At 45.3% G+C, this 1153433-nt stretch overlaps 11 protein-coding genes and 2 long non-coding RNA genes across 47 annotated transcripts in view; 7 read left to right on the top strand and 6 right to left on the bottom strand.

The window, feature by feature from the left end:
* The first annotated feature begins 76852 nt into the window (after window positions 1–76852).
* On the top strand, window positions 76853–192617 carry SERTAD2 (SERTA domain containing 2). 9 transcript variants are annotated; one of them, XM_074989416.1, is made up of 5 exons: window positions 76853–77183; window positions 78007–78061; window positions 81534–81726; window positions 148024–148170; window positions 187173–192617. In XM_074989416.1, the coding sequence occupies exons 4-5, from the start codon at window positions 148166–148168 to the stop codon at window positions 188131–188133; spliced, it is 966 nt and encodes a 321-aa protein (XP_074845517.1). In that variant the 5' UTR covers window positions 76853–77183; window positions 78007–78061; window positions 81534–81726; window positions 148024–148165; the 3' UTR covers window positions 188134–192617. The 9 variants fall into 9 exon arrangements, with proteins under 9 accessions (XP_074845517.1, XP_074845525.1, XP_074845516.1 ...); XM_074989424.1 differs by lacking the exon at window positions 148024–148170; XM_074989422.1 differs by lacking the exons at window positions 76853–77183; window positions 78007–78061; window positions 81534–81726; window positions 148024–148170 and adding exons at window positions 166591–166835; window positions 170481–170534; window positions 171211–171269.
* Window positions 192618–230162: 37545 nt separating this feature from the next.
* Window positions 230163–293505, bottom strand: AFTPH (aftiphilin). 5 transcript variants are annotated; one of them, XM_074989411.1, is made up of 11 exons: window positions 293359–293497; window positions 272909–272975; window positions 265207–267101; window positions 255189–255340; window positions 254499–254625; window positions 254094–254150; window positions 252933–253055; window positions 246144–246204; window positions 244484–244567; window positions 240228–240351; window positions 230163–231263 (listed from the first exon to the last, which is right to left on the bottom strand). In XM_074989411.1, exons 3-11 carry the CDS (start codon window positions 267067–267069, stop codon window positions 231119–231121), a joined length of 2736 nt encoding a protein of 911 aa, XP_074845512.1. In that variant the 5' UTR covers window positions 267070–267101; window positions 272909–272975; window positions 293359–293497; the 3' UTR covers window positions 230163–231118. The 5 variants fall into 5 exon arrangements, with proteins under 5 accessions (XP_074845512.1, XP_074845513.1, XP_074845511.1 ...); XM_074989412.1 differs by lacking the exon at window positions 293359–293497 and adding an exon at window positions 292599–292724; XM_074989410.1 differs by lacking the exon at window positions 272909–272975 and having other exon boundaries at window positions 293359–293505.
* A 7825-nt stretch (window positions 293506–301330) lies between these two features.
* LOC142010873 (uncharacterized) lies at window positions 301331–303566 on the top strand. The gene is made up of 3 exons (XR_012644911.1): window positions 301331–301373; window positions 302116–302206; window positions 303077–303566. It is a non-coding gene; the product is annotated as an uncharacterized LOC142010873 (long non-coding RNA).
* A 33059-nt stretch (window positions 303567–336625) lies between these two features.
* On the bottom strand, window positions 336626–342868 carry LGALSL (galectin like). Its single transcript, XM_074989409.1, has 5 exons — window positions 342717–342868; window positions 342140–342211; window positions 341928–342016; window positions 341307–341484; window positions 336626–337802 (listed from the first exon to the last, which is right to left on the bottom strand). The coding sequence occupies exons 1-5, from the start codon at window positions 342747–342749 to the stop codon at window positions 337659–337661; spliced, it is 516 nt and encodes a 171-aa protein (XP_074845510.1). The 5' UTR covers window positions 342750–342868; the 3' UTR covers window positions 336626–337658.
* A 188263-nt stretch (window positions 342869–531131) lies between these two features.
* PELI1 (pellino E3 ubiquitin protein ligase 1) lies at window positions 531132–583335 on the top strand. 3 transcript variants are annotated; one of them, XM_074989404.1, is made up of 8 exons: window positions 531132–531402; window positions 566886–566984; window positions 569828–569972; window positions 570907–571036; window positions 574955–575056; window positions 579465–579662; window positions 579751–579939; window positions 580933–583335. In XM_074989404.1, the coding sequence occupies exons 3-8, from the start codon at window positions 569902–569904 to the stop codon at window positions 581497–581499; spliced, it is 1257 nt and encodes a 418-aa protein (XP_074845505.1). In that variant the 5' UTR covers window positions 531132–531402; window positions 566886–566984; window positions 569828–569901; the 3' UTR covers window positions 581500–583335. The 3 variants fall into 3 exon arrangements, with proteins under 3 accessions (XP_074845505.1, XP_074845504.1, XP_074845506.1); XM_074989403.1 differs by lacking the exon at window positions 566886–566984; XM_074989405.1 differs by lacking the exons at window positions 531132–531402; window positions 566886–566984 and adding an exon at window positions 558335–558377.
* A 58200-nt stretch (window positions 583336–641535) lies between these two features.
* VPS54 (VPS54 subunit of GARP complex) lies at window positions 641536–720182 on the top strand. 4 transcript variants are annotated; one of them, XM_074989396.1, is made up of 24 exons: window positions 641536–642116; window positions 644068–644181; window positions 664723–664888; window positions 666045–666286; window positions 669165–669243; window positions 672623–672657; window positions 674319–674450; window positions 677345–677730; window positions 688361–688487; window positions 689964–690071; window positions 692429–692484; window positions 693687–693783; window positions 694218–694558; window positions 695327–695456; window positions 695775–695956; window positions 697582–697691; window positions 699707–699770; window positions 702203–702308; window positions 707307–707394; window positions 708226–708347; window positions 708460–708540; window positions 713170–713277; window positions 714193–714287; window positions 718772–720182. In XM_074989396.1, exons 3-24 carry the CDS (start codon window positions 664753–664755, stop codon window positions 718875–718877), a joined length of 2931 nt encoding a protein of 976 aa, XP_074845497.1. In that variant the 5' UTR covers window positions 641536–642116; window positions 644068–644181; window positions 664723–664752; the 3' UTR covers window positions 718878–720182. The 4 variants fall into 4 exon arrangements, with proteins under 4 accessions (XP_074845497.1, XP_074845499.1, XP_074845498.1 ...); XM_074989395.1 differs by lacking the exon at window positions 641536–642116 and adding an exon at window positions 642468–642626; XM_074989397.1 differs by lacking the exons at window positions 641536–642116; window positions 714193–714287; window positions 718772–720182 and adding an exon at window positions 642465–642626 and having other exon boundaries at window positions 713130–713263.
* Window positions 720183–720636: 454 nt separating this feature from the next.
* Window positions 720637–763310, bottom strand: UGP2 (UDP-glucose pyrophosphorylase 2). 4 transcript variants are annotated; one of them, XM_074989401.1, is made up of 10 exons: window positions 763159–763310; window positions 751919–752064; window positions 749333–749440; window positions 731719–731904; window positions 727959–728092; window positions 726060–726357; window positions 723207–723404; window positions 722769–723011; window positions 722025–722129; window positions 720637–720800 (listed from the first exon to the last, which is right to left on the bottom strand). In XM_074989401.1, exons 2-10 carry the CDS (start codon window positions 752048–752050, stop codon window positions 720693–720695), a joined length of 1512 nt encoding a protein of 503 aa, XP_074845502.1. In that variant the 5' UTR covers window positions 752051–752064; window positions 763159–763310; the 3' UTR covers window positions 720637–720692. The 4 variants fall into 4 exon arrangements, with proteins under 4 accessions (XP_074845502.1, XP_074845503.1, XP_074845500.1 ...); XM_074989402.1 differs by lacking the exon at window positions 763159–763310 and adding an exon at window positions 762208–762228 and having other exon boundaries at window positions 751937–752064; XM_074989399.1 differs by lacking the exon at window positions 763159–763310 and adding an exon at window positions 761701–762176.
* Window positions 763311–763413: 103 nt separating this feature from the next.
* LOC142010869 (uncharacterized) lies at window positions 763414–886607 on the top strand. 6 transcript variants are annotated; one of them, XR_012644906.1, is made up of 8 exons: window positions 763414–763615; window positions 780332–780487; window positions 793627–793666; window positions 864060–864158; window positions 865178–865362; window positions 871987–873148; window positions 879794–879863; window positions 883170–886607. It is a non-coding gene; the product is annotated as an uncharacterized LOC142010869 (long non-coding RNA). The 6 variants fall into 6 exon arrangements; XR_012644907.1 differs by lacking the exons at window positions 865178–865362; window positions 871987–873148; window positions 879794–879863; window positions 883170–886607 and adding exons at window positions 833608–833775; window positions 861561–861655 and having other exon boundaries at window positions 864060–864828; XR_012644909.1 differs by lacking the exons at window positions 865178–865362; window positions 871987–873148; window positions 879794–879863; window positions 883170–886607 and adding an exon at window positions 833608–833775 and having other exon boundaries at window positions 763415–763615; window positions 864060–864828.
* Window positions 841450–844175, top strand: LOC142010868 (uncharacterized). Its single transcript, XM_074989408.1, has one exon. It carries the CDS (start codon window positions 842455–842457, stop codon window positions 843385–843387), a length of 933 nt encoding a protein of 310 aa, XP_074845509.1. The 5' UTR covers window positions 841450–842454; the 3' UTR covers window positions 843388–844175.
* Window positions 870527–889504, bottom strand: MDH1 (malate dehydrogenase 1). Its single transcript, XM_074989406.1, has 9 exons — window positions 889349–889504; window positions 882547–882645; window positions 882028–882124; window positions 878149–878324; window positions 875257–875379; window positions 874932–875108; window positions 871826–871939; window positions 871477–871566; window positions 870527–871150 (listed from the first exon to the last, which is right to left on the bottom strand). Exons 1-9 carry the CDS (start codon window positions 889349–889351, stop codon window positions 871025–871027), a joined length of 1005 nt encoding a protein of 334 aa, XP_074845507.1. The 5' UTR covers window positions 889352–889504; the 3' UTR covers window positions 870527–871024.
* A 164-nt stretch (window positions 889505–889668) lies between these two features.
* On the top strand, window positions 889669–1125299 carry WDPCP (WD repeat containing planar cell polarity effector). Of its 4 annotated transcripts, none has more exons than XM_074989391.1 (18): window positions 889669–889734; window positions 951039–951122; window positions 952604–952648; window positions 953660–953710; window positions 956918–956988; window positions 957245–957304; window positions 970583–970697; window positions 976051–976184; window positions 984117–984308; window positions 1002372–1002981; window positions 1015051–1015239; window positions 1017768–1017891; window positions 1050669–1050732; window positions 1064731–1064833; window positions 1105214–1105361; window positions 1116310–1116410; window positions 1118031–1118059; window positions 1124317–1125299. In XM_074989391.1, exons 2-18 carry the CDS (start codon window positions 951062–951064, stop codon window positions 1124365–1124367), a joined length of 2148 nt encoding a protein of 715 aa, XP_074845492.1. In that variant the 5' UTR covers window positions 889669–889734; window positions 951039–951061; the 3' UTR covers window positions 1124368–1125299. The 4 variants fall into 4 exon arrangements, with proteins under 4 accessions (XP_074845492.1, XP_074845494.1, XP_074845491.1 ...); XM_074989393.1 differs by lacking the exon at window positions 889669–889734 and adding an exon at window positions 889858–889977; XM_074989390.1 differs by lacking the exon at window positions 889669–889734 and adding an exon at window positions 936024–936229.
* Window positions 1125300–1138347: 13048 nt separating this feature from the next.
* Window positions 1138348–1142006, bottom strand: OTX1 (orthodenticle homeobox 1). 3 transcript variants are annotated; one of them, XM_074988483.1, is made up of 4 exons: window positions 1141892–1142006; window positions 1140854–1141038; window positions 1138943–1139103; window positions 1138348–1138855 (listed from the first exon to the last, which is right to left on the bottom strand). In XM_074988483.1, exons 1-4 carry the CDS (start codon window positions 1142004–1142006, stop codon window positions 1138348–1138350), a joined length of 969 nt encoding a protein of 322 aa, XP_074844584.1. The 3 variants fall into 3 exon arrangements, with proteins under 3 accessions (XP_074844584.1, XP_074844585.1, XP_074844583.1); XM_074988484.1 differs by having other exon boundaries at window positions 1140854–1141005; window positions 1141910–1142006; XM_074988482.1 differs by having other exon boundaries at window positions 1138348–1139103; window positions 1140854–1141005; window positions 1141910–1142006.
* Window positions 1142007–1148249: 6243 nt separating this feature from the next.
* EHBP1 (EH domain binding protein 1) overlaps window positions 1148250–1153433 on the bottom strand; it is a 325710-nt gene continuing 320526 nt past the window's right edge. For all 5 annotated transcript variants that reach the window (XM_074989386.1, XM_074989385.1, XM_074989387.1 and 2 more), the window contains 2 exons: window positions 1149617–1149731; window positions 1148250–1149292 (listed from right to left, as the gene is read on the bottom strand). In XM_074989386.1, coding sequence (XP_074845487.1) covers window positions 1149202–1149292; window positions 1149617–1149731 — 206 coding nt within the window. In that variant the 3' untranslated portion in view covers window positions 1148250–1149201. The remainder of the gene's footprint in view (window positions 1149293–1149616; window positions 1149732–1153433) is intronic.

Below are 1153433 nucleotides of genomic sequence, written 5' to 3'. Positions count from 1 at the left end.
TCTGTACTGGTGCCAGCTGCCTTTCCAGTCTGGACTCCCCAGAAATCAAGGAACCCAAGGTTGTGGGTTTCCCAGGCCCTGAAGGCAAGAAAGGTGGTTGGGGGTCAACACGTTTGTTCAGGAGATGTCCGCAACAGTCCAAAATTCAGGCTTGCTGGTGAAAGTGCAGTCGAGAGTGGGAGGGAGGGTGTGGAGGGACACATTCCTAAGCATTGCAGAAACACGTTGCCGTGTATAAATTGAGTGAGTGGGAAGAGGAGGCCTGATGTGTACAGTGAATCATTCCTTCACCCCAAACGGGGGTTTCACAGCAGATTTGCTCAACATTTTCAAAATGAAAAATTCAGTCCATGTTTAAGGAAAAGTCTGGGGTTTTTTTTTTTCCTTTCAATCTTTTTACAATTGGCTTTCTTGGGTTTCGGCTAGTAGAAAATTTGGACCTCCCTGGTCCAGCACAGTCAGCACCTGACCAGCCTGAAGAGGAGAATTTGCTGGACCAGGGGAGGTTCCCTGTCACTGGCTTCCAAGCCCACCACCTGACTTGTGGCTCCTGTTGCGGGGCTCTGGCCCTTGCACCACTTACTCCAGGCTGTTGCAGAGTTCTGGCTCTGCACTTCTGGGAGCTGCCACGGGGCTGCAGCCCCAGCCCCATGCTTCTGCGGGCTGCTGAGTGTTGCCGGGGGACTCCGGCCTGGTTCCACGCTGCCCTCAGCCAGGCTGCTGAGCCTTCCTGTCCTTAGGCTCCCGGGCTCTCCAGAAAAAAGAGTGCCAGTTTTGGGAAGTGCAATCTCTATTTCAAAATTCTGATGAAATTTCAAAGTCAGGAATTTAAAAATGTGTAATGGAAAGTTCTTTTTCTACCAAAAAGTCTCTGTTTTTTTCAACCATCTCTAATTGATAAGACCCTCCCAGCAATGCCTCCATGTAGGAGAGCTTCCAGAGGTATTTACTGCATTGTTTACCCTATATTTATTTTTCCTGTGATGCAAAAAAAAAAAAGAAATCCCAATGTGTGCCAACATAAAGAGTACTTCAGACCACTTAGTTCATTTTCTCATCTTTATCCTTTCAAAGACAGAACCTTGTGAAGGAATTTTGATTACACAGGTGGCAGAAAGCCTTCTGATTGTTTTGTTCACTTGTAGTGGAAAGATGTGCAATGGTTTTGTTTTGATTTGCCTGGGCTATCCTGCTTCTCAAGATGGGCAAGTATCATTCTATACCGTGTACTGGTGAACTTCCAGCCTGTCAGATCTCAGTGTTGGCAAACCTTGTTAACAGACCGCTCGAGTGTTCATGTCAAACATCAGATTAACGAGCTACATGTCTTATTGATTTAATGACAACTATCTCTGCTAAAAATTGATGCTTTCATTAGACAAATCAGGTTAACAACAGGCTCACAGGGGTCTGGTGAACTCTACAGCTGAGGGTCTTGGGACTGTTTTCCCTAGTGAAATATAACTGCCAGGAGATGTCTAGAGCAGGCACAGCCCTCACCCCCACTTGGCGTCCTGATGCAATATGATACAAACTTACTCTGATGGCTAGAAAGCGACACTCATAAATGATTGAAGAATATCAAGCTGGGAGGGGTTGCCAGTGCTTTGGAGGATAGGGTCATAATTCAAAATGATCTGGAGAAATGTTTTGAGGAGAGTAGGATGAAGTTTAATAAGGACAAATGCAGAGGACTCCACTTAGGAAGGAACAATCTGTTTCAAGCATATAAAATAGGAAACGACGGTCTAGGAATGAGTACTGCAGAACTGGATCAAGGGGTCATAGTGGACCACAAGCCAAATTTAAGTCAAGAGTGTGACGTTAGTGGAAAAAAGCAAACGTGATCCTGGGATGCACTGCCAGGAGCGTGTGAGAAAGGCGCAGGAAGTAATCCTGTGCTACTCTGCACTGATTAGGCCTCACTTGGAGTGTTGTGTCCAGTTCTGGGCACCACATTTCAAGAAAGATGTGGAGAAATTGGAGAGGGTCCAGAGAAGAGCAGCAAAAAATATGAAACGTCGAGAAAACCTGACCTGTGGGGAAGACTGAAAGAATTGGGTTTGTTTAGTTTGGAAAAGAAAAGACTGAGAGGGGTTTTGATAGCAGCTTTCAAATACCTAAAAGGGTGTTCCAAGGAGGAGGGAGAAGAAGTAGACTCCTTACCTTCTGATGGTAGAGCCAGAAGCAATGGTCAAACTGCAGCAAGGGAGGTTTGGGTTGGACATTAGGAAATGCTTCCTGACAGTGAGGTAGTTTAAGTGCTGGAATAAAATTGCCTAGAATGGTCCTACAAATCTCCATCATTGGAGATATTTGCGCAGAGGTTGGAGAATCCGATCTGTAGGAAAGCTGCAGAGAGTCAAGCAGGGAAACTGGACTGCAGAAGCACAACACACGCTTGAGACTGGACCCCGGCCTGTAAGTGCTCCACTCGTGTTGGAGAGACCTCCATGAGATCAAACCACTCCCGTGCAGAAGGCTGGCGGGCTCGGGCCTGTTGATGGAGAGAACGGTCTATGCCTTCTTGGGACAACTGCACGGTCCAATTCCAGTCGCAGCAATCTGAGTCGCTTGACAAGCTGGGCATAACAAACAATGTGTGTTTCACTGCAGTAAATGTATCTGCCTAAGCACAAAGGGTGTAGGCCGTGTTTACAGGATGGAGGGATCTGTCTTGGGAAACTCATTCTGGCAAAAGATGAGATTGGGTGAATGATCAGCTGGCTGAGAGCTCCTGATGCGATGCCATGGCCAAAATCTGTGCAATCCTGGCATACATGCCCTGGGGAATCTCAGGCAAGTGTAGAGATGTGTGACACCAGCCTGTGGCTGGAAACTGAGGCAGGACAAACTCAGACTGGAAAGAAGGTGTAAATTTTTGATGGTGACAGTAATTGACCACTGGGAGTAGGAACAATGTGCGAGGGACACATACCCCAACACCGTGAACAAGTGAGGGGCCAGAGGCCAGCAGCCAGAGGAGGGACAGAGCCGCTGGGTAGCCTGGGGAACTAGCATGGGGCCTGGTGCCGGCAGCGGGGGCCACATCCCACCTGACTGTCAGCAGCAGGGAGATGCAGAGCGACATGACCTTGGCTGACTCTGCTCCCTCGGCTCCAAGCCGTGTTGCTGGACCACCCTGCACTCACTGGCAGGAAGCGCAGCAACCTGGCTGAATGCCAGGAGAGCAGAGTGATTTAGGGCTGCAGCACTCAGCTTCTCCTTGACTTGCCGGCGAGTGCATGGGGAGTAAAGCCCTGCTGCCAATGCCAGTGTCAGACCCCTGCTCATTCCCTGGGTCGCATCGCTTGGGGGCAGAGGTGGGGAGGGGTGGGGAGGGACAGGGCTGAAAGAGGCGGGGCATAGATGGCACCCGATGTGGAGGAGGGGTTGTCTCAGCCCTTCCCTGAGCTAGGGGTGGAGCAGGGAAAAGTCACCTGGGGGGTCACCTGGCCAGTGGCCCCTCAATGTCCCTTGTCACCAGCCGCCCCTGACTGGAACAAGTTACCAAGGGCTCTGCTGGATTCTGTATCCCTAGCAACTTATAAATCAAGACTGCTGCTTTAGAAAAGACACAGGCTAGGAAGTGTTTTGGGAAAGTTCTGTAGCCTGAAATATGAGGTCAGACTAGGTGAGCACCACAGTCCCTTCTAGCCTAGGACTCTACGCAGCTAAGCCTTGCAGGGTTTGTCAGGACTTACCCCATCACAGTCCCATAACTCTGTAATAACTTCACAGATGAAAGGCGGACTTAAATCTCATTCATTAAGTTTACATGAGAAAAGTCCCTTGCTACGTGCCCATGGGAAATGTCCATGGGTCTGGCGTTTTATGAACGTTTGGGTGACTCAGCCAAGGCGAGAGATTCGGAACACTTAAGGGCAGACCCTGGATTTTCAAAAGGGGCTGGGTGACACTGGGTGCCCCTGTTTTCAATTGGCCCAGCTGAGACCCCAGAACAGAGCATGATTTTCAGGAAGTGTTGAAATCTGGCCTCTTTCGGATGTCTCAAGTTGCGTACAGAAAATCCTTAGTTACTATGGAAAATTGTGGCTGTGATATGGATTGAAGTGGGGGAATAAGAGAAACGTGTCCATCATCAGGGACTGAAGACAGTCCAGTTTGATCATTTTTTTTTAAAAACCACAGAAACTAAGTGCTCAAATAACTGGACAGCACAAGTCTTAACTGCGCAGGGCTCAAATAGGCTCAGAGAAAGAGCCAGAGGTGCTAGCTCCACGTTTGTGGTGCTTCTGACTATGATAAATGATAGTATCAGTTTACTATGTGATTGGAAGCACATAGGCTAATCTTCAGGGAATGGGCTTTAATGATATAATAGGGCTTTTCCATCTCTCACAGCCATGAGCCAAGAGCACAAATAGATATGGGAGACTAAAGCAGAGGAAATTGCACAGATTTAAATAAATAATGAGGCCGCGTCTGAGAACGTCAGTACAAGGAAGCCCTGCTGTGAGTCCAAATCCCACAGGCTTTGCTCAGGCAAAACGCCCAGAGCAATTCACCTGGGGACTTTCGCCTTCAGCAGAAATAGCATAGAGAGGCAATACTGCTGGACCCTTTCCAGCTCTACCAGCACATATGAAGTCCAGGTGGTTTGGTTTGGTTTTGTTCTTCCATACTGTAGCACTCCGTGTTTATGGGGATGCCATTAGGATGGAGTTGATTGCTTCCTGCACCAGCAGGCTGTCATGAGGTGGGTAGCACCTGAATCCAGCCTTCTCCTTATGCTCCTGGGGAAATTCTGCGCCAAAAAATTAAAAATTCTGTGCATGGCATTTTAAAATTGTGCAAAACTGCATATTTTACTGATCAAAATAACACACTATAATCATATCAGCTTTAATTATTTTGGTAATTTATTTGTCTGGACCTGTCAGGAGGTATGTCTGTAACAATACAGATGACAAGAAGGATTCGAGAAATGTCTTCTTGCCAAATAGATTGTTTACTAGGCATATTAATGTGGCTTCATTCAAACTGTAATACAAAAATGTGTTTCCTGCACCCTGCAGAAGTCATGCAAAGGCTTGGGGGAGGCCAGGAAAATGGAGGAGCTGAGGACAGGGAAATCACGGCTGGGAAAGAGCCCGGGAGTGAATCTAGAGGGTTGTTGCTTGTGGGTGGCGGGGAGGAATGGAAGAGCTGGGGGAACGGTGGGGAGAGATAGTCAGGGAGTTGGGAGCTTTCCCCATACAGACTCTGGCTGGCCAGTAGCCTTTCCTGTTCAGGTCCCTATGTGTCTCTGCCCCGACTCAGCCACCCCCACTCCTGCCCCACGTGTGCTAACACGCCCCCTCCATTTGTCCTCCCAGCTGCTCCCCCACACTATCCTTTCTGAGCACCACTCTATACCCCTCCCCCAGTCTGCCCTTGTGTCCCACTCTGTCCAGCCGCCCATATCCTGTGCTTCCTCACCTGGCTTCACAGGCAGGGTGCTGAGAGGAAAGCGGTCTCTGCCCCCCTCCCTCTCTGCAGCTGGTTGCTTTCGTCTCTTCTGGCACCTCATCAGCCCCCGCTGGATGAAAAGCACAAAAGCAGTGTTGCTCCAGCACAGCACATTCTGTGGAGAAAAAAAAAATCTGCAGGGAACATCAATTCCCTGCACGTACTGAGGTGCGGAATCCCCCCAGGAGTTGCATTTCCTTTTGGAACACTCTGATCCCCAGAACGGACCAGGGCTGAGTAGCTCTTGAGTTCCTTAGCTGTACAGCTCCACTCACAGTCAAGGAAAGGTTTCTAACAACATGGTCCCTGCATTACAGCAGGTTTGTGGTTTCCGGTCTTTCTCCCCTCCTGTGGGAGAAGGAAGGGGAAATGTAAATGTGTCCTGGAGGCCAACAGAGTTATCCCAGAGTGGTTTGGTTTGGATTGGTGTCCTGTTCAGCTTTGCTTGGGCAAGTGTGTTATAGTGGAGCCTGTGTCTTTACAGAGAGTAAGGAATGTTGTGTTACATTTGCCTTGTTCTTTATTACAACAATCGATTTGCAATTAAGGGGAATATACATGATCATCTAATACTGGCATGGGTAAAACACAGTCTACAGGCTGGATCCAACCCAAAAAATGTTTTCCCCTGGCCCACCATAACCCTCCAGGCCAGGGCCAGAGGAAAATGTCCCACAGCCCAGCAGGGCACTCAGGCACCCTGCCTGCCAGGTGTGGCCCCAGCTACACCGCTCCTGAAAGTGCCGCGGCTGGAGGTTGCTGGCTAGGGTATCTCTGCACATCCCTTACAGGAATGGGGAGCAGGCCTCCATGCGCTGCCCACACCTGCAAATGCTACCTTTGCAGCTCTCATTGGACAGTTTCTAGCCAATGGGAGCTGTGAGGATGAGGGTGGGGGCAGCGTACAGAGACCTCTTGCTCTGCTCACACCAAGACGTGCAATGAGACACTTGTTAGCAGAAGCCAGAAGCTGTGAGCTGCGTGGGACCACCATGGTATGCAGGCAGCCTGAGTGCCCTGCTGCACCTCTGGCTGGGAGCCACCTCTGTTGATAAGCCTCTCCCAACCAGGACCAGACCCTGCACCAGGCACCCACTCCTGCCCTCCAGCCCTTGCCACAGGTCACAACACCTGCTGCACCCAAACTCGCTCCCAAGCCTTCCCCATATATTCCTGCTCCAGGTCGTAACCCCTTGCCATGCCCAAACCCTACTCCCCACGTCAGAACTCTCCCGCACCCAAGCTCCCCTCCCCTCCCCTCCACACCCCCTGCACCCCCTGTGCCCAGAGTTACCTCCTGCACCCAACTCCATCCCAGACTCCACCCCTCTTCCAGTAATATAACAGAGGAGTGTGGCAAAGGACCCTGCATTCCTGGGAAAAATTGCTGACCACCCCTAGTTCTAATACAACTTAGGGGCTTTTAATATGAGGAAACTTGAAGCCTCCAATGGCTGATCATTCACACTTTACAGCACCTCCAAATGAGGGACCAATAAGCCAGTTCCTTATACAGAGACAGAATGCCTGTGGTTATACAGCCTCTCTGATAATGACGGCAATCGCACGTTGCTGAGTAAGATCATCTTGCCTCAGGTGACTCATAAACCCTATCCTTGAACCACAAATTACATCGAAGTGAGGACAGATGTTCGGTCAAAGATCAGGTTCTGGGCAAAGCGTGATCCAAGGAGTCCTCCACAGCAAAGCAGGCCAAGGATACCTGCACAATGGAGATGAAACTGTTGTGCAATGCTATAGTGGTGTGAAGGCAGGTGAAAGCTGCAGCCAACAGGATTTTTAATCATGGTGGTGTCCATGCCATTGGTTTCAAGCCCTCTAGCTGTCAAGGACAGTATGATGACTCTTTTGTAGCAGTCTCTGCACTTTAAAAGGAGTCCTGCACATGTATCTTCCAGTTTGGAAAAGCAAGACTTGGACGACTCAGAAGTGCAGCGGCGATTGGCAATGGGAATAGGACAGTGAGGTCTGGAAGTTCCTAGTCACAGACCAACACGCAGGTGCGTGATTTGGTCTGTTTGCTCGAGGACTGAGGCAGGCTGAGCATTTCAGCAGCTTCACCCATGACTGAGCAGTTTTTTTTGGGATCCATTCTGCTCCCCTCCCCCATATAGGGAGGGGACTAGAAAAGGTACCCGAAAATAGTCCTGCCTCGGTTCCTCTTGGCTGGATAGCCTCATCCAACAGGATCACCATCCCAGGGGGCAAAAACGTAAGAAGCATTTTAATTTTGGAACTTGGAACGTCCATACTCAGATGGACAAGTCAAACAGTGACAGACCAGAGCAGTGAGCAGCCATCATAGCTTGTGAATTGAGTCACTTTAACATCATATTGCTGCCTTGTCCAAAGCCAAAAGAGCTGAGGAAGGACAGGTGAGGGAGGAGAAAGGGGGATATACCTTCTTCTGGAAGAGAAAACCTTTGGATGAACCTTGATTGCATGGAGTGGGTGTTACCACAAAGAACAAGCTGGGAAGGTGCCTTGCTGAAGTACTAGTTGGCATCCCTGAGCCGCTCACAACACTCTGACTGAGGCTCACTAAAAACCAACAGGTCTCATTTGTGAGTGGCTATATCCCAACACTGGAAGCAGATGAGGATGTAAAGGAAGATTTCTGCTCTCATTGGAAACCATTTTGTCGGAGGGCCCTAAAGAAGATAAGATCATCCTTCTGGAGGATTTCAGTGCACGCTGTGGACGAGACTCAGACCTGTGGAAAGGAACAATTGGGAAAGGAGTAGTTGGCAAAAGTAACTCAAATGTTCTGTCTAACGTTTTGTACTGTACGTGGCAGGTGCTCGGATGTTGTGGAGAGGGGTGGCACTATAAAACTCAAAAACAGAGATTACACACACTGGGCATTTCTCCACCATTGTCAAACCAAACAAAGCAGTTTGTTCCTAGCACGCTACATTTCAATTTCCTTCTTTTGTTGACTGCTCTGCTGGGACCAAAGGCCGGATTCTCAGCTGGTGTAAATCATGTTGCTTCACTGAAGACAGTAGAACTATGCTGATTTGCACCTGCTGAGGATCTGGCCTCAGATACCAGTTGAGAAACCCCAGCTCCCTTTGATGACAAAGAAGCTCTCTCAAGAGCATCTCTTCAGCATCTCTCAGGGTGTACCCCATGTTAGGTGGGCTAAGAAAAATCAAATCAAATCTCTGAGAAACCTCTTAGTGAGCAAATTAACAATCCCAGTGAAAATGACTCACAGTGACTGAGAAATTCTTGTATTCCTCTCTGAAATACACAAAATCACTTTCCAGCTTTATGAATCACCAGAAAATGGCAGCTGAATGTATTTTGACCTCAGCTAACCTGAAAATGTTAAGTAGAGGATGAATCGCTCCTCTTTGAAATAAACCTGTGGCAACTTCTGCGTAAAAATAACCATAATGAAAATGGGATCTGGGGGGTGAATTAAAACCTGATAGGCCTAATGTTTTTTGGAATGACTTCTAGTGCTGCTGAAAGATGATCACTAACCGCGATGACAAGGAACCCTGCCTAGATCTGATTTGTAAGCAGAACAGGGTTTCCACAGTGCACGTGTGATGGACGCCATTTTGGCTGACACGCTGAGGAGTAAGTGGGAATCTCCAGAGCTAAAAGCAGGAGTCCTGAGAGCTTGAGTTACAGAGGAAAGTTGACATTCTACAGACAGGCCTGCCAACTGGGGCAAGTGCCCCATGCCCCGGGGCCCAGAGTTCCCAACCGTTGCTTCCACTACTACAGTAGCAGCAGCAAATGGAGCCCTTTAAATTGCTGCCAGAGCATCTCACAGCAAGCTCCATATGCACAGAGGGCTGGGGAGGCGGGGCAGGGGGGTGAACCTCGGTCCAGGCAGCATTGAGCTCAGGCCTGCTGACAGAAAGCGGGGTGGAGGGCAGTTTCCACCTCTCAGAGGCCTGGAGCTCCAGATGCTGCTGCTACTGCTGCTGCCAAAGGAGCAGCGGAATGGCGGGAGATCCGAGCCCCTTTGATTTCCTGTGGCAGTGCAGCTCTGGCTGCGTGCAGCTTAGAGGGAGTGTTGCAGGGGAGGGTGCCACGGTCCTGGTGGGGCTGAGGGCTGAATGCCATAGGCCTTGCCCCTTCCACTATTGGCCCTGCCCCTTCCAGCCGCTTTCAGCCATGTTAACTGAGGGCCCAGCCCCGCCCCTTCCCCTGAGGCCCCACCCCTTCTGGGCATGGAGCTGGGCATACCCTCCCCCCACCCACGCCTTGCACAGGGGTCCAGCAAGGCTGTTGGTCCTCCTGGCTACCGATATGACAGACAGCAAACACAGTGAAGGACGGTCCTTGCCCAGAAGAGCTTAGAATCTGTAGGTAAAACACATAAAGGCTAGAAGAGGGACAGAGAGGATGTGACTTGCCCAGTGTTATGTGATAGGTCAGGGCAGAGCTGGCAACACATCCAGCCCAGTGCCCTTTCCACTAGACTAGACTGTTTGCTTCGCATTAGGATTTTCGCCTTTGTCTTGCATTTCCCGGTGTGAACGCTGTCAGCTGGCTGGTTTGCGACAGTGAAGTTCCTATTAACAAAACAGTTACTGGGCAGCAGGGAAAGATCTGCCTCAAGGTGAGCAGAATTTTCTAGCGGTCTTTTCAAAGTGGAGTCTGTTCTGATTTACCAGTGCGTTGTAGCTTGGGTCTCTTTCCCTTTGCCTCAACTACAGACAGCGCTCAGAGGGTGAGGGAGCTGAGCTCGGTCACCTTGTTTCACCAGGGACTGGATACCAGGCAGTTTGATTTTTGCAGATCCTCACCCGCACCAGCACTCCATCAGAATGGCTGAGAAGGAACAAATCTTCAAAAACCACTCTCCCGCTTTTCCAAGTCCAAGGTACTGGGAGCCAGGCAGGACCTGGGGTTTTTGTCACATGCCCTCAATTCATTGCTCCCCGTAAGCCATGCACTTGTTCAGCCACTCGGGAGAAATTCGAATGCCACCCAGCTGATTAGCTGTGCGCCCACAGCTAGGTTTTGTGTTTCAATTGGTGGTGCACATTTGCACCTGCCTTAGTGCATACATAAAAATGTATTCCACACATGGAAAGAGAAGATGAGAGGGAAACCTGCTTCAGTGCCCAGGCACACCCCAGTGGGTGCAGGATTGGGTGAGGAGTGGCACGACAGGGTACGAAGGATTTATGGTCCAAATGCTGAACAAAAGAAACATACCATTAATTGGAATATGAATCGTGGTGCATGAAAGCCATCACCATCCTACAGCAAAGAATGCTGCCAGCTAAGCTGCATATCCTATCAAGTTTAGACTGGCACATGCAGCTTTTCCAATTGGCATTTTCAAATGATTCTGCCTGTTTTGGCAACCCCTTATGGCAGAGTTAGGAACAGTGTATCACACATGCCTGGCCGTTAAAACATTAAACTGACCTGATGTCAGTGTTCTTAGTACCTCTCGAGTGCTCCACCTTTGTGTTTGTCTGATGTGAGCTGTGGATGGACCATGTGGGGATATTCAGCCATCTAACCGAGGAGAGGCAATCTGCATTGTTGTAAGTGCAAAGTGCTTGGATGTCAATGATGATAAAAATGATATTGATAGTGAATGTAGAGGAAGATGATACATGGGCATGTCATGTCATAGTTCAGGGCTTTGTCATATTACAGTAAACCCTCGAGTTACGCAGATTGGCACCAGATGGCAGCCTGGTTCCAGTTTTCCTGCAACGTGGAGGACGGGGAAAGTGACCAGCTCATGCTTGGTCAGCTTCCTGGTCCCGCAAGCAGTGGGGAGCTCGGAACCAAGTGGCAGCCTCGTCTGGGACTGCTGTTGGGGGTTGGACTGGGAGCCCAGCTGCGAGGCTGCGGATCTCCCCACCCCATGGCCGGTGACTCCACGGCTGGCTCTGCCAGCGTCCAGCTGTGGGCCTGTGTGTCTCCCTACCCCCTCCCATGGCACTGACCCCCCTTCCCACACCCTCTTGCACAAACGCGAGATACATGCATTTGAAACGCGCATATCTCGAGGGGTTACTGTATAGGGAATTCCAGGACATAACAAGGTCTAAATGCCAGGCTAAGATCATCTCCTAAGTTAGCAGTTGCTCCTTACTTTTCCCTCTCCCACAAATACTGATCGAGCTCTCTATGTAAGCTGTTTCTATTACTTGCTTCCATTATTTCCCTTAGTAATGTATCCAACAGGCTAACCATTGTCCATGGAAAGAAATCTCCCTCACGTTTCTTTTGCTGACGACATCTCATGTTAGTGTGTACTCCCTCTTTCCTCTGTGTGACACTGGCTCACACCCCAGTGGGTGGAAACACTCATTCTCTTACAATGTTAACTGGCTCAGTGAGATGCCTTTGTAGAACTTAACCCTTCCCCGCAGAGGTATGGAGGGTTGGGTGCGCATAAAGAAGAGGTGAAAAGTAAGGAACAAGACAAGGGAACCTTTATGTATGGGAACTGGGTGATAGTGTTTTAAATAAATTGAGGGCCCTGTACTCTTCTATTGAAGAAACTGTCAGAACCTAACAGAGAAGTGGTGTATATAAGCATGTCATCTATATGTAATAGATATATAATTTTTTTGTAGTTAGTAATGATGGTATTTGGAACCCAGGTGTGCTAGTATGGATTCCTAATACAGTCATATCCCGAGATACACCCATTCGGGCTATGAGAATTCAAGTTTATGAGCAGCTTGATTAAGGACCACTACTTTGCCTTACCAGGCATTTATTCAAGTTTATGAGTGCCTCAGCAGGACATAGACACCCTGCAGCTGGAGAAAGTCTGCCCATCCTGGCCCCGCCCCTTTCCGCTTGCTCCTCGGATCTCTGCCCACCCTGCACAGCTGTGCCTTGGGTGCCACTTGCCGCCTGGCACCGGTTTCCTGGAGCCCCCAGCCCAGCCGTTACCTGGGGCTGGTCTAGTGTCCACCTTGGCGCTGCAGCAGCCAGCGGCCGCGGGCTCCCAGGTGCTCTTGGGAGACGTGGCTGCTGGGTGCACAGTCCATCCTGGCCCCTCTCCTGCCTCTCACTCCCCGGGTGGCTAGGGAGCCACCACCACCTGCTCTGTGCAGTTGTGCCCTCTGCCAGGTAAGTGTAGGTGAGCGTAAATTTTGGGGCTCAGGAACGCATAAAATTTTTTCCCTTTGAAATTTGTGGTAATTACATTTTTGACTTACAAGAATTCGCCCTAAGAGGAGTTTTTCAGAAACAAATTGCCCTCGTAAGGCGGGAGAAGACTGTATTCTTAAGAATTCTCCGAGAGGAAGGCTGGCCCAGTGGTTGGCAGCTGAGTTGGGAAACCTAGCTTCAATTCCCTGGTTCTCTATGATTTCCTGGGTGACCTTGGGTTGTCACTTGTCTTCTCAGTGCCTCAGTATAATGAGAATAATAGCTGCTGGAAAGATAAAGGCATTAAAGGCTGTGAAGAGAACTGTGATCTGATGGCGAAAGGACTAGAGAGGAGCTAGGTACTAGTATTAACGTGATGTGAAGAACAAAGATGCAACAGAACCTCATGGAAGGTGAATGGTCTCCTAAGCCACTTTTGAAAACAGGCTCCTACATCAACAGCTGCTTTAAAAATGTTACCTGATGTCTTTGCCAGTACACCCATCTTCTAACTCGCTCTGACCCTCTCCATGTGGTCTAGTATGTAAGAGGGCAGGCCCCCAAAGGGTTTCACTCCCTTCAGAGGGCCATGTTTGTGTTTAATCTGTCTTTTTCCCTTCATGTAGCCTCTGCTCAGCTATGTGTTCCCTGCTGCACCCTGTGGGGTCAAGATCTTTGCCTTCTCTTGGCAAGTTTCTGTCACACCTCTAAATTCCTGTGCCGTGTTGGTTCTCCTCTGGGCAGGGTCTGAACAAAGCAGAATACAGATCACTACCGTCTTCCAAAAGCAGAGGGAGATCTCCTCATCTCTCCCTGTCACGGCAGAGCTGAGATTAGCTCCCCGTCTTCAGCATCTTCACTAGCTAAGGAAGTGAAGACTTAACAGGCAGGGCAATCTGAAGGGGAACAGCAAGAGGAACTGGGGATTTACAGTGCTCTAAGATTTCCCACAGTAGATGGACGAGCTCTGTCACCCACTAGGAGAATAGAACATAAGAATGGCCATACTGGGTCAGACCACAGGTCCATCCAGCCCAGTATCCCATCTGCCGACAGTGGCCAATGCCAGGTGCCCCAGAGAAGGAGAACAGAAGACAATGATCAAGTGATTTATCTCCTGCCTTCCATCTCCTGCCCTTGTACTGAAGGCTAGGGCACCATACTTTACCCCTGGCTAATAGCCATTTATGGACCTAACCTGCAAAAATTTATCGAGCTCTTTTTTAAACCCTAATAGAGTCCTGGCCTTCACAGCCTCCTCCGGCAAGGAGTTCCACAGGTTGACTGTGAGCTGTGTGAAGAAAAATTACCTTTTATTAGTTTTGAACCTACTGCCCATCAATTTCATTTGGTGTCCCCTAGTTCTTGTATTATGGGAAAAGGTAAATAATTTTTCTATATTCACTTTCTCCACACCATTCATGATTTTATATAACTCTATCATATCACCCTTCAATCACCTCTTTTCCAGACTGAAAAGTCCCAGTTTCTCTAGCCTCTCCCCATATGGGACCCGTTCCAAACCCCTAATCATCTTAGTCGCCCTTTTCTGAACCTTTTCTAATGCCAATATATATTTTCTGAGGTGAGGAGACCACATCTGCACGCAGTACTCAAGATGTGGGCGTACCATAGTTTTATATAGGGGAAGTACGATATCTTTTGTCTTATTATCTATCCCTTTTTTAATAATTCCTAACATCCTATTTGCTTTACTAACTGCTGCTGCACACTGCGTGGATGTCTTCAGAGAACTATCCACTATAACTCCAAGATCCCTTTCCTGATCTGTCGTAGCTAAATTTGACCCCATCATGTTGTACGTGTAATTTGGGTTATTTTTTCCAATGTGCATTACCTTACACTTACCCACATTAAATTTCATTTGCCATTTTGCTGCCCAATCACTCAGTTTGCTGAGATCTTTTTGTAGTTCTTCACAATCCCTTTTGGTTTTGACTGTCCTGAACAACTTGGTGTCATCTGCAAACTTGGCCACCTCACTGCTTACCTCATTTTCTAGATCATTGATGAACAAGTTGAACAGGATCGGCCCCAGGACTGACCCCTGGGGAACACCACTAGTTACCCCCCTCCATTGTGAAAATTTACCATTTATTCCAACCCTTTGTTTTCTGTCTTTTAACCAATTCCCGATCCGTGAAAGGATCTTTCCTCCTATCCCATGACCGCCTAATTTACATAAAAGCCTTTGGTGTGGGACCGTGTCAAAGGCTTTCTGGAAATCTAGGTATATTATGTCCACTGAGTGCCCCTTGTCCGCATGTTTATTAACCCCTTCAAAGAATTCTAATAGATTAGTTAGACACGACTTCCCTCTGCAGAAACCATGCTGACTTTTGCCCAACAATTTGTGCTCTTCTACGTGCCTTGCAATTTTATTTTTTACTATTGTTTCTACTAATTTGCCTGGTACTGATGTTAGACTTATCGGTCTATAATTGCCAGGGTCTCCTCTAGAGCCTTTTTTAAATATTGGCGTTACATTTGCCGTCTTCCAGTCATTGGGTACGGAAGCGGATTTAAAGGATAGGTTACAAACCGCTGTTAATAACTCCCCAGTTTCACATTTGAGTTCTTTCAGAACCCTTGGGTGAATACCGTCTGGTCCTGGAGACTTGTTACTATTCAGCTTATCAATTAACTCCAAAACCTCCTCTAATGTCACTTCAATCTGGGAGAGTTCCTCAGATTTGTCACCTAAAAAGGCTGGCTCAGATTTAGGAACCTCTGTAACATCCTCAGGCGTGAAGACTGAAGCAAAGAAATCATTTAATCGCTCTGCAATGGCACTGTCTTCCTTGATCGCTCCTTTTATATCTTTATCGTCCAAGGGCCCCACTGCTTTTTTAGCGGGCTTCCTGCTTCTAATGTATTTAAAAAACATTTTACTATCATTTTTTGAATTTTTGGCTAGCTGTTCCTCAAAATGTTTTTTGGCTTTTCTTACTACATTATGACACTTAATTTGGGAATGTTTGTGTTCCTTTCTATTTTCCTCACTAGGATTTGACTTCCACTTTTTAAAAGCTGCCCTTTTCTCTCTCACTGCCTTTTTAACATGGCTGTTAAGCCATGGTGGTTCTTTGTTAGGTCTCTTACTGTGTTTTTTTATTTGGGGTATACATTTAAGTTGGGCCTCTAGTATGGTGTCTTTAAACAGTTTCCATGCAGCTTCCAGGGATTTTAGTTTAGTTACTCTACCTTTTAGTTTCTGTTTAACTAGCTTCCTCATTTTAGTGTAATTCCCCTTTTTGAAATTAAATGCCGGAGTGTTTGACCGCTGCGGTGTTCTTCCCAACACAGGAATATTAAAAGTTATTATATTGTGGTCACTATTTCCAAGCGGTCCAGTAACAGTTACTTCTTGGACCAGATCCTGCGTTCCAGTCAGGACTAGATCGAGAATTGACTCTCCCCTTGTGGGTTCCTGTACTAGCTGCTCCAAGAAGCAGTCATTTAAGGCATCAAGAAATTTAATCTCTGAATCCCGTCCTGAGGTGACGTGTACCCAATCAATATGGGGATAATTGAAATCTCCTATTATTACTGTGTTTTTTATTTTGATAGCCTCTCTAATCTCCCTTAACATTTCAGCATCACTATCACTGTCCTGGTTAGGTGGTTGGTAATATATTCCTAATGCCATATTCATATTAGAGGAATGAATTGTTATCTATAATGATTCTATGGAACATTTTGATTCCTTTCGGATTTTTGCTTCATTTGATTCTATATTATCCTTCACATATAGTACCACTCTGCCACCCGCACGACCTGTTCTGTCTTTCCGATATAATTTATATCCCGGTATGATAGTGTCCCAATGATTGTCCTCATTCCACCATGTTTCTGTGATGCCTATTATGTCAACTTCCTCCTTTGATATGAAGTACTCCAGTTCACCCATCTTATTAGACAGACTCCTAGCATTTGTGTAAAAGCACTTTAAAAAAACTACCACTATTTATGTGTCTGCCTTTCACAGACGCATTGGATTTTTTTATATGCGATTGTTTCACATCTGATCTTGCCCATATATTATTTCCCACGTTCCCTATCTGACTAACTTCTAGGGAATCCCTATCTATGGAGTCTCGTCTAAGAGAAGTCTCCGTCCGATCCAGGTGCTCCCCTGCACCAATCGGCTTTCCCCCACCTCTTAGTTTAAAAACTGCTCTACGACCTTTTTAATGTTTAATGCCAGCAGTCTGGATCCACCTTGAATAGAAGTTCCCTATGAGCCTCCTTTACTTGACTGGCAGACCTGCCTCCCTGCTGGCTCCTTTTCCCCTCTAAGAGGGAATGGAAGGTAGAAATGGAAAGCAAGACAGCTCACTGTCTCCGGCTCTTCTTTCCTTCCAGAGGAAAAAGGAGACCTTGCTTCCACTTCCACCCCCTGCCCTGGACAGAATCCGAGAAAACAAAATGGCACCTGCAGGTGGGATATGTGTTGGGACAGCAAGGATGATTTCCCCTCCATCTCATCATACACTTACCCTCCACTGGCTCCCGTGTCTGCACCAGGAGAACTGCACATTATCTCTGAGACCTAAGCTCCTCAGGGCCTTCTGCAAAACTAGAGTCACTTCAGCAGTCGAATAGTTATCCATGTCCTGATCGCAGAGTCTGGTTTGCTTTTATTTTTCATTCTTGCTACATGCCTGGGCTATCACTTCACTAGCTGCTTGTTGACCTCTTCCACTGAGTCTCCTTCCAGCTCCCATCTTGGAGTTTCTCGCTTCCTCTCATTCCGTATCCGTCACCCCTTGTCTCATTGACTTACACTTTGCACAAATGCCAGTTTTCTCCTTGTTTATTCCAGATTATTTGTGAATGTTGTCTTCCTCCCAAGAAAACTTGATTTACTTTCAGCCAACTGAGTATGTCCGAACAGGTGTGAGACAGGGATGTCTACTCTCACCATTCCTTTTCCTTATAGTTATGGATTGGATTATGCTAAAAACAACAAGCGAACACCAGAGAGGTATTCAGTGGACCTTCTCTTGTCAATTAGAGGATATCGATTTTGCTGATGACATTGCTCTCCTGGCACACTGGCATGAGCATGTGGACAGCAAAGTTGCAGCACTGGATAGCGCTGCCTCAAAGGCAGACCTGAAAATCAGTAGATGTAAAACTAGAACTTTGAGGGTCAACCACACTAAACAAGACAACGTCACTTTAGGGGGAGAGACCCTCGAAGACGTCGAACAATTTACTTATCTAGGTGGTGTTGTGAATAAAGATGGTGGTACTGACCTAGATATCAAATCCAGGATTGGCAAAGCCACAGCAGCATTTCAAACTTTGTGGCCAGAATGGAGATCACACAACATCTCTGTCGAAAGAAAGCTGAGAATCTTCAATACAAATGTAAAGTCCGTCCTGCTGTGTGCCTGTGAATCATGGCGCACCACAAAGTCCTCAACACAGAAACTGCAGATGTTTTTGAATAGATGCCTGAGGTACATATTACAAATAAGATGGCAAGACAAAGTCACGAATGAACATCTGTGGACACAAACAGGCCAAGAGCCAGTGGGGATCCAAAAAAAAAGGAGAAAATGGGGATGGCTGGGACATACTTTGAGGAAACCCCCATCCAGCATTGTTTGACATGCCCTAAAATGGAATCCTAAGGGGGAAACGCAGCCGAGGAAGACCCCGAATAACATGGAGGAGATCTACAGTCACGGAAGCACAGGAACTGGGATATTCATGGGGCCGGATTGAAGCCATTGCCCAAGATAGAACCAGGTGGAGGAGCCTTGTGGATGACCTACGCCCCACTTGGGGCTCACGGATTTAACTATTAACTAACTAACAATTGAGTATATTGTTAACATAACACATTAGATATTCTTTGACACATTAAAACAGTTTTTGTTGAGGCTGAAGAAATATGCCATCTGGATTTCCTTCTTTCCTGTGATAGCTAAGGTGAAAATTTCAGATCTAATTGTGATCCTTATGCATCAGAGGCTTCTTCTTAATCCACAGTTTCCTTACCATAGTTCCTTTAACAGTTTTATCCCCTGAAATAGCTCACCAGCCACAGCAAACTCACTGGCTTCATGGAGTCAATGTAATAATATAACAAAAGCTTTCTTTCACCTCAGATGCAATTAAGCACCAGCCAATGGTACTGCTACAAAATGTTCTGATTTATTAACCATGATATCCCCTTGAATCAGTAGGGGGCAACCTGTAGCGCATCAGGGTAAGCTGATGACGGGGGTGGGGGCCTGCCAGACAGTCTGTTTACCTTGCATCTGCAGGTACAGCCACCGGCAGCTCCTACTGGTTGTGGTTCCCATTCCCAGCCAATGGGAGCAGCTGTACATGCAGATGCAAGGTGAACAACCTGTCTAGCAACACACCAGAGGCTTACCTGTTAAACCGCCTGCAGGCTGCAGATTGCCCTCCCCTGCTTTGGATAATCCATTTGTAATTAAATCATAACTTCCCAGGGTTAGCTCAGTATTGTCCCCAGTTAGTGGTTCAGATGCCTTCTGAGCAGAGGAGGTATGGTCTGGTGGTTAAAGCAGTGGACTAGGACTCAGAATGTATCTGGTTCAATTTACAGTTGTGCTGCTTCTGCTGTGACCTTAGGCAAAGTACTCCGTGTTGCAGACTTACAGGTTGTGCCTGTGCTTGGGCCCGTACCTTCCCTGCTGAAGGGTGTGTCGGTAGGGGAGTCCCAGGCAGGGTGACAGCCTTTCTCAGGGGTCCACTCTGTCTTGGGGGTGAAGTCCCTCTGTCTCCTGGGAGTGCACCTTTCTGACTCTTCAGCATGCCTGTCCCTCACCATGGGCCCTCTCAGGGGGTCCAGGCACTCTGGACCACCGGGGCCTGCACTGTCAGAGGGAACAAGGCAACCCTGTTCTCTACACCCAAAACAGGAAAGCTTATTGAGCATCCGAACCCAGCCTTGGAACTCTCTAGCCACTCAGTCATGGTCTCCCTCAGCATAGCATGTCTAAGTCTCTCGTGCATCCAGGTGGGCTCTGCCTGCTCTCTCTGCTTAGTTCAGAAGCCCCCTCCTTCCAGCTGAGCCTCTGATATCCCAGCCTTAATAGCACCTCCCTTGTTCTTTGTCTTCCGTCCAGGTAAACAAGGTTGCCCAGGTATCTTTCTTCTCCACCTCTCTTCTCATCCATCCTTTGTTCCTTCCTGGCTGGAGCCAGTTGGTCAGGTCACCAGGGTCCTTTCTCCACACAATCCATTTTCCTCCCACCATCCAGAAACAGCTGTACCTCTTGGTCACTAGTTGCTGAGGTCTCCATTCTCCGAGCCGCTGGCCATGGCCCCAATGTCCATGCTGGTTCTCTGTAACAACAAACTCCCTATTCTACTACCTCATTAAACCAGTAATGCCCAGGGATGCTGAGTCCCAACCCTTCTGCATGTAAACCTTTGAAACAAGCTACCTCTACCTCACCCCCCAACACACTTTGTCAAACTCCGTATACCATGAAATATAGTGCATTCTCTGTTTTATACATAAGAACAACCATTGTACTAAGGTATTTACAATGCCTAGTAACAAGAGCATGACTGTGGAAGCTTTGACTTGTATTGTACCTGATCCAAAGCCCACCAGAGTTGATGGGAATACTCCAGGAAACTTTGAATCATAACATTTATCTCTTCTTTGGCCATTTTGCTTCAATTCTTTATACTGTTTTCATAAACAGTCTCTTAATTTGTGTGGCTCAAATCCACTTTGGGAGATTACATTCTTGCAAGCTTCAGAACTCAGCTTTCCCTGGGCAAATCATTCAATTTGCCTTTACAGAAGGCATTTGCCATTCTCATCTGATGAAGTGGGTCTTTGCCCATGAAAGCTTATGCTCCAAAACATGTTAGTCTATAAGCTGCCACAGGACTTCTTGTTGTATTTGCAAATCTGAATTTTGAGATATGCAGAAAGAAATTTTAGTGGAGCTGAAGTTATGTTGGAAATGTAGCACTGAATGTTGTGTTAATATTTCTCACTTGAATTCAGGGGTTTGTTTTATATGTGGTGAGTTGAAAGAAACTGTTAAAAATCCCAAAAGTAGAGCTAAAGAACTCAAATTCTGCATGTTCACAAGAAATATATTATGACTTAAAAGTTACTACATGGAGTTAAATTTATATTTTGTATCAAGTAGACCTATTTTGAGGTCATTCTCTTACATAAAAGTACATAGTCTTATCTGTATTGGATGTTCTAAAAAGTCAGGCCAGTGGAAGCCCTGCCGTTAGCACTCTAACCAAGATTTTCAAAAATGACTGGGCACCCAAAATTACCAATGTGTGAAGCCTGTACAAGGCTGGATTTCTGAGGGTGGGTCTCAGCACCTTCCAGAAATCAAACACTGTTCAGTTCTCTTAAGATGGTCACTCAGGGACCCAAAATCTGATCTCTCATTTCTAGCTCCTTGGTCCAAAAAGTGTTTGTTGTTTTGTTTTCCTCTGTTACCTCTGCAAATGTATTTTGTCATTGTCTTGTTCATGCAGCGGATGCTACTAAATTTCTGAAAATCATCACAAGTCAACAAGTAGCCTTAGGCTTCCTTACGAGCCTGGGGGTGTAGCCCTGCAACTCTCCCTCTGCTTGTTCTTGGCCCCGATGCTTGAGAGCAGCAAGTTCCTATTAGTCTGAGAATGATCTTTGAGTACTGGCTTTGAATAGTATTTCCCAAATGGTGTTCCATGGAACCCTGGGCTTCCGCAAGAAAATGATCAGGGTTGGCAACCTGAGGCTCTAAGGAGTCATTTGGGGCTCCGGATGCTGCCATTGCTGATTCCTTGGCAGCTCCCTGGCCTGCTGCTACTGCAACAGTAGAACCAAATTTAATTGGTTCAATGGCCAGCAGGGTGGCGGGAGGGATCTGGCCATTAAACCAGCTGAATTTAATTCTATTGTTTCAACAGCAGCAAGGCAGGGAGTCGCAGGGAGCCCCTCACTCTCAAAGTAGCTGAGGCGCATGGAATGAGGTCAGGGCAAGGGGCGCCAATGGCTCTCTGTAAGGGGAGCCAAACAGATCCTGTGGTTCCTACATCATCCTCGCCTTTCATTGGCTGTGATTGTCTTCTCATGTTGCCATTGAGCGGCCAGTGAAATCGGGCCCTCAGGACTAGAGTCGGCGGAGCAGTGGTGGCTAGGGTAGGTTTGTCCGCCATGTTGGGTGAGGTAATGGGAGGAGCTAACTTGAGCGGAGTTTGTTCAGATGGAGTTAGGCTGGAGGCCTCTTTGGGTGGATGGGTTATTCCCAGAGCTGGTTTGAGACAGAAGTAGGTTAATCCTGGGGATGCAGGGATGGGTTCGGTGCTGAGAGGGGTTAAGCCATATATGACAATTATTAGGGGTGCCACAAAATTCTTGCACACTTAAAAGGGTTCCATGGCCAAATAAAATGCGGGGGGGCAAAGTTAAAGATCTAATTAAACTGGGCAAATGTGAAAACCAACAGAAGAAGGGCGGGGGGGAAAGCAAGGGGCAGTTTAGTATTCCCAGGGAAAGAATATTCCATTTTACAGATGGATGAGAGCTACTGGTGAAAGAGCTATTAAATTACACAGCAAATTGCTTCATGTTGAAAGTGGTAGAGTTTAAATGAAGCACTATGAATCCACATATCAACACGCACCGATTATTGCAGCTTGCCATGGTTGCACCTTCTATAATTAGTGTTCAATTCATCCCTCACAACCATTTGTATTTGCAGCCTAAATCACTAAATACACGCACATCAGCTACTATTTATTTAGTAGCAAGTAGCAAAATGTTACATGCCTCAGGTGACCAGCTTGGTCCTACCTGCCTATGGGCCTGTTTGGCTGAGTCCATGGTCAAGTTCCTGTGTTTGGTAGGGATAGCCTGTTGTGACAGTGCGGCACAGCCATAAGCTGGGTTCCTTGCTCTGGCACGTTGGCCCTGTGTGTGCCGGGAGCTTCCCTCTGAGTGGCATCCTGCTGTACCGTCCCAGTGTGACTGAATGCAGCACTGCCATCGTCTGCAGCTGATTTTCTAACATGTGAGCACAGCGCTGTTACGCCTCTCCTGGATGAGCACACCTGCCTGTGCCAGCCAGCTGCAGTGAGAGCTTATGTTCTCTCGGGAGAGGAGTTGTGGGGTGCGCTCTCCTACCAGAGAACTGTGTTTGCGTGCCTCCTGGCTTCCCCGCCATGGACACAACTCAGCGTGAAGCACCTGAAGCAGCCCTCATCTGGTTTTGAAAATGCAGTTTGAGTGAGTCTCCCTTGACCACCGTAAGCTGAGCGCTTGGGCCGTCACCCAGGAGAGAGTCAGGTGTCATCCAGCTGAGTAGAAGAGTGCCCACATCTGGCAGTGTGTTTCTGCTGGTAGACCACATCTGCATATGCCCTTACAACATAAGAACGGCCATACTGGGCCAGACCAAGGTCCCTCTAGCCCAGTATTCTGCACCTAGGAAAAGTTAGAGGGAGCATTGCCCCGATGCCTTCTGGGCCCAATGTGCACCATAGGCAATGGGCATTTAGTCAAAATCAAGCCGCATTGTCACTGGCACAAGGCACCTTAAATCTCTTTAATCCCTTTGGGGAGCACCCCCTGGGTGGGACCTTCTGGCCCTACCACACTGACAGAATCCCTAGGCATCTGGCCCCTGGCTCCCAACCATGTTAATGTGAGAGGCCCCACTGGGTATGACACCAGCAAGCCCCTTGCTCTGGGCTCAGTGACCAGAGAGCCGACTACAGCAACATAGACCCAACTGCCTCAGGACAAAGCAAGATGGATTCATGTTCCCAAAGGGGCAAATTCCACAGAGTGAAGGGTAAACACCATCCAACGTGTGGGTCTTTGTTACACTCTAACCTTCCCCTGCCTGTGTTTGTAAATCCCCCCAGTCCAGCTAACTCCCTCTCTGGCTGGGAGAAGCAGGCTGCCCTGCTCTCTGTGCCTCTCCTTACCAGTCTGTCTGCATTCACCGACTGGCCGTCCCTGGGCAGGCTCTGGTCACTGACTCAACCCCCGTCCTCTTCTAGGGCAGTGTTTCTTAAACTACGTTCTGCAGAACACTGGTGTTCCCTGAACAACTCGCTGGTGTGCCACAGCAGCCCAGCAACTAGCAATGACGTGGCACCTGTATACATCTTTTGTTATTAAAACCAGATACAATGTTACCACGTTGTTGCTATGATACTTGATTAAATTACTTGGTTTTGGTTTTGCTGTATATGTTGCTGTTTGGTTTTGTTTTGAACATTTTCATAGGTGTTCCGCATAAAAAAATATTATTGTTGGGCGCTCTGTGGTCTCAAAAAGTTTAAGAAACACTGAGCTAGGGCATGGGTCCTCTGCTGCTCAGGGTCCTCATTTTGAGCCTAGCTGGGGGACAAGTAAGCTGGTTCCAGGCAAGGTGAGGCTATTCCCAGGTGTTTCTTCCAGGACCCTTCCCTATGCATTTCCCTTTCCTGATTGAGTCCCTTAACAAATCTTTCTGTTCCAACTCCAGGAGCAAATAACCCATCACAAACAAGCTCACAAAGGCATGAGCCATCATTTTAGAAAACTAATAACAGACACTTCCCAGTGTGGCACCACAGTCTTTGCTGGTCCTAGGGAAGCCCACCTGGGACATGCACTTGTAAATGGCTGCTTGTGCCTGCATAAAAAATGGCTTTGATGTCTAATGGCAAACTCATGAGACGAGGACAAGGTATATTCTGAGTCAGAGCCTGGCTCTCGCTGTGGCCTGGCTGGAGCACAGCTACACTCTGCTGATTGTCTTGATGGCCCCCTAGGAGCTGCTGTAGCCAGGTGTGAGTCATAGGTACTGAAGTCTCATCCTACTGGAAGGTGCTTGACCCCTTCCTCTGCCACTCAAGGCCCAGGCCTCCTCCACTCCTTCTCTGACCCACCTTGTTCCACACTTGCTCCACCCCTGCACGCTCCCTGCCTCTCCCCCCACAAGCACACCCCATTTCCACTCTTCCCCCTTCCTCCCAGAGTTTGAACACCACAGATCAGCTGTTTGGAGCCTGCCAGAAGTACTGGGCTGGAAGGTGAGGAACTGGGCCACCAGTGCATGAGGGGCATGGGGGACAGATATGGGGGAGCGGGAGCTTGCCACTGGTGGGTGCTCTGCAAGCTCTAATTTTCCTCCATGGCTCCTCCAGTCCTGGAGCACCCATAGAATCTGCACCTATAGTATGAGTTAGAGCAACCCCAAGGCTGTTCTCATTTGTGATGGGGTTGAACCAATTCTACTGGCCCCAGGTTTAGCAGATGTGAAGGTGGCTCCCTCTTCAAGTCATGCACCAAAAGAAGAGTGGAGCCCTACATATATATCCGGCTAGCACTAGGTTCTGAAAAAGTGGGTTGTTTGCTGATTAATAAATCTGACCATGAGTTGGCATTAGTCTTTGTATGCTTAGTAAATCAATACTGTGGTTTTGGAGTTCCTAATAGTGTTAGCTGCCGTACCACACCCTGGGTATGTCTATTCTTCAGCTGACTGGACAGATGCTTTCTGGTCTCAAATTAATGTTGTGAGCCCAAACCTAGATGCTAAACCTTGAATAGAAGATTCTGTAAAGAGAGGCGAAGGGAGCTGACTTTTTCTTCCTCACCTGTTTTCATGTTTACCTTCAGAAAATAAACACAGCTTCTGGCAGGGCCATGTCTCCATGCAGGGTCCCCCCACACATGCCCCGTTCATTAATTACACTTAATTGTCAGTTGATGGCTCAAATGACTGTACGGATGCCACCTCCCAGGATCAAAATGGTCCTTAGGAGGCAGGCAGGTGGAAGGGAGGGAGAAAGGTTTTGTTAAGGGAGTTTAGCAGCGGAGGAGCCTGTCAGGAAGCAAGCCACAGTCGCGAAAGCTCCCAGCGAAGGCTGCGAAGCATGTGTGGGCTGTGCCCTAATAGGCATTGCAGAATATACACTTTAGTTATTTCTGCTAACCCGGTGAAAGGTGTAATTTGTAGCTGTAAGCTGCTCGCCTCCTGCGTGCGAGCCATGTGCTGTGTGTGGGAGAGAGAGCGATAAAATATACTCCAAGCTAGGGAGAGAAATGGAACCACCAGGGAAATTGGCTTCTCAGCCAAACTGGGCAAGGCTGGTGCTCAGAGGAGGGAAGCTGACGCAGGCTTTTACTGTCACTGCTTTTGTAACCCACATCTAGGTTTGGTCCACTACCATGTAGTGGCACCCAGACCACTTCACAGAGAGAGAACAATTCTCCTCTACAGCCTTAGCTGCCAGCCAGATGTCTTTTAGCTCACACTGCAGAGCCTCCTGCGCTGAGCTCCAGAGGTGCTTGGTTTGAGTCCGCCTGTGGGCGGTTACGCTTTCTCTCCCATTTCCCTGCCAAAGGTGTTTTGGAGGAGCTGTTTTCGTGAGTTTGCTGCCTTTCAGACACAGGGGTAGTTTTGCCTCCCTGCAGCGACTGCTGTTCCAGTATTAGCAGAGCCGGACCCAGACGGTGGCTGGAGGGATGACGAAGCCAAATATCCATCCTCCTCTGTCTGACAGGGACTGGAAGGGATGGAAGCCCAAGGATTACACTCAGATTTCCTCCATACTGGTCATAGGGTCTGCGTGGTGCACGCTACCCCTCGGGATGGCTCGGGTCAGAGTTCCGCAGAGTGCCATGACTAGCAGCCAGCAGCAGGGGAATGTCTTGTGCTGTGCTGGATTCTCCCAATACCCAGGCTGCTCCCCAGAGCACCATCCTGAGGTGAGGGCACCAGGTTTGTGTGTTTGAGTGTGGAGGCCCCTGGCCCGGCAGTGACTGTGCTATCCCTGCTCTGAGCAGGGCTGGTCCTCCCCACATTCTTACACAGGCCGGGGAGCTTCTGGAGAGCAGGGCCAGGAGCTGCGGATCCTCCCAACACGTTAGTGTGACATGCATCAGAGAGACAGTGCAGGCTGAATGGGCCCAGCCTTCCAAGCGATCTGAGAGCTCTGACCCACAGCTGGCAGCGGCTTAGGAAGAGACCCAGGAGCTAAGACTGTGTGAAACCGCGTAGGCCAGGCCCCATTGACATCCCAGACTGCTGCCTGCCCCTCAGCTACCAGCTGTCCTTGACACTGCATGGCTGGGCACCTCTCCTCCCACTAGGGTGAAAGCAGTCCTGTATTATGAGGGATGTCCAGTGTTCTCTGTAAGCTGAGCAACTCGGGGGGCCGCCCAGGAGAGATTCCGATGGTGCCCAGCTGATTATCAGAGCACCCACAGCCACCCACAGGGGCAGCATGTGATTCTGGTGATGGTGCACATCCGCTCGTGCCTTGGTGCACATAACAAAATTTATTCCACCCCATGGATGGGGGGAAAATTAGCAAAAATGTCCCTTTTTCAAAGAGCTTATTGCCTGTGTGGCACAGGCACCTTTCTGCCTGTATTTCAACAGCAGGGGGCAGCATGCTCAGGTGCATTTTTTTCACTGCCTCCTGGCTATTCAGTATGATAGGGAAAGCAGAGGAAGCTGTGCTGCAGGCCCAGCTTCTGGAGGGGAGTGGAAAGACGCAGCTGTGAGTATTGAGCCCCCTAGACAGGGCCCACTGCTGACCTCAGCCCCTGTGTGGCTTCAGGCAGGATCTGTCTGGCAGGGCACGGGGACAGGGCTGTGCCCTGGAGTGTGCTGAAGGGTCAGTCAGGTAGAGGCTCTGTCTGGTAAGTGGTCCTTACGGCCAGGGTGTAACCTACCCATGCACAGAGTCTCTGATGGCATCTCCAGCAGGGTGCACAGCACTGCAGCCAGTGCCGGTGGTAGCCAACTGGGGGACCCTACAAAGGAATATTTCCCGCCCTCCCCCTGCCACACACAAGCCAATAATTAATAGTGGGGGGCGGGCTTTGAGCTTCTTGGGGCCCTGGGCAATTGGTCAATCTGCTTAGGCCTAGCACCGGCTCTGGCTGCAGCAGGCAAAGAGCAGCAATGGCAGCCTCCAGCTGGGCTCCTGGCACCCAGGCAGACCCTGAACAGGAGTCACTGCAGCTGCTGGCCCAGTCCTGAGGCTCTGGCCCAGGGGTCTGCAACACGTGGCTCTGGAGCCACATGTGCTCTTTAAGGACTTCTTTGTGGCACTTGTCGATATAACTGCAAAGATTTAAAAAACAAAGCCCTCTCCTGATTATTTTCGATCTTTCAGTAAACGTCCAAAAGCCAAACAATGCATATCTAAATAGCAAGCGATATGTGATCGCCAACCGTTGGATAACTCCCCCTTTAATATGTGCAGAGCATTGTGGGTATGTGTGGGCACTGGTCATACAATAGGAGTTATAAAAAGCAGAGTTTGATATCTATGAAGGACTGTCTCATATTCACATGTGTTACAGCTCTCGAATTACGGAGGTTTTTCCGAATTCGGAAGAAAATGGCTCTTCTGGTTTTTTTGGTTGCTGACCCCAGGCCTGGCCTCTCTGCAGAGATGACAGTAGGGAGGGCACAAGGGATTCCTCCTCCCCCAGTTTCTTCCAGGGCTTTTTTTATTTTTATTTTTATTTTTTGCATTGTTTGGGTCTTGCACGGAAACCTGGGAGGGGTTTAACCAGGGCCATGGAATGGGTAATGCACGGCCAAGGGGATGGGGGGGACACCACTTACAAACTAATTATAATAAATTATACATCCTGCCTCAGAGGGCAGTTGGGAGGCTAAATTCCTTCAGGCCTATAAAGCTTTTTTCACTCCTTAGCCGGAAAGCACAGCGCACTGGTATTTTTAAAAATTCCTTTATTTGCATTTAGGGTTGTTTCCCAAATGTCCAAGAATTCAGCCCCTGCCTGCTTTGGGATGTCATTTAGAGGAATGGTTGTTGACGGGCACAGTACCAGCCGGGGGTGGGGGGTGTGTTTATCACCGAATCATCTTATTCCTGAAAGCTTCTGCCCAGATTTAGGGGAAAATAAGCTGATAAATGCTAGTTTCAGTGACTCCCAGGGCCACATTTTTGAAGCTTTTGCACATCATTTACTCCTGATGTCTCAGCAGGGCTGGCAGCAGACTTCACTGGGACCTGGGCACCATGGAGGGACATGGCCTCATGGGGGTGGGGTCAGGGGCACCCAGCCCTCAGGACTTGCCTGGATTACACTGTGGCTCCCCTAGCCAGACCTCAGCACCTCCCAGATTTCACTATGTGGGGTCTGCTGGCAATTTAAAGGGCCAGGAGACTGTAGGAGTGTGAGAGAGAGGTCAGGCAGGGCAGGGGTTAAACAAGGCCTGTTAGCCCAATCAGCCCCACCCTGGTTCACCTGTGGCCAGTGTCAGGCCTGGAGGGGTATGAGGCTAGCTCAGTTTGAGGCTGACCAGTGAAAAGGCAGGAGCTGGCTCTGAGGCAAGAGGCCCTAGGCCAGAGCTGCCACCTGGTTAGCCACCGGAGGGCACAGCCCAGGACCCTCCCTCAGGTAGGGGAGCCCCTCTTCTGCCAAAAGGGTGAACTAGATTCTTGGGGCTGTGCCCCAAACTCAACCCATAGATGCTTGGGGTGGGGTGCTGAGGATCCACCCAACAGGCCCTGGCCAGGGGGCCAAGCCACTAGGCCACTCGGGCCCAGGTGTGAACTGTTCACAGAGACACTGTGCCCCTTAATTTAAATTGCTAGGCCCTGGGGCAACAGCTCCCTTTGTTCCCACCAGGTATGTGAGCCACAAACGACTCTGCAGCCCCCCCCCACCCTCAGTTGAAAAGGCTGTAGCAATGTGTCACCTGCCCAACCATCCAACACTTCCAGTCCTGCTCCTGTACCAGCAGTCACAGAAGCAGGCTGCTGAGCTAGATAAGGTAATGTCACTGTTGCAAACAACATCTGGCTCATTGGCCAGCTGTGATCAACAGTGCTGGTGGCTTTGGAGCTGCTTCCAGTTCTCAGGTTGTGCTGACCCTGTGGAGGAAAGCAGGCCTTGCCCTTCCAGATACCTTTTGCTTTGGCAATTCAGAGGTGCTGTTGCTATGTTGGTCCCAGGACATCAGGGAGACAAGGTGGGTGAGGTCCCAGCTTGTTCTGGAGCCACTTCCGAGCTTACACAGAGCTCCTCAGCTTTGGGGAAACTAATTAAGTAGTTGAATGGCCCCTTAAAATATGCTACTTATGCTCAATGAACCACTCCTCCTTTCCAGACCTGAAGAAGAGCTCTGTGTGGCCTGACAACTGGTCTCTCTCAGCTTGGTGCATCAACAGAGAGGGTAAGGGGGACAGCTGCACCAGGACCCAGTGTTTTAAAGGGGTCCAGAGTTCCCAGCTGTCACCACTACCACATAAGCAGTGGTGGTGGCGGCCAGGAGTTCCCTGCCCCATTGAAACATCATGGGAATGCCACTCCACGTGGCTTCTGATGGCTTCCGGGGGTAAGCACCATGCTCCAGGCAGTGCTAAGAGCAGATGGCCTTTAGCCCTGCCCCTTCTCCCATAGGCCCCGCCCCTTCCTGGGCATGGTGCTGCCCTCCTCACCTTGCCCTCAGGCCTGCAGTGGCTGTTGGTCCTACTCCTCTTGCCAAAAGGAGTTGATCTACAATAAAGATAATACCTCACCCACCTTTCTCTCTCATATTCTGGGACCGACAGAGCTGCAGCAACACTGCATCAAGCACTGTGATGGCATTTAATTAGGGCTGTCAATAAATATGTGTTAACACCTGTGATTAATGCAGGACAGACTTAATGTGTTAAAAAAATTAACATGCATTAATCGCAGGCCTTAATGAGTGTTAGCTGAGAGCCCTCCTTTAAAATGTGCACTTTGATGGGGCTCCACCTCTGGATGGCTCCCAGCCCTAGAGCTGTCGGGGTTCCCTCAGCCCCAGCTGGGTCCCCACGGCTGTGGGGCAGCTGGCGGGACTCTGTGCCCTAGTAAGCTCCCAGAAGTGGGGCTGCCCGCAGCCAGGGTCCCTAGCTGGGGTGGGGGGAACCCTGGCAGCCCTGCGATTAATTGTGATTAATTTTTTTAATTGCTTCACATCCCACATTTAATAGAACTAAAGGTAGCTCCCATCTCAAGAGCAACACAAGACAGATGAAGGGCCTTCTTGGCTGCGTATGGGCAAGTCATAGGCCTACCAACAAGGGGCTGGTTCTGTGTTGCTTTTCACCCTGTGCCATTGTTTACACCTGTGCAGCGTGCAAAATGGGTGTCCAGGGCTGCATTCAGATTTTGGATCTGAATTTGAATAGAATTACTTTGCCACAAATCTGGCACAAGGTCAGCAATGACCCTGACTCAGTGAGTGGAGGAGGGGTGTAAAACTGTGCTTTGATTTGTAGAGTTTGCACCCTGCACTGGTGTAAAGGACCACACAAGATGCAGGGTAGTGGAGAATTAGGTCTTGGGCCTCCACTAACATTATTCTTTGGCTGATGGAAAAATAAGGTCATGTCATGGATCAAATGCACTAAAAGGCGCTGGTGGTAAACTCAGTGATTCTGTTGCATCTGACAAAGTGGGTCTTTGCCCACAAAAGCTTATGCTCCAATAGATCTGTTAGTCTATGACGTGCCACTGGACTTCTCATTGTTTTTGCAGCTACAGACTAACACAGCTACCCCTCTGGTACTTGCTAGTAATTCTGCTCCTTTTATACATCAGCTGGCTTTTGCAGTACATTGACATGCAAATGGTGGAGCAGTGAATTAGTGTGGTAGAGCTAAACTGTTGTGGCTTGATCAGTTATGCAAAAATACTTGTTCTATATTAGATGAGCAAAGGGGTTGGATTAGTCTGAGGTAGCAGCAAAAAGTAGAAAACTTGGAATGTTAAAAGTCTTATCTGTCTGTCCAGTAACTGTCATGTTTGATCTTGCATGAAAATCTCTTTCTATCCTTCACTAGTCTGATACTGCTCTTTGCCGGGAACTAGGATGTAAAGGTTAAATAATGGGCCAAATTCATCCATGGCTTAAGTCCATTAATTTTAAGATAATAACATGCTGGATTAATACAAATTGGGTGTAATACTGTGGTGCCCAGTGTTTGAATGTAGCATTCAGGAATCAAAGCTCTAGGCCCTGTATTCAGTTGGTTACAGCTCTCTAAAAGAGGGACCTTTAAGGCAGAAAGTTCTTGTCCTTGTTGTCCCCCACTTTATTATTATTGTTTCTAGTTGCACATGTTGTACAAATGAACCATGCAGCCCTGCCCTAGAAACCTTGCATTTAAAAGACACATGCACAAAGCCAACCCAACATGTTTGCTTACATTAAGAAATATTGTTCTGAGTGATTATGACCACTTAACCCTGGTACTCCGCATGGAGCATAGGTCATCTACAAGTCTCCTCCCCCTCACTCTGTCCTGGGACAAAACTTCTAGTTGGACCCAGGAGTACCCCAGTTGTTGTCCTTCAGTCTCAGTAGACCTTCTCCATGTCGTCTGAGGTTTTCCTCTTTTATGTTTTCCTTGCAGGTTCCGTGTGAGAGCTTGACAGGGGCCCATGCTGGATGATGGTTTTTGAGAGTGTGGCCTAGCCATCCCCACTTTCTTCTTTTGACTTCAAAGTCAGTTGGTTCTCATCCTGCTGTGTTCCACAGCTCTCATTTGTGAGGAAGTCTTGCCATCTAATGGGAAGGATGTACCTCAGGCATCTGTTTGTGAATGGCTGTAGCTTGTGATCTGACGACTGGTAACTGAGAAACGGCACTGATTTCAAACTCTACCCCATGTGTGTCTTGTCTGAAATGAGGAATGCCAGACACATCTTATTGAGATGTGGTAAGTTTCTTGGGGGAAGAGGCAGGTTGGGGTGGAGTAGAGTGGAGAGGAAGAGGCAGGTCAGAGGCAGAGACTGGGGTGGAGGGCACTGTCCGGGCTCTCTCCCGGGTTAGGAGTGGCATGAGAAGTCACATGGGGGGCAATCATATGGTCGGTCATTCCCCCCCACCCCATGTCCTTCCTCACCCGTCCCCCTGTCTCACCCTGCCACGTAAGCCCAAAGTCCTTCAACAAAAGCCAAGGTCTTTCACCTGAGGGAACTGTTCCTTTTGTTCTCTTCACCTCACTAGAAACCAACCGCAAGTCACAGTACGTAAGCAATACCACCTCTGTACCTCAGTTAGGGACCATGCTCCTTCCTCCTCAATCCACTACAGTTTGCAGGTGCTGTAAGGAAGGCAGAAAAGTCTCTGGTCCTCTGCCAGTTAGGCTCATGGGGGAAAAATTTCCTTCTTGACCTCCTAAAGAGGTGATGGGCTAGACCAGTGGTTCTCAACCCACCAGTCCACGCACAGCTGCAGCCCACATGACAGCCTCAGGACCCTACAGGGAGTACATCTATTATGTAGATACAGCCCACGTAGCATAGAGACAACTGAGTATGAGACAACTGAGACATTTGCAGAGAATTCCCCAAAGTAACAATAAACACTTTTCCTGGAAGCAGAGTTCCCCATAGATGTTTGACCGCAGGGTTTCCTGTACCTTCCTCAGAAGTAGCTGGCACTGACTGCTCATGTAGACCTGTAGGTCTGACCCAGTATAGCAATTCCTCTGTTCTCCATTTGCCTTTCATTTCCATAGTCCTAGGGCCAAATGCTGTGCTGCCTACACTTCGGATAACCACGGTAGATTAGAACTCGGCCCCGGCATTCTAATCAAGAAGAGCAGAGAAGTCTAACGTAAAAATGTGCTGTCCTGGAAAAGAGAGCCTACAGCATTTAAAGTCCCATCCTGCAAATTATGTTATTTCTTTACATTTCAGATGGTCCCAGTCCCCTTTGCTCCAAAAAATATTCAAAGCTGCTGCCTAACTATTTTCCAAATAATTAATCTTTCCAGTGGAACAACTCAAAGCTCCACATTTCCTGTTCTGTTATACAGCTGCAGTTTGTAACCAGAGATCCTGCACAGTGTTACCTGGGCACCGTGCCAAATACATGATGCTTTACCTACACAAGTGCCCTAGATAAATAACCCTAAACCGCAAGTTAAACAGTTAGGTTCTGTTCTAGGCAAGAAAAAAGGACAGCGAAACAAAAGACGTGTTTATAACTCTGTTAAAATTTCAAGTGATGCTCGTAATATTTTATTTTGCTGCATAGACATCAGGATATGCCCCTTTCCGGTGCTCTGTGATTTGTGGTGGGAGGAAGCTGGGAATCTCTTCTGCCATAAAAACGGTTTTATTGACTAATTTGTGTTCCAAACTAATACTTGCCTACCATAAAAATGACAGTCACCTACCTGTCTGCGATCCTAATACACTGCTGTTGCCTACCTAGCAGTCCCTTCCCATGCTTCTCTTCCTACGATCAGAATCAGTGTTCAGAGGGACAGAATTGGCTCTTATTTATCATTCTCATCAATAACCGTGGGCTCAGCGCCCGTTGGTGTCTGATGCCTTTCTCACTATTTCCCTCCATCTTTCCCTGTCCAGTGTGGAGTGGCTTAGTATCTGGTGCGGAGCTAGTCTACAATCTACTATATTGTCTGTCTATTCTCTGTGGGGTCTGCCTCTCCTATTCAAACAGTCCATTATGCCGAATCCCAGGGTCTTGATTTTTTATTCACTGTTCATTCTGCAAATATGCCCAAATAGTTGTAGCTTCCGTTTTGTAACCTTCTGCAGCAGGAATCAAATTTCAGAAATCAAATGGAGAGAGAAATCTCTGAGCTGCAATTTATTTGCAAATTTGACTGTATTAACCAAGGATTAAACGGAGACTGGGAGTGGCTCACAGCTTACAAAGGCAGCTTCTCTGCCCTGGGTGTTAAGATCTCCCCATTAGACTTTGACAGTGGCTTATATCCCCCTGTCTGATCTGAGTTGTTTTCTCCTCTTTTGGTACCTACTATTGATACCTATCAATACCTACTATTGATAATGGGCCGTTTCCACCTTGCTGAATAGACCTTGTCAGCTATGGCCCTCCCTTTTTCTGGGACCCCACTCTTTAAATACCCCTCTGAAACCACCCCCCAACTCATGCATCTAATGAAGCGGGTCTTTGCCCACGAAAGCTTATATTCCAAAAATCTGTGAGTCTATAAGGTGCCACAAGACTTCTTGTTCTCGAAGCTACAGACTAACACGGCTACCTCTCTGATACTTCTGCAGCAGGTTCTCTTTTGGCTGTGTCTCTCTATGTAATTCCTCATTGGTGACCTTCTGCATCTATCCTATTCTCAGAATCTTTCTATAACAACTCCTTTTGAACGCCAATATTCTTGTTTTCGAATCTTTCAGTATCACCCATATCTCACATCCGTACAACACACTGCTGAATACACGTTTTCAAGACGCTCAGCTTCATGCTTAAGTTAATTGCTTTGCTTTTCCAGATCTCATCCATCACCTTCAAACTCGCTTTTGCTTTCTCTATTCTAGTCGCTCTTTCCTTCTTACAGTCTAGATCATACATTATGTTGCTCCCCAGATATGTGAACTTCTCTACATTTTCTAGTTCAATACCATTGACGCTGATCTTCCTACCTATTTCCTTAGCTCTTATTTACATGCATGTTAATGAGCTAATGTCTGTACAGGGCTTTGAACAGCTAAAGCGCGATAGCAGTAATAGTAACAATATGTCATGTAAACTGGGAACGTTTCAAGACCTGTAGTGGCGTTACTCTGGAGTTTACTCTGAAATCAGTCTGAGCCATGGGGTGAGACCCTGGGACCCTCTCTGCCCTTTGTATCATTTCAACACAATGGGACTGTACACCTAGTTTAAAACTTCCCAGTGGTATAACTGGTTCTCAACCATCCATGAGTGCAGTCCTACTTGGGAGTAAGCAGCGCTAGCCACTTAACACCCACTGTACTATGACAACCCACTCCTGGGGTAACAGCCCCAGGGCCATTGCAGCTGGGCATAAGTGAGAGCAACCCTGAGGCTCCTCTCACTTGTGCCAGGAATCAGATGGCACCACACCCACCTGCGGATGTAAGAGGACAGAAGGCAGAGGTCTGCACAGGCCTAATTTTAGAGCTTGACCCAAACCCAACTTGAGAGTGTTAAGCTGCTCTCAGAACTGTCCTGACCAGAGCGGTCCTTATGTCTTTGGGTGCCCTGCTCAGCCCACCCTTGCCAGGGAGCAGGGGCAGTGGCGGTGAGAGGGAGGCGTGCACAGGCATTTGGGGGCAGGAGCAGGGCAGGAAACTTGGGGGGGAGCAGGTGGAAGAAGGGTTAGGGCCTCCCACCAGTGCTGTGGGCCAGGAGGCAGAGCAGGGTGCCAGGTCACTGAAGCTACTGGCACCCAGGGGCAGTCAGAGCAGGGGGTGGGGGTCTGCGGGATTAGACCTCTGGAGCTGGGAGGTGGAGCAGGGGTGGAGGGGCCAATGGACTGGGAGGTGGTGGAAGGGGGACTGGGGCCAGGAGACGGGGCAGAATGGAGACCAGGGGATTGGAGCTGCTTGAGGTAGCCTTGTCCTCTGGCTGTGCTGGGCATACACAGGCGCAGCACAGGGGGACAAAGCGGTGCCCTAGGCAGCTGCAAACTCTGTGTATGCCTAGGGAAGGCTCTGGTCCTGATCCAGACCCAGCACTGCCCTGACCCTTGCACCAGCACCTGCTCTATGTCCTTGGGGCTTTGCTCTCCATAACCCACCTCCAAGCTCCATCTCCAGATGCCTCCTGCCTGGCGGCTGCCCCCTCCCACTGTTGTGAATTCTGTGGTGTGAGAGGGCTGCTATTCATCACCTTGCGCTGTGGTACGCAGCACAGCAAGGCTGCAGCAGCACATTTCGTAGGCACAAAGAGGGTCTCGGAAACAACATTACCTGAGAGCATCAGGCTGTGTTCAGATCTGACCTGACTCCAACCCCACACTCACAGGTCCCCTGAGTTTGGGTCAGGTTGCAAGGCACTAACAGGAAGCTTCTTGTGGCACGGCCCCTCTCTTCGGTCCTGCACATAGCTTGGACAGGCTTGGGACTTGGACCATTGACTCGGGGTAGGGGAGAGGCAAATCTGCCAGAAATATCAGATCCGTTTCCTGTTTCAAAACTTACAATGGAAGCACATAGTGCTGATATTATCATCCCTCAGTAATCCATTCTGGGGATGTCCTGTGGCACCTTACAGACTGACTGATATTTTGGCGTATGAGCTTTCATGGGCAAAGACCCGCTTTGTCAGATGCATCTTATGCTCCAAAACATCTGTTAGTCTATAAGGTGCCACAGGACTTCTTGTTGTTTTTGAAGATACAGACTAACTCGGCTGCCTCTCTGAGCCTGGGAAGGGGCTTTCTCGTTGCTTTTTTAGAAGCTTTCATAATGTGCAAGATGTGTAAGCACAAGGAAGGAAAGCCACAGGCTGAAATAGATCCTCATGAGCCACCAATAAGAAATCCTGACCATGAACCGACTCTGTAGATGTGGGTAGTCGGGAGTTGTGGTCAGTTCTCTGAAGAATTCCTGCTCTTGATCAAAGCTGTTTGCTCATCTTCGACCTTCCTGAAAATTGTGTGCCTAAGAGTGCTGTCTCCTGGAGGGCACTGACCAGGTTAGTCCTGTGGCATCTTACAGAGTAACAGATATTTTGGAGCATAAGCTTTCATGGGCAAAGACCCGCTTCATCAGTTTCCTCTGATAAAGCGGGTCTTTGCCCATGAAACCTTATGCTCCAAAATATCCGTTAATCTGTAAGGTGCCAGAGGACTTCTTGTTGGTTTTGAAGATACATACATACATACATACTCTCTGATACCAATCAGGTTGTCTTGTGCCTCTCCTGTGTTCCATAAGCTGCTGGTTCATACCCTTAGGGGTGACTCCAAGTAAAACTAATAAATACGTTAATAATAAGCATAAGAAATAAAAACAACAAAACATAAAAATAAAAGAAATAATAAAACATAAGAACAATAAAATTAATAAGCAAAATGAAATGTATTATTTTTTTTCCTACTTTCTCAGCAAGGCCAGGCCACTATACGCTAGCACAAATGTCTGTCAGATATCAAAGTTATTTCTTCGAGAAAACACGTCAAAGGCTCACCCAATTATTCTCTAGCTAAGCAAAGTACTTAAGCACAAGCTCAAATCCCTGCAAAGTCAGGGGGCTGTAAACACATGCTTTGATACTTTGAGATCAAATTTTCAAGGTACTTCAAAGGCGCTGGAAGAGGCTGATAGGTGGAGTTTTCAGAAGCACCTGTGCAGGTTAGGCCCCTAATTCCCATTGAAGTCAAAGGCACTGAAGAGCCTAACTTGTTCTGTAGAAAAATCCCACTAAGCTTCTAGCTGTAACTTCAGGCCCCTGAATAAATTTGAAATTTGGATCCTGATGAATTGGGGCCCCCATGAGCAACGCACAACGCAGCTTGGCCTGACCCTGTCGCAGAAGCACACTGCCTTTAGACGCAGCCACATGCTTGCATGTAACTGGTGGGTGCACTTCATAACTACAAGGTTTTGCTTTTGAAAGGTTTTATGTAGCTCAACTACTGAGCAGGGCCTTTGAAAGTGTAATGCTAATACTTGTCTAATTTGCAGTGAGTCAGAACACACATTACAGACAAAAAGCTACTTAAGATCAAAGAGAAAAGTCAGGTAGCTGAGCACTCATTTGGTCCTCTTATGCACATGCAGCAATTTTATGTCTATATACGCTGGTTACTTTACAAGCTTTCTGTTTGATTAAAAAATCATATAATTTTATTAAGACTAATATCCTCACCTGGGAAACTGATGACACCCCAGAAACTTACCAGAAAGACACAAGCGTATGTCATTTGGCTGCCTCATCCTCTTCCCCTCCCCCAGAGTCACCCATTTGCTCACTTGACCAAGCTGTCTGACACCAGACTATGTGCTGACTGAAAGACAGGTTGTTTTTGTAACTTGTCTGGACAACATCTAGCACAAGGGGACCCTGAGTCTTTGCTGGGATGTCTAGGCCCTCCCTGAATAAAAAGAATGGAACAATAATACCCATTAAAACAAGAGCTTTTGAAATTTATTTTTTGTTGTTGATTCTATTCTTTTTTTGCATTTTTGAGCTTAAAAATAAACTAGTCCGTTTCAGTTGTATTTGTGTCCTTTCATGGTCCATTCCACTGCTGCGTTGTGCAGTTCTGCAGTGTCTGGGTTGCAAATACTCCTGGGGGATGTTTATTTCTTCTTACAGTTGAATTATCAAAATGGCAGGGAAACATTTCCAGTGAACTTAGATTTTGTAACCTAAACCTTTGCATTACCTGGACTGTGGGCCAAATTTGACTTGATGGCATGTTTTAACACATACTCATTGTATCCCTATTATTGTTGCTGAGCAGGGGGTGAAGATGTAACTTTAAATCATTTTAATGAATGCTTCTTGTATTACAGCTCTGCCCAGAAGTTGCATTCTACCAAGGTGGCATGGTTCTCGAAAGGTAAGATCAACAGTGTTCCCTGTAAGCTGAGTACTTGGACAACAACCTAACAGAGAATGAAATGCTGCTCCACTGATTAGAAAAGCACTCACATCATGAGTCTATTGGTGGTGCACATATGCGCATGCCTTGGTGCACATAAGAAAATTTATTCTGCACATGGGTGGAAAAATTAGAGAGAACTCTGAGCAGGACTATGCCAGGACAATGCTCTCTCTGCAAAAGATCCTTGATTGTGGCATTCTGAGAGTGGATTCAGGTTGGCCCTTTGTTGCACCTGGGCCCAAATTCAAATCCTGGACACCCAAGCTGTGTGCATGGGGATCTGTGGGGCTTGGAAGACGCAAGCTTTGGTGTTTGAATAGATTCTCTGCAGCAGAATGGCTGCAAATGCCAGAGCCAGAAACCCTGCTTCTGCTGTTTCCCTAATCTGACCTCAAAACCCTTCCTGTGCTCCCCTGTAAGGAAGCCGGGGGGAGGGGTACTTCTAAGTGAACATGGGTCACAGAGGTCTGTCTCGCCTTCCTTTTCCTTGCCCACCAGAAATGCCCTGATGCAGATGTTTCCAGGGTCCTCTGCACTGCATTCCCAGAAGAAGGACATGATGTACAGCCCATGTATTCCAACTGCCTGACCTCTGCTCCCACTGCCACTGCCCTGATCATGTTCTCACTTTTCCTTTGCTTTTGCGACACCCCATGTCTTAGACCTGGCTGGGGAGTCCTCCCCTCTTTCCTGGTGGGGAGGTTTGCCCGAGGGCAACTGGATTTGCATTTGTGTCAGTCCCATTAGTTCTCCTAGTGGGCAGTGTGGATCAGGTACAGCACTCGCTCTAATATTTTTTCCAGCCATGGTGTGGAATAAATTTTGTTGTGCACCAAAGCACGTACATATGTGCACCACCAATGAAACACAGGCTGCCGGCCATAAGCGCTCAGCCAATGAGCCGGGTAGCATCTGAATCTCTTCTGTGTGGCTGCCCAAGTGCTCAGCTTACAGGGCTCAGTGGCTCAGGGTCTCTTCCTTCTGCTTTGTCATGAGTACTGTTGGCTTATTGCCCAGCACTTCGGCGCTGATCAATAATACTCATTAATAAAACCTAGTTTGTACACAGCACTTTTCAGCAGCAGATTGCAAAACGGTTTAGGAAGACGGTCCGTATCATTTTATAGCTGGGCAGCATGTATTAAACAAATAACATAGACTCTGTTTGTATGTGTCCGGCCTGATACTCTGCTGTGTTACTCCTGCTCGCTGTACGTACGCCGGACTAACTCAAACAAGGGAAGCCAGTCCCCTAGTGAACAGCAGATTTAAATGCTGCCAGTGCAGACCCCAAGGCTTTGCCAGGTTGTAAGCTTCTCCCGCACGCTTTCCAGCAATGCAGGGGCCTACGCAGGAGAAAGAGGCAAGCCAGAGCATGGCGGTGTCTGGCTCTCTTCCAGCTGCTGGAATGGCTCCTGGAGTATAAAACAGATCATCTTTCACCTTTGCCCCTGTCCCCCTGTGCTGTGCAAAATGCAGCTCAGGCAGAGCAGCTAATCCGATCTCTTCTGGGCGTGGCTTTGAAGGGGCCATGCTTGGAATGGACTGTGAGGTTTTTATGGCAAGATGGAACAAAGCCTGAGGACTAAAGTCAGCTTCTTCTCACTCTTTGCTCTGGCTAAGCCCCCTTGACAGCAATGGGAGGTTGCTCATTTTTCACGCAGGCTGGGGTCCTGATTCTGAGCTGACAGCGGGGTAAATGAGGAACAATTCCTTCAAAACCAGTGCTGTTACTGGGCTTGCAGCAGTTGTAATGGGAGCAGCACCTCAGGATTTGACTCTGAGGCCTTGGGACAGGGCAAAACGGCTTCCCATCGGCAGCGAGGGGTTCAGGAGGTTGTGGGGCTCTCCATTGGCATGGAAAGGTTAGGGAAAGACTGCGGCCCCAGGAGGCCCCACCATAGAATCATGGAATCATAGAAGAGTAGGACTGGAAGGGACCTCGAGAGGCCATTGAGTCCAGCCCCCTGCCCTCATGGCAGGACCAAGCACTTTCTAGACCATCCCTGAAAGCCATCTATCTAACCTCTTCTTAAATATCTCCAGTGATGGAGATTCTACCACCTCCCTTGGCAATTGGTTCCAGTGTTTGATCACCCTGACAGTTAGGAACTTTTTCCTAATGTCCAACCTGAACTTCCCCTGCTGCAATTGAAGTCCATTGCCTCTTGCTCTGTCCTCAGAGGCAAGAAAGAACAAGTTCCCTCCCTCTGCCTTATGACACCCTTTTAGATACCTGAAAACTGCTATCATGTCCCCCTTCAATCTTCTCTTTTCTAAACTAAACAAGCCCAATTCTTTCAGCCTTTCTTCATAGGTCATGTTCTCTAGACCTTTGATCATTCTCGTTGCTCTCCTCTGGACCCTCTCCAATTTCTCCACATCCTTCCTGAACTGCGGTGCCCAGAACTGGACACAATACCCCAGCTGAGGCCTAACCAGCGCAGAGCAGAGCGGGAGAATGACTTCTCGTGTCTTGTTCACAACACACCTGTTAATGCATCCTAGAATCATGTTTGCTTTTTTCGCAACAGCATCACACTGTTGACTCATATTTAGCTTGTGGTCCACTATAACCCCTAGATCCCTTTCTGCTGTACTCATTCCTAGGCAGTCCTTTCCCATTCTGTATGTGTGACACTGATTGTTCCTTCCTAAGTGGAGCACTTTGCATTTGTCCTTATTCAACTTCATCCTGTTTACCTCAGCCCATTTCTCCAGTTTATCCAGATTCTTTTGAATTATGACCCTATCCTCCAAAGAAGTTGCAACCCCTCCCAGCTTGGTATCATCTGCAAACTTAATAATGCAGCCGGTGCCAGGTGGGGAGAGGGCTTAGCTCAGTTCAGGATCACCAGGAATGAGACTAGACCAAAGTGCCCCTCAGTAATGAGGGCCCAGAGGAGGGGCTGGCATTGCAGCCGGATCAATGCTCCTGGGAAAAGCCAGCCAGCCCCTGGCAAGGGAGTTGGCAGAAGCACAGAGTACTTGGGAGACAAGCCCTGAAGAGAAGGGGTGCAGGGAGGGATTGTGGCTCTAGCTGAGCCTTCTGCCAGCCACAGCCTCTGTCTTAGGAAAATGCCCAGAGGCAGCTTACGTGCAGCCCACGACTTCATAACTTCATTTCCCAACCTCCCGCTTCCACCTTTGCAAAGCCAGTGCTCTGCCTTGAGAACTGGACTCAGGCCAGAGTCCTCTGTCACAGTGAAAGTGCTTTGCCATTACCGCTATGAGAAAAGAGTGGCTGAGAGATGTCATCGAGCGGGGTGGCCAACCCGTGGCGCTCAAGCTGTATGCGGCTCTAGGAGCAATGAAATGCGGCTCTGGCTCGGAGCCTGCCAGCCGCACCAGCCACTGCTCTGCGCACATGCCTCAGCGCCTGGCCATGGCAGCAGCTCGGGTGAATCTCTGGTGAGGAGGGGACAGCTGGGGGTGCCAGCCCCTGTGGGAGGAGAAGAGATTGAGCTAGAGTGTGGGGGCTGTGGGGTGCCTAGCTCTGGGGGAAGGGGAGGGCATTTAGCCACATATTATCTATATCTAAAAATAAATGCACAGATATATATTATCTAGATAGATAAAAATAAATATATAATACATGGCTCTTTGCACTCTAGCCACAGCTATTTGGCTTTTTGTCTCTCTAACTGGTTGTTCACCCTGTCATAGAGCATGACACTGGCCTTGTTTAATGTGTAGAATAACTCATTCAGTGTAATATCCAAGCTCAATAACGCCAAACTTTCCATGCACTAAAATCCACCTTTGGGCTCAGAACCACTGTGAGAAATTTCAACCCATTGGGTCATTTTAATTCCTGAAAATAGGGCATTTGACTAAAAGCACCTCCCTCCGTTGTAACTACCGTGTCCCTAGCAAGTATTCGAGTGTTTTGACAGCAAATTTACTCCGCTCATTATAGAAAAAGAAATTCCTGAAAAGCTCAATATTGCTTGTGTTGTTCCAAGGCAAGTATTACAAAGCTACGGCAAATGACAACCTCCTATAGTTTTTGATCAATGCATTACTGCTGAGGGGGATAAAAGCAGGGCTCAGCAGGAAATTGATTGATTTCTGACATGAACAGGATATTTATTGTAAACAGTGGGTGGCTGTAATGTTCTCTGTGCGAGTAACGAAGTTTACGTTTTCATTTGCCCCCCTTTTTATATAACCTGAGACTACAAATGGCTCACCTGCTTCCACACCCAAACTATAGAAGACCCTAGTGTTCAGATGACATTGCACTGGCTAGAAGTTCTCTGACAGCCTTGTCCATGTTGGTCTCTGAATTTCAGCACCTCCTTTTTTTTTTTTTAAAGAGATTCCAGAAAAAAAAGTCAAATCGGGCAACGAAATCCATATCTGCAAAAACAACAAGAAGTCCTGTGGCACCTAATAGACTAACAGATATTTTGAAGCATAAGTTTTTGTGGGCAAAGCTCACCAGAAATGTTTGCATGCTATTTTGATAATTCAGTTGTAAAAGAAACAAACATTCCCAGAAGTATTTGCAACCCAAACACTGCAGCACTGCACAAAGTAGGAGTGGAATGGACCATGACAGGACACAAATCATAGAATCATAGAACACTAGGACTGGAAGGGACCTCGAGAGGCCATCAAGTCCAGTGCCCTGCCCCAATGGCAGGACCAAGTACTGTCTAAACCATCCCTGATAGACATCTATTTAACCTGTTCTTAAATATCTCCAGCGATGGAGATTCCACAACCTCCCTTGGCAATTTATTCGTGTTTGAGCATCCTGACAGTTAGGAACTTTTTCCTAATATCCAACCTAAACCTCCCTTGCTGCAGTTTAAGTCCATTGCCTCTTGTTCTATCCTCAGAGGCCAAGAAGAACAAGTTTTCTACCTCCTCCTTATGACACCCTTTTAGATACCTGAAAACCACTATCATGTCTCCCCTCAATCTTCTCTTTTCCAAACTAAACAAGCCCAGTTCTTTCAGCCTTTCTTCACAGGTCACATTCTCTAGACCTTTAATCATTGTTGCTGCTCTTTTCTGGACCCTCAACTAGTCCATTTCAGTTGTATTTTTAAGCTCAAAAATGCAAAAAATGAACAGAATCAACCAAAAAAAAGTAAACTAGGCTTTCAAAAGCCCTTGTTTTAATGATTATTATGGCTTCATTCTTTTTATTTGGGGAGGGCCTAGACACCCCATGAAGACTCAGGGTCCCCTTGTGCTAGATGTTGTCCAGGCAAATAACAAAGACAATCTGTGTCTGAGGTGACAGATAGTCTGGTGTCAGACAGCTTGGTCAAGCGAGCAAATGGGTGACTCTGGGAGAGGGGAAGAGGATGAGGTAACCAAATGAAATACACTTGTGCCTTTGCCCTTGAAAGCTTGTGTGCCAAATATCTGTTAGTCTATAAGATGCCACAGGACTTCTTGTTGTTTTGCAGATACTGACTAACAGGGCTACCCCTCTGATACTTGAATCTGTATCTGAGTACTCAAAAGGGTGGCCTGCTTTTGAGAGGTGCTGAGCATTCAGAAAACACCTTGACTTTAACAGGAGCTGCCAGTGTGCTGAAAAATCGGGCCACTAATTTAGGGGCCCTATAATTGGGAAATGCCAGTCACCCACATCATGTCTAGGATCAACAGACAATTGTACCTTTTGTAGGGGAGGCTCCTCTGAGTGGAACCAAGCTCCCCTTGACATAGGGTTGCCAGTTTTGTTTGCACATATTCCTGGAGATTTCCCCTATGACACAATCGTTAATTAAAGATGAATCTTTAATTCTTGAAGACCTCAGGCCAATCTTGGAGAGTTAGCAACCTCAGCTCCAGATCTAGTTCAGTCTGTCCGCACTCTTGACCAACACCCAGAAAATTTTCTTTTTCAAATTATTATTATTAGCGGTAACCCTCATTTGTTTGCATACCTTTGGCCTGTAAGAGGCAGGGATATTTTTTAGCTTTCCTTCTGTTGTGTCTGGTGTTTTATCTTTGTTGTACAGCCACTTGAGCACTCGGTAGGAGCAACGCTAATAGTCATCCAGTTTGCAGCCCTGTCACGCTGTGGGTGTGTCTACACGGGCACAAATCTTCGAAATGGCCATGTTAATTCAGTGCTTCATTAGCATTAGGACACTTCCAGCTGTGGCGCTTTGAAAGTGCCGCTTTCGAAAGCACGTGGCTGGGCGCAGCTACATGGGGGAGCCTTTTCAAAAGGACCTTGCACCTTTCGAAATCCCCTTATTCCACTAAGATGACAAGGGCATAAGGGTCCTGAGTATCTACAGCCCTACACCTTGAAGTAATCCATGTACACCTGAGCTAAGTGAGTGGTGAATTCTGATTAGACAGCATTTTACACTCACTTTGCCCAGGGTTAAATGACTCTCAGGTGCAAAGCAGTGGAGAATCAGGGTCAAAAAGCTTGTTTTGGTGGTTAGCCCAGAGCAGGGGCTGTGAATTACTCCTGTCTAATGTTACTAGAAGCTGTTGTGTTCCTGTGGCCTAGTGCTCTGTGATAACTGCTAAAATAAACATCTGACAAGTGTGCAGAAAAATAGATCTTCTGAATTAAAATCCAGAATGAAGCCCTTTCATTAGCTGATCTTCAGCTGCTAACTAGGTGTGTAAATATCTCATGAGCAATGCAGCCAGCGATACCCCTCTGATACTTGTCAACATTTACAAAAGATTGTTGTATAAATAATCAACAAGGAGTCTGCTGAAAACAACAAGAAGTCCTGTGACACCTTAGAGACTAACAGATATTTTGGGGCGTAAGCTTTCGTGGGCAAAGACCTGCTTCATCAGTCTGGTGACATTTCAAAGACTAAAAAATGTATTGGGGTATTAGGGCATAATCTTTGTGAGATACAATTCACTTCCTCAGATGTTAAAGAGAAAAGAAAAGAAAAAAAAGGAGGAGTACAGAGACGGGAGTGCGAGATCAGTGCTAATTAAGTCAAAGTGGATGTGGCTCATCTCCAACAGTGATAAGAAGAAACAACAAGAAGTCCTGTGGCACCTTAGAGACTAACAGATATTTTGGAGCATAAGCTTTGGAGGGCAAAGACCCGTTTTGTCAGATGCATGAGTGGGGACTCCAGAGGACGGTCTAAATATACGGGCTCATGAAGCAGAGGGAGTCTCAGTCAAGAGGAAGGCCAGAGCTGACAAGGTCAGTTGAGTCAGGGAGGATGTGGCCCATTATCAGAAGTTAATGTAGAGATGAGAGTAGCTGAATGGGAAATTACCTATTGTAATGGGAGAACCACTCCATGTTTCTATTTAATCTTTGTTTCAGGTGTCAGATTTGCATATGGATGCCAGCTCATCAGTTTCATGCTGCAGTCTGTTTTTGAAGTCTTTTCACCTGAGAATGGTGACTTGTAAATCAGGAACTGTGCCCAGGGAGGTTAAAGCGCTCCACCACTGGTGTTTGTGTGATGCCATTCTTTAATGTCACATTTGTGTCTGTTTATTCCTTTGTGTAGGGGAAGTCCAGTTAGTCCAATGTACGTTTCAGAGGGGCATTGCGGGCACATACACATCTCCTTGAACTGGAAGGGACCTTGGGAGGTCATCAAGTCTAGTCCCCTGCCCTCTTGGCAGGACCAAGCACCATCCCTGACATCTATTTGCCCCAGTCCCTAAATGGCTCACAACCCTGGGTTTAGCAGGCCAATGCTCAAACCACTGAGCTATCCCTCCCCATGAGGGCTTATGTTACATTAGTAGATGTGCAGGTGAGTGAGCCTTTGGTGGTATAGGTGATGTGGTAAGGCCCTCTGATGGTGTCACTAAGGTAGGTGTGTGGACAGAGGTTATTTTTTTTTAATGTATGGAGATACACATCTCATAGAGCTGATAGGGACTTTGGGAGGTCATTGAGTACAATCCTCTGCCCTCTTGGCAGGGCCAAGCATTCTTCCTTCCACCCACAGTTGCCCCCTCTCAGAGATTGAGCTCATCACCTTGGGTTTAGCAGGCCAAGTCTCAAACCACTAAGCTATCCTTCTCCCCTGTGTGGACAGAGTTGGCAGTGGGGTTTGTCACAAGGATTGGTTCCTGGGTCAGTGTTTCTTTTGAAGGGTGTGAAGCTGGAGGTATTTGTCTCTGGCTGGAGGGGGCTGTCTGTAAGTGAGGACTGGCCTACCTCCCATGTCTATGAGAGCACGGGACTTTGAGCTATGATAGGCTGTAGATCCTTGATGATGTGTAAAAGAGGCTTTAGCTGGGGTCTGTAGGCAATGATTAGTGACGTTCTGCTGCTTTCTTTGCTGGGTCTGTCCTCTAGTAGGTGTCTTCTTAGTATTCGCCTGGCTTTATCAATCTGTTTCTTTACTTGCCCAGGTGGGTATTGTAGTTTTAAGAACACTTGATAGAGATCCTGCAGGTGTTTGCCTCTGTTTGCAGGACTGGAGAAAATGCAGTTGTATTTTAGGGCTTGGCTGTAGAGAATGGGTCGTGTGATGTTCTGGAAGGAAGCTGTAGGCATGTAGGTAAGAACAGTAGGTCAGTAGGTTTCCCATATACCGTTGTGTTTATGTGACCTTGTAGTGTCCAAGAAAAGGATATCTTGTATGGACTTGCACAGGCTGTGATTGGTGGTGGGATGGAAATTGTTAAAATTCCAGTGGAATTCTTCAAGGTCCTCCTTCCTGTGGGTCCCTGATGATGATGTCATCAATGTAGTGCAAGTAGAGGAAGAGCAGTTGGGGATGGGAACTGAGCAAGTGTTGCTCTAAGTCAGCCATAAATATGTCGATATAGTGTGGGGCCATGCGAGTACCCGTGGCAGTGTCTCAGACTGGAGGGTATAAATCACCCCCACATCTGAAATGGTTGTAGGTGAGAACAAAGGCACAGACTTGAGCAACCAGCTGTGCCTTGACAGCATCAGGGAATACCATTCCTGATAGCTTATAGTCCATCCTTGTAGGGAATGTGGGTATACAGAGCTTCTACACTCACAGCAGCTAGGATTTTTCTTTTTTTTTCCAGGAGGATCACCAGTGGGATTGTAATCTCCTCAGGAAGGCAGTGGTGTCTCAAAGATAGTTGTGACCATGGGGCCTGATAAGGGAGTCAATATAGCCAGACAGTCCAGCTGTAAGAGTGCCAGTGCCTGGGATGATGGGCCGTCCAGGGGTCTTGAGTAGACGGTAGAATACCACCCTGGGCTCAGCTCTAGGGGTCTTCAGGTAATTTCTTTGAGTAGGTGGTGCAGTTTCTTTTGGTACTCCTCAGTGGGATCAGAGGATAGTGGCCTGTAGAATGCAGTGTTGGAGAGTTGCCTAGCAGCCTCTTGTTCATAACCTGTCCTATTCATGATGATGTCTGAAGTTTAAAAAATATTGCTTGAGCCATAGAAACACAAGGTTAGAGCCTCCAAGGCCAGAAAGGACCACTATGTTCATCCGCTCTGACCTCTGGTGTATCACAGGTCATAGAACGTCCAAAAAATAATTTCTAGCCCAGTGATGTTGGTTAAATGTTCCAATGTTTATTGCACTTTCTTTCCACCCTCAGTTTGTCTAGCTTGAAGGTCCAGCTATTGGATCACAGTATGCTTTTCACTGCAACACTGTCAAACATTCATACTTACATTCTCACTCAGTATCAAACTAATTGTTTAGCATATCATGCAACTTTGGAAGCACTTACTAGGAATAATAGAATCACTCACAGAACTGTAGGACTAGAAGAGGTGGCAGGAGCCCTTCTAGTCCAGCCGCTTGTTCTCAAAGCAGAACTAAATATTATCAACCATCCCTGACACATGCTTATCTAATGAGCTCTTAAGAATCTCCAGTGACAGGGATTCCACAACTCTCCTAAACCACCTATTTGAGTGCTTAACCACTCCGGCCATTAGGAAGATTTTTTTCCTAATGTCCAACTAAGCTGTGTTTACTGCAATTTTAAGCCCATTACTACTTCTACTATCCTCAGAGGTTAACGAGAAACATGTTTCTCCTTCTTCCTTGTGACACCTTTTATATACTTGAAAATGTTTATCATGTCTCATCAGTCTGCTCTGAGCTAAATTACATTTTGTCAATCTTCTCTTACAGGTCATGTTTTCCAGACCTTGAATATGTTTTCTTACTCTTCTCTGGACTTGCCCCAATTTAGCTACATCTTTCCTAAACTGTGGTGAACAGAACTGCACACCATACTCCAGCTGAGGCCTTATTAGGGCAGACAGAGAGAAAAAAATACTTCTCGTGTCTTTTTTACAACACTCCTTCAAAGACACCCCAGAATGATTTTTTTTTGCAACAGTGTAATGCTGTTAACCTATATTTAGCTTGTGATCCTCTATGACCTCCCAGATCCCTTTCTACAGTACTCCTTCCTAGATAGTCATTTCCCGTCTTATATGCACGAACATGATTTTTCCCTAGGAAGTACTTTGCATTTGCCTTTATTGAATTTCATCCCATTTCTCCAGATTGTCTGGATCATTCTAAATTTTAATCCTAGCCTTCAAATCACTTGAAGCCTCTCCCAGCTTGGAACCATTTGCAAACATTATAGATGTATTCTGGAGGTTATTATTTAACTCATGGATAAAGAGATTGAATAGAACCAGACCCAAGAACTGACTCCTGCAGGACCTCACTCAATATGTCTTCCAGCTTGACTGAGAACCACTGATAACAGCTGTCGGAGGACAATTTCCAACCAGCTGTGCACCCAACTTATAGGCTGTATTCCCTTGTTTGTGTATGAGAAAGTCTTGAGAGACAGTATTAAAAGCTTTGTGAAAGCTATATCACCTCCTGCTTCTCTACTCCCCCTTCCATCCACAAGGCTTATAAACCTGTCAAAGAAAGCTATTAGGCTGGTTTCACATGATTTGTTCTAGACAAATCAATGTTGACTCTTACTTATCACTTTACTATCTTAATACTTGTTCTGAGGTTAGGATGACTGCTCTGTAATTCCCATGTGTGACCGGGTGGTTGTCCTGCATGGATATAGAAAGGGTTAAAAACGGCTCTTGGAGAGGGCTGTCCTGAGAACCAGTCTGGGGGGAAGGATTGTGTCAGCCAATCAGAGCCCAGGAGGTCTGTATAAAAGAGATGACTCGCCAGGGTCAGACACTCTTGCTCCAGCCCTGGAGAGAGAGGGACCTAGCTGGTCACTAGAGTTGGGTACCCTGGGGAAGTTGGGAAAGGTAGGGCGTGCGTCTACACCAGCAAGTACATTTGAAATTCAGATGGGAAGACCGAGTTCTTTCGAAAGAACCACGGAGCATCTACACTGACACGGCGCTCTTTCGAAATTAGCTTCGAAAGAACTCACCTGTTCTTTCAAAGTCAGTCCTCCGTTCCCAGGATGGGAAAAGCGCCCTCTTTTGAAATACCCTTTCGAAAGACAGCAAGTGTAGATGCTCAGCAGCCCGCTCTTTCGAAAGAGCAGGTCCTCCCTGGCCACAATCAGCTGGCAGGCGGCGGCACCGCTCACAGCACAAGCGGAGCTCTGTGCTCCAGTGTCCGGCAGCGTTTGAGGATGCAGGCTCCCAGAAGCCCTCAGGCAGGAAGCTGAGATCATGCAGGCAGCAGGGAGCCCACGCTGCTGCCCAGCCATCCAGCAAGGGCGACACTCCAGCCCGCCTACCTGCCTCCCCGGCACCATGGCCAGCACCCCTGACCCCCGCCCACCCTAGGGGCCCCCCAAGGACACTGACACCAAGCTGCAGGACCTCCTTGTCCTCTGGGAAGATGAGGAGGTCCTGCAGCATACGGGGGTCTGGTGCCGAAACGCGGCCATGTTTGAGTGCCTCGCCAAGGGTCTCACTGGCTGGGGTCACCCCACCCAGACCCTGGACCAGGTGAGGTCCAAAGCGAAGGAGCGCCGGCAGGGCTACTGTTGGGCTCGGGACATGGCCGGGCGGTCAGGGGCAGCACCCACCAGCTACCCCTACTTTAAACAACTGGACAACCTCCTTGGGCCCAAGCAGGCGGGACCCCCCAGCTGTGTTCCTCGACACGGCAGACCCCCTGACGGAGCTGGAGCTGGAGGGGATGGGGCCCAAGGGGGAGGACCGCCCTGGACCACCTGTCACCAGCAGGCACCTGCCACAGATCCCAGACACCAGCGATGATGAAGGCTCGAGTGAGGGGGCCCTCATCATCGAAGTCCCCGTGGGCCCATCCAGCCTGGCCCCCTTGGATTGTGCCTCTCCTGAGCTCCTGCAGGGACCCACAGGTATGTATTGTGCACAGGGGCAGCAGCAGGACCGGGGGAGGGGTCGCGCAGTCCAACCTGGCGTGGCTGCAGCCCACCCACAGAGACATCAGCCACAGGGCACGGGCAGGCTAGATGGCCCCACCGCCCTGGGCTCACAGCGCTGATGTGTGGCACTCAGCACCACGTGGCCCAGACAGTACCATGGACTGACAGGCCGTGGAGGGAGCGAGGGGGGCAGAGGAGGGCCAGTGCTCCCACAACGCAGACGGGGAACCCTGGATGTGGTCCCTGCAGGACCGCCGGGCTGGGATGGCTGGGGTGGGGGGGTTCAGGGGGTCCCTGACCAGATCTAATGGCCCATTCCTCTCCCCTTATGTCTCCACAGCTCCAGCGGCCGGCAGCCGGACCAGCCCTATGACGGGCCCAGGGAGCCCTACCACCAAGGGTGAGGGGGAGCAGCCCGGGCCCCAGACAAGGACAGCACAGGGCCGCCACTGGTCCCTCTGCCAGCACCACCAGGCTGGGGAGGAGGCGACAGGGGCCGCAGCCCACATGGCCGCCCTCAGGGAGCTAACAGGCGTCATGTGGGAGTGGCTTGCCATGGAGTGGCAGGCATGGGACCTGGACGCCCTCACCCAGGCTGTGGTCAACCGCCTGGCCCCTGCCACCACTCCATCGTGGGCCACTCCTGCAACTGCACCCCCCGTTGCCCCCCCCACTGTCCCCGTGCCCCCGTCACCCGTGCGTCCCCCCCACCCCTCCCAGTGGTTCCCCCCCGCCCCAATCCCACATCCCCCTGCCTCCCCCACAATGCCCCCCTACCCCCCGAGGAGGCCGACCTCGAGGCCCTGCTCCCTCCCCACATCCCCGCAGCCAGCCTCGTCCACACCCTGCTGGCCAGGGCTGGCCAGCTGGAGGTTGAGCCCCCAGCCCCGCTCTCCCACCATGCTGAGCCCAGCACAGGTGTGGGGACTGCGCCCGAGCCGCGCCCCTACCTCCCTGTGCTGCTGGCCCCGGCCCGGCTCAGGTGGGGCCCCCAGACACGAAGAGGAAGGGGTGGGCATCCCAGCCATCAAGCCCTCTGGAGGGGTAAGGCCCCCGCCCCAGCTCCTTGTCCACCCTCCCCCCTCCACATGTAAATAGTTGTCCCTGCTCACCCTCCCCCCACATGTATATAGCTCCCCCTAGTAAATGAGGGGCACAGTTTTGTTAAGTAAATAGTTTATTTTCTATGGTTTAACCTCTGTCCCCCATGCATGTGTACTGGTGGGTGTGCGTGTGTGTGCAAGGTGTGGGTGGGGGGGAAGTGTGCAGGGTGGGGGGGTTACCATGGTCCCCGCTGAAAAGCCTGGCACAGGGCCTCCCTTACACACACCCCATCTTGCTGGGCCTGGTGGCATGGGGGCAGCAGGGGGCTGTTCGTACCTGAGCCCTGCCTTGGTGGCCCACCCCTGCATATAGGGCTCATGTTTCACCTCCACCAGGTTCTGGAGGGTGCAGCAGACCCCAGCCACTGCTGGGATGTTGGGGAGGCCCAACTCCAGTCTGGTGTAGAGGCATCTAAAACTCCCCTTGAGGCAGCCAAACACCCGCTTCACAGTGTTCCAGGCATGGGTCAGCCGCTCATTAAAACGGTCCTGGCTCAGCTGGGTGTGCCGGGTGTACGGCTGCATCAGCCAGGCCTGCAGGGGGTAGGCCATGTTCTCCACAATGCAGGGTGGCATCGTCGTGTCCCCGATGGGGAGCTCCCACTGGAGGGTGAAAGTCCCCTCAGCCATACAACGTCTCAGCCCTGAGTTCTGGAAGACCCTTGCGTCGTGGGCATGGCTGGACCAGCTCACGTAGATGTCCTGGAACCGGCCATTGGTGTCGACCAGGGCCTGTAGGACCACTGAGTGGTAGCCCTTATGACGGACATAGGCCCCACGGCTGTGCTTCAGGGCCCGGATGGTGATGTGGGTGCCATCCAGGGCCCCAAACCAGTTGGCGAAGCCCAGCTCCTGGAATCCCCAGATGGCTTCGTCCAGGTCCCCAACACGAACCAGCTGCTTCAGGAGCACCTTGTTGATTGCCCAGATGACCTGCAGGGCATAGAGGGGCATGCTCATGGGCATGGGGTGAGGTGCGGCTTGCCGCCCATGCCTGTCCCCATCCCCGCCCCTGTCCCCAGGGTGCCAGCCCTTCTCCCAACGGTGCCTGTCGGCAGGCTGCCCCCCGATGCAGTCTAGGTGTGAGCTGGGCATGGCTGACCTTAATGAGGACAGCCCCAACCATGGCTTTGCCCATCCCGAACTGGTGGCCGATGGATCGATAACTGGCTGGGGTGGCCACCTTCCATAGGGCGAATGCCACCCTTTTGTGCATGGGGAGCGCCAGCCTCAGGTGTGTGTTCTGGTGCTGGAGGACTGGGGCGAGCCAGTGGCACAGCTCCAGCAATGGCCCCCTTGGTCATCCTGAAGTTTTGTAGCCACCAGTCATCACCCTGGTCCTCATGCCCCAGCCAGTACCACCAGTTGCTGCTTGTGGGGAAGCTCCACAGGTGGTGGAGGGCCCGGGGGACTGGCTGGGGACGTTGTTCCCTGAGGATGGCATCCAGAAGGGTGGCTATTGTGCTGGCCACCCAGAGCCACTGCAGCACAGCGGCCAGGACCACGGCCAGGGCGTTGACCATGGCTGTGATGGGGGGGGGATGCTGCTTGGGGTCCATGGGAGCCCGGAATGCCACCTCCGCCCATGTCTCTCTCGCTCTCTCTCTGCCTGGGGACAGGGTTGCTGGCCCTTGGCATGTGCAGGCTGAGGCATGGGGGGGGGGGCCCTTTAAGGAGACAGTGGGCAGCGGCCCTGGAAGGGCTCATCCCCATGTGACCCTGCCCGTGGCACTTCCTGCCCCTGCTCTTTCGAAAGAGCGCCCTGCTGTGTGTGGACGCTCTCTTTCGAAATTGCGTTGGGAGTCTTTCGAAATAACGGATCGAAACTTCGGTCCCCACTGACGTGTGTGGACGCTCCGTTTCGAAAGGGCATCTTTCGATGTTCTCTTTTGAAAGACGTTCTTTCGAAACAGAGCTGTAGTGTAGACGCACCCAGGGGTGAGTCAGCAGAGTTCTGGCCAGGCAAGCCCCAGGCTGGAGGGCCTGAGACAAAGCCTGAGGTAGCCAGGGCAGCAGAAGGCAGCAGGTCCAACCCTTTGCCAACGATGAGCAGCCATTTCAGGCTGCATTTTGCCCCTGAGGTAAGGAGCTAGATGCAGACTGGCAGTGAGTCGTTGAGGTAAGGCAGGTATAGGGGTTTAGGCTTATTGTGCTGTTTTTCCACCGACTGTTCCTTAGGATCATGAACTCCATCATTTCGTGATCACTTTCACCGGGGCAGCCTTCCACGTTCAAAGTCTCAACCAGTTCTTCCCAATTTGTCAAACCCAAATCTAGAAGAGTCTCTCCCATAGAAGCTTTTTCCATGTTCTGAAACAAAAAAAAGTCTCTGCTACATTCTAAGGACTTGTTGGATAATCTGTGCCCTGATGTGTTATTCTCCCAACAGATATCTGGGTAGCTGAAGTCCCCCCATCAGTACCAATTTCTGTCGTTTGGATGATTTTGTTTATAACAGGCCTCAATCGTCTATCTCCTCTTCCTAGTCAGGGTATCTATAATAAACCCTGATGATTACATCACCCTTGTTTTTACCCCTTTAGCTGAAAATCTCTGGGTATGGATAAGTCTGTTTCCTAAATCCATCTCAACCTCAGCCCAGGGGTATAATTGTTTTTAATATATAAGATGAAACCTCTTTTTCCCCCTTGCCTGTTCTTCCTTTTATCCTACTATTCCAGTCATCTGTATTACCCCAGCAAACCTCTGTAATGCCAACTATCACTTCCATTTCTTCCTGCTTATGCCAATACTTCTCACGTTAGTATTTAAACATCTAAGATACCAACAGGATTTCCCCTATGTTCTCTCCTTTCTGTCCCTTATCCCTGCTATAAGCCCCTCCCCCCCAGATTCCAAACCTTCTCTCAGATCTCCCTGGTTTTGATTTACCTGTGAGCTTTGGCCACCTGTCACCATGGAACTTTAGTTTAAAGCTCTCCAAATAGGCTTTTCCCCTTCTGTGATGGGTGGACTGTTCTCTACTTTGCATTCCTTCTTAGAACGGCATCCCGCGGTCAAGGAAGCTGAGGCCCTCCCAGCAATATCCCCACAGCCGTTCACCTCAAAGATGCATCGGTCTCTCTCCTACCTTTGAGTAGAAGGATCAAAGAGAATAGCACCTTCACTCTTACTCCCAGAATTCCTTAGTCACTTCTGATCTCTGCAGGGACAGAGCTCACACTGCCAATAGTGTCCATGCAGAAGACTAGCATGGGGTAGTAATCAGAGTGCCAGATGCCTCCACAGTGTCACAGATATGGACCTGTGGCTGGGAGAATAGCTGCTGGGATGCCATGTCAACTGACAGGTGCCTTCTTTCCCTCTCGGAAGTAATGCTGCCCTACATTTCTGCCTATGAGTGGTGGCTGCGATCCTCCCCGCCTTGCGAGTAGGTCCTCCTCCACCTTTGGGTTGATTCCTCATTGCTGGTTGCCAGGACAACATAATCATTGCTCATCAATACAGTGGGAGGGTTGGGAGTAGGGACGGAGCACAGCTTGCTGCCAGAAGTGACAGTGTCCCCCCTGGGACAGAACCGTAGCATCCTCCTCCAGGGATGTGACAGCAATCCTCTCTGGCTGCTGCTTCAGCTTTGGATGCCTCCATTGTGAATACTCACAGTGAATTCCTCATTGGCACAGATGGTCCTCAGCATAGCCCCCTTCTCCTGCAGTTCTCCCACCTGCTCTCTGAGAGAGTCCACCAGCAGGCACCTTGCACACTGGACAGTCCCACCAGCCTGGCTTTCGGCTGCAGTCTTTCGGTTTGGGGGATAAATTAGATAGCAACGGTCTCATCCAGAGAACTGCTCCTGCTCCATTTTGTAGCTTAGAGTTCAATGCATTTCTCAATGAGGGGAATATTGAGCCTTCAAGATAGAGCTTCACACTCTGGGTAGGATCACTGCCTCTGAGGTACAAAAACAGACTATCTGGGATGATCATACTTAATTATCCAGGGCTGACAGCTTAGTGCCTTCCATGAGGTACTTCTCACACAGAGGGCATGTCTGGACAATGCAGTCATTGACATTAATGTACATGCTGGTCACTAAATGAAACATGCAGATCCCGTCGGTATGCACTAGAACTTCCATAGCGTGCTTTAACATAGCGCTGTTTGCAGACAGTGGGTCAAACTGGAACATGCATTTAACCAAACTTTTCTGTAGCAGCCATACAGTGTAACTATTTTACTCTGAGCTGTGATTTGGAATGTACAGTGTGTTTTGGGAGCTGATGAGACATTTACTTGAAGTCAGGCCTGGGCATGGAATGATGCCATATAGCTAACATGCTGCACCTAGCAATGCATGCAGCTGTTTGCCTTGTTCCCACAGGGGGTATAACTACCTTAAAAAATATGCATGGCTACATAGAAATGAATTAGACTCTGAATTCTCTGCAGGATGGATACTGAGCACACATTAAAACTAACCTTGACAACTTTAAACAGGCCTGAGAGCTGCTGCATATGCTTGACTTATGTACGCAGCCCACAGGAGCTCGGTGTGCCATTACACAAGTACCTCCTTCCCTTGGGACAGCCTGTGGTGGGGTATCTAGCTGTGGAATCTGTGCATTTGTTCTCTGGGTCGGACACTTGAAATGAACTTGAGTGGCTCCAGATTAGAGCAGGTCAAACAATTATAATCTACACAGTTGTGCGGTTGGTTGGTTGGTTGGTTGTTTTCCAAAATGGCATTTTGATCAAAACAAACTTTTTCATAATAAATGTTTGTTTTGGTTGAGTTTAATTTTTTTCTCTGAAAATTTTCTTAAAGGTGTGTTTTTTCTTTTCCTTTTTCTTTTGCCCTCACCTGCCTTCCCAGTCTAGTACATGTCTCAAAATAGAAAATGGAGGGCAACCCCCCAAAACAAAAATAAAAACCTAGTGTTTTTCCAAGCAAAACTACATGAATGCTTTCATTTTTAATTTTTGTAAAAGCCATGCCAATTATGAACAAAATTCAATACTGTTTGATTTGTGATCCCCAAAGATGGATTTCTGTTTTGCCCAACCCTCCTCCAGAGGCAGGGTGGCTGTGGGGAGAAGCAGAGATCCTGCAGCCAGTTACAGGAGTCCCATGTTGTGTTTTCCGCTGGGGACTTTTGGACTTGATTCTTCACTGCCTTGCAACTTGCATAGCCACTTAGACCTATGTCAAATGGCTTTGATGTGGCAGTATTTTTCCCCCACCTGGTACAGAAGTGGCACAGTTGTCCATGACAGAGCCAGTAGAGAGGAAATAGAAAATCAGTTGTTTTCATTTTCTTGTCTTGGTGTTTTTTCCCCCCTTCTTATTCTAGTACATCATCTAGAGACACCTGTTTGCTCTGTGTATACTGGTGAGTGGGGAGGTGGGGGAAGGAAGGCCGTAAAACAACTCAAAGCAAAGGGAAAGTGATGAAACAGGGAGAATACTGAAATGGGTAACAGGAAAGCCAAAACAGTCAAATGAGCCTTTACATTATGGAAAAATGGAAGTGTTCCAGTTAAACAAAAAAGAGAACCCGTTCGAACTCTGTGTGCAGCAATGCAAATGGTATCGCTTGGAGAACAAGGCAAGAGCAAATGAGTATTTCTAAGACAGATGGGAGGTGGGGCAGAGGAATGGCAACTGCCAGGCTGAGGCTCCCAGCCAGTATGGTATGTAGTCATGTGCCCATTTTTAAACGTCCTATTGGCTTCAGCCTGGAAAAGCGGAGCCCAAACACATCTGAGTTTGTATTAAACTGTTACAAAGTGGACCTCATTGCAGGTTGGCTTCCATATTACAAGTACTGATACAGAACTTACAATAAGATAGTCATACATACTTTGGGAACAATTACACTGTGTTCAGATACAGGGTTGTTTAAAATAGCCAGGCAAACTTCCATTTGTCTCCTTTTTTGTTGGTTTATTTACAGTCCTCCTGGAATATTTGACCTGTTCGAGGCAGAGGGCTAATCTTTTAAACTTACATGGTGAGACCATCTGACGCACAGTGGCACCCTCTATAGCAGAGCTCTGCCTCCTTGTTTAAAAACAGGCATTAGCCATCTTCTTGGCAGCTTTTCCCCACATCTTCTCCTTGGTTTCAGGGATCTAGGCTTGGGAAGAAAGTTCATAATTATGTTCAAAGCATGTATGCAGAAGTTAAATAAAACATAAATAGGCAGGAAGCTCACAGTACAGAAAACTCTTTCATATCTGGCGGGACTGGGAGGTTGCCAGTTATTCAAATATTCTGGATAATAGAGAGGTGTACCTAGCAATGAATAACACTAGAGGAAAACAAGATTAGATGTAAAGAAACAAACAAAAATGCAGGCAGAGTACTTTATTTAATAACACCAGTAGTATTGTACACTGTAGACTTAAACTGTATTTGCCGTACTGCAGACCCCCAAGTTATGTGAAAGTTGTGTTCCTGGGCAGCCATCTGTAACTCAAATTTCATGCAAGTTGGGAGGAGCCAGGACAGAGGCAGCAGCCTGGCTCCCAGCTCCCCTGTGCTTGCGGGAGCCGAGAATCTGACCGGCGCTGGTGTACTGGTCAGTTTCCTGACTCCCAGAGTGGCAGAGAGCTGCGAACTAGGTGGCAGCCTGGCTCCCAGCTCCCCTTCACTGGTGGGAGACAGGAAACTGACACCAGTGCTGGTCAGTTTCCTGGCTCCCACCAGCAGAGGGGAGCCAGGAGCCAGGCTGCCACCTGGTTCTTGGCTCCCCACCACTCCAAACTGACCAGCACAGAAGTTTCCTGTCTCCCCTGAGAGGCAGACAGCTGAAAGCCGGGCTCTGGGCTGGCTACTCCCTGCTCAGAGGAGAGGGGAAACTGACCAGGTGCAGCGCTAGTCAGTTTCCCAGCACTTTTCAGGGCCAGCAGCCCAGAGCCTGACTCTTGGCTGTTGCCACTGACAGGAGTGGCTGCCACCCCTGACAGGAGCCAGGAAACTGACCAGCACAGCAGCTGGTCAGTTTCTCCGCTCCTCTGAGTGGCGAAGAGCTGGTGCCTGCCAGCTCCCCACCACTCAAAGTTGCATTAACCTGAGATATGCACAAGTCAAATGCACGTATCTCAGAGTTTTACTGTATTTATTTGTATTTACTTTCACTATACTGTACTTACAGAAAATGTAACTAAAATTTACTTATGGTTAAAATGCTAGTTATTTGAGAAATCCAGATGATAGATTGCTGAATATGAAAGAGTTTCCTGTATAATGTTATTATACCGAGAATTCACAACGATTACACACAGGCATCCAAAAAAAAAACCCAGGGAGAGACAAAACAGGATGCTCAATAGGGTGGAGATGCACTGTTCATTCCACCTTGCTTTAAGCTGGCTCTTTCCAGACTACCTCTGTTTGCAAACTTTTCCCACAGAGCCCTCTATTGTAAGCATGACTAGGAATGCCTTCCCCACTGCAACCCCCGCAAAAACCCCTCCACTCAATGGCTGCCAAACCCCCCTAGGCAACTATGTCTCTGCTGATAGAATCAGTTTCCGCAAGTGGCTGAGTCTGAGGCCAGTGAATGCTCAGGGACCTTGTTGAGACTGGCAGAAACTGATCTTGCCTGCAGACCTTGATCCTGCAGGTATTCTTAGAGCTGACCAGAAAAGAGATCTTCTGCATTCCAGCCCAGTGCCCTAACTACTGGCCTGTTGGGCTGGGCAGCTTCCTCCATGTTTTGCATAGACAGGTAGATGCTTGAGCCATGTGAGTCCTAATTCACAGCTCTGAATCCTGAGTGGAGATAGGTGCCTCCCTCCAGCATAACACCTTTTGAGAGCTGGAGCTTGGACTGTTTCCATCTTCTCCCCTCAGATGTCTCTCAATGCCATTCCTAGGTCCCTAACTCATCCCATGCATTGTAGTAGGGGACTGGAGGCCTAACTCAAGCCTGCAGATTACACTGAGGCACAGGACACTTAAGCTAGGCATTGTAACACCAACATCCTTTTGTGCATCGAGCTGAGGAGCTCTGTGAGGCTGGGTTTGGGAGTCACATCCCACTTCCTTCCAGGATGGCTACCTTCCCGAGTCCAGTCCAGCGCCCTGCCTTACTCCTTGCTCACACTGTGCGTATCCCTTTCGGTGTGATTCTGCCTGGCCTCGCATGGGTGTGCAGTGGGAAGGGAGAGTGCAAGCCTGTGTAAAGGCTGCTGCCAAGCCCTGCATTCTTGGGCGTAGGGTAATGACCCAAGGTGGGGGGGGCGGGCATGGGTTTGCCACCCACAAGCACTATTCAGTGGAGATAGCCAGCTGAGAGGAGCGCTGTAAACTGTGCGTAAAAGGGGGCAAAAGCAACAGGCACCGTGCCTCTCTGTGCTGCTGGCAAGCTGCCTACCAGGGCCTTTGCTATTGCCAATAGACTTGCTTTATTTTCAGGTGTTTTATAGTTAGTCGTGAAGCTCAGTGTCAACTTCCAGCTAATGTTTTATTTACCAGTGTTAGAGAAACACGGCCCTTTCAGTGAAAATTAGAGAAGTGTTTACTGGACCACACTCCCCTGTGAGTGCATAAATCAAAACCTGCTTTGAGCTTTTAGGTGAACTTGGCGAGCAAATTTAGGGCAGATTCTGGTCTCTCTGACGCTGGCGTGAACCCACAGCAACTCTTCACTGCAGGTCTTTCAGTCAGTACAGATGTAACAGATCAGAATTTGTCCCACATTCTGACCTTTAAAAGATCTGGGTGTTTGAGTGCAAAAATGTCAGTGATCTCCGCAAATGACCAGCCCCACTCAGCTGTTTCTCAGATCTTTGGGCAAGGCTCCTGCATCTGTACTTCTGATAAACATGGGCAGCATCTGACCATGTGTAAAGCCACAGCTGGACCACTAGTTGTGCGTTTGTGACTACCTGTGCATTGTTCAAGAGTAAATACACTCAGCCCTCGCTCTATGAGCACAATTGGTTCCTAACTTTGTGCTTGTAGGTGAAAACTCGTAAGAGGGACACTAAATTCTCATTAAAATACACATAAAAGTCACTGATTGGTTCCTAGAGCTGGGCGAAGGAGCGTCAGCAGGTGGCGCTGTTTTTGAAAGGTAAGTGAACCTTGGGTTGGAGAAGGTTAAAGGCTAGGGGCAGTCTGGGGCCATGAGTGGGAGGGAGGGTTAAAACCTGGTGGCCAGTTGGGTCTGTGGGGTGGGTGGGGGATTCAGGTTGCTGAAGGTTGGGTGTGTGGTTTGGCAGGGGGGCAGTCAGGCTGCAGCAGGGTAGGTCTACCGGGCTGGCGGGGAGGGGAGGCGGGGTGTCAGGCTGCCACGGGGCCGGCGGAGGTATGGGGTCAGGCTGATGTAGGCTTGTAGGGGATGGGGAGGGTCAGGCTGCCGCGGGGCCGGGGGAGGTGTGGGGTCAGGCTGCCACGAGGCTGGCAGAGGGCGGGGGCGGGGTCAAGCCGCCATGGGGCCAGCTTAGGCACGGGGACAAAATCACAGAATCATAGGGCTGGAAGGGACCTCAGGAGGTCATCTAGTCCAGCCCCCTGCTTCCAGCAGGATCAACCCCCACTAAGTCATCCCAGCCAGGACCTTGTCCAGCCGGGACTTAAAACCCTCGAGGGATGGAGAATCCACCATCTCTCTAGGCAACGCATTCCAATGCTTCACCACCCGCCTGGTGAAGTAGTTTTTCCTAATATCCAGCCTACACCTCTCCCTCTTCAACTTTAGACCATTGCTCCTTGTTCTGCCATCTGACACCACTGAGAACAGTTTCTCACCCTCCTTTTTAGAGCTCCACTTCAGGAAGTTGAAGGCTGCTATTAAATCATCCCTAAGTCTTCTCTTCTGTAAATTAAAGAAGCCCAAATCCCTTAGCCTATCCTCATAGGTCTTGCGCTCCAGCCCCTTAATCATTTTTGTTGCCCTCTGCTGAACCTGCTCCAGCAAATCCAAATCCTGTTTATACTGGGGGCCCCAAAATTGGACACAATATTCCAGATGTGGCCTCACCAGTGCTGAATAGAGGGGAACAACTACTTCTATAGATCTGCTCGAAATCCTCCTCCTAATGCACCCTTGTATGCTGTTGGCCTTCTTGGCTAGAAGGGCACACTGTTTACTCACATCCAGCCTTTCATCCACCATAACCCCTTGGTCCCTTTCCATCATACTACTGCTGAGCCAGTCGATCCCCAGCCTATAATGATGCTGGGGATTCTTCCACCTCAGGTGCAGGACTCTACACTTCTCCTTGTTGAACCGCATCAGATTTCTTTTGGCCCAGTCCTCCAATTTATCCAGGTCACTCTGGATTCTTTCTGTACCCTCCAATGTATCTACCTCTGCCCCTGGTTTTGTGTCATCCGCAAACTTGCTGAGGGTTCAATCCAGTCCCTCATCCAGGTCATTAATAAAGATATTGAATAACACCAGCCCCAGAAACAAGCCTTGTGGCGCTCTGCTTGAAACCAACTGCCACCCAGATAGTGAGCCATTGACCACTACCTGTTGAACCTGACGGTCAAGCCAGCTTTCCATCCATTTTATAGTCCAAGGATCCAATCCATATTTCCTTAACTTATGGACAAGAATGTTATGGGAGACTGTATCAAAAGCTTTGCTGAAGTCAAGCTATATCACATCCACATCCACTGACTTCCCCATGTCTGCAGAGCCTGTCACCTCGTCATAGAAGCTAATCAGATTGGTCAAGGAGGACTTGCCCCTGGTGAATCTCTGTTGGCTACTTTTGATCACTTTCCCCTCTTCCAAGTGCTCCAAAATGGATTCCTTGAGGATTCCCTCCACTATTTTCCCAGGGATTGAGGTAAGACTGACTGGTCTGTAGTTCCGTGGATTGTCCTTTCCTTTTTTAAAGATGGGCCCTATGCTTGCCTTTTTCCAGCCATCTGGTATCTCCCCCAATCTCCAAGAGTCTTCAAAGGTAATGGCCAAAGGTTCAGCAATGACCTCTGCCACTTCCCTCAGTACCCTCAGGTGCATTAAATCTAGATCCATTGATTTGTGTACAGGCTGCCATGGGCCGGTAGAGGGCAGGGAGCAGGGGTCAGACTGCCGTGGGGCCAGGGGGGACAGGCTGTCGTGGGTCGGGTGGGGGGGTTAGGCTGCAGCAGGTTGGGGCCACGGGGCCTGCAGGGGCAGTCAGGCTGTGGCATGTTGGAGCCGCGGGGCAGGGGTAAGTCTCATATTAGCAGGGGGACTTCACTCATACAGTGATCAAACGTAACTAAACCTGTCCCTCGTTTAAGCGAGAACTCATAAGTGAAGTACTCGTTTAACAAGGGATGAGTGTACAGTAGCACAGCACTAATGGACACCTGGAAAGTCCACATCCATTCTTGGGAAATGACGACAATTCAGCCCTTGGGAAACCTTAATTGTTGTTTTCTTACAGTATTCCTGGAATATGCTTGTTTTAATGGCAATGTATTTTCTCTGGCAGTTATACACTCACATGCAGGCAGTGCAACCTACTGATTGGAGCAGGAGACTGGCCTGTTGGTCAGAGATCAGCCCTGGTGGCATGGTCAAGAGGCAAGGTCTGGGCTCGAGCCAGAACAGGCCTGAGGCAAAGTCTAGTCAGGAGAAGAGCCAGGAGTTGGGTATCAGGAGTTCAGAGGTTGCCAGGGGCTAGAGCTGGCCTCTCTTCTGTTCATTAAACACCAAGGGTTAAAACTGACACAGCCCATTGTCAGACCCTGCGCAGAAGCAGCACAATCCCCTGTAGCAAGTACCGAGAGACATGGTGTTAAAGCCAGAGGCGTGTTAGTTATGCTCGGGTATCCTCTAGCCCAGCTGTTCTTGTTGTTAGCTCAGACTGTGGCTCAGCACCTCATAGTGGGTCACAAACCCATTTTAGTGGGGTTGCCAGGGCTGGCATTAGATTTTCTGGGGCAGGGGAAAGGGGGGCAGCCTGAGCCTGAACTCTACCACTCTTGGCTTCAGCCAGAGGGCATCACCCTGGGGCGGTGGGGCTCAAGTTACAGGTCCCACACCTGGGGCTGATGCCCACTGAGTTTTGGCTTTGCCACCACCTGGGTCAGCAAGGCCTCCTCAGGCGCTGGGTCCCCACCCCGGGGCTGAGTAGTTATTTTTGTTGTCAGAAGGAGATTACAGACCAATGGCGTTTGAGGAGCCCAGGGCTAAAAATACCCAAAGGGTAAAATGTGACCAACCACCAACCATTGGCCGAACTGCAGCGGAGACAGCCCACGCAATCCTGCTGCCCAAGCTCACGGTGTGATGAAGTGACATTGGTGGGTATTTTACTCCCCTGGCTGGGTTGCATGTGTTTCCTCCTGTCCTGTAGTAACACCAGGTGGGTGCCTCAGTTTCCCTAGACACAGTATCAACACATTGTTGGTGATGGGAGTTTTGCTGTGGTGACTTCTCACATGTATGGAATGAGCCTCCATGCCCTTTGTAACCTAGGCAACCAGGTGACTCCTTTCTTTCCTGGGAAACAGGAGAAAGAAGGCAGGAGAAGCCTGGCTGGTTTGAACTGGAACTAGGCTGAACTGAGTGGCAGCAGTCTCCGTTGATTTGAGAGGAAAGCGGGCCAGGGCTCTGGCTTGGGGATCCTCTCTGAGCCCCTCTCCTCAAGATGGATGGTACTGACAGCTTCTGGTTTCTTTGCTGACAAGTCTGGTCTATGCTGCGTCCCCGTCGTCTAACAAACCTTCTGCTCTACCTGCTGAATGAGAGTCACCTCTGAGCGACTCTCAGATCTGGGGGTTCAGGGCCTGGTGATCCCCATGCTCCGTGACACATGGAACACTGTAGAAGTTGACTGTGCAGGGCTACCACCTCTTCTGACATCCAGTGCTGAGGGAACTTCAAATCCTCCTTCTCAGCGAATCCCAGCCATGGTGAGTGATGGATGTGGGCCCCCGGGGCAGATTCCAGTGGACTTCTCCAGCAGTGACATACCACTAGTGCGGGCTTTTTGTGAAAGGCGGACAACGTAATTCAGGCAAACAGAAGGGGCTGCTCATTGTTTGCCGTGACTGATTGCAGCAGCCAACGTACAACTTCCTTCTCCTTCCTCCTTCATTCTCTGCTCTCGGGAAAGAAGACACAAGGCACCCAGCAGCAGCCTGTGTCATTCTGAGCTGCAGAAGAGAAGCCTCCACCTAGGTGCTGCTGCAGCTCCCAGTTATGCTGCTCCTGCAGTGGCTAGGATTGCTGCAAGGAGTGAGTCTCAGGGTGGGTCATTATGACGCACCCTATTGGTATTAGTACACTTCACTGTCTATTTATAGATACTCCCCAGACCGCAGACGCTCGCTAGCTCTCTAGCTGGCTCTGGCTCAGCACAGAAGGAAAAAGAAGTGCTGTAAATAAAGCAGCTTCCCAAGTGTGATGTTCCCCAGCACAGCAAGATTTCTGCCCCCTGCTGCGGAGCACGCCGCAGATTAACCTGAGAGGACTGTGTTACACACATTGGCTTCTCAATGTTTGGTTGTGGTTTTTTTCCCTCTGGTTCCCTCTCCTTGGAGAATAAGAATAGCCGGGTTGGTTCTCCTTCACTAGTTGGTTTCATTTTCCAGCACAATGTTGTTTGGGTTTCTAACCCTGGTTGAACACATCAGGCTTTACAGACATGGTGAGAAATGAGGGAACCCATTCTGTTTTCATGTAAAGTTTGGCAGAAGGTTGTTAAACGAATCTTCTTTGACTCCCGCCAGCAGCTCATGCCTTCCTCTCTATCAGGTTCAAACTTGGTCCTCCACAGCTCTCTCTTTGCCTACCTGTATGCTCTCTTCTCCTATTATGTTGGCTCCATGACCCCAGAGAATGGAGAGTCTCTGCCCAAGACAGCCTGCTGCCTAGAAGCCAGAGAAAAAAGAATATTAGATAAAAAATGGTAATTGTCCACACCTTGGTAACACAATGTTGTTGTTTCTTTTGGTAGATTCAGGTTATCTCCAAGTGTCTCACCTTGTTAGTCTTTAAGGATTACCTAATATGTAAGATTGTTAGCCTTTAAGGTGCTACAGGACTGCTTGTTTTAGTGAAGCTACAGACTAACAGGTCTACCCCTCTGCCACTACTTGCTTACTTACCAGATCAGGCTGATAGATGTCATGGTGTAGACAGGCCTTCGAGCGGAATTTGCATGCAGAGGACGGTAATCTTCTGTTGCTGGGCCCATGTTCTGTTTTGTGGTCTCTGTAGAAGGAGGGTTGTAAGTTCTGTGCAGGAGTTCCTAAGGCGGGCTGAATCCTGGACTGCTGGCAGTTCTAGGCACAGAAAGCAATGTGGAAGGGGAAGAAGTGCTTGTGGGAGAAGTGGCCAAATAAAGAGCAGAGCAGACAAGTCAGAGATAGGGCAACCATACTGCCCTGTCCCAAATACGAGACAGGGAGATATGAGGGGAGGGGCACCTCCTCCTGGCTCTACTGAGGCACGGAGAGCTGGGAAGCAGGCGGGAACCACCAGTGCTCCACCAGCTTCACCAAGCGTCAGGGAGCCAGGAGGGAGGAGGCAGGCACGGGTGCTCCCCCGGCTTCCCAAAGGCTCAGGGAAGTGAAGCACCAACCTGCCCTATCTTTGGAGGTCCCCCTGCTGGCTCCCTCTTCCTGAGGCCTGAGAGGACAGAAGCTTGCCATACGCTCTCTGGCCGGCAGCTGCGCCTGCGCACGCTGCTGAGGGAAAAGGTCAGACAGCGGGGGAGGGCGGGCCTAATATGGGGCAATTAGCCCCTTTTAAAAAATAAGTTGACCTACCTTTCTGATGCCCAAAATACAGGGCTGTCCCACCCAATACAGGGCTGTCCCGCTCAATACGGGACAGTTGGTCACCTTGCTCAGAGGGTGGGGTGTGACACACAGACAGACGAGTGGATGAGGGGTTGAGTTTGGACACCCAGGTCAGATATACTGCTTTTATTCCTTGTTTGGATGAATGTAACTTCAAATCAAAGGTTCCAGTAGAAAGACTTGTATTTCTGAGATTCAAAATTTGCATTCGGTGACCACTCTTTAAAACTGGCTTAAAATTTGTTTCCATAAACATTCCTGCTGCTACTCTCATTTATTATCATATTCTCAAAAAGGAAGTGAAAACGTAACTGAAGGGGATTCAGTATTATTGATATGAGCAAATACGTGGAGGATATTTTAGAGGTATTATCCCAGTCTGCTTGATTTATAAAGATGGTCTCCACTACCCAGTGGACCAAGACTGCAGCGATCAATCCACTGGTCGTCAATTTATCATGTCTGCATGGCAAATGAAGCAAATAAGAGTGGTTTATTTCTGTTTACCTTAAACCAGTTCCCAAGAAACTCAAGCTACATCTTTAAAAAGCCATTCTGAAATAAAAATAAGAGTCTGCAAAAAAGTTTGCACTGGGATCAGGTTTTCAAGTCTTTCTAGTCTGCAACGATAACGGCAAGAAAAAAATTAAATGAAAATTGAGATGCCTTTCTAATCACTTTACTGAAGGAGCTGAGCCTTAAGAAAAAATACCAAATATTGTGAGACTTGCAATAAAATTGCAAGAGTTGGCCACAGTGCTTGAAATTGTGTGTTAGTGTGTATTTAGTGTGCCTATCCTAGTTGTAGATTACAACAGTACAAAATGTAGCAGGGAGATTTTTCAAGGGCACGCATGCAAGAAAAGTTATAATACCCACATTAGTGAACTGCATTAGCTACTTGTTATCCAACTGTGTGTCTACGGGCTTGCCAATGACTTACGGAGCCAGTCTGAGGGAGGAGGATCTGTTGACTGGATGTGTCTACACTGGGAGGTGTGATTTCATGTAGGTTGACTGAGTTGTGCTAGTGTTGAACGTAGACATTGCAGCATGGGCAGGGGTTTGGGCTAGCTGCCCTAGCTTGGACTCTGCGGTGTGGTGGGCTTGAACCCTGGTGATTTAGCTCAAACTGCTGCCTGTCATCAATATCCATGCTGGCTTTTTTTCATACGCTAGTGTAACCCACACACCTGTGCGCGCTTTACTGTCCCATGTGGTGGCACCTAGACTACTTACACAGAGAAAGAATGAGCCTCCTCTACAGCCTTAGCTGAGAAGCAGCTAGTTTTTGGCTCAAACAATACAGGCTCATGTACTAAGCTCCAGAGGTCCCAGATCTGAGTCCGCCTGTGGGCGGTTACAAGTGTGTGTGCGGGGGTGGGGGGGGTCGTCTGGACTCATCTTTCAACTGTAGGGTGGAGACTCCCACTATGTCCTATTGTTGTAGCTGTGTGTGATTAGTGACCTCATACTTCTGATTTTTGTTCCCATGACCCTCCCACATGCCCATGCATACAACCACACAATTCTGTTCTTTGAAGGGACTTGTTTTGGCATACAGGGGAGGATGGGGGAGGTGGGGGGGCATAATTTTATTTTGTCACTGGCTTATTTTGCTAGACATTTTGCCTATGGTTTTAAGACATGTTTTTCAGCAGCACCCAGAAATCTTTGAGCAGAGGAAGCCATACAAACATTGATGAAGTTCCCAGTGCCTGACAGTTGGTGTTCAAAATATTCATCATGCCAAGCGAAAATCTTTGAAATCTAAATGGTGGCATTTTATTGCAGTTCAGACTGCCACATGTCCCAGCTTTTAGCTTAAAGACGCACTTCCAACCCTGTGTAAATTGGCTTGCCTTTGATTGTAAAATGGGCTCATTCTAAGTGAAATGTGTCTTCTGACTTTGAAAACAGTCATTAAAAAAAAAAAGCAAAATTTGAGAGGCATAACAGAAAATGAACCTATGGAATAATATGGTGGCCAGGATCCAGTGTTTGGACCAAAATCCAGAATTAATCAAAGCTGTATTTTTCATAGTACCACTTACAGCATAGTTGTTCCACATTCTAGACATAGAACAAAAGCAAAGGAGCTATTAGAAGAAACCCAGCCCATTTCAAAGAGACTTTACAAGGTTTCTTTGAAAATGTTAGTCAACAGTCGTGGGGAAGTCTTCCAGCCTTCTCAATATGTGCCCAAGAAACTGGAACATATGGTATGGTTAGTGGTAAAGAACACAGCTTTAACTGGTTTTATCTTCAGTGGTGATAAAGGTGAACTGTGGCTGATGCGGGTGCAAGGTTTTGAAAGCAAATGTGTGAGGTTACCACTTTAGAGCTATTTGGCAAACTCTTCTTTAAGTTCTAACTTTTGGATCGCAAACTTACAGGCTACAGCTGCACAAGAAGCATCTGTCAACAGACTTTTCTGTTGGAAGAGATTTTCCAGCGTCCGTTGACACAGTGCAGCCATGCACTAAAGTGAATCAAAAGAGTGATGTGCTCTGTCGACAGAGCAGCCAGACTGCCCAGCCACTCTCTTGACAGAACAGGCACCCAAAAGCACAGCAGACCAGGGCTGCCCAGTGTCCTGGGTGCCCTGTCTGTCACTGGAAGCCCTCCCCCGCCCCCATGTATCCACGCAGCTTTTTTGTTGATAGACTCTGTCAACAAAGGCACTCTTCTTCATCTGGGAAAAGCAGAAGGTTGTCGGCAGAAGTGCGAAGTTTTGTTGACAGACTGGCGACAAAACGTGTTTTGTGTGTGGATGTGCAGCAAGTTTTGTTAACAAATCTCTGGTCATGCGGAAAAAAACTCACTAGCGTAGCCATAGCCACAATGCATCGTGCCTAAAATACCACACAGTATCACTTGAAATACTGGTATCAATTGCTTGCCCATCCTGACAACCAACATACAAATGGACTGCAAAACTGGTCTGGGAAAGAAATCAAAACGATGAGTTCAGAATGCCTGTGCCCTTTTATGAAGAGTGCACCCTGTTTAATACCTTTGGAAGATATAGAGAAAACTATCAATGTGTAACCGGACACTGCTGTTACCTACCAGCTGTGTTCTTTAAGAACCAGGGTATAGTACTCCTGGAAAGACACCCTCCTGCCCCCAGCCTCTGCTTGAACCAAAGCCAATATGAAAAACAATGAAAAGGCAGGGGGAGATAAACCTACACCCCTCCAGACCAGGGTGACAGGATTAAAGAAACACCCTTAGCCTCGTTTGCATTGAAGATAGGTCAAGGGAGACATCTCTGCTGGCATACAGAATGGTGACCTGCAATGCCAAAGCAAGAACCACACTGAACTCTGGGACCCAAAAGGCAGGAAAGCACTGCCTGATGGGAAATCTGCTCAGATGCTAATGAACCTGCACCTGCACACACCCGGATCAGTACCTGTCAGAGCAATGCTAGTAATAAATCATGTAGAGATTCACAAAACACTGAAACTGCCTGAGTGGTCCCAAACAAGCGAGTTTGATCATCCCTGGTCTCGCAATCTGACCCCTCTGGTGCCAGTCTCCTAGCCAGGCTCCTCTCACAGTCTCCAACCTTACTGCAGGCCCATGCCACCAGGCTCTGCTGCCAGCCCTGGCTGGGATACCTGCCCCTGGCCACTGCTCCAGGTTTCCTGCTCTCCAGTCACAGTACCAGCTCTACTCCCAACCCTGTGGCTGGACTCCGGCTTGCATGCCCTCCAGTAACCAGTTCCACTCCTGCTTTCCCAGCTGGGCTCCAGGTTGTTTCACTTCTGGCTGTGGGATGCTGGCCAGGCTCCACAGACCAGCCCCCTCCAGGCCCCACACTGGTTGCCCCCCAGCCACAGAATTGGCTCCTCCCAACCCTCTGGCCACTCTGCTGCTGGACTCCAAGCCAGTCCCTGGTCCCAGCTGCTGCAGCTCCCTGGTTGAGGGAATCTGTGCTGCTGGACCATGGATGTTGACAGCCCAGAGAGTCCTGAACCAGAGAAGTTCAACCTGTAATTGCATTAGGAGCTCCCTGGAAGGAACACTGCTATAGCCAAGAGTGATCAGTACCTATTGTCTAGCTAGCCTAAACAAAACAACAAAATCATACTCCCTTGAGCCCTTAATTTACCCATAAACAAGTCTAGTGTTCCTTCTTGAACCATTGTTATTCTCTACAACCCCCCGACCCACACTCAAGTAATGTGTCCTGATGCCTGGATCAAAACTCTGCCTCAGTTAACATAAGAACGGCCATACTGGGTCAGATCAAAGGTCCATCCAGCACAGTATCCTTTCTGCTGACAGTGGCCAATACCAGGTACCCCAGAGGGAGTGGACGGAACAGATAGTGACCAAGCGATCTTTCTCCTGCCATCCATATCCAGCTTCAGACAAACAGAGGCTAGGGACACCAATCCTTACCCATCCTGGCTAATAGCCATTAATGGACCTAACCTCCATGAATTTATCTAGCTCTTTTTTAAACCCCGTTATAGTCCTAGCCTTCACAGCCTCCTCTGGCAAGGAGTTCCACAGGTTGACTCTGCACTGTGTGAAGAGCTTCCTTTTATTTGTTTTAAACCTGCTACCCATTAATTTCATTTTGTGTCCTCTAGTTCTGATATTATGGGAAAAAGTAAATAAATTTCCTTGCTCACTTTCTCCACACCACTCATAATTTTATATACCTCTATCATATCCCTCCTTAGTCTCCTGTTTTCTAAGCTGAAGAGTCCTAGTCTCTTTAATCTCTCTTCGTATGGGACCCATTCAAAACCCCTAATCATTTTAGTTGCCATTTTTTTAACCTTTTCCAGTGCCAATATATCTTTTTTGAGAGGAGGAGACCACATCTGTAACGCAGTATTCAAGAAGTAGGCGCACTATGGTTTTATATAAGAGCAATAAGATATTCCCTGTCTCATTCTCTATCCCCTATTTAATTATTCCTAACATCCTGTTTGCTTTTTTGACTGCCACTGCACACTGCGTGGATGTTTTCAGAGAAGTATCCACGACTCCAAGATTTCTTTCCTCATGAGTTGTAGCTAAATTAGCCCCCATCATACTGTATGTATCGTTGGGGTTATTTTTTCCAATGTACATTACATTACATTTATCCACATTAAATTTCATTTGCCATTTTGTTGCCCATTGGGACTTTGTCTTGTCTTGACTGACCGTGCTAGGGGCTGTGCTCTGCTGAGCTCCAATACTCTGGACCTCCAGCTACCCTCACCACCTGGGAAACCCAATCAGTTCAAGCTTCAAAGAGTGGTGAGATCTCTGCCCCCTGCTCCACTCAAATATAGCCTTCAGACCCTGCCTTATGCGATCAGTTATGGTTGGCTGGGCCTAATGTTTGTAATCAGATTTAAGTTAGATTTAATATTGTAACTGTTTTATTTGGCTCCATTTGTATGGTTACTACCTGGAAAAAATAGCTTTCATGGTTAAGCTGGTTGCTTCTCTCTCTCTCCCACCCCACACACTCCCTGGTATTGTTTTGACTTTCCCAGACACTCTAAAACAACACCCCTTGAAGCACAGCTGAAGACCCCTGTATCTCCCAAGAATCTTGCAGGGTTTTCTCATTGAGTGGGTTACCAGCAGAATGGTTGTAGCGTGAAAGTGGAGATAGTGAGGTTCTGAACCTGGGGACATAGGAGGGCGACAGCTTAAAGGGCTGTTTAAACCTAGCCCCCTGAGTCCAAGGACGCATGAGGGTCCCTGCGTGGCATTGCTGGGCAACCCAGCCTATTGAGTCTTGGGACACATAAAGAGTCACCTTAAGAGTGCTGATTAACTGGCCCTCTTGGATGAGCTCTGGCAGTGTGTGTGTTCATCTCATTCTGAGATGGAAAGACCCCAGCCCTGGGGAACCTAGATCCTGCAGGGGAGCTCCCTTGGGAAGAAATTGGCAGCAGGCTCCATATGAGAACACAAATAGCAGACTGACAGAATTACCAACCTCCCTGTCCTTCAGAAGAGTAACCCTAATAAATTAGCATATCCCAAAGCAATGGGAACACAGTAATGGGCACCCTTCATCTTCGCCCAGGGCCCAGTAAGTTTGTCCCCCCCGCCCCCCAAACTAAATAATGGTAATACTAGACACTGTTATATATTCTATTGCTGATGTCTGTGCAAACCACACATCAAATTCTAGTTTCTTAAATGTACCTGTGCAATGAGGGCTAGCCTAGGCATGTGTTAAGCATAGTGAGGAGCACTCTGCCTTGCCAGGAGCCCTTCACTGAAAGTATGCCTCTCTGCAAAAGAGATTTAAAAAAACCAGTACTGTACATGGCAACATTGGCCCAAATGGCTTTATTCAGCTCACACTCATAGCAGAAATTCAGGTCTGGCTGCACCTGTATTTCCTGGAAGATGCAATGGATGACTGGAGGACTATTAAGATGACAATATCACACAAGCACCAAGAAAGACAGAATTACTCAGAACAAAAAGTAATTCTAGTAACATACATCTGGGAGGTTGTCAACCTCCCAACCTCATGAGGATCCTCACTAACAGCCACAGTCTATACCCCAGGAATACCAGTCCTGGAACCTTTCCCTGCAACAAAGCCCGCTGCCAGCTTTGTCCACATATCTTCTCTGGAAATACCATCACTGGACCTAACCAGGTTACTCACAGAATCACAGGCACTTTCTCATGCTCCTCTACTAACATCATATATGCCATCATGTGCCAACAATGCCCAGATGCTTTGTATATTGGACAGACTTCTAACTCCCTTAGACAAAGGGTCAATGGGCACAAAACAGACATCAAAACACTCCAGATCCACAAACCACTTGGTCAACGTTTTAATGGAATGGGACATTCTGTCAATGACCTAAAGGTATGTGTGTTACTGAAAAGGAATTATCGCACCGTTTTGGAAAGAGAAACATCTGAGCTGGCTTTTATATTCAAATTCGGCACATTAACACATGGTTTAAATCGTGACGGGAACTTTCTGAGTCACTATAGGGGCTCGTCTGCATACTTGGCTCAGTCTAATTCTTGACCTTCCCCCCCACTCTCTGATTTGCTCATCTTGATTATCTTTTCTGATTTGTCCTCCTTGCTTACTGTTTTTGGTTCTCTGTGCCTTAAATATTGAGTCTGTTCTGGTCTGGCTATGGTCTGAAGAAGTGGGTCTGTCCCACGAAAGCTCACGTAATAAACCATTTTGCTAGTCTTTAAAGTGCTACTTGACTGCTTTTTGTTTTGATAGTGTATAGACTAGCACGGCTTCCTCTTTGTTACTAGCATTACTCAGGAGTGATTTAACATACCTACCCTCGATTGAAAGAGATCCGTAAGATACTGCTCTTACTCATTGGTGCAGAGCAAAAGCAACACAGAATTGTTATTCCTGATATTTCTAAGGTAAAAACAAGCTGAATAAACAACTAATGTTTTCAGGCTTTTTATCATGATGGAAAAAGGGCACAATGCAATTCTCTGTCAGATCACCTTCCACACAGGTATGTTTGTTTGCCGAAGACAGAATGATGTCTCTTGGGCTGTGTGTTTTGTGCATTAGTTAGTTATACCTATGGATGACAATTATCTTCTGCCCTTGTCATATAAATTACCCTTCAAAATATTGCAAAAGTTTAGGTTTGCTGTATGTGTGTATAAATGCTGCCTCACTATCTGGTTCTGTTGCTTGTAACAAGGCCTGCCTGGCCTGCTCAGAATTCTTTGAGAAATGTGTCAATTTCTTACTTCACTTAAACACCGAAACAAAACTGTCCATTGTTAGTAACAGAAATTTAGTCTGAAAAGAGCGTAGGTGACACTTATCCACAATTATTATTACCCTTATCTGTGATTTTTGTCTGGCAGTCCACAGAGAGTAACGTTTATCATGCAATTATGATTTTACGATTGCATTGGTTTTGTATCTTCACCCCTAGGCTCAATGTTGAGGGAATACTGAAGGTGTTTATAAACTTCCTTCTAGCTTAAGAAAAGTCGAACATAAATCTTAAGACAGGCTATTGGGCACGGAGTAGTGACACCTGTAAAATCCTCCGGAACAAAGTTCGCTTCTTCCACACCAAGCAGCCACTGGCTTGCCTGAGCCCGAGGAACCTGACTCCCACCACGTGCTGGGCCAGGAACAACTCTTCCCCAGCCTCCCCTTGGAAAGCGCACAGCGACTTGCACCGGCTCATTGCATGCGGCTGGCGGCGCATCCAGCAGGCTGCTGCGAGCCCGGACCCCGCCCCTCAGTCCCGCCTCGGGCTCCGTGTGGCGGCCGGGAGCGGTGCCCTGGGGAAAGTCTCCCGCCAGAAGGCGCCGCCCTCCTGGGCTCTGGGCGTGGCGCGCCGCACCGCACCCAGCTGCAGCCCTGAGGGGCTGGGCGGCCCCTGCTCCTCCCGGCTTGCAGGATCGTTGCCAGAAGCAGCCCCGAGCCCCTGTGCCATGCGGTTTCCTCCCGGCTGTAAGGCGCCCCTTGCCCAGAGCCTCATTGAAACGGAGGAGGTGCCGAGGCGCAGCAGCTTTTGACGCTCAGAACAGATTCAGCAAACCCAGAGGGGAAGCCCAGCGCTGGCTGTGCTCCAGGGCCGCGTTCCCGCTGCACTCGGGTGGCACCGCCTCGGCTTTCCCCGTTTTCTGCTCTTCTCAGAGCAAGAGCCTGTTGTCTCCAGCCCCGCCTCAGACGCAGCGCCCCCCCCCCACCCCAGATGTGCTCCTGGCTCCCCTAGGGCAGGGCTCCCCCCACGCGTGCTACCGGCTCCCCTAAGGCAGTGCTCCCCGCCACGCATCCTGCAGGCTCCCGAAGGGCAGGGCCCCCCCCACGCGTGCTACCGGCTCCCCTAAGGCAGTGCTCCCCGCCACGCATCCTGCAGGCTCCCCTAGGGCAGCGCTCCCCCCACGCGTGCTACCGGCTCCCCTAACGCAGTGCTCCCCGCCACGCATCCTGCAGGCTCCCGAAGGGCAGGGCTCCCCCCACGCGTGCTACCGGCTCCCCTAAGGCAGTGCTCCCCGCCACGCATCCTGCAGGCTCCCCTAGGGCAGGGCTCCCCCCACGCGTGCTACCAGCTCCCCTAAGGCAGTGCTCCCCGCCACGCATCCTGCAGGCTCCCCTAGGGCAGCGCTCCCCCCACGCGTGCTACCGGCTCCCCTAACGCAGTGCTCCCCGCCACGCATCCTGCAGGCTCCCCTAGGGCAGCGCTCCCCCCACGCGTGCTACCGGCTCCCCTAAGGCAGTGCTCCCCGCCACGCATCCTGCAGGCTCCCGAAGGGCAGGGCTCCCCCCACGCACGCTGCAGGCTCCCCTAGGGCAGGGCTCCCCCCACGCACGCAGCTGGCTCCCCTAAGGTAGGGCCCCCTACGTGCGCTGCTGGCTCTCCCAGGGCAGGTCACCCCGCTCTCTTCTGCAGACTCCCGCCCCCCTCCCCTTGCCAAGCTCCCAGCCGCCCGCCCCCTTGGCGTGACTAAATTAGAGGGAGGGAGAGGCGCGCCTGTCTCATCTGCCTACCCTTACCTCTGATTGGCCGGCTGCCGCATGCCCATCAAGCTGAGACCCGCGGCGGATTGGCCAGGCGGCCAGATGAGGACAGTCGTTCTCCCTCCCCTCCTCTGTCTTTCCCAAAGCGCCAGTGTCCTCAGAAGACTCATTGGGCGAAGGGGCCCCTTCTGCCTTGGGCTGGCGCTGCCAGGACACTGGCTGGCAGCCCTGCCACTCAACCTGCCTGGGCCGGCCATAGGCTGTCTGGAGCCGAGTGGGCGGGGCACCTCGCCGTCCTGTGACTAACTAAAAGTCCGTGAGTCACTGCTCGCCCATCAATCCCATTAAATGCCGTGTGCGGGTCGGTGGCGCTGCGCCTGCTGTTCCCCCAGCCCCTGTGCGGGGGCTGCCGCCGCCGCCCGCCCCTCTGATCCATGGCTGGCTGGCTGGGCTTGTTACAGTGTCACCTCCTCCCTGCCAGCGGCTGCCCCAACTCCCCCGCCCTGCTCGTCTCCTCCTGCCCGGGGCTGCTGCAAAGGGATGGGATAGAGCGGAGCACCTGGGCTCCTGTTTACTAGTCTGCCTCCCAGTCCCATTGCTTGGTGGTTCTTCCTCTCTTGCCTTTCCACCTTATTCCCTCTTCCTCCCTCTCCCCTGCCTGGGAGCCTGGAGCTGTTGAGTTCTTCTGGAAAGGGTGAGTACAAGGCACGGCCTTTTGACTTCACATTTCTGAGTGACACCTTGTAGAGGGGGCGGGCAGGGCTTGTCGGGCGCAGGGGTTGTGCTTTAGCGTGTGCTTGTTTAGTCACTACATATCTAGAAATGAGAAGAAAATAGGCTGGGGAGAAGCTACGTGATGGATGTCCTTTCACCCTGCTACTTGCTGAATGGGGAGCTTGTCTGTTGCAAACAGTTTAAAAGTTGAATCCATGTTTTCAAAGTTAGCTCTGGCCCAGATCAAAGATGATACTTCTGGTTCTTTTCCTTCTCTCATTTTACTCCCACTCCCTTATGTTCCATCTTGTCTGTCTAGACTTTAGTTTTTATTCATTTTTACAATGTAACTGTACAAATCTGCGTGAAATGGCTAGAGATGTACTTAGTGTCTTGTGTTTATTTTTGAGATGGCAAAAGTGTAATTAAAATAAATATATTAACTTTTGGAAGTAATTCAAATTGAAATAAACAAGAAGTCCTGTGGCACCTTATAGACTAATGGATACTTTGGAGCATAAGCTTTCATGGCCAAAAACCCGCTTTGTCAGATGCATGAGTGGGGTGGGGGGGTATTTAAATGTATTTTTAATTTAAAATACATTTTTTTCATATTGGGACATATTTTGATGGAGCAGTAGACAGCTCACTGGCCAAATAATATTGCAGCTCAACTCTGAAGTCTGGTGCAGTGTGTATATTTATAAAATGAAACAAATGCTTGTAAAGTGTTTGAATCCACAACAGACAAGGGAATTAATTTGTTCTGCCACTGCATCCTCAATAAACTCTGTTCTGTTTAGGTATTTCCATGGACGTGGAATGATTTCCTTATTACTGAATCAGAAGAAAATGAATGTATCCAATTGGAGTTTTAGTCTTCAGTTTGAATGGCCTTTTGGTAGACTAAACTCAGATTCACAATATTAGTGTAAAATAATTTGACATGGAGTTTTTAATATCCAATTAAAAATGACACTGGAGCATGCATTTATGTTTTGTGTAACTATAATATCTATAGTGGCTAAAATAAAAAAAAACCTTAAGTCCCAGTGTCAACAAGTAGTTTATCTACAGTATCTACTTCCCAACTGTTATTACTTTGCCCATCTTGATATAACATTATTTTAAATAGCCGACTAATAACTCACAACAGATCAAGCAGGTAAATGAAGCAGTTTTGAATTGTGCTTAAATGTTACTCTCCTTTCTTACAACACTCCAGCCTTGTCTCTAACTCTAGCTAAAAACAGTCAATAGAAATTTCTCTTAAACTTTGTTAGAATAAATGATCAGTGCTAGCATAAGGTCTGGTACACCAGATCTTAACAATCCTGTAAAGTATATGTATTGTAAATGAAGAGAAATATAGATAGGTATGATTTCTTTAGCCAGCGACTATTGGAGATGAAGCCCAGTGATTTCAGCAATTGTATAGAGACTATAAAATTGAGTAGGTGAGAAAATCATATGTTCTCCCCGATGATGTTAAAAAAGGGAAAAACCTTAGGTGGCTGACTTACTAAATTCAGCATGTGTCCACTATTCATAAGTGGTAATTACTTTTTGTTAATGTTTTAGTTGTGCTTACCAGTTATGAGACAAAAATCAGTGCTTGCGTAACACTGTTGTACTACGTTTACTTACAACAAGTAACGAATTTGTCCAGTGTGTGTAAAGCTTTTTAAAACACTTATAATAGTTGTTTTCATGAGGCCCTTTTAAATGTGGTCTTGTACAGTCAATATTATGTAGGCCTGTTTCTCCCTTCTGAAACCAGTTTTATACTAGTGCACCTCCAATAATTTTAAGGGAGATACTTTTCATTACCATATATATGGAGAGATTAGAGTCCAATATTTTCAAAAAGCCTACAAATACTAACGTGACAACAAACTGTGATTCTAGCTATCATCAGAAGCCATTCTACTGTTACTCATGCTGTGTGGTATTTTATTACATGAGTAGTTCCTTTAATTCCAGTGTCACTACTTCCGTGCTAAAGTACCAATCAGTGTGAGTAAGTGTGACCAGATCAGGCCCTACATATTTAATTTTGTTCATGAAATCAAAGTATCCTGGATTACTGATATATCTTGTGATCATGGCGAAATCTGGGAACTGAGTGAGAAGTTATTCTAGTAAATGATTACACTAGAAATGACTGTTTGAAGTGATCCCGAAGGCACAAATTAAATAGGTAAGTTTCTGGGTGGTTTTATTGATTCTGTGAAAGATAGAAGAATATAGTGAAATTCAGTGTGTTGTAATTAAATTCTGTCTTCTGTGCCAGAGAGAAGTTTGAATACTGAAGGTCTTGCAAGTGGCAAGTTGGCAATACTACCAAAATACAGTGGGTTAGAAGTACTTTTTTACCTGACATGAAGAATTTTATTGTTTTCAGTGCAGCAGAAGCGGTTTGATAGTCTTTCTTAGATTAACTGGTGTCATAAAGTGTTCACAGGTCTTACTGATTTACCTCTGTCTGTATTGGAAATGAAACTGATCTGAAGAAGTGGGTCTGTCCGGCGAAAGCTCATCACCGAATGAATCATTTTGCTACTCTTTAAAGTGCTGTATTTCTGCTGCTTTGTTCTGTCTTATCAGAGACTCCTGTGGTAAAGAGATTATTAAGGAGGAAACCTGTCTAGTTAAGTGGTGTTGCATCCTGCCTTGGTGCATTACATGTACTTTTCATACATTTCTTTAAACTTGTGTTGGATGCTCTTCAGAGTGGAAGACAAATTATTTTATGTTTGTGTCATGTTTTCACTTCCTTTTATGATGGTCTTCATGGCTACATGTTTGTGTCACTAATTGCGATGTTATTGTAATTAACATTAATTATGCAAACTAGGTTGTTTTTAGAGGCACTCAGACTCTATTGATATTGTCCTCTTTGTTTAAACAAGAATGTATACATTTGAGGATGCTGGAAGAACTACAGCTATTAGTTACAAAACAGCATGTGCATGGGAGGAAAAAAAGCAAATACCCATGTCAACTTAAATATTACATTAACGTTTTATTTGGCAGTGGTGGTTATTCACATAATTTGACCTGAAATATTGAGGCATACTAAACAAGGATACAAAATGCTAGTACGGTAAATACAATAGGTCTGTGAAAAGACTATGCAGTCTTCAGAATGTTGCTGTATTCCAGATAGAAGGGTATTATTGGGCAAAATTCTATGGACCTTATTCAAATAAAATTTCTATTTGAGTATGTGAGAATTTTTGCCTGCTTAAGGAAAACTGTGTGTGGCAGGTAATGACCTCCTAGCTTTGGCAAAGCAAACTGATGGAATAGGCATCTTTTTGCTTAATTTTTGTAAAAGAAATTTTGCTTTTTTTCCCCCCTCTAAAATCCTCCTCTTAAGCTTGAAGAGTGGTATTAATTTTGCACCCTAACTTTTCTAAATAAAAGTGCTTGTAGGAACAATAATAATCTAATCATGTTTTATACAGAGGAGGTACAGTAATAACATTTGAATTAATTTCTTCAGACTAGCTATAGTGAAATTTAATAGAAATATTTTAAATCTTCAAAGAAATACATGAGAACTGAGACTGATTCAAGTTGGCTTTTCGATAGAAATCGTGATTGCAGGGATATTTGTGTTCAGTTTTTGTATTCTGAATATACTTACAGAAGAAATACAGTGGAGGGAAAACTTAAATTGGAATTCTTTTACATTGTAAAAAATTTAAGGTGTTGATGTGTAAGTATACTGTAAGCTAGTTTTCCTTTGAAAAATTGTTTCCAGTTCCATACTAAGTAAGCAAGAGTTTGTTTGTAGTTTGTATTAAGTCTTTGTCTTCTGTACAAGTCCATCAGTGTAGCAGTCCTCTGGAAATTTAAAATCCGTATTCTGGGCTCTGACAAGTGGAGTTTATATATAGTTAAATGGGAAGCTTTCATAGTATTAGAAAATTACCATTTAGCAACCTAGCATGTCTATTAATCCATGGAAATAATTTTATGAAAATCAATAAAATGCTGTGTTTTTCTTATTATAGATCTATGTTGAAATAAAAAAGATGCTGTTTCTCATTAGCATTTCATGTTGGCTTCTTAAACGTTAATTTAGAAAGGCATTCTCTTTAGTTTAGATGATACACATGAAGAGAAATATTTTTTTTATTGCCTTCTAGAAATCACACTCACGTCCTGGACTGTAAGTGATTTTCAGTGTGTCTGTCAGCAAAATCAAGAATGAAGGTCTCTTATTTTTCAGATGGCATCCTTGCATGACATTGTTTCTTGTTGCCCTAATACTGTATATTCCTTAACTTCTGACTTATGGGTCTATGCTCATGCTTTGAAGTAGCACAGGTGCGTGGAAGATTCCAGAATACCAGAATGCGAAGTACCCAAAGTAAATTTCAAAGAGAAAATTGTGACCTTAACTACTTCAGGGGATGAAGTGAATGGAGTTGGCATTGATCTCTCTGGAACCCATGATGTGTCTGAGCCTTTCTTGCCTCAAAGGTCCACCTGTTCTGGTGTTAGCAGAAAAGGTAATGAAAGGCTGAAACCATCTATCACATTAAGTACTGGGTAAAAAGAAGTGACAAATTGACAGCCTCATTCTGTAGCATGCATGAAACATTAAGTATTGGTGTTCAGATGATATATTACAATCAGAAAGAACAGTAAAAAGGAGCTGTTAACCCTTAGGGTGCATCTCCACTTGCATTCCTCTTTTGAAAGAAGTATGCAAATGAGGCAAATTGAAAACACAAATGAGGTATAACTTTGCATATTTGGCACCTAATTTGCATATTCTAATTTCGAAAGAGCTTCTTTCAAAAGAAGAAAGCCAGTGTAGATGCTGCTCTTTCGAAAGGAAACCCCATCTTCGAAAGAATCCTTCCCGTTATTTAGTGGGAAGAAGGATTCTTTCAAAGATGGGGTTTACTTTCGAAAGAGCAGCGTCTACACTGGCTTTCTTCTTTTGAAAGAAGCGCTTTTGAAATCAGAATATGCAAATGAGGTGCCAAAATATGCAAATTTAAACCTCACTTGCGTTTTCGATTTACCTCATTTGCATGCCTCTTTCGAAAGAGGAATGCAAGTGTAGATGCACCCTTAATGTTGGGACTTTGTGTTTTGCAATGAAAATCAAAATTACTGTATTAAAACAAGACAACTTGTTTAAAATCTCCAGTGTTGTGACCCTTCACTAGGTACGCCAAAACATTTATTCAAATAAGGTACTCTGAATCTTGCGAGGACACTTGTTTGCCTTTGTGATCTACAGTGTAATACTTATTTTCTCTTGAAACCATGTATCACAAACTTAGCAGCTTTCTGAAGAATCTACTTCATGACCCATGTGAGGAGTGCAACTATTGAATTTTGTTACATTGGGGTTTTACAAAGCTTGTTCTTGTCTGAGCAGAAATTGTTCAAAATGCCAGATTCATGATGCATACAAGAGTAAAGGTCATCAACTTAGAAAATTAATAACATGGCTCACACTGACATTTCAGAAGGAATGCAGATTGGAGTAAGCCACACCCTAGTCTGTTCTTGTGGTTCCAATGGACCTGCATTACTTTTTTTACCATATGGGAAACCCATAAAATACACAGTATTCCCCTTTTCTCCACCCCAGTCAAAATCCCTTCTATGGTGAAACTGTGAAAATGTTCAACATTTGTTTGTATCTGTGATTAAGTACAGCCAGTGAGAGTCATGCTGAGGCTTTTAGGGCTTGTCTACGCTTACCCCCAACTTCAAAGGGGGCATGGTAATCAGGGACACAGGAGATTACTGATTAAATACTGCGGTGAATACGCAGCACTTCGTTAGACTAATTTTCTCCCCACGACAACTTTGAGGAGTAAGGGGACTTTGGCGTAGCGTGGGCAGCTTGGAGTGCCTGTGGCTACATGCATGCCAGCACTTCGAAGTTTGACACTTTGAAGTTGCTGTGGTGGAGAATTAGCCTAATGAAGTGCCACGTATTCACTGCAGCACTTCATTGGTAATCTCCCATGGCCCTGATTAGCATGCCCCCTTCAAAACTGGGGGCAAGAGTAGACACAGCCTTAGTGGTTATCTACATTTTAGGAACTGTCTTTGTCTTCTGGTCAGGTTGTGTTCCCAAAAGACCCTGGGAGTCAGAGTTAGCCTTTTTTACAAATAGGTCCCAGATTCTCCAAAATACTGACTGTAGTTAAAGAAACATATTATGACCTTGTTGCCTTCACTACTTATCTTCGGCACTGATGGGGGAATGAGTTTAAGGAATAGATGTGCACTGGAGTGATAACAGGGATGAAGAAATCCTAACTGAGCTAGAACAGGCTTCTTTAGATTCAGCAACACAGTCAGAATCTCCAGAAATAACACAGATGTTACTTTTCATAACTGAATAATTATAGTTGTCATGTGAAAATGTGAAACTTCTAAGGGGAGAGGAAATTGCAATTATACCACTGTGCCTGTCTTCTAAGCCATACAACCATTAACAGTGAAATAAATGGCTATTACTTGTGACATCAAATTTCGTGCGTATTTGGAATTTTCCTTGTCAAAATTCAAATGTGAATTTATTGCATTTTGGATGGTTAAACTTTGGGGGGTAAAGTAAAGTAATAACACTCTGGTAAGGCACATGCCTTGTGGTGTTTGTTGTTTTTTAAAACTAAAATAGAAGAGGTTCATGTTTCCCTATGTTTACTCCTCCTGCTCCTTCTTGTCTTCTGCATACCTCTGCTGTTTCCTCTCGTTTTCTCCACTTCTCACTCCTCTTGATCTTTTCTATTTCCTTCCATCCTTTTTTCTCGTTTCCCTCTTAGTGCCATTACCCAACTGATCAGTTATTGGGTTGCAATAGCCCTTAGGTGCCCAAGGAGACTGGGGTCACGTTCCGCTGGGCACTGTACAAAAACAGAGCAGCATTCCTGGCTGCAAACAACCTACAACCTGAACAGACCAGATCTACGAGGTGTGGGAGGGGAAGCAGAAAGAGCTGAGCTGTTATGACGTGCCCAACTTGGCAGAAAGCACATCAGAAGAGGAGCCAGGTGCAGAAGATGTCTCCAGAGCCCCTCTCCAATAGCCTGTCCAGGAGGCCCCCCGCCTCACCTCTTCCTATTTTTGTGTCTCTTCCGTTGGCTCTTTTCAATGTGAAATACATTGTGAATGTGAGTGACTTTTCTGAGTGCGTTACGAGACTGTTCTGTGACTGTAAACATTTCTCCTAGTGCAACATCACTGCCTTCAGTGGTGTGTCTCCTGACTTTGAAGGGAGTGTGTGAAATCGCTATTAGGCCCAGTAGCTTCATGTACCAGAAGAATACAAGTACATTCTGGTTAGGCACCAAAATGTATTTTAAAAGTGAATGTAGATCAGGAAAAGGCAACGTGTAGTGCATTAGTGTCCTGGTTTACATGCCACACAAATCTACTTTAGGAATACTAAAGAGGCAGAGGGTACATCTTCTATTAGTTTTTAAAGGACCACTTCTGGGCCCAGTAGTCTGAAAATTAGAAAGGTAAGCAGTGCTTTCCACCATGATGAGTAATGTTTTTGAAAATATAGTTTCTAAACAGACTTGATGTGTCTAAACCTACTGCTAGCAAGCGTCATCAAACTATGATGGCTCTGGAATGGTAGAATTGGGAAACGGATGAGACTATTAAATCAGTATTCAAAACATGTTGGAAACTGGTTTTTAATGGCAGAAAAAAACAAAGTAGCAGTAGTCCCTCTTCTTTTTTACAAACAATTATTTTAACCTTGAAATGGATAAAAGTATGTTTACTTAAACTTTTGCATTTAACATTTTCCTTACTCCCAAATATTTTAGTTTGTTTCCAGGAAAAATCATTTTTTTCCCTTTTTCCCCCTCAAGTAGTTAATTAAAAAATAGATGAACTGCCCTCTTGCTCAGGGTAGGTATTGGATTTCTTGGACTATAACATATATGGATTAAACTTCATGTTACTTCATACATTTTATTAATCTATAGCAGCAGCGAGGTAGTTGTCCAAGCATAAGCATTTACCCACAATAAATCCCTAGCAGGGTGGGTTTAGTACATGATGCAGAAAATTCAGAAGTTGTAGTTTTCAGAGTATTTGTGAACTTGTGCTTTTTTTGGTTTGAGCATTGGCCTGCTAAACCCAGGGTTGTAAGCTCAAACCTTGAGGGGCCACTTAGGAGTCTGGGGCAAATAGATTAAAAGAAAAAAATCTGTCAGGGATGGTGCTTGGTCCTGCCAAGAGGGCAGGAGTCTGGACTCAAAGACCTCCTGAGGTCCCTTCCAATTCTGTGAGATGTGTGTCTCCGTATATTCATGTGTGGTCATTAATATTTCTCTGTGTGTTGATGATCTATGCCTGTTGTTGTGGCCAACATTCCCCCTTTGTCCTGGGCATGCACACGTTTTGGTGGTTCATGTGCGTGCAGTCTCTTGTCACTTGCAATTCAAGCCAAGCTGCTCACTCTTTATGAAGTGCTTGTTGACTTCCCTTTACCTCTCTTTTTCCGAGTTTAGGACTCGCCATGGCTTTGCCTGGGAGTCCTGGCTCCAGAATCCTAATGCAGTTTCCTAAGAGCAAGAGCAGGAAGCAAGCACTGTCTTCCCCAGCTCTGAATCTGCTCAAGGCATATACAAGTTGCACCTCCTTTGTCCGGCATGGTCAGGACCTGATGGGTCCCGAACAAGAGAATTTGCTGTAGCAGGGGAGGTTCAAGGCTTCTGTGCCCAGACAACCATGTGCTGTGGGGCTGCTGCAGCTCCAGCCTCTCCTTCCCCCAGGACTTGGGCCTCAGCCTGGGCTCCCCAGGGCTGCCACAGAATTCCAGCACTTGCCCCCTGGCTGCTGTGGGGGTTGCCACAGGGCTCCAGTCCCCATGTTCCCACAGGGCAGGCAAGGCTCCTGTACCGGCCCTAGCCACAGTCCAGTATTCTCTCTTGTCCTGGAATATCCATGGTCTTGTCGGACCATGGATACTGCTGGATGAGAGAGCACTGGATTTGAGAGGCGTGACCTATGTATGTTCCTCACCGCCCTGCAGCAGATAGTGCCTCCTTTTACTCAGGCATGCGGGTCCCTCCAAGTACTGCTGGGGGGTGTCTGTAGTAAGCACTGAGTTCCAGCTCATATGGAAAGAACTCTAGCCAGTAGCTCTGATGCTTTTCTTCTCTGGCAATCTTCTCTCACCCTCACCCCTCTTGCTATGCACTCATTGGACTCTTCTGATGTGCAGGAGCTAGATCACCTAGCCCACTTCTCCTGCTTTCCCAGGTTTATGGGCAGAGCAAGAATGGGGTTAGAGAAACATGGCCCCCTCCCTTTAGCACTATGTTCTCTCTGCCCTGCGATGACCAGACCCATCCTCTGCTTCCAAAGAAGAGGAATTAAGGTTTCCATGCTGCTCCCCTTTCCTGGACTTATGTGAGAAGACAGTGAAATTCCTCTTTCCAATGAAAAAAATGGTAGTGACTTAAGGGCACCACTTATGTATGGTTGGCCGGAATAAGGGCTGGAAAGCTGAGGAGTTATTCATCTGGCCCAGATCCCCCCAGATTGCATAACTGCGTTGCACACATGAGCTATTTATTTTAAATTAAGAGGCTAGACATTGTGTGTGTGTGTGCGCGTGCATATGTGAGTGTTTTCCATGTGGCTTTTTTTTAGTGGTTATGCTGTTCTTTTGCTATACCATAAAACCAATTAGAAATGATTTTACTTAAAGGGAGGCAATGGATCATTTCAGATGGGTAACATGTCTGGGGGAAGGCAAATTGGAACACTTCCCTAGTTGCTGGATGATCAAAGGGTGTGGATTTCCCTCCGTCACCTCCAGGAGCTACTATTACATTAGTTTTGGACAAAGATGTGACCACTATTTAGTTATTTTGCTACAGGTGGAACATCTCTAGGCTGACACCCTTGGGTCCTGATGAGTGCCAAACGAGAAAATTTGCTGGACCACGAGAGCTCAATATTGCACATGACCACCACTTCCACTGCTTACTGCACTCTTAGAAGACGTTAGGGGTAAATTACAGCTAGACAACAGCACAGAAGACTGAGAGTCAGGACTGGTGCCTGCAAGCGGATTTTATAGGACCACAGGAAACTTGGCTACATCCATGATAAGTGGTCGTCCAGCTAACTAAAATCATGCCGGATTACGGAGGTTGGTGGATGAGAGAGAGAGAGAGAGAGAGAGAGAGAGAGAAATAAATATATATATACACTTTTGTGTGGTGCTGCTATGGTTTATTTGCACTAGCATCCAGTGTGCTCCAGGCACTTGGTGACAGTCTTTACTCCGGGAAGTTCACAATCTAAAGGTATAAGTTTGGGGAAGGAAAATAGTAATGGACAACTTAAATATAAATCAAAAAGATTTACTGTAGGCAGCATGCCAGAACTGGGGACTTTTGCAAGAGGTAAATGTGTCCATGGTGAGGAGTCTTTGAGGTAACCTTCGGGAGTAGGGTAGGGGGAACCGCGCGTAGAGGTCAACATGAAAGGAGATGTGTGCCACAATGATTTTGTGAAAATCTGACCAAATGAGTGAACGAGGTTGAGGGAGGCAAGGCAATGTGTGACAGGAAGGATAAGAAGGGAGGGACAGAGGTTTGAGTGATGATCAAAAGCTGAATTTTGATATAATGGCATGAGAAGCCAACTGCAGGATTCAAAAACGGGAATTGAGTTATAATGTACATACAGATTGCTGGGAGGTTGGATTCATGATCTTAACACCTATTGTATGCTTGAATTTTCTGGCTCCTTTTCATTTAAACTCTCAACTATGTCATGTTGAGTTTGTGTAGGATTTTTTTTTTTTTAATATTTTATGTCTAATTTCCTAAACTTCCTTAGCAGAATTAAAAAAAAAAACATTAATTGAGTGCATGTCAGGTTGCGTTTCCATTACCTGTGTGTTGAGAACCACCATGGAAAGAATAACTTCTCCAAAAGTTGTAAGTACATGAATCCAGGGCCTTGGAGTGAGTGGGCTGAGGCCTTCTCTTGCTTGTTTGAGTTGAGTGCTAGGGCAGTAGAAATAATCAATATAATTTAGAATAAAAACTCTTCAACCATAATTGTAACAGTGTTATTCTGTGTGTGTGTGTGTGTGTGTGTGTGTGTGTGTGTGTGTGTGAGAGAGAGAGTTTCTTTCTCTGTCTGGAAGGATAAGATGCAGAGCTGTTTCTAAGAAGGTATGTAACATATAGCCTCAAATTAGCTAGTAAGTAGCATTACAAAAAGGTTACAGCAAATGGGTGGCAATTTTCCAATCCGTCTAGCTACTGGAAACATACAATGCTTGTGCAGTATGCTCCTTCATGAGACATCTGCATGTTCTGGGACATGCAAACAATGTGATTATATGTGGCACACTTTAGTCTGTGATGCCTCATTGGGGGCCAAAAAACAGGTCCTAGGAGTGATGGTAATAAACAGTTTTTCTTTATTTGACAATAGGATGCAAAGGTGAGGAGTGTGGGAGCTGGATTTGCAGGGGAGCACTCTGGAATGGGTGGGGGAAATGAGAAATAGGACAGGTAACTGGCAGTGCCGCTGTGTGGAGGACTTCAGATAGTGTGTCTTCAGTGTGCTGCACATGATAAGGTAACCCCATGATAGCATTGAATACACTGATCACAGCGAGTGGAGTAATTAAGTATGATTTTAATCCTAGACTTAAATCATTTGATTTTTTTTTTAAATAATTGATTTAAATCAGGTTGAGGCTTCATGAAACTAACTGCAGAATTTATGCTAGGACAATGCTGGATTATAATTGTAAATGTTAAGTGCCACTATTCATTGTGTGTCATCTTTGAATTTTGCAAAATGGCTGTAAGCAAGAATCAAAATATTGAAAATTAAGGCATTATCCTGTGAACATGTAAGCAAGTACGTGGCTTCACTCAGATGAATGCTCCCATTGATATCTGTTTTTTTGTTAAGTAATTTTCTTCTAGTGGCATAAAACTCTGTCACTTAAAAAATTGCTTCAGCGTAAACTGTGAAAAGTTTTTTTTTAGATTAACATATTCTTAAACATATTTATGTACCCAGGTCAAAATGATCATAGACACAACCTACAGGTAGGCAACAAAGTGACTCGGGAGCATAAGACTTATTGACGTTGGCGAGCAGGCTCTGATGGAGTAGTACAGCTTGGATGAAACCTTTCAGTTTATTTAATTTGTGGAAACTCAACAAGTCATAAGGGCGTGTTGGTTGCTTATCAGTTCTGTACTTAGATTTGTGGTAGTCTTACAGTAGGCATGTTAATGAGGCCCTGAATTTGTCCTTCTATATCAGAGGAGTTTGAAAGTTCTTACTGTGATAAGACAGGGTCTCTGGGCACAGCTAGAGAAATCAATCCAGGGTACCTTTGCTTAAAATTCAGAATATTCACAGCCCCTGGCTGGGATTTCCTTCTCGCCAAGGAAAATCCAACCAGATACAACAGCACTTCTGCCAGCCCCAGGGCCAGCCAGAAGCCACACCAGCAAACCAACAGACTTTTTGGCTGCTATACCAGCCCAGACCAACAACCCCTAAATTAAGGTGAGCGGTTTTTAAACCTGTTTTACCCAGCACCGCCCACATCTTTCTGGACCCCAAAGAGTCCAGCCCCAGACCCCGGTCAATGTATACTTGGCTCTTACCCAAAACTACACACTCACCAGTTCTTTAGATCTAAATAGCTAAAGATTTATTAATTAATAAAAGGACAGGGTTAGAGAGAAGAATTGCTAAAGCAACACTTTACATACATCAGTCATCATAACTACTGATATAGGCCAGTGGGGTTATTTGCTGATTCTTGAAAGTCACTGAAAGTTCATTTCAGGTTACATAGATTCAGTTATTGGAGCATTGTAGATCCAACCGGCTGGGGTCCACGTGTTGGACATGGACCCTTGGAGACAAAAAGACAAAGGATCCAAGATGGACGCGGCTAAGTCCATCATTGTTCTTTCTTCCATTCTAGTGTTCAGGCAAAAGCCCTGTCCTCTTCTCATAGTCCGTTGCGGGTCTGCCCCCACCTGACTCAGGTGAGCTGTTGTGGCAAACTGCCATTGGATGAATCCCAGGAGACAGCCTCCAGTTTCTGAGATGGACCTGTTCTTTTATCTCAGCCCAGCCCCCTTGACCAGTGGGCTGCATCCCATTGACAAGTCCCAAGCCTCTGGGATGTGGATTCGACGTCTGAGCACTTGTTTATAGTCCATTCTTCCTCCCTGGGGCTGAGTTCACACCTCCTGTTTATGAAGCTTAGCACTGAAACATTTCCTAATACAGCTCTTTGCTAAAATCTAACTTTACCTACATACATGATACAGACATATAAGTAGCATTCATAGATTCAGGGCATCACCAGCTTTTGTTAGACACCTCACATGGCCAGCTAGCACGATATTTGGGGAGAATAGTTACACTGGGCATTGAAATGGTTTCTAGACCCAATATAAAAATACAGTCATATGACACGAAGCAAAAAAAAAAAAAAAACCCTCAGCATCTGAAAGTCTACTGGCGAGTCACTGCCCTGTCCTCATGCTTCTCAGAGTGGAATGGGCCCTTGCTGCCTATGGCTGACTTTGGCGTGCCTCTATGCTTGAAGCTGTGAAGAGTTAGTGTAGTATGGCTGTGCTGGATCCCTGCTCCTAAAGGATTCCTCTTGGGTAGCAGAATCTTCACCTGGCCACTTGAACCAGCACTGAATATTAACAGAGAGAGAGCTGTGTTAGTCTGTACTCCAACAAAACAAAGGACCAGAAACGTAGCACTTTAAAGACTATCAAAATGATTTATTTTGTGATGAGCTTTCGTGGGACAGACCCACTTCTCCACTTCTCAACGGAGAAGTGGCTCATCAGATCCACACATGTTGATCAATTGATCTGAAGAAGTGGGTCTGTCCCACAAAAGCTTATCATCGAATAAATCATTTTGTTAGCCCTTAAAGTGCTGCATTTCTGCTGCTTGGTTTTGTTGCAGCACTGAATGAATGTTTGCTCTGGATCAACTGCTTGATGGGGCCGAGGATATGGTCCAGATAATTTATACTTGCCAACACCTTGTCAGATAGAAAGAGCGTTGTATCTCTGTTTACAGAGGAGGAAACTGAGTCGCACATCTTGCCCACCTCTGGACATCTGTATCAAAAGAAGTAATAGAAGCAAGACCTGATTTATCAGTCCTCTGCTTTAATCAAAAAATCTTTCGGAGTCACTTTTATTCAAAAGCAGCTTAGATTGTTACACTGTTTTAGTGACTGCATTTCCTAATGCAGAATTGTATCTACAATACACGAGCATATAATACGCAGAGACATATTTTTTTCTCTTTAAATAGCACATTAAAGTGTGTGATAGAGAAGTCTTGTTCACATGTCTTAGCACTTGTGCATTATGGTCATGTTATTGGTTTTCTCCTATTATTTCTAAGTTGTAAATAATCAATAAGGAAACTGATGTGTGGGTAACAGTATGTGTAAGCAGCTCGCCTCTTGGGTCTTAGGCACAGAGGGAACGACAGGTGTTCATGGACCATGTAAAGATGGCTGGTGAGCAGGTAATAGGAGGATGGTTCAGTGGTTAAAGCAGTGGTGGCCAAAATAAATTTACTGATGGCCACAGCCCTGCCCACGCTGTGCAAACTGTTGCTGACTCACCTGAGGTGCTGCCATGTGAGCCCTGGACCTGAGCTGCTCTGTGGCATTGCTGCACCTGGGTGCGCACCGCAGGAGGAGCTGCCTCCGCCTCTGCCACCACGCGCTTGTCCCACCAACTGTTGGGGGTGCGTGCATGGAGCGGGCGGAGGGCTCTCCGCATGTGCGGCTCTGATGAGCCACTTCTCCACACCGTGGTGTTCAGTTTGCCATGTATAGCGAATGGGAAGCGTATTGAGCCCCGCTGGTTAAAGTTAGGCCAGGCTAGCACTTTTACCCAAGTCCCTCTGTGGCCACAGACTTAGCATGTCACTTAGGCTATGTCTACGCTAGACAAAGTAAGTCAATCGCAGGTATGCAATTCTAGCTATGGCAGTTACATAGACAGAATCAACCTATCTCCGCTCAGCTTACTTGGCTGTCCTTGCTGAACAAGGTCAGTGGGAGTTTCTCCTGTCTACCTCCCTTACTCCTCACATGTCATGAGAAATACAGGAGTTAACTGCAACCCTGGAGAGGTCAGTTTTGCACGTCCTTACCAGATGTGTGAAATCAATCCCAGGAAGATCAGCCCTGAGAGGGTCAGTCTTCCAGGCTACAGTAGACATAGCCCAAGTCTCTGTCTGCCTCAGTTCTCTGTCTGTAATATGGAGAAGATAGTGCCCTTCTAACTCTGAGTTGTGAAGCTAAATACACTCAATATGGCAAGGCACTCAGATGTTAAGGTGATGGAAGCCCATATGAGAACCTTAGAAAATGAAGTGAAATTCTAAAGAGCATCACCCTGAAGCTCTTCTGTAATAACAGCATGTAGTTTGAGCACATTGGTTTTTGTAGGAGTCTAGATGAGAGGCACTTGATGTGCTGGGCCCACAGCAAAATACACATGGACGTTAATGCTGAGCATCTAATAGAGGACTTATCTTGTACTGTATCACAAGCTGCTACTTTCATCTCTCTGCAGTTTTAGTGGCTTACATGATAATGGCTTACATGATACTGGCTTCCTTATCTCAGGTAGAGGCCACTTTATGTATATTACACAGTACCACTGCCATCTTTTGTAATTCTATATGAAGGATAGCCATGATCCTATTACCTGCTCTGCATTAACAGAAGGAAATAATACCATCCAGACGTGGAGAAATTTCAGGGGCTTGATTCTGGTCAGTGGCCAGGCAGTGACAAGCATGAGGCATGAAGGACAAACTGTCTTCCTGTAAGGCTAACTCCAGGCAGCTGTGTGTTCTGGGAAGCTAGGAAAATAAGAGACCAGTGATGGCAATCTTACGTCCCTCGTGTATCTGGCTAGCAATGCTTGACTGTAATACAAACTTCGTTGTGCACAGATTCCACACTATTGTAGCCTATGTGAAAGATCAGGGGCCCCAGACACACCAAGAAGTATCATGTGTACTACAGATGAGTATACTATGCTCACATACAGCAAGCTCAGCTTCTTCCAGGTTGAGTCAGAATTAGGGTATTTCCACTCTAGGCCTTTCCGTGTCAGAGGCCAATCTCTTTCTGTATTTGTAATATATTGGCTCTGAAATCATCTGAAGCTGAGGGAGAGCTGCCCAGACCAATGATCGAGCTTTTCATTTTCTAAAGGCCTCCCGTGTGTGTCAAATTTGACTCCTAGGCTCTCACTAGCCCCAGTTTGAGCAAGTCACATCCCAAACTTGTTCCACTAGTACTTGCAGCATTCAGGGTCTGGTCCCAAGAGGCGTGAAAAGTGCTTTGCCTACGTCCTGATCAGGGTATGAGGTTTTTTTGCCTGGTGGCATGGGAGGCAAAAGGTCTAGGACAGGGGTGGGCCACCCTCAATAGTGATTGGGCTGCATGAGTGGTCCTCCTTCACCTCAGTGGGCCAACCTGCAGCCATGCAGCACTGTACCCACTACTCCGCTCCCCAATATGCCTCTTGTGCACCAGGACATTGAAACCCTGCATTTACCTGCTCCCTCCTGGCACTTTCAGAATGTGTGAAATGTCTGGTCCCCCATCCCATCCCCATTTGTTTTCTCCCACCCCCACCCCAAGGGCTGAAACACCATGAATCAGGTGACTGGCAGATATGAAAATGCTGGGAGGGTGGGGGAAGAGCAAGGAAGTGCGGGGCTCTGGCGCCCTGGTGTGTGAGAGGTGCATGGGGGAGGTGGGCAGCCAGGAGGTCCATGGGCCATAGGTAGAGCCCCAGTGGGCCACATTGGCGAGGGTCCTGCATAAGGTAACCAAAAGGACTAGGGGGCTGAAGCACATGACCTATGAGGAGAGTCTGAGGGATTTAGGCTTATTTATTTTGCAGAAAAGATTGAGGGGCAATTTCATAGCAGGCTTCAACTCCCTGAAGGGGCGGGTTCTAAAGAGGATGGAAGGAGGCTGTTTTCAGTAGTGACAGATGGCAGAACAAGGAGCAATGGTCTCAAGTTACAGAGGGCAGTGTAGGTTGTATATTAGGAACAACTATTTCACTAGGAGGGTGGTGAAGCACTGGCGTGTGTTACCTAGAGAGATGGTGGAATCTCCATCCCTAGAGGTTTTTAAGTCTAAGCTTGATAAAGCCCTGGCTAGAATGATTTAGTTGGGGTTAGTCCTGCTTTGGGCAGGGGGCTGGTTTCGATGGCCTCCTGAGGTCTCTTGATCCTTCTGGGATCCCATGATTCTATGCAGTCTGCAGGCCGCAAGTTGCCCACCATTGGTCTAAGGAATCGTTTATGGAGTACATATTATCTCCCTGCCTTTTTACTTCCCTTCCAACTTCAAAGCTTCGTATCACAGCTACCATCCTTTCAGCCAAGATGGCTTTGGCAGTGTTCTTTGCTCACCAGTGCCAAAAGGAACCCCATTGAACAAGAAGAGGGACTTCCCATCTTAAGCAGGCTGTGCAAAGTAGGTTTCCTCTATAGCAGCTGTAGTCCTGCTAACTCGAGAGAGGTTCAGGAGCTGATCTCTGCTTTCACCAATTGCTTTCACTGGTGGCTGTGAGGACTCTAATATCTCAGTATGCTGGCCTTGGCAGTCTTACCCTTACATTATTTCTTCTTTTTGGAAGAACTTCAACTCTGTAATAATGAGATACATCAGCTTGAGTAATTTCTGTTTGAAGATATTAAGTTCTGTGAATACAGAAGAGTATTATCTCTTCGTATTTTGAATAGTCCTCTCCATAATTCAGTACTGCCGTTGGAATGATTTGTTTCAACTGCAGGGGCTAGTTCCAATAGCACTGGCTAAGTATGTGTTGCTGTTTCTCATATATCGTAGAGTGAAGTTCAGTGACTGATGAGTTATCATGGGATACCCTAATGAAATAAGTACTCATCATAGCTTTGAAATAAAAAGTAATTTCATTAAAGGGGAAAAAAAAGGACATTTTGTCCTTAAGCCTAATTGTAAGGGCAGGAATTGCTAAGCAGAGATTTTTCACATGCAGTTAGGTTGCAATGAGTTTTGGTGAGAATGAATTCTCTATGGAGAGGGATGCTGAAATTCCCGTCTGTATGTGAGCCACATGTCTGCAATGGATTCTATTGGTGTGATACCTATGCACTGTTTTTGTATCTGAGATATATGGCTGCCTGCAGCCTGGTCCTTGAGGAAAAAGACAGCAAGGTATCTCATGTGGTGCCTTTATTGAGTAACTGACCGTTGCAGTAGTTGCCATTTGAAAGTCAGCATCTGATAGGAGTGACACCTGTTAGCAATTTTCCATTAAAAAGTCAATATTTGCTGTACACTGCTTTTTAGGTAGATGCTTGCTAAGGACGGCACTACAGTAGGGTTGAAATCATAGTCCTGCAAGGCAGAAGTTTTGTATCTCCCCTTCAGTTCAGTTCATTTGCTTTCCCCAATCGTCTTGCTTGACACCAAGCACAAATAGTAGAATTAGTGCATTATACAGTAGTAACAGTGACACAAGAGGTGGTGTGAGGACAAGATGGGGATAAGGAGCCAGGATCAGAGGTTCAGTTGTTTTGTTTTCAAATGCTGACTTCTGTTACTGTAACCAAATCTCTTACCCCTTTCCTTGAATTTTCCTACCTGTAGAAGGTAGGTGACACCTGTCCACTTCAGAGCTGTTTTGATGTCTGGCAAACACTTTTGAAGATGAGAAGTGCTAGTCGTGTGTCAAGTATTTATTTTTGAAATTGACTGTGATGCTAAAAATAGTAAATTCAAGGAAGCAAGTACAGTCCTAGTACAGTCACGACCCTCACTCTCAGAAGGTAGAGCCAGGATTCTGCTCACAGATTGAATCTGCCCAGCTGTGATAGTTCTGCTGGACAGTCTCTCTTTGCAGGGGCTCTTATGGGACTGGGGCAGTATGCAATTGAGCATGAGGAAAAGGAAAAACAAAGTTGTGGCTTTTAAAGTGTTTTACATTTTTAATTTTAACATGAGCCACATGGTGCTCCCCAGGCCCTGCTCCTTCCCCATCCACTCCGAACAATGCCAGTGAAGGAGCAGAGCAACCAATATTATGTGATAGGGAGGATGTTGTCTGGAACTGGAGAGAAGGGACCCGTGTTCCCTATAAGCTGAGCACTTGGGCAGCTGCCCAGCTGATAAGCAGAGTGCCCACAGCCAGCAGCAGGTGTTTCTACTGGTGGTGCACATCCATACATGCCTCAGTGCAGATAACAAAACTAATTCTGCATATGGATGTTAAAAATTAGAGGGAATACTGGTGGGACCTGCCACATGCTGCATTTTCTCAGATGCCGCAAAGACAGGAGCGATAGCTGGAATGTCTGTTCTCCCCACTGCTTGACATCTTGGAAGTGGGGATTGTCCTTTCAGCACAGAATGAAAGAATGGAAGAATGAGCTGGTTTCTGGAGGATTGCAGGGCACATAGAGTTGCCAATTTTCTACTCACACAAAACTGAACACCCTTCCTCCCCCCACACTCCGCCCCCTCGGTGGCTCACTCATCCCGAAGGCAACTTTCATGCTAGCAAGGAGAGCTACAATTGTGGTCTGTATTGCAGGTGTAGCTGGAGCCGAAGTAAAAACACAGCCCTTATCTTCAGAATATCTGGTTCACTCCACATACGTATTCATTTAGACTAATATATAATTTCCAGTCTCTCTAGCTTGTCACTCAGGTGCAACGAACCAGCAGGAATGTGGTTCCTACGATGATGTTCTGGGACTGGCTTGACTGGTTTTTTTTTCTCTCTTGAGCTAGTTTCTAGTCTGCTACCAAGCAGCAAAGTGGCAACTGGCTCCACCATTGTTGTCCAGTACACCTGAGACTCTTCCACAAAAGCTTCTGTGATGCCTTGGAAAAAAGACAGCAAAGGGGAGTTACTGCCGGGCTCGCCAATAGGGAGGATAAAGAGGGCAGTTGCCCCCAGTTCCAGTGTTTCAACAGGGTGCAGAGTTCTCCTGGTAGAAGCGGTGTCTGGAGCTCAGGGCCCCTTTGAAGTGCGACCGTAGTCCTGCTACGTGTGGGGAACAGGCAGTGGGGCCGGTGTTGCAGTGCAGGCAGTGCCAAGAGCTGACCGCCCCTTCTGCTCTTGGCCCTGCCCCTTCTGAGTTGCGGAGCTTCCCCACCCCGCCTTGGGGCCTGTGGCGCCTGTCAGTGTCGCAGGTTACGGCCCTTTGCGGTGTCCTTCTGAGTCTCTTATTGGCAAGGCTGAAGCAGCCTGGGCTTTAGAATGGCTGTGCTCTCTCTCAGCCCTGTGGAGTTAAACAATCCCCAGTCCTGCCTAAGTACCAAGTGTGCCACCTCCCACAGCCCCTCATTTTAGAAGCGGAGGACCCCTGCTTCGTCAGTAACCTCCTTCTAGTGTCTCCTTTGCCTGCTGGCCGCTCGCCACCCAGAGAGGTGAGCTAGAGGACCAGCCTTCCCTTGGCAAGCAACCCAGTCCCATGAATTCCTCCATGACTGGCTATTGATCATGTTCCTGAGATCCAGAATGAGCTGAGGTCCTCCTGTCTGAAAGGAGAGATGTTTTTCCTCATTCACTGGGTGGCTATGTCCCCATGGCTCTGTTTGACCAGAGGGATCATGGAAGGGAGTGGTTAAGGTTGGGATGAGGAGGGGAATTTGCGTCAAAGTACAAAGGCACAAGCATGGTTCAGTTTTCTTAGGGGTTTTTGGAGAGCAGAAACCAGAGTCCTGTCAGTGCTTCCTGACTGACTGGAGGCCAGAAGGCTGTTTGCTCCTGAAAAGCAAATATGAGGAATGGACCTGGCAGACAGGGAGACAGCAGAAAAGTCCATGTGAACCAGCTAGAAAGCTGGAGGAGAGATTTGTGGGCACTGACCCCCTGTTGTGGGACTAGCTGGATTGTTTTTTTTGTAATTCTGACCTATGTCTGGAAACAAAATTCAGTCTCTTACTTGCACTCCTTCATGGTCAGACATTGAGTGAATTGTGTTTGGAAGTGAACCAGGTACTTGAGAGAAATTGAGCAAACAAAGGTGCCTGAATCCTTTGGCCCTGAAGGGACCGTGGCAAAGAACTGGAGGAAGGGGTGTCAGTCAGGGGTTCCTTCTAAATAGCATGGCCCCACAGCTGTCTAATAAGGCCCACACAGGGGCTCAGGGCCACCACAGCTGAGGGAGAGAGGTTGTCTTCTCTGCTGGGGCTCGGGGAGGCTCCTTTGGCCCCAGCAGCCGTGTCCAGGGGAGCAATGCATCCTCCGGCCCCAGCAGCAGGACCGGATTAGAAAAGGGGCATTACGGGCAGAGGTGGAAAAAATACCCCAGAAGTTACCTGAGTTGCAACTGCCAGATCCAGCTAGAAAACTCGATTCCACTCATGTATCCAGAAGCGAAAGGAGCTGCACTTTTACTCGAGTAACTTTTTGGATACTTTTTCCGTCTCTGGTTAGGGCCTGCAGCCCAGGGCCCCTAAAGCCCTATGTTCTGGGCCAGTCCTTCCTGGTGGCTGGGGAGGAGGCTGTGTGCAGCTGTTCCTCCTCATGCAGCTGCCACATTCCACCCCCAGCAGGAGCCATGTTGCTGTGAGCACCTGGAAGCCCTGTCCCTGCAGGCCCTTGCCTGGAGGCTCCATCCCTTGCAGCCCTCATTGACCAGGAATTGTGGCCAGTGGGAGCTGGGGGAGGCAAAGGGTGACAGGAGCCTCCTGTCACCACCAAATAGGAACCGAATGAGTTAAATGTCCCACACCTCAGCCGTGGGGCCCAGCACTGAGCCCCCCTCCCATACCCTATGTCCCTAGTTTCCTCCCAGAGTCCCGACAGCTCAACCCAGAGCTTCAGCCCAAAGCTTGTTCCACCACCCTACACCCCTCCTGAACACTAACTCCTGCCCCAGCCTCCTGCCTTGAGCCTGCTCCTCTACTCCAAACCCTGTGGGCCTCAGCCTGTAGCCCCTTCCAGCACCCCAAATACATAGTCCTTGGGCAGAGTGAATTTTATGTGCACCAATACGGACATAATGTATCACGCATCATCCCCACATTGGTGCACATAACACAGTTTATTCCACGCATGGACCCAAAAGAAGAATAGTGGGAGTACTGTTTTCAGTACTTACAAACCTTTCTTGAAAGAAATAGCATTGTGACATTGCAGAGAAATTGGGGAGAGCATTTTGGTTCTGTTGCTGACACATGTAGCAATTGAGGTCTGCGGCAGATCCAGTGAAAGCATGGGGAGAACATTAAAATACGTCATGTAGTGCTTTGATTAATATAACAATATCTCGGGGAAAGGTATACTTTATGTTAGCTCCCATTTACCATAGTATTATATTCTAATGTAAAGCTAAAGCCACGTGATTTTTGAACTGTTAGCAGATGGACTAATTGGAAACCAAATTATTTGTGGTATAACTGAGAAGATGAAAAAGGTATTGTGAGCAACAGCCTTGACTTTGCAAAAAGCAGTGGGGTGTTTGCAAGGCTGGTGAAAAACTGTGCTTTTCCATCAATGAAAACGTTAATCAGCGGTGGAAGAACTGAAGTGTAGCTAACTAAAAAACATATGGAGCCATAAAGACAGAACACTCATATACATAAATGGGAGGCCCACATTTTTTTGGCAACAAATGAAAAGGTAATGTTAATATAATGCCAAAGGGTCCAGCGCAATACACACACAAAATATGCTACTGCTTTTGCAAAAGCACCCCATGTCCTTTGCAAAGTGTAAAACCAAATGATCTGCACAAACACACAGCTGAAGGACAAAAATCAAATAATGATGCAGAACAGTGTTCTTTGTTGCCGCACGTAATTAAAATTACCAAGGAAGTTTCTACAACTGCGTGGTGGGTGACTCTGGAAATAAAGGAACCAAAACTGAGTTTCAGAATTCTGAGCCAAGTGCAAAGAAATCTCAGCAAACATATACAGAAAGATTAGGGATTGCCTCATGTTCAAATAAGCTAAGCTAGTTGCATATAGCTGGCACAAAAGGAGCCTATGTGGCAAAGCCATGCTGGCATGCCTGAATAAGGGCAGATACCACTCAGTAAAGCTTGCAAGAGGAGAACAGACATTCTCATGTGTAGGGTTGAAGAATAATCTACAAATATGGATGCTGAAATGAACATACAGAATGGGGTTCTTAAAAATGCGATGAGCCTATTGAACAGAGAGGGATTAAGTCTCTACTCTGAACTAAGAGAAATTTCAGTACATCACCAAGATATAGGCTCTATGTAACATGTAAACAGTGAAAATGACCAATGATAAATTTGGTGGAGACAGATATCAGTTGAATTAACAATGTGGTCACAAGGGAAAAGAGTTTAAATATATGTATATCTATCAAAATAAGATCGTCCAACACTAGAACTCTATCGCAGGAAAGTAAGTAAGGAAACCATGTCTAGACTTTAGAAAGCCACAGCATATTCAGTATTCAGTTCTGGGTGGAAAACCTCCTGACTCACATATTTTAATCAGGATGGGGGGAAGGTAATTGTTGATGGCCTTTTAATTTGGGACGACCACAAAACATTGACAAAGGAATTTTGACCAGCCCCAAGGCAGCTAGAAGCAGTTATACTAGTGGAAAAGCCACAAAACAAGGAGGCCTAATAGAGAGATTCATGGGTGTGTTATCACTAAGTAAATTGATTTACTAATTTGTCATCATTAATTGTGACCACTGCTTGAGGGCCATCCACAATGACAATAGTATGAATGGAAAAAGGAAAAACTTAATGGAATTAGGAAAAATGTTACGGAAGTATCTGTAATGAAATATTTTGAGATTAACTAGAAGCCTAAGATCAGAGTAAGTGTAAGTTCATGTAGATGGGTGCTTTGAAACAGTGAAAGCAAAGAACTGTAGGAAGAGGAATTCCAAATAAGTGCAGCTCAAGAACTACCCAGTACTATTTTTTTTTTGGTTGTTTTTTGTTTTTTAAAGTGAGCTCAGAGAAGAAACAAAAAGTGAACTAGCTGTGTAAGTTGAGTGAATGTTTTTTACATGGATGTTCAACAGAAAAAACTTGGCTATTTCCAAGCATAAATCTTTACGGGGTCATGCAATTTTAATACACTGCGGATTTCTATATAAAGGATGTTGTGTCGTCATACTAGAGCATGAGGTCATAAATGCAAATCACAATCTCTACAGAAAAATGTAGGAACATGGGCTGTCCTGTCATGTTGTGTCCAGACACCCATGCTGTCACTGAAAATTTTTTTTTAAAAAAATAATCTGTTAATACAGGAAGCAGAATATAAAAGCACTGTATGAAATGCCCGCTTAGCCGTGGTCCAAGACTGGCACAGACAAAGAGTCATTGTATGTGTTGTATCTGTTCACTTTGGGATTCCAGATAAGCTACTAATGGTTTATGGCCCACAATTCATGTCTGACACTTTTCATTGGTCCTTTTTTATAAAACTGTTCAGTCCCATTATTTTTAACTTTGGATATGTATGATCAGTGGGTTCAGTCTCTTACTAGCATAGTCATTTTTTTTTGTGTAACATAGATATTACACAGCTTCTTCGACTGACAAGCAAGATCTGACTGACCTTGCCAATGTAATCCACAACTGCCATTATTTTAAGGGATTCGAAACCAAAAGGAGAAGCACCTGTCTTGCACAAAGAAACACAAGATTCAGAAACAAGAATCCTGTTGGAGAGGTAGTTTTTGTGCTGGTGGAAATACCCGTTTTGTCTGGTTACAAAGGGAAGTGTGTCTTGTACTCTTATAATGGTAAGGAAGTGCTGTAGAATCCCAGACAGATAGCTCAAGTGACGTCCTGTCCAGTTTGTTGTGGAGTTATTTGAAAAAGGCTGTGGTGGTTTTTGGATTGTGAGGAAATAAACTGCTGTAAAGGAAATCTGGAATGTGTTGCTGTGTCTGGGAAGTCCTGTCAATATGCTTTCTCCCAACTCTATGTTCAAGGTTAGATATTTTAACTTGTTGCATTGTAACTGTGACGCTGCACCCCATAGTCTGCATAGAAATATTGTAAGCATAATACAGTACTCATTAAGATGTTAACATCCCCAGTTTTATGCAAGATGGGTCAGGTGAGAGATCCGTGGAAAGGTCATGATTTACTGAATAGGATTATCCTATCTGCATGCATGTAAAATTTTTTTGTGTCTGCAGTTGGAAATATTGACCATATACCTGTGCTACAAGTGTGGTGTGGTGGGGAATGCCCACCAGTCAGAATGCAATCAGTCTAGACAGCTCACTGTGAGGATGGACCACTGGTGAGAGCAGTGGGTCTCAGAAGATGTTTCTTACCTGCACAGGAGTCTTCCTGAGGACTGTTGCAGCTAGCCTTTTGAGTTGTGACTGCAGGATCTTGTGAACAAGTTGCTTGGCACTGGAATCCATCATAGAGTACCAATGCTTTTTCACTGACAGGTATGGAAAACTGAGTTCCTGCCATATACAAAAGTCATCTATGCCTGATGAATGACCTCAACAGTGGTGGTTCTTCGTGGAACCCCTCCGTGATCCCTCCCCTGACGACTGCCATATACACCTAAAGACCAAAGCGGAGGAGGGGGAAGAGAAGGACTGATGACTCAGGTTGGAAAAGGTGTCTGGCCTGTCAGGGAAATATCTGGAGTGTTAAGCTGCAAGACAGAGCAATTTGCCCTCAAGAAACTGTGCAGTCTACACTGCAATCTGCCTAAAACATGGTTTCCCAAACTGGGGGTGTGCCCCCCAGGGGGGTGTGAGGTGACCCAGCCCCCCGCCCCCTGTTATTCCCCCACCCCAAGAAAGATCCAGCCTTTGCTTCCAGCTCTCAGCTCCTGCCATTTTACGTGGGCAACCTGGAACAGCCGTTATAAAAAGCAGGCAGCCAGTGAAGACCCATGTGGAGCTAGCTGCCTCCTGCAAAGGTGAGTGTGTGTGTGTTGTGGGGGGGAGGGGAGAGGAGAGGAGGAGTAGGATGAGGTTAGATTGGGCACTGGGGGTGCCTGGCATAGGGGAGGGGGATGGGATAAGAGCAGGAGGCTGGTGGTGCCTGGCTTTGGGGGAGGGGAGGGGCTCACAGGCCTTGTGGGACTTGGACAGCTGGCTCTAGCGTCGTGGCACTCAGGCAGCTGGCGGGCGGGCAGGTGGCTGGTGGCTCGAGCTGGGAGGTGGGTGGCTGGCCCTGGCAGCATGGGGCTCGGGCGGCTGGCTTGCAGGACTTGGGCTTCTGGCCCCAGCGGATGGTGAGTGGGCAGCTCTGGCAGCACAGGGCTCGGGCAGGCGGGCGGCTGGCGCAGGCAGATCTGGGGGCTGGCATGAACCTGAGGCAGCTGGCCATCTGGGGCTGCACCAGGCACCCACAAGGGGCCAAGAAAAAGTACTTATGCTTATTTTTAATTTTAAATAACATTTTATATTAAGATTTTACATTTATTTTAAATTACAAATTGAATATTTTGTTAAAGGGGGGTTGGATGATGGTAAAGAATGGGTGGGGGGCGTGAGGGTTTCTCAAAAATCAAAAGTGGGGCGTGATGCCAAAAAGTTTGGGAACCTCTGGCCTAAAGCAACATTTACGGTGAGAAATTACAACTTGTAATCACTTTCTTTAGTATCTAAGCCTATGTTGCATTTTTATTTTATTTGCTGGGCTATCTGCTCTAATCTGTTTGTTTCCCTTACAGTCAGTCAAAATCTGTGTTTTGTAGTTAATAAGGGGTCTTTGTTTTCTCTAAAACCAAAACAAACCAGCAGTCATGTAGCGCTTTAAAGACTCTCAAAATAATTTATAAGGTGATGAGCTTTCTTGGGGCAGACCCACTTCTTCAGACCATAGCCACACCAGAACAGACTCAATATTTAAGGCACAGAGAACCGAAAATGGTAATAAAGGTTGACAAATAAGAAAATATTGAGTCTGTTCTGGTGTGGCTATGGTCTGAAGAAGTGGGTCTGTCCCATGAAAGTTCATCACCTACTAAATTATTTTGTGAGTCTTTCAAGTGCTACTTTACCGCTTTTTTGTTTTGATAGTACATAGACTAGCATGGCTTTCTCTCTGTTACTAGTCCTGATTTCAGTGTCTGCGTCTGTCTGCAGCTGAATGTGTTCTTACTTGTGTGTGCTGAAGGAGTCTTGAGAGGTCTTGGCTCAGCAGGACAGTGTAAAGGAGCCCAAGTTGGTGGAACAGGCTGCCTCCGTGGAACCCCAGAACATCAGGCGGCACCCTGTAGGGAGGGCGGGCAACCTGTTACAGTAGCTTCTGGCCATGGAACAGAAATGCAGACTTCTAGGTCACCTTCCAATCCCAGAAGTTTCACCTTAGGTACAAATAAATGTAATTTTTCCAAAGATTAAAAATTAACTGAAACTTTCCGCCAGGCGGAAGTTACAGTGTGGCACTTGGAAACCTAATATGGTTGCTTCTGACCTTTTTTTTTAAAAAAAAAAAAAAAAAAGCAGGATTAGTAAGTAAAAGTTAATTGAAGAAATATTAGACCTGATACTGTCTCTATTCCCGGCCCCAGCCCTCCCAAAAACACGCCTCCACTTCAGTTGTTCCAGGAAATACCATGAATGGCAAAAAAAATTAAATCAGAAGCTATTATTTTGTTCTCTTTCGGCAGTGAATTTGACTAAATATCTTCCTATGGTGGATTCTGTTCATGTATGTTAGCACTAAGAAGGGGATTTCCTGGTCTTAGAAGAGGAAGGAACTGTAGCTACTCTGAAATTTTAAGTAGTTCCTGTAAAGCGTGGTCCCTCGTTGCAAAGTCCTGACATTCTATATATTTACATTTTCATCCTAATCCTTCTGTCAATAGGCAAACATTTTAGAATTTGGAAGTCCGTATGGGGCACTGGGGAGAAACTCTAGATTTTCTTGCTATCCATTGTGTTTGCAACTATGGTTTTCATACACAGTGTGACAGATGATATGAGGAAAACAGAGCCATAGTTACATTTGCAGCCTGGCAATTAGATTTTGCTATTCTAGAGAATATTTGGGGGGGGTTGTCTTTTGCTTTTTGATGTGCTACTGAAGAATAAGTAGTCTTTTGCCTGCATGTCCTCCCATATGTATGTGCACTCTCTCCTTCTTTCTCTCCCACGTGCACCAACACACAAAAGGAGTTTGTTCTTACTTGCGTACAGCCAAAGAGGCTGCACCCTGCTGTCTTCGGCTCAGTGGAAATTGGCAGTATCCCATCTCCTGTAAACAACAGTCTGACGTCAGCACGTGCAGTGGTGATAACAGTACAACTTGAGAGGTTTTCAACTGGCCAAGCTGTTGAAAGCCTATCGTTCGCTTTGATAATCTCTGGCTTGACTTTAGAGGGCTTGGCAGGGGGGAAAAAAAGGTTGGTTAATGACCGAAATAATAGAGCAATTCCTGATAACTTTGTATGCAGTTGGAGAAGTGATTTTTTTTTAAGTGCTGTGTAAAAGGGTATTTTGATTCTGATCTCGTTTTACGTAGGAGTCTTTTCTGTCAATTCATGCTCTAAAATACCTCCTGCTTTGTGGGATCAACGTGAACGTACTAGAATCTGCCACACGATTAAAGTGCCATATAACAGGCAATCAAGAAGATGATGAAATTCGACTTTCCTGTTATGTAATTCGTTTAATTTATTTAATGCTAAAACCAAGACGCTTGAGAGGCTCATCCTTGAAGCTCTTTTTGCTGACGACTCTGCACTTATGGCACACGAGGAATCTGATCACCAGCTCATCGTCCACAAGTTTGCTGATGCCACTCGCCTCTTTGGTTTGACCATCCGCCTAGGAAAGACCCAGGTGCTGTTTCAGCCTGCTCCAGGATCTGCTGCTCTCCCCATATCAATCTTTATTGAAGGAACAGAGTTAAAAACAGTAGAGGAGTTCAAGATCATTGGCTATTACACTGCCAAGGTAGGCTCCCTTGACAAAGAAACCAATGCCAGAATCTCCCAGGCCAGCTGGGCACTAGGACATCTGAGAGCATGAGTGTCAAATCAGCACAATATCCGACAGTCCACTAACCTGAAAGTGTACAAGGCTGTAGTCCTGACCAGTCTCCTGTATGGCTGTGAAACCTGGACCTTGTACAGAAAACATATAAAACTGCTGGAGCGTTTCCACACACGCAGCCTGAGGTCAATACTGCACATTCGATGGCAGGACAGAGTTACGAACCTGGAAGTCCTGGACAGAGCAGGAGCCACGAGCACGGACGTCATGATTCTGAAAGCCCAGCTTCGCTGGACAGGACACGTCATAAGAATGGAGGAGTCAAGAATCCCTAAAAACCTCCTCTAAGGTGAACTCTCCCAGGGCAAAAGGAATCAAGGTAGGCCTCGCAAAAGGTATGAAGACTGCGTGAAGGCCAACATTGCTCATGCTGGTTTAAAACCAGATCAGCTAGAGCAGCATGCAAAAGACCAAACAGGCTGGCGTGCTCTCGTACAACACGCGTATGACAATTTTGAAGAGCAGCGACATGTACAGTTCATTGATGCTCGTGAGAGGAAGAAAGCAACAGTGGCAGCCACACCAACAGAGCCAGGACAGTTCCCTTGCCCCCACAGTGAATGCCCATGCTGTTCAAAGCTTGGACTCCTTAGCCACATGTGAGTCCACAACCGATGAGTCTGTGCAAGCTCAAGACATCATCGTCGGACACGACGGACTACCTACTATTTAATTCAATACTTCTTCACGGGGGTTTTAATTTTTTTTTTAATTTGATCTAGATATAGTTCAAGGAACTGAACCTTGACATATTAAGCTTCTAACTAGGTTCTCTGAATTTTATTGCTTTATGTTACCAATATAAAGAACATTTCTTCCATCTGCATACGCAATTTATTTCTTCATAATCAAAATTTAGACGACAGTACTATAATAAGGCATAGGCTTTGGGACAGTGAATGGCTAAATAACTAATGGATAGATTAGGCTGTAGTGAAGCATTTCAGGGAATCTCCAGGCGTATTCAGTGGTTGGAAACCAATAGATTACCTCCCTTTACGCAGAATCTCCTTTTGGGAGTGGTGGAGAGAGAACTGTGCCTAGTTACTATAGTGTAACATTACCACTATTTTGATTTTACAGTTAGTGAAGAATCCATTGTGACTTCAATTTATTAACTGCTGTTTTTTCTCATATCCACACAGTTGAGACTTTTCTGTTGTTTAATTTTACCACTGAAAGCAGCTTTTGCATTAGGAACACAATATTCCTGTGCCAAAATCCACAGCAAAAAATGTACGGTTTGTAATTCTGTTGTGTTGGTAACGGGGAGAGGGTCAAAACAAGCATGAAAATCACTATGCTGTGTGACAGAAAATGAGAACATTATAGCAAAAAGTTGACAAACTTCTAAAAACAACTTTTTCCTGAATAAAATCTGTGCCAGCCAGGGACTCTCAGTAGTATGTTTTAATAATCGTCTTGTGTAGTAAAAGAGCTGCAGGTCTGTGTTATTCTTTGTGCTGGAATGGAGAAGGCTAAAACGTGTAAACCGTAAACCCCTGACATGCGTGATTTTTGAGTTGCACTTAACTCTCATTAACTTGAGTTAATTGCAACTCAAAATCCCGCTCCCCCCATCTCTGGCTCAACACCCCCTGCTCTGGTTCAACTGCCCCCCCCCACGGCTCTGTCTCAACTCTACTCCCCATCCCCCTACGGCCCTAACTCACCCCAGGCTTCACCCCTCTGCCCCACTTCCACGGCCCCAACCTACTGTCAGGCTTAATCCTCCCCAGCTGCCTCTCCCAACTCCAGGACTTACCTTTCAAACAGAGTTCCACGTGCTCCTGCTGCTTCCCTGCCTGCACAACATGCGTCCCACTGGGAAAGAAGCTGCCCACGATTTATGTGAAATTTGAGTTACACGAGGGTGCATGGGAACACGTTACTGTGTTCCTTATTGGCTCTGCAGTGAGGGTTTGCAGATTCTGCAAAGTTCCCAAAGGGAACAAGAGCAACAGTCAACCTTACAGTCAAATCTCTCTTTAAGGCTGTGGCCGCACTACCCTCCTTTTCCGGAAGGTGTATGTAAATTACAGCTGTTCAAAAAGGCAAATGAGGTGCCACTATGCATATGCAACACCTCATTAGCATAATGGCAGCCGCATAAATTTCAAAGCTGCTAACTTCGAAGTGCCGACCAGCAGTCTAGCTGCAGGCACTTCAAAGCATGTGCCCAACTTTGAAAGTCCCTTACTCCCAATTTGTTGCAGTTATGCTAATGAGGCATTGCATGTGCATGGTGACACCTCATTTGCATTTTTGAATGGCCATAATTTACATGCCCCTTCCAAAAGGGAGGGGTAGGGTGGCCACAGCCAAAAGGTATACATGAGCTGGATTAGTAATGCAATCTGGATTATTTGGGAGGCTAGAGAGAGGAGGGATGAGAAGGGCCCCTTTTTCAGTGGTGTTTGCAACCATCAGTTAACAAGAGTCATCGATCGCTTCATGAAGAAACTAGTTGGTATAGGGAGAAAACAACCATTGGGTATTTCTCACCTATTTTTATAGAAAGAAAGTAAAACAAGGATTATTTAGGTCTTTGAAAGGAGGCAGAAGAGAGTATCTCTTAAACCTGGAAAAGCCCTCTCTTACTATTAGCCAGGCTGTCCCTTGAAATCAACCTAGGTAGACAGCACTCAGGATGGGTGGAAGGTTTCTGGCATGTGGTAGGATCTGGTCCTTCTTGTCCTATGTGCAAACCTCAGATCGTTTAGATAAGACCAATCCATTGAAGCCTTCAGATAACCTTTCTGTTGTAGCCGACTTGTAAGTGAAAGATAACCTGGTTAAGATAAGAACATTCACAAGCAATCCACTTGGGTAACGTTCATCCACCTGCCTGAAGCCTCTTTGCCTGGGAGAGTGGAGGGGCTGAATGGTGAAATTTCACCCCGTCCTGAACCAGAGCAAGTGAATTTATTTGCTACAGAGCTCCTCTGCAGTGGCTGGGGGCCCTGGGATCCATGTAAACATAGGTCCTGAGGCTCCTACCCTGGAGCCTGGCTTCAGGTACAGGATGTGTAGCCTCTTTCTGCTCTTGTTAGAGATCTGCAGGTGATCTCAGAGCAAGAGTGTCCTGCACAGGTCAGTGTGACGTTATGGGCTTGAGAAATTATAGAAGCTTTGCCAAAAAGTGTTCTTTAAAAAACAAGAACAGAAAGACCCTCTCAGGCCTCAGTCCAAGAGGATAAGACACATCCTGATCAATTGCACACTGTGCTTGGGATTCAGTGCCCTGTATCCACTGTCATTTCTGACTTCTCCAGATCTGGTGGCACATTGTTTTTGTGCATCATCCCATCTCTGCAATGTGTCTTCAGTCCCCTAAAGTCCAGCTCACTTTTTGTACGTGTGCTCACAGAACATGACATCCTGACTCCATTGAAATAGGTGGAGATCTTGCAATTGACTTCTGTAGGGCCAAGATTTCACCCAGGGTTTCCATAAGAGGTGTCAATTGCAGAGCAGGCTTGTGCTGGCCCTCTGCAGCTTGTGGAAGTTTCACTCCGAGGCATTTCATTCCTCAGGCGCCAACTCCTTAAGGACTGGATCCTGCCTTCTGTCCTTCCCCCACTTTGCAGTACAGAACAAGTAGGGTGGGTGTCCTCTTCTCCCTGTTCCACCATGTAGGTGCTGGGATGCTTCCCCACTGCAACTTCCTATCAATTGCACATGCTGTTCAGACGGTGCACACTAAAGAGGCTGGGAGCTCTGGGTAATGCACATGCTGTCCGTGGTAAGCCGTCGCCGGACACATGCAGACCAGCCCTCTCTCAAGTTATGTCTTTCAGACTGTTTTGCCAAGATTTCCTGGCTCAGCAACAGCAAGATGGCTGTTGAGATGGCTGTGCAAAGCCCCTCCCCCCACCCCGCCGTGCTCTCTCTCACCCCTCTCTCCGTGGTTCTCCCAAGTAAAGCTGGCAGTTCCTGGCCAATGGGCGTGGTGCCTGTGGGCAGAGGCACTGTGCAGAGCCACCTCACTGTGTCTCCACCAAGGACATGGGCTGCTCCCTGCAAGCAGCAGTAAGGTGAGCACCACTAGAACCCGTTCCCTTCACCCACACCTGGACTCCCTCCTGGAGCCTGCACCGTGCATCTCCTCCCATGCCCTAGTCTTTGGCCCAGAGACACCGACTCTCTGAACCCCTCATCTGTGCTCGCACTCCAAAGCTTGCGTCCCCAGCCCGGAGCCTGTACCTCCTTCCACGCCCTGACCCTCTGCCCCAGCCCGGAGCTCCCTCTCATACTCCAAACTCATGAGTCCCACTCAGTTCGGAGCCCCCTCCCGTACCTCAAGCTCCTCATCCCTGGCCCAGTGAAAACGAGGGAGTCAACCAGCGTGGCGACTGTGAGTGAGAGAGGGAGACGGGATGGAGTAAGTGGGAGGTGAAGCCTCAGAGAAGGAGGGGGGAAGGGGCAGGACGGAGGTGTAGGGTTATGTGCGGTTAGAAAGTTGGCAGCCCTGCCTAGGTGTACAGCAGGGAGAGAATTGGACGACCGCATCCCAGATCCAAATGGATGCCGGGAGGGGGACTCTTCTCACCAGCATGGGGCGTTGGAGTTCAGGTTGCTGTTCCGAGGGCTATTGCTATTCTAAGCCATGGCTCCAGTGAGTTCAGTGCAGGGGAGGATAGGCCACTTCAGTTATACTCATGAGCGTGCGTGTGTGTGTGTGTGTGTGTGTGTGTGTGTGTGTTGGGGGGCAGGGGGAATAGAGTGTGTATTTAAAAACAAATTCTTTTGTGCAAGGCGAGAGGAGGAGGAGGAGGACTGGGCAGCTCATGTGAGCTCTGTGTGGAAGACACCTGCTCTTGCAAGCAGCCTCCTAGTCCCCGAAGTGCTACAAAACTTCCTGCTGCTGTCTGCCCCTGCTGCCCTCATCCTGTCTCCCACCATGCAGCCATCCCCCCTCTGGTATTGGCCTCTGCTGGGGGAGGACCCTACCCCTGTGCAGCTGAGAGCTATGGAACTGAGGAAGGCAGCTGCTGTGTTGAGCGACTCAGCCCTCCTGTAAGTTCCTCCTGTCCCTATAAATAGCCTGGCCTTCTCCTGCTCTCCCCCACTTCAATTTTCCAGTAGGTCTCAGCATCACCCCTGCGGCAGAGTGTGAAGTAGAGGGGAATTTTCTTCATATTGTCCCCCTGCCTCTCACCTTCGCCCTGCCAGGAAGGCTCTAAGAAATAACTTATCCCAGCTCCAAGGGGAGGTCTGTGGAGCCAGGCAATCGTTCTTGACCTTGATGCCGTCTTTTAATCTTGAAAGCATCTCCCTCTTGCTTGCCTCCAGATCTGCCCTTTTAAGGGCAGTGGCAGGCACAGGAAATAGACCGATCTCCCCTGGCAGGGAAACCGCAGAAGTCAGACGGGGAGGAAGAAGTCAGGAAGGCAAACCAGAGGGCTGGGGAACTGACCAGCAGAAGGAAACAGTGTTTTATGGACCTGTGTAGCACAAATAGGAATTTTGAATCATTTGACAGCTAGGTAGATTGTGCCGGCACTTACACAGCTGCATAGCTTCTGTGTGATTTGAGGAAATGGGTGGCTGATTTTATGAATAGAGTTAAAAATCTCACAATGCGCCATGGAAACTCTTGTCTCCTCCACTGAAAATTCACTTATTTTTGTTGTTCAGATGGTCACTTTAACATAAAATGGACATTTTTTTTCTTTTAAATGCTTTCAAGTAAAGGCAGGACTTTGAACCAATACCTTAGAAGGCGGAATGTGCGACAACAAAGGCAATTTGGATGATTAATAGATCGGGGCTGAGGGAAATAACTCCCCAAAGAAAACAAGTCACTGCCTCTTGGACATTTTTCTTTCCCTTTCTGTGAGTGACAGAGAGTAAACAGCCATAACAGCTGCTGGCTAAAGCTTTTTACTTCCTTTCTGCTGTGCTTGTCTGAAACACAGGGCCCTGCTGAAGGATTGAGGAGCTGCATGTGTAGTACGCCAGACGGAGGGTGTGGCTTCAGCAACCAAAGACTTCAGTAGAGAGCAACAGAACTGCTGCTCTGATAACAGCACGCGCTCTCCAGAATGGTGGGCCTTTTATTTTGTTGCCTTACGTAGAAAGGGGATTCTTTACTCCCCCAATCTCTGCATTTTTAACAGGAAAGTGTTTGAGTTTCTTTATTTAAAAAAAAAAAAAAGAAATCACACAGTTGCCCCAAAATATTTCACCTACTTTTGATGCAAGTAATATCCAAAATTACTATAACTGAGAGAGATCAGAGGGAAAACCTTTAATTTTTTTTTCCCCAGCTTGTTTAGTTTGTGACTTTTAATAGCTCTTCACTCCTAGCTCGTTAATTCCACGCTTTGCTGTGTCCTGTTTCTGTACGCGCGCGCACGAGCGTGCGTGTTTTACACAGCAGTTGGTAGATACATATATTTTAAAATAGAGGGATTGTGATTGTTCCCTGTTGATTTTTTTTTTTTTTGTGGTTTTACAATGGGCGAATGGGTATAGAATCTGCAAGTATTTAACTGTTCCTCCCCTCCCCCATTTGGCTACGTTTCAAGTGGACTGTGTCCTTTCCAGTCAAGTTAAAAAGTGTCTATCTGTGTTTTGGCACCAAGTTTCAGCTTTTCAGTTGTACTTGGAGGTATTTTTATTTTATTTTTCTGTTTCTTAAAATGTGGGGCAAGGTCTCTCGTGCTGTGTGACTGAAGGTCATTAGAAGCTTGTGTGGATATCCGAGGGCAGAATTTAGCCCTAGTTTGTTAGCTTAACTCCAATATAAGCAGTGATCTTGCTGCCTAGACAGTTTTATCATACGGAACATCTGGTAAATGGTGGGGAGCGGGGGTCAAATCCATAGAGCTTTCTGCCTTGGAGCTCTAGCTTTCTTAGTTTGAAGAGTTAATCTGTATGTTCCTCTGCTACGAAGTTACTTGAAAGGTTCCCCCCCGCAAGTTTTTTCCATCTTACAAAGAAGAGGCGTCTTTTACTTAAATTTTTAAATTTAAGTCCAGTCCGGCAGTGTCTCATCCACCAGCGTCTGTAATCAGGTATGATTTTAGTTAGCTGGATGACCATTTATCGTGGGTGTGGCCAATTTTCCCATGGTCCCATAAAGTTTTTGTTTACAGCCGTCCGGTCTGGCTCTCAGTTTTCTGTGCTGTTATTTAGCTCTAATTTACTGCTAAGTATCTCCTCAGAGCCCAGTAAGCAATGGAAGTGTTGTTAATGCTGCTGGACAATACTGACCTCCTGCGGTCCGGCAAATTCTCTCATCTGGCACCAGTCAGGTCCTGGGGGTGCTGGATTAGAGAGGTTCAACTTGTTCTAGAGTATTAATTTCTCCTTCCCTGCCATATTTCTCAAAATTACCCCGACACAGTAATCCTGTTGTTGCTTTCTTTTAAATATCTACAGTGTATGGGTCAGGAAATGATGGCAAATGGCTCCGGTAGGAGAGAACTACTGTAGGTTTGGTTCCTTCCCCCCATTTTTATATGTATGTTGTAGGAGGATACATTTTCTGATGGACTGCTCAATAGAAAATGAAACTCCAGAGTTCCTTGCACTACATTCTGACACAGGCACCTGGTCTAATTAAAAGCAGGAATGGACTGAGGAATGGAAAACATTTAATTGATAACAAAAATCTGAACTTTATCTGCAGGGAATACTAATGAAGGAGAAGCTGAGGCTTTATGTGAGTGCCTTTTTCTCCTGGGGATAGAATGACAAACATAGTCGGTTTGGGGTCATTCAGAGTAACTCTAAACCCTTTTAAGTAGCTGAAAGTACAAAGATCAGAAAGCAAGTTGCTATTCTTGCTGTTATAAGTTTCTTCTTAAGGTGATTCTGAAACTGTTTAAACCTGTCTTTCTGAGACATTATTAGAGATTTGTGACTCTGACTTTCTTTGGAAATTTTAACCCATAGATGTTTGATATTTTAGCTGTCTGACTCTCATTGACTGTAACCGGAGCTTCACAATTCAATAGTTGTACAGCTGGGCCCAGCATAAGTCCTTGGGAAAGTACCCTCAAGAGTTTGCCGTCTCTGCTGAAGTTGAATTTGCAGGTAGTGTAGCTGACACCATGTAAAAGCGATCTGCTTGTAGGCTGATGTGGTGGGGGGACTCCTAAACAAACTCATTTGCTTTTACAGGAAGTTGTAGAACTCTTGAGTTAATTATAACTGGAAAAAAACTAGCTTATTCATTGTTTTTAATGTACTTTTTTCTGTCAAGTATTGGAGGGGTAACCGTGTTAGTCTGGATCTGTAACAGCAACGAAGGGTCCTGTGGCACCTTATAGACTAACAGAAAAGTTTGGAGCATGAGCTTTCGTGAGCACAGACTCACTTCATCAGATGCTGTTTCTGTCAGTCATAGAAGCAGAAATGAGTTGTGTTGCCAGTTCTAACATGTAATTAATATTCCATATTTATAATGCATCATGAAGGATCCTAATGTACTTTACAAACTATAGAGATACACCATTGTTCCCTGCAAGCTGAGCACTTGGGCAGTCACTCAAGAGAGATTCAGGTGCTGCCCTGCTGTTTAGCAGAGTGCCCACAGCCGCACGCAGCACGTGTTTCTATTGGTGGTGCATGTCTTCACGTCTTGGTGCACATAACAAAATTTATTGCACCAATGGATGGAAAAAGTTGGAGGGAACACTTAGGGTACGTGTACACTTACCGTGAGATCGACCTGTTCAGGCTTGATCTTCTGGAGAACAGTTTCACATATCTGGTAAAGATGCACAAAATTGAACTCTCTGGGGTCCGCAGTTGACCCCCTGTACTCCTCCTCTCATGAGGAGTAAAGGAAGTTGACAGGAGAAATGTTCCAATTGACCTCCTTCAGAGAGGACAGACCTTACAGTCAACTGCAGGTGTGTCAATTCTAGCTATGCAACTGCTGTAGCTAGAATTGCGTATCTGCAGTCGACTGTAAGGTCTAGTGTAGACCAAGCCTGATATACACCTAGAGGAATCATTTCACTTGCTAATAGAATGTAGCCCGGGTGGGGTGGAATGCAGCCACTCTTTAGCAGTATGTCAGCATACGAAAGTTTAGGACAGGATGTTGAGAAGTCTACTGTAGTTATTGAAAGTGCAGGGGGAAAGTTACATTAAACAGGTTACCTGAACTCGGAGTGGGTCAGGACATGAGAGATTTTTCTTGGAAAAGTACTGCTGGGGCTAGTCAGGGCATGGTCTGGAAAATTCTGGTCCACTGGGAGGGAAGACGAGCGCTATTTCTGAAGGCCTATCAGCCAAATTTCCTGCCACGCTTAGCTTTTTCTCTGAAGTTTTCCTTCATGTACCAAAACAAACCAGCAGTCATGTAGCACTTTAAAGACTAACAAAATAATTTATTAGGTGATGTTTTATCTAACTCTTAACTCCCACCCCCTGCCAACCCCTCCGTCCCTCTGCTCTTCTGATTTGCCAACTTTGATAACAATTTTTGGACGTCTGTGCTCTAATAATTGAGTCCGTTCTGGTATGGCTATGATCTGAAGGAGTAGGTCTGTCCCACAAAAGGTCATCACCTAATAAATTATTTTGTTAGTCTTTAAAGTGCTACATAACTGCTTTTCTGTTGTGGTAGAATACAGACTATTACAGCTATCCCTCTGTCACTTCTTTTGTGTGTGGATTCAACCTGACCCTGCTCACTTTGCTGAACAAAGGAGGTCACAGCCCAGAGTACAGCTTTAGGCCATAAAAATGTAAGGACTGATGTTGATTATATCAACAGGTGAGAGAAGTGCACTCTTAATAAATGCTGCAGCCATAACCAAAACCTTTCCATCCTTTTTTTTTTTAATCCATTGTCAACAAAATTTGTTTATTTTAATGATGGCTAGTTCTAAGTGATTGTGAAAAGAGCCAGGTTAACCAAAAGCTCTGGAGTTTTTTGTCTACCCACAAACCAGGTGCAGACCAGGCTGCATCATGTAAGCTGTTCGAAGATGTCCTGCCAGCATACCTCAGCCTTGAACTGATGTCTAGTCTCTGTAGAGGAGGGTTGCTTACTCTCCAAATCCATTCATACTTTGTTTGTTCTGATCTCCTGCTGCTAGCTAGGTTGCAACTCCGGGTATATCCATGCTACCCAAGAGATTGACCTGGTTAGGGTCCATCTTCCGAGGTCTGATTTTGCATGCCAAGTGGGGATGCACAGAATTGAACAATCAAAGGTCAGCAGTCAACCATGGTATTCCTCATTCTCGTGAGGAGTAATGGAGAGTTTCTCCCATTGACCTCCCTCAGTGAGGAAGGCCAGATAAGTCGATTTTCCAGCTACTGCAATTGCAGTAGCTGGAATTGCGTATCTACAATCAACTTTGAAGTCTACTATAGACTGGGCCTTAGCGCCAGCTGTAAAGGTGAGTTTTGAGAATATCTTGAAGGCACAAGTTAACAAGTTTCCTCTAGGGAAAACCAGCAGCTGGGCTGTGGTTTCAGCCTAGGCTGGATTCAAACAGGTGACCTCCTGCTCTCCATGACACTTTGTTTCTCTGAGCCATCCAGTCCTTGATGGCTAATTCTCATTGGTTTAAGATTGCATGGAGGATCAAATTCCATCCTTAGTTATAACCTGGCAGCATCTTTCACTTGAATGTGAATGAGGACACCATTTGGTTCTTTTTGTTTATTTAGAACTTGAGTGGGCACAGGAGTATTTTGTAGTGCTGTGAACTTGTGAACTAAGCTCCCACTTGAACTGTGCACTGGTTGCTAAATAAATAAAACTGACTGCAAATGAGCAAAGACGCTTGCTGGGCTTCAGCAGTCCATACAAACCTGCTCCTCTTCTCTTGTTTGTTGAAAGGCCGGATGATTTTTGGCAGTAATTCTAGTGAATGTGGGACTTGTTAAATGCCGTGTCTGCTTTTAGTTTCGAACCAAAACCAAGCAAAATTCAGAAGCTTTTGCATTCAGCTTTGGGTTTCATTGAAACTTGTGAATTGAAATAAAACTCAGGTGGTCTGAAGCTAGTGCTGCTCTGGGAACCACCAGTCTTTGAAATAGGAGCTTTTCCTCAATAAGATGATCTTTATCTTAGTCTTTACTTTAAAGAGATGGTAAAGGAGGTGGGATTAAGAGGATGGTCTGAAGTGGGAGAAAGGGATTGACATCCTGGCTCCATTGAATTGACTTTATTGCAGCCAGGATTGATCCAAGCACTTTCTCAAAGCCTGAAAAGATGTTCAGAAGAGACTGTGGGTGAGGTCCAATCCTCCTTCACCTCATCAGAGATACCGGTGCATAACTGCAGTTGCTGCCACCATGCCATGGATTTACCCAGATAATTAGTTGGCAGTGCAAAGACTCCAAGAAAGATAATTATGTCCCCATAAAAACTACTTGCCAGCAACACTGAAATAAACTGGTGACTCTAGTTACAGACAGTGAGTGTCCTCCAGTTTCAGATGGCAGAAACTGAGTATATTGAGGTGCGTTAACCTACAACATTAATCATAACTTTCTGTGTACCATCCAGGATTACAAAATTCACTGCCCCTCTGCTTAACAACTAGTCAAAGTTGTGAGATTGAAAGAGGGGCAGGGGAATGAGGCTCCTGTGAGCCTGGAGAGCAAACACACCCTCTAGTGCTCTTAAACCCTAGTCCTCTCCAACCTGCGTTGTGAAGGGCTCTCTGACTGTGCCTCAGGAGCCAATTTAAACAAACTTTAAAAAAGTAATCACAAAATATTTACATGCTGCTAATCCTTGTCACAGTATTGTCTTCTCTGAGTAAGCTGGAAAGTCAGAGAAGCGTGTAAAATCAGACGTGTTGAATCAGATTGTCAAACCACGATAAGTTTAAAAAATTATTATCTGGGTCTTGTAAACTGATATTTATTTGTGTCAGTGTGCTGGACAAAATTAGGTCAATAGTCATGTTCTAAAAATTTGGCTAAACCAAAACAATTCTCATAGAAATGTTTTTATTTCAAATGTACAACATCTGGTATGTTGTACTGGCATTTCAAATATGGGATGATCAGAATGTGCATAAAGATTTTTTTTTTTTTTTTTTTTTTTTTTGGAATTTTAAATGTTTAATTTACACAGGGGCAAAAAGGTCCCTCCTATTATGAGCCACAGTGGTTTATAAAGTTCTTTTCTTTTTAACACTTCTAAGTTTATCTGTCTATGAGCTAACCTCTGACTTGGTTGGTCCACTAATAACCAGATTTGTGGTTCCTTTTGTAATGTATTTTGCACAAACTACTGTGCAAAACCATCTGTTCCTAAATGCCCAGCAAGAAGCGTCACTGAAAATATTCCTGCTGATTAAGACATTTTAGGATTTCCTTAAACTGAATGTCTAATATTTCAATGTTTCTTATTTGTTGTTCATTTACAAAATGCTGTGCAAACCATCCATTTGTAATGTCTCCAGGACCTTTCAAAGAGCCTTCAGGAGACTCCAATTCCCCTTACTCTTTTCCATGCTGGATGTCCTGGTGATGATCTTTTTGTTGCCAAAAATACCTGTTGTGTAATAATAGGGCAGCACATTTTCCTATATTCCAAATAAGAATGTTCGTTTGTTTTTTTTCAGTTGGCAGTGTTAATTTTTACTTGATCCAAAAATGTTTAGGCCCCTCACAGAGTACATAAAAGGATTGAGCCCGGTCCTGAAGAATTTGCAGTCTGAGCCAATGGGGAGAGCAAAAAAAAAAAATTATTCTTATGCTAAAGGCGCTATCAGACTGGGAATCTGCAGAACTAAATTCAGCTCCCCAATCTGTCGCGTACTTGCTGTATGATTGTGCACAAATTACTTAATTTGTCTGCCTCAATTCCCCTTTAATAAGCCCCTTTGTTAAACCAATTTTTTTTAACCAAAAAATTCCCAGGTTTTACAACAAAGTATTTAGGGGTTTTTTTTTTTCTATTTTTCACCCTACATTTGTATCATTCAAACATTTAAAAAGTAACATATTAGGAAATATAATCAACTGCATGAGATGTATGCATTAGAATTTATTAGTCTGTGTTTGTAAGCAAACTGCCTGTTGAAGCAAGGCTATGTATCGGTCTAGAATAGTGCTGGGCAACCTCATTGGGGTTCTATCTGTGGCCCACAACACATTTTGTTCACCATTGCCCATGCACAGGGTTGCCAGATTCTGCAGGTTTTTGTCTGCATAAGTTTCTCCCCCCCACCCCCCCGCCACTACCAGTATTGCAAAATTGACACACCCTACCGCAAAGACACATGGAGTGAGGTGTGTGCCAACTGTACACAACATTGTAAGAGCCTCTATATCCAATCAAAGTGCTGCTGCGATTCAGTCGTCACCCCCTGCAAATTCTAGGTGCACAAGTGCAGTTAGCAAAGCTACTCTGTGCCCAGAGACTGTCTTGGTTACGGCAATTTTGAGACCCGCTGAGATGAAGGGGGGCCTTTCGTGCAGCCCAGTCACTGACCTAGGTTACCCCTCACTGTCTAGAAGGTAGAAGTTGAACATCTCTAGTCTGGTATCCTGACTGGTGACAAACCAGAGAATTTGCCAAACCCTGAGGGATCAGTATTGTTTAGCAGTGTAAGTGCTGACAATGCTGCTTACTGGACTCTTAGAAGATATTAAAGGGGAAATTAGAGCTAAGTAACAGCACAGAACACTGAGAACCAAGACTGGTGCCTGTAAACAAATTTTATGGGAATGTGGGAAACTTGTCCATACCTATGGTAATTGGACATCAAGCTAATTAAAATCATGCCGGATTACGGATGTTGCCAGGCCAGAGAGTGCCAGACTAGAGAGTTAGGCTTGTACTGTGAACAGGAATGGGAACAAATTCTCAAGTGCCTGTGCATCTGAGCATACGGATGAGTCTCACCACTACCATGTATCAGAGAGGTAGCCGTGTTAGTCTGTAGCTTCCAGAATAACAAGAAGTCTTGTGGCACCTTATTGACTAACAGATATTTTGGAGCATAAGCTTTCGTGGGCGAAGACCCACTTCATCAGATGCATGAGTGGGAGGGGGTGGTTTCGGAGGAGTATTTAAAGAGTGGGGTCCCAGTAAGAGGGAGGGCCAGAGCTGACAAGGTCTATTCAGCAAGGTGGAAATGGCCCAGTATCAACAGCACTTATCAAAAGAGGAAAAAACAAGTCAGATCAGACAGGGGGATGTGAGCCTTTGTCAGAGTCTAATGGTGAGATATTAGCACCCAGAGTAGAGAAACTGCCTTTGTAAACTGCGAGCCACTCCCAGTCTCTGTTTAATCCATGGTTACGCATTTCAATTTGTTAGCAAATAACTGTTTAAAGACTTGACACAAGAAAATGGAAAGAAAATGAGAATCTGCATCAGAATGTGTTTCAGAATTTGAAAGTTTATTATTTAAAAAAAAACAAACCGAAAAGGAGAAATGAATGAAGTTGAGTGCATGCACTGCAAATAGTGTGGCCCAGTGATTAAATGCAAGTATTTATAGGCTAGTAGTAGTTCTGAGTCTACAACAATAAACTGTTTCATTCAAATGAAAAGTTGTATTTGATGATTAGAGATGGATTGTTTTCTGAAACTCAGAAGTGGCCTTGTGTTTTGAGTTCTGTTTTAATTCTGCAGCAAACCATATTGGTGAATAGAATTCCAAGCATTAAGCTAATTGAATGCTTTTTCCTCATGTCTTGATATCCACAAAAATAAACCCTGATATTTACCCAGAAAAATTTGTTTGTAGTGATTTTTTTTTTTTGCCTGTTTTTATTGGTTTGGTAATACACACACACACACACACACACACACACACACACAAAAATTCCTGAGAAATATTAAACTGAAAATGAAGGCCTCCACTCACAAAATCATTCTCCCACCTTTTGTCTTTTCTGTTCAGATGGTATGTTCTTTAGGGGCAGTGGCTGTTTACAAATACATAAGAGACAACCCATGTCCTTGAAGAAGACATTGGTACTGAGTGTGACAAAGATCAGGAGAATGAGGGTGATGACTGTTCAGTTCTGCAGTTACTTAGATTATGTTCACATCTTGGAGATCCCACTGGATTTCTGAGCACTGTTTGCCTTTAGATAACTACTTATCTTGGGAACACTCAAGTGCTTCCCTCCTGTCACATGATCTGTGCTCAGATACAAGGGAGTAAAGGAAAATGAGGACTAAATGACACCTTTATTGTAAGGTAAGAAAACAGTTACAATCAGGAGGTTGGAGCAATCCCTCTATGCCAACGGCAATACATTGGACATGATGGCTCCTTGGGGAGGGTTAGTTCTGCAATACAGGATAGACAGGCACTAGTGAACTGTATTGTAGCAAGCAAGTTACCTGCAGAGCTGTCCCTTGACAAGGCAGAGCTGAAGTAACAGATCATTCTAAAAGGGGAACGGCAAGAAGTCCTGTGGCACCGTATAACTACCAGATATTTTGGAGCATAAGCTTTCATGGGTAAAGACTTGCTTGCATCCCTCCCTGCAGCGTGGGAGTGCACCTGGCAGACTCCTCTGCTCTCAGATGAAGCAGGTCTTTCCCCACGAAAGCTTATGTTCCAAAATATCTGTAAGGTGCCACAGGACGTCTTCTTGTTTTTGAAGATACAGACTAACTTGGCTACCTCTCTGAGACTAACAGGGGAAGTACCTTTTCAGAAGGGAATGTTCTTTCACCCTGTTGTTGCTGGTCCATTTTCTGTCCTACATTACATGCACCCTGAAATGAGAGTGCATAGGTTGTGTACTTGCTTTGCTGGGCCTTACATCCAGATGCAGCAGACTGAGTTGGATGGTGTTTTCAGGGCTTACTGAGCCCTCATCAAGCATCACAATGGTACAGTGCTCTCTGCGCTCTGACCTCTCACTAATTCCCTTTCCATTTGTCTCCTGACCTCACTCTTTTATTTTACAGCCCTCCAGGAGCAGTGGTCAGCAGTTGCTGGGCCACCCCACCCAACGCTTCCAGGTATTCTACCGAATGCAGTAAACCCTGGTGACTAGGGTGTTCCTGTAGTGTAGATCTAGGGAATTTCCAAAGCTCTGGTTTTTTTTAGAGAGACATTTTGCTAATCACGTTTGGTTTGAAAGTGCCTTTGATATCCAGCATCCATGGAACCAGGAGGTTGCCAGATAATCAAATATTCTGGATAACACAGAGTTCAGTACTCACGCTGATTATGAGAGCAGACGAGCCTGCTAGCTGCACTCCCACACTGCTCGGAGGGACGCAGGGCAGTGCTGAGTGGGATTCCCCACTCCCCCTCTTCCCCCGGAGGAGCGGGGCTGTATACAAACCCCAGCTCCAGCTCCCTGTACTTTTCTTCCTGGCTTTGTGCTCTGTTGTAAGACGGCCATGGGCCTGGGCAGGAGGAAGCAGCTTTGCAGCTGCCATCTCCCAGCCTACGGCTCTGCAAAGCCCTACCAAGTTGAAGCCCCTCAGCAGGGGGGAAAGCAGGTGGCACCATGGGTGGAGCTGCAGCTGGCTCTGGAGTGGACCCCCCCGCTACCAGCAGCTCCCTGAGGAGCCTGCAGCTGGAGCAGGCAGGCCCTCAGAGGAGAGAGGTGGTGCCTGTGGTCTAGTTAAATTGTCAGCTAACTGTATGATGACTGGGGTGAGATTAAGCACGTCTTTTTATCAGAGGGGCAGCTGAGTCAGTCTGTATCCCTAAAAAACAAGAAGGCGCCTTCTATACCAACAGATATTTTGGAGCATAAGCTTTCGTGGGCAAAGACCTGACGTGACAAAAGCTTATGCTCCAAAATATCTGTTAGTCTATCAGGCGCCACGTGTCTTTTTAGTTTCTTTAGGGAACAGGACGTGAGGTTTGTCACTTACCATCTAAATGTCCCTCTAGGAGAGTCGCTTCCACCTAAACCAATGAGATTTTATGGCTGCCAGCTTATTACAGTGTATCTTGTAGCCGGGGACAGAGAGAGCACAGGGGTTATGCTGGTTATTTGAGAGTGGCGGTTACTCAAATACCAATTAAACAAGAGTTTGCTGTATATAGTTTGGAAACTGTTCAAACCTTGATAGAACAGGGTTTTTATTAAACACCAGAATTTTGTTCATCTGATGTATCTTCCAGAGGCCAGTCTCCAGCGGCAATGCTAAATACCCACCTATTCCTAGTGTTTTAAGGATGGTTCTACCAATGAACTACAAATTGACCATCTCCTGCCCAGCACCGTCCATTTACTACTGCTTTATCCATCTGGCGCCACCTGTAGAAGATACCCAATAACAAGGGTGAAGTAGTTGTTCTCAGTGCATCCTCTTGATGTGCAGCGTAGGAGCCAATCCGCTGGGAATTGTCTTGGTGTATGCTGCTCTGCCTGGCAGGCTGGTGTGTGGGCTGGTGTCTCTAAAACTAGTTGTCCAGTGGGATTTTGTGCAAACAACATATTAGTTCAGTGACCTGGGGTCTCCTTTTTTTTCACGTCACTCCCAAGGTCGTTCTATAGAACTGTTGATTCTAATCCTGTCAGTGGACACACTCTGGACCTGATTTTTACTGTATGGTGCCAGAGATATAGGGAACCTGGCGTAATCTAGGTACCACCTCGTCCAGCCCAAACTAAAAGCCTTTCCATCCTTCTGACCATGCAGTGGGCCTGCTGCAATGGCCTGCTCTTGAAGACTGATGGATCCTTGCAAGAAGAGGACATGCTGCCTCTAGAAGAAGGTGTTTGTTGGTGTCGCACTTGGAATCTATTGTCCAGAGTCATCCTCTAGTCCCTAAAGGGCCCCTTTCCATGAATCATTCTAGCAGTTCGCTGGGCGTTTCTAATGAACTGTGACAGATGAAGCAGGAGAGTGTGTGGAGGACTGGCATTAAAGGAAATGTAACTGCAGCATGGGATGCTTTTATCCTCTTGTCGTGAGGATGATTTGTTTGGAATTTTTGAGAGTTTCATCTTGTTCTCCTGAGGATGTGCACATGTGAAGACTTTAAGGTGCTGAGGGCTGCTAGAGTTATTGCTTTATTTTGAAAGAGTGTCCACACTGATAGGGCACCCAGAGTATGGCTGAAGGCCCCCTGTTTCAAAATAGCCCCTGTTCCAAAATATCTGTGTCAGAACAGGTGCTATTCCCTATAGAATGGGGCTTACAGAAGTCAAAATAAACCATCCATTATTTCAGATTTATTTCAAAATAGTGGTTTTGCTGTATAGACACTCACTAAATTATTTTGGAATAGCGGCCCTTATTCTGAAATAACGTAGCTGTGTAGACACCTCCTGAGTGTCTGCCAAAATTGAGTGTCTGGTAGAATAGCATGAAATCTCGTGGGCTTTGGCACTGCCTGGATAAGAGGGAGGGTGAAGTGTGTTGACAGAGGAGAAATTTCTGAGAATTTTCAGGGTGAATGAGTGCATCCCCAGTTGATTTTCATAGCACCAGCTAGTAAAGGGGTTCAGAGTCAGATTTACAGGAGTCCTGCTCTATAATGACCCAGGAGATTCCGCCCCCCTTCATCTTTTGGCATGCCAAGGTTTTGCAGCATTCTTCTGTCAAATGTGGTCATGCTGCCTTTTCTCAAGGCTAGATTAGTGCAGGGCTCTCTGTCTGGACCTGTCCTTGAAAAGCTGCTGTTGTAGAATACAGGTGCCCAGCTTGGGAGTGGGGTGTATAAGCCAAACCACCTTACACCCATTCTCCATACTTTTACTTTGGATGCCAGTCTACCTTTGTGGGAAATTCAAGAGACCAATTATTATGGCGTGTAAAGCTGTGCAAGGTCTGGAATCTGACTGTCTTAAACAGGCCTCTCCCTATATGCTGCCACTATGGCACCTGTGCTCAACCAGGATACAGCTGCTGTGTTTGTCCCAGTAGGAGAGCTCACAATGCAGCATGTTCTCAGCAGCTGGCATTCACCAGAGACCTACCTGAGCCTCGTTATGGCTATGTTTGTCCAGGCACGCAAAGAATTTTCCATGATTGGCTTCTGGCCATTCCCCCATTTCATGGCGGCTGGCATGACAAAAAACAGAAGGAAAGGGAAATGGGTTCCAAGGGGTAGCCCTGTTAGTATGTAGCTTCACCAAAAACAAGCAGTCATGTTGCATCTTAGAGACTAACAAATGTATTAGGTCATGAGCTTTTGTGGGTAAAACTCACTTCCTCATGACCTAATAAATTTGTTAGCCTCAGAAAAAAAGGGAATATGTGTTCCCTGGTACCAGGAAAATGTCTCTTAATTTAAATCAGTTCTGGGTAACCTAGGGCAGTGAGTGGGCTGCACAAGTGGCCCTCTTTCATCTCAGGGGGCTGTAAGATTGTTGTAACCAAGACGGCCTCCAGGGATAGGGCAGTTTTGCTACCCGCCCTTGTGTACCTCGAATTTGATTGACATGTGCCAGCATTTTGATTGGACGCAGACAGCGTGCACAGCCCTTAGAGCCAATGTTACATGGAATTCATGTGCCCTTGATTTATGTGCGAGTCACTTTAGTAATATCAGTAGGCGAACACTATCCAGAGGGAACATCTGGCAACCCTGCACATGGGCACTTGCAAACAAAATGTCTTGTGGGCCGCAGGTTGCTCACCACTGATCTAACTCATGTAAAAAATCAGGCCCCTTTTGTAACTCTTAGCTCGTGTATCCATGCTCCATGACCTTGAGCATTCCCAACTGCTCTGGGACTGGCTCCTTTTGGAGGAGCAGTGCTTTGCAGTAGCCAGTGCTGTGACGTCCAAGTTTAGACATCTGGCTAATGATGCAGGTGAAGTGCAGAATATGGGGGTGCGGGAGGGGGGAATGAGAGCATTCGGGAGGCCATGCTGAAAGCAATAGCACTGCTCCCCTTGTTTCATGCAGAACTGCTCTGCTGGCACTACGGTGAAGATGGACCCAGCATAATGTGGAACTCTCTAGTAATAGAAAACTGAGATGAGGCTTCCAAAGACTTTTTTGAATAGTTTTGGGTCATATTGAGTAAAGAGATTTGTCTTGTGGACTGTCTCCCCTCCCATTCATACCTGTGTGACATCCCCAGAGCAGCTACCACTGCTGTCTACATAGAAAAGTAGTATTAGCTAAAATGTACCTTTCTTTATAGTGGCCAGTCCCTTCTGGAGCAAAAGAAGTTGCTGATCCTGTGTCTCCTGATCTCATCTACTCTGCACTTCTTTCCTCTCTCTTGCATACGTGCTTCTGTTCCTTGATCACATTTTTCTTTTCTCTTTGGCTCTGTTCTCCTTCATCTGTCTTAAGATGCTGCCCAACAAGCTGGCCCCTTGTCCATCCCGTTTCCCCTAGCACACAATACTTGGCTGCCTCATTCCTTTGTCCCTGGTTGTTCTTCTACCACCAGTTAGCAGCTCCAGTCGTACTAGATGTGCCTGAGGACAGTGAAGTTGTGCCCTCTGATGCTCTTTTTGGAGACAGCCAGTCTGCTTCCTCCTGTTTTTTCCTTGAGCTGCTTTTACAAGTCTGCCAACTCTCCTTTGCAGTGAAGAGCCTTGGCATCTATGGAAGCAGCTGGAAATGAGAGAGAAAGCCAGCCGCATGTGACCAGCCAGCTCTCCACAAACCACAGTTTGGGAACCAGCAGTCTGGGATCCCCTTGCCTTAGTGTTTAGCTCAGAGGGCATGCTTTTCTTTCTCATTATTAGTTTGCATCATGAACTCTATTTCCCACCATACTGGCAACTGCAGACGTTTCTGATGATCCATGATGGTCTTGCAAGAGTAAATGCCATATGCACAGCAGCTGCAGTTTTAGAAACCTCTTAGCTGCTATGAAAAATGAAGGGGTCTGCCAGACCTGGTGAAGAGGTCCAAGTAGCTCAAAAGCTTGTCTCTTTCGTGAACAGAAATTGGTCTAATGAAAGCTATGACTTCATCTGCCTTTTCTCCAATACCCTGGGACCAAGAGGGATGCAACAATGCTGCAAATGGAAAAATGAACTCTCTCAAGCTTCTGCGAAAGAAAGTGAAGTTTTACAGCATTGTTTTCTTCCTCTGAATTGGGCTCTGCTTCCAGAATTTAGTCTACCTGCATCCTTTGATGGCTTAAGATAACAGTCTTGATGCTGTGTTCACAAACTGTGGGCTTTTATCAAACAGTCGTGGGCTGGTGATGCACTAATCCACTTTTCCTTCACTGTGGACCTCGCAGAAATTTTCCTCTTCTTCACTTGCCATCCAAGCTGGCTGTAAACCTCTGTCTCTAGGAAGAAGTGGTCAGTTGGCTAATTTCAAGTGCTGACAAGTTCTTTTGACCCATATTGAACTATTTTTCTGTTCTCCTCGAGCTCTAGCCCAGGGGGAGAGGCCCTGTTAGAGGGCCAGAAAAAATAAAGCTTGCTTCTATTCCCATAGAAGAAAGGTAATCTGACATCAGGAATTGTTATGCTGGATTTGTCAAGATTGTGGAGCTCCCTTCTCTCCAAACCTATTGAAATACGTTGCTACTAAAAGCTTTGCAGCATGCAGCAATCGTGTTTGCCAACTTGTGTAATAGTCACTTAGACACAACACTCAGTGAGAAACATTCTCCTTAAGAGCATGTGAATACAGCGTCCGTGAAAGCCAAGCATTTGGACTTAAAGTTGCAAAATACTGTGACTGGTGTATTTTTGTAAGGGTTTACAGGTACTCTGTTAGGGAATTAACGTTGCCAGTTGTATGAGAGGGCACATGAAGATGCCTTGAGTCGCTTACAAGCACATAATGAAGGGATTTTGTTATGCTGACATCTCCCTCATTTTATTCCTGCAGTCAACTGCAGGAAGAGTTTTGCAGAAGCAGCTATTGGCAGTTAGAAACTCTCTCTGGTTTGCAGTAGTAACGAGCTGGGTGTATCTGTTTGTTTAAATGCACTTTTTGCAATCCCAAAATTGTAATGCCCAATGACAAAGCCAGGGAGGCCTCTCTTAATAATAAAAAAAAAAAAGAAAAGAAAAATGGCACTTTGAAATAAATTTGGGGAAACTTACTAGAGCCATAGTATCAGAGACAGTGGTTAGCAGCCTTTGCACATACATCTCCCTGTGTGTACATATCACAGATATTAAAGTCCATTGAGAAGCAAATATAAGAAAGTTTCACGGAGACTTTTTGTCCCCAACTTTTGCTGTGAAAGGGCTTTCGTATGTTCCAGTCCCAATTCAAGAGCTGGCACAGTCACGAAAGCCAAGTCTCATATTACAGCAGAAAGAGTGAAGACCTTTTGCTTGCAGCTTCATCTGCCCATGATACCTCCACACAGTCCTTTTTGTCTGCCCCAAGTCCATATGACATAAGGGAAATTCCGCATCTTTTCTTTGTCTTTGGGAAGTGTGATGTCGGAAAGGGAAGTTCATGCCATACTTTCCTGGAGCATGGAGGCAAAGTGCAATACTGGCATGTGATGGGGGAGCCTTATTTTTGCTTTCTAAGGATTACTGCAATGCTTTTTAGTTTGGGAACACTCAGACAAACACACCACTAGTGGTTGGACGCCAACCCATAGAAGTACAGCGGTTCACCTCTCTTGGCAGCACTCTAATGACAGAGGTGTTGAGGCAGATGTTAACTGCAGAATCGGTAAGGCGTCAGCAACGTTCCAAAGACTGTGCCCAATTTGGTCTGCACCAACAATCGACACTGCAATAAAAGTTCAACTGTATAACACCATCGTCATGCCAGTCGCCATTTACGCTAGCGAAACGTGGAAAATAATGTCAAGAGTAGCACGCAAGCTCAATGTATTTCACCCGCGTTGCTTATGAAAGATCCTGGGTGTCACCTACCGTGATCGCGTTACCAGTGAGGAGATACTACAAAGATGTGGGTCACGGGCACTGCAGGATATCGTGACAGAGCACAGAGTGCGGTTTGCTGGACACGTTCTGCGTCTGCCAGATCAACTGCACCCAAAGACTGCAGTGAGATGGATACCAGCAGAGGGAAGAAGGAAGAGAGGCAGGCCGCTCAAGACCTGGCGCACCACATTTAAGGAAGACCTATTAAACATTGGTATATCATGGGAGGAGGCGGAATTATTTGCAGCCAACCGAAATCGCTGGCGAGCACTTGTTGCCCAATGTGCCCAGATGCACAGGCGGACCTAAGTCTAAGTTTAGAAATGTCAAGTCTACAATATTTAACTACATGTAAAAATGTGTGGGAGAAATAAAAAAAATTTGCAGGTGAAATCACGTAAACTGATATGTATAAAAATGGGGGTCGACCAGTATCTTAAGCCTGATAATCAGATTTTCACATCAGTGAGCACCATCCAGATACTGTATGTCCTTACTTGTGATGGAGGGTTTGTCTGAGGCATTCTTAGAATATCCCTTGTGAGGGGTAGGAAGGGAGTGACTAACCCTAGTCCGGGGGTCGGGCACATGTGGCTCTTTAAGGACTTCTTTGTGGCTGCTGGCACTATAATTGCAAAGTAAAAAAACCAACCAAACAAAAAACCTCCCAATCATTTTCAATTAACGGTGAACATTTAAAAGCCCAACAGTGAACAACTCATATTTAAATAGCAAACAATACGTGATCTCAAAGCGTGGGATAACATCTCCTAAATATATGCAGTGCATTTTGGGATATAATACTGGATCTGTGTTCTGGTCGTGTTGCTAATAATGTCTTGATTTTGAAAGGAAAAGGAAGCTTGCAGCATTCCTGCTGGGAAGGGCAAAATACATTTTAAGAAACAAAACTGAAATTAAACATGAAGTAAAATTGGCATAATTATCGTGGGTTCAGGAGTGAAAGCCAGGAAGATAGTGAGTGGTACAAAACCACACATGTAAAGTGTGAGGAAATAGAATACGTAAAAAGTTTGTGAACATACTGCAGTGAACATGCATCACGTTACAAATCATTGTGCACGCTGTTCTTGAAATAGTGGTTACAAAAAGTCTGATTTGACGTTACAGACCGTCTCGTATTCACATGCATTGTAGCTTTTGAATTATTGAGTTTTTACCAAATTCAGAAAAAAGTCTCTTTTTGCTATTTTGGTCACCAACACCTGCCTTTAGTCTGAAGATTATCTACTGGGACTGTCAAATATGGGCCCAAATCTTGTTGCACTTTAAACATGAACTTTAATGACAGTTGCACCTGTGTGAGTGAAGGCAAAAAATAATTAACTATCATTCTGGCTTTGTTCCCTCCTTATTTTCCTTTCCTCTTCCTGTCTTCCACTTGTTTCATCTCTCTCTTCATATATCTTTTTTGTGCTCATATTCGAGGTAACTGTTCCCCCCATCCCTCAGGCTAATATTTGATGGTTTCTCCTGTCTGTAAAATACCCTTTTTCCTTTTGCTTTCTGAATTGGCCCCATATCCTCCCTCTAATTCTTAACTTCAGTTTCATTTTTTTCTCTTCAATACCACCCACCAGTTTTCTCCCCTCAAACACGTCCCCTGACAATCTTACTTCACCTTCCTATCTCCTCTTATGCCTTCTCTTGGTCTTTCCTCCCCGGCTGATTGTCTTCTGTCCTGCCCCGGTATTATTCCTTCTCCTCTTCAGTTGGTGGTGGCTTGGAGGGAGAAGGGAGTGGTAGCTTTTTGAAAGATTGAAGTATTGCTGTAAGGTAGGCCTGGTCTATGAGCCAGGTGAATCATTCTCCCTCTGCGCCATTTGATGGAGGTGATTGGAGAGAGTCCTTGGTGTGGCTCGGTGACAGAAGAAAATGTGTGTGGTACAGGCATACTGGCAAGACTGTAAAGGGAGCATACTCGGAGCATAGTTATCTGCCTGTGTGTAGTTTGCATAGCATAAGTATTCTTGCAACCAGGCTGCACACCTGGTCAGTCCCAGCTATTATGGTAACCCAGTGAGTTACCTCCTCTTTTGGGAAGAGGACCATAGAGACTCAAGTTTTAACTTGCTGATTTTTAAATAGTGTGGTTGGAACTAGGAGTGACTTGGGAGGGAGTTGTTCTGTAGTCCTTTCAGCCCTCGCCTTCAATTTTGTTGTGAAGAGAACCTTCAAAATACAAAAAGTAATAGAACCTTTTTTTCTCTGACGCTGACAGTTAAGAGGAATGTTAGAGGGACCTGGAAAATCCTGAGATGCACAGCCTGGGACTCCAGGCACAAGCAGGGAATTTTCAGAGTTGAAGTGGAGTGTTTTTAATGATACATTTCACAGTGCTCGGCTTGTGCATTCAGATACTTTGTGAACTACATTAGTCCCAAATATGAAACAATATTAAAAGTGTATGTGAAAATTGCAACCTAGATGATTTTGACAGTTTTATATGCTGTCACCTCATCTGCAGTCACATCTCTCCTGTGCAATAGGAATCCCCTTTGTGTGCACATGGAACGTGCAAGATAAAATATCCACAGACTACATTTATGCCATATTCACTTACAAATTAAATGCAACTTATACAGTCAGGCTGACATTCCTCAGATGGGCCCCTGTACTGGCAGTGTGTTCCAGGGCTAAATGAAGCCCATGGCATTTCTGTATGTAAGAGCTGGTGTTCTGTCTTTCCCAGTGTTCCCAAGACAGTCGTGGCTGGATAGAGTTGTTTGGATTTTTAAACAAAAAAATATATATAGAGAGCTCAGCTTTCCCCTGGAAAGCCTCCACTAACAGACAGAAGTTTGATTTACTTGCTTAAAGTGATCATTTTAGCACTGCACAGAGTTAACTCCTGGTTCCTGGTGCAAGCGATAGTTATGAAATACCAGCTAGACAGCCTCTTCTTAGGGTATTTCATTCTGACCTCCACAGAAGCTAGAAATACCAGAAAGCTTGTGAGATAGCCCCTTTCCCAGGTGGTTTCTACTACAGTTCTGCGGAGGTAAAGCTTTCAGGGAGAGGTGGGGAGACAGGCTATAGCACAAACAAGTTAGGGGATGAGGTTCTGTGGCCTGTGTCATGTAAGAGGTCAGCACAGAAGATCATCATGGTCCTGTCTGGCCTTAATCTCTGAATATAGGTCAGCCAGACTGACAGCTCTTTATTCAAGTGCCTCTGTGTGCACACAGGCACAAGCAGCAACCCCCTCCCCCGGCCTTCTTCCCCCTTCTGTGGATGATGCAAATACTTCTCACAGTTGCAGCCCTGGTTCCCTCCCTATGCTCCTGGAATCCTCGAGGAGGTGAGGCCACATCCCTGTGCTGGCCCTGGGCCTAGGGGCAGTGATGGAAGGATACGCAGGATATCTTATGATGGATTGCTCATGGGAGGACTGTGGCTGAGACAAATCCATCTTCCAGCACCTCCCAAGGCCATGGGTGGGCTGTTGGCCTCAGTGTTAGTGTGACCCGAAGAATATATCTGCCCTCAGCCTTCGGAGGTTCACCCCTAACTATTGCAGTTCCAAACAGTTGCAAGGTAGGAACTGCGTGTTCCTGGTTCCTCACTGACTTCTGTATCCCAGGGGCGCATTTCACAAGCAGAGAGCACTGTCTTACATGTTCAGAGCGTGCCAGCCATCAGACTTTCTAACAGCTCATCCCGCTCCCTTGTCATGGGCTCTGAATGCCATGCGAGGGGCTGTCCAGCTCTGGATCTCAGCAAGAGAGATTCTGCAGCATTTTTTCCCACCCATGTGCATAATGAATTTTGTTATGTGCACCAATGCGGAGGGATGTGTGACACGTCCCCTTCATGTTGGTGCACATAACAAACTGTGCTGGGGCTAGGGCCGAGGGATTAGGAGCAAGGGAGGGGGCTCAAGGCTGGGGCACAGGGTTGGGGGTGCAGGCTCTGAGTTGGGGCTGGGAACAAAGGGTTTGGGACGCAGCAGGGTGCCCCTAGCGCTCTCACTGCGGCAGCACTGGGGCTGAGGGGTGGGAGCGGTGCAGCTCTGGGGCTGCAGCTCAAGGGTAGGCTTCACTCTCCCAGCCGCTGCAGATCCAGGTTGGGGCCAAGGTAGGGATGCCCCACTGTGACAGGTTTAGGCTAGAGCACGGTTTGGGTGCCTCTCCCCACCCCAGCAATGGCACATTCCAAGCCAGGCTAGGTTGTGACAAGGGGAAGGCTCCCTGGGCAGGTTTCCTGATCACCTGTGTGGCGCTAAATGGGCTGCTGTGTACCGAGAGCTGAATTCTGCAAGCCAGGTTCTGCTTTCTCAGACCCTCAGTCTCCTCAGTGGGGTTATCGATGGAAACAGTCACTCTTTTTAGAGCAGCATATTAAAACTCAACCGCCTTATGTCCCTCGTTCAGGCCAGGCTTGCAGATCAGGGGTGCGTTCCCTCAGAGGTGTCTCAACAGCAGCTTTGTCATTTTAGTTATTTGCTTGTACTTGCCCTGTGTTCATCAGAAAACCATAAAGAATACACAGTGCTGCAGCTGGGTGTCAGCGCAGCAGTTCTGAGCAAAACCGTCGGGTCATGGTTCACCCTTTGCATTTTAAAAAAGAAAATTTAAAGCCTCTGGACATTAGTTTACTCGGTTGAAGGGAGCGACCCTCCTCCTCCCCCACCATGAAGAGTCTGTTGTTCAGACCCATTTGATTTAATGTTTCTTCACTGCATTCATGCCATGGAAAAACGGCTTCCAGTGTCACTGTTGTTTCTGACTCCTTCCCGCCCATTGATGCCGTTGGTAAATCCTGCTGCATTTTCTCCAGACCATTTCCAAATTCCCTTCGGTCTTCTCCATTCCCTCTGCCGACACACTCGTCCAAACCCAATCATCATGTGCTTGCACAGCTGCAACCTCCCCCATCCCTGGCCTCCCCAGCTCTTACCTCAGCCTCCTTTAATCCATCCAAAGTGCTGCTACGAAACTCTCGCCTGCTCCCCGCTGCTTTAGTCAGGTCTAGCCGCTTTTCAAACCCTTTCACTGGGTTTGCTCTTTCTTCACCAGATTTAAGCAACATAGTCTCACCTTCGGGTAGCACAGCTTAGCCCCTGCCAGCCTCTGCGCTCTTGGTGTTTTCTTGCTGTGCCCAACCTGCGCAAGTCGATGCCTTATCGTGTTCCTCTCATCTCTGGATCGTCTTCCCTGGGACCACAATCTTCCATCCAAAGGGGCTTTCACACTTAACTCAGAACAATTCCTCTGTGAAATGTGAGACTTGTAAATCCTCATCCCCTCCGCAGGGAAGTGTTAGCAAAACAGACCAGGAATGAGGGTGTATTGTAAATATTCAGCACACTAGTGCCTAGCTCTGCACCTTGGCACTGAGTGGCCCTCTAATAAGTTGTATAAAGTCGTCAGCGAGTGGTCAGGAGATTGAGGATGTATCAGGCTATGGCCAACGAAAAGCCTATGCAGGATGTTGAAAATTATCTGTCAAATTGTCCCATTTTCAGTTGCCGGAAGCTAATTTTTTGTGGGATATTGGTGCATGGGATAAGAACTAACAAGTTGAGGTTCGTGGATGATATCTTGATCACTGAGGAAGATGAGGAGAGGCTAGTGAGAATGGTGCAGGTGCTAAAAAAGGAAGGGAAGCAGTACGGACTGATTATGAGCATTGACAAAACAAAAACAATGATACTTGGAGATGAGGAAATAGGAAGGAAGATCAGTGTAAATGGGATCGAAGTAGAGAATGTAGAGAAGTTCACACACCTGAGTTAGCCTGTTAGAAGGAAATAGCAACAAGAATAGCAAAAGCAAGAGCAAGTTTGAAGGCGACGGGTAAGATCTGGAAAAGCAAAACAATTAGCTTAGGAACGAAGCTGGGCATCTTGAAAACATGTGTATTCAGCAGCATGTTGTATGGATGTGAGACATGCATGATAATGAAAGATTCGAAGAGGAGAATATTGTTGTTTGAGAGGAGTTGTTAAAGAAAGATCCTGAGAAAAGGATGGATGCAGAAGGTCACCAAGGAGGAATTATGGAGGAAGATACAGCCAGAAGAGAACCCACTGCAGAAGGTTATACAACACAAGTTACAGGTATTTGGGTATATTTGCAGAATGAACGATGAACGAAAAGTCAAGACCCTGCTATTTGGTATAATGGGTGGTTCGAATAGGACAGGCAGACCTCACAGAGAATGGGAAGATGATATAGTCGATGGGTGCGGAGCTAGTCTAGAGAAACTAAGCCACTCTGCACTGGACAGGATGGAAGGAAATAGTGAGGGAGGCATCAGACACCCACCAATGGGTGCTGAGCCCATGATTGATGATGAGGGTGGTGGTGATGATTTTTGTGTGCACATCATGTGAAACAGAGTATTATTTAAACAAATCCCTACCTGTCAAAAGAATGAGCCTTGGGGGGCAGGGGGAGGGGAGGCGATACAATTACCATCATACTATGTTGTAAAAACAGTATTACAGGATCAGGTCCAGCCAATTAATATGACCTGGGATAGTTCTTAGCTGTGGCCATCATGGTTTCCCCAACGAATGGTCAGTTGGGGAAAATACATATTTAAGGAACAAATTTACTTGCCAGAAAATAATATATCAGTGGAGGGAAAATTGTATCCTTGTTAGGTCACCCCCAACTGTGCTGATCACAAAACTACATTCTGGGTGGAATTACAAAGTTGCTGCATAGCTGAAAGGGGGTGCTCCCAGTGTGTGTGATTACTTTGCACCTGTTGGTCACTCCAGATGGGTAGGGTGAAGTTCAGAGGTTCTCTGTGGTGTAGCACCACTTTTATAGGGGGAGGGAAGGGGAAACAGGTGGGCACGGAGCCTTGTTTAGGAGGACCTCATGAGGTTATCATCACTGTTCTAAATCTTTTGACTGAGCACACTATTAGCTTCCTCCTGAGGACTTTTGTGGATTTTCCCCCGCACGTAATCCTCAGTTAAGGGTCTCTTCACTGGGGTTTTGCTACGTTTAATAGTAAGCGTTTATACAATGTCATAAATATAGCATCCCTGTTCTATAAGACCCATAGGTCAGCAGCAGCCTTCCCTGCAAGCAGAGCACTTGGATGGCCACCCAGGAGATATCGAAATGCCACGCAGGTGGCAGAGCGACCACAGTACCCTCAATCAGCAGCATATGTTTCTATTGGTGGTGTACATCTGCACATGCCTTAGTACACATAACAAAATTTATTCTGCCCACAGATATGGGAAAAAAAATTAGTGGGCACATTCATCAACACTGAATTTAACTTCCTTATCCATTAAGGCCTATGCAGCTTAGCTGCTGAGGCTTTCTCCTCTCTCCCGTCTTTGTGCTCAAGCCGAGCTGCAGAACTCTTTCATTTCCTTTACTTGCATGACGGTGTCTTCTTCCACTCAGGTCCTTGTGTGTAGCACTCAGGCTTCGTAACCTGAATCTTCACCTTGTTCTCGTCGTTCCTTCTACAAACACACCTCTTCCGTGAGGCCTACTAGAATCTTGTACAGTGGAATCTCAGAGTTACAAACTGGCCAGTCAACCACTTCCACATGCCTGGAAGTATACAATCAGGCAGCAGAGACAAAAAATGCAAATACAGTATGGTGCTTAAACGTAAACTGCTAGCAGTTATTAACAAAATAAGGGGAAAGCAGCATGGTAAAGTTTCAAAGCGTAGTAAGTCACTGCTTGGTTGTAACTTTTGAAAGAACAGCCATAAGGGTTTGTTCAGAGTTAGGAACAATCTTTCTTGCTGCGAAAGATAGCATCATTGAGAAGATACCTGCCAACTTCTGGCATCATTGCACTTATAAATGGGAGGGGAAGACCCCTGTAAAAATTCAGACTAATATACCTCTATCGGACACCTCAGGTGACTGATAATAGCACATGGGGCCATTCTGTCCCTGAGCTGACTGGCTTCCATACAGCCCTTTGGCGTGTGTAAAACGTCTGTCCATTTTCTAGGGGACAGCTCTCCACACCAGCAAGACCACATTCACAACAGGCGTCTCTGTTACAAATGGGCTTGGCTGTCCTGGAGACATGACGAGTAATCCTTAATACCGAGATAGCGTTCTTCAGTCTCCAAGTTGCTTCACAAGCTTTAGTCCTGTATGTCCTTCAGAGGCTGGTGGCCACACATTAGCTCTTTCGTTTTGCAGATGTGAGGGAAGTGAGGCTAGGATTGCCAATCTTCTCATTTTATTAAACCGCACACCGTTGTCCCGCCCCTCCTCTGAGGCCCCACCCTCCGTTGCGTGTGATCCCCACTGTCCCTCACTCGCTCATTTTTACCAGGCTGGCTGGTGCAGGAGGATGCGAGGTTTCTGGCTGGGTGTGTGGGCTCTGGGGTAAGGCCAGGGATGAGGGTTTGGATGAAGGAAGGGGGTGTCCAAGCTGGGGAGAGGTAAAGCCAAGGGGTTTAGTGGCTGGGAGGGGTCTCTGGGCTGAAGCAGGGGTTTAGCATGTGGAATAGGGCACAGTCTAGAGTGGGGCCAGAAACGAGGGATTCAGGGCGCAGGACCTGGATCCAGGCTTGGGCAGGGGGTTGGGATACAAGAGCGGGTGCAAGGACTGGGACTGGGGTGCAGATTCAGGGGTTCAGCTGCAGTGAAGGGGACTGGGGTTTAGGGGGCACAACTCCCCTCTAGCTGGGGAATGCTCCACCCTTGCCCCATTCCCCCAAACCCCATTCCTGCTCCATCTCTTTCTTTGCATCCTCCAAGTGTGCCCCATCCCTGCTCTTTTCCCCTCCCTCTCCAGTTCTCCCGAACTTGGCAAAACAGCCATTTGCAGTAAGCAGGAGGTCCTGGGCAGTGCGGGAGGAATAGATCAGTGGGGCTGCTGGTGGGTGAGAGGCATTATGTTGGGGGGAGCTGGCTGCTGGTGTGTGCTGACCACCTATGGGCACGAGGGCTGTGGCTGGGGATGAGGGGTTTGAGGTGTAGGAGGTTCGAAGGGTGTAGGAGAGCTGGTGGTGGGGGAGGGTGCAGGCTCTAGGTAAAGCTTACCTAAAGCAGCTCCCGTAAGCAGCAGCCTGTCCCTCTTCGTCTCTTACAGAGGGAAGTGTGGGCAGGCAGCTCTGCGCACCACTCTGTCTGCAGGCATCACCCCTGGAGCTCCCATTGGCTATGGTATCCAGCCAATGGGAGCTGCAGAGCCGGCACTTGGCATGGGGGGCAGCACATAGAGTTCCCTGTCTGCTGTTATGCATAGGAGTCAGAGGGGAGGCATGCTGTTGTTTTTGTGAGCTGCATGGAGCCATGGTAAGCTGAGATCCTGGCCAGACTTTTAACAGCCCAGTTAGTAGTACTGTTGAAAACACACCGGGCAACCCTAAGTGAGGCTAAAAGATGAAGTGCTAAATTTTCACACACACAAGTGAGAAAGGGGCATACGTAGACTTTCCAAAGGGGGTTTCTGAGAACACATAGAGCAAGAACCTGCCAAGGCAGTTCAGGGCCAAGGGGTGCCAGTCACAGTATAAAATATATGTAAGGATAGCTAGGAGGACTATATCTATATTTCATCTTAATTTGTCTTAATATTCCTCTTCCCCACCCCTCAGACATGGACAGCGAATTGTACTGAAATGTATTTGAGCAGCTCTGTGCCGCCTGTTGGGTCCTGTCAAGGAAGGAGGGTCTTTTTCTTGGGAAAATATAAGCATCTGAGGAAAGATGTGTTCTAAGCAGACAGGCCCATTCATCTCCTTCCCCGGCTTGAGACATTCCGCTTGCATCTGGGCAAGACAGCCTGGCATTCCATCGCCTGGCGGCCCTGTGGCACGGTGACAATTTGAGCTGCTCGGGCCCCCAGGGTGAAGGAGGAACAGGCATTTGAGCTTTCTGATGCACACAAGCCCCCTTTTCAAGATCCCACTGTTGTGCATGCAGCTGCAGTCTCTGCATGCCCAGGGGTTGGCTGCACACAATAGCTGTCCAGTTTTTCAGTCTGTCTTGATGCCCATATAAATCTCTGAAAGCTGCTGCCCCCAGTGTGTACAGACAATCGTGCTTAAATATACATGCAAGCATCTTTGAAAATATTGTTCCGAAGTGAAAGTGTTCAGCATGAAAGACTGAGTGAGGATTAGAATTTGGGGAGTTCCTGGCTCCAGTCCAGAGTCTGTGTTCAGAGACTAGGGCCAGGCCTTTTCCTTCTGGAAGTGGATCTGCCTGCTCATGGGCTCTGACATGGGCAGTGTGACTCATGTACGGCTGCCAACCCATGCTGTACCCGACTTGTCTAGTGAGCAGCTTTTGCAAGCATTAAGCTAACTTTTGCTAGTGCCACAAGTGAAAAATACACCCTATTCTTGGGAGAAATGAGAAGTTTCATTTTCACTCACTGGCTTGTTTCTCATGTGCATGTTTTAGTCAGCAACTTGTGGCTTGTCTGTGTCAGTCCCACAGATATCTTCACTCGAGTGCAGCAAGTCATAGGACATAAGGTTCTGTGCACGCACATGAGTGTGGGCTCTTGGGGAACAGAAAGTGGTTCCCCAAATTCGAAGGGCAATTCAGTCACTTGAACATGAAAGATAAATGCGTTTTGGCTTAAGTGCCTTGTAAATTTAAAAAAAAAAAAAAAAAAAAAAGGGGGAGCGGGCCTGAGGGGAATTTAATAACTTTTATAACAGTGACTTAATCATCTGTTCAGAGTTTTTTGTAACTGTAAATTATCTGCTAGTTAATACTGGTATTTTTGATACCTCTCCGGAGCCAAGGCACTGAAAACCTTCAGCCCTGGTGGGTATTTGCACTACAGCATATTTAATAGCCGTGACAACAATTCAAGAATTGTAAAGCTGCCTCCCCTCCCTGTCTGGGTATTGCAGGCACCAGAGTGTCTCCATTGGAAAACCCCTAAACATACAGTTTCAGCCAAAACTGGTTTAATGATAGTCAGAGCTTGACAGCGCCTTTTTTTTAAAGGCTTTATATCCTACACACATACTCCTTTTTTTAACTTCTCCCTCCCTTTGAAAAGCTGCCACTATAAAATACAAGGCAAATTAAAAAGCGAATTGCTTAACAGGCTTGATGAGACAAAGACTGGTGTGTTGGAGTGGCTGCCGGGCGCTCTGCGGCTGCTTTTGTATGATTTCAGAGGTGAATTTAGATGGCTGGAAGATAGATGGGTGCCAGATGCAGTTTGACATAGATTCAGGCAGCTGTTCCTGTGCTAGGTTTCATTAGCTTGTGAACTTGCCAGCAGAACTCCAGCAAGGCCCCTGAATGCTGAAATGACAGCAAGGACAGTAAAACAATACAATATTCGCTAAGTGATTTTAATCTAGGAGATTAAATGACACCCAGTCTGTTGCCAGGCTTTAAAACCCACCTGGTCTAAAGCTGTTAATGGGGCTTGATCCAACCAAGTCCTTTATTGTATATATTTTTATAATGTTTTCCTGTCAGTGGGAGCGCTGGAGGACGGGAGGAAATTCTGAACCATGGTCAAACCTCGTGTTAGCTTTTTTGTTTTGTTTTGTTTTGTTTTTGTTTTTCCATCATAATGCTACAGTGTATTTTTCAGTGCAAACGGGAAGTATAGGCTTCTGTCCTGCCAACCGCTTGACTTCAGCTGAACTGATCACGTGAAGCATGGGCCTGTGTATTTCCGGGATCTGGGCCGTAGCCCATAAAGCAAATCTCATTTTAAACTGAAGAAGTAAAAAGGGCATTTTCTGATGTCAGGTCATCATGAGTGGTGGGGGTGTGTTTGAGGGCCTTTTTTTGTTGTGAAGCAAATAACTTGCACTATGGATAACTTGCACTTTGTCAGAGAAGCGGGTCTTTGCACACGAAAGCTTATGCTACAAAATGTTAGTCTATAAGGTGCCATGGGACTTCTCATTGTTTTTGACGATATAGACTCTCAGCTACCTCTCTGATACTCATTAGAAATGTTAGCAGAATCCCGGCCAGTGGTAGGTAGCATTACCTCTGTGTTCACCTATGCAGTCATCAGCACTAATCAGCCCTCTGTCCTGCAATTCTGAGCCATGTGTGTAAAAATAACTTCTGTACACTTGCGATCACTAAAGCACATAGGGCTGACTTGTGTGGACAGAGGCTCTGCTCTCTTTTATGTGAGGGAAGAAGTTATCTTTTTCAGTTCCTTTCCATGCCACAACCTGACACCTCTTCACAGTCAGTTTATGCCGTTGTTCTGTAACTATTTTGGAACCATTGTGATCTGCCTGGCTAGCAAAAAAAATAGCCTATTACAGTGAAGCTTTTTTACTTCACGTACAGATGGCTGTGCCTAGTTTCTCTTTCAAAGCTCTAACATTTGTTTATTTGCAGAGGTGACCCTTTTGTATCTAGATGGCTTCAGTAAGTAGCCCATACTCGCCATGCAAGACTCCAGTTAAGTTGCTTTCTGGGATTAAAAGAATATGCCTTTTTTTAGCTGGTTAAATATATTTCTGTTAGAGTTTGTACCCGAGTGCATTGTGTCTTAATCAGCTAGGGATTTAAATTATTTGCTGACGAATAATTACCAAAGTCTGTCAGAATAGCCAGGAGTGAGTTGGCTAATTAGGATCCATTTTGCAAGTGGCCGATCAGCAAGCACTCTGGGAGTTTGGCTTTCCTTGGTAGAGTGTGGGAGGGGGAAAGGAGCATGCACAGCTTAGAACTATAAAACACTAGGCTACAATGTTCTCTCTGCAAGCTCAACTCCCGTTCATGTTAATGGGTTATGCACGTGCATGGGGAGAAGAATGGGTTCCATTGTGGTGCAGTGTTTGTAGCGTTTGCTTCGCGAGAGCGCTTTGGCATTACTCGTCTTAAAAAGTCTTTGCTGAAAGTTAGTGTGGCAACAGTGTGGGTGTGTTGGTTTTTTGTTTTTTTTTTGTGAATGGGTTTCAAACTTCACATATGCTCTGTCACATGAGTGATTGAGCTGATTTTGGGGGGGTTGTCACAAGAAAAGTCTCTCGCCGCTTGCTTACACCGTGGTCAAGATGCAGTGAAAATTGGGGGGCGGGGTTGTCTTATCTCTACTGGGAGGAAATTATGGTAGTGACAGAACTGTTTTTTTTTCCCCTCTGCTTGGGCACTTCTTGTGGGAATAGATGGACAATTCTGCATCTTCACATAGGCACCGAAGCATCTTTTTTTCATGTTTCAGAGAACTGTAAACTCTGTTGTTAGGAGAACAGTGGACGAACCAACCCATTTTGTCAATGTCACCGGGAGGTATTTAACAGCGGCTCATTCTGAATTTCTTGGCTCTAACATTTGCTGGAGGAGGGAAGGGAAAATCCCCATAAATTAACATCATTTCCCTGGTGGATTTTTTTGGCCATTGCATCTAATGATGACTGCTGTTTCTCAGATCACATTGTAAACCTTTGCTCAACGAGGTCTGCCGTTTACCTTCTTGAGTAAATTAAATCAAATAAAATAGGCTGGGCTGACAACACAATGCATTAACATATGGGAAGCCAACAGCTTTCAGACCTTGAGACAGGAAGAGCTGAAATAACAAGGTAACTATGTTCTCTGAGGCTTGGGGAGGCCAATTTGGGATGCTTTGAGAGTGCCACATAGTCCATCGAGATCGGGGTGCGCAAGCTTTTTTACAGTAGGCTCCACTTTTGGTCCCTGCAATGTAATCCAAACCAATGGAAGTTGTTGGTTTGTTTTTTTTATCTATTTGCCCCAGACTGCTAAAGGATTGAACTTACAACCCTAGGTTTAGCAGGCCAATGCTTAAACCATGGAGCTACCACTACCCCATATCTTTGTAGGGGGCAGGGCAGGAGGGTGTGGTAACCCCTTTTGGCATGCATAAGGAACTAAGTCTGTAGAATGTAAATCTTTATTAATCGGTACATACATTTGAATACAAATATCTAAAAACAGCAACATATTTCAACATTTTTCATGTGCTGGATGAGCCTGAGATCCAGCAGCTACTGGTATTGCCTCCCCTTATGAAATTTCAGCCCCCCCCCCACCCCCCCAAGGGCCACCCCCCATTTTGCTCACCCCTGAGCTAGATGTACAGTAAGGTCCCAGAGAACGTGAGGGTTCTGTTCCATGCACCCTCATGTAACCTGGATTTCACGTAAGTGGCAGTCTGGCTTTTTCCCCAGCAGAACACGTGTTCTGCAACCAGGCAAGCAGCGGAAAGGTAAGTCCTGGAGTAGGGGGGTAGTTGGGGAGGCTTAAACCTGGCGTTGGGTTGGGGCCATGGGAGGTCGGGGGGGATAAGGCTGGGGTGGGGTAGGGCTGCAGGGGGGAAGAGGGGTGGAGTTAAGCTGAAGCTGTGTGCGGGATGGTGAGTCAGAGCCCTTCTTGGGCACTGAGCCAGGACATGGCGGGAGGTTGAACCGGAGCCAGAGCCAGAGCCAGGCACGGGTGGTGAGACAGCAGTGGGGGTGAACTGGGGATGGGAGGGTTTGAATTGGAGCTGCATGTGGGAGTTTAAACCAGGGCAGGAGGATGGAAACGGGGCCACGTGCGAGAAGGTTGAATTGGATCCACGTGTGGGGGGTTTTAACCAGGGCAGGGAGTGGAGGGTGAGCCGGAGCTGAAGCCGGCAGGTGAGCCAGAGCCGTGAGCTGGACCGGGGCGGGGCGGGGCGGGGAGGGGGTGTTGAGCCAGAGCCAGAGCCGGGCATGGGTGGTGAGCTGTCGGGGGTTGAACTGGGGGTGGGGGGTTGAACTGGGGCTGCGCGTGGGGGGGTTGAACCAGAGCTGCGCACGGGGGGTTTAAACTGGGGCAGGAGTATGGAAACGGGGCCACATGCGAGGGGTTTAAACCGGGGAAGGGGATATAGGATGAACTGGAGCCATGCGTGAGGGATGGTGAGCCAGCGCCATGCGTGGGCAGTCAGCTAGCAGGAGGTATTGAACAGGGACCAGGGAGGTTGAGTTGGAGTCGCACCTGAGGGGGTGGTGAGCCAGAAGCAGGGGTTGGGGATGCACAGGAGCTAAGTGCGAGTGGTGAGCAGAGTTGTGGGGGGCTGAGCCTAGGCTGTGCAGAGCCAGTGGGGTGGAGCCAGGGCGGGGGGAGCGAGTAAAGTGCAACTGGGAATCGCACTACAGGGTTTACAATAGGAGTCAGGGTCAGACACATAAGAGTGAAGTCACGTACTCTGAGACCTTACTGTATGTACCAGAATGAGGAAGCTAGAGTGAACACTACCTAAAATAGAAAAGCAAGAGAGAAGGTTCCTGCCCTGAAGGCCTTAACAATCTGGTTTATAGACTAGGCATTTAGAGGAAAGATTGATTTGTGGCTAAGGCACTGAGGTACAAGAAATCAGGGTTCAGAGTCCAACTTCTGGGCTTCCTGAATGACCTTTGACAAGTCACTTAATTTCTGTGCCTCAGTCCCCCATTTCTATGGTGGGGTTAATCCTCCTTTTCTCCTAGTCCTTGTCTTGTCTCTTTAGTTTGCAAGTTCTTTGAGATAGAGACTGTCTCTTAGAATAGGTCTGCATTGCAACCCGAGGTGTGATTGCAGAGACAGGTAGACATTGCATCTTAAAATAGTGTTGTGTAGCACCATCAGCTTTGGCAATAACTAGCAACAGGAGCATACACCCAGGCTCCCCAGCTTACTTGTACAACGCGGCTCTTTGTAGCCATGCTAATGTGGCTGTACCTACCCCTGCTATGTTCACACCTTGGATTATAACACGGACATACTCTCACAGGCTGTTTGGACTGTCCTTTACACACATCCCAATTGTCTTTGAGTGCTTAGGTGTTAACTCCTCTACTGCTGTTAAACTCCCCTGAAGTTTTTGGGGGCTTAATGTACTATGCACAGAGCCCTATCTCATATCTGACGTGCTGTTTGATTTGAACTGAACTTGCTTGCTGAGAAGTGCTGAATTCCAGGCCAGTCGGGCTACTGGAATGTAACTATGCAGGCTATGGATAACTTGCTTTGCCTCCTGAGCTTCATTCACTGCGCCTTGCCATATCAGCCAGTAGCCTCTCCACTTAGGGCTAGGTGTTCCTCCAGCTCCCACATGCAGTAGCACCTCAGTGGTTACAAATGCCTTGGAAATGGGGGTGATTGGTAACTTGGAAGCGTTCGTCGCTCTGAACAAAGCATTATGGCTCTTTATTCAAGTTTACAACTGAACATCGACTTCATACAACATTGAAACGGTACCTGTGTGAAAGAAAAATGTTACTTTCCCGTTGGGCATGTTTTTTTAGTAGTTTAACACAGTACTGTACTATAGCTGCACTTTTAGTTTGGTCGTCTCTGCTGCTGCCTGACTGTGTACTTCTGGTTCCGAAGGAAGGGAGTAGCTGTCCAGCCAGTTCATAACGCTGAGCCACTGCTGTACAGCTAACACTCACCCAGGCAGCTTCCTGCCAGTGACCGCTCACCCCACAAAGCTGTGGCAACTCATTCACTTGTTTGTGAGGACTTCATGAGCACTAGGATAGGAGGGGGCAGGAGCAAAGAATGCAAGAAAATGGATTGTGCTCTCAGATGGCCTACAAGCCAGACTGGGTGAGCCCTGCAGAAAGCAGGTTCTTCGGTGGAATGCGGGATAGTTAAACTGTGATGGCCACGAAGTGAGCCCATGGAGTGTCACAAAATGTACCTTAAGAAAATCCAGAGTGGCTCTCACCACATCGGGGCTTTGGCAAAAGAAGTGGAGCACAGGGGGTACAGCAAGCAGACTGCTATAGACACAACCTCTACAACATGCCATGTCGTTTGAGTTGAACTTGCTTAACGAGCCAGTCATACCGCTGGGATGCAACTTTGCAGGCTGTGGATAACTCGTTTTGCCTCACGAGCTTCATTCACTGGGTCTTGACCTGTCAGCCAGCTTGTACACCCCAGCAGGCATTGCACTCACGCCTGTCAATCACACGTGCCCAGCAACAGCTAGTGGGGTAGCAGAAAGCTGGCTGGCACGCCAGGTCAGGAAGAGCTGAATGACAGTTCAGCCAGCCAAGGAGGGCCCATGGGTAGATAAGGAACTTAATCTCTGCTCCAGCCTGCTAGTGTAGAGTCAGCTAGGATTGTGAATGGGGAATGTGAAACTGGCTAGCTGGCAAGTTTTGTGGGTGGTGGTGACAGACAAGCAGACACAGTGACCCTTAAATGGAAGAACTTACCCATTCTCTGAATGTGCGGTTTGCTCTTTTCTGTTCTACATTTACCTAGGAACTTCTGTGGCCCCTAACACCATATTATTTCAGAACTGTCTCTCCCCTCCTGTCTCCGGAAGCTAATTGCCTCTTTCCCAGATTCATACCACCTGGGGGTGGGAGGGAAGTCATGCAGCTGATCTAAATCAAACTTTAAAGAAAGTGAGGTGACTCATTTTGTTGGGGGTGTGGGGGGGGTCTTCTCCTGTGGCTGCAAGAAACACGACTAATCTTTTATTTTTCTTGGGTTTTTTTTCAGTTGAAAACAGATAAATAAAACCAAGTGTTTATTCCCTCCATCTAGTTACAAGAGAAGTTGGGAGTGTTAGCAAAGGGATGTAAGATTTTCTAAATCACACACCATTTATATGCTGAAGAATCTCTACTCTGCTAAGTAGTTTTAGAATGACACTGTAAAATGTATTTCTGTGACTGGGGTGTAGTTTGAATGTCAGTGAGATCATACAGTTTCTCAGATAGAAAGCTTGTCTTTTTCGTTTCTGCTCAATCTCAGCCTAATGTCAGCAGTGAGTGGAGTCTTCTGTGATCTGTAAGCTGGCTCACAAAACCAGCACGTGTAATTCATAATGGCTGGCAGCCATTGGATGCCTGGAAATAAGAGATCACCAATGGGACTGGGATGAAGGTTTCACTACTCTTGTGCCTAGTCAGAGCAGGAAAGCTCGTGGTGGCTACAAGGTAGGAAGCAGCTGGCATCATAGCTGCCTTCATGAAACTGGGATTGTGTCATCTTTAATCCAAAAGCCCCTTAAAGGCAAGGTCACTAAATATGAAATGTGTAATAATTAAGATAAATGCAACTGCTGCTACAACAATACTGCACTATACAGTGACTATTTCCATTATTATCCCTATTTTCAACTCCCGGAAGATGTTAGAAAGCTTTCTAACAATTCACTGTACCTTTGTCATCCTTTTTTCTATTCATCACTCTCCTGCTGTATGCATCCTCTGAGCAGGTAGGAGGATGAGTTGGAGGTGGATGACTGTGTTTTGTTGGAGCGTCACTTAATGCAAGGTGGGGGCTGAGGAAAATGAAGCTAAATTACGCAGTTATGGAAGGCGCATATAGCATGCCACGTCACTTGTGAGCATGACTAGAAGTGAAGATGAATCACAGCAGTTTTAGACATTGTGTGTGTCAGTGTATGTGGGCTGAAATATCACTGGGAATATAGTACTTGTTCAAGAGTCAGATAATCAACTGAAATAGTATTTCAGCCAGCAGCTGAGAGCTTGTCAACTTTCTGCTGGTGGATACTTATTTGTTTTTCTGCTTTGTTCTTCTTCCTTTTGAAAGTGCTAAAGTCAGGTCCCCTTACCGGAGAAGTGACCACCAGGGCTTCTCTACAGCAGTAAAGACCATGATGTCAACATTCTGTACGCTTCCTTTTTTAAGGGTCATAACACAGCCATAAAGTTTCAGCCCAAGATGAATTTTCAGATCAAAAGCCAGTTTTTGTTTTGATTTGACTTTTCTGTAAATTTTAAAGGAATGTTTGGAGGGAAAAATCTAAAAATCTAAGTTTCCCAATGCAAACTGACATCTCGCAGTGGTGTGAGTCAAACTGGGCTTTAAGTTTTTTTTAAAATCAAATTTGTTTTGGGATTAAGTTATAATGTGGTATAATCACACTGGCATTTTGAAGCTGAAATGCTTGAGATATGCAACTCTAAAATGTGATTTCTAAGTATGTATGTATGTTGACAAATCATAACACTATCCTAAACGTAGCTAAACACATGGTAATTTGCAAATAATACGCATTTTAAAACTGTCTGTCTATTTTGCGTAAGAGATCTACAGGGGACAACTGGGTTAATAATCCATGTATTTGTATGTTTCACAGTATGCATGGTATTACATGGGGACCAATGCTGCAATCTTCCCTCACCGAAGTAATCCTTATTCCCACAAGTAGTCCCAGTGAAGTAAATGGTACCATTTGATGAGTGATGATCAGTCCCTTAATCTTTTGACCTGATTCTGCCATGCGGTAAGAAATCAATTTTTTTATGGAGTCAAGTACTACTGAACTGAAGTAAAGGTGCTAGATTTGAGTCCTAAATCCACAATAAATACACACATGTTGAAGTTCCTCTGGTGTCCCCTCATGGTTAGACATCACTGGGTTAATCCCTGCCTGTGTTTTACCCCTCTTCTAGCCCTGTAAGCATTCTGATAAAAGCCTTCTCCTGGCCGGTAGACCCCTCACTGGGAACTGGATTTATTAACACAAAACAATTTCAAGTGCATGAAACCTTTAAAAAAAAATTGTTAGTCTCTCTAAGGTGCCCAAGGACTACTTGTTATTCCCAGAATACAGTCCATCAAAGCAGCACCTCCTCAGCTCTGCCAGTCCTGGGCCTCTTCTCCAATCCCAGCCTACTTTTTAAGGGCTTCTAGGTGGAGTCCTTCCATCTTCTTTGCAGCAAGAACTCCCCAGTAGTTTTACTACTATTTCTCCACCAAAGAGTCTGACCAACATCCTGGTGCTCATTGCTCTCCAGCTTTGAGGCGTGAGCGGTCAAAACCATCTGCACTTCTGGCCCTCAGCCTTCCTCAGCTGTCTGACTTGTGCTTCTAGGCCCAAGCCCTTCTCCTAGTCAGGGTCTCTGCAGGAACCTCTTGCTCTCTGCCTCAGCTTCCTCTCCCTCTCACTGTAGCGTCCTCATATGATTAAGGACCCCCGTCCTCCATCAGGCCACAACATGAGGCTGTTAATGTGACACAGGTGTGTAGGACCAGTTCCTTAAAGAGCCCAGTCCGTCTTGTAACAGTGTGATAATCCACCCTGGGGTCAAAAGCCTTATTTTTTCTGGAGAGAAATTTTTTAATTTAAAATCTCTTCCTGACAGAACAGATTGTACCTTCTTTAATTGAGGCTAGGAACAGAAAGCTTTCAGTAAGAGCATAGGGATTACCCAAGTCCTTGTCAGTTTTGCTGCCAGATTGTTGGCAATCACAAAGTAAATGAAAATTGAAGGACTTCTAAAACATGCACATTATTGACCCAGGTTTAGGGAGACCATATTTCCCTAGGTCAAATACGGGACACTCTGGGGGGGGTGCTCCCTGTCTGCTCCGTGCCACGGGGTGCTGAAACCAGGTTGCCGCCCCAGGAGGGAGCTCCCTGGTTACAGAGGCTGTCGGGGGGGTGGGGGGGGCTGTCAGACACCAGGAACAGGACTGCTGCGCTACAGGGGATGTCTCTGGCTGCCCCGTGCCTCCAGGCACCGGGAACAGGGCTACCACCCCATGGGTGAGGCTCCTGGCTTCTTCCCATGCTGTGCGGAGCTGGGAGCGGGGCTGCAAACCTGCAGGTCATGCGGTTCCTGGCTTCGCCAAGCTGCAGGGAGCTATGGAGGAGGCAGCTGCTGGGCCAGGGATCCTCCCGGCTCACATGAGCCACAGGGAGCTGGGAACGGGGCAGCAGCTGAGCTGGTGGGGTGCCTCTTAGCTTTCCCAAGCCATGGGGAGCTGGGAACGGGGAGGCAGCTCTGCCTCAGGAGGGGGAGGATCTCCCTAGCTGGAGGGGCGGTTGCGGGGGAACCAGGACCCGTCTTAGAAGGGGACATTACCTCTGCACCCCAACATGCCTGCTACGTCCGGGCCCCCTGCTAGCTCCCTTCCCAGCCACGTGGCTGTTAAGCATGTGCTCTCTAGCCAGCAGCTGTGCCTACACCTTCCTGGCGCCTGAAGTACAGGACTGTCCCAGCCACAATGGGATGGATGCTCACTCTACCCAGGTTTCCTTAGTGGCTGTTACTTGAATGCGGAGGTGGTTATTTCTGAACGTGTATGATTTGTGTATGTTCTCTAGATGCTGTAGACTAGACATAGGCAACTCTGCTAGTGTGAGCTTTTTGGCTGCAGAGTTTTCATTGCTGTCATTGAGGACCAGGGGTGACAATGGGCCAGTAGAGTTCACCAGAAAGGAGTGGCTGCCAGTACCAGCCCACACACAGCCAACATTTAATGTTACTGCCCCTGCTACTTCCCACCCTTTCTCCCAGCCCATCCCGCTCCCATCGCAGCTTTGCTGTAGAGTCTGACAAAGCTGTCATGGGTGGCAGGTAGGGCAAGGCCAAACTGGCAGCTCCTCTGGGGCTCAGCAATTTTAACAGCAGCCAGAGCCCCTGGACCCTTCAGATTGCTGCAGGATTCCCTGGGCTCTCACCTGCTGGTCCCCAGCTCCACCCCTTCCAGAGGGCCCAGAGCTGCCTCCCCTCTATGTTGCCCGGGAATCCAACTGCCCCAGGCTGCATACCGGTAAGTCCTGGAACTTATTTTCACCCCGGTTAGGACTAAGGTTTGCTATTAGTTTTCTCGCCTTGTTAGCTAATGATGGGGTGAGATAGATAGGTACACAGCAGAGGTTTGCTGTGCAGTGTGGATGGGAGGGGAAATTTCCTACTGGTGAGGAAAGTTACAGAGCGCTGGATCTACCTCCAAATCCAGGCCCAGCCAGCTTTGGAAACGACAAAGGCAGGTCTCCCACCTAGCAATGTGTAGACCTACTTCTGTTTCCCACCTAGGCCACACTGTGTTGGACTTCTCATGAGTTAGGGCTCGTGTACACAAACATTTAGTTCAGGGGTGGCCAACCCACAGCTCTCCAGCTGCATGTGGCTCCTCCTTGAAGCCATGCGCCAGGACTGCCATCCACTGCTCTGAACACGCACCCCAGCACTTGAGAGAAGCACGTGGCGGCGGCTCTGGTGAGTTGCTGGCATCGAGTTAAGAGTGAGAGGGGTTGGGAGTGCCTGGCTCTGGGGGGAAGGCATCGGAATTGGGTAAGAGCCAGGGGCTGGAGGTGCCTGGCTCTGGGGGAGGGGAGGGGAGGGGGATTGGGTTAGAGCTGGGGGCTGGGAGTGCCTGGCTCTGCAGGAGGGCATTGAGCCAAGTATTATGTATTTTATATATATCTATAGATATAGATCGATAACAATAAATATATAATATGTGGCTCTTTGCACTCTATCCACAGCTATTTTGGCTTTTCATCTCTAACTGGCTGGCCACTCCTGATTTAATTCGTGACGAACTGTAGTTTAAATCTACCATGCACTAGTGGCCAGGGTGGCCTCTGCTGATGCACACTGATAATTCCTTAATGAGTTTTGATTTAGTCCCATTTCAAAGGGGAACTAAATCAAAGCACACAAAGGAACTAGGATCCATGGAGTTAGGCAGCGTGCAGTGGGTTAATGTGACACAGATTTGCACCCTTGTTTGCCATGAGCTAAATGCTTGTGCAGAGAAGCCCTCAAGTCACCCTCCCAGAATTCTTCCATTTCAGCTGACTCATGAAGATGGGATAGTTTTTCTTTGCATTTTCCTCCTGAAACGCTGAACTTCAAGGCTAGACTGATCTTCCCCTTCCTTCTGTTTTAATTTTGTGGCGTGAAGCCTAGAGCAGCCCATCAATCTGGAGTGGCTAATCTGAATTACAGAAATTTGGTACAAAAAGAAACTGTGTACATATTTCTTCCCCCTCCCCCTGCCAGAACATGTAAACTAAGATTTGTACTGTTGTTTGTGTTGCTTATCAGGCCAGATCCTGGTAACCTCTTGTCTCGTTGGAGGTAATTAGACCAAGTGAAGAAGCAAGCAACTGAAGAGTGTCTCCAGCTGCCCCAGGGCCCAGCAACTTTAAAGGGGAATAACATGTAATTTATAAGTAGATCATTCTAGATCAGGGAGTAGTGCATGAGTGCCCCACCTACAGCCCACTGGGGTTTCACTTGCGGCCCCATAGCCCCCCAGCTGCCTTCTCCTCCACACACCTCTCACACGCTGGGGTACTGGAGCCTGGAACTTACCTGCTTCTTCCCCTCCCTCCCAGCATATGAAGTGCCTGATTTGCACGCTGTCCCCACTCCTCTCTCCCGGATCTGGAACACCGCGAACAGCTGATCTGCTGCCTTCCAGCTCTGAGATGGAGGGGGAGGAGCAGCGACAGCGCAAATCAGGTGATTCGTGGCTCCTCTGAAACTGCGGGGAGGGAGGGGAAGGCATAGGAAGTGTGGGGTCTGGTGCACCAGTGTGTGAGACATGCGTGGGGGAGAGGGACAGGCAGGGGTCCGTGGATTGCAGGTTGCCCATCACTGTTCTAGATAAAAACTTGTTAAAAATGGCTGTGACTTGTGGTGTTTGCAACTTGAGACACTGTTTAAAAAGGTCTGATTTTTTTAGACAGCAGGTGCCATGGCACTTTCTGAAAATCAGGCACTTGTAAAATGTCTGAGAACAAGTTCACTTTGAAAACCTTGTTCAAGGAACTTTTTAGTAAGAACATGTTCTGAAAAGTAAAGATTTTAAGACATACTGTGCATGAAACAAAAGGCCGTTGTGAGCTGTGTACAAGGGTTGGTGAGAGTTTGTATTCTGCCCTTTTTTCTGTGGGAGTTATTTCCTGTTGTTGACTAGAATTCTTTATTTAGAACCACCTAGCTACTGAATGACTGCAAGCTAGCAAAAAACTGTGACTAAAACTTTTTAAGGCTTATTTCTGAAAGATCTCCCTGTTTCCACTTACTTCAGGTGAAGGTTCACCCAGTAAAGAGGGGGAGAACTCGCATTCCCAAAGGTCAAGACAACAAATGTGTTTTCTTCCATTACTCCGCCCCCCACCAAAAGAAAGCTAACAAAAGAGGCAACCAAAAATGCATTGGAGTTGTCAAGGGTTTGAGCTGAACCTTGTGGGGGTGGGAAGATGACAATATTATTCAAAAGCAAATGTGTTTTTAAAGGAAAACAACCCTGGGCCTCCCTTTTTAATGCGATAAATAAGCTGTCTGGAACACTAAGGGACAAGCAAGTAGTGCTGGTCATTTTTAGGAGACAGCTTTTTCAGTTGACACCATCATTACTTACCTTAAGAATACGGCACTTGCATTTTTGGAATCTCGACATATCAGCTGAGAGAGAGTTGCCTTCTGGGGGAGCTACCGGCAGGTGATCACTGACTGGGGATGGGGAAGGTGAGGAGCCAGGCAGGTAGCACTTGAAAGATGTGCCTTGCTGCTACTGTTGTCACTGTGACTATGGCTGAACATTAGAGTCAAGGGAGCTTGGCCCTTAGCAAGGCAGCTGAATGTCAGGTACTGGGCTTGGGACTCAGCCCCTCCTTTGTGTTTTCTGGACTGGGCAGGAGGGCTCTCTGCCTTGTCATTGGCTCCCCCACATCTCCTGCACCAGTGTCCTGTATTGCCTCTCCTTCCCCCACTCCCTTGTGGGCATAAAAGTGCAAAAACAGGCGTTAACTGCTGCTGGGAAGCTTTCAGCTCAGAGAATGCCACCAGCCTCAAGAAGGAGCCTGCTGTGTACTGCAGCTGCCTCCCCAGCTGATGCCATCCTGCCTCAGTAATATCTCCTTTCCTTCCTCTGAATCCCTGTTGGACTCTGAGAGCAGAGAGGTGGGGTTAGACTAACAGAACTGCCTCCTCCCACTGCCGTGCCCCCTGCCAGATTCTGGTGGCTTTGGCTGTCCTGTGCTTGGTCAGGTATAGGGTGTGGGAGTACGTGGCCCTTTGGGGTAAAGTTTGAGTCCCTGCTGCTTTTTTCTTCCTTGCAATGGACACTGGTGCTTGTCTGTCCATGTGCCTATTATATTTTGCCTCCAATTCACAAAAGGTGATTTGTACAGCCTTCAGTCTTACATTCTCCAGGTGTGGTCGCTGTAGTGGGAGAGCTGCTCTCTTGGTCACTCTGTCATTGGAAGTGGGAAAGAACTGAAAATTATTCAAGGGAAATATATACATTTATGATCTGTCTGGTCCTTTTTATTGAATCATGCAGGTGGTAATCTGTTAACAATCATTGCAATGATGATTTCAGGTGGTGCTGGGAGTGCAAAAGTCACTGCCACAGACCAGTAGAAATTTACCTGCATCTACAGTCCTGGATTTTGCTGACTCGGCTTCTCACTAACACAGCTAAATCTGATGAGGCCAAGTGAGTCATTATTGTAGTTGTAGTTGGTAAAGTATCAGACATGGTGGTTTATTGGCTTATATGGATTTAAATAATTCTGCATCTTATTTTTTTATAAAAAGGAAGGAGAAGGTGAAGAAGTACTGACGTGTAATTTAATGCATCGGTTTGATGAATTTGGACTATGTCTGCTGTGTTGCTATTGATAACGGAACAAGACAGCAATGGGAGTTGATGCTTCACCTGATGTTCTTGTGCTAGTTGCTGCCAGACCCTTTTTTCCCCTAAGTTTGGTGGTGTGGTTTCCACTTGTGGGATTTCTTTGTTTCCGGAAGGGAATGCTGTGCAGAGCAGAGTTTCTCAGCCTATGTGATGGGACCCAACATTGCGCTTCCGGAGTATTTCAAAGGGTTGCCTGGCAGCTCCTGTCCTATGAGACTGGCTGAGCTTTCCTCCCTGCTCCAGGCTCTGCAGTCTCTTGCGCCCAGTGGCGTTTTGTCCAGCCGTCATAAGGATGTGAGTCCAGGTAGGTTAAATCTGAGTGAGAGGCACCCATGGGCCAGGTCACAATTCCCCTCGCATGTATTTGGATGCTGATAAAAAATGTACCCCCAGATTATTTCCTGTGTGGCAACAGTCCATAAATGTGCAAATTCCTCCTGAGCCCAGACAGGTGGCGAACAGCTAGTGGAGCTCCTTCCCGGGTTGAGCAGCTCCTTGGATAATTCCAGGTTTGCAGGATGATGGTTTTCATTTTGCACTTTTTTGGGGTGGGTAGGTGGGTGGGAAGGTGATATCATTACAGATTAACAAAATGCCTTCGTATCAGTCAGTTGGCACCTCATGAAGCTGTACTCCCTGCGAGGTTTCCTAAAGTTTTGAATGCCATGCAAAACCTCAGAAAGGCTACGAAAACTTAGCTTTGATGTGCCGTTGGTGGTTTTATAAGCAGAAGTAGGTAGGAATAAGTTCATCCATTCGATGTATACATGTGTGTCAGTGGTGGTGGGGGGGCCTGTGGCCTGCTGGCCACATGAGGCCCATCAGGGTTTTGTGTGTGGCCTGCGAGACATTTTGTTTATCGTTGCCCATGTGCAGGGTTGCCATTTTCCACTTGTTTATATCCATGTCACTTTTTCCTACCAGTAGTACTGAAGTGACGCACATGAAGCAAGGTGCATGCTGATTGCACACAACATTGACTGTGAGAGCCGTGTGCTCCCTCTGCATCCAATCGAAGCGCGGCTATGGTTCATCCCACAAATTATAGGTGCACAAGTGCAGTTAGCAAAACTAACTGCGAGACCATCCTGGTTATTACAATCTTGCAACCGTCTGAGATGAAGGAGGGGCCCTCGTGGCCCACTCACTAGCCTGGATTGCTCATCACTGATGTATATGCATGTTCACATGTGAACTAGACAGAAATTTGTTCTTTGGCACAAGCACATTTGTAGCAAATTTAAACAAGCCCATGTTGGAGGTCTGACATGAAGAGTTTAATGTCCACATCAGCATCTAGGCTTTATCCTTCCTGTGATGGAACTTTCACGAGCAACAATCATCCCTGTTGATAAATGTGAGCCAAGACATTTCTCTCTGTCAGCCACGCTAGTCAAATCTTGCTTGTGATTACTATCTGGTCCTATTCATGACAACATATTTATGGTGTTTAAGCCTTGTTCATGGTAATGACCCAAATATGTTATCATGTTTGGTCTTGCCCATGTAGAAAGAACCCAACTGTACTTTAGGAGGTTAAGGATCTTTGTTGGGTGTTTCTACACTGCAGGTTCCATCTCCCTAGTTCTGGTATCCTTGGGACCTGAGCAGTTGCAGACCAGGGGAGATCAGTCCTCTGGTGGCCTCCAGCCCCACTGCTAGGCTACCCTCCTGGCTGCCAACCACTCTGCAGGCCACTGGCTCCCCTGCCAGGCCAATCCAGAGCTCCCAGTTCTCAGGGCTCTGGGACTTTCTGATCCAGCAATGTCAGGAGATGTGTCAGATCAGAGTGTCACAGATTGTAGATTCAACTTGTAGTAAATGTGTCTTTTGGAGTCTATCCCTGCAGAATGACTTTATTACAATCATTCTTGTAGTATCTGCAGAGCTTTCTGTACAGTAAGTTATTGAAAGGTCGTCTAACTTTGATTATGACCCACAGGCAAGTAATGCGTCAGCAAAACTGAGTGCCATGACCTTTTTACTTAGTGTGTAAGCCCAACAGTGTCTATAATCAGCAGGACTGTTCGCACTTTGGGACACTCTTGGAACTAGAATTTCTGGTGGCTTCTGTTATTTTATCTTACACTAGAGACCACCCCAGGGTTACACTCATGTATTTTATTAAATGCCACTATTGGATTAAAGGAAAAAGGGGACCTAGCTTTCAAGCACACACCCACACACACTCCTGCCCCTCTTGCACTCATACACTGACACAGGTGAACTCAACGCGGGTGAAGAGTTACATAGGGACAGTGGAGGAAGCCAAGGCATAGCAGGTCCAGTGTGTCTGGTGCAGTCATGAATCCAGGGGCAGTGAGCTGGTTGTATGACTCGCTTGTCAGCTTAGTACTCAGGAGCAGTCAGCACCATGCATCTTAAGGAGATGCAGAGGGGCCCTGGGCCGCCTCCTGCCTCCCCAGCCAGATGAGACTATCTCCTGCATAATGGGGAAGGCAAGAAGAACCCTTGTAGCTTTGCACTCATCTTTTCATATGTTTCAGTCCAATAGCTCTTATCAGCTACGTCTATACTAGCCCCAAACTGTGAAATGGCAACGCAAATGGCCATTTCGAAGTTTGCTAATGAAGTGCTGAAATGCATATTCAGCACTTCATTAGCATGCGGGCGGCCGCGGTGCTTCGAAATTGACGCGGCTCGTCCCGACGGGGCTCCTTTTTGAAAGGACCCCGCCTACTTCGAAGTCCCCTTATTCCCATCTGCTCATGGGAATAAGAGGACTTCGAAGTAGGCAGGGTCCTTTCAAAAAGGAGCCCCGTTGGGACGAGCCGCATCAATTTCGAAGCACTGCGGCCGTCCGCATGCTAATGAAGCACTGAATATGCATTTCAGCACTTCATTAGCAAACTTCAAAATGGCCATTTGCGTGGCCATTTCGAAGTTTGGGGCTAGTGTAGACACGACCATCCTGTCCCACCGTCCCGTCCCAGGACTCTGTATGACCATGAGTCATCAGCGAACAGCAGATGGGACTCTGATCGTCACTTGATGGGGCCTCTTTGCCTTTCTTGGGTGGGACCTTGGCGGGGTTCAGCTCCTATTATTCTCTAGCCATTAAGGTGCTGCTGGCACCTGGTTGTCCAGACAGGCTGACTTCGGGGACTGATTCAATTTGTGCACACACACATTCATACTTCTGATTGAAATTGCAGACCCACCTATTTTTCTAACTGCCAGGATGTCTTACAGACTTCTGGTATCTTTAAACAATTGCTTACTAACTTATAATACTTAAGCAGACCTGGCAGCTGCTACAAACAAACCTTACGAAACAAAATATAACTACAGAGAGCAAAGCTAAATCTATAAAACAAAGCTTCAGGGTTATACAGGCAATGACTGTTGCAAAGCTTGCAGAAAGGTACAGGACTTGCATCTGCTTTGTACTAGACTGAGTGGAGGCTTTATACAACAGCTTCCATGGAGTTACACCCGTTTATACCAAAGATTAATTTGGCCCACAGATTTGGTGTTTGCCCACTATTCCTATAGTTTTCTTTAGTGTGTGTTCCTTTGTTTTCAGCAGACTTGTATACAGTGACCCATCTAAGGGCTCCTTCCTGTATTGCTAGTTTTCCAAATCTTTAAAATTGTGTCTTTAAAAAAGCATCATTTACCTGTGTTTTCAGTCGTGTCCAAAAACTGAGAACCTGAGGGGCGAAAGAATTCCTTTATAACACCAAATACTGGCGTTCGAATTCAGTCCAATACAAAATCATTCTGCAAGAAAACAATCAACAGCTAGACTTGTAACTAGAATTACCTGGTGAAATCTCACAAACTGCGACAGGTTGAACCTCTCTAATGTGGAACTCTCTCAGCTGGCCAGTTCCATAATCTGTCATGGTTTTAGCCGATTCCATAATCCGACATGGTTTTAGCCAGGCGTCCACTGATCATGGGTGTGGCCAAGTTTTCCATGGTCCCACAAAGTTGGTTTACAACCACCAGTCCTGGCTCTGTGTGGTGCTGTTATCCAGCAATCATGTACCCCCAAATGTCTTCTAAGAGTCCAGTGAGCAGTGGAAGTGTCATTAATGTGCTGGGAAAATACTGATCTCCCGTCGTCCAGCAAATTCCCTCGTCTGGCACCAGTCAGGTCCTGAGGGTGCTAGACAAGAGAGATTCAACTTGCAGCGTCCAGTATATTTTTAAAATAAATAGAGGATCATAGTAGAAATTTAATAAACGTTTTTTTACTGTTTCTTTTTCAAAAAGTAAAAGATGTAGACGTTCAAGCCAATATTCCAGCCTCAATGTTGTTGTTATTTCCTAATCAGCATGCATCTTTGTATTAAAATGCTATCTATCAGTACATAAGACTAATTACTAGGTGAAGAACCAAAAATCTGCTGCTATAAATTCTGGAAAACACTTGTATTCTGTGTAAGGATGTCAGTTACAGAGTTTGCCTAAGTAGAGTTCAGAGGTGAGCCTTGTTATGATCTAGCCTTTGATTTGTAAAAACATCCACAGCAATGGAGTGAGGCTCCTCTTGGACTCCATTGTAGCAAACACAGTCCAGTCTGTCCTCATGCGGCATTCATGTTTTAGTAGACTTGTGCTCTGCATCTAGACTAGTTCTACATTGTCAGGTTAGCAGCGGTGGCTTTTGTGAAAAACATTGCTCACACACAACATATTGTGGGTGACTGCTAATGGCTCTCTGTGGGGACTTGTATGCACCCAGGAGGATTATGATCAAATGTCCAGAATTTCTTCATGTTCTGGAAGCCTCCATCAACTTATTTTCCCAGCTCAGAACTGCGCTGTTTGTAAGCTGGCGAATCTAGTCTGGGAGAACTGGTTCCTGATCTTGTAAGCGTTTTGGAGAATGAGTTCTGTGTGGGGTTTTTTTTTCACAAATACCATTTGCCCCTTGGATTATCTATTTGATAGTAACCTGCTCGAATGGCAGGAGTTAAAGGAGGCTGTAAAGGGGGAAACCAGGCCACAGGAAATGAAACAATGGCAAAGATAAAGCTCCTTGAAGAAACAATGAGGGGGTTGCTAACAATTCAGAAACACACCCGCTGGCTCCATGCAGACTAGAGAGTCTGACTCTTTCCAAGGCTGGGCCTAACATCAAATGGGATCCTGAACCTCAAAGATGTTGGAAAGGGATTGTGTGAGTGGCCAGAAGTTACCCAGAGAATTTCACAGAGAGGGAGCCATGTTAATCTCTATCTTCACAAAACAAACCAGCAGTCCTGTAGCATTTTGAAGACTAACAAAGTAATTTATTAGGTGATGAGCGTTCATGGGACAGACCCACTTCTTCAGATCTGGAAATTCTGAAGAAATGGGTCTGTCCCACAAAAGCTCATCACCTAACAAATTATGTTGTTAGTCTTTAGAGAGCTAAAGGGCTGCTGGTTTGTTCCAGGGAATTTCAGTGAAAGCTGACTGATGTGACTGAAGGACAGAGAGACAGGGAGCCTTCTGCTGTAAGGCAGGCTGCCTTCTCCCTGCTAAAGACACTTAGCGGCGCTGACGGGCACTTACACCCTAAGCTTTCATTGCCAGTTGCTGTATCTGAGATCGGTATGTGGCCCTCCTGGTGTTTTCCCCCTTTTGTATGCTTTGAGGAATAAATAAGGCTTTGTTCTGAAGACATTGTCTGGATCACTGCAAATTTAAACTATCACAGATTCCTGAAAGGAAAGTATTACAGGTGCCAAAGCCAAGTTGAGCCTGTGTTGTCAGCGTGGTTCACGACCCCAGGGCTGACATCCAGAATGGTTGGATTGCTTGGCTCTGCTCAGTGTGAAATGTACAAAGTTAGTCAAATCGCTCAAGGCAGTCAGTGGGTGGAGTGGTCTTTTTATCTGTGCAGGTAGGGACAGCTCAGTGGTGTGAGCATTGGCCTGCTAAACCCAGGGTTGTGAGCTCAATCCTTGAGGGGGCCATTTAGGAATCTTGGGCAAATAGATTAAAAAAAAGATGGTGACAGGCCCTCCTGTGGGGGTAGGGGACTGGACTCAATGACCTCCAAAGTTCTCTTCTGGCTCTATTAAATAGAGCTGTATCTGTAGATGGAGAAATACCTATGAGAGAGTATATCTCCATACATAGGCACAACTAGATATTTGCCTAATTTTACAACAGGCTACAGCAAAAGCACAAGCAGAGTCAATACAAACTAAAATTTCATGGAGTCTGTGACCCGTTCATACACTGCTCTGTATACTATAAAATGAAATGTAAGTACAATATATTCAAATTGATATTTAATGATATGTTAAAAAGGAGATAGTAAAGCGTTTTTTAGTAATGGTGTGCTGTGGCCCCTTTGTAGTTTTATGTTTGATTTTGGAAGCAGGTTACTGAGGTGAAGCTTGGGGGTATGCAAGACAGATAGGACTCCTGACAAGAGTATAATAATCTGAAATGGTTGAGAGCCACGACCGTAAGGGATATGTACTTCAGATGGACTGCAAGGGGCCTAAGGTGCATTTCTCCCTTGAGCCATGATAGCAGTTTTACGATCTTGGTGCAGAGGAGTTTTGTTACAGAGAAGCCACGTATGCAGTGGGCCAGTGGTGAGGTAATCTAATATAAGTAGTGTAACCTTTGTGCACACTGGCAGTGACACACTGACCTGACATAGTGGCACCCCACTTGTGTTGAAGCTGCTAGGCTACATGGGATGTGTGACTACACTCAACGGAGGGACTTTTGTGCATGGTCACAGTGCATGAAAGTCCCACTGAAGAGAACACTTGTGTTACAACATGACCAAAAACTCCCTCATCAAGAAAAGCCCAGCGGGGTCACTCATCATAATAAGCAAAAGGAGTTGGATTTTTTTCTCTCCACCCGGTGTAAACAGGGAGCAACTCCATTGACATCAGTAGCATTATACCAGCTTAAAAGTCATATGAAATAGACTCCAGCCCTATGTCAAACAATAGGTAACTGGGAGACTGGCCCCACAGCTGTCCCTAGCAGGGCTGGTGCCCTACACAGCCCCCCCTGGGGTGGAGGTGGCAGTTCCACCAGGAGGGCTGAGCTCAGGGGCTGCAGGGGCAGGAGCTGGGTCGGGGGCAGCAAAAGCAGGGCAGGGAGGCAGCAGGAGTCAAGCTTGCCCCTGTACTCGCTAGTGGTGGCAGGAAGTGGAGTGATCCAGACCCAGCCCACTGGCTCCAAACTGTGTTGATTGGGTTGGGGGGCCATGTGGGAAGGGATGCACCCATCCCCACACTCCCCAGCTGCAGGAAGCGGAATGATGTGGTGGGGAACCAATGGAGTGGAGTAGGCTGGGGCTGGGTTGTTGCATTTTCTGCTGGTGCGGGTGAGCCAGGATGTCCCCAACCCTTGCTGCTGGTGCCAGCCCTTCCCCTCCCTCCCACTAATCCCTTAGGGGAGTAGGCATGGGGGAAAGGGTAGAATGAGGGCAGGAACGGGTGGGGTGAGGTAGAGCAGGGCAGAGGTTTAGGACATGCAGTAGGAGTGGGGTGGGAAATGATAGCTGGAGGGGGACCCCCGGCACTGCACGCATTTAAGGACAGTACTGCAGGGTGACTAGGGTAACCTGTGCAGCTGTGTATTTTGCATAGTGGTAGGGATGGCCCTGACTAGACCCTTAGATATCAGTCAAACCCAGCTGCTTCTTTAGCAAACATTTGTTGTCATGCCTGCAGTAATGTTGGTACCAAACTCACTAGCATGCAGACACTGTATTCTGAACACAAACTGAATTCTCTGGAGCAGACCTCTATAGTGTGTATCGTACAAGCAGCACACTTGGGGTCAGAGTCTGCTGTTACACCAGTGTAAATGTGGAATAATTTAGCTGAAAGTAGTGGAATTACTGCACATTTACACCTAACCTAACTCATATCAGAATCTGGCCTCCACATTTATAGAGGAGCTAATCACATCTAGTGTAGGAGTGATTGGTGCCTTGGCTGCCATTTATGAAAGATATTGGAGAAAAATCTATTCATAATGCTATTTGAAATTTTAGATTTACTTTGTAGGCCACATCTGCCCATAGTTTCTCTGGTGTAAATAGGCTGAAATCAACGGGGTTACTCAGTGTTCACTCACGCAACTGAGTAAAATCTGGCCTTCAAATTGAGTAGATACAGCATGTGAAACAGTATTTTTGAATGTACATAAAGATTTTAATGGCTCCTGAGAAGGCTGAAACCTACCAGTCTTTGCAATGTTTCAGTTCAGCATTTACTTATTTGCTGCTTTCAAGGCAGCAGAAAGGCATGCTGTTTTCTGGATAGTGTCCAGTCATCAGAAAGACTACTATTAATTTTTGCTTGTTGCCAACCAGTTCATGATCTACTTATCAAAGTTCAATAAATGGTTCATGAATTGCTTTGCATATCTGGTTCAGTGCAGCTTTTGGTTCACAGCAGATTACAGGTATTATTTTATTTGGATTTCCTCAAAGTGAGTGGCTGATGGTGAGGGAGGAAGCTGGCGGGGGCAGACGCAGCTCTGGTGGAAATGGGAAAGTGCCAATGCTTCAGGTCCACTATTTTTCCTAGTGTACAAATGCCGTAACTGGCTTGGCTGGCCACCCAGGAGAGATGCAGATGCCACCCGGATGATTATTTGGGTGCCCACAGCTGGTAGCATGTGTTTCTACTGGTAGCACATGTCTGCATTGGCCTTGGTGCACAGGAAGATGGGAGTGATTAGAAGGAACATTGGTCATATAAGCATGTGAAGTTAAGTACCATCTAAAACATGGATTGGCGACTGCAAACAGTGAGTGGCTGAATGAGCAAGCTGCAGCAGCCCATGGCCCTCTGGGGTTTCACCATGGCCCATGAGCCTCTCATCCACCACAGCCCCACACATATCTGATCCTCCTCCTCCTCCTCCCTCCTCACACTTTTCGGAGTGCGCGAATCAAGTGATTCCTGGCATGCCAGCTCTGGGAGGGAAGGGCTGGAGTGGGGATGGAGTGGCAATCACATGGAGAAAATGCAGGGCTCCAGTGTCTCAGTACACAGGAGGCATGTGGGGTGGTGGGAAGCCAAGGGGGTCTGCAGGCCACCTGTGAGTCACAGGTTGCCTCCCACTGATTAAAAGCTAACCTAACAGACTACAAATTTAAAAAATAAATTCTACTGTAGAAAAAATAAAAAATAGTAAAATAATTAGGGGTTGCTCACCATTTCATTTTCATTTTAAAATGTTCTGACTTTGCGGAGTTTATATGCATGCATCTTCAGTGCAATTTCAGTTCAATTTATCTTTTTTTCAAAAGTATGATCCTTTTTCAGTGCTCTGATGGAAAATTTCAACACAACTGTCATTTGGACTGATAGGAAATAATTACAGAACATTTTGAACATAATATCTGAACTTGTCTTGATACTAATGACTAATAACTTCCTTTATGTTAGGTCTTAAAGCTTTATTGTCCCAAAGTACTGGTTTAGTTGACCAAAATGATCTGAGATGCTTTTGGGGTTGCAGCAAAAATGGTAAGGTGTTCATATTTCCTTTTATAAAATGGTATAGAAATATTTTGACATTTAGGTAACTTACAACAGTCTTTGCAGATGGTTCAGAATGGTTCAAAGCTTTTTTACCCCTTCAAGTCTTTAGGCATTTGAATGCACCCATTTGGCCTAATTTTGTGCGTGGGCATACATCTGTAAAACCAAATTTAGAATCTAGGATTCTGCAGACGGGAGAAAAATCACTATCAAAATTAATTTCCCAGGGTAAAAATAGATTTCCAAGACATGAGAAAACAAATGTGCACCATTTTCTATGCTAATTTAATTGTCTCTATTTTGATGCTTTATAAAATGCCACTTTACCATCTTTTATGAAGTGGGGAGATTGGAGGGTGGGCACTAAAGTGAGCCAGAGCAAGTCTGTGAACTATGAATTTAATAATCAAGTACTGCCATTCACATGCTCTGTTGCCTTTTTCATATAACTTAAATTCTCTGTATTTCTTGTGTAAAATGGGCATAATGCATCAACTGCACAGGACTCCATTGTGCAGTGTTTGGATAATGCATTGATCAATGTATTAACAGTTAATTTTATGAGTGGCTTTGTGTTAATTGAGGGAGATGTGTGCATCTTGGTTTGTCTCTGTGTAGTTTTAGAAACTACAGTAGAAAACTTTAAAAAAGCAAAACTCATTTTTAACTCTGACATAGAGAAGATTGTGATCTAGGTCCGTGGTTCTCAACCAGGGGCATGCATGGGTCGGGGGGGCTGTACAAAGAAATCTTCTGGGGATACATCATCTCAGCTAAATATTTGCCTGCTTTCACAACAGGCTACATAAAAAAAGCACTAGTGAAGTCAATACAAATTAACTTCATACAATGGCTTGTTTACAATATTTACAAGTCAGTGATTGGGTAAAAATGAGTAAGCAATTTTAAAGTAATAATGTGCTGTGACTTTTTTGTATTTTTGTGCGTGATTATTGAAAGAATGTGTAGTTTTTGAATGAGGAGAAATGTAGGGTAGGTGAAGTACATCTTCACTATCGAGGTCGACACTCCTGCAGTTGATCTTCCAGAGGTCAATTTAGTGTGCCTAGTGGGCATGCGCTAAATCGAACTTACAGGACACCCCATCTACCATGGTACTCCTGCCCCCGCCCCCCATTAGGAGTAAGGGACAGAAGTGCAGGTTCCAATCAACCTCCCTCAGGGTACATCTATACTTATCAGTGGGGTGATGGTCAATCTTCCACTGTTCAGTTTAGGGCACCGGGTTAGACTGTATTAAATCGATCTATCATGGCACCACAGTCGACCCCAGTACTCCTTGCACTGGTGAGATCCAGACTCTTATCAACCTCCCGCTGTGGTAAGGGTGGCAAAAATCATTTGAAGATATGCTGACTCTAGCTATGCAATTTTCATAGCTAGAGCTGTGTATCTTAAATTGATTTCTACCCCCAGTGTAGACGGCAGAGAAGCTCAAATTAAGATGTCAACTGTAGCTGGAATTCCGTGTGTTAATTCGACCTTCTGCTCTAGTGTAGACCTGGCCTCAGACAAATCCCACTCTGAGAAGTGGAAAGGCTGAGAACCTCTGGTCTAGGTTAGTGCTTCCCTTTGCCCCTCACAGATAGCGAGGCTGCATAAAGGCTTGAGAAGGAAGAGGGGGATCATCAAGACATTGCTGACGAATTTCTAGAGCGCTCTTAGGTTGCAAAGCACCTAGCTTGGGCAGTGCCAGGCTGGTGTCCCTCCTTTGACTTCAGGGGTGCAACTTGTGGGGCTTTCTCCTGGCTGTTTTGCGGGGTGGGCTGCGGGCTGGATGTGTTGGCAAGTGCTTACCCCCCCCAAAGATTTTATGATGAATTTACGAAATTGTACCAACACAATCGCTTACAAAAGCTAGAGCTGATTGTATACAAATTCTGACGAGCCTGCCCTTGATATTAAGTGTACACCAGTCTGTCTGTGTGTTCATCCCCCAGGGGCTGAATCCCCCCCAGAGAGAATTTTAAAAGGTGGTCTGGCCAGAGCCAGGGAGTGAACCCAGGCGTCCCGGCTCCCTCCTCCCCTCCAGGAGCTCGAGATGGAACCCAGGAATCCTGGCTCCCAAATACCCCCTCCCCCTCAACCCTCTCTCCTCCCGGATCAGGACATGGAACCCAGGAGTCCCGACTCCCTACCCCCGCCCCGCTCCCCTCCCAGAGGCGGGGGTGGAACCCAGGCATCCTGGCTTCGGTCTCCCTGGGCGTAGCGACCTGTGGGGGGAGGGGGGTCTGTTCCCAGCCCCTCGTGCCCCGTCCAGCGCAACTTCGGGGCCAAGAGGGCCCTTCCCTTTCTCCCCGCACATGCCGCCGCTGGAGGCCCGCCCCGGGGCTCTCCCGGCAGCTGCCCCCGGCTCGCCCGCGTCCCAGCCGGGCTTGTTGACCGGTCCCAAGCTGGCGGCTCGCTCGGATGCTTCTCATAGTTGTGGTTGCGCCGCGGGCCGGCGGCCTGGTGCGCGCCAGCCCGGCCGGGTCCCCGCCTGCGCCGCGCGGCGCCCCCTGGCCGGCAGGTGCCCCCCCGGCTCGGCCAGGGGCCGGCGCTGCGGCCGCGCGCTCCCGCACGTGCAAGTCGGCTGAGGCTGAGCGCTGCGGGAGCCGGGGGAGCAGCAGCAGGCGGCGGCGCTGGCGGGAGGGAGGGAGGAGAGGAGCCCAGGGGCGGGGCTCCGACGTGAGCCGGAGGGCAAGGAGCTCGCCAGAGCCTCTCCTGGCGTCCCTCTCGGTGCATGGCAAGTGCTGGGAGCACGGGCTGCTCTGCCAGCGCCTCCCCTCGCTCCCTCCCCCTCCCGCTCCTTCTCCCTCTCCCGCCCGCCTCCTCCATTGTATAATGCTTCGTGATCGCGGCGGCGGCGGCGGCGGCAGCAGCAGGGAGAAAGCCGCGGCTTAGAGCCCGCAAGCTGCCCCCGCCGGCGAGCGAGCGGCATATGGAGCTGCTGTAGGCGAGCAGCCTGCGGCGCCCGATGCGTTAGTTCGCCGGGGACGTGCATGCGGTAAGTTCAGCGCAGCGCTGGGCTCGGGGTGCTGGCCAGCTGCCGGGCTCTCGGGGCGGCTGCAGGTGCTGGGGCGGGGGCGCTTCCAACACAATGACACCGGTGCGGTGTCTCCCGCCGCCGCGCCTGGGTTACCCGCCTGCCCCCCGCTCCACCAGACAGAAAACTCTGCCGAAAGTGCTGGGGGAGCGCGGAGCCGGGGCTCGGCCATGATCTGCCGGCCGGGGGAAGGCAGCATCTGCCCCCCTCCCGCGGCGGCTGGGCTGGCGAGTTCCCGTAAAACGCGCCGTCTCCAAATGGGTGTCTAGCTCCGGGCTCTGCGCGCGGTTTAAATGTGCGCCCGCTTTCTCCAGGGGGTGGGAGCGCTGCGCCCGAGTGTGCCCAGAGCCATGTTTACCTCCAACTTGCAGAAACAATCTTGGCTGTAATAACTTTCCGTAGGGGCTGGAGGGAGAGCGCTGTACACCGGTAGGAGACGAGGTGCAATGCAAGCTGCATCTTGCAGTCTGCCCCCCCCCCCCCCCCCGTGCCTTCCGACTCTGGAAGACAGGAGTTGGGATCCCCCTGGACGCGTCTCTCTCATTGCAGGCCGAACCGAAGGGGTTGGGGGAGGGTTCTGCAGCGTAGAAGACTTTACATCTGTTGGAGCTGACATGACTGGCCTGCTGGAGGCTCTGCATGTCTCAGAGAGGTTACAGAGGAGCTGGATTATTCCAGTGCTTGGTGGCGGTGTGGCATCAAGGCAGGGGGTTATTGTGGCTTTTCAGGGAGCAGCAGTGTGTATTTACACTTCTCCCACATAGAAGCAATGTCAGCAAAGGAACCCCCCCCCGGGTGGGGCAGAGGGTTAGAGAACAGATTTGGTCGCCTTTTACATGTACTATCAACACCTCAAAGAATATTGCAGATTAGGGAATGATCAAAACATAAGAATTATTCTATCCAGTTGCAGTGCTCATTTGCTTCAAAGTGACTTCTCTTTTATTTGCATTAGTGTTTTGGGATTTCTAAAAGTGGGTGCCTGGATGAAATTTTAGTGCATGTTGTGTGTTGCCTAGTGGTCCTTCTGGCTTTTGGGAGGAAGGCGTTAATTTGCAGTGTGTTTTATGTGCAGTAGTTTTTGTATTTTGTGACATTTGCATTCTGAAATGCAAGGAGATTTTTGAGACAGTTATGAAGGAGCCAGGAATACTTGATTATTGTTTGGATGCTGGTTTCAGTTGTGTCTCAGGTGAAGGTTGGTGTCTGTACAAAATCGTGACACAAAGTGTTGTGAGCTGTTGGGTGGCAGTCTGTATTCAAAGAACACCAAAACAACAGTCAGGTACCCCCACCCAGGGCCTAGCCACTATTTTGTTCTGACCCAGCGGAGTGTTTGTACTGGTTACAGTTGCAGAGGAAAGATAGCCTGAGTCTCTCACACCAATTTAAGGTGAATAGTAACAGAGAGGGAGTAGTGCTAGTCTGATTTGTCCTCCTTGATTACTGTTTTTGGTTCTCTGTGCCTTAAATGTTGAGTCTGTTCTGGTATGGCTATGGTCTGAAGAAGTGGGTCTGTCCCACAAAAGCTCACCTAATAAATTATTTTCCTAGTCTTTAAAGTGTTACTTGGCTGCTTTTTGTTTTGACAATTTAAGGTGAGTATAACTCCAGTTAAGTAAATGGAATCACTTCCTATTGTACATGGGTTAAAGTGATGGAAGAATCAAGTTCATAGTTCTTTTCAGCCTTCAGAGCTTTACCTGCATATAACTCCCTACATTTAGATGTTTGACCTCTCTGAGGGTACAGAAGTTGTACACAAAGTAATTAGTTTTCTGATCCAGTGCCATCAGGATTTTCACAAGGGGAAGTAATTGCATAACTAAGTTTTCATACAACGTGCTGCTTTATATATTGCTTTTTGTTGATTGGGTTGGCTAATTAAAAGTACCTCTTCCTTCTCAGAGTAAAACTGATACTTTTCATGCATCATAAAACAAATGTGATGTCTTCTGAACCTGATTTACCTTTATGAGCTAGTATTTAATACTGTCACTCCTTTTATTAGAGTTGGAAGGAGGATTAGCAGCTTGTGGTGCCAAACAAGTACATTAGAGCTTGTATCCTAGGGAACACTTCCATTGTCCAGATAAGTATTGCAGCATCTAACCTAACAGCTGCAGTTTCCTCCTTTACAGTATGATCCTACATCAAGGTAAGTCGCTAGCAAAACCTCCCTTTGTCTTGAGTAGAACTAGAAATATGCTCTTCAGCAAATGAACCTATACCTTGTGCTTACTGAAGTGTTCCTCAGTATTTTCATGTCAAGCGGCTTTTATTCACTCTGAAGTTGTTTAAAAACAAATTAAACTTATCAGTGTAGGTTTGTCTTTATCTAAAACAATTACAATATACAAAATTAAATAGGTGTATATGTTGATTTATTGAGGAGTGTAGCTGTGCTTAGCTTAGGTTAAAATGCTGAGTTTTTCACAATGCTTTTGGTGGAAGTAATAATACAAATAACACAGAAGACCCAAGTATGGAAAATGATTGCTTGAAACACATCAAACCATTGGGCACAATGTTCTAAAACCCGTCAGCCTGAAAATGCAAACTTTATAATGTAGGTTGATGTTTTTCTTTAAATGGAGTTTCTCCTCCATGACGTGCAGCAGATCTTAATAGTATTTAGTTGAACTATTTTGCGAACAGTTAATGAGCCTTTCTTGTGAATCATTTGTCTGAAAAACAGTTTTGAATACTCTCATTCACATTGGTGTATAATGTATTGGTATAGATCATGACTATGAATGTTAAATCATTTTAGGTGATCCATAGTTGTGACCATTTTTGCATATAAGTGGCACACACTAACTACAGTATAGTTTTTCATAAGAGAACACCTACACCTTTGCAGGGATTCAATCTCCTGATAACCCATTTAGTTTTATACATTGTTTAGTGCTGCAGGTACGCTGTCTTGTAAACTGCTTCATATTTGTAAGCCTGGCACACAAGGAGATTGCTTTAATGATACTGTAACAGTTTCTTGGAAAAAAGAAAAAAAAATCTGTGGGCCAGAAACAGCAGACGCTGATTGCTGAGTCCAAAGATCATGAATGCACTAAAGAGAGCAAGGTCCACTTTAAATGGAAACCAGCTGGTAGGAGGTGCAAATACTTAGTGTAGCTGATCCTCCCACTTATCATCAGTTTATAAAAAGTGGAATCTGAGAGTGGTGAGTGAGTGTGTGAGCTTTTCATCCCCTCCATGTGATTATTTAAATAGGTGCAATTGCCACATTTTCTGCCTGTAGTTATTTTACATCAGGAGAAGTGCAGGTGCTTCTGAACAGAAGGGCCTGCCTCTCCTAAATGGACAGAGACCTTTTTTTACGTATATAGGTATTTTCCTATTATAAATGAAGTGATTTTTTTAATGTTTGCCACAGCTGAGATCTTTATTTTTTTCAGCACCTACCAGTGCAGTCAGCAAATGAATAATATGTATGGTACACAGAAAACAACTATTAGGGCAGCATTCAGATTGCAGTGAGTCATGGAAAAGTTCAGAGAGCAGAAGATTCAGAGTGACCGTAGAGCTTTTTAGATTGCAAGCCTTTTATAGTGCAGCAGTCATTTTGTTCTGTATTTTGTATAGTGCCTGGAACGTGGGCGTTCTGTGCTGTAACGGGTCCTGGGCCACTACCACAAGGTAAATAGTATGCAACTGGTAGGAAAATCACATGGCCAGATTCTGTTGTCCATTACGCTGGTTGTACATCTGTAGTAGCTCCATTGAAGTCTTTGAACCAGAACCTTGGTCCCATTAAAGCCCCTTTGTGCCTTGGAAAAGCTGGAATGGCCTCTAGTATGCATCTTTGGAGTTCAGTTTTTTACATGAAGTATGATCCTATCCTTACTTACACATCAGTGAATGAGCCTGATTTGGTCCTTTTTCCTGTTAAGAAAAGAACAGCAAAAGAGAAGTGTTACTCCATATATAAAGTGTTACTCCATATATAAAAATTACAAATGCATGAAAGGAATCTTTAGAAACTGCTTTTTAAAAAAATCTGACATAAAATTGTACTTAAAAGAATTTTGAGTTGTGTAGGGTTAGACCTTTCCTTCTACTTGATGCGTGTACAGTCACTGTCCTGCATTATTTAAGTAAAATATTTCATTTTCTCAGATTTAATACCTGGCAGGATCAGCAGTGACAAAAACATTTTTCTCTGAGCTATGGTTTTCAACCCATGGCACAACAATTGTGCTATAGGATCCAAACAGGCTTTCAACTAAAATGTAGTATCTACAGTTCACTAATATTCAACTTTTTCTTAGCAGCCTTTCACACTGATCTTTTTAAAACTGTCTTTCCCTTGCAGAGGAGGCAATAAGATTGTTGAGTGAACTGCACTATAGAAAGAAACGCCCATGATTGGAGGTAAACTATGCGGATATGTGGGGGGTGGGGGTTGGAAGCTGTGTTGAGGGCATATTCCAAGCAGTCTGTGCAGCTGCTGCAGCAGGTCTGACTAGTTTTAAATGCCTAAAGGCAGCTTTGTCTTAACTGTAGGTAGCTGCAAAAAAGAAGTTCTTAAATCCAGTTCATAAGTACGTCAAGATCTTTGTGTTCACATGCACTTAGTATTTTTCACATATGTAAAAGGAAGTTCTCCTGGAGGAAAATAGCTGTTTCTTTAATATAGTCGTATTTCTTTATTTTAAAATACACACTTTGATTAGCGTAGGTCATCTTAATTCATCATAAACAAGCACTGGTGTGCGTGAAATCTGCCTGAGTGTTTTCAACAGTGGTAACACTTGCTTCCTTATTGCAGAGTGTGTGTGTGTGTGTGTGTGTGTGTGTGTGTAACAGCCTGCAGTATTTAAGCATTCATTATAGTGTGATTTGTTGCAAATCAACCCTTCTGTTCTTGTCTTTTGTCCCTCCAAGAGCAGTAACTTATATCACTCCCAGTCAGAAGGGCTTTGAGTATGGTTACTTTCATGTCCCCACCTACCCATGGAAACAGTAATTTTGCTTCTGTTACTTTCCTGTGATCAGATACATAGCCTGTATTATGCTCCATCCCCACATATGTGGGGAATTGGTGCTTCTAAGGTTACACACACACTGTGCACAAAATATTAAAAATGTATAGACAGGGGCATTATATCTTTTTGTATTTTTAAACTCAAGCCTTGGTTGTCTGGTGCATTGCTCTAACCGTAAGTGCAAAAATACATGCACAGTACAGTAATCCCCCGGTATGCATAATTTCCATTTGCACTTAACTCACATTAACGCGAGTTAAGTGCAAATAGAAAGCATTTCCAGCCCCCAGCTGGGAGGAGGAGGGGAGAAGCCCCACCACACTGGCTGCCTTCCTGCTGGCTGTCTGTCAGCCGAGGGAGCCTGGCAGGCAGACATCCACAGCAGCGGGGCTTCTCCCTGGCTGCCCCAGGTGGGGGAAGCTGGGGAGAAGCCGTGCCTGGCTCCTACAAGCCCAAGGGCGCCAGGAGCTAGGCTGCCACCTGGGTACCCCTTCACCCCCTGTCTTATGGAATTTGAATTATGCGAGGGTGCACAGGAACACAACCCTCACATAACTCGGGGGACTGCTGTAGGCACAATTGTTGTGTTGGCTTATGGTTTTTCCTAGTCACTGTAACTCTGAAAGAAAACTAATGTAATGTAGAACTTGGTTATGGTGTTTGGTTTGTGTCTGGCTTAAAGGAGAAATGCGACCTAGAACACTTTTTATTCCTGTTCTTCTAACCTATTACTTTTCTGTGACATGCATAAGTTACAGTATTCCAGGTTAACTGACCTGTATTAGCCATGCTATTAATTGTAGGATTGATACTGAAGTGTGCTGTAAAAAATAAGTGTTCCAAAATAGGATAATTGAATAAAACCATGTTGGTAAAGCATGCCAGTTTTTTTTTTTTTTTTTTTAAAAAAAAGGGATCTTAGCATTTTAGTTGCTAGACATTGTGCAACTCGAGTAGGTTAATATTCATAATTATACAATTTTTGTGTCTGTTTAGTTATTCTGACTGTGCAGTCGAACAGATACCCTGAAAATTAAATCTGTCTGCCTCTTGCTTGCCATTGCCATAGGTTCATTATAGTTCAACACTAGCCAAAGTTCCCTTTATCGGCTTTCAGAATTCTACTTCAGGAAACCATAAAAACACACACTGTTTCTCAACAAATGCAAGATTTTTAGTGCACTAAATTGAAGGGCCAACGGTTGTCCATTTGTGTAACCTCATTTAAGGCAATCTTGGCAAACTTTCACTTTGGATCTCCAGGACCATATTTTCTGCATGTGTTCATGTGGTATGATAGTGACGAGCTAATGGCTGATCCTCCCGTTAAAATAAAATGCTTTCTGCTCCTTCCTACATGTTAAGATTTGTTAATAAGGAATCTGTATCAAAACATTTGAAATCCTCAGTTTACAGTACCTGGCCCCAAAATAACAAATTACCTGTGATTTAGATGGTGTATGTAACACTATTGATCATCAGGATTGTTTTGATATGTCTGTCTGTCTAAAAGCAACTGATGCTGCACTTACTTAAAGCAATAATGCTAAAAACTGCTACTAAGCACACACGGAGAATTGCTTTGAGAACACCACCATGGAAACACTTCCTGTTATAGTTTGTTCATGGTTTTTACTTTCAGTGGCAACAAACTAGTTAACAGATGAAACCTGCAAGACAGAAGCTAAAGTGATTTCCTTTTGCTGAGATACAATTTGCATTCTGTGCCATGCTTTTCTGTACAGGGCGGGAAAAAAGATCTAGTTGCTTTTTCTCAGTTTGGCTGTGGTGACTTATGCAATATTCCATTTTCAAACATATAACATGCATTTTGGCAAACCTTTCAGCTTCTGTTCCAAGTAGAGGGGAGAGGAGGGCAGTTCCCAGAGTGTTTTATTAAGGGCCTGCAATATGAGGGGGGAAACAAGGTATCTTTGGGGGAAAAGACTGTGAAAAGGCTGAAAGCAAGGACTCCATCCACATAGTTTTTCTCTTTCATTATACACAAAGTAGGTCTAGTCTCCTTTTGATGCACACACAACTCTCATTAACCTCTACAGGAATTGCATGCATCCAGGGGAGAATAGACTCTGAAGGCTTTGAATCTTTAAATGCATTAAATACATCAACCAGACCATGGCATGTACATGCCAATAAAGATGTCTTGCTTAACCAGCTGAACATGACACAGCACAGCAATACCCCGTTGTTGAACACAGTAGCAAAATTACCAAGAAGGAGAGTGAGAGGGATAAATAAGTGTTACATATTTCATTATCACCCCTGCCCTTTCTAGCACCCTGTGATCGCAGTTTATAATTTTGACTGTGAAATGGAAATGGTACATTTGTTAGTGTGATCTCCCTAGAGTTTTCAGATTGTATTGAATGTAATAGTTTTTTCAACATACGGATTTCTGAATGCTCAGAAGTCAGTGGAAATGGAAGGTAATCAACTGGATTTGGCCCTAGAGCAGTGCCTGGCAAACTTAATGGTTGCAGCGTCCCAGGTTTAAGAAGCCACGGCCCGTGCTTCTCCAAGCAGAAGTGTGTGATTCTGCATAGATCCCTGGGGGTTCAGTGCATAACCATGTAGGGGTCTTGCCAAGTGGTTCTGCTTGCAGGATTGTGGCCTAGGATATTGGTAACAGCTAGACGAGAGAATCCCTTAATGAGAGCGTTCCTAAGAATCTAAAATGGAGAAGGGGTGGGCTTCATAAGCGACTTTAGCCCCCAAAGGTAACTTTGAATAGGCCCCAGGGCAGCTCTTCAGATAACAGTAAGCACTACCTGTTTTTATGTAAGATGAAGATTATTCTGTAAGGTCCATGCCTCATGGTTAGACTTAAGTACCATTTGGTTAATGTATTTCGTAATCTCTCCCACAGAAGTAGTGCAGGGAACCAAACCATCGTGTTTGAGATATTGTTTTCACTGTACGTTGACAGCACAACTCACTGTACCATTTAAAAGGAGCCTGAACCACGAGTCTTAGAGCATAAGATACCTTGATTCATGCTTAGCAGGCCTGATGGCTTCCTTTGCAGTGCCACATGGGGATCCAAGTTTCGGACTCACTTCAGTCTCACTCTTCAGGTTGGCTGAGATTGGAATGCTTGCAGAGCTGGCTCTTCTGGCCTGCCTGGGAGACGGTACAATTCCCAGCATTCCCTGGAGGCGTTGTAGATTTCACCTAGGAACCCCTGTTTTGCCTTCATTGATTTGCATAGGTTGTATGCTTGCATATTCCAGGGAGGAGAGTAATGACTCTGGACAAAGAAGTTCCCCCAGGATAAGGTTGTGCTCGTGTTTTGCAAATATTCCTCCCCTTCTTGTTGCTAACACTAGTGGTAGTAATGGTTGGAGGTAGGCTGCCAGTGTATTTAACACGGTGTTATCTACCCTTGGCATGAGCATGTCCAAATGATGCCTGTGATCATAGGAACCATGTCCACACTAGTGCTCCCAGTGGTGGAGCTGAGCCAGAGTTAGCACATTTTCATATAAAACTCCCTAGTTGTAGATCCCTAAAGGGAGTAGGCTTTAATCTTGTGATTCCATTCACATGTGACTGATGGCATTGGTCGTTGTTTCAAGGAGGCAAAAGAGAAGTTCTACACAAGGTAGAATATATCAGAACTGACCTTTTGGCTATGTGAGGGTTTTGACCTAAAAGAGTGTATATTGCCTCAAAACAGTTCATTCCTACAACTGGCTCCTAGCAAGCAGTGAGTTTTGTTTTGTTTTACAAATTAATACTTTATTGTAAAAATGACACTTGTTCTTCCTTGTACCAGAAAGAAGATCCCTTTTTTTTGTTTGTTTTTCAATCACCTATTTTATGCTGTTCATGTTATGGCTCAGGATTCTTAGTCAAGTGGCCATTTTAAAATGCCTCATCTTCCTTCCCTGTACAACATCTGTGTTGATCACCACCCAATTCTTTCAGCGAATTTTTCTTAATGGTTTAACAAGCTAAGGAGGGTAAATTTTTATTTCAATATGTATTAGTGCAGTACAATTTAATACCACCTGTAGTATTATAAATGCTCTTATTAACATTGCTGTAGTGTACAAAACTGGTTCCTCTTTCAAATGATTATTTAACAAGGTGCTAATTTATTTTAAATTATATTTATTGGTGCCTCTTCCAGTTTTGTCTGACATAGTTTGTGTGCTGAATGCAGTTGGTCAAAAACATTAAACCAGATTCCCTTTAAAAGAGAGAAGGCTACACCTAGCAAACTGACAGCATTAGAAACTGTTTCTGATTTAATAGAAGCATATGCTTCCTGCAAAACTTAGCAGAAGTAAGAGTGAAGGCTTGCTTAGAGTGGCTTTGCCTTTTTACCACAATAAAAAACGTTGGCGATTTAAAATAGGGGGAGGGGATCGCTTGCTTTCGTTCTTCCAAAACGATTACTTTCTAGCAGACAGCCTTTTAATAATCTGCAAGGTTAAGAAACTATCGAGAAAGTCGTGGGGGTGGTGTGCATGCAGATCTCGGTCAAAATGCAGTGTCTCATCGTTAATAAACAGCAAGAGCTTGCCTTGCCCTCTGGGCCTCAAATAGTACAGTATGCAACAAGGGAGTGCAGGCAAGGCACGAGGATGGAAACAGTAGTATCAGATTACAGTTTCAAAATATCGCTGGAACACGTTAGCTGGCTTTACACTATTGACTTGCTTTATAATTGCATTGCTTATTTGTTAGGGAAGGCTTCACCTTACTTTCCAATTAACATGCATGTTATTGCCGGGACCTCAGAACTGCCTGGTGTGTGTGAATGCAAAGTAGAACACCAGCCCATAACTGTGTGACTTCACATGTTCCTAAACTCTGATTCTAAACTTCCTCTGCCATCCTATCCTTACGACTGCCAGGGCTTTTGTTAAACTCTGCTAATGCCTTCTTAAGATAGCGACTAAAAATTTGCCCTGTGGGCTTTTTCTTTTCTTTTGTTTAAGCATTATTATTTAATTTTCCAGGTGTCAGTGCTTCTACTCCAGCATCTATATAAAACTAGCCACATTTTCAGAGGAGGAGCTGAACATGCTCAGCAGCCGTCACGACTGTGGTTCCGATGTATGACTGGTACTTCTGAAAATTCTGGCTCAAGTTGATACGTATGGGATGCATTTTTACTGGCCTCCCTGGTTGAGGTTTAAAACTTGATTTAACCCAAAGCAGATGGGAAGAGTAGTGTCTTATAATGACACACCAATAATACTTGGCATTTGCCATGCTAGCTTTCATTGAAGGCTTTGCAGAGAAAGCTGATGGGTGTGAATGTGCTCTCTAGGGCTGTGTCTACACTAGAGAGTTTTGTCGACAAAACTTGTGGCGCGTCCACACACAAAATGTGTTTTGTCAACAAAACTTGGCACTTCTGCTGGCAGTGTTCTGCCTCTCTGTGGTGAAGAATAATGCCTTTGTCGACAGTTTCTGTTGACAAAAAAAGCCATGTAGAAGTTCCGGGGGCCTGCTGTCAGCAGACAGGGCTTCCAGTTCACTGGTCAGCCCTGTCTGCTGAGCTTCCGGTCGGCTTTTCTGTTGAGAGAGTTGTCCAGCAGTCTGGCTGCTCTCTTTCAACAGAGCAGATTGCTCTTTCAGTCCACTTTTGTGTGTTGTGTGGACATGATCTGTCAATAGAAGTTTTGCCAGAACATCTCTTCTGCCAGTACTTTCTGTCAATAGATCACTGTAGTATAGACACAGCCTAGGAGCGTGGAACTGCAATTTTTGCATTCAGTGGAGACTGTTCTTTGAATGCTTGTTAAACATGTTGTGACTCTTAAAAATAAATCAGAACTAACATAAAACTAATGACTGGGTATGAGGGGAAAAAACACACAGTAAATGGAAAATCCTGATTATTTTAGATCAGCTAGGAGAACATTCCCTGTATTATGTGTAGAGGCTCATACACAAAGCTTCAGAGGTCCCAGGTTCTAGCCTACCTGTGGATGGTTACAATTGCATTCCTTGTACTATCGCTTTCCATATAGCCTACCATCTCTTCTGGCTTCTGCTGCTCATCATGTACCCATGATACCACAACCAAAGAGCTGCGTCTTGCTTACAGTCGCGTAGATCAGGAGTAAACGCCTGGTCAGTCGAGCTGTATCTGTCTGTGATATCAGAATCCGACACTAAGGACTCTTGCAAAAACAGTTAACATATAAATTCTGAGCCAGCTGCAGCATATCAAATCTAGTCGCTCATTACCCCGCCGAACATACTGTACTAGCTTCCAAGTGTGACATGGCTATGCCAGGGTTTAAAGACCCCTTTGTACCAAGCAAACAAAATCTCTAAGTAAGTGTGTGTTTGACTGTGAGTGTTTTTGTTTTAAAATAACACAATTTGTTCTTCCAGTTCTGGGGGCTACAACCTAGTACTTAAGGATTTTAAAAAGTGAAGTGAGAAATGGATGATAGATTTGTTAGCTTTTTCCAGCCAGAGCTGAGTAACTGCTTTTTATCCATGGCAATTCATCCTTCCTTTCCAGCTTTAGTAAGTGGATGTGGGAGAAGGGATCCACCACTCCTTTTGGAGGTTGGAGGGCTTCCATCTTACATGGACAGATCTAATCTTCTGATTCCTTCCTCTGGCTAGCTGGGGGTCATAGGCTGGCACAACCAGGTGCCTTTCTTGCCAGGAATTTAGGGCCTGATTCTGGACTCTGCTTGGGAAAAACAAAAGCTAGCAGGTCTGGCCCTGTGAGTGATGCATCCAGCGGAGTGGCTGAGGGAGAAGGGGTGTGGAGAAAATTGCCTTTTGCTCTGCTTGCTCCGTGCTGCCCAGAAGGCCTCTTAAACCCATGGTTGGCTGTGCATAATTTTAAATTTGCTGCTGTGTCTGCCCTGACCGTCCCTAGGGTCTGGGTGTGTCAAAGGGGCTTAAAGCTGCCCAAACCGCCCTTGTGCCACACACAGATTGGCTGGACCAGAGGCTCTGGTGTTGCCAGTTGAACTACCCAGGTGGTACACAATGTATTTTACTTGTAGTCCTGTGCCATTGCCTGGCAAACCCTAATTCTGTTGAAGTCAGTAACAAAACGCTCATTGACTTAAGTTTCACCAGGGGTTTGCCCCTCTGGGATTTGGAGTAGAGAAAATAATACTCCGTGTTCCGGAGGCAGTATAGGAAGTGCCTGAAAAACTTAAAAATCTCTGCGGGACCGGGAGATTGATCACCCCTGAGGCTTGAAAAGCTGTGTGCTCTGAGTTAAGCAGAAGAATCACCCCAGTTCCCTCTTCACCCTGCAGGATTTGGGCTTTAGTTTTTATCTGAGGGAAAAGAAAGTGAAGTAACCCATTTTCCCCCTTTTAATTTTTTATTTAAGTGCTGTGGTTTCAGCTACATGGGATTTCGGTCAGGAAGTAGACGCTGCCAGGTCGGCTTTAAGCCACCCTGCGCACACCAGCTCCTCCTAGTTTTTTCTTTCCTTCAAACTTTGGACTCATGAGGACAAATCACAGCCTGTGAATTGTTGAGACTTATGCAAGTGCCTTTTAAAAAAACCACTCAGTGTTAGCTTTGAGAGTGTCGTAGGCCAGCGCTTCTTAAACTTTCTGAAGTCACTAACACCAAACAGTATTTTTTTATGTGGAACACCTATGAAAATTTTAATTTAAAAAAAAAAATTATCTAACCAGAAAAAAAAGGCAACATATAGAGCAAAAACAAAGTCAAGTCATTTAATCAGGTATGATAGCAATGAAGATGTAACATTGTGTCTGGCTGTAATAACAGAACCATGTATACCATCCGTGTTAGATGCTCGTCGCGGCATGCCTGCGAGTTGTTCGCAGAATGTAGTTTAAGAAGCAATGGTCTAATCAGCATCGAGAACCCAGAATACCTAATGTGAAAAGATCCTATTCCAATACTCTGAAATTCTCTAGGACAGGGACCTGCAACCAATATTGTGAAAGGAGCCATTTTTTGAAATTCAGTTACAAAATCAGTCCTTCACAAGCTGCAATGCACGTGAATGAGACAGTCCTTAATAAATATCAAACTGTATTGTATCACCCCTATTTTAATAACAGCTTGCACAATTATTTGTACCAGTTAGAATGTTAAATTACTCCTGTCTCCAGGCGGTACCAGCCTCAGCCCCCAAACCTACCCCCCATCCCCAGGCTTTACTCTACCCCCCATCCCAAAAAACCACCCCCAGATTTAATCCCTCTGAGCCTCAAACCCCCACCCCCCAGGATTACCTTGCCTCAGCACATGCAGCTTCTCAGCTGCTCCCTGCCACCTTCTTGGCGGGCTGCACAGCTCCGGCAGGGGCAGGCTTGGCCGCCTCTACTCTCTTGCCAGCTGACTTCCACCCATGTGGGACGGCTCCCTGCTCGCCAGCTTTCACTTTGGAGCTCCCCACTGCCCTCCACTGCTCAGTGGCTCCGGAGCTGCCACCATTTAAACAGAGTTTATTTTTAAATAAATAAATTCCATATAAGTGGTGGCCATCTCTGGAGCTGCATGTGGAGTCAACTGTGGCAGCACTTGGAGCCACAAGTGGCTACTTAAAGAGCCACAGGTTGCCAACTCCTGCTCTAGGACATAGGTCTAGTAGCATTAAACCGCTTTTCTAAATAATTTTGTATTTTGTACTGTTTAACCATCAGGGCTCTTGCATTCTGGAATAGCTTCCCCAGAAAAGCCACCATGAATGGGAGATATTTAAAACGAAACCAGACAAAGTCCTGGAGAATACACTAGGGAACAAGCCTGTATGGTTCAGGAACAGGGGGTCCACTGCTTTGTCTTTTCATTTCCTTTTTTCTGACTTAGTGATGCAGTTCTTATATAGGCAAAATTCTCAGTTAGGAAAAACATTGGGATTGGGCCCAGCAATAGCAAAGACTATCCTTGTGTGACAGGATTGGCAAATACTTTTGAAGATGCTTGTGGATCTGTGTTCCCTAGAAAGTGAAGGGCTGATTTCAATAACTAGGACCAGAACTGTTACATGCTTCCCTATACTTACTAATCATTTTGCTGTGTAGAGAACCACCTCCAGGCTGTTTCTCTTCGGTGAAACAAAACCAAAGCACATCCACTCCCAGAACTGTCTCAAGATCTTCTAACATCAATTTGTTGGTTCTGCAGTTTCTTCACCAAGGGCAAAAGATGTTTTTCTAACAACATCACTTGTCTTTTTAATTCAAAGCAAAACCCACTGGTCCAAATGACGCTAGCTTTTGTCTTGTGGAGTTCGCCTTCTGCTTGAGCATACGTGATCATGCTAAAGCGCAGAGGACAAAAGTCAAGTTCAGGCCTTCTGAAATAGAATGGATGGAGCTCCAATGCTTTTTTTTGTTTGTTTTTTACACTGGGTCTTCCAAAAGCTGGAGTCAGTGAAGCTTTACTTTGTGGATAGTATCGCTGGAAAAATCTCGGAGCAGTTTCTCTTCTTCTGAATGGCTGAATCAGTCTAACACTGCGTCTCTTTAAAAGTAGTTCATGCCTGTGACCACATCAAACCTTAAAACCAGGGTGGATTGATTTTTAAATCACTCCAAAATTGATTTAAATCAAGATACCAAAGTAGCTAAGACTGACCATGCTTGGAATGCACTTAATTTTGGAAGAAGGGTCTTTGAACTCACTGGCACTTGAGTTTTTTTGAGAAAACAAATATAGAATGGGGTTTCTTTTGGAAAGCTGAGTTAGGCTGCAATAAAATAGGGAGCAGACTTATATCATCACCCTTATGGTCTATGACCAGGATGTTCCAACGTAAGGGGCATGTGTTATATAATACAAAGTAAGAAGATGACACTCAGTGACAACTGGGAACTCCAGATTTCCCTTATTGCAGTTTTTTGAATTGTATGTGTGAGTGATAGGTTATAAACCTACTTAACTAATTAAACGAGCCATAAGGATTAGTTAAGATAAACTTCTTTTCTAGCCCTGGAAAGGTAGCCATGTTAGTCTGTACCTTCACAAAACAAAAAGACAGTCTTGTAGCACTTGAAAGGCTGACAAAATAAATTACTAGGTGATGAGCTTTGGAGGGACTGACTGACTTCTTCAGATCTAGAAAATCCTGGAATTTTCCAGATCTGAAGACTTGGGTCTGTTCGACAAAAGCACATCATCTAATAATTTATTTTGTTATCCTTTAAAGTGATCCAGGACAGCATTTTTTTTTCCTGGCAACATCCAGCACATCAGACAGTTTGGGAATTTACTTGTCAAAATCCCACTTACGCTAAAAGGCATAGAGAGAGAGTCTTTGAAGAACTATGCATTGCAAAGTGAATTAAGTTACTAACCAGTTGATCCACTCAGCCATATCCACATCTTCATCTCCCAATAATCAGTTTTCCTTATGATGATTCATCCTCGCAGCTAGGCCCTGCATCATCGTCTTGCACTGACACGTTTTCCCTTTTTAACCAGAGAAAAATTCTTCAAAATGTTCCTAGACAGGTTCTTTCTTACACCCAGAAGTCATGACAGTTGTTCTGTGGCAAACGTGCGGGAATACAGGAAGCTGTGTGTGTGCGCTGAATAACGTCTTCCCCTTTTCTTTCCATTCTACTCCTCTCTGTTCCTTTCTCTGCTGCCTATGTATTTGTGATTCTCTGTCTTTAAGACAGTTTCTTATCTAACTCCTCTTCTGTGCTTGACCAAGGTCCATCACTGCATAAACATAGAACAACAACAAAAAACAAAAAAAAAACGGAAAAAAAATCCAGCTTGTGTCTCTTTGCACAAGTTACTTTTTAGTCTCCTGAGCGACAGAAATTGAAAGCCCAGAATTGTCGAGAAGCAAGAGCTAGTAGTTGGGTTGGGCAGACTAGAGCTATTAATTCATTTTTATGAGATTGTAAGTGTATGTGTAGCATGTTTGTGATGAGCTTTAATTGTAACTGTTGTTTTTAAATAAGAAATCTAGTATTTTTTTTTTTAATCCAGGTTTTGTAAGTAATCCATTTTCATCCCCCCTGCTTACAACACGTCACCGTAACACACAGTCAGTCATCTCTGGGCTGGACATGACTAGCACGTAAACACAGATACAGAAGTATGTTGCAAGTGATCACTAGAAAGGGGACACAAATACATTAAACCCCTGATATGCATGATTTTGACTCATGCTTTACTTGCGTTAAGGTGAGTCAAAATCCGGGGTTCCCAGAGGCTGGGAGCTGTCAGAAGCACAACTACTCCACCAGCTCCCCACTCCAGCTCCCCCAACGGGGGAAGCCGGGTGGGCAGGTAGCTGTGTCAGCTCAGCTTCTTCCCAGCTCCCTACCACTGTGGGAGCCAGGAGACTGACCAGTGCTGGTGTGCTGGTCAGTTTCCCAGCTCCCCACAACTTACACAAAACTTGAGTTAGCTGAGGTTGCCAAGGAACCCAACCCTTGGGTAACTCTGGGGTCTGCTGTACAAAGGGCAAGGCACCTGTGTAGCCAAGCAGAGGTCCTGCGATCATTGTGACCAGTGGAGTTCTCACTGGGAACTGCCTTGCTGGGCATCCCAGGTGGTCCATGACAGCACTGCATTTTGTTGGGTTGCTGTTTATTCCTGCTTTCTGTAATTGGCTGACTCAGGCTTATTTGTGACTTCCTAGATGTGAAGGGTTTGAACGCATTTAATTTTATACTCGTTTTTACTCTTTGCCTAGCCAGACCTATCAGTTGGTTTGTTCAGCTTCCCAGCAGGAGTTTTGATGTGGGAATGTAGGAGTGGGCTCTTCACCAAGGCCAGTAGAGTCAGGTTGGAGAGAGAGAATGTTTCTGTGCCTCAGTCAGTATCTTTTGTTTGAAATCACTCAGTATTTTAGTAAGGCAAGATGAACAAAACTGAGATGTTTTCCAGTGTAGATACAAATCATTGATGGGGAATGGGGGAGAAAAGGGGGGTGTCATATGGAATCAACAACCATGCATAAAAATAGGGGCAAAGACTCTCTTTTTTTTTTTTTCCCCAAACAATTCCCATTTGTGGTCCGGATAAAATATTTTTAAAAGTTTACATTCTAATGCTAGTCATTCTAGCAGTTGGGGAAATGAAAACATCCTAGATTGAAAGTTTTAGACCCATTTGATGGGGATTTTGGGAGGGGGAAATTATTGTGAAGCTTAATAGATGAAGTTATGAGTTACATGATATGTTCTGCCTTTAAAAAAGGATACCAACAGCACGCTGATTGAACTGAACTCCATGCAGGCTGAGTGATATGCGAAAGCTAGACAGTCATGTGCACAGGAAGCCTTGAGTCATTTTTAAGCTTCCTGGAAAACAGCATTTTGTTTGTTAGTGATGAGTGTGTAGCTCTTGTTTGTCGCTTTTAGGAGCTTGCTTCGGGTGCCATACATGCTCTTTGGCTAGCATAGGAACCAGCTCCTTTAAAAAATAAATTTGGCCTTGGAAGGCTCTGTGAGGCATCCAAGCTGCCTGCTTTCCTTTTGGTGGGGAAAAAGGGGTTGCTTTGTACAGCAAATATTCTTTAAAATTCAAGCATGAAATACTTCCAGGATCCGGCAGCTTTTAAAGCTTCTCCAGTCGTCCACACACTTTTTAAAAGCTCTGCTTTCAGTACAAGTTGGAGAAGTAGTACCGATATGTCATCTAAGAATGGAGTCTTTTTCAGCTCAGTGTTGCCAGAGCTCATCCAGGCATAAAGCTGCTGAAACTGCTGGGGTCAGGATACCTAGGTGGCTCTATCCTCTGCCTGCCAGCCTCACAGTTCTGCACTTGGCATACACATGAAGTGAGAGCATGTATGGCTTCTGCAGAATATTGGTTTAAAATAAAGAAAAAGGCTGGGTGTTCCATAAAAGTGGCACTAGGGGTAAGAGAAAACTCGGGGGACCATGGGGGAATGCTGCATTTCAGAGTCTTCATTCACCCAGCATTCCAGTCACAGGGAGTCTTGGTAGCCATCCAAGAAACTTGAATTGGTGCCTATAGGTTCCTCAGCTTCTCTGGGTGAATTTGTTTGTTCCTCTTTTTAAATGGCCTTCTACTCCAGAAAGAGATCTGGTGTTTTGATTTATTTTTTAACCATGAAGATTGACTTTCCATAAACTTGTTTTAGATTCAACATTGGACAAACTTCAGCAACTGTGAGAGTATTTCCCTGATGCTTCTTTTACCAGGGCTCCCCCTCTCTACTTGTGCATATGCTTTTTGTAAGGACCACAGAATTTGTCTCTTTAGAGGTAATAAAACCCCTGTGGGCGCAGAGTCTTAGCAGGTGTCCGCTGACTCAGGCTTTCAGGAGCCAGAAAATGGCTGTGTAGACATTCTGGTACAGGTTGGAATGAGAGCTGAGCCTGAGTCAGTTCAACTGGTATAGCAGCAACTCTTTTTGAATGGCAGTGCAGATGCAGCCTGCAGGATTTTTCCTCAGGTGGGGGCTGATGGCCCCTGCAGCACAGCTAGTGGAGATGCATTGATAGCCTCTCTTCTCACCTGTTTAGATTAGGGCCAGTAAAACATTTGATACAATATTTATTCCATATAACCTAACAATGACCAGGAATAAAATCTCACAAGCACTAAAAGACTATCTGGAGGCAGTGTGTGACTGAAAATACATTTCTGCTTTGGCTTTTGAGATCCGATTTCCTGCATAATAATTGAGATTCAAAAAGTATCGGGGGTATCCGTGTTAGTCTGTAACTACACAAACAATGAGCAGTCCTGTGGCACCTGATAGACTAACTGAATATTTTGGAGCATGAGCTTTTGAGGGCAAAGACCTGGTTTATCAGATGCATGTGACTTGCATCTGACAATGCAGGGCCTTTGCCCACAAAAGCTTATGCTCCAAAAAAACCTGAGAGTCTGTAAAGTGCCACAGGACTGCTCACTGTTTTTGAGATTCAAAAAAACCACCCAAAGCAAAACAAAACCTCTGTGTTGTTCCCAGAACTATGGGAAGATGCACATTGTTGAGAAGGGTTGAGTTCTGCTCTTTGAGTTCTGTTTGTACGTCCAAGTGTCTGACATAAGGTGCAGCTCTTGTAAAATTTGTTAGAGCTGATTACTACACATTCCAAGTATTTCTACTCGATTGATACCACTGATGACAACATAATCATAGTTTCTTGGCCTCTCAGGTGCTTTCTAGCTTTCTGATAATACATCTGTGATTTGGAAAAGCCCTCTTCTGCTTTGTTTACCTCCAAATCAGTTTGTTCTTGGAGAAAGTTGAATTTCCAGTGGTGGTCTTTTATTAATTTTACTGTGAGCAAAGTGTATTCATGCCGACACTTTTTAAAACTTTCTGCTGTAATACCTCTAAAGAAATTTTTCAGCTTCCAACTCGGTGTGGACGTAGGCCTCTGCGGGGAATGCCCTTTGACTAGGGTTTTAAAAATAAGACACTTGGTGCATGGTCAGTAGTGTCATTTCCCTGTTGATTCAGTATGATTAGCAAGATATACACATGGGACTTGCGTGGATGTTATATATACAAAGTCTAATAACTGGAAAAAGGCGGCTGATTTTTCTTCAAATAAGCAAGATGGGAAAAATCGAGTGAAACTAAACTTGGTACAGCATTGTTAGAGAACGTTTTCTGTTCTGTTGAAACAGTGCTCTGACCAAAATGATGGAAACCTCTTCCCATAAGCAAATTAAAATGGAAAATGGGTAAGCCTGGGTTTGTAAAGGCATTGCTTCTCTCAGAATTGTAATGCCTGAGGAACTTACATGGCTGAGTCTCAGTTCCAAATGTGATTGAGGTACACAGGAGCAGAAGTCACTTTTGAAAACTGGACTTTGCCGTGTAATTCACTTAGGCCAGGATCTAAAAGGCGTTCAAGTGCCTCGCTCTCAGTGATTTTACCTCAGTACCTCTTTGAGAGTCTGGGCCTAAGTCTTACATCGCTGAGCAGAGGAATGCTGAATACTGTTAAGGCTAAGTCTACACTAGAGAGTTTTGTTGACAAAACTGAACTTACTAACTTAGGTCCAGTCAGAGCAAAAATTACCTTAGTACAATACCATGAACGATCATTTAAGTAAACTTGTTCATGCCTTATCCTGCTTTCTGTGTTGCCCCACTGTAAATCAGGAGTAACTCCATTGAAGTCAATGGAGTTACTCTTGGAAGAATCTAGTGTGCGTGGAATGTGAATCAGGCCCATGTGGGTCACAGATATGTAGGCTATCTGCTTAGGTTTGGTAGACACGTTTTGACACTGACCTGTCTGTGTGAAGCATAGTGACAGACGTTTTGCTGTAAGATACAATACACCGTCTTGAAATGTTTCAAACCCCCTCTTCTTCCCTGTTTCTCTTTCAGATATATGTTGGGGAAAGGAGGAAAGCGGAAGTTTGACGAGCATGAAGATGGGCTGGAAGGCAAAGTGGTGTCTCCTACTGACGGTCCATCTAAGGTGTCTTACACCTTACAGCGCCAGACTATCTTCAACATTTCCCTTATGAAACTTTATAACCACAGGCCATTAACAGAGCCAAGCTTACAAAAGACGGTTTTAATTAACAACATGCTGAGGCGAATCCAGGAGGAGCTCAAACAAGAAGGCAGCTTGAGGCCTGTGTTCATCACCACTTCACAACCTACTGACCCTCTTGGTGACAGCTTTCGAGAGGCCCAGCCTGCGTTCAGCCATCTTGCCTCTCAGCCGGTTCACCCCGCTGACTTAGTAAGCACTACACCATTGGAGTCTTGCCTCACCCCAGCCTCTTTGCTTGAGGAGGACACTTTTTGCACTTCCCAGACTGTCCAGCATGATGGCCCTACAAAACTACCACCTCCAGCTGTCCAACCGGTAAAAGACAGTTTCTCCTCAGCCTTGGATGAAATTGAGGAGCTCTGTCCAACACCTACCTCTACCGAGGCAGTGGTAGTATCAACAGAAGCCGCAGCCACGACAGATGACTCTAAAGATAACTCCAATGAGTCTAATGTTCAAAAGTCTGAGGGAGTTCAAGAGAGCAGAACAAGCGAATCAAAACTGATGGACTCGTTACCTGGCAATTTTGAGATCACAACTTCTCCAAGTTTCCTTACAGACTTGACCTTGGATGATATTCTATTTGCTGACATTGACACATCTATGTATGATTTTGACCCTTGCACATCTGCTACGGGGGCTGCCTCAAAAATGGCTCCTGTCTCAGCAGATGATCTCCTGAAAACTCTAGCCCCTTACAGCAGTCAACCAGTCACCCCCAATCAGCCTTTCAAAATGGACCTCACAGAACTGGATCACATAATGGAGGTGCTTGTTGGGTCTTAAAGTATAACAACTTTTTATGTACAAGTATATTCAACTGATAGTATTTTCATAACCCGTCCCGCCCCTCCAAACTCACAGCACTGTGCATGCATCCTTGCTTGCCTTTTTTTAAAAGAAGAGGCTCACACTAGTTTTTGCTTCAAGCAGAGTTGGAGTGCCTTCATCCATGTCTGACCACTTCTAATGTATTTTTTTAAAATGGTTCCTCAAGGAAGACGTAATACCCTGGTATAGGAAAGAATACGTATTGTAGACAATTGTGATGATATACGACAAAAGAAAAATTGAATTGTAAAAGCTAAGCACAAGGATTATGTTGGGGAAAGCTGTAAATTGCATGTGCATATTTGTCTATTTTTTCTATAAGTTTTATTGCAAGAGGTAAAAATTTTATTATTTAGATAATCTCAGTACTTTTTTGGCATTTTAGCCCTGTATAGGTTGATTTAGCAATTCAGCCCTTCGGAGGCATTAACTAGTCTTCTTTAAGTGTTGCATTTACATGGCTGTTTAGAAACTGCTGCCCAAATTTATTTTATATTTTTGTACAGATTCTGCAGTTTATTATATTGTTTTTCTAAAAACAAATGCTGTTTATACACACAAAAATAGCTATTTTGATAGGATTTGCTCACAGAGTTCCTGCATAATAGGTGTACAAGAACCACTTGTACTTTTATACAGAGTTGTAATGTTTTATATGTGTATGGTGCAAAGAGAAAAGTGGATCAAATAAATCTGCAGTTGGGTCTCCCTGAATGCAAACAGTGCTTTAAGAAAGGGCTGGGGGAAGTTTCACAAGAGTTTCACAAATATTTACTCGCTGCTGTAGCCACCTGTGCACTACTGTGATTTCTAAAACCTAGAGCCATGTCTACTCCGAGACCTATGTTAAACAGTTGGCAGGAGATAGTTGTGAAACTTCATTCTGATTAAGTGTTCTCTTGTGAGATCAAGGCTACTGAAAACCTGATCCTGAAGCCAGTATGTCAAGCAAATACATATCCTTTTTTACTTTTAAGCAAAGATTTTTTTCTTAATTTGGAACGGTCAATTGTCTTTGTTACTTGAAATGTGTTAGCAAGTCAACATTTCCTTAGCTGAAGTTATAGCACAGGATTTCAGTGGGAATGTACAGGCCGTGTACAAATAGTACATCTCTTTGTAATTGTTCATAAAGAAGGCATACATGATATTTGTTCCAATTAATTTGTGTTCAAGATTCCACTTGCCCTTTCTTGGAGCATTTTTTGTCCCTCACTGTGTTAATAAGTGCTGAAAAATGCAACTTCAGTATTACTGCAGTGAAGCTCATCTCTTATCTGCACTGGATGGACTTATCTTAGTATCCATTGCTGTCGAAACTGGAGCCAGTCGTGTTATATCACTTGGCATCTCCTGTAGGGTTTGTTTCTTATATCAACCGTGTTACCTGCTTTTACACTTTATAGACCAGTTCTACAAGGAATATATAGACACAGTTTTCTATGCATGTTTCCTTGCCCCATAACACCTGAGAAGTCTACTCATTACTGCACCAATAACATTTTTTAATCATTGTGGTGTACATTTAATTTAAAAAAAAAAAAAAGAAAGAAAAAAAGGTTGCAATGTATCATGCCTGTTGCTGAAATTGCTATGGCATTTTAATTTTTCAGTGGTACTTTAGGTGATGAGTGCAGGTTACAACCTATATTGTTGACATGCCTATGGCTTCTTTAGGAATAACTTTTATATTTATTTAAGAATTTTTAAATTATGTTTTATGTCATTGGCAATATTCAGTCAGTTCTGCTCACTTCTTGTCATGGATAAAATTGGGTCTTGTTTGCCTTTAAGCAGGCAGCTTTATAAATTGGCACTTTAAACAGGCCATATGCATTTAATAGTAAATATATATAATGCACACACACAACACAAATAAATTACTCAATGAAGGAACTGCAATTCTAAATGCAATGCATCATGCACAATTAGAAAATGTTTCTCAAGCCTTATTAATCAGCCAGTTTTCATATATTTTAAAGAGAAGCATTAACTGTGACACAAGATGTTGATAAAAGTGCAGTTGTTTGCTTGCAATATAGTATTTTATAACTTCAAACAGAATGGCATCAACCAACTGTAGGGACCATTTCTAACTGGGGGGCAGAGGGACAGCTGGGGGGAAAGATTGTTCTGTTCTGCAGCCAGTAATGTTTGGCTATTGTTCATTCAGCAGCTTCCATTCCTAGTAAGAGAACAATCCTGCCTCAGACTCTGCAACTTTTGTAACTGGAGCACCCAAAAAACAATATCTGCAAGGTGTATGGATCTGTATACCAAAATCTAAAGCCATGCAATAATGTTGATTGTTCAGAACAATAACATGGTAAGCAGTTGATTTTTATCATTGTTCTAAGTTATTGTAAGTCAGTCCTTAACAACTGCCCTGTCTTTGGATTAGTTAATTGTGTTTTTAGACAAGTACCATATGTTAGGCAGCAGTTCAAATAAACACCATTTTCAGAGCAGTGAACTGCTGTTTTAGAAGAGGTTGTTTGAAATCTCTTTGTGTTTGCAGAACAGGAGAAAGAATCTCAAACTATACTGTACCACTGCAAAAAATTTTCTGTATCCTTGGTACTAAGGTAGGGAAATCTTTAGTAATAGTGTTCAAAGGAAATTGGCAGTAGATACACAAAGAACAAAATACCCATTTATAAAATTAGGCAAAAGGTCAGTAATTCTTATTCTGATCTGTAATCTTTAATTCTATTGATTGAAGTGCTTGGTGGAATCTTCTGCTTTTTTCGGTAACTTTCTTTCCATAGCTGGCATGACCTTCTTGCAGAGGTCATAGTACAGCAGTCAAGGTAAGAATTCTTTATGAAAGATGGTGATGTATATTGACAATGATGTGCAATGAAGTGACAAGATGGGAGCAGAATAAAAGAGCTTTGGATTTGAAGTGATTTTTTTCGTAAGTTATTTATTCCTTTTTCATTGTAAATATATTTATTTTATTGTGAAGCTAACAACATCTGGATTGTAACATGTACAGAATGTATGGTAGGAATGTATTCTCTTTGTAGGAATGTAAATCTGTATGAAAAGTGGATGGGTGCCAGATTCAGCAAAAACAAATGCCCGGTTCGCATTTTTTTCCCCTCACGCTTTTCCAGCATGGGTCTGGCTGTTTGAAATATGCAAGAAGTGTGAATGAGGGAGACCTGAATACTCCAAGTTAGTTCTACAAATCAGGCTTGTAATGTGTCAGTTCCTTTAAGGGGCCAGCTCTTGCTTGCTTTAAATTCAGATGGAGTCTTCAGCAGGACCAGTTGCAAAGATAGCATAATGCCTCTGTCCTTTTCACGGTCGATCTGGTAGATGTGTAAGGACAGATTTACACTACCACTTAGTCTTGCATTGCTCAGAGGTGTGAAAAAGCTTCCCCTCCCCTCTCGAGCAACATGTGTTTCACACTGTCCACACCAGGGCTGCGTCAGCAGGAGATACTTTCACTGACATAGTTTCAGCTTCTTGCCAAGGGTGGAGTAATTCTGCAGATTGGCAAGGGCTTCCTGGTGGCATAGCCCATTCTCGCCAGATGCGCTACAGCAGTGGTACAATGCAGTGCTGCAGTGTCTACTTGTCCTAAATTTTGACTCATGCCTGTAGTCCCCGTCAAGTCTGGGAGGCTATCCGTGCGGTTAAGAGCTGGCAGGTTGGTGTCCTTATCCCAGAAGGAGCAACAGAACTGACACTCCATTTTGTACAAAATGGAAGGACACAGACAAAAAGTTCTAAATGCAGCTTCTTCCAAGTGCAACTTCTTTATTTCCTGCAAGAGTTTTTTGATTTTAATATTTCTTCCTGGCTTGATGAAGCAGTCCTCGCTGATCCGTCATTCATATTGGATTTAGTGGGAATTTTTGCTAGCAATATGGGATTGATGCCCAGTAACTGTCTCTGCTCAGAGTCCTAGTGGACTGCACATACCTGTGTGCAAAGCAAGGTGAGATTCATTTTACAAGAAACTTTGTTGAGCAGCAAAGTATTAAAAATTGAAGACCTCTATCACTTTATGTTCCTGGCAGTAAGTTAGAAAATACAGTGATGCATCCACCTCCTAAGATGCCCAATGTGAGAGCAAACTCCATTTCAACCATTCTCCCTGCTGAATGTTAATCACGTGCATTGTTTAAAACTCACTGTCATGTGGATCCAAAATTTACTTTCTTCAGAAACTAAATGAGCAAATTGTAATGGGGCCTGCCTGTGAAGTGGTTTACTTCACTTCCGAGAGGTGCGACCACTGATTTTAATTATGATCAGATTTTAGCATCCTGCTCTTGTGAAAGTTGCTTTCAGTGCTTACATTAATGAGTCTTAAATGTTTCTTAAAAATTAGTTCATTGTAAGCTCTTTCCCCTGTTTTCCCCCTTTTCAGGATATAGGCCTAATGCAAATTTTGCTGTCCTTTTTAAAAAAAAAATTAAAAACCAACAAAAAAACCCCACTTTTCAAAGGGTTGATAATGTAATCCCTGCTAGAATCTGTGAAGGCAGAGATTCTGGAAAAGGTGTAAATAGCGTGACATGTTCAGTGCATGGTTGTTGAACAGGGCTTGTTACTGTCAAAAAGAAGACTGTATTTTTTTCCCCCCACAGACCTTAGCGCTGTGCCTTTTCTATGCAATATTACAGACATATACATCTGAAACCAGATTACTGTATTCACATGTAGGTATGGGCTGTAATCAAAACAATTGGACAAATGTACATGGAAATGAGCAGTCTTACTTTTGTAGTTTTATATTATACAATAAACAATTAAAAGATTTAAAAAAAAAAAACCCTCTTGTCCATTATTTTTATTTTTTCCCATGACCAAACCATTGTGTTAAACCAGAATCCAAACAGGATGTGGGGCATTGACTGACTGAGGAGGGGGGTTTGCACTCCAACCGTTTCTCCATCCTCATTTCAGGCTATCCATGGCAATTAGGGGAACGTACGCTGGGGAGAGGTCTCATGTAGGGTTGAATGGGACAGGTTGTGCAAGATGCACATTCTACCTCTGAGCTCCCTTGTTTGAGCCTCCCCCGGGAGGGTAGATATTGGCTGCACCTCGTAAACCTGGCACGCTCTGGTTCAGCCTGGATTGCTCCTGGACCTGAGCCCAGGCAGGAGGGCAAGCTGGAGCTGGCGTCCTTGACCCGCTGGCAGCAATGCGGGACCAGAGCTGGCCTTCCCGAGTAGCTGCGCTGGGCCAGGGGCAAAGCCAGCATCCTCCAGCAGTCCTGTGGAGGTCAGTCGCTAAGTGAGCAGTCTCATGTGGGAGAGAGGTAAGGTTCTTGCTGCAGGCTTTGGGCGGGGCAGGAGGAGGCTGCGCAGGGGACTTTTCCCAGTCTGGCAAATTCTCTTGTATGGGACTGGGCAGGTCCTGACCATGCTGGACCAGGCTCCGAGCCTCCACCGGGATGGATCTTGACTCCCATTAATTGCCTCTGCAGGGCTGAGGGCTGGAGGCTCATTCCCAAAGCTGTGCTCACCCTACTTCCCAACAATACAGGGCATCCTGTGGGGAGATTCTGCCCTCAGAGGCCCTTCCCAAGGGTTTGGTGTGGGCAGGGAGGACCAGCCCGGAGTTGACTGGAGCAGCGTGGCCTTGGCCTCTTTTACATCCCACAGCCTCCATCACTGAGGGTAGGAGGTAGGATCAGTAGCTGCATTTTTGACCAGCAGGGCTGCTTCAGTTTAGACAGGTGGGAACAAGCTGGTTCTCAAAGCACTGGGGTGAGTCCACAGTGACCAGGGGCCTTCTGTGGCATTGCCCTGGATTTCAGCTGGTGTAGCTGAGATCAGAATCGGTCCAGTTTTAAGAGGCAGTGAGCTGCGGCATTGAAAGCTAGCTGGGCCCATTCACTATGTAATCCACTGCTGGGTTTTCAACCCCAGCCTCCCTCCCTCCCCTCTAGGTCAGTAGTTCCCAAACTTTTCAGCATCGTGCCCCTCTTTTGATTTTTCAGAAACTCTCATGCCCCCGCCTCTTTATCATCATCCAACCCCCCTTAACCAAAAATTCAATTCATAGTTTAAAATTAAAGACAAACTGTATAAAAATGTTATTTAAAATCAAAAATAAGCACAAATAGTTTTTCTTGGCCCCTTGAAGGTGGCTGGTGCAGCCGCAGCTGGCCAGCTACCTGAGCCCTGGGCCAGCTGCCAGAACTCACCACCATGGCTGCCTGCCCACCTGAGATCTGCACTGCCTGAGCCCCATGCTGCTGGGACGAGCCACCAACCCACCTGGGCCAGCCAGCTGCTTGCCCAAGCCAATGGCCAGCTGCCCCTAGTGCCCACACGAGCCCCATGCTGCCAGGGCCAGCTGCCCACCTGTCATCTTGAGCTGGTCAAGCCTCACGTTGCTGGGGCAAGCTGCCTGCCTGCCAGCCCAGGCCACCTGAGCCCTGGGCTCCTGGAGCTAGCCACCCATCCCCCAGCCTGAGCTGCCTGAACCCTGTGATGCTCGGGCCAGCTGCCCAAGCACCGCGAGTCCCAGAAGCCGGCCGCCTGCTGGAGCCTTGCAAGCCCTGTGAGCCCACCCACCCAAGCCCTTCCCATCCCACAAAGCCAGGCACCACCAGCCCCCTGCTGTTATCCCGTTCTCATTCTCCTCACCCGAGCCAGGTATCCCCAGACTCCATCTAACCCCATCCCCCTCCCCCCCCCAACCCACACTCACTCATCTTTGCAGGAGGCAGCTTGCTCCATGTGGGTCTTTGCCAGCTGCCCACTTTTTATAGCGGCTGCGCCGGGTCACCCACGTAAAATGGCAGGGGCTGAGAGCTGGGAGCAAAGGCCGGATCTTTCTTCAGGTGGGGGGAATGATGGGAGAGGCTGGGTCACCTTGTGCCCCCCCTCGGTATTTCTTCACCCCCTCAGTTAGGGAAAGCAAGCTCTAGGTGATTGGCATTTGCTTTCCTGGACTGAGGCCGGTAAGGGCTTGTCTTCGCTCCAGCATTTTTAAGCAATCAAAAACTGGGTTTTGCTGTGTTCTGGCCCAGAGGGGTTGAGTCACAGACCATCCGGGTTAAGCGTCCTTGTGTATTCACAGAGGGGTTGTGTTGTTTTGTCACTAATTCGGCCAGAGCCATAGGTTCGGTCACAGGCAGCACAACTTGCATTGGGGATTCCGAGCTGCAGGAAAGCAGCGAGTTTTGCTGTCTCAACGGGCTACAGACACCACCTCGACTACAGTGAAGTGGCTCATGTTACTGGACTCACAGCCAGCAATGGCAGAGTACTGCATTTAGAACGCTCGTGGCTGCCCAGCACACCAGCTGCTACTGAGCTCTGTTGCTCAGCAATAGGAACAAGTGGCTGAAGGAATACGGGCTGGGGCCAATGAGATGAGGAGAAGGCTCAAAGACAGGCCGCTGCTGCTGCCGATGCAGCTGGGGAATTTACTCTCCGATTTTCTGTTTTAAGACCAGGAATCATTTAAATAAGGGTGAAACAGAACTGTGCAATTAGAAAGCCAAACGGTTGCAAGGCTTGGATACTGGGTCAGGTGTGTTGTGTGCGCTCACGGGCTTGCCGTGCAGGGGTGCTTAGGGTATTTGCACTGTGTATACACTCTTGCGCTTAAGGTATCTGTTCCTAATAATATATTAGGAGTCACCAGCCTAATTACCTAAGTGAAGACTCTTGGTAGAGGGGTTGTTTTGTTGTTTTTTTTTTTTTTTTTAAAGTATCACCAACTTGGTTGGCATTTAATTTTTAAAACATCTTGGCCATCTAGGCATGTGGATCGTTATTTTTGTAAAACTGGGTATAAATTCAGTTTACCAGGGATAGGATACAGTTTATATCCTGGCTAGTTTGGTGTTTGTGGGGCAAGGGAGTGGGGAAAGAGGAGTTGATTCCCCTGACCCCCCACCTTCTTTAAGTTTTGGTTTGGTTTTTTTTTTTTTTTAAAAAAAAGCAGCTTATCTTTCCAATTCAGTAAGATAAAGGCTCTTCTCTGCACTGGGAGAGTGATCTTTGTCTGCCTCTAACTGCTGGTCCATATAGGAGGAGAAGGGTCTGCTACAGCTGTTAGATTACTGCTAAGGTTGACTGGCATTTGTTTCAAGACTTCAGATTACCTTCAGACCATGTTTCTCAACCGGGGGAATGCGCACCATTAGGGGGTGGTGAGAGACGTCTGGGGGTACTTGTAATTTTTTAAAGGGGTACTTTTTATATAAAAGTTGAGAACCACTGAGAAGAGTTACTCTTTTAGCTCCATCAGCAGCTGCTTGCTCTCATAAGCACACGTAGGTGGTTCTGACCTCACGGCATGTTTAACTGGGTTCAGCTGCATTGACGGCCATGGAAATACATCAATGTATGTGAGATCAGATGCAGGACCAGTGTATTTATGTTGGACCCCTAGACCACTCTGAGTGGACAGGGCAGTCATGCAGGTTTGTTACTATCACTCTATTGAGGAGTTGTGAGAGCTTAAACATACCACCGCCTCCCCCACCCCTCAAGCAGGAAAGCAACTGTAATCTAAGGCTGCATCTACACTACAAGATAAATTTGAATTTAAGGCATTTAGCTGGATGTTACCATGTGATTGTCTGCACTGTAAATACCACTAGCTCGATTTAGGGAGCGCTAATATCGATATTACAATATCGTTGGTACCTGCTGGGTGTAGCGTCGAGCTCAAATTCAAAAGTTCGATTAAAGGCTGGCATGGAAGCACCATGTCTTAAAATGGAATTTATTGGCCTCCAGAGGTGTCCCGTGTGTAACCCGCCATGACCCACAGTGCTCCGCTCTGGCTGCTGCTTGCCAGGTAAGCAGGAATTAGGTGACAGGCACAGCGTGAATTTCAAATCGGGACCAGGAGGCCTGTGGCTGTGGGCTCATGTTGGTATGAGAGCCTGAGAAATGTCTGTCTGTCTTTGCTATTAGTGCTGTGAGCGCATCTACCCATTACCAATAGCCCCAGCACCAAGTTCCTGGCTCTGTCTCTACAGTTGGCGGTGTTTTTTTCTGTGCTTCCTGGTGCCAGCCGCTGCCCTGCCGCACCACGTGGCAGCAAAGCTGTTGTGGGGGTCGTGCTTGCATAAGAGGCTGAGAAACTACTTCTCAGTGGTTTACATTTGTGTCCTGCTCCCCCCACAGGCGCCATGTCCTGGCTTGCAAGACATTGGGGCTGCAAGGGTGGGAAAGAATTTCAGGGGCTTGCAGCCACTGGGAGCCGGGGGTGGGGGGAGTCCCCCCAGCGGCTAAGATATTCAGGGGTGGTAGAACATTCTGACCAGCTCTGCAGCTGCAGACCACAGCCCCCAACCCTCTCCAAAAATATTTCCAGGCCTTGCTGCCCATTGCAGACTCTTGCTGCTTTTTGCAAAATCTTTGATGTTTCAGTTTATAAAATCTTTTCCCTAACCTTTCCTATCCTGGTGCTTCATGCTTTGACACCCCCCCACAACAACACACAGAATAGTGGGTAGAGGGCCAGCTGAGATTCCTCTTTCCATTATAAGTTCAGTGTGTGAGATTTCACGGACATCCCTCATGTTGGCAATGTCTGCGTAACGAAGAGAGGAGGAGAAAATTTGGTTTTTTTTAGTTAGCTTTTTCTATCCTCTTTCTTCTACCTTTGCCCCAGCTGTTCAAGGTCCCTGTGTTATTTTCAGGGATTGTATGAAATCCCAGGAGGGGGGACAGTCAGCAGATGGCCAGTTGAGAAGACCCACATTTGCTGATTTTTATGAAATCCTGGATAATTCAGTGACAGAAGAAAGAGATTTCTGTTAACTCTGGATGCCCTACTTTTCCTTCCTTCCTTCCTTCGTTCCAATGTGAAAAACGGGCATTCGCTTACCACAGGTGGGGAATGAGGACAATACCATGTGGTAAGATGATGCCAAAAACCAGCTAGCATACCCAACATGCTACAGGGCTGAGGGAATTGTGGGATAGGTTCCCACAATGCACTACTGCAACAGTCGATGTTTGCCAGCCGAGCGTGGCAGCAATATACTGACTTTGTCAGGAGCACGTGGGCAGGTGAGGATAGTCAGATTCAAACTTAGAAATTGCAGAGTTACAAAATGGATGTTAATAAATTTGATTTTATCGCCTAGGGTAGATACAGCATGTGTGCTTTTTCCCTTCCCAAAGTTCATGTCTCCTGTGCTCATGGGGCCATCTGCTGCCAACCGTCAAGGCAAAGAGTCAAGCTATCACTTTATGTTCAAGGAGTGTCGGGTGTCCTCCCTGTTCTCACATGCATGTGTGCACCCCCCAGTCTTCCAGCAGCAGTATAGATCAGGCATCACAGCAGCTCCCTAGGCCTGGGGCGATGGGACATCATTGCTTCTGGTTGGTCATTGAGTCCAGCCGGTTTCTGTGACGCTGACAGTGGGAGTTGGTGTGGCGAAGGGGCAGGGTAGCTCTGACTTTAAGGTAGGATGGAGGGAGTCCTGCTGCCGGCCAGCCACTGTCCTGGGGAAGGAGAATTGAGGGACAAAAGTAGATAAAGGGTTGGGCTCCTCTGGAGGAGGGGTGGGGGCAGGGTTTACTTTACAGGGGTTGGAAGCCCTGGAAGCGGGGGCAGCCTAGCTGCACATTGTGGTATGTATGTGGGAGAGAGCTGCTGGTACAAGTTTGTACTGAGTCTGAAAACATTTTGCTTGTGGGTGGGGGGGAGGTGCTAGGCATGCTGTGTTGGGGGGGGTGCTGCTGGGGTTGGGGGGATAGAAAGCAGGTGCTAGCGGGGCGGGGGGTGGGCAAGGGGCCATGGTTCTCCCTTTTTGAAAGTGTGGGGGGGCCTGGCCTGTCCACTTCTTGCCAGAACCTCGGCCGCCTGCTCCTCACTTCCCTCTGGGGACAGACTCCCCAGCCAGGTTTGAGGGTGGAGGTAAAAGTGGCCAGCAGGCCAGGAGACAGACACTGTGGGTCCCCTCTCCTGCCTGGGGCGGGAGGACCTGAGAGAGGGTCCTTGGCTCTCCACAGCTGCCCCAGCATCATGGCCTGGCTGCAGCTCTGAGGCCCTGCCCTGGGCTGGAAGCCGTGGAGACTCATGGAGCCTCTGTCTGCCTTGGGTGAGGGGGCAGAGACAAGAACTGGGGGCTGCTCTCAGGTTCCCAGCCTGGCTCCAGCTTCGGACTTAGCTAAAGGAAGGGGCCGGGAGAGAAGGAGAAAGAGAAGGGGCAGGGGCAGAGCCACAGAGAGGGCAGGGCCATGTGGCTCCCCCCAGTTTTAGAAAGCCTCTGGGGCCTCTCACAGAGTGCACCCCCCCAACCTAAAACACGATCACTTTTGGGGCCGTTCCGTCATCCTCCATTTGCCTTGTGCTGCTCTCCAGCCAAGAGCTGCCGAACAGCCGGGTACAGAGCGTCCGTCAGAGAAATCCCCTCCCCGCACCCCCCCCCGCACCCCAGAAAACGTCCAAAGAGCAGGTGCAACTTCCGGGCGGTTCCAAATCTGCACCAAAACACCCGGTTTGGGAGGCTGCACTGGCTGGGCTGTGGCTGGGAGGGTGTGTGGGCACCACAGTCACAGCAGACCTCTCCCCGGCCCCACACCCCACGTATTACAACAGCACCAACCAACAGTCTCTCTCATTGTCCCAGCAGCGCCCTGGGCTGCCGGTCTCCTTTCCGCAAAGGCTGGGCCAGGCTGGGATTCAAAAGGGTGAGGCTGACAGGTTAGGCCATGAAGCCCAGTGGTCTAAAGGGCTCCAGTAGCCTTGGCAAAGAGCCCAAGTCTCACAGGAGCCTTAGCCCTGGGCAGCTCTAGGAGGTCTGCCCCACTGCAGCTCTACATGTACAGCTGTGCCATGTGTGGCTCCAGCTCCCCTGGTATAAAGGTGCCATTAGGCAGTGTAGGTTTGGCCCCCAGCCTTAATGGGAATAAGCCAGGGTAGTTTAAGTCCCTGTGTAACTTCACTGACACAGTGGGGCTTAGAACAGTGTAACTCCAGCTGTAAACAATAGCCTCTCTAACTGAAAGAGTTAATGGTTAGGAAAACGCTGTAGACCAGGCTTAACGCCTCTGCCATTCAATGGCGCTTGGGACACCTACAGCTCAAAAAAAAACCACCAGAAGCCCATGGTGGCAAGGCTTGTAGCCTGGGGTCCACTTATTCGGACTTGTGGGGCTCACGCCATGGGGCTAAAAACAGCAAAGTGGCCAGGCCCACTGGGATTCTGGGATCTCCACACCCTGCTTGGTGGGTGTCACTGATCCTGCTGCTTTTGGCCTGCTAGGGTGAGCCTGAATCCACTGACATGGCTATACTGCAGTGACAAACCCCTGGCTGGCCCAGGCCTGCTGACTCAGGCAATTTGATTGCTGTGAGATGCCGGGGCTTGGGCTGGCAACCAGGCTGAAGCACTTTGCAAGGTGGAGGGTCCCAGAACTCATGGAAGGTGTATGCTGGGATTAACTAGCCCGTTAGCCAGAGGCTGCTATCACAGACCAGCCACAGGTGTCCGCAGTGCAGGCAAAGCCAGAGACTCTGCCTCGTTTTCCTTTTCCCCAGCGTCGCTGTACCCAAAGTCATGTGGACAAGACGTGCTGCCGTTCACTCCAAAGACCAGGAGGGAGCCTCGGTTTGCTCCACCATTAAAAGAGGGCTGTGGGGGCATGTCCCCTCCTCTTCCTGTAAGCTCCTCGTTTGCCTGCTGGAGCAGAGAGAAGCATCATGTTCAATCGTTATGAGGGATCTGCTCCCTCATCCTTCCAACATCAACTTCCTTTTACGTTAAACACCCACTGAATTCCCAGCCCCTTGGGTAGTACTGGCATCCTATCAACCAGGGATTTCCTTACCCCCACCCATCCTGGCCGGGACGTCCCCTAGCTGAGAAGTCAACTAGGCATAGTCAGCGTTACCAACTTAGTTGTTTTACACACACACACACACATACCTGTCCATCCCTGGTAATTCGAACAACCCCTCTAATTCCAGTTCCTGGGGGAAGTGCTGCTGCCGGCAGGGACTGGCGCGTGCGGGATGGAAGCTGGGCATGGCAGGGTGTCTGCTGTCATGGCTGGCACTGCAGTTAGGCAGGAGCCAGGGTTAGGCCTGCAGAGCTCATTAGGTTCATTTCAGTTTGGTGATGTTTAGATTTCATTTGCCGCTTTATGCCGCGCTCTTTTCTAGTGGGATTACTTCTAACCTCCCACCTGGCATTCCTGCTGGACTGGTTTAAAGTCTGCAGGAAGGACCCATTACTCATGTGCCAGGCCAGTCAGTGGTAAACAGTGCAGGGAAGAATTCCAGTGGCTCTTCCACTATACCTTACCTGCTGCCCCAGGAGAAACCCTGATCTGTCCCTGCCTTCTTTGTAGCCTCAGACAGGGATGCAGAAGGACCCAGGACTCCCTGTGCTAAAAGGCAGAAGGTTTACGCTCCTAAGAGGGCTCTACCTCCTTAGGGAAGGTGGGGGTTGTACAGTCAAGGCTGACTCAGGCCTATGCCAGTGACAGCATCCTGCCTGGAGGCAGCAAAGACAGGCACCTGCCAGGTGCGTGCAGCGAGTGACTCATGGGGCCTGTTGCCATCGCTACAGACTGAATACAGCCGCTGGTGCTGATGGTCCCTGTTGCTGCTCCCCCAAAGCATTCCAAAGTCATGCTTCAGGTGCTCCCAAAATCATCCAGCTGGCCTAGCAATCAGTAGATTTAAACAATAATAAGCCAGGGTGAGGGGGCAGGTTACTGAGCCCTCAGACTCACATTTTCTCCACAGCCCTGTGACCACCTTTATTTCTTTTAACAGAAGCTGAGAGTTGCCAGAAATAGGTTGACCCCAGCCGCTGGGGCTCTAAGACAGACACCCAATGCTTGGGCTTGTTAAAAATTGCCGACGTGGGTGACGTTGCTGTTGCAGGGTCTGCAGTCCTCTGTCGTGTGTGGCTGCCTGCCTTATTTCTAAGGAGCAAAAAGGGGCTGTTGCTTTGGTTGTCCCCTCTTGTCCAGGCTGCAACAGTAAGATTTTGAGGCAGGGTAATTTCCTACCTGTTGAGCTTGTTTCTGTGTGTTCCTTTGCCACCCACCCGAGGGAGGAAAGAATAACTCTAGGCAGTTTGGTGTAAGTTTAGCTGCATTTCTTGGAAACTCTCCATCAGAGCTAATGCAGCCAGCAAGCAGTTTTTTGTCCGAATCTTGTTCTTCTCCGGTCGCTACCTGCTGGTAGGGAGGGAAAAATCCACTTGTATGTGGTGTGAAGAATAGGGGAAAAAATGGATTAATTGGAAAAATGCTGCTGCTTCTTCAGCTGGAGTTTGTCTTGTATTTTTCCACACTAACCTGCCTTACAAATAACAAGCAGTCCTGTGGCACCTCAGAGACTAGCAAATGTTTTAGGTCAGGAGCTTTTGTGGGTAAAACCTCAAATGAAAAGTGGAGCGGAAAAACAGGAGCCAGGGTTGATGTAGTGCTGGGGAGGGGTGGGACCGATTAATGAAGCAAGTTAAGTAGGATGTGTCTCATTTCTGACAATATTAAAGATGGGGAAAGTGCTCTTGCACAGCAAAAGAGAGATACGATCGCTGTTCAGGCCAACGTTAACAGATGAATGGACATAAATCTGACATCAGGAACTGGAATACACATAAGCCGGTAGAGGAACACTTTAACCTCCCTGGGCAATCTATACTGAATTTAAAAGTGCGCATTCTTCTACAAAAGAATTTTACCACACGATTACAGAGGGAGACCTCTGAATTGACACCTTTAGCCTTGGCTGATGGGGTTGAGCATTTTCCCTCAGTCTTTGAGCTAGACAAATTGAGGGAACACAAGGCAAAAATGAGCTGGCAGGGAGCAGGGAGCTGAAGAAGAAAGGGCACTCTTAGCTTGAAGCCAACTGCCATGAGGAGGGGAGGCTGAATTCAGGCCATCTGTGAGCCCAAGCTCTGGAGAGCTGTCCAGTCAAGCAGGTGCTTCAATGTTCCATGGACAGGTTGGTGTCTGTGTCAAAATTAATTGCCAGGAGTAGGTGTTAAGGTGCAACACCTGACCGCGGTTTGGCTGTGCTAGCAGTCCCCTTTTCGCTTTCCACCACTACCCTAATGTTCGAGCTGGGTGGGGGGCAGGACTCTTCATGGGAACAAAGACTCGTAAGCCACTGTAGCCTAGCAAGCTGCCATCATCACACTGCCATGAAGCCCGAGTGTTACATCCATCCTTTCAAAGCCCAGAAACAATCACAGCCTCATGGGCTAGAGGGGCTTGCCAAGGCCATCTAGCCAACGTGCCCTGGCAAGACAAAAGGGATTTGCTGTGGCTAAACCATCCAAGATACAGGGTGCTCAGCCTTCTGTTCAAAAGATGCAGTGAAGAAGCTTCCATAACCATGGAGCAGGCTGGTCCACTGGCCAACTGCTCTGACAGGGGGAGCGTTTGCCCACGATTTACTCTAAATCAGCTGTGCTGCAGTTTGACTCCATTGCCTCCTGTATTAGCCTGTACGGCAAGAGAAAACAACTTGTTATGGCAGCCTTGTAAGTAGCTGAAGCCTTTTAGACCCAACCTCATTTAATCGCCTCCTTCCTCACACAGAACATGCCCATTCCAGCTGCCTTTGCTCATATGACCTGTGTTCCAGCCCTTTGCCCAGCTTTGGCACTAGGCTCTAGCACCTTTCCTGTTTCTCTTCATCCTTTCTCTATAGGGTGACCACATTGTCCTAAGGCAAATAGGGACACGGGCCTCTGGTGATGCGGGGGGGCTGGGAGGGGGTGCTGCTCTCGCACGTCACGGCTCTTTGGCAATGGAGGCCACTGCCCTAGGGTGAGGCACTGGATTGTGGGGGGGCACAGCCTTCTGATGAAGGGGTGCAGAAGATGAGGACACGGCAACCTCATGGCAAGGGCGGGGGGACGGGTGTGCTGTGAATAGGAGCGTCTCAGCCTCCTGATAGTGTGGGACAGGGAATACAGCAGCCACCCCGTGGAGAACCTTCCCCTCAGTAGCAGCTGCCTTACCAAGGCAGGAGGGTGCCAGGGAATGAGGCAGCTGCCCTGTGGCAGAGCTTGCTGGCACTAGGGGCTGACACCATGGGGTGCTGGGGAATGGGGCACCTTTCCCAAGGAGGAGCTCGCCTGTAACAGGAGCTGCTGCCCTGAGGCACAGGGCACCAGGTAACGGCAGCCTCCCCACAGGGGAGCTCCCTGGTGATGGAGGTGCTGCCCTAAGATACCGGGCACCAGGTGAGTGGGCATCCGCACTGCAGTGGGGTTCCTGGCAGCAGAGGTGCCACCCTGAGACACAGGGTGCTCGGGAACGGGGGCCCTGCAAAATACAGGACAATTTGCCCATTTTTCTTAAAAAAGTCAGGATGCCTGTGGGACAGCTTAACGAAGGGACTGTCCTGGGAAAAACAGGCCAGCTGGTCACCTTGGCAGCAAATTATAGGGCCCTCTACACTGGGGTGCAGAACTGGGCATCAGACGCCAGCTGAGGGCTAATCAGGGCTGTGAAGAACGGTACTGTCGCCTCCCGCGACGTGCACGCTGGGCTTGCGTTAATGCGGCCTGCAGCTGCACGTGAGTGCACACAAGGCAGAAGCGGGTCGCAGCAGCCAATCACCGGCTTGCGGTTTTGAGCCAGGGCTCCTCCTAGCCGTGCTGCTGCCAAGCTAGTGCCCCCCCTCCCGGCCCCCAACCTCCAGTCAGCATTTGGTTCTTCTTCCCTAAGTGCAGCACCTCACATTTGTCGTCACGGCCTTGCCTACTGCTGGCTGAGCCCAGGTCTGCAGTTGCCGGGGGCGGGCGCCGCCAGAATCGCTGGGGCCTGGGGAATGTGGCGCTTTGCTACCATATGGGGTCATGTCTCAGGCAGACAGGTGGGGCTCAGCGCTGCTTGGCCCAGGCCACACTTGCCCTCCCCAGTCCGGCAGCATCAGGCAGTGTGTGCAGTCCAGGGCTCTGGCAGCAAATTAAAGGGCCCGGGGTGCCAGCTAGCACCCCTGCACCACTAGCAGCAGTGGCCAGGAGCCTCCAGGCCCTTTTAACTCACCAGATACATCCCGCCCCCCAGCACACCGCTTGGCAACTGTCCCCTTCACCTTGGTGGGACTGCGCAAACGGCCCCAGTATCACTCAGGTCGGGGAGCCTGACTCGCCCCACGTTGGTGGGTTGTGGCCTCCGCTGAGCCAACGTATGGGCAGACATTACCATGCTTAGTCAGACAAGTGTTTGCGTGGAGGGTGCCCGGCCCTGTGGGTGCTGCTGGGCTGTCGCACCATCCAGAATGCCAATGCAGCCCTGCTATGACTATTGCAACAGCTGCCTGACAGAGTAAGGGGGGGGGGGGGCGCACTGCCTGCTGACCCCCCCCCCGCCCTTCTATGAATTATTCAACACACGTCAGTGCGAGACGCATGGGGCCGGGCTAGGGCCCAGAAGGGTTACGTGCCCACTGGTGCCAGAGCAGGGGACCGTCCTTAGCATGCGGCAGCGGGACTAAGCCTAGGTTCTAGAATGCAGCCCGCCCCACCAGCGTCCGCTGCTGAAACTCCACTTCTCCACCTGCTCGGTTCTCCAGCCCTGCGCCACCTCCCCGCTGGGCAGGAGCTGGTGTCAGGGACTCGGCGGGATGTGGACTAGCCAGCTGGCTCCCAGTGCAGCTCCTGGACCATGAGGCTGCCAGCCCCGCGGGAGGTGTGGGTGGGACCCAGCAGGCAGAGGGAGGGGGCAGGAACAGGCCCTGGCCTAGGTGAGAGGTCTTTGGGTGGAGCTGATGAGGCAGCCAGGCTGAACCCGTACTGCTGTAGGGCTGAGCCTGTGCGGTGCTGTCCTTGCTGGCTGGCAGTGTCGGCTGCTCAGTCCCGGGCAGCAGGTATTGTGGTGCTCCCAGGAGCCACCTGGCTGGTGAGTGATGTGATGGAGAAGTGCTGACAGTCACACACCCCAGTGCAGGTAATCGTTAAGCACACCCCGGCCAGGATGCACGTTCGAGGGCATCAGCCAGCCGTAATATTGCCACCTTGCTGCTGCAGCCCCAGCCCGGGGAAATCCCCCCAGCCCAGCCCAGGCTTAGTTCCTACCCTGGGTCACACCCTGTGGGTGTGAATTGAGCCACTGCTAGTGAGGTAAAGGCGTGCAGTGTATGCTGGCTTGTGGCCTACCTGCTGCTGGGCCTGCCTTGCCCTGCCCCACCCAAAGCCCAGCACAGCGCAGGCGCCGTTCGACTCAGGAGCAGCACAGCCAACGCTCCAAGCACCCTAAAAACCTGTGTCGAGACAAACCCCGTCATTAACACACACTCACTGAGTGGTTCTGGGCAGAGCTGCACTCTGCCAGGCTCGTCATTGTCTGCTGAGGCGAGGGAACAGCACATGTTAAGCCTGGGTGGTGTAATTCTCTCAAACTCGTTGTCCTGCTTTCAGCTGCGCAGCATCAGCAAGCATTACCCGCACAGGTACCCATGTCAGTGGCCACATACAACTTGCTAGCAGGGAAGCAAAACACAGCCAGGAAAGGCAATTGGCAGGCTGCGTCAAGGCCTTCCGCTCCATTACCCTGGCAGTAAAGCTAGGCTTAGCGCTCAGGTGTAAGTGACAAGAGCATGTGGCACTTTGGTTTTGGGCCTCCCGCCCCCATCCTTACGATCATTTGTGTGCAAGAGCAATGCAGGGTGTTGACGCTTGTGTAGGTAGGCAGGGACAGGGCATGCTGGAAAATGAGGTAGTTGGCTGCAGTTACGTTTGGGGGGTAAGGCCAGCCAAATAGGCACCATGAAAATCTAACTCCTAGCCATGCCAAGCAACAGACACTTATCCCCCAATTAGAGTTAGCCCCACTCAGAGCAAAATTGAGTTTAACGTCACACCAGAGAACATTTCTCTAGCATGCAGCCACCCCGCCCTTGCAGGCAAAGAGCCAGATATGACATGTACCTTCACTCCGTAATGCAAACAGACCCAGGTTGCCAGCACCAGGGAGAGAACCAGTCACCATAGGGTCCAAAGACCTGCACTCCACCATGTGAGCTAAAGGCCAGCTGGATCTAAGTGGAGGCTGTAGAGCAGAGACTTCACTCACCCCAGATGCAGTCTCAGTATGTCTGGGTACTACATTGCTAAAGTCTCACCCAGCAAAATAGCTGCTGCATAACTCCAGAACAGGGTGCTTGAAATGTTGCTTCCCTCTTACCAGAGGGGACAAGCCGGCATCTACTGATGTCATAAACTATTGCATAGCCGCTAAGAGGCACTGCATTTACCACAGAAATGTGGCAGTAGGCACCCTAGCACATCATCACTGCTATGCTCTGAAGTTTGTGTGTGAGCACACTGCTGGGTTTTACAGCACTAGACACGTGCATGTAATAAAATCACGTAGGTTGAGGCAGTGGCTAAGCTTGCTAAAATACAGGCTTTCCTGCCCAGTTGCCGCAGTCACTGCACGAGTGTCTTGAATGCACACAAAGAGAAAGAAAGCTGAAAAACCACTAAGCTCTTGGCTTGGCAGGAGAATCTTGTTAAGCTGCTGAATTGTGTAGCCACAGATTTTGGACCTAGTAAAAATTAAATTAGCCTTACTTCTATAAGCAAGACGAGTGGGAAACAAGTCGATTAAGATACAGTAATGTTTATTGTGAGCCAGTTTTACAGTGTGTCCCCCCCCGCCATGTAAACCGACAATTAGAAGGCTCATTATTCTCATCAAGCAAATATTCGGTTTAATTGCCGGGCTGCAGTTTTCTGACTTTCCTTGAATTGCCTACGCCGGAGTGCAAACACTGCCCTATCACAGAGGGCTTTCATTGCCAAGTCTGCTTTTGAATGCCTGCACAGCTGTTATTTGCTCCACACTTCACAGTGGCAGTGCCATATTTACCTATGAACCAGCCAGGTCAAGGACCAGAACAGCTGTAAACAAGGCAAGAACTCCAGGGGACAAAGGACAGTGTGAGAGAAGAGAGAGGCACTTCCCTGTAGTTTTGATCTGACTAGCGCCTGGGTGATTCTCTGATCAGTTGGGTCAATGAATAGGTTTTATTTCCTGTTGTGCTATGGCCTAGACAAGGTCCAGCAGAGATCCAACACTGTTGTTGTTCCAGGTCGTAGGCCCAAAAAATATATCTGCTCCATGAACTGGCGGCAGAGGGTGGGGTTGGTGTAGTTTTCAAAATACAGGCTCTTTAATTTGCTGGCACCACCACATTGAAATGTGCCCTTGACATAATCCAGGGCTGCCAGAGATCTTCTCAAGCACCTCCAGGAAGAAGCGACGGCAGCAAGGCCCAGCCATTCAAAGCGTTAGAAACCCACAGCTCTTCTGTTCGTCTGTTAATGCAACTGAAAATTGCATTGGGCTTTTTTCGCAATAGCATCCACTTGCTGGCTTGTGGCTGTGATCCAGCACACCTCCAAGACAATGCTCAGCTGTGCTGCTGCCAAGCCAGTTCCCCCACAGGTCTGCACTGGGTTTTTCTTCCCTAAGTGTAGCACCTTACGCTTGCCTTTCCCGAATTTCCTTCAATGGGTTGATCCAAAGGACCCAGTACTGGTCAGCTTCTGGCTATGGAAGAGCTGCACATTTTCAGCTTGTGGGCACTGATGAGGTGAAGCCTTATTGGCAGAAATTAACAGGATTATTCAAGTGGCTGTTTGAGTGGATGGTGCTAGCTTCTTGCTACACAAGAAAATGCAGCAACATTTGGGAATGAGGGGAAGAGGGAGTTGCTTCACAGATCACCATCACGCCCCATGTCAAAGTTAGACTGATGTATTGACTCTGTGGCCAAGGAGCAGTAGGGTGAATGGGGGCGGCTGTCTCCCCCAGCTTGCAGAACTGCCCCCTCTGCAGAGTAAAGCAATCTGCTACTGAGGAACTGTGTGTTTGGTGACAACTTTCATAGGCTGCTGCCCCTTATGGAGAACAGCCCAGCCCAGGTGCAGAATGAACCATATCAAAGCGTCAGCCTGATGCAGGAAATACTTGGGTGGAAATAAAGTGGGAAGATGAACGACACAGGCTGCGGGGGGGCATTCCTAGCTCTCTATACACTGCTGTGAGAGCTGAATCTCCCAAGGCAACCTCAGATGCAACATGCAATGGTCACAGGAGCTGCCTTGCTGTTCGCTGAACAACAGAGGGTAGAATCATTTGACTGTCACTCCCCCGTATTTATTTTACCTTTATACAGCATCCGTGCACCCTCTTAATTTTTTTCCATCCATGGCGGAATAAATTTTGTTATGTGCACCAAGGTAAGTGTGCACCACCAATGGAAACACATGCTGCTCCCGTGGGCACTCTGTTAATCGGCTGAGCAGCCCCTGAATCTCTCCTGGGCAGCCACCCAAGAGCTCAGCTTACACTGTGCAGCACCTTTCCTTCCAAAGTGCTTTCCAAGCCGCAGAACTGAAATGCAGCCACCTCTCACCTCTGGGGTGAAGGGCAGCAGGGAGGGGGTATGGTGGTGCACCCAGCCAACAGTCAGGCAGCTGAGGACATCAGGGCAAACCACTGCACCGTGCTGTCAGGGAAGCGTTCACGGCTCACCGGAACAGACAGGATCTCACTTTCTATAGTCTTGCCCACATAGTAGCCAGACTGGCACTCAAATGCTCTGCCGCCAAGGGAAGAAATGGTATTTCAGGCTTTGGGGCCATGAAGCCAAGCAAGCCAGCTTTTAGCAACCCCTGTGCAGGGTGCCCAGCTCTCAAGACCCAGCAAGCATGATGCCCCCCCCCCACAGCACAGCCCAAATCATGGCATTGCCTGAAACACCATGGCATTTTCACAGAGGTGGGAAAAGTACCCTGAAAGTTACTTGAGTAAAAGTACAGCTGCTTGGAGGGGGTGGGGGAATGTACTTAAGTACACGCCACCAGTGTCCCTCTGGAAAACTACATGAGCATGTGTGTGGGTGCGCGCGCGCGCGCGCACACACACACACACACACACCCTTGATTGCACTCAAGTATCCTGAAGTGAAAGCAGCCGCCCTTTTACTCAGGTAACTTTCTGGGTACTTTTTCCACCACCGGAGTTTTACACACTAAGGCTATGTCTGCGCTGCAGGAGAGTGGCAGGCTTTTGACAGAAATCTCCCGCATTGGGAGCCTTCTGCAGACATCTCGGTCTTCTTTGTTCCATGAGGACGACGGGATGTGTTGGCAGGGGGGGTTTTCCCACCATTTGGCCCCATATGGCCAGTCCAAAGGCTGGGAAAGGCTTTCTCCACAGCCCTAGTGGCAGGAGCTATGCAAATGCATTGCGCAATTTACGCCTCTTTTGTCTGACTTGCTGGGGCCCTTCCCTTGTGCTGTCCAGGTGCCCCTGGGGCACATTTTCAAGCTTTTCTCTGCCACTAACGGGGCCAGTCACTTTTAAAACCAAACCCTCTCCCGCCGAAAGCGGAGAGGCTGATGCAGTAGCATGAGTCCAGCTGCTTGGCTTTTCGGAAAGTCACCACTGTGACCAAAACAGGGCCTGCTCAGCCTCAGGCCAGGCGTGTAGCCAGCCACATTTTGCTGACACATGGGGAGCCTGTCGTCCCTGCTGGGAGGCTCCGGACTTCCAAAGCTACTGTATGGAGCGCTCTGGTTTTTCACCCCGGGGATGCAGCCTGAACAGAGAGCTCCATTGTGAGAGACGAGAGCCAGGGAGACTCCACTACCAGTGCTGTCCCTCAGCCAAATCCAATCCCCCCCGCCCCCCGGCCCCAGCTCCTGCGGTTCTGCTCTCCCCTCCCCGGCCTTAGCCCTCCCTCGGAGAGACAGAGGAGCCACCCCCCTGTGGCTGGACAGCCTCACATTCCCCTCCCTCTCTGCTCCCTTGTGCCACAGTCCTGGCTGCTTTCCAGTGGCTGGCCCTGCGCCAGCTCTTCTCCACCCTTGGCCTCTGCTGCTGCTAGCGTGCGCTGCCGCCCTCGCGCACTCTGCTTCCTGGCCCGAGGGAAGTAGGCAGGGCAGGACGCAGCGGGCGTGGGCGCAGGGCATGCCAAGAATGCAGGACGGGCAGGCAGGGAACGGAAGGAGCCCAGCTGGTGAGGGTGGGCAGGGCTAGGTGGGGCTCCTCCCAGGGATGCATGGCTTCTCTGCCACAGCACCTCCCCTGGGTAATCCCAAAAAACTGGCTGCCTTCCTAACTGCTGGAGCTGCCTGTCATAGCTCTGGAGCTACAGGGTCAACTCCGAGTTCAGTGCATGCCTCCCTCTCTGGTATATGGGGGGTACCTGAGCACAGGGCAGGTGGGGAAAGGTCAGCGGTAAATGTTAAACCCTGGTATTTGGCATAGGTGTTTTATAGAGGTATTCATACCACATTCCCTGCCTTGGCTGCAGGCAGCCCCAACAGTGCCAGTATCCCGCCCTGAAACTGCTGTAAAACATACTAGATTTTTAAAAAAGCCAGTACAGGTGGGAGTCTTATTAGCTGCCTCTTACTTTGGAACCTTGCAGGGTCCATGTTTTCAGCCTGTTCTCTGCCAAACACAGGGGCTGCAGCACAAAAACCACTAACCAGCACGGAGGAAGAAAAGTCTCTGCTCATGGGAGAGCTGCTGGCGTAGTACCAGCAGCTCACTTTATAGCTTATTCCCCAGTCGAGCTGAAGGCTCAGAACAGAGCTGAGCCAGTCTCAACTCCTTGTTGGGTCAGGAACCCTACAATTACAATAACTAAAATCATGACATTCATTATTTTTAAAGTCCTATGACCATGAAATTGACAAATATGGACAGGGAATTCAGTAGAGCCCTGTTTGCAAATCCCAATCACTGACACTGTCTGAAACCAATCCAGAGAGCAGAGAGAACCTGTAGGATTAAAATCCAACTTTGCAAAGCTAGATTCTGCTTTTTGTTTTAAAAGAAGAAATCTGCCAGTCCAATATGATCACAGGACTCCTGGAGCTGGGGCTTCAAGAAAACCCACAGTTATGAGGAAAACCTGGTAAAATGATGCATGCCAGCACCATCACTATAGCGCTTGAGCATTGTTGGGGGGGCTGCTGCAGGCCTGTTACAGAGATAGGAGATTGAAATCTAGCACTTTAAAACAGGCCTCCCTCAGTTTCCTAATCCAGCAATCAGAAATCATCAGGCCCATGTATTCTGCCACTCTAGGCTGAAGGATGCAGGGGAAGGTTGTATTTTCAACCTTGCAAAGCAACGCAGCTCCCAGGACAGCTCAGAGCATAAACTGGCCCAGACCCAAGTTTTCCTCTTTGCTCTGTGCCTGGCCCCTATTCCAGGGCTATATGCCTTGGCTGGCTGTGTTATCTCAGCGCCTCCCACCCAAAGCAGCTGTGGAGAATATTTACACAAGTTCTCCTCTCTGGAGCAGCTTCTCAGCTCCTGTTGACTGAGTGGTGATTCTCCTTTCAGAGCCTTCGGCAAGCTAACCTTTTCCCTGGATAGACCGACCCACTACAGAGCCAGCATGCACAGTCTTCCAGCACTGGCTGAGCCTAGAGGAATGTTTTCTGGATGGGTCAAGCTGTGATTTCCTATTCCACCGGCTAGAATACCAGTTGCACCAGTTCACCAGGGACTGAATCCTCTGAGAATCAAACAGTGGAGGGGGCTGATTTTCATTATTTGCTTTTATTACCCTGTAGAGGAGTTGGCTCATAGGTGCACAAAAACTTATTTACATCCCCAGGAGATACACAGTGTGCGTTGGTCAGTCTTGCATGTGCTACCCAAGGCCTGCGGAGGACAATCAGCTGACACTCCTGGCGGCTTTTTGTAAAACCTGCGAGCTAATACAAATGGACTTTTCGTACCATACCGAGTAATCTCGATGGGACAAAAATATGTATTGTTTTGACTATGACAATCCGAGGCAGTTCACAGCAGCAAATTCCTAGATACGGAAAAGGACAGTCTGGAATGCAGGTCAGGAGTGGAGATGATTTAATATGCAGCTCACCAGAGAGATACCCAGGAGTAGGTGTTTTACTGCTGAGATCACTTGGGTGCTGCTCAGCCACCTTTTGACGTGGGAGGAGCAGCAGAGGAACATACTTTGTCCTGTGGTTAGATAGTGTGATCCAACAGGTGACCTGTTTGGTCTCCATGGTACAGCCTGGTTCAGCTCTGCTGAGGGACAGGCTAGAATTTGTCCTGCTGGTCCTACAACGGCAGGTCTTCCAGGAGCAGAGACTTTTCTTCCTCAGGGCTGGTTAGTGTAAGGTTTGTGTGTCTCACTGCTGCCTAGGGATTTGCTGGTTTCATGGGTAAGGAATGAGGCCAACGTCCTTGGAGGCTGGACTCCCTCTTGCACCAGGGGCAGCTCAATGTTCTGACCGAGAGGTGTGGGCCCCCTTAGGGAGGTGTGAAATTTGATAAGAGGGACACAGCATGATCATCTCAGGCTCATTCATCTCATTAAAAATGTTGAAATATGTTACTGTTTAAGTCTGGGCTATAAATGTGAATACACAATTAATAAAGTTTTTGCATTTCCTCAAACAAGTTGAAAGGGTTTTTGTTTTCTTTCCCCCCATATGAACATAACCAAAATTTCCATCCATTTGGATGACAGATGGAGGCCTGCTAATTGCAGGGATGCAAAGCGGGGCCTGACATGAAAAGTTTGCTCACCCCTTTAAACCAGCAATTGCTGTGGTGGTGAGCGCTGATCAGAACAGGGGAGCAGAGTTAGCTGAAAGTCCCTTGTCTGCCTCAACCTGTTTTTCTTGCTGGAGCAACTGGAGTCTCTTCTCACCTTCTTTGTCGAGTGTTTCTTGACTGTAAATTCAACCACGATGAAACGTGCAGAAGGCAGCAAACACCCGAGCGATAGAGCAAACACCCAAACCACGGAGTGACCTGGAGAGACAACAGCTGGGGCTGCCGGCAAACAGCAGGGATCGGATACAAATACATGTAAGGTCTTGAACTCAAAGAAATCAGCAGCACCCACAGAGGGGGGGCAGCCCACTGCCGAAGCAGCCGCTCTCACTGCATTAAAGCAAGTTCATTTTTGTCTGGATTCCTTGGCACTCTCCTAGGACTATTCATGGGCACTAGACTTTTACCGCTGGGCAGGAGAATCTCTCATGCGTGCCCTACACTGTACGTTTCTGCTCTTTTCCCGGCATCACGCTGCAGAACTAACCCAGCCCAGGTGGGAGGGGAATAGAGGGTTGTTTAACTTCTGCAGAATTGTTAACAGGAGACCCCGATGCCCCTGCTGTGGGATTGGCTCTGCAACCTCAGGGTTTTTCTCCCAATTATACCCAGGCAGGAAAGCCCTAGAGTTTAGCTGGAACTAAGGGCATCATTATCTGTCTTAGAGTGGCACCTGGAGGCCTCACCAGTCAGGCTGGGGGCCTATTACACTAGGCACACAGAGGCTCTGCCTTGCAGCCTAGTGCCTGCACAGGCGCCATCCTTAAACCAGAACTGAGACTAGTGCATATGTTTTAATCAGGGAAACATTCCCTGGCTGGTGCCTTGGTGTGACATTAGGCTAATGCCTTTTGTAATTCAATTATTTTTCACCATTTGCAATGCTGATTATTACAGGAGTGCCTAGGGACAACCCTGTTGTGCTAGGTGCTGTACAGACAGAACAGCTGAGGGCCCCTGCCCCAAACAGCTCACCACATAAGTGGCCAATGAAGGGTTGGGGATAGAGAATATAGAGTGTCTTAGCTTCAGGCAAGTGCCAAGGGGTTTTTCTTTTTTTGCTGTGGGAGGGAGGAGGAGGACAGGGCTGGAGCAAACACTAATCAGCACAGGACAGGGGAAGATCTCTGAATGCCCAGTGCTCCCTGCTCTGGCTGCTTCCAACCCTGCTGGCTGGAGTGTCTGCCAGGACTTTTGTTTTCCCTGGGCTGTGGGCATCAGTAATGGACCTAATCTGCAGGCAGGTTTCTGGGGCCCAAGCACAAGCACTTGTGCACGTGTGGGGAAAACTTGTCCACAGCAGCAATCTGACAGAGAGTAGAAGAGCATTCATACCTGGAACCACATAAAAAGGAACAGCAGCTGGGAAGCAGCATCCCTTTTTTGGTAACCCACCTTTCTGCTGCTATGGAGCAGGCTTGCTGCAAAGCAGGGAACATTCCCATCATTCAGGTCCCCAGCAGGGCTGTGGGCATTAGCTCGATTCACAGAGGAGAAACATTTCCAAGGACTATGCCTGCCAGCTCCCCTCCTGGCTTCAGGCTGAAATCCCTGCGCTAACCAGTCATTCTTCCTGTCACCTGTAAACCAGTGCAGACCTTCTGCTCACCCTTATGAAGCGAGAATCAGTTCTGCAGCTGGCCAATCAATGCTGAGGGGTAAGATGTCAACAAAGGGGATCTGGAATTCTGTACACAAGAGGCGCTATTTACGAATGAGATTTCAATTGCAGTACTGACCCTGCCCCCATAGGGCTCAACAGGCATCTGTTACTTTGAACAAAACCTGTTAGGGAAACAGACCCCCTCCCCTTTACGATAACCTTGCAACCCCCCACCCCACCCCAGACTCCTTTTTGGGTCTGGACCCCTACAATTATAATAGCCAAAATCATGAAATATATTATTTTTCAACTCCTATGACCATGAAATTGACAAAAATGGACAGGGAATTCAACGGGTTCCTGTGTGCACATCCCCTTCACTGACACTGTCTGGAACTCATCCAGGCAGCAGAGAAAACCCATAGGATTAAAATCCAACTTTGCAAAGCTAGATTCTGCTCTTCATACCACCACCAAAACTCCTTCCTCTGCTGGGGTAAATCAGCTGAAGACACCAGCCAAGGATCTGCCCCAGTTTGGCTTGAGTAGAATCACTCTATAGTTACACAAGCTTAACGAAGCAGAATTTGGCCCTTCTAACTAATCTGTTCTCAGCAGAGCGGCTATAATACACTCGGTGAACATAACCCGCAGGCTGCAACACTTTAGTGATGTGCAGAGAAACAGCAGCTCCCGAGCTCTCCCTAAATGCCAGCACAGCCTGTCACTGTACTGTACAAGTCTGTGTTATCCCAGAACAGAAACATAAGAAGCCTGTGTTAGCCTGATGGTGTGCATTGGAGAACATGATACCTCTTCATCTATGGACTGGGGGAGAACTTTCATGCAAGGAAGCTGCATAGGACAGAAGAGCCATCCTAATGGGAGAACTCACACTGCCAGCTTGCTAAGGAGCCTCACTCATTTGGAGCCTAAACCCAACAGCTGTTTGATCCATCCTCTCCACCCAGTTCCCTGCTCTCCAGCCAAGGAGGAAGGCTGCCAGAGCAGGCTCGAGCAGGGTGAAGACAGAAAACCAGGGCAAAGGAGGGAAAGTCGAACAGTTAAGTGCACGATTGCAGCTGTGCAGCCACTCACTTGGTCCATGTCAGAGCCAGGCTGAGCAGTTACAAGAACACTTATTAACCTGCAGCATTCCCGACAGCTGCACGGTGCTCCAGGCAGTTAGGTCAGCAGGTCAGTGGAGATTTTTGACATACTCCAGCACTAACTATGCAACTCAGAGTTTTGTTCTCATGAAGATGCACAATAATTTCATGTACTAAAATAATGCAGCCTCACGAACTATTTGTTACCAGAACTATCTTGGACAGCAAGTTCCAAATAGTATCAGTACCTGAAGGCAGATTTTTTTCTGACTTTAAATAAATGAATTGTTGCATTTGTTGGATTCCAATCTGCTTCTAAACCAGCCAGGTTTGCACTGGTACTTAGCCTCAGTGTAAGCCAAGTGTGTCCAGTGAGCAGTTTAGAAACACACAGAACCAACCTTTGCCTTTTTGAATGAGCCTCAAATAATCCCCACTGCTCCCCTCCTTTAACACCTGTCAACAATGATCACAGGGGCTGGGGAGGGCTCCGGAAGTGGGTTCTCTGTGGTTATCCAAATTGACTTGCCCATTGATGAGTGGGCGTTGGGGATGTAACCTCCAAGCCATCCCCAGCCTTCTCCTACAAAGGCAGCAGAGATCAGTTGCTTGTGGCCATTACACAGTAGCATTTGAGGGACAATTGTAAGGTTAGATCATTAGAGGGTGCAGGAACCTTCTGGTGAAATTTAGCAGTTAGCCACCCTTGATCACAGCACCAGGTCTGGGGGGGGGCAGTGGGGCAGATTAAGGTCCAGGGGCTCAGCTGAAGGCCCATAAATCAGTGGCAGTGCTGGAATTAAAACCTGAGAGCCCTGGCTTTCAGTCCCATAGTTATTTGCATTACTGATGTGTCATGACAGGCTGCCCAGCACTACCCATACAACTGAGCTGTCTATATGCTGCGGAGAGCCACTAGGATGGGAGCTTTGTGACAAACCTACTGGCAGGAGCAGCACCGTCCCCCCAGCCAGAAATCAGTCTGCCGGTCTGCTATTGCTAAGGCCGAGGGACCCATGGCCCTGATCCCCTTGGTGGGGAGACTAGCTCTGGCCACTTGTGATGGGGACTGAGTAACTCATGATCTTTAAGGGGGAAATAAAAGGGAAATGAAGGACCCTCAGAGCGGGAAGTAGGGATGAGGACAGCTTCACTGGCTGACAGAAGACTGCTTTGCTTCACTCTTCAGCCCTCTAGTGTTTCTGTCCTCTCAGAGGAGGAAGGGTGGTTGACTGGGCCAAGAGAACATTTGCTGGTGAGGTCTTCTGCAAATAGTTGCACCTGCAGCGGCACAGAAAGGATGTTGCTGAAGGAAGCTCCAGCCTTGACTGCACCTGTTTCACTTGGCTTTGTGCCACACAAGCTGCCTGGGTGCTCTGCATTACTACACTCAAGCACCTGGGTGTCTTGGTCTACAGGTGGGACTTAAAATGCTCTCCTGCTCTTTTCAGGGCCACCCACCTGAGCCACAGGAGCTCAGTTATCAAAGGATGGGTGCTACCCTTCAGCCGAGCTTTTCACCAGTTGTGTAATGCCTTCCAATTACTCATCTGAAGAGCTTAAGGCTCTGGGGAGATGCAGCACTGGCTGCTTACATCCTGCCATTTAGAAGATTAAAGCTGCCTCAAAAGCCACACCTGGCCTGGTGGCAGGGCTGGCTGCTTCTCTCTGACTGAAACCACCCAGACAGCGTTTTCTCCCTTTGTGATTTCAGAGTGAATTGGTCATATTTCATTGGAGAAGCTGAGACAAAGGCACAGACAATGCACCACTCAGCATCCCCTGCTAATATATAGTAGGCATCCTTCAGTCTGCATAGTGAAATCATCGCTTCCATGCTGTAGTCTCAGCTGTCTGTGCTTTAAAAATTCTAGTACTTTAAATAACCTCCACTCTACTATTACAGCCAGGGTAGGGAAGCCATCTGCATCAAGGGAGGGCTCTGACCATGCTAGAATATGCATTGATTGTGCTTGCATTGACCAGATTATGCTGTGTTAAAGGCTACAGCACGCAGCCCACTGGGGTTGTGTGTGTGGCCCACGAGACATTTGGTTGACCACTGCACATGCACAGGGTTGCCAGATTCTGCTGGTTTCTGTCTGAGTAGCTTTCCCCCCCCCACGGGTATTGCTAAAAAGTGACAAACCAGGGCACATGAAGGGAGGCGTGTGCTGACTGCACATGCCAGTAACTGCACTCCCTCTGAATCCAATCAAAGCACTGCTACAGTTCAAACTGGTGCACCCTGCAAACTCTAGGTACCTGAGCAGAGTCGGCAAAACTGCCCTCCCCCACGAAACCATCTTTGTTACAACAATCTTGCCGCCCGCTCAGTAGGCTAGGTTGTCCATCGCTGCCTTGGCACAATTAAAAGAGTGGCAAATCCATACAATGCTTTAGCATGGTTAGACCACATCCATAACAGACATGTTCCTTACCCGGTTATAACTGAGCAGAAAGGCTAACACAGGTTGCACATAGACGCTGATAATGAAGGAGCAGGATTGTGTGCGCGAAGAATCAGAAGAGAGAGCTCTAGATTGTATCAGCTGTGAAAGCAGACAGTGAAATTTCTCTACCGAAGGCATGTCTAGCCTCGCAGTCATGCTACCCAAAATCACCTCCAACACAGGCACCAGACCAAAGCTGAGTATGTATATTGGTAATTAGAGAAGCCAACAGAAGTAATTCAGCCTCCACTCCCACTCAAAAATCCCCCAATCTTGTCCTTGATTTCAAGTCTTCAGAGGTACCCAAGCCATTCCAAACAGTATATGCATCTGGGACCAGAGTGTGCCAAAGCAACCTCCATTCCAACTAAAATCAATGGGCATAGATAAGAAGTTTGTTCGGCAGCTCTGGAAACCAACCAGAGCATTGAGGTGGACTGTGAGAGACCGAGGCCCCTCCACTGCTTCAGAGGATGTTCATCCCTTTCCTCTCCGGTTTCCCCCAGCCAGGTGTTTATCTAACTTCCATCACTTTAGCAGCAGATCCCAAGCTGTTGGTTCCTGACCATCTCATACCACACAGCATCTTTGAGCAGGCTTGGTCTTGCTGTTGATGTTTGTGAAAGAAAGTTTCAGATTTTATATATCCTTTCCCTTTATAGCTTTCTGGGGGGAGGGCACGTTATTAAGATGAAATGAAGCTTTATGCACCGAGCTCTATAGTTTTGTTCCAAGATGTTTCTTGTACCCACTGACAGGAGGTGGTAATCCTAGGGATTTCTTACAGCGGGGGCTGATGTTACCTGTAGGCTGAGCGCTTGGGCAGGAGAGATTCAGGTGCCACCCAGCTGATTAGCAGAGCCCCCACAGCCAGCAGCCTGTGTGTCTACTGGGGTGCCCATAAGAACATTTATTCTGCTCAAGGATGGAAAAAAAGAGAGAACATTGGCAGGGGGCCTCAACCTTTTCCTATGAGCCCTGCCCCCCTGTTATAGTACCTCCATGTCCCACCATTGCCTCAACTGTTTTTTTCTGCCTCCAAAAGCCAGGGCTGGCATTAAGGGAGGAGTAGGCCAGATCCAATCTGTGGCCCAGCAGGAGCCTCAGTTAGGCTCCCTGTCTGCCCTGCCCCAGCACAGCACTCAGCAAAGCCAGCTGTGATGGCCACATGCTTCTCTGAATGCTGAGAGCCTGGAGTAGATGGGAAAAGGCTAAGCGGCCCCACTACAATCTCATGGCTCCCATTGGCCGGTTTGCAGGACAGGCAGCAGGTGAAGGCAGCATTCGGAGAGGCACATGGGCTCCACAGCCAGCGGCTCTGAATGGCATGGGGGGTGGGGCAGGCAGGGAGCCTGTCTGAGGAATCTGCTGGGCTGCTGGCTGGGAGTTGCACAGGTAAGCACTTCCCGGCCAGACCTGCCTCTCCACTGCAGCCCCTCCCGCCTCCCAGTCCTCTGTACCCCTCCTGCACCCCTGCCCCATACAACCCAAAGCCTCTGCATCACTACCCCCTCCCAGACCTTGCACTCTAACCCCCTGCACTCCCTCCTGCCCCAGGGCACAAAACCCTCCTGGATCCTGCAACCCCAGGCCCCTGCTCTGAGCTGTCTTCTTCACCCAACCTCCATTCTAGACCCCTCCCTCCTCCATTAATATCAGGGAAGAGTGTGGCCCTTGACCACCCTTGGAATGGTTCCCATCAAAAATGATTGCTACCTCTGCATTGGGGGTAACAAGGACGTGCAACCAGCCCAAGTTTGATGAATAGAGGGCAGTGGGAAAAGAGCATAATCTTACAGAAAAACGTTAGGTGGCTGAACAGAACAAGGGTGTATTTGTACTCAGACTGGCAATTATAAATGCAGAGAGGCTTACGGACAGTAGCCACAAGTGAAGAGATCAATGCAGTAAACCCTCAAAAAGTGCAATTTCAAGTTGCACTTAACTCACATTAACACGAGTTAAGCACAACTCAAAATCCCACTACCCCCAGCCCTGGCTCAAATGCCGCCCCCCCCCACAGCCTGGTTCACACTACCACCACTGTGCATGGCTCCCATTCACTACTACCTCATGGCCCCCCCCCCCCGCCCACCTCCCACAGCCCCAACCCACCCCCAGCTTAACTGTCCCCATCTGCCCCCTCCAACCCCAGGACCTACCTTTCAAAGGAGCTTCAGGTACTCCTGCTGCTTCCCTGGCTGCAGAACGTGCGTTCCGACAGGAAAAAGCCACCCCCGACTTATGCGAAATGCGAGTGATGCGAGGGTGCATGGGAACGCAACCCTCACATAACTCAAGGGACTATCGTACCCACATTTTAACTGTGTTGCCGAAGTAGTAACTGCTGGTGATACATAGCTTTACTGACATCAGCCAGAGACACACCTGCCCCTCCCACACAGCTGGTGAACAAATTTGGGTTTGGTTTTGTTCTGCAAACTTGAATACACAGAATATTTGGCAGGTTTTTAACAAATTTCCAAACAATCGGACAGAACTCCCACTGCAAGGAGTTTTAGAAATCACTAACTGATTATTAGTAGCCAGGAAAGCTTAAACACCAATATTAATAAACACACAAAGACTTGCATCAAATTTACACTACTGTAAACCCAGAGTAACTGCATTTGCTTCAGCAAGGGACTGTAGTTGAAGATCAGAATCCGACATTGACAAAAACTGTGATACTGCTTATCAAGCAGTTGAGCAGTATATTCCCGTACAAAAGGTGCAGCTCTTGAAAGGAAGGGGTAAAATAATCTCCAAACCACAACTTCAGATCAGTATATGCTTTGCATAAAGAAGGTATTTCTCCCAGGAATTAGTAATGCCAGAAAAAGAGAGGAATCCCTGCTTCCATGGGCAAGACATCCTAAAAGGTCTACACAATCTCACTGTGCTTTGTGTAGCTGGACATTGCACATGAATTATGAGTGACTTGCTCCTGGAATCATCCTGTATCTTTGCAATATTCTGCAATGTAACTAGAAAAACATTCAAAGACACAAAGGGAGAGAATCAAGCAAAAGGCCTGCATAGAAGTGAGCAACTGGGCCAACATATGACATGTGGTCTGGACAAATCTGTGCCCCCCTGCCCAGCCCCTCAATTAATATCCTTTGCATCACTTGAACCCCCCTAAAGCTGTAAACATGAGAACATGGGACAGTTACCTGCTCTGTAATTGGTACTCTTCCACGTTAGAGGTGTGCATTAACCACGTGCACCAGTGACCGTTTTCCCTCAGCAGTATCTGTAAGAGTGGCTCTGGTGACCCCTGGAGTCCTACCTCTCTGGCATGGTATAAGGGAAAGGTGAGCAAACATTTTACACCGAGCTCTACTTTTTGGCCCTGCAATTAGCTGTCGCACCCCAAACTTGTGGGAGGACCACAGGAAGGGATACAGAGGGGGTCTCAGGAAGGGTCTGGCAAGCTGGGAAAGGGGCTACTGGGGGGACTCAAGGGGGAAGGGTGCTTGGTGGAAGGACCCCAGCAGGGTATGTGTGAAACTCAAGGGGTGCCATGAAGGGGGAGCGGTGCTCAGAGGGATGTCTCAAAGGGGAGGGCGTTGGGGGCTCAGCTGCATCACCACCGCCACCTCGCAGGCACTGCCCTTGTTGCACTGATGACCATGGAAATCCTGTTGCTGTAGGGCAGCGAGGTGGTGACCCCAGACTGTGCTGTGTTGATAGGCTGTGGCAGCGCCAGGCTGGCGGTGGCCCTGTGCCCCCAGACAGCAAGAAGCACTTGCTCATATTGGCACCTCGGGGGGGTGGGGTAGGAGGGTGTGTGTCCCAGGTGCCAGCGTGACATAGGCTGTAGGGACCAATGCATCCACCTTACCAAGCTGGGAGCTCACTGGCTGCCCCTGCTGCCTAGCTCAGGGCCTCTGCACATTCTGACTGGACCAGTGGGCGCTGCGGCGGGGGAGGTCACCATTCTCATTGGTCACTGTGCTCCCTTGGCAACAGTAGCGGCGGAGGCCATCGGGAAGAAGCAGAGGGGGAGGCAGTGGAAGCCGCTGGAGGCGAGGCCAATCACACTGCGCCCTCACCCCCTTACAACTTGCTGCACTCCTGCCCCCCACTTTGCACACCCCTAGTATAAGGGGTGCCATACATTCCCCCCCAGCCTCAGTTCCTTCGTACCAGAAATTTCAACAGTGGAGAAGGAGGGAGGGTCATGTAGTGGACACAAACACCATATCTCGCAAAACACCAGCTATGGAACAGCTCTACCAAACCTGGCGTTGCCCCTGGCTTGCTGAGTGATAGGCTAGAGAGACAAACGTGGAACGAGGCTCATGTCGTGGCTCTACAGAGGTCCTGGATCTGAACATATGCCAAGGCGGCTGTGGAAGATGCTTGGGCTCTGGTCAAAGGGGCCATGACAATCTGCAGCGGAGGATCTTGGCCAGGTCGTACGAGGTCTGAACGCATGAGGTGACCCAGTTGGAAAGCCGCTGCATGGAAACCAGAAGGCCTCATACTGTCAGCCATAGCGATGAAGAGCTGTGTCACCTATGGAAAGGCTGAGTATGCATTAGATAGAACACCAGAGCCCTCTGGACATCTAGCTCATGCAGCCTCCTTTCTTCCGTCATTTTATGAGGCTTGGGGCACAACAGAGGCAGGCGTACATCCTGATTCATGGGGTAGGAGACCACCTTTGGCAAGAAGGCTGGGTAGGGCCACAGCTGGACATCATCTTTGAAGAGGACAGCGTCTGGGGAGAGTGTCTGTCAGGTCAAAGTCTGTCTCTCCGATTCCACAGGAGCACAACTTTCCGGGACATGTAGGAAAGGGAGGGCGATCCAAGCAGCTTGAAGGGAAGCTCCATAAGCCAAATGAGGACAAGGTTGAGACCCCACTGTGGGAATGGATAATGTACCTATGGGTATAGAGGCATTTGAGGCCCCACAGGAATCTCACTGTCAAGTCATGAAAGACAAATGTCTGTCCCTGGACTAGGTCACAAAACATGGAGACGGCTGCAAAACGTACTCTAATGGAGGAATGTGCCAGCCCCCGGTTCTTGAGTTGCAGCAAGTTGTCAAGGACAGACTGCATCAGTGTGTGTTTGGGTGAGACACCTCACTCTAACACCTACTGGGAGAACCTTGTCCACTTCCCTGGTATGTTGGTCTCATTGATGGCTTCCTACTTCCCAGCAGAACCTACTGAACTTCCTCCAAACAGGTTTATGTTCTTCTGTGCTTAATCATTGATTATCCGCACCAACACAGTTCCAGGAGCTTCGAGAGAGGCCACACAGAGTACAGCACCATGCTCACTAGCATGCCAAACTAAGGCTGGTGAGGCCACACCGAGGCAACCATGACTACTTGAACCCAGCCTCATTTGATCTGAACTAGCCAAACTGATGCAAAATCTGCTGATCCCAATGCAAGAAAACTGCTTGCTGTAAGAAGGGGACGGCTCTGCCATAGACTTTGGGTTCATCTGCCATGTTCACTGGGATCTCAGTCTGAGTTGAAATGAACCTGGGCCCAATCCATCCTCATATTTCACTAGCTTGGCCCACTAATTGAATGTGAGCAACGGACTGGTAACTGTAACATCAAGTGGCAGGACAGAGAGAGAGAGAACTTATGCTAACTGCTTTTCCACTGTATTCTCAATAGATATAGTATTGCCTTTTCTATGAGAAAGATCCCATGCGCTTCTTATAAGCATAACAGTCTTAAATGTGATATGAGACTCCTTCAGCCCATGTAACTTTGTTTCTGTCTGCAGAGCATGGCCACTGAAAGGGAGATCCTGCCGGGACTCCTGAGACCCCACAGACTGTCTGGAGAGGAGTAGCCTGGATGCTCAGTGCATGGAAATGGCTGAGGTCATTATGCTGGCTGCGGGTGTCCTCCATGTCATGTGCCACTTGAAAGGCTGTCCTTGTCACTGCCATGCCCTCTTTGAGGATTGCCATGAACTCCTCTCTCAAGGCTTTGGGAAGCAAACCCTCAAACTTGCCCAAGGACTGGTACCTACTAAAAATCATAGCAGCCAAGGAGGGTGTGGTGATTTGTCTGGAGGTTAGCAGACAAATACATTTGTCATCCAAACAAATTAGTTTTTTTATGAGTCTTTATGCTTTGGCATTACCCCCAGGTGCCCCTGTTTCTCCTTGTGGTTGACTGCCTCCACCACGAGGGGACTGGGGTGGGCTGTTCACACCACTCCTAATGTCTCTTTGTGGGCACACAATATTTGAATACACCCCTCTTATAGTCAGGGTCAAGGAGGAGGGAGTTTGCCAGAATGCATTAGTGATCTTCAAGACCCCTTCGTGTAGCAGGAGGGCAACCCAAGTGGAGGCAGAGGCAATAAGTACATTGAAGAGGGCATCCGCCACTCCTCAAACTCCTTCACCTGTAGCCACCAGGTGACAGGCCACTCTGAGAAATTCCTGGTGCACTTTTGGCTCATCCTGCAGTACTAGAGGAGGGCTCGTGATGGCCTTATCTGTGGAAGATGAGGACAACACTGGTGCGGCTGGTTCCACTCCCTGAAACCAAGGTGGTGAAGACGGACCTGTGAGGAATTCTTGGGAAGGCGGGGCTGGGTCTCCTCCTCTGAAGTTTGTGGCTGCTTAGTGCGGTGGGAACTCTTTTTGAAGGGCTCTCAGAACTCCAGAAGCAGCCACACAGTCTTGGATGGTTGTGTGAACTCTTCACAGGGGTACCAGGGCACCTGGGGGTGCTGGTGTGCAGTGTTCCCTCTAATTTTTTCCACTCATATGCAGAATAAATTTTGTTCCACACACCACCACACAAACAGATGCCGATGGCTGGAGGGGCTCTGTTAATTAGATGGGTGGCACCTGAATCTCTTCTGGGCGGCCACCCATGCACTCAACTATAGGGAACACTGCCAGTGTGTACCACCACAGCTGGAGTGACACCTTGTGGGGCTGTGCCTGAGCAGGTGGTAGGTACTCCTGCTCTGAGCCCATTTTTGTAGTTGTGTGCAGTGCTCGACGACCAGGAATCGGGGTGGGGGGGGGGGGGGGACCATGGCTTCCCTCTGTATGGAGTAAGTACTGCAGGCCTGCCCGGATCTCTTGGAATCCAAAGAGCCTCCATTACAGGACCTCAGACCAGACAGGGAAAGACAGATTGCTGGGTTTTTGTTGCCTATCTTCAACTCCCTTCATTGGCTTGATACAGAGGCCTGGAGCAGGACCAACAAGGTGAACAAGACCACCTGACCAAGAAACAGCAAGACTGTCAGAACTGTCTTTGACGGCAGGGGCGCTGATGAGAAACTGACTGACGACATCCTTCTCTGGAATGGCCCCAAGAGCGATGCATAAGCTTTGCAGCTGCCAATGGCACATCTTGGTGCTTGTGCCTCATTAGACTTGCAACATGGTACTGGCAACTGTTGCCACAAGTCCTGTCTTCAGTGCTTAGAGTCAGAGGGCTGAAGGTGTGCCTGTGATGCCTGCCTCTGTGAGCCTGAGGCTTGGATGCTTTGGGTAGGAGGGATGGGCCCTTAAGAGTGGAGCAGTGGCTTTGAGGAGAAGCTACCGCCAAGCCTAATGGGGGCTTGTCTTGGGATCAAAGTGCTATGGACACCAATACTGGCATTATCGCATATCCTGCATTGTCTAAAAGGCTTCCATGGTTGATGGCACCTCCAGGTGCCAGAAGCCTTCATCACTTCCCAGTGCAAACAAGTCAGGGCAGGCATGAGTGGGCCACTCCACCTGAGCCTGGCTTCCTGAGTGAGGTGACAAGCTGCCCATTGCATGTCTTGGTTTGTCCCCCATCCGCTTCTCCATTTATTTGCAGGTCTGAGGAGGACCCTTAGCGGAAGCCTTCACTTTCTGACTTGATGCCGGCGAGGGCAAACAGTGCTGGCACTCTGCACCAAAACAGCACTACTTAAGGTCAAGTTCATCCTTTGCTCCCATGCTGTGGTCAGTACTCACTCCATCAGAGGAGCCCTTAGGTGAATGTCTTATTCCTTTTTAGTCCAGAGCTTAAACTATTTGCAAATTCAGTGCTTATCGCTAATGTGCCTCTTGCTGAGACACCTTAATCAACTACTATGCGGGTGGCTAACTGACATAGGACACCTGCACTTATCAGGAGGTTTGAAGCCTGTGGATCAGGGCATGCCCCATCCCTAGGCTAAGTCCCATCCCAGACAGCAACATATCTACAAACTCTAAGCTACAGTTACTGAGGGAAATGGACTATGAAAACACAAAACTGCGCTGCAGAGAACATGTAGTAGCAAAACTGGCTGAAGCCATGTCTGTTTCTTACACCATCACTGATGGCAAGAAGGAAATGAGGATTGGGGGAGTGCACAGAGCCCCTTGTATCATGCCATGGAGGAGGCACTCTGGGGTCACCAGAGTGCAGGTCCCTTATGGATACTGCAAAAGGACAAACTTACGGAATTGGTGCATGGGGTGAGCACACACACCTAACATGGACTAGATGAGCAATCACTTCTGCCTAAATAAAACCCCTGAGCACTCCAATTCCATTACTAACTAATACCCTTTGTACTGATCAAATGTGACAAAGTTTTAGTTACTGCATATATTAAATAAGGTGCCCATACAGTCACATGAACATATTTGAGAACTTTCCTTTTGTGAACTCAAAGTTACTCAAGGTAAAATCTAATCAATTTTTGATGAAGTCTCAGCTGTTGTGGGAACTCTGGTGTCAGGAATGTAGCAGGCAGCAGGTACCACTGAACCTCAGTGTGCTATAGGGCCTGTTGTCTTCTTACATCTTACCCAAATCAAAGTCCAACTCTTTTAGTATCACTGACATGGCTGTAGCACTTTTCAAGGTAGGTGTGTTAGATGTGGGCTTATGGCCAATCTTCAGTTCAGACAATCCGTTTCCAACAAAAACATCCGCTGCAGTTTCAGCTGGGTATGCACACAAGCACTTCAACTATTATAATCAAGCAGGTTCTCAGGCAGACTTGGCCCATGTTTACGTGCTCCAGTGACATTACCTAACAACATTCTGATATGATATAAGTTGCCACTCTCCAACTGAAACTACAGGCAAGATTTCAATTAGATGCAATACACCATTCATCTGCATAGGCCCAGGATGAGCAAACTGCTGTTAGTGAACAGGTTTTCTGGATGAAAGTTGCTACATAAAAATAAAGCAACCTTCTGAAAAAAATCTACACACCTGCTCACAATAAAAAGGACAGCTGTAGGGAAGTCTGTCAATTCTACTAGCCACTGGCAAGATTACTGCAAAGAAAGAAGGATTAAGAAAAGGTGGGGGGAGAAGTGGTTTTGGTTTTGCATCGTTTATTAAAGCAAACAGCAAACAACTGAGATACTGACCACTTCAGACATGATGGCAAAATTTCTTGCAAAAAACAATTAACTATCAGGTTTTACATGACATCTCAGGATTAAAGAATCAGTTTCAACAGACATTCCCCTCCCCCATAGTCTCCCTTCCCCTCTTCCCAAGGAGGCCACCAGTCGTGCACTTTGAGCTTAGAAGACAAAATGGGCAGCTGCCACTAGAGGCAATTGTGAGAAAACTGAAGATCAACTTGCAGCTGGCACTCCCACCCCCACCTCTCACTAACGGCGTAGTCCACTAGCTCTGCGTCTAGGATCATGAGTCAGCTCCCAACCACATTCTCCTCAGACAATAGCTGCAGCTCTCTACTCCAGCTATGTCACTAGTCTGGTTTTAATGGGCATTTTCAGTTATTAAAAGAAAAGCACTGATTTTAACTACAGCAGTCTAGCGTTAGAACTGAATATTGTATTAAGGAAATGCTCCAAGAACAGACTTAAAAACCTCAGAATGAATCAAAAACTAGTAGTGAGATGAAGGGTATGGAACAAGACAATGCTGGAATGAAGATAATCTGGAAGAAAATCTGAAGGGGGTTTTCAGGCAATGCATGTGAAAGCAGATGGCTTTTACATCTATCTATTCAGTTAGCCAGGCATGTTGATTTACATGACGACACTGTGCACAACAGCACCAGAAAAAGAACAGAGAGACAAGTTAGGTTTTACAAACTTACTTTATTGCAGCTGTGAGGCTGATAATTAAACCTTAGGTGGCCATCACTAACTACTACATAATAGGAAGCAGAATTCAGATAAATGTCTTTAGAGCCCTTTGCAAAACAGGAATGTTTCAATTAAATGGGCTGAATTTGTTAAAGATGTGTTCCAGGATTTAGTTATTGACCAATGATAGACTGAATTTATATGTTCTGATCAACATTTTGGACAGCTGCACAATGAAGCACAGGAAGAAGCAGCAGATTTGGTGATGATTTCTCAGAGCTGAATATTAACTGATGAATTAATCACTAATATTGGTACATCACTCAGCTATTTAAAGTAGTGAGATTACATATCAGATGTAGGCCATTTACATTTCTGCCACGTCTCTCAATTTAAGGATGGGTTTGCACGCTAAAACCAATCCAATACCACTGAAATCAGTCGGGATCTGGAACGGAACTGCTGAAGATATTATTCTTGAAAGAGTTACAATAGGACAATGATGTTAAACGTTTGTATGTCTGAGAAATTAAGAAAATGCTTTATTAGCATTATTTGTTGTTGGGAAGTTGCCTAATATAGTTGGCTTACCCCACCTGTTCAGTATCACCAAAATACTGTGAAGAGGCCATATTGTAATCAGACACACTCAGGGTTAGGGTTAGAGAATACTTCGCTGGGTCCTGGGCAATGTGTGGGAGATGGGGACTTGGCTGCGGGTACACTGGAAGGGGCAGGGCCTTGGGCGAAAGAGGTGAGGCTAGGGGCTAGCTTCCCACAGGGAGCCCTGAGTCGCCTGGTGTTCCAGCGGCAATTTAAAGGGTCCAGAACTCTGGCCATGATAGTGGTGGTGGCAGCCTAGAGCCCTAGACTCTTTAAATTGCCAGGTCCTGGGGCACCTGCCCCCTTTCCCACCCTGTTGGCAGCACAACACACTAGCTTGTTTTATGCCACAGTGCCCTAACAGACAACGCATGTATGTCAAAAGGAAAACACCTGATTTAATTCACAGAGGCTGTACTCAGTTAAACCATGCCTGGCTTCTCCTTGTGTAGGTCCCAAGAAAACATGTTGTGGGCCTGATGCAGCCCACAAACCAGAGGGAAGTTTTATTTTATCCTGTTGTAATACTGCTTCTCAAATTTTCCTTTAGCACTATGAAAACATAAGTAAACAGATGAGACAAACGCTGCATAACATTCCAGACCATACATATCTTTTAAATTATTTTATTTTGTGTAAGCTAAAAGGAAATTTACACACTTCAATTTCAAAAGACCTTGAGCATGCACATTAACCTTGTTAGAGGTTCTTCTACGTAGCTTTTTTTCCATAGGAATTTCCCCAAACATTTACAACCCATAGTTTTTACTGTATATACAGCCTAAACCATAGCGATCTATGATTATGTCATTTTACACTGTGCAAAATCAAACATAGGAATAGTGGTATAACAGAACAAAAGGTGTAACAGGTAATTTTCATCATAAGACATTCATATAGTTTTGGTCCTTCTTTTCCAAATTAAACTGATTGAAATGTAAACAGCGTTTAGACGGTAATCCATAAAAACACAAAAAGGTACTGACAAGATACCTTTCAAAAGGCTATATAGTGTATTAGCCATACTGTTAACGTTTGGAGAGAGAGAGAAACAACAAAAAAATGGAGGTTGATCAAACTGAAGGATTTGCCTGTTTTAAAGAAACAGCTGAAAAAACCCAAACAAAAAAGCATGTGACCTTTTAAGCTTTTTCAGTAAAAATTAATTATTTTAATATATGTAGAAATAAAATTAAGACACTCAATACAGTCTGAAAACATTGAAAGGGGATTTCACAGAAAGTGAAGATTGTTTTGTTTTTTTTTTAAATTTTTGAAGTTTTCTAAGAAGGACACCAGTGTATTTCACAAAGACATAAATGTTTACACCCCAGCACAACAAAAAGAATAAATCTTCAAAAAGATTCACCCCCAATTATTTACACTTTTTTCTCATATAAATTTAGATTCCAGTATGTAAATAAATATACATTACTATGTATACCTTTCTAGTGCTGCTTACCAACAAAGCATCTGAACTTGAATTTTTTAATTAAAGCAAGATTGCTTTTTTGACCCAGATGGGGGGGGGGGGGGGAAATCAATAGAAAGTGTCCAATTCATGTCACTTAGTCTACCTTTTCTTGGCAGCTTGTTGAAGGTGTTAATGTGGCTGGGAACATCAACACCTTGGCATGCATGAAAGTTAAGTCAGGAAGGCTAGAAATCACCTTGGCAGCCTCTTCACTAAGATGTTCTTCCTTTTTAGGCTTCCTGTTAAGAAAAGAAAGAGTGCATTAATCCATTATTGACATTCTTGAAGAAAGAACCACTGATTGGAGTAAGACCACTTCTGTAAAGCAAGAGAAATGATACCCTGCCTACATGCAACACTACCTCACATGGAAATTTGGCACAGAGCTTATCAATGTTATTGTAATGAAGGAAATTTGCTTTTTAATCAAGTGCTGAATTTTAGCAGGTTCCTATCTTGGGACAGTTATTTCTCACATAAAGTGAACAATCTCTAGCCTTCGCGTATGGTATCAGGAGTACTATCATTAACATACAGAGAAATCTTTCAGTACAAAACACGAACATAAAAGGAGGGTTGAGGCCTACTAGATGCGATCCAGCCAATAATTAGTGGCTGTGCCCAATAATAACCCATAATGTTTTACCAAAACCATTTTTTGAAGGAGGGCAGTTACTATTATGTTGCTTCTACTGCTGAATATAATTTACGCAATTACCTCTATGCTTTGCACTGTGTTCTCAACACTTTTCTTCCTGCATAGTCCATAAGAGTTGTTATACGCAAACTGAAAGGATCTTGCCTCCTGTGCCTTCACTCTTTTGTCACTGGGCATTTGGTATAATCCACTGAGAGTTCTCCTTCAAAACACTTAATTTACTTTCAAATAGAATGAGATCTTGACGCTAATAGTTACAAACCATCCCTTACAGAGTCATGTTTTATCTTATGGAATACTGACCATTGATAGAGGCACTGAATGTTACTATGCAGCACTACAGGGATGTCCCCTAACAAGACACTGGAATTACTCTCTCAGTGACATGAATATTTAGGACATTTACTACACACAAGCTTCACTTTCAAACTTGAGGACAGGACAGACAAAAGCCTGAAAGCAGATTTATAAACCAAAACATATTAGAGATTTCATTATAACTCATTTGTCCATCCCCAGGTTCATTCTTCCAGTGAGAAGGGCTAGATTTAACTATGTTCACCACTTGTCAGTACCACTCCTTCAGCTGGCCAGGGGGATCATGAGAAAGCAAGCATCTTAGGCTGCATCTACGCTAGGAGATAAAAATCGATTTCTTTGATTTTGAACATCTTCACCTTCCCACGTGCGCCCCACAAAATCGAGTTACTGCTGCCACACACAAGTAGCTTAAATTGAATGCTGCTGCAGTGTATCATGGGAACCTATCCCACAGTTCCCTGAGCACTGCTGCATTCTGGTCCTACAAGTAGATGGTGGGTATATGACACCATCTTCCAACATTTCATTCCTCTCTTTCCCCTGCCCTGTTAAGTATGTTTAAGTAGACACAGGTGGTACACTGAAACAGCATGTACGCGCTTTATTTTGGGCTTGGATATTGATTTATACCTCCTGAGAGAGAGGACCTTAAGCAGACACGGGTGCTATAATGAAACTTGAATGAATTATCAGTAACGGCCCAAGGCAGCTAAAAGACAGTACACTACTGACAGCCACGAAAATTGGGACCGCCCACAGAGGGCCTTTCAAGAAATTGAATCTGTATTTAGGCCTCCTACCAAAGAAGACCCTTATAGCTACTAGACATGGTTGCTATACTGAAACGTGAATGATTCCTCAAGCTAAAAGACCCCAGACTACAGCCAGGTTGGCACCTGGAAAAGAAGACTATTAGGACAACGATATTCCCCGCTGCAAGCTTTACTTCAACAACTGTGGTAACTGTATAGCTAATACATTGCCTTCACTGAAACATGTATGGCTCAGGGCAGCTACAAGACTCCCGGGTGGCTACAAAACCCCCAGCTATAGCCCAAAAATCATGACCCTCACCGCATGCAATCTGCCTGGCACCTTGTGCAGCACGTCCTTTTAATGGTTCGAGGTCAAGCCACGTGCTGCGGCTGGGTGTGACAGTGTTCCAGACTGTGTGGTGCCTCCGAGGGGAGGGAAGGGGGGTGAGGTGGGGGGTCAGAACAACACATAAACAACTGAAAAGAAGTTCCTCTTACTACCAGACAAGCACATCCCCACCCAAGCTGACACACAGTACCAGGGGAGGGGGGGCAGGGTGGTAGCTGGTGCCAGGCAGCACAGGAAAAAAAGGCAGCCAGTAGGGTTACACACAGAAGCACAGACCCCACAGCTGCGCTCCTAGCAAAGGAAAAGAAAGAAGATTTTTCAGCATCTCATGACCATACAGCCACGGACTTGCAGGTGCCAAATTGTAATGGTCTTCCTGTTGCCTAACTCCTCTGCACTTGAGCAGTGGCCATGTAAGAGGCCAGAGCGGAGAGCTGTGGTGCATTGTGGGATACATACAGGACATCTGTGGAGGCTAATGAATTTGATTTAAAGACCTATTGCATCCTCACTACCCTTCATTCGGAATTTTAATTTCAAATTGAAAGCTACACGCCTCAGGTTACTATGATTTTAGGATTTTGATATTATGTCGATTTTAGTGGTCCATAAATCAAGCTAATGGAATTTACAGTGAGAACAGGCATGGGGGGGAAAAAAATCAGGCTAACTGACTTAAAATCAATTTTATCTCACAGTGTAGATGCAGCCTTAGTGTATTGTCTCTGCAGTTCTCTTACAGCTTCTTGAGCAACATGGAGGCCTAAACTCTGCATTCAGACTCACACTCATTCTCAACATACCTAGCCACCCTGTTGATGCAGTTATTTGCTACCTACCTGAAAGCACCACTTGGTTTTAAATCACTACACAATGCAGGCTAGATCCTAACCTTGAACTTCCTTCACTGGAATCACAGTATTTCTCTTCTCTGCTGCTGTGGAATTTCATGAGCCACTGACTGGGCAGATTACCAAATTCTGGAGGATAAACAAAGCTGTGTGCTAGATTTGGTGAAGAAAGGAGTAGAAAAACCTCAGTCTGTTCTTCCTTCCTTTCCTGTTTTACACTCAGTACTCTACTTGGCCTTGGAGGGCACCTTATCTCTGAGTTGTTGAAATGTGGCCATCAACCACTATATTATCAGCATTTGGCAAATGCAGCAGCCTGCTAGTCCACCACCTAGTGATGAATTGCCACAGCCCTCTCAGGATGCAAACTCCTGTGCTGCAGGGGCGACAGCAGACTGGCAGTTGTATCTGACAAAGGTCAGTTTGAAAGAGGAAGCAAGTGGGTAGAGGGGTTGATTTGAAGACCACAGTTATAGAAACTGCTACTGAAGCTGCTCTGGCATACATAGAGCTTCCCCAAACTTGTGTACAGTCTGACAGGTACAAACTATGCTAGGCAGAAGTACATTGTTGCCATCTAGAGCTTTAATGCCTAGCACCTCCTCCCAAAAGCCACAGCAGCTTGCGAAGTGTGCACACACACACACACACACACACACACACACACCCACCCACCAATCACAGTGAGCCTCTGGGCTTTCCTCCTAGTCTGCAACCATTTACCTGCTTAGGCTTTATCTACGCTAGCACTTTTGTTGGCAAAACTTTGTTGGTTGTGGGGTGAAAAAAAAAAATCACCCTGACCCACACAAATTACACCTACAGAGGTGCCAGTGTGCACAGGGCTGTGCCAATGGGAGATGCTCTCCACTGACCTGGCTACCAGAGCTTGTTGGGGTTGGTTTAACATGCCAGTGGGAAAGCTCTCTCCTGCTGGTGTAGAGAGACTACGCAGGAGACCTTATACTAGCTCAGTACCACTGTGCTGCTGTAAAGTCTGTAGTGTAGACATACACCTAGTGTGCTCTGCAACTCAGTCTGTTCTCCCAGATAACCAGTACAGTTCTACAGCAACACTTCTGTAATCCAGTCCAGGTAAGTTATGGATATAACCACCACTGCCACCGTCAGCTTCAGTGCTACTACACTCTGTATGGCATTCAGAAAGCAAGACAATGAGTATCACAAACTGACAGACCCACTAGAGCTGCCAGACTGGGTTTTACACACTACATGAAATATCTGAAGTAATATGAATGCAAACTGATTTTACCATTCTTAAGACATGTTAAATTGCCTAACAGTGGTAGCATTGACAAGCCCAGCTTTCATGAAATAAAAGGAGCCACAACAGTTGCACTGATCCTAGCCAGTAACTTTTCTATTGATACTGAATCCCACAATAGGGATTGCCAAATTTTAATAAATTCCAAACCCAGAAGAGATCATTGTGGTCGTGTTGTCTGATGTCTTGTGTAACGCAGACAACAGATTCCTCAAAATAATTCCAAGTGCATATCTTTTAGAAACAAGATCATCCAGTAATGATTTAAGATACTGTCAGTGATAGAGACACCACCCCAAGTTTTGGTAAGTTGTACCAACGACTAATTATTCTCACTGTTAAAAATGTACACATTCTTTCCAGCCTTAATTCATCTAGCTTCAACTATCAACCATCATACCTTTCTCTGCTGGACTGAAGAGGCCATTATTAAATATTTGTTCCCCGCGTAGGTAATTAAAGGCTAATCAAATCACTCCTTGATCATCTCTTTGTTAAGCTAACAAAAGGTGACCTCCTAGAGTTTAGCACATAAGGCGCGTTCTCTAACCCTTTATAATTCTCATCGTTCTTCTCTGAATCCTCTCCAGTTTGAGCTGATGACACCAAAACTGGACACAGTGTTCCAGCAGTGGTCATACCAGTGTCAAACAGAAGTTAAATACTTTACTCAAGATTCCCATTTGTACATCCATTAGCCATTTTGGCCACACTGCACTGGGAGCTCACATCCACTCTATTACCCACCGTTATGCTCTAAATCTTTGCCAGTCACTGCTTCCAAAGATAAAGTACCCAATTGGGTAAGTACAGCTGACATTTTTTCTTCTTACATGTATTACGCTTCTATTAAAATGCACATTGTTTTGCTTGAGTCCAGCTTACTCGATCACTTTTAATCAGTGATCTCTGTCACCTACCACTCCCCCCAGTTTTTGGGTCATCTGCGAACTTCATTAATGAAGATTTTATATTTTCTTCCAGGGCATTAATAAAAATATTAAATGGAATATCGCAAAGAGCCAACCCCTTTAGAAATCCCACTAGAAATTCACCTACTCAGGGATGACAATTCCCAGTTTACAATCACATTTTGGGACCTAGTGGTTTAGTCCAATTTTAATCCATTTAATGTGCATCACATTAATTTTATATCTTTCTGGTTTAATCACAATGTCATGTGGTACAAAGCAAATACCTCACAGAAATCTACATATGACATCACATACTAGTTTTATTAAACAAACAAACAAACAATCCAAAAATGTATTAGATATGTGCTATTTTCCCTAAACCCATGAGGATTGGTATTACCTACCCTCCCCACCAGCCCCTTAATTCTTCTTTAAAGAAACCTCGTATCAGCCATTCCATTATTTTGCCCAACATCAAAGTCAAAATGAGAGCTCTATAGGTCACCAGATTATTCTGTCTTTTTGGACCTTCCTCAGTGTTCCAAGACTTACTGATAACCAACCTTAATGGTCCAGTGCACTCCTCAGCCAGCTGCTTAAAAATTCTTAAATGCAAGTTACCCAAACATGCTGATTTTAAAAATGTTTAACTTTAGAAGCTGCTGTTTTATATCACCTGAAATAGTAGTGGAATAGAAAGTGTGTTACCATTGGATATGACTATATCATCTGCTTTTCCCAAAACATGTATCATTTCTGCATTATTACTAATCACCCTACCTCCATTATTTTCTACTGAATCATTGTGGGAATTCTTTTTTGTTCCTAATATACTTCCTTCTTCTTGTCGTTATGTCTGTTGTCCACAGATTTTTCCTTGTGTCCTGTTGTTTCCCTTAATAATTTTCTACAAACATCTAGCTTCTGATTTATATTAACTACTATCAATTTCCCCTTTCTTGTACGTGTTATATTTGAATTGTTTACAGCTATCTTCACTTCTCTAAATGACGGCTTTTTGTGGCTTCTGGGGCATCTAGAAAGATATTCTTAGATCCTGAATTAGTCCAATTTTTCTGATTGAATTCCTCTGACAAATTATTTGGTCACAACAGCTTGTGTAACTGCCCCTTTTAAGTCACCTATTATATCTATATCCATATTCCATCTTTCTAACTGGTCTAGACTCTGTTCCATTTGTTTTATTATGTTCATTGAACAATACTGGTACCCGGGAATAGGAAATGTGCTTCTCCACTTGCATTCTTCAGTTAGTTCCAAATATTGATTATAGTGACAAGACAAGACTATAAGTGGTCTGGTATTTGAGGGCATTTATCACCTGCCACAGAATCTGCATATGCTGATCCGGACAATATATGTTGCAAGTAACCTGTGGCTGCTGGAGTTCGGTACCCAGATAAGTGTATCTGGTGGAAAGCAAGGGGCAGAGGTTGACGCATTTGCTCACAAATTTTCCACCATACTTCGAATGCTGAACCAAAAACTCACAATATAATATGCCAACAAACATTCGTTTCAGTAAAACACTTTCCACCATTTTGTATTACAAAAACAAAGTCAGAAAAACCACACCACTGAATTGAATTTGAAAAGCCTGCCAGGTAAACAAGTACAAATCTACAGAGAGACTTACTAGAGTAAACAGACATTTCTGAGAACAATATACACCCTGGAATTTGTAAGCTTGTCTGTGAGTTTTCAGTTGCTTTTTAGTCAGAATTAAAGTATCTGGAAAATCCTCTTACATCTGTAATGAAGTGAGCAATGTACTCTTACATGTCTATTCAGAGTTTTCAGGCCGTTTTCTGGTAAGCTTTTAAAAAGTTACTGTATTTCCAAGATGATGCTAGATTTTAATTTTTCTTATACACAGTACTGGAAAATACTCAAGCTGAAATAAGATTAACCAAGACACTGCTGAAGTTTAGGACTCCCCCTAATGGACTGCAGTTGAAATTTCATCATTGTTACTAAATTCTTTTTAAATATCAGCTCCTGGTGTTTTCACACTGTGGGAAAACAGTAAAAGTGTTTTCTAAGACTCAGGAAAAAAACCTCTGTAGAGTGCGCTTTCAACATCATGGCCATGTCTACACTACAGAAATAACTTGGAAGTTGCTTACTTCGAAGTAACAGACTCCCAAGTTGAGCATCAAACACACACACTATTTCAAAGTAGGGCACTACTCCATTCCAGGAACGGAGTAAGGACTTCGAAGGTGGGCTCCCTACTTTGAAGTATAGGAAAACATGCACAGACTCCCTGCAGGGTACTTCAAAGTTGCTACTAACTTCAAAGTTAACTTCAAAGTTAGTTCCTAGTGTAGACGCATCCCTAATGTTTGGTGTTTAACACACCCTAGTCTAATACAATAAGCAGAAAGCATTAAACTGCAATACCATCCTGTTCAGCATAATTTCACAATAAGTGCCATATTAAGTGGAAGCATAGAATACAAGGCTTTTTTCTGGCAAAAATATAAGCTAGTAGAAAAAGTTACTCAGAATATCGCTTTGCTGGTGCCACTACACTTTAAACTTTATCTGTTTAACACAGTGCTTCTTCAGCCTATATGATCAGGCCTCCCCTTTGGTGCCTGTAGGTCATTTACCCTCTTCATCTTTCCCCACAAGTACATTTGCCTTCAGAGCTGGGTGTTAACGCACAGAGCTGCAGCTGTTGGCCATGCCCTGAGCTCTGCGAATACCAGCAACAACACAGACCTAAGGTGGCAGTGGGAAAATTGTTATTCATTATCACTTTTCACAGCAGACTTTGCACCCCATTGCCACTCCTGCACTGTTGTTGCTGACCCAGAACTGACAGCAGGAGTCCAGGCTGTCTCTTGATAGAGGATGGGAAAGTCCAAGCCTTCTCCCAGTGCAGGGATTTGTCGTAATGAGGAGATCCCAAGGCAGGGCAGTGCTGCTCTGGCTGTCCCCTTTATCTCTGCTCTTGGGTGTGCACTTTCCTTCCGCACAAGCCCCAGCTGCCTGAGACTGACAGAGCTCTTTAAAAGAAAAGAAAAAAAAAAAAAAAGGCACACTGTTCACGCCTCTCTTGGCCATTCCTGTGCCTCTCTTGGGAGGCCTCCTCCATGCAGTTTGAGAGCTGCTGGATTAATAGACGTATTTATAAACGTACGAGGCATACACTGCTACTCAACAACTGGAAGGTTTTAAAGGGACACTGAAAGAAAATACTGTTTCAAGTGAATCTAGCAAACTCATGAATTTACGTATGACTTTTACATAGTAATGGGCTCTCTCTGGACACGGTGAAGATATGCAATCACTGAAGAAGCCAGCAAAATGTGAACTAGTTCTTAGAGAATAAAACTCTCCTTATAATGTGATAAACAAGACTTAAAGGGATACATCTGTAACAAAGTTCTGGTCTACATAGAGAAAAAGCAGTCTCCTGATAAGTACATGCATACCACAAAGCACATACTTATTCCTAAACACACTGTTTTTGCCCATTGCTGTGCAGTGCTCCACAGAGAAAGTTTTTTTTTTTTTAATTATGTGCAGTTTGTTTCCTGGCACTCACTTCTTTTGCTTGCCAAACTTCCTTAGCCAGAAAGCAAGTACAGCTCTCCTTCCTGAGGACTCAGTAAGCACAACAAAAGAGGAGCTTATCCCAAACAACTCCTCTAAGTTAAGGTGAAACCGGATCGGTGAGCACTAAGTTTACATTAGGACTCACTTTATTCTCTCATTTTTAGAGCCACTGATTTTCTTGAGAGATTTGCTTTTCTGGTCTGGCCATGCTTGGTATATTTACAAGTAATTAAATTTTGATACAGAAAATTAATACGTGCACCCTAATTCATTTCAATTGTCTCCTGGTTTGACTAGACCACCAAAATATAAGAAAATCTAGAATTAATTCTGTGGTCTGTGATGTGGACTTGTCCTTCATTAATGTCTTTACTAAATATAAAATGTTTTATTCAAGGACATGGAATATAAATGCGCAGCCATTCATTTCTCAACCTCTGACCAACACTTTTTAAAATTCTTTGCTGGTTACCGTGATTTACCTTGTAGAGGTGCTTGCCTTCTCTACCGTGGACATGAGCCTTGCGAATGCATCAGTTATTTTGCTGCTTGCATTGGAGGTTTCCAGTTTTGCAGTTGTCAACTCATATAACTCTGGATCCACACCTTATAGTATAAAATAATAATCAGTGATGGCTGAACGCAAATAAATCATAACTAGCAATAGATTAAGATGCTAAAGGCTTCATTTTCTGTAAACATCTGAGAAATTTAAAATTTCAACAAAATACTGTAAGAAAACATGACAGAACTTGGCATTGTTTCCAAACCTCTCCGCAGCCCCTTTTGGCAGCTTACAAGTGCCTTAGAATTATATACATGCGAGTGGACTTGAAATTTAGCCTACAACGTCTCAGTGGGCAAACATTAAGAGTTTGTTTGACCCATCAGAGTGCATCTTGCACAGCTAACTTTTTTATAGATGATGCATTTCACATGTATTCATTTTAACTCAAGTGGATTTTTTTAAAATAATTTAAAAAGTGATTGATTGCTACACATCATCTTAGCTGCCACTTAGAAGTGAAACCCCCCCATAAAACTGTTTTAAAAATAATGAATGTTCCCTACTGTTAATAAATCAGCGGTCTTCCAATAAGATATGATGCAGCATATTAAAATTGATGAACGTCAGGAAGCTCAATCATTCTTAACCCCACTTCAGTGGATCTACAGTACGTATTGTAAAGCAGCATAGATTTGGAATTACACCCAGATTGTTGACCTATCCTACTTTCTCCTCTGAAGTATTCACAGAGCATTGGTCATTGAAGTAACTGGATTCCTCAGTCTTAATTTTACATATTTTATCATTTTAAGTCGTATGCTAATATTTAGACATTGTAGCTTGAATGAATTTTAGATTCTAATAGCAAGCGATTAATCCCCCAACCCCTCCCACCCAAAAAACAGCACAGATTTGGGGAAAATGTAGCTAATTGGTAAATGGTGTTGTACTGCAATCATCCAAAGCAGTAGCTACAGGATTTTTACACACAATCCTTACTTCCTCTAAAAATCACTGGCAACTGAAACTTGCTAAAATGCTTCAAGAGTAGAAATCTAAAAAATACATTTTTCTGCTCATATAATAATTTTAGTCTGGAGACTCATGTACAGCTGGATGACTTATGTATTTCCCGCAGTGTTCCCTCTAATTTTTTCCCTCCATGAGCAGAGTAAATTTTCTTACATGCACCAAGACATGTGCAGATGTGTACCAACAGAAACACATATTGCCCATTGTGGATATCTGCTAATCAGTTGGGCAGCACACGTGACTCTTTCCTGGGTGGTCACCCAAGTGCTCGGCTTACAGGGAACACAGATCTCCTGTATAATTGCTGATGTCTACATACAACTTTGTCCACAACTATGAATGCTTATGGTTTAAAATGGAGCATTTTGTGCCTTCAGGGTTAAAAAAAAAAAAGCCATTTTAGACCACAAAGTGCTATTAGTTTTATATCCATCATCACTTGCTTATCGCAAAGTTAGGTTTAGACAAATGAAAAAGTATTTCAAACTATAAAGAAAGTGAAAGTCAAATGACTAAATGCCAAGCTATAGGGTGTGCTGTATTGACAAACCATGTAAAAATATTAACAGTTAAACTGATTGCAATGTTAGATATTAGCTAAGGGCTGGACATTGTTTAGAAATGCTCTTCACATACCAAACTTCATAACCTCACCAGGTAAAATTCAACTATGCCAGTTACTCCTCCAATTCCATTTTATAATAACCATAACCATGGTACAAGCAGATAAGATTAACAGCCCTCAATTGCATCTTTCATCAGCTTCCTTCATCGCTGGGTTATTAGTTGACATATCAATCACTTACATAAACTAAACAGTCTTTAGATGTGCTTAACATATTAAACTGATAAAGTAATTATAACTGATAAGCCCTTGGTTATACCAAAGGGGCAAGGGGATTGCCTTTGATACTTGTTCAGTAGAAAACAGTCAACCCGTACTTTTCCCCCAAATTCTCATAAAGTGAGGTCATAGCCAGACTTATACACAACACAGGAAAATGTGCCAAGTTCGAGACCGCTATACCAAGCATTTTAAACAGAATCAGATGTTTACAGAACTGAGAAATTATCCAAAAACACCAAGATCCACTGCATGTCCACTTCTAGTACAGAGAAAGACTTGCAAAAGCTTTTGAGATCCCATTAAGGTGTAAATAGTCCAGCTACAATTAAAAATACTATCAGTGAGAGCCATTAGGTATGCAGCTCTGTGACAAATATAGAAGGTTGCAGCTAACAAGCTTATATTATTTACCAACTAAAAACCGAAGTATTATTGCATTCACTTGCATCAGAGAACAATTTATGAAGTTACTTCTCAGTTTATTGTGCTACTTGGTGGCTCCTACTGAACTACATTTGCATAGCGCAAGGAAGAGACTTGTATGAGTACAACAGGTGTATAAATTATAAATATAGTCTCTTAATTTATTGGTAATATTTACTTATATCAAAGTCATATTTGGATACAAAGTAACAAGACTGAAGGTAGTCTAGTATAGACAATATTTAAAGGACCGGACCAAAAGGTGCTGAAGTCACCTTCTACTGCTGGTATCAATTTTGTTTTTTTAACATTTGTCTCAAATATAAGTCAAAATGGATTTATAATGAAAAGCTGCATCTTCTCTATTTCTTTACAATGATCAGAGTTTGTGACTGTGGGCAGTACTACAAAACCTTAATGAGATTATTTGAGAAATATTAGCCAGCCAAATTCTACATAAAGCTCCTGAACAAAGTTAAACACAAAAACAAACACAGAGCTGTAAGCTAGGAAACAAATGACTTTCCCAGAAACAAGTCAGGAAAATACTGTGGGCGATGGCAATACGGCATACCACAGAAGGTGGTAATACCTGCAGCTGGATGACACATTTGGAAACAAAAAACACAAAACCCAAACCAAAAAAGGACTATAATGCCACCAAAGCATCACTGTAGTAATCACACCAAGTGTCCACAGCAGCAGGATAATGAGAATGCCCATTACTGTTCATCTTGTATAGTATCTATTAAGTACTGGTACACCCTAATGAAAGAAAGGCTAATTGATGGATTTAAATTTAGCTATTATAGAAACCTCTCTGGAGGAATTTGTCTAAATATCATAGCATGCTCTTCTCTACCTTGGCTCCCAGCATTGTTATGCCAAACGTATTACCACATTATTCTGGCACCTCTTCTTGATATTTACATTACTTGGCTCTTGAAGACCGGATTAGAGTGAATTTGAGTGAAATTAAGAGTAAAGTTAAAAAACAAATAATTCAGATCTGAGCACAGTTGTCCCTTCACTTAAAGTAAAATACAGCAAAGCTCATAAAATGAAGAAATTAATGCATTTTGCAGGAATTTAAGTGCAACTTTAAAGCAAAAAAAACTTAAAAATCCTGGACAGGTTTTCACAAGCTCACAAAAATATTTAAAGTATACCAAAACCACATTAAAGAAAGTGTAATGAGGATAAAAATATGAATTTAATATTCCTTCCATTTTATTCAAAGTAGAAAGTGACAGATACTTTTGTTTCTTATGAAGAGAAACATGGTTAAAATTGATTTTCTTTTATCATCAAAAGTCTAATATTTGTTGAGCTTTGTGTCCTAGAAGCATGGAACTGCTTGTTTTCAACCACAAAGATTATTAAAAACCACTTATCTTTTATATGCCATTAAGTACTAACTGTCAAAGACCAAAATTACAATTTTTAAGATAGCCATATGTGTTAGCTATGCCCACTCATTCCATAAATATATAGCTCATAGTCAGTAGGTTACTACTATACAGAGGCCTATATTAATTTCAATAACTTTATAATATAGTCTTTTGTTTGAAAAGAGGAAGACATCTCACCTCTATAATATATGCTCTAATAGCTTTATGTGGATTACTCTGAAAAGCTTTCAAAATTTCTCACTTGAAACACAGTGGAAAAATGTTTTACATATCTTGTGTTTCAGTATTTAAGAGCCATTCGCTCCTTAAATGTGCATCAGCACAGGGCTGACAGTACGTAGCTCTTAAAACAAACGTCAGAAAATAGCACTTAAATTGAAAAAAAAAATGTACTAGAAGGATATTTTAGAGAAATAAAATGTAGAAGATCCTTGTTTATAGGAAAGTCAAGTGATGTGTTCATGCTTTTAGCAAATTGTCTTAAGACTGTATTTGTGGTTTTAACACTCTGCTGACCTGGCATTGTGGTCGTGCTGCTAGAGCTACTGTCATCCACGGGCCCAAAGAAATCAAGGTTCAGAAGAGTGGAACCTCCACTAGCTTGAAATTCAGTGACCGTGTTGGTAGGCAGCCATATAGAAGGTAAGCCAAGGGAGGGGTTTATGTGTAAAAAGGGGTAAGACACACACTTGAACATGCAAGTTATAATTAGTACTCATTACACAATTTAAAAATTGACAAAAACAATGCTTACAGTATTAGTTTATAATTTCTAAAGATGTTCACAACTTAATTCAATGTACATTTTTCTCATGTACAACGCAGCAAATAATTCAACACTAGTAACTTTGTAAGCAGAAAGAAAAAGATTTCAGTCTAAAATGCAGTAGAATCAGCAAGAGAGATCTGCCCAATTAAAGGGAAACAAGTCTTAGGTCAATTTACAGTAGGAGTAGAATGGTATTAAATGTCAAAGAAAGCAAACCATTCTTCTGGCATAAAAATGTAACTGACCCTCCAATTAAAGCACAGAATTTAAAACTGGATAAGTTGCATTAGCTAGTTTTAAGTTATGAACTGTCAATATCAGCTTAAAACAATGTGAGTACATCATAATGAGTGTCATGATTACATCCAGCTTCTCAGTAGTTAAGCTGTACTGTTCCCCTTTAACACTGAAACAGAAATCAAACAGGATACATTTTGAAGAAGTTGCTTGTTAAAGAAAGGAGGATGATTTGACTGAAGTAATAAGACACTGGACAATAGCAAAAGGGCCCATCCAGGCTTTCCTTCATCACCATGGTACTGATATCCAAGCTGTTACTTTCCACAGGTTCTGGTAACAACACTACTAGATAGCCCAGATATACTAACAGATGTAATTTATTTTAGCTAGTTTTTAGCAACGCATGCATTTATGAAATAATTGTTGCTAGCAGAAACCTCGTATTTTTACAGGTTTCTAACCTGCTACCTAATATGTTTATAAAACTTCTTATTTTTCCTTCTCAAGTTTACATTTAAGACACACAGTGTGACAACTCATTTCTCCATTAAAAAAATTGTAAAAAATTATTTTCTGTAGACAACTGTTTGTTAATGTATGTAGCTACCTCTTTAATACAATGAACATAGAGATTCTGATTTTAAGCAAGTGATTATGCATTAAGTATTTCCCATTTTAATATATAAAATACTTTTAATCTGAAAACTTCCAAGTCAAGAAGTGTCTCTTTTGCAAACATCTGTTTTTTAAACAATTGTGCTTTGAAGTAGCCACTATACACTCAATTTTGCCATCCATAAGGAAGACTAAACAGACAACTGCAGATTGGGAAAAATACACGTTTAAAAGGTAAAACATGTCAATCCAAAATTTTTAAATATTCAGATCTTCATTATAATCTGAAAATATACAATGAGGCATTAAAATTGCTGCTGTGCGTTCAGCACAAATCCAGAAAAATAAAATCTTACCTAATTGTTAGGCTTTTAACCTTACAGATTGCTTTATTTGTGGCAGATCTACTCAGAAAGAAAGCCTGAATTTCCAAAGTTAGGAGTAAGAAATAATATATATTTAAAAAAATATATCAGCAGAGAGATGTTTGTCTGAACTTTGTAGCTTTCTTAACTCTAGCTCTGGTGCTAGAAGCTCTACGGAGAGACGTACCATCTAAAGGGTTAGTAAGGCCACTGCTACTCCAGTCAAACTGGACAGGTGGTAGAGATTCCTAGAGTTGAAAAGTCAGAAATCAGATTTTACAGTCAGTACAGGTTATAACAATGTAAAATGTTTCACACACAAGTTTCTTTTTGCACCTAAATAGTAAGGGGACAACTGAACATAAGACAAGTATTTTAACCTTCAGATGCTGTGAGCTAAAAAATTTATAAAAATATCCAAAGTCTACCACAAAGTCTGGTTGAGTTATGAATCTTACAGGTCAGATACTTTCTCCAGCCCCAATAGGTTTCAGAAGTTAATTTCTAGTGACAAAATGATTAACCGTTACATTTTAAGAAACTGCTATTCTTATTGGACACTGCAGGCATTCTGCATGAAGGATAGTGAACATAAAGTTTAGTTTAGGTGGCACTTGAGTTTAAATAGGATATGTATAGGAAGAATCTGTTCTGCACCCCTGTGGTACAATTATGCTCAAAAATGAAAGTTACTCATCATGAAGGAACCCATGTTTCCTTTCTAGAGAGACTCTCCCCCCTACACACCTGGGGAGTATACTACACTCTGAAAATAAAACACCATCTGCAGTGACCCCTTACTCTACCCAATCAAGGTGAAGTTAAATCTCAAATTTTTTGTCTGGTGAAACTGAAATGAGGTGCCAGAAGGTTTTTGTTTTTGTTTTTTTTTTAAAAAAAAACATGCACACACATGCCCCTCCTGGGAGAGTATCCTTGGCTTTCCGATTCTTTTTGTTCAATCCTTCTACATACCTAAGTTAAGGAAGAGGCAGAGATCACAATTAAGGTGCGTGTGCGGGAAATGGGAGGATATATATTCACTTTCCTGATAACTAGTGTTAATTTGTACTCTAACTTGTAAATGATTTCTATTCTGAGAACATCCACAGAAGCTGCATTACAAATACTTGGTATAGGCAGGCCTTGCTTTTTACATTTATGCTCCCCAATAAAATTAGCTTTTATAAACAATGAGAAGGATTTGCCTGGAACTCTGTTAAGTTTGATATACTGGGTTTTCTTTCATTAGATTTGAGTCAGGAGGAACAGCTGTAAATTTTGGTAATCAATATGGAATGTCTTACTCAGTTTACTAGCTGGTTCTCATGGGTTAAGACCATTCTGACATTTCAATCAGAAGGGGGTTCTTGTTTTAAATGAACTATTCTGTCCTCTAAAAGTTGGAGCAACTTACGTTCAAAAGTTAAGTAACTTCACAAAGTAAAGCAGCAGTCCACAACTGGTCAATTCTTATTGACTGGTCAATCCTAGAGAGTCTCCCACTGAACTGCGACTGGCCTTGAGCATGCTCCCTGCCTGTCCAAGCCCCATGCCATCAGCATGGCTGTGTTTGTGAGGGAGGAGGCAAAGGCGCCTGAGTCCCATTGTACTATTCTTGCCTGCAAGCACCAGCTCCTGCAGCTCCTATTGGCTGCGAATAGGAAGCTGTGGCCAGTGGGAACTGACAAGAATGGTGCTGGCAGTGAGGGGCCATACATGGAGCCATGTGCACCACACCCCCAGATCATAGGGGTGTGTTGCCTGCCCTGACAGTAGCATGCAGAACCCTAAGCAGATATAAACGCATACCCACAGAAAGACATTGGAATCCCCTGATCTGCAGGGCTCTGTTCCCAGGAGACACTGCAGCCAATGGAAAGGAGTGTAGTGCTGCCACTCCCAACAGCCAGTGTCCCAGCTGTGAGGCTGTACCAATCCCAGCCCTGCTACCAAAGGGCCATATTACCTAAGAGAGGAGATGCAGTTGGCGAGCCGACAGCTTGAAGTAGCTGCTGGAATGGGATTCTGGCTCCTGGGAATGGAGGCACTGTACTTCTCTCCATTGTCTGCAGCAGCTCCTGGGAGATCAGGGATACTGAAGTCTGTCCATGGGTAGCCATTTGTGTCTGCACAGGGCTCTAGCATGGGGCCATGCTGGCAGGGAGCCTGCCTCAGCATTGCTGTGCCACTGACCTGGAGCCAGCAGTGGTAAGCGCTGCCCTGGGGGAGCCTGAACGACAGCCTCCATCCTCCTTCCGGAGCCAGCACCCCTGCCCCAACCCTGCCGGCCTTCTGCATCCCTGCCTCACCTCAGGCCTCTCTTCACCCCTGCCTCACTCCAACCCCCTCCCAAAGCCAGTACCCATCCTGTATCCCTCTCATCCTGATTCCCTGACAGAGCTAGCACCCCCGCCACTTCCCACCCTTACTCCAATCCCTTCCCATAGCCAACACTGCAAAAACCCAACCCTGCGCCCCCTCCCTGAGCCAGAACCTCATACACCCGTCTGCATCTTAAGCCCCTGCCCTAGCCTGATACCCCCTCCCAGAGCCTGCACTCCAACCCTCTGTCCCAGAGCAACCCCTCCTGCACCCCATGCCTTATCCATATCCCCCCCTCAGAGCCAGCACCCTGCATCTTGCTCTGACCTTCCATCCCAACCATGACTCCGTTTCCAGAGCTAGCACACATGCCCCCCTGCACCCCAATGGCGCCCAGTCCAGTAAAAGCGAGGCTGGGGGAGAGCAACTGACAAGGTGGCAGTGAGCAGGGTGGACTTTGGGAAAGAGGCAGGACCTTTGGGAAGGGGTAGGATAGAGCTTGCGTTGCCCTTAACTTCTGAAAGTGATCTTGGGCATTAAAAGGTTGGGGACCACTGAAGTAAACGGTCAGGAGTTTGAACTAAGACTGTCTAATAAAGGTTAATTTTAAGAAGCCTTCAACTTCATGAAAATTATTATTGGAAACCAAAAATTAAGTGAATGGGAGTTCTGTGTTTGCTTATGCAAAAGTTTTACCTGGAGAAATCTTTTTTTCCCTAATGCCTTTGTGGTGTTTCCAGAAGCAATCAGTATGATTTAAGCCAGGAATATGCAAGGTGGTGGGGGTCAGGGAGGGATGCAGGGTGTGAAATTTCATAAAGGGGCCACATCATAATCGCCTGTTGGGTATCAGGCTCATCCATCTCATTAAAAATGTTGAAAAATGGTACTGTATTTATGTATATACTGATTAACAGAGTTTTTACATTCTTTATACTTAGTTTCTTACACATGACAAAAGGGTTTTTTGTTTTGTTTTTTTTTCAGATGAACATAACCAGTTTTACACAAACAGGAAACTACTAGTGGGCTAATAAGCACCAGGAGACAATGTACTCATTTTTCCACTGAGAGAAATGCGCTCATATCCAGGCTTTCATCACAGGCAAGAACCTGGATTAATGGTTTCATCCAGTCCCCATTTAGTCACACAACCACACTGAAAATAGTTTGAAAGTCTCTGTTAAAGGATTTAGATTCAAGATTTAGGAGTACTAGCAGGGCTGTATGGCTAAGATTGTACCAGTGCCTACCTGGATTGAGCATGTCTCAGTTTCATGAGCACTGAATTTACTTTTACATGTGGAAAAATGCTAGATGGACCTAAACACAAAAACTGGCTCCAACACACACTGTCTTACTTCTGGGGGCAAGAAAACTATTGTTGGTTCAGCTAGTTACTAAGCAGAAGCTGTCAAAAATGCATAATCTGTAGATATATGTTGGCAACATATGCAAAGTGTCACGAAAGATGAATTGTCTCCGAGATAGCTGCTAAAAATCAAAGGAAGGGCTGGAGACAAGATTCAGATGCAGTTAAACGAACAGAAATAATCTCCTTGTGCTCTTGGCTTTGGACCTCGGATAACTCTAGGAATAATGATAATTCAAGTTTCTGAACAGATAACCCATGTGATTAAAAACAATATGAACATGTATCAGATGTGTAAAGCCTTGCAAAGCTGACGATATCAGAATCCATGGATGTGGATAGAGCTATCAGTAGCTCATTTTGTGGACACAGATACAAATTGTGTTTGAGGAGGGCTGTACAGATGTGGGAATTTAATCACAGCCAGCCTTCCAGGCAGAAAATCCTTTGGAAGCCCTGATGTTTACAACTCTTTTCCTAGCAGTGTATTTCTACGGTAATGAGAAGTGTCCAACAAAAACTGAGAAATCTGATTATAACCGTAACATTTTTCCGCCTCAGATTATGACCGTAGGGTGCAGTTTAAAGATATAATTGAACTGGTGCAACTTTCAGGAAGTTATCCTTAGATGTGTGAAAGTGAGGAGGAAGAAACTGAAAAACCCTATGATTTTATTGTACAATATTTAGCTTCCTGGTTTAACAATATGCACTGCTTTTCAATCACCTTCTAGAGCATTAAAAATATAATTTATTACTGTTTCACTGTGTGGGAGCTTTTTAATTAAGAAAGGCTGTTTAAGATGTAAACATTTGTCTCCATATAAACCACCCGCTTAAGAGATTAAGCCTGAACAAAAAGAACTGCTTGCTGTCTTAAAGTTGTAAAACAAGCTAGCAATAGAAATATACTGGCAACTTCTAAGTGTTGCCACAAATACAGCACTATCAACAAGACATTCTGGAAAACTAAGAAAGACTTACTATACAACTGTATATAATTCTTACATTAGACCATAATAATATTCACTTGAAAAAGTTACTGTACAAGAATTCTTGTTTAAGTACTGCCTCCCTTTTAGAACACAATTTCAGTTATTTTACTGCACTTTATTAAGTGCCCTGCCATTGCTTAATCCACAGAAAATTCTTACCTGTAACACTTTATCTCAGATTCCATTCTTGGATCATTCCCACATACATAACTGAAGGGGGTTCCACAGCTGTCTTTGGCCAGCGGCCAATAGCAGGGAGGAGTGCCTCTGTCACTAACCCTTCTAGTGGCCTCTCAAACAATTAACACAGCTTGTCTCATTGAGTTTAATCAGAACACAATGCCAGCCAATAGCTAAAACGCATAAAGTGTAATGACAGAATGTATTTTTATTCCAACTCACTGAGAAGGGGTAAGAAATACAGAGATACACACCTCATAGAGCTAGAAGGGACCTCAGGAGGCCATCAAGTCCAGTCCCCTATCCTCTTGGCAGGACCAAGCACCATCTTTATTTTTTTCCTTTTTTAAATCTATTTGTCCCTGATCCCTAAAATGGCCACCCCAAGGACTGAGCTCATAACCCTGGATTTAGCAGGCCAGTGTTCAAATCACTGAACTATCCCACCCCCAATTAAGAAACCACAGAGTTGAGGATAACTTCAGACTCCACCCAAGAAATCCACAGATGTCTCAAACTCCTCGCCCAAGCACTTTACCAATCCAACTGACAAAACAGTTTGAAAAGTTATTTAACTGCCAGCCTAGAAGGTGAGGAAGGAGAAAGCTGGTGTGTGAGAGTCCCACACACACTCAGCTCCTGAAAGCACCCATGCACTCAGTGCTCAGATAGTCTCAGCCGCAGAGGGCGCTGCTCAGTCCAGGAAATCTTGCAGGCTGCCTCTGCTGCAATGTGAACCAAGCTGGGCTGGCGGCTGCCTGAGCAGATCAGTGGGCCTGGTGGGTTTTGCTTTCAGTTACCCCAAGCAGGGATGGGGGATCCCACATGAGCTTGCAGATGTTAGCATCGAGAGGCAGGCAGGATCCCAGTGCATGGGTGTGGATGTTAGCGTGGGGAGGGCATCCCAGTACAAGGACATGAGGATGTCAGGGTGAGGACTTAGTATTAGGTCTTTTGTAGGACCCTGGTCTCTTCCTGGGCTCCCGGACAAGGGTGGAAACACTATCAACTTAAATGTACAGTAAAGCCTTGTTTTATGCAGCTTCAACTTGCACAAAATTTGCCTTAACGCAAATTTCACAGAATGTGAAGCTGCTGGGCTGTCAGCCTGCCCAGCTTCCAGCAGCTGCAGGCAGCCAAGCAGAATAAACGTCCCTTCCCCTTGCCTTCCCAGGGTGGTACTTGGCACCACTCTGGGAAGGTAGGGGGAAGGCTTTTAAGCTTGTCTAGTTGCCTGCCACTGCAGGCAGACAAGTGGGTTAAAACTCCCTTCTACCTGCCCAGAGCCCCAGAGGAGTGGCAGCCATGGGCGCTCCCTGACACCCTCCCAGGCCCCAACCCACCCCCTGCAAGCCCTCCCCAACTTACACGAAATTCAGTGTACGGGAGGGTTGCATGGAACACAAACCTCGCATACCTTGAGGGATTACTGTATTGTATTGCCAAACACAGGAGTTCAAACCGCACAAATCAGTACCCCACTCAGCAAAAAAGAGAATGGCTTCTGGAAATCACAGATAAAAATACACTTGGGGATCTTTTTATTTGGCATCTGGTGTTTGAGGTCTTCAGCTGAAATTGGGGCACATCTTCTAGCTTCTCTCTACAAACCATGAGACCTAAAAAAATTTTGGGGAGTAAAATCACTTCGAAGTAGCATGGGCACTTTGCAGTTGCCCCAGGAAAGTATTAGCCTAATGAAGCGCTGCATAATCTCCCATCACCCTGATTACCATACTCCCTTCGAAGTTGGGGACAAGTATAGACATAACCTGAATGAACATTAGCCAGAGAGGGAAGAGCTGCTATGGTACATAACCATAATCACAGCAGCAGTTCATTCAATGTCAATTGTTAGAAAGAAGCCAACTATTACAGGCCTCAGAGGTCAACAGGGCTCTTAGCAGATGTAGGTCTCCCATATGAGTGGCTGAGAGCCAGAGACAGCTATGGGACTCCTTCCAGACACACAGGAGTGGATCCAAGAATGGGATTTATTGTGAAGCAGAGGAACCCCCTTATATGTTCAGATTCCTTTGGCCCTGGAACTGAGAACTGTAATAGTAATAAGTTAGATCTGGCACCTTGCTTTACAGTTTTTTACCTGGAATTGATCAGATGCACATGTGTTCATCTCTGACAACACAGGGGTAGTCTGTCCTAGTGAAGCTATTTTTTCTGCAGCAGATATTGGTTTCAGAGGTTCCTTAGTAGGCTCTAACATACCCTGAAAAAACCAAGAGAGTCATTGGTATAGATGTGCTACGAGATACACAGACATTGAAAGACGGAGAATATAGCACTACACAGCAATATTTTGAAGCAGGTGGCTCCCAAATGCTATTTCTGGATCTATTTTCATATTCAATGTTTAAGACTTCATCTGGCTTTATGTAGTAGATCAGAGGGAGCATTTTACAGTTAACGATGAAGACCTAAACCCTTTAACCAACTCATCACTTTCAGTAACATTATACTAAGTAGAAAATACTGGGCCCTGATGACGTTACATTTTCCCTCCCTGCTGTAAATGGACTTCACAAGGATCAAGGGGCATAGAAGAAAGGAATATAGGAGGATTTCCTCCATTTTACCACCAAAGACAAATGGTTACTTAAAAGAATTGAAAAAATTGTAGCATGGTTTTGTTTGCATCTAGCACTAGCTACATCCAGAAACATGTTGGTGGACTATAAGGACCTATGAGCCGATCCACTTTAACAATTCCTATGTACACATTGCATGGTGACAATATCAAATGGGTAGCCGTGTTAGTCTGTATTCGCAAAAACAACAAGAAGTCCTGTGGCACCTTACAGACTAACAGATTTATTGGAGCACAAGCTTTCATGGACAAAACATTGCATTTCCTGACTGAGGATTGAACCCTGCCAGTTTAAACTTCTTGAGTTTTTTCCTTAATATTTTAAAAGCTATATCCTAGTATCACGGATTTTCACTAAATAATAAAATGGGATTCATCTTCGAGCAATTTTTCTGCCTACACATACCTTAACATATTACCTTATTAATCTTTTCTTCTCACCAAAAGAGACTGAATCAGAGTAATTTACTAAACAAATAAAACAAGCTGTACATATGCTCTGCAAGCTTCTTTCCCTTACAACTCTAGTCACTCTCATGAAGTGCTTGAGCATACCACAAAAATCTCCACTTTCATCTTTTTCTCAGCATGTGTACTGCTTAATAGCACTTTATATATCTGATTATACAGTTTTTGTGGGAAGCATACTACAGTACTTACCAGTCCTGCTGCATACATGGGTACAATAACAGGCTGCTTCTTGTTGCCTGTAAAAAGCTGATAAAAAAGACAGATGTCTCAAGAACTTCCTCCATTCTCTTTTTGTAAATAAAATTAATATATTTTAAAATATGGTTCAATGGATTACGTTATATTTATGAAATTCACATGAGAGCAAAGACTAAACATTTTCATTTTATTGTGATGAAAATTACACTGAAAATATAAAATCTCAATTATGAAGCTATAGTACTAAAGTATATTTGACACAAAAACTATTTAATGTAAGCCTTTTATGAAGAGATGTGATCGTTTAGAAAGCAACAGGCATAAAGAACTAAATTTATCATAGCTCACCTAAAGAAACAGTTGCTAATTAGTTAAAAGTTGTATTGATAAACTCACAATATTTCTTGTGTCGATTCCCAAAGAGCACAAAAGCTTTTTGTTGCTGTGGGAACCACCCCACTGATATCTCAATCCATAGGCATCATGGATATCCTGCAGCTCTGTCCACACTTCCATAAGTTCCCTACACAGCCCATAATAAATCAAATCATCAACAGAAAGAATCATGTGACTCAGGAGCTTTAGACATATTCTAATTATTAATGTGACTGATGCTATAAATTCCAATTAAACTTGTGCCCAAACATGAGAACTCAGGGGAGCTAAAATTGCTATAGTGTTCTCAGAACAATTATTATTCAGACATAATTGGAAAACGATGCCCACAGCAGACAGAACAAGGCCTATTTAGACTTCATCAGCACATGAATTAATACAGCAATTTGTAGCAAGTGTAAGTAATCAGCAACATCCTAATTAACTGTCTTATTTAGACATCACTTAAAAGTAGAGGATAAACCACCAATTAGATGAAATCCTACCACTATTTGTGGTCACTGAAACAGATAAATTGAACTATCATTAACTTTTACATTATAATTTCTAAAAACCCTTATAAAAACATTAGAATGTGACATACATCTCTAAATAGGTTTTAAAGTTATAATCTACACAAAGAGCTGGGGTTATTAAAAGCAGCTTTAGTTATCTGATTTTCTTTCCAACTGTCATATTAGTGTTTCTTACCCACTGTTTGCTAAAGACTCCCCTGTTCTCCTCTGTTTCTTGTCCGTTTCCAGAAAAAGATTCAAGGAAATTTTTTCTTCTTCTATTTCAAGAACGGGGATGGAAGGAAAGCAAGCTTCAAATATTCGCTCCAGACGGCTTAGTAATGTTGTCTAACAAAGAAATAAACACCAAAGAAACATATTTCAAGTTTTCTTTAACTGCTTGTTCCAAAAATAAAGATCTGAGGCATGTGACAAATGAGAAACTATGCATAGTTCACATTCAAAGAAAAATACCCTTTTAATAGCAACTTTTGTCAATGGATCACAAAGCTCTTTGCAACTCTAAGAATCAGAACAGCTAAGTAGGTGATGTACCCACTATTGACAGCAGTGATCTGACACAGTAAGTTATTACAATATGCAACTGAAACTGCAAGGTGGATATTGGTAGGAAAATATGCAGCAATTATATTTAATTAGGGTGTCTACTATGGCCCTCCTTCTTATGCTAAGTACGATAAGATCTTTACTGAACACAAGTGGTTAAGACATTGGTTTTGAAGGTCCTCTGAAATACAGAACTGGAAACAGCACAGGAGACAGGTTCAATACCAATTCATGAGGAGTAGATCGATCTCCTACATGGTATTGGGATTTATCAGGTCTTCACCCAAAGTAATGAATGATGTGGTCCAACTACGCTTATCTTACAATCTAACAGGCTAACAGTATTAATATGGGAACCTGCTAAGCAACAAAATACTCCCAAACACTGTGGCTATAGCTACACTAGAAGCATCTGTCGACAGACATTTCGTTTGGAAGAGATTTTCTGACAAAACTTCTGTTGACAGAGGGCAGCCATATACTAAACCAGATCAAAAGACCAATCCACTCTGTTGACAGAGTGGCTGGACTGCCTGGTCGCTCTCTTCACAAAACAGCCAATCGGAAGGACAGCAGACGTGGGTGCCCAGAGTCCTGGAAGCCCTGTCTCTCGACAGAAGGCCTCCCAGAGCATACACACAGCTTTTTTGTTGACAGAATCTGTCAATAAAGGTTCTCTTCCTTATCTAGGAGCGGCAGAAGGTTGTCCACAGAAGTGCTGAGTTTTGCTGACAGACTGTGAGGCAACAAAAACTCAGGCTTTGTCAAAAAAAACAAAACAAAAAACAAAAATCACCAACAATCCTCACTAGCGTAGCCATAGCCTATGTGCTTTGTCCAGAGTACTCATTATTACAGATTTAAGTAGAATAAAAATAGGCATGATTACAAATGAAAAAGACAGATCCCTAGTTAGCTGAAGAACTTCAATTTAAATATGTACATATCATGGAGGCAAGAAAGGGCTGCAATGAGTTTTTTACACATACAATCATTTTAAAATATGAACTTGCCTATATTATTTCAACTCCCCACAAATTAACTGTTAGCCCAATTTTCTATTTTCAGCTGTTCTATAATAAATTAGCCAATATCACTGCTCTACATCTTGGCCTTTCTTCCAATAACTCCCTTTTTTCCCTATTAATAGTTCACCAAAAGATTTGCTGGGGATGTCTGGGGGCCTGTGAGGCAGTGGCGTGCTCCTGCTACCACCTCCTTCACCTTCCTACAGAATCTGGGAATTTTTTAGGCCACCCTTCAGAAGGTGCTAGAGTGAGCCTGGTGGTTTCACCTTCACTGACATTCCTGTTTGGGGCAAAACACAACAAACCCCGACACTTCCATGGATATTGACCTACCATGCTATAAGGAATGCCTACAATTAGGGCAACAGAAGGGGAAAAATGCACTTTGCAGTTTACTCTTCGCATTCAATGTACAGTCACTTTCAATGTTTTTTCTTTTTGTGTAGGAAAAAAAGCTTAAGACATATTTCTGTTGTTAAAGGACAGCTGGGAATAGATTAGCATTTGGCTGTTCCATTTCTGATCGTCTATTTGGCCCTGGCAGTCCCAGGGAGAACAAAGAGGAGCCTAACTCACCATCCAAAGCTTCAGGGAGTGCCTAGTAAGGATGGCTCTCACTCAACACACCAGTACCAACTACAGTGGATATAAAGGAAAAGGAGAACCAGTTACTGTCCCTGATACTCTCCCCCTGGCCAGGTTAGTGCAAATTAGAGCAGCCTCCAAGCTGCTCTATCAGGTAAAAGGGACTATATGTCAGCTGAGGATAGCCAGAGCTTCAGCTACTCTCCTGCCCACGACACACTCCTCTACAGTAATGGCTGAGGTAAGAAGGTGCAAGATCTACGTTTTCTTCAAACTGTGGATTCTTTCACGTTAAATGACTCCGCAGCAAGGGGGTATGCCGAGTTTCCGTGGGAAAGGTCAAGATTTGGGAATATCTTCAATCCCATGGAGTAAGAATAGGCTTGATTAAGTAACTACCATCTACCAGACAAAAGTTCCTAACACTATGACTTCATACCACCACACACAGAAAACCAAGCCAACTTCTAAGTGGTGGCTTGACTTTAGGGCAATGCAGCAACAGAAGGAATACAATAAGCCATCGGTTTAATGGACCCTGACATAAAAGACTTTGGAAATAACGGAAGCTGTGTGCCAGCCTTCCACCCCCCCACCAATAAATGCTGGAGACTCACCAGAGCCACCGCCGGGGCTGGGGGGACCACTGCAGTGGCTGGGTCCACCAGGGCCAGAGGAGCTGGGTGGGAGGGCCTGTGGCAGGGCACAGACGCTCACGTACCCCAGACTTGCGTGTGTTGAGCACGTTGGTGCCCGGACGCCACTGCCTGAAAGGGCACTGAGCAGCAGCCCGGTGTCAGAGGCTGTTGCTCCCCGCTGGCAGGCTAGGGGCAGCCATGTTCTACTTTCATGCGGGCAGCTCGGAGCCAGGGGCTGGAGGAAGCACATCGCTGAGAGCTACCAGAGGTGGAAGGAGTCAGGCTGGCATTCAGCTCCTCTCCTGGTAATTGGGAGAGGGAGATGGAGGTGTGAGGGGAAGAATGGGGCAGGAGGGGGGAAGGGAAGAGGTGGGCAGAGGACAGGAGCGAGTGATGGGCTGGGAAGGTCAGTGCATCATCCTACAGTATAATCAATTGGATACAGTAAACCCTCGTGATCTCAGGTTAACGCGACTGCCCCTCCTGACAGGGAGGGCAGCCTGACTCATGGTAGCCGCCCGGACAGGAAACCGCTCCTGTTGGGGCAGCAGCCTGACTCAAAGGGTTTCCTGTCAGGGACGGTAGCTGCGAGTCAGGCTGCCATCCCTGACAGGAGGGGGAAACCGTTCCTCTCGGGACAGCAGGATGACTCTTGCTGCCCCTGACAGGAGCAGTTTCCCAGTCACCAGAGTGGTGGGGAGCTGGCAACCAGGTGACAGCTTTGCTCCTGGCTCTCCTCCACTCGCAGAACTAGGAAACTGAACAGGACAGCAGCCCTGGTTAGTTTCCTGGCTCCAAGGAGTGGAGGGGAGCCAGAAGCCAGGCTACCCCTGGTTTCTGGCTCCCCTTCCCTCCTTGGAGCCAGGACACTGACCAAAGCTGCTGCCCTGGTCAGTTTCCCAGCTCTGCAAGGGGAAGGGAGCTGGGAGCCAGGCTGCTGCCTGGTGCCCATCTCCCCACTGCTTGCGGAACCTGGGAAACTGACCAGCCATGTGCCACTCTGGGAGCCAGGAAACCGACCAGCCCTTGTGCAAAAATGAGTTATGCAGGGGTTGCAGGAATTAAATCCCCCCTGTAACACAAGGGTTTACTATCTAACAGACGTTCAGCACTAACGAAAACCCCTTCCCCCCATTAGTCTGTTAAATCGAGGGTTTACTGTACAATAGAAAGAGCCCTTACTAGCAAAACATCATCTAAAACACACAAAATTCAGATACGAGTTTGAGAGTGGAAGAGAATTTTGTGCCAATGCTGAAGTAACTATTTCATAAACACGTCCTTGGCACATGTTTTTATCTATTCAAGTGTTTAAAAACCTTTATAAGAATCTCTAGTTTATAGGTGATGCATTGTGGAAAGTAGGAAAGTTTCTGTTGTAGATTGGGAGATCTGAACTGGGGAGAATTCTAAGTCCCTTGACTCATTCTACCCAAGTATATCAAGGGAACAATGGCAATAGCTCTAAAGGGAGCAACTGCATTTGTTCATTTAATTGGAAATATGATATTGTTGGCATCTCCTGGGTGGAAAGGGAGTTACCAAAAAAACAAACTACAAAATTCTGCTGATATTTTAGAATTGCACCCTTTACATTCCATCCAACAACTTAAGTGGAGAAAAGAGTAGTGGAAAATACATATAAATTGTGTACAAGTATCAGGTCTTCCTGGATGGCCTAGTTATACAATAACTTAGTGTAAAGTTAAAAAAAAAATCACAATTATTCTACAAGAAACATTGGCTATAATGCTTCTCACATGACCAGCAAGTACATTTCCCAAAATTTAATATGCTGTCTTGTAGTTACGATGGGCCTAGGATATTAAAGAGATAAGGTGGACAATCTGACCAACCTTTGTGAGTAAAAGAAAGAAACTTGATCTTACAAGCTCGGTGTAGTAAAGAAGTTTCTCTCTCTCATCAACAGAAGTTGGGCTAAGAAGATACTGCCTTGTGTCTCTAAAATGTAGTATGACATTTGTTGAACAGAACAAATTATGTCCCTTTTTGGTGTACTGTGTGTATGTATGGCTCCTAAAAGTTCTGCTCACAAGTACCATTACTATTTGAGAAGAAAAAACGAGTTCCTAAATCAACAAACGTATTGAAAGAATTAGGCCATTACTTGTCACCCTGAAAGTTAACTGTGATATTCCAGACAATAAAACAGTGAAAGATTAATTTGTTTAGTTTTCTACGATGAACAAATTTTACTGAGTGCCCCTCAAATGAATCAAAGCAGATTATCTCTATTGGGATTATAATGTAGGCCTTTTGTGCCTATTAATGGCATATGCTATGTATGCTGGCCAATTATTTCAAGGTCCTCTTATTAAAAGCTATTTTTACTCCAGGGGGAACTTTGAGCCACTGCACAATGCAAAATTTTGCAGAAATTAACATTCACACAGAACCTCTCCCCACCCCTGCTCACCAAAAAGGGGCTGCTGAGCTGTTGGCTAACACTAGGGGTCACTGTACTTGGCAGCGCCCAGCTCTCACACAGTACACAAGGCCAGAGGGAGGGGCAGAGAACTGGAGGGATCCCAGCAGCTGCAGTCCCCAGTACACACAGAAGGAAGGAGGCAGCAGAGCACAGGAAATTCTGTGCAAATCCAGGAGCTGGCATTAGTCTGTATCTCCCTGATGACCACTGGGCTCTGGGGGGAGCAAAGTGTGAGTGTCTCTGGTGGGAAGGTGGCACTATGATCTGGGGGTGAACATCTGGGCCAGGCTCTGGGAGGGGCAGACGTGAGAGGTATGTGGAGGGATGAATATCTGGGCCAGGGAGATAACTGAATCTGGGTCGGGGTGGGGGGGTAAGGGAGAGGCAGCAACTGTTTGGGGTTATTGTAGGGGTTTCTTTAACTCTGCTCCTGGGGGAATTTTTGCTTGTGTCTGTTGTTACAGACATATTTGCCGACAGATTTGTTAACTATACAACCAAAATGATGAAGCTGGTTTTTGGCCACAAAAGCTTATGCTCCAAAATATCTGTTAGTCTATAAGGTGCCACAAGACTTCTTGCTGTTCTCGAACCAAAACGATTGAAACTGATGCAATTATATAGTTTTATTTTGATAAATAAAACACACTGTTTCAAAATACAGTGCATGGAATTTAATTTTTGGAGCGGTTCCCTCACGAGTACATATTGCTGAAATAATGCAGGCACAACAGGGCAGGAGATTATTTTTTTATTTTATTAAACTATGTGTGCGTATACATACTAGTTTAAGCAGTTCAGCATTAAGCCCCTTAACCAAAACGCTGTGAAAACATTAAGGGCCTGGTATACAGTTTAATTTTTCTTTTTACAAGGCAACTTATGGACAGGTAAATCAATAAAACATTTTAAATAAAAAGTCTACACTGATCCAATGAAAACAGAATAGTAAACAGTCCCAAAACCATTGTGACTCTCTATACTTGTGGGGAGCATTCTGTAACCTCCATATTCCTTGGTTTGTATATAACTGTGGTTTTGCTTACATAGCATGCACCACGTCAGGTATCATGGAAAGGTTATAGTATACTGGAAGCCATTTTTCTATTTAAATATACATATAATTGATGCATATGAAATTATGAGAATATGTTGCATGGTTGGCACCAGGACATGCTATGGGTTTTGGAGATGCCCAGATACTAGCTCTCTACAGACAGTGGCAAGGGAGGTAACCAACAGGGAGGTGGACGCTGAACAGAAATTACCAGCCATTGTCCAGCAAGGGAGCTACAATTCAATGACTAGCGTGCATAAGGCCACACCAGGGGAATTGTTCAACCATGCCTGGGGTTTGTTATGAATAGGGTGATCAGATGCCCCATTTTTAAAGGGACCATCCCATATACAAGCCCTCCTGTACGCATCCTTACCTTTTTTAAAAATGTGGGGCAAACTGTCCTGTATTTTTTCCATCTCTCCCCTCCCATCACTAATGGTGAGTACTACTGCTAGCCTGATCCTTGCTCACCAGTGGCCCAGCTACCAGTAGTGAGGGGTCCAGAGTCTGATGATGGGGTGGATATGTAAGGCTGGTGGTTGGGCAAAGCTGTAGTGCTGGGCTGGTCACTCACCTTCTGGTCTGCCAGTGCAGTCCCAACTGCATGCCAGCTCTTGACAGCAGGCTACCCTCTTCCTCCCCTCCCCACCCTCCTCCTACCCCATCCCATTTCCAGCCAGCATCGGCCATTTGTTACGATGGCTGATGACTGCGTGCAGGCAGTGGTTGGTTATGTGACACCTCTGCTGCCTACTCATCAGTCCTATACAGCTCTCTCAATGTCCTCTCCCTGTTCTCTCTGGCTGGGTCTACACTCACTACGGGAGATCAAATGCTTACACTCAATCTTCCAGGGTGCTGTTCTGTGCATGTGCGAAACGGCACTTTCCAGGGTCAGTGTCAACCCCAGAACTTCTTTGAGTGACATGGTATTAAGAAAAGTTGAGGGGAGGCGTGCTCCCATCAACCTTCTGCTGTGAAGACAGGCGCGGAAGTCAACAGCTGCAATGTCAATTTTTGGTACGCATTTGGTGTACCAAAAATTGCATAGCAGCAGCCTCTCTCTCTCTCGCATGCACACACATGCTGCTCCTCCTCCATATCACTCCTAGTGTGGTGCGTTCCTCTCCCAGCAGTGAGTGGATAACCAGGCCCAGTCAGATCATTCAGCTCACTAAACAGCCAGGAAAAGCCAAATCCTGTATTTGCCAAAACCTTACACAGAACTGGCATGGGGAAGCTTCTCCATCCTCAGCTAAGCTCTGGAGTGGCAGGGAAGAAGCTATTTCCATACTGTTTGTGCCCTGACCTTGCAGGTCCCCAGTTAGGGGCATTTAGCTCTGTCTTCACATGCTGCCTCCCAACGTAGGACCTGGCCCGAGAGTGTGAACAGCTGACTCTTCCCCCTAGGCATCTTATTCTGCTAAGCCAACTCTCTGACTAGGTCCCCTGAGCATTGTTGCTCATTTCATCCTTAGGGCTTATCACCTTCCTACCTGTGCTGTAGCCAGGGGACCGCAGGTGACTGGGCTATATCAATGGTCAGCAGCAGCTTGGAGCGTTAGCTGCCTTTCTACATTGTGCGGACAGGAAGGGACAAGCTGCTTCTGCCCATATGGATGGGGGATGGGAAAGGGGAGAGAGCCTCAGGAAAAACAAGGTGCAGGTCACTCCTACCCCAGCACTTACCCTGCTGAAGCTGGAAGTAACTACCATCCCTCCCTTCCGCACAACGCCAAAAAGCTGCTACTTGCCACATTTTGGTGTGAACCTACACAGAAATGTGGGGAAGGGGACCTGTGGTCCTGCATGCTTCCCCACATTTTACCTTGAAAGATGCACTGCCAGGTACCAGGAGAGAAGGTCCATCTCAGGAGCCCACACAGGCATGGAGAGTGGAAGACACTGGATGGGAAAGCTTGGATCATGTTGGTCAGTCACCTCAATTCCCATATTTTTATACATAAAAGACTGTGTGTGTGTGTGTGTGTGTGTGTGTGTGTGTGTGTGTGTGTGTGTGTGTGTGTGTACACACACACACACACACACACACACACACACACACACACACAGAGAGAGAGAGAGAGAGAGAGAGAGACTGTGTGTCTGTCTCACTGACCTCTCCCCACGCAAACCCTAAAGACAAAAGGCTCTTCTTCCCTATGTGAGCCAGTCATTGACAGGAAATAAAACATTTTGCATTTGGGTTCTACAGATAATTTTTAGAGAGATGCTGACTTTGGTATTCTGGATTCTGTTGAATTATATTAAGAAGCATACTCTAGTGTGGTGTTTCTTAAATTTCTTGAGACCATGGAATACCAAACAAATATTTTTTCGATGGGAAACACCTATGAAAACTTTCTTGAAAAAAAATTGTCAGACCAAAACAAAAAGCCCAGCAAAACAGACAGCAAAAACAAAATGAAGTAATTTAATCAGGTACCTACCATAGCAAAATAGTAACACTGTATCTGGTGTTAACAACAGGAAATATATACTATCAGTGTATGTTTCCAAATGCTCAGGCACACCTTCAAGTTGTTCACAGAACACCAGTGTTCTGCCGAACATAGTTTATGAAACGCTGAAACACTGCTCCAGAGGATACAGATCCTTCTCTCTCCCCCTCCCTCCCTCCCCATACCCCAATACCCTTTTTGTGCCTCTATCTTCTCTTATTCTCTCACCAAGGGCTTCAAATTTGGCACAGTACAAGCAACTGACTATGTGGCCTTGTACTAAAGTGTTAGCCAACCTTAATTATAGGTATTGCTGCCAGCTCTACTTATAATAAATTGCATTCCACCCCTCATCCTTTGTTTTTCTGCTTTCTACATAGTGTCTGACTCTGTAAGCCATTACTCATCTGGGTAACTTCATTGCAGTCAGTGGAATTATCTATGTATAGGCTTACAGGACCTGGCCACTAGACAAGGACATTTACAGGGTAGGGGGCTTGATAACTGAAGAGTCTAAAGAGGCCTACCATACTATTAGAATTTTTTTCAATTTTTAAAAAGTTGCTGGGAAGTAGGAGGATTGTTCTTAAGTACAGCAAAGATTGTTCATGATAATGGATTTTTCTGTAAAATTAAAAAGAAATAGCATATACCCCATGTTATAACAGCTCCACACTCAGGCACAAACAAATGATTTGTTGGTCTTGTTATGTAGTAATCATTGAATGAGATTAACTTTTAGGCACTGTCAATGTGCTCAGGATGACATGAAAGAGGAGAGTGTCTGCCCCAGGAGGCTTATATGCAGAATTCTATCTAACCCCAAATATTTATCAGAATAGGACCTTTTACTTTAAAAAGCAGGCCTGCAGTATATCGCAGGCACTGTCAATGAAACTTTACAGTTCAAATGAGAAGTTTTTAGATGCTCTGAAAGTTTTTAATATAACATTAAATATAATGCTTGTTCATCAGCCTTTGGTTTTGCGGGACGGAAATAATTTTTTTTCTGTCTGATTAAAAAGGATGTGTCAAAATATTTGTTTTCAGCAATATACAAATGAAGTTGTGCAACTTCTTTGCTTACTTGCAACAAGAAGCTTGATAAAATCAAATAGGTTCAGAGTAGGCTTTCATTTTGACCCCACAACCCTGGTTGAGTCTTTGTGATCTTATTTACATAAGCACTGCAGTAGGTTACCACTAATTATATTAAACTCCTCCCCCCAATTTATGATCTGTATTTCACAGACAAAACTGTGTTACTTTCAATTCCTTTCCATATCCGATGGTCAACTTGACCCTGCTTTGACAGTTAAGCCAACTTCAAATTGATCCCAGAATTGTTAAAGCAGTTAGCACAGATAAGACTTACTAAGTAATTTTTAAAAAAATCCAGAAAAGGGACAAAATATAGCAAATTACCTGAAATGAAGGTGCTGATTCTTGCCTAATGGCAGCTCCATGGAAAGATGCCAAAGCAACACTGCTAGTCTTATGGATTGCTGTACTGTCAACACTAAGAGGTACATCTGTCCTATATGATTGCCATGTCTCTCTTGTGCAATGAGAGTCAGCAGCTTGTTCATCTCCAAAAGCAGCCCAACAACAGCTTTCTTTCTGCTCGTCTTCAAAAGCATTCCATTCTGCAGCTTGGTTACAACCAGCTGAACTGAAGTCTGCAAAGTCATCAGAATCCTGAAAAGCACTGCACTCATCTTGAGGTTTTGGCACTGAATCAAACTCTCCAAATTCATTCTTCTCTCCATTTTCCAACACTTCAAAAGGTGGGATTTCCACACCAGAAAGCGCATTGGTATATATAGCTCTATATTCTAAAGTTTGATTTAGTTCACACTGATCTGACTTTTGTTTGACAGTTAGCACAACATTTGTATCTCCTGAATCACCAAGTTCACCACTTGGCTCACTGAAGTGTGCAGACTGTTCAGAAAATTCCTCCAAACTTAAATCATTCACTGACTCTTGAGTATCGTTAACAAAAGCAGGAGATGCACCACCAACCGTGCCAAAGTCACCAAAATCATCTTCATTTGTATCACTACAAGACAGAAATTCAGTACTACTTTCACCATTCTTTACATCTTCCAAATCACCCAAATCAGTTTCTTCTGCAGGATCACTGGGAGGGTTTTGAATTTTAGTAAAGTTGATACTTTCTGTTTCCAAAGAATCATTAGCGCTAGGTAAATCAAGTTCTTTGCCATTCCCAAACTCACAGTATTTTCGCCTTCCAGTGTTTTCTGCATTTTCAGTAGTGCTGACTGAACTCTCAGCTGTTAGAGGTATGCTAAAAATAATGAAGTCATTATATTCCAGTGCTGTAGGGTCCTGCTCACAATTGCTACCAACTTCATTATTTACCAAACTGGTTTCTGAACTGCATACCTGCTCACCTTCAGTGAAAGTTGCTCCTTCATACTCATGGCTTTTATCTGAAGACACTTTCTTCATAATACTTTGTTCAGCCACTCTATTAATTACATGGTTTTCCTGTACATTCTCTGTTTCTCTCTCTCTAAACACTTTGCATATTTTATGTTCTGGTTCTTCTAAATGGATTGTTTGTTTGTTTGTGAATGCAACAAAATCTGCAAAATCCTCAGCTGGGCTGGGCAGAGAGTCTAAACTTAACTCGGTGCTATGAGTGCTAGTAGTTTTTAGTCCCTTGGAGTCACTGACACTGTCCAGATCATCTATTCCCTGAGGATTTGCCGAGTCCAATGCTGCAAAACCATTTGTTAGAACCTCTAGACAGGAGAGTTTCTCACCATTACAAGTGTCTATTTGCTGGTCCTGGTCCATAACTTTCTTATCAGTTCTAATGCCTTCAGAGGAGAAACCCTCTGCTTTCCCAGGGTTCTCTTTTTGTTCCCCTGTCCTCTTTACATCTTCTAGATTTACAAAGGAAGTACCTGAAGTTGTAGTCTTAAATTTTTCTTTGCTGGTATTAGTTGATACATCAGAGAGTTCTTTAGTGGGTTTAGGAAGTTCTGCAGTGCAGTCTTTATCTTTACCATTTTTTACAGAGGTAAAGGTTGCAAGGCTATCTTCATTGTCACAGTAATCATGAAGTGACATAAAATGGTTTGTGGTTATAAATTCCTCTTTTGAATTACTGTAGTCTGGTGCACCAAAACCTATGCCAGAAGTGCCTATGTCAGAGAATCCACCAAATTCCCCAAAATCATCATCTTCATCATCATCAGCACCATTGTCTAGTGGCGGCGGCGAAGAAGAATACATACGAATTATGTCTGGTTCCATTGTTTAATACCTTTTAGAAACTTAATTTATACCTACAAAGAAAAAAAAAGGACATTACTACTTTTCTGACATAAAAATATCGAAATTACACAGTTCTACTGTTTACTGTGGAAAAAGCGAGATTGTTAATGCAATATTTTATTCTGTTTTACATTTCACTTCAAGAAAAATGATATGAACAGTGCATGGACGCATTAGAAAAGGGAAACAGTTGTACTTTGCCATCAAATAAAGTATTCACAAAATATACTACAGATTGCATCACATTTATCACTGTGCTCTAAACAGGAACTCTCTGGTACACACTTAAACCAATTATAAGGAAGAATGGCCAAAATATATGTAGTACAGCAAATTTACTGCTGTGGTATCCTCACAGGTCTTTGGTGCTGTCAGTGATGATAATCAAAAGGCTGCTTGTGTATGCGCACATGCATGTGTATGTGTGTGTGTTCAATGAAGTAGGCCCACTGATCACAGCTGCGGCTTCTCAAAAACCACAGACCAGGTAAGGATCGAAGGCACCCAGCCAGGATTATTACCAAGCAAGGTACAAAGACCACCACCGTACAGATGTACCTGCAGCAACGGACTGACACAGCCAGTGGGAATTCCACTGACCCCTAGGTCACACAAAGACAGTCCCTCCAAGACACCATATTATATACAGGTACAAACAAAGCACACTTTACTGCTGACGTTTCAGGTTACCACCCTCTGACGTTGTCAGGTTACGGCCTTCTGATGCTACTTAGATACCACCCACCTCCTTATACCTCGTAGTTTGGTTAGATCATCTCTACCCATCATGCTGTCATTATAGATTCTTTTCTGAACCTGTGTCTGTATCTGTAAGGAGTAGGTATCAAGGTCTTTTTTAAAGAGCTGGTAAGACCTTGTGATTTCAACTCATATCAATTACTGTTCTGCACTTGGACCAATTACCAATTAGTGTTTTGTACTCTCAGCCCTGTCTGTGCCAAGTTCTGTTAGCAGAGGCCTGCCTCATGCTCACAGCTTAGCTTTGCTTTGAGCCATGTTATGTGCATGGTTGCTAGGCCTCAGGCCTCATACCAGACCTGTGCTGTACGGACTCAGGCCTTCCACCTCACTACAATACAGACTTTTGATGACTGCACAGGACTTTATAAATGGTGTGGGGGCAAAAGAGCATGAGCGAGACTTCCTAGTTCTTTGTTATTTAATATACTGTCACAAAAATCACCACACAGTTAAGACTTCCTGATAACTATCAGAGAATTACATCAAAATTCCACACACAAAAGAATTCTGAAGACATGAAAGTTTGTCTTGACAAGCTAAGGAACTAGAAAGGTGTCAAAATGGACTTTAATACTTCATAACATCTTTTGAGTCACATGCCAAAAGACGTCCAAAACCATGCTTGACAGATCCCACACCACAATCATTTGGGTATGCAGAGTGTTATGGGAAAATATTAAACTAATTTATTTATGGGTTATGCATAAAAAATGGGGAATTCTCCCTTCTTGCATGCACTCATCTCACAAAGATAGCTCTACTGGATTCTAACTTTGAAGTGGTAAGAAAAAGGGGGAGAGGAGTTGACTTGACAGTGAGTGGAAGCCTGGAGTTCCTTGCCCTCAAACCCAAGCTTCTGTTGGGTTCTACAGCCCACAACATATAGTTCGCAGCCAGCATGCCCCACCTATTTAGCTTCAACTCATTTTCAGGTCACAATCCATCAGCTGAGGACTTCTGCTATAGGTACCAAAGCTTAATGCAAAAGTAACCCTTTCATCAAACTTAATCCACAAAAACAGAAGCTAAGATTAATCTTTAAAATATTAAACTGCAAGCTACTAAAACCACAAAAAGGAGACAGTCTAATTTTTAAGAAGTCTTAGACTCCACATTTTAGTCTTTTCAGTACCTAGTACTATGGTGAATTATAAATATATTAGAAATAAACAGCTCTATCATTTAATCTTAAACTCTAAGCTACTTGAGTTTTAATTACCATGAATCTGAATCTCAATCTTTACTTTTAAAAATATTGCAAAAGTTCCATGTTTCTACTGCATTCATTGCTATTTATGCATTGTTAACTGTATGTGCCTCTTCCTTTAGAATGCAAGATTCAAAGCAGTCTTTCTACTTCACAAAACAGGAGTTCTCATGAAGTGTAACATTTACTGTTCACAAAATCACAAGCACTGCATCTTACATTTAACAATGATGTTTTCTCTTTGCAAGCTACTTTAATATACACACAAGAATTGCCGTACACCACAGCAAACCCCCGATAAGGACAATTTCAATTTGTGCTTAACTCGTGTTAATATGAGGTAAGTGCAAATCAAAAGGAACACAGCTCCCGGCTCCAGCCCCCAGCTCCCCCATGCTGGGGAAGCCTAGGAGAAGCTGCTCTGCCATGGATGTCTGACCACCCAGCTCCCCCAGCTGGGAAAAGCAGCATCTCCTCGGCTTCCTCTGGTTCCCACAAGCCCAGGGGAGCAGGAAGCCAAGCTGTCACCTGGATCCCAGCTCCCGTCTGGAATTTGTGCAAAATTTGGAGTTATGCAAGGGTGAACGGGGCACAACACTTGCATAACTCAGGGGTCTAGTGTACAGCCTTAAAATGCTCTGTTAAAAAGGGAGTGAACGAGCTGCAGGTCTCCACCCAGGAGAGATGATAGCTGGCAGTCAAACCATTTCACTGGTTCCTCTTGAGGGGAAAATACTGGTGATATTACCTTGAAAATGTGACAACACTGCAAACCTCAGTATTCTATTATGGCAGGGTTTGATATTTGTTACTAAAGTTACTGGTGGTGCATTGAACTAAACCCAATGCTTCCTATACAGTACACATGTTCTCTTCCCCCCGTTTCTAGCCATCCATAGACAGATCTGTAAACCACGCTTTCTCTAAAAAACAAAACAAAAAACCAAAACGCCAAAATGACAACTCCAACAGAGAAGAAAATTTACACTGGTTTCACTTTCAAGGTTCCAAGGACTTATGCAAGTGAAAATACTCTTAATATGTTTGTGTCAAGCTTTAAAAAGGAACATCTGGACCCTTCTGCAAAACTTTTTTTTAAATTAGGTATTGTAATGCAGATTGACAAACTGTGCTGACATTCTAGCTTTTAGAACAACAAGCAGTCTTGTGGCACCTTATAGACTAACATATTTTGGAACATCAGCTTTTATAGGCAAAGACCCACTTCATCAGAGGCATAAGTGGGGGGGTCCAGAGGGGTATTTAAAGAATGGGGTCCCAGAAAAAGGGAGGGTCAGACAAGGTCTATTCAGCAAGGTGGAAATGGCCCATTACCAATCGTAGGTATCAAAAGAGGAAAGTCGTCAGATCAGACAGGGGGATATGAGCCATTGTCAGAGTCTAATGGGGAGATCTTAACACCCAGGGCAGAGAAGCTGCCTTTGTAAGCTGTGAGTCACTCACAGTCTGTTTAATCCTTGGTTAATGGAGTCAAATTTGCAAATAAATTGCAGCTCAGAGATTTCTCTCTACATTTGATTTCTGAAATTTCTTTGTTTCAGGACTGCCCCTCTTAAATCTGCTCCTGAGTGTCCAGGGAGATTGAAGTGTTCCCCAAGGGCTTCTGTACATTACTGTTCTTGATATCTTATTTATGCCCATTTATTCTTTTATGTAGAGAGACTGTCCAGTTTGGCCAATGTACATTGCAGTGGGGCATTGCTGGCACATGATGGCATATAATATATTAGTAGATGTGCAGGTAAAGGAGCCCCTGATGGTATGGTTGATACTAGGTCCTGTGATGATGTCACTGGTGTAGATAGAATAGACCTGCATAGACCTTGTCAGCTCTGGCCCTCCCTTTTTCTGGGACCCCATTCTTTAAATACCCCTCTGAAACCAACCCCACCGCCCCACTCATGCATCTGATGAAGCGGGTCTTTGTCCACGAAAGCTTATGCTCCAAAATCTCTCTTCATCTATAAGGTGCCACAAGACTTCTTGTTGTTATCGAAGCTACAGACTAACATGGCTACCTCTCTGATTCTAGCTTTTAGTTATCTTGAAACAGAAGTTTCCTGGCCCCAGGTGATCCCATCATTAGGCTTTCCACTGTAAAGAACTGCTTGTAAAAATCTGTTCTGTTCTGGTCTGTCCCACAAAAGCTCACCTAATAAACTATTTTGCTAGTCTTTAAAGTGCTACTTGACTGCTTTATGTTTTGCTTGTAAAAAGCTAGCTTACTTATTTCTGCACTTCTTTGAAGAAAATCTGGATAATCAGATTGTCCTAAAATTGTTTCTACAAAGGAATGATCATCAGGTCAAAAAAGTGTGTCGTGAAAGTCACTGCGTTTTCAGTTAGCAGCTAAATCCCTTGACATTACAATACAGTTGTACTACCTTGATGGACTGATTGTAACTGGAAAGAGAAATACATTCTTATTCCAGCTAGCAAAACAGGTCTAGAACTACTAGAGCACAGAAGATAGTTGAAATATTGATATCTTGCTTATGATATTTCATAGCAAAATCCACAGTAAGTGTCTGATTAATCTGGCCCCAATATGTCTCTCTCTCAAAAGGAAGAAACTGAAATCCTCTCACTCATCAGGATATATTTCAATCCATTCGTGTAGGGAAGAAAAGCCATTGTACAGAAATTGGTGCAGTGGGCTTTATTATTATTTTTGTTTTAAGTCTGTTAGTATGCTGTGGTAAACAAGTTAGATTTTTCCAAAACTTTTACATTTACATTACATTGCCTTTAAAAGAGACGAGAATTTAATATACAGTCTTTTCCAACGACAGTCTTTAAGAATAGCTATCTGACTTCTTAACTTTTGTCCCCAATAAATTAAAGCTTTGATTGCATCCCAGAACTGAATTTTGGTCCACCTTTATGTTATTATAAAGTCAAGGAAGATAACCTTTGAAGGCTATGAAAGTAAACAGTGAAGACTGTCTTCCAGTTACTCAGGTAATATCTACCTCTAAAATAAAGAGCCATTAGCTTTTTATGCCAAAAAAGGAAAAGGTCTTCCCCCTCTTGCTGTGGCTGTGCAGAAACAGTTAAAATTACTGTAAAAAGCTGGAGAAAGTTTGTTTGTTTTAAAAATTCATAAATAACTTTGTAGCCTTAACTTTACTTTTTGGCTTTCTGACCTCCAGCAATAACAGAGGATAAGATTCCTGGTATTTCTGCAAGTAAGAAAAAACATCCAAGCAGACAATTCTTTAAACTTGTCTTTAAAAGGAAAAATAAAATACATGTTTATCAATACAAAAGTAATAAAAGGACACAAATGTTAACGTTTTTATTTACAACTAATATTTAAACAGAATACAAGCGCAGAGCAGTGCTACCTTCAGTAACATTGTAAGTGACCAAATCACTATGCTTTTGAATAACAACAAATTAGAAATGTCCAACTCTGACTCAAAAGGGAAGTGAAAGCAGAAGAAACGGGGTGGGGGAGGGAACTGGTTTGAGAGTGGGACAAAATTTTAAATTTTTTTCAAATGTGATAAATGTAATAAAATACATTTGGACACTGATGGTCCTAAAAGCCTGAGATGTATTGTGAAACATAGGTAGTTACATTTATTGAGTAATAATAGAGCAAGTCTGGGTTGTTCTTCTCCTTAAAGAAGCCATTGAGTTTTTAAAAGAGCTGTAAATGTAGTAATATTAGGTCGCAGGAAAACAGAACCTGTTCTGGTATGGCTATGGTCTGAAGAAATGGGTCTATTCCATGAATGTTCACCACCTAATTAATTATTTTGTTAGTCTTTAAAGTGCTACTGGACTGCTTTTTTGTTTTTATACAATTCAGTGAGCGATCACCTGGTTAGAAGGGAAGAAGCAAAGGGCTCAGGAGTGGGTTCCATCTGCATCATCAGGGTACGCTGATCTGAACAAAGGGAAAGAAAATAAATGACTGGCACAGAAAGACAGAGAAATCTAGTTTATGCAAGATATTGGCTTATCTCTGGCTAATATTTATCCTGCAGACCTGTGGCACCTTAGAGACTAACATTTTGGAACATAAACTTTCGTGGGCAAAGACCCACTTTATGAGAGCATGAGCATCTGATGAAGCAGGTCTTTGCCCATGAAAGCTTATGCTCCAAAATATCTGTTCGTCTATAAGATGCCACAGAACTGTTGTTCTCAGATGCATACTAACACAGCTACCTCTCTGATAGTTACTCTGCAAACCGTTCAAATGTCACCCAGTTGCCTAAAAAGTTCAGATTCCATAGAATAGTGACTATACATGATCTGAATTCAAGTTAACTTTCTTTTGATATGGAAAACGTAGCTAAACTCCTATTTCAAATACATTACACCATGGAACCAGTATTCATTTAACCAGAACTCTCAGATAACCCAGCATAATCATGCAACTTTCCCTGGGCCCAGTCACTGCAGGAGCCCGCCCCCCTCCCCAAGTCCTAGTGGGCTTCCTGAAGTTGCCAGCATTCCCCTGCACCCCAGCTGGCTTCCTGGCACCACCAGCATCACCGGAGGCGCCAGGGCTGAGGTGTTCCCCCAGCCCCTGTTGGCTTCACCATGGCCCCAGCCTCTTGCCAGCATTCCTCCAGCCCCAGCAGGTTTGCCAGCCCAAGCACTGCTGACATTACCGCAGCCCCAGCCAGCTTCCTGGCTCTGGCAGTGTGACCCCTGCATCATTCAGGGATCCCACGATTTTGTCTTTGCTGAACCCTGCCTGTGCCTCCCCAGCTGCTCCCCGTTAACCAGGATACTTGCATATCTGGCAACCTCCTGGTCTACGGGTTGCCAGATATGAAAGAGTTTGCTATACATCAAACCCTCCATGTGATGGACTAATAGTGGGGAGGAATGTCTGGTATTCCTGAAAGTCTGTTAAATGTCAAAACAAAAAGCAGTCAAGTAGCACTTTAAAGACTAGCAAAATAGTTTATTAGGTGAGCTTTCGTGGGACAGACCCACTTCTTCAGACCATAGCCAGACCAGGCTCACCTAAAACTATTTTGCTAGTCTTTAAAGTGCTACTCGACTGCTTTTTGTTTTGATAGTGTATAGACTAGCATGGCTTCCTCTCTGTTACTATTCTGTTAAGTGTGAGTGTTTACTGCCTCCCCACTCTCCCAGCCCCAGTCCTCCCCAAAAGAAACCAACCCCCTCAACCAAAAACCACAAGCCAACCCTACAACTCACTGAAGCCACCACTGGAGGAGCCCCTGGACCCCGCCTGGGCTCAGATCCTACTGTGCGACTGGGACCCTGCCACCACATGTGGCTAGAAGTGCCTCACTGCACTCAGCTAATGGCATCTCGCTGCACGTGGCTGCAGCTGCCTAGCCACGGATGGAGGTGCCCGCCACATGCTGCCAGAAGGGCCACTTCCTGGCATATAGCAGCTGCAGCCATGCACTCCTCCGACCATGGTGCAGTCTGCTGCAGCAGAAAGTCTCCTCACTCTATTTATTTATTTATTTATTTTGGAGACGGGGAGGATTTAGGATTTTACGCATCCCAGCAGACTTTAGGAACAATGGGGGGGAGGAGGGGGGAGGGCAGGGGAAGCAGCTGTCTATTGTTCCTGAAGTCTGCTAAATTGGGGTCTGTAGTATCGAGGGTTTACTGCATTCAGTTAATTGAAAGGTGCACCAAAATTAATCCTCAAATAATTAATGTTAGAGGTCTTATTTAAACTTCATAAGCTTTATGTTTAGGAAACATTCTGCCCGTATCTATTTTGCACCAACACCACAAGGGCAGAATGTGCCTTTTTTAAAATTCAGGGATTTTCATGAAATCAGATTCACTGTTCCTGCTGCTTATCCATCACATGAATTCAATCCTCTCAAAAAAACAAAAAAAAAATCACATTTCGTTTCAAAGAAAAAGTGCTTATTTCAATATAATAGTTCTACCAAAGATGATCTTAAGTATATATAGTACATTTTATCTCAATGAATTTTAAGTCAAACAGGGATCACTTAACCTCTCTCTAAAAAGGAACAGATCAACCGTTCATTAATTAGCACACAGCAACGCAACAGAATTGTTTAAACCTAGATCCTGCAACATGATCTGCTAATGATTTAAAATGGTCAATATTTGTAAAATGCCAAGTTATGGTGCACCTCAACAATTGCAACTTTGCCGATCTGCACCTCACCTTAGTGTCTGAGTTTATTTAAATCCTGCCCCCTGTAAAATAAATTACTTTTAAAAATAAAGTCACAGAATCATAGAATGCTAAACCTGAGAGGTAATCAAGACCAGTCCCCTGCCAGAACAACAGGACTAAGCACCATCTAGATCATGTTTCTAACCTGCTCTTAAACATTCCCAATGATGTAGATTCCACAATCTCCCTAGGCAATTTATTCTAGTGCTTAACCAACCTGAGAGTTAGGAAGCTTTTCCTAGTGTCCAACCTAAACTGCCACTGCTGAAATTTAAGACGACTGCTTCTTGTCCTACCCTCAGAGGTCAAGGAGAATAATTTTTTTACCTCCGTCTTATAACACCCTTTTAGGTACTTGAAAACTGCCATCATGTTCCTGCTAAGTCTTCTCTTTTCCAAACTAAACAAACCTAATTCTTTCAATTGTCCCTCACAGGTAATGGTTTTTAGACCTTTCATACTTTTTTTTTTTGGCTCTTCTCTGGATCCTCTCCAATTTCTCCACATCTTTCTCGAAATGTGGTACCCAGAGCTGGAGACAACACTCCAACTGAGGCCTAATCAGTATACAGGAAGAATTACTTGTCATTTCTTACTCACAACACTCTTGTTAATCCTTCTCAGAATCATGTTTGCTTTCTTTGCAAACATGTCATACTGTTGACTCATATTTAGTGTGTTGTCTACTATGAGCCCCCAGTCCTTTTCTGCAGTATTCCTTACTAAACAGAAGCTGTTGCTTCTTGAGTAGTATTTTGCATCTGCCCTTATTAAACTGCATCCTATTTACCTCAGACCATTTCACCAGATCATTTGGAATTTTGACTCTATCCTCCAAAGCACTTGCAAACCTTCTCAGCCTGGTATCACCTGCAAACTTTGTAAGTGTATCTAAACTGTTGCCATTATCTATATCCTTGAAGAAGATACTGAACAGGTCCAGTCCCAAAACTGACCCCTGCAAAATCCCATTGTAATGCCCTTCCTGCATGACTGAACCATTAATAACCAATATCTGAGAATGTTTACCCAGCCATTTATGCATGCACTTTACAGTAGCCCTATCTAGGTTTACTACCCTAGTTTATTGATAAGAAGGTCATGTGAGACCATATCAAATACTTAGACTTCAGTAAAGCATACCTCATCTACATCTTTCCCACTAAGAATGTAAAATCCCTTTTAGTTAACTGGTTAAATGTTAAGCTTAACTAGTTAACCAATTAAACAGAGGGAGGACGCAAGGGGCTGCTCCAGACAGGCCGGCAGCACTCTTGAGGCCACTGCAGATAGCAGCTGTTCCGGATATGGTGGAGTACCCTGCACCCATGGTGGGTGGGGGCCATTCCACTCCCTACTGGTGAAACATTAACATTCCTATTACCCACAGGACTGGTTATCCTGTCAAAGAAACACTCCAACTGCAAATTCAACTATGTATATTTATACCACACTACTTTTATTCAGAAGCTCTAATGTTTGAGATCATACGTATCTGTTACGGTTGTAAACTAAAGAGCAAGAGTTACCACACATCTGTTTCTTTCCAGATACTGTCTCTTACTCTGAGCCTCTGTCCCAGTGGATTTTTTCAAATAGTAAGCAACGTCCAAGACTTTTTGAGAGCAGATGCTACAGATCAGAGTAAATCCCAATTGGTCTGTTTCCCCTGCATAGGCAGCTGATTGGTATATTACTTGAATCAACAGCTCCTGGATCCTGCCCAACCAGGCCTCATTTTCAGCACTAGAAGGAGGATGGGGAAGTCCTGCAAGGAAGCACTGAGAGTCAGCTGCCACCACCACTTGTGCTGTAACATCCATCTGCCACTGGTGACAAGGAGGGCAACTGCCCACCCACTTTCCTGTGAGGATTTCTGATGCAGATAACTCCTCCAGCTCCTGAACTGTTCTGTTTTCCCTCCTTCCACCCCCCCAATGGCCTCTTCTTGGGAACATGAAATATGGTCACCCTAAAACATAGGTTAGCAAACATTTTACATCTCTGAAATTAGCAGGACACCCCAAGCTGTCTATAATGTAATCCCAACCGATATTTCGATTTTCATATGAAAAAAATAAAAAAGCCCTTTTGGTACGCGTAAGAAAGTGCAGAATGCAAAAACATTATCATTTAGTATATATGTAAATTATACATACGTAAAACATATTTAAACATTTTTAATGAGACGGATGAGCCTGAGATCCAGTAGCTGATTGTGCTGCGTCACCCTTATAAAATTTCATGCCTCCCCTCCCCCCAAGGGAGCCTGCTCCCCACTTTGCGCACTCCTGCCCTAAGACATATTGACATAAGAGAAGTGCATGGCAGTATATGAAAGGATAAATCAGTTGTTTTCAAGAACTTGAAGACAAAGGATATTAAATTAAAAATTCAATGAAAAATTATAATTTTCCTATCTTTGGCTAAAAATTACAAAAATTGAACCTGATTACACTTTTCAATTCAAGAGACAGCAATACCGTTAACTCACTAAGAAACAACAAGCAGCACTGGAATTTTCAGCCCAAGTCTACATTTCGTTAAAAATTCAGCATCTAAAAAATAGGAGGATTTACAGTGAAAGCTTCCCCCACCCAACCATAAACTACTGAATGACTCCACTGTCATTCACTCAGATATTAACATTCTATAAAATCTGTGACTGTTCACTGTGACAGATTTCTTCAGTTGTTAATCCCTGCTTTTATTTGACATCTGACATGGAGTTTAAGAGCTAGGATTTAGGTTTATATTTTGTGATAGGGAATTCTAGTCTCAGTTTAAACATCTTAGGAGTCAAACACTAGGCCACGGGCTCTCCACCTCTCCTAATTATTGTACCCCCTTTTAGGAGTCTGATTAACCTTATGTACCATGAAGGTTCATCTCATTCACAAACTACTTGCTTAATAAAATCAGACATAAAAATTCAAGTGTCACAGCATACTATTACTGAAAAAATGCTTACTTTTTCATTGTTACCATATAATTAGAAAATAAATCAACCAGAACAAATATTGTACTTACACATCTGTGTATAATATATTAAGCAATATGAACAAGTCATTTTCTATAAGCAATTTTAGCTTGTAGTCACTTCTCTAGCGCTTTTTACACTGAGTGCTATAAAACTATACTATGTCTAGATGAGAGACACTGCTTGGAAAACCTCTGCCTACCCCCCAAAGATACACATATTTCTGATTGAGAACCATTGGGGATAAAAACAGCTCAGTGGTTAGAGCACTGGTCCTGTAAACCCAAGGTTTGGAGTTCAATCTTTGAGAGGGCAATTTAGGGGTCTGGCACAAAGGGAAAAAAGTGTCGGTGATATAAGTCCTGCTGTGAGTGCTGGAACTCTCAAGGTCCCTTCCAGCTCTATGAGACAGGTATTGCTCTAGGCCTGCATAACCTGGTAAAACAAGAACTCCAACTCTCTCTACATGGGGTTTGCACTCACCCAGTTACAGTCATTTACACCAGGGGTGCACAAACTTTTTACATTGGGCCCCACTCTTCATCCCTGCAATTAGCATTTCCTCCTCCCCCAACCTATCGAATGTAATCCAAACCAACAGAAATTTTGGTTATGTTCATATGTAAATACCCACTTTGACATGTATAAGAAAAGTATGCAGAATGCAAAACTTTATCAATCAGAATATAATGTGAATACACACACAAATATATTTCAGCATTTTTAATTAGATGGATAAGGCTGAGACCTAGCAGCTGATTGTGCTATGCCCCTGCCCTATGAAATTTTACATCCCCCTCGACAGGGCTCACTTTTAGTACCCCTGATTTAGAGACAAGATGCCTTGGCCAGCTCCTTGAAATATAAAAAAATTATCCTACCCTATCTTTCAAAAAGATGATTATGAAACAAATTTAGAACAGGTTTTTCCACAACCTGATCTTCTGAATACATGAATTCATGAAGAGAGCTTTATCTGCAATTGGTTTAAAATAAGGATGGATTTTTCTTTGAAGAAAAATACTACATGTGAGAGAGGATGTAAGGGAAGCAGTTATTTCCATGGTTTGAAGCTTGTCTTAACTGGATTTCTGGCAGCAGAACTAATTTTTTCATGTGTTTATGAAACATTTTTAACATGCCAGTTAGATATATCAGAATGATCAGTTTCTTTCCACTATAAAATGCATCTTCAACAATAGATATTCTCTTTGTCTGTGTCTACACTTGGATTCTTCTTTCAAAAGAGGACTGCAAATGAGGGAAAATGAGAATGCAAATGAGGCATTTATTTACACGTCATGCTTCATTTGCATCATCTCTTTTCAGAAGAAATTCTTTCAAAAGGAAAAAGCAATGTAGATGGGACTCTTTCAAAACTAAACCCTATCTTTGAAAGAACCCTTCTTCCTATTTTGTTTGATTTCCCTATGTACACACTACAGCTTATGTTGGTATAAATTACGTTGCTTAGGGTGAGAGTAAGCTAACCCCCAGTCAATGTAAATTATGCTTACATAAGCAGTGACATAGACAGAGCATCTCAGCCTGACACAGCTATTTACTTCTAGCAGGAGCTGGAGTAATTAAGGGTAAGTCTATACTAGGGAAATAAGCAGATTTCAGATGCACAATTTTAGCTGCAGCACTTGTGTAGTTAGAATCAATGTATCGGAATCATTATTTCCCTAATGAAGACCTAGTCTCTAGATCAGTGGTTCCCAAACTTTTCGGCATCATGCCCCCCTTTTGATTTTTGAGTAACCCTCACACCCCCCCCACCTCTTTTTTACCATCATCCAACCCCCTTTAACAAAAAATTCAATTAGTAATTTAAACACAAAAACTTGATATAAAAATGTTATTTAAAATTAAAAACAAGCATAAAGGGTTGTTCTTGGTCCCTTAAGCCTCTGACCGTGACAGCTGCCTGCTCACCTGAGACCTGTGCTGCCACAGCTGCCTGAGCACCGCCCCCCTGGGACCAGCCGCCTGCCCCAGCCACAGGCCAGCTGCCTGAGCTGCCCATCCAAGCCCCATGCTGCCAGGGCCAGCTGCCCGAGCCCCACATTGCTGGGACTAGCCACCTGCCTGCCAGCTGAAGCTCCCCAAGCCCCACACTGCTGGAGCTAACTGCCCCCCTCCTGTCTGAACTCCTCAAACCCTGCGCTGCCAGGGACAGCTGCCAGTCCGAGCTGCCTGAGCACTGCAATGCTGGGGCTGGTTGCCCAAATACTGCAAGTTTTACAAACCATCCGGCTGCCCAAGCCCCATGAGCTGCCCACCTGAGCCCCTACCATCCCACAAAGCCAGGCACCACCAGCCCCCTGCTCTTATCCCATCCCCCTCACCTAAGCCAAACACCCCCAGACTCCATCTAATCCCATCCTTCTCCTCTCCCACCCAACCCACACTCACTCATCTTTGCAGGAGGCAGCTCGCTCCACATGAGTCTTCGCTGGCTGCCGGCTTTTTACAGCAGCTATGCCAGGTCACCCACGTAAAATGGCAGTAACTGAGAGCCAGAAGTAAAGGCTGGCTCCTTCTTCAGGTGGGGAGGGGGAATGATAAGGAGGCTGGGTCACCTCATGCCACCCCCCACACCCCATTTGGGAAACTGCACTTTAGACTCTTGCATTGACCTCCCTCACTCCACACAACAACATAGACTACAGGGGTTGACTGCACACCCCAGAGAGATCAATTTTGCCACATCTTCACCAGTTGCACAAAATCAAACTCCAGAAAATCAACCCTAACTGAGCCAATCTTCCGTTTAGCGTAGACAAGCCCTAAGCTCTTTCCCCATCATCTCACACCATCAGTAGTAAGAACAAGACAATGGCACAGCTGTGTCACGGTAAGCTCTGTAGTACTGCTATAGCCTGAGAGGACCAGATCGTCCTGGTTCTCCCTTCTCAACAACCTGAGATCCCACATAATGGCTCCTGGATGAAAAGAAAAGCATCATATTTCCACCTGGATTACATAAAGCTTCTTTTGATCCACAAAGTTCAGTGTTGAGTGATGCAAGTCACGTGGTTTCACCCAGAGCTGACCATACAAGTAAGCTATATTTTACAAACATAATTGGTTTGGACCATATTCAGTATTGCCTACAACATTTTGCTTTCTTTATCATATGTATGTTATACAGATAAAGGGTCTCCATTACTGCTGCATAACATGCAAGAATACATATTTGGAGAACCTGTACCAGTAACTCATTTTCTACGAGGACCATTAAAACCTTCAAATATCTCTCTTCACCATTCACGTACCTTTCAAAAGGTTATTTTAAAATGTCTTGAATTTGTCATTAAATACCAAGCTTAATTTCTTGTTACAAGATTTGTGGCAACTGGTTTCAAATTTCAATTGTAACATCATACTTCAATGTCTATCAGTTATAAAGGCACTGGAACTACTGAGAAATTAATTGTCAGTGAACTTTCAATAGCAACAACATGTAAATGAACATCTGCATTTTCTTTTAAAAAGTAAGTAACAGTATTAATTCTGAATATTTAATTTTAGTTAAGGTGAGTTATATCAGCTCTTAGTTTCATCAATTTCTAAATAAAAATAAATACAGCTCAAGAAATTTAATCTGAAATGTAAATATTCAATGGGAGAGTGAAAACTGGAAAGCAACAATGCTTAGAGAAACCAGAGTGTGACAGCTGATCAGTCTGAGTAGTCCAGTGGACTAAGCAAGGATGTGAGAAGTTCCATTTCCAAATTTAGTTTTGGGGGTGACTCACTGTTCCTCGATGAGTGGAATAGTCACAACCCCTGACATAAATTTTGCCAACACAGAGCATCCACATAGCCTAAGGCACTAAAACTTTAAAAATCACCTCTGAATTTGATTCTTAATTAAGACATTCTTAAGTAACTCCTCTCCGATCACTCTAGAAGCACTGAACACAGTGAGCACAAAGGAGTGGGAGTTTGTGTAATTCACATGTTCTACCAACTCCTTGGAAATGAAGGCTGCTTCTACACATGCAACATTAATGAGGCAATTCGAAGCAGACTAATGAGGTGCTAACAGGCATATTCAGCACCTCATTAGCATAATGGTAGCTGTGCAAATTTCAAAGTGCAGACTTCGAATGGCAGATTGACAGTGTAGATGCAGGCAGTTTTGAAATAAGTGCCCACTTTGACATTCCCTTACTCCAATGAATTAGATCATTAGCCTGCTTCGAATTGCCTCATTACCATGCCACCTTCAATGGGAGGTTGCATGTGTAGAAGCAGCCTAAAATTGTAAATTTAAGGAGACCACTCCTTACTTTACACATTCATATATTGTTCACTTAGTTATATCGCATTCTGTGGTTTGAAAGTTACACTAACTTGGACTACTTTATAATTAAAGTGTGGACCAAATTTACAGGCAAAGTGTAGGAGGCAGAAGGATTCATTGTACACATTCGGCGGGCTGGAAAACAAAGCATCAGTTACATCAGCATCAACTGCCACAGACCTCCTTCTAAGTGGATGTCTATTCTAAAAGATATGTCTACACTATACAGCTTTTGGCAGCAAGGCTTTGCCCACACAGCCCTGCTCCTGAAAGTCAGCATGGGTGATTCTTGTCAGCACTTTTACCAACAAAATACTTCCACCTCTGTGAGAAGCTTTCATTTCGCTGGAAGAAGAGCACTCCCGCCAACAAAACTGTTCACATTTGCACTTGCATAGCAAAACTTTGATGTTCATGGTGAGTGTGAGGGGAAAAGAGGACTAAAGCACCTGTGAACAATGAAAGTTATATCAATCAAGTGCAAGTGTAGACACACCCTAAGCTGACCTATGTCAGGCTGACTTTAAATCAATGCAGGAGTTATTGTGAAGATTTAGGTCCACACCACCCTCCTTTGTTGGTGGTGCATGTCCTCACCAGAAGCACTTCTACCAACTGAAGAGGGGTGGTATGAGAGGCTGAGTACCTGGCCTCTCTGTGCCACATGCTGCTTCCCACTGCTGGGAGCCAGCTGTACCTTGAGGCTTTTTGTCTCCCTGTCGAGGTTGGGCTTCCAGGTACAAGCACTATCCCTGAAGTCAAGGTGGCTCCTGGGAGTGTCAGCATAGCTGCTGGCTCCCTGTAGGGAGCTACGAGCCTTTGGGAAGCTGGTGAGAATCTCAGCACAAACTAAAAGCTCCCAGCTTCCTGCAGGAAACCCAGCTGTGGTGAGGAGCAGAAGCCTGCAGGCAGCACCAGGGCGCCCCACTACAGAGGAGCCCAAAGCACCCTGAGAACACTATGACTGGAAGCTGGGAGCCTCCAGAGAGCACCAGGACTCCTCACAGCAGGGAGCTTGGAGCCAGGCTGGTGCAGCCCAGCTCAGCAGAGGAAGCCCAGGCAGGAGCTGAGTTTAGAACTGTGGAACATCCAGACTGAGCAAGGCATGTGCAGCATGGCTGTGAATGTGGAGTCAGTGGGTGTGGCGGGATAGCAGGCTCTAGCTGGAGCCCTACATCCATGCCATGACCACCTGGGTTTGTCAGTTTCACAAGTGTGTGCGTAAGAATGACAGCCGACAGCCCCTGTAAGTCATAAAGCGTCTTCTCAAACATTGCATCTCCCAAACTACATCGGCATCAACCTTACAACTCTTGCGGTGGTGCAGGTATAATGTCACTGTAGCAGAGCACCTACGTGAGTAGGCGCACAGCTATAATGTATAATGCAGCAGAATTTGGTTGCTATAAGATGCCTTACATAGACTTAACTCTGCAGCACAGACCAAACATAAGGGTATCTCTGCATATCAACTAGACACCATGGGTGGCCCATGCTAGCTGACAGCCTCATAAGGCGCAGGTTCCAGTGCTGTTTCATTACTATGCAGACTTCCAGACTGAAGCCTGAGCTCTGGGACCCTTCTCACAGGGTCCTAGAGCCTTGGCTGGCAAGGGCCAGCTGTTTATCTAGCTGCTGTACAGACATACCCTAAGCTTTGTCTTTGGCCTCTAGCTAAGTTTTTATCAGGTCAGCTTTCATCATGGATTCTGTTTTCACCATCTGTAGCAAAGAGGGGATAACATTAACACTATCCTCACAAACAATGTTAATCAGTGGGAGCAAAGCCCAGAACACCCCACCCCATTCTCTTCATGCTCCTGCCCCCCCCTACCCTTTCCTCCCCAAGTCCCTGGACCTGCTCCACCCCACCTCTTCCCACCTGTTCTGTCCCCACTCCACGTCCTTCCCCAAACCCCCTCCCTCAAGCAACAATGGGAGCTGGCAGACAGGAGTGAGCTGGGACCAGATCACTCTGCTTTCTGCTGCCAGCAGCAAGTGCAGGAGAGGGCCCACCTCCTGCTACCAGCATCTGGCCTCCCAATACTTCCCTGGGCCACCTTGGCCCCATGCTTCCACCTCCCCCTGAAGCATGGGGCCACAGGGCAATTGCCCCAAATGTCCTATGGCTAATAGATGCTCTGCCTGCATATGCACTACAGCCATTCATGATCAATGAAGCAGAGGTTGATTTAGTGGGTCTAGTGAAGAACCCACCAAATCAACCACAGACTGCTCTGTGGTCGACCCAGGTACTCTACGCCAAACAAAAAGAGCTAAGGTAAGTCAATAAGTGAAATTTTTCCCATTGACCCAGTGTGGTGTAGATACCGCAGATAGTTCACCTAAGCTACACCAGTCACATAGCTAGAAGTGTACTTTAGTACAAATTACGGTCCTGTGCCTTGGTCTAGTATGTTTCACACTGTGAAGTATTACATATCAATAATGTGTACAGTGACATAGCAGAAATAAATGCCAATGTAATTTTGGAAGATGTACACAGATGCCACTATAAGGGTATACCTCCTTTTTTATAGCAACAAAGGGTCCTGTGGTATCTTATAGACTAACAGAAAAGTTTTGAGCATGAGCTTTCATGAGCACAGACTCACTTTGTCAGATGCTGGTCTTGGAAATCTGCAGGGCCAGGTATAAATAAGCCAGAGCAAGGGTGGGGATAACAAGGTTAGCTCAGTCAGCAAGGGTGAGGCTTACTACCAGCAGTTGATCTGGAGGTGTGAACACCAAGGGAGGGGAAGCTGCTTCTGTATTTAGTCAGCTATTCGCAGTCTTTGTTTAAGCCTGAGCTGAGTGCGCTGAATTTGCAGATGAATTGTAGCTCAGAAATTTCTCTTTGGAGTCTGGTCCTGATATTTCTTTGCTGTAGGATAGCTACTTTTAAGTCTGCTACTGTGTGGCCTGGGAGACTGAAGTGCTCTGCTACGGGTTTTTGTATATTGCCATTTCTGATATCTGATTTGCGTGCGTTTATTCTTTTACGTAGAGACTGTCCAGTTTGTCCGATGTATATAGCAGAGGGGCATTGCTGGCACACGATGGCATAAATTATATTGGTACATGTGCGGCTGAATGAACCCACGATGGTGTGGCTGATCTGGTTAGGTCCTGTAATGGTGTTGCTGGTGCAAATATGTGGACAGAGCTGGCAACGAGGTTTGTTGCATGGATGGGTCCCTGAGTTAGAGTGACTGTGGTGTGGCGTATAGTTGCTGGTTAGGATTTGCTTCAGGTTGGCAGGTTGTCTGTGGGCAAGGACTGGTCTGCCTCCCAAGGCCTGTGAAAGTGGGGGATCATTGTCCAGGATGGGTTGTAAATCCCTGATAATGTGCTGTAGAGGTTTTAGCTGAGTAAGCCTCACCCTTGCTGACTGAGCTAACCTTGTTATCTCCACCCTTGCTCTGGCTTATTTATACCTGGCCCTGCAGATTTCCAAGACCAGCATCTGACGAAGTGTGTCTGTGCTCACAAAAGCTCATGCTCAAAACTTTTCTGTTAGTCTATAAGGTGCCACAGGACCCTTCGTTGCTGTTACAGATCCAGACTAACACGGCTACCCCTCCGATACTTGACTCCTTTTTTATGTAGCTCGAGACAACACAAAATAGTGTTTCAGAGAGATGCTATGGAAAAGCTACAAAATTAAGAGTCCGGGGCTGACTAATGAGGAAATAAGAGCTACAGGGGTCTAAGCTATGACTTAGGGCAGGGGTGTGAAATTTTGCAAGGGGGAGTGCAATGCAATTGGATTGCCCTCGACTTGACCCTCCATTACTTTCCCTGCAGACAGACACTCTGCTCCTATTATATTGAGCGCTGTCTCCTAGTTTCCTCCCCTCCACCACCATTCCAGGCAGCAGCTCACTCATGGTCTCTCCCACGAAGAAGGTGTGGCCTTGCTGCAGGAGAGCAGCTTGATTAATGACCCTCCAGCAGCAAAGTGAGCAGCAGTGGCTGAGTGTTCAGGGGAACTTGGGCCGAGCTCCCCAGCGCACACAGCCTGCCCCAGGCTTTACGAAAAGCTTTATAAGTCATGTTCCAACCTCATTCCTTGAGGCATGCTGGGCTGGGCTTGCTTTAAAGCTTTTGAGTCTGATACAAAGAGGAACATGTTTTGTTTAATGTTTTATTGCTGCTGAGAATCCCTTACAGTAAGAATCAGGGTAAATTACAGAACTAGCACGCTTACTATCACCTACTTCCTGTTTAGTGCCAGGGTCAGAAAAATGATCCTGTGGGTCCAATTGGTAAAAGAGGAGATTTATAAAAATTTTTGCCAATCTCTCTTCCTTGAATGAACGATAAATAAAAGCCAAGGTTTTCAAAAGAAAAAAGTAGTATTCAGAAAGTTGATTTATTTGCTGCCTCCCCACTTGCCCCCAAGGCCTTTGCTTCCACTGTTGCTGAGGGAGTGCAGCGCGTCACTTCCAGAGGACCACCGCTTGCTTCCAGGGCCATCGGGGGGGGGGGGCACCCTGATAATTGCAGGGTCCCAGTGCAAAAAGTTTGCTCACCCCAACTTAGGGGAGAAATATCAAGGAGAGAGAGAGAACAATTTATGATGGTAAAGTATAATTAAGAGTAGTTGGAAGCAGCAAGTGAGAAATTGAAGCTAATTAGCAAGACTTTCCAACAATAAAACAATGTATTTAATTCTCCTAGCAGAAGTGAAACAGGCCTATCAGTTGAGATACCTAAAAGTAGATCAGAAAATGTGCAGTTAGGATTTATTTAACATCAATCACCAAAATACTTAAGTGCTTTAGTGAAAAAAATCTGCACTGGCAGGGAAATGGATTCAGTCACTAAGTTCTGCTACCTCCCCTTCCTCAACAGCATGTCATTCTTGCCTTTGCAGGAACACTGGGTAGGGGAAGTGAGGCGGTGGAAAGGAGTGTTAAATAGGAACAATAAAGACCACCTCTATAAAACTGAGATTTAGGATCCTCAGGGCATCAAAGAGTTATTTCTACCAAAAGGCACCATCCTCTCTTATAACTACTCATTACTGGCCTATCAAACTCCATCTTCATTTTAACTCCATAAAGCTGAAGACATGGTGGAAGCCTTGGATCAGCACAAATTTCAAGTCATGCAATGATCAACTGCACCTGGGTCAACAGCAGAACAAACATTACCAAAACAATGCATCTGAGAATAGGAAAAGAAAGGAGAGCCATAGACTTGAGTATTTACTTCTAATTCTCTGTAAAACAACTTTAGAACATCAGACAATATGTTTAAGATGGGATAAGAAATAAAAAATTATTTAAATAAGAGATGCAGTATAAAAAGAATATAACATCTTGTTCTAGAACAACAGAAGTAGACAATGAAAGAAAAAAAATCATTGGTTTCCCAACACTTCTGCTTAACAAAACCCATCCTAGAGAGTTATTGACAAAACTAGAATACGCTAATTTGTTTCTAAATTTAATTACTAAGCCTAATTTTCTTTTAAAATGTATCAGCAAAAATCTACAAGAGGATTTTATCTCTGCCAGTCCTAAAAAATAAATCCCTGTTTTGGATTCTATTCCTCTCAGAACAGTGAGATTTTCTGCCACAGGGGTTCCAGAATACCATTAATGCTCGGACAGAATGAACAGTCGAGCTGAATAACTGTTTTCTAGATCCAATTTGTACATTTTATCTTCAAATATGAACTTTGTTCATCTCTGCTCATATTTATGAAACAATGCACACGACATTTGAAAACAATATTTTTGGACTCCCCCTTTATCAATATTTTATCTCAATTGTTTGTGGTCTCAGTAAGCGCTAAAATCTGCTGCACAGCCTTCCATTAGCAAGTTCTGGGTTGTAAAAAGAAAATTAAAATACAAAAAACTCTCAAGAGACAGTTGTTTAAGCTTTAGAAAGAGTTATGCAAAAAGTCCTTTTGTAGGTTACTAATATCATTTTAGACTTGATTTAAACTGTTTCCTGGTTAATAAACTTAATTTTTGATGTTTTATTTTTTGTATTTCACTCAAATTGTGAAATGAAACAGGACTAAAATTTTACTTTACTGTTTTCAGGGACTAGCATTATGTTTCAGCTGAGGAATTAAAAAAAACCAAAAAAACAAAAAATAAATTTCACTAAAATGAATGTTTCTAGTCCATGAAGATTTTGGAAACTTCTTCATATAAAATGGAAATTTTGGTCCAATGTGAATTGACACTGTGTCCTTAACCAAAACAGATTCAATCCTTTTCCCTAATCATCTGGAATTCCGTTTCAGTGTATCTTCTAAAGCTTCATTATCAGTGAATGAGTATTCTATAATTCATAAAGCTATCTGCAGCCATTGACTATAAATCAATTTCAGATACAGATTTGTAGTAATACCATTGCATTGTTGTTTACAGTGTATGCTAACTAAAACCATAAAATGTATGAATATTGCAAGATGACTCCAATTCTAGCATTTACTGGCTCTGAATTTTTACTTTAGAAAAAGATTTCAATAAAATTAGCAAGATCTTTCAGGATTCAGCTCAGTTATAAACCGAGTAAGTATTAACTTTAGAGGCTGGATTACACACCATTAGAATTAGGTTACTCTGGGGAAACTATTTTTACATCATCATCAAGTTTGCTGATGCCACTTGCCTCTTTGGTTTGACCATCACCCTAGGAAAGACCGAGGTACTGTTTCAGCTTGCTCCAGGATCTGCTGTTATCCCCACTTCAATTTTTATTGAAGGAACAGAGTTAAAAACAGTAGTGGAGTTCAAGTACCTTGGCAGTGTGATAGCCAATCAATGCCAGAAACTGCCAGGCCAGCCAGGCACTAGGACGTCTGAGAGCACGAGTGTTGAATCAGCACAATATCCGACAGTCCACTAAACTGAAAGTGTACAAGGCTGTAGTCCTGACCAGTCTCCTGTATGGCTGTGAAACCGGAACTCTGTACAGAAAACATATAAACCTATAAAGCTGCTGGGAGCACTTCCACGCCCACAGCCTGAGGTCAGTACTGAATATTCAATGGCAGGACAGAGTTACGAACCTGGAAGTCCCGGACAGAGCAGGAACCACAAGCACTGAAGCCATGATTTTGAAATCATGCTTCACCAGACAGGACACGTCATATGAATGGAGGAGTCAAGAATCCCAAAGCAACTCCCGCTCTACTCTGCGCTGGTTAGGCCTCAGCTGGAGTATTGTGTCCAGTTCTGGGCACCGCAGTTCAGGAAGGATGTGGAGAAATTGGAGAGGGTCCAGAGGAGAGCAACGAGAATGATCAAAGGTATAGAGAACATGACCTATGAAGAAAGGCTGAAAGAACTGGGCTTGTTTAGTTTGGAAAAGAGAAGATTGAGGGGGGACATGATAGCAGTTTTCAGGTATCTAAAAGGGTGTCATAAGGCAGAGGGAGGGAACTTGTTCTTCCTTGCCTCTGCGGACAGAACAACAGGCCATGGACTGAAATTGCAGCAGGGGAGGTTCAGGTTGGACATTAGGAAAAAGTTCCTAACTGTCAGGGTGATCAAACACTGGAACGAATTGCCAAGGGAGGTGGTAGAATCTCCATCACTGGAGATATTTAAGAAGAGGTTAGATAGATGGCTTTCAGGGATGGTCTAGAAAGTGCTTGGTCCTGCCATGAGGGCAAGGGGCTGGACTTGATGGCCTCTCAAGGTCCCTTCCAGTCCTACTCTTCTATGATTCTAACTCCTCTACAGCGAACTCTCCCAGGGCAAAAGGAATCAAGGTAGGCCTCGCAAGAGGTATAAAGACTGCGTAAAGGTCAACATTGCTCATGCTGGTTTAAAACCAGATCAGCTAGAGCAGCTTGCAAAAGACTAAACAGGATGGCATGCTCTCGTACGACACGCGTATGACAACTTTGAAGAGCAGTGATGCGTACGCCTCACTGATGCTCGTGAGAGGAAGAAAGCAACAGCAGCAGCCGCACCAACAGAGCCTGGACAATTCCCTTGTCCCCACTGTGAACACCCATGCAGTTCAAAACTTGGTCTCCTCAGCCACATGCAAGTCCACAACTGATGAGCCTGTGCAAGCTCAAGATGTCATCGGACACGACGGACTACCTACCTACATTTTTACAGATATGTTTCAGAACAATATGCTCCATCTTAACTACATATAACAAACCCTTCAAATGTAATATGAAATAAAGCAAGAAGGTGACAATAGCCCAGAGGTGAATTCTCATTTGTAAGGTTCACTCAAAGTTTCGTACATATAGTACTGCTGCAATAGGCAGAAGAGTCACTGTAGCTTCCCCTTTATTGTTGGCACAGCTCATCAGTTTTAAAGCAAATGTTACTTTCAACATACAAAAATATGTATTCAGGAAATAACAAGGAAAAAAAAATCACCAGGCTGTAGTGTGCTAAACTGGCTAAGCAAGAATAGACTCGTCATTCATCATAGGTTATCTATATGGTTGATATATTAAGAACAGCACAGTACTTGTACAAGTCCAGGACTTGAAATAATACACACTGTTTTCCATTGACTTCTAATGGAAACATGAACTTCAGGTGTCACATTTCCTTCTCCTGCTACCTGCTTTCTAAAGCGAATGGAGTCAATTACCTTACTTCTTGTTCATTCAGAAGAGGATTCTTATATTTTAAAGCATTTGAACAATTTGTTTAATAGCTATTAGATTCATAGAAATGGAAGAAACCAATTAGTCACCTTGCAAATATCCTTAATAATACACATTTGTTACTTTAGTACCAAACTTTTAAATTTAGAAACAAATATTTATATAAGATACTCTTATCTCTAGTATAAACAAATTTACTTCAAAGCAAGCCACTATACAAGCACCTTCTACATTACTGTAGTTTGAGTGGTTTGAACAATGAGGAAAAACTGATTCTCTCTCTTTTGGTCAAAGAAACGCCAAATTTACATGTATTGGTTTTGGGATATCCTTTGCTTAGTTACTTAACTACAGTTTTTCTGTGCATGAAAGTTAATATGGTTTAAATTTGTTTGAAGTTCTTAGCTGCATTTTATTTACTTTCAGCCACACATGAGGAAGAGATCTACTGAAAACAAGAAGCACTCAAATTGACTTCCCCTTTCCCACCCAAAAATAGTTAATATGGTATTCTTTAAGTTATATCTCTGGTTTCAGGTATAGGATTTATTACACTGATATTAAGACTAAAGAATTTTCTTAAACAATTCATCCTAAATGCAAGTTACTCACATAGCATTTAAATCAGAATTTTTCCTATGCTTAAGTAGGCAATGAGTTTTCCAAGTCTACTTCATAATAGTGCAGATATTGAATAAATGAAAAGGAAATAAAGCTTAACCTCTCAGAACAAGTCCAGGAACATTTTTAGTCAGCACCCAAAACACCATTTTACAATGAGCTCAACTTCTAAAAAAGTAGCCCAAATTAAATGCAGTTCTCTATTTAAACCACAGGAGAAACAAATGACTTTGTAATACTGAAAGACCCTCTTTTAATGATTTTTCCCTCCTACAGAACAACTTCACTTCTAAGCAGAAATAAACTGCAGCAGGAACTGCATATTGCTGTGTACTGAAGTTAAATTCAAACCATTAAGAATAAAACATTCAGGCAGGGCCACCATTAACAAGCAGCCAACCACTTGTCTTCAGAGATCACTTTGAAATAACTTGAACAGTAACGCATTTGATCTTTAAAGACTACCTCTAAAAAAAAACAAAACAACTTTTGTTATTTCACCGGGCAGTCACATCTGATACTGTAATCAGGTACATGCTGAAATTTAATAGGAAGCAGAGTCATACCAGCATTTTGACAATTCGGTTTTGATCCATTTCAGATGTCCTCTGCTTGAAAAACAAGCACAATATTACCTTTAGTACTTATTGTTTATGTCTGGCACGCCTCATCATATAAGGCTGAAAGAAAAGTTTGTGTGATGAACACTAGAGCATAATTCAATTTCCAGTAGTGTATCATATACAACTCTACCCACAGACCTTAATCAAATTAAATACAGCCAAACATGCACTAAAAATCCCACTTCTGAAAGGAAACACTTACCTTGCGCAACCACTTCGGCTTATTTTTCAAGATAGACAGACGAGTTTTGTCTGACCTTTAGTTAGGGACACACCTCTGACGAACAATAGAGTTTTGATGTGTGGCTTCACAGGAGGACAGTGGGAACTACATAGAAAGCAGGCATCTATGTGACAGTTACCTCTAATAAAGGCAATCTATTGGCCCAAAGGACAGCCATCAAGGGAGATGACCTCTTTGTACGGCACTTTCCACACAACACTACCTCTGGGCTCCTGCCTTAAGTCCCCTGTGGGAGAAGCGTGCTCCCTTTTCGGGGACCGGTGGGGGGGCGGCGGGCACAGACATCTAAAATAAAAGCAGCACTTCAACCCGCCATCCCCACCTTCACCCCCACGAGCCAGGCACGGGCGTGGGGACGGGACTAACCGAGGAGTTTACAGGCCCTGGCCAGACTCATCACACACCAGCCGCTGGGTCAGAAGATGAGAGCCTGCCAGCGGCGCCGGGAGAAACCTGACCCACACCGGGCCACAGGAGCTGGGGTGGGTGGGGAGCGCTCTTAAGTGGGGGCTCCTGTCTCCCCTCAACCCCGACTGCCCCCTCACTACAGTGCCTGGGCGGCGTAGTGGGGAGGGCGGGGCCATGGCACCGCGGGGAAGCGGGGCTCTCCTGAGTCATTGCCCCTCTCCTCAGGGGCGGGCAGCCGCTCACCTTTCAGCCCTGAGCCAGCCGCCTCTCTGCGGTTACCCGAGCGCAGCGCCCCGGCCTGGCCTCTTACCTCCGGGATCCTGCAGCGCGGCGGAGCCTGGCATGGCCGGGCAGACGGAAGCGCCGCACAGGGACCAGGCCGGAGTTATCTGGGGCCTCCCGGGCAGCCGCCATCAGGGGGAATCCATGTCAAAACCTGCAGCGCCAGGAACGGCCTCGGTCCAACCCAGCCCCCTCCCCCCACCGCCCACTTAGTCCATTTTCTCCCAGCATGCAAGGCGATGAACCACGGCTGACGCGCTACTTCCGGCAGCCGCGGGCGTTGGAGCCGCTGGGAAACCCCATCCGACGGTCGAGCGGCCACGAGAGAGGCGCCTGACGCCTCGCAGCCATTTTGGATCCGGGCAACTCGCGACCTCCTTTTCTTGTAAGAATCCGGGTTCAGCGGCCATTTTGGGCCCGGGCAAACTGGCCTTTTGCCTTCTGGTAGCGGTAGGAGCCATTTTAGATTAGGGCAGAGCAGGCCTTTGGCCTGTGGCAGGGCATATGAAGCAATAGAGAAGCCGAAGCAGCCATGATGGAATAGGGCGTCGTGCCCTTTCCCTGAGAGGGCAACAATGCATTTGCCGGTCAGGCCGGGTGACCCCATCTCAAAGACAGCGAGAAGTCCTGTGGCACCTTAGAGACTAACAAAGTTTTGGAGCATAAGCTTTCATGGACGAAGACTCGCTTCGTTAGCTTATGCTCCAAAATATCTGTTAGTCTCTAAGGTGCCACAGGACTTCTCTTTGCTTTGCGGAAACAGACTGACACGGCTACCCCATCCCAAAGGAGCCTGGCTGAACCTGCAGCTAAGAGAGGTGGAAGCTGTGGAGCGGGGTGAAAGCTCCTGTGTCAGCCCCATCCCTCTAAACAGTTTTGGGATCTGAGTCTGGCACAGCCAGCGATCACACCCCTGCCTTTAGCCTCCTTGCAAACCAGGCAGCCGAAGCCCCTGTTGGCAGCCCTGTGTGCATTCAAAAATCAGCGCTAAGGACCCTGAAATCAGGGGATAAAAATCACCAGGCTCTGACAAACAATAAGTACAAATGCAAAGTACACTGTTTAGGAGAGAATAAATCATTCTGGACTAGATGACCTCCTGAGGTCCCTTCCAGCCCTAGGATTCTATGATTCAATTCAATTCTATGATTCATATTTATTCTCTCCTAAACAGTGTACACAAAATGGGAAGTGATTAAGAAGGAGTACTGCAGAAAGGGAGCCAGTGGTCAGAGTGGACCACAAGCTAAATATGAGTCAATAGAGTGACACTGTTGCAAAAAACCAAACAAACATGATTCTGGGATGCATTAACAAGCGTTGTGAGCAAGACATGACAAGTAATTCTTCTGCTTTACTCTATGCTGATTAGGCCTCACTAGGAGTATTGTGTCCAGTTCTGGGTACCACTTTTCAAGAAAGATGTGGAGAAATTGGAGAGGATCCACAGATGAGCAACAAAAATGATAAAAGGTCTAAAAACCATGACCTATGAGTAATTTTGCAAGAGAGAAGACTGAGAGGGGATATGATAATACCTAAAAGTTAGTTATAAGAAGGAAGGAGAGAAATTATTCTCCTTGACTTCTGAGTGTTAGACAAGAAGCAACGGTCTTAAATTGCAGCAAAGGAAAGTTACGTTGGGCATTAGGAAAAACTTCCTAATTCTCAAAGTGGTTAAGCACTAGAATAAATTGTTTAAGCTCTGGAGCCACTGAGCAGTCAGGGGCAGTACGGAGCCGGAAGTTAAAGCCACCCATCGGGGGCCACCCCACATGGGCAGAAGTAAGCGGGCAGGAGAGGAGGAGTGGCCGAGCATGCCTCTGCAGGAGCCACGCAACCTGCCAAAAAGACCGCGGGGAGCAGCTGAGGAGCTGTGCGCACCAAGTCAGGTTAATTTTGGGGGTGGGAGGGGATGTTGGGGCTTAGAGGAGTTAAGCCTGGGCAGGAAGGAGGTTGAGGTTTAGGGGTTTAAGCCTGGAGGCAGGGGGGAGGTTGGAGTTGGGTGGGGGGAGTTAAGCCTGAAAGTGAATGGTGGAAAGTTGGGGCTCAGAGGGGTTAAGCCTGGGGATAGCAGGGACAGCTTTGTGTGATGGGGGGCTGAAGCCTGGGGATTGGGGTGGATTTGGGGGCTGAGGCTGGTACAGCCCGGAGATGGGGGTAACAACTTTCTAACTGGTACAAATAATTGTGTGTGCACTGTTATTAAAATAGGGGTGATAAAAAGTATGGTTTGATGTTATTTATTTAGGATTGCCTCATATTCATGTGCATTGTGGCTCTTGAAGGATTGATTTTGTGACTGAATTTGAAAAAAAAAAAGTCTCTTCCTGTGATTTCAGTTGTAGGCCCTTGCTCTGGGGCATCATTGGCCTGTGTCAGAAGACAGGATCCTGGGCTAGATAGACCTTTGGTCTGACCCAGTCTGGCCAGCCTTATGTTCTTATGACACTCGCAGTTCCAGCAGATTCTGCTGCTTGAAGTGTTTGGTCCTAAACCCTGTGGAGAGCTATAGGCTATGGGGATCCACCAGTTCTGAGCTCTTTGCAGTACACAACACTAAGTAGTCTACCCTAACATTACAAAGGGTCAAGGAAGAAAATGGAGTCCTGATTCCTGAATCATTTTCCTTGAATAGATTTAGAAATGCAGGATTATAAGAACTGACATACTGGATCTGACCAGTAGTCCACCTAATATAATAACCTGTGTCTCACATTGGCTAGAATATTTGTACACCCCATTAGTGCTATCACAGATTAATTAGAACTCTTTGTCAGCCTCATCTTGGTGCTGGCCAAAATGGCCATGCATCACTCCCAGAGGAAGATGGACAAGGAGTCTAGCTCTGCCAGGCCAGGTGTGAGCTCCTATTAAGACCCCCAACCTCACTGAATACTTGCAAATATATAACTGGATACCTGTCTTGTTTACCAGCGTAACAGGATTATCAAAATAAATATTAGATGTTAAGTTGATAAGAATGCATCTACTGTTTTATAAATGCTTGTAGGCTGCAGCATGTATTTTTCTCACTCACATATACTTCAATTATAATGTAAGAGCTAACATTTGCATTGTATATACCCTATCCCTAAGACTCATCAAGAAAAAAAAAGCTCTTGCATAATGCAAATAATAGTTTCTTACAAGATGTTAAATCCTGTTCATTAAATGCAAATGAGCCATCTTATAAGACCAAGGATCAAAAACTTTGTTATGTGCATTTCTTCTGCCCCCCACCCATTCCACGAAGAAGGGGTTTGCCTAGGATCTGTTGCTGTGTGCTTGGGTTCTGTGAGAAGAAGTTATAAATACAGACACAAAGAATAATTCTTTATCTCTGGACAGTCTGGGTTCTAATGGTAGAATAACCAAACAAGACTGAGATCCCCCAAATTAGGTACTCCTAAAAGACTTTTGGGAAATCAGCAGATCTGTGATTCACCTGTACATGTATTTTACCTGTTTTAACCTCTAAATAACTCTCATTCCTTTTCCTTAGGTAATGAACCTTTAGGTAGTTCACTACGGAATAGACTACCAGCATGATCTTTGGTGTGAGACCTAAGATAGGGGTCAACCTGGTGAGTGACTGATCTTTTGGGGCTGGGTGCAATGTGAATAATTTGTGGCTTTTAGTTTAAATGATGATTTCTTCCTGCTTGCCTGGGTGACAAGATAAACTGGCATGTCTTAGGGAACTATCTATGACTTCATTGTAAAACAATTGAACTACTTTGGGAGTTTGTGTTTGGTTCTGAATTGGTGAAATCTAACTTTAGAACATGCCACCAGTTTGGGGTGTCTGCCCTGCTTTTGACAGTCTATCCAGAAGTAGGCACTCATAGTCATGAGCCACTGTAGACAGTGACAGAGGGTTACTCTGTGATCACAGGGCCTATTTTGGTCCCTCTCTGATCACTTCTCTCGGCAGAGTTCCTTCTGGGTGACATCCTGTGGCTCATTAGATACTTTGAAGAGCAGTGAGCTCTGTCCAGGGTTCTTTGCTCAGTGTCCTATTATGGTTCCCTGATTTTTAACTTTTGAACTCATCCCCATTCCTGTTTCTTCTCTGTTGTCTCATATTGTTATTCATAGGCTGTGCTGGTTTTTCTCCCTTAGATGAAGGGGTGAACCCCTAGCTGAGGGAGGCCTAGAACCCACAAACAGGAAATTGGCTGGAACCAGATATTAAAAGATAAGTGCAAGAAATCTGACACAAAACAACCATAGAATGACTAACCCACCAGGAAATTATCAGTCTAACTCCCAGAAGTTAGAAGCTGGATTATACCATGAAACAGGAGGGTTTATAACTTTGGATATTTTGTAACTTGTATCAACTCTTTGTCCTTTGTGACTCTTGGTAATCAACTTTTGACTTTAATGGTACTTTGGAGCAATGAGTGTTACAGGCTAATCATGAGCTGTGTAAAAAAGTATCATCGTTTAATGGTTTTGAATTTGCCACCTTTCAGTTTCACCGAATGTCTCCTCTTGTCCTTGCGTTATGAGACAAGTGGACTAGATTCCAATACACCTTCTCCATACAACTTATTATTTTGTATACTTTTTATCATGTCTCCTCTTTTTCATCTTGTCTCTAAGATAATCAGCCTGCATCTTTTCAAACTCTCTATTTGAGAGTCCTTCCATGTCTCTGTTCAATATTGTTGGTCCCATCTCTGAATCCTTTCCATTACAACACGACTTTTTCTGCAGGTGGCAACATGGATCTGGGGAAGAGACACAGAGCAGAAATTCGTCTCCTCTAAGACATACTTGGCCTAAAATTTCATGTGTTCAATTTCAACGTGTTAATGGTCCTTCATTTTTAATTCCCTGGGAGACTACCCTGTCCTGCTACTGTGGTAGAGGCTGGTAAGTGTCTAGAAAGGCAAAAAAAAAAAGAAGCTCAGATTCTTTCTGTGTCTGCATGAGCTTGGGTGAGTAACCTATTCTCTGCATCCGACTTCTGCCCCAGTGGGTGTGTTACTTACAGCACCAGTGCCTAGAGTCACATGATTACATGGGGAAAAAGATGTCACCTCCTGTCCTAGAGGCTGGAGAGAAAAGCTTGAAAATAGGACCAGAAAGACTCAGCAGCAGAAAGACAAATAAAAATAGCCCCAAAATTAGTATTTGTCATAGAATCATAGAAAACTAGAACTGAAAGGGATCTCAAGAGGTCAAGTTCAGTCTACTGCACTCTGGCAGGACCAAGCAACATCTTCTAGATCATTCCTGGCCGATGTTTTTCTCACCTGTTTTTAAATATCTCCAATAACAGAGATTCCACAACCTCCCTAAGCCAGGGGTCTGCAACCCAAATCGCGAAAAGAGCCATTTTTTCAAATTCAGTTGCAAAATCAATCCTTCAAAAGCCACAACACACATGAGTAAGAGACAGTCCTTAATAAATAACATCAGACTGTACTTTTTATCACCCCTGTTTTAATGACAGCACACACACAATAATTTGTGCCAGTTAGAACGTTGTTACCCCATCTCCAGGTTGTACCAGCCTCAGCTCCCAAATCCACCCCCAGTCACCAGTCTTTATTCCTCCATCCTGCAAACCTGCCCCCCCCACCCCAGGCTTAACCCCTCTTAGCCCCAACCTTCCTCCTACCCCCAGGCTTAATGCCTCTGAACCCCAGGCCCTCCCCCAGGATTATCTTGCCTCAGCGCACGCAGTTCCTCCACTGCTTCCTGCTGCCTTCTTGACGGGCTGCACAGCTACCGCAGGGGCAGGCTTGGCCGCCCCTACTCTTCTGCCAGCTGACTTCTGCCCATGTGGGGCAGCCCCCTGCTGGGCAGTTTTCACTTCCGGGCTTCCTGTCGTGCCTCCCCTGACTGCTCAGTTGCTCCGGAGCTGCCTCTGCTTAAACAAAATTTATGTTTAAATAAATAAATTCCACTTAAGCAGCGGCCACCTCTGGAGCTGCACACGGAGTCAGCGGTGGCAGTGCTCAGAGCCGCAAGTGGCTTAAAGAGCCTCATGTGGCTCCGGAGCCACAGGTTGCTGACTCCTGCTCCAGAGGGAGTGAACAGAACAGATAATCACAAAAGTGATCCCTCTCCTGACTTCCATTTCCAACCTCTGGCAACCAGAGGGTAGGGACTCTGGATGCAAGCCTGTTATTTGGATGAGGAGGAGAGAAGAATGAAACTGTAAAAATGATGAAACTGCAAACTGCAAAAAATGCACAGGGATTTTCAGGATATGCACAAAGGTCAGGAGAAGAAAAGGAAGCATACAAATACGCATAAGTGACGACAATAATTGTGCTGTGGATTAGGTTGTAGTTTAGTTGAGTAATCCATGCTTGTTCAAAGTTTCAGTTTTACAATGTTGTTTGTTTGTTTGCTGTTCTGAAGTACCTCTATGGACAACTGTGTTTGAGACTTCTATGGACAAATGTGTTTTGTGAAGGATAAAGACTGGGTCATGGAGTGGATTCTAGGCACTTTTATTTTGAAAAATCTTCTATTTCTCTCTTTCAGACTGAGAGAGAGAGAGATGGGGAAATGAATAAAAGAAGTAATGCATGAAAGAACATTGATGACAAAACAGTAAATATTTACAGTATGCAAATAGCAATAAAATTAATCTATTCAGATTTTTTAATTGCAAATGTATACATAACATTAGTAAATATCTCATCATTTAAAATACTTAACAGTATTTCAGATGCATAGCTTGAATCTAAGTAATGTATAACGGAAGAGCAGTTCTTCCCTGATGTGACTATTTTGACTTCATTGAACTTATTATATAGTAAATCACTTGCCATGGTTTCCCTGTTATATAAACTCTTTATAATAACAAAAGAGATGAATTGAGACTGATCTTGAAAGGACCTATGTACGTGGTCAACTTCAAATATTCAAATAATCCCACTGAGCTCACATGCTTAAAAATAAATATAAGCGTAAGTCTTTTCAGGTTTGGGGCCCATATGTAGAGTAAAAATGATCAAATGAATTTAAAAGTAATCATAGTTATTCTTCTAAATTTAATAAATAGTATAAAACCATTGTAAAAATATGAGAAATTATATTCTCAGTTTCAATTAGGTTAGGAATATTGGTATTCAGCTAGAGTCAATAACATGTGAACCATTTGCTGTTTTATTGTTATTGTATTTTGCCCTCTGGTGGTTATTTTAGTTTTTTCAGATCACAATCTAAAATCATGTATCAGAGAGGTAGTCGTGTTAGCCTGTAGCTTCGAGAACAACAAGAAGTCTTGTGGCACCTTATAGACTAACAGATATTTTGGAGCATAAGAGCATAAGCTTTTGTGGGCAAAGACCTGCTTCATCAGATGCATGAGTGGGGCTGCAGTTTCGGAGGGGTATTTAAAGAGTGGGGTTCCAGTAAAAGAGAGGGCTAGAGCTGACAAGGTCTATTCAACAAGGTGGAAATGGCCCAGTATCAATAGTACTTATCAAAATAAGAAAAAGCAAGTTAGATCAGACAGGGGGATGTGAGCCTGAGAATTAACCAAGGATTAAACAGAGACTGGGAGTGGCTCGCAACTTACAAAAACAGCTTCTCTGCCCTGGGTGTTTATAGCTCCCCATTAGACTCTGACAAAGGCTCACATCCCCCCTGTCTGATCTAACTTGTTTTTTCCTCTTTTGATAAGTACTATTGATACTGGGCCATTTCCACCTTGCTGAATAGACCTTGTCAGCTCTGGCCCTCCCTTTTACTGGAACCACACTCTTTAAATACCCCTCTGAAGCCACCCCCCCACTCATGCATCTGACAAAGTGGGTCTTTGCCCACAAAAGCTTATGCTCCAAAATATCTGTTAGTCTCTAAGGTGCCACAAGACTTCTTGTTGTAGTCTAAAATCATGTGTAAAGTGTCTGTTGATTTGCAAGGAAATTAAAATGCAACTGGGGAAAGGAGGAGAACAGAAAGCTGGGTAATTTCACACTCTAAGTTGTTTTACACTGACCTTTTGCAGATTACTCTCTTTGGACACAAGAAAGAGAAAAATCTGTTAAGAACAGGAAAATAGAAATGGTAAGCAGAGAGACAAGCAGCCTATTTCTGGCAGTGAGTATTAAAATCTTAAACACCCAACAGCAGGGTTGGGCAATAATTTTTGATGGGGGGGCCACTCCAAGAATTTGGAAAGTGGTCAAGGGCTGCACTCTTCCATGGTGCTAATGGATGAGGTGCAGGTTCTGGGTTAGCGACTGAGTACAGAAGAGAGCTTGGGGTAAGAAATTGGGGTGGGGGCGTGAGGGGGTGGAGAGTCTGGGAGGGAGTTTGGGTGAAGGAGGAGGTTACGACCTAGGGCAAGTGTCTGGGATGGGGTATAGATGCAGGAAGAAGGGCAGAACATTTGGGTTATATAGGGTAGGGGGCAGGAGGAGGGGAGCAGAGGGTTGAGGGGTGGAAGGGTCTGGAGTGCCAAAGGCAGGCCCTGGCTGGGAGACTTACCTGGATGGCTCCTGGCCACAAGTCTTCCGAGGTAGGCTTTCTGCCTGCTGCAGCTCCAGGGCACTCAAAACTGGTGTCTGCTTCATGTAGATCTCTGCTCCAGACATGGGAGAGAAGGTGGAGGCTTTGCACACTGTTGACAGTAGATCTGAGGGAAAAGTCAGAATTTTAGAAACCAGAGCTTACTCCCACTAGCCTGGAAAAAGGAGCACTGTGCCCTAACGCCTACTCATAACTGCTGAGAGAAGGTTGGATGCTCTCCCCCAGTCCGACTCCTGAATGATAAGGGCTCCTTCTTCCTTGATCTTCACCACTCCAGACTGAGCCTCTAGTGAGCGCGGATCCTTCAGGCCTGCAGAACACTCAAGCATTGTTCTTCTTGTTTTCAGAAGCCTTCAAAACTGTCCCAGGTAATCTCCAAGGCCACTTGTACACTAACAAGTTCTTTCGAAAGGAACTTTGAAAGACGGGCCCCTTTTGAAATACTTCGCAGAGTGTCTACACATAACCTGTGCCCTTTTGAAATGATGGAACCAGTCTTTCGAAATCGTTCCTCCGTTCGCATTTTCGGAGGAGCTCCCACCTTTTGAGAGAGAGCATGTGCAGATGCTCCACAGACTGCTATTTTGAAAGAGGGAGTCCTCCATGGTGCCGATCAGCTGGCGGGCAGAGACACCGCTGACAGTACAAGCAGGGCTCTATGGCTCCACTGTCCAGCTGTGTTTAAAGATGCAGGCTCCCACAAACCCCTAGGCAGGAAGCTGAGAGTGAGCTGGTAGTAGGGAGCACATACTACCCAGCCACATGCTCCCTCAGCAACGCCTGAGCCACAAGAGCCCACCCCTGAGACCCATGGCCAGCACCCAGGACCCTTGCTCCCTCCAGGGGCCCCACAGAAACATTGGGACATCTCCCAGGGGCTGAGCCAAGCACCCAAAAAAAGGGGCCTCCTCCCCTTTTGGGAGGATGAGGAGGTCCTGTACCAGATGGGGGTCTGGCACCGGAATGTGTCAGCATTCAAGTGGCTGTCAAAGGCTCTCATCAGCCGGGGCCACCCCAAGAGAACCGTGGAGCAGGAATGCTCCAAAGTAAAGGAGCTCCAGCAGGCCTACTAGAAGGGCAGGGACCTACTGTAAGGCAACATGGTCAGGGGCTGCGCCCACTATCTGCCCCTACTTTAAAGAACTCGACTGCTTCCTTGGCCCCAAGGAGGCGGCACCCCTGCCCATGGTCAACTCATAGGACTAATGGCCCATTCCTGTCCCCTTCTGTCTCCACAGCTCCAGCACCCAGGAGCCAGCCAAGCCCTGTACACAGGCCAGGGAGCCCCACTGCAGAGGGTGAAGGGATGCAGCCTGTACCCCAACTTGGGATGGCATGGGGCAAATGCTGGACCGTACACAGCGTTAGCCACCAGGGCGGGAAGGAGGACACAAGGGACCCCGCGCACACCGCTGCTGTGAGGGACCTCACCAGCATGTTGTGGGAGTGGCTAGCCATGGAGTGGCAGGTCTGGGACAGGCTGGTGACCAACCTGGAAGTGCTCATGTGGGCTGTGACCACCCACCTGGCCCAGCCTGCAGCCCCCTCGCAAGCCCCCTGCACCAGCTCCACTTCCCTCTCCCCCTGCACCCGCCCCCCCTTACCACCCCCTGCACCCTTGCCCCTGCACCAGCCCCTACCACCGACCCTGACCTCGCTGCCCTGATCCCGCCTAACCTACGCCCTGCTGGCTTCCTCCAACTGGCCTATCTGCTAATGGCCAGGGCAGGCCATGCAGAGGCAGCTCCCCTCCCCCCGTCCTCCCCCCATGTGGACCCTGACTAACCCGTAGGCGCTGCACTCCAGTAACACCCCCTACCTCCCCGTGCTCCCAGCCTCTGTCCTGCCCCAACAGAGACCCCAGATGTGCAGGGGTAGGGGCTCCTGCAGCTGAAGTGGATCCCATCCCTTGACCCTGGTTGAGGATTAAGGCCTCCCACCCCCATCCTTGGCCCCTCCCAACCTTTGGTCCCCGCACCCCCTGCCCCAGACCCAGCTTGTACATAATTCCCCCCACCCACATGTAAATAGTTTATTATGTTTTAAAGAAGCAGCATTTTGTGTTTCATAATCAGTAAACTGTTTATTGGTGGATATCCCTGTGCCCCTGTGTGTGCGTGGGGCAGTTAGTAGTGGTGCGTGTGTGCGTGGGGGTGATGGTGGAGGGGGTGTGTGTGGGAGCATCACGCAAGGTCTCGTGCAGGGCCTCTCTTACCCACACCCCAGCTCTCTGTGCATGGTGGCATGGGGCAGTGGCCGGCCTCAGCAGCCCACCCCTACACAGAGGGCTCGTGCTTGGCCTCCACAAGGTTGTGCCGGATGCACCATGCCCCGACCACTGCTGGCACATTGGGGAGGCCCACCTACAGCCTCGTTAGGAGACAGCAGAATCGTTCTTGAGACGGCCGAATGCCGTCTCAACTATATTATGGGTCCAGTCCAAGCGCTCGTTAGAAATGTCCTGACTAGGCTGAGCGTCTCCCATGTAGGGCCACAGGAGCCACGGCTGCAGGGAGTAGGCAGCATCGGTCACAATGCAGTGCAGCATTGTGGTGTCCCTGACCAGGAGATCCTGCAGGGGGACGTAAGCTCCATCCTGCATCCTGTGGCCATCCCATGAGTTCTGGAAGACCCGGGCATTGTGGGAGCCGCTGGACCACCCCACTCAAACATTCATGCATCTGCTCTTCGCATCCACGAGTGCCTGCAGCACCATAAAGTGGTAGCCCTTCAGTTAATGTAGGCTCCACAGCTGTGCTCTGGGGCCCCAGCGTAGTTGGGGAAGCCCAGCTCCTCACCTCCTGCAAGGATGACATTGAGGTCCCTGACAAGGATGAACTGGCAGAGGAGGACGTTGCTGATGGCCCAGACGACCTGCAGGACCTGAAGTGAGTGAGTGTGATTTGGGGAAGTCCATGCCCACCCATCCCTGTCCCTACTGCCCTGTCCCCGCCCCGTCTCCTACAGGGCATTCCTCCCCAGGACACCTTGCCCCTGCCCTCTGCAAGCACCCCATCCCTGTGCCCTCCCCTATCCCTGCTGGGGGCCAATCCCCCCTGGTCCCCAACAGTGTCCCTTGCCTGGAGGTGCCTTCCCCCTACCCCAGCCTGTGGCGGGAGTGTGATCTAAGCATGGCTTACCTCGATAAGGATGGCCCTGATGGTGGCCTTGCCCACCCCAAACCGGTGGCTGACGGATTGATGGGTGTCCAGGGTTGCCAGCATCTGCAGGGCAATGGCCACCCTTTTCTGCAGGGGGAGCACAGGTCTCATACAGGTGTCCTGGTGCTGGAAGACTGGGGCGAGCCAGTGGCACAGCTGCAGGAATGTCCCCTTGGTCATCCTGAAGTTCTACAGCCACTGATTGTCACCCCAGTCCTCCATCACCAGCCGGCCCCACTAGTCCATGCTTGTGGAGTAGCCCCACAAGTGGTGGATGGCCTGGGGCATGGGTTGTGGTTGTCACACCCTGAGGACAGCCTCCAGGACAGTGGCTATCAAGGTGGCCACCCGAAGCTGCTGCAGGATGGCAGCCAGCGCTGTGGCCAGCAATCTGGCCACAGCCTGGGTGGGTGGTGGTGGGGTAGCTGCTGGAGGTCCATGCTGCGTCCTGCAGTGCCTCCTCTGCACGGGCTCCCTCTGCATGCCTCAGGACAGCTAGCCAGCCCTCAGCATGTGCAGGGCGGGGATGTTGGGGAGCGGCCCTTTAAAGAAGCAGCTGGCAACTGCCCCAGAAGGGCTTGTCCACCATGTGACCTTGCCCATGGCATTTCCTGGCCTTTTTCTTTCGAAAGGGTACCCTGGGATGTGTGGATGGTCCCTTCTGAAAGAGCGACTGGGTCTTTTGAATGGGCAGATAGTAACTTCAAGCCACATTTGGCTGTGTGGATGCTTGATTTCGAAGGGCCATCTTTTGAAACATAATTTCAAAAGATCGCCTTTTGAAATTGCATTGTAGTGTAGATGTAGCCAGTGAGTTCTAATAAAGCAAGTAAATCAAGTAGTTTTAATTGCAAGAATAACCTTCAAACTGCGAAACCACTGCCAGAGTTGAAAGTCTGTTATATTCAAGGCCTGGGGCTTCCTTGATTTTGGCTCAGATTGATTTATGTCAGGAGGTGTGGGGAAAAGTTAACTGAAATTGGTTGCATTAATGTTTCTCTGAGATTCTTCCCAAATACCAGCCATTTGTCAATGCCTCTACTGAACTGTCAGTTCAGACTTAGATCACTAGGGGGCAGCCCAGTGAAATAACCTCAGAGCTGGCACAAAGGGATCAAAATGGACCCATTCTCCATTTCCACATGTACATGCTCAAAGTAATAGTATGTGTTCATTTCAGTGGAGTCATGTTACAGATTAATGGCCCAGTAGGTTTTGAACATACTTAATCTGTTAAGAATCACGTACAAAATGGATGATACTACTAGATGTTCAGTTTATCAAGCAATGTCAATCAAGCCAAAATTAGAAGTTGTCAACTCTTGCAATTTTCTCTGGAATCTCACCATAATTTGCTGTTTTGCTTAAACCCCCTTGCAGTTGGAGCGAAAAGCTTGAACATGTAACTATGTGTATTCTAAAGGCTGAAAACCCAGAAAACAAATAAAAAAGAACTCCGCATTTTTTATTTGTAAGCCAAACTCATTATTTTGGGGCCCATCACCTGATTTTTGAACTCTTGGGGTTGGCAATATAGAAAATATGGAAAGACAATTGTTTTGTTGTAGTTTTAATTTTCTTATTTTATTCATCAAACAAACCACAAATTTCAGCAGTAATTCTCCCTCTTTATGATTTGGTTTCCTTATCTGTAAAAAGGGGATAATATCTGTGTACCTCATACATCCTCTTCTGCTTTCAGGAGCATTCCCATTGACAGCAACAGAGATAGCCATATTAGTCTGTATCCTAACCAAAAAAAAAAAAATGCAGTCATATAGCCCTTTAAAGAGTAACTAAAGAATTTATTAGGTGATGAGCTTTTGTGGGGCAGACCCACTTCCTCAGATCTGGAGAACAAAGACAGCAAGATGCTTAGATAAACATTCCTTGTACGGTGGGACACACACCTATCTGTGTAGTAAGTTACTTTGGACTGCTGCTTTCCACACTGCAGAATAGAGGGAAGTATATACATCTGGGCTTTGGAGCAATAGTTTTAGTTCCTCTGTCAAGCAATCAGATAAATGCATCAACATGCACAGAAATAGAGGATCAATCATTACAATGCACATTTTCTAAACATTCATTTCCCTTAGTTCTTGAGTAGTGTCTTGTAACAGAAGGCGACTTCTGTGGCTGCAGCCATCAGTTCTGTCTAAGTTCTGTGGTGGTGCAGAAAAGCATCAGCTTTTTTACGTGAAAACCGCATTGCTGTGAGCATTCTGAGAACATGGAAGAGCTGAAATGGCCAAACATGAATGTATAAGCCCCAGATAATTTCAACTATTTAGAAGTTTGTTTTAATTTCAACAATCCGCAGTAATGCTGGTAACATCATCCTTTCATTTTTCTGAACTTCAAGGGTGTCTGCCTTTTCAAAGCATAATCAGTCATTGGAGACTAAATACTCTGCTTCGATGATGCTTATTCACAAGAACATTATAATTGATGTAGGAACTTCTGGACACTTTTCCCCACATCAGTTAACATTGTGTAATTTAACCTTCTAAATATAAAAAAAAAATCCTTTGGGAATATACCATCTACTTCTACTCCTGTGGAGTTGCATCCATAGCAAAGGTGACTACCCTGACACAGAAACCTGAGCACATTTCCCAGATCTGACGAAGAGCTCTGTGTGAACTCCCAACATTTTCAAAGAGGGGCACCAGTGTTTTGTGTCTACCATCTTGAATTTTCCTCAGACGATGCTGTTAGCCTCTCTGTCACTGTCCTCTGCCCTGGAAAAAGGAAGGAATGGAAGGGAGTGAAAAAATGGGGGTCATCTGACCCTAATCTGCCGTGTAACAGCAGGGCTTGTAAGGGGCATTCACCCATTCCTCAGGGCTCTCTGCATGCTGACTGTAACTCTCTGATGCTGGAGTGGCAGCTGATCTATGATTCCTTCAGGAGGCTGGGATGAGCAGTTGGCATGATAGGCTGCTAGAAGAAGAAGCCTGGTTGCTTGCCTACCATTGAGAAACTAGGTATCTCAAGCCAGAAGGATTGTCTGGTATAGTGCGTCAGTGGTGAAGCAACCCAGTTTCCCCACATCCAGTAGTGGTTACTGGTACAGAGTGTGTTTATTTAGGACAGGATGACAGCAGTGGGGCTAAGGCAGTCGGATTCTTCAGGCACACTCACATACACCTGTGATTCTTGCTTGCCTGCACTCTTCACACACGACTCCTGATCAAGAAGGGCAAAAAAGAAGGGAGAAGATCATCCCCTGCCTGCCTGAGCATCTGCATCAGTGACCTGCCTTCCTGAGTTCCTTACCTTCTGTCTCCTGATCCTATGGCATCCTTCTACCTCATCTCCATCCATCGAGAATATGGTGGCATGCTCCCCTCCCTATTTTTGCTCAGTTGTTATTTGTATTTGGGGTTCTGGCTTCATGCTGCTGTTTGTTTTGACTACTGGACTTTTGTGTTTTGTTTGCTAGTCTAGGTGTCCTATTAGTTAGTTTTGGTATTGCGTAAAATAAAGTTGTTGGACTTAGCCATCCTGTTGTGTCTTTCATACTTGACTGATAACCATTGATGAAGATATGGTACAGCTGGAGAACCTAAGCTTAGACCCTTCTGATCCAGATGATCTACTTCAGTACTGATAAAATAAAGTCCTTGGCTAACAAATGCATCTCTCTCACCAATTCCAGGAAAAGCTATGACCTTATCCCCTTTATCTCTCTAATATCCTAGGACCAACAAGGCTACAAAAACATTGCATACTAAGCTAAAATGGCAGTTAAGGTAACATACTGAGTTAGGCCAAGTACATGGGAGCAAATTTGGACCCTCAATGCACAGTGCTTGAGCAGCCCAAACAGACTGGGAAGAAAATGAGGAGAATGGATAATCAGCGAGAGGAATAAGTGGGGATTGAATAAAGAGAAGATGGAGCAAGGAACGACAGCAGGATGTTCAAAGGGACACTGGAACACAAGTTCTGGGGCCGAGGATGATGAAGCAGTGTGGAAAGTCCTGAGCTGAAAGCTTCCCATGCATTTAATTTACAGGAGGGTCAATCAATGATTCCCATGAAGTGTCAGGCTCAGATGCTGCTGGGACAACTAGAAAAGACTAGATACAGCTGAACCAAGCATTCCAAACATTTGCAGTGCTGTTTAACTAATCAGGATGTGAACATAAATTGCTCTAAGTTGTAGGACTCCATCTGGATGCTTGAAGGAAGACAATGCACAAGCTGTTGCATAAGACTTGGCTGCTTATGCTTGGTGGGAGGAACAGCAAGTCAGCCAGTGCTTATGGCAGCATTCTAGGCTGTAGAGAACACAGTTTAGGGTAGAATAGGGTATGATCACAGCCACAGCTTTCCCTGCACACTAGCTCACAGCTGAAGAGCAGGACTGAAGGTCAGTACAGGCTAGATTTGTAGCAACTACCAAACCTAAGCATGCTCCTCTCAGCAACCCTATGCCTGTGTGCTTTCTTCAGTGGGCAAGCTCAGCGAGCCAGACCCTCAACTGTTGTAACTGGGAGCCATTCTTTTGATTTAGATGAAGCAGGTCTTTCAGCTCCCTTTCTCCAGAGACTCTCCACTGAGGCAGTGCCAAGCATTCCCAGCAAAGCTCTGGATCCATCCCAGTGCCAAGAGCCCATAACAGTGGAAGAGGGACTACTATTTTTTTTAAGAGACGTGTAACGCTGACAGACCCCAGTTGTCAGCAGACAGGACTGAACCTGCAACCATGGGGCGGGGAAACCCTGTTCTTTACCACATAAATTAAAGACCAGCTACCTCACAGCCAAGGCTGCGAAGCAGAGACTTTTCTGTCCCTACTATGTGGTCTCAGTACCTCTGAAGCTACTTACGTATCACAAAAATGATGAGGCAACTCCATCTGTCACAGGGTGACTGACCCTTTTAAGAGGAAACAGTCACACTTATGCAATAATTAATTCGCTGCTTTCCATTCTGAGGTGGCAGGAGATTACAGAGGGTCGGATGATAGCTCAATGGACAGGTAGGCCTTATGAAAGGGCTAAGAGGCCATTTTCTCCAGTGGAAGCTCAGCAAGTGGGCAGGCTCCTGCAAGAGGGCTCTGAGCCAGGGGAGCCAGCCTAGGATCCATGGGCTCTATACAGGAGCAGGGAAGGATGCAAGGAACAGAGCTCAGCAGGGGCAGAGAACAGTAGTCCAGAGGAAGTAGCTGGTGGGGTTGAGTGCTGTGTCCCAGGTATATAAGGACTCTTAAAGGTAACGAAGAAAGGGCCTGTCAGTAGGGACCAGAGTACAGCTGAAGAGAAACCCCCCAAGGCAAGAAGAAGTTTTTATTTGTAAGGCCTTTTAGATGGACTTTTGCTACCCCAAAAAGGGGTTGAGTTTTGTTTGTGATGTGGCCTGAGGGTTAAGCATATCTCCAGCACAGACTGGCATGTGTGAGAGCATGTGAGGAGATCCTTCTTAAGTAAGGAAACTCAGGCAGTGAACATCTGTAGTGCCTGATTTGTCCAGTAGAGGTTTCTACCACACAGTCCTATCTTACAAAACTGTCCCTGGGGTAATTCCATTGGAATAATTGGATTTACACTGGCGATGAATTTAGACCAGACTTCTAATTTATATTAACCGTTTAATTTAAAAAAAATCTATAACTATTTGATAATTACAATAACACACTCTTGGTTCATGAGTCAAAATGCACATTGCTTAGATGTTATGAAGACCTGGGCATGGTGACAAAAGACCTGAAGAACATACATGTACATTTTGAAGAGGTAGCTTTGCATTTATTTCTCCGTGTGTATTTAAGGAATTATTTACAACTACTTTATATTTTGGCACTATGGTCTCGTTTGCTTGGTCAATGTCCAAATCAGCAATTTTGTGCATTTAATAAAGTACTAATTGCTACTGATGAGCAATTTATATGTAAATTGTATTAGTGCTGTTTGCATAATTGTGCAATTTGCAATTTGATAGTGGAAGTGTTGGAATGATTGTAGCCACAAAACCATTTAAGTGTGAAAGAATTTGTCTCCTCTTACACAAAGTCCAGGGAGGAGGAAAGGTACCTGAAGGTACCTGTGAAAAGATGTAAAGTTCACTGTGCTTCAGTCTCTCAGATGGACTGCTTCTTATTTGTGCAGGTCTCAAATGGAGTTTGTTTCCCTGCAGAAGGCTCAAGATGTTTCACTCTCCACCCACATGGTTATCCCCAAGATCCACAGGTAAAACCCACTCTGACATCATAGCTCATTCAGGAACCATGGAGTTATTTGTGGGCTACCTACATGGTAAGAATCAATGCCTCTGTAAATAGTATGGATTTTTCAGGTCATGATGACTCCACCAATCTGATATTCGCCTTAACCTAAGAAGGAAATCCTACCAAAAGCTATTCCTGAGAGTCAGGGGAGGCGGCGAGGTGGTTCTGGGGGCTCGAGGACTGGGGAGATAATGTCTCATTGACTGTCGTTTGGGGGTACATCTGGCAGAAATTACACTGATTTGATTCAAAGTGCGCTGCTCAGTGGAGTGGATGATGGGGCCTGAATAAGAACTGAAATAAAATTACATTTTTGTAACAGTCCTTTAGAGATCCCTGTATTGTACATCTTTATGAAAAAGTACTAGGCCTGTAGCACACAAACCAGTACATTCAGGCAAATTGGAATATACTTGTATCCTCTCCCTGTCTGAAAGAGGGCTGAATTCTTTTTGTCTTTTTTCCTATCACTATCCTCAGATGTCGAAGAGATTATTTTTCCCATTCTGTGCTTATTTTACCATTAAGATGTGAATAAAATGCCTTATATAGTGAAACTTCAGAGAGATTTGCATCAAATTTACACATCTCTTGAATTGGTTGAATGTTCATACTACAGTACTTGCTTATAGTACATCAGTCACATTGAGGGCTCATCCTCCTAGATCAACATGTATTAAGGCAGACAAAGCTGCAATTTTGCTTTAACTAGAAAGCAGAGTGGCACTTACCAACAATTAGTTCATTTTATCATTTAACTGGGCTTATATTTTGTTGTGGCAAATTCATATGTTGTTTCATACATAATTAATGTCTAATGCATAGAGTTAAGTTGTACATCCAAGTGTTATAGCATCATAGGAGTATAAGATGGGCAAATATTTTAGGAGTGATGTGTGTATAAGGTATGTAAGTAAAGTAAGTGTGTAATGCAAGGCCTACAGGCTAAGATGGGGCAGGCAATAATTTTTGATGGAGAGGCCACTCCAAGATTTTGGTAAGTGGTTAAGGGCCACACATTTTTATGGAAGGGATGTGGGCTTGGGAACAGAGGCTGGGTGCAGCAGGGAGCTCAGGGTAGAGGGTGAGGGTACAGGAGATAGCGTGGGGTCTGAGAAGGAATTTGGGTGACAGGGGTGGGTTGTGCCATGGGGCAGGGGGTTGGGATGCAGGATCATGCAGGGGTCTGGTTGCAGGAGAGGATTCTGAGCTGGGGTAGGGATGTAGGAAGGAGTACAGGTTCTGGGAGGGAGTTGTAATGGGGAGAGGAGGATTGAAAGGATTTGGGGGATGACCCAGGGCAGGCAGTTGGGATGTGGCAGGGGGTGAGGTGCCAGAAGCACGCTGTGGCCAGGATGCACTTACCTACGTGGCTCCTCGCCAGCAGCCCATCGGGACCCAGCGGTAGGCTCCCTGCCTGCTGCAGCCCCAGGCTGCTCAGAATGGCTGGGTGCTCCCTCCATGTGCCTTTCTGCACCGTGTGTCCCTTGCAGCAGGAGGGGGAGACCTCATGCACTGCCTCTGCCCTCAGCCCAATCATCGGATCTCTCATTGGGCTGGATCAAAAGGCGTGGAGGGCCAAATCCAGCCTGTGGACCATATCTTGCCTGCCCCCTGGGCTAAGACCTGTAAGATTTTGGCTTAGCCATACTAGACCACAGGCCCACGGAAACCTGACATACACGGGTGAACCAGCAAAATTATAAGATGACTGTAAAGAATGTACCAATAGATGATGTTCGGGAAGCTACGCCACAGTGTACCCGTTGTCACCAGGGGACACCTGATTGCAACAGCATGGAAATTCCTGCTTTTACTGCAGGTTATCATGGGAACATGTTTGCATAAATACAAATAAGAAGCGAATGTGAATACGGGGAATTAAGAGAATAAGATAAACAGGGCACCTGTAAGCCTATGTGGTGTGGAAGTACAGCTAAGGAAAAGGGGATTGGAATGCTCCTGTGCATGCATCGGGTGATGACACAGTGTAAACAAGGTTCCCCAGTATGGATAGACTTGTAAGATCTCAGCAGGAATCACCCCTCTGTTGTTGACAACCTACTGAGAGACCCAGCAGACTCTGGGGTGTTTTGGGTATCTGAGTGTGACTACAGCCTGGGCTCGCCCAGGGTTGTGTGCTTGTTTATGATTGTAATTGTCATTTTTTGCTTAGGAAAATGCATAATGTGGACAAAATTCCTTACTTGTGATTGTATTTGTGGTAACTGTCTTCCTTTAGGGTGACCAGATAGTAACTGTGAAAAATCAGGACATCTGGGCTACGTCTACACGTGAAGCCAACATCGAAATAGCTTATTTAGCTATTTCGATGAATAACGTCTACACGTCCTCCAGGGCTGGCAACGTCGATGTTCAACTTCGACGTTGCGCGGCACCACATCGAAATAGGTGCTGCGAGGGTACGTCTACACGCCAAAGTAGCACACATCGAAATAAGGGTGCCAGGCACAGCTGCAGACAGGGTCACAGGGCGGACTCAACAGCAAGCCGCTCCCTTTAAAGGGCTCCTCCCAGACACAGTTGCACTAAACAACACAAGATACACAGCGCCGACAACTGGTTGCAGACCCTGTGCCTGCAGCATGGATCCCCAGCTGCCGCAGCAGCAGCCAGAAGCCCTGGGCTAAGGGCTGCTGCCCACGGTGACCATAGAGCCCTGCAGGGGCTGGAGAGAGAGCATCTCTCAACCCCCCAGCTGATGGCCGCCGTGGAGGACCCGGCAATTTCGACGTTGCGGGATGCGGATCGTCTACACGGTCCCTACTTCGACGTTGAACGTCGAAGTAGGGTGCTATTCCGATCCCCTCATGAGGTTAGCGACTTCGATGTCTCGCCGCCTAACGTCGAAGTTAACTTCGAAATAGCGCCCGACGTGTGTAGCCGCGACGGGCGCTATTTCGAAGTTAGTGCCGCTACTTCAAAGTAGCGTGCACGTGTAGACACAGCTCTGGTCTCCCTATTGCCATTCTCCATGGGCTCCTAAAAGCCTCCTAGCCTAAGAGAATCACTAAGGGTATGTGTCACCCTGTTGATCTTAAAATGGTAGCAGCACAAGGAGGTGGACTCGCTCCTTAGGCACACTCACTGAGCACAGAACTATCCATTTAGTTTAAAAGGGAGGCTACAAATGGGGATGTCTACACTGCAGCTGGGAACATGAATCCCAGATTCGGAAGAGAAATAGGTGCTAACTCTGCTCAAGCTAAAAACAGCAGCATAGCAGCACACGCATGGGCCTGAACTAGCCGCTGAGTATGATCCAGAGGGAGGGGGCAGGTTTCTACTCAGGCTGGTTTCCTGAGCTGCCAAGTGTGTTACCTCTGGCTAGGCTGCTATTTTTAGTGGGCCAGTAGGAGCAGAGCTAACACATCTTTCTCCCCTGGCTGGAACACCCGCTCCCGAGCTTCAGCTTCAGTAGGCACGTACCCAAAATGTGACAGCAAGTCATTGTGTGTCTCACTTCAGAGCTGTATTTTCTTTCAGGGCAGCTGCTATTGCACTTCTCATTCTCCTTTCCTTGGACCTGGAAGGCTTCTATTCTTTTTATAGTTGTTTATTTCATAGTAGCATCTCAGCAGCAGGTCATGGATTAGATCCCTATGGGCAGGGGTCTGCAACCTGCAGGTGCAGCGCCTCATGCAGCTCTTTAAGGACTTCTTTGTGTCTCCCAGTGCTGTACAGTAGACCTCTGACTTACACAATTTCAACTTACGCACTTCTTGCAATAAGGTGAGTTGAAATTGTGAGGGGCAGGGAGCCAAGAACTATGCTGCTGTGCCTGGCTCTGAGCTCCCCGCCGATCACAGGAGCAGGGAGCCAGGCACAGCCAGGACTGGGGGACTGGAAGGCAGCAAGGCCGCTCCCCCACCCTGTCCCAACTTACTTGAAATTTGACTTACACGTGGTTGCCCAGGAGCACAATCTACACATATGTCAGGGGTCCACTGTAACTGCAAAATGAAAAAAAACTCCTGAAGGCTGTGTCTACACTAGCCCCAAACTTCGAAATGGCCATGCAAATGGCCATTTTGAAGTTTACTAATGAAGCACTGAAATACATATTCAACGCCTCATTAGCATGCGGTCGGCCGCAACACTTCGAAATTGACGCAGCTCACTGCTGCGCGGCTCGTCCCGATGGGGCTCCTTTTCAAAAGGACCCCGCCTACTTTGAAGTCGCCTTATTCCCATCTGCTCATAGGAATAAGGGGACTTCGAAGTAGGCAGGGTCCTTTCGAAAAGGAGCCCCATCGGGACGAGCCGCGTCAATTTTGAAGTGCCATGGCCGCCCGCATGCTAATGAGGCGCTGAATATGTATTTCAGCGCTTCATTAGTAAACTTTGAAATGGCCATTTGCATGGCCATTTCGAAGTTTGGGGCTAGTGTAGACGTGGCTGATTATTTTCAATGAGCAGTGAATGTCTAAAAGCCCAACATATCTAAATAGCGAATTATATGGGATCTCGAAACATTGAATAACTCCCCCTTTACTCTGTGTAGTACATTGTGGGACATGAAACTATATCTGCATTCTGCTTGTGTTGCTAATAGTACGATTCTGAAAAGGAAAAAGAAGCTTGCTCTATTCCTGCTGTGAAGGGCAAGCCACATTTTACGAAAGAAAATTGAAATTAAATGTGAAGTTAGGAAGAGAGTGGTAGAAACACGTGCATGTAAAGTGTGAGGAAATAGAATATGTAAAAAGTTTGTGAATGTCCTGCAGTAAACATGCATCACATTACAAATCATTGAGTGCACTGTTCTTACAACAGGAGTTACAAAAAGCATGGTTTGACATTATTTACTAAGGACAGTCTCTTATTCATATGCATTGTGGCTCTTGAATTATTGAGTTTTTTACTGAGTTCGAAAAAAGGGCTCTTCTTGCTATTTTGGTCACCATCCCTTGCCCATTGGTGTAGGAGCTTGTGGTGTGTTTTCTGGTTTGCACATCTGGTACTGTTTGGAGGTAGCCATCACCTTGCTATAAACTAATCGGAGGAGTTTCTCCACGCTATGGTTGTCTGTGGGGAAGTTTCACCTGCAGGCGGGTTCAGGACCTTATTGCTGTGGCATAATGAGAGCTGTCACTCACAACCCTGAGGAGCTGTAGGGCTGCCAACTTGCTAATATGTAAAAACTAGACCCTTCAGCAGGAGTAGTGCAACTCCCTTTCTCCAGTCTGTTCCTGCCAAGGCCCCATCACTGCTACACTTATTCCCTTCAGCCCCTGTCCCTGCTCTGCCTCATCCCCAGTGGCCCTGCCTCTTGCCTGTTTCTCGTTCCCTCTCCTCAGTCACTTGCTGCTTTTCTCCTCCCGCTCTCCACCAATGTGGTCAGGTGGGGACTCACCTGCAGAGCCAGGGCTGGAGCTGCAGCTGCCCAATGAAGGTAGGAACCAGCCCCAGTTGACTAGGGGGCTAGTGCAAGTGATGTATTGGTGCCTCCCTGCTTCCCCAGCTCGCAGCACCTGGCTTTGGATGTCTGGTCAGTAGATCTGACTGGACACAATCAGATCTCCCTTCCAACTGTTCTTTCCCGTCAGAGGTGGTGGGTTTGTACAATTTTTGATGGGGCCCAGCGTGGCTCCAAGTCCTGCCCCCACCACACACCTGCCCTGTAAGGCTGTGGGGGATGAGGACTCTGGTTTTGGAGCAGGGCTGAGGATGAGGGGTTCTGGGTTGTGGGAGGGGCTCAGGGCTGGGACAGAAGGTGGGGTGCAGGAGTGCAGGCTCTCAGGTGCAGGTGAGAGGTTTGGGTTGTAGAAGGGGCTAGTGCTGAGGCAGAGGGTTGGGGTGCAGGCTCTAGGGTAAAGATGAGCAGTTTGAGGTATGGGAGAGGATGGGGCTTGGGCCTCTATTATGCACTTCTCCTTTCCCCTGTCTCCCCATTTTTATCCTACCCCCACTCCTGACACCAGAGAGGCTCACCTACGCCCCAGGCAGGCAGGACCCCACTTGGAGTTGCCTGGGTGTTGGGTGTTGGGGTGGGGTAAATGCCATGCTCCTCCTCTGCCCCTCCTCCTTCTGCAGAGGCAGCACACAGCCTGCTTTCAGCGCTACTCCCTATAGCTAGACTGCCTCCCAGGGCCAGCAAAGGAGAGCACTGTGAGCAGAGGGGCTGGCTGGTTTCTCATGCCCGGCAGCTCGCAGGGACTCTGTGGGGAGGTGCACAGGGGCTGGCAGGTGGAGTCAGGGGGGAGACCCAGTCCTGACAGTTGTGGACCTTGTCTCTCAGGGCCCTCATGTTGATGGAGCCTGGGCGCCATGAGCCCAGACGACCTCCCTCCTGCATTTCCAGATGAAAACGGGGCACCTGACCACTCTCGAGAGATGGCCAGACCTGAGGGGTTGCTCCAGACACACTGCCAGCCGAGGCAAACATTCATGTGCTGCCCTAAATCTCATGCCACCTTAGAATTAACTTGGCTTAGGTTTAATGTGAGAGAAACCAATAGCTGTAGCTGAGTGAGTGAGTGAGCCCCAGCTTGGTGTGCTTAGCAACAGCTAGTGAGCTCAAGCAGGAGTTAATTCTCTGGGGATTAGTGAGAGGTCTGGCTGCTTGGCAGTGGGTAATTGAATGCCAAAGCTTCCATTTCAGTCTCCGCTCAGCTTCACAAGCCGAGCATTCAAAATGCAATTTAAACAAGCCTTTCTGCAGAGGTGGCAGAAGCTCACATTGAATGGGTGGGAGGGTGGGCTAGAGTTTGGCACTGTGACCAGGGTGCTGAGGGTGCTCAGGCAGCACACAGGGTGCTGACAGCAGCATCAGTGGAGGGCGGCAGGCAAGTGCTCAGGCTGGTCTTGGAGACACACGTTAGGCTCTGAGTTCAATCCTTGAGGGGGCCATTTAGCAATCTGGCAGGGGAAAAAGGGTGGTGCTTGGTCCTGCCAAGAGGGCAGGGGACTGGGCTGGATGACTTCCTGCAGTCCCTTCCAGCTCTAGGAGATCTGTGTGTATCTGTGCATGCACCTTGCTCAGGGTGGCAGCAGGAGCATGGGGTCTGAGCTTCCCCAGCCAGAGCAGCTTCCTGCCCACTCCAGCTCTCTGTGACCTCAGCTGCTTTTGCACAACGGGCAGCTCCTCCTGCCCTGGAGGGGGATTGATTCTCCCTCTGTCCCCAAAATGATGCCACTGCACCCAGCTGCCTCTTGCCTGACCACTCCCTGCCTCCAGGTATAGGCAGTGAGTTAAATGGGCCCATGCTGCCCGGGCACCAGGAATATTCTTGGCCCAGAAGCCCAGCTGCACTAAAGTTCAGGGCTGGGTCTCTCCCCTAGTCCCACCTGCTGCCCTCTCATGTTACCACTGGCAGTGTGGCAGAGCCAGGGCAGCTTCCTGACACTCACTGCTCTAGCCCTGAGTTACCACTGAAATCAGTGGGGGATTTGCTCCAGTAAGAACACAGCAGGGCTTCTGGATTTGGCTTAACGTGTCTATATAAAGAAGCCAGCTGCAGGAAAATGAAAAGCCTGCACCCACAGTCTGCTGAGTAATGGGGTTTGCGTCCGTGCTTTTCCTTGGGTGGTAGCAAACACACTCAGCATAATGCATTCAGACTAAAGGCTGAGTAAGCAATTGGAGAAGCTCTCACTCGTCACTGAAACCCCCTTCCTTTCCCCTCTTTTTTTCAGAGCTGCTGTAGGTTTTTTGCTTTTTGTTTTTTTAGCAGAGAGGCTTTTGTAAATAACTTTGCACTTTGCATAAGAAGGGACTCAATGCACACTTGATGGCAAAGCCAGTTTGGTTGGTGCTGGTTGATTATTGTAAGAATATGACTTGCACGTTGCTTCTGTCACATACCTTCACTCCTGAGGTGGCCATCTAATATTAGTAACTGACATTTATACGTTTTAGCCAAACATTCCTAAGAGTTAGACCAAGCGATTTACTGCATATAGAGCAAGAGCTTCACCCACCATTGATATCCAACCCCTTCTGGGTGAAAAAATGGCAAGCCTCAAACAGCACACAAGAATGCTGCCCCCAAAACAGTTCAGGACAAACAAAGGAAAGAATGTGGGAAAATTCATCCTCAGTGTAAGACCACCAATATCAATGGAGTTATGCTAGGGCTGTATTTGACTTTGTCTTATTACTTTTAAACTGCCCGGGAAGTTAGTATTGGGGATTGTAATAATTCAGTAACCAGATTGGAATTTTGCTGGGACATCTAGCAGTTAACACTACTGTTATTACAAGTGGTACTCTGGACCAATTTTCAGTGCTCTCCAGAATATCTAGTATGCCAATGTCTGATTTTTCTCTTCCTCCTTTCAGAGACAGGGGGAAGAATCTCTGTCTTTCATTTCAGTGGGAAATGGGTATGGTTAAAATATTCATCAGTCTCACCTCAGTTTGAATTGAGATGTTTGGACACTGTAGATAAAACCTGGTTCATCTTTCATTACAAAGATGAGCCAGATCTTTGGGCTTAAAATTTCCCCTCGTCAATTTTCCCTCTAATCAGTCCCATCCCTTGTGGATTTTTCTATCCATGTGTGGAATAAAAATTTCATGTGCACCAAGGCATGTATGAATGTGCACCACCAAAATAAATACAAAAGCTGACTGTGGGCACTCTGCTGATAAGCATTTGACTTTCTCCTGAGTGGCTGAACAAGTGCACAGCTTACAGGTAGTATTGCCCTGGTCCCTTCTAAGGCCAACCTCTTTTTAGGAATTTAGGGCTTGATTCAATATGCTTGAAAATCAATGGAAAACTTCCCATTAACTTCAGTTGGTGTTGGGTCAGGTCCTTATGGACATCTGCTCCAATAAACATTGAAACAGAAGTGTTTAAATACATCCTTTAAGTTCTTCCCATAGCATACGTAGATTCCAGTTAACAGGGTTTGTTGTATTACTTTTGTGTAAAGGATAGGGTTACCAATGTCTGGGTTTTTCCTCACATGACCTCTTTTTTTGGTCCTCTTCTCTCAATGTGAGAAGATTTGGAAATAAGAGGAAATGTCTGGGATTTTTCCTCCTGGAACAGATGACGCAGTTTGGAAAGAGCCACCTCCATGTCCTGATTCGTTCTTCCCCTGCATCCTGAACTGCTGGAGCCCACCGGTATAAGTCCAACTTCCGAGGTAAGCCAAGTGCCCTCCATCATGTTGCCTCCTGCACCCCCCAGATATCTCCTTCCAGTACCCATGCACCCCTCCAATACCCCCAAGTGCCCCTGCCAGTTCATTCACACCCCTCCAGCACCCCCAAATACCTCCTCCCAGTACACACAAACCCCAATATGCTCCAACACCCCAAATATGCCCTTTCAGTACTCATGCATCCCACTAGCACCCCCCAAATACCCTTTCCCAGCACACCATACCCTTCCAACACCCCCAAATATCCTCTCTAGGACCCCCTGCACTCTCCCGCCCTCTGCCACCAGAAGTTGATTTTTATATAGTTCCCTTTCTGCCATAGTCACACTTTGAGAACTTGAAATATGGTAACCCTAGTAAAAGCTCTTTGCATCTGTTTGTCAGATTGTAAAGGAGCTGCTTTATGAATACATTGTCACAGGTAGGCTGTTTGTCCATTAATTCCAGGGTTTTTTGCAGTTCAAGTCTGTCTCCACCATATTGTCAGAACAGGTGGTGCCCTGTGTAAGCAAAATAATTAGTGTCTGTTTATTATGTGAGTGATGTATTCTCATTTGCCTTTGTCAGCCAGGAGCTAAGTCTATTGTTTACACTCTTATGGTGGGTTTTATTTAATTTTTGGTTTTCACTTAGGTCATACACCCACCACTAGTTATGGAATGCTTGACTTTGTTCTTTTGCAACTCTTGGGAAAAAAGTTTTGGCTAGTCGCAGTCATTCAAACAAGACTCTCAATTTTTCTTTTTAATTTAGACATTCACTTGGTATAATCTGAAACAGAATTTGTGGATTAAGCAGCAGGTTTTACTACACTAAATAGTCAGAGCAGCTCTTTGAAGCCCTCACCCTGGGAAGCTGATCACACATGTTCAAGTCACTGTGCTATCTTTTCCCAATAAATGCACATACAATTTTGTTTATATTCATTAGTTATACGTTGCTGCTCACTGAAGGAAGTGTTGGTACTTTACAGTATTTAGATCTGTTTGTCAAACGTCACAGCCAGAGGTTCCATGACCATAAATGGAAGCACACCTGTGAAGTTATCTAAAGTTTCCCTTTGGACATGTTTGAGAAATAGCATAGGTAAAGGTAAGCACACCTTATGCCAGTTTTTACTTTCCTTTGCCCCACATTCTCACGAGTCATTAATTATTTTTTAGTTTCAAACTCTCTGAGGAATGGAGTGAACTTTTCTGTGCTGTGTTTTGTCAGAGAAACAGTTAAAAATAGTGGTAAAACCATTGGCCAAAACTTGCCATTCCACTCCAGCAACGTGAGCTGAAATCTGGCTTCAGTACCAAGGAAATGATAATGGTTTTCTGTACATGGGGGAACAGGTTTTGGAGAGTTCATACAGCAGGCATGGAGGTGTAGCTGGAGGCAGAAAGGGAATCATATAAAAATGGCAATTTCTGACTCCACATGCATGCTTTCTGTGTGTGTTTGAGTTCCACCTGTTAGCTTTCTTGGCAAAACTGTTAGAGCTGAGCAAGGCCACATCTGGAAGACCAAGCTGGAATTTGTTCGGCCTCACCCAAACAGGATTGTCCACCCAATCCTGACTGCAGAACCTTAATGACTGAGGAAGATGTAAGAAGAAGACAGAACCAATGGAGCCACCATATTGAAGAAAAGAGTGAAAATGGAACAGGAGTCAGATTGCATTCTGGGCCTGATTAAAAATACACCAACATTTCAGACTGGAAGCTCTTTCTGATGTGTCTTGTCTTCTGTGATAGTATAATGCGTAGTACAAGGGCGGTCCTGCTGCAAGACTAGGGTTCCTTGGGACTATGAGAGTAATGCAAAAAATAAATCATCACAATAAAGTCACTAAGAGTGTCAGAGTGGGATATCAAAAGCATCCAGCAGAGACTCTCAGTTGTTACCTGAAAGGACTACTCACTGTGGTAGCAGGCAGTTGGTCAGTATCCATTTCCTGCCTGTCCTTTGCTGAGGCTGCTGAAGAGGTTATCAATGAAGAGAGATCAAAAAAGATTGGGATGATTTACTTGAAACATGAATAACTGGGGACTGCAATGTATGTATGCAAAATGTAAAATGGTGTAAAGGAAGATGATTGAGATCTTCTATTTACCCTGTCCTCTAATGGAGTATAAAGAACTGTTCAGGAGAACTGAAATGTGGCAACTTCAAAACTGATAAAAGAACACTTTTTCCCACAGTGCAGATTTGTTCCTTTGCCTTAGAGGATATCATTGCGTCTAGAGTGCAGCAGGATTCCAACGTGAATTGGACTTTTATACGAAAAAGGACATCCAGAATGATAATAGTTAATACGTAAAACTCAGAAGTTTAAAATAGGCTGTAAACTTTCATGCTTCAAGGCATAAACTAACTTTTAATTAATGGGGATTAGGAGAAAACTTTCCCTGGTGGCAGGTTATCCCATAATTGTCTACTCTGTACCCCATCCTCTGAAGCAGCTGGTAGCTACTAGAGACTACACTGGACTAGCTGAATCCCATGTAGCAACTCTTAGTTTCCAAAGATGGACTGAGATCATCAGCTTCTTCACAGATGAGAGCAGTGGCTTTCTGCTGAGTCTACTGACCTGTGGCCAGCCCACGCAGTGGCTAAGGGAAGTGCTGGGATGCAGAAATGGAAGATATATAGGTGTCAGTCTGGCTGCTTACTCTAACAACTGATGGGTACTTCATCATAAGAAGGCGTGTGTCTCTTCTTACTCCAGCGTGCAAGTGTGTTCAAGTATCTATGTTTGCCCCAATAGCTATTAGGTTCCAGAGTCTGATGGCTAGGAATAGGCTATGTAAGGGATCAGATAGGTGACCACCACTTTTCTTCACCAATGCCATGCTATGCTTTTTAATGAGTTATGGTGCAAACTGGGAAATGTTGGGAACAGACTGGCCAGCAACAAGTCATCTCTTTGCCATGGGAAGTAAGCCACCATGTCTTCCACTTCTCTTTCATACAGCTGTGGCCTCACTAGTTGTCAAGCTTCTGAGCTACTGAATGTCCCCTCTGAACAGGAGAATTGTTGGTGATGTTAGCCATGAATTCTTCCACTACAGCTAGTAGTAAGCCTCTTCCACTCCTACGTCTTGGATCATATGCCAGTTCTTCCGCTGGTGTTTTAATATGCAAGTACATCATCATCCAGTTGCTATAATTACACTATGGGAATCTGTTTCTAAAAATATTGTAATCTCTGCTACCCTCCAACAATAGTAAAAGATAACGTGTAATGTTTCTCGGTTACTAATAACATACAGGATGAAACTAATCAATAAAGCTGTTAGCATAAAAAGCAATAGTAATTGTAGCTGATCTTCCCTTTGCTTCAGCCTTTAAGAAACCCTTCATCATTTATCCTGCAACATCACAGTCTCACTGACACAATGGATTAAAATTCTCATATGCTTCCCTTTGCATGTGCTAATTAGAATACTGTTAGTCTTTTTGCCTGAGAGCATTTCTGAACAGCATAAAGTAATTACTTTTATTGTGAGTCCCTAAACAAACTCATATTGGACCTGATCATCAGCTCCAATGATGCTACACCAGTTTATACTTATTGAAAATTCAGCCAATCATTTTTTCTATGGGAATGCGTTCCTATATTGTGTTGGCCACATCATCTGAAAACCAGGTGCAGCAAACTACTGCCTATTCTTGGGCCTGATTTTCTATGCTGTATCTTTCAAGTCTATTATTTATATGGTATTTTAAAACGTTCTCCAGTAGAGATATATAAACGCTTTTTGACATCATGACAAAATGTCCATTTCCTAGTTTCATTATGTGAGGCTGGAGAAAAAGTGCTTCTGAAATTTTTGTTTTTTTTTTTCCCACTGTGGACCATTTTTGAATGAAAATGTTCACTCAATTTGGCTATATTTAGGTATGACATATGCAACTATATCATAATTTTGAATGATTTTCTTTTGAGCAAAATAGAATTAGACTAAAACTATGTAACTTGTTAAAGGGTTTTGATGTGAGAAGAATTCTTTCTTTGATGGAAAGAAAATTTTAGGGTTACAAAATGTCCCAGAATTAAATGATGAAATGTTCACACCAAATATCAGCATTTTTGCCCAATTCTAATAATGAAATGTGCATTTCAATATTATGGAACTTTGAGACAGAATCTATATAGACCACATGAGCTATTGTGCGACGCCCAGCTTCTGCCATTTCTTTTCTCACTGTAAGCAGTGCTTTACTTCAAAAATGGTCTGCTTGAAATCTTTGATGAGTATATGACCACTCAGTATGAGTAAGAGAGGAAGAATCTGACCGTAAATATTTATCATCATAATGAACAATGTTGTCTGGTGATTGGACCATGTATTCAGAAGTTCCACTTGGGTATCACAGTGTGTTAAAATGTAGCTAGAAAGATAAATCTGTTCCCAGATCTGTCACTGACTGCTGTGAAAACCACGTGTAATCTAATTCCTAAATTTTCCTGACTGTAAATGACTCATAATATCTCTTTCATTCAATTTTTACTGTATCTTTTAATGGTTTGTAAAGTACTTAGAAATTCTTCTGTGAGAGGTGCTGTGTAAGTGAACATTATATACATTCAGGTATGAATGAAGTAATAATGCTTTGGCTGCTGTGTGTGGAAAAGATACGGGACTAAGTTAGGATCCAGATCTGAACTCCATTGGAGCCAGGATCCTTCATTCAGGTCTGTTTGTGGTTTAGACTGTCTCAATTGAGAAGAATAGGTGAAAATGAATAGTGATGGAAGAAGAAAGAAAAGTGTCATATTTCTATTGATACTTTCAGTACCATAATACATAGTCACCCTGGGTTGGCTTTCTCAGGCTGTATGTAATGTACACTGTCAAAAGAAACCTCACCCAGCAGTGAATTTTGAAGCCTGGGTCTACAGACTTGGGCTTGGAGGACTGCACTAACAATAGCATTGTACGGCGTTCCCACTCTGACTGTGAACTCTGGCAACGGGGGTGGGTGTCTGAGCTCAAACTCCAGCCCAAGTGGGAATGTCTGCCCTGCAGACCCAACTCTGTAAAGCTGGGCTCATTTACTCTATGCAGCCCCTTGTGACTTTTTCTGTGTGAACTGGGAAGGAAAGGGACCACATCTCCATCATCCTCTATGCTACCTTAGGCTATGTCTACACTAGAGAGTTTTGTCTGCTGTGCTTCCGGGTGGCTGTTTTGTCAACAGAGCAGATCGCTTTTTCAATCTGTTTTTGTGTGCAGATGCACTCTGCCAACAGAAGTTTTGTTGGAAGATCTCTTCTGATGATGACTTCTTTTGACAGACTGCTGTAGTGTAGACATAGCCACAGTGTTTGTATAAGTAAAACATCTCATTTTCATGTATAGTAGGTGACACACCTATTGGCTTTTAAAACCTATTTTACTATAGGCTTCAATTCAATGACCACTGAAGTTAGTGAGTCTTTTCATTGACTTATGGGGGGTTTGAATAGGGCTCATGATGCAAAAACGGCTGAATAAAGCGGAGATGTGTGTGTGTCTGCACGCATCTGCGCAGGGGGAGGGAGGGGGGTATGGCCAACACAGCAGCTGGTACTAAAGCTGATTATGCATTATAATCATTGTTCCCTGTAAGCTGAGTATTTGGGCAGCTGCCCAGGAGAAATTCAGGTGCCAGCCAGCTGATTAGAAAAGCACCCACAGCTGGCTGGTGGTACACATCTGCACATGCCCTGGTGCACATAAAATTTATTCTGCACAGGAATGGAAAAATTAGAGGGAACCCTGATTATAATATTGTGGGCACTGATTGTGGCCAAGACTCAGTGGATGCGCCCAGTCACTGAGCTGCTGGACACATCCTTGAAATCTCCTGGATGATAACTCTGATCAGGTCCCTGCAAAACATTGCTTCCCTGGTACACAGGGGGAGTGAAACACCCAGCATGGACTAATCTTGGCCCACACAGCTGCTTTCAGTATAGCTAGGGTTGCCAAGTTTACTTGGATGTACTCCTGGAGGTTTCATCACAGGACATAATCTTTAATTAGACAATAATCTTTAATCCCTGGAGACTAGAGGACAAACATGGAGGGTTGTCAACACTCAACACAGCAGGATCACTTCTGTTGCACTTTACTGTGTACAAGAGGAGGGAACCAAGCAGGGTGTGGCCCTATGTCACTGATATAGTAGAACCTAGAAGAATATAGAATCAAATGAAGTAAAAATCCTAAAGGAATCAAAATGTTCCATAAAATCATTATGGATAACAATTCATTCCTCTAATATGAATATGGCATTAGGAATATATTACCGACCACCTAACCAGGACAGTGATAGTGATGCTGAAATGTTAAGGGAGATTAGAGAGGCTATCAAAAAAAAAACCACAATAATAATAGGAGATTTCAATTATCCCCATATTGATTGGGTGCATGTCACCTCAGGACGGGATTCAGAGATTAAATTTCTTGATGCCTTAAATGACTGCTTCTTGGAGCAGCTAGTACAGGAACCCACAAGGGGAGAGTCAATTCTCGATCTAGTCTTGACTGGAACGCAGGATCTGGTCCAAGAGGTAACTGTTACTGGACCGCTTGGAAATAGTGACCACAATATAATAACTTTTAATATTCCTGTTTTGGGAAGAACACCGCAGCGGTCAAACACTCTGGCATTTAATTTCAAAAAGGGGAATTACACTAAAATGAGGAAGCTAGTTAAACAGAAACTAAAAGGTAGAGTAATTAAACTAAAATCCCTGGAAGCTGCATGGAAACTGTTTAAAGACACCATACTAGAGGCCCAACTTAAATGTATACCCCAAATAAAAAAACACAGTAAGAGACCTAACAAAGAACCACCATGGCTAAACAGCCATGTTAAAAAGGCAGTGAGAGAGAAAAGGGCAGCTTTTAAAACGTGGAAGTCAAATCCTAGTGAGGAAAATAGAAAGGAACATAAACACTCCCAAATTAAGTGTCATAATGTAGTAAGAAAAGCCAAAAAAGATTTTGAGGAACAGCTAGCCAAAAATTCAAAAAATGATAGTAAAATGTTTTTTAAATACATTAGAAGCAGGAAGCCCGCTAAAAAAGCAGTGGGGCCCTTGGACGATAAAGATATAAAAGAAGCGATCAAGGAAGACAGTGCCATTGCGGAGCGATTAAACTATTTCTTTGCTTCAGTCTTCACGGCTGAGGATGTTACAGAGGTTCCTAAATCTGAGCCAGCCTTTTTAGGTGACAAATCTGAGGAACTCACTCAGATTGAAGTGACATTAGAGGAGGTTTTGGAGTTAATTGATAAGCTGAATAGTAACAAGTCTCCAGGACCGGACGGCATTCACCCAAGGGTTCTGAAAGAACTCAAATGTGAAATTGCGGAGTTATTAACAGTGGTTTGTAACCTATCCTTTAAATCCACTTTGGTACCAAATGACTGGAAGACGGCCAATATAACACCAATATTTAAAAAAGGCTCTAGAGGAGACCCTGGCAATTATAGACCAATAAGTTTAACATCAGTACCAGGCAAATTAGTAGAAACACTTGTAAAGAATAAAATTGCAAGGCACGTAGAAGAGCACGAATTGTTGGGCAAAAGTCAGCATGGTTTCTGCAGAGGGAAGTCGTGTCTAACTAATCTATTAGAATTCTTTGAAGGGGTTAATAAACATGCGGACAAGGGGCACCCAGTGGACATAATATACCTAGATTTCCAGAAAGCCTTTGACACGGTCCCACACCAAAGGCTTTTATGTAAATTAGGTGGTCATGGGATAGGAGGAAAGATCCTTTCATGGATCGGGAATTGGTTAAAAGACAGAAAACAAAGGGTGGGAATAAATGGTAAATTTTCACAATGGAGGAGGGTAACTAGTGGTGTTCCCCAGGGGTCAGTCCTGGGACCGATCCTGTTCAACTTGTTCATCAATGATCTAGAAAATGACGTAAGCGGTGAGGTGGCAAAGTTTGCAGATGACACCAAGTTGTTCAGGACAGTCAAAACCAAAAGGGATTGTGAAGAACTACAAAAAGATCTCAGCAAACTGAGTGATTGGGCAGCAAAATGGCAAATGAAATTTAATGTGGGTAAGTGTAAGGTAATGCATGTTGGAAAAAATAACCCAAATTACACGTACTACATGATGGGGTCAAATTTAGCTACGACAGATCAGGAAAGGGATCTTGGAGTTATAGTGGATAGTTCTCTGAAGACATCCACGCAGTGTGCAGCGGCAGTTAATAAGGCAAATAGGATGTTAGGAATTATTAAAAAAGGGATCGATAATAAGACAAAAGATATCATACTTCCCTTATATAAAACTATAGTACGCCCACATCTCGAGTACTGCGTGCAGATGTGGTCTCCTCACCTCAAAAAAGATATATTGGCATTAGAAAAGGTTCAGAAAAGGGCGACTAAGATGATTAGGGGCTTGGAACGGGTCCCATATGGGGAGAGGCTAGAGAGACTGGGACTTTTCAGTTTGGAAAAGAGGCGATTGAGGGGCGATATGATAGAGGTATATAAAATCATGAATGGTGTGGAGAAAGTGAATATAGAAAAATTATTTACCTTTTCCCATAATACAAGAACTAGGGGACACCAAATGAAATTGATGGGTAGTAGGTTCAAAACTAATAAAAGGAAATTTTTCTTCACACAGCGCACAGTCAACCTGTGGAACTCCTTGCCCGAGGAGGCTCTGAAGGCCAGGACTCTATTAGGGTTTAAAAAAGAGCTTGATAAATTTTTGCAGGTTAGGGCCATAAATGGCTATTAGTCAGGGATAGAGTACGGTGCCCTAGCCATCAGAACAAGGGCAGGAGATGGATGGCAGGAGATAAATCACTTGATCATTGTCTTCTGTTCTCCTTCTCTGGGGCACCTGGCATTGGCCACCGTCGGCAGATGGGATGCTGGGCTGGATGGACCTTTGGTCTGACCCAGTATGGCCATTCTTATGTTCTTATGTAACCTAGTACCAAAGGCCTCTCCGTCCCACGCTCATGCTACTGCTCCCTTTCTGAATCTGTAGCTCAGAATCACCGCTGGTCTGGCCAGGGAAAGGGATGGGGTTTCTTTCAATCACACCGCCACAGATCTTTAATTGTCCAGAAGGATTGTTGCTGCAACATGCTACCTGCTCATTCTCAAGACCTTTAATTGCCTGCAAGGGTGTTTGTTAAGGTACGCCCTCCTCCTGAGAGTCTGCAGGGGCTGCCTCCACAGTATTTCCTGTCTGTGCCAGCAAGCCCTGTCTCCTCCCTAAACCTCTGCACAAGATAAGAATTTAGAACCCTTCAGAGAACCTGCACATGAAAATCCAGAGCCAGATTCAGATAAGCAATGAACAGAGTTCATAATTTTACAAAGCAAGCCTTATGCGTGAAAGTATTCCCACTGATGTCTCCAGGGCTCCACATGAGTAAAGACGGCTCATTTGGGTGGTGCTTTACAGAGAAAGCCCCCCTTACCCTTCCAGACAAAATAGAAAATCTGCTGTCCTGGCATCAAGAGCTGAATCACTCTTGTCTTACATTCATGATATTAATAGGAATTTTGCATGAGTAAAACAAGTACGATTTGCACTTGAGAATGTGACCTGACTGATTGGGATGATGAATTTGAACTGAAAAATACCATTTTACTCAGGCAGTTATCAAAGTGGCAATCTGAGGGGAAGGCACATTTCAGAAATCCACATTGCTGTTTTATTAGGGGACGAGTGGGAAAAAAAACGCATCTAGAAAATACTCAGAGAATGACTTTTGAAAGCAATGAAAAGGCTGTGTAATGAGAATAAATCACCCAGGTAAATGACACCACCAACTAACCATTTCATGTTTTATTCTTATTAAAAGTTCATTAGCAAATTGGCACAACAGATAAAAATATATCTGTGAACAATACATACTATTGCCAGGTCATTTCATGCATACCCCTTTTTAAAATCAGAATTTAACTTACGGAAAGCTTTCGTCTGCACTGGTCTCTCACCCCTTATTACTGCAGAATGGAAAGGCTGTGCTTTCAAATGCTTCCATTCAAATACATACTGCAGGCAAGAAATATTCCCCATCTCATACGTCAAAGTAAATTTAGAAGAATTAAATATATCTATAAATTGATGCACAAACTTTAAGCTTCAGATCAGAATAATAGGACTGGAGTAGCAGCTAGAAATATCCTCTTTCTTACGGAGCAAAGTCAGAGCGAATGTTGTCATAATACAGCTCGGTGGTGTCAGACAGCTCCAAGAGGTCTAGCAATAGAAACTACGCAAGAAACCTGGGAGTCTGTTATTTTGATGGTGCACATCTTGCTGATTATCACGCAGTAGGCAATTGCTAGTTATACTAATTGTATTGCTCATCTAATCAGCGATTGCTAGGAGGAACTGGGAGAATGTATCAAAGCAAAATGCAGTGTCTCCTCTGTCTTTTTTCCTTTTCCCATTTGGGTTGGCTCTAGTTATGAACCCGGATACAACTTTTCTAGTTAACTGTGTAGTTGAGCTTGGAATCTAGGCCTTTTTCTTTAACACAATACACAAATTGCACAAGCCTCATTGCCCAATTTTCAAACACATCACTGAAAACAGTTTAACCAAACAGAAAAATATACACCTCTCACTAAAGAGAAATCTTTCCTTGTTCTGCAGGGAAGCCTTTGATAGAGTTCAGAATGTTGTAAGAAATTAGAGTTTGAAATATCTGTTTGCACACTTTAAAAAGTAGCAGGCAAGGCAATACCTAAATTCTGCCGTGGGATGTGTATGCAAACTTGCCTATAGGGCCAGGTCATCAACTGGTGTAACTTGCAAAACTTCTTTCAAGTCATGCCTACCTCTATAATAGCTGAGAATCTAGTTCATATATTGTAAGGAGTTGAGTCAAGGTCAGAATTTGCACCACCAGCCTGATTCTGATGTCACTTACACATGTGAAATGCCATTGACTTCAGCAAAATTCCCCTTGATTTCCACCTAAGTGAGAGTGGACATGGGCCCCCTGTTTCTGCAATTCTCAACATAGAAAAGTCAGGGTTGGTCTACACTAGCCAGGTAGGTGGAATGCAAATATGCAATTCTAGCCACGACAATTGCATAGCTAGAATCGACTTACCTGACTGTCCTCCCTGAGGAAGGTCAATGGGAGAGTTTCTCCCATCAACCTTCCTTATTCCTCACAATAGTGAGGAGTACAGGAGTTGATGGGCGACCCTGATAGGTCAATTTCACACGTCCCTTACAGGAGCATGAAATTAAACCCCGGAAAATCGATCCTGAGCCGGTTGATCTTCCTGGTAATGCAGACATGACCTTATTGTCACTGACCAAGATGATCTAGGAACCATGCACTATGAGCCTCTCCTACAGACAGTCAGCATGCAGATCTTCCATGGGAGGCCAGTGGAAGGAGCAGCTACAGGCTATCCCATGTACTATGATTGTCAGCATTACAAAATACTGCAATAGCATGGATACCAGGCTCCCTCCACTCACTAAATTATCTTATTTAATCCCCCTGCTCCAAAAAAGGAAACTGGGAATTTAGATAAGGTCAGAGCTTTCAAGCTTAAATGATGACACTGTCCTCAGTTATGGGAGTGATGTATGATTTACCACAAACACAGCTGGTCAGAAAACTCAGCTGAACTCACTATTTTATGCTCCTGGCTGGCTGTGATACAGAACACAAACTCTGCCTTTGAGCTCACACTCTATTAGTTTTGCAGTACAGCTTGCTATCAAAGAGGAAGCCGTGCTAGTCTATACACTATCAAAACAAAAAGCAGTCAAGTAGCACTTTAAAGACTAGCAAAATAGTTTATTAGGTGAGGTTTCGTGGGACAGACCTACTTCTTCAGACCATAGCCAGACCAGAACAGACTCAATATTTAAGGCACAGAGAACCAAAAACAGTAAGCAAGGAGGACAAATCAGAAAAAGATAATCAAGGTGAGCAAATCAGAGAGTGGAGGGGTGGGGGGGAAGGTCAAGAATTAGATTGAGCCAAGTATGCAGACAAGCCCCTATAGTGACTCAGAAAGTTCCCATCACGATTTAAACCATGTGTTAATGTGCCAAATTTGAATATAAAAGCCAGCTCGGCTGCTTCTCTTTCCAAAACGGTGCGATAATTCCTTTTCAGTACCACACATACCTTTAGGTCATTGACAGAATGCCCCATTCCATTAAAATGTTGACTAACTGGTTTGTGGATCTGGAGTGTTTTGATGTCTGTTTTGTGCCCATTGACCCTTTGTCTAAGGGAGTTAGAAGTCTGTCCAATATACAAAGCATCTGGGCATTGTTGGCACATGATGGCATATATGACGTTAGTAGAGGAGCATGAGAAAGTGCCCGTGATTCTGTGAGTAACCTGGTTAGGTCCAGTGATGGTATTTCCAGAGAAGATATGTGGACAAAGCTGGCAGCGGGCTTTGTTGTAGGGAAAGGTTCCAGGACTGGTATTCCTGGGGTATAGACTATAAATTCGGCACATTAACATATGGTTTAAATCATGATGGGAACTTTCTGAGTCACTATAGGGGCTTGTCTGAATACTTGGCTCAATCTAATTCTTGACCTTCCCCCCCTACCCCTCCACTCTCTGATTTGCTCACCTTGATTATCTTTTTCTGATTTGTCCTCCTTGCTTACTGTTTTTGGTTCTCTGTGCCTTAAATATTGAGTCTGTTCTGGTCTGGCTATGGTCTGAAGAAGTGGGTCTGTCCCACGAAAGCTCACCTAATAAACCATTTTGCTAGTCTTTAAAGTGCTACTTGACTGTTTTTTGTTTTGATAGCATGCTATCATTGTGCCACTGCAAAGCCAGTGTGATGGCACCATAGCCCTTATTTCTTCCTTTTGCGCAACTTTAAATAATGGAAGATAAAATCTCATCCCCACTCCTACACATTAAGGGTAACCAACAAAATCTCTGGGCCTGCCTCTCTGCTCAGTGGTGCCAGCTTTACTTCAGCATTGATCTCAATGGTGTTACTGAGTCACATCAAACTGGCATGGCATAGCAATGGCGAATCAGGCTCTCGCTCTGGTTTTCAGGCTGGACAGCCCTTGCGCACGTCACATGGAGTATGTTCAAAACAAGCAGACTTTACACTGAACTGGGCCAGCGACACTGATTATTTTGCACATGCTGGTGGGAGACAAGAGGGAATTCAACATCTCACACCTAATTTGCAGGTTCACTTACACAAAGTGAGATCAGTACAAAAAGTTCTAGTTTAGTGCAAGTATCTTTATCTGGGACACAGAAAAGAAGACATTCTGTGACATTTTAAACTGTTTAGCCAAGAAAAATAATTTCTGTGAAGTATTTCCAGAAAACTCTCTCTACCTAATGCTGAAGTATTTCAAGGCTCTTTTTTCTGGATAGGCAATATTCTTTGACTTAAAATACAGTAAAGAAATCAGGTTGTGTTTTATCACTGCCAATTCCAAAAGCATGGCTTTTAAAGCTATATTAGTTAAAAGAATAGTATTTACTCCTATGGGTGTTTAATCACAGGGCTTTAATAATTCAGCATTAAGTTCCTCTCATCACATCAACTGACCGTGTTTGGTGGAAGTTTACAAAATAAATTGAAGATTAATGTTTTTCTAGCAGATCATTAATTTGCTCACCACCAGCAGGTCAGCTCACCACCTAAGAGCTCCTGCTGAGAAAAATACAAGCTGCTGGCAGTGGAACGCTTGGAAGGGCTTTTTGAGTTAGGCCCACAGAGGCTGCATACTAGATCAGCCAGCACATCAATGGACTAAAATTAGAGGCAGATTTAAACCTAAGTCCCAGAGCTGAATACCACCCAAGGTTCTAGGGAAACTTAAATATTGTCACAATTCCCATCTCTAGTGAACATCCTGGTTTCTTCCCCTATCAACTCACTGGAGGGGTTGGGGGGAGGAGCTGGATGTATTTGATTCTAAAGTTACTTGAACAGTAGGGTCAGATTCTCATCTGATTTATATCAAGCATCAATTAGTTAAGAGTGACTCCTCAAAGGAGTTGACTGGCATAAATCTAGCATCCACAAAATCAGAATCTGGCCCTTACTTACATGTCAACTCCAGTCTTGTTTGATTCCTGATAGCCTGGAAATGCACAATGGCAAAAAGTGAAAGGGCTTCCAAGAATTTACTGAGCAGACTAATGGGCATGGAAGATGTCACTGGGCCTTCCTGCAGGTTTCCTCATCATCACAGTCTGCAAATCTTTATGCCAAGTTAAGTCCAAAGATATTATACATGTGTTTCTGATCCTCCCTTTCTGTGGGCCTGCTTCTGAACTCCTAACAGTGTAACTCAGGAGAACAGCCATTTAAGTCAATGGAATCATATTAGGCATGACTGAAGTCAGACCCTACAAGGTTCTTCCTTCAACAGAAATGTATTGTATGTTGTAAAGAGGGACCTGACTGCAGCTCAGAGCCATAAAACAGTACCTTACATGAGACTGGTATAGCATGATAAACCATGTAAAGGTGGGAGAATTAGACAGGCCACATCATGAGGGTTTGCTGATCCATACAAAGCACCTCTCAGGGGCATGTGTTTAAAGTTCACCTTTGCACTTTCTGCTCCTGATCTGTACAGGGCTAGTGCTGGGTTACAGCTGAAAACAGTCCGTAGGGGCTGAAAAGGCAGCCCAAGATCAGCATAGCAAAGTAGCAGCCCACCCAAGCCCCTTGTCCCCAGCTGTGCACACGATAGGGAAGGGAAGTAGCAGAAGAGCACCTACACAGGCTACGTGCTACTGGAAGATCATTCTTTCTTTGGCGTAGCCTCCACGGGCCAATCACATGAACTTCAGGACTGGATTCTGCTGGTCATGTTGCACAAAGGAGTAGCACCACACCAGACAGCCTGACCCTAAATGTTCAAGGCTAAGAAAAGGCTGGACCACTTGGCTACTAATGTATCTTCCTAAGCACAATTCGTCTTCTCCATGCATGTCTTGCAACTATGAACACCAGTTCCAATGTGGAGAAGAATCCAGAGGTTTCATGGAAAAAGCTTCTTTTTCTCGGATTTTATTTTTAAGAATATATTTTTGTACTGAACCACAGCCAGCGTTCTTAACACATTTGAAAATGACACAGTCATTTCAATACTTACGTATCATGTTAAACTGATAAAGAACAAAGCAAGACATGAACATTTCATAGCAAGACTCAACCTGCAGCATGGAGTCCATATAAAGTCACACACCATGGAAAAAAAAATCACCACCTGAAAATAACATTTAGGCTCTGGTTTAAATGGGGGATGGGAATCGCAGAAATTCAAAGGTAAGGCTAAAACTCCATCTTTAACTTGTATGGTATGGCTAGGGCCCCAATTCTGATCTCACCTGCACTAGCAAAAAAACAGACTTTAACAGGGGTACTTTTCTTTTACTTTAGTGTAAGCTACAAATCAGACCTCTATGTTTTTAGATCATACAGGGCCTCATCCCAAGGTCACTGAAGGCAACAGAAGGACTCACACTGACTTTAATGAACTTGGGTCAGGGCCATAGTTGGAATTTTAGCTCACTGTCTTAGGCTTCCTGATTGACAGCCAGATTAGCTCAACGTGAGAGCCAAATTAACTGACTGACCATTGGTGTTCTCAGCCTTAACTCTGAATACTCCAGTTTTGGTTGGCTTAAACCAGATCTCTATCATAAGTTTAATATAGCTCAGAGATTTTTCTTCTTTTATTGTTGTGCTACAAAAAAGTTTCAAAATATGCATCTTAAAAAGTCCCTATAATACATGTTTTATAAATTGTCAAATATGTATTCCAGACTAGAACAACTCAAAATGACTTGTAGTCCATTCATGTGTACATCCAAGGAAAACCCTAATGAGTGCTAAAGGAACTATGAAAAGTTACTGCATTCATTTATAGTGTATAGCAGCTACAGTGTTTAGAGAGCTATATCTATTATTTAAAAAGCTATTTGGAAAAAGAAGTTATTCATGTGCAGTAGCTGATTACCAAGTGCTAATGATTTGGCTATCCATGCTATTTTAAATTTTGATACCAAAGACCAAATTCTGCCCTGGGATGTGAGCAGAGAATTTTCCACTACCCCCAAAAGGCTAGTGTCCATTTTGACTTGATGAGAACAGAATTAAATTCTGCAGGCTAAGTTTCAGAAAGTACAACTAAACCTAAAAACCTTCTATACAAGTTTAAAAAAAAAAAAAGTGTTTTAGCTCAGACTTTATATATACAGGAAGAGTTTGAAGTCCTGAAAAAAAAAAAAAAAAAGCCAGTCTGTAGCAACTACAAGAGCAGACTCCTATCTTTCTGGGTCTAGAGAGCACAATTTGCATGTAACCAACCATTCAGCAAGACACAGGCAGTGCTTCAATAACGATATGTTAAAATTTACCCAAATAATCCAAGACATTTGTACATTCAAAATGCACATACTTTGCGGTTCTTAATTTTCAGTAACATTGTTCATTTGTACTAAGGTTACATAGAGAGATGAACATAAATAAACTCCGCGTAAGTGTCAAAAACTATTACCATTTCATTGTGCAAAAACTTGTAACAATCTACATTCTATGCAAATACCCTGACTAAAGTATACAGGTCAAATCCTGAAGCCCCTATTCAGTTTTTGTTAAGTCTTTGGGCCAACTCTGCCACTGGCATAGATCAGCCTAATTCTACTGAAGTTAACAAAATTATGCTGACTTCCATTAGCTGAGGATCTGCCTCTTTATCAGGCAAAATCAGTGAGAACTGTGCTCAGCTGAAGGACTGAAAGTTTGTTCATGACTCGACCATTGAAGTCAATGGGAGTTTTGCCACTGAGTGAAATAGAGACAGGATCAGGCCCTGGATAAGGACTTCAGCATTTACCCTTGTGTTGTGCTATGCTAATCCACTTCAGTGCTGAAATTATGTATGAAAGACTTGTTTTTTAATCAGTGATCAAAAGCTGGTTTTAGCACTTGTTTCAGAAATAGCCTGTGAGAAGGTTAATAGCTGCTGCAACTTACAGATTCTGAGAGATTTACAGTCTTGTCATTCTAATTTGATTATCCTGCATGGAGGCGCTATTCTGTTTGAAGAAAAATGGCTCAGTGTCTATAAATCAACAGCGTTCTTCATTAGGATAAATATCAGTTCAATTCACCAGTATAGTCTTTACTGCATACAGGCAGGAAACAGTGAAGCTTGCCTATGATAGCTGGGTCCAAATGCAGCAGTCACTGGACTTCCAGAGAGAGGCGGGCACCTGAGCCAGTGTGGAATCTAGAGTTTTCCTTACGTCAACCAAGTTTCGTAAGATGAAGATCTCCATTTATTTTTATGGTGTCAATTGCTGACAATGTTTCAATACGATGGTAAAAATCAAAAAGCTGATGTCCATCCACAAATATTCTAAACCGGGGGTGCTCACAAAGTATTTCCACCTGCAAAAAATAAAAGTGATGAACGGGGTTCACAATGTGAGCAGAGTGCTTCATTTCACAGGGCACAAACATCACTCAGCTATTCTTTACATCAGTGTTTCTCAACCAGGGGTACACCAATTCATCTAGATACTTGCCTAGTTCTACAATGGGCTACACAAAAAAACACTAGCAAAGTCAGTACAATCTAAAAGTTCATTCAGACAATGACTTGTTTCTACTAAACTTCATATGCCTTATGCCGAAATGCAAGAACAATATTTCTATTCCAATTCATTTATTTGATAACATGGTAGAAAGTCAGCGAGTTTTCAGTAGTAGTAATGGCCATGTCTACACTAGCCCCAGACTTCGAAATGGCCACTCAAATGGCTATTTCGAAGTTTACTAATGAAGCACTGAAATGCATATTCAGAGCTTCATTAGCATGCGGGCAGCCGCGGCACTTCGAAATTGACGCGCCTCGCCGCCGCGCGACTCGTCCCGACGGGGCTCCTTTTCGAAAGGACCCCGCCTACTTCGAAGTCCCATGGGAATAAGGGGACTTCGAAGTAGGCGGGGTCCTTTCGAAAAGGAGCCCCGTCGGGACAAGCCGCGCAGCAGCAAGGCGCATCAATTTCAAAGTGCCGCGGCTGCCCGCATGCTAATGAAGCTCTGAATATGCATTTCAGCGCTTCATTAGTAAAGTTCGAAATGGCCATTTGAGTGGCCATTTCGAAGTCTGGGGCTAGTGAAGACGTAGCCAATCTGTGATATTTTTGCATGGTTTTGTAATCAGTAGTTTACAAGCGAGGTGTTAGTTGGTCATGTGCAAAACAAATCAGACTCCTGAAGAGGGTACAGTAATCTGGAAAGTTTGAATGGCTCTTGTTTCAAGACCTCAGACCATGTGTCTCAACTGGTGGTATGTGAGAGAAGTCTTGGGGTATTTAATTTTTTTTTTTTTAAAAAAGGGGTTACTATATAAAAAAGGTTGAGAAACACTGCTTTACATGACAACTGTTGGCCATGTGCTGGCTGAAGTTCCATGTACCACTGAGGGTATTGAGGCCAAAGGCTGCCTTCTGTTACTCTCATAGATCTCTGTGAAGTAAACCAGAGCCCAAATGTTATTTTCAGGTGATCTTTGGGGTTCCTCCAGATGCACAGTAGTAGAGTCAGAAGTGTGTTGGATTTCAGTCTTATTTCTCTACTTGTAAGAGTTCCACTGACTTCAATTGGCGTTCTCAGTTTGGAATAATGGCAGAAACAGGCCCCATATGCCAGGTTACATGTAAGTACAGAGCAACAGATCATGCCTCCAAAATCACGTGTGGATTTCTAGTCTCTCCTGTGCAGAATAAGAAGGGTGTTTGCTTCCACAGCAGTGCCCTCCCTTTCTGGGATTCTCTGGGTGTTGAAATTAATGATGCAGGGAGAGATTAGGGATGGGTTAGGTGGGAGCAGGTAGAGGATGGTACAACGTTGAGTGTGCTGGGTTTCAGGAAGGATGCACATCATCTCTCTCGACAGCCCCACGGAAAGACCCTCAGCCCTAAATCGCTCCCCCCTCCACTCCCCCAGCTTAAGCCCCACACTCAGAGGCTGGATGAGTCACACTTGGCCTGGGTGGGTCATACTATAGGGGCTGGGGTGTCACACTAAGGTTGGGAAGCTGGGACGGTCACAGACAGATGCTGGAGAGTCACACTCAGAGGCTAGGTGGGTCATATTTGGAGCTGGTGGGGGAGTCACATTCAGGCTGGGGGTCACACTCAAGGGCCAGGGGGAGAGTCACACTCAGAGGCTGGGGGAGATACAACAAAAACATGAAAACTAACAAATCAGCTACATTGAACAAAAGGGTGGGGCAAAAATTACTTACTGCAAGAGTCTATTAAGTGGCTTGCCTGAGATAGCCACAAATATCAAAGGCCTTTGTAATGCATAATTGCTTCTCTATTGATAGAGATGCTGGATATGGCAGGGTTAAGGAGCTTCAAGTGCCTTCTGTGAGCTGCTGGTGATCCTTAACAAATCTAATGGCAACCCAAAGATTGGGAATCCCTGGTCTAACCGCTGCTTTCAGATCCGAGTGGTCCTCTCCCTTGGATTTCAATGGGTGTTGTATGCAAGTGTCCTAGGGTAGAACTTAGCCCATGATAAGTAGCATTTGACCAGTTGCATATAATCACTAAGAGGTCTTGTTATGAAAAAAATGTTTGTTCAGTTTCCATACCACTCAGGATCCAATTTCCAGACTACCATGAACAACTACTAGGGAGGCAAATGGTCTCTTTTACTTTTACCTGGCAGGGGACTCTACTAACTGTCTTCATTTATTTACTGAGGGGGTAATTTTAAAAGGTTAATAGAAGCATCAAAACCATGAGCAGGCTTTCTGCAAAACTAGCCAGGCAATGCACAGGTCTATAATGTCCAGCATGTGGAAGACTGTTAGCTCTTTGGGCTGGAAGATGATTATCGTAGGGTCAGGATGGATGAAGGGTTGGCAGATGGTCAGAGGGTTAATGTTTATTATGGGGATCAGAAAGATTTAGGGAAGGGGCTGAGGCTTTTTCTGAGTTAGCTGCATGGAGAACACATCCCTGCTTTCTTCTCACGCGCTCTGAGGCTGCTGAGAGCAAGGCCCTGTGCTGAGGCACCCTTTTTTGGCTCCGTTTAGCAAAGATTGTGTCATATAATCATAAGGGAAAGTCTGTCAATCCAGTTCATCTAGCTACTAGGGCAGGATGGTTGGTTACATATCATTTTCACAAAGCTACATCTTTACATCACACAGGTTGAACCTCTCTAGTCTAGCACCGGTGGGACCTTGATGGGCGCTGAATGAGAGAATTTGCCAGACCATGGGAGGTCAATATTGTCTAGCACATTACCAACACTCCCATTGCTTACTGGGCTTAGAAGATACTTAGGTGTAAATTACAGTAACATAATAGCACAGACCACTGAGAGCTGGGATTGGTGGCTGTAAATAAACTTAATGAGACTGCAAGAAATTTAGCCATACTCACGATAACCGGTTGCCCGGCTAACTAAAATCATGCCAGATTATGAATGTTGCTGGACAAGCATGTGCTGGACTAGAGAGATTCAACCTGTATAGATTTTTTTTTTTTTAACTCCAGGTTGCATCACTATTAATTTATATATATTTAAATCTATTGACACAATGGGCCAAGTCAACACCAGAATACCTTCACTGGGGACAACAGTTAGACAAGGGCTGAATAAAGCCCTCAAACTATAAAAATTACAACTACTACGTCCACTATGATTTTATAGCCTATGAGAAAATATTCTATAGCGGCAAATATCAGCATCTGCACATATACACACAAGTTCCGATCAACACTTTAATACCTCTAGGTCTGTTAGTTATCTCAACAGAAACTCTTGTACCTAAATGTTACTTCTGCACATGGACACAGATCTGCTGCATTATCAAATGAAATAACTCGGGGCAGATACAATGTATATTCTTCCGTGGTTGGTACCTACCCTAAATGGCTGGTCTGGAATAAATGGAAAGTAAGGAATTGATGATTGTTCTTCGCCCCATTCGCCTGATATACAAGAGTTTCGGAGGAACTGTTTGTCTGTAAATACAGCTTTCAGTTCAATGGCTACATCGGCAGGAGGATCTTCTGAATTGCCACAGGTCAGACTGATGTCAAAACTGCAACGGGAATACGACTGGTCTCACTCAGCAAGAAAGAAACAAATAAATAAAAATGCAGCATGCTTGATTTCTCATCTTATTCAGCAAGCAAATCTGAACTGGGCCTGGAAAAGGGCATATTCCAAAGGCTGAGAAAGGGAGTGTGACACAACTGGCACTCTGCTCTTATATTAGTCCCTAAATCCTGCCTTCATTTGCTACAAGTGAAATGTTGGAAAACAAGGATCCTTTTAAGAAATGCCCCCCTCCATGAGTCAAAGGACAAATCAGCACTTTATGATGGCTGATAAAAATAGCGGTCATCAGAAATGATGGATTTTTTTTAGACAAATTCTTCTCATGGGAATGTCATACTTTCTTGCAGCTCTTTTCTGGGAAAATGCAGATAAGACTGGTGCAGCCCTGCCAAGAAGCAGCAAGATCTGCCTCTGTGTTATTACCTCTCCGGGTTGAGCGCCACAATGCCCATAACTAAGACCTTCTTTCCCGGCCTCATTCCTCCTCTGATGTGTCCACAAAATGGGACGAGCTGGAAGAGAACAGGAGGCAATCAGAGAGGGAGGAGGCCTCTGGCTCGAAATAGACTGGGCCAAATCCAGACCACACGCACAATTATAGGAGAGGGAAGGGGTAGCAAGTCAAAATCATTTACCAGCCGTGGAACGTACACATCTGCTTGCACCGGGGAGCCCAAGGAGTTGTTTAAGTGCCCGTCCTCTATTTGCTAAAGACAGAACAAAACCACACACTGAGCCGGAGGAACCACCGCTTCGTTCCCAGCCTGCCCGGCACCGGGAAGGTGGGCAGCTCCTCGCAGCTGGCTCACTTCCAGAGCCCGCCCCGCTGTCACCTCCGCTGCAAAACAAGGGGGACCCCGGGGTTCCTACCCGCTGCCCCTTCCTCCCCCCCACCCTCCACGGTGCGGCTCTGAACTTCCCACGCGGCCCTGAACGGCGCCCAATCCGCCGATGCCCAGCTGGGTGCAGACTCGCTGCCAAGCAGGCGGGAGCGGGCACTAAGGAGCCCCACGGGGGGGAGTTCCCTCCCCACCCCCTGCCCAGCGCCTCCCCGCCCCGAGCCGCCCGCAGCCTGGCCGATCCACGCGCGCTGGGCCGCGCCAGCCCCGGCTCGGCGGCTCCTCGCAGGGACGCTGCAGCCGGGCCCCAGCGGCTCCGGCCCCCAGGCGGCGGGGAGGGCGCAGGGCAGCGGGCAGGCAATGGGCCACTTACCAGCGCCTCCCTCTCTGCGACGGATCCCGCCATCTTGTTGAATGGGCGCAGCTGGCGGGGCTGGCGCAGCCGGCGCGGGGGTGGGGGTGGGGGTGGCAGCGGGAGCGGGACGCGGCGCAGCCGGAGCGGCCCCGGGGTTGGCGAGCGGGGGGTTAGCGCTGGACCCGCAGCCGGCCGCTCCCGCCAGCAGCAGCCGCAGGGACAGGGGAGAGGTGGCAGGGGAAGCTGCGCCGCCTCGCCAAGCGGGCGGCATATAAAGCCCTGCCCCGGCCGTGGGGCAGCCCAGGCGGGCAGGGCGGGGGCGCGGCTGTGGCTGCGGCAGCTTGTTCCGCGGGCGGGCGGGCGGGCGCCGAAAGCCCGGAGAGGAGCAGCCCTGCCGGGGCCGCCTGCTGGCAGCGGAGGGGGCGCGGCGATTCAGGGCCTCCCGCCTCGGCTGAGGGCCCCCGGGTCAGCTCCTGCTGGAGAGAGGGGCCTGGCTCAGGGTCGGGCCCTGCCCAGTCCTCCTTTGACCCCTGGGGGGGGTCCCCCAAACCAAGATCCCGAATCTAACTCGCCCCCCTGGGTGTGCGTCGCATCTCAGCCTGGGCTTAGCTATGCCTGTCTCATAGCTGGAAGGGACCTTGCCAGGCCCGGAGTCCAGTCCCCTGCCCCACTGCAGGACCTGTCACCAGCCCTGCTGGCAGACTGATGTTTTTTAAATCTATTTGCCCGGATCCCTCAATGCCCCCCTCAAGGATTGAGCTCAGAACCCTGGGTGTTCAAACCAGGCTTGGGCCAGAAATACGGGAGTCACCCCCCAGGGTTTGTTTTGGGCCAAATCAAGCCCTTAGGTCCCAATGCCTCTCAGTCACTAGGGGCCTTGGAAGTTGGGGGTCAGCTGTTGTAGCATCTGCCATCCTCCCATCTCTGCTCCTTCCTGATGGAGACTCAGTTCTGCCGCCATTATTGGGGTGACCGTCTGTCCTGTATTTGGTATGCCAAAAAGGCATCCCAACTTATTTTTTAAAGGGGACTAATTGTCTCACATTTGGGCCCTCCCACTGCTGACTTTTTCTGCTAGCAGCTGTGCAGCTGCGGGCCAGAGAGCGCTAGGTCACTTCTCTGAGCCTCAGGCAAGCGGGTGGGGGGGTAGCGTCAGTGGCTGCCATTTCCCCAGAGGTTGGGAAGCACTGGTGGCTGCTGTTTTCCTGGGGCTCAGGGAGGGCTGGCAGCTGCTGCCTCCTTCCCAGCTCCCTGGGGCTTGGTGGAGCTGGGAGGAGCTACCCCTCCCCACCCATATCTCCCTATCCCATATTTGGGACAGGGAGATATGGTCACCCTACACATTATGTTCCCCCGCCAAGAGTTCCCTGCTCCAGAGGAACTTCAAGAGCTGTCTTTACTGTTGTTGGACTCCCAGCTGCTAAAACAGGGTAAACGAAGTCATGAGTTGGCCCCTTTACGGTTTCTCTGTCAGAAGAGATTTTGGTGGCCAGCTCTTTGCTCTCTGTGTGGTCACTCTGTCCGTGGTTGTAGAGCTTGGAAGACAGTAAGACTACTTTGCTTGTACTTAGAGCTGGGCTCTGAATCAGCTCCCAAGGTGTCAGGGCACGAGAGTTGGAAGATGAAGTTTCAGAACATCAAAGGCAGTTGAGCTGGAGAAGGTCTTTCATTTTATTTTAATATTGTTAACTTCTCAAGTGGGTGGCTTGGCATAGGTCATGTAAAAGAGACCACAGAGCCATCAGACACCTCCAATGGTCCCACTCTGTTCACAGGCAGGTCCCTGGACCTCTAGATCCAGGTTTCTTAAACTTTTTGAGACTATGGAACACCAAACAATGATATTTTTTATGTAGAATGCCTGTGAAAATGTTTTAAAAAATAGTCAGACAAAAAAAGATAAAACCAAAATGAAGTAATTTAGTCACATAGCAATGAAGAAGTAACACTGTATCTATATAGGAGTCATCAGTGCATATCAAAAAAAGGTCAAATGCTCATGGCACACCTGCGAGTTGTTCATGGAACACCAGTGTTCTGTGGGAACACAGTTGAAGATACGCTAGTCTAGATACCTGTACTGGCAGGGAGGGGACCTGTCATGTACATGGCAGACACCTCCCTGGCTTTTTTACGTTCCCAGGCTTTTGGTACCAATGTTGCTTCCATGCAAGTGAGCATTGAGCTGTTGACTTTAGTGGGAGCAAGAACTGCTTTTGACATTGCTACAGGGAATTATGGTAGGTCTTTTTCTGTTACAGATTTACTTATATTTTATTTCCTTTTATACTGGTTTATTGAGGGGGGGCTTTGCTGTCTTAATTCAAAATTATTTTCAGATCCAGTATGTGTTTATAAAGGTGCATCCCTGCAAAACAAATATCTATAGCTACATTTGTTTACATTTCATAGTCAAGAGATTTATGGAATTTTATACACCAAGGGCCTGATCTTCCAGCTCTCATTGAGGTAAAACTCCCACTGAATGGCAATGAGTAATGCAGGATCAGGTCCGCAGTATGTATTTGGTGCTACAAGGTATTAGGTCTGTGTTTCCCAAACTAATTTGGACACAGAACTCTTTTGGTTTTGGAATATGTTGATGGAACACATACAAGCTGGTTGGGTTGTGTGTGGGTGGAGGTTCTCATACTGAAAAATTGCCACAAATAGTACTCCAAAGTTGATTTTTATTAAAAGAGTTTTTTTAGATGTCTTATTTTACGGAGAACAAAAATAAGAGAAAATCATCTGAATGAACAACTAAGGTCCTGATAGGAGGATGGCCAACAACCCTATGGCTGTGGCCACCCTACCCCCTCCTTTCAGAGTAGGCATGCTAATGAGCCACTTTGGCAGATGCTAATGAGGTGCTGCGATGATGTGCACTGTCTCATTAGCTTAATGGCAGCTGCGCATGCTTCAAAAGTGCCAGTTATGAAATGGACACTGCCCATGTAGCTGGGGGACTTTCAAAAGGACCCCCAATTTCGAAAGCCCCTTCTTCCCATTTGGTTTTGTGAAGAAGGGGCTTTCAAAATCAGGGGGGTTGTTTTGAAAGGCCCCCAGTTACATGGGCAGTGTGTGTTTTGAAACTGGCACTTTCAAAGCACGTGTGGCCACCATTATGCTAATGAGGCACTGCATAGTCATGGCAGCGCCTCATTAGCATCTGCCAAAGTGGCTCATTAGCATGCCCCTCTAAAAGGAGTGGGTAGGGTGGCCACAGCCTATACATATAAAAATTAAGTATGAACCTAAAACAAAACATCAATAGAACAGCCAAAAGAAGGATGGTTAGTGTTGTCCTTTTGTACAAAAATAGAAAGGAAAATATTGTTTAAAAAGGACTGTCCTTCCTTAAAGTTTATGAAACTTTTCTTATGAAAAAGAAATGCTAAACAAATTAGACATGGAAAATATTTTCAAATTTTATGCTTTTATAAATAATATTTTTACAAAAAACTACTGGAAATTTAAAAAAAATAACATTTGACTTTTCTTTTTTGAATGGGAAGAGTGCATATTTTATCACAAATCCGCTTAATATTAGTAATGATGCTGGAGAGTTGGATCCTCATATCAGGTGCAGCATCATGTGATTTCTCTGAACACGGCTTGTGACAAAACACTGAGCTCACTATTTTGGCACAAGTTGCATAATAACATCTATACCATTATGAATGTGTTTATAAATATTAACATACTTATAATCTAAATACTATTCAAATACTTTAGTATTTTTGACACACACATAATTTCATATATAATCTTTTAGAAGGAAAAATATCACTAGCATCAAAATTTTTTCACCGAACACCTATTCACATTGTGTGCAACACCAATGTTCCACGGAGCACAGTTTGGGAAACACTATATTAGGTAATATACTAGGCTCTTGTCCACATCATATAGCAAGTGTTTTGAATTCGTCCCTCCAAACATAATGACATAAGCTAATTGAGTGACTCAGCAGGGCGTTTATTCCTCATTTCAGAGGCCCAAAACCTAGTTAACACCCACGCACATGGAGAGCTCTTGCTTACAGAATGTGGTGCTAGAAGGGAATCCTACTTACACAAAAAATCTCTTAGACCCATTCTGCTCTGTTATGCTATTACTGATCTGCTGAAAGGAGACCTTTATGGTGCTGCAGCTGTGTGAATGAGAGAATTACAAAGCTACCTGTTGACTGAGGAAATCACAGCTCTCAATGTCTTCTGATTATTACAATTCACTATCACAGAACGATTGATTTTTCTGTTTGTGAAAGTGTGGTAACTGCATTATTCATGAAGTCAGTGTTCAATTGGGGTTTAAAGGTCTCTTGTGTCCCCTTCCCCCTCTCTTCACTCCAGTTAGGATTTCGTCACCAGAATGTGGACAGATGAACATGATTTCTGCAGGGACCATAATGAGCTGTGTGGCAGAGTAGACTGAGTGTGGGACTTATTCCTGTTCTCTTCTGGTATTTATGCCGCTCCCATTATCATGGGATCAGAGTTTCTGGCTTGGAGTCAGGAGACCTGATTTCTGATTCTGGCTGTGGTGTGGGACCTTGAGCGAGTCACTTCACTGTTCTATGCCTCAGCTTTCCCATCTAAAACTGGGTTGATAACTGAGGTGTTACAATTAGTTTGGCTGTGTCTACGCTGGCACTAATCTTTGAAATAGCCATGCTAATGGCCATTTCAAAGATTATTAATGAGGTGCTGAATTGAATATTCAGTGCCTCATTAGCATTAGCATGCTTCTGGCCACGGCGCAGCTACAAGGGGGTCCTTTTCGAAAGGACCCCACACATTTCAAAATCCCCTTATTCCCTTCAGCTAAGGGGAGCAAGGAGATTTTGAAATGTGCAAGGTCCTTTCGAAAAGGACTCCTGTGTAGCCGCCCTGTGCCGTGGGCGTTTGAAAGGGCGATTTCGAAGTGCCGTGGCCAGAAGCGTGCTAATGCTACTGAGGCACTGAATATTCATTTCAGAGCCTCATTAGTAATCTTCAAAATGGCCATTAGCATGGCTATTTTGAAGATTAGTGCCGGTGTAGACGCAGTCTTTGTGAAGTGCTGTGTGAGTGCTTAGTTGTACTATTATTTGGGCTTTGGATACCATAATGACAGGCACCTGGGATATACGTAAAGTGGGTAAATAATGTTTACTCTGTGTTCATTCACATCAGGGTTCTACTGGGAACAAGCTAGTGTTGTGCAAATAGTAAATTATTGGACCAAAATTTCAGTAATGGCTGATGATCTGAGGGATGCTTTCCTTGCTGAATGGTCCACTTCAGATGTTGTGGGCTTGGTTTTTCGGACACCCTTAGTATCTGCAGTCAACAGCAGGCACGCAGCACTTCTGAACGTCATGCTGAAGGTTTCCAAAGTGAGACTGGTACCAATTGGAGGATAGAATCAGGCAGTTATAATGGGCCAATCAAATCTCAACGCAGCAGCAAATCTGGATCAGTTTGTTCAGCTATGTGCATTCACTGCTTCTAAAACCACTTTCCTCAAATCGTTTCAGGCAGCTGAACCCATAAACAGTTCACTAACATGGTGCCATCTTACATTAAAAATTATTGGCTTTGTGGTAAGTTTAGTGTATTTGAATAATCATAAGATAATCGCAAAGAAGGTTTTCTAAGTGGGAGGTAGTTTTATGATTTTGCCCATCTTTATGTGATGTCATTCTCAGCTCTCAGTTACGCTGATGCAGCTGCCTGGACTCCATAAGGGTTTGTATCAGTCTAAGAGCGGAAATTGCTCTCATGGTTTTAATTTTGTTTAATGGAGCAGAGAGTCCCATTCAGTATTACGCTCCATGTGAGGAGGAATGCTGTGAAATACTTCACTCCCTTCAATCTTGCTCTATTTGTACAGGGAGACCCTTTTTAAAAAAAGGTTCAAAGTAGCTGACTTGAAGTGATATGAGCAAATCATTCTGGCAAACTTTGAAAGGGGTCACCTTTAGCTGGAAGCCTGGTTATTATTTCATTTGAAAAAAAAAATTAAACTGAATTTTCCCTCTAGCTTCCTTTTTACTCTGTTTGTTTTGGCTTGTTTACAGCAGCTAGAATAAATGCAGCATTTGTTCTCTTGGGCCTGGAAGGATTTGGTTTAAACAGCATGCGCTGTGAGTTGTAATGAAGGAACAAATTCCCTATGTTTTTAGGCAGAAGGACCTGATGGTCCATACCTTCGTTTTCCAGCTCACATTCTCCTCCCCAACACGGGCCCATGACACCTTTGAAAGGCAGGCTTCAAGTGACACACCGGGCCAGGTGAGGGAGCCACACAGAAAAACCTCACCTCTTAGTGCTGCTGGGCAGAGGACTCCCACAAAAGCAGGGACTGTTTGCCCTGACTCCTCCCTCTGGACACCAGAAGGAATGGAAGAGAGGCGATCCTGGCCTAGTCTCACCATGCAACAAGCCCTTGGTGCTGGTGCAGTAGCGGAGCTATATGTTGCAGGCTTGTGTTCCACCTGTGCACACAAAAAAGTCCTACAGAGTGCATGGTTGCTTGAGACATAACTCCCCCTCTGCACAGGTCTGTAATGTAGATGTCACCATCTAGCCCATAATGTTCTTCAGTAAAGAGAACTCTGGACCAAGGCTGCTCACCTTACATGGGCAGTCCCATTAACTCCTCTGTGGGAAAGGTCCCTTGGCACATGTACATGGACAGACCTTTGTGCCTGCGTGCAACCCCACTGGAGTCAGTGAAGCTCTGTGCAGACACAAGGGTCTGTCCTGGTTGCAACGATGGCGTTCTAAGTGAGCAGGTTGTGGCCCCAAACTAGCTACCGTATAGAGAAGTAAGTACTGAATCCTCCCTGACCAGTAGGCAGGAAAGACTGGCAGGAAGTGGCATGGAGGGAACAAAACTCAGGAACACTTAGCAACTCCTCAGCTCAGCCACCTAGGCCATAGCTGGGGGCCTATGAACTCTCTACATGGGCATCATCCCAAGTGCCACTCCCCTAAATGATTTCAAGAGGTGTATCTCATTTTTAGTTGTCCTTCACAGAAAAGGAATGCAGCATGATCACAGTTTTGGTGTGGCATAATTATCCTGCGTTTCTCACCTCATTATGCCTGACATGGCTGTGTTCATTTACAGATTTATAGACTGATTGGTGTTGTGGTTTTATGAAATTGCTGTGGAGACACAAGGTGTTTGCTGGTTTCATTGAAGCTTTGCCTGGTTTCAGGGTGGAAAGGCAGTAGGGTCTGTATTTAGTAACAACTTGCAACACCTGAACAATGAGTAAGCAGATACCGAAGAAAGTATAAGCAAACTGTGCCTGGAGCTAAACCTCATAATGTTTCGCATGTGAGTGAGCTGAGAAGAATGATGATAAGGCCCTCACAGTATCATTATACATCTGTTGGGGTCCTCGGCTTTTCACTCACAGCTTTGTAACTCGGGCCAGTGTAAACCAGATGGGTCTGCTATCAGACAGAGGTTTGAGAGACCGTATATAATTCTGTGTAAATATGGTTGCCTGTGCGGGTATGCAAGTTGGGGAAGCGGAGGGGAAGGTACTTTCCTTTTTGTTTTTGTCTTTATGCAGCGATTCGGAACAGCCCCAGCTTCTGTGTTCAGGACATACAAGGAGCCCATACCTCTAGCATTCTCACAGTACTAGACTTCCAAAAGTGGAAGGGGCTTCGGGAGGGTGAATCTTCAGTCTTGCCTTCCAATAATGCAGGATGTTACGCCAAGGCGGGCTTTTCCATGAAGTTATGGGTCCCACTTTTTCCACAGTATGTGCTGGCTGTTGCTGAGAGAAATAGGTTTCCATTAGCCCCGACTGCACCACAGGAAAATAGCCATCACATCTGTGCACAGAAAGCCATCAAACTCCTTACATCTGGGGTCAGCAACCCCTGGCATGGGTGCCAAGAGTGGCATGTGAAACAATTTTCATTGGCATGCAAGGCAGGAGCTTGGCCCCAGCCTCCTCTTCTAGTCATCTGGAAGCTTGCTGAAAACCATGCTGCCTGTGGATTAACAAAAGACCAGCTAATGCTACCAACCACCATCAGTAAACAGTAAAGCTCTGCACCTTACGTTATTAAGGTAGCTGTTATAAGTCGGACTATTAGTGACTTGAAAAAGTAGCACCTGCACTCAGACCATACATAGAGGTCAAAAGGTCAGATTTCGACACTCTGCCTCCGCAATGTTGCTGATGCCTGTTCTACAGGATACAACCCTCTCAAGGCCCTACCGTGGCAGTGCAAATCCTCACCAGTTCAAATGCACCCATCATAAATGCTACGCTATCCTGCGGCCGGTTCTGATTTAGTGCTGACTGAAGAGACTGTTCCTACCTGTCATGCATTTGAATCTCCTGGGAGGTTCTTATTGACAGCCGAGGTTAATTCCTGTCATTAAACATTCATCTAGCTATATACACTCCAAAACAGTGAGTTAATTAAGCAAGGACAGCAAGTGGTTGAGAGAGAAGAATGGACAATATTGCATCTCTCTCCAGTGCTGTGGTGGTAATAAAGTTGTATTAGGATGATCAGGAGAGTACATGGGTATTAAGATTTATTTCTAATGAGCTACTGAGTCAGCATCCATTAGTGATGCATTTGCTTTGTTCAGAGGTCAATGAAAACTTCTTACCTGGATGACAAAAGTCACAGGTCTGGTTTTGGTAGGGTTTCTGGTATGTTGTAGGGTAGAGGTGAGCTTGGTGACCGTTCGATCAACTGGTCCAACTCGCTGTGTAACACTGGCCATATAATTTCATTCACTTACTACCGTGCTGAGCCAAACTACTTGTATTTGACTAAAGCATCTTTCAAAATAGCATCTGTTGTTGATTTGAAGAGTTCAGGAGATGAAGAGTCGACTGAGTTCTGGCATGATAAGCATAAAAGACAAAACTGTGTGTATGTGGATAAGCAGAAAAATTGCTTTCAGAGCTTTTTCACATGTATGCATGACACTGGAAGGATGGTGGTGGCTTGGGGGGACTGTACATTATTGTAAAGTGGCCTTAACATATCTGTTTTCCACAGGAATTGTATAGCCTCAAGGTGTTGCTACAGAAGGAGGATGAATAGTGCTAATGGGGCCTGGAACCTAGCTCAGTTCCTTGGGTCTTTCCTGTTGTACAAGTATCTCGTGGAACATACTGGCATGAGGAGTCCTGATCTAGTGTTCTGCTGGGCCTGATTCTCCTTCCCCTTCTTGTGCTGTTTCAGTAATCAGGGTTTGTTTGCAAGAGATATTCAAGGAAGCTAACCTGAATTAACTAAAGGTGTGAATATAAAGTGGATTAGTTAAACTGCATTAAATCACTGTGTGGACACTGTCATTCAAAACTAAAGCAGCCTTAATTTGGTTTAGCTTAATTCACTTGCAGTTCACTTGTAGAACCGGAAGATAATGAGGTGTACCCACTAGAAGTTTGCAGTATTGGGTCAGACCCTGGTCCAGCCTCTCTGTTCGCTTCTTTTTTTTTTCTTCATCTTTAGAAGTGTTGTGTGTAAATTCAGGCATCATTGTAAGTGCTTGGATGTGAATGTAATTACTCTTGCTTAGGACCATGGGTTCCCTAGCCTCTCCCTTCTGCATGCCATGGTTGAGGTGAATTGGGTAAGTGGCCTCTCCACACATCACATACCACTTGGTGTGTTCATAGACACACCCTCCCATGCTTGCTTCTGGGAAACACAGTTGATGGAGCAACAGAACAAACAGGACAGGACGGGTATTTAATGTAGCTGTCCATTGTCATCCACTAATTGTGTTACTTTTTGACAAGCTGATGGAGTCCAAGATCCACCCTGGCAACAGCTGTTTGTTTTTCATCATTGGCTGGCATATTATTTACGCCGAGTGTCTTATAATTTCTGATTAAAAGTGTCATTTATTTCACACGGTGAACATTTTCCTGTTGCTCACTGAAAGGTTTTGGCATGAGTATTGCCTCATGGGTTCACATTTTCCTCATGTCTGTGGTGGAAAAATCAGCCTCAGAAGCTGAAGGATTTTGGATCTTCAGAGTCCTCCTGCAGCTACATCCAGAACTTCAAATGCACAGGGTGGCCAGAAGTGATAGTTGCAAAGGTCTGAAAGGAAACAGGAGATCCATAGGCCATGCCTCTGTGACCTCAAGGCAGCTTTGTTTTATTTGGGCATTCCTTTGTAAAACACTTGTGTTACCATTTCTCATTTTATCATTACTTTCATGGTATTTGATTTTTTAAAGGGTCTGACCCATAAAAGCCCATTATCTAATAAATAAAATTGTTAGTCTTTAGGTGCTACAGAACTACTTTTTTTATTTGTGAAGCTACAGACTAACATGGCTACCCCTCAGAATGTTCTCCTGTAGTCACATTATTTCATGAGAATCTCAGCTTTTTTTGTTTGTTTGTTTGTTAGTTTTTGGCCATCATGCATGTAGCACAAAGCTTGAAAACGTGACTCCTCAATGGAACAAGAGCCAGAAGGCAGATCCAAACAACTCAATTTTTTTAAAAAAATTTCTTGATTTTTAAGCCAATGTCATAAATTTTTGTGGCCTGACTCATGAAGTTTGGATGCCTGAGTCTGGCAGTACTGCATTGCAATTAATGTAGCACTTGAAATTCTACCCTCCTGCTTGTGAAATAATTGTTTCATTTACTGATGGCTGTTTGGTCAGTGAGTACGGGGAATAAAAAAATGGGTGCACATTGAAAAGTGAAAGACCCTGTAGATTTAACAAGTGCATTTTAAAAAATCCACTAGGCTTGCAAGATAAAGAGGATAAAGATAAAGCCCCAAACTTTGAAGTGCCGGCACACGTGTAGCCGCGCGTTCTTCGAAGTGCCTGGGCTACTTCCAACTCCCTTACTCCTCAAAATATTCACCACAACGCTTCATTAGTAATCTCCCATCACCCTGATTAACAGGCCCTCTTTGAAGTCGGGGGCAAGTGTAGACAAGCCCGCACAGTCTGGTGCATGACTTTGCAGGGTCTGTCTTCTTTGTGTCAGAACCATAGACCTCGATTACCATTGCTACGAGAGGAAGTATGATGCCCCTGTGTTTGTGGATCATGAACAAGTACTACCACAACCCCCTTCTGGCACAACTTATCATCATCATCATAATCAATAACCATGGGCTCAGTGCCAGTTGGTGTCTGATGTCTCTCTCACAATTTCCCTCCATCTTTCCCTGTCCAGTGCGGAGTGGCTTAGTATCTGTTTTCTAGCTCCACACCAATCTACTATATCATCTATCCCTTCTCTGTGGGGTCTGCCTCTCCTATTCGAATGATCCATTATGCTGAATACCAGGGTCTTGATTTTTCATTTGTCGTTCATTCTGCAAATATCCCCAAATACTTGTAGCTTCTGTTTTATAATCTTGTGCAGGAGGTTCTCTTTCAACTGTATCTTTCTATATAATTCTTCATTAGTGACCTGCATCCATCCTATTCTCAGAATCTTTCTATAACAACTCCTTTTGAATGCCAATATTCTCCTTTTCAAATCTTTCATTATCACCCATGTCTCACATCCGTACAACATGCTGCTGAATGCACACATTTTCAAGATGCTCAGCTTCGTTCCTAAGCTCATTGCTTTGCTTTTTCAGATCTTATCCATTGCCTTCAAACTCGCTTTTGCTTTTGCTATTCTAGTCGCTCTTTCCTTCTTACAATCTAGATCATACATTATGTTGCTCCCCAGATATGTGAACTTCTCTACATTTTCTAGTTCAATACCATCGACACTGATCTTTCTTCCTCTTTCCTTCTCCTTATCAGTAAGTCAGGAACACTGGAACAGCAGGTTCTTTAGGGAGGGTAATCTAATGGTTAGAGCAGTAGACAATAAGTCAAATGCAATGTTGATTTTAGACTTGCTTTTATTCTTCTGTAGGGTTTTTCTCTTTGTTTTGTTTTGTCCTGGCCACGGGCAATTTATATTGGTCATCTCAGTCCATGGTCACTCTCACAAGAAAGATTCACTAACCATCTTCGTGGGCCTAATATTTTGGTTGTTGCAGGCAGCATGGTAGATGAGACTTTGGATGTGGGTGTAAACAAGGTAGCATATGAATACGTCATTCGGTGAGGTACATTCTTTGGTGCAAAGAGTGGACTGCTGCAAAGTAAACAGTGCCTTGTATTCTCCTGCATCTGACTGTGCCATGGACTTACTATGACCTTGAGCATTCTTGTTTCACCTCAGCTTAACAATCAATGAAATGGGAATGGCATACTTACTTGCCTCACGTAGGGGTTGTGAGGGTTAAACAAATTAACACCCATGAAGCTTTCTTAGATCCTCACATGAAAGGCTATATGCATGTAAATTAGTGTTCCTGGCAAACACCGGCTCTTTACTGTATGTGCTAGTACTTGAGTAATATATTTGCCATTCAGTAATTACACATACACCCTATGATCTGAAAATACTTTTCATTATATTTTAAATATTGAGCTGAATTGTGTCCTTCATATCATGCACACTATATGTTAATAACACTTAGCATCTCTGTTATTAGGGGATTTCATATTAATATTGAGGTAGGGCCCAGAAGCACCATCATTGGTGGGTGGATTTCAAAGGTGGGTATTATTATTCCAGCTTCACAGAAGGGAAGACAGAAGCACAGGGAAATTATAGGATATGCATGAGGTTAACGTGTTGGTTGGTGGCGGGGCCCAGCATAGAACTCAAGTATCTAGACTGTCTGTCTCTCTTTCTAGGCACTGAAAAATGCTGCCTCCGCAAAACCACTGAACACCAATTTGAGTATTAATTCTGCATCTCAAGCCTCACAAGAGTTTTGCTAGACAGTCTTTCTTCCCTTGCAAGATGCAGTTGGTTCTGAAATGGAAGAGATTTACTGCCAACGAAAGCACCTCTTGGTATGTTGTTATCGTCCAGTCACAGAAGATGATCACTCATCTGGAGTGTGGGAACTCCATTCAGAAGGATGGTTACTGGAAATCGTACCTCCTCAGTCAGGTCCAGTTGCAAATCACAGGACCTAGCCAACCATTGTCTATATATTCCTCATACCAGTAAATAACGGCTACAGACAAAAGTAAAGGATGGGTGCTGTGAACAACATGTACCTAAATCTCTTTCTAACCATAATGTAGCTCTTATGCTATCATTTCTTCTAACCCCATAACTCTGTTCATTGTAGGGTTGGTACCAGGGGCACCTGCTGTTTGAAAAGTCACACTTTTTCAAGGGTCTGTGAATTAAAAACCACCTGAGAGCAAAGCAGGCTTCTTCCTTGCTATTTTTCAAGGCTATGTTGGGAAAGGAAAGGCAGGGAAAGGGCCGTCCAATTTATATGTATGTAAGCCTTCTGCTGGAAGGAGTCGGCAGCAGCCAAGGCCGGGTTCAACATCTAGGGGTTCCTTTTCATCCATCTCACATGGAACCGGCACGAGCCCCCACCCAGTAGCCTGGGAAATTCACACACCCCTGAACGCCTTGGAGAGGCAATGCTTCCCCACTCGCAAGCACAGAGTCTGAGCGTAGAAAAGAAACTTTTAATGAAAGAGGCAGAAAGGTCATATGGTATAAGCTTGGGAAAATACCACACCCAGAGTTCATAACCAGTCCTCAAGTAACTGTCCCAGCTCAAATGGATTGAGCAGTGTCCTTTGCCTCTCAGGCTCACCAGTCCAATAGTGTAAACAGCCAATCCACACACCCAAGCTTTCTCCATACCCCCTTTCCAATACCCCATTTACACCTCTGTGCAGTCGTGCAGGCCCTGACACATCACCCTGATGCATTCCCTCATTGTCCCTGAGGCAATGTCACCTTTGCGCTGATCCGGCATTCCACTTGCCCCTGCCAGCTGCCCCACCGGCCACCCTCCAGTTGTGTCTGCCAGCCGCCTGCTGCTTCTCCTACTGGCTGCCCACCAGTTGCGGCTGTCAGTCACCCGCTGCTCCTCCTACCAACTGTCTGCCACTCGCCCGCTGCTGTCTGTGCTTCCAGCTCTCCATAGCTTCTGCTACCAGTGATTTCAGTTCATAGTAGTATTCAGCCACCACCCTGTGATTTCAGCTCTCAGTGATTTAACTCTCAATCTCAGTATCCACCAACGCAGAGGCTCATAAAAGAGATACAAGCTCTAGTATCCAGTTCTGTCTGTGAACAGTGGGGAGGAAGAGCTAGTCTAACCACACATAGCTATACAGCCAAGGCATCCAACCAGTAACCCCTCCACTTCAGAATGCTCAGAGAAAGGCAGCCCTGTGCAATCCATGTATTTTGCGGTGATGATGACGGCCCTGTGCCCCCACAACAACTTCAAGCATTGGTGAGACTTCACAGTTCTTATACTGGGTGTTAGCATAAATTGTGATTTTACAACATGTTTACAATAGACAAAACCCCATTGCTTCCTTGCTACCCATCAGGCTGTGTTTGCAAGGTATTTCATATGCACACCTTTGCATTTTCAGGCAAATGATCTCTAAAAGACACATTCCTTACATCTAGAAAGGAAAGAGTTTCCAGAGAGGACTTCACAGGGCAGGGACAGTCTAACACATCTTATTGCACAATAACTTAGAACAAGGCCAGTTCTAACGAGTTTATGTCTTGGGCAAATAATTGTCACAGATGGCAAACTTGCTTTCTTGACTCCCACCTCCGTAAGTAAACAAGACAAGTTCTCCGGCAGATGCCTTCTGTGCGTCCCGCCCATCTCTGCCACCTGCTCCTTTCAGCTTCTTGCTGTCCCAGTTCCCTGTGCAACACCTTCTTCTCCCCGCCTCTTTCCTCTAGGCTTAGGGCATGTTCTGATGGCAGGCAGCCTCGTTCAGCCACTTGCACTCTTGAGACCTCCCTGGCAGTGAACAATCACAACTGCATTTTTCACATTAAAATGTATTCATTGTACTTTTCTAGAGGCAATCTTTTTTCATTTTTATCCAAATTTGTATCCAGTCATATCATAGTATGCTGATCCATTTCTAAGACCTCTTTAATCTTTTTCATAGGGTCATGCAGGTTGTGACTGAATAAACATCCCTAAGAGAGCAAAGTTTATTAGAATTTTAATAACCCCCTTACCCAGAGAAGCCTTAAAGGGTTTCCAGGCTGATAGGGCATCCAGAATAATCAACACAAATATAACAAATAAAATGATGAGCCAGGGACCTTCATCATAGGTCTCATGTTAAAGAAAGATGCTTATAAGATGAGCCTTCTAATTTGCATACACAAACATTTGTACATTTGAGCATTTATTTACATTCTGGGGACACAACTATTGGTGCAAACTTTCTGTGGGTGCACTGATTATGCAATCCATTGGAAATTTGGCCCTAAACTGAAAGACCATATTTCTGACTATCATTTGAACAATCTGTAAGGCCTCCAGGTAAATGATCTCATTAAGTTGATTATATTGCCAGCCAAAACTCCTCATTAGAGATGCAGCTGTATTGCTCCTTAATTTAAAGCAGTACTGTATTATTATCCCCTAAAAACCCCAAATATTTAAAACTGAAGAAATTCAGAGTAGAAGTTCCACACACAACGTAATATCTGCTCAGATCTTTAACACCAGGTCCAACCCATCATACATTCATATTGAAATACCTACAGCTTCAAGAATTTTTAAAATATCGGCTATGAATGAGAGCATTATATGTTTGTACAAATGTTGCAGCTTCCTCTGTTCCTTATTTCCTGGTCTGGTGTAATACAAGAAGGACTCTACCTAACTCCTTATGTAGTACAATCAGTAAAAGGTAGATCTGAAGGAGTGGGTCTGTCCCAAGAAAGCTCATCACCTAATAAATTATTTTGTTAGTCTTTAAAGTGCTACTGGACTGCTTTTTTGTTTTAATAGTATATAGACTAGCACAGTTATCTCTCTGTTCGTAAAAGGTAGGTGCGTAATTTGTATCTGGAGGGTCGAGGTCTCAGAGAATACGGACGATATATGGAATTTCTGAGCCATATACTTCTGAGGGCATTCTGCACACACACACACGCAAATTCTGTGCCCAAAACCAAAAATTCTGCAAACAATATTTTAATATTCTGCAAATGTATCTGTCACATATATATGGAAGCGCCAGGATGGCAGTGGGGAGCACAGGCCGTGCTGCACAGATGCAGAAAATCACTGTGTGGCTCTTGCTTCCCCTGCAGCCCTGGCCCCATGCCAGGTGCTGGCAGGCAGGCAGGCAGACTTGGGCGGGATACAAGTGGAGGAGGTTAGTGTGGCGGAGGTCAGTTGAGAGGGTTCTGTGCTGGGCAGTCAGCATGTAGGCAGCTCAGTGGGGGATGCAGGTGCAAGGCACATCTGGTTGCACAGAGGCTTGTGGAGGCATTCTCAGTGAGTGGAAATGGCACTTTGCAGAGGTGTCCAGGGGAAGGTGGAAGGCTCAACAGTCTGGGTATGGGGGTGATAGAGCTCAGCAGGGAGTCTGGTTGTGGGGGTTGCAGTGTGGGATCCAGATATTGAAGGAGTGGGCCTCAGTGGGGTGGGGATCCAATTGTTAGGGGCATGTTGGGGTGATCCTTGTGCAAGGGGCTCATTGGGGGGTTTTGAGTATGTGTGGGGTGAGGCTCAGTGGATGGGTCTGGATATGACATCATGTGGGTGAATGGGGATTGGGTGGGTGGGAGACCAGCTCTATGTACAGCAATCCCTTCCTCTGCAGCTGAGGAGTGATGGCTGGGGAATTTGCCCAATGCATGGTGCTGGGGTGGGTTGCATGACTTCTGGTGAGGTTTCCCTTTGCTTTCCTGCCAGAAAATATTTTTCTGCAGGGAAGCAAAGAAATCTGTGAGAGGTATAAATTCTGCGTGTGTGCAGTGGTGTAGATTTTCCCCAAAGTATATAATAAGAAAAGTAGATAGGTAGTTGGCTTCCTGGAAGTAGTGTTATTTTGGGACTACATAGGAAGAGTGAAGTATGTGACAATGAAGTCTTTCAAAGACAATGAAAAGCTGGGATTTGAGGGAAAATTGAGTCAATTGTATTAATTTGTATGCACTAAAGGTGATAACATAACCCCATCACTGGCCAACATTAAACAGATTTAAATGGTGTTGGGTGTTTGGTACACTGAGAATTCAAACTTTTTAAGGGCATGGCAAACCCTATTAAAATCCTTTGACTATTTAACAAAAGATAAAGAACAGGTAAAACAGTTAAAGCACTTAAAATGTAAAGCATTAAATAAGGCTTTTACATTCCGGTTTAAAAGATGCCTTTTTGCCTCTAATCACATCTTTAACTTTGTTGTTTAGCCATGATGGAACTTTTTTGGTTTTCTTACTATGTTTTTTGTTTTATTTTTTTTTCAAATTTGGGGGTCTACATTTACTTTGAGCCTCTATTATAGTGGGTTTTTTTTTAAAAATCCATGCAGTTTGCAGTCATTTCACTATTGGGCCTGTGCCTTTTAATTTTTGTTGAGCTAACTCCTTTATTTTTGTGTAGCTATCCTTCCTGAAGATAAAGGCAACTGTGGTGAATTTCTTTGGTGTGCCTCACCCTCACACTGGGATCTTCAATTTAATTTTATTATGGTTGCTATTATCAAGCAGCTTGGCTATGTTAATCTCTTGAACCAAATCCTATGTTGCATTACATCAAAACAAAGCCTCTCCTTCTACGGTTTCCATATCTGGTTGCTCCAAGAAGCAGTCATTTATTGTGTCAAAAAACTTGAGCTCTAGATCCCACCCCTCGGTGATATGCACCGAGTCAATATGGGGATAGTTGAAATCTTCCATTATTACTGAGTTTGCTATTTTTATAGCCTCTCAAATCTCCCTGAGCATTTCCCAGACACTGTCACCAGCTTGGCTATGTGGGTGGTAGTATTTCCTTACTGCTGTGTTATTATTATTCAAGCAAGAAATTTCTATCATAGAGGTTCTGGGGTTCAGTTTGGTTCATATAAGATTTTTACTGCATTTGATTCTATTCTTTCTTTCACATAGAGTGCCACTCCCTCAACAGCACAACCTTTTCTGTCATTCTTATATGTTTTGTACCCGGGTATTACTATGTCCCATTGATTATTTTCTGCAATGCCTATTATATTAGTATCCTCATTTAATACCAGGTGCTCATGTTCACCCATCTTAGTATTTAGGCTGTCTGCCATTACATGGTGCAATTGAATGGGACTCTTTTTCATGTGAACATTTCTTGTTAGATCAGACCTCTACTTCAGTGGTTCCCAAGCAGGGGTTCGTGGAGCTATTGCAGGGAGTCTGTGAAAAAAAATAAAAGATAAATAAATAAAAATGATCATAGAAAATAAGTTTTAAATAAACTGCAAAGTTGCAATCATTATTTTTTAAATATTTTCCAATAATATTATTAATTGCTGTCTGAAAATGTATGTGATGGTTTTGTTTTTCATTTAATTAATTTTATGCGGTGGCTAGAATTGGCTTTGATGGGGGTCCACAAAAGTTTTGGGGGAGGTCAGGGTGGGTCTGTACTAGTGAAAAGGTTGGGAACCACTGCTGTTTTATCACCTTTCATCATCTCCTCCTTGCTAGGGTACTGAGACTCTTGTGTCAGGGAGGTAGCCGAGTTAGTCTGTATCTTCAAAAATAACAAGAAGTCCTGTGGCACCTGAGAGACTAACAGATATTCTGGAGTTTAAGCTTTCATGGGCACAGACCCGCTTCGTCAGATGCACTTGATATTGAGACTCTTGTGGCAGACCAGAAGCTGCAACTGACAAATGCCCGATGGAGGGTGAACATTTTGGGTGCTGGATGAACTCCTCTTTGTTCCCCTCCTATGTTCTCAGAGGGTGCAGACCTGCCGGCTTCATAGACAGCTAGGACTTGTTAGGAGTCAGCCAGCAACTGCCTGTAATCAAGCACCTTTTTCATTGTCCATGCCAGGAATCTGGTTCTGTTTCGCTTTAGGTGGAGCCCATCCCTCCTGCATAGACTCCTTCTTTCCCGAAAGGATCCCCAGGTCCTATTAAATCTCCCCCTTCCTCCCTACATCATCTTATCCATGCGTTGGTACCTTTCAGTTCTGCCTGTCTCCCTAGTCCTGCAGGAACTGGAAGCATTTCAGTCAATACTATCATGAAGGTCCTGGACTTCAATTTCTTACCTAGCAGTGCTTCAATTTGGCCACCAGGACCTCTTGCCTACCTTTTCCTCTGCACTTGCCCTGTAAGAGATCCAACACCTCGTGACTCCGGTCAGCGACATCAGTCAAGCCTTTAGTTAGCCTATAACTTGCGTGGGGCATGGGAGAAGCGTCTTCTATATTATTTGCCCTTTCAAGCAACTTGTTCTCCTCCACTGCGTAGGTGTGTTTGTCTCAACCTCTTCCATCTAGCCGGTCTTACATCACTTTCCCTGCAGCTACTGTTACCCTAGTAACTCTGTTGTGTGTGTAGTTTTGGGTGCTCCCTATTCCTGCACTGTTTCTGGAAAGTTACTGATCTAGCCCATGGCCACAGCTTGGCAACCTCCTTTTGCCTCTTCCTCTGCCTCTTTCCCTACCTTGTGTGGCTCTAGGTTCCTGTGCAGGCCTGGTTGCGATCCACAGCTGCAGAAACCTGTGTGAATACTGATGGTTATATTGGTTATGCCAAGCAGCCAGCTTTCTCCCCACTGGCTGATCCACATGCCCAAAGGAAGAGAAGATGGTGGGTGAAGTCCGCATTATACTAAGCACAAGCGATACCTGCTCAGACTGCAGCAGCAAGGAGCATGCTCTTGACTGATGGACAAACAGCTAATGAGGACAAGGTCAACATGTATCAGCTAGGTAGCCGTGTTAGTGTGTATCTTCAAGAACAACAAGAAGTCCCGGGGCACCTTATAGACTGACAGATATTTTGGAGCATAAGCTTTTGTGGGCAAAGACCCAGATACATGTGACAAAGCAGGTCTTTGCCCACGAAAGCTTATGCTCCAAAATATCTGTCAGTCTATAAGGTGCCCCGGGACTTCTGGTTGTTCTTGAAGGTCAACATGGCAATTGTCTCTGAAAAATGATGCCAAAGTGCGGCCCCCCCGTTCTGCTTTTCATCTCTCAGCAATGTGGTCAATCTGTGAGTAAAATACGCTTTCCCCAGATGCCAGCCCGACACGCTGAGCATTGTTCCTTTTCACACAACATCACAAAAGCTCTATGGGCTGAAGGCTGCCCCAAGTTCCTCTTCTGGAACCCCACAGAATGCAACCTCTCCATGTGGTTCTCCCCGCATCTCGCGGAAGGTAGTCAGCTGTCCCTGTGGCACCAGGCAAGGCCAGAACGCTGGCTGGTGCAGCAGGGAGAAGTGAGTTAGCGGTATGTTCTGGAAGGAAATAAAAGGCAATGCCTCCATCGAGGTGAGCTTGCGGCACCCTGTTCCTGCGATGCTGCGATCACAGTGGTAACCACTCTCAAGTAGGAACCATCCACCACTTCTCCTTTCACTTATTGCCCCCAGAAGAATCAGGTTAAAATAACATTCTCTCAGAAACCGAATCAGTTCTCATTGCACGCGGTAACTGTCACTAGGGACTGCTCATTACCCTACACCTCCTGGAGTCTTTTGGAGCAAGAGGTCAGCTGGACTCCTGGCTGAAATAACAGTCAGTAGCTGTCCCTTTCTGCTCACGCCCTGACTGTTGCACCAGCCTTTGCCCAGTGTATGCTCCAGGTGAAAGGGCAGCTGATTAGTTACTTTGACAATGGTGACACTGAAGGCAGTTGTAAGTAAAGGTTCTGAAAGCTGTGCTTGGTAGGAAGTTGATATCCGTAAAACAGGTTAAGCATTAGAAGAGGAAAATGCACCTCCTTCCAGGCCTGAAGGAGGTCAGAAGCCCTCAGATTGCACCAGCGCAGAACTCATCATTCTGAAGACATACAGGGAAATCATACACCTGTGAACAGCAGGATATTCCCCCAGTGTTGAGAACAGATGGGAAGAGCTGCACAGGGAAAGCCATACATAGGGCACAAGTTTCATTGGTCCTACCAAACTCAGTCTCTATCCTTATGCGCCACCTGCTGACACCTCATCTTTTAATGAGCCCCGGCGATCTGTCGGCAAAAGTTACTGTCGGAAGACATCTTCCGACGCAACTTCTGTTGACACAAGTCAGCCACTTGCCAAAGTGGATCACTCTGTTGATCCGCTCTGCTGACAGAGAGCAGCTGGACTGCCTGGCCTCGCTCTCGACAGAATGGCCAACCGGAAGCACAGCAGACAGGGCTTCCTGGTGACCCGGAAGCCCCATCTGTCAACAGAGGACCCCCTGGAAGGTCCACACAGCTTTTTTGTGGACAGATGCTGTTGAGAAAGGTGTTCTGCCTCCTGGGGGAGGGGCAGAAGGCTGTTGACAAAAGTGCCAAGTTCTGTTGACAGCACGTCGACGGAATGCATTTTTAGTGTGGACGCGCAGCGAGTTTTGTCGACAATCTTTAGTATAGATGTAGCTTTCATGTATATGGATGAGCAGCCCTCTGGTAACGCTCAAGACCTAGAATGAAGAGGCCAGCTTGACTTTGCCAGATTTTCAATGACTATTTGGGTTGCATGGCATGCTGTTGGTTTTGTGACGGAGGAGAAATGTTTCTGCGCCCTCTTGAAAGCTCTGGCAAGTAAGGAGGAGAAGCATAAATGGACCAGGAGAAAGAAGTGAGAGCAGGTGAACAGTGAGGGGTCAAAACTAGCCACAGTTAGAAGCCCTTACTCTCCACTGGCCTGCACTTTGTGTAAAGATGGAGTAAAATACCCCTCTTCTGCCTTGGAGGCATTTTACACCCATCTTGCACTAGTGTAAACAACAGTGACTCTGGCCGAGGCAGGGTTTTACGTGTGCATCAGTAAGGACCATGTGGCACAGAAATAAACTTTCTGAATGATTTGGAAGCAGCATAAGAAACCAGAAGGACATAGGGCACCTCAGTAATTCACCCTTTGTGTAGGTCTCTGCACTTGTGCCACATGAGTGCCTGGGGGCCATGCGATGCTGCCCTTCTGAGTCTGTGGCGTTTGGGAGTCTCTGTCCACAACAGGTTAGTACCTTAATAAATAAGCAAGAGGGCAGGGTGCACAGGGAGATGAAGTGACTTGCCCATCTAGCACAGCTAGGAATAGAATCCAGATCTCCTCACCCCCAGCCTAGTACCTTGGCCTCTGATCCAGCCTGCTTTTGACAAGGGCTTGATATAGGGCTCCCACTGCGTTGTTTCACTGACCACATTGGGTGCTAATCGTGGAAAAATTAGGCCTTGTTTGTACATGAAACGTTTGAGACCTGAAAATTACTGACAGCCAGACAGGACTAGATCGGATGGAATGTTTTCTTCAGTTTGACACAAACTCACCTTAGTGACTAGCTAAAATGGATAGTGTCAAGACAAAACTCTTACATTATTAATAGGCATTTCTAAGACCCATGAACCAAGGTTTGACCCACACAAGCTTCAGTTTTTGAACCATCCATGCCCCATTTTTGATACTAGGTGGGTGTACCCAGGGTTATGTAAGTTGTGCGGCAAATGACAGATGTTGCACCTCCCAGTTGGATAATTGTGTATGGAAACGATTTGAGGTGATCAGCTGGGTAATAGCCAGGACCAGCTAGATTTGATGTATGCATGGCTTTGCAGGGAGGCAGAGTAGCTGGGATGGAGCTGCTCCCCCTAGCCCAGCCTCCTGAGAATATGTGGGAGATGAGCCACCAACAGGAGAAGGATTGGGACCAGAGCTGTCAGCTATCCAGTCTTTGGGGGTGTAAATCGAGACAGGACTATCTTGGGGGAGAGTTCCATGGTCAGTATTGAGTGAACAAATCAACTGATGTTCTAACAGAGATGAGAGAACGAAGGAAGACCTCAATATGCATCCAGCCATGGCAAGGCAAAAGGAATGGGACTTGTCCACTGCCACACCTGGGTTTGTTCCCACTCTAATGGAAGTCCAGGATTGCAGAGGACTTACTCCTGACCTCCACCTCAAGTAAGGCCTGCTGATTTTAGGTCTCTTTTCCTGAGCTTGTTAGTTACACCACTGTCACAAATGAGAATTCATAATTAAAATAGCTTTTCTTGTTTATTGATGATAATGGGAGGTTTTGGGTCACCACTCTCACAGCCTGCAAATTGGTGTCTCCGGAACACTGAAATGGCAGTATTAACTGCAGTGATAAATTGTGTCTTTGGGTTGGGAGCTCTGTATTTCTCTGAAAGCTCTGAAGGTCCCTCCCCCCTGCCCCCAGCCAGGTCCTCCTACTAGGAGAACCCAGGATGAAACCTCCATCCTTATAGCAAATAGAGAGTTCCACTCACAAGCCTTTAATTTTCTTCTTTAATTGACTGGAGATGTTTCTGCTTCCTCACTCAGGATCTATGTGATGCCTCTACTCTATTACCAAACCAGGGAGCAGGAAGCTAAGAATATGTGACTGAAACCCAATTCTCCATTCCACATGGCTGCATAGAGCCCTGCCACCAGGCATAGCTTGAATGCCCATTTCATCAGGAAAATGCAATCACTTCTTTACTGGTGCACCATGCCAGCATCTCTACTGTGACAGCCCAGGGTGGTTTTGTTCTGATGGTTTTAGTGGAATGTTCTGACCTGTCTATCTGAGCTTTTATACTCTTGCCCATCACTAAGTATCTGAATGTCTTCCATGTAAAATCTATAGCAAGAATGAATCCCTGGTGGACTTCTTGGAGTTTCTGGCAGTTCTCTTTTCTGGTCAATACTCTGGCGGAGATAGTGGTGGTGGAGTTTTTTGGTTTGTTTGTTAGTTTTGTTGGGGGTTCTTTTTGTTTTTGTTTGTTTTTTTTGAGGGATAGTGTTGGTAGGGGGTTAGAAGTAAAAGATCATGTTGATGTTGTGAGATGTACCTGGTACATGCAGTGGTCCCTGGCAGTGTAGTTTGTCCAAGGAGCTGTAACAAGAACATTAACAATAGCGACATGGTTAAGAATATTAAGAGATGTTTACATGTTTACAGTGCTCAAGGTTAGTGAGTTTCTTGCAGTGAAAGCATCAATCTCCATGTATAATTCCGTGCTCTGATCCATGATGTATTGCCAAAAAAAAAAGCTTTTCATTTCTGTGCCATCTCTCCCTGCACATAAATCTTTCCAAATGAGATGGGAAACTGTCCTTGGAAGGCACTTGCATGATTTGAGGTTGTTTATCTGGATTGGTAGCTTTCCTTGATTACGTGAGCTCTTTTATACAGAGCTACTGAAATCCCTAATGAGATGTGCAGATTGCATCTGCACTGTACAAATCATTCCAGAGGTGGCAGATATTCCCCTGATCACAATGAATAAAGGATCTAAGCTTTATTCTGTTTTTTATTACAAGCAGCATCACAGTACTTAACTGTACCAAAGAGCAGGACTTAGCCACCAACAGACAGGGCGAGTTAGTTGAAAAGACAAAACCCGCACACATCTTTATCATCTTTCCATATTCTGCAGGAGTGAGGTAGAGAGACGGTGTGGTCATTAAACTACATTCTTCCCTTGATCACTGCCAGCACTACCTGTGATTCTCCATCGTTCCCAATGGTGTGGTGGCACTTGTTCGAAGGGGGGCTAGTGGCTGCCTACGGTAAGTGGGAACTTTGCTGGGTCACACAGCTCTGGACGTCTCTGTGAAACCCTGGCAGATCTTGCAGTCTGCAGGCTGTCCGCTGCGCGCTAATAATATTAATAATGTTTATCTTTCTGTGTCCTTGAAAGCTGTATAACTGCACAAGATGGAATGACTGCATCAGTAGGCAACGGGGCTGGATGATGTACTCATTCCTCTCCGCCTTGCGTTTCTCTGAATCCTCGATTGTGCCATTGCCCACAAACTCTCTCTGGCACACTGCCTGCCCAACCCTCTTAAAAACCTCTGTAGAAATCCTGCGTTGCTGCTCTGGGCTATCACCTCTGGCCTTATCTGTCAGAAGCCCTGAGCACTGATGCCACTGCTGAATTCTGCTGGCGTAGCAGCTGCTCCACATGCTGAAGGAAAAAGCTTTAGTCTCTTGTGAAGGCAGTGGTCAAAAGTGATTCGCTATATAGACGCTGACTCTGTAGGTGCTCTGGGCTGGAGCACCCATGGAAAAAAATCAACGGGTGCCTAGCACCCACCAGCAGCTGGCTCCCCACGTCTTCCCATTGCTTCCTGCCTGCGGCACTCTGATGTTTCATAGCATACGGAGTGGGAGAGGAGTGGGGACAGGGTGTGCTCAGGGGAGGCTTGGGAAAAGGAGGGGAATATGCCAGGGAGGTGGGGAAGTTTGAGGGAAGGGCTCATGTGGGGGTGCAGCCTGGAGTGGAGAGGCAGCTTGAGCAGCTCTCACGCCTGGAGGCAGCCAGTGGCTATGATTTGTTGCCTCAATTTTTTTTTTGGGGGGGGGGCAGCCAGTTCCAGACACCTCAGAGGGATGTGGTGTTCAAGAGGGGCGGCTCAGCACACCCAGAAAATCAGGCCCCTTGAAAGTATCTCATGTTGAGTATTCAAAACCAAAGCCACCTTTTAAAAATGAGCCACCCTGAAGAACGTAGATTACAATATTATGTGTGTGAGGGAAAGAGGGGAGAGAGTGTGTGTACACACAACACTGCGCGTGTGTGCGTGTCTGCACCTGATAGAAGCACTGGCAATCTGGACTATACGTACCATTGCCTGACACTTCCCATTATAAGATCCTTCCTTCACTTGCTTCTGATGCAGCCAACCTTTGATCATTCAGGCTGCTATTTCCCACACAGGGTACCCGCCTGGGGCTGAATTTTTCTGGAAAATTACAGCACAAATAAGTCAATTACCTCTGAGAACAAGGTTAGGGGGAATGGATTGTTTTGTCCTTGTTGAAGTATTTCTTACAACCATTTCAGTGGTGTGCCCTCATGTGCCTCCCTCCTTTGGGGCAAGGGCTGGAAATTGGTAGTGGTTCACACTGGTACCAGGGATGTGCCTTTCACTGTTTCTGTGAAAATCTGCCCAATAATGTTAGCAGCTTATCACAGTTCACACAAGCACATCCTGTTAGAGGCTAGTAGGATTTGTCTCTGAAGTTTCCATCTGAACTAAGTGGAAGGGATCAGCACCTGGGAAATGCAGGAGGTGGGACAGTAGGAAGGGAACAAGGTTGTAGAAACAAAGGGTGGGACAGAAGGGTAGGGGAGAGATGCTGGGTAATATGGACAGCAGAGTGTGTGTGTGTGTGTGAGAGAGAGAGAGAGAGAGAGAGAGGGTGGTTGCCCAGCAATGACAGAGGAAGGGTTAAAAACAGCCCTGGGAAAGGCCTGTCCTGGGAGCCAGTAAGAAGGAAGGATTGTGGCAGCCAGTCAGAGCACAGGAAGGTTGTATAAAAGAGTGGCTGTCCAGGATAGGCAGACTCTCTTCTTCCAGCCTTGCAGGGAGAGAGATCTAACTGTCTGCTGGAGTTGGGTGCTACAGACAGAGCAATGCTGGGTACCGGCAGGTTGAGCCCCAGGCTGCAAGGCCTAAGACAAGGTCTGAAGGTGCTAGGGCAACAGAAGGGTAGCCAGAGCAGCAGAAGGCAGCAGGTCCAACTCCTTGCCAATGGTGAGCAGCCATTTTAGATACTGTTTGCCCCTGAGTTTAGGAGCTAGATGAAGGATAGCAGTGGGTCATTGAGGCAAGGTGGGTGTAGGGGTTTGGGGTTCCCTGGGAGGTGAGGACCCCAAAGTGTGGGGCACTAGCCTGAGGGAAGGGCTGTGTGGTCAGGGAGGGATATGGGTCCTGATCAAAGGTGGAGAACAGATTGATAGGCAACAGTGGGTGAGACATAGTCCAGCAGAGGATGCTCTGAAAGAGCTAATCCCCATGTGACCAGTGTTAGCCGATGGCCGGGTAATGAGTGGTCTTCGAGCCTTATCACATCCGAGTCTTTAATTGCTAGGACAGGCAATCCCTTCGCAGCGGGCAGCCAGTGTGGCTGACAGGTGCCCCAAATGTTGGTGCAGAGAGCTTATTCCACCCAAATCTGTAACTGCTAGGACAGACTGTCCCTTTGCAGTGGGCAGCCAGGGAGGCTGACAAGTGCCCCAAGAGTCTGCTCTGTGGAGGCAGCACAACTCAGCGCCCAGCTTTTACTGCACCTTACCGCTGACCAGGCTCATATAGCCAAACGGCTGAGGTTCTTTGTTTTGTGTTCGGCCGAGTTACAGTAACTGGAAGGAGTCAGGCTGAAAGCTTAAATGGTTGCTATTTATTAAAAGCACAAACAAGAATCTTAATGGTTACAAGGTTATTGCTCTATCTTCTTAACTACTAGTAGGATGATACATATGACATGCCAATTAGATTACAAGTGAAAAGTTACCCATTTGAGGACCAGACGCCTCAGCCTAAAGAGCGCTTACTATTAAATGCACACAAAAGTACATTGCAGGTATAATTCTCACCCCTGCGTCCTTCGACTCCTGGCATAGCCAACCTCGTTCACTGAATCCCTCAGGAAAAACAATGCGAGGAGGGCGTCCCCTGGGTCCTTGGGAGGCAAAGAGCTTACCCGACCAGCAGGTATAGGTAATTGGAGCTCAGTTAGAGTGGTCTGCCGGGCCCTTCTTTATACCCCTCGGGTCATGCACATTCTTCCTTATCTAAAGGTACCAATTGTACTGGTTCATCTTTGTGATGCCAGTTCTTACAAGGCAGTTGCAATTAATTTACACTTGTGAGATAGAGATAACTAAATCATTAAAACAGGACATTCTTTTCGTATTGGGCAAAAGTCAGCATGGTTTCTGCAGAGGGAAGTCGTGTCTAACTAATCTATTAGAATTCTTTGAAGGGGTTAATAAACATGCGGACAAGGGGCACCCAGTGGACATAATATACCTAGATTTCCAGAAAGCCTTTGACACGGTCCCACACCAAAGGCTTTTATGTAAATTAGGTGGTCATGGGATAGGAGGAAAGATCCTTTCATGGATCGGGAATTGGTTAAAAGACAGAAAACAAAGGGTGGGAATAAATGGTAAATTTTCACAATGGAGGAGGGTAACTAGTGGTGTTCCCCAGGGGTCAGTCCTGGGACCAATCCTGTTCAACTTGTTCATCAATGATCTAGAAAATGAGGTAAGCAGTGAGGTGGCAAAGTTTGCAGATGACACCAAGTTGTTCAGGACAGTCAAAACCAAAAGGGATTGTGAAGAACTACAAAAAGATCTCAGCAAACTGAGTGATTGGGCAGCAAAATGGCAAATGAAATTTAATGTGGGTAAGTGTAAGGTAATGCATGTTGGAAAAAATAACCCAAATTACACGTACTACATGATGGGGTCAAATTTAGCTACGACAGATCAGGAAAGGGATCTTGGAGTTATAGTGGATAGTTCTCTGAAGACATCCACGCAGTGTGCAGCGGCAGTTAGTAAGGCAAATAGGATGTTAGGAATTATTAAAAAAGGGATCGATAATAAGACAAAAGATATCATACTTCCCCTATATAAAACTATGGTACGCCCACATCTCGAGTACTGCGTGCAGATGTGGTCTCCTCACCTCAAAAAAGATATACTGGCATTAGAAAAGGTTCAGAAAAGGGCGACTAAGATGATTAGGGGCTTGGAAAGGGTCCCATATGGGGAGAGGCTAGAGAGACTGGGACTTTTCAGTTTGGAAAAAAGGTGATTGAGGGGCAATATGATAGAAGTATATAAAATCATGAATGGTGTGGAGAAAGTGAATATAGAAAAATTATTTACCTTTTCCCATTATACAAGAACTAGGGGACACCAAATGAAATTGATGGGTAGTAGGTTCAAAACTAATAAAAGGAAATTTTTCTTCACACAGCGCACAGTCAACCTGTGGAACTCCTTGCCCGAGGAGGCTGTGAAGGCCAGGACTCTATTAGGGTTTAAAAAAGAGCTTGATAAATTTTTGCAGGTTAGGTCCATAAATGGCTATTAGCCAGGGATAAAGTATGGTGCCCTAGCCTTCAGAACAAGGGCAGGAGATGGATGGCAGGAGATAAATCACTTGATCATTGTCTTCTGTTCTCCTTCTCTGGGGCACCTGGCATTGGCCACCGTCGGCAGATGGGATGCTGGGCTCGATGGACCTTTGGTCTGACCCAGTATGGCCATTCTTATGTTCTTATGTTCTTATGTTCGTATGGGTGGGAGATTCCTCTTCTGGGATGAATATGTGGACACATCAATTATCAGTACCAGCCAAGGGCAGTTTGAGGCCCTGTGGTCAACAGCTAGCCTGTTAGCCCCCTTGTCTGTATTCTTCAGTCCAGGGTCATGCTGACACAGCACATCTGTGTTTTGAAGCATCAAAAGACTGGGCTTGAGATAAGCGCATCTGTGCTTTCAAACATTCTAAGACTGTGCAGTTTTTGTGCTTTGTGCTCAGAGGCACCTAAAAGGGGCAAGATGGAGTAGAGCAGGGGGATTCTGTCTGGCTACAACCAGCAGGAGGTGCTGCGGTCTTGAGTCATGCCGGATTATAAGAAGCAACAAGGGGGAATGTGGCTAAGAGATCTGTAACCACTAAAGAACACTGCCTTCCAGAATCTGGAGCAGAACTCGAGTGCTGAGTTGCATCATTCCTCTACTGTCAGCAAAGAGCTGTGACACCCACTGACAAAATGTGTCTCATCCCTTTGAATTAGTTGATCCACGTTAATAACTACCTATTACTGCTACCAGTAGCTCAAGTAATATTAGTTTGTACTGTGGATCTAAAGGCTCCACTCCTACTGAAGACCTGTGTCGGAGTCAAACTCATTCAGTGTGATGGAATTTCTATTTTTTCAGCCTTTTTTAAAAACTTGGGCAGTTGCATTTAAACCCCTCTTCCCACCAAAACCAGATTCCAAGCCTATATTAAAAAACTACTAACATTGCAAAGACAAACAATTGGTACCTCCGAGATGCTGGGAATTAGGGCTGACTACAGAAACTTAATTTTGCCCCCATGTCATAAAGTCACTGTGAAAACAAAATGTTCACAGTCTGCGACTGTTTCTTTCTCTGGCTTGCACATCTGAAATCCCCAGTGCCAAATGGGCAGAAATGCTGAGCGCTCATTGCTGCAAATAGCACTCCTAGGAGCTGTAGTTTTAATAAGTAAAGTACTGCAAAATGCTAAATACCCTGAAAAATTAGCCCTGAGCATCCTAAGCTGAACACCCAAAGCTAGTGGAAACTTGGTAGTTTAAGCTTTCTGTACTTCAGTTCCCCATCTGAAAAACGGGGCAAGGTTCACAGGGAGGTTGTAAAAATAATGTCTATGAAGAACTTGGATATCACAGTGATGAGGGCCACAGGAAACCCATGAGGCAAACAATTATTTCGTATTCAGGGCAAGGTTTAGCTGGTGTGTTACATAGATCTGGGGCCACACTCAGAATGATGAGGATTAAAAGAAATACGGCAGACCCTCAATTTACGTGAGGGTTGTGTTCCCGTACAACCTCATGCGCCCCGAATTCAGTGTGCATCGGGGTGGCTTTTTCTCCAGCGGAACGCCCATGACCGCCACTTTCCTGGGGCTCTGGGTAGGGGGGTGCCCGTGGCTGCCACTTCACCAGGGCTCCGGGGCTGGGAGCTCCCATGGCTGCCACTTCCCTGGGGCTGAGGGAGTGCTGTCACCTCCTCTGGGCTTGGTGCAGGCAGAAGGAGCCACCCCTCCCCACCTTTATCTCTGTATTTGAGACAGGGAGATATGGTTCTCCTAGCCGAGGGAAGGGGCTGGGGGCGGGGTTAAGCTTGGGATGGGTTTGGGCTGCAGGGGAGGCGGAGGGTGGAGGTGAGCCAGAGCCGTGGATGGGTGGTGCCTGGGGCTGCAAGGGGGTGGGGCGATTGAGCCAGGGCTGGGGGGAGCGGGATTGTGAGGAATAGGGATGAGGGGAACGAGGGGATTTCGAAGCGTGCGGGGCCTTTCGAAAGGACCCCGTGTAGAAGCCCCACGCGATCGAAAGCAGCACTTTTGAAGAGCCGTGGCTGCCGTTATGCCAATGAGGTGCTGCATATTCATGGCAGCGCCTCATTAGCATCTTCCGATTAGGTTCATTATCATCCTCTTGTGAAGTTCTGGGGGTAGTGTAGACATAGCCTAATAGTCCTCCTTACAACAGCTTCAGTAATAAATAAATAAATAAATAAAGAAGCAGAGCTTTACTGTTTAGATGGTGGTTGGCAGCATTAGCTGGTCTTTTGTTAATCTATAGATGGCCCGGCTTTGAGCAAGCTCCCCACTGCCTGGGGGAGGAGGAGAGGATCTGAGCTTCTGTCTCGTGCGCCGGTGAAAATCGGCTTGTGTGCCATTCTTGGCTCCCACGCCGGGGGTCCCTGACCCCTGATCTAGACATTCAAATCAGCATCTTTAATTTAGAGCTCGAGCAAAATACTTGACGGGGATCAGTTAAGCAGTTTTCTCAAGGCAACAGTTTCAAAAGCTGAGGTAAACTAGGCGTTTTAAGCCCATTAATTTTTTAGTTCTCCCCGCCCAAAAAAAAAAAAAGAAAGAAAAGTTACTCTGAGTCGTAGCTGCCAAGAAGGGGACAAATCTTTGCCTCCAACAACAAAAAGCAGATGCTTGTGTCTTCAGCACCAAGATGCCCTCTAACCTAGATACACTTGACTTTGTATTTGCTGCCTTTGCCAGTGCACTAGTTCAAACCCCCTCCCATGTGGCTGCACAACGATGTTAATCCATGGCATGGAGGACACCCCGATTAACCCAGTGCAGGATTAAGAGGTTGAACTGTTGTTACAGGATTAGTATGTAGAGTTCTCAATGTTTCTGAAGTCGTACTGAAGGCGATTTCCAGTCAGGTCACTGACTTTTTGGTGTTGCACTACCTGTGTCCTGAGTTGAAACAGCCGGAGGCATTTTGTTAAATAGAAGAAGCTGGAGCAAGTGTCTGAGCACTTAGCATGTTCTGTCATCAGTGTGACACTATTGTGGGGGACCACTCTGTTTTTGTTAGGAGACATACACAGGACTGGTAGACTAGACAGTCATGTCCTTGATAACAGCCTACAGAGAGTTTCCTCTCTCAGTTGTTGGATCAAATCCAGCCCAAGGCGGTATAGATGTAGGTTTTACTACTACAGGTTGAACCTCTCTAGTCCAGCACCCTCAGCACCTGGCCTGGGCTGGACAAGAGAATTTCCCAGATCATGGGAGGTTAATATTGTCTCTAGCACGTTACCAACACTTCCACTGCTTACTGGGTTCTCAGAAGACATTTGGGGTAAATCACAGCTAAATAACAGCACAGAACACTGAGAGCCAGGACTGGTGGCTGAAAACAAACTTTATGGATTTTAGGAAGCTTCCCAAAACTTGGCCATGCCCATGGTAAGTGGTAGTCCAGCTAACTAAAATCATGCTGGATTATGGAGTTTGCCAGATGAGAGAATGTCAGATTACAGCGGTTCAATCTATACAAAGTATGACTTTTTATAGCATAGGCAATGTGGTAGTTTCCTTATGGAGAGATCCTATTAAAGGCAACACTGACTGAGGTCAGGAACCTGGCTCTTCCAATGACCAGGCAAGTCACTTCACCTCTCTGTGAGTCTGTTTCACCTCCTGGCCTTTGCCTATTCCAATAGTGAGTTCTTAGAAAGAGGAATTCTCCCTGAGTCTAGGTAGGTCTACACTGCAATCAAGAGAGCACATGTAGGCCTATCCGGACTAGTTCAGTGAAAATTGCAATGTCGCGGCAGTGGCATTGGCAGCAGTGTGAGCTAGCCACCACAAGGGGTACCTAGGTTGCTGGGCAGGATTGTACTCGGGTAGCTAACTCATGCTGCCGTGGGTACACGGTTGTTTTTAACAAGCTAGTTTGACTTGGGGATACCTACAAGTGTTGCATTTCCCCCTAGCAATTGCAGTGCAGCCATAACATTGGTGTATATATTTTGCCTAGCACAATGGGCCCTGATCTCGGCCAGGGCACAGCAATAATGATGATGATGATGATTAGTAAATGGCAACTGCTATTAAGCTAAGGTCCATGCCCCAGTGATGGTACAGACTAAATTCCTGATCTTGCATCGACTGCTGGGGTAAGATGTATTACCGTAAGTATTTGCTCATTGATTTCTGTTCATATACCACCACTCCACAGCTCCAGGCACTCCCATTTCATGCAACCACTGCAGGATTGCTTGGTAGCCCTTTTGGCCTGTGTTATAGTTGTGTCTTTAGAGGCAAGTGAGGTAACAATGACAGGCTGGGAAAAGTACTTGGAGGGATTTGTGAGTTGCATTCCCCCTCACCCTTCAGTATTCAGAGGGCGACGCTGCCATGGGTGAATCCGGTTGTAACCTCAAGGTCCCTATGGCTACAGCAATCTGAGTTCTCTGGGTGATCTGTCTTTTTGCTTCCCGATGCACATCTCACCCCTGTCATTCATTTCCCTTCACTCCTCTTTGGGGTTTGACTTTCACCAAGAAGTATCACCAATTGCAGAGAGCAGCTGCCCTTTATGGGAAGGAGTCCAGTTACCAATCCCCACTTGCTGTGATTTGCACTGGCAGTAGTAACACAACTCTTTTCGTCCCTAGATCTCAAAGCACTTTACAAAAGCACATCAGTCATTTTACAGAGGAGAAACTGAGATGGGAAGTAACTTGCTAAGGTCACCTAGCTGGGGTAGACATTAAGCCACAAATGAATTTAGTTCACAGCTTTGTGTATAGCCCTCATTGTTCGATTACCCCAGTAATCGTCTCTCCACAAAGCCCTTCAAGCCTGTTGCAACTGGTCAGGTTGTCCCCAGGTACAAGTTGGGGCAAGACAGACAGCATCTGCTTGGTTCTGGACCCTGTCACACCTTCTATAGTATGTCTGCCATGGCCCCTTCCCTGGTGTCTGCACTCAGGACTCGACACAGCAGGGATCTGCCCTTCATGTCAGCTCATTTCTCACTTCCTTTTTCAGTGCCTTGTCATTTTTTCTTGTGTCGTCTTCATCAGTTTGGTTTGATCTGACTGGTGTGGAGGATGGCCGCTTGATTGAGGCGATGTGTGTTTAAATTACACAGCGCTTCAGACATACAACCAACCAAATATATATAAACATACAGAGATAGATAATCAAATTGTGTGCTTTCATCTTTTTTTTGGAGAGGGAAATTCCACCTGGCACTCACTGTCGGCGTCTGACTGGAGTAAGCGGGTCATTGCTAGCATTGGGGCCTTCTATGAAGTCATTGAGAACAAAATTCTGCCCCAAGAAGCCTATTTGTAGCATATGACATATATATTTATAGTGGAGCCAGTCCCTGGAACAAACTCTTTCCCAGGATATCTCTGGCCAAGAAGCTCTCCTGTTATGCCCCCGTGTGTGTTGTAAATCTCACTCCATGACGCTCCTTGCGTGGGGCATTGCTAACTGTGGAATTCAGGTCAGAAGAAGCATGCTCCTGGCATGAAGGGATGAATTTCAGAGTAGGTGGCACTCAGGCTAGCTTGACACACAGATCATGACGAGTTGTTATGGCTGGTCTCGGTGAACATGGGAGTAATGACTGAACAGATTTTATCAGATCTGGTTAGGTTCCCACTGTATTACTGGGAGGATATAAGAGTCACAGAGTTTATAAGCACAGCTTCCTCTTTGTTAGAGTTTATAAGCAAGTGACTTGAAAGATGCAAATACTCCTTCACTGCCATGCCCTGCACTAACAAATGATGCCTCACCTTCTGGATAATGAGTAAATATTTGTATGCAGGGGATGAAGAAGTCGAGAGCTTTCTCACCCTGAAATATGTAAATTGTCCGTTTTCTCAGTTTAATTGCTCTGTCTCTCCAACACTCATTTGTTTCTCTGAATTTTCCCACATCTCAATTGACTCGAAGTTTGTCTTCTATGGAGCTCAGCAATTCTATGGGTGTTCTATGAATTGTACAGGGTCTGATTTTGCTGCCCTGACTAAGCATGAGACAGGCTGCTAGGACTGGGTCTGTAGTATTTAATCGGGGCAAATGTGGCTATCTCTCAGTTGAGTGAACAAGTGACAGCATGGCAGAAGGGATAGCTTGGTGGTTAGTGCATTGGCCTTGTAAACCCTGGGTTGTGAGTCCAATCCTGGAGGGGGCCCTTTCAAGGGTCTGGAGCAGGTTTAAAAAAAAAAAAAAGTCTGTCAGGGCTGGTGAAAGGTCTTGCTGTGAGTGCAGGAGGCTGGACTTGATGACCTTTCAAGGTCCCTTCCACATCCATGAGGTATATATGGGGAGAGTACAAGTTCTGCCCTGGTGGTTCCTACAGACCAAAGCTGACTCCTGTCTCTCCTTTGAAAGGAGTGTACCCCCCCTGGGGCAGTGAGGCTGAGCATGAGAGACAGTGTCAAACAGCAGTGTTGTCTAATGAGAGATTTCAGCATTTCCCTCCTCACTCCAAAATAGAGTGGAAAGTCAAAATCTTGCAAAAGTTCACAAACTCATCTGAAAAAAAAATCTTTTGGGCCAGTTCTGATGTTTTATTTGGTTCGTTTTGAAATCTTTCATTTACACTTAAATTTTTAAAGCTTTTTAGAATCTAAAGTAATTAACATTTCGACCTGAAAAGTCATTTCAAATTGAAAAAATGAAATGCTTTGTTTGTCAAATGGTCCTGCTTTGACATTTTACAACGTCGAAGCTTTTGGCTTTTTCAAAAACGTTTTTGAATCACGAGTTCCATCGAAGGTGACCGGCTTTGGTTCTTGTGAACAGTTTCTATGAGAACAAATTCATGTTTTCTGATGAAAAAACACTTTGAAAATCCTCAGCCAGCTTTACTCAGAACCATTCCTTCCCATCCACCATGCTGTAACTGTACAGCTGAACCTTCAGGGAGTCCCTCAGGAAGGCTATTTAAATGCTGTAGTTTTTATTCTTTTTGGCTATTAAGTCCATGAAACAAAAAAACAAAAACAAAACAAGAAAAAAACCCCACAACTCACAGTGGTTCCTGCTTAAAGATGGGAGGGATCTGGCAAGCCAGCTCTTTTCCCAGCGGGACCTCTGTGTTCCATCCAATATTTTATAGCGACAGAAACACAGAGGCAACAGCGAAGATGAAAGGCAGTTTTTTTATTTGATGAAAAAAGAGAAGCAGCTGTTTTTAAACGGTGCTGAAATCTATACTGTTCTGGAATAACCCCTGCACTTTACATAACACACAGGGCTGCCTGCCAAACCATGTTATCCTCTTTAGCTACAATAGTATGGCAGTGTTTGCTTTCCACTGAATTACAGAGCCTTAGATTTGTAGATCACAGGGAGAACAAGATCTGAAATAAGAGGGACTCTGCAAATACACCCTGTATTACTTATTTCCCCCATCAGCAAGTTTTGAGGCAGGCAGCAGGACTTGTGGTGTTAGAACGGGACTTAGTTAAGTAACCACATTTCTGTTGTATAAGCTTTGCTTGTCCGGATGCTTCAGCCAATCAGAGGCTACAACAAACAATGTGCAAAACAAAGAGTCCATTCAATAACCAGTAGCTTTCTGAGCAAGACACACTGTTGATTTTCATAAAGTTGTGTACGTTTGTCTGTACATAAGGCTGTAGGTGCAATTCCTAGAGGCCAAGTGAGATTCTGGCTTGGAAAGTAGCTGACCCCCCAGCTGAAAGTCATCTCAAAAACCAGCTTTGGGAGGAACTCCGTGAGTAATATTTCTAAATCTTCTTAAGACCATGCAGGGCCTATAATTGCAACTAGGGAAATAATGAAACCTTTCTTTTCAACAATGAATCAAAGGGAGGCAGTAGAAGAAAGGTGGCTTCTGAAAATGCCATTAAGCCATAAATTATTTCCCTCCCAAATTTCCACAAGCAAGTACTTATTTCCCCACTGCTCACTAATCAAAGGATGCTTGCAAATATACTAGCAAAGACAGCTTGTGCTGGATTTTAAAATTGGTTATACTATTGCACATCCAGAATATCTCCAGCAAAGTCAGTGGAATTACTCCTGATTTATGCTGGTATAGTCCAAATCCCAATCTTTGCCTTTTATTTAAATGATCCCTCTACATTTGAAATCTAGGATTTTAATTGAAATTGATAATTAAAGGACCTAAAGAAACAGATATGTTTAAAAAAAAAACTCACTTGGGTTGAACAGAGAAAAAGCAAGTTTCCTCTCCTGCTTTTCAATGATGCATTTGGATATCGTTAAATCCAGGAAAGCAGAGAACTCTGAAATTATCCATTCATGTGTGACCTGGAATTTGCTAGTTTAACCCTTATCAGCTCAGAACCATTCACTTATTATTTCTATCTGGCACAGAAGGAATTAGCGTGCATCCTTATACTCTAGCACTACTGGAATAAAAAAAAAATCATTTGCCCAAAGTATGGAAGTTTACTTTGATAGATGCCATAAAATTTTCCTAGTGGTGAGAACATTGCATAAAAGATATTATTTGAGGAAAAAATTACCCTTTTTAAAATCCCTCTTTAGAAAATCGTATAAGTTTTAAAATCTATAAAATACATGGGAGCTATTAGAGAACTTAAACGTATTTCCAACCAATAGATGGAGAGGTAATACCATGAAGAAAATCAAACATTACTTTGTAGAATTGAAGAGTCATAGACTCACAGATTTTAAGGTCAGAAGTTGAGCTTGAAAAAGCTACATTGAAGGAAGACAAACAAAAAATAACATGAAGCCAGAGTAGAAGATTGATGTAGTGTAAAAACCTGGAAAAAAATGGGGAACATGACAAGTTGGCCTGATCCAGTATGAACAAAGCTGATATAAAGAAGACAGATGTTTGCTAGTTGTTTGCTCCCTAAACATGCTCACAATAGGGCCGTGGACATTTCTAATCTATAATGTCTTCTTCCATTAAGTGAATGCATGCATACTATGAGGGCAGGGGGGTCTAGGTTGATATTAGGCAAAACTGTTTTACTAGAAGGGTGGTGAAGCACTGGAATGCATTACCTGGTGAGATGGAATCTCCATCCCTAGAGGTTTTTAAGTGCTGGCTGGGCAAAGTGCTGGCTGGGATGATTTTGGTAGGGTTGATCCTGCTTTGGGCAAGGGGCTGGGACTGGATGACCTCCTGAGATCCCTTCTAGCCCTAGGATTCTGTGATTCTATGCTGTCAAGGACGCTGGTTGCTCTGACAAGACTTGGATGCACCATTGAATTCCTTACTCTGCTGGCTTTGCCGCCCTTACCATGCCTCCTGGTCTGTTACTCCATCCACTTGGCATTCAGTTCTTCACTTGTGTGCCGTCTGGCTGACATTATGGGAGTAGTTGTGCCCACCCTCCCCTTCCCCCAGCATAGCAAATGGGGATATGTTACATTTATGTTGCACGCCCTCAGAATTGCTGTCAGTTACAGGCACTTTTTCCACCTACAGCCACATGTAGCCCATCTTTGACCCTCTTATACCACATATGTAAGTTACCCCGGCATTGGAAGTATTGAAGGTGGCCCAGGATAGCTAAGAATGAGGGCATTCAGCTCAACTTGGCTTCTTTGGGTTTCCTTTCCTGTCCTACAGATGTTTACGCACGACAAACAGAAGATTTTTGTAATGCTGCTGGCACTGGCCATTTACACAGCCATGGTGGTGCTTAATGCTGGAGCCGGTTCGGGGGTATTCAGAGGTAATGCTAGCAGATGTTTCTGATTATATTAGTGGCCTCTTGCTCTCCAAACATTTGCTATGTGCCCAAAGGCATGTGTGGAAGTGCACCACCAATAGAAACGCATGCTGCCCAGTGCGGGTGCTCTGCTAAGCAGCTGGGAAGTACCTAAATCTCTCCTGGGCAGCTGCCTAACTGGTGAGCTTACAGGGAACACTGCCAGCAGGGGGTGTGGTTCTGCCTGGTTTCATATCCATTGCTTCAGGCGTTTTGGATCAGGCTCTGTGGAAGTGTGGACAGAGGTGGTAGCATCCTGGCACCAGCCCCCACTCACCCGAGTGAGACCTGTACAGCACTGGCGGTCAGCAGGAAAGGACCGGCATCTTCAGTTACAGCAGCCTGTGGCTGATAAAGCTGAGTGCAACCTATGGCCAACATCAGCTGATGGAATTATCAGCTCTGCATATCTCAGCTCGCTCCCAGATTTGGCTTTCCAGCCAGACTGGCTTTTCTGGGTCTCTTTAACTGTCATTCTGCTCCCCGTGTATAACTCCCTCCAAGTCACAGCCCCAGCGATTGTGCAAAGATACACCCATTACACCACAGGAATTGCTTTGACCAGAGAGCCCTATCAGCTCGCACAGATTTATGCTCATGCAGTGAGCTAAGCCTAAGCACAGGCGTGGGGGTCCTAGGGCTCTTCCCGTTGCTCATCTGCAGTTGTGACCACCCACAGGTGGGCTCAAACCTGGTACCTCTGGAGCTTAGTGCATGAGCCTGTACAGTTAGAGCTAAAAGCCAGCTGGCTGGCAGCTAAGGCGGTAGAGGAGACTCATTCTTTCTTCGTGTAAGTGGTCTAGGTGCCACTACATGGGACAGTAAACCACACCCAGGAGGTGTGTGTGTTACGCAATAACGTGTTTTCCTGCAGTAGATTTCATTGCTTCAGGTGTATTCCTAAATACCATTGGAAACATCTCAAACAAGTACAACGCTGACTTCACACCAAGTGGCTGGACCTTCCTTATCTGGAATGTCATCTACGCTTGGCAGTTTGCTTGGCTGGGCTACGCGGCGTCAGGAATCTGCAGAAGGTATTGTTTTTTCTCCACAGAATTTGGCTGAGGGAGTGTCCCTCACACACCGCCATAGCTGAGCTGACCCTGACCCGAGGACCCTTCTTTTGCCTGAGAAGCAAGGCTGAGTTGCCGCTCCCAGTCTTTTGCCTTTGGTCTTCTGATCCCATGTGAATATTTATTTTCTGTATGTTCACGGCCCTGTGCAAGGCACAAGAGACAGACAGGACCTGTCCCAAAGAGCTTGCAACATAGACAAGATGGACACCGGACCCGGCTGTCCCTGTGGGAGTGTGGGACCCAGACCACACAGCCCCCCCCATTCACACTCCACCCCAGGCCTCACTTCAGCTGTGTCTCTTCTGCCCCTGCTCTATCCACTTCCCATTCCCTTTCCGCTCCTTCTTCAAGCCCCTCCCCCAAACAATGCTTTCTGAATGAGCAAGCAAGACGTGGGCCAAACAGACCAGCAAAGCTGGATCTATGAGGAAATCAGGTAACCAAATCTGATGGGCCTGATTCTCATGTATCAGAGGGGTAGACGTGTTTGCCTGTATCTGCAAAAGTAACGAGAAGTCCTGTGGCACCTTATAGACTAACAGGTATTTTGGAGCATAAGCTTTCATGGGCAAAGACCTGCTTCTGCCTTATGCATCTGATGAAGCAGGTCTTTGCCCATAAAAACTTATGCTCCAAAATATCTGTTAATCTATAATGTTCCACAGGACTTCTTGCTGTTTTTGCTGGTTCTCATAGCAGCCCCTTTCTGCTGTGGGTGATATAACAGGACCACAATGGGGGTGAGTAGGAGACGGAGGGTGCAGGGGACTCAGGCCAGGGCTGGGGGTGCAGAAGTCAGTGGAGGGAGTTGCATGGGGGGGGCTCCAGATAGGTGTTGTGGGGCACAGGAGTCAAGACAGGTGTGGGGGGCCCAGGGTGGGGGTGGAAGAGGTGGGAAGCTCAGGGCAGCTCCAGGACAGAGGAAGCCACACAGTCCAGGCGGTGGCTGCTTCCCAGGTCTAGTTGGAGTGGTGGGGGGGGGCCATGCACAGATGACGGATGCTCCTGGGGGCTGGGGTGCTTGCTGCTCCACTGTGGTCATTCTGGAGTATATCTGTCCCTGCTGTCAGAGGCCTGCCTCTCTGTTTGATGAGAAACAGTCAGATGCCAGGCACATCCCATTGTCCTAACACAACCACACCCTGACCTCGCTTTAAGTTATGATAAGAGGAAGCTTCATACAAATTTGGTGGTGCCAGCTTGCACCATTCAGGAGGAGTCCTTGAACAAACAGACTCACAGAAGGATGGGTGGACAGGCAGACACACAAACTCTCTCAAATATATAATAGACTAGATGGACGCATGGTTTGAAAGGCAACAAGGCCAGCCTTCCCTGACACCGACGTAAAATAAAGTGTTTCCTTCACATCAGTGGACTTCAACCTGTGCCAACCCATGGTAAAAGGGTGGTGAATCAGGTCTGCGATGCTTGATCTTCCCAATAGTATCTACTGCTTTCTACAAATGTCAGCTTCTCATTGGCAGGAATGAACTTGGATGGGTCTACACTGAGCCAGACTTACTGCCAACTTCCTTCTATCTGGTGTGGATGCTGAACAATGCCCTGAACATTGGCTGGCTATTTCTGTGGGATCGAGAGTAAGTGATCCGTGGAAAGAGGACTTTTTCAATCCTTTCCTGAGGCCTGTTTTGCTGCTGCATTGCACCACTTTCATGCCAGTGTAACACCACCAAAGTAAACCAAGTCACATTGGTGTAAAATGGGCGAGTCCAGGGGATCAGGCTTTGCGTCTTAATACAATTGAACTAGACAAAAGGTAGCTTTTATATTGTGTTTGTTTTGTGTAGTGTTTGCTTTTGGCCCAGGAGCTGGATCTGTGATGTATTAAACCTAAAATCTCTTCCAGCTTGCCATTCCTGCAACATAAGCTGGAATCTAGGATCAGTCATTTTGTGTCACTCTGCATTAAGCCATTTCATCTCGTGGCTTCTAGTTATTTTTATGGCTGCCATAATTTGAAGGGAACAGCGCCGCAGCCTTGTAGTCATCAGCTGTCCGGGGAATGTAGTTGTCGAATTGTATAACAAACTAAAACAGCTGTAGGTTAAGCGAGGCTACATGTAACCATTAGCTCTATTAGGGGTTGTTATGAGTCCAAGGATACAGCATCAATTGCACTAGCACGTAATACAATTCAACTAAAATACTGTATCCCATGTGTTCTCCCCTAGGTATCTCATTCCAGCCCTGGTGTTTCTGGCAGTGCTCACTTTTACCAGTTACATTAGTCTCTGCATTTCACACCGATCCCTGCAGCTGCATGCGCCTTGGTTCCTAAAAGGTCACAAAGCAGAGCTGTGGCTCGTCCGAATTCTGGTATGCTAAATGTAAGCACTGTTCTTGTGCAGGTGGAATGGGAAACCGCTACATATTTCCCAGGGTTTCTTTCTTCTGCCTTTCCCTTTCACTCCGTGCTCTGGATGGAAGTGACTGATCCCCCCACCTTTAGAACCTGGGCCATTTGTCCTCAGTACCTTACTCGGAGGCAATGAAGCTGAGTATCTTCAGCCATGGGTGATCTTCCCTCCATCTCCCCCCAGCAGATAAGAACTCTTACGCTGCACTGTCTCCTCTTCACTCCTGGCCAAGAAACCCTACACCCCCATGACTGTCTGGTCTACAGTAACCATTGCCCCAACTGAAATGTGCTCTCTGACTCTCCCCTCTGGCTGCTTGATTCCTAACTGGGAGCATGCAGTGAAAAAGTGGCAAGAATGCAAGTCTGTGACCAGGGAGGATTTCTGTGAAGACCAGACTCTCTCCTGCTGTTCCCCCGTTCTGCATTCCCTCCCCAGCTAGGGTGACTGTCCATCCCATATCGGCCGGGACAGCCCCAAATTTTGGGCACCAAGAAGGAGTCACAATTTATTTCTAAAAGGGGCTAATTGCCCCGTATTTGCTGGCTTCATGCACCATGGGGAGCCAGAACCCGACCAGCACAGCTTCTGCCAGGTTCCCAGCTCCCTGCACCTGGAGGGAGGTGGGAGGATCACTGGCACGGCTGGCCCAGATCCCACTCCCCATGGCTCAGGGAAGCTGGAGTTGGACTAGTGCGGCTATCGTCTGGCTCCCAACTCCCCAAGCTTGGAGAAGCCGGGAGTTGCTGCTGCCCCCTGCAGTCAGGGAGCACCTTTCCCCAGCAATGTGGCAGCCTCCACAGGGAAGCCACCGCCTGACTGACAGAGTGACCATCTGTCCTGTTTTGGCCGGGACACTAGCTCATCCCTCTGTCCTGTATTTGGCGTGGGGAGGTCTGGTCACCCTACCCCAGGATGTCTCCCCACCACTTGTTACAGTCGGGTTCCAGGACTCCTGCTCCACAGACAAGTACAGACAATGATTATACTCTGAATGCAGTATCTGGGCAACTCACTGCTCAGTAAGATGAACCCATTTGGCTGAGTGTCGAGGGAAGGCTCAGTAGGAATTATGCATTGCTGTGTATGGCCACATTTCACTCCACGGAACAAACCTGAATTTACGAACGCAGGCACACTGTAGGGTGAAGGTGGTGAACTGCGCCTATCAGTAAGGATGGGCTCCATGAACCCAGGCTGTAGTGAAGCCTCAATATACCTAGTCATACCGCTCATGCATTACCCTGTATTGAACCCAGGCCCACCAGGTCTTTTGACAGCATCCGTAGCTTGAGCCCTTGACTAACAGCTTTAATACTGAAGACCTACAGCAGCCATGCCCACACCCTGGCCTGATCAGATGGATAGGCTGCATTCTCTGTGGTTACTTGGACTTTATAAAGGCCCCAACAAGAAGAAGAAGCTGTCTGAGCAACACACCACTGCCTGTTGCTAAGACCACCTTGCCTCTCCTTGCCTTACCCCCACCAACCCACTGACCTGACTCGGTGCCTTGGGTCTTCTGACTGATCCCAGTACAGTTCTGTCCATTGGCCTGGACGGTTTCTGGTATGGGTCGACCTGCTGGCTAGCCAACCACTGTGGACACTTGACTGCGGCTTTGGACTGTCCTCTGAGCTGCTTTGGTCACTGGGCATTACATCCCCACACTGGAGGGGTCTGGCTGAGGATCCACACAGGTGGGGCTCCATTAGCCTTACTACTTCCCATATAAACCCCTCTCTGCAGTAGTGGTGATGGAGCTGCTGTGAAACTAACCATCTACTGATCGAGTGAGCTCCCTGCATCCTGCCGCCACCCCAATCCGCCATACTAATGCTGATTTAAGCACCCATTGGGGCATGAAGGGGAAGCAGGTTTAGAGGTCTGCAGAGTGTATTTCTCATCCTCACTCAGTAGCTCATTATTCTATCTGACAGGTGCAAAACGGGATTGCACTGTACGCAACATGGACCACAATTGCCGCTCTGCTGAATTTTGCTTTGGTGCTGATCTTCAGTGGGAATGTATCTAATAAGATTGCAACTACAACCTGTCTGGCCATCCTTACCTTTGAACTGGTACTATGGTAGGTGACGCTGACGGGCTCCCATTTGTCACTAAAAAGTCTCTGGCCATCTGGATCCTGTTTGCTTCTTGGCTCTTAGCAAGTGTCATCAGGGTGGTGCTCAGATGATCTGACTGGGTATTTGCTGGGCCATGTGTAGAAGAAAGGGCCGTAGCATCTTCTTCAGTGACTGAACACAATGGGGTAATAAAGTCTGCTCATAGTCCTGGAGTGGGGTGAATTGGAAATTTACTTTAAAAACTATTTTTTCAACAGAAAAGTTTCTTAACTAAGCAGTTTTGTTTTGTTTGTTTGTTTACAAAAACACCAACCCCCCCGCCAAAGCTACAGACAGAAACTTTTCAGCGTGTGGTATAGGTAGTTTGATTTGGAAATGCTGCCTTGGTCCCTCATGGGAGACGTATTGTGGCCCAGGAGCACAGTTGTTGAGGAAAATGGGAACATGAATCACCCAAACTACAACTCCCAGGAGGCACTGGGGGTGTTTCAGAAACAAAACATTTTGGTTTTCGGTCACACTTTTTCAGTAGTGGAATTTCCACCAAAAATGTAAACTTTTCATGAAAAGCTAGACCAAAATGACTTATAGTTGTTTTTATCAGTTTCCATGGACCTCCCATCCTTTTTCAATGCGCTCTGAGAAGTGATAGAGAGCACCTGCTCCAGCCTTGGCAAACTCCATGCTGGTTGCCATCTGCTCCCTACAGAAATCATCTAGAAGGAAATAAAAGGCCACTGGCAGGATGTTCATTTCTGTCACCTTTACTTTCTCCCAGGTTTCCTCTGGAAAACTTTGTGCTTGACAAGTATGTACGGTATAATCTCACTGTCTACCCAGTGGTCATTGTAGCCTTGACTGGCAGCGTGTGGAAGAACTACTCCCCTTCACCTCCAGTCAACAACAGCATCTTTACAGGTAAGTCTGTCATATTTTACGCTCATTTTACCGAGGAGAGGGCAGCAATCTCCCTGGCCTGTGTCCTGCATGTCACTTTCCCCAGCATTTGTGCAGGGAGAGGGCCCCTCCTGCTAAAAGGGATCTTTAATAAACAAGGAAGGATTTATGAGAAGTGCTTAATTTAGTAGGGTGAGAGTGGAGCTAGGCACCGCCCTTTAAGTGTGCAGTGATTGCCCTGGGGCCTGCCGTGCTGGGGGTTGAAACCAAGTATTTAATGTCACTCCAGTTCATTTTATATTGGGGCAGGTTCCATTCCCCTCCACCTCGTCACCACCTTCTGTGTGAAGCTGAACTGTTGCGTTCCCAGGGTGCAAGTGGGATGGGAAGTGCAGAGCCTGCCCAGGACATCAGTACCCGCTGTGACCTACAGGAGTTCCCATCTGGGTTTAACAGACATCCCTCTCCCCCATTAGTTGTTAAATCGAGGGTTTACTGTATAGTTAAATCAGCAAAAGCTCAAGGAGTTGGCAGGCCTTATTCTGGCTTCGAGCGAAGTAAGAATGGAAAAAAGGACATTTTTGTCTTTCACACACAATAAACAATGTTTCATTCCTTTGACAGTTGTGTTGCTGGTAGCGGTCTGTGTTTCCTTCGCTGTTCGGCTGGGAATAGTCATATGGAGACACTATAAAAGGCCCCTAGCCCAATCAGCTTCTCCAGCCATGACATTGTGAAGCATATTTCCAAAGCACAGACCTTAAGGCAGAGATGTTCAAAGGCATATATGGAAATCAGACATCCAACAGCAGCTGATTCTCTTTCAACACCTTCTCCCTTGGTGCCTTGGAAATCTTGTTGTAAATAAGAAACCATGAACGACATGAAGAGGATAATAAGGAGGTTACAGTGATTTGGTATAAGAATTCAGGGTCTCTCTTTTTCAGGCTCTCTCTCCTTCTAGTCTGATCAATTACATCGACTCTAGCACTTTCAGTTTGATCATGGTGTGTTTTATTAAATGGCATTGTAAGTGTATATCGGAGAAGCAGATGAACAGATCCCTGTAAAGTAAAGCCTAATGCACCTTTGGGATAAATGGACAGTAGCATTCAGGTATGTCCAACCAGAGGTGGGTCCAGGACACACAGTTGTAGACTTTTTTTGCATGGAGACTTTATCTTTTCCTGTGAAAAAGTGACTGACTGTAAATAAGCAATCCCTCTGTGGTGACCAAAATGCAAACCCAATGGCTCTCATTTTTCATTTGACCTGATCTGTGGCAGTAGGGAACTGCTGCACATCCCACTGAAATCAGTGAGTGCTGAGCACCTCAAAAATCAGGCCACTACATCTCTTTCTAGCTCTTCCCAACGTGGCAAGAACAAAGCTGCAGCAGTGCTATTACTTTTGCAGTGTCTGTTTTAATGTTCTGCATCAACTGTGTTTGAGTGGCTACAACTACTAGGTAGCTCACATGAATTTTCAAGATATCTTATGTTTGCAGCACATGAATGTTAGGCAGGGGATCTGGCTGCTGGTCCAAGCTCTGCCATGGATTTTCAATGGGAGTGTGGCCACATTCATCGACAGTGTCATGCCTTGGTTTCCCCACCTGTGCTAATCCCTCACATGTTTATTTCATTCATGATTACAAGCCAGTTCGAGGTCCTGGACTGGGTGACGCAAAATTCTGCACGGCCTGTAGTGTGGGTACCAAGATAAGAGCTACTAGAATAGATGGTAGTGGTGCTTACACAGCACAGAGGACGAAATCTTTGTGATGCACATCTTGTTTCCATTCCTTCACATTTTTTAAAACAAATCAACTAATTACAGTACATCTGTTTCCAGCTAATGAAGCACTTATGTAAACATCCACTATTAAATGTTTATTCCCCTTGCCCCTGGGAATGCTAAGGCACAGAGCCTCCCATGAACGCTGCATAGGTAGGTCTCTGTATCTGTGTTACAGCATTACAGCCAGAGGCATGTGGTTAACTTGATATTGCTATGGACTCCCATTGATCTCCCCTGCCTAAGTCAGAATCATAGAATCACAGACCACTAGAACTGGAAGGGACCTCGAGAGGTCATTGAGTCCTTTCCCTGCCCTCTTGGCAGGGCCAAACACCATCTCGATCATCCCCGATAGGTGTCTATCTAACCTGCTCTTAAATATCTCCAGTGATGGAGATTCCACGACCTCCCTAGTAACTTATTCCAGTGTTTAACCACCCTGACAGTAAGGAAGTTTTTCCTAATGTTCAACCTAAATCTCTCTTGCTGCAGTTTAAGCCCATTGCTCCTTGTCCTATCCTCAGAGGCCAAGGAGAACAATTTTTCTCCCTCCTCCTTGTAACCCTCTTTGAGGTGCTTGAAAACCACGATCATGTCCCCTCTAAATCTTCTCTTTTCTAAACTAAACAAGCCCAGTTCTTTCAGTCTTCCCTCATGTTCTGTAGACATTTTATCATTCTTGCTGCTCTTCTCTGGACCGTCTCCAATTTCTCCAGATCTTTCTTGAAATGTGGTGCCCAGAACTGGACACAATACTCTAAATGAGTCCTAATGAGCGCTGAGTAGAGCGGAAGAATGACTTCTCGTGTCTTGCTCACAACACACCTGTTAATGTATCCCAGAATCCTGTTTGCTTTTTTGGCAACAGCATCACACTGTTGACTCATATTTAACTTGTTGTCCACTATGACCCCTAAGTCCCTTTCTGCAGTACTCCTTCCCAGACAGTCGCTTCCCAGTCTGTATGTGTGGAGCTGATTATTTCTTCCTAAGTGGAGCACTTTGCATTTGTCCCTATGAAACTTCATCCTGTTTACCTCAGACCATTTCTCCAGTTTGTCCAGATCACTCTGAATTGTGAGGTTATCCTTCAAAGCAGTTGGCGTTGTGTATGACTTGTGTTGCAGTATCACCTAATGCCCTCAGTCATGGACCAGCATGCCATCACGCCAGGTGCTGTACAAACGCAGTGTACACAGAGATGGTCCCTGGCACACAGAGCTCACAGTCAGAGTGTTTACAGGGTGGGGCCATTGGTTTTTCTTTAGTACAAGGAAACTGTCCTATATCAAAGGCCAAACTGGTGTCTAAGAGGATAATGAAGGGGGATGGTGGGTAAAAGGGTATAACCAGCACCACGTGCACTAGGTCAAAGAGCACAGAAATGGATCATGTGCTAATCTAAAAACACAAAGCTGCCTGCACTGGGTGCAGTTTCACTGAGCCGAAGGTTAACAAAGGCTGAAATTCGTCCCCACACCTCATTTTTCTGAAGTGGGAGTGAGTTTAGCTGGATGGCAGCAGGTTGGCATTGGTAGCAGCACAAGTCCTTTGGTAATGCCCAGACCAAGTACAGCACAGACAACAGGCCTGTTCCATGGCTCTGCTTCCTCCAGGGAAGATCTAGATCAGTGATGCTGAAAGTAAGGTCTGCAGGCTTTGGACTTCCCTCCCGCCCCACCCTGCAACAGGGAGCCCACCCTGGCTGTGCAGACCTGCAGCCCCTCCTTATGCTATCTCTAAAAATCATCATTTCCCCCCAGTCTGCCATGGGGCGCAGGGGGGCACCAGCTTTATAATACCATGTAGGACTCTGTAAACCCATGTATGGGAAAAGATGGGTTTGTGTGTATGGGAATGACTGAGTAGCCTTTGAAGGATTAATTCAGCAGCTAAATGACAGCCTTGTGGAGTCACAAGGATGGAGGAGAAGACTGCTTATCTGCACTAGAACTGTAAATTAGGAATAAATTATAATTTGACTCAGAGTCTCAGCATTGAAACCAGACTTACCAGGTCCCTATGGCACAAGAAGAGAACCCTGTATGTCCTAGTCAGGTCTCTTCTGCTGCCTTTGGTGTAACACCACCCAAATGCCACCATTTCCTTTCCTTCCTTGGACTCCTCCTTGGAGAGGTCAGTGAATACACCACAGACCACAAGAATCCCACCTCTGTCTGCTATAGCTGCTTCACTGTCCCAGCTAACACCCTTGGCACACAGAGATACATTGCTGTTCTCACCAAGTACAGGTCAGATTTGTGGCATCTGACTATCATTCGGTAAAGCGCAACAGAGGGCTGGAGCGCAAGGTGTGTCCGGTTGTTAGCCCGTTAGTGTGGGACCTGGGAGACCAGGCTCAATTCCCAGCTGCTTGTGTGACAGAGGGTGAGGGACCCTTCTTGATTTGCCTGTGAAGTAGAGGGGGGCTCCTAAGTGGGTGTAAATCTCCCCTGCTGCCACCAGGCACCGCGCTGTTCACTTCCTCGCACTTGCATTTCGGTTCCCGGCTCTCGCCTTTGTGGTACAGAGAAACAGCAGGCATGGGAAGGAAGAAGTGGGTGGTGCCATCTGGCTGAGCTGGTACAATGGTGCTGCAGGGCAGAGACTTCTCCCATTGGGCGACACCCCATCTCAGGAGACCTCCATATTAGATGGCACGCCAGTAGGGCCACCGATGAAGGACAGGGGAGGGACAGAAGCCCCACAGCCCAGTGATTTAAAAGGGACCATGGCTCCAGGACCTTTAAATCACTCCCTGAAACCCATGTGTGGCTGGCCGGGTGAGGCACAGCACAGCACAGCACAGCCTGTGTGGTGCTGAGGGCTGGCTGGCTCTATCCCTGCCTCTTCTGCTCAAGACCTCCTCCCCTTCTTTCCAGGGGCCCACAGCCAAGCCCTCTTCCCTCTCCCTCCCACACTGCCCAGGACCCAGGCTTTCTAGATGGGAAGCAAACTAGCCTAGTGGTTACAGCAAGGGACTGGGACCCAGAACACCTAAAATGCGTATCTCAGCTGTGGTGTTGGCCTTTTGTGTGTCTTGGAGCAAATCACCCAGCCTCTCTCTGGCTCAGTTTTCATACTCGGAAAGATGGGAATTATAGTTTTCATCTGCCTTTGTATGATTATTATCACTAATGTTATTAAAATGAGTCACGAGCCGTCCAGTGCATAGAATCCACATACATTGTGGGTGCAAACGAATGTTTTAAAGTCAAATATGTATTTTATTAGCATGCAGCAGGGACATTCATTTCTCGACAGCCAACTAAATTTAGCCCTTTAAAGGCATTTCTGTGAAGGGCTATGGGCTCATGCCTGACTCATCAAGCGGTTGAATATAGGCATCATAACAGATGCTTTAAATAAACTAAGGACCTGACCCTGCTCCCCAGAGAGTCAGTAGCATAACTTCCAGTGGGAGCAGATTTTAGCCATAAAATCAGATGATGAAGGGTCTTACCCAAGTCCACTGGAATTCTTTGGAGTCTGAATCAGACCCTTAAAGTTCTCAGCAGAATGTGTTTTTCTCGCCTCTTTCTGAGGCATTCTTCTACAGGGGAACTTTCAGGGAATGTCTCTAAAATTGTAACATTTTATTCTCTGCGAATGAATGTAGCTCACTCTGGCCAGTGTACCAGATGAATAGGACCAACAGTGGATTGGAAGTGATGGTTATATCCGAGGTATAAGCACTGTTCTTTCTTGTGAACTTAACGCTAAGGTAAAAAAATAAATAAGGCAATGCACTGAGTGCCTGAATTTAAACAGCTATTGACAAACTTACTTCAGAGAGAGAAGGAGGGCAGAAAACCCCATTCTCCTCCAGGATCTGCAGTTCTCAGTTCCAAACCCTGAAATTGGAAAATGTTTAGTCAGTGGTGGTTATTCCTTAGCCCTGGGCCATCTGCCTGGTGTGGCTGAAGAGCCTTCCAGGAGCCCATTTCTCTCACCTTCTCCATTGCGTGCTCCATCAAAGAGCCAATCAAAGTCCCTGCTTTTGGGGGGAGCAAGGCGCTGCTCCTTTGGTACACATAATGCACACCGCAGCGGGAGAGCCACAGCAAGGCTGGCCAGCTGCAGAGAGGAGGGCAAACTGCACTGTTTGAAATGATGTACAGCAGTATGTACCTCTCCTGCATGCCTGGACCTCAGACAGGGACTGGGCTCCCTGAGGCATGTTCCACCTAGAAGCACCCCCTGGGGGAGGTGAGTCTCTGCATCATCTCCCTCCCCTCAAAGGCATCGCCTGCCCCCCTCAGAGCACCTGGGTGAAGCCCTGGGAGTCTGTCTTTCAGCCCATCACGGCACTGAGCCCAAGCGGCTTTTGCAAACCCAGCCAACTGTTGGCTCAGAAACAGGTAAAGTGGCAATTTGGGTGACTTGAAATGAGGCACTCTGAGAGGTGATTACAGGCTGCTGGCCACAGACAGTGGGAGGAGCTGTAGATGTGTATGTGTGTGTATTTCCAGAGTACCTGCAGGATTGCCTCCATGCAGTGTTTCCACTCTGGAGCCCATCCAGCATTATTTATGGATGTCAGCACTCCATTCAGTCCCCAAGGCCATAGCTATTTCCATTCTGGGACAAATACAAGCTATTTTAATCAGCTCACTGTGCTGAGAGTCCACACTGCAGCAAGGCACCTCTGCCTGCATGAACTGTGAAATGGATGGGAACAGAAGGGCTGACGTTTAAGCACATATGTAATAATAGGTGCAATGAAACTGACTTGCAGCTCCTTATCCTGGGCTCTTTGGGCTGCTGATATTGCTACAGTGATTCCCAACAGGATCTTGGATAGGCATCCTTACGCACGCAGCACGTGCTGGTTTGTCTGAGCTCTAGACACCTGGCCCCCTTCCTTTCCCTAGCCCAACTGCAAGGAGACAGAGGCTGCGTCTACACCATGAAATAAATTAGAATTTAATTCAGTTAGCTTGATTTTACCATGTGACTGTCTTCACTGTAAAGACCATTAGCTCGACGTAGGGCGCACTAATCTCGAGATTACAAAATTGCAGTTACCTGATGGGTATCGCATCAAACTCAAATTCAGAAGTCAAATTCCAGGCCAGTGTGGAAGTGCCATGTCTTAAAAGCAAATTTATTAGCCTCCAGAGGTGTTCCATACGTAACCCACAATGCCTCTCTCACTGCTAGGCACTGTTAGCTGGTCTCCAGTAACAGGAAGAGCCTGATTTTCCTAGCGGGAGCAGTGAGCCTTTAGCTATGGGCTCATGTTACTTTATGACAGCCTGAGAAATGGCTTCTTTCTTTCTGTGCTGTTAGTGAGGTGTGCGCATCTACCCATTCAGATAGCCCCTGCAAGGAGTTCGCAACTGACTGTCCGCGAGCTGTTTTTTCCTGCGCTGCCTAGCGCCAGCCCCTGCCCCACCGTACCACGTGTCAACAAGGCTGTGCTGGGGGTTGTGCTTGCATAACACACCAAGAAACTTCTCAGTGGTTTACATTTGTGTGTGAACCCCCTTCGCTCCCCCACAAGCACCACACAGTCTGGGTCTTTCCCACACTCAGGCCCATCATGTGGGTAGCTCCCAACCCATCCCAAAAAAAGGATGTGCCTGTCGTTTGGTGCTGGCCATGCTGCCAGTCGTGCAGGAAAGAGAGGGCTTTGCTGCCGCTGTGGGGAAATCTCCCCCGGCGGTTAAGATACTAGGGGCTTTGATGCTGCTGGGGGGGGGAAGGAACAGCACAGCTGATCATCCAGCGACACCACCCCCTTTGGCCCATACATGGGCTTGCTGCTGCTGCTGCTGGGGAGAAGTCTCCCCAGAGACTAAGGGGCTCACTGGTGCCAACGGGAGAGAATAGTTCAACTGCTCATCCAGCAACACACACACCCCTTGGCACATACCTGGGCTTGCTGCTGCCGGGGAAAACCAAGAATTCTTTTTTCTGTGATGATGGGAGGTAGGATGGATGGCCAGTTGAGAATACAGTCCCTGCACCCATGTTGCCAACGTAATGTGTGGGGAAACCAAAAATTCTTTCTTGTAATTTTGAGTGTCTTCTGCATTATTTCCAATGGAGCAACATATATCCAGGGATCGGGAGGGGAATGACGAAAATGCAATGGAGGACGATGACACCAAGACCAGCGAGCCTACCCAGAATGCTACGGGGATGAGGAACTGTGGGATAGCTTCCCACAATGCACTACTCCAACAGTTGATGTCAGCCAATGTGTGTGTGGCAGCAATGACTCGCCTTCGTGGGGAGCAAGGTGTGAAGTGAGGATGGTCAAAATCGAACTTATAAATTCCAAAATTAAAAAATTGATATAAGTAAATTCAAATTTATCTCATAGAGTAGCTGCAGCCAGAGGAAGTCTGAACAATTTTGAATCTGACCTTCATTTTCCCGACCAGCTGCAGATCAGCACTAGGCAGAATCCAACCGACTTCAAGAACTGCTGCTGTGCCAGTTCTGATCTTCACGGGGCCGGGCAGCATGAGTGGTTTTCAGAATAGCTGTCTGGGGCTGTTGGGTATTTGTGTGAGAGAGAAACACAGCCAGGGTGTAAAGGGAAAGTATTGGGCACTGGCGAGAGATACCAAAATAGCTCATCACTGCAAGTCAAAAGGCAAACCCTGCCTTAATCCAAGCATCCCAGTAGTGCATACACCAGCTCTGAAATTGGTCAAGAGTTTCATAAGGTGGGAACTGGAAGGTGCCTGGTTTTGGGGGCAGGAGAGAGCATTCATTTAGAGTGGGGGGCGGGGGGAGGCTGGGAGTGCCTGGCTCCGTGGGAGGTGGGAATTCAGTTGGAGCAGGAAGGCTGTGGATATTTGGCTCTGGGGGACAGGGAAGGGGAGGGCATTGAGCCACTTATTATGTATTTTATACATCTATATATGGATCTACACTTATATATATATATATATATGTGGCTCTTTGCACTCTATCCACTGCTATTGTGGCTCTTCCTCTCCAGCAGGTTGGCCACTCCTGGTATAGAGCCCAAACAATCTGTTGGTGTCTGGGGACTGCTGGCAAGGTGTTCTCTGGGGAAGACCTGTGCCCTGGGAATTGCCTTCACCCATTAGCTGGTAGTGTGGATAGTTCTAATTAGTAAAACAAGTAATAAAGGTATCCCGGGTTCCATGACTGGTCACTGCAAAACACCCCTGTGCCCTCCTCTACAGCACCTGGTGATGGTCACTCTCAGACAGGACACTAACCCCATAGCTTTCTCTGGGGCCAGGGCTCAGCTCAGCTCTATGTCAGCAGCCGTTAGTAATGTATGCAGCGCTACACTTCCATGCGAGGCCAGGTGACCTCACAGGCACAGTGCTGTTGTGAGTCTGGCACTGCCTCCTTTGGAAACTGAGGCAGCGAGGATGCTGGACAGACAGCTGCTCTGATCGGGAAAGGCAACCCCCACAATAAACTCTTACCATAGGTCAAACTGGCAGCACACCTTGGAGTCATCTCATTGACCCCTGCAGTGCAAAGGCTCGCACTGTTCCCAGCAGTGGGACTGTGACAGACTCCAAGGGAAGAGGAAGCCAGGACATATTTCACATGCCCGCCCAAAAATGCAAAGACTGGCCCTGTCGCAACTCAAATAGGCATGAAAACAAGCCCACATACTTGTGCTCTACTCTCAGCTGAGACCTAAACACAGCTTAGCTGTGAATGGAATACAAGGGTTTCTTTTAAAGCTACTTGTTCTGAGTGGATTCAGCTAGCGCTATCAGCAGCTTGAAATCATCATACAGCAGGTGCAGCTGCTTTCAGCTCTCCCCAGGTGCTAGGGTCCAGGCTCTGCTGTTTAAAAATTCCCTTTTAAATGACCTAAATTAAATCCTTCCACTTAAAGCCAATGGCCAGGAAAAGCCATACATTGAAATGCTTCCACGTGAAACAATGAAACCATTTATTGTTCAAAGACAGGAATATTTTATAGCCAAGTCACATTGGTTTGACATTAACAAGAGCAGTACAATAAACCCTCGATTTAATGGACAACGGGTGTGTTAATGCTGAAAGTCTGTTATATTGGAATGGTTACACTATGTGACGATGCACTGACCTTCTCAGCCCATCACTCACTCCTGTCCTCTGCCCCCGCCACTTCCCTTCCCCCCTCCAGTCCCCTCTCCCAGTTACCAAAAGAGGCGCTGCACGCTGGCCTGTCTCCTTCTCTTCCCACAGCTCTCGGCACGCTCAGAGCTGAGGGTCCTCTAGCCATGGTGGTCCCAGCTGCGGTGGCGGTTGCAGACACGGTGGAGGCGTCTCAAGCCCTGGCAGCCCCAGCAGCCCTAGAGAGCTGCTGGCATTAAATCAAGGGTTTACTATAAAGTCTAAATTCCCAAAATTGTTAAGTACGCTGAAGCTCGTGCTCTGAGAGGTGAAGGATGGGAACAATATTATGTACTTTGCTGACCCACCCGGCCAGTAAAAACTCCGTCTAAAATACTACATTAAATCATTGCATCCAAGGCACTTACAGTGAAAAACCCATTACACTCAACATACTACGCCACCTACAGCCAGAATCTGTGCCACACGCTCTCTAAGAAACTGAGGAACCCCTTGAGGAAAATACTTTACAATAAACAAAAATGATTAAAAATGAACTCTCTGAACTTGAAACTCTCATCAATAATCAGGCATCCACGCTAGACCCCGCAGAATGAGACTTTACATATACTAGACAAGAAATCTATGAAACGCACTTCCGCTTCCTTCAAAAAAGAAAGGACAATAAATTATCTAAATTACTTCATACCTCAGGATACTACAACCACAACTCAACAAACAACATTGTTAACCTTTCCAGCTACCAACTCAGCCCAGCAGAAGTGCCTCTCTTATCCCGGGGTCTGTCTTTCTGCCCCACTTCCTCCACAAACTTAATACAGTTCTGTGGTGACCCTGAAGCCTTCTTTTGCCATGTCCAGCTAAAGGAATTCTTCCAACACACCTATCAGACAGACTACATTAAATCAGCAGAGTTGGGACACATCAGGGCTGATGGACTAGGAAGGAAGATGGTCTGTGGGTTATGATGCTAACTTTAGACTTCAGAAATCCAGCTTCAATGGCTGACTCTGGCCTGTGTCATGGGACCCTGGACAAGTCACTTAATGTCTCCTATGTCTTAGTTCTCTGTCGGGAAAATGGAGGTGACAGAACACTGGCCAGAGAAGTATCAGGAGGCCCAAAGCTTGGGTAAAGCCTTAAAGGTGAAAAGCAGGAAGCTCTGCATTTGGCATGGCTGAAGAGGGAGCATGTGATGCTAGTGTGACAAAAAGGGAATGCGGCTTTTGTTCCTTTGGACAGACTGGTGGGCGGGAGGAGTCCTGAGGGGTGCAGGAGAGAGGGGTAATCAGAGCTGGCAGACGCCCAAGGCTAGACAAGAGTTTGAACAGTAAGGAGGGAAAGCCTAGATTGGAGAGTGCAGTGACAGCCTGGCTCTACAGGAGGGAGAAAGCATGGCAGAGGTGAGGAGAGGATGGAAGACAAGATGCTTGCTGTGAACATGTTAAGTTTAGGCGGGTGGTGGTGGGTCAGCCAGGAGGATGGTGGAGACCAGGCAGAGGGCTGCATGAAGGGTGGTCCACCTGGAGTCCTCTGCACTGAGGTGTTGCTTGCTACCATAGCAAGAGACGAGGCGGCAGAGAGCGTGTGTTGAAGACAGTGGGTAATGAAGGCTGCCAAAAGAGCAGGCAATCCCTGTGTCATGGGAGAGGCAGGTGTGCTACAGTGTCAGAAAGCCCAGGAGCTCAGATTAGGGAGTTAATTACCAGGACCAGTGAATGTCTTGAAAGCCTGTTGGCTCACCTGAAGCATTTCAGAAGAAATTGGAGCCAGCTGGGCTGAGGGATGGCCTCCACCTCCCAGGGGAATGCAGCTAGCCTTCTGTGAAAAGGGATCCCGGAGCTATTGGTTGGTAGCCTTTCTAGCTTACAAGTGCTCTGAGAGGCCTGACTGCACATGGGGCTACCGCTATAACCTGAACCTCCCTCCTTGTGTTCAGCTTTGCCTTGAGGAGACAATGTTCTCAGGTAAGGGAGGCGGGGGGGAGTGAACACAACCAAACTGTTGTCAGGGCCTGACTGAAGAGTCAGTGTGTGGTGGTGGACCTCAAAGAGCAGGGGTTGGAGATGCCTGATGGACTGGAAAGTAACAGAGAGGGATGTACTGGGGTATTGTTGGCAGTCTGTAGGCTGTGTGTGTGTGTGTGTGCACGCTGGGGGGATACACCCACACCCTGATGGGCCCTAACAGCACCTGCTGGCACAGCAGTGAGGGAGGCTCACCTGTGAGGTAAAAGGGAGGCAGAGGAGGAGCGGGTGGAGCAGTGATTTAGAAGGCAGCTGTGTGACTCAGTCTCCTGAGAAACAAACTGCTTGCAGGAGTGTGGGGTGCAAGTCAGCACAGAGTTCAGCCCTAGCTGTGTAACTCACACGCGCACACACACACACGCACAATGAAGCCAAGGGGCAGGCCTCATGCCCCCCTAACAGCATGGTGGTTCCATGGGGCGTTTGCATTCAGATTCCCCTGGTGTTGCACGTGCCGAGCGACTAATGTCATTTACTGACCTGCTGTTTTCATATCGACACAGAGAGGGCTGAATACGCATTGATCTCAGCTAAGCATTCGGCTAATGAGTCCGGAAGCAGATTGAGGAATTGCTTTCTGCCCTCCCTACTGCTTTCTTGTCCTGCAGAGGAGTCCCACAAGTGACTAGGCAGGGTTAGGCTCCACATGCTCCCCCGGGAATGGCTGCTGAAGGGGAGTTGGTGAGCACCGTAAAGGTCTGGGCAGCCAAGATACCACCCTGTGAATTGTGCCTTGAATATTGCACAGGGGAGGGTAATGGGGTCCTTGTGTGCTCTCTCTCAGGAGCCAAGGGGGATGGGTCAGGATTTAAATCTCCACCAGGGGCAGGTGTCACGTGGGCTAAGAAGGCACAGCTGGAACTTCCTTCTGCCCTGTTATTCCTCAGTGCCCAAGACAAGTAAGCACAAGGGCAGCTGGAGGGCAAGTTGGGACAGCCTCCGGGAGCCCCACAACCAAGGAGATGTGAGCCACTAGCTCTACCAACCACTGGCACCAGGACTAATGCCCTGGATCCTGCCTGCTGCCCTTTGGAGTTGCTATCAAAGCATGATCATGGGCTGGGGTTTAAAAGCCAAAATATCAGCCCTTCAGTCTTCCCTGAACAGATTCAGCTCTACAACTTGCTCATCTCAAGACTAGTCTTCCCCAGGGCTCAAGCCCAGCTGTTTCCCTGGAGGGCTGCATGGCACAGGACCACAGAGGGTTCAGCTGCTAGGACCTGCAACAAATAAACTGACTCTGAAGCTGACTCTGCTCCATGCAGCCCTACCGGATCAGAGAGATATTTGAGAGCTCCTGTGGCCTGGCTGTCAGGGGCTGCCCCGGCCTCTGCATCACTGGGTAGCACAGCGTGCAACAAAGGCACTTGTGATGATTTATGCAGCAGTGATCTGCGAATACTTCTGCACCAAACAATCACTTTGCCCACCATAAACTCCTGGGCACCTCCCAGGAGTTCCGGGAGGCCTGGCTCAGATTCTGACCTTACCAGCAGTAACTCCAGGGCTGCTGGTGGATTTGCACTGGTGATCGTGAGAGGAGGCACCACAAGCTCTTCCTCCCTATCGTAACAGACTCTGGAATTGTTCTTTTTTGCTTCAGGCTTTTTTTTGAGTCTGACTTCTGCCTCCTTCTCTTCAGTCTCCAGTGCTGCTTCCCAATTCCCTCTTCCCTCAAATTCCAAAAATCCCCACTAACAGGAACGGACAGATTCTGCTTTTTCTCCTCCTTGCTCGGACTCTGCCAATGCTCTGCTTGCTTCCCACTGCTCTGGGGAAATGCTGTCTGGCATCAGACAGGCTGCCATGGAAACCACAGGCTACGCCATCCTCCAGAGCTCTCTCCTTCAGTGATCTGTGTGGGCTGCAGCCAGAGCCTGTGTGGTGTAGTCTTGCCTTGCCTTGCTGGTGGTGACAACTCAACAGTGTGACTGACCTTGGACTGAGATTATGGAACCAAGTTAAATTAATCATCTCTCCCAGTTACACTGGTATTACTTTGAGAAAGAGAGTGCTCATGATTACAAACTGCCCCAGTTTTAATTCCCAGCTCTTCTTTTACAGCAGACATGTACAGCCCTAGCTTGAACATGCAACCCAAAATTCATCTGGAGAGTAGAACCAAGTCCCGCATGCTGTCAAGTATGTGACCGTACTATGAAGAGATGGGCCTAAGCTGTGAGGTTAGTATCTGACCTTTACCAAAGTGAAGGGGTGTCTGGGTCTGGCTCAATATAGGAAAGTGGTGTTGTGATCAGCAGTGATCCATAGCTGGACTCAGTGCAAGCTTCCTGATGGGGGGGTGGGGTTGTTTGTTCCATTACAGCTCGATGAGAGGACAGAGGGGCTCATGTTCTCGGTGATCGCTGTGGATGGAGGTGTGAGCTGGTGGACTGGAAGTTGGAGAAGTGCATGAGTCTGGGTGGGTGAGGAGTCTGGGACTGGAGGGGCAGAAAAGACCATCAACGAAGAGCCGAGGGACAGGATTAAAACTGGAGCTGCCCGGGTAAAGGCTAATGAGCAGCTTGGCAGGGGCACAACTAAATCGTAACCAGCAGGAAACTTGCTTGTTGGGGAGGGGTGGCCACTGGAGGTCAGGATGGTGAGGATAGACAGATCACCGGAGGCTCTTGTGGGGAGGGGGAGGGTAGCAATAGATGGGAGGAACAAGGAGACTGGGTCGGGCAGACAGTGGTGAGATGACCCATGAATCCAATGGGATGAGACTAGGACTGGTTGGGCAGGCAGGGGTTGGGATAAGATTTGGAAGGTGGATGTTGCTCTCTGGAGGAGTGGTGAGGTTCAGGAAGCTTGGGGACCAATCCAGGCACTAGAGAGGAGTGTGCCCAGCTGGCACAGACTCTTCTACCCATTCCTCCCACCCTTCAAGCTTCCACACCTCCACCTGGCCACCTCCCTTCCCAGTTGTCTCTGTGCCTGTCCCCACCCCTGGCTCCCATTTTATTTGCCTCCTCTAGCCAGTCCCAATCTCCACTCACTCCTCAGAAGTCTCATCCCTCGCCTGAGCTGGTCGACATAGAGGAGGGCCTGGTGTCGGTTACTCCTTAGTTGAGGTGGCAGAGGTCTGTGTGATGGGTCTAAAGATCCCACTCTGCTGATAAACCCTTTGGATGTCGGGATGACACCACCTGATGGAATTTCTGTTTTTTCAGCTTGCGTTGGTTACACTAGGAAGCGTCTCACAATGTTAAAAGTACTCTATGGAGGTTGTAAAGTCAGACACTCAAAAATTACGAAATGCCAGGGTTAAGGTTGCCAGTACAGCCTTAACTCAGCCTCCTTGAGTAGCTGCATTATGATCTTTAGTCTCAGAGGGTTTGGTTTTGTTTTTTAAATGTTCTGCAGAATCCCTGTTTCATGTAGTACACAGGATGGCGTGTGCTTTGGGACCCCTGCTTCATCTGCTGTAGAATTTGAAATGTGTGCAAAGGAAGGGGGAGGGGAGGCAGGAAGGAAAAATCATCTCCTGGTTAAGGCAGTTGAATGTTTCTCTGGGACACTAGATTCTCTGCCACTGAGTTCCACTGTGGTGCTCGGCATGTCATTTAATACAGCCTTTTGAGAAGCAGCAAACTGTGTGTTCCTCATTTCCTGGGCAGCCGATGTGATACCTTAGGGCCTGACCTACAGAAGTCCTAGGCACTCATAGCTGTACCTGAAGGCATTGGGAGGTATGTTGTAAACATCAAGTGCTGGGCAATGCCATGTGAACTGCAAAATCAGGCCACAGGCTTCTCAAATTGGGCACCTTAAAACAGTGGGTTCTTCTGACCATTAGCTCGCTGCCTAAATTCCCCATTTTACAGATATGGATAATAACACCTCCCTCTTCCCGCCCCCGGCACACTGAGGGGAGTTGAAAAGATAATTGTTTGCGATGCTCTCACATACTACAGTGAAAACTGCCAGAGACAAGCCCATGAGGAACCTAAAAATTCTGTCCTCTGAGCAAAGTTTGAATTGTGTGCAGTAAATAGGGTAAGGGCCACACATTGACCAAGGAAGGAAAAACAAAATATAGTAAACTCTTCCATATCCAGCAGCCCCAGGACTGGGAGGTTGCTGGATATTCTAATACTCTGGATAATAGAGGGGCATACCTAGCAATGCTTAACACTGAAGAAAAATCAAGATTAGATATTAAGAAACAAATGTATGCAGAGTACTTTATTTACCAACAATAGTATTGTACACTATAAACTTATGGAATTTACTGTATTTATTTGTATTTTTCACTAAACTGTACTTATGGGAAATGTAACTTCAAATGCTAGTTATTTGGAGTTCCAGATGATAGAATGCGGGATGTGAAAGAGTTTACTGTACTCAGTAGCTGCTTCCAGTCAGAGCCCTGTTCTTGTGCTCTGGCAGAGGGGTTCTGTTGCAGGGGGAGTTGTGATCATGTAATTACTTTATACACAAAAGGGGACTGCTTTAAGGTTGCACTATTACCCTTATTTCTGGCATTTCTTGACTGTGGAGGGCTTAACTGTGCAACCTTAATGTTCTTCTCATGTGGGTTTTTATGTTTTTGGAGGGAATACATGCAGCTTTAAGTCTCCTTTCAGTGCTGTAGGACGTTGTCTTAAGCAGTGACATTTTGTGTTGGAGGCACAGTCATGCACATGTCACTGAGAAACTAAGTTCCCTCACTGTATGGACTCCTTTGCTATACATCTGTATGCACCTCACAATCTCTTGTGTGTTTACCTGCCAATTCTATTGTGAGGCAGGGCTGTATCACTGTTCCCTTTTACAGATAATGAACTGAGGCACAGACAGATTATTGGATTTGCCCAAGGTGACCAGGTAAATTTGTGGCAGAGCAGGGAATTGACCCAGATCTCCTGGCAAGGCCGGATTTACAGGCAGGTGACCTCTGAGGTGCTGGGCTTAGTGGTTGCCAGACTCGGGGTGTTATGTTTGTTATGGACAAAGGAGAAAACAGAATATTTGAAGTAAAATGTTTCAGGTATCCACAGGAGGCTTCATTTCCCCCTAACCTTCTAGAATGTTCCGGATCTTGGTGGAATCTTGTGGAACCTTCCTGATTTTCTGAGAACTGCCTTTTCCTTGAACCTCCTGGAATGCTGTCAGTGGTGGCTAGAGAAGGGGCAAAACATCGCCAGCCCTCGAGACATAAGAATGAAAGGAAGGGAAGTGAGACCCCAGCTGCAGTACTGTGAACTTTATTTTATTATATGACTGGGGCTAAATCAGGCATGCAAATCACACATCAGAGTCACGAATGAGCCTACCAATGCAATAAAAATGTATCCAGACGTTTATCAAATGGAGGGGAGAGGTGTGAAAGACGCTCCTCACCGGGGTGCCACTTGTTTTAGTGCTGGCCCTGTCTCCTGAGGTCTAGGCTTCGCTCTTGCTGTTTTATCAAAATGTCAGAGAGGAGGCATATCAGATTGGGAGACACTGGTGTAGATCTTCATAAAGTATAGGGCACCCCTTCTGGTCAGGCATGAAGGACTGGCTGGGGTAAGAGATATGAAAGATGTAAGCTGAGGATTTCAAGTGCCTAACCAAGACACCATCCTTCTCTGATTGCACTAACTGGATACAAGCTACGTGCTTCTTAGTGCCTCCATTACAATATATCTATCTGGCCCATTATAACTGTGCGTAGAGGGTATTACTTAATTTTCACCCTTAGGCAAGAGGATGCACAAAACTTTTTACTACATCTTGTGCTCTGGACAGTGTCTTCTGTGTATCAGCTTACCCATTTACATCGTCTCCAGTGGGTTTCAATCAGCTTTGGAGCAAGTCCTAAACAAGGCCTGCCAATCAAACCACACACTAACCCCAGATCCAAAGGCTTGCCCTAGAGTCACTGATATGACTGCAATTTTCATCTTCCCCACAGCACCAAGTGATATGGAAAGTGTAAACCTAGGGTGGTTTTGCAGTACAGACACTTAACTAGCTTTTAGCACGTGCAACGCCATTCTGTTCTCGGTGACACTGGTGCAACCTCATTGCTTTCAGCTTCATCTGTGTTAATTAGGCATCTATCCAACGGACAGAAGGATTTGGCCCCTGTGGGTGAGACTAAAACCGAGATTTAAGGTTAGCTGCCTGTGTGTGTGTGTGTGTGTGTGTGTGTGTAATAGAAGCTAGTGTGGAGCCACTGCAGTGTTCATCTAACTCTTAGACCAAGCCACACACCGGTTGCAGTTCTGAAGTAGCAGGCTCTCCTTGCCCCCCATGGCTGCACTTCATCCTCCCTTCCCCCCTTCAGAGTCCAGCTGACAGTTTCGCTGCTTTGTGAGCAACACTTAGCTGCCACCCAACCAGCCTGTGACCTAATTCCCTCCATTCTGTCTGAGCGCCTCTCCGCTTTGTGTTGCCTTTGTGCCACGCGACTTCACCTTCAGCTGGAAACCTTTTGAATTACTTCGTTAGAAGCCTGCCCACTCAACATACTGCATACAAACTGGAGCGTGTTCACTGTCATTAATCCTGGCAAATTAAAATGTACAAACGTTGACAGGACTCAGTTACATTACTATTATTATTTTCACTTGTTAACAAGACTCAATGAACCTGTCTGAAGACCAGCTTCGTTCCCTAAACCTGTTCAAACATTTAGCAATGTTTTCCTGGGTTTTATTAGCAATATATTTATTAAGAAGGTTTTAAGTGGTTTAAAAATCCTTGCCATGCAAATATCCATGTCAATGAGTCGTCATGACAGTCAGCTTTGTGTTTGGAGAAACATAACATATATAACCATCAGATTTGTCTACTTTACAGGTGCTGGCATGTTAGCATGGGCAGCTTTAGACTATCAAGGACATGCTGTTTCTGGTGATCTTATTAAATTGGGTGACATCTCTAATTATACCTTTACCAAACCAGACATGTCTGTCTAATGTTAATGATCAAAAAAGTTGGATAGGTGTGCTAGGTTTACAGGGGAAGGTGCTTTGCAATGATGAATGAATAATACCAATAACAAATTGTTATTATGGTAAAATTAATGTATTAGTTATGAATATACACATCAGAATAGAGAACAACCTCCTGTATTTTTGAGCCATTCCACTTGAGTTGCTATGTGGTTTTTTTTTTTTTTTTTCCTCCAATGGGAGGTTCTCAATAGCCAATTGCAGGTGTGATTAATTCTTCCTTTCTTTTGGGTGACTATTTGCACAAGGAAGTCCTGGCAGAATTGCTAAAGGATTATTTGGTATTGTGTTTAGAAAGTGCTTCCTAAAACAGTCTAACATCTGGATGTATCCATTATGCATAAAATCTTCCCTTTCGCCACAGTTGCTCCCTTTGCATGGATTGGGTTTTGGTTTTTGTTTTTTTTTCCCAAAACCTGATTCATGTAAGTTGCCATTGAATCTGTATCTTCAACTTGCTTTCATTGTGCTACAGACTAAGGCTGCTGACCTTCTTGTGCAGATTGCAAGTCATTTCTCTGAGATGATTTGTTTGTCCAGATGCTTTAATAAGCATTTCATATATTGACACATTTTATTAGGAAAGCTATCTATCTGCAAAGATTGATATCAACAAATTATTTCTTAACTGACTAGGTGCCATTGCTTTCATTGGCATTAGCTTGCTGAATAAAACAAATTTCCTGCCAAGCTGAGAAACAGAACGATGAAGTGTGCTAGTGTAGACATAGCCTAAGTAGCCTATTTTGACGTAAGAACACCGAAATAGGCTACTTTGATGCGTATCATCTACACGTCCTCCAGGGCTGGTGCCATCGACATTCAACATCAAAGTAGCGACGGAGAACGTTGAAAGGAGCTGCCCTGGAAGGAAATGCGGAGCATCCACACATGCAAGCACTCCCCATCGAAATAAGGGGCCAGCAAAGCCCCAAGCCGCTCCCTTAAAGGGCCCCTCCCAGACACACTCGGCCTGCACATCACGAGATCCACAGAGCTGACAACTGGTTGCAGACCCCATGCACACAGCATGGACCCCAACAGCAGCAGCAGCCAAAAGCCCTGGGCTAAGGGCTGCTGCACGTGACGACCATAGAGCCCCGCAGGGGCTGGACAGAGCGTCTCTCTCAACCCCTCAGCTGATGGCCGCCATGGAGGACCCCACTATTTCTATGTAGTGGAGTGCGGATTGTCTACACATGCCCTACTTTGACACTGAATGTCGAAGTAGGGCGCTATTCCCATCTTCAGATAGGAATAGCGATTTTGACATCTTGCTGCCTAACATCAATTTCAACATCGAAATAGCTCATGGCACGTGTAGACGCGACTCGTACTATTTTGACGTTGTGCCCGCTACTTCGAAGTAGCCGGCTACTGTAAATGCACCCAAAGCGTTAGTATGGTGAGCTAGTGGGGCCAGTTAAAGTTAGTTTTGATCTGAGTTAGGAAGTTTCTCTACTGAACAGCTGGCTGACCATGTGTATTCCAGGGTTCTCCAAATCTTTAGAATTCTCTGATTTGCTATTTGGGTTACAATCTAGGTTATCTGAGATGGCTGTCACTGAAGGGAGAAGAGTTTATCTCTAATTCTTCCATGGATTGCTGCAATAAAGGAAAGCATGAGGCTAAAAGCAGTACACATTCATCTATGGCCCTTGTGAATGGTCTGGAGGTCAAAAACTCGTCTTTGGTCTTATCTTTCAGGAATCAGAATAAATGACTGTCTCATCCATTGAACTCGGTGGAGATTCCATCGTTTGTATTCCAGTCCTACAACGTAATCTTTTTGCTAAAGGGTGTTTGCAAATTTCTGGTAGGTGTTTTTTCACTTAATCCGTAGTAGCTTAGTGACATCTACTGTGCCATGATTTTCTTGTTCAATGAAAACCCATTTATTGGCTGTACTAGAGCATCTCAAACCCATTACACAGCTTTGAGCTGGCTGTCTTGGTAGAACCATAGGAAATACGTAACAGCTAGTCTACCCTGCTTCATGGGTCTGTACAAACTATAGTAAACTCACCCCCAGGACCAGTTGCTGGGTATTCAAATATTCTGGATAATAGAGAGGTATACTTAGCAATGCATAACACTAAAGAAAAACAAGATTAGATATTAAAAAGCAAAAATGTATGCAGAGTACTTTATTTACCAACAGTAGTATTGTACCTGGTAAACTTATACTGTATTTATTTGTATTTACTTTCACTGTACCGTACTTATGGAAAATGTAACTAAAACTTACTTATGGTGAAAATGCCGGTTATTTGAGAGTTCTGGATGATAGAATGCCGGTTAAAACAGAGTTTACTATATCTGCACTTGCTCTTGGTCTCTACTTACCCTATATAAGATCTAACAATGGCTTCTGTACTCCTGCTAGGGTTTTATCTGAGATAATCAGAGTCACTACACAGCAAAGTTATTTCAAAATAACTATCCTACCATCTACACAATGCAACTGCTAAATTCAAAATTGCATCTGTCTTATTTTGAAATTGGTAAACCTCATTTCATGTGGAATAGCACCTATTTCCAAACGGGTGCTGTTAAGACAGGGAATAGCACTTATTTTGAAATAAGCCATAGTGTGTCCAACAGCTCTACTTCAAAATAGGCTCTGTGTGTGGGTATAGATTCTGCATTTCAAAATAGCTAAGTGCTGTTTCATAATGCAGTTTTGTGTATAGCAGCATTATTTTGGAATAGCTATTCTGGAATTGCTTATTTCAGAAGAAGGTTGCTGTGCAGACATACCCAGAGAGATTTCTGAAACAGGAAAGATGTCCTTGTGGAAAATGCTCATTTTTGAACTTGACTGTTCTTCCCAACCATAGAACTATGTGTTTTCCCCCTACCACTCCAGATTTTTTTACAATCACTGTATTAGCGATTTCACATTTTAAATCATTCGAGCTCTTCTAGGTTGTTTTTGAGGGTGGAATTGCCAAGTATTTTATAGAACTCATTGCCTATTTTATACCCCAATGTCTTCTGGGAGAACAGCTTCCGAGTCTGCCAGGCTTATACAGGTTGAACCTCTCTAACCCGGAACTCTCTCATCTGGCAGAGTCCGTAATCAGGCATGATTTTAGTTAGCTGGATGACTACTTCCCATTGGTGTGACCAAGTTTCCCATGGTCCCATGTACCGTAAACCCTCAACTTAACAGACTAATAGGGGAGGGGTGTCTGTTAAACCAGAATGTCCGTTAAATATGAGGGTTTACTACCCATCCGCCCCCACCCCAGGAAATAAACCACACTGGGGACTCACCAAACCGTGGCCGCTGGAGCCGGAACTGCTGGAGCCTGCCGCATGGCTGGAGCTGCCAGACCTACCGCTGGAGGCAGCGCTTGGCTGGAAGAACCTTGTTGCATGTGGCTGGAAGGGGCCATGTGGCCTGGAGGAGCCACCGTTGCCGCATGCTCCTCTCGCCTGGGGTCGGGTGCATACTTGAGTGCCGTCTGCCTGCATACGCACCCCGCCCATATGACAGCTCCAGTGGAGGAGGTGGCGGCTTGTCCAGGCCGCAGCAGTGGTTAAGTTCCTTAACTTTTTCTTTGGTGGGGATGGAGAGAGAATTTAGGATTTTACAGACACCAGAGGGCTTTGGGAACAACGGCTGTCAGTTGTTCCTGAAGCCTGCTAAATCGGGGTCCATAAAATTGCTGTAGTTTGTTTACAGCCGGCATTCCTGGCTCTCAGTGTTCTGGGCTGTTGTGTAGCTGTAACTTACCCCTAAATGTCTTCTAAGGCCCAGTAAGCAGCAGAAGTGTTGGTAATGTGCTAAAAAATATTGACCTCCCATTGTTCAGCAATTTCTCTTGTCCAGCACCAGTCAGGTCCTGAGGGCACCAGATGAGAGAGCTTCGACCTGTAGCTAGCAATACATTGCAGATTTGCCATAACTTAATTTGAGTCACAAAGCTTTTGCAAAGTCTTAGATTTCTTTAGTCTGTGGTGTCCAACCAGTTCTAAAGCAGTAGCTGCTATAGCAAACTAGAACCATTATTCTGAAAATATATTTATTACTCTAGCCAGCTAGCCACACTTAACCAGGTAAATAGCCACAAGTGGCTAGTGAGCTAGCATGTTGAACACCATGGCTTTAGATACAAATTTTACAAAACTGTTTGTGTTAATTTTATATGCAGATGTAATATTTTTATCTATTTTTCTAGTGTATTCCTGCAAATTTTATTTCTGTGACATTTTGTTCCTTTTTTCTTGTGCAAAAGGACCTATATGGCCATTGCAAAAAAAGGAAAGGAGACATGCACATCCCTGTTTAGGCAGTATTTTCTTTGCATATCTCTTCTCCAAATGTTAATGGCCTTCAGTGGCCCTTAATACTTGTCAGTCAGAATGCTGGGGGGCAGCTTTCATTATCACGACTGGTGGTGACTGGCCAAATCAGCCTTCCCAGGCCTATGGGCAGGGAGAGGATCAACACATGGAGGATCTGCTTAGGACAGCAGACTGCCGAGAGCAGCTTCTACAGAGATCATTGGATAAGAGCTCAGGCTTGTTGCATTAATATGAAATTATAAATCACATATCCCAAGACAGTTAACTGTCCCAGAAATGGCCAGGTGCAGAATCTCATACTGGACAGCAGGGGAGCAAATAAGAATAAATATAAGCTAGTCACAAACACTAACTAGATTTTCCAGCATCCCATGAAGTGTTGTTAATTCCATTTCACAGGTTGAGAAACTTGAGGAGGAGAGCATAAGTCATTTCCCTAATAGATCCACAAGGATCTGCAAATTCATAGGATAACTATTATAATAGTGCCTTCAGAAGTGGGTGTGTGGACAGTGGCAGCTACTGGCCAGGTACCCAGCTCTGAAGGCTGAGCCACCACTGCCAGCAGCACCATGGGAAAGAAGGGTGGCAATACCATGCCAGATGCTGCTCTCTGGCTGCCCACCACTAAAGGCAAGGGAAAAATCATGATCTTTTTTTTTTTTTTTTCTTTTAGATTTAAAAATATACACCCAGATAGAGATTGCAGGTAATTTCTGAGAAAACCTGGGCCCTATCAGAGCAGCACCACCCTTTCCATTAAGTATTCAGCTACTTCTGTTCTATTCAGTTGTATACAAACTAACCATGGTTTGGCAGTGTTATGATTATTGCCACCAATTTGCAAAAGGTTAGGATTATTGCCACAATCACTGGAAACAGCTTCCAGCTCCCCAAACTCTCTCCTACTGTCTAAAGAACATTTAGAAACATGTTTTTTGACAAAATAAAATGTCCCTGTATTTATTTCTAAAAAATGTCCTTTTTGAAGGCTTTGGCACCTTTGCAGGGATAAATGATTACATGCTTCATTTAAGCTCCTATGAGTATGAACAATAGCCTTAGGGGAATTAACTAGTATATGTGATGTCTAGCAGGATTATGGACAGATGTACCCACATAGCTAAGTCCAGAGGAGTCCATGGAAAACGTTGGAAAGCTCTGCAAGGGGATTTTTTTTTAAATACAGTAATCCTCAGGTTACACGGGGGTTGAGTTGCTGCAGCCCCTGTGTAAGTCAAATTTTCGCACAAGTCATTGGGGGGGTAGAAACCAGGTTACAGTCTGGTTCTTGGCTCCCAGACCGGCGGGGCTCATAGCTGGTCAGTTTCCTAGTTCCTGCCAGAGCAGGACAGCCAGGAACCAGGCTGCCACTTGCTTCCCAGCTCCCCACTGCTTGGGGGACCTGGGAAACTAACCAATCATGACCACTGGGTCCCGGAAACAGTGGGGAGTTGGGAACCAGGCAGCAGCCTGGCTTCCCTCCCCTTTCAGAGCCAGGAAACTGACCAACGCTGCTGCCCTGGTCATTCCCCAGCTCTGCAAGTAGAGGGGAGTCAGGAGCCAGACTGCGTCTTGGTACCCAGCTCCCCTCCACTTGTGGGACCCAGGAAACTGACCAGCGCTGTTCAGTTTCCTGGCTACTTCTCCCTGCCTTCCCCCAGTGGCATGGCTGTCAGTTTGACAGCCACGCCACTGGGGGAAGCAGGGAGAAGGGGCTCCTAGCAGCTAGGCAGGTTGACAGCAGCAGAGCGTCTTCAAGTTGTGCTTAACTCGCATTAAAGTGAGTTACTCACAACTTGAAGCTGCGTATTTTGAGGATTTACTGTATTCTGGGTGGGAGGGGAAAACCAGGTTCCTGTTTTGTCCTCCACAAGGTGCCTCCTTATGTCAAATGAAGACTGGACCCATGCGTTATCCGGGACTAAGTGTTGTCACTAATATCCATAAGACTGCCGCTCTGATACTCTGTCATTTATTGCGTTGTGTAGTCATTTACACCAGTGCAAAGTGAGTGTGCCCCACTCCTCTTTGGCTTAGTAGCTCTCTTCACCCACTGCACAGTGATGTAAAATCACTGCACAAACAGCCAGACAGTACATTTTCAGGATGGCCAGTGTTACTAGCTCACACGGCTGTATTGGTTATAATCATGAACCTTTTTCCCTGAAATCCTTTACAAACAAAGTCCCATTGTGTCCTTGGTGTTACAATCCCATCCCAGTAGCCACTTGTAGGTACAAATTTAGCAAAGCTGTGCTTCAAGCACAGAAGTCTGATATTGTATCGGGGGTAGCCGAGTCAGTCTGTATCTTCAAAAACACCAAGTCCTGTGGCACCGTATAGGCTTTCTTGTTGTTTTAGTCTGATATTGCTACTCAGGCAAAAATCTCCCTTTAGCTTTAATGGGAAATTTGTCTGAGGTGGAAACATCAGGATTAGGCCCCAAATTATAAACAAATGTGTGCCCTGTTTTTGGGACTGAATGTGGGGCAAATTCTCATGACAGTGGAAGCCAATGACCTTAGATGCTGAGCTCTTCTAGAGGTCAGGCCCTTGGGGCCTAGTTCTGCTCTCATTGACATCACTGGCATGTCTCTTTTCCAGGGAATGTGGAATCTGACCCTGTGCATGTCGGCAGTGCAAAGAGGACTCTGTTAGGGTGAACATGAACAAAACAAAGCTTTAAAGTGCTACACTTCTGCTGCTTTGGTTTGTTGGAGTACAGACTAACACGGCTACCTCTCTGTGACTGGTTTACATGAACTATCTTCTTACCCTGCACGCTGCTAGCAGCTACCATGAAAAGGAGGGGGAAAAAATGGAAGCAGAACACCTAGGAGACACAACTCTTGAGAAAACCCCAGCTCAAAAGGAGGGATTGGTGATCCACACTCAACCCCTTTGGGTCTGCTAAAAATGTTTTACCTCTTTCTGTGACAGAATGCTTCATTTCTGCTCTCTATCGTATGTGTCTTCGGTCATGGTGTAAGGCAATGCCAGGCAAGCTGCGTGACCACACTTTAAGTAGAAACAAATTTTTTTTTTCAATTAGGGTTTGCTCCTTAGCAGACAATTTAGGTGTGAGTGTCTCAGAACTACATGCAAAACAGTTCTTCACAGGTAACGTGTGTCTGTGGCTTAGTAATGCTGGGCCTCAGTGTCCAGCTGACCAAAGCCCAGAGTACGCTGATGGTAGGAAGGATGGCTGTTCTCATGGTATTTGTAGCCAAGAGTAGAAGTCTGGTTGTCTAGCAACTAACCTTGATTCCCCCAGGACTAGCTGCCCCAAACTGCAGACTGGATGCTTTGCACAACCTTTGGCTTCACATCTAAACATCAAGTGAGTCTGAGGGGAATGCGCTTAAGTTTGTTCCCTGGTATTTTAGCAACTGCTGTACCTGTTCGGCAGGCTAACGGGCTTCAGTCATCGCCACTAGCAAATGCAGTCTCATCAGCACTGAGTTCACTTTAAAACAAACAACATTAAACTTATGCTAGGAGGCTGGGAAGTTTCCTTATTAAATATATTCCCCATTTTGTTCCAGTCACAATCCCTTCAGTCAGCACGCAGCACTGCAGATGATGTACATTTAAAAGCAGCCCAGAAGGGACCTGAAGGCACAGGCTAGTGAGAGCTCTACTCGTTAGAAAGCAGATCTAGTTAGCTAGAACCAGAACTGGGCCCTATGCTTGTGCTGTGATAGGAGCCACAGTGGAGTGAAAGCCCAGGACAGACCAGGTTAACTGGTCTCTCCAGTCAGGCAGCCTGTAAATTACTTTGTGCCTCTGGCCATGTGATGCTATTTGTTCTGGCTCTGCAGGTTGTTCTGATGTCTTAGTTAAAATATTTTTTCCTGGTGTATTTTAACATGGGGGACCTAAAATAAAGTAGGATCTCTCTGAAAACATGGGTTATTGTCATAGCCTATGACCCTCGGGGTGAATCACTTACATGGAAAACAGACTGTGAACCCACTTTCTGAAAATGAGTTACATGAACCCCATTCTATTCAGACAAAGGGGGGGCCTACTAAAGTCCAAAGCTGCTGGATGACAGGAGGTCAATATTTTTCTAGCACATTATCAACACTTCCACTGCTTACTGGGCTCTTGGAGGATATTTAGAGGTAAATAACAGCACAGAATGTTGAGAGCCAGGACCAGTGACTGGAAACCAACTTTATGGGACCACAGGAGACTTGGCCACACCCATGATAAGTAGTTATCCAGTTAACTAAAATCATGCTGGATTACAGGAGTTTGCCAGACGAGAGTTCCAGATTAGAGAGGTTCAACCTGTAGCAGCTTAGTCACTAATTAATCAGTCAACCACTCACCTCATTTGGAATCGGAAGCTGAGACAAAAAAAAAAAGCCAATCCAGTACTGCACTGTATTAAACATAAACCTCAAATAAATAAAGGGAAAGCAGCATGTTTCATCTGCACAGTAAAGTTTCAAAGCCGTATAAGAAATAACGAGCAGTCCTGTAACACTTTAAAGACTACCAAATTTATTTATTAGGTAATGAGCTTCTGTGGGTAAGATCCACTTCCTCAGATTTGGAGTAGACAGTTGGAATCCAGGATTTATAGAGTGGGGAGGCAGGACACCAGGGGGTGTGTGCTATTGGATAAACTGGACAGTCTCTGTGCCAAAGGATGAATGGACATAAATGCAACATCACAAACTGGAATACACATAAACCTATAGGGGAACACCTTAAGCTCCCTGGACATTCAGTAATGGGTTTAAAAGTAGCTATTCTTCTACAAAAGGATTTTACCACAAGATTACAGAGGGACACATCTGCATTGGAATTCATTTGGAAATCTGACACCTTTAAATTAGGCCTTAACAGACATCTCAATTATTTTATGCATTACAAGAGCAATTTCCACACCTTTGCTAGTCGCAGGTGTGACACACATCCTGCCTAACTTAACTTACTTATTTTATTGGTCTTATTCGGGACAGACAACCCCTTTTTTCCCCTTCTTCTTTCTCCCCTCCTTCCCCGCTATATAAACTGTGAATTCCAACTGTCTACTCCAAACCAGAGGAATTGTGTATTACCCACAAAAGCTCATTACCTAATAAATAAATGTTTTAGTTTTTAAAGTGCTACATGACTGCTTGTTGTTTGCAAAGCTAACATGGCTTCCCCTCTAACACTTTTTATTAAGTTAATGTTCAGCTGTAAACTTTTGAAAGAGCAGCCATGGTGTTTTGTTCAGAGTTAGTGTTCCCTCTATTTTTTTTTCCATCAGTGGGCAGAATAATATTTTTATGTGCACCAAGGCATGTGTGGATGTGCACCACCAGTAGAAACACACTGCCTGTTGTGGGTGGCTTTGTGCACTCAGCTAATTAGCTGGGCGGCACCTGAATCTTTCCTGGGTGACTGCCCAAGTGATCAGCTGCAGGGAGCACTGGTTACGAAACACCTGCATTCTCCATGTGTTTTTAACTGAGGTTCTATTGTACGATATTGGATGAATGTGCTTTCGCTGCAAAGGTAGCTTTCCTATTACAATCTGTAGGAAATAGCATCACCTAGTGGATAATGTGAAATGCAGAAATAGTCGCGAATTTTGCCACAACATATTGTGTTAATTGTGATTCCAGTGAACGTGGAATGATGTGATGGTGCAGGTGATGTTATGCATGTCTTTACCATCTGTTTTCAACGTGCGTGCAGACAGACGAGAGCTGATGGGAAAGATAAGAGTTGTGGGTTGGATGTGGGAAGCGATGCAGCGGAAGAGGTAAGCAAGCTGCTGGATTGAGGGTGGGGGAGAGGAACATGGCATTTCTTGTCTTTTCTTCTGCAGCACTGGACAGTTGGAACCTGTTCATCCAGTGATCTCCTTAGTGTCATTTCTACTCCAAGAAATTTGCAAAACATGTCACATTTTAATTTCCCTGCGACTTCAGCTGATTATTGTGATACAACTGAGCATGTCGCTGCTGTGTTTCATGAACAGGCTTGTGGAGGTCATTTGCTGATGTTATATTCACCATGTAGATGTACTTAGTCCTTAGTTTTTTATAAAAGCCCTCTTTATGCTGCTGCATTTGGAGAGGCAGCAGGGTCTGATGTAGCCTTTCTCTACCCTGTGTATTCCTTTCAGGAGTCTGATTGGTCTCATGTACCCCCATATTTCCCCTCCCTTAGAAACTACTTGCTACAAAATCAGACATAAAATACTAAAGTGTCACGGTATTCTATTATTGGAAAATTGCTTTCTTTGCATTTTTACCACCTAATCGTAAAATCAGCTGGAATATAAATATTGTACTTTTGCTTTTGGTGTCTAGTATATAAAGCAGCATAAACTAGTCATTGTCTGTATGAAACTTCAGTTTATATTGTCTTAACTCGTGCTTTTTATGTAGCTTATTGTGAAACAACGTAAATGTCTAGAGGCGTTGATGAGCTCCCTGGAAAATTTCTGTATATCTTCCCCTGGCCTATTGGATAAGGCTGTAGACTAGACTTCAGGTATAAGTTCTATTTCTTTCCCAGCTCAGTCACAGGCTTGCTGTGTGTGGGGAGCATGAGTAAGTCTCATTCTTCCCTTGCTACAGCCTGTGTCGTGTCTAAGCTCTTTGAACGTGCTCCGTCTCTTACTGTGTGCATGTTTTGTGCCTGTAACTTCAACACTGATAAAGGCAGAATGAAGCTAGTAGACTCGTGAGTGGAATTAGGTGGGCATTTTCTTTACTTGCCACCTGCCATTATTTTAACCTAAAAGAAATATGGCATGGAGAGGAAATTCGTCTCCAGCTGTGTTAAGCAGAGTCTGGGTTAAGCCTTATATGCAGGAATCAAGGGGGTAGCTGTGTTAGTCACTTGCATCGAATGAAATGGGTCTTTTCCCATGAAATCTTCTGCCCCCCAAAAAAAAAATCTGTCCAGCCTATAAGGTGCCACACGACTTCTGTATGCAGGAATGACTTGATTAATGGGGAGGTTGGTCCTGTTGGATTTTGTGGCAAAACTGTTAGAGGATCTGTGTAACAGGTTCATTTGAAAGACCAAAGAGAACACCCTCTGGGTGAGGCTGGAATAAGCAGTAGAGTGAAGATCTGTTTGGAAACTATTAAGTAAATTCAATTATTATGTTGTTAAGGGTGGTGATATGCAGTTGAAATGGGGACCTGTGCCATTTCAGGATCTGACCCCACCTAGCTCCATAGTACTTCTATGCAAAGGAGCAGTGAACTGAAGAAGGCTATTCACATGCATGCTACAGAATTGTCTCATTTAATTTGGTTAAGGATTAGAGTTCAAGACGATGGGGAAACCTGGGATTAATAGCCTTGAGTTGACAAAGTTGTGCTTGTCTATATGAGGAAGAAGGGAAGATCCCAGTCACGTGAGGTACTGGGAGCAGGGGGTTAATTAAGACTGATAGTTCCTCTGACCTTACATGCTGAATAAAGGTGAAGGCCTGTAATAAAAATCAAGTGGTAAAGGTAACAGGTTCAATGCACTGCCACAGCACCTCCTGCTGGCCAACCTGGGAATAAGCTCTTCAGAGCCCTCTGCTGGTGAGCGTCCTTCCTGCTGTTACCGTCCCCTTTTCTCCTCAACTCTTCCAGCCCCACAGCCCTCCCGGGCCTCCCTGCTCTCCTCTCAGGGAACTGCTGGTGCCCCTGTGCCTAGGGCCCTCCCCTCCTGGGAACCTGTTACCCACAGGCCCACCTTGCCTCGCTGACCCTGCTGCCATTCTTCATGCAGCCCCTTCCTTCAGGGGCAAACTGCAGTCTGAATTGGCCACTCATCATTGGCAAGGGGATGGGGAGTGGTCTCAGGGCCTTCCTAACTCAGCTCCTCCCCCCACCCCACCTCCTGGCAACCCTCATACCTCATCAGGCCTCAGTGGCAGGCCTCAGCCTGGGAACTGAGCAGCTCAGAGCTCCGCAGCTCCTCCTGCCTTTCCCTAGCACCGTCCTGTCCTAGGTGACCAGAGCTGCATTGTCCATAGAATGAGGTGGGGCATCCACCCCACTTCTGAGGGCCACCCCACCTCATCCTATGGACAGGATGTGGAGAGGATTACCAGGGGCCGGCAGTGACAGCTGCATGGGATTGTGTCGTCTTCGTCTCCCCCTCGCCCATACTCATCATTCAGAGCAAGTGGCAGCCCATTCCACTCTGCACCCTTCTGGTCCACTGAGTCCCTTTTCTCCAAGGATGGCTGGAAGGCCTCTGCTCCCAGCTGCCTGCAGAGAAGCAGGGCTCAGTTGGCCAAGAGGGCACAGTGGAGTGCTGAGTGGGGCAGAGGGCAGACCAAGGGGAAGGGATCCCCTGCAGATGCTGCTGCCATCCGATGTCCAGCCCCTGCCCCAGGTAATCCCCAGCCAGGGGAGGGGCCTGCAGCACATGGAGGGTTGACCACAGTCCTGCCTCTCTTCCTCCCCACAGCTCCACCCCCAGGACAGGTCTGCAGGTAACTCTTCCTATCAGGCAGCTACCTCCTCCTCTCTCTTCAGCAAGAACAAGACTGGCTGCTCCTCCTTCAGGCTAGCAGCCCTTTTATCCAGCCAAGCTGTGCTCTGATTGGCTGCTTCATGTCTCCTTTCCCATTTGCTCTCAGCCCCAGCCCTCTGCCAGGGCTGTTTTGATGCCTTATACTCCATGATGGGGCAATTGCTCCGTCACAGATTGGACAATGCCTATAATCTAAAGTTTTGAAATTATTCCTCTGTCTGAAATATAGCAAGTCAAGTGCACTTGAACCCTGGCTTTTATTTTACCATTAATAAAATATTGAAAGATACAAGGGTTTATAAGAAAAATGGTAGTGGACCATGAATGGCTGACTTGGATTCCTAATGTTGGGTTAAAGAGGATCTTTCCTTCAGCTGCAAGCCAGAGGGCCTTATCAGGGATGGTTTTATGGAAAGGTGTTTTTTGCATCACAGCTTGATAGCAAAGAGGTTGAATAGTAAAGTTTTCCTGAGGCTCCACTAAATGTGTAACTGAAGTAAAATGAAAACTATTTAAATGTCACCAGCTAAGATCTCATGCACCACACACCAGCTGCTACTGTGTGCAGAGACCACATGTGGTTAAAAAGCATGTTTTGTATCGGAATGAAAAACACCGTTTGCATCCACTCACTTGCTTTAACCTCCCACCTCTCCATCGTCATATAGATATCATCTGCCGAATCTTGCAGTGTGTGACAAACAATGAGTCTCTCTTGTCAATGAGAAAGGGGTGAGTGTCTTTTTGATACAGAAGAACATGCCAGCTACGTCCCTAGTGCTACTCTCAGGCCTTCACTTTGACTTGGCATGAAAAAATACTGTTCCCCAGGAGAGGGCTGGTGTGTTTCACCCTGCAAAGGGAGGTTTAAAATCCAGAATGGACATTGCCGCTCTGTAAGTAGGCATTGTATTCTCTCATCATTGTGCATTAACAGATCAACTCTAGAGGTAGTTCTACTCAAATGACTGTGGCTAGGCTGGGAATAGGTTGTAGCCCATGGCACTTCATCATTCTGTGCAGTGTTCCCTGTAAGCTGAGCGCTTGGGTAGCCACCCAGGAGAGATTCAGGAGCTGCCCAGCTGATTGGCAGAGCCCCCACAGCTGGCAGCATGCATTTCCACAGGTGGTGCACATCCACTTGTGCCTTGGGGCACGTAACAAAATCGATTCCACTCGTGGATGGAAAAATATTGGAGGGAATACAGTTCCTGTGCCTACCAAAGATGGAAGTGTAGGGACCCTTCAGGCATTTTGTAAACTTAGCAGACATTCAGTCTGTCCTCACAAATAAGATATTAGCTGCTTTCCTCACCCGCACGACTGCACTTGTCATCTGCTCTTGAAGTCAAACAGGGACACTTCTCTATGGCTGTATGTCTTGTTTTAGTTTTGGTTTCTCCTCTTCTATATGTGGCTGGGAGCTCCTGAAATAACTCTGACAGCGGCAGCATATGGCACTCTGCCACTTGCAAATTGCAGCAGCTCCGATTGCTAATTTGGGGAGTCGGTGCTGTCTCTCTCTTTTCCAAATGAATGGTAACTATTGGCAATGGTGGTGTTCTGTTTGCTTTGTGGGTTTTTTAATCATTGCATCCATGAAATTGTTTTATTCAGAGAAGGAAGCCCACACCCTGGTGGAACTAATGGTAAGCGTTTTATCTTCACTTTCCCTGGCGCAGCCACCTTGACAGCGCAGAACTGCTTCTCTCAGTCTGTCATTCCCTTGTGTAGCTTATTCCAGGGAACGGGAGATGGGTTCCTATGCACTGATAGAAAGAACTCCCTGTTGTGGTTATGAAGGACGGCTTGACGCTGTGCCATAGAGATCAACACTAGTTGATAAAGGACTTGGGTTACCTATATAGTTTCACATTTTCCCTTCACATCGAGGGGGAGACTCTTTACCCGCTGGGGGAAGGGATGTTCTTAAGACAGGTTAAAATAGCTCTGAGGACACTGCCACTCTGCTTTTTACACAGCATAGCTACTTCCACTCAAGCCTATGGGGAAGCATGGATTTGAGATCTGAGCTGCCACCTTTGCTTAGAAACTGATGGGTCTTGTGCACTGCTGCCTTAGCCCGTGTTTAAAAACGCAACCCACCTTTTCTTGCAGCCTAGGATCCCTTGGGCTAGTTCTCCCTTTTGGTACCGTGCACACAGCAGGAGTCAGGGTTACACTCTTAGGGTACAGCTACACCTCCTGGAAGATTGACACGATGGCAGTTGAGCCTCAGGGGTTCAATTTAGTGTGCCGAGTTGGGCCACACTTAACCGAACCATCAGGGCTCCAGGGTATGCTGAGTATGCCTCACTGTCATGAGGAGTAAGGGAAGTTGAAAGAAGGGTTTCTCCTGTTGACCTCCTGCTGTGGGGACGGAGGCAAAAGTCAATTTAAGATCCATCAACTCCAACTATGCAGTTCACATATTCGTGTATCTTAAATCTGTTTTCCCCTGTAGCATAGACATGGCCTTAGGCAGGATAGGCTGTTCAGCAGCGTGAGCCCCTGGTGGGTCACTGATGCTTTATTTCACTGTGCATCTTTAAGTATGGCTGCTCAACTCCCATTGGCTACGGACCATCGTTCCTGGCCAATGGGAGCTGTGGAAAGTGGTGTTCTGGTCTGTGCCATTTCCAGCAGCTCCTATTAGCTGGAAACAGAGATCCATGGCCAACGGGAGCTGCAAGTGGCTATACCTGCAGACACAGGTAAATAAAAAGCCAGCGATCCACCAGGAGCTATCCCTGGCAAACTGTTTCTGACCCGTGGGCTGCTTATCACCCACCCCTGCTCTTAGGGAGAGGGGTCGAAAGTTTCTGCTTTTCAAGTATTTGCTTTTTATTATTTACGTTCTAGTAGCATCTGGGGACCCCAGCCAAGAGTGTGCTGGACACACACACCCAGTGAGACGGCCCCTGACCCAGAGTAGTTTCTTTCTAAGAGACAAGCCAGGCAAGGGCTGGGAGTAGAAAAACAAGCACAGAGTGGCAAGGCCATACAGAGAATCACTGGGGCAGATGGGATGAGAACCCAAATCTCCTCCTATGTCCCCATTCAATGCTCCACTGCACAGTCACTGACCTGGTTTGTGCAACTACCTGGAAGGAAGACAGAGCTAGGCACCCTCTGCCTACAAAGGGTTATTTTAACATGGCCAGTGGTGACCACACTCCCAAGGTCCCTGACTGTGGACAAGCACGTCCAATGCCTTGCCCCACCCCACCCGCACTGCAGCAGTTAATGGCCAGGGGCTGATGCTCAGAGTGCATCTGTTGAGGAGGGGACAGGGTAGATCTAAGTACCATGGCAACTTCCCAATTGAGCTTCTGCTTCTCTGCTCTCCCTAGGCAGGCTGCCTCTGATACCTCCTGTGGGCATGACCCAGCCTCAGTAATCTTAGCCCGCCCTTTTATGGTGCTCTGTCAGGCTGCAGAAAGCCATCATACTGGCCCCTGACATGTGCCAATCCAGGCAGCCCTCCTGGGAAGCTGCCGCATCATCAGCTGATGGGGACTCTCTATAGTTGGAGTTTATGATGATCCGATACCAAGCCACACCTGCTTAGTCATCACCACCTTGCCCAGCTCTCTTGTTTGCCCAGGGGTTGTAAGCCAATGTGTCACCAGTGGATCAGGTTCCTAGCTATGTGCCTGCAGGCAGAGGCAGTCTGAACCAATGACCCAAGCACCCCCCACTGGTCTAGCTGCTTCTTCCCAAGCAGACCCTGACCCTGGCTGGAGCTGAGCCCCATCCACTCCCACTGGAAACCATGGGAAGTGAGTGAGCACCAGGAAGGAGTGTGTCAAATGTCCCTTATCCAGCGCAAAATGTTACCCCAGGGGTGTGAGGCCTTGCCACCCTGTCTTTCTCAAGTACCAACTTAGTGGTCACCTAAGAGCAACAATTAGGAGACCCCAGAAGCGGGCAAGAGGCTGTAATGGGCAGTGCCAGAGGGCAGTGTCCTCAAAGGATACCGCGATCCCCAGAGCGACATGGGTCCAGTAACCAGAGCATGGAGAGCACGGGGTGGAAGGACAGACAACACACCAGCCAGGAGAGGGCACCTTAATAAAGACAGAGCTAATTTCCCAGTGACCAGCAGGGCCACCACGGCGGTGAGTCATGCCCGCATTGCAGTCTTACATTTCCTTGAAAGAAGTTTCCCTGCTCTTGCTAAACAGTTGTTTTAAACATCCATCAACCAGGGAATGGAGTTTTGCCATTGACTTCAATGGGGCAGGGCTGTAGCCCAAGTGGACTTCAAATGTTTTTCATTGCCAGGCTTTGTGTGTGTGTGGGCGAGGGGGAGGAGGTTGTCTCATTATTCAGCACAGACGTTATTTGCGGAGCTCGTTGAATCAATGCCGGCAGCTTGTTACTTTTCCTGGCCTAGGACAAAGGCAGCTTCTACCTATGTATCCATAGCACTCTTGTAGGTACTTGTAAACTGGTACCATGTCCCCTCCCAGTCTTCTCTTTTCTAAACTAAGCAAGCCCAGTTCTTTCAGTCTTCCCTCATAGCTCATGTTCTCTAGATTTTCTATCATTCTCGTTGCTTTTGTTTGGATTGTCCCCAGTTTCTCCACGTCTTTCCTGAAATGGGACTAGCTCTAGTCTGCACAGTGTAGAGCGGAGGACTGCCATCTCATGCCTTGCTCGCAACACTCCACTTAATGCTTCTCAGAATGATGTTTGCTTCTTTTGCAACAGCGTCACACTGTTGACTCATATTTAGCTGTTGGTCCACTATAACCCCTAGATCCCTTTCTGCAGTGCTCCTTCCCAGGCAGTTGCTTCCCATTTTTTATGTGTGGAACTGATTACGCCTTCCCAAATGGACTGCTTTGCATTTGTCCTGCACTTAGGATGGAGGAATCCCAAGCACTGCTACAGGCTGGGGACCGACTGGCTGAGCAGCAGTTTTGCAGAAAAAGACCTTTGGATTACAGTGTATGAGAAGCTGGATATAAGCCAAAAGCCGCGTCTACACTAGCCGGCTATTTCGAAATAGCCGGGCCAACTTCGAAATAGCGCCTGCCGTGTCTATACGTGCCGAGCACTATTTCGAAGTTGAAATCAACGTAAGGGAGCGAGATGTCGAAATCAATATCCTCATCAGGAGATGGGAGTAGCGGCCTACTTCGACGTTCAACATCAAAGTAGGGCATGTGTAGACGATCCGTGCCCCGCAACATCAAAATAGGGGGGTCCTCCATGGCGGCCATCAGCTGAGGGGTTGAGAGACGCTCTTTCCAGCCCCAGAGCTCTCTGGTTGCTGCATGCAGCAGCCCCTTAAAGCTCCCCACCCCCTTATTTCCTGTGGCAGGAAGCTGAGAGCGTGCAGGCAGCAGCACAGACACATGCACAGCCTCCACGCCCTGCAGAAAGCCCCAAACCACCACCCAGCACCCATGGCAGCCAGCCAGCCCCCTAGGCACCCACAGGGCACCCCCCCCCAAAGGGGACCCAGGGCTCCCAGCCATCCAGCCAGAGGGGGAAGAGGCAGCGGGGCCCCTCCTGGTCCGACGCTGAGATCCAGGACCTGCTGGGGCTCTGAGGCGAGAAGGAGGTGCTACAGGTAATGGGGAGCAAGCGGCGGAATGCAGATGCGTTCGCCAGGCTGGCGGAGGGCCTGGCTGGCCGGGGTCACCCTGTCTGCACTCCTGACCATGTCAGAAGTAAGGTGAAGGAGCTACAGCAGAGTTTAGCCCAGGCCTGGGACATGGCCAGCCGATCTGGGGCCGACCCCGCCGCTTGCCCCTTTTACAGGGAGCTCAGGGAGATCCTGGGCCCCTGGTACACCACCTCTCCCCAGCCACCCTTCACACCTTGGCTGACGAGCCCCAGCAGGCCCCGGAGCCAGACTCTGGCCCAGAGGCCAGCCGTGCACCCCAGGGGCCCCCACAGGAGCCCACCCTGGGACAGCGGAGGAGTAGGAGGAGGCCTCCAGCAACGGGGGCCTGCTCATAGACCTCCCCTCCCGCAGCTCCAGCAGGGCGTCCGCCTGATGGGTGTCCCCCAACCGTGGGAGCGGACTGTCAGGTATGTACCCCGGTGCACACCCCCGGGTTAAGGGGCAGTGAAAGGGACATGACCAGGGCCCTCCACACACCCAGCTGACCACGGCCCTGAGGCCAGCAGTGGCATGTCCCTCAGAAGAGTCCATCAGCCCCTGCCCCCCCAGGACAATGCCATGCCCCATCCTGGGGATGGGGGGGAGCAGAACCAGAGGGTCCCCCCCTGGGGGGGATACCACACCCATCATCAGCATCTCTGGGGGACAAGGGATGGGGAACCAGCAGCAGAGGGGAGGGGGGACATGGGCCACGGGTCAGGGCCCAGACTAACGGCTGTCTCTGCTCTTCCCCCCTGTTCCGCAGCCACAGCATCTGAGGGCCCCGAGAGCACAAGCGCTGCGTCCATCATGCCGGACAGCCCACCAGGGCCATCGCAGCAGGCCAGCCCAGCGGCGGAGCAGGGACCGGCCCCAGGACAAGCCTGACAGCGGCGGAGCCATCCCTGGGCATCCACTGACCCCCAGCTCCTCGCCACCCTCCGGCGTCAGGTGAAGGTCTCAGAGCGCCGCTTGCACGTGGAGGAGCGGTGGCTCCACCTGCAGGAGCGAGCGCTGGCCTGGCGCCAGGAGGCTTGGGGGGCCTTCATGCGGACCTTCGAGCGGATCGCGGAGCAGATGGCCCCACCGCCGCTCCGCCCACCGTCCCTCCGAGCCGCCCTCCACCAGCTGTCCTGGAGCCTGCTGCAGAGGGGGACCGTGGGCCTCAGGACCCAGCCTGGCCATATTTGCTGGTTCTCCCGGCCCCCACCCATCCTCGACGGGGCCTCCGGCCCAGACGTGGGTCTCACCCCCCCCACACCAGGCGCAGGACAGTAGGGGCGAATGAGGCCAAGGACTGAGCCCCCCAGACCTCCTCCTTGTACATATTCTCCCCCATTAATTGTAAATAGTTGACTTGTCCCACCCCCGCTTTAGTAGCTGTTCCCCCACCCCCATGCACATAGCTCCTCCATTAATGCAAGAGTTCACTGTTTGATTTCAACAAGGTTTTGGTTTATTTACAAAAAAGAAATGTGTGGGTGTGTGCTCTCTGGTGCTCAGTGGTGTGGGCATGGGGGCAGGTAGTGTTGTGGAGGGGTGGTGGGTGGCTCACCAGCAGCTGGCCCTGGCAGCAGTCACCCCGCAGCCTGCTCAAAATGGGCCTGCAGGGCCTCCCAGACCTGGATCCCCTCAGGGTCGGCCTGGCAACTGGGGGCAGTGGGTGGCTGCACGTAAGCCCTGCCAGCCTCCACAGCCCAGCCCTGGACAAATGCCTTTCCCTTGCTCTCCACCAGGTTGTGGAGTGCGCTGCACGCACCCACAACCTGGGGGATGTTGGGGAGCCCTGCGTCCAGGTGGGTGAGAAGACACCTCCAGCGCCCTTTGAGGCGGCCGAAAGTCCGCTCAACCACCTGGTGCGCATGGTTCAAGCGGGTGTTGAACCGCTCCTGGGTGGCACTGACGTGGCCTGTGTAGGGGCGCATGAGCCAGGGCCGGAGGGGGTACGCCGCGTCTGCGACAAGGCAGAGGGGCACGATGGTGTCCCCCAGAGGGATCTCCCGCTGGGGGATGTAGGCCCCTGCCTCCAGCCGGCGGCACAGGCCCGAGTTCCTAAACACCCAGGCATCGTGTGTGCTGCCAGGCCAGCCCACATAAATGTCCAAGAAGGCCTGGAGGACCACGGAATGGTAGCCCTTCCTAGTCAGGAAGCGTCCTCCGCTGTGCTCCGGGGCACGGATGGGGATATGGGTCTCATCCAGAGCCCCGAAGCAATTAAGGAAGCCCAGGCTGGCAAACCCCGCAATGGCCGCATCCGGGTCCCCAAGCTGCACGAGCCTGTGGAGGAGCAGGACGGTGATTGCGCGGACAACCTGCAGGGGAAGAACATGAGAGCACCCGTGAGGGGTGTGCAGGGTGTGTCTGACCCTCTCCCTGGGCTCCCCCTCCCCCGAGGTCTCCCCCCCGGGCTACCCCTCCCTCCCAGGCACCCGCTCCCTCCTCCCCCTGGGGTCCCCTTACCTCCATGACAACAACCCCGACGGTGGCCTTGCCCACACCAGACTGCTCTCCTGCTGATCGGTAGCTGTCTGGAGTGGCCAGCTTCCAGATGGCGATGCCGACCCGTTTCTCAATGGTGAGGGCACGTCGCATGGGGGGTGTCCTGGTGCCGTAAGGCAGGGGTGAGCCACTGGCAGAGCTCGAGGAATGTCTGCCGGCTCATCCGGAAATTCCGGAGCCAGCGGTCGTTGTCCCACTTGCCAAGCACCAGCCGCTCCCGCCAGTCTGTGCTAGTGGGGTAGCTCCAAAGCTGGCGGCGTGTCCGGCGGCGGGAGGCTGGGAGGGCAGCGTGGTCTGGGGCTGCTTCTTCATCCCCCGAGGACAGCTCATCTTCCTCAAATAGAAGATGCTGAGCTGCCTCCTCCATGGCACCGAGCAGGGCGGCCACTGCTCCAGGGGTGGGTGTGTGGGCTTCTGGCGGCTGCTGCTGCTGGGGGTCCATGCTGCTTACACGGGGTGTGCGTGCTTGTGGCTCTGCAGACCGTGTGCTGTGCAGGCTGTGTGTGTCTGGGAGGGGCCCTTGAAGGGAGCGGCTAGCTGTTGCCCCGGAAGTGCTAGTGCGCCCTGTGACCCTGTCCGCAGCTTTTTCTGGCACCCTTATTTCGATTTGGGCCGCTTTTGTGTGTAGACGCTCCCCTGTGGCGTCTATTTCGATGTAGCGCTGTCCTTCATTGATGTTGAACGTCGACAGCACCAGCCCTGGAGGAAGCGTGGACGTTACTCATCAAAACAGCTTATTTCGATTTCGCTACATCGAAATAAGCTATTTTGATTTCACGTCCCAGTGTAGACATAGCTAAAGTGTGCCCTTGTAACTGAGAAGGCTATCGGCATGCTGAGGTGCACTAGCAGGAGTATTGCCAGTAGATCTAGGGAAGTGATTATTCCCCTTTATCAGCACTGGTGAAGCGCATCTGGAGCATTACGTACAGTTTTGGTGTTCTCACCTGCATTACAGAAAGGATGTAGACACAGTGGAGAAAGTCCAGCAGAGGGAGGCACAAATGATTAGGGGGCTGCAGCATTTATGTGGTGAGGCTGAGGGATTTGGGCATGTTTAGACTACAGAGGAGGAGTTGGGGGGTGGAATTTGATTGCAGCCTTCAGCTACCTGAAGGGAGTTCCAAAGAGGAAGGAGAGAGGCTGTTCTCAGTGGTGACATATGACAGAACAAGGACTAATAAGTTTCAAGTTGCAGAGGGGGAAGTCTAGGTTGGATATTAGGAAAACTTTTGCTAGACGAGTGGCGAGGCACTGGAATGAGCTACCTAGGGAGGTGGTAGATGCTCCTTCCCCAGAGGTCTTTAAGTCTTAGTTTGACAAAGCCCTGGCTGAGATGATTTAGTTGGGATTGGCCCTGCTTTGGCACAGAGTTGAACCCGCTGACCTCCTGAGGCCTCCTCCAACTCTTTGATTCTATGCTGCTATGCAGGGAGAAATATGCCACAAATATCGTGCAAAACTGTACTGTCCCTGTTGTTCTTTGGTGCTCCTTGTTTCGTGTGGACATGGAGTTCTGTGTGCATTTAGCTGGGGCTGATTTAGACAGTTGTCTTCACCATTCGGTGGGGAGTTAGACACCTACATACCTTTTGAGAATTTGTGCCTCACTCACTGGTACTTCTGTCATACTCTTACTTGGACTGATTTGTTTTCCTTTCATCAGTACCAGCCGAAGGAACAATTGCTTTGTGGGTTTGCCTCCTGCTGCCTTTCTGACTCTATCTTCAGGCAGCAGAAATCTTGAACAGAACTCAGTGAATAATACTTACCAGCTACTCTAGGTGGTGCAGTGGATTAAAGAGTTTCTTGCTTCTGCAGGCACAGGGAGCAATCTGTTTTAGCTCACAAGTAACAGGCTTTGTCACACTCAATCTAGATCTCAATCTGCACTTTCCCATAGCAACAAACTCCTGTATGGAGCACCCTGTTGGTGAAATGACCTAGCAATTAGGTAGGGTGTCATGAGTTTGCACTGCCTCTGCGGCACCTGGAATCCCTGCAGTACATCAGTGGTTCTCACCCAGGGTGTGTATAGAGCTCTTCAGGAGGTACACCAGCTCATCAAGATAGTCAGCTAACTTTACACTAGCATGAGCAAAGGCAGTACAAACTAAAACTTCATAGAGACAAAGACTTGTTTATACTGCTCTCTGTATGACACTGAAATGTAAGCACAATATTTTATATTCCAGTTTATTTTGTCATGTGGTTAAAAAAGAGAACACAAGTAAATTTTCGGCTCTGGTGCGGCTGTGACACTTGATATCTGTCTGTCTGATTTTTGAAAGCGGGTAGTTTTTAAGTGAGGTGACACTTGAGGTTACTCAAGGAAAACCAGACTCCTGGAAGGATTACTGTCATCTGGAAAGGCTGACATCCAACCAGTGCTCCCTCTCATTTTTTCCATCCATTGTTGGAATAAATTTTCTTATGCTCATCAAGAGAAGTGTGGATATGTACCATCAATAGAAACACATACTGCTGCTGTGGGTGTCTGTGGGTACCCTGCTAAACAGCTGGGAGGCACCTGAATCTCTCCTGGGTGGCTGCCCAAGCACTCCGCTTACAGGGAAGGCTACAATCAAGCTACAGAAAGTCCAGTCCACATCTGAAGTGCAGCCTGGGGTTGGGGTAGACCCTATGCAGTAGTGCTGGGCAATGTAAACTAGAGACTTGGAGGGAGAGAATGACAGTCATAGCTGCCCACTTCATGGGTGGGCTGGGTCTGGAGCACCTATGGGAAAAATTAATGGGTGCTGAGCACCCACCAACAGCCAGTTAAGGGGAGTGGCAGCAAGCAGTACAAGGCTGCTGTCCATGCATCAGGATCCAGCGTAGTTGGTAGGTCTGAGTCCTCCCCTCCCTATTGTAACATGCCTGCTACATTGGAGCATGGCCTTTACAGACTGCAGCTTGCCCCTGAGGCAGGGGGCTTGACTTCGGGTCTGCAGTTGGCCACAGTGACAGGTCAAACTGTGGACTGCTGAGACCCCTGGAAGATGGTGAGGGCAGAGTTCTGGGAGCTGCTGGAGGGCAGTGTCCTGAAGAGGATGCTGCAGTCCAGGGAGAAACGCAGGTCCTGAGCTAGAGGGAGGAGAAAGCAGACAGGAGACCAGAGCGACAATGGGCGAGACATCAGCCAGGTGACACACAATAACAAACTGAGCTAGTTCCCAATGTGGCCAGCAGGATGCAGTGCCATGGTGAGTTGAGCCCATTATGGAATCCTAGTGGGTTTCCTGCCCTTTAATGTGCCTGGTGTCCTGCTTGCATATGGGGCATCTAGTTGGTCTTGTGCCCCTTAAAAGCCAAAGTAAATGTGTTTAAGAGAATGTGAGGCGACGCTGTCATGGGTATGCTCAACCTTGTCTGTCTGGCCTCAGGTCTGAGATATTCTGCCAAGTTCCCACTACAGGAGATGCCAGTCCTGAACTAAGACATTATCGTGTAGCTTGGGCAGGGGGTGAGGGGAAAATGGGAGTCTTGTGTGACCTGTGAGTTCTCCTTCAGACAGCTGAGGAAGTTCTGTGGTAGGAGAGAATGAAAAGAAGAGAAGGCCGGAGAGGGGTGTATGGATGCATTTCTCTGAGGAAGCAACCAAGGCTGCTGCTAATGAGCAGGCTGACAGGGGAAAGACAAGCACATTAAGGAAGATCAGAAACTCCTTGACCAATGACGGCAAAGAGATAGGAACAGATGGACTTGGAGAGACTGTTTTTGCTGGCAATAGACTCACCACACATTTGGTCGGTAGCACAAATCTCTAATCAAAACATGTTTTTGGTTCTTTTTCAACTCGGCGTTATCACTGTACAAGTATTAATGGTTCAATTTTATCTAATATCTGCAGAGAATTCCAGTGTTTGCTAAAGATCCAGTTTTATCTCTTGCAAGGTCCATGCCAAAATAGCAATTACACATAGTGCCTGCGCTTTCAGCGCTTCTCTAATTAGCTTGTCTTCCCATTTCCTTTTTATCTCCATGTTACACAGGAGGACCTGAAGCAGGGCGGGTATGTTGCATGCCCAAGGCCAAAGAGAGTTAATGACCCACATTCACTGGACTAGCTGAACTGTGCAGCATGCAGATCTGGAGGAGAGTGATATTAAGCTACTCTAATAGCTCTGCTATCTTGAGGGCTGTGAGTGTCTGGAGGCTTCCAGGTGCATGGCAGAATGGGCTTATAAGCACCCAGAGGGGGTGACCAGATGTCCTGGTAATATCAGAGCCATCACAATATTAGGGGGTTTGTCTTGCATGCAACTGTTACTGTCTTCCCTCTCCCGCTCCCCCGCCCCGCCCCCATTGGAAGTGTCCTGATTTTTCACACTTGCTATCTGGTCACCCTTCACCCAGGCATCAGACATGGTAGTTTCCCAGCCACGCCCCCCCTTTACCCCAATCACACCCACCACCTAGGTGCCAACTGGGAAACTCTGTTTAACATAGTTATCCCCCTGCCTTGGAGAATCCCCAAGTAGCCCATTATGCCTGTTTTGTGTCTGCTTTGCATTGCCAGCACAACACAATGCAGGTTTTGCAGCCCAGCAAATCTGGCCCAGTGTGAGAACCAGGATTAGATCTCCAGCGTTTTTGGCTACCAATCCTATGCTTTCAGGTCGCTAGACTGTGCCTCTGTCTAACTGCTTAACTGATCACCAGATGTAACTGATACAGCCATTCAGAAATGATTGATACCAACACTTTGAGCTGCGTTCCTCTTTCCTTTATAATAAAATAGCTCTTGAGATGCAGAAGAACATTTTGTGCTGAATTCCCCCACTTTGCTGTAAGCTGATGGCAGAGGGACACCCCTGCATTCAGAAGGCAGCGAGAGTTCAGTCACTGGAATTGTTCGCGTGAGCTGCAAAACTGCTATATGTGAGCAGAGTGTTGTAGCAGTGTGGGGCTGCCTACAAGGCAGGCAAAGGAGCGCTGCCTTGCGACCTGATCATTTAAAAGGGCCTGGGGCTCCTGGCTGCTGCTACCCCAGCAGTGGTGATGATTGGAGCTCTGGGCACTTTAAATTGCTGCCAGAGGCCTAGACAGTGTGAGCCAGGCAGTGCTGAAGGGCTGGCTAGCTAAGGGAGACTAGCCCCAGCCCACCTCCCTTCCACCTGAGGCCCCGCCCGCAACCTTACCCAGGTGCCCTGGCCATGTTGCTGTTGAGAGACAAGACAAGTGAAGTCGTATCTTCTCTTGGGCCACCATCATTTGGCAGAAAGGACCAACTTCTGCGAAGCTCGAAAGCTTGTCCCTTCCACACACAGGATAAAAGATGTGTAACCGCACCTAGTTGGTCTATTTCATGCACGAATACAGTCAGATTTCTCCCTCCCAATGCCAAAGCAATACGAGCAATAGGGTAGTAAACTACTGATCTGACACCTCCCTGTGTTTGTGGTTGAGTCCAGCACAGTCTATGGGGGATAGAACTGAGGAAGTGCTGGCAATTCAGAAAGGAAGAGATAAAGTCCGAAAGGCACACAGTAAGTTGTAATTCATTGGTAGGCCATTTGGTGCCGTAGTTCAAGAATAACAAAATCATTTATTCGGTGATGAGCTTTCGTGGGACAGACCCACGTCATTAGATCCACTTCATCTGAGGAAGTGGGTCTGTCCCACGAAGGCTCATCACTGAATAAATCATTTTATTAGTCTTTAAAGTGCTACATTTCTGCTGCTTTGGTTGGTTGGAGTACAGACTAACATGACTACCTCTCTGTTACTGTGGTTCAAGAATGTACAGAGTCTAGCAAATTCTTGGGCGGTTCCATAGAGAAGTGACTACAGTGCACTAATGAGTTAAGGCAAATCCAGTGCCGTCTGTTTGCGTTTTGTTGATCTGTTAGATTTGTCATCACTCAGAGTTAACCTCGACTATCAGATTGTTTGGATCCTTTCCTGACAATTAGTGCCGGGTGGAAAATAACAATGTATGTGTCACTCTCTTGAGCACTGACACCCAACAAGGTCCGGGGCTGCAAATTCACTTCAGGCAACAACTTAGTTTGTATTTCAGTTGTTCTTAAAAAGATCCACCCTCCCTGCCCAGTGAAAGGAGGCCAGGTTAGTGCATGTTTATACTTTCTCCTATTTGTGAATATTTTTAAGGTATGGTTTGAGCACATTGGACACTATTAAATGTGGCTCCAGCCTGATTAAATTTAGTAATCTCATTCTATCCTAATGCAGCTGGCCACTTCCGGTGCTCACAGTTGCTGTGGGTTTATTTGATCTACGGGGGAATTTATTGTTCTTTTGCCTTGTATTACGATGGCACTTGGAGGCCAGGGCCACATTGTGCTCCATTAACCAGCGTTAAAAACTGCAGACTATGCTGACCAATAGTGTGTGAATGTTTCCTTGAATGCTCCTTCCTTTCTCTAATTGCTTGCTGTTTCCTGTCCTGTATTTAGAATGGGAGTTCTTTGGGGCTGGCCGGGGCTATCTTTTAGACACGTGTCTAGCACAGTGATGGGCAACCACAAGGAGTGGGAGGGACACATGAGTAGCCCTTCTTCATCTCAGTGAGCTGCTGCAGCCCTCAGCCCACTGGGGTTCCACCTGTGTCCCGTGGACCCCATGCCTGTGACCCTCCCCATGTGCCTCTTGGACACTGGGGCACTGGAGCTCCACACTTCCTTCTCCGCCCCCTCTCCCCCAGAACTTTTGGCCTGCCAGGAATCACGTGAGTTGCATTCCAACCCCCCCTCTCCCCTTCTCTTTCAGAGCTTAAGCAGCTGATTTGTGGTGTTCCAGCTCTAGAAGAGAGGAGGAGAGGCAGGCATGGAGCACAAATCAGCAGATTTGTGGTGCTCCAAAAATGCTGATAGGAAGGGGAAGGGGTAGGAAGAGTGGGGCTGGGGGAGGGGAGCAAACTGAGGGGTCTGTGGCCACAGCTGCCCACCACTGGTCTAGCACCATGGGGCCCTGGTCCATGACTGGATTCCTTTCTGCTAAAAACAGAGCATTAATAACCAGAGTCTGTGCAAGTCCTGGCTCCTGCCTCTGACCTCCAGCCCACACTTCTGGGCTCCCAGCCAGTGCAGAGAGAGTAGGAAGATATTTACCCCCAAAATATTGAGAGTTGCCATGAAGAAAAGGGAAGCATGTTTACCGGGGGACAAAACACTAAGCAGGAAAAAACAGATATGCTACACTAGGTATATGTGATTTGCAAATGCTAAGGCTGAAGGCGAATTCATGCATTTGGGCTGGGGCCCAAATTCACTTATTTAAGCCAAATGATTGCTCAGGAGAGGCCCAGCTCTAAAACAAATCAGCAGGTTACAGGTGAGGTACATTGGCAGCACCACATGGGACAGCTTGCAGAATACCTGACTCTAGCCTTGGATACATTGACCTTCTTCTGCCATCTGTCTCCCATTTAAACACCTGTTTAATCTGCCACTGGGCAGCAGACCAGGGCTTTGCAGGTCAGCTTCCCATTGGGGGAGAAATCAGTGGCAGAGTCTGGAGAGAATCTGTCTTGTTTATATATGTTTGTCAGTCTTGAAATAAGATTAATCCCGTCTTTGGGGATCTCTGGCCAATGCCTGGGTCCCTTTCTGCCTTGCCCTTTGATTGTAACCAGAGCCCAAAGCAGATGGCAGATGCTCCTGCTGCTCACATGGCTCCCTCTTCCCTGAAGCTGCTTCTTTGCACAACTCAGAAAACAACCACGCCAGAGCCTGTCTTCCTAAGAGTCACAATGGCTGTTATGCCACTCAGAAGACTGTGTAACGGCACCACCACTTGGTGCCTGCCATAAAGATATCAGCCACAAAATCGACTCCTCAAAATGGTACAATGAACATTCCTTGTTGGAAAGGAAACTACCAGCCACAGTGGTGAGAGGCATGTGTGACATACTCCACCGAGGACACTGCACTACACTCGCACATTCAGTCCAGTCCAGTTCTGGGCCCCCAGTTATAGGAAGGATGTGGATACACTGCAGAGAGTCCAGTGGAGGGCGACCAAAATAAATAGGGGGCTGGAGCATGTGATTTATAAAGAAAGTCCCAACCTTTGAGGGAATTGGGACTGTTTAGTCTGCAGAAGAGAAAACTGAGGGGGGACTTGATAACAGCCTTCAACTTACTGAAGGGAGGCTGCAAAGAGGCTGGAGAGAGGATGTTCACAGTCGTCAGGGATGGCAGAACATGGAACAATGGTCTCAAGTTGCGGTTGGGAAGGTCCAGGTTGAACATTAGGAAAAACTTTTTCACTAGGAGGGCGGTGAAGCATAGGAATGGTCTACCCAGGGAAGTAGTGGAGTCTCCATCCCTGGAGGTGTTTAAGTCTCGCCTCAACAAAGCCCTGGCTGGGCTGATCTGATGGGTTTGGTCCTGCTTAGAGCAGGGGGCTGGACTCTGGCTTTTTTAGGTCTCTTCCAGCTCTATTGTTCTATGATTATCCACTACTGGCAGAGAGCCAGCTTAAAGCTGTGCAAATGGAGCTGCTTACGCAGAATCCTGCTCTCACAGAGCGCCCCAGTTAAGGCTCTACAAAAGGGATCTACCTGTACAGATTGATTGCAGGAGTGGGTCACTAGGTTTTGCAGTTGGATTTAAGTGCAGCATAGGCCTGGTGGTAGCTCCTCTGCATACCGGGACCTGATGAATGCTGGATGGCGGGAGCTGAGCATGGAGACATGGGTATCTTTCCAGGCCTTTTTCATCTTTCTTACTCTTCATAGATATATAGCTAGCTACCGTTTTGGTAACTTCTTTCATAGTCCCCCCCTGCCACTTTCCTGTTAGAGGAACAACACACCCATGTCACTAAAATGTTGTTCCATAGGGTATGCGAGAGAAACAAATACCAAGTTCGTTCCTGGAACTCTCTGAAGATTTTTTTTTTCCTTTACACACGCCTGGCTTGGAGATGAGACAGAATCAGTACAGCCAAGTCTCCCTGGGAGCTCAGCTCCCTGCTACAGCAGCTTCAGTTCACTATCTCCCAAATGCAACATCTGTCTCTTGTGAGCAGCCCCTAACATCCTCCCACCCACTTCCCATGTGCTAGTGCTTCGCCTTCCTTTACTAGGCTAGCAACAGTTTAAGCCAATCAGCTGTCATATGCACCTTTTACTGGTGCTGCAGCTCTCTCCCCCACTGAATAATAAATCATTTCCAGCCAGACTGAGTCAATGGAAGACGGCCCCAGCCCTCCAAACACCACCTACTTCTCTGTGTGCTGCCAGAGAAGATGCAAAAACGCTGTCTGTCTGCTCCCCCGACTGTGAACACACCTCATCGTCCATGAACAGGAAGAATGTACACCTTGCTGAGCAGACGCTAGATGGGTGAGATGCTGTCTCCCCCTTCTTGGAAGTCTGTGGGAGCTCCGAAAGGCTTTTACTATGTGTGCAGTACCCAAAGACATTCATCTTCTATTTTGTTCTTAGCCTATTAAGACCACTTGAGTTGTGTATCCCAAATCTCCCCAGTCACAGGAAGCAGGATAGATATTTTCTGACTTGGACAATTGTGTCTCCGTGGGCCCAACTCGGCCAGGTGCTGAGCAACCTCCATTCCAACAGACTTCTCTACTGAGACCTGCCGAGAGGTGGACAAACCAAAATCTGATCCCCTGAACGCTGAGGGAAGTTCAGGTCTGAGAGTGGTGGTTTGAGTCCCTTGCTAGCCTTCCTGTCTCACTTTGTAACAATACTGGGAGATAGTGGTGATCGTTCAGAGAACTGGATGTACTGGGAATATCTAAGCACTCAATCCTGCAAGGTGCAGAGCAGTGGTTCCCAAACTTTTCAGCATCACGCTCCCCCCGCTTTTTATTTTTGAGGAACCTTCATCCCCTCACACCTCTTCTTCACCATCATCCAACCCCCCCTTTTAACAAAAAAATTCAATTAATGATTTACAATAAACACAAAAACTTAATATAAAATGTTTTGTGAGATTAAAAATAAGCACAAATAGTTTTTCTTGGCCCCATGAGGGTGCCTGGTGCTGCCTCAGCTGGCCAGCTGCCTGAACCCTGTGGCAGCTGCCAGAGCTGCCCTGCCCACCTGAGACCTGCGTTGCCAGAGCCACCTGCCCAAGCCCCACACCGCCAGGGCCAGCCACCTGCTCACCCACCAGCCACCCACTCACCCACCTGCCCAAGCCCTGCGTTACCGGAGCCAGCTGCCCGCCCACCAGCCTGAGCTGCTTGAACCCTGTGATGCTGGGGCCACACGCCCAAGCTCTATGAATCCTGCAAGTTGTCTGGCTGCCCGAGCCCCACAAGGCGCCCACCTGAGCACCTCCCTTCCCACAAAGCCAAGCACCACCTGCCCCCATTCCCCTTACCTGAGCTAGGCACAACCAGCCCCACATCTAACCCCGTCTTCCTCCTCTCCCCCCACCCACACTCATTCATTTTTGCATGTGGGTCTTCGCCGGCCACCTACTTTTTTCAGAGGCTGCATCAGGTTGCCCACATAAAATGGCAGGGGCTGAGAGCCAGAAGCAAAGGCTGGCTCTTTGGGTGGGGGAACAATGAGGGGGCTGAGTTGCCTCGTGCCCCCCTGGAATTTCTTCATGCCCCCCCAGAGGGGCACACCCCGCAGTTTGGGAAACCATGGTGTAGAGCATATTGGACTCACTACAGCAAATCACTTGAGCTGAAGCTTAACTTTAAACCTGTTGTTCCATCATACAGGGCTGAGCCTAGATACTGTAATTTCTTCTCTTCTGAATGCCCTTTGCAAAAGATTATGGCTTTCGCTCATCCATGGGCCATGTAGTGTTTGCCATTCAAAAGGGATCTGAGACACCACAGTCACTTTCCTGTTTTTCACTACAGTATCTTTAAGCGTAGTAACTTGTAGATGGTGATATTTTAATGGCAACTGCTGCAGTAGTTTAATTCTATCCCCTCTTAAGAACGTAAGAATTGCCAGACTGAATCAGGCCTGAAGTCCATTCTTGGCCAATAGCCTGTCACTGACAGTGGCCGTTGCCAGATACTTCTCAGGTGTAAGAGCACCTTCAGGAGGTGGATGTGAGATAATTTGCTCCCAGTCTGTCTTTTCCTAATCCGTATAATTATAGGTTGAGTAAATCTCATGCATGAGATTTACTACCCCTTCCAAACGGCTTAGAATTAAGTGTGGAGAATTGGATAATCTAGTTCACATAAATATCAAGTCACTTTTTGAGTCTTGTGACGTGCTTGTCCTCTACATCTTTCTGTGGCAATCAGGTTCCATAATCTAGTTCTATGTTGCAGGAGAAAATGGCAATGAGCTTTGAAAGGTGAGAACGCTCCTTCACAACCTCACACTTCTGGAGGGTTCCCTCCAGTACTACCCTCTCTCTCGTCTCCCTCCCCCGCCACACACTTAGCATGCTGCTTTTCCCATTTGGGCATTAAAGTTCAACCCTTTTTCCAGGGCTTAACTTTGTGCCAGGGTTTGCCAGGCTGAGCTCTGCCACCCGGAAGGTTGGCACCTCTTCATAGCCATGGCATTGCTAGGCTTGCTGCATCAGTTCCAGATGTAAAAAAATTCCTGAAGCTCGGCACATAATTACTCGAGCTCTGACACCTCTTTTATTACATTTTAAGCATTGCCTTTCTCTCTTCTTGCCCTAGAACCAGGCATGCAGCCAACTCATATTCTTGCAGAGAAGCAAGACCGAGTGTGCTCCAATAACTGACCAAGCCAAAGGACGTTTTCTTTCTTGTGCAGGCTCTTGTCCTTTCATGCTGGCTTCTTTCTTCTCCTCTGCAGTCAGCAACCCACAGCTCCGCACTCAGGGCATGGTGATACTTTCACTCGTGCGGAACATTTAGAAGAAGCCAGGTGTCGGTGTTCTGACTACTGCATCCCTTAGCATGTCTGGATTTTTACAGATCCTGGGTCTGAGGAATGCCAGGGTAAATCACAGGTAAGTCAGTGGAAAGGCAGATAATTCTGATGTAGGACCAGAATTAGGCCCAGTACATGTAACAACAGATACACCCACATAGCAGGCCTGTTTAACAAGTGTGTTGCACAGAGCTGGGCAAAATACAACCCATGGGCCAGCCTGTCAAGCCACCGGATCCAGCCCCTCCTGCCCTAGGTCACAGCCCAAACCCTGCACCCCCACTACACCCCAGTCCACTGCCCCAGGTTACAACTGTTTCCTTCTCCCAAGCTCCCCCCAGACCCCTCACTCCCTCCTGCACCCTAATCCCTTACCCCAAGATCCCTTTGCACCCAACCTCCATCCCAGACCTCACACCTCCTCCATTAATACCATGGAAAAGAGTGGCCCTTGACCACTTTCCAAATTCTTGCAATGCTCCCCTGCCCCATCAAAATTATTGCCCACCCCGGTGTTGTATCATATGCCAGACCCCCTGTGTGATTCACAGAAAAATTCCCCTTTCTTTAGTGGCACATAAGTGGCTGTTGCAGAAAGAGAGGTACTTTTTCTTTAAGCCTGTCACAGAAAGCCAGGCAGGAGGGACTATGAAAGAGATTCTGATCAGAAGTTCTACAGTGAATGAGAGAGAGAAAGAGAGAGAGTGTATAATGTTAGGTGTAATACTGACTCCTTAGTCCAGTAGAAGTCCTTGTTCAGTGGTGGATGAAAGAGACTCTGGCTGTGCTTCTAGACCTTTGTTGCATGGCAACTATAGGAACATTTTGCAGAGGGGTGCACGAATTGAAGATACTGAGATTTATTGTCCACCGATATCCACCACCTCCTCTGTGCTTCTCTGACATTTAAAACCAGTTATATATGGTGGATTTTAATTACATATACCATGGTGTATGTTTGGAGGGAACAAGGGGCTTAATAAAATTAATAATAGATATAGGTCTGATCTCCAGATTTACCAGTTGTTAATGGTACTTAAATTACAGTGTATGTGAAATCACAAATACAGTTTATATTCTTTATTTAATCACCCTTAATTTTTTTGTTTTAATTTAGTTGTACATGTTTACCACCTGCCACATAAAATCAACATTAGCGTAAAATCAAATTCTTAAGAAGAACTAAGCATGTTAATATACATATATGTATAGAGATACATATACATTGTCTTAATATAGAAATACTGTATTTACCTTTAATATAGATGCAATCGTCTTTCTCTTCTATTAGCATAAACTTCCAAAATGTTCTCTGGAATCAGCTTTGCAATTAAATTGGCTTCTCTGTGAGGAGGGGGCGAGAGAAGAAAATCTTTCTTCTCCCAAATAACGAGCCATCCTGTAGCACCTTAGCGACTAACACATTCATTGGGTCACGAACTTTTGTGAGTAAAATCCACTTCATCAGATGAATGGAGTAGGAAAAATAGAATCCAAGGTTTTATGACAGGATGGGGAGAGTGGGGAAAAAATTACCTGTAACTAGTAGGGCCAGCTAATGAAGCAAATTAAGTCAGATGTGTCTCACTGCTGCAAATATTAAAGGTGAGGAAATTGCCCTTGTAATGCGTAAGATAGTTAAGATCTCTGTTCAGGCCTAGGTTAAACATATCACATTTGTAAATGAATTCCAGTTCAGATGTCTCCCTCTGTAATCTTGTGGTATGTCTACTTTTAAACGTCTACTTTTAATGTCTACTTTTAAATCTGTTATTGAACGTACAGGAAGGAAAAGCATTCCTTGTGTAGGTTTATGTATATTTCAGTTCCTGATATTGGGTTTGTGCCCATTTATTCTTTGGCACAGAAAGGCTGTGTCTACACAGCAAGGCTATTTCAAAATAGCAGCAGTTACTTTGAAATAACTTGGGCAGCATCTAAGCAATGCACACTATTTTGAAATACAATCGAAATAGCAGGTGCATTATGTTGATTCCTGTAAACCTCATTCCATGAGGAATAATGCCTATTTGCTATTGTGAGCCGATGCCCAGGTGCCAGCTAAAGGTCTGGTGGGGCAAAAGGGGGTGATGCCACACCAGCAGCTACGCTAAGCAGCCAGGGCAGGCTGGGTTCTTTGGTTTGTGTTTAGTTTGGGTACAGCAGCAAGAGGAAAATTACACTTAGAGAGGCTTTAACAGTTACTTTTTATTTATACAAAGATAGAAACAATTTAACTAAGACAAATGATTAAAGTACAAGTTAGTACTCATGGTTAAAAATTTTAGACAAACTAGCTAGCTTAAACTAATACAAGTAATGTGTACACAAGAAAGGCCTGTTGCAGGTGTGATTTTCACCTCTGCCTCTTAGACCTGGTGGAACCAGAGTCTTTCCCTCAATTCCTATAGGAAAGAAGTTTAATACAGGTGTAATTCTTACCCCTGCCTCCTAGATCCAGTGTGACCGAGATTCTCTCATTCCCTCGGGAAGAAGTAGATACGAACCAGGTGTCCCCAGTCTCGGGAGTTAATTCCAGACCTGGCCAGCAGGTGTAGGTGATTGAAACTCAAAGGGGGGATGGTCTGCCAAGGCCCTTTATACTGCTTTTGTCACGTACGCTTCTTCCTGGTCTTAAGCGGCCAATTGGGAGGAATGTTTTGAACCCCAGGTTTCCCAGGGAAGATGCAAGGCTCAATTTGCACCTGTGAATTGTGGACAATTGGGCACCTTTGGAGGTGATGGGCGGGGTTCCCCAATCTTCCTGGGGAAGTGATCAAGGCTGGGGAAGTGATCAAGGCGTGTCAATTACTGAGATCAGCCAGAAGGGCGGCCATTAGCTAGCCCATTCACTGTCTGGTTTTTGTGTATAGTAGAGAGGCTGGGCGAGACAGCACACCTGTGTTCCCAGGACATCAAAGGCCGCCTGTCTCCCCTGCTTATTTCTCTCTCTGGCTACGTCTACACATGCCCCAAACTTCGAAATGGCCATTTCGAAGTTTGGGGCACGTGTAGACATGGCCTCTCTCTCCCAGTGGGGGGGGAGAGGAAAAAAAAAAAGGCCAAATGGGGGGGTTCATGTCTGGCTACAGCTATTTCGAAATATGTGCTATTAAGACATGGAATAGCATGATTTGAAATAAGCCACAATGGGCTCCAATGGCACTGTTTCAAAATAGTGCTATGGACCTGGGAATACTATTTCAAAATAGGTGGGTGCTAATTTGAAAGGCATTTTGGCCGTGGCTACGCTAGCCCGGGCCTTTCAAAAGGGGTATGCTAATGAGCCACTGCCATGAACATGCAGCACCTCATTAGCATAATGGCGGCCGCACGCATTTCATAAGTGCTGCTTTTGAAATGCATGCTGCTCATGTAGACAGGGGCCTTTCAGAAGAACCCCCTGGATTTCAAAAGCCCCTTCGTCCCAAAACCAGATGGGAAGAAGGGGCTTTCAAAGTCCCTGGGGTCTTTTCAAAATGCCCGTCTCCACGAACAGCATGTGTTTTGAAAGCGGCACTTTCGAAGCGTGCACGGCAGCCATTATACTAATGAGGTGCTGCATATTCATAGCAGTGGCTCATTAGCATACCCCTTTTGAAAGGCAGGGGCTAATGTAGCCAAGGCCTGTGTGAATGGATGTGCTATTCCAAAATAAGGTACTTCAAAATAGCACTGCCTTGTGGATGTAGCCAGACTGTCCAGTTTGTCCAATGTACATGGCAGAGGGGCATTGCTGGCACATGATGGCATATATCACATTAGTGGATGTGCAGGTGTAGGAGCCCCTGATGGAGTGGCTGCTGCGTTTAGGTCCTTCTCTCCTGAGGTTTAATGCAACCAGTTTATAATCTATTTCATTGTAAAAAGCTTCCATCTGATGCGGCCATTCCAACTGGCACTGCAAGAACTAACTAAATAAGCGTGTAATAGTTTGGGTATACATCAGGCATTTCTTCTCAACGTCTTTGAAAGGTAACAGGAGGTTCCATTCTGGTAAAAATATCCCCCTCCCCAGCCGCAAGTTGAGGGTTTATGTTGAGTGGTTCTGTGTATTTCTATGAGAGTGGATAAATGCCATTTTTGTCTTCCCTCATCACTGAGTCACATGCTACAGCAAAGTCCATTGATTCGTTTGAGAATCCCCTCTAATTATGGCATCCAAAATAGGAAGACACAGCTGCTGATGCCACCTGTTTTTTGCTTGATTGTTGTTCTTTTGTTTTGGGGTTTTTTTAGGCGCATTTACAGTTTTGGATATTTCACGTGCAGTTGTTGCCCCACAGGTTCGCTCTCTTTGACCCAAAGTTATGGGAGTAGTCAGGGCTTTTTTGCTAGCAGAAAGCAGCAGAACTACGTTCAGCTCCCTTTCTTCCTGTTGCCATTTTTAAAAGGCACCGCTCTGCCTCTGGCTCCATCTCCCTGCCTGCAGGGGAAAGGGCAGGACTCGATTTAATTGACTTAATGGCCAGCTAGACCATTAAACCAATTAAACTGATTCCTGCTCTTTCAGCATGCAGGTCAGGGAGCTGCTCCTGCTGCTGTAGGTGGGAGGAGCCGCACAGCCGGTGAAACAGCAGGAGCATCTGGAGCTCCTTTTGAGATGCAAGTCCTGGGTTTGCCGGGGGGGCAGCTGGGGAGGGTTAAGCCTGGTGGTGGACCGGGACTTTGGGAGGGGTTGGGGGGTTAAGCCTGGGGTGGGTTAGGGCTTCAGGGGGTTGGGGGTTGAGTTGAGCCAGGGCCACGTGGCCATGTGGGGGGTTGAGATGGGAGAGTGGGGCCTGGGGGGTTTAGCTGAGGCTGTACAGCCACAGAGGGTAAGCTGAGTTGGGGTAGGTTGAACTGGGGTCGTGCGGGGGCAGTTGAGCTGTGGAAGGGGTGGGTTGGGGGGTGCTGAGCCTGGGTTCTGCAGGCGGTTGAGATGAGGCCTTGAGGCTATGCGGGAGTTGAGCTGGGGCCGTTCACACCGCGGGTGTTGAGTGGGATGTGGGTTGTGCTGAGGCCATGGGGGTACAGAGCTGAGCCAGGGATGGGAGTGGAGTGGGAGGGTGTTGAGCTGGGGCCATGCAGGCAGGTTGAGTGGGAGTCGGGCTGTAAGGGGGGTAATTTGTGGCTGCCGGGGGTGGGGGTTGAGCTGGGTGGGCTGGTTTGGAGCTTGAGTTCCAGCACCTTTTTTGTGTCAGAAGGAAAAAAGCACGGGGAATAATGAAGTGCTTAAGAGCTGCCAAGGTGCTTGCTGCTCTTTTTCTTTAAGCTGTGGGAAGTGTTTCTTTCATCAGGTTACTGCAGTGTTGTTCTGTAATTTCTTTCCACATTTCCATTCCAGCCTTCCCCACTTCGGAGTTTCTCAAAGCACACTTTCACTTTCTGTATGAGAGAGGAAGCTTTTGCAGGTGTGGTACGGATGCCTTGACGTCCTTTGTGAGTGACATGATCAACTTTCGTGGTATGTTGAAAGACAACCCAGCTGCAATGAATGAAACTCCAGTCGTACAACAATAAAAGGCCATTTGGTCCCACGTCTCCCTTTGTTCACTCAGAGCTTTTTAGATGCTGCATGATGGCAGCGTGTTGCATTTTTAATGCAAGCATACTTCTCCACTTACATGCCCGGTGTGTCTCTGGATTGCACAGTCTCTTGATGTGTAAAGCCCAAACCTCTCTGTACGTGGAGAAACATTTGATCATTAGCTGGCTCTGCAAAGGCTGAAAACAACTTCTCAAGTACATTTGGAAAGTCCATAGCATTAGTATGCAGCCAGTGGAGAACATAGAGGACAAGGACACTACTGAAGAGGACAATGAGGGAGAAAGAAGAGAAAACGTCCTAGATCCCCATATATCCCCAGTGCAACTCCCTTATCACTGGAAGAGATTCTCCTTTTCCTTTCCTTTATTTTTTTTTCACTTCCCAACCCCCACTCCCCCGACTGCAGTATGATCACCCATTAAGGGGACATGACCTGGGAACTCTGGGGACTCGCCACCTACCATCTCCCACGGAGGGCTGGGCTCCCCCCATGCACTCTCTGTGGTCACTGCACCTCTCCCACCCCAGTGGGTCCAGGCTAGGGATATCACTTCCCCCTCTCCTCTAGTGGCCTGGGGCTCCATGGTTCCACTGAGAAGGGTAAGACCTGGGGAAAGACTAGGTATCCCCACCTCCAGAGAAATCCTGTATGCACTCCCCCCAGATCCACTGAGGTCACAAAAACAGGGCACGCTGCGAGGCATACAGCTACCCCAACTGTGTGATTTTTAAAATAACCAAAGCCAATCTTCCTACTGTCTAGGGGAGAGTTCCCACTAGCATGTACTCACTAACCAACTGCAACCGCCCACTCATCTAAATCTGGGGCACCACATATTTTCACCCCTATGTTCATTACAAGATTCTCAGCGTACCACCTGCATTATCCCCCTCCCTTCCTCCCACCAGAATCTAAATAGGTTACTTACCAGCCACCTAAAAGGCATTATACTTATTCAGGGCCTTCACTATGCATGGGTTTTCCAATACCACATCCCAAACATCCACCCCCAACATGCATCATTAGCTTGCCTGCTGTTGTAACTGGTATGTGACAACTTGCATGTAAACATTCTCTTAATACAGTGTCTACTCTCTGCGGCTTTTAGCAAGAAGGCTGTGTCAGCACAGCCCTGTGGCTAAAAGTTGGCACAAGTGAATACTTCTTGTTGGCACTTTTACTGAAAAAAATACTTCTGCTCTTGAGGAGTGGATTTTGCATTGTCGGCTGTACAGCACTTCTGCAGACAAAGCGGTGTTCACACGTGCACTTGTTGCAACAAAACCTTGTCATGCAGAGAGAGAGAGTGTTAAGCACCTGTGAAAGACAAAAGTTTTGTCAAGCAAGTGTAGGCTTAGCCTTACTTTTACAGCATTCTGAGGATGAGGTTCCGTTTGTGTGCCGTGCAATGTACAGACATTGCAAACAATGGTCTTCTATGCACCCCAAATTCCTTACATGATGGACCTATCCAAAATGGAGAAATGCTAAAATGGACTTTGGGAAGTTTGTGAAAGTGACTGTTGAACAGTCAACAGGGGATTCACAACTTTTCATTCTGCAGTTTTCCTTTACAACTAATCTCCTTGGGCAGAATAGTCTGTTTGACAAGATGAACCTCAGCTGTATGTCTTGATGTCACAGAAGCAACATCATAAGATTAAGCAACTGCCAGCCATTCTGCAATCCATTTGTCTCTGATGCTGTCTGTATGACAGCATAAATGCACTGAAAGCTGATCTGCCTTATGTGGCCTGGCCTTGTCTGCAATTTCAGGGTTAATAAAAAAAAAAAAAAAAAAAACAGTCTCCTGTACAGTGACAGAGAGGTAGCCATGTTAGTCTGTATTCTAACAAAACAAACCAGCAGTCACGTAGCACTTCAAAGACTAGCAAAATAATTTATTAGGTGATGAGCTTCCATGGGACTGACCCACTTCAGATCATAAAACAGACTCAATATATAAAGCACAGAGGTCCAAAAATTGCTATCAAGGTTGGCAAATCAGAAGAGCAGAGGGATGGTGGGGTGGAGTGGGGTGGGGAAGTTAAGAGTTACATAAAACATCAAAGTATGTAAAAGAGTCCTTATAATGGGTCAGGTAATTGCCGTCCCTGTTCAAACCATGCGTTAATGTTTTGAATTTGAATATAATGTTAGTTCTCAGCATTCCCTCTGTAGATGGTTGTTAAGGTCCCTTTTCAGTAGAACACAAACTTTCAGATCTTTAACAGAATGGCCCTGCAAGTTTGTGTTCTACATGCCAACCTTGATAACAGCCGTCTACAGAGGTGTCAGAGAGGTAGCCATGTTGGTCTGTATCTTCGAGAACAACAAGAAATCCTGTGGCACCTTATAGACTAACAGATATTTTGGAGCATAAGTTTTTGTGGCCAAAGACCATCATGCATCTGATGAAGCAGGTCTTTGCCCACAAAAGCTTATGCTCCAAAATATCTGTTAGTCTATAAGTTGCCACAGGACTTCTTGTTGTTCTCGTCTACAGAGAAGCAGTCCAGTAGCACTTTAAAGACTAACAAAATAATTTATTAGGCGGTGAGCTTTCGTGGGATAGACCCATTTCTTCAGAAAGCTCACCACCTAATAAATTACTTTGTTAGTCTTTAAAGTGCTGCTGGACTGCTTTTTTGTTTTAACAGTATATAGACTAACACGGCTATCTCTTTGTTACGTGTCTACAGAGGGAATGCTCAGAGCTAACCTTCATATTCAAATTCAACACATTAACACGTGGTTTGAACAGGGACAGCGATTACCTGACGCATTGTAAGGACTCGTTTGCATACTTTGATATTTTGTCTAATTCTTAACTTCCCTACCCCACCCCCACCACCCCTCTGCTCTTCTGATTTGCCAACCTTCATAACAATTTTTCTGATTTGTCGACCTTAATGACAATTTTTCGACCGCTGTGCTTTATCTATTGAGTCTGTTCTGGTATGGCTACCATCTGAAGGAGTAGGTCTGTCTTATGAAAGCTCACCACCCAATAAATTATTTTGTTGGTCTTTAAAGTGCTACATGACTGGGTTTTTTTTTTGTTCTGATAGTCCCCTGAACAATTTCTATGAAAAATAAATCTACAGTGCTTTGTTTTGAAATTGAAGGCTTTCATAATTTAAGTAACTTGCCTGACTTTTCTTGAAAATTGTGTATCATACTTTGAAAAGAAAAAGCAAAATATATGGAAATTCCCACTCAGTTTAGATCCCTTGCCCTCATCATGCCCTGGAAATGCTAAAACAAGTTTCAACAGTAATTTGACTATCACAAATCTTAGCAAGGTGATCTTTGTTTCTGTCAATGACTTGTCAAAAATTTAACTGCTACTGCTTCACTTTTTCCCTATGTTTTAAGCACAGCCACACTTTCATATTTCACATGAACCTGGGAAATGGCCTATTTAGATAATTTTTTTAGAGATTTTTCTTCTCAGCCTGCAATCTTTGATAAATCACTCACCTTCACAGCCTGTTCCAGAGTGGAAGTGCTGGCAGGAAAGTCAGAGCACAGTATCTTCTCAAGCAGAATATTTCACCCAAGGAGACTTGTTGTAAAGGAAAAACTGAAAAAAAGAAAAGTTGTGTTTCATAAACATTTTCCTTGGAAAATCAGGCAAGTGAAGCCACAGCCAACCACTCAGCCGTCACTTTGGAAAGTTTGTCAAGGTCCATTTTATCATTTCTCTGTTTTAGACGGGTCCATCTCATAAGGAATTGTGGGTACATAGATTTTTTTTCTAATTCTGAATGGTAAACTACTGAAAAAAAATAATCCTCATATACAATCCGAAGGGGCAGTGCCCCTTAATGTCACCTCCAGTCTCCGCCCCAGCTCAAACCCTGATATTGCTACTCTAGTTTTCACTCAATCCCTGTTCAGGGAAATCTGCTCAAGGCTTCACTGAAGGTTTGCTCAAATAAGGCCCCTGGACCAATATACATTTCCTATGTCCCCAGAATATTAACAGTGTGAAGATCAAGAATCAGACCTCCAGGACTGTCACCTTTGTAGTCTGCCTGGACACTCTCTGCCTGCCCTTATCCCTTTATTCATCAGTCAGTCCTGTGAATTCACAACATAACATCTGATTTCCATCAGGCTTGAAGGCAGCTGTACATTTTTCTCACGGTCTCTGTGATCTTGGGCACTGGTTCTCAGCCAGACACTCTGTAGATCTATCTGCACTGATTTACCTCTCGAATAATGAAATACACAGTAAGAGACTAAGGGAAACCAGCTGGCTCCAAGTGGAAAATCACAGAAAAGTACCACGTATTCCATTCCTCATAGAGACACTGGAATATATTTATAGAGATCCTCAGGAGAAAAAAAAAAAGAAAAAAAGAAAAGAGATTCCCCTTATCTGTTACAGACGAACTCCCTACACTTCTAGAACTTCTCTTGCCTTTGAAGATGCATTTGTCAGGCTGTTGAAGTTTCAGAAATTATTTGTGAAGATTTCCCCTGCTTCATTCCTCCCAGTCCTGGCTTCTTTTTTATCTTTTTGTCCCTTTGTGTAGTTGTCAGTAGTAGTAAAGGATGACGGTGTTGCCTGCAGTACCACTTATTTGTTGTCTTGCCTCTGCGTAGATAAAGCCAGAATGAAAATAACAGCTCACAGTGTCAGCTATGAAACTGAGCTAGGAACTTTATTCTCATCTGCATGTATAATGGTCTTTTTAATGACAATACCTCTTTTCTTTTCTAATAAATTAATTGATAAGCATTGGCTGCAAGTGAGCATGTCGGTAAAATCTGAAATACTCCTTGATCCGGTGGGTAGTGTGTCCGATCTCTTGGGAGAGGTAGAACTTTATATATAGTGAATATGATTTTTAAGTAAACCTCTTCATGTATGACTTGACTGTCTGGGTGGGAGCCAAAGGTTGGATTGCTTAAGAGAAACTGTATTTGTGGGCTTTGGGGTAGCCACTAAGGTATTACAGAAGCTATTTTGTGACAAGACTGGTGAATCTAATAATAAGAATAAACCCTGAGTTTGGGGCTCTGTCTGCCCTATTCTTTGCTGTTTGCCTTGGTTGAGCTTTCTCAGTGTGGCCCCTCCAGGAACCAGGATCACAGTGGATAATGAATTTCTACCACTTCTCTCACCTCAACGATTCTTAAAGGGGGCAGAGCTCCATGACCTTAGTGTCATGACCGTGTGATCTTCCCAGAAGCACAAGAAGAGTGTTAACAGCTAGGGATGGACTTGAAGAAGCTGAAAAAATTATCAAATGGTACGTATTCCTGCCATTGAACACACGTATTTATGGAGCAAAATAGATTCCTGCCCTAACATGGGGTGTTCTCTTCTAGCAGTGCACAGGATTGTAATCAACCCTTTAACATTCTGTATTCCTAAAAGCTCTAGGTTGGAGTGGACCAACTTGCGCTGTTTTAAAGTCAGCCAAATGGAGCTAGAGTACAACAAATGATGCTTCCCCACCCAACCTTCTGAGCATGCTGCACTGTCTTGTTTCATGCTAACTCTTTTCCTTCCTCTGATAACCATGTGCCTTTTTTTCCCCCTATTTCCTTTAGTTTCAAACAATCTGCCCAGTTCACAGAGCGTGCAAGCAGTCGTACGGATTGTTTTTTCCAAATGTTTTTCTTCACCCCACATAATTCTGGAAGATACAAGACTATTTGGTAACCAGCTTTAGGCTGACTGCATTTGGGCAAACCACCCAAGTGTGTTTCAGATGCAATTGCTGCCCTGCCCTCCACTGAAGAAATAAAAGGTGGAGAATCTGGGGGCTGTAATACACACAGGTTCTCAAGCGTTAGAACAGGGGACGTCCAAAAGCAGTAGGGATGGAGGCAGTTCCTAGAGGCAATTGAAGACATCAGAAAAGAATAAAATAAACCAAGGCTAAAAAAGAAATCATCAACACTAGATCTGAACAAATAATTCCCACTGAAAAACTGGGCATTTCAGCCTCTTTCTGCCTGGAGATCTCCAAACAGATTGCAATTGTTTACTCCAGTTTTAAACTATCCTTTCCTTTTATTTTCTGGCTCCGTTGCTGACGTTCTAAATTCGAGGTGGTTGTTTACCTGAGATTGGCCAGATATGTCACGTGGTTATTTTTTCCTGCTCTTTGATTGGAGGAGAATGTGAGTCCTTTGGCACACATCTTTGCATGAGTTTAAAATTTGATTTAATCAGCCACACATGTATGTGTTTTTATTATTCACTTTCCCCAAGCATTTCTCCCAGTAAAAAGCTCTTACTCAGATTTTTGCAGAAAGTGAATGCTTAATGGCCGCAAGCACAGAAAAACACTTGTGTCCTTTCAAAAAGCAAACAGTTGAGGAAAAATTTTCCACAGAGTGGTGGGTAGAACTATTTTACTACACAGCAATACAGGACAGTAAAGTTCTTTTAATCCCACTGCTTTGGCCAATGCCAAGGAATGAGGGGGTCCACCAAATTAATCAGGACCTCCTGGGCATGGGCCTTATAGGCCCATTTGTTACTCTCCCACTGTTTAAGATTGTAGTTTACCAACTGATTTTGTAATCTTTTCCCATTGCCTTCTGACAACACAATTCAGTGCAGCTCCCCCACAGAAATCCCAGGCCTTGCTGTCTAATTCAGGTCTATTGTGTCTCAAAGCCACCGTCCTTGGGCTGTGGGAGCTAGAGTTAGCTACACTCAGCGGGAACTCACATCCTTCTTACACGGGCCTGTTTCATGTGGGCTGGAAAGTAAGATGAGCACGACTCACCTGCTGATTAAATTCTGGACTGTGTAACACAAATAACAGAGCCATTAGTCAGACTGAGGAGGTGCAGGAGTAAGCATTTACTGGTCTTTTACACCAACAGTCATCTGTCTTGCTGTTGCATCGTTTAAAACATAATGCGATTATTAAGCACTACTGGCACCTACTCGGTACCAACTTCATTTCATCAGCAAATCTGAGCTTTGTTCGATGCCCTGCTGTTTTTTTCAGCATTTCTGTAGCACCCCTTGCATGACTCACTCATCAACACACAGCACAAATGATACATGTATGGTTAAATGTGACTACGCACTTTAGGAAATCAGCACTTTGGATTCTCAGATCATGAATCTGAATGTGTTTTCACTCCCCAGCATCCAAATAAATGCCATCTGAAACTAACCCTCTGAGCGAGCAAGGCTGCAGAAGGAGACTCCCACAGCCTGTGGGTGACTAATTGTTCTTGGATTTTTGTTTTTACATAAATCTTGTGTCTGTAATGCTTTGTTTTCTTGGTCCTGTACCTTTTAATAGAGAGATGTCTCCTGCACTGCTATTGTGACAGCAGCCAGAGATGCTGTCTGTATTCTCTGGCATGGAGACCCTACTTTTGTTCTTACTTGTTTTGTCGCTTTCTTACTAGAAAGAAGAGGTCAGCCAAACTGAAAGTACACACTTACTCTTTGAGTGTGGAAATCACAGTAGAGATGAATATTTATGTGCCTCCACAGACATTTGCAACAATGATACATGGGAAAAAGCAAAGCAATGCTATTAAGCCAACCTACAACAAAAGAACATTCCAAACTGGCTTTTCTGGCTGATCGTCTTCTCTAGAGCAACAACTTTAACTATAACTACTAATATTTTCTGACCTCATTATTTTCTCTTAGTAGCCTGTCGCCATCATCCTCTTCCCTTTGTTTTTCCTGTGTGCGGTCCTCAGGCATCTTGTGGTGGCTCACTAGGACCGTGTCTACACTAGCAAGTTCTTTCGAAAGATTTTTTTGAAAGAAAGGGTCTCTTTCGAAAGAGCCCATGGAGCGTCTACACACACACACAAAGCATTCTTTCAAAAGTAAATCGAAAGAATGTGGCACTCCTTTTGAAATCACTCTTCCTTTCCCTTTTCAGGAAGAGTGCCCTCTTTCAAAAGCTTCTTTTGAAAGAAAATGTGTATAGGTGCTCCACAGCGCCCTTCTTTCAAAGGAACAGTCTTCATTTTCGATCCCTGGCCTGTTCTTTCAAAAGAGCAGGGGCTGTGTGGATGCACTCTTTCGAAAAAAGCTCTTTCAGCAGAGCTTCTTTTGAAAGATCACTGTAGTGTAGACGTAGCCTAGTACCACAGCCCCACAGTGCATGCCTTCCATCGGGGACTTCAGTTTTCTGGACCCTTCTGCTGTGCACCCAAGTGAGCAGAAGCAGCAGACACTGTCTTTGCAAACGTGGTGTTTTGTCTTTGGTTAGGTGTGTGAAAATTCCCTCCTACCATAATGAAACAAAAACCACCACAACAAACAACACTATCTATTTCAAGGAGAGCATTAAGCACACTTTTCACCCACAGTTGCATCTTGTGCTGCTTTTTGTGTGATAGTCTTAATAAAATCAGTTAACACAGAAACCAAGTGGCTTTTGGCCATTGGGACAGAGAATATGGTCCCCATGTCATTACAGCTACTTTATATGAAATATGAATTAGTGACCCATAAAAATCATCTTTGTTGCAGAGAGCAGATGCCTCAGAGACACCAAGGCCTCCAGGCAAAGTGGCTTCTCTTATCTTTCTGGTCCCCTCAGCCCCATTTCCTGCTTTGAAATAAATAAACCAGCCTCCCACATTTTTCCTCCACTAGCGCATGTGTGTGTGTGTGAGAGAGAGAGCGAGCGAGCAGCTAGATATGATATATAGACCTAAATCCTGAGAGGTGCTGAACATCAGCAGCACCAATTGACTTCACTGACCACATGTCGGTCGGGAGAGTGGACTCTGTGTCAGTTGGGACTGCTATGCATTAGTGAAAGGCAAAGCTCAAACGGCAGAAATTCAGGTACGGTTCACTTAGGGGCCCAAGTGTGTGGGCCCTTCTCTGCCATGTTCAAGCAGAACTCACATTGTTAAAGAGTGGAAGGTCAGGGCCTCAGGATGAAATCCCATCCCTCCCCCTCCATTGTCCAGAAGCTGGGGCTGGCAGGAAAGGCATCTCCACCTCATGGTGGCACAGAACTAGAGCCAGTTCTGAGGTAACTGAACCAGTGCGGTCCCACAGTTCCCACTGCTGTCCTACAGTGCATTGCTCACTGTCAGAGTGACCTGTCCAGTCATCCTTCCACACGCTTAATCCCACTGCTCTGTGAGCATCTTAGCCAGAAGTCTCCTTCTGCCGATCTTTCTTTTTTCCACTGCACCATGGGGGACACACTGATTTTGCCCCATTAGGCTATCTCGCTGCTCAGACCAACCACTTCAGAGCCATCATGTTCATGTTACGACCACACAAACCTTCTATGTTTCTCTCTCAGCCGAAAACCAAGAGACTGTATATCCCAGCCAAGCAAGGCAATTCAGAATAACAACGAGGTCGGTCTGATTGCCAGAGCCGGCCTGAGGGTTTGGAGCTCTTGGTTTTTGGTTGATACAGGTAGGGGTCAGAGGTGAAATGTGGAATGGATCCATGTTCAGATTCCTGGGGGATAAGACGAGGGTTTTAATCCACTTCATCTCTCAATGAGAGCTGAAATGAAAACACCAAAAGGAGAAGGGGGTCAGACAGGAAAGGGAATAGGAGCAGGTAGAAGAGGGGAAAAGAAAACCAAGAAGAAACGTCAAAGAAAAACAGGCATGAGAGGAATGAGTTCTAAAGTCTTGCCTATAAGCAAAAGTCATACCATTTTAACTACACGAGCGTGATTAAAGGAGTATATTCCAGTTGTGTGGTTCTGACACTGGCATAAAAGTACTGGTAACAGTGTAATGGAATCCATGCTGGGGTTATATCAATGTAAGTATATTTACTGAAGCCCCATACAGCTACAAAGCCGTGACTAGATCAGGCCAAGGAGAATAGTGACTGATGCAAGGTTGAAACTAAAAGGGAAAAAAACAACTTTTTAAAAACGTTTCAATATATTTAGAACAAAAAAAAAAAATCACAGCTGAAAATGAAGCATGAAGCTGCTTTGGCTGTTCAGTTTCAAACCCCACAGAGCAGCCAGCATTGTGCATCTGACGCAGCGGGTCTTTGCCCACGAAAGCTTATACTCTAAAATATCTATTAGTCTAGAAGGTGTCACAGGACTTCTTGTTGTTTTTGAAGATACAGATTAACTCAACTACTCCCCAGTCATTGTGCTATTGTAGACCAACCTAGCAAAAGCACTTCTACACTAGCCAGCTACTTCGAAGTAGCTGGCACAATGTCAAAATAGCACGCGTCACGTCTACACGCACCATGCACTCATTTGACGTTGAAATCGACGTTAGGCGGTGAGACGTCTAAATCGCTATTCCTGTCCGAAGATGGGAATAGTGCCCTACTTCGATGTTCAACGTCGAAGTAGAGCATGTGTAGATGATCCGCATCCTGCTACATCGAAATAGCTGGGTCCTCCATGGAGGCCATCAACTGAGGGGTTGAGAGACGCTCTGTCCCACAACTGTGGGGCTCTATGGCCGCTGTGTGCGGCAACCCTTAGCCCAAGGCTTCTGGCTGCTGCTGCTGCGCTGCTGCTGCTGCAGCTGGGGGTCTATGCTGTGTGCATGGGGTCTGCAACTTGTGGTCAGCTCTGTGGACCTCGTGCTGTGCAGGCCGAGTGTGTCTGGGAGGGGCCCTTTAAGGGAGTGGCTTGCTGTTGCTCCAGAAGGGCTAGTCCAGCCTGTGACCCTGTCCGCAGGCTTTGCTGGTCCCTTATTTCGACAGGGAGAGCTTGTGTGTGTGGATGCTCCGCATTTCCTTCCGGGGCGGCTCCTTTCGATGTTCCCCACCACTACTTCGACGCTGAATGTCGACGGCACCAGCCCTGGAGGATGTGTAGACGATACGTGTTGAGGTAGCCTATTTCGATGTTCTTACTTCGAAATAGGCTACTTCAACGTAGTGTGCTAGTGTAGACATAGCCCAAATGAAACATTTCAGAACCTTAGTGGTTTGGGTATGATAGTACTCTTGGCTGCAGTGGTATTGTTTTTTACTGTTCTTCTGACTTGTAAAAATCTGTGTCCATCCCCATCAGGAGTGAAGGAAGAAATACTGTTCCTCGCTTTGAGACTATTTTCTAAAGAGCTCTCGCTCCTGTGCCATCAGATGTATGATTTTAAAAATAGGTATTGTAATTATGTGTTGTATTAAGAGATGTCACTCACTTAATGACTTGACTTTGCAGATGGAGGTTTATAAAGTTTCACATAATTACTTTAATGGATTCTTCCTTAAGTGGAAAAAAATCTATACTAAAAGGCAAAGCTCACATTTTAGAACACTATTATGTAAACACAGGAAAACCGTGGGCCAGATAGTACCTTCATGCTGAAACTCTGAGGACAAAAAGATAACAGAAGATGCTAGATGACAAAGGTTTAACAAAATCTATAGTTAGCTCAGTGAAGCTGCTTTACTAACAATTCATTAACCAGGAAAGAGACAAGGTAGGTGGTGTAACACAATTTTTGTTTGCGGAAAGGACAAGACCTGAAGAAGAGGTCTGTGAAGATAAAAATTTGTTATTTCCACCAACAGAAATTGGTCCAATAAAAGACATTACCTCACCTAGTTCCTATTTACCTACCTCTCTCTTACTCCAGGCCCAGCCTTGCTACAATGCACTGCAAACAGCATCCAGCAACCACAGCACTTTTTTGTATTTTGATGTCTTTTTAACCTCAGCACCAGTTTATGACCCAGGCAAGATGCCATGCTAATTGATGAATTTTATCAGACCTGGTGACCTATTAGTTCTTGGTACTAACAGGTAGGAAATCTGTTAGCAGGTTTATTTGCCAGTCATAGCTTCCTGCTGTTGGTAGTAAAGCACTGTGCAGGTAGTAAGCTCTGTCCTTGCGGGGTTTGTTTTCAACAGTTTTTGAACAATCTCCATGTCTTGTGCAGGTAAATACCCATTTTTAAATATGCAAATCATGCCCTCTGCTCAACTTGGCCTGGATTCTGTAGGAGCCAAGATGTGGTACCCCCCAAAGATGTGCATCAAAAGGTGTGTACATGGACAGACCAGAAATTCCTTGAAAATGTCATCCATATACTTCTATTATCATTGTGTTATATTCAGAGCTTTTACCACTCTCTTGGTTAAAGGGGTCTGTTTCTTCTCATAATGATACACTATTTTCAATTGCTTATAACTTTGCCAGACTTAAACCATTTGGGCTGGATTTTCCCATGGCAGAGTTTGCAATAGGGGATTGGGTGGAAAAAAATGGTGTGCGATCGTGTTATTAACAACTGTAAAATACCACATATACACAAAGGAGGCCCAACTAAAGTTGCATGGTGGCAACCTTATCTCTAACACTTGCCAACTTTTTTATGTGCTTGACTTTACAACCTTAATAATGTTCTTTTACATTTTTGTGTGTAATGTAATATTTATATTGCAGCAGTAACTAAGGCCAAGCAATTTGCAGCCTCATTGAATTAAGAGCTGTACAGAGCTATAGTAAGTGACAGCGGCAGTCCCAGAATGCTTCTGATCTATGTTCTGAGGATGAATTAGTAAAAGAAACTGAGGTTAATGACTGCAATGAGTTGAGGTGGCCCTTGGAGTATAAGGAAATAAACCACAAATGCACAAAGTACACTATTTTTATTAGTTATTTCTGTGCTGTCTCTTGTGTCTGTCTGGGACAAGGAGCAATACACAGCATCAATACTGCTCAGGGTTGCTGTCATATTCCTATTCTAAGGCTGCTCAAGAACTGCCTGTGAAGGAGTTAAGATCCTTGTTTTTATTACCAAAGAAAAAATACACATTGCAACTAAGAATAAACGGTCTATCAGCTACTATTGATCCTTAAATAAAATGCAGGATTTTTTTAACGTTGTTTATTTCAAAGCACAACTTCAAGGAACATCAAAAATCTTTGATCTCCAAAGGCTTTTTACAGTGCAGTTTTAAATGTCAAAAACATTCTATTTACATTTTGCTGGATGTAGATATTGCCAGAATTAGAAAAGTCAATATGTTCAGGGCAAAAAATTGTTCCCCTTAATCCCTCATAAGAACAAAAAGTTTGATTTGTATGTATTTAACTATAGTGGGATGGCAGAACTAATTCTTTATCCATTAGTAAACGCGTATAACAGATTAATAACAGAGTTGTTACAGTCAAGAAAAGCACCAAACTGAAAATTTTGGCTCAGAGCAAAGCGTCAGATTCTTCAGAGCGAAGCAGCTCCGAGATCTCCAATTAAAGTATGTGGTCAGCATTTTTGTAAAATCTGGTTCTTTTTGATTCAGCAATATAGCATACATTGGGACAGGCATGAATGTAGAACCTAGGCCTCCTGATGTGTCATATTATACAAAGGAACCACATAAACATGGTGGGGTCCAGATAGTTGTTTACTAAAGTCATATAACATGGCAGGCCAAGCTACAAATGTACACTTAGGCCCACTGACGGGCTTGGGGGACGCAGGGAAAGGGAGCAGTTGCCCCAGGCTTCTTTTGAAGTGCTACAGTCTCCTGCTCTGCATGGCTAGAGGGGGCAGGACTAAGGGCTGGATGCCTTTTGGTCCCGCCTCTTCTACCCTTTGGTCCCGCACCATCCAGGGTGTGGAACTAGCCCCTCCTTCCACTTTGCCCCAGAGCCCCACTATATACACTGCGGCTTGAGCTGGGTTCTGATGCTTTCCAAAACACCAAAGACAGTGGCTACGTCTAAGTGCAAATTGAGTCCAGGCTCTGATGCAGGTTTGAGCCCAAGCTCCCCTCCACCCATCCACACACATCAGTGGCCAAGTCCATGCTGGCACTTAACAGCACTGTAAATTTCTGGCTTTGGGGTGTGTGAAAAAATACCCACCCCCACCCCCGGTCACAGTAAGTTATATCTCTGCAAAGCATCGGTTTGAACCAGGCTACCACAGTGGGGAGCCGGACAGCCGGACTCCGAGTGCTGTCAGCTACGCCCCTTGTGGAGGTGGCTTGTATAGAGCACTGGGAGAGCTCCCACCCAGTGCTCCAGCTGCGCTTTCAACTGTTAATTGTAGACGAAGCCAGTCTTTGGTCAGCAGATGGTCAGGAGCCTGGTCCTAGGACCCTGCTGGATGGGAGGGTTTTGAACTCATTCCACTGAGGCTCAAACCATGTCAGTTTGCAGTGTGAGCGCAGCCAAAGGTCTGTGTAGTGCAGTATGGCTATGTCAGCAGAGCTAGGAGACCTGGTTCCAGCCACTGTATTTTAGAATCTGGTTTGCTGTTTACAGATTGCTTTAAGGTTTGATTAGTTACCATGGTTGGTTCCTTAGAGCTTAAAACCTTGTTTTCCAAGTGTTAAGGCAACAGACTTGTCTTGTTCTTAATTGCTGCAGAGATAACGCTATAATAGAGACTTATAAAAAGAACTCTGAAGGCGCGTGGGCATCTTCCCTCAGAAGTGCAGGCACAAATAGAAGGCAGGAGAAAGGGAAATTGAGGACAGAAAGTTGGTGCAGTCTCAGTCTCCAACAGTCACTGAAATAGGGCAGGGGTTCTCAACTGGGGGTCTGCAAGCCAGTTTCAGGGGATCCCCAGTCCTTGTGGCCCTATGGTGCAGAAGCAAGTGCAAGTCCATGGGCAGAGCTGATGGTAAGCCGGGGGGCACTGTGCCTCCCAAACAGCAGTGCCTCTCCCCCAGGACTGCCTTGCTCTGATTAGGTCCACACAAATGTCCCCCCACCACACACACCCTCCCAGCCAGGTTGGAGGAGCCTGACAGTGCAGGGTGGCTGCTGCCAGTGCCATGGAATGGGCAGCTGGTGTGCTCTTAGGCCTCCTGCTACAGCTGGTGCCAGGAGCTCTGGCTGCTCCTCGGTCCCCCTCCTACTTTGGGAACACAGCTCTGAGCCAGCAGAGATCTTAGGGAACAGCTCCTACGCTACCCCTCCTAGCACACAGCCCCTAGCTGCCCCCTCCCTGAACCCCGAACTACCCACAGCACACAGCCCCTAGCTGCACCCTCCTTGCACCTGAGACACCCCCAGCACACAGCCCCTAGCTGCCCCCTCCTTGCACCTGAGCCACCCCCAGCACACAGCCCCTACCTGCCCCCTCCCTGAACCCCGAACTACCCACAGCACACAGCCCCTAGCTGCCCCCTCCTTGCACCCGAGACACCCCCTGCACACAGCCCCTACCTGCCCCCTCCCTGAACCCCGAACTACCCACAGCACACAGCCCCTAGCTGCACCCTCCTTGCACCCGAGACACCCCCTGCACACAGCCCCTACCTGCCCCCTCCCTGAACCCCGAACTACCCACAGCACACAGCCCCTAGCTGCACCCTCCTTGCACCCGAGACACCCCCTGCACACAGCCCCTACCTGCCCCCTCCCTGAACCCCGAACTACCCACAGCACACAGCCCCTAGCTGCACCCTCCTTGCACCTGAGACACCCCCTGCACACAGCCCCTACCTGCCCCCTCCCTGAACCCCGAACTACCCACAGCACACAGCCCCTAGCTGCACCCTCCTTGCACCCGAGACACCCCCCTGCACACAGCCCCTAGCTGCACCCTCCTTGCACCCGAGACACCCCCCTGCACACAGCCCCTAGCTGCACCCTCCCTGAACCCCGAACTACCCACAGCACACAGCCCCTAGCTGCACCCTCCTTGCACCCGAGACACCCCCCAGCACACAGCCCCTAGCTGCCCCCTCCTTGCACCTGAGACACCCCCAGCACACAGCCCCTAGCTGCCCCCTCCTTGCACCTGAGCCACCCCCAGCACACAGCCCCTAGCTGCACCCTCCTTGCACCACTGAGCTACCTGCCTAGGACACAGCTCCTAGCTGCCCCTTCCCTGCATCCTGAGTGCTTTTCAAACTTCTAGGGCTAAGCCCCTGCTTTTGAGTTATAATTTTTGGCTGTGGCCCTCTCCCCAAGCCAGAGAAGCTGAGTTGAGTCAGGGCAAGGAGGAAGCAGCTCCTCCCTAGGTCCTGCTGTGCAGACCTGGCCCAAAGCCCTCCCCCCAAATCAGAAGTCAAATTATACCGATGTCCAAGTTCCCAGAGCACTGAGCTCCTCCTCCCCTGGGCTCTACAATTTTTATTGCATGTTGGAGGGGAACTTAGCGAGAAAAAGCCTGAGAACCACCGAAGTAGGGACTGCGCCAGGCCCTCAGCTTATCTGCGGCCAAAGCAGTGGTTTGATACTTCTGTCCTGATTTCTCTTTTGACAGAGAACTTCTCAGCGGCTTCATGTGTCTGTTTTGTGTACCAGGACAATAACTCTGGCACTGGATGCCATGGTAGGTAGAATCTTCTGTTTCCTCTGCACAAATAGGGAGTCTGCTGTGGTTGTGAGAGCACAAAAATCCCTTGGAACTCCTGCCTGCCTCCCTGAGGTCGTCTGAGGTTGGGTTGCTTGTTTTTATAATGGCATCAGGGTCTGGTCCTTGGAGGAAAGGGACTGTGTTCTTCGCACTCCTTGGGGGAGAGAGGGATGTCTGAGCACCAGCCAGAACTACAAGCACTCCTGAGGACTCTTCCAGCCTGAGGCTGATCTTCTGTGGGACTTAGAGCAAGTTGCTTAGTCTCTGTGCCTTGGATTTCCTCCTTTGTACCATGGAGATAATAGCACTCACCTCCTGTCCAGGAGCTCTGGGGAAACTAGTTGATGGCCGTGGCAAGTTGGGATCCTTGGAGATGTGGGGTGGTGGTGCGTGAGCCGCTATAGCTTAAGAGTGACTCTGGATTCGGAGTGAGTGAAGAGGGGACGTGCTGACACGTGTTAGGGGGAGAGGTTGATTGTCTTATTTCCATCCCACTTCATTAGGTACAAGTTTTTTTCTGACTTACAGGGTAGTCACATGCTGGGTTCCTTGTGGGCCTCGCCCATCCTCTGTCTTCCCAAGTCTTACCAGACTTTCTGGAGCCCTCCCTTTACCCCACAGCCTCTTCTCTCGCTACATCCCAGGATTTTCTCCTTTCTAGATGCCTAACAGATGCTTGACTGACCCACTACAGAGTATTCCTTGTGTCTTGACTTCCATTATCTTCCCTCGAGTCCTTGCATGCTCCGGTGACACCCCAGCAGGGTTTGGGGAAGGGTTTCAATTGTGATGCTCACTCTTTTGAATTCTAGTTGCTTTCATGAAACCTCATCTGCCCTGGGGCTTCCTTTGGTTGGGGTGCCCCAAAAGGCATGGTTCGCTCCCTCTGGCTCTGAAAATCTGCAGAGATTTGAGGAGAGAAGCCAGCAAAACAACATGAGCGAGCCCTGCTGAGGCCTTGGGATGGAAAGCAGCTCCTGCAGGGTTAGAAAGCAATGGACAGGTTTTCTTTTGAGCACCCTTCTGCCTTCATACCTAGGTTCGGTTTGGTTAAAGCTCTGAGCCATGGGTCTTGCCACTTCTCATTTTTCCCTAGACTGCCCTGCTCCCCACAGGAAGTCTGGTGGTAACAGACAACATCTTTTTTGAGATACAGAGGATTTTTTTTGACAGTCACAACTTCAGCACACCCACACGAGGTGTTGCTGGTCTAGAGAATCACCTCCTACATGTAACAAAAGGTACCGCCGGTGGTGGTGCCCACCTGCACGACTTGTTCCCACATTGCCTTCTGCACTCAGCCCTTACTAAGGGTGACAAAGCATCTGAAATGATAAGAAACAAGTCATACGTCTAAAAAACCTTTGCAGTGAGCTCAGTGCAGCGGGCGCCTACTTTTAGCAAGCACCGTTGGAAAGTTGAGAAAATCATTTTCTCGCCATGGAGGGAAAAATCCCAGCCAAACCCAAGTAGCGTTTATGGTATGTTTCCCCAACAAGCTTTCAGAAAGGTGGAAGTTCAGTGTGCCAGAAGATGTTTGTTTCTCTTTGTCAGTCTCACAACAACTGAACAAGAAATGGTACGGACCTTCATTTATTGGTGTAAATGGACTGCCATTTATTGGACCATGGGACCAAGGTCAACAGCAGGGAATGACCCTACAACCTTAGGCACCAAAGCCATGTGCCTCTACAGCACAAGCTACAAGTCAGCCGGCTCTCAGCTCAGGCTGTAGAGCAGATATCAGCCTCCCTCATCAGTGGCCTCAATGCCTCTGGGGTTACATTGGCTACACACCGACAGATACAAATGGGCTAAACTGGAGAGCAAGAGACAGCACCAGTCTGACAATAACAGCCTATGAAAGGGCAGATGAGAACACTCAGCCTCTCCTGCAGTGCATCCCTGGCACAAGGACCACAGGTGCTCGCAGGCCCTCCCTCAGGTGGGAAGGGAGGAAGTGGCCCCAGGGCTCAGCTCAGTTGTTCCACACCTAGCCGCAAAGCAGACCCAGCCAGGCAGGATTGCTTCTCGAGGCAGTGCCATTCCTCACTGCCTCCCCTCAGGGCAGTGCCTGGACGCCAGCGCCTCGCTGCTGGTGATGCTGAGCACATCACTCAGAGGTCTCAGAGCACCTTATAAATGGGCCAGGTATTAGTATCCCCAGTAATATAAACTGAAGTGCAGAGCAATGGTCCCCTTAATCTTTGCTGCCCATGAGTGGGATAAATGTTATGTGCACCAAGAGGTGTGCAAATGTGCACCACCGGTAGAAACAAAAACCCAGCTGTGGGCACGCTGCTAATCAAGTGGGCAGCATTTTAATCTCTCCTGTGTGGCACACACGTGCTCAGCTTACAGGGGACATGGATGCAGAGGTTTTCCCGAGATCCCATCATGGTGAGAATGGCCTCCCAGCCGACAGGCGGGGGGAGCTCCTGCTGGGAAGAGCAGCAGGGTTGCACTCCACCTGGAAGGGCTGGGGTGAATGTCCTGGCAGAGGAACCCCAGGGGACTGAGACAGAGGCTCAGTGTGGTGGGAACCCCTGAGCATGGTGAGGCTGTCTTCCCGGCTGAGAGCAGGGGAAACGTGCTTTTGGGGCTCCGGGCACTGGAGTGATAAATGGATTATGTCGGTGACTTTTGGTTACTGACAGATGGGCACTGTGCTTGATAACCTGTCTCGCTTAAAGGGCCAGTGTTGCCCTGTGAGACTTCCCTTCACCCCTTTTCAGAAGCCACTTTTGGAGCCTGGCCTGTTAAAAGGGAACAGGGTCAGTACCAAGTGCCCCCTGTTAAATCCGAATGGAAGGAGCTCATGAGGCAAAGTTGCATTAGCCCTGTTCCTCTTAAAGGGCCAGTGTCACCCTCTGACAGAGCCTTTGGAGCCAAGTAAGGAGACAAATCAATGAAAATAAATGTCCTCTGACAGGAAAAGGGGTCTTGTGAGTTGATGGATTATTAAGAAAGAGAGAAATTGGTTGCATACAACATTATATAAGCTGAATAGTTTCACACTATTATCCCCCTAGATGGGCCAGACTCATCTCTGCTGTAACCCCACAGAACTCAACCTCAGGGATGGATCAGAATCAGCCTTACAATGAACGTAGCCCAATAGATAATAAATATTACTATTACCTTGTATTTACATAGCACCTTGTATCAGGAGTCTTAGAATACACGCTTGGCATTAATCAATTGACATTGCAATACTTCCGTGAGGCCTATAGAATTACCCCCATTTTACAGACATGGAGACTGAGGAATGGAGAAGACATGTAACGTGTCTGTGTCAGAGCTCTCTTCAGATCTCTGGTTCTCTAGCCTGTGATCTAGCCATGAAAAATCCTTCTCTCCTAGTCTAGTGTTGGCTACGTTTGTCAGTCCATAAGATTTTTATACATTATACAACACAAGTCTGAAGCTAATGAGTTATGAAATATCACACTGTTCACTACCATGTATTTCAGACCTATCCATGGCTAGTGAATATAGTCTGTATGATATCTGGAGAACATGACCTTGCTGTCATCTTCATGTATCTGTACAGCTGCTATTTTGCAAAAACCCTGAAATTACAATGGTATGGCATGAAGTGTCAGAGTTTCTTTTTCTGTCCTCTTTCTCTTCCGACACCACCCCTTTACTTACCTGAACATAATTAACTCCACCTGATGGGCTATTTCTGAAATCCACCAGTCCCATTAAATCACTATATGATTCACCCTAGTAACATCCCTGTACTTGCTGGTGTGAGTTACTAACCAATTGAATTTGCGCACAGGCACACACACTTACAAATCCCATAGCAACACAAACAACAGTATGGCAACAACATCTGCTGTGCAGCAGGGCAGAAAATAGAAAATTCATCTCAGAACTAATACAGGCCCCAGTTAAATAAATTTCTGTCAGAATAATTAAAAAAATATCTAAGACTAATGTCATCTTGCAATTGCTTAATACCTTGCACCCAGAAGGATCCCCAAAGGCTTTCTGAATTGTAGGTATAGCAATTCCTGCACACACACTCCTGAATGGCAGCCACTTCTGGGGTGGAGTGGGCATCTGCTTCAGCAGCACATTGCAACAAAAATGAACAGTTTAGAACAAGAAACAAATATCAAAGTGGCATCCAAGGGCCCAACTCAGCTCCCCTTGAAGTCAACAGAAACCTTCCCATTGGCTTCAGTGGAAGTCGAATCGAGCCTTTAATGTTATGTTGATTGACACCAAATGTTATGTTGATTGACTCAAATAACAACGCTGGGTGGCAATATGGATTGACATTTTGGTCCATGAAAGTCAATGGCAAAACTCCTATTGACTTCAGTGGGGGTCACGATTTCATACAGGTTATCCAGTTGAAATTCCAAGGGGACTGTAAGCCACTTTGACAAGGGAGAAGGTGCCATGGGATCTTCAGGTGGTCAAAAACTTGCTTCAGGATTTCACATGAATTAGGCATCTCTAACCATATAATGTCTCTTATACACAATTTTGGACCATTGGTTCACAGCTGATTCAAACTAAGTAATATCACCTAATGAATCACTAGTATTAGAAGTAGCAAATCCCTACGTAAGGTTAAGGTGACCATATTTCCCAAGGCAGAATACAGGACACCCAGTACAATTACTCATTTTAAAGCAAGTTCAGTGGCAATTACTCAGAATTGCGCAGTACAAATGCTCAAATCAACATCAAGGTGACTGAGTCCCCATTAAAAAGGGATTCTGTGCAGTTAGAGTCCCTTTATTTACCTTCTTATTTTTAGGGCTTTAGGGTTCACCAGGGGAAGGGCGACACACAGGGACAGCTCTATCCCCCCTGCCACTCACACACACATGCATGGGGAGAGGTGACACACAGACACTTCCTACACCTTTCTCTCTCAGCGGCTGTGTCTGGACTGCAGGGGACTGTCGGCAAACGATACACAAATTATGCACTGCAGTTTGCATCTCTTTTGCCAACAGCTCTGTCGGGAGGGGCCTTTCCAACATTTGGCCCATCCACAGGGGGCCAGATGTTGGAAAAAACCCTCTGTCAAGGCATCCCTTCTGCCTCGTGGCACAAGATTCACAGGGATGTCAGCAGAACGTTCTCGAAGCAGCTGATCTCTCCCAAGAGCTCTGCAGTCTGGGTGCACCATCTGTCAACAAAACTTTTGTCACCGAAGTTTTGTGGACAGAAGCTTGCAGTCTAAACGTAGCTGCAAGGAGGGATTACCAACCTGTCAACCTGACCCTCCCTGCCCAGCACACTCTGCCCTACTTGCCCCAAGACAGAGCCACCTCTTCTGCTCCCTGGAGCCATGCGTCCTCCAGGCAACATGAGGAAGCACACAGGGTAACATTCCCCACCCGCAAGTTCTTCCAGGATTCACACCAGAATGTGGCCAGCAGCAGCCTTTTGGAACAGTGTGAAAGGAAAGGGATGGGAGCTGCTTCTGGTCCTGGGGAGAGGGAAGGATGACCTGGCCCATGTCTTTATAGAGCTCATCTCTTCTTATCCCTGCTTCCTCCTTACCCCCCACCCTCCACACACACCATGGTTGGAAGCAGCTTGTCCCTTTCTGCCCACACAGTGTCAAAATGCTGCCACCAGACACCGACATAACCCAGCCACCTGTTCTCTCCTCCCCCCATTCCCCACCACTACAGTGCAGGCAGGAAGGGGTTAAGCCCCAGGGCTCCATTGTGCAGGAGGTCCCAGGGAACCTGACTCCTGAGGCTTCAGCAAACTGGCCAGTGAGGTGGCTCATCAGGGGAGGGTGCCTAGGGGGAGGAGCAGCCCTGTGGGCAGGACCTCAGGCAGGAGACGAAAGAGATTGCCAACACCCTTCCCTCGGAGTCTGCCAATCTGAGATGTGAACAAGCTGGAAATTGTGCTTTCCACACCACTCCTCCCCACACCACTCCGAGCTTAGCTGAGCAACAGAGTGGCTCCCCCAGCCCCATGCAGAGCTCGACTCCTGGCCAGGGCCCTGAACAGAGGATCGTGGGCTTTCCCGGCATGCTGGCCAAGCCAAAGGCAGCAGAGAAAGGAAGGTGTCTCCTGGCCAGCTGTGAGGAGAACAGGAGGGGCAGCCTGTGAGCAGGAATCTGACCAGCAGCACAGCCCCTTAGTACTGATGGGAGAGGACAAAAAATCCATAACAATATGCCTCCTATTTAAGAAAAAGTCATGAGCCTGCAGGAGAGCTTAAATATGGGACTGCCCCTTTTCAAATGGGACATTTGGTCTCCATACTTAAAGTGGTCATTCACTTTTTCCTGTAAACATGATTTTAAAACCCATTCCCCGCATTTTCTTTAACGGCAGCTGAAATTTTGCTTGTGTGCTAAACAGCTGACCTATTGCCTGTGCAGTCTCTAACCAGAGAAGCATTTTCTGGGGAAGTCAGTGGGCAGTCGTGTGAGATGTGTATCAGATATGGGCCCGTTATTTTTCACAAGTTTTCTTTGTCATGTTTGTGTGGAAATACTTAAAATACTACTGGCTGAACCTCCCTAATCCAGATTTCCCTAGTCTGGCAACACCCTTGGTCTGGCATCATTGGTGACCCTGTGGGCGTGGGTGACCCTGTGTGCAGCACTCTCTGGGGAAAAAATGGCAAGCTAGGGCCAGGAGTGTCATAGTACCAGAGAAGAGCTAAGCAGCAGTGGTTGGTGGTTGGTGGCTGGCAGCAGAGCTCTGGCTCCCTGTACATGGCAGCACAGCCCCAGAAGGCCAGAGGAAAGGAGCCCTGACAGATTGGAGGGGAGAACAGAGGAACAAAACAGTTAAGCAACTTGCTCAAAGTCAAACAGCATGTCAGCAGCAGCGCTATATCATGGTAAGCCAGGTCTCCCAATTTCCAGCCCGTCTCTCTACTCAGTACACCTGCAGTTCTCAACCAGGGGTAAATGTACCTGTAGGGGATCTTCAGAGATCTAGCGAGTACATCAACTTATCTAGATATTTGCCTTGTTTTACAACAGACTGCATAAAAAGCACAAGAAATGGCAGCACAAACTAAAATTTCATAACAAAAAGCAGTCAAGTAGCACTTTAAAGACTAGCAAAATGGTTTATTAGGTGAGCTTTCGTGGGACAGACCCACTTCTTCAGACCACGGTCAGACCAGAACAGACTCAATATTTAAGGCACAGAGAACCAAAAACAGTAAGCAAGGAGGACAAATCAGAAAAAGATAATCAAGGTGAGCAAATCAGAGAGTGGAGAGGTAGGGGGGGAAGGTCAAGAATTGGATTGAGCCAAGTATGCAGACAAGCCCCTATAGTGACTCGGAAAGTTCCCATCACGATTTAACCATGTGTTAATGTGCCAAATTTGAATATAAAAGCCAGCTCGGCTGCTTCCCTTTCCAGAACGGTGCGATAATTCTTCTTCAGTAACACACATACCTTTAGCTGGGAGTGAGCCCATAGCTCTAAGGGAGGGATTCAGGCATAGGCATGGGGACAGAGGCTTGGGCAGCAGCTGGGGGTGTGGCTGTCTGTTAGTGGAGCTGTGTTAAGACGAGGGACGGGCCAGGCCCAGGGCTGGGAATCAGAACACAGCTGGGGGTAGGGAGGAGCTGGGTGGTGCTCCTTCCCCACCCCTGTGGGGGCTGACCCAGGCCCTGCCACATCAGATGTTCCTCAATGGGGTGTACTCCGCCCTTTGGGGACCCCTCTACCAGACCCTTACTATCTCCAAAGGAAACCCCAGGGCAACAAGCTTATTTTTGTTAGCTATTAGTAAGGTTGCAAACTTTCTGCTGTTTATCCAGAACAATCTCCAGACTCTTGAAATGTACCCATTTCTGGAATTTTGAAGGGAATATCTCATAAATCGCCACATCGTGTCGGTTTAATGAAGGAGCAAGTCCAAGTAAAGCACACAAGGAACAAGTGAAGGTGTTTGAGGATCATACTAAAACTCTCGGCATCCAGATCTTGGGGATCCAAAGAAAAGGAAGAAGCAGTGAACCAAGGGCTTTCTTTCCCCTCTCTCCCTGCACTCCCACGCCACCAAAAAAGCAGCTGTCAGTGCAAATGGTCTAGGAGATTCTTAATGTTGAAATGTATGAAATTTAGGTTATGAAATTTCTAACACACAAATAAAATGGTAAATAACACAGTATGTCTAGGCTTCCCCATCTCCCTCAAAAAGTAGAGAAGGGTTTAAACAGCTTCTAGCTTCTGACTTTCCTGTAGGTTTAAGTTCTCTAAAGATATTGTTTGCTCCCTGTTTCTTGTGTCTTTTTATTCTGACAGTTAAGGAATGTTACTTTTTAATCTTCCTTGGTTTTTTTTCCCCCTCCAGTTTTAGATCAGTAGCTGGTTCTAATAAATAATGCAGCTTCTGTCTGGGCTGTTGTTTGCAATGCGATCTTACATGATGCTGAGTGTAGTGAGAGGATAAAGCCAAACCTTTACACATTATTTAAGGTTTTTTTAAAGTCCTTTGTAACATACATACTGGTAGAAAAGTTTGAGCCAGTGTTTTCACAGAGAACTACTATTTTCAGGAGTGTAACCCATTCACAGAAATCTGATTTAGTTACCATGGCAAGCTATATGGGAGGTACATTTCAGAGTCTGTGCACTGGGGTCCCAATTCAAAAAAAAAAAAACACATGGGAATCAATGGAAAACATAAAAACAATGGGATTTAAGCATGTGCTTAAGCTGATAAATGCGTAAGTGTATTTCTGAATCACGGCCAATGAAAAATCTTATTTTTATATGAACAAGTGTGGTCATTTATCCTCTAAACTCCTGTTTCTGGGGGCAATGACCCAATTAGGGTTTCAAAATATGTGATTCTCCCTTTGCACCAGGTTTGTGAATATGAGGGTTTCCAATGACACAGGACTTGGTACATTTACCCCACAAGGTTTCAAGCTGGGTGATAATTTTACCAGTTGTAAAAGTAAGATATCTGAGCACATTGAAACAACAAGAATCTAAATAGAGAGAACAGTTCCATTCCTCAGACACCCAAAACTCCTACCCAACTCAATTCAGCGACCCAGAAGTGACAGGTTTGATTCTTCCTCGTGCCACTGGTCACCTAAGCTGCTAGTACAGCTAATGTGTTAAATGTAAAATCAACCATAAAATGTTTTTGACACCTGTAAATCTTCTCTATGTTAAAAGAAGCCATTTTCCACCTAGCTATATCCTTGGCTATGGCCTCGTGGGATCTCTTCCAGCCCTATCATTCTATGATTCGGAAATTCCATTAGTACCAAAGCAATGCAAGGCCACCCCTTTTCCATTATACGCAAGACAGAAGGATGATAAGAGCTCTTTGAGATTCTCTTCCTTCTCATTAAACTCAAAGGAATGCATGACTGTGTAGAAGCATGCAGCTGCAGATGCCTCTTTGCATGAATATCCAATTACTGGGGTTTTCCATGGATGTGGATACCCACAAAAATAAAGGGGATATCCATGGATGTGCAGGGGTCTACGGATAGCTCTCTTAGAAGCAATGTTCTCTTTCAGTGGTTCTTAACCAGGAGTACATGTACTCCGAAGGGTACACAGAAATATTGCAGGGGGTACCTCAACTCATCTAGATAGTTGCTTAGTTTTAAAACAGTGGTGAGGTCAGTCCAAACTAAAATTTCTTAGAGACAAAATGGGAAACTAAACAACTTTCCAGTAATAGTGTGGCTGTGCCACTCTTGTGTTTTTCTGACTGATTTTGTAAGAGTGTAGTTTTTAAGTAAAGTGAAACATGGGGTATGAAAGACAAATCTGCTTCTTGAAAGTAGTTTGGAAAGGTTGAGAACCACTGCTGTAGTTCCCCCAGGTGTTATGGGCTCATTACAGGAATTATTGGGTGAAAACCTCTGCCTTGTGTTATGTCAAAAGTCAGACTAGACAGTCCCAATGACCTCATCTTGCCTTAAAATCTTTGACTCCGTGATGGGCTGTAGTTGCTTCTTTGGACCAGTAGTCTCAAGCATGCATGCCACCTGCCCACTCAAGGAACTTCAATAAGTAGAAGCAAGGATGGCGAAAAGCCATGTTATCAGCTTACACTTCCTATGGACTTTATTGGAGCAAAGAACTACAGCACACCTTAGTCTGTGTCAGGGCATGCTCCCTCTGTGTAAAGGTTTTCAAGGCAAAAAGCCTTGACATTTTGAAACTCTTCTCTCATTATATCTTCTTATGGAATTCTTGCCTCTGGAAGTAGTGCAGTTTCAACTTCTTTAATCTGGAACTGCCTCATCCAGCAAACTCCATAATCCAGCATGATTTTAATTAGCCAGACAACCACTTACCATGGGTGTGACCAAGTTTCCTGTGGTCCAATAAAGTCTGTTTACAGCCACCAGTCCTGGCTCTCAGTGTTGTGTGCTGTTATTTAGCTGTAATTTACCCCTAAATGTCTTCTAAGAGCCCAGTAAGCAGTGGAAGTGCTAGTAATGCTCCTGGACAATACTGACCTTTCATGGTCCGGCAAATTCTCTTGCCCAGCACCAGTCAGGTCCCAATAGTGCCAGACAAGCGAGGTTCAACCTGTGACATTTTGCTTGCTGGAGTTTTGATCTGTGAAAGAACTGGAGTGATAGCTGCTCTGCTTGCGAAGTTTCACAGGAAACCCTGACCATGATATTGGAAAGGCCTTTCAGAAAGGCCTTCTGTTTCCAACAGAAGTATGCCTCACTGGCTTATTGGGTAAAAGAATCCCCGGACCACCATGCATATTTCTGTAATTTATCACAATGGTGAAGGTCTTTTTCTGTACAAGCGTAATTGCTCTTATGTTCCATGTTGCCCTGGAAGACAAGAGTAACAGATGGTAGAAGTTTTTCCGTTCAAAGTCCATCCAGAACAATTTCCTCCTTTCCTTATTCTGTTCATATATGCAGATCAACAGAAATAATACAGAACATAATTCAACAGCATCTACGTGTTTCCTGAAGCAGGTGCTGCTGGTAGTTCTGATCTCAATGTTTATGAAAGGAAACACATTCCATCTCGTTTCTGCAACCCTACCAGTTGGTGAATTATTGTCAGTGGGCTCCTTTTGGCTTGTTTCTTGTGTAAAAGCTGGGCTGCTCCTCCTTCTTGTAGTTGCTCTTTGCATACATTTGGGCACAGGCTCTATTGTCTCCATTTTAAAGGACCAAGAGGCCATTTTCTGACATTGACAGGTTCTGGCAGAACATTTTAAACAGAAGTGTGAGCAACTGATCATACAAAGCACGGCCACCTGCCTAATAAGGAACCTGTGTTATGAAAGGTGTTTTTACACAAAGTCAAGTCTTTCCCTAGACAGTGAATGGTGAGTGTGGTATAAATATTCAGACAGGCAAATTTTTAATGCAGAGTAGAAAGGCACTAAAAGAACAGCACATAGTCACATAATAGTTAGCTCTTGTGTTGTGTTTTTCATATAGAGCTCTCCAAGCACTTTTCATGGGAGGAGAGGTATTGTTATCCCCATGTGATTGCACTTATCCTCATCAGCTGTTGGACAAGGGGTTAGTGATTGGCTGGAGCTGATGGAGTAAGATAAGACTCATTAAGCACCTGGGCCTCAGAATGAAGCTGAGGAGGCAGGAATTAAATGCAGAGAGACCCCCTACAGACCAGGCTCAGTTTGTGGGAGGAAGACCTGAAACAGGACTTAAACGGCAGGAAAGCTGGTAGAAGGATTCCCAGGGAGCAGGGTTAGGCTGCTGTAGGGGCAGCCCTGCAACAAGAGCAGTGAAAGACTTCAGGAAGGCTTAGAAAAATGATTAGTTTGGCAGAGATAAGAAGCTGGGACGATCTCAGCACAGGCCTGGAATTAAAGGAAGACTGTGTTAAACATCAGCTGGAGAGAAACAGTGTTGGGGGACTTGCAGGTCTGATTAAGTATAATCTAGTTGCTAATACAGGTCACCTGGGCTGTAACTCAGAGTACAGCATGGACCAGATTCTCCCACCAACCCTAATGTGAGTCCACTGGGAGGCGTGTCATGCCTTGGGTAAGGCTGAAGACTGTCCCCAAGAGCAGGCTGAGGAATGGACTGCAGGTGATGGGCATCAGAAGCGCTTGTGTCGAGATGTTCTGTGACATTTCAGTGGGACCTTCCTGTTGCCCTGGAAGAGGCCTGAACTTCATGTGACCCGGCCAGAGGGCTGAGCTAAGGAAAACACGGTGAGAGGCACATAGCCAACACCAAGCATAGGAGATGAGGACTCCTTGCAGTATTGCCTTCTGACACAAGAGGGAACTAGGGGTGGTGAGTACATGATCTTCTACCCCATTGTACAGATGAGGAAAGTGAGGCATAGGGTGTGTCTACACTTGCATTCCTCTTTCGAAAGAGGTATGCAAATTGAAAATGCAAATTATGTATAAATTTGAATATTCAGCACCTCAGTGGCATATTCTAATTTCGAAAGAGGAATGCAAGTGTAGACACACCCATAGAGAGTCAAAAGGATTTCCCCAGGGTGACGTGTAGCAGAGCTGGCAGAGGAAAGCGGGTTTCCTGACAACCAAACAGGAAGTTTGGCCTTTAGTACGTCGTGTACCCCCATCTATCTGGACCACAGAGGGATATGACAATCTGACCAAGTTTTGAGTTCCCCAAAAAGTAAAGGCGACAGAGAGAGGTGCAGGTGGCACAAATTGTTAAAGCCCTGGAGGCCTTTCAGAAATCCTGAGCACACTTTTAGTGCCTCTTGGCTGCCCAGCACCTCTGAGAACGAAACCCTAGGCTTTCAAACCCTGGTGCAAATCCAATTAAGTGCCAAGAGGAATCAGTTCTGTGACCACTAAACCATAGCGAACCTGTCCACAGCACAAAGTCATCATACCACTCCCACCTCCTGCCAGGCAAGGTCAGTACTAGAATGGCAGGAGTGTTAGAGGAGGACTGAAACACTGGCAGAGCAAAATATAAAAAGGATGATTGTCATATAGTAGTCTTGGTACAAATGAGAATCGGGCCCAAAGATTTGTCAATGTGTAAGCCACCTACCAGCATTTACTGTGTACAAGATCACTTTCTAAAAAGAGTATGACCCCTGCAGAAAAGGATCAAGGGGTCAGAGCGGTAAATATGAGTCAACAGTGTGAAACTGTTGCAGAAAAAGCAAACATCTTTCTGGGATGCGTTAACAGGAGTGTTGTAAGCAAGACAAGAGAAGTCATTCTTCCTCTCTACTCTGTGCTGATTATGCCTCAAATGGAGTATTGTGTCCAGTTTTGGGTGCCACATTTCAGAAAAAATGGGAACAAATGGGAGACAATCCAGAGAAGAGAAACAAAAATAATTAAAGGTCTAAAAAACACGACTTGTCAGGGAAGATTTAAAGAACTGTGTTTGTTTAGTATAAGAAAGAGGAATGAGAGGTGACATGATGGCAGCTTTAAAGTACCTAAAAAGTTGATACTGGGAGGAGGGAGGAAAATCATTCTCCTTAATGTCTCATGATAGGACAAGGAGCAATGGGCTTAAACTGCAGCAAGGGAAGTTTAGGTTGGACATAAGCAAAACCTTCCTGTCAGGGAAGTTAAGCATGAGAATAAATTGCCTAAGGAGGTTGTGAAATCTTCATCACTGGAGATTTTTAAAAGCAGATAAGACTAGAACAGTGGTTTTCAACTGGTGTGCCGGGACACTCTGGTGTGCTGTGAGAACTGTCCAAACATGCTGTGAAATTTTGTCAATTTCCCCTCAACATGGCTCTGCAAAGAGACACCATGGGACGAAATTGACAACCCCTTCACCAGCAGGGGCTCAAGCAGCAAGGCTGCCTGAGTCCCAGCTGGCACAGGATTTTTCAATTTCCCCCCGTGGTGGTGCTTTGCAGAACTACTGTGAGGGGAAACGCTGACCCCACAGGAGCCTGTTCATGCAGAGAGGCAGCTAAAATGCTGCTTCCCAGCCCATGACCCCTCCCTGCTGCGGCAAAGGGAGAGGGAGAGCAGGAGCCTGTTGGAGCTGGGATGTGGTTTAAATGCTGCATCCCATCTCCAATGGTCTGGTGGTGAGGGGAGCCTGCTCTCTGGAGCTGCTTCTCTCCTGAAAGTAATCAAGTAACTGCTGAACATCCCATTTGATCCCTGTTTAGTTTTTTGTAGGTATCACTATGTTGCAAACCTCTCTTGTAAGACCATAACCACATTAAGTGTAAGTAAACCTGACCTTTATGAGTAATCGATTCCGCTGAAAAAAGTGGGTGTGTCATGGAATTGTTTGTCTCACTGAAGTGTGCTGTGTTACTGAAAAGGTTGTGAACCCCTGGCTTAGATGGGTGCTTGCTTGGTCCTGCCATGAGTGCAGGGGACTGGACTTGATGACCTCTCAAGGTTCCTTCCGGTTCTGTGATTCCATGAGTCCAAGATCCAAGGGTTAGTTACTTAGATGTCACCTTTTAAATCTGTGATCTAAACACCTTCACAATTGCTTGGGTGCCCCCTACAAACTATAGAGCAGGGGTTAGCAAAGTTGGGGGCAGGCCTCCTCGGGGCAGGGGGAAGTTTCACAAGGGGAACCACAGCACCATCGACTGGGCCTCAGGCTCATCCGTCTCATCCAAAAGGTTGACATGTTACTGTTTTTGTGTGTGTGTATTCACTTTTATATACCAGTTAATAAAGTTTTTACATTCTTCATACTTATTTTCTTACATGTGCCAAAAGGGTTTTTTTTTTCATTTGAACACAACCAAAATTTCCATTGGTTTGGATTACATGAGGCAGGTTGGGAGAGCCCTGCTAACTGCAGGGACGCAAAGCGGGGACCCAATGTAAAAAGTTTGCTCATCCCTTCTCTACAGCAGTCGCAATGTGAGGTTAGCCAGCTTTATCTCATGGCTGCCAGTCAGTGTCACACTGAGAGGAGGATTTTGCATCAATCCTTAGCAGCCTGAAGTGTGCCAGTGGCTTGATTTTTATTACCTCCTTGAAGGTGAATCTCTAGTTATTTGCTGTTTGAGATACCTGGTGCGTATTTCTGCTGGTTTTGTTAAGAAGAGGAGGATGACCAAACGGAGCCCCTGTCTGTTGAGATGCACCTGACAAATCCACTTTAGTTCTGTGCATGCCAACAGATCTCTTGGTATTTAGGGTTATGGAGGTCTTGTATAAAATCTCATCAGAAGCACAATGGCCAGAATATTTGCTGAGCTGTTTCCTCTTGGCATAATAGCTGGAGATGGGGTCACTTGTGGGGCTGCTTAAATCTATGTGACTCTAAGGGCAGATCTACACTCTGGCAGGCATCGCTCTATCCTTTGCCATCTGGCAGTGGTTTCCAAGGACAGACTGTTCACTGCAGATAGCCAGGAAGCAACGTGAACATACATAGTCCTCGCACTCCAGCACCAAGTGAAGAAGATGGCACAAGACCTAGATATGCTATCTGTGCCATCTGAGAGCTCCCCTGCACAAGCAGGAAATTCTCAGCTGAATGGATCTGGCTGCTTTCTAGCTCAATGGGTTTAAGAAGCTGGAATCTAATCCACTCAATCATCTTCTGGTTGTTTTATCAGCTTCTGATATGCACTTTTTTTGGCAAAGCTCTTGTAAAAATGTTTCCAAAACAAGGATGAGCTAAACCATGGTTTCTAAGTTTAAGAATCACAAAAGTAGCTGAGTTAGTCTGCATCTTCAAAAACAACAAGAAGTCCTGTGGCACCTTATAGGCTAACATATTTTGGAGCATAAGCTTTCATGGGCAAAGACCCGCTTCATCAGATGCATCTGATGTCACCTGATGAAGTGGGTCTTTGCCCACGAAAGCTTGTGCTCCAAAATATCTGTTAATCTATAAGGTGCCACAGGACTTCTTGTAGTTTTTGAAGTTTAAAAATGTCTCTCCTTTGGCAGGGGAGTGTGGGAGCTGAAATGTTCATGCCACCCAAAATCAACTTGCAATTTCAGCCTGTCAGTTGTAAAATATTGTTGGAAAGCAGTGCAGTAGCTTTTAGGGTATTTTAGCTGCAACATATGAAAGGGTGATAGTCTTTGAATGCATGTGCAGCCCTAGGGACTAGGTTGGCTTGTCTACTTTTGTAGTTGGTTATAAACAAATTATGCACAAACTCATTCCAACTAATAGCCCTTTCTTAAGTGGTTGGTATGAAAACAAATGTATCAACATAGGCAACACTGTCTGTCCTTCCCTGTCTTACAAAGAAAGTCAGTGTGCTTTGACTTCAGTTCCTTTTGGTGGGGTGTTCAGGCGGGTGAGGGTTTATGGAATTAGACCCTAACATGCCTCTCTGATCATGCTGTATTTTTGCTGAATATTGCCACAGTCATTAGCCCTCTTGAAAAAAATGTTAGTTGATAGTTATCTCCTGCATAGAGTATTATACGATGGTCCCCTTCATGCCTTCATGGAAGGCCCTAATAATGCTGAGCAGAGTTGGGGGACAGCCAATCTTAGTCAGAATTGCGAACAGACCTTTTCTGCTGACGAGATCAAATGCCTTGGTCAGGTTGATGAAGGCAATATACAGAGGTTTGTTCTGCTCCCTGCACTTTTCTTGTAGTTGCCTAACAGAGAAAACCATGTCTATGGTGGACTGTTCAGCTCTGAACTCACACTGAGACTCAGGGTAGACTCTCTCTGCAAGAACATTGAGCCTCTTCAGAACAACATGTGCAAATATCTTCCCCACAGTACTGAGAAGGGAGATGCTGCGATAGTTGTTACAATTGCTTTTGTCACCCTTGTTCTTGTAGACAGCAACGAGGTTAGCATCCCTCCTATCTTGTGGTACGCTGCCTTCTCTCCAGCATTGGCAAAGTATTCCATGCAGCTCTGAAACTAGGGTACCGTTGGCACATTTGAGGATTTCTGAGGGAATACCGTCTTCCCCTGGGGCTTTTCCAGAAGAGAGCGCTTTTAGCGCGTCGCTGAGTTCCTCCAAGGTAGGCTCAGCGTCGAGCTCGGTCATGGTGAGCAAAGACTCGATGGCATTCAGGGCTCTCTCTGTGACTACGGTCTCTCTGGCATACAGCTGTGAGTAGTGTTCCACCCAGCGTTCCATCTGCTTGGTTCTGTCCTTCAAGACCTCGCCTGTGGCCGACTTAAGTGGGGCAGTCTTTCTTTGTGATGGACTGATGGCCTGCTTGATCCCATCATACATTTCTCGCACGTTACCAGTGTCCACAGCCTGCTGAATCTTGGAGCAGAGTTGGAGCCAGTAATCGTTGGCACACCGCCAAGCAACCTGCTGCACTTGACTCTGAGCAGACCGGAGCGCCTGCAGGTTCACCTCACTGGGAGAGGACCTGTATGCAGCCAGTGCCTGTCTCTTCTTCTCAATCAGGGGCGTCAGCACTTCAGTGTGGGCTTCAAAACAATCAGCAGACTTGACTGTCTTCTTCCCAAAGGTAAATATCGCAGTATTATAGATAGTGTCCTGTAGTTGTTCCCATCTCTTGCTGATATCAGTGTCGTCCGGGCGGGGCAAGGCCTCTTCAAGTGCTTGGACAAACTCGCATACTTTTGAAGGGTCAGGAGTCTTGCCGGTGTCAATGCACGGCCTCCCTTCCTTTTTGGAGCGAAAGAATCTTCGTGGCTGGATGTGCACCTTACTACACACAAGCAAGTGGTCATTGTCACAGTCTGTGCTGTGGTAGCTACGTGTCACCCTGACATTACCTAAATGGCTGCATTTGGTGAGGACGAGGTCAAGCTGGTGCCAATGTTTCGATCATAGGTGTTGCCACGAAACTTTGTGCTGGGGTTTGACGTTGAAGAAGGTATTGGTTACGCAGATGGGCCAAAATGTGGGTAACGAGCCATCTATCAGCGTGCTAGACTATGAATTGGAAGTCATCCATGAGTTCGTGCACCTAGGCTTGACAATGTCGGACAACTTGTGTCTTGATAGCAAGATCAACAAGCGCATTGGAAAAGCCGCCACAACGTTCTCCAGGCTGACGAAGAGAGTATGGGCTAACAATGAGCTCACTGTACACACCAAGGTGCAGGTCTACACAGCCTGTGTTTTGAGCACTCTGCTGTACGCCAGTGAAACATGGACTTTGCGCTCAAAACAAGAGCAGCGGCTCAACACATTCTACATGCGCTGCCTTAGGCACATACTCGGTATCTCATGGCAGGACAAGGTCCCCAATAGCGCAGTGCTTGAGAGGGCAGGCACCGCCTCCATGTTCACCCTTCTGAAACAGAGGCGTATGCGCTGGCTGGGCCATGTCTCACGCATGGCGGATGGCGGAATACCGAAGGACCTCCTCTTCAGCGAACTGGCATCTGGAAAGAGGCCAAAAGGGCGACCTAAATTGCGTTACAAGGACATGTGCAAGAGTGACCTCAGTGCTCTCTTTATCAGTGTGCACACCTGGCATTCGCTCGCCTCAGACAGGCATGCCTGGAAACAGGGAGTGAAGGAAGCTCTTGCTATGTATGAAACTACCTTGGTGAAGGAAGCGGAAGACAGGAGAGCCCTCAGGAAGATCCGTGCCCGTGAGACCAGAGCGACATCTGCCTACTGCCGCTCACAGTGCGGAAAGGACTGCCACTCCCGCATTGGATTGCACAGCCACAGAAGACGCTGCTCGAATCAGTCCAACTGGGGCGCAAACCCAAGATCCCTCGGGATCGAAGGATGCCTACTACTACTAGAGTATTATAACTTAGTCCTCCCTGGTCTTCCCTTCACCTTGATTCTAAAAAGCTCCAGCAACAGTAAAATGCATCTACTCCACTGCCCTTTTGCAAGGAATAGGATCAGTGACATCTGGGTTGAATTGCACTGGCGGCTGCCATTAGAATGACAGATACATTCATGATGCTCTAGATCTGAAGCACTTGCAGGACAGCTTCTACACCTTGCTCATGCAACTAACAGCAGGCTGATTATTGGCTTTATCTGCCTTCCAGACTGTGTAATTTTCAAAGAGGTCAGTGGAGGAACTCCTGTCTCACTAGTGAAAGTGAAAGCAGAATCAGGCCTTGTAACTTTTCAAAACTTGCCATGCTTTGCCAGGGATTGAAAGTAATGTGCAGTATTTCCTGTGAACCTTTTCTTTCATTAATAAAGGACTTGGGTATGTGGCCAAAAAATTCCTAAATCCAGGAAAAGTAGATTACTGATTGGTGGAAGAAGACTACATTATTAAAAATCATAATGCACCAATAATAAAATACATTGCTGGCTCTAAACTGACAAGTGAAAACTGTCCAGTGCCCCAGTTACATACCTCTCAGGTTCAAACCCATTCTCCTTCCTTGCTTCTGCAGCCAGAAGGGAGCGGGGATGTCTATAGTGGAAACGCTACACCTGCACCTCTGTAGCGTAGACACTATAAACATGGAAGGGGTTCTTTCAAACCCATCTCTCTGAAGGCTATGCTAGGTCAACAGAAGAAATTCATTTTAGGTCTTAGGTCAGCTTAACTGCAACCCATGGTGCATGGAATGTTTCACTGCCCTGAGTGACATATTTAAACTGAGGCTTGGTCTGCACTAGGGAGTTAAACCGATTCAGATACACAGTTCTAGCTGTGGCAATTACATAGTTAGAATCAACTTATCTCCAATTGACTTTGCTGTCTGTCTACACCCCCAGCCTGCTGCTGCACCCACCTCCTACCCAGCCCAGTCTGTGGGGTTTGCAAAATGTACCAGCCCTCACCCCGCAGGCTCTGGGGCTTATGTGCGAGGGGAATGAGAGAGCGTCTCCCTTTTTTTATTTTTCAGTCGGGGCCACATCAGTAAGGGTTTTTTTTTTATCATTGCTTTTTGGGGGTTGCATCTCACTTGTGTGACCCCCAACTGATTTGTTTATGTGTCAGTGGCCCTGACCCAAAAAAAGGTTCCTCATCTCTGCAATAGTGCTTGTGCAGATAGGGCAACGAAACACGTTGAAAGCACGTGACACAAGCAGCTAAAGAAGAAAGCAAGCTTCAGGATAACCACAAAGTAATGGAGTTGCACCATGGCTTTAATGAAAGAGGATGCGGCAGAACTTGTGTGTGCTCTTTGTTTCACTGGACAATGGTTGTTAATTGCAGAGAGACATGTTGGTGACTTTGTGCAACAATACTGCCTGGCGGAAAACACCCTTCCTACTGCAGACAACTTCACACGTGGGTAAATGAAAGGAAATGACAGTGCTTTGGAATCTAAAATGAATGTGGTGTCTGGTCTGAGTTTTGACGAGCTTCCTGATGTGTTGGACCATCTGATTCTTCGCCTGTTTTTCATCTTTTTTTAATTTCACAAACCCATATTATTTTGTGCTAGCGTGACATTCTCCCCCTTGCTGACCTCCGTTTTGTTGAGTCAGCAGTAACTGGCGTGTCTGAGACACACCAACTAACTTGGGAAACAGTGGACTCATTTAACACAGATTCCCCTTCCTACATGGCTATGTTTGCATGGGAGATAAAGGTCAATCAGACACTGCTGCGTATTACCTGCTCATCCCATCCTGCTCATCTGATTAACATGGTGCTATCAGCAGCTACTGTTGAAAGTAGAAATGAAAGACATGAAATCTTGCATCCTGGGATTGCGGGTCATTTTCAAGCATGGGAACAAGTTGAAGGCTTTGTTTTACACATTGCAAAATAAGTGCAAATTATTCTACCCCTGTTGTGCCATGTTGGTGAATCAGCTTGTACTTCACTGCATGCCATGTAAATAATGTGTGAACTGTGCTAATGCTTCTCCTCGATCATCTTGGCCGTTTCTATACATGCCACTTGTTCCGAAAGTGGCATGCTAATGAACAGCCCAGAAAATGATAATGAGGCATGGGTGTAAATTTCCATTGCCTCATTAGCATACAGTCACATGATTTGGAGTCTGGAAAATTTTTAGGAAGACGGGGCTTCCAGAAGGAGGATTTCCTTCCAGGAGATCCCCACGGGCCACGATTCTGTACAATTATTTTGGAGTCTGGAAGAGCTTCTTCTGGACTCTGAATCATGTGACCGTGTGCTAATGAGGCCCTGGAAATTTACATCCATGCCTCATTAGCATTCTCCTGGCTGGTCATTAGAATGCTGCTGTCGGAACAAGCGGCATGTATAGAAACGTCCCTGGAGTTTGGTGGTTCTAAAGCAAAAACTCTGACGAGACTGCCAAATAACTAAAATGACTGCCAGATTCTACACACTAAGGTAATATTCATTGTTGGAAACTTGGAATCGCCTTGTGACACAAAACATTGGAGGGTTCTCCAACTCTTCCCAACACAGCTGCCAAAACAGATGTTTACGGGATGCTGATGACCGAAATCTCAGCTGATGTGAGCCCAAAAGCTTCAGGAGAAACACGATGAGAAAACCCAACTGTTTCCGGAAAACCTCCCCCGCCCACAACACAAGAACCAAAAGAAAGTGTTCAAACCTTTCGACACAACCCGCAGCAAGAAATGGGAGACAACCACAGCCCATAATCTGAATCCTCAAGTGTTTGGGGCCAAAGATTCTTTTTGGAATATCATCGAGGTGTGGCATTCCTCCCTCCAGGTGACTTTTGCGATGGCCTGTGGCTTATGCCAGGGTGCTTCAATGATTTGACACTGAAATGACATTTCAAGTCTGAAAGGGGAACTTACCTCTGAGCTGAACATGCCTAACCCTGGCAATGTGAAACTGAATATGCTGGCTTTTTTAACGGGCACACTCCCCAACTTCAGCACATTGATACAGTGAGCTCTGAATGTATTTACTGATGCAGAGCCCTTGTTTTCCAAGTTGGATGAGCTCCGAGACAGCAATGGGCTCAGCATGTGCGAGGGTACTTTGAAGCACATTATGCCAGTGTACACAAACCAGGATTTCTGGAAAAACTGCTGGCTCAGAGAGACAAAATATCTTTGTGCATTTAAAAAAACATCTTTCTTTTATACTATAGTAAAATGTGTATATTAACATTTTCCCCTTTTTTACCCAATATTTTCTTGATTTTTTTAAACATGATTGAAAAATAAACATAAAAAATTCCCAGATTTTTCTTACACACAAAAACCAGAGAATACTTACTATATACAAACGCACAAAACTGAATTATACATATACTGCTGTTTCAGGGGAGCCCACAGATTCACCAGGCTCCTGGGCAGGGTAGCAGGGACCAGCTCCAGGCTCCTGGAAAGGGTGTGGCCTCAGATGGAAGGGGCAAGGACTGGGGCAGCCAGCCCTTGGCACCACCCTGTCGTCAGAGTCTCCGGGAATGTGCCACCCAGGTATCCAGCAGCAATTTAAAGGGCCCAGGGTTCTAGCTGCCATTGCTGCTGTAGCAGCAGTGGTTGTGGCCAGGAGTTATCCTCTTCCCACCATCAGCAGGTCTGTGCTGCTCTACTAGGTTCCAGTGGCTTGTGCAATAGAAGACAAGGAGTCCCTAGAGGGCTCCTGGAGTAGCCAAGGAACACTTCTCAATTCCTCTCCACTGCCAAATCTGTGGCCCTCTCCCTTGTGTAGAAAAAGAAAACCTGCTTTGTCTGACTGAAAAACAGGGGAAAGGTCCGTGCAAATCCTTCTGTGATTCTCTCATAGGCCCCCATTCAGCAAACCAACTGCATCTGATTAACTATAAGCATGTCAGTCACTGCATCCAACTCATGTTAATGAAAGCCAAACCAATTCTCTCCCTTCAGGCAAAAGCTCTTGCTCTGTGAAGATTGTGTCCTTTGACAAGTTTCAGGTCTTATTTGTGATTTTCTATAGCTCTATTCTTGCAGCACCACGAGCACCTCCATCAGGTCACCCCTGAGCTCCCCCAGGAAGTAGAGCCCACCGTCCAGCCAACCCAGGTGCTGGAAAAGGCCCTGGTCCTGGGGGCTGAGTTAGCAGTGGAGCTGATCTTTGGCCAGGAACAGGATGCCTGGTTCCCTCTGCTGCCCCCAAGGCAGCAGCACCTTGGCTGTCTGAGCAAGGTGGGCCAGCAGCTCCAGCTGTTGGGGGCCTGGTCTCCAGAACCCCGGAGGAGCACATGCACTCAATGCTGTGGAGCTCAGCCAGTGGCAGTGCTGCCTCCTGAGTCTTGTAGGGAGTTGTGGGGGCACACAGCAGCTCAGCAGCTACTCCATGGCAGGCTCAGAGCTACCACTCCCAAGCCTGGGGGTGCGGCAGTGCCTGGTTCTGTTAGGCCCGCACAGGGTCCTGTCATTCACTTTACTTTACCTTTGCCTCTGGGCAGACAGCAAGTATGGCACAACTCTGTGTAAGGAGTGGAAATGTCAGAAATCCCTGGGAAGGAAACTCCTCCTCCACCTTAACTATTATGGGCCTGGTTGTAACGCCTGTAATAGATCATGCTACAATTCTCACTAATCACTGAAACTGACTTTGTACCATTGCTTTGATAACCATGTGCATAGAAGGCCAAGGCCAGAACGGATGACTGGGGTGAACTAGCCTGACCTCCTGTATAACACAAAGCACAGAAGTTCCTCAGAATAATTCTTTTTCAATTAGAGCATATTTAAGAAAAATTCCAGTCCTGACTTTAGAAATGGAAAGTGATGGAGAGTCCACCATGATCTTTGGTAGGTGGTTATTTAATCCAGAAGTCCTAGTTCTCCTCACTCCAGTGTAAATTAGGAATAACTGATGAAGTCCAAGGTGTATCATGTATAAAACTAGCATGTAAGAAGGATCTGATCTTTCAAAATACTGAAAGTCCTAGATCCTCAGCTGGCTGACACTGGAGTGGGCCCATTCAAGCTAATCATTCACACTAATGAAGCTATGTTTTGTCCACCAGAGGATGATGTGACCTGGTGACCAAGTACACAGAGCTTCAAGGGTCTTATGGGTCCCTATAGCCGTGTCTACACGTGCACGCTACTTCGAAGTAGCGGCACTAACTTCGAAATAGTGCCCGTCACGGCTACACGCATCGGGCGCTATTTCGAAGTTAACTTCGACGGTAGGCGGCGAGACGTCGAAGTCACTAACCCCATGAGGGGATAGGAATAGCGCCCTACTTCAACGTTCAACGTCGAAGTAGGTACCGTGTAGTCGTTGCACGTCCCGCAATGTCGAAATTGCCGGGTCCCCCATGGCGGCCATCAGCTGAGGGGTTGAGAGACGCTCTCTCCAGCCCCTCAGCTCAATGGTGGCTGCATGCAGCGGTCCCTTAAAGGTCCCCTCCCCCTCCCTTCCTGTGCAGGAAGCTGAGGGAACATGCAGGCGGCAGCCCAGACACGCGGCCAGCCTGCACGTTCCTCAGCCACCCACCCAACTGCGATGGCTGCCCAGCAGCCCCCGCAGGGGACCCCCCCCAAGGGGGGCCAGGGCAGCCAGCCCAACCAGAAGGGCAGCCAGGCTGGCAAGCGGCAGTGGGGCCCCTCCTGGACGGAGGCCGAGCTGCGGGACCTGCTGGGGCTCTGGAGTGAGGAGGAGGTGCTCCAGGTAATGGGGAGCAAGAGGCGGAACGCGGATGCGTTCGCTCGGCTGGCCGACGGCCTGGCTGCCCGGGGTCACCCTGCCCGCACTCCTGATCACGTCAGGAGTAAGGTGAAGGAGCTGCGGCAGGGTTACTCCCGGGCCCGGGATGCAGCCAGCCGATCTGGGGCCGCCCCCATCACTTGCCCCTTTTACAGGGAGCTCAGGGACATCCTGGGCCCCCGGCACACCTCCTCCCCTCCGGCCACCCTTGATACTTCGGCCAACGAGCCCCAGCAGGCCCTGCAGCCGGAGTCCGCCCCAGAGGTAAGCCCTGCACCCCGGGGGCCCCCCCCCGGAGCCCACCCCCGGGACATCGCGGCAGGAGGAGGAGGAAGAGGAGGGAGGCTCCTCCTACGCAGAATCCAGGCTGCAGATCCTCCTCCTGCCATCCCGGAGCAGCAGCCAGGCCTCTGCCCCCCCGGCATCTCCAGACCGTGGGACTGGACCGACAGGTAAGTACCCCCCTCTGGTGTACACCCCTGGGCTTGAGGGGTGGGGGGGTAATAGATATGTGTCCAGGGCCCCCCACATGCTCACATGGCCATGGCCCCAAGGACAGCAGGGCCATGGCCCTCACAGCAGTGCATCAGCCCCTGCCCCCCCCGCCCGCACGACAGTGCCATGCCCCATCCCCGGGGCAGGGGGGAGCGGAACCTCGAGGGGCCCCCGGGAGGAGGGGGTGGGATACCCCTCAGCAGCAGCAACAGCAGCAGCAGCAGCATGTGATGGAGTTGGGGGAGTGCAAAAGGGAGACTCAGGCTACATATGAGCAACAAGAGCCGAATAGCTCCCAGGGGCAAAGGATGATCCTGGGGCTACAGCTGGCAGGTGACACCTCTGCCCTGAACAAAGAGGAGGGAGGAGCCGAGCTGGCTTGGAATTGTGGGGGAGGGCGGGGGCCACAGGTAGAGGCTAGGGGAAGGGAGAGCTGGAAGGCAGCCAGCCTGAGGAGGGGGAAAGCTGCATCCCAGAGGGGCACCCCTTGGGGTCTTCTCCCCACGACGGGTTGGAAGGACTGTCTCTTCCGACAGCTGGTGCTGTCACTCCTGGGAGAAACTGGGCATCTGTGGCTAAGAAACCTCTCCTGCTGTCAGACCCTGCGGGGTGAAGTGAGAGTCGCTCCTACCAGGGGACGGGGTGCAGGGCAGGGGGACCCCTGAACCCCATCCATCACAGCAGCATCTCCCAGGGACGGGGATGGGGAACCTGCAGCACAGGGCTGGGGGGACAAAGGCCACGGCTCGGGGCCCACACTAACACCTGTCTTCATTCTTCTTCCCCCCCTCCTCTCCTGTGTCCCGCACCTGCACCATCAGAAGGACCGGAAGAGAGAGCCGGCGAGGCATCAGTGGTCCCGGAGAGCCCTCCGGGACCATCACTGCAGGCCAGCCTCTCGGCCGAGGACCAACCGGCCCCACAGCGGGCTAGACGGCGGACCCCGCACCACCACCAGCCGACGGCGACGGACCCCCAGCTGCTGGCCATCCACTGACAGCAGCTGGAGGTCGCGGAGCAGCACCTGCAGCTGCAGGAGCGGGCGCTGGCCTGGCGCCAAGAGGCATGGGGGGCCTACATGGAGACTTTCAACAGCCTGGTGGACTACCTGGCCCCCCCATGCCGCGCCAGCCGCTGCAGCGCCCACTGTGCCTGCTCCACCAGCCACACCGCCAGCTGCTCCGCCCGTCGCCGTCCCGTCCGCCATCGCCCCGCCACCCACCGCCGAGGGCCGGAGCGCCGAGGGACCCCTGGAGCCAGCTGAGACTCGCCGGGCATATATTCCGGTCCAGCCCGCCCCCAGCCAGCCCAGGACAGGGCTCTGGCCGCGGCGGGGCTCCCGGCCACCCACGCCCAGTGCCGGACTGTAGGGGCGAGGGGCCCGGGACGTGGCTCCCCCCCTTGTATATAGTTTAAACTTATTTGTTTGTGGCCCCCGTTTGCCCCGTCCCACCCATGTAAATAGTTCTCCCCTTTATCCTCCCTGGTTTTCTTTTTATTAATGAGGACACTTGTTTGTGACGATTGTTTTATTTGTACATATGACTTTGTTTCCACATGTTGTATATAGTTTGTTCTTGTTTTATATATTTATAGTTAAAAAAAAAAGTTCTCAAAGAAAAAGAAGTTTAAGTTCAGCCACAAGTGCGTGCTGTCATTTGTCCAGGAAAAGTGGGGTGGTGTGCTGTTGGGTGCTCCATGGTGTGGGCGTTGGGGCAGGAGTGTGGTGGAGGAAGGGGCAGGCAGTGGGGGGCCTGGGCAGAGTTCACCCCGCGGCCTCTTCATCAAAGTGGGCCTCCCGGACCCGGGTCCCTTCGGGGTCCACCTGCCGACTGGGGGCAGCAGGTGGCTGGACATCTGCCCTGCCGGCCTCCACAGCCCAGCCCTGGAAAAAGGTCTCCCCCTTGCTCTCCACCAAATTGTGCAGGGCGCAGCAGGCACCCACAATCTGGGGGATGTTGTTGGGGCCCGCATGCAGGCGGGTCAGGAGAGATCTCCAGTGTCCCTTCAGGTGGCCAAATGAGCGCTCCACCACCTGGCGCGCATGGTTCAGGCGCTCGTTGAAGCGCTCCTGGCTAGCGGAGAGATGGCCCGTGTACGGGTGCATGAGCCACGGCCAGAGGGGGTATGCCGCATCTGCGATGACGCAGAAGGGCATGGTGGTGTCCCCCAGAGGGATCTCCCGCTGGGGGATGTAGGTCCCCGCCTCCAGCCGGCGGCACAGGCCCGAGTTCCGGAAAACCCGGGCGTCATGGGTGCTGCCAGGCCAGCCCACATAAATGTCCTGGAAACGGCCCTGGCTGTCCACCAAGGCCTGGAGGACGACAGAATGATAGCCCTTGCGATTCAGGTATCGTCCTCCACTTGATGCAGGGCGCGGATGGGGATGTGAGTCCCATCCAGAGCCCTGAAGCAGTTGGGGAAGCCCAGCGTGGCAAAGGCCACGATGGTGGCATCTGGGTCCCCCAGCCTCACGAGCCTGTGCAGGAGCATGGCGTTGATGGCACGCACAACCTGCAGAGAAAGCACATGGGACAGCACCAATGAGGGGTGAGCAGGGTGTGCATGGCCCTGCCCTGCCCTGCCCTCCTCTGCCCGGGCCCCCCTCCCCTGCCCGGCCCTCCTCTGCCCTCCCCCGCCCTGGCCTCCCCCGCCCTCCCCTCCCCTCCCCTTCCCTGCCCTGCCCTGCCCTCCCCCCGTGGGTTCTCTTACCTCCATGAGGACAGCCCCGATGGTGGCCTTGCCGACACCAAACTGCTGTCCCACGGATCGGTAGCTGTCGGGAGTGGCCAGCTTCCAGACAGCGATGCCAACCCATTCCTTCACTGTGAGGGCACACCGCATGGCGGTGTCCTGGTGCCTGAGTGCGGGGGTGAGCCACTGGCACAGCTCCATAAATGTCTGCCGGCTCATCCTGAAGTTCCTGAGCCAGCGGTCGTCGTCCCACTCCCCAAGCACCAGCCGCTCCCACCAGTCGGTGCTGGTGGGGTAGCTCCACAGCCGCCGGCGTGTGAGGCGGCGGGGGTGGGGCGGGGTGCTGCAGGGTTGGGGGTTGAGCCCTGCTGCCCTGGGGGCAGCTCCTTCTCCGGGGTAGCAAGGAGGTGCTCAGCTGCCTCCCGCATGGCATGGGTCAGGGCAAGCCCTGCTCCTGCCGGGAGGGCTGGGTGGACCTCTGGCGGCTGCTGCTGCTGCTGGGGGGTCCATGCCTGCGTCACCCGGGGTCTGCGTGCCTATGGCTCCTCAGACCGTGTGCTGTGCAGTCTGAGTGTGTCTGGGAGGGGCCCTTTAAGGGAGCGGCTAGCTGTTGCCCCGGAAGCGCTAGTCCGCCCTGTGACCCTGTCTGCAGCTGTGCCTGGCATCCCTATTTCGATGTCTGCTACTTTGGCATGTAGACGTTCCCTTGCAGCACCTATTTCGATGTGGTGCTGCGCAACGTCGAAGTTGAACATCGACGTTGCCGGCCCTGGAGAACGTGTAGACGTTATTCATCGAAATAGACTATTTCGATGTCACTACATCGAAATAAGCTATTTCAATGTAGGCTTCACGTGTAGACGTAGCCTATGAGATGAGGACAACCTGCACCTCAAAGAAATGGGCCCTTTACACCCATATAAATCTGAAGTAATTCTACTGAGTTTGGTGTTTTTTCTGAATTCCAGACTGGGCCAACTTCTGCTCTGTTACGTCCTGAAACGTTACTCAGATGCAGTGCCTGTGCTGCTAGCAAAGCTTTAGTAAGCCATGTAAGCAACACAGTCTGTGATACTTAGAGCTAAGGGGTCTTCATCCCTTGTGCTTACTACATTGTCTATGTGTTCCATCAGGCTTGGAAACAATGCCACTTTTTGGACCCATGTGGGGGTACTTAGACACGGCACGGTGTGCTGGTTTCTCCTAACAGTGGTGCTACTGTAGCTGCAGATCTGAGGCTGCTTCATATATCTGGTACGTGCCAGCTGGAATGCTGGCTGCATGTCGTCATCTTGCGGTGGGGCTTAACTCACAGCCAGCAGCATTTTACACTGTCCACAATCTCCTCTTCCTCTTGGTAAAGAGCTGCTGAATACTTCCCCATCTGCCTATTCAGGGCACTGGCAACCCTCACACAGAGGGTCTTATGAAGGGTCAGAAAGCTTTCCTTCCTGCTACATTCATCAGGCCTGGTTTGCAAGATACTTATTTCTAAGAAAGCCACCCTGCTCCTGTGCATTATGAACATTGCCCCACTTACACCACATGGACTGACCGTATAATGTTTGCAACCTTTCTGAAGCGGAGTGCCGAAATTTGACCTTTTGACCTATATGCACGGCCTGAATGCTGGTGAAACTTTTTAAAGTCGCTATTAATCCTATTTACAGCATGGAGGGGGCTCCAGCTCCAGCCCCACACTGCGGAGGGGGCTCTGGCCCCAGCCCCATGCTGCGGAGGCTCATGGGGGAAAGGGGCTCTGATTCTAAAGAGGGGGCTCTTGGGGAAAGAGGATCCCTGTGTTCTGTGCTGGTATTTAGCACTAATTTACCCATCAGTGTTTCTAAGAGTCCAATACGCAATGGAAGCATTGGTAATGCTGCTAGACAATATTGACCTCCTGTGGGCTGGCAAATTCTTTCATTCAGCACGGGTCAGGTCCTGAGAGTGCTGGACTAGAGAAGCTCAGCCTGTAAATCAAGTATTCTCATGTAACATGGAGTCCTTACACCTTGATTTACGGACTTCACTAACTCAGCCAGAGGCTCTGGGTCTATTAAAGGAGTGGTGGGTGAGGTTTTGTGGCTTGCAGCATGCAGAAGGGCTGACTAGAAGATCACAATGGTCCCTTCTGACATCAGCAAGCATATCTGAACAAGAAAGGACACTACCATTTAAATGTTAACCAATGTCCCTTAAGTGATTTGCCACTGACCTGTAGATATGGGCTCCATTCCTGTCTCTGCTGAAGATTCCTAGGGCAAGCCATTCACTCTCTTTGCTTCAGTTCTGCCACTCAGCCATTCTATCCTGCATGCTCAGACTATAAGCTTCCTGAGGCAGGGACTGTCTTATTATCTGTTTCTACAGCCACTAGAACAATGGGGCCCTGATCTTGGTTGGGGCCTCTAGGTGGTACCAGATTGCCAATAGTAATAGTGAGGCTAAAGTCTCACCTCTTGTCAAACAGCTTATAAGCCAGGCGAACTCTGCGGGGGGGGGGCGGTCTTCACTATGCAGATCAACCCCTTTGAGGTCCATCTTCCAGGATTCAATTTCATACACCTAGTAGGGCCATACAAAATCGAAATATCTAAGGTCAGCAGTTGACCCCTGTACTCCTCAATATTGTGAGGAGTAAGAGAGGTGGATGGGAGAGTTTCTCCCATCAGCCTCCCTTTGTGAGGATGACTAGTTAAGTTGACTGTAGATAAGTCAATTCTAGCTTCGCATTTGCCTTAACTAGAACTGTGTATCTACAGCCGATTTGAATGTCAAGTGTAGACCTGGGCAGAATATCATATCAGAAGGCAACAGCAGCCAGTCCTCTGTGTAGACCTTGTGCCTTTCAGCGCTTCTGGGTAAGTCCTGCTGTACCCACTAAGCCACTCCCTTCCCTGTGTATTGTTAGGTTCTGAGGTGCAGTCTAAATGCAGATGAACGTTTTGTTTAGAGAATGTGCTGTGATTGCTGCCCATTTGTACTTGGCTAATATATATTGAAGAGATAATTCGTGGTTACTTAGACATATGATCAATGCCGTTTTGCAAAGAGCTTTATCCACTGCTGATAATAGATACTGGACTAGTACTGTTATAGCTCTTGTACCTTGTGCTCTAGAGGCAGTGCTGATGCTTAGTAGCACTTCAGAATCAATAGTTATTGAATAGAGATAGGATTAAAGTGGTGATACATAGTGATGACACATCAGGAGGAGGAGGATGATACATCATGTGACTAATTGGAAATTCTCTCATGACAAATTCTAGATGAGCTACCCAAAGTATTGGGGGAAAAGGTGATTGCTCTTCTTCCTGGAGAACCCACTTTACTCCAAGGTTTCTCAGCTGGGCATTTCCAGTGGGGGCTGATGAGCATTAGAGAAAGACAAAGGCTGTAGTACAGTGAACGGCTGTATTACGTCTCTCACTGCAGTTCCTTCCCTAAGATACTGTCTGGCTTCCTCTCCACACAGCTTGACTCTTGTATTATGATAAGAAGAGATGTATTCTGACCTCATTTACACCACTGCAAGGCAAGAGTGACTCAGTGAACTCAATTCTCTTTTTCAATATTTATATTGGTGCAAATGAGATCAGACTATTGAGCCAATGTTGAGACTCAAAAAGTTAAAGCTTTATAACAGTTAAAACATGCTGTCAGTATCACATGTCAAAATATAGAAAATAAAGCTCTTTCAATTAAACCTAGTTCTCAAGCTCCATTTTTCCTACTTTGCCTGTCTGTAAATTTTGATTGTTATAGATGGAAATGTCTTTTGTCAGATTGCATATTCACTGGAATCAACATTTACCAGTAATGAGCTAATCCAGTCCAGCCTAAAATACTTTAGTTGTTATGCTTTTACTTAATTTTGCATGAACTAGTAAACATAAATAATATAGCAAGGCAAGGATGAACTATGAATAAAAATAACTGAATGCAAATATATTGGCATAGCAAAACACAGACATGTTGACTCTAGGAAATCAGTATTCAAAAGTTGTAATGGGTTAGCTTTGTGAGTCTACAAATCAATTTTATAAACCAGAGTCAAACTTGTGTGGATGCTCTATTGATCTTTAACTAGGCTTTGCTCAACAGTCAACTTAAACCCTGCTCATATTGATTTAAGACAAAGTAAAATAAACCAGGTTTAAGCTGAATTGTATCTACACAGAATTTTGCACCAATATAATTTAAATGGGTATAAAAACAACATGTTTTTATTTAATTGGGGCGACTCTGAATACTTGAGCTGAGGCCAAATCATTTATGCCTTTCTGCTTTGCGCTACTAAGGCAGCCAAGACACAGCTAGCCAAATCTATGCCATGCATTTGCCACCCACCTCTGTGAAGGAGATTCAGGGATCGGGGGTTGCCAGGGGCAGGGTGGAGTACATGGCACTCTGTCTGCTTCTGCCCTGGGATGGTCCCTATAGCACTCCCACAGCTGCATAACTTAGGCCATGTCTACACTAGAGCATAAAGTCAATTTTAAGGACTCAGCTCAATTTTGAAATGTGGCTGTCTTCACTGTAAGTACCACTAGATCGATTATAAGGGGCACTAAATTTGACTTTCTTGCCCCTCTCATCTCAGGAGACATAATGTCAAGGTCAAATTTAAAAGGGCAAATTAATGCTAGTGTGGAAACAGCATTAATTTAAATCGATTTTATTGGCCTCCAGAGGTATCCCACGATGCCCCAAATGTGTGTGTTCTGGTTTCTTTCACCTCCACTGCTCTCCAGGTGTGCAGGAGGTAGGTAACAGGAAGCCTGGGAATTTGAATTCATTTTCTTTCTGGCCAGCATGTCTAGCAGACCTCAAGGAGCACACCTCGGGAGCAATCACATCTAGCCATGAGTCCTTAGGGTCATAAAAGAGCCCCAGCGTGGAACCATCAGGAGAACCAGGATCTCATTTCTGTGGGGGATGAATCTGTGCTGAGCAAAAGAAATGCAGACATTTATGGGAAGATTTCCCAGGGCATTCTGGAGAAAGGTTACACCAGGGATGCTTAGCAGTGCCAGGTGGAAATCAAGTCCCCCACACCACATGGGTAGCTCCTCCCCCTGCCACCACCACTTGGCTGCTGGCCTAGGCAGACTCTGTTTCCCAACACCGTCCTATCCTGACCCACATGGCATTTCAGTGCTTTAGAAGACTTTTTCCCTGCTCAGGATTCAGCAGGAGGCCAAGCAACTTATTTTGTGCGCTGTACATTTTACAGGGCCACCCCCGCAGCCCCCAACCCCACCGCCAACCTGTCATGTGGCTGGCAGGCTAGCCCCCTTCCCCCCACCATGTGGAACCCTTAGGTTGCTCAGAGTTACATCAGGAGCTTTTTCAGACCCCAGTTGCCCCAGGGAAAGGGAAGCTGTAGCACAACCACCCCCTACACACACCACATACACATCTTCCCAGACACACGTCCTTGTCTATGCAGAGGCTGATCTCCGGGCGGGTGGGATTCCAACCCTTTGTTTGTATACAGATGGCCAAGTCCATAAAAGCTCTGTGAGGCAGATTCTGAGAAATGTAGAGAGATGTTCCGTATCTCTGAATATTCCCCAGCAGGATGGGGGAAGTCCATGCAGTAAAGGACCTATGAAACATCAAAGATCTGTGAGCCATTGTTTCTGTCTGAAGGGGTCCCTTTTACATTCACGCAAATTTCCCACCACTGCGATTCCCAACCCTGGCCTCTGCATGGAGGAAGGTGTCCCTGAGCCACGCTCCCCTTTGCAACTCTTACCAGCCACAGTCAGTTCCCCAGGAGATCCTGTGCCAGCTGAGTTACAGTACGGAGACGTGGGGGCGGGGGGGAGAGAAGCATGTGATCGAGCAGGAACTCCAGCGTGCCTTGAGCAGCTCCCATTCTGTGCCTCCTTCCTACTCTCTCCCTCACTCATGTGCTGAACTTGTCCACAGAATGACCCGCCCTGGCTGTTGTGCGGGAATGGAGGGAAAGATCTAATGATACCTTCAGCATTAGCTGCTGCTCTTCCTGGTCCCCAGATATAAGCGACAGAAATCCTATTGAAATCAACGGTACCAAGACTTGGCCTCAGGGGTGCAAGGATCAAGCATATGACTATCCCTTTAGCAGGCTCACCTGGCAGCTGAGAAGGCTGCTTACACCCGGTCCCCCCTACTCCTTTTCCTGCTTTTTCTAACTAGTCATAATCTAGTGCATTGTTCTGCAGATGCCCTCTCAGATACCCATCGCCCCAATACTCCTTGAGGTAGTATTATTAGTGTGCAGCAAAATCAGTGCCACAGTTATCTCGGGAGCTAGCCTGTCCTTACAAATGTGCTTTTCCATGGTCACCTTTCCCCCTACCACCACCACCACTGCCTTGAAAAGACACCCAAAACCCTAGCACCTGCACAGGTTGCATCTCATCTTCTGGTAGATTTCTGTTCTGTTCTTTTTTTTTTCCCCAATATGGCTGCGGAGCAGGAGGAGCTCAGAGAGATTAAGTTACAGTGTATAATTAAAATTAAGCATATAAATCAGCAGCCCACTCTTGACTCTCTGGAAATGTTTCTCATTGTTCTTTTGTGGTAGATGGGATGACTTTTCAAAGCAAATGCTTGTGATTGGGCAGGTGGATCTCACACTACGTTTGGAGGAGGATGAATTAGCTAGGAGGTTCACTGGGGTAGAAATTGAGAAGGCCATAAAGTATTCTTTCTCTGTCCTGCCCAGCACTCCTCAGCAAGGAAAAGGAATCAGCAGTTCCACGGAAAGGCAGCTGTGAAGCAGTAGGACAGTTACTTATCTTGTATGTCTCTGGAGGGGCCTAAATATGGATTAAGATGCTTAACTTTAGGCACTCGGGTTTGAAAATCTGACCTATTATTGGTAGACAATATGAGCTGGTGGGACATCCCTGTAGCGGCCCAAGCTTGATGGAAGTGGCTCATGTGGAAGGAAGAGTTCAGAATAAGACTTTCCAATAAAGTAGAGTTTATGGCAGGAGCAAAAGAGGGGAGCAAAAGTGGCTTTCAGGTTCCTCCACTTCCGACACTACCTGTGATTCACTAATCTAGCCTTGAATAAACACTCTGGCTATGTCTACACTTGCATTCCTGTTTTGAAAAAGGAATGCAAATGGGAAATCAAAAATGGAAATGAGGCACTGATTTACTTATCTCATACTTTATTGTGTAATCTCTTTTCGGAAGAGATTTTTTTTTTCAAAAGAAAGAAAGAAAGAAGTATAGATGGGGCTCCTTCGAAAATAAACCCCATCTTCACAAGAACCTGAAACAAAGTAGGAAGAAGGGTTCTTGCGAAGATGGGGTTTATTTTTGAAAGAGCCCCATTTACACTGCTTTCTTTCTTTTGAAAGAATCTCGTCTGAAAAGAGATAATGCAAATGAAGTGCAAGCTATGTAAATCAGTGCCTCATTTGCATTTTTGATTTCCCTCATTTGCATTCTTCTTTTGAAAGAGGAATGCAAGTGTAGACACAGCCTCTGGAGCCCAATAAAATTTGTTTACTATCTTAGGTTAGAGGAGTGGGGTGGATTTTTCCAGGATGTTTCTATTTTCAAAGCTAGAGTTTCAGCTGCTCCTATCTCACTCATTTACACAAACATGAAAGCACTTAAAATCTAGACACATCACCACAATGTTTTCTAAACTAGAGAACCACATGAAGCAGAGAGGTCCTAAACTAATAAATATGATAATCAAAAACACCAGGCAGTGACTTTAATGAAAATAAGCAGCTTGACTTTGCCCTTGAAAGTTTATAGTGTTTAAAACAATTGTAAACATATGAGTATACATGGATACTGTTTCCATAGCAGCATAGCAACAGTTGGGGGCTCGCTCCCAAACATATCCAAAAAGAAACTAAAAATAGTTTGTCTGTTGCATCAAAATATGCATATGTATTCAGACAGTCCTTCATGGAACAGGAGTTTGTGGACCGCCTTCATCTTTCCCAAAAGGGTGTCTGAAAATGGATCTTTTTACAAAATGCAACAACTTCAGAAGTAATGGGCTTGATTCTCTGCTGCCCAGGACCCTGTGTAGTCATTTCAACCAGTACAACTACAAATGGGCAGGCTGTGTTAGCCATGATGCTGAGGGGATCAGCTGGCAACTATTTAGGAGGCTTGAGGGCTTTGAATGGTTGTGAATGGTGAGCTGCTGACTGTTTTCTGTCCCCAAAACAACTGGCTGGTTGCACTGTGGATAGTGGGGAGCAGGGAGTGCTAGCTGGGAAAGTTTTCTCCTACCTTTGAAGCATCACTCAGGTTATTTCCAGAAGCAGGTTATTGGATTAGTCAGCAATGGGGACTGGTTTGGCTGCCACTCCCTTTGCTCCTACCTAGTTTGACCCACTGCACTAAGTTGCACTGATGTTTTCTGGAATAGGTCCCCCACCCTCCTTCCCCATTAGGTCACCAGCAGTTGTTTGGCAGCCACAAACCAGTCCCAGAACTAACACATCCTTTGAAGCAGAGGAAACTGGATTAATGTGGTTCATAACAGAATAAAGGGCTGGGAGTTTCATATGTACTTACAAATCAGTCCTTTTTTAGACAAAAAATTCTGGGATTAAATAAAGGGTTTTCAATGACAACATTTTTCTGGCCACTGTACAAAGTCCTTTGCATTGGACAGACTCCCTAAGATAACTTGCATGTAACAGTAAATTAATCATGCATTGTGATGGGGCAATAGCACATGGACAGTAGGGAAAGCATTTGAGGGAAAGCACTGGGAATGAAAAACTGAAGAAAAACAATTTCCTAGTTTGGTGGGAACAAGCAGTAACAGTGATTTTGGGAGCTTGCACAAATAAAAGTGTTGATTGGTGGAGGTAAAATGGGTGAGGGGTTATCTTCCTAGAACTCGGTACAAGCCTGAGAGCTTGTGTCTCTCACCAATGTAAGTCAGTCCAATAATAGATATTACCTCACTCACCTTGTCAGTCCACTATCCTGGGACCAACACAACTATGACACTGCACATGACATTTTCCAGGCATATTCAGAGAACTGTTTGGTATTTGGGAAAATTCCCGAAATGTTATTACTTCTTGGAAGAATTACACCTGAAAATGTATCGGAGCAGTAGCCCTGTTAGTCTGTATCTTCAAAAACAACAAGAAGTTCTGTGGCCCTGTCTGGACTAACAGATATTTTGGAGCATAAGTTTTTGTGGGCAAAGACTTGACGTGACAAAAGCTTATGCTCCAAAATATCTGTTAGTCTATAAGGGGCCACAGGACTTCTTGTTATCAGAAAATGTATACCTGAAGTATCATATTTATTCCTTATTGCCTTCTAAAAATGCATCGGTCCTCCAATTGTAAAGTAACATACAGACCATGAGACTTAAGTAACCAACTCTTTCACTATGACTAATGGATAGTAAATGGTCAAAGTGTCGTTCACATACAAAGCTTAATCTGATAATAATTCATCTGAGCTCTTTCAGTATTTACCAAATACTAAATACAGCCAAAGAAAATGAGGATCTGCTCACAGAATAGGAACTTGCTCCAGGAAGGGGCTACATGAACAAAACATTATTCACTAAAAGTATCTCAACCAGCTCCACTTCAGCAAAAGATTTGCTACTTTGACTATGTAAAATGCATTTGGGGGCAGTGATAAACAAAAGCCATATACATCTCTGCCTATATTTTATACAGTCAGTGACACACCATAGTTAAAGAAAAAATAGTCCCTGCTAGTAAAATCTGCACCATAGCTTTATTGTGGAAATTCATTTATAATACAATAGATTCCTAAAAGAAACAGTGAAGAGAAAGAAAAAGAGTGTGCCAGTATGACAAGAGGGAGAAATAGACTTTATTCATTACCTGAGGAAACATCTTGAGGAGTGAGAGGGTTCTGAGGGAAGTCTGGAGCCTGGTTCTTGTGAAGTCAGCAGGCTCTGAAACAGACTCGTCTTTGGTGCGGGGGGACCGATTTTATTAGACAAGAAAGGGAACTTATCAATAACGGTCAGTCCTAGTTCATAACTTCGAGCAGACCTATGGCACTTTATAGACTAAAAGATATTTTTGGAGCATAAACTTTCATGGGCGAAGATTGTAACTGTTTGCTTCCATCATTCTTGTTACAATGGTCCCTACTGATCAGGTTACAGACTGGGCACAGTCTTTTGTGCAGCCAACCAGTATCACTGGGGCTTTTGTGCAGCTTCAGAGCAACACAGGCCAGGTCTACACAACAGAAGAAATTTGACTTACGACGTGCGACTCTAGCTATGAGAATTGCCCAACTGTGCCTTAAATTGAATTTCCAGCATAGCCCCATTCCGGAGGTCGACAAGAGAAACCATTCCCTTATTCCCACAGCAGTGTACAGCCCAGAGCCCATGGAAGGGTAAATGTGGATGATTCCTAGGAACTGAAAAAAGGTGCGAGTATCTAAATTAACAGCCCAGAGCCCATAGAAGGGTAAAGATGGGTGCCCTAGAGAAGGTGTAGGTAACAAGAGCTGCTTTTAAGTGCTTTGTCAGCTGCTGGTGTGGGGATGTTTTCTGTGAGGTGGAATGCGTAAGCGTATTACTTCACTTAACAGGAACAGTGAAGGACAAGGATTTCCTGAAGGAAAAAAATTCACAGATGCTATGTGAGGTTTCTCTCTTCCCTCACCCCCATTTCATGACTACAATGAGATTTCTCAGCTCTGCTAATTATACCATCATCCTGACAGAGTTCCCTTTGCCCCCCACTTCCTGAAATCCTGGCAGCAGAGCTATACATGTTTCTGTGGGAGTTAATGTATACACATATGCTATATTGAATGTATGATAAAAATCAGCTGAGAGACTGCATATCAGTGCTTTCCTGGAGCCCACTCGAAAGCCCACACAAATACATAAGAACTTTTCAGTGAGTTCTGAATAGGCCTCCCAAGCCCTGTTATCATGGCCCAGCAGTGCAACAGCATGAGAGCTGTTTGACGTGAACTATACGAGAGGAACAGAGAGGAAAATGGCCCATGTGCACTGCTGGCTTTGGCTTTTGAATCCAAATTCTGCTGCTGGGATCTTCAACAAGTCACTTCATTTATCTCACTTTTTTCCAATCCATAAAATGAGACTGAAAATCTGTCGCTTTCTGCCTGACCAGGTGTTGTGAAGATTAATATTGCTCAAGTGCTTTGAAAACTGCCAAGTATTGTTGCTGTTATATAACAACAGTTGCTAGGTGAGGAAAACTTAGGCTGACCAGATCCCGCCTCAGACACTGGACCTATGTTTCATAACCTTTGACAGGTCAACGTGCTTCTAGCACAGATACGGAATGATCCCAATATTGTATTTTCTACCTCTTTATTCATGTGCATTTTTTTATTTCCCTGTACAGCCATTTCGATGGCAGGGCATAGCATGCAGCCAGCTGAATGTACAAGACACAGAGTACCAACTAGAAGGCGGCCATCTGTGTGCTTGAGTGCAGCTTTCGTATGGAAGAATTCTCACAATGCCCAGCATTTGCTGTCTATAATCATCTTCAAAGCTCTGTACAGGCATTAATCAATTAGCCCTCACAACACCCTTTTGAAGCTGGTAATTATTCTTTCCTCAAAGCTCCTGTTCTAATTCTGTGTGCAGGTCACCAGTCCCACACCCCACTTTTTTAGGAACATGTCAGTTCAACTCTCCTAAAGGCTGCTAAGCAACTGAGGTGACATCTTCCACCAGAGGTAGTGCCCCGTGGAAGTAATGGTTTCACAGTATAGAACCCCTAGTTTAGTAGTTTGTTCCTGCTGATATTCCCTGTGAGGCCACTTCAAGGGCCACGAAAGAGACCCCATCTGCACTGGGAACAGCTGTATTCAGAAACTGTTTTCAACATCTGGTCTTAAAGACTGTTTCAGCTCATGTAGTTGAGCCAGAAAGGGCAGTTCAGCCTAAGCTAGCTAGTTTCTTGTGCCATCCGAATGCCTCGCAAACAGCTCATGGGTTGGGAATGAGGAGGAAAGGTCACTTAATTTCTCTTTCCCCTTTGCTCACAGTTGGGGCTATGCTCTTCTGAAAAATTATCAAAGTCCCCTCTCTTTCCTTTAGTTTTGTCTTCTTTTCCCTCTTTCTTCACCCTTTGTTTCCTCCCTTTCTCCATTCCTGAGTATTATGGATTAGGATGAGTACTTAATAAAAGCAGCTCATGCTACATCTGCCACTTTACATCTCCCTTGGAAACATCTGGTGCTGGCAACTACGCTGGTGAAGTTAGGCTTGTATACTAGGTGGCCGCTGGCTCTGGTCCAGGAGAGCCATATCTCTGTTCCTCTGGCTATGTCTATATTGCAGAGTTTTCTTAGCAAAAGTTATGCTGCTTTAATTAAAGCACTTGCATGTCTGCATTGTGCTCCTTGTGTTGGAAGAGCTCATCCACGCTCACAGCTTTTGCATGGACACAGAGTAGCTGTCCCACTGTGCAGCTAGCCACCGGCCTCTTGAGGTGGGTTTGCAAAGCCTCAGGGGGAGAGAAAGTATGTGTTGGGGGAGTGTGTGAGGGAACAGGGGGACGTATCTGAGAGAAACTGAGTGCATGTTTGTGGTGTGTTGGCACTCTGTCTCTAAGTTTAGACAGCAGCTGAATGCAACCAGTTCTGGAGCAGGGGATGGTGGGCACACTCAGCTTAAGCCCTGCCTCCTTTCTTGGCTGTGCACGGTGCAGTGGTCTCTCTCAAGCACAACCTCCCTGCCTCTGTAGAGATAGCAGCATTCTATGTTAATGATTTGCTTTTTGTTCCTGGCACAGAGCAGTATCATGTGATGTCAGAACATCTCAGAGCTTTAAAAGGGGAGAGGCACATGCCAGCAGGGCAGCTGAGTTCAAAGCAATGATAAGAAGAGCCAAGGTGGGCCAGGTGTGATACAGGGGAGGCCAGTTCTGGCAACACAAAGAAAAGCAGCTGGGTTGTTTTAACTTTGCCACGAAAGGCCCCATGTCTTTCATTGAAGCGGTTTTCTTTTGTTACCAAAATTGAAGAGTTTTGTCACCAAAAGTGACATGGCAGTGTGTACATTTCCATTGTTTCACCATCAAAAATTGCCTTTTGGCAGCAGAATTCTGCAGGGTAGGTAGGGCTATATCACCGTTTACCCAGGTCCAGTGTCTGCCTGCTGGACTTCACCCACATGGGGATCTCAGACAAGCTGGGAGATGGCATTTGCTTGCACTGGAAGTAAAAGAGAAGTAAAGATGAGTGCCAGCTACATACAGCTTGCGTTTGAGGCCCTGGTGTCCCGTAATTCAAAAAGTCTCATGCTTAAAAAAAGCAGTGTGATATAAAATGATCAAGGCACCCATTAAATGAATTAAAGGCAGCATAATGGATAGATCACAAAAAATAACTAACTGGGGCTGTAATTTACAAGTGTGTCCCAAGTGAGGTCCCCAGGGTCCAGTTCTTGGTCCAACACTATTTTTATCCATAACCTGGAAGAAAAAAGATATCACGCAAAGTTTGCAGATGACATACAAATTGGGGGATAAGTATCAGAGAGGTAGCTGTGTTAGTCTGGATCTGTAACAGCAACAAAGGGTCCTGTGGCACCTTATAGACTAACAGAAAAGTTTTGAGCATGAGCTTTCGTGAGCACAGACTCACTTCATCAGATGCTGGTCTTGGAAATCCGCAGGGCCAGGTACAAATAAGCCAGAGCAAGGGTGGGGATAACAAGGTTAGCTCGGTCAGGAAGGGTGAGGCTTACTACCAGCAATTGATCTGGAGGTGTGAACACCAAGGGAGGGGAAGCTGCTTTTGTATTTAGCCAGCCATTCACAGCCTTTGTTTAATCCTGAGCTGAGGGTGTCGAATTTGCAGATGAATTGTAGCTCAGCAATTTCTCTTTGGAGTCTGGTCTTGAAATTATTTTGCTGTAGGATAGCTACTTTTAAGTCTGCTACTGTGTGGCCCAGGAGATTGAAGTGCTCTCCTACAGGGTTTTTTATATTGCCATTTCTGATATCTGATTTGTGTGCGTTTATTCTTTTACATAGAGACTGTCCAGTTTGTCCGATGTATATAGCAGAGGGGCACGGCTATATACAAATTGGGGGTGTGATGAATCCAGAAGTGGCCTGGTCACTATGGCTTAATCTACACTAGCACAGAAGAGTGACCCACGCAGGGTTGATCTTCCAGGGTTTGATTTTGTGCATGCGTGAAATCAAGCTCTCAGGGGTCAAAACTGACCCCTGTGCTCCTTGTAAGAGGCAAGGAATGCAGAAGGTCAAAGGAAGAAACACTCCTGTTGACCTTCCCCAGTTAAGTCAGACAAGATAGCTGAGTGTAGATGCTCAGTTGGCATAACTGAGCAGTTGGCATAACTAAAAAAAAAAAAATCACATATCTGCGGTCAGCTTCCACATCCAGTATAGACATAGCCTGATTCAGAATGATCTGATTGCTTTGTAAAAGAGACACAGTCAAGCAATGTGCATTTTACTATGTGTAAACGTAAATACACCTAGGAACAAAATGTGAGCTTATGTGCAGAATGAGGGAATCTCCCCTGGGAAGCTGGGACTCTGAAAAAGATTTGGGGGTAATTGGGGCTAATCAGCTGAACATGAGCTCCAATACAATGGTGTGGTTGAACAAGCGAAGGCAATCTTGGGAGGCGTAAACCTTTAGTAGTTTACTGTGCATTTTGCTAGTGTGAGCATTGCCAGAATACTACATACATTTCTGGTGCCCCATAGTTCAAGAAGGATGTTGATAAGTTGGGAAGGGGTCAGAGAGGCCACAAGAATATTAGGAATTAGAAAACAAGCTTTATAATGATTGAGCTCCTTCAGTCTATTATAATTTAAGAGGCGGTTAAGGGGAGACTTGATTATATGTATCTACAAGGGGAAACAAATATTTAATAATGGGCTCTTCAGTCTAACAGGGAAACTCATAACATTATCTGTTGGCTGGAAGGTGAAGTTAGACATACAGTAAACTCTTTCATATCTGGCAGCCCAGGGACCAGGAAGTTGCCATCTATTTAAATACTCTGGATAACAGGGAGGTATACCTAGCAACGCATACCACTAAAGAAAAACCAAGATTAGATATTAAGAAACAAAACAAAAAAAAATTATGCAGAGTACTATATTTACCAACACCAGTAGTATTGTACACTGTAAACTTATATCATATGGCCTGTATTTACATTTACTTTCACTATACTGTTGTTATGGAAAATGTAAGGAAAATGTACTTATGGTTAAAATGGTGGTTATCTGAGAGTTCCAGATGATAGAACACTGAACACGAAAGAGTTTACTGTATTCTGGCTGGAAATAAGGTGTAAACTTTTGATAGTAAAGGTAATTAGCCATTGGAATGTGGGTCATGGGGAATTCCCCATCACTGAAAATATTTAAGTCCAAACTGAGTGTTTTGCTAAAAGATAGCCTCTATGACCTATCTCGGGAAGTTTTATGGCCTGCATTGGACTGGAGGTCGGACAAAATGATCACAATGATTCCTTCTGGACTTGGTCTCTTTATATAGGTTTTAAAATGTTGGTGAGGGAATCAAGCCTTAGAATCAGGCTCCTAGGGCTGGAAGGAAGCTCAGGAGGTCCAGCCCCCTGCTTAATGCAAGATCATCCCTAACTAAGTCATCCCAGCCAGGACTTTGTCAAGCCTGGACTTAAAAACCTCTAGGGATGGACATTCCACCACTTCTCTAGGTACCGCATTCCAGTGCTTCACCACCCTCCTGGTGAAGTAGTTTTTCCTAATATCCAGCCAAGACCTCCTCCACTGTAATTTGAGACCATTGCTTCTTGTTCTGTCATCCATCACTATTCAGAACAGCCTCTCTCCAGCCTCTTCAAAGCCCCCTGTAGGAAGCTGAAGGCTGCTACCAAATCACCCCTCACTCTTCTCTCCTGCAAACTAAATAAGCCCAAATCCCTGAGCCTCTCCTTGTAGGTCATGTGCTCCAGTCCCCTAATCATTTTCTTTGCTCTCCACTGGACCCTCTCTAATGCATCAACATCCTCTCTGTACTTGGGGGGGGACAGAGAACTGGATGCAATACACCTGATGTGGCCTCCCACGTGCTGAATAGAGGGGAACAATAACTTCTTTTAGATCTTCTGGAAAGGCAAACAAATGAAGGACCAATTAGTTACTGTGACAAAGTCAGTCCTATTCCTGGGCCTCTAGCCTCTATTCAGTCCACTGGGACCACTCAAGGGCCCAGTTGCCCTCACTGGGGCAAGGGGTGGCCTGTAAGGAACCAGCCCCCACCCACTCATGCTGGGTTCTGGCCCAGGGACCCTGTGCAGCTGCTAGTGGGAGGAGCTGACTCCCTTAGCACAGCAGCTCTCCTCCCTGGGCCACTTTCCCAGACAATTCCCCCTAATGCCGCCTCCAGGCTGCAGCAGTCATGGGTCACCACTCTTGATCTGTGGGAGCTCCCATTCTCCCTCTGTGGCCTCTGGTTTTCTTGTTGCTCCCTTCTGCTCCTCTCAAACCTGCTGTCGTGCTCCTGCTCTCACTCGCACGTGCATGTGTGCGTGCGTGCGTGCGTGCGTGCGTGCGTGCGTGCGCGTGCGCATGTGCACACTCTCTCTCTCTCTCTCCCCACCCTTTACTCCTGTGAAGGGTTTTTAAAGGCCTCTTATTAGCCCACTCATTGGGGCCCCAGTTAAGCTGGGTCATCTCCCACCCAGCTGCCTGTGATTGTCCTACAGGCCCTTCTGTTTGTTTGGGTTCCCTCTGAGGGGCCCTTCACCCTGGTCCTGCCACATTACCCATCACCATTTGCTGAAAACACCCTGAGAGAAAAGGCTAGACCAGTTTCAGAGCTCTCTCATTACTTCCTGCTGCTATTATTATTTGTATCAACTTGTATTTCAAAAGCATCTAGATGTCCTTATTGCAATCAGGGTCTGATTGTGTTAGGCACTGTTCAAATACTTAGTAAGTAACATTCCTTGACATAAAGAGTTTCCAGTGTGAACACATCAGGCTTACACAGGATGGAAGTGGAAAGAGAGGGAGAGAGAGAGGAAATGACTTGCCCAGAGTCACAAACCAGGTAAGTTCATAGCTGCAGGTTTGCTTGGCTTTCTTAAATTCTAAATCCTGCATTTGGAAATTGGTGCAAACTCCTCAATGAAGATCCGAGCCAAAGCCTATGGAAGTCAATGGGAATCTTTCCACTCTGTCCTACATTACGCCTGTGCAGCTCTGTCAAAACAACCCAATGCCATGTAAGCCCCAAGTCATATGGAATCACTGAATCTCAATGAAATGCTCTGGAACTCAGTCCCAGGTGGGACTGCACAGGTGTAACTGCGGGCAGAATTTGCCTATTACACTGTATTTCCACCGTCCCTGAAGTAAACGGGAGCTCCTCATATAGTACTTCCTTGCTTGAAGTCATCCTTCTTTTTTTTTTTTTTTGGCTTTTTTGCTTTTGGCTGTGTGCATGCTACCAGGGTCATCCCTAACAAATACACATGAAAAGCCTGATCCAAAAATCAAGGCAACACAGTATGTCACTGGGCTTGACTCAGGCACAAAGTGAAAAAAACCCTCAAGACTCTATTTTGCTGGAAAGAGGGAACTGCATCCTTCATGGGACATAGATTCCTCTAGACCAGAGCCATAAGTCTTTTAGTCATAAAGGCTTAGCTGTTTTATCAGTGCAAGCTTCTCAAGGCCGCCTAAACACAAGTACATACAGTGCTGCCCCTTCCCTCTCACCAGTGCACCCATTGCTCTGACAAGGAAAAGAAAGCTTTGAAGGAACTAATCTTGCAGCATTTGGTGGGCATTCAAAAGCCTTATTTTCTGCAGTTATGTGATCAACAAAAATGCCGAGGGGTTTGGAATGGGTGCTATATGAAGAAAGATTAAAAAGACAGTGACTTTTCAGCTTAGGGAAAAGACGACTATGGTGGGGATAGGATAGAGGTCTATAAAATCATGACTGGTGTGGAAAAAGTGAATAAGGAAAAGTTATTTACTTGTTCTCATAATAAAAGAACTAGGCGTCACCCAATGAAATTAATGGGTAGCAGGTGTAAAACAAACAGAAGGAATAGTAACAGAGACACAGCCGTGCTAGTCTATACACTATCAAACAAAAAGCAGACAAGTAGCACTTTAAAGTGCTACTTGACTGCTTTTTGTTTCAAACAGAAGGAAGTTTTTCTTCACGCGGAGCATGGCAGGCGTGTGGACCTCTTTGCCAGAGCAGTTTGTGAAGACCAAGACTTTTACAGAGTTCAAAAAAGAACTAGATAAATTCATGGAAGTTATGTCCATCAGTGGATAGTAACCAGGATAGGCAGGAATGCTTTCCCTAGCCTCTGTCTGGCAGAGATCGGCAATGGTTTTCAGGAGAGAGATCACTTTCACGATTACCTGTTGTGTTCACTTCTTCCAGGGCATCAGGCATTGGCCTCTGTTGGAAGACAGGATAGATGGACCTTTAGTCTGACCAAGTGTAGCCGTTCTTATGTTATGATCGGTTAAAAGTCTCGGCTATCTTTTTCTTTTTTTAAGTACATCATTCAGAGAACCATTTGGAAATGTGAACCCTAACACCTCAACAACCAGAAGCTCAGGAAAAAAAAAAGAAGAAGAAGCACTGACATTTATTATTTGCAAATCTCATAAGTTTTAGGTCCTGCTCATGATTTTTGAACCCTTGGTAAAGCTGTGAAAGAGCACTAAAACGTCCTGGGAAGTGGTATGGTCAGCTCGAGATATCCTTTGTCAGTTTATCACAAGCCATAATTTCAACCAAGCAGTTAGTTTATTCCTTTTCTGTCTTGCCAATCAAAGAGGCACAATGATTCTGTTTACAAGTGTAATCAGGATTGAATAAACTAATTCTGTTTTGAAAAAACTATTACTGGCCTCCTTGCATTAAGTGCTTTCACTGAGATAGCTCCTCCTTCCTCTTTGTAAATTCAACCAGCCAGAGAATGCTACGCTAGTCACAATTTGGAGTAAAATAGTGTTACTACTGCTGCTATTCGGCCAACTCACATGGTTTAAATCATAGCTATCACAGGCCTTCTGTTGTATGGGGTCACTGGCTGAGCATACAATGTTTATTTTTCCAAAACACAAAGAGAAAAAAAATCTTTGGCTGCCTGTAACTTCAATGCAAACAAAAACCATTGGTTCCATAGGCTTTCTTGGGATTCTAGAACTCAAAAGTAGCTCAGACAGGTTTTAGAGAGGTAGTGGGGTTAGTCTGTTTCAGCAAAAACAACAAGAAACCTGTGACAATGGTTCAGAGTTGCAGCTGTAAACTATTATTATTTTATTATCATTTTATTAATATTATTATTATTATTATTATTATATATCACTCTCTCAATTTCAACAGTTACTGCAATTCTATCAGCTGAAGATCAGCCCCTACCCCCTCTTGTTTGCTGTTTTCAAAAACTGATGAATAAGCAAAGTCAAGATTAAAAATCACCCATCCTGTGTGCACAGCTCAAATGTCTTCATCACATTTCAAAACATTTTTTAAATACACGGCCAGTACACAGCCTCATGGCTTTAATTCATGAGAGAGGCATGCCTCGTGGTCTAACCAATGTAATAGGAGCCAGGAACCCTTGCATTCTTACCTGGGCTCTGAAACTCACTTGCTGTGTGGTGTTGGGCTGAGTCATTTCACTTTGCTGTGCCTCAGTTTCCCTATCTGCAGGGTGAAAGTAAATTAAATGTCCTACAGGTCCTCTCAAATTCCAGCTTGGGTCGGGTTTTGTGGGGTATAATAGGACAGGACCTGTAAATAGTTTGAGTGTGGAATGGAGTGCGGGGGGATCAAGGCAGGAGGCTGGTGGGGTGGGTGGTTCAGGGCAGTTGGAGGGGCGCAGGAGTCAGGCCAGGGGAGTGGGAGGTGTGGGGGGCTGGCAGTGTGATAACCGTGCTGCTTGCTGCTGAATCCCTGGGGCTGGCTGGGGAGCACCAACTGAACTGTCCGTCTGCCTGAGCACACGGACTGGAAGGGGCATAGCAATTGTGCCGCCCGAGCACCAGGGCTAGAGCCTGGGTGTGCTGGGGCCATGCCGCACAGCAGCTGTGGGCGTTGGCCGTGCCCCACCCCCTCCCCCAACAGTCCAGTGCTGGGGCCTGCGGACATGGGTGGTGGTGATTTGGGCTCCAGTGAGGGGGAGGGAACAGAAAGGGAGGGGCAGTTCATTTTGCACACCTCCAGCTGTCCTCTCTCTTACTGGAGCTCCGCACCAGGGCACACCAGCTTACTTAACCTCTGCCCACCTGCGAAAGAGGGGTAATCCTCGCTGAGTGCGTATTTCACTTAGGGATGGCGAGGGTTCATTGGTCAATGTTGATGAAGTGACCTGATGATATGGGCTAAGTTCTATTACCTAATGCAGCAGGCTGATCTGGGAACTCAGAGGAGTAATATGTGGTTTTTATTTCACCCATTGTGCTTTTTAAGGATGATGTATTGCAGTCACACCTGCCCCTTGGAGAGGCTGGGCTGGGCTGCTGTGGGTTGAGCAAGAACATATTAGCACATCCTCCTCTTCTGTGGCTCATTCTGTGAGGGAGGATGTGTGGGAGCGCAGCAAGCCAGCTCCACATGTTCAGAAAGCATGACTCAGCGCCCCGCTCCCCTGCCAGAACCTAAAACTGGCTTGGAAGTTAGCTGAGATTAAAAGAAATAATAAATGGGGTAGAGATAGGCTTGTTTGTTTTCAAGTGTTTTGAGCCTTTAGTGTTTTATTTGCAAGCTCTTCTCTGAAATTGTCAGGGCTAGGAACTTATTTAAAAAGAGAAAAATGGAGTCTCATAGAAACACATGACTCCAGGAACTGGGTCCTTAGGAAAACAGGAAATAAGTAGGACTCACAATAAAATGATGAGTTGGCCACACTGTCTTCTCCAGGCTGGTCCCTAGAGGGGTGCAGGGCTCAGGATGACCCCTTCCTTCCTCTGCTCCACCCCTTCCCCCAAGCTCCCCTCCTCCAGCTCCATCCCACCCTGTCTCTTCCTGCAGCTGTTCTGCCCCATCCTGCCTCCACTCCATCCCTCCACCCCACTCCTCCCCTGAGTGATGGTGGGAGCTGGCAGAGCAAAGTCAGCAGGGTCTGGGCCACGCCAGTTCCTGCCATTGCTGTGAGTGCAGGGGCAGACAGAACCATCCCGTCCAGCAGATGGTGTGGGGTGGCCACCCCAAGCCCCATGCTTTGGGGGGCCCCTCAGCAGCCATCTCAACCCGGTGGTGGGGTCTGGGGCAGCCTGGCTGATTACCTGGAGGGGGAGGGGAGTGGCATGGGTTTGCAGCAGCAGGAACCAGAGCCACCTGAGAGCCTGCTCCACCCTGTTCCATCCTGCCACCCTCTCCCAGCCCGCTGTGCTCCACCTTACCATGAGTGGCTCCCACCACCATGGTGCATGCAGTGGGGCCCAACCTTTGCTGCCACCCTGCACCAAGCCTCCTGGAAATCGCCTGGCTCATGTTGTGAGGGGAGGGCGCTTCAGACAAGAGGTGCAGCAAGACAGGAGGGGCAGATGAGGGACAGGAAGAGGTGGGGTTTGGGGAAGGGGTAAAGTGGGGTGGGGGAAGAGCAGAAGTATCTGGGTCCCTCTGGAAATGGTGGGAGCTGCCCCAGACCCTGCACCTCTCCCAGGGTGCACCAGGCCCCCTGCTTTTCCTCCAACCTGCCTTGGCCCCATGCTTCCATGTACCCTTGAAGTATGCCCCTCACTCCCCCAAGCCAGGACCCAGGGTGGTTGCCCTGAACTGAACTGTACTCTAGGTGGGACAACTCTGGTTCTTGGTTCTCTCTAAAGGCATAGTCAGTTCCAGGCCTGCCTCAGGACACTGAAAAACAAAGAGGTTTCCATTCTTGAATATTGAGCTATCCCTCAGATACATTCATCAGCAGATTCCCCTGCTCTTGCCACACATACATGACGGTCACCTGCTCCTCACATGCAGATTCTCCCTCTTGGTGGTGAGGTGTCATAGAATCAACACTAGGCATTGCATAACCAGGTGACTCGTCCGCTGAAGCCCTAGTTGGGGAGGGTAATTGTGGCTTGTCATGGCCTGATACATATGTGCCGTTCGCCCAGTGCATGCCAGTGTGGTGATTGACAGCCAAGTGTTCTTCCGATTCCGAATCAGTTTGCGTATTAGAATGAGTGTAACCTCTGTATGGTCTGAGGCATGCTGACTGTGTGTGATGAGACAGCGAGTTAGGGGTAAGACCCAGTCCACTGCAGTAAGACACAAACCTTTGAGGGCATGTCAACACCCAGAGGCAGCCTGCCAGATCAGGTTGATGGATTCAGGCTTGTGTTTCTGTGCTGAAAAGAACCATGCAGACAGCACTTTGAAGTTGCTGGCCAGGCTCTGAAGCGTCACCTCCTCAATGTTCACATTAATTTTTTCCATATGTGTGGAATAAATTTAGTTATGTGCGGACATGCACCACCGGTAGAAACACACACTGCCAGCTCTGAGCACTGTGGGCACTCTGCCAGTCAACGGGGCAGAATCTCTCCTGGGCTTCCACCCAAGCGCTCAGCTAATAGGGAACACTGCACCTCCTCTGTCCCGGGCTTCAGAGCCCAAACCATACCATCTACACAGCTATGTTTAGAGCCTGTGTCTGTGGACTGCAGCTCGCTGCCGTGAGCTTTCTAAACATACTTCAGCCTGTGAAGTGCTGACCTATATGCCCATTATTCTACATGTAACCCACACACCTATGTGTAGTTCACTGTCCTGTGTAGTGGTACCTAGACCACATCACAGAGAAAGAAGAAATGTCCTCTACAGCCTCATCTAGAAGGCAGGTGGCCTGGAGGTCAAGCTGTAGTGGCATCTGCCCTAAGCTCTAGAGGTCCCAGGTTTGAGGTTTGCCTGTGGGCAGTTATAGACACCTTCTAAGTGATGTTCATTTCTGTGCATGAGACCTACTCACCATTTCAGCCCTACTTAGACCATATTTTGAGGTGGAGGAATGGAGCCATGGAGCGTCTGCACAGAGTCACAATTATTCCTGGGGATTTGTCTATAATTGGAGTAAACTCAGATGGTAAAAATTGCAGTTGTCCATGTGGCTTTTCTATGTTTGTAGTGTGCATCAAGCACAGACACTGTTTGCTGGCCACCTAGCACCGAACCCCAGGCACAGGCAAAGGCCACTGCTGTCAAGGATGGTGGCCTCGAGTCAGGATTCAGTCCCTGACAGGAGTGGGGAAAAACTGCTTCTGTCATCATAAGGAAAACTGCTTATTGAGAGATGAAGATGTGGATATGTCTGAGTGGATCAACTACTTAGTAACTTAAATAATTCACTTTGCAATGCATTGTTCTTCATGACTCTCTCTATGCCTTTCAGTATAAGTGTCATTTGACAAGTCAATTCCCAAGTTGTTTACTGTGTGTGGATGTTGTTAGAAAAATAAGTGTAGCTTAGCCAGTCCTTATGGCTTGTTTAAATTAGTTAACTAGGTTTAGAATCTAACTCTGAAGGATACAATACAGAAAGTCGTAGTACTAGTAAGCCTCTTCCACTCCTACATCTTGGATCATAGGCCACTGATGAGCATTCACCAGTGTCCCCTGTCCTGGGCGATCTTTTCTCGTTCTGACCAGGTGTATCCCATCTTTTTAGTGTCTGCCTTCAGACTAAAAAAAGATATAGAAAGCGGCATGAAAAAATATCTAAAGTTGCCCATTGCCACTAAGTGTCATTTTTCTTATTTTATACAGTAAACTCTTGAGATACACACAATCAAGATATGCATATTTCGGGTTTATGCGGCTGCCACCCCTCGCAGGAGTGGGAAACTACTCCTATCCAGGGCAGCAGCCTGACTCTGGCGTAAGGCTTAATTCAACCCACTGTAACTCCCAGCATATTACCACATAAAAATCCACCCCTTCAGGGAACAAGGTGTGGGAAGCATTGCCCCCGACTCTTCTTTGCAGCTCTGTCCCCGCTCCTTCCCCTCCCTGTGAAGCCCTGAGTACAGAGCTGAGCTTCCACACCCCACAGTGCCTTGGCTGAGTGAAGAGAACACAGAAGAGGCACGACACTCCCCTGGCTATGGGCTTGGGGAAGCATCCACTGCAATTTCCTTCCTCCCGCTATGTGGAGTGTAGGCAGATCTGCCCACAGGAGTGGGAGGGAAAGGGCCAATTGCACCAGAGCCCAGAGATTCAAAGGGGCCTGCAGCAGCACCAGTAGCCAGAGCCCCGTGCCCCTTTGAGTTGTCGCCGGGCACTGGAGTACCGGTCTGTGTGACTTTGAGTTATGGGTGAGGTGTGCCGCAGTCTGGACAGCACTAAGGGATAACTGCCTGAGGCTCCACCCCTTCTGTCCAATGCTCCACCCCTTCAGGAGGTTGCAGAACCAGGCTCCCCCACACCTTGCCTCAGGGCCTAGAGTGGCTGTCAGCCCTGCTGAGTGTAGGCCAAGGTGTGTGTTTTTGTGAGTGGTTCATGGCATTGCCCAATACTGTGAGAGCCCAAGCTGGAGAGTCCAATGCATTGCACAGTGAACCCACTCACTGCTCTTTGCTGCTACAGGTGTGACCAAAGGCCAGTCTCGGTGTCTCTCAAGGAAAAGATTAGTATTTGACTTACACATTGTCGATAACATTTTCAAGAGCACCCAAGTACCATTTTCAAAAGTGATTTAGGCAGTAAGAAGCCTAAGTCTCACTGAAAATTAATCAGAATTAGATGCCGAATTGCTGAAGGGCCAGATACCTCAAGGAACCTTGTTGGATTTCCAAACGCAGCTAGGTTCCTAACCCCCCTTGATTTCAGTGGGGTTAAGTGCCTGTGAAAATCCCCTTAGGTACCTGTTGAGGCTGGTGTGACCAGCAAACTATGTTCAATGGTACAGCCCCTTTAAGGAACAGGTGTTGCGCAGAGCAGCAGACAACCTGAGTGGAGTCAGGTGTTAAGCTGTGAGCTAGCTGCTGAATAGGGTAAAATCTCTGAGGAGAGAGAAAGGAGGGACTCTATGAAGCACAGCTGGAATGTGGCTGCTGCTGGGCTGGAGAAGCTGGCTCCAAAGAGTACTCAGCCCCAGACCGGACAGCTGTGGAATACCTTGACCAATGGAAAGGGTCTGAGTCTGAGAGGCCACAGGAGACTGCCCCTTGGTAGAGAGTCTAATAAATGGGACCCAGGAAGGGGATGATACTATAGGTACGTTGGGCTGTGAACAAGTTAGCTGAGAGAAGCAAGGGGGAATGGAGGGTCCTGTGCCTATAGGGCCATGTTGTGCCGTGATGTGGGGTAGCACCTTGCTACAGCACCCATCAAATACCTTTACAGATCTGGACTTTTGAAAATGTTATTCACCCCCACGCCCTGGGTTGGCTTTGGGATTGAAAGTGCTGTGGAGGCACTGCCAGCAGCAGTGATGGGGACTCTTGCCCCATATTATGGTGATGGGGGCGACACAAAATGCTCTCAGAGCAGCCATTTTCACTTCTCCTTTTTCCTCTAAGGCCCCATCCTGGAGAGGAAAAGGGAGCTCAGACTTGGCCAATGTTATGCGGGCCCAATATGCTCACGCAGGGGAAATAAATGAACAGTGTCACAGAAGGTAGAGATTCTTGCAGCAGGATTTGGTCACATTGTGCTGCGCAGTGCATGGAATCCAGAATTAAGGTTTCAGGATCGGGCCCCAACTTTCTGACCACCATACGCTGAAATGGCTGAAGTAGTATTCACCAGCAGACTCACAGTTTCTAATGCAATTTCCAGCACTACTGTAACTGAATGCTACTGATGGCACAACGGCTGAATCTACTTGCCTTACTCTCTCAATCATTGCAATTTACCCTCATAAAGCTCACTTTGAATTTATATCTCTGCAAATAGACCCTGAGATGCTGGATGTTTGCATATTGATTTACAGCAAATTGCACTTCTAACAAGCTGTGAGGAATGTAATTTAAACTTCGCATGTGACCAGACTGACTGATTGCAGTGATTACACCTTCACCTACTTAACTGTGTCAGAAGACTGCCACAGGTGCAGTATGCATTCACTTCTGCTAAAAAGTAGTGGTGAAGATGAAACTGACTCATTGGCTTGGTGTAGTTTGTAGTTACAAACTTGAACGGTTAAGAGACCAAAAACTCTTTGGGGTTTATAATATTCTGAGCCAGGAAGTATCATATTTTTCAAATATCTGATAATTGCTGTAATTATTGTGCTCCTCAGCTGGCCTTTTGCGTCATCTTACACAAGCCAATTGTACCATAAATCTTGACTTGTATGATAACACCTCTATTAATGAGTTCATCTTTGACTGGCAAAGTAAAATATTTTCTTGCATCTGAACCCTGACCAATGATTTAATTATAGATGCAGAAGGTTATAAAATGGAAGCTACAACTATTTGGGCCTATTTGCAGAACAAAACGACGAACGACAAATCAAGACCCTGGTATTTGGCATAATGGATGGTTTGAATAGGAGAGGCAGACCTCACAGAGACAATACAGTAGATTGGTGTGAAGCTAGTCTACAGAAACTAAGCCACTCTGCACTGGACAGGGAAAGACAGAGGGAAATAGCGAGGGAGGCTTCAGACACCAATGGGTGCTGAGCCCATGGTTATTGATGATGATGATGTAGAACTGGGAGAATTATCTAGTTAAGCATGAACTGCAGAAGAGCACTGTAATGGGAGCAGTTGTGTGCAACGCCAGAAAAATTGCTGTTGAAGTTTCAGCTCCTTGCTCAATGCTTTCTGTAAAGTTGGTTGACATTTGTGCTGTCTTAAATATAAAATCAATTATTATAAAATAAGGCAAGCAACTCAAAGCTCCCCTTTGGAGTTGCAGGATTCCCTTTGGTAGCAGAAAGGGTATGTTTCCACAACACAACAAGGAGGAGGCTGGATGAGGGAACTGGAGAATGGTCCATGTGCTGTCCATGCAGCGTAACGTATACACACAAAAATGACCTGTATAGAATTGTGCATAGGATGAACAGGAGAGGTGCCAAGGAAGAAGTGGGGGTTACATGATCCCAACCCCCTGCTCAAAGCAGGACCAACCCCAGCTAAATCATTCCAGGTGGAGCTTTGGCAAGACTGGCCTTAAAAACCTCTAAGTCTGGAGATTCCACCACCTCCCTAGGTAATCCATTCCAGTGCTTCCCCAACCTCTAGTGAAACAGTTTTCTTCTAATATCCAACCTAGACTTCCCTCACTGCAACTTGAGACCATTGCTTCTTGTTCTGTCTTCTGCTACCACTGAGAATAGGCTAACTCCATCTTCTTTGGAACTCCCCTTCAGGTAGTTGAAGGCTGCTCTCAAATCCCCCCTCATTCTTCATTTATGCAGATTAAATAAGACTAGTTCCTTCTTCATAAATTATGTACCTCAGCCCCCTAATCATTTTTGTTGCCTTCCACTGGACTCTCTCCAACTCATCCATAGTCTTTCTGTAGTTGAGTGGGAGCCCCAAATTTGATACAGTGGCCTCACCAGTGCCAAACAGAGTGGAATGATCACTTCCCTCAACCCACTGACAGTGCTTGTACTAATGCAGCCCAGTGTGCTATTAGCCTACTTGGCTACAAGGGCACAGTGTTGATTCAGATCCAGCTTCTCATCCACTGTAATCTGCAGGTCCTTTTCTGCAGAACTGCTGCTTAGCCAGTCAGTCCCCAGCTTGCAGCAGCCAAGGGATTCTTCCAAGTGCAGGACATGGCACTTGTCCTTCTTGAACCTCATCAGAGAAGGAAGGTCCCAGACCTCAGGCTTCAGGCTAAGTCCCAACTTCTATGCGCTGATTTTAGCTATGTGGCAGGGCTTTTATCCCCAGATAGATGTACCCCAAGGGCATGTCTAACATGTCAATGAGACATCTCAGTTCCCCACCTAGCACCATCCCAAAGCCTGGTGCCAGCCTGAACCCAAATGCCTATACTGCAATTAAACGGGCTCTTCGACTGAGCCCAAGTCAAGCGGCCCAGGCCAGATCAGGCTTCTCTATTGTGGACTTGAGTTGAGGATTCCTTTTCTCTAACCCCTCTGCCATCTAGTGCCTTCCCCAGCAACTCAGAGTGTGTGCTAGGTCCCAGATTCTGGGCTGCAAAGCAGCTTAGAAAAACATAATAGCTGAACAATAGTCCTTATGCTTCTTACTCACCGTCTGTAGCTGCAGAAAGATCATAGAAAACATATGTTTGTTGCTGGGAACAATAGAGGCTTCCAAGTGTCGTTTTATGTTGCCTCTGACTCAGAAAGCCGGTTCAGCACAAATGCCAGAACAGTAACTGGCTGTCAGAAAACAGAAACTGTTCATTTAAATATCAAAGACAATTTCACTGCAATGTTTTCCCATGTAACAACTTTATATTCCAATGCTTAGAGGCAAACCGGTCTCAGATGAAATGGCTCAGCAGTCATGGTATTCCATGTAAGAGAGCAGGTCTGTAATTAGGCCCGCAGAGCTAACTTTATTTTGGTTCAGGTTTGAGTGTGCTCAGCTTGTCCTTTTTTACTTGAACAAGAAAGATTCTGATCTATTCCGGCACATTCTTTCTAGCCTCAGTGGAACAGACTGAGGAGATAGTGTGGTATGTACTGCAATTACAGAGAATATTGTTCCCCCCCACACCCAGCTTGCTGTCAGCAGGTAGCTCAGTTAAAAAGTCTGGACTTCAGCAATGGCATCCATTGAACTTAGTGGGAGTTTTACTATGGACTACAAACTTCTTTTTCAGAGGGAAAAGTTGTTAGGCATTTTTCATGGTAAGGCATTTTTCATTTTTCTTTCTTAAAAACATGAAAGAAATGCCATGTTGGCACTGCCACCAAACTAGGCTATATCCTCTGTGACAGAGTCAGGCCAGAGGGCTACAAGAGAGTAGTCAAAAGGAAATATACTAGCTCCAGGGAAATAGGTCCCTGTTCTCAGGGTAAACTAACAGAGGCTAATCTGGAACTTGCCAGGATCAATTAGGGCAATCAAGCCAATTAAGGCTATATCTACACTGAAATAAAGTCGAATTTATTAAGGTTGACTTTGTAACACTGGATTTTATTAAGGCAAAGTTGAGCATCCACACCTGCTCACAAAGTCGACTTTGCGCGTCCCCCACTAATCACCAAAGTTCAACTGTTGCAGCAGTGCATTGTGGGCATCTATCCCACAATTCCTGCAGCCCTGTTGCATTCTGGGTTTTTCTGCTGGTGCATTATGGGGGAAAAATGTCCCACCACTGGTTGTGAGTGTGTGATGTCATCTTCCCAGACTGCATCGCTCTCATTCCCCTCCTGTTGAAAGGAAACAGCCATTATCAAAACGAAAGAAGGGAAAGTAGGAAATCCCAGCCAAAAGAAAACCAAACAGGGGGGCTTCAGAAGGTGAAACACCCTTAACAAATGTGTTCTGGGAGCACTCAGCTGTCAACAGCTGTTTAACATGTCAACAGGCTGCTCAGATAGTTCCCCACCTTCCCCCCACTGATGAAAACACACCAAACAGTGGAACAAACTGGATCCATGTGACAAGGGAAAGACTTCATATGATTCACAAAGCAGGAACGCAGGGAATCCCAAGGGGAAAATCACCAAAGAGGTGGGCTTCAGAAGCTGGAGCACCCAACTGACCATGCCATGTCAACAGGTTGCTCAGCTGATCTCTCCCATGATGCCCATCCAACTTGGGAAAGAAGGAAAAGTAGGTAGGGAATCACAACGTGAAACACCCAGATAAGCAGTGGGAGCACCCAGTTGACTGTACGACGTACCCATAATGCCCAAGTGGAACAAACTGGCTGCATGTGACTAGGAAAAGAGCTGTGGGAGCACCCGGCTGACCCTACCATATAATTGTCAAGCACAGCAGGAAAGAAGGAAAAGTGGGGAATCCCAGGGGAAAGAAAAACGGTTACTTTTAAAAATAAGGGAGCTGCCTGTGCCACATCAACAGGTCACTCAGTTACTCTTCCCCTGGTGAAAATACAGCGAACAAGCCGCTGCTGAGACTGTGGCTCCCCTGAGCCATGTGCTTTGGGAAAGGAGATTATTGGAGCAGGGGCCGGGGCCAGCCCCCCCAAAAAACTCAGCTGGCAGGAGCCAGAAGAGGGGCCAGTTGATATGGTTTGGTCTGTGGGTGCCTAGGTGTGGGGGGCCATCCCCAAAAATGTTGCCCTCTGTGGGGCCAGCTCCCCCCCAGCAACCCGTTGACATTTTTTGATCACTTGTGTGCCTACGTAGGGATGGAGAGGCACCCCTGAAATTAATTGCCGCCAGGGGCTGCCCCCCCGCCACAAAACTCAGCTCTCAGGGGGCAAGTGAGGGGCCTGCTGCTGTGGTTCTGTCTGTGAATGCCTAGGCGGACGGATAAAAATATTTATCACTGGGGAACCATCCCCCTAGAGTGTGTTGCCTCTCAGGGGCCGGCCAGCCTCCAAAAATATTTGCTGCTGAGGAATCCAGCCCCCCAGCACTTGGTGAACCCCAGAAAATGTGAAGCTCAGAAGCCTTCCCCCGTGCAGACCAGGACATGCTGCTATCTGGAAGCATGGTCCACACTGCACAGCTGGCACATGGTGTGGTGGGGTGGGTGCTAGCCACATGATGGAGTAGGCTGGGGGTTAGCCTGCCAGCTGCATGGCCCCCGTGGAGGCAGGGGAGCTGCCCCATGCAAATGTGAAGCACAGAAAAGAAGTTTCTTGGCCTCTCCTGCTAAATCCTGTGCAGCAGGGAAGCCTTCACTCCACGCAGGGCAGGACATGCCACTGTCTACAAGCATGGCCCCCACAGCCCAGCTGCCACGTGGTAGGGCGGGGTGGAGGCTGGCCCGCCAGCCACATGGAGACTGGTGTGGGGGGCTAACTATGTGGTCTGGAGAGGTGGGGGGCTGCCATGTACACATGTGAAGCGCAGATGAGAAGTTTCTCTGCCTCTTGTGCTACATCCTGTGCAGGGCAGAAGCCTTCACTCTGTGCAGGGCAGGACATGCTGCTATCTGATGTGCCGCTGTTTGGTCCCCACAGCCTAATTGTGACATGGCGTGGTGGGGCGGGGGCTAGGCCACCAGACGAAATGAGATCCTGGCTCTCCTGACGGCTCCATGCAGGGGCACCCTTTCATGGCTAGATGTGATCGCGATGCTGATCGTAAAGAAATGAATTCAAATTGCTGGGCTTCCTGTTTCCTACTTCCTGCACAGCTGGAGAGCAAGGGAGGTGAAAGCGGACAGAACGGACACATTCTGGGCATTGTGGGATACCTCTGGAGGCCAGTAAAATTGATTTAAAGTAACGCTGTTTCCACACTAGCATTAATTTGACATTTTTAAATTCATTATGCTGCATCGGAGGGTTAAGGCAAGAAAGTTGATCATAGCACCCATTAAAATCAACCTAGTGGTATTTGCAGGCCAAGACACTCTCACTGTAAAATCGAGCTGAATACCTTAAAATTGACTTTATGCTGTAGTGTAGACATATCCTAAAGCACCTGGAGCCAACAAGGAGATTTCTAGAGGCAAGGGAGTCACACTAATCACAACACCTGGTGCAACTAAGAACCAGTTGAGACTGGTTAAAAAGGGGCTCCTCTTCTGTTAGCAGAGCGTGTGCAAGGAACTGAGGAGAGAAAGCGTTGTGGATGATCTAGGAGGAACAAGTGCAAGCAGGTGCCAGAAAGAAGAACCTGTGTTTAAGGAAGGTGCGGGGGAGGGCCTTGGGGAAGTGGCCCAGGGAACCGTAGCTGTCATGTGGCTGTTACTGGAGATGTTTGTAGGCAGCTGCTTTCACAGGGTTCCCCTGCTGAAACCCAGAGAAGAGGGCGGGACTGCGGTCCACCCATCACACCACGCTCTCCTTATGACTGCCTGGGAACAGGACTGGTTTTGGTAAAAGGGTTTGTCCTGCCCTCCACCCCTTGGAGGGGCCACAGAGATTATGGAATTTGGTCGTCTCCCTTTTCTCTGTGCTAGCTGATGAGAGTAGCTCAACAAAGAGCTAGCTGGAGCCCTAGAGAAAGTGCCTAAACTGAGAGCTGCTGTGAGCTTCTAAAGTAAGCAATCCACCTAAAAGCACAAGGCCCACCAAGGTTGAGCAGGAGCTCTGTCCCAACTCCCTTTTTTCAAAGCCTCAATAGAAATATTTTTTTTGAAGATTAGGATGAAAACTGTTCCCATTAGAACAAGAGAAGTTCTGGGAAGCTGATAGATCCTTAAGATAATGAATAAGCAGACTGCCAGGACCAGTGGACTGAAATTGATGAATGAGCAGGGATATCTTTTACAAAGGCAAATGAAAGGTAGGAGTGATGGCGTGTCCCTGAAACTTAACCATGAGCAATTTTGTATCTGATAGAGAATTGAGCCCAGAACTGAACTGTGATTCATATGTTCCTAAGGCTTCTAGACTGAAAATGCAGTAGAATTTACTGCATCACTGTCCCAAAATTCTGTACCCAAGAGGAGGATTTTTACTTGGTCTGACTGCTAAAACAATTTCTGAGGTAAACTTGAGCCCACCCAGAAAAATCAGAACATTTTCCAAAAAGGGGGATGTGATGTGCTTTGAATCAAATATGGGGAGAATCTAGCAAACGCCCAAGTGCCTCTCTAGTAAAAATGTCAGTTACTGTAGGAAAGTAACAACAAAACAGTGATGCTTTGAATGGCGATGTGCAGTCAAAATACACGCCCACAGTGACAAGATCTAAATCATTAATTCAGTGGATATCTAAACACACAGGGAACATTTGGCAATGGTGTGCGTATAGGGGTATAAACATTACAGCTTGGAAGGGTGAGGGAAAAGATCTTTCCCATACTATAGACACTGTATGCTGGATCGTCCCCCTCTCTTCACACACATGATAAGCAGATTTCTTTAAATCTCTTTTGTGATTAATATGCTACTTGCTAAAGTATCTCAACTGCTGGAGACTGTATGGTCAAGTCACTGCTAGTTACTAGATGGTCTAGTAGACTGATCACAGCACTGGAATCCAGGATCTCCTTAATTCTTCCTAAAGTTCTGCCCTTGAATTGCCTACAGCACAGTTTTCATCGCTCGTTGCCTCAGTTTCCCCTGCATAAACAGAGGGTGATAACATTATATGTTCATGCATCTATTTCACAGGCATATGGTGAATGATTCATTATTTAAGGTATGTGCAGTGCTTTGAACGCAAAGTATTGCATAAGTACTAAGTATTACACATGGTTATGATAACAACACTAGCATTATTCTTGCATGATGCATACTAACTTATTCAGCACATTTTGCAGCTTCTAGTCCTTTCCTAACCATTTTTTTTAACCACAGAAAGAAGCACATAGCCCGATGTAAGGAAATGGAGAAATGGTCTCCATAATATTTTGTCACTGCCCGTTTTTCCTGCCCTGGAGGGCAGCATTTACCAAAACAATCTCCTCCCTCAATCTCACTGCAGTCATCAAATCTGATGTCACACACATACACACAGACACACACATTCATTCGGTTAGTCACACACATTTTGTCTCTCATCAGGTACACATATGCCTCTCCCTGACAAGACAGAAAGGCATGTTCACCATGGAGTTAATGGGAGTTTTGACATCAATAGGAACTGAATCAGATCCCATTAAAACAGGTAGTGAGCCCTTGTGGAAGATATGGACATGTATCATTTCCAGATCTCTCCATCTTTCTTTCAAAAAATCCAGTACAGAGTAAATTCAAGATCACAGTTATTAGGATTGTGTCTACACTACTTTATGTCCAGAAATATGTCCCACAAATGCTAACGCCAATGATGGTAGCAAAATAGGAGTACTAGTACAGACAAGTCACCAGGTGCCACCCACAGGTGTTTTGGGTATGATGGGATCAGTTCCACAAGGTGCTGAGTAAACTGGCTCAATCCGGCAAAGCACTTAAACATATGCTTATCTTTCAAGAGACTCACCAAACATATAAAATTAAGCATGGACTGAAGTACCCTAAACCAAAGCATACCACTGACTTCCATGGGCTTGGGTCCAAAGTCATCTAATTCCCCCTAGTCAGTTCAAGAAGCATGATGGTAAAAATACATATGGCCATTGTCACCATATTAATACCAAATTGCTGCTGCTGCTAAATTAGTGCTAGTAAAGATGGGAATTTTTTAGGAAAAATCACACCCTACACAAGGCCCACAATCAAAGGCAAACCTGTATATTTTTTCTATCTACAGTACCAAATGCACAGTTTCATTGCAATTCACATTTCTTAAACCATAATAATTTAGTATCTGTTACATATATTCTATTATAATAATTGTAGTTATTTGCGATGGCACCTAGAAACCCCAGTTGTGGACCAGAATTAATTTGTGCTAAATTACCAAGTAGAAACATGTAGTTGGGAGATAAGTAGGTGCTGTGTACTGTTCAATATTTCTCCTTCAATTATTCCATCAACAGTTTCCCCTCAGACAAGATAAAATACATTCTTTGAAATTAATTATAAAATAAAATATTCAAAGGCATTTTATTTTTTTAAAACTCTGATTTTGGTAGTGATTTTCCGTATATAAAACAAATCTGGTTCACTGGAAATTATTTATATACATTTAAATGGATACAAGATAGAGAAAATAAGATCAGAGGCTGTATACAGACTGTGGTTTCTCATAAACTTGGGTGGTGGGAAGAATAGAACAAAGCCAACTAATGTTTTCTGGTTTTCCACCACTACAAGAAGGCTACATCGTTTGAAATATTACCTTAGTTGTTCAGAGTATGTATTTTGTCCAGACCAAATGATGTATGAAAACTGATATAATAATCATCTGCAATCATGCTAGAGTAGTGCTGTGATATACAAAGGCAACAATCTTTAACCTCTCTCTCCCTCTGTATTTTCTGAATGTTTGGCTCTGTGTGTGTGTGTACATTTATATATGCACACACAGAGAGACACATTTGCATAGGATTTGGAAGCCTGCCATGGTTATGATATTTACCATTACTCATTCACTCATGAAAAGAAGTAATATTGGGGAAGTAAAAAAAATCCCTGTTAATTGTGTGAAATGAATAAAATATGCTAAACTTTTTGTTTTTCATGGTACAGGCTGAAGGTCTCTAGTCTGGCACTCCCTCATCCAGCAACATCCGTAATCTGGCATGGTTTTAGTTAGCAAGATGACCACTTTTCTTGAGTGTGGTCAAGTTTCCCCTGGTCCCATAAAGTTTATTTAACAGCCACCAGTCCTGGCTGTCAATGTTCTGTGCCATTATTTAGTTCTAATTGACTTCCAAGAGCCCAGTATGCAGTGGAAGTGTTGGTAATGTTATTAGACAATATTGACCTCCCATGACCTAGCAAATTCTCTTGTTCGGCACCAGTGAGGTCCCAAGGAATGTACATATATTTATGTGGTCATAGGGAAACACTACCTCATTGTGTATGCAAGGTTCTAGTGAATATTTGAATGTGGAACACATATACATTTGCACATGGTAACATCAGTGAAAGAGGAAACAAAAGCTCTGCCATGTAAGGAGCCTTTGGAAATCAGGGTCTCCCCCACTAACCTATCCCAGGCATGCAAAGAAACATCTAAAATATAAAGATGTTCACCTAGTGATCAGTCATTCTGGATCTGTCAGCTTACCCTCACGCACCCCAACCCTCACGCTTGACACCAAATATATCTACCATATGTAATCCAAGTTCCTCCTCTGTGTCTGTGTTAACGTGCTAGAATCCTCCCTCTTCCTCCCATTTTTGGGATGAGAGCATACCAGAGGTCTTAACCATTTGTGGCAATTAAAAATCCTGTGGTACTTTTTACACAGAGTGGGATTCACCTCAACCAGACTGTCCTTACCCAAGTAGCAATCTTCTTATCTAAATTTCTCCCCACAGTTTCAAATGGATAAAGTAGCCTTCACTTCTCTCTCAAACTGCTGAGTATTGCCAGTAACCATATTTTGCTTGGGAAATCGCTATATTTAATTGGTGGAAGAAGCGATTCATATAGATGGTGCATACCAGTTCAGTTCAGTTTTCTCTTGAATGAAAATTGCTATACAAATGGAGGGTAATATATGACAAAATAGGAACCGATTGCTCCCCTAATGTATGAGAGAATAGGAACCCATTGCTCCCCTACTTTCCTTGGTCTGGGGAAGCGCAATTTCCTTATAGTCCCTTCCCCATCTCCCGCCACTGCTCCATGGCTGGCACAGTGAGAACTTCTCTTGTTTCAATCCATTTTAACCACTGTACATAAAGGAACTTATGCAGAGATAGGCCCACAAGTTTGAATCTGTATTTGCACTTTCCCAAAAACTAAGTTAAAGGTATTTGGAGCTGGCATTTTTGGGTCATGTTTGTTTCTAATGTCACATTGTTATAAAACTTATCTTGATACTATAGAGAGAAGAAATTTTCCTGCAAACTAGAAATTTTCCCAAACATCCCACATATTCTGAATTCTACTCTTACCAAGGTAGATTGATTTAAATCACCAAAAATCATTCGTTTAAATCAAGTTTCCAAAAAAATTTAAGACTGACTGTGCTTAGAATGCACTTAATTTTAGAATAAGCCCCCTTCAACTCACTGGCACTTCAGTGTTTTGAGAAAACAAGTATAGAATGGAGTTCCCTTGGAAAAGCTGAGTTCTGCTGAAGTAAGATAAGGAACAGGCTTATGGCATCACCATTATGGTCTGTGGCCATGGTGTTCCAATATAAGCATGTATTATGTAATACAGTAATCCCTCGATTTACACAGAGGTTGTGTTCTGGGCAACGTCCGCATAAATAGGATTTTGCATAAATTGTGGGGGTTGGGGAAGTGGGTAGCCAGGTGAAGTGGAAGGGGCAGCCACCCAGTCCCTGGCTTCTCCTATGTGGGGGGCACACAGCTGCTTGCCCAGCTGTTTCTGAGAAACCACACCACAGGCAGCTGTGGGCCTGCCAGACTCTGGGGCACAGACAGCTGCCTGCAGCCACAGTTCTCCCACCCGTGCAGCAAGCCTCTGTACATGCGCCAGGCTCCCCAGCTGGGAGAACCAGCACTGCAAGCACCTGTTTGTCATGGCTGCCACCCCCAAGAGGAAACCGCTCTTGACAGGGGCAGCAGCCATGAGTCAGGCTGCCTTTCATGACAGGAGCAGTTTCTCCCCACTCCTGTCAGGGACTGAAGCCTGACTTGAGGCTGACACCCTTGACAGCAGTAGCTGCTGCCCCTGACAGGAGCAGGAAAATGCTCCTGTCAGGGTGGCAAGAGTCAGGCTGCTGCCTCGGACAGGAGCAGTTTTCCCACTCCTGTCAGGGACGGCAGCCTGACTCACAGCTGCCACCCTTGACAGGAATAGTTTACCACTCCTGTGAGGAGCAGCAGTTGCATAAACCTGAAATATGCACATGTTGACTGCACATATCTTGAGGGTTTACTGTATAAGATAAGAAAATGACACTTAGTGGCAATGGGCAACTTTAGATACTTTTTCATGCAGCTTTCTATATCTTTTTTAGTCTGAAAGCAGACACTTAAAAGATGGGATACACCTGGTCAGAACTAGAAAAGATCACCCAGGACAGGGGACTCTGACAAATGCTCATCAGTGGCCTGCGATCCAAGATGTAGGAGTGGAAGAGGCTTACTACAACTACAACTTTCTGTATCGTGTCCTTCAGTGTTAGATTCTAAACCTAGCTAACTAATTTAAACAAGCCATAAAGACTGGCTAAGCTACACTTATTTTTCTAACAACATCCACACACAGTAAACAACTTGGGAATTGACTTGTCAAATGACACTTATACTAAAAGGCATAGAGAGAGTCATGAAGAACAATGCATTGCAAAGTGAATTATTTAAGTTACTAAGTAGTTGATCCACTCAGACATATCCATGTCTTCATCTCTCAATAAGCAGTTTTCCTTATGCTTCATCCTTTGAACTAGGCCCCTGCATCATCTTCTTGCACTGCTTACACTTGACACATTTTCCTCTTTTAAGCACAGAATGAATTTCTTCAAAATACTCCCAGAAGACATGATAGTTTTTCTGCGGCAAAAGTGGGGGGGAATATAGAAAGTTGTGTGTGTGCTGAATAACGTTTTCCCTTTTTCTTTGCAGTCTACTCCATTCTTCCTTTCTATGCTGTCCTTTCCTATATATTGTCTCTCTGGCTACATCCACATGAGAGGCTTTTCCTGGCAAAACTGGGATTTTGTCGAGAAAAAACACAGAGCGTCTACACACAAAATGCACTTTGTCGACAGTTTGTTGACAAAACCCAACACATCCACTGGCAGAGTTATTCTCCTCCCCATTCAGATATAATGCCTCTTACAACCATGTTCTGTAGACAAAACAGCGGTGTAGATGCTCTAGGGCCCTTACATCAACAGACAGCACTTCCAGTTCACTGGGCAGCCCTTTTTGCAGAGTTTCTGGTCAGTTATTCTGTCAAGAGAGGGCCAGGCAGTCTGGCTGCTCTCTGTCAACAGAGTGGATTGCTCTTTGGGTCTTCTTTTATGTGCAGACATAATCTTTTGACAGAAGGTTTGCTGGGAAATCCCTTCTGACAGTGACTTCTGTTGACAGAGGCTTCTCATGTAGACATAGCCTCTGTCTTTAAGACAGCATCTTAATTAACTCTTCTGCCACACATGGCTAATGTCCACCACTACATAAGCACAGAACACAGCAAAAAAAAATCACTATCCAGCTTGTATCTGTCTTTGCACTAGTTACTTTTTAGTCTGCTGAGAAACAGAAATTGAAAGCCCAGAACTCAACAAAAGGCAAGAACCAGTAGTTGGGCTGGACATACTAGGGACATTAATTTATTTTTATGAGACTATAAGTATATGTGTAGCATGTTTGTGATGAGAAGTAATTGTAACTGCTATTTTTAAATGGCACATTTAGCATTTTATTGGTTTTTAAAAAATAAAGACATCTTATTTAAATTTTAAAAAACAATTTTTTTAAATTGCTTACACTTATTCTCTCAACACATATGCACGTTTCCAAGGTCTAAAAGTCGGCTTTTTAAACACTGATCTCCAATTTTGCTCAACAGGTTTGCATGGGCATGTAATTCCTGGAACAGTTTATGTCACTCAGGCTATGTCTACACTTGCCCCCTTCTTCAAAGGGGGCATAGTAGTCATGGCGATGGGAGATTACATATGCAGCACTTAAGTAGGCAAATTCTCCCCTGCAGCAACTTCGAAGTGTCAGAGTTTGAAGTGCCAGCATGCCATGTAGCTGCAGGCTCTTCGAGGTAGCAAGAGGACTGATTCTATTTCCACTGAATTGAATGAAAGTTTCACCATTGACATCAGAGGAAGGAGTCTGAGGCCTGAAAGGGTCTGGGAGTTAAATATTTGAACATTGCATCTCATTTCTAAAATACTGGTTTCATATTCTGCCAAATTAAAGATGATGTAGCACAAACAGAGACTGAGAGAAAGAGAGAGAGAGAGAGACTGCAGTTTGCTTGTTTGGGAGAGTGGAGGTATTGTATCCCCCTCCTTAACTGGGTGGGAGAAGGAACCTATAAAAGCTAATCATAATGCAGAAACCTTCAGATTAATTTTTTCAAATCCAAAATTTTCAGTTCTAACCCTATGAAAAATGAACATATGGCACTAGGTAGTGCACCTAGGACATTCTGCCTTCTCTCTGCAAGCCAATGACAGTTGAGGAATTTTTTACCAACCAGTATTAGCTCTTGCACCACAGTAGGCTCTGGTGATGTTAATGATATGCCTTTTCCTGTGAGCAACAGAACAGCAACCAGGCCAGTTCAACATGCCCATTTCTCAGCAATTTTCTGCTCCTAAGCATTTTGAAGTGTTCATAGAACATACTAAAAATTAATTTCCTTCTAGTTGGACCTGATATACCGCTGTCTTATACTAATGCAGAGGGTATTTACAGCTGGCCAAAATCAGTGTAAAACTCTGCCAGATGAAAATAGTGGCCTTTTGCACTCACAGGACACAAGTGCAAATAGCTTGGGCAAGTCACGTCATGGCTCTGTGACTGTTTTCCTCCAACATTTTGTCCATTTAGTCTGTTTGTATCGTAGGCTCTTAGAACAGGGGACTGTCTCTCATGTGTTTTACAACATCTAGTACAATGCAGATTCTGGGGACTATGGGTTCTACGGTAATATACATAATAATAATTGACATTCATACATCAGTAGTTGAAATATGGACATATTTGTGTGTATCAACATCCCCACTACAATGATCAGTTACTTGTTACATCATGCCACTGCCTCATGTATATCTCATGAGAATTCCCTTACATCATTAAATAATCATTTAATAATGTCACTGTCTTTGTTTAAATATGTGTGTCTCTGAAGCTGTCATTGATGAGTCACAACTGGTATCTTCTGGAGTGGAGTTAACTTTTTCCCTGCCTTCTATTTCCAATATATCGTTCATTGCTTCATGACGGTGCCTAGCCTATGTGATTCTAGAGAATCCATTAGTAGAATTCCAAGGTTCCTAGAATCAGGCCTGATGTTTATATTCACATATATCCATTTAAATCAATTACAGATATGCACAGTCATTATGTTTACTAGTATCTTGATGAAGAAAGGGAAAAGCTAGTTGTGTGCACTGGGAATAAAAATCTGGAGCTAAACAGCTTTTTATCCTCACTCTACAACTACAGGGAAATGAGAGTGATGGGATGTATTTGAGGACTTCACTGGCCCTTGGGATACACTCTGTCTCTGATTAACTGGGTGGGAGAAGGAACCTATAAAGGCTAATCATAATATTTTGCACCTCTAAAAAATCTTTAGTTGGAGGATCTCCAAGCTCAAACCTTTACTGAGCCTCATGATCCTATTCTCAGGAAGATCAGAGTTGTTCTCCCCAGCTGTGTATGCATTATGGCACAGTTAAGTTAAATGACCTCCTGCTATTCTGGACTGTTTGCTTTAGAATTCTCCTCATTTCATCAAAGAAACCCAGGGCTCAACAGTGCTAAAATAACTTTGGAGAGCCACATGGCCACTGCCTCCTCCTCATTATCATCATCATGTGATTAAGTTTGTGTCATAATGTGGCATTTGTCTTACATGATGTGGGCATTTTATACACAATCCTTGTGACTCAGCAGGTGGATTCGTAGCTCTGTCATGGGCTTGTATGACTTTGGACAAATCAGTCGCTTTGTCCATTTTGTACCCTGTAAAATGGACATCAGAGCAATTATATCTGCATGCAGGTGATTGCCTTCTGTAAGACTCTATGAAATTATGAACCATCTCCTCCCTAAAGCTGACCCCCTCCTGACCCAATTTATTTCCCTTTTTGAATCTCATGATTATTAAGTCAGTTGTGATTTGTTTTGGGTTTATCTGGCAATTATGGAGCACTTGAGTTTGGTAATGCTATTCCAGTTAGGTATGCTCAATTGATAGATGCTTTGCAGTGCATTGCCCTGATTCTCATGGGCATATGTGTTCAGCTAATCTGGTATCAGACTTCCCAATTCTTTGCTCTGTCATCCCTGGGCAGATGCAGGTTGGATATAAATAAGAAGAAATTTGTATAATTATCCGATGGAGTGTTTAGAGATTTGTGGGGCCCTGGTCCAGAGCAAGTAGGCAACCTCTCCTAACCCCCTCAGCCTGCAATCTCTGCAAGCTCCACCCGATCCTCCTACAGGCAGTGTTCCACTAACTTTCTCCATCTGGGGCAGAATAAATTTTGTTATGAGCACTGAAACATGTGCACCGCCACAGAAACACAAGCTGTCCACTGTGGGCACTCTGCTAATCAGCTGGGCAGCATCTGACTCGCTCCTGGGAGACCGCCCAAGTGCTCAGGTTTCAGGGAACACTGCCTGCAGGAGCGTTCAGCCTTCACTTGGCAGAAGCTGGGAGCAAAAGATTAGATTTGATCACTCCATCCTTGCCTGCTCCATAGGCCTTCCTGCAGTTCCGTCACCGGCAGGGTGGGAGCCAGGCTGCTGGGCTAGATATCAGCGGCGACTGGGGCCTGCGGGTTTGCAGCGAGGGGGCCCAGAAGGAGAGGGGCACGCGCCCCACCATTCAGCAATTAAAATTCTGGTGGGTGCACAGAGGTGAGACGCACCACCTGAGTGCTGCCAGCGTCATCTATGCTAGCTGGCCCATGACCCGCTGCCTTACAATCCGGCAGCTCCCGGGCTCAGCCAGCGCTGCCTCCACCGCCCCAGGGGCTAGGAAGCGGGGCGCCAGCCGAGCAGCACCATGTACCGCACGACCCAGCTATACACCTCTCCCCAATCCCCCAGGGAGGGGAAGAAATACAATTCCCATGATCCCTCGCTTGCGCGGTCGCGGGCTGATGAGGTCACGGCGCCCCGCCCACCCCGGCGGAGTGTTGGGGCTGCCGCTGCGGCTGCCGCGGAGTCAGAGCGTTGGAAGCTTGCTGGCGGTTGGCTGCACGCGCTCGCCTCGAACCCGGCCACAAAGGAGCTACCGACCTCGCCGCAGCCCTGCCGCCAGAGGGGAGGCGCTTTGGGCTCTGCGCCCCAGCCCGCCGCGGGCTGTTCTCCCTCGCGGGGCGTCTGTGGTCCCGGAGCTGCAGGGCAGCGCCTCCGGCCGCGGGGCTCTCGGACGGGCGTCCAGACGCGGGCAACCGTCGCGGGTCTGGGCCGGGTAAGTCTGGGCCGGTGCGTGTGAGCGGATGGGGGGAGGGGCAGAAATGCCGCCCGGGCGCCCCTCCCCCTCCGGTCCCGAGTCACGCGCGACGTGTCCGGGCTCGCCCCCGCCCCTGTCGTGTCCTGGCCGTGCTGCTGACTCCTCTCTCCATCGGGACATTCTCACCCACCCACCCCGCATCCCGGGCAGCGGAGCGCAGCCGTGTCCGGCTCCTCACCCCCCACCCCCCACCCCAACTTCCGCGCCGGCGTGCGGCTGCTGTGCGCGGCCCTTTGTCACCGAGCGGCTGCCGGGAAAGCCCTCCTGGCTGTTCTCGCCGCCTTGGAAAACTTTATTCCGTGTTGTCCCCACCAAGCCAGAGGCGTCTCCCGCGCTCCGGCTTCGCTGCCTTTAGCCCTAGCGGAGCGCAGTGGCACCGGGAGAGGGAAAGCAAAACAAAAGGGGTTTGTTGGCGGGTGTGAACTTGGAAGACTTTTTCACTTCCTGTGCGAGTTAAAAAAAGAAAAAAACCCGCAGTTTGCCGGGGAAGGGTCCCCAGAGCGAGCTCTACATTGACGACGTTTCTACTGTTAAGCTTTCTTAGGATGTCTGTCCGCTGTTACATTGTTCTGTGCCCGTCTGTGTTTTATGGCTCATTTACAACGGGTCTGTGAGTCAACACAACTTTAGAGTGGAAGAAGAAACAAAAGTGTGTAACTTATATCCCCACTCTCTTTAAATAGCTGGCGGACGATGTTTTTATATTATTATATTTATTTATTTATGTTTGCCTTAAGAATTTAAAAGGCAGAAGAGAGGAACAGCTTTATTTTCCACATGTGATTCTTTCCCGGGTCCTCTTCCACCCCAGCAATCTCTTAAGAGGATGAGAGATGGATACTTGCATGCTGATAATTTGTTTCTTTTAAGTAACTAACTCAAAATCTGCAGTTAACTTGATCTCCACTACACATAGTCCCTTGTGTGGGTATGTGCCTGTTGTAACAGTAGTGTTTTGGTTCTGGGTTTTTTTTTTCCCATATTGCATTCAGAGGCCTTACATTTGTGGGTTTTTTACTGCTGGGGCTAAAGGAAACCAAGCCAGAGCTATGGAGATGCCTCTGGCTTGGAGGGGGGGCAATGCAATAAATGGAGCAATAAAAGTCCATTGCTCTATTTTGTAATTTTAGTTAGTAATAGAATGAACTCAAAAGGTTGCTTTTGAACAGCAGGTGTTTCTTAAATCTTGAATTAGTGTTGGAAAAGGTTGAGTTTCCTGTTTTTTGGGAACATAAAATTCTGCAAAATAGAAAAGATGTAATGTCCTGTTATGGTGGTTGGATCTTTAGCACTTTGTATGCTGTATATATGTCAGGGAAACCTATAGTAAAGGTTTCCTGTGGAAGCTTCTTGAATTATTATTATTATTTCTTTGCAAATCTTCTAGGCAAAGATTTTTCAAATGTGATTTTAATAATGGTTGCCTCAATTTTAGGGTTGTCTTTTTAAAAGGTTTGATTTTTTGAAGATGTCTTAGTACCCAATGTCTGAAAATCAGGCCCCTTTGAGGCTCTCAAATGGGGCATCTAAAGTTAGCTAGTTAATCATGACCAAATCATGCAATATGGTTAATAATGAATTTTAATACACTAGAATTAGCCAGCAAAAAGATTGTCATAATGTATCAGTTTTTTAATTAATTTTATTTTAGAGGACAGAATATGATGACAGTTTTTTGAGAAGCACTTAAATTTGATTGATGTCCTCACATATAACTTGATTTAGTATCTTCCTCATGTAGCTAAGATATTCAGCTCTAGGAGGTGCAGCAGGTCAATGGTCCAGGAACTATTTCAGGGAAGTTCTATTGCCTGTGTTATACTGGAGGTTAAATTAGATGATCATAGTAGTCCCTTCTGCCTTTTAGAATCTATGAATTGTATTAGCATCTTACCTCTGAGAATAGAGTTGAAAAAATAATTACAGGTGCTCTAAGTTTTTTCTCATAATCCTGATTTAAGTGTTTTAGAGTGAACCATACAGTGGTTTTCTAAGTGTTGGTTGTTGCTCCTGTCAAGGAGCCCAGCACTGAAACTGTGTAACTTCAAGATTGAGGTACAGTGGTAGAGCTATAGATGACAAGTGAGCACAGCATCTGCCTTAGGCCAACAGTATTTATACAGTAGACTTTCTTTTGTATCTGGCATTCTATTATCCATAACTCTGATAACAGGCCTTTCAATCATAAATAAATTTGTTATATTTTCCATAAGTACAGTATAGTGAAAGTAAATGCAAATACAATGTAAGTTTACATTGTACAATACTACTGTTGGTAAATAGTCTGCATACATTTGTTTTCTTAATATCAAGTCTTGTTTTTCTTTAGTGTTATGCCTTGCTAGGTATACTCTATTATCCAGAATATTTGAATATCTGGCAACCTCCCTGTCCAGGGCTGCCAGATGTGAAAAAGTTTACTGTATCGTTTTTCATGAGTAGTAAATTTAGTCCTAATGCTTTTTTTCTGTAAAAATAAAAAAAAAGTCATCTTTTAAAAATAATTGTGGAATATCATAGATAAGCTGAGGCCGTGTCTAAACTCTACAGTCGACCTATCTTAGCTCACTAAAACGTGTGCATGCATGCATGCACACTTGGCTGCATGTTTTTGTGATGCGTGTCCTCACCTAGCATGCTTTATCTATGCTATTGTCAGTGTGGGGCATTATTGGGATGTCCCCAAAAAGCCCTAACAGTTGATCTAATAGATATTACACTGACATTGAATCAACTTAATTACATGGAGCTTGACCCTGTGCCACTCAGGGAGATAGTGTTACTAAATTAGCAGAGTGGCTGTCACATCAGTTGGAGCCAAATTTAAGGGAAGACACTGCCACAGCAAGGGTGACATAAGGCAGCGTGCATAGACTGGCCCTAAAGCACTCTGAAGGTACCAATTTCTTAATTGATTGAAAATAGGATAGAGAGTACACATTGATTTTTTTTCTTTTTTCTTTACGGTTAAGGACGGTGTCAAAAATCCAGGTCTTCCAAAGATTCATTGCAGACATTATCTGTTAAATACTGTGCTGTATGTGTAAAGAGGCTATTTGGACATTTATCAGAGAGCGAGCCATGTTAGTCTGTATCTTTGAGGATAACAAGAAGTCCTGTGGCACCTTTATAGACTAACAGATATTTTGGAGAATAAGCTTTCGTGGGCAAAGGCCCGCTTCATCAGATGCATGAGTGGGTGGTTTCCAGAGGAGTACTTGGACATTTGTGATCTAAACAATAACAAAGCTCTCTGTTGATGTTAACAGAGAAAGCCCAGATTGTTTTCTGACTTTCATTCCTTAATCTCTAGATTCACAACTGCTCTGACAAACTGTCTAAGGAAATGACAGTGAAGAGCTGGTATAGGAACTAGGTCAAGCACTGCTAAATACTGCTGAGCCAGTTTCAGTGAAACAAAGTGAATATGTTTCTATCTGATCTAGTTTGTTTCATTTCAGTTTACTTGTTACAAGATGTGTGTTACACACTGCAGCTGGAGGTAATTATTTTTACTGAAATTAACTTTACACCTTAAGCATCAGATTAAGGGTACCTTTGTGTAGACAGTAATGGTGAGGAAGATAAAAGTTTTTTGCATTTGTTTCAAGGACCTAATCCTATGAGATTCTATGCATTTACTATTCTCATTAATGCCCACTCATCTGCATGTTGCAGAGCACTCTCAACTTGTAGACCATAGTTACTTCCTTTTCCTTTCCACTGTATTACCACTGCTCTTCTCCATGATGTTACTTAGTTTCTTAGAGGTTCCCACAGGGGTGGAAATCGGGGAAGAGGGACAGGAATTGACACATACACACACCAACATCATGTTTCCACCTCACCACAAAAGAGACCTCTAATCTTCTTTCCAGTAGGCCTGACATAATTCATCAGCACATACTGCTAGTAGCGATGCATTCAGAAATCTTGATGTCATATGTTTTTATTCTCTTTGGTTTTTTTGTATTGGAAATTCCTGAAGAAATTAAAACTCCTTTACCTGACCCAAAATAACATTTAAAAAAAAAAAGACACTCTTGGCATGTTGCATTATTCCCTTAAATACAGTAAGAATCACTTTTTTAAAAAATGGTTTCAATGAACCCGGACAAATTCAGAAAAGAATATATTAAAGCTAATTTCAAAAACTCTGTATGCTGTGATGAATCCCATTGCTAGAGTGATATGCCACTTGCGTTTAACTGTCTTCCCTTCCATCTTAAATCATCTGAAAATGATAGGCCTGTGAGGTTGTGACTACTTACAAGAACCTGTCTTTGTGGCTTTATAGAGTCTTACCTGATCTCTGATAGAACTGTTATGGATTAAAAATATAAATTTCATTAAAATAATCTTGTTCTGTTTGACTTCCATAGGGCACAGCCAAATCAGGGCCTTGCTCTCCTTGCAAATGGTGCTTTCCAGCCTCACAATTCAGTAGTGATGCACTTTCCCATTCAAGGGCAGTTTACACACACCCCTGTGATCTCTGATTCCATGCCAATGTCTAGAACACAGGTGGGTAACCTATAGTCCATGGGCTGAATCCAGCCCAGCAGACCTGAGGCTTCTCTTCCTCCCGTACCCCCCACAGGGGTGGCCTACACTGGCACTCCAGCCCCACCACATGGCTGGAATGTGAACACCAGCTCCCTGATGCAGGGTGGGGGAGGGCCTTGTGGGCCGTGTCCAGGCAAGCCTAGGCTGGATCTGGCCAACAAGCTCTTTGAGGAGCGCAAAAGTAGAGCCAAAGCAGCTCTGCTTGCTGCTGTTCCACTTCACCATGATCGGAGAAACAGCAGCTCAGGGAACTGCTTGCCTGTAAGCTCTTTCCCAGGCTCTCCCATTAGCTTCAAATCCAGCCAATGGGAGCAGCAGAGGGCAGTGTGTGGGAACATTGAGGGGCACAAACTATTGCGGCTTCTCCCCAGCTCCCACCTGGTTCCTGGCTTCCCCCAACTTGTGCAAAATTTGATTTACACGAGGTTGCCAAGGAGTGCAACCCTCTCATAACTCGGCCACCTACTGTATCCTTTAAAATCAGTGTATGCTTTACTATTAATGGCGGGGGAAGAGGGTTAGGCCCTAAGTGCTTTACCTCAGGTCACTCATTAAATTGGTGTGAGAACCACTATTGGAATTTAAGGAATGAAACTCAGCTCTTGTGTTTAGATTACACATCTATGTTGAAGGGTGTAAATTTGCTCCACCTATGACAGTTTTCTCCACCCTGAATCATTGATCTGTTTTTATTGGTGATCACTAGAGCCCCACCAAATTCATGGCCCAATTTGATGGTCATAAGATTTTAAAAATTGGTAAATTTTAATTATTTCAGATACTTAAATCTGGGATTTCACTGTGATGTAACTGAAGGGACTCTAGCCCAAAGGGGTTTTGTGAGATGATGCAAAGTTATAGGAAAGGTCGCAGTATTGCCACCTTTACTTCAGTGCTGCTGCGTTTGGAGCTGGGGCCTCAATCAGTAGCCAGCATTCTCCAGCTGCCCAGCTTAGAGGGAAGCGGTGCAGAAGTAAGGGTGGAGTGATACGATACAGCCCTGAATTTATTAGGGCCCTTGTCATCACTAGTGTTAAACAATTGAAATGGTTTTTGTAGCTAATATAGTTGTAAACTTGTCCGAGTACTTCACGTAGATCCTCTGTGTAAAAAAAAAAAAAAAAATCCATTGAATTGTAAAAAGTAGCATCCAAAGAATTCCCAGGAAGGGTTGTGGGTTTTATTTCAATTAATGTAGTTTCTCTGCACATTGATCACTACTCTATATGCAAAGCTGCCTTAATATACTTCCCATTTTTGTAATGTCTCTTATATTTCACTGTACCATGTAGAAAACCATGTGGATTGCTTTAACAATATTTTAACATAAGGTTCAGCTGGGAAAATGACAACAGAGCTGTCACTTCACGTAGTGAAAGTGAATGTCTAGTACATGGTAGGAATCTTTATAAAAATGCATCACGTGGCTTATGATAGAGTAATTCACTTCCTTTCTAAAAACTTGTAGCTTATTTTCTTTCTATTATGTATGTCCTGGATAAACTGCTAATTCTAAAAATATGTCAAGTTCTGCTGTTTCCCATCAGCTACTGTGGTTTAAAAAAAAAAAAACTCTTTATTTGGCATTCATATACTTTTTTCCCTGAGCTGTTTTAAATATTGTAAGGAATGCTTAAACATGGAGAAAATAAAATGCAGATAGTAATTCAAGTTGCTGTGACTGGATCACTGTTACATTTCAGTGGATAATGAAAGATAACTTTAAACCTGCTTAATGTGGCAGCGTACTGTTTGAGTGCCAGAGGGGTAGCCTCATTAGGCTGTATCTGCAAAAACAATGAAGTCCTGTGGCACCTGATAGACTAACACATTTTTTGGAGAATAAGCTTTTGTGAGCAGAGACCCACTTTGTCACATTATGTAGTAGAAATTCCCACTACGTGCATCTGATGAAGTGGGTCTTTGACTGCAAAAGCTTATGCTCCAAAAATCTGTTCATCTGTAAGGTACCACAGCACTTCTTGTCACATATTTAGCATAATAGACACTAACTTATTGAAGATTTTTTTTCTTCACTTTTTATAAGGATAACAGTGCCTTTTTGGACATCTACAGCTGGACACTTGTTTGAATTGGAGGACAGACTGTGTTGCCCAAAACCTCATGAAATTTTTTTTCTTATATACCAATTGTTGTCATGTGAGAAGTGCCTTGTATTTTCATATGTGAAACCAGAGTTCAATATCCCTAGGGCCGTCGCTTCTGCTTTAGTGTTACTGAATCAACTGTCATTGTAATTCAGGTGTAGTTTTAGAAATGCAAACACCACTGCTAGAACTACACAGTTATACAGCTTTTACAAATCCACTGGGCAATGCAATAATTGCAGTCAACATGTTGTGATCTACTTAAATAGCCTTCCTATCAACTGTCTCAGAAAACGAATATACTCTGGAATTCCTCTGGAATTGACAGTGGTAGGGAACTTGGGGTCAATCCCATGTTGCGGCCTCGCTAACCTGACCTGTCTTCTGCCATGAGCAACATATAACTAAAGGAGTTTTTTGTTCAGGTGAAAGGGGGTTAAGAGGGAAATAAATGATCTGAGCCTATGGAGAAATCACTATTGTAAACTTACTCTTGTTTGCTGTCTGACCTTGGAATAGAGGTGCCTTTAAAGTGACTTGTAAAGTGGCTTTACCCACTTCATTGCTTCATAAGAGTATATATAAAGAAAACTTCCCTCTTTCCCGGGAAGATACATGAGAAATAACTGGTATTATATATGTAATTTTTCAGAGAGAATTGGATCATTTAGAATAATTTAGGAAATGATTAATCACTAGTGACTGAAAACACCAACCAAGAGGGGAAGTGATAGTAGCCAAATAAGTTAAAATACATATTTTAGTACCTTTTATTCAAACTTTTTTGATTATATACATACATTTGTGAAAGATTCACCCACATCTCTCCAATTAAGGGCTGGGACCTCCAGTGAAAACAGATGAGACAATTTAATGGTCTTCATATATTTCTAAGAAAAGATCTTTCAGGCTTTGTTTTAAGTAGGTATGAGCGGTTATTGATCATTCTATCTGCTCAAAAAGTGGGCTGGCAGAAGGAAAGACACAAGAACTTGCGTATCTTAACTGTTTAGGTAGGAGCCTCATCCTTTTCCTTCTGCTGTCCCTTCCTGTGTAGAAATTTGAGCAAGCACTCCACTAGAATGCTCTCACTTATTGGATAATGACAGTGCTTTATGTATGGTGTCATGTTTCTGCACATGTGAGAATGAGTAAGCACATTATCCTATATAATTTGTTCCCTTTGTATTCTGGAGCTGGTAGAACAAATACATAATGGCTACCTCTACACTAGCCCATTCCTTTTGGAAGGGACATGGTAATAAATGAGTTGGGAAGATGCAAATGAGGCACTGCCATGAACAGGAAGAAGGGTCTTTCAAAGGCCCAGGGGTCATTTTGAAAGGCCCCTGTCTGCATGGGCACACGCGATTCTAAAGTAGTGCTTTGAATCATGCATGGCTGCCATTATGCTAACGAAGTGCTGCATATTCATGGCAGTTCCTCATTAGCATCTTCCCAACTCGCTCGTTACTCACTAATGTAGATGTAGCCAGTGTGTTAGAAACTGCATCGAACTCCTAGACAAACTTCCATGTTGAATAGTAACAGAGAGGTACCCATGTGAGCGAGCTCTGATTGATCTCCATTCCAAACAGCTAAATGTAGTGCCTTGCTTGTTGAATAGTAACAGACACCTTGGTCACTGGTTCTGTCCTAGGTTCTGGGTAGCAGATGTGAAAGAGTAGATTCTTGTAAACATCACACTGTTGCTGGGGAAGACTAGCTGCACTTTGTGAAGTCTATGTAGTCAACTTCAGTAAATATCTTTAAAAAGTAGTTTTAACTGCTGTACCTATTTTGAGTCATGCTGTCAGTATTTTGCAGTTTCATATTTGTGTTTTTCCTGTTTTAAAATCTTTCAGAGAGACAAGGAAATACCCACACATTCAGCAGGGGAAGCCCCTGATTATGCAGAGGACATTGTCTGTAAGAATAAAGAAATAATGCCTTTCTCTGATCATTCAGTTACTGAAATATTGAGTTATATTAGGTTTTAGAGCTGATTTAAGTTGGCAGTGGCTCTAGGAACAGCAGCAGAGATTGGTATCTGATCCAGGATGGTGAAGGGAGGGTTTATCTTTGCTTTTTCTTATATTCAGGAAAGGCTGGGAAGTTGGAGAGTAGAAGTGCATGTGTGGTAGGGAGAAGTAAAGAGTTGATATCTTGAAACGGCCTCAAGCTAGCAGACAGTGCATTCAGTAGCAGGTGTTTAGTGTAGAGTGTACCACCCTATAGTAGCAGATAACATTGACTGAGAAGCACCTACAGTGAAGAGGAAATATAAACAAGAATTATTTCAACCTGTTTGTGCTCTTTTAGTATTTTGAAAACATCTGAATGCTAACATTTTGGTCTTAAATGGCTAGATTGTGCAAGGAGAGGGTATGGTTCTAAAATCATCCTGTCTTCTTGCATCTCTCACACTGGCCAGGTACAATCACAGGCCCTTATCTAAGGTAGAAATTTAACTTGACCAAGCTATATTGCTAAAGGGTCTGACATCCTCTCCCTTGAGTGATGTAGTTAAGCCATCCTAATAAGCTTGCCCACTCCCATCCCAGTGTAGCTAGTGCTAGGTGGATTGAACTCTTCTATCAACGTAGCTGCCACTTGTTGGGGAGGTGGGTTACCTATGACAATGGGAGAACCTCTCCTGTCAGCCTAGGTAGCATGTATACCGATGAGCTGAAGTTGCAGCTATCTCCTATAACATTTCAAGTGTAGAAAAACCTGGGGCCTGCTTATTCTTAGTATTTCCTGGTGGAGCAAGACACCTCAATAGGAGGTGAGACCATGTTGTTTTCTCTCACTAGCCTCTACATTGGCCATTGTGAGAGCATGGACACAGTCTACCCTTATTCCAAGGCATCTATCAGGAAAGTTGCTCTCGCTAGCCTGTTCTAGGCCATATGGAGTACTGTGAAGTCAGCATTTTTATCTCTGCCTTACAGATAGGGAAACTGGTGCAAAGAGATTAGAAGGGTTGGGGATGATTCACCTGCCCTGTGATAACTCATGGTTTGTCTACATTTAAAATTATTAGTGCTTCAGTGCAGATACTATCTGCCTGTGGTATCCAATACACACGTGGTGAACAGGGCAGCAGAGAGTGGCAAAAAGCAGCTCAGGAGAGCTGCGCGTGTGAGGCATCCATCTGGCTACTCCACACAGAGCTCCACCACAGAGTGGAACAAGTGCATGGCAGTGGAGGCAGCTTCCCTGGCCCCAGCATGGCTTCTGGCTTGGGGTGGTGGTGGGGAGGAGCCTGGGGCGATCCGTTAAGTTTCTTTTGGACACCACTGATGTATGCCGACAGGAGAATTTGCGTGTCGGTGTAGGTAATCTACTTCTCTGAGACACTCTTTGTAGTACTGTCTATACTCTTGGGTTAGGTCAGCATAACTTTACTTCTCAGGGCTGTGTGGTGGTGTTTGTTTTTTTTTTTTTCCCCTCCCACAATCCTCAGTAATACAGTTAAGCTGACTTAATTTTCTACTCTTAGCATTGTGCCTCAGTTTCCTTATCTTTATTAAAATAAGGCTGATGGTAACTGCTTCACAATATTGAGGATTAATTGACTGGAAGCTGCAGTAGAGATGCAAATTAGTGTTGAATTACTAACATTCAGAGCGCTGTTCTGAGTTATGTAAACTGAAGTACAGATGCTTAAAGCCTGAAATATGAAGTTGTCAGCACTTTGTCTTAAATGCCAAAGTATTTGTTTGCTCTGTTCTTTTCTATGCAATGCTAAACAGCTTGGTGTTTGTGTAAATAGAAATTTGAACTAGAGGTGAGGCAAGTCAAATGATGGCTTTGAGCCTCTGAGTATCTGCCTGAAGTTTGGGAGGAAAACTGCCTTTTTAAATCAGTAAAACTTAACATCTGCAAATATAACCTTTTGTCACTATAGGAATGGGTTATAAAATGGCAGCCTCTGATTCCCTTCCGATCACCATGTATTCATTACAGCATTTACTAAAGCATGCCTGTTCACACTAATGCAGTCATGCCCTCAGAAGGATCACCTTGATTTAATTTTTAAGTGCAATGAATGGAAACAGAGATGCTATTTGTTCTTCAAAGTCCCAAGTTCTATATTTCTAGCTCTTGGCAGATATTGTCCCCAAGTACTTCATGTTCCACTGGGTTGATGCCAGATTTAATGTACTGCATGTACTGAAAGCATCAAAAACAGGCCTCCTTTAATTTTAGACTCGCAGCTAACATTGGTTTTGTTTTTTGTTTTGTTTTTTTTTCCCTGTCCCTAGCATTTCTGTGTCTTAGGTACAGTCTCATTTAATTTTCCCCTTTGGAAACACTTTGGCAGTGTTCTCTCAGTCCTTACTCTTGTGACTTGCTCCATAGAACTTAATGAGACTACTCACATGGCGTTATAGCTGCAGGATTGGGCCCCAGATCTCCTACTTCTCCATTTTGTAAAGTTAAATGAACACAATGAATTATTTTGTTTAACTTTTCATGGTGAAGCTGGATGCTCTGTGACTAAAGAAAGTCCTGGAGCAAAAGCCCCCCAGCTATCCTGCATTCTGAAAATCTTGAGGGACCATTCAAATCAGTTGGTCTGACCTCCTTTCATTATTTTTAGTATGGCGCTATCGGTTGAAACTCTCATCTGGCAACATCCTGCATCTGGCAGAACAGTGGATGTTGCTGGAGGAGAGAGCACCTGGACCACAGAGCTCCAGCTGAGCTTAGTACAGCAGAGGCATGCCGGCAGCCTACTCTTGGGAGCTCCAGAGCAGGGAGCCCAGCCTCGGTCTGGACCCCTACCAGGAGCCCTGCTGGTGAGGTGCGGGAGAGGGAGGGAAGGCAGGCTGGGGGGCCCAGACCAGCTGAGAGAACCGAGCAGTCCTACAGCCGCAGGGACCCTTTATGATGGGAGCCTGGCAGCCTTGTGGGGGATCCCTGTAGTAGTGGTGCTCCCTTCCAGGCAGCTGGCCTGACCTCCCCTTGTCCTGCAACTCCCCTTGTTCAGGACCATTCAGGTCCCTAGGGTTCCAGATGAGGGAGGTGCAACCTGTAGTAGCTAATCAAGAACAGGACCTTGGGATGATACATTCCTGCACAGTAGAAATGTATAAGAAGAGCTGCTGCCCCAAAGAGACTGCAATCTAGATATAGTACAAAGAGGTAGGAGAAAGGGATAGCACCATAAGTGGAGCGAACAGAGTTGGTTAAAGAGATTCTGTCCAACTAGCTAAAGGATCAGAAAGAGCTACAGGGGTAAGTGCAAACAGTGCTAGAAGTGACATTTTGTGAGTGATAGCTGCAGTCATCCTTAGTGACTACTGGTCCCACCTTCTCCAAGCTGCTCCTGCCAGGAATAGTTTCTGACCTGTCCCTCCCTGTGATTTCATTTCTGAAGTTGGGGGAAATGGGGCTGTCGCAGTTCCACATCTGGTAGGGCTGTAAGGGAGAGATGACTCTTAACTTGACCCAATTTTACAATGATTCCTCAGTGTAGATTCCTTTACTGTCAAGGGAAGTAAGCCTTTTAAAAGGGACGCAGTTCAATGACTTCCACGGGCCGAAGTATCCTACGTGTCTTATTAATGCCAAATACTCCAATTTAGGAGCATAGAAATGTATTGTTAGGAGTTAAGGATTGCAGTTTGGCTCCTATGAGTTGTCACAGGTTAATGTATTCTAAACTATTAATCAGTTAAATAACAAACCTGTCACAGTAGGAACTTATGCTAATGTTAGTGGACAGATTTATCTCTTAGACTAGTTTTCACAGTTTCGTCCTCCAAATTTCAAAAATGTTGTCGTTCTAAAATATTTGCTGCTTCAAGGTTTCAGAAATGAATGATTGCTTCCGCTGCATTTTCCTTTGCTCTCCTAGACAAGGAGTTGGCAACCTGCAGCTCTTTGAGTCAGTTGCAACTCCATATAGTGCCGCTACTGAAATAATGGAACTAAATTTAATTGGCTTAGTGGCTTGGGGAGCGGGGTAATGGTGCTGGGGATCCAGTTGTTAAAGCAATGAAATTTAGTTCCATTATTTCAGCAATGGCAGGGCAGGGAGCCACCCACACTGCTGATGGGGAAGTGCCAAGCCTGTTGGAGAGTTGTGGGGAAGGTTGGCTGAGTCTGCCATTTGGGTAACTGAGCATCTGAATTTGTGGAATATCACTGCACTAGAATATTGATGGAAAACAAAGCATGTATTTTCATCATGAAGTGGGTCTGTTCCATGAAAGCTCATCCCCAAATAAATAATTTTGTTAGTCATTAAAGTGCTACGTTTCTGCTGTTTTGTTTTGTTCATCAGATACGTGGTATATGCCATGACATGGGATCAGGGATGCAACACCCATTTTAGCCTGCATAGCTGCACATGTGACCAGGTAGATAGGAGAGCTAAAAGCCTTCCCTCTACCTTCCCAGAGCGGTGCCTAGCGATGCTCTTGGAAGTCAGGGGGAAGGGCCTCTTAGTCAGCAGGCTGAGAGCCCAGCAACTTCGCATTGTGTGAACGTCAAGCCACGTAAAGTGGGAGATTACTGTATGAATCGGGGGCCATCCGTGTGAGAGCAGGGTCATGTTCTCTGGATTCGTTTACTGAGACCATACTGTACTCTCAACATGACCCGTGCCCTGCCTAAAGCTCAAACGCAGCCAATAAAAGGAAGGTGGAGTGATGGCAGGAGCACATGCTGAGTATCCAGTTGCCTTTTTATGATGGCATAACTGGAGGCTTTGCAAGTTGGGTCATAAATGAGGCCAGAGGCTCTCAGAGAAGGGTGAAATATCTTCTCCTGCTTGGTAGGAAAGAGCCTGTGTTGGAGTGGGAGGGGGGCTCGTGCACTGAAGATGAATGTAGTTATCAGTGTTTTAAGGATTATATTCCAAGCCCTTCTCCCTCCCATTCTGTTGGCATGCAGCACGCATATGACAGCAAAGTTGTTCCTGTCTTGCTGCACAGTGCTGTCTCAGAATCCCAGGTATGGATTGGTGTACCCTGCATGGTATGGAGTTAAGCTTTGTGCTGTTTACTTCAGTGGGAGTTCTGAAGGGAGCGTACCAGTGAATTAGTGACAATATAATTTCATTGGCCAAATACTCATACAAGCTGCGTCTACACGTGCACGCTATTTTGAAGTAGCGGTGCCAACTTCGAAATAGCACCCGTCACGGCTACGCGTGTTGGGCGCTATTTCAAAGTTAACTTTGACGTTAGGCAGTGAGACGTCGAAGTCGCTGACCTCATGAGGGGATGGGAATAGCGCCCTACTTTGACGTTCAACGTCGAAGTAGGGAACGTGTAGACGGTCCGCATCCCGCAACATCGAAATAGCGGGGTCCTCCATGGCGGCCATCAGCTGAGGGGTTGAGAGATGCTCTCTCTCCAGCCCCTGCGGGGCTCTATGGTCACCGTGTGCAGCAGCCCTTAGCCCAGGGCTTCTGGCTGCTGCTGCTGCAGCTGGGGATCCATGCTGCATGCACAGAGTCTGCAACTAGTTGTTGGCTCTGTGGATCTTGTGCTGTTTAGTGCAAGTGTATCTGGGAGGGGCCCTTTAAGGGAGAGGCTTGCTGTTGAGTTTGCCCTGTGACCCTGTCTGCAGCTGTTCCTGGCACCCTTATTTCGATGTGTGCTACTTTGGCGTGTAGATGTTCCCTTGCAGCGCCTATTTCGTTGTCGACGTTGAATGTCAACGTTGCCAGCCCTGGAGGACGTGTAGACGCTATTCATTGAAATAGCTTATTTTGTTGTCGCTACAAATAAGGTATTTCGATGTAGCATGCACGTGTAGACGTAGCCACAGAGAGGGAGTGTATATTGAGGCGGCTGCAACTGCTGAGCACTTCAACAGCTCTGTGCCTTGGTGGTAGAAGAGAGAATTTCATCACCAGCCCTGTGGGGAAACTTCACCCATCCAGGATTTGGAGAGGGTTAGGAGGCTTTGGACCTGCTAGAAAACAAGAGTAGACTCATTTTGCAAATACCTCTCAAACTAAGAATTACTGATCAGTTTTATCCCCTGGAAGCTAGGGAAACAACTCAGAAGTTGGAGGGGACTACCTAGTGACATCAGGCCCAATTCTGATTTCACTAGTATGAAATTGTTGGAGCCATGTTAACATCTAATTCTCATTAGCGTTGGAGTGATTGGCATAAGACTTGTCAGCTGTCTTAAGAGAAACTTGTAAGTCGATGGTTGTAGGTCAGGTTAAGGAGGTAAAATCATTTTTGTGCATTGTTTAAAATTACTTTAGGCACCAAGTTAGTAGAAAGCAGTATCACGAGAATACTGACTCTCTCTAAGTAAAACAAAAAAAGCAGTATAGGAGCACTTCAAAGACTAACAACTTATTTATTCATCTTTAAAGTGCTACTGGACTGCTTTTTCGTTTTTGATAGTATATAGACTAGCACAGCTATCTCTGTTACTGTTCTCTTGAAGTAGTTTTTAAACCTGATCAGTATTAATGAAAGTGAAAGAAGATTCACACCCATTGTATTTTGTTTCCCTCTAAAGGTTTTGAAAATCTGTTTCGGGATACAATTTTGGAAGCAGGTTTTTGTTGGTAGTGGTTTATCTTAAATATCAGTGGACTAGAGACGATAGGGCCATAGCAATGATGCAGGTGGATTCTGAAAACCATCTGATTTAATACTCTTTATCTGTGTTGGAGTTTCTTTTCCTATTACAGGACAGTGCAAGGGTATGGGAATTGCTCCTTAATTGACCCATGCTGCACAGCTATCTGAAACTTATACCTTGAAATGTTGCAAAATACAAAGACTTCTGGTGCCTCAGTCTCTTTGAACAAGCTGTGAGGAAAATTAAATAGTAGAAATTGACATCAGAGCACTCTCAGTGGTTGCACTGTAATTATTTGTGAAGTGTCTTTCTAACTTCTTAACCACAATGGTTAGTTAAATTATATGTATTGGCTGAATCTGTCCCAGTGCAACCTCCCTGATGTCAATTGGCCAGATAGTTGTCTCTCTCTCTCTCACAATGACTTAATTCCATTGAATTCAGTATTGTTAACTCTAGAATTACAGCAGGTTGCAGGGAGGGTAAGGACAAAACTTGGCCTGTAACTCCCTCCCTATTCCAGTCTGTTTTTGCTTGAGAATTTATGAGACAGTATCCCTAGAAATGTAGACCAGTCACTGGCTGGTTGCTTGGATTTAAAAGTTCCAAGTCTGTTTTTTCACACATGCAGTCCAAAACACCTCAACACTCCACTACATTACTCCACCAAGAAAAGCTGTTTCTCCAGCTCCTTCCATGGTTAGTCCAGCAACAGTGTTTGCTTTAACAAAGGCTTTATTTCTATTATTCATTTAAATAATAACTTTGACACATGTCAAAGAGTACCAGAAAAAAGGGACATTTAACTGCAGCATTTCTGTCTGTTCTCTTTTATAGAGTGAATAAACTTCTTGTAATGTGGCGCACACAGAAAATGTTCCATACATTCACATTTTGATTGGAAGTAACTATTCCAAAAGGCTGGAGTTCTTTGTAAGCATGTTATTTTGGCAACATATTAATTGTGTAAAACTCTTCTTTGCTTTAGTGGTAGGAAAAAGGAAATCATACTGCTACTAGTTCCCAAAGGTGCCTTTTTGTGATCCTTGATGTCTATCAGCTGTGCCATGAATGAGGATTTTAAAATTAAATGTTTGATGTCTCTCTGTATTTATCTGTATAACTACAGTTGATTGATTTTGGTAAGGCTCATTCCGTGGCTAGGTCTACACAACTACTTACTTTGGTACGTATTGTCTCTCTCAGGGTGTGAATAAGCCACCCTCCGAGTGACATAAGTTATGCTGACCTAAGCACTGATGTGGACAGTGCTGTGTCAAAGGCCAACATACCTACCATTTCCAAATAGGTGGATTTACTGTACGCAGGGCCTTTTTTGTGCCAGTACTCACCAGTACTGAATATTGGCGCTTCAGCAGCCCAACCATGGGATTGGCTGGGTGAGGAACAGGGGGAGCCAGCTGACTACTACTCCACTTCTTTTACAAAAAAAATAAAAGGCACTGATTATACCAATGGAAGAACATTCTTCCGTCACCATAGAGCATCATCAAATGCACTACAGGGCAGCTACACCCAGATAGCATGTCTGAAGACTGTCTAATTCTTGATCTTCCCCCCAACCCCTCCACTCTCTGATTTGCTCACCTTGATTATCTTTCTGATTTGTCCTCCTTGCTTACTGTTTTTGGTTCTCTGTGCCTTAAATATTGAGTCTGTTCTGGTCTGGCTATGGTCTGAAGAAGTGGGTCTGTCCCACAAAAGCTCACCTAAAAAACTAGCAAAATAGTCTTTAAAGTGCTACTTGACTGCTTTTTGTTTTGATACCCTTGTACCTGTATATTTGTCCAGTGAGGGGAAAAAGTACATCTAATTTTTTCACAAGGAGCTATAGTCATGGTAGGCTTTTCTTTCTTTCCTTGATACCTAGCACAAATTGTATACAACTACCTTGCATTGGGATATAGCGAATGAAACAAATGGTGCCATTTTTAGAGGAGACTATCAGAGAAATTGGCACTTAATTTTCATATTGTAAAAAGTTGCAGTGAGCATTTCCTTTCACAGCTGGCTCATTGGAACATGGATTGCAAAGTGTCCAGAATCTTGACTACACTTTCTTTTCCATATTGCTGAATCAGATTGCTAGATAGATATGGAGCAACGTTCTTGGGAGGCAGGTGTCAGTATGGAAAACATTGAGAGCGCTCTTCATATATTGAACGGATTCTAGGCCAATCAGGCAAGTATAAATCTGGAATTATTCCACTAACAGATTGATCTATTAAGGCCCCAGTCCTGCAAGCATGCATGGAGTATTGAAAGTTATTTATTAAAGTTCAGCACACATGCATATGTATTTGCAGCATCAGGACCTAACTGAAAGGACTTTTTTGGCATGAGTAAGAAGTCAGATGTAGGATTGCTCAAAGTCTCTCTTCCCTCTAGAATTAGTCTTAATTTCAGACTGATTGTAATGGTCAAACTAGTTTTTGAACCAAGCCTTTGTGCAAACTGCCATTTTTGTGCATTGTGGGTAGAATGTTTATACCATATCTTTCAGGTATTACAGTTTGGTGTGAAACAATTGAGTGACTCTGGGTTCTTGTTTGATGGGTGGGGGGTCTGATATAGAGAGGGAGGGGTTGTTTGTGTGTGAAGCCCTGGGTTTGGCAATTCTGTTAAGCCCTTTTTCTGATCCCTTTTACTTCAGATTTACAGCCATGAATGACAAACCTTAAATGTTGTCACCCCTATTTGCACCAGTGGAACTAAAACCAAATTTGGCTGTAAGGGTCATTACTAGCACCAAATGTCTCACTGGACATTTAATACCCAACCTGACAATGCTGCCTACCTAGTGGTTCTGTAACTTTTTCCACATTGTGGAGTACTTCCTAGATGTATATCGTTTGTGGACTGTCCTCGTGTGTCATCCTAAACTGGTCCCACATCTTTCTTCTGGGATCTTGGGATTAAGGAGATAAACTTGGATTAATGTGAATATGTTTACTGTACTGCATTTCCCCTGGTAACTTGCAGTCCGTACTGGTCTTGTCTCTTTGGATAAAGCAGCAGTTCAATTCTGCTTTTGTTTTTCTATGTCTGCAGTTTGCGTCTGTATACTGATGTGTACACAAGAAAAGCAGCAAAGACAGGAACAGTCAGAAAGGGTGCAGAGGTGCTGTATAATTGCTTTGGTCTTTACAAGCCTTTGGGGAAACAGGAATCCTGGACTTGACTCCAACTATGGGGAAACACCCTGTTTGAGGACTTTACAATTTCTTTTCCATTGTTATAAAAGCAGCTCAGTGGTGGATTCCTCTTGTTCCATGGACACTGCTTTGAGAGCTGTTTGTTTGTTTTTTTTAATCATTCTCCAGAGTGAGTTTTCTGAGTCAATGGGATGTTGGGAAATTGCTCTGGTTATTACTAGTGTTCAAACAAAGCATCTTGAAGTGGGGAGTACAGGGCAATGCTACGTTGAGCTCTAATTGAGTTATAGTATTTGAAAATTTTTCCCCAGTTCTTCTTATGAAGAGTGGAGGTGGAGAGAGTTGCAAACCTGAGTGTCATTTTAGTCTGTCACATTTTTTGCAACAAAGGCTTTGTATACCCACAAGTTTACTGGTATAGGTAGTGGTACAGTTATATTTGAACAGGTGCCCATACAGGAAGGGAAATAAACCACATCAGCATAGAGGATCTTTGTATCAGGATAACAGCATCAACGTCAGTTGTACCATTTAAAGTCTGATCCTAAACAAAATGTTTTATGAACACACTGTGTGTAGCTGAGGCCTCAGTAGGAATGGTTCTTATCCCTTTCTGGTTTTACCCTCCTGCTATTACTTAAAACTGCTCTGCTGCACTTTTTTTCAAACTTTCTCTCATGGTCAGTAGTGCTTTATTCTTTTTATTGCCAGTTCAGTAGTTGATGAAAGTGGTGAACCAAAAGTACTAGACAATACCTATCCTCACAGGCAGGCCCTCTACAAATGTCCCCAGGCAAGTGTGATAATATCTTCTATTCAAGTCTCTGCTACAGATGACAAAGAAATTACCAGTTTTTTAATGCATGGCTTGATGTCAGGGCTCAAAGCCTGTTGTGGACTTAACACACGTCACATTTAGCTCCCCTACACGTGGTCTTTGTGGTCTGCAATGCTGCATTTGTACTGTCTGTTGGTGTTTAAGTCTGTATTACTGGGCTTCTCGTGGAAGAATCAACTCGATTCAAAAGTAATGAATGGCTTCAGAAATAAGGCAACTGTGGCCATACTGCCAAGCCAGGGATTTTCTCTTTTCTGTTTTAGTGGAGAGATGTATGTAACTTTATATTTTTATATAATATATTTTTATTGCCAGTGCTAATGCAGTCAGCTCTGAGTAAAGTGACATGCTGAAGAGGACTCCCTGGCATCCCTTACTAAAACTCGCCAAATGTCAGGAAGGGTTGTGGTGGCTTCCTTGACTAGGGTGGTACTTCATTCACTCTGCATACTGCTTAAAGAGAGCTACCGTAGTCATAGTAATGACCTACCTGACAACAAATTTCAACTTTGGGTTGTTTGCATTCACTGTATAAACTGATACTGTCTTTTTTTGAAGTAGCGGTTTTGAGTAGTTTATAGAAAATTTAGGCCTTTTTTTAAAAGGGCAAATTGTTTGTATTTTCTGTTGAGCACTCCTCACCCCCAAATTGGTACTGGTGGGTCTTGCTTGCTAGCCAGGTCCCTGCTCACCAGCTGTTTGCCTACCAGCAGCAAGTGGGAGGATCAAGTTATCTGAGTGAGCTGGGTATACAAGGCTAGTGGGTAGGGCAAAGCTGCAGTGTGTGAGGGTCAACTTCTCTCCTGCTGGAATGTCAGCACAACCCTCAACTGTGTGCCAGATCTCAGCCAGCAGAGTCGTCTTTTCCCTTCTCCACCCCTCCTCCCCACCCCAATTTCAAGCTGACACTGGCTGTGCTTTGTGACCACTGGTGAGTGCATATAAGCACCAGACAGTAACGGGTTGGTTATGTGTCAGCTCTGCTGCCCACATTTGGCCCTTTATATGTTTCCCCCTGTGGGTGTCTTCTCCCTGCTTTGCTCCTTCAGTCTCCCCCCAGCCCTCTACTTTAGTACTTCTCCATATCTGTCCAGGGTGCAGGGGGTGTCTCGCTCACTATTATACAGAGAATCAACCCATGCCAGAGTGCTCAGCTCCCTAACATCCTGGCTGACAGGGTACTTCCTTCCCCCATTGTGTCTGGCTAGTTTACTGCCACAGGAAAGCCCAAGACTTTTATTGGCCCGATGTGCTGACCAGGGGGAGCCAGGTGTGTGTTAAAGTCCTGCACTATGTCAGCGCAAGGAAACTTCTTCCCCTCAGCCTGCTATGAAGTGGCAGGGGATGAAGTGATTTCCAGCCTGTCTGAGCCCTGATGCTGTAGGTTCCACAGTAGCCCATGAGCAGAAGCCTAGCCCCTTCTTCACCAGTGGTGTCCCTCATTCCTCCTGCAATGCATCCTCTGCTGCTGAACCATTTTCTTGGATGGGTTTGCTGAGGCTCCTGCAGTCAGGTTCCCTGGGCTCTTTTGCACAAAAGAGTCATAGTGCTTCATCCCTTCCTGCATTTAGTGTAGTCTGGGGACAGGAGGTAGCTGACTTATGTTGGTGGCCGGCAGCAGCTTTGAGGTGTCAGCTGTTTTTCAATAGTGTGGACAGGAAGCAGCAAAATACTTACTCCTCCACTCCTGCAGCTGGACACCGCTCTTGTCCCTTCCTGTCCACCAAGTGTTGAAAGATGTATTCTGGTGTAAACATTATGGCAAGTATCAGAAACAGCAGCAAGGGCATGTGACCCTTCATGGTGCACCTTTCCTCTCTCCCTCCCCCTCCACAACATGTTGCTTTGGGAGAGATGGTCTTATCCCAATGCCCAGCCAGGCATGGAGGATGGAGAGCACTGTCCAGGGAGGTTCAGGTCTGTCTCTCGCTTGCACACATGCACTGAGAGCAAGAGTAATGTTAGAATTAGTAGTGTAGATCATTTCTCCCAGTGTGAACCTGGAAGCCCTAAATATAAATAAGTATAGAAAAAGAGATACACTCATTCCTCACTATACAAGCACTATTGGTTCCCAATTTTTCTGCTCGTAGGCAAAAAACTTGTAAGGGGAACACTAAATTCCCACTAAAATATGTGTGAAAGTCTCTGGTTCCTAGTGCTCCTAATTGGGGGAAGGAGTGGCAGCATGCAGCTTGAAAAGTGAATCTTTGGCGGGGGGGGCGGTGTTGGAAAGGGCGCAGTGCCTGGGGGGTTCGGCCTGGGCCTAGGTGCATGTTGGGAGCAGGCAGGGCTGGGGGGTGTGCAGGGAGTTGTGGGCCAGGGGTGTTGAAAGAAGGCTGGGTGGGGCTGAAGGTTCCCTGTGCCCTGGCCAGGGACCCCACAGCTGCTCATATAAGCGGGGGAGGTTCACTCTTTTAGTGAACAAAGGTATATTTTTATGTATGTATGTCCCTCTTTTTTGTGAGTACTCATAACTTGTAAGTAAGTACTTGTTAAACTCGTACACGTAAGTACTTGTTAAACGAGGGATGAGTGTATTGTGTAGTTTGAACATGGACTCACTCATCTTCATGTTAGTTTGAATCGCTGTGCTGCATAGTTCTTATTGATTGCCATTGAACTTGCTTGAATATGAGTAATTTTATCAGCTGTCCCGTATTCAGCATAAGGAATAGGACTGCTGTAATGATTTGGGGTGGGCGGAGAATGCTCAAACCAATGAGCTTTAGCCTGCTAAGCACAGGGTTGTGAATTCAATGCTTGAGGAGGCCATGTAGGGGTCTGGGGCAAGCAGATTAAAAAAAATTGTCAGGTATGGTGCTTGGCCCTGCTGAGAGGGCAGGGGACTGGACTTGATGACCTCTTGAGGTCTCTTCCAGTTCTGTCGGTTATGTGTATGTAACACCACTATATACATTCGTGGTACAAGTGCCCTTACAGTTCTGATTGCCCCATATCAGAAGAGGTTTATTAGAAATGGAAGAGTTGTAGGGAAGGATACAAAAGTTAGGAGAGACTTCAGCATAAGGAGAGATTTAAAAGGATGGACTGCTCAGGTTGGAAAAGAGATGATAGGGGATGTGATGAAGGTCTAGGAATAATTAATGGTGTGTAGAAGATGAGTAAAGGAGTGTTCACTACCTCCCGCCCCCAGCAGAAGCCTTCCTAGGATATGGACTTCTGTCAACAGCAAAGAGGGGAACATGTTAGAGCAAACCTTTGTGCTACCAATATTTTAACACCACTGGACCAAATGCAGTGTTGGCTGATGTTGCGCAAACTCCACTACAATGAAATTGAATCCTAGCATGTAATATGCCTTACCCTCACTTTAAGACTGATACAGGTGGACTGTGGTACAAGTGAATATACACCGGGGCTGGTGAACTTAGCCATGTTGTGACTTAAAATCATGTCTCGGTGGGTTTATAGCTTAGTGAATTAGACTTAGCAAAATAAGATACCCCATTTGAGTTGTATTTTTGGATAATATGGATTTTTATTTTAAGCATTTTTCTAGTTTTATCTATGTAAACTTTCACAGTTATGCAAAATTATGATGTGGGGCTGGATCAGAGTATAATTATTTAAGGACAGTAGAAACTAAGATGTAAAAAGTTAAAATTTTATAAAAGTTAGCACACAGTGTCAACATCACATGTCAAACAGTACTAAGTAAATACCCTTTAATCAATTTGGTTCTCAGGCAGTGGGTTTTTCCTGTGTTTTGATGTGTATATAGATTATTAGAGATGGAAATATTTGTCTATTGATCAATATTTACCAGTTAAAAATCTAATCCTTCCAAGCTTGAATATTCTCTAGGACCTGACCTGAAAACTTACTATGGGCAACATAATCTGTCGCCGATTAAAGGGATGGTGCAGAGAGTCATGTACTAGATGATTAAAAGATACTTTGATCACTGTAACACCTTTTTTATTCTGAGGGCAAGGTGAGGTAGAAGAATTATTTCAACAAACTCCTTCTGAGTTAGGTTCTTCGCTGGGGTTACATTTACAACAAGGTCAGCAAGTCTCATGAAAAGGGCTGAATTAAAAATCCGAGTTCTTAAAATTTTTTGGTATTTAAGCCAAATCTTGGAATCTCCACTAAAGCAAAACTCATAGTGAGTTCAGTGGACTGAGTGGGACTTCAGGAATCTTCAATTGGTGTCCCCCTCGGTGTTCCTCTCTGGGTGTCACTCAGAGATTGTTCTATAGACATGGTTTTCCACACCGCACATGGCACAGTAGCACCTCATTCTACTTGGGGCACGTGCAGCCTTCAGTTCCTTCTCTACCGTGCTCTCCTACACACAGAGCTTTGTGCCCTCTCTCTCTCTCTCTCTTTCTTTCACTGAAAAACAAAAGACATTTGCTTGTTTGTTCTTCCATTGTCCAAGTTACCTTTCCTGTTTAAAGTTCGAAATAAAAGGTTTGGTAGGCTTATTGTTAGGGTCAGTTACTCTGTCATCGCCATGCTGAGTTTTCTTGGCTTCAGGTGTTGTGCAACATGCAGTGAAGCCATCCTGGTCTCTGATAGCCACACATCTTGCATTAAGTGCCTCAGTGAGGGTCACCAGTCCCAGTCCTGCACCATCACCAAATGTGTTTTGACAGGTCTGCAAAACACACTTTTCTGTCAGTACATCCTCTGGTCCCCATCTGGGACCATAACCCTGTACTTGGCTGTCTCATGAAGCTTCCCTTTTAACTCCTGGTGACATGTTCCTGGCTCCATCTGTCAATGAAGGTCTCGTTTTTTGTGGCCATGTCAGTCAGGAGGGTCAAGGAGCTTGCGGCTCTGATGACTGAACCTCCTTAAATGATGATTACTAAGGATAGAGTCACTTCACCCTCATTCTAAGTTCTACCCTAAGATCCCCTCTCCATTTCATATCAATGAACTTATCCATGTACCTGCATTCTTCCCAAAGCTGCACTCTGATCCTGTGCCTGTGGTATGACACACTTTGGACATTGATGTAGAAGGCCAATGCCCAATCAATCACATGAAGCCTTGGCACAAGTCTCCTAGGCTCTTCCTATTCTTTTGAGGAGTGATTCAAGGGCTATCCTATTTCATCTCAGCTGCTGTCCAGGTGGGTTTCCACCTGTATTCACACCGGTTACGCTCTTCACCAGAAAGACCTTCCGAGTGCTGTCACCACCCAGTCTATCAGGGCTGTATCTTCCACCATCACCTTTTCCAAGAATGTACCCCTTATGCACATACGCGAGGCAGCAACATGGTCTTCAAGCAGTACCTTTTGCATAGCACTATAGTCTTGTCTTATCTTCAATTGCTTCCTTCGTTCAAGTGGGATAAACAATTCTGTTGACTATAATCATTACTGGGCCTCAGACTCACCTCCAGAGAGTAACTACTACTTTACAGTCACCCCCGGGGATGCTACTCAAAGAAGAGGAAGTTACTCACCTTGTGCAGTGATGATGATTCTTCAAGATATTTCCCTGTGGGTGCTCCACTGCCTTCCCTTGCCTTGGAGCGTCCTGCCCTGTTTGCTAGGGTAGAGAGAGAACTGAGGGACACCTGCTGTGCGCACACTGGGCAGAACAAGAAAGTGACAGAGGAAACCACATCTGTAGAAGAATCTACAAGCGCCAGTGCGGGGGGACGCCAGCATCAAGTGGAGCACCTGCAGGGGACACATCTCAAAGAACCATCCTTACTGCACAAGGTGAGTAACTTCCTCTTCTCTTTGAATATAATGTGTGTTAAATGGCTTTTGAAATTGCTATGGGCTAAATTTGGTTCTCACTTTGGATTTATGCAGTGTAATTCCATTGACTTCAGTGGAGATACTTTATAATTTGAGCAATATTTGGCCTTCATTTCCTTTTGTTAGAAAAAGAGTGCTCTAATATAGTGGACTTCAACATGACTGTGCATGCCTGCCTAAATGTCCCTCCATCTTAACATTCTGTACCGAGTATTTTGTCTGACTTGTTTCCTCACCCACACATCCATGAAGGCAAGTGAAGGAACAGCTGTGAGAAGTGGATTTTGAGAACATGGTTATTTTAAAAAATTCCTATTTTGGGGAAAAAAAAAATTCACTTGATTTTGCATTATTCCACTGTAAAATGGAGTATTTGCCCATCGAATATTGATGGGTTGTTTTTTGTCAGCTTCTGGGATAAGTCTCGATTTGTACCTTAGTGGTTGGTGACTTGAATTACATACTTTCATGATTAGGTTTCATATTTTTCTCGCATTGACTGTAATTGGAAATGGAGAAGGACTGAGGTTTGATCGGCATACGGGTGAAGGGGGATCTTGCGTGGGGCCAGTACTGTCTCCTCACTTGGTTGCTGCCTCTTGGTTTCTGGCATCAAGTGAAGAGGAAGGATCAGCAAGAGAAGAAAATCTTCTCTCTACTTGGCAAGCACCAATGTACTGTTGGTGGCTAAGAGAATGCGTTGCCTGAGGAATCGCTGCTGGATGCATGAGATCCTACCAGGATGTGGCCCAGCATGATCAGGGTGGTGTGTATAATGAGAGAGACTGGTCACTGGGCACCCCCCCACCCCTGATTAAAAGTTCACAGTAGTAGAAAAACATGTATTGTGAAGTTCAGCTTGAAATCTCCAATTCAGTTGTAAAAGTGCATGAAAAGTTCCTGATTGTTTTCTCCCAGGATTGGATTCTGTTCCCATAGCTGTTAGGTGCTAACAGATTTGAGCCCTTTCACAAATGGTATTTTTGTGCTAATTTTTCACCCTGAGTGGATATTACTGCAGAAAAGCTTGAACTATTAAAAATTAAATCTATATTACTTAATTTCAATTTACAGCTGAGAAGACTGGATTTATTTTTGTCCTGCATATACAGTATATTTAGGGATTAGAATCCCACTGAAGGTTTTTTGCTCCTGTTAGCAATTTTCTTATGTTTGAATAAGGTCAGGGCTGTGAGAAGTTCCTCTTCCCTTGTGTGATGTAATCAAGATGACCCTAAACCCAGATAAGATGCTGCTAGATAGACAAAAGATTTTTGTCCATTGACCTAGCTACTGCCTGAGAGGTGCCTTTACTATAGCAGTGGAGAAACTCGTTCCATAGCTGTTGCACCTACACCACCATGGCGCAGCTGCTGTTTCTGATGTAGCTGTACACTGAGGAGATTCCCCTGTTGCTGTCTTAGTAGCAACTGTATTAGGGAACTCTTTTTCTTTTTTTTTAATGTGAGGTTTTGTTTTTTGCACATCCCACAATATATTCTGTATCAGTACAGTTACATAAGACTGACAAGATATAGAACAATCTCTCTGAAATGCTAATCTAGAAGAATTGCTAAGGCTTGTGTTGAAAACTGATATTATACACCCCTACTTCCTTTTCTTCCTTTTGGGGCCACTAATTAATCTGTAGAGGGGTATGTGAGTTCTGATTTCCACCAATAGCGTGTCGTGCAGTGGAGTGTTCTAGCTTGCGTAACAGAGTCAGCCCCCGTTTCAGTCAGCATGCATTACCAAGTGCTTAAGTAAATGAACACAGACTGCAGGCAGTCAGAGCCTGAGTGTTGCTGAGGTTTGAAGGATATTCTTGAACTTTAGACTTCCAAATTTTCATGAAAAGTGGCTTTTTTCCTATCTTGTTCCTCTTGTTTACCGTGTGGAAATACAGGAAGAGTAAAGAGGTGCTGGTAAGTGTCTGGGTGTAGTATATTTTGCTTGAATATGATGATTCTGTCTTGTAAAAGAAACCTTATGTTCAACAAGATTCACAAGTAAGTGTTTCCTTTGAGAGTATCAGCTGGATAGTAATTCAAAGCATCTTATCTGACAGGTTTTTTGTATGAATTGGACAGAGGACATCTGAGGTAACCATTTGGTTGGTGTTTTTGTAGGCTTGTCCCCTACCCAAAATAAGAAGAGACTTTCACAGTGTAGCCTGTGCACTACAAGTCTTGTTTTGAAAATTAGCTTAAGATGATTTTGGGACATCTTGCTCTTCAGCCTAGAAATGGCAAGTGGCGGAAACAGTTGGTATTAACTAAATGACTGTAAAAGGAAGTCTGACCAAAGTCTGAATATTTAGCTGCTTTATCCTGTGCATTGATCTAACCAATAGTTTAAACATTATTATATCTACACCTTTTTAAATTAATAGTACAGTGCTGTGAATATGCATTATTATCTAAACAACAGTCTTGTGTTGCCATGTTAATCATAACTCAGAAAGCTTGTGGAAATGTTAAAGCTTTTTGGTCCAAATCTTCAGAACAAGCTTTCCTGCCCCATCTATTTAAGCCAAGATTCCTCACTGTATTTAGTCACAATAACAATAGACATATCCATGCAAATACTTTGTTTCTGGAAGAATATGTAAGTTTAATCTTTTGGCAAGTGTCTTAATGAACATGGCCAAAAATCTTTTTATTATAAGACTTCTGCTAGTCACGCACAAACTGAATTTTTTTTTTTTCAGGTGATCTACTTACATTCCCAATATGCTTTTTCTCTTGCCTCGGTACAGAGGCCTTAAAGGTTATAAAGGGCACTAGCTTATTATAGAACTCTTGCTGGTCTCGATATGTTGGAGAACCAATTACTAATGGTCCATGTTTTTGCAAGTGGAAAAGTTCATCATTTTAGCTGATTGCTTTCTGCTTAGAGAGAGGATATGTTAATGAAAAGGGAGAAGTGTCTGTATAAAAGTGCACCTGGTATGTTAACTGCTTTTTTAAAAAGCGCTCACATATGATCATATATTTATGTAGTACTTTCATAACAATAAGTCTAACTGATGCAAAGGTAAGATCTTCCCATTTTTTGAAGTTGAGTTAAATTACAGGTGCAGCTTATGAATAATTTTTATTTTTGTAATCCCATTGATCTCAGTTCATCTGAATAAGGTTTACAGTACTTAACTTCTGCACAAAGCCCACAAACTGGCTATGGAGCTTTTTCTGCAGTCATGTGGTTTGTCATTAGTTTATCTTGAGACTTGGGCCATGTCTACACTGGTGAGCATATAGTGGCATAGCTATACTGAGGCAACTGTGTCACTGTAAGACTGTTCATTTAGCTGCTCTGTGGTGCCACGAACATATTCTGCAGAATACTCTCCTGTCAGTATAATATCATTTCCATGAGTTCTTCCATTGACATAGATGTCCACATCAGTGCTTCTCTGGATATAACTTATGTCACTCAGCTGTTTTGACACTAAAGTTATACCAACAAAAGTCATAATGTAGACACAAGACAGTTTGGGGCAACCACCACAGGCCCTATGCTGTGCAGGGCTCTGGACTTAAGAGGGCATGGGGGGGTCAGTGGTAGCCCAGGGGATTAGCAGAGGTCCTGGTGCCAGCAGCAGGGGTTGGGCCTGCTGCTGCAATTACTGGTGGTGGTAAGTGGAGCAGTTTGGCCCCAGCCCACTCCACTCTGCTGGCTCCTAGTGCTGGTTTGGGAAAGTGAGGGGATGGAGTGGGGGCAGAACTGGGGGAAGGGGAGATCCTGGGTAGAGTGGGGGGATGTGCCAGGCCTTGGCTGCCCCTAGGAGTGTTCCTGAGTATGAACATAATTTTATTTTGTGGTGGATGTGATCATGCATCTTGAGAGTGGCTAAGACCTTTCCTAATTAATGAGGTTAGATGGCAATATCCAATTGGCAGCTTTAAAATAGTCACTGTGTGCTAATAGATAATGTTCTCAGCTTCCCACACAGTGTCTCTGAATTACATCACTTATCGTGGGAGGACATCATGGCTTCCTCAGAGGAAGATCAGCTGTTACTTTTCATAAGAGGAAAACATGCTAGATTTTTAAAATATCGCAGGAACTATTATGTAACTTCTTCCCCCTCCACATTTAGGGTTCTCATAGCTTACCTGATTCTAATCTCATTAGTGTAAATTCAGAGTAATGTTGGTATGGTTGTGATCAGAATCTGGCTTGATGTGTTTAACCATCTTTCTTCCATCTTTTTTGAAAAGGAATATTTTTGACTTGTGCATCTCATTAAGCAAGGTGCAGAATTTAACTAGTTTATAATTCATATCTGTTTGTGTTTTGTTCACCAGACAGATGTTTCCCTATGTTTTCTCAAAGGGAATGTCTACACAATACCCAGCCCTCCTCTGAGCCTGCAGTACGAGTGAGAGATGGTCTGAGTCCTAATGTCTATACAGCAGATTTTAACCTTGTGGTCAGAGCCCCCTCCTCATTCCCATGTCCATGTCATGTGACCCAAGCCTGCAGATGACTTAATGCAGTGTAGGCATTCCCAAAGACACTGATGCATGTGAAGATGGGTTTATACAAATGGAACACAATTATGGGGCTATGGCACAAAATTGTTAACTGTGGGGAAAATAGCCATGTTTAAAAAAAAGTCAGATGTTCTGAGACCAAGTCAATAATTTTACTCTTACGTGCAAAATTTTTGTGTTTCAGCCTTCTGTACTATAGTAGTCTTGAAGGCTAACATCCTAATCTGTTTTATAAAGGATACGAGATTGTAGTGAAGAAACTCAGGGCAGAGAAGCTGGCAGATCTTGCTAATATGATGTGTTATGCTTGGTGGCCTGTGTAGGAAGGAGTATACACTGCCTGTTTGGCTTTTTTTTTTTTAAATTACTAAAATAAAATGTTTAAAATGTAACCATAATCCATCCTGTGTACACGAGATGATTTAAGCTTGTTTGCAGACTGAAGTGGGAAGGGAATATGTAGTACGGACTTTGAGAGGATTAACTATTTGAAGGAAAGACTACACTTCAAGCGTACACTGAACTGTGGAGTTGTTTTGGGTACTGAAAAAAAATCAACATGTCTATAGTTGGAAGAATGAAATACATTACTTAAACAGTAAAATCATGCAATTAATATTGTCACTTAACACTCTATAGTTATTCCCAAACTACCCAATACAAAAGGATGTGAGTTAAAAACATTATCAACCTCAGCTGTAAAGCAGAATGTAACTTTAATACCAAATGCAATACAAAGGTCAAACTAAAATTCAGGTTATATGTGTGCATAAGTTTTTTCATTTGGAAGAAAAGAAACAAAACATCTAAAATAAACTATTGGTATAATAACTGTGTGTGCGCAAGAGGATGGTATTTGTTATGTACGCTGAGACAAATAATTTTAAGTAAAGACAATACTGATCAATATAATAAGCATTCAGGAAAGTTATGAGCATGAAAAAATTATTTAAGCTCAATATGCCTTTTTATATAGCATTCCCACTGGACATTGTGCTTTACAGACACTGTTGCTGCCTCAAAAAGCTTTTGTAGTCTAGGGCCGGGGTGAGCAAACTTTTTATGCTGGGCCCCACTTCTCATCCTACAATTAGCAAAATATTCTCCTCCCCCCCACCCCGCCACCTGTCTAATTTCCTCATATGGAGGGCGGGGAGACTTTCAGCATGTATAAGAAAATGTCTGTAGAATGTAAAACTTTATTAATCTGTATATAATATACATGTGAACACATACATAAAGACACTAACATATATTTCAGCATTTTTAATGAGATCGATGAGCCTGAGACCCACCACCCAATTGTGCTGTGCCCCTCCCCCCTTTAAAACATTTCATGCCGCCTCCTCACCCCAAGGTGGTCCATCCACCACTTTGTGCACCTCTGGTTTAGGGGCCTCATTCTTCTGTCATTTATGTCAGTTTGGATAAGGAGTACTGGTACGGAGTTTTCATAAAGCTACAATGTTAAATAAGTCCATGATATTGCTTCATGAGGCAAAGTATAAAATGAAAAATCTGGGATATGTTTTTCAAATGAATACATGGGAACGTAGAAGGTAGTATGCCTTCTACAGTAAATGTACGCTGACAATCTCAGTACATGATCCTTTCTTTCATGTATGTGTGAGAGGATAACTTTCCTGTATACTGTTTCCTCCTCTCCAGCCCACACATTGTTTCTAGCAAATGGACTGAGGGCTTTCCCATCAATCCAGGAAGGCATGTAGTCTTCAGGGAATTTAAATTTTTCATTTCAGTAGGCCTGCTTAGCACTTTTTCTGCCTACTTCCGTATAGATTTCTCACTAAAAAAGCCTTTCTATTAAAAAGGTCAGTGATAGCGTAAGGAAAAAAATAACTTGGAATCTTAATCCAGGTACATGGGCAGGAGGAAAATAGCCAGTCCTTTTTAAATTCTGAAAACAGGATTGTGCTTCAGTGATTGAGCTGAGGACATGAGAGGAAACCCTATGAAGGAGAATTACTGGGGACAAATTGGAGTCTGTAGCCTACAAATTTCATGCAAGTGAGTAGTTCTGGTAAAGCCAATGGGACTTTCTATGAATGTAAAGTTCAACACGTGCTTAAGTATTTGGGAAATGGGGGCCTAATTTTGGGGGCAGAGTAATTGAACTTTACATTCATAGAAAGTCCCATTGGCATGTTTCCTCTCATTTGTTTAGAACAGGCAGTGGGATATGAAGGGGGGTACATGATTTCCAAGTAGTAAATTGACTGTTCTATGGAATGTACGGTGTTTTTGTCAATTGCAAGGTCAGTGGTGGTTGTTTCACCTTTTTAGTGGGTAGAGGTAAAGATTTAAAGCTCCTAGGTATAACATTAAGAGGAAAAATATTGCAATGCTTAGAGACATCAGTTAAAACATTCTGCTTCTGAATCAGCTTTTCTAAAGGAAACCTCTGTCAATGAATATATTGTGTGGTGTTTTTTTTAAATCACAGCATTTTAGAAAAGGCTAGTCTGGCATGAACTGCAGTTAGTAACAGCCCATAATGCCAGCTCTGTTTAGAAAATGATAGTTATTTACTACAAAGCGACCTTTTATTCCAGTATTTTTAGCTCACAGCAGAGTATTTAATGAATTCTCTGCTTGAGCTCATTGAGCTTGTCTATTTTTCCCCACAACATGTTGACCATCAAGGTACTGGCAGTTTAATTTGCCTTTCTGAAAGGTGAGTTTTGATTAGTTCTGTAGACTTCAGTAACTCCAGGTGCTGTGCACCAACTATTTTTCCCTCTGATGCCAGTAGAATGAACTACAAATCCTGCCTGAGACTTTAAGAATTATAGTAGCAGCCATAGGAAAGACTAATGTTTACATGGTCCCATTTAATCAGAAAATACTGAAGTAATCGCGTGGCTGAGAACTGGACATCAAAGTACACCAAGTAGAAAACCTCAAAGCTTGTTTTTACCTTCCCCCCCACCTCCCAAACAGAAGTTTTTTGTTTTCAAATAAAAACTGTCAACTATTACAGACTTCAACCAGCTCCTCTTCAAACCTTGAAAACATTTGTTTTATCATTTACCTTGCAGCCAAATTTTGCTCTTAGTATAAAGTAGTCAAGTGAAGTTATTACAGGTTTCCACTGGGGTTTGCTTTTTGCATATAAATTGCCTGTGCCGTAACATACAATACGTTGGTCCTTACATGGTTTGATGTATTCCTAAGTGCATGTGTGTCTAACAGAAGAGAAATAGAAATAACTCTCCCTATCCCTTAAGCCTGCACATACCAAAACAAAAAACCCAAAACCTATGGGAACAAAGTGGGTTCAGTAAGATTTGTAAGACTAACTTCTGAACATCCACAGAAATTCTGTCTCAGAAGTTGGTGTGATTAAAAGCTTTTATTTCACTCACCTTGTGTCTTATGTAGCTGTATTGGTGCCAGGACAACAACATTGCATCTGCAACATTAGTATCCACTTGTCACACAGCAAGTGACAAACATTTCCATGATTGAGATTAAGATATAAAAGAAAAAAAAAAAGAAAACTCTTAGGAAAGCTGTGTTGTCTTTTCTAGACTGCATTTAAAAATAGTCCATTTTTTGAACTTGAGTTTGACAGCTTTGGAGACACGAGGTCCTCAGTCTTTCCACAAAACAGATGCATCCTGGACAGTGGCAGTGAAAGCTACCAAACCATCCTGACTCCTCCCTGTTCTGGAGAGACAAGTTCTTAGGGTGCAACTATCCTTCACTCGCTACGACTAGTGATTAGGTTTTGCTGTTGGGACTGCCAGTAAAGATATAGATTAGCATCCATTGTGATGGTATCTTTTGTTGTAGTAACAGCTGGCTTTTAGGAGCTGACTGAGATCACATGTAATTCACCAAACAACCACAGAATAATAGTTTCAGCCACTGCGGGACTTGCTTTAAAACTTATGCAAAGTGACTCATGCATATACGAATATTCATTCACTTCAATATAATTACTCACACAAGAGTGTGCAAGGCTTAGCCCCTTAGTTGAATCTGAAGCACTGATCTTGAGGTGAAAGGATATGTACCCTTAAAGGACAAAATGTTGCAGCACAATATTTCTGCAAAAGTGCTTGCTTTTTTTGCCATACAATTTTAAAATCAAGTGGAATATAAATATTGTACTTGCATTTCAGTGCATAGTTATAAACATTTCGTTGTATGACATTTTAGTTTGTAGTGACTTGCTTGTTCTTCAAGTAGCCTGCTGTAAAACTAGGCCTGCATCTAGACGAATATTTGTACCCCCTGGAAAACTCTGCACGTTTCTAGTGGTACACATACCCTGGTTGAGAATTGCTGGCTTAAGGGCTATGTATAGCAGTAGTGTGCAACCTGCAGCCCATTGAGGTTCAGTGTGGGGTTCACGACACTTTTTTTTTATGGTTGCCAATGGACAGAGTTGCCAGATATACTGGCTTTCATCCATTTTTTTTTTTTCCAACCAGTATTACTGAGTGCCACACACTTACAGCAAGGGAATGTGAACTGCGTGCTGATAGCATACAACATAGACTGTGTGATCCATGCATTCCCTTTGCATCCAGTAAATTTGGTAAAACTGCCTTATGTCAAGAGACCATCTTGGTTATGATTGTCTCGTGGCCCACTGAGAGGGAAGGCCAGTCGTGTGGCCCAGCTGCTAGCCTAGGTTGCCCATCACTGGTATATGGTATGTGACCTCATGGTGCCTTCTTTCCAAATGAGGAAATCGTAGGAGACTGAGCTAGGAAAGCTTCATAACATTCTAACCAGTCACAAGTTCTTGGGAGTCTGAGAGGCTAAATCACCTCTCAAGAATGTTTACAACCCTGGAGCTTTTCTACGCTGTTCCTGTCGCTGTGCTGCACTGCAGCTTTCTGGCTCAGGGTTGGCGGGGGGGAGACAGACACATTCCCCCTGCCCAAGAACAACAAGTTCACAGTGCTGTAAAGCACCAGTATAAATGGGCTTCCAATGTTGGGAGCTAGGCGCACCCCCCCACATGTAGTTTTCATAGAGCACTGGGAGACCCCTCTCCCAGAACTGGTGCTGTGGCCAAACTTTCACTTTTTTTAAAGCTCTGCCTGGCAGTGCTTTTAAATTTAAGTGTAGGCTTAGCCATAGAAAATGACTCAGTCCTTATTGAATTGTTCTAGATGATAAAATTGAAGAAAGGTTTCCTGACCATAAAAAATTAAGGTATATGGGCTGGGAGACCTGATATCTCACTATGTGGCTAACTACTGTGTTTTCACTTGCCTGTGCTGAAGATTTTGACTGTATTGCACCAAGATACTAGATCTTTTAGGCGTGGCCTACAGTAAGGAACAAAGTTGATCCCAGATACGCAATTCTAGCTACGTTAATGGCATAGCTAGAACTGATGTATCAGGATCGACTTTTTCCCTAATGAAGATCTGGACTCTTTGGACTCTCATTGACATCCGTTACTCCCCGCGATAGTGTGGAATACCAGGGTCAAGGGCTGAGCCCAGAGATTTTTTTGCTGCATATTCACAGATGCAGCAAAACTGAACTTCAGAGAATCGATCATGGCACGTCAAACGCTGGGTTAGTAGAGACATCTCCTTGAAATCTCACATTTAAGGGTACTACTGAATTCCATAATCTTACATTGACCTTTCTTGACTTAGTCTACATCTAGACTACAAGAGAAATTCAAATTTCTTTATCAATTTTGTAGCGTATTTTGTAAATTCAAATCTGACTATCCTCACCTACCTACCTGCTCCTCACAAGGTCAGCTTACTGCTGCCACATTCAGTCAGCAAACATTGACTGTTGCAGCAGAGCATTGTGGGAACCTTAACCCACAGTTCCTCATCCCTGTATCATTCTGGTTATTTTCATATCATTCTGGTTATTTTCATATCATTCTGGTATTTGACATCTTCCCATATCTCATTACCCTTTTTTCAGTTCTGTGACATTCCAGCAAGACTACTTATGGATATCATTGGAAGACTTCATTTAAACTGATAAAGGTTCTTGCAATTCTTGGTGGGGAGTTCACAAAAGGTCAGGGTAAAGAATTTTTTTAAATAATAATTTCAGGAAATCATGCCTGTGTATAAGTCTAAAAACTGATAAAATTGACAAAGGCTTTGTCTGCAGTTTTCAGCCATTTGTGCAAACCCCACAAATGACTTGAACTGTTAACTGTGCTAGAGGACAGTAAAATCTTAAACCAGTATGGCTGAAATTCTAGTATAAAGCATGCCCAGATTTCATTGCAAATGGAGCAGGAAGGAAGACGAGTTAAATTCAGAGCTGATGTATATGGAGGTGTATTTGTCATCCCAAAAAGTTGTGTGTAATTGCATGTTAAGGGGAATATAGTGCCTTAAAAAGTGTAACTAACAAGGAGTTACACTGTGCATGCAAAAGCTGAAGGCCTGCTCTTAGCTTCCATAGCATGTTAACATCTACCTACCTTGACTTAATCACATGGTTATATTCCTTCAAAATCAGTTTAGTCTGGATTCCTCTTTAATAGGATAAGCCTTGTGGGTAAGGGGGAAGTGGTAGATATGGCATAGCGAGATTTTTGGCAAAGCATTTGGTAGTCTTATATGCCCTTATCAATAAACTAGGGAAATGCAACATAGACGGAGCTACTAAATAGGGATATTTTAGCTTTTAACTGGTTAACTAGCAGGGGATGGAGCAGCTTCAGCCCCACAGTACTCACATGAGACCTCTTCAGCCCAGCTGGTGCACTCCCTTTCTGTGGCCTCTCCAACTGCCCTCCCACCCCCAATTAGTCAGTTAACCCTAACCTTTAACCAGATAACTAATTAAATGGGATTTTACATCAGTACTACTAAAAGGTGGGTGCATAATTGGTTGGTTAATGGCTCTCTGGGAGTAGTTATCAATGGTTCACAGTCCTGCAGGAATGGTATACAAGCAGATTTCCCCAGGAATCAGTTTTGGAACTGGTTCTCTTCAATGCTATCAACTTCAATGGCAGTTAAATGATTAAACAAAGGTGAAGATTTTAATGAGGACTACTGTAGATGTCAAAGTTGGGAGGAAATGAAGTTCTGACTATAAAATATGGCTGGGGCAAAAGTGGCAGTATTCAGAGAAGATTGAACTTCAGTCTCTCTTGCAATTTCTGTTCTTTTTTACAAATGGGTTAATCCAGGGATCAGCAACCATTCTGAGACAGAGTACCAGAATTTGATCTTTTGCCTTGTGTGCTCTGAGGACTGGTGATCCTTTCTAAAGTTACTATTAGCCCTATTTACAACAGCTTCATTAGTAAGTAAATTACGATGCAGAGTTTTAACATTTAGTGTGATCCTTTACAAGCTTGAGATCTGAGAACTTGCAGTTTGATACTAGAGCTGCACACAAGCCTGAGTGCTCTGTTAAATGACTTTGGGAGGGACAAAGAACTGTCTTCGTATGTGAAAATATCTGTTTGCATCTGTATGTAGATCCAAAGGCTGAGAGCAGTGAAAATGCCACTTTAAACAGTCAAATTTCCTGAGAAGGGAATTCCAACAGGCCATGATAAGAGACCCCATGATCTGTCTCAGTGGCCTCAAGTGTGCAACTCAGATCCCTAAACTTCATGGCTCCGTAAGTCTACACATTGCAATTCAATGAGCTGCATTTTGAAATCCTCAGTACCCATCTACTTGAAACACTGTTGAATCCAGATCATTGGCAGCAAAGTTGTCTGGTTCGATTAGAAAGGGAAATTTTGGCAGAAAATTCTGGTGTGAGTTCTTGCAGGTACATCTTAATCTCAGCAACATGTCATGATGTTTCAATAGTTCTTCAAGATGTTGGAATTAGTGACAAGTCAAGATGTCATTGTCCCTAGAAAAAGTCACATTTCGCACCAAGTGCCTTCCATGTTCTAAAAAGACCCGTAACAGTTTGGTCTGCAATCTGGAGCTGACGGTTGAGGTCACTTAGATTTGTAGTGATGTCTGTTAGAAACATGATTTATGTGACTCATTTTTCATCCATTTCAGGGTAGCTTTGACTTTTTTCCTGATACAAAGATCTTGATTGTATCAAGACAGTCTGCAGAGTATCAAGACCTTTCCACAGCTTAACCAGCAAACATTGCTGTGAAGAATCATCTCCTTCTATGCACTGTTCATAGTCAAATGGAGCTTGAAACTGCTGATGTGTCAAGGCAGATAGTGCAACAAGAAAATTCATGATCTTCACCACTGTACTCATCACGTTATTAAGCTCAGAGTTAAATCTTGTCACTGTTGGGTGATCAATGTGATCCTTGATGATCTTTTGAAATCCAAACATAGCAGGGGTACCATCCGTTGTCAGACTATTTTTGTGATATCAATTCCTCTTGACTCAAAATGATAAACAAACAAACATATTTGCTACATCTCCTGTTGTTGTGCCATGTGTGGCTTTTGGGCAGCATAGCTGAGGGTTTATCCAAAAGCATCACCAAGCATACCAAGTGTGGTTTTACACCACTTAAAATAATCAGGAGGAGTAAATTTCAACTGTTTTTTACAGATCTGTTCTACTATGGCAGCCGTCTATAGGCTATATTTTGGTGATTCCAGGCATTACTTGAAGGCATTCTAACCTAAATTAGTATGTAAGCTCTTATTTATTTTCATATTATTTACATGTAAAATTTGTGTCAGAAGCAGTTACTCAAGACAAACTGAAACATGGGAAGCCAGTGCATATGAAATGATTTCACTACTGCAGCAAGTCAGGCGACAAAAGCATAACCATATACTGTTACCCAAGTCTATGCTGGATGGGCAGGCTCACTTAAACTGTTGTCTTGCTTATTTGGAGACGGTAACTGATATTTTAACATTGCGCTAATTTGTTTTACCTTTATTATTTTACAGGAAATAATGAAAAAAGTCTGCCAAGGCCCTTGATCAGACAACTGGAATTTGAGAAGAAGTCACTAACTAAGCTCATGTTTTCTCCTGATCAAGAAAATCACCCATCTAAAACACCAGTAAAATATGGTGAACTGATTGTATTAGGGTGAGTGTTTTGTGTAGAAATGAATAGAATGAATTCAAATGTTAGTTTATTGCAGGGCCTCTTCAGTGAAAAATGAGCCAATCACATGGGGATTTGAACTGTTGTGTTTAAAAGCCTGGGTTTGCTTTCCAGGCCAAGTAAGCTATGTGGCATTAAACCCACAGTAGGCTAATGACCTCTTCAGAGATCCTAGCCATGGGTGGAAAGACAGGATCTTTGGTAAGGAGAATATCTCTCTAGGTTAAAATCTTGTCTAGACTAGAATAAACAGGGTTTTAGCCAAAGCATGCAAGCTATTGTATTTTAGAATCCTAGTGCCAAGTAGGCAACAGGTATTAAAGACATCTATTTGATTGTGGTCTGTAGGGCGGCATCTCCTGTCTGCACCAAGGTGTCGATACATATTAATAAACCTGCTTTATTGAAACATCTTTTTTCCTACTCTAGATAAACATCCCTTTCCTCTACCTATCTAGGCTTATCTGAGAGATTTTCTCTGGGGGAAGAATTAACCTTTTAGAGTACGTGTTTGTCATTGGAATCCTGCTTCTGCTATACAAGCCAATCATTGAAGATAAAACTACTTATAACCATACATCTTACATATTTACCAGTTTAGAGCCTGTTCCTGTTCCCTTTGAAGCTGGTATGAGCAAGATTGGGCCCTAAACACACACGTGTGGCTTTCTGCATCTGTTTCTGACTGCACCCTATAATTCTGTACACCAAGAGGTGTCCGTTTACCATATTCCTATATTCAGATGCAATCTTATGCAACTTTCCGGCAACCTTTCATAATATATTAGTTAATTACCGCAAAGATTTTTCAGTCTTTCTTGGTGTTTTTTAGATCTGCAATTAATAATTGCGCCAAACAAACTTTTAACAAAAATATTTCTTCTGTTTTTATCTTGGATAATGGCTTTTTTCACAGGTATAATGGCTCTCTGCCAAATGGAGATCGAGGAAGAAGGAAAAGCAGGTTTGCTTTATTTAAAAGACCCAAGGCAAATGGGGTGAAACCCAGCACTGTCCATATTGCCTGCACACCTCAAGCAGCAAAGGTAGGCTTCAAAGCTTGTTAGTTGTAGGCCAAATTCTGCTCTGACAATAGGTGCCTTTCACTTTGTTCTAAAAGTCCCCCTTTCACTAACAAAGCCAGTCCTCGCCAAATAACACAAATAAACAGGCAGTAAATTTAGTAAATAACTAAGGAAGCTGGTCACAAAATCTTATCTGTTTGGTTTCCTCCAGAATGTGCTGCCAACTTGTATTCCTTGTTTTTTCAGTCTGCATAACCAGAGCTAGGTCTGAGTTTCAAGTGGCACTGTGCTTGACACGCTCCCTCATGAGAGTGCTCTTGAGTATGATTGCTACTCAGTCCACTGGTGGTGGAAGTCAGTCATGTATGGGGTAGGGACTGAAGGGAGTTGGGTTTCACAGTGTTGCAAGAGGCTTAAAATCATGTTTGAGTCTTACTAAGAGGGAAAATAGGGAAGGTTTTAAACCCAGGAAGGGGCACTGAAAAGCTGAAAGAATGAAAGGTGATTCTGACCAGAGCTGATAACAGGAATGTGGACAGAAGTCCTTACTGTATCTGAACTCTATGCACACTTGCACTGGAGCCAGTGGTCTTGCAGATGTGTAGTATTTCCCAGGAGCAGCCACGTACCTGCAGCTTCCATTGCAGTCTGTAGAAACTGAGGATGCTCAGGAGTCTCACAGGATGTGTTTTGGCACATTTCAGATTGAAACCTGTGACTAAACACATGAAGGGCTGTAGCAAGGGTCAGCAACCCCCGGCACATGAAGTGGGAGCTAGGCCCTGCCCCTCCCCTCCCCTCCCCCATGGGGTCTCCCCTGCAGTGTGGGGCCAGGGCCCCCCACTGGAGCATGGGGCTGGGATCTGAGGCACTGTCACAGGGCTCCTGCCCCTGTTGCAGTGAAGCTTGAAACAGGGTGAGTTAGGGAGGCGGGGAGTGGTGAGACAGACTGGCCTGCCCATTCCCTGGAAAATCTGTGACTGGAGGGATTCTGACTGCATGTCCCCAGGTTTACCCTTCAAAACCCCTCTCTCCCCTTCACCTGACCCTAGGCGCCATTCTCACATCTCCAGCTTACTGAAGCAACTTGGCTGCCTTGGCTGTCCATGGGTCACTGGGATCTGCTCCATTGAGATTGGTGCCAAATAACCTGCTCGGTTACAGGCTGTTAAGAATGGTGCACCCATCTAGTCAATGGGCCATTGCTCCCCTGAGAGCCTCGAGTCCAGGGTTGCCCCAGATCCTTTCTGATTGGACCAGCCCTTCTCTAGATGAGGTTAGCATGGGATCAATCTCATACAATGAGAGCGTCTTCTAGGAAAGCAAGCACTCTTCTGCCTCTGTGGTAGATTCTGAGAACAGTGAATTAAATCTGGGATGACAAAGATAGTATAAGGGAGTTCTGAATGACAGTAGCATGTGCCCCCTGCCATTTGCACATATAGAAAGGAACCAGGGCCACTGGTGGCCCCGTCTGGAGCTGGCAGCAACTCTGTGCCTCTGGCTGCCAGGGTCCCCAGCCAGGGTCTGCGGCAGCTCTGCTCCAAGCTAGTAGGGCTGTCTGCCAAACTGGCTGAGCCCACAGCTCCTCGCAATCTCTGTGGCTGGGGATCCCTGGTTTAGCAACATCCATGGTCCGGCAGGACAACGGATGGTCCAGGACCAGAGAATCTGGGATGAGGTTCAACCTGGAGTAGAATCCTGGACATCTTTTTAGATATTTAAAAGCTCGGCCAGACAGAGATTTAAAGAACAAAATGGTAAAGCTCTGCATCTTTGTTAATGAAGCTGTTTTAAGTAGGCCTATTAGTGCCTTTAGAAGGTTATCACCGCACTCAGTAACTATGCAAAAGTCAAAAGGTCAAATTTTGTCACTCCACCTTGGAAAAGTTGCTGACCCTGGGCTGTAGGATTTGACTTTTTTTGAATGCCCTGGAAATAGGAAATGCCAACCCGTTCATAAACTTTTAGCTCATGAAATTATATAAAATGGCTGAGTGATGTTTTTTTAAAATTTGGGAGAAGTATAAAAGAGGGGGTTGGTTCCAATGCTGTAATTGAGTTGACTGTGCCCACAGCTCCTACTATGAGTTCTCACTGTTTCTCCAGGCTCACAGGTGCTTCACTCACAAGCAGGCTGTGAAAACATTTGTTCAGTTACAGACAACAAGCCATTGTCTTTCAAGTCAAAAATGGCCCAAAGTCCCATAGCCCTGGCTGACAAACTGAACGTTTAATCTGTTTTTGCTAGTTATCTTGCATCCGGTGTTTGAGTACAGTTCCATTTCCTTTGCTTTGCTTGCAATTCTTACTGCTTTTTATCTAGATAGCTGACTGATCATCCCATGATATCACATTGACTAAAAGTTAAATACATTCTTGGGGTTTTTTCACCTCAGAATGGGGAGTTTTTACCTGCATTGCATTCATGTTTTTAGCCTTTGCCATTCTTTTGTTTCTAGGCCAAAATGTCTGATGCTAACAATGATTCATGTCCGTCACACAGCAGCATGTGTCTTGTGTCAGTATGGTGATGATGGGCCAGTTGGGTCTGTTTCTGGATCAGTCTTACATTATTGTTAACTCCAGCGTCTGAACAAGTTTCCATTTGTCTGTATCACTGCAGAAGTTTTTTTCTTCTATTGACTGCCTTCTCCCTTTTACCAAATTAGCAGTTAATGAATTAGTGAGGTTTGTGCAGTCATCAAGCACGACAGAAGGCTGGCTGAAATCTCTGACTGTGGTCGGTAGTGTTTTTGTACCCAGTACACCAATGAGGATAGTACCAAGTTTCAGCACTGTGCTGTCCCAAACCTCTGTGGTACCAGTGTGTTGACCCCAGGGGGGGCGGGGTAGGGAGGGAGGGACATCTAATGGTGCTCCCAGCCCTGTGGGGCAGCAACCCCCACATGACTAAGCCTGTAGCTTCTGCTGCTGCTGCTGCCTCCATGCCCATATTGCCCCCCTCTTCCCAACTAGGCCATGGATTTTTATAGCAAGGGGTGAGGGTGGGCTCAAAGAGAGGCACTACACCTGGGGTTCTCAACCTTTCTGACATTAGCTTTTGTCACAAGATGCAGCAGAACTACTCATGTGCTAGAGGAGCACTTCCTTATGGGAGGAGGTAGCATGTACTTTTTTCCACAGTTGAATAGCCTTACTGAATTAATTGGAGAAGGTGGATCAGGGACCCACCACTTGCAGTAGTGGTAACCAGCTGCAGGATGGGGCTGCAACAGTCAGCCTTCATTCAGAGAAGGAATTGAACAGAGGAAGTTCCTTCCACACACTTGTCTGTGCGTACCCCCCATAAGGCATGGTATCAGTCTGCCCCAAAGCTCTGGATGTTTCTGCCTTGCATAGCTATATAGTGAGGCTATCATTTACTTAATAGTTCTTTTTGATTGTCATATTCTTGAACATAGCTTAAATAAATCTCACCTTTTTGTTCTAAAGCCAAGTGCTGTTTGAAATAATAACTGGTTTGCTGGTGACAGTAAAACGTCCCAAATTTTCTAGTTTGGGGGCCAAATTCAGCTTTCATGGATTTAATCTCTGAGCAGTGCTGATGCTTGCCATGTTCTACTCAGGCTCTTTTTAGGGTACTAGTCATGAGGAAGCTGTGGCATTTACCAAGATATCCTGGACAGCTTTTTAAAATGCAAACATCTTGGTTGCTAAAGCCAGACAATTAAGTCTCAGCTGGTGTCCTGCATGACTGTTTCATGTTTAAAATCAGTATCTGTTTACAGCTAAGCCATGTAAATTTTTGCCTGTTTGCAATCTTTAAACTTGCAAAATAACATGAGCATTGACTTCCCAATCTAACTAATGTAACTGTGTTTAACTTAGTCATTACTCTGTCAATTAACTACTATTTGTTCTCCTTTCTTTTGCTCAAATATTCTTTATTTTAATATATATTTTAATTTTCTATAGGCAATAAGCAACAAGGACCAACACAGCATATCATATACCTTGTCTCGGGCACAAACGGTGGTGGTTGAATATACACATGATAACAACACTGATATGTTTCAGGTATGTAAAGAACATGCAGCATGTATTTTTCTATTATAAAATATAGAGCAAGGCACCTTTTCACTCAAAGGTTTCCAGTGTTTGAAGGTGAATAGTATTTGTGAGTAATCCTCCAAGACCAGAAGCAGGGTTCTAGTTTTCACTCCACCATAGGTATCCTTTGTGGCTGTGGCCAGGTTACTTAATTTGTCTCCTTTCTCCTTCTGTAAATGGAGAGCAAGGGATAACTATCTCACAGACAGGGAGAGCTTGAAGCTAATTTCATGCTTAAAGTGCTTCGGAGAATCAACTGCTAGTAAGAGCAGTGGGAAGTGCAAGTGTCACTAGTTGGATAATTATTTTCTGGTAACACAATTTTTTATAAGCAAGTCCAGTAATTAAGGGTGAAAAGCCTTACTAAAATCAAGATATGTCTACATATTCCCCTCAGCCACTAGACCAGTAACCCTTCCAGTGAAGGAAATTAGGTCAGTTTGACGTGATTTGTTTTTCACAAATCCATATTAACCTTTTACGTATCTCCCTGTGATCCTCTGGGTGCTTGCAAATTGATTGTTCGATAACTTGCTTCAGTGTATTTCTGGTATTGAAGTTAGTCTGACTCTTAGTTCCCTGGGCCCTAGAAAGAGAGAGAACAAATAAGTAATCTTTGTACAAATGTTCTTCAGGCAGGCTGCAGTGTGAATGCTTCTTTAAAATCACCTGTGACAGTCCATGTGGATTGATGAGTTATCCTGTCTGGAAAGCAGAGTACGTGCAACAGAAAAAAAACTATCTCCCACCCCCCACCCAAAAATACCTCTATTCCATAGTCTTTTTTCTGCTTTTGCTATGTTGCCAGTAATTGGGATATAGCATAATCCACCTCACCATGAAAATTAGGGCACGGGAGTTGTCTGTCAATTCCATAAATACCCATGAAAAGAGAGTTCAGGCAGCAAGTTGTCGAACTTGGTAGCACCCCAGTCATTTGTCTGGCTATCTGAATGTCCTGTATGGAATCAGGTAAAAATTTCTTTACACTCCAAGTATTGTGACAAGAACAACTGACAGGCAGTCAGTTTCATGCAACCTTACTCTAATGAAGAGTGCTGAATAGTTTTGCACTGAAGGCATTATTCAGCCAATTGTTTGCAGTCAGAAGAGCAGGAGTTATGTCAGCAAATTTATTGAAGGTAGCCACCCTACCTTCTAAGCAGCCCAGTGTTATGACTCACTGCTCATGATTGCTTGGTTAGAGCTGGCTGCTTTTTCCAGTATTCCATTGTGGCAGGGATACTTCATTGTGAGCACATGCTTCTTGTACTTTCTGTCCTAACCACTAGGACCCATCAGAACTGTAGGGCTTGCTAACATGTCCTGGGTGTTCTTCCTGATCTGTACTTTCTATAGGTCTTAACAAACTGGCAAGAATTAGAACATGTCCTGGGCTTCTGTAGCCCCTGGTGGTGCTATCATTTTTCTTCCATGAATAAAGGGATCGCTTTCCCACGATTTTGACATTGCAGCTGCTGATCTGGGGCTGACTTAGTGGGGTTCACCTTTCTGATGCAGCTACCTCAGGGGAAAGACCCGCAACATCTGACTTCACCAGGTTTTTTTCTTCTATTGACTGCCTTCTCCTTGAACAAACCAAATTTCACAGGTTGTTAAAGAACTATCTTCTGCACTTTACATACCCTGGAAGGGGTCACCTAAACCCAAAAAAATTGTATGCTCCCCTACACTGATACTAAAAATCAGCAAACCTATATGAAGATCATGTAGGAAACCCAAAACCATGACAGTGAAAAAGATGGCAGCCATTCAACACAAAAAGAAAAAGTGAAAACCATAGTTCCTCCAGTGAAAGCAAGACGTGAGGACCCACCACATGAATGCTACACAATACCTCGGCATCCTCAACCTATCAAACTGCCTACCTTTAACTCAAACTCATATGCCATTCTGTCATGGGAGCAAATTCTGTCCTACCCGATGCTATGCTAACACGTGGAAAACTAGAAGAAATCTTCCACTGACTCTAAGAATTATTTCACAGTGAAGATGATGCCGTGCACAACTACCATTCCCCCCCCCATTATTTTTTTAATAAAGATCTTATCTGACAAGATGTACCCATCAGAGGAGACCTACAGCTACTTCATATTTAACAAACGTGTCACCCAAACCATGTGGACTAACATGACTTCCCAGCATGTCAGCCTCTTCGTGGGCCATTTCAAATAATTTCTGAAATAGTATATCATGGAACTAATGGTATATCTAAGATGTGTTGATATTTTTATCTTTTAGACGGATGATGTAAACTCAAGTTCTCCACCAACAAAATTGCAACACAGAAACCTGTTTGTGATTCACTACTGTCTCAGCAGTCAATGTCAGGCCTGATGTATTTGCCACACATCCCATACTTGGAGTCCTGATAATTATTTAAAAGATAATAAATTTTGAGTATCACACTAGTCATTAATTTCTTTGTCAAATGCAGTAGAACATCAGTTAGGAACTGACCCATCAATCACACATCTCATTTGGAACCAAAAGTGTACAGTCAGGTAGCAGCAGACGCTAAAAAGCAAGTACAGTACTGTTGAACATAAGCTAGAAAAAATTGTTATGCATGGTAAAGTTTAATACTGTATACAGAATTATCAGTACTCACTGCAATTAGGATTTACAGCCTGACCAAACAAAGGGAAAAACAGGTCTCTCAGACGGGACAGTGTTACAGGCAAATAGTTGCCTCCTCTGTAAATTAAACATGTTAGTATAAAGTCCAATATGTGCACAGGGGAGTGGACAGGAAGGGAAATACAGCATTCCATCCTTTTGTCTTGAACTTTGGCAGAAATGAGCAAGACAGAAGCCGTCTCTGGTATCTAGCCGTAGACGGACACAAGGGGCCAGGCTCTTGCAAGTTGAGAAACGTGGGTCCTTCAGCCAAAAATGGGTTTATCTCTGGAAACTGAATATAGTGAGGAACCTGTTCAGGCCAAGATCTTTCACCTAAGTAAACAAGGCAAACCAGCTCCTTCTGCATTTGTGGAATGCTCTGTTTTAAAGAAAGTCAGATGCCTGAATTGACACCCATCCATCAGTCTCTTTCTAGAACACTCTCATAGTAACATCAACTTTCTGAACACCAGCAGCTTCAACAGTGGAACCCACAAATGACTATATACAAGAAATCCCTGGAACACCATGCTTACATTCATGGATTCAGCATCCATTCCGAATAAACTAAGAAATTTATTTATAGACAGACATTCATATACCACAGGACTTGCTCTGAACAAAGTTTGGGATACACACCTAAACACATTTGAAACCTTCCCATAACAAGGACAATCCACTGAAGAAGTAGATTGCATCATGGAAAGGGCCACGGGGGGTTGGGCAGTGACCACAAAGCCTATTTGTCCCCTAAAATCTCACTACAGTCCATATGGGGAATCATGAAATGGCTACAACCCATATTTGATGTGGATCACATGCTAATGAAATCTTTCTTAAATCTCCCTTCTTTGCCCTTAAACAGTACTGCAGCTTTATCTTGCTCATCTAGCAACTAGCTCCCCACCTACCAGTCAGGATACCAATTCAAAGCAGCAACATCTGCAAAACCTGCAGAGACAAATGGCCACAATTAGTGCCACCCACAGTATCTGTTTTAAGATTTATGGCTCCTGTGTGTGCCTGTTTATAACTCGGGGTGCACATCATTCACTGCGTCAAATGCCCCAAGAATTATTCTGTGCATGAAATCAATCTCTGTGCTCTCAAATGAACTCCCATAGAAAAACAACACCCAAACAGCTTAGCACCTGAGAACAGTCTATGAAAAGTGATCATTTCATATCTAATGATGTCGTCGTCCTAAAAGGAAAACTTTTTATACCTGCAAGCCTGGAGATTTAAATTCATAACTCAGCTAGATTAAAATACATGTGCTCTGAGACACTGTTTTTTATAACAATTTGTAATACACCCCACTTCCTGCCAACCCTTACTTGGCCACTTCTTATGTGGTTTCCCACAACGTGTGAATCCATTATGCTTAATCATCTGTCCCAATTTGCATTTAGACATTTCTGTTTCCTTACCTAGACCTGAAGACGAGTTCTGTGAAACTCAATATTCTCTGGAGGAATGAATACATGCTGGTCCAGTAAAAGATATTACCTCACTTACTTTGGTCTCACTTTGAGAGAGACAACATGGCTTTAACAAATTAGAGCTGGAATTATTTACAAGTTCTTTGGTGGGAACGGGTTAGAATCTCAGCTGGTAATGTGCTGTTTAGCCTTTGAAAAGTCACAGCTTATTGTTGACCACTTCAGAATGTTAAGTTTTTAAATATTTTGTACTGTAGCTTCTAAGTCCATGTATGTTCTTCCCTCCTCAGATTGGCCGGTCAACGGAGAGCCCTATAGATTTCGTAGTGACAGATACAGTTCCTGGAAGTCAGAGTAATTCAGATACGCAGTCTGTGCAGAGTACTATATCGAGGTTTGCTTGCAGAATCATATGTGAACGGAACCCTCCTTTTACGGCGAGAATATACGCTGCAGGATTTGACTCATCAAAAAACATCTTTCTTGGGGTAAAGAGACAGTTTGCTGGCTTATATTTAAAATAGCTTATACCTCAGAATTGCATATGAATGGAACTTCTGTCATTGTCATTTCCAGGAAAAAGCTGCCAAGTGGAAGACCTCAGATGGACAGATGGATGGTTTAACCACAAATGGAGTTCTTGTTATGCATCCACGCAATGGTTTTACTGAAGACTCCAAACCAGGGGTGTGGAGGGAGATATCTGTGTGTGGGAATGTATTCAGCCTCCGTGAAACCAGGTCAGCTCAGCAGAGGGGAAAAATGGTAAGTATAGTGAATAACACTTTTTTCTGAGTGTTTGATACAGATATAGTGTGTTAAGCCTGTAAATAGGCATATGTATGGGCCAGAGTATACTTGATTGACTGACTTTGTCACAGATTAACATAAAAAGTGCAGTGCCTTACTCTGTGTTGAGTCACATTAATTTTAGTGGGTGTTCATGGAGTGAAATGGTACTCTACCTAAATAATACTGCTGGGCTCTGGCCCTAAATTACTGAGCTTATTGCATATATAACAAGCAGTCCTGTAGCACCACAGAGATTAACAAATGTATGAAGTCATGAGCTTTTGTTGGTAAAACCCATTTCTTCAGATGAAAATGGAATGGAAAAACAGAATTGCTGTGGTAAATGTAGTGGTCCTATCTAGCATGTTGATTTGCGATCAGTGGAAGCTTTGCTGCATTATGATATTGGATTTTCCGAAGTTACTTGAAATTTCACAACCCTCCCTGTCTGTCTCAAGGTTTTCTCATTTTGTGGGAGAGAGCAAAGTTGCCACAGTTCTTCGGAAGTTTCAGTTTAATGTAATGTAAACCCTGCTCTACAAATATTCATGAGACACAAAACCAGGGTTGGTTGACTTTTTTCCCTTAGTTTAAAAAAAAAAAAAATTAAGTCAGATGTTTTACTAATGGTGCATTTGTTTAGGAGGGCTAGAGTGCCGTGTGTGTGTTTGTATATATTACCACTAACTTAAGACTTGCTCCCAGGGTAAACTATTGCTCTTTCTTTAGCAGTCTTAACTGGGTGTATGATCAGGAAGAAACTCATGATGTCTAGGCATATGGGTGCTTTTGGTGGATTTAATTTTAGGGTGCCAAGCCTGAGCCATAGAGGTATCTCAGATTTAAGCCCCAAAAATCACTGCTAACTGAAGCTTTTGTCCAGAGCTTCCTTGCAAGGCTTTACAGGTAAACTGACTGAATAGATTTAAAGGGAAGTTGAGTAATTTTGTAATGTTTCCATCTCAGGTTGAGAATGAAACGAACCAACTCCAAGATGGTTCCTTAATCGATCTGTGTGGAGCAACGTTGTTGTGGCGTACTGCGGAAGGCCTTTCACGCACTCCTACAGTGAAGCATTTGGAAGCACTAAGACAGGAAATAAATGCTGCCAGGCCTCAGTGCCCTGTAGGGTTTAACACGTTAGCGTTTCCTAGCATGAAGAGGAAAGATGTTGTAGATGAAAAGCAACCATGGGTATATCTGAATTGTGGCCATGTACATGGCTATCATAATTGGGGAAACAAAGAGGAAAGAGATGGGAAGGATCGAGAATGCCCCATGTGTCGTTCTGTGGGGCCCTATGTACCTCTGTGGCTTGGCTGCGAAGCTGGATTTTATGTAGATGCAGGACCTCCAACTCATGCATTCAGCCCTTGTGGACATGTGTGCTCAGAAAAAACAACTGCATATTGGTCCCAGATTCCTCTTCCTCATGGTACTCACACGTTTCATGCAGCCTGTCCATTCTGTGCACATCAGCTGGCTGGTGAGCAGGGTTACATCAGACTTATTTTCCAAGGACCTCTTGACTAATGTGTGTCACCAAGGACTTTTGTTAAACTTATAAGCTAAGCAATTCTGATTTTAAACAAACTGTCTATTCATATTCTTTGAGCTTTGACAGTTTGCATTAAAATGAAGATGTTTGTTTTTTGTTTTGCTACAACTAAATCCCTTTCTCAATGCAGAAAAGCCTGGAAACAACAATATTATGGAGAGGAAAGGGAACGTTCCTGACTTTTTAGTACCTGCTTTTGGAGAGGGGAAGAGAAATATGCATAGTGAAATTCAATGCCTTCAATTTAATGTTTTTGAATGACATGCCCTTGGTGTCTAAAAGTTGCTTTTTTGTATAACAGAGGGTAAATATGGTCAGTTCAAAGGACATCAGTTTACAGCTTGGATGCAAACATTGTAAAATATAGCAACGTGTACATTAACTTTTTTCTATTTATCTTTATTATTGAAATTACTGCATTTTGATAGAGGAGCAGCATGGTAGAAATGTGTTTTTAAATCCATTGACTGGATATATAGAGTAGTTCTTGATGGGGAAGCGTAGAAGAAAACTGTAGAACTCTTTTAAAATCTCAAGTACTATTGAGTTCTTAGCATATCTGAATACTTTTTAAATAAAATTACTGCAAATTACATTGTTGTAAAAATATGCTTTAACCTCACAAAAGGTAATTATGGACTTTTTTTAAAATGCCCATTGGGTAGGACTATAATAAAAGAACTGGTCACAGGAAAGCATTTACTTGATTCTTTGAATATGCAATTTAAAAAAGGTTAAGGGTTTTTCGCCCTCTTAATTTTTGATTTACCATTGGGAATGTTTGAGGTTGATTTATTTAATCAATAAAATGAACAGCCAAGGCCAGCATGTTCTTCACTGTTTAAGAAAAAAGCTGTGAGTTAGCCAGAACACTGCTGGCTCAGTTTAAACAGAATTATTCATTCTGTTTTTAGTCAATCCTTTTAATGTATGTGCAGGAGGGACAGGTGACACACTGGCTTCATATGCTTGCCCTTCCGCTCCACAGAGCATTTAGATGACAAGTGAAGACACTGCAGATGTGGATCCCAGAACTATGGTGTAATTTGGCATAATTGGCAGTCTGTGCTCAGGAAAAGATCTGTATTCACAGGGCTTGAGGTGGAGGAAACTTGTTTAAAGGCTACCCACATCATGATTGGTTTTTAAGTCTGTTTTTAGTCTTGCTTTGAGTATCATCTCCTTTCTTTGCCCCCTCCAATCCCATACTAGATAAGGTCAATGCATTACATGGAACTAGATGCTCAGCCACTAAGCTTTGTGACACAGGTTCAAATGATCCTTTTAGGATTGAGGTAAGCTTTTTTTAATTAGCTTTTTAAACTGGTTTCTGTATTTTGGATTGGAAATATGTACTGTATAAACAGATAGTAGCAAATTCCTGTACTCTGTAGCATAGCTTTAATTTATCCTATCACAAGCTGGTCTGAACTTTTTTTGGTTAAAAACAAACTGAATTGTGTTTGGAAGTCCATGAATTATCTACTTCAACTGTCAGGAATTGTTTCATCATTCTAAAAAGATAATATATATATATTTGTTTGGTTCACTCAGGAAATGTCAGGAGACCTGTATTGTAAGTTCAGTTAGCTGTCATGTATAAGTAACTGCTGTTACTCATTTCAAAGAAATAATTGATTTTGACATTTTGCAGGTTGTCATGCATTAAGTAATGAGATTTATGCAACAAGGAATTTAAGTATTGTAGTTCTAACAATTTATATTCAGACTATATATGCTGTAGTTTAATTCTTATTTTCAAATTAATTTATTTAAAATATGTGAGTAAACACTTTTTTCAAAAATAGAAATTAGAGTTGCCTATTGCATTTGTTTCTGCTCGTATGGAAAAGGTTTAATGGAGATGGAAATATTTATGGTATTTTGTGAACAGTCACTTTTAAAATGAATCACATTCATCGTAAGCATAGTTTCACTCATGTTGAGATGATGACAGTCTGGCTTTTGATTTGAGGTTCATGGTGTGTCCCCCTATAATTTTGGCAAGGATGAGAGAGAGTGATTCTTTATCGCCGCCACCTCCTGTGGATGTCCTGCTGTCAGTGCTGCCTTCAAAAGAGGACGTTATTGGAAGTTTGACTCTCCACTGCATCTGGGTTCCAAAGTGGAAATCCAGACAGAGGTAAAGCTGCATTGTGCTCTCTGAATCTCCTTTTTGAGGCTGATAATTCTGACAGCTCTTTCCTTTTGTAAAGCCAGGTGTTGGACAGGTCCAGTGCCTGTGCTCATTTGAGCTGCTTTCAGTATCATGTGAGGAAGATGAGTTGATCATTCTTGGATAGTCACGGTCCAACCACCATATGGTGTTGTATCTAAATCAGCCCCTGAAATAGCCTACACTGGCTTCAGATTAGATGTGTTGTGCAGTCAAGATGAAGGTTGTGATCCTGCAGCCACATTCTGTGAGGGACCTTAAGGCAGGAGTGTGCACATTTTGTAAGGGGGTGTGCAGAGCGATTGGCTCTCCCCCACCCCCGCCAGCACCCTGTGGCTTCCTCTGCATTGCCTGCCTGCTGCTGAGCTGAGGCGGATGGTTCCTGGCAGTGGGGGTTGGGCTGGCTGGCTGGGGTGCGGGGGGAGGGGGAGTGTCCTTGCACTCTGCCTCCCCCTGAGGCATTGCTGCTGGCCCAGCCCTGCAGCACTTCCCTGCTCCCCCAGGAGGAGCCACGACTCACCCAGTACCTGAGTCCTGTGTCAGCGCGCACCTGCCCAGCCAAGCAGCCTGCCCACCCCACACTGGGCAGAGGGAGAGGGAGCACAGAGGTCCTTAATATGAGCAGCAGAGCCTGATGGTGTCAGCTTAGCCAGGAAGGTGGTGAGCACCCCATGTGCCTCCCTGTGGTCCTCCCACAGGTTGAGGGGGCTCCAGCTGAATGCAGGGCTGAAAAGCGGGAGTGTGACATAAAAAGTTTATTCACCCCTGCCTTAGGATATAGCTTATCCAAGCAATGTAAGTGCATAAACTCCCTGCTGACGTCAGGTATTAGCATTCATTGTGGTAGTCGGATTTCAAAGTGACAGAGGCACAGGTGGCTAGGCCAGGGCTGCATCTAACCAGTGTGGCTACTTTCTCCTGAATGGCTGGCATCCTGATTACTGCCTTTCCCTGGGCGTACATGACTTCTTACTGACCTAATGTGGGCTGAGTAAGAACTGAAATAAAACCTCATTGCAGCAAAACCAGCTTCTAAAATAAAAACCAAAAAATCCTTTCATCTTTCCACATAATCCATAAGGCTGATCTCGCTCATCCTGGTTGTGATGCTGGAAGCACAGATTTGAAAATTGGAGAAGACTATTAATTAAAACAGGAACAGTAATAATTTAAACAAGCTTTCCATTACATTCATTTATATAGGCACCTGTCTTAAAACCCCTTCTAAAGCCTTCTGTTAAGGAAGGTGGTGTCCACACTTGCAGCAACATGTAGGATGTTGTAGCTGAAACGGCCCTGTGGCAGGAGGGAGACAATGGGGATAGGTTCCCACAGCTCCCAGCAGTTAGAGAAGGCTCTAGCTGTGGTTCATACATTCCTAAATAGAGCCGTGTGGGCAAGGGAGTCACTGTTTCTGTAGGATATGTACCCTACAGTTCTGGCAGGTCTTTACTTTCCTGACCTGTGCTTCGCTGTCTGTGCTGCCATTTATACCTTTGTCAGCTCAGAGGGAAACAGTGTACAGCCACTGCATGTAGTCTTTGTGCTGTGATATCAGCAGGTTTCTGGGGGAGAAGCTGGCAGTGGGGGCATTCACGATCAGTGACACTTATATATACTGAAATTCAGTGATATTTTGTTCGGTGCCCTTAATGTTACAGTCTGGCTGCAGCTTAGTTGTCTTTTTATAGCTTTAAGATCATGTTTTTAGCTACACTGCTCTACTGGTCTCAGGCAGAGCTGCTAACAGCATTGGTGGGGCCTCAAGCTGAAGCAACTGCTCCTTCCCCCATGTTTGGTGGCCTTGGTGTCTGGAGAAGTCACCTCAGGATAAGAATCGTAGCCTGGGTAGAACAAACTGTCTCACTGCGAAGCCTTACATTAACTCGATCGGAGGTCCTGCAGTAGGTTACATGCTATCTTACCAACCTTCTGTTCTTGTAAGCAGGCAACATGTTCTGCTGTCTTAGTGGGGATTTTTGTCTGCTTCAGGACAATAAAGTAGACTTGATGCAGTGTCCTAATCTCATGCTGCAAACCAAAACCTAGCTGGTTGCTCTAATTTGAGATGGAGCAACCTGTCCTTCTGCACCAATGTTTCACATGTGCTGTGTGATCAAGTTGTAAAACGCGGAATGGTGGGTAAAATTTTCCCAGGTACCTAAGTGACTTAAGATCCGAAGTTCCAAACATTTCAAAATGTTTATAGAAATCAGAGCATAAACCTCATTTCAAGTCAATGAGACTTGAAGTCACATGGGCACTTTTTTTCAAAATTTTACTCCTTGGTGCTTTGATTCTTAATACCATCTGCCTTGAGGTGTGGAAATGTGTGTTAGTAACAGCCAAGTGAGTGGTGTTGGTAAGGGTGTGTGTATCTACAGAGCAGTTAAAAATTGCCCCCAACCCGCTGCCAGTTGACTTGAATTCACGGGACTTGGGCTAAGGGGCTGCTTAATTGTTATGTCCACACTTTGGCTCAGGGTGGAGCCTGGGCACTAGGACCTACAATGTGGGAGGGTCCCAGAGCTCTGCGTGAGCCCAAACTTCGCACTGTAGTTAAAAAATTAACCTCTTAGCCCCCCATCCGGCATGTCAAGTCAGCTGGGAAGGGTCATCAGCAGATTTTGACCACAGTGAACATGCAGCCTAGTTTCACTTTGTTTTGTGTCCCTAAACCAATGACTGTTGTCTGTGATAGCTAGGCCCAAATTGTGTGGATCAGTGGTTCTCAATCTTTCCGGGTCATTGTCCCCCATTTAGGAGTCTGAGACTTGGGGATGTAAGCCAAATCACCTCACTTAAAAACTACTTGCTCACAAACACAGACGTCACAAGGCTATAGTTGCTTGCTTTTCCATGTTATCATAGGATTATAACAATAAATCAATTGGATCATAAATATTGTACTTACATTTCCATGTTCGGCATATAGAGCAATACAAACAAGTGATTGTATGGAATTCTAGTCTGTTCTGACTTTGCTAGTGCTTTCTATATAGCCTGTTGTAAAACTGAGCAGACATGTAGACCGAGAACCACTGGTTAGGTGGCTAGTTGGAGCATACTTCTAAAGGCTAGCACAAGCGGAGAAAGAAGTGTGAAAGGCAAGTAATGTCCTTGCAGTGGAACAGACAAAGGGGTGCTTCTCGGAGCAGGTGGTCATTGGGATACAAATATTTTGGCCTGGAAAATATACCTGAGCTGGTCCTACATAAGAGCAGCAGCCCCTTCCAACTGCCTTGTCTTGCCTAGTGAGACCAATGAGTTACCTGCAGGTGGTAAAGTCAACAGGAAGTGAGTCTGTAGTTCATTTGCACAGAGCTGCTGTGTACTGTGCAATTCCACATGATGGTTTTATGCAGATTAATGAGCTCATTTGCTTTTTACTATCGTTCTGTTTAAACTGTGTGGCTTGAATCGGGTGCAAGACTAGCTTGACAGGGAGGTTGCTTAATGCCTGCTAACAGTGTGTCTCAACTTTTTTTAATAAAGGTACCCCTTTTTCAAAAAAAGGGTAAGTGGCCCCAAGACTTCTCTTGTATACCACCGATTTGAGAAATATGGTCCAAAGATAATCTGAGGTCTTGAAACAAGAGCCAGTCAACCTTTCCAAATTACTGTTCCCTTTACAGGAGTCAGATTTGTTTTGCACCTCACCAAGTTACACCTCACTTAAATAGTACAAACTTGCAAAAATATCAAAGCAGACCACATTGAAAACTTGCTGCTTTCTACTATCATATTAGCAAATAAATGAATTGGAACAGAAGCATTGTTCTTACATTTCAGTATAAGGCACATGAAGCAGTAGAAACAAGTCATTGCCTGAATGAACTTTTTGATGGTAATGACTTTGCGAGTGTATTGATGTCCCTTGTTGTAAAACTAGGCAAATACCTAGATGAGTTGATGCCCCCCCTGGAAGGGCTCTGTGTACCCCTGGCTGAGAAACACTGCTAACAGTTTTGCTGTAGGTACTGAAATGAAGACCCAGTAACTCAGCCCTTGTGCAGGGCACTGAACATGGTTTACACAGGAGCAGTGCTGGCTCTTTTCTGAGGTGGGATGGATTTCTCGCATGTCCAGGAATGAGAAAAAAAAAAAAGCAGTCAAATAGCACTTTAAAGACTAGCAAAATAGGTGAGCTTTTCATGGGGCAGACCCACTTCTTCAGACCATAGTCAGACCAGAACAGACTCAATATTTAAGGCACAGAGAACCAAAAACAGTAAGCAAGGAGGACAAATTGTTTTGGTTCTCTGTGCCTTAAATATTGAGTCTGTTCTGGTCTGGCTATGGTCTGAAGAAGTGGGTCTGCCCCACGAAAGCTCACCTAATAAATTATTTTGCTAGTCTTTAAAGTGCTACTTGACTGCTTTTTGTTTTGATAGTATATAGACTAGCACAGCTCCCTCGCTGTTACTATTCAACATGCAAGGTCCAGGAATGAGAAGTGCGTTCTTGACAAAGGCTTACGCAGTGTTGTTTGAGTGTCCCCAGACAGCATTGTCTGTACTCATGGACGGATGCCCTGCCTATGTTAATACTCGGACTCCTGCAAACAGCTTACTGCCAAGGGCCCCTTGTTCTTAAAGGAACAGTCCCCATTAACCTTCACAGAATGCCAGTAACAATCCACATTTCCCCTAGCCCCAGCTACCCTTTATAAAACCATTTAACAATTCCATTTGTTCTGCAGCCTAATTTCTAATATTTGAAGGGGCTACAGTGCCTGTGTAAGGAGGGGGCTTGGCTTCTTCCTGTTCCAGACTGCGGTTCTGTCCCTGCAATGATCTTATGCAGAATCTGTTGCTTCACTTGTAAGAAGTGTGATGCTAGTTACCTGTGTGCCCGCAGAGTAGTTGTCAGCCATAAGGGCTGTGAATTTCACAAAAATCTATTGCCACACAAAGAGAGGAGACTGGGATATGGCTTTCAGCTCAGAATTCCTTCCCTGTCCCCCACAGGATATTCTGTGGGCATCACTCACATTGTGCAAATTTCTCCCAGTATGGCGAAAGAGGTGACAGGGCTGTCAGATGCATAAGGAATTCAAACGAAGCTGACCTCTGAGAGGTCTGTTTGCACAGCAGATGTATGCTTCTAGACTCAGGGGAAAGGAATGAGACCTTTGGGACTGCCCAGGGCTTGACCCTCCTGACAACAGGATCTGCAGACCATGAGTGTTCATTGCCAGTAGCCAAGTGAGTAAGTTAGAAATCAACAAGAAGTCTTGTGGAACCTTCTGGATTAACAGATATTTTAGATAACTAACAGATAAGGTAAAACTGGGGACTTTCACGCCAGCCTGGATTATTATAAGCGGATCTGGAAAATGCACACTGGCCCTCTTTATGGCTGTAGTGGTTTAATGCGACTTGTGTCTTGGGATCCCCGGTAGCATGGTCCTGCAAGAGAACTAGCCAAGATCACTGCAGGAAACAGAAGCTAGTCTGTCAGCCCTCTGTTAGACAAAAGAGATCTGAATGTGCATTTCAGCATTGTGGATCATGGGCTACTTTACTTGCTGTATGTAGAGCTTACTATTGCACCCCACTGATTTCAGTGGGACTGTTCATGTAATAAGGTGCTACTCACTGAGGCTAAGGAATGCTCAGGTAGGACCCTCTAGTTCTTCGAGTGTCCCCGTGGGTGCTCCACGTTAGGTGTTGGGCTCACCCCGGCGCTGCAGGTTGGATCTTCCAAGCAGTTTCTGCCGGACCACGCATGCGCTGGCGCGCGCCGCCCCCCTACACACTGCCAGCCACGTGCACGATCCAGTCCCCGCCAGTTCCTCTTTAACCATCATCGGCTGCAGATGGAATCCGCTCAGGCTACGGCCAGAGTTAGTGTATTTGTTTTTAATTGTTTTAAAGTTTCTTCAGTCTTAGATTAAGTTAGTCGATTGATTTTTTTTTTTAAAAAACAGAGAGAGGAATTCACAGCTTCCAATCCTAGTAACAAGCGGAGCACCGGAGGCCAGGAGCCTAGGGCCATTAGCCCTCCTGCCGTGGCAGGCTTTATCCGAGAGGGGAACAAGCACAGAGAAGGTGCTAAGTACCCTATTAACAACTCAAAGACTCACCACAATGTCCTCTTCAGGATTCAAGAAGTGTGAGCTGTGCCGCGAGGCGATGCCGGCATCTGATAGGCACAGTCAGTGTATAAGGTGCTTGGGGGAATCCCATGTCACTCAGAAATGTTCCTTCTGCGCCAAGTTAACAGCCAGAGCAAGGAAGGACAGGGAAATGCGGCTGAAAATGCTGCTGTTTGACAAGGCCCTCCAGCCAGACGTGCCGGAGTGGCCGCAGCAGGAGGGACCCTCCGGGGCCCAAAAAAGGAAAGCCGCGTCCCTAACCCCATCAGCGCAAAAACAGAGGAAAATCTCCCCAACCCAATCCCTGCTGGCCGCAACAGCTGATCAGCAGCGGCACGGAGACGCACGTGGCGGAGGTTCAGCCTCCGATGATCAAACAGCTGCCCCGCGCTGCGGGCAGGCGGCGGCCAAGCAAGTGCCGGAACCGGCGGCACTGCAAACAGCGGCACCGACCCCCGGGGAACCGGCGGCACAGAGCCCGCAGGCAAGCAATCTGCAGGCACCGGGGGAGACCGCCCGCGCAGCACTGCTGAGGAGCGTGCCGAGTGCGGTGCAGACTACGGGGCTGAGATCCCTGACACGTGAGGGGGCAGAGCCACCCCCACGGGAGGGGAAAGGCAGCACAGAAAACATGGCACCGCAGTCCCTCTCCAGACAGGGCTGCAGAGCTGCTTTCTCTGAGCCCTCTGCTCGTGCTGCGGACTCCAACGAGAAGGCAGGGGTCACCCCTAGCCTATCCAGAGCCCCCATCTCCATTTCTACAGCCATCCTCCCCATGGCTTGGACCACCTTCGCCCTTCTTGGGCTTCAAGCCACTTGAGTACTATCACAAATCGGTCTCTCCAGTGTCCCAGGTCTCCAGAAGATCTCGCTCCCCCAGACGTAGGGGGTATGCACCAAGGGAGTGGTCCAGGTCGCCATCCCAGGAGCAATGCCCGTGTTGCCATGGTTGCCCCTCTCGTGGGGCATAGACACCAGAGACATACTACCAGGGACAGATCCCCACAGACGGTCCCATATCCCTAAGGGCAATCGCGAACGGGGACAGAGACTCAGATATCTCAGGGGGAGTTGGTTCTGGAACCCCGGGATTTTCCCTCGCAAGTTTCTAGCGAGCGGATGTACCACCGTCAACAGGACCCGGAGGGGTCCAGAGAGGCGTACCCTAGCGGTTCCTCGCTGTCCTCCCCAGATGAGGCTACGGCCCCAGGGGACGTCCATCCTCCGGACGATCTCAAACAGTTCCAAGAGCTGTTTAAAAGGGTGGCCTTCATGCAAGGCATCCAGACAGCAGAGGTGCAAGAGAAGCACCATAAGCTCCTCAAAAATCTGAGACCTCCAGCCTCCTCTAAAATAGCCATACCACTTGACGAAGCAATCTTGGAGTCTGCCACCACGATATGGCAGACCCCTGCGACTATTCCGCCTGTCCATAAGAGAGTGGACAAGAAATACTTCATGCCGGCGAAGGGCATGGAGTTCCTATTCAGCCATCCACAACCAAATTCTCTGGTGGTAGAATCGTCTCAACAGAGATCAAAAATGTCTCAGTTCAAAACAGGGGGAATGGACAAAGATGCCAAGAAGCTAGAGCTGTTCGGCAGAAAGGTCTACTCCTCCTCCACTCTACTGTTGAGAATGCACTGCGTAACTCGCCATCTAGCGAACCACAATTTCGACAACTACTGTAGGTTAACCTCCCTCATGGACTCGCTTCCAGTGGACAAGAAGCTGGTGCTCAAGGCTATCGTGCAAGAAGGCTACGCGGCCTCGAGGACGGGAGTTCAGATCGCCCTGCATGTTGTGGACACAGCAACACGCTCAACAGCTACGGCAGTGGTAATGCGAAGGGAGTCCTGGCTCCAAACATCGGGTATACCGAGGGATCTGCAGGCAAAGATCATCTGTCTCCCCTTCGACACGCAGAAGCTGTTTGCTGAATCAACTGACTCGGTCCTTCGTTCCAGTAAAGACTCAAGAGCCACTCTTAGGACCTTGGGGATCTACACCCCTTCATACAGAAAGAAAAAGTACTACCCTCAGCAAAGGCGGTACCAGTATCAGCCACAGCATCCCCCAGTACCACAGGGGTTACGAGCACGGGCGACATCAACAGCATCAACAATATAGAACTCCCAGGCAACGTTCCCAACAGAGCCGTGCGTCCTCGGGGCAGAGCCAAAGGCCACAAGTTTGACACACAGATCCAGGGCTGCGCCATCACTACCATCGCACGATGTCATCCGAAGCTGCTGTTCCACCATCGCCTCCGACCATTCTACTACCAGTGGCAAAGGATCACCACAGACAAATGGGTGCTGGAGATCATAGCCACGGGGTACGCGATCCCCTTCCAGTCGCTCCCACCTGCAGGATGCCTCCCACGAAGCGAGACTCAAGCAGGAGGTAGACCATCTTATGCTCACAGGGGCAGTGGAAAGAGTGCCGGAGCAACTGCAAGGGAAAGGGTTCTACTCCAGATACTTCCTCACGGAGAAAAAGACAGGAGGCTGGAGGCCCATCTTAGATCTTCGAGGCCTCAACCGGTACCTGCGCAAGCAACGCTTTCGGATGATCACAATCGCCTCCATCCTTACGGCACTGGACGATGGAGATTGGTTCGCAGCCCTCGACTTACAAGACGCGTATTTTCACATAACTATCCATCCAGCTCACCGACGATTCCTCCGGTTCATGGTAGGCAAAGAACATTTTCAATACAAGGTCCTACCGTTTGGCCTCTCCTCAGCCCCCAGAGTCTTCACCAAGACCTTGGCAGTGGTGTCAGCCTACCTGCACAGACGGGGGGTATTTATATTCCCGTATCTGGACAACTGCCTACTCAAAGGGGCCTCGAAGGAGGAGGTACTACGCATGATACGTGTCATAGCAGGCACGTTCTCTTCGCTTGGCCTGGTTATCAATCTGGTAAAATCAAAGATAGACCCCACACAGGACATAGAGTTCATAGGGGCATGCATAAATTCTATTACAGCGAGAGTGTATCTACCAGAGACACGCTTTTGGGCCATCGGCTCCCTCGTGCAGGTCATCACCTTCAGCCCTACGGTGCTGGTTCTGACGTGCTTACAGCTGCTGGGCCACATGGCAGCGGCGACGTTTGTAGTACAGAACGCCAGGTTACACATGCGCAGCATGCAGCACTGGCTGGCGAGCGTATACAAACCGGCAGCACACACCGTTCACAGGGTGGTGTCGCCCACAGCAGAGGTGCGCAAATCCCTGCAATGGTGGGTAAACCCCAAGAACATGCTAACAGGGGTACCTTTCCACCAACCACAAGTATCAGTTTTTTCTTACTACAGATGCCTCCCACATAGGGTGGGGAGCACACATGGGCGAAGAGGTGACGCAAGGGCTGTGGTCCTCCACGGAACAGTCACTGCACATAAATATACTGAAGCTCAGAGCAGTGTTCAACGCCTGCAGACACTTTCGAGACCATATACAAGGCAAAGTAGTTGGGATCAGTACAGACAATACCTCCACCATGTTTTATATAAATCGGCAAGGAGGAGCTCGGTCCCGTGCCTTATGTGCAGAAGCAGTCCGGTTGTGGAACTGGTGCATCGCCAACAATATAACCTTGAAAGCCTCGTACTTACCAGGCGCTCACAATGTGAAGGCAGACCCGCTGAGCAGGCGTTTCGCACTCATGCACGAGTGGCAGATCCGTCCCGATCTGCTACGACCAATTTTTCACGCATGGGGCTTTCCTCAGATAGACCTGTTTGCCACTCAACACAACAAGAAGTGCCCAAGATTCTGCTCCAGGGCAGGACTGGGACGGGGTCCCTGGGGGACGCATTTGCGACCCCCTGGAGGGGCCCCCTGCTTTACGCTTTTCCTCCCACAGTGCTGATCCACAAAGTCTTGCAGAAAGCCAGGAGGGAAAGAGCCTGAATGATCCTGATAGTCCCAACGTGGGATCGACAGCAATGGTTCCCCCTACTCCTGCGCATGTCGGACCGGCCACCGATGCCCCTCCCAGTGGCGCCGGATCTGCTCATGCAAGCCCAGGGGTCCATAGTGCATCCGCACCCCCAAGGCCCGCGACTACAAGCGTGGTTAATCCATGGTTCAGCTCCCTAGAGAGCACATGTACGGAGGAAGTGCAACAAGTCCTAGAAAGTAGCAGGAGGACTTCCACCAGGAAGACCTACAAGCAGAAATGGACTCGCTTCACGGCATGGTGTTCTGCCAAACAGTTAGCCCCCCTTTTGGTGCCTATACCTGTAATATTAGAGTATTTACTGGACCTCAAGAGAGGAGGACTCTCACTATCCTCGTTAAAGGTCCACCTTGCCACCATTTCGGCGTTCAGACATGAAGAGGAAGGGCACACGGTGTTCGCCCATCCCATGGTTACCAGGTTCCTCAAAGGGTTGGTAAACCTATACCCCCCTCGGAAACCGCTTCCACCTTTGTGGAACTTGGACCTGGTGCTTAATGCGCTAATGGGACCACCGTTCGAGCCTTTAGCCACGGTTTCCCTCCTCCGCCTCCTTACGATAAAGACGACCTTCCTTCTCGCAATCACGTCAGCTCGCAGGGTGAGCGAGCTTGCGGCAGTTATGGCAACGCCACCCTGCACAGTATTTTCCAAGGAGGCGGTAACCATACGGCTGCATCCAGCCTTTGTTCCTAAAGTTTCTTCTGAGTTTCATATTAATGAACCTATTGTTTTACCCTCGTTTTATCCAAAGCCTCATAACTCCAACAAAGAGGCGCGCCTACACCTCCTGGACGTGAGGAGGGCGCTAGCTTTCTATATAGACAGGACCAAGTCCTTCTGGAAAACAGACAGACTCCTAGTCTCTCTCGCTCCCAAATCGAAAGGAGAAGGTCTCTCTTCGCAGAGAATCTCGAAGCACATCGTATCCTGCATAAAAATGTGCTACGAACTCAAAAAGACTCTTTTACTGGCCATGCCCAGGGCTCACTCCACTAGGGCGGTGGCGGCATCAACAGCCTTTTTCAAGGGCGTTGCGCTAAAAGGCATTTGCAGAGCGGTGACCTGGTCATCCTATGACACCTTCGCCAAGCACTACGCCCTTCACAGGGTATTCCAAGAGGATACCCAGCTCTCGACAGCGGTCCTCTCGGGGTCAAGCTGCACATGATCTGATTACCCATCTCCTATTTTGGGTTACTCCTGGGTAGTCACCTAATGTGGAGCACCCACGGGGACACTCGAAGAAAGAAGTTACTCACCGTAGTAACGGTGGTTCTTCGAGATGTGTCCCCGTGGGTGCTCCACTACCCGCCCATCCTCCCCACTTCGGATCTCTGTTTAGTGTTTTGCAGGAGCATCCGAGGCGGTTGGTCGAGGAACTGGCGGGGGCCGGATCGCGCACGTGGCCAGGAGCGCGCAGGGGGGCGGTGCGCACCGGCGCATGCACGGTCCGGCAGAAACTGCTTGGAAGATCTGACCTGCGGCGCCGGGGCGAGCCCGACACCTAACGTGGAGCACCCACGGGGACACAGCTCGAAGAACCATCGTTACTACGGTGAGTAACTTCTCTTTCCCATCCCATTCCAACGGCCCTTTCCCTGTTTGTAGTGGGTGCTGCTGTTTGCACTTGGCTCTCCTCTAAGGACGCCTACCTCAAGGACTGAGAGACTTAGGCTACAGGAAGTTGATCCACTGCATCAAATATACGGACCTCTGTATTCTAACCACCTCATTAAAGACATAGTGGCACAGAACCCAGGTGCTTGTCATGAATATAACAGAGGAACAAACAGCTGCACACATACCGAATGGGAAATAACTGTCTGGAAATGAGGACTGTGGAAAGGGAGCTGGGGCTAACTAATTCACAAGCTAAATAGAAGCTAACAGTGTAGCTGTTGGTGGCGGGGCGGGGGGGGAGCAAAATGTCATAACTGTTATCAGACTGATCAGATACTAGAAGTAATTCTTTGCTCTGTATCACACCCATAGGGCCTTAGCTGGAGTATTGTGCCTACTTCTGGCACCACATTTCAGGAAAGATGTGGAAAGCTCAGAAGAAAGCAATAAAAATGAGTAAAGCACTAAAAAATGTAACCTATGGGAATGACTGTGTTAAAAGCTGCTCTAAAGAGGAGGGTGACGAATAATTCTTAACCTCTGTGGATGGGAGAACCAGTGATGGGCTTAAATTGCAGCAAGGGAGGTTTAGGTTGGACTTTGGGGGGGGACTTTGTGTTCAGTTAGCTAAGCACTGGAGCAAATTAGGCAGGGAGGTTGTGGAATCTCCATCATTGGAGGTTAAGAATGGGTTAAACACCTGTGGAGGAGGATCTAGGTAATACTTAGTCCTCACTCAGTGCAGGGAACTGGAGCAGGTGACCTAAGACATCCTTCAGCTTCCTTCTTCACCACCACGAGTGGGTCTAGTGGGAGGTCTGACTGGTTGATCAAGATGGTTCCAATTACCTTAGTCTCTGATCTTAGACAATTTTAGCAGGGGTGAGAGGACAAACCCTAAGCTGTAGAGAAAAGGAGCGTTCCTCTGAGAGAAGCAAATAAGTCATAACTCAGCACCTCCTGTAGTAGTGCGACGTCTTTTTTAGATTTCCAAGTGTCATTGCTGGTGGTGGTACCTGTTCTGAGACTAAATAGCTGTTGTTCCCTCGTAATCCATTCGCTCTCTTCCCCGCTACTCTTCAGCTGCTGCATGTCTAGATACCGAAGATTGACTGACAGTCCTAAAGTGAGTATATGGCTAGCTTCCCCGTGGGGATCTGCTGTCTTTCATAACTATAACCCTTAATGGTCAGCCTTGTGGTCACCTAGTTCCCATCAAAAGATGCTTCTCCTCAAGCATTTACACTCAGCAGAGACTCCTTTGTACTGTGTGTACTACTACGATGAGTAGGAGAATTCCATAGCACAGTAGTTTCGAGCAGTGGCAGATTAGCCACTTGGTCAACAGGCCTGTGCGCAGTAAACCCAGCCAACTGGCGGGCAGGGGAGAGGGGGGCTCAGAAAACTGTGAACTAACTAAAATTACTATAGGTAACATTTAATTTTGGTATTGCTATAACCTTAAATTATCCAGTTTAGTATATCTGTGCTGTTTACTGCACTGCTTGCCTTTGTCAGCTGATTTTATTTGTTCAAGCTGAATCAATGTCCCTTTTTTGTCTACTGGATGTAACCACCAAGTTCTGTTGTACATATGGCAGGGAAATGTTTGTTTTTTAAATAAACTAGTTTTCCTTTGGGATATTTTACTTTTAAAAGCTGGCAAACGTGTATATTGAACTTAGAGAACTGCAAAACTATCTTCCATTAGCATTTCAGGCCTAACTCAGATGTTTTTTCAGGCTCTAGTGGGTCATGCTGGGCATTAGGAAAGAGTGAACAATAGTGAGATGTTTAATTTTTTTATGCTGCTGGAAAATGGGTCTGTGAAGGTCCAATCCTGTGAAGTGCTGACTAGCTTCATTTCCCATTAACTTCATGTGAAGACAGTGTAGTTATTTCCAGGGAAACTGAAGGTGATCAGGAGTGACTCAGCACTACCCAGGACTTGGTAATTAAAATGTCCCCTTGATTCCAATAATTTTTAATGTAGCCACATGTGACAGCATACAGCCACTGCCTTAGAAGGAAGGTGTTAATGAGAAATTGTGGGCTTGATTAACTCTAGGCCCCTCAGAGAGAGGTGCCAAGCCTGGAAGGAAGGGTTAAAAGACTCTGCAGTGAGCTGACTGAGAAGAGGTGAGGGCCTCTTGTGTTAGCCCCTTGAAAAGGCAGCTAGGCCTGGAAGCCTACCCCATGACTGCCTGAAGGAAGGCCTGACCTGGATGACAGCTGCAGGCTGCTAAACACTGGGGCTTCTCTGGGGTTGCAGCTCCCAACCTTTTCAGTAATATGGCACACAATTCCCCAGCACACCCACTTCTTTCAGCTGAATCAATGGCTTGTAAATGTGACATTTGCTATGTTTATGGTCTTACTACAGAGCTTTGCAACATAACAGTGCGTACAAGCTAAACAAGGATCCAAGTGTATTGGGGTTTCAAATACACCACCAAATACACCATCTTCATGAGCACAGACGGGTGTTTCCAAAATCTACTCAGTGCCATGCTAGGGAGGTTGAGTAAATGTATAACTACTGAAAACAGGCTCTCCTGCCAGCCCCAGGAGCCAGGATGCAGCATTTAAACCATATTGCAGCTCCAACAGTGTCCTGCCCTCCTCCCCTCCCCCTTGCCACATCAGGGAGTGGGGCAGGGCTCCCAGGCAGCTCATTTGAGCCGGGAAGCAGCATTTCAGCTGCCTCCCAGTGCAAATGGGGTCCTGCGGGGTCCTCATTTCCTCTCACGGTGGTTGTTGGAAGAGCCACTGGGGGGGGAGAAATTGATGAATCCCCACACCAGCTGGGGATCAAGCAGCAAAGCTGCCTGAGTCCCAGCTGGTATGAGGTCATCAGTTTCACCCACATCCCCCACAGTGGCTCTGCAGAGAGCCACAACAAGGGGAAACTTGATGAATTTCAGGGCACACTTGGACAGGTCTCATGGCACTGGTTGAAAACCACTGCCATGGGAGCAGGCAGGGCCAGCAGGAACTCTCATGTACTTTGCTCCCTAAACTCTCCAGGGTCTTTCCTTTTGCAGATCAGAGAAGGGGCTGGTGGCAGGCCTGCAGGGCAGCCTGTGGTAGGAAGTGGCCTAGGGAAGGAGGTTGTGAAAACCACAGACATAGGGGCTGGGTAAGGTTCCCGTATCGGTACTCTGACAAAAGCAGCCTGGAGAGAAGAGCTGGGAAGAACTGATGTGTGTTTGTGACACCAGTGCATGACAGGCGTGTGAGTTCAGTTCACCCTTAGGGGCATCAGATCCTGTGTGACCCTGCTGGAAGGCCACGTTGTGAGAAGAGGCAGAGCTGGACAGAAGATGAAGAGGGCTATGGGCTGTGCCCAGTCACGAGAGGGCATGTCACATGTCGACTCATGGGCACAAAATCACACATTATTTTAACTTCCATCTCTACCGGTGGCAGATGTGACATAGCCATTAAATGTACACTAACCCTTTGAGAAACTCAATTGTGCGTGGTCAGAGGAGGGGGCAAAAGTTTGGATACATACGACGATCCTTGACAGTCAATGGGATGGCAAAGCTAAAAGTTCGCTCTAGTGCAATGATGAAGAGAAAAGGTTTCGGTGAAATCATCCTGGCCAAACCCCACAGTTTTGCTCTGTTGTGTGGGAGGAGGAGAGAATGACTTAGTCAGAGCAATGACTGTGACTAAAGCAGAGTCAGCCTCTAGCAATGGCATCATCCATTCAGCTATAGAACACAAGAACACCTCACTTAATTGGTCTGTGTTAATAGCCTTTTTTTTTCCAGCTGGCCCTGTAAGTATTTACTTCAACAGTACTGACATGATGTAAGCTCCTAAATTCCATTGGCCCCCAGCACCCCACCCCATCAGATTTAGGAGTTTAAGTCACTTAGATTCAGGGTAATATTTTCAAAGCACCTCTGACAAACTCTTTTGTCACTTTGAAATGATGCTGTCTGTGTCTCTATACTGCAGCTAAAAGCAATCCCTCCAGCCCAGCAAGACCGACTGGCACTAGGGGCACTTGCGCTAGTACACGCCTGATAGCCATGTGGACATTGCAACTTGAAACTCAGCTGCTAACATCCTACCAGAGTTCCCTAAAAGCTGGTACTTGTCAAGCTGCTCAAGAGTCAAATGCTGCTCAGCAGGATGCCCACAGCTGGCTTTTGTTTCTACTGGTGGTGCACATTCACACATGCCTCGGTGCACGTAACACATTTATTCCACACATTTATGGAAAAGGTTAGCAGGAACATTGCATCCAATTGCTCTTTTTAGTTTCCTACCTTGAGCTCCTGCACTCTGTGTATCTCGCTGGGTTGGAGTGCTAGCTCCCAGTGACTGGGTAGGCGTATCCCAAGAGGCCAGTGCAGCCCATGTTTTCCTTTAAAATGGTGCCACTGAAATGGATTGCATTTGAAGGTGTGAGCGGCTTGCAGGCCAAGAATGTGGGGATTAGTATCTCCATGGGAGCATTAACATATTCTTAGACTTGGTAAGTCTGCATGCTATATTTTTATTGTTAGAGGCTAACGGTTAGTATGTCACGCTATGTTTATCTTCCAGCACTAATACCCTATCTCAGACTATGTTGCACAAGGTTTTGCTCACTGCTAGCCAAAGGGTAGCTCAGCAACCGTTTGTACTACAGTGCCTGTTTTCATATTTAGGGTAATAATGAAGAGTCAATCTGGTTCTGCCCATACACAGTGGTAAGAGCATGGGGAGCCCTTCTCGGTGTGCACAGAGGATAGTCAGAATACCAGTGCTTGTGCTACTGAGTACAGCAAGCTGGATGGGAATCACAGACCTGGCCACAAGGTTACTTAACCGAGAGCCCTGCCCTGCACCTTGCCAGCTCCTAAAGCTTCTCAGTGAAATATCCTGTCCACCTTAGCACTCTGATTCTTCCCACAGCTCCTAGAGCCCAGCCCAGAGCTCACGGCATTCAGAAAGCCTTTCCATTGCTTTAGTGGGCTTTGCATCTGTGGTCCTCAGCACACCACATTCACAAACTCAGCAACAGTTTCAAAGGGCAGGATAGTATCATCCCTACAGGTAAGGAGGATGGAAGTAGGTGACAAACGCAGCAGGGAATTTAGCATGTGACCACATCAGAGGGGACCAGAGGGTTAATGTAGGCAAAGAAGGGGCTGGGTAATCAGAGAGGCCACAGCTGAGGTGAATTAGATGTTTTAGTAACCTTTGTTGCTCATTGAGGGGGAGGCCAGCTGAGGTGGAAGAACCAGGCTGGGTTTATAGAGACAGGATGTTAGCCGCTGAGAGGGGATCTGTAGGGAAGAAGTTTGCAGTTGCACCCTGGGAGAAAAGAAGTATATCTGGGGCTTACAGGGCCAAGGTAGACTGCAGTTATTTCTAGGGAGGAAGGGGTTTTGATGCTGGTAAACCCAGAGGAAGAGGAGTGGGGAGCCAGATGGCTGGGACAGGTTTGGGAAAAGGCAGTAAGGTACAGAACGGGACAGGCCTTCTCTGCTTATTAGAGGTTCCCAGAGCTGGAACTCACTTGTGGATAGGTTTGGTTCCTCTAACAGCTCCTGGGGAAGAGGCACCAGAGAATGGGAAGACATCCTGAGTCTGGTCTTAAGAAAAGACTTTCATACCCCTGCAGGGCTAAGTTATGAATACAAAGCATCTTATCCTTCTGAGAGCCAGGAAGAGGAGGCAAAGTGTACGGTGAGAGGCGGAAAGGACATGTCTGTCGTGGACTAAATTTAATCCCCAGTGTGACTAGCAGGAGGCATGCTGGTGGTAAGCAGACCTTGTGATTGTGTTATTAAATCAAGTTGGTTTGACAAAGCTATCTTTCTATATAACTTTGACTGGAATTATAGTCCTATTTTTCTTTTAATCCAGGGCAGTATACATAATTCCAGTCAATGTCGCTATACACATGGCATGCCCATTGATGTATACATTTAATCCTGTAGGCTGATACAAGGTATATCAGCTTTTCCATTATTTTGCCCAGCATTCATGTCAGGCTAGCCAGCCTTCTCTGAACAGTCATAACATTAGCACTCTTCAAATCTTCTTGAATTTCTTCAATGTATTTAAAAATTACCATCAGTGACCATGAAGAAGCCACTCTTTGCAGGACCAGATAACTTGCACTGAGTCATGAGACTTTTAAAGCGTTTATCCTAAGGTGAATAGCAGCTACATTCTCCTTAGTTACTTATGGACTGGAAGTTGCTTATCACTCTCATGTGACATGACTACCATCCTGCTTCTTCTAAATAGCAAATAAAAATGATGCATTGAACAATTTTCTTCCTCAATATTAACAGTTTTACCATCTCTAGCCAGTAACAGGACTATCCCATGCGTAGGATTTCTTTGCTTCCTCATAAACTCAAATTTCCTTTCTTTTTCCCTTGTCGGCCGGACTTTTCACTGTCTTTAGCTTCCCCTATCAATTGTCTAGATTTTTTTCAATTTCTATTTATCGCAATCTGCTTTGCCTTTGTTCAAAGCACTATATAAACACAGATGGGTTAATCCTCAAACACCCCTGTGAGAAACACCCCTGGTTCTATTGCTTCATTTCCCCTTTAAAAAAGGGGGGGGCATTCAGGCAAAGTGGTGAAGGGACTTGCAAAGTCCATGCAGCATATCAGTGTAAAAGCCAAGACTGGAAATTCAAAACTACCTGATTGCCAGGTAGGCCATCATTTCCTAAACTCACCTTGCCACACAGTAAAACCTCATTCTTTTCTTGTCCCTCCCCTCAATTTGTTTAAATGAAAGAGAATGCTATGCTGCAAGCTTCATATGTGGATCCAAAGCCTGGGAGCATTGAGATGCAGTGTTGGGCTGGAGACACAGCTCTGCGTTTGATCACTGACACTTGTGATTTTTGTTTGAATTGCTCTGAACTCTGAAACGGAGTAATGCCAGTAAGGCACAGAGGGGGTTGCCATTCTATTCCTGTGCTCCGGAGATCTATAGTTCTATTTTATGAAAAGAATAACTACACACTTGCTTACCCATCATCCCTCCAGGGTTATTTGTGGGGTTTAGTTAATGTCTTAAAAGTGCAGTGAAATTCCCCTATGGAAGGACGATGTGTCTCTCCAGAATGCTAGACCGCTATTCATAATTAAATCTGGCATGGAAGGCGTTTTCTCTCTAAGTCTCAGGTTGCAGACTAACCTGAGGCAGTAAATGCTTAGCAAAAAGCTTCTCCCCCATTCATTGCTTAATCATCCCTCATGCATATCTTACTACCTCTGATGCCTCTGGTATTTGCCACCTTTAGAGAGTGGATTGTGGACTGGAGGAACCGCTGGTCAAATCCAGCCTGGCCAGCCATGTGGTTCCTGTGAAGCTGTCTAAGCAACACAGTTATAAATGAGACTCTCTGCAAAGCAGAATGGACAAATGTGAGCAGGAAGAACTAGAAATGGTGCCTGAGGGTTGCGGGGAGACACCCAAACTTCATATTTTGGAGTGTTCTCAAAGGGTTTGACAATAAAGCATTTTGGTGAAAGTTGCTTCCCTACCTCCTCCCACTAGACTAGCAGCTTTTCCCTCTCTGCATGTGAGAGAATATATCCAAGAACTGCACCTGGAAAAATGCAAAAGTATCTCCTGAGCCTAGACCTCTGCTATTAATGTATTAAAATTTCATGACAAGCTGTTAATCAGGAGTGCAGCCAGAAAGATGGAAGAAGTGCATAATAGTGGCCTCAAGAGCTCTATTGAGCCAGCACTAACAGCAGAGCTGGAAAAAGAAGAGAGCAGCTTTCAAAAGGATGAAGCAGATCTTGATTTCAAAGGAATGGATATAAGAAGCAGTCTCAGGCAGGGCCAGCCTTGCTACTCGGGGGTGGCTCTGGGAAGCAATTTTTCTGCTCCTTTTCCATTACAAGCTTAACTGCTGTGGAGTATAAAGAAGGATAAGCTTGTGGTTAAGGCCCTGCATTAGGTCACAGTGGATCTAGGTCCGGTTGCCAGGTCTGATAGAGATGCCTCATGCAAGCTTAATTGAGCATGCTGGACTGCTGTTTCTCATGTCAATAGAGAGAACTCATCCCTACTTTAACAAGGGGGTGAGAAATTGGTTGTGCTAATGTAACCCACACCCATACTGGTGTGGTTCTCTAAGCTGTGTAGTGGCACCTGGACCACTCACACAGAGAGGTTACGTCTACACCGAGAAATTCAAATTTATTAACATCAATTTTATAATCCTGTTTTTTTTTAAATTTGATTTTGAGTATCCTCACTTCCCACAGGCTCCCAACAAATTCGACACATTGCTTCCACGCTGAAATCACCAAACATTAACCGTTGCAATAGTGCATGGTGGGAACCTATCCTACAGCTCCTTCAGCCCTGCATTCTGAGCCAGGAGCCAGGTGCAGCAGCCCTGGTCAGTTTCCTGGCTCCCACTAGTATAGTAAGCCCTCCATTTAATGGACTAATAGGGCTGTCTATTCTTCCTGATAGTCCATTAAATGTGAGGTTTTACTCCCCATCCCTACAGGCTCTTGCAGCCCCAGTCCCACCCCAACTTTCCCCCCAGAAAGGAAAAAAACCCAGACCTGTGTTACTCACCAGCTCCAGTGGAAGAGCTGCTGGAGCTTACTGGCTGGGGGGGCCTGATTGCAGGTGGCCAAGGGCACCTCTGGGGTGGGTGCCTGCCCCTGGGCATCTGGCCTCCCCATGCCTCAAGCTGCCCAGCTGCGAGGTGCCTGGCCCCGTGCTGGCTCAAGCCCTCTGGCCATGGGGTATCTGGCCTCCGCCACAGGAGTGCAGCAGCCTGCTCAGTTTCCCAACTCCTGCTAGTAGCAGGAGCTGGGAGCCAGGTGCAGAGTGCATAGCTTTGGGGGATAGATAGGGGACACTTGTGGAGGCTAATAAAATTGATTTTAAGACATGGCGTTTCAACACTGCCCTTGAATCAAACTTCTGAATTCGAGCTTGACGCTATACCCATCAGGTAACTGCGATATTGTAATCTCGATATTAGTGCTCCCAAAATCAAGCTAAGGGTATTTACGGTATAGACAGTCACATGGTAATATCAAGCTAACTGCCTTAAATTCAAATTTATCTCCTCGTGTAGATGCAGCGAGGATGAGTCTCCTCTACAGCCTTAGCTGAGTGCCACCTGGCTGTTAGTTCAAACTGTAGAAGCTCTCATGCAATAAATTCCAGAGGTTCCAGGGTGAAGCAGTTAAACTAATATGGGCAGTTAAACTAATGCTTATTGGGTGCTCAGGTGTGATGGTGATAAGGTTTGTATAAGGGCTGGTATGATGAGTCTATGGAGCATCCCTTTCCCCCTAATGTAACTGATGATGGAAAAAGCTGGATGGGTGAATCTTCAAGTCACCACTAGATGCATGCTCTTGGGTCTACCCATCCTTGTTAAGCCTGGAGGAGCTGGATGGTGAGCAATGACACCACACTATAAATGGCAAGAGCTCAAATCTGGCCAGTGTTGTGCATATGTGTTAAGTGCAAGGTCAAAACTGAGGGACAGGGTGGGTATCAATGGAGGCCCTTATCCTATGTCACTCCTGACTTGGCTAGGCCAGGCCACAGGTCAGTTTGTCTGTATCATTCAGGGGTATGAAAAAACCCACTCCCTGAGTGACTCAGTTAAACCAACCTCACTCCTGGCATAGGCACCACTAGATCAATGGGTGGATTCTCTCATTGTTAGAGCCGTGCAAACCTGCAGATATCTGCTTTGTAGTTGCAGGTCCCTGCATCCACTGATGTGAATGCAAATATCCATGGTTCATTTCTGCAGAGCCCGATACAAACTTTGTATCCAGGCAGTGCTCTATCTACTGTTTCCTCCTCTTGGAGATGCGGTACCTATAGAGCTGGGAGGCAGTCTCCATTCAGTCTTACAGCAGTGCAACTGCATTGGTACAGCTGTGCTGCTCCAGTGGCTCAAGTGTAGACAAGCCCTAAGACCATTGCTGCAGGGCAGACAAGTCATTTATTCATTGCAGGAGTAATGCCAGCCCACAAAGGCCATTTCTACACAGGCCACTTCCTTTGGAAGTGGCATGCTAATACACAGAGTGAAAGATGCTAATGAGGTGCAGATGCAAATTCCCTGTGCCTTATTAGCATAATGTCATGTGATTTGGAGTCCGGAAGACCGTTCTTCCGGACTCCAAAACGCTGTGTAGAAGCTTGGCCCCCAGGGGGGCTTCCTGAAGGAAGTCCTTCTTCCGGAGCTCCCTGCTTCCCAAAAATTTTCTACATGGCATTTTGGAGTCCGGAAGAATGGTCTTCCGGACTCCAAATCACATGACATTATGCTAATGAGGCACGAGGAATTTGCATCTGCACCTCATTGGCATCTTTCGCTCTGTGTAGAAATGGCCAAAGTGTGTAACTCTAAGGAAGGATCACACACAAAACTCCTTCTCCTCAAACTAAAGCAACTGTACTTTCAAAATAACAATTAATTAATTAATTTTAAAAAACCATCTCAGGCAATGAGCTTTTTAGACTCATGAAATATTTGCCAAGAGTGATCATGTGCCTTTTCTACACAATTTACAGGCCTCTGGTTTCACTAGCCCAGTTATTTTGATCATTGGTAAAAATCTCATCTCTTAGTCTAATAAATAAAAGTGAACTGAATGCTCCAAGAATTCGCAGCACTGGAAGATGAAGCCAGAGATATAGAACAAGCAAAAATAGCTCCTGCTTCTTCACACCATCCTCACCCATGCTCTGAACATAGCATGATGGGACTACCTCTATGGATCTAGCAGTGGTTCTGTTTTCATGACTGCTGTCTGGAGAGCACCACCAGAGCCAACAATTAAGTTGGCAAATTATATGTCTGGACATTTGGCTGGAGCAATCTAATTTCACACAGACCCCAGATCAGCAATTAGGTGGTAATAACATAGCTATTAAAGTGAGCTTGATATGAACAAATCATGTAGAGATAAAAAGCTTCCAATTACCAGTCTCTTGGTAAATCTCCCCCTGTGAGAAGCTCTGGTTAAACAAGAGACAGTGCAACAGAGAAAATAAATTCCTCTCACTGTTTCCACTATTTATTTATTTAGTATGTGCATCTGGTTCTGCTGAGGAAGGAAAGCTGAACTTCTCACTTATACTCCAGACAGAAAGCTAGGTCTGAGGCACCCTGTTATCCTGAACCAGGGCTGCAAACACCCCAGGCAAGCCGGTGTCAAATGTCTCTGTTACCATAACGAAGCTTCACTTTACCCACAACATTCATAACTCATGATACCCACTATCCTGCCTGGCCGGTCTCACTTGCAGAGCAGAATGTTCTTGGGTAAAACGCGCACAGAAATGATGTTCTAAACCAGCGTTTCTTAAACTACATTCACTGCTGTTCAGTGAACAACTCACAGGCGCGCCATGGTGGTGTAGCACCGAGCAATGACATGTGGCACATGAGTATTTTTTCTGTTACTAAAGCCAGATACAATGTTACTACTTTATTGCTATGATACGTGATTAAATTACTTCATTTTGGTTTTGCTCTATATGTTGCTGTTTGGGTGGTTGACTTTATTTGGCTGGGGCGGGAGGAGTTGGACAACCATTTTTTTTTTTGAAGAAAATTTTCATAGGTGTTCCACATAGAAAATATTATTGGTTTCTGGTGGCCTCAAAAAAGTTTAAGAAACACTGCTCTAAACTGTTCATTTTGCAAGGAAGCTGGGCAACCACTGTGTGAAATAGTCCAGACTCTCCCCCAGCACCAGAATCGCTCAGTGAGCAGCACCTCATGTTTTCACTCAAGACTAACGAAAATGCCGGTAACAAGGAGAACAGAAGATGTGCCTCTCGCCACCATCTGATTTCATTATGTTGAAGCTACTTCTCTTTCTTCAGTCACTGCTAATAATGGGCTGTTGGTGAAATCTCATTGCCAAAAGGCCTACCTGATGCCCGAGGTATGATTAGTAGTTGCAAAGCAACAGGCAGGAACATTTTAAAGAAAATGAAGTCATTTGTTGGATCCTGACAGCTCAAACTTTGCAAGTTACAATACTACCCCGTGGCAGGTCAATATTACATGTCACCTGTGTTTATAAGGTTAGGCAGCTGCCTTCTACATTGATCTCCTGTTCAAACAGTTGTAAGAAGTGGCAGGTCTGCATGGCCATTTGCTCTAAGGCCTCTGCAGAAAGCTATTGTTATGAGTCAGCCAAGCTGGGTGAGCCGGACTGGCGAGAGAGGCAAGCTTCTGAGCTCACAGAGAGAGAGAGAGTTTAAGTATGAGCCATGGGCCAGACTGATGGCTGCCATGGCAAACCAAGTAGAAGGAAGCCAGTCTGGAGGAAAACAGGCTTCCCATACAGAGTTGGTTGTCATCAAGTCTGGGACTCAGGGCCGGACTTGGGGCTGGAAACCAACTTTATGGACCCACAGGAAGCTTGGCTACACCCATGGTAAGTGGTGACCCAGCTAACAGGTTTACGGATGTTGCTGGACAAGAGAGTGCCAGACTAGAGAAGTTTAACCTGTACTTGCCAAACTCCATCCACTTGTGATTCCAAAATGAGTTGCAACTCCCACTAGCGCTTCATAACATCACCCATTTTCTTTCTTGTTTTTTATGATCAGCAGTGAAATAGGTAAAACTGCTACCATTTTCATAGGCCTTACTAGATTTCAAATTACTTGGGTAATTCACACCTCTCAGACCACTAGTTTCCTGCCTTGTGCAACCTCAAGCACATCACTGCATCAGGTCACATCTAGCTCAGGGTTTGAAGGTTTGTTTTTTTTGCACCACTATATTTGTTTCTTTTAAAAAGGCTGCAACTATTAATCAAAGCATAGATTCTTGGGCATAAGAAATTGCCCTAGTCTGTTGTAAACAAGGCCAATTTTAATTATTTTTAATGTTGTATGTAAAACAATTGTTCTGTACTTCAGCAGGCTCGTAACATTCATTATTAATGTATGGAAGCTGAGTTTAAAATTAAAATCCAGTTATTCATGCCCAAAATGGAAGTGTCTGAGGAGACAGCGTATTGATCTCTGTGTCCTTCTGGCCTAATTTGGCGCAATAGAAACTTGCACTAGTTTTGGAGATAGGACATTAATCACAGGATAGGACTAGAGGTTCCTGACTTGCAGAGAAAGACCACCCCTGCCATTGTGTCCACACTACTCAGCTATTAGTGATATAGGTGTCCACATGTGTGAATGCTGCTCCTTGGCACTTTTGTTGATGAAATACATCCACCCCCACACCCCAAGAGGCAGTTTTGCTTTATCCCCAGCACAGTGCTCCTGCCAATAAAGCAATTGTAATGCCAACAGACCCAGGTTGCTGGCACCAGATATTGAACCTGTGATGGTAGGTGCTAAAGCCCTGTGCTCTACTGCATGAGCTAAAGGCCAGCTGGTGCTCAGCTGAGGCTGTAGAGCAGAGACTTCACTCACCCTAGTATGAGGTCTCGGTGCCTTTGGGTACTATACAATGTTCATACTTTCACTGGCTGCAGAAAAACGTTGTCGTCATTCATGGGTTTTTTTTTAAAGCACCCACAAAAGACAAAAGTTTTGCTGCTACAGTGCAAGGGAAGACATTGGAATAGTTTACTTCCCTGTTTAAATTGTGGTATATCCATTTAAAGGGGTTCATTTATGGTTATTGGACGTAATTGCCATTTTGTTTGGCCATAACAACCAGAGTCCACCATATTGCATAGAGTTCTTGTTCTTCCTAGAGGAGGGAAAGTGGGAAAGAGTGGGGAAAAAGAAGGCAGGAGTTGCTAGGAGATGGGAGCCCATAGAAGGGGACTGTCACTCTCACTTAGGGGGTCTCCAAATTGTTTCTCCAAGGAAGTGGGCTCACAGTAGCCATCTCCTTGAGCAGTCTTCCTCACTCTCTCTGAAAGGCAGTGGTAGCTGTGAACCTGAGCCAGCTACTCACTTGTTGAAGGAGAACATCTCTGTGTTTGTTTTACTGAGGAGTACACAAGTGCACTTGAGGATTTATTCTGGTTAGGTAGGACTCGGTCACATGGGAGATAGCACACGGGGATCGGCTGGGACTTAGAGAATCCTGATCCACTGTTGTTGCAATCAACAACCAGTATTGTCATCTCAGAGGAGGTGATGATCACCAGCTGTCCACAACATCAGCATCTGTGAGGCAAGGTTTCCATCTGTGAGTTTCCATCATTCTCCATTTACCAAGCTATGTGTTTTGAGGTGTAATAGTTTTAACCCTCCATTTTCATCCTCTCTTCCCTTTCCTTCCTACCCTAGTTGCTTGTATCAGTCGGTCACCTTTCTTCTAGTAAATGAAGAGATTTTGGTCCAAAATCTGGTGTGGCATATTTCATTTACGAGGTCAACTCTGAGAGATGGGCTTAAAGACAGAACCTCAGAAGGAGGCCTGTAAAACTTCTTTTCAGTCTTCTGGTCAGAGCTGTGGCCTGATCCTTTACAACATAATCCTCAGTCTTTGTAACGTACTAAGTCTAGACAACGATATATTAGATCTTACAATGACGATGCACTAACTCCATCTGTACAAGGTTCCTGCATGACAGTGGAATATTTGTGCTGAGTGCTATGGAAAAAAACTTAATTAATCAGACAACAGACATTTCCAGGCCCCATTCAGTCTAGTCTGCTACATCTGTGCCTGTAGATGGAGGGGGAAAAAATCTTCCCAACTCAAAAGGACCAACTTCTAGCTTCGTACACAAAACTTATAAGTGGCTGTCTGCTCTCTATTTGGTCACGTTGTTACAGACAGTAGAAGGTCCTGGTGTCATCTTTAGGAAATTTGTTTATTTACCTGTCCAGAGGACGAAGCAAAGCCATTCCTCAACCTCAAAAAACCTGGAGAGAATTAGCATAATATTCAGCTGTTATTAATAACATGCCTTGTATCAATAGCTACCATTTACTGTACAAACACCATCTTCAATTTGATTGGGGTGGGTCTAGTTATCAATTGGACAGAATTTTAAATAGTGTGTCCTCAGTTGGTCTCTTTAGTAGATCTATAAATATTTGATTATACTATCACTTACACCATCATAACTACACAATGCTTCTGAGCTTACATGGATACAACTAAGAAGAACAAGGCTATTAAGCATGCTGTTCCACCTTGGCTAACATTTTGCTGTACCTAACAATAAGCCTAGGTATGGTGGAGGAGACACTCAACTATAGTGAACATTTTCAGGCACAAAGGAATTGAATGCAGTGTGAGGCCTGAAGAAATGCAGAAATTCTCCTGTGGGTAAGGACTAGTTTGTTAATTCCTTTACCATCCAGATGAGCACTACCCACCCAAATAGCACTACACATACAGAACTGCGCACCCAAAGGCCCACGCATGCAGCAGCTGGCCTTAACTGACGCTGACTTTAGCCATCGTGTGAGTGTTGGAGCGTTCCCTCTTTCTGTATCCTTCCTCACTTAGTGCCTCTTGCTGGAGCTATGATGAAAAAACAATTTCAGGTGTACTCACACACATGATTTTTCTGAAAAGTTCTTTTGGGCTGAACATTTCCAGTGGTAGTTTGTGTCTGAAGGGGATATATTTTTTAAGCATGTGACAGTAACTTGTTAGCCTCAACTCCCATGAAAGGAAGGAAAACTACATTTATTGTAAATTAATTATTATAGCCATGTTATTTTCACGTGCTACTTCAAAAATGGACAAACTTTGAAACCTGAAATGTGCTGTGTGAAGTGTGACTGAGTCTAAACATAATTGTTTGGATCATAGTTATAAGCGATAGAAAAAAAATCCCATCTGCGCAGGTACATCTTTATAAAATCTGCCACTTTTGGCTGGTCTGCGTAACTCAGCCTTAGAGAATGAGGCTTTGTGCGCCCTTTACCAGTGGCTGGTCCATACGTCTGTGTCTGCTACTCCTCCAGACAGAGGACGTAGGGTCAGGTTTTTACGAAGGTAGTTAGTGCCTCTTCAGGTTTTCAAAATAACCTAGGTACACACCTCCCCCTGAATTCTCCATTAAATGACCAAAGAGCAATGAATCAAGGACAAGCCCACTGTGCCAACTGCCGTACATTGCAATCAAGGATACAGTCACAGAATTTGTTCAAGGCTTAATTCCAAAGTGTACCTAATCAACTGGGTACAATTCTATGCAGACCTACAGTTAGGTGAACCAGCAATTGGAGCGCTTTAATCCAAGGTACCCCCCCACCCATGCGCCCCTAACATTAAATTCAGCATTAACTGGAGCTGATAGGCCACCTGAAATCTAAAATGAATTTCCTATCCTACACTGGCATTAAGGGGAGACAGGTTAGTCAGACCTGATTTTCAATGGTCAGGAATGGTAGCGCTGAAGGCGAGGGGAACAAATGCCAATCAAAGAACTGGTTCAGTACGTGTGCAGCCCTCTCTTGGGGTAGTCTATGCAGAAAAGTTATTTCAAAATAATGGTCGCTTCTTCAAAATACCTTTGTGAGTGTCTACACAATGCAACTGCTATTGTGAAGGAATTTCGAAATAACAGCTGCCTTATTTTGAGTTTGGTAAATGTTATTGTATGAGGATTAGTGCCTATTTTGCAATAGGGGCCATGTGAAGAGGGGCTGTTTTGCAATAAGCTATTGCAGAACAGCTTATGTCAAAATAAAGATGCTGTGTAAACATAGTATTTTTGGATTAGTGCCTTTGGAAGTAGTACTTCCAGGAGCTCAAATTGGAAATCAGCTCCACTGTGTGCAGACACACTAGTTTGGAACAAGTTTTGCTTATTTTGGGGCTTCCCTGTAGTTCAGATGTGTTATTCTGGAATAGTTTATTTTGGAATAATAACAAACACCAGAATAAGCTATTGTGGAATAACTCTGGCGCGTAGACATACCCTTGGAGACCAATCGTCTGAACTTGCAAGAAGAGAAGCTTAGTCAACTAGGGCTTTTTTTTTTTTTTTCCATCTTTAACTTCTGATTTGTATTTCATTCCTAGAAGCACTTATCTGAAAGTCAACTACTGGAAAGTGGAAGTGGGTTTTTTCTGGATATGTGGCAAAAGGCTGCCATCTGCTGTAAATGCTGGTTGTTGCTGGAGATAATATAAGCAAAATCATCACATCCTCAGCATAAAACACATATACACTGAGCTCCATCTACTTTAGCCTCTAAAATTTCAGGCTAAAAAGCAAAAATGCCCATTCTCAGAACAAATCACAGGAGATGGGAGAGGAAATTGTCATTGTTATTTATCAAGCCTCAACAATATGCCTAACTAGAGGCAGCCTTTGCCATGAGGAGGTTACAAGCAAGAGAAAGAAACACCAGCACCACTCCTGGTCTCTCCATTTCTTCCTTAACTTAATTGTGGTATCTGTGGTATTTACTATGGTGATGGAGGCCATAAACCTGAATAGTCATGATCTTGTAATGTATTTATCCTCGCAACACCCCTGTAAGGTAGGGACATGCTTTTATCTGCCTTGCTTCGGTGGGGAGCTGAGGTGCAGAGAAACTAAGTGACTTGGGCAAGGTCACTTAAGAAGGCTGTGACAAGGTAGTAAGGTTGCCAACCCTACTGGACTGGTCTGGTGTCTCCTGAACGCCACACCAATATCCTGGTGACTATTGAGAGCAATCCGGGAGATTCAAATGGGGTATTTTAAGACGATGACATTACCTCATGTTGGGGCGGGGGATAAAATCTCCCAGGATATAGTTTCAGTCACAGTTGGCAACCCTCCAGAGCAGGGAATTAAACCCAGCTCTCAAGTACCTGGATAGCATCAGAGCAACTGGGCCAATTTTCCTTTCTAAGATGCTGCTGTTTTCTTCTGTGCTCTCACTGTCATCCCTCCTCTACGTTTGTTCCATTGGACCTGAGAGGGCATGGCTGACAGGGACTAAAAAGCCTAAGACTGGCCAGACCAGGAAAAGGCTGGGGGCATGGGAAGCTGTTCCCTGAAAAGACAGCATGGAAAGAAGTACAAAAGGAAGGAGAGGGAGAGAGGCAGCTGGCAGTACTGGCCAGCAAAGGCTGGGAACAGGTCTGCTGACAGAGGTGGGCAAAGGGGACAATTGCATGAAGGCCTGGTGAATTTAAGGGGGCCTGCCCTGGTCCTTTTAAATAGCACTGCTGTAGCAGCATGGCTGGACTGTGGGAAGCCCTGGAGCAGGGGCTCTGTGGAGTTGGGAGAGGGACCTGGAGGTTGTAACAGTGTGTGGGAATGGAGAGGGAAGATCTGGGTTAAGAACGGGTGGGGCAGGCTGGGAAGGGAAGGCGGGAGCTGAGCTGAGCTCTGGGGTAACGCTGAAAATGGGACTGCAGGGAGCGAGGGCTGAGGGGGCTGGAGGAACCAGGCTGGAAGGGAAAAGAGCACAGTGATGAGGCAGAGGTACGCAGGCAGTGGCATGAGCTAGAGACCAGGGAAGTGCCCTGCTTCTTTTGCATTGTGAACCTTGCCATGTGATTGGCAGGGTGACAGAAAGGCACGTGAGTTTAGTAGGGGCCGAGTAGGTTGGCTGGGGCTCCTGGATTTTTTGTGGGAAATAAGTAAACCCACACTCTCAAAAACTTGAGTGGAAGCAGTGATAGGTAATATGATTTTGTTATAACATAATAAAAATATATAAAGTAATAAAGGTTTTATAGAAATTACCTGCTGGGCTCTTGAGGGACGACAAATCAAGGCTACTAGCATCCCTAGTCTACTCTGGGGGAGGCATCTGAGGATGAGATCTGGGCCAAAGCCACCTACTCCTTGTGCAACTCCATTCTCCACTTGCCACGCTACTCCTTTGCAGCAGCTGTCTCCATGCACACTGGATGCTGGCAAGGGGAGACCTGAGTTTTGGTGTCTGGAGCCAAGCAAACTGCAGTCTGCATCTGGTCTGCAGGCTGGGCGTTCCCCACCCCAACATAAAGTGACTGGTAAAATAGGACATTGTTGGAGACATGGTTAAAGAATGTCTGGATGAGGAAGGATGGAAAGCTGGGAGGCATTTCCCGCGATCATTATGAAATTTCTGCTTACTGTGGACACTGGTAAACCCACATGGGTGTAGAGCTGGGGAAGCTGTGTATGGCAGTACCTGCAATCTTGCAGTGGTGTGTGATCACACTAGAAAAGTGCCTCTGAGACTTAGTACTGGATAAATTATACCACTGCCATGCCAGGCCCACAAATGGACAGGGCCAATAACACGTACTTGGGGGGGTGGGGCCCACAAATGTTTGGCACCGAGCCCACAAAATTTTAATCTGACCCGAATCCCCAATATGTCTGTGCCATATCTTAACATGTGAGAATTGAATTACCTGAGAAAAGAAATTAAAAAATTAAACTTAGTTTTAACGTCAGACATAGAGGACTAAGTGCTACATAATAAGCAAGGAGCTAGTAACTTGACATCCTGTTTTTCAGGGATGAACCTGGTTTTATGGGCCATCTTGAGTGATTGTTTAAACCCATTATTTGTTCAACACCCATAACACGCAGCCAATGATTCCCACTTCCAAGCTCATTTTATCATCCTTCCCCATGTTAAAGATAAACTCAGGCTTCCATAATCTCTGTAACGGGTCACAACACAGTGCCTATTTGTTGGACTGTGTATTCTCGGACATGCAATAGTACCCTATATATTCCATTTTCAGAGTTGGGACGTGCAAATTGCCGTCATGGGACAGACCAGGGGGCCAGCCAGTCCAGGGTGTTGTCTTTGAATGGTGCCAGAACAAGATGTCACAGTACCCCACAGTAGATGGCAGTGGGATAATTTGCCACCCATTTTAGGATGATCTGTAATAGCTGGACAGTGGACTATGTCCTAAAGGACAAGACTTACTATCCCGCCCAAAAATGTTTCTTGTTACTTATGACACCTCTGGATATTCTTGATCTATATAGACAGCTATTTTTTTTTTAATTTAGTTAATTTTTGGCCTCAACTCCTTTGTGTGGCAGCGACTTCCACAGTTTAACTATATGTTGTGTGAAAAAGCATTTCTTCTTTTGGACTCCTGCCTTTCAGTTTCATTGAATGGCCCCTTGTGCTGGAGGCCTGAGAGAAGGAGCTTCTGTTCTCCCAGTCTGGTTTTTCTGGGCTATTCATGGATTTGTACATCTTGATCCCTCTGACTCATCTCCTCTAAAGTCTCCCCCCATCCCCAGTCACTCATCCAATGACAGTTTTTCCACGTCCTGGATCATTCTTGTTGCCCTTCCTTGAACTTCTTCCAGTTTTGCACTACTTCGTTTTGTTTTTTAGGTGGAGTGACAGGTAAGGAATATAGTCAGGGCAGATAAGTGATTTATATAGCCATATGAGAGTTTTTTTAGTGTTATTTTCCAATCCATTCCTTAGGGATTCTAACTTCTTGTTAGGTTTTTTCAATTGCAGCTGCCTATTGAAAAGAGTTCTTAATTGAATAATCTACAATGACCCTTTCTTAGGTTGATACAATTAGGTGTGAAGTAGTCAACTTTTTTTTTTCTTTCAATGTATGTTCTTTGGCAAGCAGAACCTTTCCCAGCAATCAAACTCTCCTGCTTTTCCTCGTCCACTTTCATACTAGTTTATTAATTCTGCCATCAAGCTATTAACAGAGGAAGGAAGATTATTTACTGCAATATCAGACAGGAATTGAAATGCAGATTACAGTAAATTATATCCTGAAATATTTCAAGCTATTCTTTATTTTCTTTGTAGATTGTGCACCTTTTTTGTTCACTATTCTGTGTACTCTGAAGGCCTATAAATGTTTTTTCTTGTATTCTTATTTTCTACATTACCAAATTCTTGTCTTTCTTGGTTTTTTTCGTGGAAGACTCTGTAGAAGCTAAAGAACTGGCAATTTTGAGGTGTTGGAGATATCAGGCAAGCAAAACTGGATGAGTGGGGGTGACTTTTATTCAAGCAGTTTAAAATTCTTTGTTTCTTGTTTTGTGTTAATGCCAATTTAACTCAAATAGCTGACTAAATAGTGGGAGTAATGCTGTCTCTATTAAATACTTAACACCCTACCACTGCATTTGGAGAATGGAAAAGCAGATGGTCTAAGTCACAAACCTCCAATAAGTCATCCAGCAAAACAGGGAATATTAGACATGGATATTTGTAAAGTTAAACAAAAAAAAAACAACTAAACTGAGAATGCAAGCTTTCTGTGGCCCCCTCCTCTCCCAATAACTTTCACGACTTCTTTAAAAGCAATAAAATAAAATATAATAAAATAAACAAAAAGGTATGAACCATGTCTTTTGTTTTCTCAGGTAAGTCACCTTTAAGCAAAACACAAACCATGTTACCACTGAAATGCAGCTGCTTGTGGATGAATACTACATGCGATTGAAATGGAAAAGGGATTTTAGACTGGCAGAATGTAGCTACCCAGTTTGGAATTTTGGCTGAAACATCCCTAACTCTTGCCAAAAGTCTCCCAGGAACTCTAATAGAAGTAGTATGGACCTCCGGTTTACATTTGATCCAAATATACCATTAGATGTTGAAGACAGCAAAAAGCTTGACATCTCCTAAGGCTTAAAGCAGTTGCTTTGGGTGTCCCATTGAAAAGCTGGGAATCTCTCTTTGAACAGCATGAAGCTCTTCATTCCCAGGGTTACTTCGGCTATAAATTACCAATCAAGATGCTACTACAAGCCATGGGCTATTGTCCTGGCTACTATCCTTGAGCTCTCATGACATATTTGACCCAATTTGTGAAGCTCTGGATCAGTTTGTCTGACCACCCCTAAAATCTGCCTCTGCACTACCACGGAAAAAACTACTCGGCTGGCAGGGCATGTTGCATAGGTAGTACTAGAGGCCCTGCCACACACCTTGGCTTTATGATGGAAACAATATCTAGAGGGCTTAGTTTGGTTCAGTGGCTCTCAACACACCCACTATACAAATTGTTCCAACACTCCAAGTCTGCTGAAACCTCTCCATAGCTTGCCCAGGCTCAAAAGCTCCCCTCCTCGTGATATGAAACTGTGGGGGTTGTGCATCTTTAGTGGGGGAAGGGCATATTATACCCAGGAGAAATAACATTAATAGCACCTTATAATACTGAGCTCTGTATAGGGCAGACAACATGGAGTCTCGCACTCTAACTCAACAGGATGCTTGGAAGATTGTGTATTGGCTGTCAGGATAGCAGAAATATAACAATCAGTAGAGTTACTGAAATAGAAAGCCTAATGAATCTAACTGCAAGCGTTGTGGTCCAAGAGACAGACAGTTTCTCAAATAAGCTATGGTTTAATTGACATTGGTTACCATGCCAACCATTGACTGCTGAAGGATGTCATTTTTATTGTCAGAGAAACTATTGCTATTGTCAGAATTATCACTAGGTTGCAAATACAACAATTGAAGAAAACAGCTCATCAATGTACCCAAAAGAACTCTGATGCTGACAAAAGCAGCATTCTCTGCAAAGCTGCTAGAAGTCATTCTCTGATAATCATGCAGCCTACGGAAGAGGAAAACATTTTCATTTGGATTGGGATTAGTTATTGCTGCAGTGATGCTTAGTAAAAGAATTAATGAGCAAAAAAGCAGATACATTGCATACAATCAAGCCCTGCTCTGAACATACAGTGTGATTATGAGGCAGTATACTCCCCTGCACATGCATCATACCCTCCAGGCGAGCGTTATGGTGAAAGTGCTCAGTGCAAGGAGTCATAACTGACATGAGCTGATGGTGGGAAAAAGCTGAGGGCTGGTCACCTAATGTAGTGGCTAGGGAATTTTGGGAAGTACTGTAGACCTGAGTGGCAGGCAATGCAGTAATGCAGCCTACAAATCATATTTAAACATGAGTTTGGTTTTCACATTTTTACTGAGGGGTTTATTTTGCCACTACTGTGAAAATGAAATGTACCAGTAAGACAGAAAATTAAAACCAATATCAGTGGAACACAACATAGAGAATAATGGTTATTCATTCATTATTGCCCTCTGGGTAGGCAACAGTAGTACTGCCACTGAAACTGGCCAGAACCAAGCACTACAAGGCTGCGTGAGGCTGTGCCTATCCTGTACATTTTTTGGCTGGACTTGTCACCGTGGCTCTGACCTGAGAGAAACAAAGAAGCCAGAAGTACTGACCTTATTCACTACTTCTCCTGTGTACAGTTAGTCTTACAGCCCAGACACTGCCCTATACAAATACCACTTTGTGATGCTGAAGTGTTTAAAAGAGCACGTGCAAAAGCTTTGCTAAATGGGTAGTTGCCAAGTTGTAAGAATCCTAAACTGGCATAGTCTCCTGTTCTTATTTTGGAATAGCTGGTGGGCCAGGGCATGCCAGGAACCAGCAAGTCAAGCTCCCAGATACAGGACAGGACAGCACAAGTTGAAGCAGGGAACTGCTTCACCCTCTAAAGCAGATGATGCAAAGAAGTGGCTTGTGCCCAGCTCTCCAAAGGAAGATAGCTCCTAACTTCCATTGAAATGAGTAGGAGTTGGGTGCTTAAGTAGCTTTTGAATATCTGGGACCTATAGCTTGGGGTGATGACAGGAAAACAAAGCAGTAACAGAGTGGCACAAGGAAGCACAGAGAGTAGGTTCTCATCCCATGCACCAGATTCGATTTCAGGGTCTAGCCCGAGCATCTCTGCTATGAATGCTGTCAGCTGCCAAATCTTTTGAATTCTGTCACTCACAGGCTATGTCTACACTAGCCCCCACCTTTCGAAAGGGGGATGCTAGTGAGACACTTTGGCAGATGCTAATGAGGTGCTTCCCTGAATATGGAGCATCTCATTAGCACAATGCCAGCCACGGCTATTCAAAAGTGCCACTTTTGAATTGTGCGCTGCCTGTGTAGACAGGGTCCTTTTGAAAGGACCCCCCGACTTTGAAAACCCCTTCTTCCTAAAACCACATGGCTGTGGCCACGCTACCCCCTCCTTTCAGAGGGGTTATGGTAATGTGGCACTTCGAGCTATGCTAATGAGGTGATGGCATGAATATGCAACACCTCATTAGCATAATGGCAGTTACACGTGCTTCGAAACTGCAGGTTTCGGAATGCAGCTGCCCATGTAGCCAGGGGGCGGACCTTTCAAAATGACCCCCTGATTTTAAAAGCCCCTTCTTCCTATCTGGTTTTGAATAAGCCACAATAAGGGGCTTTCGAAATCAGAGGTGTGAACATTTCAGTAATCACCCCTACCCTTCATCGTCTTAAAGTGCCACACAACATATTTATCAGTCTGCTGTCTTCATTGCACCCAGGGATGGCTCCAGCCAACTTTTTATTTGCATGTCAAGAGAGTTCTGGCAGAAGGTGTGTTAGGACTCTTCTTGCATTTCAAAGGCAAACATTAACCAGGTAATAGGCAGAGTGGTTTTGATTAGGAAAAGAAGATATATCTTGAACAGTAATATTGCCCAATCCTCAATTAAATACCCTTTTAAAATCTACCATTGATTTCAATGGGACTGTTCATGTGAGCAAGTTATTAACAGGCTTAAATATTTGTACCGTCAGGACCTACTTGTGTTAGTCAGTGATAGTGAATTACAAACATCTACATTGTATTTAATTGTACCAAAGATCTCTCCTCTTGTGTGGTTGTGTCGCTATGAAGATGAAGACAGGGTTTATCTAACTTGGTCTCCAGGCAAAAAGCAAATTATGGGACCGTGTCAAACCTGTGCATTTGCAGTTTGAAGACAAATGTGGCTGTTGGTCATTTCTACCAGGTCAAAGAAACTATAATAGGAAAAGATTATGAATGGAGTTTATGGGTAGTTTGAGGAAAGCTCCTGGAGATTTCATGACAAGCATTTAATATTTAACATTGATTTGTCTGCTGACTCACATACTGGGAGAAATCATGGGTGGTGTTTTTAAGTAGAATATTAATTTTGTCTTCTTAAAGGTGGCCAGGAGAGTAGCCTGAGTTGTGGCTGTTAGTGTTGTGAACAAGAGGGCTAACCAACTGGAGCTACCAGCAGGAAAAGTGGAAACACCCTAAAAGTATATAGAAGGCCCACCGGTGCCTTAACCATGGTTCTAACCCTTCCTTAGGCCCCTACCCTCACACTGCCCTTCCTGCCAACACCCCGCACCTGGTAAAGGGGGGCATGGACCGCTCCCCCAACTCCAGTGTCCCAGATACAAACCATGGACACTACTGTTTCTTTTTATAATTCCAAATGAGTTGCCCTTTAAATGAATCGAACATGCCTGTTGTCATGCTGGCAGACTAGGTAGAGGCTCATGCCAAACCTCCAAACTTCACTGAACATTTATAAATGCATAACTGGAAGACAGGCCAATTCATTTGTGCATTAGTATAGATCAAAGAGATTGCTGAATGTATTAGGTGGTTAAACTTCATGAAAATGCATGGGACAGCATGTGCATGGTTTTTAGTTAACAGTACACTGTTATAATGCAAGAACAAACATTTGCACTGTATATATTCCTGTGGCTCATTTGATGGGTTGTGTAATGCATATGAGGAACTTTAACAGGAAAGAGCTAATGTCAAAGCAAATGATACATTGATGACATCTTTGTGATTTGGACCCATGGTATAGAGACTCTAGAAGAATTCCACAGAGACTTTAACAATCTACACCCCACCATCAACTTATGCCTCGATTACAACATGCAAGAGATACATTTCCTGGACACTACAGTACAAATCAAGGATGGCCTGATCAGTACCACACTGTACCGAAAACCTACTGATCGCTATACTTACCTACACCCTTCTAGCTTCCATCCTGCACACATAACTAGATCCATTGTTTACAGTCAAGCTCTTAGATACAATTGCATTTGCTCTGATCCAACTGACAGAGACCAAAAACTACAAGAACTTTACCAAATATTCATAAACCTGAATTACCCACCAGGAGAAGTAAAAAAACAAATCAACAAGGCCAGACGAATACCCAGAGACCAGCTACTCCAAGACCGGCCCAAAAACGCCAAGAACAGAACGCCACTGGTCATAACCTACAGCCCCCAACTTAAACCACTGCAACGAATTATTAAAGACCTACAACCTATCCTTAATCAGGATGCCACATTCCAGAAGGCCCTGGGTGACAGGCCTGTTCTCTCCTACAGACAACCTCCCAACCTTATGAGGATCCTCACAAACAGCCACAGTCTATACCCCAGGAATACCAGTCCTGGAACCTTTCCTTGCAACAAAGCCCGCTGCCAGCTTTGTCCACATATCTTCTCTGGAAATACCATCACTGGACCCAACCAGGTTACTCACAGAATGATGGGCACTTTCTCATGTTCGTCTACTAACATCATATATGCCATCTTGTGCCAACAATGCCCAGATGCTTTGCATATTGGACAGACGTCTAACTCCCTTAGACAAAGGGTTAATGGGCACAAAACAGACATCAAAACACTCCATGTCCACAAACCAGTCAGTCAACATTTTAATGGAATGGGGCTTTCTATTAACGACCTTAAGGTATGTGTGTTACTGAAAAAAAAACTTTTGCACCATTCTTCAAAGAGAAAGCCGAGCTGGCTTTTATATTCAAATTTGGCACATTAACACGTGGTTTAAACTGGGATGGGAACTTTCTGAGTCACTATGGCTACATCTACACGTGAAGCCTACAACGAAATAGCTTATTTCGATGTAGCAACATCGAAATAGGCTATTTCGATGAATAACGTCTACACGTCCTCCAGGGCCGGCAACGTCGATGTTCAACTTCGACGTTGCGCAGCACAACATCGAATAGGCGCTGCGAGGGAACGTCTACATGCCAAAGTAGCACACATCAAAATAGGGATGCCAGGCACAGCTGCAGACAGGGTCGCAGAGCGGACTAGCACTTCCGGGGCAACAGCTAGCCGCTCCCTTAAAGGGCCCCTCCCAGACACACTCAGCCTGCACAGCACGCGGTCTGAGGAGCCATAGGCACACAGACCCCGGGTGACGCAGGCATGGACCCCCAGCAGCAGCAGCAGCAGCAGCAGCCAGAGGTCCACCCAGCCCTCCCGGCAGGAGCAGGGCTTGCCCTGCTCCATGCCATGTGGGAGGCAGCTGAGCACCTCCTTGCTACACCGGAGGAGGAGCTGCCCCCAGGGCAGGAGGGCTCAAGCCCCAACCCTGCAGCACCCCGCCCCCCCCCCCCCCCCCCCCCCCCCCGCCTCACACGCCGGCGGCTGTGGAGCTACCCCACCAGCACCTACTGGTGGGAGCGGCTGGTGCTTGAGGAGTGGGACGACGACCGCTGGCTCAGGAACTTCAGGATGAGCCGGCAGACATTTATGGAGCTGTGCCAGTGGCTCACCCCCGCACTCAGGCACCAGGACACTGCCATGCGGCGTGCCCTCACAGTGGAGAAACGGGTCGGCATCACTGTCTGGAAGCTGGCCACTCCCGACAGCTACCGATCCGTGGGCCAGCAGTTTGGTGTCGGCAAGGCCACCGTCGGGGCTGTCCTCATGGAGGTAAGAGAACCCACGGGGGGAGGGCAGGGCAGGGGAGGGGGGGCCCGGGCAGAGGAGTGCAGGGGAGGGGAGGGGAGGGCGGGGGAGGGCAGGGCAGGGCAGGGCCACGCACATCCTGCTCACCCCTCATTGGTGCTCTCCCATGTGCTTTCCCTGCAAGTTGTGCGTGCCATCAACGCCATGCTCCTGCACAGGCTCGTGAGGCTGGGGGACCCAGATGCCACCATCGCGGCCTTTGCCACGCTGGGCTTCCCCAATTGCTTCAGGGCTCTGGATGGGACTCACATCCCCATCCGCGCCCTGCATCACAGTGGAGGACGCTACATCAATCGCAAAGGCTACCATTCTGTGGTCCTCCAGGCCTTGGTGGACAGCCAGGGCCGTTTCCAGGACATTTATGTGGGCTGGCCTAGCAGCACCCACGACGCCCGGGTTTTCCGGAACTCGGGCCTGTGCCGCCGGCTGGAGGCGGGGACCTACATCCCCCAGCGGGAGATCCCTCTGGGGGACACCACCATGCCCCTCTGCATCATCGCAGATGCGGCATACCCCCTCCGGCCCTAGCTCATGCACCCGTACACGGGCCATCTCTCCGCTAGCCAGGAGCGCTTCAACCAGCGCCTGAACCACGCGCGACAGGTGGTGGAGCGCTCATTTGGCCGCCTGAAAGGACGCTGGAGATGTCTCCTGACCCGCTTGGATGCGGGCCCCACCAACATCCCCCTGATTGTGGGTGCCTGCTGCGCCCTGCACAATTTGGTGGAGAGCAAGGGGGAGGCCTTTTTCCAGGTCTGGGCTGTGGAGGCTGGCAGGGCCGACGTGCAGCCACCCGCTGCCCCCAGTCGGCAGGTGGACCCCGAAGGGACCCGGGTAGGGGAGGCCCTGCGGGCCCACTTGGATGATGAGGCCACGGGGTGAACTCTGCCAGGCCCCCCACTGCCCACCCCTTCCTCCACAACACTCCCTGCCCCAATGCCCACACCATGGAGCACCCAACTGCACCCCCACTCCCACTTTTCCTGGACAAATGACAGCACGCACTTGTGGCTGAACTTAAACTGCTTTTTCTTTTAGAACTTTTTTTTTTCACTATAAATAAAACAAGAACAAACTATATACAACATGTGTGGAACAAAAGTAATGTGTACAAATAAAACAATAGTAATAAAGTTTGTTCAGTAATAAAAAGAAAACCAGGGATGATAAAGGGGAGAACTATTTACATGGGGGGGACAGGACAAATGGGGGGCACAAATTAATGTCACAACTATATACAAGGGGGGGGCCACGTCCTGGGCCCCGCGCCCCTAAAGTCCGGCACTGGGCGTGGGCGGCTGGGAGCCCCGCCGCGGCCGCAGCCCTCTCCAGGGCTGGCTGGGGGCGGGGCGGACCGGTAGATATGCCCGGCGAGTCTCAGCTGGCTCCAGGGGTCCCTCGGCGCTCCGGCCCTCGGTGGTGGGTGGCGGGGCGACGGCGGACGGGACGGCGACGGGCGGAGCAGCTGGTGGTGTGGCAGGTGGAGCAGGCACGTCGGGCGCTGCGGCGGCCGGCACGGCATGGGGGGCCAGGTAGTCCACCAGGTGGTTGAAAGTGTCCATGTAGGCCCCCCATGCCTCTTGGCGCCAGGCCAACGCCCGCTCCTGCAGGTGCAGGTGGCGTTGCTCCACCCGCAGGTGCTGCTCCGCGACCTACAGCTGCCGACGGTGGATGGCCAGCAGATGGGGGTCCGTCGCCGTCAGCTGGTGGTGGCGCGGGGTCCACCGTCTAGCCCGCCGTGGGGCCGGTCGGTCCTCGGCCGAGGGGCTTGCCTGGAGCGATGGCCCCGGAGGGGTCTCCGGGACCACTGATGCCTCGCCAGCGCTCTCTTCCGGTCCTTCCAATGGTGAAGCTGCGGGACACAGGAGAGGAGGGGGGGAAGAAGAATGGAGACGGGCGTTAGTGTGGGCCCCGAGCCGTGGCCTTTGTTCCCACAGCCCTGTGCTGCAGGTTCCCCATCCCTGTCCCCGGGAGATGCTGCTGTGATGGCTGGGGTTCAGGGGTCCCCCTGCACTACACCCCGTCCCCTGGTGGGAGCGACTCTCACTTCACTCCGCAGGGTCTGACAGGAGAGGTTTCTTAGGCCACAGATGCCCAGTTTCTCCCAGGAGTGACAGCACCAGCTGTCAGAAGAGACAGTCCTTCCAACCCGTCCTGGGAAGAAGACCCCAAGGGGTGCCCCTCTGGGGTGTAGCTTTCCCCTTCCTCAGGCTGGCTGCCTTCCAGCTCTCCCTTCCCCTAGCCTCTAACTGGGGCCCCCGCCCCCCCCCCCCCCCCCCGGAGTCAAAGCCAGCTCGGCTCCTACCTCCTCTTTGTTCAGGGCAGAGGTGTCACCTGCCAGCTGTAGCCCCAGGATCATCCTTTGCCCCTGGGAGCTATTCGGCTCTTGTTGCTCATATCTAGCCTGAGTCTCCCTTTTGCACTCCCCACACTCCATCACATGCTGCTGCTGCTGCTGCTGCGGGGTGTCCCATCCCCTCCTCCCGGGGGCCCCTCGAGGTTCCGCTCCCCCCTGCCCCGGGGATGGGGCATGGCACTGTCGTGCGGGGGGGGGGCAGGGGCTGATGCACTGCTGTGGGGGACATGGCCCTGCTGTCTTTGGGGCCATGGCCATGTGAGCATGTGGGGGGCCCTAGACACATATCTATTACCCCCGCCCCTCAAGCCCAGGGGTGTACACCAGAGGGGGGTACATACTGGTTGGTCCACTCCCACGGTCCAGAGATCCCCGGGGGGCGGAGGCCCGGCTGTTGCTCCGGGATGGCAGGAGGAGGATCTGCAGCCTGGATTCTGCGGAGGAGGAGCCCCCCTCCTCCTCCTCCTCCTCCTCCTCCTCCTGCCGCGATGTCCCGGGGGTGGGCTCCGGGGGGGGCCCCCGGGGTGCGGGGCTTACCTCCGGGGCAGACTCCAGCTGCAGGGCCTGCTGGGGCTCGTCGGCTGAAGTATCAAGGGTGGCCAGAGGGGAGGAGGTGTGCCGGGGGCCCAGGATGTCCCTGAGCTCCCTGTAAAAGGGGCAAGTGACGGGGGTGGCCCCAGATCGGCTGGCCGCATCCCGGGCCCTGGCGTAACCCTGCCGCAGCTCCTTCACCTTACTCCTGACGTGATCAGGAGTGCAGGCAGGGTGACCCCGGGCGGCCAGGCCGTCGGCCAGCCGAGCAAACGCTTCCGCATTCCGCCTCTTGCTCCCCATTACCTGGAGCACCTCCTCCTCACTCCAGAGCCCCAGCAGGTCCCGCAGCTCGGCCTCCGTCCAGGAGGGGCCCCGCTGCCGCTTGCCGGCCTGGCTGCCAGCCTGGCTGGGCTGGCTGCCCTGGCTCCCCTTGGGGCGCTGGGGGGGCTGCCAGGTGGCCATGAAAGGTCCTGTGCCTCCTGTGGCTGCTGAGGGACGTGCAGGCTGGACGCGTGTCTGAGCTGCTGCCTGCACGTTCCCTCAGCTTCCTGCACAGGAAAGGAGGGGGAGGGGACCTTTAAGGGGCCGCTCCACGCGGCCACCATTGAGCTGAGGGGCTGGAGAGAGCGTCTCTCAACCCCTCAGCTGATGGCCGCCATGGAGGACCCCGCAATTTCGACGTTGCGGGACGCGCAACGACTACACGGTCCCTACTTCGACTTTGAACGTCGAAGTAGGGCGCTATTCCTATCCCCTCATGGGGTTAGCGGCTTCGACGTCTCGCCGCCTAACGTCGAAGTTAACTTCGAAATAGCGCCCGACGCGTGTAGCCGTGATGGGCGCTATTTCGAAGTTAGTGCCGCTACTTCGAAGTAGCGTGCACGTGGAGACACCGCTTATAAGGGCTCGTCTGCATACTTGGCTTAATCTAATTCTTGACCTTCCCCCCACACCCCTCCATTCTCTGATTTGCTCACCTTGATCATTTTTTTCTGATTTGTCCTCCTTGCTTACTGTTTTTGGTTCTCTGTGCCTTAAATATTGAGTCTGTTCTGGTCTGGCTATGGTCTGAAGAAGTGGGTCTGTCCCACGAAAGCTCACCTAATAAACTATTTTGCTAGTCTTTAAAGTGCTACTTGACTGCTTTTTGTTTTGATAGTGTATAGACTAGCATGGCTCCCTCTCTTGTTACTATTCAAATGATCATTGCGTGTGATGACTGGAGGTGAAAGACTCTAAGTGAATTCCTCACTCTCAGTCATCAAATCACCCTGTCAGCTTGTTGTTCATGAGAATGTGAGAGGGCGTACCAAGCCCTGAGGTCCCCTGCTGGAAGCCTTGCAGTCCTGCTACACCTCATCCCAGAAAAAATGAAGAGGTTAGTCCTCCAGACTGCCTAGAGTGGCTGTGGACAAAAACAGCCAATTGGAGAGAGGCTCCAGAGAGCAGCCAACCAGAATGCAGCAGACCCAACTAAAAGCAGATGCATGGCCTGAGCAGAGTCATCTGCTGCATGGAATTAGAAGAACAAGGACTATGCTCCTGGATGGCTGAATGAGCTGCATTACCAGAGACAGAGCTGCTGCCGACTATGACCAGTACAAAACTGCTGGGGCTCAAGACAGAAGAACCCTGATATAAGAGCGAAGCTGAGAGTGACAGAGCCATGTGGGAAGTGACCCAGAGAACAGTAGCAGCAGCAAATAATTAAGGGATGCCACATGAGGCTGCTACTATTAAGATCTCTAGAATGGGACCTGGAATAGTAGGGGGCCCAAGTCTCTACACTGGACACAGGGAGTGAGGCCTACTCCCAGAGGAAGGAGATGAACCAGGTCCAGAGAGGGACCTGGAAACTTCTAAGATGACCAACTGTTAAATGAATTTGGCACATCACATAAAAGTAATGGACTTGTGTAGCTGGAGAGCTGGGTCCAAAGATGAACAATCCCAAAGGAATATGCCCTGGAGACATGGCTCTAGAGCAAGGAAATGAAAGGTAGCCCAGAAGGAGATGAAAGTCAGTTCACGAGTTAACCCAAAGAGAGTTACTAACTTTAAAACTGTGAAATGTCCTGTTGAACTTGTACCTCACTAGGGGGCTGTTTGACTTATACATTTACAGACCTCACGTGACTTGGCTGGAGGGCAGAGCCTGTGGACACTTGCCTGAGATGACCAGAGCAACCAACATAGGTCACCACAAGCTGACTGAAGACCTAGAGAGTGCAGACACACTCATCCAGTAGAGGAGCTCGCGAGAGGTAAGTGGCACTTGATTTTTACAGAGAAGCACCTAAAATTCTTCATCTCTAGAATGTCTGAATTGTAACAGGGCAGAAAAATGGAACGAAAAGACACAGCCCCAAAATTAGTCTGGGTAATCCTGAGAAGCCCAGAGATCAATTTATTTCTGCTACTATTTGGGAATTAGAGGCTCTTCCAAACCTGACCACAAATATTACCTTTGTTAATCTCTCACTAACTCATTTATTGTTCCTGGCTAATAAATGTTTAGTTAGTTTTGTGATGGGTTGCCCCCTCCTTCTGGAGTGCCACCTGATGTACTGGCATTCTACTGAGCCTGCCCCTTCCACCAGCTGGGACTCCCTCATTCTGTCCTTATTGTGCCAGGTCCTCAAGCCTGCTCTAATGTACACACACACAGGTGGGTAACAGCCAGTTGCAGAAGGACACCCACACTCAGATCAGGTCTCTGGGTAGGGAGTCTGAGTTCTGGGCTTGCCCATCACTTAAGTGCACATTCCTCCTGGAGTTTCAACATAAAACTGTATTGCCTCTCACTGCGCAGGCTGGGAAGCCTGCAACCACCGTGAGGAGGAAACGCAGGGTAGCAGTGACTGGAGACTCTCTTCTGAGAAGGATGGACGCAGCCATCTCTCTCCCTGGCATGATATCCCAGGAGGTATGCTGCATGCCAGGGGCCTGTATCCGAGAGGTTATAGAGTGACTCGCAAGGATCATCTGGCCTTCTACCGCATGCTCCTCATCCATGTGGGAATGAATGATACTGCAAGGTGTGACATGGAGCAGATCAAGAGTGACTACAGGGCTCTGGGAGTACAGGTGAAGGAATCTGGAGCACAGGTATTCTCAGTCCTTCCTGCCAAAGATAGGAGCCCAGGCAGAGACAGGTGCATCCGGGAAGTGAATACCTGGCTGCAAAGGTGGTGTAATATGATGGGGTTTCTGGGCACAGCTAAAAAAAATCTATCTGAGGTATCTTTGCTTAAAACCAGGTGACTTACACATCCAGGCTTGGATTTCCTTCTCACTAAGGCAAATCCAACCAGCCAGAACAGCACCTCTGCCAGCCCCACTGGCCAGCCAGAAGCCACACAAGCAAACACACAGACTTCCCAGCTGCTCTACCAGCCCAGACCAACAACCCCCAAATTCAGGTGACAGATTATTAAATCTATTTCACCAACACACCACAGATTCTTCTGGGCCCCAAAGGGTCCAGCCACAGTCCCTGGATCTCACCCAAATCACCATGCTTATGAATCCTTCATATCTAAATATCTAAAGATTTATTAACAAAAAAGAAAGAACTGGGTCAGAGAGAAAATTTGTTAAAACCATAATTTACATACATCAATTACAGCTGTTGATGCAGGCCAGTGATGTTATCTGCTGATTCTTGAAAGTCTCTGAAATTACATTCCAGAGTAGTCCTACTTAACTGAAGAATATTAGATCTGGCCAGCTGAGTCAGCATGCTGGAACATGGATCTTTGGAACGGGGACAAAAAACTTCTCTCCCCAAGATGGACACTGCTAGGTCCACTTCATGGTTCTCTCGTGTCCAGGGAACAAGCCTTTTCTCCTTCCCGTCAGGCACTTGAGGGTCAATGTCCTCTGACCCAGGTGAGCTGCTGTAGCAAAATGCCATTGGTTGCTGATTTTCCTAGCATGCCCCAGTCATTTACATGGCATGTGGAAATGGATGTGTGGGCATCTGATTTCAGTTCTTTCGCTCAGCCCAGGTCACCTGACCAGTAGGCTGTATTCCACTGCCAAGTGCCACATTTCTGGGATGTGAATTTGACTGTCTGAGCATCTGGTTTCCATCCCATGGTTTAGCCCAATATTCTGTCTGGGGCTGAGTTCACACCTCCTATTGTGATGCTTACCACTAAAACATTGCTAATGCGACAAGAGAGCTGAAAGACATAACTCTACCTACCAACATGATACAGGCATGTGAGTAGCATACATAAATTCAGGACATCCTCAGCTTTCATTAGACACCTCACATGGTCCCCTGTTGCAATATTTGGGGCCAATAGATACACTGAGCGCATAAAATGGCTTCCAAATCCAATATAAAAATCCAGTCACATGACAGATGGTGTCGCCAGGAGGGCTTTGGCTTCCTCAACCATGGGATGCTTTTCCAAGAAGGACTGCTGAGCAGAGGTGGGGTTCACCTTTCAAGGAAAGGGAAGACCATTTTTGTTTGCAGTCTGTCTAACCTAGTGAGGAGGGCTTTAAACTAGGTTTGACAGGGACAGGGGACCAAAGCCCAAAGGTAAGAGAAAAACATGGAGACTTGGGAGTAGGGCCAAAAATGGGAGGAAATATGGGCTATAATAACAGAGAAAAAATATGGACTAGGTAGACCTGGGAGGCAAAATAAAATCAGCATCTCAGATGCCTATGTACACATGCAAGAAGTGTGGTTAATAAGCAAGCAGAAATCAAAGTCCTAATAAATAAACACAACTATGACATAGTTGGTATCACAGAGACTTGGTGGGATAATACATACAGTTGGAATATTGGCATAGAAGGATGGGGGTGTAAACAAGGAGGAGGTGTTGCCTTATATATTAAAAATGTACACACCTGGACTGAGGTGGAGATGAACATAGGAGATGGAAGAGTTGAGAGTCTTTGGGTTAGAATAAAAGGGGTAAAAACAAGGATGATGTTATGCTAGGGGTCTGCTACAGAACACCTACGGATCTAGAAGAGGTGGATGAAGATTTTTCTAAGCAACTAACAAAATCACCTAAAACACAGGATTTGGTGGTAAGGGGGGACTTTAACTATCTGGACATATGTTGGGAAGCTAACACAGCAAGGCACAGACTATCCAATAAGTTCTTGGACTATATTGAAGACAATTTTTTATTTCTGAAGATGGAAAAGCTACTAGGGGAGAAGATGTTCTAGATTTGATTTTAACAAATAGAGAGGAACTGTTTGAGAATTTGAAAGTGGAAGGCAATTTGGGAGAAAGTGACCATGAAATCATAGAGTTCACGATTCTAAGGAATGGTACACATGAGAAGAGCAAAATGGTAAACACAGAGAGTCTGAAGGTGATGTCCCATGGGAAGCAAGACTAAGAGGAAAAACAACTGAAGAAAGTTGGCAATTTTTCAGAGGGACATTATTAACGGCCTAAAGCAAGCTATTCCACTGTGTACGAAAGAAAGAATGGCAGAAGACCACCTTGGCTTAACCAGGAGATCTTGCATGATATCAAAACCAAAAAGGAGTCATATAAAAAGTGGAAACTAAGGCAAATTACAAAGGATGAATATAAGCAAACAATCCAGATATGCAGGGGCAAGATTAGAAAGGCAAAGCACAAAACAAGCTCAAACTAGCTAGAGGCATACAGGGTTACAGGAAGACCAAGGCTACGTCTACACGTGAAGCCAACATCGAAATAGCTTATTTCGATGTAGCAACATCGAAATAGTCTATTTCGATGAATAACGTCTACACGTCCTCCAGGGCTCGCAACGTCGATGTTCAACTTCGACGTTGCGCGGCACCACATCGAAATAGGCGCTGCGAGGGTACGTCTACACGCCAAAGTAGCACACATCGAAATAAGGGTGCCAGGCACAGCTGCAGACAGGGTCACAGGGCGGACTCAACAGCAAGCCGCTCCCTTAAAGGGCCCCTCCCAGACACAGTTGCACTAAACAACACAAGATCCACAGAGCCGACAACTGGTTGCAGACCCTGTGCCTGCAGCATGGATCCCCAGCTGCTGCAGCAGCAGCCAGAAGCCCTGGGCTAAGGGCTGCTGCCCACGGTGACCATAGAGCCCCGCAGGGGCTGGAGAGAGAGCATCTCTCAACCCCACAGCTGATGGCCGCCATGGAGGACCCGGCAATTTCGACGTTGCGGGACGCGGATCGTCTACACGGTCCCTACTTCGACGTTGAACGTCGAAGTAGGGTGCTATTCCCATCCCCTCATGGGGTTAGCGACTTTGATGTCTCGCCGCCTAACGTCGAAGTTAACTTCGAAATAGCGCCCGACGCGTGTAGCCGCGACGGGCGCTATTTCGAAGTTAGTGCCCCTACTTCGAAGTAGCGTGCACATGTAGACACAGCTCAAGATTAGATCTAGACCAAAAATAAATATATCTGAAGCACAAGGAAGACCAAGGACAGGATAGGCCCACTGCTCAGTGAGGAAGGACAAACAATATCAGAAAACTTGGAAATGGCAGAGGTCCTTAATGACTTCTTTGTTTCGGTCTTTACCAAGAAGTCCAGTGAAGAAATGCCTAACATAGTGAATGCTAGTGGGCCAGCGATAGATTAAAAACATAAAATTAAAAAAGAACAAGGTACAAATTCCTTAGAAAAGTTCGATGTCTGCAGGTCACCAGGGCCCGATGAAATTCATCCTAGAATATTTGAGGAGCTAATAGAGGAGGTATTTTAGCCTTTAGCTATTATCTTTGAAAAGTCATGGAAGTACAGGGAGATTCCAGAAGACTGGAAAAGGGCAAATATAGTGCCCATCTATACAAAGCGAATAAGAGCAACCCAGAGACCTATAGACCAGTCGGTTTAACTTCTGTGCCAGGAAAGATAATGGAACAGTAATTGAGGAATTCATCTTCAAACATCTGGAAGAACTAAGGTGATAGGTAACAGCTAGCATGGATTAGTAAAGAACAAATCATGCCAGACGAATCTGATAGCTTTCTTTGATAGGATAACAAGTCTTGTGGATAAGGGAGAAGCACTGGATGTGGTATACCTAGATTTTAGTAAGGCATTTGATACAGTCTCGCATGACCTTCTTATCAATAAACTAAGCAAATACAACTTAGATGGGGCTCCTAGAAGGTGGGTGCATAACTGACTGGTTAACAGTTCTCAGAGGGTAGTTATTAATGGCACGGAATAATGTGGAAGGGTTCTGCAGGGGTCTGTTCTGGAACCGGTTCTGTTCAATATCATCAACGATTTAGATATTGGCATAGAGCAGGGGTCTGCAACCAACATAGCCAGAAGGGCCATTATTTTCGAACTCAGTTACAAAATCAATCCTTCAAGAGCCGCAATGCACACGAATACAAGACAGTCCTTAATAAATAACGTCAAACCGTACTTTCTGTAACCCTTATTTTAAGAACAGCGAACACACAATGATTTGTGCCAGTTAGAAATTTAAGTTACTTTCACCCCGGGATTGGAGAGCAAATGAGGACAAGGAAAATGCTGTGCCTGGCGATAGGCTCTTAGGCAGGAATGAGCAACATTTGCATCAACCCTCTATGTCCCCCCATTCCCAGGCTCTACCCTCGTTGGGCCACAAATCCACCCCCCCACCTCCAGGCTTTCCCACATCAGTCCCCCAAATCAATGCCCCCATCCCTAAGCTTTACGCCCATCCTGAAAACCTACCCCCCCATCCCCAGCCTTAACACATCTCAACCCCAAACCCACCCACCCCATCCCCAAGATTAACCCAGCTCAGCCAACGAGCTCCTCCAGCTGCATGTGCTACTGCTACACCTCAGCGGCCACTGCCTCCTTCTCATTGGGGCTATGCAGCTCCAGCAGGGGCAGACTCAGCTGCCCCTCCCCACAGCTCTACTGCGGGCCTAGCACTTCCTCCACCTGCAGCATGGGCAGCTCCCTGCTCTGCCATCACTGAAATAATGGAACTAAATTTAATTGGTTTAATGGCTGGATCCCACCTGCTACCCTGCCGGACATTAAACCAATTAAAATTGAGTTCCATTATTTCAGCGGTGGCAGGGCAGGGAGCCAGAAGAGGAGTCAGCAGTGGCAATGCCCAGAGTTGCAACTGACTCCTTAAAGAGCTGCATTCAGCTCCAGAGCTGCAGGTTGTTGACCCTCTGGTTCAGAGGCCATGCTTAGTAAATTTGTAGATGATCCCAAGCTGAGAGAGAGAGCAAGCACTTGCCTGCTAAACCCAGAGTTGTGAGCTCAATCCTTGAGGAGGCCATTTAGGGATCTGGGGTAAATGGACTGAAAAAGGGATGGTGCTTGGTCCTGCCAAGAGGAGAGGAAATTGGACTCAATGACCTCCCAAGGTCCCTTCCAGCTCTGTGAGAGGTGTATCTCCATATATTATTATATTAATTACTTTGGAGGATAGCGTCATAATTCAAAATGATCTGGACAACCTGGAGAAATGGTCTGAGGTAAATAAGATGAAGTTTAATAAGGACAAATGCAAAGTAGTTGACTTAGGAAGGCATCATCAGTTTCACACATGATGGGAAGCTACTGTCTAGCAAGGAGAACTGCAGAAAGGGATTGAGGGATCATAGTGGACCGCAGGTTAAATCTGAGACAACAGTGTAACGCTGTTGCAAAAAAAGCAAACATGGTTCTGGGATGCATGAACAGGAGTGCTGTGAACAAAACATGAGGAGTCAATCTTCTGCTCTTCTGTGCGCTGATTCAGCCTCACTTGAAGTATTGCGTCCAGTGTCGGGAATCACATTTCAGGAAGGATGTGGAGACACTGGAGAAGGTCCAGAGAAGAGCAATAAGAACAATTAAATGATTAGATACCAGAGCTATCAGGAAAGACTGAAAGAATTGGGCTTGTTTAATTTAAAAAACAGAGATCAGAGGAGACACAATAGCGATTTACAAGTACCTAAAAGAGCTTTACAAGGAAGAGGGGGAAAAAATGTTCTCCTTGGCCTCTGACGACAGGACTGGAAGCAATAGGCTAAACCGCAGCAAGGGAGGCTTAGGTTGGACATTATGAAAACCCTCCTAACTGTCAGGGTGGTTAAACACTGGAATAAATTGCCTAGGGGGGTTGTGGAATCTCCATGACTGGAGATATTCAAGAGCAGGTTAGAAAGACATCTGTCAGGGATGGGCTAGCTGGTACTTGCTCCTGCTGTGAGGGCTGAGGACCGGACTTGATGAGTTCTAGTGTTCTGTCATGCTATACAAATTGACCTGGGGGAGGGATGTATCCCTTGTGACTGGGTGTAATTTGAGGTATTTGAATTTTAGTGTAGATGGCCATTTATCACATAGTCTGATTTTGCCATGCTGACAAGCGGGACTGCTGAGCCTTAAGCTGTAGTGGGCAATTCATGGCCCATGGAGGCTCTATGTGTGGCACATGCAAAATGTGCAATTTCAAGTTGCCCTTAACTTGCATTAACTCAAAATCCCACTCCCCCGGCCCTGGCTCAAACCATGTGACCCTAGTTCCACCCCCCCGCCACTCTGGATCAAACCACCAAAGGCCTGCTTCAAACCCTCACCCCCATGGCCCTGGTGCACACCCCCTCTCCAGTTTAACACCCACATGTCGCAGTTCAACCCCCTGGTCCCAGTTCACCCCCACTCCAAGCAACCCCAGCTCACACCCCTTTGTGCCTGGTTCCGGCTCACCCCGCACACCCCAGCTCCAGTTTAATCCCCGCAGGGCCATGTGGCCCCAGCTCAACTCCACTCCCTGCCTCCCTTGCAGCCCTAACCCATCCCAGACTTAAATCCCCCTACCTCCCTCCCCACAGCCCCAACCCACCACCAGGCTCAACCCTCCCCAACTGCCTGCACTAACACCAGAACTTGCCTTTCAAAAGGAGCTCCAGGTGCTCCTCCTGCTTCCCCGGCTGCAGAACGTGCGTTTTGGAAAAAAGGAAAAAAGGAAAAGGAAAAAAGGAAAAAAAAGGAAAAAAGCCACCCCCACTCATGCACAATTCGAGTTACGCGATGCGTGGGAATGGAACCGTTACACAACTTCAGGGATCTGTAACATAAATGAGTTAATAATGTGTTAATCTGGTGCTGGATTGGGGAGAAATGTGTCTCTCGATACATCTTTTGTTTTCTTATTTCTGTCTGATCTCTTTTATCTTCTTTATTTCACAGTGCAGCCATCCCTGGTCTGTTTCCCTAGCAACAGGTAGGAGGGGCAAAATCCTGAATGTGTCATTAGTCACAGTTGGGTTAAAAGCAGGAGTCTGCTGATGTCCAGGTGTGTCCTGAGCAAAAGGCGGAATACTGATCCAATCAGGTATGTGGGTTTGTAACAGGGCACACTATTTCAAGGATGAAATCTAAGAATAGCTGTGTCTCCTGAACACTTTATTTTGGTGGCCTTGACATGCTTTGCTTCTTCAGTTTACATGAATAACAGCTAAACGTGCTTGCATTTAAGGCTCTGTCTGTGCTGGTTTGGGAGGGAAAATGGTTTAAAGCATTTTAAACTCATTTGTTGCCATGTAGTTTACAGAGATTCGATATTTTAGGGATTGTCTAAACAGCATAGTTATACTGGAATAAGTGCCCAGATAGGGTGTTATACTTTATTAACTACAGGTAATTCTGCCCTTTTAAGGGCCAATGGGGCTAGGAAGCAGGCATCTCTGTCCTGGAAATGAACCCAACAGGCCAGGCATCATCTGACAGAGCTGAACAGCATGAAATGATTGGGTCAAACGAGTCCCAGCTAGGGATATAAATAAGGACCCCAGCTCTATGGCAAAGCCTGGTCCCAGGGTGGACTGAGATCATGCTTGCTTATGATTGCAGCAGAAGACTGTGATAGGGCAAGCAGGCCCATGAATCCCAATTCCTAGACTGGAGAAGGTCAAGGTCATGACTGTTTAGCTACCGGAGGGCCTCAGAGTCCAGGCTGCACACAGGACTATTACTTCATTATTGTTCTGTGTTTCCTTTCTTGCCCTGGAAATGACTATGGCATTCCAGAAAGCATAATAAACTGAACTGGCTTTGGCCGTTTTGTTTTATTTACCCCAACCTGGTGATGAGGTCTGCTACTTTGCATTCTATCACCATTGTGGTAAATTCCTCTTTATAGATAAGCCCTTAGAATAGCACTGCTTCAGTTTAAGACCTTATGGCGAGCCCATAGTTTGTTCTGAAATGGTTCTGTCTGATTTGCGCTAGCCAGCCAAGCGATGTTAAAATCCTATTTGCTCACAGGAGGTTAAATCAAAGTTAATTTGCCTAATATATAACCAGGACCCTGCTCATTCTTCAATTTGGAAGCACCTACTCCTTGTTACAGAATTATCACTTGGAAGAAGAGCTAGAAACACGAACGACTGGTTCGAAGCTAACTCCGATGAGATGATTCCAGTCATTGAAAAGAAGCGCGCTGCACTCCTGGAGTAGAAACGCTCACCGAGCCAGAGTACCCAGCAAGCACTTAGCGCGGCCAGAAGAACAGTACAGCAGACAGCCAGGCGCTGTGCCAACAACCACTGGCTCCAGCTATGCAGCAGCATCCAGACCTGTGCTGACTTTAGTAATCTTGGAGGAATGTACGAGGGTATGAAGAAGGCATTAGGACCCACCCAGAACAAGATGGCACCTCTGAAATCCAAATCTGGTGAAGTCATCACTGACAAAGCCAAAAAGATGGAGCGCAGGGTTAAGCACTACTCCGAGCTGTACTCACGCGAGAACGTTGTGGTTGATGCAGCCCTCGATGCCGTCGAGCTCCTACCAGTGATGGACAAACTGGATCAAGAACCGACTGTGGATGAACTGAAGAGAGCCATCGACAGGATTGCAGCAGGAAAGGCCCCTGGCCAGGATGGTATACCACCAGAGGTAATCAAGTGTGCCGCGGACACACTCCTGGAACCCCTACATGAGCTACTGTGCCTGTGCTGGAAAGAGGGTGAGGTTCCACAGGATATGCGCGATGCTAACATTGTAACGTTGTATAAGAACAAAGGAGACAGAAGCGACTGCAACAACTACCGTGGAATCTCTCTCCTAAGCGTCACTGGTAAACTGTTTGCTCGCGTCATCCTTGGCAGACTCCAGAAGATTGCTGAGAGGGTGTACCCCGAATCGCAGTGCGGATTCCACGCAGAGAGGTCTACCGTTGACACGGTCTTCTGTCTAAGGCAGCTGCAGGAAAAGTGCAGGGAGCAGAGGAAGCCACTCTACATAGCCTTCATCGACCTGATCAAGGCCTTTGACTTGGTCAGCAGGGATGGTCTGTTCAAACTGCTCCACAAGATAGGCTGTCCTCCACGGTTTCTCAAGATGATCCAGTCGTTCCACAAAGACATGAGAGGAACCATCCAATATGACGGCGCATTTTCGGATGCTTTCAGAATCAGGAGCGGCGTCAAACAAGGATGCGTGCTTGCTCCGACTCTGTTCGGGATCTTCTTCACACTCCTCCTGAAGCAAGCCTTTGGATCTTCAACAGAGGGCATCTTCCTGCACACAAGATCTGATGGGAAACTGTTTAATCTTGCAAGGCTGAAAGCCAAGTCTAAGGTGCGGGAAGTCCTCATCAGAGACATGCTGTTCGCAGACGATGCTGCTGTAGTGTCTCACACAGAAGACCAGCTTCAAAAACTGCTGGATCAGTTCTCCAAAGCGTGCAAGGACTTTGGGCTTACCATCAGCCTAAAGAAGACAAACATACTCGGTCAGGATGTTGCTGAATCCCCATCAATCAGCATTGACAACTATATGTTAGAGGTTGTCCACGAGTTCGTTTACCTCGGGTCCACCATCACTCACACCGTCGTTGGACACTGAGCTAAATAGGAGGATCGGAAAAGCGGCCACAACTCTGTCCAGACTCAGCAAGAGAGTGTGGAATGACAACAGGCTGTACACTCACACTAAAATGCAAGTCTACAGAGCCTGCATCCTCAGCACCCTCCTTTATGGCAGCGAGACTTGGACCCTGTATGCCCGCCAGGAAAAGAGGCTGAACGTCTTCCACTTGCGCTGCCTCAGGTGCATCCTTGGAATATCATGGAAGGACAGAGTGACCAACACTGCCGTCCTCGAGCAAGCTGGAATCCCAACCATGCACACCCTCCTCAGGCAGCGTCAGCTCCGCTGGCTTGGCCACGTCCACAGGATGAATGATGGAAGGATTCCAAAAGACATCCTGTATGGTGAGCTAGCCTCTGGCAAAAGACCTCCCGGACGCCCCCAGTTGCGCTACAAAGATGTCTGCAAGAGAGACCTCAGAGAGGTAGACATCGAGCTGGACAACTGGGAAGAACTAGCAGACGACCGCAGCAGATGGAGGCAGCGGTTACACAAGGGCCTTCAGAAGGGTGAGATGAAGATCAGACAGCTAGCAGAGGAGAAGCGAGTGCACAGAAAGCACACTAAGGACTTGCCAGACACCCACCACATCTGCAAGAGGTGCAGCAAGGACTGTCACTCTTGTGTGGGCCTTCTTAGTCACAGTAGATGCTGTAAATGAAGTCCTCAATTGAAACTATAAAGGGCGCGATCCATAGTCTATGCAGACTGAAGGATGCCTATTACTTAGAATCTAAACTTTCATTTGTTAAAAAATGTTATCCTGAAAGATACAAATGTAGCACTTTAAAGACTAATAAATGATTTATTCGGTGATGAGCTTTCATGGGACAGACTTTACTTCTTCAACTATCTGAAAAAACTTGTTCAGATCCAGACTAATGTCATCTTGCTCTCCAAATGCAAAAGGATGGACATCGTACCCAAGGGATTGACAGTGAAGAACCCATTATGGTTCACGAAGGGATGTGAGATCTAGGTGGGAGTTTGGGTGAAGCAGGAGACTGTGACCTGGGTCAGGGAACTGGGGAGCAGGAGTGGTCCCTGACCTGTGGGAGGGATGTAGAAGGTGTATGGTCTGGGATGGAGTTGTGACCAGGTCAGGGGTGCAGAAGGTTTGGATTGTGATCTGGGGCAGGAAGTTTGGGTAAGGAAGGTTGCAGGCAGCTGGGAGATGCTTACCCCAGGCAGCTGCCGGCCAGCTCCCTGTATGGTGCCACGTGCGCTTCTGTGCAGAGTGCCATGGCAGGGGGCTCAATAAGCTGCTCGTGCTCTTGGGCACAGCCCAAGCAGCTCCCTTTGGACAGTTTCCAGCCAATGAGAAGTGCAAGGATTGTGTTGGAGCCAGGGGCAGCACATAGAGCCCCTCCTTCTCCTGTGAGGCATGGAGCAGCATGACAGTGCAGTAGGCAGGAAGCTTATTGCAAGGTCCCATTGCTCTGCATGACACTGGTGGCCCAGAGGATCATGGTGGAACAGATCTAAAGCTTTGGAAGGCTGGACTGGCCCATGGGCCATATTTTGCCCTCCCCTATTCTAGGCTTTCATTAAGTCATGAATCATCATTATTTTGGTGGCCTTGACATTTTTTGCTTCTTGAATTTACATTAATTGCAGCTAAAAGTGCTTGCATTTAAGGCTCTGTCTGTGCTGGTTTGGACGGGAAAATGGTTTAAAACATTTTAAACTCATTAGTTGCCATGTAATTGACAGATTCAACATTTTAGGGATTGCCTACACAGCATAGTTATACTTGAATAAGTGCCCAAATTGGGTGTTATACCTTATTAACTATCAAAACAAAAAGCAGTCAAGTAGCACTTTAAAGACTAGCAAAATAGTTTATTAGGTGAGCTCTAGTGGGACAGACCCACTTCTTCAGACCATATCCAGAGTCTGTTCTGGTCTGGCTATGGTCTGAAGAAGTGGGTCTGTCCCACAAAAGCTCACCTAATAAACTATTTTGCTAGTCTTTAAAGTGCTACTTGACTGCTTTTTGTTTTGATAGTGTATAGACTAGCACGGCTTACTCTCTGTTACTTTATTAACTATAGCTGTATGTACTAGTTCTGCCCTAGGAAGGGCCAGGAAGCAGGCATCCCTGTCCTGGAAATGAACCCAAAAGGCCAGGCATCATCTGACAGAGCTTGTTGTTTTTGAACATACAGACTAACTCGGCTACCTCTCCAAAATATGTTAGGCTATAAGGTGCCACAGGACTGCTTGCTGTTCATGGTATCTCTGTGTTCTTGATAAAAAGTAAACAAAAAGTTCTGTCAGCCAGCAAGAAGAAGTTTAAGGTTGCTGGCAGCTTAAAATATATGTAAAAAAAAGCATGGGGATCATAGGACCTTGACAGTTATTTTAGGAAATCTAAACTGAAGAGATGAATTTTGTATTTAATTCTTGAGGTCTCATCTGCCATTTTGTTGCTCATGAGTCTCCTAGCCTAAATAATGTCAGCTGTAGTTCTGCTGGTATTTACCTCCTTCCAGATTTTCAATAGTATGGCCTGGAGATGGAGAGGAAGGAGGGTCCCACACTAGTACATTTTTGCCATATTAAAACTGTTAATTGATGCTTTCTTCTCCCCCTCTCCTAGCAATGTGTGAGCCTGTCCTGACTTATCCTACTGTTTACTTCCAACTTATTCCCACTTGGCTACAGACAGCCTCTAGCTTCAGTCCCATTGCAAAGATAGTAGACATTTTAATAAGGGCAAAATATAGGGGCACATAGCAATTATATAAGGAGATTACAAATAGATTAAACATTATGAGACCTATATTAAACAATGGCAACACTTGCCATCTTAGGACCTTTCTCCAGTAGAGATTTTCAGCGTGACCAAGCAGGAACCATAGCCAGCTCTATACACTGTTTATATCTGCATACCAGCTGATTAATACTTGCTCTGTGACTGTGTCACCTAAACATTACACCTCTGCAAGCAGCCTAGACTGACTTGGTTGCATTCCTGTGACCAGTTTTATGATGTCAGTGATGTGCTTGGCTTGGCCAGTCCGCCTCCTTTGTGCATCATGGTGTGGCAGAGCACAGAAGTATGCTGCTCCAGGCATTGCTGAGGCTTATATGTACTTCCTTTAGGTACTTTATCTGCTGCTTGTTCAGGCACTGGGAAGAGCTGTCTAGATTTTTCCCAGAAGGCACTGATTAGGCTTCATTTCCAACCCCAACCATTCAAAAATCATAGGAGACAAGCTCTGCTCAAGAACTGTTTTGTCTGAGCAGGAAAGCTTGTCTCTCCCACCTAGTAAAGCTGGTTCAATAAAAGATATAACCTCACCTGCCTGGTCTCCTGGGACCAGCCCAGCATACAACACCCATGAGTCAGGCCTTATACAATCAGGGGAGTTTAACTATCCGTACACCTATTTTTGCATTGGGTCCTTGGACTTCGGAGCCGCCAGAGCCCGCTGGGACCCCCTTCTCCGCAGCCTCGGGGGCTGAGCTTGGGTGGCGTTCGGCCCTGAGAGCGGAGACTCGCAGGTAGGCGCTGGGGCCTGGAGCGGAGAGGAAATCCCCAAGTCGTGCGGTGACGGGTGCTTCCAACTGCCCAGTCCTCCCCGCGGCAGCCGGGCGCGCCGGGGCCCTGACTCCGGGCGCCTCTGCGGTAAGGGGCCTGCGCAGGGCCGGGGCCGGGGCCTGCCCTGCGGCCGAGTCCCCGCGTCGGGGTGACCGGCTGGGCGCTGCGCTGCGAGGCGGGACTTGGCCGAGGCTCCGGCCTCACACCGTGGCCAGGCCTCGGGCCCGGCCCGGGACCTCCCCCGCCGGCCGGCCGGCGGCGCAGGGCCTGAGTCCCTCCCTTTAACGCCGGCGGCTCCTCCCCGTCCCCGGCTGGGGCCGCGGGGAGAGGCGGCGCCTGAGCGCGGCCTGCCCGCCGCCGGCCCGGCCAGTGCCTGAGCCGAGAGCGGGGGGGTGGCCCTGGGCAGACGGTGGCGGCGACGTGTCGCTGCGGAGGCGCCGGGAACGCGCTAGGCCGCGGCGGGGATCCCGCAGGTACAGAACGGCGGGTCCGGGCCAGGCCTCGCGGCGTAGGAGAACCCGGGCCGGCCAGAGCCCCTGCCCGGCCTGCTGCGGCCGCGCTCCCCGACAGCAACGCCGGCTCCTCGGCCTGCCCCCTCCCCGGCAGCGGCTGTGGGGGCAGGACCTACCCGCCCTCCCCCGGTGCACTGGCTGGACGCCAGTTCCTCCCCTCCGCCTCCAGGGCACGGCCCACACCCCCACGTCCCCTCCAGGGCACGGCCTGCGCCCCGCGCCCTGCTGCAGCTTCACCACGGCTCAGGCTGCACCCCATCTTCCCCCCTCCTCTGTCCAGTTCACGGCCTGGACTCAGTGCCCCCCCCCCCCCGCACACCCCCTCGAGGGCTCAGGCTGAACCCCAGGCCCTTCGCACCCCCACCTGGCACGGGCTGCGCCCCGCGTTCCTTCTTCACCCCTAGGGCGCAGGCCGTCCACCCCGCACAAGCTGGCTTCCCAGCCTTTCCTCCCGTGGAGCTGCACGGTGCTAAGGCAGAGGCCAGCTAGCTTTTCCCTTTCCTTCCACTGCACCGGGAGACAAGTAAAGCGGCTCTCCTCCACCGTCTTAAGTCTTAGATGCCAGGCAGGAGCCTTTTCCTCTCTTCTGCCAAGCCCTCCACACAGCCGGGCCCAGGCAGCTCCTTCCCTCCCACCCTGCCATACAGCTCCCCTTCTCAAAGGACAGGGTGTCTCTTTCTCGCCTCCCCTCCTTCTCCTGCCATCCACAGTGCGATCCCAGGGGGCCGGCTGGCTACTCCGCTTACAAAAGCTGCATTTTCCCTAAATGTTACTTTCAGGTGCTTTTGCTGTGTTTTGTTTTGACTCAGTGTTTCCCATTGTGTTTGTATGGGTGGGGGAGCAGCTGGATTGTAACTGTTTCCTCAGTCCTTCAGACAGGCTTGTCTTTTGGTGATTCTTTTTGAAGCCTTTCAGTGTTGATCTCTTGATTGGCTGAGAGAGGTTATGCTTCTGCACTCTTTCCAACTAGTCACAAAGAACCAAGTTAAACTCTAAACTTGGCTGTTGCATGTGATGTTATCACACATGGTGCCTTCTACCAGCTACCAAGCAAATGCACTCATAAACAGTTTTGTTTCTAACACAATGTGCTGTGTAGTTTGCTTCTGGTATTTGGGGGGAAATAATAGGAGTGAGCATTAAGGTGCAGCTATAAAGCAATGGGGATATATGTTGCAAAGATTTGCATTCTCCGTTGCCTGTGCCTTACATGTATATTTCCATGTAAAAATTGGAATATCACCTTAGTGTGAAACTAGCATTTTTGAGCTCCTACTGTGCTTTCCCTTTTTCTACCTCAAAGTTGAGATCAGCATGGAAAGGTCAATTTTAATTTGTTTCCTGGATTTTAGTCACTTCAGGCATATTCCTTCCCTTCGATTAATGTGGTGTTGTTCTTTAGGTCCTCAAGATATTTTCTTGAGTTATAAAACCAGGATTTTTTTTCCTGAATGATGGAACTGGAAGAGATATGAAGACTGCCTTCTTGAGAGATTCTTGGAGTATTGTCACTAAGGTACTGTAGAGTTAGTGGCATAATTTATCAGGTGTGTATTTTATAAGTAACTGCCCCTGCATAAAGAAATAGCATGCTTATACTTGTGACAAATGCAGTGGGTTTTCCTAGAGATAGTAACAGTCCAAATGACAATTATGGTGAGTAGGAAAATAGAAGCAAAAAAAAAAAGTTTGTTTCTAAATGCAGTAAAGATTTACCAAATACTTACAGACTTAGGTAGCAAAAAACAGATTTTTTTTTTTTTTTAAAAAAGGATTAATGTGATATAAAACAATAGTGGGGGGATAACTTTTTCCTTGATACAGGAGGTCTTGATTATGTGTGGGTTCTACCTGGCGTTATCCTCCTATTTTGTGTTGACAATGTAGGAAGATTAGCTGCTATCCCTTTAATTTCTCGCTTGTTTCTACAGTTAGCATTTTGCTGGAATTTCTTTCTATTTGTTGGCATTTTTTAGGTTTTCTCTGGTTTTAAATTTCAGTGAACATAATCTTGTAATTTATTAGTTTTAGATTTTAGTATACAGATGTCTTTATTTGTCTAAGGGTCTATGGACCATCATTTATCATCTTTTCAGAACTTTAACGATAGGCATTGTTGACTTATTTATCACTCTAGCTATAACATGACTGAAGATGATTTTAACAAGTGGCAGACCTGCAGAGCATGAAAATATAATGTAGACACAGGGCTGTTCCTGTTCCCACGAAAGCCTTTGAGAGCACGCTGCAGCCTATGGAGTAGTGTTTCCCAAAGTGTGGTATATGTACTACCAAAGGTACATGAAAGGATTTCAAGGGGTATACGTCAGAAAATAAATTACTAAAGCTTAGTATATAAGTACAGGGACAGCACTGAGAGAAGGGGGTACACCGAAAAGACTGAAGTTCCAAAAGAGGCAGGCAGATGTTCCAAGTTTGGGAAATACTGCTATAGAGGGAATATGAGTAAATTGTAGAATGCCTAGAGTTTACTAGTTTACCAGACACCTGCCATCTAGTCAAAAACTGACAGGAAATAGAAGTGTGGCCTCCCTGGTCCAGTCAGGTGTAAAGGAGGAGCTGTGATTCACTTTGAGGGGCTGAGGTTCTTCCAGTCTCAGCTGTTGAGAATATGTCTGGATTTCCTTCTTAATGCCTTTCCACCCTGCTCCTTGTATTTTATGTTCCTGTGTGTTGGAAGTGTCCGATAAATATGAAGTCATATCACTACCCCTTTCCCCCTCACCTGCAGCTAAGTCTTTAAAAAGACTTGCTTAGGATAAAAATTTGCTTGTGTACGTAGAGCTGAGGAGCCACTAAGTCCTGGAGGGTTTCGGGAAGGCAATGAACAGAGGCACAGGCATTACTTGCTCTTTATTTAGGAATGGAGGAAAGGGTATGGACTCAGAACTTCAGAAGCAGTTTCTCCATTAAGAGGGACAGCACTATTGTGGAAACCATTTCTGTTGGTCCTACTGAGGCATTGGGGAGCAAAGCATAGGAGTTCCTTGTGAAAAAGGGGAACTGAGAGAGGCGGTACTTCTTCATATCTATCACGGGTGACAGCTCCAGAGGAAACTTGTAAAGAAATAGGTAGGCCCGGTATTCATTATTTGAGTGATCCCAAAATTCATTAATTGGGGAGCCCCAAATTAATTTAATGGGGGTAGCCTGGAGGGAGAGTTAGGGATGTTATGACAAGATGTTCTGCCTCTGTGCAAAGTACGTTTTTATTTATTTATTTTTTTCCACAGGTTCATAATTCACTAAAATCAAAAGTAACTTTCATCAGAGCGTTCAAAGCTGCTGCTTCTCAATGAAGGATATTTACCTGCCACATTTTAACTTTTGGATACTAGCCCTTTCAGTTGTAGAGTAGTTTAAAAGGAAGTCTGAGTGTTTTCTTTTTATAATGAGGAGTTATGTCTGCATGCGCCTCCTCAAAAAAGGCAGAACCATTTTTGATCAAATGTTCCAAAATACTCATTTTCAGACAGAGACTAACCCTAGAACATGTCACCCTGAAAACTGGGACTTGTGGAACTTTGAGAGACTAAGGCCTGGTCTATGTGAGGGAACAAAGTCAATCCTAGATACACAGTTCTAGCTATGCCATTAGCATAGCTAGAATCAGCATATCAGAATCGACTTTCTGCCCTAGTGTAGATCAGGTCTCTTTGGGCTCGCACTGATGTCCCTTACTCCACATGACAGCATGGAGTACCAGAGTCAGCCGTCAAGCCCAGAGAGATCGATTTTGCTGCGTCTTCACACATGTGGCAAAATCGAACTCCAGAAGATGGATCAAGGGGCGTCGTTCGCTGGAGAAGTATAGGCATGCTTTTCAAACAGTGGTCAAGAATAGAAATGCATGTTCAGCCTTCAATATGGCTGTTGCTGTTTCTCCTGAGATGTGTGACATTAAAACACTCTCTATAATCAGAAGAGATTGAAACTTTTGGGGATATATATTTGGAAAAAGAATATTATAAACAGTGATTAAGAGAATGTGCTTTAAACATGGTCGTAATTGTATTTTCTGAAACATACTAAGCTCGTGTTCTGCTTTTTAAGTTTATCTAAGTAGAAAATGGAAACCATCTAATCAATGGCTGTTAAGTGGTGTATATAGTGAGAATTGATCCTCTCACTTGAGCACCTAGAGGTCAGGTGTTCATATCACAGAAGCAACCATTAGAATTGGTGCTTATTGATAGTCAGCAGAGAAGCAAAGGATTGGATAGTTGTTTCTGCTGTAACTCATAGAAGTGACTTTAACTTCTCTCATAAATGAGTTGAGGCCCGTTGTTGAAGCAGTGTGGTGAAGGCTGAACTTGTACAGCTTGTGCTGTGCCCGTTTGTGGGTATACCTGTCTTTGGCAAACCTGGCCATTACTTTTAGAAAGTTGGGGCTGGAGATCCCAGTCTGCTGTGCACACTTTGCACTTCATAAACAGCACAATAGTTGGTGGAGAATTCCCTTTCCTCAGGGGAACTCTGGACTGAGGACTGCCTGTATGCAGCACTAATTAGTGCCAGGGTTGAGTAGCGCTGGGCCTCAAACAGTTCTTAAACTGCCATGAAAATTAGGGCCTTAATATTTTAACCTTTTTGCCGCAATAGGAGTATTTTCTCATTCACTCCGTAATGTACTACAACTGCCTTCCTTAGCTGAGCTCTGTGTGGATGTCCTAATGAAGCTCATCAGTATTGCTCTTCATACAGATACAGGTGTTTTTGTGAAGCATCGTTAGGTGCCCTGTCTCACTCTCCAAGTGGACAGCATACCATATGTATGGTACTACTAGTCCATATCAGCTAAGGGAGCAGTATATTTTACCTAAAAATTAAATCAGGGTCTCATGTAGCACTGTGGGGACTAGGCCTGACGTGAGGCCTGTTCTTATAGATTTTATGCTTTACCTGTTTCAGAATAATTCCATCAGATCTGACATTTGTAGAACTTGCTGTATAATGACCTGAATAGCTATATGTATTCAGAACTTGTCCACTAATTAGCCAGTTGTCCATGGATCATAATTTTGTCATGTTCCAGAGTTAAAGTAGCTATCTAATTATAGTAAACCCTTGATTTAACAGACTAATGGGGGGAAGGGGTGTCCATTAATGCCAAAAATCTGTTATATGTGAATGGTTACACTGTATGGTGATGCACTGACCTTCCCAGCCAATCACTTACTCCTGTCCTCTGCCCTGCCTCTTCCCTTCCCCCCATCCCCCTGCCCCATTCTTACCCTCACACCTCCATCTCCCTCTCCTAATTACCATTACCAGGAGAGGAGCTGAATGGCGGCCTGGCTCCTTCCACCTCCTGCAGCTCTGAGATGCCTGTGTGAAGGTGGAGCATAGCTGCTACCAGCAGTCTGTGACACCATGGCTGCTACTCAGCACCATTGCAGACAGCGGTAGCCGGGTGCCGACATGCTCCATGCACTTGGGGCTGGGGGAGGAGAACACCTGCGCCCCACTGCACTCCTACCTCTGGCTGCAGTAGCCCCAGCCACTATGGTGGCAGCTTCAGCCCTGGCAGCCCCAGCCATTCCGGCAGCTCCTCCAGCCCTGGCGGCAGCTCTGGTGAGTCTCCGGCATTCATTTAGGGGAGGGGTGGAGGGGATTGGCGGACAATGTCCAGTATTTCCCAAGTTTGTTATGTTGGGGTCCGCTAAATCAAGGGTTTACTATATGGTCTCTGCACCTGAAAGAAATAAGCAAGAAAAAGTTTGCCTTTGGCACAACAGCCAAGTCCTGATTTCAAGTTGGTGCTGTTTGTTATTGAGAACTAAAATTGCAGCAGATGAGAGAAAATGTGTATGTCACAAATGTTCTGACCGCTCATGTGGTACCTGCATAAACTGTAACATTTCAGTTTGGAATAGCTTGTTCATAAGAATTACTAAAATATCCCTACAATTCTTCTGGTGATATCTGTGGATTTTTTCTGCCCTGTGTGTGGTTGTGTCTATTCGTGTATATATATATACACGAATATACCTTCAGAATATACAGTGAAGTTTTTATTTTAATATTTATTTTTATTCTGTCCTACTGTTAAATTGTAAAGGAATGATATTAACTTAAAATTCCTATTTGTCTCTTACTATTAGGAAGATAACTTCAACTGAAAAAGAGAGAAGTGTGTTTGGGTTTATTTGTTTTTTATTTGACAATAACTGGAAAAATGTGTTGAGTTTTTGTGGGTTTTTCAGACACATATGAGGCAAGAAAAAAAGTGTTTTTTAAAAAAAAAAAATAATAATGTCCCAGTAAAACTACAGAAATCGGCAGGAGCAGTTTTATCTCAGGCAGTTTCTATCTTTTCTTATATACATTATATTTCATTATATTCATTAGATTTCAAGTTGACAGTATTGCTTATTGTGAGACATAAGGAAGGTCATTTTAAAATAACATTCACTGGTGTATTTAAATTGAGCTGTTTCTGCTGCTCTCTATTTTATAGCTAGGCAGATCACTCCTTCAGTGCTTCAAAAGACCCTCCAAATTACACTGCACTGCTTTTACCAAAGAAAAGATCCATAGAATTAGTTTCATTTATCCAAAACAGAGAATATTCGAGAAATATTAGACTATTGGAATATTACTTCATCTGATTCCAATGGAAGCTTAGTATAGAACTGCCAGTATACCATTGGAAGCGTATATGATCTGCTGATCAGAACAGTGGTTACAGACTGCATAGGCAAGCTCGTAGATCTGATACATTCATTTAAAAAGGCCAGGTGGTTAAGTAGATGAGACTTCGGGCTACAGTGTTAAAAACTATGGTTCTGTTCCCAGTTGTGCCCTTCTGCAGTTTGCGCAGGCTGAGCTGCACATGAAAGTGAGGTCAACATGGCTATAGCTCTTCGGGGTCTGAAGAATTTGCACCCCAATTGCTGCCTCTGTGCTAACATAACCTCCAGAATAGATGCATTTGGGTTGAAGGAAGAATGCTTTTGTTGACCTAGCTTATGGGTCAGCAACCCTTGGCATGGGTGCCAAGAGTGGCATGTGAGCTGATTTTCATTAGCACATGAGGCGGGAGCTCAGCCCTGCTCGTTTTCCCTCGTGTAACCAGGAGCTTGCTCAAAGCCACGCTGCCTGTGGATTAACAAAAGACCAGCTAATGTTACCAACCACCAAAATGGCAAAGCTCTGAAACTTAATTTTTTTATTAGTGAAGCTGTTGTAAGTAGAACTATTAGACTTTAAAAAGTATCACCGGCACTTGGACTATACATAGAGAGCAAAAGGTCAAATTTTGGTACTCTGCCTTGGAAAGGCTGCTGACCCCTGACCTAGCTGCTGTCACTTAGGTAGGTGGAATTCCTGCAGCAAAGGCTTTGGCACCATAGCTGTGCTGATATAGGTCCTGTAGTGTAGTCATTGTTCATATATAAAAGAAGTAGGGGAAATTATGCTTGCTTGCTTGCTTCTTAGTGTATGTCCTCATTGCGGAGTTAATGTGAGCTCTTGTTTGGGGGTTATGCCTAATCCTGCTCCGATGCCCCACACACAGCCCTCTAACTTGAATGTGGTGGTGCTTTCAAAATGGGCTAACTGATGATCTAAGCTAGAATTTGAGTGCCATTTTCACTTGGGCTAGTTAGCTGTCCACTTCGCAGAGCAGACATAGACTAAATCAGGTGAGTGCTGATAGTCCTCCAGTGCCTTCCCCTGATTCCTCCCACTTCCGCACCATCCTTCCATGTGTCTGGAAGGACAGACAAATTTTCCCACAATTCAGTGGCAAAGTCTGACTGGCTCACCGTACTAGGCCACAACAAAACATGGAGTATAACATGACAGCTCCTAGCACACATGAGAACTTTGTGGTTGGGCTGCTCACACTCGGGCTGGGCTAGCCCTAGTCCTGATCACCTCAACTCTGCAGTGAAGAGTTAGTTCAGGCCTATGAGACTTAGCTCACTGTTAAGGGATGTGAAGTGCATAAAAACATTAAAGCCTGTTGGCAAAAGAAATGAGATTGAGTCTCCTGTTTTCCAGAGTGGTAGGCTGGTACAGGCATCTCCATGAGGCTTGGAGGTGGCACAGTGTTGTTGATGTGCACTTAAAATCTGAATGGATTTTTCTGGAGACTGTAAAGGCACCTGTCTGACCTCAGGACTGAGCCTGACCCAAAGCTCTCCTGGATTTACTCCCTAAGCATTATTGCAATAATCTTTCTACAAAATATGTAATTTGTGGGATCATTTGAAAACTAATACCTTACTGATCCTTAATATTCACGTGTGATGCGTGCAGTGGGTATTGGGAATCATGGGTACATGCTAGAATTATGGTTCATGTGAACCAGGCATATAGAGGGAAGCTGTTAAACATATATCAGAGAGGTAGCAGAGTTAGTCTATCTCTTCAAAAACAACCAGAAGTCCTGTGGCACACTATAGACTAACATAATTTGGAGCATAAGCTTCTGTGGGTGAAGACCCTCTTCATCAGATGCACAAGTGAGGGGGTTTCAGAGGAGGGTTTAAAGAGGGAGTCTGAGTCAAGGGGAGGGCCAGAGTTGACAAGGTCTGTTCAGTCACAGAGGATGAGCCCCATTATTAGCAGTTAATGTGGAGCTGCAAACATCAAGAGAAGAGAAATGGTCAGTTCAGTCTGGGAGGACGTGGCTTATTATCAGTAGCTAATGTGGAGCTGTGGACAAGTACCCTCCCACCTACAGTGCAAGAAAAAGAATTCTTCATGGACTTCCCGATGGTCAAAATAACAGACTGGACCTATACATGGAATGCTTCTGCCAATGTGCACGGGCAGAAATTGTGGAAAAATGGCATCGCTTACCCCATAACCTCAGCTGTGCAGAACGCAACGCCATCAACAGCGTCAGAAACAACTCTGACATTTATCGGAGGGGTAGCCGTGTTAGTCTGGATCTGTAACAGCAACGAAGGGTCCTGTGGCACCTTATAGACTAACAGAAAAGTTTTGAGCATGAGCTTTCGTGAGCACAGACTCACTTCATCAGATGCTGGTCTTGGAAATCTGCAGGGCCAGGTATAAATAAGCCAGAGCAAGGGTGGGAATAACAAGGTTAGCTCAGTCAGCAAGGGTGAGGCTTACTACCAGCAGTTGATCTGGAGGTGTGAACATCCAAGAGGCTGTCAAATGAGATGCTCTTGTCATTGTGCATAGGAGAGACTGCCAACAGGAGGTTGCCAGTTAGTTCTTCAGTACCACATTCTACAAGCCACTGTCCCAGGATCCCACTGAGGAGTACACAAGGAAACTACAGCAGCTGCTCAAGACCCTCCCTGTAAAAAACACAGGAACAAATTTACATAGACACACCCCTAGAACTCCAACCAGGTTTATTCTCTCTACTACCCAAGATCCATAAACTTGGGAATCCTGGATGCCTCATCATCTCAGGCATTGTCAATCTCACTATAGGATTGTCTGGATATCAGAACTCTCTATTCAGACCCTACGCTACCAGTGCTACTAGCTTTCTTCAAGATACCACTGGTTTCCTTAGAAAACTACAATTCATTGGTGACCTTCCAGAAAATACCATCCTGGCCACCATGGATGTGGAGGCCCTTTACACCAATATCACACATGAAGATGGATTTCAAACTGTTATGAACATTATCCTTGATGAGACAAAGGCACAAATGGTGGCGGAGCTTTGTGACTTTGTCCTCACCCACAACTATTTCAGATTTGAGGACAGTTTATACCTTCAAATCAATGGCACTGCTATGGGCACCCGCATGGCACCACAGTATGCCAACATTTTTATGGCTAATCTGGAACAATGCTTCCTCACCTCTCATCCCCTAAGCGCTTCTCCTCTATTTGCGCTACATTGATGACATTTTCGTCATCTGGACCCATGGCAAAGAGGGTTTTGAAGAGTTCCACTGTGATTTCAATCATTTCCATCCCACTTTCAATCTCAGCCTGGACCAGCCCACACGAGAGATCCACTTCCTGAACACTACAGTGCAAATAAGTGATGGTCACATAAATACCACCCTATACCAGAAACCCACAGGCTGCGTCTACACTAGCCCCAGACTTCGAAATGGCCACGCAAATGGCCTTTTCGAAGTTTACTAATGAAGCACTGAAATGCATATTTAGCGCTTCATTAGCATGCGGGTGGCCGCGGCACTTGGAAATTGGCGCGCCTCGCCGCCGCGCGTCTCGTCCCGACGGGGCTCCTTTTCAAAAGGACACCGCCTACTTCCAAGTCCCCTTATTCCCATCAGCTCATGCGAATAAGGGGACTTCGAAGTAGGCGGGGTCCTTTCGAAAAGGAGCCCCGTCGGGACGAGCCGCGCGGCGGCGAGGTGCGTCAATTTCGAAGTGCCGCGGCCACCCGCATGCTAATGAAGCACTGAATATGCATTTCAGCGCTTCATTAGTAAACTTTGAAATGGCCATTTGCGTGGCCATTTCGAAGTTTGGGGCTAGTGTAGACACGGCCACAGACTGCTATGCTTACCTACATGCCTTCAGCTTCCATCCAGGGCACATTACACGATCGATTGCATACAGCCAGGCACTAAGGTACAACTGCATTTGCTCCAGTCCCTCAGACAGAGAGAGACATCTACAAGACCTTTACCAAGCTTCCCTGAAACAACAGTACCCACCTAAGGAAGTGAAGAAACAGATTGACAGAGCCAGATGTGTACCCAGAAGCCACCTGCTACAAGACAAGCCCAACAAGGGAAACAAGAGAACACCACTGGCCGTCACATACAGCCCCCAGTTAAAGCCTCTCCAGCACATCATCAGTGGTATACAACCCCTCCTGGACAACAATCCTTCACTCTCACAGACCTTGAGAGGCAGGCCTGTCCTCGCCTACCAACAGCCTGCCAACCTTAAACAATTCTCATCAGCAACTATAGACCACACCACAGTAACTGTAAACCTGGAACCAATCCCTGCAACAAACCTTACTGCCAACTCTGCTCACAAAGCTAACCAGCGATGATATCACAGAACCTAGCCACATCAACCACGCTATCAGGGACTTTTTCACCTGCACATCTAATATAATATATACCATCATGTGCTGGCAGTGGCCCACTGCAGTTTACATTGACCAAACTGGACAGTTTCTACGTGAAAAAAAAAATGAACATAAATCAGACATCAAGAACGATAACATACAAAAACCTGTAGGGGAACACGTCAGTCTCTCTGAACACTCAGTAACAGATTTAAAAGTAGCAGTCCTACAACAACAAAAAAACTTCAAAAATAAATTCCAAAGAGAAACTTCAGAGCTGCAATTCATTTGCAAATTCGACGCCATCAACTAGGGCTGGGAGTGGTTGGCCCATTACAAAAGCAGTTTCTCTGCTCTTGATGTTCACACCTCCACATTAGCTACTGATAGCGGGCCATATCTTCCCTGACTGAACAGACCTTGTGAACTCTGGCCCTCCCCTTGACTGAGACTCCCTCTTTAAACCCTCTTCTGAAATCCCCTCACTCATGCATCTGACGAAGCGGGTCTTTGCCCACAAAAGGTTATGCTCCAAAATATGTGTTAGTTTGTAAGGTGCCACAGGACTTCTGGTTGTTGGGGAATCAGGACCATGAAGACAGCATGGGGAGGAGATGGCAGGAAACGGAACACTTAGCATTTCAGCAAAACAGCAGTCTGCGAAGAAAGAGCATGGAGCTTCCTTCACCACCACACTCCATCTTGGTCTCCTGATAGGTTGAATAAACTTTACTCATAAGAATCCAGAAAGATTTACTGGTGTAGTAAAGAAAAGGTGTCTGAATCTCAAGTAATTGTATTACTAGATGGTAGAGAATGAGATCTTTTCTGAAAGCTAGGTATACACCAGTGATTAATATCACTGTGAAATGTAGGTATCAATATTATATGAGCAAATAAGGATATTTAATATACTATTTTTTTAAAAGCCTAACATATTTTGGAGCATGAGGTTTCGTGGGCAAAGACCTGCTTTGTCAGATGCATCTGACAAAGTGGCTCTTAGCCCACGAAAGCTTATGCTCCAAAATATCTGTTAGTCTATAAGGTGCCACAGGACTTCTTGTTGTTTATGAAGATACAGACTAACTTGGCTACTTCTCTGATACTTTTTAAAGTCTGTGGCAAAACAGGGAGAAAAGTTCCCTCCCTGACAGAAAGAAGATGGCTATTACCTTTTTCCAATGTAAATGAAGCATGGTGGAATTAAAACAAGGTAAGTCCCGTTTGCGTACATGAAGCCCACAGGAAGAGAAGAGCAGCATGAGGCCGTCTTGCCTCTTAAAGCAATGTCATTGAACTTTGGAAGATAGCAGCAAACACAAAAGTCATCTTTGTCATCCATCATGAGACAGACACAGGAGAATAGAACTCTTACAAGTTGAATAAGATAGGTCCTTCAAGGGTGGTGAATTGAGGCCGGAGGGGTAGTGGGGGTTGTAGTCTCTGGGAACTACATGTAAGCGAGGAAAAAACTGCGTGAACAAACTTTCTGTACTGAGCTAAATTACATTTTAGACCTTTAGCTGCACGTTTTGTTTGTTTTTTCTTGCAACTCTGTCTTCAATCCTTATGTTTGAACTCACTTAATCATGTATCATTTCTTTTTTTTTCTATAGACCAACTCAGTGCTGCTGTTAAAGGGAAGGGGTCTGTTCACCCCATTTAAATTAATAAGCTGTTGGCTTTTGTGTCTTTAGAGCAGGGGTCAGTAACCTTTCGAAGCAACGTGCCAAAAATTGACCTTTTGACCCCATGTCCAGTCCAAGTGCCAGTGATACTTTTAAAGTAACTAATAGTCCTACTTTCAACAGCTTTACCGTTTTGGCCTTTAAATTTCCATATGCATGTTTTTGGTTTTTTTAAGTAGCTAAAAATGTCTGGGATTTTAATACAGGTTGAACCTCCCTTATCCTGGATTCTCCGATCTGGCAGGGCCACGGATATTGCTGAACTAGGAAGCCGCAGCCACAGAAGTTGCTAGGGGTTCGGGGTTCAGCCAGTCTGGCAGACAGCCCCGCTGGCTGGGAGCAGAGCCGCTGCTGACCCTGGCCAGGCACTCTAGTGGCCAGAGGTGCAGAGCTGCTGCCAGCCCCACACAGGGCCTCCACTGGCCCTGGTTCCTTCAACATCATATGATAGGGGGCACTAGCCACTGTCATTCAGAACTCCCTTATACTAATTTGGCCATCCCAGGTTTAATCCGCTCTGTTCCCAGAATCTACCATAGAAGCAGGGGAGTGCTTGCTTTTCTAGGGGGTCCTCCCGCTCTATTGGGTGGACCGCATGCTCACGTCATCTGGAGAAGGGCTGGTCCAATCAGAAAGGATCTGGGGCAACCCTGGACTCAGGGGCTCTCAGGGGAGCAACTGCCCATTGACTAGATGTGTGTGACATTCTTAGCAGCCTGTAACCAAGCAGGTCATTTGGCACCAGTCTCAGTGGAGCAGAGCCAAGGCAACCAGTCACTTCACTGAGCTGGAGCTGTGAAGATGGGGCCTAGGGTCAGGCGAAGGGGAAGGAGGAGTTTTGAGGGTAATCTTGGGGAGGTGCAGTTGGAATCCCTCCAGTTGCAGGTATTTCCAGGGAGTGGGCAGTCTTGTCCCTGTCTCACCAGTTTCTCCTCTCCACTCCTGACCTCAGTTCAAGCTTCATTGAAGTGTCAGGCCCTTCCCTGCACTCTGGTGGGGGCCCTGTGTGGGGAGGGAGGAGAGGAGGAACCTCTGGCCACAGCTTTCTGCTGCCATGGGACAATTCCAACCCGAGGCACCAGCGGGGGCTCCACAGGGGGAGTGTCTGGCTATGGCCCTCCGGGGGGGGCGGGCTCTGGTCTCATACTCCAGTGGGGTTCCTGGGGCGAGTGTGGTGTCTCTGGCCGTGCACTGTGGCAGAGGCACGGCAATAGATGGGGGCAGGGGATGGGTGCACAAGTGAGGTCATAGGACATCAAATGGGAAGCTCAACTCCCTGCCGTCACCGAGGAAACAGGAAGACTCTGGAATTTCTACTAGGTTGCTGTACCAGGATTCTGTTTAGATGTTCTGTCTTTCGTTTCTGTCTCTGGCTAGTCCGTGTCCTTACATATCGCTGGAAGACAGTTTCCAGTCTCAGAAAAGGCATTCTGTTTTTCTGATCAATCCAAAGTCTGAGAATCTCATACCTATAGTTCATGGAAGCATTGTCATTAGCATAAAAACCCACTGTTTAATGCTTTTTCTCATGCTGTGTCAAATGCTGTACTGAGCATATGCAACATTTATAGTTAAATTCTGTTCAGCCAGTTTTCAGTCTGACTGCTAAGGTCGGAGCCCATGGGGCCCCAGGTTGAATTTCCGAAGGAATCTCCCCCTTCATTTAGAATTTTATAGGGCCTCATGAATGAAAAAAGATTGAAGGCCTCTCTTCTAATGCATATATCCCATGCTTACCTTTTCTGTGAGTAGTTTTGATAAGGTGCTGCGGTGGTGTGAAGTGAACAATTCCTTTGCTGTCCATGGAGCTTCAAATAGCAATAGTAATACTGATCAGTGTCTTGCTCTTTTCATCCTTGTGCTGTGTGACAGAGCTCTTCCTGCAGACTCGGGAAGAGGACACAGAATGACTACATCTGCAGTAGCAAGTGTTTTTTTAAACAAAAACCAGGCCTTTTCCAAAATGCGCTCTTTTGATCTGCAATTGAAAGAACACAGCACTTTTTCCGGTACCCTCTCCCTCTCTCAGATAAGGAAGAGGGCCTTTTTCGGAAAGATTCTTTCAGAAAAAAAAAGTTTGTAGATGTCCCAGGGGCCCTTTTTTCGAAGGAGCAGTCCTCATGGTGCCGGATTTTTTAATCTCCAGACCATTCTTTCAAAAGAGCAGGGGCTGTGTGGACACTCTGTGTCAAAAGAGTGGATTGATATTTTTGATCTGCTTTTTTGTGTGTGGATGCACTTTTTTGAAAAGTTTTTGCTGCAGAGCTTTTCAGAAGAACTTCTTTTGAAAGATGGCTGTAGTGTAGACTTAGCCAATCAGTTTACACTGGCTCATGTGTGGAAAACTATTTTTGCTACTGGAAGGGCTAGGAACTTGTTTTTTTTAAAGCAAAGGCTGAGATTTTATACAGAGCAGCCTGTAAACTACCTGTGTATGTCCTGGGCACTCCACAGAAATCTGTCTGTAAATTGTATACTTGAGTTGTTGGCACTACAACACCCAGTTTAGTGAATTCTCTTTTTCTTGCAAAAAAATGTGAACTGAAGTTGTGCTTCTCTTTTTGTGAGGCTTCTGCAGTTACAATTGCTCTTTTTTAAAATGGCCCAGGACTATTGAAAAAGCGAGTTGCATTGTTATTCCCCTTCGAAACTTACCTCTTCTGTCTAATCAATTTAAACATTTGTCACCATGATGCTTGGTTACACAAGTTATCAGCCAAACTATGATTACATATATATTTTTAGAAATAATATTACTCTAATCCAGTACTTAATTGCAAAGCATCTGAAATATTAATATCATTAACTTGCACAGTTGTACCTAGTTATTGCAGAATGTATTCTCTTATAAGTAGGAGGCTCAGAAGACTGGGCACGCTACAGTTTGTATTGCGCAGCTCCCACGCAATGGAATAAATGCAGAGGTTCCACAGACACAATCCTCCGCTCTCTTTATTTGCTTGCTTTGGTTTTGTATGAAGTTTTAGTTTAGTTTTGCATGAAATTTAAGCTGGAGGATGTGTACATAGCTGCCTTTTTTCAGAAACAATATTTTTTTTTAACAGAGATGAAGTTTGGCAGGTATGCAAAAGCAATCAGATTCCTGAAAGGGGCACAGTAGTCTGGAAGAGTTGAGAGCCACTGAACTTGTAAATCACAGTGACTTTCAGTGGTCAATTAGATTAACTTACTTGGAAGCAGGGGCAATGCATGGGAAGTGCATGAGGGGGCAGGGGAGAAGTCACATGCATGTCCAACATACATTCCACCCACCCTGGCACTCACCGTAAGTATCACACCACTTCCAGTGAGTGCAGAGGTGGTCCCACCTTGCCCATGCAGGGGCACAGCAGGGGCAGGGAGTGGTGGAACATGGGCAGAGCGGGGGCGAGGAGGAGGTGGTGGGGGTGGGGCAGGAGTACATGGCCAGTGGCACCCCGGGGACCCCTCTCATCAGTTGCCGCTGCTTGGGAGGTTAGGTACTAGTAAGGATTCTTGTCCATTCATTGACTTTTTATAAGATCTTTGGTGACTTGGATGGGATTTAGGACAATGAATACAGCGTTTCTTAATCTGTTCTGTTTTGGCTGATTTTAAAATCTGTTTTGTTAAACCAGTTTTGTAGCATGAGTGTTTTCTGTTTCATAAGTAGCTTTGTGCCTTTACAGATGTGTCAGCTTGTTGAAGTTAGTTATCTATAGGGTCCTGAATTATGACTGCTAGAGTAGCTGTTACCTATGAATAATTTAGTACGGCATCATATTGCAGGCCATTTATAAAATCTCCTCCTGACATTCCTGTTGAAATCCATTCGAAGATATGAAAGTTCTTTGCTGCACTGATATTTTAGTGTTCCCTCTTTGTTCTGTTCTAAGATTTGTAAGACTGGAGTAAGGGCACAAAGGTAATGTGAATATTAGACAATAGTTAGCAATAAAAACGGTAAGACATAAACAGTGTTTGGTTTTAAAAACAAATATTTGAAGTGTGTGTGTCTTCAGAGTTAAAATGCATTCCTTAAATTTTATTTTAAATCTTGTGAACTGCAGATAGCATTTCTTTCACTCCCATCTACGTAATTGAATTATGTCTTTTAGGAAGTATTTTGTTTTGGTGGCATCCTAATTTATCTTTTTAAATAAATTATTGGAAGAGGCTCACGAGCTCTCAATGTCAAGAGCAATTTTTTTCATTGTATGTATAATTTAAAGAAGGGCTTCAATTAATATACAGCATGAATACAAATAATGGTTATTTAGTCACGTAACAGGATTCTCAGGAGATATTGTTTATACACATTTGGTGCAATTGTAGTTGCTGGAACTCCCCATACCATATAATTTCTATATTCTGTTAGGAGACTTGATTTTTGCCACTGAATGCATGATGTTTATTTTTTTAGCAGTGCTAAAATAATGCTTTTTTTTCCCATCATTCTTGTTCGTGAACCAGTTTGATTATAGACAATGCCCTAACAGTAGGAAATGCTAGTCTCTGGTGAGGATTTGCTGAAAAGATATTGACATTAAAAATGTGGCAAGGGAAGAACAAACATTTGAGAGTATAAAAATGCCACAACGGTGGAGGCAACAGCAAGAGAAAATAAACCAGAGTACAAAGCTTCAGCAAACCATTTTTTCCAGATGGTTATGCTTGGAAAAAAAATCTGAAATTCTGGAAAGCTGACACAGTGAGCTCATTGTTTTGCTGTGTGGCCGACTACTTCAAAACCACCTTAAACGCTGAAAATAACAAGAGCCCAGGAATACCCATTTGAATTTTAAGATAGTCAGGAGCCTAGCTTTCAGGGAGCATGTAAATTTAGAAAGAAATTGCAAGTAAGGGAACTTGAAAATAGAAAATAAAACTCCTGAATTTATGGTTTGTTTATGTCCAGATGGCCTGAAACTTAGCTAATTGAGGGAGTAAGTGATTGTTTTTCCTTCCACCATTTAAAATTCTTTAGCTTGTTTTTATTCACATCTTTTATATTCTAAATGAACAAGTAAATACTTAGGCAAAAAGGTCTGTCTTCTAAAGATTAACAAATTATCTAAGTGCGTTGAAAGCCAAAATGCACACTTGACAACTTCAGCCTACCCCTCAAAGATGAGATTTGACATTCCTGATATTTATCAGTCTAGAAACAAATGCAGGAATAATATAATATGGGGTGGGGTGGGGTCAGGGGGAGAGGGAGAGTTAATTGTTAGACAAACTATTGAGCAAGAATTTAATAAATTATGGCAAATCTAAAGATTGTTTTGTACTATCTAATGTTAATGTTAACGTGAATAGAATTTTGAGAATGGTGAAATGCAAATGTATTTTTAGCTATGGCTGCATAAACTTGCCATTTCCATGATTTTTAATGACTAGATTATTTAAACTGTAAAATCCTTTGTGTTTTCTCTAATGTGTATTACTGCAGGAACATTAACACTGTATTCATTTTTACGTATCTCATGCATGCCTAGAATATTATTCGAGCAAAATTGCCAAAGTATAGTATAGCACTGTTTGTCCTTACCGAATAGTGTAGCTCAGAGGGGTCGTTTAGAGGTGGGCAGGGAAAATTCTTGCCAACTGTCTTTCTTGGGGTTGAGTCCTGGCCAATGTCTTGGTGCAGCTGAAAGAGAGATTTTTAAAAACAGGTTGGCTTCCTGCTGGTAGTTACAGCTGAAGAGAATAAAATGGGAGGACTGGGGTTGTCTGTGCTTTCTCTCCTTCCTGCCTGAGCAGCTCTGTCTTAAAAGTGCTGTGGTGAGCTGACCTGTGGAAGAGTAGATGCATCAGGGAAGGTATACATAGAGACACCACCAAAAGCATGCTAGCCCCCGCATTTAGTGAGGGGGACAGAGTGGCCACCTACGTCTTCTGTTCTCCTTAGAGGGAGAGAGGTTGACCACAAGCAGAACAGAGAGACCTACACTGGGTGGTGAGTATGAAATACATATATATATATATTGAAGAACAGCGAGGAGAGAGATGGGAATTAATCTGGGAATGGAGATGTACCAAGGAGAGACCACAAGGAGGGCCACAGGATGTTGTGAGGGCCAAAATTACAACTGCATTTAAAAAAAAAAAATTAGATGAGTTCACAGTCCATTGGTGGCTAGTACCCAAGGTGGCCAGGGATATAACCACATGCGCTGGTTGTCTTTGAGCCTCTTGACAGGTGGGTGTGGGGAGTGAATGATAGGAAATTGTTCATTTGATGATTGCCCTGTTCCATTTGTTCCCTTTTGAGCATCTGACATTGTCCGCTATTGGAAGACATTTGCAGCTAGATGAACCATTGGTCTACCCCTGTACGGTCATTCTTATGATGAAGGACACCCTCAAAATCTACAACTGGCTTGAGTGAGAAAAGAAGTGGGAAGGAAACCTGAAGGGCACTGCTGCAGAGTGCAAGCCTAATGCCCCACTTCCCAGCAGAGTAAATGTGGAAGATTCTCCTGAATATGCACAGCAACGAGCCTGTGGTCCTCCTTGGAAAACATTAAGTAGAGTATTAACCCACTGGGCCTCTGCACCTGTAAAGGCAGGAGAGAGCAGAAAGGGGCCTTTGGTGAGATTGAGGGAGGAGCGCAAAAGGGGAAGGGTAGAAAAAAAGGGAACGTCATAGTAATAGGGCTAAAGAAAAGGCAAGGGTCATGGGAAGAAGAGAGCAAGGCCGGGAGAAAGAGGTGACATACGTTGAGCTGTGTGTGAGTAGAGGAAACAACCATTTTTAGGAGTGTTTTTCACATAAGGTGAGGGTGGTGGTAGGAGCACAATAGGGATTTATACCCATTTTGGTGAATATTGATTTTTTTTGTGCCTTTTTCATTTTATTGCTTCCAAGAATAAAAGAGCTTAAATTCTCCACATGTACACATAGCATATTGGTGGCTGGGAGCCTGAAGTCCCCCCGCCCTCACATGGCTTGCTTCAAAAATTGTCCTGTGCAAAATTTTAGAATATTGGCAATTTTGATTATTGGGTCTGAGGTAGAGGGGCTTGATTTTATATCTATGTATCTCATTCAGTCAGAGGAATCTAGTAGATCCCAGGCCTAGCCTTAGGGCCAGGTGGTTGCCTAGGTCTCTGTGCTCTGACTGGAAACAGTATCCACTGGGCTGGTTCTGGAATGTACATAAGGCCATTGGCTCAGAGTCCACTGTGAAGGGACAGTGTTGCTTGGCTTAGGGTATGTGTAATTTATTTCCCTGCAAAACTTAGTTTGCTCATTACACAATGTGGTTAGAGCATTTGTCTTATAAACTCAGAGTTGTGAGTTCAGTCCTTGAGGGGGCCATTTAGGGGTCTGGGGCAAATAGATTAAAAACTTCTGTCAGAGATGGTCCTGCTGAGGGGGCAGGGGACTGGAGTCGATGAGTTCTTGAGGTCTCTTCCAGCTCCATGGGGCTGGTATATCTCCATGTTACACTACACAATCGCTTGGCCCTAGTGTAGGGAAGTATGAATTTCACACTTTTAGCGATGACTCAGTATAAATAAAATTGCAGTTTTCACATTGCGGTGTATTAAAACAGCTTGGCAGATTCACTCCATTACACTCTGGAAATAATGTTCACTGTGAATGGATTCCACTATACTATAAAATGATAGCATCCGTCCCTAGAGTACATGGATCACAGGAAAAGGATTTTGGCTTCTGTCCACACACACAGAACACACATACAGGCAAACCCTGGTTATCTGACCCTCGGTTAACCAACACTCCATTTTATCCAACACCGCCTCATGCGGTGTGGGATGAAACAGCATGTTTGATAACTGGGGAGCTGGATAATGCCCCCAGCATTGTGCAGCTGGCAGCATGCCCTGGGCAGCCAGCAATCCCACAGGAGCCGGCAGCGGCTCCCTGCCCGGGTCAGTTGGGGCTCCCTGTCAGCTGGGGGTGTCTGCACTCTTGGGGTGGCATGGCTGCCTGCCCAGGGAGGTGACAATAGCACCAGGGCAGCTGGCACCCTGCCCATGGCCAGCCGGGGCGCTCTGCCCCAGGGCTAGCAACAATTCTGTGCCACTGGGTTGGTCATGGCTCCGCACCCCAGGCCCAGCAGCAGCTCCATGCCCCAGGCTCAGTGGCAGCCCTGTACCCTGGGGTTGGTCATGGCACTGTGCCCCAGCTGCCAGGGCTCCACAGCAGCTCCATGCCCGGCACTCATCCATGGCAGCTCCACACCCTGGGGTGGGTCTTGGTAGCTCCATGCCCTCGGCTTAGTGGCAGCTCTGCACATGGGGGTTGGTCACAGCAGCTCTGCACCCCAAGCTCCGTGGCAGCTCCACACCCTGGGCTCAGTCACAGCGTCTCTGTGGCTCCGTTTCCCAGCTGCTGGGGCTCTGCACCTTGGGGTGGGTGTTGGCTGCCCACCCAAGAAGCCAGCTCTGGGGAGCCTGCCAGGGATAGCCAGCAGCCCATTCCTGATCAGCTAGTGTTCCCTGCCCCAGGGCTGGCAGCGACTAACCACTGGGGAGCTGGCTCCAGGGAGCCAGCAAGGGGCAGCCAGCAGTCCATCTTCGGCCAGCCCTCAGGAGCTGGCTGTGATCATTTTAAGAGTCCCAGGCAACCCCATCTCCCGCCCAGCCTTCCCCTCCACGACCCTCCGCCCCCCAGCTTATCCAACATTTTCGGGTATCTGACCATCCTGGTTGTGTTGGGTAACCGGGGTTGTACTTTAATTTTTTTTTGAATATTCTGCCAATAATTCTTTTAACTCTTATCTACCAAGAAAGAAGAAAAGTTCATGAAGAACACACCAAATTACGCTTATGTTTCATATGAATGAAGTTTGCTGTTCATGTAATTCTATTTTCATCAGTAGAATTAAATTAAGAGAGAATTTGGCCTGTAATCTGCACCATTGGAGCTTTTGATATGTGACCTGCTGTCATGTCTGTGGACTGGCACAACATTGCTTGCCTCAGTAGATTAAACAAAATTCTACGTGACACACTAACTGGCATGTTGTCATTCGCAAACCTTCGCAATTTGGCATGCCATTTCTGAGAGGAAATTATTCTGTGGTAATGCTTGAATAATTATGGAAATAGAAAGATATTTCATGTTTGGGCGTTTTTATTTACAGTATTGGCCTGGGAGTGTGTATAGTTATTTAACCCTTCTGCTGGTACAGAAGGAAATGGAACATAATATTACATTCTGCTTTTTATTTTTGTGTTTAAAATGTAGTATTTTTTTCAGACCATGGTTGTATGATAACCAGTATTGTTTTAAATGGTCTAGTTTTCTGTAGGTGTGTTGTTAAATAAATTCCATTGTTACAGTACATCCCATAATCAGAGCTGCATTAAAGATTTTGTGTTTACTTTCTTGTAGTTAGCTCCTATCAAGTGGTGATTTTATGCAATGGCATCAAGCCACAGTTCTGCACCAGTGCCTCAGTCAAACAGCAGAGATGCTTTCTTTAAAAAGGAAATGGATTCTGCTAAACGCTTTCGACCTGTGCAATCACTGCCTGATGTATGTCCCAAGGAACCTACAGGTAATTTTGACTTGCAAGATAGATGAAAATACTGTCACACTCAGTGGCCTGAAAATGGTCAATCAGGTTCTCTTGTTTACTGCATATTACTATGAAATAAAACATTGATAAATAGTGTGGATTTGTACTTACTCCACTCCGAAACACCTCATTTTCTTTTTGAAGCACTAGTGATCTCCCCATTTCCGCCCTGTTGATATCTCCACCTCACACTGTAGTCGCCATCCTTATTATGAAGAAGAGGATGAGAGTTCTTTTAGAGCCTATGAAAGATCAGCCAGAGTACAGATGTGAGACAAAGACTGTGTCCACACTAGACATTGAAGTCAACCGCCAATGTGCAGTTTTAGCTATGCCAGTTTCATAGCTAAAATTGACTTATAAGCAGTCAACTTCAATGTCTGTCTATGCAGAAGGTCGATAGGAGTATGTTTTCCATGGACCTTCCTTAATCCTCGTGGCTTGTGACAAGTCCTAGGGTTAACTTTGCCTGTGGAAAGTGTTGTTTTTACACACATGTGAAACAAAACCCCAGAAAATTGACTCTGAGTGAGTCGATCTTCTGTGGTAGTGTGGCTTTAGCCAAAGCTCTGTCCATGTGGGGTTTACCCCATTGCTTCTGTTATATCCCTATTCCTTCTCGCTTGGGAGCAAGAGATAATGATGGACAACTTCAGCACTCTCATAAGATCACTTTTGGTTGGACTGAGAGCTTGTCATATAGAATAGTAAAGGGCATGTAGTGGGAGAATAGTGGGATACTGGGATTTCCTAAATTAACATGCAAGAGCCTTGAGTGCAATTCTAGGATGGTGGATGCAGTAGTTGTTCAATTAGGTACTTTGAAGATTCATTCAAGTCTGCAGAGTTTTGCCTTTCAAAGGGTGCAAGAAGAATTAATGGTATCTGTGAAGATACTGAAAGGATATACCTATAACTGCATGTTTAAAATGTGTGCAATCTCAGTGCAAAAATGTGAGTTTGTTAGATTGTTGTGGAAGAGAGTTGGGTGTTTTGGAATACAATCGTTTTGTTCTAATGCCTTATGTAAATAAAATTTTGAAAATTGTGATTTGCTTCAAGAACTACATGGAATGTACTATGGAAAAGGGATTTTCCTTGTCCTAATAGTCTGTCTTATCTCTTGTGCTTTCAGGTGATCCTAATAGTTTAGATGACAGCCCATCTGTAGTTGCAGATCAGCATAGATGGACAATTTATCATTCCAAAGTAAATCTCCCAGCGGCACTAAATGATCCTCGGTTAGCAAAAAGGGAATCTGATTTCTTTACAAAAACATGGGGTCTGGACTTTGTGGACACAGAAGTTGCACCTTCATTCTACCTCCCACAGATCAACAAGGAAAATTTTGCATTATACCAGCAGGAAATCATTCAGGTAAAGCACCAAAGTTATGTGCATTATATGCTAAAAAAGAAACTTTGGAGCCATTTGAGGCTGACATCACTAATTGACTGTACTGCTAATAATCCGTCACATTGTTATCTAATAGCTACATAATTCTCTGCTGCAGGTTGAACCTCCGTAGTCTGGCACTCACTCATCTGGTAATCTCCATAGTCCAGTATGATTTTAGTTAGCTGGACAACCACTTATGGGTGTGGCCAAGTTTCCCATGGTCCCATAACATTTGTTTACAGCCACCCATCCTGGCTCTCCATGTACTGTGCTGCTATTAGCTCTAATTTACTCCCTAAATTTCTTCTAAGACCTCCGCAAGCAGTGGAAATGTTGGTAATGTTGCTAGACAATATTGACCTCTCGTGGGCCAGCAAATTCTCTGGTTTGGCATCAATTAGGTCCCAAGGTTGCTGGAGTAGTTGATTTTTCTTGGCCTTGGTATGATGTGTGACAAGTTCACCATTCTCAACACGAAAAGCATCTGCATTCTCTTTCCTGCTATTTCATTATTTTTAGTTCCTTAGCGCTATACTTTAAATGTACAGACCTCATAATTACTGTTCATCTTCGCTATTTTCTTTGGTTTATTGAAAACTTCATTAATTATTCTTCAAGAAATATTCAGTAGTTACACTCTATAATGTTTATCTTCCCTCCAAAAAACAGAATCCAATCAGCTGATGAAATGTATACCATGACCAAATTATTGCTAAGAATGCCTTTAAAATGCTCCCCATCCACACACACCCAAAAGATGATGTGGAAATTTGCTGTGTTCTCTGTTTCTTTGACTATAGCTTCCTTTAACTTTTAGCTGCTATGAGGACCTGATTGTCAACTGTTCCTCCTGAGTGTATTGCTATCTCTTGTGACTGTTCCCACTGACATCTGTAAGACTATTTATGGTAGAGAGCACTGTGCTGGGTTGCATTTGTAGGATTGGACCCCAAGATGGCAGCTTTGAAGTGTTATACAATTATTCAGCTAATGAAAATGTTAAAAGTATTTTTAAATACTGCCATCTATATATCATTTCCTTGTTTAATTTTTATATTCAGATTAGGTGAATCATTTTGTATTTATGTTTTTGTAGGAGTGTTTAGTCGTCTTTTCTCCTACAAATACATGTTATTTCGGTACAAGCTACAGAATTACAAGAGAGAGGCCACTGATGCAGATGCGGATTTAAAACAATCTATATTATTATTATTTGTTTGTTTGTGTAGCATCCTAAGGGGACACCATTGCAGCACTTACTGTGTAAACACAGAAAAGAACATACTGAATAGACTTGCTTTAAGAGCCAGTAATAAATATTGAAATATTCAGTATCATCTTTAAACACTTGTTTTGGAGAGCAAAATGGTTTAACTCTTATGCATCAAAATGGTATCACTTGTGGTAAAATACAGGACGAAGAGTTGTTTTTAGAACTGCATGTTTGTATAACCAAAATTAAAATTAAAGAAGCCATTGAAATATAACTGATTGTGAAATAAGCAAGGTGCTGAAAGGAGAAGCATGAGTTGCCCATGAAAGAATATTTGATGGCTCTTGCCTGCTGTGAAAAAATAATCTCTGAAGAAGAGGACAAATAGAAGAGTCTTATAAAACGTGGAAGCAATGTTTAATCTTTATAAGTAACAACAGAAACTTAGCTTAGTTGAATATGGTGTAAGGTTTCACTGTGGTGCATGTAAGTTAAGATGGGGAAGGACTTGTTAGCCGTGTCTACATGTGCACGCTACTTCGAAGTAGCGGCACTAACTTTGAAATAGCACCCGTCACGGCTACACGTGTTGGGCGCTATTTCGATGTTAACATCGACGTTAGGCGGCGAGACGTCAAAGCTGCTAACCCCATGAGGGGATGGGAATAGCGCCCTACTTCGAAGTTGAACGTCGAAGTAGGGCACGTGTAGGCGATCTGCGTCCTGCAACATCGAAATAGTGGGGTCCGCCATGGCGGCCATCAGCTGAGGGGTTGAGAGACGCTCTCTCCAGCCCCTGCGGGGCTCTATGGTCACCGTGTGCAGCAGCCCTTAGCCCAGGGCTTCTGGCTGCTGCTGCTGCAGCTGGGGATCCATGCTACATGCACAGGGTCTGCAGCCAGTTGTCGGCTCTGTGGATCTTGTGTTGTTTAGTACAACTGTGTCTGGGAGGGGCCCTTTAAGGGAGCAGCTTGCTGTTGAGTCCGCCCTGTGACCCTGTCTGCAGCTGTGCCTGGCACCCTTATTTCGATGTGTGCTACTTTGGCGTGTAGACGTTCCCTCGCAGTGCCTATTTCGATGTGGTGCTGCCCAACGTCAACGTTGAACGTCGACGTTGCCAGCCCTGGAGTATGTGTAGACGTTATTCATCGAAATAGCCTATTTCGATGTCGCTACATCAAAATAAGCTACTTCGATGTAGGCTTCACGTGTAGACGTAGCTGTTATGTTACATTTGAGGGGAAGGTCAGTAAAAGGATGGTTTTTATTTTAATGTAAGATAACTTGCAGATTATACTGGAAATAAATAAACGCTGTAAGTTTGTCACTGCAGTCAGATGTTTAGATTTCATTTTGTGGGGAGAATTTACGTAAGTCTTCAATACTTTCGTTGTCTTCCTTTCCCTGATGTGAAAACAACAAAGTACCATACCAACCAAATAACAAACAAGAATTTCACCTTCCATAGTTCTCATTCTGGCACCTTTCAAGCTCTTAAAACTTTAAGTGGGAAAAATTACTTGTGAAGTTGTCAGAATTATTATACACAATGTAATATCTTATATTGAAAATGTTCTGAAATTACCATTAAAATATTTTTTATTAGCATCAGACTATTTTTTTAAATATTTTTCTCCTTTATAGAGAGAGAAGATTCATGAAAGATGCAAGAATATTTGTCCTCCTAAAGATACCTTCGACAGGACTCTCTTACACATGCATGGTAAACACCTAATCCTCTTTTACGTCTTAAAAATAATTTTCTTTTCTATAATAGATAATATAACATACTAGTTATCTCCTTTTGTTGTTCCTGAGATGATATCTGCAGAAATACCTGCTGGTTTATTTATAATGATCACTGAAAATCCAGGCATGATTGGATGGAGACATTTTAGGTTAAAAAACTAGAGATTCCTGCTCCTGAATTCTTCTTTATTTCTGCATTCACAACTTGAAATTGCATCCATTAACAGTGTGTGCTTTAACTTCTCTTATTTAAAAAAAAAATTAGAAGAGAAAGAACTAGCTTATGTGATTGCATTAGTTTCTTGCTACCAGTCATGTACTGAGCAATGAAGAATTAGCTCCCCCTACTTCTCTGTGGAGACTGAAAATTGGAATTTGTAACATTGTAGCATTCCTGACAAATTGAAAGATCATCCTTAGCAAAGGCTCCTTTCACAGTGATTTTAATGGAATCTATAGCTCTGACAAGACTCTTTCTCCAGCTATATGTTGGCTTTGTAGTGAAATACCTCAGGTGATCAGAGGTTGGAAATTAGAAAAAAAAGCAAGCTGCGAAAGTATAATGAACAATTTGAAATTAGATCGTATTACTTATTTCTTTCAATTTCCCATAAGAGAGTTTCCCTGGTAAAGCAATGCTCACTGAATGAAGGTTTGCATCCCCTTTTCATAGGAATCACAGAATGCTTCCCTGTTTTTATTTGGATTCAATTTAGGTTCAGTTCATCTTGTCAAGATTTCTAATACCTCTGTTAGCTCATTTTCCCCGCTTTCCATGAAAAATTAAGTCCAGCTGTCTTTTTCTTTCATAGTTTAAGTTCTTGAGAATTAACTCTGACATTTAGCTATGCTTTACATTTGTCGGGACAGTAATACCCTTCCTCTGTTACTTGCCTAGAGTACCACAGAAGGGATCTTTCTAGGGGTTATAGGATAAAACCACAGCATTTGAATGGATAGGCATTATTGTAACTGAGTACAACTCAGTCAGGTCTCAGACTACACGAGGGTTCCATTCCGTGTGCGCTTGGGTGACCCGGATTTCACGTAAGTGGGGGCCCAGCTTTTTTCTGGATGGAACACATGTTCTGCAGCTGGGAAAGCAGCAGAAAAGTAAGTCCTGGGGTAGGGGTCAGTTGGGGAGGGTTAAGCCTGCTGGTGGGTTGGGGCTGCAGCGGGGCAAGGGGTAGAGTTGAGCTGCAGTTGTGTGTGGGCTGGTGAGCCAGTGCACTGCTCAGGTGGTGAGTGGCGGGGAGATGTGTTTTGAGCCAGAGCCGTGTCTGAGGGGCGGTGAACTGAAGGCAGAGCCGGGTGTGGGTGGTAAGCCGGCAGGTGGTTGAACTGGGCTGGGATGTTGAACCGGAGCTGGCGGCGGGGGCTTGAGCTGGAGTTACATGTGGGAGGTTTAAACCGAGGCGGGAGAATGGAACCAGGGCCACGTGCGAGGGGTTGGAACCAGGCTGAGAGGTTTCAACTGGAGCCACACATGGGGACAGGGTGAACCAGAGCCGTGGGGGTGGGGGGAGCTGGAGCCAGGCATGGGGGTGGGGAGTGATCCGGAGCCACATGCAGGTGGTGAGCTGGCAGTGGGGTTGAACTGGGGCCAGGAAGGTTGAGCCGGAGTTGCGCCTGAGGGGTGGTGAGCTGGAGCCAGAGGTGAGGGTTGGGGGTGAGCAGGAGCTAGGTGCGGGTGGAAGAGCGGAGCTGGTGGCGGGGGCTGAGCCAGGGCCATGCGGAGCTGAGGGGGGCTGAGCTGGGTCCAGAGGGGAGCGAGTTAAGCGCAACTTGAAATTGCGCATTTCTAGGGTTTGTTGTAGGAATTGGGGGTCAGCAGCATAAGAGAGGGGTCACCTGCTCTGGGTTCGCACACTCTGAGATCTTACTGTAGTTGTTAAAATGCCTGTTTAAGCATTGTATCTAGCCCAAAACATGCAACCCAGAAGGCTTCAGTAAGAATAACCATCCTGAAGAAACACTGGTCTTCTGTCACAAAGCCAAACAGGGTAAGAACCTCTATACCAGGGTGTTGGAGAGTGTTTTTGAAGAACAGACCTTCAGTAAACTAACTTCACCCACTGCAGCTCCCTGTGTTGGAGTTGTCTATTTTTCTCCAGTCCTAGAATCCATAATCTCTCACAGCTATGAAGAGTTCCTGCAGCCTGAGACTGAGGACAGAAAGCTGAGGGATGGTTTCTGGGTCCTGTTGCCTTTTGTGTTTTTGTACAAATAATTTAAGAACTCAATAGATCAGAGCTGTGCTGGAGATGGGAAAAATTCCCTTTCAGTTTTATTGTTATGAGGGGAGGAAGGGATCCTCCAAGTGAGCTTTGGATTTGTTTCATCTTCCTCCCTTTTTGGCCTGATGGGCTCTGTACGTGCTGGCTGAGTTTCTCTATTGTGGACACACTAGAGTGGCTAGAACCCTTACAGTGTGAAATAATCCCACTTCCAAATGAGACCGAGTAACAGAGCTTCCATGTAGCTCTTCAAGGCCTGCTAGTGGCAGGGAACAAAGGGGACAATTGCCTCAGGGCTTGGTGCTTTAGAGCTTCGGCCACTGCTACTTCAGCAGTGGTGTGAGCTCCAGCCCCCTTTGAAATGCCACAGCAGCTCTGCTGCGCTGCTCTGCACAGCTCTGAAGGGATGTGGGGGCAGCATGAGACTCTGAACAGCAGAAAGGGCTGTATGCCCTGGGCCACACCCCTTCTGCCCTTGGCCTTGGTCTTCTGGGGCACACAGCTGGCTAACGCTCCCACCTTACCTTGGGGCCCACGGTGGCTGTCATTCCTGCTGAGCTCTTCTCTGGCCTTGATTCTGTACTTCCTTTTGTGACTATGCCATATGACTATCACTGCTGTGTCACTTGCACAGAGTTTTAGAGTAGCTGAATCTGTGTGGATCCTGTGGATCATGTGGTTCCTCTCCATCACAACCTGTGTGCATCTGTCCTCTGGGTCTAACCAAATGTGATTGTTCCACCAGTGACCTCCCTACAGAGCACTAAACTTCCCTATAGGTGGGAAGTTTAAGTGGGGCAGAGTGCCTGATGCTGGGCCACACCAGCAAGATGAATTTCACTGTGAGTGAACTGAAGCCCTGGATTTCTTTTATAGTATGAGTATTATAATACATTGGGTTTTTTTTTTTTTTTGTTTTTTAAACAGTCAAACTCAGACACATACAAATGCCATTCAGAAACTATAGCTAATCCCCCAGAATTACAAAGGGCAATGAGGTCCTTAATAACTGTTTCTTGAAATAAGTTATCGGCACGCTTAGCAATTGACTATAGAAGACTGCAATGAACTCTTATCTTTATCATGCTAGTTTACTTATATTTTATTTATTTTTAGATAAATCCAGGACAGATCTGGAACAAGTACCTAAGGTATGGTTGCAATACAGTATAGGCTTTATTAAGGAAAAATGTGCTTTTAGCATATGACTTCGTAGTGTATGTGTGTGCGTGCATATGTAAGAGGGAGGACTGTTTTAAGAGGTATCCTCTGACCCTCTTAAGTTTCAGTAATGAATATAGATCTTAGACAAAGTAATCAAAATGGATAATACCTCTATTTTTGTCCCCTAAGCTTTATTAATGCTTTTAGCGTATATTGAAGGGAAAACACAATTGCTATTAATTTCAGGCTTCAGTCAATAAATAATCCTGGAACTAGTCACATACAAACCACATTGCTTTGTACTGAATCTGCTGGGCACATTTTCTAGAAAAGAAACTGATGAGGGAAGGAGGATTTGTGGAATAGGTATTGATGCAAATTGTTGTGAAGACCTGAGTATATTACTATTTATTGTAGTGAGTAGGGCACCATTGTGTTAGCCACTTAACAGTAAATAATAAGACAACTCCTGTGCCAGTCAGTTCATGGTCTACATGCCACATCATAACAAACTGTCAAAATAGATTCTTTTGTATTCAACCTGAAAAAATTGTCCAGTTGATAAGAGACTAGCAGGTAGATGGTTTAAAGTTGATCCCTATGCACATCCTGAGGGTTTGTGGAGGTGTTGCTGAAGTAGCTTTCACTGGAACTTTTAAAGGCAAGGCCAAGGAAGAGATGGTGCTTTGTACTGATTTCTCACTGTCCAATCCTTTGGTGTTGTGCGTGATGCTGAGGATGAATAGGAAGGAGATGGCTCTGTTCTCCTGGAAGTTCCAAGCCTTAGAGCAATTTTAAGGAGTAAAACTAAGCTGTGCTCAGATGCTTTGCAACAGAACATCATTGAAGTGAAACAGAGGCAGGCACAAAATTATTAGGCCTTTTTGTGGCCAGAGTTGCCGCACTATGCCCATAGGTGCTGGATCTAGGAGTGCAGCCAGTGGTGATGCTGTAAACCTTCTACATAATGAAAATCACTTCAAGCCATCCCTAAGCTTGAAGTGGTTTCCATTATGTAGAAGGTTGCAGTTTGGCTTAATGTCTCTCAGCACCCCTGACTGTGCCTGGGGAGGCAGGCTTTGGAGCTGTGCACTCATACTCAGTATTCTGCAGAGGGCAGTTCTGCAAGGGTGTCACATGCATTGTTCCACAGTGAGAATCTGAGAGCTGGGGTCATTGCATTGATTGCAAGATGGATTCACTACCTGGGGGAAACGAGAGAAATGTGGAGACTACTCTGGTTCTGAGGATGGCGTATCAGCAGTGGAGCATCTCCACTGACAAAGAATGGCCAAAGAAGGCTTCCTTCCTGCCCCATAGAAGACCTCCCTGAGTACAACGCAGGTTTTGGGGCTTGAACCGGATGTATTTCTATACCATTAGGCAGTTTACCTGCAGAGTCAGGAAGGCAACCCTGCACTAGGTCACATTTCACTTCACAGCTGAAAAATGCATCACAATTGTAAGGGCTAAATTGATTGATCATTTATTTATTTCTGTAAATGAAAAAGTACTTTTAGAGAAACTGCCAGGTAGAATCCCTAGAGGATTTGTCCATACGGGGCTTGTTTGTATGCACTTTGATTTAGAAGGGTGGGGAGGGAAAACAGAGGCAGGAGAAACAAGTATTTATTTCTTTTTGTTTCAGATTTTTATGAAACCAGATTTTGCCTTGGAAGATTCCTTAACCTTTAATGCCGTTTTACCATGGTCTCACTTTAATACTTCCGGAGGAAAAGGAAATCGTGATGCAGCTTCTTCAAAATTGCTTCAAGAAAAGGTAAATCTCTGTACAGGATGCTGTTATTCAGCGCAGCTGTTCACTGATTACAAACAAAACTATTCTAGACAAATCTAGTGCCATTGTTCTCTGTAAGTGATGTGACACATTAATTTTACATCCTAAGTATTACATTATTCATCTTAGGAGTTATTAGTGGATGCCAGTGGGAGCCTCCTCTCTGAGAAGAGAATTTTTAAAAATAAACAAAAGAGCCCAAGGTTGGGACAATGAGTGAGCACTGTTGGATGCAATGTAAAGATATTCTACAGGTTGAACCTCTCTGATATGGAATTCTCTTGTCCAGCAACCTTCATAATTCGGCATGGTTTTAGTTAGTCAGATGACCACATCATGGGTGTGGCCAAGTTTCCTGTGATTGCATAAAGTTTGTTTACAGCCACCAATCTTGGCTGTCAGTATTCTTTGCTGTCATTTAGGTCTAATTTACCCCAAATGTCTTCTAAGAACCTGGTAAACAGTGGAAGTGTAGGTAATGCTGCTGGACAATATTGATCTCCTGGGGTTCAGCAAATTCTTTGGTTTGGCACCAGTCAGGTGCTAAGGGTGTCAGACTAGAGAGGTTCAACCTGTAGTAGTAACTACTAAAACAAACAAACAAAGACAGTACTCATTAAGAACTTCTTTTGTGGCTGTTTTGAATATGAATAGTGATTGTCAGATGGGTTAGTACAAGGTGTGTATATTGACAGTACAGTAAAGGTGCAGGTTGAACCTCTCATCTGGCACCCTTGGGACCTGACCGATTCTGGATGACAGAATTTGCGAGACAACAGGAGGTCAGTGTTTTCTAGCGCATTACTAATACTTCCACTGCAGTGGGAGTTCTGCGTTAACAAGAGAGAAACCTCTCCGGTGCATCAGGGTTTTTAGCCTAGTAAAACCAAAATAAGAACTAGCAGAGTCTCTTATCCATGTTTTCTTCCTGCAACTTAATCAATTCAAGATGCTAGAAAAGTCAATAGAATATTAATAGGGCAGCTCTGATGCCTTCAGAGCTGCATTCCTGGCTTTGTAATAATTATGCTACTCTGTTAATTACATGAGCCCTAAATCTTTTTAAGGCTCTGATCCTACCTAAGCTCAGCTACACCTGATCGCATCCAATGCTGGTAAGAAGCCTTGTGTCCCCTGTCCCTAGTCACACTGAGATACTCCTGGTTTGTACTCAGAAACCTTGTTTGGACTCATCACTTTGAATTTATAATCCCCATGGCACCTTTCGTATGGGCATGGTTCATTATATCTGTGGGGTGGGGGTATTTGTAAATAAGCCTGTTGTGCATAGACTAAGATTTGCATAATCCATAGCGATTGTAAATCTAAATGAAATATCCATAAGAAGCAGCAGCATCATTTTTCAGAGGTGTTTAACAGCCACAGCCACCGTTGAAGTCATTGTGATCTTCAGGTGTTCAGCACCTCTCAAAATCAGACCATTTCAGTATTGGCATTGAGATGATTATCTTAGGCTTTGTCTACACTGACAATTGATGAACAGCACTTTTGTCATTCTGAGGTGTGTAAACTCCTTCTATTCCCCCCTTCCTCCCTGCAAAGTCACAGGTTTTGCCACAGCCAGTGTCAGTCTAAATGGCTCATCAATAGGAACCCTCCCATGTCCACAAGGCAAACTGTGCTTGTAGGGGATGGAAGTATTTTTCAGCAAAAGTGCTAACAAAAAGGGTTTACCCTACTTGACTTTTAGCTATGTAGTGTAAACAAAGCCTTAATGTCCCACTTAGGCTGTGTCTACACTACATGTTTTTTTCAATGTCCCAAGGTTGAAATAAGTGAAGTCAAAAATTGCGTTCATGTAGCCACAGCATTGTGAAATGGAGTGTTCGCGTTTACAGCCGCAGTGCACAGCCACAGCATTGCAAAAGGAGCATTCGCATAAGTGGATAATAGATGTGCTTTGTTCATGCACATTCTCTTTTACCTCGGGGCGGGGGGTAAGGGGCAGTCGATGAAAGTCCCTTTGCAGAGCTGAAGTAATTATTTCACGGGAAAAGCCCTCTTAGCTTGAAGTTGGGTTTTTTTTCCCCTCTGAAGAAGAAAAAACCTGATAGTGGGGAGACCCTTAGAGTTCATGTGTGCGGAACACCAAGCGGTTCCAGTGTGAATAAAGTAGGCCCAGACCAGCAAAGGAAGCTCAGGTTCCAAACATGTACCCATGCTCTAGGTCCTGATTGAGGAGAAAGGGCTTTGCTTCACTAAATAGTGACTCACTGTGCTTGGCTGAGGGCAGCCATGTCCAAAGCCCACCTTCTGAGGGACCGTCTCTACAAAAAAGTGAATTCAAGTGTGTATCCTAAGAGAACTCAGCCTTCTATTGAAACCTCCTTCTCTCAACTCCACCCTTTCTCCCTAAGAACCAGGAGCTGCCTAGGTCAGACCATCAAGCAGAAAAAGTTTTATCCTGTTGTGGGTTCTTCCCATATTGTAGCAGACTCGGCATGTATTAGAGTTAAATACACATGCTGTTTCATTTGCAGGCTAGTACCCAGCTCAGCCTCTCTCAGCTAATGACTGTTTTATAGTGGGGTTTATGTCTGACTTCTGAGAGAGAAAGCCTTGGGCAGGCTTGTTTAATTGTTTGCTTTTTTGTAAACCACTGCACAAGAAAGGAGATGCTCAACCTTCCCAATGCTTTTTGAACTCACTAAAAAACTGGGCAGTTACTCATTTGCCGCCATGGCAACAGCTTTTAATGCAGTGTGAGAGTGGCCAGAGTCAGCGGATTGTTCTAGTATAAAAAATGTACTTCAAGAAATCCTTTAAATGAAACCCACAAAATGAATTAAATGCTTTTGTAGCATGATAAATTTGCTGGATGTTAATGGTGGTTGTTTTTTTCTCTCTCTCTCAAGCTGAGCCATTATCTGGATATTGTGGAAGTCAATATCGCTCATCAGATTTCTCTGCGCTCGGAAGCATTTTTTCATGCAATGACCTCTCAGCATGAGTTGCAGGACTACCTCAGGAAAACCTCCCAGGCAGTAAAAATACTTAGGGATAAAATTGCCCAAATTGATAAAGTCATGTGTGAAGGGTCTTTTCAAGTGTTAAGACTATCGCTCACCAGAAATAACTGCGTGAAAGCATACAATAAACTGAAGTTAATGGCTACTGTACACCAAACACAGCCTACAGTACAGCTGTTGTTGTCTACTTCTGAATTTGTTGGCGCATTGGATTTGATAGCAACAACGCAGGAGGTGCTGCAGCAGGAGCTTCAGGGCATTCACAGTTTCCGGTAGGTGCCATTTGCAAAGTCAATGGACGTAATAAAGTGAAATATGAATAGTGTTGCAGAGCATCAAGCAGTTACTTTATCCGAAATCTTACGTACTTAAATAGAATCTGCTCTTGTATGTGTTCTTTCTTGGGTAATACGTATAGAAAACCAGCCTAACGTTACTCTCTTGTGTAGTTGTACCAGTGGAGTTCCTGATGCCTGACTGTGTGTGTGTTGGGGAGAAGGACTTTTCATAACCACCTGAATATTTATGTTTTATATTCTATAGAGAACGCCCAATCAGAATAGCAACTGCTTTGTGCTAGGTACCCTACATAAGAAGTGTCAATATAGCAAGGTGCCTGTCAGAATATGACATGCCAGAAGAATATTTCCTATGATATATATGATAAATTAGTTCATCTAATAAAATTGTGCAATATACAACGTGACCATTTTGGTGGACTATCACCAGAAATAATGTACACTAAATTTGTATTGAAATTCAATAGTGTCTGCTGGAATAATGGGATTCTGTAGATGGTAGAACCTGATTGTCCAACATAAATGGGACTGATGGATGGTCAGATAACCCAAAATGTCAGATAATCACAGGGGCGAGAGGTGTGCCCAGGAGGGGAGGGGAGAGCTGCTGGTTGCCAAGGGGCTGCCACCTGAGAGCTGCTGGCTTCTTCCTCGAGTGTCCCCATGGGTGCTCCACGATAGGTGTCGGGCTCGCCCCGGCACCGCAGATCGGATCTTTCCAGCAGTTTCTGCCGGACCGTGCATGCGCCGGTGCGCGCCACTCCCTTGCGCGCTCCTGGCCATGTGCGCGATCCGGTCCCCGCCAGTTCCTTCTTAACCGCCATCGGCTGCAGACGGAATCCACTCAGGCTGCGGCCAGAGTCAGCGTATTTAGAGTTTTCAGAGTTTTTAGAGTTTCTTTTCAGAGTTCTTAGTTAGATTGTTTATTTGTTTCTTTATTGCAAAAAAAAAATATATATAAGTAGAAAGTCTTAGTAAACGAGAAGGAGGAGCGGAGGCAACCCGGGGACATGAAGGCCAGTAGGCCTCCTGCTGCAGCAGGCTGGGCTCCGTGAGAGGGGAACAGGCACAGAGAAGGTGCTAAGTACCCTATTAACAGCTCAAAGACTCACCGCAATGTCCTCTTCAGGATTCAAGAAGTGTGAGTTGTGCCGCGAAGCTATGCCGGCCTCTGATGGGCACAGTCAATGGATTAGGTGCCTGGGGGAATCACACGTCACCCAGAAATGCTCCTTTTGTGCAAAGCTCACGGCCAGAGCCAGAAAGGGTAGAGAAATGCGGCTGAAAATGCTGCTGTTTGATAAGGCCCTCCAGCCAGACGTGCCGGAGAGGCCTCAACTGGAGGGACCCACAGGGCTCCATAAAAGGAAGGTGGTGTCCCTCACCCCCTCGGTGCAGAAACGGAGGAAGCTCTCTCCAGCCTGATCCCTGCCGGTGGCCACAGCGAGCGGGACGGGCGTAGCACACAGCCCCCAGCCGCAGTCACAAACAAGCGGCAGCGCAGCAGCGCACGTGGCAGAGGCTGAGCCTCCAATTACTAAGCAGCCGGCCCGCGCAGCGTTCAGAGCGGTGGCCAGGCAAGCGCCGGAACCGGCGGCACCGCCGCAAGTGGCACAGACCCCCGCAGCGCCAACGGTGAAGGGCCAACAGGCATGCAGCCTGCAGGCACCGGAGGAGACCACCTGCGCGGCACCGCAGATAAGCGTGCCGAGCGCGGCGCCGACAGCAGGGCCGAGATCCCTGGCACGGGAAGGGGCGGAGCCAGCCCCGCAGGGGAGGTGAAAGGCAGCAGCAAAAACCCGGCACCGCAGCCCTTCTCTGGACAGGGCTGCAGGGCTGCTCTCAACAAGTCCTCCCCTTATGCTGCGAACACCAACCAGGAGACATGGGTCTCCCCAGCCTATCCAGAGCCGCCGCCTCGGTTCCTCCAACCAGCGTCACCATGGCTTAGGCCACCCTCGCCCTTTCTGGGATTTGACCCTCTGGAGTACTATCACAAACCAGTTTCACCATTGTCTCAGTCATCCAGACGATCTCACTCCCCCAGACATAGGGGGTATGCACCTCGAGAGTGGTCCAGGTCTCCGTCCCAGGAACTGTGCCCGTGCTGCCACGGTCGTCTTTATCACGCTGGGCATAGACACCACAGGCATACACCCAGGGACAGGTCCCCCTCGACCGTCCAGTACCCCCGCGGGCACTCACGGACGGGGAGGGAAACACAGTCGTCTCAGGGGGAGTTGATTTTGGAACCCCGAGATTTTTCCCTCGCAAGCCTCCAGTGAGAGGGTGTACCACCGACAGCAGGACCCTGAGAGTTCAAGGGAGGTCTACCCTAGTGGTTCCTCCTTGTCCTCCCCCTACGAGGCTACGGCCCCTGGGGATGTTGCCCCCCCGGACGACCTCAAACAGTTTCAGGAGCTGTTTAAAAGGGTGGCTTTCACGCAAGGCATCCAAACAGCAGAGGTGCAGGAGAAGCACCACAAGCTCCTCAAAAACCTGAGGCCTCCGGCCTCGTCCAAAATCGCTATCCCGCTCAACGAATCAATCATGGAGTCTGCTACCACCATATGGCAGACCCCGGCTTCCGCTCCACCTATAAACAAGAGAGTGGATTAGAAATACTTCGTCCCGGCGAAGGGCATGGAGTTCCTGTTTAGTCACCCACAACCAAATTCTCTGGTGGTAGAATCGTCTCAGCAGAGATCGAAGACTTCCCAGTACAAAGTGGGGGGAACAGACAGAGATGCCAAGAAGCTAGAGCTATTCGGCAGAAAGGTATACTCCTCCTCCACCCTGCTGCTGAGAGTGGCAAATTATGCAGCACATCTAGCGAACCACAATTTCGACAATTACTCCAGGCTTACTTCTCTCATGGATTCACTTCCAGAAGATAAGAAGCTGGTCCTGAAGGCCATTGTGCAAGAGGGCTATGCAGCTTCGAGGACAGGAGTCCAGATCGCCCTGGACGTAGCGGACACGGCGGCACGCTCAACGGCTACGGCAGTGGTCATGCGCAGGGAATCCTGGCTCCAGACATCGGGTATCCCGAGGGATCTGCAGGCAAAAATTGTCGATCTCCCTTTCGACACGCAGAAGTTGTTTGCAGAGTCAACTGATTCGGTCCTTCATTCCAGTAAAGACTCAAGAGCTACACTCAGAACCCTGGGTATTTATACCCCTCCATACAGAAAGAAAAAGTATTACCCTCAACAAAGGCGATACCCGTACCAACCTCAGCGTGCTCAGTACCAACGGGGCTACGACCAAGGGCGGCATCAACAGCAACAACAGTATAGAACTCCTAGGCAACGTTCCCAACAAGGCCGTGCATCCTCGGGGCAGGCCCAAAGGCAACAAGTTTGACGGACAGGTCGAGGGCTGCACTATTACTACCATCGCGCAATGTCATCCACAATTAATGTTCCATCATCGCCTCCAACTGTTCCACTCACAATGGCAAAAGATCACCACAGACAAATGGGTACTGGAGATCATAGCTACGGGTTACGTGATCCCCTTTCAGTCGCTCCCACCGCCAAGACCTCCTCCCAGGCCTCATCTCAGGGATGCCTCCCACGAGGTGAAACTCAAGCATGAGGTGGACCACCTTATGCTTATAGGGGCGGTGGATAGAGTGCCGGAGCAACTCCAGGGGAAAGGGTTTTATTCACGATACTTCCTCACAGAGAAGAAAACGGGAGGCTGGAGGCCCATCTTAGATCTTCGCGGCCTCAACCGGTACTTGCGCAAACAACGCTTTCGGATGATCACAGTCGCCTGTATACTCACGGCACTGGACGATGGAGATTGGTTTGCAGCTCTCGACTTACAAGATGCATATTTTCATATAACAAGCCACCCGGCTCACAGACGTTTTCTCCGGTTTATGGTCGGCAAAGAATATTTCCACTACAAGGTTCTGCCGTTCGGCCTCTCCTCGGCCCCCAGAGTCTTTACCAAGACCCTGGCAGTGGTGTCAGCCTACCTGCACAGACAGGGGGTATTTATATTCCCATATCTGGACGACTGCCTACTGAAAGGGGCCTGGAAGGCAGAGGTACTACGCATGATACATGTAACAGCAAACATGTTTTCTTCGCTGGGCCTGGTCATCAACCTTGCGAAGTCAAAGATCGACCCCACACAGGACATACAGTTCATAGGGGCACGCATAAATCCTATCACAGCAAGGGTTTATCTACCCGACGCTCGCTTTCGCACCATTGGTTCCCTAGTACAAGTCATTACATACAGCCCCACGGTGCTGGTTTTAACGTGCTTGCAGCTGCTACGCCACATGGCAGCGGCAACGTTCGCGGTACAGAACGCCAGATTGCATATGCGCAACCTGCAGCATTGGCTGGCGAGCATCTACAAGCTGGCATCCCACACCGTCCGCAGGGTGGTGTCGCCCACGACAGAGGTGCGCAGGTCCCTGCAATGATGTGTAAACCCCAAGAACATGCTAACAGGGGTACCCTTTCACCAACCACAAATCTCTATTTTTCTCACCACCGATGCCTCCCCCATAGGGTGGGGAGCACACATTGGCGAAAAGGTGATGCAAGGACTGTGGTCCCCTACAGAACAGTCACTGCATATAAATATACTGGAGCTCAGAGCAGTGTTCAATGCCTGCAAACACTTTCGAGACCACATACAAGGCAAGGTAGTCAGGATCAATACAGACAATACCTCCACCATGTTTTATATAAATTGACAAGGCAGAGCTCGATCCTGTGCCTTATGTGCGGAAGCAGTCCGGCTGTGGAACTGGTGCATCGCCAACAATATAACATTGAAAGCCTCGTACTTACCAGGCGCTCACAACGTGAAGGCAGATCAGCTAAGCAGGCGCTTCGCACTCACACACGAGTGGCAGATCCTCTCCGATCTGCTACAACCGATCTTTCGTGCATGGGGATTTCCCCAGATAGACCTGTTTGCCACTCGGCACAACAAGAAGTGCCCCCAGTACTGCTCCAGGGCAGGACTGGGGCGGGGGTCCTTGGGGGACGCGTTCACGATTTCGTGGAAGGGCCCCCTGCTTTACGCGTTTCCCCCCACAGTGCTCATCCACAAGGTCCTGCAGAAAGCCAGGAGGGAGAGAGCCTGCATGATCCTAGTGGTCCCAACGTGGGATCCACAGCAATGGTTCCCCTTGCTTCTGTGCATGTCAGATCGTCCACCGCTTCCCCTTCCGGTGGCACCGGACCTGCTTATGCAGGCCCAGGGGTCCATAGTGCATCCACACCCCCAAGGCCTGCGCCTACAAGCATGGTTAATCCATGGCTCAGCTCCCTAGAAAGTACATGTACGGAGGGAGTACAACAAGTCCTGGAAAGTAGCCGAAGGATCTCCACCAGGAAGACCTACAAGCAGAAATGGACTCGATTCACTGCATGGTGTTCCACCAAGCAGTTAGCTCCCCTTGAGGTGCCTATACCTGTAATACTAGAATACTTACTGGACCTCAAGAGAGGCGGGCTCTCCCTCTCCTCGTTGAAGGTCCATCTCGCCGCTATATCGGCGTTTCAGCATGAAGAGGAAGGGCCCACGGTGTTTGCCCATCCTATTGTTACCAGGTTCCTGAAGGGGCTGGTAAACCTGTACCCCCCTCGGAAACCGCTTCCATCATCGTGGAGCTTGGACCTGGTGCTCAGCGCGCTAACGGGACCACCGTTTGAACCCTTAGCCACAGTTTCCCTCCGTCTCCTTACGATAAAGACAACCTTCCTTCTTGCAATCACGTCAGCTTGCAGGGTGAGTGAGCTCGCAGCAGTTATGCTAACGCCGCCCTGCACAGTATTCTCAAAGGAGGCGGTAACCTTACGGCTGCACCCAGCCTTCGTTCCGAAAGTTTCTTCAGAGTTCCATCTTAACGAACCTATAGTTTTACCCTCGTTTCACCCGAAGCCTCATAGCTCCAGCAAGGAGGCACGCCTGCACCTCCTGGACGTGAGGAGGACGTTGGCCTTCTACATAGACAGGACTAAGTCCTTCCGGAAAACGGACAGACTACTAGTCTCTCTCGCTCCCAGGTCAAAAGGAGGGGGTCTCTCTTCACAGAGAATCTTGAAGTACATTGTGTCCTGCATAAAGATGTGCTATGAACTTCGAAAAACTCCTTTACTGGCCCCGCCTAGGGCTCACTCCACCAGGGCAGTGGCTGCATCAACAGCCTTTTTCAAGGGCATCGCGCTAAAAGACATCTGCAGAGAGGTGACCTGGTCATCCTATGACACCTTCGCCAAGCATTATGCCCTACACCGGGTATTCCAAGAGGATACCCGCCTCTCGACAGCGGTCCTTTCGGGGGCAAGCTGCACATAAACCGATTACCCACCTCCTTTCTTGGGTTACTGCTGGGTAGTCACCTATCGTGGAGCACCCACGGGGACACTCGAAGAAAGAGAAGTTACTCACCATAGTAACGATGGTTCTTCAAGATGTGTCCCCGTGGGTGCTCCACCACCCGCCCATCCTCCCCGCTTCGGATCTCTGTTTGGTGTTTTTCAGGAGCATCCGAGGCGGTTGGTCAAGGAACTGGCGGGGACCGGATCGCGCACGTGGCCGGGAGCGCGCAAGGGAGTGGTGCGCGCCGGCGCATGCGCGGTCCGGCACAAACTGCTGGAAAGATCCGATCTGCGGCGCCGGGACGAGCCCGACACCTATCGTGGAGCACCCACGGGGACACATCTCGAAGAACCATCGTTACTACGGTGAGTAACTTCTCTTTTTGTAGGGCAGACTGCCAGCTGCCATGGGACCAGCTGTCCACTTCCTGGAGCTGGCTTCCCGGGCTGGGTACTGGCTGCCCACTGTCTGGGATTGGCTCCCCAGGCCAGCTACAGGTACCATCCTAGCTTCACTTCTTCATACTGCTCTGAAGCCCAAACCTTTCAACTAGGGGTACTGCTCTCCAGCCACCTACTGTGGAGCACCTGTAGGGACGCTACTCGAAGAAGAAGAGAGAAGATTACTCATCTTGTGTGGAACTGAGGTTCTTGTGAGATGTGTCACCCAATGGGTGTTCCACTATCCACCATCCTCTCTTCTGCTTCATAGTTCAAATATCACCATTGCAGTAGAGGAGGAACTGAGGGTGGTTGGACCATAGAGTGCTATGTCAACATCACTTGTGGCATGAGACTGGGTGGGGCACATGTGTGGCCCAACAGGCACTGCTGCCAATGATCTCCGATCCCAGGTTCAGGGATGCCAGCACAGTTAATGGGAGCACCGGTAGGGACAGACATTTTGAAGAACCTCATTTACTGCACAAGGTGAGGAGGCTTCTCTTCTCTTGGGTACTGTTGGGGATCTGTGAAAGATTGGGTAGGACTTGGGTATTGATCAAAATCTCTTTAATATTGAAGAGAGAAATGCTGCCAGTAATAGGGTAATACTGGTGACTTTGAGAATAAATGCTGCTGCTAATGCTGGAGTCTAGTTACTCCTGAATGGAATGGAAATAGTTTTCTTCATCAATTAGTCACTGCACTGTAGAGAGGCAATGCAATTTTAGATTTGATTTTTGTAAGTGTACCAGGACCACAGCCTCCTTACCTCCCTATTAGTTTCAGAGGAAGGCCTGGCATCACTGTCTCACTATATTGTGCCTATACACCTGTAAATTTTATCCTTTAAAAAGAAATTAGCATTCTGATAATGTTCAGTACTTCCAGGCTCTGGGCTTGTGGGTAGGACAACAAGAAGCAGTCTTTTGTCTAGAGCTTCCTGGCTCAGGCATACAGCAACCCCAGACAGTTTGGGAGGACCTCTGACCCTCCCAATGGGCAGAGCAGTTATATAAAGAGGCTAAAGAAGGAAAAGGATGGGCTACTATACAATATGGGTGGAAAGGAGATTAAAGATAATTAAGTATGGCGCAAATTAATACCCTGCATTGGTTTTTAATATGGAAGACAATAGGGAACATGGGCATGAAATTAGGGTGCTTGACGGATAGGAGTGTAGAGAAGTGGAAATGACCATATCCTAGGTTGTAGAAGAATTTAAGAGATTAATGTGCTCAAGTTGGGGAGTGTTAGTAATTTCCATCCCAGAAAACTGAAGGAACTGGCACAAGAGATTGGTAATAAGGTAGTAAGGATTTTTTTTAATAAATCTGTCTCTTTGAGGATGCTTGCTGTATGACTGGAGGATAGGTAATGTCAAACAATTATTTTAGAAAAGAAGAAGGGCCATACGGTTGCAGACCTGATAGTCTGACCTCAATGACATACAAAGATTTAGAACAATTTTTTGAAGGAAAGAATAATTAAATTCATGGAGATAAATGGAAAAGGGGATACAGTGGGATGTGGGTTTACCAAAGGTAGACCATTCCAGACAAACCCAATCTTCTTTGAGAAGATAATTGAATTAGGGAAGTACATTAGATCTGATATACCTGAATTTCAGTAAAGCATTTGACATGGTACCACCTGGGAAATTGAATAATACAGAGTGCAAAGTCATGAAATTGGGGTCTAATAAATGTTTCTGCTATAAACTTGGGGTTCATCAGAGGGAAGTGACAGAGGAGCAGAAGTACCGGAGTGTGCTGGTTGGTCAATGGATGACTATGAGCCCTCAATGTGATGTGGTTACAAAAAAGGGCAAATGGGATCAATTCTGTGATGCATCAGGGGAGGCATTTCCAGCAAAGAAGAGAGAGAAATATAAATGTCATTTACAAGGCACTGCTAGGGCCTCATTTGGAATACTGTGTCTAGTTCTGGTTGCCCACATTCAAGAAAGACAAATTCAAATTGGAACAGGTTCAAAGAAGAGCTACTGGCATGAACAAGGGAATGGAACATCTGTCTTACGAGAGGAGACTGAAAGAGCTTGGCTTGTTTAGCCTATCAAAGCCTTGGCTGAGAGAGGCTGATTGTTTTCTATAAATACATCGCAGATATACATCAGGGAGGTTGAAGAGCTATTTAAATTAAAGGACAATGCTGGCATAAGAACAAATGGGTATGAATTGGTCGTGAGCAAATTCAGCTGGAAATTAGAAGAAGGTTTCTAACAATGAGAGGGGTGAAATTTTGGAACACCCTCCCATTAGGAGCCAGCTGGCAAACGATGAGTTTTAAGAGAGCTGGACAAGTTTGAGTGAGATTGTATGCTGGGCTTCCCTGTGATGGTGGGGCACAGGGCTTTGGAGTCCTGAGGGAGGGATCTCTTCTGGTTCGTATCTCATGATCTTAAATATCATGCTTCAGTTCTTCAGCTGGTCACTCACAGAGGTCAGGCAGGAAGGGGAGCTGGAGGGAGACATTGCATGAGGTGGGCTGGTTCTCTTAGGTGTCACTGAGCGTTCTCTCTCAAGGTGCTAGGCTGGCTGGTACTTGCTCTTGTGCCCAGGGTCTAACTAATAACCGTATGTGGGATCAGGAAGAAACTTTTTCCTAGCTCGAATTGACACTTATCTTTGTTGCCTTTCTTTGCAGCATGAGGTGCAGGTCACTTTGCAAGAACCAGTTATATGTAGATCTGAAATACAGGTTGAACCTCTCTCATCTGGCACCCTTGGAACCTGACTGATGCCAGACAACAGGAGGTCGATATTTTCTAGCATATTACAAACATATCCACTGCTCACTGAGCTCTTAGAAGACATTTAGGGGTAAATTAGAGCTAAGTAACAGCACAGAACCCCAAGAGCCAGGACTGGTGTCTGTAAACAAACTTTATGGGACCACAGGAAACTGGACCACACCCATGCAAAGTGGTCATCTGGCTAACTAAAATCGTGCTGGATTATTGAGTTTGTTGGACAAGTGAGTTCCAGATTAAGGAGGTTCAACCTGTATCACCAAATCCCTGTTATGTGGGGCTGTTGGGTGTTGGTGCACCATGGTCTCTCCAGTTCTCTGATTGTGGTACATAATAGTTTAGTGTCCTGAGGGCTGATCCAATTCCAGTTGATGAGCTTAGTGTGTAGCTGTTGGATGGTTTTAGGGGCCTGTGATACATGGAAGGCCAGGCTAAATGATCTGGTGGTCCCTTCTGTTCTTAAACTTTTGATGCTGTTTATAGAAGCATTGTAATAGTGGCAGCTTGAAACCCCTTTTAGTCTGTCAAAACTACTCTGTCTCTGAAAGCTGTTTAGCTCATTAGTATGAATTAACTCTTCCATGTTTGTATGAAGTACTTAGAGGTTTTGAAACTAACGCACTTCAAGACTGAATGGTAGAAGCACTAGAATTGCAGTGCAACAGTCTTTCCACATTAAAGACCAAGACCTTAATACTAATAAATACCTTCATCTTCTGTTGGTTTCACTGGGAGATTGGGGTGGTCAGCACTTCATAGGATCAGACCCAATGGAGGATTTATCTCCTCTGATACAAATTCTTAACATTCATTGAAGTATTTATGTATTTATTGCTTCAAAGGAAGATACACACTCAAATGCACCATTTTAGTTAAAGACATGGAAGTGTTGAACGTCACATTAAACATTAGTTGACTGCATAGGAATTACTCACTCTGTGTCTGGTTTCCTTGGTCTTGAATTGATAATTCATTTTCAGGTTTTTCTGAATATTTTGCTTTTCGTTCAATCACTGTTTTTCTTAAACAGGCATCTGGGATCACAGCTTTGTGAATTAGAAAAACTCATAGATAAAATGATGATTGCAGAGTTTTCTACTTATGCTCGTAATGATTTAAATAGACCACTAGAAGAGGACTGTCAGGTTCTAGAAGAGGTAGGTTTCTTATCAAAAATTGAAACCATAATACAACATTTTTCATCTTTGTAATACTTTGAGCCCTAACATTCTTCCTGTCGTTGCCACTATAGCAGCATTCTTTTATACCGTTTTTGTCTTAGTTTAAATGTTTCCTTATCCCTTTTTATTTGAATAATACCATATTCCTGTTTGTTGTCCCTAAATCCACAAAATTTTAGTCCAGTCCCATATTTCCTTTAAATCAGTTTATTGTTGGGTTTTTTTTAATTGCCATTTATTAGTTCTGAACCAAGATATAGTTGAATGTGTAACCTGTGAAATAATACATTAAAGTATGTGTTGTCATAACTTGTATAAGTGAGAATACGGCAAGGTGAATCGATGATTATGCATAATATTCTCAGTCTATATTGTGATTTTTATCTTTCTTAATGGCAATTGTTCCAAACCTATTTCTTGCTTTTTAAGTGCAGATACACAGAGCTGCTTAAATATATGTTTCATTGCGTATTCTTACTTTACTTTAAGGTCTTTGAGGTTAAGCTGTAATCCGTATCCTTTGGGCCAGGTCTTCATTAAAAGTTTGGGTTGGAAGGAAATTTCCCCAGGGTCAAATTGTCAGACCCTGTGTGGTATTTTTGTTGTCCTCTGTAGCACAGGACATGGATCACTTGCAGGTTTAAACTAGTGCAAATGGTGATATTTCTGTAACCTGAAATCTTTAAACCAGGCTTTGAGGACTTCAGTAACTCATCCAGCAGTCAGGAGTCTATTACAGGAGTGGATAAGATTCTGTAGCCTGCAATATGCAGAAGGTCAGACAAAGACTTTGTCTACACTGCCAGTTGAACAACAAAACTTCTGGCATTCACAGGTTCTTAAATATCCTTTCTCTTCCTTCCCAACTGCTCCCCTCAACCCCAGACAAAAATTTGCTGTGGCGAGTGACAACGTAAATGGCTCGTTGTCGCCGGGAGTGCTCTGCTGGTAACAGGCATGCCACTCATAGGTGCTGGAAGTATTTTATCAGCAAAAGTGCCATATCACTAAAAGCTGCGTAGCGTAGACAAAGCCTAAATGATCATGATTCTTTCTGACCTTAAAGTCATGAGTCTTTGAGATCCAGTGACCTAAATCCTGATGTAGACAGTGTTAGGTTGATTCTTCAGTTGATCTGGCTACCACCTTTCAGGGTGATGGATTAACTACAGCAATGGAAGAACCCTTGTTTTGCTGTAGATTGTGCCTGCACTGAAGGGCTACATTGATACCACTGCAGTGGTTGAAGTGCAGGCAGTGTCTCAGAGCCTCTCAGCCTTGTATGGGGAAGGCATGGTCTAGTGGTCTAAACGTAGGATGGTCGGTGTTGAGCACTAGCAACAGGACACCAGGCCATCCGACACACTATGAATTTGGATATGTGAATACATTTTTGTTAGTAGGTGTTCTAAGTATCTGTCCTCTCTCCCTGCCCCTTTAATTTTTTAATAGGAAAGACTTGTATCACTTGTGTTTGGACTTCTAAAACAAAGAAAGCTCAATTTTTTTGAAATATATGGTGATGAAATGATTGTTACAGCAAAGAACATAATTAAACAGGTAAGTAAATCACTGCTCACTTATCTCAGACTTACCCATCTTTCAGAAATATTATTGTTTCAATTTTAAGAATATATTTAATTTCATAACATCAGACTTGCTCTTGGTGTGAAAAGTTGCACTTTAAAAAGATAAGCATTAATCCTGTAAGTCTGTTCCCATAGTGGCTTCCCCAGCTGTTGTCTGAAGTCACTGTAGAGGAAGAACACCTCTTTTTCTGTCTTGGTATACAGACACTTACCTTCATTTTTCTCTGCCTGCTGTGAGTTAATCTGTTTTATTCTCTCTTCATTAGCCTGTAACTTCCCCAGATAAGATGGCTATGTAATTCCATTTAGTTTCCGCAGGACTAGCAGCTGTAGGTAATATTACAGAAATAGGTAGAGAGCCATAAGATAAAGCTTATTAACACATACTTCCCTGGACTCTTGAAAATCTTAGGAACAGTCCTGCTCTTTTAGGGAGGAGGGCTGGATGATATCCATCTGTTGAAATTCTATGACATGTAAAAGTTCTTGCGTGGGTTGTCATGGTCTCTTGTCTGTTATGGGACAGACAGTAAAGTCAGGGTGCTGGGCTAGCCCTTCAATTAAGGAGGTGGTCGTCTCACCACTCAAGGAAACAACCAATGCCCTAGACACGTGTGTTTCCGGCCTGTGTCTTAGGGCACAACAAATTCATGTGGAACACCAAAAGAAAGCAATTCCCCTGCCTGTCCTTGGTCTGCAGTCCCCAGAGGTCTTTCCCTTGTCTTTCTCAGAGGTCATGTCCCCTTGTAACAAATTTAAATGTAATCAACTTCAGATAGAAGTTTCTGCTTGATAAGGTGCTGTCTTGTTACACTCATGGAGAGTAGGTTATCTGAAAAAAAGCCCTTTTAGACAAGTGTTTTCCAACTCCCAGGCCGTGTCTACACTAGCCCCAAACTTCGAAATGGCCACGCATATGGCCATTTCGAAGTTTACTAATGAAGCGCTGAAATACATATTCAGCGCCGCATTAGCATGCAGGCGGCCGCGGCACTTCGAAATTGATGCGCCTCGCAATCGCGCGGCTCGTCCCGACGGGGCTCCTTTTTGAAAGGACCCCGCCTACTTCGAAGTCCCCTTATTCCCATCAGCTCATGGGAATAAGGGGACTTCAAAGTAGGAGGGGTGCTTTCAAAAAGGAGCCCCGTTGGGACGAGCCGCGCGGCGGCGAGGCGCATCAATTTGGAAGTGCCACGGCCGCCTGCATGCTAATGAGGCGCTGAATATGTATTTCAGCGCTTCGTTAGTAAACTTCGAAATGGCCACTTGTGTGGCCATTTTGAAGTTTGGGGCTAGTGTAGACGTAGCCCCAGTTTCCTTCTGTGTGGTGTTTGGATCATGTTTAGTTGTGATGTATTTCTTGTAGACTTTTATGCATACAGGCTTTTCTGTAAAGAAGGAATACTGTTCTTCATCCAAGTCTTGCGTATGTCCATCCATTAGTCCTTTGTAAGAGGTGAGGTGGATGGACACACCAACACTTGTACTTTATTTGAAATAGAAGAACAGAGGTGTGGGCCTCTAGCATTCAGCATACTCATGAAAAAGAAATATATTTTTAAGAAGCATCTGTGCAGAGCACCAGTAATTAATATCACCAATATTTAAGCAACAGGAAACCATTCAGCACCACAGTAGTTTATAGAAAGCCACTTACAAGCAAAATGAGTTCACTTGCAGTAGGATCATCTCATGCATCTGGGTTTAGATTGAAAATTGATTTTGGAGAGCTAGGAATTTGGCTGACTAGCCATTTTCTTTCTATCTACTCTTTAGCTAAGCTGTATATTGTGGTAGTAATAGGCCTCTAGGATAAGCTAGAATGCAGTAGGAAGTATGGATGTGGGGTGATTTATTTTCTGGGCTGAGAATGACAGTCTCTTGGGGAATCTGTTTTGTACTCACAGCCCACTTCTTACAGTAAATCCCACTCTGATACTGTTCTTTGCATTGTTAGCTTTTATAAATCCTCTATTTAAATTTAAAAAAAAACATCCCAGATGAAATATTCAAAGGGTAACTTTAGGGTCCTCAGTTTTCGGCTGCCCAATAATAGGCACTTTTAGAGAAGCTTGATTTTTTTCAGAAAGTGCTCAGAGAAAATCAGACCCCTTTTACGTGCGTCAGGTTGGGCATCCAAAATCACTAATCCCTTTTGAAAATCTTGGGTCCCAAATTTTGCAGTTAAAAGAAAAAATCTGTAAAAGTGTAAAATGACCCGGATGCCTGTCTTTTCTTTTTTTCTTGTTTAACTTGAGGTCATTTTAAATTATGAAACTCAGAAGGGTTGGAAAGAAGCTAAGACACTTTTTTTCTTAAACTTCACAGTGTGTGGTTAGTACGGTATCACAGATAGAAGAAATAGATACAGAAGTTGTTGTTAAGTAAGTATATGGCATGGATTTTTTTATATCAGGTTGGGTGGGGAATTGTGGTTTAACACGGATGATAAACAGTGTTTAATGTGTTTTTAAAGTTGTGAATTACTAAGATTCGCCTTGTTCTTCTGTTTCACCTCCTGTCTTCTGCATCTCTTCAGGGGTCCTATGTCCCTTCTTTTTGCAGATCCTTGTAATTATACTTCTGTCATTTTAAACATACTTTAGAAATTGTTTTTAAAACAGCATTACTTACATTGCATATTTTATATGCATGGTTAGAAAAATCACAGGCTAAATATAGTCATGTTTGTTTCCTGACTCTGTGTAGGGAAACTCCCCTGCTCCCTATGGTAATATTGCTCTAATACAATGTGCCTGCATGAAAGAGACTAGGGGCACCCCTGACCACTCCAAATGAAGGATACTGAACAACATAAGCCCTCTTGGCTGTAAGCAGCATACGTGTGCCTAAGACTCACAACCTGTCCCAAAAGAGCAAAAGTAAACCCGCAGATAAGGCTCAACAAGAAACCATTATTGCTTTCAGTTTAAGACTTGTGGCCAATTTATTTTGTAAAATCAGATATTGAAAGCAAGTAAGTTCCCCTTTACTGCTGGCTTTCAAACACACAGAGGATTCAGTAAAGTTTGAAATGCCTCGCTGTTCAGCATAGTGACTAATTCTGTTAGGACATGAATTGTATATTATGAGATTTTATTTTGGTTTAACAGTTCATTTTTCTGCCTTTTGCCAGACCAAAAGCAATACATCCTTGCGGTGATCCAAAGAAAGAGCATAATCCCAGTATTTTTGCTTTGCCTGCCAAAAAGAAGGAAAAAAGTCATCGTAGTCAATCTTGGCTATTTTTGTTGTGTGCTTCATGACGATGGCCATTAACATGCAACTTGACTGTAATGAAGACTGAGCAGCTCTTTCTGTTTTTATTGAAGAAGGGCATCATTGCTTTAAAAAGCAGAATATTAACCCAGGCATTCACCTTTTCTGGCATTTATGTATTTTTAGCCTCCTAGTTATCTGCTAATCAAGACTATGCTGCTTACAGCTATCATCAAGTTTTGTACTTTTTCTTTGAATTTATGTTTTTGACAGACTGTTTTCCTTTTAAATGCCAGACATTAGCCTTGTTGTTAGATAACTGCAAAAGTAAATAACCATTGTCTCCAAAATGCTATTTATTTTGTAGACTTGCAGATCAAATGAGGATGATGAATTTTCCTCAGTGGTTTGATCTACTGAAGAATATTTTTTCTAAATTTACTATCTTTCTCAAGAGAATTAAGGTAAGTATATTCCTTTCTCTAGGGCTTCACGTCCTCATTTCAGGCTGTAATGCCGAATTAAGCTAGAGATGGTTTCTCATTGGAATGTAAAATATTAATTTTAACTACAAAATCCTAAACTTTAATTACAGAAGATGTTGGACCTGTGTGGTTAACAGAGTTATTATGATGGCCAGCACTAACACAGAGGGTGGTAGAAAGGAGATAAAGCCTCTTTTTTTCATGATTTATGTCAGATTTAAATTATTAGGGATTAGGATAAGCCCCAACTAAGGGACAAATTACCCTACATGTGGCGTTCCTTGAACTTTTCTCAGAAGCCTCTGGTCCTAACCATTGTTGGAGATCACCTCCTCTTCCTTGCAGTAAATGTCTGTTTATTAAAGTAAAATAGTGTCACTTTTTTTGTTAATAAACATTATATTTGATCCTAGGTGACCTTAAGTATTATTCGTAGTGTGGTTCTCTTGGTTCTAGACAAGAACCAAAGGACCAGGGAACTGGAGGAAACTTCAGCACAGAAGAACCCTGTAAAAGACAATACTGTAGATACAGAAGTAGCTTATCTGACACACGAAGGCATGTTTATAAGTGATGCATTCCATGAGGGGGACCTCCCATCTGTAGCAACTGACACTACCTGTCAAAGGAATGCCTCACCAAACAGCGAAGCCAGCAGCAGTGATTCAGTATCTGAGCCAGAGTGCACTACTGACTCTTCGTCCAGCAAAGAACAGACGTCATCTTCAGTTATACCAGGGGGCGTGGAGATTATGTGAGTAACCGTTGCTGCTAGTAACCCTATTGTGTTGATTCCTCTTCTAACAATGATACCATTCTTATGTGCCATGCCGCCATTGGCAGTTTATTGACAACGGTGTAAAATTCACTCTAGTTCATTTTGCTTAGGTAGATAGTGGATAAACTGGCATCCAGAGGCCAGTAAGAATTATCCCATCTAGGATGCTGTGGGAGAACAGCCAGAACCACAGACTACTTCCTTTGGCTCCTTCCTTGGTCACCTGTTGCTAGCACAAGGAGATTGCTGCACAAGGGCTGCCAGGCAGAAGCTTTTCCTGTCTGGGCAGTCCCTGCACCTGTGGAGGATCAGGGTGCTTAACTTCCTTTGGCCTTGTGATCATAACGTCCTTCATCTGGTTGAGAGTTCCTATATGTCCACATGCACATCTGGTACAGCTGGTTGTTCACTGCCTGTCAGTTGATGAAATTTGCCTCAATAAGTTATAAAGGTAGGTCTGACTCTCAGAGTGGCAGAGAGGATGAATCCCCACAATTGTGGTAACACAGTCAGTGAAAATAGTCCTCCACTTGGTGTTTCACAGTTTACCAGCCATTATAAAAATCGCCTTTCTGGTCATCTTTTTTGCATTCCATTGTGCCAGGCTCTACTTGGCTGGAAACAGTGTGTGAAACTCAAATGCAGTGTGTGGAACTCAGCCGCCAGCCATCTTCATTTTCAAGTGATCAGAAACTGCATGTAGAGCTGCAAAATCATTTGCAAACAAACATTTATCATTTTCAGGATCACTGAGGATATGAAACTGACTGATCTGGAGCTGGGAAAACTGGCTAATAACATTCAAGAACTACTTTACAATGCTTCTGATATCTGCCATGATCGTTCTGTCAAGTTTCTCATGGCAAGAGCAAAGGTAAGAGGCATGGCTCATCTAGCTCTTGCTAGAATCCGCATCCATAATTAAAAAAAGAAGATTCAGAAAGCTATTGGTTATTGTTTTTGGGTTTGTTTTTTTAAATATGAAATAGGCAGCTCCTGGAGAGACTTGTCAGTGGTACAGGTCATGATGTGAGTTCTGGTGACAGCAGTATGGGGCAGGCTTGGTAGGGATGCCTTGCCTCAGGTTTAGGTTCGGTTCACTTTTAATCAGAGCTGCCTTATCTCTCTGTTTAGCTACATCTATGACTTTTGTGGCATTCCATGCGCTAATCTCAGTTTGCTTTGCATTTAGGATGGCTTCCTGGAAAAGCTAAATTCCAGTGAGTTTGTGGCCCTGTCTCGATTAATGGAAGGATTTATCTTAGACACTGAACAGATTTGTGGCAGAAAAAGTATGTCATTGCGAGGAGCACTTCAGAGTCAAGCCAATAGATTTGTGAATAGATTTCATGAGGAGAGAAAAACAAAACTCAGGTATTGTTGGACACATTCTGCTTCCATATTTTTAAAGGAATAATTTTAACAATAGGGGTTGGGGAAAACGGAGATCTTTTACTGCGTTGCACACAGTAACCCAATTTTATTGATAAGTGTAAACATGTTTTAAAATCTATTATAATGGTTTGTTATAGACTGCTCTGTTCTTTTTATATATCTGCTGTTTGTGCATAGTTTGATCCCATTGAACTGAACTGAGCATGGTCCAACAGTAGACTACATTAGCTACAAGTAAGACTGAAGAACTCCTGTAACCACAATCTCATGTTATAGCTTGGCCAACTTGTACTGCACAATCATCAGGATCTGGTAGTACCTGGAAATGAGCCCTTTAAAAAAGTCATCCTTTTAGAACTCCAAGATGAACCATCTGCTACCGATGTCCACAGCAGTTGCTTCGAGCTGGTACCAGTCTCTGGTGGTGGTGGTGAAGAGCAGTTCTTCCCAGGATTGTGGGGATGGAAGTGGTCATTAACGGGTTCAACCCTTAGACATTCCAAAACTCAGTAATAAAGAGGGTAACTGGAAAAGATGGTTGCTACTTTAGTTGCCAGTTTGTAGGTGTGGCCTGTGTAGACAAGAAGTCCAAGCCAGTTGTGTTATGGTTTGGTCATTGGATTCAAGCTGATCTCCCAGCCGCTCAGTTTTTCGTCATCCTCTCGTTTTTTTCCATGCTTTCTTTGGCATGTGTTTAGGTTTTGTCTGGTGTGAACTCCTGGGCAGTTTTCCAGTTAACCAGTACCAAGCCCCCTTCCTGTCCTTCATTAAAAAACCACATAATTCACACAAAACACTGCACAGTGCGATCTCTAGAAGGGTGCAAGGCTTTGGACAACCCCACTCCAGGCTCTTCTGCCTCTTCCCACCCCTGCTCTGTCCCCTGCTGTCCCCATTGCATCCCTTCCCCCCAGTCCTCTTCCTGAGCCCCATGACTTGGGGGATTATCGGCAGCTCTGGTGCTGGCAGCAGTAGGTGAGCCACCAATCCTCAATCACCATGGCTGTGGACACCAGAGCAACCCAGCCCCAGCCCACTGCACTCCCCTGAGCCAGGCTCCCAACCTGTTTGCTTGGGAGACTGCAGCAGGCTGGGGCCAGGTTGCTCCACTTCCCTTGTTTCCTGCCACTGTTGGTGAGTGCCAGGGCAGGGGAGGGGCATCCTGGCCCCTGATGCCAGAACCTGGCCCCCACCCCCACTGACAGTCCCCCAGTATGCCATGGGCCCTGCAGGGCTCCCCAAAGCAGCTGCCCCAAAACGTCTTGGGGGATGGGACAGTTCTGGCACTGCAGCTGCAATGACCTTACAGCCCTCTGTATTCCTCAGCGGATGAATTTTCCATTTTATTTTGTATTTTGCATGTTTTATTTACTCAGTCTCTGTGTTTTTCAGGCAAGGACAGGGATCTCTTACTTATTATTGTAAAGAACTGTGCACCCCAACTGAAGTGTTGATACCTAGTAACATTTCAGGCCATTGACTCTTCTCTGACTTTGACTCCCTTTTAACCAATGCAGCCTTGATCCCACTGCAGTAGAAACAAGAGAGGCTTCAGAATGACACATTTTATTTAGTTAACCTCCTTTCTTTTATGTTTATAATAGTTTGCTGTTGGATAATGAGCGCTGGAAGCAAGCTGATGTTCCTGCTGAGTTTCAGGATCTTGTTGATTCTGTATCAGATGGCAAAATTATTCTACCTGAAAAAAAAGCAGGTGATGTGTGTTTTGTTTTCTAATATTCTCTCCATTTTTTTGTAATGCAAATGCTATGCAGGTTGAACCTCTCTAGTCTGTCACTCCCTGATATGACGACATCTGTGGTCCAGCATGACTTTAGTTAACTCAATGTCCGCTTATCATAGATGTGGCCAAGTTTCCCACATTCTCATAAAGTTTGTTTCCAGCCACCAGTCCTGGCTCTGTGTTCTGTGCTGTTACGTAGTTCTAATTGGCCCCTAAATGTCTTCTAAGAGGTCAGTAAATAGTTGAAGTGTTGGTTATGCTGCTGAACCATATTGACCTGCAGTCTTGCAAATTCTCTGGTTCAGCTCCAGTCAGGTCCCCAGGATGCTGGACTACAGAGGTTCAACCTGCAGTTCAGTGTTGTGAAAATTCTGCTGTAACTCCATTATTCACAAGTTTCTGTGTTCTGGGGGAGAAACAAACACCTCTTGAAAGCTAGGTTTCATCTTCACCTAAAAGATTTATGAGGACAATTGAAGAAAAATCCATTCATCTATTTGTGAATTAAGAGTGCAGGAACAAACCCTAATTTTAGTACCAGTTGTACCTCCTTTGTCTGGCACCTTGGGATCTGCTCAGTCCTGAACAAGGGAATTTGATGGATGAAAGGCGGTTTCCCTGTTCTCTCAGCCTGCTGCCCCTCCCTGCTTCCAGCTCCGCAACCCACTGGCCCCTTTTGCTTCTGTATCCCCCCCATCTTGAGCCCCTGCCACGCTCTTACCTTCAGTCTGGCCTGTTCCACCCTGATCCCAGATGCATCCAGGCTGCTGACTGTGGCACCAGCTGCCAACCCTGTGGAGACTGGCTCTTGCCCCAGACAGGCTGCTGGCCTCATCCCCAAGGGCACGGCTCCAGCCTTGTCTGGGCTGCTGGCGTATGCGGCTCCAGTAAAGAAGCACCACCCTCCCAACAGCCTCATGGCCCAGGGCTCTCTGGTTCAGTAACAGCCAGAGAATCCCAGTTTGGGGAAGTGGACCCTATACAGGATTCCCATCTTAAGGGTTGCAACCCCTGCAAGATGCCAGACACGCCCCCCCCACCCCACGCCCCTTGTTCAGGATATCTTACTGACACATCAGAGGAAACTGCTAAGCATGTGTGCTCCAGTACATTCCCTGGGTCAAACTCCTTCACCCGGCATGATGACACTGTGTAGCCACTAGCATAGGTGATGACCTAGATTCAGTTTCCTATACTTCCAAAGATGTGATGTGTGGCCCTGGGCAAGTCACCTAATCTCTTTCTTCTTTCATCTTCCCATCTGTAAAATAATAGTACTTCCATATTTCTCAGGACAAGTATGCTAAAGATTTTGAGGCTCATAGATAACATAGCAATAGGGACCAGATAAATATCTAAGGTGGAAAATAGACACGCAAGATGAAGAAAAATGGCTAGACGTAGCAGACACGAGAGAAGGGTGCAATTAAGTAACATATGTGGGGCAAGGCATAGAATAAGGGGACACAGTGGAAACAAAAGACATGCAGGAACCAATGAGTACCAGGGCTGATTCACCCACATAAGGTTGGGAAACCACTGCTTTTGAAAGAAGTCTTTTTAGCTCCCCACAATAAGAGAGGAACATGGAGATGTCACATGTAACATAGAAGCAATGTCAGTGAGTACTTACATTGCTAGGCTTGATGGAATTAGATTTGGGGCTAAAATAGGGATGGCCATTGAAAATCTGAGATCCCACAGTAAAATCTCTGACTTTGTTCTGCCTTTTTTTAATCTTCTTACACATTGTGCTGCTCTTTGCCTTACTCTCTGCAGTGTATAAATATACTATAAATAATTATAATAATTACAGTAATTATGATAGGTAGCCAACTGGTCTTTGCATGCTGAGATAAAAGAAGGACTGATACCCTGGCAAGTGATTGCTTTTCAGACTTCAACAACAGAATAGTTTGTTTTGACAGTTTTCTACACTTCTTTTTGGTTCATCTCACTTCACTTTTCTGTTTTAAAACATCTAGCTACTGAAGAAAGAAAGCCAACTGACTTCCTTATTGTTGAAGGACAAAAGTATGCTGTGGTTGGGTAAGATGTACTTTTTTTCCCCTTAACGGTGAGTTAGTTGGCTTGTGCTTTGAGTAGAAATGCATTGAATACTAACAGCTTTAGCAATGTCTGAATAAAGACAGACCTCTTCCTTGCCAAATAGATTTTTTTTTTAAGTTCTGGAACGCTTGTATAAACATGACGTTATGTATCTTTTAAAGATGCTACATCACTTTAGAACATAGAGCTGAAATTTCTTTTTTAACTTATAATTCTTATATGAAGATGCATCCAATCTAGTATTTTTGGTCTCTGCCCTGGGGTGTTTCAAAATTAATTATCAAGCTATCTCTGTTTCCATATGTGGACAATTATATGTGGGTCAATTATATGTGGGACAGTTATATGTGGTGAATAATGGCTACCTGAAGCTTAGTAAAATTCCCTTTAAAAGCAAAAAATGATAACATAGCAAGTAAATCAATACATCTTTGGTGTCTTGCTCTTGGGTACATCCTGATTATTTCTGGATTTGTTTAAGAAACTAAACTAACTGGGTGTTTATAAAATGTTTTTCTCCCACAAAGTCATTGTGAAAAGATATTGAGAGGTACTTCATGTTTTCAGATCCTGTGAAAAAGATAATAGCCATAGAGAGGAAGCTGTGCTAGTCTATACACTATCAAAACAAAAAGCAGTCAAGTAGCACTTCAAAGACTAGCAAAATAGTTTATTAGGTGAGCTTTCGTGGGACAGACCCACTTCTTCAGACCATAGCCAGACCAGAACAGACTCATAATAGCCATGTGTAGGTTGAAAGCTTGTACTTTCCACCAACAAAAATGATCCAGTAAAAGATATTTCCTCCCCTTCCTTGTTTCTCAGAATACCCTGTATTCAAATGAAAGCTTTCTCTGCAACCAACTGTCATCTTTTGTGGGCTTATGATCAAAAACCTTGGCTCAGTATTGTAACAGCAGCCTGAAGAATCAGACTTAAACTCATCTTATGGCATCTGCCACTGCCAGCACCATGAAAGAGCATCTTGAGATTCTGCAGCAATATAGAAATAATGTTTCAAAATCAGTGTAGACTGTGAGTGAAGCTACCTGACATACTATGCATTGAAGTTGTATTTGACAACCCATGTCTGGTCATTTGAGGGAGAAATATGTTTTATCAAGTTCAGTATTAACTGGAACGTTTTTATTCTATAGACATTCTTACTATGCTATTTCACCTGATTTTTTTAAAATCCAAATTTAACAAAAATAAATCCTAAATCAGATGGCCTAGAAAGATCGCACAAATGCCTGTTTTGAGTGTATATGCCTCTTTCTGTACCCTGTTGTGGGGAAAGAAGATTTTTGCTTTGCAACGTCAGGCCATCCTTTTGGAATACTAGCCTCGCCTGACATACGTGTCCTGGATAGTATTTTCTTGCCTTGTCTGTGTTTGAGTTAAAGGATTGCACGTGTTCTTTATGGGTGAAATCTGACACTCGTCAATACCAGGTAGTTACAACTCCCATTAGAGTTAGTTGGAATTACATGTGCTCTGCATTGCTGAATAATTAGTGCTACTTGTGTAAAGCTGCTCAGTTTCTTACAGACTGTACATTCATTACAGCTTCTTCAATGCCCATCATTGTCTGTGTGTTATGGATTTTTTTTCTTTTAGTACTTTTTCAAAATTGTCAAAAATTACACAATTTTTTGTATACAGTTGTCAAAAATTATAAAATTTAGGAATGGAGCTTTATATTTTTCTACTGATATGTGACTAGATCATTCCATTCACAGAGTAATTTCTATAAAATATAAATTAACTTTACTAAACTCCAGAAACTAGTATTCTTGCACCAGTTAAGTATTTTTTGAAAACTTTTTCTTCTACCCTTCTTTACCTATTATTCTTTTAGGATTCATGTGTTTAAAAATGATTTAGGCACCTAAATCCCATTGATTTTCAGTGACATAAGACCCACTTTTATTATCAGGCATGTATTGCTCCTGCAGCAAGGGAATTCTTGTGCCTCTTTAACAAGCCCTTTATACTGGAGAAGGGGCCAGAATTGGCTCTGAGGTTTCCTGTGATGTCATTATTTCCTTACGCACCATTAGGTCTTCCAGAATAGACAAGACTGGATTATTAGTGTAAATAATCAGAGGAATGAGTAATGTTCGTAGGTCGAAAAATTCATATGTCATGAAGAATCAGCCAAAAAGTCATAAATCTGGTTTCATGTCAGTTCACGTTACCATCTTTAAATTTGAGTAAACTCTTCTTATTCTTTTAAAGTTTTAGATTTGCAGTTGTACACAAACCTTGATGGAAAAGAATTAAACACATGGGAGGAAGAGGGTATAAAGAATGTGTTAGTGCTATCCCTGATGTTGACAAACCTGTGCTGTTAGTTTTATTTATCAACTGAAATTACTTGTATTTGACTCTTGTTTTTCTTCTTATAGGACAGTGTTGCTATTAATAAGAATAATACTTGAGTACTGCCAGTGTGTGGATAACATTCCTTCTATTACTACTGATATGCTTACTCGGCTGTCTGATTTATTGAAGGTATGGCTATGAAATTTGTTGTCCATAGTATATTAAGATTTTTCAGGGCAGGGAATGCATCTTACTATCTCTAATACTCCATGGCCATGTCTACCCTAGCCAAAAACTTCGAAATTGCCATGCAAATGGCCATTTTGAAGTTTACTAATGAAGCACTGAAATACACATTCAGCGCCTCATTAGCATGCGGGCGGCCATGGCACTTCTAAATTGATGCAGCTCATCCAGACGGGGCTCCTTTTCGAAAGGACCCCGGCTACTTCGAAGTCCCCTTATTCCGATCTGCTCACAGGAATAAGGGGACTTGGAAGTAGCCAGGGTCCTTTCGAAAAGGAGCCCCGTCTGGACAGGCTGTGCGGTGGCAAGTGGCATCAATTTCGAAGTGCCGCGGCTGCCCACATGCTAATGAGGCGCTGAATACGTATTTCAGCGCTTCATTGGTAAACTTCGAAATGGCCATTTGCATGGCCATTTCGAAGTTTTTGGCTAGTATGGACACGGCCCATGAAAATGTCTGATTCAGTATCAATGATTACTAAAAATATTGAAAAATAGCTGTAATCTTTGCTGTAATTATAGAATCACCAGGCACATATTGCAGGGTTTACTTGCATAACATTGTGAACTCATCTGAATACAATTGAAGACAGATATGTTATGTGAAATAACCACAGGAAAGCCATTTGTCCCCTTGTCCACTGGCACATTAGCAATTTTCAGTAGCATCCAACAAGATGTTCAGGTGTTGATTTTTGGAGTCAGATGGCTGTTTGTCCTTCAGGCTGGATGGAAGGTGTTATGAAACAGATGATTGTGACCAGCACCTTTTTATAGAAAAAAAGAGGAGCTGCTACTCAGCCTGTTCCCCGCCTTTCCCCACCAGCCAATCCTGCAGCTGGGGCTGCCAAGGTGGTATTACTCAATACCAGCAAGTACCTGCACAAAAAAAGCTCTGATAGTGATTAGGAAATAGCACTTTGAACCAAAATGTCTTTGGGAGTGTATGTATGCAGAGAGGAAACCAATTCCTTGGTTTGTACAAGTCACCTTACTGGGGTGAGAAAATAAGTTATCTGCTGAAGCTATTGTTGTAAAATGGAAATTAAAGTGAGAAGTGTGACCCTTTCATCAATTGTTTGTTGCTGGAGGAGTTGATAGGAGTACCTAAGTGAACTTAAAAATGTCATTGCTGTCATCTTATCCAAAACATGCCAGTTAATTCAGTCAGGGGCTTTGATTGCTAATTTTGTCCACAAAGGTTTCTTATATGTTAAAGCAGGGGTGCACCAACTGGGGGGGGGGGGAGGGGCATACAAAATTTCAAAAGGGATGTGCCGCACAATCAGCTCCCCCTCTCCCTCCACGGCCTCCCCATAGCTTCTGTGCACAGGTGTGCTATGCTGGTGTGCTGCTTTCCCTGCTGGCAGAGGGCCAGCTTCATTTCTGGTCCCTCCTCACCGCAGGGGCCCTCCGTTGCCTTTCTGCAGCCTCACTTGACTCACCTGCCAGCCTTCCTACCCCTGCCCCATCTCTGCTGTCATTTCTGTTCCCCCACACTCACATTTTGCAGAGGCATCTGAGTAGGGGTAAGAGATGAGTACGTTTACCAGCACAGCCCCTTGTTTCAATTTCCCCAAGAGAGTCCAGGCTTTTTAGTGCAATTATGTTGATCTTTTGTTTCTTTTACAAGGCTGCCCAGGAGGGCTGGAAAAGGTGTCTGGGGGAGGGGGAAGCAGAACTCTTTAAACAGTAGGAAGTTGTTGTTGTTGTGGCTCTTGAAACAGTGAGCTAACTACCTGGGAGTGCTGGATTTGGAAGAGCTCTTTAAATAGAGTGAATTTTGGTTTTAATATCTGCCTGGGAGGGCTGGGGAAGGTGGCTCTTCAAACATGCTTTGCCTCTATCTGCATAGCAAGTATCCTCTCTCTCTCATTGTGTGCATTGGTCTTGCACCATTGCAGTTTATGTTTCTGCCTCACATAGACTGGCACTTGCTGAGAGGGATTTTTTTTTATATGAACATGACAGAAATTTCCATTGGTTTGAATTTTGTTAGATGGGTTGGGGGGCCCCAGGTAATTGCAAGGAGAAAAGGGGTCCACGATTTGAAAAAAGTTTGCTCACCCTGTGTTAAAGGATTGAAAATAGAAATTTATAATCAAAATAGCAGCCGAGAAGGGTTTGTTTTAAACTTTATTTGTACTGTTTATATCTAACATAGAAACACATAAGCAGACTACATATGAATGGTGAACTTTTTATTCATATGCTATTTCCATCTTTGGGCTTGTCTACAGTGTTTTGTTTTGGGGTTTTTGTGTGCCCCCCCCCCCCCCCCCCAGTAAAACCCCATTTTCCAGCAAAAAACAAACAAACAAAAAAAAACAACCCTTGTGTCTGCACTGCAAAGCTTGTTATTCTGGCATAACAGGGCATTTAACTCCAAATAGTAACTCTGCCAGATGAATGACTTGCTGACCCCCCTCAGTTTTGAAATTGACTCAATCTGTACAAACAGAGGTAATTATGACTTAACTGGCCTCCATGGAGGCATCCCATCACTGCTCTTATTTCGAAATTGGGCTGTCTAGTGGGAACACTCAGTTTGAAATGCTCTTGCAGTGTGAATGCTTTTTACAGAAATTCCTTATTTTGATATTCTAATGTCTAAATAAGTTATTTCTGAAAAACTCTGCAGTGAAGCCATAGCTGTGGTGTAGTGTGGGGTGGGGTGTATTATATGTATGCATGCATAATATGGAAATAGCATATGAATAAGAAAATTTACCACTCATTTGTAAAACGGGAAAAAATGAACAAAATACCTGGATTTCTATAGAGATCATGTGGGGCATCAGTTATTACAGTGACTAAATAGATTAAAAAACTGAGAACATACCCATATGAGTATCCAGGACAACATACGCTAAACTCCAAATGTATGGAATAGTTTCATGTGTGACCAGACAGCCTCATATTTTTTCCAAGTTGTTCTTTTAAGCAGAATCATTTCTCCCACAAATGCAATAGTAGGAAGCTCACTAAACCTGGCTCTGTAAAAGGGCAGAATTACTGATTCCTGTTTTCCATATTTCTTAATATGCTCTTCTGCAGGTGAGAGAGTTGAAACAGACCGGTTGTCCCTTGTTGTTCCATGAATCCTTGAGCATAGCCACAGAAAGGAGAAACTGAGGCAGTCGCAGCTGATGTTTATTACATGTATAATTGAAGGAGGCTAATCTATCTGAGCCAACTTCATGCTTAAGAAGTTTTGGATAGAAAAAGGGATTAACAAAAATTAGTTGTAACAGAAGTGAAAGTTTGCCAAATTACTGGGGTATCATCCTCTTAATATTCCACTCATAGTGCTCCTTTTCAGGGTCTTTCCTTTCCATTAATAGGTAAATTACGAACATTCCTGCTGGTATATTTTTTTCACTGCAAAAATGGCTTGTGTAGTTCGTCTCTCTGTTGTAGCTAGGCAAGCTTGAGCTGTAGCCGTTCTCATCTGAGATACAGGTTGGGAAGTGGTTCTCAGATAATCAGGTCCCAAATCATTTTGGACTTTGAGATGACCACCAACACCTTGAATTGCATCTAGAAATGAACAGGAAACCATCCTGCAGATGTAGGTGCAGATGTTAAGGTTGGAGTATGCCATTTGCTGGTCTAGACTTCGCAGGTAATATAGCCACAGTAGAGAGAGGAAAGACTCCTGCAGCACGGGAATGCAGAAGTTCTCTCTTATGAACTGTTCTTCAGTCCTCTTCCCTTCTTTGTTGTCAGACCATCTGATACCCTGATGTCCAGCAAAGGTTGATACAGAGTAATATTGAGGAGTCCTGGATAGCAGAGGGTTACAAGTCCAGCATTGTGCTAGACGATGAACAGACACACAAGCTGAGTCATGTATTCCCTCAGAAGCCGTGTTCCTCCATTTCTGTGCCTAGACCACAGAAGTAGGTAAAGACCATCCAGATTTGCTGAAGAGTCTCTAGGGCTTAGTCATGTTCCTTCCATCCCAGTTCCACACCCTTTGTTTCTCATCGCATAGGTTGTGGTCCAGGGCTCACATTTTATCCATTGCAACCCTATGATGAGTAGCTCTTTTCAGATAGCTACACGCATCTTCTCCCCCCGCCCCCGCACTACTCATGACTCTCTTAGGAGTAATTTCTGGGGCCTCATTCTCTGAACAGGATCATGTATCCATTGGCTCATTAGTACTCTAGAGAAAAATTTTGTTCCTCTCTCAGTTCTGTTCTTTATGTTCCCAGTGTGCCAGGCAGGATGAGGGATAGGTCAGAATCTAAATCAGAAAATGGATTGCTTGACGATTCATAGGGGGCTAGGCCTTCCCATAGTCTGCCCATCCAGCTAAGTTCAATGGCACTGTACCGTTCACCTCTTCTGAGGGCCCTGCAAGCAGTATCTATTTAGTCTTCTAGAAAGAATTCAGTTTCCATGTATTCTTCTGGAGTGAAGTGGAAGTACCTTGGCCATGCCACAACCCATCTTGACAAGTCAGAGCTACCTCCAGTAGCTTTAGGAAAAGAAGCACAAGCCAGATACCTGAGGTGGAGGGAGAGGTCAGTCCCAGAAATGAAATGATTGGGAAATAATTGTCTGTTCTTAATATCCCCTATTTCCATTCCTATCCCAGAAATCCAATCCAGAGAGCCATTACTGACATGAACTGATCCAAGAAGCACCAAGAGCTTGATTCAAAACCCGTTGAAGTCAGTGGACTCTAGATCAGGTTCTGAGTCTATCCTGTGTAAGATCCTGGATTAGAAAAATCACAAGATGAATCATTAGAAAGAGTTTGGGACTCCCCGAGAAAGAGAAACTGGGGTAACTTCAGTGGCAAGCCCAATCATGTTAATCAGTGATAAAAGTGAATGAGACTGTAAGGTATTGCTAAAGTACCTGTCATCCCCATACTTGCCATATGTTATGTACAGATCTTCAATGCTTACTTTTTTCTCTCTCTGATAGTATTTCAACTCTAGAAGCTGCCAGCTAGTTCTCGGAGCAGGTGCACTGCAAGTTGTTGGTTTGAAAACAATAACTACAAAAAATTTAGGTATGAATTTCTGCTTTTCAAATCTCATTCCTTAGTCTAAAAAAACACTGATATGCAGGATAAACCATCTCCAAGTTGCAATACTCCAGAAAAGATATGAAAAGATCAGAAGGGGTTACCATGATGAGTGTGTTCTGAATATAAAATTTATGTAAGAGTTTGTGAAATGTATTTTTGAGGAAATGTGCTATGGTGTGTGTCAGATGTGTTACTTGAAAGAAGAAGAAATTAGTCTATTAGGCAGATACGGTCTTCAGTCATAATAAGGAAAAAGGAATTACTTCTTATGTTGTGACCATAGCGCAGATGGAGTTGTTTGCTCTCTGAAGTTTGAAATTTGGCATACACAGTATTTCCGTTTTTACAAGTAACAGCACCCTGCCTATCTTGAATCAGCCCCTGTGTTCAGCTGGACAGAGCACACACTGTTCCTGTCCTAAGCTGTTGTGAAATTTTGCTGCACTCTGTTAAACAGCAGCCAAATTCAGCTCCAAAGCTGATTGTATTTCACTAGTGGATGAGAAGATTTATTTGTGTAATTCCATATCCTGCAGTCAGACTTTATTTAGCTAAAACTCCCATTACAATCAGTGAATTAAGGACTGTGTGACTTAGCACCCTCAACATAAAGTGCTTTGAGTTCTTGACATGAGTATAATAATGTTTGTATTTTCAGTAAATCAATTCTTAATTTTTCACATTCATTTTATCTTGTAGCTTATTTTGAGTGTTGGGTTTGCTGCCTGTTTAGACAAGGTGCAGGCTGTACATAATGACTGCTAATATAATAATTGAGCTGTTTTGTGCCTTCTTGTACTTCTGGGTTTGCAGCTCTTTCTTCACGCTGCCTGCAGCTGATTGTACACTACATTCCTATTATCAGGGCTCATTTTGAAGCTCGACTGCAGCCTAAACAATTTAGCATGCTCAGGCATTTTGACCACATTACTAAGGTAATTCTTGGTGCATCTTCTAATTAAACTCTGTTCATTTGCTTTCTTAATTGTGCTGTGAAGCATACGAATGTCATTAGATGGGAAATAAAACCCTATTTTTCTATTACAGGATTACCATGACCACATAGCCGAAATTTCTGCAAAGCTTGTAGCCATAATGGATAGCTTATTTGACAAACTTTTATCAAAGGTAATGATTTATGGAAATAATTCTAGTCTATATTGTATTTGAGTGTTGCAGTTTGTGTGGAATTTTACATTAGATGTTTCAAACAGTAACATTTCCTTACTGAAGCATCACTTAAACTTATGTGAACCTATGTACCCAAGGCTGTATGCTGTACTTTAAGAAAATGTATTTTAAGAGTCAATGAATGTATGTCATTAACTTTTATGAAATAAGCATTGCTCACAGTTAGAATCTCATTTCAGTGCAATACAATGTTACATTTTCCTTGGTGCAGAAGATAAATGAATATAGCAGCTCATGTGCTTTACCAAGATGCCTGGCCGCTTGGCTTTCTTTGACAGTCTTAGCCACTGGTGGCTGTGGTGGCAAGTGTTTCTGGGTATGCTGCTTGTTCCCACCTGAGAGCAGCTGCTGTTTCCTGCTCTTCTTCAGTGAAAAGCCTTGATGTGGCTTCCTGTACAAGCAGCTGGAAGCAAGGGGCCAGTACCATGTGATCTCCTAGTGCAGCGTCTACCCTAGGTTGAAAGTGAATGGGCTGTAGAAAGTGAGTATGAGAGGAAGAATGAACCAGTGGCTGGGCCGCAAGCCAGGACCTATTCCATGCTCCACCACAGACTACCTGTGTGACCTTGGGCAAGTCATTTATTTGCTCTGTGCCACAAGTTCTTGTTTGTAGCATAGGAAATAAGGTGCTCTGAGGACAATTCATTTTAAGCCCTGCTAGTCTGTAGCTTCACAAATAACGAGCAGTCCTGTAGCACCTTAGAGACTAACAAATGTATTAGCTTATGAGGTCACTAATAAATTTATTAGTCTCTAAGGTGCTACAGTACTGCTTGTCATTTAAGTTAGTGAGATTCAGTGGTAAGCGGGCCCGTATACATAAGTAAGATTGATAGACTGTCTCTGTATTTATTGAAATCACTTGCCACATGAAACACATGATCATTGAACCTTATGGAACAGATTCTACCACCCTTACTCCCTGTGAGCAGTAATGTACTCTGTAAAGAACTCCATTGATCCCACTGGGACTGTGGCTGGTCTGAGGCACTATTCAGCAATAAGAAAGGTGACAAAAGTGTGCTGCCAGTTTTGATAGGTAAATTTATATGAACCTTCAGCAAGTTTATTTTTTGAAGCTGCCTCACAAGAAATGTGACCTTAGGAGAAAAAATGACCCTTCTGAGTGGTCAATTTGCTTGGTTCATGCAAACACATTAATAATAGAAGCCAGTTAGAATTCAGGCGTTAATTGTCCAGTATGAAGTGAGTCAGGCAAATCTAGCTGTGTGATTGCTCATTGGCACAATTACATGCACAGTGCCCATTCTCTGTGTCAGAAAAAAGTAAAATACCGGGAAAAGAGAGAATCTTTGGGAATATAGTCTGTTTCCCTTCCCCTTCTAACCCCCACAGGTTTTGGTTAGGCTGTTGAGTTGCTGCTGATGGGGAGTGCGGGATCAGATTGCCTCAGAGAAGGAATGGGAGCAGAGTTTATTTCTCTCTGTCATGTTACAGTAACTTTAAATGTGCTTAAAAAGGCCGTGACTGCCAAGTGACAAAAGTCCAAAATAGTGTTCTGTCCCCCAAAGTCAAACTAAACATCCAGTCTGTTGGATGTCTTCCCTGTTACTTTTATTGTCATCTCTTGAAAATAAGGAATTAATTCATGGCCCTCTAGTGGGAGGTGCACAACAACCAACCCACAGTGCTAGGTTTGTCTGGATTGTGGCAATGTGCATCTGCCACGCTGTCTTTCCATCTGCCCTGCTTGCTCTTTCTTGTGAGCTGGGAGATTTAGACTAGCAAACTCTGAAGCTTTGGAAGGCTACGATCGTTGTCATTTTCAGCAGCTGGCTCAATGAATACAGCCAGCAGGGACAGGAGAAGAGTAGTATTATGTCCTGTGTTAGCTTGACCAGTAAACCCAGTCCCTTTGGTTTTTTGGTATCTAACAGAACCAAAGTCCTGGGATCTCAGCATGACTGCCACTATCCTCTTGGATGAATGACAGTGAAAACACTGAAGGACAGCTTAAAACAGAAATATGCAACAGCTAGGGAACAGGAGGGTTGATCATTAATTTTAACTTTGTTAGTGTTGTCTTTCAAGGGTATGCGTCAGAGCCTCCAGGCTTAAGTACCCAATAAATTAATACGATAGCTGGCTTGAAATATGTAGCTCTGAAAGAATGAGTAACTCATTCCAATAGCCATATTCTGGAGTTTGGCGGGGTGGTGCCAAATACATTTAACAAAAATTAATACGACCTAAAATCACACGCTGAATGGCCGGCAACATGCTTCTCTACATGCAACAATCCAGTGGACTGAACTGGGCTCCAGAGCCCTGTCTTCTCTTGATGGCTTTTTCTGCTGACCTCATGTGTGACCTGCATACCCTTGCACGCCTCTGGGTCCCCACCTGCTCTTGTTTGGATTGAGAACCTTTTGGGGCATGGTCTTGTCTCTTCATGTGTGCAGTGTCCAGAACTGGTCTCAGCTGGAATCTGGAGGCCCTGGGTCTGTTAGCAGTGGGGCTGCAGGTAGAAGAGGAACAGGGGTGCTATATTAGTGAAAATAGTCCTAAAATGTCATGGCTCTTTTAGGATCTATACAGTAAACCCTCAAAATGTGCACTTTCGAGTTGCACTTAACTTGCATTAGCGTCAGTTAAATGCAACTCAAAATCCTGCTCCCCTGGCCCTGGCTCAACCCCTCTGGCCCCACATAGCTCCCGTTCAAACCCCCCACATGCAGTTCTGGCTCACCACCTCCACGCAGGTCTCTGGCTCAACCCCCTGTGACCCAGCATGGCTCCAGCTCCGGCTCACCCCCCCCAACCGCCCTGGTTCAAACCCCCTGCACGGCTCAGGCTCAACTCCACCCCCTCAATCCCCCTGCAGCCCTAACACACACCAGGCTTACCCCCCCGCCGCCCACCTCCTATGGCCTCAACCCACCACCAGACTTAACCTCCCCAACTGCTGTGCCCCAAAACCAGGACCTACCTTTCAAAAGGAGCTCCAGGTGCTCCTGCTGCTTCCTGCCTGCAGAATGTGTGTTCCACTGGGAAAAAGACCCCCCCCCCCGACTTGTGCAAAATTCGAGTTATGCGAGGGTGCGTGGGAACACAACCCTCACATAACTCGAGGGACTACGGTACTTCAGTTACCATTTGGATGCCAGTGATAAAAGCTATGATCCTGCTTCTGTGCGTTGTGGTGCACAAGAGAGGCTGGAACTGTGAAGCAACGTGCAGGATCACAACCTACTCTACTTGGGCTGAACAAGCACAGCGTTTGCTTGCAAGTTTCTATGAATATTCCACTTCACCAACTCCTATGACACAATCATTTTTAAACCAGAAGACATGGCTGTATTTCAAGTCACTTGGAGCGCATGCCTGCAAATGGTACTCATGGTACAATGTGGTACTCATTACCCAGTTAGCCTCAGTGGCCAGCAGCCTGAGGAGCCATGTTTGCAAGATCGGGCCCTTTGTCCCCAGCATTTATTTTTCAGATACTGTGAGCCTATTGGCTTTCCTTTTCCTCACCACTTGATAGATAATGTGAATTTTTCTCTTTCAAGCAATAGACAAGCTGAAGTCTCCAAATTCAGATCTGCTGCAAGCAGATCTAACTCCCTTTAGTTCAGCAGAGCTTGTAAATTAATAATCATCTTAAGTAATTCATCCTGAGACCTTAAAGCTCTTTACTAATTAGAGTAAGTAGCATGATCATTTTTTTTCTAGCCGGGGGGACGGGCACTTGAGCTTAAACCCACTTAAACCAGGCCTGGCCCGGCCCATGAAACTACATCTCTAGCTTCACTGAGAGAAGTATTGTAGCTGGGAAGTTGCTTCTAAAATCATGGTACAAGCTTTCTTTTCAGGTGTGGGACTGTAAGAATTTTGTTCTCCTGTAGCAAATCTCCTTTTGTCCAGCAGCTCTCAGTAACTTGTTTCTCAGATAACAGATGTGCTTAAGGGAAAGATACTTTCCTCTTATTCCCACCCTATATTTTTAACCCATTCCTTAGGGTGACTCCGTACTGTCAGCAACTGACAGTTCAGCTCCATTTTTCCTGTTATTTTACATGTTTAGTTTTGCGCCTTTCCTTGTGTCAAAAACTTCAAATCATGTGTTTTTGGCAGGTTTTCTTTTTTCATATATTGGTACTGGAATGAGACATGGTTCATACATCATAGACAGAATTATTTCCTGGTAGATGTGGGGAGAAGGCACATTGCAAAGGGGGAGAGAGGCTACTACAAGGCATGACATAGGCACATTTAACTGTCATGTTAATCATCCTATAATATAACTGACAGGCATATAACGTAAGTCAACTAAAAATAACAAGCAAAATGCAGTAACTCAAACTTAACCGAGGCAAAAGGGATCAGCTGCTTTGGTCCCTGTTTGATTTGAATTGTACTATTTGATTATAAAATGTAAAATGCTAGTGATTCTACAATGCAAGCAGCCCAGGGATCAATAACTGCTTCTAGTAAATGACTTCTGAAGACCTAGCAGTGCAGGAGGCAGTCAAGAGCATTCTCCTTTTGACCGTTTTTCGAAGGGGTTGGAAAGCAAGTGACCAGTGTTGTCTTTATTACCAGTATGAGGTAAAAGCGCCCGTTCCTTCAGCCTGCTTCAGGAATATTTGTAAGCAAATGGCAAAGATGCATGAAGCTATATGCGACCTGCTTCCCGAGGAGCAAACGCAGGTGAGCATTTTCAGCTGATTTATAATTCCTGCAACACTTCCATCATAAACACATGTCATCACCAGTACTTGGACACTTTTCCTTTCCACAAGCAAAAAAAGTCTAGTGAATAGAGCTGTTTTGTGAACAGTAAATGGGATTGGAAATCCCATAGCAGCGAGCTCAGGGTGAATTGAGAGAGAGTGTTGCAACATTTGCTCAACTCTAGCTCCCCTGGGTGAGACTTAGCTGGCTTATTTCCCTTTTGCACCAAACTTGTGCTGAATGTCTAGCTGTAGGTATCCTATCGAGGACCTAGTGGTGGAGTTCTACACAATGGCAGTAACTTGGCTGTTGTGTGCAGTCACATGAGACTCTCCCAGAATTATTACTGAAATCAACAGGGGAGCAGCCATTCTTTGTGTCTGTAATACAATTCAAATTTAACTTCATCATGGGATTATTTATGGCACTAAATCTACCATGAGATCAACGTGTTCTAGGTTTGCTTGTTATCATATTGAGCTATAGTATGTGCTTTTATAGATGGCCAGGAAGGACCTTTGTGTCCTCTAATGCACTGGATTGCAGTCTCCCTCATATGCTAATAAGAATTGTGCTAAAAATCCCATAGATAACTGATCCTATTGTTTTATGGAAGGGTTTTAAGTGGTTACAGTACATGAAAGAGATTGTTTATCTCTATCCACCTACAACTATGGGCGTCTCCCAGAAAGAGAAGACAGGTCCCTATCCCATAGAGTTGTGAACGTGGTTATGATAGACCTGAATATTTTTTTTTTTGGTGGGGGAGGGAACGAGGAAGGCTGGGGGCTGGTAGTGCTACAGAAGGGAGTTTCGGGGAATTATATGAATGAAGCTCTTTATTCTGATGCTGTTAAACATTGAGTTATTGGGTGTTATGGTCTGTTCTAGATGTTGTTTTTAAGAATTAATGCAAGCTACAAACTTCATTTGAAGAGGCAGCTGGCCCACTTAAATGTAGTCAATGATGGAGGACCTCAGAATGGGTACGTATGGACACTTCTTTAATATGGATTTCCACAGACACAACCGTGCTGAGTTCTTTAATAAATCTGCCTGCTGTTGTCAGAATGTCACTACACCACCTATTTAGAATGCAAGATCTCTGTGGAGCCCCAGTCTGCTAAAAGTTGCAGCTTGAAGAGGTCATTGTTTTGAAAGAAAGAGGGGTGAGAGAGGGAACAAGGGCTATGTCTACACTAGTGAGTTTTGTCGACAAAAGGGGACTTCTGTTGACATAACTCGGGGGCGTCTACACATTAAGCATTTTGTCGGCAGAACTCTGCATTTGCCTTGGCAATGTTATCCCTCAAAAATTTGAGGAATAACACTTGTTGACAGAGGTGCAGTGTAGACACTTCTGTCAACAGGAAACGGCTTCCAGGGGCTGGCCAGCCGTTTGCAGAGTTGCCATTCTGCTTTCTGGCACCAGAGGGCAGTACAGGCTGGCAGTTCTCTGTCGACAGAGCAAGTTGTGTGTGGCCATGTCTTCACTAGAAGCATTTGTCGATGGAAGTTACTGTCAACAAAGAAATCTCGTCAGAACTGCTGTTGACAGAATGCATCTGTACTTAGCTTGCTCTGCCGACAGAGAACTGCCAGACTGCACTGCCCTCTGGTGCCAGAAAGCAGAATGGCAACTCTGTAAACAGGGCTGCCTGGCAACTGGAAGCCTTCTCTGTCGACAAGTGTTACGCTGCACTTTGGTCAACAGTACTCTGTCCAGAGATAGTTATGCCTCAGAATTTTGAGGGATAATGCTGTTGAGGAAAATGCAGAGTTCTGTCGTGACTTTGTCGATGGAATGCTTTAAACGTGTGGATGCTCCCTGAGTTATGTTGACAGATGGTCCATTCTGTCGACAAAACTCTCTAGTGTAGACCCAGCCTGTGTGTGTAGCAGCAGTGTGTCGACCGAGGTTCTGGTGAGTAAAGAAAAGAGTTGAGAGGCAGGAAATCTGGGTAATATTCCTTGCACTGTCACAGATTTGAGAGACCTTAAATGTGTTGTTTCATAAGAACAGCTATACTTGCTCAGGCTAAAGGTCCATCTAGCCCAGTATCCTGTCTTCTGACAGTGACCAGTGCCCCAGAGGGAGTGTGAACAGAACAGGTAATCATCAAGTAATCCCTCTCCTGTCATCCATTTCCAGCTTTTGACAAACAGAAGCTAGGGACACCATTCCTACTCATCCTGGCTAATAGCCACTGATGGGCCTAACCTCCATGAATTTATCTAGCTCTTTTTTTTGAACCCTGTTAAAGTCCTCACAACATCCTCTGACAGGGAGTTCCAGAGGCTGGCCATGTGCTGCATGAAGAAAGCTTTCTTTTACTAGTTTTAAACCTCCTGCCCATGAATTTCACTTGGTGAGCCCTAGTTTTTAAGTTATGTGAATAACTTTTCCTTATTCACTTTTTCTACGCCAGTCATGAGTTTATATACCTCTATCACATCCCCCCCTTAGTCTCCTCTCTTCAAAGCTGAAAAAGCCATCTTTTTAATTGCTCTTCACATGGCACCTGTTCCAAACCCCTAAACATTTTTGTTGCTCTTTTCTGAATGTTTTCCAGTGCCAATATATCTTTTTTGAGATGAGGTGATCACATCTGTGCACAGTATTCAAGATGTGGGAGTACCATGGATTTATTCTGTATGCCTTTTTTTAATTATTCCTAACATTATTTGCTTTTAACTACTGCACATTGAGCGGATATTTTCGGAGAATTATCCACAGTGACTGCAAGATCTCTGAGTGGTTATAGCTAAATTAATCTCCATTATTTTGTATGTGTAGTTGGTTTTTTTCCCCAATGTGCATTGCTTTACATTTATAAACATTAAATTTCATTTACCTTTTTGTTGCCCAATCACTTATAGTTTTGTGAGATCTTTTTGAAGCTTTTCAGAGTCTGCTTTGTTCTTAACTGTCTTGAGCAGTTCAGTATCATCAGCAAATTGTCACCTCACTGTTTTCCCCTTTCTCCAGATCATTTATAAATAGGTTGAATAGGATTGGTCTCAGTACAGACCCTTGCAGCAAGGGTAGGGAGGAATCACTAGTTACTCTCCCTTCTGAAAACTTACCATTTATTCCTACCCTTTCTTTTTTCCTGTCTTTTAACCAGTTCTCAATCTATGAGAGGACCTTCCCTCTTATCCTGTAACAATCTAAGAGCCTTTGCTGCAGGACCTTGTCAAAAGTGTTCTGGAAATCTAAGTATGCTATATCCACTGGACCCCCTTGTCCACATGCTTCTTGACCCCCCTCAAAGAACTCTAGTAAGGCATGATTTCCCTTTACAGAGAAACCATGTTGACTTTTCCACCAACAAGTTATATTCATCTATATGTCTGACAATTTTTTTTTCACTATAGTTTCAACTAATTTGCCTGGTACCAACATTAGACTTATTGGTTTGTAATTGTCAGGATCACCTCTATAGCAGTTTTTAAATATTGGTGCGACACTAGCTATCTTCCAGTCATTTGGTACAGAAGTAGATTTAAAGGGTAAGTTACAAACCACAGTTAATAGTTCCACAATTTCAGGTTTGAGTTCTTTCCAAACTCTGAATGCCATCTGGTCCCAGTGGCTTGTTACTATTAAGTTTATGCATTTGTTACAAAAACTCCTGAGACAATTCCTCAGATTTGTCACCTAAGAAGAATGGCTCAGGTACGTGAAGCTCCCTAACATCCTCAACCATGAAGACCGAAGCAAAGACTTCATTTAGTTTCTTCACAATGGCCTTATCATCTTGAGTGCTCCCTTAGCATCTTGATCATCCAGTGGCCCCATTGGTTGTCTCACAAGTTGTGTGACACACAGCATTTGGAAACATGAATTAATTCAGATGCATGGGTGGAAGGTGCTAAGAATTATCAATAATCAATGTTTTATCTGTGTGTAGAGAGGTCCTCTTAAAAAAATGGTTTTTAAAGCAGAACACTCCATTAGGGGACCCTTCTCCATAAAGAATCTGATTCATTTTAACCAGAGCCTATGCCAACAAGTCTCTCATACTGCTTTTTTCCCCCCACCAAATAGGAATTACCATACCTGATTAGACCAGTAATAGTTCTGCTGCAATGTCACACTTTTATCAGTGGCCAGCACCAGATACTTGACAGGGAGGTGTAAAAGAAACCAACAAAGTAAATCTTCTAGTGGACAATTATTGAATAATCTACCTCTAAGGGAATTTTCTCCCTGAAACATGAAGGTTTATTTCTCCTGTTTTTATCTAGTCTGATGAACAGAGGATGCTTTTGTTATCCATATAAAGATTTAATTCATTGGTTTCTATGAGATGTAGTTGCTATGAATTCAATAGGCCAGTTATGTTTGGGAAGAGTATTTCATTAAATTTTTTAAAATTTTGCTCTTTCAAATATCTTACTTTTCCGTTTCAGTGAGTGTCCCCTAGTTAACCTTAATAGGTGTGCTGTTTACCTTCTCCATCCCCTCTGTTAGTTTGTGTATTCCACATTCTCCAAGCATTGTTTTAGAAACACCCAAATAGACTTGTCTCCAAAACAAAATGTGAAAGTTACATTCCTGTTAATTTTACAGCTGCTATTCAGTGACTAGATGTAGGCAGGCCTCCCAAGAGCTGCTACCATGAAGTGGAAATCCTGCCAGAGTTATAGCTTAACAAAAAGGAAACCTGCTCATGTTCTGCTGTGGGATGTGAAATATTCTGTTTCAGTAAACTTGACTAGCTGTCACTATTCACCAGATGCCACCCTCTCATTCTGTGGGGCTATATTTTTACCTTAGGACTGAAAAATATGTATGAATAGGTTCATTAGTGAACACTGACTTTCAACTGGGCTGGGCTCATTTTTACTTAAATTTTTCCAAGTCACTTATTCTACATTGAATGTTGGAATACCAACTAATTTTTTAGTTAATTTTTAACCCAGGATAGGATGCACCTCACCGCCGTTAATTTCTGCAGGAGCTGCTTATGAGGAATTATTAAATACTTTTATGAAGTCTGAATTTTCAGTGAATTCTGCTTTGTGTTCAAATTTTTATTGCACATTACCATACAAGTCAGGTTTTTTAGGTTGAGATTATCCAAGGAGCCTAAATGGAGTTAATGTCTAATTTTGTTAGCTAGCCAGCCCTAGGTCTATCTGAATAGACAAGGAAACCAGAAATAATAATTACTAAGTAGTACAGGTTGAACTGGTCTGGCTGGACCCACAGAGAGCCTCAGCTGGGAGTGGACGAGAGTCCAGACCACTCGCAGGAGAGGGACTTCCCTTGGTCCAGAACTGGTCTGGTCCTAAAGGTACCAGACCCAGGCAGGCTAACCTGTGTAGCAATATTCCTATGACGTAGCCTATATTAACTCTCTAAACTCTGTCTAGCTCAGGACTACTGATATGCTCAAATTGGATTATGCTCAATTTGCCATCAGCATCAGAATTAACAAAAAAAATCTGTTTTTTGCTACAGATTGGTTACAGCAGATGTAGCTTTTTACACTGGAAACCTTCAAGCTTTGAGAGGCCTTAAAAATCTGGACCTAAACATGGCTGAGATTTGGGATCAAAAGAGGTGATAATCTCCAGGAATTAGTCAGCTGGTTCTGTCCACCAAGGGGCTTGTTTCAAGAAGCTTGAGGTAAAAACTTCTGAGTGGGGTCCATGAGAGGATACTTTTGATTTTTGGTGAAACATGATCGAGGAGGAGCTGCAAGGAGTGACCTTTTGTGTGTCCTTCAGCAAGAAACAAGTGATCAGCTGTCTGTGCAATGGTATTTTTCTTTTTCATGCTCTCTGGAAACAGACTCAGGTTTCTTTGGACCAAATCCAAACAAACACCTAGCTGTAACACAGCTGTAGTTGTCTAGAATGCTCTGTGTATCTTTATATTAAAAAGATGCTTTGCATTTCCTCTAGTGCAATGAAATTCATGTGGTGTCTGACCTTATTTAATGATGGTATAATATAAAATCTTGCAGGTGAATTCTGTATAAAATGTTTTTCTCTATGAAACTGCTGTTCTAAGATTTATTTTTTTACAGATCTTTATAAAAAATAAATGGTTTAATTGGTTGCATGCAAGATTCAGATTTATTAGTAGGATGTTTCAGGGTATTTCTTCCAGCTAGGTGCAGTTCTGCAACCAGAAGATACAACTTAAGTGAACATGCTCTATACTAATGCCATTAGCTAATGGATAGATTTTAAAATTAGTGCCCATAGCATAGATACTTCAGACTGATTCCAAACCAGTGATTTCTTATATGCAAGATTGGGTCTAGTGGCACCCTCTCTCACAGTTTTTAAAAACTAACAGCATTTAAATAAAAGGGTGTGATAAAAAGAAAAGTTACACTAGTGCAGTTGATAGATGATGGTTAAAACTGGTTATATTTATTTAATGAAGACTAAATACTACCTTAAGTCTGGAAGCTGCCAGTACTAAGTAAAAGTGCCTGTGTATTTTACATCCACTACATTTTACCTAAACATAGTCTGAGTGCCTAACCTTGTAATGATTACAGACAATGAAGTGGTCGACAGTGATTGTGTGCCTGTCTGTTAGCATAACAGATACCGTTGTTAATCAAAATAAAGCTATAAAATCACCAGTTTTTTAAAGACCAACTTTTTTTTAATGATACAGATCAGTCTTATACTAAACATAATAAAGTTGCATACTGGTAAATATCATAGATTTGAAAGAATGATCATCAAGACAGGAACTGATCCTTTAAAACAAGTACAGTCACGATATGAGTTTCCATTTTACTGCAAAGGGCAGCAGATTAAGGAGCCAACAGAAAACTTAACACCCAGCTGTACTTTGCTTAATTACATTCTTTGGGTAAATTTAAAACAGTTTATTCCAGCCTGTGCACAAGATCATAATCAATCTGACCTCTCAGCATTTATTAGGAATACATTTGTATTACAACAGTATAGCTTAACTATTAACCTAGTCACTATTCAATGGCATAAGTTAAGTATGATTTGTGAACACAATTTCTAACATCTCTTCACTTAGCAGCAGTGAAACATTTAATTTTATCATACCTGTCATTTTACACTTCATGAAGTAGCTAACCAGCTGATATTCACAGCTTTGTTTTTGCAGATACAAGCAATTCAAAACTATTGTCAGAGGCAAACCTCTTAATTTCTTATAGTTCTGTCCATCTTGTCCAAAGACAAACATTATTGCACTTTAAGGTTATGTTAACTGAGTTACAGAATCATTTCAAAGGCTAAAGCATTACTTCTGCACATCCTTTTGTTTAGTTAAAAAGGGAAGCGCAGAAAGCTATGTAAAATTAATACTGCAGGGTATAGTGAGGTGATGAAGCACAGGTCTTGTGTGCCACTCATGTTAATACCTACAGGTTCTTCCATCAGTGGTCCAGGATCCTAAGATTCCCAGATACAATTTTGTTCTCCAACACTGCTCCAGGTGGGATGTCAATCCGATCCCCATGATTTGCAATGATGATAACTGTTCCCTAGATTAGAGAAAAAGGCACATTAAAATCCTCTGAAAAAAAACTCTGGGCCTAACTCATACCATAAGCATCTGTAAGAAAATGAGGCTTCTAATATTAACTGTGCAATAAAACAGCTAGCTGCCTTGCTAAGATGAGAAAATACAGTATGTATTATAGCCCAGTATTACAAGAGTGGATGAGTAAGCTCAGTACAAACCACGTTTGAAATTCTGTCTATCAGATTAAACAGGTGATCATAAAACCTTTGCACTAGCTATGCAACTTCTTTGGTGACCAGAATTTCACTCCCATTTAAAGTGCTGTTATGAGCAGTTCTCTCTATTCAAAGGACATGCTTCCTAGGGGTAATCTGCTCATCCTTAAACTGAGTCATCCCTGCTTTATGTGCCATTTATTTCCCCATTGTCTGTCTCAACAGATGTCAAAACAGCAGAAATGTAACACTTTGAAGACTAACAAGATGATTTATTCACTCACTGAAAAAATCAGTTAGTCTTTAAAGTGCTACATTTCTGCTGCTTTGTTTGGTTGGAGTACAGGCTAACATGGCTACCTCTCTGTTACTCTTCAAGAGATGACAAACACCTACAACTCCCCCTGATTTCAGTGGGATTTGCCAAGAACTCAGCACTTGATTAGAATTAAGTTATATTTAATACAGCAGCAGAAAAACAGCTGCAAGTATGTTCATTTGTGGAAATCTGAGATACAAATCAAGAATGTTATGACCAGACAGGAGAGGAAAAAAATCAGTCTAGCAGTTAGGGCACTGACATCAGACTTGGGAGAAACAGGTTCATTCATGTCTGCCACACTTCTCATGAGCTCTTGGGTTAAGTCTTTCTGCCTCTACTCCCATCTGTGAAATGGAAGTTGCATAGTGCTCCCCCATCTTGGAGATGTTGTGAAAGATCAAACTATATGGAGAGTAGATACACTTCTTAGCTGCTTAGTTTGAAAAATACTCTAGTTAAAAACCCTAACCACTGATTCAATTTTAAGTGCTATATACCTTAGTACCTGACACCATCATGTATTAGAAACTGGTCCAGTGATTGTAGAGGCAAACTCAGAATCTAAATGAGTGAGACTTTTCCATGAGATATTTTATGCATGCACACAGTTTTATGATAAGATCCAGACAGGCTTAAAACTCTAATGCGTCAGTGTGGCATAGATAAAATTGAATTTTATGCAAATCAAGCTCATTCACATACACACCTTTAATGAAACGTTCTTGCCAAATGTAACATCACCTGACACTGTGAGATGATCCAGTTCAAGCATATCTGGTATACTTTCAAACCTCCTCAAGTAATCTTGAACCTTTTTAAAAAAAAGAATTTAGAGGATGCATTTGCTGTTTTCCCCTCAAAACTAAGGGTTTAATTCTAGAATACTGAAGCAAGTTAAAGGACGAGAATAAAGTTAAACATAAAAGTATATGAATACAGCAGGTTTTTAAACAGTCCAATTTATTTTGTGAATTGAGTTCCTACCTCTCCTAGATAAACAACTCCAAAATCTGTTCTTGAACCTAATAATAGACAGAGCTCTAAGTCAACAACTATCCCCATGCTAGCAGCGTGACAGCTCCTTTCAACGTAAAGTTACAGGAAACTAATTACACACAAAAGTAATGTTAGTAACTGCTTTCTAGAAATAAAATAGTTTAAAAAAGCCTGAAAATTAGAATGGACAAAACATTATTCATCTTTACTGTCCCCAAGCAAAAGGGAGTGTAAGATAGATATTATAATGCAGTTTATATTCACGCGTTTTAAAGATGTTTGCCTACAGGAATGCAGCTATTTCATGACTTGAGAACTATCATTATTTGCACAGTTGGATGTCATTAAAGTAATTGTCCTTGTAATTTAGTCTCTTCTTATGGGTATGTTAACATATGAAAGGCATCACTCCTTAGTCATTTCTTGACAAAAATATGCAACTGTGAGGGCTTACCTTGGTGAAAGAGCTTCCCAGTTTGACCAGAGGCACAGTTGGAAATTCACGTTTCTCACTCATAGTTAAGGAGCCAGCATTAAGGCTATACAAGTTGGACATCACAAGTAAGAGATCTGATGTGGTCTTGACTGGCAGAAAACGACTACGAGGTACGTTTATCCCCAAAGAATTCTCAAAACTTTTAACAGCAGCACCAACTGCAGTCTCTAGCTGAATAACATTTAAACCTCCATCCAGAGTCTGAAAGAAAGTTGTAGCATGAACATGGTCAAACAAATGCTTGTTCACCATCAGTCCTTTAAAAAGTCAGAAGTTTTAACATTATATTCTTCTTAACAGCAAAACAAACACATTCAGGAAACAAAGGTGAAGTTGCAGGAACAACTCAGCACAGTCTCTCCTGTTTTCCCCTCTCAATTCCTACTATGAGCTTACCTTTGCATTAACAATGATCTCCATATCAATAGCATTTTGCTCTTGAAGTCGTTTAATTGCAGACAGAGAAATCCACAAGTTGTTTGTATTGAATATTTTGAATTTTGACACAGACTTAAATTCATCAACATGTGGTTTGGGAACCTGGGCTATTTCAACAAGTCTCAGTTTGTTTTCATATTGCGTGAGTGTACCACCCTGTAAAGGCAGAACAGATTTAAGTTCTGTAATACATGCAACAGCATGCTATAATCATAAAAAAAACTTCATAACAGTATGTCATATAAGTCTCAACACACACTCTAGTGAGGTGCAGTTGGAAGTGTTTTGCCTATCACATTCCAAGACCAAACATTTAATCTCATTTAAAACTTGTTGCATTTATGGCAGAAACTCACAGGAACAGTAGCACTGTTATTCCAGTTACTGATGCTGGAGAACACTAATAGTTCTTTTAAGGGAGCATTTAATAGCTGTTCTCCACTGTGGTTCTAGACAACAGATAAAATTTTCAAAAGCAACTAAGTTGACAGATGCCTATTTGTCAATTTGTCACCTTTTGCTTGGGCTGGATCACTCAGCCATGGAAAATTCTATAATGTTACATGTCGCTCCAAATTAAACCTTTTCACAAAGGTAAATTCAGAAGTGATGGTTGAAACATAAGATACTCCATTGGGTTATAGGCTATGTAGCACTTACCAGGGTGTCAGTTACCTGTTTGTCAATGAGACTTCAAAGAATAAAGAGTCCTGATCTTGCATTACATTCCCTCCATTGTATGGATTGAATTGGCTCCTTTACAGTGGTGGCGAACCTTTTTAGGGTCTAGGGCCACTGACCCACAGAAAAATGAGTTGGGGGGCACACAAGCAAAAAACCTCACAGCCCCCCTGCCCCTATGCTCTAGTACTATGAGCAGGAGCGTGGAGAACTGAGGTTCAGGGCTTCTCACAGGCCAGATTAATTTTTCTCAGGACCTGGGGCAGAACCAGCAGTAAGCAGGGTTCAGTGTGTGGAAGGGGGCTACTAGGTAGCAGGTGTAGGGTTTAGGTGGGAGGGAGGGTGTGCAGGAATGGGGGGGTGAAAATCAGGTGCATAAGTGGGCTCGGGACAGCAGTGGAGGGATAGGAGCAGGGGGGGCACTTTCCTCCCCATTCCACTGCCACCCCTCCCCCAGCTGAGGGAACAGCAGCAGCAGGAAAAAAGCCATTCCAGGAAGCCTTTTTCTCATGATCCTGCCAGGCACCACCCCGCCCTCACATTGCTCTGCTTGGCCTGAATTGTGGCCAGAGCAGGAGGAGGCCTCTGCTGCCAGCCTGGGGAGGGGGAAGGAGGAGCCGCAGCAGCAGCAGCTCCCACCCCGTGCCCCACCCTGCTCCAGATGCAGGGGAGGGGAGCCCTGAGCTTCAGGGTCTAGATCCAGGCAAGTTGTGGGCTGGATCCAGACTGCAGGCTGTGGCTCCCCACCCCTTCTTTAGAATACTACTGAATGGAGCTACCAGTACTTTTCATGATAGAAGAACATGAGACAAGAACCTTTATAAGCTAAATGGCTGGTGGCACTAATCAGTGTGGCAAAAATGCTTACAACATGTAGTAAACTTGTAATTGTTTTGGTTTAAATTTTGGCCAACAACTGGTCAGACATACCCCACCCCCCAGCTTCACCTGAAACTCATGAAGGCAGGCTACTGGGTCAAGATTACCTGAAATTTAAGCTATCAAGCATGACATACTGTGTTTTAAAAATACAGAAGTAGGTTAGGCAGCCCTGAACTAGCAGAGATGCTATTACAGTACCCTGATGGTTCCCAGCTTCTCTTTTATTAGCCCTTCTTAGATGTTGCTATATGGGACGGGAAGGATGTCATGACCCCTATCTTGAGAATATGTGGTCTATACAACAGGGCTGTACGGTCTAGTACAAGTTGTACCTCTGTCATCTGGCACCCTTGGAACCTGAGGAGTCCCAAACATGGGGATTTGGTGCACGTGGGGAGTCAGGCCCCCAGGCTGCTTGGGGAGGGTATGGCACACTCCTGTATGGCTGATGGGATTTCCTGGTCAGGATCTCACTGGTTGTGGGGCTGCCTGTAGGGCTCCCTGCCCCAGCCATCTACCTGCAGTGGGGTTTCCCCTACCTCAACCAGCTCCCTGTACTGCAGGGTTCTCAGGCTCCTGTATCCTGGACAGCATTCCTGCAGCTTCAGGGCTGCCAGTGGGGCTCTGCGCCCCCACTAGCTCCCTACCACAGAGGCAGCATAGGCTCCACGGCTTCAGGGTCTGGGCATATGCACGGCTGCCCGCAGGGCTCCCCACCCCAGCCATCTCCCTGCACCATGAGCCTGCCAGGCTCCTTTTCCACTCCAGGGGTCCCCCTGGCTGCAGGACTTCCCACTGGAGCTGAGCTCCCCAACCTGGTTGTCTGTCGTGTGGCTCCCCAGAGGACTCCCAGCAGGGCTCCCTGACAGCAGCAGGGTTTTGCTGAGCCCTGCACAGCTGGAGCTCTCTGGTCCAGCAGTATCCATTGTCCTGAGAGACAAGGGATGCTGCCAGTGAGAGAGTTTCAACCTGTAGTTCAAGTCCAGGAGATGGACACATTATTAATACTGGCATTAAAAAAGCATGCTATACTGCACCCCATGCAACAAACTAAAGTTATGTCATAAAAACTGCTGATTTTATATCCTTTTCAACTTAGGTCTACAGCTGACTGCTTTGCTTGGGTTATATAACCCTTAAAAACATTTCTGCTGATATTTAAAATGATTCAAACCACTGCTACAGAAGAAAAAGACTAAAATGTTACTAAGTGAGTGGATGAATTATATCAAACAAGTACATTTTCACCTTAACATCTGCCCTGGTTTTATTTGTGACCTCCATGACAAATTCACAGCGTTTTCCATTTGGTGGATTCATAAGATGGTTCAGAATGTAAAGGTCCACAGTGGCTCCCAAGTTGTCTATATTGGACACAAAAATGTACTCTTTCCCTTCTCCTATAAGCGTGTCAAGCAGACCAGAGTTATAGAAACTGGAGTAGATATCTCCATGACCTGGGGGATACCATGCCTCAGTATTCTCTCCCGAATAAGATACATCCTTGGCTATTGGCAGTAGAGATTCTTTATTAATTCTAGGATACCTGCAAAATGATAAGATTCATACATTTTAAATATTGATACATGCTTTAATGCATTAGTAATGCCATCACATGGGATATGCAAGACTTGGTGCAGCTTTCACATCATCACTTCTTAGGCCAGTTAATCAGATACATAGAAGCCAGAGAACATTGTGTTTGTTCATACTTGGATATCTGAGCAGAAACTGCAAGTTAACATTTAATTAAGTATGAATGTAAAGGAATCATCCCTTTGGAGCCAAAGGTGATGCAAGTTTCTTACTCCATAAGGTAGGGACAGAGAACCTACAGACCAGCCAGCATGTTTTGGGCTCCTCTCCTACAGGGTGAGCTGGCGCTGGCCTTCCAGCCACATGGGAAGGGTTGTGTGTCTGCACACACCACTGATTCTCCAGGACCCACTGGCTCACACCACCGTGAGGACTAGAGGAGCCCCGAGCCTCGAGGGCCCAATCCAGGCAAGCCACAGGCTCTGCCAGACAAGTGGGGGAGCGCCTCTGGGTGCTATGGGGCAGCGTTCCATGCAGGCCTCCCATTGGCTGAATTGTGACCAATGGGACAAGTGGGGGTGGGGGACAATGTCAGTTTCTGCCTTCCCTGAAGCATGCGGAGATACATGGGGCATCTTCCACCCCTCACCAAGCTGTATCAGGTAGGCATACCTGCCCCCATACTCTACTTCCTCCCTTTCTGCCCCCCCTCAAACTCCTTTGCACCCTTTCCTCTTGCCCAGACCCCCACTGCTCCAAGTGTGCTCCTCCCACACCCTACCTCCTCAACCACCATCCTGCACCCTTCCTCTTGCCCAGACACCAAACTCCTACTCCTAAGTCCACATCTGCAACCTCCCTTCCAGACCCCACCCCCCCATCCCCCACCCACTCCTGCACCCCACCTCCCACCCCAACCTCACGTCCCCTCATGCCCATCCCTGGCAGCTTGCCCCTTTGCATTGAACTTCTCATTTTGGCAACATCCCAAAGGCTGCGCAGGGGCCCACAAAAATTGACTAACCTCAGTTGCGGGGGCCACCTCTGAGGGTGTTTGTGTTTTGTTTTTCCTTTTCACTTGCGTGTGGCCCTCTACTTGTTTTTTGGGTGGGACAGTGGCCCTGACCCAAAAGATGGTCCCCACCTCTGCCATAAGGATTCAGAACATATGTGCAGTCACAGGAACCTATGAATTCACTTAAAAAGAGCAGGATGCTCCAGAATCTCCCATGAATGGTTAAAGGCAAATTTAATTGACAATTAGCTGACAAGTCATTCCAGAACCCATCCAACCTACTTCCTAAAGTCCCAGGTCTGATTTCACAGCCAAGACAGTTTAGAATTCAAACCCCAGGTTTCTGTGCTCCAATGTAAGTCTGTTCCTGAAGCAGAAATTACTTCCACACATTTGTTTGTAATTTTATCTGGTTGTTCTTGAGCCCTCTCAGTTTTTAAATTTCCAAGAAGGCCCATGTAAAGAGGCAGATAATGAAAGTTACTATTAACATTCAAGAATATTTAAATTGTCTAGAAATTCTTAAAATTCTGTTGATACACATAAGAAAGAGCTTGTTACTTTTACCTCAAAGAGAGGATAAAAAAAGCTGATACCTGCTTTGATTAAAAGTATATATTTTGACCCGACTGTGGCTGTATTTCTGTAAGATTTTCTTCGTGTCTTCATCAGTGTTAAAGGAGTTCATTAGAACAAGAGGAACATCTGCATTGTAGGTTTTGTTTAGATGCTGGGAAGAAAAAAGTTATATTCAGCAAGAGTTACTGTATTTTATTTCTGCCACCCTAAACGAGACTTTAGATTTGACTGTCTAACAAAGTTTATAAAAAAATCCCATAAAAAGTTATCAAGACAAATGTAACATTTAAAGGTAATCTTCATAGTTACAAAGGTATTTATGATGAAACAACAATTGTTGAAGGTCTAGAATAAATGAACATGCACACACAAATGATTCAGCACTAATGCAACACTTCAGTCCTTAACTCTTCAGTTCTAACAGGAAAGTGCATCAGGTAGGATAATACAAAAAAGATGTGCCGGGTCTTAGCTTTCTTTGAATTTCAGACATAAACCCAAAAACTGTCCACAAGATTGTATCTCTTTAGGCAATTTGGAGCTTTTACAATCCACTCTATATTTAGGATTATTTACAAAATGGTCTGCAATCTCCTACCTACAACAGCTTTGAAGGTGTTTCTCCCCTCCCCATCTTTTTGGTAGGCTGATGACATGAGTTAGGTGTGATGGTATTACTTAAACAGTTGAAAAATGGTGCAAGTGGTTAATCATGTGGTAACAGAAGACAGTTCAGTTAGGCCACTGGCTAGCACCAGAAGTGGTAATGAGACATAATATGTAAAACTCAGTTAGGGAGGGACTGGATCTTTATAAAGGACAAAATGCTGCACAACAGCAGGAAGAGATCTGAGAGTGAGTGAAATAGGCAAGAATTTCTCTTGGGTTGAAAATAGACAGACACATGGGAGATTTTGAGCCAGGTCTAGAGGGTCCTGATGCAAGGGGAAGCCTAAGCAGCAGAGCCAAAAAAGCAATGACTGTAAAGCCTAAGGGGACTTTGGAGAGGAGTTGCAGGGAAGGATAAAATCTGAACCAGGCCCCTGAGGAGGGAGATTCCAAAGAGCACTCTGAAATAAGAGGAAGAACGAACTTGGCAGAGATAGGCTGAATGCCAGCACAATGCTGTTAGCAAGAAGAGCATGGGACCTGGAAAGGAATCCTGGAAACAGACTGTCAGGGAAGGCCACTAGAACCAAGGAAACAGTACAGAGACACGATGAAGACTAAAGGAGACAGAGTGCTCACAAGAGGGTTCAATATGGAATTGAAATTGAAGAGGAAGGGTTCTCAATGTGGCAGACTCGACATGGGCTGGTAAAGCACTGGGGACTCAAGTGGGACTTGAGCTGTGTTTTCTTTGAGTGGTTTACACTAAATCTCAAGTGAGGACTCTGTCTTGGCAATCTCCAACAGAGGAGGCTGAGCTTTTCATGTGAACTTGTTCTACCCGAGATGGGTGTGTAACTAAACCATGACCTGGAAAGATGGCAGAGGTGAAAGAAGGGGCAGATACCTCAGGAGTAGCACGACCTTCAGCTGGGGGTACAGGACAAAAAGAGCTGCTACATCATGCCGAGTCATGACAGGGTATACATAGGGAGAGACCAACTTTCTACATATGAACAACATGTAAGGTTAAAATTTTGGCACAGGGCTGTATTAAAATTCATGGGGAGGTTGCTAGCAATAAACCTTAAGTCATGGAATTCAGAGTCCCACACAGGTAAGCCCAAGCCCTGTACCTGGGGCTGAGGCTGAACTGGAAGCCACACATCTGTTAAAATCATGGAATCTGTTACCAAGTCGTATCTTTAACAACAGCTTAATGCACACAGTATTGAATATTTAAAAATTTGGAAACCAAAGACATGTCCCCTCCCTTAACTATGTAAAGAGTTGGCATTATTCTACTGCAATAAGGAGGCAATCAAAAAAGATTAATTGAAACAGATCCAGAAAGAATAGTCACTCCAAATACTGAGAGACACTCGCTTGCGTAATTTCTAACTGCTGGAACATTCAGATCTGGACACATTCTTAGTGCCTTTATCTCTATGTGCCAGGATTTATTAAAATAATCTTTAAAGGAAAAAGGTGATTATGCTTCTCACCACATATCTCCAAGAACTTTTCTTAAGTGTAGCTTTCATGTCAGCAATGGAGCAACTATTAAGAACTTAGGTTTCCAAACCTCTGTTTGAGAAAGAAATGGAAACCAAAAAGTGAGTCCATTAACCTCCACATTAACAATCAAAGACCCTCAAAAGAGAGCATCTGAAGCACCCTCTTGGACCTCACAATGAAGGCAAGAATTGGGTACAAAACTAAATCTTTATATAGGACTTCGTATCACCTTCCTAGCCCTTGGGAAAAGTGCCAACAGACACACCAATATGTACTCCAAACTAAAATATTTTGATAAACATCTAAAACTAGAAAAAACTGCATGAGGAAACTAGGGCAGACATCTTTCATGGCCATCTTAATTACTTACTGTAACTAGGTAGCATTGCAAAAGTAATGAGGTTTAATAAACTCGGACAAGAGGTCCTCCCAAAACCTGCCGATGCAAATTTTCAACTATCGCTTTTAAAATCTAGGGTTTGCTCAGAAGCAAATATAATTTGCAGTGATGAGAGGGAGGTTTAAACTTGAGAAAAAGATTTAGGGCTACTGTTGAGACTCGCATCGGGGGGCTGGGGTAGAGGGGATAAATCAGAAGTCTACCTGGGATTCTGCTGCTAAATTCTGCAGCTTGATCCATGCTACGTTAGAAGTACTAACACTATCTTGCTTTGCATACATACCAATTTAACCTTATACAGAATGGTGTGGACAAACTAATTCAGTTATTTCACCTTCTCCACCCATTCCAGCCACATAGCACATCATCAACCACCACCATGGGCTCAGCGCTCATTGGTGTCTGATGCCTCTTCTCACTATTTCCTTCCATCTTTCCCTGTCCAGTGCAGAGCGGCTTAGTTTCTGCAGATGAGCTCGGCACCAATCTACTACTATCTACCCATTCTCTGTGGGGTCTCCCTCTCCTATTTGAACAGTCCATTATGCCAAATATCAGGGTCTTTTCACTCGTCATTCATTCTGCAATTATACCCAAACAGCTGTAACTTCTATTGTATAACCTTGAGCAGTAGGTTCTCTTTTGGCTGTATCTTTCTATACAATTCCTCGCTGGTGACATTCTGTGTCCATCATATTTTCAGGATCTTTCTATAACAACTTCTCTCAAACATCAATATTCTTCTCTTTGAATCTTTCATTATCGCCCATGTTTCACATCCGTACAACATGCTGCTGAGCGTACACATTTTCAAGACACTCGTTTTGTTCCTAAGCTAATTGCTTTGCTTTTCCAGGTCTTACCCATTGTCTTCAAACTCACTGTTGCTTTCACTATCCATTGCTATTTTCTTCTTACAGTCTAGATCATATGTTACATTACTCCCCAGATATGTGAACTTCTCTACATTCTCTAGTTCAATCCCATTTACACCGATCTTTCTTCCCATTTCTTTATCTCCAAATACCATATCTCTAATGGACACAATGCAGAGCCTGGGTCTGATTTCAGATTTTTACCCAGTAGGGCAGAACAGTACCACTCACATGGCCCAGTTTCAATTTAATCAGATTAGTCAATGAAATCATTTCCCTACTGGCAAGATTTTCAGTCAGAATTTTAACATAAGCTTTGATTCACAAACCGGATGTTTCTATAAGGGCTTTCAGAACTGATCAAAAGTTACTTACCTCAATCTGCTGAACTGTCAGGTCCAAGAAGGTGTTTTCATTCCGCACTCCAATAAGACTTTTAGGGCCTTTACAGCCCATGCTGGTGCCCAAACCACCATTTAGTTTCACTACAACCAGTTTGTTCAAGACTGAGGTTATGTTAACTGGCAATCCCCTGGCTTTTATCTTCTCATAGGGCTGAATCTGTAAGGAACCAGCAATTTCAGAATGAAGTCAAGTTAATTTCAGTCACCTTGGACAAATTAACTTCTAACATCGTTTTCTAGCTTGTTACACCTCCCCACCCCCATGAAGGGATTTCTAGAGAAACAGGAAAATATACCAGGTAATGGAGAATGGCAAGGAATTATGGTTCAGAGTTTAGCCAAAGTTTTCAACTTTTGAGCACTTGGAAAAAATCCACTCCCTCACCCCACCTTCCCAAATTTAAGAAGGTTCCCAGCCTAGAAAGCTTAAAACACCATATAAAACATAGTTTGTTAAATGACATCTCCTTTTGAAAATGTGTGTTATATTTGTGCTCATCAAGTCCCTCTTCCAGCCCATGGGGAAAGTGAGCTGTGTGTGAAGAGAGGTAAGAAGTATGTAAAGGATCACGACAGCATTTGATCACATACAGTGGTCCCCCTGAGGTCAGCAAGAGAATCATTCTCAGATTACTAAAAGTGTCCAACTCAGCAGCAACCCTTCCTACAAATCATGTCTCACCTAGTAAAGCCTCTCTCTGTGGAAAAGACACTTTTTCTTCCTTTAAAAAAGCAGCTTAATCTCACTGCATCCCCCGATGCTCTGTATTAAGCCACCAGAGCAAACAATGCAGGCTAAATTTTAAAAATTCTTTGCAAAAGTCTAATCAGATTAGTGTTGGTTCTGGGTATGAGGCCAGTTTCCCCTCCCCCCGCCACCATGCAGCAAGAGTTCCAAAATTCCAATCTTTCTATTTTCAGAGTATTCTCAAATGTTGTAGGAAAAGTTCTACCTTTATTTAGAGAGAGACTTAACCAGTTTGAAAGGAGATACAATTCTTCTGAATTCTGGGTGAGTCAATGAGTATACGAAATTGGGTTTATAACAAAAACTCAGTTGTAACTTCATTAGAGAAGGTCTACACACAAGAAAATGGGAAGGTATTAAACAGACAGATGACTCCAGAACTAATAAAACTAATAAGATTCTTCTCCAAGTTTTCCTTTTGAAGGAAGCTTTATGGATGACTAAAACAATACACAGATTTATACTATTTGAAAAAAAATCTTAATACTTCAAAATCTTCCAGCACTTCAGTTCTGGTTAGAATGTGGCACAAATGCAGCTTATTTATAACAAGACTGAATAAACTTGAGGCCTTCACATTCACTTTGGGTATGGAGGAGGAGGAGGGAAAAAATGGAAAATCACATCACTCGAGGACATTCCAGGTTGAGTGCAGGGGGGAAGAATGTATTGCACAACTGACATTCCCAATCAAAACAATAAAATGGTAGATTAACAGGATGCACTTAAGTTCTGTAATGCACAACCACGAAGGACTTTGCTTTCTCTAAAATGAATTTCTCTTTTCTTCGTTGTTTAATTAGGCATTGTGCCATAGCCATCTGAAACACTGAAAAGTTTGCCCAACACAAGAGTCATGCTGCAATCTATTGTACTTCCACTAGAACACCATGTGAACAATTTGCATCTTGTGACAATGTATGCTATTGACTAACCACCTTTAAAACATGCAAGTTTCACTTCCTGAAAAAATGTAATGATTATTTGTGTTTAAGATGCATGTTATTTCAGTGTAGGAAACGGATAGTTCTAATGGGTTTTTACATAAGGAGGCATTTTAAATTGTGCTAATGATTACGAAGTTTACAGATGGTGGACAGTGTGTCATATCCTAGAACTAGGACACAGTACTGAACCATTATAACTATTTATGGCTAGGTTATGGACATTTACCAAAGACAAACTGACATTATCTTTGTAACACTAAGGGCTAGCAACTTATGTCTATAAATAAGAAAAACTTATAGATGCCATAGTTTCTATAGTTTCCTACTTGCCCTAGCTGTGTGGTATTATTCACCCAAGCCCTTTGCTGCATGCAAAAGAAGAGCTGCACCTGGATGACACAGGAACAAGTCAACCTACTTAAGAATATACACAAATTTTGTTAAAAAAACTACTCCTTGCTTCTCTAAAAAAAATGAGAAGTCTAAGACTTGTTACTTGTATAACACCATATATTTGTATGCCATAGTTATATCATAAGTAATTATAAGCCTGAAAGTCTCATGTTAGTTGTGAACCAATGGTTCAGGAACATTTTTAATAGTGGGGGTTCTGAAAGCCAGCCTGCTTGTCTCTGCCCAATGCTCTCCCCAAATCTTATGTTGAAGTGATAAGCTTCCAATTTTAAGTGCGCTGGCTTAAACAAGATAATTAGATAAACTATTTCAGCTGGCTCTACATAGAGATTGCATACAAAACCACAAACTGAACTCTCAAATTATAACACCATTTAACATCTATGTCAAAGCATAGTATGATTTATAATACAAATCTGAGATTTTACACTGCTGAAGTTAATTAACGAACTCTGAAACCTTGAACAGTGAAACCTTGATTGCACATTTAACTAAAAGAATGCACCCATTTTGTATTATTCAGTCCTATAACAGGTTTAAACAAATCTAATACTATCTTTTCACACCACTGTCAAGAACAGATTTATGACAAGTTTTGGTTTTTTTTTTTTTAAATTGTATCAAATAATTAGAATTACATCCGCTGAATGTAAGAACAACTCTGGAAGATCTAGCAGCATCTTATACAGTAAACCCTCAATTTAACATACTAATAGTGGGGGGAGGGGCGTACATTAAACCAAAAGTCAGTTAGCTCAAGGGTTTACTATCCCCCTGCCAGGCTCCCCCAGCTCTAGTCCCACCCCCACATGACTGATACTCAGAGGAGCTGCCTCCACCGGAGGAGCCACCAGAGCTGGAGATTCCAACCCTGCCGACATGCAGCTGGGGGGAATCCTGCCACGGCTGGGAATACCAGCAGGAACTCTACTGCTGCATGCATCTGAAAGAGTCGCCGTCTCCACTGGAACTGTCACATGCTCCTCCCATCACGATGGGGCACACATGCAAGTGCCATCTGCCCATGGCACTCTGTGGCAGCTCTGGTGGAGGTCCAGGCCTCCATGGAGGGTTTGGCCACAGTGGACCAGTAAGTCCCTTACTTTTTTGGGGGGGAAGGGTGGAGCGGGGGCTTTAGGCTTTTATGGGGCCCGATTAAGCAGGCTTTGGGAACATGGGGGTGGGCGCTGGCTGACATCCACTGTTCCCTAAGTCCGCTAAATTGGGATCTGTAAAAATCAAGGGCCTATAGTTTGCAGGTAGTGGACAACACCTGTTCCTACATTATCAGTAGCCTGAAGATTAAACATCATCAAGTGTAGATAAGTTTCTAAAAAGAATGTGTGCGCTCTATATGCCAAATCCATAGCGTCCAATATGTTCGCTGCTTGCCACATGTGAGGAATAGGGCACCGTGTTTGGCGAATGCATGCATACTTAACTCTTAAGACTGGGGTTGGGAAACCCGCAGCTCTTGGAGCCTTTAAATGCAGCTCCTCCTGAGAGCTACACACAGGAAGTGCTGTCCGCTTGCACCACACACTGGATGGAGAAGCATATAGCAGCCCGGGTGGCTCTGGTTAGTCACTGGCACTGAATTAAAACAGGGGGCTGAGGGGTGCCTGGGGGTGATAGCATTTATTTAGCTATGAATATTCTTATATTGTTGAATAAAGTTTTGTATAATATAATATAATATGGCGAACATGGAAATATGACAACCACAAGAGTGGCGTTCTTTGAATTCTTATTGGACATCACTGCCCTTAATGGCTTTAAGAATACTAACATGTAATCCAAGATTCCATTTCTATAGCATCAAATAAAATTCAATACATTAGCTCTCATGCTCCCTTTCCTTTAAGCATGGCAAAAGGAATAGAAGCAAGCCCCAAACAGTGGATGTAAGGAGGCATGTGCCACAGAGGGGGAAGATTGAAAACTTTACATATGAGGAGGGGGTCTCCTGAAAGCACCCTTCTCCTCACCTACTGCAGCTTTTGGAAAATTCTGAGAAGTTCCTAAATGACTTCTACCATAATGTGGGGACAAACTCATTTTAGTCATACAACCCTAGTCTGTCATCATGTGATCCAGAGGTTACAGCAAAGAGTCAAATGTTGGTAATATAGAATTTCTCCTGGGTTCTAATTCATCTCAGCTATAAACCCCAACCCAGAGGGCTGGATGAAGGCCTAACAAGTAAAAAGGTCATTAGGACATGTCTCAGCCAGCCTAGTATAACAGCACCAATATCAAGTCTCCATGGAAGCGAGAGCTCCAAGAACCCAAAAAAGGGTCTCTTCATATTGCCCACAAAAGTACTTTATGCTGCGGAGTAACAGTATAGTTCTTCATCAACAGCAATGTAACTGGCAATATCTAGGGTTATTCAAAGTTAAGACAGAAGAGGCTTTTAAGATATGTAGAGTTGTTTTATTTTTACCCTAGGAAAAGAAACTCATTCCAGGAAGAGATGCTGAAAATTGAGACACTGATATCAGACGTACAAATTCTTTAATTTTAAAAAAGAGCTACAGCCTCTCTATGAAAAATGTGAGCAATGACAGCATTTTAAACTAACCCATGTCAAAACTAAAAACTCAGCTACACAGGGAATGAATGGGGGGGAGAAAAGTGCTATATAGGCATGTTACATTATTTCAGGTTTGTATTTCAATAGACATATATACAACTCTTCCTGGATTATGTAGAGCTACGTAAAGCATTCTTGGTAGCAATGTTTTTGAGTCAAGCAGGAGAAGAGAATTGTTGTAGATTTTGAGACACACCAAATTTTACCCAGTACAGAAGAACACTGAGATACAGGCATTTAAGTTGTGTTAATCCAAGATTCACATAACTATGAATGGCGGGGAGCTGGCACCTGGCTCTAGGCTGCCCACCATTCAGGGGAGCCAGGAAACTGACCAGTGCAGCAGCCCTGATCAGTTTTCCGGCTGCTGTGAGTGGCTCTGGCTGCAGCCACTGACAAGAGCGGGAAAACTGACCAGGACAGCAGCATTGGTCAGTTTCCCTGCTCCTGTGAGTAGTGGGGAACTGCAACCTGGCTCCCAGTTCTGTGCTGCTCCTGCGCTGATCAGTTTCCTGGCCCCCCAGTAAGGTAAAATTTGACCTACATGGTGTTGCGCAGGAACGCAACCTCTGCATAAGTTGGGGGTCTACTGTAACTCCTTCATCCAGCCCTTGGCTTTGGGTCAAGTTGGAGCATCTGAATGCCAAGAATGGTTACTCAGTTACACTCAAAAGGAAGAGAGAATGTGGATACTTTAGAACTGAACTTCAAAAGAAAACTTATCTAGACATCTTGATCAAATGAACAAATCATTACAGTTGATCCATTTTTGGAGAGGAAAAGGTTAAAGCAAGTCCATGAACTCTAAAATACTGGAAACTGTTTTCACAAGTCAAGCAATCAACCGTTCATAAAAACCATTTGACCTTAGCCATTATTATAGTGTATCAGACCAGTGGCTCATCTACTCCAGCCTCTTTTCCATAAAAGTGACCAGTATTAGATGCTTGACCATAGGCATCTCTGGTAAGAAACAGCACTCAGTCAGCAACCCCACACTGGGCCCCACCCTGCCTCTTCCTTCTCCTGGCCTTCCCTCAAGTCCTGCTCTCTCCCAACTCCCTCCCTACCATTCTCTCCCACCTCCATTGCACCTTTTCCCCAAAGCCCCTGAGAGATGCAAGTTGGGGTCTTAGCCGGCAGCCTAGCATGGGGCAGCAGACCTCATCACAGTCACTGCAGCAATGGGAGGCAGGACAAACACAACAGGCTGGATCCTCAGCACACCACTTCCCAGTGCAGCAGTGGAGCGAGCTGGCTGGGAGATGGCAGCGGAGTAGAACATCCTGATGAGTCACTCCACTTCTCACAGCTCCTGCCACTGGGGGTTGGGGTAGGGAAGGGCAACTGTCCCCTGCTGCCAGCCACAGGCTCTCCAGGTAACCCTGTAGGCTACAGTAGGCCCTGCAGCTAATCAACATTAAGGACCATCCCATCCACCAGGGGCTGCCACAGCTGCTATACGTCCAGGATGTTTCTGACCGTAGGTTTGAAATAAAATGGGTATAAGCTTGGGGTAAGACAAATTTCACACAAAATACCCAAACAACTAAAAATCACCTTTAAGGTCTCCCTTCCTCCCCACCACTGCAGACTTTCAAGTATCACTCATTCAGGAAACCATATACTCTTCTCAGCACACTCCTCACAACTAGATGTTCTCAAAAGGATGACTTGCAAAGGGGACAAATTATTAGCCAAAGGCAATAAGTACAGAAGACAGGGTGGGGGGAGGAATGAATTGAAACACATTGTTCTCTCTCCCCAAAACTCATTCCGCAGGGAGTGGCAGAGCCCAGGGACTGCCATCCCCTTGGGAGAGTCTGATGACTTCACGTGTGTAACAATAACTAACATATTAGCATTATCCCTTACAAAAATATCCACCTCCTCCAGAGAAGATGGCTCAAGGCCAGCTAAAGACAACGATTCAGTATAATCTGGGGCATTAGCCCAGTCCTCAGACTTCCCAAACAAACAAAAAACAAAAAAAAAAATAGCCATGCATGTGCTTGAGTATGACATGTGAGTGCGCTCTGCACTCCCTTTGCAGTGATTTCTTAATGACATAACCCCTGTATGGGGGAAAATGCTACCCCTTCCCTTGGCAGAGGGTGATTATTTGCATAATTTGAAACTACCAGAGGTTCCAGTCACTTCTGCAGAAAGGATTAGTTGGCAATATGTACCAAACCTCAGCAAAAGCGCATCCAAGAGTTGGAAGCACACCACAAGGACTGGCCAGGAAGCAGCTGCATGGCATGGAGAAGTCTCTTTTGTTGGGTAGATAATGGCAAAAGCTAAAGAAACACCACCAATACATCTGGGATTTATGTCCAGGGAAATCCTTTAGCAATGCTATCCAGGAGCTAAGTGGCACAAGTAAAATCCTTGCAAGGATCTTATTATGAGCAGATTTTCAAAATATTAACATGCCAAACCATAGACAGTACAATTCCTGATGGCAGTCCCCTGTGCTATTTAAAATGCACTTTCATTCAGGAATGCCATCTGTTCATAAATCTATTCTGCTGTATTTACACAAGGACACACACACACACACACACTAAACAGAAGAGGCAGGATGTGGGAACGGTACCTTCACTGCACACAGTATGTATCTGAATAAACTACAAACGGGAGGGAAATCCTGAAGGTGGCAAGTATCGATTTGTCAAAAAAGCATGAGTGGCTGATACAGCATAAGAGGATATTTACATAGGGAAGTGGGAAGAGTGATGAGAGGACAGCTACCTGATTCTAAATGCGTGTTGAGGAAAGGCAGCAGATTGGCATCTGCTTCCTGCAATTCTACCTAAGCGACTTGTCAAAAATGCCACATTCTTTGGAGCATTTTGTTCGGCTCTTAAACACAGCACTCAAAAGAGCTGTTTCATCACCCCGTCCTGAGCATGCTAAGTGCCTCACTCAACTGCATAGTAAAGCAATTCCTGCTCCAAAGAGCTTATCTTACAAACGTTGGACAGGACATACAAGACAGAGACATATTCAGAAACAGACGGGAAAAGGCAGGATATGGTTTACAGAAATAAGATTAGTATTACTCATTTTAGACATACATGCATCTTGGTAATGCAGAGTTTGGGAGGTTAAAGCTGCATTTTTGTAGGCAATGCTAATGTTCATTTTTGGAGTGATGTGAATGAGGTGAAGGCTTGGAATTTGACTAGTTGATTTTTACAAGTGTAAGGAGCAATGTCGATGAAGACACATAGGCATACATGTGGAAGACAAAGGGAGCACAGAGATGAGCACCACAGTGCCCCATTAATCAACATGTACATATCATATTGAAATTATTGTTTCAAAAAAACAGGGCATAATAATTTTGTAAGTGACAACTTCAGAAGACTGCTCGAGTAACATCACAAGATGGATAAAAGGAGTATCTTGCTCGCAATCCCGGTAAACGTAAGATTACTTGCTTGTGAATAGGAGTCATCGATACTGGTTTTTTTTACTTCATAACTCTGAGATGAATCCACAAAGCAGACAAGATTAAGAATCTTTTTGATATTCAGTCATGACCTTATCAAAATCCACGTATTACACACACCCTCCCATACAGGCTTCTCCACTTGTATCCAAGATGACCTCACCATATCAAAATACCACCTCAGGACTCCATTACTGCAATTGCCTCCCAGGAGATTTTCCAGCAAGCCTGTTCGATCACTTGCAATGTATACAGAATGAAGCACTAGGTTTACTCAAGTTACACCCTTCCCTCCCATATTCTTTAGTTTGGCTTTCTCAAAAGAGTCAGACTAGCCTTAAATTGATCATCTTTTTCTTAAGGCTATGAATAAGTCCTGGCTGTAAAACTTTAAAAAAAAGACAAACCAAAACAATATTTCTATTCATTTAATCTAAAATTGGTAACCTATACTGTCATGACCCCTCGGGTGTTAAATTTTCCCAAATTTGGTATTTGTTTCACCCCACTCTCTTTATTTTTAAGGCCTCCTCTTCCCTGGGGGTTTATTATAATGATATCATCCCTTTTGATTTATAACAAAGTTTAATGACTGCTTTAGTGTATTTATTTGCTTTATAATGCACTGTTATGGAATGTTCCATACAGCTTTGCAGAGGGAACTGAAAACCCATCAATGTAACCCAAACATCTGGGCAACCAATTAAATGAAAGGAAACAGAAGCTGTCACTGAAATGTCACTTTTACAGAAGTAATGAGCTTTGCCAGCTTCATTGCTGACATGGCACTACTCCTTTTGGAGGTTTCAAAACCCATTCAAATAGCAAGAGAAATTAAACCACCACAAGGGCATGTGACATTTGAATTGTTTACATACTTAAGTCATTTAAAAACCAATGCGCTCAAGTTTTCCAGCTCTGCACTTCTTGCATACCACCAAATACAGGTCATGATTAGAAAAGGTCAGATCTCAGACATAAAAAGATCACATATCAAATCGATTCAAAAACAATCAAAAGATATCCATTCTCATTAGGGAAACTATAATAAATCACATTTAAAGTTCTGGGATCAAAGTGAGCCATTCTGCTAAAGATCTGAGAACGTGTGTCTTAAAACAGAGACAAAAGAGACAAAGACTTTAACACCAGATTACAAAGGGAAATGTGAACTACAGTTTATGCTCCAACTCTATACTTTGCGCCGTGGTTTCGACAGAGATAGCAATTACCTTAAGCATTACAAAGACAGCTTCCCCATCTTTGATATTCGTAATGATCTAGGGCAAGTCACTTATTTTAATTGACACTTGCCGTATCGGACAGGTAGACACGTCAGTCTGTGTTTTAACAAAACAAACCAGCAGTCATGTAGCACTTGAAGACTAACAAAATAATTAGGTGATGAGCTTTCGTGGGACAGACCCACTTTTTCAGATCAAACAGGTTGCAGCAAGTAACTTTCTCACCCCTCTTCTCCCCATTCTTCATCCCCTCTTCTGTCCTATGTATCTGATTTGTCAGTTTTCATTTAAATTTTTTTTGTTCATGTCTTTGTTATGAAACCGTTATGCCAATTCACTTTCAGCACCACTTCCAATAGAACACTATCTCCAGATCTGAGGATGTGGGTCTGCCACACGACAGCTCATCACCTAATAAATTTTGTTACTCTTTAAAGTACTACATGACCGCTTTTTTGTTTTGCTAGGACACAGACTAAACACATCTACCTCTCGGTGACTGAGGTCAAAGTGTGAGAGAGACAACATTCCAAGTGAGGAGTCAGGAATTTTCAAGACGCTGATCATTTGGTGGGGGGGAGGGAATCAGGAATGGTCAAAACTAACGTTTTGTCAGACTTCCAACACATTTTTGAAGATGCATTATGCCATGGGTGGTTGTCAGCAGCTTCAGCAAAATCTGAGGGACAGGAGTTGGTGTGTTAAAATACAAGTTGGAGATAACAGTAAGTTAGTCACAACTGTAACTATGACAAGACTATTACCTCCTCAGCTGGAAGAAACTAAAAAGAGTTCAATGAAAATGCCAAGGAGAGCATAACCCTGCTAAATACCAAATAAACCTTAACTCATCAAGAACTCAGTGTTCAAGTCTGTATCCTGAGGCCTTTCTAAAATTATAGTTTTTCATCCCTGCTTGCGATTTTCCTAATGTTCCTCATACACACTAATAAGATCAACTTCTGTGAGAACAGAAGTATCAATGTCTATTTAATGAACATTCTAGTCATGCCCCAGCACAGAATATTACTACAGAAATTATATTGGAAAGAAGTAGAAATATATCACATTTTATCTGAACAGCTTTCATTCTTGGTACATCTAAGAGTGCTTTAGATAAAAGTAGTAGATTAAACATTGATCAAATGGGGAGACAAAAGAAAATAGCCCTTATAACCTTGAAAAGCAGAACTATAACTTAGAATGTCAGGGTGCAGAATCAATTTCCCCTATCTTTTTGAAAGTGCTGAGAGATTTAGATTCCACTTGGCCCACTACCCATCAACACAAGAGATCTCTTTGATCCATTTTATCCTAAGGAAGGCATTGTTAGCATGTCACATTAGCACTGGATAACTCCAAGTCTTCATAGATTCCAAGGCCAGAAGAGAAGACCATGACGATGTGATTGGGCTTGTGTTCTACAGGATAATTTTTAGAGCAAATCTTTCAGAAACAACATCCAATCCAGATTTTAAGTGGTCAGTGATGGCGAATCCATCATAAACCTTGCTAAGCTCCCTCCAAGGTACATGGCTGCACAGCTATCTCGTAAACTCTGCACAGAAGCTCAGGACTGCAGTAGGGAGAAAAAACTCTCCCTTCACCAGTGTTCCCTATAAGCTGAAGCGCTTAGGTGACCACCCAGGAGAGATTCAGATGCTGTCCAGTTGGTTGGAAAAGTGCCCACATCTGCTTGTGTATGTTTTCTACTGGTGATGCACATCTGCCCATGCCTTGATGCATGTAACAAAATTTTTTCTGCACATGGATCAAAAAATGTAGAGGGAACATTGCCTGCCAGACCCAGCACAGACCTGCCATGGTCAGGGAAGAGGCAGCACTCCTCCCCCTCCCCAATCCTGACATGGATCTGCCACAGGCACAGGGGAGGTGTCTGCCCTGCAGCACAAGTGCTTCAACAGAGGTGTGTGTGCGTGTCCCTCACCATAACACCTGGGCAGCCTGTACCCCAAACTCCTCTCCCTAGCCCCACGCCAGAGCCCACATCCCAGCCAGAAACCTCAAACCCCTGCACCATGCCCCTGAGCCCTCACACTACCCCTCTGCCCCAGTCCTGACCCTCCTCCTATATTCCAAACCCCTTGGCCCCACCCCCACAGGAATTTTGTTACCTCCACCAATATGGAAGTGACATGTAACACATCACCTCCATGCCAGTGCACATAATAAAATTCACTCCAAACATGCATGGGAAAAATTAGAGGGAGCACTGAACCCTGGGCAAATTGTTGCAATTATTAACTTAACTTCATTTAGTCATCTGAGCTCAACTTCCAGACACTGGATCACTTTGTATCTTTCTCTGCTAGTCTGAAGAACCCATTTTGGATAGTTATCCCCTGTGTAGGTACTGATAGACTAAAAGTCTCCCCTTAACCTTCTCTTTGCTAAACTAAATAGATAGATTCAAAGAGCTCAATCACTATAGGAGCAACGAAGGGTCCTGTGGCACCTTATAGACTAACAGAAAAGTTTTGAGCATGAGCTTTCGTGAGCACAGACTCACTGTGCATCTGATGAAGTGAGTCTGTGCTCACGAAAGATCATGCTCAAAACTTTTCTGTTAGTCTATAAGGTGCCACAGGACACTTCGTTGCCGTTACTGATCCAGACTAACACGGCTACCCCTCCGATACTAATCACTATAGGGTAGATTTGCTAATCACTCTCATGGTTTGTCTCTGAATCCTTTTCAATTTATCAGTTTTCCCAGAATTGTGGAAACCAGAACTGGACACGCTATTCCAGCTGCAGTTGCACATGTGCCAAGTACAGAAATAAAATCTCTACTCCTACTCAAGTTTTCACTGTTTATGCACCCAAGAATTGCATTCACCCTTTTGTCCATGCATTGCACTGCGAGCTCATTTTCAGCTGTTATTCCCAGGACCTTCAAATCTTTCTCACAGTCAGTACGTTCCCAGCCCTGTAAGTATGGCCTATATGCTGTGTTTCTATATATATAATTTCATATTCAGCTAATTAAACTTTTTCCTCCTAGTGATGAGCTGAATCAGCTATATCCAGCTTTGTGATGTTGGCCATTTTAAAGCACTGTATAACTGGTCTGGACTTTATTCTCTTTGCACATTAAAATGTGATCAGGTCATCACCACTTGTTCATAAGTAACTATAAATGTTGTGTTCAGTTCCTCTAAGTCAAGATAAAGTCTAATGTAGAATTCCTCTATACTGGATATAACACTTTTTGAGTTAGGAATTGGTCATCTATAACATTTAGAAATTCCAAGGACATTTTAGTAACAGCAATGTGAAACATCCAGCATACATCACTCAACTGAAATATCCCATCATCCTGTAGTGTTTTTCCCCCCTTCACATTATAAATAGGTGTGTTAGCAGCTAATCATTGTTCCATATTATGATTTGATGGTATGACCGCTGCTAACATTTCTGGTGCTTTATCTATTACGATACTGATGCATAAGCATGCTATATCTTATCTTTTTCTAACCTCCTCCTTTTTCCCCACTCAGTCCTTCCTCAATAGAGTATTACCATTGATTTTAACATTTCAACCACAGGAACTATCCCATCCCTATAACCAGATGAAATTTATGCTCACAGATGAGTGATTCCAATTTCTCTTTTTTGTTATCAACGCTCCTAGCATTGGCATGTAAGAAATTATTTGACTGCTTCTCTGTGTCATCTGGTTCCTTAATTTTTGTCTCAATATCTTGATTTTATACTTGAGCTCATATAGTCTCTGTTTACTATTCTCTTTTTCATTACTTTAATGCCTTCTCAATTATTTCTGCTACTTTTAATTTGGGAACTGGACACACTGCGTAAGAAAAAAAAACGTGAGTATCAGCACTCCAGTCAAACATATGAGATCTCAGCATTCTTGCTTTGGACAAACTTGAGTTCAAATTTACACACAGTATTAATGTGCAAATATAACAAACATAATGTAAATAATGTAGTTGCAGGTGCCTGTCATATGTTAGAATAATTTGTGAGACTTATCCTAAAGGAATCATTTTATGCAGCACCATAGCTATTTAATATGTCATCAGCTATATGCCTGAGCTTTCCTTCATTGTGACAGCAATTGGTTTTGAGTCTTCAGTACCAAAGTTAAGGCAAGTAACTTTTATAAATACACTTTTTATAAGATTTTTTTTTCCCTTGGATACAAACAGAAAATGAATTTCAAGGGGTAACATAAAGGCTGTGTCTACACTACCACCTTCTTTCGAAAGAAGAATGGTAATTAGCGTGTTGGGAGTTTACTAATGAAGTGCTGCCGTACATTGGCAGCACTTCATTAAGCAAATTCACACACACACACACACACACCCCCCTCCACAGCAACTTCGAAGTACTGGCACGCGTCTAGCCACAGCGCACCGGCCAGTACTTCGAAGTGCCAGGGCAACTTCTCAGGAGTAAGGGAACTTCCAAGTTGCCCTGGCACTTCAGAGTACTGGTGGGTGCACTGCAGTTAGACACATGCTAGTACTTTGAAGTTTAAACGTTCGAAGTTGCCGCGGGGGAGGAATTTGCTTAATGAAGTGCTGCCTATGCACAGCAGCACTTCATTAGTCAATTCCCAACACCCTAATTACCATCCTTCCTTCGAAGGAAGGTGGTAATGTAGACAAGCCCAAAGCAGCTTTACCATCATTCATATGCAAGAGAAATGATTGGAATGAAGCTCTGAGCTTCATGGAAGTTCCAAATGAACCTTCTGAAGAGAATAAAGCAGAAAAAATAAATTAGAGCAAGAAGATACAATGACTAAAACATAATTCCTAATACTAGATATAAATGCATTAACTAAGGATAACTACCTACTAGTAGGAACCAGGAAGGAGGGTTGTTCTGCCCCCACCACCCCCAGGCTATTTACCTCAGTGGTATTTGTAATTGGTAAATTAGGTGGTCATGGGATAGGAGGAAAGGTCCTTTCATGGATCGGAAATTGGTTAAAAGACAGAAAACAAAGGGTTGGAATAAATGGTAAATTTTCACAATGGAGGGGGGTAACTAGTGGTGTTCCCCAGGGCTCAGTCCTGGGACCGATCCTGTTCAACTTGTTCATCAATGATCTAGAAAATGAGGTAAGCAGTGAGGTGGCAAAGTTTGCAGATGACACCAAGTTGTTCAGGACAGTCAAAAGCAAAAGGGATTGTGAAGAACTACAAGGAGATCTCAGCAAACTGAGTGATTGGGCAGCAAAATGGCAAATGAAATTTAATGTGGGTAAGTGTAAGGTAATGCATGTTGGAAAAAATAACCCAAATTACACGTACTACATGATGGGGTCAAATTTAGCTACGACAGATCAGGAAAGGGATCTTGGAGTTATAGTGGATAGTTCTCTGAAGACATCCACGCAGTGTGCAGCGGCAGTTAGTAAGGCAAATAGGATGTTAGGAATTATTAAAAAAGGGATCGATAATAAGACAAAAGATATCATACTTCCCCTATATAAAACTATGGTACGCCCACATCTCGAGTACTGCGTGCAGATGTGGTCTCCTCACCTCAAAAAAGATATATTGGCATTAGAAAAGGTTCAGAAAAGGGCGACTAAGATGATTAGGGGCTTGGAAAGGGTCCCATATGGGGAGAGGCTAGAGAGACTGGGACTTTTCAGTTTGGAAAAGAGGCGATTGAGGGGCGATATGATAGAGGTATATAAAATCATGAATGGTGTGGAGAAAGTGAATATAGAAAAATTATTTACCTTTTCCCATAATACAAGAACTAGGGGACACCAAATGAAATTGATGGGTAGTAGGTTCAAAACTAATAAAAGGAAATTTTTCTTCACACAGCGCACAGTCAACCTGTGGAACTCCTTGCCCGAGGAGGCTGTGAAGGCCAGGACTCTATTAGGGTTTAAAAAAGAGCTTGATAAATTTTTGCAGGTCAGGTCCATAAATGGCTATTAGCCAGGGATAAAGTATGGTGCCCTAGCCTTCATAACAAGGGCAGGAGATGGATGGCAGGAGATAAATCACTTGTCTTCTGTTCTCCTTCTCTGGGGCACCTCGCATTGGCCACCGTCGGCAGATGGGATGCTGGGCTTGATGGACCTTTGGTCTGACCCAGTATGGCCATTCTTATGTTCTTATGTTCTTATTCAGAGTTATCATGTAATGGGATGACATCTACGCATTTTGAGCAAGGCACATGAATGCAAGCAGCAAGATACTGACCTACAGAACAATATAAATATATGTTTAAGCCATCACAGGTCACAAAAACTGCCTGTAGGAATGAAGGACACAGGCTCCAGGTGAATTTTTCCCCTAATACACACCACGTGTCAGCCATGCATTGAAAAGACCCTTTTATTCATGCTTTATACTAAATTTATATCATAGCCATCCAACTGCTATATATCAATCAGCAAAGATATTGCTGAATTGACATTTTATTTTATAAGCCAGACTCAGAAGTCACACCAGAGCTAAACTGAAGAACGTATTTGTACCGTCCTCTGTGCTACATAAAGCTATTTTTCTACCTGTTACATGAAGTAATTAATAGTGGAGGCACATTCTCCTCCCACCAGAGAGACTTAACACAAAGTAGGACAGAGTTTCATAGACTAAGGCCAGAAAGGACCTTTGCAATCATTTCACATAACCTCCTCCACTCTGTAAACCACAAAATCTAATTCACTCCTGTAACTTATCCAGAAGTTATGGGTCTGTTGAAGTTCTCAAATCATGAAAATAAGTTAGGACAACTACATTTGGAAGTAGTTTTGGGTTTGTCTACACCTAAAATGCTGTAACTTCAGAGAATACCTATGCCAGTAGAAGACGCCCTTCCATTGGCATTGGTACTCAAGTTCCCTGACTAGTAACTAAATTAACAGAAGAATTCTCCCATTGACCTAGCACTGTCTCTAACAAAAGTTAGATCACTTAAAGGGAATTTTTCATACCCCTTAGCAATGTGATTATACTGCCCTAATTTCCTACTGTAGATCAGACCTTAGGTGCCCTGCAAGACTTCATTCTTCAAACCCACTTTGGAGAGCAACATCAGCCCCTAGTTTACAGGCAGCTAACGTGCTTTTCCGTTACAAAGTGGACCTTTAATTCAGTCACTGCTCACAAATAGCATAGGGGCAAACAATGCCAGTGAACCAGTGATATTATCTCATGAATCCAATGCAATTTAAATATACCAAGTTACTGCTCTGGGAGAGAAAAAAAAATATCACATTACACATCTAACCTTTAGTTATGAAACAGCCAGGACAGCCTATGGACCAACAGAAACTGATTAAAAACAGAGTTTGGTTCAGTGAGCAATGCTTACTTTTAGAGAAACATTTGTAGGAACATGTACTGCTTTTCGTTGCACCCCTTAACTCAAAAGTTAAATTTTCCCCCCGCTTTTTATAATACTGCAGGGAGATTGTGCTCTAAACAATACTGGTTGCATTCTTAATTGATTGTATATCTACCAAAAAGCAGAAAAAGTTCTGAGCTATAAAATCCAGCCTACTCACTATATCTTTCAAAATATTTTGAAAAGCTAATTGTCAGAGAATCTCATCTGGGAGTTGCAACATGTTTTCGTTTGGAAGGGGGCAGGATGAAGACCATAGATTACATACGTATTCCCAATACCACCTTTCATTGCAGAGCATCAGACTGAACACCCAAGTTAAAGTTTTCTTCAAGCAATGGATCAGTTAACAGAAGAATATTAGGGAAGAACTTGTGTATGTATGTTAAACAGGACCTGATGTTAATGAATATGTACAACATAGGCTCATGTTTTAGTTTGTTCTTCAATAAAGATTTCAAATTTTATTCTACTTTAACTTACACATAGCAATTACATGCTTTGTATTATCAAAACAAAAAGCAGTCAAGTAGCACTTTAAAGATGAGCAAAATAATTTATTAGATGAGCTTTTGTGGGACTGACCCACTTCTTCAGACCAGGTCTGTCCCACAAAAGCTCACCTAATAAATTATTTTGCTCGTCTTTAAAGTGTTACTTGACTGCTTTTTGTTTTGATAGCATAGCGACTAGCACAGCTCCCTCTTTGTTACTATTCAACGTGCTTTGTATTGTGGACTATATGTTTCACTGCTAGCAGTGATTACTAATTTGAGATCCCATTGACTGTTGTCATTTTATTGCAACTTACAGAGTCTTCTGGAGGTCTCTGAATCTTTCCCCAGTCCACAGAAGGTCCCTTTTCTTGCAAGAATCTGTGGAATAGCTTCTTAAACCCTTCAAGGTCTTTTTTAGTATGCTACAAGAGGAAGAAAATGGATGAGTTTTATAAATAATGGTATTTTGTGTACATGTTTATAACAATAGCATTTTATAAACTTGATGTTCCTAAGAATTATTCATCCAATATTTAAACACAACCAACTTTGGCATGAAAAACGCAACACTGCACACCTTAGGCCAGAAAGCACAGAATACCTTATTCCAGGGGAGTGCAAAGTGGGTGGTGCAAAATTTCAAAAGGGGGCACAAAGCAATCTCCCCCTGCCTCCCTCCCACCCCATGGCTCTGGTGGCTCCCAGGGCCCCCACTGTCTTCTGCCCCTTTTGCCTGCTCACACAGCCTCACCCCCTCCTTCCCAGCACAGCCCCAAGCAAACAGAGCCAGCAGGCCATGTATGAGCAGGGGCTGCTCCAAATGAAACCTGCCAAAACAAAAAAGCAGTCCAGTAGCACTTTAAAAACTAACAACATAATTTATTAGGTGGTGAGCTTTTGTGGGATAGACCCACTTCTTCAGACCACAGCCATGCCAGAGCAGACTCAACATTTAAGGCACAGAACCCTCTGGCATGGCCGTGGTCTGAAGAAGTGGGTCTATCCCACAAAAGCCTCTGTGCCTTAAATATTGAGTCTGTTCTGGTATGGCTGTGGTCTGAAGAAGTGGATCTATCCCACAAAAGCTCACCAGCTAATAAATTATTTTGTTAGTTTTTAAAGTGCTACTGGACTGCTTTTTGTTTTGATCAAATATAGACTAACACAGCTCTCTCTGTCACTGTTCCACATAAACCCCAGCTTGCAGCCTGCAGCCATGCCAGGCTGCTTGGGGATGCCTCTCTCTGGTGGCAGTGGGGGAGGACAGTGAGCCATGTGTAAGCAAGCTGCACTACTCTGCTCCTGCCTTGCCCCACCCCCACAGCTGGTCCCCGCCAGCTAGAGAAGGGAGCCTTGAACACTGTCACCAACTTTGCCTGGGCAGAAGCCTGGGTGGGAGCAGCACAAGTCTTCATGCATTGCTTCCACCCCTCAACTCCAACTGGCCAGAGAACTAGATGCCCTGTGAAGAGGTGCCAGGAGATGCAGGTACAAGCACTGGGCAAGGGAGGAGTGTGGAAGGGGTGTGTAGAGACTCAGTTAGCAGGGGCGGCGGCGAGCCCCAGTTGTGCCTGGGGAAGTGTGTGAGGGACCCCAGCCCCAGTTCCTTCCCTACAAAAGGCAGAAGCAGATGTTTGCTCTACACTCAGAGCAGCCTGCCTAACCTGTCTCCTAGCAGATTTGCCTGCAGTGTGATCCCTACTTAATGTGATGCCCATAACATCCTAGTGGAGCGGGTACATAAAGGAGGGAGGCATGAAATTTCCTAAGGGTGAGCAGCACAATCTTATTACTGGTTTAAATCAATGATTTGCAGGGGCGGAGAGAGCATGTGAGAGTGAGAGAGATCAATGCACCCTGCTAGAAATGTTGAAAAGTTCAGTAATAACTCAAAAGCAAGACTACAACTGTCTGATCACCAGCCTCACTTCCTTCAATAACCTAAGCTTTCTTTGGATATCTCTCCATCACATAAGCTCCAGACCTAATCCTACTTTTCTCAAGATTACACAGAATCAAAGCACATTTTTAAAAATAATGATTATATTAGTCTGACTACGCTTGCAATCACATGCCACGCATGTTCTTCACAAAGAAGAGCCATAAAAAACCTGGGGGGCGGGGAGGGGAGAGGAACAAAGTCTTCCTCATGAGTTTCAAAGAAAAGACTGTGTCTCTTGCTGAAATTTTCAGTTTTGGTCAAATTGATAAAACAGTCACTGAATTAGAAGTCTTCACCTTGATTAATTTGTAACATTTCAACAGCTTGACTCTATATCTTACTTTTTTTAAACTGGCTCAGTTATAAAAAAAATCCAGAGTAATTATGAGTAATCCTCTTCCAGCCAGAAAGAGAAGTAATTAAATTCTCCAAATGAAGTTATTCTTTTTGGGATATGTTTATGTGAACTGTTTTAATTTTTTTTTTTTATAATTTCAGTTTCAATTTGACTGGAGAGGGTAATATTTCAACTTGAACACACCTTTTTTCAAATGAAATTGAAAAATTTCAATTGAAATTTCAGTTTTACATACAGTATGGAACCACTAACATGCTAGATTATCAGTTAGTTTATGTATCATACGATTTGAAGAATTTAACAGACCAGGGTTAGTCTCATTTTGTTTTTGTTCAGGACATGCTTTTTTCACACTGAAGCAGGAGAGAAGAAATCATGTGGAGAAGCAGGCTTTATTTGTGAATACTTCTAGCTAGCAATCCAATAATTCACTAGCTTAGGGTCCAAAAGCTTTGAATGCTAGCTCTTCACCTCCAACCCTTAATAGGCATCTCTCAGGCCTTCCTATTTTGTATTATCTCTGTTATATATTTTTGCCATCTTATCTCTCCAAAATTCATCTCAACAAGAGAAGTTAAATGGAGGCATTTTCAGAATTACCTCTTTTGTTGTCATTACCTCTAGCTCATTCTGAGGTGCAGTTGCAAGTATTTTGTCAAGCTCCACTTTCATTGAATATTCCAGTTCTTGTCGAATGACTTCTTGAAACTGGGAAGTGCCGGCTTGAGACATTGCTTTGCTAAAATCTTTTTTGAAAAACAAGAAAGAAAAGGTAAAGTGCGGGGAAAAAAAGAAATCATATCCTTGCTAAACTCTAAGCAGCTTATTTAATACATCTAAAAGCAGCAATTTTAAAATATAAAGAGATGTAATCCATACTTGTTTTGATATGTTAGTGTACCTAGAAAAATACATGTTGCCTAACAAAAACATCTTATGTATAAATACCAAGTAGTTTGGAGGAGAACAAAGGCATGGAAAAACAATTTCAAGAAATAAATGTGTGGAAGACTCATGAGCTAGATAAATTCTGTGAAGAGAATTCTGTGAATAGCAAAAATATAACTATTTTTTACACTGTATGTACTTTATAAAGATTGCCTAGCTAACTAAAACATGCTGTTTGAACAAAAATTAACAATGAACATTCCAATTGTCCTCAGTCTGTTTCAGAAATGTGTCTACATAATATGTCTTTATCATGAGTATTTTCATAGTGCATTAAGGTTATGTCTACTTTATGCAGCTTTTAGTGACTAGGCTGCCCCCCACCACTCTGGTCCTATTGGTTATCACTTTTGCCTACAAAATACTGCTAGCCCCCACAGGGATTTCACTTTGTCGCAGTGTTCACACTTGCACTTTCAGGGATAAAATGTTTGTTGCTTGTGGGAGAGAGGTTTAAGTACCTAAGAACCATAAAAGTTTTGTTGGTCAACTGCAAGTGCAGGCATAGCCTAAGCAACCTGAAGAATAAGTTTGCTCATTACTTCAGCATGCAGCTGCTGATAAATGATTATTCGTATTTGCAAAGATAAATGATCAATAAAGCTTGCAAATACTGATCCACAGTATGTCAAAGAGAATATCAGAAAACGGTTACTGTCACTCTTCCCCTTCTTCACTTTTACCAAAGCAAGCATCTTGGACATGAGTATAATCTCAGAAGACTTTGCTTAAGGGAATCAGCAAAAATTAAATTAAGCAATCACTTCTCTGTAACAAAGAAAAAAATATTGTCAAACAACTGGGCTTTAGAAACATCCTCAGTTATTTAAGGAGAAATAGGGAATATAAAGTGATTGTTATTTACAGAGATTATCCACAGTGGAAGCTAAGCTTAAAAATGAAAAGTTTATATAGGTAGTCATTAAAATATTCCACTAAAATATCTGTCATAAAGCTGGGGCATACTTATTTTAATAGTAAAATTATTTGTACAAATAAAAACTGTCAGAATTCATTGTGTGTAATTACAGCTTGGAAGCTCAAAGACATTTTCCTGTGAAAAGAACACTCCAATGCAATGCAAATACTGTGGTACAACACAGAGGCTACGTCTACATGTGCACGCTACAACGAAATAGCGCCTACACGTCCTCCAGGGCTGGCAATGTCGACGTTGAACGTCGACGTTGGGCAGCACCATATCGAAATAGGCGCTGCGAGGGAACATCTACACGCCAAAGTAGCACACATTGAAATAAGGGTGCCAGGAACAGCTGCAGACGGGGTCACAGAGCGGACTCAACAGCAAGCCGCTCCCTTAAAGGGCCCCTCCCAGACACACTTGCACTAAACAGCACAAGATACACAGAGCCGACAACTAGTTGCAGACCCTGTGCATGCAGCATGGATCCCCAGCTGCTGCAGCAGCAGCCAGAAGCCCTGGGCTAAGGGCTGCTGCACACGGTGACCATAGAGCCCCGCAGGGGCTGGAGAGAGAGCGTCTCTCAACCCCTCAGCTGATGGCCACCATGGAGGACCCCGCTATTTCGATGTTGCGGGACGTGGGTCTACACGTTCCCTACTTCGACGTTGAACGTCGAAGTAGGGCGCTATTCCCATCCCCTCATGGGGTTAGCGACTTCGATGTCTAGCCGCCTAACGTCAAAGTTAACTTCGAAATAGCACCCAACACGTGTAGCCATGACGGGCGCTATTTTGAAGTTGGCGCCGCTACTTCGAAGCAGCTTGCACGTGTAGACATGGCTAGAGAAAACAGTCCTGGACACCTGTTACAATTTCAAATCACTTAAAACAAGTATTTAATTTTATAGAAAAAAACCCTTTTAGAACCTGTTAACATTTTCCCCTTTTTAGTAGTTTTCAAATGTTCGTGCTGATCTTCTTGTAAGAAATTCTGGGATTTACTCCTACAATAAAATTATCTATCAGTTTACTATTTTTAAAACAACTGAAAGCACTATTTTTCCCATTTGCATATTTAGCTGTGGTATCCAGTTCCTTTACAGATGTTTAAGCAGCTTCTCAAGATACAATATAGTTTGTAACCAGTGCTTGTAGTTTTTGATACATGTAACATATGTCTCCAAATACAGCAATGTTAGGGCCCAGTACATACAACTCAGGATCCCATATATAGTATCATCTCTCAGAAGAAACAACGTATTTATCAAATAATATGAGGGAGTAGCATTACTGTGAAATACTGTTTTTAAAAAGCAAGTTAAAAAATTTGACCTGTCCTTTATGTTGGAAAGCCTTGTTAATTCACATTGAAGGGGAGACCCCATTACAAGGCATTGTGTGTTATTACTTTGCACAAAGGAAATAAACCTATATTTTGTGATTAGAAATATTTATCACAGACAACTGATTTATTCGTAATCTATCAATAAAATGTAATTACTCTTACAGACTGAGACCTAACTAAAATACCAGGCTATTACATTTTTGTTGAGAAGTTGGGTCAACCTATTTGTGCATGTGTGACTTATGATATGCTGAGTTTAGCAGTGGTCCCACCACGCAGCCTTTCTTCATTCTAAATCAGGGGTGGGTAATAACATTGACTGAGGGCCCACACCAAGATTTTAGTAAGTGACCAAGAGCCACACTCTATGATGTTAATGGAGGGGGTACAGAATATGGGATGGGAGCTGGGTACAGAAGGGAGTAACAGAATGGGGGTGCAGAAGAGGATCTGGGAAGGAGTTTGGATGTAGAAGGGGGTAAAAGAGGAGGTTGTGACCTAGGACAGGGTTCTGAGGTGCAGAGGGGGTTGTGTGTGCAGAGTTCAGGATGGGGTATGAGTGAAGGACAAGATTCTTACCTGGGGAAGGAGAGCAGAAAGGTAACAGGGACTTGGGAGAAAACTATGATCGGGACAGATGTGAAGGAGGAAACCCAAAGGATTTAGGTTGTTACCTGGGCAAGCAAGTTGGGGCCAGGGATGGGGTGCCAGGTGCAGGCTATGGCCAGAAGGCGTTTACCAAAAGAGGCGACTCTCATCCAGCAGCCCAGCAGGACCCTGAAGCAGGATTCCAGCTGCCAGAGTCCCACACACCGCTCAAAGCCACTGGCTGATGGGGCCACGCGTGCCTATTAGCTATGCATCCCTAACAGAAGAGGAGATGGGCAGGAAGGACTTCACACATTGCCTGCACCACAAGCACAGCCCAAGCAGCTCTCATTGGCCAGTTTGTGGCCATTGGGAGGCTGCAAGGATTGTGCTGCAGACAAGGCCAGAGTGCAGAGGCATGCACCAGGGGCATGCACTGAGCAGACACACACCCTGGCCCAGCTGCCAGCCACTTTGTGTGGTGGTGGGGATTGTAGCAGGAAGACAGCCTGCCTGAGGGTCCTGCTGGACCACAGGACATTGGTGGCCCAGAGTATCCAGTGGGTTGGATCCAGCCTACAGGCCATATTTTATCCACCCCAGTTCTAAACTCTAAGCAGCCAAAATCACTCCCTGCATGGCTTTGTCTTCATTCATTAAGTTAATTTTAATAACATATTAAAATCCTAATGCAGATGACACAGGTTGTAGTTTTCACATGTTACCTGGTCAAGGTAAAACCCAGATTTTACACAAGCAGCAACTAAATACCAAAACTACAGCTCACCTTGTCCACATTAGAATTTTAATGTGTGGTATTGTTCCAGGGGTTGTGGGGCAGGGGTTCTTTCCTGAGGTCCTTAGGTATGGTGGAAGGCAGAAGGAGTTAAGTGAAAACATAGCCCAAAAATAATCCAAAATTATTATATGTTTTAACATAAAAGTTTGGAAGTAGAAAAGTTATTTTTAAAATTTAGCCTATTAATATTCTTATGAAATTAAAAAAAGACCACAGTGTGTTATTGGTTGAAAAAACAAATACATGTAGGTCCAAAACTGTATCCAACTTAACTTAGAGTCTGGTAAGAAATTACAAGTGAAATATCCAGGGCTCTTAAAGAGTGCAGAGTTTGAAGAGAAATAGTTATGTGAATTTCCGTTTCATTCCGTTAACATCAAGCTATAAATGAAAGCTAAACATTTATCAGAAAGCAGCAGGTCTTTTAAAAGCAATGTATATATACTTAATGCAGTATCAAGAACAGTTCTTTAATTTTTGTACGTGTTGTAATTTGATGTGTACAGATGTAGGAATGTACTTGTTTAACTGAAATATGTAATTATTCATTATGAGGAAGACTTTTGTCTTTAATTATTATGTACTTAAACAGCATGTACCAATCAAAGCATAACCATATATTTTCTGCCAAGTGGTCTAACAGTTTACTCCCTTGAATTATCTTATCAAAAATAGAATTAATATACAGAATGGCAAAATAAAGCCTTCATGTTCTACTGATTTAAATATTTAATTTGAAGACAATATTTCTTCCATTTTTATTAAGAAATTTTAAGAGCCTAAGGCTATGTCTACGCTAGAATATAAAGTAAATTTTAAGGCACTTAATTTTACAATGTTCCTGTCTTTACTGAAAATATCATTAGGTTAATTTTAATGGGCGCTACGATCAACTTTCTCACCCCACCGCTTTGATGCAGCGTAACACTAAGTTTGAATTTAAAATGTAAAATTAGTGCTAGTGGGGAAACAGTGCTACTTTAAATCAATTTTGTCAGCATCCAGAGGTATCCTACAATGCCCCAAACATGTCTATTCTGGCTGCTCTCACCTCTACTGCTGTCTAGGCATGCAGAAAGTACGGAAAAGGAAGCTCAACAATTTGAATTCATTTTCTTTCTGGGCAGCCACTACTATGTCTGATGGGGTAATGATCACTACCATTACTACTCAGCCACTAGACACCAACATCCTCTGGGTTTCTTTACTTGTCTTGTGTCTAGTCTTGTGGCTTCATAATAAGTCTGGAGCAAATACTTCTGTCTCCTTGCCTTGTGTTGGAGACAGTGCAATGGCCCCCCTAGAGTGTTCTTCACTTCATTGTGGTGAGGACTCAGATTTCTCTCTCAACTTCGAACCTGTCTCCTTCAGCCAGATACAATGCAAAAGTCATAGTGTATCTATCTTCTTTCCTTGAGAATAATATGAAGTCTTTCCCTAGTCGCAGAGACGGTTTGTTCCACTTGAGTATCTGTTTGTTTTTTCCACTGGGGGTAAACTAGTTGAGCAACCTGTTGACATGGTTCAGTCAGCTGGGTGCACTCAGAACACATTTGGTAAGATTATTTTTAAAAGTGACTGTTCTTTAAAAAGGCAGAGAATGAAGCATAGTCCCAGCATTAACCACTTAGAAATATAACCAACGCATCAGGACCTGGGGTAGGGGGGCTGCTCCTTACAAATGTGAAGCAGAAAAAACTAGTCGAACAGCCTTTTGAAATGGTTCAGTCAGCTGGGTGCTCTCAGAACACATTTGGTAACAAGATCCATAATGCAGATGACAAACAATTTATCTCATCAGAGAAAGAGACTTCTGAAAAATGGCTGTTTGTTTCCAATAGGAGGGGAATGAGGACAATGCAATCAGGGAAGATGACATCACACACATACAACCACTTGTGGGGCATTTTTTCCCCCATAATGCACCAGTGAAAAACAGAATGCCATGGGGCCAAAGAATTGTGGTATAGGTTCCCACACTGTACTGCTGCAACAGGTAAACTTTGGCAATTTAGTGGGGATGCACTAAGCTGACTTTGTGGGCAGATGCAGGCACTCAACTTCGACTTTATGAAGTCCAGTGTTACAAAGTTGACTTTAATAAATTTGATTTTTTGTAGCGTAGACTTATCCTAACAGAATTAGAGTGAGCAAGAGAATGACGCATTTCCTACATGTCTAAGGCCTTCCCAAAAGAGAATTACATTCATGTGTCTGCTACACCTGTAACGAGAACACAGCAAATTAAACAAAAGACTTGTCAGTCTCCAGAAGTTGTGGGAAGGAAGGGAGACCTACTACTGCTAATTGCTACCATATTTCATAGTCTTGTCTTTTTGATCTGTTTGTATAGCACCTGGCACAGTGGAGTCCTCACCTACAACTAGGGGTCCTAAGAGCTACTGGACAAATAATCCACTCTCTCCGGCATATAACAAACTGTTCATTTCCAGCTTTAACTTCTACGCAGCTAAACCCCGAATCATGGAAACACATACAACAGTAACTCTACATACAAAAATAGTAACAAAGAAGAAGCCGTGCTAGTCTATACACTATCAAAACAAAAAGCAGTCAAGTAGCACTTTAAAGACTAGCAAAATGGTTTATTAGGTGAGCTTTCGTGGGACAGACCCACTTCTTCAGACCATAGCCAGACCAGAACAGACTCAATATTTAAGGCACAGAGAACCAAAAACAGTAAGCAAGGAGGACAAATCAGAAAAAGATAATCAAGGTGAGCAAATAAGAGAGTGGAGGGGTGGGGGGAAGGTCAAGAATTAGATTGAGCCAAGTATGCTGTGCCTTAAATATTGAGTCTGTTCTGGTCTGCCTATGGTCTGAAGAAGTGGGTCTGTCCCACGAAAGCTCACCTAATAAACCATTTTGCTAGTCTTTAAAGTGCTACTTGACTGTTTTTTGTCTACATACAAATAAACCCATCACATCCTGTGATTCAAGTTACCAACCCTGCAAGCACCTGGACAAATCTAATCAAACACTAAACAGAAGCAATTGTTAAATTTACCAGCTCAGGTTCATTACTACTGACCCTAGTGATAGTCAAGAAAAAAAATCTGTCATTCTTATCTACACACAGTTTGTAGCCACAGATAAGTCACTTTTTTCAGGACTCTAATGAAAAATAACCACGGCTGCATAAAATGAGATTGCACACACAGATTATCTGATAATTGCAAAAACAATTTATTATGACTACATTGTCAAAAGCCCCAATTACATATACACACAAGAGGAAAAACATTTCTTGCCTTCCAAATTATCTGCAGCTACCTCACACTTTAGTGAGCAAGTTGTTTGCAATTCATCCCAAAGAAAGTGTTTATACCAGCATTTGAGGTCAGATTAAAATGTGAATTCAAGGAGTGGTCAATGTGGAAAATGAGCGACAGTATGAAGTGTTGTATGGGTCTGGAGTTTCATAAAATATTACATTTTGAAGGTTGGCTTACTGAGATTCTATTTACTTAAAATAGTTCAGTTATGATACAACACAAAGTTTGCACCCTCCCCCCAGACCTCTGTGTGCATGAGGAACCTTTACAGTGTAAACTAGTAAAAGACATTGAGAGATAGAGTCCCAACTCAAGGCTTATTTTATTCCCAGTTCCTACTATATTTTTTTCATCTTTATCTTTATTTGTGATCCTTCTCAACTACCCTCCAAACACAACTACTGCGTGTACTGATAATTATTTTAACTGCCAAAAAGCCTTGCCAGTGCTACAGACAAAGCAATTTATACATTGACACCTCCCTAAACATTATTGATATATAAGGCAAAAAAATAAACAATAGGTGTTACTACCCTGACAACAAGTCAGAAAGAAGACAGACTCACTTCAGAAATAGCTGGACTAAAATTTCAATCGAATCTCAACACTAATTACTCTTTAAATTGGAAAGCCTGACACTAGCATCAGTTTGTTCAGTTTTCTAAAGGCTTGCAATTCATCCCCAAGAGAATGGTTACGGTGGTATGGAATGTGCATATAATTTCCCAGGAGGGAAATATGTTTCAAGTTAAGAAGCAACTCCTTACATGTTAATATACATACATATTTGATACATCTTATATAAAGTTGTGCAGTCACAGCCTGTGGACATACACCTGTAAGAATTCCTGAATGCCATTTGGTGTTAAGAATTCAGATGATCACTTGTGCAGAGTATGCACAATGAAAGCTGTCCATGTATCTTAATTAAAGAACATTCAGACCTCAAAAGCTCTATGAGGAGTTCAGGCTACTATCCTAGTGGATGAGACTTACATAATGCGCATTCTCTAATATACTGAAGTAACTTGTATTAGTTCATTCTGTTTAGAAGCACTCCACATTCACCCACTCCTCAATCATTTTTTTTAATATATTGCTAAAAATAGCATGATTTAAGGGTGCAAGTTTACACGCTCATTTTAAAATTACAAAACCATTCTCTTCAGTCTAGCACCAAGTTCACAAGCTAGGAAACAATTTTTTTATTAACATATAACCAGTTAAGATTTTAGTTAGAAGTTAGTCAGAAATTGATTTCTAAGCCTCATTCTGATACTGTTAATGTCAAATTATTTTTCACTATAACAGTGCAGACTAAGTTTCCCAGTATTTTAATATTGTTTTAGACAGCAGAAAATATTTAAATACTCTTTTTTTAAAAAATTGCTAAGACTGTCATAGTCTAGACAAAGTTTTTGTATCTTGGTTATGGTCTTAAAGAGGTTTGCCAATGTCACAAGTGATACCACGTTTTTGCAAGATGGCCACCTCCAGCAGTAGGCTGAGAAATGTCACTTAATTTTAAAAAACTAGTCTAAAAAAAAAAAGAGAGACTTTGTAGTTTATTCATGGTAAAATGTAGCTTCTCAGTTTTCAGGCTGCTAACTTGAGGAAAATGGCTGCAGTGCTCCCTTTTTAATTCACTACATTCTGCTCAGGTGGCACACGTTGACTGCAAACAGTAGACGTATTTACATAGTAGATGTTTTTGCAATGCCTTGGCAGACATGCAGACTTGTTCTCAAAGCCAAGTTGTTAATCAAGTCTTTTGTGCAACACATTTACACACGTCAAGAAGACCAGGTTATTTACCACTACTACTAACCTGACTATAGGGAGAGTTATTCTGTGAACACAGCTGAATTTCCAATGTATTTAAAGCACAGACGTGATATTTTTATTTTCAAAAATCTTAAGAATCAATTCAAAAGATGGACAAAAATGCTTCAGGAATGCAAAGTAATTGCACCTTCTGAAATGACCTCCCACAGTCTAGTCCCTTGTTTCGCAATATATGAATCTGAAACTCACACCACGTATACACAGAGCAAAGAGATTGCCAGCGCCTATCCAAACCTCCCAAACGTGAGAAGCAAACTCAATACCAATCCCCCTCCTTAAAAACGAAGGGAAGACATTTAAGCATTATGATCTATCGTTTGTTATTCACTACCGATACAGTGGCAGATGCCTCAAAACCTGTTTTGACTGTCGCTGCAGTAAAACGAAAAGGAACATACAGATAAGTGAGCCTGTCCAGGACAGAATGGCAGGGCCCTGTCATCAAATTCAGCAATCAAATCAACACTGTCACCACAACCAAAATCTTGCAAAGGGTAATTCTGCAACAGATCAATCCGACGCCTCCAAGCACCCACCAAGTACGCTACAAGAACTACAGGGAGCTACTGAAAAAACAATTAGTCAAAAAGAAAAGCTGAAGCCACTCAGAAAACAGAAGTGCTGTACATTCACTTACCTTGAGCAAATGACATTTTTTCCGTTCTTTAATAAAATAAATATTTTCTTCTTATAAACAGAGAATTTACCAAAAAAAAAAATCACACAAACGCCGAGAGGCTATTTTTCCCTTGTCGCCCCCTCGTGTAGTAGAATAGGTTTCCCCACCTGATTTAGTCAAACAGTTTTACAGTATCAATAATTTAAAACGTATTTAATCATTCCCTACAGGGAAGAAAAATCCCACCAAAGAAGCCACCCACACCCTCCGAAAAATACTTAATAAAGGAACACGGGTAGGATTTTTCCTCCACTTGTCCCCTTCCAGCTCCTCCTTCCAACATTTGTCCCTGGAAATGAATCTCGACCAACTGGTTAAAGTACAAAAATTTAAGTTTCATCAACGGGAGAGGCGGATCTAAAAGCCTGTATCGCCACCCCGCCCCTCCCGCCCCCACAAGGGCAGGATTGCAGCAGGGATGGGCGGCTACTGTTGCTTTCCCACTCCTCTCCCCTTGGGACTCACTATCAGCTTCCTTCCAATGGCAGGTTCCCCAGGAAACCTCCAGCAAGCAACAGCAGCTGCTTCTGCTCGGTTCTGCCAAGGAGCTTTCCCCCCCCCCACCCCCCCAAAAAAAAGAAAAACAAAAAAAAAACCCACAACCCTTCCCCACCCCAGGTTAAGCTAGAAGGCTCCCCTTCCAGTTACTGGCCGATTTCCGCACTCCCCCATATGCTGCTGCTGTGCGCGCTGCTACTGGCTGAGGGGTCTAAGGCCCTCCCCACCCCATAGCTGGAGTGAAACCGAAGCGCGCAGGGCCTGGGCCTTTCCTCTACCCTAAAAGACAGGGGAAGGAGGCGAAAGGGAAAGCGACCCCACCCTCTCACACACTTAGCTTGGACAGCCCTGATCAGAGCGTGTCCTCGGCTACTCTCTCCTCTACCCCTCCCACTCCGGAACAACTGCTCCCTGTGCCAGCTTCTCGGGAGAGGGGAAGAAGGAGCCAGGCCGGGACCCCCCGCAACAGCTCTAGGAGCGAAGGAAGCGTTTGTGTGTGGGCGGGGGGAATCTGCTCTCACATCGCCTCCCCGACAGCTGTAAGGGGCCGGGAGAGTGTGCCCTCGGCCGCCTTAACATGTACACACGCACCCGCCCGGCTCCGTGCAGCTCCCTCCAGGCAGTAACTCCACCCCACCAGGCCTGCAGGGAGGAGCGCGCTGCCGCGAAGGTCACACCCGTACACAACCCGGCTTGCGGGGCTGGGGACGGGGGAGTCGGGGGTCACGCTCTGAGCGGCCTCTCCCTGGTCCCCTGGCGGGGCAGGCGTGGCCGGACCCTTCCGCCGCCCCCACAGGATTACTTCATGTGTCGACCGGTCCCCGCCCACACCCACGCGGGCCGAGCCGCCGCCTCTCACAGTCACCCGGGCGTGGGGGGAGGGGGCACAGCAGCCCCGAAGCCAGCCGCGATACCCACCTAGCTGCGGCAAAGCCGGCAGGGTGGGGGACTAAGGCTCAGCCTACAGCGGCTCCCTGAGGGATGTATTGCACAAGAGGCCGGTGCTTGCCCCCAGGTCAGCAGCGCTCTCGAAGCCGACGAGAGAAGGGAACACCCCACCCCCACCTCCCTCACGGCGGCCAGCGGGGGAGAAGAGCGGGGTGGCTGCCAAGCGGAAGTACCGCCTCCGAGTCCGCCCGACCTAGCACAGCACTGGCCGCGCCGGCCGCCAATCAGCGCTCGAGCAGAGCCGCCTGGTGGGAGCGGGGGGAGCTTCTGCCCTTCCTGGTGGTGGTTTGCGCGTCAAGCCTGCGGGCGCGCGCGTCCAGAGCCAGCTGCGCGCCGAGAGCCTCTCCGCTGATGAAGCGGAGGCGGCGCAAGTGGGGAGCGGTTGGGAGCCGGGTGCTGCGCGAGCCTCCTCACCACGGCTTGTGAGGTAACAAGCTCTGTGGACATGGGGAAGTCAGGGGATGTGATATACCTTGACTTCAGCAAGGCTTTTGATACGGTCTCCCACAACATTCTTGTCGATAAGTTAAGGAAATATGGATTGGATCCTTGGACTATAAGATGGATAGAAAGGTGGCTTGATGGTCGGGCCCAGCGGGTAGTGGTCAATGGCTCAATATCTGGATGGTGGTCTGTTTCAAGCGGAGCGCCACAAGGCTTGGTTCTGGGGCCGGTGTTATTCAACATCTTTATTAATGACATGGAAGAGGGACTGGATTGCACCATCAGCAAGTTTGCAGATGACACAAAACTAGGGGGGAGAGGTAGATACGTTGGAGGGTAGAGAGAGAATCCAGAGGGACCTGGATAAACTGGTGGACTGGGCCAAAAGACATCTGATGCGGTTCAATAAGGAGAAGTGTAGAGTCCTGCACCTGGGGTGGAAGAATCCCAAACATTGTTACAGGCTGGGGACCTACTGGCTCAGCAGCAGTACGATGGAAAGGGACCTAGGGGTTATGGTGGATGAAAGGCTGGATATGAGTAAACTGTGTGCCCTTGTAGCCAAGAAGGCTAACGGCATACTAGGGTGCATTAGGAGGAGTATTTCAAGCAGACCTAGAGAAGTAGTTATTCCTCTTTATTCAGCACTGGTGAGGCCACATCCTGAATATTATGTCTAGTTTTGGGGCCCCTCCAGTATAAAAAGGTTGTGGATCTGCTGGAGCAGGTTCAGCGAAGGGCAACAAAAATGATTAAGGGGCTGGAGCACAAGACCTATGAGGCTAGGCTGAGGGATTTGGGCTTGTTTAGTATACAGAAGAGAAGACTTAGAGGTGATTTAATAGCAGCCTTCAACTTCCTGAAGGGGAGCTCTGAAAAGGAGGGTGAGAAACTGTTCTCAGTGGTGTCAGATGGCAGAACAAGGAGTAATGTTCTGAAGTTGAAGAGGGTGAGGTATAGGTTAGATATTATAAGAACGGCCATACTGGGTCAGACCAAAGGTCCATCCAGCCCAGTATCCTGTCTGCTGACAGTGGCCAGTGCCAGGTGCCCCAGAGGAGGTGAACCGAAGACAATGATCAAGCGATTTGTCTCCTGCCATCTGTCTCCAGCCTTAGACTAAAGGCTAGGGGCACCATACTTTACCCTTGGCTAATAGCCATTTATGGACCTAACCTCCAAAAATTTATCAAGCTCTATTTTAAACTCTATTAGAGTGCTGGCCTTCACAGCCTCCTCCGGCAAGGAGTTCCACAGGTTGACTGTGCACTGTGTGAAGAAAAATTTTCTTTTATTAGTTTTGAACCTAGTACCCATTAATTTCATTGGGTGTCCTCTAGTTCTTATATTATGGGAACAAGTAAATAACTTTTCTGTATTCACTTTCTCCACACTATTCATGATTTTATATACCTCTATCATATCACCCCTCAATCTCCTCTTTTCTAGAGTGAAAAGTCCCAGTCTCTCTAGCCTCTCCTCATACGAGACCCTTTCCAAACCCTTAATCATTTTAGTTGCCCTTTTCTGAACTTTTTCTAACGCCAGTATATCTTTTTTGAGGTGAGGAGACCACATCTGCGCGCAGTACTCAAGATGTGGGTGTACCATAGTCTTATATAGGGGAAGTATGATATTCTTAGTCTTATTTTCTATCCCTTTTTTAAAAATTCGTAACATTCTATTTGCTTTACTAACTGCCGCTGCACACTGCGTGGATGTTTTCAGAGAACTATCCACTATAATTCCAAGATCCCTTTCCTGATCTGTTGTAGCTAAATTTGCCCCCATCACATTGTATGTGTAATTGGGGTTATTTTTCCCAATGTGCATTACCTTACACTTACCCACATTAAATTTCATTTGCCATTTTTCTGCCCAATCACTCAGTTTGCTGAGATCTTTTTGAAGTTCTTCACAGTCTGCTTTGGTTTTGACTATCCTGAACAGCTTGGTATCATGTGCAAACTTTGCCACCTCACTGCTTACCTCTTTCTCTAGATCATTGATGAACAAGTTGAACAAGATGTGTTCCCCAAGGGTCAGTCCTGGGACCACACTAGTTACCCCCTCCATTGTGAAAATTTACCATTTATTCCAACCCTTTGTTTCCTGTCTTTTAACCAGTTTCCAGTCCATGAAAGGATCTTTCCTCCTATCCCATGACCACCTAATTTACGTAAGAGTCTTTAGTGAGGGAACTTGTCAAAGGCTTTCTGGAAATCTAAGTATATTATGTCCACTGGATCCCCCCTGTTTGCATGTTTGTTAACCCCTTCAAAGAAGACACAACTTCCCTGTGCAGAAACCATGCTGACATTTGCCCAACAAATCATGTTCTTCTACGTGTCTGACAATTTTATTCTTTACTATTGTTTCTACTAATTTGCCTGGTACTGACATTAGACTGACATTAGACTTACCGGTCTGTACTTGCCAGGGTCTCCTCTAGAGCCCTTTTTAAATATTGGCGTTATATTAGCTGTCTTCCACTCATTGGGTACCGAAGCTGATTTAAAGGGTAGGTTACAAACCACCATTAATAGCTCTGCAATTTCACATTTAAGTTCTTTCAGAACCCTTGGGTGAATGCCATCTGGTCCTGGAGGCTTGTTACTGTTTAGTTTATCAATTAGTTCCAAAACCTCTTCTATTGACACTTCAATCTGGGACAGTTCCTCAGATTTGTCACCTACAAAGGACAGCTCAGATTTGGGAACCTCTGTAATATCCTCAGCCGTGAAGACTGAAGCAAAGAAATCATTTAGTTTCTCTGCAATGGCATCATCTTCCTTGATTGCTCCTTTTATATCTCTATCGTCCGGGGGTCCCACTTCTTTTTTAGCGGGCTTCCTGCTTCTAATGTACTTAAAAAACATTTTACTATTGTTTTTCGAATTTATGGCTAACTGTTCCTCAAAATCTTTTTTGGCTTTTCTTATTACATTTTTACACTTAATTTGGCAGTGTTTGTGTTCCTTTCTATTTTCCTCACTAGGATTTGACTTCCACTTTTTAAAGGATGCTTTTTTATCACTCACTGCCTCTTTTACATGGTTGTAAGCCACCGTGGCTCTTTCTTAGGTCTCTTACCATGTTTTTTAATTTGGGGTATGCATTTAAGTTGGGCCTCTAATAAGGTGTCCTTGAAAAGTTTCCACGCAGCCTGCAGGGATTATACTTTAGTTACTCTACGTATTTATTTGGGTGTAAGCTCCTGGCTATAAAAGCTTATGCCCAAATAAATGTGTTAGTTTTAAAGGTAAGATTCCTCATTGCTTTATTTGTAGTGAGGAACTGTTATTTATTACCAGTTGAGGTATTTATTTACACCATCTGCAAAAGAATTAACTAAAGGAACCTGAGCATCTGCTATTGCAAAACAACAATAACAAGATCAGAGCTTTCCTCAAAACTTCTGAGATATTTGAGACTTGCAATTTAACAACTGAAGACAGTGACTGAGTGTAAACTGGTACACTTACCTACATGCTTCCAGCTTCCATCCAGCACACACCATACAATCCATTGTTTATAATCAAGCCCTTAGATGCAATCACTTCTGCTCTGATACTACTTATAGAGACCAAAAACTTCAAGATCTCTCCCAAGAATTCATAAAACTTAATTACCCACTGGGAGAAGTAAAAAACACACACACAGACACATTGACAGGGCCAGACAAATACTCAGAAACCAGATACTTCAAGATAAGCCCAAGAAGGTCAATAACAGAACACCCCTTGTCATTACGTATAGCCTCCTGCTCAAACCCCTGCAGCACATCATCAAAAACCTACAACCTATACTAGAACATGATGCTACACTCTGGAAGGCTCTAGGTGAGAGGCCTGTTCTCTCCTATAGACAACCTCCTAACCTAATGAAAATCCTCACAAGCAACAACAGGCATACCACAGTATTACTAATCCTGGAACTTTTCTTTGTAACAAACCCTGTTGCCAACTTTGTCCACATATTTATTCTGGAAATACCATCACTGGATCTAACCACATTAACTACAAGATCAGGGGCTCATTCTCCTATACTTGGACCACCGTTATATATGCCGTCATGTGCTAGCAATGCCCATCTGCTACGTACATCAGACAAACTGGACGAACACTTCACCAAAGAATAAATGGGCACAAAGCAGACATTAGGAATCTGAATACGCATAAACCTTGCAGCATTTCAGTGGAGTGGGCCATTCTGTTACAGACCTGGGAATATGCATCCTACAACACAGAGACTTTAACACCAGATTACAAACAGAGGCATGTGAACTGGGGTCTGTACTCAAATTCGATACATTAGAATTTGGGCTCAATAAAGATAGCAATAACCTCATGCCTTAGAGGGACTATTTGCCTTCCTTGGGTATTCATAATGATCTCAGGCAGGACACAATGGCTACGTCTACACGTGAAGCCTACATCGAAATAGGCTATTTCGATGAATAACATCTACACTTCCTCCAGGGCTGGCAACGTCGATGTTCAACTTCGACGTTGCGCAGCACCACATCGAAATAGGCGCTGCGAGGGAACGTCTACACTCCAAAGCAGCACACATTGAAATAAGGGTGCCAGGCACAGCTGCAGACCGGGTCACAGGGCGGACTCAACAGCAAGCCGCTCCCTTAAAGGGCCCCTCCCAGACACACTTGCACTAAACAACACAAGATCCACAGAGCCTACAACTGGTTGCAGACCCTGTGCCTGCAGCATGGATCCCCAGCTGCTGCAGCAGCAGCCAGAAGCCCTGGGCTAAGGGCTGCTGCCCACGGTGACCATAGAGCCCCGCAGGGGCTGGAGAGAGAGCATCTCTCAATCCCCCAGCTGATGGCCGCCATGGAGGACCCAGCAATTTCGACGTTGTGGGACGCGGATCGTCTACACGGTCCCTACTTCGACGTTGAACGTTGAAGTAGGGCGCTATTCTGATCCCCTCATGAGGTTAGCGACTTCGACGTCTCGCCGCCTAACGTCGAAGTTAACTTCGAAATAGCGCCCGACGCGTGTAGCCGCGACGGGCGCTATTTCGAAGTTAGTGCCGCTACTTCGAAGTAGCGTGCACGTGTAGACACAGCTAATATCTCATACCCCTCAGCCCTGCCTTTCAATTCTGTGTATCTGATTTGTCAGTTTTGATTTCTTTCTTTCTGTCTTTTTTTTTTAAATCTCTGTTATATAACTGTCAATCTGTACTGGAAATGCTATACCTCCAGATCTGAAGAATTAGGTCTGCCTCATAAAAGCTCATCACCTAATAAATTATTTTGTTAGTCTTTAAAGTGGTACATGACTCCTGGTTTGTTTTGGCATTGAGAGAGATTTACAGGAGTATGAGAACTCATTTAACCTACCTGTTGGCACCTGGGAGAAAGGCTGTTAAGTAGGCCAGTTAGCAGGACAACATTGAAATAAGTCATATTCCCTTAAAAATTAAATATATAGCTATGTTACAGGTTGTGTTGCTCAGTCAGGGGTGTGAATAGGTCTCTCCCTGAGCAATGTAAATTACACAACCTTGGTGGACAGTGACATTTCTCCTGCCAACATAGGTATTGCTGCTCATTAATTAAGTCAAAGGGAGAATGCTCTCCGATCAGTTCAGAATATCTGCAGTAGCAGCACTACAATAGTGCAGTTATGCTGCTGTAAGCCCTCTTGTGTAGCCATAGCCTAGCCCTAAGAGCACCTGGAGATCTTTCACAGATTCAGCGTTCTGCTAGTTGGTCTGGCAAGATTTTTCACATTTAAGTTAACTAGATCCTCTCTGAAGGAAGCGGAGCCAAGGAACAGGGATAGAAAGAGGAGGGCAGACTAGACCCAGTGGTGCCACAAATTTTCAGATGCCCTATGCAGTTGCATGTCCTGCCCTCAGAGGAAGGGGCACAGGCACGGGTGGTGGTGAGCAGCACAATTACTGGCTGGAGAACTCCAGAGGGGCAGGGGACAGCTGTTCAGTCAGTGCTGGAGAGAAGTGGTGTTCTGAAGGGGGAACAGCTGCTTCTCTCCAGCTGCCAGAGGATGCCCAGAAGTCCCTTTCAGAATCTCCACCTACTTCCTCACCCTTCTCTAATTAAACCTGCCTTTCATCAAGCACCAGTCTTCAAGGTTAACTGAACTATTTCTGTTATTTTCAGAGGTGGGAAAAGGACCCAAAAAAGATACTTGAGTAAAAGTACAGCTGCTTTGGGGGAATGTACTTAAGTACAAGTCACTGGTATGCCTCTGGAAAACCACTTGAGTAAAAGTGCATATGCACGTGCACGCACAAACACACACACATACACATCACATCTTTATTGTACTCAGGTACCCAGAAGTGAAAGCAGCTGCACTTTTACTCAGACTTTTGGGGGTACTTTTTCCACCTCTGATTATTTTTCCTTGCAAACACACCGTATTTCAGCTACATTGTTGGTTAAATAGGCTTTTGAGGCTAGCCTGGGATATTATGATTTATAACATTGTTTCAATGGAAAAATACATTCCAAGTTCCAAACAACCAACTTACAAACAAACTTTTAAAACAACCCATTCTAGGACAAATTAAAAAGGACGAATATAGGCAAACAACACGAGCATGCAGGAGCAAGATTAGAAAGGCTAAAGCACAAAATGAGCCCAAACTAGCTACAAGAATAAAGGGAAACAGGAAGGCTTTTTACAGCTACATTGGTAACAAGAGGAAGACCAAGGAGAGGGTAGGGCCATTGGTCAGTGACGAGGGAGAAACAGTAACAGGGAATTTGGAAATGGCAGAGATGTTTAATGATTTCTTTGTTTTGGTCTTCACTGAGAAATCTGAAGGAATGACTGACAATGAGAATGCTAGTGAAAAAGGGGTAGGCTTAGAAGTTGAAATAAGAAAAGAACAAATTAAAATTTACATAGAAAAATTAGATGTCTGCAAATCACCAGGGCCTGATTAAATGCATCCTAGAATCGTCAAGGAGCTGATAGAAGAGGTATTTGAGCCTTTAGCAATCATTTTTGGAAAATCATGGGAGACGGGAGAGATTCCAGAAGACTGGAAAAGGGCAAATATGGTACCCATTTATAAAAAGGAGAACAAGAATAACCCGGGAAACTACAGGCCAGTCAGCTTAACTTCTGTGCCAGGAAAGATAATGGAGCAGGTAATTAAAGAAATCATCTGCAAGCATTTGGAAGGTGGTAAGGTGATAGGGAACAGCCAGCATGGTTTTGTTAAAAACAGGTCATGTCAAACCAATCTAATAGCTTTCTTTGATAGAATAACGAGCCTTGTGGATAAGGGAGAAGCAGTGGATGTGGTATACCTAGACTTCAGTAAAGCATTTGACACGGTCTCACATAATATACTTATCAATAAACTACGCAAATACAACTCAGATGGGGCTACTACAAGGTGGGCGAACAACTGGCTGGATAACTGTAACCAGAGAGTAGTTATTAATGGTTTTCAATCCTGCTGGAAAAGTATAACTAGTGGGGTTCCGCAGGGGTCTGTTTTAGTACCGGTTCTGTTCAATATCTTCATTAATGATTTAGATATTGACATAGAAAGTACACTTATTAAGTTTGCAGATGATACCAAGCTGGGAGGGGTTGCAACTTCTTTGGAGGATAGGGTCATAATTCAAAAGGATCTGGATAAACTGGAGAAATGGGCTGAGGTAAACAGGATGAAGTTTAATAAGGACAAATGCAAAGTGCTCCACTTAGGAAGGAACAATCAGTGTCACACATACAGAATGGGAAAGGACTGCCTAGGAATGAGTACAGCAGAAAGGGATCTAGGGGTTATAGTGGACCACAAGCTAAATATGAGTCAACAGTGTGATGCTGTTGCGAAAAAGGCAAACATGATTCTAGGATGCATTAACAGGTGTGTTGTGAACAAGACACGAGAAGTCATTCTCCCACTCTACTCTGCGCTGGTTAGGCCTCAGCTGGGGTATTGTGTCCAGTTCTGGGCACCGCAGTTCAGGAAGGATGTGGAGAAATTGGAGAGGGTCCAGAGGAGAGCAACGAGAATGATCAAAGGTCTAGAGAACATGACCTATGAAGAAAGGCTGAAAGAACTGGGCTTGTTTAGTTTGGAAAAGAGAAGATTGAGGGGGGACATGATAGCAGTTTTCAGGTATCTAAAAGGGTGTCATAAGGCAGAGGGAGGGAACTTGTTCTTCCTTGCCTCTGAGGATAGAACAAGAGGCAATGGACTTAAATTGCAGCAGGGGAGGTTCAGGTTGGACATTAGGAAAAAGTTCCTAACTGTCAGGGTGATGAAACACTGGAACGAATTGCCAAGGGAGGTGGTAGAATCTCCATCACTGGAGATATTTAAGAAGAGGTTAGATAGATGGCTTTCAGGGATGGTCTAGAAAGTGCTTGGTCCTGCCATGAGGGCAGGGGGCTGGACTTGATGGCCTCTCGACGTCCCTTCCAGTCCTACTCTTCTATGATTCTATGATAAGTTGGGGACTTCCAGTACTGTACAACCAGATACATTAAACAGGGTTCACACATTGAGTGAATGACCTGCAGGAGGTACTAGTACTGAAAGTGCCTCTGAGGTTGACCTTACCAAGCTGTCAAGTATCAGAGGGGTAGCCGTGTTAGTCTGGATCTGTAGAGCAACGAAGGGTCCTGTGGCACCTTATAGACTAACAGAAAAGTTTAGAGCATGAGCTTTCGTGAGTTAACTCACTTCTTCAGATGCATCTGAAGAAGTGAGTTAACTCACGAAAGCTCATGCTCTAAACTTTTCTGTTAGTCTATAAGGTGCCACAGGACCCTTCGTTGCTCTTACCAAGCCGAACATTCTGTATTTGATAAGATTCCAAGAAGTAATTTTCTTAAGGGCCATCATCTTATGACTTTTAAGATTGCTGTTGTAACATAAAGTACTGACTGTGTGAAGGTGAGGCTCTTATGTAACAGAATGAGAGACCTACTGCTACTACAAGCAAGGGAGTTGTTAGTTTTTATTAATCTACCATGGTAAAGTGCTGTTTGAGCATTGCTACTTATGTCTGAGTTCTTACGTAATTGTCTGCAGTGTCTTTCTTTAGTTCATCTGTACCACACATTTAATAACATCCTTGGGCAGTCATTCTGTTACTTCATGGTAGAATAAATATAGGCCTGATAGTACTAAAACTTGTTTCAGTTGATATATCCCTTTCTAATGGAATATACAGAAGACTTTATCAAAGTCCAGCAGAATAGTTAACTTGCATCTATCCTTAATAAAGCTCTTCTGGCCAAAAATTTGGCTTTTGATAGTGTAACAAAGGTACAGTAAAAGCTGTGTTATCCAGCACTTGGATAACAAGTGCACTCTGTTAACTAGCTGCCAGGAGCAGCGGAGCTGGGCCAGGTGCCCAGCTGAGGTTGAGAGCAGTAGGCCTGGTTGCTGGCTACCAAGTCAGGGCCAGTGGCAGCAGAACTAGCTGCCCCAGCTCAAATAGCCACCCTGTTTAATTATCTGGGCAACCCTGGTACCCCAGGGATGCCAGATAATAAAGCTTGTACTGTAATATGATAGAGCATATACTTTCTATGGCAGAAGTCTATTTTTTAGCCGGCTCTCCTCTCTTACAATGTAAGTCTACCATATTGGGTATGATAAATAATTTAAATTACTGGTTATTATTTTACTTAAATCTTCAGTTTAAAGAAAAAAATCTGGTCAGAAGTATACCATCAATTAATTATTTCATGAAAAGATGTCCACAAACCTGGTGCTTTCTCACTTTTCATTTTAAATTTTTATCATAAAATGAAATCTTGAAAATTGTTACAGAAAAATGTATACCGCTCATAAAAGACACATCTGCATTATTCCAATTTTCTGTTTTGCTACTTTCTGTTATGTTTAGGTTTTTTGAGCTCATTTTAAAAGCAGTTAATACATTTGGCTCTTAATGGACTGAGAAAAAGTGTAAAAAGGACACATGCTACATCTTCAAGTGTTATGAATCAGCATAGCTCCATGATCCACAGTATTAACTTATGAAATCCCCAGTTTAGAAGTTCACTTCCATTCTGTGTAAGTAAACCATTTTGAAACACCCGTTTGAATCCATGTAGTAAATAATACACTTGTGTAAAAATGTAAAACTGAAGTTTAATTTTTTACAGTTTAAATGTGAAATACAGGGAGCTTGAATATAGAATTCTACTGCTGTAGAATGAGCAGGTGCCGTGTTTTGTATGCTCATTCAGATTTCTTTTAAAATGTAACTGCAAAACTTAAAGAAAACTGAATTAATCAGCCGTATATGTCATTATACCCACTAACTTATTGGACTGGTCCATTATTGGAGATTTTTAAAAGCAGGTTAGACAAACACCTGTTAGAGATGGGCTAGAGATGGTGCTTGGTCTGGCCATGTGTGTAGGGTATTGGATTTGATGACCTCTTGAGGTTTCTTCTAGTGCTATTATTCTATGATTTTTCACAGAAATACTTTTAATTTTTAAATATTTCTTGTGCAGTCCTTCTGTCATTCCCTGGTTTACTAAAGCTATCCCAGAACAGTATGGCATTCTACTGTTTGATGGATACCACATTTATATAATATGAAATTCTTGAAAAAAGGTGGTGTAATAAAGACTTAAGTTTATCTTAAATTAATTTTAAGACATAAATGAAGCATCAAAACTCTTCCAACGTCCACTGGACTCAATAGACAGACGCCCATTGATTTCAAAGGGCTTTGGATGAGACCCAATATGCTTCTTATATTCATATACCATAATTCATGGATAAAAGTATTTCTTTCAGTCACAAAGTGAGTTGCAATGAAACATAGTGTTGTAATGTAACCAAATTGTATACTCTGAGATATCTTTAGCAAACTAGGAAGTGCCAGAAGTTATTTTTTATTTTTTCCCCTCAGTTGTGAAGTTGGGTTTAATTGAAATCTTGCTGAATACACTCATGCAAATAGATACTTGGTCTCAGCTAAAATCTCACTAATCGTTGTATTTCACCTTTAAAATTTTTGGCTTAACACTCATCCCTCACTATATGAGCACAATTGGTTCCCAATTTTCTGCTTGTAGGCAAAAACTCATAAGAGGGACACTAAATTACCATTAAAATACATGTAAAAGCCTCCAATTGGTTTCCAGTGCTCCTAACTGGGGGAAGGAGTGGCAGCAGGTGGCACTGCTTTTGAAGGTAAGTGAACCTTGGGTTGCTGGGGGGTTGTGGAGGGTTAAAGGCTGGAGGCAGTTTGGGGCTGTGAGCAGGAGGGAGGGTTAAAATCTGGTGGCAGGTTGGGTTTGTTGGGGGGATGGGCGGGGGAGGTTCAGGCTGCTGCAGGTTGGGTCTGTGGGGCATGTGGGGGGGTTAAGGCTGCAGCAGTTTGGGGTCTGGGGACAGCAGGGGGGTTAAGGCTGTGGCGGTTTAGGTGCATGGGGCTGGCAGGGGGGTTTATGCTGCGGTTGTTTGGGGCTGTGGGGCCAGCGAGGGGGTCAGGCTGTCTTGGTTTGGGGCCGCAGGGCCAGCGGGAGGGTCAGGCTGTGAGGCCAGTGGGGGTGGGTCAGGCAGCCGCGGTTTGGGGCTGCGGGGCTGGCAGGGTGTCAGTCTGCAGTGGGTTGGGGCTGGGGAGCTGGTGGGAGGGTCAGACTACAGTGGGCTGAAGCCGCAGGGAGGGGGTTAGGTTTGTATTAGTGGGGAGAGTTCACTCATCTAGTGAACAAAGGCAGGTATATGTGTCCCTCGTTTAAGCGAGTACTCGTAAGTAAAGTACTAGTTTAACGAGGGATGAGTGTAATTCATGGCAGAGCAATCAACATTGAGGGCAGGTCAACACTGCAGTGGAAGGTGGAAATAAGGTACTGAATTCCCGCTACGTTAATTATGTAGCTGCAGTTGATGTACCTTCAGTCATCCATGCTGTCTGCACTAAGGGAGGTTCTGTCCACTTTCCGTACTCCAAACAAGGGGCAGGAGTACCGATGCTGACACAGTTTGATTTAAGTAAGTTTGATTTAAGTGCTTCTCTACTAGTTTCACTAAACTGAGTTCTGGAAGATGGACTGCAGAAGGGTTGATCTTCCCTGTAGTGAAGATGAAACCCTTACACTGTTCATAACATACAATTCTGAAAAGAAGTCTCATCATTGCAAAACTAAATTTCATTGTGAGTGACTTTCAGTCACATATCTCACAGTTATTTTTGTCACAATTAAAATTTAACCATTGCTTCTACTTTGGTGGAGAGGAAGGAGCAGCTGCTATTGTTATGCAAAGATGTACTATACAGCTAAAAAAAATGAAAGTCATCCCCCAGTTTTCCAAGGCAAGTTTCTTGACTGCCAGGTGCTATAGGCTTCAGTAAATGGTAGTCTCTGGTGGCTGTTATTTCCATAATGTTTAAATAAAAATTAATAGTTATTTAAATACAAGTGCATCAGTTTTTTTCAGTGTAGAATACAATGGCAGGAATGCATGGGATTTCAGTGCAATTATGAAGAACTTTCACAGCAATTCTAGCACTGGCCTGTATAGTTAAAGATAAACCCACAAGAATGGATAACCTGAAGCCACAACCAGCAGACTTACAGTTGAGGGCAATATGTGAGAATTTAAACTTTGCATATGCTCTTTTATGTGATTGAAGAGAAAATAAGTAGTGATATGAATGTGGCTCAATTTAACTCTAGTAATATACAGGCCCTAGCAATGTATTAGTGTGGGTTGGATGAAACTCTGTTCAAGTTGGTTGATGTTGCTGCCTTTGTTTCTTCATGTACGCTCTGAATGATTCTGCTTTATGTAACCGCAGACAATTGGCATACCAACCGAAATGCAGGCACATAGCAAAGCTGGAATAGAAGTCGCACGGTGTGCTTAAGGCTTTTTTCTGCAGATTGATAGAGTAAATGTGAGAGCTAGGGACCTGATTGGTGGAACTATGTCTGAGACAGAAGGCAGAAAGACAAGGCACCAATGAACCTCAGCCATAGTAAGCGGGCAGGCTTGCAAACCAATTCGGAGGGCTTTAAACTAGGTTAGTCGGGGGAAGGTGACACAAGCCCTGAGGTAAGTGGGGATGCAGGAGGGAACAATCAAGTGGGTTTCCTAGGTGAAGGGGAGAAAGTGGGCCAATCAGCCCCTTCTCTAAGATGCTTGTACACTAATGCCAGACCCCTACAGAACAAACAGGAAGAATTAGAGGCCCCGGTACAGTCAAACAAGTATGAGGTGGTTGGAATAACGGAGAGTTGGTGGGATGATTCGCATAACTTGGAGCACGGTCATGGAAGGTTATAAACTGTTTAGGAAGGACAGATGGGAGAAAAGGAGGAGGAGTTGCGCTCTATGTGAGGGAGCAGTATGATTGCTCAGAGCTCCAGTATGAGGGAGGAGAAAATCCAATTGAGTGTCTTTGGGTTAAACTTAGAGGCGGAAGTAACAGAGGTGATGTTATAGTTCGTGTCTGCTATAGACCACCAGATCAGGGAGATGAGCTAGATGAGGCTTTCTTCAGGTAGCTAAATGAAGCTTCCAAATCACAGGCTCTGGTTCTCATGGGAGACTTTAATCATCTGGACATTTGTTGGGAGACCCATACATCAGCACACAGACAATCCAGGAAGTTTTTGGAGAATGTTGGGATAACTTCCTTGTACAAGTGCTGAAGGAACTGACCGGGGCCATGTGCAACTTGACCTGCTGCTCACAAACAGGGAAGAACTAGCAGAAGAAATAGAAGTGGGAGGAAACCTGGGCTGCAGCGACCATGAGATCATAGATTTCAGGATCCGGACAAAAGGAAGAAAGGTAAGCAGTAACATACAGACCCTTGATTTCAGGAGAGCCGACTTCTCATCCCTGAGAGAACGGATGAGCAGGATCCCTTGGGAAACGAAGATGAATGGGAAAAGAGTTCAAGAGCACTGGAAGTATTTTGAAGAAGTCATAGTGAAGGCACAGGAACAAACCATCCCGCTACATAGTAAGAAATGCAAACATGGTAGGCAACCAGCTTGGCTTAACAGAGAAATCCTTAGTCAGCTTAAACTCAAAAAGGATGCATACAAGAAATGGAAACATGGACAGTTGACTAAGGAGGAGTATAACCATACTGCTGGAGAATGCTGGGCAGTAATCAGGAAAGCAAAAGCACAATTGGAACTGCAGCTGGCAAGGGATGTGAAGAGTAACAAGAAAGGTTTCTACAGGCGTGTTAATAATTGGGTTATCAGAGAAGGTGTGGGGCCATTACTGGGTGAGGGAGGTAACCTAGTGACAGATGATGTAGGAAAAGCTGAAGTACCCAATGCTTTTTTTGCCTCAGTGTTCACAAACAAAGTCAACTTCCACATGATGGTCCTAGACAGTGCAGTTTGGGAAGGTGGAAGGCAGCCATCTGTGGGGAAGGAACAAGTTCTGAGCTATGTAGAAAAACTAGATATGCACAAGTCCATAGGTCTGGATTTAATGCACCTGAGGGTACTGAGGGAATTGGCAGAGGTCATTGCTGAACCTTGACCATTATCCCTGAAGACTCTTGGAGATTGGGGAAGATACCAGATGACTGGAAGAAGGCAAATGTAGTGCCCATCTAAAAAGGAAAGAAGGACAATCCAGGGAACTATAGACCGGTCAGCCTTACCTCAATCCCTGGGAAAATAATGGAGGGAATCCTCAAGGAATCCATTTTGGACCACTTGGAAGAAGGGAAAGTGATCAAAAGTAGCCAACATGGATTCACCAGGGGGCAAGTCCTGCTTGACCAATCTGATTAGCTTCTATGATGAGGTAGCAAGCTCTGTGGACATGGGGAAGTCAGTGGATGTGATATACCTTGACTTCAGCAAGGCTTTTGATACGGTCTCCCACAACAGTCTTGCCCATAAGTTAAGGAAATATGGATTGGATCCTTGGACTATAAGATGGATAGAAAGCAGGCTTGATGGTCGGGCCCAACAGGTAATGGTCAATGGCTCAATATCTGGATGGCGGTTGGTTTCAAGTGGAGTGCTGCAAGGCTTGGTTCTGGGGCTGGTGTTATTCAAGATCTTTATTAATGACCTGGATGGAGGGACTGGATTGCACCATCAGCAAGTTTGCGGATGACACAAAACTAGGGGGAGAGGTAGATACGTTGGAGGGTAGAGAGAGAATCCAGAGTGATCTGGATAAATTGGAGGACTGGGCCAAAGGAAATCTGATGCAGTTCAACAAGGAGAAGTGTAGAGTCCTGCACCTGGGGTGGAAGAATCCCAAGCATTGTTACAGGCTGGGAACCAACTGGCTCAGCAGCAGTACGATGGAAAGGGACCTAGGGGTTATGGTGGATGAAAGGCTGGATATGAGTAAACTGTGTGCCCTTGTAGCCAAGAAGGCTAATGGCATACTAGGGTGCATTAGGAGGAGCATTTCAAGCAGTTCTAGAGAAGTAGTTATTCCCCTCTGTTCGGCACTGGTGAGGCCACATCTTGAATATTGTGTCCAGTTTTGGGCCCCCCAGTATAAAAAGGATGTGGTTTGCTGGAGCAGGTTCAGCGGAGGGCAACAAAAATTTTTAAGGGTCTGGAGCACAAGACCTACGAGGCTAGGCTGAGGGATTTGGGCTTGTTTAGTTTACAGAAGAGAAGACTTAGAGGTGATTTAATAGCAACCTTCAACTTCCTGAAGGGGAGCTCTAAAAAGCAGGGTGAGAAACTGTTCGCAGTGGTGTCAGATGGCAGAACAAGGAGTAGTGGTCTGGAGTTGAAGAGGGAGAGGTGTAGGTTAGATATTAGGAAAAACTACTTACCAGGCGGGTGGTGAAGCATTGGAATGCGTTGCCTAGACAGGTGGTGGATTCTCCATCCCTTGAGGTTTTTAAGTCCCGTCTGGACAAGGTCCTGGCTGGGATGACTTAGTGGGGGTTGATCCTGCTTGAAGCAGGGGGCTGGACTAGATGTCCTCCTGAGGTCCCTTCCAGCCCTATGATTCTATGTTTATGTGCCTCTGGGCAGGCTGAATGCTGGCCAAAGAGAGTTCAGTGTTGTGAGCGATGAAATGGTCTGTTGTTTGATTCCTACTGTATTTTGGGAAACAGGGCTTCATACATTTTTGTAAATAAGGATTATATCAAAAATGCCTTACCCCGTCATTAACTTTTCCTCTTAAAGAAAATAATGTGGCAATGACACTAATGCTAGCTAACCACTTTGATCAAACTAAGAAGAATGCCTGTTCCACACCAGAGTTCAAAATGAACATTAAACTACATGTTACAAACTAAAATATAGAGAGCCAGTTTTACACTTTTTGCCCTTTAACAGAGTCTCCGCATAGAGGCAGTGGGATGGTGGGCTACAGTACTGGGATCATTGGCTAAGAGATTATGTAATAACCAGTTTGGTATAGCTTTATCTAAAAAATGACAGACTAGACAAAATTGCAAATGCAAGTTTAATCGAGAAGGACAGTCAGTCTGGTGCATGGGCTCTTATCACAGAGCAGAGTATGAGGGATGGGTATGAAAAGAGAATATGAAGAAATTAGGCATTGCAAGAAAGGGCACAAAAGCTTGTAAGAAATAAGACATCTTGGACAAATTTATTGTTTGTAACGTTGCGTTTTTTAATCACATCTTCCAGTATTTGGTGGCTTTCTTAAAGGCCCAGCTGTTTGAGTTATATAGTAACTACAATAGTTATATTGTAACTCAGCTTACAATTTTTTTTTTCAGATTCTTGCTCTTGTGGCTATGGAAAAAACTTCCAAATGTGAAGCCTAAGGGCAGAAACACCAGATGGCAAATAAAAGGATCCAAACGTGGCATGGCTTCATGATGTTTGAACCCCAAAAATTGGCAGAGTGGACTTTGTTCACCATTTCAGCAAAGGTATAGAGTCTGACTTATATACAATGTATTTGCCGGACATAAAGCAAACAGTAAATATAGTGAAAAAGAATCCATTAGTGAGTCTTGCAGTGAAGAATTGTATATTGATTTCATAGAGCTACCATCCCAAGCTTTGGTTGATGAGGAGATCCTATGACTGCCAGATAAGTGGAAATCTGGATAATATTGTCCCAGAGTCTAGTGGACTTCTGACTTTCAACCTGTGGAGACATGAAATTGAGAAGCAGCTTGGTGAGAACACCATGCTGATAGATAACATTTCCTCCTCACCAGGGGATGCAGATGGCAGCAGAAAGAATAAGAGGGAATTAGAGCTCATTCATCATAGAGTTAGAAACAGACTCTAAGCTCTAAGGCTTGGTATAAAAATGTATTCTATCAAAACTTTGCCATTTTGGCTCTGGATTTTTAGCTCTGTACCAGATACGATTTTGCATGCAAGAGAAGGTCATCAAAGATGGAAAACATGGTTGGGGAACAAGACTGAGACAGTCTTACTGAGACACCTTAGGCTAATACTGCATTCTGAATGACACCAAAAGAAAGATTTTGTGTACCTGCTTACAATTAAGTATTTGTTTTATAAGTGGATATTTCTCCCTTCCTGATTACCATGTGTGCGAGCCAGAAAAAATTGTACAGTGATAAATCATACAAAACAGGGACAAATTTTAGAACTATTTAAGTTACAGGAGAGTGCTTGTGATGATGCAGCAGAGAAACTGCCTACCTACCAGCACACCAGGCAATAAAAAGAGTTTGTAGACCCAACTATCTCTGCCCCATTATATCTGCAGCCAATGTCAGTTCTTGATGCAGGAGAAAAGGAGGGAACCGGGGTGTTGTTTTTTTTATTAGGCTGGCTGACTGGTGAAGAGGAAAGAGTTGACTTTCTACTTAAGTGGAAGGATCATTAGTCTGACAGCTAAGGCAGCCACCTGGGAGTAAGCACTATCTAGTGAAGGCAGACTGTGAAGTAGACCTAGGGGCCTCCAGCACCTGAGTGAAGCTGAGAGGTAATGCAGGGTTTAGCCTCACCAACTTGTATCTGCAAAGGAGCCTGGTACTGCAGCAGGGTGTCCCCTAAGATTCATGAGGGGATGCTGTGGGAGCTGAGCCACCCAGCCAACTGGCCGATTAGGGCAGTGCCTTCAACTGCATAGACATTGTAGGAAGCAGCCCAGGGCAGTGAATTTAGACTCCATGCTAGGATGGCTGTCAGTCTGCAGGTGTTGATGCACACAAGCCACTGGGCTTGGAGCCAGTGGTGAGGGAAGGTGTAAGTCCTTCTGTTTCTCCCCCACATTCCCACTGCCTTACAGACTGAGGCTCCTCAAGCAATCAGGGAGCCAAAAGTAAGCTGTCTGTCTACTAGGTTGTCTAGTCCTCCAGTACCCTTGCCATAGAGCTTCTCCCTATGTCATACAGGCTGGGTCTACACTCGCTGTGGAAGATGGAATATTTAGGTTTGATCTTACAGGGTGCCATTTAGCACGTGTGAAACGTTGCGTTCTGTGGTCAGTGTTGACCCTGGAACTCTTTGAGAGCAGCAAGGATTAAGGAATGCTGATAGGAGGAGCGCTTCTATTGGCATTCTGCAGTGGGGATAGGGACAAATATCGATGGCTGCAAAATCAATTTTTGGTATGCAATTGGCATACCTAATACTGCACAGCAGCTGTCAATATTACAGGTAAGTATAGACCCAGCCTTAGAAATAACCAGGCACAGCTGATAAAAAGAAGAAAACTTATTTCACTTGTGGATGAATAGTGCACAAAGCTACTGGTCTGTATCATTCACCATCCTCAAAGGAAATGTGTATACCACTTTCAAAAGATGAACCTGGGAGGTAAAATTCATAACTTTGCTAGACACTAAAAATAATATACTGCATAAAGAATCTGAATTTATGCTGTATTATAACAATCTGCAACTCATTAGCAATGTCTCCAAGCTGCTCCCATTCCCTTTTCTTTCCCATGATTGGAAGGGTAGTAAGGGGACTATTTCACCTTGAATGGTCCCTTCACATGTAGCTACTTATGGTAAGAAATATGTTTAACTCTGATATTTAGCAATGACAGTTTGAGTTAGCTTCCGAAACCTGAAGAAATCTCCATGCAGCTCTAAAAGTTGTTGGTCCAATAAAATATAAGACCTCAGCTGTCTTGTCTCTCTAATATCCTGGGACCAACATGGCTACAACATCACTGCATACTGATACTGCATACTTCTGCCATGAGGAAATTTCACATGCTTATGAAAGCTTTACACCAGTGGTGTCCAACAGGAATTCTAAGATCGCCATACTTGTGGTTGTCATCTTTCCATATTCAGCACATTATATTCTACAAAACTTTATAGAGTTAGGCAATCCTAGCCCTTCCCTGCTCCCCAGCTCTAAATAAATGCCTGCCCCAAAGCCAGGCACCCCTAGCTCCCCCCAACTCCATTCTAGTTCAATGCTGCTGCTTCATCAGAGTCACTGCTGGACCCACCACCACAGGCTGTTGCTGCTACCACCACATGCTGCTGCCATCAAATGTTGGGGTGTGTGTACAGAGAGGCCGGACCTCAGTCCCCACATGCATCTCTCAGGAGAAGTCATATTTAAAGGCTCCAAAAGCCACATGTGACTTGAGAGCTATGGGTTGGTCACCCCCCATATTTGCCACAGCACAGGCTTACTCACCATATGTAGGGGAGGGGTAGCTTGATGGTTTGACTACTGGCCTGCTAAACCCACAGTTGTGAGTTCAGTCCTTGAGGGGGCCATTTAAGGATCTAGGGCTAATAGATTTAAAAAGAGTCTGTGAGGGGCCCTGCTGTGAGGGCAGGGGACTGGACTCAATGACCTCTGAAGGTCCCTTCCAGCTCCATGAGATAGGCATTTCTTCATGTGGTGAGGGCAAATGTATTGGACACTCCTGCTTAAGGTAACCAGACTTGAAAATTCTGCCTATTCTTGTTTGGTTCCATCAAGTTGCTGCACATAGAATTAACAAATGAAGCTAAAAATGCAATTGCAAGTGAAGTGCTTTGATTGGCTCATGAAGGATTCTCCGAAGATGAACATAAGTATGGTCCCTTTTAAGTTACTTGATGCTGCATTCTGCTTTGATTGTCTCTTGAGGACCACTGTAAGTCACTTTCAAAAATAAATTACTATGGCTGAGTGATTGATCTTTTTTAACTTGGTGCAGGTGATGCTTACAACAAAATCTTACTGAATTCCTATAGTACTGCGGTGCCCAATACATTCACCACTTGCCACATGTGGCAAAGAGGACACCACATTCTGGCGAATATGGCTCTCGAGCCTCATGCAGCTCTTGGAGCCTTTAAATGTGGCTCCTTCTGAGAGCTGCATGCAGGAAGGGCCATCCGCTCACTCTGCACACACACCCCACCACTTGGTGGGAGAAACGTGGCGGCGGCAGCAGTCCCAGCAGCCACTGGCAGCTGTTCTGGTGAGTTGCTGATATTAAATTAGAATGGGGAGACTGGGGGGGTACCTGGCTCTGGGGGAGAGGGAGGGCATTTATTTAGAGCGGCAGAGGGCTGGGATTGCCTGGCTCTGGGGGAGGGCATTTATTTGGGGGGAGGTGGCAAATGTGGTGAATATGGAAAGATGGCAAGCACAAGTGTGACGATCTTTGAATTCCTATTGGACACTGCAGATATAATAGAAGCCTGCTTACTCAGTAGAAGGTGCTGAGAGAATTGTATGTGATTCCACAGAAAAGAAAACCTTGCTTATAATGTGATAAATGTTTGCATCATTATTCTGGTAATGCACATAGCCTTAGGCACTTGGATGTTATTACAGAGCCTTAGTATAATTTATTTTTCAATAAAGCACAGTTATCGAACTTTGAGAAGTCATGTCTTTTTTGGTAATATGTTAAAAATTCCCCTGTAGATTGCCTCACACGTCTGTTTTTCCCCTGAATTCCAATGTATGATTCACAAATTACAATGATGATCAGCACTTTTCTTAGCTACTACAAAATAAACATTCTTAACAATGAGGAACTTTACACTTACCCAATCATTGGGCCCCTGGAAAACTTAGAAGTTGTAGCAACAGAGGCAAAGTGAGTTGGGACTGAACTTTATTCAGTAATTCCGTCTGTGAATTGTTTCACCTTTTAACCTGAGCGGATAGCTAAAAATTTGGTATCTAGTCAGTTGCTCCAGGTAGGAAAAGGGAAGACAGTCATATTTCTTCATTGCAGTCTTGTTTATTTATAATGACTGAACAAAGTCCTGGTACTCTGAAATGGCTTCTTTTGCTGACACCACCAAGAATATTCTTTTTTTATCTATTCCCAAGCCAAAAAACTCACAGATTTCTGCCAGGGTCAGATGTGGAGCTTTCAGCTTCTCCTTCAGGCTGTATGTATGACTCTCAGGTCCTCTATGTTCTGCAAATGTAAATGCCTAGCCAGAGACTCAGCAAACACCACTGTATACCAAAAACCCACTGACTGCTGTTCTCACCTGCATGCCTCCAGCTTCTATCCAGGACACATTGCATGATCCATTGTCTACAGCCAAGCCCTAAGATACAACTGGATCTGCTCCAATCCCACCAACAGAGATAAAAACCTACAAGATCTTTATCAAGCATTACTAAAACTTAATTACCCACCTGGGAAAGTTAGGAAACAGATTGACAAAGCCAGAAGAGTACTAACAAGTCATCTACTTTAAGATAAACCCAACAAGGAAAATAACAGAACATCACTTGTCATCTCCTATACTCCCCAGCTTGAATCCCTGCAGTGCATCACTGACAACCTGCAACTTACCCTTGAAAATGATCCCTCAGTCTCGCAGATGTTGGGTGACAAACCAATCCTCTTCTACTGACAGCTGCCTAGCCTCAAGAAAATACTCACCAGCAGGCAGCCACACATCATTCCACAGAAAAACTAACCCAGTAGCCTATCTCCGCAACAAACCTCACTGCCAGTTCTGTCCCCATAGCCATATAAGCAGTGCCATCACCGGACTTAACCACATCAGCCAAATCATCTGGGGCTCACACATCTGCACATTCACTAAAGTGTGTGGAAATTTTCTCTGATTATGCGAAGGGTGGTGTTTGTTTTTGTTTTTGTTTTTTTGGCTTGTAGAATTCATATCAGTGAAAATTATTTATGGACTAGTGGTGACCACAACATAATTAAGTTCAAAGCTAGCGACTCAAGTCTGGTTTTTCAAAATCTTCTCCTACTGACTTTCCCAAATATAAACCAATATCCCTGAAATTTCACACTTCATGTACCGGAGTAAAATCAGAACATGAGTTTTAAATGTTATGGGAACAAATACCCAGTGACACTGCTAGAGGCACACTACAGTGGAAGATCAACCTGCTCAGGGTTGATCTTCTAGGGTTTCATTTAGCATATATGCAAAATGACACTTCTGGGGGTCAACGGTGACCCCTGTACTCCTTGTGGGAGGCAAGGAATAAGGAAGGTCGACTTTCTGCCGTGTGGAGAGACATGGAAGTCGACAGCAGATAAATCAGTTTTAGCTATGCAACTGGCAGACCTAAAATTGCATATTGGTGGTTGACATCTTTGTCTAGTGTAGACATACCCTAAGCTTACACTCAGAATAAGAGAATGGAAACAGAGTAAGGGGATTTTTCATTGCCTTTCTACTCCCTCAAAGTTTGTTCTCCAGGGGTCAAGGTGGTCCTGGGTGGAACTTAGAGGAGTTTAGGGCCTGCTATAAATTATTCTAGCTGTGGCAGTCAGGTTTTTTAAACTGAATGAGGATTAGGTAGAATGTTATGCTTTTTACACTACTCCCTCCTACACTCTCTTCCTGCCACAAAGGCAGATTAGCGTATCTAAAGATGCTGAGCCCGAACAAGTGGGGGTGGCCCACCACTGGAACCATTGCACCATTCCATCCCTTCTGCCTGCAGTGCTGCCTGTGGTCCCACCCCATTCTATCCCCCATCCGCAGGAGCCCTGCCCATTTTGCCCATAGTCCCATCCTGGTTGTTCTTTTCTTTCCACTCCCCACAGTGGCTCCATGACCAGAAAAGCTCTGTCCCCCTGTTACAGCTCCAGGGCTGTAACAGAGAGCAAGAGCTCCTCTATATCCCAGAGGTGCAGCCAAAGTTTAGGGTGTTGGGGCTTCCCCCATCCCAGCTGTCTGGCACTTCTTCCAGGGACCAGGTTTGGTGCACCTCACCCATAGATACATACTCCATTTTGGGGGGGAGGGTGGTTGGGGGCTTGCTAAAGTGTTAGGCTACGTCTACATGTGAAGCCTACATCGAAGTAGCTTATTTCAATGTAGCGACATCGAAATAGGCTATGTCGATGAATAACGTCTATACGTCCTCCAGGGCTGGCAACGTCGACGTTCAACTTCGATGTTGTGCAGCACCACATGGAAATAGGCGCTGCGAGGGAACGTCTACACGCCAAAGTAGCAGACATCGAAATAGGGATGCCAGGCACAGCTGCAGACAGGGTCACAGGGCGGACTAGCGCTTCCGGGGCAACAGCTAGCCGCTCCCTTAAAGGGCCCCTCCCAGACACACTCAGCCTGCACAGCACGCAGTCTGAGGAGCCATAGGCACACAGACCCCGGGCGACGCAGGCATGGACCCCCAGCAGCAGCAGCAGCAGCCGCCAGAGGTCCACCCAGCCCTCCCGGCAGGAGCAGGGCTCGCCCTGATCCATGCCATGCGGGAGGCAGCTGAGCACCTCCTTGCTACACCGGAGGAGGAGCTGCCCCCAGGGCAGCAGGGCTCAACCCCCAACCCTGCAGCACCCCGCCCCCACCCCCCCCCGCCTCACATGCCGCCACCTGTGGAGCTATCCCACCAGCACTGACTGGTGGGAGCAGCTGGTGCTTGAGGAGTGGGACGACGACCGCTGGCTCAGGAACTTCAGGATGAGCCAGCAGACATTTATGGAGCTGTGCCAGTGGCTCACCCCCGCACTCAGGCACCAGGACACTGCCATGCGGCGTGCCCTCCCTGTGGAGAAACGGGTCGGCATCGCTGTCTGGAAACTGGCCACTCCAGACAGCTACCGATCCGTGGGACAGCAGTTTGGTGTCGGCAAGGCCACCATCGGGGCTGTCCTCATGGAGGTAAGAGGACCCCCGGGGGGAGGGCAGGGCGGGGGGGGGCCCGGGCAGAGGAGGGCAGGGCAGGGCAGGGCGGGGGAGGGCAGGGCAGAGCAGGGCGGGGGAGGGGAGGGCAGGGCAGGGCACGGCAGGGCCACACACACCCTGCTTACCCCTCATTGGTGCTCTCCCATGTGCTTTCCCTGCAGGTTGTGCGTGCCATCAACGCCATGCTCCTGCACAGGCTCGTGAGGCTGGGGGACCCAGATGCCACCATCGCGGCCTTTGCCACACTGGGCTTCCCCAATTGCTTCGGGGCTCTGGATGGGACTCACATCCCCATCCGCGCCCCACATCACAGTGGAGGACGCTACATCAATCGCAAGGGCTACCGTTCTGTGGTCCTCCAGGCCTTGGTGGACAGCCGGGGCCGTTTCCAGGACATTTATGTGGGCTGGCCTGGCAGCACCCACGACGCCTGGGTTTTCCGGAACTTGGGCCTGTGCCGCCGGCTGGAGGCGGGGACCTACGTCTCCCAGCGGGAGATCCCTGTTGGGGACACCACCATGCCCCTCTGCGTCATCACAGATGCGGCGTACCCACTCCGGCCCTGGCTCATGCACCCGTACACGGGCCATCTCTCCGCCAGCCAGGAGCGCTTCAACCAGCGCCTGAACCACGCGCGCCAGGTGGTGGAGCACTCATTTGGCCGCCTGAAAGGACGCTGGAGATGTCTCCTCACCCGCCTGGATGCGGGCCCCAACAACATCCCCCAGATTGTGGGTGCCTGCTGCGCCCTGCACAATTTGGTGGAGAGCAAGGGGGAGACCTTTTATCAGGGCTGGGCTGTGGAGGCCGGCAGGGCCGACCTGCAGCCACCCGCTGCCCCCAGTCGCCAGGTGGACCCCGAAGGGACCCGGGTCCAGGAGGCCCTGCGGGCCCACTTCGATGATGACGCCGGGGGGTGAACTCTGCCAGGCCCCCCACTCCCCACCCCTTCCTCCACAACACTCCCTGCCCCTACGCCCACACCACGGAACACCCAACCACCCCCCACCCCACACTTTTCCTGGACAAATGACAGCACTCACGTGTGGCTGAACTTAAACTGGTTTTTCTTTTAGAACTTTTTTTTTTACTATAATTAAAACAAGAACAAACTATATACAAGATCTCTTCTAACAAAAGTATTCTGTACAAATAAAACAATAATAAAAAAGATTGCATAGAATGGATATGTTCTTCAATAAAAAAAAACAGATTATAAGGAAGGGGAGAACTATTTACATGGGCGGGGATGGGGCAAAGGGGGGGCACAAAAAAATGTCGCAACAGTCTTATAAACTATATACGGGGGGGGGCCACATCCTGGGCCCCACGCCCCTATAATCCGGCACTGGGGATGGGCGGCCGGGAGCCCCGCCTCGGCCGCAGCCCTGTCCGGGGCTGGCTGGGGGCTGGGCGGACCGGAAGATATGACCGGCGAGTCTCAACTGGCCCCAGGTGTCCCTCGGCGGTCCGGCCCTCGGTGGTGGGTGGCGGGGCGACAGCGGATGGGACAGCGACGTGCGGAGCAGCAGGTGGCGCGGCGGGTGGAGCAGGCAGGGCGGGCGCTGCGGCGGCCAGTGCGGCAAGGAGGGCCAGGTAGTCCACAAGACGGTTGAATGTCTCCATGTAGGCCCCCCATGCCTCTTGGCGCCAGGCCAGCGCCCGCTCCTGCAGGTCCAGGTGGCGTTGGTCCACCCGCAGGCGCTGCTCCGCGACCTCCAGCTGCCGACGATGGATGGCCAGCAGCTGGGGGTCTGTCGCCGACGGGTGCTGTTGCAGGGTCCGCCGTCTAGCCCGCCGTGGGGCCGGTTGGTCCTCCGCCGAGGGGCTTGCCTGGAGCGATGGCCCTGGAGGGGATTCCGGGACCACTGATGCCTTGCTGGCGCTCTTTTCCAGTCCTTCCGATGGTGCAGCTGCAGAACACAGGAGGAGGGGGGGAAGAAGAATGGAGACAGGCGTTAGTGTGGGCCCCGAGCCGTGACCCTTGTCCCCCCACCCCTGTGCTGCAGGTTCCCCATCCCCGTCCCCGGGAGATGCTACTGGGATGGATGGGGTTCAGGGGTCCCCCTGCACTGCACCCCGTCCCCCTGCGGGAGTGACTCTCACTTCACTCAGCAGGGTCTGACAGGAGAGGTTTCTTAGGCCACAGATGCCCGGTTTCTCTCGGGAGTGACCACACAGCAGTCAGAGACAGTCCTTCCAACCCGTCCTGGGGAGAAGACCCCAAGGTGTGCCCCTCTGGGGTGTGGCTTTCCCCCTCCTCAGGTTGGCTGCCTTCCAGCTCTCCCTTCCCCTAGCCTCTACCTGCGGCCCCCGCCCCGATTCAAAGCCAGCTCGGCTCCTCCCTCCTCTTTGTTCAGGGCAGAGGTGTCACCTGCCAGCTGTAGCCCCAGGATCATCCTTTGCCCCTGGGAGCTATTCAGCTGGTTGCTCATATCTAGCCTGAGTCTCCCTTTTGCACTCCCCCCACTCCATCACATGCTGCTGCTGCGGGGTGTCCCACCCCCTCCTCCCGGGGGACCCTCAAGGTTCCGCTCCCCCCTGCCCCAGGGATGGGCCATGGCACTGTCGTGGGGAGGGGGCTGCGGGCAGGGGCTGATGCACTGCTTTGAGGGACATGGCCCTGCTGTCCTTGGGGCCATGGCCATGTGGGCATGTGGGGGGCCCTGGGCACATATCTATTACCCCCGCCCCTCAACCCCGGGGGTGTACACCAGAGGGGGGTACATACCTGTCAGTCCACTCCCACGGTCCGGAGATCCCCGGGGGGCGGACGCCCGGCTGCTGCTCCAGGAGGGTGGGAGGAGGATCTGCAGCCCGGACTCTGCAGAGGAGGAGCCCCCCTCCTCCTCCTCCTCTTCCTGCCGCGATGGCCCGGGGGTGGGCTCCAGGGGGGGCCCCCGGGGTGCGGGGCTTACCTCCGGGACGGACTCCGGCTGCAGGGCCTGCTGGGGCTCGTCGGCCGAGGTATCAAGCGTGGCCGGAGGGGAGGAGGTGTGCCGGGGGCCCAGGATGTCCCTGAGCTCCCTGTAAAAGGGGCAAGTGACGGGAGCAGCCCCAGATCGGCCGGCTGCATCCCGGGCCTGTGCGTAACCCTGCCGCAGCTCCTTAACCTTACTCCTGACATGGTCAGGAGTGCAGGCAGGGTGACCCCGGGCGGCCAGGCCCGCGGCCAGCCGAGCGAACGCATCTGCGTTCTGCCTCTTGCTCCCCATTACCTGGAGCACCTTCTCCTTGCTCCAGAGCCCCAGCAGGTCCCGCAGCTCAGCCTCCGTCCAGGAGGGGCCCCGCTGCCGCTTCCCAGCCTGGCTGCCGGGCTGGCTGGCCTGGCTGCTCTGGCTCCGCTGGGGGGGGGGCTCCCCCGGGGGTCCTGGGGGTGCTGCTGGGCAGCCATGGCAGGTGCTGGCCCTGTTCTGGGTGGCTGAGGGACGTGCAGGCTGGCCGCGTGTCTAGGCTGCCGCCTGCACGTTCCCCCAGCTTCCTGCACGGGAAGGGAGGGGGAGGGGACCTTTAAGGGGCCGCTCCACGCGGCCACCATTGAGCTGAGGGACTGGAGAGAGCGTCTCTCAACCCCTCAGCTGATGGCCGCCATGGAGGACCCCGCAATTTCGACGTTGCGGGACGTGCAACGACTACACGGTCCCTACTTCGATGTTGAACGTCGAAGTAGGGCGCTATTCCTATCTCGTGATGAGGATAGCGGCTTCGATGTCTCGCCGCCTAACGTCGAAGTTAACTTCGAAATAGCGCCCGAGACGTGTAGCCATGACGGGCGCTATTTCGAAGTTAGTGCCTCTACTTCGAAGTAGCGTGCACGTGTAGACACAGCTTTAGTTCTTTTTATTTTGTGTTGGCAGTGCAAGAGGAAGGTGAATTAGTGGAGAGTTACAAAACTAGGTGCTCTGTTCATTATTCACTGTCATCCCATCTGACATATACCATACACTCAGCCCTGACTGTGCTGCCTCCAGTTTGCAAAAATATATGTAAAGGCCAATGTAAACATTTCCTAAGAAGTTAAATTTCCTAGGAAGTTAAAAAGTTTTATGTCCTATACTTCCATTTCCAATATAGCATGACAATAGTATATAACGATAATATTATGAATTTTGTGGGAAAAACTCTGCATAGAACAATTGGCTCACAATATAATTAGTGGAGTTAAAATTGCAAATACATACAATTACATAAAGCTACAAGAGCATAAATGCAACACATTTCATAAACTCAGACAGATCAATACTTGCAGTTCAGTTCATGATAATACTCTTCTATAACACCAAAACACTACACAATAGAATTTGGACATAGACGTATGTAACTGGGGAATTTTTTTCCTTTGGGAATCTTTAGTATGCATTTAAAAATACATATAAAATCATTAGCATACATGAAACAGTATGTTTGCATTACAAAACAAAAGGAGGGTAAGTGGTACAGTGTGAGTCTGGTAGCAATGAAGGTTTATGTGGCAGAGGAAGTGATTGGATTTCTTAAATATTTATTTCCAGACATTTTAACAAGGTGCAGGATTGAAAAATTATGATTTTTAGAAAATAAAGTGTAATATTGTGGTGTTAGTTGAATTGCATTAGATCATACCTAAACTTTTTTTATTTAAAAGTTTCATTAACATCTGTAATTATAAATGCATAAACTTTGATATACATAAACTTTTTAGCTACAATGTTCTTTTACAACTATTTTGGTCATTTAGCAAGTGGGGACAAAAATCTCTCAGTTACCTGGGTTTAGCTCCTTCTGACTTAAGTAGATGTTGTAATCATTTAATTCAGATCAGAAGTTTGCCCCTTAATTTTAAGAAAAAGTAATTTTTGTCTGTGAATATAAAAAGAGGCATCCAATCCTGCTGAAGTCAATGGGAATTTTGCCTCAGAGTTTAAAGGAATAGGAGACCACCTCAGGTACATACTCACCCAGGCTGGGTGTATATGTGCCCCTTCCTTTCGAAAGGGACATGTTAATGAGCAGTTTTGAAAGATGCTAATGAGGCGCTGCAGTGAATATGCAGCACCTCATTAGCATAATGGCAGCTGCAGTGATTCAAAAGTGCGGCTTTTCGAATCGCGCGCTGCCCGTGAAGACGGGACCTTCCGAAAGGACCCCCCCAGTTTTCAAAAGCCCTTCTTCTGATCACAGATAGGAAGAAAGGCTTTTGAAAACGGGGGCGGGGGGGCGAGATCCTTTTGGACGGTCCCGTCTCCACAGGTGGCATGTGATTCGAAAAGTCACACTTTTGAATAGCCGCAGCTGCCATTATGCTAATGAGGCGCTGCATATTCATTGCAGTGCCTCATTGGCATCTTTTGAACCTGCTCATTAACATGCCCCTTTCGAAAGGAAGGGGCACGTGTGGACCCAGCCCCCATGTTACAGAACTTTTCTCTGAAAATCCCCCCCCCTCATATGTGCCTTTCAAAAGAAGTAGGGTTTGTTGTTTGTTGGTTCCCCCCTGCCCCAGTTAAATGTGTAATGGTGTAGAAAGCTGACTCTTTTTTTGCAAGGCTGCTTTCAGCTTCTAAGGTGCCATTATTATGTTCCTCATTGTTGGCACACTTAATCAGATAGACTGACCCTTTGCTTCTGGCCACCTCTTCATTAAGCAATATATATTTGTTGGAGTCATAATGCCAGCCCAACCAAGGATAAAATGTCCTGTGAAAATATCTACCCGCAAAAAAGACTGATAAAAGCAGCAACATATTTAAGTACCTATTGTTTTACTTGTCTAGTATTAATTTTTCAATGCCGGGTGTCTTTCAGAAACAAACTCAATTCCTGCTGCTTCTAGCACTTCATTTTAATGAATGGGCCCTTGGACCGTTGGGTCTTGAGGCAGAAGCAGAATTTCTATAAACCCTTATGAATAGTTTATCAATTGACTCAAGGTCTTTTGATGAGATATAATTGACCCAGATTGGTTTTCCATTTTGTTGTAGGAAGAGAAGACCCCACGCTAACACTTACATCAAAAGGCAGGTAAGCTGTGCCTTTATTATTTCCCAGTCTTAGAGTTCTTTTACATTTATTACTGACCTTATTCCCACCACTGTTACTAAGAACAAGTTAGGTGTCAACTTTCCATTTAGCTCAGCCATAAAAATTCTTGGCAAACAATGTTGCTTTCCCCCACTGGGAGCAAATTCTTTCTGTACAGACATTGGAGGAAAATAACTTGTTATGGCTATTTGAAAATTATCTATGTGGGAGAATTTCCAATTAACATATAATTTTTTCCCACAAACTCAATAACAGCTTTGATTTTACAGGACAGTGATAGTGACTTTGAAATGTTAACAGAGATTAGAGAGGCTATCAAAATAAAAAAACTCAATAATAATAGGGGATTTCAGTTATCCCCATGTTGACTGGGTGCATGTCACCTCAGGACGAGATGCAGAGATAAAGTTTCTCAATGCCTTAAATGACTGCTTCTTGGAGCACTTAGTACAGGAACCCACCAGGGAGAGGCAATTCTCGATTTAGTACTGAGTGGAACACAGGGTCTGGTCCAGGAAGTAAATATTACAGGACCACTTGGGAATAGTGATCATAATATAATCACATTTAACATTCCTGTGGTGGGAAGAACACCTCAGCTGTTCAACACTCTGGCATTTATTTTCAAAAGGGAAAATTACACAAAAATGATAAAATTAAACAGAAATTAAAAGGTACAGTGATTAGAGTTAAATCCCCGCAAGGTGCATGGAAACTTTTCAAGGACACCATAGTAGAGGCCAAACTTAAATGTATACTCCAAATTAAAAACATAGTAAGAGACACCATGGCTTAACAACCATATAAAAGAAGCAATGGGAGATAAAAAGGCATCTTTTAAAATGTGCAAGTCCAGTCCTAGTGAGGTAAATAAGAAGGAACATAAACACTCCAAATTAAGTATAAAAATGTAATAAGAAATCCAAAAACAATTTTGAGGAACAGCTAGCCAAAAACTCAAAGGGCTTGTCTACACTACCACCTTCCTTCGAAGGAAGCATGGTAATTAGGGTGTTGGGAGTTTACTAATGAAGTGCTGCCGTGCACAGGCAGCACTTCATTAAGCAAATTCGCACCCCACCCCCCGTGGCACGTGTCTAGCCACAGCTCACCCGCTGGTACTTCGAAGTGCCGGGGCAACTTCGAAGTCCCCTTACTCCTCAAAATTACAGTAACAAATCACCAGGACCAGATGGCATTCACCCAAGGGTTCTGAAAGAACTCAAATGTGAAATTGCAGAATTATTAAAAGTGATTTGTAACCCGTCCTTTAAATCAGCTTCTGTACCCAAGGACTGGAAGACAGGCAACATATCTCCAATATTTAAAAAGGCTCTAGAGGCGACCCTAGCAGTTAGAGATTGGTAAGTCTAACGTCAGTATTGGGCAAATTAGTTGAAACAATAGTAAAGAATAAAATTGTCAGACACGTAGTAGAACATAATTTGTTGGGCAGAAGTCAACATGGTTTCTGTAAAGGGAAATCATGTCTTACTGATCTATTAGAATTCTTTGAAGGGGTTAACAAACGTGCAGCGAAGGGGGATCCAGTAGATATAGTATACTTAGATTTCTAGCAAGCATTTGACAAAGTCCCTCACCAAAGGCTCTTGTGTAAATTAGGTTGTCATGGGATAAGAGGGAAGATCCTTTCATGGATTGAGAACTGGTTCAAAGACAGGAAACAAAGGGTGGGAATAAATGGTAAATTTTCTGAACAGAGAAAGGTAATGAGTGGTGTCCCCCAAGGATCAATCCTAGGACCAATCCTATTCAACTTATTCATAAATGACCTAGAGAAAGGGATAAGTAGTGAGGTGGTAACGTTTCAGATGATACTAAACTGTTCAGAACAGTCAAGATGAAAGCAGACTGTGAAGAACTTCAAAAAGATCTCACCAAACCAAGTGATTGGGCAACAAAATGGCAAATGAAATGTAATGTGGATAAATGTGAAGTAATGCACATTGGAAAAAATAACCCCAAATATACATTCCATACGATGGGCACTAATTTAGCTACAGCTAAGCAAGAAAGAGATCGTGTAGTTATCATGGATAGTTCTCTGAAAACATCCACACAGTGTGCAGTGGCAGTCAAAAAAGCAAATAGGATGTTAGGAATTATTTAAAAAGGGATAGAAAATAAGTCAAAGAATATTTTACTGCCCCTTTATAAAACATCTTGAATACTGTATACAGATGTGGTCTCTTCACCTCAAAAAGATATTTTGGCATTAGAAAAGATTCAGAATAGGGCAACTAAAATGATTAGGGGTTTGGAACGGGTCACATATGAGGAGGGGTTAAAGAGACTGGGACTTTTCAGTTTAGAAAAGAGGAGACTGAGGGGGGGATATGATACAGATATATAAAATCATGACCAGTGTAGAAAGGGTGAATAAAGAAAAGTTATTTCTATGTTCCCATAATGTAAGAACTAGAGGACACCAAATGAAATTAATGGGAAGCAGGTTTGAAACTAATAAAAGAGTTCTTTTTCACACAGCACACAGTCAACCTGTGAAACTCCTTGCCAGAGGAGGCTGTGAAGCCTAGGACTATAAGAGAATTCAAAGAAGAGCTAGATAAATGCATGGAGGTTAGGTTCATAAAAGGCTGTTAGCTAGGGGTGGGAATGGTGTCCCTGGCCTCTGTTTGTCCGAGACTGCAGATGGATGGCAGGAGACAAGTTGCTTGATCATTGTCTTCAGTCCACTCCCTCTGGGGCACCTGGCACTGGCCACTGTTGGCAGACAAGATGCTGGGCTGGATGTCCTTTGGTCTAACCTAGTAATGGCCATTCTTATGTTCTTATGATGTTGTAAGCCAAACTTGTACATTTCGTCAGTCAGCGATGTGACCAGTGCTCTGTGATCACTGGCTAGATAATCACAGAAGTAATGACGCTGTTTCAGGTGGTAAAACAGACAGGCTTACTGTAAAAGGTTCATAAATGTTGTTAAAAGATGGGCTTTAAGCAGATACACAAACACCGAAGGAAGACTGTAAGAATCCAATCCAACTTCCATCAAAGCAAAAATTCCTCCCAAATTACTTTAAATGTGATGAGAAAACTGAAAGTAAAGTCAGCTTAACAGTTAGACTCGGTTTGAAACATTTACTTTCCTCACTCAGGAAGTAATGTAGGCATTCATAATCTTAGATCCACATTCATTCCTAAATATAACACCCTCTCTTTTGCAGAACAGAACAGGAAATGATTTAAATGTTTTTAACCTCCCTTGCATGTCTCATGATACTTCACCCCCTAGAGTGCTGTTCTTTGTTCCTCAAAGGAAGATAAAGCCCCAGTGGTTTCTTCAGGCCTTCATAGTTCTAAATACTGTATTCTGTGTTAAATGCTTGCAACATCAGATTCACCAAGTAGTTCATAGGCTGAAATGTATTGTACAAAATGTCCATTGAACAATTTTGAGTAATAAATAAAATTGTGATTTGTTCATGGACTATTTGCAAAGAAAACAGAAAGATAAATTCAACAGCTAATTTGATCATGATAAATAATTTGACCAGCCCCAGTCAGACAAAACCTATTTTACAGCATAGATACTAACTTGACATTGTAACATTATGTTGTTCCTTGGGCACCTGTGCAGTAATCTGAAGTGAACCACAGACCTTTAAGAACAGGTATCCTGGGACCTGCAGTTCCTTCGGTGGGTCTGGAGTTGAGCACATGACCAGGAAAAGATAGGGATCATGTGACTTTCTGACAGGTGGTGACTCTGCAAGAGGAAGCTGAGTCAGAGGTCTGTGAAAATGTGGATTGTATTTAGGGTGTAGAACTGAGAAAGAGGCCTGGGAATAACTAGATGAGGCCTGGTGAGAAGATCTCCAGCAGCAGAGCCCAACTGAGATAAGTACTGTCATTCCAGTTTGGAATGGACCTCATGGAGGCCTGAAGAAGGCCTAAGAAGAAACTATAGAAGAAGGCACTCATTTGGTGAAGAATGAATAGGAGAGCTCTGGGTGAACAGTTCCAGTGTTTCAGTTTCTGAGCTGGACCCCAGAACTGAATTCCTCTACACCTCAGCTGGATCTCCAGGAGTGGTGGTCTGAAAGAAAGACAAAAGGCTATTTCATCAGACGGACTGAAGAAAGGTGTGGAAAAGGAAATATAGAGTCCCTTGGAGGAGAGCTGTAAAGAGTTCTAGGAGTTAATGGACCAGAAGTGGGGTGTAAGAGACTTAGGTTTTGGACTTGGTTGATCTCAAAAGTGATTGGACTCAATAGAAGTTTGTCTAGAGGACAAATGCCAAATTATCCATCCACTGTGAAGTAGGCAACTGTGGACTAGTTAAGGATAAATGTTTCCATCACAGAAAAACCAAGCAGCAGTGATACCTCCTTGCCACAGAAAGAGATCCTGCACTTACAGGTGTTCAAATCTTTTGCTGTAATCCATTGAGGCTTCAGAAACATTACATGGTAATGACACAGCAAGACCCTAGAAATATATCCATGCTGATTGTTTTCTATCTCTATTTTATTTTCTGTATATAAATGTACAGGGAGATGAGTGATACCTAGCACACACACACACACGTGCATACACACACTCACTTACACATACAAGCAGCCTTCCGTTTATCATCAACAGAGCCAAAGACCCATGAGGACAACACAATGGCAGTAAATCTGGCAAACTACATTTGTTAATTTAAACTCCTACCCTTATCCAATTCCTAGGGCTCAGGGCATAATTCCCTGCAGGTGTGCAGGATCTATGCCACTGAAAAAGCCTTACACAGTAATATTCTTATTCTCTATTTATTTGCAGTTACCAAGAAAGCAGAATACATGCTAAGTAGTCAGTATCACGCTCACCAGTCCTGATAAAGGCTGGCAGACTTCCTCTGTTGGACAGTTTCTCTGGATGCTAGTTGCTGCACTTCAGGGTCTGGCAGCTCTGGTCTTGAGGATGAGTCCTCCCAGGTTATTTCCCTTTTTCCTCTTCTTATTGCCATTTTCCGTCTTTCCTCTTTCCTGCCTTACTTTCTTGGACTCCAGTTTAAGTAGCGAAACTTGAGTCCTGCTTAGTTGTACTTTGACTGATTATTTTAGTCAGTGCTTTTTTTCTAGAAAAAATGGTGGCAGAGCTCAAACTCCAAACCACTACCCGCCGCCTTAAAGCTAAAGCCCAACCCCCCTGGCAGCTTAAACCCCCCCCATGCGGGTCCAAACCACCCCCCAGGAGGGCCCAAGCTGCACCCCAGTGGCTTAACTGCCCTCTTAGGGGGTCTAACTGCCACCTCATGGTTTAACCACCCTGTGCAGGTCCAAACTGCCCCAAGGAGCCCTAACTGTCCCTCAGGGGACCCAAACTGTCCCCTGCAGCTTAACTGCCCCCCTGTATGGGGCCCAATCCACCCCCCCAGTGGCTTAACCCCCCACATGGTCCCAGCCTGCCCCCCAGCAACTTAAACTCCCGCCCCACATGCGGCCCCAACCCACCCCCTGGTGGCTTAACCCCCTGCCCCCTCACAACCCCAAACCAGACTCACCTTATCCAGGAGGAGCTCCAGTTGCTGAGGCTTCTTTGCCTGCCACCTGCTGCTTCCCCCAGCCCTCTGGCTCACCCAGATGGAGGGGCAGGGGCAGCTGACAGAGCCCTGCCATGCTGAAGGAAGGACTCAATTTAATTGGTTTAATGGCAGGCCTTCCTTCAGCAAGGCAGGGCTGTGTGAGCTGGAAGTGAGTGGAGTGGCAGCAGCAGCAGGAGCCGCATGTTGTCTCCTTAAAGAGCCACATTCATGTTGGAGCATTTTAAAAAAGGTGGTGCCAGCACCAGCAAAAAGGTGGCATTCCACTGGGGAAAAAAAGCCCTGGTTTTAGTATAGTTTTACTAACCAGTCGTAACCTACTGTATCAGACTTACCTAACCAATCATACCCCACCATCTTAATCTGTTTTACACCTAGCAAAATTAATTATACAGCAGACAGAAACAATCACAAACAATTACAAACTAGACAGAAATCATACAGAAAACTGTAGAAAAGTGAGGACAATTATCATAAAATGGGGATTCCACAACCTCAGTTATTGATAAGTAGTTTCTTGCCAGAAAAATTCTGTTGAGTAGGATTTCTTTACCCATCTTGAGATCTGCTTTCTTTTATTTGGTGACAGTGGATGACACTGGAATTTGGTTTGCTTCTTAACAGGCTGGTGTGACACTATTGTAATGAAATTTAGGTGGAATGTGAGTATGTGACTTCCAGCTCTACAGTTAATGGTGGCTGATGCTCTTTATTCTGGCTGCAGAGGAAGGCTTCAGGCCTCTCAATATGGTTATAGAAAACCATATTTGTTATAGTGTTACAGTGTTGCAGGCACTTTTGTGTATCACTGGGAGTGTTTCACAGACATCAACATGGGGTGGTCTGGAAAGGTGCATGATAAATCCATCCTCACAAACATTGTCCTGTACAGAAAGCTGCAGGAGGGGTCTTCCTTTGTAGATCACAGAATTACAGTGATGGATGTGGAAATGCCCGTTGTGATCCTTGGAGACTTGAGTGCTGTTTTTAAACTTTAATATCATGATTAAACTTTTACTTCCCAATGCCCAAACAGAAGCTGTCAACACAATTCGTGTTTGTAGAAAAGCTGTCTCAAAGATTTCAGAAAGTCGAGGGCAGTCTTGCATGTGCACTGCAGTGCTGTGCAACGTTTCTTCAAAAACTAGTTGCATCATCTATTTAGAGAAGATAATCAATGAAGAGAAACATTTGAACACAGATATTCATATTTCAGGATTGCTTCATTTTGTTCCTTTTTAGCAAGTTTATTTCCTTAAAAAGGACTGTACTGCACCTCGAGGCACAACCCTGAGCAGTGGTTGGTGCGTAAACTGGGACACATGGAACCTTTGAGCTTCAGGGTCCTCCCTGTGTCCAACTTTGCTCTTGTTAAAGTCACCATTTGATACTGATTGTTACCAGTGTAAAATTACTCATACATGAGGGGAGGTGTTGAAATGATGTAAGCCAAGCCAAGGGTCCACTTATTTCCCAAATGATGATCCAGGTGGCACTGTATACAGTATCCAGTGTAGGTAGTCCAGGTGAGTGGGTGGGTTTGGTTCATACTCCTCTGTACTAACATGTAATCCAGTTCATGATTTAGTCCAGTATCTCAGACTATAGAGTGTCAAGACACAAATAAGAAAGGAAATGCTGCTCAGCCAGTGTTTTGGGCTGAATAAGGTTCCCTAATGTGTTGATGGATGACAGTGCAAGGCAAATCTAAAAGGTGGTGACTAGAGTAGTAGATTGTCTGGCTCTATAACATGGGATGTTAAAAATGGGGAGCATCCCCGCCCTCCCCACCGCCATTTATTGTTGTTTCTTTGTAGAATAAGACTAATATATTTTTAAAATGATATTAACTCAAAAGGTATTACAATATTTTCAGCAGTTCAGAATCTGCCACAAATTAAAACTCCACAATTTATTTGCATCTCTGTGGGCCATTCTCATTCTCTGAGTGACCCACAGAAGAGAATGTTACAGAAAAGGTTACAGAAAAAGGCATTCTGAGCACTGTTAGCTGAAGTAGCTGTCACCCCAGTTCTGGACAGCATGTAAGCACATGCTTAGCTTTTTTAAAAGGGACTTCAGTGTGACTAAACAGGGATTCTTTCTGAACAGTATCTTTAAAACAAGGTGGGGGAGAGGGGAAGGGTGAAGATGAGTGTAGAATAAGTTATATATGCTGCCCCCTCTTATCTTGAGAGAAGGAACACACAAATTCTATTCTACACAAAATTGTAAGGTTAACTTGATTTCACCTTTAAAACTGCAGTTTTTTCCTAGCCTAGTTTTTCACGAGCAGACTGATAACTCCTATGTGCAATCAAAGGTCTAAGTTCAAAATAGTTATTGCAGAGTCTGTATGTCTTACATAACCTCGGAAGGCCAAAGAAAGAAAAATAAGGCTACAGATTGAAAAGCAAGTAGTACTGGAATACTAGCCAAAGAATTCAGCTGGAGAGCTAACCCAGCCAGCACACACTCACCCCATGCAGATACTACCCATTGTCCTCTGTCGTGCAGAAAGCTCACGCAGAAAGTTTACACTGTTCTAGGCACCACTTTGGTCCCACATAAACTCTCAAAATAAGGTCCACTGAGGCATCGTGCATGTGCCCAGGGTGAATTTCATTTCTGGTGATGTGCCAAAATATTGCTTTGGCTTAATCTGGTAAAGAAAGCAAAATTGATATGAGGCACTCTTAACTGGTGACATATTGGTGTCCACACAAGCATGAAGAACATGTGGAGCTATGTTTTCTGGAGGATGGTACAAAACCTGCCCGAATAATCATTTATGCAAAAGCTAGTTTGCAACATTCAGACAGAGGGAGTGAATTGGCTTGGGAAACCTCGGACTTAAATCCAGAACCAGACTTCCAAAAAGGTGGGACAGGGCCATAGTCCTGCCTTCATCATATCAGTTCTCTCTACTTTCAGAGGCTGGGTCTACACGTGCCTCTTCCTTTCGAAAGGGGCATGTTAATGAGCAGGTTTGAAAAATGCTAATGAGGCGCTCCAATGAATATGCAGCGCCTCATTAGCATAATGGCGGCCGTGGCGATTCAAAAGTGCGGCTTTTCGAATCGTGCGCCACCTGTGGAGACAGAACCTTCCGAAAGGACCCTCCCCAGTTTTCGAAAGCCGTTCTTCTGATCACCAGATAGGAAGAAGGGCTTTCGAAAACTGGGGAGGTCCTTTCGGAAGGTCCCGTCTCCATGGGCTGTGCGCGATTCAAAAAGCCGCACTTTTGAATCGCCACGGCCACCATTATGCTAATGAGGTGCTGCATATTCATTGCAGCGCCTCATTAGCATCTTTCGAACCTGCTCATTAACATGCCCCTTTGGAAAGGAAGGGGCACATGTAGACCCAGCCAGAGAGGATAGCCCCATGGCCTATAATGCCTGGGTGAAATGCCTGTGCTCCCAAGCCATGTTCCCCCTCCCCACATTGTCATGCAATGGCACAGTATCATCCACATTCTGACGCTCTGTAAGCATGCATACAGAAAAAACAACAGAAAGGGCTTTAGACAGTTTTCCCCCCTTTTTGTTAATGCCAGTGAAGTGTTTATGAACTAAAACAGTGGTTCCCAAATTTTTCGGCATCATGACCCCTTTTTTGATTGTTGAGATACCCTCACACCCCACTACCACTTCTTCACCATCATCCAACCCCTTTTTTAACAAAAAATTAAATTTATAATTTAAAATTTAAAATAAAAAACACAAAAACTTGGTATAAAAAAAGAAGCTGGGTTTTAAACATTTATAGAGTGTGGTACTGAGCTGGGGCATGCTGAGAAGCACTTCCTTTTATGTACAAACATAAAGCAATCAATGTGTTTTATTGTAAGGACACTGCCGCTGAGAGCCACTGCAGGCCCCAGAGCAAGGTGGGCATGGTCCTGGCTCCATCTTCCTGAAGAGGCAGTGTCACATGACTGGATTTTTATATTGGGTTTGGAAGCCATTTTAATGCCCAGTGTGGCTATTGGCCCCAAATATTGTACTAGTGGGGTCGTGCGAGGTGTCTAATGGAAGCTAATGATGCCCTGAATCTACGTACACTACTTATATGTCAGTATCATGTATGTAGGTAAAGTTATAGATTTTATCTATGAACAGTATGAGGAAATGTTTCAGTGCTAAGCTTCACAATAGGAGGTGTGAACTCAGCCCCAGCCAGGATGAATGGACTGACATTATACGCAAAGAACACCAAATGAGACACAGTCTCAACTATACTGAATGCTGTGCTGTCCAGAGTCTCAAAAATAACCCAGACATTATAATCAAGGCAGCTGGCAAAGAGGGTGTGTTGTCATCATGAATAATTCAGACTATGAACAGGAGGCTGTCAAACAACTCTCCAACGCCACATTTAACAGACCTCTTTCCTCTGATCCCATTTTAGAATTCCAAAAGAAACTACACCATCTACTTAAGGAACTCCCTGCTTCTACTCGGGACCTTATTCACTCAGACACACCATCTGAGCCCCAACCTGGATTATTCTATTTACTTCTAAAATCCACAAACCTGGAAACCCCAGGTGCCCTATCATTTTGGGTATTGGCAGTCTTACAACTGGGTTATCCAGCTGTGTAGACTCCCTCCTCAAACCTTATGCCACCAACACTCCCAGCTATTTCTGAGATACCGCTGACTTCCTGAGGAAATTACAAAACATTAGAAAACTTCCTGAAAATGCCATGCTTGACACCATGGATGTGGAGGCTCTCTACACTAATATTCCACATGAAGATGGACTACAAGCACTCAGGAATACCATCCCTGATGTTACCACAGCCAGTCTGGTGTCTGACCTATGTAACTTTGTTCTCACCCACAATTATTTCCAATCTGGGGGCAAATTATATGTCCAGATTAGTGGCACTGCTATGGGCACCCAGCTGGCCTCACAATATGCTAATATATTTATGGCTGACTTAGAACAACACTTCCTCAGCTCTCATCCCCTATTATTCCTCCTTTACTTACGGATACATCGATGACATCTTATAATTTGGACCTATGGTAAAGAGACTCTAGAAGAACTCCACAGAGACTTTAACAATCTGCACCCCACTATCAACTTCAGCCTTGACCACTTCACATGAGAGACACATTTCCTGGATACTACAGTGCAAATCAACAATGGCCAGATCAATACCACTCTCCACTGGAAACCTACTGACCGCTACACTTACCTCGATGCTTCTAGCTTCCATCCTACACATACCACACGATGCATCATTTACAGTCAAGCCCTGAGATACAATCACACTTGCTCTGATTCTACTGACAGAGACCGAAAACTACAAGATTTCTATCAAATATTCATAAACCCTAATTACCCAGCGGGAGAAGTAAAATAAAAACAAATAACAGGGCCAGACGAACACCCAAAAATCAACTACTCCACGGTAGGCCTCCCCCCAGAAAAAACCAATAACAGAACACCACCCATTATTACCTACAGCTTCCAGCTCAAACCACTGCAACGCATCTTGCTCTTCTATCTGATTTGCCAATAACAATTTTTTTGATTTGTCAACCTTGATAACAATTTTTGGACCTCTGTGCTTTATATATTAAGTCTGTTCTGGTCTGGCTGTAGATCTGAAGGAGTGGGTCTGCCCCATGACAGCTCATCACCTCATAATTATTTTGTTAGTCTTTAAAGTGTTACATGACTGCTTTTTCGTTTTGGACTATAAACAAGTGCTCAGACTTCGAATCTACGTCCCAGATGCTTGGGATTTGTCGGTGGAATGCAGCCCACTGGTCAAGTGACCTTGGCTGAGACAAAGGAACAGGTCCATCTCAGAATTTGGAGGCTGTCTCCTGGGATTCATCCAATGGCAGTTTGCCACAACAGCTCACCTGAGGCAGGTGGGGGCGAACCGTCAGGGATGAGGGGAAGAAGAAGGGACTTGGTCCCTGAGCACAACAAGGGAGAACAATGGTGTGGACTTAGCAGGGTCCATTCTGGATCTTTTGTCTTTTGGTCTCTAAGGATCCGTGTCCAAAATGTGGACCCCAGAGGGCTGGATCTACAATGCTCCAGTGACTGAATCTATGTAACCTGAAATGAATTTTCAGTGATTTTCAAGAGTCAACAAATAACATCACTGGCCTGCATCATTAGTTATAATTGATGCATGTAAAGTGTTGCTTTAACAATTCTTCTCTCCAGTCCTGTTCTTTCTTTTTTATAAATAAATCTTTAGAAGTTTGGATCTAAAGGGCTGGTGAATGTGTTGTTTGGATAAGATCCAAGTATATATTGACCGGGCTTTGGGACTGGACTCTTTGGGGCCTGGAAGAATCTGTGTGGTGTTGGTTGAAACAGGTTTAATAACCTCTCACCTTAACTTGGGGGTTGTTGGTCTGGGGTGGTATAGCACCTGAGAAGTCTGTGGGTTTGCTTGTGTGGCTTCTAGCTGGGCATGGGGTTGGCAGAAGTGCTGCTGTTGCCGGATGGATTTGCCTTAGTGAGAAGGAAGCCCCAGCTTGGGGTTGTAAGTAGCCCGAATTTTAAGCAAAGGTACCCTGGATTGATTTCTTTAGCTGTGCCCAGAAATCCCGTCCTATCACAGGCGAGGCCAGTGGTAGAAGGGGAAGGGCCTAGGATATTTGGCTGTCAGTGCCACCAGGACCTTATGACACCCCCCCACCTCCTCCCGTGGCTCTCTCCAAGGTTCTCTCCACTTTCAGAGAGGGTAGTTCCATGGCCTGTAATACCTGAGTGACATGCCAGCGCTCCCAAGCCATGCTCCTAAAGTCAATGAGACTGCATAGAAGTAAACAAGGTGCTGCATGCTGCAGCAATTCAAAGGGGCCTAGAGTTCTGCCACCGCTGCTAATTTGACTAATTTCTCACACTGGGGCACAGTTAGTCCCAGAGGGAGCAGTGTAGCTTCCAAATTTTTTGTTCACCTCCTCAGAATTAAATTCTTTGTTACTCACACGGTCTTGGGGCACCCACCTTTGCTCAGTTCCTAGGGCTCAAGGCATAACTCTGTTAATTTAAGTACTCACCCTTATCTTTAAAGACAAATGGCCTTTTCATGATGACCAGTCGGTATCAGATCTGTCGGGGTGGAGGGACCCTCCAATTTCTGCACAATATCATTGGTAGGGTGTTCAAGTCTGGCAGCTCTGGTCTTTGGGGCTGTGTCCTGGAGTGGTTCCCAAAGAACTTCCTCTTGGACCCTGGTTTATATAGCGAAATTTGAGTCCTGCTTAGCTGTACCAGTTTGTTTAGTAAAATAATCTAGCATATTGTAACAAAAATTCTCTAACCACTCCTACCCCAGCAACTTAATTAATTTACACAATTATGTAACAGACAGAAATAATTAAAGAACCAGAGATCGCACAGAAAAACAATAGGAAAGTAGGGACCATGATGGCAAAACAATAAAGAATAAGAATTTTACGACCACAACTATTGGTAAGTGGTTTCTTGCTGGACGGAATGCTGTCAAACTAAATTTTCCTTCACCATCTTAGATTGGTTTCTGTATCTGATGATGGAGGGTACTCTGAGGATAGGATGTTCTTAGGAATAGCCCAATATGGCAGTGTTTTAATGTAAATTAGATGGAATGTGAGCATGTGACTTTCTGCTTCTTAGATTGTGACTGCTGTTTTTCTGATATGGCTGCAGGAAAAGGTCATATGTTTACATCAGCTATTGTAGTTCTTTTGGTTCAGATCAAATGATATCTGAATTGTGGCTTCTTACAGTTATATCAAGGTTGGACAGTGTTTACTGGCACGTGCTCATTTTCAGGCCATACAAGAATATAATTATCATTACTTCGGATTAACTATTGACCCACACCCTCCAGCTCTTAAAATTATTTCCCTGTGTGACTGCGAATCATTCTTTGTTTTGACTGTCAGCCAAATGAGATCAGGCTATGAAGTCTAAGGGTGTTTTCTACTATCATTTTGAAATAAATTGAATAAAAAAAATCTGAGCTAATCAAACAGCTCCATTCTGAAACCCTCTCCCCCAAAATTTCTTATGAAAGTGGGAAAATGAAGTAATCCCTATTTTACAGATAAGGAAATACAGATACATGGGGATTGTATCGTATCTCTTCCACAGCAAAATGTGCAGTAGCGGCAGGGCTGGCGACAAATTTCACCAGGATCTAGGCGATGTGTGTTTGGGTGGTGGGGAAGCTCAGTTCCAGGTCCCACCAGAAGGGGAGAAGCCTCAGGCAGGTGTGGGGTTAGGGGCAGTCAGCCCTCAGTGCCACCTGGACCATGTTGCATGGGGCTCTGCCAGGAATTTAAAGAACCGTGGTCTCTGGCTGCTGATACTGGCTGAGAGCCCAGGACCTTTTTAAATCGCTGGGCCCCAGGTCAACAGCCTCTTCCCCTACTCCTTGTCGGTGGCCCTGAGTAGGGGTACCTGTGTGCCAGGGAATGCCAGGTGGTGAATCTTTTCCTCTACAGATTTCTGGAGCACCCTCTCCTCAGAGAAATGGCTTTCAGGAGGATGCAGCTGGAAAGATTAGAGTAGTGGTCTCAGCTCCTGGGATCTCTGGGCAGTGATAAGGACAGGAAGCAGTTGTACCAACAGCCACCATGGACCCCCGGGCAAGCTGAGAGGGAGAGGGGAGGGCTGGCTCTTTCACCACCAAGGGCAGAAGAGGTGGAGTGTGTGGCATTCAGCGCTCAGCGCTGTCCGAACCAAGGCGCTGTCCCTCCCCCCTCACAGCCATGCACAGCAGCACCACAGTGCTGTTGCAGCACTTCAAAGGGGCCTGGACCTCCAGCCACCATTGCTGCCAAAGTAGCGGCAGTGGTGGCCGGAGCATCAGCCCCTTTGAAATACTGCACACTGGGACTACTGCCCCTTTGCACCTCCTCCATCAGCAGGCCTGAAAGGCAGTCTGAAACCATAGTGGGAGAGCTCCTGCTGATTGCCTACTGCATATCAATTTCCACCATCCTTCTTTGAAGAAACAGTTGTTATAATGGCCACAATCTACTCCATTTAATGCAAAGTAAGTAGCTACTTGAAAAATCATTTTAAGAGTTATGTCTCTGTTTTCTCTATTCTTAAATGTTGGCTGTAGAGAAAATTGTCCTCTTGTGTGGCCTATTTACTGGAAACCATCATTTTCTGGACTTTGTGTGAGAGAGGCAGTCTGTTTAGGGAGGCTCTGAGAGAACTGATGGAACATTTTTCCACTTAGTTAATAATGAATAATTTGCTAGCTGGTAATGTTTTATGGGGTTGAGCTGGGTTCTTGTGCACAGCTTTTGGTTTTCTGCTGTTCTCCCAAATGATTCACTGCCTGTCTGATAATACACAGCGTGAGTAATCATTAATCAGGGCAGAACACTTATTAAAAGCTCGCAGTAAGGCTTGTTGCTTATATTCAACTCGGAAGTTTCAGTGGAACTGAGAAGCATTTTTGTACAGATCCTTTCCCTTTAGTCATTGGGGAGGCAGGCCCCTGTTGCAGCAGACCACTCCATATGAGGGAAAAGGGCCAGTACATAACCCATGCAGAGGTTTCATGCTCCTTCATACTACTGTGTTTAATAACCAAGGGACAGATAGGATCTGCCATATGGTAGTAGGGAGTGTTTTAACTAGGCCACATTTGTTGTGGGATGACAATACATTTGAAGAAACAATAAAATAGGTGGACCAGACTTTAAATCTTTATGCTTTTTTCCAACATTCTCTTCACTATAACGTGGGCACGTATAGCACATTATAAGGCTCTACGTACTCCTGTGGCAACATGGAAAGAAAGTGAGCTTTCCACATTTGTGCAAGATATTTTCATAAAACATACTATTGGACCTAAAGTAAAACAAATTATAACAGTTTATGGGAGCTCAATAAATTCCATCAGCTCTTTGTTCAAAGAGAGGCAAGTCAACATCTTTCCTTTGAAACTTCATAAACCCTTTTTTTCAGGGATTTCTTCTTTACTCTCAGCAGTTTCTAATCAGATTGTGCAGAACCATCATATATTGTTCCTCAAGCCAGATCTCTGTTGACAAAAACCAAAGCACAAGAAGCCTGCAGGAACAGCTTGTATCACCCTTTTACCTCTTTGAAAACAGACATTATCTTTTTATAACATGCTCTTAGCAAAGGAAGGCCTCATCGGGTGCATCCCAGACAGGAAAAAATATAATGGACATCATTCACAGAGCAATGAACTTTAGAGAAGCTTCTGATCTGATCATCAGATTAAATGAGGATATAGCTTTCTAATGCATTGCATGGCATTTTATACATTCAGAGCACTGCAGAATAGAATTTGGGAGAGAGAATAAATCTCTTAACTGGATATTAGTGCTATATAATAATCCTTTCTATCCTTACAAAATGGCATGCTGTGTCTCTACTCTTTCAGAGAGAATGTAACTAAAGTTTCATCATTGGCTTTCCCAGGTTTTGTCTTCAGAATGCAGTCATTAGCTCAGTTAATTAGAGACTGTAATCTGATTAGAAGGGTTGAAATAAGTGTAGCTACTTTCAAAGTCTCTGGGTCTGAGTCTCACTAAAGACACTTTCTGGCAGTATGAAAGAGCCTTAAAATGGGCATAAGTTACATTTACATTTACATTTCCCATGTTAGGGTCCCTTTCCAGTGTGTGTCCAAAATGGTGTAAAGTGACCTTAATACAAATGAGAATTAGTTCCGCATGCAAATGAACATGTTTGGATATGTTAAGGAACTGTCTTGATTCTGATCTATTCCGAGGCTGCTTTACACCACCCTGACCATGCCATGGCAACCTTAAATTGGCATAAAAAAGATTTAACTGAGCATCAGAGCCTCATTATGGAGACATCTCTTCTAAGTGGTCTCTCAAAGAACTGATCAAAATTAATCTACTAAAAATAGAGGAGAATAGTGCTGAATACAAGGAGGTTCTCTCTCGCCTAAAGTAGGGAGTGTTACATTATAGTTTTACGGTACAGTACTGATAACCTGAATTACAAAGCCCTTTTGTCCAACATCTGTTAATAGTTTGAATATTCAATAAATCGCTGCAAATCTGAACTTTTTTTAAATAACCGGTATAAAGGACATGCCCATAGTGCTTCATGCAGTGGATTTGCACATCGTTTTGTACAAGTATATTCGCTGAGACTAAGTTCTGCCTAGCATGTGTGCAGAGGAATGGAATATGAAAGCACTCACTCACCCTTATGTGCCCTGTATAACAGCAGAGGTGAATTGCAAGGCCTGTATTTCAGGAACACAAGGGCTATTCCATTCCTGTGGCCCTAAAGGATCTAGGAGTAGGCAAAAGGATGGTTCTATCTCGTTAAGCTCTTTTATGCATCCCATAAGAGGGGTGTGGGGGAGAATGTTTCATCACAGCAGGGAGAGAGAGGGGAAGAGAATATGATGAGGTGTAGACACAGAGACACCCCCTCCACAGTCCTAGTCAGAACTTTAGGATGTTCAAAGAAGATATTGTTCCTAGAAAATCTGTCACTGAGCCCAGTGCATGCTGAGACAGTGTTGTGTGGATATTTGTATAGATATGATGTCCCTAGCTATTGCGTTTTTGGACCTGATTCTGACTTGGGTTTTTACACCTGTGTAACGCCGTTGATACTATTGTAGGTATTTGTGATTTTTACCAGGTTAAGATCAGAATCAGGCGCTAGGTGCTCTGATTCATACTGCTCCCAATCACCCTGGACTCACCAAAACTCTAATACTCACCCACAACTATTTCTGATTTGAGGACAATTTATACTTTGAAGCCAGCAGCTCTGCCTTGGGCACCCTCATGGCCCCACAATATGCCAATGTTTTGATGGTTGACCTTGAAAAACATTTCCTCAGCTCCCATCCCCTAGCACTCCTCCTCTACTTATGCTATAGTGATGACATCATCATCATATGGACCCGTGGTAAGGAGACCCTGGAAGAATTCCACAGGGATTTCAACAGTTTCTACCCCGATATGAATCTCAGCCTGGACCAACCCACACAAGCGATCCATTTCCTGGACATTACAGTACAAATTAATTATGGTCATGCAGTGGTGCAAGAGGTGCCGCAGGACCTGGGGCAAGGTGAGGGGGTGGCTCCAGGCCCTGGAAGGGGTGAGGCATAGGGCATTCAGCCCTCAGTGCCACCTGGCCCACAGTGCTGGAGCCTGCTTCCCCCACAGAAGCACTGTCATGGCAATTTAAAGGAAACTCTGACCGCCGCCACCATGTTGGTAGTGGTGTCGAGGAGAGCTCTGGGCCCCTTTGAAATGCTGGGCCCAAGGGCAACTGTCCCCTTCCCACCCCACCGTCGGCAGGCATGGTCACATAAAAACCACCCTATACCGGAAACCTACTGACTTCTGTTCTTATGTAGATACCTCCAGCTTCTATCCAGGACACATCACACGATCCATTGTCTACAGCCAAGCCCTAAGATACAATGAGATCCACTCTAATCCCACTGAAAGGGACCAACACCTACAAGTCATTATCAAGCATTCTCAAAACTTAGTTACCCAGCTGGGGAAGTAAGGAAACAGATTGACAGAGCCAGACTAATACCTAGAAGTCACCTATTTCAAGATAGGCCCAACAGGGAAAGTAACAGAACATCACTTGTTATCACCTACAGCAGGAGTGAGCAAACTTTTTATGTTGTGCCCCGCTTTATGGCCCTGCAATTTGCTGGGTACCCCCAGGCCTTCCCTCCCATCTGTGGGAGAACCAAAGGAAGGGATGTGGGTGGGAGCATGCACTAGCCAGGGGCTCAAGCTCTGGATGAGTGGCTGCTCCTCCCAAGGGAGGGGGAAGTGCTATGGGGCTGGGCCAGCTGTGGTGCCATGTGGGGGAACCCAAGTACCATGCAGGGACACCGCCCAGCTAGCCCAGACCCAGCTGCTGGAAGCCATCAGCCTCAGCCTGGCAGCGGGGTAAGTTTCACAGGTGCGCCCACCCCCTCTCCCTCATTGGCCCAGCGCAATCGGCCCCCCTCCCACCTGAAGCTTCCTTTGTGTCACCAGCCCTCTGATGCGGTGGCAGAGGGTTCATGATGCAGCATAAGCTGCAGAGGCGGAGGGGAGGCTGATTATGCTGCACTCCCCCTTACAACGTGTTGCACCCCCCGAGTTTGCACACCCTGACCTACAGCCTCCAGCTGAAAGCCCTCAAGCACATCATTGACATTCTATAACCAGTCCTGACAAATGATCTCTCATTCTCACGGAGGTTGGGTGACAGGCCAGTTCTTGCCTACAGACAGCTGTCCAACCTCAAGAAAATACTCACCAGCAGCCACACACCACACCACAAGAATACTAACCCAGGAGTGTTGCCAACTCTTCCCAAAATCTATACAAGTGACACCATCACAGGACCAAGCCACAATAGCCACACAATCAGGTGCTCATACATCTGCACATCCTCTAATGTGATGTATGCCATTGGCTACGTCTACGCTAGCCCCAGACTTCGAAATGGCCACGCAAATGGCCATTTCGAAGTTTACTAATGAAGCGCTAAAATGCATATTCAGTGCTTCATTAGCATGCGGGCGGCTTCAGTGCTTCAAAATTGACGCGGCTCGCCGCCACACGGCTCGTCCCGACGGGGCTCCTTTTCGAAAGGACCCCGCCTACTTCGAAGTCCCTTTATTCCCATCTGCTCATGGGACTAAGGGGACTTCGAAGAAGGCGGGGTCCTTTCAAAAAGGAGCCCCGTTGCGACGACCGCGCGGTGGCGAGCCGCGTCAATTTCGAAGCGCTGCAGCCGCCCGCATGCTAATGAAGTGCTGAATATGCATTTCAGCGCTTCATTAGTAAACTTTGAAATGGCCATTTGCGTGGCCATTTCGAAGTTTGGGGGTAGTGTAGACACGGCCATTGTGTGGCAGCAATTCCCCTCTGTCCTATATATTAAATAAACTGGACCATATCTGCAACAAAGGATAAATCACACATACAAACCTGTAAGCGATCATTTTAACCTCCGGGGACATTCAGTAAGTGGTTTAAAAGTAGCCATTTTTCTACAAAAGAATTTTACAACAAGATTACAGAGAGAGACATCTGAATTGGAATTCATTTACAAGTTTAACACCTTTAACCTTGGCCTGAACAGAGATCTTAAATGGCTTATGCATTACAAGGGCAATTTTCTCACCTTTGATATTTGCAGGGATAAGACACATCTAATTTAATTTGCTTCATTAAATGTTCCTACTAGTGACATTAAATTCCTTTCCACTCCCACCCATTCCCCACTCCCTGCTGTATAAACCCTGGATTCTGTTTCTCCACTCCATTTTCATCTTAAGAAATGGGTTTTACCCATGTAAGCTCATAATATAATCAAGGGGTAAGTCTCTAAGTCTACGTCTACAGGGCAAGTTGCTTTCAAAATAATCTATGCAATTTGCATTATGCAAATTGTGTACATTGTTTCAAAATTCCCTGTTCCGAACTTGGGTCCATCCAAATAGCACCAGAGTTCAGAATAAGTGGCTATTCCGAAAGTTCCATTACCCCTCGTATGACTAGGGGGTGCCAGAACCAGAATACCATGCTCGAAACAACGGTGCTATTTCAAGAGTGGGGAAAAACTTTGGCATTGCTATTTTGGATACATTTATATCCCGAAATAGCAATCACCATCTAGACGTAGCTTAAGGTGCCACAGGACTGCTTGTTATTTGCGAGCCTATAGACTAACACGGCTACTCCTCTAAGACTTCCAACAGAACGCTGACCAGCCACGTCTGAGGTAGAGAGGAATGTGGCTGCACAGCACTCTAACCTTGACTCTCACTCACTTTGCCCCAGTTTCACAATTCCCTGTGCACATAATATAACTTGACCTTCCCTGCCCCTTCTTCTAAAGCTTCCTCCATGTGACCCACCTCCAGGTTTCTGAGACAGATATAGACTAAGGAGCACCTGATGGGGCTGCCCTTTGCACTGGGGCTTTGTGCAGTTTAAGTTCAGCTCCAAAAATATTACAATAGTCATGAGACCTAGATCCTTTGGTCACTAGGTATAAGGTTACTATTGCAGTGACATTTTGATATCAGCATCCTCTGCCAAAGCTCTGACCCATCATGTAGTTGTAGCTGAGGGTTTAGGTTTCACTTAAATGACAAACCAAACCAAACAGGAGACTAGGTTGATGCCTGACCCTAGAAATTCCTTCGCAAAAAAGGGAGCTGAGAACTCAGGTATGTCCTGAGAAGTTAGCAAGGCTGTTATGTGATCATTGTTGTCTTCCCACTCCCACTGGCAGCACTATATTACAGAAGGATGGAATGCTGTTTCAAGAGACCAGAAAATCTTAAGAACTGGTATGCACACATGTTCAAGTGTTCTGAAGATGCACACTTTCTAGTATCAACAAATAGTGTCAAATACATAAGGAACATAGTACTAGAAAACAGCCACTCCTCACATGCCAGATGTGTGGGTTTGATTCCAAGTTTACATGGTGTCTATATGCTGCAGACCGCAGACTTTCCCTGAACTGAGCTGAAATGCTGGAAACTGTTCAGACATGTGCATTCTCACCACCAGTAAAATCTTCGCTTTCCTAGTATGAAAAACAGCAGGATTTGAAGAATGTCATCAATCAACAAAAATATTTCCTAAAAATGTCCCTGGAATATCTTCGATACATAGACCGACCCCCACCTCACAAGATCCTTGATCCTAGGTGCCAGCCCAAGCCCAAATGATTAAACAGACCCTTAGCTCTAGCCCCAGGAGCTGGAGCAAGCTGGCAGGGGCCAGCTGTGGGTGTATAATGGCAGGGTAGACATACTCTCTGTTTACTGTTTGAGGTAGTTCTCAAGTGGGAGTCTGCCAACTAACAGTGGCTGTGTTAACAAGAAGGGGTAGGAAATGGGGTGACTTTTGATGAGTAAGAAGCTGCAGGTTTCTATATCATAATTTGTCACTGTAGAACTGTTCTTACACTGTCAGTAACATACATTGAGCACTCCTGTAGAACCTTGTCCAACATATCAACAAATTGTCCTGAAAGAAATAGCCATTAGGTTTGTACCATCCCACAAGGCACTTTCCAATACTGAGAGTTGTGAGTAACCATCAGGTAAACACAACCAACATGCATCAGACCATGGCATTGAGACAGCAGAAGTACCAATGTAGGCTCCCAGCCTGGGAGACAAAGCAAGTGCGTCCATTGCAGACTTAGCAAACAAGCCAGGAACAGCTCTTTTTGACAGTGCTCTACTCAGCTTTCAGTCCTGATCCAATTTGTGTTTGTATAGTGTAGCGTCCATGTTTACCACAGCTACCAGTTTTCTGGAAAATGCCAACATGAAGTTTACATTTACAGCAGGGATAGGCAAAGTATGGCCTGGGGTCAGATCCGGCTATGCAAACATTTGGATTTGGTTTGCTGTGGCCTGATGGACCCCTTGGCCAGGCTCCTTGGCTGCTGCAGCTGCACATGCCCCTCAAAGCAGCCAGCTGCTGGGGCCAGTGTGTGTGTCAGTTCTTGGTGCAGCAGGACTGCCACGCATTGCCTCTGCTCCCAGCACAATCCTTGCAGCTCCCACTAGACGGGGATGTGGGCAGGCGCAGAGACCTATCACCCTGCTAGGGGGCACATGCTGTGCAGAGAGACACACATGGCCCCAGTAGCTAGACACTGAGCGGTGTGTGGGGTTGTAGCAGGCAGGAAGTCTGCCTGAGGGACTCACAGGCACCCCAGGTCACAATCCCCTCCTGTACCCAAACTCTCTGCACCTTTGTTCCATGTCATGATGTCTTCCTGCACCCAAAGTCCCTTTGTGATCCTGCATCCCCTCGTGTACCTCTGCCCCAGGTCTGAATCCACTCCTGAACCCAAACTCACTCCCAGATCCTATACTCCCTCCTGTACCCAGTCCCTTCCCCAGAGAGCCGTCCTGTACCCACACTCTGTCCCAGAACCTGCATCCCCTCATTTCCAGTCTAGAAAAGGGTGGCCCCTGTCCACTTACCAATTCGTGGAGTGTCATCATCCCCATCAAAAATTAGTGTCTACCCTGAGTTACAGGCACAGCACAGCAGTTTTCTTCACTGACATACTCCCCATCCCTCTTTTGACACTGTGTATTGTATGAGCAATAGTCATTTGAGCTACCTTATAGTGGCAGAGGACTGAGGTGGATTAGATTAGAGGTATGTCAAAAAGGCAAAATTAGGATGTAGATTCAAATCCAAACTTTCCCCAAGTTTGAGGGGAAACCTAAATCCAGAATTTGGTTTTAAAAATAACTTCCCCTTTCTCAATAAGGTCCAAACTTTTCAAAGTTCAGGACTGTTCATATATTGGATTTAAGATCAAGACAATTTCTAGCCTAAGTGGATCTTTTGCACAAAAGCAGAAGAATTCAGGCATTAACAATGAAATATTGTAAAGCACAAAACAAATGAATACAACATAAAATACCTGGGACAGATCCTCAGCTGCTGTAAATCAATTTACTTCCCCAAGCTGGGGATTGGGCACACTTTTGGCTTTCCTTCTGATTCCTACTCCTTCAAATGACCTACTTACTCAAATGCACGTGCCAAGCCTAGGTAGGAGAGTTCTGAAGTTGTGCTAACAAAAGGCTTGCAAAGGCCTGTGGAAGAAATAATGACTGTTTAGGAGAGGATATGTCTGTTTTACATTTTCCAGAGACAAAAGACTTTGGAACTAGCTGCTTTATCCAGGGAAAGGAATTTGTAGGAGGAACTGTATCAGCCCCCATGGAAGTAAAATCAAAAGAAAGAAAGCAGCTGAAATCTGTGTCCATGTCTGGGGGATGCCACTGAGCTGAAATACTCTCAGTTTTCACTGCTCCACCCTTCTAGAGCGGGAAATCAGGTTGGCTCTTACTGGCAGCCAGTGAGAATCTAACCTCTAGTATGCACAGTGAGTTCCTTTCTTCTGTTTGTAAAATTGTCAGAGTAGAGGCACTGAATCACAGGGGTAGGGCGGTAGTGGGATTCCAATGTGAAAAGAAAAACAATCCCCAGCAGCACTTACAATAGCCTGGTTTCACTGGAATCCAAATGGCAGCCATAGGAAAGGAGTGTTGTTGGTGCTGCTCCATTGGCTTTGTTTAAACAGGAATTAAGTTGTCAAGGGCCAGAAGCACCAAAGCACAACAAACACAGTATTTGACCTGGCTGTTCTATTCGTTTTTTGTCTTGTTGGCATTAAAGGCATTGACATGGGAGGTAACTAAGTTTCAGAGCATAGTTACTGATTTCTGGCTGAGAAAACTTCTGTGAATAAGTAAATTGAGATCAGCAATGAATAACTAAATGAGTTTGGCCTGAGCAAGAATAATTATTGGGAGCCCAGCCCATGCCACTGCTTAGACTGTCAGTATACAAGGCAGACAGACAGAGGCTAAACTTTCAGGATCTGAATCATTACTGTAAGTTATAATGGAAATATTATACTGGCAATTTAACAAATTGTTACTCAGCCCATGCACAAATAGGTTGGACACCCAGTTTTAAACAGTTATTGCCATTATAGCTTCAAATCAGACATGCTCAAAGGAGACCAGTAAATGAGAGAAGGGCAAAGCAGATGTAAATTCTATATTGTAGATTGTAATCAGTCTCTGCATGTGTCCACACGGTGAGATGTGTGCATGGGACACCCCTGCAGGGCCCAGCCACTGCCATTATTATTACCATAGCACCCTACAGCTCCAACCAAGATCAGGGCCCCATTGTGCCAGACAGTGAGTAATCACAGAGCACCTGTATTTGTGCCAGTCTTACTGCAGTTGGTAAAGCTTATGCTAAAGTGAAATGACACGCTCTTAACCCAAGCATTTCTACACACTCGCACCCAAAGGTGTAAATTAAAACTGATTTCATTATTTCATGCAAATTTGTGTGTAGGCCAGCCCTAAGAGAAAGTTCACACATCACAATGCCTGCAAGCTAACTGGCCAACAGGGTGGTAGATGGGGACTATGATTATCCCCATTTTACAGATGGGGAATTGCCCAGTGGCAGGGCTCTGCTAAGCTAGGCTCATGTCCTGCTCAAGCACATTTCATTATCAGTTATAATATAATCAGTGTGTGTTTGATCAGATCACTATGCAGGTAAAATTAACATTATTTTAATCCTGCAAAACTGCCAGTGGTTATGTTAGCAGTTGCTGTGCTATTGGAGTCCTTAGACTCAAACAACCAGGCTATGTCTACACCAAAAGCGGGTTCTGTCAACACAATGGCAGCTCTGCAAACAGGGCTGCCCAGCAACCAGAATCCCTTTCTGTCGACAGAAGTGTCTATACTGTACTTCTGTCAACGGTACTCACCAGTGTAGCCACAGCCCCAGAAGGCTGAAGTGAAATGTTTTGGTACAACAACAGAAACAGAGAGATAGCCAAGTTACTCTATATTCTATCAAAACAAAAAGGCAGTCCAGTAGCACTTTGAAGGCTAACAAAACAATTTATTAGGTGGTGAGCTTTCAGTTCCAGAGTTTTCATAGCCATACCAGTCTGTTCTGGTTTGGCTATGGTCTGAAGAAGTGGGTCTATCCCACGAAAGCTCACCACCTAATAAATTATTTTGTTAGTCTTTAAAGTGCTACTGGACTGCCTTTTTGTTTTGGTAAAGCAACCTGAAACTCCAAGTTAGCAGAGCTACACACTGTAAAACAACTTCACAGTCATTGTACACATCTATAATAAACTGGTATTACATAGAACACCTATGGCTACTGAGCATACAGCATTCCCATATAAATACCAGAAACCTAAACGCCATAAATAAACTTGGCTCAGGATGCAAAACTGCTGGAGTCATACACTGAAGGGAGACAGGGTCATTTCTATAGTGATGTTTTAAGTATGGGGTCAAATAGGCAATTCTCTTGGATAGAATTCTGTTGCCCTCTTGTTCTTTAAGCTAAGTGGGTGGGAACGATGCTACCAGGAGAAATGGCAAGAGTGGCAGCCATACTGATAGGAGGGAATTCCTGGAGAATATCTTCCTGCAGTGTGTAACTATGCAGCTGATGGGGTGGAGGATCCTGAACGCTGTTGTAAAGTTATAAACTATTTTTCTCCTAACTTTTATATCTGATAACTGCATTTCCTAAGATGTAGACTGAGCCTTTAGAGTAATCTGGAAAAGGTCAAAAGTTGGGACTTTGCCTCATTTTGTTGCTTTGTGATGCATAAAAGGCACAAAAGGCAGGCTGGTTTTGTATTTATGTTTCTCTTCATGTTTGAAATTCAGGCTCTGTCTGTCTTGGAGGGTTCTCTAATGATTGCAGAAAATGGCCATAAGAGAGCCTAAAGGATCAAAACTGAACTACTGGGGAAAGGAGTGAAGGGAATGAGAGTGGATATTCCTGATACTTAAGGTAAAACAGAAGCAGAATCCCAGTATAGTTTTAATTTCACTCCCTCTCATCAAGTCTTTCCCCCACATTTTCAGGTCTGGCTTACACAGCTCTCCATGTTCTCAGGCGTATGATTGGGTTTTTGCTTATAACTCTTCAATTTCTCACAACATCTTTAGGTTGTTGCTCCCTTTTACAGTCCTGTCTTCTTTTCACTTCATTACACACAGATCCTTGTCATTTCCAGGATGGGATTATGAGGCCAAGTTCCTCAGATGGAAAACATGGTCAAAGGCCACCTGATATAGTAGAGACTGTTGAAAACTAAAATCTGTGCAGGAAGGGATTGGTTGAGTAGCAGGAAATGAGGGAAAGCTGCACTACAATACCTGCATTGATGGAGCCCACAGACAAAGTTTACTTTTCATCGGCCTCCACTGGAGCCACAGAAGAGAAGGTCTATTGACCTAATCTGCCTCTTACTTACAGCAATGAAACTTCATTGACTTCTGCATTCTCCATTGCATCTGACCATGCGGGTCTTTGCCCAGAAAAGCATATGCTCTAAAATATCTGTTAGTCTATACAGTGCCACAGGATTTCTTGTTGTTATTAACGTCTGTGGAATCACTCCTGATTTATGTCTTTGCAAGGGACGGAAGAATCAAGCCATTTGGCTTTCCTTTTAAAACACTATTTTTAATGGATCCCAAAATATTAGAACCTGAGGTATTTCCAGTGTGATGGGAGTTGTAAAATTAATTTGCAGTGTGGTTAAGTTTAGCAATAACAAATACATTGCTATATGAAACATAGGGCATCTATTGTCATCATCCGTTTTAAGAGTTGCTGTGCAGTTACACATATCCTCTGCTGCATATGTATTATTCAGTGATCCAGCCCCTTAGAACTTTGATGAGTGTTAAATAATAAGAGTATTAAATCTTATTATTTACTATTGCTATTGTAATTTAGCCAGTCTTACTTTGGTCTTTATAGTCTTGCTAGATAGAAACTGCAGGACATAACAAACCAAACAGTAGGAAAGTAAGCAGTGTTAGTAAGGCTACGGTTATGTTATGCCACATCCATATGAATACCTGATAGGGCTAATAATGTACATAAAGGTGCTCCTGTGCCTAAGGGTTTGTGGTATAAAGGCCTTACAATATCATACAAAGAAAACTTTTATGAACAATAAGCATTTAAAGAGTAGAGCACATTTTAAGTTACTGAAGACCTGTCGTATTGTTTTAGTCTCCTCCTCGCCCCCCATTTTTATTGCCTGCCCGGCATTCTGTGTTTCCACATGTTCCTTGCCATGCCTCAGAAAGATAATTCCACCAGGTATATATCTTGTCCGTTAGAGGAGACGTTCTTGTGGAAATGAGTATAAGCTCTTGTTTTCAGATGGGATCTGCATGGAAGCTATACTGTCTCTATATAGACTCAGAGGGCCAAATTATGTCTTGATCTAAACTCTGCCAGCCCCTCCCGCCCCTGAAAATAATACAGATGCACAGGTTCTAAAGCAGGGCAGACCTATTGTGTGCAGCAAGTATGTTTACACAGCAACAAAAAGTGCCATAACACCAAATCTCAGCCAACTTTCTTTTGGACAACACTGAACACTCTTGCCCCTTCCCTTACCCAAGACCCTGTCCCCACTCACTCCATTCCCCCTCCAACAATCACTTGCTCTCCCCCATACTCACTCACTTTCAATGGGCTGGGGCAGGGAGTTGGGGAGTGCAAGGGGGTGAGGGCCAGCCCTCAGTGCCATCCAGAGCGTACTGTGCCATGCCACAGAGCTGCCTGAACTGTGCAGTGTGGTGCTCCTGTGGCAATTTAAATGGCCCAAGGCTTTGGCCACCACCTCTCCTGCAGTAGTTGCAGCAGTGGAACCCTTTTAATGGCTGGGCTCTGAGGGATTTCCTCCCTTTACTGTCCCCACTTCCAGCCTGTGGGCCCGGCTTTAATTGTGTACTGATGAACCCTGTTCAGAGCTGCCAGTAAAGAGCTATGGGCAAAGCCTACAGGTGACCAGCAACAAAAAGTTCTATTGCTTCCACAGAACAGAGGCCCGATGCTGCATATTCTGTAGCACCATCTACTGGCACCCTATCTATTAACTGAACGGACATAATACATGGCAACAGATATCTCTTTTTATGGCGAGCGCCTCTCACCACCCTACCACAACTCCTTTATAGCACAGGAGATTCATAGGAGGATCATGGCAAGTGTTTGACCTGGTGTCTTACCTAGTCATTGAATATTCCTACATTGGCTTCTCCATAGTATTGCACTGTAGGAAATACGTGAGATGATTTGTTTGATTTTGAGGAGATTACGATATTCTCCTCCCAGCAGAGGTGACTGGTGTGGGAATTTTCAGAGGGGCACTGGCCACATGCCCCTGCTGCACCACCTTTCTACCCGTGCTCCTCCTCCTCCCCCCGCCTCTGCCCCCGCCTACCTCTTCCTATGGAAGTGCCATGGTGCTTCTGGTAGGTGCAGGCAGACCCCCACACTCCTCTAGAGTGGCACTGCCTAGAAGGAGCATGAGCTAGGAAGCTCACATTACTCTCAGGCCATGCCATTCTCACTGCCTGCACACTCATTAGAAGTGGAGAAGCTTATGTTGATTGCGGGGCGGGGAGGTGACGCTAGGGAGTGCATAGTATCGGGGTAGCTGTGTCCTCCCAGGCATTCACATAGAATATCAGGACTGGAAGGGACCTTGAGATGTCATCTAGAGTAATCCCCTGCACTCAAGGCAGGACTGAGTACTAGACTTGAGGAACCCTGGCAGGTGTTTGTCTTACCTACTTTTAAAAATCTTCAGTGATGGAGATTCTGTAACCTGCCGAGGCCCTAGGCAATTTATTCCAGTTCTTAACCACCCTGACAGGAATGTTTTTTTCCTAATGGCCTGCCTAAACTGCTTATGCAGCAATTTAGGCCTATTGCTTCTTGTTTTAGCCTCAGAGGTTAAAAAGGTCAATTTTTCTCCTTCCTCTTTGTAACAACCTTTTATGTACTTGAAAAACTGTTATCATGTCCCCCTACAAACCCAATTTCTACAATCTTCCCTGATACGTCAAGTTTTCTAGACCTTCAATTTTTGCTGCTCTTCCGTGGACTCTCTCTGATTCATCCACATCTTTCCTGAAATGTGGTGCCCAGAACTGGACACTAAACTCAAGCTGAGCATGGAGTAAAGCCAAAGCAGTACTTCTTGTGTTTTGCTTACAATACTCATGCTAATATACCCCAGAATTATATTTGCTTTTTTGACAAAACCGGACCACAAGGCTTGTTACCCTTTCAAAGAAATTTGTTAGGTTGATTTGACGTGATTTGTTCTTGTGCTGACTGTTTTCACTTTTTACCTTCTGGGTGCCTCCAAATTGATTGTTTAATTATTCTGCGTACTGAAGTTAAGCTGAGTGGTTTGTATCTCAGGGTTGTTCTTGTTCCCCTTTTTGTAGATTGGCACTATCTTTGCCCTTTTCTAGTCCTCTGGAATCTCACCATTCTATGACTTTTTGAAGATAATTGCTAATGGGTTAGATATCTCCTCTGTCAGCCCCTTGAATATTCTAGGATATATTTCATCAGGCCCTGGTGACTTGAAAGGATATACCCTCTTCTTATTAATATTTTAGGTTTTCAGTAACAGCAAACATAAACAGGACACGGTCTCTTTTAAAAAGAAGCTCTGCAGAAATGCAACTGCTCAGCCTTTGCAGCTGGCTCTACATCCCGATCTCATTTGTTTTTGTCATTTTTAAAAACAAGTATTGTTGAGCACAGTCCTGCAAAATGATAGTGAAATCCTTAAGGCAAACACTACTCAGGCTTTTAGGTTGAGACCAAATGGAGCCAGAGACATCCCTTGCTCAGAAACCTGAAGGTTACACTGCAAACACCTTCATCCCCTCCACCAAAAAAGTGTTTTTAAATTCCCGTACATAAAAGCAAGACACTTTTATGCTGTGCCAAATTCTGGCCTCAGATATGTATGTGCAGCTCTTGTTAAAGGACTGTATTATACTGCTGGAGGACTGTATTATACTGCTGGATTCAAGTCAGTCCCATAGAGGTCAGAGGAGCTAGTCATATTCTGCGGAGGAGACTCAAGCTCCAGTTCAACAGCTGTGTGTGTTTCCATAGCAGAGCACAGAAATAGGCTTTGTGTTCACAGCACATCAAAAAGACATTTTAACATACTAAAAATAATGACCTAACAACTAGCTTGAGTGTGACTTCTGTTTTCTTTTCCTAGCATAATCCAACAACAAACACTCTATATATTGGGCTCCAAGACCCCGTGGCGCCTCATTCCTTAAACTGCACAGAATGTACCACATTCCCTGCTTAAAGTGATATTTTCAAAGCCCTTTATGGGATGGAATAAACTATTTCCAGTCCCTCTTCCAGTGAACAGTTGTCAGAGTTATGTTTAAAATAGATATTTTTTTCTGCCTTGGCTTTCACGGGACTCAGACGAGACCTGGCAATTTGCCCTAAACCTTTCCCGGAATAAAACTCTTCAACGCAACCTAACACTCATGTGGTGCACTGGAGTCCTGCAGCCACTAAAAGGCTTTCTGCTAGAACTTTGCTCTCACTACCATCCATGCTGCTCCACTGATGTCCTAACAGTTGAATGGGTGTAAAGGATGGTAGAATGTGATCCAAGGTGTCTCCAATGATCATCTTTCAGTTGGGAAGGTCCACATTCCCACTCAACTCCTCCTGTCACAGAAGAAGGTGAAACTGAATGAAGGGACGGTGAAGCAAGATTGGACTACAAAATGGCAAATGAAATTTAATATTGATAAATGTAAAGTAATACGCATTGGAAAAAAATAATCCCAACTATACATAGAAAATGTTGGGGACTAATTTAGCTATAACTACTCAAGAGAGATGTTGGAGTGATTGTGGATAATTCTCTGAAAACATCCACTCAGCATGCAGCAGCAGTCAAAAAGGCAAATAAAATGTTAGGAATCTTTAGAAAGGGGATAGAGAATAAGACAGAGAATATCTTATTATCTCTATATAAATCCATGATACACCCACATCTTGAATACTGCATATAGATGTGGTCACCTCATCTCAAAAAAGATATATTGGCACTGGAAAAGATCAGAAAAGGAAAACAAAAATGATTAAGGGTTTGGAACAGGTGCCGTATGAAGACAGGCTAAAAAGATTGGGACTTTTCATTTTAGGAAAGAGGAGACTAAGGGGGAATAAGCTAGAGGTCTATAAAATCATGATAGGTATGGAAAAAGTGAATAAAGAAAAGTTAAAATGCATTTTGAAGGTTAATTACATTCCACTTAATGATTCTTAACAAAGAGAGAAATGTTGCAAACCAATTGAATTGCATACAAAACAGGAAGGACAGCTCCAGTAAGTTACCAGTACAACCTACCTTTCCTTCACACTCCTTCAGATACAAACCAACAAGAATGGTTTTCAGTGACAAAAGTGTAGTTTGTATGTATTCCCTTTCTCTCACTTTCAGCCATAAGCAGAAACGGAAAGCCAAGATAAAGAGAACTAGGAAGAAGTGAGAATGGGGTGGTCCAGTAAGCACTGCTGTTGTCTTGCACGGCATTGTGCGGGGAGTTAGTATGTGCCACATATGTTAAGGGGCCTAGCTGTGTGACTGGCTTTTGGCACTAGAGCATTCCTCAGAAGCACCCAGTGAGCTCATACCTCAGCTGCCTCAAGTCCTTGACGTGACAGATGGATTTCACCCTGGCTTCTCAATCCCCTTCTCTACTTTTGTTTTGGCAATCAGAAAAAGGCTGAAACAGCAAAACCAGAAGATGTTGCCCTTCTCCAGCTTCTGCTGCTTGACTTCCAGCTCATAAATCTGATCCTTGTCTCCGTTCATGAGTTTCTGGAGGTCAAGACATAATTCATGCCATATTCCAAGCCCCTTATGTTGCTTGGAAATTCTCCTGCTCTGGATGAAACCAGCAGTCTAAAGCAGGGCCAGTGGTGATATCTGAAAGGAGACTTAAGCAGAGGCTTAGGAGGTGTATTAACACACTAGCTACCCTTGGGCTATAGAATGACTGTGATCAAAGTAACATTTTCAGTTTGTTTTTGGAGAGTGGGATTTGATATGGAATAACACCGACACCTGTGATTTTATTAGTATCTAATTAGTAGAGTTTTGAGGGGTGAGAGATGAAGGAGGAGGCTTTGTGGGGATGGATGCAGGGGATGAATAGTGCAGCACTGCACAAAGGGCCTAACGTTTTTTTATTCCTTAATTTAACTGACAACCAGCAACACTGGCTTCAGATTGTCTGACATTGTACCACTGCCACCTCCAGTTAGGTGTGTATAGGGATTACAAGTCTCTGTCATCTACATTGTTACCGCCAAAGAGGGATAGAATATAACCACAGTTCCCACCCGCTTGCCTGTGGGTTCCTTTACATCAGGTTGCTGCAGGGCTACTGATGCAAGAGGCAAATGGGGCAGTTGCCCTGTGACCCAGGGATTTAAAAGGTCTTGGGGCTCTAGCCAGCAGTGACTGGAGTCCCAGGGTCTTTAAATTGCTGCCAGAGTCTGGGCAGCACTGAGGGCTGGCTGGGGGAGGCATAGCATGGTCTGGGTCATGCTGACAGCTGCGTGTCCCTGGCCCCACTCTTCCTGCCCGAGGCCCTGTCCCTTCTGGGGACCTGGAGCCCGAACCCCCACATTGGCCAAGGCCCAGCAAAGTCTGTTTCTGTCTTCCAGTAACTGGTCATTATTTCCTTCATCTAATAGAAACAGAGAATGCAATGCCAAATAAGTTGCTTGGTCCTGCCATGGCACATGAGTTGACTGGATGTCATACATGTGACTAGGGCTAGAAGACCTGCTGCCTTGGCATCTGCCATATTTCTGTGTTTTTATGATTATCTGAACATTTTAACTTTACCATTTTGTGTGTAACTATGTGCCATGGCTCAGGTAATCACTGTGCACTGTTTGTCAGGTTCTTGAAACAACAGACCCTGCAGTTGATCATGGAGGGTGCAAGAGGCTGGAAGGACAGCTGGTGAATCTGGTAATATCCATGATATCAAACTGACACCTTGCATTCCAGCCTGTACAAAGATCATGAGTGTCGGCAGAGACATTCCTGCCCTTCCAAGGAAGCTTACTAGATTCTTCTGTAACTCTTCTGCTGGAAGGAATTGGCAGCAACCAGGGCCAGGTTCAACATCTAGGGGTTACTTTTCATCCATTTCACACAGAACCAGCTCAAGCCCCCACCCAGTAGCCTGGGAACATCACACACCTCTGGGCGCCTCAGAGAGGCGATGCTTCCCTACTCGCAAGCACAGAGTCTGAGTGTTGAAAAGGACTTTAAATAAAAGAGGCATAAAAGTCAATTAGAATAAGATTGGGAAAATTATCACACCCAGAGTTCATAACGAGTTCTCAAGTAACTGTCCCAGCTCAAATGCATTGAGCAATGTCCTTGGTGTCTCACGCTCACCTGTCCAATGCTGTACACAGCCAATCCATATACCCAACTTTCTCCGCACCCCCAATTCAAATGCCCCACTTACAACTTGGTCCAGTCCATGCAGGCACTGACACCTCACGCTGATGCATTCCCTCATGGAACCTGAGACAATGCCACCTTTGCGCTAGTCTGGTGTTCTGCTTGCTCCTACCAGCCGTCTGCTGGTCGCACCATCTGTTCGTCTGCTGCTCCTCCTACCAGCCGCCCACCGGTTGCACCGTCCGTCCTCTGCTCCTCCTACCGGCCGCCTGCCAGTCACATCATCCATCCATCCACTGCTCCTCCTACCAGCTGCGCTGTCCGTCCGTCCATCCACAGCTCCTTCTACCAGCCACCCACCAGTCACACTGTCCACTGCTGTGGGTCTGGCCTGAGGCAAAACTGTGTGATTTCAGCTCTTGGTGGCTTCAACTGCCACCCTGTGATTTCAGTTCTTGGTATCTACTAAAGTGGAGACTCATAAAAAACACTAGTACCAGCTCTATGTTTTAAGAGGTGGGGAGAACTAGTCAAACCAGGCTTATAGCTATACAACTAGGGCCAAGGCACTCAGCTAGCTGATTCAACACATATTCTTCCCCATCTGCTTTACAATGCTTTAAACTAGGGAGCCCTCTGTAATCCAGGTCTTATGCAGTTATATCGACTGCCCTGTCCCCCACAATGACTTGGAGCATTGGTGAGATTTCACAATTCTTATACTGAGTGTTAGCATAAATTGTGATTTTATGACAATGTGTTTACAATAGACAAAATCTTATTGCTTCCTTGCTACCCATCAGTCCTTAGCTGTGTCTACACGTGCACGCTACTTCGAAGTAGCGGCACTAACTTCGAAATAGTGCCCGTCACGGCTACACGTGTTGGGTGCTATTTCGATGTTAACATCGACATTAGGCGGCGAGACGTCGAAGCCGCTATCCTCATCAGGAGATGGGAATAGTGCCCTACTTCGACATTCAACGTTGAAGTAGGGACCGTGTAGTCGTTGCGCGTCCCGCAACATCGAAATTGCGGGGTCCTCCATGGCGGCCATCAGCTGAGGGGTTGAGAGACGCTCTCTACAGCCCCTCAGCTCAATGGTGGCCGCGTGGAGCGGCCCCTTAAAGGTCCCAGCCCCCTCCCTTTCTGTGCAGGAAGCTGAGAGAGCGTGCAGGCAGCAGCAATAACACGCGGCCAGCCTGCTCACTCTTCAGCAGCCCCAAGAACCCCCCAGCGCACCGATGGCCGCCCGGCAGCCCCCCCAGCACCCCAAGGGGACCCCCCCCAAGGGGAGCCAGGGCAGCCAGGCTGGCAGCCAGGCCGGCAAGCAGCAGCGGGGCGCCTCCTGGACGGAGGCCGAGCTTCGGGACCTGCTGGGGCTCTGGAGCGAGGAGGAGGTGCTCCAGGTAATGGGGAGCAAGAGACGGAACGCGGATGCGTTCACTCGGCTGGCCGAGGGCGTGGCCGCCCGGGGTCACCCTGCCTGCACTCCGGACCATGTCCGGAGTAAAGTCAAAGAGCTGCGGCAGGGTTACGCCCGGGCCCGGGATGCGGCCGGCCGATCTGGGGCCACCCCCGTCACTTGCCCCTTTTACAGGGAGCTCAGGGACATCCTGGGCCCCCGGCACACCTCCTCCCCTCCGGCCACTCTTGACACCTCGGCTGAGGAGCCCCAGCAGGCCCCGGAGCCGGAGTCCGCCCCGGAGGTAAGCCCCGCACCCCGGGGGCCCCCCTTGGAGCCCACCCCCGGGGCATCGCAACAGGAGGAGGAGGAGGAGGAGGGGCACTCCTCCTCCGCTGAGACGGGGCTGCACATCCTCCTCCCATCCAGGAGCAGTAGCCGGATGTCTGCCCCCCGGGTGTCCCCGGACCGTGGGAGTGGACCTACAGGTATGTACCCCCTCTGGTGTACACCCCTGGGGTTGAGGGGCAGGGGTAATAGATATGTGGCCAGGGCCCTCCACATGCCCAGATGCCCATAGCCCCAAGGACAGCAGTGCCATGTCCCTCACAGGAGTGCATCAGCCCCTGCCCCCCCCACAGCACGACAGTGCCATGCCCCATCCCCGGGGCAGGGGGGAGCGGAACCTTGAGGGTCCCCCGGGAGGAGGGGGTGGGACACCCCGCAGCAGCCGCAGCAGCATGTGGTGGAGTGGGGGGAGTGCGAATGCGAGACTCAAGCTAGATATGAGCAACAAGCTGAATAGCTCCCAGGGGGAAAGGATGATCCTGGGGCTACAACTGGCAGGTGATACCTCTGCCCTGAACAAAGAGGAGGGAGGAGCCGAGCTGGCTTTGAATCGGGGGTGGGGCCGCAGGTAGAGGCTAGGGGAAGGGAGAGCTGGAAGGCAGCCAGCCTGAGGAGGGGGAAAGCTACACCCCAGAGGGGCACCCCTTGGGGTCTTCTCCCCAGGACGGGTTGGAAGGACTGTCTCTGACTGCTGTACTGTCACTCCTGGGAGAAACTGGGCATCTGTGGCCTAAGAAACCTCTCCTGTCAGACCCTGCTGAGTGAAGTGAGAGTCACTCTCGCCAGGGGACGGGGTGCAGTGCAGGGGGACCCATGAACCCCATCACAGCAGCATCTCCCGGGGATGGGGATGGGGAACCTGCAGCACAGAGGGGGACAAGGGCCACGGCTCGGGGCCCACACTAACGCCTGTCTCCACTCTTCTTCCCCCGCTCCTGTGTTCCGTAGCTGCACCATTGGAAGGACCGGAGAGCGCCGGCGAGGCTTCAGTGGTCCCGGAAACCCCTCCGGGGCCATCGCTCCAGGCAAGCCCCTCGGCAGAGGACCGACCGGCCCCACGGCGGGCAAGATGGCAGACCCAGCAACACCACACGCCGGCGATGGACCCCCAGCTGCTGGCCATCCATCGTTGGCAGCTGGAGGTCGCGGAGCAGCGTCTGCGGGTGGAGCAACGCTGCCTCGACCTCCAGGAGTGGGCGCTGGCCTGGCGCCAAGAGGCATGGGGGGCCTACATGGATACGTTCAACCGCCTCGTGGACTACCTGGCCCCCCATGCCACGCTGGCCGCCGCTGCGCCTGCCCTGAGTGCTCCACCCGCCGCGCCACCCGCTGCTCCGCTCGTCGCCGTGCCGTCCACCGTCGCCCCGCCACCCGCCACTGAGGGCTGGACCGCCGAGGGACACCTGGGGCCAGCTGAGACTCGCCAGATGTATCTTCTGGTCTGCCCGGCCCCCAGCCAGCCCCGGACAGGGCTGCGGCCGAGACGGGGCTCCCGGCCGCCCACCCCCAGTGCCGGACTATAGGGGCATGGGGCCCAGGACGTGCCCCCCCCCCGTATATAGTTTTGGGACTTATTTATTTGTGCCCCCCGTTTGCCCCGTCCCCCCCCCATGTAGATAGTTCTCCCCTTCCTTGTAATCCCTGGTTTTCTGTTTTTTGTACATATAATATATGCAAACTTTTTTATTATTCACTTATATAATAGTTTAGTTAGAAGGTCTTGTATATAGTTTGTTGTTATTAGTTAAAAAAACAGTTCAAAGAAAACCAGTTTCATTTTACCAACAAGTGCGTGCTTTTATTTGTCCAGGAAAAGTGGTGGTGGGGGTGTGCTGTTGGGTGCTCCGTGGTGTGGGCGTAGGGGCAGGGAGTGTTGTGGAGGAAGCGGGGGGGCAGTTGGGGGCCTGGCAGAGTGCACCCCGCAGCCTCATCGAAGTGGGCCCGCAGGGCCTCCCGGACCCGGGTCCCTTCGGGGTCCACCTGGCGACTGGAGGCAGCGGGTGGCTGCACGTCGGCCCTGCCGCCCTCCACAGCCCAGCCCTGAAAAAAGGCCTCCCCCTTGCTCTCCACCAGATTGTGTAGGGCGCAGCAGGCACCCACAATCTGGGGGACGTTGGTGGGGCCCGCATCCAGGCGGGTGAGGAGACATCTCCAGCGCCCCTTGAGGCGGCCAAATGAGCGCTCCACCAGCTGGCGCGCGTGGTTCAGGTGCTGGTTGAAGCGCTCCTGGCTGGCAGAGAGATGGCCCGTGTACGGGTGCATGAGCCAGGGCCGGAGGGGGTCTGCCGCATCTGCGATGACGCAGAGGGGCAGGGTGGTGTCCCCCACAGGGATCTCCCACTGGGGGATGTAGGTCCCCGCCTCCAGCCGGCAGCACAGGCCCGAGTTCCGGAAAACCCGGGCGTTGTGGGTGCTGCCAGGCCAGCCCACATAAAAGTCCTGGAAACAGCCCCGGCTGTCCACCAAGGCCTGGAGGACCACTGAGTGGTAGCCCTTGCGGTTTATGTAGCATCCTCCACTGTGTTGCGGGGCATGGATGGGGATGTGAGTCCCATCCAGAGCCCCGAAGCAATTGGGGAAGCCCAGTGTGGCAAAGCCCACGATGGTGGCATCTGGGTCCCCCAGCCTCACGAGCCTGTGGAGGAGCATGGCGTTGATGGCACGCACGACCTGCAGGGAAAGCACATGGGAGAGCACCAATGAGGGGTGAGCAGGGTGTGCGTGGCCCTGCCCTGCCCGGGCCCCCCTGCCCTCCCCTCCCTTCCCCTCCCTTGCCTTTCCCTGCCAGGGCCCCCCTGCCCTTCCCCCCCATGGGTCCTCTTACCGCCATGAGGACAGCCCCGACGGTGGCCTTGCCGACGCCAAACTGCTGTCCCACGGATCAGTAGCTGTCTGGAGTGGCCAGCTTCCAGACAGCGATGCCGACCCATTTCTCCACTGGGAGGGCACACCGCATGGTGGTGTCCTGGTGCCTGAGTGCGGGGCTAAGCCACTGGCACAGCTCCATAAATGTCTGCTGGCTCATCCTAAAGTTCCTGAGTCAGCGGTCGTCGTCCCACTCCTCAAGCACCAGCCACTCCCACCAGTCGGTGCTGGTGGGGTAGCTCCACAGACGGCAGCGTGTGAGGCGGGGGGGGTGGTCAGGGCGCTGCACGGTTGGGGGTTGAGTGCTGCTCCCCTGCAGGCCGCTCCTCCTCTGGTGTGGCAAGGAGGTGCTCAGCTGCCTCCCGCATGGCATGGATCAGGGCGAGCCCTGCTCCTGCCGGGAGGGCTGGGTGGACCTCTGGCTGCTGCTGCTGCTGCTGCTGCTGCTGCTGCTGCTGCTGGGGGTCCATGACTGCGTCGCCCGAGGTCTGCGTGCCTATGGCTCTTCAGACCGCGTGCTGTGCAGGCTGAGTGTGTCTGGGAGGGGCCCTTTAAGGGAGCGGCTAGCTGTTGCCCCGGAAGCGCTAGTCCACCCTGTGACCCTGTCTGCAGCTGTGCCTGGCATCCCTATTTCGATGTCTGCTACTTTGGCGTGTAGACGTTCCCTCGCAGCGCCTATTTCGATGTGGTGCTGTGCAACGTCGATGTTGAATATCGACGTTGCCAGCCGTGGAGGACGTGTAGACGTTATTCATCGAAATAGGCTACTTCGAAGTAGGCTTCATGTGTAGACGTAGCTCTTGTTTGCAAGGTATCACATATGCACACCTTTGCACTCTCATGCAAATGATCTCTGGGAGACACGTTCCTCCCAGCCTTCAGCAGCATTGTGTTCCTGCTAACACACCTTTGCACTCTCATGCACATGATCTCTGGGAGACACGTTCCTCCCAGCCTTCAGCAGCATTGAGTTCCTGCTAACACACCTTTGCATTCTCATGCAAATGATCTCTGGGAGACACATTCTTCCCAGGCTTCAGCAGCATTGAGTTCCTGCTAACACACCTTTGCATTCTCATGCAAATAATCTCTGGGAGACACATTCTTCCCAGGCTTCAGCAGCATTGAGTTTCTGCAGGCACATTCCTTACACTTATACACCTTGCTGGGTGGTAGAGAAGATTGCCCAACCTCAGCCTCTGGCCAGCTGTATCACAGTTATACAATCATAGAACAGAAACCATACCATGTGACTAACCAAGAGCACATGAATTTTGAAACTGGAATCTGCACAAGGAACTGTTCATATAGTAAGGGATGGAAAATCACAAATACATTGGCAGGGAATGTTGAACAATAAAAATATTGGAGAATTTTGCAAACATTCTGTGAGATAGAACTGAAATTATAGGAATAAATTACCTCTTCTGCTCTGCCCTTCTGCTCCAACCCATGTATTGCTATGGCAGGGACTTGACTACACTAGGTTGAATGTTGAAAACTCATGTTCAGTTCTAACTAGAGAATGTCTTTCATTGAATTACATAGTTTATTTGGCAGGCCAATAACTTTCTGTTACCTGCTGTATCCTGCACATTTTAATTATTTGGTAAAGTTTCTCTCACTTCCATTCTTTTATTCCTTCTTCCAGATAACAATCTTCTGTGTTCTCTTGCTTTCTGTTAAAATGACTTGTTTAGGTACCATCTCCCCCTTTCTTTTTAACAGTGTATTTTTCTACCTCTCCTTTGTCCCCTGGCTGTCTGGCTGAGTATTTTTTATTAGTTCTGTTGTTAAACAAAGTGCATGACTCCATTGCTTGTCTCTTTGAAGGTGAAAACTGAGAAGTGCTGGATTAACTCCAGTTCTAACAACTGAGCTGGCCTCCTGCTGCTCACATTGGAATCCAAATCCTGACTTCAGCATGTGATCCTGGTTTTCCCAGATGACATCAGAAGAACATATCTGCCAAGCATCTGATAGCCTCTGAGATTTAAAGAAGTATGACACCAGTAGATACAGGAGTGTTAAATATAAGTAATGGGAAGGTATCTGATAGCTTGTACTAGTTTGTTTTCATAGTACTCCTTAAAAGGAGAAGCCTGCCACTTCTCCAAGGTGTGATGTTTCTTAGGGAACACAGGACTCTGTGTTGCTACCTTCTTTCAGTGCAAGGGAGATATGCCAGTGCTAGCTGGATAGTAACCGGTGCTAGCTGGGTGTTAGCTCCTAACACAACCAGCCTTTTAACCATTTAAGCACTCTCCTCTGGGCTACACCAACCCTGTCAGTTGACACAAAATGCACAGTAGACCACAAATCCCGTCAGAATGTCAACTGTGGTATCCAGTCCCTTATCACTGGGTACCCACAGGAAGCTCAGATCCTCCATTCACGAAGCAGCAGCATACTCTTACTTTTATCTTAGCCGAGTGCTCCTGTATCAGACACAGTACTTGAGTTCACTTATATGAAACAAGGAAATCTATTTTAAGTAATTCAAACAGAACAAGTGTCTGCAGGGCCACTGATAGGGAGTGGGGAGAAAGGGGGCCTTTGCCCCCCAGCCCAGCATTTCAAAGGTAGCTGGAGCACCAGGCCCCTTTGCAACTTTGTGTTCCTCTGTGAGAGAGTGAGGGGGAGCCCAGTGCTGCAGTCCAGGTGGCGCTGAGGGCTGACTGCCCTTGGCCCTCTCCCTTCCAGGGCTCAGAGCCGGCCCACCTTCACCTTGCCCCGAGGGCTGCAGTGTCTGTCAGTGCTGCTGAGTGTGAGTGATGTAAACAAATGGCTACATTCAAAATAAAATCACAAAATGTGACATAGGGTCAGCTCTCAGTAAGTGATCCTTCATAGCTAATGAAGTCGATTCTCATCCCAGAGTTCAGTCTTTGCAATGATTACTGGTCTCACAGGACCAGGACCCAATCTTTCATGACATGCTGCCGCTCAGAAAACATAACCTATGAGGGAACACTGAAAGAATTGGGTTTGTTTAATCTGTAAAAGAGAATGCTGTTAGAGAAGGTTGTTACAAGCAAAAGGGACAAAAATTATTCTCCTTAGCCTCTGATGATAGGACAAGAAACATGGGGCTTAAATTGTAGCAAGGGAGGGTGGTTTAGGTTGGACATTAGGAAAAAATTCCTAACTATCAGGGTGGTTGAGCACTGGAATAAATTGACTGGTGGGGTTCTAATAGTCTATGATTCACTCGAGGTACCTCCTTAGTGGCTGAATGAAGAGTGTCTTTCTCCAAGTTGTGATGTACCAAATCAGTCTTTTATCTCCATTCACAGACAGTATGATTCACTCTATATCATATCATTCCTTTGCATGCCAAATGCTTTCGATGTTTCCAGTGTACATTATTCCTCAAATAGTACCTGCATACATATTGTGCCATGATCAAGAGTATTAACAAGTTATAAGATTTCAGTCCATTTGCTTATAAACAACTATGAATTCTTGGCCAGTTGGCACCAATAAGCCTATGTGTCACACAGGGGCTACGTCTACACGTGCACCCAACATCGAAATAGTCTATTTCGATGAATAACGTCTACACGTCCTCCAGGGCCAGCAACGTCGATGTTCAACTTCGACGTTGTTCAGCCCAACATCGAAATAGGCGCAGCGAGGGAACGTCTACACGTCAAAGTAGCACACATCGAAATAGGGATGCCAGGCACAGCTGCAGACAGGGTCAACGGGCGGACTAGCGCTTCCGGGGCAACAGCTAGCCGCTCCCTTAAAGGGCCCCTCCCACATACACTCAGCCTGCACAGCACGCGGTCTGAGGAGCCATATAGGCACACAGACCCTGGGCGCCACAGTCATGGACCCCCAGCAGCAGCAGCAGCAGCAGCAGCAGCAGCAGCAGCTAGAGGTCCACCCAGCCCTCCCGGCAGGAGCAGGGCTTGCCCTGGCTCATGCCATGTGGGAGGCAGCTGACTACCTTCTTGCCCCAGGGGAGGAGATGCCCCTAGGGCAGCTGGGCTCAACCCCTACCCCTGCAGCACCCCGCTCCACCCCCCGCCTCACACGCCGGCGGCTGTGGAGCTACCCCACCAGCACCGACTGGTGGGAGCGGCTGGTGCTTGGGGAGTGGGACAACGACCACTGGCTCAGGAACTTCAGGATGACCCGACAGACATTCCTGGAGCTGTGCCAGTGGCTCACCCCCGCACTCAGGCACCGGGACACTGCCATGCGGCGTGCCCTCCCTGTGGAGAAACGGGTCGGCATCGCTGTCTGGAAGCTGGCCACTCCGGACAGCTACCGATCCGTGGGCCAGCAGTTTGGTGTCGGAAAGGCCACCGTCGGGGCTGTCTTCATGGAGGTAAGAGAACCCACAGGGGGAGGCCAGGCCAGGGCAGGGGGGCCAGGGCAGGGCAGGGCAGGGGGGCCAGGGCAGGGCAGGGCTACGCACACCCTGCTCACCCCTCATTGGGGCTGTCCCATGTGCTTTCTCTGCAGGTCGTGCGTGCCATCAACGCCATGCTCCTGCACAGGCTCGTGAGGCTGGGGGACCCAGATGCCACTGTCGCCGCCTTTGCCACTCTGGGCTTCCCCAACTGCTTCGGGGCTCTGGATGGGACTCACATCCCCATCCACGCCCTGCACCACAGTGGAGGACGATACCTCAATCGGAAGGGCTACCATTCAGTCGTCCTGCAGGCCTTGGTGGACAGCCGGGGACGTTTCCAGGACATTTACGTGGGCTGGCCTGGCAGCACCCACGACGCCCGGGTTTTTCGGAACTCGGGCCTGTGCCGCCGGCTGGAGGCGGGGACCTACATCCCCCAGCGGGAGATCCCTCTGGGGGACACCACCATGCCCTTCTGCGTCATTGCAGATGCGGCCTACCCCCTCCGGCCGTGGCTCATGCACCCCTACACGGGCCACCTCTCCGCTAGCCAGGAGCGCTTCAACGAGCGCCTGAACCGTGCGCGCCAGGTGGTGGAGCGCTCATTTGGTCGCCTCAAGGGACGCTGGCGATGTCTCCTGACCTGCCTGGATGCGGGCCCCAACAACATCCCCCAGATTGTGGGTGCCTGCTGCGCCCTGCACAACCTTGTGGAGAGCAAGGGGGAGACCTTTCTTCAGGGCTGGGCCGCGGAGGCCGGCAGGGCACACGTGCAGCCACCTGCTGCCCCCAGTCGGCAGGTGGACCCAGAGGGGACCCGTGTCTGGGAGGCCCTGTGGGCCCACTTCGACCAACAGGCTGCGGGGTGAACTCTGCCCAGGCTCCCTACTGCCCGCCCCTTCCTCCCCCACACTCCTGCCCCACCGCCCACACCATGGAGCACCCCACCGCCCCCCCCCACTTGTCCTGGAGAAATGACAGCACGAACTTGTGGGTGAATGTAAACGTTTTTTTTGTCTTAACTAAATTTTTTTTTTTTTTGTAAATAAATAAATATGTGACACACAAACCAAAAAGGAGGGACAAACGTTCAACCAAATCAAGATGGGCACAAATAAAACAATACAACCACAAAGCAAATAAAAGTGTGCGCCATCAACAAAAAAGAAAAGCAGGGAGGAGAACGGGGAGAACTATTTACAGGGGGGGGACGGGGCAAACGGGGGCACCAAAATAAAGCAGTCCAAACTATGTACAACAAGGGGTGGGGGTCACGTCCCGGGCCCCTCGCCCCTACAGCCCAGCACTGGGCGTGCCCAGCCGGGAGCCCCGCCGTGCCTGCTATCTGGTCCGCGGCTGGGTGGGAGCGGGCTGCACTGGAAGGTATCGGCGCTGGCGAGTCTCGGGTGGCTCCAGGGGTCCCTCGGCGCTGTGGCCCTCGCGGGGAGGTGGTGGGGCGATGGCGGACGGCCCGGCGATGGCTGGAGCAGCTGGTGGTGGGGCTGCAGGAGCGGGCATGGCGGGCGGTGGCTCGGCCGGCGCGGCATGGGGGGCCAGGTAGTCAACCACCGGTTGAATGTCTGCATATAGGCCCCCCATGCCTCCTGGCACCAGGCCAGCGCCCGCTCCTGCAGCTGGAGGTGCTGCTCCAACACCTCCAGCTGCCGGCGGAGGATGGCCAGTAGCTGGGGTTCCGTTGCCACCGCCGGTAGTAGGCGCGGGGTCCGCCGTCTTGCCCTCTGTGGGGCCGGTCGTTCCTCCACCGAGGGGCTGCCCTGGAGCGAGGGTCCCGGAGGGCTCTCCGGGACAACCGAGGCCTCGCCGGCGCTCTCTTCCGGTCCTTCGGATGGTGCAGGTGCAGGTGCAGGACACAGGAGAGGAGGGGGGAAAGAAGAATGGAGACAGGCGTTAGTGTGGGCCCCGAGCCGTGGCCTTTGTGCCCCCCGCCCTGTGCTGCAGGTCCCCCATCCCCGTCCCCGGGAGATGCTGCTGTGATGGATGGGGTTCAGGGGTCCCCCTGCCCTGCACCCCGTCCCCTGATGGGAGCGACTCTCACTTCACCCCGCAGGGTCTGAGAGCAGGAGAGCTTTCTTAGGCCACAGATGGCCAGTTTCTGGCAGGAGTGACAGCACCAGCTGTCGGAAGAGACAGTCCTTCCAACCCGTCGTGGGGAGAAGACCCCAAGGGGGGCCCCTCTGGGATGCAGCTTTCCCCGTCCTCTGGCTGGCTGCCTACCAGCTCTCCCTTCCCCTAGCCTCTACCTGTGGCCCCCGCCCTCGCCCCCCAATTCCAAGCCAGCTCGGCTCCTCCCTCCTGTTTGCTCAGGGCAGAGGTGTCACCTGCCAGCTGTAGCGCCAGGATCCTCCTTTGGCCCTGGGAGCTCCTCGGCTCTTGTGGCTCATATGTAGCCTGAGTCTCCCTTTGGCACTCCCCCCACTCCATCACATGCTGCTGCTGCGGGGTGTCCCACCCCCTCCACCCGGGGGCCCCTCGAGGTTTCGCTCCCCCCTGGGCCGGGGATGGGGCATGGCACTGTCATGCAGGGTGGTGGTGGGGGCAGGGGCTGACGGCTGCAGTGCTGTGAGGGCCATGGCCCTGGTGTCCTTGGGGCCATGGCCATGTGAGCGTGTGGGGGGCCCTGGACACATCTCTGTTACCCCAGCCCCTCAAGCCCCGGGGTGTCCACCAGAGAGGGGTACCTACCTGTGGGTCCGCTCCCACGGTCCGGAGATCCCCGGGGGTCGGAGGCCCTGCTGCTGCTCCGGGATGGCAGGAGGAGGATCTGCAGGCTGGATTCTGCAGAGGAGGAGCCCCCCTCCTCCTCCTCCTCCTCCTCCTGCCGCGATGTCCCGGGGATGGCCTCCGGGGGGGGCCCCCGGGGTGCGGGGCTTGCCTCCGGGTCGGACTCCGGCTGCAGGGCCTGCTGGGGCTCATCAGCCGAGGTGTCAAGGGTGGCCGGAGGGGAGGAGGTGTGCCGGGAGCCCAGGATGTCCCTGAGCTCCCTGTAAAAGGGGCAAGTGACGGGGGCGGCCCCAGATCGGCTGGCCGCATCCCGGGCCCGGGCATAACCCTGCTGCAGCTCCTTCACCTTACTCCGGACATGGTCCGGAGTGCGGGCAGGGTGACCCCAGGCAGCCAGGCCATCGGCCAGCCGAGCGAACGCATCCGCGTTCCGCCTCTTGCTCCCCATTACCTGGAGCACCTCCTCCTCGCTCCAGAGCCCCAGCAGGTCCCGCACCTCGGCCTCCGTCCAGGAGGGGCCCCGCTGCCGCTTCCCAGACTGGCAGGTCTTCTGGCTGCCCTGGCTGCCCTTGGGGGGGGTCCCCTGGGGGCGCTGGGGGGGCTGCTGGGCAGCCATCACCGCTGTCAGGGGCTGAGGGCTGTGCAGGCTGCCCGCGTGTGCAGGCTGCAGCCTGCACGTTGCCTCAGCTTCCTGCAGTCAGGGCGGGGGAGGGGACCTTTACGGGGCCGCTCCACGCGGCCACCAGTGAGCTGAGGGGCTGGAGAGAGCGTCTCTCAACCCCCCAGCTGATGGCCGCCATGGAGGACCCGGCAATTTCGACGTTGCGGGACGCGGATCGTCTACACTGTCCCTACTTCAACGTTGAACGTCGAAGTAGGGCGCTATTCCTATCTCCTCATGAGGTTAGCGACTTCAACGTCTCACCGCCTAACGTCGAAGTTAACTTCGAAATAGCGCCCGACGCATGTAGCCGCGACGGGCGCTATTTCGAAGTTAGTGCCGCTACTTCGAAGTAGCGTGCACGTGTAGACGCAGCTAGGAAGTGGCAAAGTGTGCGTAAGATCAAGTAATGCTAGGATGCTAAAGCAAGCAACCGAGGGGCTGCCTTGTGCTACCAGAGATGGTTACAGAAGTTGCACATGCTTCCCGAAGGAATGATGATGGATGTCATTGGCAAGGGCAGCTGATTTTCTAAAGAGCAGGGTGTCAGAGCCTTCAGGAGTTGATGCAGGGGTGGAATGAGCCAGAGAAGCGTGTGAGTGAACTGAGTCTAGGCCAGGGATGAGGGAACCTTTTATGGGTCAGAGAGAAAGCTGTGCTCGTCTATACACTATCAAAACAAAAAAGCAGTCAAGTAGCACTTTAAAGACTAACAAAATAATTTATTAGGTGAGCTTTCGTGGGACAGACCCACTGAAGAAGGTCTGAAGAAGTGGGTCTGTCCCACGAAAGCTCACCTAATAAACTATTTTGTTAGTTTTTAAAGTGCTACTTGACTGCTTTTTTTTGGGGCGGGGGTCAGTGACTGCTGACCCAAGGACAAATCAGTTGGGGGCCACAGAAATGAGAAGCAAAAAAACCAAAAACAATAACCCAAAACCACCTCACTGATGTGGTCCCTGACTGTGTGGGGGGCCAGAGCTAAGGGGCTGGGCAGGAGGGAGGGTACAGAAGCCGGCTGGTGGGGGTCTGCTCAGGAAGGAGGTGGCAGAAGTGGGCTGAGGGTGGGTGATCAGGATAGAAGAGGGGATATGATTGTTGGCATGGGAAACGTTATTATATTCTGATCTCATAGAGACATTGTTTTGTAAATGAATGCTTATTGATGTTCTCATAAGGTTCAATATTGAATTTAGCATTGTTAGTGAATCCTCCTTAATTTTTAGTATTGTTTTGTTAATGAGATCCTGTTCATGTTCTATACCACCGAATAACTCTACCTTCCTGTAATTTACTTTTTGTTAATAATCTATTGGTACTTGACCTCCTGCTCAATAGGGAATTGCCAGAGCGGAATGGCATAAGACCAGTAAGAATTCAGTTTGAGCTGGGGGAGTGGATAAGGGAGAAACTCTCCCCTGGTTTGTTGGGAGGGGGTGAACAAAGGAGGAAAGAGGTATAAGTATTGCTCACTGCTTGTTGCAAGGTGTGCAGGCTTTGAGGAGAGATCCCCCTGCACCTTACTTGGCATGCCAAATAAAGATTCTTCTTCCACTCTCGGTGTGTTATTGGGCCAGCGTTGCATACCGGGCACGAACTGCCACTGTGCCACCTTAAGAAGGAGGCAACAGTTTTGGTGTCCCTGGGTGGGCACTCTAAATCAAAGCCTTGCCCGGCTCGCCTCTTGGCGGGGGTAGCGGGAGACGGCGTCGGACTTCCAGCGCGCACCGGTAATTTTACCGGGGAACTCGGTGTCCGGGTTCCGCAGCCCCTGCTGGGGACGACACAACGGTGCAACGCAGCAACGTGGAAGAGAGAGAGGAAACAGAGGGTGAAGCGGCGAGAGCCGGACCTCTGGACAGGTAAGACCCAATCCCTTTTTGTGAAAGGGACTTCCGGGACGCCGGACAGCCAATACAGGGTTGGGGCGATAGGTTGTGATAAGGATGGGACTAGGTCAAAGTAGCCCCAAGGATAATACTCCCTTGGGTTGTGTTTTGAAACACTGGAAAATTATAGGGGGGGACCCTATGACCAAATCTAGATTAAGGAAACTGTGCACAGCAGAGTGGCCACAGTATAACCTAGAAGGGCAGGAGCAGTGGCCACCAGAGGGATCCCTAAATTATAACACCATATTGCAGCTGCTTTTGTTTTTACAACATACTGGTAAATGGGAAGAACATATGTATGGCCAATATTTTGAATATCTTAGAAATAGACAAGACCTGCAGGAAATGTGTGGATTATCATGTGCAGTACAACCAGCTGTAAATAAGCCTAATGTAAACTGTCACCAGGACCCCCCTTCGGCTTCTACACCCACACCCCCTCCATACAGGGAAAGGGTTTCCCATGATTTGGGAATAGCCCCCTCAGTTAAACTGTATCTATTAGTGACTGAAACAGTGGTTGACTGACTGGGAGCTGCGGATCGGCAGGCTACTACTGTGCAGGTGTAGACCCATGTGCCCTTTAATCCGATCGATTTGGCAACTTTTAAACCCCAAGCCGGGGAGTTTTCCACGGATCCTAGCCGCTTTATTTCAATTTTCAAAGGGTGTTTAGCCAGTCACAAGCCTGATTGGAATGACTGTCAGGTCCTAATGAGAACCCTGTTGTCTGAAGTGGAGCATAACCAGGTTGTAACAAAAGCCAGGGAGAAAGCAAGAAAAAGGCATGAACTTGGCAGGAGTGAAAAAAAGCAATTTGTCAAATCCCTAAGCCCAGCAATAGGAAACAACTGCGTGCCTTTTTGGGAACAGCAGGATTTTGCAGATTATGGATACCTGATTTTGGGGTACTGGTTAAGCCTCTGTACGAGTGTGTTAAAGAAAGTAACAGAGACTTGTTCTGTTAAAAAAAAAAAAAGGAGGCTCAACATGCATTTAAAGCTTTAAAATTGCATGTAATGGAAGCTCCAGCCCTAGGTCTATCAGATATTACTAAACCATTTCAGCTGTATGTGCATGAAAGGAAGGGAGTGGCCCTGGGAATATTAACTCAAAAGGTGGGAAATTGGAAGCGACCTGTGGCTTACTTCTCTAAACAAATAGATACTGTTGCTAGAGGCTGGCCAGCGTGCCTGTGGGCGGTGGCGGCTGCAGCCATCGTCTTAGAGGAGGGAGGAAAACTCACTTTGGGAGGGGAAGTTGAGGTCAACATCCCACACGCTGTTCAAGCCCTGCTGGAGGCAAAAGGAGGGCTTTGGCTCACGCAAGCCCGACTCACAAAGTACCAAGTGTCGTTGCTAGAGAATGCAGAAGTTAAGTTGGTAACCAGTCCAACTTTGAACCCAGCCACCCTGTTACCTGAAAAGGGGACAGAGGAAATTGAGCATGACTGTTTAGAGACTATTGACACTCAATATTCGAGCCGCCCTGACCTTAAGGACCAACCACTTTTAAATGCGGACTTAGAGTGGTTCACAGATGGCAGTTCCCAGGTGATAAACGGAAAAAGGAGAGCTGAATATGCGATAGTCAGCCTGCACGAAACTATTGAGGCTTTAGTAGAAGAGTTGGCTGAGGTTCGTCAGGGAGTATTACAGAATCGGATGGCTATTGATTATCTTCTCTTACGCCATAATCATGGTTGTGCTGAGTTTGAGGGGCTTTGTTGTTTTAATTTGACTGATAAAAGCCAAACTATTGAAAGCCGTCTATCTAAACTTCGGGAATTGGCTACTCATATTAAACAGGGCCCCGAGGGTATTCAGTGGTGGAATTGGGGCCTCGGAGGTTGGCTAAATTGGATAAAAAGCATGTTATCTTCCCTGGTGGTAATAATAGTAATCTTTTCTTTTAGCCTGTTGCTGTATTCAAGTAGGTTTGCCATTATTTAAAGGGTGTGTTGGCCTTTTCCACCAATCAGTAGGAATGCATGTATTAAGAGATAACAAAACGGGAATGCTACCCATAAATCAGGTTTTAAGTTAGGAATATGAGAAGACTCAATATGGGACATCTTGAGTGTTCTCAAAGGGGAGAAATGTTGGCACGGGAAACGTTATTATATTCTGATCTCATAGAGACATTGTTTTGTAAATGAATGCTTATTGATGTTCTCATAAGGTTCAATATTGAATTTAGCATTGTTAGTGAATCCTCCTTAATTTTTAGTATTGTTTTTTTAATGAGATCCTGTTCATGTTCTATACAACTGAATAACTCTACCTTCCTGTAATTTACTTTTTGTTAATAATCTATTGGTACTTGACCTCCTGCTCAATAGGGAATTACCAGAGCGGAATGGCATAAGACCAGTAAGAATTCAGTTTGAGCTGGGGGAGTGGATAAGGGAGAAACTCTCCCCTGGTTTGTTGGGAGGGGGTGAACAAAGGAGGAGAGAGGTATAAGTATTGCTCACTGCTTGTTGCAAGGTGTGCAGGCTTTGAGGAGAGATCCCCCTGCACCTTACTTGGCATGCCAAATAAAGATTCTTCTTCCACTCTCGGTGTGTTATTGGGCCAGCGTTGCATACCGGGCACGAACTGCCACTGTGCCACCTTAAGAAGGAGGCAACATGATCAGTCAGGTGGTGTGGATCTAGATGGTAGGGAGGGTTTGGGGTGGGAGGTCTGGAAGGGAAAGTCAGTGGGGAGGTGAGGGATCTAGGAGGGAGGAGGCAGAAGCAGCTTGGAGTGGTGAGTCTGGGCAGGAGGGAGGTTCTGGGCAGGAGGGAGGTTCTGGATGGGGAGTCTGGGCAGGAGGGAGGTTCAATAGGTTAGGTGGGTCACATCCCTGAAATCAGTGGGACTATGAGCACTATACCTGGCAGCAATTGATTGTGGGATCAGGCCCCTAGGCATTGAAAGTCTTAAAGTCGATTTGTTCAAGGTAAGTTGATTCATCCAAAGTGGTGCAACAAACACAAATATTAACATTTACTGCAATACCTACATTTAACTTTCAACTGGGCTGACAAGGACAAACCAGGCCCCTTCTCCTGGAGCTGGTGAAATGTCAGGGCTGAATTCCCAGTTTTCTTGCTTACTGGTATAAATGACCCAACGCACTCCTGGAAAGACACCTGTGTTCCCTGTAAGCTGTGTGCTTGTGCAGCACAGTCAGGAGAGAGTCAAATGCCACACAGCTGATTAGCAGAGTTCCCCACAGCTAAATTTTTGTTTCTACTGGTGGCGCAGATCAGAGATGCCTCAGTGCACATAAAAAGTGTATTCCACACGGTTGGAAAAGATTAGAGGAAACATTGACAGAAACAACATCCTCTCCTGGTGGAAAAATAATTGCAACTTTCCCTTCATTAGTGGGGCCCACAGAGAGCTAGATTAGCCCACAAAGGGGGAGCACAGTACTGCCTGGATATGGGGGTGTATTTAGTGCACTGATTTAGCATAATTCTTTGCAAGCCTTATACAGAACACTGAGTAGAAATTAAAGTTGCTCTTCACTAGTAGGAATCCAAAGGGTTGCTAGTGATGAGACTATTCCTTGCCTTCTCCTGAGGGTGAATCCCTTTCTGCGCACGTGGGATCTTGCTAATTCAAGGATACAAAATTTGCACCTCCCTGAACAATTAACAGTGACTCCATTCCCCTCTCCATTAACAGGACTCCTGAATCTGAGTCTCGATGGTGGAGTCAGGAAACAAGAACAAACCTGAATATACTTGACATGAAAATGTAGCCATTTACCATGCTGCGTCTTCTTTCATTCTGCAAATGGTTTGGCAGGCCCAACTAACCTAGTGGACAGAGTGGGAACTGAATGTGAGTCAATAGTTCAGCATGGTGTTCTCTCCTAGTGACTCTACTGCAGGGGCAGGCAAAATATGGCCTGTGGGCTGGATGTGGCCCCCCAAACCTTTTAATCCAGCCCATGGCCCGACACTATGGCTGCGAGCAGGGGGGAACTTCAAGTGTTGTCCAGAGTACTGAGAGAACTGGGGAGGTGCTGACTATTAGAGATGCCGTGCCCCAAGGTAGTGGGGCTTCAGAGTGTGACTACTATAGAATCATAACAAAGAACTATGGGGATCCCTTATAGGAGAATGAAATGTGAGGTGCTAGCAGCCATCTGTGTTGGTTGTTGAAACCAGAGCACATAGGAATTCTTGTTCTGCTAAATTCTTGGGCTTTGATCAGATGGACTGTGACTTTGGGGAAGACAGTCTGTGGGGTAAGCACATAGCAGGGAGTCAAGGAAAGAGAACTTGGGGTGTAAATTTAAGTGGGGTTTGAGGGGGTCAAACTCTCTGCTGCTCGTGGTTGGTATCCCAATTCCATGCTCACTCCTAGCTGGTGAGAACTTGGGACTTTAATGACATTGTCTCAGAGACTATGTCAGACCAAGGAAGGAGAAGGATCTGGCCAAATGTTCTAAAGGCCAGCAGAGTTGTAGGGCTGGGGGCATTCAGACAGAAAGTGGCTCTGGAATGCTGGAGAGCCAGAAATTGCTGACAACTAGACTGGTGTAATCATATAGTTTCATAAGCCACAGGCCCAGATGAAGGATTTCTACCTGGGACTGGCAGGTCAGATAAAGGAAACCCAAATCTAAGAATTAACCCTAACCCTGGGCACTTCTGAGGGTCAGTGCTAGCTCCACATCACAAATGACCAAAGCTGGTAGAAGTAGATCAGGAAACGGCAAGACAGGCCTGGGAAAGTGACTAGTTTATTCTGGGTAAGATGCTTCTAAATGACCAAAAAAAAAATTTTTCACTTGTGAAAATGAGTACAGAACCAGCATTCAGTTTAAATAGTGACTCAGGAAAGGCGAACCAGGGATCCAGCAAGCCTTTCATACCCACACAGATATTGTGACGGACATGTGGGGGTTGCCACAAAATTAACTACAAGAAGAGACGCACCAGAAGCTGAGTCTCAGGACCCAGGTCAAGTAGGTGGAGGCTGAAAAGAACAGCTTAAAAGAACAGATGTTTGAACAAGCCACACTGAAGAGAGACTACAAAAGGAGGTCTCCTACCTACAGGACAAACAGAAAGTGTCAGTTAGTTTTGAAGAAGGGAAAACTGAGCCACGCTAGGTGGTATGCAGGTGATGCACTACCCCACAGCTAACTAAAATTCTTAAAAACTGAGGACCAGATTGTAACTGCTGTAAGAGGTGGGAGTGTGCAAGGAATCTCATCCTGCCTTGCCCAGCTCACAACAGGGCCATTCACAGTATCAGAGAAGCTCAGGGGACTGCTTCTTTGACACAATCTGAAGGAAGCCAGTCTGTGAGGTCCCCATAGGCAATGGGCCACTTGGAAAGCTGTCCATTGTAGCAGTACAGCTCTGCACTGTGCCCCTACTAGGACCATAGAGTCAGTGAGTAAATGCTCCAGTTTGACCCCGGGGTAAGGATATCAGGAGCCTTTTCAGTATTTTTATTTCTGTTAAGGTTAGAGGAAGGTGAAATACAAAGATTCTGAGTTTGTGTGGATAAATAATGAATTCAGACTCTGCATCATATGTTGGCTGCCTTCTGTTCCTGGTAGAAAATTAATACCGACATACGTTTTGCATCAATCAATCTATTCTTACAGTCCTAACTACAACCATTTAATTTAACTCATCCTCTCAAATAGCTTTTTCACTGGGGCCAAGTATACAGGCACTTTTGGAAAATCTCGTAAGATTTATGGATAAAGACATTTTTGAATGGTTTAGCCATAGATATCTAGAGAGAGGTATTTGAACCACCTCCTCCTATTTACAGATGAAATGCCTTGCTTACTAAAATTTAATAGTGCTTCATTTGCAGTTTTCTCATATGGTAACTGAGCAAAGGAATGCATGTCACACAAGAAATAAGCTGGGGAAATGACAGCAGCCTCTTGTCAGTGTTAGAAATGATTAGCCTTGGAAGATGAGACAAATTTGGGATTAAATTATAAAGATCATAAGAATACCATTAGGGATGCATTTGGGGAAAGGAAATACTGCCTCTTATAGTACTACAGCCTTGGCAGAGAAGAGATCCCATCAAATTTAGGGCCTTTATATCTTCTTTGTTTTTTTATTTGATCCATACAAAACCGGTAACTGGCAACAAGCTTCTAGTGTTGATTGTGTCTCCACATAAGGGCTACGTCTACACGTGCACGCTACATCGAAATAAGCTATTTCGATGAATAGCGTTCACGCGTCCTCCAGGGCTGGCAACGTCGACGTTGAACGTCGACGTTGGGCAGCACCACATCGAAATAGGCGCTGCAAGGGAACGTCTACACGCCAAAGTAGCACACATCGAAATAAGGGTGCCAGGAACAGCTGCAGACAGGGTCACAGGGCGGACTCAACAGCAAGCCGCTCCCTTAAAGGGCCCCTCCCAGACACACTTGCACTAAACAGCACAAGATACACAGAGCCGACAACTAGTTGCAGACCCTGTGCATGCAGCATGGATCCCCAGCTGCAGCAGCAGCAGCCAGAAGCCCTGGGCTAAGGGCTGCTGCACACGGTGACCATAGAGCCCCGCAGGGGCTGGAGAGAGAGCGTCTCTCAACCCCTCCGCTGATGGCCGCCATGGAGGACCCCGCTATTTCGATGTTGCGGGACGTGGATTGTCTACACGTTCCCTACTTCGACGTTGAACGTCGAAGTAGGGCGCTATTCCCATCCCCTCATGGGGTTAGCGACTTCGATGTCTTGCCGCCTAACGTCGAAGTTAACTTCAAAATAGCACCCAACACGTGTAGCCATGATGGGCGCTATTTCGAAGTTGGCGCCGCTACTTCGAAGTAGCGTGCACGTGTAGACGCAGCTAAGAAGTGTCTTAAAATACAAATTGCAATGGAATAAACGGAATTGTGTTATGAAAGGTCACATCCTGGTCTAATAATAATGTCTAGATTTGTCAGAGTCTGAACACAGGGTAGGTATGGGGCTTAAACTAGTGATTTACATAATGTCTTTTTCTCCCAGATAAACTTAATTTGATCCCATCAACTCATATAAAGCTCAGAAAATAAGCCTAACGTTCTCCCACGAGTCAGAAAACAATAGTTCATCCATATTATTCATCTTACTAACATTGATCCTGTCAATCAGTAAAAATGAATGAAAACATCCATAAATTTAGGTATGGGGTTGTTACCTTGTATCCAGACTATTATACCTTGTATTGTATTCATTTGATATGAGTGTAAATGTTCAGGAATTTTGGGACCAGCGAGGAAGCATAATTAGGTGACTCTGAATTAAGCACTTGAAATGATCAGTCTGCCTTAAAATAAAGTGGCATTTTTGTATACACTTTTCCATGGAATGAAAGGAGTAAAAATGAAAGAGGATTCATTTAGATATGCTTTGATAGTTCTGTGGTACTCAAGCTTTCAGTATTTTACCAACGCAAGTACTGGACTGTGATAATCATCTGAGAGCAGCTGGGATATTTTAGTAATGTGCTCTCCAGTTTGGATTCCTGCCACTATGTGCATTGTCTTATCAGAAGGGGCAAGGGTTCTGCTGATTTTACAAACAAGGCAAAGCTGCAGGCATCAGCTCTTTTGGGTACTTTTGTAGAGAAGGAATGTATCAAACTCACTTCTGTTAAACTCCAGTGATTTTAATGGAGTTATATAAATCTGCACAATAGTTGATATGAAGGATTCCACCAGGTGCATCTTTAAATACAGTACTGCAGGGATCATGCCCAAACATTTCAACCAAAATCCCATTTATTTAAGTACTTCTGGAGTAAACACATTTCCATGAGGCAAGGACAGTGGTCTCGATGAGATTATCTCCATTTTATTTTTAATTGTCCTGTGTAATTTCTCTGTGATATTTCTCTCATTTAATTTACCTAAAACATGATAAATGATTCAAGCCTGCTTGCAACATTCCTTAGAAAAGAAAAGAAAAAAAAAGTCTTTGGGCCTTTCTGCTCTCAGGACTTGATCCTGTGTCCTCTCAACTCCACTGAATTCAAAGACAGATTTCTGTACGAAAGAGGCTAAGACTGAAACAGTGCTCTTCGTCCAGTGCCTCCACTGACTTTTCAGACAAAAGGATTTTAACAAGAGAACTATCAAATTGCTTTGGCCCTGCTGTTAGGAAGATAGTTGACCACTTACAGTTGCTTAAGTATCTTGCTCAGTTAAGGCCTTTATCTCTTTCTTATTTCTGACATGTCCTTATTTCCTCCCTCTCTAGGTTTTCCCGGAGTTTAACTTTGATCTTAACCTGCTTGTGTTTGCTATGACCCGTTTGTAGCAATAATTTAAATTGTCTCATTGTCAACATTTGCACTTGGCTTTCGTCTTTTCACATATCTACTAGATGGTGTGACACTAGCTGTTGAATATGTTTCCCTATTTGCCATCTGTAGGTCATTATTTGCTTTCTTCCTGGTGCACTGTTTGACTTGCTCACACCAAAACGGATATGACAGTGACAGGCAGATGTAATGATGCTCAGATGATGTGTATCCTCACATCTAGTCACTTCAATTGCTCAAACCTGGTCTTTTGCCAGCATTTGCCTTCTCCCTCCAACGGGAAGCACCCTACCCATAATCCTACCCCTCCTGGAGCACAACAGTTTGTGCTGAGATGGGGAGTCGTCTCTTCTATCCATCAGCAGGTAGCGTGTCAATACAAAGCCCGAAGGAGGCTCCAAAATTTGATTTTTCTCTGCTGTACTTTTCATTCCCATCATGACTCACTTGCTTGTGTAATGGCCATCCATTCATGTTTCCCATGCTTCCTACACTTAGGTCATCATTATCTACTGCCCCAGGGCTCCCAGGCTCCTTTTCCTTCTCCTTTGAATCCTGGGTTGGTTGGCTAGTTGGTTGTTTTTTTGTGTATACTTCATTCTGTTACCACCATGTGCTTCACCACATCCTGTCCTTTGCTGATCACCAGTGCATCTATCTGGTTGAATTTTCTCTTAGCCTTCTCTAGTCTCCCCTCTCTTCATTTCTCACCATCACTTCAGCTACACTTCACAACTTTGTTCCACTGCTTGTGTATTTAGTCAGCATGTGCTAGAATCAAAAACCTAAGTTCTAAAACGAAAGAACCCGGGAATGGCCACTTTGCGGTTGAGTTGCAAATATTATTAAACACAGAAAGTTTTTTACACCTTTTTATGTAGAACAAAAAATTAGTCATTAGTTTGATCTTAGTTAAAGGAAATCATGTGTAATATCTTGGAAAATGGAAAGGAGTAAAGTTAAAAATGAAAATGAGGCATCTCATTAAAGCTCTCTGAATCAATAAATTGTCTGCACCAGCAAAACTTGCTCATAACAAACATAACAACATTTGTGCACAGGACAAACAAGTGGTATCTTAAGATGCATCTCATGAATTAAATAGAATGCATATAAAAAGATGACTTATGATGACAGAAAGTAAGTATGGCTTGAGCCTGATGGAACAATTTTACTATGGCATACGCATGGAAAATCTTACAAAGCGCAATTCTGACCTTCAGATAATTCATGATTGAAGTATTGTAATGGACTGAAAATGGGAAGTAGAAAATATTGATTATGGGCCTAATCCAGCTTTTATTTAAAGAGCCTTAGAAGAAAGAAGCCCAGTTCAGAAGGGCCCAGCCCTGGGATATGGGAAATTAACAGACCTCTCCCTATTAGCTCCAAGATGGAGGACTGTTGAGGACAAACTATTAAAGTGTTCTTGTGAACAACACATGATAGCCATGAGGCTGCTGTGCTTGGCTATGACTTGTCAGGCACCTGCTGAAAGGAGGGAGGCCAGAGCAGAGCCATTCCTTGGGTATGGCAAATTGGGGTTACCGCTCCAGCCCTTGTGTTTTAGAGAGCCCCACACTTCAATGTGCATGTGTTATGCGGGGTTCAGGCTTCAGTAGCAGCAGAAGTGACCCCAGTGCATCACTCCACCCTGCCAGCTCCTGGCTGCCAGTGTCCTAAAGCCACCAGAACAAGCCAACACAAGGCTGACTTACTCATTGCTATTCTGCCCTGGATCTCTACCTTTTCCAGGGTTCCAGGGCAATTCATGGGAGGAACAAGAAGGGCCACATGCCCCTCCTCAGGTGCCTGGAGGGGGCACATTCAGCAGGGAACTGACTGACATCTAAAGGAGCAATCTCCCGCTAGCAGCTATCCATCCTGGCTGTACCACCTCCAGCCCTTGTGTGCAGCTACCTCTCCTGACATCTGTACAGCTCCACTGGAGGACAGAATTGGGGATGGGACTGGTGGTGGTATCAGAACAGCTATGCGGGAGGAACTGCCTGTTGCTGGTATGAGGCTGCTGGGCAGCCCCACATTCTTCTCTTTTCCCTCATGCAGTTCCTGGGAGAGTCCTGCAGCTCTGTTATGACTCTAAGAACTTTCCAAAGAACCACAGTGGTGCAAGGAGCAGAATGTGGAGCCCCTGCTCCCAGGAGGATGTCCCTAACAGTACAGTACTGCCCACAGCACCACCCCTCAAGCCCCATTGGCTGATGGGGCTATACACAGCCCAGGAAATGCAGCTGTGTAGAAGGGCTTGGGCGTGGTACAGCCATGCAGGAGAAACTGCTCCTTTTGCCGCCACAGGAGGAAGACAGAGCCTCCTTCCCTTGTAGTCATGCGAGATGGGGAGGGTTTGGGGAGAGCACAGGGAGTGGGGTGGAGCAGCGTCAAATGGGGTCACATTCCCCATTTAGCTGATGCCTACCTTTGTGTTCCTCCCATTAGTTGCAACAGAGGGACAAGCCATCATATCTCAGTGCCCAGCACTGGTATCCCCTCCCCACAACAGATTTCACTTGTATAAAAAGGTTAAGGGGAGGCCCATACCGACTGTCCCAGGCCCTGCACTCCTCTAGGGACGTCCCTGGGTCAGGGACGTATTTTGTGCTTTTCCTTTACTTTGTTGCCTTTCCTCTGAAGTCTGAAGAGTACTGAGGGAGAGGGGCTAGAGACAGGCCATAGCAGAAAGATGCCCAGAGAAGGGAGCAGACCTTAATCAGCTGCCACAGGAACACAGCCAGAGCAGTCCTAGCCCAAATGGCACCCTGAGTGCGGAGGATCTTTTGTCCCTTCTACCCCTGGTTAGTAATTTTTGAATACCTTATTTTATTACATTTGCAGCCATTTCAAGATGTAGATGCGCAATTTGTATGTGTAATTTATCCCTGTCTTATAAGACAACGAATTTTCATGCAAGGATCTGTTAATCTGTATTTATTCATGCTGTATATAAGCACATAAAATAATTTTTTTCCTTTAAGCTTATAGAAACCTTTAAATTTGAAGAATAACATCAAGGAAATTAAACTGTGCGCCAACATTAGATGGACCAGAATTACTTTGTCAGTAGGTGACAGCATTAGAATGTTAACCCCAGTCCTTCTGTTCAAAAGGTTGATTTTCTCACCTTTGCCCTTGTGAACTACACACATCAGAAAGATCCAAAGACTGGCCAAAGGCATTTTCAACTGTAACAAAATGATCAAGTGATGTCAGTCTTTTCTTGGCCACTGTTGATCAACCATAGGTTTTAATGAGCCTGAGCTTCAAAAAGCTGCGCTCACTACTTGCAGCTGTGATAGGCAGCATAAGCAGAATCCACAAAGCTCTGCACACATTAGGAAAAATGTATTTCAGCTCTGCAGTTGGAAAACTTGGAGTGGAGCATAGGTGGCAGGTATCAAAGGCTAAACCTCCCCTGACCCAGGCTGTGGCTCCCACCCATGTTTTGCCAGGAGACCCTACCCTTCTTTCCCCTCTACCCCAAAGCCAACAGGGACTCAGCTCTAGCCTGCCACCTGGAGTTTAGCTGGCTGATAGCCAGAGAAGATGAGGGTGAGGCTTTAGTAAGCCTGCGGTAGGGAGCATCCTGGGGCTAGAGGTTTGGCCAAAGTGCTGGGGGGTGAGGGGGAGGCAGGTCAGCATCTCAGCCTGGTGCTGGGCTCGGTGGGCCAGTGGCTCAATCAAGCCAGTGCAGGTGGGATGCACAGGTGTGCCAGGGCTTCTTCAGCCATTGGTGGAGCAGGGGGATTTAGGACTCCAGCAGGTAGGGGAGGGGTGTCCAGCCGAAGGGGTGGGGCCAGCTAAATAGCCTCCCTGAAGCGGGGGTTCACCCACCATTCATGGGGTGGAGAATGCTTTATGTGTGGCAAAATGTGAAGGCTGTTGTCTAGCTCCGAAAAGAGGTCTTCATAGTTGGCATCCAAACATTCCCCATATTTCAGCATTTGGTGAACTCCTAGGCCACAGCCCACCCATCCTAATCCCAGCCCCAGTCTGCTTTGAGGAAGAGCAGAAGCCTGGGCTAGGGCACAGAGGGAAGATCAGGAAAGGTATGTGGGTGGGGGGTCTCAAGGCAGACCATGGACAGGGCTACACCTGGATGTTTGGTGAGGCTCAGCCTCCCCTGGCTTGCAATACCTGTTGTCTATGATTTCAGTTCATTCTTATCATTCATTGACTGGCTGGTGATGCCTGGCTCCTTATATACCCATGAGAACATGGCTGACAATATTCTAGGAAGTTTGAAGAAAGGGTCTTTCTCAGAAAGTCTGGAATGTGCCACAGTAGTCTACAAAAGTTCAGAATATTCTAGGAGGTTAGTGAAAAATGAATCCACATGAGAAACATTCTATTTCAAATATTCTATTTTTCCTTTAGTCACTAGTAACAAGAACAGTACCCTGACCCCAGCATTGTCTAAAGCCCAGCACCCCACATGGTCACCGACATTGTCTTTCCCTAAATCTAGCCCTGAACCCAACATAAAGGACCAGGGGTTGGGTCTTCCTACAGGCCATCATGAAAAGGCCTGGTGAAGCATCATAAGACTTAGTGTGTGTAGTGTAACCACTTACAGGCAGGCTTGAGCCTGGGACCTTCGGGCAGGAGCCTCTACAGTGTGAGCTAACAGCCAGGAGGCTCTCAGCTCAGGCTGTAGAGGGGATTCATTCTTTCTCTGTGTAGGTGATCTCAGCACCGCTATATGGGACTGAGCTACACCGAGGTTGCAGTAGCATTGGGGATTCTGATGTCATCAGAGAAAGGTGAAACCTAGATGCACCTCACCTGGAGGGTTGAGTCTCAGGATAAAGGGGTGCCATCACCCTGCCTATTTGCTCAGCAAGGCTAGGAAGAGGGAAAATTTGACCATGTTGCACCCAGCCAGAAGGCAGTTCACTGCCAGAATCCAATTCTGTCTTTACTGACATGAACATAACTCCTCTTCACTGCAATGGCATTTGAAGCCATGGGAGTGTGCGTGAAATTAATGTTTCATAACTTGCCTTATAAAATAAAGAATAGTATAGTATTTTAAATAATAGTCCAAACATGACAGTGCTTCTGATTTTCCAAAGCTTGAAGGCACTTATAATAAGACTGCCCTGCCACACCCCACCCCAAAAAAGGCAGTGGAGAGGGTCCTCCAAGCTGCCAAGAGTGAGTATGTGAGACACAGACAGTTAGGGCCCAGCTAGCAGAGTTTAAGAACAGCAGGAGGGGCAGAGGAAGATCAGTTATTTGCTTGAGCTTGTAGATGATATGTGGCTGTCTGATGAAGCTGCAGAACCCCAGACAGGGCAGCGCTACCAGAAGCCAGGAAGAGCAAGAAGGAGCCCTGTGCTGATAGCTGGGAGGGACTCAGGTGGGACAAAGCCCTGAGGTAAGGGTGAAGATGGTGGGAGGCCATAGGGAAGTAGCACAGAAAATTAAAGAAGCCATGTGACATAGTTCAAGGGATACAGCGAAGGTCTGTGATCGACAGGGACCCTGGGCTGAGACCTGGGGTAGTGGGCAGGCCCAGATTCCCCATTCCCCCCATTAGTTACTGAGGGAAGTGGTCTGGACTTTGAGGCACCCCTGAGGCACAAATTCAGTAGCTGACTTAAAATCTTGCCAGTTTCCTGAGGCTTTGTCTGCAATGCTAATTGGATGAGAAAACTTGTTGTTCACAGGTGCTTAAAGCCCCATCCACTGCTCCCCAAGGAAAACAATTTGCTGTGACAAGTTGCAGTGTAAATTACTTGTCAGCAGGAGCACTTGCATCTGACCAAGTGAAGCAGGTCTTTGCTCACGAAAGTTTATGCTCCGAAATATCTGTTCGTCTATAAGGTGCCACAGGACTTTTTGTTGTTTTTGAAGATACAGACTAACTCGGCTACCTCTCTGATACTCCTCTGACAGTGTGAATCCCACTCCTCCACCCAGCTAGAAGGGTGGATGTATTTTATTGGCAAAAGTCCCAACAAACAGTGCTTATACTGTGCGACTTTTGGCAACATGAAAAGCCATGTAGTGTAGACAAAGCCTGAGATACAACTACATAATTTTACCTGTGTCTGTGGGGTGGTTACCATGTTGGCCAACATGCCAGGGACCTCTAGAGTTAAAAGCAGAAGTTGCTACAGCTTGAACTAAAGCCATGGGTCATTAGCTGCGGACTGTAATAACTCATGTCCTCTGTTGCTTCGCAGAGAGTGGGCCCTGTAACACATCTGCTAGTGAGATATGTTTGCACTATACAGAGGATTCGTATTCACTACAGTAAAAGTAGAAATGTTAGTTACTCTGCAAATACTAAAACAAACAAACTAACTCAGACTATTTTAGGGATGACCTCTGTCTGTTTACTGGAAGATTCAGTTGGAATTTCCCGTGCCAGAGATCTAGATAGGGGTTTGACTCCCAGGGAGTTCTGACTTTGAACCAATCTGTAAAATGCCGTCATTCAGATGTGGAGATAAATTACTCAATCCAGACATATGATACATTTGTACGGTTTGCCTTTGCAGAATGCATCAGTCTGGAAAAGCCAGGTCTGAATACTTGAATGTCACAGTTTTCAGCAGAACCTCATAATAATCAGAGGTGCAACCATGTGTTGGGTGGTAGGGGCTGGGGCTGAGTGTGAAACTGCATGAATCCTGCAGTTGCACTGATACCACAAGACAGTTTTTAAAAAGGAGGGAAGTCACATGAATTCATAAAATCTTCAATTAGAAGGCCAGGTTTGATTTTCCCCCTTCGAGGGAAAAAGAGAAGCCTCATTTATTCCACATAACAAAAAATTAAGGGTTTGCTGTTTAAAAAAAAATAAATGTAGTAAGTGTGATTGTTATTGAGAATAGCAAACTTGCCATTCAGCACTTTTAAGAATCTTTCCACTCTCCAATAGTTTCCATAGATGCAGTATTCCACACTCTGAGTAGTACTGTAATGTTGTTGCTCTGTGGAGCCATCTCCTGGTTTTAGCTGTACCCTTACACTGCTATTGTTGGCCTACTTTTAGCCTCACAACGTATTTCCAATTCTAATACATACTATGCCATATTGTTCAACTGTCAAGCTGACAGCTAGGAGATCAGAGGTAATGGCCAATTTGTGAAGCAGCCTGAAAGTGAGGAATGCAAATCTTAAAAATATATTCTTGTAGAGATGCACTTTAGTTTTGTTACTCTTTTAACAGCAAAAACCAACTTAAGTTAAAATTCAGAACCTTCCATCTGAAATTAAATCTCAGTCAATGTACGTTGTACTTTTGTATGTCCTCTGGGTCCCAAAACACTTCACAGATTTAAATAATACCATTACAGAGAGGCATGAAGAGAAAAACAACAAAGCTGTGTCTACGCTCGCATTCCTCTTTCGAAAGAGTAATGCAAATGAGGAAAAATGAAAATGAGGCACTGGTTTGCAAATCTTGCACTTCATTTGCATTATCTCTTTTCAGATAAGATTCTTTTGCAAGAAAGAAAGAAGTGTAGATGGGGTTCTTTCGAAAATAAACCCCATCTTCAACAGAACCTGAAACAAAATAGGAAGAAGGGTTCTTTCAAAGATGAGCTTTATTTTTGAAAGAGACCCATCTTCACTGCTTTTTTTTCTTTTGAAAGAATCTCTTCTGAAAAGAGATTATGCAAATAAAGTGCAATATATATAAATTAGTGCATCATTTGTATTTTTGTTTTCCCTCATTTGCATTCCTCTTTTGAAAGAGGAATGCCAGTGTAGACACAGCTCATGAGATTATAAACAAAAAGGCCATGTCTACACGTGCCACTTCTTCCAGAAGTGGCATGGTAATGAGCTGTCTGGAAGATGCTAATGAGGCAAGGATGTAAATTTACTGTGCCTCATTAGTATATGTCATGTGATTCGGAGTCCAGAAGAAACTCTTCCGGACTCCAAAATAACATGTGCTGACGCACGGCCTGCAGGGATCTTCCAGAAGGAAACCCTCCTTCCGGAAGATCCCTGCAGGTCTCATGTCTGCACATGTATTTTGGAGTCCAGAAGAACTTCTTCCAGACTCCTAATCATGTGCCCATATACTAATGAGGTGTGGGAAATTTACATCCACAACCCATTAGCATCTTCTGGACAGCTCATTGCCATGCTGCTTCGAGAAGTGGCATGTGTAGACACAGCCAAAGACAGAAAGCAAAGGAATAAGAGAAGAACCAATTGGAAGGAATACAAGAAAGGTGGTAAAGAAGGAAAAAGTTGGAATAGTTTTAGGCTAGAGCTCGAATAACAGAAATCACTGGCCAAGGAGAATGATATGCAAAGGTGGTTCCAGGTGACAGGCACTACAGGAAAAGATATTGCCCCATCCTTTCAGGCAAGCAGTAAGGACCCAGTGCTAATGGCTACCAACTTTCAATCCTAAACTATTTAAAAATTCCTGTCTCTTAAAAACATGGATCTCTGATGGTGTTTTTTATTACAAAGTATATTGACCAGGGAGCATCAAATCAGGACAAGGATTGAGGTAATTTCTTAAAGGTGACCTGGAAATAGACAAGTTCATTTCCTCCCACACCTCACTCTGTGTTTTGCTTGCTTTGGTTTTATGTTAGAAGTTCAAGTCCCACCTCAGGGGCAGCAATGCAAATAGTTAATGTTTTGGCCTACTTGTGCAACAGTCTTGGCTATTCTAATGCATTCTACTTTCTTCTCAGCTTGTGAGAGGCACTGCTTCCAGGGCACCCTTGTTTAATCTTTAAGTACATGACTGCTGGTTTGTTTTGATAGAATTCTCTGACTGGTCAAGTTTGCTCAAGTATTTGTGATTCTGTCCCTCTGAGGTTGGCCTGTAATACATAAAGGCCATGCTGCTAATGACAGCTATCAAGTTCTATCACCTGTTAAGGGCACGGAGGTAGCAGGCCCTGTGTTCTGATGGCATAGCTGTATGTGCTTTAGCTGCCAGTTTTGGTGTTTGCTGCATTGTTTGTAGCCATGGATTTGATACAAGCAAGAGGCAGATCAGCAGCAGGAATAGATCTCCTGTTGTGTGAGTGATGAGATGAAGTTGGGCCAATGGGGCCCATGCCTCGGGGCTGGGGAACTCGGGTGGAAGGGGAGGGGAGAACACACCACTTGCTCTGGCCCAATCTGTTTCTGGAGCCAACCGGCAAAAAGGAAGCGCTGCTTATTTCTAAAATCTTTGACATAGGTGACACGTTACTCTTGTGTCTCTCTCTGTCCCCTTGTCTTGCACTTATCTTTGCTTCCTGGTACAAAGGTGGGTCTGCTCCCCTTTGGAATAACTGCTGTAAAATACTAGTCATCTGGGATCCTGTGTAATTTGGAGGAGCCTGTGCACAAATTATTGAACTGCAATGTCGCCACAGGCCATCCTTACTCTGTTCCTGCACCCTCTGTCTCACTCAGACCCCTCATCTCCAGCCCTCTCCTGAACCCCCAACACTGCTGGCCCCAGCCCACTTATGCGCCATGCAGATCCCCCAACCTCAATCCACTCTTAAACTCTCCCTTCCACCCAGACTGTCCACCTTAGCCTGCTCCTGTACCCTTCCTCCTCAACCACACACACCTGCTCACTAGCAGTACCTTCCCACACAAAGAACCCCTGAAACATCCTCCCCCCATTTTTGGTCTTAGACCAGGCCACCAGAAGAGTACTCAGGTCTGTAGGAGGCCCTGAACCTCGGTCCCCACTTCCCACTCTCCTGGCTGTGGTGTTGTAGCGTGAGGGGAGTGAGGCGTCAGGGGCCATATCAGTGAGGGCTTTGTGGTGGTCTTTTTGGGTGTTTGGTTGGTTGGTTGGTTTTGGCTTCTCACTTTTTCTGTGGCCACCTGACTGATTTTTCTGTGGGTTAGTGGCCTCCTACCCAAAAACGGACGTGCCCTAATTAAAGCATGGCTGCTGCATGATTACTTTTCCAAATCCTTGTCTCTTTTGATCCTAGTGACTTTCATCAATTTCACTTTCTGCTTCTTACCACTAGCACAATGCTGTCTATATGAGGGCTACAAAAATGCAGAGAAAGAAACACTGCTGGAAAAAAAGCACTTTTTTCATTTGACTAGATAAATTTGCATAAACCCCCCTGAAATATTGATTTGCTGAAAGTTCTTTACCAGATTTAACTTGTTAGTATGCCTCTAAATTCATAGTAACTAGTGTGTCTCATTTCTTTCCTTTCTGGGTTAACAAAGGAAATGAGCAAACTGGTCTCCTGACTTCCTCTCTCTTGGCTTTTCTAAGCCTCAGCAATCAGCCAGGGAAAATGAAGAGGCCCATACATAACACAGCTACCTCTCTGTTACTGTACTGGGCATAGATAGACATCCCAGGAGGCCAAGGGTTAGGTGTCTCCTGAAACACCTATGCATTCAGCAGTCCTGTCATACATTCAGCAGGATTGCAGGCAGGCAGGCAGACAGGCAACAGTACTGTAATGTGATTGCCAAGAAACAGTCTATTTGCAATGCATAGTGAGTGCAGACAGCTTCTCCTCTTCCACTCCCGACTCTTCCCCAGGTGAATTCCAGCCAGCATGGATAGTGAGCAGCAGGAAGAAGACTGCAGAGAGAGGAGTTGGGTAAGAATACTCCAGTGTTCCTCACTGGTAGAAGAGGTGAAAGGAATAAAAGTTTACTTACAGAGTGAGGGCAGACAAGGGCTGAAAGGGGCAGAGAGCAGCAGAAGGGGAGGCTGAAGGTTGATAAGAAGATAAGGAACATAGGGAAGAAGAACTGGCAGGAGGGGTTGGCAAAAGCAAAGTCCTGACTCCCATCAGGGGCAAGAGCAGGAATCCTCCCCTCACCCCTGCAAGCCCTATAAAAAAGGCTTACTAACATCACAAACCCTTCTGAGAAGGCTCCTTCACCGAGCTGTTCCACAGCGAACAGCTCCCCACAATATAGGCAGAGGTGGGGGAAAGCAGGCACCCGCAGGCTCTGCACTTTGTTTTTACACAAGGTATTCTGGCCTGCTCCATTAGACCTTTGCCCTAGGGCTTCCCACAGTTGCTGCACTGCTGCTCCTGGAAGCCTTTCTTACAAGACTGCATACACTTTTCCATGGATTCCCTGCTAAATGGTGGGGTTATAAAGTGAGTAAGCATTTGCCCTGACTAACCCCATTGTCCTGATTCCTTTGTGCCTCATCCTGCTCCCTACACAGGACTCCTGGACCTAGAAGAGTTCCCTGCTACCTATCTCACCTCCTGTGAGACGAGGGTTAGAGTCTGAAGTGGAGAAGTTTCCTTAAGAACATAAGAACAGCCATACTGCATCTGACCATAGGTTCATCAAGCCCAGTATCCTGTCTTCTAACAGTGGCCAATGCCAGGTGCCCCAGAGGGAATGAACAGAACAGGGAATCATCAAGTGATCAATTCCCTATCTCCCATTTCCAGGCTCTGACAAACAGAGGCTAGGGAATCCCTCCATGCCCATCCTGGCTAATAGCCATTGATGGACCTGTCCTCCATGAATTTATCTAGTTCTTTTTTAAACACTACTATAGTTTTGGGCTTCACAACATCCTCCAGCAGGGAGTTCCACAGGTTAACTGTGCATTGTATAAAAAAATATTTCCTATAGTTTGTTTTAAACCTGCTGCCTATTTACGTCATTTGGTGACCCCTAGTTCTTGTGTTGGGAGAAGGAGTAAATAACATTTCCTTATTTACTTTCTCCACACCAGTCATGATTTTATATACCTCTATCATATCCCCCCTTAATCGTCTTTTTTCCCAGCTAAAAAGTCCCAGTCTTTCTGATCTCTCCTCATATGGTAGATGGCCCATACCTTTAATCACATTTGTTGCCTTTTTCAGAACCTTTTCCAATTCCAATATATCTTTTTTGAGATGGGGCAACCACATTTACACACAATATTCCAAATGTGGACATACCATGGATTTATATAGAGGTAATATGACATTTTCTGTTTTATAATCTGTTCCTTTTTTGATGATTCCCTACATTTTGTTAGTGTTTTTGACTGCTGATGCACATTGAGTGGATGTTTTCGGAGAACTATTCACAGTGACTCTACGGTCTCTTTCCTGAGTGGTAATAGCTAATTCAGACCCCATCATTTTACATGTATAGTTGGAATTATATTTTCCAATGTGCATTACTTTGCATTTATCAACGTTGAATTTCATCTGCCATTTTGTTGCCCAATCACCCAATTTATTAAGATCCTTTTGTAGCTCTTCACAGTCTGCTTGGGACTTAACTGCTTGAAGTAGTTTTGTGTCATCTGCAAATTTTGCCACCTAATTGTTTATCCCTTTTTCCAGATCATTGATAAATATGTTGAATAGGACTAGTCCCAGTACAGACGCTTGGGGGATACCACTATTTACCTCTCTCCATTCTGAAAACTGTCTGTTTATTCCTACACTTTGTTTCTGATCTTTTAACCCATTACCAATCCAAGAGAGGACCTTCCCTCTTATCCCATGACAGTTAACTTTGCTTAAGAGCCTTTGGTGAGGGACCTGGTCAATGGTTTTCTGAAAATCTAAGTACACTACATCCACAGGATCCCTCTTGTCCACATGCTTGTTGACCCTTTCAAAAAATTCTAATAGATTGGTGAGGCACGACTTCCCTTTACAAAAGCTGTATTGACTCTTCCCCAATAAATTATGTTCATCAATGTGTCTGACAATTCTGTTCTTTGTTAGAGTTTCAACCAGTTTGCCCAGTACTGAAGTCAGACTGACTGGCCTGTAGTTGCCAGGATCACCTCTGGAGCCCTTTTTATAGAGTGGCATCATATTAGCTATCCTCCAGTCATGGGATCAGATGCTGATTTAAATGACAGGTTACAAACTACAGTTAGTAGTTTTGCAATTTCACATTTGAGTTACTTCAGAACTCTTGGGTGAATGCCATCTGGTCCTCGTGACTTACTACTATTTAGTTTATCAGTTTGTTCCAAAACCTCTTCTAAAACCTCAATTTGAGACAGTTCGTCAGATTTGTTGCCAGAAAATAATTGCTCCTGTTTGGGAATCTCCCTCACATCCTCAGCCATGAAGACTGATGCAAAGAAATCATTTAGTTTCTCTGCAATGGCCTTTTCGTCCTTGAGTGCTTCTTTAGCATCTTGATCATCCAGTGGCTCCACTGGTTGTTTAGCAGCCTTCCTGCTTCTGATATACTCTAAAATGTTGTTGCTGTTACTGTTTGACTCTTTCACTAGCTGTTCTTCAAATTCTTTTTTGGTTTTCCTAATTATATTTTTACACTTCACTTGGCAGAGTTTATGGTCCTTTCTATTTTCCGCACTGGGATTTAACTTCCATTGTTTAAAGGATGCCTTTTTGTCTCTCACTGCCTCTTTTGCTTTATTGTTTATCCACGGTGGCACTTTTTTGGTTCTCTTACTATGTTTCCTAAATTGGGGTATACATTTAAGTTGAGCCTCTATTATGGTGTCTTTAAAAAGTTTCCATGCAGCTAGCAGGGATTTCACTGTAGGTACTGTACCTTTTAATTTCTCTTTAACTAACTTCCTCATTTCTGTGTACTCCCCCTTTCTGAAATTAAATACTGTAGTCTTGGGCCGCTGAAGTATTTTCACAGCCACAGGAATGTTAAATTTAATTATATTATGGTCACTATTACCCAGCGGTCCAGATACATTCAACTCTTGGACCAGATCCTGTGCTCCACTTAGGACTAAATCAAGAATTACCTCTCCTGTAGCTGCTCCGAGAAGCAGTCGTTCAAGGTGTCAAGAAACTTTATCTCAGCTTCCCGTCCTGAGGTGACATGTACCCAAAAGTTGAAATCCCCCATTATTATTGGGGTTTTTATTTTGCTAGCCTCTCTAATCTCCCTGAGCATTTCCTGGTCACTATCGCTATCCTGGTCAGGTGGTCGGTAGTATATCCCTACCGTTATATTCTTATTATTCTAGCATGGGATTACTAGCCAGAGAGATTATATGGTACAGTTTGGTTCATTTATGATTTTTATTTCATTTGATTCTACACTTTCTTTAATGTATAGTGCCACCCTGCCTCCAGCACGACCTGTTCTGTCTTTCTGATAAATTTTGTACCCTGGTATTACTGTATCTCATTGATTATCCTGTGGGGGTGGGGGCCTGCAATGGTCAGCCTGGTCCCAGAAGCATGACACGCTCCCCAGGTGGCAGAGTCCACCCTGAAGGGCACACATGCCTGTGCTCCTGGGACATCCGCAGCCCATGGCCAAGGGGGAGTATTGGTTGCTGCACTCAGTGGTGGGCAGGGCCTCAGCGGTCGTGCATTGAGTGCATGACTCACCATCTCTCCTCCTTGTCTTCCTTACAGGTGGATCCACTCTGTGCGAGGGCCAAGCCAGCCCCACCTCACCATGAGGGCCAGCCACCCCTGAGGCAGGACTGGAGCAAACTGGCACCCCCCACACTGGTAAGACAGCAGGCCCACAGCCGGAGGGGCCATTGCTAGGCAGAAGACGACCTCCAGAGAGCCCACACTGCTGCCATCTGGAGCATGATGGAACACATGGAGGGGCAGCTGCAGGACAAGCAGGAGTGGTGGTTGCAGGCCTGGGAGTGAAGGTCACAGGCCTGGGACCAACTACTATCCTACTTTGATGCTGCCACTGGCGTCTGGCGGGACCTGGCAGCCCAGTCACTCACAGCTGCCACCCCCACTCCCCCACTATGGTCACTCCTACACACCACTGTGCCCTCGTAGGCCATCCTATGGGCCATCCTGGACCTGCTCCAGTGGGCAATAGTCAGAGCCACCTCCCCTGCTCCCCAGGTCCCCCTACTCCCACTTCCAACCCCAATCCTGCCACAGCCCCACTGCCTCCCTACCTCCCCATGCTCCCAGTCCCAAACCTGCCCTGTCAGATACTTTGAATCTGCAGTGGGAGAAGATCCTGAGGCTGATGCCACTTGGGGTCCTGCTCCCCTGTGGGATCACAGCCCCCCCACCCATGAATTGATGCAAGCCCCCCGCCACTCTATATAGTTGCCTTTATTGCACTCACTCTGTAAATAGCTTTTTGTAACAAGTTTTATTTGACACACATTTATCTTTGTTTAAGTAAAGAGTTATTTGTTTACCACCCGTGTCCCTCTTTATTGAGAAGAGGTCAGGGATAGGGAAGGGAGCAAAGGAAGGAGTCGTGGTGGGACGGGGTAGGGTTGTGGGCCTAAGGCCCCTGCTGGGGTTGCCTGGGGGAAGGTCATTGGGGTCCTTGGGAGAAGGTCTCCATTAGGGCCTCCCAGATCCGCCTCCCATTCCTATGGGAGTGGTAGATGGGAACTGTGGTTGGCTGCTCAAAGTGGTGGCTGGCCTCTGCCCCCCCCCCACCTTCGGAGGAAGGACTCCCCCCCATCACTACCCCACCCCTTGCACCACAATCCAACTTCCTGAGGGTCCCCCTTGGGCGGGACAACCTCCCTCTTTTGCAGGGTCTGCAGCCTGACAGTGCTTTACCTGCATGAGGATGGCCATGACGGTGGACTTCCTTACACTGAACTGGTTCCCGATGGAGCAGTAGCTGTTGGGGGTGGCGAGCTTCCAGAGGGTGATGGTGACCTGCTTCTCCACAGGGATGGTGGGCTGTAGCCGGATGTCCTTTCTCCGGAGGGCAGGGGTAAGCCAGGCACAGAGCTCCAGAAAGGTGTCCTGCATTCGCAAGTTCTGGAGCCACTGCTGGTCATCCTACTGCCCCATGACAAGCCGGTCCCACCAGTCGGCATCTGGTTACCGGGGTGGAGGGGCAAGCACAGATGGGCCTATGCAGCAGCAAGGGCATGTTCCTTGATGTTGGTGTGAGTCATCCTCGCTAGGGAGCAGGAGGATGCCCGTGAGGAGGTTCAACAGAAGTTGAAGCATCTCTGTGTGAGGCCATGCAAGTCCGGGGGCTGCTCTGGCACCATTGCTAACTGGAAAGTGCAAAACAACAAGAAGTCCTGTGGCACCTTATAGACTGACAGATATTTTGGAGCATAAGCTTATGCTCTAAAGCTTTGCATGCATCTGATGAAGCAGGTCTTTGCCCATGAAAGCTTATGCTCCAAAATATCTTAGTCTATAAGGTGCCACAGGACTTCTGGTTGTTCTTGATGATGCAGACTAACATGGCTACCTCTCTGATACTTGTCGCCACGCATGAAAAGTGCAAAGCCTCTCTCAGCAAGTGTGTGAGCCTTGCATTAGCTATGCTGTTCCTCACAGAGGTAGGCAAGCCTCAGCATGGGCAGGGAACAAGCATAGTGGGGAGGACCTTTACGGGTGTGCCTCACTGGCATTCCCAGAAGGGCTTGCCGGCTGTGCAACCCTGTTGACGGTGTTCTGGGGGCCGTTCTATCAAGACATGGCCAGGCCACTCTGTCAACAGAGCAGACTGATAGAGCAATCTGCTTTTCTGTCTGGCTGTAATCTGTCAACAGAAGTTTTGTTGGAAGATATTTTCCACCAGTAACTTCAGTTGATACATAGCACTAGTGTAGACATAGCCACAGAGAGGCTATGAGGAGAAACAGGTTAGATATTGTGAAGCACTCAGATGTTAAGGTGATGGGGCCAAATGTTATCACTTCCATTAGTTTTGGCCCCTTTTCCCCTGTTTCCTTCACATCTCCTCTTTTCTGATTGTAACCTTGACTGTATGTCTTCTGAGTCCTCTGTGCTTTCTCTTTAATTCCCCTCATCCCCAGCAGGAGGATTCCTGTTACCCAGGCTCATCTGAAGAACTGGTTCTTACCCAAGAAAGTTTATGACCCAATACATTTCGGTCTCTAAGGTGTTACAAGACTGCTTGTTATTTGTGCAGATACAGACTCACACAGCAACCCCTCTGAAACTAATTTAATTTAATTACCACCTCTTTCTGAACTACCCTGTCTCGGTTTATAAACAAAACACTGACTCCCAGCCCCAGGGGCACAAAGTGGGAGCAGCAGCTTATCTCTGCAGAATTCACATTCCACCCCTGAGGCTAGGACATGACTAAACAAGGTGGAGGGAAAAAGCCTCCCTTGCCTCCCCACCCAAAACGGCACCCAGGAAAAAATATTCATGTTGTTGTTTGAAGTGTTTTGTTTCTTCCTGCTCAGGCATACACTCCTTCCAAGAGGAAAAGTTTCAGTATTTCTAGTTTTTCTCCTCTTAACTCTTTTCACTTGCTCCATCTACAGGCTCAGAGGAGAATCTGCAAATATTTTTACCAGATTTTTCAAGACTAAAAACTGATAATGCAGAAAAGTGAAGTATTACATTCTCAGCAAACCTAAACTCTGATCCAAGGCCTGTCACTGTCAATGAGAATATTTTCCATAGACAGAAACAGGCTTTGGTACAGACCCCAGTTCAGAGAGGGAGAAAAACAATAAAATCTATTTGATAAAACTGATTTTACAAATTATAAGCCATTTTGAAAAAATGCATTCTAAATATCTAACTCTTCTCTGATTTCTGTTTTTTCTTAAATCTCCCACTTGCTGATGTTGGCATTCAATAGGGATTTTTATCAGATCCTATTAATAAAGGGTCTAATATCCAGAAAGAAACTGCTAGAGGCAGCAGTGGTTTAATGTTGTTGTCTCAAGCTGGGACTTGTTTAGCATTTTGGGAAGTAAGCTGCCTATCTCTGAAATTCAGTAATGGGGTGAAAACAGACTAGGGGAGGGGCTGACAAGGCTTTTGGCTCAGACAGGAGCAGGAGAGGTGTATACTGAAAGCAGTTCCTCCAATTAAGTAAAAGAAAGGCTTTCTTTGTTCCCTACCAATGGAACAGCACCAAAAGCAGAGTGACTTCAGTAGTTAGGAAAAAAGTAGACAGAAGAAAAAGATTTGGGGCTTTTATATGTTATGCTTTCATTTACATTAAAAATGTGCAGCTTAAGAGACTACAGGCCAAATTCATCTCTCTTGTAAAGCCAATAGAGTTAAACCAAGGATTACTGTCTCTACATTTTAAAACCGTATAGCTTTGTCTGAGGAACACCTTCAGTCCACCCAGAATCAGCAAACTGATTCAACTAAACCCCTTTCAACCCAATCGTTCCTATGCTCATATGCCTGGCAAAATTGTAATATTAAAAAAAATCACTTTAAATGAACCACATTATTATATAATTTATGAAGTTCCTAAATCATTGCAGTGCTAGGTAAATACTGCAGACCTTATTCTCTTTCCACTTTGTAACAAGAATTTTTATTGGTGTAACTTCATGAGCATCAGTACTATGATGCCAGTGTAAATCTGGTGTAGCAACAAATCAAGAGATATTAAGTATATTATTTCACATGAATATGGGGTATTTTTGAAGTAACTTTGAGGAATACATATATATGTTTTTTCTTGAAGGTTTGTGTGCACAGATAACCGTCTTTATTTGGTCTATTTTAAATATTTTGAAAAGGGATGTACTGAACCTACCACGATGTCTATGATGTCTGGCTTTAGTTCTAACAAAACAAAACAGCAGAGATGTAGCACTTTAAAGACTATCTGACAAGACTTCTGTCAATAGCATGTACACATAAAATTGGATCAATCTTTAAATCCACTCTGTCGATAAAAGTGCTATATTTCTGCTGTTTTGCTCTGTTGAAATGCAGACTAACGCTGCTGCCTGTCTGTGGCTTTAGTTCTGTTGATGTACATTGATCCATAGGAAAGATATTAAATTTCTTCAGCAAACTCCATGTAAACATCACTAGAAGGTGATCAGTCACATTTTGGGATTCTTCTTGCTGAAGCTCAGATCTTTATCAACTGCATGCCTCAAATAACATGCATGCAACAAACACCTTTGTCAGCTACACATGAATCATTCCCTCAATTCAGATAACGTTACTGATGTAATAAACCCTTGGTACGGTTATCCTACAGCAATCTGTCTACAAAAGTTACTGTCCAAAGAGATGTTGTGACAAGACTTCTCTCAACAGACAGCGTATACACATAAATGCGGATCAATCTCGAGATTCACTCTATCGACAAAAGGGGCCCCCAGCGTCTACAGTATTTTTTTTTGACCATTTCTGTTAACAAAATGCATTTTGTGTATATGCTCTGAGTTAGGTCGACAAAACTTGCTAGTGTAACCACAGCCACAGGGAATGATGCTTGCAGTTGATAAAAATCTGTTCATTCTCAAGATTGGACACACAATACTGGAAATCCAATCACACCTCTTTACTGCATTACAAAGATGTAATGAAAATTGTTAGCCAAAAGGTTATGTACATCAAACTGAGCTGCAGAATTGCAAATGAAGCACCAGCTTCTGTTGATCCAGAAAGCTGTCCTCTTTTCTACTGACTCACCAGTAACTCAGTGTAGTCAAAAGCACTTTTAACGTTACCAAGGTCTTTAGTTTCTTGTGAACAAGTCCTGTGGCACCTTATAGACTAACACATTTTGGAGCATAAGCTTTCGCAGGCAAAGGCCCGCTCCCCTCCCCTTCATCAGATGCATGAGTCGGGGGGTGATTTCAGAGGGGTATTTAAAGTGGGGTCCCAGTAAAAGGGAAGGCCAGACTTTACAAGGTCTATTCAGTCAGGGTAGAAAAGGCCCATTATTAGTAGTATGTAGGAAGAGAGGAACAAACAGGTCAGATAAGACAGGGGAATATGGCCCATTGTCAGTCTAATGTGGAAATGTTAACATCAAGGGCAGAGAAGCTCCTTTTCTAAGCTGTGAGCCACTCCCAGTCTCTGTTTAATCTTTGGTTAATGGAGTCAAATTTGCAAATAAATTGCAGCTCAAAGATTTCTCTCTCCATTTGATTTTTGAAATTTCTTTGTTTCAGGACTGTCACCCTTAAATCTGCCACTGAGTGTCCAGGGGGATTGAAGTGTTCCCCCACAGGCTTCTGTACATCACCATTCCTGATCTCTGATTTACGTCCATTTATTCTTTTACATAGAGGCTGTCCAGTTTGGCCAATACAAATTGCAGTGGGGCATTGCTGGCTCATGATGGCATATAATATATTAGTAGATGTGCAGGTAAAGGAGCCTGTGATGATATCAGTGGTGTAGATGTGTGAGCAGAGTTGGCAGCAGGGTTCATTGCAGGGATTGGTTCCATGCTTAGTTATTGTTTTGTGATTTCTAGTGGCTGGTGAGGATTTGCCCCAGAGCAACAGCACAGCAGCAGTGGCTCCCAGAGTGGCACGGTAGCTGCCCCCAGAGCAACAGCAGGATGGTGGCAGCAGTCCCCCGAGCAGCTCCCTGCACAGCAGCTGCCCCCAGAGCAACAACAGGGTGGTGGTGGCTTGCAGAGCAATACAGCAGCTGCCCCCAGAGCAGCTCCCTGCCCAGTGCCCACCGCCCAGAGCAGTGCAGCTATGTCTGAGCCCCACAAGCGGCTCCTCACTGTTGAGCAAGAGCCAGGGGGAGAGAAGCTGAACTTTGTTATCAGGCATATTTAAATATTTGGCAGCCTCCTGGGGCTGCTGAATATGAAAAAGTTTACTGTTAAAAGCCCAGGAACTGCAGTAATTATTAGGACTTTTAACTTACCCATCCCATGACAAAACTTAATTACTCTGCTTGTGCTGTGTCCAGAAGTTTATTTTGATTGGAAAAAGCAACAAAGAAGTGCTAATCATCAATAAAATGTTTCCCAAAAATCTGAGGGAGCCTATATGCATAAGTTATAAGCTTTCCTCCCCTACCTCAAGGTTGACCAGAGAATATTTTTAATTATATGACTGCCCAGGGAGATCTCTTACTCACCACACAATGTATAGATGCAAAATATGTTTGGAAATCAGAAGAGACATGGAGAGTGTGATTGGTAACCATTTTGCATTTAACTGTCCTTTAATGTTTCTATTACAAACACAGTAGCATAACCAGATTAAACAGTACATACTCTGTATCCATCAGCTGATTTTTAAAAACAAGAAAGGGTACTGGTTTACAGAGAACTATTAGAATGTTTCTTCTTGGAATTAAGCCACTTGAATCTCTATACCAAGTTAAATGCCACCAGTACCAATTTCTAAACAAGACTGAACTTTTACTATTCAACATTTGATACAGAAAACATGTATTACTGAGTTGACAAGTTTTTGTCAAAAAAGCTGAACAGATTTTAAACTGCTTATATCTTTAAATTGCCAAGAACTCTTGATAGCAGGCATACGATTTATGTACCAATAAGCACGTGACCTTTATAATAAATGACTGCCACAACATGAACTTGAATACAGCAACAGCATTTGTTTCTAGATTTACAGACGGCTTTTAGACTCTTCAGCGTTTAAAGAATTTTCTAAATCTTTATGATCAGCTAGTCATGCACTGGAAATGAACTCCACAGCAGTCTCCTTTTCTTCCATCAACTCCTTTGCAGTCAGATCCATCTTCTCTCGGGAGAAGTCATTAATAGGAAGACCTTCAACAAACTTCCAGGTTTTATCCTGTTTGAAAGTTAGTCTGTATGAGAACAAGTCTTGTATAGTCTAAAAGCAGCATCTAATTTTGCAGTTTTAGTACAGGTTGAAAACTCCTTCCTCTGGCACTATCCCTCGTCCAACAGGACAATGGATGTTGCTCAAGGAGAGAGCACTTGAACCAGAGAGCTTCAGCTGTGCCTGGCTCAGTGGAGCCTTGCTGGTGGTAGGAAACCCCACTGGCAGCCCGCTCTGGGAAGCCCCAGGGTAGGGAGCATCACAACCAACCAGTCCTATAGTCAAAGATGCTACAAGATTGCTTGTTATTAGTTAAACCCTGAAAGTCTAATTACCTTGATTACAACAGGGAATGAATAGAGCAAATCCTCTGGGATACCATAGGAATTTCCATCGGAAATGACCCCCATGGAAACAAATTCTCCCTGAAAACAAAAGTTAATGATAAATAGCTCTCCTCGCAGTTACGGTGGGCACAAATTTAATGAATTATTTTCTCACAGAAAAAGATATATTACAGAGAGTCTTGCTGTATTTATTACAATCCCAAGTGTATAGTATCTTCTGCCACTCATGATTAGGCAGAGTAATGTTGCCAGTGTTACTCCAGAAGCACACGGATCTCTGAAATTTGTGTGTTTTAGTGAAGAGCACCTCCCCCACATGTGCAATAGCACTATTTACCTCTGGAGTGCCAAACCAGATATCCCTCACATGGTCACAGATGGCTTTGGCAGCTGACATTGCACTGGACAGTTTCCTGGCTTTAATAACAGCTGCACCCCGTTGTTGAACAGTCTGTAAAGAAGAAAAACACCCCAAAAGTGGATGTCTCACTTGCACAGAGTCCCTAAACGACAGAACATTTAAGAAGCAAGCAGCGCCTTTGTTGTAAGGCTACTGCTGGAGAAATGCTGCGTCCCTGCGCAAGTGCAGAAGTAACACCCCCTGCAGATTCCCCCTCCATTGCAGCTTAGCTGATTCCTTTGGGGAGCCCAAGGGAAGATGTGAAATCTGCCGTACTGGATGGTAAGTAAAGACTTATTTATAGGTTAATTTACTGTACGAATTTGTAGTTCAGCTGAAAACCAGAGGTAAACTGCTTGTCAAGTTGTCTGACATGAGTTAAAGGAACTCCAGCGATTATATGGTATTGTGCAGGTCATGAACTCAATTAAGGGTTTGTGGGTTTTGTTTTGTTTTTTAAATAAGACTTTTTCAAAATAATGTTATTTTAATGAGGTTAGATTTTGGATTTCTTAAAAAGGCATTTTTTTCTGGTAATATTTTTAAAGTGGGAATTCCATCAACTGTATTTCTCCCGTCATCCCTATAAACTCTTCGGCTGCGTCTACACTAGCAAGCTCAAAAGATTTTTTGAAAGGGGGCTCTTTTGAAAGATCCCACAGAGCGTCTCCACACAAAGGCATTCTTTCAAAAGTAAATTGAAAGAATGTGGCGCACACTTCCACTCCCATTTCAGGAAGAGCACCTTCTTTTGAAAGAAAGTATGTGTAGATACTCTGCAGGGCCCTTCTTTCAAAAGGACAGTCCTCGTGGCTCCTGATTTTTCAATCTCTGGCCCATTCTTTCAAAAGAGCGGGGGGCGGGCGCCTATGTGGATGATCTTTCGAAGGAGCAGATCAATCTTGCGATCCACTTCGTTTTGTGTGTACACACTCTTTGGAAAGAAGCCCTTCTGGAAGATCTCTTCCAAAGGAACTTCTTTCAACAGATCTCTGTAGTGCAGACCTGCCTTTATTATTAGTTATGTCTTAACAAAAAAGGGCTATAATCAGATTAATTTCCAATGATATTTTCTTCTCATTTCAAACCTAAAGCATTGATTTAGCTGTGCTAAAACAGAGCACTTCTCCAAACGTCTCCCTTTTATCTCTTCTCTGTCAGAGAGATGGAGAAGTAATCCCATTCCAGATTCATCCTATTTTTCTGGCTAATCTTGGTTCAGTCTCTTTTCAACACTTCTCAGTTATGTCATTTGATTTGGTAAGTCCCTTTTCTGGTTTTTTTTTTTTAAATGAGACAAGTTTATTCCGCATACACTGTTTGCCTGACACAAGCGCTTACATTGTTTTAAGTGATAAGAGGAAGCTGCGTGTAAAATTTGGTGCTCTTACCTTTTAAGAGGAGTTCTTGAACAAACTCATATACATAATCTATTTTAAATACTGTCAAGTTATTTGATACTATTGGAAAAAAACTCCAGAGACAGGTTTCTTCAAAGACAGTTAAATCAGGCTAACCATGCTAATTACTGAAAATGTATATACAAAAACAAAGTCTCGTGCACATGCAGTATTTATAAACAACTGAATTTTATTCATTGACTCTGCTAGTTAGATTCCAACCCATCTCTAAACCTTTTTGATACCTTTCAAAAAAAAAAAAAAAAAAAAACCACCACCCAAAACACATTTATATAACAGACCAGCTATATATTATACCCATGGGGAATGTTTTCTTATCCTTTCCATTCACATGCAGAATAAGTTTATGTGCATCCCTCCCCTGGGAAAAAAACTTTTTTAAAATAAATCTTGATTTCCCCTGCCCCCACGCTTAAACCTCTTGCAGCGCCAAAACACACCCCACCTGCCTCATATGAGCACCACTGCCCCCACTGCTTCTTTGCTGGGCCACCACCGCCTCCCTCTGCATGGCTCCCTTCAGCCCTCCTACTCCCTTCCCCACTTGCAGCACAGGCAGTTCCCTGCCCTGCCACACTAAAATGGGATTCAATATAATTGGTTTAATGGCCGGATTCTTCCTGCCAGCCATTAAACCAATTAAATCGAGTTCCATTTCAGTGTAGCAGGGCAAGGACTGGGAGTCAGAAGAGTGAGTAGCAGGAGTGGCAAATGGCTCCTTAAAGAGCCACATTCAGGTCAGAGCTCCCCATCCAGCAATTTTTTTTTTTTTTTAAGAAAAAAAAAAAAAATTATATATATAATGGCAACCCCTGTTTGGGTCCCAACTCATAGGTTGGGAATCTCTAGCTTAGCGCAAACACTGCGCATGAGGGCTTACCCTAAAGACATGCACCAGATCACAGACAAGAATCCAGCACTGAAGCCCTCCCTTTTAAATCTCTAGCACCTCCACCATGAGTGAATAATAATTAATTGGAAACAAGGGACCTCATAGGCTTGAGCAAGCAAAGACCCCCTTTGTAATTCAAACATAACTTAAATTGCACCCAGAAACAAGCTGGAAGGTAGCGCAGGCAGTTAAAATTCTTCATATGAAGTACTGCTAAGCAATCAAACCACAGAATCCTTGACCTAGAAAGATGACAGCCTTAAAAAGAAAACAAAAAAGCTCATCCCCAAATGATGATCAGGTTATTCAGAGGGGAGTTTTCCCCAATTCTATGGAATAAAGTTATTGAAAAGTGAACTACCCACCTCCAGCAGAGGCTGGAATACCAGATAACACCCATAGGCAGCAATTTTGACTCAGCATGAACTTTCACTCTTGGTCATTAGGGTCATGCAAAAGAAAGCACCACAGGGACAGGCTCACAAGTTTTAAAGCTACAAGCATCTGTTTTGTCTGACAAGCTATTTGAAGACAAATAGTTTTAGTAAGACTGGAAGATTTGCTTTGCTAAGGTTTTCCGTAAGATTTCTGTTGTGTTGTGTTTGTATATTTTGTGTTTATATATACTGTTGTGTTGTGTTTGTATATACACTTGAGTCAGAATTAGTCTAACAGAAGCACACTATTGTCAAACTGCACTGAGGGATCCTTAATGAAAAGAAAATCTTACCATGATAAAGTCACCCTTCAGCCAGCTGTCATCTTGTACAGCTTCGTAAACTCCAACTTCCTTGCCTTTCACCTTTACCTTAGCATGGTTAACATCTGGATACTGAGTGGAGGAGTGATTCCCCCAGATGATGACATTCTTTACATCACTGGCAAATACACCAAGTTTCAGAGCAATCTAAATTAAATTTAGAAGAGAAATGGAACATAATTTTGGCTTCTCTTTACATGTGTAGTACATCTAATTATAGTAAACTGCTTTTGAGAAGGCTTTAAATTTAGACAAACATCTGCAGGTATTCTAGCCCTGGATGGATTCTTCCTACCTGGGCTTTAGCTCGGTTGTGGTCCAAACGAGTCAGACAGCTGAAGTTTTCCTTTGGTATTGAGGGAGCTGACTTTGAAGCAGTCAGGCAGTTGGTATTTGCTGGATTTCCCACCACCACAACCTAGGAGGACAATGAAGGGAGTGGTGCCAGAGAGGGGAAACACTTTTTTAGCCAAGTTACAATTTCTGCAAATTCACTTTCCTCAGCTGCATGCAATAAACAGCACTTCTAAAGAAAAGGCTTTATTCCAGAGAAGCTGTCAAGAAACCAAGACAAAAATCTTATTTTAAATTCCAAACATGTCCTATACAATCGCTAGGGCTGGGTCTACACGTGCCCCTTCCTTTCGAAAGGGGCATGTTAATGAGCAGGTTTGAAAGATGCTAATGAGGCACTGCAATGAATATGCAGCACCTCATTAGCATAATGGAGGCCGCAGCTATTCGAAAGTGCGGCTTTTTGAATCGCGCGCTGCCCATGGAGACGGGACCTTCTGAAAGGACACCCCCCCCGCCCACAGTTTTCAAAAGCCCATCTTCCTATCTGTGATCGGAAGAAGGGCTTTCGAATACTGGGGGGGAGGTCCTTTCGGAAGGTCCCACCTCCACGGGTGGCGCGTGATTCGAAAAACCGCACTTTCAAATCACCGTGGCTTCCATTATGCTAATGAGGTGCTGCATATTCATTGCAGCGCCTCATTAGCATCTTTCAAACCTGCTCATTAACATGCCCCTTTCGAAAGGAAGGGGTACGTGTAGACCCGGCCTAGTTTAAAGTCTTTTATCAAAAAGATTAGACAGAGGATATCATAAATATGGAATCATATCACAACAGCTCTTTAAAATGTTTCTTTGCTAGTGCCCCTATAGTAAGAGGGGCCACTTTTTGGATGTCAACAACAGGAGGTCAGTGGGGCTGTCACACATAAGCTTATCCCCCAGTCTTAATACATTTGGAGGACTATACACACAAACTAGTCAGCAATTTGCTTTCTGCTCCACCCTCCCTCATTAAAGTTCCCTATTAAAATAGTTCTACAGCACTGCTTTAACATGATCATAGCTATGAGCAGAGCAGGATAAACAGGGGTGGCAACCACAGGTCCCATGCTTTGGGGTGGCTTCAGGGGGGCCCCCAGCCATCCTATGGCTGGGAGGGACAGGGAAGCATTACCTAGAGCAAGGCACAACAGCAGACTACCTCCTCCCCTGCCCACACACACCGCACCAGTGGCAGCCTGCTCTGCTATTCCCTCCCCAGCCCATCAAGCCCCACTTTTCTACAGCAGGTGGAAGCAGCCTCCACTCCCCACAGCAACAAATAAGTGGAGCTCAGCAGGCTGGGACGGTGTGGCAGCAAAGGCTACCGCTCATGCCACCCACATGGTGAGAAAAGGGGACCCCCTTGCTGTTGGTGCCAGCCACCACCACTTCACCCTGTCCCAGGTGATTCATTCCCCAGCCTGGCTGTTCAGAGGTTGGGCCTACAATCTCAAGTGCTTGCTCCAGACTCCACCTGTGGGTGGTGGGGGGGGCAGAGAATGTTGTTTCAGGTCCCCAAGACAGCTGTGGCTATGAGTGAAGCAATTTTTGGCTATTTGAAGTAAGGTGCTGAGCCTCAAGTTAAGTCAGGTCCCTTTTGTTAATATGGCAAGGACAGATTGTTTGTCTTAGATTGGAGGCTCTCTGGAGAACGACACTACCTGGTGAGCTGATCTAGAATGTGCTTTTATATCCCCTGTTTGATATCCTAGCTTCTTACTTTTGTTCCGCTAACTGTTTGTTTACACTAGCCCCCTTCTTCAATGGGGGCATGGTAATCAGCCCAAGTGGGGAATAACAATGAAGTGTTGCGATGCACATGCAGCACCTCATTAGGCTAATTCTCGCTGTGGGAACTTTGAAATTAGCAATTTTGAAGTGCTGGCGAGCTGTGTAGCCACAGGCACTTCGAAGTACCCTTACTTCCAAAAAGTTGAAATAAAAAAATTTTGGGAGTACGGGCACTTTGAAGTTGCATGGGTACTTCAAAGTGCCCACAGCTACACAGCTTGCCAGCACTTCAAAATTGCTAATTTCAAAGTTCCCACAGCGAGAATTAGCCTAATGAGGTGCTGCACGTGCATCGCAGTGCCTCATTGCTGTTCCCTGCTCAGGCTAACTACTGTGACCCCTTCAAAGAAAGGGGTTAGCGTAGACAAGCCCCAATAGCTGGCAATAAGTTTTTATTTCAACTGTAGAAATCACGGAAGACCCATCAGGAATTCATCAGCAGAGGATGCAGACACTGAAGTATGTTACAAAACACAGGGGAAGCAAAAGTATGAGATTAGAAGCTGTAGGAGGGAAGCCACATGTTTGTATTCACTGCACCTGAACTATTGGAAAGAAAAAACAAATTTTAAAAACCCCTCTCCAATGCAGACATTAAAAACCACACACAATGAAAATAGGCTTTGCAACTTATTTGACTGATACTGTACTCATTAGATTAAAACTACAGATGCATATGAAACAGGAGCCAAGTCTGCATTGGTAACCTGGTTGGTCATCTGCCTGTCAGATTATGCATAGAAGGGTCACCTCTTCACATGTGAAGAGTAGCTGCAGGACACAACACACTCCTACCTATAAGATGGTTCATCTTCTGTCAGTGACTAAATTGAGATCACTCCTTTTATGAGCCGAGTGGGGGCAGGGGGAGCGAACAGGATATCTCCCCTCAAGCTTTGGCCAATATTGAATAGCTGAGATTTGCAAAGCAAGACTTCCATAAAACTAAATTTGTCCTTCAGCTACATTTGTATTCCACTATGCCTGTCACTTAGATCTTTAAGTTTCTTGGTTAAGAATTTCCAATAAAGAAATGAAATATAGTTTCTGTAATCACCTTAACAGTCTTCTTGGCGTACTTGTCCAAGGCTGCACCCTGGGATTTAAAAATTTTCACGTTTGCTTTGAGTAGATCTTTCCTCTCCATGCCCTCTCTCCTTGGCATGGAGCCAGCCAGAACTGCTATATCAAGATCTTTAAATGCAACCTCCTCTTTGTCTGTTGCAATGACCTCTGTAAGCAAAGGAGAGAAGAGACAGAATTAGTAACTGAGCAATGTTCTGGGGAGTTCTATGGCTTATTGTTTACAACTTAAACAGAAGTGGTCCAAACAGACAAGCAGCTGTGACTGAGCATCTACACTATGAGATAAATTTGAATTTCATTCAGTGAGCTCAATTTTACCATGTGACTCTTTTCACAGGAAAGATCATTAGCTTGACCTTGGGTGCACTAATCTCGAGATTACAAAAAAATCAGTTACCCGATGGGTATAGTGTTAACCTTGAATTCAGAAGTTCAATTAAAGGCCAGTGAGGAAGCGCCACATCTTAAAATAGAACTTATTAGCCTCCAGAGGTGTCCAGTATGTAACCCACAATGCCCCTCCCACTGCTATGCTCTGGCCTCTGCTCTCCAGTAACAGGAAGAGCCTGATTTTCCTAGCAGGAGCAGTGAGCCTTTAGCTATGGGCTCATGTTACTTTATGACAGCCTGAGAAATGGCTTCTTTCTTTCTGCACTGTTAGCGGGGTGCGTGCATCTACCCATTCAGATAGCCCCTGCAAGGAGTTTACAACGGTCAGTCTGCTTGCTATTTTTTTCTGCACTGCCTGGTGCCAGCCCCTGCCCCGCCATACCACGTGTCAACAAGGCTGTGGTGGGGGTCATGCTTGCATAACATGCTAAGAAACTTCTTCTCAGTGGTTTTCATTTGTGTGCGAACCCCCTTCGCTGCCCCATAGGTGCCATGCAGTCTGGGTCTTTCCTGCACTTAGGCACATCACATGGGTAGCCCCCAACCCATTCCAATAAAAGGATGTTTGTGTCGTTCATTGCCAGAAATTTTGCCATGTGACTGGCAGCAAGAGGGCTCCGCTGCTGCCACGGAGAAGTCTCCCCCAGCGGTTAAGATACTGGAGGTTTGGGGGAAGGAACAGCTCAAGTGGTCATCCAGCAACATCCCCGCCTTGGCCCATACCTGGGCTTGCTGCTGCTGCCAGGGAAAACCAAGAATTCTTTTCTCTGCAATGATGGGAGGTGGGATGGATGGCCAGCTGAGAATACAGTAGCTCCACCCATGTTGTTACTGTAGTGTAGGGGAAACCCAACTATTCTTTCCTCATGCATTCTTCTGAATCTAACATTCCGGGAGCCTGCAAGATTTTCAGGGATCACATTTCTGCAATGATGGGAGGTGGGATGGATGGCCAGTTGAGAACACAGTCGTTGCACAGAAGCCTTATAGGGCATTGGAAAGCCAAAAACCGTTTCCATTCACAATAACATAAGAGGAAACCAAAAATTATTTCTTTCTACATTCTTCCCCCTGCATTATTTTCAGGGATCACATTTCAACAATGATGGGAGGTAGGATGGATGGCCAGCTGAGAATACAGTCGCTACACACATGTTGGCAATGTAGTGTGTGGAGAAACTAAAACTTTTCTTGTAATTGAGTGTCTTCTGCATTTTTTCCAATAGAGCGACATGTTTCCAGGGATCAGGAGGGGGAATGATGAAAATGCAGTGGGGGAAGATGACATCAACACCAGTGAGCATACCCAGAATGCTATGGGGATGAGGGAACTGTGGGATAGCTTCCCACAATGCACTACTCCAACAGTCAATTTAGCCAGTGGGTGTGTGTGGCAGCAATGAGTTGACTTTCTGGGCAGCAAGCTGTGAAGTGAGGATGGCCAAAATCGAACTTAAGTTCCAAAATTAGAAAATCGATATAAATAGATTCAAATTTATCTTTTAGTCTAGACAAAGCCAAAGACATACCCAGAAGGCAGATGCTCACATTTACTAGTTTAATTATGGTTACTGCTTTAATGATGGCTTATTGTAAGGAAAAAATTTATATATGGGTATTGGCAGCTTCCTAACATGAACCTCATTTGTTAGCCTTTACCTTTTGATGGATTCGTTTCTTTTACATGCCTCCCAATCCATGTAATGGCATTCAATGTGTGTGTATGACCCAAATAACAACCTTCTCCAGTGTGAATTAATATTAGTGGCTATACTGAAGAAAAGTAGAGTTAAAAAAAATATCACACAATCTGGGGAAATTTTAGTCAACCAATATTTAAATTAGCCTTGTTCCACTATAAGAGACTATACTTGCCTAACAAACTATGGATTCTCAAGCCATTTCTTAATTTTTCCTTTATTTTTTCAGTAGATTTAACTATTTGGGTTATAACCTAATCAGAAAAAGCACTGGCATAAAAGACAAGAGCTATTTCACTACTACACTGGAGGCTCATCATGATACACTAGTACAAGCAGCCAATTTGTTTGCTAGATACATAATACACCTCTTAGTTTTTTGGTTTAAATAACATAGACCAGCGGTTTTCAAACTGCAGCAGCCCCAGGACCCCCGCATCAGTTTTAAACTATTTCAGGGCCCCTCTGCCCTACCCCACTTAACACCCTCTCCCTGACCCTCACTCACTTTCACTGGACTGGGACAAAGGACTGAGATGTGGGAGGGGGTGAAATCTCCTGCTGGGTATGCAGATTCTAGGATAGGGCCAACGAGGAGGGGACTCTGGGCTGGGGCAGCATTTACTGCTGCTTTGGGGTCCCTGTGGCTCCTAGGTACATGGATGGCCAATGAGTCTCCATGCACCTGCAGGCACTGCCTGTTCAACTCCCATTGGTCATTGTCCCTGTCCAAGTGCCAGCTCTGTAGCCTACATTGACCAGGAACTATGCACACAGCCTCCCTGGCCATCAATGAGTTTATGGCAGTAGTGGGCAACCTGTATCTATACAGTGCCCAGCACAACAATGGGCAACCAAGAAGTGTAAGTGGGCTGCATGAGTGGCCCTCTTTCAGCTCAGTGTGTTCCACCTGCAGCTCCTAGACTCCTTGTCTGCCACCTCTCCCCCAGATACCTCTCACTCACTGGAGCCCTGCACTTCCTACTCCTCCCCCTCCCTCCTAGCACTTTTGGAGTGCCACAAATTCACTGATTCACACCCTGTCCCTGTTCCTCCCATTCCCTCCCAGAGCTAAGCTACCAAGAATCAGCTGTTCGCCTCTGGGAGGGCGGGGGAGGAGCAGGGACAGAGCACAAGTCGGCAGATTCAAGGGACTCCCCAAGTGCTGGGAGGGCAGGGGAGGAGCAGGGCTCCAGTGCCCCGTGCATAACAGGTGTATGGGGTAGACAGGGGGTGTGTGCGCGCCACATGAGGCCCACTGAGATAAAGGGAGGGTCACTTATGTGGCTCATTTATGAACTGTGGTGGCCTATTGCAAGTGTAGGAACTGCAGGGATCTGACAGCTGCTTCCAGAATCCATAAAGAACCAGGCCAGGTAGGGAGCCTGCCTTAGCCCTGGGCCCCGCTGTACTGTTGAAAAAACAGATCCTGGCAACTCTATTGGTACCTTCTGCACACTGTTAAACAGCTGTCCCCTGGTGTACAGGAGACACAGAGGGAGAGAAGCACAGTAGTTAAGCAGCAGGATCCGTGGATCCCTTGGTGTTCCCTCGCAGGCCTCCAGGGGTCCATGGACATGTTTGGGAAACACTAGACTAGACTAAAACTACTGGATATTACGTATGCCAACATCGGTTTTGCATATACTATTATTGTAGGTGACACTCAAACACCCACACCTGATGAGCTGATCCTATTTCTTATGTTTGCAGTTTACCAAACTAAGTTATTGTAGAGAGGCTGTATACTTTTTGGTCACCTTTCAAAAGTGGAAGGGCACAGTCTTGCAGTTCCATCATTACGCCATCCAGTACAGTCATCATGGGCGTGATATCCAGCAGTACAAGAACAAGAGACTGTAAAACAATACATTCTTTAGTGTGAATGAAGTAATTTAAAAACTAAATGGAAAGGTGTAGGCTTACTGAGTTTTTCCACTTATTTCGCCTTGCAGTCAGGATAAAATATCACCTTTTGAAAGTGGTGGGAACATTTAACAGGCCACTTATTAAGACAAAGCGACTACTGGCAGCATTACAATTCATCACTGAATGCATACAAAAAGCATGATACAGGATAACTGAGGGCTTCATTTCCATTCAGTCTCATTACGTGTTCAGAATAGTATCTTATGTCTTTGTATGACATGTGAAGGCTCATGGTAAAATTTAATTCTAAGTTTATCTAGGGTCTCAAGAGATTTTAAGGATTTTAGTACCGATCTCATATTCTTCGTTACTGTTGAATAAGACAAGTGATCGTTCACTTCAGCCATTACCTGTTCTTTGCCAAAGACCTCACCCTTGGCAATGCTGTAGAGCAGAGAATAGGCAATCTGACCAGCAGCTCCAGTCACTAGGACTCTAATTGGTTCAGACTGTAAAAGAAATAATAGACTCAGCTAACATATTGCTGGTAATACAGTTTGTACTGATTAAAAAGGTCATTAAACACTTTCAGCAGTTAATATAGAAAGAGCATTAACATGTTAAGTATTTCTGGATCCAAGCATGAAGTAAAACATGGAGATATGCAGACATCTCTCATTTGAGCTGGAAGGGACCTTGAGAGGTCATCAAGTCCACTCCCCAGCACTCACATGTGGGGTAGTGATAAGCCCCGCTAAGTTTTTTTTTTTAAATCTAACCTGCCCTGGACATGGAAAGGCCCCCTCAAGGTTTCAGCTCAAAACCTTGGGTTTAACAAGGCCAAAGCTCTAACCACTAAGTTATTCCACTTCCCATAGAGCTCTCAAATAAACAGACACCAAATAAAGCTAGGGAAGAGAGAGAGAGTGTGTGTGTGGGGCAGGGGGGTGGGGGCGTTGTTTAGGAAACAAGTGAGAAAGACTGACAGTTCTGAATTACTGAAAACTCATGGAAGCATTCTGTTAATTTACAGACGCCTCAATGGATGCTGAAAACTGTGCAGAAAAAGTAACATATGCTGAAATTCTCAGCTATGTTAAAAGGAAACACCAAAAATGATTTGATCAGACTGTCAGCCCTTGAAGGCACCACATGCTGCCCTTCAAGTCTACGTAGTGGACAAGGATTTTTGCAACTAGGAAAGCAGTACACCACTCAGCAAGACAGATATCAGCAAATGAAAAACCATTGGTGGAAAAAGGAAGTAGAGGAGTTACAACTAGCAGAAAACTGAAGATATCAGATTTTTTTTTGCACCAATGTGAACACAAATACAACAATTAATCTCTGTATGAGCACCAGACAGCCAGAGGCTCTTAATAGAGAAGAAAAGAGTTGACCAACAGATGGAACATTTCATTTGCCTTCTAGATCACCCTTCCAACATTTGGATGCAATCAATGCTCCCACAGTGGCCACTGAAAAACTAGCTTGTACTAGTCTGCAACATAGGAGACCATAACTGCAATCCAGCAGTTATCAAAAGGAAAAGCATCTGCATCAGATGACATTCCCAAAATAAAATAAAATAAAAAAAAAAAAAAAAATCTATATAGCACTCATGAGACGTGGGTGCTGATCCCGTTACAATCCCATTTCTATTACTCCAGTTTTCAAGGCCATCCACCTCTACTTCTGTTATATCAAGATCTATTTTGAGAACACCTCCAAACACATTCCCATTTTTTGTTCACAGGTATTTAAAAAATGTTAAATAGGATAGTAACTCCACTAATAACCTCTCCTGTCTGACAGTTTACTTTTCAGTATAGTCCACTATAGTCTCCCCTTTAATTTGTTCCTCACTCCACCATCTTCAATTTACCTAACAATTTTTCCAATATAAAATTGTATCCAATGCCTTACTATAAAGTAGATAGATTAGATCTACTACATTTCCTTTGTCTTAAAAAGGACAAATGGAGAGGGCAGAAAAACTATATCATACCTACACAGGGATTGTATTACAGAAGGGCTTTGCAATCTGTAATTTAAGTATGAACTGTGGTAACATGCCTTTATAACTCCCAGGAATGTGAGATTAAGAATGACAGCTTCCATGCATAGTTCAAGTTTTAGCAGTACCTTGCTTAATCAGACATTTAAACTATACACAGTTAATATTACTGAAGCTGCATTTCAAGATTAAAAGGCAGGAATCAAATCAATAAGACTTGGTTGACTTTCACACTTGTTGGAAGTGTTGTGGTAGCTGTGCAGGTCCCATGACGTGAGAAACAAGGTGCAGGAAGCACCCACAGAAGGTGGTCCAATAAAAGACAAACTTTTGTGCTATACAAATGCTCTAATTTCTCTCATTATGAAAATTGTTCCAATAAGAGATATTGCCTTATCCATCTTGTCTCACACTTTCACACCGTCTTCTCCATTTTTAAGTACAGAAATTAGTTGAGAAAACTGAATTCTGATAAGTTTTATCATGACACTCTTTAGCACTTGAGATTACTAGTTACGTGCAAGTTCTATACTGATGTAGTGGTCCCCAATCCTTTCCTTTAAAATGGCAGTTGAGATAGTTGCTCCCAAACATGAGAGTTGTTTACATAAGGATTGGCTAAAAAAAATTATACCACCTCACTGGAGGACTTTATTTTCAGAACTGTCACCTTATACCATCAAATGGGACTGGGAACATCCCAGAATTGATATAACTGGAGTAGCGTGAACATGAGGGGTGAGGTGTTGCCTTATGCATAAAAAATGTACACACTTGGACTGAGGTAGAGATGGACGTGTTGAGAGTCTCTGGGTTAGACTAAGAGGGGTAAAAAACAAGGGTGATGTCCTGCTAGGAGTCTACTACAGGCTGCCTACCCAGGTGGAAGAGGTGGATGAGACTTTTTTTAAACAACTAACAAAGTCAAGCAGGGCCCCAGATTTGGTGGTGATGGGGGACTTCAACTATCCAGATATATGTTGGGAAACTAATACAGCGGGGCACAGACTATCCAGTAAATTCGATTGTATTGGAGACAATTTTTTATTCCAAAAGGTTGTAAAAGCTACCAGGGGAAGCTGTTTTAGATTTGATTTTAACAAATAGGGAGGAATTGGTAGAGAACTTGAAGGTGGAAGGCAGCTTGGGTGAAAGTGATCATGAAATCAGAGTTCACAATCCTAAGGAAGGGTAGAACAGAAAACAGCAAAATAGAGATAATGGATTTCAGGGGGGCAGATTTTGGTAAACTCAGAGAGCTGGTAGGTAAGGTCCCATGGGAAGCAAAACTGAGGGGAAAAACAGCTGAGGAGAGCTGGCAGTTTTTCCAAAGGGACATTATTAAGGGCCCAAAAGCAAGCTATCCTGCTGTGTAGGAAAGATAGAAAATATGGAAAAAAGACCACCTTGGCTTAACCAGGAGATCTTGCATGATCTCAAAATAAAAAAGGAATTGTATAAAAAATGGAAACAAGGAAAAGTGACAAAGGATGAATATAGGCAAACAAACAACACAAGAATGCAGGAGAAAGATTAGAAAGGCTAAGGCACAAAATGAGCTCAAACTAGCTACAGGCATAAAGTGAAACAAGAAGGCTTTTTATAAATATATTAGAAACAAGAGGAAGACCAGGGACAGGGTAGGGCCACTGCTCAGTGAGGAGGGAGAAACAGTAACAGGGAACTTGGAAATGGCAGAGATGCTTAATGACTTCTTTGTTTTGGTCTTCACTGAGAAGTCTGAAGGAATGCCCAACATAGTGAATGCTAGTGGGAAAAGGGTAGGGTTCTAAGTTGAAGTTAAAAATCACTTAGGAAAATTAGATGTCTGCAAGTCACCAGGGCCTGATGAAATGCACCCTAGAATACTCAAGGAGCTGATAAAGGCTCGGATACCTCCCTATCATCTTTGGAAAAATCATGGGAGACAGGAGAGATTCCAGAAGACTGGAAAAGGGCACATATAGTGCCCTTCTATAAAAAGGGAAATAAGAATAACCCAGGAAACTACAGGCCAGTCAGCTTAACTTCAGTGCCAGGAAAGATAATGGAGCAGGTAATTAAAGAAATCATCTGCAAGTACTTGGAAGGTGGTAAGGTAATAGGAAACAGCCAGCATGGGTTTGTAAAGAATAAATCTTGTCAAACTAATCTGATAACTTTCTTTGATAGGATAACGAGCCTCATGGATAGGGGAGAAGCGGTAGATGTGGTATACCTAGATTTTAGTAAAGCATTTGATACGGTCTCTCGTTATATTCTTATAAAAACACTAGGCAAATACAATTTAGATGAGGCTACTATAAGGTGGGTGCATAACTGGTTGGATAACCGTACCCAGAGAGTAGTTCTTAATGATTCTCAATCCTGCTGGAAAAGTATAACAAGTGGGGTTCCGCAGGGGTCTGTGTTAGGACCAGTTCTATTCAATGTCTTCATCAATGATTTAGATATTGGCATAGAAAGTACGCTTATTAAGTCTGCAGATGATACCAAGTTGGGAGGGGTTGCAACTGCTTTGGACAATAGGGTCATAATTCAAAATGATCTGGATAAATTGGAGAAATGGTCTGAGGTAAACAGGATGAAGTTTAATATGGACAAATGCAAAGTGCTCCACTTGGGAAGGAACAATCAGTTTCACACATACAGAATGGGGAGAGACTGTCTAGGAACAACTACAGCAGAAAGGGATCTAGGGATTATAGTGGACGACAAGCTAAATATGAGTCAACAGTGTGATGCTGTTGCAAAAAAAGCAAACATGATTCTGGGATGCATTAACAGGTGTGTTGTGAACAAGACATGAGAAGTCATTCTTCTGCTCTACTCTGCGCTGGTTAGGCCTCAGCTGGAGTATTGTGTCCAATTCTGGGCACTGCAGTTCAAAAGAGATGTGGAGAAACTAGAGAGAGTCCAGAAAAGAGCGACAAGAATGATTAAAGGTCTAGAGAATGTGACCTATGAAAAAAGGTTGAAAGAATTGGGCTTGTTTAATTTGGAAAACAGAAGATTGAGGGGAGACATGATAGCAGTTTTCAGGTATCTAAAAGGGAGTTATAAGGAGGAAGGAGAGAACTTGTTCTTCTTGGCCTCTGAGGATAGAACAAGAGGCAATGGGCTTAAACTGCAGCAAGGGAGGTTTAGGTTGGACATTAGGAAAAGGTTCCTAACTGTCAGGGCAGTCAAACACTGGAATAAATTGCCAAGGGAGGTTGTGGAATCTCCATCGCTGGAGATATTTAAGAACAGGTTAGATAGATGTCTGTCAAGGATGGTTTAGATAGTACTTGGTCCTGCCATTGGGGCAGGGGGCTGGACTCGATGGCCTCTCGAGGTCCCTTCCAGTCCTAGTGTTCTATGATTCTGTGAGCTTGAAAAAGGCAAGGCTCTTCAGAGACCTGATGTCACTAAAGTAGCATTTTTGACATACAAACAAAACAACTGTGGCATGGATTTGGGTAAAGGAAGACATGATGAAAAAAATAATTAAAAAACAAACAAACAAACAAACCGCAATGACTCGGGATAGAAGGTCATCTGAGTATCTACATTGGATGATGACAGGAAGCAAGTAATGTATACATTCTAGAGCAAGCAATATATCAATTTAGATTTTTTTTCCAGGTTAAAATCATAACTTCATAGAAAGAAAATGGAGCTGACTTGAAACTCAAGGCCAGAGTATTTGCAGTCTGTGCCTGAGGCTACATCTACACTACCACAGAAGATTGACCTGTTCAGGATTGATTTTCTGGGTTTTGATTTTTGCACACATGGAAAATGATGCTCTCATGTGGTCAAAGTTGACCCCTCTGGTCCCTGCCTGGGCTCTTGCGAGGAGACAGGGGTAAGGAAAGTCAAAGGAAGAAATATTCCCTTTAACCTCCTTCTGTGAGGACAGACATGTAAGTCAACCGCAGATAAATTGATTTTAGCTCTGCAATTGGAGTAGAAAAAATTGCTACCTGTGGTTGACTTTATATCTAGTGTAGACATTTCTGATGTAACTCAGACTAAGACAGAAGAATGTAATGTATATAGTACCTTGCCTTTCATGATATCATTAATGCCTATTTTAATGGTAAGAGTAGAATGTGTAGCTCTAAGGCCTTTGCAGGCAGAAAAAGCTTTTAAAGCTCAACTGTTTCACTACCACATAATAAGGAAGAAACACAATTTGAAATCCAGGGCAAGCATCTGAGGTTAGTTCCAGCCCCCATCCCCTCTTACATCACCCGAGCCTTCCGAACATCACACAGCTCAAACACAAAAGGAAGTGGAAAACAACAGAGAAGTGTGCGGTATGATCACCTAGACCTGTGACATTCTAGATCTGTACACACTTTTATGGAAAATTGTAATTACGAGTTTAAATCCTGCAGCAGGCATGTAGCATTAGCATGGAACAGTTTGGGTCTCTGGTGTGCTTGTTTCACAGGATTGAAGAGTTCCCATTGGAGAACACTTTCAAAGGCAGCTCCAAGCATTCCAATGTCACCCACTTCCCCCTCCCCAATTTCTATAAAAACACACTAACATTTTACCCAACCCTTGGCAGCTCTGTCCACAGCCACCACTCCTGCTGGTATGCCAGGGACAAGCACCCCAGCTGGCAATCTCAGCAACTGCACCCTAGCCTCTGGGCCAAGCTACAGGCTCCATGTCCTCTGCTACAAGGATAAAGGGTCACCCCAACCCAGAAACCTTTGCAGCGTGCTCTACCCCAACCCCACGGACTGGTGCAGTGACTGCGTGTGCAACACGCATCCCCGCCACACCATCAAATGCACAATCACCCCTTCCATAAGCATACCGATGTATGCGCGAGGGTCGTATGCCTGTCTTCACCCCAGGTAGGGGATACTCCCCCGCTCATATAGAGAGGGAGAGGATCTGCACCCCCCAGACCCTGACCCCACGTTGGGGAAAATCCCTCCCACACACGGCGGGGATCAACACCCCCTGACCCCACGTGGGGGAAAAGCCTGCACACGCTTGGGGGGGGGGGGGGGAAGGCTCCGTATTCCCTCCCTAAGTAGAGAATACTTCCCCTCATATGGCGAGAGGGCGATCGGCACCCCACACCCTCACCCCAAACAAAGGTTACCCCCAACACACCCCCAGGCCCGCCCCCCCCATTCTCCAGAAGGGCAGAGCACTCCATGTCCGCCCGAGGAAAGCGCAGAACTGACCATCGCTGAGAGAAACGGCTTCCCTGCTTTGTCACTGTCTCAGGGTCACCTCTACACACGCCTTAGGCAATAGCACTTCCACTGCGCCGCTGAAGATATTAAGCGGGAGGGAGACGGGGAGGGCTGATCCCAGAGGACCGCCCAACGCTGCACAGCCATCTGGGTACTGTAGTCTCTGTCCTCACTAGCCTCCGCACATTCTGCTCAGTCTCTGTCTCGCGGGTACTACAACTCCCAGCATGCGGCGGGCCCGCTCCGCTGCCGCTGAGTAAGCTCAGCCTGACGGCAGCTGCTCATGCCCACACTCTTCCCACCATCCCCTGAGGTGCGCCGGGAGTGACTATCGCGCACATTCGCAGCGGACCCCGCGAAGAACAACCGTCGAGGTTCGCAAGGGGGCGCTAGAGCTCGGTTTTTTGCGCATGCGCTAGAAAAGAAACGTGAACGTGTTTGTCTTTGTGCATGCGCGGGAGGAAAGAGCCGGGAGGTCGGGGAGACGGGGAGTGTGTGTAGAGTCAACGCTCCTGTTTCGGGTGGACCTGTGAGCGTGGCGCGCATGCGCAGCCAAAGAAGACAACGGTTTTAACACAAGCGTGACCTGTTCGGGCGCGCGACGTGAAACACACTAGGTGAGTCGCGGGAAACGTGCGCATGCGCAAGCCGGTTGTTTTTTGTGGTTGCCAAGTGACGACAGCAGAGCGCGTTGTTGCTAGGACACGGCTGACGCTGCAGCGGTTGCGGCCCCGGTCCAGTTCCACTTCCAGCCGTTGCCTGCGGGCGAAGAGAAGGGAGCCCGGCCAGCGATCCCCTTCCGGCTGGGTTGCCGGGAGTGAGGGGTGGTTGGGTCCCTGAAGTGGAGCCTGCAGCTGCTTTCCGCCATGGGCTGTTCCTGCTGAGCAGCTGCGTCTTCGCCGCTGTCACTTGGCTTCTCTTACCGCTCCCTTCAGATCGCTCCGGTGTCGGGGCCTGACTGCCCCCGTAGGCTGAGCCTAGTCGCTGCCGTGCGCAGACGCAACGCACTAAAGCGAAGCGAGTGAGTGGGTGAGGCGCCCGGCGCACGCAGCACTGCGCAAATCCCGGATCGGTCTACTCTCTTGCCGGAGCTTTCCGCTCCACATCGCCACCAGCCTGCTGCTGTGCTGCTAAAATCTGTCCCAGCGTGACCCCAACGGGCGAACCCGCCACCTTTGCGTGGTGTCCACGACCAGCAGGGGATGGGTCACTTAGGAAATGTTGCAATACAATGACTGAAGTATGTAGGCAATTGAGTCGGGTTTCAGTGGCTTTTTGAGATATTTTTACTCTGTGTTTGTTATATGGTCTGTTTTTACATTTGGAAGTTCAGTCGTTCCTTCACAGTCCTACTAGGGATGAAAACAAAAAAAAAGCAGTGAAGTAGCACTTTAAAGACTAACAAAATAATTTATTAGGTGAGCTTTCGTGGGACCGACCCACTTATTCAGACCATAGCCAGACCAGAACAGACTCAATATTTAAGGCACAGAGAACCAAAAATAATAATCAAGGTTGACAAATCAGAAAAAAAATTATCAAGGTGAGCAAATCAGAGAGTAGAGCAGCGGTTGGGGGGGTGTCAAGAATTAGATTAAGCCAAGTATGCGAAAGAGCCCCTATAATGACCCAGAAAATTCACATCCCAGTTCAAACCACATGTTAATGTGTCGAATTTGAATATAAAAGAGAGTTCAGCAGCCTATCTTTCAATACTGTTGTGAAAATTCCTCTTCAGTAAAATGCAGACTTTTAAGTCATTAACAGAATGGCCCACTCCATTAAAATGTTGGCTGACCAGTTTGTGGATCAGGAGTGTTTTTAGCTGTGTCTACATGTGCACGCTACTTCGAAGTAGCGGCACTAACTTCGAAATAGCACCCGTCGCGGCTACACGCATCGGGTGCTATTTCAAAGTTAACTTCGACGTTAGGCGGCGAGACGTCGAAGTCGCTAACCTCATGAGGGGATCGGAATAGCGCCCTACTTCGATGTTCAACGTCGAAGTAGGGACCGTGTAGACGATCCGCGTCCCGCAACGTCGAAATTGCTGGGTCCTCCATGGCGGCCATCAGCTGGGGGGTTGAGAGATGCTCTCTCTCCAGCCCCTGCGGGGCTCTATGGTCACCGTGGGCAGGAGCCCTTAGCCCAGGGCTTCTGGCTGCTGCTGCAGCAGCTGGGGATCCATGCTGCAGGCACAGGGTCTGCAACCAGTTGTCGGCTCTGTGGATCTTGTGCTGTTTAGTGCAACTGTGTCTGGGAGGGGCCCTTTAAGGGAGCGGCTTGCTGTTGAGTCCGCCCTGTGACCCTGTCTGCAGCTGTGCCTGGCACCCTTATTTCGATGTGTGCTACTTTGGTGTGTAGACGTTCCCTTGCAGCGCCTATTTCGATGTGGTGCCGCGCAATGTCGAAGTTGAACATCGACGTTGCCAGCCCTGGAGGACGTGTAGACGTTATGCATCGAAATAGCCTATTTCAATGTTGCTACATCGAAATAAGCTATTTCGATGTTGGCTTCACGTGTAGACGTAGCCTGTATGTGTGTTTTGTGCCCATTAACTCTTTGAGAGAGTTTGAAGTCTGTCAAAACATCTGGGCATTGTTGGCATGCGATGACATATATGATGTTACTTGAGGAACATGAGAATGTGCCTGTGATTTTGGGAATAACCTCGTTAGGTCCAGTGATGGTATCTCCAGAATAGTTACGTAGACAAAGCTGGCAGCGGGCTTTGTTGGTAGGAAAAGTTCCAGGACTGGTGTTCCTGCAGTATAGACTGTGGCTGTTGGTGAGAATTCTCATAAGGTTGGGAGGTTGTCTGTAGGAGAGAACAGGCCTGTCACCTAGGGCCTTCTGGAGTGTGGCATCCTGATTAAGGATAGGTGGTAGGTCTTTAATAATGCGTTGCAGTGGTTTAAGTTGAGGTGATGACCAGTGGTGTTCTCTTCTTGGTTTTTTTGGGCCTATCGTGGGAGAGCTGGTCTCTGGGTATTCATCTGGTCCTCTTGATTTGTTTTTTTTATTTTTATTTCTCCTGGTGGGTAATTCAGGTTTATGAATATTGGTAAAGATCTTGTAGTTTTCAGTCTCTTTCAGTAGGATCAGAGCAAATGCGATTGCATGTAAGGGCTTGACTGTAAACAATGGATCTAGTTATGTGTGCAGGATGGAAGCTAGAAGTTGTGTAGGTAAGTATAGCGATCAGTGGGTTTCCGGTAGAGTGTGGTACCGATCTGGCCATCCTTGATTTATAGTGTGGTGTCCAGGAAATGTATCTCTCGCATGGAGTAATTGAAGCATAAGTTGATGGTGGGTGTAGATTGTTAAAGTCTCTGTGGAATTCTTCTAGAGTCTCTTTGCCATGGGTCTAAATCATAAAGATGTCATCAATGTATCTTAAGTAGAGGAGGAGTACTAGGAGCGAGAGCTGAGGAATCATTGTTCAGGTCAGCCATAAATATATTAGCATATTGTGGGGCCATGCGGGTGCCCATAGCAGTTCCACTAATCTGGAGGTATAAAGTGTCCACTGTCTGAATTAGTTGAGTAGAGAATAAAAGGACAGAGAGAGACAATAAATGACTATAAAGAAATAAAAATAAAACACTACACTAAAATACTAAAAGAGAAAAAAGAGAAATGGAAGCAAAAATAAAAAGTCCTGCAGAAGAGAAAATGGCAAAAATAAGCAGGAACTTGAACTTAAAGGAAAAGATGTGGTATCACTATTGCCTGTAGAAGGCTTAGTTTGCTGTAATCTTTGTATTCTTAATAGCTACATTTAGTTCCCTTTTTTCATAGTTCATTTTTATAAGCTTGGTTTGAGACTGCATAAGCATGAAAGATATAGTGGAACTTACCTAGAAATTCTTACTATGAGAAGTCTTGAATTACTTCATTGCATTTCAGTGAAATTTCATTCTGTTCACAGAAGCTTCAAGCTGTATTTTAGGAAATTGGTTGCATTTTAAGGGTCCACTTTTAGTTTATAAAAATGATTAGTAGATGTTTTAATAAATGGTTAACCAGTTTTACAATTGGCCCTTTCTGCTGTCTTTAGGTCAACAGGGGATTTATAAGGAACCTTTTACAACACATTCCACTGATGTATTTATTGGCCATTTCTAATGCATGTTACCACATCTATAACATGTTCACTGCAATTCTTAATAATCTATTAGCCATTTATATTAAGTGTCTATTTATAAATGATTTTGTAAAGTATGAGCAGGTAGCTGGGATTGCCCTACTGTTTTGAGCAGGGGTTTGGACTTGATGATCTTCTGAGCTCTCTTCCAACCCTAACCTTCTTCGATTCTATGATACTGTTTTTTACCATGTTGGGGGAGTCACTGGGCCCGTTCGCAATTAGACTCTATTTTTATCCAGCAGGTAAAACAGACGGTTTATTAGTTTATTAGTTGACAGGGACGTGGCATAGAACAAAGTTGTCAGCACAGGAGCTGAAAAAGAGTGCCATTGATCTTGAGGAAAGTGCTCAGAGCCAAGGCTCCTGATCCCCTTCCTGCCCCAGCACAAACTTAGTCTGAGTCCCCAAATCCATCTCTTGTGTGGAAGCCCCTCCCCTGCCCTTTGTTCTTCCCGGTCAAAAGATGTCACCTGGCCATACAACCCTCCTGAGGTCAGGTTACTAAGTGCTTTGGCACTAGGGTAGGTACTGTGACTAGGGCAGCCTCCTCTAGAAAGAGTCACACCTGAAACTCCTACCACTGTCACCATCTCTAGGTATGGGTGCAGAGCCCTGGAAAATGAAGCATGCACACGCAGGTTCTCTATAGGTAGGGCAACCATATCTCCCTGTCCCAGATATGGGACAGGGAGATATGGGCAGGAGGGGTGGCTCCTTCAGGCTCCACCAAACGCCAGGGAGCCAGGAAGGAGGTGGTAGCCGCCTGAGTCCCAGGGAGGCAGCAGACACCAGTGCTACCTGGAAGCCCCGGGAAAGCAGCAGCCACTGGTGCTCGCCAAGCTTCAGGAAAGCGGCAGCCGCTGGCCCTCCCCAGGAGCCTAAGGGAAGCAGCAGGGACACAGCAGCCACCCCTGCTCCTTTTGCTTTCCTGAGGTTCGGGGAAGTGACCTACATGCTCTCAGGCCAGTAGCTGTGCCTGCACAGCTGCTGGCAAAAAGGTCAGCAGGCAGAGGGCCCAAATACGGGACAGCTAGTCCCTTTTAAAAAAAAATAAGTAGAGATGCCTTTTTGGCATCCCAAATACAGGACCATCCCACCCAATACGGGACGGATGGTCACGGGATGCATAGGACCGATTACTGTAAGACATCAGAATTCGCATGCAACGTAATAAAGTGACTACAGTCCCAACTTTGTAACAAATGCCTTCTTTTTAGAAAGTAACAGAAAAGTAGCCCTGTTAGTCTGTACTGGAACAAAACAAAGCAGCAAAAATGTAGCACTTTAAAGACCGATGAAATAAATCATTTTGTTAGTCTTTAAAGTGCTACATTTCTTCTGCCTTCTTTTTGGAAGTGAGTTTTGCTGTTAATAGCATTGCTAACACCTGTGCTTAGAGCCACTCTTCAAGGTTATTAGGCTCTCTCTCACCTCCATTTAGGAAAGAAATGAAAAGTGAAGTTTGTAGTTGCTGTAGTGGGAGAGATTAGGTCTTATTCGCCTTTCTTCTCTCACCAATAATAGAGGTAAAAACAAGAAGTCCTGTGGCACCTTATAGATTAACAGATATTTTGGAGCATAAGCTTTCGTGGGCAAAGACCTGCCTTGTCAGATGCACTCATGCATCTGGCAAAGCAGGTCTTTGCCCATGAAAGTGTAAGCTCCAAAATATCTGTTAGTCTATAAGGTGCCACAGGACTTCTTGTTGTTTTTGAAGATACAGACTAACTCGGCTACTTCTCTGATACTTGTCACTATAGAGGTAAAGAGGTTTATTTAATCTTTCGAACTTCCTGTGGAAGATCTACTCTCAGCACCTTACCACAGTCTCTGCAGGAGGTTGAGTGGACATTTGTACCTTTCGCTATGGAAGTGGGGGGAGTAAAGAGAGGATAGTGGAGGTTTTCCACCTAACCTTGGAGGACAGAGGCAGAGAATGATCTTATAGCCCCTGTTTGAAGCAAGGCACTGAATGACTTGATTATTTAAGGTATCTGCTGTATGGCTAGTTTTTGATTCTAAAGCACATTAAGTAGTGTTCTAAGATGGCATTTTTTTCTATTTGTCTGATCCACATGGACCAGCCTCAGCATAGCATAGTCAAGAAAGCTGGAAATATTCAGTGCAGTTTCCAACAAATTTAAATCTTCAGGGGGTACTTGTATTTGCTAGAGAAGACTGTGGAAAATTAATTTTCTAAACCAAGAAACCGCAGGACATTAAGCCACTATGTCAGCCTCAGATTTATGCTCCTAAATTTTGTACTGCTCACCATTATTCAGGTAATCTTTAACTCAAATTGTAGGAAATGGTTGAAATTCCATTGTAACAATATCCAACAGAGAACATTAAAGTAGCATTAAGTTTCAGATGCTTGAAGCAAAATGCTCTCACAACACTCTGGGCTCACTGGAACATACAGCATTGCAATCTAATATTATAGTTTACTCGGTCTAAAATGAAAGCCCAATTTTAATTCTATCTCCAAAAACGTATATAGTGCAGGGGAAAATAAATTATTTGAGTTTTTTTTTTAAATACAGTGCAACTAAACTTTAAAGCTATATCATTTTCAATGTCTGCTGTAGACTTTTGTAATCTGACTTCCATTAAAACATCAAATATACCCTGTAAAGTTTATCTAGAGATGCCTCCTTTTCTGATTTACAAGTTCTAAGGTCTTAAAGTCACTCTGGAAGTTTTTCAGCATTCTGTAGCTCATTTCATAAGCAGAAAACTCTGTATTGTAACCTATAGGGCAAACCCACTGGCTTGCCTCTCTTTCTCTCTCTATTTTTATTTCATTATGATTTTGAATATATGTTTATTATGACAGAGAAGGGACCTACTGGCTTCATCCTGTATGATGAGCTAACGCAATGCTTGCAGACCTATGGCTGAGACCCTAAATAGCAAAGTCAACATACATATATTTGGGATCTTTCACCAGATAAAGCAATCTAGATTGCCTAGATTTCCAGAAAGCCTTTGACACGGTCCCACACCAAAGGCTTTTATGTAAATTAGGTGGTCATGGGATAGGAGGAAAGGTCCTTTCATGGATCGGGAATTGGTTAAAAGACAGAAAACAAAGGGTGGGAATAAATGGTAAATTTTCACAATGGAGGAGGGTAACTAGTGGTGTTCCCCAGGGGTCAGTCCTGGGACCGATCCTGTTCAACTTGTTCATCAATGATCTAGAAAATGAGGTAAGCAGTGAGGTGGCAAAGTTTGCAGATGACACCAAGTTGTTCAGGACAGTCAAAAGCAAAAGGGATTGTGAAGAACTACAGAAAGATCTCAGCAAACTGAGTGATTGGGCAGCAAAATGGCAAATGAAATTTAATATGGGTAAGTGTAAGGTAATGCATGTTGGAAAAAATAACCCAAATTACACGTACTACATGATGGGGTCAAATTTAGCTACGACAGATCAGGAAAGGGATCTTGGAGTTATAGTGGATAGTTCTCTGAAGACATCCACGCAGTGTGCAGCGGCAGTTAGTAAGGCAAATAGGATGTTAGGAGTTATTAAAAAAGGGATCGATAATAAGACAAAAGATATCATACTTCCCCTATATAAAACTATGGTACGCCCACATCTCGAGTACTGCATGCAGATGTGGTCTCCTCACCTCAAAAAAGATATATTGGCATTAGAAAGGGTTCAGAAAAGGGCGACTAAGATGATTAGGGGCTTGGAAAGGGTCCCATATGGGGAGAGGCTAGAGAGACTGGGACTTTTCAGTTTGGAAAAAAGGCGATTGAGGGGCGATATGATAGAGGTATATAAAATCATGAATGGTGTGGAGAAAGTGAATATAGAAAAATTATTTACCTTTTCCCATAATACAAGAACTAGGGGACACCAAATGAAATTGATGGGTAGTAGGTTCAAAACTAATAAAAGGAAATTTTTCTTCACACAGCGCACAGTCAACCTGTGGAACTCCTTGCCCGAGGAGGCTGTGAAGGCCAGGACTCTATTAGGGTTTAAAAAAGAGCTTGATAAATTTTTGCAGGTTAGGTCCATAAATGGCTATTAGCCAGGGATAAAGTATGGTGCCCTAGCCTTCAGAACAAGGGCAGGAGATGGATGGCAGGAGATAAATCACTTGATCATTGTCTTCTGTTCTCCTTCTCTGGGGCACCTGGCATTGGCCACCGTCGGCAGATGGGATGCTGGGCTCGATGGACCTTTGGTCTGACCCAGTATGGCCATTCTTATGTTCTTATGTTCTTATGTTCTTAATCTTCACTGGCAGCCTGCATGCTAATCTTTGTGTTAGTCTGTATTCACAAAATCGACGAGAAGTCCTGCGGCACTTTATAGGCTCACAGATTTATTGGATCATAAGCTTTTGCAGGTAAAGACCCAGTTCGTCAGATTTGACAAAGTGGGTCTTTGCCCACGAAAGCTTATGTTCTAATAAATCTGTTAGTCTGTAAGATGCCATGGGACTTCTCTTTATGAACTTGAAAACTGTTACGTGTCCCACTTCACGTTCTCTTCTCCACACTAAAGAAATACCTTTTAAACATCTTTCTTCATAAGTTACATTTTCTAGACCTTTAATGTCTTCTGTTGCTCTCATATGGACTTTTTCCCATTAGTCCACAACTTTCTCAAAGTGTGGCTTCCAGAACTGGACACGGTTCTCCATTTGAGGCCTTATCAGTGCTGAGTAGAGTGGAAGACTTCTTGTGTCTTGCTTACCACAAACACGCCTACTTATACACCCCTGAATAACTCCCTTAGACAAAGGGTCAATGAGCACAAAACAGACATCAAAACACTCCAGATCCACAAACCAGTTAGTCAGCATTTTAATGGAATGGGGCATTCTGTCAATGACCTAAAGGTACGTGTGTTACTGAAAAGGAATTATCGCACCGTTTTGGAAAGAGAAGCAGCCGAGCTGGCTTTTATATTCAAATTTGGCACATTAACACATGGTTTAAATCGTGATGGGAACTTTCTGAGTCACTATAGGGGCTTGTCTGCATACTTGGCTCAATCTAATTCTTGATCTTCTTCCCCACCCCTCCACTCTCTGATTTGCTCACCTTGATTATCTTTTTCTGATTTGTCCTCCTTGCTTACTGTTTTTGGTTCTCTGTGCCTTAAATATTGAGTCTGTTCTGGTCTGGCTATGGTCTGAAGAAGTGGGTCTGTCCCATGAAAGCTCACCTAATAAACTATTTTGCTAGTCTTTAAAGTGCTACTTGACTGCTTTTTGTTTTGATAGTGTATAGACTAGCACGACTTCCTCTCTGTTACTACTCCTGAATGATGTGTGCTTTTTTGGGGGGCAATGGTGTTGTACTGTTAACTCATGTTTAGCTTGTGATCCAACATAAATATGAGATCCCTTTTTTGCAGCACTTCTTCCGATACACTCATCTCTCATTTTGTATTTGTGCAATTGATTATATCTTCCTAAGTGGAGTTCTTTGCATTTTTCCTGACTGAATTTCATCATATTTATGTTAGACCATTTCTCCAGTTTGTCAGGATTATTTTGAATTCCAATCCTACTCTCTGAAAGGTTTTGCAATCCCTCCCAGTTTGGTATCTTCGTGACTATACACTTTAAGCCATTATCCAAATTGTTTATGAAGACACTGAATAGAACTGTACCCAGAATAGACCTCTGTGGGATCTGTTCAATATGTCCTTTCAGCCTGAGTGTTCAACCATTAGTAACTATTCTCTGGCTGTGTCTACACTAGCCCCCTTCTTGGAAGGGGGCATGGTAATCAGCCTAAGCGGAGAATACTAATGAAGTGCTGCGATGAATATGCAGCACCTCATTAGGCTAATTCTTCCCACAGCAACTTCGAAGTTGCAACTTTGACATTTTGTGGCCTCTGGGCACATGCCCCACTGGGTCCTGGTGGTGGGATTGCCCCGGCCTCCTGCACACCTGCTGCAGGACTCCTGAACGGGGCTCACCCAGCCCTCAGATGATGGAGCTGTAGGGACAGAAGGGGAGAGAGAGATGAGCCATCGGTCCTGCAGCTCCCCCCCCCCCCAGCCCTTGTCCGATGGCTTGGCTGCCCTGGGGATTCCTGAGAACTGAGGGGCCCCTCATGGGTGGGGCACACACCAGGTGCGATCACTCCCCACCCTGGGCATGCAGCTGGCAGTGCTGTCCATGGGAGCGGGTGCTGAGTGTCACAAGCGGCAGTCTGCGCAGGGGAGGGGAGCACGGCCATCCAGGGTGTGTCCAGACTGGTGCTGGCAGCCATGTGGCTGACCCACTGCCAGCTGTGGCAGAAGCAGGCACCCCCACACACACACTCTGAGGTATGCGATGTGCCATGTACCTACTGGAGGGTCCCTCGAGAAATCTGGGGAAGGCCCTGGTCAAGGGTGCCAGGCTTGATGGCCCTGACGGGATGGCAATTATGGGTGTCCCTTCGGTGGATCCCTCCTCATCCAAGGAACAGTTTGTTTCCTCCGGGGGGGTGGGGTGGTCTGGCCAGTGGGTCCAGGCAGCTACTCCGGCTGGGGCTTAGACTCAGGGCCTATAGTGTCCAGCACCATCATGGGGTGGGGCCTGTGTCCTTGGTCCCGAGGCATCTGTCCAAATCCTCATAGTGGGGGCAGCTGATGGGTGCTTCCCCTGAGTGGCTGGCTGCGTGTCTGGCCCTCATGTAGGCCTTCTCCGACTCCTTTACTTTGTACCTGACTTGATCCAGATTGTGTGGGTGATGCCTCCAGGCAGTCAGGCTGGCGGCCAGCCAGGCAAAGGCTGGTGCATTGCAGTGCCCGCCTTTGGTCTCAAGCAGTACCTCTTTGTCCCCTCAAAGGCTGAGGAGGTCCCGGAGCTCCAGCTTGGCCCATGATAGGGCCCTCTTTTTGGTGCCCTGGACAGGCTCCAGTGAGCCCTCGACTGACTTGGTGGGCTGATTGCTGGCCATTGGGGCAGTGGGGTGGCTCTGTGTGCTCTGGGGCTGACCTATGGGCATTCTGCTGCAGGCTTGTGCCTTTGCAAGAGCCAGCATGCTCTCAGCTTCCTGCCATGGGGTTTCTGGGTTCCTGCATCATTAAATGTGGCTGGATGCAGGGACCATGGAGCTCCACTCGCACTGGCCAGGGCATCTCCGCATGCCAGCTGGCGGGCACCATGGAGAACTCCTCTTTTGAAAGAGGGGCCCGGGAAGCGTCTACACGTTTTCTTTTGAAAGAATCTTGAAAGAAGGTGCTCTTTCTGATCCGGGAGTGGAAGAGTGCTTCCACAAGAAGTGCCACATTCTTTTGATTTACTTGTGAAAGAATGTGTTTTGTGTGTAGGCGCTCCATGGGATATTTCGAAAGAGCCCGTTCTTTTGAGAAGTTTTTGAAAGAACTTGCTAGTGTAGATGCGGCGCCCACGTTTGTTTCTCTTTTTCTGTAATACAAAGTTGTGTCCGGTGGATTTCAAGAGTGTGCTGGATAATCTGCACTTTGCTGTATATTTTTACAACAGCTGTATCTTCTTCCTGGTTAAGTGGCCCATAATAGATCCTACTGTGCTTGTTTTGTACCCATTTTATCCTTACCCACAGACTTTCAACAGTCCTGCGTTCCCCTTCTATCTGGACCTTCATTTTCACACATACAGTTTCACCAGTGATAGGGAGCTGGTAAAAGATGAGCACTGGTTTGTGTTCTCATTTATTTCTACTGGTATCAGATCATGTTCATATTTGCAGCACTTCAACTGTAGATGAGAACTGCGTCCGGAGGGCAGATATCCCAAAGAACACAGGAAGGGGAATTTCAAAATTCCTGCGCCTTTATCGGGGAAGGTGTGGGCATCTATTTACATGGTGTCAGAGCAGCAGATGGTCACCTGGGCACTGTGGTATATCCTCTGAAGGCTAAAAGCTGTGTAAACAGGAAGAATGTGTATTCATTTGCACAACATCGCAGAAGTTTTACTCTTAAGAACGGTACGCCTCTTGTGAAGGTGGTTTTCTGTTTGCAGTGAAACTTCTGAGTTTTGCCTCAAAATTCATGGGCAAGTGTAGACACTCCTGTGGTTTTGGTGCTAAAAAGGGACTTGTTTCACTTTAGACTTGGCCATGTCTACATGTTTACAAGGCAGCACCTCCCTCTTTTCACCTCTCCTTCGCAGTTCCTTCCTGAGCAAACTGTGCTTTTTCTTATACCAACATTCCAGTTCTGTCCAGTCCAGCAAGTCACTGTGCTGCAAATCACATTATAATTAAAATTGGATATATTGGGCCTTTCACTTTTGACTAGTATAGGACTGAATATTTCCTCTTACATCTGACTCAGTAGCTTTGGAAGAAGGGAACGGTTGCCTATCAGGTTTATTATTTTAAAGAAGCATTTGTTTGTAATATTGTAAGGAGTGCCAGCAGAAGGAGGTTAGCAAGAGAAATCCAGATGAAATGGCTGTGGTTTCAGATAAATGCCATTTTTTTTAAAGGGATCTTCATTTTTATCAGGTGGATAGCATTCAGTATCTGTATGCATCGGTAGGCATGGCGAACTGTGGTCCAGTAGTTATGACATTACATTGGATCCAGGAGACCTAGGTTCAGTTGCCAGCTGTAATACAGATTTCCTATGTGACTCTGGGTACATCAATGACATTTTGTGTTCTTTCATTTCCCATCTGTGAGCGTGGAAAACAGTATGTAGTGATAAATACAATAACATGTACAGTACATAGAACAAAGCTGGTGCATCTTTATTTAGAATTGCCAGTAGTTTTAAGTGTAACCCCAGACAGTTTTTGCCAACTTAATTTCACTTTTCTTCCTCGTAAAACTATTGTGATGTTGCAGTTGCATTGTGGTATTATGTTATCTCTGCTGGGGATTCCATTGTCACTATGGAAGACCCCAGATTGCTTGTTGGGGTCCTATGCACATGAATAACCCTGTAGCCAGTTCTGGGAGCTAGTTACCATTTGAGTCCCCTTATGAGATAACTGGTTAACTGTTGTCTTCACCATATCCAGTCTCATGCAAAGTTAAGCCATCATGACTTGGGTTCTCAGACCATTATATCAATAGCCAGGCCTTATCTTGCAGATGTTATTCCTCTTAAGTGCACAGCTGGGAAGTCAATTCACGTAATCCATCTGTTCCACTGAATTCACCCCCTTGTGAGCAAAGCAGACCCACCAGTGGGTTCTGTTTGCTTTACAATTAATTTATAACTCTAGTAACAGTTTTCTTTTAAGGAACAGTCTGCCTTTTTGGGGGGAAAAATCAGCTTTAAAAAACAAACAAACACACTAATTGAGTAGCTTTGCCCTGATAAAGCTAGGCTAAATTCTTGGGGATAACCTCACAATTTTCAGCATCATAAGAGATGGTATACTTCCTGAGGCTTTCTGAGTGCATAGTACTATTGTGAGGAAAGCCTGTAAAATGAATGTTTGTTCCAGTAACAGTTTTGTTTATAATTTATTTATCATTGTAAAATGTTTGGCTAATTAAGTTATGTTCTTATGTAGACAATCTTTATAGCTAATTCTGTCTTTTGGTGTTGGGAAATATAAAGACAGGTTACATTAATATGCATAATAAGTCAGCATTAAAATAATACTCTAGATATACATATGTTTTAGGCTAAACTTTGAGGCACTGCAGCCTTTTTTCAATATTTATTCACAAATAGTAGTAAGGGGTTCTTGTTTTGTAGACTGAGTCAAATGACTTTTTATGTTTGTCTAAATACAGGGTCTTTACTACCAAGAGCATGAGCTATCTCGAAAGCTTTAGTGAACATTATATCAAATTTTACTTTTAAAAATACATTAATTAAACAAAAGCTTATTCTTTCAGGCCTCAGTGGGTAAAATAAATGATAAATTACTCTTTAGGTTACTCTTTAGACAGGAATATTTATCTGATTTTTATTGGGCTGTAGTTTTTTTCTAGATTCATTAACATTTCATGGTGCAGTGCTACTCGGAAAAGTGGATGTTGATATAGCAAACAAACATTAATGCAGGTGGTAAGGGGCTAGGATTGCCATTCGCATTAAGATAATTCAGTATAAAAACTTTATTGTGGGGAGAGGGGGAAGTAGCCTGTCTGAGCAAGCAAAACTTCGAACAGCCCACAGTAATGCGTTATCAAAAGCTACATTGCTTGGTTAATAGGCATGGTATTGGTGGATAGGCTAATTATTTGTCTGTGGCTATCTTACTTCAGAGAGATGCTCTTGTTAGGGGGAAAATGTGTTTTGTCCTGAGCATGAGCACAGTGTTTTATAGAGACTGGCTTTGTGCAGACACATTGGTCTGGAAAGACCTGGAATCCTACGCTTTATTCTTATTGTGTTCTGTTGTTTGACATTTGGGGGTTTGCATGGTCCTGCAACAATAATTTCCACACAGTTTCTGATCTGTCTTCTGCAGCTCCAGATGAGGAGGGACAAATTGATTTGGCCCAGATAATGGGCTATCAAAAGCTAAATTAGGTGTATTCTGTAAATTCATATGCTTTTTGAGGTAAGGATGTGAGTGGTAACTGCATTCTTTAATTGAGATAACTGAATTATGGAAGGAGCTTTTGGCATAGTTTTGGACGATTTGATTGATGGTTGTTAAGGTCAGGTCTACAAGGCAAACTGGAATACTGAGAAGTTTGGGTATGCCATCCAAGTTGGGTGTTTGTCATTCCCCCACAGTGAGTCTGAAGATTCATGCCTGGTGTACACTCCAGCACTAGGTAAAAATAAGGTATCTTACATCAAACTAATTATATCGCTGTACGCACTATAGCCTTGCTTCCACCCGTGTAAGTTCCCCACTGCCTTGACATAACAACTGCACCTCCAAAGACGCATAGGGTTTATGTTGATGTAGTTAGGGGTGACGTAGTGTCCCTGTAGAAAGTGCGTTGCTTACAGTAAAGTCGTTCATATCCAGCCCCCCCGGGACTGGGAGGTTACCAGATATTCCAATGTTCTGGATAATAGAAGGGTATACCTAGCAATGCATAACACTAAAGAAAAACAAGATTAGATGTTAAAATGCAAACAAAAATGTATGTAGAGTACTTATTTACCAACAACAGTAGTACTGTACACCATAAACTTATACTGTATTGGCTGTATTTATTTGTATTTACTTTCACGATACTGTACTTACGGAAAATGCAACCAAAATTTACTTATAGTTAAAATGCCGGTTATTTGAGTATTCCGGGTAGTAGAATGGCAGATACAAAAGAGTTTACTGTACGTCTACTGCCTGTCTTTCTTGTCAATTTCCTGGCTCCACTGGAGCTGTGAAAGTGAAAAGAAAGCCAGCTCCCAGCTCCCCAGTTGGGATGTTCTACTTGGATTTTGCTGCATGTCAGGCATCCAGACAGGCTCCCTGCTTGCATTACCACCAAGGCTCTTGGCTCCAATTGCCACCTGGGCTCCCCACTCGCTACAGGGAGCCTTGCTGCCCCTTGGGTCCAGTCTCCCCATTCTCAGAGAGGCTGTTGCTCAGGCTCCCAACTCTAATGTGAGCTGCCACCTGGGCTCTTGGCTTCCCTTTCCCTGCCAGGAGCATGGCAGCTGACCAGACTCCCAGAGTAGATCCATCCACCGGTTGACGCTCTTTGGCTCTCTGCTCTCATCCATGAATGTGGCAGTCACAACTGGCTTCTCCCTCCGTACCAGGAAAGGGGAAATCACATTGAGCTTCTCTGCTTCCCATTCCCTGCTGTACATGGGAGCTTGTCTTCTGTATCCCCTTATGAGAGCTTACACACAGTGACTTTCTGAGTCCCTTATCAACATTTTTTCAAGTGTGTTCTTGGATAGCTTAGGAAGACTAATAGAATTTACTGGTTCTTCCAGTGGACTAATTGCTCCAATTTTAAATAGTTGTCTGTAGTTAAACCGACCATTTTAAAGTCTGGTAAATCTGGTGGTTTTACAACTCAAGGGGAGAACAGTGTAATCCTCACTAAGGAATCAGAGAGAACAGGTTTTTTTTAGTTTTTTTTGTTTTGTTTTTTTATTTTTGGTTTTTTTTTAAACTACAGAGCCCCACATGAGTTTAGTCAGTGGGTTTTCATATTATCCTTTGGATCTGTTCTTTCAGATTGTTATTGTGTTTCCTAATGCACTCCCAACATATAATCACTGTATGATTTTTATTAAGGCCATGTCTATAGTAGCACTTATGTCAGCAAAACTCTTGTCAGTCTGGGGTGTGAAAAAACACCTCTTCAAGGAACTTAAAGTTTGCGACCATAAGGGCTCATGTGCACAGCACTCTGTCAGTGGGGAGGCGCTCTCAGTGGGGAGAGATAGCTATCACATCTCACCGAGCTGCTTTTATAATGTCAGCATGAGAGCGTTTTCCCATCTGCAGGAAGCTGCTATGTGAACACTCTTTGGCACAACCATTTTGGTACAGCTGCACCGCAGTCAGCTTGTGTGTGTGGACACACCCTTAACTGTGGTAGAAACTTGTGATCCATTGCTAGTCAGACAAGGTTCTTGGCTATGTGTATTGGTATTATTTTGTGATAAGTGAAAGCACCACTTTTGCTGATTTTTTTCATAGACAAGTATGTCCTTGCTGGCCTTGGGAAGCTTCTCTCACTCCTACAAATCGCATTACTGTATATGTCAGTGAATGCTCCTTAGATACAAGATTGTTAGAATTTGAAAGAGGAGGAGGATCATTGGCAGTTCCTTTGCTCCACAGGAATGAAAATGAAAGTTTGTAATTTTTCAAGGTAATGTTTAATGTTTCCTAAAAGCAGCATATAATTCTCTTTCTGCACTTTTTCCATTTTGGCTGGAATGTTCACCACTAAGTATCTCATCACTCTCCTTGCACATTTCAATTTAAAAGCTCTTCTAATTGCATTTTCCCTGCCTCTGGTAGTTCTGTTTCCTTGGACTCTGATTTCTTATAATTTGTTTTAAAACGTGAGATTTTGCCTGAAAGCTCAATTTCTTTACTATGAACAGTACCAAAAGCCTCAGGTTGCTTTCCATAATCAGCACACACAGATTTTAAAAAAAGCTTGTATGACAATGTATCTTCTATAAATTCATTTGAGCCAGATACTCAACTAGTATAAATTGGCAAAGTTCCACTGATTTCAGTGGACCAATGGTGATTTACAGCAGGGAGTATCTGGCATACTCTTATTTAAAAATTCCATGACCAGGGTAACTGCTTTGCAGTTTGTGATAGCGAAATTAACTCTCATCCCTCCCCATTAACTTCATCAGGCTCTAGGCTAGGACATAATGCTTTTGACCAATTTCTGATATTTGCTCCAAGTCCAAAGATCTGTTTAAATAATAATAATCAGTGTCAAAACAAAAAAGCAGTCAAGTAGCACTTTAAAGACTAGCAAAATAGTTTATTAGGTGAGCTTTCGTGGGACAGACCCACTTCTTCAGACCATAGCCAGACCAGAACAGACTCAATATTTAAGGCACAGAGAACCAAAAACAGTAAGCAAGGAGGACAAATCAGAAAAAGATAATCAAGGGGAGCAAATCAGAGAATGGAGGGGTGGGGGGGAAGGTCAAGAATTAGATTGAGCCAAGTATGCAGACGAGCCCCTATAGTGACTCAGAAAGTTCCTATATAAAAGCCAGCTCGGCTGCTTCTCTTTCCAGAATGGTGCGATAATTCCTCTTCAGTAACACACATACCTTTAGAACAAAAAGCAGTTAAGTAGCGCTTTCAAGACTAGCAAAATAGTTTATTAGGTGAGCTTCTGTGGGACAGACTCACTTCTTCAGACCATAGCCAGACCAGAACAGACTCAATATTTAAGATCTTAAATATTAAATATTAAAAATAAATTGTAAATATTGAGTCTGTTCTAGTCTGGCTATGGTCTGAAGAAGTGGGTCTGTCCCACAAAAGCTCACCTAACAAACTATTTTGCTAGTCTTTAAAGTGCTACTTGACTGCTTTTTGTTTTGATAGTGTATAGACTAGCACGGCTTCCTCTTTGTTGCATACCTTTAGGTCATTGAGAGAATGCCCCATTCCATTAAAATGTTGACTAACTGGTTTGTGGATCTGGAGTGTTTTGATGTCTGTTTTGTGCCCGTTGACCCTTTGTCTAAGGGAGTTAGAAGTCTGTTCAATATACAAAGCATCTGGGCATTGTTGGCACATGATGGCATATATGATGCTAGTAGAGGAGCATGAGAAAGTGCCCGTGATTCTGTGAGTAACCTGGTTAGGTCCAGTGATGGTATTTCCAGAGAAGATATGTGGACAAAGCTGGCAGCGGGCTTTGTTGCAGGGAAAGGTTCCAGGACTGGTGTTCCTGGGGTATAGACTGTGGCTGTTAGGGAGGATCCTCATGAGGTTGGGAGGTGGTCTGTAGGAGAGAACAGGCATGTCACCCAGGGCTTTGTGGAGTGTAGCATCCTGATTAAGAATAGGTTGTAGGTCTTTAATAATTTGTAGTAAGTGGTCTGAGTTGGGGGCTGTAGGTGATGACCAGTGGTGTTCTGTTCTTGGCTTTTTTGGGCCGATCTTGGAGTAGCTGGTCTCTGGGTATTCGTCTGGCCCTGTCAATTTGTTTTTTTACTTCTCCTGGTGGGTAATTCAGGTTTATGAATATTTGGTAAAGTTCTTGTAGTTTTTGGTCTCTGTCAGTTGGATCAGAGCAAATGCGATTGTACCTAAGAGATTGACTGTAAACAATGGATCTAGTCACGTGTGCAGGATGGAAACTAGAAGGGTGTAGATACGTATAGCGATTAGTAGGTTTTCGGTACAGTGTGGTACTGATCAGGCCATCCTTGATTAGTACTGTAGTGTCCAGGAAATGTATCTCTTGCATGTTGTAATCGAGGCATAAGTTGATGGTGGGGTGTAGATTGTTAAAGTCTCTGTGGAATTCTTCTAGAGCCTCTGTACCATGGGTCCAAATCATAAAGATGTCATCAATGTGTCTTAAGTAGAGGAGTGGTAATAGGGGACGAGAGCTGAGGAATTGTTGTTCCAGGTCAGCCATAAATATATTAGCATATTGTGGGGCCATGCGGGTGCCCATAGCAGTTCCACTAATCTGGAGGTATGAATTGTCCCCAAAATGGAAATGATTGTGTGTGAGAACAAAGTTACAGAGGTCAGACACCAGATTGGCTGTGGTGGCATCAGGGATGGTATTCCTGATTGCTTGTATTCCGTCTTTATGTGGAATATTAGTGTACAGAGCCTCTACCTCCATTGTGGCAAGGATGGCGTTATCAGGAACTTTTCCGATGTTTTGTAATTTCCTCAGGAAGTCGCTGGTATCTTGGATATAGCTGGGAGCGTTGGTGGCATAGGGTTTGAGGAGGGAGTCCAATAATCAGTGTAATACTTTCAATGTTGCACAAAAGCCCTGTTTCACCTTTGTTGGCTTTTGCAGTTGCATGGGGTCATGCGAGTCTGTGAATAGCAGAACTTCTGTATAGTTATAAGTAGTCTAGATCACAGGTGAGCAAACTTTTTACATCAGGCCCTGCTTTTCGTCCTTGCAATTAGCAGGGGCCCCCAACCTGTCTAATATAGTCCAAACTGATGGAAATTTTGGTTATGTTCATATGAAAAAGAACCCTTTCAGCACATATAAGAAAATAAGTATGTAGAATGTAAAAAGTTTATTAATTGATATATAAATGTGAATACACGTACCTAAAAGCAGTAACATACTGCAACATCTTAATTAGATGGATGAGCCTTAGACTCAGCAGCCAATTGTGCTGGATCCCCCTTATGAAGTTTCACACACACACCGTCAGGGAGTCCACCCACCACTTTGTTCACCCAGGTCTAGATTCTGACTTACAATTTGCTCTTTGCAAGGCAGTCCTCTACTTAAATCTGCAAAGTTTCCTGGAGTGAATGCAAAAGCTATGAAGTCTAAGAACACAACAGTGAAGACGGTACTAGTTAAAAAAATAATGTAAGCATCTGTCATCCTCCAATATTTACTGTCAATGTAATCAATACCTTTTAAAAAGGTTGACCTCACCCAGCTGTACATTTTCTGTTGTAATAAGGACATCTAGTAAAATATCAACAATAATGCAGTCTGATACAAAATAAAAAGTACAAACAATTAAAAGAAACCCTGGCCCAAAAGACAGAGATGAAGACACTGCTGCTAGCTATTAACCTAAATTCCACCCTTTGAATTAGCTTCCCTTTTAAATGATCTGTACTGGGGGACTTGATAGATTAAGAGATTATAGAGTATGAGTTTTTTCACTGAGAGGTCTCTCTTTCAAATCTAGTTTAGAGAGGAAAGACCCAAAAATGTGTACTGTATAATGATCTGTGAAATAAGGTTAGTGTTCTCAGTCCAGGTTCCAGTGGAAAAAGGTCCACAAAACTAGTTGAAACTGACTGTGGTTTATTTTTGTTTGCTTTCTTAGGGAAATATTTGAAACAAAACTATCCTTTGTGTAAGGAATGTGCCAGCAGGAACTCAATGCTGCTGAAGGGTGGGAGGAATGTGTCTCCCAGAGACCATTTGCATGAGAATGCAAAGGTGTGCATATGTGATACCTTGCAAACAAAGACTGAGGGGTAGCAAGGAAGCAATGAGCTTTTGTCTATTGTAAACACATTGTTGTAAAATCACAATTTATGCTAACACTTAGTGTAAGAACTGTGAAATCTCACCAGTGTTCCAAGTCATTGTGGGGGATAGGGCAGTCGATATAGCTGCATAAGACATGAATTACACAGGGCTCACTGGTTTAAAGCATTGTAAAGCAGACGAGGAGGGATATGAGTTGAACCAACTAGCAGAATGCCTTGGCCCTGCCTATGCCTTGGCCATATATCTATAAGCCTGGTTGGACTAGCCTTCCCCACCTGTTAAAACAAAAAGCAGTCAAGTAGCACTTTAAAGACTAGCAAAATAGTTTATTAGGTGAGCTTTCGTGGGACAGACCCACTTCTTCAATCTGAAGAAGTGGGTCTGTCCCACGAAAGCTCACCTAATAAACTATTTTGCTAGTCTTTAAAGTGCTACTTGACTGCTTTTTGTTTTGACAGTGTATAGAGTAGCACAGCTTCCTCTCTGTTGCTATTCACCTGTTAAAAGTTAGAGCTGGATACTAGTGTTTTTTATGAGACTCCATTTTGGTAGATATCAAGAGCTGAAATCACCGGATGGCAGCTCAGGCCACGAAGAGCTGAAATCACAGGGTTTTGCCTCAGGCCAGACCCACAGCGGACGGACAGCGCAACCAGCGGGTGGCCGGTAGGAGGAGTAGCGGATGGCGTGACCATTGGGCGACCAGTAGGAGGAGCAGCGGACACGGACGGACAGTGTGACCAGCGCAAAGGTGGCATTGTCTCAGGTTCCATGAGGGAATGCATCAGCGTGAGGTGTCAGTGCCCGCACGGACTGGACCAAGTTTTAAATGGGGCATTTGAGTTGGGGGGGTGCAGTGAGAGTTGGGTGTGTGGATTGGCTGTTTACGGTATTGGACTGGTGAGCCTGAAGAGGCCAAGGACATTGCTCAATGCATTTGAGCTGGGACAGTTACTTGAGGACTGATTATGAACTCTGGGTGGGATAATTTTCCCAAGCTTATGCTAATTGACTTTTCCGCCTCTTTTATTAAGAGTCCTTTTCTACACTCAGACTCTGTAGTTGCGAGTGGGGAAGCATTGCCTCTCCAAGGCACCCAGGGGTGTGTGATGTTCCCAGGCTACTGGGTGGGGGCTTGAGCCGGTTCTGTGTGAGATGGATGAAAAGGAACCCCCTAGATGTTGAACCCGGCCCTGGTTGCTGCTAGTTCCTTCTGGCAGAAGGGTTACCTTTGTACAAACTTTCCTTTGTAGGGGGTACATGGGCAGGCTGTTGAGAGGAAGGTTTGACTGCTGCTACACATTCAGTATTTGTTCTTTGGTTTGGTCATATAGTGCTATGTATTCAACTGTGTGGCAAAAGTTATCTTGAATTCTATAACCAGGACCCCATGTTTCTGAAGCACTCTGTTATGGCTCCTTCCCTACTCTAGCAAGACAAATGCAGAAGTGGGGGCCAGCAAAAGAACCTCCAAAACCTTATCTACCAGGTTTTGGTATAAACTTCCCTCCCCAAAACCCTAAAAAAAACTTAGATTTTGGGGATAAAATTTGCTGCCAGCACCCAAGTAATTATAAGGAAACCAGGGAGAGACTACATGGGAAATCTCAGCCCCAGAAGTAAAAAACCAGGATGCAAACATTAACCAATACCAGGTTACTAAAAAGAAAAAGAGAGAACTTTTATTATTACAACAATATTCATGTTGCAAGCCTCATGACTAGATGGAAGAGTCACAAAGTAAAACACAGCCGAGCTGGCTTTTATATTCAAATTCGGCAGATTAATACGTGGTTTAAACGGGGAGGGGAACTTTCTGAGTCACTATAGGGGCTCGTCTGCATACTTGGCTTAATCTAATTCTTGACCTCCCCCCCACCCCTGCACACTCTGATTTGCTCACCTTGATTGTCTTTTTCTGATTTGTCCTCCTTGCTTACTGTTTTTGGTTCTCTGTGCCTTAAATATTGAGTCTGTTCTGGTCTGGCTATGGTCTGAAGAAGTGGGTCTGTCCCACGAAAGCTCACTTAATAAGCTATTTTGCCAGTCTTTAAAGTGCTACTTGACTGCTTTTTGTTTTGAAAGTAAAACACGTGGGGAGTCTCCACCGTGGGCCTAGAACTTAGTTACAAGGAGAGTAAAAGAACATTTCTAAAAAGTGCACAGACATCAGATCCCATTTCCCAAAGCATAAAACAATAAAGCCTAATGGATTTATCTAAACTTTACCCTACTTATAGAAGATTGGAGGGCCTGTTCTTGGAGGAAGATATTCTGTGTCTTGTCTCCCTCATGGCTGGAAAGAAGAGAGACCAGAGGACAGAAACGGGAGGAGCCAAAAAATTCATTTGTCCCAGTTTGAAATTCTTACCTACATTCCTATAGGCCAACCCTACCTGGCTAAGGAGGTTAACCCTTTTACTCCCAGGCTGCTGGCTAACCCTCATGATCATGACACATTCCAATGAGGCACACTGGAAGTCCATGTCACAAATCCAGGTGAACTGGAAAAAAAGGTATTTATTGAATAAAATAATGGCACTTGAGTACTTGTGGCCTACGTTGATATTAAATCCCATTTCTTTAACACTGCTTCCAAATATTTAAAAGTGCTGTAGATTTTTGCATTAAGTTTATAACTGCCCTGTTAAAGTTGCCTGGGAAAGTTGGATGTCCTTCCTCTGTATACTCCTACAGATGCCTGTAGCCTCAGTCTTCTAGAAGCTTTAGAAAACAGGACCTTCTGGACCCAGATTTCGACTTATAATGTAAGGATTGGGGTCCTGACCTCTACTTAATTGTTGGTTAGTTGAAACCCTGACAAATTTTGAGGCCTTCTCCTATCAAATGTCAGTTCACAAACCAGTTACAGTAGTTTCTACCTTTTTATACTACTACATTTTGACCAAAAAATACCCTGAAAGGGGTTTCAGGTGCTCCAAACATAGGGTATCATGCTTTCCCTCAACAGAGGGATTTGTTTGCTGTCAAGAGTGGATAAAAATAAATAATTTTTAAGAAATGAAATATTTTTATTTAAATCAGGTTTTTTTAATTTTGCCATCTTTTAAAATTTTTTAAAATCAATAAAGTATTAAATTTCTTATTTAAAAGGAAACAATTACAATTAAATCAAACGCTGCTGTGTGCTGCTGCTAGTCCTGGGGAAGGTAGAAAGGGGCCCTGGCTCTGTGTCCCAAAAGAGGAGAGGCCAGTGATGGAAAGGGCAGTGCCTGGGGTATTCAGTCCTTAATGCTGTTGGGACTGCGGCACTGGGCTATCCCCCACCAACACCTTGTGGCAATTCACAGGGTCCTAGAGCTCTAGCCACCACCACTGCTACTTTGATAGTATGGCACCTGGAGCTCCAGGCCACACTGGAAGACCAGACACTGGAGTAACTAACACATTCCTCCCCCTACTCCCCACACCGATCAGCAGGCCTGAGTAAGTCTCATCACAAATACGCTACATATACAGTCTCATAAAAATGAGTTAATGGCTCTAGTTTGTCCAGCCTAACTGCTGGCTCCTGCCTCTTGAAAGTTCTAGGCTTTCAATTTCTGTTTCTTAGCAGACTATAAAGTAACTTTGTACAAAGAAATACACAAGCTGGATAGGACTGTTTTTGTTCTGTGGTTATATGCCAGTAGACTTTGGCCAAGCACAGCAGAAGAGTTAGTTAGTTCATTGTCTTAAAGACAGAGGGACAATATATAGGAAGGGAACAGTGAAGTGTACTAGAAATAAAAAGTGAAGACATTATTTAGCACACAGCTTCCTATATTTCTGCACACACACAAACACTTTTTCCACAGAAAAACTATCATGGCTTCTGTGTGTAAGAGAGACCGTATCAGGGAATATTTTGAATAAATTCCTTTCCTGGGTAGCAAAGTAAAACATGTGAAATGAAAGCGGTTCAAGAAGGAGATGCAGGACTTAGTTGCAAGAATGAAACATTAAAATGAAATCTGTTTATTGGGAGAAACTGATGTGGAGGAAGATGTGGATATGGCTGAGTGGCTCAACTGGTTAGTATCTTAAATAATTCACTTTGCAATGCATCCTTCTCCAAAACACTGTCTCTGTCTTTTAGCATAAATGTGATTTGATATGTAAATTCCCAAGTTATTTGCTCTGTTGGGTGTTGCTGTACGAAAAAAACATAGCTTTTCTAATCGTTATGGCTTGTTTAATTAGTTAACTAGGTTTAGAATCTATCACTCAAGTACAAAATACAGAAAGCTGCAGTAAGAGAAATCTAGAGGTAGCAGATGCCATTGAGTATAATTTTCTTATTTTATATTAAATACATGCCCCTTATTTTGGAATATCCTGATCACGGACCATAATAATGATGCTGTGAATCTAATCCCTATTTTACTTCAGCATAACTCAGCTTTTCCAAGGGAACCCCATTCTGCACTTGTTTTTTCAAAAAACAGAAGTGCCAGTGAGTTCAGTTTGGCTTATTCCAAAACTAAGTGCATTCTAAGCACAGTCTTAGCTTTTTGGTAACTTTATTTAAATCAGTGGGGTTTTTTAATGGTGATTCCAGATCTGAAGAAGTGGGTCTACCCCACAAAAGCTCATGACCTAATAAATTATTTTGTTAGTCTTTAAAGTGCTCCATGACTGTTTGTTTTGTTTTGTTTTAAATCAGTCCACCTTGTTGCAGAGTTCACAGGTCCCCATTTCCTAGATCTCAGTTGAGGACAAAGAGAATGAACAGGAAATAATAAGACAAACTGGAATCAGGCCATGAGGAGAGTGAGTTATATCGTCCCCCATGAGCAGAAAGAAGAGACTATGTTTCTGTATACAGTATGCTTGCATCCTTTTAAAAATACAGTCCTTAGAAATTTCTTTATTACCACTGTTGCTGTGTTTGTATTTCAAATCTGCCAAAACACTACTACATTGTAGCTGAGCAGCTTTCCCCAAAGCAGTTACCCATTGCTTAAACTGCACTATGTAAGTGTTGTGGTTTTTGTTTCTTTTGCACTGATGTTGGCAAGGTTTCAATTTTTGTTAATACCAGTGGTAAGTGAATAAAACTCTTTATTTGTACATTTTAAAGACATTTTTGAGTTATGAAAATAAAATCCATCTTGAACTGTTTAAGCAGTCAAATTTTGCCCCACTGGAGCTTTAAAATGCCTACATTAATTTTTGAGAAGAAGTCGAAAGGGGAAGAACAAGCTCATTAATAATTAAAATGATTCTCCTAATTTTAGTGTAATGACAGCATTATGAACAGTAATGCTGTAGTACTGAGGAGCTTAACTGTATTTTAATTACTTATAATAATCAATCTCTAAAATCTCATTGATTAGGTAAATACTGTTTGAGATTTAAATCTAAGAAATTATTTACAAATATATGATTTGTGTATGAAAAGAAAATTGTATCTATTTTTGTAGACAACACAGAGTCAGTGCCATTAACTACCCATTCATAAAGAAAGCTCTTGTCCTAAGTGACTGGGAATGTATGAAGATTTGAACAGTGTAAAGGCAGGCTTTAAGATTTACACAGAAACCAAATAAGAACATGCATCCTGGCTCTTTTGCCTATTATAGGGTCAGAATAGGGATCCTTGATCCCTTTGATCTTTACATAAAGCAGATAAAAATGCATAAATAGCTTCTAATCAGAGATGAATTAAAGGAAAATAGCATCCCAGAGGACAAAACACCCCAGGCACCCATCAATAGCCTAAACCAAATGACAGACCTAGAGGAGACTTCAAAGCTGAAAACATAACTGCCAATGACATCCACATCTAGAGTCTGTTAGAAAAATAATTGTCACAGCTTATAAATGCCCAGGTCCTTTAAAAAAGATACATGCTAACCAAGAGGATTTACTTTTTAACTGTTAAATATATGTTTTCTTCAAAAGAGCTGATAAAGGTGAAACATGCAATTTAATGCAGTGAACAAATATGTCTAGGCACTAAAAATATTGATTTTTCGTGTCACCTCAGGTTTATTCAATTTGAATGGCACATTTGAAGCAGGAGTGCAGTATACGTTTTGGTAGAGAAGGATCAGACGTAAACCTTTATTATAATTGCTTCATAGGTTGTCATCGATATATTGTCACTGTGAACACAAGATAGTTAATATTCGTAAAATTGTTAAAGTGAAGAAATAACTAATAAAAAACTGATAAAATTTCAGCCTCAAATTAGAAAAAAAGTTTGAGTCAGCATTTTGGTTATGGAATCATTTTCTAATTGTGGAAGATCAGAATAATTTTGTCAAGAGTCCAAACTCAGAATTTGGTTTCCAGTCCGGCCTATATGATTTATTTAAATACATTTTGGATCTTATAACCATAATTTTAAGAACAAACAGTACATTTGAGTATGAAGATGCACATTGGCACATGGGGTTGGCTAAAAAATTGATCTAAACTTAAAATTCCATCTGTTATTAGTTTGAGAAATGTAATGCTATGGAAACAACATTAAAATATGCTAAAAGTAAAAGCTGAACATGCTTTTATGGAATGCTAAAAACTATGTCCAGTTTCACTAAATATATAATATATTGCTCAGTGGACTAGCATTATTTATTATAGGCAACCGTGGTTATGCTACCAATTATTTAAGTTGCTTGCCACTTCCTATTATAAGACCTTGTTTTCAGTTGCTTAAATCTTTGCAAAATTTTTAACCATTTGGACTGAAATTTTCTATCCAAGGTGTCTGTTGTAGGCTGAATTGTTTTGGAAAACTTCAAAGTTACTCAACTGTTTCCAGAAAGGAATATAGGGAAAAATATGGTGTTTTGACAACATTAAATAAAATTGTTGAGAGGAATTCTGTGAAAAGGTCTAGTATCCCCATGTTATGGAGCAGCAAGTCAGAATTTTGCAGGGGTGTGTCTTTTGCCATCCCATGAAAATCCACCCCTTTGGATCAGTTATGAGCCTCTGAAAATTTTAATTTGCCTATGTTCAGTAGAGATGTATTCAACTTTAATAGTTAAATATCTGAAGATTCTTTTTTAATGAGCATGCCCAAACTTCACAAAACTCCTAGCAGTCTGTGGCTAGGCCATCCCCACAAAGTGACTAAGTATGCTCTTGGCCCCTCACAGCTTCTACATGTGCATGCAAAATCCCCACAGAATGACTAAGTGTGCTTCAGAGCAAGGTGAGGTTAGGCACTGGATGAGAAAGCAATGCCATCTCTCCTGTTCACCCATTGACACTTCCTGCTGGCGCCCAGGCAGCATGAAGCAGGTAGCCATCTGATTCAGATTCACAGGGGACAAAAGCTGGACCAGAGGAGAGGTCAGTGGCCCCGCCAAAAGAAAGTTCAGCTCCTCCCACCCCCACCCCCACCCCCACCCAGTGCCAGCTCCTGCTTAAAGGCTGCTCCGTTTGCCTTTGGGTGGGGACAGTAGGAGCCACTTGTGGGGCTTGCACAGGGCCATGCCTGGAGCCACTTGCAATGCTCGCACATGGCCACATGACTCAAGGAGTCATTGCAGGGCTCACACATGGCCATGCAATGCAAGGAGCTGCTCTGGGTGGTGGGAGAGCAGAGGAGCCCACCAGCTGCACACACATGCAGCATGGAGGGACACGGTAGGTGTGGAGTGGGCCAGCCCCTGAGAGACAGGGCTTTACTCCTAGGCTCAGACCACCATGGTGCCAGTGATGGTGCCAACACAGAGGTCACTGGGGAACAGAGAGCAGGCATTGCCATGGATCTGTTGGGGCCAACCCAGTGCTCATTCTCATCCTGGACACCACAACAGCGCTGGGCTTTGACAAAGATGCCTCCTCCGATGCTGCCAGCGTGAACTTACTGGACAAAAATATGGTGGAGATCCCAGCCTGGGGTATAGGCAGGCAGCTCTGAGGAGCCCCGGGTGGCCACCCCACAGGCCCACCGCACAACTCCAGCCAGTGAGCTGGGAGACCCCAGCAAGCCAACGTTCACCTTCAGTAACTGCTGCCTGGACACCATGGATTTGTGAGCACCCCAGCTGGCACTGGGAAGAGCAGTCACAGTGCGGTGGGACTCACCTGGCAGCTCTGAGTGGAGAGCTACCTGCTGCATCTGTAGCAGCCACATCCCTGCCATTAAACTCACTTAGCCTGCAGAGGCTCATGCAGCACCCCAGGACTGTCTGGAAAACAAAAAGAGAAGGGGAAGCTGCATCATGGCTCAGGGTTTGTTGGAGTTATGCCAATTATTTGAGAGTTCTGGTTGATCAAATGCAGGATAAACAAGAATTTATTTTATATTGAGCAAGGAGTCTGGTGAGATTAGGACTGGTTGGGCAAGGAAACTTGACTAGCAGTTGGAAGGGAGACTGGGATCAGGAGCTGGATTTGTGGAACATAGAATTGGCTGGCAAAGAAAAATGACTGGGAGGTGCGTGGAGGGAGGCTGGAACTGGCTGGATAAGGAAACTGGAACTGGGAGCCAGAAGAAACTGGGAGGCAGCTAGCTGGGGGGAGAACATGGTATTTGATGGAGAGCTGGATGAAGGAGGAGACTGGAATGGAGAACCAGTGTAGGGGGTAAACAAAGATGGCAGGATGGCAGACTGACCTGATAAGGAGTTTTTGGGGTAGAATTGGAGTTGACTGAGCGAAATGCTTGGGACAGCGATCCAGGGAGTGGCTGTGTAGAGATTATAATACTGAAGAGTAATGAAACATTTGAGTGACGATTGGATATCATAATCTGAAAAAGCAATAAGAATAACATCACCTTCAAACAAAAGAGATGCCACCTCTGAGTTCCCGTAATGTATGTACTCCACAGCCCAGTTGTGCTTCTGTATTTCGTTCATTAAAATCGTAAACAGGAGTGTGGACAAAACACACCTTTAGTGGAGTCCAACACCCACCTTGAATGAACTCGACTTAGTACCGAGAATACAATCATAACTCTCACTCAAAGAGTAGAGGGGGGTCTGGATAACACACAAAAACTGCACCTTGTACTCCCGTCACACTTCTCACAAGACATCTTGCAGAACGTGTTTGTGTACCTTCTCAGGTCTACAAAACAAAGGTAGGCTGAATTAGCAAACTCCCATTACACCTTGAATATCTGTGGCAGAGCAAAGATCTGGTCTGTTGTTCCACAGCTGGGATAGAATCTGAGGTTCAACTAACAGGCAAAACCTCCTCTCTAGCATCCTGATATAGTCCTTACTAAGGAACTGAGGAGAGTGATCCCCCTATAGTTAGGACTTACCCTCTGATCTCCTTTCTTAAAGATTGGGTTTGCCAGTCGAGAGGTATTGCACCCACCTTTCATGCAAACTTGAAGAAGTGCATTGATCACAACACCGCAATGTTATCAGTGATTTCAACATCTGTGGGTGAATCTTGTCCATCCCTGTTACCTTACCACTACGAAGATACTTTACCATCATAGCGACCTCATCAGTGGAAATATATCTTATCTCTCCAGAGATTTCTGGTGCTGCCTCCTGAAAGGAGGGCATTTCCACCAGGTTGAGGAGTTCCTCAGGGTACTTCCTCCACCTTTCTAGTACCTCTCGAGGTCAGTGTTTCACTGCCTTGAGAACATTAATAAATATATTTCCTTTGAGGCAGGAAAGTATTTTCTAATTTACAGATTGGAAACTGAGATACAGAGCATTCTTTCTTTTTTCAAGTGATAGATAGCCCATAGCATATTCCACAACTGGGTGAAAATGCAGAGCACTTGAATATGAATTCCACTACCACTTGAGCCTTAACTGGTGTGGGGTTATCAATTCTACCCCACCCACCCCCGCCACCCTTGGTGGCTCTGCAAACAGCCACAGTGAGGGGAAATTAACAAAATTTCGTGGCACACTTGGACAATTCTCATGGCACACTGGTTGAAAATCACTGAACTAGAGTCATCATCCTGTAATGGGTGCCTAATGTTTATCTGTACCGAGACTGACACAGACTCTGAGATTGGACCTTTCCCCAGTACCTCTTGACTCTTCAGCACCCTCTGAATTGGCTCCGCCTTTAAGATTGCTGAATCCCCTACTCATCAACAAAGGGACGTCCTTCGTCACACTTTTCTAGAAAGACAGGAGCTGCAAATGAGACAAATTTATGCCCATTCTCATTGGTATGAGCAACACTACATGGCACCTCTCATGCACTGTGGGACCCTTAGTGGCTATATTGGGATCTTGAGCTGCCCGTCGACAGCAGTTTGCATGAGCTCTTAGTCTTTCTTCTGGGGAGCACTGAAGAAAATAGTCTCCTATTCCAGATCTTCCTCCTTTCTTACCTGAACTGCAGGAGTATTTTGAAGAGCAAGAGGCCGGAGTGATAAGTAGGCAGTGTGGGTACTCCATAAACTAATATCTTCTCATCTTCTCCAGATGAAGTGCTTATGCCTCCTAGGCTTTCTCTAGCAGATGGTTTTACACAGATTCAAGAATTAATGAAATGTATTGTGGATTCTTTACAGATCCCTTTACAGGTGGTCGGAGAGTCACAGTACGAGCTCCTAGACATCCTACAATGAACACTCTCTGCGTGAGTGACTTTGCCAGTTAATGACGCTCTGCTAAATCTTGCCAAGACCGTCTGTCAGACCTTAGGAATGATATTATCAGTGCAAATATGCAGATAAAAAGTATTATGTTATGGTCAAGAGCTCTGAATTTTTATTTTCACAGCCTTCAGCTAGCTGCTTGCCTGTGGAAACAGTGATTGAAAGTGGCAGACAGCAACCCACTAAATCCACACTATATGATCAGCACAAAATACACCTTGATCTCTTTGACCTTAACACCTCATCTGTGATCATTCCATTTAGGAATGCAAATTACCACAAGTTTACGTCTTTATGGACCACCTTCCAGCAGAACATCATGAGCAGTTCCAGTCCTTCATTACACAGGGTAAGCTACCAGCCGGAACTTGGTTGCAGGGCTCTGTAATTGCAGCTGACACTGCAATGCATTCTGTTTTCACAGAAGTTGCAATGCACTGGGCATGCCTGGGGAGGTCTAAAATACAATGGAAGACTTCTCATTGACAGATTAAAACTGTTTGCTGAATCTCTGTGCATCCTGAATGATTCCAGTGCCACTTTAAGATCCCTTGGGATCTTCTCTTTGCACTGAAGCAATAAAGTTATGGAACTTGTATATAGGCAATCATATCCTTATTTCATCTGCTTATTTGCCATGTATACAAAACAGCATGGCCTACAATCTCAGTGGACATGTCTCCCAAGATTATAAATGGGAGTTGGACTCTCAGATTCTCAGTCACTTTTTTCTGAGATGAGGATTTCCAGATGTGATCTCTTTGCTGCCATAACCAACCGGAAGTGCAACCGTTCAGCACAAATGGAAGTTGTGCCCTGTTTGGGAGACGCTTTACGCATACCATGGACAAGTGGCCTTCTTTATACATTTCCTCCAATGTCTTTGATGTTGAGAATGATAAATAAGATCAAACAAAACATAGCCAAGATCATATGAATAGTTCCAAGTAAGTATGCCTGATAGCCTTACTTAATTCAACTTGCCATTCACCCTGCAGCGAGTCTTCAATCCATTCCCCATCTTCTTTTTCAAGATTCTGATCATACTCTCCATCACAGCCTGAGAATTCTTCATCATCTCAAGACTTGGCTGTTTGATGGCTTGTGAGGATGGGGACTTCATGTTCTGCAAAGGTACAGCAGCAGGAGTTGGATCTATATGAGATACCTTCAGAAATAGAAAGGATACAGAGAAGGGCAACAAAAATTATTAAGGGTATGGAACAACTTCTGTATGTGGAGAAATTAAAAAGACAGGGACTGTTCCGTTGGAAAAGAATATTCCGGGGGATCAGAGATCTATAATATCATGAATGGCATGGAGAAAGTGAATAAGGAACTGTTACATATCACTTCATATAACACAAGAACTGGGGTCATCCAATGAAATCAAAAGACATCCTGTTTAAAACAAACAAAAGGAGAACCTTATTCGCGCAAATCACTGTCAGCCTATGGAAGTTGTTGCCAAGGGTTGTTGTGCAAGTCTGAAGTATTGCTGGGTTTCAAAAAATTAAATAAGTTCAGGGAGGATGGGGCCATCAGTGGCTAATTAGCCAAGATGATCAGGGAGGTAACTACATGTTCTAGGTGTCTCTAAGCCTCTGGCTGCTGTAACTCAATGAGAGGGGACTGATCAGGTAATGATTTCTCTCTTCCACTCATTCCCTTTGAATTGGGGTGAGCATGGTGGATCCAGAATACAGTGGCCCAGCAAGACGCTCGAGTAGGCTCCCTGACTGTTGTGGATGCCCACACAGCTCAAAGCAGCTGGCTGCTGGGGTCATCATCATGTGTGTCTCTGTGCAGCATACCCCTTGGGGGGCAGCAGGGTCTCCTCAGACTGCCCTCGCTCTCAGCACAATCCTTGCAGCTGCCATTGGCTGGAAACCAGTACTAGTGGACAAGTGCAGCACGTGGACCCCTTCTCCTCAAGGGGTGCGTCAGGCTGAGAAACATACACTGGTCACAGCAGCTGGCTGCTCTGAGCAGCACGTAGGGGTGTGACAGCCAGGGTGCTGCCTATGGAAAGCACCTCCCAGTCACAGTCTGCATCTGGCACCCCACCCCCTCCCATACAACAACCTCCTGCCCCAGGTTAGAATTCCCTCCTGCATCCAAACTGCCTACCGTACCGTGCACCCCCCTGCTATGCACCTCCTTATGGTCAGAATCCTCTTCTGCACCCAAACCTCCTCCCAGACCCTGCACCCCTTCCTGCACCCCAGTTCCTTGCCCTGAGCTCCTTCTTCACCCACCTCCATCCCAGACCCCACACCTCCGCCATTAATATCCTAGAAAATTGTAGCTTGTGGCCATTTACAAAATTCTTGGGGTGGCACCCCCCCATCAAAATTATTGCTTCCCCCTGTCTTTGAAACATCTGGTATTGGCCACTGTAGGAAGACAGGATATTGGACTAGATGGACCAATGGCCAGAGTCAGCATGGCTATTCTTATGTCTTCTTGTGTTCTTATGTCATCCTAGCCTCTCTCTCTGAGCTCACTGTCTGAGTCCCAGCCCCTTCCCCAGTCCTAGTTTCTCCTCTGCTAACCCTGTTACACTTTGCACCCTAGCTTCAACTCCCCTCATCCCTAGTTTTCTTGCCCTGTCTATTCCCATTGTCTCTTCCCAGCTCCTTGTCAGGTCTCCCACCCACCACTGGTTGCCAGTCTTAGTCACCTGGCCCAGGTTCCTCACCCAATGCAAGTCCCTCCCCACCCAGCTTCTTGTGCCTATCCCACTCCTTTTCCTGGCTTCTTTTCCCAGATTGTCCAGTTTTCTCTCCAGTTTCCAGCTTCTTGTCATATCTGTCAGCTCACCATCCTATCCCTGATCTTTTCCATACTGGTTCCCTGTCCTAGTCTTGCCTCTTCCCCTGAGACCCTCATCTGATCTCATTGTCTGACACTGACCAAGCTAATGTCTGTCTTATCCCCTTGCTCTGTCTTACCAGCTTCTCTAAGTTTCTCCCCCTACGTCCTAGTACCAGACCTATATTTCCCCCTCAGCTCTCCGTCTGTCTTTGCCTTCCTCTGAGTCCCAGTCTGCTTGCTTTCTCCTGGATCTAGTGCTGGCCTCATGAGTCCCAGCCTAACCTTTTCCTTCCTGGAGGTACTAGAGCTTTCAAATAGTTTTTCTCAAGAATTTTTTAACGTGCCAAACCAGCGTCCCTGATTTTATTCTTGGAAATAGCTGACCTGTAATAGCTGAAATTTTCCAAAAATATTCAATGTGAGATAGGCACCTTCTATGGAAAAGTTCAGGAAATATGTTTAAAGTTTAGCACAGCTGTATGACAGTGGAAATGGGGTCTTATAATGAGAAGCCTTAATAATAAGTGTCTGTAATGCGTAGGACACAGTTCTAATCAGGTCTGTGCATTCGTAGGTGCTGGAACTACAGATGCTGGGGGGCCAATGTATGCCCTGGCTTGAAGTAGTAATAGCAACCCAAATGCATGGGCTTTACCTTTAACACCCACTCTCTAAAAATTATTCCAGTGATTCTTTTCTCTAATATGTTAATGCCAGATTCTAAATTTTTTGGCTACGTCATACTTTTGGAGACATAATTATTGGGAAATTTTCTTGCATCTATGACACAGGACATGCATAGAATATAGTTTGTATTTAATTACATTGCTAAAATCTATGTTTTAGATCAACTTATTGACTTTTAATTATAATATACCTCCCATGAGGAGTGACTGTTTCTTAAATGGCAGCTTGTTATTGTTTTATTATTCCTAGTTTACTATTGCTTTGCATAGAACTTCAGAGGTAAATAAAAAGACCAGAAACAAAATCTTTGTCCCTGAACTCAGTGTGAGTTTTGCCATTTATTTGGCTTGAGTGGGGCCGGGATTTTATCCCAGTTTCCTGCATTAAGTAGAGGATCATCTAAATTAGACTGAAAACAACAAAAATGAGAACTTACCTTTTGGGGTAAAATTGTAGGGAAGTTAAATAAGATAAACAAGAATACATACAGGGAGGGAGAAGTTTGAGGCACAAACATTGTGTTATAACAATTTAAATATACTGTTGATTTGGAGTGTGAGAGAAAAATGGTTGAGGCCACTTTTAATTAAGTGAAACAGAAATGTGTATTTTAAACACTAGGTGGTGCTATTGTGTAAAGCTGCCTGTATGGTAACTAAAATCAATTTTTACCCTCTGAGGTCTGAGGAAGAAAACTCATACATAAAAAGTTTTCATCTTTTCTAAATTGGGAGTTTCACTGGAAGATTTAGAATATAGAATGTGTATTATTGTGTTTGTAGCTTTTATTTTACGATGCATGGATCAAGAGGTCACATCTAATGGGAAAAAATGGTGTGATTATTTGTTACATCATATACAATATTTTGATTTAAATGTGCCTTTAGCAGTTTTTACTGCCTTGGCTCCCAAGGAAGAAGAGGTAACTTAAGTCCCACACTTTGAATGTAGAAACTAAATGCTGGATGCCTTACATCGTGAATATACAAAAACAAGGTTCCCTTGTATTATTTCAAGTACACCCTAAAATGCCTTAGGATTAAAGCAATTATCTGTAATACTAGATTACTTATATTTAAGGCTAGTTGTTGATTGGATAAGGACATGAAATACAGCTTTTTTACCTTTGGAATAGTTAAGGTGTTTTCTTACTTGTCTACTTAACCAAAATTCTACATTCCTTGTGTAATCCTAGGATATTAAAAACAATTAAATGGGATATTCACAGTTTAGTAATGAAACATAATTGGTGTGTGGAATACTTTGAAATTAAAATTGAAAAAAAAACCAAGGTGATTCTACTGAGAATGTGCACATTATTTTCAGATTTTGTTCTATGTTTTGGACAGTGAATTTCTTGAAAACCTTTCTCATATAACAATTGTAAGAGTAAGCCTTCTAATAGTTTTTAGCTTACATATCTTTATCACAAAAAGTGTGTGCCTGAATGTATATTGAGATGGGTGAATGGTTTAGCCCTAAAATATTAATAATAATAATTTTGATGGCACTGCTGAATATTTGATTATATTTACATTGTTTGTTATTTGTAATGAGCTCATCAAGGAAAAGTCAGGAAGTTCTGTAATAGCTGGCGAAATACTCTTGTTACATTTCTGCCTGATCGCAGATATGATAAATTCTTTAGTAAACTTCTCAGGAACATATTTAAAACATGCAGCATGTTCCTGATGATTCAGAGTAAAGTGGGATTTTATGGACATTGTTATTTAAATATAGCAAGTACTTTACAAATAGTAATGATTTATGTGACCCAGAAAACACTGAAGAGTTGGCATACATTCCCAGGTTACCTCTTTCTTTCAGGTTGAAAGAGACCCTGATCTGTAATGCTATCTTATGTACAAGGTTGCTTATTATGTACGTTGCATGTACTTTAAATGCTGTTCAAAGCACCTCTCCCATTTAATTACACAAAGTTATTGTTAATTAATGACTTGTGTTAGCATCATCGAGCACCAGAGCATTTCTTGGGATGTGTTTTGCAATTCTGAAATAAAGCTGACAAGTGAGGAGGATGGTTACTAAATAGCACACCTCTCATGAAGAAACATTTGGAAGGGAGCCAGAGCCAGGAAAACTATGCAAGGTTCACCCTGCAAAGTTCTCTTTAAATACAGGGAAGGAGATGCCCATATTTCACAAGGTAGGAGACAACTTCACAGAGATCTTGCCTCTGTGTTGTTCTGTTGGTCTCTCAGAAGCACAGCTGTAGCTGAAAACAGCTGCAGACTGCTCAGAAATAGCTACAGAGGGGACTCACCTGGAGTTAATAGCGCACATAGCTGCATGAATTCATAGCAGGATTTCAGAGTGAAAATATGAGGAGGTCTTCAGTGACTAGTGATGAAGAATCCAGTCCGCTGATTCTCCCCCTCTGGTCCTGCCCCACCTTTTCCCAAACCCTGCAGAGGCTCAGTTGAAGTGTTTTTGGGAAGAGCAAGGAAAGAGAAGGCAGCACAATTGACAGGGATCATTATCTACCCTTTTCCATGTAGTCAGTGATTTGCTTGTGGGACCAAGGATCCATTAACATTTTTAGCAGTCTGAGCATGAGCTATGTTCCATCTAATTGCACAGTCTGTACGCCCAAGCCCCATAAGAAAGTTATTTGACGTATCTGAGTGAGTTTATAGCCGATTTTACTTAGGGTGTGTGTACACTAGAAACTAACTTTGAAGTAGCCACCAGAGGGTCTACACACATTTTCCCTTACTTCGAAGTAGGGAGCTCAACTTCGAAGTCTTTACTCCATTCCCAGGAATGGAGTAGTGCCCTACTTAGAAGTTTAACTTTAAAGTAGGGTGTGTGTAGACACTCTACTTCGAAGTTGTACTTCAAAGTAAGCAACTTTGAAGTTATTTTCGTAGTGTAGACACAGCCTTACTCTGTTCATTGCGGGGGATTCATCTTGGGCTTCACTTACTCCTTATATCTCCACACAACAATTGCACATGCAGGATAGCTATTTGGAGGTCTGTGTGAAATGAACTGGAAGTCATTGTGGGCAGAGGCCCAATACACAGGTGTCTCCCTCCTGTTTAAATCTGATCCTGCTCTTGAATGTGGGGAAGCTTACATTGTGCCTTTCCATGCTTTTGTCTGTTCTACGTATATAATGGGGATATTGCTCTCAAATGCTATCCAGCTGAGGCCTTTATGAGTACTACAGTCTCTTAAAAATATCTGCATGAATAGAGACTGTTCTTGTGGTGTTGAACAGAATTCACTCAGAACACGGTATTACTCAGTTACTTTATATGGACATAAGAAACAAATCCTGCTTATGTGCATTAATCACTAAAATATATGGTTAGCCCAGACTGTCTTTATATGCTGGTAAACATAGGTACTTTGGATAATCTTTTTAATGAACTTATTGTAGACATTACACTCATTCTGATATATAGAAGATCCATGAATGGAAAAAAGATACATCTGCTTAAGTCAATTATGTGAGAGAAGAGCCTTTAATTTCTTCAGGCTCTATAAAAAAATTTGGGCATCTGCACATATTTATTTTAGAGATATAGCAGTACATCTTTAAAGCAGTGCATGGGGAGTTAGCCATGGAACACTCATTAACGTTAATGGGATTTCTGTGGCTAATTCCCCACACACTGGTTGAAAATTTAGCCCAAAGAGATTTGCGGAGTGATGTTGAGAAGCAAGTTGGCCAGTTAGTCTCATTACTTTTAAGTTATTAACTGCTCTATCTGCCACTGGCTTTATAGGAAGACTGTAATGTTATACTTAACACTTAATGATGTGCTATATGCCAAATATAGAATCTAATAGTGAGATAAAATAATATAGCAGTTTTAATACATTTCAGAATACTAATTCTAGATATTTTAGTCTAATTCAGCAAAAACTGGTGAATATAAAGAAAATTATGTATTAAGGAAAATGTTTAGACTCCAGAACAGTCTTACATTTCCAGTGACTTCAGTGCAGCCCGGAGACAATTGGTGGGGTAAATGGAAAGGACAACTATGTGCTCTTAGGCTTATTTTGCATAGCTTTCGTGAAAGTTCATCAATAAGATAGCAAAGTAATTTTTCAACAACAGGACATTTAAAATAGAGTTAAATATGCTTGTAAATTATAGAATGGAGGACTGGAAGGGACCTTTGAAAGGTCATTTAGTTCAGTACCTTGAACTGAGATAGGACCAAGTATTATCTAGACCAGTGTTTCTTAAGCTGTGTTCCGCAAACAACTTGCAAGTATGATGCAAACATTTGGAAAAATACACTGATGTATATATTTTCTGTTATTAAAACCGGATGCAATGTTACTTCTTCATTGGTATGATACCTGCTTAAATTACTTCATTCTGGTTTTGCTGTACATGTTGCTTGTCATTTTTTTTTTAAAAGAACATTTTCATACGTGTTCCACATTAAAAAAATATTGTTCGGTGTTCTGTGGTCTTGAAGGTTTAAGAAACAGTGATCTAGATCATGGCTTCCCAAACTGGGGGGGCATGAAAAAATTACTGGGGGGGGGTGAGGCAACCCAGGCCCTCCTTCCTTTCCACCCCACATCATTCCCCCTACCTCAAGAAAGAGCCAGCGTTTGCATTTGGCTCTCCACCCCTGCCGTTTTATGAGGGCGACCCAGTGCAGCCACTATAAAAAAAGCAGGCAGCCAGTGAAGTTCCACATGGAGCTAGCTGCTTCTTGCAAAGGTGAGTGAGAGTGGGTTGTGGGGGGATGAGGGGCGTGGGGTTAGATGGGGGTGTCTGGCTCAGTGGAGGAGGATGGGGATGGGGTAAGAGTGGGCGGCTGGTGGTGCCTGGCTTTGGGGGAGGGGAGGGGCTCGGGCAGACAGCTCATAGCTTGTGGGGCTTGGGTGGCTGGCTCAGGCGGCTGGCCCTCGCAGCGGGGAGCCCTGGCAGCGGGGGGCCCCGGCAGTAGGCGGCTTGGGTGCGTGGCTCTGGCAGCGCAAGCCTTGGATGGGTGGGTGGCTGGTGCAGGCAGCTCTGGCATGGCGTTCAGGCAGCTGCCCAGCTGGGGTTGTACCAAGTACCCGGAAGGGGCCAAGAAAAACTATTTGTGCTTATTTTTAATTTTAAATAAAATTTTTATATCATGTTTTTGTGTTTATTTTAAATTGCAAAATAAATTTCTTGTTAAAAGAGTGGGTAGATGATGGTGAAGAAGAGGTGAGGGGACGTGATGATTACACAAGAATCAAAAGGGGGGCATCATACTGAAAAGTTTTGAGGAATCCCTGATCTAGATCATCCTCAGCAGTTGTTTGGCCAGCCCATTCTTAAAAATCTCTATTGATGGAGATTCTACAACCTCCCTTGGTAATTAGTTCCATTGTTTAAGTGCCATTACAGTAAGGAAGTTTTACCTAGTGTCTAATCTAAATATCCCTTGCTGCAATTTTAGCCCATTATTTCATCTCCTACCTTCAACAGGTAAGGAGCATAATTTATCATCATTATCATCTTTCTCTTTATAACAATATTTTTCATACTTCAGCCTTTTTCATACTTTGAGGCTGTTATCATGTTACCCATCCCCACTAGTCGTCTTTTCTCCTGATTAAATAAATTCATTAATTCTATCTGTCCTTGTAAGCCATGTTGTTTAGACCTGTAATCGTGTTTGTTCCTTTCCCCAGACTTTCTCCATTTTTCTCCACATCTCTCCCAGAGTAGAATATCAAGAACTGTACAGAGTACTCCAACTAAGGACTTACCAGTGCTGATTAGAGTAGAAGTAGTACTTCCTGTATCTTGCTTACAACACCTCAGAAGGTTGTGTGCTGTTATTTTGCAACAGTATTACATTGTTGATTCATATTTAGTTTATTATCCACCCCTAGATCCTTTACTGCAATACTCTTACCTAGGCAGTAATTTGCCATTTTCTATTTGTGCAATTCTTTATTCCTTCCTAAGTGTAGTACTTTGCATTTGTCCTTATTTCATTTCATTAATCTCGGAGCATTTCTTCGATTTTGAATTCTGATCCTATCCTCCAAAGCACTTGCAATTCCTCCCAACATGCTATAATATGCAGTCTTTATAAGTATACGCTCTGTGCCATTTTCCAAGTAATTTATAAAGATATTGAATGGTATGGTCAGAATATTTTCCAATCAGCTGTGCGCTTATCTTATAATAGGTTCATTTAAGCTATATTTCCCTATTTGCTTGTGGAAATGTCATGTAAGACAGTATCAAAGCCTTACTAAAGTTAAGATATATCACATCTACTGCTTTATATCTGTAAGGCTTGTTGCCCTGTCAAAGAAGGATATTAGATTGGTTTGAAGTGATTTGTTCTTGACAAATCCATGTTGGCTGTTACTTATCTGCTTATTCTCTTCTAAGTGCTTACAAATTGATTGTTTGATTGTTCACTCATTATCTTTCTGGGTACTGAAGTTAAGCTGCCTGGTCTATAATTCCCTGGGTTATTCTTATTCCCTTTTTTTGTAGCTAGGTACTCTATTTGCCCTTTTTCAATCCTCTGGGATTTCTTCTGTCTTCCACAAATTCTCAGAGATAATCGCTAATGGCTCAGAGATCTCTCCAGCTAGTTCCATAAATATTCTAGGATGTATTTTATCACCCTGCCAGCTTGAAGACATCTAACTTGTCTAAGTAATTCTTAACTTATCCTTTCCCTGTTTTAGCCTCAGATCCTATCCCAGTTACACTGATATTAACCATCCAATCACTGCTAACCTTTTTGGTGAAAACTGAAACATAATAGCCATTTAGCATTTTGGCCATTGCTGCATTTTCTGTTATGTCTTTTCCACAGTGAGTAATGGGTCTACCCAGCCTTTTAAACCCTCAAGGGGCTATTTTCTTAATCCTGTGCCTACCCCCCACCCTGCAATTGCATCTCCCACCTGCTCTTGCATTGTTTCTTTTATTTTTATTCCACTCCCATCTGTAAAAACCTTAGATCCATCAAATTCGGTCAGGGAGACAGAGTCTACCATGCAGCTACATGTTTTATATACATTTATTTATGTTTTTTGTATGTATATTTAGGCGCTTGTACACACACAGAATTTAGACATGTTTTTACCATTAAAAGAATAAAACCAATCCTACTTAAACCATACAGGACATTTAATTCCAGTTACAATAGCCATCTAATTTCTTTGTTCCCCACTTAAATGTGAATATTCAAACCTTAATTAAAAAAATAATGTTTTCCCACAAATTATGAGTTGGTTTTTTTAATAACCCATCCCACTTGCATCAAAGTACATTTTGTCTGCTCCCACTGTTACAGCAGTGGGGCCTGTGAGACCCACAGGATTCCAGTCCCAGTGGAGACCTCCACTCTCCTTGGTCTTCCTTTTGCTTCTGAAGTTTGCACAATATGAAGCTGTAGCATTTGTAAAATGTTTTCTTGTTATCCTTTATATCCCTAGCTAATTTAATCTTAATCTTGGCCTGCTTGTGGTGTGTGTGTTTTGGGGAGGAGGGGTTGTAGTCATTCTTTGTACTTTGACCTAGTTTCCACTTCCTATGTGCCCTCTTTTTGAATTGCAGGTGGTTGACTAGCTCCTGGTTAAGCCAGACTGGTTTCTTACCAAACTTCTTAGCTTTCTTACGTGTTGGGAAAATTAGCTCTTGTGCTTTTAATAATATCTCTTTAAAAAAACTGCCAAATCTCTGAACTCTTTGTTCTCTTAGACTGGCTTCCCCTGGGATCTTAACCTTCCAGTTCTCTGAGTTTGTTAAAGTCTGCCTTCTTGAAGTTCATTGTCTTTACTCTGTTCTTTTCAAATGTGTGATCATAATTCGTTTTTGTGTGCGCTACAGAAACGGGAGCCTGTCTAAATTTCCATGCTGGTTTGGAAATCAGCATTCATATTTCTTCAGAAAGACAACTGGAACTTAGGCAAACTTAAAATGGTATTTTATACCTCAAAATGGGGATAACTTAAAACTGAAAATCCAGACTCTCATTCAATATCTGGCAATGTAAAGTGTACATTAGAGCTATCTTATCCTTCTGTACTGTGCATAATATAATTGTTAGCAAATGTGGGCAGCCATACACAAACACACACACACGAACACTCACAGACTTTCCTTTTTCCCTGTTTATTACGTAATGTTTTAATTGTTCTTCCTGCCTGAGAATGCAGAGGTTAAATAGCTTCTACCTACAGTTTCTATCAAATCCACTCTGCCGCTAGCCATTAGAGGGTGCTTCTGCATGCAGGAGCTGTCTTAGTTCTTTTGAGCTCCTTACAGCCCACTTTACCTAACTCTGCTCTACCTATTTTTATTGTCAGAGGTAAATAATTTGGTGCTTCCCACAATCACATAGCTACTTCTTTAACGTGCACAACATTGTCATCCTAGTATTCCTGGATTTCAGAGAATGAAAAGGAGGATAACAAAAGTTGAATAAAAGAGATTGACATGATTCAAGTAAGCAAAAGTAAAACAGTATATAACTAATAGTTTGAAAGCAAAAGAAAATGAAATATATATGCATGCTGTATAAGTGGAAAACAGGTTAGACTCATACCAGTTTAGAACAAATAAATGAGTGCCTGTATTACATATCCTTCACATCTACAAAATTACTTCCTATTTTGAAGTAATTTTGCTCACCATGTCCATGCATTTTAACAGCAGTAATATATAAAATACTAGCAGATTTAGCAGGCATTGTTCAGATCCTTAACTAAGTTCTTTTGAAATAAAAGGAAAATGTACGTGCTTTGTTTAAATTATTTAAATGATTTAATTGTTCAAGAATAATGTCATTTTATGAAGTTTTTTTTAAAGAAATCTGAAATAAAAATTAAGGAATTGTTAAAATTTGTCCATTTTTTTCTTAATTTTTTTTTTAAATCGGAATTCCATCAATTATTATTCACATTGTTTTCACCAAAAAAAAGGGTTATAGTCAATTAGATTTCCAATAACATCTTTTTAGTTTTCAAACTTGAAGCATTGAGTTAGCTCTGCCAAAACAGATCACTACTCCAAATTTCTCCATTTTCTCTCATTTCTGTAAGGTTTATTGAGAAGCACTCCTGTTTCAGGTCCATCCTATTTTTCTGGATCATCTTGCTTCAGTTTCTTTCAACGTTCAGTTACATCAGTTTTGAGAACTACTTAATTTGGTGGTTCTGTCTCTTTTCTGTTTGGTTTTATGAGAAGCAGTTCTCATTCCAGGTAAATCAAGTTTTCCTGGCACAAATGAACCGTTACATTGCTCTAAGTCATGCTAAGAGAAAGCTGTAGAGCAAATTTAATAGATACAGATGTCTGCTCCCGACATTAAAGATGTTCTAGAAAACAATAGCTTTATTAAAGTAAAGAGACCTTTGGCTCCTTCTTAAAAAGCAAACTAAAGGAGGCTGACTCAGCAATGTGTAGTGTAAAATCAATTTGCTGTAGGCTAGTCAAATCCTGTTTATTATGAGCTTAGTACAGTTGCCATTACACATGTGTATTTATTCTTTGGCTAGTAGCTGATTATATAATGTAATAACTTGGATACATAACATTATAGCCTTCCTATACTTGTGTATGTATAGAATACACTGCCAGCCTTCTCAGAGATTTTGACATTGTAAACTTTAACAGTAAACAATATTAAGTTACATAAATTGACAATGTGCTGCCACTAACTCAGCAGGATAACGTAGATGATAACATCACGTGGATCATGTTACCTCACCTCAACCATTGAGCTAAACAAACAACTAAAATGTCCAATTTCCAGTGTTCCGCGATAAAATGGCTGAAGCAACACAGAGGAAATGTAATTGCTATAGAATAATTGCTTTTTTTAAAAATTTTTATTGCACTTTTATGAAATTTATGTATACCTTAATTTTTTTTGTGGAGAATATGAACGCGTCCAATTTTGGCTAATTGTTTACAGACTGTCTGTAAATTTACTGTTGGTTGGCAACACTGCACTGCTCTTGGGGAGAGGTGGGACCGCCTCCACATTCATCAAAACCAGCACAGCACCAACTGATCAGAACACTGTGCTCCCAGTGCAGCAACTAATAGGTGACTATTAATTCTGCTCCTTATGCTCTGTGGGCAGTAGGAAGGTTTTACTAATTCATTTCCTGGGTCTGAATGTTCAGGCCACTCTACATCTTTGCAGGAGCTGAAGGCAGAGTTTTTCTCTAGATATGAAAGCTCAAAACATCACTTGAGCAACACAGTGTTGCCAGCAGCAGCCAGGGCCAAGTTCAGTGTCTAGTGGTTCATCTTGAAATTACAAGGCAAAACCAACTTGAGCTCCAACCGAGAAACCTGGTAAAACCTTAGGGTATCCTTAATACCTCCCCATGCACAAGCACGGAGTCTGTATATTATAAAGAAAACTTGTATTAAATGGAAAATGAATACAGCTCTAACCCCATGCTACTTTGCCTCAGTTTCTCCACCTCTGGGTGGGATTGTGCAGTGAAAAAATGCACCTGTGACCTGCAACTTTCTCCCTTCCATCCACAGCATAGCACTCATGTTTCTCCTTCATCTATCTGTAAAACTCATTTTTCTCTTAGCAACAATTTAGGCCAGAAGTGTAAGCCAGATACAAGCACTGATGGCAGGGGCCCCAAATAACATTTTTTTTTTCATAAAGGCAGGTTATCTGAGACCTCACCCGACATTTATACTGAAGATAGTTTCTGACTTCCACCTAAAACAGGTTCTATACCCACTTGTATTTATCCCAAAATTCTTTTAAAAAGAGATGAAGCAAAGCTTCACATTCTTCATATTCTCAGGGTGCTCTCTTTCTACATTGATAGAACTAAGACAGTTAGATTATCCCCCAGAAGGTTCGTACAATATAGGATCAGGCCAATTCAACAAAGAGACTCAAACTGTTCTATTCTTGAATTAGGGTGTGCAATCAATTAGCCAACCTAGCCACATCAATGGGCATGACAACTCACTGTACAAGACTGAAAGTTCCTTCAGCTGCTGCTTTGGTACATGTTCTAGTCCTGGGTTTTAGTGAGAACACTTACCCAGCATTTCTGTGTGTGTGTCAGCGGAGAGATCTGATTCCATATTTGTTAGGCTGGCCTAGAACTGTTGTGAAAGTAGAAATCACCCACCTTCTTTGTCACTCCTTGTGAGTCACCAAGAGTAGAATGTGTGTGGACAAGCACCCCAAAAAATGGTTACTAACATTACAGTAAATGTTTTTTTGAGATATGATGTCCATATAATAAAGGTAACACCTAGATTTTACGCTGGCAAGGAACTGAGAGGTGGAAGGCAGGAACTGCTTTTTGTGGTCCAAGAGGAAGACGCAAGGATGTTTAGGGCACAGGCACAAACCCCAACAAACACTGCTGGTGAAAATAATCCAAACTCGAGTGTGTTGGGTGCATACTTGCAAAAAGTGGAATACATATGGACATGCAGTTACTGTAAGGTTATGTAACTTTCAGACTTTGCCTTTTCAATTAGGTTTGCAGTTCAGAGATACTTAAACAGCTGAGAAATGCAAATTCTGTTTTCTTGAAATTAGTTTTTCAAAGTGGCATTTTAATTAGTCGATAATGACTTGATAAGAGTTATATTAGCAAACAAACAAATGCTGCTTTTTATTTGACTGTACACTTTTTTAAAGAAAATTTTCATAGGTGTTCCGCAAAAAAAAAAAAAATATTGTTCAGTGTTCCATGGTCTCAAAAAGTTTAGGAAACACTGATCTATGCTACGGTGTGCAAAGCAGCACTTTGGAGCTCAGTGAACACCATCAGCAGAAACTATTTTTTGGATGTAGCATTGCTGTACGGTGCCCAGTTGAGAGAACAGTGTTTCAGTCCATATTTGGCCAAGTACTCCTCCTCTGCGACCCATCAGTGAAGCATGCCTTGCCAAGCTTCCACAAATGGGAGTGCACAGAGGCTCCAAAGGCAAGAGAGGTTCCCCACTGGTAACTATTGCTTTTTTAGAGATTCATGCACACTCCCTGTCTACCTTCCCTTTTACTTTGGAGTTCTGCGTGGAAGGAGCTTAGGCAGCAAGGGGTACAGTCCGTTAGATACAGCAGGGTGGTGATGTCACCCACAAATAAGAAAAAGTTACTGGTAAGTAAACCTCTTTCTTTAATGCATATTACATGTTTAGATGTAACAGAAGCATAGAAACTATTATACTGGATAAGACCAGTAGCATGTACTGTCAAATACGCTGTCTTCAGTAATGGCCAGTACAAGCTTCAGAGTGTGACGCAAGAAATCTTATTGAGAACTGTTATGGAAGGACCTACCCACTGGAAAGAGTTTTTTTTCCTTCCTTTATTGAAAATAAGTTGTCTGATGCCCCAGAGTTTGAGGATTTATTTCATTTTGGAAACTTGAAAAAAAATTCCTACTTTTATCACTCCAGATATTCTCATCTTAATTGTTTTTGAATTCTCTTAAGCCCTTGGCCTTAGTTATACTTTGTGGCAGTGTTTTCCACAGGTGAATTGTACATTGTTTGAAAAGTATTTTCTTTTATAAGGTTTAAGTTTCCCACTTTTTAATTTTATTAAAATATGGCAAAGTTTGCTACTTTAGAGGCAATGGGACAACTACATTTATAGTGTGTTCCGAAATATTACTACTTCAACCAAATCCTCACAAACTGCTGCCAACCTGAGGCTGCATGATGATAAGGGAAAATGTCTTTAAATGAAAATTATGCTGCACTAATATTTCTAGGTCATAAGGCATTTAAAAAAATTTTCCACAAAACTTTATGCACCTCTTTCATTCTACATGGATATTTTTGTTTTGGTTAGTGGTTGAGTTTTGTGAGTGTGAAATTTTCAGAATGACTCATATTTGTCAATCTCCCCTTCCCCGTGCCCTCCAAAAAAAACCCAAACAAACAATTTTTTACCAGCTGTAAGATTTGTAAAAGCTCTGGTTTAAGATTAGGCTTAACCATGTTGGGAAGTAGCGAGGTCATATATTGGATTTCTGTTTTTCTTTAATGTCTGGCTGATAAAAGCAGGCATATTCCATAAACCAAAGCCTAGTTTATAATCATGTATTATGTTACAAGGTGGATGCCATGTTGGAAATAACTATTTGTAGGGCGGACTAATGAAGCTAATTAGAAGATTAAGTGATACTGTGTGTATTTGAACAAGCTGTAATTAAGAAGTTGAGACGGCTAATTTTTGTGATTTACAGACTTTTAAAATGGTATTTCAAGATGTGGGATTACAGTATTACTGCACATTTAGCTATTATTTTTACATCCCTTGAGGATTTGCTTTCCTGAAAATATCCACATTTATCTGTTGTATAATCAGACTTTGCTCTTTTAGTGGATTAGCATTGCCACTAGAGGGTAGTATTGAACTCAATGGTGTCATAGCTACTGATGTTTAGACATCTCTTGTCTCCATTTATGAAGTTTCACTCACTGGTGTCATGATGTCTATTTCCATAGCTACAGTTAGTAAAATGGTCAGTTTCTTGGTATATGAGCAGTAAATTGAATCTAGTGATAATTCTAATACAGTGGTGTCCAATAGGAATTCAAAGATGGCCAAACTAGTGGTTGTCATCCTTCCATATTCGCCACAGCTCCCTGTGCCTAAGTAAATGCCCTTCTCCTCCCCCGCCAGAGCCAGTCTCCCCCAGCTCCCTGTTCTAAATCAATGCCAGTAACTCACCAGAGCTGTTCAGGGCTTCTGGAGCCACCATCAGGGCTGCCAGAGTGACTGGAGCTACCACCAGGGTTGCCAGAGTGGGCGCCAGAGTGTCCGGGGCTGTCGCTATAGCAGCTACCACCACATGCATTGGTGGGTGCATGCGTGGATCAGGCTGATGGCACTCTTCACGTGCAGCTCCAGGAGGAGTCACATTTAAACCAGAGCCAGAATCGCCACACTGTGGTGTCCTGTTTGCCACATGTGGCAAGTGGCGAACATTGGACACCACAGCTCTAATTCATTTCACTTTGCAGTCAACATCTTGCTGTGAGCAAGCATTACTGTAAGGGTATCTGCAATAAAGAGGAAGTTAAAACATGATGTGAATTAGAGGGAAGCATATAGAGATCCAGCATATCTACCTAGTAGAAGGCAATAAGAGAAAGAGCTATGAGATGCCATGGAGGAGGGCAGAAAGGACAAGACCTCTAGCAAGGAAGGAAGGCTTGATCCTGTCCCCATTTGAAGCTCTTGTAGCTCATGTTGCCTTACAAGGTGTAGGATCAGCCACTGCCAAGACCACCTTTGGGTGGACAAAGACGACTGAGAGCAAGAAAGAGTGCTGGTTCACACCACTGCAGAGCGCTGCTGGGGTGTATTGTGCTTCGTTTAGTGCTGAGAATGTAGGTGACTGAGTAGTAGGTGCAAGAGATTTTTTCACCCCGACTGCACTCTACAGCCTCTTCCTGCTTTTCATCTTCCTTCCCAGAGGGCAGAGGTGTAAATACTTGGTTTGGAGATGAAGTGGGTGCACGTTAGCAGGGGCCTTTAGTCTACTCTAACTAACACGTATCCAGTAGTGTAACAGGGTGGTGCTCACCTCTCATGAGCACCCCCATCTGGCCAAATGCATTTGTCTGCACTCTGGTTACTTTTCAGCTACTCAGCCATCTGGGCAAGTCACACACTGGGTCTCAATCAAACACCCTTCTGGTGTACATGTTTACAGGGGCCCATTCCAGTGCCCTCTTGGTAATCTTTCCATCTAATTCTCACTCTGTTTGAGAGTGGTGGATCCCAGAGCTAATAATTCTGGAGCCAGTGTCTGGGTGATCTCAAGGCTCTTCTAGATCCAGCCCTTTGGCTGGGTCACTATAGGCCCATTCCTGTCTCTCCTCTGCCTCCCCGCCACCCCACAGGATGCCAAGATCCAGGCCAGTTGTTCCCAGTTGCTAATGGGGGTGTGTAGTTCCACCGTCAGTTCTGGGCCCCAGTCCAGGGACCTTGTAGATATAACTTTCTGCTACGTCCATTTTAATGCAGCTCAAATTCCCTGCGCCACTTCCCCATGGTTCTGCAGTGTCCTTTCCCTTACCTCAGTGCTCTGGCACCATCCATCAGTGTCTCCTGACAGTCCACAGTCCTGCACCAGCTCTCGACTTGGAGCTCTCCACGGTGCTGCCTCTCCCTCAGGAGAGGTCTTTTGGGGTGAGATGTGGCAAGGCCACAAGCCTCCATCGGGGGCTTCAGGGCCTGATCCACCCCATCACAGTCACTCATACAGGCCTTTTCTCCATCCATCACACTTTTTTGCTTCTCTCTCCCTCTCCTTCTGTCCATCACGTGGCCAGTTCCTGTACTCTGTTTATTCATGACATTTACATCTTTCTCTAGTTTCACATGAATGTTGTGTCTTACTGTGACTTTTATATATCAGTATTCTCTGATCCAGGGTAGATTGAGTTAAATCAAAGCAATTTAAATCACCAGACAATCATTAGTGTGAATCAAGTTACTTGAAACAGTTAAGAGTGACTGCACTTAGAATTCACTCAGTTTTGGAGTAATGGGACTCACTGGCACTTCTGTTTCCGAGAAAAGTGTTATAGAATGGGGTTCCCTTGGAACAGCTGAGTTATGCTGAAGTAAAATAGGGAATAGACTTTCAGCTTCACCATTATAGTCTGTGACCACAATGTTCCAAAATAAGGAGCATGTATTATGTAATATAAAATCAGAAAATGACACTCAGTGGCAACTACCAATTTAATTTCTCTTACTGCAGCTTTCTGTATTGCATACTTCAGTGTTTAAATCCCTCTACCTCTAACTTTTTATGTGGTCCTCTCCTCTACTGTCAAAAATGTGATTATAAAATGTTTGAACAAGTGCATTTTTTCTTCAAAGTCCCTTTTCCTTCTGCCTATCTGTGCAATAACAACATAAACCTATACTGTGGCATTACAATCTAGAATTAATTATTATAATATGAACATTTCTATTTTTCTGTCCTCCTCCACTATGCTGGTTGAGATCAGTATGCCTTAAAATAGAAAAATTGTAAGTCCTTTTCATAGTAACCTGTTTGAAGATCAGAAAGGAGTACAAAGGAAGAAAAGCTTTTTGTTTGTGTTTGCAATCAAATCTCAGTTAAAAGGAAGTCTGAGACACAGGCGTATTTCTTTTTTAAATACTGAAGAGAACTAGATACAAGTCTTGTTGGATTAACTGGAAGTTGTGTGCATCAGCAAAAATATTTAAAATAAAAACTAGCAAACAAGATGTTCATATTAACATGAACCTTGAAAATGGTTATGCAAAAGGTCACAACTGATGTTCAAATATTATTGAAATTTAATTTATTGCCTAGGATGAACACAAATAAAACAAGTAAATAGGTTGTAGTGAAGAAGCAACTGATAAATTATCTGAATGTGAAAACCATTTTAAAATAAAATACCAAAAATTATGTTTAAAGATAAAATTAAACAGCTCTTACTATACTCTGAGAAGATATTTCTAGATTTTCAAGACAACTTGTAAGTTTTAGGATATTTATAACTAGTTTGTCAATGTGTTTTGGAAATATTTAAATACATACATGGTTACTTAGCATGTTCATTTTATAAGCTGTAAAGGGTAAGGCCTGTGTAGTTCTGTTAGTGTAATGAAGGAGAGAAACTACCCACCAACATGTAAAAGGTTAAAGAGAGTCTTTCGATGCAGCTAGCCCTGCTCCATTGTGCTTGCAGCCAGTACCAAGAGGATAGAAGAGGAGAGAAACTGATTCAATTTGGGGCTGACTAGTGAGGAGTCAGGAGGTAGCTGCCTCCCTGCCTAAGGGGACAGATTACTACCCCACCAGCTGACACAGCCACCTGGAAACAAATAGTATCTCCCTGGTCAGAGGAGACCTAGGAGCACCTGCCTGTGAGAAACGCAGGTGACAAAAGCGCAGAAATCTTTTGGGATTTCAACCCCACCAAACTTACAGCTGTCCTGCCTGAGGATCCTGGGGCCACAATAGGATGCTGCCTGAAGTTCAAAAGGGCCACAGCAGGCCTAGAACTGATGCCAACCTCTCTGGCCAATCAGAGAGGTGGAGTCACAGCATCCAGGAAGCACTGTGCTGCAGCTCCCCTAGCTGTGGGAGGGGAAGGAAGAGTTGCAACAACACTAACAGAGGCAGAGCCACTTCCTGACTCTGCCAGGCAGAGCCCATGGGCTGTATCTAGCCCTAGCTTGCTTGATCGGGCCCATGAGGCCCAGGGTTCCCTACCCACCACTCAACTGCAGGGTGCAGTGGAGCAGAGCCCCAAGCTTCGGGGTCCAGATCTGGACTGGATGCCAGGGGTTCCACACCTTAGGCATAAGTACCTCTAAAAACCAGGACACTTTAATTTAGGTGCCTCAAGGGGCTTTAGGAGTCTAAAATAAAGGCACACAGGTGTGAAAATGTTGGTTTGTTTCAGAAGGAAAGTGAAGGAACAGTGATGCCAAAATAAAATAGATGCCTTTTAAACATACACATACTTCTGTTTAGTTTTATTTTTAAAGGGCCAAATCATTCCATTTTCACTCAGCTGAAACTCTTGTTGACTTCAGTGAGCCTGACTGAGCGTATGTCTACACTTACCCAGGGATCAAAGCTGCTGCAATAGATCCTCAGCCTGTGGGCTGTTGATTTTTCATGTCTGATGTAGATGGAATAAATCAATTTCTGAGCTTGCGCCCATCAATGCTAGTACTCCACCAAAATGAGAAGCCAGAGTTGATGGGAGACCAGCCCCTTCTGACCTTACTCCGTACAAGATGCTGCAATTAAGTATGTCAGCTTCAGTTATGCAAATAGTGTAGTTGAAGTAGATTGATGGCACCTCATACTAAACGAATCTGGCCACAGAATACTTTTGGGCTTGGCATATATTGATGGAACGCATTCCTGCTGGTCCCAGGGGGTGGGGAAGTTCATACCGAAAAATTGCTGCACATAATCCTCAAAAGTTGATTTCAAAGATAGGTTTTTTTAGACGTCTTCTATTTTACAAAGAGCAAAAAATTACAAGAAAAAATCATCTGAATGAACAACTAATGTCCATTTGATAGGAGGACTGTTACCACCCCTATAATTAAGTATAAAAATTAAAAATTAAGTAGACACCTAAAACAAAACATCAACATAACAGCCGAAAAAAGGATGGTTAGTGTCCGTCTTTTGTACAAAAATAGGAAAATATTGTTCAGAAAGGACTGTCCTTCCTTAAAGCTTAAACAAACATTTTTATGAAAAAGAAATGCAAAACAAATTAGGTGTGGAGCAATGCTTTTAAGTTGTAAGGGAGTAGGAGGAAGGCTGGGCAAGGCGGAGGTTAGATGGAGCGTGTTTGCCCAATTAGCCCCACCCCCGGTTCACCTGCAGCCGGTGTCAGGCTTGGAGGGGGTATAAAAGAGGAGAAGCCAGCCCAGTTTGGGGCTGACCGGCCAAGAGGCAGGAACTTGCCCTGACACATGCAGGTCTGGAGTCAGAGCTGCCACCAGGTTGAGCATCAGAGGAAGGAGCCTCCGAGCCCTTCTCCAGGCAGAGAGCAGGAGGAACCCCAGAGAACCAACCCCGTGCAGAGGGGAAGCTAGACTCTCAGGGCTACACCCCAAACTAAGACTACAGCCCTTGGGGTGGGCTACAGACCTACACCCCGGGCCTCTAGGCTCTGCAAGGGGCCTATCCACTAGGTACCCTGCCATCAGGGAACCACTTACAGTTGTGTTTTTAAAAATTTGTCAATTTTACAGAAAACTACTGGAAAATAAAAATAAATAACATTTTACTTTTTTTTTAATGGAAAGTGTTTTTGCATCTCTGTTTTGGCACAAGTCTGATAATAACTATACTATTATGAATGTATTATAAATATTAATATAGCTACAATCTAAATACCATTCAAGTACCTTAGTATTTTTGATACACACACAATTTCTTATTTAATATTTTAGGAGGAAAATATCAGTAGCATCAACATTTTTTCACGGAACACCTATTCACATTGCATGGAACACCAGTGTTCCACAGAACACGGTTTGGAAACGTTGTTGTAGACCAAGCCTAAAGAGCGAGGCAGTAGAGAGGGCATTGAATTTTAGAGATAAATATGCACAAACTTTGTCTACAACCATGAGTACCAGTTTGTACCACAGCAATAGTCTCACTAAAGTAGTTAGTTACATTAAAGTCCGGGATTTTAGCATGTGCAGAAAGAGTTTATCAGCGTTTGTTATAATTTTAAAGTATGGTGGTCATTAAAGGATCATCTGTGTTACTTCAACTATACCATTATGGTTAAAGTGGTTCAGCCCTCCTAGTGTGAGCAGTTATATAGGTATAAAATGGATCTTTATTCACTTATGGCAGAAGAAAAATGGAAATTCCTGGATGTGGTTTAATTAGGCTGCAACTTTATTCGCTTAAAATACCTGGAAGTATCTGGTAGCAGTTTGTACATTACAGGGAGGAAGGGGTTGGCTCCAATCTGGAGTTAGGAGTGTTCAAACCCTTTCCTCGGCTTCCTTAAAAGGGACCAGGAAAAGGAGGCATTTGGCTCCCTGCTGATGGGACATAGTAGCCCCTCATTCATCTGCCATAAAGGATGGGTTCCTTCAAATCATTTTCCAGTCCCAGTGTATCCAATAACCATATGCCTTTTCTACCAAGTACCTGCCCTGGACATCTCCCACAGCTATAGGTATAAATTGTAACATGCTGACTTAACCCACCCACTCCACTCCACCAGACCAGCTATGGAAATGGTGAAAAACCTTGGCCAATCTGATGGGGAGGGAAAAATTCCTTCCAGACTCTCTGGGGAAGAAGGTGATGCACCCAGCACATCAACAGGGAATCTGGGCTTATTCCAAATACATGTGTGGTGGGTTCTTCCATCCTGATCATAAGAAAGAGGGTCTTTTATAGCTGCTGGGGGTATAAATACCCCTCCCACTCTTCGTTAGCAGGAAGAGTGGGTTTGACCCCAGCTACGTTCTGCCCTTCATGTCCATGCCTGTAAGCTTTCTCCCTTCCCCACCCCTTTTTGGAAAGGAACCCTTAAAGGGACAGTGCCCCCTTTCTTCTGGCAACCTGAAGACAGACTCAACACACACAAAGATTGCCATGAGCAGTTTATATTGGTGTAACTGTTCCAGTATGGGAAAGGGAATTAGGGTATAAGGCACTTTTATACCAGTTTAACTGTATCTGCACTAGAGCTTGGACAAGTATAAGTATTTCTGCAAAATATCTTCCTATAACCAAAATAGGTGTACCAACAGGAGTCAATCAGGTTGTAGGTAATGTAAAATTGCACACAATGGAAGTATCCTTATGTAATCAACACAAATACTTATCCATCGGCATCCAGAAATATGTAGTATTCAGAAAAGTGTGTTTTAGAACATCTCTTCCCTGCAAATGTTTGAACAAGACTGACCTTACAAGGTTGTGATATTTTTTCAAGAGATTGCTAATCCAAGAAGTCAAATATAGCTGATGCGCAACAAGTAGCGGTTCTTTTACCATGTTGTCTAAGATTCTATAACACACAGCTAAGCATCCACACTGTTCAAAATAATGATTTCTGGAATCCTGACACTTGAGTCAAATAAAAATGCAGTGAATTTCTGAAATATTTTTGCTTATTTTTACAGAAGCTGTTCAAGGGTCTGATCCCTCTATTGGCTCTGCGTAGGTGGCGTTTTCAGGGCATTCCACCTAGAGATCCCAGTGGAGTTCATCCCTGCAGAGCTAGTTGCAGGAACACACTGGCAGTATTTTTGAGTCTGGGTACGATAGATGAGCAGTAGCTATATTAAATGTAAGGTGTGTATTTAAGACATGCTTTTAATTGCTATCACTTGCAGCTAAAGCGTTTGTTCTGCTTTATGGCTAATTTTGTTGCAGTCACACTGAAATATCAAAATTAAAAACAGCAAATATAACTTAACTACTTGTAATTCCAAAAGACAGGAGTTAGTTTCAGATTTCTAAAACAATAATAAAAGCCACAAAGAATGAATTCAATGATGCATGAAACAACTTCAGGGCATATGGAAATAAATTTACAACATATGATTTTCATGCCAGTATTCTTGGGTTATCAGATAATGTATTTCCTTTCAATGATTATTCAGCCTTTTCTTACATTAAGAGCTTCAGTGTGTATTTCATTACAGTATGCACTCTGAGTTGTACACCCATTTACATATTACCTTTTTCTTCTGAATTAAAAGCCTGAAACTAATATTTCTAGATAGGTCAGATTTTTGTATTGAGTTGGTTTATAAGAGAGTGTACAGATTTCCACTTCCTTAAATTGAGGATTGCATTTATACTTGGAGGTTCTGATTCCCATTTACACTAAAACTGCTTCACATTTCGCTGACAGTGTAAAGAGGACTTTGCTTAAAGAGGGGGTGGCCTCTGTGGGTGCATGCAGGGGAATGTACTCCATTTAAAGCCCTTTACATTACCACAATGGCAATGGTGTTAATGGGACATAATGAAAATGGGAACTGGGCCCCAAATGTTATTTATTATGCAATGTCAAGCTTCTGGTTAAACACACACATGCAGTTTTGCTAATGCTACCTTAAAGATGAGAATTTAAACATGCAGGTATTGGAATGTCAGAGTTACGATTCCCACAGTGACCGAACTTGGCCCCGTTCTCAATTGTTCATTCTCAAGCTCAGCTTTTTCTTTTCTAGAGTTCCTAGCCCGTGTAAATTCTGACCTGCAAAAGCCATATTAGGGGTTATTAGATACGGAGATGAACCAGAAACCCACATCTGCCTCCACAAGCCCAGAACTTAAATCCCAATAAGAGCAGTGTGACTTGGGGATATTTCTCCATTGAACCAAATCCCAAACACCACTTGCACTTGGAAAAGTTCTGTTTCAATTCTGGATCAAAAACTTAGAGGATGCTCTTACAAATAGAACAAGGCAGGTAAATCCATCACACTCAGATTGCCGCTGACTTCAGTTGTGCCATGCCAAGGGGCAGGGGTGTGTGCACATGGATCCATTTTCAGGATATTGCCCTCAGATACTTGGGCAAAAGCTAACAAAAGAGTTAACTTCTTATTTCGCTCACTGGCTCTCCTGTGTCCAGCCATGGCAAGCAGATGGAAGAGGGATACCTACATGAAAATATTGATGCTCGTATGAAATTTGAGACAATAAAGTGGTTTTCTTAAATCACTTTGATATTAGCATTTTGGTGGAATAAACTACAAGGGGGAATTAAGAATCTGAATTATTTTTCCACTTTACCAGACTACAAACTGCTTCCTGGTAAAGGTTTTTATTTTTTTTTTTTTAAATGAGATTATCTCCATTTTCACTTTCAATGCCTTCTATTAGATGGCACTCAGATCACATATTTTTTTTCGAAGACATGACATCCATGTGAACAAATATAAAGGGAACGATCCTTCTCCCATCAATGTCAATGTATATTTTTCCATTGCTATGGAAACAGGATTGAGCTCAAAGATATCTACTTGTTTGTACAAGGTAAATGTTGTTTAAGATAGTTTAATGAAGTTACAGTAAAATAAAATAAAAAATAATTATCCAGGTTTTTAAAATGTGTTTTGCATATTTTGCACAATGAGCTGACAAATCTATTTCAAAGCTACAGTACACGCTGCCTGAACTAGTGTATCTGATTGGATCCAAACTTTATCTTGCAAAGATGAAGGTTGCATTTCTTAATATCACTGTGCTGCAAGGAATTACTCTCCTTGGTGAATGAGAAATTGGTCATGAAGAAGAAGAAAGAGAGACTGATCATTGGTGCTCCAGATATCACGCAGCAGAAACATAGAATGAATTGTAGCGTGGTTTTCTGGCTTACCTCTTAGCCTGAACACCTGATATCTGATCAATTATAGCTTTGACAATGAGAAAGGGAATGAGTTCCAGCGATTATAGAGATACAATTCTGATGCCTACATAGAAAAATAAAAAAGAAAACAAAACTGAGCTTGAGGAGAGATACTCGCTGGAATCTTATAAAAATGATAGCCATTTCCTTATGCTCTCACTTAATTAATCTTTATTAAAGTAAAAAACAATACAACACAAAGAAAAAAGCTCTCTGTAGTGATATTTTGCTACAATAGAGCTCACTTGAGGACTCTGGAAAAAGTATTAGGTAATGCATAGTTAGATAGACAACACAGCAAAATGTGTGCATATATTTTAATTTATATTTATATAAACATATATAACCCATCTTTATATAAAGTAAGGTGTGAAATCTTCCTGGCAAAATAAGTCTTTTTCTTTCAGTTTTTAAAATCAGAACTGATGCAGTTAAAGAAATGCTGTAAACTTTGCAAGTCATTTCTGAAAAGAATTAAGAAAATTATGCAACAAATCATATAGTTGGAGAGCGAGATGCTATAATTTGTTTATTGTCGCTGTGTTAAGTTCCTTCAAATATTTTTCCTAGCAGAGAAAAATAATTCTGAAATAGTGAAAACTAATGCATATAATGTATCGTTTTGGAGTCTGGAGTAAAACATAATCAAACAGAAAACGTCTCGAGGATAATTAAAAAGTTTTTCTGTGATTTGGTGATGACTTCACTGAAACAACCCAGCTCCACTCTTGGCACTAATTTGCCTGCTTGTTGATGGGGCATAGAAGCTATAAACTGAATTGTTCCTCATGCCTAGATGTCATACTTATAGATCAGCCCTGGAGTATGTTGAAAGTGTCCATCTTTAACTCCTTCTGTGAATAAACAGAGGACATTGCTCCCCTGAACAGTCAGTCCATCATTTTTCAGCTGAGGACTGAAATATAATTTTGAATATGCCGCTTCAGTTTGATCACTTTCTTACACAGCTTTTCTTTTTTTTTCAATAATGTAGTGCAAATATTTAAACCTCGGAAAAGTCTCCAAAAGTTATTATTTGGTGCTGAGTGCAAAGTACCTTTCAGTCTTTTTCTCTCTGACACTCAAGAGAAAAAAACACTTGAAAGCATTCTTTTGGTGCTTAATCTGTTACTTCCCTTTTGCTTCTCTCTTTCTTTCGGGCTCTCTGAGGCTCAAGGCTTGGATGATAAACAGACTAAAACAAAAATATAACGGCAATAATTGGATGAAAAAGCAAGGATTGTGTTCTATGTATTACCATAACTGTTCATGTCTCTTTTGGCTCTCAGACTTGGAGAAGTTTAAATCAGCTTGGGGGATGCCATGTTTAGCAGATGCTTTCTACTCGCTCTTCATCATAATCGGATTGAGTGAATGATGACTTTGAAGTTTGCAATGAATAATGAGCTTAATTTGTGAGTGACAGTGAACCTACAAGCTTGGAAGAAGTTGATTGCCAGAATAAAAACATAAGGCTAGTTAGAGAGAATACTTTAGAGACCAGACCATCAGGTTTGAACTATGTAGACTCTATGTAACCTAAAGAAAGGACTCTTAGGAAATGTCAGTGAAAAGTCTGCCTTCCAAGAAATAAAATGAAAGCTACCTGATGCTGTAAGAGGTCGAAGTATATCAGTTGTTCAAGGGGGTTGTTCTAATAAAAATGGTGAAGCAATATTTTATACTGAGAGCCTTAATGGTATAAGTCACACAGCTGTGTTAGATTTCTCATGAGAATCTATCAAGCAGTTCTGTAGCACCTTAAAGACTAACCCATTTATTTATTAGGTGATGAGTTTTTGTGGATAAGACCCACTTTTTCAGATTGGAGTGTAGACAATTATAATCCAGGGTTTATATAGCAGGAAGGGTGGGGGAAGGAAGGAGAGGGAAAGCGGGGAGGGCCCCTGAAATTTCTCCACCTTTGATATTTGCAGGAATGGCACACATCTGACTTAATTTACTTCTTCCACTGGTCCTATGAGTGACAGGTTAATTAATGTTTTCTCATCAGTCAGAAAACACATTTTATAGAGGACCTTTACTGTGTGATTCTTGAGGAATTGTGTTTTTCTTCCATTTTTTGCCAAAGAAAATATTTCTGCATCAGTTACATCTTCAAGAAGAAAGAGAATATTACAGAATTTAATGGCTAGTTTCCTCTCATCATCTGCCACATGGACAGTGTTGTCCTGTATCCTCATCCCATGCTTATCCCTAAAGTGGAGCCTGAATTCTGGCAGTCTCCTGGTGTTCTTACCAAAACCACATTTTCACCCAAGGGAAGCTATACCTCCCATTTACTGTGGGTGTGTCTACACTACCAGGCAGATCTACTTGCTCAGGGTCGATCTTCCAGAGTTTGATTTTGCAGGCCTAGTAGAGAGGTGTAAAATCAAACTCTCTGGGGTTGTCAGGCAACCCCTGTACTCCTTTATATCAACCAGGTAAGTGGATTGCAGATAAATTGATTCTAGCTACACAACTGCTGTAGCTAGAATTATGTAGCTGTAATCCAGTTAACTCCCTAGTGTAGACCAAGCCAAGGTGTTGTGTGTTTTTAGCTTGTTCTTGGATAGGACTAATGGGTTTAGGAAGTCAGCATGATTTATTTTGTCCTTTTGGGAATCAGCATAAAAGATATGCGTTCTCACTTAGTACAGTTTTGAAGTTGTTAGGCTGTGCACTGAGATATTATATGTTAGCTAAGGTGAAAGCATCTCAGGGTCTAACAGCAGACTTCACAGGACATCACTGATGAGTCTCTAATATTTTCCTCATGCAACTTTCTTGATCTGACATTTATGATGGGTGCTTGTTATGGGAGTGCAGTTCCAATTTGACCTCCTAAGCCCATCCTTCTGTGCTACTGAAACTCCCACAGCAGGACAAGGAGAGCATCCCTCAAAAATGAAAAATAAGAAGGCTACATGCAGTACCATATTAACTATGGAACTTCAAGAGTGTTGCCTCATTAAATACCATCTTCTTCTGTCGCTCGGAGTTCTGCTTTTAAGAGACTATTGGAAGCTGGCTCTGTTGGGATCCATGACCTTGTTCATAACCTCAGCTCGGAATATTTGGTGCCACAAGAGGTCAGTCACAGAGGTCCAATGGATACTACTTGTCAGAAGGTTCATGATGTTCAGTGACATGGGAGAAGAGACATGGAACTTATCCTCACACCTGTGAATGTACAGAGACAACTCTTCAAAGAAAAAAACAGAATTATAATAATTTTACAAAACATTAATCTCATAAATTGTATCTCTCTGATACCTCTTGTCCTTTTGAGTTTGTAACAATGTAATGTAACTTCCCTACGTTTCTCATTTAGGAAAGTGATCGTGTCAGCTATTTCACGTTAATTACTAGTGCAGGCAAGGCTCTCATGTTCAAAACTTTCTCTGAACTTCACTGAGTGTTTCCCATGTACAGCGCTTGCAGGGTCAAGCCTAAAAGTATATTCTAATATTCCAGGATCAGGCCTCCAAAAATAGCCTCTAATTTTGGTTGCATCATTATTACCTTGACACACACACCTGTGGTAAGGTTCTGTTTCAACAGCAGCAAGGACAAGGGTGTCAATTTAGCTCAAAATATAAAGCAAAAAAAACCTTATATTCTAAAATTCATTTTCATGTTATCTGATTTGCTGTTGCTGAATATGTCAACTTTTATATATGAATGAGAGGCAGTCACAATGGTTCAAAAAGATGTATTTTAGAACGTTGTAGTTTGTTTCTGATGCTACTTAGAACTTAAATACAAGCCATATATGCCTATAGCAACACCACACATTTACTATAAGAGTAGGGACATATTTTTTTCCTCAGGTAGCATCATTTATAGGAGCAGAAATAAGAGCAGTACCCTGTGTCTGTTTGGGAGGGGAGTTACTGTATGTTTCTCCTTTCAGAATATCACTGATGGCAGGCTCTTTTTCGATTTTGTTGCCAAGGGACTTGCAGTTTCACTAGTTGTAGAAGGTAATTGATTTGCACATGTTTTCTTTCCTTCTTTTGATAGGACTGAGTTTCCAACGCCATCAGATGTCTTTCTGCCTGGCTGAGATGCACTTGTGGTCTTTGAAGAGTACCTTACATATTGGGGGTAAAGCAGCTGTGACCAAGTTCCAACCTGTTTCTAAAACAGAATAACAAAACCTGTCAATGAATATTCAACTGATATAAAATTCTGAATACTTACGTGAAGATTATTTTTCTGCTTGGGGAAAGCAAATTATATAAAAAGAGTATTGTAGAGCGTGGTCAGTTTCTTTACTTATCTATCAAAGATCTGGAACATTCTGGTCAATATTGGAAAAAAACATTAATATTTTACATTGTCTAATTCATATTTCTTTTTAAGAAGCCATGTACTGTTTGACTAGTTTTCACTACAGTAGCTAGTTTATTGATACTTATTCATGCATTCCAGTTGATTGCAGAAGTCTCATGTGCACTTAATATGTAACAGTACTTTATTGATCATGCTCTAAGCATTTTTGAAGAAGTGGTATACTTAAGCTACATTTATCATCTTACATCATTCCAATTTTCAAAATAATTTGATATACATGACTAATTATCATCCACGTGGAGAAACCTTTATACTTCTAGCCTTGCAAGTGCTAAAATCCAATGGTCAACAAAACACTTGTTTTGATGTGTTTAATATCAAAGCCACATTAATTTGACATTTAGTCTCTATGACAGTTGCAGCAAGACAGGCTGGTAACACTAAAAACCATACAAAAATGGCTAATCAAATATTAACTCACTACTCCACACTGTTCCTTGTATTTATGAGAACAAGTTGTAATGACAACTAGAGAAAATGTTTACTAAATAGTCAGACTGTCATGAATGCCTGGGAACCTAAATAAAATAACTGAAAGTTATAAATAAAAGCATGTTATGAAGTGTTACATTTCAGAATAATGGACAGTTAGACTTCATTTGTTGGGAGAAAGCAGATCTTTAAATTACAATTCATTATTTTCACATTTCTTCGTAATTATTCAAACATTGCTTTTGCTTATTACAAATACTGTGTATAAAATCACATCTGTGGAAATGATAGCTGTGTGATAAATTACAGAACTATCTGATAAAATAACATATCACGCATGTTGCCTTTAACCTGTTGCTAGCTAACCCGTCTCTCTCAGCTCTTAGTCTAACATTCCAAACCTTTGAATAGCTTCAGAAAACTGCTGTTTTATTTTTACATCAGTCTGCCCCAGAAATGTCTTCTACTGTTTTCCCCCAATTCAGGAGTTTTGGTCAGAGTTTCTCCTGAGGCCAGGATGAGATAGGGCCGATGTGTAGAGTAAAATAATCTCTCTTTAAAGTCTAACATCTTAGAGTACCACATGGCTAGGGACTTTTTAACTTTTTACCATTGGAAAAGGGACCTGCCCACCATGCACAAGTTTTGAAAAGTAAATAGTTTAACAAGGTAGTAGTTGTAACATTGGCAGTCATCAGGAGGCTTTTTTATTTTAAAGTTGTTCATTTCATTTCATAAACTGCATTTTTTTCAGCTGGCACACAATCACAACTTAATGATATTTTCATTCAATTATATAGACGAAGACATTGGAAGCTATCAATACTATGACAAGAAAGAACCAGGTACAGTATAAATTGTATTTCAGGGTTAAAAAAAACTGTTGGCAATTTTGAAATGATCTGCTTTGGGAAGAAATTGGTTGGTTAATGGCATTATGTGTAAATTCAGCAATGAACTTCTTAGTATACATGAGTCCAAAGATGCTGGCCTAACGATCTGAATCTATTTTTAATTTTTTTATTCCAATAAACAGAAAATACAAATAAGAATTAAATAGTTTAATTGAGTGAATCATAGACGTAATGAAATGAATTTTCAATAGATATGACCAAATTCTTCATATATTTGGTAAACTAAACATCAATTAGGCCTCAGTGTGTCTATATTTTCTACCTCACAAAGAGTTGTATGTGCTGTACAGAAAAGTTAATAAAACTGTTTCATAATATAAATTTGTAGTGTTTCAAATATGACCAGTCTGATAGTGAGCTTTCCAGATTTTTTTTATTTGTTGGAATCCCAGTAGAGGGCATTGTAAACACAGAGGAATGCACTTGTGCTAGCTTCCTGGATCTTTACCTGATATCTGAAATAGGCATTTCAGAGTGAATGATCAATTTTCTTTATCTGATTAATCCTGTTAATCCTAGAAGTTTCATGATGGCCCAAAAGGTCTTTTCAGCTACAGTTACTTCCTGTTTCAGGCCAGGTTAAAGTGGAGGCTTGTGTGGGCATCCTACGTACTTAGCTTGGTGGTTAATATGCTGTCTCCATGGTTCTGATGACAGACTGACTCAGCTTCCCTCCTGGATTCAGTTGCAGCTCACTTCACTATCTGATGAGATTGGAGGCTCAGTAATATTGGCCCACCTGTTGTGCTGCATAAGCCTTTCTTTCACTGCAAATTTAAGATATCTGACTGCGAGGTGAAAAAATCAGACCTGGCTTAATTTTGCATGCATTTCTGTGTTTTATTAAAATGTCTGAATCTTCTCTTTAAAGTATTAATATTTGCTGACAGTAGTGGTGAGGGTTAACATTAATCTTTTCATTCTTTCCCCCTCTCTTTTTAGTATCACAAATGAACCATGGTTACTTAGAAGAGAAGCAACAGCTTGTGGAATGTAAGGGCGTTTTTTAGGTTACTAGTTACTGTAAGACTGCATTATTTTGTTTAACTGCTGCCCTGGCAAAATACTGAAATAATCTTTCTTCATACTCAACTTTGGGCACATAGCCTATAAAAGGAGACAGAATATTATGAAGCTAAAGAGCACAGAATAATTTACAAGGTGTAACTAAACCTTTCTCATATAATTGCAGTACTGTATATCTTTTCTGTATCGCTCAGAAAGGTAGTCACAATTCCTTCTCATTTCTCTTGCCAGGTAAAAACAGTAATAAACATAATTCAGGACTCTCTTTATCAAGATTATCAATAAATATCTTAAATAAATGAAATAATAGAAATATGAATTGTTACAAAATTAAACTTATTCCAATAGGTGTAAAGGAAACATGCTAATAATCATCTGGGTTGATAATTTGTTTGATTTTTTTTTTTAAATTTACATGGGATTCTTTCTATATTCCTACTTACCTATTAAAGACATTTTAATGATACTAGCACATCGCTATCATGGTGCTGCTAGAAGTTTATCGTTTGAATAATAAAATCTTCTCTCCACCACAAGGTTATAACCACTGCGTATTTACTCCTTCTTGTACCACATTTAGGCTATGTCTACATTAGACCCCTTCTTCGAAGGGGGCATGGTAATCAGCCTGATCAGAGAACACTAATGAAGCGCTGCAATGAATATGCAGCGCTTCATTAAGTTTATTCTCCCCACAGCAACTTCGAAGTTGCAAACTTCCAAACTTACTCCTCAAAATTTTGGGGAGTAAGGGCACTTCAGAGTGCCCGCAGCTACACGGCTTGCCAGCACTTTGAAGTCTGCAGCTTAAAAGTTGCCATGAGAAGTCCTGTTGGTGGTGCAGCAGGACTAAGTCAGGCTCCTTACCTGCAGTGGCTCTGTGCAGCTCCCAGAAGCTGCAGTTTGTCCCCACCCCAGCTCCTGCATGTAGGGACAGCCAGCGGACTTCACATGCTGACCCCACTCCAAGCTCTGGCTGTGCAGCTCCCAATGGCATTGAACACACTCAGCCAGTAAGAGTTGCGGGGGTGGTGCCCGCAGATGGAAGAGGTTGCAGAACCAGCTGGCCACACCTCTGCACAGGAGCTGGAAGTGGGGGCATGCTACTGCTTCCAGTACCTGTTTGAGGTAAAGGCCACATGGAGCGTGCATCCCAGAGCTCCCCCGACACCCAAAACCCTGCCCCACTCCTGATTCCCTGTCCTGCCCTCTGAACCCCTCAGTCCAAGCCTGGAGCACCCTCCTGAATCCCAAACCCCTTATCTTCAGCCCCCCATAGAGCCTGTACCCCCAATACAGGCCTCTCCCCCCTTGCACCCTGTGCCCAACTCTGATTCCTCTCACACACCCTGAAGCCCACATTTTTGGCTCCACCCAGACACTCACCCCCTCAGCCCAGAGCCTGTACTCCTTTCCAACCCTCTACCTCTGTCCAAAGCCCCTTCCCATACTCTGAACCTCTGAGCTCTACCTCCTAGCTCAGGGCCCCCAGACCCTTCATCCCTCTCTCACCCTAGCACATGCACTTCCCAGCTGGAGCCCTCATCTGCTCCACACCTCAAACTTCTGAGCCCGCCCTGTTCAAATGAGTGAGTGAGGGTGGGGTAGTGAGTGACGGGGGATGTCACCTCAGAGATGCAGCCATGTTAGTCTGCAGCTTCACAAATAGCAAGCAGTCCTGTGGCACCTTAGAGACTAGCAAATGTATTAGATCATGAGCTTTCATAGGTAAGACCCACTTTTTCAGATGAATGGAGTAGAAAAATAAAATTCAGGGTTTATATAGCAGTGAGGAAGAGGGGAAGCAAAGGGAAAACAGTTACCTGTCATTAGTAGGAGTGTGACCTCAAAGAAAGGGGTTGGGTACAGGCAGGGCCTGAGAGAAGGACTGGTGCAGGAGGTGATATAAGGGTGTTCATTTTTGTGAGTAGAAAATTGGCAACCCTATTAGTATGTGTAGCTACACAGAGGCTTATTGAAAAGGCGATCTTACATGCCTAATTAGAATTATCCTAACAGTTCCATTGACACTGACTTGGTCCAGTGCAAGGGAAGTTGTACGTGCATGTGCCTTTTTTAAACAAAACAGTGCAATAAGGAAGGATTTTATAACATTTCTTTTATAAATTGGTTTAATAGGAGGGTTTGAAATTGACTGTTAATTCATTTGGCTTATAAAGTGATGGCTCAGAGCTTGAAACTTGTCAGCAAACCTCCTTTAAATAATTTACACCAATACAAAACGAAAGAAGGGATTGGGGGAAAGAAGAGGTTTTTCAGTTTCAATTAAATTAATTTTTTCGTTATGAACTCTTGGAGGAAAATTGCTCTCTTATAAAATGCTTGCTTTTAATAAGCCATAAGAACCTGGTCTTTCAGTTATTGCCATTAACTCCAAAGGGAAATTTGTCTTCCTAAATATTGCAGGGTCATTATCTTAGGCCAAATGTTTCTCAATTGTCTGCTGAAAGTTCAGCATCTGAATAAAGTTAGTAAGATTGTCAGAGAACTGTAACTATCCATGATTCCTATGTAAGTGAGCTAAGCAGGCATTTATTCTGACCCTGAACTTCCTTCCTGCCCTCCCTTCCACCTCTTTTCTTTTTGTTAGCTTCCTTTGGCAGATACTTAGAACAAATTTTTCAATAATAAATGCCTAAATGGCTCAGATAGTAGTAGGTGGTGCAGTGCACAATTACCTGTTGACATCCGTGAATACCTAATTTGTGGGCACAAGTTAGTGCTTGCTTTTGGAATTTTTGCCCTTTTTGTTCATTCAACATAATAATATCTAAGATGAGTCAGGCAGGAGTTGAAAACTTGCATCTCTGTAAGCTAGAAACATTGGGTTTGGGAGACTTTCCCATAGCAAATGCTGAGCAGCTGGGGAGGATATTCTGCCCTGAGAGCTTTATCCATGATTGCCATGGTGAAATCCTGGTAGGTGAGGATATTTCATGTTAACTGTCCCTATGACAGAGCCTTTCAAAAGGATATCACTTGACAATAGAAACCATACCCACTTCCTCCCAGCGATATGTGAGTTTCTGTATATCATTTATGTTTAAGATCATTCCTATATGTGCTGTTGTTTCCCCACCATGAAAAGAAAGAAAAGCCCAACTTAAAATATAGTTTTTGACTGTTTATATGTTGTTTTTTTTTATCTGCCAGCTCGAGATTATCCTTGGATACTTAAAAACAAACGCCCAGAAAAACTACGAGATGCTCTCAAGGACCTGGAGGTACCTTTCAGAAAGTTTCAAGTATGGCAACAAGCAATCCGGTTTTCAAGCCTCTTTCAACAGCTTTAATTTTCGTAAAGGATCAGCCCTGCTGGTGATGATAAATGTGCTTTTGTCCTGTGGGCTGGTCCAAAACAGTTGCATCTTTGTCTGCGTGGCATGCTGATCTCTCATGCTTGAAAATCAGAAGCACCTTAACCACTGGTGACAATGTGTACAGCCAACTCCACTCTTTCTGTTTTCTGTTGTTCTTCAGGAGCTGATGCAAAACAGTCAGTGTGTGCTGAGCAAATGGAAGAATAAATATGTCTGTCAGGTAAAATGTTTTGACATGCTATTGAAATGTTCAGTCAGTGGAGCTGAACGACTCTTGGGTGATTGATGCTGACATGTTATCATGTTAACTGGCATAGGAACTCATTAGTGGTGTAGTTGAGGGGGTGGATTTCATTACTTAGATTTTGTTTATAAGCACAATAGGATAAAATCAAACTCTGTTCATTTTACTACCAAGAATTACTCTGTAAGGGCTTGATCTTTTGAGGCGCTGAGTGCCTTCAGCTTCCACAAAAGCAGTGGGATTTAAAGGCACAAAACATTCAGGGGTGCTGGAACAATTTTTGCAGTGGGCCATGTTGAAGATGGAACCCATGCATTGGGTGTTTATTGTTACAGCTTCAAGCTAGCTGTACGCCCAACACTCCTAGTTCCAGCACCAGTGTAAACATCTTACAGGATCAGAGCAACACATTCAAAAGAAGTGTTAAAATCTATAAACAAGCCTGGAAAATATTTTTATATTATATATTTTATGTAGCAAACCTTTACACATCTGTATCAAATCATTTACTTCGAATTTGGATACTGTGGTGATGCGAGTTACATGTGAACCTAGATAAACAGATTACACATGAAATCATAGGGCATTGTGGCAAGCTACGTACGTGCATCTGTCCTTGATATGTACTTAAATATCTATGTACTGTAGAAAGGAAACATCTGTTTACATCCTCACTAGCATAGCGCAAAGGGTAAGTGGGAACAGTATGGCATAGTAGAAGGTGTTATCCAACGTCCTGATTCCTGATTCAGCAGCTTGCTCTGGAGATATGGTTACTGTTTTATCACTTTGAACATTTCTGTACAACCCCTGTATCTTCAGTGTGTCTGGGAAAGGTGTGTCATGTTTAAAACTGAAGCTGAATTTTTTAAAGATGTTACTAATATAGTTCTTAAAAACAAACTTTGAATTTTTGCTCTTGCAAAATGTTTTAATGGTTTTTCAATGAAGCTTAAAATGAAATAGTCCCCAATTTGTATGATCTTGTTTGTTAAATATATTTAAATTACCCAAGTTCCCTGTATATTAAAGAAATTTCCAGAATTGCTTTAATGAGAACAACTTGTCAGTGAATGCTAGTCTTCCAAAACTAATTTGAAGTATCAATTGTGCAGTTAGTCATTGCCCCAGATTTTTTTTTGGGGGTCGGGGGGAAGCAGATGGAGGGGGAAGGGAAAGAGTTTGTGGATCAGAGAAGCTGAGTCCTGATCAGATTTTGTGTCCCTATACACACACCAAAAAAAATGTTTTTTCATATCTTTATTACCTCTTTGCTCTCTTGTTGTTTCTCTTTTTGTACTCAGTCTCCCCATATCTTTTTCCTTCCTGTTCCATCTCCGTCCCTTTAAACATTCACTCCTTCCAAGAGTGGAACACTTGTCCTCTGAACAGCGTGCTCCTCCTGCAGCCTGTGCTGTAAGGACTAGCTCCTTGAATTTTGGAGCCTCTTGGCCAGGGAGTTCTTCCAGACAGAATTATGTAATTCTTCCCAGAAAACCCACCACCATCCCAGATTTGTCAAGCATCTTATGAAAAACTCATTTCTCCGACTTCACTTTTTCCTGAGGAAAATTCTTCACATACAGGTCTGTTCTGGTAAAGCTATGATCTGAAGAAGTGGGTCTGTTCCATGAAAACTCATCACCTAGTAAATTACTTTGTTAGTTTTTAAAGTGCTACATGACTGCTTTTTTGTTTTAATAGAATACAGACTAACACAGCTATCTCTCTGTCACTATTCAAGGTGTGTAGGAAGTTGAGTGGGGTGTGAGAGAGAGACTGCTGTTTCTGCTTTAAATGTGTGCTCTCACACTACATCAGGAGGGGTCATATAAGGAGGTAGATAGTATCTGGTCTATGGCTATAAGTTTTCTTGAGATATATTGCTTGAAAATTAGCTAAAGGTACAAACAAAGGAATTAATAATAGTTACTTCTCTATCTTAAGCAATTTCCTTTGGCTTTCTCCAGTTCTTACATTTTGCATTTCCGATTATCACAGTTCAATGCAATTTTATACAATAAAGCAACTGGATTTGAACTTTCCCGTAATGATTTAGAAGATCCAGAGACTTCAGTAAGGTCCCCACATACGCAAACTTAATATTCGCAAATTCAATTATTTGCAAGTGGCTGCTTGAGGCCGCCACTTCCTGGGGCTCCGATGGGGAGCCCCAGCAGCTGCTGCTTCCCCAGGGCTCTGAGCCACCTTCCCCCTCGCCCCCTCCGTATTTGTGAAAATCAGCATTAGCAAGGGTTCTGAACATGGAACCCTGGCGAATGTTGAGACCCTACTGTATTCAGTCAAAACTTTTGTGTTACCCTGCATTCCATTGTCCTCATAGTAAACTGTAGTGCTTCAACAAGTGAAAATAAAACAGAAGAAAATGAATAATTTGGGAGAGTACTTCTCAGGTAGGACAATTGGCAAAACACCTACTTATCCCAATTTCTTTTCAGGTCATACAGTATCCTACAGCATGTTACTACGTGTTTTCCCTGTGGCACCTGATGAAAGTGACAGGATTTCCCCTGCCCTTCATGAATTGCTCAGTACAAGATGTGCAAAGCATTGTGGTCTCTTACAGTATAATGCCATGTGTTTGGATCAGTGAATTATAAAAAATAAAAATACTTATTTTATTAGGTGGAATGGAGTAAATTCAAAACATACTTGAAGCAATAATTTGATGATATTTTTAGAAGCATCACATAGCAAAGTAAAAAAAGTTTAACAGTTTATTTATAAACTTCAAGTGAGTGTATAATTAACTGTTTCAGCATCTATTTCTGTCACTTAAATGATCTGAGTTATGTCATGTAATCCATTTATATGCCACTCTGGGTAAAATAGCTTTTGCCTATAATAGAGAAGAATATGTTTCCATAAACTTGCAAAGCAAACAAACTTCAGGGATAGTGAAAAGTAAATTACTTGACCAAATAGTCATCAAATGTTAATAACTTGAATTGCTTCCTGATCTTGGCTTGATTTTAATGGGTGACTGGATGTTGAAAGATTTGGTATCCTAATGACATTCTCAGCCGTTTAGTGCTTTTATCATGGACTGCTGGCAGATGTCATCAATAAAAATATAACAACTTAAAATATTGCAAAAAATCAATAGGCATGTATTTTTCTAAATTTCCCATTGTGTGCAAATCCTTCATTTTGCTGACTGAACCATATTTCCTTTCTCATGGTGATCTGCCACTATCATAGCCTCTGTTTGTGGCCTTTGCTCTTTTGGTATGGTGGAAGCAGTGAAAAAGAATGTAAGCCAGTACAAGTTCAATAAGGCAATCACATGAAAGACTGGCGTAATATGTATGAGATTCTGTGGTCTTGTTTACACTTGCCCCCAACTTCGAAGCGGGCATATGAAGCAGGGTGATGGGAGATTACTAATGAAGTGCTGCGGTGAATATACAGTGCTTCATTAGACTAATTCTCCCCCATGGCAACTTCAAAGTGTCAAACTTCGAAGTGGTGACATGCCTGTAGCCACAGGCACTTTGAAGCCTGCAGCTACATGCATGCCGGCACTTCGAAGTTTGAAACTTCAAAGTTGCTGCAGGGGAGAATTAGACTAATGAAGCGCTGCATATTCACCGCAGCACTTCATTAGTAATCTCCCATCACCCTGCTTAACATGCCCTCTTCAAAGTGGGGGGTAAGTGTAGACCCAGCCTGTGGAAGTAGGTACAGGCCTACTGTCCATAAGCTATGGTACTTACTGGTCTGAGAAAACCTTTAGTCCATCAATGTGCTCCCTCTGCAGAGTCTCCAGCCTCTTTCCAACCCAGGAAACAATAAGTCAGGGGCCAGATATATTCATGCAAATGCACACATACAGCTATTAAAATTAAATATGCAATCATGTTAATTGTGTGTGCAAGTGACAGTATGACTGCATGCACAGTACTGCAGTTACACACAGAGAGCAAGAATGCATGCAAATTATATGGCCATTTGCATGCACACACTTCTGAACATCTGGCTTCAAAACTCTAAATTGAATCCGGCTGCATTCCTTTGCCTAGAATTACCACTAAACCGTAGCGTTGCCCTAGTTCTATCCTATTTTTTAAACTTTGATTTTGTGTCTAAAATCTACTCTCATCACTTTTTCCTATATCATAAACATCGGAGGGACCAGAACTTCTGTGGAAATGGGGAGAGCCACTGGCACCAGAACCGGGGGTGGGGAAAGACCAGGGAGCTGTGCCCACCTTTTTTTACATGGACGCATTTTGGGGATGGTGGGCAATGTTGCCATTTCCCCCAAACTGTGACCCTTGGACATGGGCAGAGAAACAGTGGTAGGGGCTATGCATTGCAGCAGTGGAGCTGAACCCCATTATCACCTGCCCCTCCGCAAAGGGCACCCCTTGCTGGTGCTGCTCCATGCCTGCCCCAGGTGTGCAATTGGGGGTGGGGACAGTACCCAGCTATACCCTTGTTAAAAAGTATCATAGAATCATAGACCTGGATGGGACCTCAAGAGGTCGTCGAGTCCAGCGCCTGCCCCAAGCTGGATCAACCCCAACTAAGTCATCCCAGCCATGACTGTGGCAAGCTGGGACTTAAAAACTTCTAGGGAAGGAGATTCCACCACCTCCCTAGGCAATGCATTTCAGTGCTTCACCACCCTCCTGTTGAAGTAGTTTTTCCTAATATCCAACCTGCTCCTCTTCTTCTGTAACTTCAGACCATTGCTCCTTGTTCTGCTGTCTGTCACTACTGAAAACAGTTTCTCTCCATCCCTTTTAGAGCTCCCCTTCAGGAAGCTGAAGGCTGCTTTTAGATCACCCCTCAGTCTTCTCTTCTGCAAACTAAATAAGCCCAAATACCTCAGCCTCTCCTCATAGGTCATGTGCTCCAGCCCCTGAATTGCCCCATGGAAATCACCCTGCCCCCCCCACCCCCAGTTTTAGTGCTGTTGACAAACCTGACCCTAGAAGTTTTACATTTACATACTTTTCATTGTTAAAAAATCTATTGGCTATGTTATTTATACTGCAGTCCTGTATGCATGTGTGTGTGTGTGTATATATATATATCTATATATATCTATATAGATATATAAAAAAGAATAGTTCTAGTATCAAATAGAAAATGGGTGAGTTCTTGCAAACATTACCTAGACGGTACTATGATCTCTTTTTTGAAAGGATTGTAGTGATATTCCATTTAAGAGAGCTTAGTAGAGGCCTAAAAAACTGAATTCTCTTCTTTAGCCTGGTCCCTAGTAGTTCTTATAGCATGTGAAAGTGTACCATGTTAGTACTGTAGTTCTAAACCCAAAGTTTGATGACCTATGATGAGCTGCTAGAATAATCCTGTAATCTTCTGTTGGTTGTTGTCAAAAGAAGAAAATAAATAGACCATAAAAGGTGCTTTGACAGAACAGAAAGTGAATAAGTCTTTATAGTAAACTTGTTTATAAATAAATTGCTCCTTTCTTCCTTTTCTGGTCAGGAATAACAATTTAAGTTAGTCTCTTAATTTCACTAATACTTTAATTAGAATTTGCTGCTAATAAACTGCAGCTACTTTTCACCTATGGTATCATTCCCTAACATTCTGGAATGCTTCGAAGTCTTTTGCCACAAAAATGTGAATTCAGTACTGTGAAATGAGGCCATTTATTCAGCTTTAGTGTACAATGTATATTTGCAAAACTAATGAGCGCTAGCTGAATAATTTTGTTCATAACTTCTTGATTTTTATATGCACATTTCAGTGTAGGATTAACACATGCCAGTATTTACATATTTTATTGTTCGAATGCAAGGTAGCAGAAGTGAATATTGGCAGCTAATAATAGGAATTTTACATTTGTATTTGATTTATGTAAGTTGCAATTTGCATATGCACATAAATGCTTTTAATGTTATGGTCATTTGCCAATTGAGAGCTTAATTATGTGCTGGGATATAGAGCAATATGTACTGACATGTGCTATTAGCTGTTGAGCATGTGTACAAAGTAAGCTGATTTAGCAAGATATATGGTGACACATGCCAGGGTGTCATGTCAGAAATGAAGATACTAGGTGAATAAAATATATGAGAAGTTAGTACTTCTTGCCAGCTGGTAGCAAAAGGACTGTCCATCATATTAAATTATTTGCTTTCAATCACAGCAGTTAGTTCATCACGTTGGTAGAGATCCAGGGCTAAACTCACAAATACATTGATTGTTGTGAAACATTAATATCTAACAACACTAACCTCAGCTGTACTGAGCAAAGTGACAGAGTAATTACAAATGGGGTGGAGGAGAAAAGCAACCTGTAATGCAGAGGTAGGTGAAAACCCTGTGATCCTGCTTGACGAGAATTGATTTGCAATTCCAGGCCCCTCTTTACACATTCCCTGGTCTGGGTTGGACTTTATGACTTGACTTCAGTGGAACTTAAGTGTGTACTTAAGTGCCTTGCTGAATAGGGCTATATCTACACTATAACTTTATTTCAAAGTAAGAGATTTCTAAATGGATATTTCAAAATAACCCAACCAAACACAAAATGCATTTTGAAATAGCATTTCTGGTCCATAGTGCTATTTTGAAATTGTGCCATTGGAGCCTGTTATGGCCTATTTCAAAATAGGCATTATTCCTCAGGGAATGAGATTTATCACAATCGCAATAAGGCGCCCACTATTTTGAATTTATTTCAGAATAGCATGTGTGTCATTTTGACAATGCATAAGTTATTTCAAAATAACTACTGTTATTTTGAGATTACTTGGTGGTGTAGACATAGCCTAGAGGAGGATTGAAATACATGCCTCAAGTTAAACTTGAGCTTAAATACTTTGTTATTTTGGGGCTTAAATTCTCCTTGAGCAGGCTTTGTTCTGCCAATATTTATCTGTGCATTCCAGAGGGCCATTTTGAGTATTAGTGAATGAGTGGAGGATGAGATGAGTCTAGCCTCCAGAAAAACCTTCGAAGTACCTGTCTGCAGCAGGTGGCTAGCCCCTGGTGACATACCCCAGGTATGCATACCCCAGTGCAGCAATGGGCAACCTAGGCTACTGAGAGGAATGAATGAGAGGCCTCATGAATCAGCAGGCCACAGGACTGTCATAACCAAGATGGGCAGTTTTGCTAACTGCACCCACATACCTAGAATTTGCAGGGTGTGCCAATTCAACTGTAGCAGCACTTTGATTGGATGCAGAGGGAGTGCATGGCTCTCCCAATAAATTTGTGTGCAGTCAGCGTGCATCTCTTTTCACAGGCCCTTGTTTTACATGCCAGTAGGAAAAAAACTACAGTGATGGAAGCCAGCGGAATCTGGCAACCAAGCATGTGGGCAATGGTAAACAAAATGTCTTGTAAGCCACATATAGAACTGCAGTGAGCCACAGGTTGGCCACCACTGATCCAGTGAATAGCTGTGTCACTTCAGTCCTCTAATCTGGGATCCCCTTTATACTGCTTTCCTCTTGTTGCCTCCACTCCTGTACTGCTCACAATAGCTTCTGGCATGTAAGTCACTCTCAGCTATGTCTGTGTATTTGCAGCCTGCCAGTCAAGCTCAGGCTTATACCAATCTGAATTATACTGCAGGATGAACCCAGCACACTCTCAGTGCCAGATTTTTCCCCAAAAAGGTACCTCTTGTACTACCCTGATCTCACCTGGGCAATACAAGCTCATAGTTACACCAAACTCTTATTGCACCAAAATCTTGTTACACCAACTCTTTAGTTCAAACACACTGGTTTAAATAAAACAATAAAACAAGTGAGTTTAACTATCCAGAAACAGATTTTTAAGTGAATATAAGTAATGAGGCATAAAAGTCAGAAATGATTAGAAGAAAAAAAGACAAAATACAACTAACGTCTAACTTCAGCTATGTTAAAGTCAAAGCATTCTTCCCTGCCCTTACCTAGAGAGACATGGTAGATACCCCTACACTGTAAAATAGAGAAAGATACCCAAAAGAACATCTGATTCACCTGGCTCATCCCACTGTCCTCGTCTCTGATGTAAATTCAGAGCACCACACCACCTCGCTATTTGGAGAACGGGTGATTTCTAATACCCTAAGATCGTAGGAACTTTTCCAGTATGAAAAGACAGACTGACTCCCAAGCACAGGAATTTGTAGAGCACAAGTGGTGGAGAATTTATTTATACAACCCCTTACTCAAATCTCCCTGCAGTTTAGAACTGAAGGATTTGGGCTGTTTTGCCCTCGTATAGCAGGCTTTTGTTTTTGCTTGCTAGATAATCCCTGGCTTTTGAGAACTTGCACAATTCAGAAGGTTATGGAGAATGTCTCATGGTAAATGTATTCCTTTTTGTTCTGGTGGTTTGTTTCTGTGGTTTGGTCAATTTTTCCCTCCCTCTACTTTCTCTGCTATATTTGTTAGACAGTTATAACTAACTGTAGTCAGACCTTCCTGGACTCACATTATCAAATTGGAAATAAATTGTGATTTTATCTACTCTAACTGCAACATAAGGATAAATTGAAGTTTTGAAAAGTTTTAATAAAAGCTACAGGAGTGTAACTGTGTCTAACATTTTTACAAGGACAGAACCTTAAAGGACATCGTTCATGACTGGGGACTCTCTTGACGTGCTTTCAGACTAACAAAATACTAGTTTTTGTCTGGATAGGAGGTTATTAATTTTCTGCTCTCAGTGTACATTTTGCATGGGCAGGCCTGCTTGCTTTGTATGTAAAATGTCATGTCAATTAGTTTTAAAACCCTATATAAATTAACAGAAAAGTGATGGATTGGAGAATTTCTGGTTAAAAATATTAATAAAGGAAAGAGGGAAATAGTACATTTGTTTATATGGTCTGTTCACGGGTGCAGGTTATATAAGATTAATACTCATGCATTAAGATATGCATAACTGCCATTTAGCAAAGGTATATGTTAGGGGCAGAGATGAGAAAAAAAAAGACAGCAGAGATAGATAATCAAATCTGTGTCCCTATTGCCTCCTGTACTGTACAGTCAAAGGAAGTCATTCATTCTCTTCCCTTTCAGTCAAAATGTGGAAAACACATATCTCAAAAAGTATCAGAGGGGTAGCTGAGTTAGTCTGTATCTTCAAAAACAACAAGTCCTGTGGCACCTTATGGACTAACAGATATTTTGGAGCATATGCTTTTGTGTGCAAAGACCCACTTCGTCATCTGAGCTTATGCTTGAAAATATCTGTTAGTCTAGAAGGTGCCAGAGGACTTCTTATCTCAGAAAGAAAATTCATAAGTGAAAATATCTCTGTCTCTGACAACATATTATGTCCATATAAATTAGAAATGGACAAATTCTCAGGTCATCTAATCCATGCCACTATCAGTTCAGGTTTGCTCCCAACTATGTATTTCCTTCTGATTTTGCAGTTCATTTGTAAGAGTCTAAAATAGTGGTGCTCCTGCTGCTTCCTCTGGAAACTATTATACCGTTTAATAAATCTCACTGCAAGGGGAAGGTTTGCCTGGTATTCCATCTAAAAGCATGCTGTACATCAATGTTTGTTTCACACTTGTGACAGAGAATAGACGTGAGTTATTGCAATAACATCTCTTTGAAAATCAAGGATTTACCTGGCATTAAATTTTAAAATATAGGATCCAAAAAAATATAAATATTTGAATTAGAAATATAAATACATTCGGGGACCCTTAGCCCCTGGAAGTCCTTCTTGGTACTACTCCAGTAATGCAAAGTGGACTTTAAATTGCCGTAATGCAACAGCTGAAGATCCCTCTGATGTAGAGGAAATCTTAGCAGGCTTCAGATTGGCATAATAGTGGCATAAAGAGTAGGGCCAAAGCACCATGCGGTCCAGGAATCGATGCTGGCAGAGCAGATTCCAGAAAATTGATGGGGGAACATGGTGGAATGAAGACAGACACAGGGCTAAATTTAAGCAGCAAATTTACATTATTAACTTTATTACCAGTGGGGCAGGGCATCTCTGTATCCCTCTAATCTTCTGTACCAGGCTTTTAAGTGAGTTCAGAGGGGTGGGTTAAATCAGAGGGTTGTTGTGAGCCTAACAGTGGGCAAGTAGGTAAATGTTTATAGTGTGTCAGAGTAATCCGTAACAATAAATGTTTAAGGGGTATGGTGCAAAAAAAGAGAGACTTATGAACAGAAGTAGTTTGAACAAAAAGGCTTTCTGGTCTAACGTAGGGACCATTTTGAGACCATAAACATGAAAAGCATGGGGCTGGAAATCAGTGAACCAGAACTGAAAATTAGTTCTAACTGGTGAACAAAATAATGAGGGATGGGCTATTTTTCATTCATCACTGCCTTTGGGTATCCTCGGGAAGATATTTGGAAGGGAGAATTAATGGGTATGGATACTGGCTGGTTGAAAGATGGGAGAACAGGAATGAACAAGCCTCCCAATTATGGCTGCCACCCTTTCCATCTCATAGGACCCCAGGATCCATTCTGACACCATTGGGCCTTCATTGTCATAGTCCCAAATGATCTCCTTTGCATTCCTTATCTTATTTTTTCTCTTTCCTGTCCCCCTGTTTTTGCTGTCTGCCTAATAAGATTCTGGGATAACCAGCCAAGACTCTATTCTGCAACATTTTGTTAGTCACTGACCAGAAAGCCAACCAAAAGCAAGGTACTAAATAGTCCAGTGTTAGTACAAGTTGAACTTCTCCAGTCTGGATCTCTCTTATCTGGCAGCATCCATAATCTGGCATGCTTTTAGTTAGCTGGATGTCCACTTATCATAGGTGCAGCCAAGTTTTCCATGGTCCCCTGAAGTTTGTTTACAGCCACAGGTCCTGGTTCTCGGTGTTTGGTGCTGTTATTTAGCTTTAATTTACCTCTAAATGTCTTCCAAGAGCCCAGTAAGCAGTGGAAGTGTTGGTAATGTGCCAGACAATATTGACCTCCCATGATACAGCAAATTCTCTCATTTGGCACCAGTGAGGTTCTGAGGGTACCAGACTGGACTGGTATCCTCAGAACCTGACTGGACAGGTTCAACCTGTGAAAGTTTGCCTGTCTTTGGGTGATTAATAAGACTGTGTGCTGTGTCTGTGTTTTTCCAGCCTAAGGCTGCAAGTGAGAAACAGCACCAGAGACAGAAACTTTTCTTTTCCCCTTTGTGTGTTTGTTTTGTCTTCAAGAAACCAGGATTGGGTTTTATAAACAGCCGCAAAACAAAAAACACAAGCCACCAACTGCCACTCCACCATATCTCAACTAACTTATCTTTTCTCCAAAAAGGAGAATTGGTGCCATCTTTAATATTATCTCAAATATTGTCCAGATAGGGAGAGTTTCCTTCTAAACACTCTCCAGTTCAAGGGAAACGACACAAGAAATGTTGTTAATAGTTTACATTTCAAAGGTTTTAACTGTTTTGTCTTCTTTCTATGTCTTTAATAAAAGATTAAAAAGCTTTTTGATGATGCATTTGCCATGTTAGACACTGGGCTGAGGTTCTGTGTAACAGACCCCAAAACTGTTACAACTGTTTCCTGTTTGACAGAGATATGACAGAGTCATATTAACACCTTACACTCTTTGCACCCCATAGGTGTGTCTACACTACAAAAATAACTTTGAAGTTGCTTACTTCAAAGTACAACTACACACAGCCTACTTTGAAGTTAAACTTTGAAGTAGGGCACTACTCCATTCCTTCGAGGTAAGGGAAAATGTGTGTAGACTCTCTGCATAGACGCACCCTTAGTGCCAAGAAAATTTGGAGAGGGGGAAAGTACATATCCTCTTTGTAGATGCACTGAGCAAAGATGAGGGGATTAAACCCACCTTGCTGATTTTCATCAATGCTTTTTCACAGGGTGCTGTAAAAAATGTGAATTTTGGCAACCAGTTCATTTATATATGGATAAAGAGACCCAAATTATCCTTCGCTCAGCCCCTTTTTAGCAGGGTATTCCAGAAAATAATGTTGTTGGTTTTTTTTAATCTTAATCATGATTTTATATGCTGCTTTTGCTGCAGTATCCTGGCACAGTAGTGTCAGTTGACAGTGAAGCAGAGGTCTCAGTCTTTATTCTGTATTACTTTGCAATGGTGGATTTAATTCAAACTCTTATGACCTTTTTATGGTTTAATAAATCAAAAACAAAGCTTCACTTGCTTCTCCCACTAACCAGCACCCCCATGCCAAGCTATAGCATCAGAAAGGATTGCTATTCACTGTTTGACTCAATCTGCAGTACAGGTTGAAGCTCTCTAGTCCAACACCCTTGGGACCTGATTGTGAACATCCAGAAAGGAGAAATCAAGTCAGATCAGTCAGGGAGGATGTGGCCCATTATCAATAGTTAATGTGGAGATGCGAACATCAAGAGCAGAGAACCTGCTTTTGTAATGGGCCAACCACTCACAGTCTCTGTTCAATCCTTGGTTGATGGTGTCAAATTTGCAAATGAATTGCAGCTCTTCAGTTTCTCTTTGGAGTTTATTTTTTAATTGTTTTTGTTGTAGGACTGCTACTTTTAAATCTGATATTGAGTGTCCAGGGAGATTGAAGTGTTCTCCTATGGGTTTTTGTATGTTACCGTTCCTGATGTCTCTTGATGTTCACAACTCCACATTAACTACTGATAATGGGCCACATCCTCTGTGACTGAACAGACCTTGTGAACTCTAGTCCTCCTTTTAACTGAGACTCCCTCTTTAACCCCTCCTCTGAACTCCGCCCCCACACGCATCTGACGAAGTGGGTCTTTGCCCATGAAAGTTTATGCTCCAAAATATCTGTCTATAAGGTGCCACAGGACTTTTTGTTGTTTTTGAAGATACAGACTGACTCAGCTACCCCCTGATACTTCTCTGAGGAATGAAATGCAGAGGGGAAAAAAACCCAGTGTGGCTTTGGTCCTTAAAAAATACACTTGCTGATTAGACTGGCCTCTTCATTCAGACAGGGCAGGTTTTCAATCACAATTTTCAACAGCTGAATTCAGTGTGATCCCTGCAACATATGGAGATTTTGGGCCCATAGTTTTGAAGCAATCAGCGAAAGTAGTTATTGTACACATGGAATTTATAGACACGGTGCTTATTCTATTTCTCTTTTTCTCCGATAAAGCTTTTACACTGCAGAGACTATATTTTGTTGGCCAAGAGAAAAGCCTTCATGTAATTTTGTGTATTAGATTCCTGTATAATGGAGAGAGATGTTAATATGTACTTTGGAGCATTCCAGTTTCTTGATTATTGTTTCCTGACATCTTATTTTCTGGCTTCTTGGATTTAGCTCCTCTTTCCTTCAGGTGTTCTGGTGTCCCTAAGCATTTCTGGGCCACAGCTGGAGAAAGTGGTGATTGACAGGACCCTGGTGGGGAAGCTCATCTCCGACACCATCACTGATGGTAATTACACCCATGTGCAAATCAATTGCCTACATTAACAATAGAGCAGGAGAAACAGTATGTCAACAGGTAGAATAATTATTGCCACTGGGGACTTGCAAACACAACAAGTAATTGCATGTAATGCCATAGTTACAACCCTCAGGACCAAGAACAGTTTGTGAATAATACTTAACATCAGAGTTTTCAGTTTTGTCAAATATTGAATGGTATTTTTTTAAATTCAATTCCTTGCATATTTTAAACACTAGTGCATGCAGTTGTTTGTGTGCTTGCTTCATACACTGGGGAAAGGGACAGAATCAGATATGAATGAAATAATTAAGCAGTATTTTTACATATACAAAGTGTTCAGATATCAAAAATGTCAGGACAGTAATGCACATATAGAAGTGTTGTGGCTGAATTTCTAGCTTGCCGGCTCCCAAAGAATCAATCAATGTTTCTAAATATTTTTGCTATTGCAGTGAGACGTGTTTATTTCAAAATCCAGTATACATGAAATATATCGGTTTTCAACAGCTTTGTAATATGAAAGTCTTCTTTATTTTTATTTTTTAAATGTTCCACTGCACACCTCCAGTGGAAACTGTAATCAACCATTAATATCCTGGCATATGAATGATCAAGAATATGCAATTTCAGTTCGTTCCTGAGTGGGTATGAATTTTACTCTGAGTACTCAAAGTTTAAGTCCAAGTTCTGAATTTTAATATGAGCGTACATCGGAGTGCATGAGAGCTGCCCTTCACATTTGGGGTTATGGGCCAAGGTCCACAAAAGGGACATAGGTACTATGACTATCATTAGAATGCTCTGGGTTTCACAAATTTTTAAAATTAAAAATTATTTAATCTTCCAATCATAAATTAATAAATATTAACAATCATACCTCTCAAAAAATTGTCACAATCAAAACTGTACTGCATAGTTAGGGTTACAAAACAATCTCCATTCCATCCTTTGTTTTCACTTGCTCATAAATTTCAACTTTCACTTTAAATATGCTCAGTTCCGAAAGTGAAATATTTGTTAAAGTTTGTGCTAAAAAATGGCAGAACTATTTATGCTTAATGAGAGACAGAGAAAATGTCTTTTTCACATTTTCAAAAGCAACCTTATGAACATTTTGGACATCTCCAATGCCCAGACAACAGGTGTTGATAGTTGAATAGCCATGTTTGAGAAGCAGCATATAGAAGAAATTTCTCCAGAAAACATTGGGTTTAATTTGTCCTAATTATTAATCTTCCACAGTGTTTTATATTTGATTTGGTTTCACATTTGGGTTGGTGTGTGTGGTGTTGGCTTGTTTGTTTGTTTGTTTGTTTTGTTTTAAGGGGGGACGGTATGCTATCATAAAATGTGTAGCAAAGATTGGCGATGCGGCACATGCATTAACTTATCTACAACAGAAATGTCCAATCGCACATGTGAATCAGTTTATGCAATTTTAGAGTGAAGCCCAATAACTTCACTTAACACACTATGGATTTCGGGCTCAATCCTTTAGACTGATCCAAAGTGGCAGACATGCCCATGCAGAACCCCGTTGAAGTCAGTGGAAGTTTCACTGGGCACGTGGATCAGATTGCAGGATCACAGCCTAAATATACAACAGAGTATATGGAAACTTGCTGCCATACAATGACACCTAAATTCCTTTTCCTGGTGAACTCCCTGAAAGAAGGTTCAGCTGATGATTGAAAATAAGCTAGTATGCGGTATCTAACAACTTACAGAATTACAGAATCACAGAATCATAGGGCTGGAAGGGACCTCAGGAGGTCATCTAGTCCAGCCTCCTGCTTCAAGCAGGATCAACCCCCACTAAGTCATCCCAGCCAGGACCTTGTCCAGCCGGGACTTAAAAACCTCAAGGGACGGAGAATCCACCACCTCTCTAGGCAACACATTCCAATGCTTCACCGCCCGCCTGGTGAAGTAGTTTTTCCTAATATCTAACCTACACCTTTCCCTCTTCAACTTCTGACCATTACTCCTTGTTCTGCCATCTGACACTATTGAGAACAGTTTCTCACCCTCCTTTTTAGAGCTCCCCTTCAGGAAGTTGAAGGCTGCTAAATAATTTCTCATTGCTCTATGGTATCTAATAGCTAAGTGCCTAAATCCAAACACATCAGTCCTTTTTAGCAATGATATATGTAGAAAAAATGGCAACTTTACAAAATCCTATAAACATGTGTAACCTTTAAGATCCCTTTATTGTATGACTGGAGAAGTAGTGCACTATCCTAAAATTATAGGTTGTAACACAGTGAAAATCAAATAAAGATCAAAATTCAGGTTGCATATATAATCATAACTTTAATATTTCCTGACTTTTGAGTGGTTAGGCATTTAACCATAATATTCTATGAATCATAACTCTGAGCTATGGAATATGTACAAGTTTGTGGCTGCAACTCTGAATGGGAGGCGGACTTATTCTTTGTTAGTTTATTATATTTTTTATAATATAGAATAGAATTAGCTAACTAAAGAAAAGATTGGTGTGGGGAAATACCCTGTTTACATAAATCAGAGCCACATACCTCATAGAACAGGCAGGATAGTGTTAACTATCATCCATATCTTTTGACATTTTGAAATTCCTAAATTCTGTTGAAACCATTTGATCTCATGGCAGGCATGTGGTAAATTCATAGCCCAGTACCCTGTCTAATATTGAAAAATTGCTGGGACATTATGACCCTGTACAGCTGCATTCCAGTTGTCTTGAAGGGCCTCTGTGGTCAATGGGATAGCTAAGGTCAACCATCATTTTAGGCCTATTCTGGGACAGGAAGTAGGCCTTTTCTTTTGTGTGCTCGTCTTGGCAGATATTCCAGATTTCCAGGTATTGATGACAACTGAATGTCCTGAATATATGCCTGATTCAGGAGAGAAGAATTATGAATGGACTGCAATCCCTTTGATCTTATTCCCCCTCCTTTTCTTTCCAACTCTCTCTTGAAATCTTTTCCGACACTGAATCCTATAATTTAGTTTTGCACCTCAGCTATCACCAGGTGGCTCTGAATGACCCAGCTGTGCTGCCAGCCTAAACAATGAGTCACATTTCCTGTTCCCCCCACCATTCAACCAATCTCCAGGCAACCAAATCTTCGCAAAGACTTGAAGAACCAACTTTCTCTATTCACCACTCCCACCTGCTCATAGGTCTCTGATCTCTGCTCTGCCTTTAGACCCAAATTTCAGGAGTGTTCTGAGGTTTGATGTAGACCTACCTGTAGTACAACATCAGTATTTATTTAAAGTTAATTTCTAGTAATATAAGGTATGCAACTGCGTATCTGCAAAGAGGCCTTGTTACCATTCTAACTTTTCATGTACATTAAAATGTTTTCTTGTACGTTAAAATCTCAACTGTAGAATCATCAAAGGGACAATGTCAGGTAGTTTAGACCCAAACCTTTGTTTCAAAACTTAGTATTAACAGAGGTGCTTTTGTGAAAATTTTAAACATCAGGGACCATATTTTGTTTAAATCCATTTTCCTTTGACATTGGCATATCAAATGTTGCAGAAATCATGCAATACCTGACAATCTGAAAGTGCGGCTTTAAAATTGGCTATAAAACAAAAGCAAAGGTGACTAGTTTATTTTCATGGTTCAAGCTGACTGTAATGTAAAGAGTAAGCTATCAATATCAATTATTAAAAGTAAGTCATGCACATTTCTATATATTAAAGAACTTAGGGTATTAGTCACAGATGCAAGACATTTATAAAATAGATTTTTTAACCAGGTAATTAATTTTTTTAAAATTGATGGTGTCTTTTTTTGTAAAGGTTTCTGCCTTTAACTCTTGAAAATAACTCTCACCATTTTGACTACAGTCATGGTTCTGCCCAAAGAGGAATTCTCAGTCATCGGGTACTAACCATCAAATAGGCTGGCTGAATACTCAGACCTCCTCCTACAGGAATTCACAGTTAAGAGAGCTGTGCAATGTTTAGGGCACTGGACTCCAAAAGAAATTTCACAATCACCACACACATTCCTGCCAGGTGCCACCCTCCCCCTGCCAGGTACTACCCCCCTGATAGCCAGTAGGGAGGGGTAGCTCACTGGTTTGAGTATTGGCCTGTTTAAACCGAGGTTTGTGAGCTTGATCCTTGAGGGAGCAATTTAGCGACCTGGGGGGCGGGGAGGGGGAGAATCTGTCAGGGATGGTGCTTGATCCTGCCAAGAGGGCAGGGGACTGGACTCGATGAACTTCTGAGGTCTCTTCCAGCTGTATGAGGTGTGTACACCACCTCTCCCCAGAGATTACTCACCAGAGCTGTGCTGTGTGAGCTGCAGCTAGAGCTGCTGCTGCCTGTGTGAGCAAGCCGCAGCTGGAACGGCTGCTGCCGCACAAGTGAGCTGCACCTGGAACTATGTGGCAGCCTGCCTGGGCCACAGGAGGAGCCATGTCCACCACTGCCACCACACGGTCAGCCGACCAGGTGCTGAGGCACGTGTACAGAGCAGGCAGAGGGCTCTCCATTTATTTCACCACACTTCAGTTACCTGTTCACCACATGTGACGAATGGGAAGCATATTGAACACTGTAGGTTCAGGGAAACCCAAAATCATTGGCAGTGTTATTTTGCACATTTTCTTTGTTAAGCTGTGTTTGTAGTGCTAGTTAATCTATTTTACATTTAAATATTTCAGTTTATATTAGATGGTAGCACAATTGCATGAGCAGTTTCCGCACTTCTCAGGAGTATGTCCACGCTTGACATGCGTTTGATTTAGATCAAGAGCACAGAGACAACATGTGAAATTGTCAACGGCTTCATTTTTGCCCCAAACAAAAGTGTTATGAGGAAAATCGTTTCCAACTGCCGGGGTAGCCCTTGGAGTCCTACTGCTACCCCATCACTTATTTTTCATTCTTGACTGGAGATATAAAATTACCAAATCCATCTCAAACAATGATTTGCATTTGACCAGCCCAAATATAGTGTTATACAAAACCACAATCCCAAAATGTCAATGAGCTTTGCTTAGGGCAAGGGACTAACAGCAAGCACCAAGATGAGGCTGGTGGATGGGAATAAAACATATGTCTGATTAGAGTGACAACTTGGCATAAGATCATTTATTCAGGTCTATTTAAGCTGACTACTCCCTAAGCTTTAGTTCTCATTTCCAACAAGGTCCTGGCAAGATGACACATTGATGTTTTTTAGCAGATTACACAAGGTTCAGTGTAATAGTTAAGACATGTTCGCAAGAAAAATTGCTTTTTGCAGTGTCTCAGTGGAGAACTCAGTAATTTGGTTTGTTATTGGTAGTAGGTATTACAGTGGTAACAATTTTTATTTGTTTTTCAGCTGTTCTTACAGACAGTTTCATCATCTTGTCATTTTGGGAGCAAAACAAACTCTGCTTTATTCAGCTTACAAAGAAGATGGGGTCTCCTGATGGAGACAAAAGGCTGGAAAAACTCTCATCCTTGGATTTTAAGGTATAGCTGTCAGTGATGTCTATAAATACCATAGTAACTTTAGGTTATGGACCACTAGCACTGACTGGTAGAGTATTGCACAGTAAAATGCTTGCCCCTCACATCAGTCTTTACCTGCTGTTCTAAGCAAAAGTGGTTTTTATTGCAAAGTCAAAACATAGCTAAACAGAATTGTAATTTTTATATCATCTTTAAAAATTGCTATGCCAATGAGGTCCAATTTTTCATATATTTAGTGTAAGATTGTTACAAAGCTGATTAAGTTGAAAGTAGGAAGTGGGATATTTAATTATTCTTTTGTTGAAGTTCTTGAGCATGTGGATCATATTGAAGAGACAAATGACTCACTACATCTAATGCTGGAAAAAGTGCAGGATCTGTGTTGGTCAAACCAAAGCTTTCCCCGCCTCCTATAAAAAGGAAGCTAATGACTGGCTGGCACTACATGTAGAAGGCAGTGACACTGAATGGATGAATGGTTTTATCTGTATGAGTAGTCAGCTGACAGCAGGCATGTCTCTAAGTGACGGAGTCACGTGGCTCACACTGGACGCATTTCAGCATCTCCAAAGGCCTCTGATTAGGTGGTGGGATTCCTGTCTTACAACTAAGATATGAACGTTCAGTGCAGCAGTGACAGCAACCCTGTTGTATGGCGTAGAACCAGGGCCATTAAAAGTATCTGAAGGGAGGAAACATAACAGCTATCAGTGCCAGAAGTCAGGTTGATCTGATTTTTGTCACAAGTAAGGAGATACTTAGATGATCCTGGCAAGTAGCTCTCTTGCACCGGCTGAGATCAAGAAGACTGTAATGGTGGGAGGATGCGGCAGAGGGGAGAGAGTCATATCCAATGTGCACAAGGAGTATGCTGTTACAGGAGGCTTATGGAGCAAAGCCTGAAGGAAGCAGAGCATGAGGCCAGCCAGGAATGAGATTTGAAGATGGAATTCTGAGGAATTTAAGAGCTGTAAATCCTCCCTGGCTGACTCTCACCAAAAGAAGACTTGCAAATGACCGTTCAGGAGCCAAGTCCCAGACTAGGACTTGGGAGATACAAGTACAGTTCCCTTAGGCAAGTGGCTTAATCTGTCTGTAACCCAGTTCCTAGCTGTAAAATGGGGACTGTAAGGCTGCATCTACACTATGAGATAAATTCGAATTTAAGGCATTTAGCTGGATATTACCATGTGACTGTCTGCACTGTAAATACCACTAGCTCGATTTAGGGAGCGCTAATATCAATATTACAATATCGTTGGTACCTGCTGTGTGTAGCGTCGAGCTCGAATTCAAAAGTTCAATTAAAGGCTGGCGTGGAAGCCCCATGTCTTAAAATGGAATTTATTGGCCTCCAGAGGTGTCCCGTGTGTAACCCGCCATGCCCCACAGTGCTCCGCTCTGGCTGCTGCTTGCCAGGTGCGCAGGAATTAGGTAACAGGAACATCGTGAATTTCAAATCGGGACCAGGAGGCCTGTGGCTGTGGGCTCATGTTGGTATGAGAGCCTGAGAAATGTCTGTCTTTCTTTGCTATTAGTGCTGTGAGCGCATCTACCCACTACCAATAGCCCCAGCACCGAGTTCGTGGTTCTGTATCTACCTTGTTATTTTTTTCTGTGTTGCGTTGTGCCAGCCGCTGCCCTGCTGCACCATATGGCAACAAGGCTGTGGAGGGAGTCGTGCTTGCGTAGCAGGCTGAGAAACTTCTTCTCAGTGGTTTACATTTGTGCATGAACCCCCCTCACTCCCCCCTCAGGTGCCACTCAAGTCAGGTTCTTTCCCACCCTCAGCCACATGACGTGGGTAGCCTCTGACCCAATAAAAGGACGTGCCAGCCAGTAGGTGCTGACCATGCTGCCAGGCAGCCCCATGTCCTGGCTTGCATGCGGTTAGGGCTCCAAGAGGGGAAAGATTTTCAGGGGTTTGCTGCCACCAGGGGAGAAGGTGCTTGGGGGCTTGCTGCCACTAGAGGGGAAGTCTTCCCCCGGCAGCTAAGATATTTGGGGAGAATAATTCAACTCTCCCCTCCAAACTGAATTCCCCCACGCCCCGAGCACTGGACCAGTGGGGCTTGCTGCCACCGGGGAGAAGTCTCCCACAGCTGCTAAGATATTTGGGTGGACTATTTCAACTGCTTTAATATTTCAACCAGCTCTGCAGCCGCATACCACAGCCACACCACTGCCAAAAATGTTTTCAGGGACTTGCTGTCCATTGCAGACACCTGCTGCTTTGATATTTCTGTTATAAAATCTTTTTCCTAACATTTCCTCTCTTTCTTCATGCTTTGACTCCCCAAAAGCACAGGGCGGAGAGCCAGCTGAGATTCCTATTTCTGTTATAAGTTCAGTATATGAGATTTCGCTGTCATCCCCCATGTTGGCAATGTCTGTGTAGTAAAGAGGGAAGACAAAGATCTTTTTCTCACAGACTTTTCTATCCTCTTTCTTCTAACTTTGAGACTACAGTCCTTCCCTGTGTTATTTTTAGGGATCAGATGCAATTAGGGGAGTGGGGACAGTCAGTGGATGGTCAGTTGAGAATTCAGTTACAGAAAAAAGAGATTTCTGTTAACTTTTTTGCCATCTCTGTGGATGCCCTACTTTTCCTTCCTGCCGACGGTAAAAATGGATATTTGCTTAACGCGGGCGGGGAATGAGGAAAATTCAGTGTAGGAAAATGATGTCAGAGACCAGCGAACATACCTAAGATGCTACGGGGATGAAGGAATTGTGGGATATGTTCCCACAATGCACAACTGCAGCAGTCAGTGTTTGCCAGTTGAGTGTGACAGTAATAAATCGACTTTGTGAGGAGCACATGGGGAAGTGACCATAGCCAAAATCAAATTTATAAATTCCAAAGTTACAGAATCAATATTTGTAAATTTGATTTTATCTTGCAGTGTAGATGCAATCTGACACTCCCTTTCTCCTGCCTTTTTTCTGTTTAGATAGTAACCTGTTTGGCTTTTAATATAATGGGGCCTTGACCTCAGCAGGTACCTATAGGTGCCAGTGCAATATAAACAATAATAGCAATTCTCCAGGTTCTCTTTGAGATCCATTAGCTTCAAACAGAAAGGTTGAAGTTTCTAATTCTCTGAAAGAATAGAGGACAAATCTCTCTTCCCCCAAAAGTCTAGAAAGATACATAGTAAGCACGAGGAGGGGAGTTTGTACTTATTACAACCTGGGTAAATATTAGTGAAACAACCTTTTGCAATCTATCGGGGGGTGCGGGGGGTAGCTGTGTTAGTATGTATCTTCAAAAACAGTGAGGAGCCCTGTAGTGCCTTAAAGTCTAACAGATTTATTTGGGCATAAGCTTTTGTAGGCAAAAACTCACTTGGTCAGATGTCCACAGGACTCCTTGTTGCTTTTGCAAGATAGTATTTTCCCTCAGTCATCTCCAGGAAATTTGTGTCCTTGTATGTGGGAATTTGCACTTACATGGCAGGCACATTTAAAGGATGTGTTTAGTTTAAGTTTTGTCATAATACATTTTAACTTGCAAGGGGGGATACTTTCTGCTAGGACGAGTTATACATTTTCCAGGCTGTTTCAGTTCAAGGCCTCTTTTCAGCAGTGACTTGTGTTTGCGAGACTGAGCCAACCTCTGTAACGTGGATTTGCGACAGTTCACTGTTCACTAGGAACTGAGCTGATACGTAGTTTACTTTAAAATGCTGCACACTTGTGCCTTGCCTATAGGTATTTGTTAAGGTTGCTGCTTTAGAAGCTGGACTGTTGATCTTTATGCCCCTAAACTTTAACTGAGAAATTGTAATGAACTGATGCTTGCCTTGATTATTTCCTTGTAAGGGCTATATCTCCTGTGTTTGCGTTACACTTCTATAGCACAGTTTTATTCTGGGTATTACTACGTGTGCTTCTGATCCTAACTATGGTTATCTTTTACTTAGGAAAGGAGGAAAACCCAATCCACAGAAACATCTCACTGTTCTAGGGAATCAGAAATAGGCTCGGAGGTCCTTAATAGGGTTGTGTTTAGCAGTTTGCTGATGCAGCTGAGTTCTGGAAGACTGCTACATACAATACTAATATTGCTTTCTCTAGAACAGTAGATCTAAAACAAGGGTACAGATGCTCCTGGGGATGCACAGAGGTCTTCCAGATGTTTTTAGATGTTTGCTTGGTTTTACAACAGGCTGCGTAAAAAGCTCTACTGACACCTGTACAAACTCAAGTTCTGTAAGAGCAGAATGAGAAGTAAGCAATTTATCAGTAATGGCGTGCTGTGGCGTTTTCATTTCTATGATTTTGTAAGCAAGTAGGCTTTTAATAGAGGTGAAACTTGTGTATGCAAGACAGATTAGATTCCTGAAAGGGGCATAGTGATCTGGAAAGGTTGCAAGCGACTATTCTAGATATCAGTGGGAAAGACTATGCATTATATTTTGGCCAGACAAAATAAAAAACTATCAGTATTTTAATGGCATGTTTTTTGTGTGTCAGGCTTACTAGTTTGACAGCTAAAGATAACTTTTATTTCGTTTAAACTGCAGTGGTGTGAGCAACTGTGAAGTATTATTCACTACTGCAAAATACTTGTGTCAGCTTTCCATAGTAACATGCAGATATTCAGAAATGCACTACCTTGGTCAGACTAATGCTGAATGTCTAGGTTATAGAAGCAGTAGAGCTGCAATCAACAATGATAAGAATCAAAGATTCTCCTCAGTGGAAAGTCCAGGGCACTATAACAGTTCCTGAATGTTGACCTTTTTCACAGGAGTTGAGTACTTTGTCAAAATGGCAGGAGAAACCTATTTAAGAAGGGCCGGTTAAAACTCAAGAATAAGACTCAGAGTTCTCAGGTCAGTCCTTGTTTCTGTCATAAACATCCTGTGCAGCCTTGGGCAAATCACTTAATCTTTTTTATTTTCTGTTGGGAAATCTCAAAAGAGATATACAGGTTGCACCTCCCTGGTCTGGCACCCTCCATACCTCTGTGGTCCCGAATGAGGGATTTTGCCAGAGCAGGACAGGTTAATGCTCTGTAGACCAACAGCCAGCTCCCCAGCCCTGTGCAGCTGCTGGGAGATGCTGGTGCTCTGGCCCTGGCCCCCCAAGGGATTGCCAGGGGACACTGCCTCTGGCCTTGACACTACTGCCTTCTGGGAGGCTGCCAGGAGGCCAGCTCTGCTTGCCATCCTGCCCCAGCCTTCTGGTCCAGGAGTATCCCTCGTTCAGTAAGACGAGGGATGTTGCCAAACCGGAGGGTGCTGGTTTTAGGAGGTGCAACTTGAATTAAAATTGGAAAAGATACAGAGAAAGCCAGTAAAACTGATTAATGATAACAGAACAGCTCCCGTATGAGAAGAGGATTAAAATGGTTTGGACTGTTCAGTTTGCAGAAGTGTTATTTACCCCTTTACATAACACAAGAACCAGGGCTCACCCAGTGAAATTAAGAGGCAGCAAGTTTAAAGCAGACAAAAGGAAGTGCTTCCTCACACTGTCAACCTGTGGAATTTATTATCAGGGGAAGATACAAAGGCCAAATCTATAACTGTGTTCAGGAAAATAAGTACATCATTTTGTGGAGGATCAGTCCATCGCTGGTGGTTAGCTAAGAGGATCATAAATACAGCCCCACACTCTGGTGTCCTTGAGCCTCTGATTGTCTGGTGCTGGTGCTGAACAACAACTAATGGATCTGGATCCTGTTCTGCTCATTCCCTTTGAAGAATTTGGCACTGGCTGCTGTTGGAAGAAAAGATACTGGGTTAGCCGGACCATTGCTCTTATACAGCGTGGCCATTCTTACATTCTCATGTTCTTATTTGTAAAAGGAGGGTATTCCTGCCACTGTTTAAATTGTAAGCTCTTTGGTACAGGGACCGTATTGTGCTGTGTCTTTGTTCAGTGCCTAACATAATGGAGTCCAATCTTGGTGGGCACTTCAAGGCAGTATTGTGGTAATGATGAGTCAGTCAGGCTTGTTTGCTTCTCAGTTTTATGGATGGGGTGGGGGGGTTATTTATTTATTTTTAGCCTCTATGCTTGGAGGCAGAAAACTAGTTTTGCTTTTCTTCAGCTTGTCTCTGACTAGCAGGATGGGCAGACTCAGCTTTGGCGTTCACTGTTTATCTTTAGAATATATTGTAACTTTCTGGTGAAGTTTAACTATATAGATGTTTGGTATTTAGCTAGAAATTTGGTTATGTACAATAGATATCCAACTGAAGCCATCATTGTCTGCATCTTTTTCCCTTCTGAGAAGTACCACCTTGGGTTTCTTGTCAAGATAGAGACACTTTGGATAAAGATAATTAGAGTTATTATGTGAATCAACAGCACTATGTAGTCTTGGAGACTGGCAAAACACAGGACCAACTACTACCAATTCCTTACTCTCAAGAGGACTGTCACTGTTGAAGGTGTTTAACTGGTACATGACAGGTAAAATTACAGTGTAACACTGTAATTAATATTGGAACTGCATTTGTGCTTGCTAGCCACTAAGTATTTGTATTTCTCATCTAAGTGTCCCTTCAGCATGGTTTTGATTAATAAAAAAAAGTTAAGCAGTTAACTTAGCATTCCTTGGACAAACTTTATATATATTAATATTTGTTAAAATGACAGAATTTGAAAAATAAAAGTGCAGGATAAATTTACTGAAAACGTTTATCCTTTACCAATTTTCCCTTCCGTGTTTTTTCAGTCCTTTTCAATTTACTCAACACTGAGGCGAAAGTACAAAGTGATAAATGTTTACTATGAGAGAACAACATTGGTAATTACTTTGATTTCAGTTCCTTTTGATGTGTATTCAGGGGATGAAGAGGTCAATAATACTATGACCATGCAAATAGAAAAGGGTTCTTTTTGACCATATAAAAACAGCAAAGGATTATTAAAGTATTAACCTTGATTTTAATGGCCTTGGTTGAGTGGTGAGATCACAATTTGGATGAGCCTGATTATTTACTAAATACAATACATAAATGCAACGGGTTCTTAACACCCATTGCACTCTGGCATTATCGCATTACTGCCATCCTTTGTTGCCTTGCAGACAGGAATATGAAAGCAATCTGTCATGTAGTGAGACTGGCTCCAGAAGCATTTCTCTGATAAGAAGACCCCCTGCCCTTTGCTAGTGTCTGGTCCAGTAGGCTTAGCCATGCGCTTAATCCCCAGAAAGTGGTTCGATTATTGCTGACCAGCAATGGCAAGATAGTTTTTTTTTTTTACCCTAGCTATCAACCTTCCATTAATTCCTTAAGCAGAAATGTGGTGCAATCTATATTTCCTTGGCATGTGTCACCCAGATGGTGCACTGCTCATGTTTTCAAATAACCGTGCTCCAAAATAACATAGTTTGAATAATAAATTCCGCAAATCCTTCCTGAGAAATAGAGGCAGAATTCTCAAGAGCTGCATAAACTTTACGCATGATGCTATAGCTCATCCACATTATGCAGGAAAGTATAGAGGCTGTTACAAAGAGGGGACGAGTGGCGGGAGTCCTTCATTTAAAGGGAAAATAAACATTCTCTTTCAAACATAGTGAGCTATCTTTAATGTTCAATGATGTGTCTGAAAGAGTATCCTGAGCTTCTTGGTCGGCATCACAGAACTTGTCGTTTAATATGGCTGAGTTTAAATCCTGTGTGTAGGTCGATGCTGTCAAGCAACCATGACTGTACATTTTGGTATTGATTGGCATCGTTGCAGCAAATTCCTGCTTCTTCTTCCCAATCCATTCCCCATGGATAAAATTGAGGCCGCACATGTGTTTATATCTGGAGAGAGATTTCTTTCATTTCTATGTAGCATATATGAGTATAGATACACCCCTCTTGTGTGTGTATATTCACTTAAACACATGCATAGTAAATGCTCCCAATATATTGTTTTCATAACTTTAAGTATTTCCTGCTCTCTTTTCTCCATCAGATTTCTTATACTGAGATACCTGGATCACCAAGTATAAGGATAAAGCGTCACCTGTCAATAAACTCTGTCCAAGATATGGTCCTCTGCTGGTGGTCACTAACTAATGATGGAGCATGGCCTTGGTCACCTATTTCAAGTGAGAAGGACAAAGCCAACTTATTGCTATTAGGCTGTGCACATGGCAAGCTAGAGGTAAAGTTCTGTATTGTATCTTCTTACTTAATTTTCAGAGTTACTAACAAATAAGAATAAGCAATTCAAGTTTATACCTGGGTGTTAAAAATTACAGCAAGGAAGAATGGCAGCCTTTATAAAAACAGCAATTCTCCAACTGATGAAAAATAACTTACTACAGGTTGAACCTCTCCAGTCCAGCACCCTGGGGACCTGACTGGTGCCAAACAAGAGAATTTGCAGGGCAATGGGAGGTCAATATAGTCTAACACACTACCACTGCTAACTGGACTCTTAGAAGATGTTTAGGGGTAAATTATAGCTAAATAACAGCAGAGAACACTGAGAACCAGGACTGGTGGCTGTCAACAAACTTTATGAGACCATGGGATACTTGGCCATGCCCATGATAAGTGGTCGTGTGGCTAACTAAAATTATGCCAGATTATGGATTCTACTGGATGAGAGAGTTCTGTATTAGAGGGTTCAACCTGTATTATTGATATGTGAACATTATTTGTGTTTGCACTTCAATTTTAGGCTGTACATGCAATTCAACGAGGAAATTAAGTGTATATAAGACAACGTTATAATCTTACTGCGTTTTAGAAAATGCAGCATTGGACAATTAGCCTGTTGAAAAAACTCGAAAATGGGCTAGAGTGGGGTGGGCAGTCCTACAGCAGTGGCCTTTCAGGGTGTATCACTGATAGGGTGCCGCTGCTGTATTTACCCATGCCTCACAGGTATCAAGCAATCACAGCTCTCTTTCACTGTGGATCATTGTTCACAGCCAATGGGAGCAGCAGGAAGCGATATGCTTGGGGACACCATTCCCTGTCGTGATTGCCCTGTACCTATGGAGGAATAGGTAAATATAGCAGTGGATACCCTCCAGGGACTAATTCTGGTGGACTGGATCCAGCCCGCAGGCCTATATTTGCCCATGCACTGGGCTAGAGGTTGTGGGGGTAGGGGCTGGCTTCCCAAATGCTCAAAAGTCAGAGTTTTTACTGTTATTTTTATTACATTTTAAAATAACATTAAGAGCACATAAGTGCACTCAAAAATAGTAACAAACACCAATGCATCTGCTCTGCAAACTGATTGTTTGAATATCCTACAGCCAAACTCTTTTTTTTTCAGCTTTGGTGAGAGAAAAAGAGGTACAAAATTTCTGATATACGCTTGAACCCCTTTAATCCCTGGGAAACAGGGTATGCCAGCCTATAGAATTTTCTGGGCCAGGGAGAGTGCTGCGGGGTCTGGCATGAAGGGGTGGGAGTGAGGTGCTTACCTGGGACCTGTTCCTGGGAAGCACACGTGGTTCTGAATCCTCCGTTTTTTCCCAGGCATTGTCTCCCACCACTATGGGATCAGTGAGGGAAAAGCCTCCAGAGAAGTGAATCACTGCATTGCCAAGGGAGCGACAGAGTGCAGAGCCACTGCCCCCTCTCCCCCCACACCCCAGCCAGGATCTGAACCACATGTATTCCCGGACTGGGGATACCCAGATTATAGAGGTTCTTGTGTAACAAAATCTTGAATGTGATCTCCCATTTAGGCCAATAGTTTAGTAGTTCATTTTGGGGTCGGGTGTAGCACAAGGACACAAAAATGTTTGACAAAGTTTAAGTCAATGCAGTAATAGGAAATGCAAATTAGGGGATACTCATCATCATCATCATCAATAACCATGGGCTCAGCGGCCGTTGGTGTCTGATGCCTCTCTCACTATTTCCCTCCATCTTTCCCTATCCAGTGCAGAGCGGCTTAGTTTCTGTAGACTAGCTCCGCACCAATCTACTACATGATCTATCCATTCTCTGTGGGGTCTGCCTCTCCTATTTGAACCATCTTTATGACGAATACCAGGGTCTTGATTTTTTGTTCGTTGTTCATTTTGCAAATATGCCCAAATAGTTGTAGCTTCCATTTTATAACCTTCTGCAGCAGGTTCTCTTTCGATTGTATCTTCGTATATAATTCCTCATTGGTGACCTTCTGCATCCTATTCTCAGAATCTTTCTATAACAACTTCTTTCAAACGCCAATATTCTTCTTTTCGAATCTTTCGTTATCACCCATATCTCACAGCCGTACAACATGCTGCTGAATACAAACGTTTTCAAGATGCTCAGCTTCGTTCTTAAGCTAATTGCTTTGCTTTTCCAGATCTCATCCATCACCTTCAAACTCGTTCTTGTGTTCACTATTCTAGTCGCTATTTCCTTCTTACAGTCTAGAGCATACATTACATTGCTCCCCAGGTATGTGAACTTCTCTACATTTTCTAGTTCAATACCATCAACACTGATCTTCCTTCCTATTTCCTTATCTCCAAACACCATTGTTTTTGTTTTATCGATGTTCATAATCAGTCCATACCACTTCCCTTCTTCGTTTAACACCCACACCATTTTCGTTAGCTTCTCCTCACCTTCCTCAATGATAGCTATATCATCCGCGAACTTCAAGTTGTTAATTCTTTTCCCATGCACACATATCTCTTCTACCTCTTCCTTGATCTTGTCCATCGCTGTCTCCAGATGTGCGATGAAGATACTTGGCGATATTGGATCTCCTTGTCTCGTACCTCTACTTATTTTAAACCAACTTCCCAACTCTCCGCATGTTCTCAGCACCGGCTCCACATTATCATTGATACCTTTCAACAACCGTATCAGTCTGCTGTCTACTCCGTATGACTCCAACACTGCCCAAGTCACTTTCTGATCTATACTGTCAAATGCCTTTTGAAAATCGATGAAGCAAGTGTATACCTTTTTGTTCTTTCGTCAAGCTTTCTCCGCTAGGTAATGGTTATGATGCTTATTTAGATGTATAGGCTCTGCCCTTTTAATACTCTCCCGAGTATAATGTGCATTTATATACTAACACACAATGGCTATTTCTATTGTAAGCTCTTTGAGACAGGATCCTTGTTTTCACACCACAAGTCAAAAAAGCACCAAGCACAGCGCACTTTCTAAGCAAAATTTGGTCAAGAATAAATAATATTACAAATACTTTTCTTGCTTGCAAAACAGAGCATAACAGATGGAAATTTTATAACAGCTCACTTTTTAAAAGGAGGTTCCATCATATGAGGATTGCAAAGAGGGACTAATGTTCTTAAATCAGATTGTCCTGCAGTTTTGTAGATCTGGAGCAACATTATTATATGTATTGGGTTTGCATACAATCAAATAGCACTTGAACACAAGCATGAAAAAATACTGTATTGATGCACAGGAGTAAGACAATCTTAATTTTATATGTATTCCATTGTTTGTTTTTCCACTGATTGTGTAGGAGTTTTCTTTTATTGTCTTTCTCCCAATAAATATTGGTGGTAAGGGAGTATCAGATGAGAAATGATTCTCTACAGGGGATTCGTTTCTTAAAAAAAAAAAGAAAATTCAAATATTTGTAATAAAATAATGCCACCTTCTGGGGTGCCTTGCCTTGTACAGCAACGAAGGGTCCTGTGGCACCTTATAGACTAACAGAAAAGTTTTGAGCATGAGCTTTTGTGAGCACAGACTCACTTCTTCTTGTGTTTCTGTGCTCACGAAAGCTCATGCTCAAAACTTTTCTGTTAGTCTATACAGTGCCACAGGACCCTTCGTTGCTGTTACAGATCCAGACTAACATGCCTACCCCTCTGATACTTGCCTTGTACACTTTCCCAAAATGTACTTGAAAAAGTAAAGTTTGGATTAGACAGTGCTATTTGGCAGACTGCTGGGAGATGGCAGGAATTGCCAAAGGTCAGTTTTGCAAGGATTGTGTTGGTTGCAGACACGTGATTGGTGTGGTTAAGAACAGAGTATGTGGAAATGAGTAGGTTCTGCTAAAGCATATGAGAATCTCAACCTTACACTGAACATCAAAAAGACCAAGGTTTTCCACCAACCCTTGCTGATAGGACAATCTCATGTACCTTCTACTGAAGGCAACGGAGAACTGCTGGAAAATGTGGAGCATTTCCCATACCTTGGAAGTCATTTTTCTGCTAAAGTTGACATTGGTGCGGAAATCCAGCATTGTCTGAACTGCGCAAGCTCTGCTTTTGCCCACCTGCAACAAAGGGGCTTAGAAAACCAGGACATATATGCCAAGACAAAGCTCCTTGTATACCATGCAGTGGTAGTTCCAACGCTACTGTACACATGTGAAACCTGGACAACATACATGGATCATTTTAAAGTACTTGAACAATGTCATCAATGCTGCATCAGGACAATCCTAAATATATTTTGGGAGGATAGGCACATGAACACTATTGCATTGGAAGTGTTGAATATGACTAGCATTGAAGCCATTATTACTTACCAACAAGTTTGTTGGACTGATCACATGGTTTGGATGTCTGATTAGCATCTCTCAGTGCAGATTCTGTTTCCTGAGTTGAAGGAAGGATGGAGGAGCGTTTGGAGGCCAGAGGAAGCAATAGAAGAACATGCTGAAGGCACACATGAAGAAGAAGCAGCATCGGTGTTTGATACTTGGGAGAGCCTGGCCCAAGACCATCCCCAGTGAAGAGTGGTAATGTGTTTGGGGGTGGCGTAATTTGAGAGGTCCTGATGCAGTGCAGAAGAGGGGAGGCGGAGTAGAAGAAAAGAGCAGCAAAAACTGCCCCCCACCTCTCCAACAGCTACCAGCACCTGCCCCTTATTTGATAAGATCTGAAGCTCCAGAACTGGCTGATCAGCCATCAATGGACTCACAAATAGGAGGGTGATGTGACAATGTCCTACTCATTGAGTGACCACTAAGAAAGAGACTTGAGCACACAGTGCTGATTATCTAACCAAGCCACAGAAACATCTGCCAGCTACTAACTCTACTTCCTAGTGTGCCGAAACTAGTATAAACAGTGCAGGCAAGGAGGCAAGAAGGGTTTGCTTATGGGATACCACTACCTCTGCTACTCAGCAATAGCGCTATCCCATAAGCAAACCCTCCCTGACTGTTGGAAGCAAAGGCCACTGTGGGAACTGGTTCTGTGAGACTCTACCTTTTTGGAAGTGGCTCACAGGAGCAGTTCTCTCAATGGCTTTTGTTACATGCCAGAAGAATTCCCATGGATGATGATGATGATGGCAGGAGTGGCTGTGGTCCTTTGACATTGTCCATATGCATTGAGGATATGCACACTGCACACACAAGGGGGTTGCTCTGTGTTCAAACCAATGTTTTCTTTTCAGGAGGAAAAGCAGATTTTTTAGAAACATGTAACAAACAGTATAAAGGGGACCTTATGAACTGTGTTTTGTGGGGCTCTTTATACGTATGAAGTCTGAGACTGAAATGTAGATTAACATCCCCTTAAAAACAGGAGCAGATGCTATCATAGTTAGGGCCCTACCAAATTCATGTTCCATTTTGGTCAATTTCATGTTCGTAGGATTGTTAAAATGGTAAATTTCATGATTTCGTATATTTAAATCTGAAATTTCATGGTGCTGTAATTGAAGGGGATTGCTGCCCCTATTTCTGCACAGCAGCATTGCCGTCAGAACTGGGCAGTTGGAGAGCAGTGGCTGCTGGCCAGGAATTCAGCTCTGAAGGCAGAGACACCAGCTGCAGCAATAAGGATGGCATGGTCTGGTATTGCCACCCTTCTGCACTGCTGCCTGCAGAGCTGAGCCAATAGGCAACAGCTGCCACTCTCTGGCCACCCAGCTTTGAAAGCGGCAGTACAGAAGTAAAGGCGACATGGGTATGGTGCTGCCACACTTTCTTCTGCACAGCTGCTGGCAAGGTGCTTCTTTCAGAGCTGGGCACCCAGCCAACATTACAACTACCACTTGCCCAGCTCTGAAGGCAACACAGAAGTAAGGGTGTCAATACCATGACCCCCTTAAATTAACCTTGTGATCCCTCTGTAACTCCCTTTTGGGTCAGGACATCCAGTTTGAGAAACCCTGGTCTCCCCTGGGAATTTTGTATAATATAGGCTACGTCTACACGTGAAGCCAACATCGAAATAGCTTATTTCGATGTAGCAACATCGAAATAGGCTATTTCGATGAATAACGTCTACACATCCTCCAGGGCTGGCAACATCGATGTTCAACTTCGACGTTGCACGGCACCACATCAAAATAGGCGCTGCGAGGGTACGTCTACACGCCAAAGTAGCACACATCGAAATAAGGGTGCCAGGCACAGCTGCAGACAGGGTCACAGGGCGGACTCAACAGCAAGCCGCTCCTTTAAAGGGCCCCTCCCAGACACAGTTGCACTAAACAACACAAGATCCACAGAGCCGACAACTGGTTGCAGACCCTGTGCCTGCAGCATGGATCCCCAGCTGCCGCAGCAGCAGCCAGAAGCCCTGGGCTAAGGGCTGCTGCCCACGGTGACCATAGAGCCCCGCAGGGGCTGGAGAGAGAGCATCTCTCAACCCCCCAGCTGATGGCCGCCATGGAGGACCCGGCAATTTCGACGTTGCGGGACGCGGATCGTCTACACGGTCCCTACTTCGACGTTGAACGTCGAAGTAGGGCGCTATTCCGATCCCCTCATGAGGTTAGCGACTTCGACGTCTCGCCGCCTAACGTCGAAGTTAACTTCGAAATAGCGCCCGACGCGTGTATCCGCGATGGGCGCTATTTCGAAGTTAGTGCCGCTACTTCAAAGTAGCGTGCACGTGTAGACACAGCTATAGGGTAAAAACACACACAAGGCCAGATTTCATGGGAGGACATCAGATTTCATAGTCCGTGATGAGTTTTTTATGTCTGTGAATTTGGTAGGGCCCTATTCATACTTCATGAGGGGAAATAGGAACAAATTAAAACCTATAATAACTTAGCAGTACTTGAAATATTTTAAGTCACATAGTATACAACAAAAATAATCCTAGAATGACAGTTTGCAAGGAAAAATTACTGGAAAATGCAGTATAAGATGTACAGATTGAGCCTCTCCAGTCCAGCACCCTTGGGACCTGACCAATGCCGGACGAGAGAATTTGCCAAACTATGGGAAGTCAGTATTGTCTAGTACATTACCAACACTTCCATTGCTTACTGGGCTCTTAGAAGACATTTAGGGTCAATTAGAGCTAAATAACAGCATAGAACACTGAGAGCCAGGACTTGTGACTGTAAATAAACTATATTGGGCCACACCCATGATCAATGGCCATCCAGGTGGCTAAAATCATTCAGGATTATAGATGTTGCCAGACTAGAGAATGCCGAATTAGAGAGGTTCAGCCTGTAATATTTTTATATAAGGTATTTAATAACAACTTGCTGTAGCAAAATCTTTGATTGTTTTACTGTTTTTAATACAAGATCTGTTTGGATGTGTTAAATTGTGTAGGATTTGGTGAGGATCAGCCCCCAAAAGAGAAATACAAAGATGCTTTTCTTTTTAAAAAGCCCATATGTAAATATAGTTGTTCTCCTCTTTTTATTGGTAATAGTGTACGTAGTCAGAGGCGCTTTTTAAATTGTTCTCTTGTGGAGCTGGTGCTGCTCTTTTGCTTTTAAAAATAGATGAGGGTATCTTAAAGAAATGATTTAAAACTATTTTCTTATGAATAGATAAGTGCTAACCTCAAATCAGTCTTGGATGAAATGTTTTGTGAGAAACTAGGTAAAAACCACAACATAGACTTTATTCTTCACATATGAATTAAGTGATAATGGTGCCATTGATCAGATGCTATCATACTTTGCATTTGTCGTATCATGCTTATTTTCACCACAGTTGCTATTTTTTAGAACTGTTGAAATTACTGTTCATTCCTGTGGAAAAAATAATTTTCCCGTGAAAGAATGTCATGTTTCTTTCTCCCAAGAGATTCTCCTTAGTAGTTAGTGCTTTTGAATTATTGTCTCTCAAACTTGTGAAAGAACCATAATTGACCCTTTATGAGTGAGATGTTCTCTTACAATTGTAGTACAGTATTCCGAAAGGTACATTGTATCTGACTGAATAGCTGAAATGCCTAACACAGCCATGAAGCAGTGATTATAAAATTTTTGATGCCAGCATGGGTTAAAAGGTCAATGAATAAATATAGGACAAAGATGATGGTGATAAATTTAAAAGAAAATAAGTATAAATGTAAATGAGATTGTCTTTGAAACTGTAAAAGCAATGCAGCAAATAAGCAGTCTGTCATTGGAATATTGAGTTCTTATTTCAAATGAGTTCAAAAAGGGTGGTTTTTTTTTTCCTTAAGTTGTCTAGGACATTTTACCCTAGAGTGCATCACACTTTTCTCTCAACATTTCTAATTAAAGCGTTTGTTGTTGTTTGGAGTCTCATGGTGTGAAATTAAACTACCAGTTTTCTAACATGCATAAAGTAAATCAAACATTTTCTCATCTTAAAGACGGGCAATTCTGTCACAGAGAGCTTATTTCTATGTTTCCTTTGTTTTCTTTTTTATCTGCTTAGTAAGCCAATTTTCTGCTTAGAATCTACAGTTTAAAACTCTTATTTCATCCAGTATGTGGGCTTTATCCTTTCTTAGTACTCTAGGCAAAAGCCTGCAATTATTTGAGTGTTTGAAAGTTTGCACGCAGGAGTGTGCTGTTACTAATGAGGTTTATTATTTTCTTTCAAATATCGAAGTGAGAGAGAACTAATGTAACTCAGGAGCTTCAGATTCAAAGATTGAAAGATTTATTTCCTAAACTTTGAATGTTGTGATTTTCGAGTTCGGATGTTAGAGGGAAGAGCATACAGTACCTCTCATTCTGCTGATTAACTAATGAAGAACATAGGGCACTATCATGGAAAAAAAGAATGGAAATGTGCAACACTGATGCATGACAGCTGCTTTAATAGGGAGCACATACATAAATTACAATGCCACACATTTTAACAAACATTTACTACAATTTGTGGTGTAGTGGTTACAAAACTAAACAGGATCTGCTTCATGAAAATGGCCTTCAGAAATCTCCCACTGGGGTCACAAACTTTATTGCATGGACTCTGAAACTGCAGCCAAGAGCTAGCCCTAAGATGGAGGCTGCAAACTTTGATCTGTTTATCTGTGTAACAAAGGTACTACCCCTTCTCCTTCCCCGATTTACCCCTCTTTTCTGTAAATTATGTGTTGCTCCTATGCCTGTGTCCTTCTGCACAGATCCCAGTGCCTGGACCACTACCAGGCAGCTACCTCCCGTTCCCCCAGTCAGATCCACCCCATTCACTCATCTCCACTTCCCAGCTCAGCAAGCAGCTCCCAAAGCCCCATCCCACCTAATGCATCTGTCAGCCCAGCCAGTCACAGAGCCCTGCATGGCTACAAATGTCTGTCTGTGAATGTGGCTGTCCATGGATAGGCATCAGGATCCGCAGATTCACAGGGATTTTGGTGGCCAATGGAGAGGAAACTCCACCACGAAGCCTCTACGAGCTCCATGCCAGTCCCAAGTCTGGATGAAGAAGGAGGGTTGATCAGATGAGTGTCGATGCGCTGACCATGAAGCAGCAATGTGAAAGAAATCTGATGCCAGTACAACTAAACAACAAAAGACGCTGGCTCAGACGTCGCCCAGATAAACAAGGTCCATGACATCAATCAAGCGATTGGGGTTGGGTAGATAGTTGGCTACCGAAAGAAAATTACAACTAACACACATGCTATCAATTGGAACATGGAACGTCTGAACACTGTGGGCAACTGGAAAATTAGAACGGCTTTGGAAGGAGATGGAGAGATACCGATGCGATATACTTGGACTGGCAGAGATGCATTGGACAGCATCAGGAGATGTGCGGTTGAAAAGTCATGTGGTCAGGAAACGAAACAAAGCATGAAGCAGGAGTCAGATTCCTTGTTAGCAAAACAACTAGAGGAGCATTATTAGGATACAAACCAGTGAATGCAAGAATGATGGTAGCAAGATTCGAAGCAAAGCTGTTTAACTTCTCAGTCCCATGTCGGACAGTACAGAGGAAGACAGTGGGCTATTCTATAAAGACTTGACAAAGACAGTGGAGGAGATTCCAAAGAAAGATGTGTTGATCGTTGAAGGAGATTGAAATGTGAAGGTTGGAACAGTAATGAAGGTTGGGAGAGAGTCATGGGAAGTTTTGGATATGGAGAAAGAAATGAACGAGGTGAGAAACTACTAGAGTTTGCTACAGAGCATGAAAAGGTGATCTGCAACACGAGATTCCAAAAAAAAAAAGACTGTAGGAAGTGGACGTGGCGACTGAATGACGGGAAGTCCTAGAACATGATAGATATCATTTTGATAAGAAGAAGATGGGTAACATCAGTACAGTAGCGCCAAACTTTCCAAAGAGTGGATATAGACTCGGACCATAGTCTAGTGATTGTAAACATCAAGATAAAACTCAAAAGAAAGTGTAAGACACAGTTTAAGAAAAGAAGAGATGTGGCGAGTCTTGTGAAGAAGAAACAGGGAATGCATACAGAGCAGCGCTCGGAGAGAAGATTAAAAATATCGCCACAGAGAAAACCTAGATAAGAGAGTTGCAGGGATAGCTGTGGCGATAGAAGGAGCAGACTGTTCCAGAAGAAGAGAAGATCCATAAGAAGTGGATTACTCAGGAGACACTGTATTTGGTTCAAGAGAAGAGAGCATTGGAGATCAGAAGAGATGTTTCTGAGATGGCGGAACATCAATATAGGGTGAAATGCAATGAGGTAAGGCAAGTGGCCAGAAAGGATACGGAGAAGTGGTTAGAGGAGCAATGTGAAGATATAGAGAGGTATTATGGTGAATATGAGACCAGAGAGGTGTATAAGATTATTAGGAATATTAATAGGAAATGGCACCTGAAGCAGATGGTAATCAAAGATGAGAATGAAGAAGTGATCATGAACAGGGAAAAGACTGCAGTGATGGACGAGATATTGCATCGATCTATACAAAGCACAGTTGGACCCAAGTGTCTCAGGAAGACTGAAGAACTGAAAGAGATATCTCCACTGAGCATTGAGACTGAGACTGATAATTTGAAGGAGGAAGTAGAAAAAGCAGTGAAACAACTAAAGAACAACAAGAGCCCTGGAAATGATAAGATCATGGGGGAGATGATCAAATATGATAGAGAAAGCATAATTCAGGAAATACACCGACTACGTAATATAGTGTGGAAAGAAGGGAAGGCACCCAAGGAATGGACAAGATCCATGCTAGTGACAATACCCAAGAAAGGAAGTACATTGGAGTGCAAGAACTACAGAATGATTGCCCTAACAAGTCATCTGGCAAGGTGCTGATGATGATACTGACTGAGAGCCTAAAGATCGCAGATAGAAGAACATATAGGAGATGAGCAAGCGGGGTTCAGAAAAGATAAAAGTACCATACAGCAGATATTGGCACTAAGACTGATAGTGGAGAAAGCTTGATGAAATAACAAGAACGTATGCACTCGCTTCGACAATTTTCAAAAGACATTTGACAGAATAGATCTGAAAGTGATTTGGGCGGTGTTGGAGTCATACGGAGTGGATAGCAGACTGATACCATTGTTGAAGGATATCAGTGACAATGCAGAGGCAGAGGTGAGAACATGCAGGGAGTTGGGAAGTTGGTTTAGAACAAGTAGAAGTATGAGACAAGGAGATCCAATATTGCCAAGTATCTTCATCATGCATATGGAGAGAGCGTTGGACAAGATCAAGGAAGAGGTAGAAAGGATATCTGCATGGGAAAAGAATTAACAACTTGAGGTTTGCAGATGATATAGTTATAATTGATGAAGATGAAGAGAAGCTAGCAAGAATGGTGCAGGTGCAAAATGAAGAAAGGAAGCAGTATGGTCTGATTATTAACATGAACAAATCAAAAACAGTAGTATTTGGAAATACGGAAATAGGAAGGAAGATCAGTATCAATGGTATTGAACTAGAAAATGTAGAGAAGTTCACATATCTGGGGAGCAACATAACGTATGATCTAGACTGTAAGAAGGAAATAGCAACTAGAATAGTGAAAGCAAGAGTAAGTTTGAATGTGATGGATAAGATCTGGAAAAGCAAAGTAATTAGCTTAAGAACGAAGCTGAGCATCTTGAAAACGTTTGTATTCAGCAGCATGTTGTACGGATGCGAGACATGGGTGACAACAAAAGATTCGAAAAGAAGAATATTGATGTTCAAAAGGAGTTGTTATAGAAAGATTCTGAGAATAGGATGAATGCAGAAGGTCACCAATGAGGAATTATATAGAAAGATACAGCTGAATGAGAACCTGCTACAGAAGGTTATAAAACAGAAGCTACAACTATTTGGACATATTTGCAGAATGAACGATGAATGAAAAATCAAGACCCTGCTATTCAGCGTAATGGCCGGTTCGAATAGGAGAGGCAGACCCCACAGAGACTGGGTAGATGACAGAGTAGATTGATGCAGTTAGTCTACAGAAACTAAGCCACTACACACTGGACAGGGAACAATGGAGGGAAATAGTGAGAGAGGCATCAGACACCAACGGGCACTGAGCCCACAGTTGATGATGATGATGGATGGAGACGAGCATGGCCCTGTCACATGCAGGAGGCAGTGCCCCATGCTGACAGCATGAGTGTCCCTCCTCCAGCCCTGCCACCTGCCAGCACAGCTCCCAGGTTCAACGGACAACCCTCCTTTATGTTGGCCACAGCATCTCTGAAGCAGAGCCCTGCAGAGCTGCAGATCTTGATGTTTAGCCACAGATATTGGCAATCACAGTAAACATTTGTATCCCCACAGAGCTCTAGCCAGCCGCTCCATTCTAGCACTCCATGACCTCTGCCATCTCCCCTGGCATACCTGAGAGAAACTTGTGATGGTGCCCCTTCCTGTGGAAGCTGCCCAGTGAGGGTCTGTCTGATAAGTGGCAAGCTGCATGTGTTTTGAATAGCCTGGGGCACCGAATTCATCTCCAAAGCCACGGGGCTGCCTGCTGTGCCCTAGCAGTGCTGTGTGGATCCTGCTGGTGCGCTCTAGATATCCAGAGCACATTGACGTGGTCCACAGGGTCCATGTGATGTGCATAGAGAACAACATCCATCCTGTGACTTGGGCAGTGAATCCAGCATCTCAAACTCTGCTGACAAAGGAAGCCAAATCTGTAAAACAAGTTCAGATGAAATAGTTGTAGAATTGCTTGCGAAGGAGTGAGAATCCAGCCCCTGTCATTGTCAGACCTGGCCATGGCTGTTCATGTTACTACATGCTTCTTCAGCTGGTGTCACTGGTTTTACACTCATGCCCACAGAAGTCCGTCTAACATGTGCCACAAGCTTTCCAGGCACTTCTCCAGAGCCCCCATCTGCAGCTGACTTTGCACCTTGGGCACTTGCTGTGGCTCCAAGCATCCCTTCTTAATTTCTTTTTCATAAATGTCCCTGAAAGTCTCAGAGCAAGACTGGTGCCTTGGAATAAACCATTTTCATTGTTTGGAGGGGTCAGCAACCCCCTGCACTGGTGCCAAGAGCACCACGTGAGCCAATTTTCATCAGCATGCAAGGAAGCAGCTCAGCCCCGCCCCTCCTTCTCCATGCAGCTGGAAACTTGCCCAAAGCCAGGCTGCCTGTGGATTGACAGAAGACCAGCAAATGCTACCAACCACCACCGAAACGGTAAAGCTCTTCCCCTTAATTTATTTGTTAATTAGCTGTTGTAAATAGGACTATTAGTGACTTTAAAAAGTATCACTGGTGCTCGGACCGTACGTAGATGTCAAAGGGTCAAATTTCGGTACTCCGCCTCGGAAACGTTGCTGACCCCTGGTATAATGTGATATTGCTCACATTCATATGCAGTTACTGGGGGAAGCCATTCTGGGGGGAAAAAAAGAAAACCTCAGAGCCTTCACCCTGATAATCTGAAGGCAAATGTATCTTTTCCACAAACCCTCACACAAGCAAACTTTTGTTCACATCAATGTGGAAGTAATGTAAAGGCAAAGAGGGAGCAACACAGCAACTCACAAGTACCAGTAATTTTGTCCACTGTACTGGGTCCACTCATGCCCCCTCTGTATTAGTGAAGCTGTGCCCACCAGAGCTGACCTGTATCATTCAGGTCACTTTGACATATAGATATAAGCATTCATTATTACCTAATGAAATACAACATATACAACAAACTGCATGACCCATGTTCCACCTTATGTGCCATGTAAGGTTTGATCTGGCATCATTAAAATCAAGGGAGTTTTTCCAATCGACTGGAATGGGAGTAGGACTGAGCCCTCTTAATAATGAATGGAAGCTTGAAAGATGTTGTTTTTCCATCTCCTGACCCTTTTGAATGTGTCGGTTCAAAAGACCCCTTTGAACTTGGGAAGGCATGAAGTGATAAACTATCCATTTTGCATGTGGTATCACAGAACGCTCCAGCCCTCTTCCTTGCTCATAGCCCCTGGATGCCTAGGAGCAAATATCTCTTGCTTTCTAAGGACCTACTGAGTGCTAATTAGGCTGTTCCGGCCCCTGCTCACAGAGTCGGACAGAAGAGAATTCCTTAGACACAGTTTTAGAGTTCTTGTATTTCCTTTGCTCCAATTTATGTCAAACATGATTTCTGTTGCATCACAGACATGAATTCTCATCAAATGTATTTTGAAAATCTAAGCATATAGCATCCACTGTACTCCCTCTGTCTCCCCTTGCAGTAATATATTTGAGAAGGTCCATGCTTAATCACACTTGCCAATCTTGCCTTTTTACCCAGTATGGAAGTAACCAGAATCAATTTGTATTGAGTTTCTCTGACTGTTTCTCAAATATTTACTACTTTTGTTGCAGGCTATTTCCGACACATTTACAGGATTTTAATAAAAACATTATCTAGTTTTTCTGTAGCAACATCCAAAATCACTTCATTAACCTTTACTGATCTTCTCTCCAAAACATCTGGGGTGGTGTTTCAAATCAAAATATTTATAGAATACTTCTCTTTGCAAACATAATATTAAAACTCACAGCTCCTGTTTTATTTTCTCTGTCCATTTGGTAAACACAATTGTTGTATTGCATATAACTGACCTAGTATAAACTAATAAAATTGCCCCATATATGCCAATAATATTCTATTTATACTCATTGTCATGTAACTTCTGCAGAATATATCCCAGTATCTGTATATTGCTTGTCTTTAACTTTGTTTCCCTTGGCTTCTCTTTGTCACTACATTCTCATGGGTCAATTTCAGATCTGTTACACTGGAGCTAATCCAGGTGACTCAGCTGAAATAGACAGAAATCAAAATCAAGTGTACCAACTACTAGATATATACTTGCTTCATATCTAGACCATCTTCTCTATTCTGTTCCTTCTGCATTGGTAATTTAAAACTAGGTTAGTGATTTTTGTATTATCAGCCAACCAATTTGCTCCCATATTGTTGAGTTAATCCATTTCTGTTTTAGTGCTCAGTTTCTCAAAATTAGTTTCCTTTGAATAACCTGCCAGAACAAAACTTTCTAACCAGACTGGCCAGCTACATAGACATCCTAAATACTCTGTTTATAAATTCACCAGTCCTCACTTAAGTATATCATTGGCATTTCAGAATGAATATATGTATTTTTTTTGTCTCAACCAAGAGGCTAAATTCTGCACTGGGTTATCGACTCATATAACCTCAGCATAGTCAAAATGAAAAACTACTTTGAGTTAGGTTTTAACTTCTTATATTTCTGTATTTTGAGTTTTGACTGAAACACATTGTCCCATTATTTTTAGTCCCCTCCAGGCTTATGATCTGCTGAATCAGATAACCAAGTTTATTATCCTTCTCTTTAACTGCTACTTGCATGCTGCCTGACCTCAGAATAAGTTTTGCTGACCCTTCTGCCTTCAGGGCCTCCAAAATTTTTGGACGATCAGCAGTATTCAAATATAGCCTAAAAGGTTGCATGGGTATAACTGAGGGCAGAGTTTGGTGGAGTTGTCCAATTATTGTTTATTTTAACATGAAAAATTACAAACAAGCTCAGCCCACTCTGTCTCTGTGGTGCACGCTTACGCTCACCTGTTGGTTTTCTGTCTTTATGAGAAATCACTATTTATAAAGTAAATACAGGTTGAACCTCTCTAGTCTGGAAGTCCCTCATCTGGTGACATCCATAATCCGGCATGATTTTATTTAGCTGAATGACCACTTACCACGGGTGTGGCAAGTTTCCCAGTGTCTCCTAAAGTTTGTTTCCATCTACCAGTTCTGGCTTTCAGTGTTCTGTGCTGTTATTTGGCTGTAAGTTGCCCCAATGGTCTTCTATGAGCCCAGTAAGCAGTGGAAGTGTTGGTAAAAGTGCTAGACAATATTGACCTCGGGTGGTTCAGCAAATTCTCTTGTCTGGCACCAGTCAGGTTCCAAGTGTGCCAGATAGAGAGGTTTAACCTGTAGTTATCTACTGCCTATTTTTTCCCAGAGCTTCTCTGCTTAAATACTGTACAATACCATTATTTGTAACACACCCAGTAGCTGCTGGACACCACTAAGCTCTCCATCCCTTTCTTGCACTTCCTGACTTCCCATACCACAAGTCCTTACAATTGTCCATCTGTTGTCTTTGTATCAGCCTGTTTTTGTGCTCTGCCTCCAGTTTATTCAGCTTGCAATTTTACAGCTCATCCCCCTTCTTTGTTTTCATACAGTTACTCTGAATCTAAATCAGCTAGGTGTCATTCGTAAACTTCTCCTCGTCTCGCATCAAATATCACAGGGTTTTGATAAATAGTGTTTCTACCACCACTGTACAACCACCAGTGCCCAGGCACCATTTGCTCTTACCACATCCCAGAACAAGCAATCACAAGCATTTTGACCTGAATACACTCTGTGGGTTTTTTTTTAGTTGGTTTTTTAAAAGTGAATAAGCAGTAATTCTATACAGTGAGTAAGCAGCTTCTCTTCTTGTTTTCTTTTTTGAATAAGACCAGTAGGCAGGCTTTTTTCTCTTATGTCTTGTGTTCTGCTAACCTCCTAAGGTCTCTGTAGGTATGCCTACAGAGCAGTCTTATTTTGAAATAAGCTGTTCTGGAAGAGCTAATTTTGGAGTAATGCTGCTACACCCAACATTCATTTAGAAATTGCACTTAGCTATTTTGAAATACAGCATCTACACAACAAAGCAGCAGAAATGTAGCACTTTAAAGACTAACAAAATGATTTATTCAGTTATGAGCTTTCATGGGACAGACCCACTTCTTCAGATCAATTTCATTTCCAATACAGGCTGACAGAAAAAAAATTGCAATAAAAACTGACAAACCAAATAGGATAGAAGGAAGGGGGTGAGAGGTGGAGGGATGTTAATTGTCCTATCTGAGATAATTACGAGCATCAAAGGAATGGAAAAAGTCCTTGTAATGCATGAAGTAGTTGATGTCTCTGTTCATACCATGTGTTAATGTATCAAATTTGACTATGTACTCTAACTCAGAAGTCTCATGCTCTAATCTGTTGTTAAATTCTCTGTGTTGCAGGGCACAGATCCTCAGGTCTTTACCAGAATGGCCCACTCCATTGACGTGTTCACTGACAGGCTTATGTGTATTGAGCTTTTTGATGTCTGCTCTGTTTCTTGTTTTCTTTGGCAAAGAATGTACACAGAGCTGCGTTGCTCTTTCGATGTTGCACACCGACAGCACCAGCACTGGCATGTTTCTAGAAGCTAATCATCAAAGTAGTGCTCTAGAGTAGACATAGCTGCAATGAGGTTTACCAATTTTGAAACAAGTCAACTGCTATTTTGAGATTATTTCAAAATAGTGGTTGTGTTCTGTAGACACTAGGATAGTTACTTCAAAATAACTTTGCTGTGTAGACCTACCCTGTGAAAACAAATAATGTTTAAAGTGTTGTGTTATATTTTTGACAGAGAGATTACTAAATAAAGAAATTAAAAACCTATTTGTCAAATATGATCATGTGTTTAGTTATTGATCTGTGAGAATGGGTTTTAGCTGTATGGGTTTTAGCTTCTAAATGGTTAGCATTGCATTAAATGTAATTGATGGCTTTGTTCTGCAGAAATTGTATGGAGCATTTATTTTGAAAACTGTAAAAATAGGAATGAATTGTTATAAATGACTGTCAAAATGCCCTGGCTTTTTTTTTTTCAGGTTCTGAGTTATATCCATACAGAAGGGGATCCACTTGATGTTAGCTTTAGCACTGATCAGCCTTATCAGGTTCACACTGTGGAGCACTCTGTCAGCACAGACAAAGAACCCATGGCTGACAGCTGCGTCTATGAGTGGGTGAGGAATAAACTTCAGTGCATGGCCATCACCAGAATACCACTAAGATCAAAGGCCATCAGTTGTTGCTGGAATGTTGCAGAAGACAAGCTGGTCCTGGGCTGTGAAGATTCTTCAATCATTCTGTATGAATCCCACCAGAGAGTGACTCTGTTAGCCCAGGCAGAAGTATCACCGTCTTTAATAACCTGCCACCCCAGTGGAGCTATATTTCTGGTTGGCAGCTCTCAAGGGGAGCTTCAGCTTTTTGACATGGCACTGTCCCCAGTTAAAATGCAGCTTTTGGGAGAAGACTGCTCACCTGAAGCAACTTTGCAATTCAGTAAACGGTTTGATGTGTCCAGCAGCCTCATCCAGATACAATGGGCAGCTCCTCACACTGCACCTGACAGGGACAACAGCACGGATATTCATGACCTTCTGTTAATTCGATTTGATAGAGGACCTTTAGGAGTACTTCATTTTAAACTTGGTAAGTCACTCTGACCGTGCGGTACATGAGGACGTCTAGGTGAGTGGTTTTCAACCAGTGTGGTGTGAGAATGGTCTAAGTGTGCCGTGAAATTTCATCAATTGCCCCTCACTGCAGCTCTTTTCAGAGCCACCGCAAGGAGTGGAGGGGAAATTGAGGACCCCATGCTAGCTGGGGCTCAAGCAGCAAGACTGCCTGAGTGCCAGCTGGCTGAGGATTCGTCAGCTTTCCCTCACTGTAGATGGTGTGGGGTTGGTCAGTTCCCTTCCCCTGCCTTTACAGAGCCACTGTGGGGGGAAATTCCAAGCCTGCAGGACCCTGGTGCACTGGGAGCCAGCTGAAATGCTGCTTCCCAGCCTAAGTAAGCTGGCAGAGAACCCACTTCCATTCCCTGCTGTGGCAAGGGGGAGGAAGGAAGAACAGGAGCCTGTTGGAGCTGGGACATAGTTAGCAGGGAGGGGAGCCTGTTTTTTCGAGCCACCTTCCTCACTCGGGAGTAACTAATAGCTGCTGAAAATTCCGGTGGTTGCTTGTTTACTCAACATCCCTACCAGGGCGTTGAGCAAATTTTGAAAAATGTGTCTGTGTTCGCGGTCTAAGACAGTGTATTCTGTGGTGGATTTGAAACATAAATACATCTGATCCTTGTTTAGCTTGTTGTATGCACTACTGTGTTGCAAACCTCTTGAGTAACACTGTAAACATAAGTCAATGGGACGTTTACATGCAATCGATTCAGCTGAAAAAGCTGGATGTGCCATGGAATTGTTCGTCTCATTGAAGTGTGCCATGTTCCTGAAAAGGTTGGCAACCACTGGTCTAGGTAACACGTCTTCACCAGCTTCTCTCACTTTGAAGTACGTTGCCCACTTTAGTCTCAAAGTGGCTTATATTCCAAATCAATCTGATGTTCCCTCATACAGGGATTAATGTAGTGGAAGCCTGGCTTGTGACGGGCTTCGAGCTGTAACTGTAGCAACAATAGTTTTCTTTTTAAAAGTTATTTACGTCAGAAATACAAAACTATACTCTTTTCTGAATGCTTGCACATGTCCTCTCCACCTGGCATGGATTTGCACTGAAAACAAAGAACTTCTTCCTACACTAGTACCACTGGGGTGGCTCACACACCCTCCTCATGCTTGTACAGTTAGCCCAGATCATTCAGCAAAGATGTGACTGGTCCCTAGGACCTGACAAAGCAAAGTCTATTATTCAGTTTTGGGACATGCTAGAAATAGACATATTCACCACCCAATGGAACAGCAGGTGACAGTCCAGAGTCTGTGCCAGATGCCTTCCTTCTGTCCTGGAAGAGGAAACATCTTTACATTTTTCCTCCCATCCCTAGGGTGTTGAGAGTTTTGAGCAAGCCCATTCATGATCATTCCATCCTAATTTTGATAGCCCCAAACGGACCCCATCAGCATTCATTTTCATACCTGATGAGCCTTTCCGTACCATACTTCTCCCTCAGGTTTTGGACATAGTTTTGGAGGCCATGGCCAGACTCTGCATCCCAGCCTTCGTGGCTGACACCAGACTGTTTGGATGACTGGGGTTAACTCCCCAAGAATCTGTCTATTCCCTTGGAATGCTAAAAGTTCTTTTAAGTATCAGAAAACCTCAGGCATGGGTGGAAGAAATTTTGTTGTGTGCACTAAGGCATGTGCAGATGTGCACTGCCAACAGAAACACAGGCTTCCCATTGTGGATGGCTGTGGGCATTCTACGAATTAGCTGAGCGGCACCTGAGTCCGTCCTGGGGAGCCGCCTAAGCGCTCAGCTTACAGGGAACACTGGTTGTCAGTGATCCCAGCAGAAAGATACCCACTGTTCACAGGGTCCCACTCGCTTGATTTTGGATGACCTGCTTCATCGAAAGGAAAGAAGACTTTCTGTCCGCTCCCTGAGGATTCATCGGGCAGCTCTCTCCAGATTCCATCCTTCTGTAACAGGAAGAACTACTTTTTTTCAACTCTATGACTGTCAGGGTCATGAAAGGTTTGGGCTGACTTGTCCAACTTAGGGACTCAACACTATCTTGAGACCTAAGTTTGTGTTTTGTGGTTTTAATACACACACCCCACCCGCCCCAGCTGCAAGTTCATTTTCTCATCTCTTCAAGGAAAGATGCAGTCAGGCAGGAGGATAGCAGAAGTTCAGGCTTTGATGGCTAACTCTCCTAAGACAGTGTTTGATAAAGGTAAAGACAATTTGGATTTCCATCTAAATCAGCTTATATACTTATGAGCTCTTTTGCCAAAAACTTTCTCTCACTGAGACAAGGAAAAACTTCAGACTTTGAACATTCATTGGGCATTAGCTTTTGCTAGAGTAGGACTAGCTGGTTTAGAATGCCTCTATGGTCAGTTGTCTCTTCTTTGCCAATCTCCTCCTCTATACATCAATGCTCAATATTGTTAGAGTTCTACTACCTCTGTGAGTTTTAGTACAAGAACACAAGCCCTGCCAGCTGCTTTTTTTGTGGGGGAGGTCAGCGTTGCATCAGTGACGTTTGCAAGGCGCTGGCATGGTTCATATCCTCACTGTTGATTGTGCTTTCTCCCAGACTTCAAGAGATGATGCTAGATTTGGGAGAATGGTGTTGTAGTGCTTGCTTAGGTCCGCTCCAGTGCCCTCCTCCACCTGCGACTGTTTGTGTGTTGCCTGAAGTGAATGGATGAGTGCAAGAGCTCACAGAATACACACAGTCACATACCTGTTGGTAACTGCTGTTCCTTGAGATGTGCTGCGCACGTCTGTTCCATGGCCTGCCTTCCTTGCTCTCTGCTTTGGACTCACTGCATATGCTCACTTCCAGTGTGAAGAAACTGAAAGGGTGGTCCCCTCAGCTAGCAGCAGAGGTGTAGAGCAGGTACATGCAGTGCCTCAACAGTTACTACTATGGGGAAAAAAATTCTCAAGCTTTGGTGTATTGATGCACACGCAACCACCAGGGAATGGACATGTGCAACACATCTTGAAGAACAGCATGACTGAAGAGGATGTAACCATTTTTATAGACTGATTATGTACACTATAGGTATTTTGTTTCCTGTATGCATGCTGTGTGTGCGTGTGTGCATGTATTTGTATCTCCCTTCATCCTGATGGGTATTTGTTAAATTGTACATCCCACCTGTGGGCTGTGGCAGGCAGAGTGGTGTGATAATATCTGCCATGAATCTGTTTTATCTGATTCCACCGTGTGTGTTACTCCATTTCCTTTACTCAAGCTCTTCATGAGAGGCAAGTGTTTGTATAATTTAGGGCAGGATAGCCTGTAAATTAATATACTCAGATTTGTAAAACAAGATAGAAGTAGTAATAATACTAATAATATCTAGCATGTATAGCACTTTTCATCTGTAGAGCCCAAGAGTTCTGTAAAAAGACAAATGGTATTATCCATGTGGAGGTCACAGTTGGAGAAACTGAGGCATGGAGCATCTAAATGACTTTCCAAACTTATGCAACAAGTCACTGGTTAATGCAAGAATACAGCCCTGTATAGATCTAATTTACCTGTCACCTCTGGGAGAATCAGGATTGACACCATTCAAGTCAAGAGAGCATAAAGCCAGGGTTAGTGAGAGGAAAATCAAGTTTGTCTCCTGACCCCTTCTTCAATACTTTGTATACAGAGACGCGACAGCCATGTCAGATGTAGCACTGCTGGGGAACTCCAGCAGTTTGCCCCACTGCTTGTCCAGCAAGGTGAAGGTGCTAATGTAGGCCGTGTATGTACATTTTTACTATCATATAAATCCCCAGTGAGATCACAACCAACTGCAGCTGACTCCCATGGCAGTGGGAGGTCACAGGCATTTCAGGGACGCAGGCATCGCAGTGCCTAACTCCAAGGGTACATCTACGCCACCCGGCACATCAGCCTGGTCAGGTTCAATCTTCTGGGATTCTATTTCATGTGCCTAGTGGGGATGCACAAAATTGAACTATCAGGGATTGACAGTCGACCCCTGTACTCCTAATCGCGCAAGGAGTAAGGAAGATCAGTGGGAGAAACTCTCCTGTCGACCTCCCTCAATGAGAACAGCCAAACGTCAACCATGGATTCATCGTAATGCCATAGCTGGAATTACATATCTATGATCAACTTTAAGGTCTAGTGTAGACCTGGCCCTAGGCACCCTTCTGCCAAAAGGAATTCTGAGCCCTGACTTAGGCACCCTCACTCTCTTTACAGGGAATGGAGAGAATCACATGCTAAGAAAGGCATCTTCTGCACCTGACAAGCTGGCCAGGAGTGAAAGGCAGAAGAAGGGGCTGGGGCTTAGGGACTAGATCCACAAAAGGCCTAATGCCTACTGATCTGGGTCTTGGCTATCTGCCTGACAGGACAAATCAGCTTGGGACCCCCAGCTGAGAGCTATATCTTGGAGGTAGGACCTAGGCCACGTCAACTATTAAAGTAGCCTGTGCCCTTTCAAAGAAAATCAAGAGTGAGAGACAGACACTCATTTAGGATGTGGGAGACCTAGGTCCAGATCCCGGCTCTGCTTGATTTGGAGCAGCTACTTGAACCATCGTCTCAGATGCGTGGCCCAATCACTGGGCTATTAGGCATTTCTGCCTCAAGTTGACATGTAGGTGGATGCTCGTACCTTCCAGGCTGTCTTTTGTGTGAGGCCCAAGGTTGTAGGTATGCTCTGTGAACATGTACGGGATTGGGACCTGTAGATGAGATAGGCAGGGGAAGATCTATTCTGACAAGGTTCTCATGGGTAAGGCATGAGCTAAGTCTCCCAGAAGTACTGTGAGGTGGCACGGCTTTGTGCACCCCCTACTGGCAGAAATAGAGAAACCCACGGCATTAGGAGGCAGCAGAGTGGAGGTTTTGAAAATGTCAGTGGCATCTGAATGTTGGACAAAAGGCCCCATGAGAGTCAGTTAAACACCTAGGCTGTGGCTACACTAGCACCCCCCTTTCGAAAGGGGGATGCTAATGAGCCACTTCGGCAGATTCTAATGAGGCGCTGCCATGCATATGCGGCTCCTCCTTAGCATAATGGCGGCCGCGCGCGTTTCAAAAGTGCCGCTTTCGAAAGACACGCCGCAGCTGTAGACGGGGGCCTTTCGAAAGGACCCCTCAGATTTCGAAAGCCCCTTATTCCCAAAACCAAATGGGAAGAAGAGGCTTTTGAAGTCTGGGGATCCTTTCGAAAGGCCCCTGTCTACACCGGTGGTGTGTGTTTTGAAAGTGGCTCTTTCGAAACACGCGCGGCTGCCATTATGCCAATGAGGCGCCGCATATGCATGGCAGCGGCTCATTAGAATCCGCCGAAGTGGCTCATTAGCATCCTCCTTTCGAAAGTGGGGAGCAAATGTAGCCATGGCCCTAATGTTTGTGGTTCTAGCTCGGAGTTTTTTAACAAGTTTGTCAGTTATATATGTTTTCCTCAATGATATTCAAATATCCCTCTATGGAGAAAAAATTATGGATTAAAAATACTGAAAACCTCAGTTTAATTGAGGAAATAGTTTCTGAAAGCAAAAGACTACGCGGAAAGTGATTCAGAGAAGACAGTCTTGAAGGTCTAGCTACAAATTAGTAAACTGTTACCATTTAGCTTCAGCAAGAAGCAAAATACCAGATTTAGCCATTTTTGTATTGATCGAAAAGAGCTAACCAGATTGTCACTGTTATCCAAAAACACTGTTAAAGAAAAATGTTTGTAGATTGCCATTATTATGTGATAATGCAGCCCCCCCGGTGTCCAGCTGGGCTTAGCCATTGTCAAGCACCAGACAGAAAGCTAATTAAAGCAGTTGTTTGATGTTTTGAGGCATGTTAAATTACCTTGTTACCTGTCAGACAGAAGCCACTCTGCCCACGGATACCTGGCTTTTCTTCACTCCTCCCTGGTGGGGTCTACTCACAACAGCCTTCCAGAAAGCCCTGCTCACCCCTTCCTGTCTTGAGCACGTTTATTTTCTGATTAAGGCAAACAGACGCTCTGTGCAGGGACCCAGAGGCCTTCCTGCTAATTACCAGCTAGTAAACTTAATTGGACTTTTTCCCTCAGCACTGTTCCTAAATCAATTAGGCAGAGTTGTTTCTCACCTCTTTTTCCCAAGTCGGTTGCTTGGAAGCACACCACCCAAAAGCAGTCAAACATCCAAATGACAAGATGGTGACCTCCACAGCTTGAAAGTTATCACATTTTAAAATTCATTCATATTCATATATTTCCATAAAATCTCTTCTACACAAACGACAGTGTTTTTCCCCTACATAGTCAGTTGAACATCAGACTATAAGAGTCCTCAATTGCTTCATTGTTGATTGTGGCTTTCTCTCTGCTTGCCCCATGAACAAGGTGAAATACTGCTCTGATTAGTCAGTCTTCATTGCTGAGATCTGCAATTTTTAGGGATCTGTTAAGTAATATTTAGTACACATATAAATTATATAAAAATACATAAGAGGCGTGTGATCGAAAAACAGGCTTTCATCACTGAAAGCTGCAAACTATCATTAATTCACTGTGTTGTAGCCAATGTGCTGTGTTGGGACACACTACTGGGAACCTGCCATCAGCAATTTCTGTATATAACAATTAAAGATGGAATTGTAGTTTCTGAGACTGCATACCTTCTTGAAGTTATGTTTGTGCATAAGTACCTTGCTTAATCAGGGTCTATAATAAGACTTTCGCTGCGCTTGGATCTAAATATTTGTAAAAAAGGGAACTATGGCTATTACAGGGTTTTTTGCTTTTGTTTTTTGTATATGATGTGTTAAAATTAGTCAATCTATACAAAAAGAATAGAGTTTCAGGGTGGTAGTACATATTTGATCTGGTAGTCTGTCTCATCACAGTAACTTGTGCTTTTGATTTGCTGTAAAGATCTAAATTCATGGCCTTTGTAAATGTCTGATTTTTCTTTCTACCACCAGATACTAAGTCCCACACTATAGCCGCGTCTACACGTGCACGCTACTTCGAAGTAGCGGCCCCAACTTCGAAATAGCGCCCGTCATGGCTACACGTGTTGGGCGCTATTTCGAAGTTAACTTCGACATTAGGCGGCAAGACGTCGAAGTCGCTAACCCCATGAGGGGATGGGAATAGCGCCCTACTTCGACGTTCAACGTCGACGTAGGGAACGTGTAGACGATCCGCGTCCCACAACATCGAAATAGCGGGGTCCTCCATGGCGGCCATCAGCTGAGGGGTTGAGAGACACTCTCTCTCCAGCCCCTGCGGGGCTCTATGGTCACCATGTGCAGCAGCCCTTAGCCCAGGGCTTCTGGCTGCTGCTGCGGCAGCTGGGGATCCATGCTGCATGCACAGGGTCTGCAACTAGTTGTCGGCTCTGTGGATCTTGTGCTGTTTAGTGCAAGTGTGTCTGGGAGGGGCCCTTTAAGGGAGCGGCTTGCTGTTGAGTCCACCCTATGACCCTATCTGCAGCTGTTCCTGGCACCCTTATTTCAATGTGTGCTACTTTGGCATGTAGACGTTCCCTCGCAGTGCCTATTTCGATGTGGTGCTGCCCAACGTCGACGTTCAACGTCGACGTTGCCAGCCCTGGAGGACGTGTGGACGCTATTCATCGAAATAGCTTATTTTGATGTCGCTACATCGAAATAAGCTATTTCGATGTAACGTGCATGTGTAGACATAGCCTATAAGTCTATAAGGTGCCACGAGACTTCTTGTTGTTCTCTAAGACCCACACTGTGATTTTAACCCTTTCAGGCCAGGTGATCTTTTTTGCATTAACTTAATCATCAAAGAGAGCTTTGTACTCTCCCAGGAAAGCTTAACCCAGTAACTCGTGTGAAACCACAGAGCATAGTTTTACCAAGTAACTTTGTATTTGGATGGTGTCCACTCTTTTTGCATTTGTGGAGTTCTGAAATTCTAGCCCCTTGTAATGGACTAATAATTTATCTGAAGATTTTCTAAACTGCTCCATATGAAAGTTGGTAATTCCGGTGATCATGTGCAAAATAGTGTATACTTCCAGTTGCCACTGCAGACATCTGGACGAATCTGTGAAGCCTTCAGTGCTCTGTCTAGCTAATTTAAATTCAGAAAAATAACCATACCAATCTTGCCCTAGTGTAAAACATTATATTTCATTAGCATATAAACAAACATCTTCATCTTCCCTTATTAATTAACATCAAGATTACTTCACTTGTGCAATACTTGAAAACCCTACTATAAACATTATTGAAGGATGAGGACTACTATTACAATTAGGTTGTGTCTATACTGTGAGAGAAATTCGAATTTAAGGCAGCTAGCTCAATTTTACCATGTGACTGTCTTCACTGTAAAGACCATTAGCTCAATTTAGGGTGCACTAATCTCGAGATTACAAAATCGCAGTTACCTGATGGGTGTAGCGTCAAACTCAAATTCGGAAGTTCGATTAAAGGCCAATGTGGAAGAGCCATGTCTTAAAAGCAAATTTATTAGCCTCCAGAGGTGTTCCATATGTAACCCACAATGCCCCTCTCACTGCTACGCTCTGGTCATTGCTCTCCAGTAACAGGAAGAGCCTGATTTTCCAAGTGGGAGCAGCGAGCCTTTAGCTGTGAGCTCATGTTACTTTATAGCAGCTTGAGAAATGGCTTCTTTCTTTCTATGCTGTTAGCGGGGTGCACGCATCTACCCATTCATACAGCCTTTGAACAGAGTTCACAACTGTCTGTACGTGTGCTGTTTTTTTCTGCGCTGCCCAGCGCCGGCCCCTGTCCCACCGTACCACGTGTCAACAAGGCTGTGCTGGGGTCATGCTTGCATAACATGCCGAGAAACTTCTTCTCAGTGGTTTACATTTGTGTGCAAACCCTCTTCGCTCCCCCACAGGTGCCACACAGTGTGGGTCTTTCCCAAGCTCAGGCACATCACGTGGGCAGCCCTCAACCCAACCCAGTAAAAGGAAGTACCTGTCATTTGGTGCTGGCAATGCTGCCAGTTGCATGGGAAAGAAAGTCTGGGCTTCGCTGCCACTATGGGGAAGTTTTCCCTGGCAGTTAAGATACTGGTGGCTTTGGTGTCGCCATGGGGAAGTCTGCCCCAGCAGTTAAGGTGCTGGGAGCTCTGCTCCCACTGTGGAGAAGTTATTATGTTATCATTATGAGAAATATGTTATGTATCAACCATGTCAATGTAAAAACAGCAATTACACAGAGAAAGTAACCATACAACAAATTGCAGGGTAAAATGTAATCTAGTAGGAAAGCCCATGTTTTCTTTAAATGACACTGAAAAATTTTTTAAAATGCCATTATTTTACTCTCTTTAATGGACAAACTCTTTCAAAAAGTCTGGAAACATCAGACCTGGCAAAGCAATCACTTGCTGGTCATTGACAGCTGGCTATACCCCTTTTTTAGCCTTTTCTTGGTTCTTTGCTCTTGTATACCCGTGCAAACTACACCCACTGTTGCATTTGAGAAAGTTTTGTGAGACATAGCTCACTGCAGCTTGTCTCTGCTCTTCTCCATTGGATGACAGTTTTCTCCTTGCCATTCTTTGTGTCTTTTGCTGCCATTCTTCGGTTCCATTTTGTCTTTCCTACTGGTCTGTTTTTCTTAAAATTAGGGATAAATAACAGTTTTGGTACATCTGTATAAATCTTAAAGGCCACGTCTACACAGATCTGTGCTGCCGGCAGTGTGATACAAAGGAGGGGTCTCGACAATGCAAATGGATGGTAATTTGCATATTTGTGTGGTTAATTTGCATAGTTTTATGAGATTACCCTGCCAGCAGAGGCTGCTGCTGGCAGAAAACAAACCATGTAGATGTGGTTTTAGGCAGTCCCTTATGCCTGGAAAAAATCAGCGATAAGAGGCTGCCAACAAAGGGGGTTTCGCTGGCAAAACCACACCTACACTGCTTGATTTCTGCCAGCAGCAGCTTCTCCTGGCAGAGCAATCTTGCATGACCATGCAAATTAGCCATGTGAATATGAAAATGAGCAGCCATTTACATTTTTGATACCCCTCCTTTGCATCACACTGACGGCAGCAAAGCTCTGTGTAGACGCAGCCAAAATAAATTTAGTTTCCTTTTTCCTTTACATGGGAAAAATATTACATATATTTCTTAGAATATTTCAGAGATATTTTAGAAATACAGGTTGAACCTCTGTAATCCAGCACCCTCACAACCTGACTTGTGCTGAACCAACAAATTTGATGAACCCTGGGAGGTCAATATTGTAAAAGAATTTCCAACACTTCCACTGTTTACTGGGCTCTTAGAAGACATTTAGGGATAAATTACAGCCAAGTATACTAGACCCTGACCTACGTGGAGGTTTTATTCCTGCACAACCCCACACAAGTCAAATTTCACATTACTTGGGGGAGCCAGGAGCAGCACTGGAGAGTTTCCTGTCTCCTGTGAGCAGCGCGGAGCTGAGAGGTTGCTGACCCATACTCTTCACCATTTAATCCTACTTTGTACTTTCTATGTCCCTACCTGATATTTAATTCATGACAGTACATCCCTCTCAACCCATAGCTATGTAGCTTCTTTAATAGCCTTTTGTGAGGGACATTATAAAAATCATAGAACCATAGAATCATAGTACTGGAAGGGACCTCAGGAGCTCATCTAGTCCAGCCCCCTGCTTCAAGCAGGATCAACCCTAACTAAGTCATCCCAGCCAGGACCTTGCCAAACTGGGACTTAAAAACCTCTAGGGATGGAGAATCCACCACCTCTCTAGGCAACGCATATACCTCGTGAAGTAGTTTTTCCTAATATGCAACCTACACCTCTTCCTCTTTAACTTCACTTTAACTTGCTCCTTGTTCTGCTATCTGATCAAAAACCTTTTAAATGTCTAAATAAATGTTTACTTTATTTCCTTGATCTGCTACTCCACTGATGTGTTCAAAGTACTCTGACATATTAGAGGGACATGATTTTCATCTGCAGACCCTATCATCTCATGATCTTATAGGTGCTGGTTATTTTATTTTTAATTATCATTTCAATCAACTGGCCACATACAGATGTGTGGCTTCTAGGACTTTAATCTCCCATATTCCATCTATAGCATTTTTAAAATACAGATACAGTATCTACCACTGTTCTGGAACATTGGGTGTTTTAATGAGCAACTGCATATTTTTGTTAACACCTCAGTGATTTCACACTTACACCCCTTCAAAACAGCTGAATTTGCACCATCTTGTCCTGATGACATACTGCTTGACTTACTGGTTTGTTATAGCACCTCTTCTTCTGGCACTGCAGTCTGGTTCGACATCCTAGGAGAAAATGAAGGTACAGGTTGAGCCTCTCTAATCCTAACTCTCGTCTGGCAGCATCCCTAATGCGGCATGATTTTAGTCAGTCAGACAACCACTTATCATGGGTGTGGCCAAGTTTCCCATGGTCCCATGAAGTTTATTTACAGCTACCAGTCCTGGCTGTCAGTGTTCTGTGCTGTTAGTTAGCTGTAATTTACCCCAAATGTCTTCTAACAGCCCAGTAAGCAGTGAAAGTGTTAGTAATGTGCCAAACATTATTGTCCTCCCGTGGTCTGTCAATTTTTCATAAGTTGTCAAGAAGCTTTCTCTAAGCTTTGTGCAGGTGTGTCATTTGACTGGTTATATGTGTACAGACAAATATTTTAGCTGTATTCTTTGGTTTCTGTCTTCTCCAATAATACCTTACTTGAAAGAAGCATAGTGAAAATTCATTGGTTATCATGCATTACACATTCAGTTAATACTGTGTTGAGCTCCATTGAGAGGCCTATAAATAATTTAAAATAAGTAATATAAACCATTATGTAGTGTTGTTGTTGTTGCTGGTAAGCATATGCCACATTACCCACCCCATATTTCACTGTTATGTTTTCTGCACAGTGTATAGAACATTGAGGCTAGATATATTTAGATAAAAGGTATTATACAAATGTGCAGGATGAAGTTTAAACATAGAACTCCTTTACTTGTTAAAACCTGAATTAATAAGGGCCAATATTTTAAACTGGTGAGCAGCAGAAAATTATTGATCCATAGTGTTATGATGGCATCCTTTGCTTTAATATATCCTATGACAGGTGTCTTCACCAGAGGACAGCTGGGCCCAGTAGAAATCATCCACCAGTATGTTCGTTACGATGAGATACATGAAGCGATTAGTGTCCTGAGAAGCATGAACTGGGACACTATGGGTCATCAGTGTTACATATGCCTGAGTGCCATCGTAAATCACCTTTTCAGACAGAAGCTTACTCCTGAGAGAGAAGGTCAGAGTTTGCGTATATTGCTTATTGTTCAAAATCTATTCTTGAATTATTGTGATAATACATATGAGCTTTAAAAGGAAGGCTCCATATTGACTAGGTCAGAATTACACTTTCTTGTCTCCAATCACACATCATTATTATATAGTCATCAGAGGTCACTATTCCAGAGATATTTTCAATAAGATTATATACATGCATAAATTGCATTTTAATTCATATTTAGAGTATGGAATGTGTAATAATACCTACCTTAAGTAATATAAACACACCCTTAAATATATATTGCATGATATACATCATCTCTGTGATATATATAGATACAATAATTTTAATTACATTTGTACATATTCTTGCACACTTTCGTATCTTTCTTACATCGAAATCAGTTACTCATGTTGGCCAATACAGAGTGCAAATATGTATTTTATGCTAATATTTAGAAGAAGCACTCAGTAAGAAGGGGCATATGTCATGGGGAGGACACAGGAGTTATTTAGTTCACTATGGAGGTATTTGCAAAAAGAGCTCTTTCAATTCAACATCCAGAGTCTTTCCACACTCCCTCTGTCTCCACTTAACCATAGGACCACTACACCTATATTCACTGTAACCACCCTATTCCCTGCAGTGACTCCTGACATCCCACCATATAGAAGGATGAGTTTCAGGCTCAGCCTTACCCTTGCTGTAGCCTGGTGTGATGGCTTCTCAATGAACTGTATACTAGAATGCAACAGACTCCAAGATTTAGAATACAACAGTTGCGTGAGGAGGTGTCAAGCCATGGCCTAGCAAGAAGACAGCTGTATGCCAGGCTCATCCTTTATTGGAAAAAATGCAGGGCTAGCGCATGTGGTGAGCCATAAATCTTAGAAAAATTATAAGATGCCCAGCTTTCTCTCAAACCATCAGTTGGCCATCCCTGTTCTACAGCATGCGATGCAAGTCAGATATCCATAACCTCTGCACTATAAACGTACAGCACTAAAATCGTGTCTTAATAGAACATACTTGCAGAAGCAACCAGTAAAAAGATAGGCTGCTCTTGAAACGGTTATAAAAATATGCATATTCTAAATAGATGTCTGTGCATTTTCTCCCCATGCAGCAGCCTAATGTTGTCTTATGGCAGACCGAATTTTATTTCAGACCAGATTTATTCTGTATGAATCTAAGAAATCTGACATGGTAATTTGTTTTCTTTTTATTAGTGGAACCCAGTGAGCCATTTTATTTGTAGCAGTGTGGCGGTTCATCTTTGAGATCTTTATCTCTGCCTTCAGCATCAAGCTGGGTTATCTAATGAACCTATAACTGTGCTAGTAGTTACCCATATTCCATGTAGGTTGGCACATATCAGAAGCACAAAACATGCTGTCAAGAAAACAACAATAGCAAGAGTGTGGCTTGTTTTTGCAATAGCATTTCTGTATTCAATTTTAGTCTAACTTGATTGCTGCTTTGTAACAAAACACCTTTAAAGTTCATCATATTTTACTTTTTGGATTTAAGATAATTCAAAACCTAATTTACTAACACTTATGTTTATAAGGCTGTATTATTAAACCATTTAATGCTATCCAATCTAATAAAATAAAATGTAACTATGCTTAGAACTAAATAGTCATTGTCACTAAATACAGAAATGGCTAGTTTAAACAATGTTAATAGCAGTAAACTGAGATTCTGTTTGCCTAATGAGACAGTGAGTTGGGAATGCTTTGTTTTAATGCACACGAAAAGCTCTGATTAAGAACAAAGATGTTTCTACATTCATCTTGAAAGGAGAATCTGTCCCGGTGCATCAGATTCTTTCAGTGATTTGAGGAAGATGGAGACTTTCAGCAATAGTTTTGTTCTATGTTTAGCAACATATACCTTGCCGTTTAACAATGTTAATCTTACTCATCATTAAAGTACTCCCACTAAGACACTTAGGGCATGAACGCTTTAAATAATTATAAATAATGGAAGAAAAGTAATTTTGTTAAAAAATATAAGAAGCTAACGTGCCATTGTCAAGAAAGGGGGATTCACAAACAATCTTCTGAAGGAGAGCCTCATTGTTTTCTCACAATCATTTTAAACCAGTATAACTCCTTTGGCTATGGTGACCCCTTCGTGACCAATTGCACAACAGTGAACCTGGGAAAGCTGAGTCTCCATATTCTTTCGTTAGCAGGAAAGAGAAAAGTTGAGTTAATTGGGAGTTGATTTTCACTGACGAACTTGTTCAAACTGTATTGTTCTTATGAGTCACTGTTTTAATTATACGTATCTGCCAAAATGTTGCTTCCTTGTAGATTACTTAACTTTTGACTTCTTTTTGTTGCTCCAAGTCTATGTCAACGCTGCTTCATGTGAAAGTTTATACACGGGGTTGGTTTTGTATTTTAAGTTTCATCTTTCCTGTGACAAGCTCACATTTCATCTGTGTTTCAGAAACCTGACTAACTGCAAATGTGAGCAACCTATTGTCATTGAGGCAGTTTCACTTGTTTCATTGCTGATATGTTTGAACTCCACAGCACAGCTTGAGGCAAGCCTTGGAACCTTTTATGCTCCAACAAGACCCTTATTGGATACCACTGTGTTGGAATATAGAGACCCAATCAGCAGATACGCAAGAAGGTTCTTCCACCACCTGCTCAGGTGAATGACAGCTTCAACTTTTATTAACTTCAAGTGAATTGCACGATTCAGTAACTGCCCACTTTAATGTGGTTAACATTTTACAAAAGGACCACCTCTGAAAAAAATGCATTCATCACCATTGTTTGTTTAGCTTGCACTTCATTCCTTTCAACAGTGATGTTGTAGATAAAGTGCTACTTAGAATGCTTCTATCATCAATACACTTAAAAATGAATCAACCTTTCCCATTTAATTTGATAGAAAGAAGAAAGTATGCTTTCAAAGCAGTTTATGGGCAAGCTGCTTTTCGACTAACCATTGGAGTAGCTTACAAACTAGGAAGAAACTCTGAGTTTTAATTGATGCTAAAAATGCAAATGAGTAGTGTGTGGTCCAAGATATTCTTGGCTGTGAGCCCTAAAAATCTGAGTCTTTTGTTCTTCCCACCTTCAGATTTCTCACTTAAGAAATAATATTCCAGGTCATAACCTTATTTCCCGTGTTATTATTTGAATAATACAACATCAGCACAGTTGAAGAAACTAAATTCCATTTCAGCTGCAAGAATAGTGAAGTAAAAAGAAATTCATACAGTGATTTCAAGATATCAGAAAATCAAATGTAGCTGTGCGTCTATAACATTGATGTACTGCTAGAGTTTTGATCAATAATAAATTAATGGCCTGGGTTTTTGGTTTGAATGGCTACAAATTTTAACATACAACAGCTGACTGTGTGCAAGTGAATATCAACAAATGCAGCTGAACTTCTTACTCTGTTTTTTATTTAGAAGCTATTCAGCTAATGCAAATAGGGTAGGAAGTCTTTGCCTCCGTGATAAATAAGAATATTGTATCATGTTTTTGTACAGGGGATTGCCTGAAAGAATAAGACTTACATACTTAAAAATGGAAGCACCCATTTTCCATGTCTCATTAGAATGATATAAGTCTCCCTGCATATACAAAATTATGAACTGTCAATTATTTTGAAAGTAAAATTTAACCCCCTGTCAAAGCTCAAAGAGATAATTGTCGTCTAAAACTGGAAAGCCTGCAAAGGGATAATAGTTGTACTAAACTATTCCACAAAAAAGCCAAGGGAATATTTTTAAATTGATGAAATTTCATAATATTAGCATTATAATATGTTGCTCTAAGGACAGAACCTTTGGCTGAGTTTATTGCGAGATACACTTATGGTGTTAGGTACAAACTGTGTCACTGCTGTTCAGAAGGAATCAGTGGGGGAATATGCAGTGCGCTAATGGCCAAGTGGAGGTGCTCTGGGCCATTTTGTCTGCACAGAGCAGATACAGAAAGAATGCCTCAGAGATTGCTGTGAGGGGAGCGTTCTGTGCTCTTTGTAGCTGCTAGTGAAAGGTGTATCCTCTCTGACTTGAGAGTCTGCTGCCAAATGCTATCAGGCATGCAGAGGCATGGGGCCCTGACTAAGCTCTCAACCCTTGAGGCTGTAGAGCATGGCTAGGAGCAGTGAGCCAATATCTCCTCCTCCCACCCCCACCTCCGCAATCAGGGAGCCTCATTGTCAGCATGTTGCCTGGAAACGGTGCCATAGACAGGAGGGTCTTCCTGTGTGCTGTACCTCCCCCACTGGACAAGACAGAAGTAGACGTTAATCAATTCTGGAATTTCTGTTCCTACTATTGTAGCAGTTTTGTGCTATTTTGTGGCACTGTGTTGTTGTCTTCCTGTTGTCAATAGAATTTTTATTGAGTATAACCCAAGTGATGTGGTCATGTGATTGTTGGCAGAACAGATGGTAATACTTTAAAGTTTATCTGGGAAGATATAATCTAAGTACAAAATAAAATGTTCAAAAATGGGAGCTTTAGCTGATAGAAAGGGGAAAAAGAGTCTCCAAAGCTGATCTTTATTTTATTAAAGTGGTTCTATCTTAATTGGTGTTTATTTCCTGCTCCCTTTGGGTGTTTCATTAAGTGGCTAGAAATGATTTGACTGTACACTAAACGTAAACTGTATTACCGACTTAACCCGAGTGTGTTATAAAGGGTGTGTCTACAGAGGACACTAAGTCTAGGATCTCTGTAACCCAGGCTTGCAGACTTGGTATTTCAAAGCCCACATTTGGGTGTCCACATTTGTTTGGAAACCTGGTCCCCAAATGGTGCTGATGCACCTATACTGCATTACACTGACCTGAGTCACAACGTCATTTTCTGTGGATATAAATCTTTGTATGTGAGAGTTTTCAGGACTTTACAAGGCTAAACTACTCTAGGGCTTCACACACAGTAGCTGCATCTACACGTGCACGCTACTTCGAAGTAGCGGCCCCAACTTCGAAATAGCGCCCGTCGCGTCTACACGCGTCGGGCGCTATTTCGAAGTTAACTTCAACGTTAGGCGGCGAGACGTCGAAGTCGCTAACCTCATGAGGAGATAGGAATAGCGCCCTACTTCGACGTTCAACGTCGAAGTAGGGACCGTGTAGACGATCCGCGTCCCGCAACGTCGAAATTGCTGGGTCCTCCATGGCGGCCATCAGCTGGGGGGTTGAGAGATGCTCTCTCTCCAGCCCCTGCGGGGCTCTATGGTCACCGTGGGCAGCAGCCCTTAGCCCAGGGCTTCTGGCTGCTTCTGCGGCAGCTGGGGATCTATGCTGCAGGCACAGGGTCTGCAACCAGTTGTCAGCTCTGTGTATCTTGTGTTGTTTAGTGCAACTGTGTCTGGGAGGGGCCCTTTAAGGGAGCGGCTGGCTGTTGAGTCCGCCCTGTGACCCTGTCTGCAGCTGTGCCTGGCATCCCTATTTCGATGTGTGCTACTTTGACGTGTAGACGTTCCCTCGCTGCGCCTATTTCAATGTTGGGCTGAGCAACGTCGAAGTTGAACATCGACGTTGCCGGCCCTGGAGGACGTGTAGACGTTATTCATCGAAATAGACTATTTCAATGTTGGCTGCACGTGTAGACGTAGCCAGTGGGTTGTGGGAGAACTTGTCTGTCCATCCTGTGGGAGCTGATCAGAATTCTTTCGGGTGGGTTTAACCGATGTTCAGTCACGTCCTTTTGCATCCACGTGATCCCCGCAGCTGAAGCCATCAGCATCGATTTTAACTCTGTGTGGAAGACATTCTCCATCTTATGCTTTCAGTCCTGTTTTGGGAATCAGGCAGAACATCTGCAAGATGCTGATGGCAGCAGTTAGGAGGGGGATGCTGATGCGCCAGCAGCAACCCAGCTGAGGCTGCTCATGCCTGTTGGCTTAGTCACCCCCTGTGTAGACCTGGAGCAGGACTGCGAATACAAGTTGATGGGATCACATCATCACATGGACCTGCAGTGACCAATAGTGGGTCCAACACATTCATATAAAGTAGATGTTCCAGGAGATTTGGGATCAGCTTCCCCAACTCTCCAGCAACAAGACATCCATACAGGAGCCCGCACAAGTCCAGAAGCAGGTCTCTGTAGCCAAGTAGAAGCTGGCTACTTCCTCCTGCCACAGGTCAGTGGCTAACCATTTTGGAATTGGCAAATCCAACCATGGGGGGATGTTGTGGCAGAAGTTTTTAAGCCATTCAGGATTGTGATATACCCAAAGATGGTGAGCATTACAGATGTTCCTGAAATAATTGCTGGCTTTTGAGAGAATGGGCTTTCCAAGCTGCACCATTGCCATGATGGGACTCACATGCCTTTAGTTTGTCCTCTGCAAAGTACACATAAGAACCTAAACTGCCAAGGGTTCTAGTCCATCATTGTGCAGGTGACGCACTGGTACATGATACCAGGACGTTCGAGAGATCGGGTCTTTTCCTTCATGGACAAGCAGGGTCATTGTTCCTGCCAAATGACATTGTATAGAATCATTGCTCCCGCTGCTATTTTAGGGAATCCCCTGTTTACCCACAGTGTCAGCAAGAAAAAAGGGGAATCTTTAGCCAGGTGTGAACTCCAGACAGTGACGGATTTCTGAATGGGATGTGCAGTCAGACAGACATGTTGTGACGTGCTGGGTCTACATGTGCAGTGGAATTCAGGGATGCTTTGAGCAGCCATTTAATAGGTTTATATTGTCCCATACATGAGAGGGAATGAAATAGTATTGGGGTGGTGCTGTGTTATGAATGTGGGGCAGCTATAGGATATTTTTAAAATGTGCAGGATTATACACCATGTATTATGTAAAAACTTTAATAAAAATGTATGGAGACGTGCAATGTATTTTTGTCAATAGTGGCCATGTAATGCAACTCACGGTTTAAGGCTTACTGTGATGACTGTAAATTTTTGTTCTGAAGTTGATTGAGAACGAGCATGTGATGACATTCATTACAGCCTGTGCCACATTTAACTACAGCTAAAATAAAACTTTCTGTTGTGGTAGGCAAAATTAGCCCTTTATTTTACACAAATGTTTACATTCTAGTATAAGAACCAGGAAAACAGACCGGCTGCCATCAAAATAAACCACACAATAAATAAACTCTGCCAAATCAGTGAAAGATGCCTGTTTCCAAAGGATCTGGCCAGCTATTTCAAGGTGTCCCTGTCTCTCTGTTTCATTTGTCCTTACTAGTGCATGGCTGGGCAAGTGTGGACTAATGAATGTACATGGTACATTTGTCCATTGAATGTGCTGTTGGTTATTGCCTGTGATGTAATCTAACCACTCTCTGAATTGTCCAAAGGCTGGATAGTATGTAGGTCATGACTGCATGGAAGGAACTCAGAGTATGGGACTGGAGCAAGAGCTGAAGTTAATATTGGAATCTGGTAGCCAGGAGCCCAAGTAATCACTCAAGAGCACAGCCAATGGTACTGTGTCTTTATCCCTCAAATGATGGGTAGGTTCCATGTCCACTGATCCTTGCGCTGAGCAGCCTCTGCCCCTCTTTCTACTCTTCCTGCATCCTTATCTTTTTGATACACCATTTGGTCATCTCCTGGTGCCATGTGCTTGCTTCTGAACATGGAAGGACCTTCAAAAGAAAAATAAGGAACACATTATTGTCTGACCAAGGTACACAAAATTATATTTTTCTGCTCTGTCAAAGGGGCTGCTTTAGTTCAAGGTGAAAAGATACTTTTTATCAATTGGCTTTATTTTAATGACACAAAAACACTGGTCACTTTAGGAGTACTTTGGAGCACCACTGAAAACGAACATGGCTCATGGTCAGATAAATGTACAAAACTCAGTTGAAAGGATTTCTACATCCCCTTCAAATTTTTTCTGACAAGAGAGGGTGGTGGGATGAGCATTTATATGGCTACGTCTACAAGTGCATGCTACATCAAAATAGCTTATTTCGATGTAGCGACGTCAAAATAGGCTATTTCGATGAACAACGTCTACACGTCCTCCAGGGCTGGTGCCGTCGATGTTCAACGTTGACGTTGGGCAGCACCACATCGAAATAGGCACTGCAAGGGAACGTCTACACGCCGAAGTAGCACACATCGAAATAAGGGTGCCAGGAACAGCTGCAGACAGGGTCACAGGGTGGACTCATGCTTCCGGGGCAACCGCTCGCCACTCCCTTAAAGGGCCCCTCCCAGACACATGGAGCCTGCACAGCACGCGGTCTGCAGAGCCATAGGTACGCACACCTCGAGCGACGCAGTCATGGACCCCCAGCAGCAGCAGCAGCAGCAGCAGCCAGAGGTCCACCCAGCCGCCCCTGTAGGAGCAGTGCTCGCCCTGCTCCATGCCATGCAGGAGGCAGCTGAGCACATCGTTGCCACAGAGGAGGAGCTGCCCACAGGGGAGGAGGACACAACCCCCAACCCTGCAGCACCCCGCCCCTGCCCCCGCCTCATACGCCGCCGGCTGTGGAGCTACCCCACCAGCACGGACTGGTGGGAGCGGCTGGTGCTCGGAGAGTGGGACGATGACCACTGGCTCCAGAACTTTCGCATGAGCCGGCAGACTTTTCTGGAGCTATGCCAGTGGCTCACCCCCGCACTGAGGCACCGGGACACCTTCATGCGGCGTGCCCTCAGCGTGGAGAAACGGGTCAGCATCGCTGTCTGGAAGCTGGCCACTCCAGACAGCTACCGATCCATGGGCCAGCAGTTTGGCGTCAGCAAGGCCACCGTCGGGGCTGTCCTCATGGAGGTAAGAGGACCCACGGGGGGAGGGGGAGGCAGCCCTGGCAGGGGAGGGGGGCCCTGGCAGGGGAGGGCCACACACACCCTGCACACCCCTCATTGGTGCTCTCCCATGTGCTTCCCCTGCAGGTCGTCCGCGCCATCAACGCCCTGCTCCTCCACAGGCTCGTGAGGGTTGGGGACCCGGATGCCGCCATCGCGGGGTTTGCCACCCTGGGCTTCCCCAATTGCTTCGGGGCTCTGGATGGGACCCACATCCCCATCTGCGCCCCAGAGCACAGTGGAGGACGCTACTTAAACAGGAAGGGTTACCACTCAGTGGTCCTCCAGGCCTTGGTGGACAGCTGGGGCCGTTTCCTGGACATTTATGTGGGCTGGCCTGGCAGCACCCACGACGCCCGGGTATTCTGGAACTCGGGCCTGTGCTGCCGGCTGGAGGCGGGGACCTACATCCCCCAGCGGGAGATCCCTGTGGGGGACACCACCATGCTCCTCTGCGTCATCGCAGATGCGGCATACCCCCTCCAGCCCTGGCTCATGCACCCTTACGCGGACCACCTGTCAGCCAGCCAGGAGCGCTTCAACCTGCGCCTGAACCACGCGCGCCAGGTGGTGGAGCGCACATTTGGGCACCTCAAAGGGCGCTGGAGGTGCTTCCTCACCTGCCTGGATGCGGGCCTCACCAACATCCCCCAGGTTGTGGGCGCGTGCAGCGCCCTCCACAACCTCGTTGAGAGCAAGGGGGAGGCCTTCTTTCAGGGCTGGGCTGTGGAGGCTGGCAGGGCCGATGAGCAGCCACCCGCCGCCCCCAGTCGCCAGGTGGACCGCGAAGGGACCCGGGTCCGGGAGGCCCTGTGGGCCCATTTCGATGAGGCCGCGGGGTGAACGCTGGCAGGCCCCCCACTGCACCCCCCCACATCCTCCACAACACTCCCTGCCCCTACGCCCACACCACAGAGCACCCAAGAGCACACCCCCCCACCTTTCTTGAAAATAAATAAAAACAGACATTTGTTTGTAAAACCAGATCTCTGTTGAACTCTCCTTATTATTAATCTCTTAACTAACTATTTACAGGCCGAATAAATATTACATATATATATATATATTATAACTCCAATAAGATGAAAGAAAAAAAGGGGAAGACAAGGAAGGGGAGAGCTATGTACATGGGGGGGCAGGTCTCAGCATCCATAAAAACAACAATATAACAACAGGGGTCTAATAGAAACTATTTACAAACAAACATAAAACTGAGGGGAATATATACAAAGGGGGGGGGCCACGTCCTGGGCCCCACACCCCCTAATGTCCAGCACTGGGGGTGGGCAGCCATGATCCGCGCCTCGGCCTCAGCCCTGGCCGGGGCTGGCTGGGGGCCGGGCGGACCGGGAGATAAGGCCGACGGGTGTCAGCTGGCCCCAGGTCCCCCTCGGTGGAAGGGCCCTCAGTGGCGGGTGGCAGTGCAATAGCGGGTGGAGCGGGCAGGGCGGGCAGAGCGGCAGCCGGCGCGGCATGGGGGGGCCAGGTAGTCCGCAATGCGCTCGAATGTCCGCATAAAGGCCCCCCATGCCTCCTGGCGCCAGGCCAGCGCCCACTCCTACAGCTGAAGGCGCGGCTCCTCCACCCGCAGATGCTGCTCGGCAACCTCCAGCTGCCAACAATGGATGGCCAGCAGCTGGGAGTCCGTCGCCGTCCGGTGGTGGTGCTGGCTCTGCCGCCGTCCCCACTGTGGGGCTGGTCGGTCCTCCACTGAGGGGTTGGCCTGCAGTGATGGCCCCGGTGGGCTCTCCGGGACCACTGACACCTCGCCAGCACTCTCCGGTCCTTCCGATGGTGCAGCTGTGGAACACGGGGGGGAGAAGAGTGGAGACAGCCATTAGTGTGGGCCCCAAGCCGTGGCCCTTGTCCCCCCACCCCTCTGCTGCTGGTTCCCCATCCACGTCCCCAGGAGATGCTGCTGCTGCTGGGTGTCCCACCCCCTCCCCCCGGGGGACCCTAGAGGTTCTGCTCCCCCCAGCCCCGGGGATGGGGCATGGCACTGTCGTGCTGGGGGGCAGGGGCTGATGCACTCTTCTGAGGGACATGCCACTGCTGTCCTTGGGGCCATGGTCATCTGGGCATGTGGAGGGCCCTGGTCATATCTGTTACCCCCACCCCTCAACCCCGGGGGTGTGCACCGGGGGGGTACATACCTGATGGTCCGCTCCCACAGTCGGGGGACACCCGGTGGGCGGACGCCCAGCTGGAGCTCCTCGACGGCATGACGATGTGCAGCCGCACGTCACTCGAGGAGGACTCCCCCTCCTCCTTCTCTGGTGCCCCGGGGGTGGGCTCCTGGGGGGGCCCCTCGGGTGCGGGGCTTACCTCCGGGGCGGGCTCCGCCTCCAGGGCCTGCTGGGGCTCGTCGGCCAATGTATCAAGCGTGGCCGGAGGGGAGGAGGTGTGCCGGGGGCCCAGGATGTCCCTGAGCTCCTTGTAAAAGGGGCAAGTGACCGGGGGTGGCCCCAGATCGGCCGGCCGCATCCCGGGCCCGGGTGTAACCCTGCCACAGCTCCTTCACTTTACTGCGTACATGATCCAGAGTGCAGGCAAGGTGACCCTGGGTGGCCTGGCCCTCGGCCAGCCGAGCGAACGCATCCACATTCTGCCTCTTGCTCCCCATTACCTGGAGCACCTCCTCCTCACTCCAGAGCCCCAGCAGGTCCCGAAGCTCGGCCTCCGTCCAGGAGGGGCCCCGCTGCCGCTTCCCGGCCTGGCTGCCAGCCTGGGAGCCCTGGCTTCCCTTGGGGGGGTGCCCTGGGGGCGCTTAGGGGGCTGGGAGGCGGCCATCGCAGCACTGGGGGGTTGTTCTGGCTGCAGAAGAGCGTGCAGGCTGGCAGCGTGGCTGGGCTGCCGCCTGCACACTCTCTCTGCTTCCTGCACAGGAAGGCAAGGGGCGGGAAGCTTTAAGGGGCTGCTGCACGCGGCGACCATCGAGCTCAGGGGCTGGGCAGAGCGTCTCTCAACCCCTCAGCTGATGGCCGCCATGGCGGACCCCGCTATTTCAATGTTGTGGGACGTGCAACGACTACACGTTGCCTACTTCGACGTTCAACGTCGAAGTAGGGCGCTATTCCCATCTCCTGATGGGGGTAGCGACTTTGACGTCTCACCGCCTTACATCGATGTCAACTTTGAAATAGCGCTCAACACGTGTAGCTGTGACTGGCGCTATTTCGAAGTTGGCGCCGCTACTTCAAAGTAGCCGGCACGTGTAGATGCAGCCTATGAGTTCTCTTCACTAGCTATGGTTTTTGAATCTTTCAGGGAGGGCAAGCTCTGGACAACATTGATGTTTTGGAGATCTAAGTGGAAAAGTTAACTTCTGTTCCAGGCTAGTAGAGGACTGCTGCCCACCTATGTCAAAGAGATATTCATGCAACTGATTGACCAGAGCTTTTCAGAGTAGATGGGGCTCATGAGTTACAGAGGTGGCTCTGATCAGTATATCCTGCCTCAGATGCAACCCACTATCTGTGAGAAGTTTGTTCCACTGGCCAACTAGCAGTGCACTTGATGCAGAATGTCTTAATACTGACAGTAATTAATGTACTTGAAGGTTGTCTGAATTTCTGATTGAGCAGTCAACTGGGAAACAAAAGGTTCAGTGCTGAGCAGCTGCATTTGAACCAGTCTGTTGCAGCTGGTTCCTGGGAAGTAAGTGGGAAGTTTTGGGTTGAAAGGCCTGGGAAACACAGCCCAGGGGGATTATGGAATAGCATTGGCAGTCTCTCCATGTTCAAGTTTAAGTCTTATGACCCAGACTTGAGGTCCATCCTCACTGCAAAATGCCTGTGTTACAGAATCTTGAGGCCCAAATCCAGTTAAATGAGACCAGGTTTCCAGCCTAAACCGCTGGTTTAAAAGGGATCCCGTCAGTTCTGGTCAGTGCCATGGGCTATCCAGTTGGCGGAGCAACATGGCTGGCAGGCTCCCCACTAGCCTCAGCACCACATGTTTCCTGGGAAGGAGCCATCATCCCCCTCTTCAGCTCCCACCCATAGGGGCGGCCAGGGGGCTCCACATGCTGCCCTCAACCCAAGTGCCACCCTACCACTCTCATTGACTGGGAACCACGTGCCATAGTAGCTGTGAGGGCAGCACCAGCGAATAGAACAGCACACGGACCCATGTGGCCATACTTCTGTATAGGAGCCAGAGATGGGATGCTGTCTGCTTCCTGGGAGCTGCCTTTGCTAAGCACCACCCAGAGCCTGTACCCCTGATGCTCACCTGGGCCCCAGCCCGGATCGCCCCCATTCCCTTAGTGTGCTGTGTAGACATATCCTTAGGCAGAGTTGCACCATCCTCAGAGGGGCACAGAAAGATACAATATTTCCGGTCTCTTTTAAGCACAGAGGCCTTACAACCACTGCTGTCCCTCTTTACGAGATTCATTTCCTGCTGTATAAATATGCTGACCAGTGATGGAGGGTGGGCTTTGGAGCACCATCCGCTTTTAAAGGAGAAACAATTTCTTTCACTCCCTATTGCTCACATGCATGAGGAGCAGGCATGAGACAAAGACATGGCAATGGGTGCACAGGATAGGGGAGGCATAGACAGGAGGCTGCAGAAGGTATGGAGAGAACGGGAGAGTATGACAGAGAATATAGAGGACACATGGGAGGTCTGGATTGGGGGCAGTGGACCAGAAGAGAGATAAAGGAGAGGGAGTAGGGGGATCAGGATAGACCTATGGGGAAATAGGAAAAGGTGGAGTCTTCTGTGCATCCTAACTTCAAATGCTTAGATGTTTCCACATTTCTAGATGTGAAAGTGAAAATGGTTCATGGAGAGAAGTTGTCATGTCTTTTGTCTGCCCCCACTGCACCCTACATCATATTTGGCAGGGACTCTCTTTTTGGAGTCTTAAAGTAGCTCAAGGCAATTTGCACCAACTCAGTTTTTGACCTGGCTAAGGCAAGTGCCACAAAATGGGACAGTTGCTGTAGAAGCTTTATGTTGTAGACACTTGTGTTCGCTGGAGTCTGAACTAAGATCACCATCTCAGGGCAGCAAACAGCTATCACATGGTTATGGGTCACAGCCAGCCTAACCAGTACAAGAGGTGATAGATGCTTTAAGTGAACAGCCATTACAAATGCTTGCCTTCGTTTCTCAGTGCACAGCTTGAGACATCTTAATGGGGCCTGATTTTCAGGATGTGTTGGGCAGTCATCCTTTGAACATTTGGCTCCTTTAAGTTTTCTCAAATGGGGCACTTAAAAATGAAGCTTCCCAGAATCATGACGTCTGACAATATAGGATACAATGAAATATGAAGAGCAAATAAATGAAAGTAGATCACTCTAAGAAGGAAATAACACGCAAATCACAACATGTTATTTGAATGTAGCCATGTTGTTTCTGTCTGTTGTTATAAAATGAAGGGCCCAATCCTGCAAGCTGCTGAGCTTCCTCGCCTTCTGTTGAATTTGATGGGCGTTGAAGGGACTCTGTGTTTTGCAGAAGCAGGTCTTCACTCATGAGAATCTGTGATTGCAAAAATGCATGTATGTATTGCTTTGAATGCAATTATTTTACACACAAAATGAAAATTAAAGGCATCTTAAACATAGGTGAAAAGCCATCAAAAGACTGTTTCTCACCATCATTGACCGGAGTGTGAGCCTTGTCCTGGGGAGACTTGAATAACTCTTTTCATTTCTGATTTGAATTCTTATCTGTACATGAAATACAGGAACTGAATTACAAGCATCAAATACATCTTTGGTGTTTCTTGGGCATCAAAACACACTCTCATTTATTATAATACCATCGTGTATTTAATGCATTATGAATACAGAACATGGAGAGGGATGGAATAGTTATTTTTCACTTCTTAGGAGTGATATTACGTAGCTGACACATGGCTTTGCTTTGCTCCACTCAAGCATTCATAAATTGTTCTTGTCATATTTCCTAATGCATGAAAATAACTTGTTTATTTTACACACATACACACCCATACTCTGTGTTTTATTCAGAACATGTCTGTTTCTGTCTCTTTCTCTCTCTTTCACACACAACAGGCAGGCATGCTTTCTGAGAGTAAACCAAAGCAGCAGCAATATAGCACTTTAGATATGATGAAGTGGGTCTGTCCCACCAGAGCTCATCACCGAATAGATCATTTTGTTAGTCTCTAAAAAACATTTCTGCTGTTTCGTTTTGTTAGAATACAGACTAACATGGCTACCTCTCTGTTATTATTCTGAGCAGTATTTCATGAGCTGGAAATTAAGTTTACACTAATGTACAAACTGCAACTGCAGTGTTGGTTCAGATCAGACCATAGCCAGCTGATCAGCATTTGCAGTCTGTCCTTTTTCTCCCTTTTAGCTGGAATCTATTTTTGTGGTTGTGAATTTACATTTTAAAGCATTTAAAACTTTTATCTCTATTACATACAGATCATGGAAAGTATTTTAAGATTCAAGGACGACTTGGATCTCAAAATCTGAGAGCCACCAGAGATCCACCAAAAGTCTATCAAAATTCACCAAAAAAATTGTATATTTTTCCTGGGAGAAAATGGATTTCCTTGCAAAACAAAGTTGTGTTGAAGTTATTAGTTTGTGCCTATGCCTCCCTCGTGGACAAGCTGTGAATCTGATCAGATGCACGCTTAAAATACTGGATGTATCTATAAACCGTTGTGTCCAGCTTGTGGCTGAAAATGGACCATGATCTCCCACCTCAGGTTTACTGTAATTAGCACTACACTGCGGCTATGCTTAAGACAGACCTCTCAGAAGAGCCATGTGTATTCTTCCCAAAGCTGAGTGAATGGTGCAACTTTCTGAATAGAGTTAGAAGAAGAATTTTGTGAACAAATAAGTGCGGAGTTGCAATGACATAACCCAGTACACACAGAAGTAGTGTTTAAACACAGAACTCACTCTTACCATCTTCTAGAGAGTACTACGCATATTCACTGTTTTTTCCGTCTGGTAAAAATGATCGAAACTAGAGGTTTTCATATGCCTGCTATAGCCACAGACAGAAATTTCAGTCACTGTGATCCAAGTGTACATGAAAAAATTCCCAAAGTCCTGCTTCCCAACCTGCTTTACAAACAAGAATAGGGTTGCCACCTGATCTTAGGTAGATGTATATTTTCCTGTTAACTATTACTGTCAGTGACAGTTTAGAGTGCCTTGTTTCAGTAGTTTTGCTAATGAATTCTTTAACCAGCTCCACTACAGGTCCTACTACTAAACCTAATAAGCACTGTCACTGCCATAGCCTATCCAGCAGTTTTGGACTTTGTGCAACTTAATTCAGGTGGCACAGTTATCACCCATGGTTATGGTGCACATTTGCATTAAACTACTGGGAGACATGTCTGCTACTACTCATGTGGTCAAGATGACCAGACTCCACATGCCTTTCTCCAGTCATGGCTGGCCTCATGCTATGCCCCAGCCACAGACCCTCTCTCCAAGACTGTGGCTATTCTACCGTGTGTCCTTGCTTCACTTCAGTGGTGGACATGCCTGGGCGACATTCTTGCCACCATGTCTTTTCACCAACCGCCACGTCCATTACCGTTACTACCGATGCTTCTCTGCTGGGCTGGGGAGCCCACCTATGTTCCTGCATGGTGCAGGGCAAATGGTTGTTCAATGAACAGATGCTCCATATCAACCTTCTGGAGCTCTGGGCAGTTCATTATGCATGCAAAGCACTTCCAATGGTTCCTGCTGCGCAGGTCGGTCACCATCCTTACTGAAAGCACCACCTGCACATATTATATCAACCGCCGGGGGAGCCCAGTCCCCATCTCTAAACACAGAAGCCATAAAGATGTGGACATGGTGCATTTGGCATCGGGTCACCCCCGTTGCTTCATATGTCCCTAGCATACTGAACATGATGGCGGATGCCCTCAGCCACTCATTCAGTGACCATCATAAATGGCAAATCGATACAGCCATCCTCAACCAAGTGTTTCACCTCTGGGGCCAGCCTTATGTAGATTGGTTCACAACCAAACTCAATAGGAAGTTCTACCAATACTGCGCCAGGGTGGGTCTCAGGAGACACTCCCTTGGGGATGCTCTGGCCATCAGATGGGATGTGCCCCTCCTTTACGCATTCCCTCCCATTCCCCTGATTCACAAACTGGTCATAAAGGTCAAACAAGACAAGGCCTGCCTCATCTTGATAGCCCCAGAGTGGCCCAGACAGACTTGATACACTTACCTCTTTCAGATGTCAGTTGTGACTCTTTATCCCTTTTCTCCTCGCCATGACCTTCTATCTTGGGACTTTGACTGCACTCTCCATCCCAATCCCCTCAAGCTATGCCTTCACACGTGGCTCCTTCATAGCTCCAAAATGCCAAACTGTTATGCCCTGCAGGGATAAAGAAGAGTCTTATCACTAGTAGACAGGAGTCAATACGCAAGTCCTACCTGTACAAATGGTGGTGGTTTTCACACTGGCTTGGCGCTCATCCTCCCATCCCTCCTCCGACCAGCCCCCTTCCTGTCCTCCTGAACTATCTACTGCACCTGCATGAATCAGGCTTAAGCCTTAGCACAGTCTGAGTGCACGCTGTAGCACAGGCAGCATTCCACCAGATGGAGGATGGACTCGCATTCCTCACCATTACAAATGTTTTTTGACAGGTCTCCAGAACACCTTCCCATCAGTTTATTCCCCAGTCCCTGTCTGGGACCTTAATCATGTACTTCATTGTCTTATGAAACCAACAAATCTCCAAGCCTCTTCCTGTCCTTTGCAGAGCTGTCTAAGGGCTCGCCTGTTTCTTCACAAGGGCTCTCCAAGTGGATTTCCACTTGCATTCACACCTGGTAGGCGATTCACCATAGGAAGCTGCTGGAAGCTGTTGCCACCCCTGTGTCCTCTTGCACTGCCTTTCTCAAGACTGTGTCCCTTACAGACATTTGCAAGGCAGGACGTGGTCTTCCAGAAATACATTTGCTAGACACTATGCTCTTTCATCTTCCATTGCTTTCTCCATCCAAGTGGGCCAAGCAGTGTTGTCTACTGTGGTAATTACTGAGCTCCAAACCCACTTCCATTCTGTGACTACTGCTTTATAGTCGCTCAGAGTGGAGCACCCACAGGGACACTACTTGAAGAAGATGATGAAGTTACTCAGCGTGTGTAATAACGATAGTTCTTCTAGACATGTGCCCCCATAGGTGCTCCACCACCTGTTAGCCTGTGGCCGGGTAATGTGCGGTGAAGTACCAACCTTGTTACCATCCGAGTCTTAAACAGCGAGAGCAGGGAGCTCGTCACTGCAGACAGCCAGAACAGGCTGATGGATTCCCCTGGGTCCTAAACAACCCAGTATTTTTACTGTTTCTGAAAAACAAAAGAATACTTTTCTACCCCCTTTTGGGGTGGCAGGTTATTGGAATACTCCATTTACAAATATGCTGAGTTCTTTCTAAGCTCTGCAGGCTACTCACTCTGAATTTTCTCCAGACCCTTCAGAGTTAAGGACTTACTCACTTACTCTTAACCTCAAATCACATGCTTATTTTCCAAAATGACATTTTATTGGATATTACCATTTTAAGTATTACTAAAGGGATTTAGATCTTTTATACCTAAACTTACTGTTTTTCCTATATTGGAAGGTGTCCATATCGGAAGGCGTCCCCTCCTTATGGATGCACCAGCAGGACAAACAGACAGACAGACAGACAAACAACATTAAACAAAACTCCATGACATGACACAAACACGTGTTAGCAAAACAATTAATGTAAACAAAACTCCATGACACATACACATACACCACAACATAAATGTTTACATAACTACACTTTGTACCACAAAGAGTTAAGAACTTGAACTAAAGCTTTCAGAGTTGGGCAGTTTCTTCAAGGTCTTATAATCTGGGCTTTTGTCCAAGAAGCTGTTTCTCACAGCCAGATACAAAACTGCTCCAATATTCCTTTTTCCCTTTTAGTTTACAAGCAGTTCTCTGCTTACAGAACTGCAACCTTGATTCCTCTGATGTCCCCAGTTCTTTTCCAACATTTCCTTGTCCCACTTAGGGTCACCCCATCCTTCCCGGGTGAATTCCTTCTCTATGTTGGGGAAATCCATGTTGTTTATCGTGACTGGTTTCATTTTGTCACTGTGGTACAGCGTGTGCCACAATCCTGCCGACTACACCAATTCTGTTAGCCGGTGGCCAGGTAATGTGCGGTGAGGTATTCCCCTGGGTCCTAAACAACCCAGTTTTTTCTGTTAGAGCAGGGAGCTCTTAGCACTCTCACCTATGGCCAGGCTGTGGTAACCAAACGGTTAAAGTTCTTTTATTGTGCCGGCTGTGTTGCAGTGGTAAAAGGGTAACAGCAGTCAGGCTTAGATCTTAACTGGTTACAAGTTTATTAAGCTACAGTTATAAGCGTGTGGTTACAAAAGGCTATTGTCTACTTCTTATATGCTAGCAAAGTACAGGTGTTAACAAGTTACGTTACAATCCAATACAAAGATATCTGTTACCATCTAACACAATGATATCTTGATACAACAACATCTAGTTACAGAGCTCTAATTCTTTAGCTGTGCACAAAAAGAAAGGAGACCTAGCATGGGTATATCTTACCCTCTCTGCGTCTCTCGATACCAGCGTAGCCAAGCCGGATCGGTCACTCAATTCTGCGGAAAGATGAATATGAGGTTGGGCGTCCCCAGTTGTGGACCTTGGGAGGCAATCATCTGACCCGACCAGCAGGTAGTTGGTGGAATGCACTCAGAGTTAGAGTTCTGCTGGGCCCACCTTTTATACCCCTTTTTAGGTTATGTATTCTCTTTCTTATCTATGGTGCCAGATTGTACTGGTCTGTCTTTTGTAACGCCAGTTTGTTACAAGGTCAATTCTTACTTAATTTGCACTTGTAAGACAGGAGATAAGCAATTTAGGAGTACAGGACATTCTTTGTGTGTGGGCGGAGACTTCCTCTTCTGGGATGGCTGTGTGGTCATCATATTCATCAATGCCAGCTGGGGTGATTTCCTGAGGGTCCCCCCCCTCTCTTGACAGTTTGGCCTGTTATCCTTCCGTCTGTACTTTCTGTTTCTCAGGGTCATGATGAGCTAGCACATCTGGGCCTCAATGAGGGCATCAAAGACTGTGCTATCAGCAGCCATTTCCGTGCACTGTGTGCTCCTCAGTGGCGGGGGCAGTGAGCAAGCTGGCTTGTAAGGGGGAGATTTTGTCTGGCTACCCCACCCTCCCTCCTTCGCCTGCTTTGTAGCTTCCTGCGCTAATTGTCAAGTGGAGAAAGAATGGAAGAGCCTGAAACGTGTGCTCCAGATGGCACAAGGGAGCGCAACCAAGCATGTGCGGTGTGGGAAACCATGGCTATAGAAGAATCTCCAAGTGTCGGAATTAGGACCAGAGCCAGTCTTAGGGGCCAGCGAGCTGGGTGGATGCCCGGGGCCACCTCTTTCAAGGGGCTGCCAAAAAGCTGGTCCAATGTGTTACGCTCGGCTGCTGCCTTAGCAGCCAGCTTTCCCCCACACTGCACACTCCCAAGCAGGCACTCCGCTCCCAGGCCAGGCCCTGCCACACTGCCTATGCTTCCAAGCCAGCCCCTCCCTTGCTGCACTCTGCTTCTGGGCAGGTGCTCTGCTCCTGGGTGGCCCCCACTGCTCTGTGCACTTCAGGATTGAGCCAGCTGCTGGGTGCAGAGCTGGGGCAGAGCGCTGGGTTTGGGATTATTGTGTTGGCTGCATTTTTAAGGAGCTAACAAAATTTTCCCAGAGCCATCAATTGGCTAGGACTGGCCCTGGTGAGGACACGCCAACAGCCAGAGTGGAGCACCCAAAGGGACTCACATGTTGAAGAACCATTGTTAATGCACAAGGTGAGTTTTCTCTTTCATAGCCTCACAGAAAAAAAGATACTGGACCAGATTCTGTGCTGTGCCTCATGGGAGGCATATCCAGGAGTGGGGGAAAGGTTGTTTCTGGGACTGGGCCCCAGCATACTTGGAGTACTCCCAAGGGCCTTCAGTTTCCTGCAACCACCTATGGGTTGCTCCAGCCTGTTGTCCAGAATGAGAATATTGCAGAGTTCCATACTGTTTCCTGTTCTCTGGCTTATGTCTACAGCCAGGGGTGCATTTCAAAGAACGGATACAGAGCTGTTGCAATGCCATTGCCCCAGGTAACCCCTATGCCAAGACTATTCCTCTGTGTCTGGTTAAACTGGCTTTACAGCAAATGAGTCAGAAAGAACCATTGGTTAATTTTAGTGTGTGATGTGTTTATCTGTGTCTGTAAGGGCATGATCTTACAGCTACGTGGAAATCTCATTAAAGTACATGGGGGTTTCAGTGTGGATCAATTATAGGAACAGATAAGTTAAAACGCATCACGGTTATGAATGAAAATCCAGTAGTGAGTCCAATGCACAATCTTGACTATCAAAAGAAAGATACCCTCAATGTAGTCTAAAACATTTTCTTAGTCTTAAAATGGCTGTCTTTCTACTGAGTTTCACAGCTGTTATGCACCTTGAGATTCAGTCAAATATTTTCATCCAGAGTCCAATTTTTTCTGATATCAGCCAGTTGAGAAACATCATTTCCATGATGATTAAAGCAAGAGTGTTGAAACTGAAACGAAAGTCTAGAAGAGAATCACCAAAAGAACCACATCCTCATGCTTTGGAACTACCATCTTTGGTTCAGGATAACCTTCAAATTCTCTGGATTGGTAGGTTACAATCAGTAAACTTGAGCGTGTTCTCTATATTTATTGTTCGTACATTGATGTCTCCTGATAATTCACAGAATAATCTTGTTGATGCTGAGGTAAGTCTTCTTATGTTGAAGAGAGGGAGAGACAGTGAGACTTGTAAAAACTTTTCTGGAGTGATTTCCAAAGGTACAAAATGTGCTTAGGCAGCCAAATTCCTTTCGAAAATCTCCCTATTATCTAAAGTGATCGTCATTGAGTTCTGAAAGTAATATATTCTGGTGTGCAGAACTCAGCAACTCATTAGCTACAGACCTTGACCAAATTTCTAGATATGGATTTACACCCACCTTGGAATATTTGGCCTAAGCATTTATTTTTTAAGAAGTGGCAGCACCATATTTATACACCTAGGTCCATTGTTTGGCTTAACAGGGAAATCCTTAGGCAACTTAAACGCAAAAAGGATGCATACAGGAAATGGAAACGTGGACAGTTGACTAAGGAGGAGTATAAACATACAGCTGGAGAATGCTGGGCAGTAATCAGGAAAGCAAAAGCACAATTGGAACTGCAGCTGGCAAGGGATGTGACGAGTAACAAGAAGGGTTTCTACAGGCATGTTAACAATAAACCAGTTATCAGGGAAGGTGTAGGGCCATTACTGGATGAGAGAAGTAACCTAGTGACAGATGATGTAGAAAAGCTGAAGTACTCAATGCTTTTTTTGCCCCATTCTTCACGGACAAAGTCAACTTCCACATGACGGTCCTAGACAATGCAGTATGGAAAGGTGGAGGGCAGCCATCTGTGTGGAAGGAACAAGTTCTGAGCTATCTAGAAAAACTAGATGTACACAAATCCATGGGTCTGTATTTAATGCACCCCAGGGTACTGAGGGAATTGGCAGAGGTCATTGCTGAACTTTTGGCCATTATCTTTGAAGACTCTTGGAGATTATGGGAGATACCAGATGACTGGAAAAAGTTAAATATAGGGCCCATCTTTAAAAAAGGAAAGAAGGACAATCCAGGGAACTATAGACCAGTCAGCCTTACCTTGATCCCTGGGAAAATAATGGAGGGAATCCTCAAGGAATCCATTTTGGACCACTTGGAAGAGGGGAAAGTGATCAAAAGTAGCCAACATGGATTCACCAGGGGCAAGTCCTGTCTGACCAATCTGATTAGCTTCTATGACAAGGTAACAGGTTCTGTGGACATGGGGAAGTCAGTGGATGTGATATACCTTGACTTCAGCAAAGCTGTTGAGACGGTCTCCCACAACTTTCTTGTCCATAAGTTAAGGAAATATGGATTGGATCCTTGGACTATAAAATGGATAGAAAGCTGGCTTGATGGTCGGGCCCAGCAGGTAGCGGTCAATGGCTCAATACCTGGATGGCGGTCGGTTTCAAGTGGAGTGCCGCATGGCTCAGTTCTGGGGCCGGTGTTATTCAAGATCTTTATTAATGACCTGGAAGAGGGACTGGATTGCACCTTCAGCAAGCTTGCAGATGACACAAAACTAGGGGGAGAGGTAGATACGTTGGAGGGTAGAGAGAGAATCCAGAGTGACCGGGATAAATTGGAGGACTGGACCAAAAGAAATCTGATGTGGTTCAACAAGGAGAAGTGTCGAGTCCTGCACCTGCAGCGGAAGAATCCCAAACATTGTTATAGGCTGGGGACCGACTGGCTCAGCAGCAGTACGATGGAAAGGGACCTAGGGGTTATGGTGGATGAAAGGCTGGATAGGAGTAAACAGTGTGCTCTTGTAGCCAAGAAGGCTGATGGCACACTAGGGTGCATTAGGAAGAGCATTTCAAATAGGTCTAGAGAAGTAGTTATTTCCCTCTGTTCGGCACTGGTGAGGCCACATCTTGAATACTGTGTCCAGTTTTGGGCCCCCCAGTATAAAAAGGATGTGGATTTGCTGGAGCAGGTTCAGCGGAGGGCAACAAAAATGATTAAGGGGCTGGAGCACAAGACCGATGAGGATAGGCTGAGGGATTTGGGCTTGTTTAGCTTACAGAAGAGAAGACTTAGAGGTGATTTAATAGCAGCCTTCAACTTCCTGAAGGGGAGCTCTAAAAAGGAGGGTGAGAAACCGTTCTCAGTAGTGTCAGATGGCAGAACAAGGAGTAATGGTCTCAAGTTGAAGAGGGAGAGGTGTAGGTTAGATATTAGGAAAAACTACTTCACCGGGAGGGTGGTGAAGCACTGGAATCCATTGCCTAGAGAGGTAGTGGATTCTCCACCCCTCGAGGTTTTTAAGTCCTGGCTGGACAAGGTCCTGACTGGGATGACTTAGCAGGGGTTGATCCTGCTTGAAGCAGGGGGCTGGACTAGACGACCTCCTGAGGTCCCTTCCAGCCCTGTGATTCTGTGATTGTTGGGCCAGAGGGAGAATTGTACCTGCAGCTTATGGGCAGGCGCATTCATCTGAACTTTAATATCAAATTTCTCATCCGTTGCAGTTGAAATTTGCTTAACCATTTGTATGCATACAAGGGAGATTCATAATGGAGACAGGATCTGATCCTTCACCATTGTGGTGATATGGGGCCTCTGCTATGGAGCTCTCTTTGTCGTGCATGCATGCTGATACGTTTTCTCAGGATAACACTGTGAAGTTTACATGAATGAAGGCTATGATTTTAACAGACAGGGTTGAGCAAAATAAGTGTGAAACTACAGGTGTCATCAGGTCTTATCTGCATTTTTAATTAACATCTGTTTTTAGCCTTGAGTATTTTGGAAGAGTATGCTGGAAAGTGTCTGTATTTAAAGATAAAGATATGCGGCTGAGAAGTTACAAAGTAGTGAAAGGTTGTGGGAATGGAAAGATTCGGAGGGTGGTGTGTGTTGAAGGGTGGGTGTAAGTTGCAGCTTATAGAAACCTGAAAGCCACTATGATAAAATTGCAAGGAAGGAAGATATTGCTATGGCAACAAAACAGTTCCTCTTGAAGGAGAATGAGTATGATAGAGCAAATTTGCAGTGTGGGAAATTCAAAGGAAATGAAGGTTATAAGAGGAAGAAAATAGTAAAATATAATTTACAAAGAAACAGCTCTCATCATTTTAATTGAATAATAATATTTTACTCTTCTCTAGCACCTGCCATTGACAGTGTCAAAGCACTCTGCATACATGAAAGAATTAAGCCACATGACGTTCCTGTGAAATGGAAAAGGACCGTTGTTCTCTCCAAGAGTTTTCCTCACCAGTAGCTAAGCCAACCACCATTTTAGAGAAATCTTATGTGACTTCCCTGAAATCAAACAGAGAAGCATGAGTCGGGCTGGGTATAGAGCCTCTATTTCTTATTAATAATTCTCTGTTTGATTATTCTTCTCTATCCAGAGTCCCATTAACTCAGGGGTCTGTTAGTTACACAAAAGCCAGGACAGTCAGAGTTAAAGATCCATAGTAAATCTTCCCTTTTTCATACATGTGTTACAAAGAGGAATTTCTTTATTACAATCTCTCCTCATACTAAGAACTAATGCAATAAATACTCAATAAGTAATACAATGGAAAGAAACAGCACTGTATTTTGCATAATACTGTATTTGTATGCCTCCACCATTAAGACTGAGCAAATGAATTACTCCTTTATGTTTGATCTGCCATTTTTAACCTAATTTTAGATGTATCTGGAACATTTTTACTACTGGATTTGTGTTTAAATTCCTTTATCTTGTGAGTAAGACAACTTTTTAAAAAGATACTTTTCTTCAAAAATTACCTTTATTTAAAATCTGTTCGTCCAAAATGTGTCCAAACAATGTCCTTCAAACATATAAATAAACACATCTCTTCCAGAGAAGAAGCATGCACATTATATATAGTCCAGTGAATCATTTCATGGAAGAGTCAGTTTAGAGTTGATTGTATTTACAGAGTAAAATACAGGGAGAAGAGTTGCAATGTACCATTTCATATCATCTTATAGAGCAAGTATCAGGATTGTTTTGTGTTGGGAATTTTTTATGCAGATTCACAGCAAATTAAACCCATGAGAAAATTCTTTGGTCAGAGTGTCACACTATCATACTCCTCATGTTAGCTTCCTTTTCCAATTTATTTTCATTTGTTTGCTCCATGCCAAAGTATGTCTTTATGCAAAGGGCTTTCAATTCTCTACCCACAGGTTTATATCTTAGTCTTAGACTTGTGTGGGTTTTTTTTCTTCATTAAGTTAGAAACTTGTGTATGGACCTCCTTTAGATATATACAATTTAGTAAACATAAAATCAAAATAACAAAAACTCTTGCATTGCTTAAAAGTTTGATGTATTTAATTTTAATCTAAATTGTTATTAATTAATCTTTATGCAAAATATACTTCTAGAGCATTACACTGCAGTCTTTCATCACAAGTCATTAAAGACCCAAAGTAAAGTCAGTAAGTCAGTAAAGCACGTAAGCCCATGCTTAAATACTATTGAATGCAATAGATCATGAATAATTTAAGTAAAGAATCAAGCCTATGTGTGACTGTAGAGCAACGAAGGGTCCTGTGGCACCTTATAGACTAACAGAAAAGTTTAGAGCATGAGCTTTCGTGAGTAAACTCACTTCTTCAGATGCTGAGTTTACTCACGAAAGAAGTGAGTTTACTCACGAAAGCTCATGCTCTAAACTTTTCTGTTAGTCTATAAGGTGCCACAGGACCCTTCGTTGCTCTACAGATCCAGACTAACACGGCTACCCCTCTGATATGTGTGACTGATAAATCTTAATTTTTTCTTGTGACTGTCCCAGTTTTTCATTTCTAAAACTTCGCAAATCTAACTTGTGCAGAAGAGTCATTCATTACAGTTGTAAGCATGTAAGTTATATTTTTAATCCATTGATAGGAAATACACTTTGACCCTCTTTAGGCCAGCACACTCGGGACCTGCCTGGCGCTGAACCAGAGAATTTGCCAGGCCATGGGAGGTCAATATTGTCTAACAACCTTGCCAATGCTTCCCCTGCATATTGGGTTCTTAGAAGACTTTTAGGGATAAATTACATCTAAATAACAGCACAGAACACTGAGACTGGTGGCTGCCAACAAACTTTATGGGACTATGGGAAATTTGACCACACAGACGATAAGTGATTATCCAGCTGACTAAAATCATGTTGGATTACGGATGCTGCCAGACGACAGAGTGCTGGACTTAGTGTTCCAGATTTTGTTTTATGGAATGGACTCTTTGGTTGAGTGATAAAACATAAAATTTAATTTGAATCTCATTTTCCAAAGTTGGATTGTGAGAGTTGGGAATACTGTAAATAATTAAGTGATTTCTTCACAACAGAATGGTGGAGGTATTCTGTAACTGTCTGTGTATTCTGGAGATTAAAATTTAAATCATTGTGTATTCTAACAGCCTCTCAATTTACAGAAATTTAACTCAGAAACTGTCTCTAAAAGTCTCTAAAAGGCTTATTGAAGTAAAAATTATTTTGTCTAAATATGACATTCCACCTGTAAATGTTCACATTTTAAATTAAAACATAAGTGCTAAAGCCCTGAGCCAAGATATTCCAAAAAGGGTGACAAAACATAGATAAGTGCCTCAATAAGTAGTCTAATATTCAAAACATAGAGCACTCAGCAAAACCCATTTAAAGTCAGGCAACCTATTAAGGGGCTAAACAACCCCTTTTAAAATCTTTGGCCTGGTTCTCGCTGATCATTTTGAACCTCATCTCTCATACTAGTGAGATTAGCATTCATATAAAACAAGTGACTTCACTTGTAATTTTGTCTAACTTTAGGAGAAAAAAATCTCGTAGCTAAAAGAAAAACAGTGCTTATTTTGAAAAATCAAGCAAACTGCTTCTATTAAAAAAATAGCTGATATGAGAACGTATGGGAAATGTCTTTTTTTATGAATAATAATGAATATAATTGTTCTTATGAAATGGGCAAAATGCCTAGAAAGTGAATGAAAGAATCAGCTATTAAACTGAAATATTAAATGAAATAACTGAATTAAAAGAGATCATGTAAACCCCTGCTGTAAATATTGGGCGTTGTAGATGATTGAACGTAATTTCATCATCTGTTTATTTGCTTAAATACAATTGCTTGATGTAAGTAAACAGTTGATTGATATTCCGAACACTTAAAAATTTGCATCTGCGTCACACAGGATTGAACAATTAAAACTTAATTTCAGTGGAATTTGATTCCATGTAATTTTTTTTTTCAATATTCATTTTTGTCTGGTGGCTTTCCTTGGTGTGAATTCAAGTATTCCTTTTTATAAGACATATAAAACTTGATTGGAGTGCTAGATGAGGAGGATAACAGATTTCTTAAATTAAAAGAGTTTGTAAATAATATTTATGCCATAGTTCTTCTGCTACATATTATTTTCCAAATGTGGTATACTGTTAGTGAGGACAAGAAAAAAAAATAATACAGCAGGTTTCCTTTATCAGCCCAGCACAAGGAATATGCTTACATGGTCAGTGGGCATGTCTAAGAAGGCTTGTTGGTGGTAACTAGTCCCTAAAGAATGCTTTCACCTTGTCTACAGTATATTTCCCACTCTCTGTTTCTCTGTCTCTCCTCAGATTTTTTGCTTTGGTTTTTATAACCAGCTGTATCGGATCTCATATTTGATGCACTAATATATTGTATATATTTTACAGTTTACCCTCTCCTTCACCTCCTGCCCTTTGACCACTTTCAGAACCATAAAATTCACAGTGAAGAATAAGTTTCTATATTTAAGCCCGTGTGTTCTGTTTAGGTTTAACAGTACCTATATGGCAAAAATCTGCCCTCTAGTACACCTACAGAGATCCCATTTCAAATTAGTAAAAACCCTCCTCCCCTGCTCATATCCAGAGACATGAATTTCGTTCAGCGTACTTAAAGGTAAAGTGTAGTATCAAAATTGGGGAATGAAAGAAATATAATAGATCTTTACCCTGGGGTCTCCCCTTATGCTTCACCCCAATCTCTGCTGCCGTCCCTAACCCTTTATTATTACCCGCTTCAGCCCTGCCCTCCCTTGCCTCTCTACCCATCACTTAATTTGTCCCTAGGTTTGTCAGGGCTGAGCAAATCTGCTGTGAAAAATTATATTTGTATGTTTGTTAACATCAATTTCACGGCAAACTTAGCAGCTGGTTGTGAAAAAGTGATGCTAACATACAAGTATCAGGTTTCACAACAGCAGATTTACTAGTTAGCAAGTCTTTTAAAAGGGCAAAAGAAACAACAAGAAAAAGAGAGGAATAGGCAAAGCATCTTATTTGTGTTTCTAGTCTGTTTAGGTCATGTAAAGAGCAAGGACAACTGTATGCTATTTTTATGATTGAGTCTGCAAAAAACAATCCACTACATAAATGAATTCCAATGAGTTGGACATGAATATGTACATTTTTGTATGCTGTTCTTAAATTATGAATTAAGGTTTTTACAAAATATTGTCAGAGCAGCCACCAGCAACAGTTGGTGGTTGCAAACTGAGGCTCAAAATGCATTGTAAGAATGGAGATATATCTATATCTATCTGTTTATATCTCATAGAGCTGGAAGGGACCTTAAGAGGACATTGAGTCCAGTCCCCTGCACTCACAGTAGGGGCAAACACCATCCCTGACAGATTTTTTTTTTTAAATTTAACCTGCCCGAAACCCTTGAAAGGCCCCCTCAAGGATTGAGCTCACAATCCAGGGTTTACAAAGCCAATGCTCTAACCACTGAGCTATCCTTCCCCACAGTTTGGCTTCACTTTTGCACCACAGGTGTGTAGATTTAATAAGTATGAGCACCCTATTTTCCTCCTATGATGTAGTGGGGGATAGGTGTGTGCATGTGTGTGGCTCACAGAGGGTAACCTAGGCGACCAGGTGACACATCTTTACTGGAGACAAAGGGGGAGGTGGAGCTTCAGGGATTTGAATTGGAACTGAGAACTGGAAAGCAGTTAGTCTGGGCTGGGAGAGAGAGAGAGACAAAGAGGGCCCCTGGGGGCCTACTCTCCTCACCATGAATTTAAATGACTGTCTCTGCTGTACTGACTCCTCTGTATGTCGCTGTGCCCTCTTGGCTAATAAACCTGCTGTTCTCCTGCTGAGTGAGAGTCACTCCTGCCTGAAGATGGGGTGCAGAGCTTGGGGACCCCTGAACCTTGTCACACCTCCTTTTTTATTCCGATGCAAATCAGGAGTAACACCATGAAAATCAATGGCATTGCACTAGTGTAAAATTGATATGAGTAAGATAAGAATCAAACATCCAGCTTTCATGAGTTTTGTCAGGTTTAGTCACACTCTTAACATATAGACAGGCCCCAGTTTGGAAGTCATGGGATCTAGAGTCTATGCCTAGGTCAGTCATTGTTAACTTATATAATCTTGGGCAAGACACCGAATCGTTCTCTACCTCAGTTTCCCCATCTGTAAAATGGGGTGAGAAGAGCCATTTCAAAGTGTTAGGAGTCTTACAGATATAAAGTGGTTATATAAGAGCATATGAGTGGTGTCATTTATTACACTGGGTTTTATATTTAGTGTTCTGTACCCTAAAAAGCTCATACAGTAATGCTTTACTATTTGCCATGGATAGTTAATAATAGTATGTAAGTTCTAATTTCAAAAGTCATATTTCTATCGGCTATCACATTGACCAAACAGGAGGATAAACTTCATAGTTTACAGGCAGATTTTTCTCCTCTTTTTCAAAGTCTTGATTACTAGAATTATTTTGAAGCAAATAATAGATTGCAATGTTCCATTTGTTTGATAGTTTATAAACACCATTTCAAAGACAACAAATTTTGTGCCCGGTAAGGTACATTCTTGAAAAGAAAGTGGATTATTTTTATTGTTTAGGAGGCAGCTAACTATAAATGAAATGGGCTAGGAGAAATAAGAACCTCCCCCCCACCACCACAAAAAAAAACCTATTGTAAAACAAGTATAATCTATTTGAAGGTATCTTTGCAGTAGCACCCAGGACACATTCTAATTATCCTTACAGAATGAAAATAAAGTGTTATGCACTGAAGCAACTTTTTTTTAAAAAAGGTTTTCAAATAAATCTAGTTTAAAAAAAAAGCATGCATTCTTGACTGATTTAATATTGGTTGCATAAATAATCCAAACTTGTCACTTTCATTTGAAAACACTAGCTCATTTAAGAGCAATACTACTTATAATAATTTATGAAGTCTCTGTGATTGTTATTTCCAGCTCTCTTGGTTTGTGAAGAGCATTTCTTTGGTTAGTAGTTTTTTTCCCAGGACAGCCCTGGAAATAACAAGCTAGCTTTACGGTTTTCTGAGTAGGGGCCATAATGAGAAAAAAGTATGTCTGTTGATTAAAGGAAAAAATTGAAATCATTGTGAGACAAAGAAGAACTGACAGCTTTAAGGCCATGATTCCGTTCTGCAGGTTAATCAAAGAAAAATATTACTTTTCATTTTTGGTAGCAAGGATGGGCTTGGCTAGAGCAGACCTCATTCCAGTAGCACTTTTAGCTCTTGCTCTGTGAAAATGAAGACACCGCGTAGACGTATTCTTGTTGGTTTGTTACAGGGCGTGTTTTACTGAACTATTCGGTTCCTTGTTTTCCATCTTAGGATTGAATATGTGTTTTGATTCGCTATCTGAGAAATCTAGGAATGAGAATTGTCATTTAAGTTTGGGGTGCTTCCCAAAAAAAGGTATACATGACACTGATATATATGTACTGCTGTAACATCTACACATGTATTTCTCTGAACTAAAGCATTTCCTTAAAAAGAAATACAGTATGCATTATATTTTAATGTCGTGTCCTTTATACAAAGTATTATCAAAACTTCAGAGATAGAGATGTGTAATGATGCGTCTGGGGCCCTGTTGGACCCCAGTAACAAAGGGGTTAACTTCAGCATCACTTTCCTCTCCTTTTATAAGAGTGCTCAGGGAAGGGACAGTAAACTAGTGATTGGAAGACACGGTGGGAAATTGTCTTTAGGGAACAAGCACACCCAGGGGCATAGGAATGCCAAGCTGGAGAATTTGTTTCCTTTTCAGTTTATGTTAATTTATTTTGCTTTCCTGTCACCAACATTATCCCTTGATGGAAAGCGCTTGCTGGCTAGCTCTGTGTTACTTTCTGCTGCATCATTCTACCAACATGCTATGGAAAAGAGCAGGAAGGCTTTCCAGAGCTAGGTAGAACATAAGAATTGCTATACAGGATCAAAGCAGTTGTCCATCTAGAGAGACACCTTCACCCGTTAAAGGAAAGGAGAGATACGTTCTTCCCTGTGCATATTCAGTCATCTGAGACAAAGACACAGCTCTGACCATGCCCATAAGCACCCAATAGAATATTAGTGGACCTCTAATAGTCTTAAAAATCCTCTGAGTGCTCACAAAACATATTCTCTTAAATGCTCTAATCCAGCAAATCTCAATCAGTTTTCACAAGAGCATCATGCATGATCTTTCCCCTGCCAAATTTGAAATTTCTCTTATCTACAAGTGGCCCAGTACAGCTGTTATTTAAAAAAAAAAAGTTAAAAATTTACAAACCTTTTTCGTAATGGGGAAAAAACATTATTTTCCATTGTCTTCAGTCTCAAAAATAGCAGAAGTGCTTTGGCTCAAACTTTCGAAGGAAATCTGTTCCCTGACTGAGAAGAAACCTGTCAATTTTTAGCCAGAAAGATAAAAGAGTAAAGATATTATAAGCATCTAAATATTACCTTTTACAGTAGAAACACTTGTGCAGCATTAATAGAAAATATATACGCCATATAAAAAAAATCAAAATCTCACATTATTCAACTGATCTGTTAACTGGTGAATACAAGCATAAAACCTAATAGATTAGTGAACTTTTTTCCATATCAAGACTTCCTTTTCCATCTTCCCTTCCCCATCTGGACTCAGAGGCTAAATCTGTACTAATGAGATTTTCCGAAAAAGCCAGGACTCTTTTGAAAAATCCCATTGAGTGTCTACACACAAAATGGTTCTTTGTATATAAATCAGAAGAACACAGCACTTTTTCCAGTGGCCCTCTTCCTCTCCCAGATGAGGAAAAGCACCTTTTTCCAAAAGATCCTTTTGGAAAAAAAAATCTGTGTAAACACCCCAGGGGCCCTTTTTTCAAAAGAGCAGTCCTCATAGTGACAAATTTTTCATTCCCTGGCCCATTCTTTTGAAAGCGTGGGGGCTGTGTGGGCATTCTCTATTGAAAGAGCAGATTGATTTTTTTGATCCCTTTTTTTGTGTGTGGACCTGCTCTTTCGAAAGAAGTTTTTTCAGAAGAGATGTTCCAGAAGAACTTCTCTCAAAGGACTGCTGCAGTGTAGACATAGCCATAAGGTATGTCTACACTGCAGAGTTATTCCAGAATAGTTTATTCCAGAGTTGTTATTCTGAAATAAAATATTCCAAAGTAATGTGCCCACACTACAGGGAAGTTCTGAAATAAGCAAAACTTATTTCAAAATGGGGTGTCCACACACAATAGAGCCTGTTTCAGATTAGAGTGTTTTGTGGGGCTCTAATCCAAAATGGGCTATGTCTACACAACAGCATTATTTCAGAATAAGATATTCTGGAATAGCCTATTTCGAAAAAGCCCCTGTTCCCGGTCTATACAGCCCATATTCCAAACTATCTATTTCAGATTATGCAATATTCCTTGTAGAATTGAGGTTTACAGAATTCAAAAAAAGGCATCCGCTATTTCAAAATTATTTTGACATAGTGGTTTTGCTGTGTAGATTCTTGCAAAGTTATTTCGGAATAGTGGCTGTTATTCCAAAATAACTTTACTATGTAGACATACTCCTACTGCCCTCCCTAGCACAGTCCATTTGGCTCAGAGTGGTTGGAATCCTCTGTGCTGAGAATCCTAGTAGATTTCCTGATGATATACGTGATCTCTCATTATAAGAATATGATCTAGGGCAGCAGTTGTCCAAATGTGGTCTGTGGTGTGTGTTGGGTACACAAAGCACTTGATAGCGTCCTGCTGAGCAGTAGTTTTCAAACTTTGGGTCTCAGCTTGTCATGGAAAGCCACCAGCAGGACACAAGACACTTTGTTTACCTGAATGCCCACAGGCATGGCTGCTTGCAGGGCCCAGTAGCCACAGTTTGCCGTTCCCAGCCCATGGTAGCTGGGAAAGCGATGCAGACCGGCCAGTGCTTCCTGTGGCTCCTATTGGCCCGGTGCGGTGAATCACAACCAATGGGAACTGAAAGTGGCTATGCCTGCAGATGCTCAGGTTAACAAAGTGTCTTGCTGCCCACCAGTGGCTTACCCTGATGAGCCACAATCCAAAGTTTGAAAATCCTTGTTACGGATGGCTGACTCTCCTTGGTTTCAGCTGTTTCTACCTATGTCAACCTCATGTATTAAAAACATGCAGCAATGCACTCCTGATATTTCTTTCTTGTGTAAGTATTTGCTGTAGTTGCCACAGGACAGGGCACATAAGAATAAGAAAGGAAGCCTTTGGGACCTGCATTGTGTATGGCATTGTGCTTTATAGGGGCTATTGTCCAGGAGCCAATCTTTCTACTACAATGTTCACATTCTGAAACAGTTTTAGAAGAACTGCTGTAGTGGTCTGAGTAATGAGGTGGGAACCCAAAGTGAAATTCCGATCTCAGTGCTGACACAGATGGTGGCTTTTGTAGACAGGCAGCTCACGCTCCATAAAAGGGAACTAATGGCTAAGCTTCTGCCTTCTAGATGCACCGTCAGAGGGGCCGTTCATTGTGAGGGTCTCCCCTCTCCTCCAAGTGCAATGAAGGCTCAGTCATGTCTGCAGCCCTGTTTTCCTCTTCTCCCAGCCCTGCACAAAACCCTCAGCTGGTCTGAAGATGTGTGCTAGGAAGGGGCAAGTGTTGGTGGGACAAGAGATGCTATGCTGCTGGTCTTCCCTTTCCAGTCTGTGGAACTTACCCAGACTAGTTTACCCTGCCTCTCAGGAGTCTGTCACAGTGAGGAAGCAGGACTCACCAGACAAGTAGTGGAACTGCATTGTGTGGGAGCTCGGCTGGCTGGAGCGGGGCTGACTAGTGCAGTGCTCCTCAATCAGTGTGCCATGGCACACTGGTTTGCCGCAAAGCAGCGCTTAGTGTGCCTCAGAGCCATGCGCTGGGAGTACCATCCGCCATTTGCACATGCACCCCACTGCTTGGTGGGAGAAGCACATGGTGCTTGTGGCTCTAGGGCAGTGGCAGTGGCTCTGGTGAGTAGCCAGCATCAAGTTTGAGTGCGTGGGATCTGAGGGTGCCTGGCTCTGGAGGAGGGGTTAGGGATTGGGTTATAGTGGGGAGCCATGAAATTATAACAAGCGCTGAAGAGTGCCATGAGGTGATAAAGATTGCTGAGCACTGGACTGAGCAATGGCGCACACCTTCCACATGAGCCCACTGAGTCCTGACAAGTCTGAGGTTGGTACATTAGTTTGTGGGTGGGGGGGGAGGTTTCCTCATAGATTTCTCCCCCTCCTCTTTCTCTCACAGGTTTTATCAAGGGAAGGGATAACTGGAGCCAATAATATTTACCTGTTTGGCTCCAAGGGCCGTTATAAGGATTATTTGTTGTGCCCTGATCCTGTATGATGCTAAGCACCCTCAAGTCCCATGGAAGTTCACCAGATCCAAGCAGGCTGGTTGCTTGCTAGCACATTTAGAAGATGAAAAGTGCTCAGTATTGTTACGACCATCGTATTTCATAGTTTTATGATCTCCAGGCTATCACACGAATGGTTTCGCCAGTCATGTGGGGTACCCTCCCTTTTGGGGCTCATAATCAATGTAATCTATGTTTCAGATGAAGACCGGAGCAGGGGAGCACACCGCTTAGATTGTTACCTGCTGTCAGTTCATCTGCACAGGAACACCGAGTACGCGGCCTCTCTTTAAACCAGTGTTTGCCTCCTCAGCAAATGATATATTTCACCTTCTCTTGCAGGTATCAGAGATTTGAAAAGGCATTTCTGCTCGCTGTTGACATAGGCGCTCGTGACCTGTTTATGGTGAGTCATTCCTGCGGATGGCTTTGTGATTGCTCTTCTCAAGAGGAGTTAGTTGTCAGCTTTTGTGCACATTAAAGAGGATCAGTGTCATTTGCAGTATTAGACACGTACTGGAGAAGGCTTTATTCTACTTGGCTTGCCCCTTGCCATCATGAAACTGGTCAATAGCAATCTAGTATGTTTTGAGTTGCTGACATTTGCCTTGCCAGGGTCTAAAGACTGTTTAATGTTTTTCAGGAATTAATATATACATCCCTGAACTTTCCTCCTCGCCCTCCTGTGTCAGATTGAGGGTGGATGTCATCTTTCACTCTAACAAGCTTAGACATTTCTAATCCATTCCTTTAAGAAATACAGCTGTAGAGGCCAGGCCGCAGGAGCAGACCCTATCCTGGGAATCTTGAATGCTCCCAGTTTGTCTCTTAGGTTTCTGTGAAAAGTGACAAATTATGAACGCTCCCTCAGCTACTTTTAAAACAACAAAGCTGCGGCAGCAGCCCAAGCAGTTTTACATTTCATGCGCTCTCTGGCCCTCCCATTTAATTAGCTACAAAAGTAAAATTAACCGGCTCCTAAAAGATCCTATGTGCCGGGTCTGCAGGAGGCTCTTGTTTTATAAGATCTTGCACCACAATGTCACAGTGAGGTCAGATGGACAAAGCCAGTAGTGCTTTGCTTCTCTCTCAGCATGTTGCTGCTATGCAGCTGATTTCGTTGTTTTCAAAGAAACAATAGGGAAAGGGCTTGTTTAAAGAAAAAAAAAAAGCTCTTTGAAAGTCTCATTTGCTTGACTCCTTTGCATAATGAAGACATTCTCTTGTTTAAATTAAGCTTTGGCACTAGATGTTAATATTATTTATCCCATTAAGTCACTTGCCCTGCTAGTTTGATCTTGATATTTAAATTGTATGGTGAATTACACAATTAAGTCCTTCTTCAGTTCCTCTAATTATATAAAGAGTTATGAGGCTCTTTTGATGATTTTTTTTGCAGCTCTGATCATGTGGCTTGTTCCATCTAATTAGAAAGATGTGTATATGATGATAAACTTTTCCAAGTATGCATCAAAAGAATGTGATGGAAATATACCTTTAGGGGATTCATTACATATTTTTTGTATTTACTTGTGTCCCGTCTTAAAATTTGTTTTCTTTTCATTTCATCTTTCTCCTTCTCTCCCTCTCCCTCTGTCTCTCTCTGATAATACAACCTTTTCTGCACAAAACTTCAAAGTAGCAGTGTTGAGATCTGTAGTCAGTAAGAAATTTAGGAAATGATTCTGCTATCACTTTCACCAGTTTAACTCCACTGGGCTTTATTTTCAGCTCACTATACCTGAGCAGAGATTGGTGGCAATGGAGAGGGTGCCAGTCATGAGTCCTTTTCTCTTAACTACCTAGTTTGGTACATATAAATGAGCTGGGGGTATCTGTAATATATGCTGGCATAAGGTCCCACAAAAAACTGCTCCATCATATCCTTCTTACTTCTCAGACACTACCCCTCCAGCCCCCCAAGATGGCCCCTTCCTCCTGGTGCCAGAAGGGGGAGTTCCATCACAGGAAGAACACAGTAGTTTTGTGCTGGTGGAGATTCCCCTGATGCAAGGGATACTCTCCAACACAAATCTCTGGAAATTTTAATTTGCTTAACCAGCGTAAGTGGTGCAAAGTGAACTTGGCCTCTGGAGATTCCAATCCATTTCCTTCAGTGGAGTTACTCTTGATACACGCTCATGTCAGGCTTCGTCTAGGCTAGATGAAAGGGTGCGTTATTTCAAAGTTTAACAAATGTGTGAAATCTGCAGTGTAGTCAGAACAAGTTGTACTTCAGCACATCTCAGCTGGCTGAGGTGAACCCTAGGATCCTCCCCAGCATTTAAAGATTCTTAAAAAAAATACTTTTTATTCCAGTGTTCAGGAGACTAGAGTGATAACAAAATCCCTGGATTTTGCATTGGTGCAAGATTGCTCACCTCTTCTCTCATGCAGTTCTCACCTTCAGATGGTTAACAGAAACCTAACTCTCTAGGTCTTCACATCTAGGCTATGTCTAAATTTTGCCATTTTTTTTGCACAGCATTTCTAAGATATGGCCTTTCCTATCCATCCACATGGCTAAAACTTTCATCAGCCACATCCTTCTCTCAGGCCTTGACAAATGCAATCACCCTCATTTGTATCCGTTCAAAAAGTGGCTACAAGATCATTTTTCTAGGCCATTGTCTATGCTCCCCTCTGTTTGCATCCCTCCACGAACTCCCGCTTCTCTGTTGCATCAAACATAAGCAACTTGTCTTCACCTTCAAGGTCCTTCACAGCATCTCTCTCCTTTACCTAACATCACTGTCAAAATAACGACTCCCATCTCCATCTGGCCTATGATGTCAGCCTCTTTTGCATATGGGTTAAATTAATCAATGTCGTTAATTGAATCTGTGATTTCCAAATTCACTGAGAAATATCTCTTCTAAACCAACAGTTTGCGGTTTAGTATCAGTTTGCGGTTTGTGTCCCCTGGGGTTTTACCCCCCAGAGTATCGATCTCAAAGTAGATGTAATGGTGCAAACCCCTAATCCAGATGGAGAGCATGTTTGTAAACCATGGCTTGCATTGATGCAGTTATCCAGGCATAAAATTATAGTTGCACCAGAGATTAAAGTTTGCAGCATGGCACAATTACATAGTTTCATACCAGACTAGAAAAGAAAACTTAGCCAGGTGGCCCCTAGCTGATACTTTTATGCTGTGTCTTCTACTGTAACCTATCCAGATTGCACCATGTGACATTTTCCAGATCTGTGCAGTAGTATTCCTGAGTTGTCAGTTGTCTATTTGTAGCTCTTATTTAGCTTCCAGATGCAAGAAATGTCATATAATCAGACAGCATCTTCCAATGTCAGCATTTCTGAAGTGGCTTAAAATAAAAATATATTTCAACTAAGATCAATATTAAATTAAGATATTTTTTGTCTTTTTCATGCTTGTTTCAAATCATTCATATAGATTAGGTCCTTTTTCAGTGTTCATTCTCCTCACTTACCATCAAATCTAACCCCTTTTTGGGTAAAGAATGGTCTGTCGGTATAGACACAGAACACATATAGACCTCTAGTTATTTAGAGACTCGCAGAGTAGCAGAAAGTCTAATCTGATCCTTTTAACAATTACTGAAAGCTGTTGTGGTGGTGTTCTCTTTCCCTACTTGCCCTGGAGAAGCTGCAGACCCAATTCAATAGCAGGAGAAGATATTACAATGGAGGACTTACCTTTGCATTTTCCCTCCTTTTGTTGGTTTAAATTATATCCTTGGGGCAAATTTCTACCCTGGCTTACACAGGAAGTCGGTGGCAATTTTATCCCTGCCTGGGAAAGTAGAGATGGGCCCATATTAATGTATTTGTAATATGCTTTTTATATGTATTTGTGCATTCATGGCTCTGGTATTCCCCTCCCAAATCAATCCATTGGCTCCCTCTTCCCTTCCCCATCAAGTTTAAGCTCTGCTCTCATCTTTTCTTTTGCTCCGTCTCATTCCCGTTCTTCCATCAGTACCCTCCCCCGTAACTGCTCTTGTGGAGGCTGATTCTGATCCCACAGCTGTTTTACATGAACGTAATTTTGGACATTTCCTTGCAGTTACAGCCGTGGGATCAGAATCAAACTTTTTTTTATAATGGGTCCTTACCTTCCTTGCAATTCCTAGTGTCTAATACCATTTCCCAAACCCAATGCAGAACGTAGACTCCACCCTTTTTCAAATACCTTGTCAGAATACACATCCCCCCATAAGCTTCTCATTGCTTATTCACCACTCAGTGAAGTGAAAATGCTCATTTATAAACAATGAGCAAATAATACTTGCATTTTAGTAACAGTCTTATGGCTGAAGTTTTAACATACAGTAGTCGGGAAAGTCAAAGTTACATATATCACAAAAATGATTATTTATGTGCATGGTGGTAACTATAGAGGCTTCAGAGCCATTTGCTAGACACAGTTCACAATGTATCTAACAAAAAAATTGCCCCCTGCCCTTAAGCATTTGCAGTCTAGGGAGATATTTTTAAATTTAGCCTTTAATGCATACAGTATGCACAGCCTTCTCTTAAGCCTTCATCACAAATTACCTTGTGATTAAGTATCAGAGGGGCAGCTGTGTTAGTCTGTTAGCCACAAAAACAACGACAAGTCCTGTGGCACTTTAGAAACTAACAGATTTTTTGGAGCATAAGCTTTCATGGGCAAAGACCCACTGCATCTGAAAAAAGGGACTTTACCCACAAAAGCGTATGCTCCAAAAAATCTATTAGGCTATAAGGTGCCACAGGACTTCTCATTGCTTTTACCTTGGGACTGTGAACTAGGATGAGAATATTCATTCCAAAACCTATTTGTGTAAAATTAAAAGTGTCTGATGACAGAGATTCACACTGAAAGTTTCTTCCTCAATGATCACTATAACATCACTAACATGATGCTACAATAACCCACATACAAATGTTTCTGTATTCCTCTGCATAGCTCCTGACTCCACGTCACATACAAATCTATCAATTATATAAACTCCCACAAAGTTCAATGATAAAAAACTAAAATACAAGGGGACCTAATATATCACGAATAACCGTTACATTTATTGGATGATGACTGATCCAATCTATGTCAGAAAAGATCAAATGATATAAGGGTTGTTATCTTCAAATCCTTTTGTAGTGTGTTCCAGCATTCAGCTGCTGGAAATTCAAAAGGCCATCCATTGTGCCAAAGGTAGCAGAAACCCGAGGAACCGGCATGTTAATAAAAGTGTCAGATCTTGGGTGAGACGCTGATGAGGAAAGTGTAAGTAATTTCTGAAGAAATGTTGGAATTTTGCCCAGAAATATCCTATAGACAAATGTGCAACAGTGTCTCAGATGACTTCTGCTCACTGAGGGCTGGCTCTGCATAAATTTCAAAGATGAGCATGAAAAGCAGCTTCTGGGAACTAATCAAATTGGTAAATGGTAAAAGCCAGCCATTCAACATGCTCGTGGTAACTAGCAAGAAAAGCTATTTCTAGGATTGTTTCTGATAGGTCATGTGATAGTTGAAATGATAATCTCATGGTTGATTATGTGGAAAAAAAATCTGTTACAACGTTAGAAATGTTTTTGCCTAATTTTGTTTCAATTCATTAATGTACATAGTAAGGGAATCTGGGTTTTGGTTTCTCTTTTGTCCTGATTTCACTCTTTGGTTTTGGCTAATTACGTGTTCAGTAACTTCCTAGTAAAATCTCTTTTGGTAGGTTAATATAATACGAGCTGGAGGTCTGTGCTGTCACAGGGACATAATTTGGAAAATGCAGGAAGGCAAAAATGGTTGAGAACCTTAAAAAGCAGGCAGTAACAGACTGGGAGTCTCTGTGATGCTCAAAACAGATGATACTCTAAACAAAAAAGAGTTCTTGCCTGGCTTCTAGCTCTTGCCATCAGAATGATAGCAAAAGAGAGAGAAACTGGATGCTTGTGACTGCAGTGGGCAGAAATGGGTGACCAGTTAGATTAAATGGTTTTTAAAAAACACAACAGCTTTTTTTAAACTGTCCTACTCATTTTTACACCCAATATTAAAACACTCTGTGTCACCACACAAAAAAGCCAACTACTGGGCTGCTGTTCTGTCTGTCTGAAGTGCTTATAAAGCCCCCATTCCTGTATTGTCTGAGTGCCTTTACATAGAACCAAGAAGAAAATCCAAAAGCATGAAAAGGGAGCAATACGGGATGTAATTCACAGTAAATTATGCACAGAGTCTGTCAGCTGAAAGTATATTGAAAGGAACTTTGTCATGTTCAGTAGACAATAAAGCAGACATGTAGCACTTTCGAGACTAACAAAATAATTTATTAGGTGATGAGCTTTCATGGGGCAGACCAACTTCTTCAGATCTGGAAATAGTCAATAGGTGTCCCTCCCACATTAATTTAAAATGACAATTAAAAAAAGACATCTGTTTTCTCTTTAAACTAAAAACCAGAATTCCTAAATATAATCAATAGAAATGTTATTGCATATGTGGACAGAATCTGGCTACACATTCGAATATTTGTAAGTTCAGACTTGTTTCAGAGCCATCTCATTTCAGCTATCTCAAGTAAGGTGACAGTATTAACTTTTAACTTTTTAATCTAGATAAAAATCATATTTTTTGTAAGTCAGGCCCTCTCTTCTTGACAGCCAGGGCAGACCAACACACACAGGGTATACAGTGTTCAAGTTCTTAACTGATTACTTCATTCCAAGGCAGTTGCACATTCTTGTTATATCACACCTTTGTTATGGCTCAGAACCTGGTCCAAGCATATCCTTACTTTTGGGATTCTGAAAACATCATCCCTTCATTCTGGGGACTCGCCGCTCTTCTCCATCCCAACCTTTATCCTTTCGCCACTTGGTCTTTGGATGTGCACAGTCTGTTCTACTAGTATTATTTTATAGTTCTAAAAAGCTTGTCATGCACCTCAGTGATAACCTACAAAGACTTAGTCCCTGCCCTAATTGCATACATTTACTTACACTCTAGATTTTAGTGGTAACAAGAGGAGTGAGAGGAACAAACAGTAAGGATGAAGCACAGGAAAAAAGGACAAGGGTTAAAGTAATACAGTCATGTAGGTGATCAGTTTGGGAACGTGCAACCTGTGGTGGTTCTCATACGCAGGATGTGCGTGCATACGTACCTGTGTGTGCACCAGTGTATAAATAAAGCAGGCGTGTGTTTGTGAATATGCACTTTTGTGTAAAACAAGGAAGATAAAGGCTTAAAGGAATGCTATTGACTTCATTGCTGTGGACACCTGTGAAGAGTGTGAAAGAAAGGAAGGAAAGGAAAGGGGTGAATGGCTTTCAGGATCACGGTAGGGAGGACTGTGCTTGTATTGGTTACAGCATGGAAAAGGCCTGGAGATGCTTCTGGAAGTACCAGATGTACTGGAGTGTCAATTCTAGCATCACTGACAAAGTGAATGAAAACAATAAGAATAGGGTGACCAGATAGCAAGTGGGAAAAATCAGGGTGGGGGTGAGGGGCACTAGGCACCTATATAAGACAAAGCCCTGAATATTGGGACCATCCCAATAAAATCAGGACACCTGGGCACTCTAAATAAGAGATTAGCTTGGTTCAGGGATGTTGCCATGCGTGCTCCTGAGAGGTCTGTGGCCAACCCACTTGGCATCCAGGCCTACCCAAATCAAGGCTGGGAATCCATGAGCTGGGACTCTGAACTCTGGCTCAGTGTACATAAGCGTATCCATGTCCTCCTCCAGCAGGCACTGCGCAGTCCTGCCTGGTCTCCAGCCCCACGGGGGTTATGCCTCATGGAGCAGGTCTGAGTGAGGCTAGCACTGAGGCCAGAGATCAAGGCAGCAGTGTGTGGCACTGGCAGGACGGAGACACATCCAAGTGCCTATTGAGTGGTAAGAAAACCCAGGGCACTGGATCCCTTCTGCACTCCTCCCCTTCCTGTACCCCCACTTTTATGACCCCCTGCCCCAGGGCGCCCCATCCCTCATCACTGCCTACCCACCCCAAAGCTGGCACCTACCCACAGGTGATGAACAGTAATGATTGAGACATGGCTGAGGATTTCAGCTCTTTAGACGTAGAGGGTGGGTGAGTCTTAAATAGGGCCCTCCTGAGAGGGAGGCAAGGCCTGGAGCAACCTTACCCCGTACCCCAGCCATGCATGGGGCCCAGAACAACCCCCCAGCCACGCCACAGGCTCCACCTCTTCCTCAGCCCTGCACCAGCTCTGTACCATCCCCCAAGTAATGCTACCAGGGGGATTAGGGTGCCTGGCACTGCAGTAACATAAGTGACCTCCCCATTCACCAGGCAGCTGTGCTGTGCTGTGCTGAGCTGTCTGCCCAGAGCACTATGCCCAGCTTCTCTTTGGTGGCAGGAAGTGGAGCGCCATGGTGCCAGGGCACTCTGCTTCCTGCTGCTGTGGAGGAGCAGGGTACAGGGGGCTGGGAGGGCAGTGCAGGGAGCAGAGCAGGCTGCTGAGCTCCCACCACCCATGTGGTGAGTGGAGAGGCAACCCCCAGGTGCCGTAGCACCAGGCCCCCCAATCCCCTGGTCCCTCCCATCCATAGGATGTTTTGGGCGGCTGCCATGGGATGTGAGGCAACTTCCCCGCTTGGTCTTATAGACAGAACGGCTCTGGTCTTGAAGCTGTCATAAAGGAAGGAATCATATCTAGGCACAGTCGTGGTGTGAGAGGAGAATAAAAGGGAGAAGGCAAAAATGACCTTCATATTCTGAGACCAGGTGAGATAGAGGATTGTAGTGTTATCACTAGTCATAGGGGAAGGAAGAAGAGGAGAGGACTTGGACAGAAAATCCTATTTTCTCTGAATAGTATCATCATTTGAACCAGCAATCTACTGACTGAGAATCTAAAATAAAGGGTGTTTATAGATATAGAAAGACAGAGACAAAATTAGGGATTATTGGGCTCGATTTCTATTTTCACTCATTTTACAGTTTCATTTTGGATATTTTAGTATCTTGTAAATTCCTTTTTAAAAAAAACAGGTTTTACAGGTTTATTAATCTTTGCTGCATACATCTGGGTGGAAATTGGTGGTTTAAATAGCAATAAAAGTCACACAAACACAGTTTTGTTTTTTAAAATAATTATACATTTTAAGCAGCCTCATTTTATAGTTGACGTCTTAAATTTCAGTACTGTAACCCTTAAAAATGCGCTCATCGTGTGGCTACATGAACTGGAATGATATCGCAGAGAACTGGCAAAGGAGGTAAATACAGATTATACATTTACCACATGAAATTTCTATGGAAAAATTCCTTTAAGGGACTCTTGCTGATTTTGGGTTATTTTAATAACATATCTCTCCATTATTTAATATGAAAATCTACAATCATCTTTTGTATTTAGTTAATATTGAAAACCATAACCCTGATATTTAATCAATATATGAGGAGATTTTAAAGGCACAGAGGACAGCTAGCTCCCAACTCCCAAATCCCGCACCCCCAATCTATAGATTTGAGAGTAGAGCCTGGTCATATATGAAATATTTGAAAGCTGAGACTCATTCCAGGGCCATCTAATTTACAGCTGTTATCTTGAGTAAATTAATAGTATCAACTTTTAAAAAGACAAGGAGAATGAGGTAATATCTTTATTGGGCCAACATTTACTGGTAAGAAAGACAAGCTTTTGAGCCTACACAAAGCTCTTCTTCTGGTCTTTAAACTTTTTAAATCTTTAAAAATGTCTTATTTTTTGTGACTCAGGCCCCCAGCACAGAGGACATACAGTGTCTGCATCAAGCTTCTAACTAGTTACTTTGCCCCAAGACATTTAAATCACACCTGTGTTTGTGCTGAGACAATGGTCCAAAACCAGCCAGACTTTGGGATCCTCAAAGACAGCTCATGTTCAGTCAGAGGCAGTGCCATTTTAACTCCTTTACTCTTCACCCTTCACTAGTATTATTTCTGATCCTCATGGCTCTTCCGCTCACATACTTTCATTTCAATGCTACTGTTGGTGCTGTTGGATGTGGGAAGACAACTGAGTATTTGACGAGCAGTCACTCATCTTTTTCAAGCAGTAATTCATCTTTCCCCATATGCCTTAATGTTGACAATCTAATACAGAACAAGCAAAGCGATCAGAGGAGTAGTAAGAGGAGAACACTATGGAGACAAAGAGAGAAGATTCATGAAACTGAACGTATCATGCAGAAGAAAGAGATTTTCAGGAGAAATGGGTGGTTATTAGACAACATTTTGTTTCTTAAATCTGATTTATTTTTTTTGAACCTTATTGGGCAAAATGTATGGCTGTGGCCTTTCACCTTCTTTAGCCTTCCCTCTTCTCTTTTTTTGTCATCTACGTGTCTTCTGGTTCTCTTCTGGAACTTCAGCTTCTTCCATCAGAATTTTTGTCCTCTATTTAAGGTGTCAGAAAAATCCCAATGTAGAAGGATTTTCCCACTAGAAACTCTCTGAATCTGAGAGAGACATGCTCTTCTTAACTTGGAGATAGTGTGTCAAGGAAATAATTCCTTTATCTTCACATTCAATACCATCAACATTGCTCTTCCTTCCTATTTCCTTATCTCCAAATAACATTGTTTTTGTTTTATCGATGTTCATAATCAATCTGTACCGCTTCCCTTCTTCGTTTAGCACCTGCACCATTTTCACAAGCTTCTCCTCATCTTCCTCAATGATAACTATATCATCCACGAACTTCAAGTTGTTAATTTTTTCCTGTGTACAGATATCCCTTCTACTTCTTCCTTGATCTTGTCCATCGCTCTCTCTCCAGATGTGCGATGAAGATACTTGGTGATATTGGATCTCCTTGTCTTGTACCTCAACTTGTTTTAAACCAACTTGCCAACTCCCCACATGTTCTCACTGCTGCCTCCGCATTGTCACTGTTATCCTTCAATAACCGTATCAGTCTGCTATCCACTCCGTATGACTCCAACACCGCTTGAGTCACTTTCAGATCTATACTGTCAAATGCCTTTTGAAAATCAACAAAGCATGTGTTTACGTTCTTGTTCTTTTGTTGAGCTTTCTCCACTATCAGTCTTAGTGCCAATATCTGCTGTATGGTACTTCTATCTTTTCCGAACCCCGCTTGCTCATCTGCTATATGTTCTTCTATCTGCATCTTAATCTCTTCATCATACCGTCAGTATCATCATCAGCACCTTGCCTAGATGACTTGTTAGGGCAATCAACTGCAGTTTTAATATTGGAACCTTAGCTAGCAGTGTTAATTGAGGGGGCCACTCAGTTACTTCCAGCCATTGTCAGTAATGGACTTGGAACCTCTCTGAGTCTTCAGTCTAAATTGTGTTAATTAGAAGTCCTTTATCAAAACAAAAAAGCAGTCCAGTAGCACTTTAAAGACTAACAAAATAATTTATTGGGTGATGAGCTTTCGTGGGACAGACCCACTTCTTCAGATCATAGCCATACCAGAACAGACTCAATATTTAAGGCACAGAGAGCCAAAAATAGTAATCAAGGTTGACAAATCAGAAAAATTTTAACCAGGGTGGGCAAATCAGAAGAGCAGAGGGGCGGCAGTAGGAGGATGGGAAGTCAAGAGTCAGATAAAACAAAGTATGTAAAAGAGTCAGAAGTGTTTTATGAAACTTTTAGCATAGTTTTAAATGGTTAGGCCTGTACACAGCTTTTACACTTTCAATAAGGTGGCTTTTTACCAGTGTTAATTGAACTTTGGCATCATTCTGAAAATTACAAGTCCCACCCCTTTGAATTCTCTGACCAAACTGCTGTCACTAATATCTATCCGTGAAGGACCATTGCTTTCACCTCTGCCTTCAGCACTAGATCTAAGATTACAACCATTCCTGCAAGTAGAATTGACCATTCTCTCCTCCATCTTCAAGTCAATCTAAGTTTAAACAAGAAACATTCAGAATCCATATGACTCTGCTGTGGCCAGGATTATGAAGCTGATCCAGTGCTTGAGCGTTAGTCCAACTGACACAGGTGCCATAGAAAAATTGGCCCCTTTGGCTAACTCCTGCATACCTAGATCCATATCACATATTTTATTTTGATCAAATGCAATCCCCTCTGGGATCTAAAGGTGTAATTCCTAAGTATCTAAAGCTACCAGATTGACCTATGAAGTACAGAAAAGGAAATCAATCTTTACTGTGATGGCTGATACATTATCAGAAGAACATATCACCAGGAATGCAGAGTACGGATCCTAACTCCGACAACCATGAAAACATCATAGTATCTTTTGAATATTCTCCATCTGAAGGTGCAGTTACATCTGCAGTAGGCGTTTGCTGTCTTTAGTGAGTGGGCTTTTACATCCAGCTAAGGTCATCTTGGCTAATATAGCCTCTTTCCAGGCAGTGTCTAAACAGGGGAATAAATTCCCCAAGAAGGTTTTCATAACCGCCCCATGCTTGCCTGGCCACTGTTGAAAGACAGGATACTGGGCTTGATGTCTCTATGGTCTCACCCGGTGTGGCTGTTCTTATGTTCTCTTCCCCAGGAATTAAGTTTCACTTTTTTAGGACTAAGATGGCATCTTCTGCATATCTGCGACTTATGCCAATTAAGACCTCTGGAGAACCGCCACTTGGAATTTCATCCATACTTTTCACAAAGCACCACGCCTTGGATCCAGCCTTTAGGTCAGATGCTCAATTTGTCTGCAAACTCCTACAGGTGCATTTTAATTAGAACTCCTCATTCCACCTTCTTTCGAAGGAATACTGCTGGCCAGCCTAGCCTGTAAGAAGGAATATGCAGAAGTCACTCTGTGGTTACTTACTTGTAAGAGAGGCTTTTCAAGATGGACTCCTGCATGTTCATGCTCCCCAGCCATCTTCTCCTCTTCCTTAAAGCCTAATCCAAGGAGGCAGTGAAAGAAGCTGAGGCAGGGGGAGCACCGCTTCCACTTTATACCTCACCTCTTAAACACTTTGAAATTGTGAGGACAGGGTCAGGAGTGAGCACATGATCCGTCCACCATGGGCGTGGCTAGTTAAGTTCCACCATCAGAACCACACTGGCTGTCACATCCCATGAGTGTGAAGAGGTAGTTTTCACCTGATAGAACCTCATTGACAAGGAAACACCCTTCATTTACCGCGGGAAGCAAAACTGTGCCAGGCTGTCGGTGCACATCTGTGTCTGAGGGGCACCACCCTCAAAGATTAGACCAGTGCTCAGCAACCTTTATCACCTCGTGGCACACTTCAGCACTTGTTATAATTTCGTGGGCACACCCAATATATGTACCCTAATCCTCTCCCCATCCCTTGGAGCCAGGCACCCCCAGCCTCCACTCTAACCCAATCCCCCCTCCCCTCCTCCAGAACCATGCACCCCCATCTTCCCGCTCTAACGCAATCTCCCACCCCTCCCCACACAGTCAGGCACCCCTAGCCCCTTCCCCTCCCACTCTAACTCAATGCTGACAACTCACCAGAGCCACCGCTGCCACCGCGCCAGAGCTACCACCACACATTTCTCCCACCAAGCGGTGTGCACGGAGCAGCAGACATCACTCCTGGCGTGCAGATCTGAGGCACACTGAGTGTTGCTTCATGGTACACCAGCACTGGGTTTGACTATCAAAACAGCTCCCTCTCTCCTTAAGGAGAGATAGACACTGATCTCAAATTACAGGAGGCAAAGGCAAACCCTTGACATGGGAATAATACAGCTCCCTGATCCAGCATGTGACCAACTATGTGAACTGAGTCTCCAGTAATCTGCAATTAAACACATGGTTATCACAGTGGCCATGAAATCAAGAGCTGACTCAGAAGTCTCCTCCTCTATGTGAATGTTCAAGTCACTGACCACTGTTAGCCTCACTACCTCCAAAATCATTGTAGCGAGTATCTTCATCACACTCAAAAAAAGTTTAGCGCAGTAGGAAAATCAGTACACTGAACCTGTTGCAGAATAGCTTTAACCGAAAACTCTCATACTCAATGGAAAGACTCCATCACACACCAGACATTAGCTGTGGATCAAGAGACATCCTACACTTTTGGTTAGACGTAAACAATGCAGCCACCACAAGTAAGACAGGCAAATACAATCCCCCTTAGGCTCATGTTGCAGCAGCTAATCAGTTGCACCAAAGACTCTGAAAGCATCCAGCTAAAGTTTCAGTTATTAATGGAGAGTCGTCAGGCTCACTTTTACCAGTTCACGGATGGTCAGTGTTTTATGTATTATTAACCAGAGACCTTTCTTTCAACAACATGAGCGTGGTAATAAATTTGCATAGGGAAAGAATAGTACAACGAAAATTAAAATATAGCAGTAGTTTCCTCTGTTTCATTTGTGTGTGTGAGCTAAGTAAGAAAAGAATCGCTTTCTTTCAAATTCTCTTTTGTTACTGGTCTGATTCGTTTTAGATTAATCTTTTATTTTGCTTTATTTCCAAAGGACATCCATTACCTTGCAGTAGATAAGGGTGAATTGGCACTAGCTGAAGTGGCAAAGAAAAAGGCTAACGACATTGATGCAGAATCAATAACGACCGGAGTTGGTAAGAATTAATGCTGTTTTTAAAAAGCCTTTTTTGTTTGAATCAATACTTGTTCTGCATCACCACAATGTTATACTTGCAGGGGGCTATTGGTTAATTTGGATTGTTTTCTTGGAAAAGGAGGTGGGTTTTTTTTATTTATGGGGAAGGAGGTAAGCTTATGAAAACAGCATTGCTTTGCCTTTGGGTATACAAGCGAGAATTGTGTCCGTGCACAGGCTGCAAAGCAAGAGAAAGTAAATCACCAGCGTTTTTATAGAAAATAAGGAAGGGAGGGTTAATGAATTCTATGCATGTTGTAATGAGATTGGGTATGAGCGGTCCTGATCCTGAAACCCTTATTCATACAAGGAAATTTTATTAAGCACCGAGTTGTGGAGATCTTGATCGGCCTGCTGACCGTTAGCTCACACAAGTAGTCCCGATGAAGACAATGGGCTTCATTTTGTGCGGCCTCTGGGAGTACTCAGATGAGATCACTGCTCACCATCCTGAGCCAGGGCTTCACCAGCTGGCACAAAAGTAGGTCTGTTGCAGTCAGTGGGATTTGGCATTTGAGTAAGAAATATCTAGGTGAGCACAGATTGCAGGACTGCACCCACAGTTCGGCCACCAGTGGTTCATCAAGCTGGGCAATACAACATGCATGTCTCCACCTGCTGCAAAGTAGACGTCGTGATCGTTTTTTGTGTTGTCACGCAATCTTTTTTAAGAGCGGCATGAAGGTGTGGAGGTTGCTCTGTTCCTTTACATTTGTAGCAGGAACAGGCTGAGGGAGGAGAAAGAGGGGAGCAGCCAGAAGACAGTTACAGTAAACCCTAGATTTAACAGACATAGTGGGGAAGGGGTGTCCGCTAATGCCGAAAGTCCGTTATGTCGGAAAGGTTATACCGTCAGATGATGCACTGACTTTTCCAGCCCATTTCTTGCTCCTGTCCTCTGCCCCCCCTTCTCTTCCCCCTCCTGTCCCATTCTTCCCCTCACACCTCCATCTCCTTCTCCCAATTACCAGGAGAGGAGCTGAATGCCGGCCTGGCTCCTTCCACCTCCTGCAGCTCTCAGCACTGTGCCTCCTCCAGCCCCGGCTCCGAGCCGCTTGTTCAAAGGTGGAGCTTGGCCACCCCCAACCTGCCAACAGGCAGCAGCCTCCGACACCATGGCTGCTGCTCATTGCCATTGCAGACAGCGGCAAGCTCCATGCACACAGGGCTGGGGGAGGAGAGCTCCTGTGCCCCACTGCAGCCCCCCCAACCCTGGCTCCTCTGGCCCCAGTGGCCTCAGCCACTGTGGTGGCCCCTCCAGTCCCGGCAGCCCCAGCCATTCTGGCAGATCCTGCAGCCCTGGCAGAGGCTCTGGTGAGTCTCCGGCATTTGTTTGGGGGAGGGGCAGGGGGACGGGCAGACAGTGTCTGTTATTTCTGAAGTCCGTTATATCGGGGTTCATTAAATCAAGGGTTTACTGTGTAGGCCAGAGCCCCACAGTTGGAGAAACAAGAAGAGAATAGCGGCTTTTATGTGTGATATGCACAATACCACTTGTCTTATTCCAGTGCAATTCTTTGTCAAGTGTCACCGTCTTTCTGTGATCTTTTACTTTTGTCACATGAGAAGAAGGTAGGATGATCTTGTGGTTAAGACACAGGCTTTGGAGTCAGAAAATTGGTGCAAGCTTGGGCTAAGCAAGCTTTTTTTGGGAGCAGATTGTCAAAATTAGAGGATTATCACTTCGGCCTTGGCTGCGCTAGCCCCCGCCTTTCAGAAGGGGCGTGGTAATGAGCCACTTCAGCAGATGCTAATGAGGCACTCCCATGAATATGCAATGCCTCATTAGCATAATGGTGGCCGCGCACGTTTCAAAAGTGCTGCTTTCAGCATGCACACCGCCTGTGTAGACAGGAGACTTCCCAAAGGACTGCCTGACTTCGAAAGCCCCTTCTTCCCAAAACCAAAGGGGAAGTCCAGGGGGGGTCCTTTCAAAAGGCCCCCGGCTACACAGGCGGCACGTGTTTCGAAAGCAGCATTTTCTAAACACATGCAGCTGCCATTATGCTAATGAGGCACTGCATATTCATAGCGTGCCTCATTAGCATCTGCCAAAGTAGCTCATTATCATGCCCCTTCCAAAAGACAGAGGATAGCGTAGCTACGGCCTTTGAGTTTACATTTGTACATATCTGATTATGCATTTGCTGCCAACGTGCACGTGCAAGTCAAGTATTTGCATGTGCATGCAGCTAATTCAATGCCTAATCGGCTTCATGTGCTTGTAAAAACCTGACTTGGATGATGCGTTGCATAAATGCACACGCATTTAGCTGCAGTTGTACACTTTTAATGTTGCAAGTTTAGCCCTTAATCTCTTTGCATCTCAGTTTCATTGTTGGTGAAATAGAAATACTAATATTTAGAGATCTGTGAGGTAAAATTAAAGCTTTTAAAATGTTTTGAGTGTCTTGCATGAGAAGCCCTCTCTAAATGTTAATTCTTATTATTTCACAGTAAACTCCTTCTTTGTGAATGATAAAGTCAGTCTAATATAGGATGTGCTCTTTAAGAGGTTGTCATTTCCTGAATAGTTAATGTAAATGTGGTGTAAATTTTTTAGTAGATCCAATGCCTGCCATGGTAAGTTGCAGCTAAGCCCCAGTACATGGGACCAGTTGACATCAGTGGGAATCTTGCCAGGAGATCAGGAATGGGACATGGCTGGAGGTACTTGAATTATAGACCTCACTTTTGTGTTATGCCACTCAAAACCAAAAGCAAAATAAATGACCACCTGGTACGTAACTTGGAGTGTCAATGAAACACGAACTCTTAGATCTGAATCATGCAAAAGTCGGAAGAGTCAGAATTACAGTTCAAACAACAACCTTAACTCTGCCTCTTGGATTGTACATTTTACAAGAGAGTCTTTCATTACAGATCATTTATGTGCTAATACACAATACAACTTCATTTACGTTTGCATAGAAAAATTAAGTTACCAGGTGCCCAAATGTGTTGTGATTCCCATTATTGAGAGACAGTCTGAGTGTCCAGCTCTTTTTTATTGAAACCAGGGTTTTATCAGGTCCCCTGCCTGTTTTCTCTTCCCTCCTCCTCCTTTTCCTCTTCACTGGTTTGCAAACCCAGACATTTCAGCTATCCCATTTCCCACTCCCTGTGGCTCTCGAAGCCATCTACTCGCTTTCCTTTTTTCTGCTATTCTCTTTCAAGGGCATTTGAGGCTTTCTAAATCAAGCTCTTCACTTCCACTGCAGATTTCAAAAAGAAGGCAGCAAGTAAAGCAAACAGTGAGATGTACAAGTGATGTATCATAGAGGCAGCTGGACCCATGTTGTATGCAGAGGTAGGGAATGGGCTCTAGAAGGTGGTGGTGTGATCAAGGGATGTATTATGAAGGCCAGAAGATGAGGTCGCTTCCTAAATAATATTTGTCCCCAAACCATATATCTATCAATGGCTGTGTCTACACTAGCCAAAAACTTTGAAATGGCCATGCAAATGGCCATTTCAAAGTTTACTAATGAAGCGCTGACATACATATTCAGCACCTCATTAGCATGCGGGCAGCTGCGGCACTTCGAAATTGATGTGGCTCGCCACCGCATGGCTTGTTCAGATGGTGCTCTTTTTCGAAAGGACCCCGGCTACTTCAAAGTCCCCTTATTCCTATGAGCAGTGCCATTTTGAAGTTTTTGGCTAGTGTAGACATAGCCAATGACATGTTACCCTGCACCAATCCCATCCACATCATTTAAGATGTACTTCCTGGTCCCAACCCACTCTCTCAGTTATTCTCTGGTAACTCAAACACAGTGTAATACAATACTCTTCCCAGTTACAGAGCCCTTGAGCACACCACTTCCCTACTTCTGACAACCTCAAGTCACCAGAGTCCTCCCATGATGTAGGCTGACACCAAACATGCTTTATTTCAGCTGAAAGCTTTTTGAGAATGTAATAACCTGCTGAAGTGAATGATTTTGCCCGACAGTATCATCTCAACTTTATAGCACAGGTACTGCAGCCTTGAATAATGAGTGAGTTGCTTACTCATCTTGAGAATAGCTCAATGCCACCTGGTAAAAGACAGACTTAAGCTGTGTCTACACGTGCACGCTACTTCGAAGTAGCGGCACCAACTTCGAAATAGCGCCCGTCGCGGCTACACGCGTCGGGCGCTATTTCGAAGTTAACTTCGACGTTAGGCGGCGAGACGTCGAAGTCGCTAACCTCATGAGGGGATCGGAATAGTGCCCTACTTCGACGTTCAACGTCGACGTAGGGACCGTGTAGATGATCCGCGTCCCGCAACGTCGAAATTGCTGGGTCCTCCATGGCGGCCATCAGCTGGGGGGTTGAGAGATGCTCTCTCTCCAGCCCCTGCGGGGCTCTATGGTCACCGTGGGCAGCAGCCCTTAGCCCAGGGCTTCTGGCTGCTGCTGCGGCAGCTGGGGATCTATGCTGCAGGCACAGGGTCTGCAACCAGTTGTCAGCTCTGTGTATCTTGTGTTGTTTAGTGCAACTGTGTCTGGGAGGGGCCCTTTAAGGGAGCGGCTTGCTGTTGAGTCCGCCCTGTGACCCTGTCTGCAGCTGTGCCTGGCACCCTTATTTCGATGTGTGCTACTTTGGCGTGTAGACGTACCCTCGCAGCGCCTATTTCGATGTGGTGCCGCGCAACGTCGAAGTTGAACATCGACGTTGCGAGCCCTGGAGGACGTGTAGACGTTATTCATCGAAATAGTCTATTTCGATGTTGCTACATCGAAATAAGCTATTTCGATGTTGGCTTCACGTGTAGACATAGCCTTAATGTTGCAAAGGTGATAATTTATGGATTTTTAGTTCATTTGAGCTCCTTGTATGTTCAGAGTTTGCAATGCACGTATCCAAGAAAGATCTATCAAAGGATTCTATGGCCAATAAGAATACCTGGGTGATTCTGATGAAAACACTGTAGAACCACTGAAATTCCTTGGTGTTTTAGGAGAGAAAAACACAGCTAGTTTCACTCAAGGTTTTGCAGAGGAAATGTGGCGTCAGCTGGGCTCTCTGGTATTCCTTGCCCTTAGTCTGGGCCTAAACAGACATTGTTAGATTAATTCAATAAAAGCTTTTTAAGAGAAAGCATTCTCAATGGATTCGATGTTTGAAATCCTATGAGAATATATCAGGTGGTATTATGAGATCAAAATAATGGCACTGTACATTTTTCCAGAGTAGAAATGCAAAGTTCTTCCCTTTCCTCCAACTTCGATTTGAACTGGAGACAGTGGCCACGCCTTTTATAACTGTCTTTAATCTGGTATTGGACCACAGTTAAATTCTGTTGAATTACTTCCACAGAATGTCTTTAAACAAGCTTGTTGGCAAAAGTTTGATGATTTCACAGCAACCTTGTGCTGAAGCATGGTCAGTGCCCCTCAGTTAGCTGTATCAACATGAATAATCTAGACATTTTTAAAGTTATCTAGTAAAGACAAACCTCAGTTTACTGTTACAGGATTTGTATTAGCTGTTGCACATACCCTGCCAGAGCATAAATAACTAGATATTGTTTTGTCCACTGTAGAAGAGCACATCTAGTTAATTCAGTAGACTATTGATTGCTAATGTAAATCTCAGCTATGAAACTATAGGTTGAACGTCTCTAATCTGGAACTTTCTCTTCTGGCAACGTCCTTAGTCTGGGATGAGTTTAAATAGTTGGAGACCACTTTGCATGGGTGTTGATAAAGTTGGTTTACAGCCACCACTCCTGGCTTTCAGTGTTCTGTGATGTTATTTAGCTGTAATTTACCCCGAATGTTGTCTAAGAGCCTAGTAAGCAGTGGAAGTGTTGATAATGCTGCTAAACAGTATTGACCTCCTGTGATACAGCAAATTCTCTCATCTGGCACTGGTCAGGTTCTGAGAGTATCAGATGAGAGAGGTTCAACCACTTGTACAAAGAACTTACAGGGCACAATGTGTAAAGAAAGGCCATGTTTAAGAATGATCATGGAAGTAAAGAACTCAGCCATTCAAACATTATTGCACTGTGAATACCCAATGAAGAGCCTCAGTAGTAAAATGTCGGAAAGTTTCCCAAGGCCAACTTCCAGCAAATTACATTAGGGCCCAGCAAGATGAATTTATTTTAACCTTCAAATCAATAGCTTTCACCCAAAAGGGATTCATGTTGTGACAAGAAAGACAGATAAATTCTGCATAGTTCAAAGGCAAACTGTGAAGGCCTTACCTTTACTTAGAAATTAAATTCAAAATATTAGTAGGTCTAATGTTTAGGTACCATTTTTAACAGTGGTACCCTAATCAAACAACTGGAGATGTGATAATTCCACTGCTTGAAAAAGCCCTCTGAGGCTGGCTTACTCAGTGGTCTGTTAGTTGATGTGAAAGACATATGAGTTTTTGAAAAAAAAAAAAAAACGAAACATATTTTAATACCCAGCTACCATGATACAATTATACTGTGGTATGTCTTCTCACAGACTCTATAGTAGATGACTGAGTCACCTGTCTTCTCACTCCTAGAAAGAAGCTGAGGCAGATCATCTCATTTTCAGAGAATTCCACTGGTTCCACTTGCGTTTCAAAATCAAATTTAAAATTGCCCTCCTTGCTTTTGTAATTATCTGGGGACTGGGCTTTAGCCTGTCTTTGGAGAGTACTTTGAAACCGACTGATGAAAAAAGCTATATAAGAATAAGGTGACATTGTTATTAGTGCACCATGTCAGGATTACATCATGGCTACGTCTACACTACAGAGATCTTTTGAAAGAAGCTCTTCTGAAAGAGTTTCTTTCAAAAGAGTGCATCCACACACGAAAAAGAGTGATCTGCTCTTTCATAAGAGGGCATCCACACAGCCCCCACTCTTTTGAAAGAACAGGCCAGGGATCAAAAATGAAGACTCTTCTTTCGGAAGAAGGGCCCTGTGGAGCATCTATACACATTTTTTTTTTCTAAAGAAGCCTTCAAAAGGGAGCGCTCTTCCTAAAACGGGAAAGGAAGAGTGATTTCAAAAGGAGCGCCACATTGTTTCGATTTACTTTTGAATGAATGCTTTTTGTGTGTAGATGCTCCATGGGCTCTTTTGAAAGAGCCCCTTTCTTTCAAAAAATCTTTTGATTTCGATTCTTTCAAAAGAACTAGCTGATAGGAATACGGGGATTTCGAAGTTCCCAGGGTCCTTTTGAAAAGGACTCCCATCTGGACGAGCCGCGCGGCAGCGAAACGCAGCAATTTCAGCATGCTAATGCGGTGCTGAATATGCATTTCAGCACCTCATTAGTAATCTTTGAAATGGCCATTTGCATGGCCCTTTCAAAGATTTGGGCTGGCGTAGACACGGCCAATGTGTTCTTGGGCAGCTCACTCATATCGTTAGGAATTGCTCCAAGTGCTCTAATAATCAGTGGGATTGGCTTTGTTCTGGTTTTCTATAATCATTTCCTTTTGTATTAGAGTTCTTCATATTTTATCTTCTCTTCTTGTTTCTACTATCATTATTATTATTATTTAATAGAGTTTGTTTCTCTTCAGTTCCCTCACCATTCCTTTCATTCTTCTGTCTGCAGCCTCTCTTCATCTCCTTAGTCAATGCTGGTTAGAGAGACTTCTTTTCTGCAGCTTCTCCCATCTAGGACAGCTTTCTGACATCCACCTGCCTCACTGTCTTCCCATCTCATTTCTTTCTTTCTTTTCTGTTATTTATTATTTCATGCTGTAAAATATTGTGGGATAATGTATTTGTAAAAGGTGCTGTCCAGAATAAACTTGTATTGTACAGTGAACTTATAACAAAAATTAATTGATCCAGATAATGTCTTGATATTGCTGGCATTCATCGGACAAGGGACTAGATGTCCATAACTGTGTTCTAAAAAATTAGGGCCTCTAACTTAAATACCAGAGCTCCAGTTTATTAATATATATTCCCAGTGTAAGTTGATCAAATCCTCAGGAATGAAATCATTTGCTTAGTGTGTTCCAATAGTATGAGAGTTTCCCCCAGAGGCAAAAATTTATCCCTTTTCATCCAAAATGTTCCTTTCACAGCCAAATGGCAATTGAGAAATGAGTTCTCCCATGTGACCTTTCAGAATACTGTGCCAGGCGTAGAGAGTGCATTATTAAGTTCATCATCATCTCTTTCTGTCGTTTAGTTATGTTTATGTACTGCCAAACCTAGGATCTGATCCAAAACCCACTGGGGTCCATAGAAAAAATCCCCGTTTACCTCAGTGGACTTTGGATCTGGACTATAGTATGTAACAACCTCACAGTTTCGTCTGAGGTACCCTGAACACCCAGAAACAAGAAGATGAATTAAAGCTTAATCCTGCCAGGAAGTGAGGGCTCTCCATCCCCATTAGTTTCATTGAGAACTGAAGGTACACGGTTTCTTGTAGATTCCATCTCAGTACACCTTCCTTCCTTTGACATGTTAGGCCCTCGTTGTTGTTATTGTTGTTAGGTGTTTTACATCATTTTGTAGATTGACTAGCTGAACACTCTGCTTGATTTTATTGTTTAGTGCTTGTTACTTACGTTTTTATTTCACACAAACATTACTGAAGAATCAATCTTCAACTCTTTCCATGTGGCTTTTCTGGTCACTAGTTGTGTTACTTCTTGCATTGTCCTTCAGCAACATTACACTAGGTACTTGTTTTACTTGAGGTATATAGCTATGACAGAGTAGTTTTGGCTCCTCTTTGCCTATCTTCACTTCACTGTGTCATGATGTCAGTTTTGATCTACACCTTCCTACTGCTAGGCAGCTTTGCCTAAAGACATAATCTTAAGTCCCTAATAATTATAAGTACATCAAAGGCTAGCTGCTTGCTTAGCTGCAGAGGGTCTACACAAGGCTCTGTGTACCTGAACTTGAAAGAGATTTATAGTTTTCGGTCAGGTTTTTAGAATAATTATGGCATTCCTAAACTTTTTTTCTTGTTTATTGTGACAAAATGTCTGCTGCAGAATATGACCTATTTTTAAAGTACCAATACCCAAATAATCAAGGTAAATTAAGAGAGAGTTCTCTTTTCGATCTTGATTTTTAAATGAATTGATTCCCATTGTATTTGTAATACCCCTCCCCACCCCGGTATACTATTTGCCAACTGTGGCCTAAAAGATACAAAGAGCTTTGAGGCTAGCCGGACTTGTCGCTTTCGTTTTCCTGGGATATTTCAGACAGAAAAAATTCAACAGTGTGGAAGAGCCAGCCATTGTATAACACCTATATGCCGTCATCTAGTAAAAAGTGAGTAGATTGGGACAAAGTCAAGGCGGGGACAGAAACTGGGACTGAAGGCTAAAGAGGGACGTTAGGGTTTGGAGAAGTACATTGGTAGTTGGGGGACAAGGAGAGTGGGACTGCACAGGCAACCTTAATTCTGGCATTTTCTAACTTTTCAGCACTTGACTTCTTCTAGCAGTTTTTATGTGAGTAATAGGTATACGGATCATGGGTACATGTAGCAAGCGTGTGTGAGGTGTGTAAGTGCCATTGCTGGCTCATGCCATGAATGTGTATGATCTGCACACTTTATTTCCTGACGCATAGGCCAGTCCTGTCATGGAGAGCCAAGGGGCCAACAGACTTGCCAGGCACATGGGCAGGCACGCACAGCTCTGCCCTCCCGGAAGGGGCAGGGCCTCAGGTGGAAGGAATGGGGCTGGGGCAGCCAATCCTCAGTGCAACCCAAAAGGTGTTGTGCTGTTCCCCATCCTCAGCCCTCAGCCAACCTCAAGAGCCACTAAGATTGCATTACTCAATGCTCCAGTGACAGTTTTAAGGCCTGGGCTTCCCAGCTGCTCCTGCAGTAACAACACTGGCAGCCAGGAGTTCTGGCCCTCTTGAATCACCAGGCCACAGAGCAATTCACCTCTTTCCCTCTCTGCCCCCATTGGTGGGGCTGTGGAGAGCCTATGGCACGGCCTGTCTGGGAACTGGTGGGGAATCCAGATGCAGAGCGGAAATAGTCCAGGTTATTCCCCTTGTGCCCCTGCAGTTTCATTTGTGCATTTATATATACACACAGCAGCCTAAATCTGGCTCATAGTCAACGACTTTGTAATCCTCTGGATGAAATCTACTGCATACGCATAAAATTATATTCCTGTTCTGTTGTTCGTGAGATGCTCTATATATTTAGCATTAGGTGTGTGTCTGTATGTTCAAAATGGAACGTATTTTTGTTCATATAGCTCAGCTCCTTCCTCAAGCCTATATAGTTTCTCTGATTTTGGTATTTTTTGAAGCATTCGTATACAGAAGGAATAGCTGGCAAACACATACTTGCATGGCAGTTGGTATGCATGCCAAGGTTATAACCTTTCTTCTGTTTACTCTCTTTAATGTAACATGATGTGACAGGGTATAACACATCACAGAGGTGACGTGTTAGCTGAGGAATTTGAAGAAGAGGTGTTTTCGGGAACATGTAGCTATAAATATGTGAGGTTTTAAACCAACAATGTTCAGAAAATTGTAATATCAGAAAAGGTCCTTTTAGTTTGTTTCCTGCCAAATGTGTTAGATGAATATTCACTGGAAAGGTGGGTGAAAAAAGAAAATACCAGCCCTAGCCTGGGGCAGATTGGAAGGGAAGAAGAATCTATAGATTCTCCTGTGTTCAGAAGTGTCAGCATTTTCTAAATAGAACCATTCAGTTTGTCTTTGTACATCTGTTTGCTGATGAAACAGATCAAGTAGAAAACTTTTTTTAAACTCTGCCTATGGTGATGGCTCCAAGCAAAGACGGTAGACTCACAAACTCTGTGTCCAGGGTCATCTTGAATACCTTGGGAACCCCACAGCAAAGCGGAGGTCTTGGCTGTTTTCCCTTTAGGGGACAGGGGTGAGAGAGTGGGTAAATACACTAACATTTCGCCTGTGGAGACTAAAATCAGACACATCAAAAGTAAAAGAAGCTTGATGGTCTTAACTGAGTCCTCATTTGAAGGTTTGTCAGCACAACAAAATCAGCATGTGCCTTAGTCTTTCACTGTTGGGAGTCTCTGCTCAGGAGGGGGCTGGTGTCAGCATAGAAGGGTATTCATGATGCAAGATGCATGGAGCAGATTGACTAGCACTGGCAGTATGCCTTTCACATGTCAGTGTTTTCAACCTGTTGTTTTCCTGAAATATGAAAGAGAAGGAATAATGGACCAAGCTGAGAAAAATATCTATTGTCCTGCAGGTTGGAAAAACTGAACAGAAGTGCCCAAAGCCAGAAACAACTAAACTAAAACCTTTCCCCTCTGTACATATTGTTTCCTTCACTGAAAATGTCTTTTTCCCTGAATGTGCTGTATTATCAGTTAGTCTCTGCTGAGGTGTCTCTGTTGCAAACCTCAGGGTCATGTGATCATAACAGAGCTCAAGCAGTAGTAGCAATAGACATCTTACAGCAATGGAAGGAATTTACTTTTTCACTCAGCTACATTTTCCACCCTTTGGCTATGTCTGCACTAGCCCCAAACTTCGAAATGGCCACGCAAATGGCCATTTTGAAGTTTACTAATGAAGCGCTGAAATGCATATTCAGCGCTTCATTAGCATGCGGGTGGCTGCGGCACTTTGAAATTGACGCGCCTCGCCGCCACACGGCTCGTCCCGACAGGGCTCCTTTTTGAAAGGACCCCACCTACTTCGAAGTCCCCTTATTCCCATCAGCTCATGGGGATAAGGGGACTTCGAAGTAGGCGGGGTCCTTTCGAAAAGGAGCCCTGTTGGGACGAGCCGCGCGGCAGCGAGGCACATCAATTTCGAAGTGCCGTGGCTGCCCGCATGCTAATGAAGCACTGAATATGCATTTCAGCGCTTCATTAGTAAACTTCAAAATGGTCATTTGCGTGGCCATTTCGAAGTTTGGGGCTAGTGTAGACACGGCCAGAGGGAAGCAGCTGTGTGCGTGCCCAAAGACCGAAACATAGATACCTGTTGGGATTCCTTCCAAGACCTCTTTCCACTCGGCTACCCCAGAACTTCATTCAACTCTGGCCTACATCTTTCAGTTGTCTTTATTATTTAGCATAAAGTAGTGCTCTGCAGAGTTGCTCAGACACTACTGAGGGTGAATGGCTGCAGGGTATATCACAGCTCGAAAGCTACACACACGAGCATGTAGCACAACCAACATTTCTTCACTTTTGAGGTCAGTATAACTGGTCAGACCAGTATCGACATGCAAGTACATTTTGTATTTTCCCCCAGTTTTTTTCCTGTATGCTCTTCTTCCTTTGTACAGTATCTCAAAATGTTCTCATTTAATTATGTATTAATTACATTTTATTTCTGTAATTATTTCTGATTGCAAGAGTATTTAAAATAAATGGCTTTAAAAACAATGAACAGGAAAAAAAAATATGCACAGTTTACACAGGCCACAGTTTTGACAGTACTTAACAACTCCAACATCTCATTACTCATCCCATCAGCCTTCACATGCTAGGTACAGCAGAGGTTCCAGTTGTGTTACCTTCCCTTAGAAGACTGGATTTAATAGTGAGACCTTCCTCTGTCTACTCTTTTATTTTGAAATCAAAAGCAGTAAGTTTCCAGCCTTTAAAAACTGTCTGGGGCAGAGGCCTCCAGTTTATAATCTCAAATGGACTACGGCTTGCTACTGTATATAAATGATACTCATGCTTTTATTGCTTCGTTCACTCATCATTTCCCTTAAATTCCTTTGTAGAGTGGAGACAGTCAATCCATGGTTAGAAGGTGGCATGCAGACTGAAATATAAATAAACTAAATGATAAACTGAGAGTGTTTCTTGCTTATCATGTAATATTTGTATCTGTTGTTCAGGTCCACCAATGGGGCACGGGAGGTAAAGGGGGTAATTGCATAGGTAATTGCAGCTGGTATAGCAGCTATGACAGCTGAGAACTCTAGAACCCTTTGAAATGTTGCAGGGGTGTCACTTCATGTGGCTTCTGAGCACTGTGCTCTAGGCAGTGCTAAAGGTTGCTTACCTTTGGTCCTGTCCCTTCCTCCCAGGGCTCGCCCACAACTTGCCCCGGCCTCGTGGTGGCTGTCGGCCCTGCTGCTTTTGCTAAGTCCAAGGTAAAGATGTTTAGAAGAGTAAACTCTGAGTCCAGAGACTTCACAGTGTGTTGGCCTAGAAATTAATGAATTAACTAGGAGAATCCTTCAAGCTACTGTTAGTAGTAGTGGTAGTAGTAGTTAATTATTTTTATTATTCATTTGTATTGCACTGAACTGTAATCTTTTCTCAACCATGTAATTCACTGGATATATAACACCTCCCTCTCTCAAAACAAAAAAGCAGTCAGGTAGTACTTTAAAAACTCTCTGATTGTTTAGTTTCCACCCTCAGTGCTCCCTATCCAGGCACATAAAAACATAGCCTCTTCTGGCCCCCACACCTAGTTCTGACCCTATCTAGCCTTAGACTTTTCAGCACCTGCATCCCTGCTCAATTTTTCTTGCCACTTGAAGAAGTCTTGGTCCCCCACCACACCTATTTTTTCAACACTAACACGGGTTTGTTGTAAAATTAGGTTATATTTGACATTTAGGGGTAGGTGTAGTGAACAATGTAGAAGAAAGTCACAGACTCAAGGAGGCCTGGTTGTTACAGGCATGTAGACTGTGAGTTTTGGGGATGGCAGTAAATCAGAGGGCTTTGTGTACTCAGAGTGCGCTTATTTTACAACAACACAGAGACAGGATTAAGAGGTAGAGCTGAGAGTCAGTCTACAAATGATCAGAAAGTGTAGCCACCATAAGAACCCTTCCATTGTGTTTGGCCAGTTGTTCCCCTGACACACCGTACAGGGCTTCACATCTATAAGATTATTGAGAAATTTCTGTGTAGTTATTATCCAAATTAGACACACACAACCCACCCCGAGACAATGTGAGCATTGGGAATTTCATAACTGTGAAATATACATTTATCTCCTCTTTCAATTGGTTGAGACAGTTTCATTTCCAAAAGCATGTAGTAATCAATATCATTTCTAGTGGAGTTGTCTTAGTTTTGTCTTTCAGTCTGGTATCATTTGTTTGTTGAAACCTCCTAGTGTACTGTTCGACTGGCTCATAACCCTTGCTATAAATTTGATCATAAAATATAATACCTGCAAGATGTTCGTACAGGAATTTGGGGGTTATCTGGGGTGTTTTTAGTAAATATGTGAATGTCTGCATGTCTGTTCTCTGAAATGGGAGATTTGGAGTCTAGGTGCCTGCTTCAATCTCACTTGAAACAAATAGGGAACAGCAAAACCTTCTGGTTAAAGCAAGGGAGTGGGACTCATGAATCTGTGTTCTCTTGTAGACTCTGCTCCCAACTCATTGTTACATTCAGCTACTTAACCTCACTGTGCCTCAGTTTCTATTTCTGCCCTTTAGTTTTCCCAAATGATTCCCTCTTATTGTTACGTTTCATTATTCTTAAAGGGAAGTTCCTCAATAGGTGCATTAATTATTTCTTTTATTTTGTTATGAAATGTGCACAAATGACACACGGAAACGTCAGTTACAAGTTGGAGGTGCTGTTGTTGATTAACTTAGCTCTGAAGAAGATTCTCCATGTCGCTTGCCACCCTCTTCCTTGAGTTGTTTTCTAATAATAAGGCCAGTTTGCTCACAAACAGCCTTTAATTCTGCAAGATTTGAACTCCACTCAGCACTTTGCAAAGTCACCAAAGCTGCGGAGCAACTCCCATATCAACAACAATAATAGCACTGTTTTTGTCTACATGGATCTGATTACCGATTTGGACCATAGAAAGTACCAGATGATACCATTACTTCTTTTCAAGCTTTATGATGTAGGTCCCTTCACTTATACGTAAACTTTATATGATTACTGTAAGTCTATTCATGATGTCATCATACTCACAGATGAGTCCTAAATGGGGCTGGTCAAAGCTTAGAATTTCTATTTCGCAGGCAGTTTTGATGTTTTGAAATTCAAACTTTAAAACGAAGTTTTCACTTCAGAATTTATGGGCTTTTCATTTTTATATTTCTTCTGTTACTTTTATATTGTTTCATGACAAGTCATTAGTAGTAGTACATAATATATACTATGTCACTGCTACCACTGGTGCCTGATGAAGTAATAATAAAGATAATTAAAAATGAAAACAATTCCATTAGTTTTCAAACAGAAAGTTCCAAAAACAAAGTTTTCCTACACTCAAATATACATAGTTTAAAAAAATTCTGCAGGAAATATTGTCAAAACTGGTACAATTGTACAAAAAATGGTTTTATCAAAATGACATTTTCCAATAGACAACTGTTTCAATTAAAAATATCTAACCAGTCCTGAATCCACTGCATCACCAAACACTGTTAGTGTAGTTTTCTTTTTCCTTCATTCTCGGTAAGTCAGAAAACACTCTGATTATTAACTTCAAGGAGTTTTGGATCAGGTCAGTATTCCGGGCAATGTCACTTAGGGTTCTGAGGGATCAGAGAATCTATTGTTGAAGAGATCTTTTTGGTTTAGCTTTGCCTCTCTCCATCTGTGAGGTAGAGCGGATTGTGAGCATTGCTTGACTTACCATTTTTAGTATTTACAGATTACATATTTTATGCATCCATGCTCTTATGATAAGCATCTAAGCAGGCAGACTTTTGTTTATCTCTGCACCCAGTCCTCCAGTAATGGCAAATTCAGTATTATCCACTTCAAAATACCATAAAGAGCTGTGTGTATTGTTCTACATTTATGATGTATAACTTTGATCACAGTCTTATCTCTGACCATGTTCTTCCAGGCAATTTTTTCCATTAATGTCACTATTTCAGAAGTTTGTCATCTCATGTTTCCTTGATTATGATTATGATTATGTTTTCCAACATCTTCTGGTTCCGTCCCTTCATTCTGAGTGTTGGGGAAAAATATTGGTGGGGTTCCTAGCAAAGTCTTCATAACAGATAAATATAGCATTTTTCTGCTATAAATAAGAGACCAGCCTATTGTATATTCACTGAAATTTGAAACAGAAAACTCACTTATTCCTTACATGCAGGGAGTGCATTTCTGGAACATATTCTGAAGTGAAAAAAATTGAAGATATTCTTCTTTATTTATATTCTACTTTATTTTCCTTTAATCTACTCATCTTAAAAAAAAAAGCCATACGGTGGCTTGTATATCATTCCCTGTTTATTCGGATTATGTGGTTGTCAGTTACTTTAGATCCCTTGAGAATTTACCCTGCGGCTGCCACACATCAGTGAAATTTCCTATTGATATTTTGTTGCTCACACTCTGTAGTATTGTTTTATTCCTCAACGCATCCTATTTGTCATAACTGGTGTTCTAACTATGTTAGTTAATGAAAACATTAATCATAAATACTTTGTGAATAATAAACTCCCACAAGTTAAAAAAAAAACAAAATCAGAGAAGTTGGTAATGGTTTCTAGTATAATAGCTGGCTGCTCTGCTGTTCTGTTCATGGTGTCAGACATAGAAAATTTGCTGGGTGACAAGGTGAAGCTGTAGCGCTAGCTCTAGCTGTCCTAGCCTGAGGCCAACAACTTGGGGGTCAAGTCCAGTCAGGCATAGTATGTAAAAGCCCTAGGCTCTTTGCGGCAAAATCATGCATGTAGTAGGGCTGGAACAGTGTGGACTGGCCATCCTGTTGTAGAAGAGAGCATGGCTCTAGCTGAATGGAAAATGCTCCAAGCCTATTAATTCCTTCCCACTCTCTACCCACCTCTAGTCCATGCCTCTGTTTGCATAGCATGGTGGTATTTTCCTGTGTGTTGTGTGGTTGCCTACAGGGAAAGCAATCCACAGTGCCTTGTACATTTTTAACACAAGGTAGGAGGAAAAAGAGTTTCCTTCCTCTAGAGCAGAATTGGAACAGGAGGACAGACAGAATTAAGTAGTTCTGAGAAACACCACCACGTCTGTGGGCTGTCTGGGTTTAATGGGAATAGGTCTGTGGCCAGTGTGGGGAAAAAATGTTGATATGGAAGGGTGAGGAGCTGGAAAAAGGCAAGCCAATAAGGCTGTAGTAAAGTGGGGATGTGGTGGTAAACTTCATAGGTGGAAGGATAACTGACAGGAGGAGGCTTCCTTCATTGTTTTTTCCAAAAAAATATGCAAAACATGGTTTTGAGTGACACAAACAGTGGGTGACATATAATGTTGCTTTACAGTAGATGCCACTTAATCCACAAACCTGATTACTACAACTTTACTTAACAGAAATATTTTGCCTGGAACTAACACAGTCTATAATATTAATTCATCCAGATATCTCCAGCAGACATGCTGGCTACAGACTGCATTTTTCCCTGCAGTTCCATGGACCCCTGGAGTACCCGCATTCCATGCGGAATGCCTCGGGGCAGGCCAGGTTTGTGCGGCTACTGCCAGGGACAGAAGCAAAGGAATGTGCTGAACCCAGGTTCTAGGGTAGCTTACAGGCAGGACCACAGCTGTGGGAGGGGTCATGGGGAAGAGGACAAAGAGAGAAACTCAGCCAGGGTGCCAAGGCTTTCTGTGAGGAGTCAGGGCACTGATGATCCATAGGACTTCACAGTACTTCTTCCCAGGGCACCACTCACTATGGAAGGCTCCAAGCACAGACTGGTTGTTTTTTTGCTTATAGTGACTGCCAACTAATGGCAAATTTGGGCCCATTCACCGAGGGCTTGCTAATTAGCAGAATTTACAATAACATATTTCGAAGAGAAACGCAATACATTGATATTTCATCTGAAACAAAAACCATCTCAGGGATGCTTCCCAGGAATGAAATTCTGGTTCCAGTGAAGTCAGTAGTAAAACTCCCATTGACTTTATTGGAGCCAAGATTTCACTCCCTGGATCTTAACCTGCTCTCATTCTGAATGTTGGGCATCAAAAGGGTTTGAACACCGAGCAGTTGCAGCTCTCATCATATCTTAGCCTCACATTCCACTTCTTTCCTATGCATCTTTTCTGTCTCCTTCCCTAACGTGTTCCAAAGAACAGAGTGCTAGTGTCCTTCTGCAATTTTGTCTCTGAACCTTTTGAACTCCTGTTGACAGAATTTTATTTCAATGGCTAGGAGCAGGATGCCAACATTTCCCTGACTAGCATTTCAGAATACAACAAATGTATTGTTCTGGTTAAAAAGTAGCACTCATACCTGTCTGGTACTGAAATATGCAATCTGGCAAATGTCGCTCAGTTGATAGTGGAAAGGGCAGTATGGGTTAGTAAATCAGATCTGAAGCAAGCACTCTCTTTCGACATTTTCTAATTGCGTATTTTCTGTGTGCTTGACAGTGTATTAAATTTTAGAAATAGGTTGAGGAGGTGTGGCTTAGAAACACAGATAAACATTGTTTTTTCTTCTTCAAATGTAATATTTAAACTGTTAAGAAAACGTATACACAATGTAGCTTCTTTCTTTCCAAGGGTTCATGTTTTCAGTCTAAGATTTTATATTTGTACTGGAAAAAAGTCAACTGAAACACACAAACCTCATGAATCAGGGTGTTTTCAAATGCTAATACAGTTGCATAGTCTTTTGAAGGCCTCTGGGCATTAGACCCATAGAATGTGATATTACTTATTGGCATGTCTGTGCAACAAAGCACTTGAGAGAACGACTGACAAGCCATAAGTACATATCAGAGGAAACCTGTGCTTATATCTGCTTCAGTGACTTTATTAGCCACACCCTTCTTGTAAATTGTAAACTGTCACTCACAGTTCTATAGGGATGTTTAAAACAAGTCAGGGTCTAATACCCCAACTTCTTTTATGTCCTAATTCCTTAAGATGCGTTTAGAAAATGCAGCTCTGTTTTGTCTCAGTATACAAGTGTTACTTGAGCTCAAGACAGAGTGATTGTGTATGAGAAAGTGCATATTATATTATTAGTATACACCTCACACATATTTACATAGTGTATGACTTATATACTGCGTCTCTATAGAGAGTTGCACAATGTATAATTAACTTGTTATATATGTTTGCATAAAGTATGTTACTAATACAAATTGCATCAATGTTACAGGACCTAATTTGAGTGTGTACACACACACACACACACACACACACACACACACACACACACACAAAAGAAAAAGTGAACCAGGGTTTCATTTATGTGGCAGGTATGTGCTAAAACTAGAAACTTGAAATGTAATGCCCTCACTTTTGCATTATCTAAAATCAAATATATTGTAGACATCGTTTGAGAGGAATTAAAGCACATGTTTCGGTGTATGACGGTATACTGATAGAATTCAGTGGGAGTTGAATTTGCTTTTGGCTGGACGACATTTTGTTTATCCTTCTGTATAATCCACTAACTAAGAATGTATGTCTTATAGACAACATGATGCTTTCCAGTTTTGCTACACATGTTCTGCTTATTGTTGGGGTAGTTTTGTTTTGGGTGAAGGGCTGGTCCTCCATTTTTTCTCCTCATTTTTAAAGGCTTCCTTTAATTGCTCTGTGCTTTGCACACTCAAACTTCAATAGCTTACAATTTTTCACTTGATCAGAAAGCTGATCTAATTTGCTGCAAGGTTAAATGTTAAAGGTTTCAGACCTGTGACCATGAATTATCAAATTAAATTCAGTGCATTTACTGTAATTGCTTTAGTATCTTGGGTGCTTTCTAACTACTCCTCTCCTGAATTTTATTCTCTGAAGGACAGATCCACTAAATAAGCCTTGAGGGGCACAGGTGGACTAGGTTGTTCTTTACATTTCACCTGTGGGGTCTTTGTATATCCCTTCCAGTCTGACCACATCCTGAGACCAGCACTGATGAGGCCAGTGCTGCTGACAAGTGAGAGCATTTTAACACCTGTAGGTTTCAGATGTTTAAGCCCATATCAGTTTTGAAGTAGCAAAAAGGGAGAGCAAATGGCTCACATGTCAGGCAGTTGTCAGCTAAATGTGTGCAGTGGTCTGTTAACTGTTTGGCCAGGCACATCTTGACTGTTCAGCCTCTTTTTTTTTTTGCCTTTAGAAAGCAGTGGCATAATAGGAGAAAATTTTCATCAGAAAAGTTGTTTTCTTGCATTAAATAGCAATCGTTCTGAATGAAATCAATAGTACAAAACTTAGATACAACTTACAAATTATTTTCAAAAGTACTGTCTTGTTTTTCTGCATTCATTTTCAGCTTGGGTACATTATTCTCTGTAAAAAGTGAGAAACATTCGTAATTCACATGACTGTGAGTATTGGAGAAAAAAACTGTACAGGACAGAGTGCCAGTCCTCAATGTCCTGATGCTAATTAGCTGAAATTAGATATTTGTTCTATCCCAAATGTTTGTACAGAACTCCCAATAATTTTAAGCAACATGTGTATTCATTGTAAAGAGAATGTGTTCTAAGTTAACTTAGTTGTCCTTTAAATTCCCTTGTTTGTTTGTTTGTTAAACTTCTGATGTCTCTTAAAAGTGTATCACCCTTCCAATAGACATCTAGCTCTTCGGTGCTTTCACAATACAGTACATAATGATTACAGCAATAAAATATTTCTTCTGAATATGTGCCAGATAGTCAGAGTTAAAAATATATGTACATAAGCTCTAACCACCAAAGCACAGAGAACATTGCAGAAAGAACTAATTCTGTGCTTCTGTAATCTACCATGTTGCGTGCTGCTGGATTTCCTGCTCTGAGGCTGCATTCCAGTGGAATAGTTTGCACTTCACAACCTATTGCAGCATCAGGGTCTAAATATCTTGTCAGGTGATTGTATAAAACTCAGATTAACATTGCATATGGGGAAAAGAGAGCCTGTTTTGCATGATGCTTACAGTATTGGTATTAGATGCAATTACTTGCTAAGCGCGATGCCGGGTGCTGAACTTGAGATCAACTGAGACAGCCTCCAGTCCAATGAGCCATCTGATCACATAAATTTAAAAACAAAATACTTGCCCAGTAAACTAGAATGGCTTTTTAGAGTTTTTATTTGTTCATTTAAATAGATGACGAGGCTTGGCAGGATTAGATTTATGGGTAAATGTCAGTAAATGTTAATTTCACCATATACACACAAACCAACACAAATATTTCCATTGATCATAATCTCACTTTACAGGTAGGCAAAGTAAGGAAAATGCTGGTTGGGAACTTATTAGCATTCTATTTAAGGCTACTTATGGTTATCTGTGTTTTAACAGTTATAGAAATTTAACTTTTTGAACGTTAACATCAGGTGTCAAAAAATTTCTTGACTCTTCTCATACAAATTTAAACTGATAAAAATAAAAATGCTTAAAAATTATTTTTTATTTTTATTATTTAAAATAATATTTTTATTATCCATTGAAATAAAAATTGAATTCTGCAAAGCCTAGAGGTAAGCATAAATAAACTGCTCGTGCAAGACTTTAAGAGCTCCCTGGCAGAGAAATAAAAATATGTCTCAATTAAAGGCTTATAGCTGGGAAAAGACACCCTTAGCAACCTGAGTCGTGTTTACCAGGATGTACATCTCAACCTGATCTGTAATGAAGACCTAATTAACACTTCTACCCTGGTATAAGCAGTCAAAGTTGATGGTAAGGTAGATGGGAGAGGTCTATCCACATGGACCTTGGATCAGCTACATTGACGTAGAATATATTGCGTTGAGGCTTCACTAGGAAAATGTCCAGGTAGCTAACCTCAGTGCCTTTTCCTAAGACACGGCAGTGATGGTACAATGGCAAACTAATAACCTTTCCTTGCACAAACGAAGCCACACCACAGAACCAAAAATGTAGATGCTGCAAAATACGTAATTGTCCCAATAAACAAGCAGCCCAAGGAAAATCTGAAGAAGTGAGTCTTACCCACCAAAGCTCATTACTTAATAAGTAAACTTGTTAGTCTTTAAGGTGCTGCAGGACTGCTCGGTTTTTGCGAAGCTATAGGCTGACATGGTTACCCCTCTGAAACTATGTCCCAATACAAATACAAATACACACTCCTCCCAACCCCACCCTTCCCAAATTCCTGCAACAAAAGAGGAGTATATATCATACTAGAGGATTTACTCAGCGTGCTCAGGTCCTTAACTCAAATAACTTTTGAATAGTAACAGAAACCACGTGTAGGGTTTGAACCGGGATGCAGGCTTTCTGGGACATTACAGGGGCTCTTTGGCATACTTGGCTTAATCTAATTCTTGACTCCCCCCTGCCCCTCTGCTCTCTGATTTGCTCACCTTGATAATTTTTTTCTGATTTGTCAACTTTGATTACTGTTTTTGGTTCTCTGTGCCTTAAATATTGAGTCTGTTCTGGTCTGGCTATGGTCTGAAGAAGTGGGTCTGTCCCATGAAAGCTCGCCTAATAAATTATTTTGTTAGCCCTTAAAGTACTACCTGGCTGCTTTTTTGTTCAAATAACTTTTGTTTTTCTTCAAGTAAGTCTTTGCTTTGTGTGGGGCGGAGGATGAGGGGTTCAGTATGCAGGTTGCCTGTGGAGAGAGGACTACCCCAGCCTTCTCTCACCACAGCAGCTTGGAGCCTGGTGAGAAGTTCCTCTCCATGCCATTGCAGCTGCAACAGGCACAGCCAGAGGAGGGGTGCATGTCCGCCAGTGGGGAGACAAACAGACAGACAAACTCTCTCAAATATACAGTAGATTATTCAGACTATTTCAGACCAGGGTCAGGAAAGAATTCCAAAGTGAACGGACCTTCCCAGAGAATGCCCTTATTGGCAGCTCTCTCTGTAATATATCAAGGAAGTTTCAGGGCAGTTCCTCCCATGGGTCTCTCAGCTGTGGCTCCACCACACGTCTTAAGATGGCAACTGTGGACGCTAAACATTTTGTAAAAGCTTTGGAAAGTACATAAAATGAGAAAGCTGCTTTGGTTAGTGGTTCTCTGGTTTATCTCATCTGGCACTTACTGAGGAGAACCAGAGCAAGTAACCTAGTATCTACTCAGATTGGATTAGTGCATGTGGTTGTGCAGACCTGCCATTCTTAATGCTACTGGTTAGAAACAAGCAAAGGAAGAAAGGGAGCAGGAGATACAGTGGGTTTCGTAGGCACAGCACTGGAGAGCTGAGTTCTAGTTCCAGTTTGCTTCTGACCTGGTGTGTGACCTTAGGTAATGCATTTCGCTTCTTTGTGCTTGTTTTCCCTCTTCGCACTTTGTCTGGCTTGTCTATTTAGACTATGAGTTCTTTGCAGCAAGGGCTGTCTCTCATTACATGTTTGTATAACATCTACTACAATAGGGTCCTCTTCTTGCCTGGGGTCTCTTATAGTAATAAAACATATAAATAGTACAAATAAAACATTACAAATAGTAAGATGCGCATACATCCCATTCTTTGTTTCCTCCCAAATTTCAGTTCTGAGGGATTTGAGGGCACTGAGCACTTTGCAATGTCAAGTCTGGTGTGTCTTAAATTCTACAGTGAAGCAGGGAAAATGCTAAAGATTGTTGTCAATCTTGTAAACTGTATATTGCCGGCACTTCTTTACATATGTTATGAAGGTCTCTGGCAACCTGGAGTTATTGTTTTAATAGTTGATGGTTGTTACTGGAAGCAATTATAATTTGCAAATACAGAGCACCTTTCATCTAAACATCTCAAAGTGCTGTATGTGCATTAATTAAACATCACACCATCCTCTGAGGTAAGTGGCTTTATTGCAGTTTTTGTTATATAATGATTCACCCAGGAAACCAGGTCAGTTTCTATCCGATTGGGGCTACTGAAACATCAGGAATTTGGGGACGGCAGCATGAATGACCTTGCATCACCTATCTGCTAGCAGCTCTGCCAGGACGAGAGTGAACAGCACGAGCCTGAACTGGCAGTTACCCACTCTGGAAGCATTCTTTGGTTAGTTGTCATGGGATTAGATAGTCCACCCGCCATATTCAGAGTGGTGGTAACAAGATCAGCAACATCAAAAAAAGCTTGGAGAAAAACAGACTGATTCACCATTTGTTGTAGCGCATGAGGCAGTGTAAACCAGCCTGGGTTTTGCCAACCTTCTAAATCGCTGTCCACACTAGCATCTGCCACGAACACTTTATCCCAGACTCTTGGCTGTAGTTTTTCCACACAAAGAATGGCAAGTCTCTTTGGAAGAGGAAGGTCACACTGATGCTCAAAAGGTCTTTGCTGGAAGATGGTGTTGTTGTTCCTCCTCAACATTCCTTCCAGAATTTTCCACCTTTAATAGGAAAGGTTTGTCTCTGCAAACATAGCCCGTCTAGAAAAAATCTCCTCTCCCTCAGCCAAAGGCAAGAAGCTGGCTACGTTAAAGAGAAAGATGTGTATTAAACTCTTAAGAGTCTTGTCATCATCTCCTACTGATAATCTTTCTTTGTAAATAAGGAGGAGTAACTCTGGCAGGATCCTGAGCATTAAACTCCTCAGGCTATACTGATCTGGCAAACCCCAGGCTATGTCTACACTGGCCCCTTCCTTTCAGAAGGGACATGGTAATGAATGAGTTGGAAAGATGCTAATGAGATTCTTCCATGAATATGCAGCTCCTCATTAGCATAATGGTGGCCATGCATGATTCAGAAGTGCCGCTTTCGAATCACATGCCACCCATGTAGACGGGGGGCCTTTTGAAAGGACCTCCCAGACTTCCAAAGCCCCTTCTCCCTAAAACCAAGTAGGAAGAAGGGGCTTTTGAAGTCCAGGGGGTCCTTTCCAAAGGCTCCCATCTACATGGGTGGCATGCAATTCAAAAGCAGCACTTTTGAATCGCACGCGGCTGTCGTTATGCTAATGAGGTACTGCATATTCATGGCAGCACCTCATTAGCATCTTCCCAACTCACTCATTACCATGTCCTTTCCGAAAGGAAGGGACTAGTGAATACATAGCCCTAATATTTCATGTAACAGCATCAGAAACAGAAGAGCTCGAAGTAGCTTGCTTTTGCTATATTGTTATAGCTGATTCTGCCTCCCTTTCTGAAGAATGTCACATTAGCTTTGAGGAAGAGGAGCCCAGGAATTACACTCCCTTCCTCCTCATGCCCCAAAAGTTATGTAATAGTGTCTGAATAGAACCAAATAGGTGCTCCGATCTTCCTGCAGACAGACGGCTTTGTCAGGATGAGGAAATTAACTGAAACAGTTGATGTGGAGTATCTACCACCAGGAACACTCTCTTCAGAATAAAAAGTCACTTGATTCCTGAATGTTGAGCAACTATTCTGGAATAAAATCACTTTTACTCTGGAAGTGAGCATCCACCCAGAGAGCTATTCCAAAATAGTTTGTTCTGCAAAAGCTATGCTGGTCAGTTTCCCCAGCCATTAGTTTAATATAAGCCAGCTATGTCACCACAAAGTCTTCAGATCTTTTCAAGGGAGCCAGTGCTTGAAGGAGTCAGTCCCCCCTATCTACAGAGAGCAACACCAATGTCAAACAGCCACTAAAAGGGGCTGACAGTCTTTTTTCAAAACTTCTGGCAACCTTTCTCTGTACTCTGATGGAGCTCTGATGGAGTAGATTTCAGAGTTGTCCAGGTTTTTTTTTCCTTCTCAACAGCTTTCACTCAAGATGTGAAGAAGAAATTCCACCTTGCTGAGTGTCTTAGTATCTGCAAAATACATACCAAGATTCCATCCCCTATCAGCCAGTTGTACCACTGAGTTTTAATGTAGCCCACAGAGCCCTCTGGCTTACCTCTTCATTAGTGGGAGAAAAGTCCACTAAATGAAAATTAATGGCTCTCCCCTACTGAATTAGGTGCCTTGATCCCCTTAATCAGGCCCTGAATTGCTTGCCCTGACACATAGGCAGTACAAAGAATATCTCAGTAGGGTTCATTCCTGATGCAGAGCTAACTTTCAATATGTCTCTTCTATAAAGCAAAGAAAGAAGAAAGTGTCTCCAACTGCAAAGGTCTGAGGGCACTTGAACATACCTCATGTGATTTTACTTCCAAGGACCCTTTGCATTAGAGGCTGCCTCCTTCCATTTCAGTAGCAACTAGGTCTCATTGTTTTTAGCTGGGGGGCTGGGTTCATTAACAGTGCAAGTTTTCATAGACTTTCTTCCATTTTCCTCTTTATCCAGAATTTCCCATCTCTCTCCTGCTGTTTCTCAGGACAAAGGAGCAAAGGAATAAAGTCAATAAAGACCTCCTAGCCATGGCTCCTCTGACATCAGGCCCAAGGTCTTTGTCAACCTGCACTAACTATAGCATCAATTAATAGAATTAATTTAGGGGATCTGTTTAATTTATTTTGTTTGAAAGAAGTGATCTAATTAGAATTGTGTTAACCCAAATAGACTTCATGTGGTTGCCACCAAGATGTTCATCGGAGCCAGTGCCCCAGGGAATTTCCTTATATCAAAAGAATAAAAATGATGTGTACCTACATGTCCTTATTGCCTCTCAGCATCAACTGTACATGCAGTTTTGCTTTAGAAACTTGTACTTTGAGTGTTGCAATATCTCTTTTGGTCTTGCTGGCACCTAGAGTTTTAATGCAGTTCAGAGCAGCATTAGTGTCCCATCTCCATGAACAGAGAATTGTGATGACTTGTGATCTTAACAATTAGGCCATCTGTAGCAATTCCTTTTGAGATTGAGACACAATTAGCCAAGCCTCGTACATTGACCTTGTTCCAGAGCTATTGCCTAATTATAAACTTGCTCAGACATTTTCCAGTGTCTTGTTCACCTAGACATGGTCTTCTGCAACAACCTCAAAAGGGAGTAGTCTTGTCAAAGAACAGCCAAAGTAAAGCCTCTAGGAGTTCCAGGCCCTTCTCGTCACCAAAAAATGAAACTTCCAGTTGTTTGTTTCCTATCTCAAGGTGGTTCCCTGTGCTGGTTTCTGGTTTTGCACCCTGAACCTGTGTCTTCCTCACAGAAGCTATTCACTCCTCGGGCTTAGACACATTAATAAGGATGCAACTGCACATCAAAGGTTCACTCTTGTGGTGAATTTAGGAGTCCAGGCTGTTTCAATAACCAGTCTTTGAGGGCTAGTGTTGAGGACAGATGTTACGTGAGGGCAAATGGATAAGAGAAATTGTCCAATTTCAAGAGTAAATGAGATACATGTGGTATGTTGTGCTACAAACCATAAGAAAGGCCTAGCTTGCATTCTGGCAAGTGTCGTCAGAGAGGCCAGTTCAAATCAAGCCATGGGTCAAAGCTAGTTACCTGTGAGCAACCTACACTCCAGTTCCCTGAAACGCCTTGGAGAAGCTCATATTAAAGTGTGTGGCCAAATCTACAGGGACTTTAAGCCTCACATGAGGAAAGATCATGAAGCCAGGCAAAAGTTTCTACTCTGAGGTGGCTCTGAGACCTCCATCTTTGTCAGATCAATCAAACACAGCACCAAGTGCCTCAGTCTCAGTAGGGAGTGTGCCTTCTACCATGCGTAAGTCCCAGCACCATTCACCATCTCCAGTGCCTACGGGGAGGCATAAGAACCAGAGTGCTGAAAGGATGAGGTCCCCTACCACTGAAATGTGCCAAGTTACATCAAGACTGGAGCTAGAAATTAACAATTCCTAGGATGCCAAAGACCATTTTTCCTTTTGTTTGCAAACTGCCTTTTCTATTTCCTAAGTACTCAGTCCTGTATCGCTACGCACCATTGGCTGTTGAGCATTCTGTAAGTCAGATACACACTCCAGATAATTTATTCCCCTCCTTTCCACCTTCCCTCTTCATGCCTCTTCAAGAACTTCTCTCACAAAGAAGTTCTCGATCAGGAGATTGAAGCTCTCCTTCATTTGGAAGCCATAGGCGATGTTCTACAGAATGTATAAAGGAGGGATTTCTGCTCCCATTATCTCCTAATTCCAAAGACAAAGGGAGAACTCAGACAACATCTAGATCCAAGACAGCTCAACAACAATCTCAAAGGATGAAGTTCTGCATGGTCACTCTGCATCCATCATTCCCTCTCTGGATCCTGGAGAGTGGTACGCCACCCTTATTTTAAGAATTGCCTACTTTCAAGCAACCATACGCCAAGGGCACAGGAAATTCATCAGGTTTATAGTGAAGCTGGCTCACTATAGGTACACTGTACTTCCATTTGGTCTCTCTGCAACTCAAGTGTTCATGAAATGTGTGGCTATGATAACTGTGTTCCTGAGTAGACTAGGACTATAGGTCTGCCCTTACCTCAATGTCCGTCAAGAGACAGTCCAAAGACCAGATTATATCCAGTATTTAACTCCTCCAGTCATCATGCAGGCTCTAGGCCTAGTGATCAGTGTAGACAAGTCTACTCTTTATTCAGTACAGAAAACAGAGTTCGTAGGGGAAGTGCTGGACTCCAGCCAAGTCAAAGCATTACTCTCAGGGTCAAGATGCCAATCCATCTTTTATCTAGTTACATAGAAATATAGGACTGGAAGGAACCTCAAGAAGTCATCTAGTCCTGTCCCCTGTATTCATGGCTGAATCAAGTATTATTGACCATCACTGAGAGGTGTTCATCTAACCTGCTCTTAAATATCTCCAAAAATGGAGAATCCCACAACCTCCATGGGCAATTTATTTCAATGCTTAACCACCCTGATAGTTGGACCATTTTTCCTAATGTCCAACGTAAACCACCCTTGCTGCAATTTAAGTCCATTGCTTCTTGTTCTACCGTCAGAGGTTAAGGAGAGTATTTGTCACTGCTTCAATGTACTTGAAAACTCTTATCATGTCTCCTCTCAGTTTTCTCTTCTCCAGACTTAACAAACCCAGTTTTCTCAATCTTCCCTCTTAGGTCATGTTTTCTACACATTTAGTCATTTTCATTGCTCTTCTCCGGACTTTCCCCAATTTCTCCTCAAGTTTCTCCCTATCCCAGCTGCCTGAAACTTTGAAGTTCCTAGGCCAAAAGGCCTCATGCACATGTGTAGCACTGTATATAAAGCTGCACCTGAGACCCGTCCGGACCTGGCTAACCGCAGTGTACTCACCAAGCCATCTTCATCTGGATGCTGTGCTTATTGTGTCCCCACAAGTTCTAATTCCCCTGAACTGATGGCCTGTGTTGGCATTCCCTTCATGGCCTTCAACTATCAATGACTCTGATCTCAGATGTATCTGCTCTACAGTGGTGAACTCACCTAGAGCCTTTCCTAACTCAGGGCATTTGGTTATCAGAGAATTCCGAGTGATCCATCTTGCCTGTCAGGCTTCCCAACCTTTGTGATGGATGGGAGGGCAACTACCCCTTTTCCAGGCATCCCATTCAATGAACTAAATTGCCTGTAAAGGGTTACAACCAGAGAGAGTGTCGGTCCTGTGCTGGCAAGCAGCCATGTGAGCCAGTGAGAACAGAGATGGGCATTTTTGAATTGAAGCAGTTATCTGCTGGCTGAGTCCTTTGTGTGGGCAGAGGAGAGACATGGAGATGGATTGTCTGGAACCAGTCTTGGCAGATATCAATATCATCAGTGCCTTGAGGGGAATCCTGGAAAAAAAATACGTAAGTCAAAAGGAAATGTTTAGTCAGATGTGATCAGGTTAATTTTTTTTTCAATTTTGGATTTAGTGCAAGACTTCTCAAGCTGGGTGAAGTACCCTTCTGTACACTGTAACTTTTAAACTGAATCCGAGGAAAGTAATTCTCTGTGCTTTAATCCATTTTCTTTAGTTGCTTTGTGACATCTAGCAACCACGTATACTTAACAAGTATGTCTTTGTTTTGTTAATAATATCATCCTTTTTAAGGTGCTGATTTGATTCTTCTGTCCTGGGAGGTAATAGGATGTCTGTCCATGCATGCCTAAGACTGAGAGGTCAGCTGTCAGAGATTGTTTGTTTGTTTTCTCTTTGTTTTCAAGCTCTCTCCTAAGGAAGGGTTAAGAGCTTGGGGTTACCCACTGGGAGACATCCCAAGGGTGTCTTTCTGGATTCTAAAAAGGAGTTTTCACAGCTGGATGGTAGGAGCTATCTCCCAAAGTCAAGGAATCTGTGACCTTGGGAAGCTTTTAAGCAGCAGCCTATGAAAGCAAGATATTTTAAGGTCTCTTGAAGGCCACCACCATCTACTCTGCGTACCAGAGTAGGAAATAGTCTTGACAACCTCAGACAAGGAGAGGACATGTTTGGTCTTTCAGACGACTCCATAGCTATGTTCCTAGGGAGGATTTTGCTTATCCCTCCTTTTTCAGTAATCTGTTCATCTGTGGGAATTTTGTATTGCCCATACTGTTAACCTCAAGGCCTCTTACCTTCCAGGAGAGTAAATGAGCTAACAGATCACCTGAGCGGGTCATTTTTGATTCGCTACAAGTGATCGCTTTGCCCAGATATGGCCAGATGTATTTTCCAGCAGTGTGGGGACTCTCCAGATAGATCTCTTTCCAAGAAGGTCCAAAGCCAGAACCATCGGGGCCATGCCAGGGCCACAGGAGCCGCTTGGCTGCAGGAGTCGTGCCGGGGTAAGAGCTGCAGGAGGAGCTGCTGCAGCTGCCACCATGCACTTGTCCTCCCAAGTGGTAGAGTGCATGCCCGGAGCCGGCAGAGAGTGCTCCGTGTGTGCAGCTTTAAGGAGCCACATTTTGCTACACCATGATGTCCATGTTGCCACATGTGGCGAGTGGCAAGCATATTGGATACCGCAGTACTAGACTCTCTGCTGCACCTGTAACTGTAAGGTTTCCTCGCAAAAGAGGGACAAGCAAGCTCCTCCCTGCCTTTTGAGGTAAAACATAGCTGCAGTGTAAGAAGGAGGCTTGGCTCTTGGCAATTTCCTCTATCGCGGTTCACCTGGCAGCAATATCAGCTTCCCACCCTTGCATGGATAACTGTTTGGTTTTAGCTCTCACTCTATTGAAAGCAGGTCTGCTCCTTGGCTGAGAAAGGTAATGCATCCCTAGAGGAGCAATAATGGGAAGTTTGCAGTCTACTGTGATTTAGGGCTTGTTTACAATATTGCTTAAGTTGGTGTAAATTATGTTGCTCAGGGATGTGAAAAAAATACCCCCGAGAAACATGTTACAATAGCACTGAAAGCACTGTCTGTACTTGACTGTCAGTGGGAGATGCTCTCCCACCACTGTAACCAGCTCAAGAAGAGGCGGAAGCTGTTTCATTGACAGGAGAACACTGGCTGGCTGACACAGTACATCTTCACCAGACTTGCCACCACCAGCGCATCAGCACCAGTGGCGCCTGATGGTAAAGGCAAGCTCTTAGATGCAGTAGTGATGTGCATGGTGCAAGGGCCTGAACAAAACACAGTAGTTCAATCTTCCATGTCTACTTTCTCTACAACGCTATACAGTGTGCAGTTACATCTCTGCTGATCCAGCGTTAGCCAAACTGTTTTATCCTCTGGGTCTTTCTTTGATATTCTTGTGAGACTGCTATTTCTATCCCATCCAATTACAAGTTAACTTTGCCCACCAAAGCAATATCTTTTACGAGTAAGAAAATTGACCTAGTCAATGGGGTATCAGCAGTATAAAACCCCAAAGGCGGGCAAGCCTAGCCTCTGCTGTAATTACTAAACAGTAATGGTATCATGTTCATCATGTTATACCATGACAGCACAGCTTATGGCATGTGTTGCCACTATATACAAATGAGTATCTGCTTGTGGTCAAGATAATTAGGTGATCACAAGCTTCAGAAGACTTATCCAATGTAACGCTGAAAATGCAGGTCTTTCTATTGTCAGGAGATTGCTCATAAGATGGAAGCCAACATGCCTGCAGGGGAGGACATTACAATGGCAGATCCCTGCCTGCCGAATTTGCTTCAGCTGGCAATCCGTCAGAACCCGATCTTGTCGTATTTGGATCATGTGGCAGGACACGTCTCTTTGGTCTGGGTTTTCTGTGTATCCTGGACAGTGACTATGGTAGCCAAGTAGATGCTCTCTGTTATCAGCATATATTCTATTTTTAATTTGATTTAGTAAGTAGCTTTGAGATGCTCTGGTGATGAGCACCCTATAAATGTGTGTCATTAACAAAAACACAACACACTCATAAAGCGTGAAATCCTGGCACCAACGAAGTCAGTAGCAAAACTTCCTTTAACTTCAGTCATGCTGGAATGTCCCCCATCAACTCTATGCATCCACTCACATGGTCTAAAACCAGAACTATATTAGAATCAAGCTGTGTAACACATTATGGTCATACTCAGTATTGCACTTCTGTGGTAATTACTTCCATGTAACTAGCTCCTTTATCTTTTTTAGAAAAATAAGTAAAGATCTTGATTTCAGTATGAAACAAGCATGTAAAACAAGGAAATGTATAGTTCACATTAAAATAGCTAACCAAGTGAAAAGAAACTGTTAAATGTACCAAAAGAAGGGGATATGTTTTGACTAGTTTAGCTATTTTCCATAGTAACACTCAATTGGTGTAAGTACTTACATTGTTTGAGTACTTGCATTGTTTTTTTCTGAGCGACATACAGTTTACTGTTTTAAATAACAGTGGTTGAAGTCTATCTGGTTCACTGGAAGTTCATTGGTATATATTTGCAACTCCTGAAGCAAAAAACCTGATATTTTATCTTTAGAAGGAGTTACATTTTTGAACTTATTGAATTTTTCAGAGATCAGCATGAAGAGTGCTGATTAAATGCTTGCTTCAGCGTTTTAAAGGCTTCATGCGTCCCTTTTGCCTAAGGAGATCGTATATTAGGATTGCTCTGTAAACATCAGATTGTACAGAATTGGTTGTGCATACCATGCAGAGCACACAATGAAGTCAAATGGCTTATCTTACATTTATCAAGTAGTTGATTTTTCATGCCAAAAAGCTGTATTTTTTACAAGAGCAGCTGCTACTTTGTAAACATTTTAATGGCTTCTGTTAAGTAGATCTGTCAATTTCACAAACAATTTAAAAAAAAAAAAGATTTTCATTCTGTCATGTGATTGCATGTCTTGAGAGGCACTTTATCCCTGAAAATCGTGTGGAAGAGACTTGAGAATGATTTTTTTTTCTTAATTTGCCATCACAGAGCCTATAGAGAATAGTTGCATTTAAGTAATGATGCATAATGCGACCGCTGGGGAAGGCATCTGAGTTCCATCACGACTGCGTGAACAGAACTCAGAATATTCTCTGTCTGCAAATATGTCCATGGGCTCTACACAACTACATTTGACTCTTCCAGCCAGGTGCTAGATGTTACAGTCACAGCTGCTAGCAAATTTTAGGAGTGAATAGTCATTAAGTATGGATTCCTTGAGTAAGTTGCTTTAATTTAAACATATATTATTATCATATAATGTTATCCTCACCGCCATCTAGACAAAAGTTATCTGTGAGTAATTTTAGCAAGATGTAAGTTAACATCATAGTATTTTGAGGTGAAAAATAACTGCTTTGTAAATGAAATTGTTGACTCTCTCAAAGAGGCAAAGCCAGAAACTGCTTTCTGATGTTTTTCAAATTTTGTGGAAATTCAGGTTCAAATCTGTAGATCTGAACTCAGAAAACTGCAGAGTCCAAAATCCAAACCTGGAACAAGCCTATTTTATGGTTCTGATGTAACGAAAACTACACATGATCTTGAAAGGTATTCATCATCTAGGGCTCATTTCTTGTGAGAACTTGTGAGTTTTCTAGTACCAACAGATCAACTCTTGATTTAGCCCTGAATTGTAGCCTAAACCTAACCCAGACATGACCCATACACACACAGGCTATCTCTACTCTATTTGTGCGATTTTGGCTAGATCTCAGTTACTGAAATCAGATGTAGGGAAAAGTAATGTCTAAGGAGTGTCTGATGAAAAATTTTACTGTATATTCAAAGGAAATCTGTGCCCACAAAAAACACAAACCTGGGGATCCATGGTGCATATTCATATTTGTTCATTCCAAAGATCATATAGCAATTCGTTATCATGGTTGTGAGTTTCCCTTGACCTTCTCCTGAATACATGCTGTCATATTGTATCACTAGGTCCTCTTATCACGATTTGCACTGGGACTGAATGTATCATCCTGTTTTCTCCTGCTTCGCTGCCTCCAAAGTATACAAAGATCATTTTTTATTCCTACATTTTACGTATAATGGAAAAAGCCACTAGTACAGCAATGGCAAACTATTTGACCGGTAGGCCACGTCTGGAAAATTGTACATATATGTCTGTGGCAGGAGGCTGGGCTGTGGGATGCAGGCTCTGGCCCAGTGCTGCTTATCTTGGGTGGCCCTGAGGTGGCAGCGCAACAGGGTTAAGGAAGTGCTTCCTGCCTCTGCATGGCTCCCAGAAGTGGATGGCAGCACCTTCTGGGGGTGGGGGCAGCAGGCAGGCTCCCTGGTTGCGATTGTCCACAGACATCACTTTTGTAGCTCCCATGGGCTTTAGTTTCTTGTTCCCAACCAATGGGAGCTGCAGAGAGTGGGGCCTCCAGGCAGTGACAGTGTGTGAAAACCCTAAGTTAGTCTCCCTACCTGTCGGGACCCCAAGACGCTCCCAGAAATTGCCAGCACGTCCCTGCAGCCCCAGGGGGAGGGGTGCTGAGGGTTTCCACACAGTGTCCCTGCCTGCAGGCACCACTCCCTACAGCTCCCATTGCCTGGAAACAGGATCAGCTTGCGCATTGCCTGATAAAATAATATCTACAAGTTATATGTGACTGGACTCTGGTGGGTATATTTAATGTTTTCAATTAATGTAGTGGTCATGAAAACTGCCTGAATGCCAAGATTTATTCACAGAAAAGAGAGAGCACGTGCAAGCTTTCTCTTGCTCACTGTTCATGTTCCTTAGGCTTGTTCCAAAGGCACCCCACCTTTAGAGGTAAGAAACATAGCAGAGACCCATTCAAATATTTGGCCTCTGCTGTGTACTATCATCAAGGATATGCCTTAGTGCATCTTGTGATGCTGCTTTTGTGATTACAATAATAATACCCTGGTTTCTTACCCACTAGAAACTAGGCAGACTGTTAATTCATTTCACACTAAGCACTGAATAACCATCAGATATAATTAACTTCTGGATATAGATCATGGGTTGGATTTAAATTGTTTCCTAGATGTGAAAATGCCAAAACTCATTTGCCTTCCGAAGGCAAGCCAGTTCCCCAGAGATTATAGGGCCAAATTCAGAGAGGATGTGTAAGTTGGTAGATGGTGAATTCACTTCCTCTCAATTAGGCTGGTTCAGACCTGGTCACACCCATTTAAAGAGGTGTAAATTGGAATAAGTAAAGGCCTTCCTACACTACAAAAATATCCAGATTAGCAGATGCGGTTATGGCACAATTATCGTCTGACTGGGCATAATGTTTTAATTTGCACGCACCAACCTGTTTGTAACAAGATCATATAAACAGACATGTCCAAGGCTTCAGCCCATTTATTCCTCCTTGTTACAGCACAGTTCAATCCCCTCCATAGGATAACTGGTAACTGTGTTGAAACAATATAAAGGGTCAACTGTGATGTTCTAGGATTCACCCTGGCCAGCTAGGGGGTTCAGTCAATTGCTGTCTTACAACACCAAGCGTCTTGTACTTGTGCAGCTTTGGTCCAAGGCTCTGTCCATCTCACCTTCCACCCCACCCCTAAGCCTTACCCTGGCTTTGCCCAGCCTAGTTACTCCATGCAGGCTGACCTCTGTACCCTTCCAAGCCTGAATTCGTCCCCAAATCGTCCTACTGCCAGGACCAGTCCCTCTTGCTGGATCCTCCTAGAGAACTGTTCAGTTCACAGCCTTCACTGAGGCAGAAAAACACACCACCATGAGCTATCTTTAAGCGTGTACTTTACTAACATGCCCCACACTAATGATTGGTAATGACAGCAAAACAAGTTTATCAACAAAAGCATGTGGATTAAGTGATACCAATGAAAAGATACAAAGTAGGGATGGGTACAAGCAAATAAAAGGGAAAGTATGCGTGTAAAGTCTAAAGCTTAATCTAGCAAGATACAGTTTTTTTGTTCAAGATGGTTTCTCTCACCTCCAGTCTCCTTTCTGGCTTTTGCTGACTGGTCTGGCCAGGATTCATTACATGAATCAAATCACTTGGTTTCATTGTCTCCTCATGTGAAGGACAAAAATTGAGTCTCTCTCTCTCTCTCTCTCTCCTTGTCCGATATATTCCCAATGGGAATCTGTGTCTTACAAGTTAAGAATGCCTCCTGGGAATTCCATCTTATGTGTCTCTCTGGGTGGCAGGAACCATATTAGTGGTCTGTCTCCCAAGCTCATGATCAGGATAACCCCCACTGGTTTAGCTCAATGGCTTTATTTACTGATAATGCATAAACTGAGGAAACCTCACATTCCGTCCTGTTCATTAGCTCTGTTTATTGCGTATACCAAGGCTAGGCTACCTGATCTTAAACATATTCAAGTAACATCATCCAGAGGGAAATTGTAGCTTTCCATACTGTATAACCATGGTGTCCAATGCACTAGCCGCATGTGGCCATTTGGCCAGTTGAGTGTGGCTAGCTGGCTTGAACAGCAAATATATTTTCAGAATAATGTGGCTAGTTTGCTATAACAGTAGTCCCTATTGTGCACTGGACACCAGAACTGGTTGGACACTAGGGTTGTATAATGTTAAGACATACATTATACAAAGATACTAAAAACTCGTGTAATTAGCTGTCATACGGGCCCTCACACATGGTATTTTGTGCAAGTATTATTGCAGTAATGTGGAGACTGTGAATGCAGAAGTGCCCAGGATCACAGGTTGTTAATTGCTTTTTTATCTATATACTACATTGCTGGTGTGTCTGTATGTGAGTAAAACCAAATGGGACTCCCTCAGAGTCCAGTACATGGTTACTTGGTGGGTATGCTTACAATGCAATAAAAGCCCAGGGTTAGCAGACATCAGGTGAGCACACCCTGAGTTTATTTACCTGGGCTTGAGCATCTACACTCATCTGTAACCCGAGGCTAGGAGCTGGTGAATCCTGAGTCCCAACCTGGTACTCCAGTATATACACAACAGTATGCAGGCTGGAGTCCAGCCACTATATCCCAGATTTCCTAGCACCTTCTCAGAATGGTGGCTGTGGCCTTTTATTCATGGTTGGAAAACTTGACTGTCCAGAAGGCAAAGTCAGCTCAAAAGATTTTGGAACACTTTGGCAGACTGCCAAAGCCAGACAAGTTGAGAGAGGGTGCAGCTACACTGCAAAGCAACAGGGCTTGACTCTAGTTTGGGTCACAGGACTCAATCCAGGCCATTAGTTAGCATAATTTGTATGTAGATGGAGGGGGAGTTAGGCTTGAGATAAGTTTGATTCCAGGGCTTTCATTGCAGTGTAGACATACCCGCTGGGTCTGGACCTACTTCAGAAGTGGTGCGCAGGTGGAGGCTGGGAAAGCTGCATATGGGTAAGTGGTTGTGAATCTAAGGACTAGGTCGCACCTAAAACACTACACAAGTGCAGCTTCGCTGCCACAGGACTTCAGTGTAGATGTAACATCAATGGACAGAACTGAATGTCGGACCTTTGGAGTTTAGTGCGTGAGCTTCTAAAGCTTGAGCGAAAAGCCAGCTGGTGCTCAACTGAGACTCATTCTGTCCCTGTGTAAGTGGGCTAAATGCCACTACATGGGGCAGCGAACCACACCCAGTAGACGCATGGGTTACGTGGTCACTACATATGCCAGCAGACAAGGTTCTTCCCTCAGTGCAGGTACTCTACCGTCCCGAGAGGCAGTATCTAGGTAGTGGAAGAATCCTCCCAGTGACCTAATACTGGCTATTTTGGGCAGTAGGTTAATATGACTATATCTCTTGGGCTGTGAAAAATCCCCCCCAGCCCGATGAGAGATATAGTTATTCCAATGTAAAACTCCAGTGTAGACCAGACCTCTGGAAGTCCCAGTAGATGGGACTTGTGTATGTCAGCTGGGCATAACATGAACATATAAATTAAACCAAGGGAGACTACTCTGAATCTAGCTCTCGTTTCATATATTGTGAGAATGGGAATGTTTGGTAGCTCATCCCAATCTCAGATCTGGAAAACAGAATCACTTCCAAGGCAAATTAATTGGAAATGGATAGGCCAGTGCTTTGAAAACAGCTGTTGAGATACACCATTTGTTTCCGAAGAGTCTTACAGCTTAGTACTCCAAAATTAGCACGGCTTATGAGACCTGCCTAAGCAAAAGTCCTGTTCGTGGCATATGTTCAGGTCACTGCCTGGAGCTCTCTGTGCACTTTGAACATTGTATCTGCAATCCCTTTATATATCACTTTATTGCTCATCCTTTCGCCTCTTCTTCAGTGGCAGCTACTTGTTAGTTTTGAAGAGAAGACTTTTCTGGCAACAAATAGCACACTGGTTTGAGCACTGGCCTTGTAAACCTGTGTTTGTGAGCTTAGTCCTTGAGGTGGCCATTTAGGCGTCTGGGCCAAACAGGTTAAAAAAAAATAAATTAAAAAAATCTGTTAGGGATGGTGCTTAGCCCTGCTGAGGGGACTGGACTTGATGTCTTCTTGAGATCACTTTTAGCTCTATGAGATGTGATAGGATTTAAGCAGAAGAAATTCTAGTTTACTTACCAGGAGTTTGAATTTGCCTGATACAGTGTATTGCCTCCAAAGAAACACCTTCACTCTTATCACTGCTTCGCTGCAGTTTTCATTCCACGCAAAGGGACAGAAACTGAGAGTGGGATCGGTGTCTCTTTAATAGATTCAGTCTAGGAACTGTTGTGCACATGCATCCCGGCATGTGGGCCCTTACTAAGCTAACTCCTTCAAATGGTTCCCTGCCTGCACAGTTCCATGTGCACGAAGCTGCGACGGCTGCTCAGCCAGAGCATGCTAGTTACGCACACAGTAAATAAGCTAGTTTACTCTGGTTTGTCTCATTCGCTGCATTTTCATCTAACACAAGAACAGCTTGAAAAGTAATAATGGCCCACAACAGTCTAGGGGAGTTAGCCCTTTAGAAACTGAAGGATCAGAAATCCAAGTGACTTTGCCCTCCTAAGCTGGTGAGCCTTTCTGGGTCTCTGGCCAAAATGTAAAATACAGCAGTATGGCAACTCTTGCAACAGCATTATATTCTATCCACTGCCTGTGGTGTTACCATGGGTATCGTGCAGATTAGGTAATACAAGATTCAGGGAAGTAGAGAACAAGGGAGAAAGACAGGATTTAAAGGGGAAAAAAAGCAAAAGATCTTACGATTTTCAGAAAAACCCTTTAAAGTCTTTATCTGTGACAGGATTTTTTCCTTAATCCACACTCTGCTAGCCTAGGGTTTGATTATGCTTTGCTTTTTTTTTTTCACACCTACAGTAAGCAATTTTTCTACATCTTTTAGATGGTTTCAGTACTTTCAAACAATTGTCTCCTGAATTCAGCATCTCAAACAAAGGCTTCAGATAGGCTAAAAGATGGTCAAAATCTGTCTCTTTTCAGGGTCATAAAGTCTGCATTGTCTCGCTTGTAAACTGAAATTAAGTGAAACAAAACTAATAGGGAAAATATTTTATGACTTTATTTTAATTTCTTTTAAAGATGTAGAGGGAAAAAGGTATGCAGTTTTAAATGGTGATCAGTATAGCTGCTCACATGAATCGCAGTCTATGTCAGCCTGTTAGATTCTTAGTTTGTGACAGATAATTTAGAAGACCGTGTCTCTTTAAACACAAAACTCTTCCTGGATAAACTCATAGGGCATTCCTGATATCTGGCAGTTAGGTACTGGAAATGTTTTCCAGAGAATAATTAGGTGAAAATCACAAAAATAAATAGTTTCTCCTTGAATAGGAAAAGTATATCTATACAGATAGGAATAGTATCTAGATCAGGGACCTCAAGCTCAGTGCCTGTGGGCCATCTATGGCCCAAGCAGTTTCACAATCCGACCTGGGAGTCACTGAGGTCTAGGGGTGTGTGTCTGTACTTGTCCCCAAGCCTCCCCACCCTGCCCTCTCCCCCATTGTGCCCCTTTCCCCTGAGGGCTGTGGCATCCACATTCACCATACCAGGATTACCCAGGTAATCCCTGAGGCTGCATCCTTCAGAGGGAGGGAGAAGATGGCGTGATGGCAAGAAGGGGTGGGGCTTGGGGGGATCAGAACACACACACACACACACACACACACACACACAGAGCTGCTGGGACTCCTGGGCCGGATTGAGAAAATGTTTGGGCCACAGACAGACCGTGGGCCCATGGTCGTGGGCCATGAGTTTGAGACTTCTCATCTAGAAGTCAGAGGTCACTGACAGCATTCTAGGGATAAATAAGAACTATCACAGTAGATAGTGGGTGTACGCTCTCCCCTGTGTGTTTGCAAATCAAATTGACAAAGAGGGGACATTTCGTCTCCTGTGTTACGTGAAAATGTTGGAGGAATCCTGTTTATTGTGAGAGCACATTGAGGCTAGTCAGCTGTATGTTTTGTTCTTTGTGGTGAATCAAGTTTAATGTCGCAATCTGTTCATCTTTAACAGCTGGTTTGGGACAGTTAGACACAGACAATTCTGCAGATGATGCTTTTGTCTCCCGATCTCTAACCTCACAAGAGGAACAGACATTTCAGGACACCCTGCCCCTCTCCGGCTCAAACTTCAGACACGCAGCACGGACAAGTTCTAACAGGTGAGCTTTGCTGAGTGAATGTGGTGTAAGTAAAGCAATGCAGCATTTTAGTTCTTACAGCTTGTGCTGTAACTTTTGTTCTTATAACATTTGCTAATGGTACCAACCTGGAAAGAATTTTAAGCACTTTGGAGGGCGGTATTGTAACTCACCATGGCCATGATAAAGTGGAGAAGTGGTCTGACATCAAGAAGATGAGCTTCAGTACAAACATGGAAGGATGGAAGGAAGAAATCAATTGCATAGGCAACCGCACTGCAAAAGAAGATCTGAGAGTTATAGTGGATCTCAAACTGAATATGAATTGACAGGATGATGCAATTGCAAAAACGGCTAATTTTCTGGAGCGTGTTAATAGACATGTTTTATGTAAGACACAGAAGCTAAATATACTGCTCTACTTGGCACTGAATTGTGTGCAGTTATGGGTGCCACGCTGCAGAGGTGGGAAAATTTGAGAGAATCCAGAGAAAAGAAACAAAAATGAGACAAGGTCTAGAAAACCTGATCTAGAGGAAAGGTTAAAATAACTGGCTGTTTTTAGTCTTGAGAAAAGAGGACTGAGGGCAGATTGAATGTCTTCAAATACATTGAAGGCTGTTATGAAGAGAGCTAAGCAGTTGTTCTCTGTGGTCCACAGAATGTAGGATAACTAGTAATGGTAGTAAAATTTGCAGCAAGAAAGATTTAGGTTAGATATTAGAAAAAACTTTGTAACTCCAGTGATAGCTAAGCACTGGAATAAGGTTCCAAGGGAGGCTGTGAAGTCCCTGTGATTGGAGATATTTAAGAACAGGTGAAACAAACATCTATCAGGGCTGGTCTGTGTTTGCTTAATCCTGCCTCACCACAGGGACAGATGGGCTAAATAGCCTCTCAAGGTCCACTTCTGTGATTGTTTGCAGTCGAGGAAAACACCCCTTCCCCTGAATAACCAGATGCTCAACAGAGTGAGGGAAGAAAGCAAGCAACTGGCTGATGTATCTTTAATGCAAGTCCTCTTACATTCTGGGACCCTGGATTTGTAGATTTTTGAACTGCTGCTTTGGCTTTCAGAAGAGAGTTCCAAGCATTTTCCTAGAAGATATTACCCTAGGAAGGATGTTATATTGCTCAGTTTCATGGCTTTTGTTCGCAGCAATTGTAAAAATTCAAGAGAAGGAAAGACAACAAGAGAATACCAATTTTTATTAAACTCTGATGCCTTAATTTGGGCTCTTAAATCTGTATTTGGAAACCAAAGGAAAAATGCTTGAGCTTTCAAGGTGCGGAGCTTCAAGGTCACGTCAGTGACTTCAGCCTCTGTGAAAATTAGGCCACTTTTATTTAGGCCCCCAAGGTCTTGAAAAGTTCCACATATGCTTTTCTTTGTGCACAGAGAGGAAGCCCACTGAAGTTGTGGAATAGCTGTTACCTCTCATCCTGCAAAGAACTTAAGTAAAGCTTAGGTGCCATTGGCTTCACTGGGTAATTAGCTGAACAGGGATGCTGTCCTGAATCAATAATGGCCTTACACACGCATATAAATCTTTGCAGAATCAGAGCCTAAGTATAGATTTAGCTGCCTAACATTAGGTTACCCATGTTTGGATGCTAGCAGAGAAAATTTTAGGCCAGTAGCAGCAGCTGTTGGATGTTTGGATATATTAAATACAGGCACGAAGATGCTGGGAGATTGTAGAGGGAGCATTGTAGAGGGCTTGTAGAGGAAACATGCAGTTTTGGACTACTGAACATTTATAGTGAAGTGACATTTAAATGCTGATTTTTGTTTGAAAACATGCAACCTCCCTTGCCTAAAGTGCAAAAACGACGGATGTACTGGCACATGTCAAGAAGAAGCTAAAATGTGAAAAAGAGGAGTTTTAAAGTGTGCACAACTCCAGCATCAAGTTCTCTAAGCCCACCCCTAGACTGTGGGTCTAGGGCTGCCTGATCTAGCAAGCCTCAGGCTCTCCCTGTGAGCGTTCTTAGTGCTATTGTTCTCAAAAAGAGATGCTGTGCAGGGGATTCTTATCGCAAGGGAGAGGAAAACTGAATAGCTTACACCTAAAATGGCAAATTGAACAGGTTGAAATTGGAACATTGAAAAGTTGGTACCTGACCCATTCAGAGAATCTGTGTTTTAGCTAATGGCTGCTAGCAAAGGCATAAAATCTTTGCTTTTTACAGGATTTCTTCTTACAGCGCTACTGGATGATGTCGGATCCAAGATTTGAACAGTTTTAGTCATATAGATATGTGCATTAATTTCACCAAGGTCTGCATGTTTATACTATCTTCTTCTCTGTAATTTCTTTCTCCTATACCTCACTGAACTGTCACCTCCTTCTCTTACTCATTTCCTATTGTACCTTAACATTCTTTAACCTTTGGAACAGGGATTCTGCCTTTATTTTTATTTCACAGAACATGTTACATATATGGAACTGGTAAAGTAAAAAAATAAATAAATAAAATGATAAAAAAGAGAGCAGATATGCTATGATAGATAATCAGTGATGGTTTTACAAGCATGAAACAAAGTACTAAGTACAGTAAGAATAAAAATAGGCAACTCTTCTGGGGAAAATGTAATTTTTATTGTCCTGGATATCTCCAGTTGTGTTCCTGGTAAAGCTCATCCTAATTTACAGAAACATTTTTGGAATACATTTATCACTTCACATTAAATTAAAAGTGCCCTGTTAGGAAAATTATTGGTCCGATTCTGAAATGGAAGCCTCATTTACTAAATCTTCTATATGATCTGAATTTTAGAATAAGATTATGTTGGCACTTCACAGTTAGTAGGCAGATTTTATTTTTAGCATCCTGTGAGGTAGAACTTTTCTGATAATTTCATAATTGTTAAATAATACTGTACTTACCTGTTTGCACATGTCCTACCTGTGTGTATGTAATTGCTTCAGCTGCCTCCTGGTTAAACTAGAGTCACATATATGTCTCTTACCAAATATCAGTATTCCGTCTTCTTACCCACTTAGACAGGATGGACTTCTGTAATATAAGTCACAATATTCAGTGCATTGATCCTGCTATTAAGCGTATAGCAGGTTAATGTCAAAAAGAGAATCTCACACAACTTTTAAACAGAAAAACCATTGTGTGAGCTTTCCAAAGCCATCAAAAGGATTTGGATACAACTGGTTCCTCCAGTGTTTAGTGTGAGATTGTGTCTGTGAACATTTGGGATGGGTACACAAAGTACAGCACTTTAAACAACAATCCAGAATGGGGACCAATGCCAGCATGCCTCTTAGGCAGAAGTATAAATGTGTTGTTCTTCCTTCAGTTCACTTTATACCTAGTGAAATATACTATCCCTTACAGTTACATGGCAGCCCTGCATTGAGCTTTGTTGGTCTTCCCATAGCAGCTAATCCGGAGACAGTTCAGCTTCAGTTGTGTGTTTTGGCTTGCTGACTTGACCGTTTTAACACAGGTGAGCCCAGGTGGGTCACCAAAAGTTGCTCATCCTCACTAGTGGCTCTTTGCAATCACTGAAGCTGCATAAACTGCTCTGCTTTCCTGAGGCTTTTGCTTACCCCTTGCCAAGCTGGTGAATATAAAGGAAACTTCTGACCCTCACTAACAGCTCTTGAAACTGCTAAAACCCTCTGAATACAGCTGACCCTAAGCAAGCAGATCCACTGCCCTGAAATTTTTTGATTACCTCCTGCTGAGCTCCCAGATAGAAAGAGAGTTTCCGACCCACACTGTTGGCTCATTGGAACTGCTGAAACTAGATGAACCCTGCCAACCCTAACACGAATTTAAAAGAAACTCCTGCGACAGCTCTCATAGGTTGCCTCGAAGAGTAATTGACACCTGCTAGAGACCATGTGACTCCAAGAAACATCCTTTGTTCACTTCTAATAAAAAAATTATAAAAAAACAAGATACAAAGACTCACAGATGCTTTACATGCATTTTCACCCTGCCAAAAGTTTATTTACTCCCTGTACATATGTTGCCAAATCTGCATCAAAGACATTTTCTCCTGTGAAGATTTTTACAGAGCAAGGAAAGTCTGCAAAGACACAGGCCTAGGAGTCAGGCTGTTTTATAGTCTGTTCCATCTCTGCCACAGTCTGTGTGACAGTCTTGCTAGCTGAGATTTTCAAGAGTCACTCGTGATTCCATGTGTGTCATCTGAAACAATTTAAAAGGTCCTGATTTTCAGACGGTGGGTACATGTTCAGCACTTCCTGAACTCTCTGTAAGTTGTCTTCCATTGATCCTCCAAAAATCAGTAGTCACTTTAATAAAAACTCACCTTTTTCACCTCGGTTTCTTCATCTCTAGGAGAGGATTAAAGCTTGCCTTTCTCACTTGTTAAATTTAATGAGTCTGTGTGTGTGGAAAGTACATTGAGTTCCTCAGATGGGAGGCACTACTTGACTGCAAAGCATTACTATCATTATAACTCATTTCCCTATCTGACATTTCAGCTGTCCGCTTCCACTCAGTCACTAGCCACAGTTTCAAAGGAACAGGCATGAAATGTTCTCCCTCTTCCACTGGCCCATAATTGTTATAAGCTGATCACTCTTGTTTAGCTATTGACTGGCTCTACTTCTCGTGCTGTTTAAAGCTAGTCTTTCTGTGCTAATATATTCCACTCACTCAAGAGGTAAAGTTAGACTTTGCTGTTTCATTGCCAATTTACATCTAAATTCTTTTTCTCAAGAAAAAAATCAACCTTATGAGAGTTTTGCTGCCTTTTTTCTGGCTATGTCTGTACAGTAGGATGTCAACATTCATGAGGGTTCCATGTTTAGAACCCTCACAAATGCTGATTTTTCACAAATACAGGGATTGCCGTTCCTGCCCGGGGCCCCAAGAAAAGTGGCGGCTGCCGGCACTCCCTGCCTAGGGGTCCGGGGGAAGCAGCAGCTGCCGGCGCTCCTGCCTAGGGCCCCGGGGGAAGCAGCCACTTGGGTGCTTGCAAATAATTGAATTTGCGAATATTAAGTTCGCGAATCGTGAGACTCTATTGTACTATAAAGATTTGTCAACGAAGCTAACATTGGCACACAAAACTTGACAAAACAAAAATCATCAGAGGATGTTCACAGATCTTGCCCACACTACATCAACCATGTGAGCAATGCACTGTGGGTATATTTCCATAGGGCAGTGCTGTGGAGAGGTGGAGCAGATTACATCTTGGGATTGCCTCTAAGTTGTCCCACAGCCTCCTGAGCTGCTGGGAGCGACATCTTGAGTAGCTCTAGGAGCCCTCCATTCTGAGGAATGTCAAAGGAGCACAGCAGTCTGACGACTGTTGTGTTCTTAGTGCAGGACAGAACAGGAGCACGCCAGTGATTTGCTATGTGTTTCCCAAAGGGTGCAGCTCACTGAGCTATCAAATGCTTCCCAGAGCTTTGAAAGGGGAGGGTCATATGTCCCCAGGGCAGGCATTGTGGGATGCTGGCAGAAGCCAGACCTGTCAATAAAACAAACAGCAGTGTCTGTGCTACCTCCGCTGACCATAAAGCAAGGGGCAAAAAGAAAAGTCTCTCGTAGGGGTGGAAGCTTCTTCTCACCGAAACTGGGCATTTTTCCTGACAAAAGTTGTATTGCAGTATGTCCGATGTCACTGTTTTATTTCCAACAGGCAGTTGTGGGTGACAAAACTTGATGGAGTTGATATACCCTATGACTCCACAAGCCCATACACAGGAATTTTGGGAGGGTCCTTTTTTTGTAAATATGGACTGCAGGTTTTTAAATGTAAAGGAGTTTAAAAGAGTCATGCAATGAGTGTACATAAGAGAGGTTAATGAGAAATTTGAGTGGAAACAATGATTGGTAAAATGATTTTGTTGTAACATACTAAAAGGTTATACAGTAATAAAGTGTTTATAGAAATTACCTTCTGGGATCTTGCTGTACTATCATAAGTGAAAAACAATTATTTCAAAATATTCCAGTCTTCATCTTCAGAGTTTTTCAGCTAAGACTATATATAGACTAGAAGTAATGAAATAGATTTTAGGTACCAGCAAACTCTTCTTCATGACAGGAAATTCATAGTTTGTTTCCATCTTTAAGAAGAGTTTGAAGCTCTGGTCTTCTAGGGAACTTTTAGGTAAAGCTATCCACCACTTCATCCAAGTCCACTTTCACTGCTCTCTATACACACAAGGTTCTGTGTGGGGATCTCACAGCTACCCCTCATCCTCCTCCCTTTCCTGTTGCGCGCACCCAAGGGCATTATGGGAAATGTAGTCCCGTCCTTGCTTCACGGCCAGCTTTCTAGGCAGGGAGCTGGCCAAGGAACTACAGCTCCCAGGGTGCCTTAGGTTCCCATATCATGCCCTGCAGGCTCCCCCAGCACAGCATAGCAGGGAGGAGGAAAGAAACCAGACATGGGGGGGTGCCTTTACACCCTTGGCATCCCTGCCACATACAGTCCTGTGCTTATATGTATTAGGATGTGTTGGAAACCACCCTCACTTTAATGTGATTGTTCAACTGCCTGGTTCAGAATTTCTTCTCTGGAAGTCTACATGTCTTGGCCTGAGACACAGCCTCCTAGAAGTGTCATTGCTTTAAGGCTGTCAAATGCTTTGTCACTCTGATGGAAGCAGAGCCTCACAGACTGTGCAGAAGCATTCCATGACCCACCAGTGGTCAACATACCACAGGTTTAAAATGATGTGGAAATAGATGTGCACCTGTATTGCACTGCCTCAACCCTTCTCCGACTCCCCCTACCCCTGGCATACAGGCCTACTCCAAAACTGGTGCAAAATGGGATTTGTTATTCCCTAAACTATTCTGTGCACATTACTGTAAGTCTCTCTTTCATTTCGTACCTCCTCAATGTCATTCAAATGCACTTGGTTTTATCTCCCTTAACTCTTTTTTTTTTTGGATAGTTCACAAGTTGATTTTACTTCTGCCTCCTGAACCACTGGAGCAGTGGTACTTTTGAAAATCCTCTCTGATGGCATGGCAATAAGCCACTCACTAGAGACGCAGTCTCAAATAATGTTATTGTTCAGAACTGAAGTGGGCTAGAGAAACTTCCCAGCCAGAAAAATTAAAACTGCACTAGTAACTCAAAGCTAAGTTAGCAAAAGAGCAGGACAATGGACAGAAATTGATGGTATTATCCAAATATGACAACTGATCCTAGGTCCCATATTCAGACAAGCAACCTTAGATCTCCAGGTAGTACCCACTAGTCATCTGAATGAAGATTCTAGGATGACTCCCCAAACACTTGAAATTGTATTCTTTTTGCTTTTGTATTCAGGCTTACTCACTTTATCCTATGTTAAACTGGGCAATGCAGGGCATTGGCCAAGGCAGAGTTTATTTCATGAATGCTAGAAGAGGGACTGTACTTATTCTAGTCAGGGCTGTTGGTATTTTGTTTTTTGCTGTTGCTGTTTGGCATGTTGTCTCTTTGTTGTTTAGTTTTGACCATTTCACAATCAACGATTCTGGCCTAGCTGTTGCATATTTTGCAGCCGAACTATTCTTTTTCTCTTCTGATCTTTTTCTGTGTGTGTATGTACATGTGAAGTGTTTTTGGTCAGAGTTACTCTGCAGGTGCACGTAAATAATAAAAACATTTTTGAAGGGCACTAACCTTGTTGTCCAGAAAGAGCAGGATAACGTATTTGATCCTCTCCGTGACTTAACGCTATGTAAAAGAAAAATATTGACATCTTCAGGCCAGCTTATTTCTGGCTGCTTCAGCTGGTGAACTGCAGTGTCAATTTCCATGATGTTGCATGCTGGATAAACTACATCCACCTCTCTTCTTGTGGCCTGTGTTTTGTTCCCCTGCCCCAAATATATTTGGCTACCAAAAATTGTTCAAACTTTTTCTGTTTTTTAATAAGCTGTATGTTGTTTTCATGCCAGTGAATTGAAGGTGTAATGAAAAAGTATGTACCATATTTCTTACATTATCAATGTGTTCTCTAAGTTTGAATTGGGTGCTTTAAACTGTACGTTTCTACTGCTATGTCAGATTTTATGCTAAAGTGAGAAAACAATTATAGTGTGAAACAATTTGAGTATGTAACAAGCAAAGAAAATCCAGGAACTGTTAAGCTACAACTGCGTCACATTCTCTTTAAAACTGGGGCAAGGAGAGTTTTCTTTCTTTGTTTATTAGTTTGGGGTGTGGGATTAAAGCAATGTAAGGTGAGTGAAGGTCAAAACTTTGATGATTCCTTTGAAATACCTGGTTCGCTGTTATCACTGTGACTGCCTTTTTCAATTCTCTGTTTAGCAGTGAAGCAGACAGTTTGCAAATAATGTGAAGACAAAGCGAGAAGAGTACTATAAATATATATCAAAGCTACATTGTACACAACTCATACCATAAATAGTCATACTACTTTACCTAGGAAGTATTTTTAGGAGCATCCTGAGAACATGCAGCATGGTGTGCTACACTGAGTATGAAACTAGAAACCAAGGACCCCTGAGCTATAATCCTGTGTTTTTGTCACTATCAGCCCAATTCTTCATTCTTTGAATATTTAAAACTCTGCTGAAGTCAGTAGAAGTATCAGGTGTACCAAAAATGCTGGGTAGGGTAAACATGTGTGGCCTTGGGCAAATCAGTTTTTACCTCTGTAAAACTGAGGTAATAACAGTCATTAACTTCAAGAGATGTTGGGCGGATTAATTAATGTGTGTACAGCTCAGATGTAAAATTAACTATTAGTCCTAGTGATGTATTTGTTGCATAACAAATACTCTATTTGTTATTATGCTACCCCTTTGATTCTGATCAAAGGGACTTTCGATTAAATTAATTATTAACACATTAAATGAGCTCATTTTGATTATTCAAGGAAAAAGTTTGGAAGAGTAACTTGCCTTTTTCACATAAGCTATGCAAGTAATTAATGGTAAGTTTCTGGATGTGCCAGACAAAGAGAATAAGCAACAGCTTCCCTAAAAACCATTTTACCATTTATACTTTTGGGACTACTGAGCCAAACCTGTCACTGCTGACCGAAAAACCTGACAATTACTTTATGTTGATCCAACTTGGCGGAGCCCAGATTGACCTTGTTTACTCATCTCAGAGTATTCTAATTCATATTAACTTGGTATTGAAAGGAAACGTGGCATAAGCACGAAAGACCTGTTTTCTGTGTCTTTACACTGCGATAAATGTAGTCCATTGAGTACTTCTAGTGCACTGAGCTCTTAGGTAGATTTATGTGTATTAGATAGAACTGGTTAAGTTCCTTTTATCCCCACGGGGCTTTTCATATTGGTTGACCATAAAAACTAACAGCTTACAAGAAGCAACATCTTCTTCTAAGCTTTTGGATATATCGAAAATCCGCCCAGCACTGGCCAGTTCTTAAGACCCACCCAAAGAGGATGGACAGTTTTAAGCTCTTTTAAAACATAAAAATAGAGGGTTTACTGTAATTTGGCAGCCAAAAAAGCAATTTGCGGGTCTCCACAGAATCCATGGCTATGGGTAAGAAAGCTGACCTGTAGAGTATGGAAAAGATAATGGGGTCAGAGAGCAAAAGAATCTCTCCATTTTGTAACCAACCTAATCTGGTCTCCAATGAAGTTTCTTAGTTCCTTTTGCTCAGCCAATAAAGCTTAGTGGGATGGAGCAGTTGCATTATTGTGGCTTTAATATGGCTTGGGGAAAGCTGATGAAGAACGGAGTAGCTTTAAGTTGCTTTATGGATTCCCAGCTGCTTGCATAACCTTCACTGTCCTGGGAATAGAAAGACAAAGACGCAAGGGAAGTCTGAGCTCTTTCTTTAATTATTTACATTGTTGTCAGTAATAAAGGGCTTTTTATGTCTGGAATCTATGATTTGTATTATCAAAGCCCAACGAGATTGCGCGCTGTAGCTGCTAATGAATTAGCGTGCAACATGAAAGCGGCCACGTTTTCATTCTCGCAACTTACTTCTGTCCAAAATTAAAAGAAGCGCTTACTAATCTACTCAGACTGTCAAAAAGAGTAGCATGGGGTGTCATTGTACTTCTGCAAGTAGCAGTACAATAGAGTAGATGTAACCATATCCAGAGAGAAACTGGTAGGCAGGAAAGTCACCAGAATGAAGAAATGACAGAAACCCCCCACTGCTGCTTAAGAATCTCTCCAATTTTTATATTCTGCACTTCTCTTACAGCAGGCAAAACTCCTCCTAACTTTCCTGGGAGTTTTGCCAGTGAGAGGCCTGCAGGGTGCGATCTGGTAGGTATGCTAATGCCAAACACATTAACATATCGATTAAAATCTCGCAGTCTGATTCCTCAGCCTGGGGAAGCAGCCTGCCTATGTATGCTATGGAATAACAGAATACTGAGGCTAAAGGTACAAGAGGATGAAGAAATCAAAAAGACCAAAACAAAATGAATAAGTTATATGTACCTTCCACAACATCATGTGAGTGGTTTTTTGCCTTTGAGGAGAAGGAGCAGCAGAGAGTAAAAGCTTGCAACTTCTAGCTTAGTGGTGTAGGTTGGTTGTTTGGTTGGGCTTTTTTGGTTTGGGGGCCTTTTTAAGGGTGAGGATAATTACAGGATGGTGTTCTGGACCTCACATACTGTTTTCGTGGCATCTTGGAATCTGCCTGATTGCTGCACCTTAGAACTATTGCAATAGGAAACATTCCTCTTGTCTGTTAGAACAATCTGAAGATTGGTTGGGGGCAACCTGTTTAACAAAACCCTTAATGGCTTGAAAGACAAGAGCCTTGCTCCACATCTTTGATTGACAGAACAGCTATAGAATGATTGCACAGGCAAGAGAGTTTTCAGAGTAAACAAACAGTAGCATCTGATAAAAAAAGAGCTAGCGCTTGAAAACAGTGAATTACAGGCTGCCGTGTGCTTTTAAAGATGTAAACAACCAACCTGGCTTTACTGGCAGTTATAGGATGCTCTGTGCCGCCACCAATTTTTCTTTTTTTTTGTTTTTTTAAAGTTCTGCTACATACAGACAAAGAGACTACAGGGAAACTGCACTTGGAGTGGATATCAGTGCTGCTTCTATAATGGATCAACCCTTGTCCTGGGATCCAACAGGTAAGAATTAACATGTTATTTTCAAATAAGCACAATGAAAAGAAAATTGTAAATAGTGTCAATTGATATCCTGGAAGAATGGGAGTTCAGAAAGGAAAAGTAAGCTGGAGCTGAAAATTAATAAATGCTGAAGAGTGCGACAGCAGAACAAGGAGGCAGCAGGATCTATAAGTGAAAGCCCAGAAGAGGAACCTGGGAACTTGGCTTCTGTTACTGGGGCTACCACTGACTCCAGTGATCTTGGGCAAATCACTTAGCCTCCGTGACGCAGTTTCCCCTTTTTATAAAACAATTTATTATCCATAAGTGACAGGTGCTATCAATGTGCAACATGTTACTGGGGCATTGTTTTATGGTTTAGTACATCACAGCCAGATCCTCAGCTAGTGCAAAATCCATTGAAGTCAGTAGTTTGTAAAGTAACAAACAACAGAATTTCCACAAAGATGTTTCTGGAGTGAACAGATGGGGTCATTTTGTTTGTCCAGTATGGAAACATTTGTCAAAATATAGAAGGATCTATAACAATGCCAGAGTATTTCAACATGGGGAAGCTATGGGAGAAGAGCCTGTCTTACCAAGGGCAGGTCTGCCCTTAAAATGCTGCAGCTGCAGAACTGTAGTGCTTTCAGGAAAGACTGTGCCCAGCCAGTCGGAGAGCTTCTTCCACCAGCATAGTTAATCCACATCCCCAAGTGGCCATAGCTAAGTTGACAGGAGAAGTGCTCCTGTTAAAATAATGCTGTCTACACTAGAGGGTTAGCTCATACTGTAGTTACACTGATGTCAGTTTATACTGTAGGTCTGGCTCTGGTCATCAAGCCAGCAGGACTGAAGCATTGAAGGATGTTTGTAAAATAGGTGAGGTCAGAATATTTACCCTCTGCCATGTCCAAGTACCATACTATATTTTCAAAGAGATCAGCATGAAAGGGTTGTGCTACGAAAGCTGCTTTTAGCATATCCTACAACAGGGGTCAGCAACCCCAACATGGGTACCAAGCATGATACATGAGCCAATTTTCATTGGCACGAATGGGGGGAGCTGAGCCCCGCCCCTTCTCCCCCATGCAGCCGGGAGCTTGCTCAAAGTCATATAACCTGTGGCTTAACGAAAGACCAGCTAATGCTACTAACCACCACCTAAATGGTAAAGCTCTGCATCTTCATTTATTTATTAATGAAGCTGTTAGTAGGACTATTAGTGACTTTAAAAAGTATCACTGGCACTTGGACTGTACACAGAGGTCAAAAGGTCAAATTTCAGCGCTCCGCCTCAGAAAGTTTGCTGATCCCTGTCCCACAACCTCTCAGTTACAAACAATCATGTGGATATTATACCTGGACACATCTCTGTCACTGACCTCATACGTGACAGGCTGTCTGCTGCAGAATGCATTGTGCTATGGTTTGGGGAGGGAGCAAGCGAAGGAGTCTTGCACGTGCATGTTCGTAGCTGTGTAACATGTTAAATGCTTTAATTTAATCCATCATGTGACAACATATAAAGGAGCTGTATTCTACTGCCAGGCTGAAAAGTTAGTCAAGTTATTAACCTTGATTGATTATTTTCCAGAAAGTCCAGAGTTCTGTAGTAACATTGGCTCTTGTCTTTTAAAGGGAATCTTGGGGACATTCACACAGAACAGGTAACACTTCCTTTTTTCATTCTATTCTATTTCACGTTTTGGTATCGAATCCAGGGCCTGAGCTTTCACATGGAGGACTCCTGTTAGTGGATGTTCTGCATCCAGAGGGCTTGTAAAATGAAGTCAAACTGACCTGGCTTGAATCTAGCCCAGATCACCAGCAATCAGAATTTTTTAAGGTCTGATATTGATTTGGTGGAAAATGTGTAATGGGTAATTAGTCCCAGACAACATCCGTCTCAGAAACAGCCACTGCGTTTCCAATGTATCGGCATCCTTGCTGGTAGCTTCAACAGTGAAACCAACAGGTTAAGAGGAACGAAGACGTAAATTGCCCTTCTCCTGCTAGAGTATATTTGTTGTCTGTGGGTGGTGCAGGGAGCGAGAAGGTCTGTGCTACTGATGCTGCCAGTTCGGTAGTGGCTCTCTGGATTGGTGGGACTTTTCAGCTTCTGGAGCTGTCAGTTCTTTGAGGAGAAATACTCACCCAAGTTTTGTTCAGCTGCACAGCAGTAACCCCTGTGGTCAAGTTTACAGTTTAGTTTCCATTCTAACCCCTACTTACAGTTGCTTACAGTGGTCTGAAATTCACTGTTAGGAGGTTTGTCATTTGCAGTGTTTTAGCCTCTGTACAAAAGGGTGATTTTTAAAAAAACTGAGCAAAACCCGTCCAACCTCCCACCCTTTCCCCTCCCTTACACAGCATGGAAATACACTTTTTTCTGTTATAAAAACAACTTGTGCTGAGTAGAACAGCCCTCTATTAGCTCAGGATCCCCACTGAGCAAGTATGCCCAGCCACATCCTCTCCAGCCCCCATCATGCTCCAGTACACCCTTTCATGGTGCGGGGAGGGGCAGCCCCAGGGCAAGTGGTATAGAATTGACTTTTCTAGCTGTGTACTCTCAAGAGATTCCCCTGCTCGGAGGGAATCTCCAGCTGCCTCTTTATGTGCTGGCCATAAGTGTACTGTAGGGTAATTGTAAAAATTTGCAGAGGCACATTAGAATATTTACAGCAAAGTTCTCTTAATAGTTAACAGCCTCCTTGCCTGGAAAATACCCTACAAAATCTCCTCTGTGCATGTGTAGATATGTTAGCTTTGTAGCTAGTTTCCACTCTCTCATATACCTGACGGTATTTCTTCACTACACAGAGAATTGACCCAGTCAGGGTTGGTCTTTCAGGGTTTGATTTTGCACTCCTGGTAGAGATGCATGAAATCAAACTATCTGGGGTTGACAGGTGACCCCTGTATTCCTCAATATCACAAGGAGTTAGGGAGGTTGATGGGAGAGTTTCTCCCATTGACCTCCCTCTGAGAGGACAGCCAGGCAAGTCAATTGTTAATAATTGATTCTACCTACGCAATTGCCATTGCTAGAATTGCATATCTACAATGGACTTCAATGTCTAGTGTAGACCTGGTCTAAGAATGATGTGTTACTGGCTGAAAAGAACATGCACAGCATGAGTCCTGCCAAAACTGCATAGCTTCTCTAGAGCTAAAGGAAGTTCCTGTATTGAAAATATCAGTAAAGATATGCTAGACCACAATGGCACATTAGCATACCTAAAAAACCCAGCTAACTATTACAAGATGTACATATGTCTCTAAGGTTGGAGAAACATTTTCTGGTCTTCCATTACATGATCTCACTTGATTGAAAAGACACTAAGGTAAAGCACAAGGACTTGGGAATAGATAAATTGTAGTTCTGTTCTGAAAAGTGGCTGTGCCAAGGGTGGCGCTTTGTGTTAATTTTTCTCTCAGGAATTCTGGATCAAATTTGCATCCTCCACAAGTCAAAATATGGGTTGTTGGTTTCTTCCTGACAGCTGCACTTGCAAACTCAGGCTGGGATCTCACATTTAGGTTGGGTTCTGTTCTTCACGATCAATAATAAAGGCTTTGGAAGGTAAATTCTGCCTTTCATGATAATGTGCCCTTAGCAACATGATGCCCTGAGCAACTCCTGTGCCGTTCCATTTGTTTGATGGAGATGAGCTGTGTTTGTACTGCTCCTAAAACCATGGGGTCCTAGTCCATGACTAAGGCTCCTAGCTGCTGCAACAACCTACATCATAAAACATGGCAGACAATTCTGTTTGATACCCAAGGAGAAGGAGAGTCTTGCATCATCTCCTGGAGCTGGCTTTGCCTCTTGCATGGAGCAAAAAGCAGTAACCATGTGTATTTGTCTACAAAGTGACCAATAATAATTCGAAGGAAGGAAGATGGATCTATATGTACATTTCAGGGGGATAGCTGTTAGACTGTTTCATCAAAACAAGAAGGAGTCCTTGGCACCTTAAAGGCTATCAGATTTATCTGGGCATAGCTTTCGTGGGCTTGCACCCCCTTCATCAGGTGCATTTTTACATTTACGTTGGAATCAGACTTCAGAGCCACACGAGAAACATTAACTTGAACGTTGCCTGGATTTTTAGTGCTTAATTGCATAACATCAACAACCTGTTAATGTATTATAGAATATCACAGACATGTCCATCCTAAGTGTGATATACTGTGTGCTAAGCGTTCTGCACAAGTTCAAAATCGAGGTGGAATTCTTTCCCACCACTCTGTGGGCTTTTTGAATATTTTTTTCTCTTTACAGATATACTTGCAAGTCTCATAAGAGCTTGGAGGATAAAAAAGATTCCCCTTTGTCCAGCTAGTTGGACTGAATGTCATTTTACTGAAAATCACAGAAGGAGTCTGGTAGCAGTAGCCTGTTGGATTCCATATCGATATTGCCAAAGCTGTAGGAAATGAGGCCTTTGATTTAGGGAACTGTGTCTCCAGCTAGCCAGTTATTAAAATGCTTGCACTCAGAGGACCAAAACCTGGAGTCAGCACCCAGCCAAAGTTGGGGCTGTACTCTAGATATGGCCAGTGGGGAGCCATAGGACCCCTCCCACCTACAGCCACAGAGTAGCTGTGAAGCCCAGTGGCTGAATTATCGTTCTAATCAATCAGTGAAAACGACCATTCTGTCCCTAGAGTGGCTTTGTCCCCTATACATTGCTGTAGAAGCGACCCTCACAATGCTGGGCTCTGTGCCACAGAAGAGGTACATACCCAAACCCAGACATTTTTTGCACAGTGGAACTGCGCTGGCTGTGCTGCTAGGGAGAACTCCATAGCCACGAAGGAGGGATTCAGAAGTGGCCTATTCCCTAGATGAGCAGAGACCATGGGCCTTGCTGAAACTATACCCACAGCATAATGTAAACAATCTCTTGCACATAGCTGTGTATTTTTTGCTCACTGCAAATTCTCTCTGAAACTGCAGAAAATTGTTTCCATTCACCTGCAAGGTCCAGAAAAACATGGCCAAGTATGTGACCGAACAAGTCAATACTTGTCATGCTTTGGCAGTTTCAGCTGATTTTCTAGAAGAGAAACTTAGCTGTGCTGTCATCACTGGCCACTGAAAGTCCAGCTGGTCTAGTGATCAGAGGTGGAGATGAGGCTGAGTGTGGAAAGTCACATCCAAATACCAAGTCAAACCTCTGACATTTGAGATCTGGCATTTGGGTTCCACTAGGTCAGGGATTGGCAGTGGAAATCACAAAACTCAAGTCCTGTTCCCAATTCTGTTCTACCTGGGAGTCCTTGAAAAAGTGCCACGTTGTCAGAAAGTTGCTTCTAATTTCAGGGGCCTTAATTTTCGGATGCCTAACTTGATGCAAGTAGGTCTCCAGAAGTGCCAGTCACCTTCAGCTATAAAGTCAGGCCCCAGGTGTCTCACACTGCACACCTTTGAAAATGCAGACCTTAGCGTATTTGTCTATGACTAGATTACAGCCATTTGTCAACAAGTTTCTGTTGGAAGATACCGTCCAACAAAACTTCTGTTGACAGATCACAGCCAAACTGCCAAGTGGATGGTGAGAGTGATCCACTCAGGTGACAGAGAACAGAGGGACTGCCCAGCCACTCTCTTGACAAAATGGCCAACTGGAAGCACAGCAGACAGAGCTGCCCGCTATCCCAGAAGCCCTGTCTGTCAACAGATGGCCTCCTGGAACGCCCAGAACAGCTTTCTTTTGACAGAGCTCTGTCAACAGAGGCGTTATGCCTCATGGGCAGCAGGATAAGACTGTCCACAAAAGTGCTGCATTCTGTCGATTTATTGTAGACAGGACAGCTTGGGAATCTGGATGCTCCCTGAGTTTTGTCGACAAAACCCTCTAGTGTAGACATAGCCCTAGTGCCTCAATATCTTGCTCTGAAACTGGGATGATAATGCTTACTGACGTGCTGTATAGTCTTGTGAGAGCCTGGGGCCATGCAAGGGCAATGTTATTAATTATGCCATATGGCTATGCCTACACGGCAGGTATTTTCAGAAATAACTTATTTCGTTCTCAGAAATAAGTTATTTCAATGTTCTAATGTTGAAATAAATTATTTCTGAAAAGAGTGTTCATGCTCCAAGAGCATTTAGAGCCCAAGTTCAAAACGGAGCAATAATGGAATGCCTCCCTGGAGGCCAATTAAGTTGTAATTACCTCTACTCAGTACACACTGAATGAATTTCGAAATTGAAGGCAGGGGGGCAGCGAAAGTCATTCATTTTGGTGGAGTTATTATTTCAAGTTAAATGTCATGTTATTCTGGAATAACAAGCTTTGCAGTATGGATCTAAGGGGAAAAGGGTTTTTTTCCGCAAAACAAAACAGTGTAGCCAAGCCCTTAGCAGAAGACAAGACAGCAGTCAGTCTCATGCGGGGGGTTGTACGAGTGAAAAAAGAGCAAAAAAGCAACATGGCTACTTTGTAGGCAATGTGTAGTGTTGAAATGTTAGCCCAAAAAAGGGGGCAGGGGATCTGGGCAGGTGCTACAGGCTTGGACCTAGAAACAGTGTGAGGTCAATACTTATCCAATTGCTTGGACAGGTGTTATGGAAACGAGAGTTGAAATGTCCAGTATCAATGAAACCAACGAAAGTTCTAAGAGTCCAACATTCATTAAGACAACATAGAACCTAACCAGTCATAGAACCAAACCAGATCTTTGCCTTGAGATCTGCCTGTGAGAGTTGTACAGACTGTGCCTGAAATTCACCAGGAAAGCTGAGTTGTGCCACCATTATATAACCGTAGGGGTGTGGTAGAGAGGTGCTTAATTACACAAGAGCATGGGAAACACTTTAATTTTCCTATAAACAACTGTTAGCACTTACGTGCTGCATGGAACTACATTCAATGAAGGCCAAGGACCTCTTTAGAAACATGCTCTCTAACTTTTGCCTCGTCCACCAAGCAGGGAAAATGCCCAAACAAAGGGCTGGAACTACCGTTCAACTTTACATCAAGACAATTTTCTAGCTGATGATGTACTTTTTACCCTACCCACACAGCAATAATATGGGCATTGTGCACTGAAGCATTGTTTCAGAATGTGATGTGTATCTCTGTGGTAGAACACATGTACCATAAGATGGAGCTACTGCTCTGGTAAATGCTCCTTATTAGGTTGAAGTGAAAGAGCAGAAAACCACATGAATCCCACTGAACTTGCCAGTGCACACAAGCCTGCGGCAGCGTTAATAAACACACCCTTCTCATTGCCAGATTTCCACCTTTTTTTTTTAATTTAAATGAATGTATTTTGTAAACTACAGTAGGACACATACGCCCACTTCCCTTTGATTTTTGCTTCACACCTAGTTTTCTGCGCATCACAAAGTGGTTTCTGCTCCTACGTAATCAAAAGAGAAGCTGTGATTCACTACAGCATAACACTTTCCTGAGCAAAGGTTTCACACTTTTTATAGGCACGTTAACAACATGGATCATTAAACACTTTTGCATTTTAGGCACATGCTGTTTTCACAAATTGTCATGTCCCTTACATAAATAATGGGCCAGGTTTCAGTTACACATATGCTTGTGTTGCACATACATTGAGGACCACCAGTTTATGTTCACTTAATTATTTGCAGACTAGCTATAAGAACACAAAATTGCATCCCTACCTTTCAAAACCTGGCTCTGTTATTACTGGCATTAATACACTTTTAGAATGTCTGTTATAAATTTGAATTAAAGATTACAGACAAAACAGGGTTTAGCTCTTCCAAAAAAGTTTCCATACTGAGGTTACCTGGAATTAGTATTTCCATATGTGTGCAGGTCTTTGGGTTTTTTGGTAGCGAGTTTCTTAAATGTAAAAAGGGTAATTATTTACATCTGTCATTGCTTTTAATTTTTGCACTCTGAAATGCTTTTCATTTTCCCCCCAGGAGAATGGAGGAAGTGGATCTCTCACAGTGATACACTTTGGTCTAGTATAACAAAAAATATGAACACTTTCACTTGAAAAGAAAGTAGTTAAGGCTTGATTTAGCTTTTACTGACGTTCGTCAGTCTTTCATTTGGCATGAGTACCTTCAAGAGACATTTCAGTTAAAAGTTTTAGCAATGTTCTTCCTGAAATACTGAATTATTGATTTATAGGCATAAACTGACTCACAGTTATATATGAAGAGCAGCATTGTGAAATTTACATCATGGCTCCTATGATATCCAAAATCTTATAATTGTGAATCCCTGTAGTACTGTGCAAATGGTCATGATGAAAGATTTGTTTTTCATTAAACAAATCCATGAACCTCACAGAGCAAATTCTCTGTAATTTTTCCTGCATTCATAGTTTAACAATCTTCGCTTCCATGCAGATTTGAATTTCTACTTCAGGCTCTGAAAATCATTGTATCAAGATACTAACAGATAAAATCTTCACTCAGGATACCTGTGTGAAAGAGCAACCTTTCACAGTCAGTAGCATTTTCCTAAGAATGTTCTCAATTTGCAAATCGACATATATCATCTGAACTGAATAACCATCATTTTGCCTTTAAAAAAAGACTTAGAGTCTCTTCAACACCATTCCATTGGTGTCCAGATTTTAATCTTGCTTCTTCTAGCCACTAACAGAAAATGAACTGAGACAGCAACTTAAGCTGTTTCATTACTATCCTTGTTCTGGAACTATTACAAGAGAAAAGGAACTTTATGATGTTTCTTCCTTCCCACTATTTGATCATGTATGTACGTGTGTATTGTTCTTTACTGTATATACATACATAAATTAAGCTTGAGCTTTTTGTACCAGTCAGTTAGGTAAAAATGAAAGCCAACAGATCTACTTGAATTTGTTTTTGGATACTGTCTTTAAATGGAATTGTCACTAAATAAAACACTTTTATTAAAAATAAAAACTTCTTACAAAAATGCTGTGTTAAGAATATCTTTGATTAAAATGTATTGATTTCTTGTTTATTGGTCCAGCTATTCCACCCCCTAAGAATCCATACTAAACGGATGGTAGGTTTGGTAGTAATAAAAAATCCATGATATTTTAACCATCTGTTTGTATCAGCGTATTTAGATATGTCTGTTAAAACATACCAAAATGTTTGTGTCTTGAGTGAATAAAACTGTTAATACATACCATTTTACATATTTGGGCGGGAGAATATTTAAAAAGTGAGAAATGTGAAACAAATGTCAATTTACTGCCAGCATTTCACCACATACAGCTGTATATACAATGGATGGGTGTTACATTATGCATCCGTACAGTAACTTGAAGAAAGTATGTGTTGTGTATGATGCAGATTTATATTTAATTTCTGAGCAAGATTCAGTGCAACAACAGACCAAGTGTAACTCTTGCTCTACATAACATGCCGAAATGTGTTACCAAGCCATCAAGCTATTTTGCTGAATTGAAGCCATATTTCTGTCAGTACAAGTGATGGTCTATATGTGGGATTAATCTGACACCAGACAGTGATCCTTAATCCCTTAGTATATCATAATCTATTTACTTTGCATGCTAAGAGGATTTCAGTTTAAAAATATACAGGAAGTGATGCTAGAAATGTACATAAGACCATAAATGTTGTTTCCTAAAATCTCAGTTTTTAATAAAATCCCTTTATGGCTTTCTTGGAGTTCTAACCTGGAAAAGAGTTGAATAGGGATTTAGCTGCAAATGGGCATATGCTTTTCTTTAGACTTCAACCTTGTGACCATATTCATCCGTCTCCTTCCCTGCAGTTTTTTGTGCTGGATGTAAGACATGAAAGAAAAGATCTCCAGTGAAGCAGTATCATTTGCTGGGCGTTCTGCCGGGAGATTTTCTTGACAAAATCAAAACAGAGTCCACGATAATGTGGTATTTTTGTATATACAGTAAACTCCTTCATATCTGGCAGCCCTGGGACAGTGAGGTTGCCAGATAGTCAAATATTCTGGATAATACAGAGGTATACCAAGCAATGCATAACACTAAAGAAAAACAAGATTAGGTATTAAGAAACAAACAAGTGTATGCAGAGTACTTTATTTACCAACAGTAGTAGTGTACACTGTAAACATATACTGTATGTGCTGTATTTATTTGTATTTACTTTCATTATGGAAAACATAACTAAAATTTACTCATGATTAAAATGCTGGTTGTTTGAGAGTTCCAGATAGAATGCCGGATATGAAAGAGTTTACTGTAGACATTTTTATTTACGTTCATGCATTAGCAATGACCATTACCCAGAGGTCAGCACGCAGAAAGCCACAAATGGATTACGTGCAGTAGTTCTTTACTCATGACACTGAGTACAATGCATGATCCGTAATCACTGATTTTCTTTACACCACACCAGAGAGGGTGTCTACAAAGTGACTGTTTTAACACATATTATTACATACTTATAATTTAAACACGTAACTGTATAATTTACTCATCTCTTACTTTTCTGTACATGCTCTTCTCTGTCATGATACTTAGCATTTATGTAGGGTTTTACATCTACAAAGCCAATTAACGTGCCCAACTGGGTACTGAGAGCTCCTGGGTTCGACTGCTAGCTCTGAGAGTAATTCCTTGTTAATGCAGGAAAAACTGCTTGACCACTGTGTGCCTCTGTTTTCCTAGCTGCAAAGTGGAGCTAATAATGTGCCCCATCATTGTAAGAAGCTTTGAAATCTCAGGTGCAGGCCTGCCAATGGTGGGGGGAGGCAAAGGGGCCCAGCACGCCAGTTCTGCTGCTGCTGAAGTAGCCATGGCACATGCCAATGCTCCAGGCTCCTTTGAAATGCTGCAGCATTGCTGCTCCACGCATGTCTGAGGAGGGGCCCAGTGCCATGCTCAGAGCGACACTATGGACTGGCTGTCCTAAGCCCCACCCCTTCTCCTTTTGACCCCCTCCCCTTCTGGGGGCATGAAGCTGGCCTCCCCCTCCCATATTGCCCCAGCGCCCCCAGTGGCCGTTAGTGCCATTGCTAGGGTGCAAAGGACTATGTAAGTGACATTAGTATTGTAGGTTTATTTACGCCTTTTTACACTTCTGTACAGTAAAGATAGAAAAATGAAGCCAGAGAGGAATTAAATCAACATTATGAGACCTGAGCAACTAAACATTAAAGAACAGCAAATATACTGAATATAGCAATGTGATAAATTAGTTCACACCTACCTTGGGAGCCCAATGGTTCACGATGCACCAGCCCATGCACCCCTCCCACCCCCCCGACAAACACACACACAAAAACAAAACCCAACCCTGGCAGTTCCACTCAATGATTTTACATACTTAGTCAACTTTCTGTAAAGGACTGGGCTTTAATCTGTGTTGCAGCCTGACTAGCTCTCAACGCCATTCACCAGACCCCCACAACCACCAGCACTCATGGTGAGCGTCTGCCAGTCTGGGGACAAGAAGAAGCACGTCCGTAGGCAGGAATTTCTATGGGGTGCGGCTGTTCTTTTTGTAAATGGGGACCGCAATTTTTTTTAAATATAAAGGAGTGCAAAATAGTCATGCAATGAGTGTGCGTAAGAGAAGGTAATGAAAACTTGAGTGGAGACAGTGACTGGTAAAATGATTTTTTATTAGAACATACTAAAAATGTATACAGTAATACAGGTTTTTATATAGATTACCTTCTGGGAACTTGCTGCGGTATCAAGATTGAAAAACAATATTCCTTCACCCTTCCTCTCTGTCTTGTTTCTTGTGGCCAAGGGCATGCTGGGAAATATAGTCCCTGCCCTGCTCCAGAGCCAGCTTTCTAAACCAGGGGCTAGCCAAGGGACTACAGCTCCCAGGGTGCCTTGGGTTTCCCCAGCATGCCTTGCAGGCTGCCCCTGCACAGCACAGCAGGGAGGGAGAGCGACAACCTGGACAGAGGGGGAGAGCGTTCACAACCTTTGCACACAAACCTCTGCGTAGGGGCCTCAGAAGAAGAGTGAGCCAGGGGGCTGCAAGAAAGCAAGCTGGGTGCCGTGGCCTGGATTGGGCGCTCAGACAGCCCCTTGGCCTGTGATGCTGCCAACTTTCCTCAGCACCAAACTGGGGGTTCTGGGTTTTTTTAAAACACATACAAGGTGTCCTGGTTCCCTGCTAGTTCAGGCACATTTAAAAGCTGTCACATCACCCAGCTGTGAGCTACTCAGTAGTCTCAAAATCAGATTTAAAAAAAAATACCATGTCATACTTCACCCCTTTCCTTGGTCTCTTCCATGCCTTACAGGGGCCGGCTTTACCCACCAGACTTGAGGCCAGCTGCTGCGTCCCTTTCAGTCACTGATGGGACACTGAAGGTGAAATTACTGTCACCCACATAAAGCCCTGTTGATTGGGCTTCACAACAGTGACAAGTGAGATGACAGCATGTGCACGTGCCCCCCACAAATTGAAGGCCAGTGCAGAGCCACAAGCTGTAGCCTAGTGACGCAGCCACACATCCGCTGTGCCATTTGAATGAGGTGCTAGAGCTAAGGCGGCTGGCCAATGATGAGCTACAGTCTTGTTTGATTACTGGGTCTGTGCGTAGCGTGTGCTGGGGAAAAGTAGCAAGTTGTGCGTACTCACTGGCTGCTATTGTCCGGCTTCTTTGCGTTTGAATAAGAAAGCTGGTATAGAGGACCCAGTTGTGGTTTTCAGAAACTGGCCACATCACACTAAGTCATGTGCTCAGTAGAGATGCCCCAGGGGCAAAGGGGGTGTGTGTGGGGGGGGGTTCCTTTGTTTTTGTGTTTCAAGGCACTTGCTTTTTGAACAAAAGCCACATTTGAGCTGCTGAGAAAAACTGTCTCATCTGAAATGGGCCCCTTTGCTAAATCACACTTTCAACACTGACTCTATTCATATGCCTACGTCGTTAGTGCCACTGATTTTTAAACACCACCATCTCTAGCGCATAGGTCCTAGAAAAAAAACAGCAACTAAGACTTGAGCTGATAGGCTAAATACTAGCGCCCCAGCCCTCCAAACACACAGAACTTGGATGTGCTTAGTAAACAACAGGTGTCATGCATGCCTGGTTTCCTCTATAGAAAAGCTCATAAGCTATTCACGCAGGGGCTATATTCCAACACAAGGGCCCTGAAATCTGTGGCGTGCTGGAACGGCAGCCCAGAAGGGTTGTGGCAGCGTCATGCAACCCAACCGGGGGTTGTGGGGGATGGCTTCAAGGAAGGGTTTGAATTAATCAACTCTGAAAAGTGAGGCATCCAATCATCGGCACAGGCTCTGCGTTTATTTTCCTATTAATGAATTATGACTGCCCCCCCGCCCCCCACACGCACACACTAAGGTGGCTTGGGAGGCAGTTGTAGCTTATGGCTGTGCTCCACTTTCTGGTGGTTTCTGCTCACAGGATCAGCCGCATTGATTATTAAACCATCATCTTTAAATCCCAAATTTAACAGCCCCATTGAGGCAAGGAGAGAAGTTCACAGCGCTTGGAGCTTCTGCTTCCGCCCCTGCTCCACACACTGAAGGCCAAAACGGCTTGGGTCACACCTGAGTCACATCTGCTACACGACCGTGAGGCCTAGAAATCCCGCCCCCCCAGGAAAGCTAGCGTATGGGGTTCAGCTCTGAGCCAAAGCATGGATTCCTGGGTGCGGAATACATGGCCTCTGCTGTCTCCTGTGGTTTTCCATGTCAGTATTTATTCATTTATGGTGAAATAGGCACTCCTGGGGCAGAACAATAATTACACACCAGGCCAAATAGGCTTTGAGAGCATGAAACTCCTCTCCCTGCCATCAGCTTGCCTTCAACCCTGCCCAGACAAGCCTTGCAGCAGGCACCGAAGGGCTTTCAAGTCCCTCTTGATGCACTGCTGCCTGCACATTGCCCTTGGACGAGACGCTGAGGCGCAGCTTTTCTTAAAGGGTTTTAGGCGGTGCCTTGCTAAGCACGGCCAGGCCAGCGTGAGTTAGATGGTGAAATCCCTTTCAAAGGTAACGCTGGCTGAGGCTGTGGCTCCTAGAAAACGGGCCTGAGACAGCGTAGTTGGGTATGCCACACGTGGCAGCAGCTGGCTCTGTAAAGCTGGGCCCTAGGCCTCACGGCACTGAGTGACGCACCACCTGAAGCCCTTTGACACGCTGCCCCTTAGTGCCGCACTCCAGGGCCGGCCGTGGGCAGGCTACCGCTGATGTCACCAAGAGCCGGCGCTGGCCTTTGTTCCCCTCCTCAGTTGTTTTGGCCAGGGCTGTCAAAGAGTCATGTAGGGCCTCCCAAACCCCACTGTCACTGCTAAGGACGCGACCTGCCATGCCCCAAGCCAGGTGGTGACACTGTGCTCAGGCTCCCCTGCAGCCATGGGTGGCCCTCAGGAGACTCTATTTAATCACAGGAGCAGGAACCCTTCTCCCGCGGAGGAGCCCTGCCTCAGTGCGTGGCCTGGCCAGTGTTCCCGCCTGGCAGAGCAAAGCACTAAAGGCCGCGCCTTAAAGTCTTGCAGCCAATGAGCTCAGCTCAGGTCACTCTGCGCTACATACGTCAGTCCCGGCCGAAGGCCCTGGTCTCCATGTCAGTTTAGCGCCACCCCCTGCTGTGCGTCCTGTGCCTTACTCGTGCCAAGCCCAGGCCGGCAGGGGCTGAGACGGCACCGCCGGCTCCCTGCATTGCAATCTGGTACTGCTCCCTGTGGGGCGCACCCCGGCTACCTGGGCCCTGGCATCCCGCCCCAGCGGCCTCGCTCCAAGGGGAACACACACCCCGGGGTTGCTCCAGGAGCTAATGGCCCCAGGCTCGCTGCAAACCGCAAGCGCTGAGCAGCGGGAAGCCGGGGGCAGGCGCCTGCCGGAGGGCGAGGCCGGGCAGCCGGAGGGGGCCGTTGTGTTAAGGGGGAGCGGGACCCGGGGCGGGAAGCAGAGGCCGCCCACAGCCTCGCTCAGAAGCGCGGCCCTGACTTCCTCCAGCGCCCGGCCGGCTGGAGACTCGCCCGGACCAGGGAGGCGCACACCAGGGGCCGGGCTTCCCCACGGGGCCCGGCCCAGCACAAGAGCGCGCAGCTCCGCGGCCGCGGTGCGTGGGCTCCGGAGAGTCGCGCGGGGCCCCCAGCGCTCCCCTCCCAGGGCGGAGCTCGCGGCTGGAGAACGTCGCCCCGCGTGAGGAACCACCAGACCGTGGGGCCCGGTAGCGCTGCGCCCTGCAGAGCCGGGGTGTAGCGCGCCAGAGCCAGCGGTTCCCCGGGGCACAGCACCGCGGAGGGCCACACGCGCCGCTCGGCTGCCCCTCTGCGAAGCCCAGCGCGCAGCCAGGGGCTTAGCGGCGTGAGCCGGACAGGAGGACAAATGAACAGCGCTCCCAGAGCGGGCCGGGCCGGGCAGGGGCAGCTTGCTGGGAAATGCCCCCCCCCGGCTACTGCGAGAGGCTGGGGGTGGGGCGCAGGGTCTCGGGCCCTGGGAGTAGGACCCGGCCCTGCCTGCTGCTGGGCAGGAGCGCGGCTGCGGGTTTCTTGGCTTCCCCGGGCAGAGGCGCCGGGGCTCTGCGCTCAGGGCCGTTCTCCCGGGGAGCCCCGCGCCGGACAGCGGAGCCGCGCGTGGAGTGCGCCCTGGGCGCGCCGGCCCGGGGTCTCGGCTTGGGCTGGTGTGCAGGGCCCAGCAGCCCGCCCAGGCCGTCCCCGCTGGGCTCTGCCGAGCACACAGGGCAGGCCCGGAGCCCGGCTCTGGGCAGGACAGCGGATCAATGCTGCGGAGAACGGGCCGGAGCGGCGGGGCGCAGGGGAGAACCCACCGGCTGAGCGGTGCGCCCGGCCACGCGTTCGCACCACGCCGCTTCCCCGGCCGGGCGCGTAGAGGCCGGACCGAGCTGGCGCGCGTGGGACGGGCCCCCTGGGGCGGGGGGCGGCTGCTCCCAGCCCCGGCCCTGGGGTTTCCCGGAGCAAAACGTGTGTGGCCCGAACTGGAGGGAGGGAGGGCGGCGTCTCGGCCCCGGGCTCGGACAGGCTGCCTGCCCTGCGCGCTAGAGCCGCTGGAGACGTGTAACTGACCGCCCCCCGCCAGCTTTCGGGGCGCGCTCATTTCCCCAGCCCCGTTCTGGGGGCGGGGGCGGGGAGGGTAAATCCAGGTAACGCTTCTGCCCCTCACCCCTGGCTGCGATTCAGAGCCGCCTGGCCGCAGGGCAGACAGGGGGCGCGGGCATGTCCCCTCCAGGGGTGGGCGCTCGCTCGGGCAGTGCCACAGGCCGAGTGGGACGCGCAGCCGGTGACCGCGCGGGCAGGCGCTCCCTGGACCAGTTCTCCGATTGGAGACTGGAGACTGCCCCGGCCGGGGCGCGCCCAAATCCGAGCGTGTGAATGGAAAGTGAGTGAGGCCACCCAGAGACACCCCGGCCGGCCCTGCAGGGGGGTTGCCCAGGGCGCGGGCTTGTTGCTGGTGGGCCGTATACCACGCCCTGGCTTTAGCGCCTGCATGAGCCAACCCTCGTTAGACCCGCTGGGCGCGGAATGGAGCGCACCTGCCTCTGCGCGCGCAATCCGGCGCACTGCGCGTCCATTCCCGGGTCCCCTCTCCGCGGCCCCGTGTAGCGGTAATGACCCCACCCCCCCAAGTCGCCTCGGCCCTGTGGGCCATGGGGAGCCAGCGGCGCCTTTCGCAGCCCGCCCCAGCCCCTGGCTGCTTACAGACGTCCGGACAACGTCTGCGGGCTTACGCCGGCCTCTTGCCCGCGCTGGGGCTCCGCAGTCGCTCCTCTGGGGCCGGCCCGGAGCGGGGCTGCTCCAGCGGGGTGACCAAGTCCGCTGCCGGTTCCGAGGGTGCAGCTGCGGAGGCTCCAAAGCGTCGGCCGCTTGGCCTGGAAGGCGGCCGCGGGATCCGGCCCACCGGGCCTCGGTCAACAGTGCTACCGGGCGGGGTTGCTCCGTGTGACACGCCCCTGAGATCCGCCGCCCAGGTGCACAGCGGAGTCGGGAAAACCTCCCCGGCTTCAGGGCCATGAGTCCACCGCCCGGAGCCCCGCGGAGAGTCGGTCCCCCCGCGCAGCTGTGCGCAGAGGCGCAACGCTGGGCTCTTAAGACAGGACCCGGGGGAGGCCGGTGGGGCTCCCCCCCCCCCCAGCAGGTCCCGAGCAGGCGCATCACTCAGGGAGAAAGCTCCGGGCCCCAGCGGCCGCTTAAGGGCTCCGCCCGCCCGCGAGCGAACAGCGCCCAGACTGGCCGGTCCTTCCCCGCCAGGCGCCGGGCTTGGCCGCCCGCGGCCAGCCTGCGGCCAACGGGACTAGTCAAGTCCGAAGGGCCGGGCACGCCTGGGCCCGCGGCCAGCCTCGGGGTGGGCGCACGCCCCAGGCCAGGCAGCGCCGCAGGGCTAGGACGGGGTAAGGCGCGTCCCGCTGGGGCCAGCCTGACACGCCCCCCCGCAGGGCACCCGGCTTAGCACCAGTCGCTACCCGGCCGCTGCGGAGCTCAGCCGGGGTCCGCGCCGAAGGCAGCAGCTCTGCGGTCCCCGTGCTCCGGCTGGAGGGAGCGGGGGGCGCTCCCAGCCGGGCCCCAGACGCCGCTGGAGCCAGTCCCCGTTCAGCCCCGGCTGACACCGGCTCCCGTCCAGCCCCCGTCGGGGCGCGCGGCTGCGTTTGAGCCCCGGGGACCCCGCAGCCAAGGCGCCCGCTTCCCCGGCCCTGCTGGCGGGGGCGGGGAGGGGGTTAGGAACCCGGCTGGCGGCTCGCCGGTTGTTGGAGCTGCACCTGCCCCTGCACGGCGGCTGCCCCAAGCCTGGCCCGGACCCAGGGCGCTGCCGCGGCCGCTCCCTCTCACCTGCACCCGGGCAGGTGCGCTCCGAGCCCCGCCGGGCGCGGTGCTCAGCCCCCTGGGGGCGCCCGCTCCCCGCTCAGCCCTTCACCCGGGGCTGCAAGCGAGCGCCCGCGGCGGGCGGCAATTCCCGCACCTGGGCCAGCGTCCAACCCCCGCCCCCCCCCCCCCAACGAATTGCCGCGTGCCGGGGCGGGGGGGCACCGGCAGCTCCCGGGAGGCGTTGGTCCCGCTCAGCCTTGTCCTGCGGCTCGCCCCGGCGCGTTTGCCGCTGATGCCGGCGCGCGCAGCGGCTCGGCCGGGCCGCCTGAGCGCACCTGCCCAGGTGCGCAGCTGCTCGCCTAAAACACCCGCGGGGCTGCGCGGGGCCCGACGCGCGTTTTGCGTCCGCAATTCGTTTGCTCCGGAACCCACAACCCGGGGCGAAGGCGCCGCAGCCTGGCGCCGAATTCGGCATTTAAGAGGGGCCGGAGTGGGCTGCTGTGCCCTGCTCGCGAGCCTCGGGCGGCGTTTGCAGCCTGCGCCCGGCTGGCCCCGACCGGCGTGCGGGAGACAATGGCTAAGCCGGGCTGGGGGATGTGCGAGGCGGCCTTGAAGTTTGGCTACAGGTGGCGGGGCGGGGGGGCGCTGAGCAGACACACGGGAGGCGGCCTGGGCCCCCCTCGCCAGACTACAGCCCGAGCAGAGCCTGGCGGGGTTGGGCGAGGGGGGCTGGAGCTGCCTGCGGCTGGGATCAGCGCGCGCCGGCCTTTGGGGCTGGGTTTTGCGTTGCGCAAAAAAGGAGAAGGGCCCCGCGCAGTAACCAGCGCAGGGACTGCAGGGCCGGGCAGCGCTGGCCCCCGGAGAAACGCGCAGGGACTGCAGGGCCGGGCAGCGCTGGCCCCGGGAGAAGCGCGCAGGGACTGCAGGGCCGGGCAGCGCTGGCCCCCGGAGAAACGCGCAGGGACTGCAGGGCCGGGCAGCGCTGGCCCCGGGAGAAGCGCGCAGGGAACGCAGGAGCCGGGCGGCGCTGGCCCCGGGAGACGCGCGCAGGGAAGGCAGGGCCGGGCAGCGCTCGGTATCTCTCTGGCCTGCCCCAGCAGCAGGCCCCGCAAGCCATGCTGCATTGGCCGCTGCCGCGCTGCCTCCTGCGCGCAAGACCCAGGCGCCCTGCAGCCTGGCGAGTTAATTGGCGCCTAAACTTTCCTGCCTGGGCCCAGGAGCGCTTCTGCGCCGCTCCCCGTGCTGCTCGCGGGGTGCCAGGGGCCTGCGCGTTGATTCTGCAGCTCCAGACGAACCCGGCTCCCCCGAGGCCTCCGGCACACGCGTCGAACACACCCGGCCGAGGGCGGGAGCACGCGCTGTGCGCAGCCAAGCCCGGGGGTGGGGGGCGCCTGGAGGGCGCCGACCCGGGGACTCGGCCGAGGTGCCAGGCTGCAGGGCCAGGCTCAGCGCGGCCATTGCAAACGGCCCCCGCGGCGCGGGCTGGTGGGCGCTTGCAGCCGGCGATAGCAGCCCCCTGCCCGGCGCAGCGGCCCCTTTGGGGCCTGACCCAGCCCCGGCAGAGTGCGCCAGCGGGGCGCATCCCTCCAGGGACCGACCAGGACTTCCCGGGGAGGCCGCGGGCCTGGCTGCGCCGTGCGCACGGCAGACTCGAGCCCTGCCGAAGGAGCTGCAGGTGCGGCCGGAGCGGAGCGGAGCGGAGCAGCGCAGCGCCCAAGGCGTTTGTGCCTCCCGGGGCCGCTCGGGGCTCCGCGCTGTCCCTGGCCGGCTGCAGCGCCTTGGCACCACCGCCTGCCGGGCGGGGGCGAAGCCTGAGACACACGAAGCCACGTGCAGGGCGCGGGGCGGAGCCGGGCCTAGGTAGCCCCTCGCTTTGCCCGCCGGGGACCCCAGGCAGAGGGGCTCGGGGCTGCAGCTCCTCCCCAGGCCCAGGCCCTGCGCTGCCGCGCTGCCCTCCTGCCGCAGTCCCAGTGCGCGGCTGCGCCTCTTCCCTCCGGCCCGAGCGCCTCGCACCAGCCGGGCCAGTGCGCAGCGCCGCGCACCCGCGGGAAGTGACAGCTGCCTTGGCTCTTGCGCAGCCGAGCCCACCTCGCCGGGCTGCCACGTGGCAGGGCCCCAGGAGCGTGTGCCTCGAACGGGGCCGGCCCGGGCCGGCCGGTTCCCTCCGCGCCAGCCCCAGCTCCGCTCCCGCCCGGCTTCAGGCGTGTCCTGGGCAGTAGGCGGCTGCCGCTGGTGCCCGGGCCCCCCTTGAGCCCAAAGCCCGGCAGTCGGTTTGGGAGCCGGGTCGAACCCGCCGCTGGACGCCTCTGGCCGGGCAATGTGGCTGTCGGCGGCGGGTGAGACAGGTGTGGCGAGCAGGCTGGGAGCTGCCCCTCCCGCAGCTGTGCCCGTGAGCCTGGCCCCCTCCCCCCCTTCCCAGCTGTGCCCGTGACCCTGGCCCCTCCCCCCTTCCCAGCTGTGCCCGTGACCCTGGCCCCCTCCCCCCGTCCCCCAGCTGTGCCCGTCCGCCTGGCCCTGCCCTCCCAGCGAGTCACTGGCCGCGGCTTCCATCCCTTCCCGCGGTTACCGTCTGGCTCCGCGGCGCTCAGCCCCTCCCTCTCCTTGTCCCAGCGCCCCTGGCCGCCCGGCTATTGGCCTCTGGATGCACCGCTCCAGGCGGCGGATCGCGGGCACCGGCTGAGCCGGGCAGCACCTGGGCGAAGCCAGGCGGGGGCGGGCGTCGCGCTCTCACTCGCCCGGGCTGCTCCGCATAGGCGGGCTCGGGCCGCTCAGGCCCAGCGAAGCGCGCAGAGCCGCACGTTCCGGGGCCGGCCGGGCCGAGGGCAGCTCCGGGCACCCTGGCGAGCCCCCGCGATCGGCCGGCAGCGGCCAGCCCCGCTCGTACGCGCCACAGCGCCGGGGTGGGGGGGGGGTTATCCCGTCCGGGGGCCCCGCTGTACTCCCGGGTGACACCTGCTTGCGAGCTGCGGCGCAGGGCCGGGCTGGCGCGGAGCCCACGTCCCCGCCGCGCTCGGAGCTGCGCCCAAGCGGGGCGCGTTGGGGTGGGGGGGCGCCCGATTGGGTTTCGCCTTTAGCCAGCAACACGCGGAGCCCGGCCGCCGGCTGCTGCGGTGCCTTCCCCGCGCCAGCCGGGGGCTCCGGGGCTCCAACCCCCGCCGGGCTGCGTGGGAGCCAACCCCAGTGCGGCCATTCACAGGCGGCGCAGGGCTGCCGCCGCGCAAGTTTCAGCGCCTGGCGTGGGGGGGGGGGGGGGGGCGCTTCGGAAGCACGACACCGACCCGGGCTGCATTAGTGTGATTTATTACAGGGCTATGGAGATGGGGGGGCGCCTTACATGTCACCAGGTACGTGCTGCATTACGGCCTATTCCTCACAGATACAAATCCCGTCCCCAGGGGCGCAGAGCGGGGACACCCCGCCGTGGAGCCAGAGGCAAGGCTGTGGCTGGGCTGGGCTGGGGGGGGTGGGTAGGTGGCGAGGCACTAAATGCACTAGACAACGCGGGGGGGGGTTAAGGGGACGGAATTGGAGCTGCTCCTCCCCCCCCTTTAACTGGCTCTGGACTGAAATTAGCTGGACAAGGGGGTCTCCCCCCGCCGCCCCACACTGGGGGGTTGCTGGGCCCTAGGAAGAGCTGCAGGAGATGGTTCGGGGTCCCGGGGGGGCAGCTGGGTTTAGCTCAGTTTCCTGCCTGTTAAATGGGAGGTAAAACTTCAACCCCCTTAACATCAACGCAAAATAAGGCCGGTCCCTGGAACGGACCCACTATTTACACCATTCCTGCTGCTCGCTGCAGCAAGAGGCTACGCAGCCCGCGGCTCCCGGGGAAGCAGCCGGCTGCACACTGGGGCTGGCGCCGCAGGCTCCCCTCCATGCCGGGCCCGGGCCCCCGGGAGTCCGAGAGAGGAGCGGCCTGCAGCCAGGCAGGGAGCGAGAGTCTCTCGGAGGCGCACGGCTTGTCCAAACGCGGAGGGCGGCCGCAGGGGAGCCGAAGTCCTCGCCCCGGAGGCTGGCGTGGAAAGGAAGCCACCGGCCGGAATAAATAACAGTCACCGGGGAGCGCTGCGGGGAGCGAGGCCCAGTCCCGCCCGGAGAAGGAACTCCATGGCCAGCCGCCCCAGCAGGGTACAGCGCCGAGCACCCCGCCCAGCCAGAGGCCCAGCAGCACCGCCGGGCCAGCAACCAGGCCCTGGTTTGTCAGGGAGCAAGAGGCCGGGCAGGGAGCCGAGCCGAGCCGGGCCCTACAAGACCTGGAACCGCCAGGAGGCCTGGTCCTTGTAGTCCAGGCAGTCGGGAGAGTTGAAGTTGAGTTTCCAGGAGGCCTGGTCCTTGTAGTCCAGGCAGTCGGGGGAGTTGAAGGCCAGCCCCGTGCTGCCGTAGCCCTGGTGGTGGTGGTGGTGGTGGTGGTGCGGGCCGGAGCCCTGGCCCAGCGGGTGGGGGTGGTGGCCGGCCATGGAGGAGGGCGCCATGGGGCTGAGCTGGTGCGGGTGGTGGTGCGAGTGCATGGGCGCCAGGTAGGAGCTGCACTCCACGCCGCCGAAGTAGGAGGAGGAGGGCGCGGCCGGGTAGCCCTGGCCGTAGCCGCCGCCCTGCCCGTAGGACATGGGGTAGGAGGCGGAGGAGGCACCGCCCACGGAGCGCTGCATGCAGGAGGCGCCGGCGGGCGGCAGCGGCTCCGGCACCGCCACGCCAGAGGGCGCCGCGCCGGGCGAGATGGAGGCCGGGCTCCAGATGGACGAGGCCGGGGCGCTGATGGAGGCGACGGCCGCCCCCGCGGGGTTGCCCAGGGCGGCCGCGGCGTTGCCGGAGGAGCTGGAGGAGGAGGAGGAGGAGGACGAGGCCGAGCTGGAGACGGCGGGGGGCGTGAACTGGCCGCTGCTCTCCGAGCCCGAGCTCTCCCGCGCCGGCGACGGCTTCTTCTTGGCCGGCCGGCTCTTGGCGCCGCCGCCGCTCTGCTGCTGCTGCCGGCACTTGGCCCGCCGGTTCTTGAACCACACCTGCGGGGAGAGCGGGCGGTCAGCGGCCCGGCCGGGCCCCCGAACTGCGGCCAACGCAGCTGGCCTTCCCCGGCGGCCGCGGCCCTGGGCGCCCACAGCCAGAGCCAGCGACTGACACCCACCGCCCCAACGCCAGCGACTGACACCCAGCGCCCAATGACTGACACCCACCGTGCCCAGCACCCAGCGCCAGCGACTGACACCCACCGCCCCCAGCGCCATTCAGCGGCACCCAGGAGCCCCATATATCCATAGCCTCCCAGCCAGCCCCAGCCCTGCCTGTCCCCAGCACACCGCTGAGCGGCGGGCGGGGGGCGGTCCGGGCCCCCCAGCATACAGAGCCGCCGCAGATGCGCTCCCCGCACTGGTACCGGGCCCCAACTCCCCCCAGCATCCACACGCGCGGTTCCCACCCTCAGCGCGCTGTGAGCCCAGCTCCCTGCTGCAGCTGCCGCCCTGCGCCCCTGCCCGTCTCCCACATCCCGCCCCGGCCGAGGCGGGGAGCAGAGCCACCGGCACCTGCCCCGGGACAGCTTCAACCCGACCTCCAGAGTACCATCGGCCCCGGCCCGGCCCGGCCCGGCCCTCCCGCCCCGCGTAGCGCGCCCAGGTCTCCAGGCATCCCCACGGCAGGGGGTCAGCCCCGGCTTCCCCTCCCGGCGTCCGGCCTCCAAGGCAGTTGGGCGCCCTCAGCACCCCCCCCGCCCGCGCCTCCAGCCGGCCCCGGCCCCGGCCCGCCACCACAGGCGCCCGGAGAGGAGGTTTTAGCACAGCCCCGAGCGAGCACCCCCCGTGCCCGGCCGCGCGGGGTACAGCGCCGAGCACCCGAGCTGGGCCCAGCCAGCCCCCACCGGAACCAAGGCTCTGTCCGGGCACCTGGGGACGCCCGGCGGCTGCGTGTGCCCGTGTCCCTCCCCAGGTGCGACCGGTTCTCCCCCCCACCCCGCACGTGTCCTGGGCTGGGGCTGGCTTTAAAGCGCCCCCATCCGCAGGCGGGCGCAGGCCCCACAGAGTCCCCTGGGCCGGGCTGAGCCGAGCTGCTGTGCGGGGGGGACCACGGCCCGATCCTCAGCCTAGAGCTGCGCCCCCAGCCCAGCCCCGGCGGATCCGCTCCCTGCCCCGCGCTGGGGGGCTCCGCGCGCCCCTCCATCCCCGCTCCCTGAGAAGGGGGGGTGCTCCGAGTGGCTGCAGGGCGCTGGGGCCGGGGACACCCTCCCCAAGCCAGGAGGAGACGCCCGCCGGGCCCCGCTGAGCCCCGCGCCTGCCCCCGCCAAAGGGCGCGGAGCTTCCAAAGCCTGGGCCGCGGCCTGGCTCCGGGAGCTGCCCCCCACTGCGGGGCTCCAGCCTTCCTCTGCCCCGGCCCCCGCCTCCGTCCTGCCGCAATGCGGGAGCTGGAGCGGGTCTCCCCCTGCCCCCCCGCCGGGGTAAGGGGCACAGGCCGCAGGGAAAGCGGGCGAGGGCCCGTCCAGGCGCTGGGAGACACGGCGCAAGCCCGCGGCCGGCCCCCATGCGCTCCCCTGCCCAGGGCCAAGCTATCCAGAGCCGCTGCCCCTTCCCCTGCCTTGGCCGCTCGGCCGGCTCCGCACCCGCCCGGCCAGGCGCCCGCATCTCCCCGCGTCCTCCCCGCCTCCGAGCGCCCGGGGACAGCCGACCGGCCCAGGCGGGCTGCGGCAGGGCAGGCAGGGGCCGGTCGCCCGTGGGTTGCACCGGGCTTCCCTCTCCCGCCCCGCCCGGGGAGCCGGGACCGCACCTGGACGCGGGACTCGGGCAGGTTGATCTTGAGCGCCACCTCCTCCCGCATGAAGATGTCCGGGTAGCGGGTCTTGGCGAACAGCGCCTCCAGCACGTCCAGCTGCGAGCGGGTGAAGGTCGTTCGCTCCCGCCGCTGCTTCCGCGGGGTGGCTGCGGGGAGGCGGACACGCGGCTCAGGCGCGGCTCGGACAAACCACCCCGGTCCCCACCCCGCCCGCAGCGCCTCTCCCCATTAGCTCAGTGCCAGGGAAGGAACGAGCCCGGCCGCCCGCCCCGCAGAGGGCACGGCCGGCTTCCCCCGCGCGTCTCGCTGCTGCGCACCCAGAGCCGCGGCGCGGAGGCGCGACCGGGACCGGGACCTGGACGGGGGGAGCCGGGGGCCATTTGTTTTAGGGCAGCGAGCCGGCGGCCGGGCTGCCAAAGCTGAGGCCGAAGGCAAAGGGACCAGGCAAAAATCTTGCGGGGAAGGCACAGCCCGTGGCGGGGCCCCCATCCATCGCACGCCCGCGCACAGCGCTCGGCGGCAGCCCGGGGGGGACCCGGCCGTTTCAGGGGTTGGCTGGTGGGTGCGTTACCCTCCAGGAGAACCTCATGGGACCGGCCCGGGGCTGCAGCCACCTGTACGCGGGCCCCGCGGGCAGCGGGTTCAACGCACCCAACGAAACCTGGCGCAAAGTTAACTGCTCCAAAGGAGGGGCCGCGCGGAGGGGGCCGCGTGAGCTGCCCGCTGCGGAGGGAAACCCCCCGAGTTAAATCCCCGGCCCTGCCCAGCCGATTTCGTTTGCGGGGAGGCGAGTTCCCCGCTGAGACCCTGATGCCGGCGCCCGGGTTAATTTCGGGGGAAAACCAACAAGCGCAGGAACTTTTGGGGGGCTCCAGGAGCGGGCTCGTCCGTCCCCCCCACGGGCTCCAGGCGCACAAACAGGTCCAGCGGGGCAGGGGGCGGGCACCCCCAGAGATTCTCTTCCTAGCAGCAGGACAAGGAGCAGGGTGGCCCGGCGGAGCCGCGGAACGGGGCTGGGGCGCAGGAGGAAACGAAAGAGGATTTTCTCACCCGGATAGCCCACCGAGGGGTGCAGCAGGTCCATGGCCGGCCCGGCCAGCCCCAGCCCGTTCATGCCGTAGGGGGGCTGTTTGAGGTAAGACATCATGCTAAAAGCCGGGCCGATCTCCCCCAAGTCGTCAGCCAAAAACCCGCCACAAATCTCAGCCGGCTCCGAGGCGCCAGGCGGGCGTTCCGGGCGAGGGCCGCAGACCCGGGCCAGAGGCGCCTCTCCGCTCCCTGCAAGAGAAACACCAAACCAAAGCGCACAAAACCAGCCCGGCAGCGGCGGCTCTGCGGGCACACGCGAGCCCAGCCCAGCCCAGCCAGCGGCTTCCCTCGGCGGGTGCGTGGGGAAGGGACGGGCCGCGCTTCGCCGCCGGGCTCTGGGTAGAAGTTTTTGCGCACGCAGCGGCAGAGGAGCGGAGTTTTCCGCGGGGTCCCCGGAGCTCCCAAGCGCCGCGGGGCCGGGAGGGGGGCGAGGGCGCAATTATTTAAGGGGATAATTGGATTAGAAATCAAAACGAGCCGGCGAGGGGGCCGTGGGAGTCGCTGCCGAGCGAGCAGACGGGGGGTTAATTAGAAACGGGCAGCGGAGAAACAGGCACCGTCCCTGGAAACTCCCGGGCCGGGCGGCGGGGCAGGGGGTTCGCGGGCTCTCACCAGGGATTTTGCTGCAAACGAAGAAAAGGGAGACGGGACCCGCCCGGCCTGGCCCGGCCCGGGGACACTCCGGCGCCCCGGGCAGTGCCACCCCGCACCCTTCGCTTCTCGGCCCGCTGCCCCCGCGGCTTGTTTCGCGGTTCTCCCGCATTCCCCGCCGCACGCAACGGGCCGGACCCGGCCTGGGGCTGTTTCCCGCGGAGCGAGGGCTCCAAGCACGGTCCGCAGCCGCGATGCCGCCCCCCGGTCCCGCAGACCCTCCGGAACCTGCTTCTCCCCCCGCCCCAGAAGAGCCGTCGCGCGGCGCGGCAGCCAGACCCGGCCCGCAGCAGCCGGACTCGCGCCGCACTACCAGCGAGAAACCTCCCCGGCGCCGCGGCCCCGGGACAGCGGGTGGCTGCGAACCGGCAGCGTTCGCCGCTCACGCGGTGCCCCAGGAAGGCACCTGGCACTGCGGGCGGGGTGGGGGTGCTGAGCGCCGAGCTCCGGATCGGGGCCCAGCCCCGCGCCCCGAGGCCCGCTGCGGGCTGGCCGGTTGCCCTGGCCGGCCGGGCTCCCCCCGCCCAGCGCACACGCCGCTCGGGCGCTGGCGCCGGCTAGAAGTTGAGCGCACCCGGCCCGGGCGCTTTCCAACCAGGCCCGAGTCCCCCCGGCGAAGCGCCCCAATCCCTTCGGCTGCGGCGTGAGGCCGAGGCAGCCCCCCCCCCCCGCGCCCAGGCCCGGCCGGGCAAGCGGGCGCCCCAGCTCCCGGGGGCTTGGAGATGGGCCACTGCAGCCAGCACGTTACCCCAGGCCGGGCCCTGCGTCAGAAGCCGGCGCGTCCCTCCCAGCGGCCCCGGCCCAGGGCCGGGCTGAGCCTGCAGGGAGCCGGGCCAGGCGTGCGCCGGGGGCTCTGGCTGCGGCTCCGCAGTGCTGCCGGCCGGGGGGAGGCCGCGTTCTCCTGGAAGGATCCCCGAGCGCCCGTCCCGCGCGGGACCCGCCGGCTGAACTCGGCTGGGGAGTTGCCAAGTCCGCGGGGAGACGGGGCAGCCCGGGGCAGCCCGGGGCCGGGGCGCGGCTCCCAGGGGCCAGGAGGGCCGGGGCGCCCCTGCTGGCCCCTGGGGATGCCGGGGGGGGGTGCACCCGCCCGCAGCGCCGGGACAGAGCGAGCGGGAGGCGGGAGCCTCACCTGCCAGCAGCCCCGAGCGCCCGGGCGGAACGGAGCGGGGCAGGTGCTGGGCCGGGCCGGGGCAGCGGGGACTCCCCGCCGGCTGCCCCCTGCCCGGCGCTGCGGGGGGAGGGGGGGATTTTACTTTCTTGGCAGCGCGCGCTCTGCTGGGCGGGGATCGGGGCCGCGGGGGGGGGGGGGGGGGCGCGGCGCAGCCAGCGCGTTACCTGGTGGCAGGAGCGCTCCGGTCCGGCCCGGTCCGGCCGCTTAGGTGATTGCAAATGTAGCCTGATGAAGATTGATCACCTTTCCACCGCCCTACCCTTGTATGTGAGCGCGAGGCAAGTGCGTAACCGGCTCGCCGCCAATCCCCGGCCTCCCCGCGCCCGACAGACAGCCGGCCTGGCCAATGACAGCGCAGGATGAGGGTTACCTCTGCACGCCCCCCCCCCCTCCTCTCCAGCTCCCTACTCCACCCTCGCCCAGCAGCGCGCACCGGCTCCCCCAGGGCCTGCGCCGCTCCCTGCCCCGGCCGGCTGCAGGCAGCTCGGGAGAGGGGGTGGCGGCCGCGTGCCCTGGCGGGGGCCGGCCACCACGCGCAACTTTTTGCGCGGGTAATTGCCGCCGCTGCGCGTCTACGAGAGGCGCGGCCGCATTTGCGCGCGCAGTGAGCCCCGAGGCTGCCCGGGCAGGGCCGAGTCCCGCTGCTCTCCAGGGGCGGGCAAGTCCCGCCTGGCTGGCAGGAGCTTCCCCCGCCCTGCCCCGCCTGGGTCCCCCCAGCCCTTGCCCACCCGCCGCTCGCTCGCCCTGCTGCGAGCCAGGAGCTGCACGCGCCCCGACGGGGCCGGGCCGGTCTGACGCGCTCAGCTGTCCCGCCGGCGTCGGGTCGGGCCGGGCCAGGGCAGGACAGGCGGGGAGGGAAGGGCCGGGCCTGGGGACACACGCCGAGCGGCCGTGCCCGAGGAGCGGCTCCGCGCCGCTCGGGAGCAGCACAACGAAAGAAGCCCGAGGGCGGGCGGCTGGGGGCCGCCAGCGCGGGCTGTGCTCGCCCCGCTCCCGGCCGGGCCCCTCCCTCCACCTCGGCAGGTTTCGGTGGCACCGGCTCATGAATATTCACGAGGGCCCCTAATCCGCCGCTAAGACTCGCTCCTGGCGGCGGGGGGGGGGGGGGGTGAACGGGCGCGGGCCGAGGAGCACAAAGGGGCGCCGGGAAGGGGCCAGGACGCAACAAATGCCCGGACCCCCCTCCCCCTCGCCCCTCCCCAGCACAATAAAGGACCCGCGGCCGCGCGGGAACAGGCCGGCCGGGCTGCGCTGGGGCCTTCGAGGCCGCGCCCGGGGTCCCGGAGCCGCTGGATCAGGCTTCGGCGCGGGGCTTTGTGGCGCGCTCAGGAGCAGCCCCTGAAAGGGAGCGAAGGTTCAAAGGCGGCCGCCGCCCGCCCCGCCGAATGGGGGGCTGGGGCGAGCAGGGGCCGGCGAATCAAAGGAGGGAGCGGGGGGGGGCGGGCCGGGGGAGGAGGGTGACAAGGGCTTTTCTCTGGGCCACAAGAGTCCCCGACACGGGCGCGCCCGGAGGAACAAAGGCGCCGCAGCCCATTCACAAAGGGGGAAGGAGTGACCGGGATCAGCCCCCCCGGGGTCTGTACCTGTGCGGCTGTGGGGCCGGGATCAGCCCCCCGGGGTCTGTACCTGTGCGGCTGTGGGCTCGGGATCAGCCCCCCGGGGTCTGTACCTGTGCGGCTGTGGGGCCGGGATCAGCCCCCCCGGGGTCTGTACCTGTGCGGCTGTGGGTCGGGATCAGCCCCCCGGGGTCTGTACGTGTGCGGCTGTGGGTCGGGATCAGCCCCCCCGGGGTCTGTACGTGTGCGGCTGTGGGTCGGGATCAGCCCCCCCGGGGTCTGTACGTGTGCGGCTGTGGGGCCGGGATCAGCCCCCCGGGGTCTGTACGTGTGCGGCTGTGGGTCGGGATCAGCCCCCCGGGGTCTGTACCTGTGCGGCTGTGGGTCGGGATCAGCCCCCCGGGGTCTGTACCTGTGCGGCTGTGGGCTCGGGATCAGCCCCCCGGGGTCTGTACGTGTGCGGCTGTGGGGCCGGGATCAGCCCCCCCGGGGTCTGTACCTGTGCGGCTGTGGGTCGGGATCAGCCCCCCCGGGGTCTGTGCCTGTGCGGCTGTGGGTCGGGATCAGCCCCCCGGCTCTGTACCTGTGCGGCTGTGGGCTCGGGATCAGCCCCCCGGGTCTGTACCTGTGCGGCTGTGGGCTCGGGATCAGCCCCCCGGGGTCTGTGCCTGTGCGGCTGTGGGGCCGGGATCAGCCCCCCGGGGTCTGTACCTGTGCGGCTGTGGGGCCGGGATCAGCCCCCCGGCTCTGTACCTGTGCGGCTGTGGGTCGGGATCAGCCCCCCGGGGGCACCCGAGCCTTTGTCCCACAGCTGCAGACGAGGAGTCTGGGGCCAGCCGGCGGCCAGGCAGGGCCGTGCTCCCGGGCGCTTGCCCTGCCCGAGGGAGCCGAGCCAGGCTCCCACCCAGGCCATACCCCGCACCGTGCCGCTCCCCCCGGCCCGAGGCTTTCGCCGGGAGCTGGGCTGCCCGGCCCGGCCCGGCCGGGGTGGGCGCGTGGCAGGACGGGCCCGGGCTGCGGCGCGGGGAGGTGTCAGGTAGCGCGGGCCCCTGGCTGTAACCAGAGCAGCCGCCTAATCCCCCAGCGCGGGCGAACTTTCCTAGCGCAGCCCATAAAAGCCGGGCCCGGCGGGGGCGCACGGCGCAGAGCGCGCCAGGGAAGCTCGGGCGCAGCGCAGCGCAGGAAGAGAGCGCGCAGCGGCCGCGGCCCGGGTGGGGTGGGGTGGGGTGGGGCCGGGCCGATCGCCCCCAGCCGACTCTGGGGCCTGGCCCCCCGCTGGGCCCGCGGCGGACAGGTAAGCGCCGGCAGGGCGGGGCGGGGGTTCCCGATCCCCGGCTGCAGCCGGGCGTCTCCGGGGCGCGGCCCCGTACGCTGCCGGGTCCCCCCCCTGCAGCGCCTGGAGCGACCGGCTTCTGGGGAGCTGACCCGCCGGCTCGCGGTGGGAGGGGCCCGCCGCTGCCCGGCCCCACCATGGCTCCCCCCGGCGCTCCGGTGCGGGGCAGGCCGCGGAGCCGGAGTTCAACCCCTGGGGGGAGCGGGGAGGGGCAGCCCAGCCTCGCCTGCTCCCCGGGCCGCCGCCCCGTCCCCTGCCTGGGGCTGCCTCCGCCCGGCTGGCCACGCACCTGCCCAGCGCCCGCCCTGCCCCCGGGACACGCGATCCCAGGCCGTGGGGCTGAGCCCCCCGGAGCCGGAGCCGGAGCCGGGGCCGGCCGCGGGGAGCCCCAAGGAGCGGCACGTTCCCGGGCAAGTTTGGAAAGGCCGAAGCGGACGCAGCCGTCGGGCTCCTTCCTCCCCCGCGGACCTCGGCAGCGGCGCCGGGACGGGCCCCCCACCCCGCCGCCAAGGGGGGCCGAGCTGCGGAGCGCCCCACGTCGGATCCGGCTCTGATTGCCCGACCTTCGCCCCCAGGGGCCCCCTGGACTCCGGCTCCTGCCGGCGCGGGGCGGAGGCGGAGGCGGGGGAGGGCCCGATCCTGCCCCACGTGCGCCCCTGAGCGAAGGTGGCCGGCGGGTCAATCCCGTTCGCAGCCGAAGCCGCTGCGCAGCGCCGGCCGGAGCTGCGGGTTCCCACTGGCGCTGGGGCCGGAGTAGTCGCCCGGCGCTGCTCGGAACCCTCGTCTGCCCCCCGGGCTGGGCTCTGCGGCGCCAGGAGCGGCAGTTTGCGGGGCGGGGGGGTCCCCGGCCACTCGAGGCTGCTCCAGGGCCACAGCCGCGGGGTCCCCCCCTAGAAACTTGGCAGTAACTTCTCCCCGGGCCTCGGCAGGCGGATCGCTGAGCCGCCCCGCACACCGCGCCCTGCCGGTACCGGCCCCGGAAGCGCGACGCTCGGGTCCACCCGACCGGCTGGTGAGGGTCGGTCGGTGCCGGAGCGAGCGCAGCAGGGGGCTCTAGAACGAGGGCGCAGCCCCAGAAAGTCGAACCTTGGATCTGGCGTGGTGGGTCAGCACGTCTCTCCCAGAGCGGTGGTGCTCCGGGCGCTCACAAAAGGCTTTGATCTGCCCCACTGAGCGGCCAGAGGCGAGGCACCGCGAAGGAAGGCGTCGGGAGGTGCCCGGAACCATGCGAGGCACTTAGAAAATCCTTTGACCAGGTGGCGGGGTTCGGATTTGCAAAAGTCGTAATGTAAACAGGTTCCGAAAAGAGAAATCGGCACCTTCTTGGAGGAGCCGGGCCTGTGTCCGGGAAAGTTTGGGGGAAAAAAAAAACAACAACTCCACTTCTATTGCTTTTTAACTTCCCTCCAAAACTCTTAATTTTGTGTGTGAGGGTGGATTTTGTTTTTAATCTAGACTAGGCAGGTGCAGGTAAGGAGCTGTTGCATTTGCTGATCATTTCTTACAAATTAATTTAAAAAAAAATACCCCCCCCCCGGATAATCAGAGGTAATATAAACTTTTCACACTGGGAATAGAGGAGAGCAACAGTTAACGGTAAGAAAGATTCAGCTTTTATTGAAAATTTATATATGACTCAGTATTGTAATAAATAACAAGTTTTCACAAAAAATGAGCGATTGTAAGCAAAGGGCACTCGAACTGGGAGGGGGTTTGCACACAATGGCAGAACAGACTGGAACAGGTACAGAATAAATATGAACAGCATTCTGGAGCCAAGGCAGAGATCCAACAAAATGGAGAAGGGAACAAAACTAGATGTAATAAATAATTATAAAAAATGGCGTAGCCTTTAATGACAAAACATTTTTGTAAACCCACGCACTTCACTTCACCCCAGCTCATCTTCAGATCACAAGCCTCTTTTCAAACCATATGGTAAAGAACTGGTTTCTGAGACAGAGTCTTAATTTATATTATACATACAATGAAATGTAAAATGCTGCTGAAATAAACACTGGTAAATATAGCACATTTTAATAACTGGATTGAATCTGGTCTAACTATAAAATTTAGATAGCTTATTAAATATTACATATGCCAGGACTAGATGAAACCACTCAATCATTTTGGTTTTCTACTTTGCTTTCTATAATCCTATTACAACACAAACATTTATTTCAAAATTCATTCCTCCTTCGGCTAAAGAAATCCTGACTTTTTTCTCTCAAACATTTTTGATATCACCACCACCACCACCACTATGTTTCTGTGCAAATGTATTTAACAGAATTTCAACAAGATGACGAAGCTCACAAGTAAATCATAGTACAAAGCTAGTTTGGAATAATATTGCTTGAGTGGAAAAAACCCCCCAGAAAACAACGCAGTATAGAGCTGGCCTAACAAAAGGGCAAAAGTTTTAATTTTTTTTTGAAGTATTGAATTGTATATTTGTTTTTCGATATTGGGGTCAGTCTTTTAAAAAGGTAAGAAAGGTCTGGACTACAAAATGCAACTGCATCTGCTCCAAGAAGGCCAGTCACTGAAGGACACATTTCTCTTCTTTCTTGGCCATCTTGCCTTTGTTTTGTTCTAGAGTTCTTTCCAAATGTTCATCTTCTTCTTCGGCCCTGCAAAACAAAACGGAGCCTACAGTTATCGCCCATTTTCTATCTAAGGACATACAGCTTGCCTCTGCAGGCTGGGGTTAGATGTGACAGCAACCTTTATTGTGAGGATTGGGCTCTAGTGATAGTCTGATTTTTCTTTAAAACTGGTCATCATTAACAGCAGAGTTCATGTTTTCACTCTTGATCACCAGAGAACATGCTGCTTTTGTTTACTGAACTTTCTTCAAACTTGTACTGTCCCCATGATAGAGACAAAGCAAATCCATTCATAGAAAAGTCAAAATGTCTCTAGGGGGTTTAAAAAAAATAACACGTCAGACTTACTGTTTTTCTTGGGCGTCCAAGTCTCTGACCAGGGCATCACGTTTATTAACGAGAATAACAAGTTCATCCAGTAAAAGCTGCTCTCGCCTTTTCTGGGCTTCAGTCTTTTGCCAATCTAAAAATATTAAACAAATATATTAAATAACAATAATAATCCCCTCACCCCCTGCCCCAGAAAAGCATGGTTTAAATCTTTTTTGTCCTTAATTTGTGCATGATTTTAATAAATGGGTGCCTTAGCAATAAAAAAAAAGGTTCCTTTCTGTGACCCAAAAACGTGTGGGACTTTAAGCAGGCATCACTTTTCACATTTGTTGAGAATTGATGTATATAAAAAATACCAAGTTATTCAAGATCTGCATTTGAACTCATGCATTATTAGTTCAGAAATTATTGACATAATTGCCTCTGTCATAAACATTTTTACATAAGCAACACATTTCAGACTAGATTTGGGGATATTACTCCAAGATGCCCAATATTTAAATTTCTCACAGACCTTTTAACAGAGGCCTCCATAGGTTGGAATCAGTTTATAAAGAAGAATTTAAAGAACCAGACACACACAGAATCACCAGTACTTTCTTCATTTCATTCACTGTTTGGTTTTATCTTATTCTGGAACTTTTTCTAGGTCTGGTCTTGTTTTCTGTGACTGTATTGGATGGGGGAGGGGACATTTGTTTCTGAAACTGGCAAAATACACAGAACCAAAAATATTAGAGGAACTCTTCCCTTACATCAGATCTAAGCTATCAGTGCTGAAAGGGCATTCATTATTCTTTGCTAATTTCTTGCTTGGTGTAGCTTAAGCAGTTGGAAATATCTCACACTGGGCACCATATGCTTCAAAATAACTTTAAAAGTAGGTGTCAGTTAATTAGCATTTTTCTTCCAAGTAAAAATACATTTGGTAGACAGTATTACATAGCACCTTTCCCCACAGCAATGTAACCAGTTTGATTGTTTGGATGGTGGCTAAATCTGAGGTGTTTGGCTAAATGACAATTGCAGATGTGATTTTGAAATTATTTTGTTGCACAAGATTGGGTAAACAGCTAGTCTCTCTCCCACTGCACTAATCTCATTCGTGCTCATATCCAGAGGAGTCCAAAGGAACATTTTTGACCTCAGTTGCTTCCCTTGCGTGGTCTCCATCTCTCTCTTAAAAGAACAGTATCTGCATTTCATAAAAAAGGCAAATTCAAGACTGGAGCATGCCTGAAGTCCAAGCCAACTGCTCTCTAGCCAGACCGTAAGGGCTTGTAGCTGTCAATCAACCACCAGTCCACCCCGCCTCCCTCATTAGGAAAGTAAACAATGAAAAGCAGGAGAAGTAGATGATGAGGGAGATAGCAGAACAAATGAGGACCGGGAGGGAAAGAGGATGCCAGCTTAAAAATGTCCATAACCGCCGACTCAAGCAGTGTCCTCCCCTCTGTGCGCTTTCCAAAAAAGCAGAGGAAAGAGAGTGTGGAATCCTTTTGGATTTCTCTCTCCTCTCTCTATTGCCCTGGGCAATCATGTTAAAACTCACATGGCTGGTGCTTATTCAGATAAACCTAACAATGCACACCAATGGTTACCATGTGAATCTTCGCAACCCACACAAGAATGTGCTGGTTCAAATCCCCCTGACCCCCCTCTAAAGCAAAATTTATTCAAGACAGCAAACTGCTCAGAAGCTTTATGAAAGCAAGTGGTGCTAGAGGGAATTCAGCCTTGTATTTACAAATTAAAAATTAGATGCATCATCATGAAATAAAGGTTAGAACCTCAGCAAAAAGCCAGGAATGTGTAACCACTTATATCGTGCTCTCGCCTTCTGTCTGTGGCCACATATAAACCGACCCAGGTGTACGCGCACATTCTAACACGCACACACACAAAATACAAACAGACACATGTATATATACATTTGACATAAGCAAATTTACGCAATGGCATTTCCCAAATGAGCAAAAACTTGCTGTCGTGTTACTGAACCCCCTTCCAGTATGTTTATTTTTAAATGGGCTCTGTCTTATCAAACATATTTAAGGATGCTAATTTTCCAGGTGGTAACTCAATCAATTTGTCTGTAATTTATTGTCCTCACCGCCCCCCACCCCCCCCCACACATGCAGTCCCCAAAAGCTCTCCTTTTGTTGTTAAGGTAGAACATACTTCCCTTTGATTTCCCCTGATATTTACCCTTTCCTAGTCTCGCACATTTCAGGACATGCTGCTTCAATTCGACTGGTTAAAAAATCTCCTGCCTTCTACATCTCAAACTCCGAACAGGCTCTTCATGAAATCACATGTAAAATGAAGTGCCAGCGTAAGTGAGGTCAACTGACTAAAACAAACCAGCCTCTCAAGTGTGTGCCATACAATGTCTGTCAGTGATCTGACTAGAAACAAGGAAATGTACGTCAGAATTCCCAGGCTGTTCACATGTCTTCCAAACCTCGGCTAACTTCTAGGCTAACTTCTCCGTGCTCCTGACTACGATCTCGCTGATCTCAAGGATTCGTTAATATTTTGACACCCGAAGATCCAGATAAATTGAGGAAGGACCTGAAAAACACCAGTTCTACGTAGGTTTGAACTAATCTTTTGCAGTTTTGTCTTAGTTGGCAGTTTCAGTTTTTAAAAACATTATTTACTGAATCTCAGAAGCAATTTTCCACAACATGTGCGCACAGAAGCCAAAATATTTTAGAATTATATTAGGACTGGAGGTTTGGCATGACGCACCTTTTCCTCTGTAATGTTCCCACCAATAGATACTGATATACTAGACACAGATCACAACATGGTAATGTCTTATGGGACACTCAGAATGAAACTGATTTCTGTTGTTGTTCCAGGGAAATAGACGATAGTGCTGTTTCTGAAGATGCCATGCAAAGTTTCATTTGCACAAGCACACAACTGCCTTGTTGAATTAGCCTAATTAATTTATATATAGGTGTTAGGAGAGGAGAAAGTAAATAATTTGTTAGGAAGCAACGAGTTTTTCAACAGTGTATTGGGTCAATATTTATTTTCTACATTTAATAAATTAGAAGGTTGTTTTATGCAGCAAAACATCCGCCCAAACATATCTCCTGCAGCAAAGGCAGCTTTCAGGCACAACAAAATTTCAGTATATTTTAAAAGCAACAGCATGCAAGTTTGACTTCTACCTGTCGTAAATTTTAAGACAGGATTATGTGCAACACCCGTTATATATAGTTACCAGCACTGACTATGGTTCTGAGAAACTACAATACAGACTGTGATTAATGCGACGATTCCAGAATAATACTGTTATAAAAGCTACACTCTGGGTAAAAATAGGATTAAGTTCTGATGCTGTATATGAACTAAAAGCATTGAAAGCCAAAGACCCCATGCAGTCACTGGCAATGTGCAGTTTCAAATTACATAGTTTGTTAAATTCAGATTGAAATCCAAATATTTTCAATTATTCATCTGCATGGACTTTATATTGTCTTCTGTTCAGTTGCTTAGACTGATAATTACTTCGAAAGAACAGGGAGACTATTCCAATAGAAACACTGTCATAGAAATAGTCTAAAGTTCTTCTAGTAAAACCTTCAACCTTGCCACTATAATAAATAAGCCTGATACTTTGATGAAAATTAACACTAGTTTTGTAAAGAGCACATTGGGGGATTGCAGTCAAGTCTTATCTTTAGTTCCAGTCAACTAGCAATCCTGAAAGAGTTTGCATCATCATCAGAGCAGGCCATTTGATAGGATTCTACTGCTGAACCTAATCAATCTATGGAATACTGTGGCTGTGCTGTGTAACAAAGCTAAAATAGAT

The sequence above is a fragment of the Carettochelys insculpta genome, chromosome 3 (genome assembly GCF_033958435.1).
Source record: "Carettochelys insculpta isolate YL-2023 chromosome 3, ASM3395843v1, whole genome shotgun sequence".
In the NCBI taxonomy this organism is placed as follows: Eukaryota; Metazoa; Chordata; order Testudines; family Carettochelyidae; genus Carettochelys; species Carettochelys insculpta.
This window is presented reverse-complemented; position numbering and strand designations above follow the sequence as displayed.

What these genes read in the sequence shown, in the direction of transcription:
- VPS54 (XM_074989396.1), top strand. Translation starts at nt 664,753, where the DNA reads ATGGCATCAAGCCACAGTTCTGCACCAGTGCCTCAGTCAAACAGCAGA. An exon ending in ACTGTCAGGTTCTAGAAGAG is followed by an intron (nt 688,488 to 689,963) that starts GTAGGTTTCTTA and finishes ATTTTTTAATAG; the next exon opens with GAAAGACTTGTATCACTTGT. An exon ending in ATTTTGACCACATTACTAAG is followed by an intron (nt 708,348 to 708,459) that starts GTAATTCTTGGT and finishes TTTCTATTACAG; the next exon opens with GATTACCATGACCACATAGC.
- AFTPH (XM_074989410.1), bottom strand. Translation starts at nt 267,069, where the DNA reads ATGGAACCAGACATAATTCGTATGTATTCTTCTTCGCCGCCGCCACTA. An exon ending in CCATGTATGCAGCAGGACTG is followed by an intron (nt 253,056 to 254,093) that starts GTAAGTACTGTA and finishes TGGTTTTTTCAG; the next exon opens with GGTATGTTAGAGCCTACTAA. An exon ending in AAGGCAAGCACCTCTACAAG is followed by an intron (nt 231,264 to 240,227) that starts GTAAATCACGGT and finishes TTTTCTTAACAG; the next exon opens with GAAGCCTAAAAAGGAAGAAC.
- PELI1 (XM_074989403.1), top strand. Translation starts at nt 569,902, where the DNA reads ATGTTTTCTCCTGATCAAGAAAATCACCCATCTAAAACACCAGTAAAA. An exon ending in GCACACCTCAAGCAGCAAAG is followed by an intron (nt 571,037 to 574,954) that starts GTAGGCTTCAAA and finishes AATTTTCTATAG; the next exon opens with GCAATAAGCAACAAGGACCA. An exon ending in ACAACACTGATATGTTTCAG is followed by an intron (nt 575,057 to 579,464) that starts GTATGTAAAGAA and finishes TTCCCTCCTCAG; the next exon opens with ATTGGCCGGTCAACGGAGAG.
- WDPCP (XM_074989391.1), top strand. Translation starts at nt 951,062, where the DNA reads ATGTCTTTCTGCCTGGCTGAGATGCACTTGTGGTCTTTGAAGAGTACC. An exon ending in AGAATAAATATGTCTGTCAG is followed by an intron (nt 957,305 to 970,582) that starts GTAAAATGTTTT and finishes TCTTGGATTTAG; the next exon opens with CTCCTCTTTCCTTCAGGTGT. An exon ending in CTCCGACACCATCACTGATG is followed by an intron (nt 970,698 to 976,050) that starts GTAATTACACCC and finishes TTTGTTTTTCAG; the next exon opens with CTGTTCTTACAGACAGTTTC.
- OTX1 (XM_074988482.1), bottom strand. Translation starts at nt 1,142,006, where the DNA reads ATGATGTCTTACCTCAAACAGCCCCCCTACGGCATGAACGGGCTGGGG. An exon ending in CCCCTCGGTGGGCTATCCGG is followed by an intron (nt 1,141,006 to 1,141,909) that starts GTGAGAAAATCC and finishes GCCTCCCCGCAG; the next exon opens with CCACCCCGCGGAAGCAGCGG. An exon ending in TGCCCGAGTCCCGCGTCCAG is followed by an intron (nt 1,139,104 to 1,140,853) that starts GTGCGGTCCCGG and finishes CTCTCCCCGCAG; the next exon opens with GTGTGGTTCAAGAACCGGCG.
- MDH1 (XM_074989406.1), bottom strand. An exon ending in AGGTCTTTGGCAAAGAACAG is followed by an intron (nt 882,125 to 882,546) that starts GTAATGGCTGAA and finishes ATTGTTTTACAG; the next exon opens with TCTCTTGTTCTTGTACTGCT. An exon ending in TGCCCTTCCACTTTTGAAAG is followed by an intron (nt 878,325 to 882,027) that starts GTGACCAAAAAG and finishes CTTTGCTTACAG; the next exon opens with AGGTCATTGCAACAGACAAA.
- LOC142010868 (XM_074989408.1), top strand. Translation starts at nt 842,455, where the DNA reads ATGGAAGCTCCAGCCCTAGGTCTATCAGATATTACTAAACCATTTCAG.
- UGP2 (XM_074989399.1), bottom strand. An exon ending in AGAGACCTCCAGAAGACTCT is followed by an intron (nt 731,905 to 749,332) that starts GTAAGTTGCAAT and finishes GGTTCCTTACAG; the next exon opens with ATTCAGCCCTATGAGAAGAT. An exon ending in TATACTTTTAATCAAAGCAG is followed by an intron (nt 726,358 to 727,958) that starts GTATCAGCTTTT and finishes ATCATTTTGCAG; the next exon opens with GTATCCTAGAATTAATAAAG.
- LGALSL (XM_074989409.1), bottom strand. Translation starts at nt 342,749, where the DNA reads ATGGCGGGATCCGTCGCAGAGAGGGAGGCGCTG. An exon ending in GTGGCGCTCAACCCGGAGAG is followed by an intron (nt 341,485 to 341,927) that starts GTAATAACACAG and finishes TTCCCGTTGCAG; the next exon opens with TTTTGACATCAGTCTGACCT. An exon ending in TTCCAGACCAGCCATTTAGG is followed by an intron (nt 337,803 to 341,306) that starts GTAGGTACCAAC and finishes TATTTTTTGCAG; the next exon opens with GTGGAAATACTTTGTGAGCA.